This window comes from Orcinus orca, chromosome 12 (genome assembly GCF_937001465.1).
Source record: "Orcinus orca chromosome 12, mOrcOrc1.1, whole genome shotgun sequence".
Classification (NCBI taxonomy): domain Eukaryota; kingdom Metazoa; phylum Chordata; class Mammalia; order Artiodactyla; family Delphinidae; genus Orcinus; species Orcinus orca.
The window spans coordinates 82,480,934-83,634,366 of record NC_064570.1 but is presented as its reverse complement, the minus strand read 5'-3'; the positions used below and the strand labels follow the sequence as shown (position 1 = coordinate 83,634,366).

At 37.8% G+C, this 1,153,433-nt stretch overlaps 2 protein-coding genes and 2 non-coding genes across 6 annotated transcripts; 1 reads left to right on the top strand and 3 right to left on the bottom strand.

Annotated features, from left to right (window-relative positions):
- Positions 1–22,577: 22,577 nt before the first annotated feature.
- On the bottom strand, positions 22,578–22,713 carry LOC117201461 (small nucleolar RNA SNORA36 family). The gene has a single exon (XR_004483479.1). It is a non-coding gene; the product is annotated as a small nucleolar RNA SNORA36 family (small nucleolar RNA).
- Positions 22,714–231,148: 208,435 nt separating this feature from the next.
- LOC125960637 (uncharacterized) lies at positions 231,149–233,257 on the bottom strand. Its single transcript, XM_049695273.1, has 2 exons — positions 232,868–233,257; positions 231,149–232,707 (listed from the first exon to the last, which is right to left on the bottom strand). The coding sequence occupies exons 1-2, from the start codon at positions 233,255–233,257 to the stop codon at positions 232,474–232,476; spliced, it is 624 nt and encodes a 207-aa protein (XP_049551230.1). The 3' UTR covers positions 231,149–232,473.
- Positions 233,165–1,026,741, top strand: ADGRB3 (adhesion G protein-coupled receptor B3). Of its 3 annotated transcripts, XM_004270131.3 has the most exons (32): positions 233,165–233,890; positions 235,319–235,495; positions 236,562–237,333; positions 539,194–539,304; positions 545,252–545,413; positions 551,535–551,699; positions 573,188–573,352; positions 573,830–573,994; positions 591,432–591,533; positions 591,887–591,993; positions 618,649–618,843; positions 635,917–635,985; positions 640,372–640,480; positions 667,321–667,470; positions 668,304–668,379; positions 686,985–687,087; positions 699,641–699,681; positions 875,690–875,816; positions 877,416–877,519; positions 881,982–882,084; positions 969,870–970,020; positions 972,671–972,740; positions 975,069–975,135; positions 978,032–978,117; positions 982,367–982,465; positions 982,792–982,963; positions 993,823–993,918; positions 995,586–995,625; positions 999,359–1,000,002; positions 1,009,988–1,010,023; positions 1,019,538–1,019,642; positions 1,025,940–1,026,741. In XM_004270131.3, exons 3-32 carry the CDS (start codon positions 236,577–236,579, stop codon positions 1,026,126–1,026,128), a joined length of 4,566 nt encoding a protein of 1,521 aa, XP_004270179.1. In that variant the 5' UTR covers positions 233,165–233,890; positions 235,319–235,495; positions 236,562–236,576; the 3' UTR covers positions 1,026,129–1,026,741. The 3 variants fall into 3 exon arrangements, with proteins under 3 accessions (XP_004270179.1, XP_049551194.1, XP_004270180.1); XM_004270132.3 differs by lacking the exon at positions 235,319–235,495 and having other exon boundaries at positions 233,277–233,890; XM_049695237.1 differs by lacking the exons at positions 235,319–235,495; positions 982,367–982,465 and having other exon boundaries at positions 233,274–233,890.
- On the bottom strand, positions 768,205–768,311 carry LOC117201455 (U6 spliceosomal RNA). The gene has a single exon (XR_004483473.1). It is a non-coding gene; the product is annotated as a U6 spliceosomal RNA (small nuclear RNA).
- Positions 1,026,742–1,153,433: the final 126,692 nt, after the last annotated feature.

Sequence of the window (1,153,433 nt, the reverse complement as noted above, 5' to 3'; positions counted from 1 at the left end):
TCCTAGTTCATTTAGTGTAAGGTTAATTGCTTATTTTAGATTTTTCTAGTTTCCTGATTAGGCTCGTATCACTATGAACTTCCCTCTTAGAACTGCATTTGGTGCATCTCATAGATTTTGGATTGCTGTTTTTCTATTTTCATTTGTCTCAAAGTATTTTTTTACTTCCTCTTTGATTTTTTTTGTTGACACATTGGTTGTTTAGTAGCATATTGTTCAGACTCTGCCTGTTTGTGGGTTTTGCTTTTTTTTTTTTCTTGTAGTTGATTTCTAATCTCATACCATTGTGGTCGGAAAAGATGCTTGGTATTTCAATATTCTTAAATTTACTGAGATTTGTTTTGTGGCCTAGCATGTGACCAATCCTGGAGAATGTTTCATATGCACTTGAAAGGAATGTGTATTCTGCTGTTTTTGGATGAAAAGTTCTGTATATATCTATTAATTTCATGTGATCTAATGTGTCATTTAAGGTCAGTGTTTTCTTATGGATTTTCTGTCTGAATATGTCCATTGATGTAAGCAGGGAATTAAATTTCATTACCATTGCTGTGTTACTGTCAATGTCTCCCTTTATGTTTGTTAATATTTTCTTTGTGTATTTAGATGCTCCTATGTTGGGTGCATATATTTACAGTTATTATCTCTTCTTGTTTGACTGATCCCTTTATCAGTATGTAAAGTTCTTTTTTATCTCTTGTTATGGTCTTTGTTTTACTTTGTTTTAATGTCTATTATTTTGTCTATTATAAGTATTGCTATCTCACTTTTTTTTTTATTTGCGTGAATAACTTTTTCCATCCCCTCACTTTCAGTATTTGTGTGTCTTTAGGTATGAAGTGAGTCTCTTTTAGGCAGCATATATATGGGATTTAAAAAAATCCATTCAGCCACACATTGTCTTTTGATCAGAGTATTTAGTCCATGTACATTTAAAGTAATTATTGCCATTTTGTTAATGGTATTCTTTGGCTTTTGTAGTTCATTTTTCTTTTTCTTTTGCTCTCTTCCTTTAAGATTTGATGACTATCTTTAGTGTTAGGTTTGGGTTCCTTTCCATTTTTTGTTTGTATATTATAGGTTTTTGGTTTGTGATTACCATGAGATTCATACATAACAACATATATGTATAATGATCCCTTAATTTTGAACACATTCTAACAACACTAAAATCCCCCATATTATCTTCCTCCTCTTTGTTTAATGTTTTTGACATTTTAGTTCTTGTGTTCTTCAGTTCTATTTGGTTCTTCTTTATATTCTTTGTTGAAATTCTCTGTGTGCTCATCCATTATTCTCTGAGTTAAGTAAGCAACTTTATGATCACTATATTGAACTCTTTATTGGGTAGATTGCTTATCTCCACTTAATTAGTTATCTTTTGTCTTCATTCTTCATTTGGAACACACTCATTTGTCTTCTAATTTTGCCTAATTCTGTACTTCTGTGTATTAGGTAGGTTGTTTATGTTTCCCAAACTTGGTGAAGTGGTCTTATGTAGTAGATGTTCTATGGGACCCAGCAGCACACTCCCTCTGGTCACCAGATCTACACACTCTGGAAGTGTGCCCTTTGTGGACTGTGTGACCCCTTCTGTTGTGGTGGTATTGACTACTGTTGGTGTGCTAGCATGCAGGGCTGACCCCTAGCCCAATTGGCTTTGAGGCCCTGCTTTGTACAGTCACTTTAGGACTGCTAACATGGTAGTAGTTTTCCTTCATTGTTGGCTGTATGTCTTGGGGGCACAGAGATGCTGCTGACCTACAAGTATGTGGGATCAAGTCCCTGCACATTTGACTGTGTGACTCTGGGGATGAGGGCCTGGTGCTGGCCTGTTGGTGGACAGTTATGTTCCCAGTTCTATTAGGCTAGAAGGTGGATTCCAAAATGGCACTTGCCAGCACCAGTATCATTGTGGTAGAATGAGCTCTAAAAAATTACTGCTGCCAGTGTCTCTATCGCCAAGGGAAATCCCAGTTACCTGCTGCCTCTCTGGGAGGCTCTTCAAGATCAGCAAGGGGTATGATCAAGGCTCCTTTCAAACTACTGCCTATACACTGGGACTCAGAGTGTGTATCATTTTGCATGTGCCCTTAAGAGTGGAGTCCTTGTTTCCTATATCTCTCCAACTTTCCCAAATGTAAGCTCCACTGGTTTTCCAAGTCAGACATTCTGGGGCTTATCTTCATGTTGCAATACCTCTGGGCTGGAAAGGCCAATGTGGGACTTGGACCCCTTGTTTCTTGGGGAGGACTTCTCATTTTGTGGTCACCAACCTGGGGGTGTGGGTCCTAACTGTATCATGTTTCTGTCCCTCCTACCAATCCCATTGTCATTCCTTCTTTATATCTTTAGTTGTGGAAAATCTTTTCTGCTGGTCTTCAGGTCATTCTCATAGACAGTTTGCTCTGGAAGTAGTTATAATTTTTTTTTTTAACATCTTTATTGGGGTATAATTACTTTACAATGGTGTGTTAGTTTCTGCTTTATAACAAAGTGAATCAGTTATACATATACATATGTTCCCATATCTCCTCCCTCTTGCGTCTCCCTCCCTCCCACCCTCCCTAGCCCACCCCTCCAGGCTGTCACAAAGCACCGAGCCAATATCCCTGTGCCATGCGGCTGCTTCCCTCTCCAAAATTTACAAGCAGCTCATGCAGCTCAACAACAAAAAAGCAAACAACCCAATCCAAAAATGGGCAGAAGACCTAAATAGACATTTCTCCAAGGAAGATATACAGACTGCCAACAAACACATGAAAGAATGCTCAACATCATTAATCATTAGAGAAATGCAAATCAAAACTACAATGAGATATCATCTCACTCCAGTCAGAATGGCCATCATCAAAAAATCTAGAAACAATAAATGCTGGAGAGGGTGTGGAGAAAAGGGAACCCTCTTGCACTGCTGGTGGGAATGTGAATTGGTTCAGCCACTATGGAGAACAGTATGGAGGTTCCTTAAAAAACTACAAATAGAACTACCATATGACCCAGCAATCCCACTACTGGGCATATACCCTGAGAAAACCGAAATTCAAAAAGTAGTTATAATTTTGATGTGCCCATGGGAGCATGTGAGTTCAGGGTCTTCCTACTCTTGGCCACATCCCCTAACTACACAAATTTTTACAAAGTGAACACATTCATGTAACCATTCCCAAGAGCAAGAAATAGAATATCCCCCAGCATCACAGAGGACTCCTTGGGTCCCCATAATGAAACTACCACCACGGGTAAAGAATATCTTAGCTTCTAACACCAGAGATTGATTTTAATCTTTTAGAATTTATATAAAAAGCATCATGCCATATGTATTCCTTTGTATCTGGCTTCTTGCACCCAATCTTCATTCCCCTCTCCTCATCCTATTTCATTGTCTTCTTCCCCTTGTAAAAAGAAAACACATCATTAAAAATCTAGAATTTTTAAATAAATTCTCTCTCTCCTGGGCAGTCACAAGCCTGGAATACTCTTGCTTCTTAGATTTTTGTTAAAGACTTTTCCAAAACTTTTAGCCAGTCACTTGCAGACACAGATGCCCATTCTTCTTTCACTCTAAATACTACCTCAAGGCAGCTCCCCCTAAGCTGTGAATTGTATATGAGCCATTTCATTATTATGGCATTTCCAGTGTGTGTTCAATGCAGAGTTAAAAATTTTCCTCCTTGGCACAAATTTTGTACTTCTCCTCCTCACTCAACTCCACTCAAAAATGCAATGTTTTTATATATTTTGGCATCAGCACAAGTTAAAGTTTCCTCTCTATTAGTTGCCATGACCTTTCAATCCAGAGTCACAAGGTGGTGCTCTTTCTGGGTCCTCCTACCATCTCTTCCATACTGAACATATTTACTCACATTTCAGAAACAATACAACTTTCTATAAAAATCTGTTGTTTGCAGTATGTGAATCACTCTCCATCAGTCCCTTCCTGGATAACTATTGTAAAACATTTGTTGCAATGATGAGTATAAAAAACTAACATTAGAGTATAGCTCTGGCTTTCTTGTTGAACTATCTACTTTTGGACTTTACACTACCCAGAGGTGGTGCTGTTACAGTGCTAGTCATCACCTCATCACTCTCCACTCTTATTGCTCATGTGAGGTTCAGGCCCATTTCTCATACCACAGTGGTGCTTTCCTAGTCAAGGTGTGATTCATATTGATATTGGCAGACATAGGACTGCAGTTAAAATTTCTCACACTAAAGTCTCCACTCCTTATGCAATCCTTTAGGGAAACACAAGGATATAGTTCCCTATAAGAGAATGAGATTTGCCATTAGGATACAGAGTATTATGTTGATACAAAATATTACTCATAAAGTCAATTATGAGGCCATTTGAAGTCCACCTCAAACCAGTATTTAGATTTTCCCTATTTTTCCAATATCCCCTCCTCTTTTCTCTTATCCTCATATAACCCCTGTATCTGTTTTTACCCTCCGTGTTCCTCACATAGTCCTAGATATAGCTTGGTATTTTAATCAGCTCCTCCAGATTCCATTTACTTTCCAAGTCCATCCATAAAAAGGACCATCAAGTTCTTAATTTGAATACTGAATAAGACCCTTTATAATCTTCAGAAAGAATGATTATAACAAAAAATATGTACTTTGCTAATTTAAGCTGCCTATCATGTCCTAACACTGTAGATTTATTATGCTAACAAAGTTTATTTTTCTTTACTTAGTTTAGCCAAGAATAAGGAGAACTGAAGGAGACAAAGTACGATCCTGCCATATCTATAAGCATGGAGTCAAAGGAAATGCTTTCAAAAATGATACTTATCGCAATTATACTCCAATAAAGATGTTTTAAAAATGACATTTAGGGCTTCCCTGGTGGCGCAGTGGTTGAGAGTCCGCCTGCCGATGCAGGGGACACGGGTTCGTGCCCCGGTCCGGGAAGATCCCACATGCCATGGAGTGGCTGGGCCCGTGAGCCATGGCCGCTGGGCCTGCGCGTCCGGAGCCTGTGCTCTGCAACGGGAGAGGCCACACAGTGAGAGGCCCGCATACCACAAAAAAAAAAAAAAAAAAAAGACATTTAGTAATTCCAATGCCTTTCAAACCAAATTTTCAGAATAGAAATGTTAAGATTATTTTTCTCTAATGTTTTCCATGTGCCAGTTTAGAGGGCTAGTTATGAGATCAAAGATGGTAAAACTAGATGAATCACTTAAGAGTTGATAAGAGGAGGGTAAGTATGCTTGGGTGAGCTATTAAAAGTTATAAATAATCACAAGTCGTTACAAACAATGCACACTTATTTAATAGTATTGTCAATCATATATTTGCTCTGCCTTCAGACAAAGTAGCAACAGAATAAAGAAAAACACTATTCTGTATAAATAAAAATATTATAAATAAGGTTATGTAATCTGTATATTATGTAATTCAAGAAGGAATTGTGGTCAAATTATGAAGAGTCATGAAGAGCAGTTTATAGTCAAGTGGTGGGAGGAATAAGAAGGACCAGCACACAGAGTGAATGCAAAGAAGGTATAGTGAAAGTAGCAATAAAATAACAGTCAAGTGCATGGTTGTATTTGAAAAGTTGTTTGTCTTTATTTCAATGCTTCCTTTCTAAACATATGTAAAAATATGTGAACAATAATTTCCTAAAAGCAACATGAAAAAATATATATTTATATAGAGAGAGGACCTCTGCTTAAAACAGACACATTAATTATGCAATTTTTTTAAAGATAAAATAACCCTGTGTATCATGAAGACACTACTATTTGATTTGAAAATCCGCCTAACAAATACATGAAAATTCCTGGATATATTACATTCTCTCTCAAGTAACAGTTATTTATTATTTTAAAATTTATACAGCAGTAGGAGGAAAACTTCCATGTTTCGTCAGCCCAGTGAAAAATCCACACTGAACTCAGTGGTATTACAATCAGAAGTTCAATGTATGCATATATATTTTGTGGCCATGTAATGCTTCCAACTGCTACACTCTGTGTACCCACTTTTCAACCACTACCAAAGTAAATGTTATTTTAAAACTCTATTAAGGAAACATCACTATCAATCTTACAAAAATAAAAAGGTTTATAAAGGAGTACCATAAACAAATGTATGGCAACAAATTAGGTAACTTAGAAGAAATGGGAAAATTCCTGGCAAGACTAAAGCTATACCAAAACTAACACAAGTAGAAATAGAAAATCTGACTAGACGTATAACGAGTAAGGAAATTTGTGGAAGTAATTTTTAAAACTTCAAATGAAGAAAAAAGCTCAGGGTCAGATAGCTTCACTGGCAAATTATATGAAAAATTTAAAGAATATTTGATGTTAATTTTTCATAAAGTCTCCAAAAAATAGAAGGGGAAGGAATACTTTTCTACTCATTCTATGAGGGAAGTGTTATGATAATACTGAAACCAGATAAAGCACCACAAGAAAACTGCAGGTTGATATCTCTTCTGAATACAGATACAAAACTCCTCAACAAAACACTGGCAAACTGAATCCAGCAATATATTAAAAGGATCACACACCATAACCAAGTGGGATTTATCCCAGAAATGTAAGGTTGGTCTAACATCCAAAAATCAATTAATGTAATAAGCCATGTTAATAGAAAAAAGGCCAAAAATCACAAGATCATCTGGATATCTACATAAAAAGAAGTTGACAGAATCTAACACCCTTTCATGATAAAAACACTCAACAAACTAGAAATGGAAAGGAAATTCTTCAACCTGAAAAAGGGCATCTATAAAAAAGCCACAGCTAATATTATACTTATTGTGTATAAGATTAGTAACTTTCCTCTAAGATCAGGAAAAAAAGATATGCATTCTTATTTCTATTCCACATTGTACTGGAGGTTCTAACCATAGTAGTTACAGATCAGTCATCATACAAATGTCTCTTAAAAAGATGGAGTCGTACTAGAATAAACATGATTAGAATGGAGGGGGGCATTTCCCAGAAGACAGAGAAGGGAGAGAAAAAGTAGTAAGAAGTAACTCAGAAACATCCACTACGATGGATGGTTCCCATTTAAAAAGGTCTTGTGTTATGTACAGGGAAGCAAGGCAGTAACATATCTGAGATATGACTTTGTAAGGAGAGGAGAAACGTTAAATAATGTTAACACAAACTTATGTACTCCACACAATGTTTGGGAATACCATAGGAGTACAGAATATCAATAAATGATAGAAAAAGAGAGACTGAAGAAAGAATATTAGGAAAAAATATATTTTGATCGTTTATCTGTGAGGGCCTCACCTCAGGTGAAGTCAATAAGAATATAAAGAAAGGGCTAAATTAAAGACTTATTTTGAAAGAAGAATCAATAAAAGTTGATGGATGATTGATTCAAGTTTGTGAAAATGATTTCAAAGCTGACATCAAATAGATTTGTATTACTGACCAAAAACTGCTAATAGAAATAGGGAATTTATTTGTGTGTATGTATGTTTGGGAGGTCCATCTGGTGGGAGTGAGGGAAGCAAATGAAAAATATGTTTAATGAATTTCTCAAAAATTTATACTATATTAATACAAAGATTTTCCTTCATTTACTTTTGTATTCATTTATATTTCTCCAAAAATAAGTAAATGGAAATATCAATAGATGAATGAATATATAAATATATGGCAACATTTCAATTTTACTGACTTTTCTATGATACAGCAAGTGAATGTAACCCATAATTTAGAGAATGCTGCCCTAATGCAACAAAATATATTTGAAATAGAACACATTAATTCTTCCACTGAGCAAGCTGCTACCTGCAAGCAAATAGGCACTTTTCAATATTGCATCAAACAATAATTTAAGGCCATGAGAGTAACGTAATGCTTCTGATACTAAATGTATTCTTATATTCTGTAAGAATTGATTTGACTTTCAAAAGCAGCTGACACCTTAGAAATGGCTTACTTCCTGTAAAAGTCAGGTTCTGGGTGTATCTCCATCCTTTCTACCTTCTATTCAAGACCACTAACTTCTTTGATATTCTTATTAGCACTGTTTAGAAATCAGAAATATGCAGAGAAATTTTATCTTTTTCTACTGAAACACATAGATATAGAAACTACTTCATGTGTTTGTTCCCTTTAAGGAAAACTTAACTAAAATGACCACACATGGTAGCTCAAATAGATTTTGGCTTAATACCTAATGTCTTTGCAGTTATCTGGTTTTAAAATGATTTAACAGAAATAAATTTGTCATATTAGTTGGTGGTGTCTCCAGTGAGCCAGACTCAGTGACTTGTTTCCAAGGAATAGAACATAGAAAAGGAGAAGTAGTAACTACACAGTGAAGACACCTGACAAATATTACCTTATTCAAGTACCTGAAACAATTACCTTAATACTACCAGTAATAAATTTTGTCAGTATTTTGCATACCCTAATATAATTTCATGAAAGGCACTTCACCCCAAAGGAATTAATCAAAATCCATAATCCCAGTCTAATCATGAGAAAACATCAAACCCAAATTGAGATACATTCTACAAAATACCTGATCAGTTCCCTTCAAAAGTGCAAAGGTCTTGAGAAACAAGGAAAAACCGAAAAAAAAAAATCACAGACTAGAAAAATTAAGGAGAATGATAACTAAATGCAACATGCCATTCTGGATGGGATCCTGGAACATAAAAACAAATATTAGTGGAAAAATTGTAAATCTGAGGAACTATAGATTAGTTAATAGCACTGTGCCAATTTTAATTTCTTAGTTTTGAAAAATATAAACTGGTTATATAAGATGATAGCTTTGGGAGAAAGCTTTCCTCTTTCTACTTGTTTCTGGCAAGTGGCATGTGTAGATGACCTGCTTGGAAATGTTGCAATCATCTTGCCATCTGTTTGAGGTAGAAGAATGAGAAAGTAACACCACCTTTTGGATTAAAAGCCAACTTTCAATCATCATTCACTGTTGCTTGCAGCCAAAGGCTTCTAATCTGAAGTACTTAACTCATTCAGGCAAAAATCAACAGTCAGTATCGTTTGTCTCGTGCTGCTTACTTGTAGTAAAGTGGACAGACTTTTTATATTGCATATAAACTACAACTAAATAAAAAATCAGGGCACTATTTAGCCTGGTATGCTTAACAAACTAAACTGAGAACAAACAATAAACAAGATGCATTTTTATGAAATTATCTAAATAAGTGCCTCAAAGAATGACTGATCTAAAGTATGTGCCTTCCAAAGACTTTCTGCCTTTGCTTAGGATTGCTCTGAGGATTAAATAATGGGCAAAATACCCAGCACACAGCTTAGCATATGTTATTTGTGCAATACCTTTCATTCAGCTGATTCCTACCCATCCTTTGAATACTAATGCTATATTCAATCTCATTCATTTTACTTTCTTTAAAAGGAATATTCAAGAAATATATATTTTAAACTATTAATGGAAAATATTTAATTACATGGTTTTTGATGATGCTGCTCATCAATGAAATGAAATACACTATAGCAATAATTCAAGGGTACAAATATTAATGAAATTTACAAATAAATATTCCTGTACACCATAAGGAATGTTTTAAAATGGTAAAATTTCCTTTGCTGAGAAAAAGGAATTATTTGCATAACAATTGTTATTCTTCACAAAAGTTGTCTAGTGAAATCTTTGTTCAAAGATCTGAAAATAAGTTCTACACTCTCAATCTGATAAATTGATAGTAGCAATTATAGTCTATCTTGAAAAGTATCTCTTTGGATGGTAAGAAGATGTACATTGAGTGAAGAACACAAGAAAAAACAAGTATTTTTCTAACTTTATCAATATGTACCTCCACCTGTGCAGACTCCACTACATAAGCATAAACCATTAGTGTCCTAAACTTCACTTTATTTTTTAAAATTGCATATGTTGAGTGTTTTTCTATTAGAAAACATTACAGAGATGATAAATCTAGTTCTTCAGGAAAGAACCCATAGATAACAAAATTTCTCATTTAAACATATTGAGAAATTTTATTGAGCCACATTTTTTAATATGAAGAAACTGTCACTAACTTAGAATAGAAATTTATTACAAAGCCTCTGATGCATTCTTAGAATCAATGAGAAAGTTAGAGAAAAGGCTTAGATATTGGTAGGAGCAAAAACTTATAAAATAGAAACTACAGAATTGGCGTATATGCAAGAACAGTTTTGCCAGGGGACTATTACCCAGACAAACTCCAGTCTTCTTCCTTTCATACTCTCTTCTGAGAATGTCAAAAATCCAGCACCAACTCTTTACAGTTTGCTCTGATAAGTTCTCTGGACAGAGCACTTACAGAGAACAATTATAAGACAGTCCTTACTCTCAAAACACAATCTAACAAAGACCATTTCTTGCAGGGGAAATAGCTAGTGAATAATTAACATCAGCCAAATTTACTAAACCCATAGTCTATCATTAACTTGTCTTTTTATTTATTGATATTTTAATCCACCACCTAGATCTTACCATTAGCGTTTTATTATACACATGTATCCATCTGTTAACATTTTGTTACTGCATGTCCATCTATCTATTGACATACCTCTAATCTATTAATCCATCTTATTTCTGATTCATTTTAAAGTAAATTAATTGCCAGGGCTTATGGAGAATAAGTAATGAAGAGTTATTGCTTAATGGCTACAGAGCTTCTGTTTAGGATGAAGAAAACGTTTTGGAAATAGATAGTGGTGATGGTTACATAACATTGTGAATGTGATTAATGCCCTTGAATTGTACACTTAAAAATGGTTATAGGGCTTCCCTGGTGGTGTAGTGGTTGAGAGTCCACCTGCCGCTGCAGGGGACATGGGTTCATGCCCCGGTCCGGGAAGATCCCACATGCCGTGGAGCAGCTAGGCCCGTGAGCCATGGCCTCTGAACCTGCGCGCCCGGAGACTGTGCTCCGCAACGGGAGAGGCCACAACAGTGAGAGGCCGGCGTACCGCAAAAAAAAAAAAGGTTATAATGGTAAATTTTATTACACACACACACACACACATATATGTATGCATAGATATTTTTAAACCATAAAACATTTAAAAAATAAGTTGCCGATAATGATGTATTACTCCCTGAGCCTGAATAGCGTGTATGTATTTCTTTTTTATTGTTCTTTATACTCTACACATGTTGTAGATATTGCTGAGTAGAAAGACTTTTTAAAATAATGAGCAGTATTCTTTACCTGCAGGAGAGTACTTAAGTGGTTCCTTATGTCAGGAGCACCCACACTCTTTACTTTCAGAAATTCTACTTCTCTTTATGAATCATCATAACTTCAATTTTCTGAGGAGCCTCTCCCTTGATGCTGCAGCCACCATTAACCTCCCTTTCTTTGAACTTGTTTAATAGTTTTGCCCTTCTTTGTAGCTCCCATATTAACACTATTTCATTTCATAGTGCTTTTCATTTCAGGTAGAGAGAGAGAGTGCTTGCACCAGCCTCAGACCCATCCCCACTGTTCCCATGCCTTGCTCCCCCAGGCTCTCTTGGTTGTTGATAGGTTAAAACAATGGGAAGCAGTATGCAAAGTTTGGAAGCAGAGGAAGGGAGAAGCTTTCCCAGCTCGCTGTGCAATCTGACAGGGTCCCATCCCTTCCTGGCTGCAACTTTCCCTTGGGCAGCTCCTCCAGTGGTAGAGCTTCCTCCGCCTGGCAGCCTGGGCTTCTGGGCTCTGGTAACACCATCTTATCCCAGTGTCAACCAGTCTACAAGGGTGGCAACCTCCAAAATTTTGCTAAATCTCCGGGTTACTTCACTATTCCTTTATTGGCCTCTTCACTCTTCCATTCACCTGTGTAACCAGTCCTCTGTAAAAAATGTTACTTCTGAAAGACCTATTCATTTTCACATCTAGATCCCAATTGGTATAATGTGTAGTAAAAAGAGTACAGGCTTGGAAATTGGAGAAACATAAGCTTGTTTATTTGTTTTGTTTTGTTTTTAAGTGTAATTGAAATACAATATTATATTAGTTTCAGGTATTCCACCTAGTGATTCCATATTTTTATACATTATGAAGTCATCACCACCATAAGTATAGTTACTATCTGTCACCAAAGTAATTACAATATTATTGACTATATTTGCTACACTGTCCATTACATTCTTGTGACTTATTTACTTAAAAACTGGAAATCTGTACCACTTAATCCCCTTCACCTATTTCCCCCACCCAGATACCAACCCCCCTCTGGCAGCCACATATTTTTCTCTGCATCTATGAGTCTGTTTCTGTTTGTCATGTTTGTTCACTTGCTTTGTTTTTTAGTTTCCACATATAAGTGATATTATATAGTGTTTGTCTTTCTCTGTCTGACTTATTTTACTTTGCATAATACCCTATAGATCCATCCATGTTGTCTCAAATGGCAACATTTCATTCATTTCTACAGCTGAGAAATACTCCATTGTATACATAAATCACATCTTCTTTGTTTAATCATCTGTTGATGGACACTTAGGTTGTTTCCATATCTTGGTTATTGTAAATAATGCTGCAACGAACATGGGGCTGTATATATCTTTTTGAATTAGTGTTTTTGTTTTCTTTGAATAAACACCGAGAAGTGGACTTGCTGAATTATATGGTAGTTCTCATTTTAGTTTTTTAAGGAAAGTCCAAACTGTTTGCCATAGTGGCTGCACCAATTTATACTCCCACCAACAGTGCATGAGAATTCCCTTTTCTTCACATCCTCATCACACTTGTTATTTCTTGTCTGTTTGATAATAGACATTTTAACAGGTGTGAGATGATATGTCATTGTGGTTTTGATTTGCTTTTCCCTGATGATTAGTGATGTGAGGCATCTTTTCATGTGCCTGTTGGCCATCTGTACGTCTCATTTGGAAAAATGTCTTTTCAGGTCCTCTGCCCACTTTTTAATCAGGTTGTTTTTTTGATGTTGAGTTGTATGATTTATTTGTGTATTTTGGATATTAATCCCTTGCTGAACATATAATATGCAAATATATATCTCCTAGTCAGTAGGATGCATTTTATTTTGTTCATGGCTTCCTTTTCTACAGAAAAGGTTTTTAGTTTGATGTAATCCATTTATTTATTTTTACTTTTGTTGTCCTTGCCTGAGGAGAAAGATCCAAAAAAATATATTACTAAGACAGATGACAAAGTGCATACTGCCTATGCTTTCTTCTTGGAGTTTATGGTTTCAGGTTTTACATTTATGTCTTTAATCTATTTTGAGAGGGTTTTTTGTTTGTTTGTTATTTTGTTTTTTATGGGTTTTTTTTTTTTGGTGGATGGTGCAAGAAAGTGGTCTAGTTTCATTCTTTTTTACATATAGCCATCCAGTTTTCCCAACATCGTTTATTAAAATGTCTGTCTTTTTCCCATTGTATATTCTTGGCTCCTTTGTCATAGGTTAATTGACCATACATGTTTGGGTTTATTTCTGGGCTCTATATTCTGTTCTATCGATCTATGTCTCTATTTTTGTGCCAGGGCTATACTATTTTGATTACTGTAGCTTTGAAGGAAAGTTTATAAGAAACATGATACCTCCAACTTTGATCATTTTTTTATCAAAATTTCTTTGGTTCTTCTGGATCTTTTCTGCATCCATATGAATTTTCAGATTATTCGTTCTATTTCTGTGAAAAATGCCATTAGAATTTTGATAGGGATTAGATTGAATCTGTATATTGCTTTGGACAGTATAGATATTTTGATAATATTCTTAATATCTTACAAACACAGTATATCTTTTCATTTATTTGTGTTGTCTTTGACTGTTTACATCAATGTCTTATATTTTTCAGAGTAAAAATATTTCACCTAATTGGATATATTTATTCCTAGGTATTTATTTGATGCAATTGTAAAAGAAAAACTTTCCTTAATTTCTCTTTCTGATGATAGAGTATTATTAGCATATAGAAATGCAAGTGATATGTATGTTAATTTTGTATCCTGGAACATTACTGACTTTATTAGCTCTAACAGTTTTTGGGTGGAGTCTTTAGGGTTTTCTATATATGGTATCATGTCATCTGCAAATAGTGACAGTTTCACTTCTTCCTTTCCAGCTTAGGTGCATTTTATATCTTTTTCTTATCTGATTGCTGTGGCTAGGAGTTGCAATACCAATTTGAATAAAAGTAGCCAGAGTGAGTATCCTTGTCTTTTCCCTGATCTTAGAGAAAAAGATGTTAGGTTTTCACAACTGGACATTATGTTAGCTGTGGGCTTGTCATATATGCCTTTATTATGTTGAGACATGTTCCCTCTATACTCACTTCATTGAGAGTTTTTATCATAAATATGTTGAATTTTGTCAAATGATTTTTCTGCATCTATTGAGATGATTATATAATTTTTCTTTCATTTTATTAATATGTTGTATCACATTGTTTGATTAGCATATATTAAACCATCCCTGGAATAAATCCCACTTGGTAATTGTGTATGATCCTTTTAATGTATTGTTGAATTTAGTTTGTAAGTATTTCATTGAGGATTTTTGCATCTATGTTAATCAGAGATGTTGGCCTGTAATTTTTTGTATTATTTTTGTCTGATTTTGGTATCAGGGTAATACTGGCCTAGTAGAATAAGTTTGGAAGCATTTTGCTCTCTTCAGTTTTTTGAATAGCTTGAGAAAGATAGGTATTAACTCTTCTTTAAATGTTTGGTAGAATTAACCTGTGAAGCTGACTGCTCCAGGACTTTTATTTGTTGAGAGATTTTTGATCACTGATCAAATTTCATTACTAGTAATTGATCTGTTTAATTCTGATTCAGTCTTAGAAGATTGTATGTTTCTAGGAATTTATCCATTTCTTCCTGGTTGTGCCATTTGTTGGCATATAATTTTTAGGAGTAGTCCCTTATGATTGTTTGTATTTCTGTGCTATCAGTTGTAGCTATTTATTTATTTCTGATTTTATTTATTTGAGTCATCTCTCTTTTTTTTCTTGATGAGTACAGCCAAAGCTTTGTCAATCTTGTTTATTTTGTCATAAAACAGCTCTTGATTTCATTGATATTGTCTATTATTCTTGTAGTCCCTATTTTATTTATTTCCACTGTGATATTTATCATTACCTTCCTTCTACTAACTTTGGACATTGTTTGTTCTTATCTAGTTACTTAAAGGTAAAGTTACATTATTTATTTGAGAATTTTCTAGTATATGCAGTAGGTCTGTATTGCTATGAACTTCCCTCATAGGACTGCTTTTGCTATATCCTGTAGATTTTGGAAGGTTATGTGTCCTTTTTCATTCATCTCAAGGTAGTTTTTAAAATTTCATCTTTGAGTGCTTTGTTAACTCACTGGTTGTTTAGTTGCATATTGTTTAGACTCCAGGTGTTTGTGTTTTTTGCAGTTTACTTCCTGTAATTGATTTCATAACTTTGGGGGTAATATGATTTCAATATTCTTAAATGTATTGAAACTTGTTTTCTGGCCTAATATGTGATCTAGCCTGGAGAATATTCCATATACATTTGAAAAAAAAGGTGTATTCTGCAGTTTGGGGCTGGAATATTCTGTATGTATCTACTAATACAGTCTGGTATAATATGTCATTTAAGGCCAGTTTCCATTATTGATTTACTGTCTAGATGATATATCCATTGATAAGTGGGATATTAAAATCCCCTACTATTTTTGTACTACTGGCAATTTCTTCCTGTATGTCTGTTAATATTTGCTTTATGCATTTAGGTGCTTCTCTGTTGAGTGCAAAAATATTTATCAGTGTGATATCCTCTTAATAGATTGACTCCTTTAGCATTACGTAATGTCCTTCTTTGTCTTTTGTTTCAGTCTTTGTTTTAAAGTCTGTTTTTTTCTTATATGAGTATTGCTACCCCAGATTTCTTTTCATTTCCATTTGCATGAAATATCTTTTTCAGTCCTTTCACTCTCAGTCTATGTGTGTCTTTAGATATAAAATAAGTATCTTGTAGGCAGCATATAAGTGGGTCTTGTTTTTAATCCATTCAGCTATCGTATGTCTTTTTAATTGGAGCATTTAGTCTATTTACACTTAAAGTGATTCTTGATAGATATCTACTTATTGCCATTTTTTAAATTGCTTTCTGGTTGTGTCTGTAGTTCTTCTCTATTCCTTTTTTCCTTTAGTCTCTTGTTTGTTAAATTTATTTTTTGTTATGTTTGGGTTTCTTTTTGTGTATGTATTAAAGCTTTTGGTTTGTGGTTACCATAAGTTTAATATCTATATACCTACATATATTAGCAATTTATTTTAACCTTATAATCCCTAAATTCAAACATGTTCTAAAAGCACATTGAACTCCTCCTGCCCATGTTTTATGTTTTAGATATTATATTTTACATCTTTTTATTTTGTGTATCCTTTAACTACTCATTGTAGTTATACTTGATTGTATTACTTTTGTCTTTCAAGTTTCATACTAGCTTTTTGAGTGGCTGATTCACTGCCTTTACTATACTTACCTTTACCAGTTTGATAATGATACTTACCTTTACCAGCTATGACCTTTTCTTTTCCAGTTAAAGAAGACTCTTTAATATTTCTTATACGGCAGGCTTAGTGGTGGAGAAATATTTTAATATTTGCTTGTCTGGGGAAAATTTTATCTCTTCTTCCATTCTGAATGAATACCATGTCAGGTAGTGTATTCTTCGTTGTAAGATTTTTCCTTTGAGCAGTTTAAATATATCATGCCATTACCTTTTGGCCTGCAAAGTTTCTGTTGAAAGATCAACTGATAGTCTAATAGTAGTTTCCTAGTATGTGACTAGTTGTATTCTCTTGCTCCCTTTAATATTCTCTCTCTATCTTTAGCCTTTGCCATTTTAATTGTGTCTGGCTGTAGATTTTTTTGGGTTCATCTTATTTGGGAATCTGTGCTTCCTGGAACTGGGTGTGTTCCTTCTCCAGACTAGAAAAGTTTTCAGCTTTTTCCTCAATAAGTTTTTTGACCTTTCCTCTCTCTCTTCCCATCTGGGTTTGCTATAGTAAGAATGTTAATATGTTTGAAGTTTTGCCATAGGTCCCTGAAACAGCCTCATTTAAAAAATTTTTTTTTTCATTGTTCTGATTGAGTAGTTTCCACTATTGTATCTTCCAGATTGCTGATCTGTTCTTCTGTGTCATCTAATCTGCTATTGACTCCTTCTAGTTTATTTTTCATTCCAGTTATTGTATTGTACAGCTCTGATTGTTTCTTTCTTATATTTTGTAACTGTTGAAGTTCTCCCTGTGCTCCTCCATTATTCCCCAGTGTTAGGTGGGCATTTTTATGACCATTACTTAGAACTGTTTATCACTGAAACTACTTATATCTGTTTCATTAGAGGTTTTCATTCTCCCCTAGGATTTTATTGTGTTCTTTTATTTTGTACATGTTCATCTGTCTCCACATATTTTTGGCTTTCTGTGTCTATGTCTATAAATCAGGTGAAACAGCTACCTCACACAGTCTTGATGTTGTGACCTTATGTAAGAGTGAACCCTGTGTAGATTGCTTGTTTCAGGCAGTTTTGGCAGCCCAGCTGGTATTGGAGTATGCATGGTCTGTGGGTATCTGAGGTGTAGCATGCTGTTGTTTCCTTGGTGGGACATCTGGTGCAGGCCAGGGGATTCCTGGGGTTCATTGTGCCAAGGCCACCTTGACAAGACAGCTGGAGCTATGGCCAGTGTCTAGGGAGGCTGGGGAACATCATTCTGGGGTGGGCTTGGGAAGATAACTATAGATGGTGCTGGCCAAAGACCTGGAATATGCTAGGATGGCCTTGGCAGGCTAGCTTGAGTGCCTGGACCATACTCCTTTCTGTGCTAAGTGGAAGCAGAAGGCAAAAAATGATGCCCTCAATTGATTCCAAACCCAGAGAGAGTTCCAGCTTTTTCCTGCCCATTTGGTAGACACTCTAGAGATAGCAAAGGCATCCCCTTACACCTATAGTCTAGGTGCCCTTTAAACCACTGTTTTTTCACTCTTCTCCATGGCAGGCAAGTCTGTGTATGGGCCCATCAGTGATAGCTCTCCTATTCAGTTTATCACATCTGGGCAGGGTTCCCATCAATACTGTGGTTCCTCTATCATTTGTTGTGCAGCAGCTAGTGTTCAATCATCCCTCAGTTCTTCTTCAGTAAGAACTGCTCTATATGCAGGTGTTGATTTGATATTGCATGGGAGGAGTTGAGTTCTGGGACTTTCTAGGCCACAATCTTGGTCTCTATCTCATTAACTTTTCAATTTACCCTTTTTCATTACTCACTCCCCAAAGTAAATCTACTTAACTCCACTCCTCTCTCAACACACCTTTTCCTTTCTTACCTTATTTTTTATTTCCTTTCTTACCTTATTTTTATTGAGGTATAATTGGTTTAAAATATTATTAGTTTCAGATGTACGACATGGAGAGTCAATTGTTTTATATATTATACTCCATTTAAAATTATTACAAAATAATGGCTATATTCCCTGTGCTATACAATATATCTTTGTTGATTTTTTATTTTATACATGGTAGTTTGTAACTCTTAGTCTCATACTCCTATCTTGTCCATCCCACCTTTCCCCTCCCCACTGGTAACCAGTAGTTTCTTCTCTATATCCATGAGTTTCTTTCTGTTTTGTTATATACATTAGTCTGTTTTAGTTTTTAGATTCTACATACAAGTAATAACAGAGAATATTTGTCTATCTCTGTCTGGCTTATTTCACTGAACATAATACTCTCTAGGTCCATTCACATTGTTGAAAATGGCAGAATTTCATTTTTTTTTATGGCTGAGTAACATTCCATTATATATAATGGAATATTACACACACACACACACACACACACACACACACACACACCCCACATCTTCCTTATCCATTTTTTTTTGATGTTACCTTTCTTTCACATCTTGGCTATTGTACATAGTGCTGCTGTGAATATTGGAGTGCATGTATCTTTTCAAATTAGTGCTTTTTTTTTTTCAGATGTATACCCAGTAGTGGAATTGCTGGATCATATAATAGTTCTATTTTTAGCTTTTTGTGGCACCTCCATACTGTTTTCCATAGTGGCTGCACCAATTTGCATTGCCACTAACAGTGTAGTAGGATTCCAGTTTTTCAACACCCTCACCAATATTTGTAGACATTTTGTAGACATTTATTATTTGTAGACATTTTGATGATAGCCATTCTGGCAGTTGTGAAGTGATATCTCAATGTGGTTTGGATATGCACTTCTCTAGAGATTACCAAGGTTGAGCATTTTTCTTTTGGCCATCTGTATATCTTCTTTAAAAAATATCCATTCAGGTATTCTGCCCATGTTTTGTTCAGGTTGTTTTTTTTATACTGAGTTGTATGTGCTGTTTATATATTTTGAATACTAATACGTTATTGGTCATATAATTTGCAAATTTTTCTCTCATTTCTTTTCATTTTGTTAGTGGTTTACTTTTATGTGCCAAAGATTTTAAGTTTAATTAGATTCCATTTATTTATTTTTGACTTTACTTATTTTGCCTTAGGAGACTGATCCAAAAAAGATTGCTATGATTTATGTCAAAGAGTGTTCTACAGATGTTCTCTTCTAGAAGTTTTATGTTTTCAGGTCTTATATTTAGGTCTTAAATCCATTTTGAGTTTGTTTTTGTATATGGTGTGAGAAAGTGTTCTGATCTCATTTTTACATGTAACTGTCTACTTTCCAGCACCACCTATTGAAAGGATTTTCTTTTATTCATTGTATATTCTTGTCTCCTTTGTCATAGATTAACTGACCATAGATGCATTGTTTTATTTCTGGTTGCTCTATTTTGTTCCATTGATTTATGTGTCTGCTTTTTTTTTTTTTTTTTTTTTGCCAGTACCATGCTGTTTTAGCTACTATAGCTTTGTAATACAGTCTGAAGTCTGGAAGGGTGATACTACCTTCTTTGTTCTTTTTTCTCAAGATTGTTTTGGCAATTTGGGGTCTTTTATGGTTTCATATATACTTTAGGGTTATTTGTTCTAGTTCTGTGAAAAATATCATGGGCATTTTGATAGAGATTGCATTAAACATGTAGATTGCTTTTTGTAGTATGACCATTTTAAAAATATTAATTCTTCCAATCCAAGAGCACTGGATATTTTCCTATTTCCTTGTATCATTTTCAAATTCATTCATAACTGTTTTATAGGTTTAAGAGTATAAGTTTTTCACCTCTTTGGTTAAATTTATTCATAAGTATTATTTTTTGATGCAATTTAAATGAGATTGTTTTTTGCTTCTATTTCTGATAGTTCATTATTAGTGGATAGAAAAGCAATGAATTTCTGTATATTAATCATGTATCCTGCAACTTTACTGAGTTCATTTATTAATTCTAATAGTTTTTTGGTGGAGACGTTTTGGTTTTCTGTATAGAGTATTATGTTACCTGCAAATAGTGAATTTTATTTTTTCCTTTCCAGTTGGGATGAATTTTATCTCTTTTTCTTGTCTGATTGTTGTGGCTAGGACTTCCAATACTTTGTTAAATAGAAGTGGCAAGAGTGGGCATCCTTGTCTTCTTCCTGACTTCAGAGGAAAGCTTTCAGGTTTTCATCACTGTGTATAATGTTACTCTGTGTTTGTCATAAGTGGCCTTTATTATGATGAGATATATTCCCTCTATATCAACTTTGAAGAGAGTTTTTGTGATGGATGGAGGTTGCATTTTCTTAAATGCTTTTTCTGTGTCTATTGAGATGATCATTTCATTTTTATCCTTCCTTTGTTTAATGTGGTGTATCACATTGCTTGAATTTTGAATATTGCAACATCCTTGCATCCCTGTAATAAATTCCACTTGATAATGTTGTGTGATCCTTTTTATATATTGCTGGATTCAGTTTCTAATATTTTCCTTAGCATTGTTTCATCTGTATTCATCAGAGGTACTGTCCTATGGTGTCTGTCTGGTTTTGGTATCAGGGTAATGGTAGCTCCATAGAATGAATTTGAAAGTGTTTCCATTTGCTTCATTTTTTTAAAATAGTTTGAGAATGAGAGGTATTAACTCTTCTTTCTTTGTTTGGTAGAATTCCTCTGTGAAGCTGTCCTGTCCTGGGCACTTTTGCTGGAAGTTTTTTTTTTTTTAATTACAAGTTCAATTTCACTATTATTGATTGGTCTATTTAGATTATCTATTTCTTCCAGATTCAGTCTTGGAAGGTTGTATGTTTCTACAAATTTGTCCATTTCTTCTAGGGTCCAATTTGTTGACATATAACTGTTCTAGTATTCTCTTGTGATTTTTTTGTATCTCTGTCATATTGCTGTTTCCATTTCATTTCTTATTTTGTTTATTTGAGTCCTTTCTCTTATTTTTTAATAAGCCTGGATAAAGGTTTGTCAATTTTGTTTATTTTTTCCAAAATCATTCTTCATTTCATTGATCTTTTTTTATTGTTCTTTTTCAGTCTTAATTTTATTTATTTCCTTTATGATCTCTATTGTTTCCATGCTTCTGCTGAATTTGGGCTTTGTTTTCCGTTTCTTTTCTAATTCCGTTAGCTTAGGTTGTTTATTTGAGATTTTTCTCATTTCTTGAAGTAGGCCTCTATTGCTATAAGCTGTCCTCTTTCAATAGCTTTTTTGTACCCCATAAGTTTTAGAAAGTTTTGTTTCCATTTTCATGTGACTTAAGATATTTTCTGATTTTCTCTTTGATTTCTTCATTGACCCATTGTTTTTTTTAGTACCCTGTCATTTAGCCTCTAAGTGTTGTGCTTTTCTTTCTTTAATTGGTTTCTTGTTTCATACTGTTATGTTTGGAAATAATGGCTTGATATAATTTCTATACACTTAAATTTGTTGAGACTTATTTGTGGCCTAGCACATGATCTATCCTGGAGAATATTCCATGTGCACTTGAAAAGAATGTGTATTATGCTGTTTTTGGATGGAATGTCCTGTAAATATCTATGAAGTCCAACTGATCTAATGTATTATTGAAAAACACTGTTTCCTTACTGATTTTTTTTTTGGTCTGGTTAATCTGTCCATTGATGTAAGTGGGGTGTTAAAGTCTCCTACTATTATTGTATTTTACTGTCAATTTCTTCCTTTATGTCTGTTAGTACTTGCTTTATATATTTAGGTGCCCCCTTAGTATGTGCATATTTGTTAAGAAGTGTTAAATCATCCTCTTTTATGGATCCCTTTATCAATATATATTGCCCTTTCTTATTTTTTGTTATAGAATTTCTTTTAAAATCTATATTGTCTGATATGACTACTGCTAGCCCCATTTCTTTTTGTTCTATTTGAGTGAAATTTCTTCTTTCATTCCCATGCTTTCAGTCTGTGTGAGTCCTTAGCTCAGAAATGTGTTTCTTGTAAGCAGTGTATAGATTGGTCTTGATTTTTTATTCAATCAACCACCCTATGTCTTTTTTTTTTCTTTTTTTTTTCTTTTTTTTCTTTTTTTTCTTTTTTTTCTTTTTTTTTCTTTTTTTCTTTTTTTTCTTTCTTTTTTTTCCTTTTTTCTTTTTTTTCCTTTTTTTCTCTTTTTTTTCTTTTTTCCTTTCTTTTTTCTTTCTTTTTATTTTTTCTTTTTTTTTTTCTTTTTCTTTTTTTTTTCTTTCATATCTGTAGTCTAGGAGGTAAATGAATAGAGTAATGCTATCCATCCAGTCACCCCCCCACCAGCCTGTGTTTCAATGTCCCAAAGTTTAATTAACAGAACAGGGAAGCTGCCCTGAACTGAACTCAACACTTTGGAACACCCTATGTCTTTGATTGAAGCATTTTGTCCATTGACATTTAAAGTGATTATTGATAGTTATATACTTATTGCCAAGTTTTTACTTGTTTTCTAATTGCTTTGTAGTTCTTCTATGTTCTTTTCATCTTCTTTCATTTCTTCCCTGTAATTTGATGATTTTATTAAGTGGTATGCTTGCATTCATTTCTCTCAAATTTTTGTATATCCACTGAGGCTTTTGATTTGTGGTTTTTATGGAGTTCATATATGTTGTCTTATAACTCTATATATTTGTTTTAAACAGGTAGTCATTTAAGTTCAGTCTCATTCTAAGAGATCAACATTTTAAAATTTCTTTCCCCATAGATCGTGTTTTTGATGTCATATTTTAAATCTTCATTCATTTTCTGATTATTGTATTTATAATTGATTTTATAATATTTTGTCTTTTACTCTTTGTACAAGCTTATGTAAGAGGTTTATTATTTGTGGTTTTCATGTGATTCTGGGTCTGAGCCACCTTTGTTCCTCACAGCTGAGCTCTCCCTTCAGCCATGGCAGCCTTTGTCTCTCTGTAGAGCTGTATCCTAAAGCACACAGGGCCAAAGTGTTTGCTCATCTCAGCCTGGGGCTTGCCAGGTTGGTTGTGGGGAAATAGGCCAGCCTCCCATGCAGTTTCAATCCATCCTCTCTTCCCTGTTTCAGGAGTGAGCAAGCATGTGCACCCTCCTCACAAGCAGAGTCCAGGCTTCCCACAGCCCTCCTATTAGTCCCACCAGGACCTCCAACCAGCCAAGTGGATTCATCCTAGGACTAGGGCACCCAATATGGAGCTTGAATCACTCACTCCGCAGGGAGATCTCTGCCCATGTAATCCCCTTCCTCTTCTGAGTCTCCCCCTCCCAGGGACACAGGTCCCAACCTGATCAGTTCTCTTTTCTTCCTACTTGATTCCATGTGGATCTTTCTTACAGCCTTCATTGTACAGGAGTCTTTCTGCCAGTCTCTTTATCTAAAGATAAAGTTTTCAGTGAGAATTGTTCCACATATAAATCTATTTTTGATGTGTTCATGGGGAAAAGTGAATTCCACATCCTCCTACTCTGTTATTTTGATCTCCTCCTCTCTTTTTTACTCTTTTCTTTTACTTTTCCAGCTGAATATTCTCCCTACTTTCTTTATATATTAAAGCTCTAAGTAACCATTTACACCAAGCTCAAATCTAACCACTTCCATTAAGGAATCTGGGCCATACAGCCATAAGTAACTTCTTCTTTTCATGAATAGGTCTAACTCATTTGAATATACCGTGCTCTTGGCACTGATGTTATGCTGAACTGCACTGTTATTATTCATTCTTTTTTGTCTTCATATGCATTTTTCCTCAATCAAATTGCATTCTTTAGGAGAGCCAATTCATTCTCAATTCTTTTTTTACTCCTCTTCTTTCTACTCCATACCCCAACTCTTATCATCATGCCACATACACCCCCAGTCACATCTATCTATTATACAGTACCAGAGTGCTTTGTAATAAACTTAGTAAATTTTATGAAAACATATAATTTTATGCATAGTCCTTAGTATTGACAAGAATGGGAATCATTCAGCCAGCACCCTTCACTGCCATAAAATATAACTGTTAAATTTTTATTTTTCTTGACATTTTTTATTCCTCCTCTTGGGAAGGACATCAAAATGGATTAATGCATTAAAACTAATTTCTCCTTCCTTTCCTACCTGATTCAAAGCTCTAGAAATCTAAATACCCTTAGACAGTCCTTAAATATCTTATAACATTCCATTAAATGCCATGTTCTCTACCCCATAAAAGCCCAATAAACTTTCTGCTTTGCAACTCCCAACACACTATTGTTCTATGAACAGTATTTTGTACATTAAATGAACAATATGCCAATGTGAGTAAGGCAATTATTCCTTATTTTACTGGTGTAATATTTAGTTTGCCTCATGGAAATAGGCATAAGAAGTCTGAGTATTTCAGCCTAGTCAATTGGTATGTTAAGACAATTGCCTTGGGTGTATAAAATTTATTTCTTTGGGTGACATTTAATTGCTGGGAAACTACAGTATTCATTTATATCTAGTGGCTTGAGTATCCATAAGAGATTGTTTTCACTGCTGAAAATTCCTTTAATTTATTATTATTTTCATTTGCAGTATTTTATTAAAATAATCATTTTTTTCATAATATAATATAATTATCCATTCTTCTGTGGATTTTAGATGCACTTTATTTCTCAGAAGTTTGTGTTTTAGACATTTCTTATAGAAATTACAGATAATTATTAAACTATTAAGCTGTTGAGGATGTCTAAATCTTCTTTGTAAGTAGTTTCTCTTTTAACATCTCAAATACACTACAAAATAAACATAGTTTTCCCTGACTTCACTGATTATTTTCTTAATGGGTTAAAAACAATTTACATGTCTGTGTTCTTACACTTAACCTATTAATTCCATTTATTGACTGTATATTTTCTAGAAGAGCATTTATTTTTATGCTTTAGCTTTCTCTTTGCAATATTCCTTTGGCTTCATTGTTCATGTGTATGTGCAGAGAAAATGCATACATACAAATTGGAATACATTCAACAAGTTTCTATGTAAATATTTCTTTCCAAATTAAAACTCAAAGTGGAAATCTAAGGAGAATATTAACATATTTGTGTAAAATATAGGACAGTCTTATCTTTTTCATTTTTTTATCTTTAGATAATCTTTTCATATACAAATCATATAATGATTGGAAAGGAATCTTCATTCTACATATATGTATATATATATATATATATTTTTTTTTTTTTGGTAAGTAGATGCTGACTGTCTCATTATGCTTTTTCAGTGGAAAAATATTAGTATGTTTAGAATTTACTTCCATTTTTTTCTCTAGGAAAGAAAATTTACATACACAAGGTTAACCAGTAGTTGAATTATTTTTTTTGAAAAATCTCTTACTGAGATAATATATAACTCTTCCAAAATAGCAGTATTAAAATATTTGAATCTTTGAAATAGAGTGAAAATATCTCCTGAGGTTATTTAGTTTCTCTGACACTAAAACTTCAGTTTCTTTTCATAGCATTTATTTTATATTGCTTTCATAGATACCATTGTAACCTGATGAACTGTAATTATTAAAGCTGTCCTATTTTTAATATCACAGTATCGGAATTCAGTCAAGAAATAAGTTATAAAAGAAAAAAAGTTATGTAATAGAAATGTCTCTCTATTCAAGATCAGAAAAAAAGGAAAAATAACAATAACAAAAAAAATACATACTACAGACATCCAGACAATAAGATCCTAAATTCTAATGGAATATGTTTCTGTATCTTGCAGATTATTGCAGAAAGATTGCCTTTAAAAATACACAATTCCAAAGGGTAAAATCATATTATAGAAGGGTTAAAGAGGTTCATTTCAAAATCTTCCCCATGGAATTCTAGTTTAACGAGGGTGACCTACACTGGAAAACAATCTGTCAACATACATAATAAACATGACATTTCTGATAGAAACAAGGTTACACTATCCTGACTTTGAAAAGAATTTTTTAATGAACTTACTCAACAAATTAAAGATTCTTTATTATATTTGTATAAATTACCATTATCAATATATTGTATTATGTAAATATAATTATGAATATGCTTTAGCTGTATATTTTCACTAAGCATAGGAAATATTTATTTCCAAGAAATAATCAGGCATAAAATGATACAGAACTTTTGGGAAAAATGGATAAGCAAGCATTTGCATTTACTAGTTCTTCTTCCCATAATCTCATTAAAATTAAAAATATTCTAGAAAAATAAGAATAATTTCACAGCCATTTTAGAAAGCTCCAGCTAAGCACCCCCCCCAAAAAAATCCATTATCAGACTTAAAATTGTGAAGAATTTTAGAAGATATAAATTATATGGGACCAGAGGGAGTATGAAATGAAATAGAAATAAGGATTCACAACCTCATTTATCAAAGAAGAGAAGTTTTAAAATATGAGTATTACTTGAAAAACTATTTTAAAAGTCTAAGTTCATAAGTGTTAGTTGATGGTAGGAGAAAGTCTAAGGCAGGTGGAAACATAATTAGATTTTATTTAAAGAGTTGCAGAAACTGGTACTTTCTTGTGGGATAAAACAACAGATAAAATTTTTAAGCCACTGTTGCATGAAATTTACCACTATATAGAGCTGAACTCAATGTGAACTGATAAACCTAGGCATTTACACACTTACCTCTCCTTTTCTCTTTCCATCAAATTACTTGATCCAGGGTGCTTGAAATTAGAAATGTCACCAACTGAAGACACTTCAACAGTAGTTGCAGAGAGGTAAAATCACCCTCCACAAGCCAGGCAAACTGAAGAACAAATCAGCATCCACTATCAACATATAGATAAATTATACTGTGGGGGAGACACCCTGAAATATAAAATATGAATTCAAAGAAAATAAACTTACATTGGGATTTAAAAACAGAACAACAACAACAAATTATTAGAAACCAGAAAGACTGAGTTACATTCCTCTCCATACTCTCCTTAGGAGAAAATGGAGAGGTGTTCTGTAAGGGTATATTGTCTGCTATTGAAAATAAAGACTTTCTTTTTTAATATTTTGCACATTTGTAGTGGACATTGCTGGAACCCCACCCAAATCTCTTTACCTGACTACTACACAGATCTCCCAGTTTCTCTGTCTGTGTTAGTTTCTGGTGTACAGCAAAATGATTCATATACATATGAATATATATATATATACTTTTTCATATTGTATCCCATTATGGTTTATTACAGGATATTGAATATAGTTCCATGTGCTATACAATAGAACCTTGTTGTTTATCTATTCTATATATAATAGCTTGTATCTGCTAGTCCCAAACTCCCAATACAACTCTCCCCCCACCTTCCCCCTTGGCAATCACTGGTCTGTTCTCTGTGTCTGTGAGTCTGTTTCTGTTTTATAGATAAGTTCATTTGTTTTATATTTTAGATTCCACATATAAGTGATATCACATGGAATTTTTCTTTCTCTTTCTGACTTCATTTAATATGATAATCTCTAGGTACATCCATGTTGCTGCAAATGGCATTATTAATTGTTTTTTATGGCTGAATATTATTTTATATATATATATATATATATATATATATATACACATACACACACACTACATCTTTTTTATCCATTCATCTGTTGATGGACATTTAGGTTGTTTCCATGGCTTGGCTATTGTAAATAGTGCTGCTCTGAACATAGGGGTTCATGTATCTTTTGAATTATAGTTTTGTCCAGATATATATCCAGGAGTGGGATTGCTGGATCATATGGCAACTCTATTTTTAGTTTCCTGAGGAAGCTCTATACTATTTTCCATAGTTACTGCACCAATTTACATTCTCACCAACAATGTAGCAGGGTTCCCTTTTCTCCATATCCTCTCTAGCATTTTAAACAATATTATTTTTCCTCACACCCCCCATAAACCACCATTTTACACTCTTTTTTACAGGCTTAACTGTTTAAATATTCTACCTATAAGTTATATCACAAAGTATTTGTCTTTCTCTGTCTGACTTATCTTACATAGCATACTGTTTTCAAGGTCGGTCCATGACACTGCAAATCAAAGGATATCTTCCTTTCTCATGGCTGAATAATATTTCCTCATGTACATATACCACATCTTTTTTATCCATTCATTCATTGATGGGCATCTGGGTTGTTTCCATATCTTGGCTATTGTAAATAATGCTGCAGTAAACATGCAAGTGCATGTATCTCTTAGAAATCCTGTTTTTATTTTCTTTTGGGTATATACACAGCAGTGGAATTGCTGGATAAAAGTGTAGTCATATTTATACTTTTTTGAGGAAACTCCATACTGTTTTCCATAACAGTTGGACCAATTTGCCTTGCCACTGTAAATGTATGAGGGTTCATTTTTCACCACATCCTCACCAGCACCGTTTGTCTCTTGTCTTCTTGGTAACAGCCATTCTAACAGGCATAATGTGATGTCTCATTGTGGCTTTGATTTTCATTTCCCTGATTATTAGTGATGTTGAAAATCTTTTCATGTGTCTGTTGGCCATTTTGATGTCCTCTTTGAGAAATGATTTTTTAGTTATTCTGCCCATTTTTAAATTAGATTAATTGGCTTTTTATATTTTTTGGATATTAACCACTTATCCAACATATGGTTTGCAAAGGGTTTGTCACTTTCTTTAGGTTGTGTTTTCATTTTGTTAATGTTTCTTTTGCTTTGCAGAAACTTTTGGGTTTAACGTAGTCCTATTTTTTGATTGTTTTATTTTGTTGTGTATGCTTTGGGCTTCATGCTCCCCACATTTTTTCCAAGACAAGTATTGATAAGATTCTTACCTATGTTTTCTTCTAGGAGTTTTATGGTATATGGTTTTATGTTTAAGTAAAACATAAATCAATTTCACTTTAATTTTTGTGAATAGTGTGAAATACGTTTTTGATTTCATGGTTCTGCATGTGTTTCTTCAGTTTTCCCAGAACAATTTGTTGAAGAGAATATTCTTTTCCAATTGGGTATTCTTGGATCCTTTGTCAAATATTAGGGTTTAATTCTGGGCTCTCTATTCTGTTCCATTAGTTGATGTCTCTATTTTTGTGCCAGTACCGTACTGTTTTTATTACTATGGATTTGTAGTATGTTTTGAAATCTGGTCGTGGGGATTGCATTAACTCTATAAATGACTTTGAGTAGTATGGCCATTTTACAATATTAATTCTTCCAATTTATGAACACAGTATGCCTTTTCATTTGTGTCTTCTTTGATTTCTTTCATCAAAGTTTTGTACTTTTCATTGTATAGATATTTCACTTCCTTGGTTAATATTATTCCTAAATATTTTATGTTTTATGCTATTGTGAATGAGATGGTTTATTTCTTTTTCAGATGCTTCATCATAAAGGAATGCAGCTTATTTCTGAATGTTGATTTTGTATTTTGCCACTTCACTGAAGTCACTGAGTAATTCCAACAGTTTTTTGACTGATTCTTTAGTATATTCTATACATAGGATTATATTATCAGCAAATACTGACAGTTTTGCTCTTCTTTTCTAATCTGGATTCCTTTTATTTCTTTGTCTTGCCTAAATGCTCTAGTATTCATCCCAGTATTGAATAGAAGTGGTGGGCATCCTTGCCTTATTCCTGATCATAGGGAAAATGCTTTCAATTTCTCTCCATTGCATATAATGTTAGCTGTGAGTTTGTCATATATGAACTTTATTATTTTGAATTATGTTTCTTCTATACCCAGTCTATCACAAAAGCTATATGTATTCTGTCAAATGCTTTTTCTACATCTATTATATGATCATGTGATTTTTATATTTCATTACATTGATGTGATTTTATTGATTTACGTATGTTGAACCATCCTTGAATCCCAGGAATAAATCTCTCTTGGTTGTGATGTATAATCTTTTTAACGTGTTCTTGAATTCAGTTTGCTAATACTTTGCTGGGAATTTTTGCATGTATATTCATGAGGGATGTTGGTCTATATATATATGTTTTTCTTGTGGTAACCATATCTAGTGTTGGTATCAAAGTAATGCTGGCCTCACAAAATGAGTTTGGGCATGTTCCCTCTTCCTCCTCAATATTTTGGAAGAGTTTGAAAGGAATTGGTATTAATTCTTTAAATATTTGGTAGAATTCTCCAGTGAAGTCATCTGGTCCTGGTGCTTCTATGTTGGGTTTTTTTCTTTGTTTGGCGGGGGTGGGGGGGGTTGTTTGTTTTATTACTGTTTCTGTCTCTATCCATTATTGGTCTGTTTGGATTTTCTATTTATTCCTGATTTAGTCTTAGTATGTTGTGTGTTTCTAGAAATGCACCCATTTCTTCTAGGTTATATAATTTGTTATCATATATTTGTTCATATAGTCTCTTATCATTCTATATATTTCTGTAGTAGTATCAGTTGTAATGTCTTCTTTTTCATTTCTGGCTTTTTTCATTTGAATGCTTTCTCTTTTTTTCTCTTTTAGTCTAGCTAAAGGCTTGTCAATTTGTTTATCTTTTTGAAGAACTGGCTCTTTGTTTCATTGATTATTCCTGTTCCTTTTCTGGTTTCTATTTCATTTATTTGTGCTCTGATCCTTATTATTTTCTTCTTTCTGCTAACTTTGGGCTTAATATGTTTTTCTTTTTCTAGTTCCTTGAGGTTTAAAATTAGGTTGTTTATTTAAGATCTTACTAATTTAATAATATATGTGTTTATTGCTATAAAGTTTCTTCTCAGAACTGTTTTTTGCTACATCCCACAATATTTGATATGTTGTGTTTTCATTTTCATTTTGGGGGGATAATATATTTCCTTTTTGAATTCTTCTCTGACTCAGTGGTTGTTTAGAAGTTTGTTGTTTACCTTCCAAATATTTCTAGATCTTTTCACTTTCCTCTTGTTTTGATTTCCAGTTTCATATCCTTGTGGTCAAGAGAAGATAGTTGGTATGATTTCAATCTTCTTATATTTGCTAAGTTATGTTTTGTGACCAATATGATCAGTCCTGGAGAATGTTCCATGTTTGCTTGAGAAGATTATACATTCTGCTGCTGTTGGATAGAATGTTCTGTATATGTCAATTAATTCCAATTGTTTTTAATTGTGGTTCAATTCCAAAACTTCTTACTGATTTTCTGTCTAGACAATCTACCCATTGCTGATAGTGGAGTATTCATGCCTCCTACAATTGTTGTATTGTTGTCTATTACTTCCTTAACATCTGTTATTAATTGTTTAATATATTTCAGTTCTCAAGTGTTGGGAGTATGTATATTTATGATTGTTATATCTTCTTGATGTATTGATCCTTTTATCATTATATAATGACTTTTTTGTCTCTTGTTATCTTTAGGCTTGAAGTCTATTTTGTCTAAGTGTGGCTACACCTGCCTTCTTTTTGTTTTCATGTGTTGAATATAATCTTCCAACCTTTCACTTTGAGGCTATGTGTGTTTTTAGAGCTGAAAAAGTTATCCTATAGGTAGCACATAGTTGTATCTTGTTTCTTGATCCATCCAGCCAATATGTGTCTTTTGATTGATGAGTACAATTCATTTATATTTAGGGTAATTATTGATATGTAAGGATTTACTACTACCATTTTATATTTTCTCTTTCCTCTTCTTTTGTCTTCTGGTTATTCTGACTCTCCACTTTATCCCTCTCCTCTCTTTCTGTCTACCTTTGTAATTTGATGATTTGTGCATTCTCCTACCCTCTGTGTGTGTGTTTGTGTGTGCACATGCATGTGTCTTTATGCTTTAAATTTTTGCCTTGTGGCTACTGTGAGGTTTACAAAAAAACCTTATAAATAAAATAGTCATTTTTCTTCTGTTAGAAATTTATCTTCATTTGTCTATTAAAGATACCATCATTTTACTCTTCCCCTTTTATAATTTTTGTGTCACAAAGTATCTCTCTTTATGCTGTAATTTTGTTATCAAGTTGTGGTAGCTATGGTTATGTTTCATGCTCTTTTCACTTAAACTTTATGCTAAGAGTTTAACATATTATTTTAAACATTAGTTACAGTATTCTGAGTACACATTAACTTAATCAGAGGTTTGTGTACTTTTTTCTTTCCATTTTAGGTAGAAGATATTCTTTTAAATATTTCTTGTTTAAAGGGGCAGGTTTAGTGGTGGTGAACGCCCTCAGTTTTTGTTTGTCTGGGAAAGCCTTTATTTCTCCCTAATATCTGAGGGAAGGTTTGGCAGCAGAGGAAGGCAGGTGTGTACTTAACACTTGGAGCTTTGTGTATTCCCATGGCTCAGTAGAGGAATCCACAGTGGGTACATCCCAGAGGTCTTTGAGTGGTCTTCATGCCTCATGGGGCAGAGAGCAGGAGAGGCTTTCCTTCAGTTCTCTTTGTCTGTCTACTTCCCTTTTCTTTCACTCCTCCAGTTATTGCAGTCTCTCTTCAAAGTACACAGCTTATCTTTCCAGCTGCAGTGTGAGCAGCTGGGCAGATCCCCATCCACCACCTTCACACTTCACCTCTTCTACCAGAAATGTCTTGCTGGCTTGTTCTCGGAACAGCTGTCACCTTCTCTGCTGCTGTTGACTCTGCCACCACTTCCCTTGCTCTGCTGCCTCCTCATTTCCTCTGTGGTTCAATCTACCCCCTTTCTGGTCCATGGATGGATGGACTCATGGGTATCCTGGTATGCTGTGCAGAGCCACTTTTTTTCAGTTATGGATGTCCAAGAGTTGTAAATCAAAGAGGAGAGAAAAGAGAAAAGACTCACACCTCCATCATGCTGACATCACTCCTCTTTGGCTATTTTCTTTTTAATTAAATCTTACAATGGGTGTGCAGAGGTGAATATCCATAAGCATTTTTAAATATGGAAACTGTTTAGTAAAAACAAGAGGAAAAATATACTTGCTTGTACAAAGGGGCTTTTGGGGAAAAGCATAAGCCTGAGCAAAGGAAACTGACACAACACATAACAATGTATTGAAGATAATAAAAGGCAAAGAGATACCTAAGTATCCAGAAGTAGACAATAATCAGATATAGAATACTAGCAAGAGCCAATGGGGAAAAGGGAATGTTTTTGGAAGATCAATGTAACCGTATTTTAAGTGGTATTAGTAATTTTAGACTGAGGAGAGAGCTAAAGTTCCTATTTTTAATTATTTTATGCTTTGTTTTCATTTCCTACTTTAAAATATAATTTGTAGTATTCTAATATACATTTTTCCTAAAACAAGAATCGGTTGGAGGGGACCTTCAAGATGACAGAGGAGTAAGATGTGGAGATCACCTTCCTCCCCACAAATACATCAAAAAAAAATCTACATGTGGAACAACTCCTACAGAACACCTACTGAACGCTGGCAGAAGACCTCAGACTTCCCAAAAGGCAAGAAACTCCCCACACACCTGGGTAGGGCAAAAGAAAAAAGAATAAACAGAGACAAAAGAATAGGGATGGAACCTGCACCAGTGGGAGGGAGCTGTGAAGGAGGAAAAGTTTCCACACATTGGGAGGCCCATCACTGGTGGAGACGGGGGGTGGGGGTCAGGGGGAAGCTTCGGAGCCATGGAGGAGAGCACAGTAACAGGGGTGCAGATGGCAAAGTGGAGAGATACCTGCACAGAGGATCAGTGCCAACAAGCACTCACCAGCCTGAGAGGCTTGTCTGCTCACCCACAAGGGCAGGTGGGGGCTGGGAGCTGAGGCTCAGGCTTCAGAGTTCAGAACCAGGGAGAGGACTGGGGTTGGCTGCATGAACACAGCCTGAAGGGGGCTAGTGCACAACAGTTAGCCGGGAAGGAGTAAGGGAAGAAGTCTGGACCTGCCTAAGAGGCAAGATACCATTGTATCAGGGTACACGAGGAAAGGGAATTCAGAGCACCACCTAAACAAGCTCCAGAGATGGGTGCGTGCCACAGCTGTCAGAGTGGACCACAGAGATGGGCATGAGATGCTAAGCTGCTGCTGCAGCCACCAAGAAGCCTGTGTGCAAGCACAGGTCACTATCCACACCTCCGCTCCCGGGAACCTGTGCAGTCCGCCATTGCCAGGGTTCCGTGATCCAGGGATAGCTTCTCCAGGAGAAAACACAGCATTCTCAGGCTGGTGCAATGTCACACCAGCCTCTGTCGTTGCAGGCGTGCCCCGCATTCTATACCCATCTCACTCTCCAGCCTGAGTGAGCCACAGCTCCCTATTCAGTCTCTCCTTTAACCCCCACCTGTCTGGGCAAAGAACATATGCCACAAGGCGACTTACATGCAGAGGCAGGGGCAAATCCAAAGCTGAACCCCAGGAGCTGTGCGACCAAAGAAGTGAAAGGGAAATTTCTCTGGTCAGCCACAGGAGCAGCAGATTAAATCTGCACTGTCAACTTGATATACCCTGCATCTGTGGAATACCTGAATAGACAACGAATCATCCCAAAATTTAGGCAGTGGACTTTGGGAGCAACTGTAGGCTTGGGGTTTGCTTTCTGCCTCTAATTTTTTTTCTGGTGTTATGTTTATCTTAGTTCAGTATTTAGAGCTTATTATCATTGGTAGCTTGGTTTATTGATTTGGTTGTTCTCTTCATTTATATATATATATTTTTTTCTTTCCTTTTTCTCTTTTTGTGAGTGTGTATGTGTATGCTTCTTTGTGTGATTTTGTATCTATCGGTTTGCTTTTACCATTTGTCCTAGGATTCTGTCAGTCCATTTTAGTTTTTTTTTTTTTTTAGTATAGTTTTTAGCACTTGTTATCATTGGTGGATTTGTATATTGGTTTGGTTGCTCTCTCTTTTTTTGTATTACTTTTTTATTTCTTTATTTTAATACGTTTTTAATTTTTATTTTCATAACGTTATTTATTTTTCTTTCTTTTTTTATCACTTTCCTTCTGAGTTGTGTGGCAGAAACACAGGGTCTTGGTGCTCCAGCCAGGTGTCAGGCCTGAGCCTCTGAGGTGGGAGAGCTGAGTTCAAGACATTTTCCCACCAGAGACCTCCCAGCCTCATGTAATATCAATTTGTGAGAGCTCCCCCAGAGATCTCTGTCTCAATGCAAAGACCTAGCTCCACTCAACGACCAGCAAGCTCCATTGCTGGACACCCCATGCCAAACAACTAGCAAGACAGGAACACAACCCTACCCATTAGCTGAGAGGCTGCCTAAAATCATAATAAGTCCACCAATAACCCAAAACAGACCACTGGAAATGACCGACACCATCAGAAAGACAAGATACAGCCTAATCCACCAGAACACAGGCACTAGTCACCTCCAGAAGGAAATATACACAACCCACTGAACAAACCTTACCCTCTGGGGCAGACACCAAAAACAATGGGAACTAGGAACATGCAGCCTGTGAAAAGGAGACCCAAAACATAGTAAGGTAAGCAAAATGAGAAGACAGAGAAACACACAGCAGATCAAGGAGCAAGGTAAAAACCCACCAGACCAAAAAAGGGAGAGGAAATAGGCAGCCTACCTGAAAAGGAATTCAGAGTAATGGTAGTACAGATGATCCAAATTCTTGGAAATATAATGGAGAAAATACAAGAAATGTTTAACAAGGACCTAGAAGAACTAAAGAGCAAACAAACAATGATGAACAACAAAATGAATGAAATTTAAAATTCTCTAGAAGGAATCAATAGCAGAATAACTGAAGCAGAAGAATAGAGAAGTAACCTGGAAGATAAAATAGTGGAAATAACTACTGCAGAGCAGAATAAATAAAAAGAATGAAAAGAATTGAGGACAGTCTCAGAGAACACTGGGACAACATTAAAAGCATGAATATTCGAATTATAGGGGTCCCAGAAGAAGAAGAGAAAAAGAAAGGGACTGAGGAAATATTTGAAGAGATTATAGTTGAAAACTTCCCTAATATGGGAAAGGAAAAACTCAAGTCCAGGAAGCACAGAGAGTTCCATATAGGATAAATCCAAGGAGAAACAAATGAAGACACATAGTAATCAAACTCTCAAAAATTAAATACAAAGAAAAAATAATAAAAGCAGCAAGGGCAAAGCAATAAATAACATACAAGGGAATCCCCATAAGGTTAACAGCTGATCTTTCAGCAGAAACTCTACAAGCCAGAAAGGGAGTGGCAGGACATATTTAAAGTGATGATAGGGAAAAACCTGCAACCAAGATTACTCTATCCAGCAAGGATCTTATTCAGATTTGACAGAGAAATTAAAAACTTTACAGAAAATAAAAGCTAAGAGAACTCAGCACCACCAAACCAGCTTTACCGTAAATGCTAAAGGAACTTCTCTAGGCAGGAAACACAAGAAAGGGAAAAGACCTACAATAAAAACCCCAAAACAATTAAGAAACTGGTAATAGGAACATATAGATTGTTAATTACCTTAAATGTAAATGCTCCAACCAAAAACCATAGACTGGCTGAATGGCAAAAGAAACAAAAACAAGACCCATATATATGCTGTCTACAAGAGACCCACTTCAGACCTAGGGACACATACAGACTGAAAGTGAGGATATGCAAAAAGATATTCCATGCAAATGGAAATCAAAAGAAAGCTGGAGTACCAATTCTCATATCAGACAAAATAAACTTTAAAATAAAGATTATTATAAGAGACAAGGAAGGACTACATAATTATCAAGGGATCAATCCAAGAAGAAGATAAAACAATTGGAAATATTTATGCACCCAGCATAGGAGAACTTCAGTACATAATGCAAATGCTAACAGCCATAAAAGGGGAAATCGACAGTGAAAAAATAACAGTAGGGGATTCTAAATCCCACTTTCAACAATGGACAGATCATCCAAAATGAAAATAGAAAAGGAAACACAAGCTTTAAATGATACATTAAACAAGATGGACTTAATTGATATTTATAGGGCATTCCATCCAAAAACAACAGAATACACTTTCTTCTCAAGTGCCATGGAACATTCTTCAGGATAGATCATATCTTGGGTCACAAATCAAGCCTTGGTAATTTAAGAAAATTGAAATCATATCAATATTTTTCCTGACCACAATGCTATGAGAATAGATATCAATTACAGGAAAAAATCTGTAAAAAATACAAACACGTGGAGGCTAAACAATTACTAAATAAGCAAGAGATCACTGAAGAAATCAAAGAGGAAATTTAAAAATACCTAGAAACAAATGACAATGAAAACACAATGACCCAAAACCTATGGGAGGCAACAAAAGCAGTTTTAAGAGGGAAGTTTATAGCAACAAAATCCTACCTCAAGAAATAAGAAACATCTCAAATAAACAACCTAAACTTACATCTAAAGCAGTTAGGGAAAGAAGAACAAAATAATCCCAAAGTTGGCAGAAGGAAAGAAATCATAAAGATCAGAATAGAAATAAGTGAAAAAGAAATGAAGGAAACAATAGCAAAGATCAATAAAACTAAAAGCTGGTTCTTTGAGAAGATAACGAAAATTGACACACCATTAGCCAGATTCATCAAGAAAAAAGAGAGAAGACTCAAATCAACAAAATTAGAAATGAAAAAGGAGAAGTAATAACTGACCCTGCAGAAATACAAAGGATAATGAGAGATTACTACAAGTAACTATATGCCAATAAAATGGACAAACTGGAAGAAATGGACAAATTCTTAGAAAAGCACAATTTTCCTAGACTGAACCAGGAAGAAATAGAAAATATAAACAGACCAATCACAAGCACTGAAATTGAGTCTGTGATTAAAAATCTTCCAACAAACAAAAGACCAGGACCAGATGGCTTTAAAGGCGAATTCTTTCAAACATTTAGAGAAGAGCTAATGCCTATTCTTCTTAAACTCTTCCAAAATATAGCAGAGGGAGGAAAACACCCAAACTCATTCTACGAGGCAGCCATCACGCTGATACCAAAACCAGAAAAAGATGTCCCAAAGAAAGAAAACTACAGGCCAATATCACTGATGAACATAGATGTAAAATTCCTCACCAAAATACTAGCAAACAGACTCCAACAACACATGAAAAGTGTCATACACCATGATCAAGTGCTGTTTATCCTGGGAATGCAAGGATTCTTCAATATATGCAAATCAATCAATGCAATATGCCATATTAACAAACTGAAGGATAAAAACCATGTGATGATCCCAATAGATGCAGAGAAAGCTTCTGACAAAATTCAACACCCATTGATGATAAAAACCCTACAGAAAGTAGGCATAGAGGGAACTTACCTCAACATAATAAAGGCCATATATGAGAAACCCACAGCCAACATCGTTCTCAACGGTGAAAAACTGAAAACTTTTCCAATAAGATCAAGAACAAGACAAGGTTGCCCACTCTCACCACCAGTATTCAACATAGTTTTGAAAGTTTTATCCACAGTAATCAGAGAAGAAAAAGAAATAAAATGAATCCAAATCAGAAAAGAAGAAGTAAAATTGTCATTGTTTGCAGATGACATGATACCATACATAGAGAATCCTAAAGATGATACCAGAAAGCAACTAGAACTAATCAATAAATTTGGTAAAGTAGCAGGATACAAAATTAATGCATGAAATCCCTAGCAAGCCTCCACACTAATGATGAAAAATCTGAAAGAAAAATTAAGGAAACACTCCCATTTATCATTGAAACAAAAAGAATAAAATACCTAGGAATAAACCAACTTGAGGAGAAAGGGAGACCTGTATGCAGAAAACTATAAGACACTGATGAAAGAAATTAAAGATGATACAAACAGATGGAGAAATATACCATGTTCTTGGATTGGAAGATTCAATATTGTGAAAATGACTATACTACCCAAAGCAATCTACATATTCAGTGCAATTCTTATCAAACTACCAATGGCATTTTTCACAGAACTTGGACAAAAATTTTCACAGTTTGTATGGAAACACAAAAGACCTCGAATAGCCAAAGCAACCTTGAGAAAGAAAAATGGAGCTGGACGAATCAGGCTCCTTGAATTCAGACTATACTATAAAGCTACAGTAATCAAGACAGTACAGTACTGACACAAAACCAGAAATACAGATTAATGGAACAGAATAGAAAGCCCAGAGATAAACCCATACACATATGGTCACCTTATCTTTGATAAAGGAGGCAAGAATATACAATGGAGAAAAGACAGCCTCTTCAATAAGTGGTGCTGGGAAAACTAGACAGCTACATGTAAAAAAATGAAATTAGAACACTTCCTAACACCATACACAAAAATAAACTAAAAATGGATAAAAGACTTAAATGTAAGGGCAGACACTATCAAACTCTTAGAGGAAGACATAGGCAGAGCACTCTATGACAAAAATCACAGCAAGATCCTTTTTGACCCATTTCCTAGAGAAATGGAAATGAAAACAAAATAAATAAATGGGATCTAATGAAACTTTAAAGCTTTTGCACAGCAAAGGAAACCACAAACAATAGGAAAAGACAGCCCTCAGAAGGGGAGACGATATTTGCAGACGAAGCAACAGACAGCGGATTAATCTCCAAAATATACAAGCAGCTCATGCAGCTCAATATCAAAAAAACAAACAAACTAATCCAAAAATGGGCAGAAGACCTAAACACACATTTCTCCAAAGAAGATATACAGATTGCCAACAAACACATGAAAGGATGCTCAACATCACTAATCATTAGAGAATTGCAAATCAAAATTAAATGTGGTATCATCCCACACTGGTCAGAATGGCCATCATCAAAAATTCTAAAAACAATAAATGCTGGAGAGGGTGTGGAGAAAAGGGAACCCTCTTGCACTGTTGGTGGGAATGTAAATTAATACAGCCACTATGGAGAACAGTATGGACATTCCTTAAAAAATTATAAATAAAACTACCATATAACCCAGCAATTCCACTACTGGGCATATACCCTGAGAAAACCATAATTCAAAAAGAGTCATGTACCACAATATTCATTGCAGCTCTATCTACAATAGCCAGGACATGGAAACAACCTAAGTGTCCATCATCATATGAATGGATAAAGATGTGGCACATATATACAATGGAATATTATTCAGCCATAAAAAGAAAGGAAAATGAGTTATTTGTAGTGAGGTGAATGCACCTATAGTGTGTCATACAGAGTGAAGTCAGAAAGAGAAAAACAAATACCGTATGCTAACACATATATATGGAATCTAAAATTTTAAAAAAATGCTTATTAAGAACCTAGGGACAGGACAGGAATAAAGATGTAGAAAATGGACTTGAGGACACGGAGAGTGGTAAGGGGAAGCTGGAACGAAGTGAGAGAGTGGCATGGACATATATACACTACCAAATGTAAAACACATAGCTAGTGGGAAGTAGCCGCATAGCACAGGGAGATCAGCTTGGTGCTATGTGACCATCTAGAGAAGTGGAATACGGAGGGTGGGATGGAGGCACAAGAGGGAGGGGATATATGTATATGTATAGCTGATTCATTTTGTTATAAAGCAGAAACTAACACATCATTATAAAGCAATTATATTCCAATAAAGATGTTAGAAACAAAAAAAGAATTAGTTCTGCCTTCTGAAACACTGATTTGGTGATAGATCATCTGAATTATTATTTAAAATCAAGAATTTTTAAACAGAAATAATAGCATTAACCCTGGTATTCTAATTCTATATGATCTCAAAATTATATATTTATTTAAATAATATTAAACCTTATTAATGACGTTAATAGTACTTGATAATCTTCTTCCTCTCCTGAGCAGGAACACGAATTTTGTTAAAGAATAGTAATGCTGTGTGTGCACTCTTTAGTTTGATAATCTTAGTCAATAGGTTAGTGGAGTTAGTATTCGTTATGCTCTTTAATCAATGGTTATTTTTGTAAGAGGTAGTATTTTGTTAGAGAAATTATTGAAGATTTTTAAAGTTAAAGAAATAAACAACCATGAAATAAAGGGAGAAATTATGACTGGGTAGGACATTTGAAATGAGAATTGAAATAAATCAGATTGGACCTATAAGTTATTTGTTATCGATACTAGTCAATGGAAAGATTTCTGAACTAGAAAGGTAGGAGGAACAACATTGAATTGAAGAACAAAATCCAATGCCCTTCCAACTGAAAAAAAAAAAAATCTGACTCAATTGCTTGTAGTATCTAATCAAAGAAGGATGGAGTAAGTGCAAATACAAACAGACATTGCACCATATCTTTTCAATGACGGGTTCTGTAAAAAGTAAAAAGCCATTGTACTATGTGGCTTAAATAAACAAAAAGATCTTTAAGACCATCATTCTAAGAGAAAATCAATGAACGAAATCATTGTGGTTTAGCGTGGTAAATAAGATGTTAGTGAATATAAGTGCGGTCACAAAATTAGAGTGCTTTTTAAGAACAGTACAGGATAAAAATGATGGCAAGTATCTATATGTTCTCCTTACAGTTAAGGTCATCTAGAGTATTTTGGCTAATACTTTTCCTTGATTGGAGCATTGGGAAGAAGAAAGTGTACTTTTTCAGTTAAAATTTTCATCAAGAAACGTTTTCTGGGCCAAGCCTCAACGCTGCGTATATAGCATAAGAAGAATATCATTTGCTATGACTTTTCTAAAGCTCCACATTTAGATTATTATGATGGATTTGATATATGTTTTGTCTTCTAGGATTATTTTAATCTAATGTCTTCAGTAAAAGAATTTAACAATTCTAATACATAATGAAATTAAGTGTCAGAAATGTGTATTTCTCATAACTTTTCTCAAAGCATAGTACTTTTAAGTGAACACAAGTATTCATATGATTACCCACTTCCATCACATTATTAGTTAAATACTGAGTCTTTCATTTGAAAAGCATATGCATATGAATAAGAGAGTAAATATGCAGGCATGTGTATGTGTTAATTCAAAGCAGAAGATTTCTTTTAGCATAAGAAGATCTATATATAACTTACAGGTCTCAAAGCAAATCTATCACAAAATTATATTTTGCATAAACTTCATATTTATTGTTTAAATTTTGTTAACATTTTGGAATGGTTCAGGAACATGACTCACAAGGGAACTTCATTAAGAATTAAAAACCTATTGCTGTGCATAAAATACCATATACATGTGAATAACACTGTGCAGTCTGCATGTCTCTGAGGAAAAGTATCACTGAAACATCCTGTGCCACCTGCAAGATTTAGCAGTTACTCTTTTTCTAATTTGAAGGTCCAAAAATATAAAAATGGGCAGTCACTGCACAGATTGTACATATGGAACTGTAGCCATAGCAATCATATATGGCTTATAAATAATTGATCATTAAAACTTGGATAACAGAGTCTAACTAGAGGGGACAAGGTGAGATAATTATGTGGCTGATATTTAGGCACTTCTGTCCCCACCATAATGGTTTCCCCACTGCATGCTTCTCTCCACATTCTCTTGAGTCTCCTGAGGAAGATGGAAAAGTAGTAGCTAGAGAGGGACAGTGACTCTTTAGGAGAATTTGGAAATTGACTCAGAGTTTGAAATTTGGCAGCCTGCAAATTCCAAGAGAGTCAGGTTGTTCATTACATAGTTTGCATAGTATATTGGTTTTACATAACGACTTTAGTAATTCATTCATTTAACAAGACACTGTTGACTGTTTACTTGCTTCAGGCTTTCTTGTCGACGCTTAGGCACCATGGGGACAAAGACAAGATACCTATTGTTACAGAGCTTAACCGTCTAGCAGGAACCGGTATATTTTTAAGAAATGATTCACCATGTAATTTCAGACAGTGATGAGTAATGAAGAAAATTAAACAAGATAGGTTAAATGGAGAGAAGGATATTAGAAGCTAATTTCAACTGGTTGGTGGGTAGTCCTTTTTGAAGAGGTGACCTCTAAGATGAGACCTGGAGAAATGAGCCATATGAGGGAGAGTCAAGGGCAAGGCCCAAAGGCATGAACAAAGTCAGTGTGCTCTTGTGACAGAAAGGTCATTGTGCTTGCAGTGTGGTGAGATCATGGCACAGTGCTACCAAACAGAGAAAAGCCAACACTGAAACATTTTTTTCTGCCTCAAAATCACCTTCAAATGCTTCACTGGTGCACTTGTGGGTCCTGTGTAAGCACTGTTTCATCAGCATATGCTTTATAATCCATATCCCTGTGACTGTCAGAGCAGCTTAAATCTTGGGGCCACTAACTCATTTTCTTTTAATTTTTATTGGAGTAGAGTTGCTTTACAATGTTGTGTTAGTTTCTGAGGTACAGCAAAGAGAATCAGTCATACGTATACATATATCTACTATTTTTTAGATTTCCTTCCCATTTAGGTCACCACAGAGCACTGAGCAGAGTTCCTGTGCTACACAGTAGGTTCTCATTAGTTATTTTATACATAGTAGTGTATATATGTCAGTCCCAATCTCCCCATTCACCCCACCCCCCTTCCTCCCTCCAGCCGCTGTAATCATCAGTTTGTTCTCTACATTTGTGACTCTATTTGTGCTTTGCATATAAGTTCAACTCTACCATATATTTAAATTCCAAATATAAGCATATACAATATTTGTTTTTCCCTTTGTGACTCACTTCACTCTGTATGACAATCTCTAGGTCCATCCACATCTCTGGAAATGGCACTATTTCATGTGGCTGAGCAATATTCCATTGTATATATATATATACTGTATCTTCTTTATCCACTCCTCTGTTGATGGACATTTAGGTTGCTGCTGTGTCCTGGCTATTGTAAATAGTGCTGCAATGAACATCGGGGTGCATGCATCCTTTCGAATTATATTTTTTACGGATATACACCTAGGAGTGGGATTCCTAGGTCATATGATAGATCTATTTTCAGTTTTTTGAAGGCACCTCCATACTGTTCTCCATAGTGGCTGCACCAATTTACACTCCCACAACAGTGTAGGAGGGTTCCCTTTTCTCCACACCCTCTCCAGCATTTATTGTTTGTAGATTTTTTTGATGATTTGGGGCCACTCTACCTCATTTTTAAAGAGTCTTTCCTTCCATTCTCCTTTCCAAAAAACAAGAATGTCATGTTCTGTTTAAGGGACTTTCAACAATCTGGAAGCTGCATGTCAGCTAAAGACCTGATAGCACAATGATAAGGCAGGATGAAGAGGAAGCAGCACTGCTGAAAGAACACAGCACATGGATGTAGAAATTATTAAGGTAAATAATATTTACAATCCCTGTCATTTTTTAAAACTGTTTTCAAGATTGTGTGAGTCTGTCTCATTTAGAATATGTAGAATATTCATTTTTCAAAGTAAAGATAGTTTATATAGACAATAGATAAATGTAGCCACAAAAAAATCACAGTAAGTCCCCTACATACAAAAGAGTTCCATTCAGAGAGTGCATTTGTTAAGTCCAATTTGTTCTTAAGTCCAACAAAGTTAGCCTAGGTACCCAAATAACACAGTCAGCTATATAGTACTGCACTGTAATAGGTTCATAATACTTTTCACACAAATAATACATAAAAAACAAACAAAAAAAATAAAGAAAACATTTTTAATCTTACAGTACAGTGCCTTGAAAGGTACAGTTGTGCAGTACACAGCTGGCACACAAGGGCTGGCATCGAGTGAACAGGCAAGAAGAGCTACTGACGAGGATGGAGAGGAGGTGGGAGATGGTAGAGCTGAAGGATCGTCAGCAACAGGAGACAGAGGGCAAGCTGCAATGTCACTCACGCCTGACGTTGGTGGCACAGGTTCTGGTTCCTTGCTGGATTCAATTCTACCTACCCTCTCAAAACAATGATCCAGTGATATCTGGGTAGCAGCTCTTTTTTCTCATCGTAGACGACATGGTAGCACTGGATTGCATTCTGAACGGCTGCTGCAACCTTCGTGTACCATTCTATGTTCGGGTCCTGTGCCTCAAAAACTAACAGTGCCTCCTCAAATAAAGAAAATACCCTGCCATTTCCTGCGTTGTGAATCTCTTCAGTTTTTCAGTTACTTATTCTTCCTCTTGTCTCTTCATCCTTTCTCTGGGACTCCAATTCCTGGTGCTTCTTAGCAGTACCAGCTACATCACCACTGCTTTTACACTTGCTTCCAGACATCCTGGGCTTGAAATAAAGATACTGTACTACAGTACTCTATACAGTACAGTGCAGTAAAGTGCACAAAAGCACAACCACTTGTAGAGGATGCAGGCACGTGAAAATGTACACCAGACACATGAACTAACTTACATGATTGGACATGGGAATGCACGTTCGCATCTTTGAAAGTTTGCAACTTGAAAGTTCGTATGTAGGGGACTTACTGTATAGTGAATATGCACATATATTTTCCACTTGTGTCATAACATGGGTAACATAATCTATCCACTGAGGAGATATATTAAAATCCTTAAACTTAAGCCCAAATTTATGGATCAGTCTATAAATTATGTATGTTTATATGTGCCTTTAATTTTTAAAAATATTTTAAGGTAGTTTAAATTATTGTAAATCCCATGTTTAATGTTTTTAATTTAATTTTTGTTAGTGCAAATAAAATACTTTAACAAATAACATAAAGAGTGAATCAATATACACTAAGTGCTATGTTTTTAAACATATGTGCAGTCCTTGATATTATGGAATTGCTAATAGATTCTTATTAAACCGTTCAGCTGAGAAAAAAAATTTAAGAAAAAGAGCAAGTGAAGCTGCCACGTCCGTATGATAGGGAAATCTCTGGTGGCTCGTAGGGGAAATCTTAGTGTTTTATAATTTTCTAAGAGAGAAGAAGGAGAAGTAGTTTAAAATCATTGGAAATCCTGCAAAGGGGATTCACTGGAATATATTATTGAGCTAGATAAACCCTGAAAAGGAATTCAAAATGGCAGGTCCATGTCCAAGAGTTCACCACAAAGCAACAAAATATGTCCTATTCGAACACAGCCTGTAGAACCAAATGTGCTTAGAAAGGCTACTGTCACAAGAGAGCATTTGTAGATATATGGACATCTTTCATTTTGAGATGACTTTTTTTTTTACTTTTTAAATGGATAATTGATATAATTTACAAACTTATATATTTAATATGAATAGGCCTATCAATCAGGAACAGGAAGAATCATTAGGAAACAGCAGTATATAAGCAGATTAGAGTAGATACTGGTCATTACTTCCAGTTTGTAATACACAGACTTCTTTGTTCTATTTCGGAGGGACCATTAAAATGCCAATTGGGGAGCATTAGTGTGAGATGCAAAAATGGAGCTGGAAAACAAAATATTCCAGAAATATATTTTAGAAAATACATTAATGTTGTGCCTATTTAATTTAGAACAAAATCTAGTGGGAACTTGTGCATGTAGGAAAGTCAGTGATTTGTTGCACAAAAATGTTAGGGCAAAGGCTATGTATGTGAGTATAGATGAGGATTCTTCTATGAGGTGCCATATTTCCATAAAATGTCTAAATTTTCATTAATAACTTCCACAGCAATCGTGTCTTGTTTACATTAAGAAATTTTAAAAAATAGTACATACTACCATTCTTTCAAAATGAACAGAAAAGCAAATACTATTTTCTTTTACTATATGTAAGTGGATTGATATTGAGCTCAACTTTAGAAAAATTTGCTTGCTTGCATTTTTCTTTATAGATATATATTTTCATAAAGTCATTCCACCTTTGACTCTAACTTATAAGCTGACCTAGCATGCATATCAAATTGCCAAGGCTATTTTGATCCCAGGATCTTAAATCTATGAAAACTGGATGTTATAATAGAAAAACCAATCTAATTTTTTATTATAGTTCTGGTGGTATAATACTATTATGTTAAGATGAAAATTCTGTGGATCTTAAGCCTTTATGCATAAGGTCCAAGAAGAAGGTAATATAATAAAACATAGTCTTTCAGCAATCTTTTTGCCATTAAGTTCAAAGTCCCAGGTGCTAAAGGCTTTAAAGTTATGTTAAAGTCATTATAATAGAAGCCCTCCCATAGGTAGCATTCTCACACACCTTAGATAAGAATTAGGAAAATGGGAAGCTCTATTCAGACTTGAAAATAATTTTTTTAATTTAATTAATTAATTTCTTTATTTATGGCTGTGATGGGTCTTCTCTCTCTTTTTTTTTTTTTTAACATCTTTATTGGAGTGTAATTGCTTTACAATGGTGTGTTAGTTTCTGCTTTGTGACAAAGTGAATCCGATATGGGGATATATGTGCTGGGTCTTCATTGCTGTGCACAGGCTTTCTGTAGTTGCAGCGAGCAGAGGATACTCTTTGGTGAGGTGTGCGGGCTTCTCCTTGTGGTGGCTTCTTTTGTTGAGGAGCACAGGCTCTAGAGCACAGGCTCTATAGTTGTGGCTCGTGGGCTCTAGAGCACAGGCTCAGTAGTTGTGGCTCGCGGGCTCTGGAGCGCAAGCTCAGTAGTTGTGGCTCGCGGGCTTAGTTGCTCCATGGCATGTGAGATCTTCCTGCACCAGAGCTCAAACCCGTGTCCCCTGCATTGGCAGATGGATTCTTAATTACTGGACCACCAGGGAAGTGCAAATAATTCTTTTTGAATAAAAATAAATAGTAATTAGTGCTTAACATCTGCACATATAATTTATTTCCCAACAAACATTGTTTTGTGGGTAACCAGTATAAAAAAGGCAAGTTCTTTTACCTTTAAAAAAAATCAGGAGAAGGGCAGGGCATGGCTTTATGTGACATTTTTTATTTCTGGAAGCCCCAGTGGAATATTTTTCCTTCCCATTTATTACTATAATTAATAATACTTGAAGTATTTCTTCAGGGGAATTCAAAACATGTTACTATTTTTCATATCTACTCCTTGAAGCAAGAATATTTTCTTAATAACTTAAAAAATTAATCTTATACAACTCCTCCTTTATTCAAGGTCACTAGGATGAATCAGGGTTAAAAACCAGGAGTATAGCTAAGATTTACCATGAAGTGTCTATTCATAATGCATACAACTGCACCACATTTTCCTCTCATTGATCACTGTAAAGGCATGTAGAGAATCCCTGGAGTGGAAGAACTGGCATTTTAATTTTGTGACCATGAAATTACTATTTTTATCCTATTGGAAAAGGAAAGTAAAATTGAAATCTTGTTACATATAATAGGGTCATTATGAAATACAAAACGTATAATGAATTGAAAGCCCTAAATATATTTATTGAAAGCATTTTAACCCAGTTCATCTATATCTATTCCCATTGACCGGTCAGGCTTTGAATTGGAATCAGAGTCCAGCAGGGGTACTGGAAGCCACACACAGCATCACTTCGCCTCCATGTGCTCTAGTTCCAGTTAAATCTGGCAGTTCTGTAATACCAAAGGGACAAATACAGCTCACTCAGGGACTGTTCTCTGTCACCCTGTTACCTTTATTATTGGAATGAGTGCTGCAACTGAATTCGTGGGAAGGCAAAGGAAATGTTGGTTCTCAAACTTAATCACCCCCAGACAGAAACCAGCTAGAGGCCAGATCCCAGGCTGAGAAGCACAAACAATTGTTCATGGATTACCAGTCATGATCATCAACATAATTCACAAATGATACGTTCAAATAATTTTATGTCCGTTTTTGTCTTTAAAAATTTGTTAATGGCACCGTGTAAAATTTTTTACTGAAATTTATCAAGTTACTGGATTACACAACCTGTAATGTAAAAGAAAAAAAAAGTTTCCTTCAGACAAGTATGGTTAATTTATTAGAGTGGTAACAGCATTAAAGAATTTAAAGCACTAAAGCAAGAAAGTTGAAATGGTTTTATTAGGATGACTTTATATCAACTTACATGGAAACAATATATAAGTAATATAATTAAATAAGTTAAAAATACAGAGTTCTATTGAATCAAAGGAGCTATTCCTATCACAAGTGCTGGTGAAGGTATAGTTCTCAGAAGTAACTTTACAATTAAAATTCAAGGGGAAAATTATATTTTTATATTCACCCTAATCTGCAGGAGTTTAGACAAATAAGTGTGTTAAGAAAATGGCTTGTGAAAAATTAAGCACAGTGGAACAGTTAAATACATCACCCAAAACAATTTAGATAATAAGGAAAACAAAAAAGACATTTGACAGCTCCTCTGTTGATCACAAAGATTTCATAGCACCATATTTTTACAGTGCTTTTGTCAGCTGAATAATGTGCTTGCTTTTTCATTGTAGATTGAAAAATCCATGCTTCTCCTTTCTCTCCAATCTTATCGTTATATTTTCAGAGATCAGATTCATGTGGATTTCAAACTGTAACATCAGAACGGAATAGGCTTTGCATTTCTAAACTTGTATTCCCAGAATTCAAGCAGCAGTTCACCATTTAATACAGCATTCAGCATTTCTAATTATTTCACCATACATTTAATGCCAGGCAAACAGATACATAGGCTGCCTTATCACCTAACCAAACATCCTTTTTTAATGACAAAGGTTTGAATACATTGCTATAGCAAATGTTCCAAGTACACAATTTGGCTTCTATATAGGACTTGCCCTAACAGTGGCATTTACAATTTTTTCTATGTACTTAAATCAACAAAAGAGGTAATATTTTAAAAAGCAAGTCCTACTCATGGCATAGAGCTAGGGAAAGAAGAATTGACTTAACAAAATTGAGGTTTCAAGACAATGTCATTATATTTTTGAGACTAAATTATGAATCTTACCTAATATTTAAAGAATACTACCTAATATTATATTTTGAAACAAAAAGCAAAAATATGCTGTATGTGAACTTTTCTTATAGACTGCAAAATAATTAATTGCTGACACAATAATAAATAGAATAAATATATACATAGAAAACAACAGCATTACTGAAATTCTTATGATACTTCAAAGCTCTTTTCAAATTAGATCACCTGTAAATAACACTTTCAGTGCAGTTTTAAAGGGAAAGCACAGGGGCTTCCCTGGTGGCACAGTGGTTAAGAATCTGCCTGCCAATGCAGGAGACAAGGGTTCGAGCCCCGGTCCGGACAGATCCCACATGCCACGGAGCAACTAAGCCCTTGTGCCACAACTAATGAGCCCATGTGTCACAACTACTGAAGCCCGTGCACCTAGAGCTCATGCTCTGCAACAAGAGAAGCCACTGCAGTGAGAAGCCCATGCACTGCAACAAAGAGTAGCCCCTGCTCACCACAGCTAGAGAAAGCCCGCACGGAGCAAAAAGACCTAAAGCAGCCCAAAATAAATAAATAAGTAAAATTTTTAAAATAAATAAATAAGAAGCCCTTATTAGTTATAGATGCATGATTGATGTCTGGAGTGTGCTTTAAAACACTCTGGGAAAAAGCTGGGGGTATGTGATATTGTGATAGAAGAAATATATATTTAAAAAAATAAAAAGGGAAGGCACATATGCTACCTTCAGTATATACATATCAAAAAGTGATAAAATTATACTTATTTCTATCTTTTTTGTGTTTTAGTCTCTGTTTTCAACCTCCATCTCTATTTTCCAGTACAACTCCTCAGGTTGATCATTTACTTACTTCTATTTAATGTAGGTAGCTAACATTTATAAATTAAAACATATTCATATACTCATGGTTATAAAAAAGATGATTAAAGTACATGCTTAAAAGAAAGAAGCAAACATATATATGGAAAAAATTACCAACTTATTTTCTAATATTAATAATAATTTACATACTGAAATATTCAATAATATTAAATCTCTATATCTCAGAAGATTAAAGGAAATTAGATTGCATTATGGCACATGATATTATAGGAAAATTAGGCAGTCTTGTCACTGTAATGAGGTTAGACACAAATATCACTTAGCTTTTGTGAATCCCTAATGAAATTTAGAATGACATTTTTTCCAAAATGTTAATCCCACTGTTTTATTATAATGATATAAAAACTAAGTATAATACATAGTTTAAGTTTAATAATAAAAATTGCAATAAACCAAAGATTAACAGGCTTGTAGAAGTACAGTTGGCACATAAAATAAATAACTCCATGTTAAACCCTTCTCATCATTTTATGATGCTGTGAGAAAGATTGGTTGATACAAAAATCATTTGTATGTCCATTGCAAATTAAATTTTATATATACATATGTGGATTATTGAATATACCTCATAATTCCAACAAAGCAGGATAACTGTGTATTATTTGCTCATGATTTATTACTTTCTGTATTTTTTACTTTGTTCATTTATGGCTGAAAAACTTGGGTGACTGACTTTCAAGCATCTTGTATAACAAGCCAAATTGAGGAGTCATAATAGCTTTCAGCAAATGGTTCTGTATAACATACTTATGAAGTTTCACAGTTTCACAGCTTCACAGTTTCACATCAGGAAAAATTCTGTAGTCTATGTCCTCTAAGAAATGCAACATTAATTAGTTAGGATTTTCCATTGTGCAGGATGATTATTTACATCTCTCAAATTTTTAATACTTTAATTTAGAGGTTCAGCCTTTTGTAAAGTCTTTATTCTTGTATAGAGAATATACATATATATATATATTCTGCTTCTTTATTTCATTTTTATTTTACCTGATTTCTTTTTTATTTGTCTTTGCTTCGCTTAGTTTATTTTTAATAATTTCAAACAAGAATGGAGGAAGAACACAGTGTACTAATACTCTGATTGTACATGTGGGGCAATTCTCCTCATGACCTCTCCAAACAGGGCTGAAAGCCCTGCACCTAAATGCTTTCTCAGCTTTCTACATAATTTCAATTAAAAATATGTTCTATAAATACAATACCCCTACCTCTAAAGATAACTCAGAAGTGCTAAGGGAAAATAACTATTTTCTCATATTCAGAACTACCATTTTAATGTTGAAAAATAAGGAGTTATAGTTTCAGTGTACACAATTATTTTATGTCACTTAACCTAACCATTCTGTCACTTACAGTCCTAGGACTTGAGTGGACAATCATATCTAAAGAAATGGAGGTAAAGGCACACATTCCCTATAACTTAAAAGTGTTCTTAAACATGCTTTCTTTTGACTAAACAACTTAATGGGAATGTGGGAGGATGCAAAAGTAAATTCAAACCTATAAATCTTACAAACTCTTTACATGGACTATTTACTATACAAAAGAGACAAATTGCTGTCTTCATTCTTGTGAAACTATAAGTTTTCAATCTTTTAAGTAGGAAAATTTCTATAAAGTGAAATTTTCTCTTATCTATTGAGAATCTTAATGCATGTGACAAATTGCAAAATAAAAGGTGAGATGATGAAATGCCCTGCGTACTTTAATGTGGGAAACATTTTATTTTTAGGAGAGAAGAGTAGGGTGTATTTTATTGTTCACTTTGTTTTGTTTGTGGAGGGTCAAGTCATGGATCTCTGCAACACATGTTTTAATTTCCACATGATGAATTCTCTATGTCATCTAAAAAATCCAACTTTTCTTTTTTTTTTTTTTTTTTTTGCGGTACACGGGCCTCTCACTGCTGTGGCCTCTCCCGTTGCGGAGCACAGGCTCCGAACGCGCAGGCTCAGCGGCCATGGCTCACGGGCCCAGCCACTCCGCGGCATGTGGGATCTTCCCGGACCGGGGCACGAACCCATGTCCCCTGCATCGGCAGGCGGACTCTCAACCACTGCGCCACCAGGGAAGCCCTAAGCTCTTTTTAATAGTAAATTAATAGTAAATATTTTCATAGCTCCTCACAAAGTGCATCTTTGCTGAGGAAAAGAAGGGTTCATACATTATTCTTTGAGTCAATATTTGTTGATTGCCAACTCTTAAGACAATGAACAAAACAGACCCCAAATATCTACCTCATGGAGTTTATATTCTAATAGGAATTCAGAAAATAAATAAGTTATACAATAATGTATGCTAAGAAGAAAAAAGGATAGAAAGAATATAAGAAGTGTTAGAATTGAGAATAATTGCAATTATAAACAGCCATGTTGATGAAGCAATGTCCAATTACTAGTGATTTTATGTCATTTGCCATTCATCCTAAGTTGTTATACACGATTCATAAAGTAAGTCATTTTGAGGGTAACAGCACAATCCTTAAATCAAATCTGGGTGGTAATAGTTGCCAGGTCTGCAAATTATTAAGCATATGATTTGTATGATTACTTAATTTCTCTAGGTTCAGTTTCTCCATCTTCCAAAGTAGGAAAAAACTACCATATACAGTTTTTGTTACAGTCAAATCAAATAGAAATGGAAAAATTGTTTGTAGACCTCTAAGGGCACATATAACATTCCTTTTTTTTTTTTTTTTTTTTTTTTTTTTTGCGGTATGCAGGCCTCTCACTGCTGTGGCCTCTCCCGCTGCAGAGCACAGGCTCGGAACGCGCAGGCTCAGCGGCCGTGGCTCACGGGCCCAGCCGCTCCACAGCATGCGGGATTCTCTCGGACCAGGATACGAACCCATGGCCCCTGCATCGGCAGGTAGACTCTCAACCTCTGCGCCACCAAGGAAGCCCAACACTCCCTTTTGAAGAACTCCAACAGTTTCCTCTTGAGAAAGCCCACTTGTACCTTGTATTTCATTCACTATATTTAAATAAATTGTTTCCAGCTGCTGTCTGCAGCAACCTCAAAAGTAGAGGTCTACAAAGTGTGTTTTAATTATTCAAATAACAATGGGAAAATTACTATTTTGGTAGTCATAAACCAGGTGTTAGCCTAAGGATTGCTCTAATTCACAGAGGCCTTGAGAAATTTTCTTAGCATTTGTAGACCTCATATTTTCTCATTTATAAAAAGCACAAGTTGAAAATTTCCACCTTCAAGCTAGCTTAAAAATGTTCAATAAAATTATATGTATTTTCATAAAATTTTTTTCATTTAACAAGCCCTTATATTTTAATAACTGTTCGATGGGGACTATTCTAAGCACTTTAAAAATAATGACTCATTCAATCCTCATAACCATCCAATTAGTATTTATTATTCTTCCCATTTTAGAGATGAGAAACTGAGACAGAAAGGTTAACTATTTTGTCCAAGGTGACAAGTAAGTGGTAGGGAAACTATTCCATAGTAAGTTTTCTTAAACTTTACATTATTCTGCATAGTTAGGAAAGAGAGACACCTCCCTCTGGTCATGGCAGACCAATTAGGAAAAGCACCATATCTTTCCTGCTGATGTAGTCCTGCACCAGCACAGGATCTGCTGAAAGGAGCTTCAGTGGGATTTCACTGCCCTGTCAAATGACTCCTGCTTTATGTATTCTTTTGATTCTTAGTAAGAGTTTACACAGTTCTAAGCCACCCTCCCTCATCACCTGCCATGTAATGATCTTTTCTTCTTGTGAGGGACATGAAGAGTATTACATTTGATCCTAAACAAAATAGGCCAAATGTTAGTGCATCCCATAATTTTTGTCATTCCTTATTTGGATCAAGAACTGCATATATACTTGAGGGAGAATGAATAACAGATGCAAATTCTATGCTTAAAATTCCTAATGTTTAAGCATTTTGCTGGTTTATTCTTGTGAATCTGTGTCCCCTAATTAGGAAGAGGCTTGCTCTTGCATTGAACGTTAATTATCATCAACAGGATGAGAAATAATATGGCTTTGCTTAAACAATATCTACTAGAAATAAGCCCTGGGGAGCCTGAGGTGAGAGTTGAACACCAGCTACTATCTCTGCCTTTTCTGCTGAAGAGAAAGTTATAAAAAAAAAAGTAAAAGAAGAGGTCACATTGCCCTTCCTTCTAAGCCAGTAGCTCTGAACTCTGCCTGCACATTATAGTAGCATGGGATACTTCTTTTACCATGGCAAACACCAGACTAATTAAATAGAAATTCCAGAAATAGGGCCTGAGCATAAGTGTCTTTAAAAAGTTATCCAGGGCTTCCCTGGTGGCGCAGTGGTTGAGAGTCTGCCTGCCAATGCAGGGGACACGGGTTCGTGCCTCAGTCTGGGAAGATCCCACATGCTGCGGAGTGGCTGGGCCCGTGAGCCACAGCCGCTGAGCCTGCGCGTCCGGAGCCTGTGCTCTGCAACGGGAGAGGCCACAACAGTGAGAGGCCCGCGTACCACAAAAACAAAACAAAAAAACAAAACAAAACAAAAAGTTATCCAGGTGATTCTATAGTTCACTCAGAGCTCAGAACCACAGATAATCCAGAATGTAAGGGCTGGAAATTTTGTCACCAGTCTTGAACTGGGACCTCTTAAATTGAAGCCTGTCACCTTCAACCATAGGACCATAATAAGTCCAGAGAAGGATTTCCCTGGTGGTCCAGTAGCTAAGACTCCATGCTCCCCATGCAGGGGGCCCGGGTTCAATCCCTGGTCAAGGAACTAGATCCCACATGCTGAAACTAAGGGTTCGCAGGCCACAACTAAAAGATTCCGCAAGCCACAACTAAAAGATCCCGCATGCCGCAATTAAAAAACGATCCTGCATGCTGCAGCTAAAAAGATTCTGCATGCCGCAACTAAGACCTGGCACAGCCAAATAAATAAATAAATAAATATAGTCCGGGGAACATCACCATATTATTTAAGAATTGATTATTAGGGTTTAAAATATTTGCTGAAACCCTTTGAGCAGTCTCTCCCCTGGTGTCCTGAAATTCCTTTTAATAGTCATTAAAAGGATCAATGTGCCATTAAGTCCAGGTAGGGGTGTCAGCTCTAATTTCTTATAACAAAGTTCTTAGTGAAATGCTTGGTGCATAATATGCCTATAATTGACAGTAGTAGTTATGGGCAATTCTACAGAAAATCTCTCTCAAATGTGTATACTTTCTATTATTAAATAATAATGTCTATGTAAAGCATTTATAATTCCTTTATGTTTAATGTGCCAACTAAGTCAAAGGGAAATTTCAGGGAGCCAGTTACATTTATGCTCTTTCACTGTAGGATGTTCTGGTTTTGTATATGTACATATACATATTTGTTTGCTTATTTATAACGTGGTTGATTTTGAGATCAGATTATATAGCCTGAAATATAGATACATAAATAACACATTAAGGTCATGCTATCAGATATTTATTGAAGTTAAAATCATGTAAGGCCAATGGTTAGATAAGGATGAAATTTACAAAGTAGCTTCCTATTGGTATATTTTTTTGGATGGGGGGTTCATTGCTATAGGGAGAGTTTTGGTATTTTCTACTTTTTATAAACAAAGCATTTATTAATAGGGTTTATTAAGAGGGCTAATTTATAAAGTGATAATAGTTAATGATCTTACCTGGTAGCTTGGAAGATAGCATTAATATAGTTTACAAAAGCCAAAAAAAATCAAAGCATATCACACTTGACTTCACATTTCATAATATAGCCTAACATAGAAAAATATAAGTTTTATGAATGTTGCTCTTATCATAACATTTTCTTACTGGAATTAAATTTTAAAATATAGAACATTCTCCCAAATCAGAGTGATAACAAAAATAAAACTCTGCATACTAAAAATAGGAAAAAGTAAACAATCATATGTGTATGAGGGTTCTCCAGAGAAACAGAGCCAAGAGGTTCTGTGTACACACACACACACACACACACACACATACACTCACACACACATGTCCCAAGACCTACAGGGTGAGGTATCAAACTGGAAACTCAGGAGAACCAATGGTACAGTTCTGGTCTGAGTCTGAAGGCCTGGGAACCAGAAGAGCCAGTGGTGTAGTTCTAGTGCAAAAGCTTTCAGGATGGAGAGCCTGGAGGAGCCAATGCTCTAGTTCAAAGGCAGGAAAAAACAGTTTCAGATCAAAGGCAGTCAAGTAGAAGGAATCCCCCGTCACTCAGGAGATGATCAGCCGTTTTTTTCCATTTAATCTTTTTGCTGATTGATTGGGGCCTGCACACATTAGTCAGAGCAAACTCAGTCTACCAGTTTAAATGTTCATCTCATCCAGAAACATCCAGAATAAGATATGACCAAATATCTGGATACCTCATGGCCCAGTCAAGTTCATACATAAAATTAACCATCACAAATATGCTTATATAATAGGCAACTGACGAGAACCTACTGTATAGCACAAGGAACTCTACTCAGTTCTCTGTGGTGATCTAAATGGGAAGGAAATCCAAACAAGAGGGGATATATGTATACATATAGCTAATTCATTTTCCTGTACATTAGAAACTAACACAACATTGCAAAACAACTATACTCCAATAAAAATTAATTTTAAAAATAAGCTTATATAATATGCTATAAAATATTGAAAATATGAGACTGCGGTTTATATTTGTAGAGAAGAGCATATGGCAGACTGTGGATGTCATTGCTGAACCGGACTGACTTTCTAACCCTGGGCCTCCTCCTGTCCCATTGGTGTCTTCTCTGTATTGATGACACAACTACCTCCAATTTTCCAGGGCTTTTGTTTGGTCAGTATCCAAACCATACACTAATCCATATGTTCTGGCCTGAATAGCTTCATTTGTAGGGAGATAACTGAATGCCATGAACTCTGATATCCTTTGCTCCATAATCTCTAAAAGAAGATGCAGATCTCACCTTTTATTACTATAAGAGATACTATGATATAGAAAACTCACACCAAAAAGATAATGAATTTCTACACTACCCTTATTAACATTTGTTCATGAGAATGTTGTTTGGCCAGTTCCTTAATATCTATAATCTTCAACTTTCCCCTGTGTAAAATGTGGAATAAAATAACCTACTTTATAAAGTTAGCGTATAGATTAATTAATGTATATAATTTTCCTAGCACAGTGTCTAGTACATAGTAAAGATATTAATTGTGTAAATATATTTTGAATAGGAAACTCTAGGAGGGCTGTCTCTTTAACTCTGGGTTCCTATCTACATAATTTTCCCATTTTAATACAGATCTGAAAATACTAATAGTGACCTCACAGTAACATTTATAATTTCTGCAACTCCTCTCCTTGGGGTTAAGGACTTTTGTTTTAATGAACCAAACAAGGAAAAAAGAATCTTTTTTGTTTTCCCTCTTTTTTAGGTGCAATGGGAACTCTCACATAATCTTCTCATTCACTACCACCAATTATTGTCAAACTCAGAAGATAATGGGTGAAATTTCAAGTTATAATAATATCTCAGATCTTAGGGAATAAGGACAGGCTTTGGACATATTTCAAATCTCTTGGCTTCTTGAGAAGACAGATACTAAATCTGTCACTAGACTAAAAATCAAGTAGTCATCCTTTGGCCCCATTCCAGTATATAATGGAACAAATTCCAGACCTCTCCCTGAGTAATTCTTATTTGTAGTCCAGAGACATAAGGCTGCTGTAGTCAGATGTTAATAAAAGATCTTGGTGCAGCGGAGTAAAGGACAGGAGCAAGTCTTGGGGTGGAAGCCAAATGGGCCAGCTATCTGTCGTCTGGCAGCTGTCAGGAAGAAACAGCAGAGGATAGAAGTATAAAGCATGGCTACTTTTACAGATTAAAAAATTTTTTCATATTTTCAGATAATTTTAAGAAAACCACAGAGTTAGATGCAGTTAAAAAGTATAAATTACATAGAAATGAAAAGAAAAAATAGAATTCAAGAATTTAGTGAAAACTCTGTTATCTCAATCCAACTAATCCAAAAATGTTCTTCTGTAATGAAATTATAACACCCATCATTTATTATTTCCATTAAAAGGGGAGTCTGGTCTGATTAGCTCAACATATAATTTAGAATCTAAGTCTCTAAATTGAATCCTTATATTATATGGTTACTTGGGCCAGGTGTATGTTAAAGTGAGCAATAACATGTAGATGATAATAAGCATCATTGCTTGAACTAATTCCTCCAGGGTAATTTTATTGGTGACCACATGGTTGAGGTAATGGTTGGTTGTAGTCAATTAAATTAACTAAACGCATTTCTTTTCTAATTTGAACAGTTTCATTCAGAATTAAAGTTAAAAAACATTTTTTCTATATTAAGCTCCTGTATCAGGAAATTATGGAAAAATATCAACTTTCATTAAGGTAAAAAATAAATGTTAATGAGAAATCTCCAATTCTATGCACAGTAATTTAGGGGATGTTTATTCATCCTATTCTCATAATCAGTTATATAGAAAGGCATAGTCCAATTTTTATATCTACCAAAGAAGATTTTGTTAAAATTGTAAAAGTAAATATTATATGAGTATCTTCTTGGAGTTGTGCTAATGTTCACAAGATTGTATCAATGCCACTTCCACAATGCTTGAATATTTGTAAGTAATTTAAATTGGTGCTTACCGATTCCAACACTGTAGATCATTGTGGAAGCGACTCATACCTTGGACTCTACACCAAGATATTAAACCTAAATATCAATGAAGAGGAATAAAACAAGCAATCAATTATGCAAAGCATGAAGAGTATGAAGAGATTTAATGTCAAAAAGGCAAATGATACTTCATAAATGAAAATATAAAAATGTATGTAAAAAAGAAATAGAATCATAATTCAATTTCTATTAAAGTCGAGTTTCATGTATGTTGAGAAACATTAAACATAACATATAAACAATAAAAACATGTATAGACAAGAATATTTTCTATAAGAGTGACGTCATGGAGAATGAAAGAATAGGGCATTCAAAGGACCAGCCCTTCCACTAAAACATTTATAAACTCACAAAGACTGAAAGAATCATTTTTTTTTTTTAATCTGGAAACAAATCCAAAACTTTCATCAACCAGAGGGCTGCTTACTGAAGAAAAGGGCAGCTGACTTTTAGTAAGAGATTGCTGTGGTATTTTCACTCACCTCCCATCTTCCATTCCCCATCATGCTCATGGTAAACATGGGATACTAGCCAGCTTTCCTGGGGCAGGTTGCTGGTTCCAGAGGGGTAACCTTGACCATGTGCATTTTTATATGTTTGTAATTCCCTCAGGAATCAGCACAGAGGCTAGCCTTTGGGTTTTTTGGTTTGTTTGTTTTATTTTGTTTTAATTTTTATTGGAGTATAGTTGATTTACAATGTTGTCTTAGTTTCTGCCGTACAGCAAGGTGAATCAGTTAAAAATATACATATAAACACTCTTTTTTAGATTCTTTGCCCATATAGGTCATTACAGAGTATTGAGTAGAGTTCCATGTGCTATACAGTAGGTTCTGATTAGTCATCTATTTTATATATAGTAGTGTGAATATGTCAATCCCAATCTCCCAATTTATCCCTCTGCCCCTTTCTCCCCGGTAACCATAAGATTGTTTTCTATGTCTGTGACTCTATTCCTGTTTTGTAAATAAGTTCATTTGTTCCATTTTTTTAGATTCCACATACAAAGTGAAATCATATGATATTTGTCTTTCTCTGTCTGACTTGCCTCATTCAGTATGACAATCTCTAGGTCCATCCATGTTGCTGCAAATGGCATTATTTCATTCTTTTTTAAGGCCAAGTAAAATTCCATTGAGGCTGGCCTTTTCTTTGTCCCCTCCTCTCCAGACTTCTCAGGCAGGCTTTCCAGGCAGCCACAGCTGTTGAAATATTTAAATATATATACTGTCTGTGTCCACCTAAATAGTGAGAGCAAGCAGGGAAAGTGGCACAGTGAATTAAAAGTCCAAGAAGGACAAGGTAGATTGGGAAGTCCCTTGAGGGAATAAGAGCTCACAGGGCCTCCACATACACTGGGGTAAGAGGAAACACAATGCACATGCCCAGGTCCAGATATGCTCAGAAAAGACCTGAGAGGACCCACAGCTTTTGCCTTCGGTGGGTCTGTAGTCTCCATGCAAGTGGGAGGTAAAGACAAAACTGAAAAGTCTCACAAAGAGAAAAAGAGTGTAGGTGGACTGGCTTAGCATTGAATGAATGCCCAGCTCATGACCAAACGGCCGAGGCCAAGTAAAGTAGCACTTTTCTCTCTCTCTCTCTTTTAGCTCAAGACATTTAAGTGAATCCCTGTCAGGTCACTGGCTGATCCCCGAGATAACTGAGAATTCTGTGACCACACATAACAGGGAATGCAAGCTTTGCAAAAAGCTTAAGAAAACCATGGACAAAGAACGAAAGGAAATTAGGAAAAGAATATATGAAGAAAATGAATGTCAATAAAAATATCAATAAAATGAGAGCAATTATAAAAAGGAAGAACATAGAAATCCTGGGGCTGAGAAGTACAATAACTGAAGTAAAAATTCACCAGAAAACTTCAACAGCAGATATAAGGAGGCAGAAAAGATAAATCAGTGAACTTGAAGTTCAGACCATTGAGCAGAAAGAAGAAAAAAACACAGGATCAATGTCCTGTGGGAAACCATTAAATGCACCAACATATGTATTATGGGACTCTGAGAAGGAACAAATGGCAGACAGACATTGCTCCCTTTAAAATGTATAATTTTATGCTATAAATTTATGACTTCACCTATTTTTTAAAAAAGAATATTTTCCACAGCTGCTATTTTTCAGGATACCTGGCCAATGGAATCTAATTCTGAGAAAAATACATACAAACCTAAATAATTGAGGACATCTCTATAAAATAATCGGCATGTATTTATTTTAAAGTTTTCTTACAGAGACATTTCCAAACTAAAGTGGTAAGAACACTGAAGGGCCACCTGCAGCTCAGATAGCCCCACCAAACACCCTATTTCTCCTGGAAATATTTTAGGTTGTTTCTCTAAAACAACCTTTTTTTAGGTGGGAGGGAAATCTTGTTTATTAACAACTAATTGGTCTACTTGTTAGATTGCATGATTTTTTAATAAACATTTTATTTTAGAATAAAAAAATGCCAAGATCATGCAAGTCAAGGGAAAATGGAGGAATTCTTTCAAATTGAAGGACACTAAAGAGACATGACAAATAAGCATATTGTATCATCCTGGACTGGAATCTTTGTTATAAAAGACATTATTGGGGTCTTCCCTGGTGGCACAGTGGTTGAGAGTCCGCCTCTCGATGCAGGGGACACGGGTTCGTGCCCCGGTCCAGGAAGATCCCACATGCCGCGGAGCGGCTGGGCCTGTGAGCCATGGCCGCTGAGCCTGCGTGCCCGGAGCCTGTGCTCTGCAATGGGAGAGGCCACAACAGTGAGAGGCCTGCGTACCGCAAAAAAATAAAATAAAATAAAATAAAAGGAAAAGACATTATTGGAACAATTGGTTATTTCTAAATGGAATCTGCGGACTAGATGATTTTAGTGTATTGATATTAATATATTGACTTTGATTGTGGTTATGTGTCTGTGTTCTTTTAAACGCATGCCAGTTTCCAAGGATGATGGGACGTAATGTCAGCAGTTGAGTGAATGAGAGAGAAAGGGGTGGAAGGTGTCACAAACTGCTAACAACAGTGAAGTTTAAACTAAGGGAATGAAGGGTATTATATGTGCTATTCTTTCCCCACCCTGTTAGTGCATGTATTCCTGTGTTTCTCCTGTGTTCCATCAATCTAAATCTGCTGATCTTTGTAAACACATTTGCCTTTGCGATTCTGTTCACTTTCTCGGCTTTAACTACCACTCTGAGTTTACCACTGCCACTTCCAAATCGATACATTCACTCCAGGATTCATCCCTAGCACCCAACTTATCTAATTCCTTGGAGTCACAATTACTTTAAATTTAACACAATATATTCATTCAATGATTGAACAAATATTAACTGAATTCCTATACGGCAGGTGTAATGCCAGGCACTAGGGAATATATTACAGAACCAGATACTAAAGAGCTGGTGAGCTGAACTTTCACGAAGCTAACAGTTTTGTTATATTACTTTCAAGGCTTCCTTTGCTAAAATCTGTACCCTATAATGTCACCCAGGAATCTGTGAGTTATCCTAGCTTTCATGCTTTATCAACCATCTACATGCATTTTATTACAAAGTTGTGCCAATTTTATTTTTTAAAGATTTCTTTATCTGACTTGCCTTCCTTGCCACTGCTCTTTTCCCTATGACTTCTGCTATAACTTACCACTAACTCTCCAGGTGAACTTATTTATTACTTAGCAACCTATGAATGAATTTTGTTACTTAGAATCTTGCCTAACTTAAATCTGTTTTACATGCTTCAGCCAGGCTGATCCATTTTAGCTAAAATTTTATTCATATTCATCTGCTAAAATGACACATTAAGCTCAGGTTATATAAAATAAGGTTTATAATATTAGTTCAAAGAATTCTTTATGCTAACCTCTTTCATAGCCTTCCTTAAATATCACTTTTTCACTTTTTAAAACTAAGCCTTTCCTGGTAACCCTTTCTAAATTTCCAAAACTCACACACATTCACTCTCTCCTCTCCATTTTTTAAAATTTATTATTATTATTATTTTTTGCAGTACGCAGGCCTCTCACTGCTGTGGCCTCTCCCTTTGCAGAGCACAGGCTACGGACGTGCAGGCTCAGCAGCCATGGCTCACGGGCCCAGCCGCTCTGCAGCATGTGGGATCTTCCCAGACCGGGGCACGAACCCATGTCCCCTGCATCGGCAGGCGGACTCTCCACCACTGTGCCACCAGGGAAGCCCTCTCCTCTCCATTTTATTGCCCATCTTAGTTCCAATTATCTTATTAAATATTTTCTATGTTACTTATTTATCTTGATTAGTGATAGTCTTCCTCTCCCTAAAGTATAAGCTCCATGAAGACAGATATTTTTGTCTGTTTTGGTCATTGTTTAATCCCCCGTGCTTAGAACAGTGCCAGTTATATGACAGCTACTTAATAAATATTTGTTAATTAAATGAATGAATGCATTTCAAGAGAACTTTGAAGTGTAAAGCATCTAAAAGAGGATTGTTTTGAACAAAGAGTCGGGGAGAAACAGGGCTGTGACTATTCTCTCCCCAACCACTAAATCCTTAATGACTCTGTTTCTGCTAAGGAACTTTAAAGCCATTGTCAGAGCTTGTTAGTATAAGACCCAAATCCCTAGTCTGCATCCCCAAAGTCCTCTTTTTAACTCATAGCTCATACTTCAATGTCTAGGAATATAGGGCTTCTTATAGTTCCCTGAACTTGCCAGGATGCTTCCTGTTCCATGCGTTAGCCCATTCTCAGCCTGTACCCCCTTTCCAAATACAGAATTCTTATTCTTTCATATTTCTGAGTTTCAACCCTGGCATCGTCCCAAACTTCTCTGTGCTCCATACTATACTATACTATACAATCTGCTGCTGCTATGATAATGCCACTCATATCTCTATCTTGATATCATAGCACTTAAAATATATTGAAATATTGTCTTTGTTTTAATTACATATATATTATATTCAAAATGAAGACCTAATTCTTTACTTGACATCTGATAAGTGTTAAACATTTTTTTAACAGATCTGTCTGAAACAATTGGTTTTTACAATACACAAAGTACTACATTGATTAGAAGTGAAGTATCATATTAGGTTGTAGTTTCTCAAAAGCTCAAAGGTTTGGACTAGAAAAATTATTATTATTTTCAATAATTTTATTTTATTTATTATTTTTGACTGCGTTGGGTCTTTGTTGCTGTGCGCAGGCTTTCTCTAGTTGCAGTGAGTGGGGGCTACTCTTCATTGAGGTGTGTAGGCTTCTCATTGAGGTGGCTTGTCTTGGTGTGGAGCATGGGCTCTAGGTGCAGGGGCTTCAGTAGTTGTGGCTCGCGGGCTCTAGAGTGCAGACTCAATAGTTGTGGCACACAGGCTTAGTTGGTCCGTGGCATGTGGGATCTTCCTGGACCAGGGCTTGAACCTGTGTTCCTTGCATTGGCAGGTGGATTCTTAACCGCTGCACCACCAGGGAAGACCCAAGGACTAGAATAATTATTAACCATATTTTGATAGAAGCATATATAGTTTTATTTGTTTCTCATTTGAAATCACAGATATTCACTCTGAACCTCAGAAAGATTAACTTAAATTATTGAGAGTGTACTATATGGCAAGCACTGCTAGGCATTTTACATATGTTATTTTAGTCAGTACTTTTAAAAAGCCAATATTTTTACATATTTCTTAAATACAGATAAAGAAAGTGAAATTCTAAGAGATTAAATATTTTGCCCAAGGTCATGCAACTAGGAAAGATAAGAGCAAGATTCTGATTCCAGATTTATCACATTTCAAAGAAAAATAATGAGTGATAGCTTAAGATAACTAAATATCCACTTAATATGCACTATTTCTTTTGCTCCTCATAAAATCTATGATGTGGTGACTAGTCTTGTAACAATGTCATCTCCATTTTAAGGATGAGAAAATTGAAGTAAAGATATTAAATAATTTGCCCTAGAGAACTGGAATTTGACCTGATTTGCTTTGACCCCCATCATGTATTTTTATAAATATAAACATAAACAATGAACTTCAGTCTTTTTGAGAAAACAATTTGTAGGCCCAGAAATAAATGTCAAATATTTGTTTCAGATAATGACTAAAACCAAATTTCAATAAAGGGGAGATCAAGGCATTTTAATATTACCAATAAAAAATGCTCACAAAAGAAGTAAATTTGCAACATTAGAATAAGAAATTAAAAGGAAATATATTAATAATAATTATTTTCTAACATAATTTATAGTTATATAATTTATAAATGTACTATTTTTATTGAAGAGAGACACCAGGAGGGCAGGGGCTGTTGTCTGTTTTATTCACTGATATTTCTAATTGTAGAGAGTGCTAATGCCTGGCACATAGTAGACACTCAATAAATATTTCCTGATTGTATAATAGTGGGAGTAGTTATTACAGTGTAGCTGGAATTGAGTTAAGATGCTACCTGCAAAAGAGCTAGCTTGGAAGGTAAAATTATAACCAGGAAAGGAGTGTTTCATTGAACAAAAGTTAGCACAAGTAAGGAATTTCAAGAAAGGTAAGAGGTGATCTAATAATCAGAAAAGCAAGGGCACTCTTAGTTTTTACCTGATACTCTAAGCTTGAGAAATTGTGAAAATTATTTTGAGTAAAATAAAAAGTTTAAAGACTGCACTTGCCCTGGAATATTATGTATTTTATATGCATTTGAACATCAAGTATTATATGCATATAAAAATCATATCAAATATTATTTACCAGATAATACTCTGTTTATTAATATTAATAAAAATAAAGATATGTCAACCTAGAAAAATTCATGAAATAAATATTTAGTGAATTTCTTTTTTTCTTAATTTATTTAATTTATTTATTTTTGGCTGTGTTGGGTCTTTGTTGTGGTGCGGGGGCTTCTCATTGCAGTGACTTCTCTTGTTGTGGAGCATGGGCTCTAGGCGCACAGGCTTCAGTAGTTGTGGCTCGCAGGCCATAGAGCACAGGCTCAGTAGGTGTGGCACATGGGCTTAGTTGATCCGCAGCATGTGGGATCTTCCTGGACCAGGGCTCAAACCCATGTCCCCTGCATTGGCAGGCGGATCTTTAACCATTGCGCCACCAGGGGAGCCGTCACTGAATTTCTTAATAAACATCTACAAATATATTTGGTAAAAGAGTAACTATTATAAACAATTATGGGCCAATGAATAGGCAACTTAGAAGAAATGGTAAATTCCTAGAAACATACAAGCCACAAAGTCTGAATCATGAAGAAATAGAACATCTGAACAGACTGATTAGTAGAAAAGAGATTGAATCATTAAGCAAAAACCTCCCAACAAACAAAAGTCCAGGACCACGGACATACACCCAGAGAAAACCATAATTCAAAAAGACAGATGCACCCCAATGTTCATTGCAGCACTATTTACAATAGCCAGGTCATGGAAGCAACCTAAATGTCCATTGACAGATGAATGGATAAGAAGATGTGTTACATATATACAATGGAATATTACTCAGCAATAAAAAGGAATGAAATTTGGTCATTTGTAGAAACATGGATGGACCTAGAGACTGTCATACAGAGTGAAGTAAGTCAGAAAGAGAAAAACAAATATCGTGTATTAACACATATATGTGGAATCTAGAAAAATGGTACAGATGAACCAGTTTGCAAGGCAGAAATGGAGACACAGATGTAGAGAACAAATGTATGGACACACAGGGGGAAAAGCGGGAGGTTGGGGGTGGTGGTGGTGGTATGAATTGGGAGATTGGGATTGACATATATACACTAATATGTAGAAAATAGATAACTAATAAGAACCTGCTGTATTAAAAATAAAAATTCAAAAAAAAAAAAAAAAAGTCCAGGACCAGATGGCTGCAATGGTGAATTCTATGAAATGTTCACAGAATACCAATCCTTCTCAAATGCTTCCAAAAATAAGAAATAGAAGAGAAGGAAACACTTCCAAACTAATTTTTGGAAGCCAGTATTACCCTGATACCAAAATAAGGCAAGGACACTACTAGAAAAGAAAATTACAGGCCAGCATCCCTGAAGAACATAGGTGCAAAAATCCTCAACAAGATATTAGCAAATTGAGTTCAGCAATACATTAAAAGGGTCACACACCATGGTCATGTGGAATTTATTTCAGAGTTTCAAGGATGTAAAAATATCTGCAAATCAATCAGTGTGATACACCACATTAACAAAATGAAAGATAAAAATCATATTGTCTCAATAGATGCAGAAAAAGCATTTGACAAAATTCAACATCCATTTGTAATAAAATCTCTCAACAAAGTGGGTATAGAGTGAACATACCTTAACATATAAATGCCATATATAACAAGCCCACAGCTAACATCATACTCAGTAGTGAAAAGCTAGAAGCTTTTCCTCTAAGAACAGAAAGAAGACAAGGGTGTCCACTCTGGCCACTTTATTCAACATAGTGTTGGAAGTTCTAGCCAGAGCAACTAGGCAAGAAAAAGAAAGAAGGCATCCGAATTTGAAAGGAAGAAGTAAAACTGTCGCTGTTTGAGGATGATATAATATTATATATTTAAAATATCCTAAAAGCTGTTAGGACTAAATTCAGTAAAGCTGCAGGATACAAAATCAACACGCAAAAATTTGTTGCATTTCTATACTCTACAACAAAGTATTAGAAAGAGAAATTAATATAAAACTCCCATTTACAATTGCAGTATAAAGAATAAAATATCTTGAAATAATTTAACCATGGAGGTTAAAGACCTACATACTAAAAATTATAATGACGAAATAAATTAAAGAAGACTCAAATAGATGGAAAGATAATCCACACTCATGAATTAGAAGAATTAATATTGTTGAACTGTCCATACTATGCAATTTACAGATTCAATGAAATCCCTATCAAAATTCCAATGTCATTTTCACAGAAATAGAAAAGGCAATTCTAAAATTTGTATGGAACTCCAAAACACCCAAATAGTCAAAGCAATCTTTAGAAAGAACAAAACTGGAAGCATCACACACCCTAAGTTTAAACTATAGTACAAAACTATAGTTATCAAAACAGTATGGTATTGTCATAAAAGAAAACATAGATTGGTGAAACAGAATAGAGAGCCCAAAAGAAACTCATGCATATATGGTCAATTAACAACAAAGGAGCCAAGAATATGTAATGGGGAAAAGACAGTCTCTTCAATAAATGGCATTCAAAAACTGGACAGCCACATGTAAAAGAATAAAACTGGACTCTTACATAATATATAAGAATTAACTTAAAATGTATTAAAGACTTGAACATAAGACCTGAAACCATAAAATTCCTAGAAGAAAACATACACAGTAACCCCGATGTTGGTCTTAGTGATGAATTTTTGGATTTGATATCAAAAGCAAGGATAAAAGTGGCAAAAATAAACAAGGGGGATTATATCAAACTAAAAAGCTTCTGCACATCAAAGGAAACCATCAACAAAATGAAAAGGCAACTTACTGAATGGGAGATAATATTTGCAAATCATACATCTAATAAGGGGTTAATATCCAAAATAAACAGAGAGCTCATAGAAGCCAACACCAAAAAACCCCAAATAACCTTATTTAAAAATGAGCAGTTGACTGGAGTAAAAGTTTTTCCAAAGAAGACATACAGATGGCTAACAGCTATATGAAAAGATATTCAACTTCACTAGCCATCAGGGACATACAAATCAAAGCCCAATGAAATATCACCTCACACCTTTCAGGTGTCTATCATTAAAAAGACAACGAATAACAAGTGATGACAAGGATGTGGAATAAACCTCAAAGGACTGAAAATAGAGCTACCATATAATCCAGCAATTCCACTTCTGTGTGTTTATCCAAAGAAAATGAAAACACTGACTCGAAAAGATATATGCACTCCATGTTCATCGTGCCATTGTTTACAGTAACCAAGATATGGAAACAGTCTTAGTGTCTATTGATGGTTGAATGGTTAAAGAATGAATACTGTTCAGCCATGAAAAAATGTAATCCTGCCATTTGTGACAACATAGACAGAACTTGAAGGCATTATGCTAAATGAAATATCAGAGAAATACAAATAACATAGATTCTCACTTTTATATGGAAGAGTAAAAAAAAGAAATACTAAGCTCATAGATACAGAGAACAGATCAGTGGTTTCCAAAGCTGTGGGGAGGGGGACAAAATATATGAAGGATGTTAAAAGGTACACACTTTCAGTTATAAAATAAGTCATGGGGATGTAATATACAGCATAGTGACTATAATTAATAACACTATATTATATATTTGAAAGTTGTAAAAGTTGCTAGGAGAATAAATCCTAAAATTCTCATCACAAGATAAAACAAATTTTGTATCTATGTATGGCATTGAATGTTAACTAGACTTACTGAGGTGATCATTTCACAATGTATACAAATATTGAATCACTACACTGTGTACCTGAAAAAATATTTTATATATGAATTATACATCAATTTTTACAAAGCCCCATAACCCAAGGCCAGTTATTTAAAAAACTGTATTTGTTTCTGGGTAAATTATTAGGAAAGATGTCTAATGCATTGTCAATAAAGAGCTAAAATTGGAAAAAAATAATTTAGTAAGGGCAGATAAGAATTATTGAGAAGTCTACTAAGGGATGTAAATTTTTCTTGATGGAGAAATAAAAATAGAATTTCAAGCAGAGAACAGTGGAATTGATGCCAACCAAATGTGACAATGCATAGTAAATTCAAGGAAGAAAAATGTTTTATTACCTATCCAAATTAGCAATATTTAACTCATCCATTCACAGAACATTTGTAGAACATCAACTACGTGTGACATACCAGACTGTAGTGACACAACAATTAAGTAAGACAGGGCTTCCCCACTGATATCTACTGATGATTGCTGTATATTATTAATACAACTAAAACTCAGGTTGATAATCTTCTTCTATTGTATAAGAAAGTAAAACCAGTAGTTAAATATATTCATACATTCCACTCAGGAAAAACAACAGTCTGCATAGACATTCACTCAACTATTCCATTACACTAAAAACATTAAGCATTTAGATACATAGTATATTATAGATACAATGAGTCTAATTAAAGAAAAGGCAGGGCTCTTGCTGTCATAATAAATTGTTATTTTCCATGTTGATGTGAACTATTTTTCCACCTGTAGAAGGTAAGGGCCATTCATGTTCTACTCCATGTTCTTTCTAGTTCATCAGGAACAAAATGGTGGCATTATATAATGTTTTTATTTTTGTCTGTACTCTTGAAAGTATCTGTCAAAAATAATTGAAAATGTACTCAAAATCCCAAAGGCTGAATTTTTGTGAAAATTTGGATACAGTTAGAGATTATAACTGAATTATTTTGATAACAGGACTGAGGTTCATTGCTCCATTATTAGTTGTGTGAATTTAGGCAAGTTAGTTAGCCTCTCTAAGCTCAATTTACTCATTTTAAACAAGGGAAATTATATCCCCTAACTCACAGGACTGTGGTAAGATTCAGTCTGATGATCTGTGTACAGTCTTTAGATTGAAACATAATAACTAGCACTCAACAAATGTTAAATGTTATTAGTAGTAGCTTATTGGTCAATTTTTAACAGAATATATCTTTCCAATAGTAGAGGTGAGACCTCAATAATTGAGATGGTGACTATATGTCATAATTGCAAAACACACTAGCTTTCAAAAAAACTGGCTTTCCAAAACATTATAGAAGGCAAAACAAATCATACATGTACCCCCAACCAAGGAAACATAGAGGTTGAAGGAAAGTAAGAAAATTAATTTAGGGGACAGATGTCATTAAGATAGTGAAGTAGGAGCTCCCAACCTTCAACCCCTCAAAAGATCAACTATGAACAAAAACAGCTCTAGGAGACATCAGGAGTCTACTCAAGAAACTTTAACAATGCAGTGGAACAAAAATTCTGGGAGGAACTGCACAAAAAAGGAAGAAAGAACAGCTTAATTTTGCCTGCATCGTCCCACCCCCAGGCCAGTACAGCTTAATGCCAATAGGAAATTCTCCAGATAGAAAGGGTTCCTCTTGCAAAGAAAGGGAAAGTGGGGTGAGTGGCCAGCCTCCCTAGCCTTTTGAGGCAATACCAAAGGAGCCACTTTTGTTTGACCCCACCCAGAGACCAGCAAAGCTAAGATGTAGAGAAACACTAAGGAAAAAGGAAGAACAGAGGCTACCAGTATCAGACACATGGGGGGAGCCACTCTAATTCCAATGACCTGTTGTGCAGAGAACCCCAACTGCTTTCACGATGAAGCAGCCAGTGGGCAGCATAGTTGCTGTGCATCCCACACAAGTTTCACTCCCCCACCCCCAGATATCCACGTTCCAGACATCAGCCACCTGAGTCCCTCCCCACTCTCTCCCCTACCTGGGATCCACACAGGTAGCTAGCCCGAGTCTCTGCACTGTGCGAGTGCAAGACACCAGCCTATGCCTCCACAGCTAGCACCCAGCACTGGGAGTGTGCACTTGGGACCAGCCCCCCCCTCCAGCTGGTCACTTGAATGCCACCAGCTTGATTTTCATCACCAGCCTCTACTGCTATGCATGCCTATGCTATCTCAAGCCATGGATGTGTACACTGACAGCCAAGGCCACCACAGCTGCATGTGGGTCTGGATTCAGCCCTGTCTCCAGCCACTGGCCTGCACCACTGGGCTCATCTACAACTAGCCCCTTCCCCTATGCACCTGCCCAACTGATGCGCAAACCCCAGCACATGACCTCCATTTCTCTGTGCCCAAGCCAAGAGATGCAGCCATGGTAGTAGATGCCAACAGCCAGAGCCCCCAGAGCTACTTGTGGACCAGGACCCACTCCTGTCTCCTGTCACTGGCCTGACTTACCTGCAGCCAGCCCCTCCAGCAGTGCAGTTGAACATTCCTGGCCTGACTCCCTTTTCTCCTCCACTGTTGTTCATGCACTCATGTGGAGAACTTACAACCACAGGAGAACATGCCAACAGCCAGGGCCTCTGCATCTGCTTATGGGTCTGGCTCTGACCCTGTCACCTGTCATTGTGAATGTAATGGCAAAGTAAATGATAAATTTACTTTTAAAAAGTAAATTTAAAAAGTAAATTTTTAGCAGTGAAGTAATTTTTAATTAAGGTGTGTGCATTGTCTTTTTTAGACATAATGCTATTGCACACTTAATAGACTATACTGTAGAGTAAACATAAATTTTATATGTGCTGGGAAATGTAAAAATTTGTGTGACTCACTTTGCAATATTCATTTTGTTGCAATGATCTGGAACCAAACCCACAGTATCTCCAAGGTGTGCCTGTATTCAAAGTGTTGAAAGAAAAATACTACCAACAAAAAAAATACTTTACCAGCAAAGTTTTCCTTCAGATGAAGCCAAAATAAAGACTTTTGAAAGAAACAAAAGTTGAGGGAGTTAAGTGCCACTAGATCTGCCTTACAAGAAATGCTGAGAGGAGTTCTTTAAGCTGAAAAAATATGCTAATTAGTAACATGAAAACATATGAAAATATATAACAAACTGGTAAATCTCAGTATGTAGGCAGATTTAGAATACTCTAATACTGTAATATGGTGTTATGTTAACAACAGGAATCTAGTATAAAGCTTAAAGGACAAAAATATTAAACATAGCTCTAGCTATAATAATTAGTTAATGAATACACAATATAAAAATGTAATTTGTGGTATAAAAACTTAATTTGCATGCATAGTAAAAGGGTAGAGTTTTTGTATGCAACCAAAGACATGAGCTTAATACAGACTTATATCACAAAGATGTTTCAAGGAAGCTTCAGGTTAACCACAAATCAAAAACCTATAGTAGATACAAACATGATAAAAAGATGGAAATACAACCACAGAAAATCATCAATTCACAAAGGAAAACAGCAAGTGAGGAAGAAAGGAACAAAGGAACTATAAAATATCCAGAAAATAATTAATAAGATGATATTAGTAAGTCTTACTATCAATAATTACTTTAATGTAAATGAATTAAATTCTCCAATCAAAAGACATAAAGTGGCAAATAAAAAAAACAAGAACCACTATATACTGCCTAAATGAGATGCACTTCGCCCTTAAGAACACATAGGCTGAAAATGAGGAGATGGAAAAAGTCTATGCAAATTGTTAACAAAAGAGAGAAGGGATAACTATACTTATATCAGAAAAAAAAAAAGACTTGAAGTTAAAATTGGTAAAAAGAGACAAACAAAGTCGTTATATAATGTTAAAGGGTCAATTTATCAAAAGGATATAACAATTGTAAATATATATGCACCCAACATCAAAGCACCTAAATATATTATGCAAATACTAACAGATCTGAAGGGAGTAGTAGACAACAAAATGTAATAGTAGGGGACTTCAATATGCTGCTTTCAAGAATGGATAGATTGTCCAGAGAGAAAATCAATAAGGAAATATTGCACTTGAACTACATTTTGGACCATATGGACCTAACAGACATATACAGCACATGCCATCCAATAGCAGTAGAATACACATTCTTCTCATGTGCACAAAGAACATTCTTCAGGATAGATCATATGTTAAGTCACAAAACAAGTTTTAGAACATTTTAAAAGGTTGAAATCTTATCAGTTATCTTTTCTGACCACAATGATATAAAAGTAATTATCAGTAACAGGGGAAAGCTGGAAAATTTACAAATATGTGCAAATTAAACACACTCCTGAACAACCAATGGTTCAAAGATGATATCCAAAGAGAAATCAAAAATTATCTTGAAAGAAACAAAAATAGAAAGACAACATACCAAAAGACATGGAATTCAGCAAAAGCAGTGCTAATAGGGAAATTTACAGAGATAAATGCCTCTATTAAGGAAAAAGAAAATAACTAACACGTACACATTAAGGAAATAGGAAGATAAAGCCCAAAGTTAGCAGAAGGAAGGAAATAATAAAGATCAGAGCAGAAATATATGAAGGAGAGAATAGAAAAACATTATACAAGATCAACAAAACTAAGAGCTGGGTTTTTTAAAAGATAAACAAAAGTGACAATTTTTAACTAGACCCACCAAGGAAAAGAGAGGACTTGGATAAACAAAATTGTAAATGAAAGAGAACACATTATATATGATTCTACATGAACGCATGGTAAGAGATTACTGTGTAAAATTATACTACCTAGAAACATTATACACTTTTAGATTATTGGATAACCTAGAAGAAATGGATAAATTCCTAGAAATATACAAACTACCAAGACTAAATCATGAAGAAATAGGAAACCTGAGTAGACCAATAACAAGGATATTGAATCAGTAATCAGAAACTTCCCACAATGAAAATCCCAGGACCAGATGGCTTCACTGGTGAATTCTACCAAATATTTAAAGAATAATTAACACAAATCCCTCTAACATTCTTCGCAGAAGTTGAAGAGGAGGGAACACTCCCAAACACATTTTACAAGACTATCATTACCCTGTTACCAAAGCTAAATAAGGATACTACAATAAAAGGAAATACAGGTCAATATCCCTGTTGAATGTAAATGAAAAAGTTCTCAACAAAACATTAGTAAAACAAATTAAACAGCACATTAAAAGGATCATACACCATGATCAACTGGACTTTATCCCTGGAATGAAAAGTTGGTTCGACATAAAGAAATCAATAAATGTAATACACTATTTTAATAGATTGAAAGTTTAAAATCATATGATCATCTCAACAGATGCAGGAAAGCATTTTACAAACTTTACCATCCTGTCATGATAAAAACTCACAAATTGGATATAGAAGGAACATATCTCAACCTAATACAGTCACATGTTACAAACCCAGAGGTAACATCATACTCATCAGTGAAAGGTTGAAAGCTTTCCCTTTAAGATCAGGATGAACACAATGATGACAATTCTCACCACTTGTATTAAAACATAGTACTGGCAGACCTAGCCAGAAGAAGTAGGCAAGAAAAACATATAAAATGCATCAAATCAGAAAGGAAGAAGTAAAATTGTCTGTTTGCTAATGATATGATCTTGTATGTAGAACATCATAAAGACAACAAGAAAAAACTGCTAGAACAAATAAACAAATTCAGTAAAGATTCAGAATACAAAATCAATATACAAAAATCAGTTGTATTTCTATACACCAACAATGAACTATCTGAAAAAAATTAAAACAATCTCATTTACAATAACATCAAAACCAATAAAATATTTAGGAATAAATTTAACCAAGGAAGGTGAAACATCCATACACTGAGAAGGATAAGACATTGATGAGGGAAATTGAAGACATGAGTAAATGAAAAGATATCCCATATTCATGAACTGGAAGTGTTAATATTGTTAAAATGTCTATATTGCAATGCCATTTATAGAACTAATGCAATCCCTATCAAAATTTTGGTGGCATTTTTCACTGAAAAATAATCCTAAATTACATAAAGAACCATAAGGATCCTGAGTAGCCAAAGCAATCTCGAGAAACAACAAAGCACATCACAAAGACATCACAGTTTCTGATTTCCAACTATATTACAAAGCTATCTTAATCATGTTACTGGCATAAATACAGACAAATAGATGAAAGGAACATTACTGAGAGCCCAGAAATAAACCCACGTACATATGGTCAACTAATATTTGACAAGGAGCCAAGAATACTCAGTGGAGAAAGGATAGGCTCTTCCATAAATGGTGTTGGTAAAAAATTCATATGCAAAAAAGAGAAAATAAAAGAAACTGGACCCCATCTTTTATCACTCACAAAAGTTAACTCAAAATGAATTAAGGACATAAATTGAAGACCTGAAACTGTAAACCTCCCAGATGAAAACAGACATTGGGAAAAAGATCTTTGACATCAGTCTTGACAAGGATTTTTTGGATATTACACCAAAAGCACAAGCAACAAAAGCAAAAATCAACAGTTGGGACTACATCGAACTAAATTACTCTGCACTGCAAAAAATAAAACAATCAGCAATATAAAGAGGCAACCAATGGAATACAAGAAAATATTTGTGAATCTATATCTGGATAAGGGATTGATATCCAAAATACGTTAGGAACACAAGCAAAAAAAAAATCTATCTTATTAAAAAGATGGGCAGAGGACCTGAATTTCTCTAGAGAAGACATACAAATGGCAAACAAGTACACAACAAAGTGTTCATCATCACTAATTTCCAGGAAAATGCAAATCAAAACTGCAATGAGCTATCACCTCACACTTGTTAGAGTGGCCATTATCAAAATGACAAAAACTAACAAATTCTAGTGAGAAATATTCATCAATGGATGCATGGATAAAGAATAAGTAAGATATATGTAGATGTATATACACATACACACACACATACAATGGGATATTTTTCAGTGATACAAAAGAAGGAAACACTGCAATTTATGACAATGTAAATGGACCTTGAGGGCATCATTATGCTAAGTGGAATAAGTCAGATGGAGAAAGACAAATACAGGCATATTTGGGAAATACTGTGGGTTTGGTTCCAAACCACCACAACAAAGCAAATATCACAATAAAATGAGTCACATGAAATTTTTGGTTTCCAGTGCATGCAAAAGTTATGTTTACACTATACTATTGTCTATTAAGTGTGCAATAGCATTATGCCTAAAAAGACAATGTGAATACCTTCATTTCAAATATTTTATTAGTAAAAAATGATTACCATCATCTAGGCCTTCAGCAAGTCATATTGTTTTTGCAATAGTAACATCACAGATCATCATCACAAATATAATAACAATAAAAATGTTTTAAATATTGTGAGAATTACCAAAATGTGACACATAGACACAAAGTGAGCAAATGCTGTTGGAAAAAGACTGCCAATAAACTTGTTTGACATAGGGTTGCCACCAGCCTTCAACTTTTAAAAAATGCAATATCTGTGAAGTGCAATAAAGCAAAGCACGGTAAAATGAGGTATGCCTGTATTTCATGATCTCATTTATATGTGGAATCTAAATCACTGAACTCATAGAAACAGAGAATAGAATGGTGGTTGCCAGGGATTAGCAGTGGGGAAGATATGGAATGTTGGTCAAAGGGTAGAAACTTTCAGTTATAAAATTCTGGAGATCTAAGGTACAACATAATGACTATAGTTAACAAGACTGTATTGTATACTTCAAAGTTGCTACAAGAGCAGAGCTTTAATATTCTCACCATAACAAACAACTTACGTGAGGTAAAGGATATTTTAACTAACCTTATTTTGGTAAACATTTCACAATATGTATGTGTAGTAAATCATCACATTGCACATGTTAAGCTTATACAATGTTGTATGTCAATTATATATCAATTTAAAAATTAATTTAATTAAGATAACTGGATATTTGTATTATTTTATGTTTCTTTTTCTTCAGAAATCTGTTAATCCAACAATCTTATATTGTTTATTTAATCTGTTTGCTTACTTTTTTCTTCTGAAAAAAAAAGTGTTTTAGGCTAAATGTGGGAGTGTCATCATTCTCTTCTTCATGCATACTCTTCGACAATCCAAGTTTAGAAGGTAGGATCACATGCCCCATGAATAGTTGGAAAAATGTAACTTCCAATAATTCACATATGGCTTAGTCAGTGAAAGATGAAAATGCATGAGCAGTAAAATGGAAATTTTTACTTTTTCTTCTTTAAAAATATGGCAACAATGCTGTTTACTTGCACATTTATGCCCTGTAATCTTATGGGTGTTACATGATGTAATGTTAATGCAGAATGCCTCTAATATGTTAACAAGGGCAGAGTGATCAAATGAACTTGGAGAGCTTTTTAATAAAGGATGGAGACTTTACAGTCCACTGTTGACATGAATCATCCTTTATTTCCAACAGAAAATATCACCATAAGAGAGAGGAGCAATAACTCCTTATTTGAAAAATTCTGAATTTTGAATTACACATGGCAAGAATAAATTAAAATATTTAATTTTTATAATTCCTAATCACTTAGCACTCAGAAATACATTATGATTTCAGTAGGTGTCATATACTTATAAATTGCTTTTCATTCAGTCATCCTATACAAATATCTCTAATTTGAATTTAAATAATTCTACAAGATAGTTTCTGATGAAAATTAAAATAAACTTAGCCACACTAAAAGTAAAAATCAAGAACATTCAGCTTAGTTGACCCAGTTCAAAACACCTTTAAAGACTTTTTTAATAATTTAAGCTTGATTCCCCCACCAAAACATATCATGTAATTTTAGAATAAGATATGCAAGATCTGTCAGCACTATTATTTAAAATGTCACTTATAAATCTCATAATATTCTTTCTCTAATATTATGCATGCCTTTATTTTAGGAGATATACTGAAATCTACATTGATGGTGCTCATCTACTCCAAACTATTCCTTTTACAATCCTTGCAATGGAGGGTACAAAATCAATGTGACATGAAAACCTAAGCAGTTGTCTCCTTTTGGGAAGTGGAAGAAAAACCTTTGCCATCTATTTGTATTTATTTTCCTCTCATCCTTTTTTAAGTTCTGTTTTTGTTTTATATAATGAAACTTTTCGTAATATAGTACATTGAAATAATGCATAAATATGCATATTTTTAGAGAGTGTACACTGAAAAAAGTTAACTGATAGGAATGCATGACATAAAAATGTAGGAGACCCCCAGACTAGATAGTTATACACTCATTTCTAGAAGTTTCATTTCATGAAGGGGAGGGAGTTTATGTTTTGTTCCCTCTTCATCTCAGTTGTATTGCCACTCTTCTCTAGCTCCCAGCTAATGTTAATACTCGAAACCACAGAGGGCTGAGCAGTCTCTTTAGTAGAGAAACAGAGCATTACTTTATTGAGCTGTGATCTACACTCCAAACTGACTCATCAAACTTTAAACATCCCAACCTATATTTTTAGTGCATTTTTTGTTTAGAGACTTTGTCCATCCTAGGTTAGTAACTCACCTGCTGAGCTGTGCTTTGGCTCAATGACTGACTCTTTACAGGAGGCAAAGATATCAATATTTTGAGCAAGAGGAAATTCTGGAGAATCTATGCCTTTATCTTACTTTTTCCAAATTTATGAGGAGATATTCAGCAGGTATGGTTGGAGGATGGGAAGGGCATGGCAAGGAAACACCCCTGCTTCCTACTAACATCTTCAACCAAAGCTGATCCATTTTTATCGGTTTCATTTTGGGAACTTCAAGTAAGATTTTGCTTTGAGAAATGATTCCATAGTTACAAGATTTTTATAAAACAGAACTTTACCCAAGTAAGCAGCTCTAATTTGGCTCTCTATTCATTTTTTCTTTCTTTCTATTTCATCTAAGTAAAATATTTTCTAAATTTATATCAAATACCATTTTTTCACTTTAACATTAAAAGTATTGTCTTTATTATATATTCTAAAACATATATTTCCTGACTTCAAAAATGTTACCAATATGTGGAAATCTAGCCTACATTTAGTATGGTTTCTATGGATTAAATATAGGCAAACATTTTATTTGTCTCCATTAAACCTAAACTACTTTCTCATATCTCTGGCTGATAAACTTGTAAATAGAATAATGTATATGATCCATTTCTTCATGCCAAAAGGATTTTAGTATATAATGCTAAATGTTTTTTGAGTGGCATAAATTAGCTATTTTCAAAGTTCTCTAGAAAATGTTAGTTCTCCTTTTTTTCTTGTAAGCATGATGTACTTTAAGATTCAAGGCCAAAAATATATAGTGTAAATTCTCAAAACAAAAACGTCTTTTTCAGTTTTTTATTTTATCATGAGAATATTACAATAGAGCTAATTATTCTAATTATCTCAGAAGTTACCCATCCTCAGAACCCATGTTTTCAATATTTACATGTATTTTCTCTGCCCCTTCTTGATGATGCTGAACCGTGACCATCCCTTCCAAAAGGGAAAACTACACAGCCTTATGGGATTGGTCTTGTTATCCCCATTTTATAGATTAGCAAAATGAGAAAACAAGAAAGAGGAGTTTGCTAAGAATATAACTACCAGAAACTGTAAAAACTTATATTCAAACCTAGATTGTCCAGTTCAATATTAAATATAATTTTCTATTATAACAAGTGCCTCATAAACATATTACTAGTTTCAATAAAATTTTTGTACTCCTAAATATTTTGTGGGTAGTTTCCTACATAATACCTACAACTAAATGGTGTTTTCAGACAAGAAAAAAATTATTCAATAGAAATACCATCTCTGAATTTCAAAATATTAGTGACAGAAATACACAGCTCTGAAGTCTGAGTCACTAGAAAAGTTAACAGTATTTTACACAGTGAAGGTGTCAGCTTTCTGAAAAACTACATTGGCTATTATTGAGGCTTATAGGTATATTCTTCATTGCTCTATTCATTGTCCTCTAAAACTTAATTCTATGAAGTATATCATAACTGCAAAGAGTATATACAAAATAAATGTATAATTAAAAGAATATCAAGTAAGGAACACCCCAGTGTCCTCCGTGGAGATTAAGAAATAGAACACTGTCAATACCTTTGAGAAGCTTATGCTTCTTCCTATGAATCACCATTTCTATCTGCACAGAGTTGACAGTTATTCTAAAGTTTATTGCTCCTTTGCATTTCTTTGTAGATTTACCAACTTATATGAATGCCTAAATAATATTTTGTTTACTTATATATAACTTGGCACTCACAGAACTGGAATAATTCTGTATACTTTCTTTTCGTATTTGTTTTGTTCATTCAACATTACTAAGATTAAGACCTATTACTGTGTATTGTTTTACTTCATATCATATTCTGTTATAACCAATTTATTTAATAATTCTCCTAATATATACTCACATTTTTTTCATTATTTTTGTAATTCAAAAAATACATTACGAATGCTTTTTAATATCTCCTGAGTACATTTGGATAGGGTTCCCAATTATATACCTTGTAACCTAGGCTGTAGGTATGCACATCTCCAACTTTGTTAGGTGATGTCAAATTGTTTCCAAAGTACTTGTGGCAATTTATCCTCCCATTAGTAGTAATTAAGCATTCCTATTGCTCTAATATTCAATTAAAATTGGTGTTATCAGACTTTTAAATTTTTGCTATGTTGTGGTTTTACATTTTATCTTATTGTAAATTTAATTTGCATTTTCCTGACTATTAAAGATGCTTAACAGATTGTCATGTATTCACTGACCATTACTATTTCATCTACTGTGAAATGTCTACTTATGCCTCAGCATTTTCTGCTAGTTTCCTTATCTAATTCTTAATAACTTTTAGGAAATCTTTTAATTTTTTGGATAATAAACTCATCATATATGTGATTTGAGAATATCTTTTCACAATTTTCCTATGGTATCCTTTGATGACAGAAATTCTTATTTTCTATGATCATTTTGTTTTTCTATATTTTTCCTGAACTGAAGACTGTCCAGCTTACATGTTGGACATAGTTGGGGTGATATATACCCTCATATTCCTCCCAGTGCTCCAGCTTGCTCTAAAGTTCATTTCATTTCCTTCTGAAGTTAGGAGTCAATAAATATATAAAGAAGATGCTATAGTAATATATTCCTCATGAGCCATTCCTAATAAATATATTCCCTATCCTCTCTCCACTAACCCCTTCCTCCTAAACTACTGAAACCTTTACTCTTTTCCTTCCTTGCTAAGTATCTTTAAAGAATAATTTATTCTCGGTTCTCTAGCCATCAACTTGTTTTTCTTCCTTAAGTCTCTGAAACTTGCTTCAGCTCCCAGACTCTACCAGGCTTGTAAGTCACTAATTTACTACTGCTTGGTAAATGTAGTAGCTTTTTCTTAGAACCCCAGCTTTTCAGGCACTCTTACAACTCTGTATAGCTCCTGATGCTGTGGACAAATCACAGCTTATGGTCTCTGTGGTAGGGAGTCTTTCTTCTTTGTTCCTTCCTGATCTCCCTCTATTTCTCTGGAAATGCCCTGTACCCTTCTATGTCCCTGCTTCCTCTATTCAAATCTGAGATGTAGATATTTTGCAGAGATTAGTTTTTGGTCCTTCTTTCTTCTAATTCAAAATTGCAATCTGGGGGGAAATTTTTCTATACTTATTTGGCTTCATGTGTCAACCTTTATAATTAGAGCATGTAGGGAATTTCTTGGCACATACTAAGTAATGATATTAGTTTAATAAATCAGTGAATAGATGGATGTTGGATGTCTCTACCTCCGGGCCTGAATACCCTCTTTCATTGTAAAAAACACTTCTATCTTCCTATTTGAAATTCCAGAGATATACTACACAGAAATAGTAAACTAATTGATCAACACAACTCAATATCGTCCCCATCTTCTTCTTCTCATATCTTAGCTGTTAAACTGATAAACTGACACTCAGGAGAACTGTATAATAGCTTTCTAATTTGAACCAAAATCAACTCATTTAATTCCCCAAAAGCCTACCTCTTAATTTTCTTAACTTCAAGAAAGAAAAAAGAAAAAACAAGGTAGACAGCTTAAACAGTTCTTATCATTCTTTATCAAGAAATAAATAAAACTGGCTTATATAAATCTGGCATATAAATCATTCCCACAAAATATTTACATGAATTTACAATTTAACCATTACAATATGTTAAAGTTATACACTGTATTGAACAACTTTTCTAGTAAAAGATCAAAACAAGATATAATTGTTTTCAAACTAGAGAGGTTATAATTCTTAATTTGCTATATGTTTTAATAAAATAACAAAGATAAAACATTTTCAAGATAACTATCTTAAAGGTTTTTTTATGAATTCTCAATTATTGTAGATGTAGTTTTTAATAGTTCAGAATTTAGAAGCGTCTACTACAAAATAAGCACAAAAAGAGCACTTAATAAATATGAAGAATTAGTAAATATAAATGAATATTTATTGAATTAATTGTTTCCCACAAGAAAACATTCACATTTCCTTTTTTTTTTTTTTTTTGGTACGCGGGCCTCTCACTGTTGTGGCCTCTCCCATCGCGGAGCACAGGCTCCAGACGCGCAGGCTCAGCGGCCATGGTTCACGGGCCCCGCCGCTCAGCGGCATGTGGGATCTTCCCGGACCGGGGCACGAACCCACGTCCCCTGCATCGGCAGGCGGACTCTCAACCACTGCGCCACCAGGGAAGCCCCACATTTCCTTTTTACTCAATCATTTACCTACTATCTAAGAGAAAATATATACAAACTATTTTCTTAAAAATATAAAATAACCCTACACATTCAATTAAGGTAACATTTCTCAGGAAAAATATATTCACAGAAATGAATTTTCCAATAAGAGTGTTTTTTGCAGAAGCTGTTATTCATTGGCAACCTCAACAATTTATTTTAGAAGCACACTAATAAGATTTTTTTTTATTTGGCATTGACACCTTCTCATTTTCCTTGTGATTAATTCTTATGTATCAATTCCACAGATTATTTACATATCTCTCACACCAAACATGATTCTAAATGGAAAGGAAATGGTTATAGGTACTTCATACACCATTTCCACATCATATGATAGCATACTAAATTTGTACCTATCTCTAGTCTTATCCTTCTTTGATTTCCCAACTTTGAGCATACTGCATAGCACATAGTATATACTCAATAAAATTGCAATAACCTGAATTGAATTCACTAAAGCTGGCTTCATTTTTTCCTATATGTCTATTAAATAAATCTTCTCCTTTAAATTTTATAGGACACCTCTCTCCTGCAATGTCAGATGTGCTTGGTAAATTCAAAGCATGTACTGCTTTTTTTTTTTTTTTTACTTCTTAAACGTGTTTGTATATTGGCTTAATTTCAGAGGTAGAGTACAACCAAAAATAGCACAAGAAATTGTACACTCAGAATCCTCCACTGTTAACACTTTATCACATATACTTTACTATTCTCTCTCTCACTCTCTGTTTTATTTTCTGAATCATTGGAGATTAAGTTGTAAATATGAAGTCCCACTACCCCTAAATATATCATGTTTTTGCTAAAACAGAAATATTCATCCATGACACCAGAGTACAGTGATGAATATCAGAAAATTTAAATTGACACAATAATAATATCTAAACTATAAACATCATTCATTTTCTGCAAGTGTGCAAACAATGTACTTTACAGTAAAATGAAATCCTGAATTATATTTTGCACTCAAATTTCATGTTGCTTTATTTTATTTTGTCTTTCATAACTTCTCTATTTTTGAATGGTATAGCTAAGTTATTTTTACTATGTCCTTTAATTTGCATTTGTCCAATGTTCCTCATGAATAGGTATAGATCATCTCTGGCAGGATATCACAGAAGTTATGTTTTTTCCTTGCATTCTATCAGGGAACACATGGTTACAATTTCTCCCACTGCTGGTGAGGTTAATTTTGATAATTTTATTAATGATCAATTAAATATGTGGCTATGTTTGTTTTTTTAAGGAACCTCCATACTGTTCTCCATAGTGGCTGTATCAATTTACATTCACACCAACAGTGTAGGAGGGTTCCCTTTTCTCCACACCCTCTCCAGTATTTATTGTTTGTGGATTTTTTGATGATGGCCATTCTGATTGCTGTGAAGTGATACCTCACTGTAGTTATGATTCACATTTCTCTAATAATTAGTGATGTTGAGCATTTTTCATGTACCTCTAGGCCATCTGTTTGTCTTCTTTGGAGAATGTTTATTTAGAACTTCCACCCATATTTTGATAAGGTTATTTGGGTTTTTTTTAGTTTTTGTTTTAGTTTATTTTATTTTTTGATATTGAGCTGCATGAGCTGTTTGTATAGTTTGGAGATGAATCCCCTGTTTGTTGTTTCATTGGCAATTATTTTCTCCCAATCTATGGGTGTATTTTCATTTTGATTATGATTTCCTTTGCTGTGCAAAAACTTTTAATTAGGTTCCATTGTTTATTTTTATTTTTTTATTTCCATTTCTCTAAGAGGTGGATCCAAAAAGATCTTGCTGCAATTTATGTCAAAGAGTATTCTGCCTATGTTTTCCTCTAAGAGTTTTACAGTATGTGGTCTTACATTTAGGACTTTAGTCCATTTTGAGTTTATTTTTATGTATGGTGTTGGGGAGTGTTCTAATTTCATTCTTTTACATGTAGCCCTCCAGCTTTCCCAGCACCACTTACTGAAGACACTGTCTTTTCTCTACTGTATATTCTTACCTCCTTTGTCATAGATTAGGTGACCATAGGTGCATGGGTTTATCTCAGGATGCTCTATCCTGTTCCATTGATCTATATTTCTGTTTTTGTGCCAGTACCATATTGTCTTGATTACTGTAACTTTGTAGTATAGTCTGAAATCAGGGAGCCTGATTCTTCCAGCTCCATTTTTCTTTCTCAAGATTGCTTTGGCTATTTGGGGTCTTTTGTGTTTCCATAAAAACACTAATTTTTTTTTGTTCTAATTCTGTGAAAAGTGCTATTGGTAATTTGATAGGGATTTCCTTGAATCTGTAGATTACTTTGGGTAATATAGTCATTTTGACAATATTGATTCTCATAATCCAAGAACATGGTATATCTCTCCATCTCTTTATGTCACCTTTGATTTCTTTCATCAGTATCTTATAGTTTTCTGAGTACCGGTCTTTTGCCCCCTTAGGTAGGTTTATTCCTAGGTATTTTATTCTTTTTGCTGTAATGGTAAATGGGAGTGTTTCCTTAACTTCTCTTTCTGATCTTTTGTTGTTAGTGTATAGAAATGCAAGAGATTTCTGTGTATTATTTTTGTATCCTGCAACTTTACCAAATTCATTGGAGAGTTCTAGTAGTTTTCTGGTGGCATCTTCAGGATTTTCTATGTATAGTGTCATGTCATCTGCAAACAGTGACAGTTCTACTTCTGCTTTTCCAATTTGGATTCCTTTTATTACTTTTTGTTCTCTGATTGCCATGGCTAGGACTTCCAAAACTATGTTGAATAAAAGTGGTGAGAGTGGACATCCTTGTCTTGTTCCTGATTTTAGAGGAAATGCTTTCAGTTTTTTAACATTGAGAATAATGTTTGCCGTGGGTTTGTCATATATGGCCTTTATTATATTGAGGTATGTTCCCCTTATACCAACTTCTGTAGAGTTTTTATCATGAATGTGTGTTGAATTTTGTTGAAAGCTTTTTCTGCATCTACTGAGATGATCGTATAGATTTTATTCTTCAGTTTGTTAATGTGGTGTATCATATTGATCAATTTATATATGATGAAGAATCCTTACATCTCACTTGATCATGGTGTATGATCTTTTAAATGTGTTGTTGGATTCAGTTTGCTAGTATTTTCTTGAGGATTTTTGTGTCAATATTCATCAGTGATATTGGCCTATAATTTACTTCTTTTGTGATATCTTTGCCTGGTTTTGGTATCAGCGTGTTGGTGACCTTGTAGAATGAGCTTGGGAGTGTTCCTTCCTCTGCAAGTTTTTGGAACAGCTTGAGAAGTATAAGTGTTAATGCTTCTCTAAAAATAGAGCTACCTTATGATCCAGCAATACCACTCCAGGGCATATATCTGGATAAAACCATAATTCAAAAAGATACATGCATCCCAATGTTCATATATGAAGAGGTAATAAGGCTTCAAAACTAAACCTACGAGGCCAGCATCACTCTAATACAAAATTCAGACAAAACACACTGAAAAAAAAAAAATGACAGGGCTTCCCTGGTGGCGCAGTGGTTGAGAATCCGCCTGCCGATGCAGGAACATGGGTTCGTGCCCCAGTCCAGGAGGATCCCACGTGCCACGGAGCGGCTGGGCCCATGGGCCATGGCCACTGAGCCTGCATGTCTGGAGCCTGTGCTCCGCAACAGGAGAGGCCACAACAGTGAGAGGCCCGCATATCACAAAAAAAAAAAAAAAAAAAAAAAATGACAGGCCAATGTCCTTGATGAACATGGATGCAAAAATCCTCAACAGAATGTAGGGAACCAAATTTAACAATGCATTAAAAGGATCGTACATGTGATCAAGTGGGATTTTTCCCAAGGATGCAAGGATTGTTCAATATCCACAAATAATTTAATGTGATACACCACATTAACAAACTGAAGAATAAAAACCATATAATCATCTCAATAGATGCAGAAAAAGCTTTTGATAAAATCAACATCTATTTATGACTAAAAACTCTCCACAAAGTGGGTATAGAGGGAACATATCTCAACATAATAAAGGCCATATATTGCAAACCACAGCCAACATTATACTAAATGGTGAAAGGCTGAAAGCATTTCCTCTAAGATCAGGAAAAAGATGTTTATTCCCATTCCCATCACTTTTATTCAACAGAGTACTGAAAGTCTTAGCCACAGCAGTCAGACAAGAAAAAGCTATTTTAAAACATCCAAATTGGAAAGGAAAAGCTAACATCATCACTGTTTGTAGATGACACAATAGTATATACTGAAAATTCTACAGATACCACCAAAATCTATTAGAACTAATAGATGAAATCAGTATTGCAGAATACAAAACTAATATACAGAAATCTCTTGTGTTTCTATACACTAAAAACAAACTATCTAAAGAAAAATTAAGAAAACCATCTTATTTACAGTTGCACCAGAAAGAATAAAATACCTAGGAATAGGGCTTCCCTGGTGGCGCAGTTGTTGAGAGTCCGCCTGCCAATGCAGGGGACATGGGTTTGTGCCCCGGTCCGGGAAGATCCCACATGCTGTGTAGCGGCTAGGCCCGTGAGCCATGGCCGCTAAGCCTGTGCATCTGGAGCCTGTGCTCCGCAACGGGAGAGGCCACAGCAGTGAGAGGCCCACATACTGCAAAAACAAAAACAAACAAAAAAAAAACCTAGGAATAAATATAAGCAAAATGGCAAAATATATATGCTCTGAAAACTGTAGGACATTGATGGAAGAAACTGAAGACAACACAAAAAACTGTAAAGATATAGCATGCTCATGTAATGGAAGAATTAATATTGTTAAAGTGACCATACTAACCAAGGCAATCTACAGATTCAGTGCAATCCCTAACAAAATACCAAAGGCATTTTTCACATAATAAAACAAATATTTCTAAAATTTGTGTGGAAACACAAAAGACAGCCAGATAGCCAGAGTAAGTTTTAGAAAGAATAACAAAGCTGGAGGTATCACACTCCCTGATTTCAAACTATACTACAAAGCTACAATAATCAAATGGTAAGGTACTGGCACAAAACAGACACATACATCATTGGAACAAAGTAGAGAGCCTAGAATTAAGCCCATTCTTATATGGTCAACTATATTATGACAAATAAGACAAAAGTATACAATGAAAAAACCACCTTTTCACTAAATGGTGTTGGGAAAACTGGACAGCTGTATGCAAAATAATCAAACTGAACTACTTTTTCACACTATATACAAAAATAAACTCAAAAAGGACTAAAGAGCTGAATTCAAGACCTGAAACCACAAAAACCTTAGGAGTAAACATAGGCAATACACTCTTTTACTTTAGTTTTAGCAATACTTTTTTTGATTTTTGTCCTCAGACAAGGGAACCAAAAGCAAATTTAAAAAATGGGAGGTGTCCATCAAACTGAAAAGCTTTTTTACAATGAAGGAAATTATCAACAAAATGAAAAGTCAACCTAATAAATGGGAGAAGACATTTGCAAACATTATATCCAATAAGGAGTTAATATCAAAAATATACAAAGAACTAATACAACTCAACATCAAACAAACAAACAACACAATTTAAAAAATGAGCAGAGGACCTGTGACATACAGATAGCCAAGAGGCATATGAAAAGAGAGTCAACTTCACTAATCATCAGGGAAATGCAAATCAAAACCCGGTGAGATACCACCTCACACCTGTCAGAATGGCTACCATCAAAAAGACAACAGGGCTTCCCTGGTGGCGCAGTGGTTGAGAGTCCGCCTGCCAATGCAGGGGACGCGGGTTCGTGCCCCGGTCCGGGAAGATCCCACATGCCGCGGAGCGGCTGCGCCTGTGAGCCATGGCCGCTGAGCCTGCGCGTCCGGAGCCTGTGCTCCGCGACGGGAGAGGCCACAGCGGTGAGAGGCCCGCGTACCGCAAAAAAAAAAAAAAAAAAAAAGACAACAAATAACAAGTGATGGCAAGGATGTGGAGAAAACAGGACTCATGTACTGTTGGTGGGATTGCAAACTGGTACAGCCATTATGAAAAACTGTATGAAGTTTCCTCCAAGAATTAAAAATAAAGCTGCCATATGATCCAGCAATTTCACTTCTGGGTATTTACCCAAAGAAAACAAAAGTATCAATTCAAAAAGATATATGCACCCAAATATTTATTGCAGTGTTATTTACAATAGCCAATGTATGGCAGCAATCTGAGTGTCCATTGTTGGATAAATGGACAATGAAGATGTATATATATATATATATATATATATATATATATATATATATACACACACACACACATATATAGACAATGGGATTATTGGCTGTAGAAAATAAAACCTTGTCATTTTGCATCAGCATGGATGTACTTAAATTGTATTATGCTAAGAGAAATAAGTCAAACAGAGAAGACAAATACCTCATGATCTCACAAATAAGTAAATACAAAACAAAGAAAAAAACAAAATAAAACAGAGTCATAGATACAGAACAAAAATGAATGGTTACCAAAAAGGATGGGGTATAGGGGTGGATGGTTGGGAGAAATAGGTCTAAGGGATTAAGAGCTACAAACCTCCAGTTATATAATAAATCATAGGGATGTAATATATAGTATAGGAAATATGGTCAATAATATTGTAATAACTTTATACGGGGATAGGTGGTTACTCAATTTATTGTGGTGATCAGTTCATAATGTATGCACATGTCAAATCACTATGCAGTAAATTTTTAACATAATATTGTACATCAACTGTATTTCAAGTTAAATAAAAGTAAAGCATGTCAATCAAGAGGGTATAAAATTCTAAATAGGATACAGCTAATAAATAGCTTCAAAATATATGAAACAAAAGCTGGTAAAAGCACAGGGAGAAATAGAAAAATCCACAATTGTAGTTGGAAATTTCAAGATCCCTTTCTTAATAAATAATAGAAAAAGTGGACAGTAAATAAATAAATATGTAGAAGACATGAAAAACTATGAAACTGCTTAACCTAATTGACATTTATGGGACACTTCACCACCAACAACAAATTACTTATTATTGTAAAGTACATACAGAACACTTTACTAAGATAGTCCATATTTTGAACCAGAAAACAACTCTTCATATGGTCAAGAGAATTCAAGTAATAATAAATGGAGTTGAATTAGAACTCAATAACAGACATGTATCTGTAAAACCCACAAATATTTTTAATTAAATGATATTTTTATATAATCATGGGTCAAAAAACACCAAAAGATATTTATAGTTAACTTTAAACTTATGTAGAAACACAGCACATCGGATTTTGTAGGATGCTGAAAAACAGTTATTAGAGTGATATTTATCATTCTTTATAGTAAACATCAAATATTTTGTCAAAGATTCAGTTTCTATGTTAAGATGCTAGAAAAAGAGATAATTAAACTAAAATTAAGCAGAAGAAAGGAAATAATAGCAATCAAAGAGGAAAATAACTATAAAAAACATAAAAATAATAGAAAAAATTTATTGAATCCAAAATCTGGTTCTTTGATAAAGACAATAAAATTGATAAATTTCTGTCCATGTCAGAACAACAAAAAAAGGATAAAATACAAATTATCATTTCAGGAATAGGAGAAGTGACATTACTCTATTCTACATATGGTAAATGGATGGTAAGTAAAACTATGCCTATAAATTAAATCACATAGATGCAATGAATAAATTTCTAACAACACAAATGTTCAAAGCACATCTAGAAAGCCCATACAATGGAATTACAATATATTGCTGGAAAAAAATTAAAGATGATCTAAATAAATAGAGAAATATACCTGGGCTATGGATTAGAAGACTCAATATTGTAAAACTATCAATTGCCCCCTTACTGATCTGTTGATTCAATACATTCTCAGTCAAAATACTGGTCCACTTATTGGTAGGATGTAACAAGCTCATTCCAATGTCTATGTGAAAATTGAAAGGACCTAAGAGCTAAAACAACCTTGATAAAGAACAACAAAGAGTGCTGAGCGTTATCAAGACAATGTTGTATTTTCATGAAGGCTGACAAATAAAGCAATAGAATATAAAAGAGAGTTCAGAAAAAGACCCACATATTTATAGACAACTTATTTTTGGCAAAGATGCAGAGGCAATTCAGCAAAGGATCGTCTTTTCAACAAATTTTGCTGAACCATTCAGATATCCAAATCCAAAAATGAATAAATAAATCACCATATACCAAAATTAACTAAAATGGTTTATAGACCTAACAGTAAAATCTATAAAATTATAAAACTTTTAGAGGAAAACATAGAAGAAAATCTTTGTGAAGCTGAGTTAGCAAAAAATTTCTTAGATATTACATCAAAAACACATTCCACAAAGGAAAAAATTGATAAATTTGACTTCCTCAAAATTAAAACCTTCCATTCTTCAAAATGTACTATTAGGAGAATGAAATGACAAATCACAGACTGGGAAAAATATTTTAAAATTATATATCTAATAAAGGACTTCTGTCTAGAATATAAAAGAACTTTCAAAGTCAATAATAAGAAATCAAATGACCCAATTGTTTAAACGGACAAAATATCTGAACAGATGTTTCACCAAAGAAGATGTATAAATGGCAAATAACCAAACGAAACGAGGCCCAACATCATTAGTAACTGGAGAAATAAAAATTAAAACAACCATGAGATACCACTACACACTAACTAGAATGGCTACAATTTAAAAGACAGGCCATACCAGGTTTTTGCAAGATGGTAGAAGACTGGAACTCTCATACACTGTTGTGGGAATGTAAAATATGACAACCAGTTTGGAAACCAGTTTTTTAAAATGTTAAACATATACCTGTTACATAATCCAACCAGTCTACTCCTAGGTATTTACCTAAGAGAAATAAAAGTATAAGTCCATAGAAAGAACCAAGGACAAGTGTTCATAACAGCCTTATGTAATAGCCAAAGCCAAAATATATCTACAAAATAGGCAGATTCTTCTGCTACTCCCTGTCTTCCATGCACAAGTACTTTTTACTCTTGAAAGTAACTCTATATTCTAGAGAATTAAGGGTATGTCATTTTATCCTTTCCAATCAATGCTTTCAAATGTTCCCTACTCTACATTAATACAGGTTGAATTTTATGTTCTTTCTTTTAATTTTTATGGCTGGGAGAAATACACTATGTTAGTAAATTGCCTTTGTCTTTTCAAAATACAGTACAAATATACTTTTACATAACTTGTTTCCCATTTTGTCATTCTATTTATTGTTCTTTTCCCTCCTTCTTCCAGTTTTTTTCCCATATCCCCCCCAAAATATTCATTTTTGAAAAGTGAGTGGAGGAGTTATGTGGTGCTTTTAGGTATTTTTAACAAAAATTGCTTTTAAACTTTTTTTTATAGTTCTTACAAGTTGTTGAGTTTTCCCATTATTTTTAGTGTAGTATAATCACACATCATAATGTTAAAGGGCATCACTTATTTTAAGGGTAAATGGTAAAAGGTAATATGCCTGTGGCTGATAATGTAACTTTGAAATAACAGCATGACCGTTACCAAACATGCAAAGCCTGCACTCAACTTTCAAGTGAATTGAAAGAAAAGAGAAAGGGTAAAGATCTATTCTGAGAGCTGTGGCTTCTCCCAACAATTTTGCATTTTGTTTTACACAATATCCTATTTAGCAAGTAAGATGTTCACATTCATAGGTCCAGAGAATAATTTTAAGATTCCTAGGAGAGGAGGAGTCAAGATGGTTGAATAAGAGGACGCAGAATTCACCTCTCCTTACAGTACATCAAGAAGACATCTACAGATGGAATGATTCTCACAGAGCAGCTGCTGAACACTAGCAGAAGACCTTGGACACCTAAGAGCACAAGGAAAATCCCCATGCAACCAATAGAATGAAAGAAAAAGAAAAGAGGAAATGTGAAGGGACCAACACCCTTGGTGGGGAGATGAAGGTGAGGAGAGATTCCTGCACCCAGAGAAGCTCCCTCACAAAGGGGAAATCATCTGGGGCAGAGAGGGAGCTTCAGGGGATCAGAGGGGAATGCAGCATCCATTCTGGGAAAGGCAGAACAGAGTAAGATGTGTGTGCATGTTCTGTGCACAGCCCTGTGCACCCCAGCCTGAGTCGTGTGTCTCCTGTTGTGGAAGGAGTCTAGGTGCTGGAAAGTGGGGTTTGGATCACAGACTCAGGGAGGGGACAGCTGTTGGCTGTGAAGAGACAACCTGAAAGGATGGGAGCAACGAGCTCCACAACTGGAAAAGTTTGTGGAAGAAGCCTGGGTCACCATAGAAGCAAGACGCCATTGTTGAGTGGGGTGCAAGGGGTGGAACCACCATTGTAATCCCCTTTACCCACCCACCGGCTCCTACCATTGTGGGCACTGGGATGGGCACCCATCTGAGCAGGTTCACTTGCCTCTCAAGCCAAGGTATCCTCCACCTGCACAGGCTGCAGAGTCCCGAGTGCTGGCCCCACCAAAGCCTCCTCAGGAATCAGCCCTGGGCCCGCCAGCCTGAGACGAGAATCCACCAGCGCTGGCGGGGGCTGAGTGCTAAAGCCTGGGGTTAGGAGAGCAAACCCAGGGAGAGGGCCACTGTTGGCAGTGCCAACATGGCCTGAAGGGACAGGGAGCTGAGCAACATGGAGACAACCATAGGGGACGAGAGTGATGGGTTCCACTGCTGGGAATGCTCCTGGAGGGGGCATGGTCTGCCTTGGAAATGAGGCACTACTGTTGAGTGGCACATAAGTGGCAGCAGAGCTGATATCACAGGTTCTCCACCCACAGGCCAGCCCCTGCCTCCAAGGACACTGGGAGGGACTCCCACCAGAGCAAGCATGCCCCAGTCTGTTCCTACTTCTCACTGGTCTCTGCTACCGCAGGCACTACAGGGGGATCCCATCGGAGCAAGCGCACGCACACCAGTTGTGGCCACCTTATTCCTCACCAGCCTGAGCAAGCAAGTGTGCCCCAGTAAGCTGCTGTTTCTTCCCCCTCTTGCCTGGGTTGGGAACAGACACCTGAGGGTGGCCCACATGCAGAGGCAGGGCCAAAACCAAAGCTGAGCCCCAGGGGCGGTGCAATTAAGGAAGAGGGGCACAAATCTCTCTGTGCAGCTGCACAAGCCATGGATTAAATCCCCACAGTCAACCTGGTATATCCAACGCCTGAAGAACATCTGAACTGACAATGAGGGTTCCCACAACTGAGACCAGTCTAGCTTTAGCAGCTATGGACTTTGGAGGCAAGTACATGAGGGAGTTGGGTCCGAGACTGAGCTGCCCCCACAACGCCCACAGTGGGTCCAGATACCTACCTAGAAGTACTGGAGGGCTTCCTGGGGAGGTGGAGGTTGGTTGTGGCTCATTGTGGGAGGACACTGACAAAGCAGAAACCAGGAAAATATTTTTGTTTGTTTGCTTTTTGTTTCATTTTGTACTGTTGTTGTTGTTTATTTTTTTATCACTTTTTATTTTTTGTTTATTTTTTTAATTTTTAATATATCTTTTATTTTTCTATTTTTAATTTCTTGTTCTGTGTTTTTTGGTCTTTGTTTTATGTGTTGTATTATTTGTTTTTATCTTTTTTGTGTGTTTGTTTTATGTTTTCTTTGCTTTCTGTTTGCTTTGTTTTTATTGTTTGTTTTTGTTTTGGGGTTCTTCTGTTTGTTTGGCTGTTTTTATTTGTTTTCCTTGGTTTTTTTTTTTGTCTGTTTTCTTTGTTGTTGTTTTTGTTTGGTTGGTTTTGTTTTTATCATTTATCTTGGGTTTTGTCTGTTTGTTTTCTTTTTTTGGTGTTGTTTTTTTTTCCTATTTTTTTTTTTGGCCATGCATCTTGGCTCACAGAGTCTTGGTTCCCAGCCAGGGGTCAGGCCTAAGCCACCCGGGGTGGGAGTGCTGAATCCAGGATGCTGGACTTCGAGAGAATTCCTGGTTCCAGAGAATATTAATCTGTGTGAGCTCTCCTGGAGGTCTCCATCTCAACTCCAAGACACAGCTCCACCCAATAAACAGACAAACTAACAAAAATAAAATACAAAACAAAAATATTAAATGCAGCAAGGAAAAAGCAACAAATAGTATACAAGGGAATCCCCATAAGGTTATCAGCTGATTTTTCAGCAGAAACTCTGCAGGCCAGAAGCGAATGGCAGGATATATTTAAAGTGATGAAGGGAAAAAACATACAACCAAGATTACTCTAGCCAGCAAGTCTCTTATTCAGAGTCGACCAGGAAATCAAAAGCTTTACAGACAAGCAAAAGCCAAGAGAATTCAGCACCAACAAACCAGCTTTACAACAAATGCTAAAGGAACTTCTCTAGGCAGGAAACACAAGAGAAGAAAATGACCTACACAAACAAACCCAAAACAATTAAGAAAATAGCAATAGGAACATACATATCAATAATTACCTTAAATGTAAATAGATTAAATGCTCCAATTAAAAGACACAGACTGGCTGAACGGATACAAAAACAAGACCCATATATATGCTATCTATAAGAGACCCACTTCAGACCTAGGGACACATACAGACTGAAAGTGAGGGATGGAAAATGATATTCCATGCAAATGGAAGTCAAAAGAAAGCTGGAGTAGCAATACTCATCAGACAAAATGGACTTTAAAATAAAGACTATTACAAGAGACAAGATATGACACTACATAATGATCAAGGGATCAATCCAAGCAGAAGATATAACAATTGTAAGTATTTATGCACCCAAATTAGGTGCATCTCAATACATAAGGCAAATGCTAGCAGCCATAGAAGGGAAAATCAACAGTAACACCATAATAGTGGGGGACTTAAACACCTCACTTACACCAATGCACAGATAATCCAGACAGAAAATAAATAAGGAAACACAGCCTTAAATGACACATTAGACCAGATAGACTTAATTGATATTTATAGGACATTCCATCTGAAAGCAGCAGAATACACTTTCTTCTCAAGTGCACATGGAACATTCTCCAGGATAGATCACATCTTGAGTCACAAATCAAGCCTCAGTAAATTTAAGAAAATGGAAATCATATCAAACATCTTTTCTGACCACATGCTATGAGATTAGAAATCAATTACAGGAAAAAAATGTAAAGAACACAAACACATGGAGGGTAAAGAGTATCCTACTAAATAACAAATGGATCACTGAAGAAATCAAAGAGGAAATAAAAAAATACCTAGAAACAAATGACAAAAACACTATGACCCAAAACCTACGGGATGAATCAAAAGCAGTTCTAAGAGAGAAGTTTATAGCAAAACAATCCTACCTCAAGAAAGAAGAAAAGTTTCAAATAAACAATCTAACCTTACACCTAAAGAAACTAGAGAAAGAGGAACAAACAAAACCCAAAGTTAGTAAAAGGAAAGAAATCATAAATATCAGAACAGAAATAAATGAAATAGAAATGAATAACACAATAGCAAAGATCAATGAAACTAAAAGCTGCTTTTCTGAGAAGATAAACAAAATTGATAAACCTTTAGCCAGATTCATCAAGAAAAAGAGGGAGAGGACTCATATCAATAACATTAGAAATGAAAAAGGAGACATTATAACTGACACCACAGAAATACAAAGGATGATGAGAGATTACTACAAGCAACTATATGCCAGTAAAGTGGACAACCTGGAAGAAATGGACAAATTCTTAGAAAGGTACAACCTTCCAAGACTGAACGAGGAAGAAATAGAAAATATGGACAGACAAATCACAAGTAATGAAATTGAAACTGTGATTAAAACTTCCAACAGACAAAAATCCAGGACCAGATGACTTCACAGGCGAATTCTATCAAACATTTAGAGTTAACATCCATCCTTCTCAAATTCTTCCCAAAAAAAATTGCAGAAGGCGGAACACTCCCAGGCTCATTCTACAAGGCCACCATCACCCTGATACCAAAACCAGACAAAGATATCACAAAAAAAGTAAATTACTGGCCAGTATCACTGATGACCATAGATGCAAAAATCCTCAACAAAATACTAGCAAACAGAATCCAACAACACTTTAAAGGTTCATACACCATGATCAAGTGGGGTTTATCCTTGGGATGCAAGGATTCTTCAATATACACAAATCAATCAATGCAATACACAATATTAACAAATTGAAGAATAAAAACCATATGATCATCTCAGTAGATGTGGAAAAAGCTTTTGACAAAATTCTACACCCATTTATGATAAAAACTCTTCAGAAAGTGGGCATAGAGGGAACTACCATATGACCCAGCAATCCCACTACTGGGCATATACCCAGAGAAAACCATAATTCAAAAAGATACATGCACCCCAATGTTCATTGCCACACTATTTACAATAGAAAGGACATGGAAGCAACCTAAATGTCCATCAGCAGAGGAATGGATAAAGAAGATGTGGTACATATACACAATGGAATATTACTCAGCCATAAAAAGGAATGAAATTGTGCCATTTGCAGAGATATGGATGGGCTTAGAGACTGTGATACAGAATGAAATAAGTTAGAAAGAGAAAAACAAATATTGTATAATATCGCTTACATGTGGAATCTGGAAAAAAGGTACAAATGAACTTATTTGCAAAGCAGAGATAGAGACACAGATATAGAGAACACACGTATAGATACCAAAGGAGGAAAGGAGGAGTGGGATTGATATATACACACTATTACGTATAAAGTAGATAACTAATGAGAACCTACTGTATAGCACAGGGAACTCTACTCAGTGCTCTGTGGTGACCTAAATGGGAAGGAAATCCATAAAAGAGGGAATATATGTATAGAGAGAGCTGATTCACTTTGCTGTACAGCAGAAACTAACACAACATTGTAAAGCAATTAAGTTCCAATAAAAATTAATTTTTAAAAAGTACAATTGGAAAACTACAGAAAACATGAAATATATAATGACCAAAATTATATTTCTACAATAAACATTTTTCTTCTTGAAAAAAAAAAAGATTTCTAGCAAGCCTTATTCTGATTTCTAATATGAGCCTCTGAAGTGTTATTATGAAAAAGGTAAAGGAAGCTGAGAAATAAGGATTGGGTAAAGAACTAGGTGTAATATTGTATACCTCTATACTGACGTGTGTGTGTGTGTGTGTGTGTGTGTGTGTGTGTGTGTATTTTTAAATTATATGAATGTATGCATTTATTTTAAGTCAAAAATAAAACACAAATTAAAGCTAGTATAAAATTATTTAAATGAATTTACAGTTCTTAGACACTGTTGATAAATTCAGAAAAATAATTTTCTTATTTTCCCTTTCTCTTTATTCTCTTTATTTCTGTCACACACGAGAAAAATAAAATTTCTAAACATATGTATTAGACTTGTCTCTAATAACAAACTCTGATTACAAAACTAAAAATCTATATCTATTTTCTCCCTGAATTAAAATTAAAACTAAATTTTGCGGCTTCCCTGGTGGCGCAGTGGTTGAGAGTCCGCCTGCCGATGCAGGGGACACGGGTTTGTGCTCTGGTCTGGGAAGATACCACATGCCACAGAGCAGGTGGGCCCGTGAGCCATGGCCACTGAGCCTGCGTGTCCGGAGCCTGTGCTCCACAGCAGGAGAGACCACAACAGTGAGAGGCCGGCCTACCGCAAAAGAAAAAAAAAAAAAAACCTAAATTTCGATTGATCCAAACCAGCTGACTAGGTTCATTAGAATTTCAGATAAAGGAGTTTAAATGTCACCAAAGTATTCTTTGTTATTCTGAATAATACCCCTGAATGTTGCAAAATCACAACTCAGGTATAATCCCAGAGTAATGGAACTGTTATAGAGTGCTTATATAATGTGAATTTCAAACCAAACTGTCAAAGGCTCTTCCCATTCCCAAGTTTAATATATTTAGGGACGCTATCAAACAGAAAACATAAACTATTAGTCACCATATTTATATAGCTTTTTTTTGTGTTCTATACACCATAAGAAATGAGATCCATTATCATAAAAATGCACTGATTTAACTTACATATTTTCTTCCAAAATTGTATTGCATGAAGTAGCCACATTTTTTTCATTTTGACATTTCTCTCAGGACATGGAAAAGACAAAACAAATATAGATAATTTTAAATTTCTCCTTAATTCATTGATAATGCAATATTGTCAGTGCAATATTGTAGATTGTCACTTATTGGTTGTTGGCTACAGCAAGCGTGCACTGAAAATTATTTTTCAGCTAAGTTAAACAAAAATAAAAATTTAAAGATAAAGCAACTATTTCATACATGTCATATTATTTTAAATGATTTGAAAAATGTTAGCTAAAGTAATCTAATCTGTTTCTCTCCAGTATGGAATTTTTTTTTTTTTCCGAAATGTCTTCCTCTGGTGTTTAACAGACATATCCTGACCTCTTACTATTTGCAAAATGCCATACTACATATCTGGGAAAACTTCAATATGTATTTCCCAAAATTCTTCTTTCAGTCATACCTTCACTTCAGGAAGCTTCACTTTGCACATGAGTCAAAATTGGTGCAGATGAATCATCACAGACAGATTGCTAAAGATTTTGATATTGCCTAAAGTTTACTGGTATATTAGTTAGGAGTCTGGTGGCTAGTATCAGAAATAAAAGAAGAATAATGTAAACACTAAAGGGGAGGAGTTGTATAACTCATTCAATTTAAAAAAATTGTCAGGTAGTCACAACTGAGGCCAAAGAAAGCTCAGACACAATATATAAATGCTCCTAAGACTATCGTTTTTCTTCTCTGTATTAATCATTTCCCAAGCTTTATACTCTCTAAAAGCAGAGAAGCTTTATTCCTCTAATAGGCAACAGACCTGCCAATAATTGCTTTCTAACATTAGACCTTCATCTATCATAAAAAGATTGAAATAATTTTACTCAAGATGATTCCTACAGAATAATACGTCTCCCCAATCTTTCACTTGGAAGTTGTTTTTGTAGGTAAGCATTTCCAGAATTAGTTAATATGATGCCTGAATCAAAGTGATAGATTTTTTTCCCGTCTTTCTCTTTTCCACATTTACCCTGCTGGCTTGTCTGCAGTTTGACATGGGCTCTTTTCAGAAGATGTCTCATACAGCCCTGGGCATCCTTTCTCAGTCAGCACGATCTAAGGGAAAGGTCATTTCTCCCCATGCATCTCCTTCAGTTAGGGAGACAATCATTTCCAGAAATTCCCAGGGTCTAATTGGACAGAATTGTGTTGCATCCCCATATCCCACCTACAAAAGTGAGAAACTGAGGAGTTGTACTAAGATCCTGAGCTCACCTCCTCCTATGGACACACCAAAACTACAAATACATATAAAACAACTACTCTGATAAGAACCTGAAGATGAAAAGAACAGATTTTCCCACAACTAAGAATATAAAGGAAAGGCCACATCAAGATGGGTAGGAGGGGCAGAGAAGTGGTCTAGTCAGAGCCCACATTCCCCAGTGTGGCAACCTACAAGCGGGAGGGATATCACAACCATAGGGGTCCCCCATGAGGAGTGAGGGGTCCAAGCCCCACATTGAGCTCCCCAGGCAGGGCCTGCATTGGGAAGACAGTCCCCGTAGTATCTGAAATATTTGAAAACCAGCATGGATTATGTCTGGAAGAGCCCGAGGGCTGTGGGAAACTGAGACTCTGCTCTGGAAGGGCTCATGCACAAACTCACTCACTCTGAGTCCCAGCACAGAGGCAGCAGCTTGAAAAGAACCTGGGTCACATGAAGAGATGCGCTGACCAATTTTAGGGCAAGTGCTGGAAGGGCAGGGATCTGGTGAAAGTTTCTTTATGGATGGAAGCACTTGCAGGTGCCTTTTTTTCACTCTCCTTTCACCCAGTTGGCCCAGTGCTGGTGGGCATTAGTCTATTATTCTCCATCAACCTAACTAACACTGTGTACTCTGTCTTGGCATTCCCCTAAGGACCTGCCCTGCCCAACCCGCCTGCCAGGCTAGATCCTCCAAAGTGGTTCCCACACTGCCACACCTAGCAATAACCCTGATTAGGCACTATACCCCTCCAAAACAGCTCCCATCCCTCCCTACCTGGTAGGTGACCTGGAGTGGCACTGGCACCCCTCCAAAACTAATTCTGCTCCTGGAGCCCAGGCCCACACACCAGCATGCCTGCAATAGTCATATCTGGACCTCACAGCCATCTGAGCCAGGGACCAGCCCTTCACATCACTGTGCCCACAAGAGTCATGGCTGGACCTCTGCCAGTCAGGCTGGGGGCTGACCACCAACATATCCACAGCAGTCACAACCAAGACTTATAGACAACCAGGCTATGGGTCAGTCTCTCACACCAATGTCCCCCCAGGAATCACAGCCCAACCACAACAGGAGGTTGCACACAGCCTATACAGGGATTGCACACAGAACACCTAGCTCCAATGACCAGAGAGATTGTGTCCCTGGGCCCCACAGAACACTTTCTACATAAGACCACTCTTTCAAGACCAGGAGATATAGATCATATATTCAATACAAGGAAGCAAACACAGAGAGTTAGCCCAAAGGAGGACACAAAGGAATACCTTCCAAACAAACAAACTAAAAAAGAAAGACAAAACCACAGAGAAAAATCTAAGTGAAATGGAGATAAGCAATTCAGATAAAGGGTTTAAACATGGTAATCATAAACACGATTACCAAACTTGGAAGAATACTTGAAGTCAGTGAGAACCTCAACAAATAGATAGAAAATATAAAATGAATCAGAACTGAAGAATACAAAAATTGAAATAAAAAAATACACTAGAGGGAATAAACAGTAGAATACAGGATGCAGAAGAACAGATCAGCAATCTGGAAGACAAGGTAGTGAAAATCACCCAGTTGGAACAGGAAAAAAAAGAATAGTTTAAGGACCTCTAGGACAAAAGCAAGCATACTAATATTTGCATTAAAAGGGTCCCAGAAGAAGGCACAGAGAGAGAAAAGGATATAAAATCTATTTGAAGATATAATGGCTGGAACTTTCTTAACCTGGCAAAGGAAATAGATATCCAAGTCCAGGAAGAACAGACAGTCCCAAACAAGATGAACCCAAAGAGATCCACACCAAGATAATTTACAATTAAAATGTCAAAGCTAAAGATAGAGATTCTTAAAAGCAGCAAGAGAAAAACAACTAGTTATGTACAAGGAAACTCTCATAAGACTATAAGCTGATTTTTCAAGAACTTTATAGGCAAGAAAGGAATGAAACGATATAGTCAAAGTGCTGACAGGAAAAACTTCCAACCAAAAATACTCTACCTGGAAAGATATTCATTGGTATGGAAGGGGAGCTGAAGAATTTCCCACCACTAAATCAACCCTGTTTAAATGGAAAAGAAATGGACAAAACTAGGAAAAAGAATATTATGAAAGAAAAAATCTCACTGATAAAGGCAAACATATAGTAAAAATTGTGGGTCAATCATCTATAAAGGTAGGAGGAAGTTTAAAGACAAAGGTAGTAAAATCATCTCTACCTAAAATAATAACTTAAGACAAATACACAATTGTAATTGTTGTTGGAATATTTAACACTCTTCTCAGCAATTTGTAGAATAAGTAGAAAATCAGTAAGAATGTAGAATATTTGAGCAGCACTATCAACCAACTTGACCAAACAAACAGTAGAATGTACATGTTTTTCAAGGGCACATGGTACATTTATCAAGAAAAATAATAGGCTGGGCCATAAAAGAAGTCTCCATGAATTTAAAATGAATGAAATCAGCATTAAATAAAAATCTTTAAATATTTAGAAACTAATACCCATGGATTAAAGAATAAATCACAAGAGAAATTATAAAATATTTTATATGAAGGGTAAGAAACATAAACCAAATCAAATTCTGTGTAGTAAATCCTAAGCAAGTTTTCAAAGCAAATGGAAGCTTCAAATATTTATATTTGAAAATCATAAAGGTCTAAAATCAACTATCTAAGATACCATTTTATGATTCTAGATGAAGAATAGTAAAACGAATCCAAAATAAGTAGAAGGTGGGAAATAATAAAAATAAAGAGCAGAAATCAATGGAGTAGAAAACACAAACAATTCAAAAAGTCAATGAAACCAAAACGGTTTTTCTAAAAAGATTGATAAAACTTATAAATCTCTAGCTAGACTAACCCAGATAACAAGAGAGAAGAAACAAATTGGCAACATCATAAGTGAAAAATGATATATCCACAGATAATACAGACAATAAAAACATAATAAATATATTTTAAAACCATTTAAGCCAATATATTTAATTACTAGGATGAAATGGACAATTTTTTGAATCTCAAACATTACCAAAGCCAAATGAAGGAAGAATATCAATATGAATAGCCCTATATCTGTAAAAGTAATTAAATTCTTTGTTAGGAACCTTCCCATGAAGAAAACTACAGACCAAGAAGTCTTCACTGGTGAATTCTATCACACAATTAAGAAAGCAATCAATCTAAATTAGCAAAAACCCTCTCAGAATAAAAGAGGATCAAATTCCAATTAATTTTGAAAGCCCCCTCCTCAGCAAGACCCCTAATAAGCAAAACCTTACAAAAACATTACAAAAATAAAATGAAATTCCAGAATCCCAACAAAGATTCTGATCACAAAAAGACAAAAATGCAGGGCTTCCCCGGTGGCGCAGTGGTTGAGAGTCCGCCTGCCGATGCAGGGGACGCGGGTTCGTGCCCCGGTCCAGGAGGATCCCACGTGCCGCAGAGCGGCTGGGCGCGTGAGCCATGGCCACTGAGCCTGCGCGTCCGGAGCCTGTCTGCAGCGGGAGAGGCCACAGCAGTGAGAGGCCCACGTACCGCAAAAAAAAAAAAAAAAAAAAAAGACAAAACTGCAGAGTAATATGCCTTATGAATGTAGATACAAAAATCCCTAATGGAATACTGACAAAGCAAACCCTGCAATTTATAAAAAGAATAATCCAGCATGACCAGGTATGCTATATCCTGGCAATTCAAGTTGGGTTAATATTTGACAATCAATATAATCCAACATATTCACAGAATAAGAGATAAAAGCCATTTTCAATTTGTGTTAGAAAAAAATGACAAGATGTACTATTCAATATGGATTTAAAAAAAAACTCTCAGCAAACTAGTAATAGAAGAAAACTTTCCCAATGTGATAAAGGGAATCTATGGAAAATGTATAACTAATATTATCCTTGAGTAAAATATTGAATTCTTTTCTACTAAGGCAAAAATCAAGGCTAGGACAACCACTACCATTACTTGTAATTAATTTAGTACTGAGGGTTCTAGCCAGTGCAATAATGTAGGTAAATGAATGCAAATTATAGAGGGCTAAAAGGAAGAAAACACATGTGACATGTATAAGACAGGCACACAGAAAACTACAACACGATGAAAAAGTCTAAAGAAGATCTCAGTAAATGGAGAGGTGTATCATGTTTGTGTATTGACAGGTTCAATATTCTTAAAATATTAATTGTTCTAAATAGTTCTATCCAAAACAACGAGAATTTAAATCTCTGAGGGCTTTTTATTAGAAATGGACAAAAATGATACGGAAATTCAAAGAGCCCAGAAGAGTTAACCCAAATTTGTAAAAGAAGAGCAAGAATTACTGTAAAGATAGAGTTATCAAGACAGCATGATACTTGCATTAGTATAGTGTACCTATATGTTCAAATAAACTGCAACAAAAGTAACCAAGAAATTCCATGGAAAAAGATAGTCTTATCAACAAATGATTGAACATAATTGTCTATCCATGGAGGGGGGGGAAGGAACACAGCCCTTATCTTATAATATGCATAAATATTAATTCCAAATATATCACAAGCCTAAAAAAGAAAAATAAGACAGTAAACATTTTGAAGAAAATATCTTTGTGACCTTCAGTGAAGCAAAATTTCTTGGACATGAAACCAAAATCATAACCCATTAAAGAACATATTGATAAACTTGACTGTACCAGCATAAAGAACTTTGCTTCTTGAATAACACACTGTTGAGAGAATGAAAAAATAAGTCAAACACGGAGAGAATTTATTTGTAAACTCATAATTTATTAAAGGATTATATCCAGAATACACAAAGAATTCCCAGAACTCAACAAGGAAAACATTCAATAAGAATGATTAATTATGTGAACAATCTGAAAATAAAACTTTCAAACTACATTTTCAATAGTCATCATAAAGAGTAATATAATTACACAAAATTTTAGCAAAAAAAGTACAATATTAGCACACTGAAAACCTCAAATTATTGATAAGAGACTATAAGAAGACCTAATTGAGAGATACACTATGCTTATGAATTGGAAGTCAATAATTTGAGGAATTCAATTCTTCCCAAATTAAGCTGTAGGTTCAAAGCAATCTCAGCTATAATTCCAGGATGAATCTCAAACACATTAGTCTGTGCAAAAGAAGCTGGACTCAAAAGGTACCACATGATTCTATTTATGGAAAATTCTAGGACAGGCAAAAACTAATTAATAGTGATAAAACAGGTCAGTTTTTCCCTGGGGCTAGGGCTAGTGGAATTTAATTACAAAGGACTGCAGGAAACTTTGGGGAATAATGGAAATATTCTGTTATCTTGATTGTTGTAGTGATATATATATCTGTCAAAATTCATCGAACTAACTATACACTTAAATGGGCAAATTTGTAATATGTAAGTTATACCTCATAAAGTTGATATGAGAGAACTCTAGATATTTGTGCTGATGTTCTACATAACTTTTCAGATGGTATTGTAAGTGGTTTCAATCTTTTAACCCTTTATTAAAGGCTACAACAACTCCCCATTTGTTGATATTTTCTCAGGTCTCCTGAAGCCAACGATTTCTTGAAGCTCAAGCCACATGCTCAGTATCTGATTTAACCCAGTACTTTGCTCCTTTATAACAAGGACTGCTGACTTTCCAGTCCAGCTCATGGGGTACTCACTGCCCCTCCCAAACCCTGCCTCACTCAGATACTTCTTCTCAGATGCAAGTGACATAGACTTAAACAAAAGAGGAAATGTTTTGACTTATGAGACTAAGAAGTTTAAGTAATGAAGCTCTGTGAAGGACAGGGATGCACCCTGCACTCAGGAATGCATAGAACTAAGTTATATTTCTAGAACACTTTTCCCATCTCCTTTTCTTTTTGGCAGCGGGTGATTGATCTGTTGGTTAATTTTTTTCTTTCTGAATTTGGAGTACATCCTCACACTTCAGACTGACTATTTCACTTTTTAAGACACATGGCTACTAAATTTGCCAAATTCTAAATCCCATGGCTTCTCTAACTGGTGAGAGTTAGTATTGATGCTCTCTTTAGTCCTAATTGCAAAAGCCCTAGGGACCTCTTCAACCTAGCTTAGTTCACATAACCACCCATTGACCAAGGCCAGGGAACCAGTGGATATGGGGTCATGACATATATGGCATCTCCAGTGACAGCTTTGAGGATGTCAATGTTGAAAAATCAAGAAGGACATGTTACAAAAGAAGTGTAAAATACTGGGAAAATAATTTCATATAGACTCATGGTAATAGGCACATTACCATGTATTAAACATTACTCCATTTATTTGTCCAAGACACAAAGACGGGCCCTTTATTCTTTTATTTTTTTGCCAAAATAATATGTAAAATATTTCTAAATCAATTCTGAGAAACTTATAGGCCTAATAATGAAACAATATTTAAATATATTTTACGTGTTTTATAAAAAATAAATATTTCTAAATAAAATTTTAAAATAAAAATGCATATTTTAGTAATATTAGCAATGAACGAATGAACACTTTACAATAATATAAAACTATTAATCTGGGGAAGGAAAAAATTTATATAGGTAGAAGTAATTAAAGGAAATGTTCCAGTATGAACATTGGACTGTGAATAATTAAGAGAATCAGGATTTAGTTTTAGTTCAACAATTGATTACTGGTTCTTCCATGCTATTAACCTCTGGCAATCAGCTTCATATCCCACAAAATAAAGAATCTGGAATGGATGACTTCCAGCATCTGTATCATTGAGATGCTATGGGTTGTCCACCTGCCCCATCATCCTTTCCTCACATAATTAATGTTAGAAGGTAGAATGCACTCAGGGTCATTTCTAATGGCTCCTTCTAATGTGCTAAAAAAGGATGAAAACTTAGAATATAAAAGGATTAGATATTCTCTGATAAACAGAAAGATGCTGGAGATCACATTTCCATTCTAAAATACTGCTATTATTTTAAACATTGTCCCTGTCTTCAAAAAAGGGAAATATTAACAAAAGGGATTAGACAGATATATTCTTGTCAGTTTTGATTTTTATTTAACTCCTTGAGGCATCTCTATAAAACGTAAATAATCCAAAGAAATTTAAAATGAGTGTATATTTTAGCAGCCACATGCTTTTTTGAGGTATATTACATATTCATATTATTTTTGGAATGTAAGATGATATAGTAAATATATGTTAACTATATAAAAATCATATATTTTGGCATTTATGGAGAAGTTACTTCTTTTCTAAATATATAATATACAAAATATTTTCTGATTCTAATGTAAAGAATAGAATTCCCATAGTTTTAAATAACTGCAGTGGGCTTCCCTGGTGGCACAGTGGTTAAGGATCTGCCTGCCAATGCAGGGGAGATGGGTTAGAGCCCTGGTCCGGGAAGATCCCACGTGCCGCAGAGCAACTAAGCCCGTGTGCCACAACTACTGAGCCTGCACTCTAGAGCCCGCAAGCCACACTCCTGAAGCCCGGCAGCCTAGAGCCCATGCTCTGCAACAAGAGAAGACACTGCAATGAGAAACCCATGCACTGCAACGAAGAGTAGCCCCCGCTCACCACAACTAGAGAAAGCTCACACGCAGCAATGAAGGAACCAATGCAGCCAAAAATAAATTAATTAAATAAATATTTTTTAAGTACCTTTAAATAACTGTTGTGTGAGTCATTATTTCCATCATTATTTCCAGTCTTGACCTTAAACCCACTAAAATAAAGTTTCAATTGTACTTTTAAAACATATTAAAGTATAATGTTCTAGGATTTTAAAATCTTGCATCAACTGCATGAATGAAAGTCCAATTTTATATATCTAATTCTACATTAAATTCAGGTCAAGCAGAGAGCAAATTATTAACTTTAATATTCATTAATTTATTCTCCTTCACTCCGAATTGGTTTTTATCCTTCATATATCTTTACCCAATCATTTCAAACAGAATTCTCCCAAGTTAAGCATTTTTACAAAGTAATAACAATTTTAAAAATAATTAATGTTGAAAATACTAGTAGTTCACACTTAACAGATCACTGTAGTAGATATCAATTTTTTAATATGCTTCCCCCAAATTTCCCCAGCATGACACAGTATTTTGAAAAATATTTCAGTGAAAAATGAATAGGTCAGCAACTTTTATCCATGAACAACTCCCCAGTAAGAAATTCATAAACAGGAAACACAATACCCTTTAAATGAATGACTGAAGGCAGTGTTTCTAACCTGTTTCAGTGCTACTTTGGGGCCAGACTCTTCCTAGTGCTGTAAGTCAGCTAACATGAATCATTCCCTCACAGTTGTAAGGAAAACACTTGAATTGCACAGCAAATTTCCTTGGCAACATTTTACAGTGTTTATGGATGGTACTTTTAACATTTAATTTTAAATGTTCTGATTACCCAGAAATTACTACGACCTAGAAAAGACAAAGTACATAAAAATTCATGTAAAGAGTTAGACGCTTGGATCAGTGTTCTACAAGGCAGGGGTTTAGTGCACAGCTCCCTAGTGACAAGCGTTAGTGTTGTAATCAATGAAAATCCAGGACGCTTTGATCTTCCAATAAGCAATAATTTGCATAGAAATTTACATAGCTACATTGTGAAAATCTTCTTTGAGGTTGGTAACTATATATCTGGGCAAAATTGTGTTTCCTTATTTATTATACCCAATTTTACCAGTTAGAAGTGACTGCATATAGTTAAAAAAAAAAGTACAGTAGTGAATTAAGGATAGTTTACCTCTCTCTTGTATATAAAGTAAACCTAGAAGGAGGAAGTCCAAGGAAGGTTCTATGGGGCTATCAGTGACTAAGGTAATTATCTTTCTACTCCATTGCCAAGGGCATGTTTCATTCTAAAAATCACCACATAATCCAAGATGGATACTGAGGCTCCAGCCATCACATGAAAAGTCTGCAGGCCAGATAAAACGAGCGAAGATGCAAATGGCAATCTTCTCAGTTGAGTTGGCTCCCTTAAGCAACTTTCCTGGAAATTTCCCATAACACTCCTTTAATCTCTGCTTTAAAATTGGCTGCTCTAGACTAAATTCTTCTCTTGTAGAACTTGGTTGAAGCCAGCAAAACATTGCCCATATGTGATTAAATGATGACCTACAATATCCCCTAGTACCACAGAATTGATTCTCATATGTCTGGGGATTGTCTTCTTTGCAGTGATATAAAAAGACAACTTTTTAAGGTATCAAACACAACTTGACTCATTACCTTCTAATGTTTATATTACAGAATAAAATCTAAAGTCATTCCTTCCTTCATTGGTAAACTGTATTACTTTTCTGCCTGGTGATTTACCATTATAAAACAAATGTCCACAATATGACTAATTCTTAGCTGGTGTGTCATGAGTCATTTTGAGCTGTAATTTCAAGACTTCTTACAGTTCTCATATTTTGTTGTCTTTTGTAAATTATAATATATAGCTTATGTTGTGTTTGTGTGTCTTACTTGGTCTTGATAAACAAAGATCGTTGATTTTGAACTTTCTTGAATCAGTGAAATTCAGTTCAATTTCTGTAGCATTGAATTCAGCTCAAGTGCAGAGCTTTCCGTTTACCATAATCATTTCTGTCATCTATAATTTCCATCTATTTCTGCCATCTACAGTACATTTATTGCTCCTCATAAGATCCATGATGCAATTCGGACAGAACTGTTTCTATTTACCTAACATGACACCATACTTCTCTTGTAAGAAAGAGAATTTCTAAAATTTCCCTCTTTACTGTGCTTAAATTTTGTTCTATGTACCCTCAATTTGTCAGAAATCTGGAAAATTGAGCATTTAGATTGGGTTCTTTCTTTGTTTATGAGGATATTACAGGGATTCTATTTTTATGTTTTAAAAATCTTTTCAGATAGGATATCAAAGGGAGAAATTTAAACACTTGTGCTTAAGTTCTTATCATGTTGGAAAGGGTAAACCTGCATTTAGTACACATTTCATATAAAACAGGAGTGGATTTCCCTGAAGTTTTTTTGTTTTGTTTTGTTTCGTTTTGTTTTGTTTTTTTGCGGTACGTGGGCCTCTCACTGTTGTGGCCTCTCCCGTTACGGAGCACAGGCTCCGGACGCGCAGGCTCAGCGGCCATGGCTCACGGGCCCAGCCTCTCTGCGGCATGTGGGATCTTCCCAGACCGGGGCACAAACACGTGTTCCCTGCATCGGCAGGCGGACTCTCAACCACTGAGCCACCAGGGAAGCCCCTTCCTTAAGTTTTATTACACTGATATACTTACTAACATAACCTCAAAATATGCAAAAACCTACACTACCTTGTTTTTAATTATTTTATTATGATATATGTGGGTCTATGTCTGGACTCTAATTACTGTTCAATTGATCTATTTTTCTATCCTTGTACAAAAAACCATACTTAAATTGACTACAATAGCTTTTAGTAAATCTCGACAAGTAATATAAATAATTCAAATTTATTTTTATGTTTTTAAAAGTGTTTTGGCTATTCTAGATATTTTGCATTCTTATATAAATTTTAAAATTCTCTTGTCAATTGCTATCAAAAAATCTTGCTAGGATTTTGATTATGATTATTTTATTAAATCTATAGATCCTTTTAGAGATAATTAACAATGCAAAATATTAAACATCCCAATCTATGAACATGGTGTTTCTCTCCACTTAAGTGGGTTTTAAATTTTTCTTTGTGATATTTTGTATATTTCAACATAGTCTCTTGCCTATATTGATTAAATTTTTCCTTATGTATTATAGTTTGTATGCTTTTGTAAAGGTATTGTAATTTTATTTTTCAATTTGTTAAATTGCTAACATAAGAATAAAAAGTTGACATTTATATTAAATATGTATTTTTCAAAGGTGTTAAATTCATTTATTAATCATATTATTTAAAAATTCTTTATATACATATACTATGTTTTGTGTGAATAAAAAACAGTTTTAAGGTTTTCTTTTCAAATGTTATTCATTCTATTTGATTGTATTTCTTTCTCTTGCCCATTGCACCGGCTAGGATCTGTAGTACAATGTCGAATAGAAAACATGAAAGCAGGCATTTTTGCTTTAGTCCTGATCTTGTGGGAAAGCTACCAATATATCAGCTTTAAGTACATGGTTAGAGGTGGGATTTTAGTACCCTTTATCAGATTGCAAAAATTCTCTTTTATATATATTTTTGAGAATATATTTTTTCAATAATGGGTGTTAAGTTTTGTAAAATGTTTACTTCTATGTCTATTAAGGTGGCTATGTGGTTTTCCTCTTCATTATTTTAATGTGGTGAATTATATTGTTTGAGCAGCCTTTCATACATAGGATAAACCACACTTGGTTATGGTGCTTTATTTTTTATGTATATTTCTGGAATCAATTTGTTTATTTTATTAAGATGTTTATGCATATACTCATGAGAAATATTTGCCACTTCATTTTTTTGTAATCTCCTTGTTAGTTCTGAGGAGCAAAATTATACAGGCATCATAAAATACTCAGAAAGTGTTCTCTCTTCCTCTATTTTTCAAAGTAAGATTGTTATTATATTGTTATTTTTCTTCTTTAAATGTAAGAAGAGGTGCTGGAGCTTTCTCTGTGGATGGAGATATGGTATTAAAATTTTGAAATAATTATAAATTCACAAAAAGTAACAAAAATAATAGAGAGGTCCCATGTACCCTTTACCCAATTTCCCCAATAAATAAATAACTTACAAAGCTATAGTACAATATAAAAACCAGGAAAATGACACTGGCACAATGTGGGTGTTAAGTTCTGTGCCATTTTATCACATCTGTGTATTTATATAATGCCTACCACAATCCAGATACAAACCTATTTCATTACCACAAAAATCTTCCTCATGCTAATCCTTTGTTATTACACCCATTCAATTGCCCCCATACTATTCCTAACCCGAGAAGCCACTGATCTTTCTTCCATCTCTACAATTTTGTTATTTCAAGAGAGTTATATAAAGAGAATCATATAGCATGTGACCTTTTGAGATTGACTTTCTTTTTGATTCAGCATCATGCCCTTGAGATTCATCCAAATTATTGCATGTATCAATAGTTTGTTCTGTATGTTTTTGAGCAGTATTCCATTGAAAAGAATAAAACAAGGTGAGCCTTTGATTTCCCCAGATACTTCCCAGAGTCAAATTTCAAGCTGCAGTGTAGAGAGTAGAAACCCAAACAGAGCCTGGAGTCTAAGTAGAGAATACAAAAATTGGATTTCAGAGAGTCTGAGGTGGCTAGAATTTTCAGAGAGTGCAAAATCAGCAGGGTCATGTCTACTCTTTGGATGAATGATGTCTACTCTAAATCTGCATGCCTAGCTTAACACTCCCTGTGTTTGATGAAGTAAACAGGCTAAAAAGTTCCAAGTGCTCACATATCTTTAAGAGTACTTTGTCCCTTTAGATGGAATGGAGAGATCTCATGATAGAGGATATTACATTAAGTTCTAAAGGGCCACACCTTAGTAATGAGGCTAAATTAGAGCCTGACCAATAGTTAATCTGGACTCAGAATAACAAGCAAACAAAGCTTAAAATCAAGCTTTAAAAAGAAAAAAACAAAACAAAACAATGATTCCCAAATAACTTAAGTGCCTACCAGAATAAAATCCAAACATCTTTAAGGGATACCAAAAAAAAAAAAAATCCAGTTTTAAGCCATAAAAAATTAACAAAGTTAGAGGACTCAAATAAATAAAGTTAGAAATGAAAGAGAAGACATTACAACTGATACCAGAGAAATATAAAGAAACATGAGACTACTATGAACAAATATATGCCAATAAATTTGAAAACCTAAAAGAAATAGATAAAGTTTTAGAAACATAGAATCTACCAACACTGTATCATGAGAAAATAAAAAAATCTGAAAAGACTGAATTCTAGTAAGGATATTGAATCAGTAATCAAAAACTTCCCAACAACCAAAACACCAGGGCCAAAGAGCTTCACTGGTGAAGTCTACCAAACATTCAAAGAAGAATTAATACCAATCCTTCTCAAACTCTTCCAAAATATAGAAAAGGAGGGAACACTTCTAAACTCATTTTTTAATTTTAACATTATTCTGACCAAAACCTGACCAGAACACTACAAGAAAAGAAAAGCACAAACCAATATCCCTGATGAGCATAGATACAAAATTCCTCAACAAAATATAAGCAATACATTTAAAGTATCATTCACCATGATCAAGTGGGATTTAATTTATTCCAGGGGTGGGAAGATTGTTCAATATCAGCAAACTAATCAATGTGATACACCATATTAACACAATGAAGAAAACAAATGATATGGTCATCTCAATAGATACAGAAAAAGATTTTGACATAATTCAACATTCATTTATTATTAAAAAAAAACCTCTCAACAAAGTGGGTATAGAGGGTACTTACCTCAACTTAAAAAAGGATATATATGACAAACCCATAGCCAACATCATACTCACTGGTGAAAAGCTGAAAACATTCCTGAAATCAGGAACAAGACAAAGATAACTACTCTTGCTACTTTTATTTGACATAGTACTGAAAGTCTTAGCCATGGCAATCTAACCAGAAAAGGAAATATAAGGAATCCAAATTGGAAAGGAAGGAGTAAAATTGTCATTGTTTGCAGATGACATGATATTATATATAGAGAGAGATAGAAAATCTTAAAGACACTACCAAAAAACTACTACCAATAATAAATAAATTCAGTGACATTGCAGGATGCAAAATTAACATACAGAAATCTGTTGCATTTCTACACACTAATAATGAACTATCAGAAAGAGAAATTAAGAAAACAATCCCATTTACAATTGTATCAAAAGAATAAAATACTTGTGAATAAATCTAACCAAAGAGGCAAAATACTTGTACTCTAAGACATTGATGAAAGAAATTGAAGATGACAAAAATAAATATGAAGACATACCATGTTTATGGATTGGGAGAATTAATTTTGTTAAAGTGACCATATTCCTCAAGGCAATCTACAGCAATCCCTATCAAAATAACAAAGGCATTTTGCACAGAACTGGAAAAATTACTAAAATTTGTATGGAAACACAAAAGACCCCTAATAGCTCAAGCAATATTGAGATAGAACAAAGCTGGAGGTATCATGCTTCCAGATTTCAAACTATATTACAAAACACTATGGGGGACTTCCCTGATGGTCCAGTGGTTAAGATTCTGAGCTTCCACTGCAGGGGGCATGGGTTTGATCCCTGGTCAGGGAACTAAGATCCTGCCTGCTGTGCAGCATGACCAAAAATTTTTTAAATAACAAACAAAAAAAAGAAAACAAAACAGAACAAAAAACACTATGGTACTGGCACAAAAACAGGTACATATATCAATGATAATGCATAGATATAAGCCCACACTTATACGGTCAGGTAATCTTTGACAAAGGAGGCTAAAATATACAATAGAGAAAAAGACAGCCTCCTTAATAAATGATGTTGGGAAAACTAGACAGCTACATACAAAAGAATCAAACTGGACTATTGTCTTACACCATATTAAAAAATAAACACAAAATGGATTCAAGACTTGAATGTAAGACCTGAAACCATAAAACTCCTAGAAGAAAACAGACAGTACGCAATTTGACACTGGTCTTAGCAATACTTTTTTTGGATCTGTCTCAGGTGAGAGGAACAAAAGCAAAAAACAACAAGTGGGACTATATCAAGCTAAAATGTTTTTGCATGGTAAAGGTAACAAAATGAAAAATCAGCCTACCAAATGGGATAAGATGTTTACAAATGATATAGAAGGGTTAATATCCAAAATATACAAAAACTTATACGACTCAACATCAAAAAATACAACCTAATCAGAAAATAGGCAGAGGACCTGAATAGACATTTTTCCAAAGAAGACATACAAACGGCCAACAGACACATTAAAAAGATGCTCAACATCACTAATGAGGAGGGAAGTGCAAATCAAAATCCAATGAGATACCACCTCAGAATGGCTATTATCAAAAAAAAAAAAAAAAAAAAAAACCAGTGTTGGTGAAGACGTAGAGAAAGGGAAACACTTGTACACTGTTGGTGGGAATATAAATTGATATAACAACTATGGAAAACAGTATGGAGATTCCTCAAACAATTAAAAATAGAGCTACCATATGATCCAGCATATCCACTTCTGGGTATTTACCCAAAGAAAACAAAACAGTAGCTCCACTGACAGATGAATGGATAAAAAATTGTGGTATATACATACAATGGAATATTACTCATCCATAAAAAATGACATTTGCAACAATGGTTGGATCTAGAGGGTATTATGATAAGTGAAACAAGTCAGGCATCAAAAGATGCTGTATGATCTCACTTGTGGATGCTGTATGATCCACAAGTGCTGTATGATCTCACTTGTGGATGCTGTATGATCCACAAGTGCTGTATGATCTCACTTGTGGATGCTGTATGATCCACAAGTGCTGTATGATCTTACTTGTGGATGGATTCTAAAAAATACAAAACCAAATGAAAACAGACTAATAGGTAATGAGAACAAATGGAAGGATGCCTGAAGGTGGGGTGGGGAGGGGGAAAATAGGTGAAGTGGATTAAGAGCTACAAACCTCCAGTTATAAAATAAATAAGCCAAGTGTATGTCACATACAGTATAAAGAATATGGTCAATAATATTGTAATAATTTTGTATGTGGACAGACTGTGGTCATCATTTCATAATATATGCAAATATGTAGTACACCTGAAACTAACATAATATTGTAAGTCAACTGTATTTCAATTAAAAAAAGATTTTTTGCAAAAAAAGGAAAGTAGAAATTTTAATTTTGTGGCTCTAGCAGCCACATGTGTCATCAAGAAATCCATGTTCCCTGTATGTGAACTGATTCAAGTAAGCATATGCTTCCCTGAATAGCCCTGCCAGGGAAATCTGGGTCTGCTACTAAAATAGGATTGCCATTTAGAGCAGGTGGATTCTGCTATTGTTTTAGCCTCCTTCTTTCCTTCCCCAACACCTTTCAGGAATAAAAATTTAGGTGAGACCAATATACCTTCCTTATTCAGATGTCTCAATTCTTCCTTGATGGCCTTTGACCATGTAAGACAAAGCATCTTGATATGTGGTCATTTCCTCAACATAAGTTTCCTTAATCTGTGCATTCTTAAGGAACTGAAAACATCTGTTAAAATAACTAGCCACAGCTGAGCTAGAAACTGAAATAGAACCTTCACAGACAGAACACATCTTTAAACTCTATTTTTACTTTTAGAACAAACTTCCTCATTCTTTCTCAAGAAGATGTAGTAATGTAGATAACTAAGTAGAAAAGCTTTGGCTTTTTGTATAGTATTTGTCAGTGGCCCCTTTTTTGATCACTGTGGATTCATTCAGCCACATGGCTCCAGACAAACCCATTGATTTCAGGTGTTTTTGTTATCTTGAGGACCAACTTCAGACAAAATTGTAAAGTGGGCCATTTATTTTTAGCCCACATGCACATCAGGGCTTCCCTCTTCACTTCAGTCATTCCTGAAGATTTCTCTATTCCTTTACTAGATAAGGCTTATGTTCTTATCCCTTTCAGAGTGCATTTGTTACTTTGTAACATGTAAGTAAAATACTTTTTAAGACTAAAGCATATTTCTTTCGAATGTCTAAAAGCAACATTTTCCATATAAAATTCTGAGGTTTGAGGAAACAATTTTGGCACAAGAACATTCTCAGTGTGCAGAAAACCAAGCGCCATATTTCATCTATTCAGAAATCAATTCCTAAATATAGACTTCTCTCTAGATCTCCAAACAGGATTTATACAGCTAAAGAACAAAAAACCCCAAATTCAGATGATATGATATCTCCTAAATGATAAGCGTCTTAGGAAATAGATATCTTTGTGGACAAATTATTTCCGTGGCAAGGACCAGGGATTTATATTCAGGAAGATAGATCTCACATAACTTGGGCTAGAGGAGGAGATTAGGGAAACTCAGAGACTGAGATAAGTAGGTTCATGAGTTAATGCAAGAAGAATTGTTACCAGGAAGATGGCATACGTCAGGAACGTTTAAGAAGGCATATTGTTTTCAGAGCATTCCGGAAGGGATTAGCAAGACTTACTGAGAGAAATGAAAAAAAACATAGTCTAGCATCATGAGTAAGATCAAAAGCAGTACTCTTAACTCTGAAATATCTGGAATACCAATTAGGAACTCTGGCTTGAGGGAATATAAGTAAAAACTAGTTGAAGGACGAGGCAGGGGCTTGATCAAAGGAAATAAAGAAAAAGCCAAATAGTAAGAACTTTGGTCAGAATCAATATGTTCTGAATTTCCACTCCTAGTCATGATATAGTAAGCAATCAGATTTACATTTCAGGCTTAAGCAATAATAAACTGGCCAAAATATATGAAGCAACAGCTTTCAGATGTTGGACAAGTAGCACAGGAAAATGATCCTTGAGAGAAGGGAAACAAACAAGATGAGACTTATGGTTGCCCTAGCCTACCACTACCTGGAAAGAGTATGTCTTGCTGTCTCAGGATTCACTCATCTCTCTTTCTTTCTGTCTGTCTTTTTTATATTTGTGCTTTATTTTTAATAGTTTCTTGGTATGTTTCCAAACATAATTCTATTTATTTAAAATTCTAGAAAATTCAAAGTAATATATAATGACATAACGCAAATCATTGTTTAGTTTGAGCATTGTTTAGATGAGAGACAGATTACACAAGGGTACAACAAGCTTTTCTAGGTGGTGCAAATATTTATTACCTTGATGGTGGTAATGTTTTCATTAATGTCAAAACTCATCAAACAGTACACAATATATAAACCATTTGTTATCTATCAGTTATACCTCCATAAAGATACAAACAATAAAAGAGGCTAAGAATGGTCATTATTTTGCTCATGTCTATCTACATTCCTTCCCTTGGTGATTGCAGTAAACTGAATAACACCCACAAGATACAAGGTCCTGACCCTGGGAACCTGAGAACATTACCTTATTTGGAAAAAAAGGTCTCTGCAGATATGATTAAGTACCTTGACATGGGAAGTTTAGCCTGAATTACCCTTGTGGGTCCTAAATGCAATCAGGTACACGCACAAATGAGGGAGACAAAGGGAGATTTGATAGAGAGAGAAGTGGATGAGGCAGTGTGGCCGTGGAGGTAGAGATTAGAGAGACGGAGCTCAAGTCAAGAAATGAGAAGCTGAAGGAAGCAAGGAGTAACACACTACTATATCTAAGATAGATAGATAGATAGTAACACACTACTATATCTAAGATAGATAACCAACAAGGACCTGCTGTAGAGCACAGGGAACTCTACTCAATACTCTGATGGCCTCAATTGATGACCTCAATACTCTGTGATGGGAAAAAATCTAAAAAAGAATGAATATACGTATATGTATAACTGAATCACTGTGCTATACACCTGAAACTAACACCACGTTGTAAATCAACTCTACTCCAATAAAGTTAAAATATTAAAAAAAAAAAAAAAAGAAGCAGCAAGGAGCAGAACATCCAGTAGCCTCCAAAGGGAGAGCAGCCTGACAACACCCTGGCATCGTCTCAGAGAAACTGATTTTGGACTTCTGCTCTACAGAACAGTGAGAACGGTTTTCTGTAATTTTAAGCCATCAAGGCTGTGACCATTTGTTACAGCAGCCACAGGAAACGCATATAATTATCTTGTCCGTTCCCAAGGATTTAAATATACTTTATATTCAGAAATGATTTATCTGTTTCTGGTATTGTTATGTCAGTGCTGTTTTTAAATCTCCTTTCTAGTCCCCTCTTCTGAATTTAAATAATGAAGTTCAGTTTTCAACTTGATATCGTCCCTTGGAAAATTTCAATATTTCCAAAGTTGAACATCTTTTCCCCAAAACCTGCTCTCTGTCCAGCTTTTCCATCTCAGTTGATACCAAATCTGTTCCTTCCAATTGCCAAGTCTTATCGGCATCATAAACTCTTCTCACCGCAACACCCACTGTGTAGGAGAATCACGTGAGCTCTACCTTCAGAATATCCAGAATCTGACCACTTATTATCGCATCTACCATGACTATTAATTTGGTTCAAGTCACCACTATCTCTCACTAGGAACTATGCCGCAGCTTTCCTCTTCTACCCTTGCTCTTCCCTAGTCACTGGTTAACACCTGAATAAGATCAAGTCACTCATCTGCTTAGAATGACTCTCCATTGAACTCAGCGTAAATATAATGTCTCTCGATGGCTTACCTAGCAGGCCCTACTCCATGTGGCTCTCCCATCACTTTTTTTTTTTTTTTTTTTTTTGCGGTACGCGGGCCTCTCGCTGCGGCCTCTCCCGTTGCAGAGCACAGGCTCCGGACACGCAGGCTCAGTGGCCATGGCTCACGGGCCCAGCCGCTCCGTGGCATGTGGGATCTTCCCGGACCGGGGCACGAACCCGTGTCCCCTGCATCGGCAGACGGACTCCCAACCACTGCGCCACCAGGGAAGCACTCCCATCACTTTTCTAATATCCTCTCCACCCTTCTATCCCTCACCCACTACATCCCAGTCACACTGGGATGACCTCAGATACCCCGCCTTGGAGTCTTTGCTCTAACTCTTCCTTTCACCTGGATGCTCTTCTCCTAGATGGAGTTCCAAGTCTGTGCTCAGAGTTCAAGCTCAATGCAGTCCGTCCACGTGATTCTATTTAATAAAATAAAGCAAACACCTCCACAGCTGTCATGCTCAGTTCCTTTTACCCTACTCTATTTTTTTCTCTTTCCAAAACACTTATAACCTTTTAAAAAACTATATAATTTTACTTATTTATTATATTTATTTGTTATTGTCTCACTGATACCGGAAGATAAGCTCCTTGAATATAAAAATGTTTTTCTCTTTTTTCACTGATGTGTCCCAAGTGTACAGAACAATGCCTGCCCTTAACAAACACTTACTGAATGACTAACAATAAATAAATGAATTAACATTAAAGTTAATCCCTGTTCTCTCTAATTTATTCTCACTTGAATTAAGTAATATGACAAATGTAGCATCTGGCAATGTTTTCTTGACTATGAACTTGTAAGAAATTTATTTTGCTATTGTTCCGGTTAGTTTACATACAAAATACACTGCTCAACACAATGTCATTCACATGGATGCCACCTCACATTGTGTAGGTTGAGGAAAATAAATTCACCTCTATGTTGTCCAATCATTTGGAGCCCAATTCTCTTTAAACTTTTCTAAAAAATTGCCACATTTTCAAAACAGTTAATTCTTTCAAGTTAAAGGAAGCAAGAACTTGCTAAACAGCAGTCTGAACATATGGAAAACCAATAAACTTCCAAAATAGTTTTCATTAAGTGGAAGAAGGAGCCTAAAATATAAGAAAATTTGCTGACCTCTTAAACAATTGTATGAGCACTTAGTCCATACAAATACTCTGCTGAAGTCTATATTCCCTTAGCAAGAACTATTGGAATATAAGTGTGTTTTCATGACAGTGAGAAATTGTTCTGTGTTCTGACAAGTGCATTAAGAACCAAGAAAGACAGCAGAACACAGTACAATTCACTTTAAAATTCTCTACTAGTTCAATATGAAATTATTAGACATCTATAAATATTGTTCTGCTTTTGAACACCAGACATAATTAAAAGTTGTAAGATTGAATGACATTCTGTTTTCCACTGCCTTTTCTTAATTTAGGTTTTTACATGCAACTATTAAAGTTGTTTTGTAAGTCACAGGACTATGAAGGTATTATTCCTTCATAATTTAGGTTGGTATCACTGCAGATCTAGGATACAAAAGTTTCCTCAAGGTTTTGGACTAGAAATGAATACCATATTTGTACTTCTCTCTGTACTGCATGGTACCTACATGGAGCTATATACATAACTGATATTTAATAAATATTTATTAAACAGTGATAGTGTAATGATAGTTACATTGAGATACACCTGAATTTCTTAATAATACCTCACATAAATACTTGAAAAATGAGATTTTTTTTTCAAATATCTGCTTGTAAGTACCTATTGCTTCAGTTTCTATTCCCATCAGTGTACTGATTAATCCCATCAACACTTCTTCCATTTTTCTGCCCAAATTTTATTTCTGTTTTATCAGATATATAAAGGAAATTTCAGTAAATGGCTCCATTCATTTATATCAGTAATTTTATATGCTGTTCAGCCCATATTGAATAAGGTACCACCTTAATATTACTTCAGTAAATTTTAGGACACATAGACTTACTGTAACTTAAAACTTGAAGTGAAATTTCTTGACATTTAATCACATGGTCTTCGATTCAAGGTCTTTTTTCCAGTGATGAAAGTTACAAAAAGATGATAAACATTCTTAGTGTACTGGGTTGAATAGTATCCGCACAAAAAATGTTATGTCTTTCCTAGAACCTCAGGATTAGACTTTATTTGAAAATAAAGTCATGGCAGCTGTAATTAATTCAGTTAATACAAGTTTATACTGGAGTAGGGTAGTTACCTAATACATTCTATAAGAAGAGAAGAAGAGAGAGACAGAGAGATACACAGGGAAGACAGGCCCGTGAATTGGAGACAAGAGTTTGGAGTGATGCAGCTACAAGCCAAGAGAAGAGCTAGAATTGTCTGCAACCACCAGAAGCTAGGACAAGGCAAAGCTCTGCCCCTTAAAGCCTCAGTGCAAGCATGGCCCTGCCGACACCGTCATTTCAGGCTTCCAGCCTTCAGCACCAAGAGAGAATAAACGTCGTCTATAATTTTAAGCTACCCAATTTGTGGTACTTTGTTATGGCAGCCACAGGGAACTAATACACTTAGTTTTTGCTTAATCAATGCATGTGCAATATGAAAATCTGTAATTGACACTGTCACCTCACCACCTTTCCCAACTCCCCTGAGTGACAACCTGGGTGTGTTAATAGCCTTCTGTTACGAGAAATATAACAAAAATTTTGGATATGACTATGGCTACATTTCAGTGATTGTGTCTAGTCACTTCAAATCTGAGACATCGAGGACATTTATTTTATTTAAAAAACATGCTTACATATAAATGATTGCATATACACATATTCATATGAAAATAGTTCTAATTCAAATTGAAAAACAGAAATACTTGAAAATTAAACCCTTCCTTTTGAGGATTTGTTACTCACAGAGATTGAGACTCTCTGAAGGTGATCCATTAACAATAAAACAGCTTACAAATGGGAAACTCCAATTTTGGATCTAGGGTTTTAATGCAGTGTTTTGCACAACAAACTGGTTTTCACATTAAGAAATTAACTTACTGTACACTATTTTCATATTTTTCAATGGTAATTTATTTCACCTTCCCAAACAATGCAGTCTCCCCACATCTGAGTCTCCTCCCCCACACATACCCAAAGCTGTATTTTCAACCTAGAAAACTCGCTTTAAAAAGATGAGCAAAATATGTTGTAGACATATCTTGGCCATGCAAATGTCTTCTCTATACAATCACTCCACGAGAAATAATACAAGGGAAAGGAATTCTACTCTAATAAGATAAATGGGATATATGTTTTGTTGTTTTTAAGAAACATTGAACAAAAGCATTTGTTCTCTGCTCTAAGAAGACCATAAACATTGATTTTTCCATCACTCCATCCACAAAAGCACCCTGCTGGAGAATTTACAGGCCATGGAGAAGTTGGATGATTACATTTATGGTTACTATTTGCATCATTTTATTAGCTGGTAATTACTAATTTCTTTCAAAGTTACCTCTAGTTATGCAGAGCATAGTGTTTGGCTGTCCTTCCTTGTCCAATAACTAGATATTTTGAATTGCTCTGTGATTTATACACTAAACAGCATTTGTGTGTGTGTGTGTGTCTGTGTGTATTTTCACCTTAGCAGATTGCACATCTCTACGGCTTCTCTGAAGTCTGGAAAAAAAGTGTTGGGATGGGATGTCCTAAAAAGTGTGATGAGAGAGTGAATTGGCTGGGACCTACTGGACTAAAGCACATGGTAGGCTTAAAAAGGAAATATATTAAGCCTGTAATTCTATATCAAGATCATTTTTCTTTGTTATTTTCACCCATGGAGAGCATTCACTGAATATTCCAAAATGATTTTTTAACATGTCAAACCTATGATCCATTAATTATATGAGCATTTTTTGTCCTTACCCTCATCATTTCTTAAGTGATTTTAAGATAAGTTGAATATCAAGGTGTATTTGGCCATGTCTTTTGTTGCCCATATTTGACAGAATGACATGTAATGACATGTAATGAAGAACTCACAGTCACATAATTCATGCTTTTCTGGTTTCTCTCTGATTAGTTATAACTTTCTCTTTTCTTATATTTCCTTAAAAATAATCCTCAAATGAAACTAACACTGTGTACAATTCCTTCCCTTAGGATGTCTTCTAACGCCAGAACAAAAAAAGGATCACACTGAATTAAGCTTTTATTTCAGTTACAAGTTTGAATATAGATATAAGTTAAATGAAGGAATATATGTGAAAGTGCATTGTGTACTCTAAGGTACTATTGAAAAAGAGCTGGTTGTAATCACTACAAATAGTTATAAAGCATATTAAAACTGGGCTTTAAGAAGAATAGTCTTTGTGGCATTACTTTATTATCAGTAATTTTCAGTATTTTGATGTTCATAACCATTAATTAATGAGTGAATTGACATACACTATGATTGTCAAATTAATTTAAAAAACTGGTCTATTAAAATATGTGTGGGCTTTATTTTAGTTGATGCAAAGCATTTGATACTACCTTTGTAAAGCCTGCTAAAGCTCTGAAGCAATTCTTTCTATGGAAATGTTTTTGTTTTAAATCTTGAACCACTTTCTCTCTTATGCAATAGAATTTTAAGTCTTTAGGTAGTAGACAGGAAATTTGGAAAATTTTGGATATAGCATTCTGTATTTTCAAACTCTTTTGCTATATGTAACTTACATTTGCCTTAAGTATGCTTTTCTTTTATGCTGGAAGTATAGAATAAGTATCATAGGTTAAAGTTTTTATCTAGAGAGAATTATGTTTATCACAATACAATTGTCTCGCTATATATGTATATTGTGTATGTGTTCATCAGTCTAGGAGTTTTAAAAATCTGTGACTTAGTGGCAATAAATATATGTACGGCAAATATTTATGTAACTATTTCCAGCTGCCCATAACTTCAAAACACAAAAGGATGTTTTTGAAGAAACATTCAACTATGTTGTATTTGGAGGCCCTAACCACATTATTTACTTACCCATGTGATGTTATTTTAAATGTAGTAAATATGCTTTAACCTGCTGTGTTCAGCACTTGAGTATCCTTGAGAAGTTTGAATATACCATTGTAAGTAAGGAACCACTAGTGGGTGTTTAAGGAGATAAAGTCTCTGTTTAGCCACTGAAGGAGATTTGACCCCTGTTGGAAAGGAAAACACATATAGTGCTTTGTAAGATGTGCAATAAAAGTTCTCTCAATTAAATAGCTCCCTTTTTGCCCCAAGCAGCCCCTGGGTTAACTCTTCTAGAATATTCACCATGTTTATTTGTGTACGATCACAATTGATAGTTTATTCTTTGGCAATGATAAACATATAGCAAGCAATTATTATAAAGGGAAAAATTCCAGGACATAGTTTTACAATTTTGAGAGAAATATACTCATATAAATTTGACTTCTAAAGAACATGCTTTAAATACATATAAATGTTTACATCGATACCATAGTGTTTAGGACTTCATTAGTACATGATTGGATTTACCTTGAATTGCAGGCTTACTTGATGGAAACCATAGTGTTTTTAACTTTTTATATTTCACAAACTAGGAGAGATTTGGCTATTTTTTAAGAAGTTGGGATTCCTCCAAGGGAAAAGTAGAGTCTAGAACAAGCCCATTTTTATACATTAGGCTCTAGCCATTAATCTCCTACAAAGCTGACTTTAGCAGTTCTTGTTAGATTTCTTCCCTATTCAATGGATATGATGATTTGCAAAGGTTAAGTTAAATCAAAGGCCCTAGCTGACAGAGTCTCATCAGATTCTGCTCCTTTACTGTCATAACAGTGCCTTCCCCAACTAATTAGGTCTCTACTGTGCTTCCTATTTTTAAAGTGTGGATAACATCCAGCCTTGCCTTGGTGAGTTATACCTCTTTCCCTTGATCCATGTCTTCCCTTCTCCTTCTAGCTAGAGTTATATTACCTCCACTGGCTGACCCAGATTTGTCCCTGCTTCTCTGACCTCCTGGTGTCAACCCTGTTTAGACATGGAGATACTATACACTATAGTATACAGGCTCTTACTCTATATTTTAAATGGCAGTACTTACACATCAATCTGAACTTGCATACCATTGAGCTAATTACATCCCCACCTAATGACTATTTACCAGGGTATGTCCAATATAGTTCCATCATATGACCTGCAAAATCCTAAATCAGAGGCTATACCTAGGACTGACTATAAGTTGCTATAACTTTAAATTTAACTGCCATTGGGCTTCCCTGGTGGTGCAGTGGTTGAGAGTCCACCTGCCGATGCAGGGGACATGGGCTCATGCCCCAGTCCGGGAAGATCCCACATGCCACGGAGCGGTTGGGTCCGTGAGCCATGGCTGCTGAGCCTGCGTGTCCGGAGCCTGTGCTCCGCAACGGGAGAGACCACAACAGTGAGAGGCCCGCGTACCGCAAAAAAAAAAAAAAAAAAAAATTAAAATGTGGGCCATACACCAACTCTACCTACTATATCAGAAACTTTGACTGGGAAACAACAGCTTTTTAATAATATTGTGTTCCCAGAAATGCCAACTACATGGATTATAAACACCCACAGCAACAAAATATACAAAGTGACTACTGTGTATTAGGTGTCTGGAGAATTGTTCTATGGAGTGAGACTACTGGGTAAACAAGTGACTATTAAATTGTGAAGCTTCTTAATCACATATTGACAAGAAGCTATAGGGAATTATATAAGGTTTTTAAACAGATGAATAATGTGGCAGAATTTAGGATTTAGAAAGTTTCCATAGAGAATGGAATGAGAACAGAAGAATGGAGTGGGAGAAGCTCTTGGAAAAGAGCCTGGAAAAATCTAGGAAGATGGACAAAAATAGATACCCACTTCTGTGGGTGAGATAACACAGAGGGTTTAGTAGAAAATCTTAGGTAAAGGGATGATATGCCACCAGATCCCAGATTTGAGAGAGTAACTTACTTTGAACTTCCCAAATAGGTTTCTGAGGCAATTGACAGTTTCCTTGCCTTAATCAGAACTAGTTTACAAAGAGGCATGTGGCAAAATCCACATCTGGAAGAAGCAGACAATAGACCCAGGTCTAACAAGAGAGAGAGGCCTGGTTAGGGCAAAGGAACCAGGCAGAGGCTGCCAAATTTCATCATTAAATGCAGGAGGAATTAACGGAGGAGCAGGTGTAAAGTGAGGAGTAAGGATGGGAGCAGGTCATCACACAGTCATTTGAGGATTACGGTGAGTTTTAAGTATTGTGTGACTTTCAGGTAAAGACCTGGTGGAAAATTGATAACTAATATGCAAACCTGGAAAAAAGTGTGGATTAGAAGCAATGTGTCACTAAATGTAAGAGAGTAGAATATCAAGAAGTGAGAGGCAGCATTATCTCATGATTTGGAAAGGTTAAATAAGATGAATGCTGAAAATACACCACTGATTTAGCAATAAACGTTTTGATAATGTGATGGGGTAGTAGATTGAATTGAGTGTTGAGAAGTGAATGTAGTTGACTCATTCAAGTATTCTGGCAATGAATACAAAGAAAATAGTTTTCTAACTGGTTGCCCAAGAAGGAGAATTTACAGATTTTTCTAAAACTTTCTTTTAGACTTGGGAAACTCAAGAAAGACGTCAATTAAAACAATAAGTGGGGCTTCCCTGGTGGCACAGTGTTTGAGAGTCCGCCTGCCGATGCAGGGCACATGGGTTCGTGCCCCGGTCCGGGAAGATCCCACATGCCGTGGAGCAGCTGGGCCCATGAGCCATGGCCGCTGAACCTGCGTGTCCGGAGCCTGTGCTCCACAACGGGAGAGGCCACAACAGTGAGAGGCCCGCATACCAAAAAAAAAAAAAAGTGAAAAGGCTGTCTGGTTTCACATGAAAAGAGCTCAGAAGTTGCCACTTCATCCTAACAAGTCAAAAGCCAAACAGACTGAAAAAACCACAGCTCCTCGTGCATCCATAAGACGGGGGGTGGGGGTAGGGACACCAGGCAAACCATCACCCCCAAGATTGGAGAGACAGACAGACAAATACAGAAAGTCATAGCGTACCAAGGCAGAGACCCACGAGCAGAAACTGCTGTGGAAACCAGTGCTGGGGCAGGAAAATCAGAACTGTAATGGATAAATCCCAGTCATGGTGCGGGGGTGGGGCGGTTTGGCCACAAACTCGTGAGATTTACCTCCAGGAGCTCGGCCAGGTTTCCACAGTAAATATCAGAGAAATATCCCCCTCCTACTTCCAGCAGGAGGAAGGAAAAAGAAACCATTTTGAAATACCCAGAGCACTGTATTCTTCTTAACAAGGCCACTATCAGGGGAAACTAACCAGAGACTAGCCTGCTGGGGTACTATTGGAGCTTAACTAGGGCTGGGAAATACAAAACTTTAGCCAGCTCTAGCCTTCTTGTCCCACCTAAGAGGGGAGAAAAAAAACTGAGAAACACTTGTGAAGTATACAGACTATTGATAAAAGGCTGATGCTGTAACACAGGACTAAAGAACACTTTACCTCCCCTCATATCTCACCACCACCTCACTAAAGGCCTATTTACAGCAGATCCTTTCACTTAGCATATTGTGTCTGGCCATCAAGGAAAAAACCACAAGGCAAACCAAAAAAAAATTAAGAAGACAGTGCAAGCATTAGAACCAGACATGGCAGGGATTTTGGAATTATCAGCCCAGGAATGTAAAACAGCTATGACTTACGGATAAGGTAGACAGCATGAGAGAACAGATGGTCAATGTAAGCAGAGAGGTGAGAATCCTAGGAAAGAACCAAAAAAAAAAAATGCTAGAGATAATAAAACACTGTAACAGAAATGAAAATGCCTTTGATGGACTCATTAGACTGGACACAAATGAGGAAAGCACCTCTGAGCTAGAGCATATATCAATAGAATCCTTGAAAACCATAAAGCAAAGAGAACAAAGATTAAGAAAAAATAAATACCAGAACAGAAGATCTATGGGCTGTGGGATAACAAAAGTTGTAACATGCATGTAATGGAAATACCAGAGGAAAAGATAGAGAGAAAGGAACAGAAGAAATATTTGAAGCAATGATAACTGAGACTATCCCTCAAATTAATGTCAGACAGCAAGCCCCAGACTCAGGAAGAAAACCCTGGAGCACCAAGCAGGAAAAATACAAAAACACTACACTTAGGCACCTCATCTTCAAGCTACAGAAACTCAAAAATAAAGAAAAAATCCTGAAAGAAGCCAGAGGTTGGGGAAATACCTTAACTATAAAGGAACAAAGATAAGAATTACAGCTAACAGATCATTTTTTCAAAATGATAAGAATATAATAAAAATGAAAAAAAATAAATCCTTCAAAATAATAACAACTTTTTAATTATGTATGCTTATGTGTGTATATTACATATAATTGAAATGAATGACAATGACCCAAGAGATAAAAGGAAGAAATTAGGATTATTTTGTAACTATAAGGTATTCACACTACCATGAAGTTATTTTAAAAATGGACTTAGATCAGTTGTAAATGAATATTGCAAATTCTAGGGCAAACACTTTAAAAAGTTAAAAAAAAAAAGTAAAATGGATATGCTAACAATGCTAAGAAAGGAGAGAAGATGGAATTATAAAAAATGCTCAAAAGGCAGAAAAATAGTGGAAGACAAAAATAGTAACAAAAAACAAAGGCAACAAATAAAAAAGAGTAACAAATATGGTTTATATTAACCCAACTATATAAATAATCATTTTGAATGTCAATGGTCTGAATGCACGAATTAAAAGAGATTATAAGAATGTATCAAAAATACCAAACCATATGTTGCTTACAAGAAACCCACTGTAAATATAAAAACACATATAAATTAAAAGTAAATGGAGGCTTCCCTCATGGCGCAGTGGTTGAGAGTCTGCCTGCCGATGCAGGGGACACGGGTTCGTGCCCTGGTCCAGGAAGATCCCACATGCCATGGAGCGGCTGGGCCCGTGAGCCATGGCTGCTGAGCCTGCACGTCCGGAGCCTGTGCTCTGCAACGGGAGAGGCCACAGCAGTGAGAGGCCCATGTACCGCAAAAAAACAAAAACAAATTAAAAGTAAATGGGTGGGGACTTCCCTGGTGACGCAGTGGTTAAGAATCTGCCTGCCAATGCAGGGGACATGGGTTCGAGCCCTGGTCCAGGAAGATCCCACATGCCACAGAGCAACTAAGCCCGTGTGCCACAACTACTGAGCCTGTGTTCTAGAGCCTGCGAGCCACAACTACTAAAGCCCATCTGCCACAACTACTGAAGCTCAGGTGCCTAGACACCGTGCTCTGCAACAAGAGAAGCCACAGCAATGAGAAGCTCACACACCACAATGAAGAGTAGCCCCTGCTCACCACAGCTAGAGAAAGCCTGTGCCCAGCAACAAAAACCCAATGCAGCCAATTAATTAATTAATTAATTATTTTTTTTAACAAAGTAAACAGATGGAGAAAAATATATTATGCTACCACTAATCAAAGGGAAACAGGGAGTAGCTATATTAATTCCAGATAAAACAAGCTTCAGAGTAAGAAAAGATGTCAGGGATAAAGCAGGGCATTACAAAATGATAAAGGAGTGAATTCTCCAAGAAGATATAACAATTCTTAACATGTATATGCCTAACATCAGAGTGTCAAATTATGTGAAGCAAAAACTGATATAACTACAAAGAAAAATAGATGAATACACTATCATAGTTGGAGACTTCAGCACACCTCTGTCAGAACTGGACAGACTCAGCAGGCAAAAAATCAGTAAGGACATAACTGAACTCAACATCATCATCAATTAAATCAATATAATTGATATTTTTATAGACTACTTTATCAAACAACAGCAGAATACACATTCTTCTCAAGTTTACATGAAATATTCACCAAAATAGCCCAAACTCTTGGCTATAAAACACTCCTTACCAAATTTAAAATAATAGAAATTATACAATGTCTGACCTCAGACCACAGTAGAATTAAACTAGGAATTGCTAACAGAAAGATAAATGAAAAATTCCTAATGATTTAAAGTGAACATTAAACAACATACTTCTAAATAACACATGGGTCAAAGAAGAAAACTCAAGAGAAATAAAATATTTCGAAAAAAATGAAAATGAAATCACAACATACTAAAATGTGTGGGAGGTACTAAATGCAGTGATTAGAGGTATATTTATACCATTGAATGCATATATTAGGAAAGAAGATCTAAAATCAATCATGTGGATTGGTTCAAGATGGCGGAATAGAAGGACATGCGCTCACTCCTTCTTGCAAGAACACCGGAATCACAACTAACTGCTGAACAATCATCAATAGGAAGACACTGAAACTCACTAAAAAAGATACATCCAAAGACAAAGGAGAAGCTGCAATTAGATGGTAAGAGGGGCACAATCACAATAAAATTAAATCCCAGAACCATGGGTGGGCAACTCACAAACTGGAGAACAATTATACCACAGAAGTTCACCCACTGGGGTGAAGGTTCTGAGCCCCATGTCAGGCTTCCCAACCTGGGGGTCTGGCAACAGGAGGAGGAATCCCCAGAGAATCAGGCTTTGAAGGCCAGTGGGATTTGATTGCAGGACTTCGGCAGGACTGGGGGAAGCAGAGATTCCACTCTTGGAGGGCACACACAAAGTCTTGTGTACACCAGGATGCAGGGGGAAGGAGAAGTGACCCCATAGGAGACTGACCAGACCTACCTACTAGTGTTGGAGGGTGTCATGCAGAGGTGGGGGGCAGGTATGGCTCACCACGGTGACAAGGACACTGGCAGCAGAAGTTCTGGGAAGTACTCAAAGGTGTGAGCCCTCCTGGAGTCCACCATTAGCCCCACCAAAGAGACTGTAGGCTCCAATGCTGGGTCATCTCAAACCAAACAAGCAACAGGGAAGGAACACAGCCCCACCCATCAGCAGACAAGTGGCTTAAAGTTTTACTGAGCTCTGCCCACCAGAGCAACAGCCAGGTCCCCCCACCACCAGTCCCTCCCACCAGGAAGCTTGCACAGGCCTCTTAGGTAGCCTCATCCACCAGAGGGCAGAGAGTAGAGCAAGAAGAACTACATTCCTGCAGCCTGCAGAATGAAAATGACAATCACAGAAAGATAGACAAAATGAAAAGGCAAAGGATTATGTCTCAGATGAAGGAACTAGATAAAACCCCAGAAAAACAACTAAATGAAGTGGAGATAGGAAAACTTCCACAAAAAGAATTCAGAATAATGATAGTGAAGATGATCCAGGACCTCAGAAAAAGAATGGAGGTGAGGGTCGAGAGATACAAGAAATGTTTAACAAAGACCTAGAAGAAGTAAAGAACAAACAGAGATGAACAATACAATAACTGAAATGAAAAATACACTAGAAGGAATCAATAGAATAACTGAGGCAGAAGAACAAAGAAGGGACCTAGAAGACAGAATGGTGGAAATCACTGCCATGGAACAGAATAAAGAAAAAAGAATGAAAAGAAATGAAGACAAAAAGAAAAAAAAAAGAAGACAGCCTAAGAGACTTCTGGGACAACATAAAACGCATGAACATTTGCATTATAGGGTCCCAGAAGGAGAAGAGAGAGAGAAAGACCTGAGAAAATATTTGAAGAGATTATAGTCGAAAACTTCCCTAATATGGGAAAGGTAATAGCCACCCAAGTCCAGGAAATGCAGAGAGTCCCGGGCAGGATAACTCCAAGGAGAATCACACCAGGACACATAGTAATCAAACTGGCAAAAATTAAAGGCAAAGAAAAATTATTAAAAGCAACAAGGGAAAAATGACAAATAACATAAAAGGGAACTCCCATAAAGTTAAAAGCTGATTTCTCAGCAGAAACTCTGCAAGCCAGAAGGGAGTGACATGATATATTTAAAGTGATGAAAGGGAAGAATCTACAACCAAGAATACTCTACCCAGAAAGGCTCTCATTCAGATCTGATGGAAAAATCAAAAGCTTTACAGACAAGTGAAAGCTAAGCAACTTCAGCACCACTAGACCAGCTTTGCAACAAATGCTAAAGGAACTCCTCTAGGTGGGAAAGAGACTAGCAACTTAAAACAACCTGTACATATATAGACTGCTATATTGAAACCTCATGGGAACAGCAAACCAAAAAACTACAATAGATACACACACAAAAAAGAAAAACCAACCCAAACACAACACTAAAGATGGTCATCAAACCACAAGAGAAGAGAAGAAAAGAGAAAAGAAAGAAAAAAGACCTACAAAAACAAACCCAAAACAATTAAGAAAATGGCAATAGGAACACACATATCGATAATTACCTTAAATGTAAATGGATTAAATGCTCAAACCAAAAGACATAGACGGGCTGAATGGATATGAAAACAAGACCCATATATATGCTATCTACAAAAGACCCCCCTCAGACCTAGGGACACATACAAACTGAAAGTGATGGGATGGAAGAAGATATTCCATGCAAATGAAAATCAAAAGAAAGCTCAAGTAACAATACTCTTATCAGACAAAATAGACTTAAAAATACTGTTGTAAGAGACAGAGAAGGACACTACATAACAATCAAGGGAGCAATCCAAGAAGAAGATATAACAATTGCAAACATATATGCACTCATCATAGGAGCACCTCACTGTATAAGGCAAATACTAACAGTCATAAAGGGAGAAATTGACAGTAAAACAATAATAGTGTGGGACTTTAACACCCCACTTTCATAAATGGAAATATCATCCAGACAGAAAATCAATAAGGAAACACAGCCCTTAAATGACACATTAGACTAGATGGACTTAATTGATTTTTATACAGCACTTCATCCAAAAGCAGAAGAATACACATTCTTCTCAAGTGCACACAGAATATTCTCCAAGATTGACTACATCTTGGGCCACGAAGTGAGCCTCGGTAAATTTAAGGAAATGGAAATCATACCAACCATCTTTTTCAACCACAACGCTATGAGATTAGAAATAAACTACAAGAAAAAAAACTACAAAAACACAAACATGAGGAGGCTAAACAATATGCTACTAAACAACCAATGGATCACTGAAGAAATCAAAGAGGAAATCAAAAAATACCTAGAGACAAATGAAAATGAAAGCACAATGATCCAAAGCCTATGGGATGCAGCAAAAGCAATTCTAACAGGAAAGTTTATAGCAATACAATCTTACCTCACGAAACATGAAAAATCTCAAATAAGCTATGTAAAGCCACACCTAAAGCCACTAGAGAAAGAAGAACAAACAAAACTGAAAGTGAGTAGAAGGAAAGAAATCATAAACATCAGAGCAGAAATAAATGAAACAGAGACAAATAAAACAATAGCAAAGATCAACAAAACTAAAACCTTGTTCTTTGAAAAGATAAACAAAATTGATAACGTTTAGCCAGACTCATTAAAAAAAAAGGAAGAGGACTCAAATCAATAAAATTAGAAATGAAACAGGAGAAGTTACAAATGACACCACAGAAATACAAAGGATCATAAGAGACTACTATATGCAACTGTAGGCCAATAAAATGGACAACCTGGAAGAAATGGACAAATTCATAGAAAGGTATAGTCTCCTAAGACTAAACTAGGAAGAATTAGAAAATATGAACAGACCAATTACAGGCACTGAAATTGAAACTGTAATTTAAAAACTCCCAACAAACAAAAGTCCAGGACCTGATGGCTTCATAGGCGAATTCTATCAAACATTTAGAGAAGAGCTAACACCTACCTTTCTGAAACTGTTCCAAAAAATTGCAGAGGAAGGAAAGCTTCCAAACTCATTCTATGAAGTCAATATAACTCTGATACAAAACCAGACAAAGATACCACTAAAAAAGAAAATTACAGGCCAATATCACTGATTATCATAGATGCAAAAATCCTCAACAAAATATTAGCAATTCGAATCCAGCAATACATTAAAAAGATCATACACCATGCTTAAGTGGGATTTATCCCAGGGATGCAAGGAATTTTCAATATCCACAAATTAATCAGTGTGATACACCACATTGACAAATTGAAGAATAAAAACCATGTGATCATCTGAATAGACGCAGAAAAAGCTTTTGACAAAATTCAGCAAATATTTATGATAAAAACTCTCCAGAAAGTGGGCATAGAGGGAACCTACCTCAACATAACAAAGGCCATATACGACAAACCTAGAGCTAGCATCATACTCAATGGTGAAAAGCTGAAAGCATTTCCTCTAAGATCAGGAACAAGACAAGGATGCCTACTCTCACCACTTTTATTCAACATAGTTTTGGAAGTCCTAACCACGGCCATCAGAGAAGAAAAAGAAATAAAAGGAATCCAAACTGGAAAAGAAGTTAAACTGTCACTGTTTGCAGATGACATGATACTATACATAGAAAACCCTAAAGACACTACCAAAAAATTACTATAGCTCATCAGTGAAGTTGCAGGCGACAAAACTAATACACAGAAATCTGTTGCATTTTACACTAACAATGTAAGATCAGAAAGAGAAATTCAAGAAACAATCCATTTACCATTGCATTAAAAAGACTAACACAACTAGGAATACACCTACCTAAGGAGACGAAAGACCTATACTCCAGAAACTATAAGATGCTGATGAAAGAAATCAGACACCAACAGGAAAGATATACCATGTTCTTGGATTGGAAGAATAAATATTGTCAAAATGACTATACTACCTAAGGCAATCTACAGATTCAGTGCAATTCCTATCAAACAACCAATGGCATTTTTCACAGAACCAGAGAAAAAAATCTTAAAATTTGTATGGAGACACAAAAGACACTGAATAGCCAAAGCAGTCTTGAGAAAGAAAAATTGAGCTTGAGGAATCAGGCTCCCTGACATCAGACTACACTACAAAGCTATATTCATCAAAGATTATGGTACTGACATAAAAATAGAACTATAGATCAATGGAACAGAATAGAAAGCCTAGAAATAAACCCACACACCTATGGTCAATTAATCTATGACAGAGGAGGCAAGACTATACAATGGTGGAAAGACAGTCTCTTCAACAAATGATGCTGGGAAAACTGGACAGCTACATGTAAAAAAATGATATTAGATCATTCTTTAACACCATACACAAAAATAAGCTCAAAATGGATTAAAGACCTAAGTGTGAGACCAGACACTGCAAAAGCTCTTAGAGGAAAGCATAGGCAGAACACTCTCTGACATAAATTACAGCAATATCTTTTCTGATCTGTCTCCCAGAGTAATGGAAATAAAAACAAAAATAAACAAATGAGGCCTAATTAAACTCAAAAGCTTTTGCACAGCAAAGGAAACCATAAACAAAACAAAAAGACAACCCACAGATAGGGAGAAAATATTTGAAAAATATGCAACTGACAAGGGATGAGTCTCCAAAATTTACACACAGCTTAATATCATCAAAACAAACTACCTGATCATAAAATGGGCATAAGACCTAAATAGACATTTTTTCCAAGGAAGACATATGAATGGCCAAGAAGCACATGAAAAGATGTTCAGCATCGCTAATGATTATATAAATGCAAATCAAAACTACAATGAGATATCACCTCACACCAGTCAAAACGGCTATCATCAAAAAATCCACAAACAATAAATACTGGAGAGGGTGTGGAGAGAAAGGAACCCTCCTACACTGTTGGTGGGAATGTAATTGGTACAGCCACCATGGAGAACAGCATGGAGATTCCTTAAAAAACTAAGAATAGAGCTACCGTATGACCCTACAATCCCACTCCTGGGCATATATCTGGAGAAAAACATGGTCAGAAAGGATACATGCACTCCAATGTTCATTGCAGCACTGTTTACAATAGCCAAGACATGGAATGTCCATCTACAGAGGAATGGATTAAGAAGATGTGGCACATATATACAGTGCACTATACTCAGCTGTAAAAAAGAATGAGATTATGCCACTTACAGCAACATGGATGGATCTAGATATTGTCATACTGAGTGAAGTAAGTCAGACAGAGAAAGAGAAATATTGTATGATATCACTTATATGCTGAATCTAAAAATAAATGATACAAATTAATGTATTTACAAAACAGAAACAGACTCACAGACTTAGAGAATGAGCTTATGGTTACTGGGAGGGAAGGGTGGAGAGAAGGAATAGTTATGGATTTGGGGATTGACATGTACACGCTGTTACGTTTAAAAAGGATAACCAACAAGGACCTACTGTATAGCACAAGGAACTCTGCTCAATGTTATATGGCAGCCTGGATGGGAGGTGAGTCTGGGGGAGAATGTATACAAGTATATGTATGACTGAGTCACTTTGCTGTGCAGCTGAAACTATCACAACATTGTTAATCAGCTATACTCCAATATAAAATTAAAAAGTTAAAAAAATAAAATAAAATCAATCATGTAAGTTACCACATTAGGAAACTAGATAAAAGGGGCAAATTAGATTCAAAATGAGGGGAAAAACATCATAAGAAATAGGACAGAAATCAATGAAACTGAAAATAAGAAATCAATTGAGAAAAATCAACAGAACCAAAAATATTAATAAAATCAGTAAGACTTTAGCCAGGCTAAATAAAAGGAGAGAGAGAGAGAGAGAGCAATGGCATAAATTAGTAATATCAGAAATGAAAGAGAAGACAAGTACAGATTCCATGGAAATTAGGAGAATAATAAAGTAATACTATAAACAACTTTATGCCCACAAATTTGATAACCTAGATTAAATGGACCAATTTCTTGAAAGACAACCCTGTCATTTCACAGAAGAAGAAATAGATGATCTGAATAGGCCTATATCTACTAAACAAATTGAATCAATAGTTAAGGACCTTCCAAAACAGAAAGTACCATGCCCAGATGGATTCATTGGAGAACTCTACCAAACATTAAAGGAAGAAATTATACCAATTCTTTATAATCTCTATTGGAGGGTGGAAGCTGAGGGGATGCTTCTTAACTCATTCTATGAGGCCAGCATTATACTACTATCAAAACCAGAAAAAGACATTACAAGATTAAAAAAAGAAAAGTATCTCTCAGGATCATAGGTGCAAAAATTTCAACAAAACATTAGCATATCAAACCCAAAAATGTATTAAAACAATTATACACCACAACTAGGTGAGATTTACTGCAAGTATGTAAGACTAGTTTAATACTAAAAATAAATTAATGTAACTCATCAACAGACTAAAAAAGATAAATCACATGATCATATTAATAAATGCAGGAAAGGAATTGACAAAATCCAGTGCCCATTCATGATATATATATAAAAAAAAAACCTCTCAGGAAATAGGAATTGAAAGGAACTCTTCTCAATTTGGAAAGAATAGCTACAGAAGAAAAACAAAAACAAAAAACCTACACCTAACATCACACTTAATGGTGAGAAACTTGAAGCTTTTGCAGTAAGATCAGGAAGAAGGCAAAAATGTCCCCTCTCACCATTCCTTTCCAACATCATACTGGAAGTCTTTGATCATGCAAGGAAGCAAGAAACATAAAGTATAAAATTGGGAAGAATGACATAAAACTGATTTGTTCACAGATAACATGATTATCTATATAGAAATCTGAAAGAATAAGAAAAAAATCCTCCTGGAACTAATAAGCAATTATAGCAAGATTTTAGGAAACAATGTTAATATACAAAAGTCAGTTGCAAAGGGAGGTGGTTCAAGATGACAGTGTAGGAAGAGCCTAAGCTTACCTCTTTCCATGGACACAACAAGTATGCAGCTGCATATGGATTAATTCCCTCTGAAAAGAACCTGAGAACTAGCTGAACATCTATTTCACAACAAAGAATAAAAAGGACCACATTGAGATGAGTAAGAGATTCAGTGAGAGAGTCTGGCCAAAAAAGCCCTGGTGGGGTAAAACACAATAGGGAGGGATCTCACGTCATAGGTGCTTCTCCAAGAGAGCACCCACATCAGGCACCCTGTTCCTGGAACCTACACCAGAGAGGTGAGGTCCTAAAATGTCTGGCTTAGAAAACCAATGAGGCTGATATCCAAGGGTCCCAAAATGCTATAGGAAGCAGAGACTGTCCTCTTAAAAGGTCCATGTGGGGTTTCCCTCACCACAAGACCTAGCAAAGTAACAGCAGTTTGAAAAGTGCCAAGACTATACGTGAAGGAGAGTCATTTACAAATCTAAAATCATAGCTGGAGGAACAGGGGAGGGTTCAAATGTTCCCTGGAGATGAAGGCACTGGTGGATGCCATTGTTCTAATCCCCACCTAACCTACTAGCATAAGTGGGCAAGCTTAGATGAGGGAGCAAGCAATCATGACACTATCCCACTACCTGCTGAAGCTGGAGAAGTCCAGTGACTGCAGCACTCTCCTGTTGTGGCAGGAGAGCATGAAACTCTGCATCATTCTGCACTCTAGCTAAAGTCTGCAAGTGCAGGTAGCTGTGACACTCCCCTGCCCCCTGGCTGGGGCTGGTGGGTGACAGTCACAGTATTTGCCCACTCTTGGCCTATAGTTGATGCATGCACACAGAAAAGGCACTCCATGTTGCACTGCTGAAACCCACAGGTGCATGTGTCATGTCATTTTGCCTTTTTCCAGTTGTTTTTCTTTTGTTGTTGTTGTTGCAGTACATGGGCCTCTCACTGCTGTGGCCTCTCCCGTTGCGGAGCACAGACTCCAGACGTGCAGGCCCAGCCGCTCTGAGGCATGTGGGATCCTCCCGGACCAGGGCATGAACCCGTGTCCCCTGCATCGGCAGGTGGACTCTCAACCACTGCACCACCAGGGAAGCCCCATTTTGCCTTTTTGAAGCAAGAGAGCAAGCCCTCTCCAGTTGCCTATCTAAAGCCAGTAGGTATGCACAATCCACACTGGAGATACCCCTTCATCACCAAGAGAGCTGGAGTTTCTGAACGTCATAGGACTCTAACAATCAGAAAAAACATTCTTATCACTGCACAGATGCCAACTGAACCACAGCCTTAGTCTTCCTGTGAAAGAAGCCTCTTTACTTAACTTGGAGCTTTACCCTGAGGGACAGGCTTCAGGCATAACACATCTCTAGAGGCTTAGGAGGAGCTCCCAGGGAACATAAGCAGGGAGATACCATTCCTGCATACCTCTTTGGCTCATTACAGCTTGATGAGGCCTCTAAGAAAGGAGACTTTACACTCATCTGAAGGCGTGAACTCTACAGCTGTGCTCTCCAGATCTTCTAGACTGACAGTAGCTAGGTATTATAATTGTTGCCCTATGAGACTGTACATATTTGCATACTTTAGCTGCAGCCTGAGAGTCTGGCTTCAATCAGGCTGAAACTAGGTGCTAAATTAGATTCCTCCACTTGGAACAGATCTTGACACACAGATCTTGACACACTCGCAACAGCAGGGGCATATTAAGAATAAACCAGAGGTATAGACAACCACAAAAATTCGAGACAACAAAGAGATAGGGCAGGGTTAAATGGGAAGGATCATCACCTACACAAGGCTACTCCTTCAAGACTGAGAGAGGCACTAGTTTTGCCTAATATGTAGAAGCAAAAAAATAAATAAATATAATAAAAAACAACAACAACAGAGAGCCAAGAAAATGAGTAAACAGAGAAATATGTTCCAAACAAAAGAACAAGGGAAAACCTCAGAAAAAGACCCTAGTGACATGGAGATAAGTAATCACCTGATAAAAAATTCAAAGGAATAGTAATAAAGTTGCTCAAGTAACATGAGAGAAGAAAGAATGAACACAGTGAGAACTTCCACAATGAGTTACAAAATGTAATAAAGAACACAATCAGGGCTGACAAACACAATAACAAAGAAAAATACAATAGAGGGAACCAACACCAGATTGGATGATATAGGAGAATGGATTGGTGATCTGGAAGACAGAGTACTGGAAATCATCCTATCAGAACAGCAAAAAGAAAAAAGAATCTTTAAAAATGAGACTAGTTTGGGCTTCCCTGGTGGCGCAGTGGTTGAGAGTCCACCTGCCGATGCAGGGGACACGGGTTCATGCCCCGGTCCGGGAAGATCCCACATGCCGCAGAGTGGCTGGGCCCGTGAACCATGGCTGCTGAGCCTGCGCATCTGGAGCCTGTGCTCCACAATGGGAGAGGCCACAACAGTGAGAGGCCTGCGTACCACAAAAAAAAAGAAAAAAAAAATGAGACTAGTTTAAGGAACCTCTGAGACAACATCAAGCATACTAACATTTGCATTCTTAGGGCCCCATAAGGAGAAGAAAGAGAGAAAGGGGCAGAAAATCTATTTGAAGAAATAATAGGCGAAAACTTCCCTAACCTAGGGAAGGAAACAGATTTCCACGTGGAGGAAACACAGAGAATCCTAAACAAGATGAACCCAAAGAGATCCACACCAAGACACATTATAATTGAAAAGTCAAAGATAAAGAGATAATTTTTAAGGCAGAAAGAGGAAAAAAAATTAGTTATATATAAAGAAACCTCCTTAAGACTATAAATGGATTTTTTTGGCAGAAAATTCACAGGCCAAAAGGAAGTGTCATGATATATTCAAAGTTCTGAAAAGAAAAATGTACAACCAAGAATATTCTACCCAGCAAGGTTATCATTCAGATATGAAGGAGAGATAAAGAATTTCCCAGACAAGAAAAAACTAAAGGAGTTCATAACCACTAAACTGGCCTTACAGGAAACGTTTACATGGAAAAGAAAAAGGTTTTACTAGAAATAAGAAATAATATGAAAGAAAAGACTCATTGGTAAGAGCAAATATATAGGAAAGGTAGTGGATCAACCACTTATAAAGCAACATGAAGATTAAAAGACAAAAGTACAAACAGCTAGCACTACAATAAGTAGTTAAGGGATTCACAAAATAAAAGATGTAAAATATGATGTAAAAATAAAATGTGGGGGAAGTAGTAAAAATGTAGTGTTTTTACAGTGTGTTCACACTTATGTGACTATCAACTTAAAATAGGCTGCTTTATATATCGATTGTTATATATAAACCTCATGGTAACCACAAACCAAAAACCTATTATAGATACACAAAAAATTAGAGAAACATATCCAAATATAACACTAAAGAAAATCATCAGACCAGAAGAAAAAAGAACAAGAGAAGAAGGGAACAGAGAAGAATTACAAAAATAACCAGAAAACAATGAACAAAATGAAATAAGTATGAACCTATCAGTAATTGCTTTAAATGTAAATGGACTAATTGCCCCAATCAAAAGGCATAGGGTATTCTGAATGAATTAAAAAACCAAGGGACATATATATGCTGCTTACAAGAATTTGCTTCAGATTGAAGACACACTTAGACTGAAAAGGAAGAGATGGAAAAAGATATTCCATAAAAATGAAAATGACAAGAAAACTGAGGTGGTAATACTTATATCAGATAAAATATAGTTTAAAACAAATATTGTAATAAAAGATAAAGAAGAATATTACTTAATATTAAAGGGGACAGTCCAATAATAGGATATAACATTTGTAAATATTTATGCACCCAATATAGGAGCATAAATATTTGAAGTAAATATTAACAGACATAAAAGGAGAAATTGACAGTAATCCAATAAGAGTCTAAGGTCTCACTTTACATCAATGGACACATCATCCAGAGAAAATCAATAAGGAAACACTGGCCTTACACAACACATTAGACTAGATAGACTTAAGAGACATATATATAGAACATTCCATCCAAAAGCAGCAGAACACACATTATTTTCCAGTGCACATGGAATGTACTCCAGGAAATCACATATGAAGCAAAAATACAAGTATCAAATGTAAGAAGATTGAAATCATACCAAGAATCTTTTCCTCAAAAAACTAAAAATAGAGTTGCCATATGATCCAGCAATCCCACTCCTGGGCATATATCCGGAGAAAACTAGAATTGGAACATATATGTGCACCCCAATGTTAATAGCAGCACTATTTACAATACCCAAGACATGGAAACAACCTAAATGTCCATGGATAGAAGAACATTTCATGTGGTATATATATACACACACACAATGGAATATTACTCACCCATTAAAAAATAAATAATGCAGTTTGCAGCAACATGGATGGATGTAGAGATTATCATACTAAGTGAAGTAAGTCAGGAAGAGAAAGCCAAATACCATATGATATTGCTGACATGTGGAATCTAAAATATGACACAAAAAGAACTTATTTAAGAAACAGGAACAGATTCACAGACATAGAAAACGAACTCATGGTTACCAAAAAGGAAAGAGGGTGGGGGAGGGATAATTTAGGAGTTTGGGATTAGCAGATACACACTACTACGTATAAAATAGATTTAAAAAGTTCTGCTGTATAGCATAGGGAGCTATATTTAATATCCTATAATAAGCCATAATGGAAAAACATATAATATATATATAGTTATATATATAATATATTATAATGTATATAATATATATATATCACATAATATATACAATATAATATATAATTATAATATATATTAAATATATTATAATATAATATGTTATAAGATATAATATATATTATAACAATAATATTATATATTATTATAACAAATGACTATAATAATATATACGAACATGTAATAATATATAACAATATATATCCTATAGCATATTATTATATAATAATTATTATATTATTATAATAATATTATATAACTATTATTACATAATATGTTGTAAAAATAATATAATATATTATAATAAAAAATATAAAATATATTTTACATAATATATTATATAATATATAATATATAATCTACAATAATATATAATTATATGTAATATATAATAATATATAATATATACTATAATATAATAAAACAAAACATAATAATATAATACAATATGAAATATATATAATTATATAATATATATTATTATATAATGTATAACATGTATGTTACATGAATATATCATATATAATACATAAAATATATATAATTATATTTTATATTTATATATGATATATAATATATAACGCATATAAAATACATAGTATATGAATATATACATATATTATATAATAATAAAATAAAATAAAATAATATATAAATATATTGTACATTATGTATTCATATATATATGATATATACATATATTAGTATGTTTATACCATACATAATATATATAATATATAATTCAAAATATTTATATTTTAATATAATATACTTATATTTATACTGTTTATATTTATATATTATATACTTATATATTCATATTTATATATTTTTATATATTTACATATTTTTATATAGTTATAATGTATAATAATATATGATTTTCTTATATTATATATAATATAGATATATAACATTGCATATAATATATATAATAAAATATATTCATATATGTATATATTTCAATTATATGCTATATCATATAGTAATATATAATACATATATTATAATATATTATCATACATAATATATGTATTAGATATTATATATAATGTATAATATACATATTATTATAATATATGTATTATATATTATCTATATTATATTATATATAATATATGTGTTATATATTCATAAAATAATATATATTACATATAATATATATAATATATATGTAATATATAATATATATAATAATACATATATATCTATATATATTATATATTATCATAATATATAATATAATATATTATTTATATATGGTATGAATATAATATATATATATCACTTTGCCTTACACCAGAAACTAACACAACATTGTAAATCAACTATACATCAATTTAAAAAATTAAAATAATTCTCAGTTACATTAGAAAAATATAATACTTAGGACTAAATTTCATTATGTAGGTGAAAGACCTATACTGTGAAAGCTATAAGACACTGATGAAAGAAACTGAAGAAGTCACAAATAAATGGAAAGATAAACCATGCTCATGGATTAGAAGCATTAAAATTGTTAAAATGTCTATACAACCCAAAGCAACCTACAGATTCAATACAATCCCTATCAAAATATCAACGGAAGTTTTCACAGAAGTAGAACAAAAATCCTAAAATGTGTTGGGCTTCCCTGGTGGCGCAGTGGTTGAGAGTCTGCCTGCCAATGCAGGGGACACGGGTTCATGCCCCAGCCCGCAAGGATCCCACATGCCGTGGAGCGGCTGGGCCCATGAGCCATGGCCGCTGAGCCTGTGCGTCCAGAGCCTGTGCTCTGCAATGGGAGAGGCCACAGCAGTGAGAGGCACGCATACCACAAAAGAAAAAAAAAATCCTAAATTGTGTATAGGACCATAAAAACCCCAAATAGCCAAAACAGTCTTCAGAAAGAAGAAAAAATATGGACATTTATGACTCCTGATTTTACTACAAGCTATATTAATCAAAACAGTGTGATACTGGCATGAAAAGAGATGCATACATTAATGGAGCATAGTAGAGGGTCCAGAAATAAACACACACACTTAAAGTCAATTAATATATGACAAAGGAGGCAAGAATACACAATGGAGAAAAGACTTTCTTCAATAAATGGTATTGGGCAACCTGGAGAAATACTTGCAAATGAATGAAACTGAATCACTATTTTACACCATTTACAAAGATAAATTCAAAAGGGATTAAAGACTTGAATGTAAGACCGAAACCATAAAATTCATAGAAAAAAACAAATGCAATATCCTCTTTGACATTTTTTTTTGGCCTTGCCTTCTCAGGAAAGGGCAAATAAAAGCACATGGTCAACAAATGGTACTACATCAAAATAAAAAGTTTTTGCACAGCAAAGGAAACGACTAACAAAACAAGAAGGCAACCTACTTAATGTGAGAAGGTGTTTGCAAATCATATTTTCAATAAGAGGTTAATATCCAAAATATACAAAGAACACCTACAACTTAATATCAAAAAATGAATAAACAACCTGATTTTAAAAAATGGGCAGAGAACATGAATAGATATTTTTCCAAAAATGGAGACAGCTGGCCAACAGGCACACGAAAATGTGCTCAACATCACTAATCATCAGGGAAATGCAAATCAAAACCACAATGAGATATCACCTCACACCTGTCAGAATGGCTGTTATCAAAAAGACAGGAAATATCAAGTGCTGGCAAGAATGTGGAGATAAGGGAAGAGTTGTGTACTGTTGGTGGGATCATTAATTTCATAAATTGGTGCAGGCACTACGGAAAACTTTATGAAGTTTCCTCAAAAAGTAAAAGTAGAAGTACCATATGACTCAGCATTTCCAGATATGGGTATTTATCTGAAGAAAATAGAAACACTAAGGTAAAAAAATATATGCACTCCAATGGTCATTGTAGCTTTATTCACAATAGCTAAGGTACAGAAGCAACCTACAAGGAAGGATATTAATAGATGAATGCATAAAGAACATATGGGGTGTGTGTGTGTGTGTGTGTGTGTGTGTGTGTGTGTGTGTGTGTGTATGTATATATGTATTTATACATATATACATATATATATGAAATGGAATATTATTCAGCCATAAAAAAGAATGAAATCCTGCCATTTGCAACAACATGGATGGACCTAGATTATATTATGATAAGTGAAATAAGTCAGACAGAGAAAGACAATTACAGTAGAATTTCACTTATATGTGGAATCTATAAAACAAAACAAACGAATAAAAGAAAAACAGACTCATAGATATAGAAAACAAACTGGTGGTTGCCAGAGGGAAGGGGTATTGGGGAGGCAGGTGAAATATGTGAAGGGGTTAAAGAGGTACAGACTTCCAGTTATAAAAATAAATGTCATGGGGAGGTAATATAGAGTCCATAGGGAAAATAGTCAATAATATTGTACTAACTTTGTATGGTAACTGATAGTAACTAGACTTATTATGAAGATCATTTTAATTTTATATAAATATTGAATCACTGTGATGTACACCTGAAACAAATATGATATTGTATGTCAATTACATGTGAATAGAAAGAAAGAAGGAAGGAAGGAAAGAAGGAAATGTAAGAATAGGAAAGAAAAGAAACATTTATTCAGAGAAAAGAAAATCTGTGGTCCTTTGAGACTATAATTTCTGAAGAACTGTCTGTACTTTCACTCTGAGAGGGTTATGCTATAGAAGTGCTTTCTGTTTAAATCAGGAAAAGGGACTATGAGAGAGAATTTTTGCATATCCTTAGATATTTGACAGCTTTATGGATGCCCTCTTAAACTTGTGTGTTTTCTCCTCTTTTTGCCTCTTGTAATAGTTCCCCACACTTGACAGGTTATGAGAGGTGACTCTTTTAAGTCAGGTGAAAGGAGATTCAAAGTTTATCAATACAGATTTAGCTGGCTTTAGGGGAAACCATGAATAACAACATTTCTTACCACTAAATCGCTGTGATGACTTCTCTGGGCAGAATTGCAAACATCACCATCTTTCATAAATTATTAAAACATAATCTTAGAAATATTCCCTTTTGTATAATCACTTTTACAGACTTTGAGTATATATCAGGCAAAATATTTAAAAAACATGTGTGAGTGACATTTGAAATAGTGGCAAGTAAACAAATGTACAATTATTTTTTATACTATGTCAAAAGAAAAACGTGACATTTAGAACTATTTTACCTGAATGCTTTTCCATTCTCTCTAAACAGAATTTGATGTTTTCAACTTACTGTACCTGAATTCTGTCTAAAGAAAAATAATTCATTTTGCATCCAAGGAAATAAATATTTTCAAATACCACATAATGAACCTCTATAAAGTAAGTAGATATGAGATTATATTTATTTTATTTTTTGTCTTTTCCCACATTTTCCAAAATTTTTACAATAAATATGTGCAGCTTTTATATGAGAAAAATAATTTAATGGGATAACAGATAAAATTATACTAAGGCCAGGTCTCCTCCAGGACAAGATGAGGGTTGATGTACACCAAGGGAGTCTGGTGTGTATAGAAGTGGGGATGGGAGGAACTACAGAATTTTTCCCCATTCTCTTGCAACCCCTTAACCTGAATTAAATTGCTAGTTGCATTTGTGTAAATCTCACTTAAGTATTAAAACATGTAATAAGACCTGAAAGACAGAATAATCATTCTTTCTGTGCTCTGACACCACTACAGTAAACTAAAAAGAAGAGTAACTCAGCATCCAGAAAATAATTTAAGGAACTGATGTTGCTATCATCTTCTTAGGTGGGCAAGAAGTGACAGGAATCTGTGGAGAAAGACTCTGACCGAGTTCCCCAGAAGTACAAAATCTACTTTTGCCCCAAGTGTAATAGACAGAGTGATCCAAAATACACAAGAAGAGAAGACCTTCGAGACAGTGGAGGAGTAAGACGTGGAGATCACCTTCCTCCCCACAAATACATCAGAAATACATCTACACGTGGAACAACTCCCACAGAACACCTACTGAATGCTGGCAGAAGACCTCAGACCTTCCAAAAGGCAAGAAACTCCCCACGTACCTGGGTAGGGCAAAAGAAAAAAGAATAAACAGAGACAAAAGAATAGGGATGGGACCTGCACCAGTGGGAGGGAGCCATGAAGGAGGAAAGGTTTCCACACACTAGGAAGCCTCTTCGTGGGCGGAGACTGTGGGTGGTGGAGGGGAGAAGCTTTGGAGCCGCAGAGGAGAGCACAGCAATAGGGCTGCTGAGGGCAAAGTGGGGAGATTCCCGCACAGAGGATCTGAGCCGACCGGCACTCACCAGCATGAGAGGCTTGTCTGCTCACCTGCCAGGGCGGGCGGGGCTGGGGTCTGGGAGCTGAGGCTCGGGCTTCAGCCGGAGCGCAGGGAGAGGACTAGGGTTGGTAGCATGAACACAACCTGCAGGGGGTTGGTGCACCACGGCTAGCCGGGAGGGAGTCCGGGGAAAAGTCTGGACCTGCCGAAGAGGCAAGAGACTTTTTCTTACCTCTTTGTTTCCTGGTGCGCGAGGAGAGGGGATTCAGAGTGACGCTTAAAGGAGCTCCAGAGAAAGGCGCGAGCCATGGCCATAAGCGCAGACCCCAGAGACGGGCATGAGACGCTAAGGCTGTCGCTGCTGCCACCAAGAAGCCTGTGTGTGAGCACAGGTCACTATCCACACCTCCCCTCCTGGGAGCCTGTGGAGCCCGCCACTACCAGGGTCCCGGGATCCAGGGACAACTTCCCCAGGAGAATGCAAGGCACACCTCAGGCTGGTGCAACGTCACAAAGGCCTCTGCCACTGCAGGCTTGCCCCGCCTCCGTGCCCCTCCCTCCCCCCCACCCCCGGCCTCAGTGAGCCAGAGTCCCCGAAGCAGCGGCTCCTTTAACCCCGTCCTGTCTGAGTGAAGAACAGATGCCCTCCGGCGACCTACACGCAGAGGCGGGGCCAAATCCAAAGCTGAGCCCCGGGAGCTGTGCGAACAAAGAAGAGAAAGGGAAATCTCTCCCAGCAGCCTCAGGAGCAGCAGATTAAATCTCCACAATCAACTTGATGTACCTGCATCTGTGGAATACCTCAATAGGCAACGAATCACCCCAAATTGAGGAGGTGCACTTTGGGAGCAACAATATATATATATATATATTTTTTCCCTTTTTCTCTTTTTGTGAGTGTGTATGTGTATGCTTCTGTGTGTCATTTTGTCTGTATAGCTTTGCTTTCGCCATTTGTCCTAGGGTTCTGTCTGTCCTTCTTTCTTTTTTTTATTACCTAAATTTTTTTTTTCAAAATGATTATTTTTTAATAACTTTATTTTATCTCTTTCTTTCTTTCTTCTTTTTCTCCCTTTTATTCTGAGCTGTGTGGAGGACAGGCTCTTGGTGCTCCAGCCAGGAGTCAGTGCTGTGTCACTGAGGTGGGAGAGCAATGTTCAGGACACTGGTCCACCAGAGACCTCCCAGCTCCACGTAATATCAAACGGTGAAAATTTCCCAGAGATCTCCATCTCAATGCCAATACCCAGCTCCACTCAATGACCAGCAAGGTACAGTGCTGGACACCCTATGCCAAACAACTAGCAAGACAGGAACACAACCCCATCCATTAGCACAAAGGCTGCTAAAAATCATAATAAGGTCACAGACACCTCAAAACACACCACCAGATGTGGACCTGCCCACCAGAAGGACAAGACCGAGCCTCATCCACCAGAACACAGGCATTAGTCCCCTCCACCAGGAAGCCTACACAACCCACTGAACCAACCTTAGCCACTGGGGACAGACACCAAAAACAATGGAAACTACGAACCTGCAGCCTGTGAAAAGGAGACCCCAAACACAGTAAGATAAGCAAAATGAGAAGACAGAGAAATACACAGCAGATGAAGGAGCAAGGTAAAACCCCACCAGACCTAACAAATGAAGAGGAAATAGGCAGTCTACCTGAAAAAGAATTCAGAATAATGAAGTAAAGATGATCAAAATCATGGAAACAAAATGGAGAAAATACAAGAAACGTTTAACAAGGACCTAGAAGAACTAAAGAGCAAACAAACAGTGATGAACAACAAAATAAATGAAATTAAAAATTCTCTAGATGGGATCAATAGCAGAATAACTGAGGCAGAAGAACGGATCAGTGACCTGGAAGATAAAATTGTGGAAATAACTACTGCAGAGCAGAATAAACAAAAAAGAATGAAAAGAACTGAGGACAGACTCAGAGACTTCTGGCACAACATTAAACGCATAAACATTCAAATAATAGGTGTCCCAGAAGAAGTAGAGAAAGGGACTGAGAAAATATTTGAAGAGGTTATAGTTGAAAAATTCCCTAATATGGGAAAGGAAATAGTTAATCAAGTCCCTGAAGCACAGATGGTCCCATACAAGATAAATCCGAGGAGAAACACACCAATACACATATTAATCAAAGTAACAAAAATTAAATACAAAGAAAAATATTAAAAACAGCAAGGGAAAAACAGCAAATAACACATAAGGGAATCCCCATAAGTTTAACAGCTGATCTTTCATTAGAAACTCTGTAAGCCAGAAGGGAGTGGCAGGACATATTTAAAGTGATGAAGGAGAAAAACCTACAACCAAGATCACTCTACCCAGCAATAATCTAATTCAGCTTTGATGGAGAAATTAAAACCTTTACAGACAAGCAAAAGCTAAGAGAATTCAGCACCACAAAACCAGCTTTACAACAAATGGTACAGGGATTTCTCTAGGCAAGAAACACAAGAGAACAAAAAGACCTACAATAATAAACCCAAAACAATTTAGAAAATGGTAATAGGAACATACATATCGATAATTACCTTAAATGTAAATGGATTACATGCTCCAACCAAAAGACATAGATTGGATGAATGGATACAAAAACAAGACCTATATATATGCTGTCTACAAGAGACCCACTTCAGACCTAGAGACACATATAGACTGAAACTGAGGGGATGGAAAAAGATATTCCATGCAAATGGAAATCAAAAGAGAGCTGGAATAGCAATTCTCATATCAGACAAAATAGACTTTAAAACAAAGACTATTACAAGAGATAAAGGAGTACACTATATAATGATCAAGGGATCAATCCAAGAAGAAGATATAACAATTGTAAATATTTATGCACCCAACATAAGAGCACCTCAATACATAAGGCAAATACTAACAGCCATAAAAGGGGAAATCGACAGTAACACAATCATAGTAGGGGAATTTAACACCCCACTTTCAACAATGGACAGATCATCCAAATGAAAATAAGCAAGGAAACACAAGCTTTAATGATACATTAAACAATAAGGACTTAATTGATATTCATAGGACATTCCATCCCAAAACAACAGAATACACATTCTTCTCAAGTGCTCATGGAACATTCTCCAGGATAGATCATATCCTGGGTCACAAATCAACCCTCAGTAAATTTAAGAAAATTGAAATCGTATCAAGTATCTTTTCTGACCACAGCACTATGAGACTAGATATCAATTAGAGGACAAAGTCTGTAAGAAATACAAACACATGGAGGCTAAACCACACATTACTTAATAACCAAGAGATCACGGAAGAAATCAAAGAGGAAATCAAAAAATACCTAGAAACAAATGACAATGAAAACACGACGACCAAAAACCTATCAGATGCAGAAAAAGCAGTTCTAAGAGGGAAGTTTTTAGCAATACATTCCTACCTTAAAAACAAGAAACATCTCAAATAAACAACCTAACCTTACACCTAAAGAAATTTGAGAAAGAAGAACAAAATAAACCCAAAGTTAGCAGAAAGAAAGAAGATCAGATCAGAAATAAATTAAAAAGAAATGAAGGAAACTATAGCAAAGATCAATAAAACTGAAAGCTGGTTCTTTGAGAATATAAATAAAATTGATAAACCATTAGCCAGACTTATCAAGAAAATAAGGGAGAAGACAAATCAATAGAATTAGAAATGAAAAAGGAGAAGTAACAACTGACACTGTAGAAACACAAAGGATCATGAGAGATTATTACAAGCACCTCTGTGCTAATAAAATGGACAACCTGGAAGAAATGGACAAATTCTTAGAAATGCACAACCTTCCGAGACTGAACCAGGAAGAAATAGAAAATATGAACAGACAAATCACAAGCACTGAAATTGAAACTGTGATTAAAAATCTTCCAACAAACAAAAGCTCAGGACCAGATGGCTTCACAGGCGAATTCTATAAAACATGTAGAGAAGAGCTAACACCTACCCTTCTCAAACTCTTCCAAAATATAGGAGAGGGAGGAACACACCCAAACTCATTCTACAAGGCCACCATCACTCTGATACCAAAACCAGACATAGGTGTCACAAAGAAAGAAATCTATGGGCCAATATCACTGATGAACATAGATGCAAAAATCCTCAACAAAATACTAGCAAAGAGAATCCAACAGCACATTAAAAGGATCATACACTATGATCAAGTGGGGTTTATCCCAAAAATGCAAGAATTCTTCAATATATGGAAATCAATCAACGTGATACATCATATTAACAAATTGAAGGAGAAAAACCATATGGTCATCTCAATAGATTCAGAGAAAGCTTTTGACAATATTCAACACCCATTTATGATAAAAACCCTCCAGAAAGTAGGCATAGAGGGAACTTTCTTCAACAAAATAAAGGCCATATATGACAAACCCACAGCCAACATCACCCTCACTGGTGAAAAACTGAACCCATTTTCATTAAGATCAGGAAGACGACAAGGTTGCCCACTCTCACCACTATTATTCAACATATTTTGGAAATTTTATCCATAGGAATCAGAGAAGAAAAAGAAATAAAAGAAATCCAAATTGGAAAAGAAGTAAAGCTGTCACTGTTTGCAGATGACATGATACTATACGTAGAGAATCCTAAAGATGCTACCAGAAAACTACTAGAGCTAATCAATAAATTTGGTAGAGTAGCAGGATACAAAATTAATGCACAGAAATCTCTGGCATTCCTATACACTAATGATGAAAAATCTTAAAGTGAAATTAAGTAAACACTCCCATTTTCCATTGCAATGAAAAGAATAAAATATCTAGGAATAAACCTACCTACGGAGACAAACGACCTGTATGCAGAAAATTATGACACTGATGAAAGAAATTAAATATGATATAAATAAATGGAGGGATATACCATGTTCTTGGATTGGAAGAATCAACATTGTGAAAATGACTCTACTACCCAAAGCAATCTACAGATTCAGTGCAATCCCAATCAAACTACCGCTGGCATTTTTCACAGAACTAGGACAAAAAATTTCACAATTTTATGGAAACATAAAAGACCCCAAATAGCCAAAGCAATCTTGAGAAAGAAAAACGGAGCTGGAGGAATCAGGCTCCCTGACTTCAGACTATACTACAAAGCTACAGTAATCAAGACAGTATGGTACTGAAACAGAAACAGAAATATAGATCAATGGAACAGGATAGAAAGCCCAGAGATAAACCCACGCACATATGGTCAACTAATATGACAAAGGAGGCAAGGATATACAATGGAGAAAAGACAGCCTCTTCAATAAGTGGTGCTGGGAAAACTGGAGAGCTACATGTAAAGAGTGAAATTAGAACACTCCCTAACACCATACACAAAAATAAACTCAAAATGGATTAAAGACCTAAATGTAAGGCCAGACACCTTCAAACTCTTAGAGGAAAACATAGGCAGAACACTCTATGACATAAATCACAGCAAGATCCTTTTTGATCGACCTCCAAGAGAAATGGAAATAGAAACAAAAATAAACAAATGGGACCTAATGAAACCTAAAAGCTTTTGCACAGCAAAGGAAGCCATAAACAAGATGAAAAGAGAACCCTCAGAATGGGAGAAAATATTTGCAAATGAAGCAACTGACAATGATTAATCTCCAAAATTTAAATGCAGCTCAATATAAAAAAAACAAACAACCCAGTCCAAAAATAGAAGAGCTAAATAGACATTTCTCCAAAGAAGATATACAGATTGCCATCAAACACATGAAAGAATGCTCAACATCATTAATCATTAGAGAAATGCAAATCAAAACTACAATGAGATATCATCTCACACTGGTCAGAATGGCCATCATCAAAAAATCTACAAACAATAAATGCTGGAGAGGGTGTGGAGAAAAGGGAACCCTCACACACTGTTGGTGGGAATGTAAATTGATACAGCCACTATAGAGAACAGTATGGGGGTTCCCTAAAAAACTAAAAATAGAACTACCATACAACCCAGGACTCCAACTACTGGGCATATACCCTGAGAAAACCGTAATTCAAAAAGAGTCATGTACCAAAATGTTAATTGCAGCTCTATTTACAATAGCCAGGGCATGGAAGCAATCTAAGTGTCCATCAACAGATGAATGGATAAAGATGATATGGCACATATATACAATGGAATATTACTCAACCATAAAAAGGAATGAAACTGAGTTATTTGTAGTGAGGTGGATGGACCTAGAGACTGTCATTCAGAGTGAAGTTAAGTCAGAAAGAGAAAAACAAATACCATATGCTAACACATATATATGGAATACAAAAAAAAAGAAAAGAATAAAGAAAATGGTCAGAAGAACCTAGGGGCAAGACTTGAATAAAGAAGCAGACCTACTAGAGAATGGACTTGAGGATACTGGGTGGGGGAAGGGTAAGCTGGGACAAAGTGAGAGAGTGGCATGGACATATATACACTACCAAACGTAAAATAGATAGCTAGTTGGAAGCAGCCGCATAACACAGGGAGATGAGCTCAGTGCTTTGTCACCACCTAGAGGGGTGGGATAGGGAGGGTGGGAGGGAGGGAGATGCAAGAGGGAAGAGATATGGGGACATATGTATATGTATAACTGATTCACTTTGTTATAAAGCAGAAACTGACACACAATTGTAAAGCAATTATACTCTAATGAAGATATTTCAAAAAAATTAAAAAAGAAAAGAAAATACTTATTCCTGTGCCCCATCAAAATAAAGAAAGAAAGAAAGAATTAAACTAAAAGAAAATGTGGCCTTAATTATACATCTTGAAAATGGGAAATGTATAGTTTGGGAGAAACTGCCAAAAGATTAGAATTTAATAATTAGAGAATACTACTTTCAATTTCTGACATTTGACACCTATTTTGATAATATTAGTGATTTGGGGTTCATTAAAACTATGGAGAAAATCTGAAGTCTCTAAAATAGCATAGATAATTCAATACTTCATCACATACCAGTACCCTGTATAATCTAATTTTATAGACAAATAAAATTAATTTTAAAAACAAAAGAACAACAAAAAACAAAATGCATAAGAGGGTGTAGCAACTGAATAAAAAATTAAAATGTCCTATCATTAATGTATAAGTTTTATAAAAATAAATAATATTGCTTGAGTGGAGATGATGTCCAGAAAAAAAAAAATTCACTGATTAAAAAAAAATAATATATCCTCCAATGTTATTTGCTAAAAAAATAGAAGTCAATTGCTTTCCTATATACCAATAATTAAGAAGTGGAATCTGAAATTAAAAACACAATACGACATACATTATCACCCAAAAAACTGAAGTACTTCGGTATGAATTTACCAAAATATGTAAAAGATTTATATGAAGAAAACTACAAAACTTTGATGAATTAAATTAAAGAAGAACTGAATAAATGAAGAGAGATTCCACATTCAAGGATAAGAACATGTCCTTGGGCTTCCCTGGTGGTGCAGTGGTTGAGAATCTGCCTGCCAATGCGGGGGACGCTGGTTTGAGCCCTGGTCTGTGAAGATCCCACATGCCACGGAGCAACTGGGCTCATGAGCCACAACTACTGAGCCTGTGCGTCTGCAGCCTGTGCTCTGCAACAAGAGAGGCTGCGATAGTGAGAGGCCCATGCACCGCGATGAAGAGTGGCTACCGCTTGCCGCAACTAGAGAAAGTCCTCGCACAGAAATGAAGACCCAACACAGCCAAAATAAATAATAAATAAATTAATTATTTTTTTAAAAAAAAGGATAAGAACATGTCTTTCAACATTGTTTAGATGTCAGTTCTTCTCAACTTATTCTATAGATTCAATACAATCCCAATCAAAATCCCAGCAAATTATCTTATGGATACAGACAAGCATATCCCTAAAGTTTATATGGAATAGCAAAAGATCCAGAATAGCCAACATAATACTGAAGAAGTACCAAGTTGGGGAACTGAAACTACCTGACCTCAAGGCTTACTATAAGGCTATAATAATCAAGATAGTGTGGCACTGTTGGAAAAAACAGACAACTAGATCAATGGAACAGAAGTGAGAGCCCAGAAATAGACTCCCTATAGGTAGAGTCAACTGATCTTTGACAAGGAGCAAAGGCAATACAATGAAGCATCTTCAACAAATGGCACTTGAACAACAAAACACCCACATGCAAAGAAATGAACCTAGACACGCACATTACATACTTCACAAAAGTTAGCACAAAGTGGACCATAGACCTATACATAAGAGGCAAAACTATCAAACTCCTAGAAGATAGCAGAGGAGAAATTCTAGATTAGCCTGAACATGGTGATTCTTTTTAGATACAACACCAAAGACACTATCCATGGAAGAAAAACTAAGCCAGACTTCATTAAAATTAAAATATTCTTCTCTGTGAAATACAGTATCAAGAGAATTAAGAAGACAAACCCCATGCTCCAAGAAAATATTTACAAAAAACATATCTAATAAAGGACTATTATTCAAAATATTAAAAGAACACTTCAAACTCAACAATGAGAAGACAAATGACCCAATTAAAAAATGACCCCCAAACCTTAACAGGCACTTTACCAAAGACGACAAATAGATGGCAAATAAGTACATGAAAGATGTTCTGCATCATTTGCATTGAGGAAAACACAAATTTAAACAATGCAATACCACTACATACTTAGTAGAACAGGCAAAATCCAGAACGGTGCCAACATCAAATACTGGTGAGGATGTGCGGCAACAGGAACTCTCCTACATTGCTGGCGGAGATGCAAAATGGTGCACCCACTTTGGAAGGCATTTTGGCTGTTTCTTACAAAATTAAACATACTCTTACCATATAATCCAGGTCATGTTCCTTGGTATGTACCCAAAGGAGCTGAAAAATTATGTCCACACAGAAACCTGCATGAGGATGTTTATAGCAGCTCTGTTCATAATTGCCAAAACTTGAAAGTAAACAAAATGTCCTTCAGTAGCTGAATGGATAAGTAGCACATCCAGACAATGGAATATTATTCAGAGCTAAAGCGAAATGAGCTATCAAGCCATAAAAATACAGGTGGAAGCTTCGATTCATATTCTCAAGTGAAAGAAGCCAATCTGACAAGGTTACATACTGTATGATTCCAACTATATGACATTCTGGAAAAGGTAAGCCATAGAGACAGTAAGAAAATCAGTGGTTGCCCCATTTTTAGGGCAGAGAAAATACTCTTTATGATAATATAACTATGGCTATATATCATTATACATTTGTACAAACACATAGAATACGCAATACTAAGAGTGAACCCTAAGGAAAACTATGAACTTTGGGTGATTATGATGTGCAAAGGTAAGTTCATGTTTTAAAAAACGTACCATTGTGGTGAGTGTTGCTGATAAAGCAGGGAGACTGCATGTGTGGTTGTAGATGGTGTAGGGGAAATCCTTGGACCTCCCTTAGAATTTTCTTGGAAGCCTAAAATCACTCTTAAAAATAAAGTCTTAAAATTAAAAAAAAAATAATAAGTGAAAAAGTAAGACTAAAGAAAAGAGAACTATGATGGGCAAGGTTTTAAAATGTACACAGAGAGAAAATCAATAGTTCAGAGGTACCTACACACCATTGGTGGGAGTATAAATATGTGTAATTTTTCAAGGAAGAACTTGTCAATATTTTTAAGAAATAGAAATATGTTCTTCTCCTATGTAGAAACAATTTAATTGATGTGGTTCTATACTAAATAATCTTCACATTATATAACTTCTGTGTTTCTCTCCTAAATATATAATCAAATATGGTAAAAGAAAGATATACAAGCATGTATCTATAATTAGTTTGTAAAGTTTAATAGATTGGAAACAACTTAAGGGTGTTGTAGTGTAATACCTAAATAAGTATATATGAAGATTCTGCAATGTTATGGGACCATTAAACCTCTGCTTTGGGAAAATATGTACTAACATGGAAAAAATTATCAGTACATAGTGGTATGTTTAAAAGTAGGATATGAATTTCTTTAGAGGGTTAGTTCTACAATTTTTTAAAATTGAAATACTTAGAATAATCATAATCATGCACATAACTTACAAATACAAAAATGAATGAAAAGCAGTGTATCAGAATTATTACACTGGATCAGTCTGGGTGTGGTGAGTAAATAAAATGTGCTTTTTGATTTGAAAGGATTATTTTGGGTGCAGCCTGGATAGAGCTTAAGGAGTATAAAATTGTACACATAGAGAACAGTGAAGAGGCTATTACACAAATATTGGAGGCTGCTGGGACTAGCATGCTGGTCATGACAATGGGGAAGAATGGAAAGATCTTCAAAATATTTGGAAGTTAAATCAGCAGGATTTGATGAAGTGGGGGTTGAGTGAGACAGGGCTGTCAATTATGACTCATAAGTTTCTTTCTCCCTTGAATAAAAAGAAAGACATTGGAGCCAGTAGTGATTGCTTATTTCTATACCCAACAATTTTTTTTCATGCTTCTTATACCTGAATTGTGTGCAATGCTGTCTACTATTCTGTATTCTGTGCTATTTTATTTCATTTTTTAAAAATGAAGTTTTGGTCCTTCTAAATTTATTCATGACCCACAAAGAGATCTTTGCCCATAATTTGAAATCACCATTTGAGTTGTTCTTATATACTACAATGACTTCAGTATTATCTCTAAGGTAATAAAACACAAATTTTAAATCTTTGTAAAAATACATTTTCAAAATTCAAAACCATAAATTCTTCTATTTTAAACTTCCTTAGAACAAATTACAAACATTTCAAATTCAAAGTGACTGAACTTGGGCCTATGGTATTTCCCTCCAAAACTGCTTCCACCTCCAGAAATCCACATCTCTGCAAACACAGTGGCATCTACACATTTCACAGGCCAGGAATTGATGTTCATTTTTGAAGCATCTTTCTCATTCTTCTCTAGCTCCAACCAATATCCAGGTCCTGTCTCTTCTATTTTTTTTTTTTTTTTTTTTTTTTTGCGGTATGCAGGCCTCTCACTCTTGTGGCCTCTCCCGTTGCAGAGCACAGGCTCCGGACGCGCAGGCTCAGCAGCCATGGCTCACGGGCCCAGCCACTCCACTGCATGTGGGATCTTCCCGGACCGGGGCACGAACCCGTGTCCCCTGCAACGGCAGGCGGACTCTCAACCACTGCACCACCAGGGAAGCCCTATTTAATATTTCTTGATGGCATGCTCTTCTCTTGATCCCATTAATAACATATTTGAGCCTGTAAATTTTCTCTGGGTTACTGCTAAAAATGGTATCTCGGCTTCTGGATAAGATCAGAGCAATTTTTTTTACCATACTGCATCCAGATGGATTTTAAAAAAACAGAATATTTATAGTATTTTCCATCTTTAAAAGTCTTGAATAGTTCCATGTTGCTAGTAGTAGAAGTTCATTAATAGGACAATACTCTTCATGATCATATGGAGATTTGTTTCTCTTTCCAAAAATATTGGCACCTAAGTTTTTTGCCCTTAGATTCTTCCTCCATCCATACAGAATTTTACAGATTTCAGTAACTCTCACTTGAGATGCTATTCCTTTCCAATCCTCAAATACTGATTCTTCAGGTTTAGGGTAAAGGCATCTCCTACAAGAATACTTTCCCATTCCCTGTAGACAGGGTGAAATATCATTCCATAAGGCCTCATTTTGGGGGTTTCCCTGGTGGCACAGTGATTAAAAATCCACCTGCCAATGCAGGGGACACGGGTTTGAGCCCTGGTCCAGGAAGATCCCACATGCCACAGAGCAACTAAGCCCGTGCACCACAACTACTGAGCCTGCGCTCTAGAGCCTGTGAGCCACAACTACTGAGCCCTCATGCCACAACTACTGAAGCCCACCCGTCTAGAGCCCATGCTCTGCAACGAGAAGCCACCACAACTAGAGAAAGCCCACGTGCAGCAACAAAGACCCAATGCAACCAAAAATAATAAATAAAAATAAATTTATTTTTAAAAAGGCCCCATTTTGCATTAATTTCTAACATAAAACTACACTGAGTTTTAATTGCCTGTTTACTTAACCATCTCCCCTTCAGTACATATGCTCCTTGAGGGAAGGGATATTTTCTTGTTTATCACTGAAACTTCAGTATGTGACAATGAATTACTGGCACACAGAGAGGGAAACAATCTTTAAGAGTTAGATGATAGGATGAGTTATTAAAAAGTATCTCAAGTGATGTCACTCAAATTTAAGATGTAGATTCAATCAGTGCCCACTTTTCCTTCAAATTTTTCATTAAAATACTCATGAAGGATCTATTCATTATAAGGCCTAGCTGAAATCTTATTTACATGCCCACTGACACAATTCAAAGATGAGAGAAACAGGGATATATCTACACATTACGTATGGGATGGATAGATAGGTAGATAGAAACATAGATATAGACACATACATAATAAAATCGATCAATTAATGTAAAATATAATGTGATGGTCTCAATTGAAATGTATTTTTAAAAATAATAATAAACCACCTGGGGTCAACTCACAAAACACTGCGTGTACAAGAATAAACCAGAATTTACCATAAGCCCAGAACATTTACCAAACTGAAAGGGCACGTGTTGGAGAAAAGATCAAGGGTCCACATTAAAGATACCATGTTCTCTCTTTTCTTAAGTTTGGTTATTGTATTTCTTGGTTATAGAATTTCTATTCGGTTTTTATTATACTTTCAAGTATCTGCTGAAAATCTCGATGTTGCTTCTATTTTATTGTGCCTATTAAGCATGATTATTTTAATGTCATTTTCTGGCAACTCCATTTTCTGAATCCCCTGTGATTTGTTTCAGCTATCTATTGTTTGTCATGGTTTAGAATCACACTGTTTTATCTCCTGATGCGTCTGGTTAGTTTTGATTGAGTGGTGGATATTGTATATAAAAATCATAGAAATAATTTCAGGCCCAGGATAATGTTATTTTCCTCCACAGAGAATTTGCTTTGCATTTGCCAGGTGCCTGGGGAGAATCATTCTGAGAGAACTACAATCCGATTCAGGCATTGAGATCATCTGAAGCTAGCTACAGTCTCTGTTAGTTTATTTGTATCAATATTTCTGGCTCATTCTTATCCTAGGGTGCAGCCCCTCCATCTCAATTCATGCTCAGAAAGCATGGTCATTAGCATATACCACTTGGCCAGTCCTTGATGTCACACGTCCTTGATGATCTTTAGCCCCATGGGGTTGTCAAAACTGCTCCCCAACTTCTCAGATCATCAATCCCCTTCAAGATAGACCAGTGTCTCCAGAGTAAAAAGAGACCCAAAGGCTGACCTCTTGTCTCTGGAGCTCTAGCCTCTCCTAGATCTCGCTCCACCTTTCTTCGCAATCTTGGTAACTTCCCACACCTTGGTGCAGATTTATCTACAGCATTATCCACCTAGGGCTAGGTCTAGATCTATATTTATCCCACTTTCCCATTTGTTCTGGGCCAGAGGATTAATCTGGTTAGCACAATTCACCAACACTGGAGGAAGAAATCCCTGAGCTAATCTTAAACAAAAATTCCTCTGTGGAAATCCTCCAAGAATGGAGTAGACTCTGCTTTCCTTTAGAGCATCTTCACATTTGCTTTTATCAGGTGCTTCTCAGATTGGGGTGTAGTCTCACCTTAACTTCTCAACTTGTTGCTTTCTGGTCCACACAGAGAGCATACATTTGAAATCCAAACATATTGGGGGTTTAGGCTCTTGGTTACAAATTCACAGTTAAGATATTTTTTCTGACCTAGAGTCTAAATAGAAATATAGAAAAGTCTTGCTCTGTTGGCAGTGGTGGATTGAATCCTAGCGTTTCAGGGGTTTGGTTCCCTCCCATTACCTTTTGTAAATACATCCAAGCAAGGTCTTGTCTTGTCTCCCTAGGAAGTTGTTAATAACCAAGCCTCTAAGCTATCAACTGGAATCCCTCCAGGACGGCCTTAGAGTCAGTGCAGGCAGTTAGGTTTTGGTTTCACCTTTTATTTTAGATTCTTAGCTTTTTCCTTAGTTTCTTGGATGCTCAAGTGGTCATTTAAAAATATATTTGATAAAACTTTATCCAGAATTTATCCATATTTTATAACAGCAGCTTTTTCAGATGAATTTGTCTAATACATTGCTAGAACTAGAAGTCTATTAAAAATGTTTATGTATATTATTACTTTCAGAATAAAATAGCAGTTAATAGGAATAGCCATGAAAACTCACAAAAAGTCACAAAAATTATAACAGCAGTGAAATACAACAGTATGAGTTAAAGTTTCAAAGAGAAATCCTATTGAGAAATTATCAGTGATCAATGAATGCTTTGACTGATATACTCAATTAACAGGTTCAAACATGAAGCCTGTTAGATTTAGATTAAACCCAGCTCTCTAAAGACTTGGTACTACAGAATCTCAGAGTTTATCAATTCAGAAACTGAATATTCATGCCTTACTCTGTGGGAATCTATCTCTGAAAGCAGTCTACCCTGCAACCCCTTCATCACACGCTGATTCCACCACTTCTCACAACCACCCGATCATCATAGATACCTTTCTCCCTCCATCCATTTAGAGGCCAATGTTGTACTAAATCATCAGCTAAGCCCAGGAGACCAGGGAGGTGTTCTTTTTCTTCTGTTTCTCAGAATCAAAATCGGGTATTAGAAGTGAAATCTGAGAGGGTCTTGGGTACAGTTTACTTTAATTGTGTTTTTACATATTCCTTCCTGTCAAAAAAGTACAAATTGCCTTTTATTATACAGGAATACATTCTTCTCCACAGAGATAACTAGTCAATAGGATCAAGAAACATTCCTTATTTAGGCATTAAAGCCATTTTAGGCAAATGCTACAAGGTCATGGGAATTTGTTGAGGGTATGTATACCTCTAGACTATATACTTTGAAACCAAGAAGGACTCTGTCCATACCCAGTGAATACTAATGTGTATGAAAAAGAATTCATGTCTTCTCTGTTGGCAAACTTCAGCCCAAACACAGGACTATCCTACTTTCACATGAGTAAATCATTAGCAACAACAGAGAAAAGGAGAGAAAATTCTGCAATTAAGACAAAGGGAGAGTTTCCCTAAGCTTGACAAATAGTACATTTAAAAATTTTTTTTTCTAGCAGACAAAATAAATATTTGGAAAGCACCTACTTTGCACAGCTGTAAAACCAATACAAGATGTGGCTACTGTGAAAGATGAGATTAAATATTAGATTAAAAGACAATGGACTGAGTGGCTCAGGGTATCAAAATAAAAAGGGATTCAAAAAAGGATAGAACAAGAATGAAAAGTACCTAAAATGAAATATCGGAATTAAGCTCCCCAGGAAGAGTCCATTAAAAGGAGAATCAACACTGCAGAGAAATGACTGAGTGACAAAATGAAAAAGCTTCCTATGAATTCAGGGAAAATGAAATACAGATGAAAGTAAAATAGATGATAAATAAGGAGGGCAGAGAATGGGGACCCAACCCATGAATTATAGGTGCTGCTGAAGAAGAAATGAGAACAAACGAAGTAGAAGGAATGATAAAATTATAATCATTGTCATAAAAACTGTCCATGTGGAAGAAACTCTGTCTGTAGATCTTTCTGCTCATAATGCTATGTGAGAAGAAACAGAATTAACCCATGCCTACGTTTATATAGAAGTAGATGTGCTTTCTTTTTAACTTAACATAAACCACGAGTACATTTTTAATACATAGATAGATAGATAGATAGATAGATAGATAGATAGACAGATAGGTAGATAGGTAGATAGAAGAATTCTCCCTCACAGAAAATATAAAGAAATCCTAGTTCATTAAAAAGGAAAATTAAAAGAAAACAAAAACATTGGTTAAGGTGTATAGTCACTGAGGTGGCTCACCATTTTCTTTTTTTTTTTTTTTTAAAATCTTTATTGGAGTATAATTGCTTTACAATGGTATGTTAGTTTCAGCTTCACAACAAAATGAATCAGTTATATACACACATATATTCCCATATCTCTTCCCGCTTGCGTCTCCCTCCCTCCCACCCTCCCTATCCCACCCCTCCAGGCGGTCACAAAGCACCGAGCTGATCTCCCTGTGCTATGCGGCTGCTTCCCACTAGCTAACTGCCCTACGTTTGGTAGTGTATATATGTCCATGCCTCTTTATCGCTTTGTCACAGTTTACCCTTCCCCCTCCCCACAGCCTCAAGTCCATTCTCTAGTAAGTCTGTGTCTTTATTCCTGTTTCACCCCTAGGTTTTTCATGACACTTTTTTTTTAAATTCCATATATATGTGTTAGCATACGGTATTTGTCTCTCTCTTTCTGACTTACTTCACTCTGTATGACAGACTCTAGGTCCATCCACCTCATTACAAATAGCTCAATTTCGTCTCTTTTTATGGCTGAGTAATATTCCATTGTATATATGTGCCACATCTTCTTTATCCATTCATCCGATGATGGACACTTAGGTTGTTTCCATCTCTGGGCTATTGTAAAAAGAGCTGCAATGAACATTTTGGTACATGACTCTTTTTGAATTATGGTTTTCTCAGGGTATATGCCCAGTAGTGGGATTGCTGGGTCATATGGTAGTTCTATTTGTAGCTTTTTAAGGAACCTCCATACTGTTCTCCACAGTGGCTGTATCAATTTACATTCCCACCAACAGTGTAAGAGGGTTCCCTTTTCTCCACACCCTCTCCAGCATTTATTGTTTCTAGATTTTTTGATGATGGCCATTCTGACTGGTGTGAGATGATATCTCATTGTAGTTTTGATTTGCATTTCTCTAATGATTAGTGATGTTGAGCATTCTTTCATGTGTTTGTTGGCACTCTGTATATCTTCTTTGGAGAAATGTCTATTTAGGTCTTCTGCCCATTTTTGGATTGGGTTGTTTGTTCTTTTGTTATTAAGCTGCATGAGCTGCTTATAAATTTTGGAGATTAATCCTTTGTCAGTTGCTTCATTTGCAAATATTTTCTCCCATTCTGAGGGTTGTCTTTTGGTCTTCTTTATGGTTTCCTTTGCTGCGCAAAAGCTTTTAAGTTTCATTAGGTCCCATTTGTTTACTTTTGTTTTTATTTCCATTTCTCTAGGAGGTGGGTCAAAAAGGACCTTGCTGTGATTTATGTCATAGAGTGTTCTGCCTATGTTTTCCTCTAAGAGTTTGATAGTTTCTGGCCTTACATTTAGGTCTTTAATCCATTTTGAGCTTATTTTTGTGTATGGTGTTAGGGAGTGATCTAATCTCATACTTTTACATGTAGCTGTCCAGTTTTCCCAGCACCACTTATTGAATAGGCTGTCCTTTCTCCACTGTACATTTCTGCCTCCTTTGTCAAAGATAAGGTGACCATATGTGCATGGGTTTATCTCTGGGCTTTCTATCCTGTTTCATTGATCTATCTTTCTGTTTTTGTGCCAGTACCATACCGTCTTGATAACTGTAGCTTTGTAGTATAGTCTGAAGTCTGGGAGCCTGATTCCTCCAGTTCCTTCTTTCGTTCTCAAGATTGCTTTGGCTATTCGGGGTCTTTTGTGTTTCCATACAAATTGCAAAATTTTTTGTTCTAGTTCTGTGAAAAATGCCAGTGGTAGTTTGATAGGGATTGCATTGAATCTATAGATTGCTTTGGGTAGTAGAGTCATTTTCACAATGTTGATTCTTCCAATCCAAGAACATGGTATATCTCTCCATCTATTTGTATCATCTTTAATTTCTTTCATCAGTGTCTTATAATTTTCTGCATACAGATCTTTTGTCTCCTTAGGTAGGTTTATTCCTAGATATTTGATTCTTTTTGTTGCAATGGTAAATGGGAGTGTTTTCTTGATTTCACTTTCAGATTTTTCATCATTAGTATATAGGAATGCCAGAGATTTCTGTGCATTAATTTTGTATCCTGCCACTTTACCAAATTCATTGATTAGCTCTAGTAGTTTTCTGGTAGCATCTTTAGGGTTCTCTATGTATAGGATCATGTCATCTGCAAACAGTGACAGCTTTACTTCTTCTTTTCCGATTTGGATTCCTTTTATTTCCTTTTCTTCTCTGATTGCTGTGGCTAAAACTTCCAAAACTATGTTGAATAAGAATGGTGAGAGTGGGCAACCTTGTCTTGTTCCTGATCTTAGTGGAAATGCTTTCAGTTTTTCACCATTGAGGATGATGTTTGCTGTGGGCTTGTCATATATGGCCTTTATTATGTTGAGGAAAGTTCCCTCTATGCCTACTTTCTGCAGGGTTTTTATCATAAATGGGTGTTGAATTTTGTCAAAAGCTTTCTCTGCATCTATTGAGATGATCATATGGTTTTTCTCCTTCAGTTTGTTAATATGGTTTATTACATTGATAGATTTGCGTATATTGAAGAATCCTTGCATTCCTGGAATAAACCCCACTTGATCATGGTGTATGATCCTTTTAATGTGCTGTTGGATTCTGTTTGCTAGTATTTTGTTGAGGATTTTTGCATCTATGTTCATCAGTGATATTGGCCTGTAGTTTTCTTTCTTTGTGACATCCTTGTCTGGTTTTGGTATCAAGGTGATGGTGGCCTCATAGAAGGAGTTTGGGAGTGTTCCTCCCTCTGCTATATTTTGGAAGAGTTTGAGAAGGATAGGTGTTAGCTCTTCTCTAAATGTTTGATAGAATTCACCTGTGAAGCCATCTGGTCCTGGGCTTTTCTTTGTTGGAAGATTTTTAATCACAGTTTCAATTTCAGTGCTTGTGATTGGTCTGTTCATATTTTCTATTTCTTCCTGATTCAGTCTTGGCAGGTTGTGCATTTCTAAGAATTTGTCCATTTCTTCCAGATTGTCCATTTTATTGGCATAGAGTTGCTTGTAGTAATCTCTCATGATCTCTTTTATTTCTGCAGTGTCAGTTGTTACCTCTCCTTTTTCATTTCTAATTCTATTGATTTGAGTCTTCTCCCTTTTTTTCTTGATGAGTCTGGCTAGTGGTTTATCTATTTTGTTTATCTTCTCAAAGAACCAGCTTTTAGTTTTATTGATCTTTGCTATTGTTTCCTTCATTTCTTTTTCATTTATTTCTGATCTGATTTTTATGATTTCTTTCCTTCTGCTAGCTTTGGGGTTTTTTTGTTCTTCTTTCTCTAATTGCTTGAGGTGCAAGGTTAGGTTGTTTATTTGAGATGTTTCCTGCTTCTTAAGGTGGGCTTGTATTGCTATAAACTTCCCCCTTAGAACTGCTTTTGCTGCATCCCACAGGTTTTGGGTCGTTGTGTCTCCATTGTCATTTGTTTCTAGCTATTTTTTGATTTCCTCTTTGATTTCTTCAGTGATCACTTCATTATTAAGTAGTGTATTGTTTAGCCTCCATGTGTTTGCATTTTTTACAGGTCTTTTCCTGTAATTGATATCTAGTCTCATGGCGTTGTGGTCAGAAAAGATACTTGATACAATTTCAATTTTCTTAAATTTACCAAGGCTTGATTTGTGACCCAAGATATGATCTATCCTGGAGAATGTTCCATGAGCACTTGAGAAAAATGTGTATTCTGTTGTTTTTGGATAGAATGTCCTATAAATATCAATTAACTCCATCTCGTTTAATGTATCATTTAAAGCTTGTGTTTCCTTATTTATTTTCATTTTGGATGATCTGTCCATTGGTGAAAGTGGGGTGTTAAAGTCCCCTACTATGAATGTGTTACTGTCGATTTCCCCTTTTATGGTTGTCAGTATTTGCCTTATGTATTGAGGTGCACCTATGTTGGGTGCATAAATATTTACAATTGTTATATCTTCCTCTTGGATCGATCCCTTGATCATTATGTAGTGTCCTTCTTTGTCTCTTCTAATAGTCTTTGTTTTAAAGTCTATTTTGTCTGATATGAGAATTGCTACTCCAGCTTTCTTTTGGTTTCCATTTGCATGAAATACCTTTTTCCATCCCCTTACTTTCAGTCTGTATGTGTCTCTAGGTCTGAAGTGGGTCTCTTGTAGACAGCAAATATATGGGTCTTGTTTTTGTATCCATTCAGCCAATCTGTGTCTTTTGGTGGGAGCATTTAGTCCATTTACGTTTAAGGTAATTATCGATATGTGTGTTCCTATTCCCATTTTCTTAATTGTTTTGGGTTCGTTATTGTAGGTCCTTTCCTTCTTTTGTGTTTCTTGCCTAGAGAAGTTCCTTTAGCAGTTGTTGTAGAGCTGGTTTGGTGGTGCTGAACTCTCTCAGCTTTTGCTTGTCTGTAAAGGTTTTAATTTCTCCATCAAATCTGAATGAGATCCTTGCTGGGTAGAGTAATCTTGGTTGCAGGTTTTTCTCCTTCAACACTTTCAATATGTCCTGCCACTCCCTTCTGGCTTGCAGAGTTTCTGCTGAAAGATCAGCTGTTAACCTTATGGGGATTCCCTTGTGTGTTATTTGTTGTTTTTCCCTTGCTGCTTTTAATATGTTTTCTTTGTATTTAATTTTTGACAGTTTGATTAATATGTGTCTTGGCGTATTTCTCCTTGGATTTATCCTGTATGGGACTCTCTGTGCTTCCTGGACTTGATTAACTATTTCCTTTCCCATATTAGGGAAGTTTTCAACTATAATCTCTTCAAATATTTTCTCAGTCCCTTTCTTTTTCTCTTCTTCTTCTGGAACCCCTATAATTCGAATGTTGGTGCGTTTAATGTTGTCCCAGAGGTCTCTGAGACTGTCCTCAGTTCTTTTCATTCTTTTTTCTTTATTCTGCTCTGCAGTAGTTATTTCCACTATTTTATCTTCCAGGTCACTTATCCGTTCTTCTGCCTCAGTTATTCTGCTATTGATCCCATCTAGAGTACTTTTAATTTCATTTATTGTGTTGTTCATCGTTGCTTGTTTCATCTTTAGTTCTTCTAGGTCCTTGTTAACTGATTCTTGCAATTTGTCCATTCTATTGTCCATTCTATCTCCAAGATTTCGGATCAACCTTACTATCATTATTCTGAATTCTTTTTCAGGTAGACTGCCTATTTCCTCTTCATTTGTTAGGTCTGGTGGGTTTTTATCTTGCTCCTTCATCTGCTGTGTGTTTTTCTGTCTTTTCATTTTGCTTATCTTACTGTGTTTGGGGTCTCCTTTTTTGCATCTGAAGGTTCGTAGTTCCTGTTGTTTTTTGTGTCTGTCCCCAGTCGCTAAGGTTGGTTCGGTGGGTTGTGTAGGCTTCCTGGTGGAGGGTACTAGTGCCTGTGTTCTGGTGGATGAGGCTGGATCTTGTCTTTCTGGTGGGCAGGTCCACGTCTGGTGGTGTGTTTTGGGGTGTCTGTAGACTTATTATGATTTTGGGCAGCCTCTCTGCTAATGGGTGGGGTTGTGTTCCTGTCTTGCTAGTTGTTTGGCATAGGCTGTCCAGCACTGTAGCTTGCTGGTCGTTGAGTGAAGCTGGGTGCTGGCGTTGAGATGGAGATCTCTCGGAGATTTTTGCTGTTTGATATTATGTGCAGCTGGGAGGCCTCTTGTGGACCAGTGTCCTGAAGTTGGCTCTCCCACCTCAGAGGCACAGCACTGACTCCTGGCTGCAGCACCAAGAGCCTTTCATCCACAGGGCTCCTTAATTTGGGATGATTCGTTGTCTATTCAGGTATTCCACAGATGCAGGGTATATCATGTTGATTGTGGAGCTTTAATCCGCTGCTTCTGAGGCTGCTGGGAGAGATTTCCCTTTCTCTTCTTTGTTCTCACAGTTCCCAGGGGCTCAGCTTTGGATTTGGCCCCGCCTGTGCGTGTAGGTTGCCAGAGGGCGTCTGTTCTTTGCTCAGATAGGACGGGGTTAAAGGAGCCGCTGATTCGGAGGCTCTGGCTCACCCAGGCCGGGGGGTAGGGAGGGGCACGGAGTGCGGGGCGGGCCTGCAGTGGCAGAGGGCGGCGTGACGCTGCAGCCTGAGGCGCGCCGTGCACTCTCCCGGGGGAGCCGTCCCTGGATCCCGGGACCCTGGCAGTGGCGGGCTGCACAGGCTCCCCGGAAGGGCGTGTGGCTAGTGACCTGCGTTCGCACACAGGCCTCCTGGCGGCGGCAGCAGCGGCCTTAGCGTCTCATGTCCGTCTCTGGGCTCCGCACTCTTAGCCGCGGCTCGCGCCCGTCCCTGGAGCTCTCTCAAGCAGCGTTCTTAATCCCCTCTCCTCGTGCACCAGGAAACAAAGAGGGACGTAAAAGTCTCTTGCCTCTTCGGCAGGTCCAGACCCCTCCCCGGACTCTCTCCCGGCCGGCCGCGGCGCACCAACGCCCTGCAGGCTGTGTTCACGCCGCCAACCTCAGTCCTCTCCCGGCGCTCCGACAAAAGCCGGAGCCTCAGCTCCCAGCCCCGCCCGCCCCGGCGGGCGAGCAGACAAGCCTCTCGGCTGGTGAGTGCCGGTCGGCCCGATCCTCTGCGCTGGAATCTGTCCGCTTTGCCCTCCGCACCCCTGTTGCTGTGCTCTCCTCCGCGGCTCCCAAGCTCCCCCACTCTGCCTCCCGAAGTCTCCACCCGCGAAGGGGCTTCCTAGTGTGTGGACACTTTTCCTCCTTCACGGCTCTCTCCCGCTGGTGTAGGACCCGTCCCTATCCTTTTGTCTCTGTTTAGTTTTTTCTTTTGCCCTAACCAGGTACGTGGGGGGTTCCTTGCCTTTTGGGAGGTCTGAGGTCTTCTGCCAGCGTTCAGTAGGTGCTCCGTAGGAGTTGTTCCACGCGTAGATGTATTTCTGGTGTATCTGTGGAGAGGAAGGTGATCTCCGCGTCTTACTCTTCCGCCATCTTCCCGGAAGTCCTCGCTCACCATTTTCTAAGCACTTAACATATTCTCTCAATCCTTATTAAAATTACATATAATCTGCATTCTCACAGGAACCCTAGGGTGTAGGTAGCACCATTCCCCTTACTGTGCAGAAGTGGATTAGCTGATTGTCCATCTTCACACAGCCAGGAAGTGGCAAAGACAGAATTTGACACTGGTCAAGATGTTTGCAGAAACTGTGCACTTAACCACTGTGGCATGTCATCTAAAATCATTGTAAATACACTGAGAGATAGTTAAAACAAATAAACTATGATAAGATATCAAAATATATTTGATTAAAAAGTAAATATAAAATGATTTTAATTTCCCAATAATAAGCAGACACTCAGATTGAGATAAAAAGTATACAATTGTGTATTTCCATTGTAGTCAGGACTCTTTTGGCTTACAGTCACAGAACTCTAACTGGACGTATGCAATTTCTTGGCATATGTAATTGCAAAGCACAAGCGGCATGACTGGTTTCTGATTTGAGAGGATGCAGTGGTTCAAAAGCAGCTGCGACTCCATGGGTTTCCATCTTTCACCTTCATTTCCTTCATGGGAAAACTCTCTCCATCTGGTGACCACGATGTAAACAAACCACAGCTATGGATTTAAACGTTCCAAATCATGAGTGATTCACAGAGTAAGAAAAGCTTCTGGTCAGCTCAACCAGGGCTACAAATCCTTTTCTGAACCGACCACCATGGCCAGGTGTGTGAGACTCACAGAGCAAAGGTGGAGTACGTCATATCCCACAAGCAGAGGAGGAAGAAGGTTCACAGAGGGAGAGATGAAGAGCAAACAGTGACAGACGGTCACTACCACCGCTCACAAGAGGACCAACACGATACAAAAATGTTTAAACAAAAATGATGCACAGGGGGACTCCCCTGATGGCGCAGTGGTTAAGAACCCACCTGCCAGTGCAGGGGACACAGCTTCCTGCCCTAGTCTGGGAAGATCCCACATGCAGTGGAGCAACTAAGCCCATGAGCCACAACTACTGAGCTCACACGCCACAACTACTGAAGCCCGAGTGCCTAGAGCCCGTGCTCCACAACAAGAGAAGCCACCACAACGAGAAGCCCACACACCACAATGAAGAGTAACCCCCGCTCGCCGCAACTAGAGAAAGCCCGCGTGCAGCAATGAAGACCCAACACAGCCAAAAATAAATAATAAATAAATAAATTTAGTAAAGAAAACATGATGCACAAAGTTTACAAAGAATAAGAAGTAAAATTGGATTATTCCATCAAGAAAAGAATTCAAATAAAAAGCAGGTATGTAACAAATATTTATACTGATGAGAGCTCAATGAATAATGAACACATAACATGGACTGACCTCTATTAATTGAATAATATAGCAAGAAAATATATTAGGAAACAGAAAAAATAATAAATTAAAACTTAGAAAAAATAATATAATTAGTGTATGGAAACTAAAAGCACAGTAATCATTCCATGATAGATCTAGTAGAAATATGAAGACAAGGAGGACTGTACAACATAACAAATAAGGAAAAATGTTGATATGTATATTTTGAACATTTCAAATAGAAAATGTCTTTAATTTTCCCACAAAACTTTTTCAGAAATTGGTTATAAACTGGAACACAAATAAAAAGTCTCAAATTTCCAAAACTTAAATTATACTTTGTAGAATTAGACACTAAAAACAAATCTTTACAGTTTAAAAATTCAAACACTTTAAATTTTTAAAATCCTCCTGAATTATAGGGCTAAATAAGAAGATTCTTTCTAATTCCAAGTTTCTAGGGTTTGATGAGTTGAAAAATACTCACATGAGTATATTAAGTTAATGAGCCCCATTTTTAAAATAAATTTATTTATTTTTTATCTTATTTATTTTTGGCTGTGTTGGGTCTTCATTGCTGCATGCAGGCTTTCTCTAGTTGCGGCAAGCGGGGGCTTCTCTTCGTTGCAGTGCCCAGGCTTCTCATTGAGGTGGCTTCTCCTGTTGCGGAGCGCGGGCTCTGGGCGCGCAGGCTTCAGTAGTTGTGGCGCACGGGCTTAGCTGTTCCGCAGCATGTGGGGTGTTCACAGACCAGGGCTCTAACTCATGTCCCCTGCATTGGCAGGTGGATTCTTAACCACTGCGCCACCAGGGAAGCCTGTCATTATTTTTAAATTAAATGAAAGCATTGTTTATTCATGTTTAAAATTAATGACCAATTCAATAAAGATGTTAAATACATATTCTGAACTTAATAAAATCTACTTTAATCAGCTTAACTGTGTATTTTTAAGCCCCAACTCGTTTTATTCTATACCATATTTTCCAATACATGAAATAACCTATTTCTTCATATTTAACTCTTTTCAAAAAAGTGATATTGATTAGAGGGTATCACACGTGGTGAAAAGGTGAATAAATCTTGATGAAAAGGATGAAGCCAATACGACTATATTCTAATTGAATTTTATATTAATGCTTACCTGACATGAAGACATTAGAAAAAAAATTATCTAGAGTTATCTCCAACTCTAACACATTTAATCTTTACTCAGATACCGATGCTATTTTTCTCTCAGATAGTTCTAAATTCCTAAATACAATCAATTTCTTAAATGAACTTGGCAAACCCTCTAACTACTAGAGGGCAGTAAAGTCTTGTTATGTGCCCAGGAGTATCGCCAGTACAATCAGTCCCTTGCAAAACCCACATAGGGTGACTGTATGATGCAACTTTCAGCTTTATTTCCTGCCAAGTAGTAAAGTGTGAGAGATCGGTGTGGTTCTAATATTAGCACCTTAAACAAACCCAATCAGGTGATCCATCTCAATCAATAAACCCTAGTTAGCAAGCCAACCTTTGTAATTAGGTTAGAAATCGGTTAAAGTGGTCTGTTCCTTTTAAGCATCAGATATTAACACTCTTCCTATAAGGCTCTCTACTCAAATTGTTGTAGGACTTTCTTTTTAAATGATCATTCTAAACTTAAACAATTGCCTCATTTAAGATATCATGACAAATATTTACTATAAAATCATGTATCGAGCCAACTTTTCAACATTTAATTATTCATTGGAAAGAAATAGCCAAAATAGAATTTTGGTGCTCTGAGGAATGTATGTAAAAATGATACAGTTGCCTAGCAACACCCCCCAAAAAAGATGAGAAGCATTGTATACTGTTTAGCCATTTTTTAAAAATGCTATTCCTGTCGTGCAGCGTATTAGATCAGCCTGCCTTGTGAACAGGATTTTAACAGTCTAGAGATGTGACTGTATTTAAGATTCCTTTCTCCAGTCACTAGTTCATTGTCAGCGGCAGCTACAGAGCAGCTTTATGTGCATTCAGAGACCGCCAGGAAATTAGTTCTGCATGACTGAGTCAGCACTGTAGCTCAGAAAACCAGGAGCACCCATTTCCTTACGCAATTGTTTATTCCTTGTTGCGATAACAATATGAAATATTTTCATTCTGGTGTACAAAATAGTCACGCCGTTCTATTTCATGTAAAAATGTAGCCACCACTAAAAGGGTGAGCCACACTCTAGACTTCACTCACGTTTAAATGTAACGTGCTGAGCTTTTCTTTGCTTTCTGTTGCATTCCAAAGTACTGGACGGCTGTTGATCGCTGATTTAGTGTCTTCAAACCTTCTCCTAAACTCTATGAGGCCGTGAAGTAAAATCTCAGTGAAATGAATTCAGGGAAAATGAACATGTAAAACTAGCGTCGGCTAAAATTAAACTGATCTTTATAATTAAGGCAAATGTTTTTGTTTCTATGGTTTTCAAGGAAAAAAAATATCATGGCATTAAGATTTTCCTATCTGGACTAATTAGTCAGTAGGCTGCATCCCAAAGTAAATGTACACTGTTCCAATGTGCTACACTGCTGCCCATTCCTGTCTCTGTGATCCCTCGCAAGCCTATCATACAAATTACTCTTCATCTCTGTTCTTTCTGTAACAAAGCAATATAAAATATTCCTAGACCCAGTCCTATAGATCTGACACTATTTCCTAATTAACTTCTAAGTTGTTTCTCTAAATAAGGCTTTTGCATATTCTTTAAGATTGAGAAGGATTTTTTTCACGATTGCTATACACTATACATGCATATGCCGGCCTGCAAGTAGTCTCTGTTTCTTTGGTACATTTCCTAATCATATATCAAAATATGGTATATAGTCTCAAAATATTATACACACCGACAGGCACACACACATTCACACAAAACTTTGAGTTTGAGCAAATTATCCTTGCCTGAAGGCACAGTATAACCCATTCAGAATCTTCTAGGCATTTTAAGGAAGGATTCCTATTTTATATTCCTCAGTGTTCACTATATATATATATATATATATATATATATATATATATATATATATATACACCTCTTTTTAGGATTTCAACAAAATTACTAGCAGTCACTTTTTAGACCTGGGAAACTGATATGAAACTATCATCTAGAACATGGAAAAGAAATTCAATTCAACAGAAACTTACTAGGCACTACTCTATAGCTTGAACTTTGCAATGGTGAATACAGAAGTACACAACACAGTTCTTACCCTGATCTTCGTTCCTTTAACAACATGAAAGATACCAATTTACCCATCTGTCATAATTTTTTTGTTGAAAATATAAGAACATGTTGAGTAAATTCAGTTTGTAGAATTTTGTAATAGTAAGAAGAGAACTTTTGCATAATATTTATGCAAAATATGATATTTATTTATCAATCTTTCAAATTGATCAAATTCCATTTTATGGTGGAATGACATGCTTCCTAACTCAGGAGAATCAAGAGATGTCATATGTTGATTCTACCTGGTCACAAACACTAGCAAAATATGGGGAATCTGGTTTACTTGAAAATGTTTTCTCTGCTGTTAGAAATGGGGTAGTCTCAGGAATAAATGTTAACACATTATCCCAAGGAGGACAGAAAAGTATTTCATTAAAATCAGTTGTTTAATCTGAGCTTGATAAATTGCAAAGTAGCATGGAGCTATTCTGTAGCAATCATGAGACAAGTTGCAGCAAATACCAAACTAAGAACCTGAGACAGATTAGTATGCAACAATCAAAATCAGACAAGGAGACCAGGGTGCAAGAAAAGAGTAAAATCAAAGCCAATAAGTTTTAGCAATTTGTGCTACTTTCTAAAGAGCTGATTCCTAATTTTTGGTTCTTTCTGAGAGTATCTTAAAGCCTCTCCCCCAAACCTCCAAGTGAAGTTAAATTTTGAAGAACTAAATGGCATCACAATTCATTTAGGAAAAATATGAAATTTGTTCAAAAATATTAGGGCTACCAGTCCACAAAAGAAAACAATTTAGAAGAATACCTGACAGGTTGAATTACTCAAGCTTGTGAGGATAGTGTTAGGCTGTGTAAAAAAGAAATGATTACCATCGATATCATTCCACATGTTACCTAGAATATCTGCATGTGAATATAAAGCTGGAAAACGCAGGTAGAAGGGGACTAATTCTGATGTTCCTTAACTCCTAAGACATTCATAGGTGATCGACAAATATCATCAGGGAGGCCTTCGACTGGAAAGCACTAGCGTCCTGCTACAAGGACTAGTCTGAGAAAATGACTGTGGACTGAAGTCCACCCCCACTCTGCTCTTGAAGGCGTGGGTCCTGGCCTGGGGCTGCGTTTGCCTGGAAGGGAAGGGCACCTTTTTTTTTTTTTTTTTTTTTTTTTTTTTTTTTGCGGTACACGGCCTCTCACTGTTGTGGCCTCTCCCGTTGCGGAGCACAGGCTCCAGATGCGCAGGCTCCGGATGCGCAGGCTCAGCGGCCATGGCTCACGGGCCCAGCAGCCGCTCCGCGGCATGTGGGATCTTCCCGGACCGGGGCACGAACCCATGTCCCCTGCATCGGCAGGCGGACTCTCAACCACTGCGCCACCAGGGTAGCCCATAGGGCACCTTTTTATACATATTTTGTTCAACTCTCTGATGAGTCAGTGGAGGCACAAAGCTTTGTTCACACATGGAAAACATTCTCTGTTCATTTGTGTTTTCTTGACCCTTCCTGCCATTATGTAATAAAAAGATATCAGGACTTTGTCCTAAGAAATATTTTTACATGTGTTGCTGGCATCTATTATAAGAGGAGGAGGCATTGGTAGTTCATGGCAATCATAAGTTTTTGCTTTTTTATAATTTGTTTAGTTATTGTATTCTTTTCACACTGAATTTATTTTTAAAATTGTAAAGCAAAATCTTTAGTTATTTCAGCTCTAACACAAATTTAAAAAAAAAGAATTGTATCTTCCTAACAATAAAGAGTTGGTTCTATTTCATATCCTTCAATAGATATGAAAATATTTTACTTTGATCTTTGCCTCTTTTAAGATAATATTTTTACTTTGAAAAAAAAATAAAGCTGGTCAAGTTGTATGAATGAAGATATTCATATTAGCTACAAGGTTTTATTTTCTGGGTGAGAGTTACATAATTCTTGGAAAAAGGAAAGAAAAATATCAATTAATGCATGCAGTTAACATATCACCAGCCAGCTGAAACACTGAACACAAGACATTATGCTAAGAACTGTTCAAAATTTAAACCTTAAAGTAGCTCTAAGCCCATTAGACGCTGACAATCTGTCATCACAAGTAATCTCTATGAGGCAAATGTGTGACAAGACTTGCAAACATATATTGACTTTCTAAAAACATAATCCCAATTATAAGATTTTAGAGCTCTGCAGAGGATGTAAAGTTTCTAGGGGTAAGAAGATGGGTATTTTATTGAGAGAAAGGAAAAATAAATGGTACAGATAGTCTGCACAGCTGGGGGTAAATGATTAAGCATTGGGATTCCTAAAGAGAGAAGAGAAAATAAAAGATGAAAAAATAAAGAAAAGAAAAATAATCTTCACCTACACAAGTAGACCAAAAAGAACTGTCCTCTTTCTCACTTGATTGTCATTCTAACTTAATTGTGTGTCGTCTCTCATCATTCCTCTCCACCAACATCTGTTACAGGAAGGATCAGCAGGTAGGGCTGATTGCCAGTTGCCCTGACCCTTTACTGTGCTTTGATTGAGGCTTGCACACAAACAGGACCAGAGCTCAGGGACTCGTTCCTGTAACTCTTGTTTCTCTAGAAGCGAGAACAATCTCTTGCTCGGTGTTATTTCCTGATTCCTACCACAGTCATGCCAGCCTTCAGATGACTTTCTTCAGAGAGTAGGATCAGAAAGTCCACAAAAAGTTGTTCATGAAAACTCACAGTGACCAAACTCACATGGGCTGAGATCTCTAGGAAATTTACTATTTGTCAGAGCCTTGTCTCTTGGCTCGGAACCATTCCTCTGGACATTTGGGCCTGTTACAATATCGCACAATGCAGGATCCGCTATGTAGTAACATGATGTATATTTTACAGCTTCCTTTACAACAAGGAAAACATACACAAAACACAAGTAGAAAATGAACACAACACCGAAGCACTATGAAAAGAAAGAGATGCCTCGATCACTGCTAACTCAAAAAAAAAAAATGTAGAGAGTATATCAATGTCACATGCTTATTCATAAAAGGAGTAATTAACTAAATGGACAACAGTCATTTGAGGTATGTTGAAAGTGTATGCAAGTGTCATTTGAATTTGGTCAAACAGAAATTAGTGGATTCAATTATAGAATTTACATGTCTATAAATTATGCTTTTGATAGATAAATTATATCTCTGTGCTTCATGGACAGATATTTACTTTCTTGATATAAATTTGTAAACATCTACTATTACTACAAATTGGAATTTTGGTTTTATAGATCTATAACAGTAGAGGACAATAAAATAATATTACAGTATAAAGTGAGACTTGTAACAGATCTTCACGTGTATAAGATTCTTAAATGTTTTAGTAACATCTCCATCTTGACAGATCATAAATCATATAGTTTATTCATATTTTCTAGAACTAGAGACCCTAACAGTATCGTAAGTTACCCAGTTATTTTTTTCCCTCCTTTAGGTTTTCTAAATACCCAAAACTAAAACTTTTTTCTTTCCCCAGAAGAGTCTTGATATTCAATCTGGAAATTCCTGTGAGTTTTCATCCATTGTCTGAATGAACTGTGGAAATAATTCCTTGTTTTGTCTTTGGTAAGTGCACTAATGGCCATGTGATAGACTCACAGCCCTTCAAGGTAATGGTGTGAAACTGCTCCAAACGGGCTAGAGAAATAGAGATCCCATTTCAGCCCTAATATCTTGATGGTGGCAAATGATATACTTTTTCTATTAGAGAGTAAAACAGTCCCTCAAAGAATATTCCTTAGTTTTCACACAAAAGAAACTAAGAATCTTGAAATTTTATATTAAAAAACTTTTCAACCAAATAAATAAATACTTTATATGCAGAACTATTCAAATCTAAATGTCAGGTGATCATAAATAAACCAGTGTTTACTCCAGTCATAAAACTTTCAGATAATGATTATAATTGCACTAGTTTATCTAATACATAAAAAAGTCTCGCTAGCACTATGCAATATGTTTTATATATATATTTCAGTGTCCCCCAAACAAGCCAGCAAGGTTGGAGTCTCTATTGCATCTCTATTTTAGATACTGTATAAAATTAGGATGCTTAAGCATCTTGCTCCAGACTGAGTCAGAGTATGTGCCTCATCTTGATGAAATCTTATTTTGAATTGCATAATGACTTTATTTTTTGCCTTCATTGTGATTTTATTCTACTTGAAGCAAGTCTGATCATTAGAATGGACTGATTCCTTATAGAACAATAAATTGCCACTTTTTAAGATTACAAAATTCTTTGACTTATGAGTGTTGAATCATTTCTCCTGTATGAGAGGTTAGCTGAAGAGAACTTATATGACAAACTCCACAGTGGATGTTTTCCATGTATCCAGGGAATATCTGATTTCTTTCTCACCTTAGCAATTATAATTTAATTCTTTATTCTCAAATTACTGTATCCAATAACTTCTATATTTCTGCTTGTTTTCAAACAGCCACATTTTGTTTTTAATCATTTGTTATCTAAGGGCTATGCAGGGAGTTATAATATCTGTGATCAAACTACTCTTTCACTCACCTATGAGGTGGATTGAGGGAACATGTTGCATCTATCAAAAAACTGCAGACTGGTAGAAGAACACAACAGATAGTATTTCTTTATGAGCCAGAACGATTCCAAGTGAGTGGGGATATTATAGTACAACTCTGTTTTCATAGAGCCCCTATCACTTACCCTCATAACACTAACTTTTTCAGAGATAAAAGAATAGAAAGGTATTGAAAAGGCTCGGAATAAATGATAAATTACTGGATGAAAAATGAAAGCCTTTGGATGAAACAAAACCTTGTACTGTGACTTAGAAGAAAAAGAAAGAAGAAAGAATGAATTAAAACTGGGAGGAGAGGGAGTGAATAGGTCTACAGAAGAATAGGTGAGAGAAAAATGATAAAGACTTCGGAAAATGGATAAATTATTAGCAGGAGCATTCATACTATATTCCCAACCCTACATCAAGATCCCCTCCCAAAAAAAGAAGTGTAGAAAAAAAGAAAAGAAGTCATGAGAGGTTGTTGGAGTGTCTAAGGAGTCTTTGTATGAAGCCTGTATTTTTCAGCTATTAATTCTTGCTATGTCAAGAGAATAAGCAACTCAAATATTTGGATCAGAAATATTTGGAAAGTCAGTTATATAATAATGATAATCATGTTTTTGAGTGGGACAAATCTGGGTTTGAAATGTTGACTACACTATCTCTTAAATTACGGAACCTTTCTGAACCCAGTTTTCTTATCTTAAAATGGAGACGATAATATTTACCTCCAGAATGATGTTGCAGATTGAATAATTATGTAGAAAATGCCAAGGAAAGTATAGAACAAGGGAATAATGAAGCCAACCTAGGCTCCCTCACCATCTTGTTCACTGTGACACAGCCAATCCATCCTCTGTTGAAGATTTTTCACCCTTGCTTATATCCCCTATAATAAGACATCAACTTTGATTCACTCTGCCCTCTCATGGGAGTTTAGCCACTATCCACTCACCTGCACTAAATAAATAAGAGGAAGGAGTGGAGAGGTGTCAAGAGTAAGTCTACCTGATACACTTGAGTCATTGGTAGCTATTAGGGAGCCAGGGAGACCTCCGAACGTGACTAAGTAACACATGAGGATTATGCAACAGGTGACCAGGTGCAGTGCAGACGGTGATGCCAAGCAGGAGGTTTGAGATGCTGCTCAGTGGACAACTTGGAGAAAAGTTGAAGATTAGGAGTAAAGGCAGAACAAGAAGGATGGCCACAGGTAGCCTGGGGTCTTGGAAACAAAGTGAGGAATGAGAGTTTTATTGTTATTCTTAAATATGTAGCAACACTACAATTATAAAATCATATGTAACACTACTCCCTCCAAAAATGCATATTGTTTCCTGTGGTGGACAAACATCCATCATTGCTCCCAGGCCAAAAGCCGAAACGTGTGCAGGAATGAACTATTTCTACGCCGAACACAAGGTCATCCATATCTATAGTTACCAGACACTAGAGCACAAAAAAGAAAAAGACAAGAAAAGGCAGAAATGAAAAATGGATACAGGAGAATGCATTTTAAATGATCACTTTAAAGGGGAAAGCGAAAGTCAAAACATAGAAATTCTGCTTTAAAACTAAAGTGATTATTTGCGAAGCTGAGTGACCCATTGTTTCTATAATATTTGAATAAAGATTACGTTTTATCTCAGCAACACAGCCTAGGAACTCTTTATCCTGCTTTAGCCTATGCAGAATTTTGAAGTAGCCAAAGAGACTTTCCTCTCAAATTTTTACTCTTAACCTTCATCTGAGCAGTCGGTTCTCCTTTTTACTTCCTACTAAAGTTAGGTTTTATGATCAATAATAATAAGTTACTGAAAAACACCAAAAATGTCACTCCTTAAGTGGCTTTGAGTTAAATAACAGGGCTCAGGGTCTGTCTTAGGTCGAGTCCCTAGAAGGAGAGCCTGAGATTGAGATTCTTATGGCTACAATGGATGTATCAAGGGCGTGACCTCAGGAGAGGCCTATGAGAGCTGGAATGAGGCTGCCTCAGGACAGGGGGGAAGGGAAGTGAGGGTGTGGCTTCAGGGACCCTGCTCAGCCCGATCCCCCCGTCGAGCTCTGGAGTATGCATTTCACTACAGAGTCCATCTCCCTGAAGGAAGTGCCTTTGCAACACAGCACAGTCAGGTATTGTCTGGCCTCCTAGTGAGTGAGGCAGCTCCAAAAGCCAAAGGGAGAGGTCCAGGGAAGTTTTCAGAAAGTTGAGCCCTTAGCAGCCCCTGAAGCTGCAGTTAAAGGGGACCCTAGAGAATCTGGGTGAGGCACCAACCGTGTCAGCGAGACCGATTATCAAAATCATCTAAAAATTACCAAAAGAGATTCTTATATAAATCTCTAAAAACTTAAAGTGAAATACGTTTTGAGTGACTTGGAAAGTGGGGGAGGGCATGGGAGAGGGAGAAGAAGCATTTTTCCTGTATCCCTGTAGGCATTTTTTCCAGGTTTTAAACCTGATTCCTCAGTAATATGACTTAACAGTGTTTGCTGAACACTTAGTGATCCACACAAAAGGTGAGTCAACAGATGCATCTGCGTGGAGTACTTTTCAGTACATATCTGCATGCAGGCACAGATAGTATATCTTATAAAAATGCGGGTATTATTCTTGAATCTTCTAATGACCCTGCGAAGTAAGTGGAGCAAGTATTTATTATCGCTTCATAAACAGGCAAACCAAGATCTAGAAAAGACACAGACTAATGCTGCTCACTCAACTCTTAAGTGTTGTTTTCAAAACCTGACCCCACAATGCTGCAACTTCCATTTCAAAGCATGTTTCAACTTCCCAACTCATTTTTTAAAAAAACGTCCTGTTCTCTAAACATGTCAAAGTTCATCCTTCCAGATAACACTTTGCAATAACTCTAGTGAAATAAAGAGGCAAAGCACTTAGAATCAAAGGAACAACATTCAAGATCTATATCTGACACTTATTATCTATATGACCATAGACAATTCATGCTGAACTTTAGTTTTCTCCACTGAGAAATTACAGGTAGAAATAATACCTTTTCCCCAAGTTTGGTTGGGCTATATCTCCAAGAGATACAATGTTTGAATATTGTAAAATACTGTAAGGTGTTATTATTATCACCAACATCATATGGAAAAGACCAGATAATCTCTTGTCAAGGACAGTTATTTGCAGGTGACCATTACACCAAGCCTTTACAGCTTCTATCATTCAGAAGGTTTTAAGATTCAAAAATAATAGGACTCCAGACCTAGGTTTATATCAGACAATATCTTGCCCAACCTTATGACAGCAAAACTCTATTCTTCTTTATCTGCTGGGGCTTAATTTCACTTTAATGCCAGATACCCACTGAGGCCCAAAGCTCGTGCTGAACTTTCTTGATGATTTTTCCTCCCTCTTTTTGAGGTAAGTACATCATTTCCTGCCTAAGTAGCACCGTTTGGTGGTGCCATTTAACTCTATTTTTCTGAAGAAAATCTTCACATTCTACTGTTTCAATTTCCTGTGACCTCAATTAAAATTGCAAATGGAATTCATAGTCACAGTTTTTGTTCATAAAGTATGGATACAGATAAGAGTTTTTCTTCAAAGGTAAAAGAATACAGTCTGAGGTTTCAGCATGAATAAAACTAGCATCTTTACAATGCATGCCTAGTATAAATTCCCTCATGACAATGAATTACAGATTTCAAAAACCAGATTAGATAGTGCAACAGTGCCCTGATTAATCTCTCCATCAGAAGATTAAATTCTAGCTATCTTGTAACTGAAAGTTTGTATCTTTTGACTATCTACATCCAATTCCCCATCCTCCCTACCCTGACCTCTGGTAACCACAGATCTGATCTCTTTTTCTAGGAGTTTGTTTCTTGAAGTATAATTGACCTATAACATTGTGTTAGTCCCTGGTGCATGACATAGTGATTCTATATTTCTATACATTACAAAATGGTCACCACAATAAGTCTAGTTACTATCCATCAACACAGAAAGATATTACATTATTATTGACTATATTCCCCATGATGTTGAAAGTGTCACATTCATAAGATATTTGAATTCAAACACAGGGTTCTATTAAAAAGCAATCTAGAGCAATGTATCTCAAATATTTGTCAAAGTAAAGTGTATGTTTTGGCTTAAAGAAGTAACAAAAGTAGTCAAATATCTGAATATAATACAGCTGGTAGTAGAAGAAAATATTTTTCCCACACATGCATAGCAACTGGCACTTGAAAAACACATACTTTCCCTATTGTTTCCCTGTTTGTCTGAATTGGACGCAGCAGTGGGTGGCTGTGTGATAATGCAAATGATGAAATATATCCTAAGTGCCTGCCATCTTAAATTTTATGGTTATGAGTCAAATTGCAGTACAACACGTAACTCAGCTTTAATGAGAGAAAGAAAGAAAGAAAGAAAGAAAGAAAGAAAGAAAGAAAGAAAGAAAGAAAGGAAGGAAGGAAGGAAGGAAGGAAGGAAGGAAGGAAGGAAGGAAAATCGATCGAAAGACAGAGAAAGAAAGAAAGAGGGAGGGAAGGAGGGAGGGAGGAAGTGAGGAAGGAAAACAGAGAGAAAGGGAGGAAGGGTTGGAGATTTTCAATAAGATCAAATAATCATTTTGTCACAACATTTTAATTGGTTGATTTCCCACTGGAGAAATGCCAAATATTGCAACAAAGGGACTAATTCTGTGGAAAATAATAATTCTACAAAGACTTTAAAATATTTAAAGGCTGATACTACATTTTCAAAGAAAAGACTCTTCTAAATCAAGCATTTCTTAAAAATAAACAAACATGTATCTCTGACGGGAAGTACTTGTTTTACTAACTCTCAGAATTTAGCCTTTTTCTGCTCTCCTCATCCATACTTGAAAGGGAAGATTTAAGAGTGCAGTTACATTCGTTTGTTAAATCCTAAGGACAGCACAAAGATACTCTGGTGATCTTAAAATCTCTTTTTCTGCTACTAGCTTTCCAGACCTCCATGTTAACCCTAGCTTGAGGGGAGAATAGCACTGCCCATCAGCCTAAACTCAGTCCTTTGGTTTAGTTTGAAATCAGCAAGCACAAAACAACAGGAATTCTATATGCAATTGGGCTTATACTGGTGTAGTAGTATTTTTTAAAGTATCATGTCCAACTATGAGATAGAAAAATAGTACATTAGGTCAAACAGAGAATATTCATCTCTGTCCAATTAGTTTCAGCACAGGTTCTTATCTACCTATAGACACAGACTGGGGTAATTACTCTTTTTGTTTTTCTAACATGCTATGGTCACATTATTGAGTGTATTTTGGCCTTGCTAAAGTCCAAACTGACTCTTAATAAGGACAGTGTACTGGAACAACTGTTTAATGATGTAGTTTTTTGCATCATCAGGAGACATTTTAAACCTACGAAATGTCTAATGGGTGTTGCTGATTGGTTGGCAGTCCTGAAATAAATATCATTATATATCTGGATTATTTCCATAAATCAGTAGGAAAAAAGTTTCAAATGAGGTAAAAACTATTAACTCCTTCAGTTGCCTGGATAAAAGGACAAAAGTATCAATTGTTCTAAACTGAGTATAACAGCAACTATGGTGGAGTACCTAGACAAAAAGACACAAGATGCTTGGTACTCTGTGGTGAAAGCTCGATGATTTTTTCTGTATCCAAGAAATTATTAATGACATCCGCCCATGACGTTCTCTTTTAAGCAGTATTCATTGCCGAAGAAAGGCAAATTCGCATATCTATTAGCGGATATTGCCTACCCGTGGAGGTCGTTCCCCCTTTATTTAAGTAATAATACTATCATTCATTCAAGTGGCACATGAAAATTTTTTAAGTATTTTACCTACAGAATGCTCAACATAGAGGTACCAGTCCACTTTGGTTAGACTTCTTTTGGGGGAAATATACTTTAATACTAATCACAAATGTGTGCTCTAACTTCCTATTAGAGACCAATTTAAAACCTACACTCAGTAACTATCTCTCAATTGGCTTCTGTGTAGTACATTCTCCAGCATATAAAGTTGAGAAATGTGTGCTCCATATATGGGATTTTTAGTGATCTTAGAGCACAAAAACAGATTACATGGAAATGTGTTTGACAGATTCTGGCTTGTTTAACAATTCTACCAAGCAGAATCATTCTTAATTCCCCATATTTTTAAACGTCCTCATATTTAAAGACCCATTCTATTTTATAAAAGCTCACACAGTCACCTATTCACAGACATTTAATTTAGGGATTGTATTCATGCTACATTTTGTTACTGTACAACAAAGGAGCTATTTCTTATTTGGCGGTTGTGGATAAATCATTAAGGTTCAGTGTAGAGTACACAGTTTGCATGTAGGGAGGGGGTGTGATTTTACCATCTTTCTTATTTGATTTGCTGATTCCCTTCTATCCCTTCTTCTCCCTCAACCTCTCTGCCTGGGCAACCATTTAATCTTATGTCTGCCAGTAATTTTTCAAAATGCATATTATCGTTCTGTATGCCAGTATTTTTAACTTTCATAAAGGCTTGTATTGTATAGCTAAATCACTCTCTCAGCTTTTTCACTAAGCATTGTCACTTAAGATCTGCCCTTATTGTCGTGTGGACTTCAAATCATTTGCATCTAACGGCAGTACAACATGGCATGCATCAAGCACATTTTACTTATTTACTCCCTTGAAATGGAGATGCAAAATGCTTCCAACTACTCAGTTCCACAACCAACACCCTGCAAGGGATGTAGACATACACAATCCCCTAAGGACTGTATAAAAATTATACACTCTGGGGTGGGGTTGAGGAAGATGGTGGAAGAGGAAGACGCGGAGATCACCTTCCTCCCCACAAATACATCAGAAATACATCTACACGTGGAACAACTCCTACAGAACACCTACTGAACGCTGGCAGAAGACCTCAGAAATCCCAAAAGGCAAGAAACTCCCCACGTACCTGGGTAGGGCAAAAGAAGAAAAAAAAGAGAAAAAAGAATAGGGACGGGACCCACACCAGTGGGAGGGAGCTGTGAAGGAGGAAAGGTTTCCAGACACTAGAAGCCCCTTCGCGGGCAGAGACTGCGGGTGGCGGAGGGGAGAAGCTTCGGAGCCGCGGAGGAGAGCACAGCAACAGGGCTGCTGAGGGCAAAGCAGAGAGATTCCCGCACAGAGGATCGGTGCCAACTGGCACTCACCAGCCCGAGAGGCTTGTCTGCTCACCTGCCGGGGCGGGCGGGGGCTGGGAGCTGAGGCTCGGGCTTCGGTAGGAGCGCAGGGAGAGGACTGGGGTTGGCGGCCTGAACACAGCCTGCACGGGGTTAGTGCACCACGGCTGGCCGGAAAGGAGTCCGGAGAAAAGTCTGGACCTGCCGAAGAGGCAAGAGACTTTTTCTTACCTCTTTGTTTTCTGGTGCGCGAGGAGAGGGGATTCATAGCACTGCTTAAAGGAGCTCCAGAGATAGGCGCGAGCCGCGGCCATCAGTGCAGATCCCAGACACAGGCATGAGACGCTAAGGCTGCTGCTGCCGCCACCAAGAAGCCTGTGTGTGAGCACAGGTCACTATCAACACCTCCCCTCCCGGGAGCCTGTGGAGCCCACCACCGCCAGGGTCCCGGGATCCAGGGACAACTTACCCGGGAGAACGCACGAGGCGCCTCAGGCTGGTGCAACTTCCCGCCGGCCTCTGCCGCCGCAGGCTCGCCCCACATCCGCACCACACCCTCCCCCCAGCCTGAGTGAGCCAGAGTCCACGAGTCAGCTGCTCCTTTAACCCTATCCTGTCTGAGTGAAGAACAGACACCCTCAGACGACCTACACGCACAGGTGGGGACAAATCCAAAGCTGAGCCCCAGGAGCTGTACGAACAAAAAAGAGAAAGGGAAATCTCTCCCAGCAGCCTCAGAGGCAGCGGATTAAAACTCCACAATCAGAGATTTTGTGTTTATAACTTTGCTTTCACCATTTGCCCTATGGTTCTGTCCATCCGTTTTTGTGGTTATTTAGTTTTTGTTTTTTTAAACGTTTTCTTAATGATTATTTTTCATTTTAATAACTTTATTTTATATTATCTTACTTTTTTTTTTTTTTGCAGTACGTGGGCCTCTCACTGCTGTGGCCTCTCCCATTGTGGAGCACAGGCTCCGGATATCTTACTTTATTTTATTTTATCTTCTTTCTTTCTTTCTTTTTTCTTTCTTTCTTTCTTTCTTTCTTTCTTTCTTTCTTTCTTTCTTTCTTCTTTTTCTCCCTTTTATTCTGAGCCATGTGGATGAAAGGCTCTTGGTGCTGCAGCCAGGAGTCAGTGCTGTGCCTCTGAGGTGGGAGAGCCAACTTCAGGACACTGGTCCACAGGAGACCTCCCAGCTCCACATAATATCAAACGGTGAAAATCTCCCAGAGATCTCCATCTCAACACCAATACCCAGCTTCACTCAATGACCAGCAAGCTACAGTGCTGGACACACTAAGCCAAACAACTAGCAAGACAGGAACACAATCCCATCCATTAGCACAGAGGCTGCTAAAAAGCATAATAAGTCCACAGACACCCCAAATCACACCACCAGATGTGGACCTGCCCACCAGAAAGATAAGATCCAGCCTCATCCACCAGAACATAGGCACTAGTCCCCTCCACCAGGAAGCCTACACAACCCACTGAACCAACCTTAGCCACTGGGGACAGACACTGAAAACAATGAGAACTATGAACCTGCAGCCTGCAAAAAGGAGACCCCCAAACACAGTAACATAAGAAAAATGAGAAGACAGAATAAAACACAGCAGATGAAGGAGCAAGGTAAAAACCCACCAGACCTAACAAATGAGGAGGAAATAGGCAGCCTACCTGAAAAAGAATTCAGAACAATGATAGTAAAGATGAGCCAAAATCTTGGAAATAGAATAGAGAAAATGCAAGAAACATTTAACAAGGATCTAGGAAAACTAAAGAGGAAACAAGCAATGATGAACAACACAATAAATGAAATTAAAAATTCTCTAGAAAGGATCAGTAGTGGATAACTGAGGCAGAAGAATGGATAAGTGACATGGAAGATAAAATAGTGGAAATAACTACTGCAGAGCAGAATAAATAAAAAAGAATGAAAAGAACTGAGGACAGACTCAGAGACCTCTGGGACAACATTAAACGCACCAACATTCGAACTATAGGGGTCCCAGAAGAAGAAGAGAAAAAGAAAGGGACTGAAAAAATATTTGAAGAGATTATAGTTGAAAACTTCCCTAATATGGGAAAGGAAACAGTTAATCAATTCCAGGAAGCACAGAGAGTCCCATACAGGATAAATCCAAGGAGAAACACGCCAAGACATATATTAATAAAACTATCAAGAATTAAATTCAAAGAAAACATATTAACAGCAGCAAGGGAAAAACAACAAATAACACATAAGGGAATCTCCATAAGGTTAACAGCTGATCTTTCAGCAGAAACTCTGCAAGCCAGAAGGGAGTGGCAGGACATATTTAAAGTGATGAAGGAGAAAAACCTACAACCAAGAGTACTCTACCCAGCAAGGATCTCATTCAGATTTGATGAAGAAATTAAAACCTTTACAGACAAGCAAAGGCTGAGAGAGTTCAGCACCACCAAACCAGCTTTACAACAAATACTAAAGGACCTTCTCTAGGCAAGAAACACAAGAGAAGGAAAAGACTTACAATAACAAACCCAAAACAATTAAGAAAATGGGAATAGGAACATACATATCGATAATTACCTTAAATATAAATGGATTAAATGCTCCCACCAAAAGACACAGACTGACTGAATAGATAGAAAAACAAGACCCATATATATGCTGTCTACAACAGACCCACTTCAGACTTAGGGACACAAACAGAATGATAGTGAGGGGATGGAAAAGATAACATGCAAATGGAAATTGAAACAAAGCTGGAGTAGCAATTCTCATATGAGACAAAATAGACTGTAAAATAAAGACTATTAGAAGAGACAAAGAAGGACACTACATAATGATCAAGGGATCGATCCAAGAAGAAGATATAACAATTGTAAATATTTATGCACCCAACATAGGAGAACCTAAATACATAAGGCAAATACTAACAGCCATAAAAGGGGAAATCTACAGTAACACAATCATAGTACGGGACTTTAACACCTCACTTTCACCAATGGACAGATCATCCAAAATGAAAATATATAAGGAAACACAAGCTTTAAATGATACATTAAACAAGATGGACATAATTGATATTTATAAGACATGCCATCCAAAAACAACAGAATACACATTTTTCTCAAGTGCTCATGGAACATTCTCCAGGATAGATCATATCGTGGGTCACAAATCAAGCCTTGTTAAATTTAAGAAAATTGAAATCGTACCAGGTATCTTTTCTGACCACAACGCTATCAGACTAGATATCAATTACAGGAAAAGATCTATAAAAATACAAACACATGGAGGCTAAACAATACACTACTTAATAACCAAGTGATCACCTAAGAAATCAAAGAGGAAATCAAAATATACCTAGAAACAAATGACAATGGAGACATGACGACCCAAAACCTATGGGATGCAGTAAAAGCAGTTTTAAGAGGGAAGATTATAGCAATACAATCCTACCTTAAAAAACAGGAAGCATCTCAAATAAACAACCTAAACTTGCACCTAAATCTATTAGAGAAAGAATAACAAAATAAACCCAAAGTTAGCAGAAGGAAAGAAGATCAGATCAGAAATAAATGATAAAGAAATGAAGGAAACGATAGCAAAGAACAATAAAACTAAAAGGTGGTTCTTTGAGAACATAAGCAAAATTGATAAACCATTAGGCAAACTCATCAAGAAAAAAAGGGAGAAGACTCAAATCAATAGAATTAGAAATGAAAAAGGAGAAGTAACAACTGACACTGTGGAAGTACAAAGGAGGATGAGAGGTTACTACAAGCAACTCTATGCCAATAAAATGGACAACCTGGAAGAAATGGACAAATTCTTAGTAATGCACAACCTGCTAAGACTGAACCAGGAAGAAATAGAAAATATGAACAGACCAATCACAAGTAATGAAATTGAAACTGTGATTAAAAATCTTCCAACAAAGAAAAGCCCAGGACCAGATGGCTTCACAGGCGAATTCTATCAAACATTTAGAGAAGAGCTAACACCTATCCTTCTCAAACTCTTCCAAAATACAGCAGAGGGAGGAACACTCCCAAACTCATTCTACAAGGCCACCATGACCTTGGTGCCAAAACCAGACAAAGATGTCACAAAGAGAGAAAACTGCAGACCAATGTCACTGATGAACATAGATGCAAAAATCCTCAACAAAATACTAGCAAACAGAATCCAACAGCACATTAAAAGGATCATACACCATGATCAAGTGGGGTTTATTCCAGGAATGCAAGGATTCTTCAATATACAGAAATCAGTCACCGTGATACACCATATTAACAAATTGAATGAGAAAAACCATATGATCATCTCAATAGATGCAGAAAAAGCTTTTGCCAAAATTCAACACGCCTTTATGATAAAGACCCTCCAGAAAGTAGGCATAGAGAGAACTTTCCTCAACATAATAAAGGCCACATATGACAAACCCACAGCCAACATCTTCCTCAATGGTGAAAAACTGAAACCATTTCCGCTAAGATCAGGAACAAGAAAAGGTTGCCCACTCTCACCACTATTATTCAACATGGTTTTGGAAGTTTTAGCCACAGCAATCAGAGAAGAAATATAAATAAAAGGAATCCAAATCGGAAAAGAAGAAGTAAAGCTGTCACTGTTTGCAGATGACATGATACTATACATAGAGTATCCTAAAGATGCCACCAGAAAACTACTAGAGCTAATCAATGAATCTGGTAAAATAGCAGGATACAAAATTAATGCACAGAAATCTCTGGCATTCCTATACACTAATGATGAAAAATCTGAAAGTGGAATTAAGAAAACACTCCCATTTACCATTGCAACAAAAAGAATATAATATCTAGGAATAAACCCACCTAAGGAGACAAAAGACCAGTATGCAGAAAATTATAAGACACTGATGAAAGAAATTAAAGATGATACAAATAGATGGAGAGATATACCATGTTCTTGGATTGGAAGAATCAACATTGTGAAAATGACTATACTACCCAAAGCAATCTACAGATTCAATGCAATCCCTATCAAACTACCACTGGCATTTTTCACAGAACTAGAACAAAAAATTTCACAATTTGTATGGAAACACAAAAGACCCCGAATAGCAAAAGCAATCTTGAGAACGAAAAACGGAGCTGGAGGAATCAGACTCCCTGACTTCAGACTATACTACAAAGCTACAGTAATCAAGACAGTATGGTACTGGCACAAAAACAGATATATAGATCAATGGAACAGGATAGAAAGCCCAGAGATAAACCCACTTCTCTATGGTCACCTTATATTTGATAAAGGAGGCAGAATATATAGTGGAGAAAAGACAGCCTCTTCAATAAGTGGTGCTGGGAAAACCTGACAGCTACATGTAAAAGAATGAAATTAGAACAATCCCTAACACCATACACAAAAATAAACTCAAAATGGATTAAAGACCTAAATGTAAGGCCAGACACTATCAAACTCTTAGAGGAAAACATAGGCAGAACACTCTATGACAAAAATCACAGCAAGATCCTTTTTGACTAACCTCCGAGAGAAATGGAAATAAAAACAAAAATAAACAAATGTGACCTAATGAAACTTAACAGCTTTTGCACAGTAAAGGAAACCATAAGCAAGACCAAAAGACAACCCTCAGAATGGGAGAAAATATTTGCAAATGAAGCAACTGACAAAGGATTAATCTCCAAAATTTACAAGCAGCTCATGCAGCTCAATAACAGAAAAAGAATCAACACCATCCAAAAATGGGCAGAAGGCCTAAATAGAGATTTCTCCAAAGAAGATATACAGATTGTCAACAGACACATGAAAGAATGCTAAACATCATTAATCATTAGAGAAATGCAAATCAAAACTACAATGAGATATCATCTCACACCCGTAAGGATGGCCATCATCAAAAAATGTAGAAACAATAAATGCTGGAGAGGGTGTGGAGAAAAGGGAACACTCTTGCACTGTTGGTGGGAATGTAAATTGTTACAGCCACTATGGAGAACAGTATGGAGGTTCGTTAAAAAACTAAAAATAGAACTACCATATGACCCAGCAATCCCATTACTGGGCATATACCCTGAGAAAAACATAATTCAGAAAGAGTCACGTACCACAATGTTCATTGCAGCCTTATTTACAATAGCCAGGACATGGAAGCAACCTAAGGGTGCATCGACAGATGAATGGATGAAGAAGATGTGTCACATATATACAGTTAAATATTACTCAGCCATAAAAAGAAACAAAATTGAGATATTTGTAGTGAGGTGGATGGACCTACAGTCTGTCAGACAGAGTGAAGTAAGTCAGAAAGAGAAAAAAAATACCATACACTAACACATATATATGAATTCTAAGAAAAAAGAAAAGGTCATGAAGAACCTAGGGGTAAGACGGGAATAAAGACACAGACCTGCTAGAGAATGGACTTGAGGATATGGAGAGGGGGAAGGGTAAGTTGGGACAAAGCGAGAGAGAGGCATGGACATATATACACTACCAAACATAAGGTAGATAGCTAGTGGGAAGCAGCCGCATAGCACAGGGAGATCAGCTCACTGCTTGTGACCAGCTGGAGGGGTGGGATTGGGAGGATGGGAGGGAGGGAGATGAAGAGGGAAGAGATACGGGAACGTATGTATATGTATAACTGATTCACTTTGTTATAAAGTAGAAACTAACACACCATTGTAGAGCAATTATACTCCAATAAAGATGTAAAAAAAAAAAATCTTTCAACAAACAGAAGTCCAGGACGAGGTGGCTTCAGAGGTGAATCCTGTAAAACATTAGAGAAGAGCTAACAGCCATCCTTCTCAAACTCTTCCAAAAAATTGCAGAGGAAGGAGCATTCCCAAACTCATTCTATGAGGCCACCATCACCCTGATACCAAAACCAGACAAAGATACTACAAAAAAAGAAAATGACAGGCCAATATCACTCATGAATATAGATGCAAAAATCCTCAACAAAATACTAGTAAACAGAATTCAACAACACATTAAAAGGATCATACACCATGATCAAGGGGGATTTATCTCCGGGATGCAAGGATTCTCCAATAATGCAAATCAATCAATGTGATATACCATATTAACAAATTGAAGAATAAAAACCATATGATCATCTCAGTAGATGCAGAAAAAGCTTTTGACAAAATTCAACACCATATTATGACAAAAACTCTCCAGAATGTGGGCATAGAGGGAACCTACCTCAACATAATAAAAGCCATATACAAGAAACCCACAGCAAACATCATTCTCAATGGTGAAAAACTGAAACAATTTCCTCTAACATCAGGAATAAGAAAAGGAGGTCCACTCTCACCACTATTATTCAACAAAGTTTTAGAAGTCCTAGCCACTGCAATCAGAGAAGAAAAAGAAATAAAAGAAACACAAATTGGAAAAGAAGAAATAATAATGTGTCTGTTTGCAGATGACATGATACTATACATAGAGTATCCTAAAGATGCCACCAGAAAACTACTAGAGCTATTCAATGAATTTGGTAAAGTTGCAGGATACAAAATTAATGCACAGAAATCTTTTGCATTCCTATACACTAATAATGAAAAATCTGCAAGTTAAATTAAGGAAACACTCCCATTTAGCACTGCAACAAAAAGAATAAAATACCTAGGAATAAGCCTACCTAGGGAGACAAAAGACCTGTATGCAGAAAACTATAAGACACTGATGAAAGAAATTAAAGATGATACAAATAGATGGAGAGATATACCATGTTCTTGGATTGGAAGAATCAATATTGTGAAAATGACTGTACTACCCAAAGCAATCTACAGATTCAATGCAATCCCTATCAAATTACCAATGGCATTTTTCACAGAACTAGAGCAATAAATCTTAAAATTTGTATGGAAACACAAAAGACCCCGAATAGCCAAAGGAGTCTTGAGGGAAAAAAACGGAGCTGGAGGAATCAGACTCCCTGACTTCAGACTATACTACAAAGCTACAGTAATCAAGACAGTATTGTAGTGGCACAAAAACAAAAATATAAATCAATGGAAGAGGATAGAAAGCCCAGAGATACACCCACACACCTATGGTCAACTAATCTATGACAAAGCAGGCAAGGATATACAATGGAGAAAAGACAGTGTCTTCAATAAGTGGTGCTGGGAAAACTGGACAGCTACATGTAAAAGAATGATATTAGAATACTCCCCAACACCATACACAAAAATAAACTCAAAATGGATTAGAGACCTAAATGTAAGACCAGACACTATAAAACTCTTAGAGGAAAACATAGGAAGAAAACTGTTTGACATAAATCACAGAAAGATCTTTTTTGATCCACTTCCTAGAGTAATGGAAATAAAAACAAAAATAAACAAATGGGACCTAATGAAACTTAAAAGCTTTTGCACAGCAAAGGAAACCATAAACAAGACAAAAATACAACCCTCAGAAAGTGAGAAAATATTTGCAACCAAATCAACGGACAAAGGATTAATCTCCAAAATATATAAACAACTCATGCAGCTCAATATTAAAAAAAAAAAAAAATCCAAAATTGGCAGAAGACCTAAATAGGCATTTCTCCAAAGAAGACACACAGATGGCCAAGAAGCACATGAAAAGCTGCTCAACATCATTAATTATTAGAGAAATGCAAATCAAAATTACAATGAGGTGTCACATCACACCAGTTAGAATGGGCATCATCAGAAAATCTACAAACTACAAATACTGGAGAGGGTGTGGAGAAAAGGGACCCCTCTTGCACTGTTGGTGGGAATGGAAATTGATACAGCCACTATGGAGAACAGTACGGAAGTTCCTTAAAAAACTAAAAATAGAACTACCATATGATCCAGCAATCCCACTACTGGGCATATACCCAGAGAAAACCCAATTCAAAAAGACATATGCACCCCAATGTTCATTGCAGCACTATTTGCAATAGCCAGCTCATGGAAGCAACTTAACTGCCCATCAACAGACAAATGGATAAAGAAGTTGTGGTACATATATACAATGGAATTTTACTCAGCCATGAAAAGAAATGAAATTGGGTCATTTGTTGAGATGTGGATGGACCTAGAGGCTGTCATACAGAGTGAAGTAAGTCAGAAAAAGAAAAACAAATATCGTATATTAATGCATATATGTGGAACCTAGAAAAATGGTACAGGTGCACGTGTTGCATGGCAGAAATTGAGACACATGTGTAGAGAACAAACGTATGGACACCAAGGGGGGAAAGAAGTGGGGTGGTGGTTGTGGTGGTGTGATGAATTGGGCGATTGGGATTGACATGTATACACTGATGTGTATAAAATTGATGACTAATAAGAACCTGCTGTATAAAAAAATAAAATTAAATTTAAAAATTAAAAAAAGATATACAACACAATGTTATGTTGTTTATAACAATAACGTTATGTTTTGTTATAACAATGTCTTCTCCCCATTCTGTGATCTGTGTTCTCTTTCAAGTCACAGAAATCCTCAATTTTTACATAATTCCAATGGTCTAAAATTTTCCCTTATAATGTGTGCTTCTGAAGATTGTTTAATATTTCCCCATACATTGGTCACAAAGATATTTCAAATATAGATCTTTAAACTATCTAGTCTTCCTTTCTATGAATAGTTTTGCCTATAACGTACAGTTATAGTTTTGCCTATAACGTACAGACAACACATACAATTGTCTCAAAAGAGTGGACAGGTATAAAAGTGGGAATGCAACATTAAGAAAGTGACTGACAAGAAAATATATTCATGATGGGAAAAACAAGTTGGTGAGAGAATTATTTTTAACAAATTCACCTTCTAAAGTAAGTTTATTTTTCAGATTTTTGCAGATGTATTCTAAAACAAACACAAAGATAAAGACACTTTGCAAAGAACTATATATGAATTCAAACAGATTTCAACCAGTATCATGGTTACAATACTCCATAGAAAGCTGACTCTTCATTAAAGTGACATGTATATTTCTTGGTATGAATAAGGAACTCAAACTCTATGCTTTCCCCCTCCAGTAGGCTTTCCTACCTCACTGACATGCACACTTAGTATGAATGAGAAATTAATAGTACTATATATAATTCTCCTATGGCAATTTGCTTTTTAAGCATCCCTCCTAATAGTGAAATAAAATAGATTTTAAAGAAATGTTAAGTATGTTGACCTGAAACAAAGAGACTGCCAGATATTTCTCCAGCAGAGATGGGTTTATTCAGGATCCACAGAGAATTACAATTCGGGGCCTGTAACGATGGTGAGCCACATGCGAGCCCCAGCAAGAATAGAGAAGAGAAGGCTTTTATAGAGGGGAAAGGAAGGGGGGAGGGCTGGAGTAAACAAAGAGTCTGTGGCTTTTCATTGGCTGAGTCCTTGCCAGGAAAGAAGAGAAGTCTTTTTCCTTCCTGCTGGGCTCTGATATCATCACAGGGTGTGAGAGAGCCCCCTGCTGGTCTACCCACTCTAATTTAGGTTTCTGTTTATTACTTTTTATAAGTACCATATCTAAGTCATTATTTAAAGCTTGAAATAATAGGTGAATATCAGTTTATCTTGAAAGGTAATAGATTACGTATTTCATCATATCAAGCTTTCAACACTGATACCTATAAACAAGTTAAATTGCTTCAAAATAAAAGGATAGGGACTTCCCTGGTGGTGCGGTGGTTAAGAATCCGCCTGCCAATGCTAGGGACATAGGTTCAATCCCTGGTCCAGGAAGATCCCACATGCCGCGAAGTAACTGAGCCTGTGCACCACAACGACTGAGCCGGCACTCTAGAGCCCGTGAGCCACAGCTGCTGAGCCTGTGTGCCACAACTACTGAAGCCCGTGTGCCTGGAGCCTGTGCTCTGCAACAAGAGAAACCACAGCAATGAGAAGCCCCTGCACCACAACGAAGAGTAGACCCCTCTCGCTGCATAGAGAAAGCCCGCATGAAGCAACAAAGACACAACACTGCAGAAAATAAATAAATAAATTAATTAATTAATTAAAATAAAAGGATATATTATCAGGGAGTATTGCTACGTATACAAACACAAAATCTTGATGGCATATGAAAGCAGGCATTTATTTCTCATACACTTGAGGATTTATTTTAAGCTGTGATTCCAAATAGGTTGGTTCCTCACGGCTTATTGTTGTCTCTTCCACTTAATATGTTTTCATTCAGAGGCCTGGGATGAAGGGGGAGCAACTAGCCAAGGGTGCTCTTCTCATAGCAGTGGTGGAAAAACAAGATGAAGCCCCACTGTGAAACCACATTCCAAATTTTGCTTGCATCATGACTGTTATAATCCATTGGTCATAGCAAGTCACAAGGCCATACCCAGAGTCAAGGGATACATTCAGCCCACCATGAGGCCAAAAAAGCTCACGGCCAAATCCAATACATACTGAGACAGGAAGTACATTCCACCCAAAGGAAGAGCAGAAGAGAGTCAATATCTTCTGAACAATAATCCAAACCATTACAGATATCTTTAAGTTAAAGTATAGTTGATGTACTTTATGAGTAAACTTCATGAGTTTCACGTGTACAGCATAGTGATTCACGATTTTTAAAGGTTATATTCCATTTATAGTTACAACAAAATACTGGCTATATTCCCTGTGTTGTACAATACACACTTGTAGCTTATTTATTTTATAACTATTACAGATATTTTTGAAACAAGTACTCAGAGACATGATTCTTATGTACATTATTAGGGACAGGAAAAAGGAAGCACATATTTATTACTGGGAATATATAACATACAACATGATTCTTTAACATAAGATAAGGAGCCTGGTAATTATGCAGAAGGTGCTTGTTTTAATTTGCTCAGGCTGCCATGGAAAAATATCATGAACTGGGTGGCTTAAACAACAGAAATTCATTTTCTTGAAGTTCTCAAGGATGGAAGTCTGAGATTATAACCCAGCAGAGTCGGGTTCTGGTGAGAGCCCTCACCCTGGCTTGGGGATGGCTGCTTTCTCACTCTGTCCTCACATGAATGGGAGGAAGCAAGCTCTGGTCTCTTTCTCTTCTTGTAAGGACACTAATCCCATCATGACTTCGAGATCCCCAAGATCATGATCCCCAAGATCATGACTTCATGTAAACCTAATTAACTCCTAAAGGCCCCATCTCCAAATGCTATCACTTTGGTTTTGGACTCAAAAATATCAACATGAACACATGACTTTCCCAGCTCTGATCCCTGAAAGGGCCTCGAAGCAGTGATATCTCCATAGCAATGCACATATCCAGTGCTCATATTTGCTTACTAAATGCCTTTCAGCAGAAAAGGGGTTGGGGAAGGATTACAGGAGAAATGGCAGATTCCAGGACTGAAGTGTAAACAGTGCAAGGTAAAATAATCCCAGAATATCTTGTTGCTATGCTGAGAGTAAGAGGATATATCATAAGACAAAAGCCAGCTTGAAAGAGTTTCTATTGGGAATACTCTGAGAATGACAAATTATAATGATGGTAACGTAGTATCACACATTGAATGTGTGTGTATGTCAACTGAGTCATTAGTGGTACTCAAAAATACAATGGAGAGAGCAAGGGAAGCTGTTTTTTGTTTTGTTTTGGTTTGGTTTTTTAACAGAAGAATGAAAAATTATAATTGTAGAAGGGAAGACAGATTGAAAATTACCTTTAGAAACCACTAAAATAATAAATGATATAGAAACGAATCATCAGTTGATACTAAAATCATTAGGTGAATGACTGGGAATAGGATATTCACATACTCTCAAAGATTTCATATTAATACATTACTTATTAATTAGAAAGAGAAAAGGTCACCTTAGTAATGGAAAAACCTGTCAGACACATCAATCGAGACTTCAAAATTAAATACTTCCAATATGAAACACCCAGACCTTGTGTTCCTCTTGCTGTGATACACTGAGAAGGACACATTACCAGTTTAATGTTATTTCCAAAACAATATTTAATCCAAATGTCATCATAAGGTACTAATCAGACAAATTCGAGTCAAGGGACATTCTATAAAACCACAAGCCTGAAATGTTTTTTTATTTTTTAAATGCCAACATCATGAAAGGCACAAAAAGAAGGGAATAGCTCTTCTAGATAAAAGGAGATTTTACAACTAAAGGCAATGCTTTCAATTTCATTGGATTCTGGGTATTTTTGGGGGGAGAGGGGGTTATATTTGTTTACTATGTAGTGTTAGTTTCTCCTGTACCACGAAGTGGAGTTCCCTGTGCTATACCACAGGTTCTCATTAGTTATCTACTTTATACACATTAGTGTATGTATGTCACTCTAAATATCCCAATTCATCTCAAATACCTCTTTCCCCCTTTGGTGTTCATGCATTTGTTCTCTACATCTGTATCTCTATTTCTGCCTTGCAAACTGGTCCATCTGTACCCATTTTTTAGATTCCACATATATGCATTAATATAAAATATTTGTTTTGCTCTTTCTGACTTACTCCACTCTGTATGACAGTCTCTACGTCCATCCATGTCTCTACGAATGACCCAATTTCATTCGATTTTATGGCTAAGTAATACTCCATTGTATATACGTACCACATCTTCTTTATCCATTCATCTGTTGATGCGCATTTAGGTTGTTTCCATGACCTGGCTATTGTAAATAGTGCTGCAATGAATATTGGGGTGCATGTGTGTCTTTAAATTATGGTTTCCTCTGGATATATGCCAAGAGTGGGATTGCTGGGTCATATGTTAATTCTATTTTTAGATTTTTGAGGACCCTCCATACAGTTCTCCATAGTGGCTGTATCAATTTACACCCCTACCAACAGTGAAAGAGGGTTCCCTTTTCTCCACACCCTCTGCAGCATTAATTGTGTGTAGATTTTCTGATGATAACCACTCTAATGGGTGTGAGGTAATACCTCATTGTAGATATGATTTGCATTTCCCTAGTAATTAGTGATGTTGAGCAGATTATTATGGGCCTCTTGGCCATCTGTATGTCTTCTTTGGAGAAATGTCTATTTAGGTCTTCCACCCATTTTTTGATTGCGTCGTTTATTTTTTTCTATTGAGCTGCAGGAGCTGTTTGAGTATTTTGGAGATTAATCCTTCGTCCATCAATTACTTTGCAAATATTTTCTCTCATTCTGAGGGTTGCCTTTTCGTATTGTTTATGGTTTCCTTTGCTTTGCTAAAGCTTTTAAGTTTCATTAGGTCCCATTTGTTTATTTTTGTTTTTATTTCCATTACTCTAGGGGTGGGTCAGTAAATATCTTGCTGTGATTTATGTCAAACAGTGTTCTTCCTATGTTTTCCTCTAAGAGTTTTATAGTGTCGGGACTTACATTTAGGTCTTTAATCCATTTTGAGTTTATTTTTGTGTATGGTGTTAGGGAGTGTTCTAATTTCATTCTTTTATCTGTAGCTATCCAGTATTCCCAGTGCCACTTGTTGAAGAGACTGCCTTTTCTCCATTGTATATCCTTGCAACCTTGTCACAGATTAGTTGACCATAGGTGCATGGGTTTACCTCTGGGCTTTCTATCCTGTTCCTTTGATCTATATTTCTGTTTTTGTGCCATTACCATATTGTCTTGTTTACTGTAGCTTTGTAGTATAGTCTGAAGTCAGGAAGTCTGATTCCTCCAGCTCTCTTTTTTGTTTGATTGTTTGTCTTTTTCTCAAGATTGCTCTGGCTATTCGGGGTCATTTGTGTCTCCATACAAATTTCAAGATTTTTTGTTCTAGTTCTGTGAAAAATGCCATTGGTTATTTGATAGGGATTGCACTGTATCTGTGTATTGCTCTGGGTAGGATAGGCATTTCCACAATATTGATTCTTCCAATCCAAGAACATGGTATATCTCTCCATCTGTTTGTGTCATCTTTGATTTCTTTCAACAATGTCTTATAATTCTCTGAGTACAGTTCTTTTACCTCCTTAGGTAGGCATATTCCTAGGTATTTTATTATTTTTGTTGCAATGGTGAATGGGATAGTTTCCTTAATTTCTCTATCTGATCTTTCATTGTTAGTGTATAGGAATGCAGGAGATTTCTGTGCATTAATTTTGTATCCTGCAACTTTACCAAATTCTTTGATTAGCTCTGGTAGTTTTCTGGTGGCATCTTTAGGATTTCCTATGTATAGTACCATGTCATCTGCAAACAGTGAGAGTTTTACTTCTTCTTTTCCAATTTGTATTCCTCTTCTTTGTTTTTCTTCTCTGATTGCCATGGTACGGACTTCCAAAACTATGTTGAATACTAGTGGAAACAGTGGACATCCTTGTCTTCTTACTGATCTTAGAGGAAATGCTTCCAGGTTTTCCACCTCTGACATTGATGTTTGCTGTGGGTTTGTCATATATAGCCGAAATTAGGTTGATGTAAGTCCCCACTATGCACACATTCTAGAGAGTTTTTATAATAAATGTGTATTGAATTTTGTCAAAAGCTTTTTCTGCATCCATTGAGATGATCATATGGTTTTTATTCTTCAGTTTGTTAATATGGTGTATCACATTGATTGATTTGCATATACTGAAGAATCCTTGCAACCCTGGGATAAATCCCACTTGATCATGGTGTATGATGACTTTTAACGTGTTGTTGGATTCTGTTTGCTAGTATCTTGTTGAGGATTTTTGCAACTCTATCCATCAGTGATATTGGTCTGTAATTTTCTTTTTTTTTTTTGGTAATATCTTTGTCTGGTCTTGGTATCAGGGTGAAGGTGGCCTCTTAGAATGAATTTGGAGTGTTCCTTCCTCTGCAATTTTTTGGAAGAATTTGAGAATGAGGGGTGTTAGCTCTTCTCTAAATGTTTGGTAGAATTCACCTGTGAAGCTCTCCGGTCCTGGACTTCTGTTTGTTGGAATATTTTTTTTAACATCTTTACTGGAGTATAATTGCTTTACAATGGTGTATTATTTCTGCTGTATAACAAAGTGAATCAGCTATACATATACATATATCCCCATATCTCCTCCCTCTTGCTTCTCCCTCCCACCCTCCTTATCTCACCCTTCTAGGTGGACACAAAGCACTGAGCTGATCTCCCTGTGCTAGGTGACTGCTTCCCACGAGCTATCTATTTTACATTTGGTAGTGTATATGTGTCCATGCCACTCTCTCACTTCGTACCAGCTTACCCTTCCCCCTCCCCATGTCCTCAAGTCCATTCTCTATGCCTGCATCTTTATGCCTCTCCTGCCCCTAGGTTCTTCAGAACCATTTTTTTTTCTTTTTAGATTCCATATATATGTGTTAGTATATGGTATTTGCTTTTCTCTTTCTGACTTACTTCACTCTGTATGACAGTCTCTAGGTCCATCCACCTCACTACAAATAACTCACTTTTGTTTCTTTTTATGGCTGAGTAATATTCCATTGTATATATGTGCCACATCTTCTTTATAGTTTCAATTTCAGTACTTTTGATTGGTCTGTTCATATTTTCTATTTCTTCATGGTTCAGTCTTGGAAGCTTATACCTTTCTAAGAATTTGTCCATTTCTTCCAGGTTGTCCATTTTATTGGCATAGAGTTGCTTGTAGTTGTCTCCTAGGATGCTTTGTATTTCTATGGTGTCTGTTGTAATTTCTCCTTTTTCATTTCTAATTTTATTGATTTGAGTCCTCTCCCTCTTTTTCTTGATGAGTCTGGCCAATGGTTTATCAATTTTGTTTATCTTCTCAAAGAACCAGCTTTTAGTTTTATTTATCTTTGCTATTGTTTTCTGGATATTTTTTGAAGCTAAAAGAATACTGTTAGAAAAATAAAAGATTTTCAAAATTAATTGTATATTAGATTACTGTGTCAATATTAAATATTTCTTTTGGTTATTGTGGTGGTTATATGACTACAATTCCCATCTTTACCAAGTATTGCATATTAAACATAATAAAAGGTTTATGAATTATAAACATCTTGGTAATTTCTGAATGTCATCAGTAAGAAGAATTTATTATAGACTATTATATATGAAGTCAACAATTGTCACAAGGGGATTCAAATACATGTGATAATCTCTGTGCTTGACAGTTAAGAGATTAACTAGTTAAGGAACAATAAACAATAATATAGATGATATAACCCCCAAATATCAAATTTCATGATATAATCCAGTGCTTCTTAAATTTTTTATGTACCTATGAATTACCAAGGATTTTCTATTAGGCAGGCTTTGATTTGGTAAATCTGTTGTAGGGCCTGAGATTCTGCATTTCTAGTAAACTCTGGCCCTTGGATCACGATTTAAATAGTGGGTATAGACTGTAAGAGCTATAGGAGGAAGAAATTATTAAGAATTAGGGTAAGTAAAGAAGGCTTTGGGGGAAAATTGAATCTTGAAACCTTAACCCTTTTTCAAAAATGAAGGGACAAAGGGAAAGGTAGAAAGATGTTTATAATAGCTCTATTCATTTATTCATTCCTCATCTTGTACATATTCTCAATTTCCAGCATGTAAAAGACTCTGTGTGCAGCAGTGAAGGCAGTGTTTGAATTCATTTTAGCTTCTCTCACAGTGTCTTATATAGAGGAGGAGCTCAGTGAATATATTTATTAAACTCAATTTAATTTATGGCTAGGAAATAACCAGAAAAAAGAATTAGAGAGAGAAATTATCATAATGCCATTATGGGCTGGTAAAATAAATAGTCTGACTCAAGAGAAATACAATTGTGCCTGTGAGGATAGGATGAAGAAGGATTATGAACAACTTAAAGGGGTAGCAGAGAAGTGTACATTTGATAGAGTTAAAAATTTTAAAATTGGGAAATAACATTCTAAAAATAATGCTTGAGAACAGTTTGTCAAGCAATGATTTTGATTGGAGGAGGATAAGATGGAGGTCAGTTGGAAGGTATTGCATAATCCAGAAAACCATCTCTCCTAATTTATCAATCTTCTCCTGGCATCAAGCATTTCCTTTGCCATCTTCTCTTTTCTCTGTATCAGAGGTTGGGTGACTGAGTGACTGAGTTATTCGAATTCCAGGACACTAGGTCGCTGGTAAAGGTGAAACCCTGGTCAGCTTTTCCTTTACCCATTTCAAAGTTCTTATATTCACAACTGATTTTTTCTTAACTTTTTACAAAAGTTTTTAAAGTTGCTTTTAAAGGAACTTGATATCAAAGATAATGCACCATGCTAATCATTTTAATCAGGTTCTTTCTTGAATCATTGATAAAGTTCAATTAGCTAGGCAATTATTGGTGTTAGCTTGTTAGTGCAAATATTTAAAAACCTCTCTATTTTACACTTACTTCTGTTAGTAAATACTATTCACATGTATATTGTGAATAATTTTTCCCTGTCCATGGCTTGCATTTTCATTTTCTTAATGCTATCATTTGATAAACAAAATGTATTAATTATTAATAATAATTACCAAGTGAGAAAGATGGCAAGGAGTAAGAGGTGGAGCTCACCTTGCTCCCCACAAATACATCAAAAATACATCTACATGTGGAACAACTCCTACAGAACACCTACTGAAAGCTGGCAGAAGACCTCAACCTTCCAAAAATGCAAGAAAAGCTCCACATAACTGGGGTCCTGTTGCTTTGGTCAGGGCTCAGGCCTAAGCCTCTGAGGTGGGAGAGCTGAGTCCAGGAGGTTGGAACACCAGAGAATTCCTAGCCCCATAGGATATTAATGAGTGAGAGCTCTCCCAGAGATCTCCATCTCAACACTACACCTAGCTCCACCCAACTGCCAGAAAACTCCACTGCTGGACGCCTCATGCCAAACAAATAGCAAGACAGGAACAACACCCCACCCATTAGCAAACAGGTTGCCTAAAGTCATACTAAGCTCACAGATAACCCAAAACACAGCACTGGAAGCGGCCTTGCCCAACAGAGGGACAAGATACAGCTCCACCCACCAGAACACAGGCAACAGTCTCCCCCACCAGGAATCCTACACAAGCCACTGGGCCAACCTCACCCACTGGGGGAAGACACCAGAAGTAAGAGGAACTATGACCGTGCAGCATACAAATAGGAGACTCCAAACACAGTGAGTTAAACAAAATGAGAAGACAAAGAAATATGCAGCAGATAAAGGAGCAAGGTAAAAACCCAAAAGACCAAACAAATGAAGAGGAAATAGGCAGTCTACCTGAAAAAGTATTCAGAGTAATGATACTAAAGATAACCCAAAATCTCAGAAATAGAATGGAGAAAATACAAGAAATGTTTAAAAAGAACTTAGAAGAACTAAAGAGCAAACAAACAGTGATGAACAACACAATTACTGAAATTAAAAATACTTTAGAAGGAATCAATAGCAGAATAAATGAGGCAGAAGAACAGATAAGTGAGCAGGAAAATAGAATGGTGGAAATAACTGTCACAGAGCAGAATAAAGAGAAAAGAATGAAAAGAATTAAGGACAGTCTCAGAGACCTCTGGACAACATTAAATGTACCAACATTCAAATTATGAGGTCCCAGAAGAAGAAGAGAAAAAGAAAGGGTCTGAGAAAATATTTGAAGAGATTATAGTAGAAAATTTCCCTAACATGGGAAAGGAAATGCTCAATCAAGCACCGGAAGTGCAGAGAGTCCCATACAGGGTAAACCCAAGGAGAAACACGCCAAGACACATGTTATTCAAACTATCAAAACTTAAATACAAAGAAAAAATATTAAAAGCAGCAAGGGAAAAGCAACAAATAACATATAAGGGAATCCCCATAAGGTTACCAGCTGATTTTTCAGCAGAAACTCTGCAGGCCAGAAGGAAGTGGCAGGGTATATTTACAATGATGAAAGGGAAAAACCTCTACCCAAGATTACTCTACCCAGCAAGGAACTCATCCAGATTTGATGGAGAAATCAAAAGGTTTACAGACAAGCAAAAGTGAAGAGATTCAGCACCACCAAACCAGTTCAACAAATGCTAAAGGAACTTCTCTAAGTGGGAAACACAAGAGAAGAAAGGGACCTACAAAAACAAGCCCAAAACAATGAAGAAAATGGTAATAGGAACATACATATTGATAACTACCTTAAATGTGAATGGACTAAATCCTCCAACCAAAAGACACAGACTGGCTGAATGGATACAAAAACAAGACCCATATATATGCTGTCTACAAGAGACCCACTTCAGACCTAGGGACACACACAGACTGAAAGTGAGGGGATGGAAAAAGATATTCCATGCAAATGGAAATCAAAAGAAAGCTGCAATAGCGATACTCATATCAGATAAAATAGATTTTAAAATAAAGAATGTTATAAGAGACAAAGAAAGTACATAATGATCAAGGGATGAATCCAAGAGAAGATGTAACAATTATAAATATATATGCACCCAACATAGGAGCACCTCAATACATAAGGCAAATGCTACAGCTATAAAAGGGGAAATCAACAGTAACACAATAATAGTAGGGAAATTTAAAACCTCACTTACACCAGATCATCCAGACAGAAAATTAATAAGGAAACACAAGCTTTAAATGACATGATAGACCAGATAGATGTAAGTAATATTTATAGGACATTCCATCCAAAAACAGCAGATTACACTTTCTTCTCAAATGCACATGGAACATTCTCCAGGATAGATCACGTCTTAGGTCACAAATCAAGCCTCAGTAAATTTAAGAAAGCTGAACTCATATCAAGCATCATTTCCAACCCCAACGCTATGAGATTAGAAATCAATTATAGGGAAAAAAAAACTGTAAAAAATACAAACACATGGAGGCTAAACAATATGCTACTAAATAACTAAGAGATCACTGAATAAGTCAAAGAGAAAATAAAAAAAAAACCTAGAGACATGGGACTACCCTTGTGGTGCAGTGGTTAAGAATCTACCCATCAATGTAGGGGACACATGTTCGAGCCCTGGTCCAGGAAGATCCCACATGCCACAGAACAACTAAGCCCATCTGCCACAACTGTTGAGTCTGCACTATAGAGCCACAACTACTGAGCCCACGTGCCACTACTACTGAAGCCCACATACTTAAGGCTTGTGCTCCACAACAAGAGAAGCCATTGCAATAAGAAGGCTGCACACCACAATGAAGAGTAACCCCCAATCACCACAACTAGAGAAAGCCTGTGCACAGCAATGAAGACCCAACGTAGCCAAAAATAAATAAAGTTATTTAAAAAAAATAACTAGAGACAAATGACAATGCAAACACAATGACCCAAAACCTATTGGATGCAGCAAAAGCAATTCTAAGAAAGAAGTTTATAGCAATAAAATTGTACCTCAAGAAACAAGAAAAATCTGAAATACAATCTAACTTTACACCTAAAGGAACTAGAGAAAGAAGAGGAAAAAAGACCCCAAAGTTAGTAGAAGGAAAGAAATCGTAAAGAACGAGAAGAAATAAATGAAACGGAAACAAAGAATACAATAGCAAAGATAAATAAAACTAAAAGCTGGTTCTTTGAGAAGATAAACAAAATTGATAAACCATTGGCCAGACTCATCAAGAAAAAGAGGGAGAGGACTCAAATCAATAAAATTAGAAATGAAAAAGGAGAAATTACAACAGACACCAGAGAAATGCAAAGCATCCTAGGAGACAACTACAAGCAACTCTATGCCAATAAAATGGACAACCTGGAAGAAATGGGCAAATTCTTAGAAAGGTATAAGCTTCCAAGGCTGAACCATGAAGAAATAGAAAATATGAGCAGGCCAATCCTGAAATTGAAACTATAAAGAAGATGTGGCACATATATACAATGGAATATTACTCAGCCATAAAAAGAAACAAAAGTGAGTTATTTGTAGTGAGGTGGATGGACCTAGAGACTGTCATACAGAGTGAAGTAAGTCAGAAAGAGAAAAGCAAATACCATATACTAACACATATATATGGAATCTAAAAAGAAAAAAAAATGGTTCTGAAGAACCTAGGGGCAGGAGAGGCATAAAGATGCAGGCATAGAGAATGGACTTGAGGACATGGGGAGGGGGAAGGGTAAGCTGGTACGAAGTGAGAGAGTGGCATGGACACATATACACTACCAAATGTAAAATAGATAGCTCGTGGGAAGCAGTCACCTAGCACAGGGAGATCAGCTCAGTGCTTTGTGTCCACCTAGAAGGGTGAGATAAGGAGGGTGGGAGGGAGAAGCAAGAGGGAGGAGATATGGGGATATATGTATATGTATAGCTGATTCACTTTGTTATACAGCAGAAATAATACACCATTGTAAAGCAATTATACTCCAGTAAAGATGTTAAAAAAAATATTCCAACAAACAGAAGTCCAGGACCGGAGAGCTTCACAGGTGAATTCTACCAAACATTTAGAGAAGAGCTAACACCCCTCATTCTCAAATTCTTCCAAAAAATTGCAGAGGAAGGAACACTCCAAATTCATCCTAAGAGTCCACCTTCACCCTGATACCAAGACCAGACAAAGATATTACAAAAAAAAAAGAAAATTACAGACCAATATCACTGATGGATAGAGTTGCAAAAATCCTCAACAAGATACTAGCAAACAGAATCCAACAACACGTTAAAAGTCATCATACACCATGATCAAGTGGGATTTATCCCAGGGTTGCAAGGATTCTTCAGTATATGCAAATCAATCAATGTGATACACCATATTAACAAACTGAAGAATAAAAACCATATGATCATCTCAATGGATGCAGAAAAAGCTTTTGACAAAATTCAATACACATTTATTATAAAAACTCTCTAGAATGTGGGCCTAGTGGGAACCTACATCAACCTAATTAAGGCCATATATTACAAACCCACAGCAAACATCATTGTCAATGGTGGAAAACCTGAAAGCATTTCCTCTAAGATCAGGAAGAAGACAAGGATATCCACTGTTGCCACTAGTATTCAACATAGTTTTGGAAGTCCGTACCATGGCAATCAGAGAAGAAAAACAAAGAAGAGGAATACAAATTGGAAAAGAAGTAAAACTGTCACTGTTTGCAGATGACATGGTACTATACATAGGAAATCCTAAAGATGCCACCAGAAAACTACCAGAGCTAATCAAAGAATTTGGTAAAGTTGCAGGATACAGAATTAATACACAGAAATCTCCTGCATTCCTATACACTAACAACGAAAGATCAGATAGAGAAATTAAGGAAACTATCCCATTCACCATTGCAACAAAAATAATAAAATACTTAGGAATAAACCTACCTCAGGAGGTAAAAGACCTGTACTCAGAAAATTATAAGACACTGATGCAAGAAATCAAAGGTGACACAAACAGATGGAGAGATATACCATGTTCTTGGATTGGAAGAATCAATATTGTGGAAATGCCTATCCTACCCAAAGCAATCTACAGATACAGTGCAATCCCTATCAAATAACCAATGGCATTTTTCACAGAACTAGAACAAAAAATCTTGAAATTTGTATGGAGACACAAATGACCCCGAATAGCCAGAGCAATCTTGAGAAAAAGACAAACAATCAAACAAAAAAGAGAGCTGGAGGAATCAGACTTCCTGACTTCAGACTATACTACAAAGCTACAGTAAACAAGACAATATGGTAATGGCACAAAAACAGAAATATAAATCAAAGGAACAGGATAGAAAGCCCAGAGGTAAACCCATGCACCTATGGTCAACTAATCTGTGACAAGGTTGCAAGGATATACAATGGAGAAAAGGCAGTCTCTTCAACAAGTGGCACTGGGAAAACTGGACAGCTACAGGTAAAAGAATGAAATTAGAACACTCCCTAACACCATACACAAAAATAAACTCAAAATGGAGTAAAGACCTAAATATAAGGCCCAATACTATAAAACTCTTAGAGGAAAACATAGGAAGAACACTGTTTGACATAAATCACAGCAAGATTTTTACTGACCCACCCCCTAGAGTAATGGAAATAAAAACAAAAATAAACAAATGACACCTAATGAAACTTAAAAGCTTTTGCACAGCAAAGGAAACAATAAACAATACGAAAAGGCAACCCTCAGAATGAGAGAAAATATTTGCAAAGGAATCGATGGACAAAGGATTAATCTCTAAAATATTCACACACCTCCTGCAGCTCAATAGCAAAAAAATAAACAACCCAATCAAAAAATGGGTGAAAGATCTAAATAGATATTTCTCCAGAGAAGATGTACAGATGCCCAAGAGGCACCTGAAAAGCTGTTCAACATCACTAATTACTAGAGAAATGCAAATCAAACTATAATGAGGTATCACCTCACACCCGTTAGAGTGGGTATCATCAGAAAATCTACACACAATTAATGCTGCAGAGGGTATGGAGAAAAGGGAACCCTCTTTCACTGTTGGTAGGGATGTAAATTGATACAGTCACTATGGAGAACTGTATGGATGGTCCTCAAAAAACTAAAAATATTGTTACCATATGACCCAGCAATCCCACTACTGGGCATATACCCAGAGAAAACCATATGGCACTTACAGAGACCCTAAATACACAAAACAATCTTGAGAAAAAAGGACAAAGCTGGAGGCATCACATGTACTGATTTCAAACTTTACTGCAAGGCTATAGTAATCAAAACAGTAAGGTACTAGGATAAAAACAGAATGATATACAGTTGACCCTTGAACAATGTGGGCATCAAATGTTATGGCCCTCTGTGTAGTTAAGAATCCAAGTATAATTTTTTGTCAGCACTCCAAATACATAGTTTCTTCATATCCACAGATTCAACCAACTGTGGATCGCGTAGTATAGTATTTACTATTGAAAAAAAATCCCTGTATAAGTAAACTTACACAGTTCAAATCCTTGTTCAAGGGCCAACTATAGTCAGACTTAACAAATGTTAAATCTTTGCAATATTTCCCACTGATTATTTTATAAAGAAATAAAACTTTGATACAGTTTTAAAACCCTCTTATCACTATCCTATTATTTCCCTCTTATCCAGAGTCAACCCTTATCTGGAAACTGTTATGTTTGTTTCCTGACTGTGTTGTTACCCTTAGTATTCTGTGTGCCATATAATAGATGATTTTGAAATTTTACACAAATTGCTTTATATTGTAGTACTAGTTTTTCCACTTTACTTCTTTGAAATTTGAAAAGTATAATATATGCCTTTACATCATTCACTTTATTAAGGTATTTCAAAATTATTCTTAATTAAAAATATGTTACAAAATATTATACACAGGATGACACAATTGTGCATATGTACTTAAATGTACTTATGCATAGGCAACAATGTGGATGATTATAAATAGAAATCTTACCATGTTCAGTTCTGAGTATTTTCTTCCTCCAACTGGTCACATTCTTAATGAACATATGTTCCTTTTTAAATTATATATATTATTTGTATATGCAACTTTTAAGAATCACTTCCATAACTCAGTTAACATATGCAAAATGAGGGCTTCCCTGGTGGCGCAGTGGTTGAGAGTCCGCCTGCCGATGCAGGGGACACGGGTTCTTGCCCCGGTCCAGGAAGATCCCACATGCCGCTGGAGCAGCTGGGCCCATGAGCCATGGCCGCTGACCCTGCGCGTCTGGAGCCTGTGCTCTGCAACGGGAGAGGCCATAGCAGTGAGAGGCCCGCGTACCGCAAAAAAAAATAAAAAAATAAAAAAATGCAAATTGAGGGACTTATTCATCTGTTAGTATTATGTGGGTGGGAGTGGGGCCCAAAACTTGTAGTTTTTGCAAAGGGTTTAATTTACAAGCCAAAATGATTTAAATGAAATCTGTATTGACATATAATAAATCCTAATTACTTGGAGCAAAAACTTAAAAATACAGCATATTATTCCACTAGAGAAATAGAGTTATAAAGAAAAAGAAAATATTTGAATAAATATAAGAAAGCAATGGGCTAACATAAAATGTAACCTATATTCAAGAAAAATGACTTAAAAAAAACCTAAGCTTTATTAATGTTACTAAAATTGTTTGAAATTGTCAAGCCATGCACAGCGATTGGAATAAGAAAGTAAATGTGTTTAATCATCATGATATTTGTTGAGATGAGAGTGAGTTCTATGATAAAAACCCAGATAGCTATTATTAGTACAGTAAAATCTATCACAATAACCAGAAGAGAGCCTCCAGGAGCTCAAGGAGTCTAAAAAGCCGCTGTTAGAGCAGATGGCACAGCAGTGCTCTGGAATCCAGGATATTTTTGTTTGTTTGTTTGGAACTTTAGCGTTGGTCCTCAGAGTTCCCTCTGACTTCAGCTTCCATCAATAAGCCCTTTCACTCAAGCTTCCTTCTGGTTGGGTACCACGTTCCTGAGTTAGGGCTTCTGCAAAGTTGCATCCCTCTATGGCAAAGATTGCATAGCCTCGTACTTGCTGGCTCCTATGCACTGATACACCAGCTACGGAATGTGATTTCTGGTGCCTCAGATTTCCCCCTCTCATCGTTTTTATATCTTGTAGAGTCCAAATAATTAAGTAGTTGTACACTGAAATGACACCTATGCAATCATATCAAATAAAAATGGATCGTTAGGCTTTTCATTGTTGAGACAGGAGTTTTTGGCTAATATTCATACTATGTTAAGGAGAAAATAAACCTGGACTTGGATTCAGAAGAGTTGGATTTGCATTTGAGTGATTGCACATGTGCATTAGATTAGATATATAAATATGTAACATTAATCAAACTTTGAATTTCATTTTAGTCATTTATAACAAAGTTGGACAAACTTTTTCTGTGATGGATCAGATAGTAAATATTTTAGGTTTTGTGGGTTATACTCCTCTGTCATGACTATTTAATTCCGCCTCTGTAGCTCCAAAGCAGCCATAAAAAATAGGTAAATGATTGAACACGGCTGTGATCGGATAAAACCTTTTTACACAAACAAGTGGCTGGCCAGATTTAGCCCACAGACCACAGTATGCCAACTCCTGATGTACGAAATGGGAATAATAATGCCAGTCCCAGCTCTTTGACAGGGTTGACGTAAATGATGAAATACATAGGAATGGACTCCCACATAAAATGTAAGTTTCTATACCCTTGCATGATGTTATCATTAATGATTTCATAAGCTTAGAATTCATTCTATGAGATACTTTTATGTTGAAACACCATAATATGATTCTTCAGTCTATAGCAATTAACTTTAGTCACTTCCACAAAAAACTTGATTCTAAAATCTGCACTACAATATCGAAACAAAAAAACCCTAGAATTTTAAATATATCTTTAAGTGTAAAATTTTGATGTTTCACCTATGAAGAGTATATGGCATAAACACATGACTGTATATTATTTGGTTGATGAACATCGACACAAATGGAGGATTAAGTTATAAAGGGGAATCAAATTGATGGCATAAAATTAAGGATCTATAATATAACCCACACTTTTACTGAGCTACCTTAAAGAGAATGTTCTGAAGTGGATCTTGATCAGAGTAGTAAGAGGTAATGTTATCCATTTAAATGGATTTTAATTCATTCTAAATTATAATTGAAATACAAAGCACATGAGATGACCACATTAAAGAGTCATTGTTGAGCGAGACGGAACTCGATGGTAGTTTTGCTGTCTGCTTGAGAATGAATGCTGAACAGAGACAATGGTACTTCTGCTAGGAAATCTGGGAGAGCACATTTTATGGACATCTCTGAGGAGCAATTAAACCAACCGAATTCAATTAAAAATTGGCTGGAAACCAGGAGGATATGAACTTAGCCAGGAGAATAGAGCTATGTGTTAAAAATTTTTTTTTTAAACCCTGGACTTGGAGGAAAGAGGTGGAGCATTGTACTGATTCTTTCGGATGTTATCTAGAATGAGATTGTGTTATTGCTATAATAGCAAATCATTTTAATAAGCAAGGACCTTTATGAATTATTTCTAGGTCACTACTTCAAAAGCTAAATTAAGCAACTGAGTATGAACCTAGCCAAAGGATTTAGTTAGAAATCTCTTTTATATCACTTGAGTTATTCTCCTTTCTGATGACAATTTGTTTAACAGATGTTAGATGTGCCTGAATCTTCCTACGTGCTACATTTAAAACCGCCTATACTTTCCTAAATTAATCATTTTGATCTAGTTTATTATCATGATTTATGTATTTTTTCTATTTTACTTCTCCCCTTATTACCCTCAACACATACATATACGTACACACATAAGAAATAGTAACCTATGAAGACTATACCCAGAATATTGTCATTCTATTATAAATATTTAAATGAGTAGATAATGAGGATCACAGATTATCTTTTATCTTAATGTGAAATTTACTACTAAATAATGGCTAGGACACTAAGGACTGTAAAATGGAGAGTCTGTATTTCTTCCTAGGTATTTTACATTGTCTATTAAATGCATGCTAATGTTTGAGTTTGAATTTGTGGATCCAGTAGAAAGACTTGCTTATATGGTGGACAGTAATAAACTATCTAATTTAATATTATGTATAAAAGTATTACTAAAATAAGATAAATAATGAACAGTTATTGTTATTAATTTCTGGGTATATGAAATTTATAGTGTGAATAGAAAAGCGACATTGAGTTATCACTAATAGCAATAACAGTAAAGTATATTGCTCACTACTGTGCCCTGTGCTACTTAATGTGCTGTGTTTTAGTTGAAATTTTTTCATTCATACCTCACAATAACTTTATGAAGCAGGTACTAGTATTATCTCCATTTTAGATTTGAGGAAACTGAGTACCTTTGATACACTGAGAATAGTAGTCAGGGTTAATACTCCTTACCATTAAGCCTACAACAACTCTATAAGATGAGCATTAGTCTCCCCATTTTACTGATGAAGAAGTTGGGATCCAGGAGATGTTAAGAAACTCGAATAAGTGATAGAACTACAAATTAAACCCAGTGTTCTCTTTTTCAGAATTCACCCTCTTAGCCAGTACAATATGCAAAATATAATTAGCAATATCAATACCAATGTTCATATTGACTTAACTATATAGTATAAGATTGAAACTATCTTTATAGCTGGTACCAGAACTTTACTCAGGGAGGAAATATATCTTTATTTGGAAAATTACATTGGTGAGCTGCTTGGAGGTAAGACTTGAATACAGGGGTACAGAGACATGATTGAAAATAAGAATTTTTCTGGTCATTGTTTCTGAAGGGGAAGAAAAGAAAGCTGGAAGAGGAGAGAAAAATGGCTATATAATTAAAGAGAATTTTAGGAGTATGAATGTGTAATGTCACATTGTGTGTTGGGTGGTTTGTGATATAATCACTCCACAGATGTGAATTGGGATTGGGTTTTTGAAGCATTCTTTTAAGATCTCAGGAGACATAGAAGACTCCTAATGACATCTGATTAATCTATCTAGCATCTGTCTATTTATCCATCCATCTGTCTATCATCTATCCATGTATCTATGTATAATCTACCTATCACCTATCTCTCATCTATCTATCAGTTTATGTATCCATCTATCTGGTAGAGGCTATGGTAACAAAACTCCAGCTAACTTACTTACCAGATTACCTAAGCTGACTTGCTCATTCTCATTACTAGGGGATTTATTCAAATATTTCCTTCTCATACATAGGTTTCAAATGCTCTTTTAACCTTATCTGGTAACGATATCTCTTATATAAATTTATAACTAAAACAAGTTGAGAAAAGGTGGAAATGAAATACCTGTGTTAAAAAGAAAGAATAAATTAGGGGCTTCCCTGGTGGCACAGTGGTTAAGAATCCGCCTGCCAATGCAGGGGACATGGGTTTGAGCCCTAGTCCAGGGAGATACCACATGCCGCAGAGCAACTAAGTCCATGCACCACTACTACTGAGCCGGCGCTCTAGAGCCCATGAGCCACAGCTGCTGAGCCTGTGTGCCACAACTACTGAAGCCCGTGTGCCTAGAGCCCGTGCTCTGCAACAAGAGAAGCCACTGCAATGAGAAGCTCTCACACTGCAAGGAAGAGTAGCCTCCGCCCACAAAGACCCAACACAGTAAAAAAAAAAAAAAAAAAAAAAACCAAAACAAATCTTTAAAGAAAATAAAAGAAAGAATAAATTAAAATATTGAAATTATCAGACAGATGCTACAGGAATTTGATCAAAATTGAGGTTTGTTCATCCTGAAATCTGGCTCCATTCCACATTCCTACCAGACATGAGGAGACTATACAAAGAGGAATGAAATGTCTTCTTGTATAGTATACTAGATCCGAAATGCTGTTCAGATCTCAACATTCATTTTCTTTATGTAACAAGGGAGATAATTTGATTCTAAAATTCCTATTGAATTTCAATGGAATTCTGAAGTTTTATGAACTCCATGGGCAATGATGTACAAATCTGGTGTCTTGGTTACTTAGTGATTATTTACGGAGATTTTAAAGAGAGTAAGAAGAATTTGTCTGACAATTGGTAAAAATTCTTTTCAAAAGTTTCCATGAGTCCTTTTCTCTTTTTGTATTAAAATAATTGATACATTTAGCAATTTTTATAAAATGAAAATATTGGTGGTTGTATCAAATTGACTCTTATACCTAGCAATTGCTTGAAAAGAGTGTCACTATTTAGTAACACATAAAATGATCCCAGAACATTTAACACCATTTAACATCTTCTAAAAGTCATACCTAAAAACAGCTAGAGTTTAATCTGAAATTCTAATTCATATGAACTAAATTTGCAACGATTATTAGAACCTACTTTTTATTGTAAGCACACTACAGAAAATTAATTTTCCAATTACATGGGTTTTATTATGGAAGCACTCAATTATACTGCCAAAGTCATATTCTCTGAGTGTTTTCCAGGAGGTTATGAATAGTTTGACATTAGCTGGCAATGTTCATCTCAGAATAAAATTTCACATTCAAAGCCTCTTTCGGCAAACTTTTTAATAACATGGATTGAAAAAAAACATGAAAATTGTTAGTTAGCATATGTCTTGAATTTATTCTTCTACAATCCTTGAAAATTAAGATTATTACTATTAAATAATCAGAAATGAAAAGTAGGTTTAAAGATCCCAGTATCACTTTCTTACATGTAGAAGAATTTTAATAGATATTTTGATATTTTATTTCTCTTATTTTCACAGAAATAAAACTAAATTTAAGTTTAAAACACTAATATTGTTTCTGAATCATAGACTCATTATTCATTACCCATCTGATTATATAAAATTATTCAATATAATTAGGAATGTATCTGAATGCTGGTTTTATATACCACTAATAACAAATGCTGGGACTTCCCTGGTGGTGCAGTGGTTAAGAATCCACCTGCTAATGCAGGGGCAAAGGTTCAAGCCCTAGTCCAGGAAGATCCCACATGCCGTGAAGCAACTAAGCCCGTGCGTCACAACTACTGAGCCTGCGCTCTAGAGCCTGCGAGCCACAACTACTGAAGCCCACATGCCACAACTATTGAAGCCCGTAGGCCTAGAGCCCGTGCTCCGCAACAAGAGAAGCTACTGCAAGGAGAAGCCCATGCACTGCAACGAAGAGTAGCTCCCACCCGCCGCAACTAGAGAAAGCCCGAGCACAACAACGAAGACCCAATGCAGCCAAAATAAATAAATAAATTTATAAAAATAAATAAATAAAATAACAAATGCTATATCCACATATGAAGACAGATTTATATTTTAGTATGTAAAACTATGAATACATAATTCATATCCTATCATACAAGTAACATGTTTTTGAAAAGAAATTAAACATGTTTAGGATTTACTGATAATCATTCAGACGCCAAAGTTTATGACCTGAATGTTACCATCTCTAGAAAACTAATTCAAATATTTTTTCTATATCTGGATTTTATTTTGCTTTCCAAGGAAAAAAATATATATAGCCAAATAAGCTTAAACAATTATATTTTAACAGTTAAACCATAACACAAAATGTGTATTATGTTAGCTCATTTTAACCTTTCTCTGTCAAGTGCTTGGAATGTTTGATACAACAAACAGTCTCTAGTCTAAACTATATATGTAAAATAAGTGGGCAATGTTCCAGGTCTAACCTCTCCTTGACCTTGAGAACAGGAAACTCTTGTTCTCATCCTCATATCACCACTGTTTGACTCAGCATATGTGAGTCAGTATACATGACTCAGAGTCAAACAATATGTTTGTAAATAGTGCTAACAGTTACCATTTATTATAATGGTAATTTATTATAATTATATGTTATAATTATAACAGTTATATATTTTTATAAATGAGGTCCTTCTCATTTCTTCCACCATATTTAGCACTTCCCATGTCATCCCTAATCCTCATGACAATGATGTGAAATAAGTTGTATTGCCTTAATAACTGATTTTTTAAAATACTGAGGCTCAGATATAAAGTGACTTGCCTGTGTCTACACAGTCACTAGGAAGCCAAGTCAGAATTCAAGCTTTAGTCTGTCTCAAAACCTATACTACATCACTAACACATTTTGGTTATCTTTGCATTGTAGGCCATGATGATCTTTTTGAATTTTTTCAAATATAGTATGTGTATTGCAGAAACAAAGGCACAACAAACATTCTTCTTAAATGGATGCATTAATAAAAGTTTATTAGTTTTAAGAATAGCCCTCTTTTACTTCCATGAATTTCATCCACAGTTTTAATTAATTAATTTCAAAGTGCACCCATCAAAGCTCTTAGTGGTTACAAGATATATAAGCAGCTCTCTCTCCAGGCCCGGTTAAGAGGGGTCACCAGATGGCTTCCCATCATGTGAAGGTTGAGCAGCTATAATGCAGGTATAATGCAGGTATATTGCAGGTCCCAGTGCAGAAAGAAAAGCAATGCCTATGTCTTACCATCAAGTAAGAGAAAATAGTTCAGTATATTTTTTGTTCAAATAAGCTCATATAATGATAAAAACATCTACTCAGGAGAACTGGATGAATAATCGTCTTTCAGGAATCAAGATAAAAACATCAAAATAGAAATGATTTTGGAAATGCGAAAGAGCAACAGGCCATGAAAACATAGCTTCCCATCTCAGCTCTGTCATCACCCAGCTAGGCAATATTGGATAGTTCACTGTTGAAGCCTACGTCTCCTTTTCCTTATCTGTAGATGAGGACCTTGAGCTACACCGTTATTTCCCAAACTCATCTGATCATAAGAATCACTTAGGGTCAAGGTTAAAAATATAACTATGGAAAGCCTAGAGAATCAGAATCCTTGAAGAAGGGTCTTGGGAATGCGTATTTTAATAAAGATCCTTGTTGACACTGATGATGGGGCAAGTTTCAGAAACACAGGAGTAAACTGCCTCTAGTATTGTTTATGGTTATGAAAATCCATAATCTATCTTACAACTCTGCAAACATTTCTGTAGAAAAATGGAGAGTGGATAAACCGAATGATTTATCATTGGCAATACTTGCGCTTAATCTAGGTTTTTCTTTCCAGTTTGTAAGTTACTTTCTTGAAGAAAATAAAATTTAGCCTCAGTATATATCCTGCTGTTACTGGTGGTCCTGACACGAGGACAGCATGAAGAATGAAATTTTGAGTAAAACAAAATAGAGTTGCATGTGTGAAGCATGAAATTCTTTCTGTGTTTAACGTGTTCAGTAATTCAGAAGGTAACATTTATTCAATGAGGAGACTTCCTTTTTAGCCTATGGGGAAACTGAATACGTTGATATGAATCTGCATTTTTATATGGCAGATTAATTTGAAGTTTTTACTAGTTCTAATTCTGTGTGATTCAAGAGAGGCACAGAAGGAAAAGATTAATAAAATCCATATTGAATCCCCTCCTCTTTCCTGAAAAGAAAATATGAGGATGCATCTTGATGAGTGGCATCACATCAGCAGTTTGCCCTTCTTTTTTAAGTCACTGAATAATTCCTTTATGGCTAGCGATCTATGGATTAGCATGTCTCCCGGGTGTTCTGCCTGCAATCTGGGCAGCAAACTCCGCAGCAGCCCTGAGCAGGCTCTGGGAGATACAGACATTCTTCCAGATGGTGACACTGAAAGCATCAGTTAGGGAGGTCAGGTGCCCTTTAAAAAGGGAACTTTGTAAGGAGTTGTTTACCAATGTTTCCCTTAGCAGAGCAGCTAAGACCATAGAGAGATGGTGTTGACACAGAAATGGCAGGTTTGCCTGAGATTTCATCTCCAAAAGCAAAATCAAAACTAACCTATTTATAGGTTATGCAACTTAGAGAGAAATGCCTTCTCTACAAGTTGGAACTGTCAAATTCTCCATAGTATTAAAATTCAGGATATTTACAAGAGGTTTCATTAAACAAATTTCCCTCCAAAAGACTCTGAAATTTTTGAGAGATCACTTTATCTTCAAGGAAAAATATTTTAAAAGTATTAAGAAAGTTCCAACAAGGACTTACCGTGTAGCACAGGGAACTCTACTCAATATTTTATAGTAACCTATAAGGGAAAAGAATCTGAAAAGGACTCTATGTATAACTGAACCACTGTGCTGTACACCTGAAACTAACTTGATATTGTAAATCAACTATACTTCAATATAAAAAAGTATTAAGAAAATAAATCGTCTCAAATGGATAATCTACATAATGCCTGTTCAGTAAGGCCAAAATTACATGAGCGAGTCAGTTGCATCACTAGGATAAAATAACTTAGAAAAAATTTTGTAAGAATATTAAAAAGAAAGATGACCACATAAAGATAAAAGAAACAAAAATGTTCAAATGTGTAATAATAACAGAAAGTCTGAAGAAGATCCTGCCTTCACGGCCCAGAATGTTTAATTACAATAGAAGACAGGAAAAGCAGCATTATTCAACTCCTACTTTGATTTTATCTTCCACTAAAAAGAGAATGACCTTTCACCTTGAAAGTATGGTCCAACAATGTCTGAGTGAAATGATACTCAAGAAGTCAAGAAAATATTAAATGAACCCTTGAATCCTTTATATTGATTCAAATGCCCTAGTCTAGCAAAATTGCATCACAGTATAAAGAAAGTATAAATGATCTTAGGAAGGCGTTTTCAATGATGTTTGAAAAATCCTGGAATGTAAGTAGGCACAGGAAAAACATATTATTAAATGGTAGATATTGACTCTGTTTCAAAAGGGAGAGAGAACTAATTTCTAGCAATCACAGTTTAACAAATTCAATATTGATCCCTGGAAAAACTTACAGAATAAATTATTGAATAGGTAGTTTGTGAATATATAGAAAGCAAAATGGTGACAAAGAGGAACCACCCTGGACATACTAAGAAACAATATTGTTGATCTAATGGTTATTTCTAGGGATGTTACAAGAGAGGAATGTTATAAGGATAATGCCTGTGCTTCTGATTACAAGGTATTTAACATAATCTGGCATATTCCTGGAGAAAGGAAAGATAAGCATGTGCTGTTTGATTAAAATGCATTCTCTAACAACTAAAAGAATGTCAGTTAGTGGGCTAGCCAACAAATATTCATCTGGTGAGTGCCATGGCATAAGACAATATCCCTGCTTTCCAGAAGTTTATATTCTAATGGAGAGAAGGTCCTAGTGGCATCTTATTGGACACTCTCTTTGAACCTGATTTATTTAACATGGTCCATTGACTTGGATAAGAACATCAGATGTACAGATGCCATTGACTAAGGAATGTTTTGAATAATATTATCCACCAATAAGATGTCAATAAACAGAGTGGGCACCATGTATCACACTTTCATTAACACTCCTTCCATGGAGAGGTGATTACATCAAGATGTCCCCCCCCCCCCACTTCCACAGGTACCTTGAGTCTGGGCAGGCTTAGCGACTGCTCTGACTGGTAGAATAATGCTGGATGTGATGCTGTACCGACTTCCAGACATAGGCCTTCAGATACTGGCAGCCTTCTTTTCCTGACCCATGGGAGACAGCTGCAGTGCTGCATGGAAAGTAGAGCAGCCCTGGGGAGGCCAATGGGAAGGGGCACCGACAAATTCTGCCAACAGCCAACACCAAATGCCAGTCATTGAGTGTGCCATCTTGGAAGCCGATTCTTGGATGCAGTCGAACAATCTATCCCAGCTGACATTGCAGGGCACAGAGGCAAACCTTTCTGCCAGCAGAGCATTCCTCAGACTGCATATTTATGAGAAAAATAGATGATTGTTAGTAAGCCACCATGTTCTTGGGATGTGGTTTCCCTCTCTCTCCCTCTCTCTCTCTCTCTCTCATACACACACACACAGGATAAAATACTCAATTGTATAAATAAATAAGTACATAAATACATTAATCAAAGTATTAAAACTGACTGTTACTTCAATATGAACCAGCAGAATGCAAATTCACTAACAGATGCCCTTATCTAAATCCAGTCATTCTTGCTATATGTAAACATTGACAAATTCTATTGATTTTACCTCCAAATGTCTCTTGAATACTCCTTCTTCTCTCCATCTCCACTGACACCAGTGTGGTCATTTACACAGTAGCCTCCTAAGTTGTTTCTTCACGTCCATTCTTACCTCCCTCAAATCACTCCTCACACTGAAGTGAGAATGGACTGTTAAAAACATAAATCTCAATGAGTTATTTTTCTGTTTATAATCCTTCAATCAATATTGCTATTAGGATAAAGACCTACTGATTTTTATCCTTATCTTTATCAACAACATCAATTGCCATGACCCCTTCGTTGTGTTTTTTTTTTTTCATTCCCCTCACCTTTATTTTCTTTTTCTAGAATGTGTTCTGCTCCCAGCTGCCTCAATATCCTTGTGCTCTCTGTTCCCCTTGCCTGGGATGATTAGGAATCTCTCACTGTCCTTCAGATCTCTGATCAAGTACCACTGCTTCAGGAAAATGTTCCTTGTCCTCCCATACCTGGTCATACACACTCCTTCCCCCACCACTTACACTCCTCACCTTTCAGAATGCCATAGCTTTGTCCTCTGAGACATTTGACACATTTGTGATTTATAACTAAGAAGTGGCTAGTTGTTCATTAGTTACCTCTGCCAACAGAGACAGTCTTCACGATGGCAAGGACTATTCGCGTACCACCTCCGTTTCCCAAACATCGTACAACATGCCTTCTATGGAGTATGTGCTTAGTAATTATGTGTTAAATACATCAATGACTCGTTTATTTCAGGGGTGTTAAAGCCTTCTTCTCTTCAAATAGAAGACCATGAGATTTTCATCCTTGTTAACTACAGAGTTTGGCTAAGTAGATGCTCAGTAAATCTTTATTTATTTAAACTGAATACACTAAATAGGATTATTTTACATACATGGGAAAGTTAAAAGAAGGAGTCATTTTTAAAATTAGGGCATCCAGGGCTTCCCTGGTGGCGCAGTGGTTGAGAGTCCGCCTGCCGATGCAGGGGACACGGGTTCGTACCCCGGTCCGGGAGGATCCCACATGCCGCGGAGCGGCTGGGCCCGTGAGCCATGGCCACTGAGCCTGCGCGTCCGGAGCCTGTGCTCTGCAACGGGAGAGGCCACAACAGTGAGAGGCCCGCGTACCAACAACAACAACAACAACAAAATTAGGGCATCCAAGAACTGTGACAAACTGAAATAAATTCAATTGAAAGCAGCCATAAAGGTGAAAAGTTTGGAGACAAGGCACATGAGAAATGACTGAAGGAAATAAAGTCCAGGGAAGAGAGAACTCTAGCTGAGCTGTGATACACGTATATGTTATACAGCTATTAAAACAGAAAATACCCCAGTGGGCCCAACTAATGCCAATGTATGGAATTTATCATGTTGCAAATTCCAACCAACTCATTCACTGAATACCTAATAATCCCTTACTGTGTGCCTTGCACAGTGTTAGGGACGAGGATATAATCATGGAGCTTGTAGGCTAAGGAGGAAAAGAAATAAAGAACAATTAAATAATTAAAAATTAGCAAATACTAAAAAACAGACACATAAGTATCTTGAAAAGAATATAAGGAGAGAGACCATAGATTGGGTGGTTTAAAAAAGCCTCTCTGAAGAGAGGATTTTCAAGATGAAACCTGAGGAATGAGAAAAAGACAGGCCAATGAAATTTATCCCAACAGCAAGAGGAGGGAAGTCCATTCCTTCTACAGGAAGGCTGTAAGGAAAGGAAACATTTTGGTGTCTTTAAGGCACAGGAAGTTTAAGTAGCGTGGGCATCGTAAGTAAGCAGAAAAGCAGTGCAGGATGAAAGGGAAACAGGAGTCACATGATGTGAGGCCCTGTTGTCTGCAGTTAAGGGTTTGGATTTATCATATGTGCCATGAGAAGTAACTTGGGTTAAAAAAAGAAAAAGGATTCTCAATCCTTTTTAAAAGAGCACATTTTTGCCTTGAGCATAATTGATTGAAGGTAGATTAATGAAGAATATTGGACACCAGGTAGAAGTTTACTACAGTCAACTCGGCACAAACTACATGCTTTGGAAAATAAAGATGTAAGCGAAAAGGGAAAGAATTAGTTAGATTTGAGATATATGTGTTTGAGATGTGTTATGGGTTGACTAGTGTCCCCTCAAAATTCATATGTTGAATCTCTAACCCTCGGTACCCCAGAATGTGACTGTATTTGGGGACAGGGTCTTTAAAGAGGTGATTAATTTAAGATGAGGTCACTAAGGTGGGCCCTCATCTAATCTACCTGATGGCCTTATAAAAAAAGGATATTAGGACTTACAGTCACCAGAGGAACCAGGCATAGAGGGACCATCCCGTGAAGAAGCAACAAGAGGGTGTCCATCTGCAAGCAAAGGAGAGAGACCTCAGAGGAAATCAACCCTGTCAGCACCTTGATCTTGGACTCATAGCCTCCAGAGCCATGAGAAAATATATTTCTATTGTTCAAGCCACCCAGTCTGTGATATTTTGTTTTGTAGCCCCAGCAAATGGATACGAAGTGGAACAGACAAGCACTTATCAAGAGACTGGATTTGAGAGTGATAGAAAGTGAGGCCACAAGCACAATTCTGATGTTTGCAGGTTGAATCACTGGGTGCATCATGGTGCCATTTCCTGAGATGGAAAGACTGAGGGAGAATACATTTCTTTGGGGAAACCAGGAGTTTTGTTGGGTTACTTAAGTCTGAGATGACGGTGAGGCGTCTTTAGTAGAGGTATCAATTAGACAATTGACTATATAAAAATCTAGCGCTCAGAAGAGAGTTCCTGGCTAAAGAAATATATATGTGTGTGCCTGTGCATTTGTATGTAAGTATGTGTGTATATATGTTTGTATGTACGTGTGCATACATTCTTACAGTGATATTTGATATCAGGGAATGTATTAGATCACCAAGGAAGACAAGGTAGAGAAATGGAGGGAAGTAGACCCAAGATTTACCTCTAAGGAAGTGGCATTTCAAGGTCATGGAGAAGAAGAACCAGCAAAAGAGACACAATGCATTAGTTATCTATTGTTACATAGCAAGTTATCCCCAAACTTAGCAATCAGAAACAGCAGACACTTGGTATCTTGTAGTTTCTGCAGGTCAGGAAACTGGGAACAACTTAGCTGAGTAGTTCTGATTCAAGGTCTCTCACAAGGCTCCTACTGAGATGTTGGTATGGCTAGACTTGACTGGGGAAACTTCCCCTTCTGACTCACTCACGTGGCTGAGGACAGGTCTCAGAAGATCTGCTCCTAGGTCAAACTCACACGAGCCTCCCGAGAGGGCTGTCTCTCACCTTGGCGACTGTCTGACCTCAGAGCCAGTAAAAAGAGAAAGAGCTCCTAAGATGGAAGACACAGTCATTCTATACCCCAACCCAGGAAGTGACATCCTATTACTACTGCCATATTCTATTAATCAGAAGCAAATTTCTAAATCTAGCTCACAGTGCAGGGGGATGATTACACAAGAGCATGAATGAGAGGAAGTAGAGATGATTGGGGGCCAGGTTAGGGGCTGCCTACAACAGGGTATAAAGAGGGGGAAGAAATTGGCAGGGTCAATGGATTAAAGATCTAAATTTTATGGAAGACTTGGTTCTATGTGGTTATTGAGCAGGTGAGTATACACGTGTAGAAGGTTGTACTTAGAGACTGAAACATTAAATTTGAAATACTGAAGATGGTGTGGTCATTGGTTTATGACCCCTTTAGCTGAAGACCAGAGAAACATGTTGCTGAGTGGGTAGGAAGGAAAATACAGAAATGGAACCGAGAAGCTGTTGTGCCATACAAGCCATCGACACGGATGTTGGAAGCATGAGAAAGAAGACTGGAACTTGGATGGAGAAGCTGTGAGCCAGCAGCCAAAGGATTGCATGAACAAAAAGCAAAACATTGCAAGTCAGGAAATGCTATAGCAAGGAGGAAGAGGCGAAGCTGTTGAAGGGGAAAGAGGTGTAAAAGGCAGATGAGGAGTGAAGATCTGAAACCAGCAATGGACAGCAAGGAAAATGACCCCGTCTCGCCACAGACCCTAGTTAATCAGGGTGTAGAAGAGGCACGCAAATAGGAGATGTCATTTTGTCATGAAAGAGCAGTTTTCAGTCAATAGAGGGTACAGAGGTTACTGTCCTGCAAAAGATGTGTTGGCATCAAACAGCAAGGAGTTCTTAGAAGACAACGAGGGAGAATTTGGCAGAAGCAGGAATAGGTGGTTCAGGATTGGTAAGGAACTGGGCTGGAAAGGTACAAGAGCTCAGAAATAATGGGTGATTAATAGACCTCAATCTCTGGTGCTGATGAAAGTCAACAGACATGCTGGTCCTCACAGCTTTGGTTCTTGTCGTCATTACTGGTAGTGTGGGAACTCAATCTTAGGAAAGAAATGATCACAGTGAGGGAAGAATAAGAAGGTAAAGGGCTGTCTTTACATTAGCAGGTGACTAATTAGCAAGGAAGAAAGGCCAAAGCTGATAAAACTATGGAGGTTTAAAAAATTATGATAGAGGAGTTTCCAGTACTTGAATGGAACAACTGTGATTCTTCCTAGTCTATAACTTGGTTGCATTTTTCTCTCATTGCTGCCACTTCTTGTGAGATACCTTCTTTTAGTTAGAAGATATCAGGAAAAACCTTAGAAATTATTTCCTCAAATTCTTTCCTGGGAAGAAGCTGAAGCCCAGAGAGTCCACAGCATCTCATCCATGACCAGGTGTAAAAACAGTGTCAGGTTCAGGGATAAAAATGAAGAATCTTGATTTTTAGTTCATTTGAAATTCTGGGGATAAAATATAGTGGCATAATAACTTTATACAAAAAAAAAGTAGACAAACAAAGTAGCTGACAAGGGAAGGATTTGGGGATGAATTCACATTTAACTGAAAACATATATTTTGAGCTTTTAAAGTCATTTCCCAAGATGCTTTGACAACACACAAATGTGACATTATGTGTTACCTACCCATGGCATTTCCTGAGATTCAGATGAATTCTTGGGAATTGATGGCTAAAACTTTTTACCAGTTTAAATTCCATACATGTGTCACTGTAGAGGGACACAAAGACAAAAATAGAAACATGATGTAGTTGGGCTCTTCCAACTAGAAGTAACTCTGGCTGTGTCTGGCATGGGGCAAGTTGGACTAACCAACCAGGATAATGACCATGTCACATAGTCCTTTACGCTATCCTTCTACTTTTTAGTACTTTTGTCATGTACTTTCTATTCTGAGATGTCTAAGTGAAAACAGCCAACTTGTTTTTAGAGACAGAAGGGGAGAAGAAGAAAGAGGAGGAAAAACAGAAGTTGTTTAGGTTCATAGTAAATATGCTTATCTTAAGTATAAGGGAAGTACTCATAACAATTTAATCATGTAATATTTTGATCATCCTATTAACAGAACATATATAAGCATTAGTTGATTATAGTAAATAATAAGGTAGTTAAGGTTCATATCTCTGAAGTTATTACATTAATTCTTTTTTCAATTTATTTTTTATTGAAGTAGAGTTGTTTTACAATGTTGTGCTAGTTTCTGCTGTACAGCAAACTTCAGTTACACGTATACATATATCCCCTTTTTTTTTTTTTTTTTTTTTTTTGTAGTACGTGGGCCTCTCACTGCCGTGGCCTCTCCCGTTGCGGAGCACAGGCTCCAGACGCGCAGGCTCAGCGGCCATGGCTCACGGGCCCAGCCGCTCCGCGGCACGTGGGATCTTCCCGGACAGGGGCACGAACCCGTGTTTCCTGCATCGGCAGGCGGACTCCCAACCACTGCGCCACCAGGGAAGCCCTATCCCCTTTTTTTTTTATATTTCCTTCCCATTTAGTTCACCACAGAGCACTGAGTAGAGTTCCCTGTGCTATAAAGTAGGTTCTCGTTAGTTATCTACTTTATACCAAAAAAGGCTTTTGGAAACTACTATAACTTCATTATATTAATTGTTTAAAAGGAATTAGTAGTTTCCAAAAGTCCTTTTTGGTGTATACTGGAGACATTAAGTATTGAAAAATTAGAGCATATTGAACAAGGAATACTCTACAAACTTATTTGTCCCTCTTAAAGCCTTACTGAAGAAAAGTTATAAAATTTAGAACGTGGTAATATAGTAATACCAGAAAGACTAGGAGAGAAAGGGGTGAGGAGAGAGAAAACACTTTCTAAAATTGAGTAAACATATTCAAAACACATTTTTTGAGCCTGAAAATTGTGCAGGTTATACTGAATTTTAAGCAATGATTATAGAAGATGGGGTGATTTTCAAATGCAGAAGGATCAGCCTTAGCAAGAAAAAAAAGGCAATAGAAGAAAAGGCAAGCGATAAATTACACAGAAATCTCATTTTTTCTGTAGTAATCTTAGTAAAACCATCAATAATAGGAGAAAGAAATTTGAAAGATTTTAACTTTACAAACCTGGGCCAATTTAAAATACAATACTATATTTTGCTGTGAACACTGGTTTCCCAGTAGTCCTTTTGAAAGTCGGGAAAGGACACTTAAATGAAAATTAGTTTATACAATTAATCTGGCAGTGTAGGGGTTAGAGTAAATTACCAAAGAGAAATATACAGCAATGCAGGGAAACCATCCTCCCAAATACATGTGTAACAACTGAAACACATATGTGCGTATTATATATTTATGTGTGTATGTACACTTACGTTATGTGTGCATATGTGCACACGTGTATGTATCACGTGTATATGTAAAATATGTGTGTGCACATGTTTATGTACAGACACATACATGGACTTGTGAAAGAGGCCAAGGAAAGCTGATGATAATAATTTGAAATGGTGAATTTAAGATGCATAAAAGCATGAAATAGACCAATCTCAAAAGGGAGGAAAGGACACAGAGAGCCTACAGCATGTCAACTGTTGTGTTCCTTTTGGGGAGGAGGGTAAATGTGCCAGCAGTGCTTTCACGTGGAACACTGTGCAGACACGGAGCAGGGTGGTTCTCCGTCGTTGTGCCTCAGGAGCATGCTGTCGCCAGGGGCCCGAGACCGGATTCTCCATGTAAGGGTCTTTTTGTGATTCTCGATTCTGACTCCCTGAGCAAGACAGACCAGCCTGGGGGTACTGGAGCCCGTGTCTTGCCCTGCATATTTATCACCCACAAATCATCTGTTATAAATATACCTCAGCCAGATCATCATCAGGCCGGCTCCGTAGCCCACAATTTATGAAGGTTATAGGAAACTGTGAAGGGTGAAGTGCTTTATTAAGGGTGGCTTTCTCCCTAACCCAATCCTGCATTCCTCTTGAATATAAATGACTCTGAGAGTGTGTGCTCCTTTCCCTGCAGGATTAAGGCTTTTTAAATTGTCCCTTTTGGCTGTTATTCTTATGTCACTGTCATGAGACACACAAGATTTTTAAAGAAACATCTAAATCAGTGTTCAAAGATAATGTGAGAAATCCCTAGATGCAAAGTAGAAGTATTTCTAAACCTCACACTGGTTCTTTCTTATGTACAAAGCATGCAAACCATTCTCCTTTTCTCCATTTTTTTTGCATGTCATTAGTCTCTTTATTTTTGCTTCTGGCAAAAATAACAGAATTGACCAAAATGTCTTGCAAATATCATAATCACAATCTCTGTGGAAGTTGAAATGAAATGTATTTCTTCTTTCTGTCGCTGAATGTTGTGTTTTTTTTTTTTTTTAAGTGTTTGCTGAAGACACAATGTTTTGGATTACGCCCTGGACATAAAGCTTATTTTCCTTTCGCATTCTCTTAAATGAATAAAAAATACTGTAATGAACCAAAAACGACACAAAACCAAAACGCCACCCAGGCGGCTCTCTCAGCAGTGAATTCTCCTGGAACATGGTTAAAGCCTGCTGGATGGGGAATGCTTAACTGTTTCCCTTACAGAGTGTTATTCTGAACACCTGTCCCAGAAGAAAAAGACTTAAAGAGGGTCACCCTATTAATATGTATTGAGCAGTAAAGGGCCAATTTTAATATTTCAAACAACTCCTGTGAATAGAAGATCACTGTAGCGCACCTCCCTGTTTGCACTACAATCCTCTTTTAAAATGATGTTCTTGGCTATCCAATCGCCCCAGGCGTGAGGAACAACAAGAGGAAGAAAAAATGCAGAAAAAGTACGGAGAGAAAATGGTGGGAATTTGTTTTATTCAACTTCACCTGTCGCTCAAGCAACTCGCCCATAGGAAGACTCCACACTTTATATGAATTACCTAGTGTGGTCTCTTCCCACCACTTCAACGCACTATTTTAGCACCTGTTTTGCAAACCACCAACTGCGTTTACAAGTAGAGGCATAATCGGTAGGAGAATGACCTTTTGCAGCACGTACTGTAATCTAATTCATCAAATACCTGTCAGCCAACTGTCCAGAAAGCAAGAAAATCGAGGTGGGGAGTGGTGGAAATTTATCCCCCTTTCCCTGATAAATCGAGAATCTGGTCATTTCTCCTCCTCCTTTCCCTCCTTCCTTCCCATCTGCGTCCCCAAACTGTTACTAGGGAAACTCGAAAAAAGAATCGGAAACATTAGGAAAACAAAAGTTTAGACCCCATAACCACGATCCCATTGCCATGCAGAAAGCAACGCACACGCCCAACCTCGGTCGCCGCTATCAGCCAGAGCAAGTAAGATGTTAATTGCAGCCTCGCTGAGAAAAACTAGGATTGTTCCACCCGGGAACGCAAGTAGTTCGAAGGCCGAGACCTGCCCCCTCCGCGGCGGGCAATCCATCCCTCCGAATCCCGGTGCGGAAATGAGAGCTGCGACAGGTCGGCGCTGAAAGAAAGAAAGAAAGACGATCAAGTGCGGCATTTACTCCCCAGCCCCGGGAGTCGCCTTCCCGTCCTCCGCAACCCCCCTGGCCTCGCCTCCCCGGGAGTTTCTCTGACGGCCGGTCGCCGTCGGCAGCGGCGCTGGGAACTGAGGAGGCACAGACCTCCCAGGCGCAGAAAGCACCGCTCCCGGGACGTGCTGGGCTCGGAGCAGCCGTGACGTGCAGGCGCACCGCGGCCCGGACTGGAGCTCCTCCCGCCGCCCTCCCGCGCCGCTCCCTCCGCGCCCCGCCAGGGCCCAGGCGGAGCTCAGCGAGGCGCCGCGGCCGCGCTGCGCTCGCGGACCCCAGGCGGCCGCCGGGCTCACCGCGCTGCATGCGCGCGCCCACGAGCACGCGGGGCCCGGCGCGCGCCTCAGGGCCGCGCGCCCCCTCCCTCGCGCGCCCGAGTAGAGCGAGCGCCGCGCGCCGCGCGCACACCCGAGACAGAGCTTTACTATCTCGCTCCCTCCCGCGCCTCCCTCCTCGCCCGGCGTTCAAACAGCTTTCCGACATCACCAGTCGCGGATTTTTTTCCCCTCTCCTTAGTCGCCGTCAGTCCATCAGTACCTGCGGTGGGGGGGAGGGGGGAGGAGGAGGCGGGAGGAGAGCGGAAAGAGGAGAAAGCATGAGCTCCAGCCTTCCGAGGCGACCACGAACACTCCCGTAATAAACCCACCGCCCCCAACAAATCTGCCTTAGCAGCCGCCGCCGCTTCTCGTCTCAGCGCTTTCTCGGCTTCTTGGCTGACCGGTTTACTGGGGGGTAGATTTGGAAAAGCAAATCCTCGCTCTTAAGCCACTTGCATTTTTTTTTTTTTTTTGATTCCTTAGTGTCTGTCTTCGGGGGGCTCCCCCCGCCCCCGCCTGGGTTGGAGGTTGGATTCACTTGGCTACGGCTTAGGCTCCGGGGTCCTGGGGGCTTTTTTCTCCCACCCTTCCACTCTTTGATTCTTTCCCCCCGCCCCACATCTTTTGCTTCTCTTATGAGTGCGTTAGAAAAAAATCAATCCTGATTTTTGAAGCTCAGCCGGGGAAAATGGGCAACGGTGCTTGGGACCGAAGGGGAGTCTCTCCGTCACTGTTGCTGGGACGCGTGCCTGTGCTGGTGTCTTAGAGCAAGAGCCTCCCTGAGCTTTCGGAGTGGAAGGTAAGGACGGGGGTCCGGGGGTCACCTTCCCTCTGCCGGGGGCGCCACCGAGGAGCTTTCCGCCGGGTGTTTGCGGAGGGAAGACCTGCAAAGGCCAGGCTGTTGCTGGCGGATGGAGAGGCTGCGAGCAAACCCGACTGCCTGCATTTACTTAAACGCCGCAGTTGAAAAGTTGGGGAAGTCTGGTTTTCCAGAGATGTGCTGGGTTGGAAGGAATCGGCAGGGAGACCTACAAAACCTGACAGTTGTGTGTGATTGGGGTAATTTGATGGGGAGAAATTTCAGGTTAAAAGGAAGTTAAGATAAGGGGAGGCCGTGGGTCTTTCATTGGGGAAAAAAAAATTCAGTGGAGTGATGGCGCCGTCTACGTTCGACTGAAAAGTGTCATCCAGAGAATCAGTTTTGAGGAGAGCTAAACTAAACGCCGCTTTGCCTCTCAGCAGGAAACAAGCAAATAAATAAATAAATGCCACATCCTTAAAACCTCGGGGGCCGGGCCCTTCGACACCCGCACCCTCGTCTTTCTTTCTTAAAGGGAGAAATACAGTTGTTTGAAGTGGCCCTGCAGGCGGGGGCTGGCGAGGGCTGGGGGTGGTGGCAGCGACAGTTCAGTGATTCATCTGTGATTAGTTAGAATTAAAGGAGACTCCGTACACCAAGGCTGAATGATTAAAATAAAGAGCATTACGTTGAGGGGGCTTTCTTGAGCCGGCTTGAAAGCGAAATCAGAGCCATTTCCTCACTCTTTCTAATCCTTGATGAGCACAGAAATGCAGACTTGCACCGTCAAATAGATGGAAGAAAAAGTACCGGATTTCATTAGGAAAAGAAATAGACCCCTTTTTGAGTTGGCGATTATAAAATGAAGCCCCCTTTCATGGATGGAATTCCTAATTTAGACACTTATTGTCACATTGGCTCTCAACGCCTACACTCTATCCTGAAGAACACTGCGCAGACCTGCATTGCCTGCAAAGTGCTACAGCAAAAAAAAAAAAAAAGAGAAAAAAAAAAGGAAAATTCCTTCCAGAATTTCCTATAACTTTCCCTATTTTTTAACCTTTACATGCTCATTGGCTTCATTTTCTCAAGAAGAAAATACATTATTCATTGAACTGTATGTTTGAATTAGGAAAACACTGTTTTGATAGTCCCCGCAATTCTGATGTTATTTTAAACTGCTGCTATATGGAGATTTTAGAGTTGGGGTTGTTTTTGCTTATATCAAAACTTAGAATTTGTATTATGAACTGGGGAATGCAGATCTGTCTTCAGGGACTTAAGTCACTGGATTTTGTGTGCATGCGTTGGTGTATGTTATGCAACGGGAAGGAAGAGGGTTTCTATCCTTTGGTTCAGAGAGGACCCAGGCAAAGACATGAAAACTCTTAATTATCTATATGTCTGTGTGTCTGTCTCTGTTTACAGAACAGTGGAAGAGACTGCAGCCTAAAGACTTTTAAAATTAACTTGGCATCACTTAGCTCAAAAGCTAAGCAAAAAAAAAAAAAAAAAAAAAAGCAGTGTCATTTATTCTAAGAAATAACTTCTTAAAGGTTACAGCTGAAAAATATTCAAGTTACTTTTGGATGACAACTTACAGAGGTAAATATAACCAAGGATTACTGTATTATGCAAGGCCAGGTTAAAAAAATAGAGAAAAAAAGGAGCTTTGAAGCTGTTATTGGAGAGGGAACAATTCAATAGTTGAAATCGGCTAGGAAAGACAAAGCTAATATCTTTTATGTACCATGTGTAAATCTTAAATACCAGTAGATAACTCTAGATAAAATAGCCCTATTAAAAAAAAAATAAAGCTGAAACCAACTCAGTTACTGTGGTTCTGGGATTTTTCACGGACATCGCCTTTGGATACAGATATTAATATAGTGGTCTACTTTATATATCCCAAGAGGGCATGTCACATTGAAATGACTGCCTTCTCAATGATAATGTCCAAAAGCAGGTCTTCCCTATGTATCTGCCCTTTCTTGGATGATGGTTTACAAATTCTGTTAATCCACACGAACACCTGTATTTTTGCACAGGAATTTCCCACCAGTTCACCCAGTGGCCCCTGCGAAGACGAGTTGGGTGATGATGTTTCAGCTGCAACAAATTATCATTTGTGCTTTTAAAATTGAGGCTATCATGGATCATAATTGCTTTTCACATTTAAAAGAAAAAAAATAATATGCCGATAGCTGTTCTCCGATTATCAGATTAGATTTTGTGTGGTGTTGTTTACTGCAGGCAGAGGGCTAAGGGGGGAGAAAAGGTTTGTATAGGCTGCTTAAAAATATCTCAAAAATTAACATTTAGGCTGTTACATTAAAAAAACAAAAATTTCCTCTTCTTTCAGTAGAATCACCACGCACTTGAAGGAAATCTTGGTAGATAAATTAAGAGCATTCCTATTAATAATCTATTGAATATTATTCTTATATTGAATGTAGGGAATTTGGCCACTGTGAATGACCACGTGAGGGCGCTGTTCACACAGCAACAGATAATTTTCGTGCGTTATAAAATAAAAATTACCTGCCCTTCTTTTAAAAAGGGTTTTTTACTGAAATCTTGAAAACAGCTGGCTGTGATATTGAAAGGAGTTTCTTTTTTTCGATGCGCGTAGACTCCTACTTGCATTTTTCTTTCATTGCCATCTTTACAGGCCAAATGACATAGGATGAAGGCTGTTCGTAACCTGCTGATTTATATATTTTCCACCTATCTCCTGGTTATGTTTGGATTTAATGCTGCCCAAGACTTCTGGTGTTCAACTTTGGTGAAAGGAGTCATTTATGGATCGTATTCTGTAAGTGAAATGTTTCCCAAAAACTTTACAAACTGCACTTGGACGCTGGAAAATCCAGATCCAACCAAATATAGCATTTACCTGAAATTTTCCAAAAAGGACCTTAGCTGCTCTAACTTTTCCCTCTTGGCTTATCAGTTTGATCATTTTTCCCATGAAAAAATCAAGGATCTTTTAAAAAAGAATCATTCTATAATGCAACTCTGCGAATCCAAGAATGCTTTCGTTTTTCTACAGTATGATAAAAATTTTATTCAAATACGTCGGGTCTTTCCAACCGATTTCCCAGGATTACAGAAAAAAGGGGAAGAAGATCAGAAATCTTTTTTTGAGTTTTTGGTATTGAACAAGGTGAGCCCAAGCCAGTTTGGTTGCCACGTATTATGCACTTGGTTGGAGAGCTGCTTGAAATCAGAAAATGGGAGAACAGAGACCTGCGGGATCATGTATACAAAATGCACCTGCCCTCAGCACTTGGGAGAGTGGGGAATCGACGACCAGTCGCTGGTTTTGTTAAATAACGTGGTGTTACCCCTGAATGAGCAGACCGAGGGCTGCCTGACCCAAGAGCTGCAGACCACCCAGGTCTGCAATCTTACCAGGGAGGCCAAGCGACCGCCCAAAGAAGGTAAGCGCCGGCCGAGAGGGGGAGCTGGGCGGGGAGTGGTGCCGGGGGATGGAGTTAAAACGTGCTGTGTCACACACCGGCCCAACCCTTGCCCCTTTCCTCTGTCACCCTTGGATTGATTTGACTTGTGATCTTCCTAAAGCTAGTTTTACGTTTCAAGATTTGAGAGATGGGGCGGGGAGGATGGGATAGCGCTCAGCAACCTGACGCCCGGTGCGAGTGGCATGTTCAGGGGAAATGAGATGCTAAAACGTGGAGCCAGTTTGCGCTGGAGGTCGGTGAGGAGGGATGGGTGGGGGGCGCTTTATTAGGCTGCAGCCCCTCTGGGAGACGGACACACACACACACACACACACACACACACACACACACACACACACACACACACACACACACACACACACACACACACACACCCCTGTGAATGGATCTGTAGACTTCTCCCTTCACCTCCGGCCCACCCTCCCTTCCGTGACCCCTTTCCAGGTTGGAACTTGGGGCTTCGTGACCGAAAGGTGACACAAACTCAGTGGCAAGTCTGTGTGGACCAAATGACTTGGCGACACAGGAGGGCGAGGGTGCCCCTCCTCCCCAGGCCTGGGAAGGAGCCCACGTGCCGGGTTTTTCGTCCAGGGAAGCTCACTGGGGGTGCAGACTCGGGTCTCCGGGCAGTGAAGTCACGTGGCAGGGGGAGGGGGCGGAATTAACACAGGCGGGTCCTGCAAGACCTGGTATCGCGTTCGCGGGTACCCACGAGGAACGGGAGCTCCTCAGAGCCGAGCTAGATGCAAAAACAGTGCAACAGGAAGGAGAGATGCAGAGGAAGGAGAGAAAGTACAGGAGTGATTTACAGCTTTCACCCAGACGCTGGAGGGGGAGCTGCCCCGGGATCTGAGACAGTGGATTATGTTTAATAAGGCAAAAAAGCTGACACATTTTGAGAGAAAATGACTTTCCGGTTTGGAAGGTTAGGGCATGCGTTCCATTCGTTTGAGGGCACTGCTGGTACATAGTCGCTTCTGCTCCCCAGCCCTGCACCCAGAGAGTGTGTTGAATTTTTATGCAGGAAGTGTTTTCCGATCGCCACAAAGATCCCTGTCTGTGGAAAGGCACAGCCAAGCTCCAGTCCCTCTTTCCTCCCCTCTCCCAACAGAAGTTGTCTTTGTGGCCAATATAAAATTGACACGTTGTTGGAGAATTTTCTTTAAGGGTAGCCAAGGTTTTGTAAGGGGCAGGGGGTGGGGAAAGAGAGAGAAAAGGGCTTAACCAGCGAAAAGCGGTGATTTTTCTTCTGAAAGCATTTTGGGGGATGGGAGTTACGGAAGAGCCATGGCACAAGGGGCAAAGAAGCCTTAGAAAATAAATGCAGACTAATGGCACTGGGAAAGGGGTGAAAAACCTTTAAGATTTCTACAGGTCAGTGTCTCACTAACAGCTGTGACTGAAGAAAGCAAAGTGGTTTTAAATTACAGGAGTTCTTTTCTCCAGTATAAATCCCAAAGAAGCACTTGCAACTGCAGGGATGGTATTTAACACCATTTAAAACCTATTAATGTCCCCTAGAATGAGAAGCTACAGTACGCCAGGAAAGCGTGATGTTACAAGCTGGCTAATAAGACAATTAACACCAGAAACTAGTTTTTGCTCGTTTGTTTTATTGCTGTTCCAATAAAATTGAGAAAATCTGTATCTTCAGTAGTTAAAATTTTATCATCAAATTGACTGCAGATGACAGTGGAAAGAGAATCCAGGTGTACAACCCTTTTTTGTGAATGGTGACAAGTGACAAAAAACAAAGTCGTGTGCACACTAAGCATGATTTTCAGAGATTTTGCTGGTCATGATCATGAGATGTGGGTTAGGACAATGCTGGAATTTATAGAATTTGGACTAGATGGCCATTCGTTTTAGTATACGACGAAGAATAAGAGTGATTTTAGATTAGATGTTTAAATCATGGGGGAGAACGTACATTTCTTTTGGCTAATTAGCTGGCGAAATGAGAACGAAATACCTCCACAGACCATTCAAAGATTGTATTAAAATTGTTAGCACGTTAATAGAACTGACAAGGAAAAGTTTATGTAATGGGGAAGAATATATGCTGTATCAGTAAAATTGCACAGCCTATAGTCTGTGTATTCTAAATTTGTGCTCTTGAATTGTTTAGGTGTTCTGAGTCAGAAAGGTAACGATAAGTAATTCCTGATGACATAATTGTAGCTGATGCATTTATAAGTAAGTCTTATAAAATATGTGTATAGCACTCTTTACCTCATTCAAAGAAGACCTTTTAGGCTAAGCTGCATTGTAGGAAAGGACTGTGAAAATCTGCAGATGCGTAACTTAGTCAAATTTATGCAAAGTACATTACATCTTAAATAGTTGATATAAATGATATGTAAAATCTTATGAAAGAACTATTTAATACTATTTCAAGTACACTACCACGTAATGATATTCACAGGGCTTGAGGGCTATATGTAATAATTACATATAGTTGTGCTACTCATATCTAATTTTATTACAAAATGTCTTTACTTTATTTGGTTAACATGTAATCCCAACTTCTAAAATGGGGTTTTAAAAATTCCACTTATATTTTATAGTACTTTATGATTTCTATTTTCTATGAAGAATAAACTATCCTGTAAATCATCAGGGGAATATATACAAAATTATTCTCCATGGTTTTTGACTCCCATTTTATTCACTGTAATAAGTACTGACTCAGAAGCTTAGAGTAGAAATATTTTGATGCTTATTATATCATAGAGGTGGCACAAATTTGACAGAAGGGTCTTTACACTCAGTAAATGCAGCTTCAGAATTTTTTTATGTGATGCTGTTAGTGATGGCAAAGGTATACTAAATACTGAATATTTTGGAATATGTGTCCACTGGAATTATCATATTTAGTTAGTATTTGAGGAAACTACGGGCTCCCAGCAATGGGATATTGATAGGATTTCTACTAAGATATTTGTTAATAATACATTCATGTACTTAAGAATTTCATAGCCAGAAAATAATAAGATGACTGTCACTGTTTGAAGTGACAACACCAACAATGACAAATTTTATCTTGAATACATTATAAAAGTAAATTACTGAATGATGCTTCATTAAAGTGTGAGATTTTAGTGTATTTCAGTATCTTCCTATTTAAGATTGTATTTGACATATTTGAGGGTGCCATGTGATTATAGAAACTTTGTTGTCATTTCCCAATTTTTACGTGAAGTTTTGAAAACCAAGTAAATCAACAAAGTGAAGCCTTTTAAAAATAATGTTGTCTTATTTCAGGCAGTTGTTTTAAAAAAGCTGTCTACATACAGTGTATATAACCATTTTTAAAAGAAAACTCCAATAACGTTGCTATTTACCTGGTTTTCAGATATGAGTATGGGGCAAGACTGACATTGATTCATGAGGTCTTTAATATGTTTCGTAGGACTCTTACCAAAGATGATTCTGGACTATATAGCTAAAATATAAAAGGTGATGTATGATCTTATTTCTTAGTACTTCACTTGAAATAAGTAATTTAAACAGTTTGGAGAGAAAAATTCCACACCAGCATATCTAAATCACATAATAAGCCTTAATGGAACCTTTGTTTCCTGCTTACATCAATGGAGCTACTTATGTGAAGGGAGATTGGGATCCCTGTATAGATTCCAGGAAATCTGAACACACACACTTATTTGTCTTTTCATTCTGCCTCTGCTAATCCTTGATAATCAGCCGCCCAAGGGAAGTCTCATCATGTGCCTGTGTGAAATCTAGCCTGTGTTTGTGTGTGCATTTGCATGTCTAGAGCAATTTGTGTGTTTCATTTGAAGTGTTTTCATTTCTTTCTACCTTTGCTGTTTTTGTCCTCAGTACTGCTTCAGCCACCTTTCCCCTTCCTCTTTACCCTCCTTTGATCTTACTTCCTTTGTAAGTGCGGTGATCCCACACTCTTTATCAGAATGTAGAAAGATCTACTGAGTATGTTGTATGTGACAGTTTGCCCTGCCCCTTGCCTGGACCCACAGCCCTTTGAACATACTGTGCTTCTGTTCTAGCGCATATTTCCATTTCTTTTTCCATCTTCCTCTACTAGTCTTGCGAGTTCTTCAAGTGTACAGACTTGGTCTTCCAGTAGTCTAGCACAGTCTAAACAGACCTTCAATAAATATTGGTTGAAACGAATGTTAAATGAACAAAACAAAACAACTCAATAGGAAACATAGCAATAAATTGAGACGGCTACCATTTATAGCATTTCCAGTTCCATTAATGTATGATTTATATAACAATACCTTATCTCAAGGTATTGTTTAATAACATTTTTAAAAGAACAAGAAGAATGGAGTCATTGAGAAATAGTCTTAATTACCTATGTGTTTAATAGATTAGATTAATGATAAATAAAACTTTCTATACACAGCTGTCTGCAAAAACAGGGGTAAGAAAATTTGCCAAATTTCTATCTGTTTAATTGCCTTCATTTCCATCGACACTTCTTTCTTCTGGTTCTAGCATTACTTCTCCAGAAATGACATTTCCCAAATCTTTTCTTCCACAGTTTGAAGAGAAACGTATGCAAACTCTTTCCGAGAAAGAGGAAGAATACTTGCAGGTCAAGCTCAGTGCTTCTGTTACCTACTCCTTTTACTTATGTTGTAATCTATACATATAGTAATAGTATAATATTACTAAAATTGTAGGCCTGGCCAAGTAAGATGCCCTAATTTTTACTTTTGCCATTGTAGAATTTTGTCAAACAGTTTAGGAAGTGACTCAGATATATAGTATTAATAAAAATTCCATCATGTGGCAACATTCTTTTCATAGACAGTAAATTAAAATAGTAACAAGAAAATGTTTGTGTATGCATGTGTGTCAGGCAGGTTTTGTTACTGAGTCCAGACTCGCTCTGCTTGCTGCATGACGGCAATAAATCGGAGACGAGGTGTTGAGACAAGGAATATGACTTTATTCGGAAAGCCGACAGACCAAGAAGATGGCAGACTAAAGTCTCAAAATAACCACCTTATTGGGGTTTGGATGCCAGTTTCTTTTATAGCACAGAGAGGGGGAGGAGATGAGGAAGTAAAGTAAAAAGGCCATAAGTCTTGCAAATATCCCCTGGAATGGCCAGCCTCGAGGAGGGGATGTGTTAATTTCTTCTTGGGGGATGTGTTAATTTCTTCTTTCTTGCAGCCATCCACAGGTGGACAGGGTCAGGATGCTTCCCTGAACAAAGGCACTTTGGTTTAACATTCAGGCAGAGGGGCAGGGTTCCCTGAGGCAGGCCATTATGTATAGACGGTGTCCTTTTAGAGAACAAAAGCAGCAAAGGAAAGCAAAGGTTAAAGTAAAAGAAACAGATCCAACATGGAGTCAGATTTGGTTCTTCCCTGTTACAGTTTTAGTGGTGGCTGTAGATAAATGTGCCGTAGATTGGTTTTCTTCAAAATTGAGATGGGAATTTTACTTTACTCAGAATCTAGCTTCATGCATTCCTATACTTCATTTCCTAATAGAAGTGATTTTATTGTTAAATGGAATACTTTTATAGAATATAGGTTTCTTTAGAGTCACTTTGATATGTATTTCCTGTAAAAGTCATCTGGCCCTTGGATCGAAAATCAATGTTTGTTCAAAAATCAGCCTTTCTTACTTTTTCAAAATACCACGAGCTGGGTTTAAAGATTCTGAACAGAGAGAGCCAGTTTTAAACCTGTATGTCCACCTCAGAACTGTGTTCTGCTGTGTCAACTACTTCCCTTCTTGGGTTGCTAGTAATGCTTATTCCTCAGGGTACAGAAGAACAGGATATGACATTATGTAGTAATAAAAACAAAATGAATAAAATTAATGGCTTGGAATATTTTAGTTCCTGTCAGCCCTGTGGAAATGTCTTACTAATTCAATTAACTAATACAAATCAGAGAGGTGTGTTCAGTTTTTCTAACTGTGGTCACTTCATTGAAATGAAAGGTGTATTTTGGTGTAAGATGCACTTGGGCCCTGAGAGTGACTCAGCCACCTCGTAGCATCTTTGACAAGAGACTGTGCTTACTGAGCTTGACTCAGCAATCTATACTGTAGTGGCGTGTTGTAGTAAATGAGATTGCACATGAAAGACACTTAGTCAAATGCTCAAGTTATATTAGGCCCTCAATTCAGTTTTTGAAACCTCTTTTTTATTATCTTTTAGCTACAAATGATGGAGGATTGATAATATAATGAAGTAGGTTGCCATTTAATTATTTGAACTTTTTTGGGAATTTAGGGCATTAAACAAAGGGTCATTAAACATCTTGAAGTTATGTCTGTTTTGTATTATATAAAGAAAAGGTCCCGGGCTTCCCTGGTGGCGCAGTGGTTGAGAGTCCGCCTGCCGATGTGGGGGATACGGGTTTGTGCCCTGGTCCGGGAAGATACCACATGCTGCAGAGCGGTTGGGCCTGTGAGCCATGGCCACTGAGCCTGCGCGTCTGGAGCCTGTGCTCCACAACAGGAGAGGCCGGCGTACCACAAAAAAAAAAAAAAAGAAAGAAAAAGAAAAGAAAAGGTCCCATTTCAATACCTTTGTGCTGATGGTGGCATGACTAATACATCAAATAGACCAAGCTAGTGCTGCGAGACATCCCAGGGCTAGGAAGCTGTCCTTTGGATATCATTGCTGATCCTTTGTAAAGTCTGTAAAATTTAAATGTAAATTAAACAGTTTCCAAGTATTTTACTCTGCTGCATTATGCAAAGTTAAGTTCATGTTTTGAGATCTGTTTTGTAAAGGAATTATCTTGAAACATTAAGTCTATATTAAATCATTTGGAAAAAAGTAGAACTTTTTTTGGCATTTTTTTTTTCACTGAATTTTGATCAGTTGTTATAGGCCAATGAGCCCTAAGAGTCCCCCAAAGGCTTGCATATTCAGGTATTGAAAAGAAGACTTAAAAATTTTGTTACTACTCATTTGCAGCTTCTGATATTTTCTTAAAGCAGAATTACAGAATGCCATCTATAAGACTCCATAAAATGCTAACTGTTCTATGTTCAATTAAATGCTAAATGCTGTATGTTCAATTATCTTTCAACTGTCATTCAGGAATTTTGCTCACATGCAGAGAATGACCAGCTACATATCTGATAAAGGTTAATAATAATTAACCTTTATAATAATAAAGTAATATATTATATTATTTATTATTATAAATATATTTATAATATATTATAAATAGAAAAGTAATATATTTATTATATAATTATTTTTATTATAGATATAATATATTTATATTTAATAAATAATAATAAGTAATATATTTCTAATTTGCAAAGAAAGTGCAATTAAGTAACAAATGCATAGTAAATACATTAGTATTTACTAATGTATTTGAGAGCTATTTCTCTCAAAACTAATTCCCTGAATAGGTGTCTTTTCTGAAATCCGACATGTTTGCTGATGTGCATTTTCGCATTTTCCTCATAACCAACCCCTTACGACAGCGGTCCCCAACCTTGTTGGCACCAGGGACAGGTTTCGTGGCAGACAGTCTTTCCACGGTTGGGGCTGGGGGAAGGTATGGTTCAGGCAGTAATGCAAGCGATGGGGTTCGCTCGCTGGCCGGCCACTCACCTCCTGCTGTGCGGCCCACTAACTAACAGGCCTCTGACCGGCACCTGTCCTCGGCCCGGGCGTTGGGGACCCCTGCCTTAGGACACATTCCTTATGATTGGAACATGTTGTAAAATACGAAGGCCAAATGGTTACTCTTTGGTTTCTGCCATGTTAAGTGAACTAATTTAGCTGCTAACCTAATCTTGGCTATTATAGTCTCAAATTATTTGTTCTAGATAACAAGTTTCTTTGGAGACAGAGTTGTTTGGGAAAACTGAGCAAATGGGTGCATGGATAAGACATTGGAACACTGATGGAACCAGATTACAATGTTGAGAATGCAATTTACACGCACTTAGACATAATCCAAAGCATTAAAACAGTTGTGGAATCAACCAGAGAAAGTTACCTTGGTGAATTACTTTTTAGCAATAAATATGTTAAGGTGATCGAAATGTCACAGAAATATTTGCTCTCCTGGGTAGTTCATCTTGGGTGAATGGTTTAGAGTATTTGTTTCATGACATTTCTACTGGTGTTCCTCCATTTTAATATAATGTTTAAACATTTGATAAAATTTAAAAATTTATTTAAAAATTAAGTTCTATGCTTGCATATATAAATAAGGATAATTTGTTCTCTAATAAACTATTTTTAAAGAGAAGCTTCATCTACATATCGCTCTTAAGAAAATAAAGACGTAAAGTGGTTTAGTAAACGTTTTATAAATTAAAAGAGTATAATGAAACCTGCCGTTGAGAAAGTGCTTTCCAGTTTACAAAGTCTGTGGCACAAATTGTTTTACTTAGGCAGTAACTGTGTGAGACACCTGTTATCAACATGGGCTGCTTATACCCTGAAGACCGACCATGGCTTTCCTTTCTTTAAAAATTTTAATACAAATTGGTTCAAATGAAAAACTACAGAATTTCAAAGCTGTGAGTTTTCTCACTCTTTCTGGAACACTTGAATCTGAATCACAAATTCTCAGATTCATAAGGGGCTTTAGGCATTAGCTTAGTCCAAATCTTACCTAATTAAAGGAATCCCAATCTGCAGATGTATCATGGGAACATTATTTCAGCTGAACATAAGTGTTCTTGGAGTTTATATTTAATGCCATTTCTATAATGTAAAAGAGACACAGTCATTTAGGATGGTGGGATAGTTCTAATTATTTTTAAAAAATTACCTGGTATCCAGCCAAGACAATAATCAGAGTATACTTTGCTAGACTACTGAATACAGACTAGTCTGTACAAATCAGAGCTTTCATTCATTAGATTTTTTTTTTGTCCTATATTATTTAAACAAATGTGATGCAGGTCTCAAAAACCGATTGATTTTCAGTCTAAGCTCATTAAATTTAAAGAGAAATGTGTTTCAAGTGCAGAGTCTGTCCAGATTTAGGAAAATGATTTATCAAGGTCTGTCTTGGATTTTCATTTCATTATTTCTCTAGGGCAATCTGTGTTTTAAAGAAATAACAGGTCACATTTTTTAGTTATCCCATGGTGCACTGAGAAATACTGCTGTAGGTTGGGGCAGTGAGGTCCGGGTCCCCTCCCTGTACTGAAGGTCATGGCTCCTGTGGGGTGTCCTTCCCCTGGGCTCTCTGGACACCCCTCTCTCCTCTCACTCCTGAGGCCTGCCTGCCCCCTGATTCTCACCCCAGGACTGTACTCTTGTCTCCTTGGTTTCTCCAGCCTCTATCCATGCCTTGTGCTGTTTTCAAATTACTGAACTTGAGGACACTGTCTGTTTCTTACTAGGATCCTGACTGTTACAGGGGTGTATGATTTTGGTGGTGAGGTGATTTCTAATTACTTTGGGATTGGTCTGAAATCAGCATTTTAAGTTTTGATCTTTTGATCCTTCCTTTTAATGTGCTAAAGGTCTTATGTAATGATTAGCCCTTTTGGAGATTGGCATATGGGCCAGCCCTATTAAATAAATAAATACATAATCATAATTTAAAGAATTGAGTTAATAAAAGTGAAAACCAGTCAGTCATTTTTTAAAGCTCAGTTGATGTGGTATTTTTTATACTTGGTCCTAACTCAGGATCAATATGTGTTCATCTTCGTAACTCCATTGAGTTTAGGCCCTCCTCCAAGAGTTCTTCTATATTTACCTGTTGGTTCGTTGATTACTTAGCTTGTTTTAAAATCACATAACATGTATACATTCATATACATCTTCCATACAATTTTTCAGTGTTGATGTGACTGCAGAACGTTTAAACTGGCCTGGGTATTCAAAGAAAGTTTTGTAAGTTGGTAGTTTCAAGGCTCACATATAAAACGTAAAAAAATTCTGACAGATTACTATTTAGTTCTAATTTTACATGATTATAATAATGGAAATATAAAATGAAAACAGAATTTCAGTTGCTAATATAAGTATCATTTTGCCTGTTGATTTCACTATACCCTGAAAGCAAAGACAAAAACAATGAAAAACCCAACAAGACTCACACAAGGCATTTTTTCTTTCGTTTCATTGCAAAAAAAAGAAATCAAGGCAGTTAAGTTTGCCCTTATAATTTCATTAAGAAAATTGCAATTTTTAACTCTTAACTGTGTTGGTCTTGAGGTGGCCCTTCACATCAAGGAGGTGTCCTGAGAGGCAAAAAGAAAAGTAACTTCAAAAAACCAAAGGGGCTAACCCTTTTTTTTTTTTTCTGACCTTCTGTTTTCTGAATAGGTGGTACATAACAAATATTTATTATACAGTGGATGCTTTTGGAAATATTTCTTCTAATGTTGGCTCATAATAATTGTAATGTGGAAAAGAGGGCACCTTGGGAAGACAGAAATCTGTTTATATAATCTTTCCACATAAATCTGGAAAATTTTCAAAGATCTATTTCTGCACTGTAGGCTGAGAAATTCCAGTTTATTTTGGATTCCCAGAGAGGTCAGCTTCCTTTACAGAAATGTCAGCCTGTGGTCAGCTCTCTGGCTGGCCTTGGTTTTTGTAACTTAAGAGGGCAAACACTGTATATTTTTTAAGTGGTGCCTGAGAAATTAACCAAGTGCAGCTCTTCCATCTGAAGTAAATGCCAGGAAGAACTATTGTTCCATTTGTACAGCATAGAACTTTAATGCCTTCCTTAGCTTGTAATATATTAACAATCCATTTTCTTAAAAATGTATGGCTTCTTTCTGTTTAGTGGTTTTCCTGGAGTTTTCTGATGACTATATTTTGGTGTTCGGTTGGTGATGAAGGGCATAAATGAGTTCTAGGCAATAATGAATATTACATGTCCTTGCCACTGGTCTCTGCATCCTTAGGCCAGAGAAACCACAGAGGTGGAGCTGACTAGAAGTTAATCCACTAAGTAGCAAGAACTGATTAATGCAAAAGAAATAAGTACGTGTAGGATGTGAATTAATACAGCTTTTTTTTTCCCCTTAGCAGTGGAAACTCTTTTTCTAAATAAACGACAGTATATAAAAAAAAAAAAAGATTTTTAAAAATAGAGCTGCGGGCTTCCCTGGTGGCGCAGTGGTTGGGAGTCTGCCTGCCGATGCAGGAGCCGCGGGTTCGTGTCCCGGTCCGGGAGGATCCCACATGCCGCGGAGCAGCTGCGCCCGTGAGCCATGGCCGCTGAGCCTGCCAGTCCAGAGCCTGTGCTCCGCAACGGGAGAGGCCACAACAGTGAGAGGCCTGCGTACCGCAAAAACAAAAAACAAAACAAAACAAAAAAATAGAGCTGCTTTCGTTGAGGAGGCTCAGAGCCTAGCTTAAAGGGTCTCCAGAGGTGAGACTGCCCCCCTTCTCCTGTCTGTCAAACTTGTGGAATGAGAGACCTGTTCATGACCCATCCCTAGTGCCAGTCCTGTGAACACTTCCCTCATGGTCCCTCTGGAGTCAGTTCGTCCTGGGGCTGCATGTAGGATTTCAGGATGAACACCCCAATTCTCCATCGTTCTGTCTCGTCATCTGTATTCCAAACTTCTTCCACCCGGAGTTCCCAAACCTGCAAATACGCTTATTCCGATCATACCTCTTGCTCACAGACTAGAGTTTACCTAGATAAAAATGAATATTGGTTTAGAATCCCTTTGTATCTTAAACTTTAATTGATAAACAGTTAGAAGCCCTAACGTTAAATCTTTATAAATGTACTATATTTTGGTGGTGTTCATTCTGACTCTCTTCCTCAATGTTTTGTTAATCCCCAAACAGTTCAGTTGCAAAAGGTCAAACTTCTTGGAATAAACTAAAGTTATTAGGGCATGAGATTTATTTTGAGTTCCTTTGGTTGTTCACACGTAATGGATATGCACAACTGAAGCAGGTTATTAAAACAACAACCGAAAGCATGTTAGCGTTGCCATTCCATAGACATGAGTGGATAGTTGAGGTGTTGTTAATGCTCTTCCAATAGTCCCAGCCTTCCACCATTCTGGGCACAGGTAGGGATTGTTTTCTGGACCAGTTGTGGTTGGATGGGGTCATGTGACCCGCTCTGGCCAATGAGTTGTGAACAGCAGTGGCACTCCTTACCTCTGAGCTGGGTCATTTCATTGCTGGAGTCAGACCACCAAGGTCACTTGACCTCTGGCAGGGAGACCTGTGCCAGAGAGAAGGGTCTCCTGTGTCAGCCTGCATCCTTGAATGTGTGAAAGGAGAGGAGCCCCCTCCCCATGCCCTTGCTGATCTGTGATGGTCCTGAAGACTGAGCCAGGAAGGACCTTTTCTGTTTTGAGACACTGGGGATTTGGAGTTTGTCTTTGTTCCTGCAGCCTGACCTAGCATATTCTAGCTGATACAGTGTCCAGTTAGGGAGGATTGGGGCACAGTGGTGCTAATGAGGGCGCTAAAAGGTGAAGAGTTACATTGGTGGTGTGTTCTGTAATTGAGCTGTGATGATGTGATGACCAGACAGGTCTGTGATGTTTTCGGAGAGGAACTCACCTACCTGCATTTTCTGCAATGTACTCTGGGGTAGCTGAATTTGTACTTATTGTTAGCAACACTCTGGACCTCATTTTAGGTAGTATTTATCAGTATTTACTTGTTTTAGCCTAATTAAAATTAATACTAAATTAACTACAATCAGTGTATGTTTAGATTACAAGAGACCGTTCTTCTGACATATTTTTAAAGTTATTGGGTTTTTCTATATTTTCAACTCACCCAGATTAGAGAGGGTATCATGGTCTCTTGCCGAGTCATGATTGCCAAAGAACTAAGGTGGAAGGGTTCATTTTGTCATGGCAGTTCTTGCTGAAAGGTAGAAACTTGTTCTGATCCCTGTCCTTGATCTTTCCTTCTTTTCTTTATCTTAATTCTTCCTTCCCTCCGTCCCCCTCCTTCCCCCTCCTTCCCCTCTTCCTCTTTCTCCTTTCTTACTTGTTTTTTTTTCAGATACATAGGCTATGATTTATATGTGTTTACCTAGATCTCATATTGCAATAATTTGTAGAGAATCTGTTATCAGTATACATGTAGGTGTTTGTGGTAAACAAATATTTCTAGGGTAGTTCAAGGGGAGCTTATAATCACTGCTTCATTAATCTTAACAGTTTTCTATAGCGAGGTTAATTATGTAGTAATAATTAACCTCCCGTTTGAGTAGGTAGGCTTTTGCCACATTGAGAAGCCTTGTTCCTTTCCAGGAGAGGTGGGAGGGAACAGTGAGCTGATGTGAACTTTGAACACACCTCTGAGCGTTCCTTAGCAGGAGTGAATGTTGATGGTACATGGGCAAGTTTTGTTACACTGGGCTGAGCCTTGCATTATTTCCCTGCCTCTCCTGTTCTCAAGTTTGGATTATAATATGCTCATTAATTATAAGAGACACACTTCAGGATTCCAACAGGGCTATACAGAACATTGAGCAACTGAGAAATTAAAACAAAAATGAACACAAACACTTTCTCTTTTTTTTTTCATTTTATATCATGTTCTGAAGAAAATCCAGGTATGCATTGAATTGTGTTTCCTTCCCACGTGTTTTATATCTGATCTGTGGGACACACACATACCCAGTCACTTATGCATGAATCTGTGACATTAAATGCTCACAGGTATTACATGCAATATGATTTGAAAAGATGAACGTTTTTCAATAGTTTGAGAATATATTCGCTGCTAAACTGCATTAATTAACTAAATATTTAATAAATATAAATCTACCTAGAGTGACTTATGAGAAGATCACAGGAATGATGAAGAATAAAGATACCGTTTGCAAGGGAAGCTTTAACATTTATATTGATATGTTTGAAAATGCTCTTGGAGTCCTTTTAACAGATACATTCAGAACAGTATTCTGTGGATCTTCTTGGATATCAGAAATTAAAGTTTTACTTAGGATATAAGAGTAAATCATTTGCCAAGCAAGTTTCTAAAAGTTGAAAATAAATGTCAGTTCAAAAAAGTGAATAATTTAACTTTTCCGTTTCTGAAAAATTCATATATATTATGTCATAACAAATTAACACTCTTTTAAATTCTTTTTTTTTTTTTTTTGCGGTACGTGGGCCTCTCACCATTGTGGCCTCTCCCGCTGCGGAGCACAGGCTCCGGACGCGCAGGCTCAGCGGCCACGGCTCACGGGCCCAACCGCTACGCGGCACGTGGAATCTTCCTGGACCGGGGCACGAACCCGTGTCCCCTGCAGTGGCAGGCAGACTCTCAACCACTGCGCCACTGGGGAAACCGTCACTTTCTCCATTTCTAGCAGAGAACATTATGCATCTCTCTAAACCTCGGTTTCTTGTCAGTGAAGAGGTGATTATTGTAGTGAGGTAATTGAGAGATTGAATGAGGTCATTAGTGTAAAAAGTTAACATGATTCTTGGACTGTGTAGTACAGGCTCAGTAAATGTCACCTTTCAGTAATTGGATGATTCTGGAACCCTTTACTGCATGAGATTTCTTTAGGCAACAAATAAAATTTTGATTTGTAATAAAAAAGTAATCAATTTATTTAAATGACCTCAAAGAAAGTAAACTGCCTCCTGGGTCATGTAGTCTGGAGAAATGCACTGTATCTTTCATCCTTTCTTCCCTCTGAAGCCTCACATTCCTGAGAAAAACAGTCTGAGTTAAGGTGCCGTATCTGTTCTCCTTTCCTCCTCATTTCAGAAGTGAATCACTCTGTTCCCAACATCATCGTTTTTCTCTTAAAACAGACTAGCCAGTGATATTCACAGATTGTTTGGCAAAGGGTGATTGCCCCAAATGATGTTCTCCGGAAGACCTGGGGCCACTCTAATCAGAAAGCTGTGCTGATTGTATTTTGTCCACCTAAGCAACTTCATCTTCTGTGTATTTTCCTGAAAATATTTATGTCCCTTTGGGCTAGTCGTTTCTCCATAACATTATGGTTTAAATGGAGTCACATTTTATTGGTTAAGACAAGTTAAAATCTATATCCTGATTTCTTAGGGTTGGTATACATGTTAAAATGAAGCAAACTGTTAACCTACATCTTGGCCTGCAACAAATTCCTTTTTCCTTCTGAGCAGAGTCAGATCTCCTGGAAAAATAACTTGCTTGCTGCCTGCTTGGTAACATTTATTCTAAGGCTTACTGTAAGAAAATATCAATCAAATATAAATCCATATAATATTTTTCAAAAGATCATCCTTTTTTACTTTGGCTTTTCTGAAACTTTTACTTTTGCCATTATAAACAAGAGAATTGGCAACATGGCTTTAGATTTTCTTTAATTCTCTAGAGTCCTTTGTATTTGGAAGAGCACTGAGAAGACTGAATAGCTGCCTTCTGGATGAGATGTGCCATGACTTCAGGCAGGTCACATCATCCCTCAGAAAGAGTTTCAGTTAGCTCAGTTACAAAAATAAAATTGGACATCTGAAGCTCATAGGATTGTATGGCAAGTAAAGCTGTACTATATATGAGAGCCATTAAGAAAATGAAGAGGGGCATCCAGAAATATTGTTATTATTGCCATTGACAATATTAACTTGTAAATTTGATTAAGTCTTTTAGTTTAGTTCATTGGCAAGTGTGCATGTGAAATAATGGTCCTGTCCTGTGTTAATAAATATCACAGATTGTTGGTTGGATTGTTGGACTTGGCGTTTTTAGGTAAGACTGATCTGTCCCTAGGAAAACACTGTTCCTTTGTTGTTTTCTTTTTGCTTTTTCCTACGTCAGCAGAAGCTGTGACAGTTTGAGCTGCACATTCAAACCTTTTAGTCTGATTCCCAGCCCTGCCTTCTGCCAACTTTGTGACCTTAGGCAATTTGCTTCGTATCTGTGAATCACATTTTCTTTGTCTGTGAAAGGGAGATCACCTCTATGCCGTTGCTTTTTTTTTTTTTAATGTAGTCTGTACAAAAACAATATTAAGATTAATGCATGAGAAATGCAGAAGTGGTCGGTTCTCTTAATGCAGTTTTTAAGTAATGGAACACTAAGTTTTTGGCTGCCCATAGTGAATTAAAGTATGACTTCAATTGTGTTCAGCTCTAGCTTTCCTCATCTGTAGATGAAGACCAGAAGTACAATGAATCACTGCATAACAAGCTTCCACTCCATGTCGGTCAGAGAAGCAGTTTGAAAATAAACACATCCTTTCTTCCCTTTTGTGTCTTGGGAAAGTCAAGACTTGGCATTGGAGGAGAATGAGTAGATGAACTCTTGCCCGAAACCTTACCCCACGTGCCAAAAAACTGTGTGGGAGAAATTGTAATTTTACAGAACTACTTGTTTTCTCTAGGGGACAAAAGCTACATGTAAATAAGCACGGGTTTCTCTACCCCGTATCAAGTAATTAAAAATTAAACATATTAATGTTTAAGGAATACAAATTAGGTAAATTTTGCATCAGGGTAAATTTTGAAACAGACTAAAATATGGATACATGTGGATAGAGCTTCATAATTTCATGGAGTGTTGTTGTATCAGTCCTGAAAAGACTACAGTTTGGAATCTGTTCTTCTCTATAGGTCATAGGTGGGAATACTTCCGAGGTCAAATGTGATGTAGTAGCCAGACATGTAGTCGTTCTGATGGGATTATCCATCAAATTTAGTAGATAAAATGCATACCCGTTACTTTCTACTTAAAATAATTAAGGAGTTTTGGCAAACCTAATACTTGGTAAACAGTTTTTAAAAACAGTTGTGTGCTTTTGAACAAGTGTAGCAAACTTAATCGGTGAAACTATATTCAGATTTTTAAAATAAACCTTCCATAATTCAGGTTTAAGCCTAAGTATTTTGACTTCCAGCTTCCTACACCTTGGCATTGTACAACTTAACCGCCTAATGTCATAAACTTTTCTGTTAACCTGACAGTGAGGACCGGATACTTTCGAGATCCATTTAATAGCAATTGACCATGCATAATGGATATTTTGAAGAGAATCCAAATGGAACAAAACAGACTACCCAGCTTATACTTTTTAAATGTATTTTTTGTAAATGTGTTTATTTGTGTTTACTTTCTAATCACAGTACTAATGAATATCTATCTGTGTGTCAGGTACAATTTTATATATCAACTCTTTTAATGTTGTAAGACTCCACTGAGATGTTATTGTTATTATTTCCAGATGAGGTGTCTCAGACACAGCAGGGCTGAGTGACCTGCCAGAATGACACTGAGGAGGGACAGAACTGAAATTGAATTCTTCTCTTAATCTGTACAGTATACCTCTACTCTGTACACATGAATCCAGTCTAATATTTTGAATAATTGCAAAGGTGCTTAACTCTTGCTATCCTGTGGAACTATAAGATGTATTAAAAGAGTATCGTGTTTTATTTTAATCCCTCCAAAGTCCATTTCCTCCTGTGTTTGTTGTAGCCTCTAATCTGTTAATGCTCCTTCAGCCTTAAGACTTCCCCAAGCTGTAGCCTGTGTTAGAGCCTCACTAATAAAGGAGCTTTCTTCTTTAACCAAGTCCATTATTCACAGAACTCTTCAATCTCATTTCTCCCAGGAAACCTCAACTGATGAAAATAAGAGTATTGATTTTGACCTGCTCTGAGACATGCAATGCTTATGAAGTCCTTTCTACTCTTACACATACATTTTTGAGTTTTTATATTTGCAATTAATGTAAATGTTCATTGAGATATAAGTACAGTCTGTTTTAATAGTTTTCTATAAAATATGAATTTCTTAGGTTTCAAGAGTAAGGTTGGTAAAGGGTATGGTTTAATTGCTTGAACTTTACTTAGTACCATATTAACACAATGAGGTGCTTAATCTTTTCTGTAATTGTGATGGTAGAAGATCAAAATAAAATTAGAATGACAATTATCTTTTCTTGTATAAGTTAATGATTTTAAGTTGGGAAGATGCCATTTATATTAGACAAAAATAGGTTACAGTTAGATTAAGCGTCTTGAATACTAGAAAATACAGGATACTTATAAAAAGAAACAAAGTTGAAAAGTTCATTCCCTAGCTCAGAGAATATGTTATTTAATCTTTGTCTTTAAATTAATTTTGATATGTTCTTTTTAAATTCTCAACTTTTATATGCTTGGGCATTGAAAATGAATACTGTCTTACTGGGAAAAAGAATAAATTATGATCCATTCCGACTAAAATCATTCTTTGTGGAATTTTCTTAACTGTGATAACATTCAAATACTGAAAATCAAGCTGATGCCAACTTTTACTTCCGAATGATAGTGATTAAGTGTTTTGGGGTTGTAGGAGTTTCTTGAGAGGGAGTAATCAAAATAAAATTATTTTTCTTCATAAAAAGAACAGCTATTCCATTTATTCTAAGAAAGGGAATTCAGAGACTTTATGTAGGTAAATGTCATAAAGCAAAAAGAGGAAAAGAAAACTGAAAAATAATTTTCTGAAAAGTTCAGTTACCACAGAAGATTTAAGGTTTATTTCCATTTTCTCTTCATTTATTTTATGTTTTCTTGAGTTTCTTTCACATTTATATGAGCTAGGAAGACATATTCCCCAATAACTTTTTATTCCGTGTTTCTTATTGAATTTTATAGATCTTACATTTTAATCAACATAAATATATCTTATATCCTGTCAGACCCAATACTAATTACTTTTATACTTCATTATTTCAAAAGGTATTGTATTTGAATTACTCCCAAATTCTTATATCATGCTAATTTTGTAGCAGGACTTTAGGTACATGATTAAAAATATTCTAGCATTTGCATAATTTAGCAGGTTAAGAAAAATAATTTAGAAAAACATTTCGGTAATTTACTTGTTTTGAACATCTGGTTAACAGCTGGAGTAATGAGAGTTAAGGCAGCAGTAACCATCTTTTACACTGATCCCTGATGCACTCCCTAACACTAGGAAGGATTAACTACTATTAATTCTTGCTTTCTTTTGCTATAGGGATTTACTTAAAAAGGGAAAAGAAGATTTGAGAATTCCAAACTGTAGAATGTCAGCTGAAATTTATATGAAAAATGGGAATAACACTGATTAAAATCAGATTCCAAATTCATTATCATAAACTGTAAAAAGAAAGCTAACTCTTGAGAGTCGATACAGATAGTTAAGATAGTTAGAATTTCCTTGCAATGCAAATCAGCATACTTTAGGCAATAAACCACATTGCAGTAACAGCCCTATCATATTCAGCAGAACCTTAATGTTGAATTGGTTCGTAGATAAGGATTGAGCACACACCTTTGAAGATGTTTAATATATTTGTTAGGTTATAAATGTATGTACAATATGTGTAATATATAATAAGTACAGTATGTTTTAATACTGTAAGTTTTTACCTTTTCAAATAAATCTACTTTTGCATTAATCTATTTTCATTTAGTATGGTGATAACTTTGGGATGCTTTCAGTTAGAAATGTTAAATGATCTTGATCGCATGCTCAGATCCCAGTGAAAAATGGTTAATTTTCTGATTCAATTAAAAAAAATGATCATTATACTCTTAGTTATTAGAAAACACCAGAAGTTGGTAGAATAAATTGTCCTTTCAATTTACTCAAAATCCCACAAACTGATACCCCTCCCTTTAAAAATTTTAATCCTGTATATCTAAATTTCTAGGCATAGTTAATAGAGTGAAAACAATTAGAGATAAAGTTGAAATTCTTATAAAGTAAACCATAATGGATTTCTTTTAAAATGTCTCATCTCTAGCTAAATGCTTCAGTAGCACAGCAATTCCAGTTTTTAAGCTCTTGTCAAGGAATAGGATTTAGTTTTGCCAAGTGCTTCCTCTCTTTAGCAAAAGGTTTATTATTTAGTTCATGCCATGTTACAATGGTTGTAAATGGCGTATATATATTTCATATGAGGTAAGCTGAATAATTGAAGAAAATCATGATTCTTGGTGTTTTCCTTCCCTGAGACCATTTTTGAAAAATAAAATTATATGAAGTTTATATATATCATAGTTCAAAATATGTAATTACTGGCATATACATAGTATCTCAGGGTGATGTAGTCAGCTTAATTGAATTATATACAAAATATTTGTTTTGGAACTTTTCTTTCTAAGAAGTGTCTCTAGGTATGGTATCACCAGTGATGAGCCAGTAATGGCAAACAGATATTAATTGCATATATTATGTTCTTGGCCTTGAAATCAGAGCCATGTGATAGAAATAGGGAATGCATTTAATACATATCCCAAATGAGAAGAGTATTTGAGATTTTTGCCATTATTGAAAAGAAGCAAACACTATAGAAGGTCAAAAAGAAAAGATCAATATGGCTCATGGCCATTGAGAATTAGATTGGATGTTCAAAGATTGGCAAGAATGTAATTGAGATGAAGGAAACAGCTTTAACAGAGATGGATACCAGGAGATGTTTATGCACTACTCTTCAGTGATGTGGTTATTGGATTATAAGAGGTATGGGCGGGCTTCCCTGATGGCACAGTGGTTGAGAGTCCGCCTGCCGATGCAGTGGACACGGGTTCGTGCCCCCGTCCGGGAAGATCCCACATGCCGCAGAGCGGCTGGGCCCGTGAACCATGGCTGCTGAGCCTGCGCGTCCGGAGCCTGTGCTCCGCAACAGGAGAGGCCACAGCAGTGAGAGACCTGCGTACAGCAAAAAAAAAAAAAAAAAAAAAAAAAAAAAGAGGTATGGGCACAAATAGCCTTAGGTGGGGCAGGTCAGAGGGTTCTTTATTTAGGCTAGGCACCTAATCTGAAGGGATTTCATGTTGAGTGTGTGGGAGGCTGACAAGAAGGTAGAGATTGAATGCAGTCTAAACTAGCAGAATTAGACTATCTGGGAAGGGATGTAGGGCATCAGACGCCTTGCGGGGACTAGTGATGGGGCTTCCGCAATAATCCAGACAAAGCGTGACTGAACAGTAATAATTGAAAAGCTATGGTGAAGAGCTATGTGATCCATTTGAGATGTTTAAAATGGCATGAGGTGACACATTTTTCGAATGAAGTACCGGAGGGAAAGAAAAGGTCTGAGTTTTGATGAGTGTGGCATTGGGACAGGTTAGCAACTTGCAAAGGGGAGCTGGTTCAAGTTCAGTCAAGTATGGTTCATAAATGATGAGTCTGAGGTTTTGGCAGATAATTAAATTGGCCGTGTCCTGTGAAAAAGCAAACGGTCTTTCATATTATAGCTCTGTCACTTAATAGCTATGGGACTCACCACAGAAATCAATTATCTAAGGAGCTTAGAGTAGTTATTTGCATGTAATTGGTGCTTAATAATTTTGGTGAAAATAGTAAATAATTGGAGAAAGTACTCTAAGTTAATTTTCAGAGGAATAATTTATTTCATATGATCAAAATTGACAATAACGTAAGGTAGAGAATTGGGGTCAAATCTGGAGTCTAGGGCGAGATCATTGGGAGTCCTCAAGAGTAGCCAAGTGGTGAGAGGTAAAAACAGGATCTGAAGGCTTAAGTAAAGTATTTTTGGTGAGGATTTTAAAGCTCTTGTCATAGGACATGTATTTCAGGAGTTGTATTTTTTCCCAAAGCATTGTAAAGTCTAATGTTTAAAATCAAAATGGTGCTAGGCAAGGCAAAAAGAGAGCCGAGATTAGTCAAAATATAAAACTATTTCTTCTTTCAGTATTTCTTAAACATTGTCTTTTAGGGGTCATTGAGTTAAGTTAAAGGTTTTATTCTTGCGACTCTGTAGATAGAAATGGCAAAAGTACTTTTAAAATAATGTTAGAGTATAAAATCCACTCATTATAGAAAGTTTATACCATAATGTGTCATATATAAAAATATCATTTTTAGTCTTGTTAAAAATCTCTTATGAATATACATTAATTTTATTACAAGGGAATCATGAAAATAGTGCTTGTTGCCTTTCTTCATCGGCACTATTTCACAAAATATAAAAATCACTAATCTAGAATTACTAGTCCCTTAAAGGGGAAAAATGAAAAGAGAAAATAACACCTGAGATTTTAAGAATTGATGTTATTTATCTCATGAAAAAAATGTTGCTATAAGTTTCTTCCCAGATATTATATAATCTTGCTTGTCAAATAAACAATAAATGTTTATTATATTCATTTTATCAGCTTTCAACAAGTTATTCAAAATAATGAGAACTAAAATAGATAAGAAAAACATTTAAATAACTTATATTTTCTTTTCTCTGTTATTCAAATTCAGTTTTCTGAAGGTTCATAAATAAATATGAAGCAGACTATCTAGATTCTAAGAAAGAATTTTAATGGTATTTTGTATACAATAAATTATAGTTTGTGTTCACTATATAATTTCTACATAGAACTGTACCATTTCCCCATCAGTTCTATTTTGAAAGCTGTTGAAAGTAGTTCTTGATTTTGGAATAACATTTTTTGTCTTCTTAGAATTTAAAAAAATGTATGATTACCAAAAATTTGCACAATAAATTATGCATAAACATGTCACATTTTAGTATTTGAAAAAATCTTTATATAATATTTTAGGGATTTTCAATTTGAGATTAATAGGATTAAATTATTCATCCAAACCCATGCAGCCAATTTTATGCTTATTAAATTGCCTGTATTTGCTGAAATCTGCCATTAATATCTGTATGTGTTCTGCCTACAGTGCACTGTAGGAATTCAGAGTTACTTTGAAAGACACATTTTGCCTTTAAAGAAGATGGGATTCAGAGTTGCCCGCTTGAAATGTTTCCTGTCTTTCTTTGGAAGTTGTTAATAGCTTTGAATAAAAATAATTTTAAAATAGAAATTCCCAGCTATCAATGAGCACATTGCCTTGATTTCAACAGGAATTAAATACAAAGAGCTTAGCAGAGTACTTGGCCTTCCACTGTCTTCTTCATCTAGAAGCTTCAGTATTAAATAAGGGAAAGCCAAATGATTCAAGTATTTTCGTATACCACAGATTGCGATCTTTAGAGTTACATTATCTATAAATTACCAGTAGCCCAACTGAAACATCTGCAGTGTGGCACTTTCTGTGCAATTTAATTTTCACTAAAAGCATGAGAGTCAATAGGAAAATCACCCTGTCAGCAAAATTTGAATATAGAAGTTCCATTCATGGGATAAAAGGATTATTTGTAAATGGAGCAAAATATGCTGAGTGATATTTGTCATTTTGTTAATGATCAATGTTCTCATTCGTCCTAATTTATTTTATCTCCCCTAGTGTGTTCTACATTTATAAAATAGAATAAATAATCTTAATCACATTTTTTTCTATTTTACAATACTATCACTCCATAAACCTGCTGGGCCATCATCCTCAAAACTGTATTTTTTTTGAGCAGTGTGAAAATGTTCGAGACGTGTTTGATGTTTAGCATAAAATATCTTGTCATCCTAGTGTGTTCATGTGCTCTGGCCCAAATGAGGAAGTTGAGGACCGGCGGTTACGTGTAATTATTGCTGGAGGACTCACAGGGCAGGACGCTGGTCTGCACCGAGGCAGTCAGTCCCTAGAGCCCATGCCCTTCACCACCGCTCCGCGCTTCACTGCGCCCACATATTTGCTGAAAAATTACATAGGAGTGGGACAAGTGAGCGAGTTTGGGGGAGCGGAGAGAGTGTGGTTGCAAGTGAGTATGTTGGAGCGACTTCCGTTAGAGTTTATAGTCTTAAACATTCTTAGTACATCTTTTTTTTTTTAATTCCTTTTTGGTGGTTGGTTGAGAGCCTGTCTCTCAGTTTTCTGTGTTCAGACGCCTAGTGTGTGGATCAGATTAGGTCATTTAAGTCACAGGATCTCACCCCCTCCACTTTCACCAGGCATCAGCTTCAGCCCTCTGTACCTGGCAGGATGCTCTAGGGAACTCGGTATCGTGCTGGAGGGGTGAGGAGGGAGGTACCACTCTTCATCAACACTCCCCACTTCCTGATATTTGTAGGTTCTCTGTGGCTGGTGTTTGAGAGGTTAGGGTGGTTTCATTTCTTTGATGAAAATGAAGTCAGTCTTGCCCTCTATATATGTTTCATTGGACCCACTGGGTTGGAGAGTTCGTCTTTCTCTTTATGTTTGTTTTATTGTGCCTGCTGGGTTTCAGGGATTGAGACAAGGTTTAGCAAGATACAGATCCTTTGCAGGCTTTAACTGTAGACCAAAATATTTTTCTCAGAAGAATTTTATCTAAATTAAAATTATAATAGTACAACATGTATGCCTCTGGACGAAAAATACTACAATGGTAGCTCTTGCCCAGAAGTCTGATGAGGTTTAATGAAGCTGGCAAATGTGCAAAGTGTCTAGCCAAGTACCATATACTGTAATAATTACACAGTAATGTTTAGCTGTCATCAACATCATCATCATCATCATCATCATGGCTGGGGCTTTTGGGGGCTAATATTATATGTCTGTTTTGTTTGGATTTCACTTTAAATTCTGAATTAATTCAAATCAGTGACTTTACAAATACTTTATTTTGAATGTAATAATTGATGAAATAAAATAATTTTGATAATTCTTTATTGAAGTGGAATTTAATGTCAGTAGATACATGAAATGAGCTTTGACATTATTATAAGCTGCAGCCACACTTTTGTAAATCTATATCACATAAGCATGAATATATTAGTGTCTAATTTCTGTATTCCCAAGTTCAGTGATTCAGTATGATCTCTTCAGATTTGTTTATCTGACATCAACTGATACATAGATGTATTCTGAGGTTTAATATAGTATCTTTTAATTATTTATATATGTATCCCAGTTAGAATATATTCCTAGGCTTTATTTACCCTGACCTTAGATGAGACACTTTTGTGAGTCTCATGGTCTTCATTATTGAAATATCTCATACATGAGTTCTAGAATCATAGACTAGCAGACCTGAATCTGCCTGGAGAAATATTTTGATGTATCAGCACAGAGTTCAAAGCATTTTTTAATTTAAATGCCTCAGTCAGGGTCACCAGTTCTTTTCATACTCTACAGCTTATGTACCACTGCTTTATACTCTCAGGTTAGGTGTGTGATCACGGACGGAATTGAGGTTTTGACTCCTGGACCTGTATCTAGGAGGTTGCTTCCCACTTTAAAGGCTTTGCATAGCCATATGACTGTTCCTCTCTGCTAGAGAGGTGAACAAATTGGTCTTTATTTGCACCCACCTGCCCCATCCATTATGCTCTTTGGTGAATACGTGTAACTGTCATATTCCACTTGGGAAGAATGGCTGTTTCTGTTTTAGTCGTGGGTCCCAGAAAATAATATATTACTATTTTTGTAAGTGCTCATTATTTTGCAGTCTATAAAGGTATTTCAAGGAAAAAATATATTATTAATTCACTATAAAAATAGCAAATTTAGATTCTGTCTTAACATTAATCAGTTTTGTCATTGGCTATTTTCATTTTTCTCTTAAAATAATGTTTGAAGACTTGTGAATGTCAAAACTGTAACTTATTTCGAATTCCATAAGCATAATTAGATGACTACCCCAAAAAGAGTAATGGCAAATGACCTTGATGTAATAGTCATGGGATTTCAGTAGGCTAAAGGTCAAGATAATGAGGTAATTTAAAGGGAAGTGGTTTGTACCCTTTGAAAAAAAAGCTATCATATCCAAATTAATGATTATTTCTAGTATTTTATAAATATGAAGTTGACCCACTGCTGTCAGGAGTACTACCTGGAAAATTAAGAGTTTTCGTTCAGTGGTTCTAGCAGATTATTTTTATAGGCAAACTGCCTTATAACCAATGATGGTCTTCCATATAGAACTGATGTATTTTGTGTGCTTTTTTTTTTTTTTTTTTTTTTACTTTGGGGGAAATATAACTAAAATATGAATATCAAACTTGGTTTCGTTAGCTGAGATCAAGTTATAATTTGAGTTATAATTCTAAAGTGACTAAGAAGACATTACTTAAACGGAGGCTTTGATAAGGTTTTAAAATGATTATTTACTCGTAGTATGATGAAAGTAAACATTTAATATTACAAATTTAAGCAGAACACATCAAACTGCTTGGTGGTTTCACACTTCTACTGAAACTGGATTTGAATGTAAAAATGCTAATTCATAGGTCTTTCTCTGCTCAAAGTCAGCAGTGGTACTCCTCTGTTTAACTTAAGGCAATAGACTCATAAAATAAACTTTAGGAACTCTGACAGTATGAATTTTGTATCTACAGAACCTTAGAGAGCCAAACAATTCTTAGAATTAATATGTATTCCAAATAAATTTTTAAAAGAAATCAATATGATAAAGAGTCCATTCACAATAGCAGCAATAGCAAAATTTCATAACTGTAACTACAGACAACCTTAATAAAAGTTTATTGGGAATATTTGAAGAAAACGTACAATGCTTTGGTAAAGAACATAATTTTAAAATGGAGAAATAGGGTATTTTCTTAGAAGATAAATCTAAGAATTATGAAAATGTTAATTTTTCCAAAGTCAGATCATCACTCGAGTGGATTTTTCAAATGGAAAGTTTTGCAAACGTTATTCGAATAACATGTTTTTTTTTGATTGAAAGAGATCTGAGGGGAACTCAATTATCAAGTAATTATAAAGTTGTAAGTAAAGAGTGTCAGTATTTAGCCAACATTAACATATATCAGTGAGGTTATATAAAGCCTTAACAACCCTACTATAAATGGGAACTTAATATTCAGTAAGAGAAGCATCAGTAACAAATACAAGTGGAATCAAGGATTCAACCCATAGCATTGGAGGGCTACTTGGAAAACTACAATTCAAGTTTAAAATCTCCCCTCAAATCTTATGCTGAAAGGTTAAAAATCTGTATGGGTTAAAAATCTTCACATCTGTGTTAAATGTAAGAATGTAGTTTCAAAATTCGAAAGAAAATATTGATACTTAACTAATCTCAGGGTATTTAACAGAAAAAAATACAAAAGAAAATTTTTATTAAATTGACTATCAAAAAGTAAAAAAGGGCTTCCCTGGTGGCGCAGTGGTTGAGAGTCCGCCGGCCGATGCAGGGGACACGGGTTCGTGCCCCGGTCCGGGAGGATCCCACATGCCGCGGAGCGGCTGGACCCATGAGCCATGGCCGCTGAGCCTGCGTGTCCGGAGCCTGTGCTCCACAACGGCAGAGGCCACAACAGTGAGAGGCCCGCATACCACAAAAAAAAAGAAAAAGAAGAAAAAGAAAGGAAAAGAAAACTAATACATAGCAGAAAATGTTATATAATCAAACTTAAAAGCCAAATTTCCAAATAGGCAAGATATTTAAAAAAATATTTCATTTAATAGGTTGATGTCCTTACTGCATAAATAGCTCTTATAAATCCAATTTCTGCTTTCCACTGGGCTTGGAAAGCATCATTATTTTAAATTAATAAAGAAGCAGAAAATACTGTAATGAAAGAATAGAGGATTGAATAGAATAGACAAAAAAGTAAATCCAAATGTACAGTAAATATATTAGGATACCAAACATCACTAGTAATGAAACATGACTGAAACAGCAATTAGGATGCCATTTGGGATATCAATTTTTTAATCTATCAAATCAGAAAATGTTAAAGAAGATAATAGTGATAATAAGAGTGAAATCATAGGTGCCTTTTCTTAGACTACTATTGATAAATACTATATAAAAAGAAATTGGCAATATATACTAAGAGCTTTAAACCAGTAATTCTTCATTCTAAGACTATAACTGAATTTTCAGAGAAATCTTTATGTAATGTTCTTGTGTAATTTTTATATTTGTCAGTAACTGGAAAACTTCTTGTGCCCAATAATAAGTAAGTGATTAATTCAGTTATGATATATTTTTTATGATGAAATAATATGAGTATTCAAATTCATGGTTTTGAAAATTTAATGACATAGAAAAATGACCATGATATAATGTTAAGTGAAAAAACAGAAAAATTGTGATTATGAAGCCAAAGTTTGGTTTTAGATTACATCTATATGTATAGACTATATAGAAACACACCTAAATGTTAGTTGTCTTACGTCTAGTAGGATTATGGGTTGGTTTCATTTGCTTCTTCATGTTTCTAATTTCTTTTTGTCCAGTGAGTACAAAGAGCATAGAAGGAAGTACTGTATAGTAAGGTTAAAACTTGCCAATCCCAGAAGATATACTTTATTGCTTCAATACATATATATTATGATAAAAATTGCAGTAAGTTCAGTTAAATAACTAGCTATTTAAGCACAAAGGGCTTGAGAAGGTTAGATGTTTACACAGATAAAGGGCACAACAGCTCTCCTCTGATGTCCTGAGGGGGCCGGAGTAGGTAAGGTGGCTTTATGCACATCAGCTGGTATCTTGGCTCTCCCCCATGTCCTCAGTCTCTAGTAGATTAGATTGCGTTTCTTCACAGCATGCTTCTCAGAGTCCCAAAAGAGCAACAGCAGAAACTGAAGCCAAGTCCAGCCTCTACCTGGATACCAAATTAAATCTCGGAGACAGAGTTTTGGGTGAAGGATTAGAAAGAAATAGTTTCATTGCTTTGCCAGCCAAAGGGAGCCACAGCGGGCTAATGTCCTCAAAACTGTCCCAACCTGGAGGGGGTAGTGAGGAGTGTTATAGTAAAGGTCCAAAGAGGGCGTGGTCAGCTCGTGGATGTTCTTCTGATTGGTTGGTGAGGAGGTAAGTGGGAGTCAACACTGTCAACCTGATTCCAACCCGTCTGGTCTACCTGTGCTTGTGGGCAGCATACAATTAACTTCTCCCACCTGAGGGGGGTTTCGGAATAGCAGAAGAGCTCAAAGTCATTGTTATGTGTATCCCTTAAGGGGGCACCAGGACCCTGCCCCAAGGCTGCACTATTGTTTCCTGACTGCTCCTCCCTTGTCTCTGCATCCCCTCCCTTCCCTGATTAGCATCTGTTTGAACCTGATTGTTGGAACTCAGGGAACCTCCAGGAAGGCAAATGAAGCCTATTTCCTGTAATCGAGAAATGGGGGACACAGAAAGGCTTGTGTGCCCAGGGCATCTTTGTGCCCAGGATTCCAAGCAGCACATTGTTATTTCTACCATATTTTATTTGTCAAAGTAAGTATCAGGGGCAGCCCAGATTCATGAGGTGAGGAAATAGATGCTGGATGGGAGAAGCTGCAAAATATGGTTGCCATTTTCAATCACCTGTACTGTGTGATTTGCTTTGGCCAATGGGACACTGAAAAATGCTTGCAATGAGAGCTAGCCTTCTGGAAAGTGATAGACCACAGGAGAGAGGATCCAGCCTTGCTAGGGATCCCAGGTGTACCCAGCCGTCCCCGCCAGCCCCACCATGGGCACAGGTGTGTGACCGTCCAGCTGGAGCTGGGACTGCCTGAAGCTCAGAAGAACCACACATATGATCCGAATAATCTTGAGAAATTATAAATGTTTGTGGTTTTAAGCTGCTAAATACTGTGCAGCATAAGCTAACTCGTGATAATCCCCTTTGGTACGAGTCAGCGAACAGGAAGTTACCAGGTCAGATATTGGCTCAAAACTGTGCAGCCATTGCCAGATAGACTAAAGCCCAGGGTTGTCTTTCAGCAGCGGTCACTAAGGGACCACTGCCCTGAAGACAGATGCTTTCATGGGCAACCTTACAGCAGAGAGCACCTCTCTTTCAAATATTGTACAGTGCTGTCTAATAAGCTGTAGCTAAATTAGGTCAAAAACCCTGCCTACAGGAAAGTCTGAGAAATGTAGATTCTAGTACTCCAAAATCTATAGTGCAGGAAGTCATATCAGGAAGGTGTGATATTGTGATTTATAATAAGAAATATTTATTTGTTCTTAGACTCAGTTCCTGGCACAGAGCTCCTAAAACCCTTAGAATTTCCTGTGATTAGAGCGATCAAGGTGTCTTTTGTTATGTTAATGAGGCGACTCTGAAGTAACCTAAGGCCCAGGAAGCTGGTTGGCAGGAGAAGGTGTGACTACAGGATTGGAGGTTTCAGTAGCCAGCCTCCCCCAACTCCCAGCCTCCTCCAGCAGGGGAGATGAATCTATTGCCAACGGCAAGCGATTAATTAATCATGACTCTGAAGCCTCCATAAAAGCCGAAGAGGATCAGGGGTTTGGAGAAAATCTGGTTTGGTGAACATGTGGAAGTGCTGGGAGAGTGGGGCTCCTAGAGAGCCTGGAAGCCTGGAGCCCTTCCCCATACCTTGCCCTACACATCTCTTCATCTGGCTGTTCCCGAGTTACATTTATTTTTTTAATTAATTTTTTAAAAATTTATTTTGGTGCATAGTTGATTAACAATGTTGTGTTAGTTTCAGGTGTACAGCAGAGTGATTCAGTTATACCAGTTATACATATACATGTAGCTATTCTTTTTCAAATTCTTTTCCCATTTAGGTTGTTACATTTTTTTGAGCAGAGTTCCCTGTGCTATACAGTAGGTCCTTGTTATATCTTTTTTTTTTTTTTTCTTTGCGGTATGCAGGCCTCTCACTACCGTGGCCTCTCCCGCCGCAGAGCACAGGCTCTGGACGCGCAGGCCCAGCAGCCACGGCTCACGGGCCCAGCTGCTCCACGGCACGTGGGATCCTCCCAGACCGGGGCACGAACCCGCGCCCCCTGCATCGGCAGGCGGACTCCCAACCACTGTGCCACCAGGGAAGCCCAGTCTTTTTTATACTAAATCGATAACCCAGTTAGTAAAATGTTTCTCTGAGTTCTGTGAGCCACTCTAGCAAATCAATGGGATGCATGAAGGGGGGTGTTAGGAACCCTGATGTGTACCCTGTGCAAGGGGACAGAGATCAAATAACAGGAGGGGGAAGGGAACCACTTTCACTGGAGCCCAAGTGGAAGGATTGGCTCAGGTGAGTCATTTCCCAGAGCGCCGGACCAGTTGAGAAAAGAAGCAACATTAAAAGTCAAGTGTTTCTAGGTCCAAATCTCCTATTTATCTAAAACTGTCCTGGGAGAGCAGAGGAGCATTCTCGGGGTTCATAGATTAGTTAGGTTTTGCCTGGACAGAGGTTGTGGACTAAAGTAAGAGATATGATAGGAAAGTTAGTTTTAAGTTAAGATTTTGGACTCTGTTTCAGAGAATGCCCTCATTCTGGCTAATTTTGCAAATATTGGAATTTATTATATACCAGTCCTAACTTTAATGCAGTTTAGTTGTGTCGACTGGAAAAAAAAAATGCACGTGAGAGTTGTGAGTTAAGTTTTATTGGGGTCAAGACGAGGTCTATAGCCTGGGAGACAGCCTGTCAGGTAGCTCTGAGGAACTGCTCCAGAGAGGTAGGGAAGGTCGGTGTATATGTGATTTGAGTGCAGTCAACACACATTTTGGTAGAAGCTGGCTTCTAGTCACGAGGAGCAGATGCCACTGTTAATGATTTTAGCGATATTCTTGATGTGAGACGATGCAAGAAGTTGGGCTCATAATATCTTCTCCGGAAGAAGATACCTAACTATCTGAAGGCCTGTTCTGCCAGCTTTTCCCAGAGCACAGAGGGCCTCACTCCTGATCTCCACCCTGAACTCCTTTCAGGGGGTGTTGAAGGTCAGTGGCTGCAGTGGCCAGTGACTTTATTCCTCTAGAACCAGATGGGAAGCAACAATTTTTAGTTGGCAGTCGTAAACAGTTGGTATTGTCAGGGAAAATTTAACATCTTCTTCTGAACCCGTGGTTAAAAGTGCAGGGTAGTTGGGAGTTAGATAACCTCCATTCTCCTTAGTCTGATATGTTGACATTCTTCTAAGCTTGGCATCTTGCTGGTCGTCAGTTCAAAGAAGAGAAAACGAAGGAGGTAAATAATAAGTTATTGCTGTGACATTTAAATTCAGGCTGAAAACTAGTAACCAGAATAAAATGTAGTGAAAGAAACAGGTACACAGAAGATTTACGATAGGAGATATAAAGGATCAAAAGCAAGGAGAAAAAGAAAAATGATTACAACTGGGCTTAAAATCTAAAAATAGTATTTAGACTGAGAAATAAAGTTGAGTGAAAAAAATGTTAGAATAGAAAGAAAAATTGAAACCAAAGTGAAGTAAGAGGATAAAACCTGCATATAAGGTGGAGGGAGTAAAAGCCCTGGGTGAGGGAGCCCCTCATCACCCAGGTGGGTTTCCCCATGTCTCCCTCGAAGGGGAGCTTTAGGTAAGGTCCTCAATCACTTTTTTATTTGGGATCTTCTCTAATCACCCAAAACCCCCATAAGTAGTCATTGACAAACCCGTTGTTTATAAATGTCAATTCTGCTCTTTGATGTTTTTCTTTTTTCTCTGATTAGATTTATCATAATTAAAAATTTTTATACAATTATAGAAATGTCTGTTCTCTTTGCCAGCTCACCATTTCGTTTTCCACTCACCCCCAAAATGCTTTATTTTCTTTGTCCCATTTTATCATTCATATAAAAAAAATAGCTTGTACATATTTATTCAAAATGTTTTGACCTACATAGTAGTCTCCTTTAAAATCGTCTGCCAACATTTTGCTGTTTGTTTCCTAAATGAAATTGTGCCATTTTTATGGATGGTGTTTTCTCTCTAGAATGCTAATGTAATAATGGAACTGTAATAAAGCTAACTCACGGCCACAGAACGGCTGTTTAAGCACCTACCTATGATGTGAATCTTCTTCCAGCTGCATTATTAGGCGCTTGCTTTTGTTTTCTAATATTTCTGTGGTCTTCTGTTTCCAGCCAGACTGTAAAATCCCCCAGGACAAAGACAGCATCTTATTGCTTTTATGTTCTCCTTAGCTCTTGGTATCGTGCTGAGTACAATGTGCTTTTTAATGTATGTTAGTTGAATTAATGATACAGTTCTTCTGTGCATATAAGGAGTCAGGTAACGTATCTATGTAACCAAGGATTTCCAGTCTAATAAACCTACATTTAAATGGAAATAGCTTCCTTAAAAGGACATGTTTTAAAGAATTCTGAGACTCCCTAATTCAATTTGCAAAAAATTATGATGCAGTTACTCAGGACCCAGCCATTGCAGAATATTGTTTGTTCTAATTACATTTTGCTGTTTGATTCTAGAACTCTTAAATCCTATGTAGTGCTCATCTTGTCTTTTTGGCAAAGAGTATACATAAAGAGTAAGTACTCCATATGTTAATTTTTGGCAAGAATATTTGCTTTCTATGGCAAGTTTCTGTCCTTTCTTTTATTCAGACATTTGTGTTTTTTAAAAGGCTCACAACAGAACAAAACAATATGTACATTGTGTAAAACTGAAAGTCTGTTTTTTTGTGCTACCTATAGATTTCTTAAATAGTAAAAGATTTGCTGCCCTCCGTGCATTTCTACTGGCTTTGGTTCAATACAAATATTTGATAACTCTCGGTTTTCTGAAGAATTATTTTCTTAAGTTATTTTCTTCTTGTCACTACAGATGCTATCTCAGAATTTTTTATGGGATGTCACTACTTTTCCCTTTTGTGTTTTTTTTTTTTTCCCCACCTGAATGTTTCAAGGGAACACTCAGAATTTATTGATATAAATGGAATCGTAGGAACTTAAAATGTAATTTCAAGTAATAATAGAGGGGGCTACGCAAAAAGAAGCATCCAAATTTCTTTTTCTTTATTCACTTAGATGAAAAAAATGTGATGGCATCAGGTATAATCCTGAAAAAAATAACAGTATTGATAATCTATCATTAATAAAAGCGTCATAGAAAACGCCATCTTGTCTCTTCAGGTCATGCTAAATCAAAAGAGAGGCCAGAGTGTCATTGCTCCTGAATGCTCGTTGCTTTTCATTTTCTTCATCAATTTAAAATACACCCTCAGTTGTTCACAGACAGGTAGAATCTTTAGAATACAGGTCAGAGCTGTGTCCATCATGTATTGTGGTTGCTTCCCAGTGTCTCAGAAGTTAAGTTAATTTCACATGCAGTTCTGGATTGTTAATTTTTCTGAAAAAAATCAGAGGATCAGAATCACTAGACTGACATGTCCACAAGGCATTGTTTGGAGCCTGGCATCTGCTCCCTGTAGAGGGGGCATTGCCTCCCCCATTTCCTCACAAGCTCACCACTGCTGAGGAAGTATAACCTGCAGGCCTGGGCCACGGCCCCATCCCCTTTAAGCTTTTGGATTTGTGATCTCTGCTGTAGAACAGATAATAAGTGACAGGTATATAGAATGAAAAACAGTGGTTTCAAAAAAAAAAGGTTGAATTCTTTTGGAGTTGGAATGCTGGTGAGATCAGAGGAAAATTAAGTGGACTGAAAGATAAAATTGGAGAGTACATCCCGGTTCGGACCTTTATTTTCAGGATTCCTCCCTGTTGGGTCTAATAGCCAGTTTTGCATGTGTCACTTTTAGAATTTCTCATACTCATTAACTTTATTATAATTTTTAATATTCAAGGTTGTCAGTAGTATAAAAATCTTAACACTCCATTAATTCCAGGATTCATAAAGTCTAGGATATGTAAATTAAAATCTAATAACAAAATCAAAGGAACATTATAATAATTTTAAAAATTCAAAAGAATATTATTTCAAGCTCTCCAGTGACTTACCTGACAGATATTTTGGTGTTATGCACACAAATACAAGTGAATGGCTTTTCTTAACTCCTTTTCTTTTAAATTTTATCCCAGTTTATTCATTGTTTAGGTTTTTACAGTTTTTCTATGAATCCTCTTTTGAATATTTATGATGGGACTTCAACATTCAAATTGTATAGGAGACACTTGCATAAAATTAAATAGTTGTTGATTACTATGAAAATATTCAAGACCAGACCAAAAAAAAAAAATCACTCTAATTTATAGTGTGATAGTGTGTTAATTTGTAACAAACTCCAAAGTTTTAGTGGCTGAGTACTGTAGAATTTTATTTCTTGCTCATGTAACAGTTCAATGAAGGTGTTCCTGGTTTGTGGGCGGATTTCCTTTATGGGGTGATAGTAGGACTCAGATTCTTTTTTTTTTATATTTGGTTGCATTGAGTCTTAGTTGTAGCAGGTGAGCTCCTTAGTTGCAGCTCTCAGGCCCCTTAGTTGCAGCTTGCTGGCTCCTTAGTTGTAGCATGCTAACTCTTAGTTGCAGCATGCATGTGGGATCTAGTTCCTGGATCAGGGATCAAACCAGGGTCTTCTGGATTGGGAGTGCAGTGTCTTAACCACTGCACCACCAGGAACGTCCCAGGATTCAGATTCTTTGCTTGTGGCTCTTCACCCCTTAGGGACATGGAGATTCTTGTACCCAAGTAGAGAAAAGGGAAAGCTTGTAAAGAAGACACCCCTGCTTCTTATGGACTAGAAGAGCCATTTCTGCTCACATTTTTATTGGCAAAAATTAGTCAATCCTACGTTCTACCATTAATGAATCCTTCCATTTGAAACCTCATTCTATACTGATCACAGTGGCTTTGATGAGTAAAGAAGTCAACATCATTTTCCAAGGAGAAACAAGTAAACAAAAAACAACTTGAGAACACATTCAAAAGAAAGATATCATCGAAAGAAAAAAAAGCTGAGTTCAGTTATTTTTTCCTATAGAGAAAAAATTGAGAACAGTAAATGTAAATTTTTATTTTTCATAGTATACTGCTGTCAGATGAGTATAGGAGGAGGAAAAAAGGATGCAACAAAAGGAAAAATCTTTTCATATACTGATAGGCATTTGTCTGTTTTCTTTTTAGAAAAGTCTATTCTGGTCCTAAGCCCATTTTTTAATCAGATTATTATTATTATTTTTTTTGCTATTGAGTTATTTGAGTTATGTATTTTGCTTATTGACTCCTTATCAGGTGTATAGTTTGCAACTATTCTCTCCCATTCCATAGGTTGCTTTCTCATTCTGTTGGTTGTTTCCTTTGCTGTGCAGAAGATTTTTAGTCTGATGCAATCCCACTTGTCTATTTTTGCTTTTGCTGCCTGTGCTTTTGCTGCCTGTCATAACTTAAAATATCATTGCCCGCTCCAGTGTCAAGAAGCATTTTCCCTATATTTTTTCTATTCGTTTTACAGTTACAGGTCTTATATATGTCTTATTCCATTATGAGTCGATTTTTTAATTTTGTATATGGTGTGAGATAAGGGTACAGTTTCACTCTTTTGCAGGTGGCTATGTAGTTTTCCTGACACTAGTTATTGAAGAGACTGTTCTTTCCCCATTGTTTATTCTTGGCACCTAAGAACAGTTGACTGTAGATGTGCGTTATTATTTCTGGGCTCTGTATTCTGTTCCCTTTGTCTCTGGGTCTGTCTTTATGCCAGTACCATGTTGGTTTGATTACTGTAGCTTTGTAATATATTTTGTATCATGCCTCCAGCTCTGTTGTTCCTCAAGGTTGCTTTGGCTATCCTGGGTTTTTTGTGGTTCCATATGAATTTGAAGACCGTTTTTTCTGTTTCTGTAAAGATTGTCATTGGGATTTTGATAAGGGTTGCATTGAATCTTTAGACCACTATATATAGTATGGACATTTTAACAGTATTAATTTTTCAATCCATGAACATGAAATGTCTTTACATTTATCTGTGTCTCCTTTAATTCTTTCATCCATGTTTTATAATTTTCAGTGTACTAGTCTTTCAACTCTTTGGCTAAGTTTATTCCTAAGTACTTTATACATTTTGTTTGCTACTATCGGGACTGTTTTTTAATCTCCTTTTTAGATAGTTTGTTGGCAAGGGTGCAGAGAAAAGGGAACCCTTTTACACTGTTGGCGGGAGTGTACATTGGTATAACCATTATGGAAAACAGTATGGAGGTTCCTCAAAAAATTAAAAATGGAACTACCATATAACCCAGCAATCCCAATTCTGGGTATCTATCCAAAAGAAATGAAATTAGTATCTTGAAGAGATATCTGTACCGTCATGTTAATTGCAGCAATATTCACAATATCCAAGATATGGAAACCACCTAAATGTTTGTTGACAGATGAATAGATAAGAAACTGTGAGAGATATATATGTATATATTCAGCCTTAAAAAAGAAGGAAATCTGTAACAACATGGATGAACCTGGAGGACATTATGCTAAATGAAATAAGCTAGATAGAGAGAAGCAGATATTATACTTCATGATCTCATGTGTGAAATCCAAAAACATGGAACTTCTAAAAGCAGAGAGTAGAACGATGGTTGCCAGGTTCTGACAGGTGGGGGAGATGGGGAGTGTTGGGCAGGGGGTACAATGTTTTAGTTATGTAGTATGAATAAGTTCTGAAGCTCTAGTGTACAGCATTGTAACTGCAGTTAATAATACTGTGTTATATACTTGAAATTTTCTAAGAGACTTGTGTTCTCTTGTGTGTGTTCTCACCACGCACAAAGAAACTGTAACTACGAGAGGTGAAGCATATGTTAGTTATCGTGACTGTGGCAATCATTTTGCAACCTATACATATATGAAACATGATATTTCCCTTAAATATATACAATTTTTATTTATCAATTGTACCACAATAAAGCTGGAAAAAAAGCAAGAAACAATAAGCTAGGAAAAAGAAAAAATAAAAGAACAAAAGGGGAAAGGTAGAGGCAGTAAAAATTGACATACAAGCAGAGAGGGAGACTGCCAGTGGACAGGGACTAAGAAGGGAAGTTTTGAAGTGTGTGCCTGAGGACAGGCTCAGCTGTGCACTTTAGTAACAGGCTGTGGAGCATTCTGGACTCTTAGTGTGTCTGAAATGTGGCAGAGTGCTTCATCTTCTTTAATCCTGAAGTCTTTAGGCTACTCTGAATGGAATAACTGGAGCAACCCAACAGCATAGAAATTAATTTCTAAGCTTAGAGATCAGGAACAAGAAGAACTAAATGGAATCAGTTGAAAGTGGTCTCATAGTTAGTTTACCCTTCCTTTGAGGTGTACATTCAGATACCTATTAACAGGTTACTAACAACAATAAAATACGAGTATTTTTATATACATATAAAATTATATATATTTTGTGTGAATTTATAAAATTCATATTTATAAAAATACAAATACATATAAATAAATAAAACTTGGAGGGACTTCCCTGGTGTTCCAGTGGTAAAGAATCCGCCTTCCTGGGCTTCCCTGGTGGCGCAGTGGTTGGGAGTCCGCCTGCCAATGCAGGGGACACGGGTTCGTGCCCTGGTCCGGGAAGATCCCACATGCCGCAGAGTAGCTGGGCCCGTGAGCCATGGCCGCTGAGCCTGCGTGTCTGGAGCCTGTGCTCCGCAACGGGAGAGGCCACAACAGTGAAAGGCCCACGTACTGCAAAAAAAAAAAAAAAAAAAAAAAATCCGCCTTCCAATGCAGGGGATGCAGGTTCCATCCCTGGTCAGTGAACTAATTAATATCCCACATGCCGTGGGGCAACTAAGCCCGCGTGCCATAACTGGAGAGAAGCCCGCGCGCCACAATGAAGAGCCGGCATGCCTCAAGGAAGACCCTGCATGCTGCAACTAAGACCCGATTCAGCCAAAAAAAAAAAGAAAAAAATAACTTGGAAATTAAACTATGTATTGCCAAATTTATTTTCTATTTCAGAATTGTGGGATTGTAGGGTTACTATCAGAAGACTCAGAGCTCTTATCCCATAAATTACATAGTATATAGGAGATCAGTTTGTCAGTAATATGGGGGCATAGCATAGAGGGTAAGGATGATTTCAACAGGATGCTTTAAAATCATCCAAAAAGGAAAGAGATTCTAGTTATAAGGGGATAAATGCACCTGTCTTCTTATTCATTACCTTTGCATCTTTTCTCGCTTACTTGTAATAGTTAAAATGAGTTACATAGCCTTTGAAATCTCTAAACTATCCCATGGAATAATGCTCTTTCAATCTCTACTGCTTTCTTACTCTATTACCTGGACCGTCATGTTAATTGCAGCAATATTCACAATATCCAAGATATGGAAACCACCTAAATGTTTGTTGACAGATGAATAGATAAGAAACTGTGATTAAATTAAAGTTAACTTCTGCTCAAATTCTGTGACATTATTATTTTATCAGAAATTAAATGTACGTTACCAGGGTCATGAAGTTGGAAACATATTAGGACATTTTTAAAGCTACACTTTTTTGTTTTGTTTTGTTCCTCTAAAATGAAATCTCTTTAGTGAATTGTGTCATTATTCTAAAACATCAAACTTTTCCAAAATCTGTTGAGATACAATAGAGTTAATATCTTTAATAAATTAGTTAAAATGAAATTAGTTAATATTTTTAATGAGGTTGAATTTATAGCCATTCAGCCCTTTTAATACCTGGATATTTAGATGAAGGAAACAAAGTTTCTGATCAGGCTGATATGACAGTCATATGATTGCTACTAAAGATTCCTCAGTTTATCAGAGGATATTTTCAAGCTGTTTTTGAGGATTGATTAACTTAATTTATAAAAATTCTAGTAATATTGGTGATCTGATTTTTCAGATTAGAGATAATAAAAAACCATGAGGATAATAACGCCATGTAATGTGGCAGACATTGTCTATATAGTATCTAAAATGTTCTAATCACCCTACAGTTTAGGGCTAATTCTATTTTCATAATTCTGAAGGGAAAGTGAGCCATTCCTGAAGTGAGTGACTTCCTAAATCCCACAGGTGGATCTGGACTTGGAACCAAGAATTGTCTATACCCAGAACCTAAACTCTTCTGATGACACCTTTCTATTCCCTAGTCTGAGAACAATGCTCACATTACAATGCAGTTCTTTACTAGGTGGGCAAAATGCTGACATGAAGTAAGTTAGAGATATCTATGATATACTTGGTATGCACAGTTTTAAAAATGAAGAAATGTATCTCCAAAGGACTTTTTGGAGAAAATATTTCAAGTTAAATGCAATCTGTTGGCACTTAAATGAGAAAATTCCAATTTATTGGTACATTTATATCGATGACAAAGCACATTTCATGACTGCTACATTTACATCAGCACAATCAAGGACTCTTTCAGAAAAACAATTACACATTTTCTTTCAGTATTTTTTTTTAATTTTCATGTTGAGTTATTTTTTACTCTGTATTAGCGTGGGTTCTCCAGAGAAACAGAACCATTAGTGTTTGTTTGTTCATTCATTCTATTATATCAGTGTATATTCATATATTCATTCATTCTAGTATATATATATATATATATATATATATATATATATATACTAGAATGAATGAATATATGGTTATGTCCATATAACCTGAGGTTATGTCCCAGGACGAGCGGTCCACCAGCAGGATCAGCTGATGGTCTAAGTTCCGGTACCAGTCTGAGTCCTAGGGCAGGAGAAGACTGTTCCAGTTTGGAGACAGGCAGAGAGAGAAAATTTTCTCTTACTCTGCCTTTTTTTTCTATTCAGGCTTTCAATGGATTGGGTGCAGCCCACCAACACTGGGCAGGGCCTTGGCTTCACTGGGTCTGTCCATTCAGATGTTACTCTCATCCAGAAACACCCTCACAGACACACCCAGAACGATGTTTAGCCAAATATCTGGGCACCCTGTGGCCTAGTCTAGGTGACACATAAAATTAACCATCCGAAACTTCTAGGAAAATTTGCATCAGTTTTTGAGTCCTTATTAATCTAACTATAGGACAGTATGAAGCACTCAATGTATAAATATACTTAACTACCTAAATTTCAAAGAAAAGATGGATTAATGTGTATCTGTCATGGCTTTTAATTACAAATGACTTTCTCAAGATGCATTGTTTCTCTTTCTTTTTTACTTTTTAAATCTGAGATCAGAATATTCACTATAGAACTATGCTAGGTACAGACTGGCCTCTAGGCAAGTAAATTATAATCATTATAACAAGAGCAAACAGGCTGTGGTCCTCGAACTAGGCACTAGGTTAGAGCGCTTAGAACTTATTTCCATTTAATCCAGGAGAGATTCTATAGCTATCTAGGTCAACTTTCGATATTGGCAGGGACCATATTCTTGAACTTGTCCTAGGAACCTCTGCATTTACTCTAGTGTGACGTTGGATTGAAGTGCTGGCTCAAGGTGAGGAGTAGACAAGGTCCAACAGTGTGAAGAAGGGGTGTTGGAGACAAGCAGGTCACGTGCAAGCAGGCACCTGGAAGATTCTGACAGTCCAGCAAGGGCAGTTCCCTGGTCAAGGCCGACCATGAAACCAAGGGTCCAAGGAAGAAACCACTGGGCACTGTGCTTGGGGAACCAGTGCAGATGGGTGTCCTTCTACTCAGCCCTTAGCAGCTGAAGCTCTCCTTCCTGAACCCAATTGTGGCACAAATATACCCTACTGGCTTTTGACCATCTTTTACAAGAATCTCTTAAGAGTGGTATTTTAGGGGCTTCCCTGGTGGCTCAGTGGTTAAGAATCCACCTGCCAATGCAGGGGACACGGGTTCGAGCTCTGGTCCAGGAAGATCCCACATGCCGTGGAGCAACTAAGCTCATGTGCCACAACTGCTGAGCCTGTGCTCGAGAACCCGTGAGCCACAACTATTTTGCCCGCGTGCCACAACTATTGAAGCCCACGTGCGTAGAGCCTGTGCTCCGCAGCAAGAGAAGCCACCACAAGAAGTCTGCGCACCACAACGAAGAGTAGCCCCCGCTCGCCGCAACGAAAGAAAGCCCACCCGCGTGCAGCAACAAAGACCCAACGCAGCCAAAAAAAAAATTAATGCTGTTTCACTCATAGTCATCTTATTTTGTTTTACCCCAAAATCGGGAATACCCTTGAAGACAAAACCTATTACGTAAGTGAAGATAACAATCAGGGTAGCCTGAAGCTGGAAATTAAACCTAAGAAAATAAATTCAGAACAATAAATTACTTTAATATTTTTATTTACATTGATAACTTTCAATTGTGCGATGCACTCTAAATTTAATTGGCAGAAAAAAATGTTAGTTTAGCAACTCCCCATCATATGGCCAACAGGCACATGAAAAGCTGCTCAACATCACTAATTATTAGAGAAATGCAAATCAAATCTGCAAACAACAAATGCTGGAGAGGGTGTGGAGAAAAGGGAACCCTCTTGCACTGTTGCTGGGAATGTAAATTGATACAGCCACTATGGAGAACAGTGTGGAGGGTCCTCAAAAAACTAAAAATAGAACTACCATATGACCCAGCAATCCTACTACTGGGCATATACCCAGAAAAAAACCATGATTCAGAAAGACACATGCACCCCAATGTTCACTGCAGCACTATTTACAATACCCAGGTCATGGAAGCAACCTGAATACCCATCAACAGACGAATGGATAAAGAAGATGTGGTACATATATACAATGGAGTATTACTCAGCCATAAAAAGGAATGAAATTGGGTCATTTGTCAAGACGTGGCTGGATCTAGAGACTGTCATACAGAGTGAAGTAAGTCAGAAAGAGAAAAACAAATATCCTTTATTAATGCATACATGTGGAAACTAGAAAAGTGGTACAGATGAACTGGTTTGCAAGGCAGAAACAGAGAAACAGATGTAGAGAACAAATGTATGGACACCAAAGGGGGAAAGCGGGGGGCAGGTGGTGGGGGTGTGATGAATTTGGCGACTGGGATTGACATGTATACACTAATATATATAGAATAGATAACTAATAAGAACCTGCTGTATAAAAAAATAAATAAAACTTTAAAAAAATTAAAAAAAAACTTCCCATCATACACCAAGTAAAGTTTCAGAAGTATTAATAATTTTTTTCAAAAAGACCAAATAAACAGTTGTAATTCTTAAAGAAATTTATTGACTATCTGATCTTTGCGGCAGTGGGACATTTTACCTTAAGAAGGAAAGGAAGAAACCATTAACAAAACAGTTAAGTATATTTGACTCCTCAAGATAAAAAAATTTTGGCATATACCAAGCACCATAAACAAAGTAAATGACAAATGACACATGAGTAGTTTATTCAATGATTTCTAAAAACCAAATAACTAAATATTTTAAAATAAAAATAACCAACACTGGTTAGATTAAGGCTTAAGATACACACTGCTAGAATCATGTAAGTTGGTTTACCTGTAGAGTTGTAAATAAATTGGTTCATAACTCTTCTTCCCATTATTTATCTGCAAAAATAATCTGAGGTGTTAATAAATATTTTTATGATGGTAGTATTTATAGTACACTGTATTAGAAACAAGGTACCCAAACATAACATGAGGTAATATGACACAGTCATAAAACAAAGATTATTTCAAAAATTTTTATTGACATGGTAAATTTGTTTGCACAACTACTATTATTAAATTTTAACAAGCAAGTTAACAAAAAGATATGTGTATTAAAAACAAACATTGAAGTGACCTAAAAGTCTATCAACAGAGGAATGCATAAGAAGATGTGGTATATATATGCAAAGGAATATTACTCAGCCATAAAAAGGAACAAAACAGTGCCATTTGCAGAGATGTGGGTGGACCTAGAGATTGTCATACAGAGTGAAGTAAGTCAGAAAGAGAAAAACAAATATTGGATAATATCCCTTATATGTGGAATCTAGAAAAACGGTACAGATGAACTTACTTGCAAAGCAGAAATAGAGTCACACATGTAGAGAACAAACTTATGGTTACCAAGGGGGGACGTTGTGGGGGGGTGGGATGAATTGGGAGATTGGGACTGACATATACACACTATTGTTCATAAAATAGATAACTAATGAGAACCTACTGTGTAGCACAGGGAACTCTACTCAGTGCTCTGTCATGACCTAAATGGAAAGGAAATCTAAAAAAGAGTGAATAAATGTATACGTATAACTGATCCACTTTGCTGCACAGCAGAAACTAACACAACATTGTAAAGCAACTATACTCCAATAAAAATTAAAACCCAGTAACATGATTTGTATATAGCAGCTGGAAAAAAACCCCAAACAAACAGTATAGTGATTATTTTAGACTATGGGATTATGAGTATTTTTTTCTTTACATATTTCATATTTTTAAAGTTTTCTATAGTGAGTATGCATTTCTTTATATTAGGTAAATATTCACATTAAAAATAATGAGTTGATCACTGGAATCATGATTAATTTTGTGGCCTGGCAGCTGGGGGTTGTGTTGATATTATAGGGCCTTTGGCTTCCATTTGGAGTGAGACATGGGACCCGTGGAGGGCTGTGAGCAGAGGAGTGATGTTAGCTGACTTAGGTTTATAAATACCTGCTAACACTTTCCTGCACTTAACCTTTAGGGTGATGTTCTTCTGTCTGTACTAGTGCCTCATACAAGGCACAGCAAATGCAAGGGCATTTTTGTGCCAGGCAGGTACAGAACTGGTTGAAGCATGTCAGGGGTAAGTACATGGGCATGCCTGAACTGTGTGAGTGGTGAGGACACCAGTAAACAGTCTGGAGGGGAACCTGCTTCCTAGCACCAAGTGACGGCCCTCACTGGAAATGGGGGCAAGTGTAACTTGATCTAATATTATCAAGAAGAATTGAAACTGTAGATTTTCATATGAATTTAAACTTTTACAATGTGAGGCAACACAGATGTGGGATAAATCTAGCTCTGGAATGTTCGCTCACAGCCTTTGTCTTGTTCTCATTCCTAGTGTCTTAGGATAATTTGTACTGTTCCAGTAGTTTCTTGAGAGCTCTCATGACTGCCCTCCAGTTTTCTCGGTCACTCTGGATTTAATGTAGTTGGTTTATCTACCCATCTGGCTTATTGATCTGGTTTGTTCTTGAGCCTATGCAATGCCTTTCCTGGCCATTTTATTCTTTGTATTAATTCCACTGCATTGTACAGTTCATACTAAGTCAGTTAGGGAAAAAAAAAAGCTCAGTCTGCTCTTTTTATAACAATCTTTTTAGCTCAGGGACAAAAAAGGTACAAAAGATGTATTTTTTAAACCCTCAACACTTAAGAAATGCAGAATGTGGCCATTTCTTAAGATTTAATCCTACATTTTATAATGGGGTCATTGAAATCTGAATTGAGATGTCTGACCTACTTTTAATGAGGCCTCGCTCTTTTAATATAGCCTTTATTAAGAGGGATTTCCATTGGGAGGAGGAAAATGAGAGCAATATGATATAAATTGCAATTATGAAAGATTCTAATATGAATATAGGGACAATTTTCCAGAAAAAAATTGAGGATGTGTTTATAAGAGACAGTAGACTAGCTACACATAAATAGATTATCTTTTGGAGTGGAACTAATGCCATATACCATAGCCACATATGGCTATAATTTAATTTTACGTTAATTCTTGTCATTAAAATCATCATAAAATGCTCTTTTTGAAAATAATCACTCTTAAAATAGGAGCCTATACTTTTGTATATGTTAAAAATACACAAATATGGAACCAGAGAGTGTTTGGACTTGGTTCTCACAGTCATAGGGGGTTGGGGTGATGTGCTGGACAAAACGGGGGTGAAAATATGTCAAGGAAGAGACCGTGCTTTACTCCTGTACTCCATGAGAGCCCAGATACTCAAACCCTTACACCCTCCAGGGAAAGAGTCAACAGAAACTGAACCAACTCAGACAAAAGACCTTCACACACTTGAACATTGACCCTCATCTCTGGTGAAAGCTCTGTTTGCATCTGTGAACCCCATTGATTGGACACAAGCTGCAGTGACAGGCCACTTATTCAGTGCTTTACTCATAAGTAAATTAAAGAAAACCTCTAATACTACGAATCCAAATAAAACGGGTGAACAAGGAACACAGGAAATGAAGACTTTCAGAGAGCAAAATAAAACTTCAAAAAAGCTATAAATTATTATCTTGAGAGAAATAGAATATATTGTATCTCTAAAACAAAATAAAAAAGAAATCAACAAAGAATCTCAGAAATTAAAAATATGAGAAGCAAAATAAAAGTTTAATATATGAGGTTGAAATATAAAATTAAAGATAATAGAAAGTAAAAGTACAAAGATGGATAGTGAGAACTGAAAGAATTAAAAAGATATAGAATCAGTCTATAAGACACAATGGCTGATAGGAATTCCAAAAATAGAAAAATATCATGGGCAGAAATTAAATAAGAATATGTAATTGATTATTAAGTTTTTCAGAAATAAAGAATAAAGGACATGGTATCCAGATTTGGGCCCAATTTCCCAGGACAGTGATTTGGAGGTTATAGGTGCAGGCATAGCATTCGTTATTAATTCTCAACATTGGGAATAAAGGCAAGATCTTTAAAGTTTCCAGAAAAGCAAAACAACAAAAACAAAACAGAGAAACAGGTGGCACATAAACAGTAGAGATAATATAGGGAGTTAAAATGTCATTTCATTTTTAGTTTTTTAAGATATGATCCAGCAATCCCACTCCTGGGCATATATCCAGAGAAAACCATAATTTGAAAAGATACATGCACCCCAGCGTACATAGTAGCACTATGTACAATAGCCAAGACATGGGAGCAACCTAAATGTCCATCAACAGATGAATGGATAAAGATGTGGTATTTATATACAATGGGATATTGTTTAGCCATAAAAAAAAAAGAATGAAATAATGCCTTTTACAGCAACGTGGATGGACCTAGAGATTATCATACTAAGCGAAGGAAGTCAGAGAAAGACAAATATCATATGAGATCACTTTATATGTGGAATCTAAAAAAAAAAAAAAAATGATACAAATGAACTTAACAGAAACAGATCCACAGACATAGAAAACAAACTTATGGTTACCAAAGGGGATGGGGCAGGGAGAGATAAATCAAAAATTTGGGATTAACATATACACACTACTATATATAAAGCAGAAAACCAACAAGGACTTACTAAATAACACAGGGAACTATACTCAATATTTTGTAATAACCTATAAGGCAAAATAATCTGAAAAAAATAGATATATATGTATGTATAACCAAATCACTTTGCTGTACACCTGAAACTAACAAAACATTGTAAATCAACTATACTTCAATTAAAAAAAAGTAAATTTTGGGCTTCCCTGGTGGCGCAGTGGTTGAGAGTCCGCCTGCCGATGCAGGGGACGCGGGTTCGTGCCCCGGTTCTGGAGGATCCCACACGCCGTGGAGCGCCTGGGCCCGTGAGCCATGGCCACTGAGCCTGCGCGTCCGGAGCCTGTGCTCTGCAACGGGAGAAGCCACAGCAGTGAGAGGCCCGCGTACCGCAAAAAAAAAAAAATTAATTTTTAAAAAGATTTAAAGAAAAAATAAATTCAAACAAACAAAAGGTCTATGTTATCCAGTGAATAAAAAAAAGAATGTCATTTCATGGAGACATTCTAAGCTAGATAATAAGATAAATTCCTTCAAATTTTTCAAGTAAAATGATTTTCCACCAAGAATTCTATACCTAACTAAATAATCAATCCAGCATAAAGGTTGACTATAGACCCTCCAAGACCAAAAAATTGCAAAAATTTGCTTCCCAGTATTCTCTCTCAGGAAGCTTCTAGGTGGTATACAGCAAAATGATATGTAAACCAAGAAAGAGGAAGGTATGGGATCCGTAAAACAGGAAATTCAGGGAGGGGTGAAGGGATTTTGCAGAGTAATGACAGAGGGTAATCTGTACACAAGCCCAGCAAGCAGCCAGTACAGAAGGCGGCTCACAGAGAAGAGGATATCCTCAGATATGTGGACATACCTAAAACTGTGCAGAATTCCAACTTAAAATTTTAAGATGCGGCTCTGATTTCTCAGAAATCAGAGAGAAATCTGTGACGGAAGTCATCATGTAGGGCTGTGCCTACAGCACTGTTGGGCCACACCCAGCACAAACGCCCTGCTCCAGCCCCAGGGGCGCATGCTGGTAAACGGATGCCCTAAACTGGAGACAACTATCAGACCCAACTGGTCCCTGTCCAGGAAGCCTTGGACCTGCCGTTTCCTTCTCACTACAAGCGCTTCAGCATTTCCACCTGCAGTCTCGTGGACTCAGTGGCAAAGCAGGCACTCAAGGGACCGGTGTATCTGCACTGCAGTGCATCGGTCTGCCAGCCTGCTGGGGCACCATCCTGTACGACAGCCTGTCCTGCCAGACGAGAAGAAGCTCTGACATCCATTTTCAGAACAGCACTGCTAGAATTTCTAGCCAGTGTCCCGTGATTCTACTCCAAGCCACTCAGGACTCTTCAGAAAAGCTCCGTTAAGTGCTCAAGGTCTCCTGTAGACTCCCAGGCTCTATGGGTGGCTGGCCTTTCTGGAACCTTAATCATCGGAGCCTTGTTAGTGTCCTATCTGTCCATCAGGAAACAGAGATGAGTTCCTCAGACCAAATGTGTTAATAAAACCAGATTGCACTCCAAAAAAAAAAAAATTTTTTTTCTCTCTGATTTCTCTCTGATTTTCTCCAATCCAGAAGCAGATTAATGATCCCTCATCATTTCCAAGTATTTACCAATTCATTCTGGTTGCCCTTAGGACGCTCAGTGGCTTTAATGTGCTTCTTGGCAGTGTATATCTAACCTACTAGCTTGCGAGTCTCTAGAGGCTTTATCTTATTGACGCACACACCTGCAGTGCCTCTTGGAGAGATCATGGCATGGTAGGGCTTTAAAATATGGCTACATGTGTTTGGAAAGTCTTTGGCTGTTACTTCAACTTCAGAAAATACTTTGCTCTGGAACATTATTTTATGTTCATGAAACAAATTAGAATAGCAGACTCTATGTAATTATGGTATTGACTCAAAATTGAGAATGTTAATAGTTTTCATGTACCAATATAATATGTTCATTATATAGGGATGTGTAAAAGTTTCAAAAGAAAAATCATATGTAATGTGAAATTTAAATGTCTTTCTCCATATAACACTAATAAGGGAATCTTGTTTTTCCCTGACTCAAAGCTGTTATTTAGGAATTTTTTTCCATATATTTAGACCATTAGAAATTTTGCCACACAAAAAATGGATATTTTCCTGATAGAATGCAACTGTTACCATGTATAAATATATAAAACCCCAAACTACTAAAAATCACTAAATGCACCTAATGTTTCAGAAAGCATATGTTTTTTAAAAATCACTTATTAATTTATAGAGATCACTTTTTAGATGATCAAGTTATATCTTCCTGAGAATTAGACTTTTTTAAATGAGAGAATATAGTACCTGTAGTTCTTCTGCAAGCTACAACAAATTCATGAAAATTGGGATGGAATAAAGCAACTTAGAGTGTGCTAAGTGCAAGTTTATGGGCCACTTAGAGAGTAGAAGAATCCAGATGTAATTAAAGATAACAGTAGGGATAGAGGAGGATAAGAGTAAAGCGGTTATTCGGATAGGTGAGAATCCTTGTGTACAAGGTGGAAATCTAACATTTCTGTGTCCAAAATCACAAAGATAAAGAATTTTTAAAAAATATTTTTGATGGAAAGTATTACTGTGGAAGATTGCACAATTGCTGTTTTTGCAGGTCTTTGAATATAACATACATTTTCTACCATGTATGTCTGTAAAAACACATATTGTATATTTCTTATATACCACTGACCATGAATCTTACCTTTCAGAGATGTTGAATATGTAACTTACACGAATAGTATACAACTAGCAATTTTTATAGGTTCTGTGAGAGAGTGCTATGAGAACGCAAATGTTCTTTAATATGCTTAGTTTTCATATGTAAAATACCTGAAAGTCTCCATGCATATTTTCCCCTAAAAACTAGCATTTATAAAGTGAACTTTCTGAGGTGCATTATTCACTAAGGCACACTAAGTTTTAGTGTAAGAACAATGTACTTTTTCACCATTCCTATCAAATACATTTAGAAAGAGAGAATGATACTGTTATCTGTATTTGGCCCTTGGGGAAGTTGATTCACAGGGAGATTGAGTAACTTGTCAAAGAAATTTAAGTCAGGAAAGCTGGGGCTCTTTAGATCCAGGCACCAGTCATAGGACCGAGTTGTCAGGCTTGGCTTGTTGATAGAGAAAGGACCTAAGAAATTCAACTCCAGCCCCATCATTTTACACATGATAAAATTTAGGTCAAGGAACTTTCCCAGTGTCAGAAAAGTGTGGGAGCTGAATAGATATGCAGGTGACTTGATCGTAAGGCTTCTGTTCTCTTTCCTCCCTGACCTTATGCCATGATCAATGAGGTTAATTTTAGATTCCATTTAACTTTTAAAGATTCTAATTTCTCTTTAAATATTCCATTCTGTAAGAGATTATAATTTTCCCTTCACCTACTTATACTTAATTGGGTATGATACTTGGTATTCACCCGAGCCTGAAAGATTCAGTAAAGGTGCAATCCCTGAGATACCTAGTCTGAGTCATGATTTTATCTTTTTCCTCCTGCTGGAATTTCTGTTAGAAGGAGGGCACCAACCTCACCTATTCCGGTTTGTTCTTTCCCAAATCCCAGACTATTTCATACTCACTTAGGTTCACAGCTTATATCGTCCTTTCCACTGATTTTTGTGCAATCACAGGCTTCACTGTAAGATTATAGAAATACGTCTTGTGCTTCTGTCTTGGTTTTCTATGAAAGGCCTGCCCTAAATTTATGTCCTTAATAACTCCCAACAAACATAAACTATATGGTGAGTGTTAAAGAGAAGGGGTACACCGAATATAAGCAATCCATGTTTAATTCTGTGGAATTTTTTAACTTCATTTTTCTCTCCTGGGTATTATATATTCATTCTTAAAATTTTTAAAACATAAACATTACTACTGATCTGAATTCTGCATTCCTTTATTAACAGACACTAGTGCAAGGAAATATGTACTTCCTCTTAATAAAAGTACATATAGTTTTTAATATTAGGGATAATGTTTATCTAGTTGGTGATCTTTGCTTGACCATGTAAAGGAAAAACAAGAAACAAAGCAAAAGAGCTTTTGTGGTCTCTGCATCCTTAATCAATTTTGAAGTCTCTTTAAAGAAAGAATACAAAACTATAAGACAAGGAAACAAATTCATAAGAAAATGCAAATTTAAAAAACTGATAAATGCCACAAATGTCATGAAATTCAGAACAATACCTTAATAATTTCAGTAGTTAAGTGACTGAGATACCTTTTTAAAACATTTTTCCTAAATTTTTGACTGCCTTTTTTTAATCTCCTCTTCATAAGACATTGATTTTATATTTTTCCCCCTGAGAAAAATAGGAAGCTAATTCAGTCTTCCCCTAGCATGTATTTTATTATTGATAGCTGAAATGAATAATACATGCAACTTTGCACAACGGCCGATGTGCTATTTGTAGTACTGCTCCAGGTTTGTGTTCTGAAAACCCAGGGGTCATGATAAATTCTATTTCATACGATTCCCATCCATAGGAGAGAAAGTATGGCTGTTTATCAAGTGTGTTGCTGATAGCAGAGAACTTCTGTTTTGACTAGGCATTGATGAGAACCAAATTCTCCACTTAGAGTTTTATAGGCCTGATGATTGGAATAATTTTCTACAGAACTCACATCATGTTCTGTATATTTGCAAATCTTTTTTTCTCCTCCACCACCCACATACTACCACTACTGGGCACAGTAGGAGATGCTTTTATTGTGATAAAACCTTCATGTCACAATGCCTGGAAAGTAACCAGCCGGGAGGATTCTAGGAATCCATTCCTCCCTTGGGAAGGACAGCAATGATACATTGATTACTCTGACTACATACCTGGATCTCACAAGACCCAAACTAAATGGATCCTTTAGTTACCTTTACCCGTAGCTGGGTCTCAGATTGCCCGTGGCCATTGTATTGTCACCCCGTCTGATAGAGGCAAAACTGTCTTAGAAAGAGACAATGGACTTCACTGATTGCAACTGAAATATCTTATTTATGCAAATTTGACAAAATAAATTACCACATAAGCATATTGCTAGGTTCCCTCCCAGGATCTTAAGAAGATCCCTGCAGGTCCCCATTGTTAACCCATTCTATATATAGTAGTGTGTACATGTTAATCCTGAACTCCTAATTTACAATGGGGACCTGCTGTATAGCACAGGGAACTATACTCAACATCTTGTAATAACCTATAATGGAAAAGAATTTGAAAAATAATAGATGTATCTCTCTCCTGTGTGTGTGTGTGTATATATATATATATATGTAACTGAACCACTTCACTGTACCCTTGAAACTAACACAGCATTGTAGATTAACTAGACTTCAATTGAAAACTAATGAAAAAAAAGAAAAAGGATCCCTGCAAGCAAGGGGCCCTGAAGCTGAAGCTTCATTGAGTTCACAGGACATGAGCCTCTGGTCTCTGAAAGCTTGGAATCAGATTTGCAACCTACCTTGATCAATGGACTGTAGAACCTGATTGGAATACATTTCTGAAGCCTAGGCTTTTCTCTGGGATTCTTTAATCCTTCCATGGACGATTTCCCATTGTTTTCATTGTTGCTATGTCATTGTCATATTGTGCACAGACACAAAACACACCCTCAGAGTTTTTCCCTGATGCAGTTTAAGGAAGGCCTGTTTACAGAGGTGTGGCTAGGGTTCCGGTGAAGTGCCCAGAGACTGGCTCAGTGGGAAGTTGTCAGCAGCTACCCCAGGCCTGGCAGGGCCAATGGCGGAAGCGCTAGCACTGGAGCCTGGGAGGCCTGAGGCCCCTAGGGGGAGGGATGGAGGATTCAGCTGGAATTAGAACCGGGGTTTTAGGCAGAGCACTCAGCAGCGGCCCCAGCCCGACCTCCTCAGGTCTCCTGTTGGTGCCTCCCAACTGGCTGCTGCCAGGGGTCCGCCAGAGGCTCAGGGACCCTGGGTGCTGCAGTTCAAAACAATTCAAAAAAGTCCATAAGGGGTTGTTGTTACCCAACCAAAACTGGGTCCACTTGCCCACGTGCGCAGTAAAGCTAATCTACTGACACCGGGTTGTGGTGAAGGGAAGTGCAGCATTTATTGTATTTCTGGTACCAGACAAGGAGAGTGGGGCAGCTAATGCTCAAAAGACTCCAAACTCCTGGATGGATTTCAGGGAAGCATTTTTAAAGCCCAGGTGAGGGAGGGTGGTTGCAGGTTATATGATCAGCTCATGCACAGTTCTCTGATTGGTTGATGGTGAGGTAACAGGGTGGTGTCACAGGGGTTAACGTTATCAATCCTTAGGCTCCAGTAGGTCTGGGGGCTACACGCTCAAGGTCATCAAGTAGTTAACTTCTTCCATTGGGTGAGGGTCTTAGCATCTGTAAAACAACCCAGGAAATGTGCATCACATACTGTTATCTAGGGACTTCAAGGAGGAACTAAAGATTCTGTGACTGCCACATGGCTGATTTCCTGTTTAAGTTGTTACCGGTTCTCCTGGTCCAGCTGCTACTTTTGTCACTACGTGTTCACATCCTTTCAATCATTAATTCTTGAGTCAGGCCTTTGTGACTCAGGGGAGGCGTGGGAGACTTCAGCTTTTCCACAAACAAGAGGCAGGCAGAGGAAAAGGGGGGAGGGTTCTGTCCCGGGAAAGCCCCATAGCATCCTTCTCGGTTACAGGGTGAAATAATAAAATCATGTAATACTGAGGGATTTATTGCTAAATATGTTTGTGAAGAGTACATACTATCAAAGGAGGGTGAATTGTAGTTTAAGCACACAATAAATTCCCCTGTGAACACAGAACAGCTTCCTGGCCCGGAGCATCCACCAGCCTGCAGACAGCATTTTGACTGTCTCATCTCCTGTCTTTTGCCCTTCCTGATGCTTATACTTACAGCTCCTGCACCAGCAACTTCCTAGAAAGCACTCTGTCCTGAGCCTTCTGGGCACAGTCTTTGTTCAGTGTGTTGGTGGTGACAGGCTTACGTGGGTGTGATAGTAAAGCCCTTCTCAGCCAGGGAGAGGCGGCCTTGCCTTTCCTCCCTGCCTGAGTTCCTGGATCCTGCAATCCGAGAAGAAGTGAATAATTGATGTGGGTGCAAATCTTAGCCTTTATGTGCTACTGAGCTGCCAGGAACAACGTGTGGGGTTAACTGCAACTCTGGTGTGTGTGGGAGGTTTGTCCCCAAAAGATTTGGAAATATTATAATGCCCCTTTGTTTCTTTGTGTGTTCTGAGGCATGGAAACACAGCTTAACATATATTTAGGGGCTACAAGTTTCCTCCTCTCAGAATTTAGGAATAACTCCTTTTTGGGCGATATAATAATAGGTTTGCTGCCATCAGAATGAATGTTTCTGCCCACTGGTATGTTCTCCATAAACAGGATCAAATTCCTTTATATTTTAAATACACAGAAAAACTAAGAAGAAAAGTTTGCATTTCTAACCCCTGAATAATGTTAAATCATCACTTCTCTTGGGGTAATGGATGAATGTAGATTTTTGATTTAGAAAAGCTTCAGTTTGATTCACTTTACTTGTTTTCTGAGATTGAGCTTGACTTCCAAGCCTAACTTTCATAATATGAGCTTGGATAACAGCTACCTTGTGTAAGGACTAAATACATTTAAACAGGTAAAACTAATTCTATTTGGTATCTAGCATATGGTCGGCACCCCGAATATAACAGTTCCCTTTTTTTCATCTTTTCTCCATGCTTTGTTATTTTATGTCTGTTTTCCTATTCATTTCATAGAGAAGCCACTCTGGGTTATCCTTCCCTTCCCTTCCCTCCCCTCCCCTCCCCTCGCATCCCCTCCCCTCCCCTCCCCCCTCCCCTCTCCTCTCCTCTCCTCTCCTTTCCTCTCCTTTCCTTTCCTTTCTTCCTTCCTCCCCTCCCCTCCCCTCCCTTCCCCTCTCCTTTCCTTTCCTTTCCTTTCTTCCTTCCTCCCCCTCCCCTCCCCTCCCCTCCCCTCGCATCCCCTCCCCTCCCCCCTCCCCTTTCCTCTCCTCTCCTTTCCTCTCCTTTCCTTTCCTTTCCTTTCCTTTCCCTTCCTTTCCTTTCTTCCTTCCTCCCCCTCCCCTCCCCTCCCCTCCCCTCCCTTCCCCTCTCCTTTCCTTTCCTTTCTTCCTTCCTCCCCCTCCCCCTCCCTCCCTTCCCCCTCCCCCCTCCCCTCCCCTCCCCCTTCCCTCTCCTCCTCTCCTTGGTTATGTGGTGATCTTTCTTGCAGCTTTGGTTGTATGAGATCCCCTGCCAGCATTCAGTGGGTATTCTGTGAGAATTGTCCACATGTATGGATATTTTTGATGTATTTGTGGGAGGAGGTGAGCTGCATGTCCTTCTGTTCTGCCGTCTTGCTCTCTGCCTCTGGGTTATACTTTTCTCAAGGAAAGGAATAAATTATTCAAAGAATTAAAAAAGAATACCAGTAATCATTTTATAAAATGACTATAATATTTTTCTCTAGACAACTGGGTGCTTTATCCAACAATGCCACCTTATTCTACATATTTTAAGGACCTGATAAATATTTGTCCAAAATTCTTTTCACTGATTTTAATTCACTTGTTATTGCTGTAGACTTTAGGATGAAGTAGATTAAAATACCCATAGGTTTAGATGTAACATGTGCCCATTTTAGTTGTAGGGGCACCAGTTGAGCTTTTGAATGGATCTTAAACAAAATGGAATGTGTTGTATAGAGGACATGACTTTTTTTCTTAATTAAATACCAGAATTGTAGTAGGCATTGGGATGGGTTTCTAATCATGTTTGTTCTCTTCTCTCTGAAAGTAGCTGCTGACTTTGTAAGAGTCTAAGGTTCAGCTGCAGGAAACTTCCAGAACCTTGGAACAAGGAACTTGCATTTGGTCAATTGATAGATGAATGTGCACTGACTGAGTTTTATCCCTCTTGGGGAAATTTTAAAATTTATGTGTCTGTGACTTGCAGCAGCTTATATACACTGGTGGAAATTTCTTTATTACCCAGTATCTCAGTTAGTGAACTCCCCAGACTGAAGGCCATGTATTTAAGTTTAATATATTTTATATATACACCCACCCAAGTGTAATGGATTTTAAATGCATTGGTTCTTTAATTGCCACTTTTTTTTTTTCTTTTTGGCTGTATCACACGGCATTTGGGACCTTAGTTCCCTGACCAGGGATCAAACCTGTGCCCCCTGCAGTGCAAGCACAGGGTCTTAACCACTGGACTGCCAGGGAGTTCCCCAATTGCCACTTTCTTATCCAACAGTCTTAGGTATGATGGCAGTCATTGGAAAGACATTAATATAGTCGTCTTAAATTCATATTTCATGTCATTAAAATAAATTCATAACTATCAATTTCAGATCACAGATTATTTCAGTACATAGATAGCTACAATAGGGGCTAATGTTGACCATGAAATAATAATAGTAAGCACTTATTAAAGTGCCAATTTCTATTTATACTCTGCCTGAGACTGAGTACTATTCTGAGCCTTAATTAAAAGGACCACAATTTATAAATATCTAAGTAAATTTAGCCCCCATGTAAATATGTATATACCTGGATTGCTTATAAATTTCAAATGCATTATATTTTCCTAACAGATACTAATGAATTCAACGGAAGAAGCTAGATCTTAATTCACAAATAAATGCTAGCATATAGAGGACTGACAAAAGAATTGCCATATGTACACAATTACACAGCTGTGTACATACACATTCATATATACAAAATCTATGATGGATTAACTCCAATATTTAGACTACTGTATAATTATAAAAGGAGGATTTTAATATTTATTCCTAAGATAATTTTAAATGTATTCCCTAGGAAACTTGAAATAGGGTAAACATTTTCTAATGTTTGAAGTAACGATGCAAAATCTCTTGAAATCAGTTTTTAGAGTCCATTAACTTTGATGTCATTTAAAATGCTGTTTACATATGGAATAACTACTTTGATTATTACCTAGGAAGTTAATTTGGTGTTTAAAGTAATGAAATCTGCTTTCTTCCACATTTAAAATTACAGAGAAAAAAAAAAACGTAAAGAATAGCAGGACTGTAAGCTAGGATACTGAAAAAAATGTAATTCGTGATGCTCAAATTTTGTTTATGCTTCTAAGCTCCAAGGATTTTTTTTCTTTCTAATTTTAAGAAGTGAGGCATTACATTGAAATATTCCATATGTTACACCATTTCTGCACCTTGGTTAGAAAAAACCTGAAGTATACTAGAGGTTACTTAAACCTATACTGTAGCTACCCAAAAGCCCATGAAATACACATTCACCATCAATGGTCCTTAACTAATGCTGAAATCAAACCAGCAAGGGAAGCCTTAGGGATATTCTGAAGTGGTTGTTTGAGACGAGTATTGTCTGTTGGAGGTTATCATACATTTCATGGCTGTGTGTGTCACTAGAAGTTTGAAGCGGATAGAATTTCGAAACTCAATATTGTTTTAAAGAGTTTGCCTTTTGACTCTCACTTCTATTTTGAGATGTTGGAAAATGATTTTTCCTACTGCAAAGGGGGCTGTAAAGAGAAATGAGAGTGGTAGCTACTCGTGCAGACAGAGTTGCCTCCTTAAAAATGTCAACAATGAAATAATGTTTTCAAAAGGGCTCTTAAGATCACACACTTAAAACCACACACTGAAAAAAAAAAGAAACAAGTTGTTGCTTGGTGCTTATATGACTACTCAGCTCCATGTAATCAATTTAAGGAAATTTAGAAGCTTCAAACAGGCAGCATGTTCAATTTTAAAGGTAACTGAATTTGAGGAAGGAAATAATAGTGGGAAATTGCTTGAGGTCAGATTTTTCTTGATAAAAATCTCCACTCTTCTGTGAGTTCAATGGGTGATATAGTTCATTGACCACATTTTTCCTCATATGTCCCTATAATTCCAACTCTGGGATTTAGGCTTATGAAAATGAATTGCACAACAAAGAGAGCAAATGAAATGAATTGCTAGTCTTGGGGTTTGGCCATCTATTGAAACATACCCAGTGTGAGAAGAACATTGCAATATTTTAAAGATGGTCTTCAACATTTAAGAAATTTAAAATTATTAAAAAGATATTGCTAGAACATTCCATATTTTATAATATAAATCAGTTAACTAGAATATAGCATATCATTTTCCCCTGATTCCTTAGGAATGGTTTTGGATTTGCTTAAAATTAAGTACTGCATGATACCGTATACTCTTGTGGTTTTTTTCCTATGATGTATATTGGTCTTTGATTTTCATGTATGTTTATGCCTATGAGTTAGCAAAATAATTTTTTTCAGCCTGAACTTACGACATCAGCAGGAGTGGGTGTTCTATACTAATCGACAAATTAGGTGCACATTAATCACCAGGAACACATAGCATCTACCTTCAAATTTGGAAAGCACTCAAAAGTATTGTTTGTGAATTTGGCACTGTTGACAAAATGGGCATTTTTTTTTTTTTTTTGCACAAGGCATGATGCCGGGGCCTGGTGAATTGACATAGTGAACCCTATTTGTAAGAAAGCATGAAGAATATGAATATCCTTTCTCAACTTGGGTGGTAAGGCATATAGACCCATTTGGAATCACCATCCATTAAGATGGCAGAAAGTCAATTTCAGTGAGTTTCTGAGCCGACCCTTCCCCCTCAGTTCCCTGAGATTTATCCAAGTTTGGGGTAACTGGTATCAAGATACTGTCATGGAAGTGGGGTGGAGGGAAGACGTGGCGGTGGCTAATCCATCTGGTTTCCAGGTCCTCTGCCTACACACACAGAGGTCTGCTGAGATGGCTGTCATCCCATATGGCCCTCAATTATTGTTCCCACAGGTTACCTCAGAGACATGCTGTGTTCCTGTCAGATCAACCTTTTAAGGTCTGGTGCCCTCTCACTTTCCAAAGTTGGCAACATTTGATTGTTTCCAGGCTACATTAGGGAAAGGAAGTACGTACTCTGTGCTTTTCAAAATCCCAGCAACTGCCTACTTCCGCTGCATCTCTGGATTCTATCCCATAATCACCAATTCCTTGCCCCCAGACCAGGGTTCCCATCTTCAGAGAAAGCTTCAGTCTCCTTAAACCCCTTTCTCCTAAACATTGTGGGTACGCCTTGGACTTCTCTGTGTGTCCCTATGGGTTTAGGCTTTCAGAAATTAAAGTCAGGAGTACTCCTTTCTTCTCTGTGTTGGGCTATTTTATATCTCCTGTTAGAAGGAAGCAGGCACAGTAAAGTCTGCTGTCAGTGCTGTCCATAAAACTTGTGGTGCTGATGGAAATATTCTTTATCAGAGCCGTCCAGTGTGGTAGCCAGTAGCTACATGTGGCTCTGAAACACTTGAAATGCGGCCAGTGTGACTGAGAAACTGAAGTTTTAATTTAATTCAGTTTTATTTGATTTACATTTTAATTGCCACATGTGGCTAGTGGCTGCTATGTTGGCTAGCACAGGTAACTGCTTGAATGTGGGGAAAGGACAAAGGGGAGACTTATGAGGCTTTTAGAGAAATGGCTATAATGACTAAATATCTGGCAGTCCTAAAATCACATCTGGGGAGTGCTATATAGCATGTTAAATATGAATTTTACTCATTGCAACTCAGGCTGCCTGCAAGAAAATCTTGTCCCTCTTTCTGAATAGATTCTACTTGTGCTCCTCTGTCACCAGTGGGTGCAGGTGAGTAGCAGGGAGAGCAGACGGGAAATCTAAACTTTCAGTGAAAGATCTCTTCTGACTAAATCCTCCATCTTTCATGAGAATTCTTTCCTTCACTTTCCAAGATGGCATCAGGATGTGAAAGAAAGCCTACGGCTATGTCTTCTGGGGATGGGAAGGGGCCCCCTGGATTGCATGCCATTGTCTAGATCTCTTTCGGTCTCCTGAAGACTGGGGCTGGAGAGGTCTGGTGTCTGGGCATGGCTCACCCCCTGCTGCCAAAGTCCACAGCAGCCAGGACTCCTGGTCTGTTCTTGGTGACTCTTGCTCTTGGTCACCTCCCCTAGTCTGACCAGCATTGATGGGATCAGACTGCTGGCTCTCTAGGACAGCATAGATGAAGGTCTCTGAGAGCCCAGATAGTTTCTGCATCATTTCCCAGTGTTTTGGATCCTACAGAGGCAAAAGAACAGCCTGTGTGACATTAAATGTGGTGGGGAAGGAGCCACACGCTCAGATGTTCTTCATCTCAACCACAAGCTCAGGTCTTCATCTGCACCTCTGGAACTTCTGTTGTGCATTCTCTCAGCCCCTACCCATATCTGGCTGAGGCCAAAGTGGTAGTTGATTTACAGAGTCTGTTAACTGACTCGCCCCCCGCTCTCCTCTGAAGGCTTTCCCTTCCTCTTCCTGCTTGGGCAGAACTTGTCTTACATCCTGTTATCAATGGTTAATAGTAAATTTTCACAATCTGAATTAGCCAAGCTTGAGTCTTAATATTTAAAGGGAACTTTGAGAATTTCTCATTGTCTCTTTAGGCAAAGCCTGGCTTTTTCATAACTGTTGTGTCACTGTGGAAGCAATTGCCTATTTTTGAAATTTAAAGTGAATATTGTTTTTTTTCCTGCATTAAAAATACAAAGGACCTATACAATGATATTAATAATGCAGCCTATGAATTGGGGGTTTTAAATTTTTTATACTTTGCTGTGTTTTTGAAAATTGACATTTGTCACTTTTGTATCCTAAAAAATAAAGAGAAAATCTAAAAGGGAAAATTATGAAATTTTGCACAGCCTCATTTAAAAGTAAAATACAAACTACAACTGAATTAATGAGACTGTTTCGATAAAGAAAGCCCCGGAATTTCATCTTATTGTCTGGATGAAAAGCAAATCTCCTCCTGAGCTTCATTTTAAAATGTTTAACGAGAATCAGATGTTTCACATTGTATGAAAAATTCTGAATCCTAAACACTTATGTAATTTTTGTCCTAATGATTATAAGTAATTAAGGGGCAGTTTCCAATCTGGCTCCAAAGAGTTGAACATTAAACGGTTTTAGAGATCATAAAGTATATACATCCCTTAGTCAAGAAAATTAGCCATTTATTTGTATATTATAGAAGATCAATGTGAAGCAGATTTAGCAAAGTTGTAGTTAACTTTGCTTGAGCATTTGCTTTAAAGAACGTCCAGAAAGCCCCAGATTGTTTTGATTAATTAAAGGACGGTTCATTCTCCTGTAAATTGATGCCATCATAGTGTGGTGCTTCTTATTCTTGGAGAATTATCACCTGTCAGCTCAGTCAGTGGGAAAATAATAAAAAGACCTCAGGTGATGTAAAGGATCCTATGAAGGTATTCTCTGAGGGACTGATTGTGGGATGGATCAAACCTGAGATCAAAATGTTCAGCTGTGATTTTATGTTAAATACAGCTTTTAATACTTCTGCCTAAAAATTAACACCATCCTTTTGGTGGAACATCATTTTTACATTTATATTGACACAGGTAAATTTCATAAAATTGCTGTTTCATTTTAATTAACCAGTTGTTTCATGGTTCATTTCAGAATGAACCTCTGAAAATAAGGATTCTGTTATATTTAAAGTTAGAAAATTTTTTATACAGTCTGCTTTTGGTCATCTTTATTGATATCCTTGCTTATATTAGTCCAAGTGGCAAATGACTGACTTTTCCTCTCTGAGCTTGTAAACTAATGTTTATTTACATTGTTTACTCTTATAAAAACACATGAAATACTTTTCTGTGCGTGTATTCTTTTTTCACTCATTTATCTTTATTTTAGGAGGCTAAGTCCCTCATAATAACCTTCTTTGTTACTGACCCATCTGTTGTTTTTTTTTATTTTTTAAGACTTTTATTTTTAGAGCAGTTTTATGTTTACAACAAAATAGAGAGAGAGGTATGGAAATTTCCTATATCCCCACTGCCCTAACATACACATAACCCCTTATCAGCGTCCCACACCAGAGGGGCATATTGGTTAAAATTGATGAGCCCTACTTTGACGCATCACATTCGCCTCAAGTCCGTAGTTTACATTACAGTTCACTCATGGTGGTGTGCATTTTTTTGGTTTAAACAAATGTGTAATGACATGTATCTCTCATTACGGTATCATAGAAATTATTTTTACTGCCCTAAAAATCCTCTGTGCTCTGCCTATTCAAGCCTGCCCTGGCCAACCCTGGAAATTGCTTTCTTTTTTTCGCGATTTTTTTTTTTACCGTCTCTGTAGATTTTCCTTTTCCAGAGTGTCATATAGTTGGAATTATATAGTCTGTTGCCTTTTCTGATTGGCTTCCTTCACTTAGTGTGTATTTACGTTTCCTCCATGTCTTTTTCATGACTTGGTAGCTCATTTCTTTTTAGCACTGAATAATATTCCAGTGTCTGATGCACCACACTTTGTTTATCTGTTCATCTGCTGGAGGACATCTTGGGTGCTTCCAGGTTTTGGCAATTAAGAATAAAGCTCGGGCTTCCCTGGTGGCGCAGTGGTTGAGAGTCCGCCTGCCGGGCTTCCCTGGTGGCGCAGTGGTTGAGAGTCCGCCTGCCGATGCAGGGGACACGGGTTCGTGCCCCGGTCCGGGAAGATCCCACATGCCGCGGAGCGGCTGGGCCCGTGAGCCATGGCCGCTGAGCCTGCGCGTCCGGAGCCTGTGCTCCGCAACAGGAGAGGCCACAGCAGTGAGAGGCCCGCGTACCGCAAAAAGAAAAAAAAGAATAAAGCTGCCATAAACATCTGTGTGCAAGTCTTTGCATGGACGTATGTTTTTAGCTCCTTTGGGTAAATACCAAGAATCATGCTTGTTGGATAGCATGGTAAGGGTATATTTAGTTTTGTAGGAACTGCACCCTTCTGCATCACCACCAGCAGTGAATGAGCGTTCCTGTTGTTCCACATCCTTGCCAGCATTTGGTTGTGTCAGTGCTCTGGATTTTGGCCATTCTAATAGGTGATGCTGATTATTTTATTAATAATTTCAATCATCCTAGTGGAATGACATAGCTGTTTCAGAATAATGGTGATCACTGTTTAGAAAGCAAGGATTCAGCCATCCTCTGCCTTCCTTGTCTTCTGTTCAGTGCAAAATACTGGACAAGCACTGATACAGCTGAATTCTGGCTCCACCAATTAATATTCAAATAATCTTGTGCATGTTATTTGTAAGGTAAAGGAGTTTCTTCATCTGTAAAATTGGAATAATACCTACTGTTTAGGGTTACTGTAAGCATCAAATGGATGTATAGATTTACAGATGTATATAGAAATTGATGTAGATTACTAAGCACAAAATATTATAACTATTACAGTTAAGTTATAGTATAATATAATGATTACATGATTATCATTTGTGTTGGATTTGTAACTAACCAATGGAATACTAATTATATTTTAATTTTCCCGAATTGCCTTCCGATTTAGAACAGTTTTGAATTGAACGCTCTTTATCTGGTTGGTGGTGAGCACACCTAGGAAAGGTCATCAAAACAGAAAAAAGCAAGTCTTATACAAAGTATAAATGAGACAGTAATCATTTAAGAATGTGAATGATTATAACATAAAGGATAGGTATTAATGAGGAAAGGCTAAATTGTAAAGAACTTAAATTATACCATGGTGAATTGAAATGAATTTTCCACGATAAATAGAAAACTTATTTATTCATAGATAATATTACCTACTAATTGCTCTATTTTGTTGGTTTATCTAATAATCTTAGATCATTTGTTTTGTTTATTTTATTCATTCTTGTCAGTCTTCGTTTATTTTAACTGATATCATTGAATATCTTACCATGTGATAGACAAAAAGCATCATTGTACCTTTCTGAGTGTTAGTGATGGGCATAGGGGCACTAAAACTGGTAATATAGAGATAATATGGTTATTAATGGTGGCATAAAATATGCTGGAGAGAGAGGGTGGTAGGAAAGCTAATAGCAGTGGTATTTATTCCAGTCTGTGGGTTTGGGGAAGGTTCATGGAGGAGATGGTTATGTGATCAGCCTTGTGACTTACAGGTAAAACAAAGCAAGAAGGACACAGATAACTGGCACAGGATAATAGCAGGACCTGTTGAGTCAGAATCTAGCATAGGTATATCTGGGCACATGTATTATTAGTGCAAAGCTTCCCAGGTGATTCCCAGGTGATTCTGGTGCCTATCCACTTCTCTTTTTATTTCAACATAGAAGTCTCTAACTTTTCTGTAGTTTTTTCTCCAGAAAAACTAATTAACAAAATGCATATTAAAAATACCAGTTTAAAAGGAAGGATTTATTTATGATGAAATCATTTCCTTGCACACTACATATTTTGGACCACAAATCCTGAAAAGTCGAGTTCCGTAATATGAATGGACATAAATTCTTCCCCATTTAACAGCAGCTGGGGAAACTTGTTCTTTGAATAAACACTGTACAATTTGCAGATACTTCAGGCTAATCTTAGATTGGTGTATCTATTTGTGTAAATTACTGCTATTGAGAAAAAAACAGCCACATAAATGAGGTAATTCTAAAGAGTAAATCCAACTAACATCCCTAGAAATGTTCAGAGTTCAATATTTCAAAAACTTTTTTAAAACCAAAGAGATATTCTTGGGATGTAGTGATTTATTTTGAATCCTGGCAAAAGGGGATGAATCTTCATAGTTTGACAGATAAACATTTTAATATTTTAGGTTAAATTTGGGTGAAATTGAAAATGTATCATGTGCAGCAGCTGGTGGTGTTAGATCGATCACATTTTCTTCTGTTCATACAGGCTCTTCCTTTAACGTTCCATAGTTTCCTTTGATTTAAGTGAGCATCTCTCATTTGGAGAACCAAATCAGACCTGCTGTCCTGGGCACACAGTCACACACAAAATACAGACCCCCAGAACTGTGTATTAGCTTGAAAAACCAGAGGCAGAAGGTGACTGTATCACCACCCAGAGCAGGTGAGCATATGTGAGATGTGCTCCTGGGACCCCCTGCCCCGTGCCCAGCTCTAAGTGGTCATCCCAGGGCTGGCAGACAAACGAGACACCTGAGTCCCAGGGGCAGTTAGTGATTCCAGCAGAGGACAGTCTTCAACACTTAACACTTGCCTAGGGGTGGTCCCTCCTGTTCTCAAAGGCATCTCCACCCTTACCCCTGTGACTCAGATCCTTCTTTCACCACTTAATGGTGAAGATGTCCACTAGCCATCATTAGGAAGTCCGTACAACACACAAATGCACACATACACTAAGAAACCAGAGACTAGAGGAGACAAAGCCATCAAAGAAGAAGTAAATGGACGAGGTTTGATCTTTAATGCACAGTCAGATATTTATATAAATAATGCAGAAGCACATACAGGTGTGTGGATCAGGGAGCAGGGAGAAAGCCTGGTCTTGGGACTGTAATGTGGAGACAGGGCAAAAGGTCCAAATTCAGAAAGGTTGTACCCACAGCAGATTTTCGAGTAGGCATCTCATAAACACACCACCAAATATTTACACTCTTCAAAGTCATATAAAACACATTTGTGTTCAAAATAGATCTATTTTATTTTCAAAACATTTTTTTCACTTACTGCATTCAATACAAGAAGAGATCAAAAAGAAAATCTATGCTGAGTGAGTTGGATTCAATTTAGTATTTCCCAGTCATAGGAGAGTATAAAAGGGATCTGGTGTTATTATTCTCCTCTAACTCCTGCGATTAAAACAAATACAAACTATATGCAGTGTTACTTTATTTTTTTTAATGTGTGTGTTGTTTTGTTTTTACCCATCCACCAACATCTAAACAGTTTTGAGTGTAAGAAAAACAAATAGAAAACCCTTTGATATATCAGTTGTTCGTTATCATGGGATTAAGGAACATTTGGGCCTTTTCCTTATTTGTAACTAAGATGAATAATTTATAACTTTTTTAGATTTAGTCCAGGAATTCTATAGAACACATGAAAGCCTTAAGATATCCTAACTGGTATCTTTGAAACTATACTGAAGCACCATGAAAAGCATTCTGAAATGATCTGAATAATCCATGAAACTTGACATTATGAGGCTGTCATTTATTTTTGTCAGCAAGCAAATGGCCTCTGAAAAAAAATCATATAGTGTTGAAAAGGGTACAGTATTAAAACCAAGAAATCAATTATATTACCTGGATATTTCATAGCCAACGACTATACAGTAATTTCAAATTAATGCTTGGGCCAAGGTTGACAAATAAACGTGAATCTCCGCTAGCTCCCTTTGTCCTTTCCAGCAGTAGCCATCAACCACCACTCAGGCATCCTTCCCACCTGGCGCAAATGAGGACGCACAGTCATACCGGAGAGAGGGGAGAGGGCCCCAGGCTGTCACTACCGGTTGATCAGAACTGGCACAAAAGATAAACCCTATTCACCCTCCCCCTATTAGTGTGAATGTTTATTATATATGTGTGTGTATATATATATATATATATATATTTATATTTATATTTTTAGACTGGGATAATGTTTTCATTAATGATAACATTCATACCGCGTTTCTAAGATTTACATCCAAAAGAGCATATTGTATGTACATGCAATGGCCAGTCCAGGATAACAAGTTCAGACCACAGCTCCATTAAGACTATGGCTTGTCCCAATTAAATACATAATACTCATACCTCCTCCTTTCAACATGTACAATAAAAGTCCACTCTTCCTCCTTTTAAGGGATATAAAATTGCATTGGTAACTGCACGGATTAGAGGGGGAAAAATTCCCTCCTGGTGGTCCAGTGGTTAGGACTCCACGCGGGGACACAGGTTTGATCCCTGCTCAGAGAACTAAGATCCTGTCAGCTGTGCTGTGCAGCCAAAAAAAAAAAAAAAAAACACAACATTCAAAGCTTGTTTTGCAAGGTGTTTGTGGCTATGATTATAGCTCTGCCTCATCTCAGATTAACAGAACGTCTTCTTGAAAACTTGCTTCTTTTATTTAATGATCTCTCTTTCTCTCTTTTTTTAACCACCTCTTGGTTCAGGGTTCTTGATTGGCAGCTTGCAAAACAAAAAAGTCATTCTTCTCCTGTGCTTTGAAAGCCATTTAAATTGGCTGTTCATTATTTTTCTGCCTCACAAAAGGAAATCAGAAGTTTCCCAGATCAAACGCCACAGACACATGAGGCCAGGAAAATCCTCCTTTTCCACATTCACCCGTTGTCCTAATCACTTTTTAAAGATGGAAATGGTGTTCATAAACACCTGAGGTTTTCAGTTTGTGTTAGTTTTTTCCCCAGGCTGGGGGAAGCAAAAGATTCTGGGGATGGTTGATTCTGGTTTCGAAGGATTGGTAAATTGTCTTAGAATCTGCAAAATTTACTTTATATATAAATCTTTGAGTGCATTTACACAATTCATCAAATTATTTTTTAACTCCTTAATGACTTGAGTGTCAGTGTACAGAGGCAGCTTGTTGGTGGGAGGGTCAATCCTTCCTGCCCCCCAGAGTAGAGCAGGAGTGGGCTAGGGAAGAATCTGAGGCCAAAAGGGCACAACAGTCAACTCCTTTAGGGTTCAATATTAGAGCCTCTTAATATTTCAGGCCCATTAATAAGAATGTGTATGAATCTGAGAGACTCTATAATCAGCCAAGATAAAAGTATTGTAAATTTCTCATGGTAATATTTTGGTCTTTTGGAACTACTCAGAGTGGTTTCTGTTTTCCTAATTGGAAACTGGCTGATGCACTTGGATGAAATATAAAATATGTAGGATTTACTCTTATTTTCTGGATACATTTATGTGTGGTTAGAAGTGGCATACCTTTTGTGTCCTTTGTGACGATTATTTCACAGAGTATTTAAGATAGATCTATGATTTTTAAAAATATTTATTTTAAAGTACATCAAAATGATATGGTTTGATGGTTGTCGGGAAAGATTAATAGTGGCTTGATATTAATAAAATAAGTATAGTAATAGTAGAGTCAAGGTAGTGGGTCCACAGCTGTTTATTGTAAAAATCTTTCAAATTTGCTGTATGTTTGAAAATGTTCATAATAGAATTTTGGAAAAAAAATCAAATTTTGTAGATTCCAAAACGATTTCTTTTTTTTGACACTCAGAATCAATGATTTACAGGAAATCCAAAAAAGAGGGGATATATGTACACTTACAGCTGATTCACTTTGCTGTACAGCAGAAACTAACACAACATTGTAAAACAACAATACTCCAATAAAAAATTATTTAAAAATTAAAAAAAGAATCAGTGATTTACTTCACAATCAATATTTTTTGTTCTCCTAATTAGCTAAAAATTAATAAGAAAAGCATGCTTAAATACAATTTAAACAGTCTTTTTTATTATATACTACCACTATTTTGTAGATCACCAAAGGACTTTGAAATTTTGGGAGCATTGTCCTATGCTCATAAAGGCCAGATTCATAATTGAAATGTAAGAAATTAACATTGTTATTCATTTCACATAACTTCTAAGAGAAATTATGGCTAAAACTGAGGACATTTCCTGTTTCAAGGATTTACTTGACACTTTTGCATAATGCCTAAAAAAACACAAGAAGCCTCAGTGAAATTAGTATGTCACCCTATTGCATTTAAAAGAGGCCTTTGCATGAAGCTTATAAGAACAGTGTTGTTGATATGTAAGTCCCTAATACATGTTGATAACCTATTTGGTTATCTATATTTTACCATGAAGCACTGTCTGCATTTAATTTTTTAACGGAGATAATTCACATATAATATTGTATAAATCTAAGGTGTACAACATATTGATTTGATACATTGTAGCATTAGCTAACACCTCTATTGGGTCACATAATTATCATTTTTTCTAGTGATGGGAAAGGTCTAGTCACTTAGCAAGTGTAATGTTTAAAATACAGTTTTGTTGTCTATAATCACTGTATTGTATATTAGATCTCCAGGACTTATTTATCTACTGCTTGCACGTTTTGTACCCTTAAACCACATCTCTACCATTCCCCTACCCCCGAGACAGTGGTGCCCACTACTCCGTTTTCTATTTTTTTGAGTTCTTTTTTTTTCATTCACATATAAGGGATATCCTACAGAATTTCTCTCTCTCTGTCTGACTTATTTCACTTAGCATAATGTCCTCAAGGCCCATCATAAATGACAGGATTTCCCTTTTTCTCATGGCTGAATAGGATTCCACCATATATATATATATATATATATACACACACACACTATTAATCATATATAATATATATGATGTATAATCATATATAATATATAATCATATGTTATATATGATATATATATCATATAGAATATGTATATATATATACACACACACCTTATATTTTTATCCATTCATCTGTTGGTGGACACTTGGGTTGTTTCCATATCTTGGCTATTGTGAATGATGCTGTAATTAACATGGGGGTGCAGATATCTCTTCAATACCCTGTTTCCATTTCCTTTGAATATACCCAGAAGTGGGATTGCTGGATGATATGGTAGTTCTATTTTTTGTGTGTGTGGATTTTGAAGTTATTAAAAAAAAATCAATCTTCCTTGTTCTACATGGAATGTTTTAAAATTGCTTGAGTTCTTGAAATATTTTACAACATGCATGTGATACATTTTACAATATATTAGTTTTGTAATCAGAAAAAATTAAGATAGTAAAAGTAAAAGTGATAAGCACATACTAGAGACAATTTAAAAATTAGAGGGGAAAAATGGTAGTTCTATTTTTAATATTTTGAGGAATCACCATACTGTTTTCCACATGTCTGCATTTAATTTACAGGTAGTAAGTTAAAGTTTTTTTGTTTTTTTTTTAATAAAGTATAAGAAAGAGAGCCTCTGGGATATTGAGGTAAGCGTGGTATTATTGAAGCATCAAGGCGTATTAACCTCATGTACTATACGTCTTTGTTGTTGTAAAAGTTTTGCTCTGTTTTTAGATTTGGGGCATTTAGGGAATAATGCCAACCTGATTATCATTCTCAAGTGAGCTTTCAAGAGTTCATTAAAAGTTAAGGAGAGAACAGCATGCTCTAGGAAGCAGCTATTTTTAACAGAACCAAATTTGAATTCACCTACTTTAAAGCTTTTCACTCTTTTTAGAAAATATTTCCGTCAATAAATTTTAGATTATAAGTCTATTGAGGTTGCAGTTTATGGATCCATCTTGCAATGATCTGACATTTTTGCATCTGAGAATGAAATTCTTTCACTTCAAGAGCAGTCCAAATAAAGAAGCAGAGTATACAGGTTTGCTTTAAAAAACAAAGAAGCAAACAACCAAAGTCTCAAAATGTTCAGTTTAGTTGGGAGTCCTCAAATATATATACTTGTGCTTTGATTTGATAAATGGCTGCAAAATATTTTGCCATATGGAAACCTCACTTTATGGCAAAGGGCTCCTTTTAAAAGTGAAAATTTAAAATTCCATTAAAAATAAAATCCTATAATGTGAAGTATACTTTTGTCTTGGATTTAAATGAAAAAATAAAAACCAGTCCTTGAAAGCTGTAACATCTTCTTAGTAATTTAGCTACATCATAAACAATATATTTCAAATGTACTTACAAGTATGTTAGTATAGATTTATTTGAAGAAATACTAGAAAAATAGTTTTGAGTTTACAAATGCATTTAAGAATAGTTACTGGACAAAGGAATGCTATATTTTTGAAATATCATGCCTGGAACAGGTCACAGATCTCTAGGCTATGGTTCCCTTTATCTGGAATGTGCGTGCTTCTCTTTCACTTGTTCAGCTACCCTTTGCTCTTTGGTACCAGCTTAGAGTTACTTTCTCTTGGTCTGTTTCCCTGTACCTGAAAATGGGCTCATCTATGTAATTCTCTTCTCCCAAATATAGCACTCTGTAGTGCTTACTACTGTGTTGACTTGTATATTTCCTCCCCTCGGATCTAAGCCCAGATTGGGCAGGGATTGTTTTCTCCAGTGCCCATTCGTTGATGCTTGTAGCCCCTCTGGAACAAAGTAAGTGCTCAGTGAATTGGAACAGTTGACTTATCCTCTGAAGCCTGCCTTCTCTCAGGGCTATTCTAATGCCAATCAGCATTTCAGCGGTCTTGAAAGAGAGCAAACTAATTTCAGGGTCCTCCCTTTTCTTTTCCATAGTATGTGTGTTTCTTTGAAGAGTCCTGGTAGAGTCAGTCTAGGTTGACGATTCTAGGTCTCTCTGGGTCAGTCAGTGGCCTCTAGGAAGCAGATGCATGGTTTCATTGAAGAAAGTTTAATGAAGGGCCGTTTAGAGGTGTGGGCAGGCTTAAGTTGACCAACCCGAGATAGGAAGTGCTCAAGGACTTGTGTTAAAGAAAAATAATTGGACAGGACTTAAAGCAGCAAAACCAGATTTTATTCAGGAACTGCTGAAATAGAGGAAGAGAGTCCTCGGTACAAAACTGGACTTGATTCTGAATACAGCATGGACAGTGGGGACTTATAGCCCAGGAGCAGGGTTGGGTCAGTGGATGGAACACTACTAAGTGGCAGAAGGGGAGTGTTTGGCTAAACCGATGCAACAAGATTCTTAAGAAGGTAGGCTAGTGTGATCAGGTGTCACCTGGGGGATCCAAAGGATCATCACCTTGGTCAGATATCAATGTGATCAGATATTGAGGGTGCGGGATTCTCTGTAAACTGACTTAGCAGAATTTTTGCTAAAATTGGGCAATGCCAAGATGGACACAGAAGTTCAAAAGTCGAGGCATGGTTGACAAGAGGGTTCAAAGGAGCCTGGCTAGAGGGAAGCTGTTAGCACCTCTAGCCCTGAGGGGCAGAGGGAAGGACACTGCAGGAGCTGGGGCTTGCAGGAGGCCGCTGCTAAAATTCTGACCCCATTAAAAATGGAGCTGGGCGTGGGGAGGATTGGGGAGTGAAGAATAAATACCCCAGTTGGCCAACCCAACAGGAGGCCAGGCAGCAAGGGAGCTCATGTGTAGAGGTCGTTCTCCTGAGCAAAGAGCCAGGCAGAAGAGAGCACAAGAGACAGGACGGGTCACTGGAGACTAATCACGCATATACTCACTGGCTGGTGCCTTTAGACAAATTGTTCATTTTCTTGAAAGCTATTTTCTCATCAATAAAATGTGAACAGTAAGACCTAATTTGTAGTCATAAGATTGAAAGAAAGAAAAATATGTAAGTCACAGCATACATCAGTCCCTATAATTTCCTTGTTCTTGGTGTTCTGAGCATAGACACAATTTAAATCTCTCAGGTTCCTAGCCTTTGAACTTTCTTCTGATTTGAGAGTTACCTTCTAAGTCGAATATATCAAGAATGGGCTGAAGAAATTAAAGATACGGCAACATAATTAAAGCAGAAAAACAATTTAATTTGGTGAACGTTAACTTTTGCTTTACCTAGCCTGTGAGAAAGTGAAGCTGGTTGTGAATAAGGAGGGAACCGTGTGTGTACAGCACGGATGTACATCTGTGTGTTTGTGTGGCCGCAGTGTTTGAGCACACGCTGGTGGTGTGTTTGAGCCAAGCTGGCGGTGTTCATATCCTGGCTCTGCCACTTACTACCTCTGTGACCTTCAGCAAGTTACTGAATATCTCTGTGTGTTCATTTCCACATCTGTGTAAATGGGGATAACAGTATTTTTTGCTGTGGAATAAGATGAGATATACAAGTTGTGAGAACAAGTCCTGGGATGTAATGAAGATTTATTCGATATTAGTATTACTCCTTGGATATGTAATAATTTTTAATGCATATATATCATTATATATCCACCTATAAGTAATTCAATTATAATTGTTTGTTTTGACTAAAGGATTTTGCTGACAATGACTCTACCAGTGACAAAAAGGTCTTCTTTTTGTTTTTGTATAGCCTATTTGAACTGATCATCTGATGGATTGTATTGACATTGGCCTTGAAACAAAGCTGAAATAGAGTTTAAATCACATCTTCTTGGATTAATTGTGCTCTGTAGATATTTTCCTTCCTAACACCACATCTGCATTGTGTATCCAAATACCTTAAGAAACTCGTTTGGTTAAATATTTTCTGTTAAAAGTGAGGTAAGATCATTTGTGTATTTATGCATGTGTGTGTATGTGTGTGTGTGTGTGTGTGTGTGTGTGTGTATGTGTGTGTGAAGAGACAGTTTTCAAGTATAAACAATTTATTATTATAAACAATCATACTCTGAAAAAAGACAAAATGGGTTTATTTTTACCATGTGTCAGTTGCTATAATTAGTTATATTGCTATATACTATATACTATAACTATACTATATATATATTGCTATATATAGTTACATGTTCAATTACTATAATCCAATCAGATAGGCTAAAGATTAAAATATAATTTCATGTAAGTATGAGATGAAGTAATTATACTTATAAATTATTGAGAAATAATCTTTGTTCTTATTCAAAATAAATTCATCAAATCATTATAATCGCATTAACTGGTAAATGGAAGAATGAAGTTGGGCGAGTTATTTTTAGGAGGAAGTCTAGCAATGTAGGGGCAGTAAGAGATTAATTATTCTGACCTGCACCCCTCCCCCACCATCAGAGTGATACCAGCTAGGATTCTCAACCTTCCCCAATCAAGAGAAATTGATCAGAGGCCAGACAAGAAATTCAGGCAAGGTTTTACTGGGACCCCTGCTGCAGCAGGGAGGAGCGAAAACAAGTAACAGGTTCCCTTGCTGGCTTGCCAAGGTGGGGCGAGCTGGTTCCATTATATGGCGTGAGGTAGGGGTGTGTCCAGGGGTCAGGCCAAGGCGTGGCTTAGGTGGTGTGCCCACCCCTTTGGTGGTGATGAGTGCAGGGGGCATGCGCAGGACCCTTCTTTTGCTCCCGACACTCTGTTTTTGTCCCTGCTCTTCATAAGTGATGGTTGGGGTTTTTTTTTGTACTTTCTGTATCTTCTTGTCCATAATTTGCTCCAACTGCGCATGTGCACAGTTATTTTTAGTCCCTTGTGGTTTCTTTGTATCTGTGCCTTGAGGGCAGGTTTGTCCAGGTGCAGCAAAGGGTCCCAGGTCCCAGGTCCCAGCCTGTCTCAAGAGCACTGGCCTGCTGCCCTACCTAAGAAAAGGGCATTTCTCCACCAAGATTTCTGGAGGGCTCAGTTCACAGACACATACATTCCATAAAAATAGCAGAAGTTTGGATCATCACACATTGTTAGATTTTTAAGACACAAAAACTAAAGATACTTCTAATGAAAGAGGTCTACCTTTAAAAAGATCTTAACCACTGACATCTATCCTGAATATTTAAACAAATATTTTGAATTATTTCAGGAATACCTAATTAAGAACAAGATAATGGCTGACTCTTGATACATATCAGGTTTGAAGCTTCACTTGATTTCATTTTTAAAATAGTTTTATCTGACCAAAAAATTAAGCAAATGTTTCATACTTGCAAATGGTGTCTTATGAACTTCTAAAAGTGAGCTTCTTTTTTTATTGTTTTTGTTTTTTATTTTGCGGTCTCACTGTTGTGGCCTCTCCCGTTGCGGAGTACAAGCTCCGGACATGCAGGCTCAGCGGCCATGGCTCACGGGCCCAGCCGCTCCGCGGCATGTGGGATCCTCCCGGACCGGGGCACGAACCCATGTCCCCTGCATCGGCAGGCGGACTCTCAACCACTGCGCCACCAGGGAAGCCCAGTGAGCTTCTTTTTAAAGAGCTTGATTCACATCAATGCCTATTATCAACCTGTACCTAATATGATTTTCTTATTTAATAGCATTGAAATCAGAAAAAAAAACTTTCTGCCTCACTCAGGGCCACAGACACTGGGGCTAGGATGGGAGGAAATGCATTTCCCAGGCACTCCTTCAGTGAGGATTCTTTTAAAATGTAGGTGGTTCTTCTTTAAAACTCAATGCTCTGGACACTTTGAACCTTTGCTTCATTGACTACATTCTTTCTAAAATACCTTTCAATTTAAAACAGGAGATAATTGTAATACCTTAAAGCAAATGAGATGTTATTGCAATAATTAAATCCAAAATGAGAGGCAGATACATTAGCCTCACTGCTGTGTCCGCCTGTTAATAGTGACTCACGTTCCCATTGGTCACATTGATTTCTTTCTTTTCCAGTGGAGGTGAAGTACTGCATAGTAATTGTATTCTAATGCCTTTTACAAGAGGTAAAATGTGCATTAAGCTCTATCACACTCTTTTAAATTAATCTAACTTTGCAAAAATTATAATAATTATATGACGTTGCTTTCCTCCCATGCAAATCTGTATCAGATTTAAGAAAATAATTTTACATAAGAATAACATTACTTGAATACTAAGTGCATGCTTTTCCACTAATGAATCTGTTAGTAGAATCAGGGGGCTTTTTCTCAGCTCTCTCAAGCTTCAGAAACTTTTCAGTGTTTAAAATGTGCCTCAGCGTTATAGCTGGGGGAGCAGAGCCTGTGGACTGGGAGGCTACGCCAAGAGGAGAAAGCATCTATTTTCTCCAAATAGTGTGATTTTTTTTAGAGGGTAGGGAATATCATTTTCATCAAGGACACAGCTCCTATATTAAAATGTTAAACTGGGATACGTTATTTGTGTCACAGTACATAGGCAAAAGGAAGTTTCTGTTTATAGACTTGACCTAAATGTACGAATTCTCTTGAAGGACTACTTCAGGTCGGTGGGTTTTTCTTTTGGTGTAGATTATTATGCTCTCTGGTTCCTAAGAAGCTGAAACACACTATGTTTTTCCTACTCCTCATTTTAATCCTTGCTTACGTCTTCCTTTTATCTTAAGTCTTATTGCTGTTTTCTTCTTTTTATCTTAATCTTACATTAATAAAAATACAAATAATAATAAAAAAAGAATAACTGACACATTAACACTTATTGTACACTTACTGGGTGATGGACTGTGGTTACTGCTTTGAAAGATTATCACCCTTAATCCTCACAATAAACGTATAAAATGGAGGTTCTTATTATCTATATTTTATAAGCAAAAACTCCACTGGTGGTGGAGTCATTTACCTGATGTCCTACAGAAGATGTCCCCATAGGTGGTCTGGCTCCAGGTTTCATCCTGTCAACTTCTCCATCATCCTGAGGTTACAGGGGCTGGTGGGTGGATGCCGGGAGGAGAGTAAAATCAAAGATGTAGGCTGTGTTTTTTTTTCAAAAGTGTTTCAGATACAACCTTGAACCTGTGCTCGTCTCAGCAGAATCAGTGAAACCTCATTCCCTGAAATCCCCTTTCGTCCCCTGATTCTTTCTGTATGTTATTAAGTCCACTTCAGAGCTGGTGCTATGAGTTTCTGTTTTCTTGCCCCCTGGCTCACCGTGTCCAGCCTGTTCTGCAGCAACTTTTACTCTGGGTGGTTCTCAGTCTTCTGCTCCTGTTCTTGTTTTGTATTGAGTGTGGCATTTCTAGCGATTAGTGCCATCTGTTATTTGGGTTTATCTGACTTCCGGTGACAGAGGCACTTTTGCTTTTGTTTAAAGAAGAACCAGCTTCCACTTCCTACATGTACGTCATTGTTAGGATGTTTCTAGTTTAAGGCAGAACCTTCTCTCCTGCTGCTGCAAGGAAGTTGAGGGGATGGTCCGGGAACGGTGCTGGTGTACCACCCCAGCCCCTGAGGGTGCATCTCTACTGAGCTTGCTGTGGGCCATTCCTTTTGCAGAAGCCACTAATGATCAGAGGGCAGCCGCGACTTCTACCCTAGTTTCAGAGCCTTAAACTAGGGGATGGCTTTGCCCAGGGTTCCCATCATTCCCTTACTGTAGGTTCAGCTGGTTGGTCTTCATGGAAATTGGACTCCCAGATGTGTGCATTGATAGTTTTAAATCTCCCTGAGGGCTTCCCCCCACCCCCAACCCCCACCCCCACCCCCGCACAGTAGTTTTCTTTCTGGGACCCCTTGTCTTTTCTCCTTCCCTTACATTTCTTGAAATAAATGAAAGACTTTGGTGGGAAAGTTAACTACCCTAATTACCACTCTCCCTTCTCACCCCTCAGACTGCTGTGAATTTAACCCCAGTGAGTCTCCATCTGTGTCTATATATCCTTTGTTTTCCACCCAGGCCAGGTCTCTTCATCCTTATGGAATGAGGACAACTGATGCTATCTTTATCTTTCTAGATCCCAGAGCCATAACTTAAGACCTTATTTCTTTCTTCCTGCCAAGGCTGTGAACTGCTTGCATTTCTCTCTCTCTCACTTTTACAACTCTTCTAACATTTTCTTTGTCTTGGACTCCTTTCCCCTCCAGAAGACTGGTGAACTGTTTATAATTTCGCATCCCTCTTTCACCATACAGTTTTTATAAACAGCACATAAAATGATTTCTATTTTGTATGAGTTCTTATGGTTAGTTCATAGGAAAGCAAACAGAATTTACAAAATAAGCAAATAATGACAATCATGGAAATGCAAACCCTCTGAAGGCTTAATTCAAATTGAAATAGGAACTAAATGTGCTTTCTAATATTCCCCACAGCTGCCCCTTGACTTTCTGCACGGATGCCCCCTGCCAGCCTCTGGTTTTTATTTGGGGCTCAGCCTGCTCAGCAAAGACAATGAGATTTTAGCTCCAGGAGAATGAGGGTGACCTGGCTGCTGGGTCAGCTGTTAGCCTGTCCTGTCCAGACGGCTTGCTGGCCCACTGCTGCTTTCATTCTCTGCAGCCACTCTGATTAATTCACACTCATGACCACTGATCAACTTATGTCTGCACAGGGACTCATCACATCACCCAGAGAAACATGGTTCTTGCCCCTTAGTACATTAAACCTAATTAGCATGAAAATTTTTTGTAAACTAAACACTGTGGAAATACCTTACTTAATGAGATAGGTTTGGAAGGAGTGGCTTTTAGGGGAACATGGTTTGTTGGGAAGGCATGTTTTGTTTGTTTTGGTTTTATTTTATTTTTTTTAAGGAAGTAGAGTTGACTTACAATGTTATATTAGTTTGGAAAGGCATAGTTTTTTATTTATTGGAGTATAGTTGATTTACAATGTGGTATTAGTTTCTGCTGTACAGCAAAGTGAATCAGTCATACATATACATATATCCACTCTTTTTAAAATTCTTTTCCCATATAGGCCATTACAGAGTATTGAGTAGAGTTCCCTACTCTACTCAAGGCAAGTGCTACTCTAGGCAAGTGCTATACAGTAGGTCCTTATTAGTTATCTGTTTTATATATGGTAGTGTGTGTATGTCAATCCTAATCTTCCAATTTATCCATACTTTTAATGTGACTGTATCTTAAAGATTCTGTCTTTTCTTGTCTTGAAATATTATGCTGTGGAAACAAAAGATAACTCTGGGTTGAATGTCTTTGAAAAGTATGAATTAAAGTTCCAAAAATAATGACTGAGGCCAAAATATTATTAATACATTTATTGACTTCCAAAGTGCACTAAAATTTTTTATGGAATGGAAGTCGAGCAGAGGCTTAATTTATGTGTGTAACATCATTATTTTGCAACTTGTCTGAGTTCAGCAGAAATAAAAGACCTTTTATAAATAAAGAGACAGGGCTTCCCTGGTGGCACAGTGGTTGGGAATCCACCTGCCAATGCAGGGGACACGGGTACGAGCCCTGGTCCAGGAAGACCCCACATGCCACGGAGCAACTAAGCCCATGTGCCACAACTACTGAGCCTGTGCTCTAGAGCCTGCGAACCACAACTACTGAGCCCACATGCCACAACTACTGAAGCCTGCATGCCTGGAGCCTGTGCTCAGCAACAAGAGAAGCCACTGCAATAAGAAGCCTGTGTACTGCAATGAAGAGCAGCCCCCGCTAGCCTCAACTAGAGAAAGCCCACACGCAGCAACAAAGACCTAATGCAGCCAAAAATAAATAAATTAAATAAATAAAGAGGCAGCAACTTCTGGTGACTATAACCGAGAGGGCAAAGAGTATTACTGAACTGGACTTGGGTATGCTCGCCTGCAGTGCAGTAAAGCCCATCTACTGGCACTGCATTGTGGTGAAGGAAAGTCCAGCATTTATTGCAGGTGCCAAGCAAGGAGAAGGGGCAGCCAGTGCTCAAAAGACCTGAACTCTCCAATGGCTTTCAGGGAAGGGTTTTTAAAGGCAAGATTTGGGATGAGAGTTGCAGCTCATGGACTTTATTTAAAAAAAATTTTTTTAACTAAATTATAGTTAACTTACAATGTGTTAGTTTTAAGTGTACAAGTGATTCAGTTATGTATACATATATATAAAATATATATTCTTTTCTAGATTCTTTTTCATTATAGGTTATTACAAGATATTGAGTATAGTTTCCTGTGCTATACAGTAGGTCCTTGTTGTTTACCTATTTTATATATAGTAGTGTGTATCTGCTAATTTATCCCAGACTCTTAATTTATCCCCCTCACTCCTGGCCACTATCCCTATCCCCTTTGGTAACAATAAGTTGGTTGGTTGGTGGTGAGGTAACAGGGTGATGTTGTTTCTGGAATCTTAGTCGTCAACATTCTGGTTTCAGTCAGTCTGGGGTCTATGTGCCTGTGGTCAGCATGTAGTCACCGTCCTCCACCTGGGCGAGGGTCTTGGTTTCTGCATAGCGGTGACTCAAAGATTTGTCACTGTCAAGGCCTCCCAGGGTCCTGCTGGGTCTCCAGGGCACAGCTATGTTAATGATTTTGCTCTTGACCTTCACCACAGGTATTTCAATAGCTACTATTTAAAATTCATTTTAAACTCTTATTTTTTGCATTTTAATAGCTTTGCTTCTAACACTAGAATGCCAAATGTGAATTTTTGCCTCTAGCATATTTTATTCTTTACCTGGTCAAAATCACTAGGAATCTATATTCTTATACTAGTACCCTGCGTGTCTCAGAAATCAGGAGGAGAAAGAATGTAGGGGTAAAAATGAGAGGGTATGGAAAGGAATGTTGTGAAAAGGAGGATGGATGGAGACAAAGAGGTAGAAATATAGGAGGAAGTATTAGGGGAAAAGGACACCCTGGACAGACAAGGAAAAACAAAGAAAAACATGAAAGAGAAGTTTGGTAAATTATGACTTTGGATGTTTAGACCAGTTGAATGGATTTTGCTCTTTCCTATCTACTTGGATAATAGCCATTCTCAACTTTTATCACTGTTATTTTGAATCCCTCTATAATAGTTAAGAGCACCCCTTTCTTCCTTGGAAGCAGCTTGCCAGCTTTAATTTTCAGGGTTCAAAGTTTTGATGTTTTTAAAATAAATCTTATTGAATACTGATGGTTTTGCTGAAGGATGAAAGAATTCTTTTATAAATTTGTTTTGGGACTTACAGATTTTGGTTAGTTTATTATATGGGCGTAAACACCTCAAACACTGGCAGAAAATCTTTTTTGTTTGTTTGTTTTTGTTTTTGGATTATTAAGCCTACCTTGTACCCCAAATAGCTGAAGGTTATATTTTGACTCAGCAGATATTTTGTACTTCTCAGCCCTTTCTTTCAAATCAAATTCAGCTTTATGGTCTAATTAGGGAAAACATATGGTGTGAACAACAATAACAAAATGACACCTTGATGGAAACGAAAAGGCTCAGAGGTAAATGGATTAGGCACTTTAACACAATTTTCAATTTTTGTGAGCACTCATTCAGAGAATGTTGTTCTGAGTCATAAAACCAGAGCCCCCGCCATTTGACTACCTGCTCCCACTGCAAACACTCCGTGCACTCATACCTGGAAGATTCCAGTTCCCTTTCCACTGTACCCTGGAGTTATGTTTTAACTCTGAGACGTAATTTGTATGATAACAAAATCATTCCCAGATTGACTACTGGAGGCATTTCACCCAGTGTCACTGCTCTGTCTCTGCATCTCTGTGTGTGCTGGGTCTCTGTCTCTGACCATCCATTGTTTTCTGAATTGAATGGAAATTTCTTAATTCTACCCTAACATCTGCTTTGCCAACTTAACTTCTACTTTTTTTTTAATCAATAAATTTATTTATTTTTGGCTGGTTTGGGTATTAATTGCTGCACACGGGCTTTCTCTAGTTGTGGCGAGCGGGGGCTACTCTTTGTTGCGGTGCGCGGGCTTCTCATTGTTGTGGAGCACGGGCCCTAGAGCACGTGGGCTTCAGTAGTTGTGGCTCGCGGGCTCAGTAGTTGTGGTGCACAGACTTAGTGACTCCACAGCATGTGGGATCTTCCCAGACCAGGGCTTGAACCTGTGTCCCCTGCATTGGCAGGCAGATTCTTAACCACTGCACCACCAGGGAAGTCCCCTAACTTCTACTTTCGTGAACGTTGTGGGTCTTCCATTGCCCCCCTTCTTGTTAACAGATTGTCTTCTTTTGACCCCTGTGCTATAACCTCCCATCAGGTATCGTCTCTTTAGTTGGAACACTCCAAAGCTAACAAAGGGCAACTGCTTTCCTTTCAGGTATTCACATGTGTATCTTAAATCCAAGTGAAAATTTTACTTTTACACCTAGAAAGTTGAATTTAATATCTCTTATCCCAAGATAATTCATCTATATCTATTTAATAAGTTAAAACACTTATATTATGTTTTATATATGCATTTAAAATATAAATAACATTTTACATGGAAGGAACATTATGGAGTAATTTCTGTTCATTAGAAGGGCAGTAAATACTTGCTAACAGATGTTTTAAAAAAGTATTCTTTGGTTACATACAGTCTAAACACTTTGTACCTATGTTCTTACCTATATACTGTAGACAGTTGTTTGGCAACTTCTTTAAAATATTTGGTGCCTTGGTGGTTTTAACCTGGACTTAAGGCTCTGATTTCTGAAATAGTCTTTTGAATTTGAAAAAATATCGTTAATCGTACATTATTTTCAAAACATTTTGAGCATTCATCAGTGTAGTCTAGGCAACTCTTTTTTTAATTTCCAAAGATAAGAAGATGTGAGAGGACATATCCAAAACAATAAGTCGATTTTCAGTTATGGAAAGAGCTTTTCGTCTGAAGGTTATTGCACACATGGTAGTTTTCATTCTGTTCAAGTCATGTGACACTATTGTCAGTGTTTACACAAGTTTTATCACCATATGGTGGTAGTGGGATGGCGATGCACAGGTGTGCACAAACCACACTTAGGTTCATGGATTTATTTTACCTGGTAGGCAGTCTGGAAAATAATGGTGAAAAACGCTGATCAGGTAGAAAACACAGCAGGATGGAATGTTCTGTGTCCCACAATATAATTGGCATGTTGAAAAATTGTTTTGAGGGTGTTTCAATTTAAAATGTACATGCAGTCAGGGTAAAGGTGAAAATACTGTGTTTTTTCCAGTGACCGCACAACCATTCTTCCATAAAAATGCCTTGGGAACACCTGGAGTTGATGTATTCATCTGCCTCCATTAAACTGCAGGGTAAATTTCATTGCTCGTTTTGTATGAATATATTTATGTATACTCATGTACATGAATAGATTCATATGGACTATATGTGTAAGTACAATGCAGTTTAGTTGATTTGAAATATTATTATCCTACTTGATCAACTGCTTGAGCAGCTTAGTATGTCCATACTCATGAAAGAACCCTGGAGATATTAAACACCTCCTAAAGTTGTGGACCCACGTTTTACTGGTCTTGTAATATAGACTCTGTTTTCTATATTTATTTGGACATGCTAAAATTTGTATCACAGCTTCATTTTGGTTTCTTTTCTAGAGGTGTCGTAGAGACAACTCAGGCTCACAGAGCTGGCATTCCTTCCTCACTCCACATTCAGTGACCTCACATTGGCGGCTTGAAATTGCCCACTAGGAGTACTTCTACCACAGAAATTGGCAGACACTGCAACTCAGAGCTTCCTCCTTCCTCACATCCCAGGAGAACCAGTTGTTAAACGTTTTCAAGCTCATTACTGCTTTTAACTCTTCTGCTGGGAAGTCTGCTGAAGTATTTGGGAGGTTTGTGAAGAGTCTGCATCTAAGCAAAATAATTTACCCTCCTGTTCCCTAGAGATAAGCTCTGACTTTTGGAAGTGATTTACTTTCTCTGAGCCTGTAAACTTAAGATTCAAAGATTTTTCTTTATTGTAGGATTAATTTTCTCATGTTCTTTATTTCCATGAAAAGACCTGGTGATAGGTTTTCTTCACTTCTCACTTAGGTGCTTATCTCTCTACGTGGGATATTCAGCAGTTTTCAAGTTCTACTCAAGAATGTTTTGTTTGAAAAAGGACCTTCTTTTTCAAAAAGTGCCACTATATTTTATAACATATTTGTCAGTAAATTGCTTCAATTTGCCTGAACCACATTTCAATAAAGGGCCATCATTAAGGGAAATTTTTATTTCTGCTATATCAACAGTTTTAAATGTTACGTATGCATAGCTCTTAAGAAGGTCCATATAACAATAGATCTAAACATAATTCTCTGTATTTTATAATAATTCCAAATTTAGAGCTCCAGTTACAGATGTTAATTTCTCCAATTTAAATGAAAGCCTGGGCATTAAAAATGATAGATTTTAGAATGTCAAATCGTAACAAATGCTGGTCTACAAATGTCTTAGGTGTTCAAAATGATGAAAATAAAAAGTATTCTATAGAAAGTCTTCCTGAATGGGTAAGATAAAAATGAGTTTTAGTGTAGACGAGTTCAAGGTAATCCTTCTAGGGAAACGTGATTCTGCTTGGAAGTCACTCGGGTCCAAGACAGCTCTTGTACCAAGAAACGGCTGGAAGCAGCCTTTCTTTTTATAAGAATTTGATGGACTTTTATTGATTAGAGAGGTCTTCACATCACTAGCCATAGTTAATGAGGATATAAAATTTACTTATATTTTTCTTATGATTTTGTGAATTAATAAAACATAGTGTGTTTCTGCCATGTTACATAAACTTCATTAGTATGTCTCAAGAACGTGTTATGGGGCTTCCCTGGTGGCGCAGTGGTTGGGAGTGCACCTGCCAATGCAGGGGACATGGGTTCGTGCCCCGGTCCGGGAAGATCCCACATGCCGCGGAGCGGCTGGGCCCGTGAGCCATGGCCGCTGAGCCAGCGCGTCTGGAGCCTGTGCTCCACAACGGGAGAGGCCACAGCAGTGAGAGGCCCGCGTACTGCAAAAAAAAAAAAAAAAAAAAGAATGTGTTATGGAGAAATTCCATTGGACAAATGATTTGATCAGGAAAATGTGAGGCAAGGGGTGTGAGTGAGAATCATTTTAAGGAGTCATATACTTCAGTCCAGAATACAGGCCTGGAAAAGGGAATAACTAGAGTATAAAAATTCATCAGTGGAATGATATGGTGAACACAGTCTCGTGCAGTGAATTGAAATGAGTTAGAATGAGGAGGAACTTCTTGAAACCACTTAAACAGTGAGGAGTAAATTAACTTTTACTTAGAGGGAGGATGAAGGATGGAAACGGGCTCAATAATAATTCTAAGACTGTTCAACCTTTATTCAATGTTTAGCTCGTTTTACATGTTCAAACTATTCCGTCTGTGTTAAATGATTAAGGAATTGTATTTAGAGATGTTTTAACTAACCATGTATGTCAGTGGTTCTCACATGTTAAAAATGTGCCTCAGAATCACAGCAATGTTTGCTCAGAATGGACGTTTCTAAGCAGTACCACAAATCCACTGAATTGGAATTTCTGGGGGCTGGGGCCCATGACTCTAAACTTTAACAAACACCAGAGATGATGCAGCTGAGCCATGGACCGCTTAGAGAGATCCTGCTTCCTGTTGATGTTAGGAAAGAACATCCTGGCGTATTCTTAGAAAGCATGGTGGCCTCCTACTAATATATGTCCAGGTGCCTCTGTCAGCTCCAGTTACAGGGATCTGCCCCCAACTCACTGAGCAGGTCCTATGCTGTTAAGCCTTTTGTCTTTCTTCAGGTTGTTTCCTGTCACTGAAATTCCCTTCTTTTCATATTTACTCACTGAGGTCACGTTTATCTTTCAAGACCCATTTCGTATCTCCCCTCCCGTGGGAAATCTCCAGTTCACTCAGTCAAAACCTATCTCTCAACTCTGTGTTTCCTTAAGACATTGAACATGAGATAGCATTTATCACAGTGTATCTTGCATATATATACAATTCTTTACCTGTTAGGTAAGTGCTTACCCATCAACTAGAGAAGGGGTTGGCAAATTGTGGTCTGTGGGCAATCTAGCCCATGCCTGTTTCATAAATAATGTCTTACGGCAACACAGCCATGCCCATTTGACGGCACATCATTTAAGACAGCAGAGTTGAGTAGTGTCAACAGGGACCAATGGTCCTCAAAGTCAGATACTTACCACCTGGGTCCTTAGAGTTTGCCAACCCAGAACTAGAATATGTGCTGTATTATATACTAATTATGTATCAGTGTTTAATAGAATGTGTTGTAGAGTTTTGGTACCCTGTAAGTTATATAAAATAATTGGTGACAAAATGAAGAAATAGTTGGGAAATATGTTTATTATGTCAAAAAGGGAAATATAAACTTAAACTCTTTTCCCATTCCTGCCTCAGTTTTTTTTTTTTTTTTTTTTTTTTTTTTTTTTGCGGTAGGCGGGCCTCTCACTGTTGTGGCCTCTCCCGTTGCGGAGCACAGGCTCCGGACGTGCAGGCTCAGTGGCCATGGCACACGGGCCCAGCCGCTCTGCAGCATGTGGGATCTTCCCGGACAGGGGCACGAACCCATGTCCCCTGCATCGGCAGGCGGACTCTCAACCACTGCGCCACCAGGGAAGCCCCTCAGTTTGTTTCTGAGCCCTTGTCCTTGGTGTCATTCAGTGCTGCCGTAAAACTTTCTGTGATGATGGATAGTGTTCTGTATCTGTGCTTCAAATTCACAGGCTCATGTGGTTATTGAGTACTTGATATGTGATTAGTATAACCGAATAACTGAATGTTAATTTAAATTAATATAAAATTAATATATGGTAGCTAGTCGAACCATATTGGACCATGCAGATAGAAGAAAAAACAGACGGGTTTATAAATAGTTCTACCTAAAGATGAACCGCATGCAGTGAGAGGGAGAGAGAGAGAAGAATTAAGTCTACAAGAGAGCTCTGATCCCTCTGTTGTGATCCCTAGTTGTATTTTGGCTAGTACTCTAAGGTTTGGATGTAAAACAAGAAACGGATTTCAAAAGTTAGGCCAAAACTCTTAGAGATATAAAGTCTTATTCCTAAGTTTCCATTTTTTTCTAGGGTCCTTCAGCATTTGCACTGATGAACTGGCATCTTTTCAAAGATGAAATATGCCAAGGTAAACATGAAAGAAGGAAATTAGAAACACTTAAAGATTCCCACATAGATTCTATGTGTGAGTGTGTGTGCTTGTGCTGAGGTTGGATGCCAAGTAACCATAGGGAAAGAGAAAAGCAGGGAGGGTGAGGCTGGCACAGGGCTTGGATGCATTGTCATTGGTGGTAGAGAAAGGGGGCTCTTACGTTTCCCCAGCTTACTTGTGTACTTATCATCTCTGCACTTGTGTTTACTGAAATTGAGTTAAACTTCAGTGTGCATGAACATAGTTGATGAGAATCCTATGGGTGTGGAAAAGTGCAAAATCAAGGAGTTGATTTTTTATGCACATACAACTCTTTAGGGACAGAGGCTAGAGCCCTATCTAGCACGTGATGAAAAGGAGCAGGGTGGAAGGGAGGCCGTTTCTGATGTCACCTTGCAGAGTAAGGAGAGCAGTCAAACATCCTTTGGATATTTTGTTTCACAGAATGTTTTGTTTCTTTGAATTGTCCTGTCAATCAGTGTAGACAGAGCTCAGATTAGCAAGATAATAATGCTGTTTTCCTTTGTAGCAGTCATTTTCATGTCTTTAAATAGTCATTATATTGATGCTACGGTGTTCAAGCTTTCTGAGAATTTTCCATTCTTCAGAAAAGTGAGGCATCCACCTAAATTATCACCTCAGTCTCAGTAGGTATCTATAGATACATCCATATATAGATATTTTATTTATGTATATATATTTATCTGTAGGTATCTATCACGATCATTTGATATGTATATTTAAATATATTTATGTATATATGTAAAATAAATTGCTCTGGTCTCCTCTAAATCATCCAAGCAAAGCAGAAGAAGAGAAGGCCATACTTTAAATTGATCTATGAGCCCAAAGAGGTGGCAACCCGTAATATTAGGTAAATTCTCCTTTTCCATTGTGAGGATCTTTCAGAGAGGAGGACAAACTTAAATGAACTTTTACATGTAGATTAAGCATCTCTTTAGCTGATTATATTTAATTTACTAATGTAACTATGCAATAAAATTTATTAAACATTTTTCACTCACATTTTATGAAATAATTTTCTTCCTTCTTTTCATATGCATTTTGTACAGAGCTGTGTCTACATCATCACCAGGATTATTTTTTGAGTTATGTAGTGCAGATTGACAATATCATTGCTTCCTACCAAATTATTTGAAATGCAGCACTTTTTAAATCTGTGTATAATTTTATTGCAAGCCATACATAGTTATTTGCATAATGTGAGGATTTAAAAAAATTGATCCTGAGGTGTATGTTCATAGGTGCCACAGAATGTTTTTGCTATTAAAAGATGATGTTATACTGCCTTGAATAATGACTTGCGTTAAATTTTTTCCCCTCTTGTTTTAGTTGCTTTCATCAGGTTCCTTCGGTATCTCAAACCATCATTGCTTGAGGTCATTTCAGGCTGATGTGCATTCCCACCAAGAGCACTTTATTTTGAAAAACAAAGTGATTAGAAATTGTTCCATAATATGATACATGGTGTAAAGTCTCAAATATAAATCAACCCTTTCTTTCCTAAAAGATAACTTTAGGGAGTGACCCCATGTTATCTACATTTAATTACTGCATTTGGTGATGTTCATTTAGAAATGAGACCAAGAAAACAAGCAAACAAATGAAAAAGGCAAGGAAAAAATATCTTAGAAGTTCCGAGGAGGAAATTACAGGCCGTAAAAGGCCCCCGAGGGCACAGTGCTCTCAGAGGGCAACCCTGGGGTGTCCTGAGGGCTTTGTATGGTGACGTTCATTTGGTGAATTTTTGCTATGCAAATAACAGTGTTTGCAGATATTAAATGTTCTGTTATATAACCAACTTCTTTTGTTCTGATTTTATGCCCAACTAGCAAACTTCTGATGATTTGGCTTCCCGTGTAGTTTGCTTGTAAAAAGATGTGATTTGCAAAAGATAACACGCTACATGGCGTCAGTCCCTGGATTGCCCAGACCCCATGTTTGCCTTCATGACTTTTTTCCCAGCTTGAGCAGCTCTCTCTTAACTGGCATCTTCCATCTTCAGATGTTAATACATTCAGTGAAGTTATAGCCAAGGTCTGCCAATCTTGGAGACATTTGACCCCTTTAAGATGACTTTTTATGACTTCTGTCTTATCTGCTAAGTGATGGCTTGACAGTTTAACTCTCAGAAGGCAGTGTTATTTCCCACTTGCACTATGAGTCTGTAATCTCTGAAGAGGAATGATGGTCAATTGTGTTCACCCTCACATAGAATATTGTGCAACTTACTTACACATAAGGAAGTCACATGCTGTTGGTTTTGTACATTTTCCCAGGAGTGGTGGGAGTTGCTGATCTTTCATCAGTACTTATGGACTGGATATACCTTGGGGCTAATACATATGTAATTGTAGGATTGCTGAGTTACAGTATGGCATACAGTCTTAAATATAATTAGCACTTACTAATTTATTCCGGGAAATATTTATTGAATACCTATTATGTGCTGGATGAGGTGCTATGTGGTGACTATATAAAAAAGTATTAGCCATTTTGCTCGCCATCTAAAGCAATGATTCTCAACTGGAGAGTATTTTGCTGCCTAGGGGACATTTGGCAACATTTGGAGACATGTTTTGGCGTCACACCTGGGGGGCCGTACTGACATCTAGTGTCATCTAGTGCCACTGAGGGATATGCTAACTACTGTACAATGCACAGGACAGTCCTCCATATCAAAGACATATCCAGCCCAGCACTGCCAGGTTTGAGAAACTTTGACCTGATGTTAAAACAAATGGAGATAAATTTCTCCATGACCTGGTAGTATATGTAAAGTATTAAGGAAATAGCCTCCGTGGAAATGTTGTTTTTATCCGGCCGTTTATTTTATAATTTGCTATTATGTACTGGTCCAGGAAATGTTGAAGTCTTGACAGATAGTTTCAAGAATCATATAGATGTCATGGTATCACATTCAGAAGTTCAGATTTCAGACATTGATTCTCTTTAGCTTGTATTGCACAGATTCCAAATTCCTGACTAGAAACAGATTTTAACTGCAAAATGGGGAATATGATATTAAATTAGAGATTCAATGGACTTTTATTGACTTCTGGGCATGGCCAAAATATCGGTCAACTGTAGGTCAGGTCTCTAAATCTCAGTGGTTTATTGTCCTGGGAAGAAGTATTTAATTTAATAATTCTGGCTCGTGGTGAAAACAAGCTTTTCTACTTCCTGGATACCAACATCTTTAAACACACACACACACACACACACACACACACACACAAACTCTCACAAAATTTTGTATTAGAGGTAAGCAAACTAAATACATGAATAACCATAAAATTTTAATTTGAACTCTTAGATGCCAAAAGAAGAGAACTGGTTACTGACTTTGTGTGTCCCTTTGTTTTCTAGATTTATGATCCTGGCAGATCCAAGCTAGAGCATACAACAAACAAGCACAGATTTTAAAAAAGTGAATTGTCTGTAAAAACTCACATTTCTTTACGAGTTCTTACAAAGAGTCTTTCCCATTCATCTCTATTTTATTTTTTTAATAAATTTATTTATTTATTTATTTTTGGCTGCCTTGGGTCTTCGTTGCTGAGCACGGACTTTCATTTTGTTGTTGTTGTTGCAGTGAGCGGGGGCTACTCTTCGTTGTGGTGCGCAAGCCTCTCATTGTGGTGGCTTCTCTTGTTGCGGAGCAGGGCTCTAGGCGCACGGGCTTCAGCAGTTTTGGCACGCGGGCTCAGTAGTTGTGGAGCATGGGCTCTAGAGCGCAGGCTCAGTAGTTGTGGAGCACGGGCTCTAGAGCACAGGCTCAGTAGTTGTGGTGCACGGGCTTAGTTGCTCTGCGGCATGTGGGATCTTCCCATACCAGGGCTCGAACCTGTGTCCCCTGCATTGGCACGTGGATTCTTAACCACTGCGCCACCAAGGAAGCCCATCATCTCTACTTTTTAACTTTTGTCATTGGGAAAAACTATCCAAGAACCATTTACTTTAATTCATGGAGGAGATGCATAAGCAGTTTGTTAGTCACTAGGAATATAAACCAGAGCAAGACATGGTCTGTGCTCTTGATAGAAATATAGTCACAACTGCTGTAACAAAGGCATGCATACGGCCACCATACATCCCAGTATTTCTAATGCTGTCTTAATGTTTAGTAATCTAACCTATAGTTTCCATGAATATATTTGTATTTGTCAGATCTCCTGGCTATGCTACTGGTAGTCAGAGAATTGTGCTGTCAGTTGCCCTTGAGGAGCTTAAGAAAGCTTCCTAGATTAGGAAGGGGTTGGGATTTCTGGGCAGAAAGGATGTGACATTCAAGGGCACGGTAATAGAAGCATGCATCACAAATTTCAAAAAGAGGAAACCGATGCCCCTCCACCCATCGGGGTAGGAGGAGTAGGCAAAGCAGTGGCTCAGTCTAGAGTTTGAAGGATGATATAGGATGCACTGAGAATTTTAGGATTTATTTCATGGAATTTAGATTCCTAAATTTTTAAGGCAGTGGGAATGGCATGATTAGATTTTTGTTTTAGAAAGATAATTCAGGAGTTCCGCTGATAGATTAGACAGAAGGAAAACTAGAATGACAGAAGTTATTTAGGAGGTTGTGGTAGCCGTCCACATGCCAAAGATAGGAACGAAGCCAGAAGACAGTGCCCAGAATGGGGTGTTTTTCAACAACATTTTCATCACAAATTGAAAGGAACTGATGATCAATTAGATTCCAGAAGTAATAAAAAACAACTTAAGAATGATGAACTTGCCATAGTTTTAGCTTGGGTGACATGGAGGATGCGGACCAAAGACCTGTTTTGAGATGAAAGGTTTTTAGTTGTCTGTGCAACATTTAGGGAGCAGTTGGGAAGATCCCTTGGGAGAGAGGATGGAGTCAGAGATTTGGATTTGAGAATCATTAGTAACTACAGTTGGTAGTTCTGATGCCAAGGGGGGGGATGAGTCTGTAACCAGCACAGAGTGAGAATGGGCATAGTTGACAGAAGTTTGAGGAAAGGGTTGACGAAAAGAAGCCAAGACTATGAAAGTAGATTAAATTAAGGAAATACAGGTTCAAGGAGTGTTGTCACAGTAATCAAGACGGAAATAGAGGAAGGTTGGAGGATGAACAACAGTGTCAAATTTTGCAGAAAGTCTAAGAAAGGTAAAGGCTATGACACAGGCCTATGGATTTGGCAGCTAGGAAGCTATTACTATTATTGACTATAAACTTTTCCATCATTTTTGTGGGTAAAAGCAAGAACTGTTGGAGGGGTGCTATCTAGATTAGATTAGTTCTGGTGAGGATTATTTGTCAAACATTATTAGCTGGACATTTTTCTTCCATGAGTTTTTTTTGTTATCATCTGAGTGAATGTTTTTTACCCAAAGGTATGTACACCCATGCAAAAATAACAGAGGGATACAGAAAAGGGCTTTATAGATTACCTTTTCCACCTACTCAATTTAGAGAAAAGGAAATTAGAATCAAAAAGGTTAAGTGTTTTGCCCAGTATGTGCACACAGTCAGTTGTAAACCAAATCTGGGATTGCCCTCTTGATTCGTGGTCTGGTATATTATCCATTATTCCGTGAACAGAAAGATAGAGGTCATTTCTATGCAGAGAAAAACAAATGAGCTGTGTCATTGCAGAGATGTTCTGCATGGTTTGCTACCATCTGTCTTGAAGCTCAGTCTGGACTCCTAGGAATTGAGACTGCTGAGCTGCATTTAGATGGACCATGTGGGCAGGGCATGGAAAATCTTTTACTTGGGGGGTTTGGTTATTTCCAGATTTGGAATATGGAAGATGCAAAATATTTATGAGAAAATTCCTAGAGCTGTGGGGTTTTTGAGGACTGACTTTGATTTCCTGTTTTGTATGATTCCAGACCTCTGTGTCTTCTCATTAGACCTGCTGTATTTTGTACATGTTAAAATGTTAACATGGAGCAGAATACATTGCTTTTAGAGGGAGAAAAGGGTGAAGTAGACAGAGCATTGGGGTGGAAATCAGGGAAATTAGATTCTGACCCCAAGTGTGCTACTTTGTGCTTTGGACACTTCGCACTCTGTGGGCCTCAGTTTCCTTATTGGACTAGGTCAGGGTTTGAAACTGGAGGTCTTCTGAAGTCCATTGAAGGCTTGTTTGGTCGAGCTCACACAACTGTTGGAATTTTAATGTCTTCAACCGGAAATGCTTTCCCTAGGATACCTTAGGTCCTCTTGCCAGGTATTCAGGTCATGGCCTCTGAAGGCATTAGGCTTGTGAATCCTGATGTCCAGTTCCCTTTCAGCTTGGGTATTCCATGATTCTACAGTAGAAGGATTCAGAGTCAGTAGCTCCGTGTAGCCAAGTGTTCTAAGTATTAATTTACTATGTTGAAACTGTCAAAGCAAATGCACTTAAACTATATCTATACAACAGAAAAACAAATATAAACCCAGAACTATAAATAATAATTCCAGGCTTATTATTTGTTGCCCATAATGACATAGTTGCAAACTCCTGGAAAACTTATTTAAAACTAGAAATTAAAAATCCTGAAAAAGAATAGATACATGTATACATGTATAACTGAATCAATTTGCTGTACACCTGAAAGTAACACATTATAAATCAACTATACTCCAATATAAAATAAAAATTTTTTAAAATCCTTTAGGTTAAAAACTATATATATCATTTAATGTAATCATTAAATATTATCAGAACATTAAAGGTTATCAGAAAAATTACACCAAGACATAATTAGTAGGATGCTCTTTCTTGGTTGATTGTTTTTAAACAGCCTTTCCAGATTGCTTTCAGTACTATTCCATAAAATTTGAGAAAAAACAAAAGAAATCTGTGGTGGTACATTGTAATTTAACCCCCTTTTTTCCAGAAGTCACTTTTTAGACTAAGGCATGGTTGTCATTGTAAGGAGTCACTACAATTCTATATTTTCTTTCATTGGGACTTTTTCAGTTTACTTTTAAAGGTTCATGAGATTTGTCTTACATTGGGACTTTACGTTCTATAGCCATTGCTTGGAAATCCAAATGTCACGTGAAAAACTAGAAAATTGGTGCTAGGAATTGTTTGTGTGAATTCCCTTAAGCGTACTGCAACCAACTTGTTGACAGCACGTCCTTCTCGGTGATAAAATGGTTGTCATTTCAATCAGATGACAAAAAACAATTCTCAGAGGCCAGCTGAACTCCTTCACCAAGAGGACTGTTGAACTTTTAATAGTTTCTGAGAATGAAATAATCAGGCATTTATTTGTCAGAAGCTTAATATAAATCTCTTTTGTTTGATTTGATCTGGGCATTTTTATTGAATTTAACTTGATTTGATTTTTCCAACTCTTCTGTGAGAATGGCCTTTTGCTTGTAAGTTTCACTCAAATTGACATTTTGATGGTTTAACACATTAATGAAATTTCTAGGAGATAGGCTGTGTTCTTTGAAAAATAAAATATTGACAGAGCACACCCAAGGGACATTTTAAGGTACATTTTGATTTCCTTTGCAGCTTGATGACATATTTGCTGCTGCTGTTTGGTAGCTCCCCAAGCCATACTTTCCCCTCCAAATCCAGATGATATTTGACAATGTTGCAGTACAGCTTTCTGTATCTAGATTTATGTAAGCAAATTGAGTGCTTGGCAGTCTATGAATACCACAAAACCCTTATCTCCCAGTCTAGGAATATGGAACCAGAAAACAAACAAACAAAACAAAAAAACTTGCTGAAACCATGAAGAAATCTTTTTTTCCACAGTCACTGAATTTCCAGACCAGATAAAGAGTCTAATTTTCTTTACAAAATATTTTATTTTGCAAAAACACACAAAGGTATACATGTAAATGCTTTCATAGCAATGAGTGCCAGGCAGTCTTCTAAATTATATATGTAATTCATGTCATTTGTTCTCGAAAGCATCCCTATGATAGAAGAACTGTTGTTAGCCTGTTTCACAGGTGAGGTAACTGAGGCACAAGGTGAGCCAACCGGCAAGAGGCAGCAGAGCTGTGTTCACCAAGACAGCTTGATCCCTGGGTCCCTGAACCTACCCAATAAACAGTGCTGTGCAGCTCTGACTGAAAATGCGACATGGAGTGCAGCTCCCAGTGAGACGAAAGAACTATCAGAAGTTCTTCTTATGGCTGAGCAGTATTCCACTGTATATACATGCCACATCTTCTTTATCCATTCCTCTGTCGATGGACATTCAGGTTGCTTTCATGTCTTGGCTATTGTGAGTAGTGCCACTGTGAACATTGGGGTGCATGTATCTTTTCAAATTATGGTTTTCTCCGGATATATGCCCAGGAGTGGGATTGCAAGATCATATGGTAGCTCTATTTTTTTTTTTTTTTTTTTCGATACGCGGGCCTCTCACTACTGTGGCCTCTCCCGTTGTGGAGCACAGGCTCCGGACGCGCAGGCTCAGCGGCCATGGCTCACGGGTCCAGCCGCTCCGCGGCCTGTGGGACCTTCCTGGACCGGGGCACGAACCCGCGTCCCCTGCATCGGCAGGCAGACTCTCAACCACTGCGCCACCAGGGAAGCCCCTATTTTTAATTTTTTAACATGGATGGACCTAGAGATTATCATACTAAGTGAAAGACAAAGAAAGACAGAGAAAGACAAATATATGATCCCTCTTTTATGTGGAATCTAAGAAAATGATGCAAATGAACTTATTTACGAAACAGAAACAGACACATACTCACAGAGGTAGAAAACAAACTTACTGTTACCGAAGGGGAAAGGGGGGGTAGGGGAGAGAGGGGGTGGGAGAGTGATAGAGAAGGAGTATAGGATTAACATGTACATACTACTATATATAAAATAGATAACCAACAAGGACTTACTGTAGAGCACAGGGAGCTCTACTCAATATTCTGTAATAACCTACAAGGAAAAAGTATATGAAAAGGTATATATCTATATATTCATCTATCTATCTATCTATCTATCTATCTATCTATCTATCTATCTATCTATCTGAATTACTGTGCTGTATACCTGAAACTATACTACAGGACATTGTAAATCAACTATACTTCAAATAAAAGATTTAAAAAAAAAGAAGTTCTTACTCAAGCTAGAATTCTACACTGTACTATTTTTTTTTTTTCCATTAAGAGACATTCATGAACCTTTTCGCTTTCCTCTAGTGAGTAACAAACTCAGCTAAGCCACTCTGGCGTAGGCAAGAAGTTTTGAGGATGTAGGGGTAGAATAATCCAAACACTCAAAGAGTAAATTTAGAAGAGTTTTGCTTTGTAATCAAGTTTTTCCAAACAGCATTAACAGGCAGTGTTGGTCCACCCGCAGGAATTTTGTCCCTCTGCCCGGTTGCCCTGCTCTGGTCGCCCCCTTGGATGGCAGAGCTGTCCTGAAAGCTCCCCTTGTTAGCCTTGTGGGTGTTGTTGCTGCTTCATCTAGAGGTCAGTACCTGGGGCTTTCTCGGATAAGTCATCAGGAAAATATGAAGTCCCTTTGGAAGGTGTAATCCTGGGATTAAAATCCTTTCTAAATGCTCAGTTCGCCATAAAAATCAGTATCGAGGTATCAACAAGCTTCTCGCGTGTTTTGTTAAGTCTCTGTTTATCTTAGTAAGCTTGATTATTTTAAGGAAATGCATGCCATCTGATTACTCAACCAAGTAACCCCAAATTCAGAGTGCCCCATCTAGTGCTAGAGAGCGTGATGGACACTGCAGATCAAAGGCCGGAGCAGGAGAATCTGAATGACCGTCAGGGAGCAGAGCCCGGAGGGCTGTCTCTGGTTCCTGGAGATCCAGAGCCTGAAGTTTTGTGGGGCTCTTGTGCTCCAGGGCAGGCAGTGAAGGGCCCTGGGCCAGGTTGGATCATAGAAGAATACCTGAGAATCTCTTTCCCACACTAACTGCTATATTTACAGAATCAGGGCCAAAGTTTCAATTATTGCTCAATTGTAGTTCTTGCAACTAATGTTGCTGTTACAGTAGCACTTTTCAGAGCAGTTAATATCAGTGCTGTGCTGAGGGGAGCATAGTCAGATAATGGCTTTGCTCCTTGCTTTATTGATTCTCCATTTATAAATACACACTTTTTCCTCTGTATTCTTATAGTATGGCTCCCACTTCTAGAAGCCAAAAATCTACTGTGCCAAGCTATAAACTAGTAAAAGCAGTTTCCTCAGTCTTCCTCAGCTCTGGGAATACAAAGATGAATAAGAAACCGACTTTACCTTAGAGAAGTTTACTATCTAGTAACAAAAGGATGCTTGAAAAATAAGGCAGTTGGTGTTTGGAAATAAGACTATATCCTATTCCATTTGTTTACTTGTCTGTTTCTATGAGTAAACAGTGAAATTTTGGGAAAGAGGGTCAGTTTCTTATTTATCTTTATAAATGTCTGGCATTTAGAAATATTTTCGAAGCTGAATCAGGTAAATATCTAAATTCTTATATTCAATTAAATGTAAAGTTATACTTAAGCTTTTAGTAGCTTTTAGCCATAGAAAATGAATCATGTGATCTTGTACAAGTCATTCCTACTCTAAACTTCTAGAACGATCCATCATAAGAGTTTTTTGTTTGTTTGTTTTGGTTTTTTTTTTTTTTTTTTTTGCGGTACGCGGGCCTCTCACTGTTGTGGCCTCTCCCGTTGCGGAGCACAGGCTCCGGGCACGCAGGCTCAGCGGCCATGGCTCACGGGCCCAGCCGCTCCGCAGCATGTGGGATCTTCCCGGACCGGGACACGAACCCGTGTCCCCTGCATCGGCAGGCGGACTCTTAACCACTGTGCCACCAGGGAAGCCCATCATCATAAGAGTTTTGATGAAGCTTCGCAAGAGAAAATGAAATTAATCCCATAAGAGGAGTAATGTTTCATTTCTGTGTATACGTCTGCACTGCTGTGTAGAATGTAAACGCTATGACATCTCTTTCCTTTAGCAGTTTGCATTTTAAGGTGGAATTATGGCACACATCTAGCAAACGTCCAACACAGATGATGACTCAGACGCTGTGGAGCCAGAGGATGAATTAGAAACGTGGGCACGTCCGTGTTGAACCGGCCCCCATGGAGGAAAGCCGCACGCTGTTGCCTCTTGGCTACTGAAGGGCTGTGGCTGTAGAGTCCTCCCTCGTTCTCCCCAGTTTGCTCCCTGCTTTTGGTCATTATTGGGCTCTCACCCTTCTAGCAGGTGAGCTGGAAAGAAGGAGGTAACTCTCAAATGTAGATTCCATCATTTTCAACAACTCGGTTACAAAGGGAAGTAGTAGTGGAAGATGTGAAAACTAATAGTTTAAATGGGGCTTTTTATTTTTTTTTAAGTTTATTTATTTATTTTTGGCTGCGTTGAGTCTTTGTTGCTGCACGCAGGCTTTCTCTAGTTGCAGCGAGCGGGGGCTACTCTTCATTGCGGTGAGCGGGCTTCTTATTGCGGTGGCTTCTCTTGTTGCGGAGCATGGGCTCTAGGTGCATGGTCTTCAGTAGTTGTGGCACGCAGGCTCAGTAGTTGTGGCACGCAGGCTCAGTTACTCCGCGGCATGTGGGATCTTCCTGGACCAGGGATCTAACCTGCGTCCCCTGCATTGGCAGACGGATTCTTAACCACTGTGCCACCAGGGAAGTCCCGGGCTTTTTAATTATATGTAGCTTTCCTTGATGCATGAGTGGCCTTGTTTTCATTAGTCATGAGGCTGAGTTAGCTTTTGTTCCAGATGTTCATCTGCAGATTGAGACAGTGAACTGCTTTGATGTGAATCACAGACCTGCAGAGTAATGTTCAGAAAGGAAGAAGAAAAATCTTAAGTATTCACAGAGGCAGGGAAAAAAACAAAACAAAACAAAAGAAAACAACTTCTTTAGGGAGAAAACAAGAAGGAATTAATGAGATGTCTGGATTACAGCCAAGCAACGAGGAAATCAAATGTGTAGTTTGAGCGAGTTGAAGAAAGTATAAGAAAGAGTCACAAAAGATGTATAAGCCCTTCCTTCCAAGTCTGCTGAAGATGAAAGAGACTTGAAAATAAAAGTGACAATGAGACAAATATGTAAATGAATATTTGATCAATAATCTCATGGATAATCCTTTCCTCTCAGAAGAGTGTTTGCCCATAGATATCTTAATCCTTGTGATACTAATTTACTATAGGTCAATTATATATATATTTTTTTTCCTAAAAGAAACATAACTCCACTAGGGTTTGACTTAAGTTATTTCTGTTTGAGTCTTTTACAAGGAATATGCATATCTTTGATGCAATAACATAAACTATATTATACTTATACTTTAATGCATAGCTTAAGCTGCATTTCAAGATGTCAAGATGAGTACAAACCAGTCACACAAAAAGAGCTACTGAAAAAAACAAAAGCCTAAAATTTCAACTATGACATGAAAATATGATCTACAATGTTGATTCTTTTATTAAAAAGCTTCAAGTTCAGAACATAAATGTTTTTAAAAATATTCTGAGGGCTTCCCTGGTGGCGCAGTGATTGAGAGTATGCCTGCCGATGCAGGGGACACGGGTTCGTGCCCCGGTCCGGGAAGATCCCACATGCTGCGGAGCGGCTGAGCCCGGGAGCCATGGCCGCTGAGCCTGCACGTCCGGAGCCTGTGCTCCGCAACGGGAGAGGCCACAGCAGTGAGAGGCCCGTGTACTGCAAAAAAAAAAAAATGATATTCTTCAAAACTTTTGCACTTTCTAACAATATGATGTGTCACTGGTGATCAGACTCAGAATTTTTATACACTTTTTTGGATTACTCACGCTTTAGTCACAGGCATAGTTTATAGTATACACTGACGTATGCCTAAAGCACATTATTTTCATTTATAGCAAAACAATTAATAATATAAGTTTAGTCACTTTTACAATGTAAAATTATATTTAATTTCAAGGATGAAAAAGAAATGAGATATTTTTTAGATATTACTAATATATAGACTTGTGGATCACATTATCACTATATACAAAAATTGATCACAGTTTATAAAAGTAATAGACTTGAATAAATTATAGTTATTAACAAGTTAAATATATATATCTTCAGTTATGGGCATATATACAGATATATCTGTTCAGTGCTTTTGGGTTGTTTTCTAAGATTTTACTGTTCTTTAATAGAGTGAAAAAGCATGCAGTAATACCTTCGTGGGTATATTTAGCTTATCTACTCATAAATGTATTTTTATAAATCAATTAACTTTAGTATTACTCCTTATAATAGTGAAATAATTCTTTATTACATAATTAGTGATTTAAAAATGTAATTTACTAGTTTTAAAATTTCATTCAATTTAATTGTTTTAAACTATTTAAATATTGAACTGTTTTTAAAGGAGAGTTATTTCTAGTTATAAAAGCTATAACAATTTGAAATTCAGACCTGAATGAAGAAGATATGAGCCCATGCTGTCCTACCACAGGACCATTGCTCAGACTGTGGTGTGGAGCTGGAGAGATGGTGGGTGACAGGGAGACTGGGAAGAGGTCTGAGGAACTGGGGGACAGGAAGTCCAGGATGATTTGCAGAGTGTTCCTCTGAGGGTGGACAGGAGTCGGATTGAAGTGCAGAATATCTGTGTGGGGGGTGAAGGAAATGTAGACTCCACCCTCACTGTGTATGAGAGTCTTGGTAAAACCTGGGGCTGCTGCCATATTGGAATTTGCATGGTCTGTGGTGAGTCCTAGGCAAGGGTCTTATTTAAAAGATCCCACGTAGTTTTAAGGTGCTGTCATGGTTAAGGAAAATTATTCATGGTTTTCAAACTTTGGAGAGCATTAAAATCACCTGGAGGATTGTTAAAGCACAAGTTACTGGTCCCCACTCCAGTGTTTCTGATTCAGGTAGGCTGGGGCAGGACAGAATTTATATTTCTGATACCATCTCAGAAATACATGAATTGCTGTCGGCCTGGGAACATACTCTGAGAACCACTGCTTACCATCCTTATGAGAATTTTAGTTTGAAGATGCAAGAGTGCTAATCAATAATTAGAGAGGGGGCTTTCTCAAATTCTTCATGGAAGAAGTGATATCACAGATATATAAACAGAAACTTGAAAATAAAGTGAGGTTCATAGAAATATTTGGTACTAGAAAATAGTTAAGTAAAATTGTAAGGTGTGTGGAAGTTTCTCATATGACTTGAGAAGGAAAGAACTATTTTATTTATTTATTTATTTATTTATTTTTTGCGGTACGCGGGCCTCTCACTGTTGTGGCCTCTCCCGTTGCGGAGCACAGGCTCCGGACGCGCAGGCTCAGCGGCCATGGCTCACGGGTCCAGCCGCTCCGTGGCGTGTGGGATCCTCCCGGACCGGGGCACGAACCCGCGTCCCCTGCATCACGAACCCGCGTCCCCTGCATCGGCAGGCGGACGCCCAACCACTGCGCCACCAGGGAAGCCCGGAAAGAACTCTTAATGATGACATATATCAGAGGAATATAGAATACAGGTGGAAGGGAGTAGAGACATCTTCCCCTCTTCCCTCAGAGTGGCTTTGAATGTTTGATTTTTGAACACTTCTTTTCCATTTTTCCTTTCTGAGCTCTGTGAACCTACAGATTATCTTCTGTCAGGCTCTTACTACCTATTCATAGGTAGGCATTCTCATTGAAAAATTAGCATCTTTCCCCTTTATCTTGCCTGGAGATTATCCATGCTGGGGATACCTTTGGCAAAAGTAATACTTAGAGGTACTTTTATCAAGAAGTTTAAAGAAGCTAGTGATATGGAGCTCTGAGGTTTTTGAAAATTCAGAGGGTGAAAGATCAAAATGTTCTGGTGAGTGACATGAAGTTCTGCCTGTTATCCTGAGGATGTGGTTTAAGTGTTGGGCATGTGCAGAAGGAATAAATACAAGAAGACACTGAAGTTGACATCATGAAACTTTGAAAGAGCCATTCCATATGATTATTTAAAGGTATATCCAGGGTGATGGTAATGTAGAAGAAAAACATGGATTCTGTAAGAACATTCTGTAAGAAAGTTGAGAAGTATCCCAGATGCTGGAGGATGGTAATAAAAATGGGAACAGGTGGATATGAACAGGATATGGAGGACATTCAAGGGCAAGGAGGCTACCTGGCAGTCTAGCCAGGGAGCGTATTTGTCACCGACAAAAAACAAGGAGGAATGAGGAGGATGTTGGATTGGCTTTTAATGAAACATTTGGAAGAATAGTCAACTATTTTATAGGAACATGGTATGGGAGGAGGGAGAGTCCAGGTTTTGGTTCAGATTAGGTCTGTTGGTCAGGCCACCTGAAAGGCCTCCTACTTCTTACCCTTTTGATAGAGTCTAACCTGGGCTTCCAGGAAATCCAGTACGTGAATGAGTAAAATGAAGCAGAAAATAGAGATCACACAAGGTCAGCAGTACCATGAAAATGACTAATACTGATGCAAAGGTTCAAGAAAAACTTCAAACATTGTGATCATTTTATCACTGCCCATGTCACTCCTAATTTACTATTCTTAGTTTCCCATTGCGAGTAAAAACTAAAAATAAAAAAAAAATACTAAATCTGTACATCTCCACCCTCATCTTGTTCGGCTCTCTCCCCCATTCAGTGTAATGTCCTCAAGCCATCTGGGACTCAGTTCAGGTACTAAAAATTCACCTTGATCTTTTCTGCCTCATGGTCTTTGCTGTTCTCTCTGCTTTGAATACTGTTGTCTTCACCTCCTCCTGAACTTGGTGTATCTACTAGGGTCTCTGGTTATAAGCTGCATAACCATCTTTATAACGCTCACCATACCTGGGAATATTTCCTCCATTTTTTTCCCTTCTAGCCTGCCATCTCCTGGAAACAATCTATTCTATCTGATTCGCTGCTATTACGTGCCATGTTTAGTACATACATAGCATGTGATAAAAAATATTATTTGAAAGAATGAATAATCAAGTTCTAGAATCAAATTCTAGAATTAAGGTTATTAATTAAACTATAAAATATAGATAGCTGAATCTAAGACATGTCTGACATGAAAAAAAAAAAATAGGCTTATCCCAGTTTCTAAAAGCCTGTTTAGTGCTCAGAATATTTAACACATTTTTACTTTTCTATGATGGAGGACACAATGGTGACTTGTTAGCATCTAAGAATAATTAGACTGCATTACAACTGTAGGCTGTGTAAATGTATATGATAGAGAAGAAAACAGGTGAACATAGTGTTACAAACTAAAGATAGAAATACGTCTATTAATTTACTGGGCAGTTATTTGGAAAGTACTAAGGAGGTTATGATGATTGAACAATATGATTGTGCCCATATTAAAATACATTGGAAACTACAGTTTTGCCTAATTAAATTGATTACACATTTTGGAGCTTTTTAACATGCTTAGCTTTGGAATTATAACAAAATTAGGGGGGAAAAATTCCATCTTCAAACTTATTCTCTGGAAAGGCTTCTAACCTGGATACTACGGGTTATCCTATCACCATGCCTTGCTTGAAACAGTTATTCAGTGGAGGCTTAAGGTATTAGACTGGATTTAATTTATAGAGGAAAAAAACCTAGATATCGCATAATCCCATATTAGGGGCAAACTCTGGAAACCTATTTTTTCCCATCTGTCTTAAAATAGATGAATGCTTCAGTTTTGGTGAAAGGTTTTGAGTCAAAAGATTTTACAATTTTTATAACACAACAGCCACTGAATTCTCCTTTTCTCCTAAAAATATTTTATTATAATTATTGGCTTTGAATTTTGCATTATGGGTGGAGAACAGTATGGCTTTATCAATGTTTTATGACAAAATGGAACTAATTAAATTTGAAATAATAATAATGATTACAAGAGTGATTATTGTCCTTATCAGAGTAACAGGAAGTTGAAAAATAATTCTTAAAAAAATTTACAATATAAATAATAATAATATTCATGGAATATCTCCATGAAAATAAAAAATATATTAAACTGTATTCATTTGAACTCCACTTATCTGCAAACAAACAAGTTTTGTTTTCCCACAGTTTGAGTGTCTCTACCAATTGGTCTTAAATGAAGGTATATTGTTGTTCTGTGTAAATGCTGATAGGGTTTAATTGAAGGCTCTAGGATAAAGACCTCTGGATGGATAAGTAACAGAGAGGGGTGGAGGAGAAGACTTGACAAGTTCCCAAAACAAGACTGGGGACTTAGAGTCCTTTAGAGGACTCGTGAACTTTTGACTGAAGGAGAATGAAGATTTAGTTGTATGAAAATAAAAGGCTGGATATCAAATAATTTCTGTTGTTAAGTTAATTCAACATCTTTGAATTTATTCTACATTGTCCTACAGTCCTAAAGGAAGTAGGCAAACTTTTAAAAAAATATATTTACTTTTTTTTTTGAATTAAGAAAAGTAGTTCCAACACCCAAAGTCACTCACTGCTAATAGTTGCTATACTTTCTGTCATTCCATCTTTTTTTAACATACTTGATTGAGTCATGTTTAGCATTTTAATGTCCCATACCTTTCAATAAGAATATTTCCCTTAATAAGACATAATGAGCATTCTCCTGTGTAACAGGAAATACTGTATATGGTTATGATATACTCTAGTCTGTGAACACATCATAATTTTTTTAACTTATAAAAATTTGGTGATTTTTTCCAACATTTCTTTATAATGTGACAATGAGTATTTTTATGCTTAAATCTTTATGTGAGCCTCAGGTTATTAATGTTCATAACTGGAATTACTGTATTAGGAGTTATGAATGAAGTAGAAGGGTTGTATCAAATAATCTTCCTTCATCCAGGAGCCAGCTTCCCACGTTTCATAGCACTGAGTATTTTTTAACTTGTTATTTACTAGGAAAAATGATATCAATATTATTTTCATCTATTTCATTACTAGTGATGTTGCACATTTTCCCCATGTGTAAAAGTCACTTGTATATTTTTTCATCAGAAAGAGAAAGTAAAAAAAAAAAAAACCTATTTAAAATAGCATTAAAAAAATGCCTAGGAATAAACTTAACCAAGGAGGTGAAAGACGTATACACTGAAAACTATAAAATATTTACGAAGGAAATTGAAGATGATTCAAAGAAATGGAAAGATAACCCATACTCTTGTATTGGAAGAATTAATATTGTTAAAATGGCCATACTACCCAAAGCAATTTACAAATTTAATGTGATCTCTATCAAAATACCTATGACATTTTTCACAGATCTAGAACAAATAATACTAAAATTTGTAACCACAAAAGACCCAGAATTGCCAAAGCAATCCTGAAAAAACAACAAAGCTGGAGGCATAACCCTCCCAGACTTCAGACAATATTACAAAGCTACAGGAATCAAAACAGTGTGGCACAAAAACAGACATATGGAGCAATGGAACAGAATAGAGACCCCAGAAATAAACCCACACACCTATGGTCAATTAATCTTCGACAAAGGAGGCAAGAATATACAACAGAGAAAAGACAGTCTCTTCAGCAAGTGGTGCTGGGAAAGCTGGTCAGCTACTTGTAAATAAATGAAGTTAAAACACTCCCTCACACCATACACAGAAGCAAACTCGAAATGGCCTAGAGACCTAAATAGAAGACATGATACCATGAAACGTTTAGCAGAGAACATAGGCAAAACATTTTAAGACATACATTGTAGCAGTACTTTCTTAGCCCAGTCTCCCAAGGCAATAGAAATAAAACAAAAATAAACAAATGGGACCTAATCAAACTTAAAAGCTTTTGCACAGTAAACGAAATCATAAACAAAATGAAAAGACAACCTGTGGACTGGGAGAAAGTATTTTGCAAGTAATGGGATTCACAAGGGGTTCATATCCAAAATATGCAAACAGTTCATGCAACTCAATATCAAAAAACAAACAACCCATGACTTCCCTGGTGGCACAGTGGTTGAGAGTCCACCTGCCGATGCAGGGGACATGTGTCCGTGTCCCAGTCCGGGAAGATCACACGTGCCGTGGAGTGGCTGGGCCTGTGAGCCATGGCCGCTGAGCCTGCGTGTCCGGAGCCTGTGCTCTGCAACGGGAGAGGCCACAACAGTGAGAGGCCCGTGTACCGCAAAAAAAAAAAAAAAAAAAAAAAAGAAGACATACAGATGGCCAACAGGCAAGTGAAAAGATGCTCAACATCACTATTTGTTAGAGAAAAATCAAAACTATGAGATATCACCTCATACTTGTCAGAATGGCCATCATCAAAAAGTCTACAAATAATAAATGCTGGAGAGGGTGCAGAGAAAAGGGAACCCTTCTACACTTTCGGTGGGAATGTAAATTGGTGCAGCCACTATGGAAAGCAGTATGAAGGTTCCTTAGAAAACTAAAAACAGAGCTACCATATGATCCAGCAATTCCACTCCTGGGTATATATCTGGAAATAATGCAAACACTAATTCAAAGGGATACTTGTATCCCAATGTTCATAGCAGCACTATTTTATTTAGAATAGCCAAAACATGGAAACAACCTAGATGCCCATCAACAGATGATTGGTTCAAGAAGATGTGAGATATATATATATATATATATATATATATATATAGAGAGAGAGAGAGAGAGAGAGAGAGAGAGAGAGAGAAAGATAAATATTATATGACATCACTTATATGTGGAATCTAAAAAATAATACAAATGAATCTATATACAAAACAGAAACAGACTCACAGACATAGAAAACAAACTTATAGTTTCCGAAGGGGAAAGGAGAGAGGGAGGGTTAAATTAGGAGTATGGGATTAACAGATACACACCACTATATATAAAAAAGATAAGTAACAGGGATTTACTGTATAGTACAAGGGATTATATTTAATATCTTGTAATAACCTATAATTGAAAATAGTCTGAAAAAAATTTGTGTATAACTGAATCACTTTGCTGTTCAGCTGAAAATAACACAGTACTGTAAATCAACTATACCCCAATTATAAAAAAACATTTAAAGGAAAGGCACTTGTATATTTTTCAATTTTTTGTTATTATGCGTTATTACTTTACTACTCTATAAATATCTATTTAAAATATAAGGACATTGTTTTTAATAATAAGTCTTTTATCTCCTTAAGGCTGGCATCAGGATTTGAATTAGGGCATTCAGGCTCCAAAAATGCCAGTTTTGGCCACTTGCTCCATCTGGAATCAGGATGTTATTATCAGGCACTGAATGGAAGGCAGGAGGTGGCAGGACTGTATAGATATAAGCTAGGAAACTGAGGCCAGGGAACCTGAGGGCCCTGAAATAAAAGGGGGTTTTCCTGGGGGTTCCCTGGGGGTTCTAGCAATCACCTCATTCTCAGTGGCCAGCTTCCTATACAAGACTGATTCAAAGTAAAGCCAAAAAATGTGAAACTGCAAGTCGCCAACAATAAATATTTATTGAAAGCTACCTATGAGCTAGGGGGGACTTTAGGGGCCAAGGATAGAGTAGTACAAATGTAGACAAGGAATATCTGCCTATGGGAGTTCATATTTTAGTGGGGAGGGATTACAGTAAATACATTCAATTATAAATATATAATCTGCCAGGTGGTGATAGTGCTATGGAGAAAAATAAAAGAGAAAAGGAACAGCTTTGCTGGGGAGAGTGGAATACAAGTTTTAATAAGAAAATGATCTGTGAGCAAAGATCTGAAAGGAGGAAGGGGGTGAGCCATGCTGATATTTTGAGGTAAATGGTTATGAAATGGCAAATGCAGAGACATAAAACAAGAACATTGCTAGCGATTTGGAGGATAGTCTGGATGTCCCGTGTGGCTTGTATGACCAGAGTAGGGGAGGGAGTGGTCGCAGATGGAGTCTGAGTGATGGGGAGAGGCCAGGACTTGTATAATCTTGCAGGTCCTCACAACGGGCCGGCGGGATGGGGAATCCTCAGAGGATTTTGTGTAGAGGAGTGACGTGATCTGAGAAAAGTTTTAAATGCATCATGTTGGCCCCTGAGCTGAGAACAGTTGGAGGACCACAGTGGAAGCAGGGAGACCCATTAGAAGGCTATTCCCATGAGCCAGGACAGAACATGACGATGGACTGAATGAGGGCAATAACTGTGGTGGTAGCGAGAAGGTGGTGGAGATGGTGGGAAATTATTCAAGTCTGACTATACTTAGAGGGAAGAGCCACCAGGGTTTCCTGGATGATGAGTATAGAACATGAAGATAAGAGGGTCATCAGCTTAGCGAGGATGGCCCTGAGGATTTTGGTCTGAGCAGCTGTAAGAATAGAGCTGCTGTTTACTGAGATAAGGAAGTCCATGGAAGAAGCAAGTTTTGCAGGAAGATAACCAGTTTGGTTTAGGTCATGATAAATCTGAGAAACATTTCACATTCAGTAGAGATCATTATATATACTAACCTGGAGTTTCACAGAGGTCCAAGTAGAGATAAAAATATGGAAGTCGTCAGTGGATGTTAAAAAAATAAAATTTAAAATGAAATTTTATGATCTTAGCAAGAAAGTGACTCTAAATAGAGAAGACGTGTGAGAATTATGACCTGGCTCAATCCAACATTAATATTTGGAGACATGAAGAGGGTACAGCCAAGGAGACTGAGAGGTACCTGTCCTAAGATAGAAAACTAAGAGTGTAGTGTCCTGTACTCAAGTTGAGAAGGGGGAAGGGGTGTAATGTACATTGTGATTAATATCATTAACGCTGTTGTATGTTGTGTGTGAACATTTTTAAGAGAGTAAATCCTAAGAGATGTAATCGCAAGGAGAAATATTATTTTTCTTTTTCTTTAGTTTTGTATCTTTATGAGATGGTGGGTGTTCACTAAACTTATTGGGATAATCATTTCATGATATATTTAAGTCAAATCATTATGCACTATACCTTAAATTTATAGTGTTGCATTTCAATTATATCTCAATAAAACTAGAAGAAAAAAATACTAAAAAAATTACTTGAGCAGCATTAAACCCTCCATGGGTGCTATAGGTTCTGAGGAAATGGTGATGGACAAGACAGATAAATTATTGACAATAAACACACTATGTGCCTCTGAGTGGGTGGGGGGAAGAGAAGAAAGAAAGGGGAATGGGCGTGAGGTAACATTGCACCTTCTGCTGTTGGTCAGTAAACTGAGGACAGATCTCTAACTACTGACTTAGGAATATGGTGGTCAGTGATGACCACACTAAGAATTCTTCACTTCAGTGCAATTTTACCAGACAGAAATCTGCATAACCAAAGTGGATTAGGTTCAAGTGTGAATAGGAAGAGAGTGGTCGGAAGCAACAAATAAAGCAACTCCTTCTGGAAACTTTGGTGGGAAGGGCACAGAGCTGGATATTGGCAAGTTATGTGTAGTCAAGCAGGAGTTTTGTTGTGATTTGTTTTTTAAGGTGGGAAAATGTTCAGGATGCTTTAATATGCTGATGAGAATTATTCTGAGGAGAACAATTTGATGACATAAGGAACTGAGAGGATGAAAACTTGCCCTTAAATAGGTGAGAGGGGAATGGATCCTGGTGCACAATTCGGGGGCCTTTCTTCAGATGGGAGCCTGGAGGAGATGAAAGAACCAGAGTCTGTAGGTACAGATGCAGGTGGATGGTAGATACGCAGGTGAGAGTCCTTGGAAACTCTTTTCTGCTTGTTTATAATTTGTGATTATAAGCTCACCCGCAAGTGAGGATGGGAGGCGGTGAAGGTCTAGAAAGAAAAAATATGTGGAATAGTTGGCTGGGAAAGTGAATTGTCCTTTCTTAACTCCGACTTATTTTTCAAAAATCATAGTACTAAATACATTCCACGTGTTCACATATTCAAATTGTAGGTTAATTATTAATAGATCTCATGCCATCTCTTGTCATTTGTGGAGAGTTTAAACTATCAGTGGTCATTTTGTTTCATTATCTCATCTGCTTGGTTTTAAGTACAGTAAGTCCCCTACCTACGAACCTTCAAGTTGCGAACTTTCAAAGATGTGAATGTGCGTTCGCATGTTCAGTCACATAAGTTAGTTCACGTGTCTGGCGTACATTGTCTTGTGTGTGCATCCTCTACAAGTGGTTGTGCGTTTGTGTACTTAACTGTACAGTACTGTATAGAGTACAGTAGTACAGTATTTTTATTTCAAGCCCAGGATGTCTGGAAGGAAGCATAAAAGCACCAGTGATGGAGCTGGTACTGCTAAGAATTGCCAAGTGATAACGATGGAAGCAAAAGTGAAAACAATTAAGAGAGTGGAGCGAGGCAGAAAGATGGTTGACGTCTCTCATTCTTATAACATGAATCATTCAACCATTGGCATGATTCTAAAGAACAAGGACAAAATTATGGAACATGTGAAGTCTCCTGTGCCAACGATGTTGACAGAATATCGAAGAAGCATGGAAAAGTGATGGAGGAGATGGAGAAACTTCTCAGCGTGCGGATGCAGGATCAACATCAGCGCTGAGTCCTGCTCAGCTTAATGCTGATTCAAGAGAAAGCTAAGAGCCTTTATGAAGACTTGAAGAAGAAACACGGCGAAGAATCAGAGGGCACATCTTTTAATGCCAGCCATGGCTAGTTTTATCCGTTGAAGGCTAGAGCCAAACTTCACAACGTAAAAGTACGTGGTGAGGCAGCAACTGCAGATATGGTAGCTGCCTGGGAATTTCCTGAAACTCGTCGAGAAATTATTGATGAAGGCGTGTATTTACCTGAGCAGGTTTATTTGTTTTTGTTTTTGTTTTTTCTGAGCAGGTTTTTAATGTGGGTGAGGCAGGACTGTACTGGAAGAGGATGCCAGACCAAAGTTACATCAGCAAGGAGGAAAAGTTGATGCCAGGCTATAAAGCAGCAAAGAATAGGATAACTCTGTTGTTTGCTGGCAATGCTTTTGCAGAAACGAAGCTGAAACCTCTCTTAGTTTATCATTCAGAGAACCCAAGAGCCCTTAAAAACATAGACAAAGGCTCTCTTCCTGTTGTGTGGAGGAGTAACCCCAAAGCCTGGGTTACACAGGCCATTTTCCAGGACTGGTTTTTCCACCACTTTATCCTGGAGGTACGGAAATATTGCTTGGAGAAGGATGTCCCATTCAATATTCTTTTGCTGCTTGACAATGCTCTGGGCCACCCCCCATTCAAGGACATCTTTCATCCCAATGTCAAAGTAGTGCATCTGCCACCGAATACTACATCACACATCCAAGCTATGGACCAGGGAATTATAGCGACTTTTAAGACCTGTTATTTATGTCACACTTTTCATCAGACAGCAGAGGCGAGTGAGGAATCAGAAACAACCTTGCGACAATTTTGGAAGGACCGTACATCTACAATGCCGTAGAAAACATTGGCTTTGCTTGGCGTGAGGTTACAGCCATAACCATGAATGGGGGTTGGAAGAACCTTTGCCTACAGTTTGTTCATGATTTTCATGGATTTGAGAAGGTGGATGAGGAGTCCAAAGAGGTCTTCAGCAACGTAGTGACCCTCAGCAAGAAGCTGGAGCTAGATCTGCAAGAGGACAACTTCATGGAACTCCTTGCTGTGCAACACAAGGAGCTGACTAATGAAGACCTGATGGAATTGGAGGCCCAGAGAAAGGACAAAGAAAGAAAAGAGGAAGAAGAAGTAACTGCAGAACCGAAGAGATTCACACTGCAGGAAATGGCAAAGGGGTTTTCTTTATTTGAGGAGGCACTGTTAGTTTTTGAGGCAGAGAACCTGAATGTAGAACGGTACATGAAGGTTGCAGCAGCCGTTCAGAATGCAATCCAGTGCTACCATGTCATCTATGACGAGAAAACAATAGCTACTACCCAGATATCACTGGATCATTTTTCAAGAGGGTAGATAGAATTGAATCCAGCAAAGAACCAGAACCTGTGCCACCAACGTCAGGCATGAGTGAAATTGCAGCTTGCCCTCCATCTCCTGTTGCTGACAATCCTTCAGCTCTACCATCTCCCACCTCCTCTCCCTCCTCCAGTCAGCAACTCTTCTTGCCTGCTCACTCGATGCCAGCCCCTGTACGCCAGCTGGTGTACTGGACTACTGTACTTTTCAAGGGACTGTACTGTAAGATTAAAAATGTTTATTTTTTGTTTGTTTTTTATGTATTATTTGTGTGAAAAGTATTATGAACCTATTACAGTACAGTACTGTGTAGCCGATTGTGTTAGTTGGGTACCTAGGCTAACTTTGTTGGACTTACGAACAAACTGGACTTAGGAACACGCTCTCGAAATGGAACTCGTTTGTACGTAGGGGACTTACTGTAATTTTCTTTGCTTTTGTTCAACTTCCTGGACTACTGGTAGCAAAATTTTGTAGCTTGTTAAGGGAGAAGCTGATTTAGCATTTTCGAGTGAACAACAATATTCATCAACACAGGTACAACCACGGGAGACTAATTCCAATTATTCAGAAGTAGGAGATCCTCACAGAGCTTGCTGGCATCTCCATTTTATCAGATATTGTACACTTGATTGGGCACCTATAATGGTTTCTGCTTCTACTGCTTTCTGCTGATCAATAAAAAATTCCTTTCAAAACAAATCTCAGCGTATATTTTAGTGAGTGGGAGTCTGTACTACTTATAATCATTACAGTGTTGTATATTTGGCAAGCTTTTCAAAGAGTTCTTGTTACAAAAATCCATAAAGTGATAAGTGGAAAACAGATATCAACAACAAACAAAAAAACATTCTTGTGATAGTTAGATAATTAAAACACCTTAAAAAATCAACTTGTATATGTTAATCCCAAACTCCTAATATATACACACTACTATATATATAAACTAGGTAACCATAGAGGACCTACTGTAGAGCATAGGGAACTCTACTCAGTGTTTTGTACAATAATAACCTGTAAGGGAAATGAATCTGAAAAAAATTGATATATATGTATGTATAACTGAATCACTTTGCTGTACACCTGAAACTAATACATTATAAATCAAGTATACTTCAATAAAAAAAAATGAACAAAGACAAAAAGAAAATATCTTTTGAAGAAAGATGATCCAAGGTAAACTAAAGGTGGCCTAAAATATAATAATAAAATCTATAAAAAAATCAACGTATCATTAACCTCAGGTGGGAATATGGCAGAAGTGTAGGTTTAGAATTCGCTACACTGTTTCAGAAACATTAAAGTTGGCTAGTGAGAATGAACCATGGACTTTGTAGGAACCTTGGCCTTGTATGGACCACGATGTCAGTGTTCATTTTTACATGAGCTTTTGTTTTAAAAACATGTATGCAGTAGTTGCAGCATTATCCGTTCTTCCTGTGTCAGTAAGACATAATATTTACTTGTATCCATACATTTGGAAAACTAGCTTCAGTGTACTTGTAGAAGGACAGAAGTAATATTTTTTTAATAAAATTTAAATTGGGACACACCTTGTGTTCCATTTGTCTTACACTCTTAACAAAGATTAAGTGAGTTTGTAGAAACTGAAGCATAGTTAGGGGGATGGTGGTAGGCGTCCTTCGTATGACCCAGCCCTGCCCCTATACTCTGTCATACATACAGTGATCTGAAGGTTAGCTGAGGGAATTGGGGAGCTGAACTGAATTGTCACCAAAAATGAACTATTTTGGCTATTTTTATCTACGTGATGCAGATTATGAAGCCGAGGCAGAGGAGATAAAGGAACCTTCCCAAGGTCACACAGCTAGCACGGGGTGGTGCTGGCATTTGACCACAAGCAGCCTGGCCTTCTTACCCACCAGGTCATATCACCTTTTCCATCCTACACAGAGAAGGGTGATCACAGCAAACTGGCTTCTTGAGGGAGCATGGTGGATTCATGTTGTTAATTCCTTAGAGACTGAATATATTTGCTTCTGATGAAATTTTCTTTAAAATATCTTTCCCGTCTTTTTTACATTCTTTTTCTTACAGTATTTTAGCTAAGTGTGTAAATTCTCTCATCACCATTCACGAGTGACTATATTGCTTTGGAAAGAAGGGCAACCTGAAAAAGCTCAAAAAGATTTTGAACAAATTCCTTTGTTGAAAGTTCAGTGAAAGGGCTGAATATGCATGTATCTTGTATGAAGAATTTCACCTAAAAATGAAGAAAATAACACAGGAACACTTTCTCTGAAATAAGAGCTACGAGTCAGTGATGTCTTTCACTACTATTGCCTTGCAACTGACTTTTGGAGAAATCTTAGAAAATAAGTTGCTTCGTTTTTGTTTTTGTTTTTTTCCCCAGTCTTATCACAAATCATTGCTAATGAGTAGCTTCCTCATGATGTAGAACAGTTTCAAATTCAGTGTACATTGTGGATTCTCCAGTGCTAATTAAGCACACTGTTTATATAGTATATGTCAACATAAATGTCTGAATGAAGGTTCAAGCCTTTCCAGTGACAGGTAATGTACATTTAACAACGAATCTGACAGATTTCCTACTTCCTCTGGGACTTGACTCTGAGAGAGGGAGAAGAGAAAATAAAAACACTGTCTATAACCTTCATTCTCAGAAATAAGGTTCATTGTTTGAAAATTGAGTTGGTATAATTGAAAGAGGATGGGAAAAGGGGAGCTGTTGTTTAATGGGTATAGAATTTCAGATCTGCAAGATGAAAAAGTTCTAGAGATATTTCACAACAATGTGAATAAACTTAACACTACTGAACTGTACACTTAAAAACAGTTAAGATGGTAAATTTTGTGTTACGTGTTTCTTAACTACAATAAAGAAACTCTGCTCAATACTCTGTAATAACCTAAATGGGAAAAGAATTTGAGAAAGAATAGATACATGTATATGGATAACTGAATCACTTTGCTGTACACCTGAAACTAACACAATATTGTTAACCAACTCTACTCCAATATAAAATAAAATTTTTAAAAAAGACATCTTGGTTGCTTCCAACTTTTGGTGATTATGAATAAAGCTGTTATAAATATCAAAACATAAATAAATAAACTATTTTTATAAACTTGAAAAAAAAAGAATATTTAAAAATCATTATGTATCCTTCCATCCTTCCACAGGATTTTTGTGAATCACATACATATATGTCATTTATGTGTATGTGTATAAATGTATGTATACATTTATATATACACATACACACATATATATCTATATATACACCTATATATTATGTCTTATACCTATATCTATATATTTAGAAATTAATTTAGAACATACCTATAAATATAATATAAATGTATATACATATATAAAAAAATATATATACACACATACGTATAACTAGTTACTGTTTTCTCCCAAGCGAGTGCTTATTATTTCTTTCGTGCTGCAGCTGGCCTTTGGCACCTGTCAATATAACACAGCTCTCCTTCTGTGTCTGTTCAGTACAGTTTGTAAGGAAGATGATGTTGATTATAATGATGTCACAGTTTTTGACAGGATAACACTTGTCAGTCATTCTTCTATTGATGGGCATATTTATTGTAGAAAGTGCTGCAGTCACCAACTCTGTACAAATTTTCTTACAGATGCATTCCTATAAGGGGAATTCTCAATCACAGATATTTATATTTACGCTTTTGTTCTTTTTTAAATTGGTACTGCAAATTAACCTCCACAAACGTGAGAATGTCTGATATAACCTTGCCAATATTGGGTAATATCAATTTAAATAGTTTATCTAGAGACATAACAGTGTTTGCTAATGTAATTTTTAACGTACCATATGATTTGTATGTTTTCCGGATACCTCTTGTTCATATCCTTAGCCAGCTTCTGCCTTTTTATTATGATTGTTGCTGTCTCCTTATTAATTTACAGGAACCCATTCTGCAACTTTGTTTAGAAAGAATCTCACTATAGAAATGCTTATAGTCTTTATATAATCAACTAAATTGGAGTTTATTTAATGGGACGTGATACTAAACTGTGCTTAGAATCCTACTTCTTGTGTCTAAATAAAGCTCATCCCACAGGGCCTTGTGACATGGATGTTGTCTCAGTGGCCTTTTAGCCCTCTCTTTCTTTGGTTGTGAAAATGTTCTCCTTTTTCACTCTTTCTAGTAGAGCATTTTATTATTTATCCTTGGGCTTTCTTCTATTTTTTTCTTCTGTAGGTTTTTCCAGACTCTCCAAAAACATTCATTTGATTTCTTAAGTAATTTTTTGACTCTCTCTAATCCTTTTAAACTAACATTTTAATTTTATTTAATACTCTTTGAAGATAATTTGGTTTTCACATCCTCTAATATTTCACTCTATGCTGTTAGCCCCATAGTCCATTTGTTTTCCCCTGTGGATTGCTGAACTTGCTCTGTCATTGGGCTCTTGTGTCTTTTGGACAGAATCTATTGGTCATAAAAGCTTGCCTGGTGGGACTTGCCTGGTGGTGCAGTGGTTAAGAGTCCACCTGCCAATGCAGGGGAAACGGGTATGATCCCTGGTCCGGGAAGATCCCACATGGTGCAGAGCAAGTAAGCCTGTGCTCCACAACTACTGAGCCTGCGTGCCACAACTACTGAGCCTGCGTGCCACAACTACTGAAGCCTGCGTGCCTAGAGCCCGTGCTCCACAGCAAGAGGACCCACCGCATGAGAAGCCCTTGCACTGCAAAAAAGAGTAGCCCCTGCTTGCTGCAACTAGAGAAAGCCTGCGTGCAGCAACGAAGACCCAACGCAGCCCAAAATAAATAAATTAATTAAAAACAAAAACAAAACAAAACAGAAAAACGGGCTCAGAGTCAACTCATAGTTCCCATAAGTCACTACCTTGTTATGGCAGCGTGTACTAGGGTGGCTTACACAGGGCTCGGGTGGGCAGGCCAAGAGACAGGGAGGCCCACAGAAATAAGAACTTAAGTTATCCAATCACACGTAATGCATGAATTTATTTATGTATTAATATATATTTATATAACTGAAAAAATGCTTTTGGTGTAACATAGCCTATCTGAATGAAGAGTCTGGATATGTGGCCAGAAAAATAGGGTCCTGTGAGTGTGAGCCTGTGTCTCTTCTTCGGGGCAATGAATCAGCCACACATGTGTGGTGAGCAGCGAAAGTAGTGAAGTCACTCAAAGACAAGCATTTCTGTAACATTCGTATTCAGGGCAGAGTTTGCGGTAATGGAGCAATTGATTAAGAACACTGTTTTACAGTCTGATGACATGCTTTTTAATTAATTATACTTTTTATCCATTTGAACCTAAGCATTTTCAAGCAACAGAACGAATCTCCTAGCGACTCAGAAACTGATACACCATTTCCATACACTTTAGCATAATTCATCTAAGTACTGTACATGGAACCATTTCAGCCAATTGCATTTGTACATTTGGCAGTAGTCATAGAGTAGGGAAGAAGGTTGATAAAAAAGTGCGAAATGGAAGAATCTTTGAATAGTTCATGGGAGATTGTGAAACCTAGAAATCATCAGAATTATCTAGTTGAGAGTTTTTTTGGCAACAGAATGCCCACAGTATTCATACTGTCACTTGGTAAAAATTGTCGTTAGCAGTATTAGCATTTCACTGGCAATATTGCATGTAAATTAGTCTAGTATTGTAATGTTGAATGAAAGTGGTTTCAGATTAACTACATCATGATTAAGTTTCACGTCCCTGTGAATCTGTCCAGTAACACTGTCTGTCAGGAAACAAAAGTGTCACTAAATTTCATAAGTCACCATGGCTTAATCACAGAAATTACCTAGTCTAACATTTTGCAGCAGTAATTGCTGCATAGTTGCAGGATATGTAAAAAAGAATTCTGGCATTCTAAGTCAAGGATTGTGACCAAGGAAAAATGTCACAATAGTCAAACTTAGGGTAAAGCCTTCGGTACCTGGTGTGTAGCAGCATTTCTAAATATCTGTAAGGATATTGATAGACATATATGACTCTACAGTAATACAAGCCCCTGAAGCACAGTCATTCTTTATAAAAAATGAAACTTTATAAAAATTGAGGAATTGGCTCTTTTAGTGTGCTGTAATTCTTGGATAATTGGTAACCCACGTAAAGCATCTCTATGGTAACCAGAATATTTAACTGAGTTTCCATTTTATGCCATAGTGGATAATTGAAAAAAATTTACATTAAAATTTCAGCATCTGAATTGTGAAACTGGGTTTGTTGAAATTCACCAGTTAACATTGCTGGCATAAACATCAGTATCCACATACTTTGTGATAAGAATAAAAAGTATTGCTCTAAAAGGAAGTAGGGAGTTTTAGAATACTTTATATTTAAGCTAATATTAAATCAAGGGTCTTTCGTTAAGCACTGAGTCTTGTGATCACTGAATTGCTATAAAAGCTTTTATATGTTTCTGAACTATACAGTATTGAGTACACAGTTTCTGCCTATGCGACTGAGGGTAGGAGGAATGTGTGGAAGGGGGTCATTCAAAATAGGGCATATGTGTTATCTACTGCCACAAGAAGAGTGTTTTTGTATTTCCATTGTTTAGAGCCTATAAATAAATGAATGCATAGAGTATGTTAGCCTTTATTTTTCCATGTTATCAAATGTAGTTCCTCTGTGTATTTGCACTGAAGCAAATATGTATGAACAAATAACTTTTCAATTTTTTTTTTTTTTTGATGTGGACCAGTTTTTAAAGTCTTCATTGAATTTGTTACAACATTACTTCATTTTATGTTTTGGTTTTTTGGTCGCAAGGCATGTGGGATCTTAGCTCCCTGACCAGGGATTGAACCCACACCCCCTGCATTGGAAGGTGAAGTCTTAACTACTGGACTGCCAGGGAAGTCCCGTCAATTAATTAATCTTTAATTTTATCTTTGCTTAAACTTTGTCCGTGACATTTTTTTTCTTTCTGGCATTTAACAAGTTTCTTTATTCTGCGACCCTTCCATTCACCTCTGCCTTACTTTTAACAACCTGCTTTGCTGTTTTGTTTGGACCCATATTTAGAGAACTTTTGGAGTGTACTTGCCTTGAAATATTTATAATGGATAATATGCAGATCTTGCAATCAGAGCGCTGTATGATATCTGTAACTAAATGAAGATAACGGTTCATTCAATGTTTCTTTCAACATATTTTCTTACCTATCATTGACCAGGGGAGAGACTGGGGGTGTAGGAGCCGGCTGAGGGGAGGTACGGGTTGGTAGAAGATGTCTGTAATATAAGCCAGAAAAGTGTACAGTTTTAAAGCAATTAATTGCACGTTGCAGCCTTTAGCCTTTAACGCCCAAACTGCCATTGTCTAAACTGCAGCAGGCCTGGCTGCAGGAAGCCTGTCCTTTACCAGTCTCCTGTTCTCTTGTGTTTCTGAGAGTCAGAACTCTTCTCTTTCTCGCCCGTCTGCCCTGGGTTGACTGAGATCTTACCTACTCTCGCTGTCTTCCGCACCTCGTGTGCAGCATCCCTCTTCCAGGATGGCTGTTCCTCTCCTGGACAGCTGTTCCACCAAGCCTGTCACTCAGAGCATACCTGGGTCCACGCTCTGCTCACAGTATTTACAGAAAATTCCAGATGGCCAAGAATGACTCTGACTCCGTGCTAGATGTAACTGCTCTCAGGCTGCACAGGACAAGACTTGGTCTCTCGCTGGGCACTCACTGCTTTGTCTTCTTCTGTGTTTCGGAGGCCAGTTCACCCCCCCTCCTTTACCAGCTCACCCCCAAACAGTTTGTGCCCACCTACTCCCCTCCCCGCCGCGCTGCCCTTCATCTGCTAAGGCTCAGCAGGGTTTCGAAAACAAGTCTCCACCCCCCCTCCCTTTGCCCAGTCACAGCTCAGCCTTCAAGTTAAATAAAATAAAATGATAAAACGGCAGACATGTAAATTCATGGAGAAAGGAAGAAACCTGTTTAAAATATATTATTATGCAAAATGCTTGTCTCCTAGGTATTATAACACATTTACATAACCAAAAGGCTTATTAAAATTTCCCCCGTATCAAGGAAGCATTTTGCACTCAAATAATTTAAAATGCAACTTGCAGAGAACTAAGAAAAGCTGATGGTTTAAAAAGAAAAATACAGATATATCCTGTCCTCACTCCTCCATCTGTTTGTAGCCATTGTCAAAACTGGAGTCCATTCACTGCTAGAAAATTCTGTTTCATATGCAGAGAGAAGATAAATGGAAGAAGACATATTTCAATTATTTTACTATTAAGTATATATTTTATTATTAAGTATTATTATTAAATATATACTAAGTATATTAAGTATATATTATTAAGTATATATATAAGTATATATTTATTGAGTACAAACTTTGTGTGTGACACCACTGTAAATCCTCTGTCTATATAACATACAAGCCCTTAAGGATGTGATGCAGTGATACGAATAATTGGGTACTAATTATGTATTTCCTGTAATTCTGTGTTAATTCAATTACCATTAGCTAACTATTCATCTCACATCAACCCCTGCCAAATACTGTAGAAAATACAAGGACATTTACAACACAGGTTCTAGCTTTTAGGAACCTATGATGTAATTGGGTAAAAATGTGCGCGTGAAAAGTTGACGTGATTTGTAAGTAATATATAAGCAAATTGCAACATAACACAGTATAAATATTAAAAGAAATTAAAGTTGGGATAGGGGATTAGTTAGCTTACTAAAGAAGAATAAGAATTGGCTTAGCTCAAAAAAGGTAATGGCTTTTCAGTTATAGTAGAATATTCCTGAAATATGAAGGTACCTTTGAACAAGTCTCAGAATATAGAGATTAAATAAAGAGAAGTGGGCTTCCCTGGTGGCGCAGTGGTTGAGAGTCCGCCTGCCGATGCAGGGGACACGGGTTCGTGTCCCGGTCCGGGAAGATCCCACATGCCCCGGAGTGGCTGGGCCCGTGAGCCATGGCCGCTGAGCCTGCCCGTCAGGAGCCTGTGTTCCTCAACGGGAGAGGCCATAACAGTGAGAGGCCCACGTACCGCAAAAAATAAAAAATAAAAAAAAAAAGAGAAGTATGTGAAACGAGAAGATGGGTCCAGTTGATGGGCGCTCATGGGAGTCACACTGAGCTTCTGGGGTAACATTCAAGAGGCAACATTGACGTTCTTGCCCCAGAGAATCAGGCACATACAGTACGTGTGTGATTAATTGGTTTCGACTGATAAAGTCATATTTTAATGAGTAAATCTGATACAGACCTGCAAAATATTTTAGTGATGGGAGAAACAGGAAGTAAGTTAACATCAAAGATTCAAGCAGGCCTTGGGCCATAAGAAAATGCAGTTAACTTTGAAAATCATCGAGAAGCTGCTGATGAGAAGTGAAGGACTGTTGTTTTCACAGAGATGGTGTTGGAACAGGTACATGTGGAAGGTGTTAACGGCCTGAGACTGAAGAGATGACAACACATCGTCAGCATTTTCATCAAGAATAAGGAGAGGGCTTCCCTGGTGGCGCAGTGGTTGAGAGTCCGCCTGCCGATGCAGGGCACACGGGTTCGTGCCCCGGTCCGGGAAGATCCCACATGCCGCGGAGAGGCTGGGCCCGTGAGCCATGGCCGCTGAGCCTGCGCGTCCGGAGCCTGTGCTCTGCAGCAGGAGAGGCCATAGCAGTGAGAGGCCCGCGTACCGCAAAAAAAAAAAAAAAAAAAAAAGAATGAGGAGAGTTACTATGGAAAAGGCATCACCCTAGGAGATAAGGATAGAGTGTGGTATTAATACTCCATCCATGATTTACGAGAAGAACAGAATTCATACAAATAAAATATCAGTGACAACGTCACCAGCCAGGAAAATGTCAAAATTTGGCATGTGTTCAACAAAGGAGATTGGTTAGAAAGTTCGTTGGACAGAATGGGACTTGAGCTGAGCCTTTCAGGAAGAGTAGGAGAGAAAATGGACAAAAGGCATGAGAGGAAATCAGCTGAGTCTTCCCAGTGTCTGCAGGTTCAGTGATGGGCATCAGATTGGCAAGGTAGGCAAAGAGTAATTTGGAACTCATCTTTCCTTTCTGGCAAACGATGCCCATGGAAGATTTTTAAATATAAGGCTGCTGTGAAAACATTTGTTAAGTGGAGTTATGAATAAGGATGCATTATTTGATCTGAGGGTAGAAATGAAGGCTAGCAGAGCTGCTAAATTATAATAGTCCAGGTAAAGTCCTCCATAGTGAGGGGAGAATACAGTAGGGCCCTCTGTATGCCTGGGTTGTACATCCACAGATATGGAGGGCTCACTGTACTACTTCCTTCTGTATAAGGAACTTGAACATCCACGGATTTTGGTATCCGTGAAAGGTCTTGGAACCAATTCTTCAGAGATACTGAGGGCCAGCTGTAATGGAAAAACAAAGAACAGGACCGATTAAGAAACATTGTAAAAAATAATCTCAGTAACTGACTGAGAGTAGGAAAGTGAATGTAAAGGAAAGTTATTTTTCCTAACTTGGTGTGTTTTTAAGATGATATGTCATTTACAAAAGTAAAGCAGCCTGGCGCTGATTAGAGGGGCTGGTGTATCCCTAAGACAACGTGAAAAATTTGGTTTGAGATTTGAAAGAGTACCAAGTTGGAAGCTTTGGCTAGACTGTCAGAGATGTAATTTTTAAAAGCACAAGGTCATTTTAAAATGAGATTTAGAAATTAAATCACTTTAAATAGAAGGACTTTGGTATCCAGAGAAGGTATAGTATTTGAGGTAACAGCTGAAAATATAAAATGAATATAAATCCAGAGGAGGTGTGAGTTCTGTAAAAGAGCAGGTCCCTGGGGGGAAAGCTTAGTGTCACACTGTGGTTTGGGTGACTTAGGAAGCAAGCTTTACATTTCTCTGGAAGTCAGAGATTAAAACTAAGGATAAAACATTTACAAACTGCTTTCAAGTGCACTGCATATTTGATCTTCATGTCAATCATGAGTGAGGCAGAACAGACAGTGTTATCCCCATGTTGGATTAGGAAAGGCAGGCGTTTGTTCATCTTTCCTGCCAGCCCTCTGGTTAGAGGAAGAGAGTCTTAAAGACCAAGAAGTCGGGGTGGGGGCAGGGAGTCTGGATAAGAGTGATGATGGAGGGCAGCTCAGAACTGAGAAGGTAGGAGTGAGGGCCTCCCCTCTATGCACATGTCTGCTCTACCATCCCCGGTGCTGCCTCCGTCCTGGGAGACTCACCAAGCATGCACTGTGTTTCATTTGTCTTCTCCTCTTGGCACTTAACATAGTACCAGATAGGTGGCCCCCAAATTTTTATTGAATGCACACTATTGTTACTGAGCCCAAGCCTGTACTGCTCGCTGCACGACAGGCCAATAAATCGAGAGACTAGTTGTCGGGGCAAAGAAGAGCGACTTCATTTGGAAACCAGCAGACGGAGAAGACGGTGGACTAGTGTCGCAAAGAACATCTTGGGGTTTGGATGCTAGTTTCTTTTATAGAACAAAGAAGGGGGAAGTGAAGAGGCAAAGTAAAATAAGGCAACAAGTTGTTGCAAATATCTCCTGGTTTGCACCAGACTCTGGAGGGGATGTGTTAATTTCTTCTTTCCTGTAGCCATTCACAGGTGGGCCTGGTCAGGATGTTTCCTGTGAGCGAAACAAAGGTATTTTAGCTTAATACTCATTGCATGGGAGTCAGGGTTCCTAGAGATGGGCAATTATGTATACTTTGCACTATAGGCAGCCCCCCTCTAGTGATTAACTTGTAACAAAAGCAATAGAACACAAATGTTAAAATAAAAGGTATAGACCCAATATGGAGTCAGATTTGTTCTTCCCTGTTACAATTTCTGCAAAGGGAATCGAGGAATGAGAAGTGTATAGAATAGAAAATATGGGTTCTGAGCTCCAGTAACTCATAAAGAAATCTAGGTGAGACTCTCGTTTAAGAGAGAGCTTACCTGTGCAATGTTACGTGTTGTGTGTGCAGCATGAGGGGGGCAGTTTGACAAACCACCACTTGGGAAGTTGCAGATGTGATCACGGACACACTCACTGTGGGTGCAGAGGGCTGAGGGGCTGAGTAATGTTCCTGAGAGAAGGGCTGGGGGCAGGGGAGAGGGACGTGTGCTGACATCACAAACAAGGACCTCCAGTCAAAAAGATGAGGCACTGAAGGTGCCGGAGGACACAGGACAAGTTGATGTGACAGCGTCAAAGGGAGAGTCCCCAGAACAAGGGCTGTGCATGTCAGCAGGATGCTGTGTGTGGTGTGACTGCACGTGCCTGTGGTGGAACCAGCCCTGTGAGCTCCTCTGCATCTGGCACAAAGGAGTGGGTGCAGAGCCAGTTCGCAGGCACTAATGAGAGTGGAACTGAGTGTCCTGAAGTGGAAGTGGGGGTCCTGAGTGGAACTGAGGGCCATGTGAGTGAACAGCAGGGTCAAGCACATTGTGAGGGTGGAGGGTGAGCTTTCCTCAGGTTATTTGTTAATACAGTTATGTTTAAAGATGTACAAACAAACAAACAAAAAAAGATGTACAGACAAACATGGTTACCAAAGGGAAATAAGGGGGCCAGAAGGGATAAATTAGGAGTTTGGCATTAACATATACACACTGTTATATATAAAATAGATAACCAACAAGGACCAACTGTATAGCAGAGGTATAACTATATAACTATACTCAATGTTTTGTAATAACCCATAAGGGAAAAGAATCTGAAAAAGAATATATCTATGTATATATATGTATATACGTATACACACACACACTTGTGTGTATATATATATATATATATATATATATATGTATATATAACTGACTCACTTTGCTGTACACCTGAAACTAACACCAATTGTAAATCAACTATACTTCAATAAAATAAAATAAATTAAAAAGTAAATAGCTGCATATTATGAAAAAAAGATATAAAGGAAAGATAGCAAGACAATTAAGACAGCAAATATGCTGCCTTTGATGAGGTTGCCTGAAAAACCACCTGGGGAGGGAGAGGTGGGCAGCTTGGGCCCCACTAAGCAGGATGGGGTATCTTTAATTTTTGACCTTGGAGAGAAGGATGAGAGACATTAGTGTCACTGATTGAAGTGGCGGGAACTCTAGGCACGAGCTCATGATAGATGCAATGGTCTGTCTGGTCTTTTTTGGAGAATTAGATGGTAAGGTCACCTACCCACGATGGGGCTGACTTAGACCTGAAAGAGGAAAGAAAGGTCAGTAGAGACCCCTGTGGGAGGGGATCAGTGGAAGATGAATAAAGATGGCGGGAGTTTGAAGGGAACAGAGATCAGCCCAGGGAAAACTGAGCACTCCGGATTTGAAGGAAGGAGGAAAGAAACCACAAGGGGGGAGAAAGATTCAAAATATTAATGACAGAAGAGAGAACGGCAGGAGCTGAGTTCTTTGGTTCCAGAAGAGGGAAGGTCGCAGACCCAGAGGAAATAGTTTTCTGAAGAGTTAACTGAGGATATTTCCTTTGGAACATTGCACCTAAGACATCCTATTTTCTGATAAAGGGTGTTTTGTAGCTTTGTGTCAACCTTCTGCTGTAGACATGGTCCCTTTGTTTAAATTTCCACTAAAAGAAAACTCTTGTCAAACAGGAGCACATTAAAGGAGGGTAATTCTCAGGTACAGTAAAAACCCCTCTGCCTGTTTCCAGGCCCTGTTAGAAAGAACCTTTAGAAAACATTGATATATGTGTCCTCTGAGTCTAGAATTCTGGTTGATGGGCATGCTGGCTAACTTAGCTCCGGAAAATCTCTGCAGGTCAAATTAAGGGTAGAGGACAGAGTACTCCCGCCCCAGGAGACGGCTGTATATAACTTCCATTTAAATGCCACCAATAAAAAAAATTGCCCTGGTATAATTTAAAGCATTTGGTTAAGGAGAAAGTTACTTTATAATTAGATAATACTGCTTCCTTCCTATCTACCCCATGGCTTTGAGAGTTAAGAACTAAAACAATTTAATAAGATCATATTTCAAGAGCGTACAGAGCACCTTCAATCGGAGGGGAATAGTGGGCACAAAGACAGCAGAGAAAGCTGCGGAAGCAGGCGATCGCTCAGATACAAAGACGCGAATCAAAGCACAGGCTCCTTGTTTAGGAAATCCGTTTGCTAGGATGGCGGTGGGTCACATATTTACAAAACAGAAATAGACTCACAGACATAGAAAACTAACTTAGGGTTGCCAAAGGGGGAGGGGGGAGGGATAAATCAGGAGTTTGGGATTAACATATACACACTAGTATATATAAAATAGATAAACAACAAGGACCTACTGTAGAGCACAGGGAACTCTACTCAATATCTTGTAATATCTATCATGGAAAAGAATCTAAAAAAGAATATTATATATATTCATATATATATATAAAAAACTGAAGCACTTTGCTGTACACCTGAAACTAACACAACATTGTAAATCAACTATATTTCAATAAAAATTTTTAAAAACGCCTTAAAAAAAAAGGAAACCTGTTTGCTAGGATGGCGGTGGGCTGTTGTCCTGTCGTGCGCGTGTTTGCTTTCCTGCAGGCCATATTCAATACCAAAAAAATCTCTCCAGGTCCATGCAGGGGACCAGATGGGAGCTGAAGGCTGGTTTGTTTCTCACATGCTTGTTTTTAATGTTGGAAGAAGGTGCCTCAAGGATCAGAGACTGAAAATAAAATGCCTGTAGGCTCTAAATCCTTGGCTTTGGCCAACTTATCTACCAGTGCTTTTAATCACATGCAGTTTCATTTCTCCGGTGCTGTGCCCCTCCATTTCCCCATATGCTCCTGAAATTTCCTCCTTGCCTTTTACAGCTCTTTTTCTGCAAGCCCTAAAGATGCTTGAGAACTTCCTATTGCAATAAGCAAAACAACAACAACAAAATAAATAACCTTTTAGTCTCGCTTTCCTCCCTCAAAATAACAACCTATATCCTTATCTCCCTGAAAAACTACTGGAAGCTTACCACCATTTTAGTCACTTACAGTCGGTTTCCATGGTTACTACTTATGGAAATGTTCTCTAGCCTTACCATGGACCTCTAAAATGACTGATTTGGGTATTTGTTTGCTATATTTATGCTACTTGTTGCTTGATTCCACTTGCAGCTTTGATTAGAAACTCCTCATTCCATCTTCTTGGTTTTTAGAATGTGTGTCCTTTTCCTTTCACTGATGGGAAGCATCCTGGTGAAAGTCTACATATGTGTGCTGTGCAGCCTTACAGACCCATCTTTTGGTTCTGGTCTCTGATAATACATGTGTGACCCTAGGAGAGTTGTTTACTTCTTCTTAGGCTCATGTATTCATCTGTGGGAGATAAATTGACCTTGCAGAATTTCTATTAAGTTTAGAGGTAATAGATATTAACTTTTAGCAAGTTCTTGATACATATGAAGACCTCAGTAAATGGTCCCTGCTATGTGGATTCCTAACATCACTAATTACAACCATCACCATCACCAGCATCATCCCAGCATCCCTGCTATCACCATCACCATCACCATCATTATCCCAGTATCCCAGCATCACCATCACCACTATCATCACCATCAGCATTGTCATCACCTTAGTTATTGGAGCACCAGGTTTCTATCTCGTGATATTTTCACGCATTATCCCTTACTTGCTGATTTGCTTCCACTCACAGTAACACAACTGTAACACAGTATTGAAAAAAAGAGTTTCATTGTGTCACTTTTGTTGTAAAAAACTTCCAGTTGTAACCCATTTCCTCATAATATCATTTATTTCATCTATGACTTGGTCTTAGAACATGTTCTTCCATACATCTCGAGTTCGAACAACAGGGTTTCAAACACTTTCCCTTTCCTGTACCTTAGTGTTTGTTGTCTTATCAGCCAAAAATGTTATTTACTTGTGCCTTTTTACATATACAGTCCAGCTGAATTAGCATCTCTTTCTTAAAGCAAATTTTACAGCCCCTAGTTGGAAATGAATGATTAAATATTCCTCCCATTATGTGTGTTCAGAACTTTTTAGAGCTTTGTGCCATATATGTTATTTTGCTTGTAGTATCATGAGTTAGTTATTTGTCTATTTGACCACCCCTCTCCTAATCCTAAAAGCTGCCTAGGGTAACCACATGGATTCATCCCTTTTTGAATTACAACCAGCTTTGTACCTCAACTGGGTGATTTCTGAGACTGGCAGTTTTACATATATAGGCCTGCAAACACACATAATTTCAAAGGTATTTAAATAGAGTAGGTACCCAGAATATGAAATTCTAGGCCATGAACTCTTGTGGCTTGAAAACCCAGGAAGATCATTCCATTGGAAGAGGCTACTCTTGATAAAGTATAAAACAAGCAAACTACCTTGTTTGCTTGCTTACCTGCTGAGAAAAGAATAGATACCGAGTTACAGAAGATCTGGGTAATTAAATATGTGTTTTTTTGATGGCTTGTGGCCTGTTTATTATTATTTATTATTATATAGAGTACATAGCTATTCAATAAAAAGCGTTTATTTTTCCTTATATTGAGGCAAAATGAAAAGAAAATATAAATATATTCCAAAATATTTAAATGAATTTAGTATTCATTTATGAGTAAAAAATATTTATATAGTACTCTGAACTGCTTATAGTTCTTTTTTTTTTTTTTTTTTTTGTGGTACGCGGGCGTCTCACTGTTGTGGCCTCTCCTGTTGCGGAGCACAGGCTCCGGACGCGCAGGCTCAGCAGCCATGGCTCACAGGCCCAGGCGCTCCGCGGCATGTGGGACCTTCCCGCACCCCTGCATCGGCAGGTGGACTCTCAACCACTGCGCCACCAGGGAAGCCCCACTTAGAGTTCTTTTATTCAGTTCTTAAAAGATAATTCACCTATTCTCGCCTAACAAAATGTGTGCTCCTCATTAACTAACATTCTTGGCAAGTCCTTTTTTTCCATTGTCTGTATTAATTCCAATCCCAGCTTCTGTTTATTTTTAATATAGTTACTGTGTGTGTAATATTTGGCCACTGCTTTCCTTATTCCAGAACTACTTTTACATTTACATTCTGACATGGCCTAATTTTACATAAAATGGTGCTCATGAAGTCTTTAGATCAAATTGATTCTTTTGTATATGAGATATTCCCCAAATGTATATCCAATATGTCTTAAACTCAAATACAATTTAAACGTAGATTAGTTCTTGTGTTAATGAAAATTTTCTCAATATGTGAAAAGTAACTTTTCTTTCCAGAAAAGCCAAAGAAACTAGGTCAATTGAATGGTAAAAATTAAGGGCTATAGTTGAAGAAAATGGATGTTAATAGCACAAATCATTTCATTACATTATCATATATTACAAAATTTAACCCAAGAAAATCCCATGAATTTTTGCTTATTAACTAAAGTAATATCTTAATTGTTTGAGATTATTCCTTTTGCTGTACTATATATGCCATTGGTTTCCTTTTAGTCAGTGTGTTCTTAACTTGGAAAATTCTATTTAATTATGTAATCATTAGCTAGTTAGGTCCATTATTTTCTATTAAATCTTGATTAAAAGCATAAGATATAAACAGAAGCAAGCTATTCAGCTTATCTGAGCATCATGTAATTTATGTTATACTCAGTATTTCATAATAAAAGTCATTCATTAGTTGCAAATGATGCTGGCTCCATATGCCATCAAAGTTGAAGGGAAAAATTAGGTATTTTAGTTGTTTCTGAGAATGACTGTCTCTCTGTCTCTCTCACTCTGTCTCTCTCTCACACAACACTCTCTCTCTCTCTCTCACACACACACACACCCACACACACACACACACACACACACCTTCAAGGCCATTTCTCCCCTAGGGATGGTTGTCATATGCTTCAGTAATGGAGATTAAATTCCTAGTAGTTAGTTGGATAGATCTTTTCCTAACAGAGAAGCTAAAATTCATTAAAAACTAATTAGGAATGTATAGGAAGTTAATTTTCCATGTTAAGCCTTATTAAAATGAGATAAGTAATTAATAAAATATCAACGGATTGCTTTGGAGAGAACTAAATAAAATGACATTACCAAGTATTGTTTCCTAAAAAATAATAGAAACTATGAAAGCAAGTCAAGGCAAAAGTTCCAGTCCAGCTCATCTTGCTTTGTGTCAGAAGGAAAACCACAAACATGATATGACCACAACTCTATTAAATAGTGGCTGCTGGTGAAGCATCTGTGAAGTAGCAGCTGCCATGCAGGTGGGCAGTGACCCTTTTAGTGTTCCAGCTAGAGAAAGCCCTGTCATTTGCCAGGATAGATTTCCCCTCAGCAAAACATAACTGGGGATGAAATCTAGCTGGATTCGGTGTCCAATTGCTGAGCCTACCCTTGGACGCTATAAGTGCAGCACGTTCAGTTCTCTGAATAAATTTGCCAGCTGCAGTTTAGCTATATGACATAGAGCGGAAGCAAGGGAAAATATTCAAATCCTATCATTTTTCTTTTTGCCAAACTTATAATTTTTAAAATATATTAGCATCCTTTTGCACCTTGCCTTCTAGCTAAATAGCTTGGGTTGTTTCCAACAACCCAAGAAAAAAGTCGATTCCCTGGGTCTCCGTTCCAGCAACCTCCTCCAGTGGGCGTTCTGACTCTTCCTCAGTGGTCCTAAGGGACAGGCTGCTCAGAGCAGCAAATACTGGTTTGATTCCTGCAGCCCAGCTCAGCCCCATGCCCTGTCAGGGCAAGGAGTTCCCCACTTCCCAGTCCCCAGAGGCAGCAGGGAGACAAGTAGAAGGTAGGGAGTGCCCTAAATAGTCTCACACTAGAATGCTTGGATGTATGGCTTTATACAGACACCCTAAACCTCCTTATTTGGTTCCCTCTTTTGAATCAACCAGGTTTTAGTTGGTACCGGATGTGGTCAGGTTTGGTCTTGCCCTGTTAGTCTCTGGGGTGGGCTCCCTTGGTCCTGAATCAGGCTCTACCTCTACTGGTGTATCTTACTCTACACCCAGGGCAGCCTGGGCCGTCCTTCAGTATCCTTGGCAGCCTCTTGGAGTACCTGTGTGGGCCTTGCTTGGTTATCTTTTTTTGTTTCTTTTTCTAAATTTTTATTGGGGTATAGTTGATTTTCAATGTTGTGTTAGTTTCTGCTGTACAGCAAAGTGATTCAGTTATCCATATACACATATGCATTCTTTTTCGGATTCTTTTCCCATATAGGTTATTACAGAATGTTGGGTAGGTTTTCTTCAAGGAGTCCACAATGTTACTCTGCTCCTATGATCCACATTGTGTACGATCCCACCATGTATTTTCTATTTCCCGTTTTATCATATAGACTGTACTTGATGTTAAGTGGCCTGTTTATTTTTTTTCCTTATCTTTGTTTAGGTTCTGCTTTCTGGGGGGTGGTCCAACTTGTTTTTCCTCAGATTAAGTCTAAGTTTTTTTAACATGAAACTGCTAATCTATTTTATTGTCAGATTTCCTCATCATTATACTTGCGTGTCTTCCAAAATAGTAATTGAAAAATGGAAAATGTTCTTATGAGGTCAATTATATAATACGTAGGTCAAGTTTGGGGTTACCTGAGAGGTATTGTATATGAACGTTTTATTGCCTAATATTTTTGTATAAGAATGACAGATTTTATTTTTTTTAATTTATTTTATTGAGGCATAGTTGATTTGCAATATTGCATAATTTCTACTGTACAGCAAAGTGAGTCTTATACACATATATACATTCTTTTTCATATTCTTTTCCATTACGGTTTATCACAGGATACTGAATATAGTTCCCTGTGCTAATCTGTAGGACCTTGTTGTTTATCCATTCTACATATAACAGCTTGCATCTGCTAATCCCAAACTCCCAATCCATCCCTCCCCCTCCTCATTTTGGCAACCACAAGTCTGTTCTCTATGTCTCTGAGTCTGTTTCTTGTTTTTTTTGGCCACGCCATGCTGTTTGTGGGATCTTAGTTCCCTGACCAGGGGTTGAACCTGGGCTCCCAGCAGTGAAAGTCTGGAATCCTAACCACTGGACTGCCAGGGAATTCCCTGTGAGTCCGTTTCTGTTTCGTAGATAAGTTCGTGTCATATTTTAGATTCCACATATAAGTGATATCGTATGGTATTTGAAGAATGACAGATTTTCATTTTCATCATTCATATAATGATTTAAACTGTGACACCACATTTAAAGTCTACTTTGATCTAAAATGTCCACCTAGTAAGTATATAAATATATTTAAATATTGTAGAGAGATTTACCATGCCTCTTGCTGGTCAAACTGAGTAATGTGCAAATATCACTGTTTTCCAAACTACGCTACGTATTAACTGCAGCTTTTTTAGCCTTGCCCTCTTCCCCATTCTCCCCCTTCTTCTTCTGCTCAACCTTCTCTTTTCTTTTTCCTCCTTCTACTTTTCCTCTTTTTTTCTGATCCATTTTTTTAAGGAAAGTAATCCTGGAGTTTATATGGGAGAGAAAACAAGTGAGAAATATGTATATGTTTTGTTAAAAAAAATGAGTAATAAACAGCAGCTTGATTTCCGTGCTAAACCTTACTGTAAACTCACAATAATTAAATTACTATTGTATAGATAAAGCATAAGGTTCAGCCAAAATAAATCCACCCCCTCGTAAGTCCAAATATGGATAAATATACAATGAGTAATAGGTGTGACCCCCAAATTAATGAATCAAAGAATTGTTCAATAAGTAGGACTGGTAAATTAATTACCTGCAAAGTAAAAGAAAGTAAAAAAGGAAAGGTTGCATTCTAAACTTTCACCTAAACAAGAAAGCAGTGAAATAAATCATAAACATATTTGCATAAATTTTAAATGCTATATTGTAATTAAAGTTAAATAATATTATCATATGATCACTGATAATTGGAACCCAAATACAATGATCAAAGAATATGACTTACAGATATAAATAATAAAATAAGAATTATAGTAATAATGGTAATACCACCTATTCTTCTTTGAAACCTTACATAATGTCAGAAACTCTGATAAGTGGTTTACTTACAATACCATGTTTAATCCTCTGTGAATCTCACATTATAATCTCTGTGATCTTCTGGAGAGGAACACAGGTCTTAGATTTCAAGTAACTCACTAAACTCTGTCATAACTTAAACTTCAGTCTGACTTTTTATAATCACTTAAAACACTCCTGTGTGTAGTTATTTAGGTTGCTTTACTTTATTAATATTATAACACTCAGATGAACTTTTTGATATACACACACATGTTTAAGAGAGAAGTCTGCTTTTAAGTGTTAGGTTTTAATGATTCGAAAGAATGGACTACTCATTTTATTCTTTTATGTCATATTGGTGGATATTTATATTGCTTGTTGATGCTCCCTATTACAAATGAACATTTTCATGTACCCACCTTTTTGCACCTATTGAAAGATTTCTTCCTTCTACTAAAATGACCGGATGATGGGGAGGCACAGTTTAAATGTTAAGGAGAATTTGTTAGAAGTGTCAGCAGAGATTCATGTCTTGTTTCTGATTTTAATGGAAATGCATCTGAGGATTGATCATTAAGGATGATTTCATGTTATTTGCTTGTTTTTGAAAAAAAGTTATTTTTCCTTAATTGTTTCTATTCCTTTTTTTAAAAAATTTTGCGGTATGCAGGCCTCTCACTGTTGTGGCCTCTCCCGTCGCGGAGCACAGGCTCCGGACGCGCAGGCTCAGTAGTTGTGGCTCACGGGCGCAGCCGCTCCGCGGCATGTGGGATCCTCCCGGACCGGGGCACGAACCCGTGTCCCCTGCATCGGCAGGCAGAGTCCCAACCACTGCACCACCAGGGAAGCCCCTATTCCTTTTTTTTAAAACAATATTTTTAGACACAAACAGGCATTGGGCTTTATAAAATTTTTGTGTACAGTTGTTCTTTCAATAAGTAGTAATGTTCTTGCAAAAGTAGTTACAATCAGTAGTTAAAGTTCTTGCAAAAGTTTACTTGCAAAAAACCTTCTAGTTTTATTGAATAAAGTTCTAGAGCAAGTAAAATTTAGAACATGTCAGAGTTTTAGAGAAAATCACGATTCAGTTAGAAAAAAGAGGTAAAGAATATGGTGACTGAGCTGTAACATCATCGGATACCAAACAGATTATGACCATGATTCAAAAGGAGAATGAAAAGAATAAAGAAGTATATATGACTCCTGTCAGAACCAGAATCAGAAATGAAGGTGCGATTACCAAACCAAGGGGATCCAGAAGAGCAGCATTGGATAAGGTGAACGTAATCTTGCACACTTCCTCAAGGAAGATTTAAAAGGAAAGATGCTGGAGACAGAGTCCCTTTAAAAACGTCCTTTGAAATTATGTTCCATTCTTTGCTTTAATAACATTATCCTTGTAACAGAAAAAAATGTTCTCCAAATAATTCCTGGTGGGATTTTGATTAGAATTGAGTTCATTGATTAATTCATCTTTAAATATTTCAATATGTTACATTTATTTGTGTCTTCTTTTATGTTCTTCAATAATAATATATAATTTCATTTGCAAAATGTTTCACATTTTGGTAAACTTCATCCCATTGTATTTTAGAAAATTTTACTCCTCAACATTTTTCTACTAAAATTTCTGTTTGGTGACTGCTGGTTTAATGGAATGTTACTAAATTTAGCATGTTGACCTGATGATATCCAGCAATTTTTTGACCTTTCTTATTAATTCTAAGAGTTTGTAGATTCTCTGGGCTCATATGAAGATCATAAATGTCCATTTTCTGCAGAATGTGTCAGTTTTGACTCTTGCTTTATGATTCTCATACCTTTTCTTTACTTTCACTATCATTTTGTCCTGGGGGGGCCTCTAGGACAATGTTGAACAGCAGAAGTAATACCAGATACTCATGCATTGATTTTTATGGACTTCTTGTAAAGTTACACCAATCAGACATGATATTTAGTTTACATTTGTCTGAGGAAGAGGGATAACTATTTTTAATAGACTAAGGAAGTAACTTTCCCCGAGTTTTTCATGATGCTTTTAGTCATGAATAGACATTAAGGTTTATCAAATACATTTTCTGCATCTATTAAATTTGGTCATATCCTTTATGTGATGAAATAACATTGGTAGATTTTCTAAATGTGGAGCATCATTGAAAAAAACCTTTCTTGTCTATGATATATGAATATTTTAAATAGCCAACTGCAGCAGAAGGTTGGGTTATTTATACTGCATAGTTCACAGTGTGTTATTATCGATTCCTGCAAGGTTCTCATCTTTTTAAATTCATCTTTATTTATAAGTTCAACAAGTTTATAACTTTCTTTACATATGATGCCTTAAGATCAAGTTTATACTAGTTTCATAAAATTGGATGATTGTGGATTTTTTTCTGTACTGTGGAACAATGTGTATAAGGATTATCTATTAGTTGAAATTTTCAAAAACAATCTCTGCAAATACTCCTGGATGAGACACCTATTTTTATTCTTTGATCAATTTTGGTAACTTGTATATTTCTAAATCTTAACAAATTTCTAGGAACATATTGTTTCACTTATGTTTTCAAATTTAGTGACATATTTTAATGATAAATTATGTATTTTAAAGTCACAAATTTATGTGAAGATATATCTATTTTACATTTTTTATATTATGTGAGCTATTATTTTATTTTTGTTTAATCTTGTCAGATATTTTTTGGGTTCTTTTTCAAAACACAGGAAATTATTTTTACTGACCATATCAATTATGTTTTTTTGTTCTTAGTTTCTATTTTATTTAATTACTTTTTCCCTCAATTGTTTCTTTTCCTTACATTTCTTGTATTAATTCTGTCTTCCTTTTTAAACTTATTCCACTGAATGCTCAGAATATTTATTTTCAGTTTTTCATGTTTTCTATTAAATGAGTTTTTGGCTAAACATTTTCCTGGAGGTACTGTACTAGCTGCTTCCTATGTAGTAGGAACTTTTTAAAGGATTATACATGTATTGACTGTTGTTTTACAGAGTCTGTGCCAATTTATACACACAATAGCTCTATGTGTGAAAGTGCATTGTTTTTCAGGACCACGTTATTCCTAGATCAAGAATTATAGATCTTAAAGGCAATTTGCAATTTAATGAACAAAAATAACATATTATTTTTGCTTTAATGCAATTGCTGATGCTTCTTAGAAAAGGCTGTTTTGAACATAATTTTATATTTACTTGATTTATGTTTTCTTGATTGTTTTAATAAACCATTTACCTTACAGATTATTGTTAACAAGTCCATGAAAGGATCCCAGGAAGTAGTCATTTTAAAAATGTTTTTATTATTTCTTGTCCAACTCCTCTTTAGACACTTCACAACCACTACTCCCACTGGAACAATCTCCAAAAGAGATATATCCATAGAAGATTCTCTATAGAAAAAAGTTATAGTTTATCCATGATGCAAATATACAGTCTCTGTTAATGATAAATACATAAATCAACTCCTGATTCAGAGATCAACTTGGTGAAATCTGATTAAGGAACAATAGTTCATTTGTAATACACTGGTTTGTAATCCATGGTTCCCAAGATAAATTGTATCAGCACACCCTTCTTAGGGTTTCTCATATACATTCTGACCCTACATGGTCATATTTGCTAATGCCAGGTGAACTACATTCTCTCTATATTGTCTGTATTCTCTGTAACTCTAGACTTTCTTTAAAATAAAAGTGCTTTTTTAGCTCCTTAATTGTATGTTTCTAGAGGCATAAATTGTTTGTCTTAGCATCTCCACATCACTGATGTAGAAATGATCGGAGTATATTGGCCCATCTCTTAAGTTTTATGAATTAGAATAAATAACATTACAATACTGATTTAAGTACAATTTGGGAAGTTGTAGTTTAAAAGATTCCAGGGGCAAAGTTGTACATAATCTCTACCTTTAAAATCATAGTGTAATATAATTCTTGGCTGAAAAAATCTGCGGTTCTTTAAACTTAAAAAATTTAAAGTTAAAAATTGGTAGTAGGTGCATATATGATAAAAATCATGGCTGTTATATTTTATATGTCAAAATATTCTAGGTGTTGACAATAAAGAAAAGAAAATTGTAAAAGATTAGTAGATATAGCAGTACCACCATGAAGCTTGTGTGTGTGTGTGTGTGTGTGTGTGTGTAGCAGATTTCCTCTACACTTCTGAGGTCCTTTTGCTGGTATAATAATCAGATTGACATAAGATGGATTAACAGGAGAAAAACAAATTTAATTTTGTAAGTATGGAAGCCCTATAGGTAAGGGAACTAAGAAGTGACTGAAGCAGGTTGTTGATATACCTTTTTAGACAAAGAATCAAATATGTGTGAAGATTTGATGAAACAAAGGGGTTTTGCTTGGGGTAGCAGATTAATGAAGAAGTAACACGGTTTGTTTAGACAGCTTTCTTGGCCTCGAATTCCCTGTCTCTGGCAATAGGATGCCCTCCATCCCCCTGCCATATGGAGGATACCTCCCCATTGGAGCTTTGTTTCCTGCTTTCACAGGGACAGAGGAGGGCCAGAGTTTTCTTTTTGTTCCAGCTGTCTCTCCATTAACTTTATTTTTAAAATTTTTTTTTAATCTTTATTTTTTTGCGGTACGCGGGCCTCTCACTGTTGTGGCCTCTCCCGTTGCGGAGCACAGGCTCCAGATGCGCAGGCTCAGCGGCCATGGCTCACGGGCCCAGCCGCTCCGCGGCATGTGGAATCTTCCCAGACCGGGGCACAAACCCGTGTCTCCTGCATCGGCAGGCAGACTCTCAACCACTGTGCCACCAGGGAAGCCCCTCCATTAACTTTAATTTAAAATAATCAATATGCCACCTTGGCACATTTGGGGGCAGCCTGCCCTGAGCCACAGGACATGTAACATTGGACAGGAGAATCTGTATTAAAATATCATGCTTGTTATATTTTAGAATCTCTGCCTCACAGTAAAATTCCTTTTTCTAGAGATAAGACAATTTTCTTCTACAAGACAGGCAAACCCTGTTTTATTGCACTTTTCGGAGAATACTTTTTTACAAATTGAAGGTTTGTGGCAACCCCACTTGAAGCAAGTCTGTGGGTGCCATTTTTCCAATAGCATTAGCTGATTTTGCGTCTTGGTTACATACTGGTAATTCTCATAGTATTTCGAATGTTTTCATTATCATGTTTGTTACAGTGATCTGTGATCAGTGATCTTTGATGTTACTATGGTAATCGTTTGGGGGCACCACGAACCATGCCCATATAAGATGGCAAACTTAATTGATAAATGTGTGTGTTCTGACTGATCCACTGACTGGCTGTTCCCTGTCTCTCTCCCTCTGCTTGGGACATAGCAATATTTTATTAGGGCAAGTAATGACCCTACAAGGAGACACAGCAGTATTTGTATTAGGACAATTAATCACCCTACAAGTGTTCAGTTGAAACTAAGAGTCACATGTCTCTCATTTTAAATCAAAAGCTAGAGATGATTAAGCTTAATGAGGAAAGCATGTTGAAAGCCAAGACTGGGCGAAAAACTAGGCCTCTGTGCCAAACAGGTAGACAGGTTGTGAATCTTGAAGGAAATTAATAAAAGTGCTACCCTAGTGAACACATGAATGATAAGAAAGCAGAACAACCTTATTGCTGATATGGAGAAAGTCTTAGTGGTCTGAGTAGAATATCAAACCAACATACACTTAAGCCAAGGCCTAATCCAGAAGAAGGCCTCCACCCTCTTCAATTTTTTGAAGGCTGAGAGATGTGAAGAATCTGCAGAAGGAAAAGTTTGAAGTAGCAGAGGTTGGTTCATGAAGTTTAAGGAAAGAAGCCATCCGCATAACATAAAAGTGCAAGGTGAAGCAGCAAGTGCTGATGTAGAAGCTGCAGCAAGTTACCCAGAAGATCTGGCTAAGATAATGAAGGCAGCTATACTAAACAATAGACTTTCAGTGTAGTTGAAACAGCCTCAAATGGAAGAAGATCCGTCTAGGACTTTCATAGCTAAAGAGGAGAAGTCAATGCCTGGCTTCAAAGCTTCAAAGCTTCAAAGGACAGGCTGACTCTCTTGTTAGGAGCTAATGCAGCTGGTGACTTCAAGTTGAAGCCAATGCTCCTTTACCATCTGAAAATCCTAGGGCCTTTAAGAATTATGCTAAATCTACTCTGCCTGGCTCTATTAATGTAACAACAGAGCCTGCATGACAGCATGTCTGTTTACAACACTGTTTACTGAATATTTTAAGCTCATTGCTGAGACCAACTGCTCAGAAGAAAAGATTCCTTTCAAAATATGACTGCTCATTGACAACGCACCTGGTCACCCAAGAGCTCTGATGGAGTGGGATTCATGTCGTTTTCATGCCTGGTAACACAACATCCATTCTGCCGCTCATGGATCAAGGAGTCATTTTGACTTTCAAATTTCATTAAATAAGAAATACATTTTGTAAGGCTATAGCTGCCTCAGTTAGTGATTCCTCTGATGGATCTGGGCAAAGTCAACTGAAAACCTTCTGGAAAGGATTCATCAGTCTAGATGCCATTAAGAACATTTGTGATTCACAGGAAGAGGTCCAAACATCAACATTAACAGGGAATTTAGATCGATTTCAACCCTCCTGGATGACTTGGAGGGACTCACTCGTCAGTGGAGGAAGTCACTGCAGATGTGGTGGAAACAGCAGGAGAGCTAGAACTAGAAGTGGAGCCTGAGATGTGACTGGATTTCTGTAATCTCATGGTAAAACTTGAATGGATGAGGAGTTGCTTCTTATGGACAGCAGAGAATGTGGTCTCTTGACATGGAATCTACTGTTGGTGAAGATGCTGTGAAGACTGTTGAAATGACAACAAAAGTTTTAGAATATTGTCATCAATTTAGTTGGCAAAGCAGGGACAGGGTTTGAAAGGATTGACTTCGATGTTGAAAAGAAGTTCCACTGCGGTAAAATGCTGTCGAACAGCATTGCAGGCTACAGAGAAATCGCTCGTGACAGGAAGAGATGCAGCAAACGTCACTGCTGTTTCATTTCAAGAAACTGCCGCAGTCACCCCAGCCTCAGCAGCCAGCACCCTGATCAGTCAGCAGCCACCAGCATCAGGGCAGGACCCTCCACCAGTAAAACTATTGCAACTTGCTCAAGGCTCAGATGATGGTTAGCAGTTATTAGCAATAAAATATTTTAAAATTAAGGTATTAATACATTGTTTCTTAGGCATAATGCTATTGCACACTTAATAGACTACACAGTATAGTGTAAGCGTAACGTTTATATGTCCCGGGAAACCAAAAATTGTGTGTGACTTGCATTATTGCAAGATTCACTTTGTCGCAGTGGTCTAGAACCAAACTCACAATATCTCTGAGGTGTACCTGTATAGAAGAATGAGTAAAACTTTACCAGGTAGACAAGAAAAGACAGACGTTCCAAAATAACTTGCTTTATTTATTTATTTATTTATTTTTTATTTATTTATTTATTTATTTTTTGCGGTACGCGGGCCTCTCACTGTTGTGGCCTCTCCCGTTGCGGAGCACAGGCTCCGGATGCGCAGGCTTAGCGGCCATGGCTCACGGGCCCAGCCGCTCCATGGCATGTGGGGTCCTCCCGGACTGGGGCACGAACCCGTGTCCCCTGCATCGGCAGGGGACTCTCAACCACTGCGCCACCAGGGAAGCCCAGAACTTGCTTTATTTTGATATTCACTTCATTGTTGTCAGGAACTGAACCTGCAATCTCTCTGAGGTGTGCCTGTATTTCAGTTTCTTTCTTAGTGACAGTATGCAATCTCCTTTAGGTTAAAGAAGATGAAAAACAAATATGTGTATTCATTGTCAAAACTTAAAAAACATTTATCTAATTCAACTAAAAAAATACACAAAACACAAATGCCAATTTTTTTCCCCATTCTTATTGCAAACCTTTCTTTGTGAAACAAGTTCATTTGATATATGGCATAATTAAACTTATAGAAGACATTTCAATCCATATTAAGTACTCTAGCATAGTGGTTCATAATGCATTTGTAATATATTGATATGAATTTTGGATCTAGCATAATCTCAGGATTATTGTTCTTGAAAATATTCAATATTCAAAATGAAGTTCTAAATTGCATGAAAACAAATGGGACATGTAGCAGTATTTTCTCTTGTGTTTAGGAAATAAAGTTCTGATAAAAATGTTTGAAATCATTTTTATTAAAGAAGTTTAAAAGTATAGCTATCAATCAGGTAAGAACTAATTTCTAAACCCTTTGTCCTCTTAGTCTATACGGGGGAAACTGAGAATTGACCCCTGAGAGAATGCCTCAAATTTTTAATGACTTCCTATTGAAATTAACTGAAGCTCAATCATTAAAAACATGGCATGGCATATCTTTATTCATTCAGTATCTCAACTTACTCTGGCTGTCTTCATTTTGAACTGACAAACACTGTCTTTATCATCCTAATAGAATGAGAAAAAGAGATCTGCATACTTTGTTTTCTGCTGTTTTGTACACAAACCTCAGTAAATGGATTCTGAGACTTCATTCTCATTTTTATGCCAGGGCTCTTATTGATTCTTTAGCCAGTAAGACAGAAACTCTGGAAGGAATACATGAAGAGAACAGCAACACTGTCTGATAAGTGGTTGCCAGAATCACTGATGTTGTAATTTTGGTAACGCACGTCTCTGTCTCAAGTTATAAGGTCGGAGATACGTAGACCCTCTTTTCATCACTTTATGCCTTATCTGTGGCCTTTTTTGCCTCTCATTAGCATCTGCTTTGTTCATGAATGTTGAGTGAAAGTTCTGTTACACTGATTAAGTGAAGAGTGTGGCCATGAGTGGATCATAGTGAATTATCTTAATGTTTAATTTCTACTTTTACTATGTAAACTTTTATTATAATTATGGAAATGTTTCGATTTCCACATGTTAGTTTTTGGTGACTTTAAAAACAGAATAATTGGAACGTGTAAAATTTCTTTTCCTTAAGAGGTTGAAAAGTGAGCAGTAATAAAAATCAAATACCCAAGGTATGCATATGATACGATTTGATTCACCACTTACTGAACACCTATAATGTGTCAAGACCATGCTGGGTGCTGAAAGGGTTATAAACAAGAGCTGTGACCATGTTCATATGTAGATTACATTCTAATAGAAGAGGTTTAAATGTAGGCAGCTATTGTATTTTTAACGCCTAATGTGATAACAGCCATGTTCATCCACTCATCCAATAAGTTTTTTTTGTTTTGTTTTGTTTTGTTTGCGGTACGCGAGCCTCTCACTGTTGTGGCCTCTCCCGTTGCGGAGCACAGGCTCCGGACGCGCAGGCTCAGCGGCCATGGCTCACGCGCCCAGCTGCTCTGCGGCATGCGGTATCCTCCCAGACCGGGGCACGAACCCGTGTCCCTTGCATCGGCAGGCGGACTCTCAACCACTGCGCCACCAGGGAAGCCCAATAAGTATCGTTTGAGTGCTCATTCTTGAGTCCAGGTTCCGAGGATACAACAGTGAATGAAACAAAGTCCCCGTGCTCAGGGAACTTACATTCTCACAAGGAGAGACAGATAACGTACAAGCAAACAAGCAAGTTATTAATATCATGTGGTTTCAGGTACCACGAAGAAAAATACAGCAGCGTAAGGAGATGGACAGTGGTGTGCTCTTGATGTGCTTAGCTCAATAAGATGTATAGAGAAGAGTTCTCTGATCCCCTTGGCATCTGACTGGCAGGGGAGGGAGAGGTTGCAGCACAGAAAAGATAAGTTGAACTTGAGGGAGAAGAGGTTGTTTTCCAGGCACTGTGGATCAGACTGCATGGGGTCCTGCGTGAGTGCTTGGGGATGGAGTGTGGCCTCCTGAGGGCGTGGGAAACCTTTAACAGCTGTGCTTATGCTCGCTTCTATTTATAAGCAGAGGATGCCTGTGAGGAGAGCTGTACTTAGAAGTGGAGAAGTGTTCCACTTCAATTTGTGGGAGGAATTAGAGCAGGAAGATCCCACTGAGGTGGATCAGTTAGGAAGGCGTAGCAACTCCCCAGGCAAGCGAGTAGTGGATGGTCACAGAGCGGACTGGCCCGTAGTATTGCAGATGCAGAGCTGAAAAGGCTTGCAGCCGGGTGTGTGCATGGGGGAGGGAGGAAGGATCGGGGTATTGGGGGGGCTTCTGAAGGTTTCCTGAGCCTGAATCCAGGAAGGGATGGTGAAACCATGAAGAGAGTTATGGAAAATGGGTACGGGAGCAGGTTTCTGGAGCTGTGACAGGTAATTTCCGATGGGGACTTTTGAGGTAATGATAGGGCTCTTGATTTGAGGTATCCAGGAATCTCATGCAGCTATGGGCCAGATTTCGGAAGAAAGTGTGAAATTCAAGATGCATATTTGGAAGTAAAGATGTTCAGCATAAAAATGGAATAGCTGGGACATGTGATTTACAAAAAAGAACAAAAGTGTCAGTAATGAATTACCATACCGGTAACCAATTCTGAGAGAGGTTACTCTATCAGTTACTCTAATGTGAAAAGTCAAGACATTTGAAATGGAATAAAACTAAGGCAGCTCGGGCTAGTGTAGGCAAAGATAGCCCTATATTAGTTAGGAATAGTAATTACAGACATGACACAAGTAGCTATTTATAGCTTGTTAAAAAATTTGCATACATTGTCTCATTCTTTCCACGACAACAGCCTGTGGGTTCACTATGACATTCTCATTTAACAGAGAAGGAAGTTAAGGTTTAAAGAAACTGACCAATTTCCCAAAGTTGCCCAAGTCATATGTAGCAGAGTTAGGACTCAAGGCCAGCTCCTTATGCTACTGTTTAATGGAAAGAATACAGATTCCTTCTGTCTTGTGCTGTACTCACAGCACTGATGTCATGCTAAACACTGCCAACTCCCTAAATTAGGACACGTCAGTGAAACCAATACCAACCTGTTGTTTAGTTCACAAACCTTGATAGAACCCAATTAAGTTAGTTCATATTAGTGCATAGTGAGGTCGTTTGTGTTCATTAATGTGTTCATTCATTCAACACACATCTATTGATTTCTGTGTGTTGGGCAGTGTACTCACTTGAGAGGATCAAAAATTCATGAGGTAGAAATTAATCCAGAGGCACAGAGGAATAAACAGGCAGTTATAAGGACCATGTGGTTAGCTCTGTCCCGGGAAGTGTGTGATGCCGTGACAACCCAGGAGTAATGTGGAGCCCAGATTCAGAGGGTCAGGGAAGACTTCGCATGGGAGGTGACACTGTTACAGAACCAAACTTGGGTGCTCTCGCCCGAATGCTCAGTAAAGTCCGTCTGCTGACACCCGGTCGTGGTGAAGGAAAGTACAGCAGTTACTGCAGGTGCCAAGCAAGGAGAACAGGCAGCTAGTGCTCAAAACACCCAAACTCCCTGATGGGTTTCAGGGAAGCATTTTGACAAACCAGGTGAGGGAGGAGCATCCCAGGGTTGTGTGATCAGCTCGGTCACAGTTCTCTGGTTGGTTGATGGTGAGGTAACCAGGCGGTGTCACAGGGCTTAACATCATCAGTCCTCAGGCTCCAGTAGGTCTGGGGGCTACATGCTCATGGTCATCAGGTAGTTAACTTCTTCCATTGGTAGGGGTTGAGCGTGTGTAACGCAGCTCAGGAATGTGTACCAGACACCATCATCTGGGTGCTACAGGGAGGGGCTAAAGCCGAGGATATGGGAGAGGGGTCCATCCCGGGAAGGCCCCATAGGGTCCTGCTGGTTACGGTATCTAAGCTGAAATCAGAAGTGTGATGTGATGAGTTGGGTTTATTAAAGAGGCAGCAAGATCTGAAGATGGGAAGGCCTAAGAAGGAACAGTGTTGTTGGAGCATAAAGGGTCAGGTGGTGGGGTGTCCACATGTGAACTCGAAGAGGTAAGAGGCAGAAGGAAAAGTGGGGCCTTGACACCTAAATTACAAGTAAATTTGTAAAACTATATGTGATGGATTCTCTCTATAAAGAGGACAGAGTAATGTCTAACACATTTCAGGTTTCTATCAAGATTTTATTTTAAGTTTGTAATGCCTACTGTTAAATTTTAATTTTTCTGGAAAATGGTTTTGTGTGAACTAAGGTATTCCTGAATAAGTGAAGTATCCTTGTGATTCTTTATATTATTGTCTGTTAAGTCATTGGTCCTAAGAAAGCAGAGGGCGTGTAGGGAGCAGGACGGACTGGATTCAGAATTCTAATAATCTATTTTGTGCATTTTTTTTTTTCGGTACGCGGGCCTCTCACTGTTGTGGCCTCTCCCGTGGCGGAGCACAGGCTCCAGACGTGCAGGCTCAGCGGCCATGGCTCACGGGCCCAGCCACTCCGGGGCATGTGGGATCTTCCCGGACCGGGGCACGAACCCGTGTCCCCTGCATCGGCAGGTGGACTCTCAACCACTGCGCCACCAGGGAAGCCCCTATTTTGTGCATTTTAATGCCATTTTTAGACAGAATAATGCTGAATTTTCCACTTTGCCTCCTTTCCTTTTTTGGGGGTTATGGAATCACTGAAGTTTTGATTGAACTTTCTTAGTATTGGTATACTCAAGATCTCTTTCAGAAATATGTGAATTTAGCTCTAACAGCCTCAGAATGAAACTAGATTAATTTCCCCCAATTTTGCTTTTTTTGTTACACAGGCTTTTAAATACTTTTAATTACAGGAAAAGGATTATGGACACTGGGCATGCAGTGGCATGTGGCCTTCTTATGTTTATTGCTATTTTCTTTTCCAGTGATACTTCTGTTCAGGAAAAGATCATGCTTCACAGACACATTTGTTTCTCAGAAACATTTCTGAAGATGCGAAATACAATAGGAGGCCTGGGACTCTATCCCAGTTGGCTCCCCAAATAGGTTATTTTGAAACATTTTTCACCCACATGAATGTTACAACAGTAACATTTTATCAACAAGTGTATTTATCATAGCAGTAAACACACTTCCAGCAAAAAACCTGTTCAGGATTGAACAAATATATTCCAGCCCCTAAGCAAAATCCTGCTCTATAAATATGCCCTTATCTTGTAAGGTTTTGGGAAGAGTAGTTCTGGAAGAGAGCTTTTTTTTTTTTTTTTTTTTTGCATAGGCAAGAGACATATCAGTTTGTTAAGAGAGTAATTGGGCAGGAGACAGGGAGGTCTGGGGAATGGGGAGAGAAAGGCTCATGACTAATACAGCCTCACCTGTAAAGCAGGGATAAGAACCTTTCTCGTGAGGATTAAATGAGATAAGTTCCACAAACCCTTACTTCTGTGCCTCTCACAAGCTAATTGCTCAGGGAAAAAAAAAAAAAAAAGTGTTCATTTTCCTTCCTTCATCCATTTGAACTCCAGTCTGCATTTCGTTGTGGCTCCTGACATGGAGCAGGGGTGGGAATGGGGAGTTAGTGCCTTTTTGCCTTTCTTTGACCTGAGGGGACACTGCCACTGCTCCAGGGGCACAGAACATGGCTGCCTCTGTACATCATGTAACGTTTATGGGCCCTTGGCCGCTGCAGTTCCCTGGAGACGGCCATGGGGAGTGCAGGCCAGACAGTGCCTTCTTTAGGGAGAAGACAGTAGGATTAAGTCAGGAACTTCAATCCTCCGTGCAGACAGCAGCTGGAGGCCCCCAAGCCTCATTCTTAGCCTCGATGCCCAAGATTAAAATGAGTTCATGTTTCTAAAGCACTCAGAGCAGTGGCTGCCCAAGCATGTAACTCTTCCAGATAAAATAAAAGTCAGAAACCAAGACTTCTCCCAGATTTCACCCATGACAGATAAAGATAGCAAGATTGCTTTGGGGCCTCTCATCTCCTTTTATCCGCTCTGGTCCCAGGTTTCTCTACTTGAGTCACCGCTAATTATGACCTAACCTTGGGAAGCATCCTCTTCTAGAGTTCCTCAGTTCATTTTGAATCCAGCCAGCCTGGCTGCCCAAAGAATTTCTTTTTCTCTTTTTCTTTTCTTTCTTTCCCTTAAAATAAACACCTAGATGATTTATTATAAAAACATTTTATTCGTATAGCATTTATTCAGTCTTAGACTTTACTTTTGTTGTTTTCAGCGGTGTGATAGATAAGGATTTGGAGGTCAAGGTTCCCACCTTGTGCTGTGTCCCTCCAGCATAGGTTAACGTGGCTGAGTATTTTCCTTACACGCTGTAGTACATAGAGAGCACGTGTTCAGTTATGATCCAGAGGTTGGGACAAACACAGACTCCGTTACCTCGATAGCTTCTGCTTATCACACTGCCTCCCACTTAATGGCCATTTCACTGCTAATAGTACCTCAATTTTAATTGGACACAAAAAATAAGGAGGTAAGGGACTAGGAATTGACACTTTATTTCTGGTCAGAACATCTAATAAAAGCCTTAGTGCAAAGAGTTGTGATATTAAAAAAAAATTGCTTTGGAAAATTAAGTCAACGCTGCTCTTCTTAACCCTCTACCATAGATAACTGAAAAGGGGTTACATATAATGATCTTTAAAAGTAAGCTATAGTTTCACCTGCCCGGAGTGGCTGACAAATAGATGAAGGACTGGAAAGCGGGCAACGGATGGAGTGGTTGACCTCTCTGGCATCCTTCAAGTCCCCTGATTCCATGATTTGAATGCATAATTTCACATGCATTTATTCAGAGTTATGTGCGCCCAGACTGCTTTCTGCTAAATGCAGACTCCCACTCTTAAACATTGGAGACAGAAAGAAGCCTGTTAACTGACATTTGCAATTTCAGGATGGCACCGTGTAGGAGAGGGAACTGCCAATCATTTCTGCCAACATCACTCTCCAGGGGAGTCTGAAGGAAGCTGGCTTGGTCCAATTAAAAGAAGCAATTATGAGTAATGGAAAGTAAGCAAACCTAGGAAGAATGATACTGCCGATTATAGTGCGTGCTCACAGTGAAAGGCTGTAGTCTGATGAGTATTACCTTTGTTTCTAAAGCTATTAATCTACTTTAATTCTACTGCAGATTTTCATAGGAGGTAATCAAAAAGAAATCATTAACCTTCATTTCATAAGTAAATAAAATTCACAGTAGTGGAAAAATTAAAATCTCTCTTTCTTTTAACATCTTTATTGGAGTATAATCGCTCTACAATGGTGTGTTAGTTTCTGCTGTATCACAAAGTGAATCAACTATATGTATATACATATATCCCCATATCTCCTCTCTCTTGCGTCTCCCTCCCTCCCACCCTCCCTATTCCACCCCTCTAGGCGGTCACAAAGCACCAAGCTGATCTCCCTGGGCTGTGTGGCTGCTTCCCACTAGCTATCTATTTTACATTTGGTAGAGATTCACACAATTATTTTTCTAGACTTTTTATTAATAGTCTCCTGAATACCTTGAGAATCACCATTGATGAGATATTTTTTTTGTCTCATAATAGGTTTTAAAATGTTTAAAGCCATTTTTACAGCCATTCTAATGTGTGTGATATAATTTATATTTAAAGACTTACAGTTCATTCCTTTCTTTCATTGGCAAATATGATACTGGTGTTTCTTGTAATAATTATAAGAGCTATAATATAAAACATTTAAAAACAATGGTGAAACTCTTTTTCTTTTAACATCTTTATTGGAGTATAATTGCTTTACAATGGTGTGTTAATTTCTGCTGTGTAACAGAATGAATCAGCTATACGTATATCCCCATATATCCTCCCTCTTACGTCTCCCTCCCACCTTCCCTATCCCACCCCTCTATGTGGTCACAAAGCACCGAGCTGATCTCCCTGTGCTATGCAGCTGCTTCCCACTAGCTATCTATTTTACATTTGGTAGTGTATATAAGTCCATGCCACGCTCTCACTTCGTCCCAGCGTCCCCTTCCCCCTCCCCGTGTCCTCAAGTCCATTCTCTAGTTCTGCATGTTTATTCCTGTCCTGTGCCTAGGTTCTTCAGAACCATTTTTTTTTTTTAAGATTCCATATATATGTGTTAGCTATGGTATATGTTTTTCTCTTTCTGACTTACTTCACTCTGTATGACAGCCTCTATGTCCATCCACCTCACTAAAAATAACTCAATTTCATTTCTTTTTATGACTGAGTAATATTCCATTGTATATATGTGCCACATCTTCTTTATCCATTCATCTGTCGATGGACACTTAGGTTGCTTCCATGCCCTGGCTATTGTAAATAGAGCTGCAATGAACGTTGTGGTACGTGACTCTTTTTGAATTATGGTTTTCTCAGGGTATAGAAAAAACTACCTAGCAAGCACATTACTACCGGACACTCTTCTAGCCATGTAATTTTTCTTTGCAGGAAAATACCATTTGAACAGTGATGTCAGCTGAGAAGTACTTGAATTAGGTCGATTTTCTACAGGGCCTTTGGGTTAGGAAAAATATATAAAGTATTACATTGTGACCCATTTAGCTACTTGATTATAGAAAATATTACAAAACAGCCTAGCAGACCTACTTTTTTTTTCCTGTTGAATCTATAATATGTGATAATTACTTTTGTGATGTAATGCAATTCAATTGTCATAAAATGTAGACTTTGCCAAGCTCCATTTTTATGCCTTCCCTTATGTGCAGGGGAAATTGAACCATGCACTGTAATGGTGCATAAGTGTATGTTATCTCCAAAAGCATAGTGGTATTTTTACCACTGCTGACAAACTTTGTGGTAAATTAATTGGTTTTAGTTCACTTGCACAATGATGCAATTAACACATATCTGTAGACATCAACATTTTGGTTGTAATACCTGAACAAAAAAATATGCCTGACCCAAAATTCTGGAAGAAATGTAGAAATTTTTTTTCCAAATAATTTTTCTTCTCTAAATCTCTCTATACTTGGATCATACAAGATAAATATATATTAGGGAAGCAAAGTACAAACTCATATTACCTACCAGTGATAATCAGAATAAGTAAATAATCTGTGATAAAAGGCACAGTATCAAGGAGGAAAATGTCTTTGGACACATGAAAAAAGTGGCGGCAAATGGCTAAAAAAAGAAACACAAGCTTCTTTAATACTGGAAAGCTGCTAATGGGACCAAAGGGCATAGGGAACAATTAATCGATCTCTCCAGGAAGTAAGAAAACTACTAAAGATAAGCATGATATGCTAACATCTACCTACAGAAAAGATTTTGAACCATCCGTCAAAGGGGTTTACAGATGACTTCCAACTAAGAGGAGTTGACGGTCCAGAAGACTCATGCACAGAAATGTACAACAGTTTGTTTCAAAAATACAAAATTGAAAGCTGAAGCTAAAGGTTGATTTAGGTGATGTCCAGAGCATGCTGAAAAATGCTACCTTGACAAGCAAGGTAAAGCCAGATCATCCTGATCTAGTTAGTTTAGCACATCCTAAAAGCAACGCACCCACAAAGCGAAAGAGGCCAGCGCCCCATTCGGTTTCTGTAGGTGAAAGGCTACAAGCATGAGTCTGCCCATTCTTACCTATGGAGCTTGCCCTTTAGCCCTTCATGGACATCACATCAGGCATCCTGAAGTAGATGCTATTTCATTAGTATCACTTACTGCCAGAGAATGACAAGGTCTTGAAGTAGGGCCAAGCCACTGGCATGAGAGATGTGTTAGGTTCCGGACTGGATTTCCCAGGAATGGACGAGAGGTATCTAGCCTGGTCCTTGCTAAAGGCTGCTGTGAGAGCGAGACAGATGGAAAGGTTTCATACACCCCATGTTGCTGGGTAAAACTAGATTTTAAAAGAGCCCTTTATCACCACAGAAAGACAATTCCTTGAAGCTTGCTCACTACACGTGCCTGTGTTCTAACTTAGTTCTACGGCAGTACGTCGTCAGGACATATTAACTTTCCAAATGAAAAATTTGAGGCAATTTTTAGCTATGAAGCAGAGGTATATTTAGAATACTAACCAAATCCAGATAGTGACTGTAACCACATACTTGAACACATTCTATGTTCTGTAAGTTTGTTTTCAACTCTCAATGTCAGGTAGCAGAAGCTTAGGTCAGTATTCAAAATATTTTTAATTTGTGCAGTTCCAATTGTTTGCTTTTGTATTTTTGCAGAACACTTGTGATGAGTTTGTACAAAACACCTACACTTCGTTTCTTATGGAATCAGCCTGTATATTTGTCAGTATTCCCCATCACAGAAAATACCAGAATTACATACTTCTATATCCAAAATATTACCACCAACTCCCTCCCACGCCCCTTTATTTTTCTGGTCCTGATGCGGGACTGCCATCTGGTGGAACAGGGAAGGCACTTCTGGCTTGGACCTCATCAAAACCTGATCATGGTTTCTCAGGTTTCTGAAGGGTGAGTATAACAAATGGAGTTGAATCTACAGTGAAGAAACAAGACAATGATAAGGATCACCGCAGCTAAGACCATCACCGAGGGCTGCACTGGTTATGATGGGGGTGAACTGGTGAGAAGAGATCGCTCTCCCAACTTTATTGTCAAGATATTTTTTTAATTATATATATTTATTCACAAACAGCGCATGCACACACACATGTTATATGTACGTGTGTGTGTGTGTGTGTTTGTTAGACAAGGTAAAGAACATCTCAGTGGAAACGAAGTGCATTTAAAGCTAGAGCAGATACAGCAAAGTTACCTCCCCACAAACGTACACCCCCCCGCAAGGCCCCCTCCCTAGAGTCCTTAACAGGGCCCCACAGTGGCCATATGATGCTGCCGGAGCAACATGGGGTCTGTGAAGCCCTGGAGGCTTCAGTTCTTGCTGTGTATCCTTGTGACCCTCAGGGATAACATGGACATTGCAGAAGAATTGCACATCATGGAGGACTGGGGAGGGAATCTTCGTCAAGACTTGGCGCACCTGATCTTGAACTAAAATCAGTATCAGTCATCCATGGGAAGAGAGCAGAGTCAGTGCCCAGGTATTTCAGAATAATAGGTCTACCTCTGACTTTCTAGCTTTCAGGAAGCAAAGGGCTTCTTGTGAGCCAAGCACTGTGCCAAATTCATCCAAGCTAATCACAGACGTCAAACATGTGGTGGTACTTTATATGAGGCGCAGAAAGGCTAAGAACGTTCCCAGCCAGACAGTAGCATTGATGCTGTATGTGGTGCGCCCCCAGCAGCTCTTTACATCTGAGGGAGGGGTTGAGAGGGAGCCTGCTGACTTCTTACTTTCCCTGCTTCTCGCCCAAGCTGTGCCTGTGTGTCGCAGTAACATTTTGGAAGGAGATAAAGCCCCAGGACAGATACTTTCATATCCTATAGAGCAGTTTCCCTAAGAGTATGTTTGTTTCTTTGAAAGTGACGTCTTCGAGCTTGAAGAATTCCGTTGAGTCCAAGAAAAGGATGCCTGTATGTTTTTTCATCTGGAGGAAAGTCAGGATGGCTGTCAGAACTTACATAATCATGTTCCCTGTCAGTGCCGGGCTCGAGGCATCCTTCTGAGTAACTGCGGGCATCACCAGACTCTGGGAGGAACCCATCCCTAAGGGTCCATCCCCAAACATCTACATGGTTAAGAATGGAACTGTGCTATTTGTCCAGATGTTTTCCCAGTCCTCAAACAAGCCTTACATATCAACCAAGAGGTAAATATCAATGGAAAGCGGTCAGAGCCTCACGTTTGATAGGAATGTGGTCTGTTTGAAATTTTGAAAAGCGAGTTGTGGGTATTTGGTGACCAGTTGTCCTTGAATGTTCCTGAGGAGTGAGTAAACTTCAATCAGAGGAGTTTAAATTGCTTGAAACCCATGGCCAAGTGAAGGATGGTTCAGAAAAGACTGTAGAACATCTTCCAAATGGTAAAAGGCCTGAGGAGGAAAATGTGGTAATATATGAGAGCATAATGTCTTGATGGTGAATGTTTGTGGAGTGATACGAAAATGCATAAGTAGCTTGGTCACGTAGCAGAGCAAGAATTTTGTTTCTAATTTCATGGAGACCTTTTTTTTAAAAAAAGTATTTATTTTATTTTTGGCTGCGTTGGGTCTTCATTGCTGCGCGCGGGCTTTCTCTAGTTGGCGGCGAGCGGGGGCTACTCTTCATTGCGGTGCGAGGACTTCTCGTTGCGGTCGCTTCTCTTGTTGCGGAGCATGGGCTCTAGGTGCATGGGCTTCAGTAGTGGTGGCACACGGGTTCAATAGTTGTGGCGCACGGGCTTAGTTGTCCCGCAGCATGTGGGATCTTCCCAGACCAGGGATCAAACCCGTGTCCCCTGCATTGGTAGGCAGATTCTTAACCACTGTGCCACCAGGGAAGTCCCAGACAGTCCTTTTAAGAGTACAAAGTCTGCACTTCAAATTTTAATGGATTTTTTCCTGTATACATCCCCTTGGCATATGAAATACTGTCTTTTTTTCTTTAGCTTTTTATTTTGAATTAAATAGTTTTGGTTTTATAAGAAGATGCAAAATTAGTACAGAGTTCCTAGCTTCTCCAGTGATGACATCTTACATAACCAGAATATATTATCAAAACAAGGACATTGACATTGGTACACTACCATTAACTATAGACTTTATTTGAATTTCACAATTATGCAGTTTAAAAAAAACATTATTTATCATGTCTTAATGATTGTTTTTAAAATTATTGTGTTTCAGATAGCTGCTTTGTAATATGTCTTAATTCAGAACTCAAAAATTTACTTGAAAATTGGATTTCCTAAGCAAAGCTTTCCTATCTGCATATATGTTTTGCTTTTGCTTTTGCTTTTGCGTTGTTCTCAAATAGGCAGATACTATAACCTGCCGTTGCATGAATTCTTATGGAGTTTGATGTGATTGCTCTTCTTCAAAATTAAGACTTGGAGAACGTCTAAGGTGGCTGTCTTCCAAGTGGTTCCTCGTCTTCCGTAAAATCATAATTTTCACTGTTTCTATCTGTGTCTTCTGACTTACGAGCTCATAGGAGCTCTGCAATGCCAAGCTCAGTTATCTCTTGGACTTTGTCCTCCCCTTTATTCAACTGTGCAAATTACAGGCATGATGTCATTGGAAGACATCGGTATCGTTTGGAACATTGCTGCTATAGATCAGTGAAACTAAGCTGTTCCTTTGCAACTGAAAATGCTAAGAGAAAAATGTTACATTTGTGCAACCATTTATAGTTTCAGAATACTTTCATGAGCAGGATTTTCCTGGATCCCACACAACTACCCTGTGAAACAGGCAGAGCAAATGTTTTATTATCTCCACTTAAGCTTTGTGGGCCCCTGCGACTATAATCAGACCCATTCAGAAAAAAACTGGGTGCAGCCGGGAAGGCATATTTGTACCAGATAAATCAATAGAGGATATTTATTTATTTATAACATCTTTATTGGAGTATATTTGCTTTAAAATGGTGTGTTAGTGCTTTATAACAAAGTGTGTCACTGCTGTATAACAAAGTGAATCAGTTATACATATACATATATCCCCATATCTCCTCCCTCTTGCATCTCCCTGCCACCCTCCCTATCTCACCCCTCTAGGTGGTCACAAAGCACTGAGCTGATCTTCCTGTGCTATGAGGCTGCTTCCCGCTAGCTATCTATTTTACATTTGGTAGTGTGTATGTGTCCATGCCACTCTCTCACTTTAATATGGAGCATTTAAAATAGGTTGGTTAGAATTAGATGGAAGAGCTACAAGAATAACCATGGGAAAATGAAGCAAGCAGGTTGACAAGCACCAGAAGCTGTCTGCCTTCGCTGGAGAAGCAAAAAGCAGAGATGGGGTGACTGGGTCCCAGGAAGCAGAGGTACCAGGTTAAACCAGTGGGTGCACCAGCCAAACTTAGCCAAAGCCTACTGTCTGGGCAGGGGGAGAAACACAGTTTCACACCCACATGTATTCCAAGCAGAAGAAAGGAAGAGTGGAGAGCGAATCTGAGAGCAAAAGTGCCAAATAATGTTGGACCAGGTGTACTTCTCATTTTTAACAGAGATACCACCTGATGGCTTGTTGCTGAGCACAAAGGTCAGGGATGAAGTGCACATTATCTCTGCTGGGAAGAGATGATCAGTTTTGTAGGAAGTGGCCATCATATAAACAACAACGACTATCCTTATTGCTGCTGCCAACTCGTATTTACTACCCAATTACATTCATTGAGTACTACATAGGTGCCAGGAATGATAATAAATTATTTAAGTGTAGTTCCTCATTTAACCCTCTGAGTTGTGTTTATTATTCCCATTTTACAGATGATGAAATTGAGGCTTTCAGGGGTTAGGTGTATTGCCAAGGGTCACAAGGCTGCATAGCAAAGTTTCTGACCTAGACCATCTGAATCTAAAATCCTATATGGCCTCCCTACGTATGATAAAGTGTTCAAAGTTTTAGGATTTTTTCTGTGTCCAGGGTATAGGGTAGGTACAAAAGAATAAGTGACCAGTTTGTCCCGGGGGCAGGGGAGACTTCAGAGGAGACAGTACAGTCAAGTTGCACTTGGAATAGGAGTGAGGGTTTCTCCAGGGGAACCAAAAGGCAGGGGCGGTCAGAGCAGAGAACAGCGGTGACAGCCCTGAATAGCATTTCTGAGAGCCTGGAAAACTTGACTACTAGCAGGTAACACGGGGCTGTTGGAGCCCAGCGTGGGAAGAGGACTGTGGTAAGAGAAAAGGTGATGAAGCCAGGAGCCACGTGAGAACCGTGTCATATTCAAGAGACACTTCATCCAGGAGAAAGTGGGAAACTGTTGATGATTGTATGCTGTGGAGAGTCCTGGACAGTTTTGCTTTAGAAGATTTCCCCTGCTTGCAGTTAGGCAGCTATTACGACATGTTCATATCATACTTAATCATTGTTCTGGGACTGGGTAGATGTCAGAAGATGTCCTGAAAAAACAGACTGGAACTTCAGTGTTATGCTAGTCAAGTAGAAATGCCACCAGCTTCATCTGACCACTGACCGTTCTTTGTTAACTTCATCATTGTAAATCGATTTTACTGAAAAGAGGTTGGTGATATTTGAGTAGGCTTCTGCTATAAGTGTTTGATTGAGCTCTTTATTAACTTGGTTCAAAATTATCTCTCATTATTCTGTTATGATTATGTCATGTATTTATTTAAAGAAATCAAATTTCCATATAATTCTCCCAATTTTTCTGTGAATTGTGTTTTCCTTTTGTATCTGCATGCACATTTATAACTTCTCAGTAATGGACTTTGTGATGGATTTAATTTTTTTTTTCCTTTGGCAATTGTCTACATCTCAGAAATGTCACTTGTCAAGGATATCAATTTCTTCAGTAAATAGAAAGCTATTGAATGCTTTTATATGAGCTTTAAACTTAGCTTTACCTCGTTTCCATTATGTTGCAAGATGCTTTAGAGGTAGAAATGCATTTTTGGTCTTCTCGCTAGCAGGTGAGAAATGATTTTCCTGCCTTCTTTGATTTATTTACTTTCTTTTAGGAACTCATTTGAGTTATACATCATCTGTGTTAAAATGGAGGTAGCTTCGCATCAGCAAAGCAGATTCAATCAGCAAAGAATTCTTAATATTGAAAGAGTCCATGTTCTTTTCTTATTTTCTTTTTCATCACAGAGTTTAATAGTGTTCATTTTATTTATTTGAATGTCAGAATTCTCTAGGGAGCTGCCACATGTTGTGTTTAAAGCAATTTAAGTGAGTGGAGAAGAGAAGTGGCTGGATTTACTTATGGTCAATAACCAGAATAGGAAGGGATGCAAGACATTCTGATTCTCGCAGACCTTCATCACCGCTACTTATTTAGCAAAATAATTCAGTGTTAATGAGCCTATATTGGAATTGATTTATCTATACCTGATAAAAGAAAAAAATCTTAGATTTTTAAATGACAGCTTATACCTCTACTTTCTGAGTTTCCTTGGTAATATCTTCTTCTGACTTGTCAACAGGCAGTACTCAGAGGAAAGATTTAAAGTTGTCAGTGTCATGATTCTAAAATGAATATTCATTTATGTTTTTTCCACACTGTGCTCATGTGTACATATATTCACAGAGTGATTCATGACTGTGCAGGTGACAATTAGAAAGCATTGCTTTTAAAAACAAATTTGTGTGTATATAAATTATAAATATATGCAGTATAATGAATATATACAATATAAAATACGGAGAAAATTAGATTATGATTTTTATTCCTTTTTTAACTCCTTTGTTTGCTGTTGTTTCTATGGAAATTGACTATCTAGGGGAATTCAGCTTCCTACTGGGAAAAACCGAATGCTGTGTAGTGTGTAGACACTGCAGATTCTCTGAGTTAGAGAACGAGCTGGCTGACTCTGAATGAGGAAACTGTACCTCGTTTTCCACATAAGCAACCTGAAATGGTTTTTTTGAAAGTAAATATAGTTTTTTTTATATTTAAAAAATATGAGACTTTGATGAACAAAGTATTCAAATTACATTTTGGAAATGATTTTTAATGTTTCCGTCAGGTCAATTAGAAGTCAGTTAAATGTGACAATACAAGCCAAGGGTATTATCATAATGTTTGTGGGTAAATCCGAGTTATGGTTTGGAAGGCCCAGAAAGACAAGTTCTAGGAATGAAATCAGAGTCCAAAGTCTCTGGTCAATGCAGATGGACAGGTGTTGCACTAGAGCAGGGATCGCATAACCTGTAGCTCGGCCAGAGAAAGAATCTTTGTTAAGAAAGAAGTTGGTAGAAAGATGAGCATTGTTTTCCTCCTTTACCTCTTCTAGGCCCTAGAATCTTGATTAGAAGTGTTATAGGGGGTGTTCCGGAGTCAGGTATCCCTAAAGATTATTTTACTCAAAACTTTCTTTTGTGGTAAGCGTGTTTGTGAGAATGACGGACACCTGAGTGCAGGTGATTGGTTGTGAATCTGCCTTTCCTCCTCTCCTCCTTACGGGGGCGCCAGCATAGGTGCTACCTGAGAGCGGGGAGTGGAATTTGGCTTCCTTCATGGTCCTTACAGTGGCCGGTGTGGCTCCTGTGCTGGGAGCTACGCTGCCCAGTCTTGTTTCAGGGCCCTTGTTGCTTAGTTACGGTAGGTGCTTAGTCTCTTGTTTGGTGGTCTTTGAATTCTGAGTAACACCTTGCTTTTCCTCCTATCTAAACGACCAAGTGACGCTGTCCGTGGTGCTGAAGCCCTCCATCTCTCCAACCTGAATTCTTCCGTGTCTGTAACTGTGATGTCCTGGCAGCTTCATGTGTTCTGCACAAACAACCTTTGCACTCACTGTCAAGAGCCCTGGCATTTTAGCCCTCTTGGCAGAAACAGTTTGCTGTAGGTATGCCTCATGTTGAGCAGAAACAATGCTAATCTGATGACACTTAGGCTATATTCTGTCAACAATAAAGTACCCCTCCCCCAAGCTCCCGCCCTTCACCCTGGCATAGCTGAGCTGCATTACAGGTGAAGCGTCTTTGCTCCCTGCTCTGCTATATGCCTCTTGTCATTTGGGACGACAGGTCGGATGGCCAAATGGGCTACACAAAGCTACAAGACCGCTAGTGCCAGGAGGAGGGAAGCTGAGGGAAGAAATCTCACCATATAGTCCATTACGGCCCCCCACCCCCACCCCGTATGCTTGGGCGACGCCTACCGTCATGCTTCTGGTACAGTTTTCATTCATCGACCTTAATAGATAAGAGTACTTAGCACCCCGACCGATGTGACTGGATGAGTTCACTACCCACAAGCCAAGGAGACCCAGGAAAGGAGCCCTTGGCCAATGCAGCTGTTTATCTCCAGGGGACGCATTTCTGGTCATTTTAGATAGTGGCTGCTTTTCTTTTCTTTTTTCTTTAACATCTTTATTGGGGTATAATTGCTTTACAATGGTGTGTTAGTTTCTGCTGTATAACAAAGTGAATCAGCTATACGTATACATATATCCCCATATCTCCTCCCTCTTGCGTCTCCCTCCCACCCTCCCTATCCCATCCCTCTAGGTGGTCACAAAACACCGAGCTGATCTCCCTGTGCTATGCGGCTGCTTCCCACTAGCTATCTGTTTTACGTTTGGTAGTGTATATATGTCCATGCAACTCTCTCACTTTGTCACAGTTTACCCTTCCCCCTCCCCATATCCTCAAGTCCATTCTCTAGTAGGTCTGTGTCTTTATTCCTGTCTTACCCCAGGTTCTCCATGACATTTTTTGTCTTAAATTCCATATATATGTGTTAGCATACAGTATTTGGTTTTCTCTTTCTGACTTACTTCACTCTGTATGACAGTTTTTCCCCTCATTTCTCTTATCAAGCATTTGGAATTATTTGGAATTATTTCTGGTAACTTTTTCCATGAAAAGCATTTGGATTTATGATTCAGTTCAATTTAGGATCCTGGATAAACCTAAAAAAAGACTTCATGGGCACACAGTTCTGACAGAACAGAGGAAGGTGTCTGGGAGCCTGCCCAGTGGGTCTTCCAGGATCTTAACCCCCTGCTGGCCTCCTACCCCTGTGGGAAGATAGCTGGGTTTTGATCTTTAAAATTTGCTGCTTGTTATTATAATTCCAATAGCCCACAGTGTCTTACCAAGTGAAACTAGTCTTTTTGTATCTTTTGTATTCTTTGTGTGTGTGTATGGGTATTTATATATACTACAGGTGACCCCTGAACAGTGTGGGTTTGGACTACTTGGGTCCACTTATAAGTGGATTTGTTCAATAACAGATACTGCAGTGCTACATGGGATTGGTGGAGAGCGGGGGTGTGTAACTGGGGCTATGAAGGAGCCGTGTATATGGCGGGCTGACTATATTTATACTCAGATTCTCCACTTAATGGAGGATGGGCATCGCTAACCCCTGTGTTGCTCAAGGGTCAACAGTATTTACATCCAGAGGTTGTCCCTTTATCTACATAGTCCAGTGTGAATTGCTTTCCTAGCTCTATGCATGAATTTGTTCTTAAGGCAGTTGTAATTTTCTTCAAATTTATACTCTGTCCTTTAAAATTTTAACTGCCTACAATTATCACCCTTTTTACCGACTAGTTTATATTAGTTACAGTCTCACTCATCATTGAAAACAATCCTTCATATTTAAATCTGGAAACTATATGCAGTTAGTGTGTTATTTACTACCCTTGCATTCAGGACAGAGTGAATTCTTCCGCTGCTGCTTTCTCAAGATGCATGTAAACCTGTCTCATTAGAACTCTAAGTGTTAAAAATCGCCTGAGCAGTTTGGAAATTGTATGTGAGAAGCAGTATTTCAGCTCAAACATCCTGTTTCTTACTCTCTACAATGTAACCAAACCGAGGCTGGAGCTCCCAGATGGTAAAATTGTTTATGTATATTAGCAAATTTTATGTATCATTTAAATATGGAAACGATTCAAAGCTCTAGCCAGAGCAAATAGGTGAATCAAAATATAATCCCTTAAGGGAGAGCCATGTGATATTAACCCATCTTATGTTTTGATACTGTATGTGTGTATTTATACTGATATATAAACATAGATCAATGAAACATAAGAACTATTAAAGCTGTGCAATCAGTTTGAAGTGCAAGTATTTATGTTCTACTCTTCTGCAAAATGAGATACTACCTGGGGAAGAAATTGATGCTATGGTAATATCTCCAGCGTACTGAGCACAGACCATGCACCACTTTATATGCTCATCTATTTAATATTCACAACAACCCTATAAAGCAAGTACCATGATTATTCCCACTTTACATATAAGGTGAGCCCTAAAGAAATTAAGTAGTTTACCCAGAATGTGCCAGTTAGCATAGCTACAATCCGGTGGTCTATTTTAGTGGCTTTATTTACTTGGCAGTTTTGAAGGAAATGAGAGCTACAGTGATGAACCATATGCCTGTTAGGAATACAAGTCAGTATAAAGATGAGTCAGGGATTGGAAGTCCTTCCCCGGTAGATAATCCTTCCTGAGAGGTCTGTGTGTAGAAAGGATCACAGGGGTGTTGGGGTCTCATCACTTAAATCCAGCTTGATCTTGTCCTGTACTTGACTGTTAACTGTGCTCAGATAATTTAAAAGTTTAATACCAGGCACTGTTGGAGTCCTAAGACGGCAGAATGTTATATATCTTCCCTCAGTTCACATAAATCAACCAGAACGTTCTCAGTTGATTTCCTGGGGAAGGTCTATGAAAAATGTCATAAACTTTATTGTGCTTAACCATCATTATTTTTTGCCAATTTTGAGATTATGTAAAATATTGACTAAAGCCAGAAGTACCCAGGTGGAACCAAGTGATGGGACATTTTAGTAACATTTCCATGAAGGTGAAAGTGAACACGTGTGTAGCATTTAGATCTTCAGCCCCTGGACCATCAGATGAGTTCAGGGATGTTAGCTGTTACCTGGGCTTTCATGCATATGCCATTGGAAACTCATAATTTCAACAATCTTACATCTTAAGACTTGCAATCAGCCCGTGGAATTTTTGAAAGAAGGGAGATAAAAACAGGAAGTTATTAAAGTGATCTTTGATAAACTACAGGTAAATGAAATAATCCTGAAGGAAAAACATATATCTTGAAATAAAACAAAGTATATAGTATAGAAAGGCACAGAACTCTAAGACAAACGGGATATATTCTTTAAAAATAAAGATTCAAGAAGCTGGAGGCTGCTCTGATAATACAGGAGCAGTTTTATATTTCTTCTTAAAATAATCAGATGCAAGTATACAGTGATAGAAATGCAAATCTTAAGGTGTTCTTAGCTAGCTAGAGGTTAAATCAATGTTTTATTCTCAAATCAAAATGTCAGAATTTTTCCTCAGTCAAGTTTTAATTTTTAAAGGTTGAATATTTATGAGGAATCTAAAAGCTGAAATTGTTGGAAGTCCTTGGAAAAAGGTTAAGCTAAGTAATAAGTAAACATCAAATGATCATGAGTGAGCTTGAAGGTCTCCAAGAACACCTTGAATTAAAATGCAAAGCATCCGAGGAGAAAGTCTGTATCTTTCATCATATTTTCAAGAGTCCCAAAACTCTTAATATTTATTTCCTTATTATTTTATTATTATTTCCTTAGAACAGTATTTTTTTTTCTTTTTAACCTGTCCATGAACTGGACTGGCTTGGAGACTTCATACCTAATGTGTGTTAATGGCTTTGTATAATGTTGTAGAATCATAGGCTCCTAGAATTCCAGGTTCCATCTTTGTGAATCTCTTCTGTTTTTGCTGCCAAGTGAAGATAAGCCTGTGCTAAAGAATCACTCCTGTGAAAGGAGAAAAAAGAACCTTTTGAGGCAGGTAGAGTTTGTGTTCAGAGCTTTTCCTGATACTTGGTCACATTTCATAAGTTTTAGAATCTCATCGTTCCTTACTTGTAATAATGGTAATCATGTAGCATAAGGTTGTGACGGATTAAATGAAAAAAAAATATATATATATGCATACCAGATAGAACTCCATTTTAGTCCAAGATTCTCCATTCTGTGTTTCACCATTTTATTAGAATATTCTTTTATATACTCTACTGACTGTAATCTGCCAAGATGTAATTCTCCTCTAATTTTTTTTTTTTGAAGCATTGCACTCATACATTACAAGTCTAAACCCTCTTCTGCCTGACGACTCCTCCAGTCTTTCCTACTACTCTGGGGTTACAAGTGTTCCCATTATCTCTACCCTTCTTTTTAAGTGTCATATGTTTATGTCAGAGTATCTGTAGTCATTCTGCCAGTCTTTCCAAGTGATTTCTTAGAATTTCCTGTTTTCTCCAAAAGCCTCAGTTGAGCACTTTCTGACTGCGGATCTTTTGGGAATGTGCTTGGCCCGTCTTGGGGGTTCACTGCATCAGTCTCTGCTGTCTTGGTGACAGTCCTACTATTATTGACCCAAATTGAGAGAACTGTGAAATGAAATGTTTGCTTCTATAACTTCTGACACAATCAGTCCAGGGAAGACCTTTGTCCACTTATAACAACTTAGGCACAATTCTTTCTGGAAATGAAATAAGATAGAATGGTTTTGCCAGACCACTGGGTGCAGTTTCTTAGGTGCTTATGTAGAGGTAGCCTCTGTGGGGAAAAATCGTGTAGGAGAACAAAACATATATGTTTTATGTATACTTGTATCTGTGCTTTGCATCCTCCTTTGTAAAATGAGAGAAAAGACTCTCACGGGTGAGGATAAAAGATATTTGAATATATTTTCAGAGACATGAGGAGAATTTGTTTTCCTAATTTCTGAGGGAATTTAGGGAAAATATGTCCACTTGTCCTCATCTGAAGGCCTGTCTGTCAGCTGAAGGGAGCCACTCCCAGAAACGAATGAGCCATGATGATGGTCCCTTGTACCTGTCATTCCCGAATCCATTCATTCCACACACGTGGGTTGGGTGTCTAGCATCTTCGAACGCTGAGATAGAAGCTTCTGGTTACAGGGAAGAGGAGGATAGTAAGAGGAGACAAGCACATGGTGGAAAACAACGTAGGGAAACGTTCCATCCTTCCCAAAGCTGTAAGGGGAAGCTTTCTGAAGATATTTTCCATTTGAGTCTCAGTAGGTGGAGAGTGGGACCATTTTCAGCAGAAGGATGGAAGGGATACCTGCACCCCTTGAAACATGGAAGCCATCCACCCACTGGAGGGAGGGCTCTGGGTCCCCGTGCAGCACTCCTAGGAGTCAGTTTCCTATTTAACAGAAGTTCGGGTAGAGGTTCCGAGTGGTTAAGGGCTTGGCCTGGAGGCTTCTGTTTACTGAGTTAAGTTATTGACCTTGAGGTGAAGGCTTCCAGCTCCTGCCCTAGTGACATGGTCATCTCGCGGAGTGCTCCATGGCTGTGGCTTCTAGAGACAAAGAGCCTTCCTCTGGTCAAGGATGCTCCTCCCATTTGTATGTGGATTTCTCTTCAGTCATGTTATTTTCACCTCTGTTGGACTGTAGACCTCAAACGGAAAGCTGAAACCATGTAATAACATTTGCTTTATTAGTAAACCACTGAAAAGCATCGTGGTTGGATGGGTTGTAACCTGTCACCGATGGATGTACCTCTGTGCCTTTCTGCCCTCCTTCCACCCCTTTGTCCTTTCTCAGTGTGACATTTCCTTTATTCCCTTTCTAGTTGGAAGCGATTCTCTCTAAGATGCACTTTTAAAATTAAAGAACTTCTTCCTGCTACCCCTCCCTCAGCAACAGACTTATTTTGCAAGTCAAGGGCTGAAAGTTTTAAATGACATTGAAAATACACTCATTAACATGGATGGTTTATTGAAAAACTGAACCTATACATGACGTCAATTTATGGAAGCATATTTTCATTGAGTTTGGCAAATATGCATGCGTTCACAAGGCTTCTATTCTGGATTCCGTTCTCCATCTTCACGTGGAAGATTAGAAGATGAATAAAGCACTGGCCCCATCCTCAAAGGGTTCTAAGACTGGTAGGGAAGCCAAATATTTAAGCTAATGAATTGGAACACTGAATACAGAGTGCAGCAGTGGGAGCACTTTTAGAATACAGAGAGGTTGCTGATGAGAGGGTGACTCAGCCTGGAGAGGAAGGAGAAGCTTCCTGGAGAAAGGAACCTCAAATTGTGCTTTCCAAACAGCAAAGGAGTTTTCTAGGAGGAGCAAGTTATTGGCAGCAGAATCTTCCCAGTAGAAAGAATGTTCTGTGTAAAGATGTTGATGGGTGATGACAGAAGAATGGATAAAGAAGGTGTGGTACATATATACAGTGGAATACTACTCAGCCATAAAAAAGAATGAAATTTTGCTGTTTGCAGCAACATGGATGGACCTACAGAATATCATACTAAGTGAAGCAAGTCAGACAGAGAAAGACAAATATCGGTGATATCACTTATATGTAGAATCTTATATGTGGACCAATCAAAAATTAAAGTAAGAAATATATATTGGATATTTAAATTTTATAGACCATATTATTATGTATTGATCTGATACATAATGTAAGTTTTTTTAAAGGAGATAAATACAGTAGGACTAATTAAACAGGTATCACCATGGATGGATCTAGAAAATATCATACTGTGTCGGACAGAGAAAGACAAGTATTATATGATCTCACTTATAATATGTGGAATCTAAAAAATAATACAAATGAATCTATATACAAAACAGAAACAGACTCACAGACACAGAAACCAAACTTATAGTTACGAAAGGGGAAAGGGAGGGGGAAGGGATAGATTAGGATATCTTAGGGGGACATGGGATTAACAGATACAAATTACTATACATAAAATAGATAAGCAACAAGAATTCCCTGTGTACAACACAGGGAATAATATTTAGTATCTTGTAATAACCTATATTGGTAAATAATCTGAAATATATATATATATATATATATATATATATATATATATAACTGAATCACTTTGCCGTACACCTGAAACTAACAAAACATTGTAAATCAACTATACTTCAATTAAAAAAAAAAAAAAGATGTTGCTGGGTGAAATGCCATGAATTGCTCAGGAATGGTTATGCGCATCGGCCTTAAACTTCAAGTGTGGAAGGACAGCAGGAAGAGGTAGGGTCCCGGCAGGGCTGGGTGAAAGGTCTTATATACCCACCTGACTGATTCGACTTTACCCTCTGGGCTGTGGGAAGACAAGAGGGTTTAAGGCAAGAAAGATAATTGGACAGACTTACATAATAGAAAAAATAAATACTTTTTCAGTTTACAGAATATGTTGGTGGGTAAAAGAAGGTAAAAAGAGTGCAAGTTTAGATAAGGGAGACTAGTTAGGAAATGGTTACAAAATCCCAAAACAGATAATAAAATATTGAAACCCAAGTACACATAAAGTCACAGCATAGCCACCATTCCACTAAGGCAGTGCCCTGGAGAAGGGAGGAGAAAGGTATTTAGGAGGGAGAATCCCCAGAAACTAGTGGCTCATTGGATTTAAATAGTGAGGAAGACAGAGCCCAAGATTACTTCCAGGTTTCAGGCCTTGGAGGAAGAACAGGAAGTGGTACCACCTATCTAGACAGGGTATGGGAACGAAGATGTTTTGGAGGGAGCAGTCATCTATTAATTTAACAAATATCATCAAGTGTTTGCTAGATGCCAGCATTGCTCTAAGTGCTGTACATATAAAAAACAAACCAGACAAAGCTCCTGTTCTTAGTTCACAGTCTGTAGAGAGAACAGATAATGTGCAAAAAAGAGTATATAATAGAATTCCACGTGGTGGTTAGTGCTCTAGCGAAAACTAAAGCAGATAAGCCAGTAGGGGCTGTAGGCTGGGGAGCCTGCTGGAGGCAAGACGGTTAGAAATACCTAAATATCTTCTCTCTGAGAAGGTGACATTTAATTGGAGACATGAATGAGGCAGACAACCACGTGAAGATCTGGAAGAGAGAACAGGAAACAGGAGTAATTTTGGCATCGAGTGGGAGTGGAGACAGCCAAGCTGGGAAATGGGGTAGGAAGTGAGTTTCAGAGAGAGAGGAAGTGGCCTTTCCATAGAGGAGAGTTGGGATTTTATGGCAGGAGAGTTTGGCCATCAGAGTGGCAATATCCGATTTATGTCTTTAGAAGATTGTGATGGCTGTGGAGCATAGAAAATTGATTGTCGGAAGGTAGCATAGATGCAGAGCGACGAGTTAGAAAGCGGTTTCAGCAGTTCAGGAGGATATCACGGTGTCTTGGACTAGGGAGATGTTGAGCATTTGAGCAGTGTTTAGGATCAATATGTATTGCGATATATGGCTGTATGGATGGATGAGTCCCAAGGTGAGGAAAAGGAACAGTCAAGGAGGAATGCCAGGTGCTTGGCCTGAGCCATTACGGTGTGGGAAGAGCACAGTTTGGAGGGAATATGGAAGATGGGGAGATTAAGAGTGCAGTTTTGGACATATTAAGCTTGGGATGCCTTTGGACATTCACGAAGAGATGTCGGGTCCATGGTTGGACCGTGTTGTCAGGAGTTATGAGAGAGTTCCAGCTGGAGCGCTAAACTTGGGAGTCATCAGCGTGGATGTGAATGGGATCTTCTGGACTGGAGGACAGTGGATGAAAGAGGGCAGAGGGGCAGTGAGCCTGGAGGCATGCAGAAATCAGGCTGAGAAGGGCGCTGGCAAATAGGGTGAGAAGAAACACTGAGAGATTTGGGGCATCTTATCTATGAATTTTACTGATAAAAATATCACTAGAAGGAGGGTATAGATGAATTATGTCAATTGCTACTGACAGGTCAGATAATTAAACCTTGAGTTACTGCAGAGTTTTAAAAATTAACAGGATTCTGCCTTTGAATGATCTAGCTGAAAAATTAGGAATTAAGATAACATATACACATTACTATACATAAAATAGGTAAACAACAAGGACCTTCTATATAGCACAGGGAACCATACCCAATGTCTTGTAATAGCCTATAATGAAAAAGAATCTAAAACAGAATATATATATATATTAATATATTCTGACTGCTGTACACTCGAAACTAACACAACATTGTAAATTAATTATACTTGATAAGTTAATTAAAAAAAGAAGGAATTTGGCTCTTACCCAAGAATATTTGGGAGAGTTCCCTTGCTTCCTGTGTGCTTACTATAGCCATTTGGGTTTTTGTTTTCCTTTTTCAGTTTAGAAGTTCTCTTATAAAAAATTATTACAGAAAATGTTAAAAATGAAAAAAAATTGTAATTAAGACCAGTACATATAAACCTATTGTACAAAAAGGAGAGTATCATTGCTCAAGACAGGTACAAACCACTGTGGTGGGAGCAGGGAACAGGGAATAGTGTCTAAAAGGCAGACAGCGGATGAGACAGAGCAAGCAGCCGACTGCAGAGTCCAGAGCATCTGAGACCAAGGAGGCCTGCTTCCTCCTGACAAACTGTTTCGTGCAGAAACTTGATTCTGAGACAGAAGGGAAAGGGACTCAGTGCTGCTGCTGAGATAATAACGAAATTTCCTTTCGATATTCTCCAGCTCCATTGGCCTGTGTGTTTAGGCTTAATGAATACGTATTCATTTAATTATTTTACTTGCTTGTTGTCCATGTGCATGGTGGGAAATATCAGTCTCCTTTGCCCTGTGTTATTTCTAGGAGTTTGCAGAACGTGGGTACATCAGATGCTCTCTTCTTAACAGAAAGGTTTCTCTCCCCTGCGCAGCGTCATGATTTATTCCTCGAGGCTGTTAGCATCACTCTCCTCCAGTCTGGGGCTTCAGACAGGCTTCAAAATCAACAGAAAGAGTGTCTCTATCCTGTCCTTATCGTGTTTGATCTCCCCAATACCTCTCAACCAAGAGCACAAGGATTGCCCCTTCCTTCTTAAGCCAAAGAAAGATATTCACGAGGAGTGGATAAATGCACTCTTCTCCAGTCTGTCCCACTAGCCTGACAAATATGCCCAGATGTGTCTGAACTACAGCAGAGGACATAGCCTAAGATTAAGCTGAACTCGGCTACATAGATTCTAGGATTTATAAGAGATTGAAAGCACACAATAATGAAGCAGACATAAAAAATTAATCTTAGATCCTTAGGCAAGAAAAGGAAATAATCCAACTTTATTTTTCACTTGAAGAAACTGAAATCCAATAAATTTAATGGATGCATCTAAAGACACAAAACTGAATTTTGTAGAACTCAGACATGTACCCGAGTTTCCAAACCTTAGACTATTTCTTTTTCCAATAAAGTAAAAACGCACACATACACACAGAAATGCCACGGTAACTGAATTTTCAATACAGTCTAATTCTTTCCATTGAGTAGGTGGATTAATTTTACTGTACTCCCGGAAACAAGAGCACGGTTTGGGAAACAAACGTGGTAATATGTGGATGCATCATACTACAGATGCAGAAAGAGAAGTACAGTAATGCTTGGCTAATTTCTCTTTGTGTTTCAAGCTTCAAATTGTATTCACTTGTAATGGAGAAGCAATAGTTTTGACTAGATCTGCTTAGAGGATGGGGAACTTAATAAATATTGACAAAGAGTATAAAATCTTAATACTTAATTTCTGAAGTTCATGAATCTTGTGTAAAATAGCAGACTATAACAAAATAATCGTAGTGATGTGTGTTTCCAGAAACCACTGGTCAGTTGAAATACAAGTCTAACTGAACTAATACTTGATTAATGAATCAACGTAAGCAGTTAAACCAATGGCCTTGTGTAGATAATGTTAGAGTTTTAAAAATTTATTTGTGTAAATAGCTGGGGATTAGATTTTCCGGGTAGGTGGTTAGATAAATACAATCTCCAGCAATCCAATCCTGGTTCCACATTCCTACCAGTGTTACCTTTTTAAAACGCTCCGTTTAATTCAATCCCCTTATTTAAAATATTTTCCCCTGTTTCCAACAGAATGAATGTCAAACTCCTTTATATGGCAGTCAGGGTCCTCTCCATCTACCTTGACTTACCTTTCCAATAGTGTCACTGGTCCCTCTTCCTCAATCACTTTTCTAGCCAAACTCTTTTTTTTTTTTTTTTGCGGTACGCGGGCCTCTCACCGTTGTGGTCTCTCCCATTGCGTAGCACAGGCTCCGGACGCGCAGGCTCAGCGGCCATGGCTCACGGGCCCAGCCGCTCCGCGGCATGTGGGATCTCCCCGGACCGGGGCACAGAACCCGTGTCCCCTGCATCGGCAGGCGGACTCTCAACCACTGCGCCACCAGGGAAGCCCTGATCCTTCTTTACTGGTTGAAAGCCTATGACTTCTTCAAAGAGCCCCATCAAATATCAACTTATTTGAGACTCCAATAACTGCTTCTGGACTCTGTTATAATTCAGAATCTCATATTCACAGGACCCTCCAGGCTACTCAGCTGTCCCTTTCCCTACCGAGAGTTGCATTCTTTTTCCATTCTCCAGAGTGGCCAGTTCAAATCTACCACTCTTTTCAACTCTCCACTATTTTCAAGCTGCCCTTACTGCTCATTCAGCTGACTCACTGAGAAACCAGCTGGTCGGTGTGAACTCGACCAAACTGTACCCTCAGCTTCCAGTAGACCCATCCATGCCTTCACTCTGGCTTCCCTGCCCCACGTTGCAGCGTGTCCCCTTCCAGATCGCCCACCTGTGCTCTCCGTGGCATCTCTTCCCTTGTCTCGGATGATGACCTATTTCTCGTACCTTTGATATCTTCTTTTCCACTACCTCCTTTCTGTCAGCCTACACTCTACTTGTTTTTAATTTTGTTCATTTTGGTTCATTTTAAACAACAGTGTTTTCTAGTATCTCTGCTGCTTTCTCCAGCATCTGCCACGTTGCTCATTGCTTGCTTTTTATTTGATGAAAACTATGTGGAAACGCTAGTGGATACCTATGACTCCACTTCAATTCTATTTATTCCTCAATTCCGTGCTCCCAGGTGTTAAGTCTCCCTGCACTGCTGACGTGGTTCTGAAGTCCAAATCCATGCTCTTTCCATCTTTGTTCTCATTCTCTTCACTTTTCTCCAACATTCTTTCATGAAATACTGCCCACTTCTGGTTTGAAGAATATGGATTTTCCAGTATTTGCTCCTGCTTTTCTGACTCTTTTCATGTTTGTTAGGAGCTGAAAGCCTAGTTGGACATGCCTTTCCTCAACTATCATCAGTGGCTCCCCATTACCTACATAATAAACGTACTGGCCTGTCACATTTTAATACAATCTAACTTTTGCACAACCTTTTAGAGCCACACCAGAAGGCCTCCAAAATATCATGCACACTCATACCTCCAGGCCTTGGGTAACACTTGCTCTCTGTCTAGAATGCTGGTTCACACTTTCCAACTTGAGAAAGTCATGATAATCTTGCAAATTATCTTCCAAATGTCACTCCCACTGGACCACCTGCTTTCTCTAATTATTACACGGAGAATTAGCAACTGCCTCTGTTGCTTTCCCATGTTTTATGTGTATTACAAACTTTCAGTAATAGTTCATGTCATATATTGAAAGTATTTTTAAAACTTTCTCTTTCCCATTAGGCTATTTCCTCAGTTAGGTTAGGGTCTGTATTCATCTTTACATTCACAGTGCTTATCACAGTGTAAGTGGTCACTACGTATTGATTTATTTGATAATAGTTTGTCCTCAATCAGAGCTCTTTGGTGAGGGCAATTCTATAATATTCCTCCATATCATATATCTCTATAAAATCAGTTGCTGAAAGAGACTGAATAAAAAACAGCTTTTCTACAATTTAAATGGTGAATTTGCAGTCAGGGAGAAAGTGTTTGCTGTAATGACTACAACAGATTTCAATATTTTATTTTATTTTTTTATAAATTTATTTATTTATTTTTGTCTACGTTGGGTCTCCGTTGCTGTGCATGGGATTTCTCTAGTTGCGGTGAGCGGGGACTACTTCAGTGTGCGGGCTTCTCATTGCGGTGGCTTCTCTTGTTGCGGAGCACGCGCTCTAGGCGCGTGGACTTCACTAGTTGTGGCACGCAGGCTCAGTAGTTGTGGCTCATGGGCTTAGTTGCTCCACGGCATGTGGGATCTTCCCAGACCAGGGCTTGAACCCATGTCCCTTGCATTGGCAGGCGGATTCTTAACCACTGCACCACCAGGGAAGTCCCCAGAGTTCAATATTTTAAATTAATATTTTAAAATATAATTTCTCATTTTTTGTTTACATACCTGATCATTCAAATTCAATTAATACTAACTGTAGCTCTTATTTTTCATCTTTCATGATTTCTTATCTCTGACTTTTCTCTGATTTCTCACGTTCTATTAAAATGTGTAGACCGTGGTTCTGAAAAAATGCCGGCTTAAAATGAGTTTATACTCTGACTGTGTACACTCTACAGAACAGATGTGAACATTTTACAAACTCTTAATCTCCCCCCAATATTGATCACTCACTTGATAGCTGTTTCTTTTCTCAGTCTAATTTTATTGGATTTACTTAATTGAACTCCGTCTTGCTAATGAGTATAATTGAATGGTTAAGAAAGCCTGATATGGGGCAAGTTCTGTCTTATTAAACCCATGAAAGAAAGAAACTCCCATCCCGCAGGGGACATTCTGGAATTGTTTTCATTCTCTGAAGGCCTTGAGACCAGAAATAAAAGTTCAGAGTATCTATAGCTCTTGAACTGTGGGAGGAGGCGTTTGGCGCCTGCCTTCACCAACTGGTTCGCATCTCAATTGCAGGAGCCAAGTCTTAGGTGACTGCATAAGGCACTTATGTGCCAGAGCTCAGCGAGGGGCTGTGATTATAGATGTGCATGAATGAATGACCATGGTAATTATTTTACACACTTAAATTCATTACATTATCTTTCCTGTGTAGTTTTACGATTATAAGTGTTTGTAAGATCGATGTTCATGATTTGACGAAATGAAAGTACTAAAGTTAAGATGGATTATTTTTTAACTCCTGAGGATTGGCTTTTGTCCTTTAAAAAAAATATTCAGACATCATGGCATTGCCTGTAAGCATAATATAAATAAACTGTCCTTATGATTACACTTGTTAACTTTTAATATGAACACTTTGGTTTATATAATCACAGCCCACATTCTTCTTTTGTAGTCAGTAAGGACCTTACCCAGTTACCAGAGGTTCAGAAATAACTAGGTACTCAGAGTCTGAACTTCAGGATGGGTGCCTCATATTTGTAGATTACAACTTTGGCTCTAAGCACCTGAGTTCAGATTTTTTTAAAAAACTATAACACTATTAACATTTAAAATGTTAAAAAAAAGAAAAAGCCCTCATAATTTCAGAACCTAGCAAATCATTGGCATTACCTTTCTGTGTTCCATTCCAGATAACTTTTCTGACACTAAGTTGGAATCTTAGCATACATACAGTTTTGTGTTCTGTGTATTCACATATTGCCAAACAGAACTGTCTGTGTTGTTAAAATCTTTTATATTATTATTCTAATGGTTGCATAGTAGTCTAGAGATCTGATATTCTAAAATTTACATAACACTCTCATTACTATTTACTTACAAAATATTCAAGTTTATTGTATAGACTTATAAGCCAGCAAGCAGCCTGAATTAAAAAGAAAAAGTACTTATAATTTCACTTCCCAGAAACAATGGCAATTAATATATTAGAATATATCTTGAATCTTATAAATATCTAGCTATCTTCTTAAGTTTTTATACAAACATATAAATATATGTGTATATTTTAAAATGTGACCATATAATATATAATAAAAATATACAAATTATAATCAGAAATCTTATTAATATATATTATGACCAATATTTACATTTATAAATCAGAGTTATCTGCATAGTATTTCCTTTCTGAAATATAGCATAATTCTAAAGTGGTCCGTATTACTGCACATTTAGAATATACTTAATTTGTTGCAATGCTATGGAAAACATCCATATCATTATGCAGTTGTCTTATTAGTTACTTAAAATAAATTCCTAATGTAGTGTTAAAGGTATGCACATTTTTAAGGCTTTGATACCTGTGCACTAGACAGCATCAAGAAAATGTTATGTGAAGTTACATTCCTAACAGCAACGATGTAACACAACTTAGCCTTTTTGAACATTTAAAAAGAACTCTTTTAACATGAATTGCTGAAATTGCATGTTACAAAATATCTCAAATAAAACCCAATTTTATTATAGATAAGGTGAGATAATGGTGACATTGGACTTGTTCTTTTCTTATCCCATTGAAATAGCTATGAATTTCTTTTAACATGACAGTGATTAGTGATGTGTTCTCTGCTTGCCATTTGACCATAAATTCCAAAATAAAAATAGAGACAGTATGGTAATGATGCACAGGCAGTAGCATTTCAATTATCAGTAGACTGTAGACAGAGTTCTTTCAAATTAATTTTAAAAATGTTTATGTGTATTTCACTTAAGCGAGGGCTCAGAAATCTGTGAAACCTTAAAAAAAAAAAACTAGAGTTTTTTGTCTAGGATACTGTGTGGAACCACTTACAACAGCTCAGTTAGTTAAATGTATCATTAGTTAATAGTTGAAAGAATTTCAGGGACCGAGAGTGAGGAAAACATTTAAGTATGCAAATTTTTATTTGCATTTCCCTTTAATACCTAGTCACGATAACTTTGTTGTGCCTTAAGAAAGCTCTAAAATATTTCTAAAGTTAGTTCAATAAGCATATTTCAAGGTCAGATTGATCTTACTTCTTTTTTATCTCTGAAAAAATAAAGCCAAAATAAAATTAAATCAGACTTCCAGGGATTCCAGTGTGGTAGTTTCTGACGTGGCATTTAGGAGTGTCAAAAGTCCAGTCAAAGGGAGGGGTGCTTGTTTTGGTGACATCATCCGTCACCTTGTCAGCTGGACACCAAGTCCAGATTTGGCTTCTGTTTCAGATAATGTCTCTGGCTTGTTATCTATATAAGTCTGGCAAAAACACCTTACTTCTCAAAACCTTTCTTTTGCTATCCCTAAGTATGCATTTGCTACACTTAAGATTTTTTTTCAAATCTAATCCCTTTTCAATACTATGTAGATAGTATCTTTTTTTTTTTTCCCTCCTGAACAGTTCTTTTTGTCCCCAAAGTACTTTATGCTAGGAATGGGTAAAGTGAATGTATAACATTAGACTCCAGATATAATACTTGTATATTTCATAATACCCCTCAGAATGTACTAACATCCATGAGATACTATACAAGATAACTCACAAAAAGTACATTTTGTATCCATTCGAGGGTGGATATCCTCAGGAAGGAAGAGACAGGAAAGGATGAAAAGGATCAGAGGGAGAGGAGAGAAGGGGGAGAAAGGAATAAAATGAATGCCGAATGAATAAAAGAAGGTCCTTGCATAGGCAGCTGTCATCAGAGAATCAACTACAGCAGTATTTTTCCAAGTGTGGTCAGAGGACCACCTGTAAAAGCATTAACACTGGGCTTGTTAGAAGCAGAGCTTCCTGCATGCAGCTCCGTATCTGCTAAGTCAGTTTCTCTTGGGACAGGACTCAGGGATCTGTACTTTTCAGGAGCACCGAAGATGATCTTGTGCCCACTGAAGTCTGAAATCTACTGATTTCAAAGTGTAAAGTTAACTGAAAATTCTGACCCATAGCCTGATTTTAAAAGATTGTGTTGGCTTAGAAAATCTACTCATATGTTTTGACTTGTTCTCAAGCATTAAGAACAGTATAAATACACAGAACCCTCTAAGAAAATAGACTTTCCATGGAGAACGCATTGGAAAGCAGAAACTGTTGAGGACTTATTCACTTACTGTTCACTCCTGTTGGAAGGCTCATCCTTGAAATGCAAGCAGGGACATATTAGGATAGAATGACTATTTACCTACAGGGTGTTTTTCTTTCATGAGAACCTAAATGATGAGTGTAATTAATGTTTAAGTAACACAATAATTAAGCTGTGCAGGTATAGCCTCTCTCTGAATTGCTGAAGCATACAAATTATTTTAAGAATTTGAATACCAAATGCTGTTTGTATGCCAACATATTTACTCTAAATCTATTGATGTTGGAACATATTTTGCCCAGGCAAATAATATAAATACCACCTAAAGAGCAGATAATGGTAGTTGATCCTTGCTAATAAAAGGGGTTCATTTTAACCAAAAAAATACATTTGGGAGCATATTTATTATGACTTCTGAGAGTATAAGACTATTTCTCTATTTATATAATTTAAATAAATTTTCTCATCTGAGGAAAAAAATAGCATAAAAAACCAAGAAGTGAATTCACAGCCCCAAAGGTCAAATGCTAATTTTGGATTATTTGGAATATTACCAATATCAGTGTCAAAACTATTGATTATTAATGAAAAATACATTTCCTGTGGCGCTCTTTTTGACTTGTACATTTTAATCTCTGTTAAAAACATATTAATCTCTGCGTCTTTTCCCTCCAATGTTTGAAGTTGAATCACAACACGAGGATATGCAAATCAAGACAATTCTTTCCACAGCTCTGAAAATTTAATGTCAAAAAATACATATTTTAGCATACATTATTTAGTGAAAAGTTCATTTTTATTTTTTATGCAAAAATGCTCTGAGCTTTGTAGTAAGAGAATTTTGTGGGTTCCTGGTTTTACCAAATGATTTAGGAGTTTTAACTTCCTTGTGGGTGTCCAAAGATGTTAATATTTGACTTTTTTCTGGCATTGGACTAATTTCCTTTTCATTCTGTTGTTGTTGTTATTGTTATTATTACCTTATGTAGGAGCATAAATGGAAAATCACTCAAAGGATCAGTGACCGATGACAAGCACAAAACTCCTGGCCAATAACGTAGGCTGTGTTGGGCAGCTGTGATTCCGGGGAGGATTGAGGCATGTCATGTCCTTAGGATAGAATGGAGTAATGTTGTCTGTAACTCAAAATGTCCCATAAATGCTTCTGAAAACAGTCACACCGTCAAAAACACCAGCCCATTGAGAATCACTGCCCCGGACACGACCTGTAATGACAACTTTAGTTGTTTATTTATATAATAATAATTAAGGATAAGAACATTTTAATTCCTAGGCACTTGCATTTTCTGTGTATTGGAAACTTGCTGAGTTTTCTACATCTATATATAAACAAACCAGTGTACCGAAGTTTATATATGGCATAAACCATATGGATCTGACTAGGATTTGTATTTCATGAGTTTTCTTTTTCTTTTTCTTTTTTTTTTTTTTTTGATGACTCAGTGTTAGATTTCACCATCATGCCAAATCAATTAATTTTTTTTACCAGTTACTCATAGAACATCAGAATGGACCAGGCACTTTTCAAAATGCCATGGAAAAAATGTGATATGCTAGAGATATACAGACAGACAGATGATGATGGCAGATAGACAGACATACGCATACACAAAACTGATCTGCTATTAAACATATGAATAGTTTTGAGTGATTGAGTCAGTGAATACTCTAAGAATTGAGTGGGGAAGAATTCATTTTCAGTTGTAGTAAAGAAACGATTGTAACGATTGTAGAATTATTTGGCCACTGTCAAACCTGGGGTTTGAACAGGTGTCAAGAGGTGCAGAGGCAACGGCATGAATAAAAATATGAGTCTGCAACCGTAAAGTGGTTTTGGGAGACACAAATAGGTTAGTAGATGGACCCCTACTATTGCAGGGACCTCATGTGAGAACTGGTATATGTGTTTGGGACCCACTTGTAAAGAGTCTTAAATGCCAGGCTAGTAGACTTTGAAATTTATCCTGTGGGCAGCAGAAAGCTTAGGGATAATAGAAATCTTTACATGATTAAATATTCTAAGGGTAGATTAATCTACCTTAATTCTTATTTCTGAATGACTGTACCCGTTAGTGGCCTGTGTAGCACATTAAGGTTTATTCTCCTCACGAAGTGTCATTTATCAGATGCTTAACTGTGAATGTTGCTCCCACCGGGCCATGTACAAAGATCACTACTTAGAGGTTCTTCAAGAATTGAGTCCAGGGAACCTAAATGCTCTTAGCATCCTCAATACGGCACACTACTTTTGTACCCACTGGGCTAAATTGTGCTTGGTAGTGTCAGCTAAATATGTTAAATAGTGTCACTTACATAAGCTGGCTTCCAAAAATACCAGATAGTGGACCTAATATTACCTTGTAGCAGGTATGTAGGCCCACCTTAACTTAGCACATGCAGTAACCAGATGGTGAAAAGAATTTGACTTTGCATGAATAATGTAATGCTTTGTTTCACACCCATTAGCCAATCCTTCAGAGAGCCCTTGCTCAGACGCTTTAACTGTTCAATACGGAGTTTAAGTTAGAACTTACATTTCAGTTCTTACTCTCTTCCTTTACGGTCTTCACAAACTGAATACTGAATCTCAGAAGATGGGCCTTATGTAGTTTGAATCTTTGTATAAGTTAATTATAGCCTTGGCATTATTAGCCAACCGGCTAAATTTATCAGAGTCAACTGAAGTAGTCTAATTTTTATGAAAAAGTAAAACAACAGCATTCTGTCTAATGTTGTTGAGTTAGGAGACCCTTCTTATTAACTTCCCAAAGGAAATATTTATTTTCTTAGTGTACTTTTTCTTATTCCACAAATACTTTCAGTACTGAATATTCAACTTTCATGATACCCACATGACTGATTTGATTATCATGAACACTTATCTCCGTGTAAGAATATGTGTATGTGTCGTCCATGCCTGAGATAACAGTTCCCTGAAAACTCTTGGGAATTATGCTGAATTATGAAACTCAGCCAAAGAAAAAAAAATCACTGGCCTTAAGCATATTTTGCATATATAATTGCAAAAAATAGACATATGTTAAAGATACACAACCAAAAATCCTTCTTCCACAGAACTTTAATATTTGCATTGCTTTACATATTTCCAAAAAGAATGTAATAATTTGGTTGGTGTATGTTATGCTATATTTGATACTTTTTTAAAAAGTCATAATATTACACATATTTTTCATACTCACATTGATAGATTTATTTACCAGACTCATTTTATTTCGTCTCTTCTCACGCAATATTGAGCTTTCAGCTGCAAATTATTATCCTCCTCAGACTAAAGAACTTCTAAAATCTTTTGCAGTTTCTCTGAAATTTTAATGGCACAGTATGTCATAATTTTAGACTATAAAAATACTTTGGAACAAAAATATGTCAAAAAAGAATATGGTAACGGGAGGAAATTGCCTTTGGACATTACAATTTATCTAAAAACGTTAGAAAGCCTTTAAAATAGTATCTATTCATGGTGTTTCATCTTTCTTTCCTATTTGTTGGAGCGTATATGCTTTTGGTTTAAAACTGGTTGTGATAACGTAAAATAGATAGCTAATGGGAAGCAGCCGCATAGCACAGGGAGATCAGCTCGGTGCTTTGTGACCACCTAGAGGGGTGGGATAGGGAGGGTGGGAGGGAGGGAGATGCAAGAGGGAAGAGATATGGGGACATATGTATATGTATAACTGATTCACTTTGTTATAAAGCAGAAACTAACACACCATTGTAAAGCAATTATACTCCAATAAAGATGTTAAAAAACAACAACAACAAAAAAAAAACTGTATATCTTGAAAGAAAACCGTCAATCGTGTAGGCAGACAGGGGGAAGGTGTCTTTCTTCTTTCTTCTTGTCATCCTTTCTTCTATTTTTAGCTTTGAAAGTTCCTGAAGGACAAGGATCCGTCCCTGGAGGAAGAACAGAATAAATTCAAAGATTGAATAAAATTAAATGCAGTGGGCAAAAGCTTCTATATGAAAGTATAAAAATTAGTTGATATAGGAAAATAAATGCTATTTAATTGATTTTAAATTAGCAAACTAAGTTAAATTGACTTTGAATAAGTAATTTAGACACTCTTGAATATACCGAGATGTATTTAAATCTGAAATAAACCTAGAAGTATTTAGTTTGGAACAAGCAGCCAATGCTTATTGGAATAAAAGTTATGATTATTTATTACTGTGAAAATGATTAAGAATCTGTACTGAGTTATGAGACTGTTAAATGGAGAGTTATTAGAAAACATAACAGAGAGTATTAATATCTAATTATATAAAATTGATTTGTAATTAGCTCTACAGGAGTGCAAAAATAATTCCTGCAGTATTAATGACAACCAGATTAAAGAGGAAAGCTTTCTTCCCTCTTGTTGGTTTGCAAATTCTTATTGATGAAACAAATATATTATTTATTTTTCTCTAAATGCTTATGGCTCCCAACCTCCCTTTCCTACTGCATGAAAGTTTCAGTTGTTTCTCCCTACTTGGACTTAAAGTTATTCATGGAATCACACAAAGGCTACAACAAATGAGAAAAAGGAAAGAAAAAAAAAAAAAGACCCAATCCTAAACAAATTAATATTTGTAAATTATTTGTAGATGGTGATGGCGTGCCCTTTATTCCCTGCAACTATGTGTTTCAATCCCCTTCCATGTAAGCAGCCTTCAGGGGCTACATCAGCACCAGGTCCCCACACACGCAGCCAGCCCTCCTCAGCCCAGGCCTGCGCTTTGTTTTGTTTTTTTGAATGAATAAACAAATTATAGTTTATTTATACAATATAATACACCACACAACAAAGATAAATAATGAACTATTGCTACATACATGATGGATTCATATCAAAAACACAAGATTGATCAAAGAAGCCACCTACACAGGAAACATATACTGTGTGATTTCATTTAAATAGCATTTGAAAATAAGCAAGACTAATCTATGGTGACAGAAGTAAGGATAGAAGTTACATTTGGGGAGAAGGGAGGGATACAGATTGTCAGGCGACATGACGGGGCCTTTAGGTTAGGGTAATATTCTATTTCTGGACCTGTGTAGTGATTAACCGAGTGTGTACTTTGTGATATGATCTATTGAACTATACCCTGGAATCTGTGTGTTTTTTTGCATGTAAATTGGACTTTGATAAAAGATGTCTATTAAAACAAAAAGATGATTAGGCCCAGGAGAGGGAATCCTGATAAAAGAAAAAGTCATTTTAAGTGTAGTATAATTATGGATGAAGTTTTTTTTTTTTATTTTTATTGGAGTACAGTTGCTTTACAATGTTGTGTTAGTTTCTGCTGTACAGCAAAGTAAATCAGCTATATCTGTAAATATATCTCCTCTTTTTTGGATTTCCTTCCTGTTTAGGTCACCACAGAGCACTGAGTTCCCTGTGCTATACAGTAGGTTCTCATTAGTTATCTACTTTATACATAGTAGTGTATATATGTTAATCCCAATCTCCCAATTCATCCCACCGCCCCTTTTGCCCCACCCCCCCCAGTATCCATACAACCATTCTCTATGTCCGTGGCACTATTTCATTCCTTTTTATAGCTGAGTAATATTCCACTGTATATATGTACCACATCTTCTTTATCCATTCCTCTGTTTAGGGATATTTAGGTTGGTTTCTCATGACTCCCATTGCCCCGTCAAAACTCAAAACTCTCTTGAATACCATCCCATAGTGGCCTTCTAAATTTCTTGTTGGGGGCTCACTAGTCCAGTATGAATCCACCAATTGTTATTCTCTCAAATATTATTTGGGAAACACGTGGAGACTATCTCCTAACCCAAAGAGACTGGCTGAAATCTTCACAACGTATTTTTTATGATATCTTTTATAAAATATACTTGTCTTCCATACATTTCTCCCCTGCTAGACTAAAATTTCTGAACAGTAAACACCTGTTTTACTGACCTCCATTTCTCAGAGGCTAACACCACAGCAGCGCCAGGCACTTGGCCACTATGGGTATTTTGTAAATATTTGTTGAATAAATGAGTAGAAGAAAGACTCAGTACCAAGCTTGATATAAATGCCAAAGATCGAGGGTTTATTTAATCAGTTATGAGGTAATAAATGGTGAAAGTTTATTCTTTCTACTTGTCCTTATATGTATAAAATCTGTGACTCTGTATTTCACATTTGTTCCCTTTAAGGCATTAGCTTTGTTCTTCTAGCTAGTTTTTTCTCCCTATGTCTAAATACTCTTTTCCAGCTGGTATCACTGTATAGTATAAAAAGGCTGTTGAATGTGGTCTGCTGCTAGAATGCTAAGAGGATTGTTAAGTTAAAGCATACAAGTCCTGTATATAGAAAATAGTTAGCAAAACATTCAGCAACACACAAATGCCTCTGTAAAATGGGTCTTCTGGGGCTTCCCTGGTGGCACAGTGGTTGAGAGTCCGCCTGCCAATGCAGAGGACACGGGTTCGTGCCCCGGTCCGGGAAGATCCCACATGCCGCGGAGCGGCTGGGCCCGTGAGCCGTGGCCTCTGAGCCTGCGCGTCCGGAGCCTGTGCTTTGCAACAGTAGAGGCCACAACAGTGAGAGGCCCGTGTACCGCAAAAAACAAAAAAACAAAGGGTCTTCTAATAATCCTTAAGACGGTTGCAAGTTTTAGTAAAAATGTTTTTAAAAAGTATCTAGGATAGTGCCTGACATCTGTGGCAAGCCTTCAATAAATTGTCACTATGGTCGTATTTCATGCTGATTTTCAAGCCAAATGCACTTGTGAGTAGCAGAGAGACAATTAAAAAGAGCGGTTATGCTACTACACACGGGAAAGTTGTATGGTAGAACTTTGAGAAAAAAAGAATTAATGATCTAGTTTCACTATTTGCGTTGCCACCTACCTGCTCATTACTGTAAAATGACTGTTGTGCTTCAAGTGTTTAGTGTCATGTTTTGTATCTTTGGCTGGAGGTGAAAGGAGGAAAGTAGGAAAGAAAGTAACTGAGTTACTCTCTCTCTCTCTTTTTTTTTTAAAGGAGCCAAAGCTCAGGAAAGAGAGTAGCTTTTTGTTCTAGTAACTGGGACCCATTCCTTCTGCTTTGCTAAGTTAGGCGAGAAGCTCACAGACCAAAGGCTTCAGAGGAGGAAGAATGCAAATCACAGGCATGGTTCTCTGGCCCCTCAGCCTCTCCATCTGCACTGCCCTGCAGTGTGAGTGGAAATCAGCGCACACAGTTCACTGGCTTCACGCCATTTATTTATTTATTTATTTATTTATTTTGCGGTAGGCGGGCCTCTCACTGCTGTGGCCTCTCCCGTTGCGGAGCACAGGCTCCAGACGCACAGGCTTAGCGGCCATGGCTCATGGGCCCAGCCGCTCCGCGGCATGTGGGATCTTCCCAGACTGGGGCATGAACCCGTGTCCCCTGCATCGGCAGGCGGACTCCCAACCACTGCGCCACTAGGGAAGCCCGGCTTCACGCCTTTTATGTCACCACTCTGTCACGTATAATCGGAAGCCGGGTGCCCACCTCCACTGGTGAGGAGTGAAGGAGCATCCGGCACGGCACAGGGCAGGTCCTCAAGTTTTTCTCCCTCCTCTTTCCTCTTCTTGACCCTCCGCCCAAACAGTTGTGATGTGTGAAAACACTATTGGAGAAATGAAACAGCTTTGTTTGGTGGGGAAAACTAAGAGAAGGAAATTTTGATTTAGAGTCAGTTGTGTAACTAGCGTGAAACCTTTCTTGGAAAGGAGGAAAGGCTTTCTCCCACTAGCCATATAATCTTGGTCCCTGGGAACTTTTTGGACCTCATTTTTCTCCCATACAATGTAGGGTTAGTTATCTATTACTTGCAGCTCAAATTATCTACGGTTCCAGAAAGAACTAGCAAGTCTTCTTATCCACAGACAGATGGACCCGAAGAAATGGTATGATATTTTGCCAATACAAAAATTTGAAAGACGGAAAATTCAAGGATGAGAGAGCCTCTCCATTCTTTATTTAATCTTCCAGACTTTCTCTCTTTCAAATTCTTAAAGAAAACCAACTCTCTGAGGAAGATAAATTTCCAAGAAATCAACAGTTTCTATAAAAGATTGATAAGTACACGTTTCAGTGTATAAAACATTTGCCTTAAAAGGAACAAAGCACATGGCAGATGCTTCTTTATCCTGAACTTTCACAGCTGTCATCTGTTACAGCAGTGATGGTTGAATGAGTGGAGTATTGTTTATTCCACTAAAGAAATTATCCAGCTTTCAGTATATCCAGCCTTCTTTCATTTTTCTCACCTTTCTATCTGAAAGCAATGGCATACACCTATCTTCATCTGTAACTAGCTGCTTATTGCCAATTACATGTGCATGTCCGTAACACTCACCCCACCCCTTTAAAATCTGGCTTTCACCAGCTTCACTCCATTAAAACTTCTCATTCCCATTTCAACAGCCCTCTAGCTGCCTGGATGCTTTTACTCTCTCTCCTCCGCAGTGTCTCTGCACTGTGTGGCCCCTTCTACCATACACGCTTTCTCCTCTGCCCCACTGTGCATTTCCCCTCCATTCCTTGTCTCCTTTGTTAGCCTGCCTTTCTCCTGTCTGCAACCAGATTGCATCCTCAGGTGACTGCTCTCTGTATCACTCTCCTTGGTGTATTCGTTCATGACCACAAGTTGAGTTTAGTTAGTACCTCTAGCGCCGTGACTCCCAAATCTCTATATGTGGTCCTGACATATCGTGTATATATCCAGCTGGTCCTGGGTATCTCTGCCAACAAGATGCACCACTGAGCACCTCAACGTCCAAAGTCCCAAGGCAAAACTCGCTGCATCCGTCATGGGGATTTATTTCTCCTTCCTTTCTTACCCTGGTAGTACATATCGGCTTTGAAATTACAAAGGAAACTTCACTTTCTCATTCCTTTTCGCTTCTTGTTTGCTTTGCGCTATGGAATTTTCCTCCATAGTGGAAAGTGAGTAGCAACTTGGATTCAAAGTCACTACTTCTTTTTCCCCCCACTATCACCATACATCTTTTGTTACCTTCAGCCTGAGCTACTCTAATAAATACACTTATCATTGGTTCTGCATCATCTCTTTTCCTTTTCTGATCCATCCTACATCTCTGCTAGGCTAGACTTATTGATTGTACAAGTTTCCTTCAAAGTAGCTTCCATGGCCTTCTGCTTTGACTGGCATTCAAGGCCCTACACAGAAAGCTGATCTACCTTGTACCCAGTACTTGCCTTCATGTTAATTTAATTTAACCCAATTAGTTTTACTGTAGCTGTACATATCTCTCTACTTGGCTCATGGTTTCTCTTTTTAAAACGCTCCCTCCGAGCACCTTAAAAAGAGGTTATAGTGAATGCTCTATAAATACTAATCGAACAAATAAGTAATTGAAGCTCCTAATTATTTGTTTTTACCTTGTCTTATAGCATTTGTATTACAGTGCTTTATGCTATGCTGATTTGTATATGTATTTTATCCTCCCTTCAGTCTGTAAGCACCAAAAAGGCAGGGGCTTCATTTTACTTATATTTCTAACCCTGCAATGGTTAGCCCAGTGTACCATGCAGGTGTACTCTCAAATATTTATTAAACTGAATAAATGATATTCATTCAAATCTATGTTACTTAGATACTTAGTTACAAATATTACTACTCATTACTTAGATACAAATATTAGTCAATACTGTGGTATTGGGAGTGGTCTCATTTTGCTGGTTGATAATATATTTTCAATGGCATGACTTAATGACCTCATCTGTTTGTTTCTATAAAAATTTTAAGTGTTGATTGAAATGGACCATATATATAATCTGCCTCTTATTTTTAAAATCTTGACGGAATCTAGTATAGTGTTGTATAACCTGAGAAAGCTTAGGAAAAGACTGATAATTTTAGTAAACTCAATTGACAGCAAAGCTGCCTTGTTTTATTTAAACTTTTGTTGCATTAGAGACATTATTTATAACTTTCTGACATGTATCTTATTAAGAAACAAAGTAATTTAGTTCCATGGTTCAATTGGAGAATTGGAAAACTATCGATAATACTAGTTAAAATAAGGCTTGTACTTGGTGTGTCTCACACTCTTCCTAAGACAGATATTAACCCACTTAATATTTTACAACCACCACAGAAGTCCAGCACTGTTATTATTCAGGTTTACAGATGGAGAACATGAAGCACCCAGAGTTCATGTAAACTGTCCAACAGTAGAAGGCTCGGGGATCCACAAAGCCTGACTTCAGATTCTGTGCCCTGAGGAATGTTGCTTTCCTGGCTCTCCCTAGGGATGTATGTGCCTGTGAGATGAGAAAAAGGAACACTGATGCCATAAAGGAAATAAAGAGCTGAGAGGCTGATCTCAAGTGTGTTCCTAATATATCAGGCACAATTTAACAGACAGCTTTTTATGTAACCAATTCCATCATCTCCAAATTCATGAATAATAAATTTAAGGAGAAGGCACAAAAAGAGAAGTTAGGGGAAAAAGAAATAATTATTTGTAATTTGAGGCATACAATTCCAAAATTTATCAGAACACAGGGATCAGAAGCAGCCAGGTGAGATCTTTTTGATATTAGAGAATCTGGCTCCTTTTTGACTACTTCCTTTTTTCTCACATTTTGTTACGTTTGAAATACCTATTATTTGAGATGCATTGTCAAATAAGAATACTTTAAAAGCTTTCTTCAGATAGACTCATTGTGTCCTCTGAAAGCTAATGTTCCTATTGTTTAGCAGTTTTTCTCATTAAAATTCAAAAGCTGCTATTCAAGGTCCATCTGATCTTGATTTGAACTACCAGATCTCCAAAGGATGAACCAAAGGAATAGCTCATCATGAAGATTAAAAAAAAAAAAAAGTTTCTGTGTAAAGCTTCAGTTTTAGAGCCTTGGACTATGCCTTAAGAAATTCTATAAAAGATCTTGAGAAATAGAAATTGTCATCCAAGCATTTTACGAGGCATTTCATTTTAGACTCTGAATTAAATGGCTTTCTGGTCATTAGAGATAGTGACAATTTCTTAAAGAGGTTGTGTTGCCACTAAGTTAAGAATCTTTAGAAGCATCATTTCCTTTTACATCCGACAAGAAAGCTGTATTGGTTCCCGAGCTAAAGAATAAGTCATTCCACTTCTAGGAATCTAACTGGAAGAAAAACACATAAAGCACAAAATGTTTTAGGCGCCAAGATGATTGCTACTCTCAGATAATTCACAGCAGCTGAAGAGGCTCTCACAGGGCAGGGGCAGGCAGGTTTCAAACCTTCGTCTGTTTGGTGGAATAGTATGGAGACACTAAAAGGTGCTATTAATGTTCATTAAACTGCTTAGAGCACAAAATTCAATATGATAATGATTCTAAAAAATGGGGCATAGAGAAAAATGGAGGAAGTCAAGTATAGGTACTTTTCATACTTCAGGCATTTTTACACTTTGAATGAGAAATTATTACTTTTATGATGGAAAAAAATGAGTTTACCTCAAAAATGTTATAGCAAGTTCTCCTTATTCTTTATTCTATTATTTACTTAAACAGTGGGGATGCTCACTAAGGTAATGAAGAAGAAAATATGATTACCTTTCTATGTTCTTCTTCTTGGTTTTTTAAGATCTTCATGATAAATAATGAGGAACACTTTTTTTTCCAGTCATGGATATTATTTCTAGTTGTTTATGGTATGATTTTTATAAGAACTACTCATATTTTGGTTAATAATAATGTCAGTGACCAGCAGTCTTCATGAAAAACCATTCATGCTTGATGTGCCCTGTTAGATGATGTGAGAAGTTTGAAAAGATGTTTTGACTCTGAGGTCATGTCATAAAACAGGAAATGAAATTCAGTTGCTTTCCTACACTAAGTAATCACTGCTTTTCTCTATCATGTTAGAAGTTCCAAGTGAGTTTCTGTTACTGGTAAACTTTCTTGGGTTTTATATTTAAAAATTCATAATAATTCCCACATTCTTGTATGATAATTTAGTTGGCTATTTAATTTTGTTATTTTCTCTGAAAAATGAAGATTTTACTCCACTATCCTCTGATTTCTGTTGTTTCTTTCTTGTCTAATAGTTATTCATTCATAGAAGTTTTTCTTTGACAGCTTGTAGTATTTTTCTCATTGTCCTACAGTCCTGAAGTTTTAGAGCTGTGTGCCTACCTGTGGAATTCTTTATAATTGACTTGCTGTGGACTCTTCTTCCTACATTTGAGGTTTCATGTCTTTCATCATTTATGAGACTATTTTATCCATTTTCACTTTGAATATGTCCCATCTTTCACTGTACCAATTTTCTCATTGTGAAAGTCATATGAGAGCCAGGAGAGACTTACCCTGTGCTCCACGTCTCCTAACCTCTCTTTATATTTCCATTTCTTTAGATTTCTATGAAGAATTCTGAGTCACATCTTTACCTTCATCTTCTAAGTCACTACTTTTCATACCATGAGTAATCTACTGCTTACACCATTCTCTGCATCTTTATTTCAATGACTATTTTCTCTTTCTGTAACTTTCTTCAAAATTACCTTTACTGAGGTATAATTTACATAAAATAAACTTTACTGATTTCAAGTATATAACTGTATATTTATATGTGTGTGTACATAAATAGAATGATAGTGGAAAACATTTTTTTACATCTTTATTAGAGTATGATTGCATTACAATGGTGTGTTATTTTCTGCTTTATAACAAAGTGAATCAGCTATACATATATCCCCATATGTCCTCCCTCTTACATCTCGCTCCCACCCTCCCCTATCCCACCCCTCTAGGTGGTCACAAAGCACTGAACTGATCTCCCTGTGCTATGCGACTGCTTCCCACTAGGTATCTATTTTACATTTGGTAGTATATATGTCTATGCCACTCTCTCATGTCATGCCAGCTTACCCTTCCCCCTCCCGTGTCCTCAAGTCCATTCTCTATGTCTGCATCTTTATTCCTGTCCTCCCCCAGGTTCTTCATAACCATTTTTTTTTAAGATTCCATATGTATGTGTTAGCATACAGTATTTATTTTTCTCTTTCTAACTTACTTCACTCTGTATGACAGACTCTAGGACCATCCACCTCACTAAAAATAACTCAATTTCATTTCTTTTTATGGCTGAGTAATATTCCCTTGTATATATGTGCCACATCTTCTTTATCCATTCATCTGTCGATGGACACTTACGTTGCTTCCATGTCCTAGCTATTGTAAATAGAGCTGCAGTGAACATTGTGCTACATAACTCTTTTTGAATTATGGTTTTCTCAGGGTATATGCCCAGCAGTGGGATTGCTGAGTCGTATGGTAGTTCTGTTTTTAGTTTTTTAGGGAACCTCCATACTGTTCTCCATAGTGGCTGTATAAATTTACATTCCCACCAGCAGTGCAAGAGGGTTCCCTTTTCTCCACACCCTCTCCAGCATTTATTGTTTGTAGATTTTTTTGATGATGACCATTCTGACAGTTGTGAGGTGATACCTCACTGTAGTTTTTTTTTATTTTTATTTTTTTTTTACTTATTTATTTTTGGCTGTGTTGGGTCTTCGTTTCTGTGCGAGGGCTTTCTCTAGTTGCGGCAAGCAGGGGCAACTCTTCATCGTGGTGCACAGGCCTCTCACTATCGCGGCCTCTCTTGTTGTGGAGCACAGGCTCCAGACACGCAGGATCAGTAGTTGTGGATCATGGGCCTAGTTGCTCCATGGCATTTGGGATCTTCCCAGACCAGGGCTCGAACCCATGTCTCCTGCATTGGCAGGCAGATTCTCAACCACTGCGCCACCAGGGAAGCTCCTCACTGTAGTCTTGATTTGCATTTCTCTAATGATCAGTGATGTTGAGCATTCTTTCATGTGTTTGTTGGCAATCTGTTTATCTTCTTTGGAGAAATGTCTATTTAGGTCTTCTGCCCATTTTTGGATTGGGTTGTTTGCTTTTTTGATATTAAGCTGAATGAGCTGCTTGTAAATTTTGGAGATTAATCCTTTGTCAGTTGCTTCATTTGCAAATATTTTCTCCTATTCTGAGGGTTGTCTTTTGGTCTTATTTATGGCTTCCTTTAGTTGCAAAAGCTTTTAAGTTTCATTAGGTCCCATTTGTTCATTTTTGCTTTTATTTCCATTTCTCTAGGAGGTGGGTCAAAAAGGATCTTGCTGTGATGTATGTCATAGAGTGTTCTGCCAGTGTTTTCCTCTAAGTGTTTTATAGTGTCTGGCCTTACATTTAGGCCTTTAATCCATTTTGAGTTTATTTTTGTGTATGATGTTAGGGAGTGTTATAATTTCATTCTTTTACATGTAGCTGTCCAGTTTTCCCAGCACCACTTATTGAAGAGGCTGTGTTTTGTCCATTGTATATCCTTGCCTCCTTTATCAAAGATAAGGTGACCATATGTGCGTGGGTTTATCTCTGAGCTTTCTATACTGTTCCATTGATCTATATTTTTGTTTTTGTGCCAGTACCATACTGTCTTGATTACTGTAGCTTTGTAGTATAGTCTGAAGTCAGGGAGCCTGATTCCTCCAGCTCCATTTTTCTTTTTCACGATTGCTTTGGCTATTCGGGGTCTTTTGTGTTACCATACAAATTGTGAAATTTTTGTTCTAGTTCTGTAAAAACTGTCATTGGTAGTGTGATAGGGATTGCATTGAATCTGTAGATTGATTTTTGGTAGTATTGCCATTTTCACAGTGTTGATTTTTCCAATCCAAGAGCATGGTATACCTCTCCATCTGTTTGTATCATCTTTAATTTCTTTCATCAGTGTCTTATAGTTTTCTGCATACAGAAAACCTTTTGTCTCCTTAGGTAGGTTTATTCTTAGGTATTTTACTCTTTTTGTTACAATGGTAAATGGGAGTGTTTCCTTAATTTCTCTTTCAGTTTTTTCATCAGTAGTATATAAGAAGGCAAGAGATTTCTGTGCATAAATTTTGTATCCTGCTACTTCAACAAATTCATTGATTAGCTCTAGTAGTTTTCTGGTAGCATCTTTAGGATTCTCTATGTATAGTACCATGTCATCTGCAATCAGTGATAGCTTTACTTCTATTCTGATTTGGATTACTTTTATTTGTTTTCTTCTCTGATTGCTGTGGCTAAAACTTCCAAAACTAAGTTGAATAATAGTGGTGAGGGGGGCAACCTTGTCTTGTTCCTGTTCTTAGTGGAAATGGTTTCATTTTTTCACCATTGAGAATGAAGTTGCCTGTGGGTTTTTCATATATGACCTTTATGATGTTGAGTAAAGTTCCCTCTTATGCCTACTTTCTGGAGGGTTTTTATCATAAATGGGTGTTGAATTTTGTCTAAAGCTTTTTCTGCATCTATTGAGATGATCATATGGTTTTTAACCTTCAATTTGTTAATATGGTGTATCACATTGATTGATTTGTGTATATTGAACAATCCTTGCATTCCTGGGATAAACCCCACTTGACTGGGGTTGAGAATGAGTTTGGGAGTGTTCCTCCCTCTGCTATATTTGGAAGAGTTTGAGAAGGTTAGGTTTTAGCTGTTCTCTAAATATTTGATAGAATTCACCTGTGAAGCCATCTGGTCCTGGGCTTTTGTTTGTTGAAGAATTTTAATCACAGTTTCAATTTCAGTGCTTGTGATTGGTCTGTTTATATTTTCTATTTCTTCCTGGTTCAGGCCTGGAAGGTTGTGCTTTCCTAAGAATTTCTCCATTTCTTCCACGTTGTCCATTTTATTGGCATATAGTTGCTGGTAGTAATCTCTCATGATCCTTTGTATTTCTGCAGTGTCAGTTGTTACTTCTCCTTTTTCATTTCTATTTCTGTTGATTTGAGTCTTCTCCCTTTTTTCTTGATGAGTCTGGCTAATGGTTTATCAATTTTGTTTATCTTCTCAAAGAACCAGCTTTTAGTTTTATTGATCTTTGCTATCGTTTCCTTCATTTCTTTATCATTTATTTCTGATCTGATCTTTATGATTTCTTTCCTTCTACTAACTTTGGGGTTTTTTTGTTCTTCTTTCTCTAATTGCTTGAGGTGCAAGGTTAGGTTGTTTATTGGAGATGTTTCCTGTTTCTTAAGGTAGGATTGTATTGCTATAAACTTCCCTCTTATAACTGCTTTTGCTGCATCTCATAGGTTTTGGGTTAGCATGTTTTCATTGTCATTTGTTTCTAGGTATTTTTTGATTTCCTCTTTGATTTCTTCAGTGATCTCTTGCTTATTAAGTAGTGTATTGTTTAGCCTCTAACTGTATTTTTTCAGATATTTTCCTAATTGACATCTAGTCTCATAGCGTTGTGGTCGGAAAAGATACTTGATACAATTTCAATTTTCTTAAGTTTACCAAGGCTTGATTTCTGACCCAAGATATGATCTATCCTGGAGAATGTTCCATGAGCACTTGAGAAGAAAGTGTATTCTGTTGTTTTTGGATGGAATGTCCTATAAATATCAATTAAGTCCATCATGTTTAATGTATCATTTAAAGCTTGTGTTTCCTTGTTTATTTTCATTTTGGATGATCTGTCCATTGGTGAAAGTGGGGTGTTAAAATCCCCTACTATGAATGTGTCACTGTCAATTTCCCCTTTTATGGCTGTTAGCATTTGCCTTATGTATTGAGGTGCCCCTATGTTGGATGCATAGATATTTACAATTGTTATATCTTCTTCTTTGATTGATCTCTTGATCATTATGTAGTGTCTTTCTTTGTCTCTTGTAATAGTCTTTATTTTAAAGTCTATTTTGTCTGATATGAGAATTGCTACTCCAGCTGTCTTTTGATTTCCATTTGCATGGAATATCTTTTTCCATCCCCTCACTTTCAGTCTGTATGTGTTCTTAGGTCTCAAGTGGGTCTCTTGTAGGCAGCATATATACAGGTCTTGTGTTTGTATCCATTCAGCCAATCTGTGTCTTTCGGTTGGAGCATTTAATCCATTTACATTTAAGGTAATTCTTAATATGTATGTTCCTGTTAGCATTTTCTTGTTTTGGGTTTGTTATTGTAGGTCTTTTGCTTCACTTGTGTTTCCTGCCTAGAGAAGTTCTTTTAGCATTTGTTGTAAAGCTGGTTTGGTGGTGCTGAATTCTCTTAGCTTTTGCTTGTCTGTAAAGATTTGAATTTCTCGCCTGAGTCTGAATGAGATCCTTGCTGGGTAGAGTAATCTTGGTTGTAGGTTTTTCTCTTTCATCACTTTAAATGTGCCCTGCCACTCCCTTCTGGTGTGCAGAGTTTCTGCTGAAAGATCAGCTGTTAAACTTATGGGGATTCCCTTGTGGGTTATTTGTTGTTTTCCCTTACTGCTTTTAATATGTTTTCTTTGTATTTAATTTTTGATAGTTTGATTAATATGTGTCTGTGTGTTTCTCCTTGAATTATTCTGTATGGGACTCTCTGTGCTTCCTGGACTTGATTAACCATTTCCTTTCCCATATTAGGGAAGTTTTCAACTATAATCTCTTCAAATATTTTCTCAGTCCCTTTCTTTTTCTTTTCTTCTTCTGGGACTCATATAATTCGAATGTTGGTGCTTTTAATGTTGTCCCAGAGGTCTCTGAGACTGTCCTCAACTCTTTTCATTCATTTTTCTTTATTCTGCTCTGCAGTAGTTATTTCCACTATTTTATCTTCCAGGTCACTTTTCCGATCTTCTGCCTCAGTTATTCTGCTATTGATTCCTTCTAGAGAATTTTTAATTTCATTCATTTTGTTGTTCATCATTGTTTGTTTGCTCTTTAGGTCTTCTAGATCTTTGTTTAACATTTCTTTTCTTTTCTCCATTCCATTTCCAAGATTTTGGATCATCTTGACTATCATTACTCTGAATTCTTTTTCAGGTAGACTGCCTATTTCCTCTTCATTTATTAGGTCTGGTGGGTTTTTACCTTGCTCCTTCATCTGCTGTGTGTTTCTCTGTCTTCTCATTTTGCTTCACTTACTGTGTTTGGGGTCTCCTTTTCGCAGGCTGCAAGTTTGTAGTTCCTGTTGTGTTTGGTGTCTGTCCCCAGTGGCTAAGGTTGGTTCAGTGGGTTGTGTAGGCTTCCTGGTGGTGGGGACTAGTGCCTCTGTTCTGGTGGATGAGGCTGGTTCTTGTCTTTCTGGTGGGCAGGACCACGTCTGGTGGTGTGTTTTGGGGTGTCTGTGAACTTTGTATGATTTTAGGCGGCCTTTCTGCTAATGGGTTGTGTTGTGTTCATGTCTTGCTAGATTTTTGGCATTGGATCTCCAACACTGTAGCTTGCTGTTCTTTGAGTGAAGCTTGGTCTTAGCATTGAGATGGAGATCTCTGGGAGAGCTCTCGCCGATTCATATTACATGGGGCCGGGAGGTCTCTAGTGGTCCTATGTCCTGAACTCGGCTCTCCCACCTCCGAGGCTCAGGCCTGACTCCTGGCTGCTGCACCACGACCCTGTCAGCCACATGGCTCAGAAGAAAAAGGGAGAAAGAAAGAATCAAAGAAGGAAAGAAAGAAAGAGAGAGAGGAGGGAGGGAGGAAGGAAGAAAGAAAGAAAGAAGGAAAGAGAAAATAAAATAGTTATTAAAATAGAAAATAATTATTAAAAAAAATTAAAAAGTAATAGAAAAAGAAAGAAAGAAGACAACAGTGAAACCAAAAAACAAATCCACCAATAACAAGTGCTAAAAACTATACTAAAAAAAAAAAAAAAATGGATAGCCAGAACCCTAGGACATATGCAAAAGCAAAGCTATACAGACAAAATCACACAATGAAGCGTACACATACACACTCACAAAAAGAGAAAAAGGAAAAATATATGTATATCTTTTCTCCCAAAGTCCACTGCCTGAGTTTTGGGCTGATTCTTTGTCTATTTAGGTATTCCACAGATGCAGCGTACATTAAGTTGACTGTGGAGATTTAATCCACTGCTCCTGAGGCTGCTGGGAGGGACTTCCCTTTCTCTTCTTTGTTCACACAACTCCCGGGGTTCAGCTTTGCATCTGGCCCCGCCTCTGCGTGTAGGTCACCTGAGGGTGTCTGTTCTTCGCTCAGACAGGACGTGGTTAAAGGAGCAGCTGATTTGGGGGCTCTGGCTCACTCAGGCCAGGGGAGGGAGGGGCACAGAGTGTGGGGCGGGCCTGCGGCGGCAGAGGCCTGCATGACGTTGCACTAGCCTGAGGCGTGCCGTGTGTTCTCCCGGGGAAGCTGTCTCTGGATCCTGGGTCCCTGGCAGTGGCGGGCTGCACAGGCTCCCCAGAAGCGGGGTGTGGATAGTGACCTGTGCTCGCACACAGGCTTCTTGGTGGCGGCAGCAGCAGCCTTAGCATCTCATGCTCGTCTCTGGGGTCCGCGCTTTTAGCCGCGGCTCACGCCCGTCTCTGGAGCTCGTTTAGGCAGCGCTCTGAATCCCCTCTCCTCGCGCACCCGAAACAATGGTCTCTTGCCTCTTCGGCAGCTCCAGACTTTTCCTTGGACTCCCTCCCGGGTAGCCGTGTTGCACTAACCCCCTGCAGGCTGTGTTCACGCTGCCAACCCCAGTCCTCTCCCTGTGCTCCGACCGAAGCCTGAGCCTCAGCTCCCAGCCCCGCCCGCCCCGGCGGGTGAGCAGACAAGCCTCTCGGGCTGGTGAGTGCCGGTCGGCCCTGATCCTCTGTGCAGGAATCTCTCCGCTTTGCCCCCCACACCCCTGTTGCTGCACTCTCCTCCGCAGCTCCGAAGCTCCCCCACTCCACCACCCGCATTCTCCGCCCGCGAAGGGGCTTCTAGTGTGTGGAAACCTTTCCTCCTTCACGGCTCCCTCCCACTGGTGCAGGTCCCGTCCCTATTCTTTTGTCTCTGTTTATTCTTTTTTCTTTTGTCCTACCCAGGTACGTGGGGGGTTTCTTGCCTTTTGGGAGGTCTGAGGTCTTCTGCCAGCGTTCAGTAGGTGTTGTAGGAGTTGTTCCATGTGTAGGTGTATTTCTGATGTATCTGTGGGGAGGAAGGTGATCTCCACGTCTTACTCTCCTGACATCTTGAAGGTCTCCCCAGAAAGCATTTATATTAGTTATTTTTTTCCTAACATTTCTCATCTTTTTTGACAGTATCTTATTGCCTTCACATATTTTCACTCATTATTTGTGTCTTTAGCTTTTAAATGTGTTTGTTTTGTGATGGGCATCCAGTTAGTTCTCTAATTTGAACGTCTTGTGGTCTAATTATGGTTGGATTTCTGTTTCAGTTTGTTTTTGATGCATTATGCTCATGGTTGCTTTGCTCCTTGTGTGTTTTGTAAATGTGCACCGTGAGCACATATTTTTGCACATTTTCATCTGGAAGTTCTGCCTGACCTTTAATTTAGTGTGGAAATGCTCTTCAGGGGAGAATTTGCACTTGTTTCTTTCTAGGTGCTCCACAGGTATCCAAGATCACTTTATAGTTTTCATTGTGTAATACGTCACATATAAATAGGCTTTTCATATATATAAGGGAATACATACATAAGTAATATATATATATATATATATATCACATGTAAATAAAACAGAATAATGAAATTAATACATTTTTCACTACCCCTGGACTAAGAAACTGCACTCTAAATGATCACATTTACAGTGACTTTTCAGGACTAACCATCCACACTGGTGTTCAGCTTCCTCCCTATGTTTGTACCAGTTTTTCTCTTATATGGAATTCATTCACCTATTTATGTATTCAGCAGATAGTTACTGAATGCCCACTGTGTTTCAGATACGATTCTACTTGCTGCAGACACAGAAATGAGAAAAACAGACAAAATCCTCTGCCTTTAGAGAGTTTACATTGTAGTAGGGATGAGGCAATACTTCAAATGAGTAAGTAACATACGGAGTATGTCCAATGGGATAAATGCTACAGAGGAGAGTCCAGGAGAATAGTATAGAGAGAGTGTTCATGGGGGCAGAAATTAGACTTTGAAAGTTATACTCAAGGAGGGAGAGCCTCACTGAGAAGAGAGGTTTGAAGAGAGTGAGGGAGTGAGTAAGGAAGTTATGTGGGAGGATAGTTGAGGCAAAGGGAACAGTAAAAAATACACAACAGCCCAAAGGTGGTTTAGGAAAAGGAAGAACACGGGAGCTTGGCTGGAGCAGAGCGATTACAGAGAGGTCAGTAACTGATGAAGTTGGAGCCAGAACAGGGCCAGATTGTGCAGACATTGGAAAATGTTTGGCTTCAACTCCAGGTGGAGCTGGGAGCTTTTGGAGGGTTTTGAGGACAGAAATGGTGTCATCTGATTTTTTTAAAGGGATCTACTTGGTTGCTGTGTTGAGATACACTGGGATTGGTCAAAGATAAAGCAGGAAGATCTGCCAGGGGGCATCTTAGGGGCCCAGATGGCAGGTAGTGGTGGTTTTACCGGAGTGACGGCAGTGGAGGTGGTGAGAAGGGGTCAGATTCTGGAGGTATTTATAAGGCACAGACCTACAGGATTTGTCCATGGATTGGTTGTAGTGTGTGAAAGAGTAGAGTCCAGAGTGACCACATTGTTTTTGGTCTGAACAGCTATAAGGATGGTTTCCCCACTAGCAGAGATGGGAAAGGGAATAGGATACCTACCATCTGGAGGGGAAGGTCAGCTTGGGAGGCGTTAAGTTGGCGATGCCAACTAAGCATTCCAGTGGAGACTTCAAAGAGAACGGGAGTTCAGGGGACAGGGCAGGAGTGGAGTCATAAATTTGGAGTGCATCAATATAGAGATTTGAAGCCCTGACACTGGATGAGCTCCCCAAAGTAGTAAGGATAGAAAAGAGGTGAATTCTAGGGCCTTAATCTCGGGAGCTCTACATTGTGAGGTCTGGAGACGAAGAGAAACCAGAAAAGTGGATTGAAATTGAGCAGGCCCCATATTAGAAGGGAGACCAGGAGTGTGGCGTCCTGGAAGTGAGGTCAGCACTACAGTGACAAGTGGGCAAGCAACGCTGACAGCGTGGAGAGGAGGACTGTGATTGAACCTTAGCTTTGTAGTCTGGAGGGGCGTTTTCAGGCTGATTGCAGTGAGTTCAAGAGAGCATGAGAAGAAAGGAAATGATTCTTTCTTTTAACAAAGCAAGAAAATGGGGCCATAGCGGGAGAGGGAAGTGGGGCTGAAAGAGGGTATTATTCGGGTGGTGAAAAGAGCATGTTTGTAGAGGGAAAAAAATTGAAGAGAGAGAAAAATTGATGATGCAGGAGAGAGAAGGGAGACACCTGGAACTTCGCTCTGGAATAGATGGGAAGGCATTGATGCAACGCAGCATGAGTGGAGGCAAGGCCCGGGGTTTAAAAGGATGTCTGTTCTAAAGTGTTTCATGGATGGGTTTTTTGCTCATATAATCTACAAGATTGTCAGAAATGGCCAGATAGTTTGACAACCGTAATGCCTCCTCTTTGGTAGTGCAGCATGAAACACCCTGCGTACTCCAGTCTCTCTCTGTGGTCCAGCCACAATGACCTTCGGTCTCCAGAAGCTCCCTGCTCGCCACAGAACCTTTGCATAGCAGTTACATCTGCCTCCAAGGGTACCTACCCGTGGCTTCATTCAGACCTTTGTAACACTTTCCAAAGATGTAACTCCATTCAATCATGGGATCATCTGCTGAAAGCCAGTCTTTAACACTAGGCTTTAATCACATGAGGCTGGACCACATCTCTTAAAATGTATAAAAAGCACAGAGTATACTGAGTAAGCAAACAATGACATTCACTATTGACTGATTGGCAAGCATGGTATGAACGAGATACATTTTTGTTTTAAAAAATGTACTTAATTTATAGTTTATATTTTTAATTTATAGCATACAAAGTACATAAGGCAGGTGCTTCCTGCTATTCAGTTTGGCTGCCTAGGTGGTATACGGATTAAGTAGATTACATTCATAATTGTACTTAGTTCTCTGCTGCCTGGATAACATATTTTAACAAGTAAAATGTAATCTCAATAAGCCAGCAAGTCACTTTACATCGGAAGAAGTTGTTTTGCCACTTTGTTCAAAAGAAGAAAATACGTGTACACAGCAAATGTTACTTAGACATCCAAAATTAAGCTTCAATTTAAGAACCTTTAATTTTGCTTCTATAATTTAGAGATAGCACTACCTCAAATATGTATAATATTTTCCTACTGAAATAAAGCATTCAGTGGTCTGGGAAAAGCATGTCTTTAGTGGAGCATGTTGAGACTGAAGTGTGAGCAGGCCTATGGGAGCAGGGGGGTGGAAATCAAAATTTAAACAAAATAAAATTAAATCAGTGGCTCCATGTTGATTCAACTGATATACAAACAACAAAATGAGGAATAAAACAGTATGTCTAAAATATCTTGCTGATATCCAAAAATCAGGAGAATTTCAACAATAGCTAAAACGTAGCAGGAGTCAAATACAAGTAAGTCCCGTAAGTATGAACAAGGTCCATTGTGAGAGCACGTTCGTAAGTCCAACGAAGTTAGCCTAGGTACCCAACTAACACAATCGGCTATGGAGTACTGTACTGTAATAGGTTTATAATACTTTTAACGCAAATAATACATAAAAAACAAACATGAAAATAAAGAAAACATTTTTAATCTTACAGTACAGTGCCTGGAAAAGTACAGTAGTCCAGTACACCAGCTGGCACACAGGGGCTGGCATCCAGTGAGCAGGAAAGAAGAGTTACTGACTGGAGGAGGGAGAGGAGGTAGGAGATTGTAGAGCTGAAGGATCGCCAGCCATAGGAGATGGAGGGCAAGCTGCACTTTCACTCACGCCTGACATGGATGGAAGGCACGTGTGCATCTTTGAAAGTTCACAGCGTGAAGGTTCGTAGGTAGGGGACTTATTGTAAAAGAGTGCTTGGTCCTGATGCTTGCTGCTTGTGTGGTTATCAGAAGAGTGCTAGAGTGTACAGAGCTAATTCCACACCTGAGGGGCGGGGGCCGTGCTGTCCCTCTGCATGTGCCCACTGTGTGAACGGAGTCTACAAGGTAGAAATGGCAATTAACAGTATGTGTGACACAGAAAGAGACTGCTGCATAATTAAAAGAAAAATAAAGGAAACCGTGGACAAAATGAAAAGACAACCTACTGAATGGGGGAAGATATTTGCAAATGATATGACTGGTAAGGGATTAATATCCAACATATATAAACAGCTCAGACAACTCAATATCAAAAAAACCTCCATAAACCATCCAATTAAAAAATGGGCAGAAGAACTGAATAGATACTTTTCCAAAGAGGAAATGCAGATGGCCAGTGGGCACATGAAAAGATGCTCAACATGGCTAATCATCTGGGAAATGGAAATCTAAACCACAATGAGTCATTTCCTCACACCTTTCAGAATGACTATTATCAAAAAGAACACAAATAAAATGTTGGCTTGTGGATGTGGAGAAAAAGGGCCCCTATACACTGTTGGTGGGCATGTAAATTGGTGCAGGCACTGTGGAAGACAGTACATGGGTTTCTCAAAAAACTAAAAATAGAACTACCATATGACCTAGAAATCCCACTCCTGGGCATATATCTGAATAAAAGAAATACACTAAGTTGAAAGATACATGCACTCCAACGTTCATAGTAGCACTATTTACAATTGTCAAGGTATGGAAAGAGTCTAAGTTTCCATCAGCAGATGAATGCATAAAGAAGATGTGGTATATATAGAATGGTATGCTACTCAGCCATAAAAATGAATGGAACAACAACATTGATGGACTTGGAGGGTGTTATGCTTAGTGAAATAAGTCAGACAGTGAAAGACAAATACTGTGTGATATCATTTATATGTAGAATCTAAAAAATACAACAAACTAGGGAATAAAACAAAAAAAGAAGCAGACACAGATATAGAGAACAAACTAGTGGTTACCAGTGGGGAGAGGGAAGAGAAGAGGGGGAATAGAGAGGTAAGGAATAAAAAAAAAAAGAAAATGGTTATTATGGAATTATATGAAATAATGTGTGTGAAACTTTTGAAAATTGTAAAGCACTGCAGAATTTAAAGAATCTTTCATTCACTTTAAAAGAAGTTCCATCCCTAAAAGTGCAGCCTCAAGGTCCGTATTATCCCTTTAATTGATGTCTCATGGAGTCCATATCTCAGGTAGAACAGACAAGGTTTAATCCATGTACCTTTCAAATAACTGCTATAATATCATTGCTGCAGTGCCAAAGCAAAAGTCAGTCCTAACAGTTCATGGCATAAAAATGAGAAGAGAAATTTATGACACAAAGCCAAGGGAATGAAGGAATTATGGTGGGGTGAGGTGTTATATAAAATTACTTGGATCTTTAGTGCAATACTCTGTATTACTTTAGCATCAATAGAGGCAGGGGATGAAAAATTCATATTCTCCTTAATATAGAATTAATTTAATCTTTTAGAAAGAATTCATCTTTTTTCAAAGATGTATTAACTTCGGTAACTTGAGTGTTGTGGTGCGCATGCGCCGGTTTGATTCTTTGCCTTGTGTTGATTCAAAGTGAAATCACCATGCTCAGCAGTGCCTTCTTCTTAGAAGGAGTTAATAAGCTGTGATACAGAGAAAATATTAATTATTCAGCATGCTTTTAATAGAACTGTTTTAATACCTAATGTCCTGTTTTTGATGAATATAAAACAGGAAACATTTTTATTGACAAATACATTAGGTACCTTCAGGTACTTCTTTCTTGGGATCTGCTTTTGAATTGAAGTATAATCAAAAGAGCTCACTTAGAAGTCAGATTATTCAGGTTAATTGTTATTAATTTTCCCACATTCATATTTAAATGACTATCACAAAACAAGAGTATTGTTTTGCACATTGATTAAAATAGAATATGTTCTGAATGGAATTTACTATTATTAGAAGACAAAGTAAAATAATCTCGTATGAGATAGAACATAATGAAAAGAATGAGTATTTGAAATAGATAGCTACATCTGCTCTTCAGACATACTGAATTTACAAAATGATCATCAGTGAGTAGAATTGTACCTTGTTTAAGCAGAGCAGTAAGCAACTAAGATCTTACTGTCATAGCAGATATAGTCCGAGCGGTCTAAACTTTCACCTTAGAGCAGAATAGTGATAGATGAGGCTGGTTTTAAGAAATGTTTGGATTTCTTGTGAATCATAAGCAGAGCCAGTTAACAGTCTCCATTAGCAAGTGTTATTTTTGACATTTTAAGATCTATAATGGTATCAAAACTGGAAATACCTTTCCCTTTACTGTCATATGGACAATAAAATGCTAGATAAAGGAGGGAAGAGGAGAGAATTCAAAGGAAGCAAAGGTTCATATTCAGATTTAGAATTTATAATGTCAAGCAACTTTTTCTGTCACCTACATCTCTCAATTCCAACCACAGATGCAGTGCTTAAAAGCAATATATAGAACTTGGAATTTCTGTCCTAGTTCTCACGTCTACATGTTATTTGCTTTAAGAGACAATAATAATGTCTTTCAGTTTAAATTAAACCAACTGGTATATAAAAATTTAGAAAAGCAAAGTGAATTCCTTTCCTGAACTTAATTCACTGACATTTTTTGTGCCTAGGTGGCCAGAAATTATATGCTTAAAAATACCATAGACCTGAAAATGTCAGTAATTGACTGCCAAACAGAAAAGGAGTATAGAGAAGGGACACACTTGGAAAAGTTGTAGAGTCACAATAGGAACCATGGTGATGAACCAGCTGTGAGTGTAAAAGAACAAAGATGGCACAGTGTCCCCAAGGCTTCTTTCTCATTGAGGCAAATGATGAATGATAAAGTGGAGAAGACAGAAGGAAAGCCTCATTTTAACGATTTTGGACATGTGGATTTTTGTGGACTATTTAGGTGGAAGGTCATTCAGCAGTTGAGAAAATGAGGGTAGAACCCAAGAGAGAAGATTGAGTTGTATTTATCAGATTACTCAAAACTGATTTTCTGTCAATGAGACACACCGGTCTACCTTGTTAAGGTTTCAGAGTCATTGAATAGGGTAATGAATGAGACCTCCTGGAGAAAGCCTGTGGGCTGTGGGGAGAAGATGGTCAAGTGTGGATCTCTGGGAAAGCCATTAGCTGAGGAGGTCAACGGGAGGTGGGAACGGGACCAGGAGAGAAAAAGGACTGGGAAGTCAAGAGGGGATAGTGTTAAGAAGAGGGAGATGGTCAAAAGGATCAGATTCTGCAGAAAGTCAAATGAAATGACAAAATAAATTGTGCTTCAAAGATTGGGGAAAACAGTTATCCTAATTATATCGTAAATTATATCCCCTGCCCCAAAGGGTATTTCCAGCCATCCATCATTAGAATGCCAAACCCTCTTGCAGATCACTTTTGACTGTTCTTACCATAATCTGAGCCCAGATGGACTTACAGAGTCAATGATGACTTTGCTACCAGGATCATGGTCAGTGATTGAATTATGAACCTCATGGCTACCTTTTCTTGTTGGTGTCCCAATATTAAGGAGTTTAAATCACAGCCTTTCATTTTAATTACCTATGTGTATTTTAAAGCATATGTTCTAAATTGGACTTTGTATCCAAAGTATCCAGAACCTAGTAGGATTGAATAGAATTAACATTAATATCCTTAAGGTTATATGAAATAACCATATTTGTAAAAACAGACTGAAGACATTCAGAAAGTATTTAACTCAATCATTAAAATAACTATTTATGCTTCTATGAATAAAGTATAAATAAAGTATAATGCTGATTAAGTTACCATTTATTAAAACATCTATATCATTATAGTCTTAAAGATACATCATTTTTTAATCTTTGTTTTGTAATTATTTAGGTATTTCACGTCTTCAACTAAACTCTTAATTTCCCTGGTGAGAGGACTCTTCTGACTCATCTCTGAGTTTCCCACATTGCTTTGCCTCCAGACCCAAAGTCCAAAAGTAGAGATAAAGTAAAATGTTTCTCAATATATCATATCAACAAAATATCAACAAAAATCATTTATCCAGTTTGATGAGATTAAATTTTGCTCCTGCCTCAATGAAAACAAATCATATTGTGTGTTTCACAGTTTTTCAAATTAGCTTCTTTAATTTTCTTCTTACAGCTTTGACTAGTGATTAGATTGGTTACAGTGTGGTACTAATATGATCAACCTAGGATTTGAGTTCTGTGTGCAGCTTTTAGCTCTTTTTCTCAGAGTCACAGATTCAGTCTTAACCTTGGCCACATTTGCAGCTGTGGAATATTGGTTAAAAATAAAGGGGCAGTGGGTAGACAGAAGTGGAAAAACTATTTACAAATTCATTTACATACCTGGAAAATGAGCTCAAAGAACATATCTATTCAGTCTGGGTCAGTAGCATGTTTGCTCTTAAGGAGCAGCACATATTTTTTGTGCTGCCTGAGACCTGAATTCCCTGTATTCATGATCCTCCAATATTGACCTGTTAGCATCTGCTCACTGTGTACCTTCCTGCGTGCTGTCACCAGCAGTGTGCTCAGAAATACAGTCAGCCCACACTTAAGGAATATAAGGCTGTCTCATGTTTTAAAGCATGACTTTTAAAAAGACATGTTTATTTCAAAGGCCTATGATTTTAAACCAAAATAGCCATCTCCATTCTGTATGGGAAAGAGCATATATAGGCAATCTAAAAATCCAAGATACTGTAATATTTCTTGATTCGATTACAAATAACTTTTCATGCTCAATTATTTTAAGAAAATTATTTTATAAATGAAACAAATTAATAGGTAGAATGCAAAATTTTTTCGTTAAAAATAATGTTAAGGGCTTCCCTGGTGGCACAGTGGTTGAGAGTCCGCCTGCCGATGCAGGGAACACGAGTTCGTGACCCGGTCCGGGAAGATCCCACATGCCGCGGAGCGGCTGGGCCCGTGAGCCATGGCCACTGAGCCTGCACTTCCGGAGCCTGTGCTCTGCAACGGGAGAGGCCACAACAGTGAGAGGCCCGCATACCGCAAAAAAAAAAAAAAAAAAAAAATGTTAAGGTAGTGTATAAAAACTAAACTAACTAAAAAATTGAATAAGTATGGGAATACAAAGATTGAAAATATTATAGTTACTCAGTTTATTATATTATTGGTACTATGAAGGCCTTTTACTGTCAAGGGAACAATATATCAAGTCATTCAGGTTGTGGCTTTAGTCAAATCTAAAAGTTGAAATCTAATCATTGAACTAAAGTATTATTGTATTTATATTTGCAAGTAGTTAAAAGAAAAAAATCATTATTATTTTAACTAGTTAAGCATTCTTACTTTAAAGGATGAAAAATTATTTGAAGTCAGAATCTTTATTATCTTCCTATTTTCCTGAAATCAGTATATCAACTTGCTAAATATTATTAAACTTACTAAAACAATAGAAGTTCACTAATATTACTGCAAATTTATTTAAAATGGAAAAAAATAACTATTTTCTTGACAATTACTCTGCTAAAAAGGTTCATAACTTATACATGATTTACTTCTAGTATTGCTGGAAAAAAAATTTGTAGTTATTACCTCAAAAAAATTAAAGCAAACATATTTTCTGGAATTAGAAAAGATGAAAAAAAAAAAGGAAAGGAAAATGTTAATTTGTTTGATATTATAACCAGTCAAGAGGAAATCGTTTTCCTTTGCACTAGAGTGTAAGCTTCATGTCTGCTTTGATCTCTGCAGTACCGTCTGCACCAAGAACAGTGCTTATGCATAAGTAATTAATAAGGATTGGTAAATGAATGAAAATGAATCTGATAATCTGGGAACCATATCGTATTTATAAATCAACATAATTGTGCCACACAAAGAAAAGGAACATGTAAACCGAGACCAATAAACTCTTTGACATCGTTCTGATCAGCTCTGGTCCCTTTTCCAGTCTGTACAATACCCAAAGCCGCGTGCCCTCACAGCAGGGTCTTGAGGTCCCCATGCTCTTCTCCCTTTCATTGTTAATGTACAGGGGTCTAATTTCAACCAAGGGAAGGTGTGTGTAGATCAACACAAAGATAATAACCAACTGTGTATGAATAATTACTTGTAAGAATAATTACTTGAACTTCAAGTTCTCCTGAGTGTGGGCCAGTATTATTTTAATTCGGGAACAATAGGATATTGTTAAAATAATAATGGGACTGTGCCTAAGATTTTGTGTATATCTACGTGTAAAGTTTACTTTTAAAAATCAAAAATATAAAAGGTTTAAGGTAGCCTGATGGTTCCATTCTGTAACTAGTTGATCTGAATTCAAAAGTTATAAAACGAAGCAACTTAAAAAATAGCCACCTTGTGTGGAGGACCAGAAATCAGGAAGACTGCAGCCAAGATGAACTCCTTCAGGAGAATACTTCAGCTGATGTTTCCGCAGTTTTTTTTATATTCTGAGTTAGATTTGCTGCATTTATTCATGGATACTCCATCTGTTCAGTGTGGAGGGAGCCTGGAAGAATATATTTATGGGTGGCCTCTTGCTCTGATCTGATGAGTCACTGAAGCAGGAAAATACTAAGATCCTGCCCAAATTCAGAAGGGCTTGTGAAATACTGTTTACAAAATCAAGTTCAAGATTCTGTTTTCAAGAATCTGGGTCAAGCCTTTAAGTTTTGGACAAATCAGGCATAAATATTTTTTTTTCTCAAACTAAACATTATGACTTTGTTAGATAGAAAATATTTCAGTTGAGAAAACCAATATCTAGGCCATTTAAAAACTTTTTAAATGTATTTGTTTATGTCATGTCAACCCTTAAAATATTTTGCACACTGTATTAGGGGAAAATTTTAAAAGAAAGTTCAGGAGTTTTTGTCAACACTAGTTACAGAATGGAATCATCAGACCACCTTAATAAGTAGATATACATAAAATACTGTGCGCTTATACAGCGGGACTTCAAGATAAGATGCTTAGTATTAGGTCTGCTAAAGTAAGGAGACATATTCGATGCTTTCCATGTACTCACCTGCTGCTTTCTGGGGGCTGGAGGGGTCTTGACAGGCGGCACAGAGGAGTTAGGCGGTCTGACTTGCCATCATTGCCGACACTAATTTTCTGATTCAGCTTGAATTGATATCACTGCAATCAATTTAAGTAGTTGTTCAGTGATTTGAAGTGATTGATTTTCCCGTGGAGTTTATATTTAGACAAAATGTTTGCAAATGATGTGTGGTGCTTCCTTGTCCTCTTATTTTCATAAGAAAGAAGTGTGTGTTATGTTTCTTTTTCAATTATCTTAGGAAAAAATAACTATCCTAAATGTAAATGAAAATCGTCTAGATGAGTCATTAAGGAAACAAATTACATCCCACATAAACATGAGGCATAATCCTATTACCGTTGTTTTTCTTTTTCATTTTTATTCTGGCTCTTCCAGCTCAAATTTCATCTCCTGTTTTTGTTTTGTTTTTTACTTTTTGAGCCCTTACATTCATTTAGAGAGTTCATGTATTAGAGAGGTCATAACTTCTGCAATTTCTTGGGTTTCAGGGAGTCTTTTATAGTTTTTTTGTCTATTTTACAGCATAATTTTTCTGCTATAGATTCTTGATCTGCCTCTAGCTTTTCATGTCATTTTCTTTTCCTTGTGGCACTTTTTCGACTTGAGTTTGCTTAAAATCGGTTTTCTTCTGGAATCGTACTCACTGTTTAGTAGAGGTGATCTCTTTTCCCTGGACAAGCAGTTTTGTAGTTTTGGCGTGGGGAGGTGAGCTAGTGGGGTATTAGCTGGTTTATGCTGGGGCTGCGCCCCTCCAGCACCCCCCACTCCACATTGCAGGGAGATCGCTTCTGCTCTTGGCTAGCAGGGCTGCGGGTAGGCTCCCAGCGATTCATTACATGTCACCAGTCCTGGGCATCACACCTTGCTTTACTTTAATACACCAAAGCACAGGCACAGAGGTGATTTTTCTCCTCCATGGGACAAATCAAAAGCCTGCCTTGTGTTGGAGATGCCACAGACGTGTGTTTTCCCATCTGCTGCCCTGGAATGAGGAGCTCAGGGATTTCCTGCGTATCTGCCCTCACAGGTCCATCTTGTCTTTCTAGATGAGGGACACTGGCCTGGCACTGTGGGCCGTGTGCTGCCTGAGAGCTGCAGAGCAGGGAGGCCCTCTATACTTCTTCCCTGGACCAGGACCAGTTTTTACTGCTCTTCACTGCCCATCTTCCTAGATCCTTCATCAGGATTGTGGCCATTTTCTAGTTTCACCAAGACAAGTTCTTCTTTCCCATATTTGTATTCTTGTTGGTTAGTTTCAGAAAGAAGAACCAGGCAAGGCAACCTTATTTCCGGATCTTTAACTGTTATTTTAAAGAATAGCAATGCATAATTTCTTCTCTCATCTCCATGCACCTTATTTTAAGAGTAAACTCTGAAAGAGGATGTGTGGATGGAGGGTGAAAACAACATGAAGGTACGGTGCTTATGACTTCAACTTTCATTTGATTGGGAACTCAGGGTGTTAAAAGTCCATGTGCCTCAAAAAAAGGAATCTCCCTTGTGAGGATGCTAATTTCGAGAAATTGAGGGCTTCCCTGGTGGCACAGTGGTTAAGAATCCTCCTGCCAATACAGGGGACGCGGGTTTGATCCCTGGTCCGGGAAGATCCCACATGCCGCGGAGTAACTAGCCCGTGTTCCACAACTACCGAGCCTGTGCTGTAGAGCCCACAAGCCACAGCTACTGAGCCCACAGGCCTACAGCCCGTGCTCCACAACAAGAGAAGCCACCGCAATGAGAAGCCTCCGCAATGAGAAGCCCGCTCACCGCAACGAAGAGTAACCCCCGCTCGCTGCAACTAGAGAAAGCCCACGTGTAGCAACGAAGACGAAATGCAGCCAAAAAAAAAAAAAATTTAGAGAAATTGAAAAACTGTTTGGCTTTCCCCCCTGCAGCCCCACACTCACCAATCCAACCACTGACCCTGCTGCTCCACCATCTCTTTCCTACTCAAACACTTGGACAGGAAGAAATGCATTACTTCCTAGAATGATACACACCAGAAACCAGGAACTGGATGAAAACACAGCACAACTAATAAGCTTTGTTCTATAACTAACTTGCTGGCTATGAAGCTTTCCTGGGGTACAGGAATTAATTAACAATCTTGATTCATAAGGCCAGTCCTTTTGTTACTTGCTACACCATAAGATGCGTGAGAATATAAGAATGAATACAGATGCTAATAATTCAAACTAGAAAAATAAACACAAAACGTGTAAAAGTCTTATAGTTGATATATTTTTGCCTTAAATTAATTCTTATATAATATATTCACGTTATATAGAGAATAACTGTTATTTGTGCAACTATTCAAATATTTTTATAAATAATATAGTAAAATTAATCTGTAATTTGTATAGTGTAAGGTAGATAAATGCAAGAATTTCTTTTAAGTGCATGTCCATTAAAGAAAAAGGGGTATCAATAAAAAGTTTCATTTGCTCTTTCTGAAGACTTGAAATAGGCTAAAAACTGAGTTGTGTCATTCAAGGATAGTTTATGGTCCTAGCCCAAGAAATAGATATGGGCTTAAAGATAACCTTCCAAGATGGGAGTATAGTCTTTCTCATTTGAAAAATTGGTTTGTTGACCTGGGGTCTCTTGCATGGCTTCTGAAGGCCAAGCTTCATCTGAGTGAATTTATCATTTAGAGCCACCCTTGTACTTGGACTCCCACTCACACTCTTTAAGGAGGATGCTGCTGTCTAAGGGTTTAACCAGGTTCACAATCTATTTGTAGTAGCAACCACCAAACAGTATCTCAAGCTGAGCTCTAGTATCTCCCATCAAGGTTAACTTCCAAGCCTATTCTGATGGCCATTGCCTTCATTTTGGATCTTGAATTTTCAACTCCTACATTTTCACTTTCATGTGAAAAAAATAATCAGAGGGAAAAATCAGAATTCAGAAAAAGAAAAAAAAACTATATAGGGAAATACCAACCTGCAATATAATAGGTAAAGGTATGCCAGGAACTCTGCAGACTGTTACCAGGATGCTGGCTTCAGAAACCAGTCAGTAGATGTTGTGGTAAACATGGCTTTCCAGAAGCTTCATGTGTTACTAGGCCCATTTCCCAAAGTCTCTTCAAAACTGAGGAATTAACATTAGCTCTGTCATGATAATGTCTTGTCAGAACAATCAGCCTGCTCTAACACTGGTCCCCTTGCCCCCTGCAGCTCAGCTGTTTACTACAACACATGCAGAAATGTAGCTCCTGGAGCATAGGCAGCAATTTGCCTCACTTTGTTTTTTTGCTCTTATCAAAGTATTAATGGAAACAAATGATAACAACAACACACTTTTATTCCTGAACAGAACTGGGTTTACTTCGTTGTCCCCTTTTCTTATTCCACTGTTACCTTATTAGCAAATACTACCAATCCAGATTGGATATAACAGCAAGCAACTGTATATTCCTTTTATTTGGTAAACTCTTCTGTTAGTAAAATTAAAATTTGTAGCATAGCCAAATGAGATATTGAAAAGAACATTGGTTTAAGTAGGACTCGGATCCTAAGTTTAGAGTTCTAGATCTGTTACTTATATACTGACTTGGTTTATATAAATGGCTTCACCTCTCCATGCCTTATATGCTGATAAGCAAAGTGGACAAGATGCTTCAACTAATTTCAAGGGTTGTTTGGTGACTATTTCATGTGTCTGTGTGTGTTTGATTTTTTAACTCCTCTTTATTCCGAAATCTGTTTGAAGTGGCTTAGAGAGACATGTAGAATATGAGCAGATAATTGGAACAAAATTAATTCAAGGCAAAGACTAGACCAGAAGTGGGACTAAATCAGCTCTCAGTTCCTGGAAGTCAACACAAAAGGGAAGGCTAAATGGGCACATGATCTCAGAGTCACTCTCTCTCACTTCCTTGCTATGACTAGTTGTGAACACAGTGGTACAAATTAGAAATATGATCTTCATTTACGTCCTGTGATAGAAATACAAGAACCTCTTCGGTCATTTTCTCATAGGAGTTTGTCACCATCTAGCTTCTCAGGAAGGTCAGGTGAAGTTGTATATATTATTCTGCCATCATTCTACTCCAATGTTGTAGCACATTTAGTCAAAGTTTATCTGAAACCATGAACTTCAGAATGTAGAGCTTCCGTTTTTTAAAAATTGATTAAGTTATTTTTGGCCCTGGTGAGTGGGAGCTACTCTTTGTTGCAGTGCTCAGTCTTCTCATTGCGATGGCTTCACTTGTTGCAGAGCACAGACTGTAGGTGAATGGGCTTAAGTAGTTGTGGTACGTGAGCTCAGTAGTTATGGCTTGCAGGCTGTAGGGTGCAGGCTCAGTAGTTGTGGCTCATGGGCTTAGTTTCTCCGTGGCATGTGGGGTCTTCCCAGACTAGGGCTTAAACCCATGTCCCCTGCAATGGCAGGTGGATTCTTAACCACTGCACCACCAGGGAAGTCCCTGTACAGCTTCTTATATGATGACTTGATTATGTAGAATGTCAAAGACAGCATCATTCTAAAAGGTCAAGTTTACCATTTCTATGTGAACAGTACTTACTGTCCTGGGGATGTTTACTCTTCCATTCTTCCAAGTACCCAGGGATATGACTTTTTGATGAGCTAATTTTACACAGATGCTAACTGCTAGGAAGAAGTTCAAATCTCCTGTTGGTGGTGTAGACTTTGTCTAGTCATAGCCTTCCAATCCTGTTCCCCTTTGGCCACTGTTAAGCATATGAAATCAGAAGGTGTAACTAAAGTATAAAAGCCATGTTCAAAAGGAACCAGGAGAGGATGACATTTGCAAAAGAAAAGAATAATGAAAAAAAAAAAGGAAAAAGTTATTAGCAAAGTAAAAATTTAAGAACTTCTATCATACGACTGAGAAATTAAGTCCAAAAAAGGTATCAATGTAAAATACTTTTTAAAAACCTCAGAGACTTAAATATGAGGAAGCGCTAAAATTTATTAAGCACACTGTAAAATTAAATAACAAGTTGTTAAATAAAAATGAAAAAAGTTTATGAATTAAAAAGGACTTTTAAAACATTTAAAACAGAAAACTACACAGTGGTAAGTAATTTAAAAAAAAAAACATTTAAAAAAAGCAATTAAGAGCTCTACAACAAATGCTAAAGTAACTTCTCTTCTCAGGAGGAGAAAAGGACCTACAAAAACAAACCCAAACAAATAAGAAAATTGTAATAGGAACATACATATTGATAATTACCTTAAACGGGAATGGATTAAATGTTCCAACCAAAAGACACAGGCTCGCTGAATGGATACAAAAACAAGACCCATATATATGCTGTCTACAAGAGACCCACTTCAGACCTAGGGACACATACAGACTGAAAGTGAGGGGATGGAAAAAGATATTCCGTGCAAAAGGAAATCAAAAGAAAGCTGGAGTAGCAATACTCATATCAGATAAAACAGACTTTAAAATAAAGAATGTTATAAGAGACAAGGGAGGACACTACATAATGATCAAATGATCAATCCAAGAAGAAGATATAACAATTATAAATATATATGCTCCCAACATAGGAGCACCTCAACATATAAGGCAACTGCTAACAGCTATAAAAGAGGAAATCGACAGTAACACAATAATAGTGGGGTACTTTAACACGTCAGTTACACCAATGGACAGATCATCCAAACAGAAAATTACTAAGGAAACACAAGCTTTAAATGACACAATAGGCCAGTTAGATTTAATTGATATTTATAGGACATTCCATCCAAAAACAGCAGATTACACTTTCTTCTCAAGTGCGCATAGAACATTCTCCAGGATAGATCATATCTTGGGTCACAAATCAAACCTCAGTGAATTTAAGAAAATTGAAATAATATCAAGCATCTTTTCTGACCACAATGCTATGAGATTAGAAATCAATTACACAAACACATGGAGGCTACACAATACGTTACTAAATAACCAAGAGATCACTGAAAAATCAAAGAAGAAATCAAAAAATACCTAGAGACAAATGACAATGAAGACATGGCGATACAAAACTTATGGGATGCAGCAAAAGCAGTTCTAAGAGGGAAGTTTATAGCAATACATTCCTACCTCAAGAAACAACAAACATCTCGAATAAGCAACCTAACCTTACACCTAAAGGAACTAGAGAAAGAAGAACAAACAAAACCCAAAGTTAGTAGAAGGAAAGAAATCATAAAGATCAGAGCAGAAATAAATGAAATAGAAACAAAGAAGACAATAACAAAGATCAATAAAATTAAAAGCTGGTTGTTTGAGAAGCTAACCAAGATTGATGAACCGTTAGCCAGACTCATCAAGAAAAAGAGGGAGAGGACTCAAATCAATAAAATTAGAAATGAAAAAGGAGAAGTTACAACAGACACCACAGAAATACAAAGCATCCTAAGAGACTACTACAAGCAACTCTATGGCAATAAAATGGACAACCTGGAAGAAATGGACAAATTCTTAGAAAGGTATAACCTTCCAAGACTGAACCAGGAAGAGGTAGAAAATATGAACAGACCAATCAAGTAATGAAATTGAAACTGTAATTAAAAATCTTCCAACAAACAAAAGTCCAGGACCAGATGGCTTTACAGGTGAATTCTATCAAACATTTACAGAAGAGCTAACACCCATTCTTCTCAAACTTCCAAAAAATTGCAGAGGAAGGAACACTCCCAAACTCATTCTATGAGACCACCATCACCCTGATACCAAAACCAGACAAAGATACTACAAGAAAAGAAAATTACAGACCAATATCACTGATGAATATAGATGCAAATATCCTCAAAAAAGTACTAGCAAACAGAATCCAACAAAATATTAAAAGGATCATACACCATGATCAAGTGGGATTTATCCCAGGGATGCAAAGATTCTTCAATATATACAAATCAATCAATGTGATACACCATATTAACAAACTGAAGAAGAAAAGCCATATGATCATCTCAATAGATGCAGAAAAATCCTTGGCCAAAATTCAACACCCATTTATGATAAAAACTCTCCAGAAAGGGGGCACAGAGGGAACCTACCTCAATATAAAAAAGGCCATATATGACAAACACACAGCAAACATCATTCTCAATAGTGAAAAATTGAAACCATTTCCTCTAAGATCAGGAACAAGACAAGGATGTGCACTCTCACCACTATTATTGAACATAGTTTTGGAATACCTAGCCATGGCAATCAGAGAAGAAAAAGAAATAAAAGGAATCCAAATCGGAAAAGAAAAAGTAAAACTGTCACTGTTTGCAGATGACATGATACTATACACTGAGAATCCTAAAGATGCCACCAGAAAACTACCAGAGCTAATCAATGAATTTGGTATAGTTGCAGGATACAAAATTAATGCATAGAAATCTCTTGCATTCCTATGCACTATTGATGAAAATTCTGAAAAAGAAATTAAGGAAATAGTCCCATTTACCATTGCAATGAAAAGAATAAAGTACCTAGGGATAAACCTACCTAGGGAGATAAAAGACCTGTATGCCGAAAACTATAAGACACTGATGAAAGAAATTAAATATGATAGAAATAGATGGAGAGATATACCATGTTCTTGGATTGGAAGAATCAATATTGTGAAAATGACTATACTACCCAAAGGAATCTACAGTTTGAATGCAATCCCTATCAAATTACCAATGGCATTTTTTACAGAACTAGAACAAAAAAAATCTTAAAATTTGTATGGAGACACAAAAGACCCTGAATAGTCAAAGTGGTCTTGAGGGAAAATAAACAGAGCTGGAGGAATCATACTCTCTGACTTCAGACTATACTACAAAGCTACAGTAATCAAGGCAATATGGTACTGGCACAAAAACAGAAATATAGATCAATGGAACAGGATAGAAAGCCCAGAGGTAAACAAACACACCTATGGTCAACTAATGTATGACAAAGGAGGCAAGGATATATGATGGAGAAAACAGTCTCTTCAATAATTGGTGCTGGGAAAACTGGACAGCTTCATGTAAAAGAATGAAATTAGAACACTTCCTAACATCATACAGAAAAATAAACTCAAAATGGATTAGAGGGCTTCCCTGGTGGTGCAGTGGTTGAGAGTCCGCCTGCTGATGCATGGGACACGGGTTCGTGCCCCGGTCTGGGAAGTTCCCACATGCCATGGAGTGGCTAGGCCCGTGAGCCATGGACACTGAGCCTGCACATCCAGAACCTGTGCTCCACAACGGGAGAGGCCACAACAGTGAGAGGCCCGTGTACCACACACACAAAAAAATGGATTAGAGACTTAAATGTAAGACCAGACACTATAAAATTCTAAGAGGAAAACATAGGAAGAACACTCTTTGACTTAAATCACAGCAACATCTTTTTTGATCCACCTCGTAATGTAATGGAAATGAAAACAAAAATAAACAAACGGGACCTAATGAAACTTAAAAGCTTTTGCACAGCAAAGGAAACTGCAAAAAAGTCGTAAAGACAACCCTCAGAATGGGAGAAAATATTTGCAAATGAATCAACAGACAAAGGATTAATCTGCAAAATATATAAACAGATCATGCAGCTCAATATTAAAAACACAAATGACCCAATCCAAAAACAGGCAGAAGACCTAAATTGAGATTTCTTGAAAGAAGAGATACAGATGGCCAAGAGGCACATGAAAAGCTGCTCAAGATCACTAATTATTAGAGAAATGCAAATCTAAACTACAATGGAGTATCACCTCACACTAGTTAGAATGGGCATCATCAGAAAATCTACAAACAACAAATGCTGGAAAGGGTGTGGAGAAAAGGAAACCCTCTTGCACTCTTGGTGGGAATGTAAGTTGATACAGCCACTATGGAGAACAGTATGGAGGTTCCTTAAAAAACTAAAAGTAGAATTACCATATGACCCAGCAATGCCACTACTGGTCATATACCCAGAGAAAACCATAATTCAAAAAGACACATGCACCCATGTTCATTGCTGCACTATTTACCATAGCCAGGACGTGGAAGCAACCTAAATGCCCATCAGTAGACGAATGGATAAAGATGATGTGGTACATATATACAAAGGAATATTTCTCAGCCATAAAAAGGAATGAAATTGAGTCATTTGTGGAGACGTGGATGGATCTAGAGACTGTCATACAGAGTGAAGTAAGTCAGAAAGAGAAAAACCAATATCGTATATTAACGCATATATGTGGAACCCAGAAAAATGGAACAGATGAACCAGTTTGCAGGGCAGAAATTGAGGCACAGTGGTAGAGAACAAATGTATGGACACCAAGGGGGGAAGGTGGCAGTGGTGGTGGTGTGATGAATTGGGAGATTGGGATTAACATGTATACAGTAATATGTAAAAAATAGATAACTAATAAGAACCTGCTGTATAAAAAAATAAAATTTTTAAAAAAAGCAATTAAGAGAGGTAAAAGAAAAAGCATAAATCTTCTACATTGGATATTAAGCCCCAGGGTCTCTTTACTTCATCTTGCGCTTTGGTAAATACTGTATAAATAAATGACACTTTATTATTCCCATTGACAACAACAATAAAAACTTTCATCTAAAGAGCTGAAGGAAAAATGCTAATCTTCACTGTTAACAAATACTAACTAGGAAGACAGGTTAAAATTCAAGTTTTCAGTGTTTTCATTTAAAATTAGCTTTTCTGGGCTTCCCTGGTGGCACAGTGGTTGAGAATCTGCCTGCCAATGCAGGGGACACAGGTTCGAGCCCTGGTCTGGGAAGATCCCACATGCCGCAGAGCAACTAGGCCCGTGAGCCACAAGTACTGAGCCTGCGCGTCTGGAGCCTGTGCTCCGCAACAAGAGAGGCTGCAATAGTGAGAGGCCCGCGCACCGCGATGAAGAGTGGCCCCTGCTTGCCACAACTGGAGAAAGCCCTCACACAGAAACGAAGACCCAACACAGCTATAAATAAATAAATAATTTAAAAAATTAAAATAAAATCAGCTTTTCCTATAAATATATTGACTCTTAAGAGCATAGAAACAACATAATGGCTATTGTTTTGCATTGATCTAAGGAACTAACTGCCAAATATCCTAGAGATATATATATATATATATATTTTTTTTTTAATTGGGGTATAGTTGTTTTACAATGTTATGTTAGTTTCTACTGTACAGTAAAATGGAGTTCCCTGTGCTATACAGCGGGTTCTCATTAGTTATCTATTTTATACATATTAGTGTGTATATTTGTCAATCCCAATCACCCAGTTCATCCTACTCCCCTTTTCCCCCGCTGTTGTCCATGTGTTTGTTCTCTACATCTGTGTGTCTATTTCTGCCTTGCTAACCAGGTCATCTGTACCATTTTTCTAGATTCCATTTATATTTTTAAAGGGTCTTCTCTTTCTTAGACTCATAACATTTATTTCTACCATGTTTTACATAATTCTACTAAAATATGCTTATTGTATTTTTCTGTATGGTTTACAGACTCACAGTTTCAAGATCAACAGGGAAAAGGAAAATTCTAACTGAGGAACAAAATAATGTAAAAGTGCTTTTGTTCATTTGTTTTGCTGAAATTTATTTCACCCTAGAAGTTATTATTCTTTCCTTGATCAATGCTACCAAAATTTAATAAAACTTAATAATTATTATATATATATACTAACATTAAAAATCTTTTTCTGAGGTGACATTAGCATTATGTGAATTGTCTGTTGAATTTTGAACGTTGACAGTTCAAAGACTAATGCAACTTTTGATGTTTCTTCCCAGTAAATAAGAAGGCCATAACCTCACTTAAATTTTTTAGAGGAAAGACAGAAGCTTGCTCTCTAAGGCTGATTCATTTTTTTAAAAGTGTTAATGCTCACTCAGACTTGTGGTGAATTAAATGTTTGAGTTGTTTATCAGGAAGGCTTTGAAAAGGAATGATATTTGCTTTGATGTTTTTTAGGTGAAAAATGGTTCTTGAATCATGAAAAATGGCTTTTGGAAAACATGAATGTTCTTAAATTAAATCTTTCCCAGTGGAGGTACATTATGACATATTTTTACTAATATCATTTTAGAATCTGTGTCTGGAGATTTTGCAGGAAAGTCTAAGGAAAGACCAGAATGCAGGCACTCTCATCTAAATTGCGCAGTTAAGTTAAATTCAGATTTACAATTTTTAAAATGGTTTGATAAAATTTAAAATATCTTAAGAGAGGAAATATCAAGGGATGAGTAGCTAAATTGTATACACATTGTTAAATACCCAGAGTATCCAAATCAAACCTGTCATTAATCTTCCATTAGGAGTCAGCTACTGAAAATTTGAATAGTACACCATTTTTACACATTTTCTTCCAGTTTTTAAAGAAAAATGTATTTCATTTTGGGAGATATAATTATACATGCTTAAAGAATACAAGTAATACTGAAAATTAAAGATGAAAATTTAAATTCTACCACTCTAAAATAATAACTTTGAACATTAGCTGGACACCAGCCCATCTTTCAATGCACCGTTTCCTTCTCTCTTTGCAGAAATACAGCTAAATATCTGGGTGCATGGGTTGCTGGATGGATGAAAACACAGAAATAATTTATAATATGGGAACTGTAGTATAGATGTGTTTTTAAGTAAAAACCTTAACTTTAGTTTCATCTGAATTTCATAGAAGAAAAATAAACTGATACGAAAATGAAAAATTTTAGTGTCAAACAAATGATTCTTCACTACAACTTAGTACTTCTTAAAATATGCCTCTAAGGTTAAAGAGACTGGGATAGAGAGTGGAGAAGAGGTCAGGAAAGGAGGGAAAAGGCAAAGAAAGACAGAGAGAATGAAGAAGGAAGTATACATTTTTTAAAATTAGAGTCATTTTCCCCAAACTATCTACTTCAATTTTAACTCTATCAACTCTCTGTTTAAAAGATGAATATATTACAACTCATTTTAACAAGGCATATTATTGTTTTTACATTTCCCATGTCCAATATGACATTCATATTTTGTTCCATAACCTGAGATCCCGTGGGGTGTTATTAATATTTCTGTGTGTAAATGGATTCATGTGCCTCACCAGTACTTTTACCATAGCTTGTTAATTCCTCAGTGTTTATTTTCATTTATCTCTTAATTGGACATATTAACGCTCTACCTGTATTTGTTTGTTTCATTTTTGTTTTCTCAACAAGGGCTTCTGGGCATTGCATTATCTCAGGTTTTTCCTATTTAAGAATAGTATCTGCCTATTGCCTTTTCACATAAATAACATCTTGACTGGTTATAGAATTCTTGGGTTACACTTTTGTTACCCTAGAACGTTGTAGACATTGCTTTATTACCTCTTGCATTGAAAGTTGGAAATATCTGCTGCTAGCCTGATGTTTATTAAGGAATTTTTTAAGGGAGGCTAGGGGACTCTGTAGAGTCAGTAGGTTGACCAGGCCATGTCTTGGCATTGACTATTCTGTATTAAATTTGTTTGAAACACAGTGTATTCTTTTTTTTTTAATTTTTATTATTTATTTATTGGTTGAGTTGGGTCTCTGTTGCTGCGTGTGGGCTTTCTCTAGTTGTGGCAAGCGGAGGCTACTCTTCATTGTGGTGCACAGGCTTCTCATTGCAGTGGCTTCTCTTGCCATGGAGCACGGGCTCTAGGTGCACAGGCTTCAGTAGTTGTGGCATATGGGCTTCAGTAGTTGTGGCGCATGGGCTTAGTTGCTCCGCGGCATGTGGGATCTTCCTGGACCAGGGCTTGAACCCATGTTCTCTGCATTGGCAGGCGGATTCTTAACCACTGCGCCACCAGGGAAGCCCAACACAGTGTATTCTTTAATGTGTAGATTCAGTTCTTCATTGAGGGAGTTATATTAGAGATTTAATATGCATCTTCTTTTGCATTTGTGGGCATCTCTACTTCATGAACATAAATGATCTTTATGCTGGATTCCCTTTGTCTTGCTTCTATATTTGTTTTACTTTAATCATTTTAATCCCTTACATTAAAAAAATTAGCATTCACTATATAAACCTCAGTTGTTTCCTCAAATCACTTATTTGATCTTTTCTTAAAATTTTTTAAATTAGTTTTTATTGAAGTATTGTTGCTTTACACTCTTGTGTTAGCCTCCACTGCACAAAAAAAATGAATCAGCCATACACATACAGATATCCCCTCCTTTTTGGACTTCCCTCCCATTTAGGTTACCAAAGTGCATTAGGTAGAATTCTGTGCTATACAGTATGTTCCCATTAGTTGTCTATTTTATACATATTATCAATAATGTATGTGTGTCAATCCCAGTCTCCCAATTCCTCCCACCTGACCCCTTTCCCCCTTGATATCTATACATTTGTTCTCTATGTCTGTGTCTCTATTTCTGCTATGTAAATAAGATAACCTATACCATTTTTATAGATTCCACGTATATGCATTATTATATGATATTTGCTTTTCTTTCTCTGACTTACTTCTCTCTGTATGACACTGTCTAAGTCTATCCACATCTCTACAAATGACCCAATTTCATTCCTTTTTATGGCTGAGTAATATTCCATTGTATATATGTGCCACATCTTCTTTATCCATTTATCTGTTGATGGACACTTAGGTTGATTCCACATCCTGGCTATTGTAAATAGTGCTGCAATGAACATTGGGGTGCATGTGTCTTTTTGAATTATGTTTTTTTCTGGGTATATGCCCAGTAGTGGGATTGTTGGGTCATATGGTAGTTGTTTTTAGCTTTTTAAGGAACCTCCATACTATTTTCCATAGTGGCTGTATCAATCTACATTCCCACCACAGTGTATGAGGGTTCCCTTCTTTCCACACCCTCTTCAGCATTTATTGTTTGTAAATCTTTTGATGAAGGCCATTCTGACTCATGTGAGGTGATACCTCATTATAGTTTTGATTTGCATTTCTCTAATAATTAGTGATGTTGAGCATCTTTTCATGAGTTTGTTGACCATCTGTATGTCTGCTTTGGAGAAATGTACATTTAGGTCTTCCTCCCATTTTTTGTTTGGATTGTTTGTTTTTTGTGATACTGAGCAGTATGAGCTGCTTATATATATTTGAGATTAATCCTTTGTCAGTTGCTTCGTTTGCAAATATTTTCTCCCATTCTGAGGGTTGTCTTTTTGTCTTCTTTATGGTTTCCTTTGCTGTGCAAAAGGTTTTAAGTTTCATTAAGTCCCATTTGTTTATTTTTGTTTTAATTTTTCTTACTCCAGGAGGTGGGTCAAAAAAGATGTTGCTGTGATTTATGTCAAAGTGTGTTCTGCCTGTTTTCCTCTAAGAGTTATAGTGTCTGGCCTTACATTTAGGTCTTTAATCCATTTTGAGTTTATTTTTGTGTATGATGTTAGAGAGTGTTCTAGTTTCATTCTTTTACATGTAACTGTCCAATTTTCCCAGCACCACTTATTGTAGAGGCTGTCTTTTCTCCATTGTATATTTTTTCCTCCTTTGTCATAGACTAGGTGTGTGGGTTAATCTCTGGGCTTTCTATCCTGTTCCATTGATCTATATTTCTGTTTTTGTGCCAGTACCATACTGTCTTGATTACTGTAGCTTTGTAGTATAATCTGAAGTCAGGGAACCTGATTCTTCCAGCTCCGTTTTTCTTTCTCAAGATTGCTTTGGCTATTGGGGGTCTTTTGTGTTTCCATACAAGTTGTAAAATTTTTGTTGTAGTTCTGTGAAGAATGCCATTGGTAATTTGATAGGGATTGCATTGAATCTGTAGATTGTTTTAGGTGGCATAGTCAATTTCACAATATTGATTCTTCCAATCCAAGAACATGGTATACCTTGCCATCTGTTTGTGTCATTTTTGATTTCTTTCAAGAGCGTCTTATAGTTTTCTGCATACAGGTCTTTTGCCTCCTTAGGTAGGTTTATTCCTAGGTATTTTATTCTTTCTTTTGCAGTGGTGTATGGGATTGTTTCCTTAATTTCTCTTTCTGCCCTTTCATTGTTAGTGTATAGGAATACAAGAGATTTCTGTGTATTAATTTTGTATCCTGCAACTTTACCAAATTCATTGATTAGCTCTAAGAGTTTTCTGGTGGCATCTTTAGGATTTTCTATGTATAGTATCATGTCATCTGCAAACAGTGACAGCTTTACTTCTTCTTTTCCAATTTGTATTCCTTTTATTTCTTTTTCTTCTCTGATTCCCATGGCTAGGAATTCCAAAACTATGTTGAATGATAGTGGCGAGAGTGAACACCCTTGTCTTGTTCCTGATCTTAGAGGAAATGCTTTCAGTTTTTCACCACTGAGAATGATGTTTGCTGCGTGGTTGTCGTATGTGGCCTTTATTATGTTGAGGTAGTTCCCTTTATACTCACTTTCTGGAAAGTTTTTATCATAAATGTGTGTTGAACTTTGTCTAAAGCTTTTTCTTCATCTATTGAGATGATCATATTGTTTTTATTCTTTAATTTATTAATATTGTGTACATTGATTGATTTGCATATATTGAAGAATCCTTAAATCCCTGAAATAAATCCCATTTGATCACAGTGTATCATCCTTTTAATGTGCTGTTGGATTCTGTTTGCTAGTATTTTGTCAAGGATTTTTGCGTCTATGTTTATCAGTGATATTGGCCTGTAATTTTCTTTTTTTGTGATATCTTTGTCTGGGTTTGGTGTCAGGGTGATGGTAGCCTTGTATAATGAGTTTGGGAGTGTTCTACCCTGTGCAGTTTTTTGGAAGAGTTTGAGAAGTATGGGTGTTAGCTCTTCTCTAAACGTTTGATAGGATTAACCTGTGAAGTGATCTGGTCCTGGACTTTTGTTTGTTTGGAAGATTTTTAATCACAGTTTCAATTTCATTACTTGATTATCACTTATTTGATCTTTAATCAATTTTGTTTCTACTGTTTCTATATTATGTATTGTTATGTAATGTTGGAATTGTGATCCTTGATTTGTGTTCTCAATTTTCTGATAAGCATTTTAATCTCATGTAGTCATTTCATCTCATCTTTGAGCTCATTTTTGCAGAATTCACATTCTCAGTGTTATTTTATATCATGAAATAATTGTGAGGAATTCCATAAGTTATTTTTCTTCGATGTTAGAAACTTGGTCTTTCTTTCTTTAGTTGCTCATATTGGGAATTCTACAAAGGCCTTATCTGCTCTGATAAAATATGGTTGACATGTTTGCTCTCTTCCCACTATATCCGACACCAGTTAAGTATTCTTTTGGAGCTGCAGATTGAGGGCCGTACATTTGGTTTTCTTATCCTGTTGTTGTTGTTGTTGTTTTTTTTTTTGGTTGCATGTATATAAATTTATTTTAAAAATTTTATACAATTTTAAAGGTTACTTTCCATGTACAGTTATTACAAAATATTAGCTATATTCCCTGCATTGTACAATTCATCCTTGAGCTCACCTTACACACAATAGCTTGTGCTTCCCACTCCCCCACTACTATACTGTGGTAACCACTGGTAATCCATTGGTAACCACTACTAATTTGTTCTCTATATCTGTGAGTCTGCTTCTTTTTTATTTTATTTATTTGCTTGTTATATTTTTTAGATTCCACATGTAAGTGATATCATACAGTGTTTGTCTTTCTCTGTCTGACTTATTTCTATTAGCAAAATATCCTCCAAGTCCATCTATGTTGCTGCAAACGGCAATATTTCATTCTTTCTTATGGCTGAGTATTCCCTTGTATATATATATATATATCACTTCTTCATTATCCATTCATCTTTTGATGGACACTTAGGTTGTTTCCATACCTTCACAATTTTAAGTAATGCTGCTATGAACATTGGGGTGCATGTATTTTTTCAAATTAATGTTTTGGGGGTTTTGGGGGTTTTTTTTGGGGGGTGTATATATACCCAGGAATGGAATTGCTGGGTCATATTTTTATTTCCATTTTTAGCTTTTTGAGAAAACTCCATACTGTTTTCCACAGTGGCTGCACCAATTTACATTCCCACCAATAATGTAGGAAAGTTCCCTCTTCTCCTCATCCTTGCCAACATTTGTGATTTTTTTTATGATAGCCATTCTGACAGGTGTGAGGTGATATTTCATTTGGTTTTGATTTGCATTTCCCTGATGATTATCAATGTTGAGTATCTTTTCATGTGCCTGTTGTCCATCTTCACTTCCTCTTTGGAAAAATGTCTATTCACTTCTTCTGCCCATTTTCTATTGGATTGTTTGTTTTTTTTGATGTTGAGTTGTGTGAGCTGTTTACAAATTTTGGATATCAATCCCTTATCAACCATATCATTTGCAAATATTTTCTCCCATCCACTAGGTTGTCTTTTTGTTTCGTTAATGGTTTCCTTTGCTGTGCAAAAGCTTTTAAGTTTAATTAGGTTTTGTTTTTTTACTTTTGCTTTTATTTCCTTTACTGTAGGAGACAGATCCAAAAAATTTTTGCTGTGATTTATATCAAAGTGTGTTCTGCCTATGTTTTCCTTTAGGAATTTTATAGTGTCTGGTCTTACATTTAGGCCTTTAATTCATTTTGAGTTTATTGTTGTATACGGTGTTAGAGAATGTTCTCATTTCACTTTTACATGTAGCTGTCCAGTTTTCCCAGCATCACTTATTGAATCGACTGTCTTTTCTCCATTGTATATTTTTGCCTCCTTTGTCATAGGTTAATTTTTTTTAATTAAAAAAAACAATAATTGCAATATTCTTGCTTTACAATGTTGTGTTAGTTTCTGCTGTACAGTGAAGTGAATCAGCTATATGTGTACCTATATCCCCTCCCTCTTGGGCCTCGCTCCCACCCCACCATCCCACCCACCTAGGTTGTCACAGAGCACTGAGCTGAGCTTGCTGTGCTTTATAGCATGACAGAATGAGTGGAAGTAGGAGGTTGAGCTGAGATGGTGCACAGTGTTTGTTAGAGTTTTCTCTCCATCTGAAATTTTGTCAAATATTCAATTCTGGATTAACTTCATCTGACTTTAGGGGTGAAGGTATATATGATTTTCAAAGGGTTAACCCTTGGACTTTGGATCAGCCCTCCAATTTATTTCATATCTTCCAGACTCTTCACTTCTACTGCACTTTACTAATAAGGATGCCCATTCAGATTTACTTCCCTACAGGTTAAGCACCCTTACTGAGGGTTATCTAGTGTGTGACTCAGTAGTATAGAGGCAGAGAAAGGTGCCAGCAAGGGCTGACCTCAGCAACCCCACCCCAGAGAGCATGTCCCTGGCTTGTCTTACCCCTCTCCCTCTCTCTTCTCTCTTTTTCTCTCTTTCTTCCCTTTTTCTTCATCTAAGTCTTCTCTCTCTCCCTGTCTTTCTTGCTAGTTTTTTTTGTTTTTTTTTGGTTTTTTTTTGTGGTACATGGGCCTCTCACTGTTGTGGCCTCTCCCGCTGCGGAGCACAGGCTCCGGACGCGCAGGCTCAGCGGCCATGGCTCACGGGCCTAGCCGCTCCGCGGCATGTGGGATCTTCCTGGACCGGGGCACGAACCCGTGTCCCCTGCATCGGCAGGCGGACTCCCAACCACTGCGCCACCAGGGAAGCCCGCTTGCTAGTTTTCGAAGATCATTGAATTATGTTAGCCTAGTTTCTTGTCTGGATACTATTGGTTATTGTCTGTGTGTGTGTGACCCTTTTTTGTTCATGGTTAGGTATCGGTGGAGAAAATGCTAATACTCTGAAGATATTTTAGTCATCTTAACCCAGAAGTCCCTTTTTAATCTTAAAATTCTGCACATACATTGTCAAATTATTTTCCCAACACCACATATAATTTTTATGATCATTATATTTCTGAGACAATTATGCTACATGAACTGTGGCATTTAAAAATATCTTGCATTTGTAAAATAGCCCTTAGTTAACAACAGAAAGTTTATCATAATGTATGTGGATGGTCCTTAAATGTACCTCTGAATTTTTTTTCCTCTGATTGGTAGGTAAAATGACTTTGAAGAGCTTCAGCCTAGTAAATAGAAGTTGCATTAAACATATGATTTTCACAGAGCCAGTTTATCCTCTGATATTGTTGACTGATTTGTAAAAATGTAAGCTATTTATTTACATTATACAATGAGCACATTTTCTTTTCTTACATGTGCAAGGCACAAGCACATATTTAAAATCTCTATTGACTATTCATTTCAACATTGATTATTATAATCTATCATAGTAGATATTTAAGTCCTTATGCTTTAATCTACTTTTTTAAATAAACTGGTAATTTATATTTCTTCATTTTTTTAAAACATGATATTAAAAATCATATATCAAAGGCCAGGTACTTACAAATATGTTCTAATCATGAGTGTCTAGATTTATCAGCTATTTTGTAACAGCCTTGAATTTGAATTCAATTTGAATTACAGCCTCTGTATTTGAAAAATCATATTTGTACTTAATGTCTTTTATATTTAATTAGTAAGGTCTCCACAGATAAAAGCATTTTTGTAAAGGGTTTAGGAGTCTTTAAAGCTAAGTATATTTTGGGTACACTAAGTTAGCCTAATATAGCAAAATAAAAGAATTATGGTAATGAATCTCTGATTAAAATGCTCAAATTATTTTATACAGTTAGTAGAAAACTGTGTCAGTATATACCCAATAACGTGTATCTTTAAATACTGTGGGTAAACACTGGAGTTATTGATAACAAAACTCATAAAGGCCATCTGAAATTGTTTTGTTTCAGAGGTAAATAAATGTATTTTGGCATCATTAAACATTTTCACTTAAAACAAACAAAACATATACCTTTTAGGATTTATGTCAGCATCATTAGTGACATCTTTTCAATGGTGTCCCTCTGCAAAAAATGCTACGTGAGCATAATCTGTGTCTTTTAAGTTCTAAACCTATTTTTTTCTTTAAATAAAACCCTGTGGCTTTCAATCCTGCATATGGGGGCAACGCAGGCTGTCAAAGACGGGAGAACTAATTTAGCTGGAAATGAATTAATACTATCCTCCTCTCACATTAATTTTGTTAGAATTGTGTCTCAAGTAGAAAATGTTGGCTCTGAGTATGGAATAATGAGTTACTTCTTTAGGCTCAATTGAGCAAAATGCCACAAATGGAAACCATGTCACCTTTGTGACTGGAATATTAAATGATGAGCTGTGTGTATCGCTCAGCAACAGAAATGTCCTCAGTGCAGATGGGATCAATTTGACCAGGATCAGTGTTTAAATTCATCCCTGAAATTATGTATCGTTTGCTTTGTGTACATTCTAGAGACCAGACTTTTTTTTTCTCCTGCAACTCTTATTCATTAGTGTATATAATTTATTTTTACCCATGGGTAAACTTTTAATCTTTTCTGCAATCATGACAAGCCAGAACAGAACAACGTATGATATATCTTTGTACAATAATATCTGACAGAAATCACCCAGAGTAAGTAAAAAGGAAAATGCATTTGGGAAAAAAGCAATTAACTTACGTTATAATTGAGTGGAGATTTCATAACCTGTATTGTTTTCAAAAGATTTTGAAGCCCCATATTTAATAACCATATGTTTGAAAAAATGAGTGGTTTCATTCAACTGTTGGCAAAATATTTAATAATGTTTTTCATTCTATAGTGATTCTTATCTTTCTAAGTAAAAATACAACCCAGATTTTGTTATTGGAAGAAATATGAAATCAAAAATGTTATTACACAGAGAAACAACATGTGGGCAGTGGGGAAAACAACTAAAATCTGAAATATTTCTGTTAATATTTTGAGTAAAAAACATAATTAAACATAGCTCTGTGAGGGGTGTAGCACTGCTATCTGCTGCGTCTGGGAATATTCTCAGTATCTGTGAACTGGGATCTGTTTTATGTCTTCATTTAACACTAAGTGAAGAGGTTGTTCGAACTTGGACTTGCAAAATACAAGGTAAATGATGTGAGAATGACTGAGATCACACATGGAACATAATGTATACAGTTTATTAGAAAGTTCACTGAAACATGAATAAGAATAGCATAGATTACAAATACTGGAGCTGTGATGTTTACTTTCAGTCTTGCAGAACAGGGAAGTGCTGGAATCCTTAACCATGTGTGTGCAAAGGGAATTTTCTTCAACCCTGTCCTCTACAGACCTTTTATTATTCATCCTGATTCTTAATTCTGCACCATCTGCTTGTTTCTTGCTGTGTTTGTTTTGTAGTGATCTGTATAAGGACTGCTGCTTCTTCCTATCAAAACTCATTCTAAAGGTTTTCTGTCTTGGCTTGATCAAAGATTCTGTGGGCCCAGACTCTATCAACTGTCCTTCTATAGCACTTATTGTTTCCTTCTCTTGGGTAGTCTCTGCAGATCTCTGCCCATGGCTGCTAGTTTTCTGGAAATAGTTTTTCTCTATTTAGTTTGCATCTTTGCAAGTTCAAGAGCTCAGCTTTTAGAGCTGGGCTGGGTGGTGCAGAGAGGTGACCAGCCCATCAGGAATTTTCTCATCCTGGCAAAGGGTTTGGCTACGAAGAAAAGTAATGTCCTGTCTGTGCCAGGGTTTTGCAGGTTTAGAGTCTCAACTGCCAGATGTTATCCACTGCGTATTCAACTTCATTCTCTCCAACTCTGAAGCTAGGGCACATTTCTTTCTGATCTGAACTTGACCCAGTTTCTGCCCTCCACACTGTGTCCCCACGGCTGCAGACCCCAGGCTCTCCCCCATCTGTCTTCATTTCTCCTTCAGGGCAGGGTATCCATGGAGGGCATCCTGGCTCTTGCTGGACCTGCTCCGAGAACCCCTCCCTGTACCCTCCTCCTGCGTGTAGCTTCTCACCTCTCCTGTCTCTGCCTAAGGAGCTAGACCCAAGCAGGACAGCTTTGGTCAGGAAGGAACCTGTCTCCAAACTTATTTTGACATAAAAGAGCTCCCCTTGAGCCTCATGTCTTTTGCTGTGTGCTGCATTATTATTTCCTTTATGAAAGTTCAATTTTCTGTTTAACTCTTTGATGCCTGCCTCTTAGTAGATATAAACTCTAAACATCTTCAAATATCTACAACCAAGGTGCTTGTGGGATAGGCTCTTTAAAGACAACAAGAACTCTAATTTTAAATGTTTGTAAATAGCAGATATAGCTTTACTTTATAGTGTCTTCAAATAGTTTCATGTCTACTGTCTGAATGAGAGTGTACTGGAACATAAGCTTTGTGATTCATAAAATTAAAATTTCAATACTTAAGTAAAACAAAACAACAAAAACCCCTCAAAACTAAAAGCAACTGTAATTTCTAGTTCAAAACCTTTATGTTATTAGTGATTTCTTAAAATAAATATATTGTGCTAAAAGTGTATCCTTTTTTCCTCAGGTATTATAGATTGCTTTTCTATTTGAGATGATCAGTCATTTGTGTTCTCCAATATACACCATTATTAAACAAAATAATTTTGAAACAGGGTGTTAGATGACGATAAACTTTACTCTGCAAAGAGCAATGGAAAAATGATAACATTATAGGCTTCAATGTTTTGCTAAATATTAAGAATGTACTGGATTAGTAACAATTCCACAATGCTTATGCAACTGAATAACATAGGCATTCAGAACTAGTACATTATTACATAGTAGAATGACTTTTTTTTAAGTTGCAATGAGAAATAAAAATTTAAAAGATTTTTTTAAAAACTATACCTATTACTGACCAAATTAAGGGAGAATGTATTGGTATTTATTGGGCCAATTTTTCTCAAGCATTTTACACTCAGAACTAATTTACATGCTTAAAAATTATTGAGGAGCTCCCCAAATTTTTGTTTATATGGGTTATATCTATTAATTGAAATTAAACTGGGAAAAGTTTAAAGTATGTGTTAGTTCATTTAAAATAAAATAATAAATCTATGGCATATTAGTAGCAATATAATCTTTTATGAAAAATAACTGTATTTTTCAAAATAAAACAAAAAATAATGGGAAGAGTGGCATCGTTTTATGTTTCTGCAAATATCTTTAACGTCTGGGTATATGGAAGATAGTTGGATTTCGGTATCTGCTTCTGCATTGAGTGTGTATGTTTTGCTCTTAGACTATGTATATGCTGATATGCTATTTTGACTCTGTGTAAGAAGAAAATCAAGCCTCACACAGATAGGTGGTTCAAAAAGGGAGGATTCTTTAATATCCTTTTCAAATACCTATGGGTATTATTTGGCGCTACCCTAAAACTCAATAAGTGGTATTTTCTTTAAAGTTAGTTAAATGTAAACTTGGAAGCCATATCAATACACATTGCACACCCATTACATCAAAGTCTGTTGGTTTGTTTTGAACTTCAAGTGGATCTTTTACCTGTGCATGATTTTGACCTTGTGGACCCCAAAAGTGTCTTGGGTGCCCCAAGCAGTTCCTGGACCACATTTTGAGAACCACTGTGCTAGTCATTGCTTTTGAAAAACAAAAGACCATATGAAATATATCCTATTGCCCTCTGTTTGCAGGTTATGAATCTGACTCTAGTTGAGTGGACGATGCCTGGACTTTATATTCCAGCTCGACTAGTTTGCATTCCAGCTCTACCACTCACCAGCTGTCTAACTGGAACATTTTATGCACTCTTCAGTATACCACAGTTGCGCAAATGTGCAAATGTGGCATATTTCATTGTCGAAGAGACCATGTCAAAATTAAGTCCCCTCAGTTTCTTTTTGGCAAGGTACTCAATTGTAGTTGAATCTCATCTTAAGTGATAATTAGCCTAGCATAATTTTTAGACACAAGGATTCTAGGAGCCAGATTTTCTCCGTTCAAACCCAGATTCCACCATTTTCTATCTATGGCACCTTCAGAGTCCTCATGCCCTTTAGGAAGTTGTGAGAATTAAATAAGGTGAAACTGTACCTGTTAAGTGCTTAGTGTCTGGCATATTGTGAGGGCTAGATGAATGCATGCTGTTATTTACTACTACTACTGTTGTTATCTTATGCTGTTGCCCTTGGCCACTCTTGCTTTCCCAGAAGTGAGTCAGGCACTGTCCTGCCCTGGCTCCCAACCACAGGGAACTTATTTCCGGCTCTCCAACTTATCTTACGGAAATGCCCTCACTCTAGAGTTAAGAAGAAGAGCAGACCTTGACTCCAGCAACAATTTCTTATAGGGGGAGGGGATCTACTATGACTCTTTCCAAATAAATGTCTTCACAGACCCCTCGTCTTCACGTTCTGACCACCTTCGATATTCTTGATCCACATGGGAAAAAATAAACAACCCAATTGAAAAATGGGCAGAAGATCTAAATGGACATTTCTCTAAAGAAGACCTACAGATGGCCACCAGGCACATGAAAAGATGCTCCACATCACTAATTATTAGAGAAATGCAAATCAAACCTACCGTGAGGTATCACTTCACACCAGTCAGAATGGCCATCATCAAAAAAATCTACAAATAATAAATGCTGGAGAGGGTGTGGAGAAAAATAGAGTTACTGTATGATCCAGCAATCCCAGGCCTGGGCGTATATCCAGAGAAAACTAATTTGAAAAGACACATGCACCCCAATGTTCATTGCAGCACTGTTTACAATAGCCAAGACATGGAAGCAACCTAAATGCCCATCAAGAGATGAATGGATAAAGAAGATGTGGTATAATATACACAATGGAATATTACTCAACTATAAAAAAGAAGGAAATAATGCCATTTTCAGCAACATGGATGGACCTAGAGATTATCATACTAAGTGAAGTAAGTCAGACAAATATCATATGATATCACTTATATGTGGAATCTAAAAAAGGATGATACAAATGAACTTATTTACAAAACAGAAATAGACTCACAGACATAGAAAACAAACTTATGGTTACCAAAAGGGAAAAGTGGTGGGGGGAGATAAATTAGGGGTTTGGGATTAACCTATATACACTACTATATACAAAATAGATAACAAACAGGGACCTACTGTATAGTACAGGGAACTAATACTCATTATTATTAATGTCTTGTAGTAACCAATAATGGAAAAGAATGCCCACTACTGGGCATATATCCTGAGAAAAATCATAATTCAAAAAGACACATGCACCCCAATGTTCATTGCAGCACTATTTATAGTAGCCAGGACATGGAAGCAACCTAAATGTCCATCAACAGAGGAATGGATAAAAAAGATGTGGTACATATACACAATGGAATATTACTCAGCCATTTAAAGGAATGAAATGGGGTCATTTGTAGAGATGTGGATGGACCTAGAGACTGTCATACAGAGAGCAGTTAAGTCAGAAAGAGAAAAACAAATATCGTATATTAACGCATATATATGGAATCTAGAAAAATGGTACAGTTGAACCTATCTGCAAAGCAGAAATAGAGACACAGATGTAGAGAACAAATGTATGGACACCAAGTGGGGACATGGGATGAATTGGGAGATTGGGATTGACATGTATACATGGCTATGTATGGAATAGATAACTAGTGAGAACCTGTTGTATAGCACAGGGAAGTCTACTCAGTACTCTGTGGTGACATAAATGGGAAGGCAATCCAAAAAAGAGGGGATATATGTATACATATAGCTGATTCACTTTGCTGTACAACAGAAACTAGCACAACCTTGTGAAGCAACTATACCCCAATAAAAAAGAAAATAATATATAGGAATCACTTTGCCATACACATGAAATCAACTATATTTCAATAAAAATTAAATTGTAAATCAACTATATTTCAATAAAAATTTTAAAAACTACAAAAGTTATGACATTGGTTTTCAACTATTCCTTCATTTAATTCTGTCTATGGTGTGTGTCTCTCTCATTTTTGTGTCTGCTATTTAGCCTATAGACACCATGGATGAAATGGGAACAGTCAGTGTTCCATCCTGTTTTATTACACAATAATAACAACTCAGGAGAGAGCAGAAGGGGACTAAGCAGGACCCTGTGCACTTAACCATATGCTGTGTTAACTCTTTACCAACATAATCTTTCTTCTTTACGGTGATTCCGTGAAGAAGGTATTATCCTATTTTACAGCAATGGGGTTAGGAGCACCGATGCTTAGAGAGATCGAGTAACTTGCTGCAAATCACAGAAAGCATCAGTATGTGACAGTGTCTGCCTGAGCTGCCTTAGCCAAGCTTGCCTGGCTTCTGTGTGTTAAATTTCCCTCCCCCCACTTTGTCTACTTTTGTTCTTACTTTTAGTTTAAAAGATCAAAAATATAAATAAAAGATTGTTCATAAAATAAGAATCCTGTACTCTTCTTCTTACTGTTAAAGCCACCACTTCTTGGATGAAGAATTCAGTGTTCACCTTCAAGTCTCAGCAGGATATGTTTGTACTGCTTCCTCTTCACTTGCAGTTTTAGAAATGATTTCTTAACTTTTCACTACAGAAGATCAGAATTGGTGCCTCTCTTTCTTTCCCTGCTCTGTCACACATGTGCACCCTTGAAAAATTCTTCATAGGATTGGGTCATAATTTTGGTGTAGATCAGTGTCAAATATTTACATTATTATGATTATATAGATGATATTCACAGCTTATACACCAAGTGGGGACATGGGATGAATTGGGAGATTGGGATTGACGTGTATACATGGCTATGTATGGAATAGATAACTAGTGAGAACCTGTTGTATAGCACAGGGAAGTCTACTCAGTACTCTGTGGTGAGTAGATTACCACAGATTACTGATTACTTTTCCTTTTATTCACTACTTTTTGTCTTCCCCGAAGTTACTAATTATGTTTTATTTTCATTTTATTTCAATTTTCATATTGTAAGTTTTGTGCATACTTACCACCATTTTAATCCCCAAATGTTTGCCAGTTATCTGCATTTTCCCACAAGACATTCTATAAGGGACGTGCAAGTAAAAGAGTCATTTTCTTTTCATTAATTGACACATTCTATTTGCCACCTATTTGGATTTTCAGAGACATTTTAAATACTCATAAATCCAATTTTATCAGTACAGATGAGAAGAAATAGTCAGATGTATTCATCTAAGAGAAGTATATTAATAGAAATTCTCATTTAATTTAATATTAAAAGTTAGTTATTAAAATTACCTTATATTTATAAAACAAGACAGTCTATAGTGTTTCTCATTGCACATTGACTGGGACAAGTTTAAGGTAATTTGGAATACTTTAACAATTAGGACAAGTTATAATGTCGTTTCAGGGTAAAATGAATATATCTATTAGAATGATTATGAACCCTAGTTATTGATATTCAATAAAATGTATAATCCTCCTTATGTGTAATGCAATCAATTTATAATCTCACACATTTTAAAAATCTGTATGTCCAAAAACATAAAAGCTGTTTATTGAGGAACACACTTAAGAATGCACACAGGGACACATTAAAGTGAAACTCTCAGATATCTGGCTTACATGGAGAATGGATTTTTCTGAATAACTGAGTCTTTGAAATGCCTGGTGATTATTGTCTGTAAGCACAGAAAGCAGCTTAACTGAGCCACTCCAAAACTGCATTACATTCAACCCTGCCTTCCTTAAAAGAGCCCAGCCTTTTTTGAAGGCTCATAATGAGCCTCGGTCATTATTCCAGGGATACTTGTAGGGTAAAATATACTAAATGTTCTAGATCTCTGTGCTGTTTGAGTTGTGTCTTTTTCTTAGTTACATCTGCTTTTGGGCTACCAGAGCTCACTACAATCTGGTATGTCTTCCTTTTTCATCTCCTCTCCTTTCTTATAACTTGTTGCTTCTCTTGAACTGTGGGCTTTGTACCATATAATCAAAATTATTTGATCAGGGTAAAAACTAATAGTGTGGATATAAGGGCTCTTGTGTGAATAAAACTTAGTGCATGGGTTTGTAATACTTATTTGGACTGTCCAGAATATATGATTAGTTAATTCCTAGATATGGCTTTATCTATGTCTAGTTAAGCTTGTCGTAAAAGGGATGTATGTGTTAGTAACTGCTGGTTGCTAGTTGGCCCCTATACACTCCTTCTACTGTAGTAAAACTTTCACCTTTACTTGGGCCCCAGCAGCCAGGAAGGAGCAGCCTTGTGATTTAGTTCTGGACAAAGAGATGGAGGGAAAGTGTACCATTTTCAGGACACAGCCTTAAAGGAAGCGGTGTGCTTTTCTGCCTCTCTCTATCCAACTGCTTAGAACGCACAGCCCTCCCTTGGTGAGGAGAGGATGAGAGTCACACCGTAACGATGATGAAGTGGAAAGCTGACAAAGACACCCCCGAATTAAGGGCAAAGTAAATGACTTCTCTTTTGTTTGAGTCATCATCATTTGGAGTCTTTTTATGCTTCTGCTCGTTAATCCTAATTAGTATAAGTGAAGAGTTAAGTGTGTGAAGACAGCATCTTCTCTGCTCAAGATACTGGCTGGTTCATTTGCTCTTGGTTTCAGTTAAAAGCTCAGTAGATTTTATTTCAGTCTCGTCTACTCAGTCTTGTCTACTCAGGCCCTGAGGTTTGAAACACTAGATTTCTGAAGATAGTTGGCTGTTGTTAGGTTATTAGTTGGCTAGATGATAAATAGCACCAGTGCTGTATGAATGAGGTGTTGATTAGAGCGGGACTATGTTTCTTAGTCTTCTTAGGCTCTGACTCAAATTGAAACACTAAACAATATACCCTAAGTTTTTATTATCTTTGGCCTCTTGAAGGATTTGAAGGAATGATGAACTTGTCTGCCGCCTATAAATCTTGGTCTGCAGAGTTATTTGCACCTCTAGTTTCAGCTACCTCTTCTCCAAATATAGATTCAAAGAATAGAATAGAATAAAGACCAAAAGTAACCTGAGTCTTGCTGAAACCCCAGTTTATTGAGGCATTTAACTCAGGGGGAAGTTTAATCTAAAATAGGTGGGTTTTTTTCTTTTTTCTTTAATCTTACAATTGTCCTCAGACCCTTTCCTATCCCTTAACAACGCTTTGGATATTTTGCTAATTTTTCTTGGGAATGAATTTGGTTATTAAAAGCCCAATTCAGTTCTCAAACTTGCTTAATATTTCATTTTCTCTTCTTTTCCAAGCACAAACTTGGCCCTGGCTGAGGGGCCTGGAGTGGTAAGGGAGGAGAAGGATCTGCCTTTTCTCACCCTATCTCACTCTTAGGGTTCACCTTCTCTGTGATGATAGGACAAAATTCTGGTGTCTCGTGGCGGGGGGGGGGTTCCTGCAGGGCCCTTCCTGCGGCTCAGTTCCCTAGTGTGGGAGTGGGAGATCTTTCTGGAACTGACCCTGCAGCCCTCTTAGCCCTCACCCCTCGTGGAGTACGGACACCCTCCAGCCGCAGGGGTCCCTTCATCGAGGGGATGAAGGCTCATCCTGCGTGGGCTGCCAGCGGAAGGATTCAAGGCCTCGTCTGCCTTCCGTGTCCCTGTGGTCCATGGACACCTTCCTCTACCAAACGTGTATATGTGGCATGTAGGGGCCACTCCTACCCCTTCCATCCACCCTCCCTGCTGTCTCTCTCCAGTTCTCTTTTGACCAAAGGGCCTGAGTCACAGGAGTAAATCTATTACCCCAGCAGATGTCCGGCCATGCAACAGCATGGGAGTCCCCCTCCTTTTCACCATGGCCTCCAAGCGGTAGCATCAAATTTTCACAAGATGTAGCCACCTTCACTCCACCTGTGCTCTTCCCCCATCTATTTACTAGATAGAGATAAGGAGGGGTTCTGTAATTTCTTGATTCTTAGCGACCCACGGGGAAGAGATCTGGCTCCAATTTCCAGGCACCTCTCTTCAGAAAGAAGAGTTGCTTAAAAATTCTTTGTGTCCAATTTTGGCACTAGTCCCACTTTACATGCCGTTACGTCTAGGATGGTGTTCCTAGTGGGGACCACGTATCATTTTATACAGAATGATCTAATTTGTAAATGAAAGCCACAAAATTTGGCTTAAGCAATTATACAGTAGTTTCACAATGCACATTTAAAATAAACATTTATTTTCCCTTGCTCTCCAAATGCCTGTTTTTAAGTGAATATAAAATGCTGCTATTTTTAGGTTTATTTTGGAAAATCTAGTTAAGGAATTGTCATAACCTTGATAACTATTATTATCATTCTCTGAGATGTTTTGAATAAATATTATAATACACATTTGTGCAATATTTCTGTGTAGACATATGCCAAATGTGTGATGACATGCAGCTTTGCAATCCAATAATACAAACTCCTGGAAGGCTAGTAACAAGAAGTATTTTATACACTGAATATAACTCTGGAGACAAGACTGGCAGATAGTGGTGTGTGTGTGTGTGTGTGTGTGTGTGTGTGTGTGTGTGTGTGTGTGTGTGTGTGTGAATTTCATCTCAGCATCCCATCCAGCTCTAAAACTTTATGCTTTGGTTTTGCTGATGCCTCTCAAAGCAAAATGAATCCTTTGCAGAAGATACCAATGAAACTAATGTGTTTAACCTCAAAGATTTTATCCTTCTCAGCAGTCAACTGGAAGCTAAAGTTCATCAGAGAGAAACTAATTACAAGATGCTTGCATTTCAATTATTATGCATTTATCATTGCAATTACTAATTCCATCTATCGTTCACTTGCTAAATATAGGAATAGGAAAAACAACCCCAAATTCATAGTCCTTTCAGAAATGTGAATAGCTTATAGTTGACATACATAGTTCTTTATATATTTATAATTTTAACTATGACTGAAACCACAGAGAGATTTCAGAGAGATTTTTCTGCAACAGAAAATTTAAGGAATATCTTTAGTTTTTTGAGTATGCCATATGCATGCTTCAAATTTAGGTTGATAATTATATCTATAGAAGCTTAAATTTTCTAGACTGGAAACAAGGAGAGAAATCATGCAGGAAAATCAAAGATCAAATTGAGCGTTTATGTTGCAAAGAATAATAGCTGACAGTAAAACTTAGTAAGCAATATTTGTATAGTCAAGTCAGCTAGATCATTCCATTTATGAATACAATGTAAAAGTAATATTCCCAATATAAAGAAAATAAGAAAAAGTATCTAAGTTTTCAATTGATTTAGAGTTCTGAAATCACTCTCACATAAGGAAAATCATGAAGAGCTATTTTAAAATCCAACTTTATGTAAGAGACACACACACACACACAGACACACACACACACAGGGCTTTAAAAAGCAACAATATTCTTGTGCAGTGTAAGACAAACTCATCTTTCTTGATGTAGTAGCCACAGGATTTTCACAGCGTGTCCAAAACCAGTGACATCATTGCCTTGAGTTTCCCATGAGAAATGACCACTAAACACACTGCCATATGGGTATTGTAGGGGAGTTTTAGGGCACTGGCTCTGGAAAAAACCAACTGGTAACTCATAGACAGCTTTCAACCACAGTCGTGCTTGGCCTCCTTAATATTTTAAATATTTGGAAATTTCACATAGACATCTTGATTCTCAGCTTATTTTGAAAAATCAAAATCAGCTTGAAAATACACTGGGCTTGTCTGGCCATCAGGTGAAGCTGAGTCTACAACTGAGCCCTATAGAGGGGTGTGTCTCCTCCAGGTTTCCACAGACCCCCTCATCCCCATGGCCTTGCAAACAGTAAATTTCACAACTTAGTACCTGCATAACCTCCAAAGATGCTTGAGGTTTTGACCCCTGATCTAGCCCATCTTTCACAGGTGAAAACATTGAGGTGTCATCCATGAAGGAAAAATTTTGTCTTCAACAGATATCTATTAGACATATGTCATACTCATCAAAATGTGGGACCCCCATTACCCTCTTGTCAAATTAAATTTGTTTTTATCACCCTAAAATCTACCTAAAAAGCAAGAGAGAACATTTTTATGGAGTAAATAGTATTTCACTAGAGTTAATCTATTTCTTCTTTAGACAGGATCTGTGTCTTCCTAAGATCATCTCTGATGCTTAAACTTGCGCCAAGATTTTATATAACAAATTTAATTATTTTCAATGATTATAACTAATTTTATGATTTCAATTACATTTTATAAATTAACTTTCTCTTGCTGTACTTTTCATATAAATAAAAGGTGTATAAATAAAGGGAGATAAATTAGGAATTGGATATTAACATATACACACTACTATGTGTAAAATAGATTAACAATAAGGACCTACCATATAGTACAGGAAACTATATTCAATGTCTTGTAATAACCTATAATGGAAAAGAATCTGAAAAAGAATAGATATATATAGGTATATACATGTATATACATATACATATATAACTGAATCACTGTGCTGTACACCTGAAACTAACACAACGTTGTAAATTAACTAGACTTCAATAAAACAGTGGTTTAAAGAAAAGGTATAAATATCCATATGTGTGAGGCTCTGACACTTGGATAGCAGTTAGAAAGCTTACTATAATTCAGTTACGGCAATATTTACAGAATTTGTAGCAGCCAATGACTCCTGTCAGGTTGCAGGAAATGAGAGGCTTTTTGAAGATAAGTGTATACCAGCCTTAAATAGCATTTGTTTGCCTGTAGAGCTACTGTGTACTGACTTAGCAACCTGTTATTTATTTTAAATAATGCAATAGCTAAGTTGCTACCGATAGGAAAAAAGAAAGAAAGTATGGAGAAGGTGAAAAACAATTGTCGGGAAGGTATGATTTGAACAGAAGAAACAACTAGGAAAGGGATTTTTTAAAAAGAAATGTATGAGAAGAGAAAGCAAGAAATAGAAGAACAATCAGCTCGTTGGATTGAAAGTCTGTCATATTTTTTTAAGCGTCATTTTTCTTTAATTCTCCTATATAGAATTTTTAAAGTCTCTAGATTAGGCTTTGTCAGTGTTTACTGTTTGGTTTGTAATATACATCAAAAATATTGGTCAAATGCTTTTGAGAATGAGTTCTTTATTAATCCTGGGATTTATGTTACCTTATCATTGAATTAAGGATCTACTTCTTGCAATAACGAACCCATAAAAACTGTAATCAAGTTACGGTTTACGTGGCTATATTTGCTCTTAAGTGTAACCTGGAATATAAGTTCAAAAGGGCTTCCTCGTGCTTAGCTGCTCTGAACAGAAAAGACACAGTGGTTCTGTATTGGTGACCCATTTAGAGGTACTTTGACAAGTTCTAGGACCATAATTAGAATTTTAATGTATTTTATTGTTGGTTGAGGAAGTTCAAACATTCTAGGATCATTTCACACACACAAACACAAAATATATGTAAATATAAATAAATACTTATAAATAAATATTAACTATATATATATATATAGAGAGAGAGAGAGAGAGAGAGAGAGAAAGAACAGGAGTTAGGAGAGAAATGTATTGAATATTTGGTTGTTTGGACTCATAAACGCACTTACCTAATGGCTACAGACTGATCCTTCTCCAGTTTCCACAAACCCACAACTACATGTGTTTCTCTATGTCCTTAGCTCCTGGAAGACATGCTGATTTTTGGAAAACGGCATTGCTAGAAATCAAAAGAACTGAGCTAGCCACTTATAAATGAAGAGTTTGCAATGACTAAAATTGTGACAAATCCTTCAAGATGTGTTAAAATATGTAGCATAAATATATAGTATGATTGGGACCTCCCTGGCTGTCCAGTGGTTAAGACTTCACCTTCCAATGCACGGGGTGTGGGTTCGATCCCTGGTCGGGGAGCTAAGATCCCACATGCCTCGTGGCCAAAATACCAAAAAAACATAAAACAGAAGCAATATTGTAACAAATTCAATAAAGGCTTTAAAAATGGTCTGCATCAAAAAGTCTTTAAAAGAAAATGTAGTACGGCAAATGCATTAGCTTTGTGTAATTCTGAATCAGTCTCAGCAAAGAAAATGGATGAAAATCATTTCTAAACAGCAGGTGAATCATTTCTAATCATTTCTGGTTTTAGGTTTGGCTACTCTTTGTAAGATTGTAGTTTGGATTACAGCTATATTTCATGTATTTTTCTCTCTGAAGGCTAATGAAAATCCTCTGGATGTAATGCCATTAATCCCTGGAGAAGAAATAACTGGGGCAACGTTTAGGATAACAGATGTGGGTGCTGTAAGTGCCAGTGGTAAAACAGGAGTCATTGCATCAGCAGTAAGGATTAAATTAGGAAAGTTGAGAAAGGGGGGGCAGGGGGACAAGGTTCTGTGTGCCCTGAGGGAAGTGTCGTGATATACCAATGACTTCAGTTGCTGTTTTCAATAACATTGAAGTAATAATGTGTAAGATTCAACCTTAGATTATTGACTGGATTCCAACAGTGAAAAGTGCAAGATCTTACAAGATCCAAGTTTCTTCACCAAAGAAGCAACATTAATAAAGTACTCATTCTTAGTGAGGGGAGTATGAAGGAATGATAACTTCATTATACTTGGGAAGTGTATTAAATATTCAAAATGCTTACATTACATTTCTCTAAAGGTAATTCGGTATGTTTTGAAGGACCTTTTTATTTTATAAAAATTTAGCGTATATTCTCTCTTCATTCCAAATTAGTTAACATAACTCAGAAAATCCTAAATATTAAATGAAAGCTCTAGAATTATATTGGTTGTTAAACAGTATAAATCCAATGATTCCAGACTGAAGACCTCTAGATGCTAATATTCCACACATCACAGTAGGTACCGACTCTGAGATCTGACTTTCGGAAGTGCTGCCTGTGCATATGTTTTATGCCATGTGATATTGTTTATAATGTTGGGGTTTTCTGATAGATGGGATAATATTCCCGATAATAAGTGCTTCTGTTCTTAAAGGTGCTTCCGGCAAATATAAAAATGTATGAATTCACATAAATATTGCTACTGTAACTGTTTTCTTAAAACATGACCTTCTGGGAAATAACATGTTGTACCTTCATAATTTATTATTACACTTTCAGGTAACACTCAAGTTTCCAAGCTTGACTCTTATGACTATAAATTTTTCAAAACTATGAATTATGGATTATGAATTATTAACCGTAAACTCTTAAATATACCTTTTAAAATTCCTACCTCAAGGAGCATTTGGTCTGGATTACACCCCGGCCTCTTAGAAAGTTAATAATAAATAAAAATTTCCCTATGCCCTGAATTAGCTTTCTATGCATCAGTATGTTAAGCTTCATATTTAGGCAAACTTGAAAATGCTCTTTATGTACCTTAAACAAAAACCATATGATTTTAGGAAAACTGAGGAGGCCAGTATTAATATTTTAGTAACTCATATGTATAGAGCCAGATCCTAGTGGAATTCCATACTTGAAATTCAAATAAAGCCACTGTCCATTAATTATTAACATTGATGACCATGTATTAAATAACTATTAGTGACTTTCATGGAATTTGCAATGAAATTGTTCAGTTAATCTGTCCATCCATGAATGTGTCTCATGACTTTGTGATCATGATTCACATAGTACATTTGCTGTTCATAAATCTGAATTAAGGAGTCATGAGTAAAGTAGGTTGATGACTGAATATTATATTAAGTGGAGCAAAGGTATTTGCTGGGAGCAAGCTTGGTCCCATGATGCCTCATGTTGTGAGTGAAAGCCTGGGTGTTAACGATAACTGGTCCTGATGCAGACAGCAGTGCCCTGATGACAACCCACCGCAAGCATCAGTGTGGGTACAAATGTTTTCTTTCCTTCTTTTTTTTTTCTCCAAAGCAAAACTGTAAAACAAAACAAAACAAAACAAAAAAAACATTGGGTCTTAGATCTTTTTCTTATCCATACTTGCCTAAATCAGCTGACACTTTTGTTAGGGTTAAATGGGAAGCTTGAAAGCGAGCCATTGCACATAAAACAAATGGTTTCCCCCAGCTGATGACATGGTCCTAGGACCACATCTAGCAACAAGGGCACATGTCCACTTAGAACTAAGAGAAAGAGCTCAAGTCAATTACTAGATGTTCTTCCTCTTCCTGATGCATGCCTATCATTTATTCAGATTTTATTTTGTTTCATTATGCTGACACAACATTCCTATGTGTTTACAAGTATTATTATTGCCGTTTTAAGGGTTAAGGAAATTGAGTATTTTGTTGAAGTAGCAGAAAGGTGGTGGGATTTGAGTCTCTGCCTTCTGAGTTCCGAAGTGTCAACATATTTTAAGTATAACTCTGTTGATACTATTTTAATCACATTAAAAAATACAACCAAATTACCTTATTTCAAGTAAATGATTTTGGTGTTAATAAGTGAAAATTTTTCTGAGAATATTTTATTAGACAAGCAGTTTTAATTTTTTAAAAAAATTTCAAATGGGAAGCTTAGTAATGTGTACCACGTTTGCCCAAGAAAATTACAAGCACTGTTATTGTCCATACACTGTGCATTGAAATTAATTTATCAATGTTTTCTATTCAGTGCTAAAGCATAAGCTAGAATGAAGCTTCATGGAAGTTATTTTAGATATGAATTTGTAAAATTTTATATTTGAAACTTATTTCCATTCACGTCTGATTTAATAAACAACTGTATACATTTTAATTTTAAATATAAACAATGCATTTATTCATTCAATCAGTAAATATGTATTGACTATACCAGAGCTTAGAGGTCGAATGAACCAAATGGAGAGTCTCTGCCTTCAAGGACCTTCCTGTCTTGAGATGATTATACACAGACACAAGATGAATCACAGCTAAAAAGACATCCGACAGAAAGGTGACCTGCTGTTTGTGTAGGACTCCCTCCATGAACTGTGTCTTTCTTGGTGGAATCTGCAGAGCCTTCTTTGTGGCTTCTGAAGCCAAACTGTATCATTCTACCAGGAGATGATCAATCCTTGATAAACAGACCCGTCTTAACTAAATTCATAAGAGAGAGGTATAAAAGCCAAAGCAATATTTTATTGATTTCTAAAGGTGACACTATGTAATGCCTTCATAGCAAGTGCCTGGGACTTGAAAGTATTGAAGAAGATTTTGATAAATATATAATCATACCAAAGGGTTTTCGATGGTGTCAACAGGTGGTTGATTTATTTTTCCTCCAGGGAATTATCTCCCATCTATTCCTAGAATAACTTTTTGCTGGCCAGAATTTTCCAGATAATGTTAATCTTTATAGGAAGTAATGAATAAACACTGCAAAATGTTTATTTTGCTTTGTTCTTTATTTTCTTTTGTGTTTAATATAATTTAATTGTAAGTTTACATAATTTAATTTTTTCCAGCTTTTATCTAGATGTAATCGACATATAACATTGCATAAGTTTAAGAATACTGTGTTGTATTGTGTATTCTTCTTGTGGGTTACTAAAAGCACCATTATAAAATCATTAGGTAGGTTAACAGTTACATTTAAGTATTGTCTTTCCTGGATATACGGTAGTCATCTGGATTTGACCTGGACATTTGCCTTCTGCAAAATATTTTCAGACCAAGTGTGTTCAGTATTTTTACGTATGGCCAAGGTTGCTTTTTATTGGTGATTTTAACTAGGTTGCATGATGGATTTTACTGACCTTTCTCAAAATTAGAAATATCAATTTATAACCAGCCAATAATGCATTGACAAAAATGGGTCTCATTTAGCTATATCGTAATCTTAAATGTTTAATCAGAAAAAATACTTCAAACATTTTAATTTGTAAAATGACCCATAAAACATCTTTTTAATTTTCAGTAGTGGTAATAGTAGTAGTAGTAGTGTTTTGGTACATATTTAAGTCATTCTTGATTATTTTACCTTTTTTATTTGGTAAGGTCATTATAAAATATTCATTAAATATTTAATAGTTTACTTCTATATTTCTCTTCAAAACATTCAGGTAGATAAGTGTATATGTAAATTAACACGTGGATATAATGAGATGATTGGATTTCTGTGAATCTTCAGGTTCTGTACTTTTTTGGCTTCTAGACATTATTAGGCTGTGCCCAACTTTAACCTTTAGGTGGCAGCGTTTGAGAACAGTTATACATACACATAGAAAGTTGCCACCATTTAGAAAAATATGGTGAAGAATAACACATAAGTTTAAAAGAAAGGATTAGGGATTTATTATACTTTGTATTTAGATTCAAGACAATCTCTAAGCAAACCATAGAACATTCTCATAACTTGAAATGATAAAAAATATTTCCTGTCCACATAAGACTACTTCATCCCCATAAAAAGCCCATCATCTTTTTTACTGATATTTCTTCACTTATCATGCTTTCATTGAAGTGGGGGGGAAGTCTTCCAAATGGATATTCCTAAGGCGGCTTTGTTCCCAGCACATCCCCAATTTTAATGAGTCTTAGCTAATTAGACATATCCGAATATTCTTTCTGAAGTATTGAAGATAAGAAGATATTTCCTTCCTCGCAATTCATTTGTGAAAAAGTACTTTACATTGATGTATAGTAAGAGATGAAACAGGAAAATACAGTTTAAAAATAATGTATAGCAACACTTCTGGTTAGTAGACCATCTTAGTTGCTAACTAGAGTAATCATTATAAAAGGTAAATTTTGTTGCAAAGTTGACAGCTCAATCTTGTTCCCTTTTTTAAAACTTGAGGTCAAGTAATTTTATTTCACTATTCAAGTACCTAATCAAGATCAGGCCATATGTGACCAACTTCATTAGGAAATAAAGAAATGACTAGAATCTGTGATATTTAGTGGAATTTGAGTGTTTAATTTTCACATAGGATCATGTCAGCTTTTCCACAATGACTATAATTCTTGTTGCTGTAACTTTTCATTATATTAAAGCTCAAAATTTCTCTCTTTTATTTTACTCCATTTAGATTTTAATATATTCAAGAAAATCTTTTAGAGTAACTTTTAAAATAGTGGTTTATATTCTTTTATCCTTGTACTTATTGGAAAACATTTCATTATTTTTATCCTGATTTAAGTTCACAGGGTTTTAAGTGCTTATTCTGTTATTATTAGAGAGAGATAAAATTTCGAGGAACTTAATTAAAGTCATGTTTATATATAGCTACCTGGTCCAGAAGATTGGTTTATTTTGCCTGTTCAAAAAATTTAATCATCTTGCTGAGGGTGTAGCGTTTGCAATAACTTCGATGGATTGTTGGCAAAACTGTAAAAAATAATTCTCATTACCCAGTAATCATCTAAAAATTATAGACATAATCCAAACCATAGAAAACCCTTCACGATTTAGATGTTCATTGCTATGCTGTTTATATTAATGGAAGTTTGGAAAGTATCTAAAGATCCAAATATGGGATAATGGATAATCCTTTAATTTCTCCAGGATACGAAAGTATGTGTATTCTGTGACCACTTCAGTTTTTGTCAGGATTCTTTCATTTGCATGAGTTACTTAAAATAGCTTAAGGAAGAGAAAGGATTTGTTTATTTATTGACTGGACCCAGGTGCTCAGAAATCTGACTCTCCATCTTTCTTCTCTGCTTTCCTTTTGGTTGGCATCATTCTCAGTGACTCTCTTCCAGTTGGTGGCAAAACAGGTTTCCACCACTCCTGCCTGGCACCCCTGGCAGAAAAAGCCTAAGGGTGCATCTTTCCAGTGACGTCAGTGGAAGTTCCAGGGAGGGCTTTCATTGTCTCAGCCTGAGTTCCATCCCCGCCCCTGAGCTTGTCATCACTAGGAAGTAGGCTCTGACGGATGGGCCCTGGTCCCAGGCCTCCATCCTCCTCACCCCAGCACCTTCCGGGAGGACAGAGCTAGGATCAGCCTTGTCCAAACCACATGACGAAAGCAGAAGTAAATGTGGTTCCCCAGAGCAAATAGAATTTTCACTTGGAGAATAAGTATATAGGAGTAAAATATATGCCAGAGAACCAAAATTATAGATGTGTACCATCGTACCTGTAAAGTGAAATCATAGACTGTTTTATACTGAGAGAGAGAGAGAGAAAGATATGGGAAGAAAGAGAGCACCAGAGAGAATGACAGAAATAAAAATGAATGGATTAACTGTTCTAAAACTCATTATGATCACATAGCCAGTACATAAATCAAATATTGCTGACTAAAGCCAGTTGCAAAAGCAAGCCAATTAACTTAAATCAAGCATAATTAGACTACAATGCATATTTTTTGTATAAAATGCTATATTACTAAAAATTCTAAAGTTCTCCTATCCTTGTAGTAGTGTTATGATGAGACCTTTGTAACAATTTTTAACTCTATATATTGGCATAATAAAAGTTCAGATTATTATTTTAAAAGCTGTATCATCTAAGAATTCTACGCAAGTATGATCGTTGTAAAAGGGACATGATTGCAGAGGCAAATATCCTCTAAACTGGGGCGATTTAAGGTACAGTATTCAAATTTGCTCTCATCTACTTTAACTGTAATAGCTATAGAGCTACAACATTTGGCTTAAAACTCAGTTTCCTATTCAGCAAGATGGAATGCAATAATACAATAATACATTAATAAGGATTAAATGAGATATGAGTTCACAAAAACTTACACACTGAGCATTGTCCTTAATGGAAGTGACAGAGTTAACAGTTTTGTGATAAAGATTATTAAAAATTATTATTAAAGATTATTAAAATTATTAGCTTCACCTTCTAATAGCTTAAATCACTTAAAAAACTAGATTATATATATGTATACACATATACTTAAGAAAAGTAAAATTAAGATCCAGTATATTCTTTAAAAGTAAACATATCAGGACTTTTTTGGACTCATCTAAATTAAACCACTTAGTTTCCTTCTTGTAATTGACTTGTTTAAAGTCAAGATTAAAGGGCAGCAGGCAAGGTGGAGAAGAGGGGGGAGGGAGAGAACCCACAAGGGAACACCACTGGTGGGTGTTCCTCTTACTCAATGACCTCAGAATTCAGTTATTTGCTTCCTTGTGATCATAATATTTCTATCTCTCTGAATCTGCTATTTTCAAATTTTAAAAGAGTCTTGTGTCAAAGGCCTTTGGTTTTCTGAGGTACTTTATGTATTTAGGTACTGAGAAATATTAGCAGGCTAAATCAGAGAATCAATCTTTCAATGTGCATCTTTTCTGAGTTCAAACTGTGATCAGGCCTTGACAAATTTTAGCTCATGCACCATCCAAGTCATTTTGGGGTATTAGTTAATTCCTATATTCAATAAAATTTAGGCTAAATGAGCCAAAGCAGATATTGAGGCTTTTCACTCTTTACACTGGCACGTTGACCCAGGTCAATTGCGTTCAAAGCTTGTCTACATGACCGCATAACAAATTGTGAGATGCAAACCAATTTCTATAAAATGGCAATGTTCAAGTTGTAGCCCCTTTATAATAATAGTTAGGTATGATCAGACTGCTTGAAACTACATAAAGGGGAGAGATTTCTAAATCCGGGACATTGTTATATTATCAGAAGTTTGGTATGTCAGACATCCTGACTTTTGACCTCCAGATTTGCATAGCCATTGCCTGGGGTTAAGGGGAGGGTATTATTGTGTTCTGGCTGTGACATTGGCTCAGAAGGACAGGCTGCCCCCTCTGATCACAACTCCTGCAGCTAAAACGAGTCATGGCCATAAGTTGCAGGGTTAAAGATGGCCTGCGTCATGCCTTCCTGTTTCTTGTACAATTACATAATATTATTATCACTTTAAAAAAGGATATTTAAGTAAATTTTTTCTTTAAGTGTAAAAATGTTTATACAGTCAAAGCTTCTGTTACACTGAATTATCTTTTTTACTACCCCACCTTCCAAAGCACCTCTTCCCACTGCATCTAACAACACTCTCATTTCAAGCTGGCTAGATATCCTGTGTATCATAAGGGAACCACAAAACTCTCCTAATTCATACCACAGTGTAAATAACTACCAAACCAACGCTTTTTGAAGAGTTTGTACTATATAAAGAAGACAGTTAAAGAAGGCACCAGAGAAGACTTTACAATTCAAATCGAGGGTGGGGCATTTTTCACAGCACACAGGAAAAAGAAAATCAAAAGAGCCATCATCCTCAGAACAAATTAATATAGTGTATTCATATATTTATTCAACAGATATTGGCTGCCTATAATATTCTAGCCACTGTTGTCAAAGGTCTATTTTTAATCATAAAAGTATAGATCTTACCTTAAAAAAATAAAATGCCAGGGAATATAAAGCTAATCAAAAGTTTAACACTATCTGTATCAAGTTTGTGAGACATTAAAAAGGAAATGCATCAAAATACTAGTGGTGGTTATCTCTGGGAGGGGACCATGGGGAGATGAGTCGTCGGGGCAAGGAACAGCAACTTTATTTGGAAAGCCAGGAGACTAAGATGGCAGACTAATGTCCCAAAGAACCATCTTACCACAATCAGAATTCAGGCTTCTTTTATACTAAAACGGGCAGGGGTGGTGGTGGTGTGGTGGCTGGTAATTGCAAACTTCTTGGTGCTGGAATCCTTTGTTCTTGCAGCTGTCCACATAGGTCAGGTCACGATGTTCCTATAAACCACCACCAACACAAATGTTATTCTCTGTTCTGCAACTTTTTATCTCTATATGAATGGAAATGTATTATACCTTTAAAGGTCAGAGCCTTGAGAATGGGTTGTCATGTATATTTCAGGCTATAGGCAACATTCTTTTACAAAAGATGCAGAGCTAGCATGACTAAGCATAGGTAACAGAACACAAAGGTTAAAGTAAAAGAAACAGATCTAATATGGAGCCCTCCTTGAGGGCAAGGACGATGTTTGCTTTGTTCTGTGCTTAGCACAATTTTGGCACAGAGTAGGTGTGTGGCTAGTATATGTTGAATGGGTGAACTACATTCCCTTCAGGAAATATTTCCTAAGTGATTTTGAGTGCACAGGGCTCTATTCTCTGCAATCTAAAGTTGACTAAGACACATTTCTTCTCTTCATGTAGCTTTCCACTTAGTGTGCATAGGTGTTTGGGGATAAGTCATGACACAAATCCTATTATAAGGCAACATTACAGTCTGAACAAAGGGTTATGTGGTTTTAGTCTCAGAGATCAGAGATCATGGAATCTCTTGGAGATTAGAGTTCATTGTGGAACATTCTGATTCATGTTTTGGAAGGTAGCTCTCTCTTTTAATAGATAGTTTTTAATTAACTTATTTGATAAATGAATAAAACAAGGATTTGCTTCCTTTATGCTTGTGTTTCAGTTTAAAATAGTAAAAATGATTATCATATTCATCTGTTCCATACTGGAGTAAACAAAATATTTGATGTATATTTAAGTATTACTATAATTATGTTTTTTATTTTGCTAGGCAAGTTACATCCAGATTTTCCGTACGCAGGTCTGTGATTATGATAATCCATTCATAATTGCTTATGTGAAATCTATGAATCCTTTCTCGTATACTATTGTATCCTCCTAAGTGTTGATAAACTAGATCTATTAACAGTCTTTAATGTTCTCTTAAAGGTGATTTGACTTTGACTTAGAAATGTTGCATTCCCATTAATTTCATAAATATTCCTCTAATGCTGTTTCTAAACCTGAGACATAATATGGATCTTATTCTGCAGAAATTATGGATACTATCAGTAATTGCTGTATTATCACAAGGGAAAAATATATTTAGATTGTAGAGTCCTGAGGTATTTCAAAAGAATCTTTTGAAGTAGTGATTCAATATTGGTAATGTGTATAGTTTGCATGCAAATAATAGTTATTATTCTTTCACGTGTAACATTTAAGCCACAGGATATGAAGTTCTCATTTCCTGTTGGGAATTTTCCATGTAAATGTAGTACTGGTCTTCCATTTGAAGAGCTATAGATTTCCATTTTATTGTATTAAACGTACAATAAAATGATGATGCTTTGTTGTGATTTTTTTAAAATAGATTATAGTCTTAAAGAATGCTATGCTTCCTTCACGTTGTATCACCTTATTCTATTTTATGATAATATCCTTTATATTCTCTCTCTGAATTGAATTTACTCTGTGGATGGGATCACCCCCTTTCTTTTTAATGGTCTGTAGATGCCTCCCTTATCCTGTGACATAAGACACCTCAACTATGCTAGTTTACACAAATTATGTGAGGTGTTTTCTGTGGCAATATAGATTTCCTCCTCTTCCCTGCTTTTACTATAGGCACTTTTATACACCATCTAAAAAGACTTTTTGAGATAATGTAATATGAAAGAGGCCCCTAATGTTTATTGCCCTGGAAGATCCGTTCGGTAAGAATACAGTTCCATTGGCTGCCGCTTCCATTACTGGTTTTATAAGTCAGGTGTGAGGAACCAGCCTTCAGAGCAAGAAAATGTTCAGGATGGCAAAGTTGTCTTTCTGAGATGCACTGTGGAACTCTTCCTATAGAAAGGCATTTGAGAGTAATTAATTTTCTTAAGTATTCCATTACCCTTAATTCTTAACTGACCATGTTATAATGTTTATGTTTCTTTTAGGTAAATGATTAAAAGAAAGATCAAAGCTCTTCTTCTCCAAGTACCAAAGTGATAAAGAAATTAGATATTTTATAGTCTGTTCTTCTGATAGGGTCCCCAAGCTGCTTTTGTGAAGAATCACCATACTATACAGATGGGAGTACTGAAGCGAGATACCTTTAAAACTGTAGACATTTCATGTATTTGATTACAGTTAGAATTAATGAGGCTTGAAGTCAAACAAGAAGTTAAGCATACTGCTTAGATTGGTGTTCTGTCAATGGATATTTGTTCAGTGATATATGAATAAGAGTGGCAGAATTCAAAGAGAATTTGACTAGAAATCCATGTGCTGGGTTTGAATCCCTGCCTTTTCCCTCACTAAATGTGGTTTTCAAGATCTCCAAAGTTCATCTAAGTCTAAGATAGATTTAATTTTGAGAATCAAAATCGTCTTTGCTATACTCTGAGTACTTCCCTCATGTTGGGCACCTTGCTGGGCAGAGGCATGAAGCAGTGACAGGCACAGTTTCTGTGCTGTGGGACCTGGGTCCAGGAGGAGACACACAGCACATCATCACAGAAATCAGTAGCCACATAGAAATTGTGACCAGTGCAGCAAGTATGTCATGGAGACAATAGCGGGATGATCCTGACCTAGAGTGAGACTTGGGACTTTCTCTGACAGAGTGAGAGTGTTGAGCTGAAATCTGAGAAGTGAGACATAGCAGCAGGTGGGGTGAAGCAGAACTGGGCTCTGGGCAGAGGGATGAAATCACCCACAGGACAGGGTCTGTGTCTGAGATGAGGCTGCAGAGAGAGGACAGAAAGTACATCATGGGATGCCTGAGGCCAGCTTAGGGTTTTCATTAAATATGGGTACAATCTGAAAGAGACAGAGATGGAGAGAGAGGGGGTCCACGTTATGAAGATGTGCCTTTCTTTTTCCTTTTTTACATCTTTATTGGAGTATAATTGCTTGACAATGGTTAGTTTCTGCTTTATAACAAAGTGAATCAGCTACACATATACATATGTCCCCATATCTCTTCCCTCTTGTGTCTCCCTCCCTCCCATCCTCCCTATCCCACCCTTCTAGGTGGTCACAAAGCACCGAGCTGATCTCCCTGTGCTATGCGGCTGCTTCCCACTAGCTATCTATTTTACGTTTGGCAGTGTACATATGTCCATGCCACTCTCTCGCTTTGTCACAGCTTACCCTTCCCCCTCCCCATATTCTCAAGTCCATTCTCTAGTAGGTCTGTGTCTTTATTCCTGTCTTAACCTTAGGTTCTTCGTGACATTTTTTTTCTTAGATTCCATATATATATATGTGTTAGCATACGGTATTTGTCTTTTTCTTTCTGACTTACTTCACTCTGTATGACAGACTCTAGATCCATTCACCTCACTACAAATAATTCAGTTTCATTCCTTTTATGGCTGAGTAATATTCCATTGTATATATGTGCCACATCTTCTTTATCCATTCATCTGATGATGGACAGTTAGGTTGTTTCCATCTCTTACCTATTGTAAATAGAGCTGCAATGAACATTTTGGTGCATGACACTTTTTGAATTATGGTTTTATCAGGATATATGCCCAGTAGTGGGATTGCTGGGTCATATGGTAGTTCTATTTGTAGTTTTTTAAGGAACCTCCATACTGTTCTCCATAGTGGCTGTACCAATTCCCATTCCCACCAGCAGTGCAAGAGTGTTCCCTTTCCTCCACACGCTCTCCAGCATTTATTGTTTCTAGATATTTTGATGATGGCCATTCTGACCAGTGTGAGATGATATCTCATGGTAGTTTTGATTTGCATTTCTCTAATGATTAGTGATGTCGAGCATTCTTTCATGTGTTTGTTGGCACTCTGTATATCTTCTTTGGAGAAATGTCTATTTAGGTCTTCTGCCCATTTTTGGATTGGGTTGTTTGTTTTCTTGTTATTGAGATGCATGAGCTGCTTGTAAATTTTGGAGATTAATCCTTTGTCAGTTGTTTCATTTGCAAATATTTTCTCCCATTCTGAGGGTAGTCTTTTGGTCTTGTTTATGGTTTCCTTTGCTGTGCAAAAGCTTTGAAGTTTCATTAGGTCCCATTTGTTTATTTTTGTTTTTATTTCCATTTCTCTAGGAGGTGGGTAAAAAAGGATCTTGCTGTGATTTATGTCATAGAGTGTTCTGCCTATGTTTTCCTGTAAGAGTTTGATAGCTTCTGGCCTTACATTTAGGTCTTTAATCCATTTTGAGCTTATTTTTGTGTATGGTGTTAGGGAGTGTTCTAATCTCATACATTTACATGTACCTGTCCAGTTTTCCCAGCACCATTTATTGAAGAGGCTGTCCTTTCTCCACTGTACATCCCTGCCTACTTTATCAAAGATAAGGTGACCATATGTGCGTGGGTTTATCTCTGGGCTTTCTATCCTGTTCCATTGATCTATATTTCAGTTTTTGTGCCAGTACCATACTGTCTTGATTACTGTAGCTTTGTAGTATAGTATGAAGTCAGGGAACCTGATTTCTCCAGCTCCGTTTTTCGTTCTCAGGATTGCTTTGGCTATTCGAGGTCTTTTGTGTTTCCATACAAATTGTGATATTTTTTGTTCTAGCTCTGTGAAAAATGCCAGTGGTAGTTTCATAGGGATTGCATTGAATCTGTAGATTGCTTTGGGTAGTAGAGTCATTTTCACAATGTTGATTCTTCCAATCCAAGAGCATGGTATATCTCTCCGTCTATTTGTATCATCTTTAATTTCTTTCATCAGTGTCTTATAATTTTCTGCATACAGGTCTTTTGTCTCCTTAGGTAGGTTTATTCCTAGATATTTTATTCTTTTTGTTGCACTGGTAAATGGGAGTGTTTTCTTGATTTCACTTTCAGATATTTCATCATTAGTGTATAGGAATGCACGAGATTTCTGTGCATTAATTTTGTATCCTGCTACTTTAACAAATTCATTGATTACCTCTAGTAGTTTTCTGGTAGCATCTTTAGGATTCTCTATGTATAGTATCATGTCATCTGCAAACAATGAAAGCTTTATTTCTTTTCTAATTTTGATTACTTTTATTTGTTTTCTTCTCTGATTGCTGTGGCTAAAACTTCCAAAACTATGGTGAATAATAGTGGTGAGGGGGGCAACCTTGTCTTGTTCCTGATCTTAGTGGAAATGGTTTCATTTTTTCACCATTGAGAATTATGTTAGCTGTGGGTTTTTCATATATGACCTTTATGATGTTGAATAAAGTTCCCTCTTATGCCTACTTCTGGAGGGTTTTTATCATAAATGGGTGTTGAATTTTGTCTAAAGCTTTCTCTGCATCTATTGAGATGACCATATGGTTTTTCTCCTCAGTTTGTTAATATGGTGTATCACATTGATTGATTTGCGTATATTGAAGAATTCTTGCATTCCTGGAATAAACCTCGCTTGATCATGGTGTATGATCTTTTTAATGTGCGTTGGATTCTGTTTGCTAGTATTTTGTTGAGGATTTTTGCATCTATGCTCATCAGTGAGATTGGCCTGTAGTTTTCTTTCTTTGTAACATCTTTGTCTGGTTTTGGTATCAGGGTGATGGTGGCCTCGTAGAATGTGTTTGGAAGTGTTCCTCCCTTTGCTATATTTTGGAAGAGTTTGAGAAGGATAGGTGTTTGCTCTTCTCTAAATGTTTGATAGAATTCGCCTGTGAAGCCATCTGGCTTTTGTTTGTTGGAAGATTTTTTTTTTTTTTTTTTTTTTTTGCGTTATGTGGACCTCTCACCGCTGCTGACTCTCCCGCTGCAGAGCACAGGCTCTGGACGCGCAAGCCCAGCTACCATTGCCCACAGGCCCAGCCACTTCGCGGCACGTGGGATCCTCCTGGACCAGGGCATGAACACCCGTCCCCTGCACTGACAGGCAGACTCCTGACCACTGCGCCGCCAGGGAAGCCCTGTTGGAAGATTTTTAATCACAGTTTCAATTTCAGTGCTTGTGATTGGTCTGTTCATATTTCCTATTTCTTCCTGATTCAGTCTTGGCAGGTTGTGCGTTTCTAAGAATTTGTCCATATCTTCCAGGTTGTCCATTTTATTGGCATAGAGTTGCTTGTAGTAATCTCTCATGATCTTTTGTATTTCTGCAGTGTCAGTTGTTACTTCTCCTTTTTTCATTTCTAATTCTATTGAGTCTTCTCCCTTTTTTTCTTGATGAGTCTGGCTAACGGTTTATCAGTTTTGTTTATCTTCTCAAAGAACCAGCTTTTAGTTTTGATCTTTGCTATCGTTTCCTTCATTTCTTTTTCATTTATTTCTGATCTGATCATTATGATATCTTTCCTTCTGCTAACTTTGCGGGGTTTTTTTGTTCTTCTTTCTCTAATTGCTTTAGGTGCAAGGTTAGGTTATTTATTCGAGGTGTTTACTGTTTCTTAAGGTAGGATTGTATTGCCATAAACTTCCCTCTTAGAACTGCTTTTGCTGCATCCCATAGGTTTTGGGTCATCGTGTCTCCATTGTCATTTGTTTCTAGGTATTTTTTGATTTCCTCTTTGATTTCTTCAGTGATCACTTCGTTATTAAGTAGTGTATTCTTTAGCTTCCATGTGTTTGTATTTTTTACAGATCTTTTCCTGTAATTGATATCTAGTTTCATAGCATTGTAGTCAGAAAAGATACTTGATACAATTTCAATTTTCTTAAATTTACCAAGGCTTGATTTCTGACCCAAGATATGATCTATCCTGGAGAATATTCCATGAGCACTTGAGAAAAATGTGTATTCTTCTGTTTTTGGATGGAATGTCCTATAAATATCAATTGAGTCCATCTTGTTTAATGTATCATTTAAAGCTTGTGTTTCCTTATTTATTTTCATTTTTGTTGATCTGTCCATTGGTGAAAGTGGGGTGTTAAAATCTCCTACTATGAATGTGTTACTGTCAATTTCCCCTTTTATGGCTGTTAGTATTTGCCTTATATATTGAGGTGCTCCTATGTTGGGTGCATAAATATTTACAATTGTTATATCTCCTTCTTGGATCGATCCCTTGATCATTATGTAGTGTCCTTTTTGTCTCTTCTAATAGTCTTTATTTTAAAGTCTATTTTGTCTGATATGAGAATTGCTACTCCAGCTTTCCTTTGGTTTCCATTTGCATGAAGTATCTTTTTCCATCCCCTTACTTTCAGTCTGTATGTGTCTCTAGGTCTGAAGTGAGTCTCTTGTAGACAGCAAATATATGGGTCTTGTTTTTGTATCCATTCAGCCAATCTGTGTCTTTTGGTGGGAGCATTTAATCCATTTACATTTAAGGTAATTTTCGATATGTATGTTCCTATTCCCATTTTCTTAATTGTTTTGGGTTTGTTATTGTAGGTCTTTTCCTTCTCTTGTGCTTCTTGCCAAGAGAAGGTCCTTTAGCATTTGTTGTAAAGCTGGTTTGGTGGTGCTGAACTCTCTCAGCCTTTGCTTGTCTGTAAATGTTGTAATTTCTCCATCAAATCTGAATGATATCCTTGCTGGGTAGAGTACTCTTGGTTGCAGGTTTTTCTCCTTCATCACTTTAAATATGTCCTGCCAGTCTCTTCTGGCTTGCAGAGTTTCTCCTGAAAGATCAGGTGTTAACCTTATGGGGATTCCCTTGTGTGTTATTTGTTGTTTTTTCCTTACTGCTTTTAATATGTTTTCTTTGTATTTAATTTTTGACAGTTTGATTAATATGTGTCTTGGCGTATTTTTCCTTGGATTTACCCTTTATGGGACTCTCTGTGCTTCCTGAACTTGATTAACTATTTCCTTTCCCATATTAGGGAAGTTTTCAACTATAATCTCTTCAAATATTTTCTCAGTCCCTTTCTTTTTCTCTTCTTCTTCTGGAACCCCTATGATTCGAATGTTGGTGTGTTTAATGCTGTCCCAGAGGTCTCTGAGACTCTTCTCAGTTCTTTTCATTCTTTTTTCTTTATTCTGCTCTGCAGTAATTATTTCCACTATTTTATCTTCCAGGTCACTTATCCGTTCTTCTGCCTCAGTTATTCTGCTATTGATCCCATCTGGACTATTTTAAATTTCATTTATTGTGTTGTTCATCGTTGCTTGTTTCATCTTTAGTTCTTTTGGTCCTTGTTAAATGTTTCTTGCATTTTCTCTATTCTATTTCCAAGATTTTGGATCACGTTTACTATCATTAGTCTGAATTCTTTTTCAGGTAGACTGCCTATTTCCACTTCATTTGTTAGGTCTGGTGGGTTTTTATCTTGCTACTTCATCTGCTGTGTGTTTTTTTGTCTTCTCATTTTTCTTATCTTACTGTGTTTGGGGTCTCCTTTTTGCAGGCTGCAGGTTTGTAGTTCCCGTTGTTTTTCGTGTCGCTCCCTAGTGGCTAAAGTTGGTTCAGTGGGTTGTGTAGGCTTCCTTTTGTAGGGGACTAGTGCCTGTGTTCTAGTGGATGAGGCTGGATCTTGTCTTTCTGGTGGGCAGGTCAATGTCTGGTGGAGTGTTTTGGGGTGTTTGTGGACTTATTATGATTTCAGGCAAACTCTCTGCTAATGGGTGTGGTTGTGTTCCTGTTTTGCTAGGTGTTTGGCATAGCGTTTCCAGCAGTGTAGCTAGCTGGTCGTTGAGTGAAGCTGGGTGTTGGTGTTGAGATGGAGATCTCTGGGAGATTTTCGCTGTTTGATATTATGTGGAGCTGGGAGGTCTCTTGTGGCCCAGTGTCCTGAAGTTGGCTCTCCCACCTCAGAGGCACAGCACTGGCTCCTGGCTGCAGCACCAAGAGCCTTTCATCCACACGGCTGGCACAAGGTGGCCATCCCTGGTTTCACATCAACATGATCTCAGGCACAAACCTCCTTGTTTTTCCATTTTATCTTTAAGTTACTTGTTGAAACAACCGACCCGCCGTCCCCACGACTGTCGCGGCTTCAGCCAACTGGGGCTCCTCCAGAGCCAGCAGCCTCAGTGAGGCCAACCTCCCCTCGGGCTCCAGGGCAGTTCTGTGACGGTGGAGGGAAGAGACCCCAAGCCGGGAGTTCCAGCTCTGTGGAAATGCGGGCTCCATTCAGATATGCCTTTTTTGAAAAGTTTGGGTTCTCAAGGAAATCATTTCACGTCAGAGTCCATGTGGAATTTAAGCATCTGCAGATGTTCCTTCAAAGGCTTCATTTCCCACGTGGGAGTACTATTACCCAACTTGAGTACCTCTGTTCCTCATCTCAGAGAGTTTGTAATCTCGTTGGATAGAAAAGACGTGAACTTAGGAAATGATAAATAATCGTAACAAATTTATAGTTCAGGATGAAATCAAAAAACTATAATAAGCAAGCCATGTATAATAGCTTAATCAGTTGAGCAGACAATGACATCTCAGAGGTCCACAGTGGTCAGGGGCTTCGTTTGGGATCTTGAAAAACTGAGAGTATTTGAATGACCTGAAAGGAGGGTTTATGACATCTCAGGACCAATAGTATTGGAGATTATAGAAGGGGAAATCGGAAGATGTTTTGGGGTCACTATAATTTGGTGACATAATCAGAATTCAGGCAGTTTGATTGCAAATCATACCAAACGCCAGCCTTCAGAATGTGTATTTCATGATATGGGTCACAGGGACCCCCTGTAGGCTTTGGAGCAGGGAAATGCTGGAATTAAATAGGTCAAAAGTATCCAGTGAAAGCCTTAACAAAGGGATTAGAAAGAAGAAATGGTCGTCACATTTAGAAGTCTGGAGTCAGAATCCTGGCCTGAGTCAGTAAAGACTGGAGTGATGGATATGCAAATGGAAAGTAAGGAGTATTTTTGAGAGATCAAACAAAAGTAAGGAAACAAGATGAGACAGGACTGGGTAATTGTTTGGATATGGAACTCAAGGAAAAGTGAGGAGTCCTAGAAAGCAGAAATTTGTACCTCATACATTTGGGGAATAGTTTTTGTCACTATTTAATCAATTGGAATGTTGGATGCATTCTAATTCAGTAAATTAGTAACAGCAATATTTTCCAGTAAGATATACAGCTTACACATCAACTAGAAATGTTGTCTAGTCTCAGTCTACACTGTCACCTGCTTGTTAGGATAGTAGGTGAAAGCACTTATATTGCTACTGCTGTCAAATCCTGGTGTTTATACTTGCTAGTATTAGCGGGCTGGTGTTTACTTATTTGACATTATTTACTTACCTCTCTCTAACTAATATTTTTCATAAACCAAAAGGACAATACTCATTACTTAGTGGCTGTACTTTGTTTATATAAGCCTCCATGTGGCTTTCTTCTACCAGGTGTAGCTTGGGCAATGATGACCCTTAAGTGCTATAACTTGTCTCTTCCTGGAGAGTAAAAGTGGACCACTGGTCAGAAATATGGACTGTTTCACGTACACTCCCTTTTTCTCCTTCTTCAAGAATAGCTTTCCAAAATCATTCTTGGACCTATCCACAGTTCCTTTCCAGACAATGAGTCATAACTCATTGTTTAATAAACTTTCTCCAACCAAAATATCTTGTATATTTTTTAGGCAATTTTTCAAAATGCTTTCAAAGTTATTTTTTAAAATTCATCCAAATTAAGAAAACTGAAATAGAAAAAAGAAACAGAATTGAAATCAGCCATCATCATACCACCCAGAGATAACCACTGATTTATGTCAGCTTATTTCCTCTGCATATACATAAAATATCTTTTATTATAGAAATGTGATCATATTTTATGTACTGAAAATGTGAACATTCTGTACCTACTGTTATGTGACCTACTTTTCTCAAACCATAATTAGTTGGGAATGTCTTTTCAGTGAATAATTTTAAACAGCATCATCCCTATAACCTTTATTAAATTTTATTTCAGTAACTTTCTAGTATGTTTAGATGGTTCCTAATATATTCTACTATAAATACTGTTATCATAAAATATTTGCCTACTCACACATATAGAGATATACACATATATACATGCATGTATATGCATGTGTATGTGTATTCACACATTTGTCTCATTATTTCTTTGGAGTAAATTTCTAAACACGATGTTAGTTCAAAGTTGTACAATTTTATGTCTTATCGTACATATTTTCAAATTGTCATATAGAAGTGGATAACCCCTTAGGTAGAAAATGTAAATAGTCATTTCCTCACTCTTTCAACAATAAAACAATGAGCAGTCTACTACCTAGAAAATATATCTCAGGGTTTTAATTTGCGTTTGTGAGTTACTTGTAGGTGAACATTATATTGTTCCATTTATAGGTCATTTGTATTTTTCCTTTTTGAACTGTTCTTATTCTTTGCCCATTTCCCACAAGTGTTCAAACCAATTTCTTAAATATTTTTATGACCATCAACCAACACAACTAGCTTTTTTTTTTTTTTGCCGTACGTGGGCCTCTCACTGTTGTGGCCTCTCCCGTTGTGGAGCACAGGCTCCGGCCGTGGAGGCTCAGAGGCCATGGCTCACAGGCCCAGCTGCTCCGCGGCATGTGGGACCTTCCTGGACGGGGGCACGAACCCTTGTCCTCTGCATCAGCAGGAGGACTCTGAACCATTGCACCACCAGGGAAGCCCCACAACTAGCTTTAAAAGATTATTGAAATAATTAGATTTGTTATGTCTATTCTTTTATTGCAAAACAATTTTTTGTGCTGTGGCAAAAAATCCACATACTAAACACCTGGTATTCTTTAACACCAGCAGTGTTCATTTTACTAAACTCTTTATTCAATGTTTGTTTTAATGAAAATGAATAAAAGTGGTGACATTTACCAACATTATCTTATGTAATTTATTTGACCATTCTCTTATGGGGATTATCTTCATAAAAATACCTAAAATATGTCAAAAGAGATATTTCTTGTAAAAGTCAAAATTTAAGTGGTAGCCCTGTACTGCCACTGAAGGCAAAAATTTATATTCACCAGTATCTGAGCAGGCAGCATAACATGGAAGATTTCAAAGTTAGTTAGCATGAATTATCATAAAAATTGAAATCTCTGCTCGTATACCTGGTGGGTGACAGGAGCTGAGTTTTCACTCTTCTCACTGGCAGCCCTTTCCAAATGCTGTGCTTACTGCATGCCAAAACAATGCCTTTCAGTTTCTTACACAAAATCGTAGTTACTTAAAGAAAATATATCCTTATAAAAACTAGAAACGTAGGTGGAAATTTGGGGGTAGAGGAACAATTTGAGATTGACAGTGGGAAATCAGAGTTTGATGGGGTTCAGGGACCAATCTGGTGAGAACAGAGGAGAGGGTAAGAAGAAAATGCTTCTGCAGAGTATGTGTAACCACCCTTCTCAAGTATTTACAGGAGATAAATAGTGGGCTTATTAATGCAGTTTAATAATTATTTCCATGTATTAATAAGAGATACGGTAATAGTACAAAATGATTTACTCCCTGAGTAAATCAAGCCTGAGGGAACAGCACATGGGGAGGCCCCGAAACAGGAGTGTGCTTGATTCTTAGCACGTTCAGCAATTATTTTGGAAACTTTATACTACTTCCTCAATTTCTTATTGAATTACTGTTTCACATTTAACTTCTAATCTATTAATTGCCCCAAATGAATAGAAAGTAGGGCATATAAAGTTTATGTTCAGGGGCTTCCCTGGTGGCACAGGGAAGTTGAGAGTCCACCTGCCGATGCAGGAGACACAGGTTCGTGCCCCGGTCCGGGAAGATCCCACATGCCACGGAGCGGCTGGGCCCGTGAGCCATGGCCGCTGAGCCTGCGCGTCTGGAGCCTGTGCTCCGCAACGGGAGAGGCCACAACAGTGAGAGGTCCGCGTACCGCAAAATAAATAAATTAAAGTTTATGTTCATTAATGTATTTTCTTTTAGGCACACTTTTTTTTTAGTGTTAGAAATGTCTAAAGACAGAGGCTGATAGAGGTAGATGTCAGGGGAAAGATAAGCTGAATTAGGGTAGGTAGGATAGTGGGGAAAAAAGTAGAATTTGTTAGTGTATAAATTTTAAACAAAAATGTTTTAGTGGGGCTTCCCTGGTGGGGCAGTGGTTGAGAATCCACCTACCAATGCAGGGGACACGGGTTCGAGCCCTGGTCCAGGAAGATCCCACATACTGCGGAGAAACCAAGCCCGTGTGCCGCAACTACTGAGCCTGCGCTCTAGAGCCCGTGAGCCACAACTTCTGAAGCCGGCGTGCCTAGAGCCCGTGCTCTGCAACAAGAGAAGCCACTGCAATGAGAAGCCCGCGCACCACAGCAAAGAGTAGACCCCGCTCGCCGCAACTAGAGAAAAGCCTGTGCGCAGCAACGAAAATCCAATGCAGCCAAAAATAAATAAATAAATTTATTAAAAAAAAATGTTTTAGTGGTGTGACTAATGACCTCTAACGACTAAAGAATTCAACATTGTTCTTATCCAAATATTGAATTCGAGACTTCCTTTTAGTTCAGCATCTTGATTTCCATACATGATTTAAGTTATGATAACAACAACAAAAAAAGTAACATCTTAGGACAATGAGTCTTACAAAAGTTACATCATCATTTGGGTCCTGGATTTTGATTGATGGCTAATTGACCTGAGACAATGAGTTTATCCAGCTGCACTAATGGAACCAGGTATATGATATCTATCTTTTAGGCTATCCTGTTTGGTGCTCCAGCTGACATCCAGTAAATATCCCTGACATCTAAATGAGCAGCAGTTATGGCATTAATAGAGTTTGCAAGATTAATCCAACCTTATGGAGTAAAATTTCCATATTCTTTTGTATCTATCGATCTATCTATCTATACCATTATATATAGGGCTATATGTAGGTATAAATAATAAGTACTGTTGTAAAACTCTATACATGACCATCAAATAATTATGAATTTCAAAAAATTCCAAGTGATTTCTCCAAAAGAATATGCAAATAATAAAAATTCAATGATATTTTCTGTACATATTATGATTTTTAAAATGATAAAGGTATTTTTTCTTGAAATCTTTCTTTCAATAAAGTCCTAAGGGAACACTAAAGGACTTAGTTCATCAAGATGTCAGCATATCTGTCCTTCACAGTATGTGCCACCCATCGAGAAAACTGTGCTCAGTATCCAAGAGCAGATCATGACTTTTACATTCTCAGGAATTCAACTTGGTCTAAAGAATCTGAGAATTGAAGTCTTTGCAGAGGTTGACTTACAGGTAAGTACTATCACTTAAGAATTTCACATAGGATGTTCTGTTTATCCTTAGCAAATACTTTTGCCCTAACAAAACAGAATATTTTATGCTTCTTTTCACAGGTAAGAGCAGTCCACATAAAGTGATTCCAAAGTGATGGAAGACTTCAGTTCTCACTCCCAAACTTTTTAAAGGAACTCTGTTACACTATACTTGAGCGATCTTTACAAGGACATTAGACTTTTTTGATACCTAGATAAATCTAGGCAGGGTATTCCTTGAGAGCTACAATGAAATCTGTAATGAATGTGGAGATGTTTGTATATTCTACTTAATTCAATTAAATAAATGTGTTAGATGCTGCCTTGGATATAAGTACGTGCACACTATTTTTGATCTTAGAGATAATTAGGTATAAGAAATTAATAAACTCTGTAATGCAGGGTGAAAAATTTTAAACTCAAGAAAAAAAAGACATTAAAAACTTAAAAGTGGTCATGAAGAACCTAGGGACAAGATGGGAATAAAGACACAGACCTACTAGAGAATGGACTTGAGGATATGGGGAGGGGAAAGGGTAAGCTGGGACAAAGTGAAAGAGTGGCATGGACACATATACACTACCAAATGTAAAATAGATAGCTAGTGGGAAGCAGCCGCATAGCCCAGGGAGATCAGCGTGGTGCTTTGTGACCACCTAGAGGGGTGTGATAGGGAGGGTGGGAGAGAGGGAGACACAAGAGGGAAGGGATATGGGAACATATGTATATGTATAACTGATTCACTTTGTTATAAAGCAGAAACTAATACACCATTGTAAAGCAATTATATTCCAATAAAAATGTTAAAGAAAATAAACAACTTTTACTGGGAATTAACCAGAGAAAATAGCAAGTTTTGAATCTAAAGAACAAATTCAGAGAGCAAGTAGTATTTATGACGGATCGTAAAGGAGAGTTTGGATAGTCATAAGTGGATGCGAGATGTTTTGTGGATGGAAAGGGAATTGCATAAACAAAGTTTTAGGGTGAAATGCACAGGATAGGTTCCTGCAACAGCAAACAAGCTATGTAAAATCAGAAATCTAACATTATTTTCACAGCAGTACTGTACCGGGAAAAGAATATGTATCTTTGAGCAGCAGTATCTTTGGAGACATGGGTTTAAAGTTTAATTCAAGAAGATGTATCTACCAATGCTGATTTGGAATGAATTTTATTGGGGAAATTATAAAATTAGCCCAGGCAAGAATTAATTGGTAACATTGGAAATAAGAAGTATGTAATATATTAAGAAAGTAAGACATTAAGTATGTAAGACATTAAGAAAGTAGATTATGTATGATCGAATGGCTGCCTGAGAAAGGAGTGCAGGGCGCTTCCATCTGGTGACTAAGACATTGGTAGTGCCATTAATAAAAAATAGAGGGGTCAGCAGGAGTTCATGGTCACAGGGAAAAATAATACAGTTATGGGCATCTTGAATTTACACTGCCATCGTAGCTGTTCTAGGAAGATGTGCAACAGGCTGCTGGAAGGCTGTGTCTGGAACAGAGAAAGAGGAAAGAAAAGTTTTGATGGGGTAGGAGGCATAGAAATGGGCATAAAAGTGGAAGAGTCAGGAAAAATAAGGAGGGAGGATGAGGAAGCCGAGAGGGATCTTATAGCCGGCAGGTTCCATGGAAATGTGAGGAGGTAAGGATGGAGCCCAAGAAGATATGGATGGTGTCCCAGAGCATCACTGCCTGGAGAAGGTCCTGCACTGATGGGAATGTTCTCCATCTATGCAGTCCAGCTTGGTGGCCAGCAGCCGCATGGGAATAGTGAGGACCTGAGTTGTAAATATTGTTTAATTTTAACTAGTTTCAACTTTAAATAGCCACATAGCTACTTCATTGATAAGTGCGTTACAGAGAGGACCAACACACTCTGTCTCACCGCAATTGCGTTTCCACTCAGCCACCAAGTGACACCCCTACAATAGCAACTGGAACATGTCCTTTCCATGATTAAAATTCCCTAGTGACTCTTCAGTGTCTGCAGTAAGGTCCAAGCTACTGCATCACAGCTCTGAGGAGGCATCTCCAATCTCACCATTCCAGCCAAAGCCCCGGCCACATCAGCCTTCCCGAGCAGGTCGATCCTTTCCAGGCCAGGCCTTCATCCTCCTTTCTTTAATGCCCCTCCCTCATTTCCCCCTGCTCTTTCTAGTGTCCCTTCTTCTCAGTCTTTCAGGTATCCGTGTAAGTGTCCTTCCTCAGAGGGGTCTCCCTTGAGCCCTTTATCTAAAATAGCCAGATGGCCCCCGTATTCTCCAACTCAACAATTTATTTCTTTTATGCCATGGATCATAATTTGCACTCAATCATCTATATATTACCCTCAGCCTCCCTTACTGGACTATAAACTCCCTGAGGGCAGGAATCATGTGTGTCTTCTATTTCTCAAACCTCTCAGAGTGCCTGGTATATGGTGTGTGCACAATAAATATTGGCTGAGTGTTGATCAAGTACCAACAGAGACTGCCTGACAAAGACTATGTAACTACAAACAAGTTTCAATAAATAATCTCTTGTTGCTGTGAAATGAGTCTGTTTTCAGCAAATAAATGCTCAGAGGAACTTACACAAACAGATTGGTAAAATATATACCTGGAAAAGTCTTTTAAAACAGAAGAAACTAAAATAATATGTGTTGAAAGACACAATTTGGGTAGTACTTCATGTGGAATAAAGTTGTGTAACTTTTGTACTTTGTAGAGCCTCAAGCCTGGAATTCCCAGCCTCTCTAGCTCCACTCAGCTTCTTCCTGCACCAGAAGAAGATTTTATTTCTTAGCTACCCCTCCAGTGCCTACCTCTGATATATTCTTTAGGTTTCTACGACACTTGAAAGCACTGCAACACTTTTGCTCAGGGTATTTTCTGGAATTGTCAATAATAATGGAAGGTAGACACTACTATTATTACCATTCATTTTAATTTTTAAAAATTTATTTATTTATTTATGTATTTATTTATTTTTCACTGTGTTGGTCTTTGTTGCTGTGCGAGGGCTTTTTCTGGTTGCGGCGAGTGGGAGCTACTCTTTGTTGCGGTGCGCGGGCTTCTCGTTGGGATGGCCTCTCTTTGTTGCGGAGCATGGGCTCTAGGCATGTGGGCTTCAGTAGTTGTGGCATGTGGGCTCAGTAGTTGTGGCTTGCAGGCTCTAGAGCACAGGCTCAGTAGTTGTGGCATGGGCTTAGTTGCTTCGCGGTATGTGGGATCTTCCCAGATCAGGGCTCCAACCCGTGACCCCTGCACTGGCAGGTGGAGTCTTAACCACTGCACCACTAGGGAAGCCTCATTAGTACCATTTAGAAAACAAAATAAAATAAAACATTTGGTTCTCATATTGACAGCGTTTTAGAGAAAGTGAAAGGATCTGTTTTCGCTTGGAAATGCATGAGAAATTAGGACCAATTTATCACTCAGAAAAATAGTTGTTTACTTTCATTATATGAGTGAAATAAAGCAGCTGGCCTGTTGAACTGCTTCCATTACTTAAGTAACCAGAGAATGTTACTTTTAATAAAATTTTATTTCACTAGGAATGAAATTGATGGTGCATCATTTTTAAGTTTTTAAAAGACCTTTGTCTTTTAAAAGTTATGTATAAATAAATTACATATATGAAAGCCAGTATTTTTCCTTAGTATTTAAAATGAGGGTTCATATCTACTGATTAAAAAGCTATCTCCAGGACAAGCAGCTCTTCCCCCCTGCCCCCAGTGTTATGCTTCCTGTTCCACTACTATGAATGTTTTAAAAAATACAAAAGGAAAAGGACAGTGATGGAAGAAGGAAATAAAGGGACAAAAATGAATAAAGTATAACTGAATATGCTAGTATGAATCAGGCACATTTTACCTCAAAAATATGAGTTTACTAAATTCTAATTTTATTTCCATATCTAAATTAAAAATAAATTCCATGTATTTAATTTTTTATGCCAATGTATAGTTTTTGTAAATACCAAGGGTCTGGGAAATAAAGTTGGATTTAAAAAACAGCTTCAAATTCTAACTTTAACTCTATTCAAATACTTATATATCTTCCTTCATCTGAAATTTAGACCCATATCCAAATGGGTGACTCCAGAAAGCTGTTTGAAAAGCATGAACTTTCTTAGATGGGTATAGATTATATAAGTATAGATAACATATGTGGGGTTTTTTTTGGGGGGGGGCAATGAACATATATGATTTTTTAGAATTATTTTATTTTAAATAAGGGGTTACTGAGACGATAGATTTCACTACTTTTTTTTTTTCCCTGCATCTGACATTAATTAATTTATATATTTTTGCTGTGTTGGGTCTCGTTTCTGTGCGAGGGCTTTCTCTAGTTGTGGCAAGTGGGGGCCACTCTTCATCGTGGTGCACAGGCCTCTCACTATCGTGGCCTCTCTTGTTGCGGAGCACAGGCTCCAGACGCACAGGCTCAGTAGTTGTGGCTCATGGGCCTGGTTGCTCCGCGGCATGTGGGATCCTCCCAGACCATAGCTCGAACCCGTGTCCCCTGCATTAGCAGGCAGATTCTCAACCACTGTGCCACAAGGGAAGCCCGACATATGTGATTTTTAATGATATATTTTAGTAATATAAAATTAAGCCTTAAGTATAAAAAATAGTCCAATAAAGTTGTCCCCAAATTGAAGATAATCTTACGAATAATACTGTAAAATAACCTCTCTTTTGAACCCTTTTTCTAATTCCTTCATTTTCCTGTTGAATTTAATGTAGTTACTCCATGACCCATTACTTAGCACGTGGTGCCTGTTAATTAGATAATCATGAAACTTCCCTACATGGGAATACGGTACAGTTGGCTAATGTCCTACATTAAAGAATGAAAGCAAAATGGGTCTCTGTTTTAGTATTCTGAATGATAACTTGGGATGTAAAAATGAGACATATTTTATGAGCTCTGTAAGGTTCTTCTGATATAACTGTTGAACTTCTAGAATGTCTCTTCTGGAGAAGGAGTCTCTGTACTATGTGAATTACAAATTTTGTATCATTAATTTGTTGCTGGACTATGCCTCCTTAGGTAGAGAATTTGAGAAAATAAAAGGCAGATGAGTCTCAAGTGGTGAAAATTACAACATGAGTCCTTGAAAGACTATGTCTTTCCTTTATCTTCCTCCCTTGCCCAAAGGGGCATGTTAGAAAATAGATAATTACCTTGTGAGCTCATGTTGTATACACAGATGGATTGGTTAGTATGAAAAGAAAATTGCAGATGAGGTAATTATTTAGATAGCTCTGTCAAAACACTAACTCATTCTGATCTTAAAAATTTAAATGAGTCTGAGGAACATGTGGTGTGCCCCAGTCATTTTGGCATAAACATTTCAGTTCAAATCATAAGAGTTAAGATACAAGCTTAATTTGTTACTTTAAATAACTATTAATCCAATTGCTATGTGAATTAACATGTTGTTGTTGTTGTTGTTGTTGTTGTGGTACGCGGGCTTCTCACTGTTGTGGCCTCTCCCATTGCGGAGCACAGGCTCCGGACACGCAGGTTCAGAGGCCATGGCTCACGGGCCCAGGCGCTCCGCGGCATGTGGGATCTTCCCAGAATGGGGAACGAACCCGTGTCCCCTGCATCGGCAGGCAGACTCACAACCACTGTGCCACCAGAGAAGCCCTAACATATTTTTTTAATTTCAGTGTTCTAGTGTGTATATAATTAGGTGGGATTCCATTATCATTTGGTGATTCCTAATGGATTGCAGTTTTAGGTTATCAAAAAGCATATTTTGAAAAAAAAGAAAACACTGTTGTCAAAATCTAGATCTCATAGGTAAAGGGAGTGAGTGGGAAAAATAATTGAAGTGATATTAAGTGCATTTTTTAAACACAAGAAACAAAAAGTCTAGAAGGTATTCCCCTCTGAAACAGAGCATAATTATTAACATAATAATCCTTTCCCAGATGTAACTCTACTTTGGCATACCCTTTTTCCTTAATTCAGAAATATTCCATTGACTTCACAAGCTGATGATTCTGCTGAGACTGATTTTTTTTCCCCTAAGTTCAATGTGTGCAGACTATACTTCCTGACTAAATGTTTGAAATGAGTCACACTGACTTGAAATATAATGTCTTTTGCACTCTCATTTTTCTTTGTTTTATTTTTGCAAGTCTTGTGGAATGTGTATTTAGGGTCTAGGATTTGCAAATTTTTGTGATGGTTAAGAGGGCATCTTTCTGGGTCTGGGGTTCTAGAATGTACCAAGAGGGTGGAATTGAACAAATCTCTCTGTATTCTATGCCATAGATCTGCCATGTGTTCTATAGGAGGGAAGGAGTATTTGTTGTATGCAAGCATTTAAGAGGATTAAACTAAATTTCTCACACATGAAAATATTCCATGTCTCAAAACATTAGTGTATAAATGTTATGTCTTGCTGTCTCAAAATTTGACTTTGGTAGAGGATAAATGTATTACACAGTATGTCAGTTATTCATATCAGTGTTTCCTGATGAGTAAAGTCACCAAGAAACTTGTTACAAACACGGAATATCCAAGGCCCACAGCAGGTAAATGAAATGTGAACATGTAGGGGTGGGGAGGTGGCCAGGAATGTTAAGGGATGTCACTTCTTTGATGAATGGTCATCAGTGTATATATTCTTGAAGAAACAGTTTATAACAAAACTGAACTACACTAGCAGACAAAAAAAACGTTATAAAGAATCAAAGTAATAGTTTTTAAAAACAAAATATTTCATTTGTTATTAAAGGAAGTTATGGAATTGAGGGCAAAAGTGAATTGAAAACAGTGGTAAATCTTTGTGTGGGCAACAATTTCGTGTGGGGAACTTAAAGTTCTGGAAAAAGACAAGAGTCAGAAACAAGGTTAGCACAGCCTTTCTTTGAACTGAAAAGATTAATGGAACTGGAAGCTTCTTTTAAGGGGAACATAAACACTTAATGATGGATAAGAGAAGGAGAAGGATAGGGATTCAAGTACAAGTAATCCCTGAAAACTACAATTCCCTTGGAACTGGTTGACCTGGCAGATAATAATCACATAGGGTTTTGAAAAATATATAAAAGAACTGGAGAATTTATAATAGTTTCTTAAAGTACTTTATGTCCTGATACACACTTACATAGAGAGGAAACCAGATGAAAAATCCACATTAACTTGGAACCATGGTCAGAGATTGCCATGATACGATGCAGAAGATTCTCTGTTCAAAAGATAGTCCTGGGCACTGTGCCAGGTGATACATCTGAAGGGTCAGGTGAATGTGCTGCAAAGAACCTTGGAGGAGAGATTGGTTCAAGATGGCAGAGTAGGAGGACGTGCTCTCACTCCCTCTTGCAAGAGCACTGGAAGCACAACTAACTGCTGAACAATCATCAACAGGAAAACACTGGAACTCACCAAAAAATATACCCCACATCCAAAGACAAAGGAGAAGCCACAATGAGACAGTAGGAGGGGCGCAATCACAATAAAATCAAATCCCATAACTGCTGGGTTGGTGACTCACAAACTGGAGAACACTTATACCACAGAAGTCCACCCACTGTAGTGAAGGTTCTGAGCCCTATGTCAGGCTTCCCAACCTGGGGGTCTGGCAATGGGAGGAGGAATTCCTAGAGAATCAGACTTTGAAGCCTAGCAGGATTTGATTGCAGGACTTCAACAGGAATGGGGGAAACAGAGACTCCACTCCTGGAGGGAACACACAAAGTAGTGTGCACATTGGAACCCAGGGGAAGTAGCAGTGACCCCATAGAAGACTGAATCAGACCTACCTGCTAGTGTTGGAGGATCTCCTGCAGAGGCAGGGGGTGGCTGTGTCTCACCACGAGGACAAGGACACTGGCAGCAGAAATTCTGGGAAGTACTCCTTGGCGTGAGCCCTCCCAGAGTCTGCCATTAGCCCCACCAAAGAGCCCAGGTAGTTTCCAGTGTTGGGTCACCTCAGTCCAAACACCAACAGGGAGGGAACCCAGCCCCACCCATCAGCACACAAGCGGATTAAAGTTTTACTGAGCTCTGCCAACCAGAGCAACACCCAGCTCTACCCACCACCAGTCCCTCCCATCAGAAAATCTGCTCAAGCCTCTTAGATAGCCTCATCCACCAGAGGGCAGGCAACAGAAGCAAGAAGAACTATAATCCTGCAGCCTGTGGAAAAACAACCACATTCACGGAAAGAGAGACAAGATGAAAAGGCAGAGGGCTATGTACCAAATGAAAGAACAAGATAAACCCCCAGAAAAACAAGTAAACGAAGTGGAGCTAGGCAACCTTCCAGAAAAAGTATTCAGAATAATGATAGTGAAGATGATCCAGGACCTTGGAAAATAAATGAAGGCAAAAATTGAGAAGATGCAATAAATGTTTAACGAAGACCTAGAAGAATTAATGAACAAACAAACAGAGATGAACAATCCAATAACTGAAATGAAAACTACACTAGAAGGAATCAATAGCAGAATAACTGAGGCAGAAGAACGGATAAGTGACCTGGAAGACAGAATGGTGGAATTCACTGCTACAGAACAGAATAAAGAATGAAAAGAAATGAAGACAGCCTAAGAGACCTCTGGGAAAACATTAAACATAACAACATTCGCATTATAGGGCTCCCAGAAGGAGAAGAGAGACAGAAAGGACTTGAGAAAATATTTGAAGAGATTGTAGTTGAAAACCTTCCTAACATGGGAAAGGAAATAGCCACCCAAGTCCAGGAAGGACAGAGAGTCCCACACAGGTAAACCCAAGGAGAAACACACCGAGACACAGGGTAATCAAACTAGCAAAAATTAAAGACAGAAAAATTATTGAAAACAGCAAGGGAAAAATGACAAATAATATACAAGGGAACTCCCATAAGGGTAACAGCTGATTTCTCAGCAGAAACTCTACAAGCCAGAAGGGAGTGGCATGATATACTTAAAGTGATGAAAGGGAAGAACCTACAACAAAGATTACTCTACCTGGCAAGGATCTCATTCATATTCGATGGAGAAATCAAAAGCTTTACAGACAAGCAAGAGCCAACAGAATTCAGCACCAAAAAACCAGCTCTACAACAAATGCTAAAGGAACTTCTCTAAGTGGGAAACACAAGAGAAGAAAAGGACTGACAAAAACAAACCCAAAACAATTAAGAAAATGGTAATAGGAACATAAATATCAATAATTACCTTAAACGTGAATGGATTAAATGCTCCAACCAAAAGACACAGGCTCACTGAATGGATACAGAAACAAGACCCATATAAATATATATATGCTGTCTACAAGAGACCCACTTCAGACCTAGGGACACATGCAGACTGAAAGTAAGGGGATGGAAAAAGATATTCCATGCAAATGGAAATCAAAAGAAAGCTGGAGCAGCAATACTCATATCAGAAAAAATAGACTTTAAAATAAAGAATGTTACAAGAGACAAAGAAGGACACTACATAATGATCAAGGGATCAATCCAAGAAGAAGATATAACAATTATAAATATATATGCTCCCAACATAGGAGAACCTCAATACATAAGGCAACTGCTAGCAGCTATAAAAGAGGAAATTGACAGTAACCCAATAATATTGGGGGACTTTAACACCTCACCTACACCAATGGACAGATCATCCAAAATGAAAATTAATAAGGAAACACAAGCTTTAAATGATACATTAAACAAGATGGACTTAATTGATATTTATAGGACATTCCATCCCAAAACAGCAGGTTACACTTTCTTCTCAAGTGCACACAGAACATTCTCCAGGACAGATCACATCTTGGGTCACAAATCAAGCCTCAGTAAATTTAAGAAAATTGAAATCATATCAAGCATCTTTTCTGACCACAACGTTATGAGATTAGAAATCAGTTACAGGGAAAAAAAAAAACGTACACAACACAAACACATGGAGGCTAAACAATACGTTACTAAATAACCAAGAGATCACTGAAGAAATCAAAGAAGAAATCAAAAAATACCTAGAGACAAATAACAATGAAAACAGGACAATCCAAAACCTATGGGATGCAACAAAAGCAGTTTGAAGAGGGAATTTTATAACAATACAAGCCTACCTCAAGAAACAAGAAAAATCTCAAAAAACAATCTAACCTTACACCTAATGGAACTAGAGAAAGAAGAACAAACAAAACCGAAAGTTAGTAGAAGGAAAGAAATCATAAAGATCAGAGCAGAAATCAATGAAATAGAAACGAAGAAAACAATAGTAAAGATCAATAAAATTAAAAGCTGGTTCTTTGAGAAGATAAACAACATTGATAAATCATTAACCAGACTCATGAAGAAAAGAGGGAGGGGACTCAAATCGGTAAAATTAGAAATGAAAAAGGAGAAGTTACAACAGACACCGCAGAAATACAGAGCATCCTAATAGACTACTACAAGAAAATCTATGCCAATAAAATGGACAACCTGGAAGAAATGGACAAATTCTTAGAAAGGTATAACCTTCCAATACTGAACCAGGAAGAAGTAGAAAATATGAACAGACCAATCACAAGTAATGAAATTAAAAGTGTGATTAAAAATTTTCCAACAAACAAAAGTCCAGGACCAAATGGCTTTAGAGGTGAATTCTATCACACATTTAGAGAAGAGCTAACACCCATCCTTCTCAAACTCCTCCAAAAAATTGCAGATGACAGAACACTCCCAAACTCATTCTATGAGGCCACCATCACCCTGATACCAAAACCAGACAAAGATACTACAAAAAAAGAAAATTACAGATCAATATCACTGACGAATAGATGCAAAAATCCTCAACAAAATACTAGGAAACAGAATCCAATAACACATTAAAAGGATAATACACCATGATCAAGTGGGATTTACCCCAGGGATGGAAGGATTCTTCAGTATATGAAAATCAATCAATGTGATACACCATATTAAGAAACTGAAGAATAAAAACCATATGATCATCTCAATAGATGCAGAAAAAGCTTTTGACAAAATTCAACACCCATTTAGGATAAAAACTCTCTAGAAAGTAGGCATGGAGGGAACCTACCTCAACATAATAAAGGCCATATATGACAAACCCACAGCAAACATCATTCTCAATGGTGTAAAAATGAAACCATTTCCTCTAAGATCAGGAAAAAGACAAGGATGTCCACTCTCACCACTATTATTCAACATAGTTTTGGAAGTCCTAGCCATGGGAATCAGAGAAGAAAAAGAAATAAAAGAATACAAATTGGAAAAGAAGAAGTAAAACTGTCACTGTTTGCAGATGACATGCTACTATACACAGAGAATCCTAAAGATGCCAGCAGAAAACTCTTAGAGCTAATCAATGAATTTGGTAAAGTAGCAGGATAAAAAATTAATGCACAGAAATCTCTTGCATTCCTATATATTAATAATGAAAAATCTGAAAGAGAAATTAAGGAAACACTCCCATTTACCATTGCAACAAAAAGAATAAAATACCTAGGAATAAACCTACCTAGGGAGACAAAAGACCTGTATGCAGAAAACTATAAGACACTGCTGAAAGAAATTAAAGATGATACAAATAGATGGAGAGATATACCATGTTCTTGGATTGGAAGAATCAACATTGTGAAAATGACTGTACTACCCAAAGCAATCTACAGATTCAATTCAATCCATATCAAATTATCAGTGGCATTTTTTACAGAACTAGAACAAAAAAATCTTAAAATTTGTATGGAGACAAAAAAGACCCCAAATAGCCAAAGCAGTCTTGAGGGAAAAAAATGGAGCTGGAGGAATCAGACTCCCTGACTTCAGACTATACTACAAAGCTACAGTAATCAAGACAATATGGTACTGGCACAAAAACAGAGATATAGATCAATGGATCAGAATAGAAAGCCCAGAGATAAACCCACACACCTATGGGCAACTAATCTATGACAAAGGAAGCAAGGATATACAATGGAGATAAGATAGTCTCTTCAATAATTGGTGCTGGGAAAACTGGACAGCTTCATGTAAAAGAATGCATTTAGAACACTCCCTAACACCATACACAAAAATAAACTCAAAGTGGATTAAATACCTAAATGTAAGACTGGACACTATAAAACTCTTAGAGGAAACATAAGAAGAACCCTCTCTGACATAAATCACAGCAAGATCTTTTTTGATCCACCTCCTAGAGTAATGGAAATAAAAACAAAAATTAATGAATGGGACATAATGAAACTTAAAACCTTTTGCAAGGCAAAGGAAACTACAAACAAGATGAAAAGACAACCCTCAGAATGGGAGAAAATATTTGCAAACAAATCAATGGACAAAGGATTAATCTCTAAAATATATAAACAGCTCATCCAGCTCAATATTAAAAAAAAACAAACAACCCAATCCAATAATGGGCAGAAGACCTAAATAGAGATTTCTTGAAAGAAGACATACAGGTGGCCAAGAAGCACATGAAAAGCTGCTCAACATTACTAATTATTAGAGAAATGCAAATGAAAACTACAATGAGGTATCACCTCACACCAGTTAGAATGGGCATCATCAGAAAATCTACAAACAATGAATGCTGGAGAGGGTGTGTAGAAGAGTGAACCCTCTTGCAGAGTTGGTGGGAATGTAAATTGATATAGCCACTATAGAGAACAATATGGAGGTTCCTTAAAAAATAAAAATAAAATTACTGTATGACCCAGCAATGCCACTACTGGTCATATACCCAGAGAAAACCATAATTCAAAAAGACACGTGCACCCCAATGTTCATTGCAGAACTATTTACAATAGACACATCAGGGAAGCAACCTAAATGTCCATCGACAGACAAATGGATAAAGAATATTTGGTACGTATATACAATGGAATATTACTCAGCCATGAAAAGGAATGAAATTGGGTCATTTTTAGAGACGTGGATGAATCTAGAGACTCATACAGAGTGAAGTAAGTCAGAAAGAGAAAAACAAATATCGTATATTAAAGCATATATGTGGAACCTAGAAAAATGGTACAGATGAACCAGTTTGCAGGGCAGAAATTGAGACACAGATGTAGAGAACAAATGTATGGACACCAAAGGGGGAAAGAGGGCGGAGGGTTGGTGGTGGGATGAATTGGGAGATTGGGATTGACATATATACACTAATATGTATAAAATGGCTAACTAATAAGAACCTGCTGTATAAAACAATAAAATAAAATTCAAAAAAATTGATAGTCCTTAGCTGTTAGAGAACATTCTTAGAAATGGAATTACAGGATCAAAGGTAATAGTAATTTTAATGATTTTGAGTTATTATTTTCCCAGTACCATTATATTTTTTCACTGCCACCAAACAATATGAGAGTATGTTCATTTGACTGCTACCTTACTGTTAATTATTATATATATATTTTTAAATTGGTGATTTAACTACTGTGTGCCAGGCACTGTGTTTAATGTCTTATTTTATCACCTACAAGGAAAAATGTCAAGTTCCATATTTTGCGTTTACCCTCACCATAGTGTTCACGTTTTGTTCTTAGTCATCTGTTGAACACTTAATTTAAAAATATTGGTTTACTGGAGTCTTTAAATAGTATATTTTAAACTTTTAATAGTGTTATATATGCTTCACATTGTTTAGGCAGAGGTTTAAAAATATGTATATACTAATCTTTTCTAACTTTTTCTTTCTAACACATTAAATCTTAGAAAAATACTTTTCTGAGACATATGTGGTCCTATTATTGCTATATTTAGTTTTTTATATTTAACATTTTAGTCCATTTGGCTTACAGTTTGTTACATAGATATTATAATAATGATGTAAGAATGGCAAAAGCATTTATCTAAGGAATAGTTTTATCGCACACCTACCTACTGCTGCATAACCAGAAGTACAGGTCTACGGAGATTCACAGATTATGGCTAAATGCTTGGATAGATTGTCAGGGACTCGGGAGCAACGTGCTTGGAAAATTGGTCACAAGGAAGTCTGGGGAGGAGGTACATGGATAGACCTCTCCAAGTAGGCAAACTAATTTGAAGATATGTATATCTCATTCAACCAGTGGAACACTTCCATAATGGAAAGGGCAACATCTACTAAAACAGACACTCTTCTTTCCCCACACCGCTTCTGCCAACACTGTCATCTGTGGGTTTATAGAAGGTCTTATCCACTGTTGTGACATTCCAAAGAGCAGCTCTTCTAACATAGGAATTCATTTCCCAGTAAATGAAACATGATGGTTTTCCCATGCTGTGGCATTATTGTTCTTACAATGTCCCCTACATCTGTTCCCTAAGTCTGTATTAGTAATATATTTCTGGATAATGTACTGTCATAAAGTGGACATGACTAAGAGTAGGGGTGACTCCTTGCAAACCTTCTATTACTCATGGCATCAGGTTTTTAGTAACGTCATCCTGGTGTATAGAGAATCCACAATTTTGTACCACGTATTTTCTTATCTGTATTCTGAAACCAGGCTACAAGTAATTAGGATACTGTTAGTTGAGATTTCAACACCAAATTGTGATTAATATACTTGGTTGTATGTTATGTTATATATATCATATATATATATGGTATACATATATATGATAACCTTGAAAAAAAGCCATGAAAGAGTCTACAATCTTGTTTAGATAAGGTGTTGGAGGGACTAACTATATTCCTTGCTATAAATGTGAAAAAAAATTCATTTTCCAAATATAATCATATGCTCCTTTTCCCATTTGGCTGATAAACTGAAAAAAAAAGTCCTACCTAATGAACTTGGCACTAGAACTCTCAACTTAACCTCTGTGTGATGGAGTAGAATGAAGGGCTTAGACAATGTGATTTCAAAGTCTCTCTGACCTCATGTAATAAGATGCTTTCGATGTATTTTTAAATTGTTTTATACCAGGGAATACCCCTTTGCAAGGTCTCTGCTGCCTGTGAAGTCTCTCTGAGTATGAAATATAGAAACAAATATCAATCCACATGTTCTGGTATGTAAGAATGTATTTATGGGTATAGAATTGTTTAATTGGACTCCTCTAGAAATCTAGGACATATAATTTAATCCGGGACAAAGATTAAAAACCTAATTGGCCCATAATTTCCATTTCTGAATTGAACTCACTATCAATAGGCCCAGTGATCTAACCATGAAAGAAGTCTTTTGTGAAAAGGAGATAAATTGTCTGGGGGGACAAGAGCAACTTTTTAAGTAACAGTCAATGATAAATGATGACAGTATATAATGGATATGACAGTCTGAAGTTAAACAGCTTCAGGATAATAATAATGATGATGATGTTAAACAGTATTGTGTCTCTAAATCTCTTACTACTTAAAATCGAGAAGTAGCCAAAATGATCTATCCTGTAATGAAAAGCCACCATGAAAGTACGGAGTACCTATCTCTTAATGAATGGAACGAGATTACAAATTTGATGATGATATTTCAAAAACATTATAAGCTATCCAACACATATTTATTTGCTTCAGTATGTATTTATTATTCTAGGGATCAGACTTTTAATCATGAAAGAGCTAACCAGCCAATATCCTATTAGTATTCTTTAATAGAAAGTCCTACCTAATTAGGATGCCTACAATTGAATTACTGCTATTTGAAACCTGATAAAATGACAATACTGCCAGTAATACTGATAACACTTGTAATACCTATAACACCCTAAGAGCAATAACTAAATCTCACTCACTTACTCAGTCTGAAGAAATTCTAGCCATTTCTCAAGGCCCTTTTGAGGAATCAAACCAAATAATTTAGTTAGACCTTTCAGCACACAGTGGCATATATAAGGGGTCCTCTACCAAGTTGTCTGAAAGTCAGACATTAGGTTTGAGCTATGAGATGGGATAGCCAGATTCTATGTAGGTGTGAGAAATTCTGAAGTCTAGAGCTGCTAACAGGTAGAATTTTTAAAATTTATTTTATTGAAGTATAGTTGTTTTGCAATGTTGTGTTAATTTCTGCTTACAACAAAGTGATATATATATATATATATATTCTTTTTTATATTCTTTTCCATTATGGTTTATCACAGGGTATTGAATATAGTTTCCTGTGCTAAACAGTAGGGCTTCATTTTTTATCCATCTTATATATAATAGTTTGCATCTGCTAATCCCCAATTCCCAATCCATCCCTCCCCCACTCCCTCCCCCTTGGCAACCACAAGTCCTAACAGGTAAAATCAATTACTGAAACAGGTAAGAAAGGTATTTAGGAACTCGTGGAGCTACTAAGGACTGGAGAGGGCCTATCTAGTCCAAAGAATTTTTTTCCATAGAAGAAGACTGGCCTTAATTGCTAGATCTTCAGACATTTAAATAGAAGTCAGAAATATAGATCTCCTGTGAAATTCTTAAGGCATGTTTTAGGCACTGATATGTATTTAAAAAGCTATAACAGGTATTTCCTAGGCAATCTAAACTTTTTTAAACATGGTCTAAGTTTATTTCTTCTAAAAGTTTGAAAATGAAAGGAGATAGAGCAAAATTTAAGTGGCAGGACATTTTAGGCAGGCTTGATGGGAGTATAACATTCTTCTGGGTGACCTCAGGTTTCTAGTTTAGTAATTTCAGCATCACATGATCTCTGAGAAAGCACGCCCCAGCCTCGTCTAATGGTTAACATTAGGAAAAGTGCCAACAGGGAACTCTACCCAATACTCTGTAATGGCCTATATGGGAAAGAATCTAAAAAAGAGTGGCTATATGTGTATGTATAACTGATTCACTTTGCTGTACACCTGAAACTAACACAATATTGCAAATCAACTATACTTCAATAAAATTTTTTAATAAAGAGAAAAGTGCCTAAATAGGCATGAAGATATTCATTTTGAGAATCATATTTCGAAAAGACTTGTGTGAGAATGTCCCTGCAAGTACAACTATGTTAGAAACAAAATAATGCAAACGACCGTGCCTGTGGAAGTGACCCAGGGCTCAGTGGGATCAGTATTTCATTGCATTTTGACTGCAGAACTGAGTTAGTTGTGACTTGAAAGAGATACCCACATCATTGCCCAAACCAGGGCGTTGCCATAGTGATGAAGAGTGAATTTGCACTGTGGTCTCCTACTGTGAGAACCTCTCTCTTCAGTTACATTCCCTAAAGCTCAGCTTTTAGAAAATGTTTCCTATATGTGCCTGAAGTCCAGAGCCACCTCCAGCTTACAATTGCCTGTGAGGTGTACAATCTCCTATTCATTTATGTAGATTTACAAGGATTAGGACCTTTCTGAGTTTTCGTGTACTTTACTTACTTGACTTTTTTTTTTTGTAATCTGTAGACTTTAAAAAAAACTGTTCAGTGCCAATTTTAAAATTATTATCCTAGTTAACATGAATGTTAATATTTATTATAAAATTTGTATTGTAATATTTATTGTAAAAACCCCAAACAGTACAAGAGTATACGGATCACATACTTTCATACTTCCCCATCTGACCTTGATACAAAGAGGTCACCAATGTCGGTGTGATCCTTCGGAGACATTTGTACGTGCATGCCAGCACACACAGGAGCACACTCGTGTTTTAGTGAAGGTCTGAATAAATGGAATCAGGTGCAAGTTATGTGACACTTTATTCACTTCACAATGTGCCTTTGGAGGTTCTTCCAAGTCTATACACACGCATCTGCTTCATCTTTCATTGCTTGCAAAATAGTCTGTATTTTTGGCTGTATCCTAATTTCATTCTTGCTTATTGATAGATATTTAGGTTGTTTCCATGGACATACTTCCAACCATGGGCATCCAAGAACCCTCTGTTGTGACTTTCTGTTTTGCATGTTTCTGTCATGATCCTGTTTCAAATACTGAAACTAATCCCCAGAGCCATTTCTTCCCCAAACACCCAATCTAATGAAGCTCTATTGTGATGTCAGTGATGTTAGGACCATTAAGAATGTAAGTCTTCCTTTTCTTGTAATTTAAAGGAAGGCATGTTCATACAATTGATGCTGTTACCTGAGAATTGAATTTTACTCCGCTTATAAAGATGGACATGACCACCGTGTGTAGCTGCCAACTTTGGCTCATACTGGATGACATCATAATGAAGAAAATGTATGTTTAGGTTGATGGAGCTGTCTCCTTTGTATTACATTATCTGACCAGTGTATAGCATCATTATACTTTATAATCATATCTTTAGTAATAGTCCCAGATAACAGGTCCAAAACCATGTCGAGCTTTTAGAGCTCTATTCCTAAAGATGAACAACATATGATTTATATACATATATAAGAGCCCTCTAATTCATCCTCAGGTTTATGCTGTCAGTGCTACTTTTATCCTTTCTGCAGCCGACATAAACTCCACAAAGCCTCTTCCCGAGCCTCTGACATTAAGAATAACGAATAATAAGTTCATCCTGTTTTGTACTCTGTGAGATCTCATAATTTACTGTCCACAAGGATTGAGGAAAAACACTTCCTTTATTATGGACTAAAGCTGTAGGGCTACTTGTGAATAGATATATTTTGTAGCAAAATATGCGGTGATCTCTTTTAATCACTAAGCAATGAGGCCTCTAGCAGGCTTCCCTTTCTGCTTGTTGGCCAAGCAGATAATTACAGGTGTCCCACTTCAGAGACACCTGCTGCAGGCTGGTCCATGACCTCCATCCTCCACTTCATCTCTGCCCAGCATGGAGCACGGCGCCTCGCTTCACAGCAGTTTATTTTTTTCTTTTTTTTCTTTTTTTTTTTTTTTTGCGGTACGCGGGCTTCTCACTGCTGTGGCCTCTCCCGTTGCGGAGCACAGGCTCCGGACGCGCAGGCTCAGCAGCCATGGCTCATGGGCCCAGCTGCTCCGTGGCATGTGGGATCTTCCCGGACCAGGGCACGAACCCGTGTCCCCTGCATCGGCAGGCGGACTCTCAACCACTGCACCACCAGGGAAGCCCTCACAGCAGTTCTTTGATTGTCTCCAAACTGTAAATGAGTTTTACAAATTAGATTAAAAAGTTTCCCAAGTTTTCAAACTTTATTCTTCCCTCTAGCTGTTGTCCCAGTTTCCTCCTCTCTCTTCACAGTTACAGAACGGACGAACTTGATCACGGTCTCCATTTTCTCACCACCTACTCTCCTTAAATACATGAATTTAGTTTCCCTCCCTGTATTCTAGAGGAATTGTGCTGAAAACAAATTTTTTCAAATGCTCCCTTCCTGACTTTTAGAAATAACATATAATCATTGTGGATAACTTGGAAAAGACAACGAATTATAAAGACACACAAAAATTGTTTATTTCACACAGAGGTAAATACTGTGGGCCTATTTTTGTCTTTTGGGTTTCTTTTTGAGTTGTTTGCTTGTTTGGTTGGTTGGTTTTTTACTGTGCTTATAAATATAGCAAGAACATTTTCCTTTGCCATTAAAATTTCTTGTTAATGGTTTTTAAGTGCTGCATTCATTTCATTAATTCCTAGTTGCTTAGTTTCTGATTGTTTGCTATTAGAAACTAACAAACATTTGATCGTACATGTTTGACCACATCTCCAGTATTTTGAATCAGATATTACTATATTCAGGAAAGTAGAGTTGCCCAGTCAATACACAATATTGACAGTTTTAAAGTTCCTGGTAAAAATCGCCTTGTTGCTAAAGACAAAGGTTGAGATAGTTCGGATTCCAGGAGCATTCTCTGAGCGTTCACTTCGTGAAATGAGCTCTTAAAAGGATTGTCTCACTTTGAACTTTTGCTAATCTATTAAAATAATTTTTTGTTCTTGCAATTCATCTTATCTGCTTTGCTAGTGGAGTTAGCGTGTGTATTAGTTATTATCATTTTTGTCTGTTTTTTTTTTTTTTTTTTTTTTGCGGTACACGGGCCTCTCACTGTTGTGGCCTCTCCCGTTGCGGAGCACAGGCTCCGGATGTGCGGGCTCAGCGGCCGTGGCTCACCGGCCCAGCCGCTCAGCGGCATGTGGGATCGTCCCGGACTGGGGCACGAACCCGCGTCCCCTGCACCAGCAGGCGGACTCTCAACCACTGCACCACCAGGGAAGCCCTGTCTGTTAATTGTGTATTCATGTAACAGTACCACAGATATCTTTGCCGATTTGCTGTTAAACCTTAGCTTATGTTTATGATGTTTCTGATAAACCAAATCTTTGCTGTGTACAGAAAGCCTTCGACAGTAAAATCTCTTATGTCTGTGACTATTAGCCTGTGTAACCACCACTTTCTCTTTTTCCTCCCTTTTTCTTGCCCTCCTGTTCTCTTCCTCCTGCCACTTATCTGTGAGACATTAGGCAAGGCTATTCATCTTCATAAACCTCAAAACAACGTTATACATACATGAAGGGTAATTGTACATCGTACTGTGAAGCACAGTGTCTGGCACTCTGTAATTCTGACTGAGGTTTGTAGTTTTGCTTCAGAAAGCTTTTGCGTATTTATTGCTAAATTAATTGCTTGTGTTATAATTTTAGTATACTTTAAGAAAATATTTATACTTTATTATTTTTGATTATAGTCAGGCTATTAATTTGGGTATTTTATCACATATGCAGACATAATGACATCTTATTAATTCTACCAGTTTTTCAGTTGGTCTGTCTAGGTAAATAATTTTGTCTGCAAATAAAGACAATTGGTTTCTTTTCCCACTATGTGTGTTGTATAAATGCTTTGAGTCTAATCGTGTTGGTTCTACTTCCAAACTAATGCGAAGCAATCATTGTTATTATGAGCATCCTTTTTGTGCTTTTTACTTATGAGCATGTCTCTAGAGTTTTGTTTCTAAGTATGATAAGGCTGTTGATTTGATACTTCTGTGGTTGTTTTCCCTAATCAGATTGAGGATTCTGAGTGTTGGCTGAAATAGCAAAACAAAACAAAACCGCACAGTGTGAGAGCTGTGAGTTTTCATTCTATTCAGGGACGTTACTGAGGACTCTAGCCCAGGAGACAGCCTGTCAGTAATTCTGAGGAACTACTCCTCTGAAGAGGTAAAGGGAGAGGCCGGTGTGTCTATGATTTTGGCGAAGAGGGTGCATGCAGCCAAGCATACTTCTGGGTGAAAGATTACTGCTAGTCCTGAGGAGTGGGCAACTCAGTTAATGGTTTCAGTGCTTTTCTGTGTATGGGAAGATGCGAGAATCTGGGCTCACTAACGTTTTTTCCTGAGACATGCATCCTAACTATCTAAGGGGCCTGTTTTTCCAAAGCACAGAGCACTTTATCCTGTTTTTCATCCTGAACTCCTTTCAGGTGCACTGTGTCAGTGACTGCAGTGGCTAATGACTTGCCCCTTGTAGAACTGGAGGGTGGGCAACAGTCTTTGTTTTACACTAGTTTTAAAAGAATTTTAATTAAGAAAAGTTGATGAATTTCAGGCTTTTCCAGATCTCTCTAAAGGTATACATTTTATCAAAGATTTTCTAATATTGATACATAATTCCATGAACAGACCTTACCCAGTTGTGAGAGACCTTTTCCTCTCATGCACTATTAATTTCATCCTAGCATTTTATTTAGGACTTTCACATAAATTATTTTGCTTTATGCTTTTTATTTTTAACCATTTTGTTTGTTATATTTTGTTATCTTTGATATCCTAATTTTATAAAACAAATTAGGTAGTTTTTCATCTTTTGCAAGTTCTATAACATTTTGTATATATCAGGAAATAGCTTTGTTATAAAAGTTTAAAAGTCTGCCTCTCCCAAGGTATATGAAACTGATCCTTATTTGCATATAGTTCTTTAACAACATTTTCTGTCCTCTTTGTTTATTGGACAATTAAGTATCTTTCCTGCTTCTTGAATTACTATTGTTAATTTTTTTCTGAAAATTATTAATTTCAATAAAATCTAATATTTACAAATATAATATTCTCCTTAATATTAAAATCAATAAGTTATATGGTTATCTCTTCCCCTTTTAATTTTATACATATTTTATTTCTTCATTGCATTTGTTAGAATCTCAAAAAGACACATCTGTTGGCTTTATCAATGTTCAATTCTAATTTTTCTGTTTCTAATCAAGTTATTTCTCTTTCATCTTTTTGAAAATTATTTGATTCTTGAGGGTCACCATTGATTACCTAATCTCCAAATCCAGTAACCTTCTAAACTCCCTTTTATTCATTGAATGCTGGGCTTCCCTGGTGAAATACTCTCCTAGGTTTTCTGTCTGCTTTCACTATTTCTCTCAATCTCACTTCAAAGTTCCACTTTCCTCTTCCAATCCCAAATGTGGGCCTTCTCCCAAAGCAGTTTCTGATCCTTCTTTGTTTTGTAGACCTCACCCAACCTTTATCACAGGAAAAAGTCAATAAGCTTTAAAATGAGGAAGCTTTAGAAACCAAGATTACTATTTTATTTTCTGTTTTTAAAGAATGAAATTAATAATAGTTTGCTCTTGGAGAGAGATCTTTTGGAAATTTTCAAATGCACTTTCTCGCCTGGGCAAGCTATTAACCAGAGAGGAAAGTCTTTTTTCATGCACATTCACCAATCTCTAATTTCTTTCCTCCTATTTCACCCTGTACTTTCCATGCCTCAGGCAAGTCTGGGTTATCTTCAACCAACTGATCAAGCCATAAGTATTTGTTAAAAACTTAGTCTGTACCTAGCACTGTAAATAGAAAAAGAGTAACATCTCTATGTGAAAATATGTAGGGGTGAAAATTACTTCCTGGAAATATATTGATCTGACTTTTTACAAAAACAAAACCCTTTTCCTTGGCCAGTTAAAAGTGCTTCTTGCAAAAAAAAAAAAAATATATATATATATATATATATGTGTGTGTGTGTGTGTATATATATATCTCCTCATATTGACTTTCTTAGTTCATCTGCCTACATTTTCACGAAGAAGTTTCATTCTCATCTTAAACTGAAAGTGAAGTCATAAAATTCTCAAAAGTGATTCCATGTTGTGACTTTCTGATTGCCCATAGAAGGTATCACTTCCATTCCTTCTAAATCTTGTTATCTTTAAACCCTGAAGATATCCATATCCTCATCCCCCTCCCTCAGCTGCAAAAACTAACCCACTCTTGTATTTTTAGTTGACGTGGTCTCATGGAAGCATCTCCCACTGGTGCTTTCTCCTCTTTATGTGACAACACATGGCTGACAAGCAAGTCTGATGATTTCAGTGAATCCAACCAGGAAATGTTTTAGTCTCCCCTAAATATATCAGTGATTCTCCAGAGACCTCTTTTTCTTCTTTTGGGAAAAACACCATCAATACCCTTACCTTGGGATGACTTTCAGTGGTAAAAGCTGTTCTTGTGTCCATGGCAGATGCTGGAGATTTAATTCAGTAAATTTGTTCTCAACAGTGAAATCTTTGCACTATAACGTCGCCCCTGTACAAGTTCTAAAGGAAACCTCATAACATCTTATGACATATGCCTCCCCACAAAAGAAAGTTTAAAACTTGGAAGATAATGGTAGTAAGAAATTTTTGGCAGTACTAAGAAATTTTTGGAATAGGGATAAACATAATTTTTTTTTCTGGCATCTTTATTTTCCATAATGAACTTGAATTACTTTTACTCAGGGGATGGATGCTGTCCCTTTGTGTATTTACTTTAATATTGTAAAGCAATGAACATAGGCCTTGAAAACAGACATACCTAATTTTGAATGTCTGCGCTTTAATGTATAGTGTAAGTGACACTATTATTAGTAGCTTCTCATCAATTATCTATTTTATACATAGTAGTGTATATATGTCAATCCCAATCTCCCAGTTCATCCCACCGCCCTTACCCCCTTGGTATCCATAAGTTTGTTCTCTACATCTGTGTCTCTATTTCTCTTTGCAAATAAGTTCATCTTACCATTTTTCTAGATTCCAAATATAAGCAATATTATACAATATTTGTTTTTCTCTTTCCGACTTACTTCACTCTGTATGATAGTCTCTAGGTCCATCCACGGCTCTGCAAATGGCACTATTTCATTCCCTTTTATGGCTGAGTAATATTTCATTGTATATATGTACCACATCTTCTTTATCCATTCCTCTGCTGATGGACATTTAGGTTGTTTCCATGTCTTGGCTATTGTAAATAGTGCTGCAGTGAACACTGGGGTGCATGTAATTTTTGAATTATTGTTTTCTCCAGGTATGTGCATATAAGAATTTTATGGTAACTTTGTTAATGTATTTGCTGATATCACTTACTGGCTGGTCTCAGGGTAGAACCAAAATGCTTCTAACCACTGTTTTCCAGACAACCTGCTCCAGGAAGCCTGGAGATTGCTTTTTATAGAATCAGTGTGAGATTTCAAGGGCAAAACCTGAGGTCAAGACAGCAAACCATGAACCTCCTTTAAATTTGTAAGTCACTAAATTCAGTGAGACTGTCTGGATACCGGCATAAGATGCTCTCCATCTTTAGAGGAGGCTGCAAGAGAAGGCAGTTTAGCAAAAAGAAAATGTTCATTCAGTAAAGTTACCAAAACCGATTCAGCAGTGCTACAAAAGTGACATGAGAATCGATGGAGCAGTTCTTCTTAATCTGGGCATTTACCTTCACTAATTTTAGTGGTGTTTGCAAAAAAAAAAAAAAAAAAAAAGGTTTATGGCTAGCAATTACTGTTTTAGCTGGTGATGTCTTTTCATTTGCAAATGTGTTTCTGGGAAAGTTTGAATGTTGGCTTTTTGGAAAATGACTTTATTTGCTGCACAAAGGTCATTCTTAGATGTCAAACATCATTTGGTATTTGTTCATGTTGCATTTTTTTAATGTCTGGAAGAATATTTTTTCCAGACTTGTTTTTGAGGTCAAGCTAGTGTTTTGAGGTAGTGGGAAATTCTGATCCTCTAAAACCATAGGGTATGAGAAAAACAGAGCATAGTCACGCAGAAAAATTAAGTTCCTGTGTGGCTCAGTCGTGACCTTTATGAATGATTAACGGATTGCTTGTTTGGTAAAGGAGTTCAGTTCTTTTTCGGCCATTCACTAAGAAGAATTGAGTACTGTTGTAAAGTTGTATTCTTTTATTAAAATTGGAGTCAGAAAACCTTTAAGTCTGTAGAGGACACCAAAATGAATGCCTTTTCAATCTCAGTAACTGAAAGATTGAATATATAAATTTCTCTGATTTTTTATGTGCCTCTTCCCGAATGAATGTAATGTGGCCTAGTACTCACACTTTTAAATTCTTTATTGAAAATATAAATGCATCTTCTTATTTACGCTCAGTAAAGGAAATTTTGGTAAAGGCAAGTTAAAATGGCATCTATTGCCAATGGTGAAAACATTAGGGAAGGAGCAGTAGGATACATTACTCACCATTAAAATATTTCCATTATATTCAACCTCATGTTAATGACACTATAAGATTATACTTTTTTAGGGCATCTTAATATTAATTCACTTTGTGAAACTCTTAATTTAGCATATTTTCCTTCCCATGGAGTATCATGGAAAACCTACAAAGCAATTGGAAGTGAACTGCAGCTGAGATTATTAAAATCTCTGAGCAAACACTAGCCTGATTATATATTCCATCATTATTAACACCATGAAACCACATATTCCAATGTAGGGAAATAAACCATGCAAAGTGCAAGGATATAAAATTAATTTTAAAGTTGAAAGGGATTCTATTAATTATATAGCCTTATACTTGAAAGCCTGGCTTGGGCATCAATTATATGTGACCTTTTTGAATCCCAAGCCCAAAACATCCTCACTGTATAATGATGGACAAGTAATGTAACCTCTTGAAACGTCATCATCTCCATGTCTAAAATGGGAATAATAATAGAACCTAACTCATGATGAAGATAGTACTTAAACACAATACCTAACTTTTGGAAAGGATTCGAACAATATGGCAGAATGAGTGATGTGGGTGGACCCCAGCCCTGATAAAAACTCATAGAAATGCTGGATAAAATGTTAGGACAACAAAAATGAGGCACACTGAAAATAAAAGGAGATTTATAGGTGTCCATAAAATACAACAACAATAAAAAGACAAAAGACAAAGTATTAGGGGTAAGCTGGGGGCTTTTAAATGTTTTGAATAGTTATAAGCTCTAAATGGTTAAGAATTAGGATTTCATTATTGCTATGTGGAGAGAAGAATGTCCTCAACCTGTGTAGGTTTGGAGAACTAAAATCAATTCAACTACATAAAGCCTGGGGCCTCACAGAATTACCCTTTCTGTCAAAGGATGTTTAGAGAAATTTTATTTGATGGCCCCAGGAAACAGTGAGAAAGAAGTTCACCTTCTTTTAAGAGCCTTGGTGGGGAGAAAAAAGGCACACCCCCCAACAAAAGAAACAAATAGTAGCACATGCCATGCAGGTATATGATAGAAATTAATGCTTTTGTGATATAGCAACCTAGAACCAAGAAATTTACTGCTGTGAAAGGATGTTTTTACAGTGAGGATTATAGGAGTTTCATAGGGGAGAAAATGTTGTGCAAGATGAACACTCAATAAAATAATACAAAATAAAATAAAATATAGGAGAAAACAAAAGCCATGCAGGGGAATCAGCAGATGTAATGCAAGGAGCACACTCTGAAATAGAAAACAAACAAGCAAAATCCTTAAATAAACCATAAAAGAGATATGTTTAAAGTGTTTTTTAAAAAGTATAGAAATAATAAAGAAATAATAAATACAGAACAACATAACAGAAAATAGATTTGGAAAAAATAGAACTACCAAAAATAAAACATATAGTCACTGAAGTTAAAAATTCAGTAGATGGGTTAAATACTAATTTGACACTGTCAAGGGGAATGTTTGTGAATTGGAAGGTAGATCTGAGGAAGTCACCCAGAGTACAGTGAGTAAGATTAAGATCATGATATTATTCAATAATAATAAAGTACTTCCCCTTTTTCCTCTGTTTTTCCTCTCTCTCTCCATTCCAAAGTACTTTTTAGTCACTTACAAGGCACAAGATATGGTGATGGACAAGATAGACAAGACTCCTAGTCTTATGAAGCTCATATTTTAGTGTGTTGATGGATACAGTTATTAAACAAATACATAAAAACAAAAACAACACAGATATTGATAAGTTCTGTAGAGAATTAAATTCAGGTCTTAGAGAATGACTGTATTTGTATTTGGTGGTCAGGGACTACCTCTGGAAGGAGGTGAGATTTTAGCTTTGATAAAAATGACAAGAATGAATCAACCACGCAAAGATCAGAAGAGATTTCCAGTGAAAGAAATCAATGTATGTTTAAGGAGCTAAAAGAAGGCCAGTGCGGCTGGAGCACGGTTAGTCATGGGGAGAAGGATGTGAGATGGTTTTTGAAATGTAGGCTGGGCAGATTACACAGGGCTCTTAATAAGACCCAGAGTAAGGAGTTTAGATTTTATTCTAAGAGTTGGGAAGACATGAAAGGAATTTAAGAAGAGGATTTACAGTATCTGTTTTATCTTTTAAAAGGTCTGCCTTTCTGCTCTGTGGAGACTGGATTGTAAGCAGAAGTGGTGACAGGGGTGGGGGCCAGTTAGGAGGTCATTGCAATGATCCCAGTGCTGGAGGCTAGTGGGGTGTGGACCTGAGTGGTGGTGGTGGAGCTGAAGAGACCTTGACAGATTTGGAACATGCTTTGGATGGAGACACATGACAGTGGAAAATTGATAGACTATGGGGTTGGGGGAACAGGAAGAATCACAGATTCTAGGAATCCGAGATACGTCCATGTAGGAATTATTGCTACAATACTCATTAGTCGCACAGCCACTGCTTAAGTACTTCCACTGATTAACAGCTTGTTTTTTTTTTTTTTTTTTTTTTTTTGCGGTACACGTGCCTCTCATTGTTGTGGCCTCTCCCGTTGCGGAGCACAGGCTCCAGACGCACAGGCTCAGCGGCCATGGCTCACGGGCCCAGCCACTCCTCGGCATGTGGGATCCTCCTGGACTGGGGCACAAACCCACATCCCCTGCATCAGCAGGCGGACTCTCAACCACTGCGCCACCAGGGAAGCCCAACAGCTTGGTATTTCATATGGCCACCCACTCTGTTTTATGGACCCCAATTTGTTAGAAATTTCTTCCTATGGATTTGACCCTTCCCCTTAATTCTTTCTTAATAAACAACATAGTTAATTTATTTGTAATCCTTCTGCTACTTGAGGTTTCCAGATATCCAAAGAAAATTATCATTTCTTCCTGAGTTTTTTTCCAAGCTAAACATACCCAGTGTTTGATTCTAATAAGAATCTATTTTTGTGGTACTTATAGAGATTATAATTCTAAAATGAGGTTTGATTCTTTAAGTTTTCCCTAGCTTTTCTACTAGGTTCTTTTCCCTGAAGCGCTTATCCATTGGGCACTCAAAATTTACTTCCAAAATAAGCCTGACACTAAACTATAATTTTTGAGACAGTCTTCACTCCATTTCTCACTCTTTTACCATTCTGAGCACTATTCTTTCTACATATTTATCAATATTCCTCTGTAAAACACTAATGACCACAACTAAATGCTAAGTAGACCAAAAGTCCTGAATTCCACACTTTAGAAAATGCAACAAAGTTTTTCTTAATGATCTTTTTTTTTAAAAAAATTATTTTATATTGGAGTAGAGTTGATTAACAATGTTGTGTTATTTTCAGCAAAGTGATTCAGTTCTACATATACATGCACCTATTCTTTTTCAAATTATTTTCTCATTTAAGTTGTTACATAATATTAAGCAGAGTTCCCTGTGCTATACAGTAGGTCCTTGTTGGTTATCTGTTTTAAATATAGCAGTGAGTACATGTCAATCCCAAACTCAAAAGTTTCTATTGAGTTTTGGTACAGCTATTTTACAGTGTTGACTCATCAAACTTTAGTCATCAAAAATCCAATATATTCACTTTAAAATAACTTGTTATGCCAGGTAGATCCCAGCCTAGAAGACATACCCTGACATATACTTCTGGCAAAGAGATAATAATATACAGAATACATCAATTTGAAGAGATATTATAATTAAGGAAAACATTAAAAAATTAAAACTACAACACAAAGAAGACATTGTTTTTCCTTCAGAAAAGCAAAACTTCAATTACGTCTCCCACTTAAATCTTGGTGAAACTGTTCACAATAGTCAAAGCTAGTGTCTCCTGTGAAGGTTGGGGTGAGGGAAGAAAAAGCCCTAAACCGAAATAGAGAAGGATTTAGCATATAAGAGATGCCGTCTTTAACCCTCTCTGCCAATCCTTGGCCACTTGGCCACCAGTCCTGTAGAACCCAGTTAGGTGATGACTAGTAAACAACTTAGGACTCCTTGCTAGATTAGGTTAGAGTTTGCATATGGTTCAGAAAGTACAAAATCAGCTGAGGGACAATGTTTAATATATATTACAGTATGAGCTACCCAGAGCCCAGTATAAGAATGTCAAGTTGTAACCCTACAGTTATCATTGATGTGCTCCCAAATTCTCCAGCCTTTGGAAGACTATCTTTACCTTAGTATAATTTTTAAACAAACACTTGGCTTGATCTGCCACATAATTTAGAACTATAAATTCAATATACTCCCAATATCTCTAAGGATTTTTTGAGGGAGGACTTGTGTGTTCCTGCCCATCCACTCTTACATGTATTTTAGCTATATCATCAATCGTTGCTTTGTATTTTGTATCTGGGCTATTCTCTTTATTCTGTCCCTTGGCAACCTCAATGTGAAATCAATCTTTCTTTTCTTTAATCACCTCTTTGTAAATATTTCTAATACAGGGTATAGGCTTTTAATAAAAGTTGGTTGTAGTGTAGAGGGATTTTATTTCAACCCAGCACAGTATATACATTTATACTGAAGTATCAGTGTTCTTAAAATTGATCCTGATGTTCCTTCCACATGGAATCCAACAGTTTTCTCCTCTGGTCTCAACTTTCCACCATTTTTCTGGACGGTTCTCTCCTTACTCCTGAAGCCTCTCCTTTTAACCTCACGTCCTTCCTCTATTTTCCCTAGGAAGCCTCACCTTGTCTCCCTGGCAACCTCAGTAAATTTCAAATTACTACTCTGTTATTATGCAAAATAATATCTCTCTATCACCTTCAGTTTTCCAGATTTAGTGCCAAGGCCCATCTTTACATAAGAAAACTGGTCCATCAGGATGTTTTTGATAAATCTAAGAAAATTTTCTGCATTATTTCTGGTCAACTTTTATTTTGCTCTTTATTCACAAACGATTTATCTTGAGCAGCATATGTTTATTAAAACTAAATTTGAAATGCACATCTAGGACCGGCTCTCGTAATGGCGGGGATTAGCTTGTTTTCGTAGATACTAAGTTTGTGTCACAGTATCTAGGGGCCACTGTAGTGTAGGTGGTCTGGAGATAGTTCAGCCTAGAGGAGTGGAAGACTGATGGTTGCTTGCCCAAGAGCGGTACCTGAGTCTGTAGGAATGGGTGGAATTTCTCAGGGAGAGAGTATTGAGATGAATCCCGAGGGGAAAACTTAGCTTTTAGAGGATGAAGAGCCACTAAAGCAATGGAATGAATGGAAGGCAGTCAGGAAGAGGAAGAAAATCAAATCGTCAGCTTTGAAAACCAAGGGAGGTGAACGTTTTAGGAAAAGTTGTGGGACGGGGGAGCGTGGGAGAGTGTCAAATGCTGAAGGAATCAGGATGAACGTGACAGTTTCTAAGAGGCAGCTGACTTCCCAGAGAGCAGTTTCATTCCAGGAAGGAGGCTTGAAGTCAGATAGCCTGACATTATTGGGCGAGGGGAAAGTGAGCAATTAGAGGATATGCTTTTGAAAGACTTATGTAAGTAGGAAAGAGAACTGTTCAGAGAACGACATGGAAAGTAATATGGTTTGCACTTATCCTTTAATAGTCAGAAATCAGGGGTTGACTTTTCTCAGAGGAAGTTCTTAGTGGATACAGAGGGGCTGGGATGGAAGCAGAGAGCAGCTTGCAGTAACTCCGAACCTCCACATCCCGTTATGGAAGGAAACCAAGAAAAGAGGAAGTTGGAGAAAAGCCCTCAGTGTGCTCAGCTAAAGGGTTGGTCCTTGTATGGAAAGGGAACAGAGTACCAAGTAAGCTGAGTGAGAAAGACTGATGTCTAGACATACATTGGTAAAATTTCCAAGGATAAAAGGAAAAATCCCAAAAAAGCCTTCCAGAAAGAAAAGCAGATTCTCTTACCAGAAGACATCTCACAGACAACACTGGATACTGGCATTCAGGGTCCAAGTTATCATCAAAGTTCAGTATGAAAAACAAACTTCTCGACCTTGGGAGTTCCCTGGTGGTCCAGCAGTTAGGACTCACTGCTTTCACTGCTGGGAGCCCAGGTTCAATCCCTGGTCCAGGAACTAAGATAAAACTTCTTGACCTTAAATTTCTAGGTCTAGCCAAACTAGCATTCAAGTGTAAAGGCAAGATGAGTCAATTTTAGACTCTTCTCTGTTAAAGGATGTACTTGATCAAAATTAAACAAATCTAAGAAAGATCAACAAAGAAATTAATACTGATAGTTAGACTAATAGCTGATACTAATAGTTAAGTCTAATTACTGCAGCACAATATACAATCATTTGGAAATAAATGATATGTGAGTATCAAGACAGTGAGACATGGATAGCACACTCAAATTCTTGTCTTGGTTTGGGAAAGAGTACAGCTACTGATTCACTATAGATAGTGATAGATTTAAAAATTTACTTAAGTGTATGTGATAAAATTAGTGTACAGCACTTGGAATAATTGAAGAAGGATAACTAGAGGAAAAAATGTAACTGAAAATTCCTACTGATCCAAAAAAATTTAAATAGGGGAAAAATGAAGAAACAGCAAGAAAATATGCTAAAGAGAAATCCTAATATAAGATGGAAGAAATAAGTCCAACCTTATAATAAATATAGTGAATGTCAATGGATTTAATTTCCTACTAAAAGGAAGAGGATCAGATGGGATTTTTAAAATACAACTATACATGTTTTATATAAGATATATGCTTAAAGCAAAATGACACTGAAGAGTAGAAGGCATATGGAAAAAAATGTAGCAAAGGCGTTAACAAAGCAGCAATAATAGTATTAATATCAAGCAAAATTGGACAAGAAAAAGCACTAATTAGGATGAAGAGGGGTGTTGTATTTTGACAGAAAATAGATCCAAAAAATCTAACATTTTCCCTACCTTCACTATTTGTTGTGAAGTATATTTGGGATGGGAGATGACATCACACTGCAAAACCACTTCTAGGAGTCTTTCCTCTGGAGGCAAACCTCTGAAGGCAACATAGATGTAAATATCTGGCCACAGGAAAGTAGAGAGGCATGGTATAATGAAAGCATATTTATGTCTTCTTGGGTAGTTTACAAAAATAAAAAGATATAAAGGATATAATATGACAATAGTGAATGGAATGAGAAAGAACAAACATTTTCTTAAGGGGTATAAAGAGACTAGATCAGTGTATAGCAAAATCAATTAAAATTGAAAGGAAAGAAAACTCTGAAGATAATAGAAGAGAAACCAATGAGACCACAGCATTGTTTTGGATGTGGTGACCTGGCTTTTGAGTCAACCATTTTCATCTAAGTGGTCCTCTTAACCGATTTCTGTTGAATGATATGAATGAGACATGCAGTTAAATCAGTTTTATCTGAAGCAGTTTGTGAATGAAAGAGTGAAATTAAAAGTTATTAATCTGACACATATATATTTGACTGCTTATAATGAAACTTTCCAACGGCTGGCTAGTAAATTTAATATTTGTGAAAGATTTTGTAAGCCTTGCCTATCAGACTAGGAATAACTATAAAATTTTCTCTCACAAAAACAAATTTTTGTCTACTCTGTTCATGGCTATATCACCAGTGCCTAGAATCCTGTCTGGAATATAGTAATTGCTCATTTAATGTTTGTTGAACGAATGGACTCTATTCATGCTCAATGCCTTTGAAAGCATATTGTCTTCTAAAAAATTCCCTCTCCAGCGTGGATGCTGGCTAAGGTGTTTAAATAAGTACTGTGCAATCTTGAGACCTCCCATGCAAAGTAAACCTTGCTTTGGTGCTTAGACATGCATCCAGGGAACTGTTCCACACTGAGTGACTTAAGAAAAGCTTTAGAAGCAACTACAACTCTGTGTTTTACTTAGACTCGGGTGCCTGTGTGTCTCTGCACACCCCAGTCAACCTTGGTCAGAGCCTCTAGGCCTCCAGGTCTGCTGAGAGACGGCCTGTATGTTATGTTCATGTGCCAACTTCTGACCTGAGAAAGTAATGCAATTTTAGAGCTTCAGAAGACCTCAGAGACCCTGTTCCCAGAATCCCCTTTTGCAACAGGAGGAAAAAGGTTTGGAGAACTTCAGGTGTGACGCTCAAAACAGGAGCTGCATCTGCTGGTCTTCACTTTATTTGTCCACCCTGACAATTCAGCTGCACCTCACATCTTAGTTTAATGGTCTTCCTTGTCTCTAGGTATTTGAAACACTGCTTTGAAATGGCTAATCATTTTTAGTTCTCTCTATAGAATGCCCCTTGGGCTTCAATACGGATAATGATAAATGATGGAAACAAGTTTGAATATATGTTAATTGATTATAAGGATAATTTATAGACTAGAAAAATACTGAAACTATTATCTACATGTATTCATGTGTCCCTGAAAAATAAGCTAGAGTATTGAGAGGATAGTTAAGATAGTATTATAGTTATTTTTAGAAATTGCTGTAAGCACTATATGTATGTCTTAGTGGAATCATTTTCATTAAAAACTCAGTTTTGATATTTCTTTCAGTAAACATGTATACAATGATACTGCTGTAAACTAAAACATTATGTGATAAGACACAAAAACATAGCAATAAATGGTAAAACATGAGTAGAACTATTTATTTTGATATTTATAGATTCTCTAAAAAAGAAATTCTGTGGGAACAAAATGGATGAGTTAAAAAGCATAAATGACAAAGGAACTTCTTTCTTACCTCCAGGTACAAGCTTGAGATCATGTGAGTCACATGAAGGTGGTTTAGGTGCAGTAAATATGTTTCAGAACTATCCAGATACCAGTGCCTTATGAAAAAGCATGAAAAATCCATTCATGGTTTACCCACTGTGTATTTATGTTGAGATGTTTGGGTGAAGCAACAATTTACCTAATCTTTTAACTTTCAGTTGGAGTGTAGAATGTACTAATTATTCTCATGGGGTATCTTGTTAAATTATTTCTTTCAGTAAATATGCGTTCAGTGATATTGCTTTAAGTTAAATTATTCTGTGCTGTACTGTTATAGGAAATGAGATTGAACTTCAGCAAGTGGAAAAGTCCCATATGGCTATAAGCCTTAATTAAAAAATCATAGAGGAATCATTTTTCTTAAACATTCTAAATGAATGCATAATATAATACATATAATACAATATGCATAATGTAATATATATACAAAGGTAACATCTCTCAAAAATACCATACTAAAAGTGTCACATTTTTCAAGTGTAAACTTTCTTATAAAACACTTCCCTGTAAACTTTTGGGGCACTGACAATTGCTCTAGTTGCCAACAATTTGGACCCAATTGTCCAAAGATGTACTCAACCTGCAGTAAGCTGGGACTTCTGATTCTTATCTAATGGGGGTACCCCATCCATTTGCTCCCCCAGGCTTAGGAGCTGCTGGTGACCCATCGATCAAACCCGACCCCCTACCCAATCACAAATAGTTGTATATGGACAATTGCAGTAGCTCTTCATAGTTTATGTTGCCTCTAACTTTGTTCCCCTAGACTCTGCTATCCATTCTTCAATTACAGTAATCTATCTAAAATTCAAATCAAACCATGATTTCTCACTCATTGCCTCTTAAACCCCTACAAAAGTTTCACATTTAATCGGGTAGAGATACTTTCCAGGGTTCTTAATAAGGCCTCAAAGAAGCTTTCTGTGGGCCTGATTCCCTCTGCATGTCAGAGAGTTGGCAGGAAAGCAAGCCAGCCCTGTTCTTGTTAGGAAAATGCAGAAATGCTTCATCCGGGGACAACCCAGTTTACTTTCTTGTTATTCACATTCCCTAAGATCTTATTGGGCCACTTTAGCAAGAAGATTATTCACGTCTTATAGTGTGAGGGTTTTAGTCCCCTACAAAAGGTGCTGGAACTCGCAACACAGCATCTTATTTTGCCACTGATGTACTAAAATGATAAATTAAATTCTGATACAGGTCAACAAGAAAAGATGAATCCTACTAGTTTACTATTGGAAGTAGAATTGCTTTATTATTTATGTGCTTCTACATTTATTTTACTCATCACCAACAAATAAAGTATCTTTCAAGCAAACCATTACTGATAGTTTATAAAAATCCAAAAGTTATCTCAAAAAGAGATGAGATCATAAAATGCAATTGGATAATATATAAGAAATATTAACAAATAATTCCTACATGATTTCACACATCGATGATTTCTTACATGGAACGGTGCATCCAGTTTACTAACATTTCCCAGAAGTAAGACTGAGTAAGTGTAAAAATGATGATTTAAGGGTTTACACCCCAAATGTCCTGGAATCATTCTAGATAAGATGTTTTATAATATAATTTTTGAATACATGTTTGAAAAGTTCTAAAAGGAATCTATCATTATATGTAATTATTTCAAAGCTTCTATTTGGAAATAAAATGAATTAGAATATATCATCATTGACTAAGAGTATATACACTAAATATATTTGACAATCTCTTCTATAAAATAGTTTGGGTTTCATAATTTAACAACTTAATTGAAAACATCTGATCATTTAAACTTTTTCTATAAACATGCTATCAGTATATCGTTTCATTACACTATGTTTTGTCCATTTTAGAAGTGCCATAAAATCACCCATTTACTTAACAGAGTCATGGCCGACTACTTAATAAAATCATTTCTGTGGGAGTATTTTGAAAAGCAAGATTCTGTTTTATTATTGTAATAAATAGCATCTTCATGCCTATAACCACGTATCTAATTATGGCAATAGAACCAAGAAATAATTTGAAGGAAAGAATATCAGTTAACCTTTCAACTTTTAATGATGGGTTTCTCAGATTTCTAATATTTCTTAACATGTATTAATTTATTTTAAATATTTCTTAATATTAATTTTTGATTTTCTCAAAATTTATTTAAATATTTCCTGATATTTATTATATAATTGTCATTAATTTGAATTAATTCTTTGGAAATTGTCTTTCATCCACTTATTCTATTCCTGTTTGGTTCTTTGGGAAAATGAAATTAATGTATAATTAACAGTAAAATGTATTTCTTAAACAGCATTCTTCAGAATTCCAGCTAATGATGTCTAATTTTAAAATTCCTTGTTTCCAATAGTTCATGCCAGTTCTAGAAATATCTTTGATGATGTAGATAATAGTCTTTTTCCCAATCAGCTCTATGTTTTCATAAAATACCTGATTATATAGGCACTCAACAAAGAGTTGTTGAGGGAGAGAAAACAATTTTTACGTCTAATCATATTGCAAAAAATTTTTTTTAAATAATCTCAGAAAACAGAAGACTATCAAAATGACTGATGATCTGGTCTCTTCTTCACTACCTAAATATCTCCAGGCCATCTTATGCACACAAAAAATCTGCATGCAACATAATTGTGCCAACTCTGTTTCCAATAAGTGTAAAAATAAATGAATGAATTTAATAACATACAAGTGCAGCTTAATGTTTTGATTAAGGTAAATAATTTTATGTATTTGAAAGGAACAGGCCATGTTTAGTGGGTTTTCTTGGGTGTGAGAATATCAGAGACCATTTTTTACTTATGTTTGTAATTTTAATACCTAAAACAGTAAGTAATTGATAAATGTTTATTGACAAAAATTAAGCATTGTTTTAGGGCATTAAGCTTTGTTTTGGGACAGTGAGATTTAAGTTCTAAATAAAGTAATATTTCAATTATTTAAATAATAATCTGAATATATTTATCGACACAATAGCAACAATAGTTAACTCTGTTGACAAAAGAAATGTTGACCATCATAATCATACATAATTAACTTTTAAGTACTTCTCTAAGAATTTTATCTTTTCCCCATTGAACTGTTCACCAAACAAGTTACAAGAAATGGTTCTAGGCTTCTAGAAATTTGCCTTTTGGAGAAGCAATTCTTAGCATGAAAGTTATTTATAGAATAAATATTAAGCCCCAGTTATATGCAAAGCAGGAGGTGCTTTTAAAACTTGTAAGACATACTTCCTTTCCATATAAGTTCATAATCCAGTTCGGGGAATAAGACACAGTCTAATAAGTAAAAGTCCATTATTGATACAAAGCAGAACAGAAGTTAGGGCAGACAGAGGCTGATTCTGATTGGTTGGTTAGTTCATGGAGGTGGTGCCATTTGAGGAGATTTGGAGAGGTCTTTATTGCAGGAATGGCTGGAGGAGCAGATGTTTCAGGTGGGGGAAAATAACAGAAAGGCTGTGTTGGCTTGACCATTTCCATGACAAAAAGTAGTGCAATTTGGCTGTAGATTAAAAGTAGGGCATATCTCTGGGAGTTTCTTGAGAAGCAACAGTGGGCTAGAATAGTTTCTGTAGAAATGCGAAGGAAAGCTAGCTAACAATGTGAAGTTAATATTTATATTGCAAGATAGTTTGCAGTAATAACTGTTATCGACTAATTTGCTGCTCTACTTGTCCATACGTTGAAGAATAAACATGGTAAAATAACAAGTGGATATGTGTGTGTTTTAAATTTTTGATGACTTCACATTATTATAACTCTTGATTTCCAGACAAAAACTTCATGACTGACAATTGACTACCAAGAGTCAGTTTTCAAGTGTATTTGTTTCTTAACGATCTACTTATAATATTCCTGGATGGGAGAAGAAAAGACATAAAACTATACCTAAAGCAACAGATTTTCAAACCCTTTTTTTCATGTGACTTTGATTGTATCGTACTTCCAGAGACTACTGCTTTTTATCAAGAAGCACAGTGAAAGAGTGTGTATGAGAAAATGTGCCTAAACGTGGAAAGCCATATGACTTTTATATATGAACGCAGTTATTTATCCACCACTTCATCGATACCATCAACATAAAGATATAGGAAATAACCCTGTATTTTCATAAGCCATGTACCATATGTACATATACAATATTATGCTGTACATGACTTCATTTGATTTCATAACTTGCTTTTCATTGCTTTTACCAAAGCAGATCATCTTTTTATTTGGCTATGCTGTTTTTCTCGTGTAACTAATGTAGTATATGATCTTTGCCACCTCAGAATCATTTGAATATAAATCAACAACCATGAAGAACTGATATTATTCAGAAAGCATAACACACTAAAGGTTTACCTCAACCCATATTCACTAAATAAGAGAATAATAGCAAAAATGATAGCTTTTTCTCCCTAAGTTTAGATGATCCAATTGGCCTTTATATTCATGAGAAATGAAGAAAATTGAATATGATATCATCTTGAAAGAGAGCACGAATATTTTGAAAGTATTCCATTGTGAGAAATGGATGGAGCCATAGCATTTGTCGTTAAATTTTACCATTGATAACAACCCTTAAACAAAGAAGATTTTTTTCAAACACTTGGCACATAAACATTGGCAGAAGAAACTCACTTAATTAGATAAGAGTTTACGTGTTTCACTTACAAATTAGGATTGTTTAAGGTCTGAAACAATCCGTCTAGCACATTAAAAAAATACCACCATAGTGTTGCTTTTCCATCTGAGAAAAAGAAGTAAATTGTTAACATGTCTTCTATCTTATAGGGAATTTAGTTATATCAAGACCTCATATTATTGAATAGTTTTAATTTTTAAGTAATTTTTAATATAAATTATATTGGTAACAATAATCAGAAAATTTATTTTAAACTTTCGATTATGTAAAACTTATGTAATCAAGTCCACATATGATTGAAGAATTTCTTAAATGCTGTGACCCATGATAAGGCATTAACACTAATGCTCATATAACATTGATTATTAATAAGTAGAAGTGACTAGAGTGAAGAATATGGAAATTTAATTTGTAACATAAAATTTGTAATTTGTATTTGAGAAGCTTCAATTACATTCCAGCTAATAATGTGAAATAGTTCACTGAAATACTAATGCCTATTTTTAAAAAAATAGTACTTTACTCGTGTTTAAATTTCAGAAATCATTAAAAATTGAATATGACACTTTTAAAATGATCTCAGAGCCAACCTATATCCTCAGACCCTTAATTTCAGGATCATAATCCCTGTAAACAATTTTCCCTTAGAAAACAAATTGCAGGCTATTATCATGCTGCCACCGAGTTGAAGAATTGCCTTCTACTAGAACAGGTAATAAAGTTACCTTGTAGTTAGGAAGTTGTAAGCATGGGATACTTTCTTTGGTGTCCTTTGCCCTCCGGGTGCCCAAACTACCTTAGTGTAAGCATCAGAGCCCCCAGATTACTTATGTGAACATGTGCTCTGACTCAGATGCCCTAAATGATAGACACACACGTACACAATTTAAATGATAAATTCAAGAGGACAGAAGGTAAAGCATACTGTTAATAAAAATTACTATTATATTTCTTTTGCTATTTTCAGATCCAGAGAAATTTCAATTATATATAATATTTCAAAATATTGGATAGTGCAGGAGTCTAGATATAAATTTTCTACGTGGTCACTTTCCAAAATCATTAAATGATAGGTGATTAGATACTTCTCATTAGCAGAATGAAGCATGGTTTAGGCAGCACATAACGTACACATAAATGAATGGAATGAAAGGATGTTGGCAGTAATGGAAAACAGTGATGGATTTTATGAGATTAAAGCAACTGACATTTTATGAAAATTTCCATTTCCTGCCTTGGATTTTATCTAAACTGATAAAAACAAACACACATTTAGATTTCTCAGATTTCTCATGAGATGTTCTCTTGAGTAGAATATCTTGAAAGAATTTCTGACAAATCAATCTGTCAGGAGCCATACTTTAATATTTATGAGGAAATCTGCCAGGCTGGACAAAAACATGTGCTAGTCTTCTCTCCTTGCATAAAAGATCAGAGTTGTGTATAAAAAATGCGCTGCTTAATCGTACAAGGTACATTGTAATCTTTTAGCAGAAGATGATTTAAAGATGGATGGGAAAAGCCAAAACAATAAGCTGGTGAAATTATCCATTCCCAAATGTTGACATTATTAGTTCTAGCAATCTATTTGCACTAACATTAGAACATATTTTACCCAGTCATGTGTGTCATGTATGAAAGACCTGGTGTTAAAGACCCAAAACTTTTCTTGGAACATTGAGCACCGCTGACCCCTGCCCCTCAGCAATGCTCTTCCCCCACCTACAGTCCTGTGAGCCAGAACTAACCACTCCATTCATCAGGCTTTGGTTTTATTCGAATTATTTTACAGTAACAGTGAAATAAGCATGGAATGCTTACAGATTTCTAAGCATATAGATTAAATAAATGTATGCTATGTGGAATCTATTCTTTTGTTCAGCTTATTTTTTCTCTCCCCCATCTGTCTCTGAGTTAGGCCCAGATTATTTTCCTTTCCTAGGAGGTATATGTTGAAAGGATTAAATAACAGAAACCTGGAGTCATTCTCTCTCTTAAACATAACTTTTAAAGGAGAAAACACTCTCTTCCAAGTGGTTAGAAAAGGGATGAAGAATTATGTGGGCACAAGGCAGGAGAGAATGAGAGTTATCTAAGCCACCATTTTCTATAAGCTTTGGAGGACACTAAGGGCAACCTCGTCTTTGGGAAAATAGTCCATCAAGTGAATGTTTGCCTTAGGTAAGCTAGGTTACAGGGTCACTCACTCCTCAAGGATGTGCTGAAAAAACTTGGGGGTGATGATTCTTCAGCAAAGCAACAGCTGGTTTGCATCAGGATTCTATCTCTGAAAAACAAAAGTTAGCCCTGTGGTTGTATTTTTTCTCATGTATTGCTGCAAAACACGATCAGAAAAGAGTACACTATTTCTGTTACTTCAGCTGACTTAAAACCTGATGTGTCATTTCTCTGACTGTTAGCATTGTTTCTTGAAACCTTGTTCTTGTTTATAGATTTTTTTGATTTGAGTTTAGAAATGTTCCAAGCAGATCAGCCTAAAAATTTTAGAATCGTGGATTTAATCAGTAACTTCTAGGTCTGTGTAGGAACATATTGCATGAGACAGTGATGTAATTTGTGAGAAATGTCTACACACAAGCTTTCATATACCTTTATTCTGTCTTTAGAATTTGGAATGATGGGAGATCATACAATTAAAAGTCAGCGACCTCGATCTGTTCATGAAAAAATGGTCCCTCAGGAACAAGCTGATGCTGCTAAATTTATGGCACAAACTGGTAATACGTTAGTTACATTTTTCTATTTATTGTTGTTAATTTAATGAAACCACTGCATGTTTTCATAATCTTTTGCTGCACATTTGTCAGTTTTTGGAGCTAATATTTTTTGAACCATTTTTTTTTGTCACCAGTTAAAGTCCATAAATGAAGTAGCTGTGAACTGAAAAGTGCACAAAAAATGTGTAAGATTTATTTTGATTTCATTGTGGGACATTTAGGATTTACATATTATTATTTACTTATGTTAATTAACTACTTAAAATGTATCATTAAACTTTTAAAGAAACTCAGCAAAGTTATTTCATCAATAATTGATTATTTTAGGACTTTTTTAGAATTAATATATTAAGCAGGACTTTAGATGATGAAATTTAATATTTAATATGTTGAATATTTTTTCAGTTGTCATGTATCATATAAATATTAATTGATTGTTAAAGTGTATAGCAATTAGTCAGGAACTTTTTTTAGAATTTAATATCTTTAATTTGAAAAGAGTTTTGTTATATAAGCTAAATAATAAACAGTTGACAGTCTTTATTAGTAAGGTATAATACACTCCAAATAATTAGCTATCAACAAAAATGATTTTTTGGTTTATAGTATTTTTAATCCTAAATAAGTTAGATTACTTTAAAATACATCCCTCCAAATATATATATATATATATAAACAAATAAATGCATTCCTCTTTTGTCTCATCATAATATATGGGCTATAATTCCCCCTCTTTGAATGTAGAACATTCTTAAATGAAAACATGATTAATCTGTGTTATAAACATTTTCATCTGTCAGTTTTATTGCAGGAAATTGCAAACTAAGAGTTTCATCTATGTCTTCATAAAGTCTTATACATTCCAATCTAGATGATGTGTTTTACTATTAATACAGAAGTTTCAAGCACATAACCAGCTTTTTGACATGACATTCAGACTGATTTTGATGAAATTCCCTTGAAGAATGAATATTTCCTTTAGTTCATGTGATCTTAGGATAATACTTATTCAGAACACTAGATTTGAATCTATAACTCAAAAATGCAAATATTCTTAATGAATTGTGCTCTTGGTAATGGGTGAATAGTAGACTTGAATACATTAGTGGCAAGTAGGTCAAAGAACTCTCAGAAAAGGAAGAACATTTAGAATAACTTCTACATTAAGGACAATTTTTTATCTTTTTAAAAATATATGTTGCAGCCAAATCCAGAAATGAAGAAAACTTGCTTATCTGGATTGCTTTTCATGCACCTTCTTATTTAAGAAAAGGTGATTTATATTTTTACTATTTGATTGAACAAGTCCAAAAGCGCATGACCAGGTTCAGGCAAATTTTCAAATTTCTAAATGTATTTTTCTCCCTTACAAGGATCAAAAATTCTCAACTACTGACCAGAAATTAGGGGGTGACTGACTCTAAGTAAAGACACAGGGCATGGGCTGACTACTCAGACTCCTTCTTGTGCTGTTTCATGGGGCATTTCTGTAAGATTAGAGGTGTCCTGACATTTTGCAAAAGAAGTGGCAGACATTGGTTTACTGAAATTCCTTAAAATTGGGGTCACTTAATAATGAAATGGTGAACCATAGTTTAAATTTCCAATAATGTAGCAAAATTAGTTTATGCATGAATATTATGCAATTTGGCTAGGAGTTTTTATATAAGTTTAGTTTTTGGATTTGCCTGTGACACATACCAAGAAAATTCAGAGTTTTCAGCCAGAAACCTTTTTGCAAATTCAAATCACAAGGAACATTATATTTTCTTAGTGAGGAATTACTAGTTTCCATTTTAATTTACTCACTATTTTCCAGGCATTGTTTTGTATCTAATATATAGGGACAAATGATTTGGTAAAATAAATGAAATGCTTATTAGACAGATCCATGAGGAGCTTTAAAACTATTTCCCCATGTTGTTAACAATAAGTCAGAAAAGTCAATGAACTTCAGAATTAAAGTTCTGAAAATATTGATTGGATGCTTTAACTAATGAATAACATATAGTTATTATTTCATTTTAAACCAAATATAGTATGGGTAAATATAAATACGGGTATAAGACATTTTAAATTTACATTTCTATGATACTGATTAAAGACTGGAAAACTGCATTATTTAACATAGTTTTTAAAATACATAATTTGACACGAGGCAATTATAAAGCTAAAAAGAGTAGGTTTTTTTATTTTTTGCCCTTAAATATTTTCTGAGATTATACTTTCTTCAAATGTTAAGGTAGTCTGAATAAATACAGCTCAGTATAACACAATAAAATTCTACAAAAGTTGTTTTATTTATCTATTTGTCTTTCAAACCAAGAAATTGGTGTTGCATGTAAATAATGATGAGTAATTGCTAGCATTAATTTGAGAACAAAGAATAATGCAATAGGGGTAAAACTGAATAATAAGACACAATATATTTTTATGTTAGTCATGAGGAAAAACAAAGCAAAAGCTATCAAACCGTATAACTTAAGAATTACTTCTCAAAATGAGTAACCTGGCCTCTTCAATCATTATGATCAGTCAATCCAGTATTTAAAAACAAACTTTCTATAAAGTAATAATGTGACTGGCAATGTTTTTAGAAGAGTAATATTTAGTAAAGTCACATTACTTTATCAAAATAACTTGACCATTTTGGTCAGTTTAGTAACTGAGATAGGCTAGTTTGGACATAATTGTACAATGCTCAAATAGTCTAGGTCACAGCTCTATTTATAGTCGATGGAAGTGAAATGCCATGATAAGATATAGATATTTAATATAGACATCTAAATTAAATACCAACAAGATGGCTTAAGACATCTTAATTATACATACTGATGATTTTTAACATCATAGTTATCAAATGATCCTATAAACATGTTTAGGAAAGTAGTCTTTTATTCCAGTGGGGAAAATAATATGTCACATGTTATCAAAAACAGAAAAATAAAATTGTGTGTTTCTAATTTCATGATTTTAACATACTAGCAACATTTTTTATTAGTATTTTGTTTATAGTTTAAAATGCACTCCCATACCTTACCTCATTTAATCCTCACAAATAGGTTTTGAGGTATATGTATTACTCATTTTATTGAGAGGTTCAGAGAAATAAAGTGACTTTCTCAAGGTCACAGAGCTAATATGCAGTAGCTTTCCATCAACGACAGATCTTCTGACTTTAATAGCAATGCTTTTTCAGTTCCCTTTCATGTTTCGCGTCAGAATAAAGAGCCTTAATAGTACCTTAGATACTGAATCCTTCTACATAATGTAGAATACATAATGTGTAATATGCCTTAAGTTACAAGTTAAGGAACCAAATTAGTTTGTGCTATCTCCAAAGACATATATATTAAAAATAGTATACTTTGTCTTAATGTCAGTGAATTTTTTACAGAATATCTTTGCTATAAAGTATTTCTCACAAAGGCCCAATGTGCTTGACTAGAACAGCCTTCATGCCTTTTGGGATGATGCTGTGGCAGCATGGAAATCATAACTATTTCATGGAAATGTCACTTGAAATTATAGATTGAGATATAACGGGGTCATTTTGGTAGGTGGGCCAGTATTTCAATGGCAAGATTTGATTCAGAATTTGAAAGCCCATATATATCTTATTCATTTATTTGTTTTGGTTTTGATCAACAGAATGAACCACCAGTTGGAAGGGGAGTGAATAATGCCAATTCTGAGCACTAATTATCAATCTCTCATGACCCAGTCATCATTATCTAGCTTGTTCAACATCATTGTAGCTTCATACATTCAGAAGTAACCCAAAATTTTAAAAATTTTACAGAAATGCACATAAAAATAGTTCTTGATCTTGATTCATTGCTCAGTTTAGTTAAACCTTCTTTTCCTGCCATCATAACAATGCAATGCTCTTGTGGAAAAATAGAACTAATTGTATTCATAACCTTTATCATTTTACTTATTATAGAATTCACAATGTTCAAGGTTTTCTGGCTTTTAATTAATCACATTCAACCATAATATTTCTACTTCACTTAATCTCATCATAAAGACACATTGAAATATCACAAGAAAAAAATTTGCATTAGATTTTCCCCAACTTTAAGTTTTTTTCACTGCTAAATATATATGTGCACGTATACATATATGGGTAGATATTTTTTAACCATTGTCATATTATAGGGTTTCTAAAATAATTATTTTTAACCTTGATAGAGTATTCTTTCATGTAAAAGAACAAACTATGAGGCATAGCTTTAAATATTATTCAAATGGTCATTGAATAACATTTTTATAGATTAGTTATATATAAATTGGTAAAGGCAAAAAATACTGAAATAATCAAGGGTGACGTATAGAGCATGACCAGGACAAACACTGATCACAACACTGAAAAGATGTCCTATTTAATAGAATATGTCATCCCAGTTACCACTGTGCCCTTATGATATATATCCAGTTATAAATGCATTATATTATTTACACCTCTGGGTGCATATTTTAGACCAGTATAAGAGCAAATGCTTCCAAACAGTGCTACTCAAAGTGTGCTTGTCTGTGACCTAGTTGTCATGGGCCCTCGAGGAGATAAGAAGCTTACACCAGAATGTAACTTGAACTACTTTATCAAACACATGTTTTATTTCATCTGACTCTGTTTTTTGGAAAAAGAACTTCTCAGTGATCAGCAAGTTGAGTTACACTCTGGTCCAAACTTCATCTGTCCTAGAGTCCCAGCCCGTGGACCAGATGCCTTGAGTTGCACTGCAAGTCATTTCTAAGTCATGTATTAACCTTTCCAAAAAAGGTGGAAAATGGATCATCATACTCTATCAGTTGAATTCTCTGCTAAAGGCAAATCAAATTCTAAGCAGAATCTGTAAAATATAAATTGATTTATATAATTGATTTATATAATCAGTGATGCAGAGTTTTCAGAAACACTTCACCAAGTGAAGAAAAAGTGTCTTTTTCAACAAAGTCTAAATTTAATTTAACTAGTTCCTGCCAGCAGGTAAATGGCCCAATTTTGTATTTGTAGGAAAGCAACTGCAAGTTTTCAAATTAGAGTTAAAAATCTATCCTGGACACCATTCCATAATAGAATTAGAAGCCTGTTGAGATGGTCTTAGAAATTCTTGACTTTAAGTCTCCTTGGGACATGACTTTGGATCATAATAGAACTTAGACGTAGTCTCAGGGTGATGCCTACTCCAAGAAAATTAATGAATTCAGACATTCAGTGACTTTTAAAGCCCTATTTTTTTTAGTAAATTTTAGTTCCAGATTAAATTAAGAGAAATCATAGAGGAATTTTCCTTCATTTCAAGTAAAACTTACTTCTCTACTGTAGATCATCATGGGGAAAATTGTGAGTAGAATGTTTTTGAACAAATTATCACAAAATAAATAACTGTCATAGGATGAAAAAGTAGGAATTGCACAAGGAATAAATTATAAACAAGTGTGAGTATTCAACACAATAAAATTTAGATATGCCCAAACTCCCAGAGCCCTACCTCATCCAGCATTAGAAAGGAGATTATGGAACAAACGACTGGGGAAGGATACATCAATATATTCCTACTCAACAAAGCCAGAGTAAGTTTAGCAATACATTTTGTTTCCTCTTCCACCAAAGGACAAAGCTTTAGATTGGCTTGAAGAGAATTGCTCCAACAATCATTCTTGAAAAATGCTGACTTGTCCCTTCATAGCATCCATGGCCCGGTGGATTTGTGAAGTGGAGTCTTGCTAACAAGGTTATAGCTAACTTGGATCTTGCATCAGCGTAATAGTATCTCTCTTTAAGTTTCTTTTTCTCTGAAATGTTTTTGTGTATCTTTGATGTACTGTCATGTTTTTACATTGAAATTATTCTTGTATGTCATAATGTCAGTTTGGTATAATGCTTACTAGATGAATATTCAATACAGTATTTCATGTTTATTTGTTGTCTTGCACACAGGTGAATCTGGCGTGGAAGAGTGGTCCCAGTGGAGCACATGCTCAGTTACTTGTGGTCAGGGGTCGCAGGTGCGAACCAGAACTTGTGTATCACCTTACGGGACACACTGCAGCGGCCCATTAAGAGAATCAAGGGTTTGCAATAACACTGCCCTCTGTCCAGGTAGTGTTAGCAGCAACTACAACTGTGGATGTTATTGAATTGTGTCATGCTACGCATTTGGAACGATGTGTTATTTTCATATGAACCTGGTATAGGCATTTTAATTAGAGTGGATAAGTGTAATTTGTATTCAACTGTGAAATTTTATCATGTATATGATTCTTTCCGCTTTCAGAGCAGCCAAGAAATTACAAAAGTGTCTCCCTACCCACTGCAGCTATAAGCTTGAAATTATGTATCTGTTTCTAATGGTATTTAAGGTTCCAAATCTTTCCTTATTTTAGATGGTGAAAATGTCCAGCTAAATATTGTAGGAATAGTGAAATTTGCCAGCATCCTGGAAATGTGATCAGTACCCAGTGTTTAAGGCAGTGGTTGATACAGCCTTTAAGGCAGTCAGCTATTTTCCTACCACTTATTTGACCCCATCCGGGAAAATAGTGCCCCGGGCCAAAGGACTTTCTGTTAGTTTATTTCATTCAAGTGCCTACCCTCATCAGAGTCATCCTCTGCTCTGTAAACTTAAAGTCACTAATGGAAAAAAAAAAAAAAAGATCTTTCATGCTAAATGGAGCATAAGGTAATAGCTTACCCACTTAGGATCAGATTTTTCCATGTTACATCAACATTTTTTTTGTCCGTCGGTGCATACATGCATATTATAAGCATTTCTTCTTCTCAGACCACTGACTTTCATGTAAAAATAAGTACTAAAAGGATTCTGGGCTTTCTTTCAAGAAGTCCGAAGCACGTAATCCTGTGAATCTCCAGGTCTGTGTTTCTGCTCAGCCATTTGGTGGATGGGTGATGCCGACTCAGACCACTGCAGTTGACAATGGACTTGCATTCACAGCCCTTCCAGAGGCCTCTGGAGTGAGGTGGGCACAGGGAAAGGGCCTGGCACTACAGCCGCCTTTCATCTGGTGAAATGTGCTTAAGTCTTCTGCAAGTTCCATTTCCAGAGAAGCCTAATTCCGCAGTTGCTAAAAGCAAGAGTACAGAGTGGGTGGCATCGGGCAGGGGCAGGGACAATCCCAATTCCCCAGAAGAAGGGGCGAGAGCAACCCACTCCAAAACAATTTGGAGGAGGAGCTGTTTAATAGGTACAGAGTTTGGATTTGCAGAATGAAAAATTTCTGGAGACCTGTTTCCCAACACTATGAATATACTTAACACTGCTGAATTGTACACTTAAAAAGGATTAGATGATAAATTTTCCGATAAAAGAAAAGGCAAGCTGGAAAAAATAAAAGGGAAAGGAAGTGGTGGGCAGTTGTGGAGGAAGAATGCTGCAGTGAGGTGGGAGATCCCTTTGCTACGGGCTTGGGAGGCACAAAGGTAGACAAAGGTAGAATTAAAAGATAAAATGGGCAGAATAATATATATATATATACACATAACTGAATCACTTTGACATATACCTGAAACATTGTAAATCAACTATTCTTCAATTAAAAAAAAAATAAACAGGGCAGAAAGATATGAGGGAGGGAAGACAGAATTAGTAGGAAAAGAGCAATGGTTCCACTGAAAATAAGAAAAGTCAGTGAGAATCAGAGGGAATCAGACTAGATGAGAAAGAACATCAAATGAAACATAAAAAGATAACAGAGGGGGGAAGATGCTTAAGGAGATCATGGGTGGGGAAGACAACAAAAAAAGATGACAATAACAGGGGTCACAGAGCAAACATACGTACATTAGGCAAGAGAAGGGAAACGAGCAGTAAGGAGATGGGCATTTTAGAAATTGTAATGTGTCTAAATTTTATAGGTAAAAGGACCTCATGAGGAAATGCTAGTGGATTTTCAGGTGGGTGTGGGTTAAGTGCATTGCCTGGACTAGAACTTAAAGCTGGGCCCTATTTACAGTATTTATGTTAAGGGTTCCACGATCAAGTGCCCTGTACTTGGCAACAAGAAAAGTGTCAACAGAGAGTTAAGCTATACTTGACATATACGTTTATGTTATCAGCATCCTTTTGAAGAATCACGATCCTTTCAACATACAGGGATAGACTCTAATGGCAAACAGATCCCCAAATGGAAGTCTGAGTGGGTGCTAAAGTGTTCTCCACAGTTCTCTATTCAGAGCTTACTTTCCAAACACTAGTTATGAACACTCACCTGGCTGACATATGGGAATCTCCAACCTTCTGCCCGAGGCTGCTGATTCATCCCCTCCCTGGGCGTGGAGACCATGTACGGTGGGACCAGTGTGTACTCCCTTTCACTCTGCATCTCATGTCCAGAAAACTAAATAATATTCTATGATTATAAAGCTTTTCCTCAGTTTCTTAAACCTTCTACTATTATGCCTACTGAAGAAGTACATGCTAATTACTGGTTTCTCTTCACCTTCGTATACGTGTAGGTTTATCTTTTAAATTTGCTTAAATAGTATTGATGATAAGAAATACGTATCTTAATCATTGTTATAGTTCAGATGTTGAATTAAAGACAATAAAAAGCATTTTGTTGATTTTTTAATTTTCCAAACATGAAGAATAATTTGGCAACTTTATTATTTGAAAAATGTAGAATAAGTATCCCACTACAGGATATTGTGATACCTTTCAGATGGTGATTGTTATGAAATATTTTGTGTTCGATATTTTGTTCAATTATTTGTCATGCTGGTAAATATGTATGTTTTTACACAATATATAATGAAAACAGTGACAAAAAGTGAATTTAAAACCTAACATAGCACGCTGAACAGTGTAAATATCTTTCTGAAATACTTTATTCCCAAGAAGAAAATTATCTCAGAAATAACCTACTTGTCACACTGTGAATAAGCAAGGGTATTTTCTATTTAATTAATGAAAATGACACAAGGACAAACTGAATATTAATGCCACTTTTCACAGAATATGTGGGATGATAGAACTAGAACTTATATTTATTTGTACTCTTAAAGGCTAATCAATAGTAGTATAAATTAGTAAACTTTCACCCACATTATTCACATTTAAAGAGTTTTTAAATTGCATAATAATGTGTTATTTCTAATACGAATCCTAAGACATCCAGCCTTTTACAAAAGTGTTGCTCTGACATCATAGTGTCTTCAGAAACTCTTATTGCTCAGGGCAGAAAATGATCCGGATAAACAGAAGTAAATTGAGAAAAATAGAGAGGTACATGAAATTATGTATTTACTGCCCTGGTTTCTGACTTACAGTTTTATGACCTCTTCCAGGATATCTCAACCTTGGCACCACTGACATTTCGATATGGATAAATCTTTGTTGTGGGGCTGGCCTGAGGATTTGGGGATGTCTGGCAGCATCCCTGGCCTCTTCTCATTAGATACCAGTAGCCCCCTTTCTTCCCCTGAGCCATGACAACCAAAAATGTCTCCGATGTTGCCAAATGTCTCCTGGGAGGGGGAGGTCATTATTGCCCCTGGTTGAGAACCACTAGTCTACTCTATATTCCAGTCTTTTAGAAAAAAGCTGATTTAGGCTAAGGAATGGTTTTTATTTATTTTTTTTTAATGTCACAGTTTTCACATCCATTTATTTCCCTAAGAAAAAAAGCTTTCACTTAAAGGAGTTATTTTATACATCCCAATCTGAATCACAAGATACTTTGTATACTTATTTCAGAAACCTGGTAGTAATATAATTTGGGTATTGTGTATTCCTCATTTCGTCGCTAGATCAGTCAGAGACATGATATTATAGCTAGGGTCTAAAGAAGAAAACTATAAAAATGGATCAATTTGATTTTAGTTTCTAGGTACATTTTTCAAATGGACTAGATCATTTACAGATTTTCATACTTTACTGAAAATAAAGTAGCTCATTCAATGCATTTCCATTAAAATAAAAATATTTAATATTTATCATAAATCTTTATGAAAAGGATTCATAAAATTACAAGATTTGTGCTACAATTTCCTACTAATTCAATAGTATCAAGTATCAAAAATAAATTATTAATAATTGTATGTCTTTTTCAAATGAAAAAACATATTTTTGCTTTTTAAAATTGATGTGGAGAAGCCATGAAATTTCACCATGGAGCAATAAAGGCTGTTAAAAGGTAGTGAGTAAGAACCTGCTGTATAAAAAAAAAGTAAATAAAATTAAAAAAAAAAAATTCAAAAAACAAGATTAGTTTTCAGAGGATTCCAGCTCCATAATTTAACTAAATAATCAAGATTAATGAACATTTCTTTGAGACTTTAGAGAAAAATCTGCCAATTTAGCAGCTTTTTCTTCTGAGATTGTTCACTGCATGTGCAACAATGTGATTTGATAGAAGACAACAGAACCAGAACAGAACAGAACCAGAAATAAAAATTCTATATAGTCTATTAGCATCTTATATAGAAAATCGGGGAGAAAAGGTGGTTTTTAAGTGGAGAACATTTGGTAACTAGAAATAAATGCGAAAATTGCTTACAGGTGTACAGTTTACATAACAGTATATTCATATATGTTACTTTTAAATTATTTTGCTGTAATTGATCATATATACCTATATGTAAATATAGGTATATGTGTATTTTTTTTCCTTAGACTTAAATACAGACTTACTATTTATTCTTATACCAATGGATACAAATTGTCTTTGGTGTTCCCAGACTTAAATGGGAATAATGCAAACATCTTAATTTCTCTCACTTTTTCTGTATAATATTTTTGAAATATACTTTCCAGCAAGTTTCACAGAATCTTAAAGAATTTTTCATTGGATATTACCTAAATTTGTCTAATTTTTCCAATATTTGAACATATTTTCACAAGTTGGGCAACTAAATAGTATAAATAGAAGAGAACGGGCTGCCTCATAATTAAGGATGTCATATCTTTGTTTTTAAAGTAACAACTTGGTCAGCAGATAATGTACAAAATATTCTAGATGTACTATATTTATTGGCATGTGTCCTCTGACACTTCTGCTTACCCCGACCAATGTTGAGGAGAAAATGAACATGTTTGTCATGTTTTGTGATAAATTTCTACTCCCCCTACTCATGTCAGTGGGTGTTATATCAAACATCTGCTGAGGAACTTTTAAGAGTAAGGCAGAGGTTCAGCATCAAGACAGGAATTTTGAATTGAAAAGGACATTTTGCCTGGCTTCTTTTGATTTGTACTGTCCATGGAGTGCTACTGCTTACCGTCCCAAATGTTAAGAATTGGGATGGGATTGGTGATTTGACAGTGCAAGAAAGTGACCTAAACTTTGAACCCTAATGGACTTTCTGCAAAAGATGTCAACATTTATTTGCAGCAGTTATTATGGAGGAACACAAATTATGTTAGTATTTCCGATCAAGGGTGAATTCATCGTAATGGTGTATTTGAAGTACTGGTGTACTGATAGTTATATGAGACATAAATTAATTAGATCATATGTTTTTTTCTAGAATTTTTATTAATTAGGAGGATTTCCAGCGTTATCCAGTTACTGGAAGAGGACAGATATCTTCTGTTTTTCTGGCTATTAGAAAGAGGTCTTCATATTTGCCCCTCGTTTTTAAACTGGGGAGAGAGGAGGCTCTTATGCAAGTAGATAGAGTTCTTGAAATTTCCCTCTTATTCAAAAGACAGTGACTTTAAACACCCACATTTTTTAAATGGCAAAAATACGTTTTCTAAAATGTGAGGTCAAAAAGCTGTTTAAAATATGTACCATCAATTTTCAGATTTTTTTCATTCTCTGACACCATAAAATTTATTAATCCTGAAACTTTGTAAATGTTGGAAGAATTAAATTGACACTTATCTATTTAAATGCAATTTTAACTTCAGAAGATCACTCTAAGAAATTTAGTTGATGTTACTTTTACATAGAAGTAACTCATGACTATTTTACTATGAGGGAGAGAGGTGCACTTCCATTAAAAAAAAAATAATAAAAACATTTAAAGTTTATAACATAAATAATTGTTCAAATACAAAAAGAGGTACATGCAATTTTCCATTAGTTAAATGATTGCTGACTTAACTTACATTTTGTGACAAATAAGAGTAATTTAATTGAATTTTTAAAATATCTTCATATTTGTCTATTTGATGAGTTTTTTTCTTAATTATAAAGAAAAATAATCTTTGACTTCGCCTCTCTCCTTCTGTTGTTGAAGCTTCTTTGCTTTATTACAGTCCATGGAGTCTGGGAGGAGTGGTCTCCGTGGAGTTTGTGTTCATTCACGTGTGGTCGAGGCCAAAGAACAAGAACACGGTCGTGCACTCCGCCCCAGTATGGGGGAAGGCCGTGTGAAGGACCCGAGACTCATCATAAGCCTTGTAATATCGCTCTCTGCCCAGGTGAGCCTATTCTGGATTTGGGGAACTTGGCATTTATGTCCCGGTGTATGGTCCCTAGGATACCTAGGAGATATTAAGAGTACAACCTTCATTCAGTCACACTGGAAAATGTGTCCTTTGCTTATTGATTCTTGCTTAAATAAAATTGGGTACCTTCCTTGATTCTATCATATGTAATTGTGTATAATATTTCCTTGACTAAGTACCAATGAATGCTCACCTTTATTGGACTTCTATAAATAGGTATATTAATGATTCCCACTAAGATTTTATCTCTACTTGGATTTCCCTCCTGGAAAAATTATAAGCCATCCCAAAGACCTGAATTGACTGTTGCATCCACATTGTAACTAGAGAGACCGGTGTGGAGGCAATCCTTCTGATGTTATTCTCTCACACTCACTCAGCTAAGGAGTGGGATGCACCCTTGACCACGTGTGAGCATGATAGACATTTGCTAGGAAATCAGACTTTCTAGATTCACTGCTAGATGCATAAAATGGTTAGATCATAAATGACATACAGTCTTTATGTGATTATGAAGACTGTATAGTCTGTTCTTAGAGTGTATTTATGTTATTTAAAATTTTTTTCCTTCAAAATATTTCAATTCTGTTTTACCCGACTTTGCTAATTCCACCCATTACTCCAGAGAGAAGTCTTCGTAATGCTATTATTTAGGTTGCTGAAACATTCACACATAAAACAGATACCTACAAAATGAAAAAGACTGATCTCCACCTTGAAGGGGCTTGCAATTTATGAGAGAAAATAAAAACAAACAAATGATAGAATCTCCCCAGGAAAAGCAAAGGCACTTCTAGAGGAAGACACAGACAGGAGTGGCAAGTGGCAGAGGCTAACAAAAATGACAATGGGACCATTATAAATAAGCATCATCTTCTCTTTGGGAGAGTTTCTCACCTGTCCATGCAGTCACGTGTTCTACATGCAAGCAACAGAGCTGGGATGCCAGTAGTGAGCTCCAGACACATTATTCAACTCACACTGAGTCCCATTTGCCCTCTAAATTCCCCAAGTTAATATCCTATATTATAAGGCAGTAATTCAAAGTTCTTCTGGAAATTTTAAGAATCTAAAACATCTGAAGACTGAAAAACATCCAAAAATGTAGAGAAGCAACAGTCATCTAACAAGCTTAATTGTTCTCTTTTACTGGCTTGCTACACTTAGGAATATACATGTAAATATGTAGTAGTTGTATTGAGTAATATCATCACTTTTAGAATGTTATGAATTCTACAAATAATGAATAAACTCATATGATTCAGTATTCAGGTATTATGAATATTGGGGAGTCAATAATCATGATTCCTTATTTGCAAATCACTCCCAGAAAATCTATTTATGATCTGTCTTATTTCTATCTCTCTGTAAACATACAGATAGGCACACAGACACACACATATATATTTATGCTCTGCCTTTTTTCCAAAGATTTGAGTAAATTTATACAAATTTTAGAATTTTTTTTAACTGCTGAGCTGTGATATTTATGGGGAGTCAGAGGTCACTCTTATTTTTCTGTGGAGTGTGAAAAAAATAGATAACACTGGGAAATAAAAAATTATAGCTAACTATAGACTCTCTTTTAATATATTAGTTTCTAATTAATTCTTTTACCTCAGTTGATCCCCATAAGTACAAAGATAAAATGGCACTGATCAGTAAAATGTTATCAACCAGGTTTTTCATAGTCCACTTTCCAGGAATTTTCTCTAGCAGGAAGAAGCTTGGATGAGTACACAGAGATGCTGAGTTGTTACAATTTAGATAAGAAAACTCAGTTTTCTAAGTTGATGTAGTTTTTGCTTTATCACTCAAGTAGTAACCATGTGTGTTTTACCTGTATTATACCATCACTGGAGCCACTCTAAGACCCTTAAATTTGGTTGGCTTTCTTTTGTTAGGTCTTTAATTTTGGGGAGTTATGATTATACTAATTGTAAATCTGGCCTAGCTCATATTTTCTCATAAAGTGAGCATTATGGATCTATCTTGAATACTTAATAAATGTGTTGTTTCTGACTTCTGTTATTTCCATTCTTGGATTTAGTTACATCATAAAGGATAAAATTCTTACCATATTTTATCCCAATTTCCTTACTACCTGAAAGGGAATTCTTATAGCTATGATTTAAAAAATATATATTTTTATACTCTGCTCAACATTTTGGCATTATGTTTTTAAATTATATAAGATATGTTTGGTACAAATATTTCAAATTCTTCCTAGATATTAGAAGAATTAGAACTAATTTCTTACAGCTAATCTCAGGCACCTTCACTGAATATAAAGCATTATTAAGTATCAACTAGATGTAAGACACACTGAGAAGAATATATAGTCCTTGATCTCAAGAAATTTGTAATATCTTCTGAGGATTTAGAAATAAGCATGTGAAAAATTGAATGCAATTCTGAAAAACACATACAAACACTCTAGTCTCAATGAGCATGGTAATTTGAATATTAAGTGGTTTCAACCTCCTTTTCTTGTAGCTATCCTACCTGAGATCCCTAAGACAACCTCTTAAGGGAAAACCTTTAATGGGAAAAGTGTCAGTGATGATGAAGTGGGCCAAGACCCACACTTGGTTTTCTTTGGTTAGGCTGATTGAGAAGTGAAGAACAGAAGAGAGCAGAGGAAACATTCAAAACAACAAACTGGGTCTCTGCTCACCACCTTTGCAAGATTTGACCATGCAGGTTGTGGTCATGGGCAGTGACGTTTTAATGTGGGATCATGTTAGAGCAGCGTCCCAGCTTCCTGCTTTTAGGAAGTATATCACCCCCATAATGAAGTGGATACTGTGTAGGGATGATGGATATTTCTCACATCAAATAATGTAATGGTTCTATTTATGCAAATTTTGATGTCTACTGCTAAGTAGATGGCATCCAATTTTTTTTTCTTACATCTTTATTGGAGTATAATTGCTTTACAATGGTGTGTTAGTTTCTGCTTTATAACAAAGTGAATCAGTTATACATATACATATGTTCCCATATCTCTTCCCTCTTGCATCTCCCTCCCTCCCACCCTCCCTATCCCACCCCTCCAGGCGGTCACAAAGCACTGAGCTGATCTCCCTGTGCTATGCGGCTGCTTCCCACTAGCTATCTACCTTACGTTTGGTAGTGTATATATGTCCATGCCTCTCTCTCGCTTTGTCACAGCTTACCCTTCCCCCTCTCCATATCCTCAAGTCCATTCTCTAGTAGGTCTGTGTCTTTATTCCTGTCTTACCCCCAGGTTGTTCATGACATTTTAGTTTTCTTAAATTCCATATATATGTGTTAGCATATGGTATTTGTCTTTCTCTTTCTGACTTACTTCACTCTGTATGACAGACTCTAGGTCTATCCACCTCATTACAAATAGCTCAATTTCGTTTCTTTTTATGGCTGAGTAATATTCCATTGTATATATGTGCCACATCTTCTTTATCCATTCATCCGATGATGGACACTTAGGTTGTTTCCATCTCTGGGCTATTGTAAATAGAGCTGCAATGAACATTTTGGTACATGACTCTTTTTGAATTATGGTTTTCTCAGGATATATGCCCAGTAGTGGGATTGCTGGGTCATATGGTAGTTCTATTTGTACTTTTTAAAGGAACCTCCATACTGTTCTCCACAGTGGATGTATCAATTTACATTCCCACCAGCAGTGCAAGAGGGTTCCTTTTTCTCCACACCCTCTCCAGCATTTATTGTTTCTAGATTTTTTGATGATGGTCATTCTGACTGGTGTGAGATGATATCTCCTGGTAGTTTTGATTTTCATTTCTCTAATGATTAATGATGTTGAGCATTCTTTCATGTGTTTGTTGGCAATCTGTATATTTTCTTTGGAGAAATGTCTATTTAGGTCTTCTGCCCATTTTTGGATTGGGTTGTGTTTTTTCTTGTTATTGAGATGCATGAGCTGCTTGTAAATTTTGGAGATTAATCCTTTGTCAGTTGCTTCATTTGCAAATATTTTTTTTTCCATCCTGAGGGTTGTCTTTTGGCCTTGTTTATGGTTTCCTTTGCTGTGCAAAAGTTTTGAAGTTTCACTAGATCCTATTTGTGTATTTTTGTTTTTATTTCCATTTCTCTAGGAGGTGTGTCAAAAAGGATCTTGGTGTGATTCATTTCATAGAGTGTTCTGCCTATGTTTTCCTCTAAGAGTTTTATACTTTCTGGCCTTACATTTAGGTCTTTAATCCATTTTGAGCTTATTTTTCTGTATGGTGTTAGGGAGTGTTCTAATCTCATACTTTTACATGTACCTGTCCAGTTTTCCCAGCACCATTTATTGAAGAGGCTGTCCTTTCTCCACTGTACATTCCTGCCTCCTTTATCAAAGATAAGGTGACCATATGTGCATGGGTTTATCTCTGAGCTTTCTATCCTGTTCCATTGATCTATCTTTCTGTTTTTGTGCCAGTACCATACTGTCTTGATTACTGTAGCTTTGTAGTATAGTCTGAAGTCAGGGAGCCTGATTCCTCCAGCTCCGTTTTTCAGTCTCAAGATTGCTTTGGCTATTAGGGTTCTTTTGTGTTTCCATACAAATTCTGAAATTTTTTGTTCTAGTTCTGTGAAAAATGCCAGTGGTAGTTTGATAGGGATTGCATTGAATCTGTAGATTGCTTTGGGTAGTAGACACATTTTCACAATGTTGATTCTTCCAATCCAAGAACATGGTATATCTCTCCATCTATTTGTATCATCTTTAATTTCTTTCATCAGTGTCTTATAATTTTCTGCATACAGGTCTTTTGTCTCCTTAGGTAGGTTTATTCCTAGATATTTTATTCTTTTTGTAGCACTGGTAAATGGGAGTGTTTTCTTGATTTCACTTCCAGGTTTTTCATTATTAGTGTACAGGAATGCAAGAGATTTCTTTGTGTTAATTTTGTATCCTGATACTTTACAAAATTCATTGATTATCTATAGTAGTTTTCTGGTAGCATCTTTAGGATTCTCTATGTATAGTATCATGTCATCTGCAAACAGTGAGAGTTTTACTTTCTTTTCTGATTTGGATTCCTTTTGTTTCTTTTTCTTCTTTGATTGCTGTGGCTAAAACTTTGAAAACTATGTTGAATACTAGTGGTGAGAGTGGGCAACCTTATCTTGTTCCTGATCTTAGTGGAAATGGTTTCAGTTTTTCACCATTGAGAGTGATGTTTTCTGTGGGTTTGTCATATATGGCCTTTATTATGTTGAGGTAGCTTCCTTCTATGCCTACATTCTGGGCAGTTTTTAACACAAATGGGTGTTGAATTTTGTTGAAAGCTCTTTCTGCATCTATTGAGATTATCATATGGTTTTTATCCTTCAGTTTGTTAATATGGTGTATGACATTGATTGAATTGTGTATATTGAAGAATCCTTACATTCCTGGGATAAACCCCACTTGATCATGTTGTATGATCCTTTTAATGTGCTGTTGGATTCTGTGTGCTAGTATTTTGTTGAGGATTTTTGCATCTATGTTCATCAGTGATATTGGCCTGTAGTTTTCTTTTTCTGTGACATCTTTGTCTGGTTTTGGTATCAGGGTGATGGTGGCCTCATAGAATGAGTTTGGGAGTGTTCCTCCCTCTGCTATATTTTGGAAGAGTTTGAGAAGGATAAGTGTTAGCTCTTCTCTAAATGTTTGATAGAATTCACCTGTGAAGCCATCTGGTCCTGGACTTTTGTTTGTTGGAAGATTTTTAATCACAGTTTCAATTTCAGTGCTTGTGATTGGTCTGTTCATATTTTCTATTTCTTCCTGATTCAGTCTTGGCAGGTTGTGCATTTCTAAGAATTTGTCCATTTCTTCCAGATTGTCCATTTCATTGGCCTAGAATTGCTTGTAGTAATCTCTCATGATCTTTTGTATTTCTGCAGTGTCAGTTGTTGTTCTTTTTCAATTCTAATTCTATTGATTTGAGTCTTCTTCCTTTTTTTCTTGATGAGTCTGGCTAATGGTTTATCAATTTTTTTTCATCTTCTCAAAGAACCAGCCTTTAGTTTTATTGATCTTTGCTATCATTTCCTTCATTTCTTTTTCATTTATTTCTGATCTGATTATTATGATTCCTTTACTTCTGCTATCTTTGGGGTTTTTTTTTGTTCTTCTTTCTCTAATTGCTTGAGGTGCAAGGTTAGGTTGTTTATTCGAGATGTTTTCTGTTTCCTAAAGTAGGATTGTATTGCTATAAACTTCCCTCTTAGAACTTCTTTTGCTGCATCCCATAGATTTTGGGTTGTCCTGTCTCCATTGCCATTTGTTTCCAGGTATTTTTTTTATTTCCTCTTTGATTTCTTCAGTGATCACTTCGTTATTACATAGTGTATTGTTTAGCCTCCATGTGTTTGTATTTTTTACAGATCTTTTCCTGTAATTGATATCTAGTCTCATAGCATAGTGTTCAGAAAAGATACTTGATACAATTTCAATTTTCTTAAATTTACCAAGGCTAGATTTGTGACCCAAGATATGATCTATCCTGGAGAATGCTCCATGAGCACTTGAGAAAAATGTGTGTTCTGTTGTTTTTGAATGGAATATCCTATAAATATCAATTAAGTCCATCTTGTTTAATGTATCATTTAAAACTTGTGTTTCCTTATTTATTTTCATTTTGGATGATCTGTCCATTGGTGAAAGTGTGTTGTTAAAGTCCCCTACTATGAATGTGTTACTGTCGATTTCCCCTTTTATGGCTGTTAATATTTGCCTTATGTATTGAGGTGCTCCTATGTTGGGTGCATAAATATTTACAATTGTTATATCTTCTTCTTGGATCGATTCCTTGATCATTATGTAGTGTCCTTCTTTGTCTCTTCTAATAGTCTTTATTTTAACGTCTATTTTGTCTGATATGAGAATTGCTACTCCAGCTTTCTTTTAGTTTCCATTTGCATGAAATATCTTTTTCCATCCCCTTACTTTCAGTCTGTATGTGTCTCTAAGTCTGAAATGGGTCTCTTGTAGACAGCAAATATATGGGTCTTGTTTTTGTATCCATTCAGCCAATCTGTGTTTTTTGGTGGCAACATTTAGTCCATTTACATTTAAGGTAATTATCGATATGTATGTTCCTATTCCCATTTTCTTAATTGTTTTGGGTTCATTATTGTAGGTATTTTCCTTTTCTTGTGTTTCTTACCTAGAGAAGTTCCTTTAGCAGTTGTTGTAAAGCTGGTTTGATGGTGCTGAACTCTCTCAGCTTTTGTTTGTCTGTAAAGATTTTAATTTCTCCATCAAATCTGAATGATATCCTTGCTGGGTAGAGTACTCTTGGTTGCAGGTTTTTCTCCTTCATCACATTAAATATGTCCTGCCAGTCCCCTCTGGGTTGCAGAGTTTCTGCTGAAAGATCAGCTGTTAACCTTATGGGGATTCCCTTGTGTGTTATTTGTTGTTTTTCCCTTGCTGCTTTTAATATGTTTTCTTTGTATTTAATTTTTGACAGTTTGATTAATATGTGTCTTTGTGTATTTTTCCTTGGATTTATCCTGTATGGGACTCTCTGTGCTTCCTGGACTTGATTAACTATTTCCTTTCCCATATTAGGGAAGTTTTGAACTATAATCTCTTCAAATATTTTCTCAGTCCCTTTCTTCTTCTCTTCTTCTTCTGGAACCCCTATAATTCGAATGTTGGTGTGTTTAATGTTGTCCCAGAGGTCTCTGAGACTGTCCTCAGTTCTTTTCATTTTTTTTCTTTATACTGCTCTGCAGTTGTTATTTCCACTATTTTATCTTCCAGGTCACTTATCCGTTCTTCTGCCTCAGTTATTCTGCTATTGATCCCATCTAGAGTATTTTTAATTTTATTTATTGTTTTGTTCTATTGTTGTTTGTTTCTTCTTTAGTTCTTCTAGGTCCTTGTTAACTGTTTCTTGCATTTTGTCTATTCTAATTCCAAGATTTTCGCTCATCTTTACTATCATTATTCTGAATTCTTTTTCAGGTAGACTGCCTATTTCCTCTTCATTTGTTAAGTCTGGTGGGTTTTTAATCTTGCTCCTTCATCTGCTGTGTGTTTTTCTGTCTTCTCATTTTGCTTATCTTACTGTGTTTGGGGTCTCGTTTTTGCAGGCTGCAGGTTCGTAGTTCCCATTGTTTTTGGTGTCTGTCCCCAATGACTAAGGTTGGTTCAGTGGGTTTTGTAGGCTTCTTGGTGCAGGGGACTAGTGCCTGTGTTCTGGTGGATGAGGCTGGATCTTATCTTTCTGGTGGGCAGGTCAACGTCTGGTGTTGTGTTTTGGGTGTCTGTGGACTTATTATTTTAGGCAGCCTCTCTGCTAATGGGTGGGGTTGTGTTCCTGTCTTGCTAGTTTCTTGGCGTAGGATGTTCAGTACTGTAGCTTGCTGGTCTTTGAGTGAATCTGGGTGCTGGTGTTGAGATGGAGATCTCTGGGAGATTTTCACCATTTGATATTATGTGGAGCTGGGAGGTCTCTTGTGGACCAGTGTCCTGAAGTTGGCTCTCCCACCTCAGAGGCACAGCACTGACTCCTGGCTGCAGCACCAATAGCCTTTCATCCACAGGGCTCAGAATAAAAGGGAGAAAAAGTAGAAAGAAAGAATTAGTAGAAGTAGAAAGGAAGAAGGAAAGAAAGAAAGGAGGGAGAGAGGGAGGGAGGAAGGAAGGAAGGAGGGAAGGAAAGAAAAAAAGAAAGAAAGAAGATAAAGTAAAATAAAATAAAGATAAAATATAATAAAATTATTAAAATACAAATAATTATTAAGAAAAAAAAATTTTTTTAAAAATTACGGACAGATAGAACCCTGGGACAAATGGTAGAAGCAAAGCTATACAGACAAAATCTCACACAGAAGCATACACATACACACTCACAAAGAGAGGGAAAGGGGAAAAACTCATAAATCTTGCTCTCAAAGTCCCCCTCCTTAATTTGGGATGATTTGTTGTCTATTCATGTATTCCACAGATGCAGGGTACATCAAGTTGATTGTGGAGCTTTAATCCACTGCTTCTGAGGCTGCTGGGAGAGATTTCCCTTTCTCTTCTTTGTTCGCACAGCTCCCGGGGTTCAGCTTTGGATTTGGCCCCGCCTCTGTGTGTAGGTCGCAGGAGGGCATCTGTTCTTCGCTCAGACAGGACGGGGTTAAAGGATCCGCTATCGTGGCTCCGGCTCACTCAGGCCAGGGGGAAGGGAGGGGCACGGAGTTCAGGGCGGGCCTGCGTTGGCAGAGGCCAGCGTGACGTTGCACCAGCCTGAGGCGCCCAGTGCGTTCTCCCGGGGAAGTTGTCCCTGGATCCCGGGACCCTGGCCGTGGCGGGCTGCACAGCCTCCCCAGAAGGGGGGTGTGGATAGTGACCTGTGCTCGCACACAGGCTTCTTGGTGGCAGCAGCAGCAGCCTTAGCATCTCATGCACGTCTCTGGGGTCCGCGCTTTTAGCCGCGGCTCGTGCCCATCTCTGGAGCTCCTTTAAGCAGCGCTCTTAATCCCTTCTCCTCGTGCACCAGGAAACAAAGAGGGAAGAAAAAGTCACTTGCCTCTTCGGCAGGTCCAGACATTTTCCCGGACTCCCTCCCGGCCAGCCGTGGTGCACTAACCCCCTGCAGGCTGTGTTCATGCTGCCAACCCCAGTCCTCTGCCTGTGCTCTGACCAAAGCCCGAGCCTCAGCTCCCAACCCCACTTGCCCCGGCAGGGGAGCAGACAAGCCTCTCGGGCTGGTGAGTGCCGGTAGGCACCGATCCTCTGTGCAGGAATCTCTCTGCTTTGCCCTCTGCACCCCTGTGGCTCCACTCTCCTCCGAAGCTCCCTCTCCACCTCCCGCAGTCTCCGCCCACGAAGGGGCTTCCTAGTGTGTGGAAACCTTTCCTCCTTCATGGCTCCCTCCCACTGGTGCAGGTTCCGTCCCTATTCTTTTGTCTCTGTTTTTTCTTTTTTCTTTTCCCTACCCAGGTACGTGGGGAGTTTCTTGCCTTTGGGGAGGTCTGAGGTCTTCTGCCAGCGTTCAGTAAGTTTTCTGCAGGAGTTGTTCCACGTGTAGATGTATTTCTGGTGTATCTGTGGGGAGGAAGGTGATCTGCGTGTCTTACTCTTCCACCATCTTCCCGCAAGCCTGCGATGGCATCCTATTTTTATCTGATACTTCCTTAGTCAATGTCCAACTTTCTCCCAACTTCTTTAGAGATGAAAGTAAACCACTTACCTGAGATCCATATAAGGAGAGAAGAAAGGAAGGAAAGGGTAGATCTGATCTGATATTTCCTAGTTTGGGTTACTAGTTACCGACTTGTGTACTGTGTCTGAGAACAGTGATTGGTGTTGGTTGGGGGGAGGTGGGCCAGAGGTATACAGAGCAACAAAAGGATTTCACTGCGATTCAGTCACTGGCTCATAAACATGATGTGACTTCGTTTTCCTCCTCTTCTCATCTGTAGTAATAATTACGTGTGGTACTATGGAAGGATGTGTGTATGTATGTGTGTGTTCAGGGGTCTTTGGGGTATGTTTCTCTTATCACCAAACTCAGAACTTCTGGCAGTCCAACCTATGTTTTCTGTTTTCTCTGAATTTTCATGGCAGTCACTAATTGAGCATCAAGTTCATAATTGATATATTTGAGGACAAGGAAATGCTCTTTTATTTCCTGTTTATCTCTCCATGCATCTTTGTACCTGGTGGTATGCAATAGATGACTATTGATTGGATTTTCTTGACATGTATGAATTTTTAATACTCATCCAAATTTTTCTAGGACATTTTCTGTGCCTACTTAATAATACATTAATATGTTATAGGGGAAAGATCTTGGACTTTTGCAAGAGAACACATATTTAAATTTAGATATCATCTTTTCATATCTATGTTGCCCCTCTGATCTTTAGTTTCTTCAGCTGTACAAAGAGGACAATATAGTAATACCCTCTTAATGAGAAGACCATGGAAGGTAGCAAACTAGGAAACACTCTCTAATACTAGTATTATTATCATGTCAGTGTCTCCAGTGAGAGTCCATCAGGATGATACTTGTAGTTGAACAAGTTGGGTTTGTTACTCTTGGCAGTGAGGGGAAATCAACATAGGGAATTGCAGGGCATCATAGTAAGGGGGTGTTAGGAAAGACTTATCAAGGGTTTGGGCTTGTGTTGGGTGATTTCACAGAAAGTTTAAAAAAGTGGGGCTTTGCTCCAGATTTGATGGTGTCAGGGAAGGGGGACAATGCTATGATTGGGTACCTTAGTAAATTATCTAGAACGAGGGAAGACCAGATGCAGTTGGTGAAGAAGTGAGTCCCTCATCTTAGCTGAGAGAGGAGAATGTTTGGAATATTGTGGGTTCCACGGGGACCTTGTCTTTGTCTATGAAGTGACCTTGTTTTACCTCATTTTTATCACAGTCTCAGAGTGATCTTTTCTGGTTATTAATGTGTTTTCTGATGATTTTAGGTCCAACAGGGGATAACACAGCCTCACTGTGACATCAAGGAAGCAGCCAACAGTACTGAGGTCTGGCTAAGTGTCAGACCTGAACCTGGGTGTCACCTTGGTGGTGATTCCTCCTCCAGGGTGATTTGATCACTTTAGATGCTTCTGTTTTAAATGATTTTGATTTTGATTAATATTCAGCTGGAGAAAACTCACAGACATATGGTATGTTTGCATTTTCTAGGTAGGCCCTCCATTAAAATTATATAATGTATATCTGCAAAATAAAATTGATATTGTCTTTTCCAAAATTAAATTATTTTGGGAAAATGAAAGCTTAAGTTTTTAGTTCAAAGCCTCAAGCTCTATGGTAATTTTCTTCATAGTATTTTACTTCATAGTAATAATTTTTTTTCCCTCTGTCAGTAGCTGAAGACTGGAAGAACCGATGAATTAAGTTTGGCCCACTTTGTTTCAGTTTTGACAATTCTCTTTCTGATATATATTTATGAAGTAGCGTACAAGTAATATAGAGGATAGGTAGGGATAAATAAGTGAGTGACAGATTGAAGACTGACATAAAGAACTATTGACAAGTTTTCATTTATATATGGGGCTATGTTTAAATGAATATAATTATATGATTCAGTGGTCTGGAGTTCACAAGACATGGATTAAGGTTTAGTCCCAATCCTTAATTTTATTTATTTACTTATTTACTTATGTATTTATGTATTTACTTTCCAATCCTTAATTTTAAATATTTACTTGGGCAACTTCTTCCTCTTTTCTATTCCTCACTTCTTTCATTTTTAAAATAGAGCTGGTATTCATTACCCTTCTATATCATAGGAATGTTATGTGATTAAAATTAGGTGGAAGAATCTTGAAAACTACAAAACAATATGAAGTCAAGGACCATGATTTATATGGGAATATTACTTTAAAAGCAAGGGATTTGGTGAAGTAAATTCAGGATATTATGGTAGTTTTTGAGCTTTATTTCTTATGGATAGCCTTCATAAGACACTCAAAGGGATTCTTTGGCTAGGATTGTTCTAGGGAGAAGTAGCTGCGTAAGGGCCCATTTCAGTCTGTGGGGCCGAGCAGTCCTGCATTTGAGAAATTCATTCCTGAGAATCCAGAACCATTCCAGACAGATCCCATTAGGTTGTAGTTTCCAGATATATTTTCAGACTCATAAACTCTAAGGAGAAGGAAAGAACCACCCAATGATAGGTCCTGAGGAACACAGCTGGAACCTAACATCTGTTACCTAGAGCAAGAGGCTTTGGTCTCCTGTGGTTCTAGTATTTTGATCCTTCAGCATTTGTGAGAGGGTGACCTCCCCACAGTCCCTCTGCAGGGAGCGTTCCTGTGAGGACAGAGAGGAAACATCCTGAGCCTTTGCCCTACCCTGGTTCAGAGGTCCCTGATTGTCTCAACATGAGGATGTTATAATTTAAAACACAAATGCTGGCTCGTTAACCTGGTCTTTAATTAAAATTTGCATTTCATCATCTTAACCTTCTAGTCTATTATGTGGCAATTGTATTCATTTTGTGTCGTTTCAGATTTTCAGCATTATTCTGGTGATCTTTCAGTGCTTAGCTTATGAGAGTTTTAAAAAATTGTGTCTTTCTTAATCCTGGCTTGCTCTCTTTTACTATGTAATATTTTTCTCATTTAAACTTTGTCTTAATTTACTTACCAACCTTTCTTTTTTTAATCCTTCTAAGCCCTTGCCACGATAAATTGCCTCTATTCTTAATTCTAATTTTTAAACATGATATTTCATTTTGATTTTCCTCTTTTGTCATTTATTTTAAAATGGCAAATAGGAAACATAGGTTTTTGCTCCTCAGCATATGGCTCTTCTGCATTTCAGTCTTGTATCCCAGAGGAGTCTTTCCCATCCCCTGGGTAACTCCCAATTCAGTAAAAACCAGAGCCAAATCAGATAGCCTAAATCAGATAGGCTCAAAGGGGCCAGAACTCTTCTCCCCCAATTCCTCCCTACAGGTAACTTCATCAGTCATCAGCAATCAACCCAGAACAGTTGTTGAAATGATGGTTTTAGTGTTCAAAATATTCATGACTTTACCTTGTGGTTATTGTTATCCAACCTATACTATAGTGTCACCAGTTATTGGTCAAGATGAGAAAATAGACTGAAACATAGTATTTTCATTAAAATGTATGAAAGTCACAGAGAACCATATTCAATATCCTTGGTTAAACAAGAATGGAAAAGAATATAGAAACAAATATATATATATATATATATATATGTGTGTGTGTGTGTGTGTGTGTGTGTGTGTGTGTGTGTGTATAACTGAATCACTTTGCTATACAGAAGAAATTAACACAACATTGTAAATCAACTATAAAATTTTTTAAAAAATAATAAAATACGATAAAATGTATCATAGGAATTGCTCCCTGCACATCGGAGATAGGATTTTCTTCCTGGTGAACACAATTGCAGAAGGAAGTTTCTTTAACACAGAAAACCCCAGGAATCTAATGTTTTAGCCATGGCAATTTTAATTCTTCTGGGTCCAGAAAGTCTGGTCATGTGTCACATTGCTGTAAAAAAACTTTGTGTCCCCAGAGTGACACTGTTGTATAAGGAAGCACGTTACGTGAAGGTAGGACTGGCTGATCTCAGCATCCTCCCAGCTTCAAAATACAGCCTCGCATTCTCTATTCTTAGTCACCTTTTGTGGGATGGTTCGTTAAGAAATAGGCATTTGGAGTTTTTAAACTGAAAAATAGCACTGGAAAAATCCAAATGCAAATGCTTATGATGGAAATGAAAAGAAAGTAAAAAGCCTAAGACAGTTCTGATTGTTAACCTGTCTGCCTATCATGGAAGAAATTATGTCCTCTAATGCAATGTTTACCAAATGGTGTCCCATGAAAAGGAAAAAAAGGGAAAGAGGGGAGGGAGGATTTATTTTTAAATAAATTTGGGAGATACAGCTTTAAACAAAGTCTATTCAGAGTAAGACTCCCTGCATTAGGTCTATAACGGCATCACAAATTCAACACGTTCCACCCGCGGACCTGTTTGAAACCTACTCTAACCCAGTTCAGTAAAAGGTTCTACCATTTACCCATGTCTGGCCTACACTCTAGTCCCCAACGTCTCCCATACCCATTCTTGTCTCTGTGCAATCCAATCTACACACAACCGCAAAATGAAGGGTTAAAATGTCACATCTCTTCCCTACTTTAAAGTCCTCTCGTGGTGCCTCACCTTGTTGGCCCCATGCCTGCCGGGCCCTCCAGGATCGGACTTCTGCTCACCCTCCAAACCCACCTCCTGCCGCGTCCACCTCTTCATGAGCCCCACGAGCCCCAGGCTTGTCTCTGTCCCTGAATACACAAAGCTTTCTAGACCTCAAGACCTCACTTGGGTAGAGCCTTCCACAGAGCCTTATGTTTCTGGCTTCTTCTAGTGTTGGGGACTAAGCTCTCCTGTGGTCACACTGCTTTCAGAACACTTCTAGCTGTGACTCTCTTGTTCACTCATTTGTTTACTTGTTTATCATCATCTGTCTCCACCACAGCCCCTCAGACTACACGTTCCGGGAGAGCAGAGCTTGGTGGGTCTTTATCAGCACAGTTTCCCCTGAGTCTAACAGAACAAGAGCGGTCACAGTGCGGATGCTCTGTGCATCTTTACTCAGGAGCACAGAGGAGCCAGTTTGGGAATGTTTACATTGCCCCAAATCATCGGGAACACTTTTCTGACAAGATGACAAGGTGCTAATTAGCCTTCAGTAGGAACACAGTTCTAGAAAGAAAGCTTTGAGGTGTTTTCAAGCTTGTGGTTTTGCAGTGAGTCTGGAAGGCAGTCGTATCTGGGTGGGTGGTAGGGTGGGGAGGGCCTTGGTGGTCTCTTGCCTCCATACTCACCCAGGTAGAGAGCAAACCTGAACGCAGCTGAAGGAGAAGCATCTTCGGCACCACTCTGGATCCCAGTTAAGCATCAGAGAAAAAGAAAAAAGTCTCTTCATGTCTTGTGTGGTACCTAGACAAGAGGTTATGAAATAGAAAACTTAGGTGTATCATATGATAATTGGTTTTTATTTTTAAATATCTCAACATTTAATCCCTGAACTAGAAAATGCTTAAATGCCCATAGCAGAACTCTTAATTTCCACCTCTCAAAAACCTCACTTTTTCCCATTCAGTAAAATGACACTACCATTTCCTGAAAGATCTTTTTTTATTTGTTTTGGTTTAGGTGATTTCAGCGATATTGTGATATTGTTTTCTATTTTATTTTTTTTATTGACATATAGCTGGTTTACAGTGTTGTGTTAGTTTCAGGTGTACAGCAAAGTGATTCAATTATATATGCATATATATCTTTTTTTTCCAGATTATTTTCCCTTGTAGGTTATTACAAGATATTGAGTATAGTTCCCGGTGCTATACAGTAGGTCCTTGTTGTTTACCTGTTTTATATATATTAGTGTATATATATTAATCTCAAACTCCTAATTTATCCCTCCCCGCCAGAACATAATTAATGAGTTTTTTTTTTTTTTTTAATTCTAGGATGAGAAACAAACAAAAATTCTAAAATAAAACAACGTTCCACGTTTGGCACTAAAGAAACTCTTTCATGTACATATAAGTCAGTTGTCTAATCTTTTAAATTAAATTCACATACTCCTCTCTTTCTAACCTCTCAATTTTCCATTTTCACAGTGAAAATGGAAGTTTGCCATACCACACTCTATAACACACTAAAGGAATATTGGGTTTTTGCTCTTTTTAAAAAATATCCAATCAGTTACTTTGTCAAGTCCATTCTTTCATACTGGTGCAGTGAATGTTCAGGAAAAGAAACTTCTAGTTCTCAGTGTAAAATAAAACGTCAAACACATCCACTTGATACATCTTCAATTTCATTGTTATTTATTTCTGTAACTGATTGATAAACAAAACTGTTCATATCTAAAATATATGTTTTGTTGATGTTTATGGTGGTGGTGAACCTCAAAAGTTCCCTCAAATGTCTAATTTAACTCATTCTTGAACTTTAGCCAAAACAGAAAATGTGTACTTTGGCAGAAAGGACTGAACTAAAGTTACAAATGTATGGATTTAAAATGTTAGAAAAATTTTAACAATGGTGATGCAAAGTCTTTCAAAGAAAGCCTTCTGAACAAAACACTTCACAAATATTTTTCCTAATCTCTCTTAGGCAAGGTCTTTCCTCATTCCTCGTCCATAATACAGCCCCCTGCCCAATTATCTTCTCTGATTCCACCTCTGACTCAGTCATTACCACGTGCACATCTTCCTAGCTAGAGACACTAATCCTCTGTTCTTTGCAGTGAGTTTGTAGCTATTACATTCATTAAAAAAAAAAAAAAAAAAAAAAAGCTAAAAATTTACCTCAAACCAGAATTCTTAAGGAAAAGAGATATTCTTTTATTCTGCTCACTGAGCACTAAACAGATTGGCATCCCTTAATTCATCTTTGTTTATGTGTTGCTTTCTGAATGTTCTCAAAAATTTGAATACCTGTATATTCTTTTGCCAAATAGATGGTACATATGCTGCAGGCATGAATGGTTTTTTTTTTTTAACCATTCTTCTCAAAAGCAAACTTAATAAATGTTATCTTTGAAAAGCAAAATTCTGAAATGAAAAACACATTCATCTTCAAGGCCAACATAGAGAGGAAATGGATAGTTTGTATCATCCTCTTCATTCACTAGACTTTTTAGTTTGGCAAATGGATTACATAGCCAATAAGATTGTGTCAGATACTTTTAATAAAGTGAGATGCTAAAATTACATGAATGGGCTGATTAAATTGGTATTTTGTGATTTTTCATCTCACAAAGTGTTTATTAAGTACCACTAGACACATATTAAACAGGCTTCTTTTTAACAGCTACCAGCAAGACCTGAAATTAGGTTGAAAGTACTCACTCCTATTCTGCCAGGCTTTCTCGTTTAGGTGGGTTTTCACAGCAGCATTAGTTTATGTTGGAACTTTGGATTTATGGTGAACTCTCTTTCGCTGTAATGAAACCGACCAAGAGCCATGGAATGATATTGGAAAAAGTAGAGCGTCATATCCTGGTGCATTTATAACACTTACATGCTAGTTTATGCCTTCTAAATTAGGTAAATATTTTTGCCTGATTCCTTTGTTCCCTTGTAGTTTGTGGCCTGTGGGATTATACCTTCATGAATGCTGTCTCCTTTGTCTAAATTATCCAAATCATAATTACCCCCCAAGTAGGTGTGATCTGTTCTCTGAAAGTCTTCACTGCTGTCTTAAGATGTATTGCTCTTAATTTTTCATTTACTTATTTGTATGTGTAGAGTACTTCTTTTACTGTTATCCTATTTTTGAGGTTGGAATTCAAATTCTTGTATTTCTTGTTAACACCTACCACAGAGTCTGATGACTAAGAGATTCTTAACAGTCATTCGAATGAGTGAATAAATAAATGCATCTCAATTTGAACTTCCAAAGACAAATTCAACCATCTATATTCCATTCTGGTCACCAGACACCTGGACCTCGTTTTGGTCCTCTCTCCACTCACGGTCCTTCCCATGTGGCCCTCAATGGCTTCTTTTTTTTTTTTTTTCTTCTTTTTCTTGGTTTTCTTCTTTTTTCCAATGGCTTCTTAATGATCTGTGAAAAATAGGCAAAATTCATAACACAGTTGACCAAAAGTTTGCAAAATCTGACCTCTATCTTCTTCCCAAACTCCTCTGTGTAGTTATTCACCTGGCCCTCTGGATGCTGTTCACAACGCCCTCCATTCAGTCCTGCCCAGGAGCTTTGTGTATCTTCAGGGAACATGCCCTTTCCCTAGGGATTTCCTATTATCGTTCAAGCATACTTGAAACCTCACTTTGTCCGGGAAGACTCCCCAGGCTCTGTAAACTCTTATCTCACAGTGTCTTGAAATCATCCTTTGCAGCAACGCTATAGAATTAATTTATTTAGCATGGAATTAATTAGTTAACTCATTCTAGGGGTTCCTTTTCTAAAATATGAGCTCTGTGAGTTACTGGTCATTATTTATTGTATTAATTGCTTGCTGTACCCATCTCCAAGATCAAGGTCTTGGCTTGTTGAGTGGTCAATAAAAAGAGATACCAGACACATAAAGTAAATAGAAGTGCAGAATCAGGTAATAGTTGTTTGGGGGTTAATAAAATCTAACTGCATTCATTTAGAGTCTCTTGGTCGGAACTCATCTTCAAGGTTAGTTTTACCTCGTACAGGCACCTCAGAGATACCGCAGGTTCAGTCCCAGATCACCTCAATAAAGTGAATATCACAGTAAAGTGAGTCACACCAATTTTCGGTTTCTCAGTACATAGAACAATTCTGTTTACATTAGACTGTAGTCTCTTAAGAGTGCAATAGCATTGTGTCTTTCATACAACGTACAAACCTTAACTTTAAAATATGTTATTGCTAAAGCATGCTAAACATCATCTGAGTCTTCAGCAAGTTGTAATCTTTTTGCTGGTGGAGCGTTTTCTTCCATGCTGGTGGCTGCTGACTGATCAGGGTGATGGCTGCTGAAGGTTGGGGCAGCTGGGGCAGTTTCTAAAATAAGACCACAGTGACGTTTCCCACATGGATTGATTCTTTCTTTCACGAACGATTTCTCTGTAGCATGCAGTGCCGTTTGATAGCATTTTACCCATAGCAGAACTACTTTCAAAATTGGAGTCAGTCCTCTCAAATGTGTGTGCTGCTTTATCAACTAAGTTTATGTCATATTCTAAATCTTTTGCTGTCATTTCAACAGTCTTCACAGCATCTTCACCAGGAGTGGATTCCATCTCAAGAATCCACTTTCTCTGCTCGTCCATAAGAAGCAACTCCTCATCCATTCAAGTTTTGTCATGAGACTGCAGCAATCCAGTCACATTTTCAGGCTCCGCTTTTTCTTTTTTTTTTTCATGTTCCTTTATTATTTCTTTAATGTTACTTTTTTTAAAAAATATTTATTTATTTAGGCTGTAACGGGTCTTAGTTTTGGCATGCGGGATCTTTAGTTGCAGCATGTGAACTCTTAGTTGTGGCATGCATGCAGGATCTAGTTCCCCAATCAGGGATCAAGCCCCGGCCTCCTGCATTGGGAGCATGGAGTCTTACCCACTGGACTGCCAGGGAAGTCCCGATGTTCCCTTACTTTTATTTTTACTTATTTTTTAACATTTTATTTTTATTGGAGTATAGTTGATTAACAATGTTGTGTTAGTTTCAGGTGTAGGTGTACAACAAAGTGATTCAGTTATGCATATATGTGTATCTATTCTTTTTCAAATTATTTTCCCATGTAGGTTGTTACATAATATTAAGAAGAGTTCCCCAAGCTTCACTTCTAATTCCAGTTTTCTTGCTATACCCACCACATCTGCAGTCAATTCCTTCACTGAAGTATTAATCCCAGCAAAGTCATCCCTGAGGGCTGGAATCAGTTTCTTCTAAATTTCTGTTAATGTTGCTATTTGGACCTCTTCCCACGAATCATGAATGTTCTTAATGACATCTAGAATGCTGAATCCTTTCCAGAAGGTTTACTATTGACTTTGTCCAGGTCCATCAGAGGAATCACTATCTATGGTGGCTGTAGCCTTACAAAATCTATTCGGTACGCGGGCCTCTCACTGTTGTGGCCTCTCCCGTTGCGGAGCACAGGCTCCGGACGCGCAGGCTCAGCGGCCATGGCTCACGGGCCCAGCCGCTCCGTGGCATGTGGGATCTTCCCGGACCGGAGCACGAACCCGCGTCCCCTGTATCAGCAGGCGGACTCTCAACCACTGTGCCACCAGGGAAGCCCCAAAATGTATTTCTTAATAAGACTTGAAAGTCAAAATGACTAGCAGGCATGAAAAACAACATTAATCTCATTGCCCATCTCCATCAGCGCTCTTGGGGGACCAGGTACATTGTTGATGAACAGTTATATTTTGAAAGGAATCTTTTTTTTCTGAGCAGTAGGTCTCAGCAGAGGGCTTAAAATATTGAGTAAACCATGTTGTACACAGATGTGCGTCATGCCTGCTTCTTTGTTTTTCCATTTATAAAGCAGAGACAAAGGAGATTCAGCATAATTTTAAAGGCCCTTGGATTTTCAGATGATAAATGAGCATTGGCTTCAACTTAAAGTCACCAGTTGCATTAACCCCTAAAAGGAGAGTCAGCCTGTCCTTTGAAGCTTTGAAGCCAGGCATTGACTTCTCTCTAGCTATGAAAGTCCTATAGGTGGCGTCCTTTTCCAATAGAAGGCTGTTTTGTCTGCACTGAAAATCTGTTGTTTAGAGTAGCCACCTTCATGAATTATCACTACATTTTCTTCATATTAGCAATAACGGTGTTTCACTTTCTTCATTCGTGTGTTCATTGGAGCAGCGCTTTTAATTTCCTTCAGGAACTTGTCCTTTGCTTTCACAACTTGGCTACCTGTTTGGCACAAGAAACCCAGCTTTTGGGCTATCTCAGCTTTCAACATGCCTTCCTCACTAAAGCTTAACCATTTCTGGTTTTTGATTTAAAGTGAGAGACGCGTGACCCTTCATTTCCCATGAACGCTTAGAAGCCATTGTACGGTTATTAATTGGCCTCATTTCGTTATTGTTGTGTCAGGGAGGCCTGAGGAGAGGGAAAGAGATGGGAGAACAGCCAATGGGTGGGGCAGTCAGAACACACACAGCATTTCTCTCTTAAGTTCCCTGTCTTGTACGTGTCTGGTTCCCCAAGGCAATGACAATATTAACATCAAAGGTCACTGATCACAGATCACCGTAACAAATATAATAAGCAAGAAAAAGTTCGAGTTATTGCCAGAGTTACCAAAATGTGACGCAAAAACTCAAAGTGAACAAATGCTGTTGGAAAAGGACACCTGTAGGCTTGCTCCAGGCAGGCCACCACAGAACTTCAATTTGTAAAAAATGCATTATCTCTACAGTGCAGTAAAGGCATGAGTGTACTCCGTGTACAGCCTTCTCTCCTAGAAGACCTCCTCACACTGTCTCTGCTTCTGCTTTGGCAGTTGATGGACAGTGGCAGGAGTGGAGCTTCTGGAGCCGATGCTCCGTGACCTGCTCGAATGGGACCCAGCAGAGGAGCCGGCAGTGTACTGCAGCCGCCCACGGGGGCTCCGAATGCAGAGGGCCCTGGGCGGAAAGCAGAGAGTGCTACAACCCCGAGTGCACAGGTGAGGCCTGATGCCTGCTTTCGAAGGATGCCTGCCCTTTAGATAATGTGACAGAATCGTGCCAGACGGTCGTGGCATCGTCAGGTAATTATACATTTCTAGTCAATGAAGCCAGTTGTACCAGAGCTCATCCTACTGTATGTTGCATGAATAAAGCAACAAAATTCAACAGATTCTTAAATTAGATGCAATTAATGAGATTAGATGAAATTTTGATTAAATTGATGAAGTCTAGCACGGAGCTCGTGTTCTTTACAAGTAAAGGTCAATGTCCATTTGCAGCTTCTGACAAACTTACAGAAACTTCTGTTCATCACAATGCCCTAAATTTGACCAGCAAGTTAAATATTTGTGTCCATTTTATTCATGGTGGTAGATTAATAAAAATTGAACAGACAGCCATGGGCCTCAGATTTTCAAATCCCTAAAGCAGTGTGCACTGGATGACTGCCACTGACCTTGACGTATTTCTTTCAGCCAATGGTCAGTGGAATCAGTGGGGTCATTGGAGCGGATGCTCCAAGTCCTGTGATGGCGGCTGGGAGAGGCGAATGAGGACCTGCCAGGGTGTGGCGGTGACCGGGCAGCCGTGTGAAGGGACAGGCGAGGAAGTGAGAAGGTGCAGCGAGCAGCGATGTCCTGGTGAGTGACCTCAGATCGTCCCCAGGGAAACACTTTGGTACCTGGGGAAAAAAAAGGATTGAAAACATTGTCATTGGTTAAAGCCCACATTTCCTCAATGGAAGTATTGCTAATAATAAGTGGCAATTTACTCCTTTCCATAATGTATGACGTTTTGTCTGTTTACGTGTCATAGACTGTGTCTTCTATACATTTTTAAATTATTTGCTGAAAAATGACATTGAAAAGTGTAATAACACCAAAGTAGGCATACTGAACAATAACAAGTCTAGAAATTTTTGAAATTAGGTTCGGGTACTGTTTTTTTTCATTCTCTTTATGAAATATTTGTTTACTGAGAACACAAAACAAGTTGCCTTAGATTATTTTTTTTTTTATTTATTTTTATTTTTTTTTTTTGCGGTACGCGGGCCTCTCACTGTTGTGACCTCTCCCGTTGTGGAGCACAGGCTCCGGACCCGCAGGCTCAGCGGCCATGGCTCACGGGCCCAGCCGCTCCGCGGCATGTGGGATCTTCCCGGACCAGGGCACGAACCCGTGTCCCCTGCATTGGCAGGCGGGCTCTCAACCACTGCGCCACCAGGGAAGCCCCTGCCTTAGATTATTTTACTAGAAATATAGAGACATCAGTGTGAGGTAGATTGGTCAGGAAGTAAAGATACGAGGTTGAAACTCAGAAACTTGTAAATTCTGCTGTTAATCCATCCTGATGTGTGACCTTGGACACCCCAGTTACTAGCCCTTGCCCCATTCCCACTGTAAAAGGAAATTCCTGTGAGGAGCTCACTTTAAAATAACAGCATCACGCCTTAATTCATAGTGAAAAAATGGAAGTATTGCAACATTGGAGGATTTTACATATGAGCATAGAAAAAAGAGAAGGTCAGAAATTGCCCAGAGTATAAATCATATTATATTATAGGTCATATATTTTAAAAGCTCATTTAGAACAAAGACTCCTTCCTAAGTGTGTGTACATTTCATAAAATACTATTGACACACTCAAGACTCAATAAATAAGTGAAAATTCGGATTTTAGAATGATACCATTGGCAAAATTTTATAAACATGCTGGAAAAGCTAATAGCATGGAATTTAAAAACTTCATAGCTGGGTATAAAGTTCTGAACTTAGAGAATTTGAAGACCCAGTTAGAGCCTTTGTTGCCACTGGTAACTCTTGTGGGCAAGCTCACAGATCCTTGGGCTATCTGGTCCTAGTGGGTGTGGTGACTTCAGCTGTTTGAGATTCCTTTTCAGTTCAGGAAACTATGGATTTCTGTTTCTATGTAACATGACGGCTGGGATTTAGAAAAACCAAGGAATTCTAAGAGCTATCCAGGGATCAAAACTTTTTATTTCTCCATATTTAGAATTCTAAAGACTTTTCATGGTTCAACACTAATAGCAACAGAAACTGGACTCTAAGGGTAACAGTATATCAGTAGTATTTTCTTAGTTCTTAAAAAAGATCTAAAATAAGTTTTGTTAATTCTTAAGGCCATATGAATCCAGAATGATAAGAAGTAACCAGCATGCAGGACTCTGTTTAGAAGGATACCTATACAGATTAGCATCATGAAATTTCTGCTGTGCTGCATAAGAATTAAGAAGCATTAAAAAAAAAACATTTCTTTTGCCCAGGGAGAAATTTCACTGGAACAGTAGGCATGACTAAATAAGACCCTTTTAATATCTGAAGTTATCTGAACTAGTCTGAGCGTGCCAAGGTTCTTAACTGGTCCTTTAAAACTGACTTTTATCTGCATATATAGAGGTAAGATGGTGGCGCTTGCAATCAGCTTTATAAAGATTGCCACCTGCTGTTTGGAAAACATTTTACATATCTATTTACAAAAAAGATATTATACCTTATTTGCTAGGTTTATTCGCTGGCTTTCGTGCTTTCAGGGAGATTGAAAAATTATCATATAAAGCTGTAAACACTTTTTAGATTATATAATATATATATATAATTTTGATATTAACCATAACATTTTCATTTTTCTCTTTTCAAAAATATGATTTGAAATCCCCTCAAGTATGTAAATAACATTTTTGAATTAAAATGAATTATTGAATCAGCTAAACAATTCACAAATTAGGGCTTATACAGGGGTAAAAAAACAAATATATGTACGAAGCTTTTGAAAATATATCCTAATCTTGCACCTTCATACAAATCACATTATCCATTAAAAATTATATGTGACTATTAATTTCAACAATGCTTTCTGCCTCTGTAGAGTATAGAAATTTTATCAAATAAGGGAGGTTTTTTACTTTTAATATTTATCCTTTAACTTTTCAATGCACAGCCATGTCATCCCCAGATTATTTTATCAAGAAAGTGGGATTTATAAATAACTCAGTTTTCCACCGTGGACTTGATTTATATATTGGCTTTTCAACTCCGCACAGTTGTTTCTCTGTAGTTAATATACATTCCTTTATGATTAGAGCATAGGTTTCCTAATTTCTGCCATTAGATTGCTCCAAATTTACACATTGACAATATAAATTGAGAAAACTTTCAAATTATCTTAACAGTTGCTAAGGCATTTTTTCTCGTTTTGTCAGTGATAAAGCCTGAACAAATGTCTCTTTGGAAACAATGTTTTTTTCTAGTATTATTTTTAGTACTGTTCTCTCTTAATTTTTCTTCCTCTTGCTGGAAGCAAACAAACTATTATTTATTTGTATGCTTCACTTAATTTGAATACAAAACAAATTAATCAGGTTTTCCAAGAGACCCTCAGTTGTCAGGAAGAAGAAATGTAATATATGCACATCTTTGTCTGGATAATTAATAAAAATAATGATTAGTCATCTGGGTTTAATCAAAAGCTGTTATGGCATCTACTAACAATGGAAAATAAAAAATGTTTTCCCATCAAGATTAGGATATTTCTTTCCTGGTAAATAGATAAAATGAAAGTATTAAAAAGGACATCAATGATGCCCTTATCTTCATAAGAAAAGATAATTAGAGAGATTAAAAAATTATATTATTACTTTTTAAAAATGCTGCTAGTTAAAGAATAAAGTAGCTACAAGGGAGATAATTAAGTTGCCCAATTTTTAAATTGGTCAACCTCACCAAATAATGATTTCATTGATCTCAATCTTATTGTACACCAAGGCTTTGAGGGTTAAAATAGTAGAAAGTTAATAGCCCCCCTCATTATGTTATGTTGCTACAATGTGAAAAAATACTATTTTTAATCTTTCGTTTGGTTGGTTTTTTCCCCCAGTATTCCCCTGGTTAATATCATTCAGAAAGCAGAGTTACTGGTGATTGGCCTACATTAGCCCAGGCTTCCCAGGGCCTCCCTGCTCTGCTCCCAGGGAAGGGCTTGCTCTTTCCAGAGCCCAATTATAGTATGTATGACTTTAGTCATTAGTTGCTAAATTGGAACCTTCCATTCACAGGGAGACATTACACTTAATTTATACATAAAATGTCCTTTCTGGAGTCACCATTGCTTTGTCTGCAAGTGGCAAGTGAAGCCTGCAGGTTAAATGTTCTGAGAAAAACTTTGAAGTAAGGGTGCCATACCATAAATGTGCATGGTGACAGCAACTTAGACCAGAGATGGAGCAATTACTGGGATACTGAACTCTAGATATTCATCCCAAGGGAAGTCAGCAGTGATGCTGTGGGCTCAGACTTGTCTTGCACGTTGCGATGCATTTGTGTTGGAATTTGGCCCCCTGTAATGTGCCCGACTATAAGCTCTCAACAGCCCCCCACCCCTCTGGAGTGACTGTCTCTGCAAGATTGCTCCCCAACAGAATTATGTCTTCTTTGAAGATCAAGAGAGCTGTTCATTTCGTTTCTGAGTAATTTTCCTTCAGTAGGAAGAAAGCGTCACCATGCTTGCTTCCTTTGGGCTCCTACCTTCTCTGAGTGCCTCTTGACATCGCCCAAGCTGTGCTTCTCAAACTTTAGTGGACGAATCCCTTTTAAAATTCCATCAAAAAAAAAAATACTTAGGAATAAAACTGACCAAGGAGGTGACTTATATGCTGAAAACCATAAAACATTAATAAAGGAAATTGAAGATGATTCAAAGAAATGGAAAGATATCCCATGCTCTTGGATTGGAAGAATTAATATTGGTAAAATGGCCATACTACCCAAAGCAATCTACAGATTTAATGCAATCCCTATCAAATTACTCATGACATTTTTCACAGAACTAGAACAAATAATCCTAAAATTCATATGGGACCATAAAAGACCCACACTTGCCAAAGCAATCCTGAGGAAAAAGAACAAAGCAGGAGGCATAACCCTCCCAGATGTCAGACAATACTACAAAGCTACTATAATCAAAATAGTATGGTATTGGCACAAAAACAGACATATGGATCAATGGAACAGAATAGAGAGTCCAGAAATAAACCTGCACACCTACAGTCAATTAATCTACAATGAAGGAGGCAAGAATACACAATGGAGAAAAGACAATCTCTTCAGCAAGTGGTCTTAGGAAAGCTGGACAGCTGAATGTAAATCAGTGAAGTTAGAACACACTCTCACACCATACACAAAAATAAATGCAAAATGGCTTAAAGACTTAAATATAAGACGTGACACCATAAAACTCCTAGAAGACAACATAGGCAAAACATTCTCTGATATAAGTCATACCAGTGTATTCTTAGGTCTGTCTTCCAAGGCAATAGAAATAAAAGCAAAAATAAACAAATGGGACCTAATCAAACTTACAAGCTTTTTCATAGCAAACCATAAACAAAACAAAAAGACACCCTGCAGACTGGGAGAAAATATTTGTAAATTATGAGACCAACAAGGGCTTAATTTCCAAAATATTCAAACAGCTCATACAACTCAACAACAACAACAAAAAAATACAACCCAATTGAAAAATGGGCAGAAGACCTAAATAAACATTTCTCCAAAGAAGACATACAGATGGCCAATAGGCACATGAAAATATGCTCAACATCGCTAATTATTAGAGAAATGCAAACCAAAACTACCATGAGGTATCACCTCACACAGGTCAGAATGGCCATCATTAAAAAGTCTACAAACAACAAATGCTGGAGAGGGTGTAGAGAAAAGGGAACCCTCTTACACTGTTGGTGGGAATGTAAGTTGATGCAGCCACTATGGAGAACAGTATGGAGGTTCCTCAAAAAACTAAAAATAGAATTACCATATGATTCAGCAACCCCACTCCTGGTCATATTTCCAGACAAATCTATAATTAAAAAAGATACATGCACCTCAAACTTTAGAGTACAAAAGAATTACCCAGAGTGCTTGTTTCATTTTTTATTATTTTTTAATATTTATTTTATTTATTTATTTGGCCGCACCGGCTCTTAGTTGCGGCATGCGGGATCTAGTTCCCCGACTAGGGATCAAACCCTGGACCCCTGCATTGGGAGCATGGAGCCTTAACCACTGAGCCACCAGGGATGCCCCCAGAGGGCTTGTTAAGACAGAGATCCAGGACCCAATGTCCTCTGCCGCAAGGTTCTGATTCAGTAGGTCTGGTCCAGGCCTGGGGATCTGCATTTCTAACAAGCTCCCAGATGATGGTGATGATGCTGCAGATTACCTCCTGGGTTGCACCAGCCTCGAGTATAAGTAAGTAAGTAACTAACTAAATAAATAAATATTAGTGATAAAACTCACAAAGAGTGGAAAACAGTTCTCCACCTCAGCTCCACTGTTGAAAGTTGAGGTATCATCTGAATAAGGCTGCAGAATTTTGTCTTATTCACACTTCTTCACATATAAATAAGGAGGGATTGTTTCTGGAATCAGTTCATAATGAAAATACAGACCATGCATTTCAAGTCTCCCTACCCAACTCTTGTTTCAACCAAAATAAAACAGAAAAATAGGGCAATTAACTAGCCGCTGTAGACAAAGTAGGGTGGTTTAGGCAGAGCTGCTCAGTTGTACAGCACTAGTACTCCTGTTTTGTGGGGAGCTGGAGGGGTGTCACTGGGACCTGTCTGATGTGAGGCTCTGCCCCACCAGGACACAGATCTGTAGCAGGAGTGTGCTTTCACTGCTCCGTCCCCCAAGGCTCTGAGCTACTGTACACACACACAGGTGGATAATATCCGGGCTGGGTGTCAGGGTGGAGGATGGGGTCTGAGCTCACATCGACTTAAAGTTCTCAGCTCCCAGTTGGAGGAGTGGGGAATTAATTAATCACTATCAATATAAATATTTTGTCTCTGTTAGAGACAAGTTAAAAAGTTAGACTTCTGGCTTCCCTGGTGGCACAATGGTTGAGAGTCCGCCTGCCGATGCAGGGGATACGGGTTCGTGCCCCGGTCCGGGAGGATCCCACATGCCGCGGAGAGGCTGGGCCCGTGAGCCATGGCCTCTGAGCCTGCGCGTCCGGAGCCTGTGCTCCGCAATGGGAGAGGCCACAACAGTGAGAGGCTCGCATACCACAAAAAAAAAAAAAAAAAAAAGTTAGACTTCTAAATTGTGTGGACCACCGTATTTTAGGGTTAAATGTAATCATTCTTGGAAACCCAAATATGTAAGTGTAAAATTTACATACTTTAAAGAGAAAAAAAAGCATACTGGGCATCCCTGGTGGCGCAGTGGTTAAGAATCCGCCTGCCAATTCAGGGGACACGGGTTCGAGCCCTGGTCCGGGAAGATCCCACATGCCGTGGAGCAACTAAGCCCGTGAGCCATGGCTGCTGAGCCTGCGCTGTAGAGTCCGCGAGCCACAACTGCTGAGCCCGCATGCCACAACTACTGAAGCCCGAGCTCCTAGAGCCCGTGGTCTGCAACGAAGAGAAGCCACTGCAATGAGATGCCCGTGTACCACCACAAAGAGTAGCCCCCGCTCAGCACAACTAGAGAAAGCCTGCGCGCAGCAACAAAGATGCAGCACAGCCATAAATAAATTAAAAAAAAAAAAAAACCCAGCATACTAGTCTCTATTGAAATATTCACATACAAGTTGGCACCTGCTTTACCTCTTTGATTCCAGACCACAAGACTAATCACTACTAGTACTTTAAAAAAGCTCCTATTTCATTAGAATTGCTATTATTTTTGCTGTCGGATGTTATGTGTATACCCCGTAAGGAGCTATATTATTACCTGTTCAGTTTCAAAAGGTTAAGGCAAGTGTTTCACTGCACATTTCTGGACATGGCAAGTAATGTCACACCCACACGGTTCATACCAGCCGTTCACCTGAAACCAACCGCTGAGTCCAGTGGTGGCAATACTGGACTGGCACTAGGGACTGACTGTTCTCCTCTGCAATGGCCTATTTTTTTCTTGCTAAGTCACCTCAGATACATTCTAAAAAGTAGGGAAATAAAGTAGAACTTGAAGGTACCCCATAGGGAGAGAGGCCACCTGGTGTTTAAGCAATCTCCAGGGAAGCTTCCCATCCTCCCGAAAAGTTGGGGTTTCCTGACCTGCGCCTGTCCGAGATTCTACAGCAAATCGATTCAGTGTTAGAGGCAGAATTAAGGGAGAACCTCTGGGCTCTGACATAATCAGTATATATGCCAGAGAGTACTCTAGGCCTGCTATTCAAACCTGTTGCTATGGAAATAATTATTAGCATAATTTGCCTTATCAGATTGCTCATCAGATGAAGCTGGGAGAAAACTGTCACAGCTTCTGCACAGCAAAAACTTAGCAAGCAGTTTGTTGTAATCCTATATTACTCTACCTTGACCCGTTTAGAAATATTTGGCAACACGCCGATCATTCGCAAATGGAAACAGAAAATTTAATCAGCACGTTTTACCTTTTTTATTTCTTCCTTTCAGTCCACATTGTTTTGACAGTAAAAATAAGCATATTTTAAGAACCACTTAATGATTTTTAATGAATAAAATGAACATTAATGCAATTAGTAAACTCCTTTTTGGGTTGAAGGTCTCCCAAGACACTAAACCTGAACGTTAGCCCTTGACATTTCTCATTCCCACTTAGTTTCCTCCCCTCACACATCCTGACACGTGAATGGCCCTGAGATCCTGCCCCTGGCGCTTTGGTTGCTTTCTCTCTCTCTCCAGCTGTCACCTGTGTGAGAACTGCCACCTAACAGACCTTTCCAACTGGGGTATCAAATGAGACCCATATGCCCCCAGGGGAGCTTTTCTGTCTGAAGTTCTCCCTCCTTCTTTCCAACCTCTTTCCTAGTGGGGGAGTCCACCTGGGTCAAGTCTTTCCTCCTGGGGCCCTGCTTTCTCCTCCCCCGGACACTGCCTTCCAGCGGAAAGAGTCTGGGGAGTGTGGTCAAACCAAGGTTGGCTTGGGCCTCTGTCCTCATATGTTAAATGGGATAATGATACATGCCCGGGGGATTGTTTCAAGGATGCGGTGATAGAATACTTTAGATTAGAGTGATTAAAGGGCAGTGCAGGTCTCCTATGTCCATTACCCATATTATGACATCAACCCCATTATCTAACCTCTTCCACATAGGTTCTTATCTGATGATTCTCCCCTATCCATGGCCTTAGTCATGTGACTCGCTCATTAAAAAACTTCCGTGGCTTCTGGTTCCCTGCCCGATTCCGTGCATACTGAGATCCTGGGTACAGGAGTGTCCTCATCAGTGGCTCATTTGTACATACGGCAAATCTTTGTATGTAAAGCAACCAAGCAGACGCAGTCTCTGGTTCCTGGCTCGAGAGGCACGTAGTCTGTCCTTTCTCTGTTGCTTGCCCTCCTATTCACCTGGACTCCCCTAGTGTCCTGGGCCCTCATCTTCACCTACTGAAATAGGAGCATCTTGGGAGCCCAAGCCATTAGAAGTTGTCTTCTCACTTAAGCATTCTTTCTTCCACAATTGCATGGGTGCTCTTTCTTTTTTGAACCCTTATAAACTTGCTTTGTGCTTCCCTTATTATATATTGCTATTATATTTTATTTTATATATATATATATATATACCTCTTAGCTAGAATTCCAGCTTATTGCAAATGAGCTATATATTTTCACCTTCCAAATCCCCTACTCTGCATTGACTGTAGCAGGTCCTTAGATATATGCTCTTTTGAATGTATTTATTCCATATCATAAAATCTATAACTGGACTAATGAAATCATCTGTGTAAAAGCATGTGAATACACTTCAAAATGACGATGATAGTAACACATTTTATAATCTTACTTTACTCTTTCAAAATGCTGTTAGATTACTTACTTAGAATTTGAATAGACATTTTTAGCACATCTACTATTCTTATTTTGTAGTTAGAATTTGTGGCAGGATCCTTCCTTCTTTAGAAATAAATCATCGAGATGTTGGGGGTAAAAAAATATGTAAGTTTCTGTATAGCAAGTTACTCAGTTTCCCCAAATCTCAGCCCAGCTTATTCTTTTAGGCCAGAGTTCCTCAAGGTGGCCTCGGAGCCATTTTGTCGGCCTAGCATGGGTCCCAGGTTTGCCCAAATAGGGATTCTTTTTTTTTTTTTTTTTTTTTTTGCGGTACTCAGGCCTCTCACTGTTGTGGCCCCTCCTGCTGCGGAGCACAGGCTCCAGACGCACAAGCTCAGCGGTCATGGCTCACGGGCCCAGCCGCTCCACGGCATGTGGGATCTTCCTGGACCGGGGCACGAACCCGTGTCCCCTGCCTCAGCAGGCGGACTCTCAACCACTGCGCCACCAGGGAAGCCCCCAAAGAGGGATTCTTAAGGCCTTAAGGCAGCTCATAAGACAGGAGGCCGTGGCTCATGGCCTTGAGCCTGAAGTAGCCTTGCCCATCACCCTAATGTGCCTCCACATGTTATTATCTGTTCCATCGGCCGTGACCTGGGGAAGGCTGTGGAGCGCTGTTTTCCTCAGCAGTTCCTAAAATGATGTAAAAAGGCAAGTAAGCACAGCACAAACCTCACGGGTGCTCCAGTGTAAAACTTTGTCTCATGCAAGGATAGTTACTTAAGAGTTATTCCCCACAGTTAAAGTTAGCTATCTTTTAAATTATTATTTAACTTTGCTAACAAGTTGGAAGTAGGGCGACATTGTCTAAGTTGAAATATAGAATTTAAAAAATGCTAATTCAGAATTTAGGGGTGTGTGTTATGTATAACACATTGTCAGACCAAGTGCTCAAACAGGCAACCTGAAATGCCCACTGTTCGCTAGGGAATTCAAAGTTCGTGGTTTGCTGACTTCCAGATTTAGAAACAAATTTTTGCAAAATACTTATGTACTTATTTTAGTGCAACAAATGCTTAGAGATGGTGTAACATTCTCTGAAAATGGGCTGAGAGAGCTGTCTGATGGACTGAGGTCCACCACCTCCTCACTGAGGGATCTCTCTCTGCCTTGTTTTGCCCATGTTTACAGGGATGACAATAACTGCATCCACTTTAAAGGTTATGACAATTATTTGAATGAAAATATTTAATGCGCTTAGAAGATCGCCTAATTCATAGTATGTGTAAACATTGCTGTTGTAACGGTGTAGCGACTTGATACTGATAACGATCCTTCTCTATAGAAGGAAGGCTATTAGGAAACACATCTGATGAACACCCCTCTTTTTCCCTTCAGCCTTATTAGTAGCTGCATGAAGTCTTCACATGTGTAAGCTCCACTGCTGAATTAGAGCTGTACACTGTGTGAGCACAGAGGCTGAATCTGTCTTATTTACCTCTGTCCCCCCCAGCACAGGAGGTTCCCAAAACATAAGAATTAATGAATTGGCAGCAAGTGAAATTTGAAATACGGGGTCATGCATCGTGCATAGTTTTTTCTTTTCTTTTTCTGCCTGCACCTCTACAGTTTGGAATCAATTTCTCTTTAATGCTGAAATTCTAGCATAAGTGGTGAAAACTAATTTTCCACATCAAATTAATTTAAGCCCTGTATAATTTTTGCTATTTTTAAGAGACAGAAAATCAGTTTGAATAGACAGATTAACAGCTAATCACTAGGTAATTGCCACCTTGTTTTAAGGGTGCACGCTAACTGCATACTTGTGCCTTCAACTACAGTTGTATCTTACAGATGGGTTTTTATATCTTTGCACTAGTGAGAGCAAACAGTGGGATCTTTCAGCTGATGAACAGAGTCGTGGTTCCATTTTGCTGAGGCATAAAAAAACAAGTGCTTCATATTGCTACACAATAATACGTTTTTATTTTGAGCACAGCAGCATGGCCTGAGCTAATTATACATTTTCTAATTTACAAAGTGCACGCAGGTAGCATTAAACAGAAAAAAAACCAAAAACAACATTAACACAAATCTCTATCTCTAGCTTTTGCTTCTCTCCTGCACTTTCGTGCCATACACCAGCCAGCGTTTTGATACCAGGATGCGCTCAGATAGCTCACGCTCAGAACTGTTTTCAGCATCTTCTCTCCCAAGCCATATGCTCCCCGTGTGCTGTCACTCAGGGTAGAGCACACCAGACTCTCTCCCTGGATACCTGAGTTTCATCTTTACTCCCTCTCTTGTCCTCACCTCCTACACCTGCCCTGGAGCTAAGCCCATCCCTCCTCCTAAACACATTTGGAATCCACCCACTTCCTGCAGCCACTTCCTGTGACTCCACAGCCCTTCTTCCCCAGTTACACCCTTTCGATTGTCACAGGCCTCCTTGACGTCCATCTCACTCGCCTGCAACCCACTCTCCAAACTGCCGGGACAGCATTCAAAACATGGCATCTATTTCCCTCGCCCTTAAGTTCACACCCCTAGTTTACATCGTCACCCTCACCCCCTCCTCCTCCTGCAGTGACCCACCTCTGTCCAGCCTCAGCTCTCCCAGGGAAGATGTTCCCATTGCCTTGGATGGACCAGGCTCTCCTTGTCCCGGGTCTTGCCACGTGTGGCACAGTTGCCCATCCTTGTTGGTTGACTCCCCCCTTGTCCTTCATATCTCAACTTGGACATCCTTCTGGAAATCCTCTGCTGGCCTGCTCGCCCCTAAAGTACCCCTAGAGCAACTGGGACTCCTCTGATCATAGTGGAAGGCTGACAGCACTGTAATGTCTCTACTTCTGTGGCCCTCGACATCTTGGAGTTGAGAGGCTCTGTCTAGTCCTTTTTTGCGCACTACTTCCCAAGGAGACTGGCACATGATAGGAGCCCAAGTATTTGTAGAATGAATGAGTTCCATTCCTGCCACTGAGAAGACCCCAGGAAGTCTCTCACCCCTGGGGACTTCATAAACCTGAGATGGAAGAAAATAAATTGTCATTTTAATATCTAGACTCTTTTGCTTTGGATATGAGCAGAAATAGACCTATTTTCTGAACTAATTTTTTTTTAAGATTTAATCTTCAAAGATGCCAAATCACCTTTGATGAAATATTTAAAGCAGCTGCAGGATTTGACATTCCTTCTAAAAAGCTGAAAATCCTGAACCGATTTGCAACTTTGAACCTCTGATTCCTCTGTCATCTTCCCTTCTTATCATTTGTGTACTGAGTTTCTATCTACAAGAAGCATGACGAATCCAAAGTTTCATGCATTTAGAGGAGAAAACAAAGTCTGCTGACTTCTCTAGGTTTAAAACAATTACTGTGATTTTTTTTTTTTTTTTTTGGTCTGGTTAAAGTACCTCACATTGATTGTCACCAGGTAAATGGGAACTAATAACTTACTTGAGTGGTGTGGTTGGAAAAATAACTGTTGAATCGGCGTCTTCCTTGACCAGTTAGGATGTATGCAGTTCGTATCAGGGGCTTCTGAACAGGGTCTCCTGGACCCTTACCAAGTCAGGCACAGCCCTACAAGGTCAACTTTTGTAAATATCCAGTACCATGGAAACCCATTTTGGCTAATTTTTAGGAAACCTATCGTAGCTAACTTCTCTGTCTTACTGCTCTTAAATGAAAATGACTACCTACTGCTGGCCTATTTCACACACACACACACACACACACACACAGAGTCCTCAGTACTTTGCAAAATCATCCTCATTCTCTGTCATCTTAAGCACTGGCGTACTGGAAAAATAGATCTTCTGAACGTATTTGGTAGTTTTTGGTTAAAAGTACATGTGTGTCTATAGTTCCCACTATCATTTACCAGGACCTATAAGTGCTATGTGCCGTTAAGAACGAAACAAAACAGAAAAAGCCCCGTCTTCATGGCGCTCACATTCTAGCAGGAGGCTAATAATACTACTACTAATAAATAAGGGAGGACACCGTGTAGCAGTGGACGGTGAGGGGTGTCTTGGAGAACAGCCGGGCAGAGGAAGGGATGGGGTGAGAAGGCGGGATTCCAGAAGAGCTTGAGGGCAGCAGACAGGAGCCACGAGGAGGTTTAGGGAGGGAAGGGGGAGGCGTGTCCTGGGCAGAAAGAACAGGTGCACAGGCTGTGGGGTGAGGGTCCTCCTGGAGTTGGAGAAGCCCCCGGGAGGCAGTGAGAGTGGACGGGGGGAGCTGAGGAAGGGGCCAGACTGAGGCGCCTTGTAGCTGACGCTCCTTTCATGGCTCAGCGTTGTACTTACATGGAAAGAAGAACCCTCCCCCACGTGGTATACCTTTAAATAACAGTGGAGCGATCACCCGTATCCTGCCGTGATTTTGAACCTCATCAGTTCCAGGTGTGGGCCCGGTAAACAGCTCACCCTGTTGGCTCACCCGTGCCATCTAGTGGTGAACGGTTGCAATTACCAGGTTTTCTGACCCTAAGGTCGGCGGGGGCAGGGTGCTCTTGTGGGAATAACAATACGTGTCCAAGGTGGGGGGGGGTGATGAATTTGGAGACTGGGATCGCCATGTATACACTAATATGTATAAAATGGATAACTAATAAGAACCTGCTGTATAAAAAAATAAATAAAATAAAATTCAAAACAAAAGAAAAGAATTCCAAAAACCCCCACAAAAACAGATGAATGGATAACGAAAAAAACCCAGAACAATACGTGTAGAAAGCTTTCTGAAAACATACATGGAAATGAAGACCTCCGGGTGCAAATTTCTCCTTCATTGGCTTATGTCAAGCCTGAATCAGAAAAAAAAAAAAAAACCCCGATAGCTATAGCAACAAGTTTTACAAAATGTACTTCAACATCAATGGAACTGAAGAAATTGTTTGAAAACAGAAAAAAAGTACAAGTGAAGTGAAAGATTACAAAGGAAAAGTTAATGAGGGAAACCATGAGCAGAAGTTGGATATAGATAAACAAAAAGAATACTCAAGTGTCATAGTAACATCAGGTTAATTAATTAATTAATTCTATAGAATTATATTAATTAATTTTATAGAATTCAACTATGGAATAAACTATGCATGATGCATTTTGTGAGTTTTAACATGTATTATAAGTTTCCTTTTCATATTCTGTGATAGTTTTGGTTGACATTTACAGAAACACAATTATCATCTGTTCTATTGTTGTCCAGTGGGGTAGCTTTTAAAATTTCAACTTACATTAATTCAAATAGATATCTTTAAAACTCAGTTCTCAGTCTTGCTTGCCACATTTCAAGTGCTCGATTGCCACATTGACTAGACGCCACCGTATTGGACAGTGAAATTCCCACTTCCGTCACGGCAGAAAGTTCTACTGGATGGGCTAGTCTATTATATTGTTTCCTCAGTAGAACTGATGTACTCCACAAGCATGTTCTGAACACCTACTATGTGCTAGACAGCTTAGCAGTTCCTTACAGCAGATTAAAGAGAAATAAAGTAAAACATAATTGGTCTCCTAAAGGGCAAAATTTAGGAATTGAGGAGGTTCACACTGTAACCAGATGTTTTCCATCCATTGTGAGAAGAGATATAATACTTGTATATTCAATGACTGAGGTACCGAGGGAGGTCCCCCAGAGAATACACCAGTTAAGATGTGTTTTAATGATATACAGGAATATTACTAACAACAAGCAAACAAACAGAAAAACAAGGAGGGGAGAGAGTATTTTAAGTAGAGGATATAGCTTTTGCAAAGTTAGGGAAGTGTAAATTGGTATGGGGTATCTGGAGGATGACAGTTAGTTTTGTGTGGCTGGTCCATGGGACAATAAATGTGAATCATAATTGGAGAGAGAGGTTAAGGCTTGCTGGAAGGACCATTTCATCACAGCGAGCACAGGCCTCTTTATCCTGTCAGATAACTGGAGAACCATGGAAAATTTTATGCAGCAAGTTATGGGATTACTCTTCATTTTGGAGATTACTTTTTTGATGTGGCATAAAAGAAGGAAGTTGCTGGAGAATTGTAGCACTTTACACCCTGCCTTTTAATATAAATTAAAATTTTATATATTTGGAATCCGAAAAAATATATCAATTCACCACTCTGTGCCTGCCTGTTTTCCCTTTTGATAAATGGGGCTAATAGTGTCTGACTTATAAAGTTGTTGGGGAAAATTAAATGAGCCCATTCATGTAAGACTGCTAATAAGGGCTCAATGCTATTACTGTTATTAAAGGTTTGAAATTATCTAAGGAAAGCATTTAACAAGGAAAATGTAAGGGGTGGATGATTCTGCAAAGGATGCAGGGAATGAGATAGGGAGAAAGAATGGTCCAAGTGCTTGGTGGAGGCCTGAGAGAGAAGAGATTTCTAAGACCCTAAAGAAAGGATTTCCAAGGAGGAGGGGGAAGTCAATATAAAAAGTACTGCAGGGGGCTTCCCTGGTGGCGCAGTGGTTGGGAGTCCGCCTGCTGATGCAGGGGACATGGGTTCGTGCCCCGGTCCGGGAGGATCCCACATGCCGCGGAGCAGCTGGGCCCGTGAGCCATGGTCACTGAGCCTGCGTGTCCAGAGTCTGTGCTCCACAACGGGGGAGGCCACAACAGTGAGAGGCCGGTGCACCGCAAAAAAAAAAAAAAAAAGTACTGCAGGGAAGGTTTAGTGAGTGATGACCGAGGTGAGCGTGTTGGGTTTGGCCAGTAGGAGATCACTGGTGGGTGAGGAGGGGATATTTATGAAGACGGGCCTGGTGAACGTAGCGAAGAGAGTGTGCAGGAGTCAGGGTTCTAGAATCCAGTTCTGCTGATACCTCCACCAGCTCCATTGCCTTAGACAAGCCTCTTCTTTGGGGGCCCTGGTGCCCCCATTGGTAAAGAAGAAGGAAGTGGATTAGGTGATCTTCAGTGCCACTCTCAGTTCTGAATGCCCACGAGTTTCAACCACTCATCTTATTTCAGGTAATCATAAAGTGAATATTATTTCAAGATGGCAATGTCTCAAGCTGCATTCTTCACCTGCTAACAACTGTAATGGGTCCTAATGAGGTCATACATTCTGAAGTAGAATTAGTTTCAGTAGAATTAGACTAGCATGGGTTAAATAGTATGTTGTCCCCAAAGGAAGAAATTGCTCCCTGGACATCACACTCCTGTATATATTAGATACTTGTTATTTTGTAGGTCCTTGTTTACTTACTAAAGGTATTTCTATAGCCATATAGTCATTCATGTATTCACTCAACTTTGAACAACTTCTGTGTGCCAGACACACCTTTAAGTGCAAGATACAGAGATGAGAGGACCCAACTTATCCCGGGCAAGTTGTGAGGACAAATATCAGAACATATAAATGGCAGTTCTGTGTGAAAGCACAACAGAAGTTCTGTCTGGAGAAAGGACTAATGTGTTCCTTCAGGTTTGATGCAACATAGACAGACTTTTTTTTTTTTTTTTTTTTTTTTTGCGGTACACGGGCCTCTCACTGCTGTGGCCTCTCCCGTTGTGGAGCACAGGCTCCGGACGCGCAGGCTCAGCGACCATGGCTCACGGGCCCAGCTGCTCCGCGGCACGTGGGATCTTCCCAGACCGGGGCATGAACCCGTGTCCCCTGCATCGGCAGGCGGACTCTCCACCACTGCACCACCAGGGAAGCCCAGACAGACCTTCTTCTTTCATGAATTCTTTGGCTTTCCATGAACATATTTCTGGTGTGCATCTATTATTCTTGCAATTCCCTTTAACTTTCTCACCTCAGTAATCAAATGGAGCTTTTGAAAAGCATAAGGCTAAAAGGTAAAATCTGTTAATTTTTATATAATGTAGTGTGATTGGCATCATACTTATATGAAGAAATGAAAAGTTACGTATTTTTGCCCTTTATTTACTCGTATCACCTACAGTTAATAATTCTGATATGGCTTTCAGTTTATTAGAAATCACTTTATTGTATGACATCCCCAAACTTTATGAATATAGGTGAATACTGGAAAGATTTTTATGTATATGCTTGAATATAATGTTCAATTTATAGGAAAATCCAAATGACCTTTTTAAAAAGCCTGTATGGTAAGCACTTTCCAAAGAAAGTACATTTCTGTGAGGATTTTGTAGATAATGAAATGAAAGCTAGTGGTGTTTTGTTTCTGAAGACATCTCTGACATTTCAGTAAACTTTTAAGAAGTGAAAACTCTCTGCAGTCACAGAGGTGTGTTTCAGGATTGCTTATTGACAACATTTAAAAAATAATCACCACCGGCATTCAAGTCCCTCTGTTCTGAATTGCAGCACCTTATGAAATATGCCCAGAGGATTACCTGATGTCGACGGTGTGGAAAAGGACTCCAGCAGGAGACTTGGCCTTCAATCAGTGCCCACTGAATGCCACAGGTAATGTCGGATGACCCTCCAAAGTTGACCACCCACCAAGAGCAGCATGCTGTGTTCCTCACCATGCTTTGTCCTATATCCAAAAATCAATCTGTCCAATAAGCAGCTAATGAAACAATTTTAGTAAAGGGCTTCCTAAGTGGAGACAACGAAGAGACCTGGAAAATCTTGATGATGCAGTGGTTTCTCCGTGTGACTAATATGCATTGTAAAAAATGATCAAAGTAACCATGTCACATGCATGTTTGTTAAAAGCGAGAAAATGTACAAACCCAGGTTTTCAGCCCGCCTTCCAGTTCTGTGTCTCCTCGCAGCCTCCCTGTCGTAAAGCTCTCTGTTTTTGTGACTTGCAGGCACCGCTAGCAGACGCTGCTCGCTCAGTCTTCACGGAGTGGCCTTCTGGGAACAGCCGAGCTTTGCAAGATGCATATCAAATGAGTACAGACACTTGCAGCATTCAGTAGGTGCAAAAGCCAGCTTTAGTACTTGCTCTGTTTATTTTTTGCTAATGATCACTGTGTGAGAATTTAATCTTCTGCCATACAATCAAATCAGTAAAATCTCTGAAAAAAAAAATGCCTGAAGGAAAACAGACTTTGCTAGAAAGCTAATTTTTATAAGTCGGTGCTAAAGAGTTTTGTTCCTAGGGGTTGGGGTTTATGGATCCTGTTTGGATCCTGCTATTTAAATGAATGGATTCCTTGTCCAATGAGGGAAAGGCGTGAAGAAAATCTGCTACGCAGGCTTATCTATAAGAGTTAAACTATGTATTATGATTGGCACAAATCTGTGTTACATAGCACATAAGACATTTCAAAATACCGTACATTTTAAAATTAAATTCTTTAGAACTTTAGTAGGTGGGAAATGATAAAGCTGTGTCATGTAGGTATCAAATTTCTCACTGCATTTTGACATTAAGACACCAAAAAAAAAAAAAAAAAAAGACAGGGGTTATCGTATCAGAGAAAATTAGCTGCTTGCAAAACATTATATGGGACACATTTCCCCAAATAGCCCCTCTTCTCCCACATATCATTGAATTATTCACAGAGTATGCTGTATGAATATTTCGAGCACAGTTAAGTGTCACTTGGTGTTTTACGAGTGCAAGTCATTGTCATTTTCGGAGACTGTTGTCATTCATCCTGGCAGTCGAGAGAGCTTCCAGCGTGAACAAACATCGTGGGGTTCAGAACAAAATATAAGCCGGAGCCGCTGGAGAGCCCAACGTTGGCAGGGATGCTGTTCAGTTAAGAGCCTTGAAGTTTTGTTGTGCTTATGTTTTTTTTCCATCTTCTTACAGTTGCTCACAAATAAGCCTGATTCTTAAAAAAAAATCCTAAAGAACATTTTTGCTTGTGGATGGAGAAATAGCTTGTACAATAAGAACGCTTCTTAGTGAAGTAAACGTATTTGATTATCAGAAAAACAAAAAGCACGTTTTAGAAACATCTGAAAACCAAATGCTGTCTAATATGCTTACTTACCAAATCCGTAATTAAACTGATGATTATTTGGCTACACAGACCCTTATTTCTATTATTGTGTGTATGTACATTCATATATATACATACATGTTATTCTATATATATACATAAATACTGATTACACACAAATACATATGTTTCGTAATATATATTTATGTGCATATCAGTATTTGGTGATATTTGGCTTCATTGAGCCTTATTTCTTTCAAAATTGAAATATTTCAGAATTAAGTAAATATATATATATATATATATATATAAAACCAAGACTTTCTTATGAATTTAATTTTTAATGAATTTTATTTTCCCCTAATTTTAGACATTCGACTCTGTTTACTTAATCTTAATAATATCTATATTTAGTTCTTGTTTATTCATGGTAATTTATATGAGAATAATTGCATGGATTAAGTAAACCATAGGTCAATTTTTACAAATTTGTTAAGAATGAATAATATCAGCTGTTGGCAGAAAATGTTTCCTTCCTAAATTCAGTGTTTTGCACAGTAGTATTTAAATGAGTCTGCATTCTGTGAATGCAGGTCATCTGATAATGGCGAGAAACAGAAACACTCAGTGAAACAGGAGAGATGGTCTCGGACTGTGAGTCGCATAGAAATCACGCAGTCAGTGATTGGACAGCCGATGTGTCCGTGCCCGTGCTGACTTGCAGACAGAAATCAAGTGCGTGATTTTGTAGAATAAGGAGCAGCCTCAGGGCATTCAGCTTCCACAGAGGACCAAGCACTCAGCTGGGCACTGTCACAAATTAACTTCAGTCCCCACCACAACCTGCAAGTGGGCATCCTTGCCCCAGGTTGAAGCTCTGCTGGGGAGCAGTCCAGTTACCTGAGGCAAGGGTGAAATTTGCATCCCAGGTACAACTGTTCAAAAACTTAACCTCCTTTCTGGAGGCCTTACTCCCTGCTGAGCCTTTGATTTGAAATCCTCTGCCCTAGATTCTGGCGCCGGGGGCACCTTCTTCTGGTTGTGTGTCCTTCGGAAAAGTCATGTGATCTCACTCAAGTCTTGGCTTGCTATTTGCAACTGAAATCGGTAGCCTCATCTTAGCACCTCTGGAGGTTTGGAGAAAAAGTAGATGAGATACTGTATGTGAGATGTTTGCAAAGCAAAGGGCTTTGTAACTCTGAGGTATTAATATCTACAGGTAAAGAAAATGGATTGTGTTAAAAATTATCTCCATAAGAGTAAAATTTTAGAACTCAACAAGTTATTAACTTGAACGCTTCATGTGGAAAAATACAGATAGATATAGATGAATGGATAGATAGGTAGGTAGGCAGGTGGATATTTGAGTGGATGGATGGATGGATGGATGGATAGGATTGATGTCACATGTATTATTTTTTTAATCACGTGAGGTTTTTTAAAATAAATTTGTTTATTTATTTATTTATTTTGGCTGTGTTGGGTCTTCGTTGTTGGGTCTTCATTGCTGCACGCGGGCTTTTCTCTAGTGGCGGTGAGTGGCGGCTACTCTTCATTGAGGTGTGTGGGCTTCTCCTTGCGGTGGCTTCTCTTGTTGTGGAGCACAGGCTTTAGGGCCTGCGGGCTTCATTAGTTGTGGCACGTGGGCTCAGCAGTTGTGGCTCATGGGCTCTAGAGCACAGGCGCAGTAGTTGTGGAGCACGGGCTTAGTTGCTCCGCGGCATGTGGGATCTTCCCGACCAGGGATCGAACCCATGTTCCCTGCATTGGCAGGCGATTCTTAACCACTGTGCCACCAGGGAAGTCCCAGATGTCACATGTATTTTTGCTGATGAATTCTGTTTATATACACATATAGAAATATATACATACTTATACATCCACACATACATGTCTCTAGTACTTGCCTAGGGACCATGATCTTCTCTTTTACAAGTTCAGGGAAGTATAGGACAAATGTATGCCTTAAAGAATGGTCACCTAGTATATTGAGCTCATCATGTGTACTCTGAAAAGTCACTTGGAAGTGGAAATAAAATCCCCTTCCTTGCATGCTTGTACTCTTGTGGCTTCACATACTTTGCCTGAGTAGCAAAACTAGGTAGTGCTTACGATGTAGAATAGTCCTGTCTCCCACAAATTCTTAAATTACCTTGGAGACTCTGCCTCTTCTCTAGTAGAGTTTGTCATTTCACAATTTAATATTTATTTTCCTTGGGGGATTCCATTTCTTGCCACTCTATATTCATAAAACTCATTAAATGTTAATTGTCACCTACTGCAGATAATTATTTAAAATAAGTAGATCTGTGTTTTCCACATAGATTACAATATATGTACATACCCACATAGATTACAATATTTTATATGCCCATTTTATAAAATATATGAAGACTAAGTTTGAAATGACATTTTATCATCAACAAACATTAGTTGAGTGTGTCCTATGAACTCTCATAAACCAATTGAGATAGACAGAAAGATGTCATTAATGAGTTTACTATATAAAATCACTAATCTGTCATATTGAACACTTATTGAATTCCTTGAGGACAGAAACCATTTCTTTTAATCTTCATTTCTCTAGTGCCCAACACAATGCTAAGCATATTCTAGATATTCCATAGATGCTTGTGTAAAGAATGACTCTGCCACTTTTCTTATCAGGAGGGGGATGCTGGCTGGTGGAGAGTTCTAAGAAGGTGATGTACCAGATTTAATGTTCGTGAATTTTAACCACATGAAATTAATAAGTATTATCCCTCATGTGCAATTTTCCTAACCCAAAAATATCTAGAAATGTGGAGTGATTTATGACATTACTTCATGAACTTACTTGGCCACTGCAGAAGAATTTCAGTAAGCTAAAATTCATGAAGTCTCTCGGAAACTTTGTAAGATACAAAATTAAACACTATGATCCAACTGCTGTTTATTAAAAAAAAAAGTCACAAACAAATGCACACAGTTTAAAAAAAATGAGGCTAGAGGAATAAAGTGCTTAATTCCTCTGGGATTCTTGGAGATTTCATGTGTTTTTTCCATATGTTAATATTTCATTTCATATTCTGGGATATTTTTTGAATTTTGTACCAAGCAAGGTAGAAATAATTTCGGAACCTATTGAGAAATAGGCACAGAGTTCAGGCACATTAAGAATAGTGTCTCTTTTACTTATAAAAATATTTGGAGAAAATGGGTGAATATTGTGGACCAAGGGGGCCAGTCCCACCCCTCCCCAAATTAAACAGACAGCCTTGTCTCTGGTACACCTGGAAAATCATGGTACCTCTCTCTCTCTCTCTTCCCCCCAACCCTGTCCTCTCTCTCACTCATTCTCTCCCTCTCTCTCTCTCTCTCTCTCTTTTTTATTCACATACAAATACATGCCTACACACACACACCCGAAGTGACAGATGACATAGAACTAGAAGAATGGTTGCCCTCTGCAGGTAGACAGTTCTAGAGCAAGGTCACAGATATTCCCCTAGCAGAAGTCCCTCCACATGGAAATGTGAAGAATTGGTATAAATGTGTCCTTTGAGGTCACTGTCCTTTATAACCTCTGTTTCTATTTTTCAAGACGTCATTTAGCAGATGAATAGATACAGAAGTTGGAGCAATGATCTGTCTAGTCATGGAAGGGTTGATTTTGTGGGATGGGATGTCAAGGAGCTTGAATTGTGGTTTAAGAACTTGTTTCTCCAGTTTTCCTCTACTTTTATGAGGGTTAATTAGAGAGAGAGAGAGAACGATAGAGAGAGTTAAGGTGGAAGGTTAGGGTGAGTGAGACGGAGACAGAGACAGAGACAGAGAGAGGCTGGGGTGGAGAATGTACTTGCTGCTTCTTGCAGGGCCCAGCAGGAGGGCAGGTGACACAGGATTGGAGGTACACCAAAGAGTGAGTGAATCACTCAGTTTAGTACACACAATAAGCACTCAACACAGAGTTGTGAAAATAGAAGAGGGAGTAACAAAGGCAGTGATCTCTGGTCTGGCAACAGGTCTTTGGACAAGCGTGAGTGGGGAGTTGCCGTGCCCCGCAATGGGAAAGGCTCTCAGCTGCATGGCGTTGGGTTCTCCAGGCAAGAGTCTTCACGTCGCTCAGCTTAGTGGTCTCTTTTTAAGTCGTAACAGTTACCCCAGGAAAAGGGGTCTTGACTTTATTCATTCTCCCTCTGTTCCAGTGAAGTACATTGCCCGTCAACATTCTTGTCTAAAGTAACACTCTTAGTTTATCACTCCAAAACACTCATAGTCCTACAGGGGATGTTTCAAAACAACTAGCATGGAAGTTCATACTGGCCGCTGTGACTCATTTTGAGCTATTCATCATGTCTTACGGTAGCTTGAATCCTGTAAGTTTCACACTAGTTGAGTAGGAATCATAATACCAAAGAAATCACATCATAGCACATGCTTTATATTAACCCATATTCCCTACCTTCCAGGCGAATTTTGCTGCATTGCAACAAAACTTCTCACACATCACACTTTGTTGGCCACCACCTAGTTGCACAAATGCCAAACACATTGCCTAAAAGAGGCTAATACATTTGATGACTGCAGCTTATTTAGAGGAAAGGAAGAAAGCAATGGCCACCATAGTTTTGTTTACACCAAATATATTTTGAGCCAGAAAAGTGGACAAGTCTTACTGTGTTTTTAATGAGCAGTTGCAACACAAAGAACGGAGTGCTATGGTCCAGCCAACCAGTGGAACTAGCAGATGATTTTAATTTTTGAATATTCATCACTTAAGTAAAGGTAAGTGAGCCTGAGAGAACAAGAGTTATTTGTTCTGCCAGTTTTTTGCAGTATGATGTCAGTGTTTATTAGGAGAGAGAGAGAACAGTAGAACGTTAGAACACAGCAAGTGACAGGGAAATCAGGAAGAAGAAGCTAGATCAGTAGATTTTTAATCCTCGCTGAATATAATAACCATGTGGGAGTTCTTTAAAAAATACCAATTTGGGAAGTTCAACCAAGGCCAGTTAAGTGGAGTTGTTACTAGCCTATAGTGCACATTCAATAAATGTGAACTATTATTGTTATTAATTACAACATTAATTTGGCATTCATATACATGTATTTCTACTTACTTGGCTCTCTCATGAAAGAATGTGGACATCCTCCTTTTAAGTACTCAAGGCACAGCGCATGGCTGCCTTCTTATTTCTGTTGCCAAGTTTCAGGTTTGTCAGAGTCCTCACTCCCAGAGCTCAAATAATTATTGCAGAATCCAACAATGCCAAGGAAACGTTGAAAAACATTATTTCCTTTAAAATGGACAGAAGGCGCTTAATTTATTCAAGGCCACATGTTAAGGTTTTGGCGTCTGAGTTCAACTTCACAATCCCAAAGTTTTCAACGTGAGGTCCTAAATAAAATGATGAGCTTACTGAGTGTTCGTATAGCTCACATTTATTGAATGCTATCTACCCTGAAGGAGCTGATTGAAAAAAAATTTGGAAGGAAGATGTTAATTAAATCTTGGTATTTTAAGCAATTCATATGTCAAAGTTTACAATGTATTTCAAGGACAAGATAGAGAATATTTTAGACTTTATATTCCATATGGTGTCTGTTCTAAATACTCAACTCTGGTGTTGTAACACAAGAGGAACTATAGACAATTAGCGAACATGGCTGGGTTCCCATAAAACTTTTACAAAAACAGGCAATGGGCTGAATTTGGCCCACGGGCTGTAGTTCACTAACTCCTGGTCTATAATATACATTTTATTTTAAGTTGGTTTCTTTTTTTTAACATTTCAACTCTATTAGAATTCTCCATCAGAGAATGGACAAATTTTATTTTGTTCTTCTCTTCTCTGTTTTCTTTAACATTTTAACCAGTCATTTAAAATTTCTTTTCAGCAAAATCTAAGATGGATAATCTGTGAAGGGCTTGTTTTGTTTTCTTTCATCAGTCACATCATCTGACATATGTAGTAAATTTTTAAAAATAAATGTATTTATTTATTTTTGGCTGCGTTGGGTCTTTGTTGCTGCATGCGGGCTTTCTCTAGTTGCAGTGAGCAGAGGCTACTCTTCGTTGTGCTGCGCAGGCTTCTCATTGAAGTGACTTCTCTTGTTGTGGAGCACAGGCTCTAGACGTGTGGGCTGCAGTAGTGGTGGCTTGTGGGCTCAGTAGTTGTGGCTCACAGGCTCAGTAGTTGTGGCTCACAGGCTCAGTAGTTGTGGCTTGCAGGCTCAGTAGTTGTGGCTCGCGGGCTCTAGAGCACAGTCTCATTAGTTGTGGTGCATGGGCTTAGCTGCTCCGCGGCATGTGGGATTTTCCAGGACCAGGGCTTGAACCCATGACTGCTGCATTGGCAGGCGTATTCTTAACCACTGTGCCACCAGGGAAGCCCTAGTAATTTTTAATTAAATCTCAGTCATTGTGTAAAACAAATGTAGGATTTTGGGACAGTGTTGATGCCCACCAAAAAGCATTCCCACTTTTTCAGACATAATGAGGAGCAGGAACTTTAAAGCAGCCAAGGATTCATCTGGGTCAAGATGTTTTGCAGTTTTCATCAGACTACCACATCCCCTTAGTCTCCCTTTTTCCACTGTGTCTTATACGCTTTGGATAGAGAGCTCATGTGTGCCCATCCTATCAGCCCTGAGAAACTGTAGAAGATTCAGCTCTGCCCTTTAGAGTGTCCAGGATTTCTGCCCAGGCAACTTCAAATACATCAAATGTCTTGAGTGGGAGACATCTGTTTACTTAAAGCTGGACTCCTCCCTCACTAAGCATTTGTTTCTAAATGCCTACTTACAAGGATGGAGAAAACTGCACTCTGCTTTTTACAAGTGTTTATCCTAACTCTTCAGCTTCCTACACATTCCAAAAATCCAGCCAATGTCTCATGGAGAAAAATCCCAGTAAGATATTTAGGGACTCTACAATTTCCATTATAGTTCTTCAGCCCTGAGCAACCAAAGAACGTTAGTTTCTCTTTCTACCCTAGAAGTCTTCTGCCTTGGCCACACCTTCCCCTCACTTTTTGCCAAAATTTAGCAAACATTCCTAAGGGGAAAAATAACAGCTGGCTGAAATTGTTTGCCTACCTCAGAAAGGATCGCTTCTTTCTGGAAACTTAGTTCATCTCATCCATAGCTTGCTGAAGCTCTGCGAGCTTGAAGGATATGATTTTCGTAATTTATGTTTTTTTCTAGTTGTAGTGGCAAACACATTGGCCTTACAGGAATTACTACACTTTACTAAACTGATAAATTTTCACTGTATTATAAAATATAAAAAAAAATCTTTAGGCACATATGATAGTGTTTCCCAGGGAATTTTAAGGGAGTCTATTACAAAGCTGTATAATGAAATACTTCTAAAATTATACTTTATTTCCTCTTTTTTAAAAATGCACAACATATTACTGATTATATCTATAAATCCCAGAAGATTTGTAAGCTTCTACCTTATTATGGATTATTGTGACTTGGTGAAGAAATGTTAGAATTAGTTTCAGGCATTGAAATCCACTGACTTGAAACTTATTCATGGGATGATTTAACAGAATATACTTGTACAGATAATTATGTTTAGGCTAATGCCGAAGGAAAATATTATAAGGCAAAGTGTACTCTATTATTTAATCATTCATCCATCCATTCAGCTACTCATTAGTTATTCTACAAATATCTGCTGGGCTTTAACTAGGTGCAACACAGTGTAAGGACCCAAGGATGCAACTTGAATATGACACACACAACAAATACAAAATAAAGTAGGCAGGAAAAGAGACAAAATAATTCCAAACTGTGATATGTTGGAGGAGCTTAACAAAGTGCCAACATAGGGAATAAAGTTTGGGGACTATTTTACATAAGAAAGTCAGTGAGATATCGAAGAGGAAATGACATTATAAGAGTCACCTGAAAGATGAGATAGATGTAGACATGCAAAGATTGGAGAGAATGAGTTTTTCAGGGCATGAGTGTGCATTCTACTGGGGAGAATAGTATGTGGGAAAACCATGAGGTGTTTAAGGAAGTGAAACTCGATCCAGTGGTCAGAGGTTTTGAGCAAGAAGAGAGTGTCATGAGATGAAGTTGGAGAACTAGGTAGGGAAAAAATTATTCTGTGCCTTAAAGACTTTGCTAAGAGTTTGGATTTTATTCTAAGGGGAATGGCAAGCCATTGACAGTAAGGAGTGATATGATTCAGTATAATGAAAGAGGGTCAGAGAGCCTTTCTATAGGGAATAGGCTGTAGAGGGCAGGATGGGAAGCTGTGGAGCTCACTGCAGAATCCAGAGGAGAGATGATGGAACCCTTTATTAAGGTTGAGCGAGAACATGCAGCTGATGTGATATCATTTTCTGAAATGAGAAGGCAAGACGATGAAGATTAACTTGAGGCAGGTGGCTTACGGGTTGCCAAAGGTTGCATGGTATAAAAGTGTGACATAAAGAACTTAGAGTAGAACTAGCCAGTGTAGATGTGACTTGTCTCCAGGAAAGTTGAGCTACTTGGATGCAGGTGTAGAGAATGCATTTGGTAGAGCCAAGATATTTTCTGAAGACCAAAAGTAGAAGCAACACCTGGGAGCTTGTTAGAAATATAGAACCTATCCCAGACCTGCACTTTGAAAAGTTACATTTGTGATTCATATACACATTACAATTTAAGAAGTACTGTGGTAGAGTTTATCTAGGGTTGAAGTTTTGTTGAATGGATGCAAAGAATTTAAATTAGTGCTGGCCAGCTCCGTACCATTGAAAGGCATAGTATGTTAAATGATACCTAGTTTCTCTCTCCTAGCAAATGGGAGGATCGTGCTTCTTCACCCCTTGAAGTTCCAGCCAATTGGTTGTGTATGGAAGTGACCTTTCTTATTTCAGGCTTGGAAATGTCCTTGCCAGTGCAAAATCCTTCATCCTCTGTCATCCCAAGCCCCTGAGTGACTAGCATGAACAGAGCTTCCCTGATGACCTGGGTTGCATACGTAAAGTGAGTGGGAAATACATCTTTTGTTTTTAGGTACTGAGATTTGGGAGTTGTTTGTTATCACAGCATAATCTATCCCATTCTGACTGATGCAGTATCTCTAGAACTAGGAAACCAAGTAACAGAAACAGAATTGAAAAAGCCTCAGAGAAGGAGGGTTACTTACTGCTCTGCCTCCCATTGGGCAGGTGCCTGAAAGTTTGGGTCCCGATCTGGAACCACCATACTACTTTGAGCTCATGCATACGCTCTAGTGCTGTCCCCTGGGCCAGAATATTAATAATCATTCTAGATTTTTTTGGTGTTAAGAAATTCCACCTACCTATGGCCTATGCTCGGGAATTGTACTTTTAAATTTTGACTAGAAATTAAAGCTATTCCTAGGTTTTTTGTGTAGAGGTACGTTTACTGTGCTCTCATTCTTACTTTGGAAATTTCCAGGTTTTACAAGGAAATATGCACAGTGTATACCTGGCTCAGTTTTCTTCATGACTCAGTTTATTCTCATAACAATACCTTGCAATCCTCAAATTCATGGCATCCTCTCTCTCACTTCAGGAATTCCTGGGGCAAGAAATTATGATACTCAATGCACCTATGGCCAAATGCTTTTCATCCTGGGTACTGGGCAATAATATATAATTTATGCAGCGGAATATTTAACTAAATCTCCCTGTCACATTGTCTCTAGAGAAGAATTGTCTTTTCATATTTGAAGTCCTAGTCCTAAGATGAATGTATGTTTTTTTAAATATCAAATATAGGGAAAATTGAGAAGTATTCATGTACTAGAACAAAAGATATACTTTCTTTTTCATACAGAATGATCTCTGTCTTTCCTGGAGACACCAGATAAACCTGTAAATAATTTAAAACCATCATTTAGTGAGTGACTTTTGCCTTAGAAAATGATAGTTATTAACTGAAGCAAAAGATGTATATTTAGATCATTGCTTTATGAAAAGAAGTTTCTTGTATAATTATCTTTTAATTGAAGCCACTTAGAGCTGTGGGAGCCTTTAATATACCTTACAGATGGATTGTAGGAGTTGAAGCTGAAAATAATATATGAATATATGATGTTTAAAGTGTGTCATTTGTACAGAGTGACTACAATGAACCATTTTTTAGGATTCACAATAGAGACAACTATGGCTGGCAGTGGGAGGCATAAAGTGAAAAAAATAAGGTTATTTCAGAAACACACCTACTCTTTAAACAATGACCCTAACCACATCTCTCTATATAAAGAGCAAGGAGGCTTAATCCAGAAGTATAAAAAGCAACTATTTTTAGACTTTTTTTTTTTTTTGCCTTTCACTGTTGATCTTGTCAACAGTATTAAATGTGAATGACACAGAAACTATTAAAGCTTGTCCTTTGGAGAAAAAATGCTCACAGAGTACAGCAATGTGAGCAGGTATAATCACTGACAATTATAATTTTATAGGAAATATTAAAATTATAAATCTTTCTGAACTACTTCAGTAACTAAAATAAGAGAATTAAAAAAATAAAGCCCAAGGGAAACAGAAACCTTCATGTATCCATGGGGGCATTTCTCTCCACTTGAGTAAAACTACCTACACAATCTTTTATTGGTAAATGGCTTTAGGAACATTTCTGCATTGCATTCAAAAATACTGACCACTACTCAAATAATTGACAGCATCTCAACAGCCTGGAAAGTTGCTCTTCAAGTCTCTTGATTTTTCTATTCTTTCTACATATGAAAAAGATTCAGTGTCTCTTTAAAACAAACATGATTGAGGATGACTTCTAAAGATTGAAACATTTTGATAGTTTCTAACAACAGTGCTGTATAAAACCTAGTTAAGTGTGTGGTGTTAAGAGCATGGACCCTGGAATCCAACTGCCTGAGCTCAAATCTTGGTACAATTTAGGAGCTAGGCAATCCTGGGGAACTCATGTCACCACACTGTGTCTCTACATCTTCATCTGTTAAATGTGGATAATTACGGCGCCTCCAATGGTCGTTTTAAAATCAGATGAGATAATTCAGGTAAAACATAGTCCCATGCTTGCCATAAAATAGGCATTTAATAAATGCTATATTTTGTTGTAATTGTCATTATTTTTTAAAAGGTAGAAATTCTGTAACTATAACTGTAGAAGTTTAAAATTTTTGAAATAATTTACCGATGTATATTAATTGGATATCATTTAAAAGGCAGTTCTGTCAGAAAATGTAAATGTTCTCTAATTATTACATACTTCTTTGTTTTGCATAATTGTGGACAGCTATGTTTTTACCTTGTTGACTTTTGAGGATTATAGTTACAGAAGGAAAAAGAAAATTCTTCTGTGGTTTCAGTTTAATTTAACAAGCATTTGAGAAGATACCTCTGTGTGTCAGACAATGTGCTGGAAATTACAGGGTAAACAAATTGAAAAAAGAAACTACAGGCCCTTTAGGAGTTTATGGTCTAATAGAATGGATAAGATAAGAACACAAACACTATAATAATATAAGATAGAGCAAGATTTCTTATATGAGGTTTGAAAGTAGAGATCGTATAATGATTGCAGTTATCTGAAAAGAATTCAGGAAGGAGAAAAGAAAACAATTTAACAAAGTGTTCTGGGGCAAGCATTTAAAGTTATAGAAGTGCATAAGTCAGGGAGTAAGAGCAGCATCCATGGGCTTTCTTTGGGAAATGGTGAGTAGTTCATTCTGGTTGGTATTAGGGAACTGCAGCAGGAGAGGAACAGTGGGATGGACCAAGCTAGTACTTCACAGATCATACTGAGGTTCTGCATAAACTACAGCAAGAATATATTTTCAAATAGCATGTTATAGCTGAGCTCAAAAGAAAGACAGAGAAATACTTACATACCAGAAATGAGGGGGAAAAAGTGAAAGCCTGAGTGATAGGGGAAAGCTGATGCTTCAGCAGCCTGGGAGAGTTTCAGATTATATGTGAGTCCTAGGTACTGGAGGCTGAGATTCTAAAGCTGTCTTGGGTTTACTGACAAGAGCCCTTTTCCACACAAGTCATGATACTATACCTAGCTCCCTGCAACAAGCTGGCACTATCTTGATTGCTCTGGTTTCATGGGCAAGGAAAACTCTGTAGGTCTAGGATATGTCTAAGAAATTTAAATGTATACAAGGTTTTGGGAAGAAGAGGAAAGAAATGACCTTTCAGAAACCAAAACTCTTAGCTGAACCATAAACAGAAGGAATTAACATGGAAATTAATGTAAAATTATCCAGTATTATTGAACTGCCTGTGGCCCTCACCCTCAGAGAAGCACACTCAAAGCTAGTCTTTAAGAACTCTTTCACAAAACAACAACATGCGGGTCCCAAATGATAAAAACACCTTAATGAATATGAGTTGGCAATAATAACAAATATCATGAGGGAGAATTATCAAATGCAAGAATCAAGAAATTAGCAATGCAAGCAGTAGAGATATTAGAACATATGAAAGAAATTATAACATATTTGTTTAAAATAATTTGAGCAATAAAAGAAAGAACAGAAAGCACAGTTCAGAAATGAAAGACTGTGAAAAAGATGAACTAGAACTTCTATAAGTGGAAAATATTGTCATTGAAATTAATGAACAGAATAAAGAGACAATTAGGCACAATTGAAGAAAGAATTAGTGATCAGAAGTTAGGTTTGGAAAAAGATCACTCAGAAGCCAGAATAGATAAAGAAATGAAAATCATAAAGGAGAACTTAGAAAATGAAGAGTAAAAAGAGAAAATTTAGTATACAGTTTATAGAAATGTATATAATATAATGGAAATGTATTCCAGAAAGAGACTACATAGAGACTGCAGGAGAAGCAACATTCTATGAGTTAATGCTTAAGAATTTTCCACAGTGAAGACAGGTAATATATTCAGATTAAAAAGAATCATGAATAAATACATGAAAATCCACATAAACGTAATCCTCATTGTACTAAAAACACAAAGAAAAACACTAAAGCTACCACAAAGAAAAGACTGGTAATTTACAGAATATCAGCTGTCTACTTTGCAACAATAGAGGCACTAAGTCATATTATGAAAATGCAAAGGGAAAAATAAACATTCCCATGAAAAAGATCAACTGAAAGTGAGCATAACTTTAAAAAAATTAAGTCAAAGATTGAAGGAGTTACCATTCACAGAACCTTACTAAAACAACTCCTAAAAGGTTAGAAGAAAGGAAACTATGCTCAGAAAAAAGAAGAGAATGTAAGAAGCAATGGTTGAAAAGCAAAAGTGAATAAATATTTTGGATTAAAATTATTACCACTGGCTGCGCTGAGGTGTTGGCACAGCCATTTCTCACTAGGCACTCTGATCTGAAGTGCAGGGTGCGAGGCCTCTGCATGAAGCACCCTGTGAAGAAGTGAAACTAAATGAAGCACAAAGGAAAAGAAAAAAAAAAAAAGCTGAAAACCCTTTGAAAAAAATGTCTCTGCACCTCTAGCTCTTGCAGAGGTTGGCATCATCAGTGGAGTCTACTATTGCAGGGGGACCTTCAAGACGGAAGAGGAGTAAGATGTGGAGATCACCTTCCTCCCCATAAATACATCAAAAATACATCTACATGTGGAACAACTCCTACAGAACACATACTGAAGGCTGGCAGAAGACCTCAGACTTCTCAAAAGGTGAGAAAATCCCCACGTACCTGGCCATGTCACTGACAGGGTCTTGTTGCTCTGGCCTGGTGTCAGGCCTGAGCTTCTGAGGTGGGAGAGCTGAGTTCAGGACATTGGATCATGAGAGACCTCCCAGCCTCTCATAATATCAATCGGTGAAAGCTCTTCCAGAGATCTCTGTCTCAACGCTAAGATCCAGCTCCACCCAATGGCTAGCAAGCTACAGTGCTGGACACCCTATGCTGAACAACTAGAAAGACAGGAACACAAACCCACCCATTAGCAGAGAGGCTGCCTAAAATCATACTAAGTTCACAGACACCACAAAACACACCGCCAGACACGACACTGCCCACAATAAAGACAAGATCCAGCCTCATCCACCAAAACACAGGCATGAGTCCCGTCCACCAGGAAGCCTACACAAGCCACTGAACCAACCTTACCCACTGGGGGCAGACAACAAAAACAATGGAAACTACGAACCAGCAGCCTGCAAAAACGAGACCCCAATCACAGTAAGTTAAACAAAATGAGAAGACAGAAAAATATACAGCAGATGAAGGAGCAAGGTAAAAACCCACTAGACCAAACAAATGAAGAGGAAATAGGCAGTCTACCTGAAAAACAATTCACAGTAATGATTGTAAACATGATCCAAAATCTTGGAAATAGAATGGAGAAAATACAAGAAACATTTAACAAGGACCTAGAAGAACTAAAGGGCAGTAACACAATAATAGTAGGGGACTTTAACAGCCCAATTACACCAAAGGACAGATCATCAAAACAGAAAATAAATAAGGAAACACAAGCTTTAAATGACACAATAGACCAGATACATTTAACTGATATTTATAGAACATTCGACCCGAAAGTGGGAGAATACACTTTCTTCTCAAGTGCTCATGGAACATTCTCCAGTAGAGATCATATCTTGGGTCACAAATCAAGCCTTGGTAAGTTTAAAAAAAATGAAATTCTATCAAGTATCTTTTCCAACCACAACGTTATGAGACTAGATATCAATTACAGTAAAAATACTGTAAAAAGTACAAAGACATGGAGGCTAAACAATACACTACTAAATAACCAAGAGTTCACTGAAGAAATCAAAGAGGAAATTTAAAAAAATACCAAGAAATAAATGAAAACACGATGACCCAAAACCTATGAGATGCAGCAAAAACAGTTTTAAGAGGGAAGTTTATAGCCATATAATCCTATCTCAAGAAACAAGAAAAATCTCAAATGAACAACCTAACCTTACACCTAAAGCAATTAGAGAAAGAAGAACAAAAAAACGCCACGTTAGCAGCAGGAAACAAATCATAAAGATCAGATCAGAAGTAAATGAAAAAGAAATGAAGGAAATGATTGCAAAGATCAATGCAACTAAAAGCTGGTTCTTTGAGAAGATAAACAAAGCTGATAAGCCATTAGCCAGACTCATCAAGAAAAAAAGGGAGAAGACTCAAATCAATAGAATTAGAAATGAAAAAGGTAACAACTGACACTGCAGATATACAAAGGATCATGAGAGATTACTACAAGCAACTATATACCAATAAAATAGACACCTGGGAAGAAATGGACAAATTCTTAGAAAAGCACAACCTTCCAAGACTGAACCAGGAAGAAATAGAAAATATAAACAGACCAATCACAAGCACTGAAATTGAAACTGTGATTAAAAATCTTCCAACAAACAGAAGCCCAGGACCAGATGGCTTCACAGGTGAATTCTATCAAACATTTAGAGAAGAGCTAACACCTATCCTTCTCAAACTCTTCCAAAATATAGCAGAGGGAGGAACACTCCCAAACTCATTCTACGAGTCCACCATCACCCTGATACCAAAACCTGACAAAGATGTCACAAAAAAAGAAAACTACAGGCCAATATCACTGACAAACACAGATGCAAAAATCCTCAACAAAATACTGCCAAACAGAATCCAACAGCACATGAAAAGGATCATACACCATGATCAGTGGGGTTTATCCCAGGAATGCAAGGATTCTTCAATTTACCCAAATCAACCAATGTGTTAAACCATATTAACAAATTGAAGGATAAAAACCATATGATCGGCTTCCCTGGTGGCGCAGTGATTGAGAGTCCACCTGCCAATACAGAGGACATGGGTTTGTGCCCTGGTCTGGGAAGATCCCACATGCCATGGAGCGGCTGGGTCCATGAGCCATGGCCACTGAGCCTGCACATCTGGAGCCTGTGCTCCGCAATGGGAGAGGCCACAACAGTGAGAGGCCCGTGTACCGCAAACAAAACAAAACAAAACAAAACAAAAAAACACATGATCATCTCAATAGATGCAGAAAAAGCTTTTGACAGAATTCAGCACCCAATTATGATAAAAACTCTCCAGAAAGTGAACGTAGAGAGAACCTACCTCAACATAATAAAGGCCATATCTAACAACCCCACAGCCAACGTCATTCTCAATGGTGAAAAACTGAAACAATTTCCTCTAACATCAGGAACAAGAAAAGGTTGCCCACTCTCTTCAATATTATTCAACATAGTTTTGGAAGTTTTAGCCAAAGCAATCAGAGAAGGAAAAGAAATAACAGGAAGCCAAATCAGAAAAGAAGAAGTAAAGTTGTCACTGTTTGCAGATGACACGATACTATACATACAGAATCCTAAAGATGCTACCAGAAAACTACTATAGATAATCAATGAATTTTGTAAAGTAGCAGGATACAAAATTAACGCACTGAAATCTCTTGCATTCCTGTACACTAAAGATGAAAAATCTGAAAGAGAAATTAAGGAAACACTCCCATTTACCACTGCACAAAAAATGTAAAATACCTAGGAATAAACCTACGTAAGGAGACAAAAGACCTGTATGCAGAAAACTATCAGACACTGATGAAAGAAATTTAAAATGGTACAAACAGATGGAGAGATATACCATGTTCTTGGCTACAGATTCAATGCAATCCCTTTCAAACTACCAATGGCATTTTTCATGGAAGCAGAACAAAAAATTTCACAATTTGTATGGAAACACAAAAGATCCCGAATACCCAAAGCAATCTTGAGAAAGAAAAATGGAGCTGGAGGAATCAGGCTCCCTGACTTCAGACTATATTAAAAAGCTACAGTAATCAAGACAGTATGGTACTGGCACAGAAACAGAAATATAGATAAATGGAACAGGTTAGAAAGCCCAGAGATAAACCCACATACATATGGTCACCTTATCTTTGATAAAGGAGGCAAGAATATACATTAGAGAAAAGACAGCCTCTTCAATAAGTGGTGCTGGGAAAACTGGACAGCTACATGTAAAAGAATGAAATTAGAACACTTCCTAACACCATACACAAAAATAAACACAAAATGGATTGAAGACCTAAATGTAAGCCTAGACACTATAAAACTCTTAGAGGAAAACATAGGCAGAACACTCTATGACATAAATCACAAGGTCCTTTTTGACCCACCTCATAGAGAAATGTAAATAAAAACGAACAAATGAGACCTAATGAAACTTAAAAGCTTTTGCACAGCAGAGGAAACCATAAACAGAACGAAAAGACAACCCTCAGAATGGGAGAAAATATTTGCAAGAGAAGCAATTGACAAAGGCTTAATCTCCCAAATACACAAGCAGCTCATGCAGCTCAATATCAACAAAAAAGCAATAACCCAATCTAAAAATGGGCAGAAGACTTAAACAGACATTTTTCCAAAGAAGATATGCAGATTTCCAACAGACACATGAAAGGGTGCTCAGCATCAATAATCATTAGAGAAATGCAAACCAAAACTACAATGAGGTATCACCTCACACCTGTCAGAATGGCCATCATCAAAAAATCTACAAACAATAAATGCTGGAGAGGGAGTGGCGAAAAGGGAACCCTCTTGCACTGTTGGTGGGAATGTAAATTGATACAGCCACTGTGGAGAACAGTATGGAGGTTTCTTAAAAAACTAAAACTAGACCTACGATATGACCCAGCAATCCCACTACTGGGCATAGACCCTGAGAAAACCATAATTCAAATAGAGACATATACTACAATATTCATTACAGCAATATTTACAATAGCCAGGACAAGACATGGAAGCAACCTAAGTGTCCATCGACAGATGAATGGATAAAGAAGATGTAGCACATATATACAATGGACTATTACTCAACCATGAAAAGAAATGAAATTGAACTATTTGTAGTGAGGTGGATGGACCTAGAATCTGTCATATAGAGTGAAGTAAGTCAGAAAGAGAAAAACAAATACCATATGCTAACACATATATATGGAATTTAAAAAAAGAAAGTTCTGATGAACCTAAAGGCAGGAGAGGAATAAAGACACAGACATAGAGAATGGACTTGAGGACAACGGTAAGGGGAAGGGTAAGCTGGGATAAAGAGGGAAAGTAGCTTTGACATATATACACTACCACATATAAAATAGAAAGCTAGTGGGAAGTAGCTGCATAGCACAGGGAGATCAGCTTGGTGCTTTATGACCACATAGAGGGGCTGGATAAGGAGGGTGGGAGGGAGCCACAAGAGGGAGGAGATATGGAGATATATGTATACGTATAGCTGATTCACTTTGTTATACAGCAGAAACTAACACAATTGTAAAGCAATTATACTCCAAAAAAGATGTTAAAAAATTATTACCATTTATTGTAGTTTATTTCTAATCTCATAGTGCTGTGGTCAGAAAAGATGGTTGATATGATTTCAATTTTCTTAAATTTACCAAGGCTAGCTTTGTGGCACAGGATGTGGTCAATCCTGGAGAATGTTCCATGTGCACTTGAGAAGAATGTGTATTCTTCTGCTTTTGGATTGAGTGCTCTATAAATTTCAGTTAAGTCCATCTGGTCTAATGTGTCATTTGAAGCTTGCATTTCCTTACTGATTTTCTGTCTGGATGGTCTGTCCATTCATGAAAGTGGGGTGTTAAAGTTCCCCACTCCTATTGTGTTACTTTCGGTTTCTCCCCTTATGGCTCTTAGTATTTGCCTTATATATTGTGATCCTCCTATGTTGGGTGCATATATGTTTACAATGGTTATATCTTCTTTTTGATTTGATCCCTTGGTTGTTATGTATTGTCCTTCTTTGACTCTTATAGCAGTCTTTATTTTTAAGTCCATTTTGCCTGATATGAGTATTGCTACTCCAGTTTCTTTTGATTTCCATTTGCATGGAATACCTTCTTCCATCCAATCACTTTCAGTCTGTATGTATTCCTAGGTCTGAGGTGAGTCTCTTGTAGACAGCATATATACAGGTATTGTTTTAATATCCATTCAGCCAGTCTTTGTCTTTTCGTTAGCACATTTAATCCATTTACATTTAAGGTAATTATTGATATGTGTGTTCCTATTGCCATTTTCTTAATTGTTTTGGGTTTGTTTTTGTAGGTCTTTTTTCTTTCCTTCCTCTCTTTTGTTCTCTCCTCTTGTGGTTTGATGACCATCTTTAGTGTTGTCTTTGGGTTGCTTTTTCTTTTTTGTGTGTGTATCTACTGTAGTTTTGGGGTTTGCTGTTACCTTGAGGTTTTGATATAGCAGTCTATATATGTACAGGGCTGTTTTAGGTTGCTAGTCTCTTTCCCATCTAGAGGAGTTCCTTTAGCATTTGTTGCAAAGCTGTTCTAGTGGTGCTGAATTCTCTTAGCTTTTGCTTGTCCGTAATGCTTTTGATTTCTCTGTCAAACCTGAATGAGAGCCTGCTGGGTAGAGTGTTCTTGGTTGTAGGTTATTCCCTTTCATCACTTTAAATATATCATGCCACTCCCTTATGGCTTGCAGAGTTTCTGCTGAGAAATCAGCTGTTAACCTTTTGGGATTTCCGTTGTATGTTATTTGTCATTTTTCCCTTGTTGATTTTAATAATTTTTTTCTTTGTCTTTAATTTTTGTCAGTTTGATTACAATGTGTCTCAGCATGTTTCTCCTTGGGTTTATCCTAACTGGGACTCTCTGTGCTTCCTGGACTTGGGTGGCTATTTCCTTTCCCATGTTAGGGAAGTTTTGGACTATAATCTCTTGAAATATTTTCTTGGGTCCTTTCTCTCTCTCTTCTCCTTCTGGGACCCCTATAATGTGATTGTTGGTGCATTTAATGTTGTCCCAAAGGTCTCTTAGGTTGTCTTCATTTATTTTCATTCTTTTTTCATTATTCTGTTTTGTGGCAGTGTTTTCAACCATTCTGTCTTCCAGGGACTTATCCATTCTTCTGCCTCAGTTATTCTGCTATTGACTCCTTCTAGTGTATTTTTCATTTCAGTTATTGTATTTTTCATCTATGTTTGTTCTTTAATTCTTCTAGGTCTTTGTTAAACATTTCTTGCATCTTCTCGATCTTTGCCTCCATTCTTTTTCCAAAATCCTTGATAATCTTCACTATCATTATTCTGAATTCTTTTTCTGGAAGATTGCCTATCTCCACTTCATTTAGTTGTTTTTCTGTGGTTTTACCTGATTCCTTCATCTGGGACATAATCCTCTGCCTTTTCATTTTTTCTCTCTTTCTGTGACTGTGGTTCTCATTCCACAGGCTGCAGGATTGTAGTTCTTCTTGCTTCTGCTCTCTTCCCTCTGGTGGATGAGGCTATCTAAGAGGCTTGTGCAAGCTTCCTGGTGGGAGGGACTGCTGGTGGGTAGAGATGGGTATTGCTCTGGTGGGCAGAGCTCAGTAAAACTTTAATCTACTTGTCTGTTGAAAGGTGGGGCTGTGTTCCCTCCGTGTTTGTTGTTTGGCCTGAGGTGACCAAGCACTGGAAACTATAGGCTCTTTGGTGGGGCTCAGGGCTCACGCCATTGAGTCCTCCCCAGAACTTTTGCTGCCAGTGTCCTTATCCCAGTGGCCAGTGAGCCACAGCCAGTGGCTGCCTCTGCAAGAGACCCCCCAACAGTAGCAGGTAGGTCTGGTTCAGTCTCCTGTGGGGTCCCTACTCCCTCCCCTGGGTCCTGGTACACACAAGACTTTGTGTGTGCTCTCCAAAGAGGAGTCTCTGTTTCCCCAGTCCTTTCGAAGTCCTGCAATCAAGTCCCACTGGCCTTCAAAGTCCAATTCTCTGGGGATTCCTCCTTCCATTGCTAGACCCACAGGTTAGGAAGCCTGACATGGGGCTCAGAACCTTCACTCCACTGGGTGGACTTCTGTAGTATAATTGTTCTCCAGTTTGTGAGTTGCCCAACCAGTGGTTATAGGGTTTGATTTTATTGTGATTGTGCCCCTGCTACTGTCTTATTGCAGCTTCTCCTTTGTCTTTGGATGTGGGGTATCTTTTTTTTAGATTTCCAGTGTCTTCCTGTCGATGATGGTTCAGCAGTTAGTTGTGATTCTGGTGCTCTTGTAAGAAGGAGTGAGCGCACATCCTTCTACTCTGCCATCTTGAACCAATCTCCTATTACCAGTTTGAAAAATCAAAAATAATAATAGTAAAGACTACTGTGAGGAATTCAGAAGCAAAGTGATTGAATTATTAAGTAGCCATAAAGATGGAAATGTAGGACTGAAATAATCACTAACAGAATAGAAATAATGGGAGAATAGGGTTGGGTGGATAAAATGAAATAGAGAAAAGATTGGAATTGTTGGTTAAGATTATATTTGTTTGGCCTCATAAGTCAAACAATGGAGGGTATATTTGATTTAATATGAAAAAGGATGGATTTTGTGATGGACTTTTTTTTTTTTTTAGCAGAGAAGTGATATGTCCAGACATGTGAAAGGTAGGATAGTTTAGCTTGGGGAAAGACTCAGTAAAACCAGTTAGGAGACTATGTAAAAGAGTGTGATGATAGTTATTGAAGACCTGTTCCAGGCTCCATATTGCCCAGAGGTAAAAAGGATAGATATGAGAAACATTACATAGCTAGTATTTAGAAGAACTAGAAATTGAAGATGAAAAATAAGGAGGGGAAACAATCACTGTGTCTACTTTTAATCTCTATCTTTGCAGTAACCCATCATAGCAACATTCTAATGATATTTGCTGTTTTTTACAGACAAATCAAATGATTCTAGGAAAGATCTGTCCAGTGTTCCTAAGTAGTAAATATTAGAACTACATTTAAATCCAGGTTTTATGGCTCCAACAGTTCTTTAAACATAATATACTAGTAAGATTTCCAGAGAGAATGCTTAGTAGGTAATTATTGAGTTTAATTTGCAACATAAAGAGTTGTGGGTTTCAAATCAGATTTCATACCTCTGATTTTGATTTTGAAGAGAAACAATGAAGGCTAGTTGAAAGGAAATAGCAACATGAGGTGTTGTTATTTAAATAGGATACCCAACTTCAGGCCATATTTTTGAGAGAGGGAAAGATTGAAGAAGAATGAAGATTGAAGAACAGGTGGGATTCAAAATCATAGAGGTTAATCATAGGGTTAAGTCATGGAGATGAAAATTAAGGATGCAAATAAAGGAACAGTGTGAAAATAGAGAAAGGTGAGGTGAGCAAACCCAATCTGAACTCTATTTCTTCATGATCCAGAACAGTCCAGCAGATAAACATGGATTTGTTATTCTAGAAAAGCGTAACGAAAGGGTAGGCGCAAGGTAAGGACTCTTCTGATATGGAAGGAAGACCAAGAGACTGGAATTGTTTTCCACCTAAATATGTTCTGGGTCTGCCTTATCTGAACACCCTTTATATCCTTCATAAATGCTACCAGTAGCCTATGCTAGTGTGTACAAACATTACAAGGTATTGTTATGCCTTGGCTGGGTGCCTTCCACTGACAATGCCAGGAAGGATGCTAATTAGTGCCAATTGTGAGAGCTGGTGTTGTGGTCTGGGCACATCTGTCTCCAAAGATCAGGACTAAGAACAGTTCATTCCAGCTGTCAGATGGCAGTGATGTTATTAATTTACTACTAACTGGGCCACATTTGGTGCTGACCCAGACGTGAAAGACTGCCTTTCCTAGCTCTGATTAGCTGAGCCATCCAAAGCCTTCTGTGTTATTTTTACTGCAAACAGAAAACATGTCTGACTGTTGTATTCCTCAAGGTTCAAGTCAATGCTGTGATGCTTTTGTTTGTGGGGAAGGATGAATTTTGTCTACCTGAGTTAGACCCTCACAGACATAGGTAGGTGTTGCCAAAATAACAGATAGGGAGCTGAGTTGAGTAGTCAGATGAAGTTTACCTTGGCGACCGTTGCTGCACCACATCCCTAGTGGAGAACCGTCTCAGTGCTCCTTGGTTTTGAGCATCTCAGCTGTGGTTTGCATTGCCAGCACCAAACTGAACACCGAATTCTATGACATTTTTTAATGTAGACCTTATTAATTTCATTTCTCTTCAACATTTCAAACTCCACCTGCTGAAGCAGACACTTTTGAGCCCAGGAGCTGCACTGTCTCTGTAGGTCAGGTAGTTGATTTATCTCATGCTGTTTGATACCAGTGTTTTCTATGGACTATGTTGATGAACAGTTTAGGACGACTTCCAAATGTGCCTAACTTGATCCCATGACCTCACATGAGCTTAGAAGGACTCATTCAGTCATTTGTTCATTAATTCTTTTGTCCAAAATATTGAGTAAGTCTTCTAGGTACTGGAATGTAACAGTAAATAAAATACACAAAATCTCTTCTTTCACAAGGTCTAATGGGGGAGCAGAAAAACGAATAAGCCAAAAGATAGATGCACAGTGGTAGGTAAGGTTGAGCACTAAGAAGAAAGGTGAGATATTTTTTAAAAAGGTGAGATACATAAATTAATAACTAAATAAATAGAAGGGTAAGATCATTGAGAATGACAAAGATACCATTTTAGATAGGAAGTAAGATAAGACCTCTCTGAGGAAATAACAAAAAGCATGTGGGTCTCTGTGGGAAGACTGTTCCAGGCAAAAGGAAAAGCACATGCAAAGGCCCTGAGACAGGCCTGTACGAAATGTTGTTGAGGAAGATCAAAGAGACCAGAGTGACCAGAGCACAGTGAATTGAGGGAAAGTGTTAGCAGTCTCCAGGGACCAGATCACGTAGGACACACAGACCATGATGAAGCAGGGAGCTTTCCCGTGCACAGTAGCTGTGCTGACTATGGTAGGCTTGTGTGAGTTCATTTGAATTTTTTTAAATGATTTTTAAAACTTTTAACCATATAGGCATATTTTTCAAGGCTTAGAAGATACATGAAAAACTGAGTCTCTGATGGCTTCAATTACACAAATAATAAGTTGGATAGTTTAAATAAAAACCTAGGCAGCTCTGGCTCCAAAGCCCATTCCATCGTATTTTGTCATAAAGCTCTAGTTAGAATATCATAACTGAATTCACTCTACCAAACTTTTACAGTGCTGTGTTCTAAGGTTGTGAAGAAGGCAGGGAACCTACCCTCAAGGTTCAGAAAGCCCACCCCCAGAAGACATATAAGCAAATGATTATATTTAATTCAGTGTGATAGAGTGGTTGATGTATACAAGAATTAAGAGACAGCACAGACAAGGAGTTGATTGACTCTGTTTAGATATTTAGAAAAAGCAGAACTATTTGAGTGGTGTATAAACATGAGACAGTATAAGGGAGGAGGTTAGCATATCCAGTGCAAAAATAGGATGTGATGGCACACATGACCTGAACAGGAAATTGCAAAGAGTTATCACTAATTTAAAGGCAGGACTGAAGGTCAACCTGGTAGCACACATCATCGTGGTGCACTAGCTGGCTTCTACTGGAGGTCAGCATCCTTTCTGATTGGCCAACACAGTGTCTGCATCTTGATTAAGATGGGCATTGAGACCACAGAGATAAGCAAGGACTAGATCACTGATGTCTCACCCATCCTCTGGCTTTAGTCAGGGGGTGATGGCTGCCACTGAGGGGAGACAGGAGAGAAATGAAATAAGAAAATGGCAAGAAACAAACTCCCTATATATGTTATGTTCTTTTAACATAACACGATGGGAACAGAGAATGTCTCTGAAGATTTTTATTTTCCCAAAATATTTTTAGACAGAGCTTTAGAGACTAGAGAAAAGTTAAATATCTGAAGTGTCAAGATAGCACTTTTTAAAATCCATTTTAAAGAAAATTCCTAACTTTAGGATTCGCTCAGATTGATTGCCGTACTTCAAAGGATTAGGTGGCACTTTCCTTAATGGGAAATTGATGATTATAGTTATTACACTGGAACCTTTCTAGTCCAGTCTTTCTCTGGTGTGTTAGTTCTTAGTTATTTCATGATCCTTTGATAAGTCGTCGTTATCATAAATTTAACAATGCGATGACAAAGACTAACCTTCTAGTAAACAAGTAAACGTATAACAGATCTCTGCTGTCACTTTACCATCTCTTTCCTTAACATTCTTCCACATGACAAGTTGCTTTTCTTCCCTTGGGCTGGAGGATAAGCAAATATGAAAACTGACAGCATGTTTCCCTGACCATCAAACTAATTTAAGCTTGCATCTCAATAGTTCATTCTGCTGCTGAAGACCTAGCTGAGAGGTTTTTGTTGTTGTTTATTTTTTTTTTAAATAAAGCCAAAATAATCTAGCTTTCAGTCATTTCTGTCATAGTAGTCCTTTAAAGTTTAACTAAATGTCTTTCTTAAGCTAACTGTCCTCGTGAAAACTCTTTTTTATTTTTGCTGCTGTATAAAGGTGTCTTTATTTTAAGAGGTAATGCAAAAATTATTAACCTCAGCTTGTTAATATAAAAGGATATTTTGAAGTGTTGATAATCTCCCATCTCTGCTCACACCTCACTGAACAATCTCCCCTGTTTACCATGTGCAAAATTATTTTTTAATTTTTATTTCAATTAAAAACGTAAATTAACACATGCTTTCTGCGAAGTATTAAATTATGTTTTCTGAAAACTAGAAAAGGCAAGTCCGTCAAGTCAGCCAAAGTGCGGACAGTGATGCGGAGGTCTATCCATGTGAGTTTGGGGTACACACAGCTTAGTTTTGAAATCCTCCCAGGTCTTTCAGTGCTATTGGAACATTGTCCCTGCAGTTTTAAATACATTCGTTTGATGAAGATATGTGAAGAAACAGTAATGAAGATTCTGATGTTTTTTCCACTCTTTTGACCATCACAGATCAAAGAACACCTTGCGAAAGGGCAGAGAATGCTGGCAGGTGATGGGATGTCCGAGGTCACCAAGACACTGCTGGATTTAACTCAGAGGAAAAACTTCTATGCAGGTGATCTTCTGATGTCCGTGGAAATCCTCAGGAATGTGACAGACACGTTTAAAAGGGCAAGTTACATCCCTGCATCTGATGGCGTCCAGGTAAGGGAGGTGATTCCATGAAGGAAAAGCAAGTGAGCTTGGGATCACTTGTGGTCCTGGGAAGCCAGTGCAGCCACCATGGGGGCTTCCTGGCCTGGAGGGGAGGGTGCTCACTCCTGCTGGGGAAGGCATCCAGGCCGTGTTCAGCTGAGCTCTGGAAATGACCTCAGATCCTTAGTCATTCTATATACCTCGGTGTCCTCAACCGTAAAACGCATGTAATGCACCTCCAGGAGATAGTGAGTGAGAATGTGTGTGAAGTGATTTGAGTCCTCAGCAGAAAGGCACTATAGCAAATTCCAGGTTGTAGCGTGGGTATTTTATTCCCACATTTAATATCAGCATCTTGCCACAGGAAACTATTAAAAGTACATTAAGCATAATGAAGGCACATTAACTATAGCATGCAGAGAAGACAGTTTAAGTTTTGTTTGGGGTTTTGCTATTAGAAGGGGGAAGGCCATGTTTAATTCTGTGGAACCATTGTCTGAAAATATCAGGCGAGTAGAGAATTGTTCTGGGTAGGAAAATAAGGAATTCAGGAACTCCTCACAGCATATTTTTCTTGTCATGGAAGACTTCTAGAACAGCATCATTTATTTCCATAGTAAAGTTTAAGTACTCATCCAGTTTTCGAATTGCCTTTGCCATTAAGACAAAGCTTGTTGAATGGCAAAAAAAGCATATTTAATGCAACTCAGATTAACTCTTCTTGTGCCTAGGCTAAAATGTACGCCTGCCAAGAGTGTTGACTTGTTTTTTTGCGTTTCTAGCATAATGTTCTTCCTGTATCTTGGCATGAAGTTCATTAAATAACGGTTTGGCAAAATTCCCACATCAGGTAGTTTTCTTTCAGCCCACTCTTCCTTTGGAGTTTTATTTGCATTTCACTTGGAGAATTCAGAGGGTGGGTTTTTTGTTTTGTTCTTTGTTTTGCTTTATTTTGATCAGCTATTGAGGGAAAGAGGAATAGAAGGCTTTTTGGAACCATGGAATTATTCATAAATAATATTAAATGCCCTAATTTGTATAGAGGTACATATAGTATTTAAATTATATGCATATACTGCTGAAAGTAGCTGCAATGAGAGTTAGTGGGACTGCATTCTATATTATATCACTAATGTCCAGGAATACTTTTTTTTTTTTTTTTTCTGCGGTACGCGGGCCTCTCACTGCTGTGGCCCCTCCCACCGCGGAGCACAGGCTCCGGACGCGCAGGCTCAGCGGCCATGGCTCACGGGCCCAGCCGCTCCGCGGCATGTGGATCCTCCCGGACCGGGGCACGAACCCGCGTCCCCTGCATCGGCAGGTGGACTCCCAACCTCCGCGCCACCAGGGAAGCCCCAGGAATACATTTTTAATTGTAAAAATACATAGTAGGGAGGGGAGGTGGAAGATTACTGTCATTTGAGCATTTCAGAGGTGCATTTGTGAGGTTTTTTTGTTTTTTTGTTTTTTATTTTTTGGCCATACTGCATGGCTTGCCGGATCTTAGTTCCCCGACCAGGGATGGAACCGGGCCTCTGACAGTGAAAGTGCCGAGTCTTAACCACTGGACCACCAGGGACTCCCCAAGATGCTTTTGTTTCTTTACAAAGAATGAGAGAGTTTTCCAGTTTTAAAAATGTACTAAGTAAGCCAAGTATAACCTTTCCCTGTAGTTCTGAGATACTTCTATCCATTGGCATTTACATTGAAAAATAACATCTGAAACCCTTGACATAAAATACAAGCTGTAATTTTGAAAAACCTCAGATCCTTGTGTTCACGTTGAAACATCAGGCAGAAGGCTGCACACAGTGAGCTCTCAGGCCTCTTTGAACCCTCGTGAGTGTAGGGCTTTAAGATTTTTAGGTGCTGAAATTCAGGAAACTAAGAATGCCAGGTTGTATTGGGGACATATTATGATTGAGCTTCTCATTGGAGTGCGCAGACTCCATGAACAATTAGTGTAACCACAGGCTTCGGCATGGACATCAGCTGGCTTGACTTAAATAGAGCAATGTGGCTGATGGTGGTGGTGTCCTTGTGGCATGGTCAGAAATACCTTCCTCCGTTTCTGTCCTACTCTCTCCTTAGTCCTCCACATGCGCACAGAATTCTCAGCAGGCTGGTGTCCTAGTCATTCACAAACGGGAGCTGTGTTTTTCTCTTTCACTGTCTTTATTAGTGTCTTTTCGGGCACCTGGAAACCTTCCTCTTCTGGGAGTCCTTCTTCTTCCGTCTCTGCCCGTCAAACTCCTGGCACAGCTCCAGCAAGTCTTTCTGACTGCCAGACCTGCAAGCCCCAAACTCCATCTGAAAATGACCTGTCTCGTCTCTGAAATTCTAGAGAACTTTGTACCACTTTTATTCTACTTTCCACAAGCAATTTTATACAAATCTTTTGGACATATTTGTCGTCTTTGCTTGATTACAGTCTTACTGCGACTTCAGTCCTCCACTTTCAAGGGCTCTGGGCCCTTGTGATTGGCTGGCACCTCAGGCTTCATATGGAGTAAGCTAAACTCATCTTGAGTGCCACGTTTTCTTGTATTTTCTACTTTGCCTTGTAGGATTAGTGGTCCGTAGGCTGGAACTGTAATGTCATCTTGACTTTTCCCTTCTCTTCCTTTCCTGTTGGGTCAGCCTACACGGCGCCTCTTCCATCCGTCTTTCCTCTCCCCACTGCTGTTTCCCTGTCTTGGCCTCCAGTTACCCCAGCCTCCATTATTTCCATGGCCTCTTTCCTTTCATCCTCCCTCAGACCCTTACCAACATCCCTCCTCATCTTGTGCACCATGGTCCCATTGGCTGTCCTAGCACAGCCCTGATTCTGTCACTCCTCAGTCAGAAATCTCCAGCGGGGCACCAAGGCCTCCTCAAAGACAACCCGAAGCCTGTGTCTTGGTTTCTAGTACGCCCGCCGTACGTAGGTCACCTGCCTTTCCGGCCATGCACATGGACTCCTCTTTCCCTTCACAGACTTGGAGCCAAGTGAACTACTTCCTGCTTCCTGGATGCACTGTGCGTTCTTGGCTCTGGGCCTTCGCTTCCTCTATGCCTTCAGACTGGCTTGTCTGTCTCCGTCTCCTAAATCAGTCTCTTGGTACAGACTCTGGGACTCTGAGTTCCAGCAGCACTTCTCCTGCGTCTCTTTATGTCTTGAGTTATTAGTACTCATCTGCAAATCTTTGAAAAAGAAGAAATATCCCTGATCCATCTTTGGATACTAGCCGAGCTCCAAGTCATCCTCTCCCCAAAGAGGAGTCTTGACTATAGAAGCTGCTCAACAAATGTTTGTTGAGTTAATTAACAACAAAATTAATAACTACATAGATACCACTGACCTTTTTTTTATCCTTTTTTTTTTAAACTGGGAAAAGAGCAAAGACCAAAGAGAGATTAAGGAAAACTATTTAAAGAGAATACATTCTTTTAAATGTAGTTATGTGCAAGACATTTTATGTAAAATGCCTGGTGATGCTGGATTCAGTAAACAATTGACTTGATACATTGATGAAAGTGAGATAGTATAGCTACAACCTGTTAAAATTTGGGGAAAAAATAAAGTGTACTTTTATGTCTTGGAAGGATAAAACATAGTAATAGTTTTATTTTGGGAAACTGGTAGAAAATTACTCCAAAAGTCCCTTCCCTTCAGGCATATTCTTTCCAAACCTTGGGGCTTGGTCATATGTCCAAACCTCTGCCCATATTGGTCCTCTATGTAATTTATTCTTCCCATTTCCAATCTGATGCCAAAGTTCTTCAGGATCCAGCTCAAAAATCATTCCTACTCAAAAGTCTTCTCTTCATATCTCAGGCAGAATTCAGTGTTTTCCTAATTGTCTGGTCTTTTTGAAACCTTGCAAATATCCCTACTAGAACAGGTCTCTCACATGACATTGTAGTTATTTGTTTTCAGGCCTCCCTTCAGCAGCAAATGTTAAGCTTGTGGAGAGACAATTAGGTCCCTGGGGCTTAGCTTGGCACTTGGAGCATAGTAGACATGCAAATATTTGTTCAAGTAATTAGTGACTATGAGTAATGTAGTAATATTTGAGGAATTTACTTCACAAAAAACTAAGAAAAGTACTCTGAACATCCAATTAAGAGAAAGGAAGAAAAGGAGAGGAAAGCTTCTCTTTTTTTCCACCCCTGGGAAAATTCATACTGAGTCTCATTCTATCAGCGGAGGATGAACTCACAACACCCACACCAGGAACTTGACAAAGTTGAATCAGACATACAAATTGAAATTCCAGTTTGTCCAATAAATATCTTGATGTCTTCAGACACATTACTTAATCTTTCTCTACCTTATTTCTTCATATCTAAAGAAGAAATAGTAGTACAGTCTATTCTCTTTAGTCATGGTAGTTATATTTTATAAAATGAAAGAATACTGAATCATTTACTAATAGGGAAACTACAGGATGGGTTCCTTCAAGAATCTGTCATATAATTTTCATCGACCAATTAATACATGACCTGTTTTATGTGTGTTTCTGTTATTGTTATACATATAACAATATATATGTTATTATTATATATACATTGTGTGTGTATATATATATATATATATATATAAAAATATATAAAACTCATGCCTGAACAAACCTTATCTAACACACATATTTTCTCTATAAGGCATAACACAACCTTCTTGGGTTTAGGAATACTAGATGGACCTCCACACTATGCTGATGGCCATTCTCAACAGTGAAATTACCAATAAAAAATATGGAAAGAAACCTGGGCATTAAATAGGCCATGAAAAGGGCATATTTACAGGATATGAGCTGAAACCAAAACTCAGAGCATGGCCATGTGACATGAGCTGGGCACTTGTGCATGGGTGACTCAAATTCACCACCGTGTGTGCCCTTGAAGCTATGAGCTTTGATTTGGGGGTTACAAATAAATTTTAGCAAAGAGTTGAATTTGCAGATACGGAATTCATGAGTAATGAAGTTCGATGGTAACTATTTTCCAGTCTTGTTGCGAGGCTTAGAAGTAATTCAGGTTAAATACGTAACAACCCATACATGATGGTATTTGTGAGTCGTCCAGCAGAGAGTAGGTGCTCTGTAATGCCCTTAGCTCTGGCGTTGTAACTCTTAACATAAAAGGAAAAGATGGGCCTTGCTCTCAAGCTGCTTACAACGTCATTGAAGGAAAAGCTAACTCATGAATGAGGCTAGACCAGTAATGAGGAAGAGAGATATGAGTACAGTGTCTCACTTCCAGGAGCTCTCAAAACATAGAATCTGAACTGCAGCAACAAGAAAAGAATTCATGGGAGCCTTAAGGCCTTGAGATAGAATTTGGAGAAACAAGCTGGGTGCGGAAACAATAATCAAACTCCAGTCAAAGTCACAGAAATGGTATGAGTGTGGCACATTCAAAAGACCAAGGTTGGTAAAAAAAAATGGGATTCACATTGGAAAATGTCGATCGTGAAGGCACGGGAATCAAGGCTAGAGGAGAGTTTGAATGTTATTCTCTATGAGCAAAGTTACTAAATGTGAGTGCTGTTTTTGGAAAGATGGTCTGGCCAAGGTGGATAAGGGCGATTAGTGAGTAAAGGAAGACTGGGGTAAAGAAACTGGTGAAAAGGCTACAGCAATGACCTAGAGGTTGGCAAAAAGAAAGCATGTTTCAGTGACAGTGGATCAGAAAAGGAGGCATGATCCACTTAATGGAAGGAAAGGCAGGCCCCTGAGACAACTTATATTTGGGGGTAAAGAAAGAAGAATTGGAAAGAATACATACATGGAGTATCCACAGAGGCTCCTCGTTTAAAGTTGCCCTCAAACTTCCTGGGTGCAAGGATTTGTCTCTTCTCAGGCATGCTTTTGTTCCCTGACAAAACTTTTGTTGGTCTAACTCAGTGTTTTCCTAATGTTTTTGACTATGACCCACAGTAAGGCACACAGTTTACCTCAATATATAATTGAAAACTAGACTTTTACAAAATAATATTTCCCTTTTCTGTGGGTAAAGCACTCTTGTATTTTCAACGCATTCCTATCTGGTTATAAAAAGTCAATCATGGCGCTCAAACAGGTCGCCAATGTTTGAAAATCACTTGTTTGTTTAACATGTTCTCTAGGCTTGAAAATTCATTTCCCAATGATTAGGATTAAATAGGAAGCTCAAAACTCAGCTTCCAATTTCTTTCTTAAAGGCAAACTACATTCTAAATAAAATTCTCAGAGTTAGGTGATCAAGAAATTAAACTGAAAGCAGAGTTAGTGATTTCGGATAAGCCAAGCATCTTCTTTCCTAAAACACTTGACAGGCAAGCATGTATGTTGGATCTTTCTCATGCTACCCATCCAGCACTAGATGAGGATTCTTGAGTATTATTTCTCTGATGCTTTCAGTGAGAGATGCTTTTACTTTTTGTGTACAAAAGAGTGGTCTGATAAATGGGGAAGCAATTATGGCTAACAATCCAAAGCCATTATGTAATGCTGAAACTAATTCTCTTGACTAAATAAGATCTAGTACGGGCCCTTTAGGTTTGGAATTGTAGTATAACTCTAGCCTACAAGACAGTACCTTATGACTTGAGATCCTCTGCTTAAAGAACATTGTGCAGCAGAAGATTAATAATTTCCTGGAACGTAAGTCGGAGAGGTAAGGAAGGCAATAGAGCGTGATGACTCAGAGTGCCTGTTCGTGGTCAGAATCCCGAGCTTCTGGTCAGGGCTCTGCTACTTGTTAACTATCTGATGCTGGGCAGGTGACTGGACCTCCCTGAGCTGCCATTTCTCTTCCACTGTATTGGATGATGGTACCCATGCACAGTGCTGATGTGAGGGTTGAGTTACCGTGTAAAACTTACACAGCACGTGGCACACAGTAAAAGCTCAAGGAACATGGCGACGACCCTTATGATCCGGGAAGGTGAGATTCTGATGGAGCAAACACCTGAAGCATCTCTGGACCACAGGTGTCTGCTGCCAGTGCAGATGTGTATTTTGCTATCACTCCTGGGAACAAAGGAAGGTCAAATATTCTCCATGGCACTACCTATGCAAGAATGGGTCACTGCTTTTTTCCCCACTCTTTTTTTCCCCCCACTCTTAGTAGAGGAGAAGGGCAGGGAATGTATCAAGGAGAATGGAAGTCAGAAAAGAAGTGTTAGTCCTTAAGGCCTTTATCACAAAGCCATTTCAATGTTAGCCGGCAAGTGGATGAGAGGATGGCTTGAATCAATAGCCAGGATGCCTGGATCTGTGGGAACCAAGAGGAGCCCAGGATGGCAACTCCCAGCTGATAATCACTCCAAGTCACAAACGCAGCCATTTCAATGCTTCCAGCCTGAGACGGTTCCCTATTCTTTCTCTGTGGTAGAGAGAATGTGTACAGCTAAAAGCTCTTTCTAGATAGTGTGGAGAATGTGCCCTTATTATATAAGATGGAAAGAAGGAATTCAATGCCAAATACCTGCCTTAAATGGGTGAGATATTAATAAACACATCTTGCTTCACCCACCAACGTGAATAAATCCTACCATGAACAAAATTTGGAAGATGGCTGCAGGCTGAGAGGAACTGAGGACCTCCATAGGTGAATAGAGTATTCACAAAGATGGGGGAAAAAAGAAGGGCGACTAAGAAGGTTAGGTATTTGTGGAATGGAGCCTATCACCTGGTACATGCCATGTGATATACATGAATGACTTTGCTGGAACTTAAGAAAAATATGATAAGACATCTGATAGGTAGTTTTGTCATTTCAGAATCCCTCATTATTTCCATCAGAGTCAAGAAAATGTTGAGATTTGCATGTGCATGGTGTACAGGTAGTCTTCTATTGTTATTCCATTTATTATTAAATTTTTCTTTTAAAAAATTATGGGGAATGTATCAGTTTGCAGGGCTGCCATAATAAATACCACAGACTGGGTGGTTTAAACAACAGAAGTGTATTGTCTCCCAGTTCTGGAGGCTGGAGGTCCAAGATCAAGGCGTGGGCAGGTTTGCAGGCAGCTGCCTTCTCCCTGTGGCCTCACATGGCCCTTTTCTCTGTGTGTGTCACCCCTGATGATTTTGTGTGTCCTAAATGCCTCTTCTTACAGGAACACCTGTCAAATTGGATTAGGACCCAGCCTCATTTTAACTTAATTACCTCTTCAAAGGCCCTGTCTTCAAATACAATCACATTCTGAGGTACTGAGGGCTAAGGGCTTCAACATATGGATCAGGGCCAGACACAATTCAGTGCACAACAGGGGATCTTGAAGGAACTGTGAGAATTTCCCTTTAGCCAAGAAAAGTATGTGCCAGGCATCTTCCCAGGGACAGGACCTCTATGGCTCTGCTCGCAGCATCCCAGGGGTGAACTTGTGATGTGTGTGTGTTTCCTGCCCAGGTGGCCCTTCGGTATATCCGCCAGGCCTGCCCAAATGCGGTGATCACTTCTCACCTTGTGCCTTGTCTGGATTTGAGGAAGATTTTGTCCCACTTGTTATGATGTTTTTTATGACTGACTGCTCGGCAGGGCTCCCTCTTGGGAATAATTGATGAACATACCTAATCATATTAGCATCTCTAACGTTTTTACCCTTCATTTGTAAAGCAGCACCACGCTTGGCCCCCCTAAGCACTGACAATAGATGCTGCTTCTCTCCACTCCCCCATTCTGGTTGTCACTTGCACCTCAAAGCAGACCCACTCTCTGCTCTCTCTCTGGAGCCCTCCATCCTACACTTGCCCTGGAAAGACTCGTAGCATCGTGTAGGAAGTTGCCCATCCAAGCAGCTCCAAAACTCCACAGGTGGTACCATCTTCCATCTCAGCAGAGCAGTGAGATTAGTGGGAAAGGCAGCCTGAGATTCCTGGACCCCTGTTCCATGTTGTTTCCAAAATGAGTCAGAGCTTCAGTGATATCTGGGACTAAAACGAGAAGAAAAAACAAAGGTGTCCTTAAGGGCTCTGGATTTTTTTCTCCTAAACTAGTGCACGTTAGGGAATATTTGCTTCAATAATCTGCTCTCACACCCTCTGGAGCTGGCATGTGACACTGGGCTGTCTGGGACAGCCCGGCCCTGTTGGCAGGAGTCCTCTGACCACAGCCTTCCAGGCTGGTGACCCCACGGCTGACCTTCTGACCTTGATACCCCAATCCCTTTGTCCCCCCCATTGATCCTCTGGTTTTCCAGTGCTTCAGTTTCTTGTCTCTGAATCATGTTCTCTGTATATCTTGGTCCCTGATGCCTTCCAGGGGGCATCCTTAATTATCATCTGCTGCTTCCTGAATCCTTGAGGGTTTCTCATTGCCAACGGCCAGTTGATGTGCTTCTAGGATAGGTATTCTAGATAAAAGATTAAACCAGAGTGATGTGACTTTTTGTCCTGATCCGTTGAGAGACCACCTATTAAAAAAAATAGGCAAAGCACTCTTTAGGGATTACTTAGCTTTAAAAAATACAGTAGAACAAGCCTAAGATTATTTGTGTAATAATATTCCTCTTACTCAATTTTATTTCTCTACACTTTCTTGACTGGGAGGCTAAGAAGTAGAGTCATAGCCCAATCACAGGGATTGGACATCAGTTATCCAGGCCCTAATCTGTAACCTGGGTGTGTTCCTGGTTTTGCACATCTCACGTGCAGGTGTCATCATCCAAGTGCATGGAGGCTAAAAAAAAATACAGGAGACCAAGGCATTGTATCTTGAACTCTTTGGGTTTTTACCTTGCTGCAGACTTGGTCCATCTCATCTGACTTAACCTCCCCACTGCAGAGTCCTTCTGCCCCACTTCCTGCTTCCTTATCCCTAAGCCCTCATCTAACCTCACGTGGTCCTTTTCCTGTCTATTTTATCACCACTGTTTTAACTTCGAGTTCATCCCATTCAGCTTTATTCCTGGTCATTTTAGTTTTTCCCCTAAAGGCTCCAGGTTTCAACTAGGATTAAGGATTCACAAGTTTTGACCTTTTGAGCTTCAGGCTTGTAGGGACAGCGGCAGCTGGGCATCTGCTCTCAGCTCTATCCCAGGCGCCTCACACTCGGCCAGAACAGAGCTGAGCCCACAGTCCCCGGGCACACGCAGCTCTGCTGTGTCTTCTGCGTGTTCAGCGGAGCTGTGTGTCCTCTAGGAACCAGGGCCTGGTCCCGGTTCTGCCCTCTCCCTCCGTCACCATGACACTTTGTTCCCTAATCAAGCCAGCAGACAACACGGCCTCCTTTCTGACCTCCCCATTTCCACTCTCACTCTCCTGTACGCTGTTTTCCACTCAGCAGCCGTTAGATTTTTATTTTTCCTGAAACTCGTGTCACATAACTATGGTGGGATCCAGGCCCCTCTCTGTCTGAGCCCCTGACTCTCTTTTTCATCCTGTATTAATATTCTCCCCCTCCCCTCCTCTAGTTCCCTGCTCAAGGCCATGCCAGCTACATTACTTCCTCTCTGTTTGTGTTCCTTCGTCCCACTGTTGTTCTGGGGCTCTCTTCCTCAGGCCTGCCCATGACTGCCACCTTCATCACTCTGTCCTCAGCTTAGATGTCACCTCCTCAGAAAAGTCTTTCCTGCAGACTCTTCCACCTGAAGCAGCCTTGTGCGCGCACACACACACACACACACACACACACGTGTGCACACATACAAACACACACACACATATATACACATAAACTCATACACACAAACACATCCACATGTCCACACAGATACACACACACACATACACACACATACACATATACGTATACACACGTGCACAATCACACATACAAACACACATACACGTATATACACATAAGCACATAGACATGCAAACACACAGATACCCACATACCCACGCACATACACGCATACACACACCCACATACACATGTCCACACAGGCACACACGCACACACAGCCCTCCCCTGCCCAGTCCCTCCTGGCCCCGTACACTATTTTATTTTTGATTCATCACCTTAAGTCCTGTTTTAAATGATTACTTATTACTAAATGTCCTTTCTTTACACAGCACAGTGCAAGCTCCGTGAGGGCAGGAACCCTCGTGTGTCTCGCTCACTGTTGCGTTCACTGAACTCAGAAAAGGGCCAAGTACACAGCAGGTGTTCAGGCAATATTCCTGAAGGAGTGAGTGCCTTTCTGCCTCTCAAGCATCCCCTGGGTCTTTCCTCACCTCCACCCTCACGCCCACTTCTGTCCTCGCTGTGTCTCACTCGGGCTCTTGGTAAAGTCTCCCTGGGATGTTCCCTTCCCCAGGCTTCTTCCTCCCCAAGCCCCCAGCTTTGCTGCCTGGAGTGTAATTTTCTCTCTCTCCCCATGCCCTCTGCTGCTGAACAAGGTAGCCCTCGCTCCATCAGGGATGGGGCAGCAGTGGTGGTGCATAGGGGGCTCCACTGTGTTTGGCAAAGAACCAGCTGTGTGTGGAAGAGGAGACCCCTTCCTTGGGAGGGGACCAGGGCCGAACATCCTCCACTGTGTCCTCTACTTGCGAGGCCCTGCAGTTTCTCAAGAGTGGGTGTCTGTGACCAGGACGGCCTTGAGACTTCAAAATGCCACTCAGATAGGAAGAGTTCGATCCCGTATTTAATCAGGAGAACCAGCTTTCTGATCTGTAAAAATAAGCACCCCATCTCCTGCCCTGGACCTATAAGAACCCTGGGTATAGAGCAGAGGAGGGTGTTGAAAGGAGGCCACACGTTAGGTGGGGACCGTGTATCCGTGATTTTTAATTCCCCCAGTGTTTATCCCATGGTCTTCCACACAGTAGGCATGCAGTCAGCCAACATGAAATATTTGAGTATTTACATTTTCCTATGCCTCGTGCTGTACCCTGGGGGCATGGGAGTGAACAAAATGGAAACAGTCCCAACTAAATTATAAGCTGGTAGAGAAGAAGAAGCCCTAAACTGATCATCATACAAATACATTGTAATTACGAAGTGTGATACACTTCAAAAGAAATCTACACAGTGCAACTGCAACTCCGCATGTTTGCTGCCCTGTGAGTGGCTCCCTTACAGCTGGCTGCTGCCTGCATTACATTAGGGTGAAGGTGCACTTATTCATCCTTTTGGGTGAGTGCACAGTAGTTTTGCTGGGTTGGTCATGCATGGACGTAGAGGCCGGGAGAGTCAGAGACCATCGTACTAGTAATTCCCCAGGTACTGGGGAAAGCTGACTCTCAGAACAGAGAACAAGGGTCTCTTCTGGTCAATAGAACCTCTTCCTTCATGTCTTATTCTTTTAGGTGATTACTTCCAGGAATGGGCTGTTTCTTTTTTCCATGGATTTTTGGCAAAGCATGAATGATGAGAGTATTGGTAAATGAAAAATAAAAATTTTCACTACTCAAAATCAGAAACATAAAGAGACTGTGCAGACTTTGTATACTTACAGTGTGGTGATGGGAGAAAGCCTTTCTGGGGAAATGGCATGTAAATCTAGACGTGGAGGACAAGAAAAGGGTTATTCAAGTAAAGAACAGGAAGTAAAGTGGTTGAAGAAAGGGAGCAGCATTATATAGGTCTGGAGACTGGGCAGAAACAGGTTTGGGATGCATGGAGAAGTCTGCTGAGCCTGGAGTAGAGAGAGTGGGGGACAGGATCGCTCAAGACAGAGTGGAGAGACAGGAAGGGGCCGGATCACGCTTGACCTGCAGCCGTTGACTGCTCTCTGGATTGGGGATGCATGACTGTCCTGGGCTGTGCCATTTTAATCCTAATGGTGTGTCCCTGCTTCCTTGCTTAGCCTTTAAGCCTCTCTTATGATCCCTCTATATTTCATGTCGAGACCACCACCATTCCTGAAAGCTTTCAGTTCTCCTTCTTAACTCAGTTCCTTGGGGCCTGTCTCTGCCTCTCGGTGCCCAGGCATTTGCTGCTGGGTTAGGAGGAGGAGAACACGTTTCTTGTGGCTTAGATATCTCCGATCATGAGCCTAATCTACAACTCTCTTTCAATAAGGAATTCAGCAAAAGTGCATGCTAAGATGTGCTTCAATATACTTATAGAAAATTGTATATAGTCCTTGAGAAATTTGTCAAGTGGAAGCCAACCAGATATAGAACAAAGAATTACGTACTTACTGCTTTGCATAAAATTGAATGTCCTGACCAGTGTGAGGTGATACGTCATTGTAGTTTTGATTTGCATTTCTCTAATAATTAGTGATGTTGAGCATTTTTTCATATGCCTCTTGGCCATCTGTATGTCTTCTTTGGAGAAATGTCTATTTTGATCTTCTGCCCATTTTTTGGTTGGGTTGTTTGTTTGTTTTGTTTTTTTTTTTTTTGATATTGAGCTCCATGAGCTGTTTGTATATTTTGGAGATTAATACTTTGTCCATTGCTTCATTTGCAAATATTTTCTCCCATTCTGAGTGTTGTCTTTTATCATTTTTGGTTTCCTTTGCTGTGCAAAAACTTTTAAGTTTAATTAGGTCCCATTTGTTTATTTTTGTTTTATTTTCATTACTCTAGAAGATCTGTCATACAGAGTGAAGTAAGTCAGAAAGAGAAAAACAAATATCGTATATTAACACATGTATGTGGAATCTAGAAAAATGATACAGATGAACCTATTTCCAGGGCAGGAATAGAGACGCAGGCGTAGAGAACGGACTTGTATAGACATATATACACTACCAGGTGTAAAATACCTAGCTAGTGGGAACCTGCTGTATAGCACAGGGAGCTCATCTCGGTGCTGTGTGATAACCTAGAGGGGTGGGAGGGTGTGACGGGGGTCCAAGAGGAAGAGGATATATGTATACACATAGCTGATTCACTCCATTGTACAGCAGAAACTAACACGACATCGTAAAGCAATTATACTCCAATAAGAAAGAAAATCGAGTGTCCTTTTAGTCTCACATGGCCAAATCTAGGACTTGCACTTTGAATGGGGCAGAGACATCAATGCTTCTCTTTACGACATGCGTTCGCTGTGCTGATTTTAATAATACTTCCTGCCGAGGAAAACCAGAGTCCTGCTTCCTGCTCATGGTGTCCCACAGCCGTTTGCTCAGGGTCTCCCACGTGCTGCGTGTCTCATCATCACAACACTGAAACCCCTCCCAGCAGAGGACATTCTTAGGAAGGAGAGCTTTCTGCTGAACAAATCATGGGCCATAATGTGGCTATAAATACAAATCATGCAGCCAGTCGTAAAAAGATAACACAAAGGGAATAAAATCATAAAGCTGCCATATATTGAGCACTTAGCGTGTGTCGGATACTGTGCTGAGAATTAGCTCTGAGCTTCACAGCTGCTCTGCCCTGCAGGTGTTAACATCTCTGCCTTACAGGCTAGAGAACGTAGGCGGAGGTGGGCAACGTTACCCCAGTACCACACAGGTAATAAAATGTTGGGAGAATTTTTAAAGCAGGTCTGCTTAGTTCAAGCTCCAAACTCAGACTCTGCTAAGGACGCTGAATTTTTCAAATCAGTCTAGGTCGTAGAGATCGGGATGTGATCAAAACAAAACAGAAACCTGTCAGATGCAATTCAGGGGCTAAGGGACTTGATCCACATATCATCAAAGGAGAGGTCTGACCATAGGTAGCCGAGCTCTTGAAAAACTCTAGAAGTTGTGCATCTGCTGCCGTGGAAGTTGCTTTATACTTTTCTCAAAAATTCAGTCAAGTGGTCTGAAAGGTTATGAGTCCCCTCTTCAAAATGCTGTTCTGTTTGGTTCTGCTTTGTTCCATCTGTCAGTATGATATTTGAGCAAATGTAGAAGTGAATTGATGTATCGAAGTACATTTTTTTCAACGTGTGTGAGACAGATTAGAGCAGGGTCAACTCAGAGGAATGATGCTTGAGTCTTGTTGGAGAAACCGAGGTGTACTGACTTTGTGATTTCATTGTTTCCTTTAAGTTAGGACTTTATTAACCACCTGCTGGGGGCAAGGCATTGCATGCGACGAGGATACACTGAGGAACAAGCAAAGCTCAGTATCCCCGGAAATTCCCCTCCCCCTCCGCCATCTGGGATATTGAGGCTTAGCCCCTGTCCCCCTACACGAACCCACAACTGACCATTTTCAGATTCAATCCACTGGGAGATAGAAGGAGAGCTTTACTCTGTGCGGCATTCCCATGTTCATTTAGTCAAGTATGATTTATTGGCCTTGGAAGATAGTACAACCGCCTTTCTTAGACTCTCTGCTTACTAGAATGTATATTTTAATAATCTGTGGTTTTTTATGTATGCCCTCTGGTGATTTTGAAACACCGAACTCTGAATTTATCGTTTTGATCAAGGAATCGCGTGTGCTCACTGGCCTTGACTTACGGCGCAGAGCTGCTGACTCCCTGTCACTAAAACACACTTTGTGCAATGTTTTCCCAGAAACGGGAGAACGGAGATGCGTTGGCACAAATTGCTTCCCATTCTTGCGGTACCCTTGTTAGGAGCAGCATGCATTTTGTATGAGAGCAGGCAGGGGCTAGGACGTAGGCGCGGTCATGGACCTCAGCAAGGCTGACGGCGTGAAAGGGAATGAAATCTGCAACTTTCGTCTCACTAGCACCACGTCCCCTACTGAGTTCACTAGCCACAGGTGATCGGAGAACTCTGAAGGTTAATTCTTTCTGCCCATACATAGAATTACAGCTCAGTGGACAAAGCCCCTGAAATGTTATCACCCCAGCCAGGACATTTTCAGTGGAAGAAATGGCTGGTAGTACAAAAAGGTTAAACGAATTAGAAAACGGGTCTCAGACAGACTTGCCGGGTTTTTTTTCCAAGAGCTGCCTAAAATATTCTGTAAGTTTTATAGAGGTTGTGACTGGAAACATGTTTCAGCCATCTGATTGCCGGGACCTATTAAAATGAATAGCACAAATAGGGCAATTAAATATAGAAGCTAACAGATTCAAACCCCAAGAGGAAATGAAGCTGCTTGGTTTTTCTTCTAAAAACACGCAGGTGAATTTCTTTGGAATTAGAGTAACGGCCTATCTTTAAAAGCTGGCTGGATAGGGAAGAAGGCTGAAGAGACTAAAAACTTGTGACTACCTGGCCCCCAACTCCTGAAGGGAGACCTGTCCTAAGTGAAGGTATCAACGTAAGGCCGTGCTCCTGTTCATAACATACGGAGCAGCCAGAAGAGATGGGCTCTGAGGATAAAAGCAAGGGACCACCATCCGTGTAGCTTCAGACAGATGCCAAGGCTTCACTTTACACTTCTTAGGTCTCCTGTGACCCCATGTCCCTGGCACCCTGGTTTTCCTCTCCTGGCTCACAGCGAGTGTGAGAGGATAGGAAGGTCTCTCTTTAGTAAAGATACCTCATGTGTGAAGTGAGTACTAACACAGACGATGCGATGTGTGGGAAACAAAAACCGAACACTGAGAGGTGCCTGTCTGCCTGGAAAGGGAAAACCAAAACTCATTGCAGGCACTGCTGGAACACGTTAAAGCCAATGTGTTTCCAACAGTTAGTTAGGGACCAGGGGGATGACAAGGGTTTGGACATCCCTCCATTTTGGCTTGCTGCAAAAGGCAGGGGAATTAAGAATGGGAATTTGAAAACAGCCAAGACTTCTTGAGCACTTACCATGCAGGAACTTGAAAAATTTCATGTCGTCGTTACAATAAGTAGTTGTAAATGTTAAAGTAAAATAGCCAGGAAGGGCAGAGCCAGGACCCAATAGGAGGAAGGCTTCACTGGCCTCAGCTTTGCCCGTGGCCTGTGGCTTCACTGTGATGCCCTTCGACCCAGCAGTGTGAGTAGCAATCATTCCTCACAGGGAACTGGACGACTTTAATAAGACAAACACAGGGGACTTTCTTACAGGAGCTTACAAAGAGAGCTTCTTTGTAAGGAATAATTATACGGTGGCCTGACAGAGTAGAATGCAGAGCATATAACTGTGATAGAAAGTAAGTGTTGTGCCTATTGTGATGTCTTCTGAATTTGTGACGTTCTCTAGAAATCCCAGAATCATGTTGCTGAGAGAGGGTCCTCAGAGATCTTCTAGAATAGCATGTTAGGGTCATCAAGCAGTATTGCAAAGTGTTTATACCCTCAGCGTTCAAACAGATGTTGCTGGAAAAGATATTCCCTCGTGTAACATTAAACCTTTTATCTAATTTAATTTACAGAACTTCTTTCAAATAGTTAGCAACCTTCTAGATGAAGACAACAAGGAAAAATGGGAAGATGCACAACAGGTAAAGCTGAAGTTATTTCAGAACTTAAAATGAAGTTGGTTAAATAAGGCTTCGTAATATGTGAAAAAAGTAATGGCTCGCTATTCCAAGAACATAATAGGAAAAATTTTAAAGTCATTCTAGATTATCTTGTTCTAATTTTAGAGAAAACAAGTGACCTCCTTTATCATAACAATCTATGGAATCAATGATATTTAAAATGTGAAAAAACAGAGCAGGTTTAAGTAATGTTTAACTTTAAGGTATTAATACATAATGACTCTATGCCTTACCCATCATTTTCTTTCCTGTCTACAGACTATAGGAAAAACAGGTAATCTAAAAGGACACATTGCCATATCAATATTGATATGGTAAGATGCTTATAATGGAATGTTAAATGAAAAAGAATTACCAAGCAGCACGTAAACCTGATTGCATATTTGTGAAAACAGAAATGTAAAAATGTTCAGTTATAATACAAAGATAACTTATGGATGGAATAAACAACAAAATAATAAACTAGCACTTTAATATTGCTTAAAAAATAAAACAAAATAAAAGGACACATTGCAAACTAAACTGTGGGAGTACTAACTAGTAAAATCATTTGTATTTACTCTGTTATGTGTTATCTGAATTATGCATACAGATGTGCATTTTGACTCAAAGCCAAGAATTGTAAAAATGAGTTCTCATTACAAGAAATGTACTCTGCTTTTTTTTCTCTTTCTGCTAAGCATGGTAACTGTAGCAAGGAGCCTTACTGGTTTAGTTATTGTTTTAAAAATGCCTGGTCCTGCCATTTGTGCTATACTCACTGACACATGGTTAATACTATTTTTTCTAAATCACAGAAAAAGTGAGTTAGAAGTTAAGAAAGGGAGAATAAGCATGTTTTTAAAAATCCTGTAGAAATTTAATGTAAACGTTTTCTACTTGACCCTTGTTAAAAATTCCACGAGAACAATGCAATATTGAAAATGAATACTTCCTGAGTTTCAAGTGGACCCTCTCTCTCCCTTTCCCTTTATAATCATATTCTGGGCCTTCAGGAGTAAAGCATGCCCTTTATTTCTATTATCATAGGAACTCTATGGATAGACTCTAAAAATAGTCCAGTGTGGGTCCACCTCATTATCAGGTACAAGTGCTGTGCTTCTGGCCATAGCAAGAAAAAAAAATCACTCCTTAGTTTAAGACACGGAATCTATCTTTTCCTACTAGTTTGAGTTATGTATTTGTCCTTGGCTTCATTCTAGAGGAGAACCTCCTTCACTCACTGTGAGAAAATGGTGTCTTTCCTTAGAATACACTGCTAAGTGTATTCTAAAGTGGCTAAGCACATCTTTGTAGAGTGCTGGAGACTATTAATTATGGATATATTTAGGACAAATGTATAATACCCTATTTAAAACAAGACTGCAATCCATCAGACGGTGTTATTTACTGCAAGGTCCCAACTTGAGCAAATAATGAAGAGTGGCAGAACTTTTTGTCAATGGAAAATCCTGAATCCATAATCCACCTATTTACTTGTGATTTTGAGTTAAGTATATTCTTATCTTTTAAATATTTTTTTCAGTAGTGATGATCCTTAATGCTTCTTTGAAGTAACTATTAGAAATAAAAGCAACTATTCTGTAGCGATGTTTTCATAAATGCAGCCAAGTGGTAAATGAGTCTCCAAGTTTTGGGCACAAAGGGTGAACTCTTCAGAAATAAGAGCTGTTTAAAATCTACCAAAGAGAATCCTTTGTCTATTTTAGAGGAATAGTCTCAACAAAATATAACATAAAGCATAGCTCTGTGTGCATTTGGAAGACTAGCTGAGTAAAATGGTGAATATTGAAGTCAGAAGCGTTTTGCCATTAGAACTCACACTTTTGGACAATAAACAGTGTCATTTCATAGTTTGTTCACTACACATAAACCCCAGTTATGAAGGATGAAACTATGTTTAGTTAAAGCATCCTACTAAAACACAGTATACTAAAGTGAAAAAAAAAAGGCTGCATTCTCTATAGCACTGTTTTATACACCATCATTGTAGTTGGAATGGACGGTCCATTTCATTCATGATAATTGTGATGATCAGTATTTCCTTTTTATACTGAACGCTCCTGTGTCTCTCCAGGAGTGCGTAAATTGTGGCCGCTGAGCCAGATCCAGGCTGGCACCTGTTTTGTAAATAAAGTTTGGCATCATAGCCACAGTACCTATGGCTGCTATGGTACAGCAAGGACAGAGCTGAGTTGTTCCAACAGAGACCCCGTGATCCACAAAGCCACTCTCTGACCCTTTACAGAAAAAAAAAAAAAAAAATCAGCCCCGGCTCTATGACATTTGAAAACTGTTGGGAACATATAACTACAAACAAAATCTGCTGCCACCCTAGAAAACCTCTCCCCAAAGTAGACAGGAAAGAAAACAGTTTTATTATTGAATAGGCATTAAGCCAGAATGTGATGTGCATCACAGGCAGTTCACTAAGAGTTGCAAAGACAGAGAAACTTCATCCTTTAATACAGACGAGCGGATGTTCAACTCATTACACACGTGTTCTCGAGGTAAACAGTAGCTAGTTCTCAAGTAAGAGGACTTTAGGTAGTTCATCCTAAATGCACTGGGTAATTGGGATGACCATCTTGTTAGTTAATTGGCTTTATCCAAAGGAAAAATGAGCTCTGATATCTTAATGACTGCGGGCAGTTTTGCAACTCAGAGTGAGGCACCAGCTTAAGTCAGGGTCTAACCCTCCCACCGCCCCTCCCACCGCACAGCAATCTAGATGATGACTTTCCACTGAGAGACATCCCTGGGTCTTTAAGCTGGGAAGAGGCTATTTAACTTTCAAAAAGGTTTACACACATTTCAAAGAGACAGAGAAAGAATTTAACCATTACAAGTTTTCTAAAGTAAATGCTCTTAAGGGAGGGGGGCAAGGGGTTAGGGAGGGAGTCTCTTCTCTATTTTCAACTGGGAGGATTAAGCCTCTTCTTTTTAATTTGTATTTATCCACACACTACACATACACATAGACACACACACCTACGCAAAAATAGAAGAAAAAATACAGTAGCAGCAGGAAGTTTGGAGCTGATGGAAATTTCACACACATTTTTGGAATGGGGAGGAAATTTCACACACATTTCGGGAATGGAATAGGTAAGCAATAGCATTTGTCCCCAAATCTTCCTGAAATTAAAAAAAAAATTACAACTATCTATGCCATACGTTTCTAACTGTAATAACCATTGTTCATGTCTTCAACCATATGTGAGGAAGTATACGATGCATTCGAGGTGTCTGATTTTTGGGTGGGTGCGGCTGCAAGCTCCTGTAAAATATACGTACGCACTGTGCCTGCTGGCCACCCTGCCCGACATGACTTTCTGCTAATCAGAGTCTCTCTCCCCCTTCTGCACAAACCTTTGCAAATACAAAGCCATTTAAAATTCTCTAATCCACTTACATTTTTCATGGCTTGAAGCTGCAGTGGTGCTGAATGGCTAAAAGCAATGAACGTAACTTCAAAAGACTTTCTGCTTTAATCTGGTTATATAATGCAGGCTGACTTTGTCAGCATGATGGGTTACCCATGCTAAAATTCATTTGTCTTTTCAAATGGACCTCACATTCCACTCACTGTGAGCTATTGCCAGAATCAGGTCATCTTTAAGCAAACACTCATCTGTTTGCAGTGTATGAGGCGGATGATGTTGGGTGTGTCTTACATATGTACATGTGAAACACCTATACTAGAGCTGTTTTATGATCCTGCAAGTATTGCCAACACTATTATTCATACAGCAGCTATTACAATGATTAGAAATAAATGTCTCTCCCAAGATAGTTATTTTACAGTGAACTTAATAGTCTGTAAATATTCATGATGGCAATAATAATTATTTTTCCCCAGTGTTCATTGTACAGATGCTAAGTAAAAAAAAATGTAAAAAGCCCCCAAATTTCAGTGTTTGTTCTATGTTATATTTAAGTGAGGAAAGGAACCCATCAAAAGTAAAGACATGCTGCTTCTAAGTGTACAATCTGTTAGATATTTTGAGTTTTCTTGGATTTATGAAGGATTAATCACGGCATCATATCACCTCCAGAGTTCTTGCTGGCTGACATTTGATGTCATTCTCAACTGTTAGTTCAAAAAATATACAACTGTTAGATGGGTTAAAAAATAAATTAATAAATAAAAATTTAAAAATAAAATAAAATGATTAAAAATAATTTTAAAAAGTAAAAAAAAAATACAGCTGCTGCTAGTTGGAGAAATGTCTTCAAATAAATCAGAGCTCATTTATGATCTCATTGTGTCTTTTTAAAATTCCAGTTATATATTCTATTATATAGATTTTTTAAATTCCATCTAACCTTTGCTTATTTTTGTAGATTTATCCGGGCTCAATAGAGTTAATGCAGGTGATTGAAGATTTTATACACATTGTTGGAATGGGGATGATGGACTTTCAGAATTCATACTTAATGACTGGAAATGTAGGTAAGAAATAGGATGTTTTCCCAAAATCTGACTGAATTTTTAAAAAACTTTGCAAGTATCTGAGTCATACATTTCTAAGTGTGGTACCCATTGTTCATATCTTTGAGTCTACATGAGTAATGTATTGTGGGTATTTGGTGTCTGATTTTTCAATGGGCCAACCACATATGCACTATAGACACATACCTACACACACACATTCGCATGCATCTGAGTGTATTTGTATACATTTATTTAAGCCTACTTGTATTTATCTGTACACGTATATAGCAAATGTTTATTGCTATCCAATCTCATGTTGAAAATATATAGTATATACTATGTGATTATATAAAAAATAAGCCTTCGTGGTCTCGCAAACACTGTTCATGAAGATGCCAAGTCACTTTCTTGTTAGGGGTCCCAAAGAAGTGCTGAATCTCCATAAGGGTGGGACACTTCAGAGCCCTTTAGGGGTTATTGTCACAATGCTGTTGCTGCCGAAGTTTTCATGAGTAACTTCCAGGACACAGTGCGTCTCTCGGGTCTCTGTAGTGGATTCTGTAATGGTAGCACACGTAAAGTGAAAACATCTTTCTTCCTTTAGCTGTCTATAACATTGTCTCTTATAGGGAGGAATTACACACGGCCTCTTACAGTGCTACAATTATTGTGCATTCAGCCAACAGCAATTATGTTAACCAAACGGCACATTTCTTTTTGTAGTTAAAAATACTGCAAGAACAAAGAACTATTCTTCCTAAATAGTATATGCATTGAGTTGATACAGGTTTACAGTTTTATTTCTTTACAGCTTCCTCTTGTGATGTTACTATGACTCAGATTTTCTTTCATTGTCATGTTTTAGCAATCTTCACATAAAGACTACTAACTGTAGATAAAGATGTGTTTAAATCAATATCTTACCTCACATTCTTATTCAAAGGATGTTTAAGTTTTAGTTTCTAGATCAGGAAGAGACCTAACTTTGAGGAGGGATTAACTAGGGGAGTTCACACGGTATAGAACATAACATTTTTATGATTACAGCTTTGGTGGTTCATCTTATACTTGATTTCTTCGGAAGGTCCTTTACTCCTATAGTGACTCATTTGACTCTGAGATATATTCTGCCAGGGTGACCTCAACTTGTAACTGGTAATAGCTAACTACTGGTAATATTCTTCAGTTGAAGAGAACCTGTGTAATGGAGACCTCAAAGGTCTGCAGACGGTTCCATGCCCACATGCCATCTTCATGCAGCTTGAGGCCTTACGAGTTAGAGTTATGCCTTAATCCACTTTCCAGAGGTGGTGGAGGGCCCAGACTTTTGCCGAGAGTAGATGTCCAGCAGCTTGTGCTGGTTCACGAATGAAGGGAGCTGTCCTTGCTATGGGCAAGGAGAAGAAAAAGTGACTGAAAATAGTATATTTATTGAAGGATGAATTCAGAAATCAGAGAAAATCCAAATTAAATGTCCATTCCAAAAGTGTCTGGGCAAAGAGAGGAAAGGTAAAATCCGTGGAAAAAGGGGGTAGCATGTTGGGTTATGAGTTTGGGGAACATGGAAGGAAAACCCTAGAGAGATTCTGGGGACGCTGGTCATTCAAGATGGAACCACTCTTCTAAGGGCCTATGATTTTTTGGGGGGAGGAAGGAACCAGGAAGGCTGCTATGCCAGTTTGGACAATAGTAATTTACAAGAAAAACAGAGGGGGAAAAAGCAAAGAGCTATTGTTTTCTTGATTTTTGTTAACCTTAGCACCTAATTCTAAAACGCATGGCTAATTAAAAGTATTATCAGATCGAAACATGGCACGTCTTCAGAATGTGTTCGGAAAAAACTTTAAAAACCAAAACCAATCTTAGAGTCTAGTAACTTAAATGTGAACTTAAAGTAGGCTGTTTGAATAACAGCATACCAAATGCCCTATAGTACTAGTATTACTTACGACAAAAATTCCATAAATATCAATAAATTGCAAATCTTTATTCCTCTTTACCTTTCTTTTGACTTACCAAACTTGTATTTTTGAAAAATTTGTATTAAAATTATGCTTCGCCTAGGTTTGCCTACTTCCTTCATCATCACTAAACTTTAAGAAGTATATTAAGCAGAGTGACAAAGCAATTTAATGCTGCAAATAAAACCAATATTGTCCTATATTGTCTTCAGTCTTGTGTAAGGACAGTGTGATTGTTTGGCCTGCTGATCGCTTCACTGATTATCCATATAAGAAAAGGTTATATTCTGTGAATAAGTATCCCAAACATTATTACACCACCCAAAAGAGATTTTATTTATTTTGGTTTCTCCAAATACTGGTCCAGGGACTGACTTACTATTGTTTGATGACCAGAAGAAGGTTATTCTCAATAATATTTAAGAATTTTCCAAAGTATATCCATATATTAGAGTTCTCCAGAGAAGTGGGACCAATAGGATATCTGTAGGTACATAGAAATAGGTTTATTTTGGGAGTTTGGTTCATGCAATTTCAGCAGCTGAGAAATTCCAAGATCCGTTCTGTGCAAGCTGGAGGCCCAGAAAGCTGATGGTGTCATTCTAGTCCAAACCCAAAGGCTTGAGAACCAGGAAAGCCAATGGTGTTAAGCCTCACTTTGAATTCAAAGACCTAAGAATCAGGAGCGCTGATGTCCAGGGGCAGGAGAAGATGGATGTCCAGGATAAGCAGAGGGCATATTCACCCTTCCTCTGACATCTTGTTCTATTCAGGCCCTCAATGGATGGGACAGTGCCCATCTGCATTGGTGAGGGAGAGCTTTACTCAGTCTACTGATTCAAATGCTAGTCTCTTCCAGAAATACCTCCACAGACACACCCAGAAATGTGGTTTAACCAGCCATCTGGGCATCCCCCTCCCAGTCAAGTTGACGCATAAAATTAACCATCACAATCCACTCATATCAAATTGGGTAATATAAATAATAATCACTTACTATTCACATTCTTCATGGTATCCAATTTGATACTAGTATATGTAAAGCATGACTATAGTGTTGTGTCAGATATGTCCAATGTTTTTGGACAAGGACACACAGACAGAATAATTTGCGGTGACAACTTGTAAACTGTGTGAGTTGGCATTTGTTTTATGTCCTAAGTCCAAATGTTAATTATCCAACATCAAGCTTACACACACACACACACACACACACACATGCTTGCAGGCTCACAGACACACAGACACACAGCATGTTAGTGATAAATAGAGACTAGGTAACTAAGAAAGTTTGTTTATTGCTTATGCCCATTTTTTTTCAGTGGGTTGGAATAAGACTCCTTAACGAAGGGGGTGGGTGGTGATGTGATGAATTGGGAGATTGGGATTGACATGTATACACTAATATGTATAAAATAGATAACTAATAAGAACCTGCTGTATAAAAAAATAAATAAAATTAAATTTAAAAAGACTCCTTAAAGAACTTCAAAAGATCATCATGTCTTATAGAGACTACAAATTTTTTTTTATAAAGCCTGTATGCACAGCACCTCACTTTTCTGAAATATAGATAAGCTGTTGAAGAAAGAGACAGAGTTGAATAACCACAAATAAAAGAAAGACCATACAATTTAATAAGAGAGTCTCAGAACCTTGCAGATAGCTTATTTTATTTCAACTTTAAATAGTTTTGGGCTTTCTGTTTTCTGGTTCCTGGTTTTGACAGAAAGGGTTGGGAGCAGAGATGGTGCTGTTAGAATCATATACATAGCAGATAGAATACCTGAAACAATAAAGAAAAAGAAGTTCTGAAAGAATCTGGCAGAGTGGAGCCCATATGGTGGGAACAGCACTCTTCATCAAGATAAAAGTTTCTATAATCTGATTAAGATGGAAAATGAGTGACATGTCTTGGAAAGATTTTCTTCCAAAATAATTCAAATGAAAAGTTTTGAAGCTTCTTTTATCTGAAAAGTGTCCCTACCTGTATCAGCTTTTGATAACTGAAATGCTCTTATATGCTAACTATGAGCATGTTGGTATAAAGGTGAGCATATTCATTGTGGGAGGGAACAGGTCCATAGCTTTGATCAATTTCTCAAATGACTTATGACCTCAGAAATTTATTAACACAAGCCTTGGAAAAAAGTATTCTATGAACAAAGATGTTAAACAAGCCAATGCATTTATAAAGTAATTGAATATTTTTCATATCACATATGAATATGACATTCAAAATAGACACATGATAAATTATAATGAATAAAATTTAGTGAGCACTTAGTAAACACTACTAGCTTATATAATGACTCAGTAAATGAATGAATATGAAAAATTGATGTGCTACAGAGAGATTTAAATTTTCAATATGCCTCAGTTTATCCTAGAGTTGTATTCTACATGTTCTAAATATGCTGTACAGGCAAGTGATCTTCTTCAGTGAAATATGTGAATTTTTCAATATATTTTTAAAATATTTATTATCGATTAGGTCGGGGGATTATCTCTTAATATTATTTAATGTGCATTCAAGTTATTTTTCTTCAACAAGAATATTTCTTGAAGAGTGTTTAAACTGACTTTCTACGCTTTCTCTCCAAACATTTCCTCTTCGGTTCTTTTCAGCCCCATTCTTCTCTCATCACTTTCCTGAAATTCCCCTCAGAAAAGCCTTCTGGAAACTCCCAATTGCCAAATTAAACCCCCACTGTCTCTTGAAACTGTCCATTCTCTTAACATTTGTGTATGTATTATATTATAAAATAGAATTAAGGGGTAAAAATTACTCATGACTCAGAGATATTTAGAATTTTTGGAGGCAGTAACGTAAAACAAAGCAGAGTATGCACTGAGGGGGAGACAAGCACATTGTTTGAGGCCCAGCTGTTTGCAGTTCCCAAGACAGAACAGGATGTATGCGACGTCACCTGATCAGAGTTACAGGACAAGTGCATGGATGACAGCTGCTCTAGAGCGTTTGTCTAAAGTTGTGGCAGCGTGTTTTATAGTTTTTTATTATGATTTTAGTCATCTATTTTCCATAATCACTTCAAGTAGCGTATTGTGTTTGCCTTATTTGTTGGTAAGAATAGCCTATTCTTTAGAAATTAAGTGTTTTAGTTTTGGACTTAAAACCTGAATTGTGTTCACCAAACTGAATTCAAGGAGGATCTGTCATGTGATGTATGTTGCAGCCCACTGACTGTGTTCAATTAAAAACAAAAAGAATTTGTCTCTTACTATAAGCAAAGCCTTTCCTTAGTGATTCAGGTCATTAAATGAATAAGCTTCTCATCTACAAAGAGTTTGCAGTCCAGTTGTGGGCATAAAAGAATTACATAGATGAATAACATACCAAGTGCAGTCTGGTGTGTGTCATGGAAAACAAATGTTACAGAGATTCATTCCGAGAGATGTTGTTCCATGTAAGGAACTAGAAAATGTTCTTCAAGAAGGAATCATTTAGTGTAGATGTTGAAGGATGGCTGGATTGTTGACAGTCCAACCTGAGGCACAGTGAGTGACAAGGAGATGGTGACATTCCAGAACATTCTTTTAGCAAAAACAGTATAGAGTTGTCCAAGCTGAGATAGTGCTTAGGGGATACGTGGTCTATTTTGATAAAGACACCTATGTATGGAGGTAAAGGAAATGAAATAAACTTGGAGAGACATGCTGAGACATGGTGTCACATGCTTCCCAATTCCGAAGACAGTAGGGAACTCCTGAGGCTTCATCGATGGGTGAGAGCTGTGCCTTGGAAAGACACAGGTCACAGCAGAAATAAAATTTGTTGAGATTGAAACATATTTTAAACACAGAGACCAGAAGGCTTTTTATAATAATCTTTGCAGGAGATAATGAAGACTTGAGTTAGCGGTAGTAAGAATAGAAACCAAAATGTACTTATATCAGTTTGATACTCTGAGGGTCGAAATGATGGCATTCCGTAACTGAATGCGGTGTCAGAGAGAAGGGAGGAATTGGGATTATATTGATTCAATGAACATTTGAGAGTGTCTTTCACATATTAATGTTTAAATGCAAACGTACCCCTCAAGTGGAAAAATAAAATGTGGTCTTGGGTTTTGGTAGAGAAGTCAAATTTATGATATACCCTTGGTAGTCAACTGCATAAAAGTGATGGTTGAAGCCAGAAAAGCATTTTCAATGATCAGGACAGTAATAAGAGGGGTAAGATAGAAGATGATGCCTATATTTAAAAAGAAAATAATCCTGACTATGTGTGGTGATGGATGTTAACTAGACTTCTTGTAGTCATCGTTTCACTATATATAAAAATATTGAATCATTATGTTGTGCACCTGAAACTAATGTTATATGTCAATTATATCTCAATAAAAATATCTCTGTATATGACTATGGAGAGATCTCTAGGATATATTATTACCTGAAAAAGTATGTATAGTCATAAACCAAGTTAAGAAATATATTTTGTTTTCAAATAAAATTTACACATTATACTAGGAAGCAGTCATGTAAGTTATAGAATAGAAATCAATGTTGAGGGGAAAAAACAACAACAACAACAAAGAATCGTTACAGATATCAGAATAAGAATAGTCAGAGGTAGTAGGTATAAGGGGTTCCGGAACAGGGCAGTAGGAAATCAGTGGCATGTAATTAATAGGAGAGAGAGAACATATCAGAACAATACTGTAGTTAATATCAATTGCTAATAAAGTTCAGAGTAGTGGAGTTAAGAAAAATCTTATGTGATTGCTGGTGGTAAAACATAAGAGTTCTCCAGGAAAAGCACAGACACAATGAACAAGATCTAAATTTCCAAGCTCTTTAGGTGGTTTCAATGGATTTACCCATAACATTTTAACACAATTATCTCTAAGGATTAGTTTGCACAGATCAATGTTGCTACATCCACTTAACTATCTCACAACAGTTCCTTAGGAACTCTTCAAAGTTGACAGTATCAGATAAAAAAGGAATATTGTTAGGCTAAGAAAGTCTCAAGATACAGAATATTAAAGTTACTGGCTGTAAGGAATTTCAGAAGTCACCCCTATGTACACCCTTAGAGATAGAATATTCTGGAAAGTATAGTTCCAGTTTTTCTCTAGTAATCCAATAAGGCCAGTGCCTTGAAAACATTAATGTTAAGACATTTTTCTCTTCCAAGCTAAATATCACTGTCTCTTCTTGGTTTAGAAATATGAAATGCTGGGCTTTTCAGAATGAACATTCATACTTGGTGTTTTCTGAAATCGAGTCCAAATTCAATCTTAAGAATGACATGATGCAATTTTGACATCTTTCTCTCCCCAATGCTGGCTCATCAACATCAAACCTGTGTTATTTCTTACACTCACTGGTAAATTTAATCATTCCTTTAGAGAATATCTTGTTCTTCAATTGAGAAACCCGTCTTCAATCTGATGATGTAATTACAAAAATAAAGTGGCTTCTCTTTCTAGGCCTATTTTCCTTTCCGTCACTGCTTCATTTTGTGGGTCATACACCTCCATCACTTGTTTAACTTCCTTGCTTTGGAAAAAAGATGGCTATAGTGAGTTGACACCGAGCCTGAAAAATACACAATTTAACATCTTTTTGCTGTTGTTGTTTATCTGCAGCACCTGATGTTGGTTCAGTCAGCTAGACTTGAGTCTGGAAGTGTCAGATTCTACCTCCTCTGCCTGGCTCACTACACTTTTTCTTGCTAGACTTGTGAAGCAAATGGTGTGTATTTCTGTAGGTCAGAAAGAACAAACTAAAATTACCTGTTTGTTTTTTTTTAAATGATACTAACATACTGGTTCCATTGAGAAAATAAATAGTTCAAGCAGCATTTTAAAACTATGGCTTGGAATAATATGCAGCATTGAGTTCTTTGATGATTTCTCATTTAATAGGAATTATCTCATTGCATTTTCTATGATACAGTTATTCCAAATGGTTGGGGTGAAGCGCTCTGAGGAGGCTGTTGAGAAAGGGCCATACCAGACTCTTTTAGTGGTAGGAAAGACATACTCCTGATGGGGATATGATGAGAACCCCATTTAGATGCTCCCTAATGCCGGCGTAACAGTTTGGGAATAGCGCATGGATTTAACTGGCTTTAAGAGGGTGCCGGGTTCTGTTTTAGGTTCTGGGCATTTCTCAGTGAACAAATCGAATGAAGCTCTTGCTCTCATGGAACTTGTGTTTTGCGGCAGGGACAGAGGTCAGTCAAGCACCCTCTGATATGCCCAATGGTTCTAAGTGATGCGAAGACAAGTCATCAGGAAGGGTGACACAGAGGGGAGAGAGGAAGCGGGGGATGGTCGGGAATAAGTGCTAGTTGAGTATATACCTGGGTGCCTTGAGAGCATGGGGCACGGTGACATGTGGGGACAGACCATCTCCAGCAGAAGGAACCAGCACAAAGTCCAGGATGTGTCCACGTGCTTGGCATTGTAGAGGCCTGGAGGAGGCCGCTGATGGTGGAGTGGCTGACAGAGGGGCTGTGAGAGGTGGAAGGGGAGTGAGGACCAGACTTTGGAGGGCGTTTGACTGTAGGTCTCTGAACGAGATGCAAAACCACTCAAGGATTTGAGCGGAAAAGCAACCAGATCTGGTATATGTCCTGAAAGGACCATTCTGACTACGGACTGTCGGGGGTATGAGTGCATACAGGGTGACCGGAGGGAAATTATGGCAATAGGCCAGGCGAGAGAGCTCTGTGGTTTGGACCAGATGCCAGGGGAACTAGTGGGAAGAGGCCAGATGCTGGAGGTAATTTAATGGTACGTCTGACCGAGTTTACTGATGGCTAGAAATAGGGTGTGCAAGAAAGAGATTGACAAGGAAATGTTTCCACTACATCTCCAAGAACCCAACTACAAAAACAAGACAGGTTAATTTCTAAACCTCTATACTATAAGCAAATGTCATAAACCTCCTTTGGTGGCCATTTAAATGTCTCTAAAATTTAGGATCCTAAGCAATCTCTTTGGTTCATTTTTTCCTTAAAGTATTTTCATCGAGATATAATTGACATATAACATTGTATCCGTTTTAGGTATACAACATACTGATTCGATATATGTATATATTGTGAAGTGACTAACATAATCACTTTAGTTAACATTCATCACCACACATAGGTACAATTTTTTTTCTTGGGAGAGAATTTTTAAGATCTTCTCTCTTAGCAACTTTCAGATGTATAATAGACGATTGTTGATTATAGTCACCATGCTGTTTCTTTTTTATGTAGTCTTGCTCCTGAGTCCAACACAAATACTTGCTCTTGCAGTTTAAGCAATTCTATCCTCTGAAGGCATGAGCATTCTGTCATCATTACACCCTCTGAATCCTTGGTCAAAAGCTAGAATGAAATTGTTCATTAAAATGACTTTTTTAGGGCTTCCTTGGTGGCGCAGTGGTTGAGAATCTGCCTGCTAATGCAGGGGACATGGGTTCGAGCCCTGGTCTGTGAGGTTCCCACATGCCACGGAGCAACAAGGACCGTGAGCCACAACTACTGAGCCTGCGCGTCTGGAGCCTGTGCTCCGCAACGAGAGAGGCCGCGATAGTGAGAGGCCCACGCATCACAATGAAGAGTGGCCCCCGCTTGTCACACCTAGAGAGAAAGCCCTTGCACAGAAATGAAAAAAAACCCAACACAGCAAAAATAAATAAATTAATTAATAAACTCCTACCCCCAACATCTTCTTTAAAAAAACAAAAACAAAAACACACAAAAAAAACAAAAAACAAATGACTTTTTTAAAGCTGACAGATTGAGCTGCCAGTTAACACATGAAATAAATTCTACCTTTCCTACCATTTTTGTATTTTTTCTTCTATTTATAAAGTCCTGGGACCTCAAGAATGGAAGAACACTTATGGATCAACTAAGTCCAGCCATAAACTTGTCAGCTTCATCTTACTTAAACTATATTGTATTTTTTTAAGTTTTTTTGGAAAATAAATAACAAATAAAAGTTTATTATCCGAGTTGCAAAGATCTTTGCAAAGGTCTTTGCAAACCTTTATCTCTCCAATTTAAAAAATGTTATTTCTACTAGTAATAATTACATAATTACAGCCCTGGACCTCAACATAGAAAACTCTCATCATGGGATAGCGCTTCAAATTAACAGTAGGTCTGTGTTCTTTTAGAAGGTAACTGGGGTGAAAATAGTTACATAATAGTTACATATAATAATGGTTACATAGTTACATAATTATTACATAGTTACATAGTTCCAGGTTTATCTATCTAATCTGCTTTATACAGCCATGCTCAAGGATACAATTATTCATGGAGTCATTATTAAATAGTACTTCTTGTCCCTGAAAAAAATTGAACTAGAAAACATTGTTAATAGCTGTTCATTCTCATTTGAGTAACTTAGATGCCCTAAACTTTCCCTCTAGTGTCCCTGTACTCTGCCAACGGCTAGCTCTAATCCTACCTACTGCTCTGCTGTGAATCTCTCGCATGGTCTCTGGATCTTGAATAGTTTTTACTTCTTTACCCTGGTTTAATTTACTGTTAAGAAAGAATAGAGTCTTTTCCATTATGGGTTATTACAGGATGTTGAATATAGTTCTCTGTGCTGTACAGTAGGACCTTGTTATTTATCCATTCTCTATATACTAGTTTACATCTGCTAATCCCAAACTCCCAATCCATCCCTCCCCTGCTCAAAAAGAATATGAAAAGGAATATATATTAAAAAAGAAAGAATAGAGAGCCTACATGTTGCTACTTTGGCATGCCTCCTTTCTTATAGTACCTTATGTGTGCATCATCTGAGTATCCATTTAATGAAAATTCCTTAGTATCAGACAGTGACTGTTATTCTAAGAAACCCTTTTCAGAAGTGCCATTTGAGTACAATGCATAGGAAAATGTTTTTATTTGTTTGTTTCTACTTTTATTCCTCAGGCTTTCCAAGAAAAGCTTTGGTAAAGCATCCCTTGTATTATGCAGTGTTTCCCAAATTAATGCTTTCACAAATACTCATGATACAACCTTGCTGCCAGAGCGTTAAGGGCACCCACGCGATGTGTTCTCATCAGTGCTTTCCATTCAGAGTGGATGCTTTTTTTTTTTTTTTTTTTTTTTTTGTGGTACGCGGGCCTCTTGCTGTTGTGGCCTCTCCCATCCCGGAGCACAGGCCCCGGATGCGCAGGCTCAGCGGCCATGGCTCACGGGCCCAGCCACTCTGCAGCATGTGGGATCTTCCCGGACCGGGGCACGAACCCGTGTCCCCTGCATCCGCAGGCGGACTCTCAACCACTGTGCCACCAGGGAAGCCCCAGAGTGGATGCATTTTTATCCCTTTGCATCTTAGTAATTGAAAGTTAAAGATTTGTTTCATTATCTTGCTCAGCCAACCACACGCTAACCTACTTCTGTCACATAAAGAACTTCACTGTAGCTTTTGATATGACTCTAGGGAAATCTTACTCATGTATTCTGTATTTCTACATCAAAGTAAAATGAGGCTTAACCTTTCGATGTTTGAATGATGCTTTTTTCTGAATCTTTTATAACATATCTTGGCCAGTGAGAATTTTGTGAACATATTTGTCATTCATTCGTTCTCCATCCCTTCAGTAACTATCTGGGGGAGAATGCCTAGGTAAAGACCAAATCTTTGGCCTAGGCCCATCATTTCTGTTGGATTTTATATTTACAGGGAAAATGCTCATGGTCTGAAGAAACCTAATGAGGTCACACAAACCTCAGTAGGAAATGTACAACATACACTGTCACAGTGGTGCTCAGCAGTGTAGAAGCAGGAACAGGAAAAGCAGAGGACAAGCTGGCTTCTAGCATAGCTGTGCGTATCTAAGGAAGAAGAGTTTAAAGCCTAAAGGATGAAATGTGTGTTACAGAGACGGTGAAGAGGTATGTCTTAGGGCTACATCTTGGTGTATGGGACAAGAATTGTGGAAGCTGTCCTGAGATAGAAAACCACGATTTCAAAAATTAAGATTTCTGGTGAGAATGCAGACAGAATTCTTGGGTTTCACATGCGTTGACACCTAGACCTAACCACAAAGGTTTTGGATTTGAGTTTTAACTATTCTCTGTAGAGAACATGAGTTTCTGCAGAGAAGTTACTGTGACTTGTGCCCTCAGGAAGCTGTGAAGAGCTTTGCCTAAAGGAATCCATGCTTTGCCTCCGTCCATCAGCTGGGTATCAGGAGGAGGGTTCCAATCAGGGAAAGGCTTTCAGGGGTGGGATTAGCACAGGGCCATGTTGGAAAGTGGATGGCTTCCTAGTTCGCTGCAGATGCTGCCTCTAAAAGATGCTGGAAGGATAGGTCTTCCCAGTCTGACTTCATTCTTCTCTTTGAATCAGTTCCTTCGGAATCTAATAGACTCACACTTATAGGCTAGAATAGAAACATAAAACCTAAAGCCAACTAAACACAACATTTGAATGTTATAAAATAACATGTCTGGTCTCTATTGGTTTATGTCATAAGGATTTGGAATCACTAAAATTGTCACACAGGAGGCCATCTTTCTGATTTTGCTGTTCGACTGTATTAGAAGGATGTTGCCATTAAGTTTGTGTGAATATGAAATATGGTCCCATTTTAACTGTCTCTATGACAATAATTGTTTATCTCTATGGCAATAGCAGTTTGCTTCTACAACAATAACCAGTGAAGAGAAAAGAAGTACTAATTCCCTTTTAACATTTTTTTCATTTTTTTCTTTTTATGGTTTCACCTTTTCAAATGTCTTATTTTATTTAGTTAGATCAAGAATTCTGTGCTAAATTGTTCTTCTTCTCCATTGTTTCCTTCACTGAATTCCAAAAAAAAAAAAGAGGTTCTCATCTGAATTGGACAGAAAACTCTGACCCCCAGATTAAAGTTAAAGACTGATGCTTTTTAACACAGTGGAAGCAGGGATGCTGTTCTGTATCCAAGAAAGCACACTGGCTTTCGAGCCCGACTGGCTGCAAACCTTGGCTATATCACAACTAACTGGCCTTCTGCACGTTATTTCGTCTCTAAATCCCTCAGTGTGCTCCTTTCTAAAGTAGAGGTAGTGATATCTTTCCTGAAGAGTTATTATAAAGATTAAAGATATACACATCATCTGGCATGTAATAGGCCCTCAGTAATTGGTAGTGGACAAATGTAGGGCCAGATATGGGCTCTGCTACTGATAGGGTATGTGACTTTGGTCAGGTCATTCCATCCCCATATGTACAGTCTGCTCCTCCAGAGAGCTTGCAAAGTTGCTACCTAAACTTAAGACCATAAGTGTTTGGTTGTTGTTGTTATTTTTAATCTCAATAGTACATTTATTGTTTATTTAACAAAGCAGCCAGGATCCCAGACTTGTAGGTAGTTACTGTAACTAAATGGGAAACCACTGGTGCCATGCCTGTCTGTTTGGAAATAGTTTGTTATGCAGTTGTCTTCTGTAGTGTAATGACACAAATGGCCCAAAAACATTTCTTTGGTACTTGCACTTTGCTATCTTAAGAAGCTCCTCTCTTCCATGTATTTATTTGTCATTAGTCAAATCCTAGCTCTCCTGAATGATTTATACAGAAGAATTTTTTTGGCTTTAATTTTATAATTTCTGCCCCTTAACACGTAATCCATCACCTGCAAAATTGTATCAACTGTCTCTATAGGTGCATTAAATAATTCTCTAGTGCTAAATCTTCCTGAATTCATAAATGAATTAGTTCTCTTTTGTCCTTAAATAATGTCTTTTGCACAGTCCAGAATATTTTTCTATTGCTCATGGTCTGAAGAAACCTAATGAGGTCTGTCTGTTGCCCACATAAATTTTTCATGTGAAGAACTTTAACTTTAGAAATGTAACTAATGACTTATGTGGTTAGTTTAATGTGTTTTCTTTAATTTTATCTTCTGTTTTGGTTGGTGGCATATGAATATGAGAAAGCAGGTGTGAATGAGTGTGCCCTTGTGTATACGTCCTAAAATATTTATCAACCGAAATGCAGTTCTTTTAGATACCATTAAAATTCATACTATGGGCTTAGGAGACATCAAAGAATGAAGATACTTTTCATAAAAGTTAAACTGAATTGAAACCCCAATAATAACAGGCTGTAAAGGTCACATAACCTTATATACTGGACAGTAATTTTATTCAAGTTGCAGCTGATAACTACAAAATAAGATGTTATAGTCGTAGGGAATGAACGATTCATACAGGAATGATTTACATTGGATAAAAGTTCATATATCCAAATATATATTCTGATATCAAATAAAGCTTGATACACTGAAATTATTAAAAGGATCTAAAGTGCAATAGGAATACAGGGGGATATAGTTGGGACGAAGATACTGAAACTTTTCCTTTGCCACTACAGAACGTTTTAATGGTCAACTTCAATATCCATTTGGGCTACTTTATTACTTTTTGAAGTATGAACCTTCCTCCTTTTAAAGAATCTTGTCTTCATTATTTGAGAGCCTTGATTGCCCTCTTCTTTTTTCTAGGCAGTCTCCTTTTGCTTTCCCCAAACTCACTGCCTGATTAATTCTCTTTTAACTTTCCCTAACTCCTTCAATTTTTTCTTTGCCTTCTCTAGAATGTAATAATGTTTTTACTAAAGAGGATAACCTCTATCATCTTTAAAATGTATTCCAAGAATCCATAATATTTCAAAAAGTATCCTAGTAGATTAGAAATATGTAATGTTTACTTCTAAAATATCAATTTCTTAACAGCAAAGTAAGTATATTATTGAGCAGTACAATTTAGACTACATAGGCAAAGCAAAATTGTAATTGGTTTGTGTGCCCTTTTTAATGACATATAACTTATTGTAGTGAAATAGAGCACTCAGTCTTAGAGTATGTGCTTTTATGTGTTTGTGCATGCATGTGTGTAGTGAGGAAGAGTAATTGTTATTTGGGGATTATTTTGGGTTGTTTGGTTTTATGATCCAAAGACCAAAACTGTTTTCTGAGCTTGAGGGGAAAGAAACGATGTTCACAAATATAGAGCTCCTGTATTCATTTTCCTCCCAACAGTCATTCTTTTTGTTGTTGTTGGTTAGCTATCTTATATAGAGTAGTGTGTGTGTGTTCATCCCAAGCTCATGATTTATCCCTCCCCCCCTCCATGTTTCCACTTTGGTAACCATAAGTTTCTGTTTTGTTAATAAGTTCATTTGTATCATTGTTTAGGTTCCATGTATGAGTGACATCCTATGATATTTGTCTGTCCGACTTACTTCACCTAGTATGAGCATCTCTAGGTCCATCCATGTTGCTGCAAATGGCACTGTTTCATTCCTTTTTATGGCTGAGTAGTATTCCATTGTATATATGTACCACATCTTCTTTATCCATTCCTCTGTCGATGGATATTTAGATTGCTTCCATGTCTTGGTGGACTCTTGGGGGGCCATCAAGGAGGAGATAAGGAGCCAAGTTTGAGTTATGTTTTGGAAGAGAAACAGTGACCACAGTGATGAATGAGCTTCTGGCAGGTGAATGTGGAGGATAACTTACTGTTTAGTGTCCTGAGAAAAGGGTAGGTGGAGGCACCCTGTTAGAGATGGGAAAGGCTGCTAAGGGAAAGAATATTTTGATGAAGAGTGGGTGGAAATCAAGAGTTAAGCTCCAGAGAGGCTACACTGGAGATGCCTGGAGACATACCATTGAAGAGTTGAAGTAGGCAGGTTTGGAGTTCAGAAGAAGAGTTCTTATACTCATTCAGCCCATACTGAAGATATTTGTGTGAAACAGGTGTCTCACCAGGTTGTAATTTCTTTCTATGTAAGGAATTTTTTCTTTTTAAATTTTGGATCTTCCACAGTGTTTTATACAAGGCAGAGAATGGTTGAGGGGAAGGATAAAAGGAAATTGGCATATATCATGTCCTACTGTGTATAAGAAATGAGCTGTCTTTGGCTTAATCCTCATGAAAGGCTATTGACTTTTTACAGATGGTCAAATAAAACACAAATAAATGACTTGCCAAAGATCACAAAGTAATTGGAAAACCAAGTGTCTTTGTCTTCAGGGCCCAAAGATATCACATTAAACCCCAGTGCTTGCTAGTGAGCCTTTAGAAAACCTCATTCATTACAAAAAGTTACAAGGAGCTGTGTCAAACCTACTAGATGTTAGGACCCTAGTACATATCAGTAAATAGGTAAAATTCCTTTCCTTTTGGAGCTTATAGTCCAGTGTGTGAGGCTGATAATAACTCAACATAAAGCTGGATAATATTTACCTATGAATATAGAGCCATAAAGAAAACAAACAGGTGATATAATAGAGAGGAATGAGGGAGCTGAACTTCTTTAGATTGGGTGGTTCAGACAGACCAAGCTAAGGAAAACACAGTTTAGCAGACACTTGAGGATAAGAGTAGAAAAGAATATTCTAGTTGGAGAGGAAGAGCCCTGTGGTGAGTAGAAAAGAATATTCTAGTTGGAGAGGAAGAGCCCTGTGGTGGAGAGGAAAGACCAGGGGCAGCGAGCAGGACAGCGGTTTGGCCATGATCCACAGACAGGCAGGTGCCAGCCATGCGGAGCCTGGGAGGCCCTCGTGTGGATCTGGATTTTACTCTAAAAGCACTGATGGGCCACTGAATTCTTTCAAGTGAGAGAACAACATGGTGTGATTTACATTTTTAAAAGTTAACTCTGGTTTCTGAGAGGAGGACTTGAAGGAACAAGGGTGGACTCAAGGAAGCCAGTCAGGCGGCCCTCGAATTAGCTCAGGTGAGAGATACTGGAGGCTTCCAGAGGGATCTGGAAAGGAGACAGAGGGAAGAAGCATGGTGTTGATAGATGGTTGTAGGAGATGCAGGAAAACCAGGGCAACCCTTGCGTTTTTGGTTCAAACATCTTGAGTACCTGGTGATACCTTCCAGGAAGATGGAGGAGAAGTGCTTTGGTGGCGGGAAATCAAGAGTTTTGCCCCCAAAAACGTTTGTTGAACTAGAGAACCACAATACTGGTCACATCAGATAATTGTTCTTCTATGATTAAATACACGTGTTCTTGCATGACCATTCAGTTATGAATTGTCTGGGGCGGCTTCCAGGTCCTCCTAGCAGACTCGGTGGTCCTTGAAGCTGAAAATATTTATTTTTTGGCCCTTTATAGGAAGTTTACCAACTCTGCCGTAGAGCATGGCCAGAACCTAAGTTTAGAGTATGGTTTTCCTTTTTCTAAACCAGTGGCCCTTTTCCATAATCTTTATAAAGACTTTGACTTCTTGTAAAGCCACGTTGGCATTATTAAGATACATCTTTCTGTTTCACAGTTAGTTTACTTTTGTGGTTTATCTTTTTCTCTCTCCATTTATTTTTGGTGTCTTTCCCTGATTATTTCTCTTTACCCTCTAAAAGTGAATCTCTCCTAAACTACACTTCTCAGCCTCTTTTCTTTCATCTTCTTGATGTCGGCACAGCTCACCATGTCTTTTCTGCAGGTGTCTGCACGGAGGCCAGCCGACCAAAGAAGCTTCCACTATTTAGTAAAGGTCCCCGACCCAACTCATCATTCTCTAGCAGATCATTTACTATTACTGACATTAGATCTAGTTCTGTTTGTTCGTCCCCTGTCTCTCCCCAGGTACCATGCTGGTCCCACGAGGGCAGGGACTTTAACTGTTTTGTTCACTGGTGTATTCCAGTGCCCAGAACTGCACTTGGCATGTGATAGGTACTCAGCTGATATTCGTTGAATAAATGAATCTGTCCATTGTATTCTCTCTTTGGGGGGGAACTTATCATGTCCACATTATGAACTATTACTTCTTTTTTTAAAAATTTATTTTATTCACATATAATTGATTTACAATGTTGTGTTAATTTCTGCTGTACCAACACGTGACTCAGTATATGTATACAAGTTTTTCCATATTCTTTTCCATTGTGGTTTATCCCAGGATACTGAATATAGTTCTCTGTGCTCTACAGTAGGACCTCATTGTTTACATTACTTCTAATTAGAAGACAACCAGTTTACATCTCTAAGTTCTAAATTTGATCATGCTCCAGATCTCAGATCACTTAGCCTAAAGTGTCATTTCCAGCCCTTTGTTTGACTGCTTCTCTACCTAAACCTTCATGCTCTATTAAAAACGTTACTCTTTTTCTAGGGCACAGTAAGTTCCCTCACCTCATACCCCAGACACTGCTATTCTGATACTTCTGGAACATCACAGCCCTTTTCCAGGCTCTGGGTCTGCACAGGCTCTTTCTTCTTCCCCTAACTTATACTCAGCTGTCAAACCACAGCCCACATTCTCCCTCTTCAGAAAGGCCTTTCTTGGCCGACTGACCACGCGCCATCTCATCAGTTATTTCTTTCATGCCACCTGTCACAACCTTGAATCATCTGAATTGTTTCTTCAGTAACGTACTGTGTGCATTCCCCCACTAGACTGCGAGCTTGTTCAGGGCAAAGACTTTGTGTCTCTTGCTCACTTGCTAGGTCCTCAGTGGTAAGACCCTGCTTGCAACACTCTCAGGGCTCGCTCAATAGAAGTTTGCTAGATGAATGAATTTCCAGACAGAACTCTTGAGTCTACAATGATCGTTCTCCTGTCAAGTCGTAGCACTTGGCATTGCTAGTACTCTTCTGGGGATGGATGATTACTGTCTCGGGAAGCCCTGGGATTGTTGACCTTGGTTGTCGTTTCCTGACTGTATGGGTGCTTGTCTTCTCGCAGGTTCCTGCCTCACTCCCCTGGTAAGGTTTGAATACCCATAGATATCAAAACAATACATCACACACACACACACGATGCTGCATACACAAACTCTCTCATTTGTTTTTACTTGGTTTATTATCATCTAAAGGTCCTTCCTCTAGGAAGGAAGGACAGGAATACTGTTCTTCATTTCACTGGTTGGGAGAAGAGGGAGAATTTACTTCCTAAAGCATTTTCTTTATTGATTTGGTTTTACCATTCAGGTATACATGCAAAATTGATTTGCATATCACATTTTGTTTTGTATTTATGTGAGGAATGAAATCATGAACTACTTGTGTAGAGAAGATGAAAATTTATAAGTGACATACCCTTTTTAAAACCTGAAAGAAAATTGGTATAATCAGGTTAAATTTCCCTCATTAAATTTTACATAGCCTAGAAAGAAAAAGGCCTTCAGAAAGAACATGCAATAGTTAACAGAAAAAGTGCAGAAAATAAGATATTTTAGAAAATATTTCTCTTTAAAGAAAGATTGTATTATTTAAAAATAGCTTCTCCGATATATGTCTGCAACAGGGGTAGGCAAACCTTTTCTGTAAAGGGCCAGATAGTAAACATTTCAGGCTTTGTAGACTGTACAGTCTCTGCTGTAACTGTTAAACTCTGCTCTTGTTGCCTAAAAGCAGCCCTAGGCTTCATGTGAATGAATTGTGTGTCTGTGTTTCAATAAAGCTTTATTTGTAGACACTGAGATTTGAATTTTATTTAATTTTCACATGCCAAGAAATACAATTCTTCTTTTGATGTTTTCAACCACTTAAAAATGTGAAAACCACTTTTAGCTTGCAGACCATCCACAAACAGCTGGTAGGACAGATTTGGACCGTAGGTTGTAGCTTGCCAGTCCCTGGTTGAGAGAGTTCAGCTTGAACAAGGGTGGTGTGTCTGCCTGGGGATGTACCATGTAATCATGTAAACATGTGTGTCAGCAGGATTACATGTTGGAGAATAGGAGTGACCTGAGAAGAAGCTGAGGAAATCCTCCATAGAGAGCACTGAAGTCTGGCAAAAAGGCCAGGAGCAGAAATAAGAAACAGGCCTTGTGCTGCAGAGGCTCCCAGGCTTTGAAACCGGCTAATGGATAATAAACAGAATCTGAAGCTGATAATTCACAAATAATTCACAGGTTTTTCTATTTTGATGCCAGAAAGGAACACACAAAATGATTAATTATTTAAAGTTTCACTATGTATAATATGTCATTGGAAACTAGCAAGTTGAAAAAAATCTTTGACTTGCCACATGGGTACTTTCTTGACCGTCCATCAAGTTTGTCTATTTTAAATATCAGGGGAGCCTGCTTTTCCTCTTAAAACAAATCTGTGAACTCCTAATGGGAAGAACGTTTCTCAACTAAATCTCTGTGTGCTGCTCTGGGTTGTGGGGATGCTACACCCTGTAGGTGGGATGGTGGCGGCTGAACTGATGGATGCTCTCAGCTCTCAGCACCCTGGTCCTTGCAGACGCACTTCCCACCTCCTCTGTTTCCTGGGAAATGGTGGCTAGAGGCTGCTCTCAGGGAGCCTGTTCTTTCCCCACAACCCTCAACACTCCAATCCCAGCCTTTGGGAAGGAGACAGAGTAAATGGGGGAAATAGAGCGGGGAGGAGAGAAACTAAAAATCTCTCTGAATGTCTGAGTGTTTCCTGGAAACGATGTTGGAGATCATGATGGACCAATTAACGTGTGTGTATATATAATATCTGCATTCCCTTTTGATAACCATTGTTCTTCAGGGGTGCCTAGTTTTGATTTTCTGTTGGGCAAGTAAGATAGTTTTATTTCCTCTAACTGAGTCACTATGTCGGTCTTTTATATTTAGTGCAAAAATATTACAGTAAGGCAAAGTAAATTTGCTGTTTATGTGTTAGGTATAATCAAACTGCATCACACAGTACAAAATCCAGTACTTCTGAGTAGGCAACTGAGATTTGAATCACAATGCCACCACTTAAGTGTCCTCTTCCTCATTTAAGAAAGGAAGGATACTGACAACACCAATACCCCCTGGGCTTGTTTTAAATATTAAATAAGGTATCATGTTTAAGGCATCTGGCCAAGTGCTGTGCTAGAAACAGGGCCTGGCTCAGAGGAACCACATGATAAATATGTGCTGAATCAGTTAAGGAATCCGGTAATGACAGTGCCAAGGCCATGGCAAGTGTGCAATAAAATCAGCTGTGCTTCCCTTCCCTCCCAAACGCCCTCAGGAGTTTACAAGCCACTCAGCATTGCCATAGGAAAATAATGGCTTCTTAAGCTGCTAAGTGCCAGGGGGGTCACACTACATAGAGGCTCTGCTCAGCCCCCATGGCTTGATAGGGGTTCAAGAGCAGGACTGAGTTTCTTATTATTTTTTTCTTAATTATTTTATTGAGGTAGAGTTGATTTACAATGTTGTGTTAATTTCTGCTGTACAGCAAGGTGTTTCCGTTATACACAGACATACATTCTTTCATATTCTTTTCTAGTATGGTTGAGTCGCTTTCTAACACACTGATGCAATGCATCATTTCCTCCCTCCCAAGTTTTACTTACAGGATTTTGAAACTGTGCAGGTGACCATCTAGTAATATCGAGTGATGTTTTCCATAAGCAATTCCATTTTGATAACTGGCCAATTTTCTAATATTGGTGAGTCAGGACCCCGTTTGTAAGTTGTGCCCTCTGAATCGACGTGAAAAATGATGCAAACCTTAAATATATGGGAAACATCAGTAGAAGGGAGCAATGAGAAGGACTGCTTTTAGGGCATCCCGTAAACAGCTTCTTCTTTATCCGCCCCCGACAATGAAGGGTCTATGATTGTTAGGTGTCCTCCCTTGGGAGTTCCCTCCACTCATTATAGAATGTGAGTCACTGCATTAAGCACTTAGGTCAGTGCTTAAAAGTAGTGCTTTTGAAGTTCACTGTGCAGTCTGTGGCCATGGCTGCAGCGGAAGTATTGAATTTGTCATTCACGATGCAGCCAATAGATTTTTAACCTGACTGACCTTGTGTAGCCAAATAACCAGAGAAGGCCCCCCTTGCCTCTGGCAGAAGCTATCAGAAAAAAAGGAAGGAAGGGAGGGAGGGGGGAGAGAGGGAGGGAAGGGATAAGTAAAAAGGAAGGCTTATTCACTCCCTAGTGGTGCATTAAAGTACTAAAGGATGATCTCTATTTATTTTTAAGTGCAATTCCTGCCTTTGATCATCTGAATATAGTCAACATTAAGTTTTGACTATGTAATCCCATGCCTAAGGTCACTGAAGGACAAACAAAACAGAATGTTTGTTGTAAAAGTCAAATACTTTATCATACTATGGACATACAATGAGGTAGTTCCCAAGTTCCCTTGGAAGTGATTATGAGAAAACCTACTGGAATAGCCAACACTTCCATAGGACCACCCATGCTCCAGGTCCTTGTTAGGCACCCAACTCCCAAATCTTGACATATAGTTACTTATTTCATCCTCCAGCATCCTAGTGAGGTAGATAATATTATTATTCCCATGGTACAGAAGAGGAAATTGAGGCACAGAGAGGTTAGGCAATTTGCCCAGTGTCACACAACGTATAAAATGAACTTGGAATTTATCTTCTAAAATGAGACTTTTGAGAGTGATAGGGGATGTTAATCATAATTGTACAAAATATCAGAGGTGAACTGGCACCGGTCCTAAAAAACTAGGACATCATAGTTAGCCTAAACTACCAAGGATTTGAATCCAGGGCCCAGATCCAGAGTCCACACTTATCCCACTCTTGTAAACTGCCACCTACCTCTGCTGGCACTCATTTGCCCATTCTGCTGTTTCCTACACCATTTACCATACACTTTCACTCTCTAGCATTTTCCTTCCAGATGCCTTATTTTTTCTCATTATGTCTTTTTTTTTTTTTTTTTTGCGGTATGCGGGCCTCTCACTGCTGTGGCCTCTCCCGCTGCGGAGCACAGGCTCCAGACGCACAGGCTCAGCGGCCATGGCCCACGGGCCCAGCCATTCTGCGGCATGTGGGATCTTCCCGGACCGGGGCACGAACCCGTGTCCCCTGCATCAGCAGGCAGACTCCCAACCACTGCACCACCAGGGAAGCCCATCATTATGTCCTTCTTTAATTGAAGTATTGTTCATTTCAATGTTGTGTTAGTTTCAGGTGCACAGCAAAGTGATTCAGTGATATATATACTTATATATTCTTTTTCAGATTCTTTTCCCTTATGGGTTATTACACAATATTGAGTAGAGTTCCCTGTCGTCCTTGTTGATTATCTATTTTTTTTATATATAGCAGTGTGTATATGTTAATCCCAAAGTCTTAATTTATCCCTTATTTTCTTGTTCATGATGCAACTGATTCAACTGTAGTGGGCCATTCATATTACAAGGATGAAAAGGACAAGAGTCCCCATCGTCCAGGACCTCAATTAATAGGGACAAAGGGCTAAAACCTCATGATTTTCCTCAGGCACAGGTTAGAAGCACCACCTGCTTTGATGAACCAAAGGAGAGCTCAGTGGTTACAAAAAACAAAAACAAAAGAATAGCTCATGTGCTTTTAGACCCATTTGCAAAAATTTGCTTATGCTTTCTGATGAGCAAAAATCTATACCGAACCTCAATCCTTTGAGAGCTTGGCCAATAACAAATATGATGCTGTCAGAGGATTTTATGCTGCATATCCAAATGCAAAATGACAGCATTAAAAATGCAAACTGAAAGTCAGCTGGGTTTGTTCCAAGGTTTATCCATGATGAGTCACCTATTTTATTGCATAAGAAATCAAATCTAGAGTTGTAATTAAAACACGATGCAGTGAATTTCGGGTAGTTCTTGAAGCATTCAAGATGTGCCTATTTGTTCAGGGACATTGTGTCCTTTGAGATTTTTTTTAACTACTTTAATCTTCTGTAAGAAAGACATTTTCTCAATTTTTGAGGAAAGACGCTCTATCATCTAAATACCCACGATTGGTTTTAATGCAGCAATTGTTACAGAAGCAAAGTATGTACATTGTGCCCTCATGCTTTGCATTGATATCCTTTTGCAGCACTAGACACATATGTACTCTAGACATACTTTAAGGCATTCTTTTTTTTTTATTGAAGTATAGTTGATTTATAATGTTGTATCTTTTTCAGATTCTTTTCCTTATAGGTTATTACAATATATTGAGTTTAGTTCCCTGTGCTATATAGTAGGTCCTTGTTAGTTACTATTTTATATGTAGTATTGTGTATATGTTAATCCCAACTTCCTAGTTTATCCCTCCCCCACCCCTTCCTCTATGGTAACCATCAGTTTGTTTTCTATGTCTGTGAATCTATTTCTGTCTTGTAAATAAGTTCATTTGTATCACTTTTTAGATTCTGCATATAAAATGATATCATAAGCTATTTTTCTTTCTCTGTCTGACTTACTTCACTTAGTATGATAATCTCTAGATCCATCCATGTTGCTGCAAATGACATTATTTCATTCCTTTTTATGGCTGAGTAATATTCCATTGTATATATGTACCACATCTTCTTTATCCATTCATATGTTGATGGACATTTAGGTTGCTTCCATGTCTTGGCTATTGTGAATAGTGCTGCTATGAGCATTGGGGTGCATGTATATCTTTTTGAATTATGGTTTTCTCTGGATATATGTAAGGTATTCATTTTTAATCATACCTCTTTTGAGCTCCCTAGTTCCCTAAAGACTAACTGCAACTAAATTTTTACCTGAGGGTTTTGGAGAACTTCAGTGAAGAAGGGAAGGAATTGAGGATTGGATTGGTCCAAGTGTTTGGTACAGGGACTGAAAGAAGGAGAAAATGAAAGTCATCTTTAAATCATTTTTTCTGTGTGGAAATAGTTTTTCATGTTAATTAATCACTGCAGGGTCATGAAGAACCACAGTGTCACCTTAGGCATCTTCCTAAGTAGGTTTAAGGTAAAGATGTACAATTTTAAATACTAAATATTTTAAAGAGCATGTATATTGATAATTTGAAGGCTAGATTTGAAGCTTATCAGTCTGTGAAGTCATATCCCTTTTCATAATGTATTTATTGAAAATACCATCTTACTTTATGGACTACATATCTACTAAAATTAATGAATACATGTTTGTTTTTATATCCTTCTGATGCTCAATACTATGCAACTTAAAGGACTTCTTGCAGAAGTTAGTGATCCTAATTGATTTTTATATTCTTTTAGTCTAGACTCAAAAGTCGATCTAATCTATATAGTCATCATTTAATACCCAATGTACCTCCAACTGAAGAATGAATGCATTTCATAATGTGAGATACATGCATGTATAATTATCTCATTTTTATATTTTTAAGAATAAGGTATTAGACCAGCGTTTATTCAGGATAAAGTGATATATAATTGGTACAGAATAAGCTTCCTCCGTATGTTATTTATTTCTTTTGTTTGTTTATTTATTTTTGTTTTCTATCCAATGTATACGGAAACAGCGGAATTATTAGACCTCAAGATCCAACAGTTTATCTCTTGTTTGTTTTCCTTTATAGTAGAAACCAGAAATCAGAAAAACCTTCATTTCTTTTCATCAGTTTTTAGAGCAGAGAGGTGAAATAAATTTCCTCTAAACACCAAGACAACCAAAGTTAGAGTCAAGGAATTTGGAAGTAGATGAACTTAGTTTTGCATATTGGATAAAGCTTGTAGGGCCCTTAAGAAAAAGCATGCTACTAATGTGCTGATCTGTCCATCTGTACACACTGAAGGCTTTGGACCCTTTTGGACACATGAACTGGGTTATTTCTGGACAACCAAGACTACATTGTTCGAATTATTAAAGAAACTAAAATAATTAGAGATGTTGTCCAAAAACAGCCTTTCACATCCATAATAATTTATGAGTTACCCAGCACACTCTTTCCTTCAACATTTAATTACAAAATCCTTTTTTAAGCTTATTATGTCAAATCACAGGCCAAATGAAATTCTATCCTATGCTGAAAATGGATGGGTATAATTGCCTGAAAGAGCTTTAATAAAGTATAGTAATACATAACCAGTTTAATTTGCAACTGAGTCAGTGGTACAGTAATAGATTTATACAACTAATATTATTAAATTCTTAATTTTCATTCTCTCTTGTTTTAATTACAAGTTTCTTTTGAATGAAATCCACTTATGAGGAGTCTAATGGTTTCTTACTTCACCTTTCTTATTGGGATAGCTTTTAGAGTTTCCTCATCATATTTCCATTTAAATCTTCCAGGGAACACCTGAAACTTTAATGTGGAACAAGTATGGACCTATGTAAAAGCTCTACAGATTACATTCCTTAATTGAAACTGTGTGCACTCAATAAGTGCTTGAGTGTTTACTATCATAGTTTTGTTATATGTAGTTATATATAGATGTATATGTGTGTGTATATATATAATATATATATAATAAAAATATATTCAGGCATTACCAAACATATTATTCATTAATTTTCTCAATATATGTTAAAATACTTACTGTGAGTAAAGACAGAATTCTCCATTCACATATATACATTTATTATTTTCAATTGTGGGTGTGCATTTTAAGAATCGTTTGTTATTACTGTCCTATTCGTTAAATGCTCCTGCATATTATATTGGCTCTGTGGTTATGGTGTTTTTAGTGCTTCATTATTTGAATCCTGACAGTTCTGTCTCCCAGAGCAATGTGTTTGTTTTTCATGTCTTCACGGTACCCCATCTCATCCAGGAAATATTTGTTCCAAAGACAGTGTTCAGAGGTAGGTGCAGAAAACTTGCTCTGAGGACAAAGTTCAGATTTAAATGAAAATGTCAGTCTGTGAATCAGGTGTGTTAATCAAAATATTTAACAAAAATACAGTAGGGGATTCTAACAATGGGAATGGAGGCCAACCATGAACAACCAGGATGGCCGCAGCTGTCAGTGCTCATGAGATTGTCCACCCAGCCACTGACCGTCACTGTATGATCCCTGCTGAAAGCAACAGAAACCAAATTAATAAGGAAAAGTCAGCAGCCCTAATGAATATCCTCTAATTTTAAGGAATCAGCATGTTTTATAGCTCTGATAAATATAATTAGGACTAGAAATTTTATTTTTAATATACTGCAAGGTTTAATTTGATCAATTTTGATAACACTGAAAGATTTTAGTTGACATCATTACTTCTTTTTTCACAGTGGCTAGCATTCAGAAGCTTCCTGCGGCCTCTGTTCTAACAGACATCAACTTCCCAATGAAAGGACGGAAGGGCATGGTTGACTGGGCAAGAAACTCAGAAGACAGGGTGGTCATTCCAAAGAGCATCTTTACCCCCGTATCATCAAAAGGTAAATATGTGAAATAGTTTAAGCCTCGAACAAAAAATTTATAAGTTCAATTTAATAATACACTTGGCATAAATTTCCATATATTAAGCAATATAGGAAACAGTCTGCAATCACGACTCTAAACTTATTTTGTAACTATAGAAAACCTAATTTGGGCTTTAAATCTGAATTTACTTGAGGAAAGGCTCTATTAAAATGAAAAAAAAAATACAAGTGCAAATTATAGACCTGAGCTTGTCAGGGTCAAATTTCAGTGTTGACAGTCTCATCCCAGTGTAAAGCACTTGGCCTAAGATTTTAAGTTTAGGTATTGAAATGTGTTGTATTTTCCATTCCATGCAAAATAATTGCTTCTGCCTCACTTTTGAAAAAAAACGGTTGGTATCTAAAAACAAATCTAACAAAAAATTAAGTTTTAAGAACATCTTCAGTAGCCTCTAAAATTTAATGGCCCTTTTCAAGAGTGACATTGTGGTCTTAATTCTTACGTTGGAAATTTTGACATTTTAACTGAGAGCTCCAAAAGAGAATTGGCTCTCCCCCATATCATTGGGAATTTTAACTCCTTAGCTGTAACTACAGCCGCTTCTTGTCTCAGCCTGCAGGAAAGTTACTTCATGACACAAAACCACTGAAAATACATCTTCTGGAGCTACAATTAATGCATGCAGTGTGTGGGCTCACTTGCCCAGCACAGTTAAGAAGGCATTTCTTATACCTGGCTTTGCATTGGCAGATACTGGAATCCCCTTGTAATTAGGAGATTAAAGTTTTATAAGACACAATATTTTTCTTGCTGTTTTGCTAATATTTTAAAATTTTATTCTTTCTAGAATTAGATGAGTCATCGGTCTTTGTTCTTGGAGCAGTCCTGTACAAAAACTTAGATCTAATTTTGCCCACTCTGAGGTAAGCTACAAATTAATAAGCTGTTGTAATCTCTGTAAATTATTCCAAATATGTGATTATAGCTCATTCTATGAAAATAGTCAAACAAAGTTTGGTAATACAAAGGGCTTTTTTCTTAAATGAAATAGAAAATACCAATTTAATGAGCAGCTTATTAGCATATTGTGCATTGAAAAACAACTAGGAAAGACAATTTTGGTTCCTGATTATAGCCGTGTAATTCTTTTGTAACTAATCATGACTTGCTTTAAGACCAAGGGAAAAAAAAAGTAAGAGAAAGAAAACCTCAAGGCTCTATAATAGAACGGATCATTTTAAAATGAATCTGTCTTCTCCCTTTATTTGTACTTACTTGTACTGTTCATCAGCATTACATGAAATTAAAGGAGTGTCATGATGGCTGGGAATACTTGGTTTTGTTCATCTGCGCAAGATCTCAATTTGCCTCTAGATAAATATTCAATTACAGTTACATTAAGAAAAATGTTCAATTAGAGGACTAATTTTGGAAGAAATCCATTGATTTCTTTCCTCCCAGACATTAAAAAGAAACAATTACAGATAGTAATTCTACCAACATTAATTTATTTCCTCTGCCGTCTTGACTATTTTACCAGATTGTACAGAAAACATGATACGCATCTCTCTGCATGGTGCTGTTCTCACTCTTGGTGACCTGTTTCCTCCACCCCACCTCACGGTGGAGAACTGAGACAAAGTTGTATTTTAGTTAAATACAGCCACACGGCCGTGAGCACGTACCCACAGCCTCGTGAATAAAGCTTTAAGTTTTTCAAGAGGAGAGACTGCGAATGATGTATACAGTTATACCAGGGGCCTAACAAATGGTCTAATAAATAAAAACAATTAGAGTTCAGTCCATCAGGAAAAGGTCTCCCAAGGAAGCAATAACAGCTGCAGTTAGTCACGATTATTTGGAGAAAATCTATGTGCAGTGAATTATTATTATAGTCTGTGGATCATCCAGTGGGATGTTTTGACCACAGAAACAACTCTGGGAAATCTAGCTTTCTTTAACGCCCTTCCTCTCTGGATGGAATTTGGGTTTCCTGAATTTGAATAGGTTTGTGTTTGGTTTTGTTCTACTAACAGATTTTCAAAGCTAATATATTTACTCTCAACTTTGCCATGGGTTTTATTAAAACACATTGGTCTGTACGATTACTCACAGCTAAAATTAATTTATAGTTACACCACCTCTATTGCTGTGTATGATGTTTATTTGAGGAGAAATGTGGTAAAGTTAAAAGTACCCAGATAGGGACTTCCCTGGTGGTGCAGTGGGTAAGAATCCGCCTACCAATGCAGGGGACACGGGTTCTTCCATCCCTGGTCCGGGAAGATCCCACATGCCACAGGGCAACTAAGCCTGTGTGCCACAACTACTGAGCCTGCGCTCTACAGCCCGTGAACCACAACTACTGAGCCCGTGAGCCACAGCTACTGAAGCCGGCGTGCCTAGAGCCCATGCTCCGCAACAAGAGAAGCCACCGCGATGAGAAGCCCCCGCACCGCAATGAAGAGTAGCCCCCGCTCGCCACAACTAGAGAAAGCCTGCACGCAGCAACAAAGACCCAATGCAGCCGACAATAAATAAATAAATAAATAAATAAAGTATTAAAAAAAGAAAATAAGTACCCAGATACTCAGAGTCAGGCCCTTATTTCCACTGGGAGTTCGTTTGCGTAAAGCTAATCTTGCAGGAATTCTAGACTAGGCACTAACTCACAATCAGATGACTTGGGTTTTAATTTCAATTTATCATAACAAGAAATTTATAAACTTGTTCAGTCACTCAGTCATCATCTGCCTTCAGTTCAGCTTCAAAATAGAAGCACCTTTATATGCAACATTCATTCTGTTCGCTGCAGAGGGACATAGTGAATGCAAATAAAATATTCAACATGAAATGTTGTAGATTGTGAATTAGTTTCCCTGCTACATGTTTAACAGAGTTTCATTATGACTAATCTTATTTTGAATAACACCGTAGAACTCGCTCACCTACACAAAGTCAGATTATTCCAAGTTTCATAAAGCTATACAGTCAAGGGAATTGGAAGTGTATCTAGGGATATCAGCCTTTTTGTAAAAACACGTGTTTCAACATTTTTGAAATTATTGCAGAGGTAGTGGTCACTTGTGGGTGGACTAATGACAACATTGTGGGCGGTTGAATGGGTAAAACTGGGAAAAGTCCAGAACTGCACCCCCTAGTACTACCTGGGACACAAACAGATGCAGATTAGCCTTTGGACAAGTCACTGACTTTATAAATCATGGGGTTGGACTCAAAGGTTCTTTTTAACTTCAAAAATTCCCTGTCTTTATTTCAGTAAAATTGTAGGGTTGTGGCGTTCTGACATATTTTTTAGCTTGAAGTTCTTAATAACCTTTTATAAGAATTATGAATATGTATACCCACTCACACTTTCTAAGTATAATTAGGTAAATGAATATAGAAAAACAATATTCACCTTTGGATTCATTAGAAATAATGACAATAGAATGCTCAGGATGAAAAGTTTGTTTAAGCACTATTTGAAAAGTGAAATATTAGCATTTACTTCTCATTTTCTTTTACTTCATACTGTAAAATAAGGTAACCACTAAGCAATCTCGGCTTGTTTTTTTTTTTTTTTCCTTTTCAAAACGTTGTTCCAGAAGGTTTAGTGAGTAGAATAAGCCTTTCAAAGGACAAGGGTGATGTCTTTGTTTTATAGTCACTTAACATTTACTAAGCAACAACCCTCTTCACCGAACTGTCTTAATGATTTTAAATCTCCTCTACTGTCAAAACTCCCAGAACAGTGCTTAATAAATAATACAGGTCCAAGAAATGTTTACTGGAATAACTGTCTTATCTGATAAAATATTCTATATAAGCCATTTTTTAAAAATGAGGTACATAGAAGTTTAGTGTTTACACTATTCAAATATTTTAGGAACAAAGGAATAAAATACATATATTCTGTTGTTTTACTGTAAAATTCGACTGTGTGAATTGAACCCAACGGAAAAGGAAATATCTTCTTATTCAACATGAAAAAATACACAAATTTGCTCTATATGTTTACTTATTATCTACTAAATTTTCGTGACACATTTTCTTCTGTGATCATTTTACTAATAATTATCTGTTGAATATTTTGGAGCCAAGTTTCCCAGACACAGAATAATGTTAGGCTTGCTGTTAAGTCTCCAGAAATTTTATATTTTGATACAATATTTTAAAACAATACTTTGCATAATTCCCCTCGTGGGGACCCAGAAGGAGAACTTGACATAATGTTTTGAATAGATATAATTTAGAAATGTTCCTTCCTACAAAGACAGAAGTAACTTTTCATGTTGACTCTTTCATTTTGATATTTCCTTTTCTTCTCTTGCCCTAATATGCATTCAACTATTCTTCAAGCTGCAATTTTTATTTTACTGCTGGATTGTCTTTCCTTTTACAATTAAGTAGATTCAATTTATGCCTTCGTCTGAAGGAAATGTGCTCTACTCAAGTCCAAACTAAATAAGGGCTATTCTCAGCCTCCCAACTGTATTCTTTGGAATAATGTCTTACAGTAAAAAGCATAGAGCCAGTGGACATTAGTGCTGCAAGCCCTTTAAAGGTTATGCCATCCAGAACTCTCATTCTACAGACAAGAGAACCTTATTGCCTCACTGACTGGCCAAAGCTGATATGTCCAGTAGGTGGGTGGGTTCTAGTCCATCTCAAGCCTTTGGTCCTCCAAAACCAGGACACTTCCACTGTCCTGCTTCCTCTGTGATACTCATATCTACTCCTTTAAGCAGTACAAATTTCTACATTCCTTTGAATACACATATACCTTCCACAGAAAATCTTGAAAGGCCCAGGAGGAGGTAGCTGTGCATGGGCAGCTAAAGGTGCTTGGCATCAACTTGGTGGCCCCAACACAGGCTATGGGCAACAAGGCCTGGACTCTTCCCACCCTTCATGATCACTTTTGAGGTTGATAGCTGAAAGCTGGCCAGCCAAGGGCAAGGAGTCCTTTGGGGGGAGCTGAGACCACCCACACAGGCCCCATTCACATTAGGGAACTAATGGCTACCCACAGCATGGTGAGTTCTCACACTGCTGGTGAGGATTTTAACTGTAGTACCTTTTAGTAGGACAATTTGGTAACTCCAGGAGGCTTTAAAAATACATTTTCATTGATCCAGCAATGCCACTTGTAAGAATGTATCTGACAGAAATTAACTCTAAGGAAAAAAAAGTATATTCAAGCCAAGGACTTCAAGAAACAGTTGTAATCAACCCATTTTCTGATTCATTTAATAAAGCCAAGTTCCAGTTCTATAGGAAGATCACAATACTTTTGAGTATGGGATCGATGTGTAGTTTTCCTGGTAGGACGTATGGAAAATATAGTCCTGTTTAAGAAAAAAAAAAATAGAAATAAAGAAAAAGAAACGTAAAAAAGGCACATTAATGTAGCTATTAACACTAAAGGATCTAATTAAAATTATATGCAAATGACAGTATAGTATTATAGTGCCAGGAAAAATACAGATGAACCCCCCAAAAAAAGAAACCAAAAAATAAACAACAAAAAACCCCCCAACGTTCTCATAAGCCACTAACATGAAAACTATCTTTTAAAAAGGAAATGTCAATAATGCAAAATCACATAAATTTGCTGTCAAGTGCACCAACCTAATAAAAGATAAATGATGCTAATTTTTTTCACATTTAGGAAATGGAACCCATTTGAGTTCCTAATATTATAGGAATTAAAGGCAAACAGGAAAAACAGTTGAACTAGATAATATTGGAAATAATACAAAAACGAAAACATAATCACTTTTTAAAGAAATTTTTACTGGAGTATAGTTGCTGTACAATGTTGTGTTAAGTTTCTGCTGTACGGCAAAGTGAATCAGCTATATGTATACACATATCCCCTCTTTTTTGGATTTCCTTCCTGTTTAGGTTACCACAGAGCACTGAGTAGAGTTCCCTGTGGTGTACAGTAGGTTCTCAGTAGTTATCTGTTTTATACACAGTAGTGTATATATGTCAATTCCAATCTCCCAATTGATCCCACCCCACCCTTTCCCGGCTTGGTGTCCATACGTTTGTTCTCTAAGTCTATGTTTCTAGTTCTTCTTTGCAAATAGGTTAATCTGTATCATTTTTCTACAGTTTACATATATGTGATATAATTAATATAAGATTAATTAACTAATATGATTAATTAATGTGATTAAGTAATAAAATTATTAATATACGATATTTGTTTTTCTCTTTCTGACTTACTTCACTCTGTATGACAGTCTCTAGTTCAATCATTTTTATACCAATACATCCTGAAGGCACTGGACCTGAAGTACTGATTTCCCTCAAGAGCACCTTTTCTTCAGTTTGAGGACCAGACGCTAAACCTTCCCACTTCATTCTGAATTTACAATGAAATACTGTAGTTTTGTGATACTCTGTATCTTTTTATAATGCCCTACATTGAGAACATTAGAAATTAAAATTATCCATTGGGATGACAAATTGGCATGACTAATATTATAAAATATTGTAATATTGCCTAGTCAGTACATTCTTTACAAAAATCTGAGTTTAATTGGGCCATACTGTTTGAAAGTGAATTTAAATCCCTGATCACTTGGCTTCATTGTGGGTCTAGGTGTTGCCTCCCTCAGCAAACTTAACTAGAAATTCTTGTTAGTTTTTTTTTTATCTTTTTTTTCAACATCTTTATTGGAGTATAATTGCTTTACAATGGTGTGTTAGTTTCTGATGTATAACAAAGTGAATCAGCTATACATATACATATATCCCCATATCCCCTCCCTCTTGCGTCTCCCTCTCACCCTGCCATCGCACCCCTCTAGGTAGAGAGAAAGCCCAGAGCTGATCTCCCTGTGCTATGAGGCTGCATCCCACTAGGTATCTATTTTACATTTGGTAGTATATACATGGCCATGCCACTCTCTCACTTTGTCACAGCTTACCCTTCCCCCTCCCCATGTCCTCAAGTGCATTCTCTACATCTGTGTCTTTATTCCTGTCCTGCCCCTAGGTTCTTCAGAAACTTTTTTTTTTTTTAGATTCCATATATATGTGTTAGCATACTGTATTTTGTTTTCTCTTTCTGACTTACTTCACTCTGTATGACAGATTCTAGGTCCATCCGCCTCACTACAAATAACTCAATTTTGTTTCTTTTTTATGGCCAAGTAATATTTCATTGTATACATGTGCCACATCTTCTTTATCCATTCTTCTGTTGATGGACACTTAGGTTGTTTCCATGTCCTGGCTACTGTAAATAGTGCTGCAATGAACATTGTGGTACATGACTCTTTTTTTGAATTATGGTTTTCTCTGCGTATACGCCCAGTAGTGGGATTGCTGGGTCATATGATAGTTCTATCTTTAGTTTTTTAAGGAACCTCCATACTCTTATCTGTAGTGGCTCTATCAATTTACATTCCCACCAACAGTGCGAGAGGGTTCCCTCTTCTTCCCACCCCCTCCGGCATTTCTTGTTTGTAGATTTTTTTATGATGGCCATTCTGACCTGTGTGAGGTGATACCTCATCGAAGTTTTGATTTGTATTTCTCTAATGATTAGTGATGTTGAGCATCCTTTCATGTGTATATCTTCTTTGGGGAAATGTCTGTTTAGGTCTTTTGCCCATTTTTGGATTCGGTTGTTTGTTTTTTTGATATTGAGCTGCATGGGCTGCTTGTATATTTTGGAGATTAATCCTTTGTCAGTTGCTTCATTTGAAAATGTTTTCTCCCATTCTGAGGGTTGTCTTTTCATCTTGTTAATGGTTTCCTTTACTGTGCAAAAGCTTTTAAGTTTCATTAGGTCCCATTTGTTTATTTTTGCTTCTTTTTCCATTATTCTAGGAGGTGGGTCAAAAAGGATCTTGCGGTGATTTATGTCATAGAGTGTTCTGCCTTTGTTTTCCTCTAAGAGTTTTATAGTGTCTGACCTTATATTTAAGTCATTTTGAATTTATTTTTATGTATGGTGTTAGGAAGTTTTCTAATTTCATTCTTTTACACACAGCTGTCCAGTTATCCCAGCACAAATAATTGAAGAGGCTGTCTTTTCTCCATTGTATATTCTTGCCTCCTTTGTCAAAGATGAGGTGACCATATATGCATGGGTTTATCTGTGGGCTTTCTATCCTGTTCCATTGATCTATATTTCTGTTTTTATGCCAGTAACATACTGTCTTGATTACTATAGCTTTGTAATGTAGTCTGAAGTCTGGGAACCTGATTCCTCCAGCTCAGTCTTTCTTTCTGTAGATTAATTTGGCTATTCAAGATCTTTTCTGTTTCCATACAAATTGTGAAATATTTTGTTCTAGTTCTGTGAAAAATGCCATTGGTAGTTTGTTAGGGATTGCATTGAAACTGTAGATTGCTTTGGGTAGTATAGTCATTTTCACAATGTTTATTTTTCCAATCCAAGAACATAGTATATCTCTCCATCTGTTTGTATCATTTTTAATTTCTTTCATCAGTGTCTTATAGTTTTCTGCATACAGGTCTTTTTTCTCCTTAGGTAGGTTTATTCCTAGGTATTGTATTCTTTTTGTTGCAATGGTAAATGGGAGTGTTTCCTTAATTTCTTTTACAGATTTTTTATCATTAGTGTATACGAGTGCAAGAGATTTCTGTGCATTAATTTTGTATCCTGCTACTTTACCAAATTCATTGATTAGTTCTAGCAGTTTTCTGGCAGCATCTTTAGGATTCTCTATGTATAGAATCATGTCATCTGCAAACAGTGACAGTTTTACTTCTTCTTTTCCAATTTGGATTCTTTTCTTTCTTTTTTCTTCTCTGATTGCCGTGGCTAAAACTTTCAAAACTATGTTGAATACTAGTGGTGAGAGTGGGCAAACTTGTCTTCCTCCTGATCTCAGTAGAAATGGTTTCAGTTTTTCACCACTGAGAATGATGTGGCTGTGGATTTGTCATGTATGGCCTTTGTTATGTTGAGGTAAATTCCCTCTATGCCTACTTTCTGGAGGGTGTTTTTTTTTTTTTTTAATCATAAATCGGTGTTGAATTTTGTTGAAAGATTTTCCTGCATCTGTTGAGATTATCATATGGTTTTTATCCTTCAGTTTGTTATTATGGGGTATCACATTGATTGATTTGAGTATATTGAAGAATCCTTTCATTCCTGGGATAAACCCCACTTGATCATAGTGTATGATCCTTTTAATGTGCTGTTGAATTCTCTTTGCTAGTATTTTGTTGAGGATTTTTGCATCTATGTTCATCAGTGATATTGGGCCGTAGTTTTCTTTTTTTGTGACATCTTTGTCTGGTTTTGGTATCACGGTGATAGGGGCCTCGTAGAATGAGTTTGGGAGTGTTCCTCCCTCTGCTATATTTTGGAAGAGTTTGAGAAGGGTAGGTGTTAGCTCTTCTCTAAATGTTTGATAGAATTCACCTATGAAACCATCTGGTCTTGGGCTTTTGTTTGTTGGAAGATTTTTAATCACAGTTTCAATTTCAGTGTTTGTGATTGATCTGTTTATATTTCTATTTCTTCCTGGTGCGGTATCGGAAGGTTGTGCTTTTCTAACAATTTGTCCATTTCTTCCAGGTTGCCAATTTTTTTGGCATATAGTTATCTGTAGTAATCTTTCATGATCCTTTGTATATCGGCAGTGTCAGTTGTTACTTCTCCTTTTTCATTTCTAATTCTGTTGATTTGAGTTTTTTCCCTTTTTTTCTTGATGAGTCTGGCTAATGGTTTAAATTTTGTGTATCTTCTCAAAGAACCAGGGTTTAGTTTTACTGACCTTTACTATTGTTTCCTTCATTTCTTTTTCATTTATTTCTGACCTGATCTTTATGCTTTCTATCCTTCTGCTAACTTTGGGGTTTTTTGGTTCTTCTTTCTCTAATTGCTTTAGGTGTAAGGTTAGGTTGTTTATTTGAGATGTTTCTTGTTTCTTGAGGTAGGATTGTATTGCTATAAACTTTCCTCTTACAACTGCTTTTGCTGCATCCCATAGGTTTTGGGTTGTTGTGTTTTCATTGTCATTTGTTTGTAGGTATTTTTTGATTTCCTCTTTGATTTCTTCTGTGATCTCTTGGTGATTTAGTAGTGTATTGTTTAGCCTCCATGTTTTTTTTATTTTTTACAGATTTTTTCCTGTAATCAATATCTAGTCTCTTAGCATTGTGGTCAGAAAAGATACTTGATATGATTTCAATTTTCTTAAATTTACCAAGACTTGATTTATGACCCAAGATATGATCTGTCCTGGAGAATATTTCATGATCACTTGTGAAGAAAGTGTATTCTGTTGTTTTTTGATGGAATGTCCTATAAATATCAATTAAGTCCATTTGTTTAATTTAAAGCTTGTGTTTCCTTCTTTATTTTCATTTTGGATGTTCTGTCCAATAATGAAAGTGGGGTGTTAAAGTCCCCTACTATGATTGTGTTCCTGTCAATTTCCCATTTTATGGCTATTAACATTTGCCTTATATATTGAAGTGCTCCTATGTTTTGTGCATAAATATTTACAATTGTTAGATCTTCTTGGTTTGATCCCTTCAGCCTTATGTAGTGTTCTTCTTTGTCTCTTTAGTAGTCTTTATTTTAAACCTATTTTGTCTGATATGAGAATTTCTACAACAGCTCTCTTTTGATTTCCGTTTGCATGGAATATTTTTTTCCATTCCCTTTCTTTCCGTCTGTATGTGTCCCTAGGTCTGAAGTGGGTCTCTTGTAGACAGTGTATATATGGGTCTTATTTTTGTATCCATTCAACCAGTCTATGTCTTTTGGTTGGAGCATTTAATCCATTTACATTTAAGGTAGTTATCAATATGTATGTTCCTATTACCATTTTCTTAATTGTTGGGGTTTTTTTATTGTAGATCTTTTCCTTCTCTTGTCTTTCCTGCCTAGAGAAGTTCCTTGAGCATTTGTTGTAAAACTGGTTTGGTGGGGCTGAATTCTCTTAACCTTTGCTTTTCTGTAAAGGTTTAAACTTCTCCATTGAATCTGATTGAGATCCTTGCTGGGTAGAGTATTCTTGGTTGTAGGTTTTTCCTTTTCATCACTTTAAATATGTCCTGCCACTCCCTTTTGGGAGTTCTCTGGGAGAACTCTCTCTGAATGATGTTATGTGGGGTTGGGAGGTCTCTGGTTGTTCAGTGTCCTGAACTCAGGTCTCCCACCTCAGAGACTCAGACCTGACACCCAGCCAGAGCACCAAGTCCCTGTCAGCCACATGGCTGTATTAGCCCAGGCATAAGCTTTCTTATAGGTAATTCCATTTTGCTGGCCATTGGAAAAAAAGAGGGCAAGGACTTTGATGATTTTGGGCCGTATCTGGGGAGCACCTCTGCTCCATGTCTTTGTCACTGAAGGTCTGTGTTTTCAGCTGTGCTGTTGTCACTGAGTTGTTCTGCAGTCAAATCTTCCTCGCCATCTGCCGCCAGGCCACTCTCACGCAGGTGCTCAAGGCCCCCTCCTCCAAGCTCCCTGCAGTTGTCCTGTCCATGCAGGGGGGACTACAGCACTCTGGGCTGCAGTAGTTGAAAATCTTGTTAGTTTTCAAAGTTCTAAGTTAGCCCAACCTTAGTTGTAGCAGCCATAGGGTGATTTTAGTTTTAAAAGTAAATGTATTTAGCTCAGTGACATTGATGAAGTCCTCAGTTCAGTTTTTTTTAAAATAAATAAATAAATTTATTTATTTATTTAATTATTTATTGGCTGCATTGGGTCTTCGTTGCTGTGTGTAGGCTTTCTCTAGTTGTAGTGAACAGGGGCTGCTCTTAGTTGCGGTGTGCAGGCTTCTCATTTCAGTGGCTTCTCTTTGTTGTGAAGCATGGGTTCTAGGCACGTAGGCTTCAGTACTTTGGGCACATGGGCTCAGTAGTTGTGGCACATGGGCTCCAGAGCACAGGCTCAGTAGTTGTGGAGCTCGGGTTTAGTTGTTCCACGGCATGTGGCATCTTCCTGGACCAGGGCCGAACCCGGGTCCCCTGGATTAGGCAGGCAGATTCTTAACCACTGTGCCACCAGGGAAGTCCCCTGAGTTCAATTTTTTAGCATATATACCTAGGAGTGGGATTTCTAGATCATATGGTAACTATATTTTTGATTTTTTGAAGACTCTGCCTACTGCTTTCCATAGCAGCTTCACCGTTTTATATTCCCACCACAGTGCAGAAGCCTTCTGGTTTCTCCACAACGTTGTCAACATGTTATTTTCCAGTTTTTTTGATCCTGGCCATCCTAAGGAATGTGAAGGAATATTTCCTTGTGATTTTCACCTGCATTTCCATGATGATTAGTGATGTCGGGTGTTTTCTCATATATTATTGGCCTTTTGTATATAATCTTCAGAGAGATATCTAAGTCTCTTGTCTCTTTTTTAATCTTTTAAAAATTTATCTTTAATCTTTTTAATTTGTTTGGTTTTATTGTGGAATTTTAGTATTTCTTTATATATTCCCAATATTAACCCTTTATTCTATATATGGCTTATAAATATTCTGTCTTATTACATAGATTGCCTTTTCACTCTGTCAGTTGTTTTCTTTACTGTTTTTAAGTTTGATGTTGTACCATATGTCTATTTTACCTTTTGTTGCCTGTACTTTTGGTGTCATATCAAAGAAATCATTGCTAAATTCAATGTCATGAAGCTCTTCTCTTATGTTTGATTCTAGGAGTTTTATTGTTTCAAATCTTATGTTTAGATCTTTAACCCACGTTAAGTTAATTTTGGTGTATGGTGCAATGTAAATGTCCAACTCCATTCTTTTGCATGTGGATACTGAAAACATGGGATGTTTTACCAGCAGCATTTTTTCAAGAGATTATCCTTTCCTCACTGGGTAGCCTTGGCAACCCTGTTAAAGATAATTTGACCATATATGTGAGGGTTTATTTCTGGGCTCTCTATTCTATTCAATCAGTCTCTGTCTTTATGCCAGTACCATACGGTTTTGACCTACTGTAGTTTTGTAACATGTTTTGAAATCAGGAAGTATGAGACCTCCAGCTTTCGTATTCTTTTTAAAGATCATTTTGACTCTTCAGGGTCCTTTCAGATTCTGTATGAATTTTAGGATTTTTTTTGTCTATTCCTGCAAAAAAGTCATTAGTATTTTGATATGGATTGCATTGATCTGTAGATTGCTTTGGGTATTATGGAAATTTGAAAATATTAAGTCTTCCAGCTCGTGAAGATAGGATGTCTTTCCATTTGTTTGTGTCTTCTTTTATTTATTTCAACAATATTTTCAGGTTTTCAGTGTGAAGTTCTTTACTTTCTTAGTTAAGTTTATTCCTAAGTATTTTATTCTCTTTAATGCTGTTGTAAATAGGATTGTTTTCTTAATTTCCTTTTTGGATTATTCATTGTTAGTATATAGAAATGCAACTGATTTTTGTGTGTCAATGTTATATCTTGTAACTTTTCCACATTGTTTATTAGTTCTAAAAGGGTTTTTGTGGAATCTTTAGGGTTTTCTACATGTAAGATCATTCCATCTACTAAAAGAGATGATTTTGGTTTTTGCTTTCCAATTTGGTTGCCTTTTATTTCTCTTTCTTGCCTGATTGTTAGGCTACTAGGCATCCCCTAATTGTTAAGAATTCCAGGTTTATGTTGAATAGAAGTGGAAATAGATGACATCCTTTCTTTGTTCCTCATCTTACAGTAAACATTTTCAGTTTTTCACCATGGAGTATGATGTTAGCTGTGGGTTTTTCATAGCCTTTATTACGTTGAGATACATTCCTTCTATACCTAACTGGTTGAAAATTTTTATCATGAGAGAATGTTGAAAATTTTCAGATGCTTTTTCTGCATCAATTGAGAGGATCATGTGGTTTTTGTTCTTCATTCTGTTAATAATGGTGTTAAACAATGACTGATTTTCTTATGTTGCACCAACCATGCATCCCAGAGATAAATTCTTCTTGATCATGTATATGATCTTTTTAATGTGTTGTTGAATTTGGTTTTGTATTTTGTTTAGAATTTTTGCATCAATATTCAATATCAATATTACCCTGTGTTTTCATTTCTTGAGGCATCTTTGTCTGATCTTGGTATCAGGGTAATGCTGGCCTTATAAAATACGTTTGAAAATATACTCTCCTCTTTAATGTTTTGGAAGAGTTTGAGAAGAATTGGTGTTAATTCTTCTTTAAATGTTCAGTGGAATTATTCAGTGAAACCATCTGGTCCTGGGCTTTTTTTTTTTTTTTTGTCAAGAGGCTTTTGATTACTGATTTAATGTCTTTCTTAGTTATAGGTCTGCTTAGATTTTTAAACTTCTTCATGAATCCATCTTGGTAGGTTGTATGTTTATAGGAATTTATCTGCTTCTTCTAAGTTATTCAGTTTGTTGTCATATAATTGTTCATAGTAGTCTCTAATGATCCTTTTATTTCTGTGGCATCAGTTGCAATGTCCCACCTTGAATTCTGATTTTTGTTGAGTTTTCCTGCTTATTTTAGTAGTTACTCTAGCTAAGAGTTTGTCATCTTTTTTTTTCTCTCAAACAACTCTTAGTTGGATGATGTTTTCTATGTTTTCCTGTTCTCTATGTCACTTATCTCTGCTCTAATCTTTATTATTTTCTTCCTTCAGCTAACTTTGGGTTCAGTTTGCTTTTATTCTAGTTCTGTGAGGTGTAAAGTTAAGTCATTGATTTGAGATCTTTCTTCTCTTTAAAAGGAGGCATTTACCCCTATATATATTTTTGTTTCAGTACTGCTTTTGCTGCATCCCATAAGTTTTGGTATGTTGTGTTTTCATTTGTCTCAAGATATTTTCTAATTTCCCTTGTGATCTATTTTTTAACCCACTAATTGTTCAAGAGTGTGTTGTTTAATTTTCACATATTTGTGAGTTTTCCAGTTTTCCTTTTGCCTTTGATTTCTAGTTTTATTCCACTGTGTTCAGAAAAGTTACTTGGTATGATTCCAGTTGTCTTAAATTTGTTAAGACTTTTTTTGTGCCTCACCTGTGATCTATTCTGGAAAATTCTCTGTATCCATTTGAGAAGAATGTATATTCAGCTACTGTTGGATGGAGTGTTCTGTATATATCTGTTAGGTACAATTGATCTATAGTGTTGTTCAAGTCCTCTGTTTCCTTATGGATCTACTATCTGATAGATCTATCCATTATTAAAGCAGGGTATTGTATTGAAATAGTTTAATATTATTGTGTTACTGTCTATTTCTCCCTTCAGTTCTGCCAATGTTTGCTTCATATTTTTGAGTGCTCTGCTGTTAGCTACATATATTTATAATTGTTATATCTTCCTGGTGAATTGACCCTTTTATCATTATATAATGTTCTTCTTTGTCTTTTATTACAGTTTTTGCTTAAAGTCTATTCTGTCTGATACAAATATGTCCATCCCTGCTCTCTTTTGGTTACCATTTGTATGGAGTATCATTTTAGATCTTTCACTTTCAGCCTATGTATGGCCTATACCTAAAGTGAGTCTCTTCAAACAGTTGCATTGCATTTTATAGTCACTTTTTTACTCTCTTTAAGATATGATTCATGTACCTTAAGCACCTTAAGCCTTTGTATAAATTGTGAAGAATAACTTGAGCCTTCTTTGATTAAAGAACTCTACACATTTTAAAATGTTTTAGATACTGACTACTGCTAATCTCAAGGACAAGAAAGATCTTTATTAGTTTAGTCATGAAATCCATTTGGCTGTAAAATCTGCTTTTCTAGCAGTGAATACAAATGTGAACCCAGCCAGGAAGCATTAGTAGATCACAAAGCCTGACATGGCACATGAGGAGCCAGGTATTCACTTATGCAAATTAGAATAAATTGATGGAATAAATTAAGGAAATTTTGTACACTGTACACTTTTTTAAAAGGGAGCTATTGCATAATGTAAATTTGCTTATTTTTCCTTCATTAAATATTTGGATACTGTGATATTGACATATTTTAAATCACATTGGCCAAAAGCTTAATATTTTTGTTTATTATGTGGTATTTAATAAGTCATTCAAATATGTGTTAGCCCTAAAATGTGCCATGCATAATGTAAATGAGGATACATAAATGCTAGATAAAAATCTTGCCCTCCTTGAACTATAATCTTGTGGAAGGAGACATATATAGCATTAATGGGCGTGGGGTAGATCTAGTACATGGTAGTAACTCAAGGTGGGAGGGGACTCACATAATGTTATAAGCACATCCATATGCATAAATATATTGACACACATCCCTTCTCAGATGTTGTCTAAATGAGTTAACATATGTATACACACATGCCCTCTCCCTCCACTCCCCACACGCATATTTAGCAAAAGCCATAAGGCAGATTTCATCTTCTAGGAACCTTCTCCATCAGGCTGATTAGGTAGCTGGTGAACCTACCACAGAGTAAATACTCTACAGAAGGCTGCTTATCTAAGCCGCTTGGATCTCCACCATCCAGTTTCCTAGGGCTAAAATACCCACAAGTCCAAACACACAAGAAGAACTTCATAAATATCTTGACACGTTATAAATTCCTGTTTGGAATACCCACATCTGTATTTTCCAGTAAATCAGTATACAGCTTCTAAAATAATATAAAATACCTGTATACAATCAAATTTAACTAAAATTTGTTAAAATTAGCAGTTTATAAATTAGCATTTGGTTTTATTTATTGCAGGGAAATGGGATTATAAACAGGACCAGAATAAGGGGGCAGATTGGGTTTGTGTGACATGTAAATATTTTTGTTTCAGATAACCAAACTTGAACTCAAATGTATTCATTTCTGAAAAAGGAACTTGCATCTGTGTCCTAGGACTCTTCTTTTTTTTTTTTTTTTTTTTTTTTTTGCGGTATGCGGGCCTCTCACTGTTGTGGCCTCTCCCGTTACGGAGCACAGGCTCCGGATGCACAGGCTCATTGGCCATGGCTCACGGGCCTAGCCGCTCCGCGGCATGTGGGGTCTTCCCGTACCGGGGCACGAACCCGTGTCCCCTGCATCGGCAGGCAGACGCTCAACCACTGCGCCACCAGGGAAGCCCCCTAGGACTCTTCTTTGGGAGAAATAGCCATAAATTTTTTTGGTGGTGACAGATTAATTTTGTCCCCAACTCCAAGTTTTATATATATATATATATATATATATATATATATATATATATCGTCATGTTCTGGGAATCCTGTCAGATCTGTTAACATAATTAATCAACTGATATCACCTCACAGTTAATCCCATCTATTCTCACGTGATCCCGATTACTTTTGTTCACAGAGAAACAGGGAAGAGTGAGTTTGCAGAGGAAGCTTGGCATTTAGAGCTTACTTCCATATCCTTCTCAATGCCCCTTACCTTCAGTTGACTCATTTAGTATTTTTCTTTAATAAATTTATTTATTTTATTTATTTATTTTGGCTGCATTGGGTCTTCATTGTTGGGCGTAGGCTTTCTCTAGTTGCAATGAGCAGGGGCTACTCTTTGTTATGGTGCACATGCTTCTCACTGTGGTGTCTTCTCTTGTTGCGGAGCATGGGCTCTAGGCGCACGGGATCTGGTAGTTGTGGCCTGCGGGATCTAGAGAGCAGGCTCAGTAGTTGTGGCACATGGGTTTGTTGCTCTGCAGCAATGTGGAATCTTCCCTGACCAGGGCTCAAACCTGTGTCCCTTGCACTGGCAGGGAGATTCGTAACCACTGCGCCACCAGGGAAGCCCAACTCATTTAGTATTAAATGAAATAAATAACAGTCAACCACCTTTCTCTGTTTACAACCACCTTCCTCCTAAAGAATACTGAAAACAAATTTATACTTTGTTGTTTTTTACTATCTTTCTGTTAGGCTGGGTATCATGAAACTTCCTGAGTGTTCTAGAATTTTTTATTTGACATTACTAAATATATGGGTTAAAAAATGTTATCCCACTCAGAATATGTTTATAGTTCCTCTGCTACTAAATATTCCTCCAAGTGTGGCATAGTTGGCATGTTTTTCTGGTGAAATTTTGTGGCAAATATCAGCCCATTAGAGAAAATATTTTCACAAAGAATGTGAGGTTCTATGATATTAGAATTATATGACTTTGATGATACAGCCATTTTAGAAAACTGTATGGCAGTAACTTATAAAATTAAACATGCTTTTACCACATGAGCAAGCAATTCCACTCATAGTTATTTACTCAAGACATGAAAATATATGTCCATCCAGAATGTATGTATACCAATTATTCATGATAGGCAAATATGAATAGCTGCTAAAAATCATAAAAGCTAAAACTCAGAAGCAACCTAAACGTTGCTTACTTAACTGATGAATAGATCACAAATTCAATGTCATGAAATACTACTCAGCTATAAAGAGAAACAGGACTGATAAATCTCAAAAACATTATGCTGAGTGAATTAAGTCAAACACAAAAGTCTATGTAGTGTGTGATTCTATATAATGAATCATATAATTATAGTGACATAATTATAGTGACAACATGCCCATGGTTTCCTGGAATCATGGGGAGAGATGTGGGGATCAAGTGCAAAGGGGCTCAAGGAAACTGTGGAGGGTTGTCTGTCTGGATTTGGTGGTGCTTGCTTTGTAGCATACAGTTACCAAAAGCTTTAAACTGTCCACTTAAAGGTGATGAATTTTATTACCTATAATTAATACCTTAAACAACAAAAAAGAGGAAAAAAATTAAGTTACTTTGTCTTGTTACCTGTTATAAATTCCCCAGAATAGTAAAAAGGAAGGATGAATATATATATATATATATATACATATATATATATATTTCTTCAAATAACTAAAATACAATAAAATCTTTAAATCTCTATATTACAGGAGGTGTATAGCATTTTATATATGTTGGATGAAAACCTGTATAAGCAAGAAAGAGCTGGTTCCACTTTACATGTTTATATTTAGGGATAATTTTTTTTGTAGCTTGTAAATATGATTATATTTAAAACTTCTTTGTGAATGAACTGTACTGGTGAGATATTTCCAAATGCAAATGTGTTCTTTACATCTAGCATGTTGAGATAAAGAAGTGGCCTGTATATCTCTATTGTTGAAATGAATGATGGTCAGTAATTAGCAACAAAGTTTATTGATATTTAAATTCTACTTGTTTTCATTCTACACCACTTTCTAATCATTCATCTTAACGAATTTTGAGATAGTCTAAAAACAAACACCAAGACAGCACTTTGCAAGAAGAATATTTGGTCTCTTGGAAAACCGAACTGTTAGGTCCACCTTGAGATGAATGGATTATATTCATTTAAAGATTGCCTGAAGGTTTGAATTCATGATCCACCTGTCTCGCAGGTGAATCAGATTTAAGTAAGTTCCAGATCGGGTATATTTATAACAAAAAATCAACTGTATCTTTCCATGAATAGTAGTTCTGTATCATGTTTTAAATCTATTTGAGCGATGTTTCTATGTCTTTGCTTAGGATACATTTATTAAAAATGTCATCACAACATGTATTGAACAGTAGGAATTAATATTCATCATCAATCCTGTCTCATTTTAATCATATTCTGTTTCAGAAATTATACTGTCGTTAATTCCAAAATCATCGTGGTCACCATAAGGCCTGAACCCAAGACAACTGATTCATTCCTGGAGATAGAACTAGCTCATTTGGCTAATGTAAGTATCACCCACTTGGCATTGAGTTGCTTGTAGAATTTACCTTTTAAAGAAGGTTAACAGTCCTTCTTTTGACTTATAAGACCAGAACACATTTTCTAAACTCTTTAGAGTTGCAAACAAATTAATTTGTTATGAAGATATGTATGATATAAAAACAAAATGACACATTATCCTATGCTTTCGTTCATGATAAAACTCTCTTCAATTTCTCCAGGATAATAGTTAATAGTTTGTCAGTGTCCACATCTTTATTGGGCTCTAAGCTAAGAAGTGGGGGAGATCAAGATGAAAGAACCAGTCTTGCCACATGGTGAGGAAGACTGCCATGTAAACACACAGATTTAAGATGCAGGCAGCAACAGAAGCTACAGGCATAAAACAAAGGGCAGTGATGTCCTTCAGGGTACCCCAGGGTAGGAGAGTCAGTGAAGCAGCTTTTTTTTTTTCTTTTTTTTTTTTTTGCGGTATGCGGGCCTCTCACTGCCGTGGCCTCTCACGTTGCGGAGCACAGGCTCCGGACGCGCAGGCCTAGCCGCTCCGCGGCATGTGGGATTTTCCCGGACCGGGGCACAGAACCCGTGTCCCCTGCATCGGCAGGCGGGCTTTCAACCACTGCGCCACCAGGGAAGCCCTCTAGTGAAGCAGCTTTTTAAAGTGCTACACCCTGGTGCTACACCCAGGATCAGAGGAGCCTCCTTGTAACTGTTTGGGTGCTCCAGTGATTCAAATCCAGCTCTTCCATCCAGAATGACAAGAACCCTCTGTTAAATCCATCCACCTGCAACTGAAACTCTAGACCTTGTTCAGGCCTTATGTAGAAATTTAAAATATCTACTTATCCTTTATGCATCCACCTTAAATACCTAAATCATTGATTTAAGGGGCAAGGAAAGTGATTCCTATTAAGACTTTCTTAATTATGCTTTTACAATTCCTGTGTTAAACTGTCTCATATGTTGCATATACATAGCTTTGTTTTTAATCCCCTGCAAAGTTTCTATGAACTTGACCTTTGCATACAATTATGGAAAGCACAAAATGATTGTGATTTTCCCAAGTTCATATAGTTAGTGAACGACATGATGAAATTGATTCTCACATCCTTTAGTTTACAAAACCTGTACATCTCCAGTATTTTATAATTGCTGATTTTAAAGAACTCCGCTTCATTTTATTAAAAAATGACAATTATCTTCCATATAAACCACTTTTTACAAAGGTGTTCCAGCTTCCTAGATTGTTTAATGAAAATCTCAAATCTCTCAGCAGTAACTTTTAAACATCATGATTGATACTTAAACTATTTGGCCTTTTCCCAGTTTTGCCAAAATATGACCATACGGGCTCTATCTAACTTTGACAATGTATTTTATTTCTGTTATATGTACCTCCTCATACCTTTAATGACCCTAATCTCATCACTGCACTGAAAGCTAGGAGATACTTTTAACATAATTTTTGAATAAGGAACTGTGTACCTTCAACATGTATTATAAAATATTTATTTACATATTTGTTTGTATATATTGTTTATCATGGTAACGTCTATCCAGTTATAAGCATTGGTGAAACACAGTAAGAGATAATAATTCCCTGAATTGCTTACTGGAAAAGCAATGCAATGTCAGAATGTCACAATTCTGTAAATGAACATTCATAAAACTTTCCTAAATAAAGATAAAATCACTATTGAGAATTTAAAGAACATGTTAATTAAATGGCATTTTTTTTCATAAGCTGAAGAAAGAGTAACCTTAAAAATAGTGTTGATAAAACAATCTCATTATTTCAATTCAAGAGAACTATTTGAAATGAACAGATTTAAGCTTTGAGTCAAGCTTTTCTGGGGGCATATGTTGTCAGCCCAATTTCAAAAGAGATAAATCATGTACAAAAAATTTATTTTCTACATATGGAAACCAGAGTGTATGGTCAATACATTTTATGAAGCACCAGCTACACTCTGTAGTGGCAATGAAAGTCAGAATATAAGAATGGTGAGATGATTATCGCAAGTCACTTAGAATTAATTCTTTCAGTACTTTGAGTGAGTGTGTTGACCAGATTCCTAAAATAACACTCTACTCTGGAAGGCCTAGATTTAAGAGAATATAGACAAATCCGTTACACAAAGGGTCTGAGGGAGAAGAAGAAAAGTTTAGTCTGGAGAAGAAAATGCCTCGAGGTGCTCCCACCCGCGTCCGTCCTGTGTCAGGAACAGCGCCCACCTGTGCCTGTCCTCAGAGGCCGCCCTGATTCCCAGGCACATGGTGGAGATTCTCTGGGCTCCTCCATCCCTCATTTCTTTCCTCCACTTTGCTTTTTAAAGTTTTTATTGGATTTGTTACAATATTGCTTCTGTTTTATGTTTTGGTGTTTTGGCTGCGAGGCATGTAGAATCTTAGCTCCCCGACTAGGGATAGAACCCGCAGCCCCTGCATTGGAAGGCAGAGTCTTAACCACTGGACAGCCAGGGAAGTCCCTTCCCTCCACTTTATAGATACCTCCCACACCATTGTCTTACCACACCTACAGTCCTTCACGTTCTACTGTTTAAAATTTCCAGTGCTTGTTGTATTGATATTTATACTTACCATGCAGATTAGATTTTGTTAAGGACTTTAATGTACACTGAGAGAAGGAATATATGACTGGTTTATTGAGTGTCTTGTAAAGTATGCTCTGATTTTAGTTTATTTTCATTGAAGAGATAGTCAAAAGGGCCTATGCTGACATATAATAGTCTTCACTAAAATGTGAAGAAAAGATGTATCTTAAACATGAAAATTAAAATTGATTAGAACAAGCTGAAATGTCACTATAACTGTGTAGATACAGATGTATTATCATTGGTATTGCCTTCAAAGTTGAGCTATTTTAGATATGACATCTTGCTTATATCAAGACTGTCTACTTTCACCTATTTTCTTATAGCAAATGTATCTGCTGCACTTTTCTAAGCTCAGCAGAGAATAATGACTTGCAAATTGTATCTGTTGTATACACCATGTGCAAAAAAAATGAAGAAAGGAAATTAATAGTTATAATGAGTCTAGGGAAAAGCCTGTTAACATTATTTAAACAAAACATGTTCTTTTTAAAAAAGCTTTTAAATAAATAACATTTAAAGTATGTTAAGTGTAATAAGGCCCTTGGGAACTGGTAGGAATAGGTAATGGAACATGAAAACTTGAAATTTCAAATTGTATTCAGCAAAGCCATTTGCAGTTTTAACCAGTTCCTAAGTCATTAAAGAGTATGATAGTATTCTTAGTTCAGTTTTCTAGGCTCATGGCTTCATTGTTATAATCTGTAGAGTCTGAGTTTGTGGTCCTTAGTGCTTGGGCATAGCAATTGCTTGATTATAGGAAATACCAAATTTGCTTTTCTGAGAAAAAGAATTTTGTTTTTCATATTACTTAAGGTTTCTTCGGTGTGACATTTATACTTATCAATATTAGGTTCCATAATGTTCAAGAAAAGTTAATACATTTATTGAAAGTCGTTATTGGGACCTAAATAAGTTCAGCATAAGCACCTATATGTGCACACATAAGCAAACACGCATGCACACACGCTCACACCCACCATTAGGATGCCTTGGTCCTGACAGATCTGAGCCTGCTGTGAATTTCCAAGATATATAACATCCTTATCGTTAAAAGATGAGTTAGAAGAGTAAGAAAATAAATGCATTTTAGTTATGTCATGCTCTATCAACTTTGCAAGCCTGAAAGTTCACTTTTTTCAAATAAAAAGTCTTAAACGTAGTTCCATTTCTGGTGGAAGGACACATTGGACTACCCTGGCCTGCAGCCTCTGCAGTCTATTTTCGCCTTTCTTTTTATTTCTTCCTCTAAGCAACAACTCTCATGGTCTAGGTAGGACCAACCTGCTATCTTTCAGGATTGAGGAAAATCCACTGGGTTTTTTTGTAGTTCTCAAGTTGGTCATATTCACAAAAGATCTCATGGGAATTGGGGCTTGCGGTTTTATTTGCTGTATTTGCTGGCATACTAACAGGATCTATCTAACAAATTAAGGAGTTTGTTTTATGTGTATAAACTAAAATTAATCATGAGCCATGGCCTTTGTAAATCATAGTGGAAAACACAATGGAAAACTGTGATGAATATGCTTTTTACCATTAACATGAAAAACAATGAAAAGAAATTCCAACATTCATCAGTGATTTTCATGAATAGCAAAGGCTGATAACAACCCAGCAAATTAAAACTCACTTGGCAAAGCTTAAAGAAGTTCATTCTATACATCTATGATTTCTACAAAGCGGCGTTTTTATCCCTTTGCTTTTTTTTTTTTTTGCGGTACGCGGGGCTCTCACTATTGTGGCCTCTCCCGTTGCGGAGCACAGGCTCCGGACGCGCAGGCTCAGCGGCCATGGCTCACATGTGGGACCCTCCCGGACCGGTGCACGAACCCGCGTCCCTGCATCGGCAGGCAGACTCTCAACCACTGCGCCACCAGGGAAGCCCATATCCCTTTGCTTTTAAAATTACTTTTCTACCCTAGCTTGCGTCCATTTGGAAAAGATTTCTGATGTTTTGCCTGCTTAAAACCCCCTTGGTAGTTTTTATGGGAGAGTCTTGAAATGCTAAGTAGACAGGTAGATTGATGGTGCTGCCAACGGCTGCAATTGAGATAGAAATTATTCTCTAGCTACAGTTTTGTTTTTTTTTTTTTTTGGTTTTATCCTAAATTCCTAAACTTGAGTAAGCATTCTTCCCACTTACATTTCACATTCAGTTTATTCTTATTCATAATACAACATTGATATTCTTCAAAAATATTTTAGACTAATTATGCTATTGTTGGAGCAGGGGTCAGCAAACATTTTCAGTTGAGTCAGGTTAGACATATGAGCTATAATGGTCTTTGTCTCATCTACTCAGCTATGCTATTGTAGTGTGACAGCAACCAGAGACAATGTATGAAAATGTATGTGGCTCTGTTACAACAAAATATCATTTACAAAGTAGGTAGCAAGCCAGATTTGGCCCCTGGACTGCATGAGTTGTCACCCCCTGTATGGTAAAGAGAATGTGGCCCCCCAAAGATGCCCATATCCTAACCCCCATAACTTGTGAATATATTATATTACATGTCAGAAGGGACTTTGCAGATGGGATTAAGGGTAAGAACCTTGAGATGGGGCATTTATCCTGGATTATGTGAGTAGATCCAGTTTAATCACATGATCCATTAAAATTGGAAAGCCTTTCCCGGCTATGGTCAGAGAGATGCAAGGTAAGAAGGACTCACCCTGCCATTGCTGACTTTGAGGATGAAGGATGAGGGCCACAAGCCAAGGAATATGGGCAGCCTCTAAAAGCTGAAAATAACCCCTGGTTATCAACCAGGAAGGAAATGTGGACCTCAGTCCTACAACTACAAGGAACTGAATCCTCCTGAGACCCGAACGAGCCTAGATGTGGATTCATCCCCATATCCAGAAAGGACTGCATTCCTGCTAACATTCTGATACCAGCCTTGTGAATTTCTTGAGCAGAAACCCAGCTAAGCTCACCAGACTCATGACACACAGAAACCGTGATATAATAAATCTGTGTTGTTCTATGCTGCTAAGTATGTGGTAATTTGTTACAGCAGCAATAGAAAACTAATAACCCTGCATCGGAGCATTGCAAAATTATTTTTTTGATTATGAAAATAATATATATGCATACAGTAACAGTGACATTTTGAATCAGATAAACTACAATAATGATAATATATTACTCAATGAAAGTCAGTTAGCAACTAGAGATTACATTTTTCCATGCTGATTATCATGCTAACATTTTAGGAATTTGATTAAAGGAATCACCAGACAATGAGAATGGCCATTGTAAAGTGGTGGTGGGATATTAGGGAAAACTGGAGGATGCCAGGAGCAACTCTGATATTTGTAGATGTGTTGTGCTCTTGAAGCAATTTAGCAAAACTTCTCTGCTGGCAGCCGATAGATTGGAACTGTGCAAAACAGCCTGGCCAGCCCTTGTCTCTGCTACAACCCCATAAAAGCACTACTAGGACACATTGTTACAACCTCTTGGATATAAAAGGAAAAGACAAGCTGTATGCTATATCTATATGGAATCTAGTTATTTGAGTGTTTATTTATTAAAGTTATTTGCCACTTCAACCTTGGAGAGTTTTACCCACAGATAAACCATTTGTTTTTTGAGAGGTGCACCCAGACTTGTATAGCCATTGTTGGAAATGATGCAGTCACATATGGGGAAGACACTCTAAGACATATATGTGGAGGCAATGATTTTCTTTGAAGGATGCACATATAAATAATTTCTGATAGTGGTTCTACTTTTACTACTTCCCACATGTCAAATAGAAAGTATTTGTCAGGAAATAATGTACATTCAGTGACTAGTGATATATCTAAGAAATTAGAGACACAAAAATAGTGTCATCTGGTTAAGTTGGGGTCCTGAGTAACCAGATAGCAGAGGCTGGATTACACACGTGCCCTCCCCTTGTGTTCTAACTGAATGGCTGCCAGGTCCTGGAAGACGTGACTTGTCTTGATAGAACCATACTCTGCCTTCCTCACTTCAGTGGCCTCTATGCTCTTCTGCTTTAGCTAAAGACAGCTATTCCTTTTCCATCTTCTTGATTTAACTGGTTCTCAATGAGGTGCTTTCTGTAGAACTCATGTAAATAAATTGAAAAATTCCATATCTCCATTTCCTTTTAAGTAAGAAAAGTATTGCATTCTCAATGAGGCTCTTTGGACTTCAGGTATATGTCAGCTACCCATCAAAAAATGAGAGTTAGACCCAGATTTAACTCTTTTTAAGTATCACTTAGAAATACTAAAATACTCTCAAAACCTTGAGAAGAGGTATGGAGAACATTCAGCAGACTGTCTTCCTGTTGTAGAGTTGCATGTGATATGATACCTTTTCAACTGCATCATCCCCTTGGATGGTGTATTACGTTTTCAGGGATTGTGAAGATGTTTATATGTTAGAAGGCATAATCCAGAAAGGGCTCCCTTTCACGCTGATCAGCTTTCGTGACCTGTCAGAGATTTGACTGTGGAAAAATTTACATCTACGAGAATCTTACTTCCCTTAGAATGCATTCCTGAGCGTTTTAAAACGTGACTTTTCTCAAGTAGTAGAATTATAGGCAGGATATAAATTAGTCTTTTGTGGGTCAGGTCAGGTATTTTGGAAATGTTCTTAGGAATTCCCAAAATCTGTTTGTGCAGTTATATAAGAAATACAATTAACAGTGGGGATAGAAAAAGGGTAAGCTTAGCAAAATCCAGATAGTATTAATGTAATGTCTTTATATCTAAAGTTTTGGAAATGAAGAGAGGCTTTGGAGTCTCAGTTGAACAGTCTTTCTCCTGTCCACGTACAAGAACTCAATGTGCAATTCACTGGAAGATGTGACACAAGGACTCGCCCTGGAACATCTTGCTCAGAGCACTGGAAATGTTGAAAGAGTGACAAGGAGGTCACTGGCCTTCTCCAAGTCCTTAGAAGCTTTGTCTATGAGCTTGCTTTACCTCTACAGACAAGAGGATATTTTTTGTTTCAAGAGGACTATGAAAGGTACAAGAAAGTTAAGAGGTTTCCAGATTAGGAATTTACTGTGGCATATGAGGACTAAGCATTCGAAAATGTAAAGAAAAGCAGCGTGAAGTAACCATGTTATTTCTGTTGTGTGTCCATGCTTCTACAAATGTGATATAGATTAAAAATTATAAGGGGTGGAGGGAGTCATTAGAATGTATCTTCCTAAGTTAAGCCCCAATCTCAAAATTCCTGGAGCCAAGGAACCTACATTTTTCATCAGCATCCCAGGTGATTCAAGAGTAGGTCCAGAGAAAGCGCCTTGAAAATAATGAAGATAGCAAGAGTGTAATTAAGATAGCATGTGAATTGAATTTATTCAGAACTTAAAAGCACCAAGGAAAAATTAAAGTAACTTGGTTCAGCATTCATGTTTATTGTGACTTTTATCTTTTCTGTAAATGACTTCCTTCAGGCATTTGTTCAGGTATCATCTTACTGGTGAAGTCTTTTCAATATACAAAATTGCAATCCATTCAACTTCCCAGTCTTTCCTACTCATGTATTTTACTTTTCATCATAACACATATTACGACCTAGCATATTATATATTTACTTCTTTATATTTTTTGTCTCTCTCCCTGCCCCCTTCATTATAACTATGTGTATGAGGCAAGGATTTTGTTTTGTTAAATGCTGTAGCCCCAGTGCCTCCAAGGTGTCTGGAATGTTACAGGTGTTTGCTAAGTGACTTTTGCATGAGTGGATGAGCTTGTTTTGATCATCTTCCTGGCTCACTCTTCTGACTTCTTCTCTCTATACCATAGTGAGATGTTTTGAAAATATTCCATAGGGGAAAAAAAAGACTTGGAAGAGAGTTTTGTAAAAGAAAAGGAATTCATTTATAAATGTCATTCTAGAATCATTAAGGGCTAGGGCTAGAAAAGATGTCTAAATTCCCTATTCTGCAAACAAGAAAATAGAAAAGTTATGAAGATCAGAGGAAAAGAGAGAACCACCTATAAAAATACATGGACAAAGCCAGTGATGTATTGTATTGTTAAATAGATACACAGACAGTCACCAACTTACGATTTTTTGACTTTATGATGGCGGGAATGTGATACGCATTCAGTGGAAACCATACTTAGAATTTTGAATTTTGATCTTTTTCTGGGCTAGAGATATGCAGTAGGGTACTCTCATATGATGCTGGGCAGTGGTCCACAGCTCCAAGTCAGCCACACAACCACAAGGGTGCACAACTGATATACTTATGACCATTCTGTAACCATACAACCTTTACTGCATTTCACTTCCAGTACAGTATTCAATAAATTACATGATATATTCAACGCTTTTTATTAAAAAAGGCCTTGTGTTCGATGACTTTGCCCAGATGTAGGCTGATGTAAGTGTTCCGAGCACATTTAAGGTAGGATAGGCTAAGCGATTATGTTCTGTAGGTTAGGTGTATGAAGTGCGTTGTCAACGTATGATATTTTCAACTTGCAATGGGTTTATCAGAATGTAACCCCATCACCAGTCAAGGATGATCAGTAATGGTTTGCTTGATGAGACAGAGAAGAGAAGTAAAAGAAAATATCAAAGACTGTTAAAGCACTAAAAGTGCTGTGTAGAACATCTATGGTAATTAGAAAACTTGGGTCACGGTACATTTTTAAACGCTTAAAAGTGGGTGAGTACAAATGTTTAACTCAAGTTCAACTATACTGTTTTCAGTGGAGTCAAGAGACAGTTCTTTGACCAAAAATATGTTTTTCAAGAACAACGTATTCTTTCCAAAAGTTTTCAAATACATTCAGTTTTAATATTTTAAGTGTCAATTATATTGACAGCTCTATAAATTAATCTTCTCTAGCCGGTTTGACTCATTTACCTGACAGCTTTTGCTTTCTTAGTTTCATGCTTTTCTTAAATCCACTTTTGTGAGTTGGTTCACAGCCTACCTATTTGCCTCTTGCTTCTGTCATTGCGTTTTGTTCCCGCTCTCTGTCGGGCTTGCCATTTCCTGTTATTGATTTTCTGTAAATTCCTCATGACAGATCTTGCAGCAGAGTACCTTTGAGGAAAGTATCTGAAAATTATAACAAATATTTTACAAGTGGTTTCCTTTAGCCAGGTTTTCTGGGTTTTTTTTTTCATGTATAGAATTCATTCATCATTGGGTTTTGCTTTCTTTACCATCTCGCATTCTTATTCTCTAAGTGACTGGTCTATCCAGGTACTAAGATTCCTCTAGTTTGTTTGTTCTGCTTATTTTTGTAAATTTCAGATGTTTCCATAACTGACCTCAGCTCATTGGCCCACGTATGGGTGACTGTTCTGGAATGAATGTTCACAGAGGGGTGCCTGTCTTTTGTGTAGGTCCGGAATGTACAGTGAAATGCAAAATTGCGTGGTGTGTTTTGGAACCTATAATTCTCATGTGGATTGTTTCTAAATTTTCACAAGGACAGAAAGAGAGAGAATCATGAGATCTAAGGGGTGAGTGGTGAGGAAGTTAGTGGGTGAAACTGAGGGTTGACAGAGGCATGGATAAGAGTAGAAGAGGCATTTCTCACCTTTATACTTTCGTTTTAAGGTGGAAATTAGTGTCTTTCAAGGGGTAAAATGGAAGGTGATATCTAAACAATTAAGTTCATATTCTATTTCTTTTCTAATATTATTATCTTTTGTCGCAACCTGTTATGAGCTTTAATTATGAAACAGTAATCCTATAATCAGTATCCTGCTTTGGTTTATATAGAGATTGAACTTAATCTCACTCGTACATTACTGAAGAAGTGAACTCGGTGTAGAGGACCTGTAATCTCAAGGTCCTCACCTACGCATACAGTCTATATCCATGACACGTATACTCCCATGACCTTCATTGTCATACTCCAGGGATAATTTTCTTTCTAGAAAGTGCTCTGAGCTCTTTTGAACAGAACCCTAGATAAATATAACATAACTTTATTATACGACATTGTAGCTCTGCTGAGGATTTCTTAGAAAGTCACAAGCTGTATAAGGATTTCAGGTAAAACCAGACCGGGTCTCATAGGACAGAGAAAGAAACCAATTTGAAACACTATCGCCCTCCCCATGTCTTGAACATCCATATCTATGGCTCCTGTGAGAACTAGAAAAGGGCCCATTTATTCCATGGAACTCTCTCTGACGCAGGCCATGATGCTCTGTCCATAATTTGTCCTTTAAAAAGTAAATTATCAACTAGTGACATTTATATGAGCATGTCTCTTTTTTTGTTATTCCATGAACATTCTATGTGTGTTCCTCTTCAATCTCTGTAAGGCTATAACCCATTTCAGGGAAGGGAATATTTTTTTATGTTCTAAGAGCATAGTTTATAGGTATGAGCATCTGATAAGAAGGATGCATTAGAGATGTGGTCTTTGAGGGATTTTGGAGAATGGTAATGGTGCTAAAATATGGGGGTTAGTCAATGTCCCAATTAAAATGAATAATGAGAGTTGGGGTAAATTTCACCAGTTTTAGAATAATGAGCTAAGTTTCTTTTTCCTAGTGGAATTCTAGAATGGACTCAGCGAGCAGCACTTAGAAAGGCAGTGTTTCACAAAGAACTTGCCTAGACTTTTAAAGGTGTTGTTTTGCCAGATACACGCCAGTGATTATCTACTTGGAAACAAGACCGAGGGCAGGTTCTCTGAGGGAGCATGACCCGCTGCGGGAAGCAGCCAGTAGGCTGTTTCAGGACTATAAATTTCACCTGCCTTGGCCTATTCATCACTTTTATCACTGACTTGTTGGATGAGCCCATAGATACCATGTTTGTTTCTTAATCATGCAGTGACACAAAGTTAAAGAGTGAATATGTGTGATGTCAAAATCAGAATTCAAAAAGCTCCTGAGAGACTTCAGTGGGTAATAATACCTGTCAAGCTCAGGGGAAGATTACCAAAATATCCCATACACCGTTGGAATGCATTATTAGGCATATGGCACCTACATTTCAGAGGCAATAGTACCGCTTTGTCCTGTGCAGGTAGGATACAGGTGGATGGGTTCCCTAGACACACTTTAAAGTGTGTGCTCCAGGAGATGAATGTCGTGGAGGATGAGAGAACTTGAAAGCTACAGAGTGTGTTTAATAGAAAAGAGAAGAGGATCTGTGGATAGCTCACAACATCAGAGAAGAAGAATTACTAGGTTAGTTTCAACGGGAAAAATAGGGCCCAATAAATGTGACAGAAAGACAGAAAGAAAAACATTCCAACAATTAGTCTCTTCAAAACAGAAGGTACTTGGTGGATAGTCCAATGTGGAAAACTCATTGTGTCGTGCTGAAGATCATTGTGGTTACTCATTACATAATGATTACACTGAATAAACATTTAGCATGTTTTTCCCATAGTTTTATTAGATGTGATTTTATAGGAATATGATCTGTTGATTAAGAAAATATTGCAAGTCTACAGACTCTCTGGAAATGGACAATTAATGCAGCCATGTCTTGCCTTTTGGAAGCTGCACCACTGGAGGCTGAAGAGGAAGTGGCAGGTGTGCCTAATGCGGAAAGTTTCACTGTGATTGAATTATTATAAATATTGTAAATATTAGATATTGAAAATACTTTGGCTTCTTAAAAGAAATAATCCAGCAATTACTATTTTAGGGGAAAAAAATGAAATAGAAATCATCAAAGTATGTACCTTGTCATTTATGAGGCCTTCACTTATGATTTAGAAAAAAAACAACTATGGGTTATGATGTTTGGAATAAACGTAAAGTTTTCATGAATAAAATTTCATAAAATGGGCCATTAAACCTATGAGAAAGGACATGCAAATTTTTAAAGCAAAAAAAATAGAGGTGGAATCCTTAAAGAATCTTACTGCAGGATAAGAGATGTGCCATTCTTTCTGCATTTCACATAATCCTTCAGTTTTTTATGTATGTACTCAAGATACATTTATTCTTTCTCTGCTTATTTTTAGGGTACTTTGAATCCTTATTGTGTGTTATGGGACTCAAAAACGTAAGTGACAGATGTTTTCTTACATGACTTTGGACTAAACATTCAAAGCACATTAAGTTATTTCAGCTGCTTTCTAGTCAACAGGAATATGATAAGTCAGTGGGATGTGAGTTACACTAGGAGAGAAAGCAGTCTTCTTTTTGAACCTGTAGGACAGCATGATGAATGTGTTTGTGTGTGATGATGCCATCAGGTTACATCCCAAGGTAGGATTGCATTACCTGATGTGTAAGTCACATTGTGATGTGAATTCCATGAGGATTTTTAAAAGCTCTAATATTTTAAAATTATAGGAGCTCAGATGCTATTTCAACATTTTGCCCTAGTAATTCAGCTAAGAATCGCAGAATAAAATAGCAATCTATATGGTCATTTAGCCAATACATTACCTTGAATCTATTCAAGGTATGACCTTGAATCTATTATCAGAGTAATGCGATATTTATATGGTCCTTCCAAATTGTTTTGTTATAAAAACATTGAGTGACATTTAATTTTCTTATTCATATAGTAAGGATGAATAATTCTTCCATGTATTACTTCGTTTGTAACAAGTAATTGCAATATATCTGGTCAAAATCATCTTAATCTCATTGGTAATGCTATGAGATTCTAAGGTCTCAAAGAGCAGAAAAATCCATGATTAAGGATTAATTAGACTCCCATACTTTAAGTACTTCTGTGGGTTTATTTCAGTGGAGTAGCCAGGTTATACAATCTTGGCTTGTTTTGTTTTGCATGGAGGGGGATAAATGTCAATCAATCTCAAAAGCTAATACCACCATGTATACGCTGTCAGTTAACACACCACATTGTTGGGTTCTATGTATTCTATGATTTCCCCGCATGTTCTTCACCCTAAATTGGATCTACATCTAAGGTTTTATGATGTTACTTGTTTCTCATCAGTAGTTATGGAGAGTCTAGAAGAGGGACATTCTTAGACTTTCTAAGTAAAGAGCAAACCTACTGGAAATGTGCTAATTCTTAAGGATACTGATGTAATTTAAACTAGTATTTATGTGGGTGAAAAATCAATGATATTAAGCATGATTTTTTGCTATAGATTCTGATATTCTAGGGATCCTCTTCTCCTAGGAACCGTAGTGCATATGGAGAATCCCAACTTGTCCTGGTGATAACATGAGCTGGATGTTTCTCACTGATGTTATTTTTTTTTTTCTTTTTAAAACCACATAGAGAAATCCATGGTCATAGAATTTTTGCAAGATTTCCTCTTTACCAATAGCCAGAGAAGATGCTGGTAGTATATTCTAAGGCACTGTTTAGTATGTTGTACAGACAAGGGAAAAATAAAAGGCTACAAAAATCTAATTGAACGTTTTCTACTCAAGAAAATCATGCCATCTTAAGCACCTGACTACAGATACTTGCATATCTCCATGAATAATAACCAACTTTTATTTAGTTTTATTACCTTTTTGGTGGGTAGAATGTATTTCTATGTGATCCAAAAAGGGGAACGTGCTGGTTATTCCAAAAGACCTTTGGGACTTACAGGGATATTACAGAAGAAACAATATTCCCTTATTCTGTGCCTCTCTGGGTTTGCTTTCAGTTTTTCTAAGGTTTTAAGTTTAATTTATAAAACTGTTGGGTCTTGAGGTCAGTGTTAAGTTTAGGAATCAATCATGCTCTGTTTTCTCTAACATCTGCTGACTCTTATCCATCACAAAGAACATGTCCTAGCTTTACAAACTTCAGCTTTTTAGTTGTCCTTGAAGAAAACAATTCAGCAATTGGAGGTGTGCTTAGCTGCCTTTCAGATCAGATTATCTCCAGAGATCAGTGCAGTTCATGTTTCCTTGATGTATCTGAAAAGTGATCAAAAAGCTTTCCACTATGACAGAACTTCCATCCCATCACACGTTTTACCAGACTCTTTCATCATTAAATTCCTTTTCTGGGTGAGTTTTAAACAATGAAGTTTAAGACAACTTTATTTTCTTTCTTCACATCTGTTCTGTTTTTGTTTTTTTTTTTAACATCTTTATTGGAGTATAATTGCATTACAATGGTGTGTTAGTTTCTGCTTTATAACAAAGTGATTCAGTTATACATATACATATGTTCCCATATCTCTTTCCTCTTGCGTCTCCCTCCCTCCCACCCTCCCTATCCCACCCCTCTAGATGGTCACAAAGCACCGAGCTGATCTCCTTGTGCTATGCAGCTGCTTCCCACTAGCTATCTATTTTACATTTGGTAGTGTATATATGTCCATGCCACTCTCTCATGTTCACATACACAATAGTTTTATCGATGCAATGATGTTAACTTTGAGTATAAGACCTCTAAAAATAGTTAATGAAGAGATACGGCTATTCCTTTTTACACAGAAAAGCGTTGATCTAAATGGTGTTTTCAAGATTGCAGTAACAAAATTGGAATTAGAAGTTGTCTTTTAATTTTGGTTTACATAATCAAATTGCCTTAATTTTTTATTGAGGTATATTTGACATATGATATTATATTAGTTTCAGGTGTGAAATATGGTTCACTATTTGTATACACTGCTAAATGATCACCACAGTAAGTCTAGTTACCATCTGTCACCATACATAGTTACAAATTCTTTTTCTTTAAGAACTTTTAAGATTTACTCACAGCAATTTTCAACTTTGCAATCTGATATTATTAACTATAGTCATCCCCTGTGTACTGTACATTACATTACCAGGTTCGATTCATTTTGTAACTGGAGGGTTTGACCCTCCCCCTTTACCCATTTCACCCACACCCATCTCCCCTCCCCTCTGGCAATATCAAGTTGCCTTACTTTTAAATATTTAAAGTTAAATTTTAATTACAAAAATAATGCATGAGTATCTTTTACTTGTAAAACTATAAAACATAACAGCTAAGGCACAAGACCCCATTAATCATTAATAACTTGGGTCTCCACATCCACCACCTCTCCAAGGTCACTCCTACTTATATTTTTTTATGTATAATTTCAGGCATCTACTTATGCATTGACACACATGTGTAGCCATAGAAATTAACACTATTTTAACATAAATATTGTCATACTGTATATAACACTTGTTATCTTAAATTTTTAATTCAACGATTATTGTGGAAGTTTTAAAATTTCACTACATATGTTTTATCCCTTGTACCTGCTGCATTGTATAGATATATCATAATTTATCTAGTATTCCCAATATTGGTGGCATTGAAGTGGTTTTCAATTTACTTTATTGTACAAACTGTTCTTCTGCGTACCTCCTTGTACATCCCTCCTTGAGGTGGTCTTTCACAATCCAACTTGTTACCCTGTTGTTCTCTTTATATAACATTATTTTACATTCTTCACAGCATGCATTGTTACTTTTTATTTATTTTTCTTGCTTACTCTCTGTCATCCCCACTAGAGAGTAAATACCACAAGAGAGAGACTTTACCTTTCTTATTCACTAACTGCACTAATGCCTGATACACCTGCACATAGTATGCATTCAACAAATACTTATTGGTTAGTTTTGTATAAGAATAAATGTTTGAATATTTCTCAGGTATCTTTTTTACTTAAGAATTATTTTCACTTCTGTTTCATTTTATTAGTGACATATACTTCTAGCAATCATTAGATTGGAAGACTGAAGGGAGAATGCTTTGGCGTGTTACAGTACTAAGGTCCATCATAAACAATTAACTTTAACTCTAGTGATAATCTACTACCTTGATAATCCCAAACAAAGCCTTTTTATTTTACTCTGCTTAGGCTCAAGAGTTTTAGACAATTATAAAAGACATTTTTATTCTGCTTTGAGTAACTGATTAACAGGATGTAGAAAATGCTTCATCATGGGTGACCCATGAAGTAAACTGAAAGTACTTTCGTCACTTCAGAAAAAGGCTTATTTTAGTTACAAAAAGTGGGTTTTTTCATTGTTTTTTTATTACACTTGTGTGATTGATAATTTGCACATTCTTTGGGCTACTCCAAATTTGGATTTTGGTTATTGGATCATGTGTGTTGACTACACACATGGGTTTTCACTGGAAAACCCATAATCCTTCCTTTATGTGAACCTGCAGTGTTTCTCCATGGGTTTCAGTAGCACCATCTGATTCTAACAGGTCTGTGAAATATCATGTTTATTCTCAGAAAATGTTTCGGAGGTTTTTTTTTTCCTTTTTTTAATGCAGTATAGTTGATTACAATATTATATTAGTTTCCAGAGTACAACATAGTGATTCAACATTTTAATAGATTGTGCTCCATTAAAAGTTATTACAAAATAATGGCTATATTCCTATGTGCTGTACAATATATCCTTGTTGCTTATTCATTTTATACACAATAGTTTGTATCTCTTAATCCCATACCCCAAAATTGTGATCCATCCCCATCCCTCTCCTCACTGGTAACCACTAGTTTGTTCTCTATATCCGTGAATCTGTTTCTGTTTTGTTATATGTATTCATTTTATTTATTTTTTATATTCCACATATAAAAGAAAACACAGAGATTTTGTCTTTCTCTAATTTCACTAAGCATAATATCTTCTGGGTCCATCCACATTTTTGCAAATGGCAGAATTTCATTCTTTTTTATGGCTGAGTAGTATATATATTATATATATATCACTGAGTAGTATATATAAATATATATATATATCACTTCTTCTTTATCCATTCATCTGTTAATGGACACTTAGGTTGCTTCCATATCTTGGCTATTATAAATAGGGCTGCTATGAACATTGGAGTGCATATATCTTTTCAAATTAGTGTTTTTGGTTTTCTTCAGATATATACCCAGGCGTGGAATTGTTGGATCATGTGGTAGTTCTATTTTTAGATTTTGGAGGAACTTCCATATTATTTTTCATAGTGTCTGCACCAACTTACATTCTGAGCAACAGTGTACTAGGGTTCCATTTTCTCTACGTCCTCACCAATATTTGATATTTGTAGACTTTTTGATGATAGCCATTTTGAGAGGTGTGAGGTGATACCTTATTGTGGTTTTGATTTTTATTTCACTGATGATAACCGATGCTGAGCATTTTTTCATATGCCAGTTGGCCATCTGTATGTCTTCTTTGGAAAACTGTCTCTTCAGGTCTTCTGCCCATTTTTTAATTGCGTTGTTTGGATTTTTAATATAGAGTTGTATGAGCTATTTATATATTTTAGAAAGTAACACCTTCTCAGTCATATTATTAGCAAATATTTTCTCCCATTCCATAGGTTGTCTTTTTGTTTTGTTAGTGGTTTCCATTGATGTGTAAAAACATTTACATTTAAGTAGATCACATTTATTTATATTTTATTTTGTTTCTTTTGCCTTAAAAGACAGATCCAAAAACATATTGCTACAATTTATCTCAGAGTGTTATGCCTGTGTTCTTTTCTAGGAGTTCTATTGCTTCAGGCCTTACATTTAGATCCTTAACCCATTTTGAGTTTATTTTTGTATGTGGTGTGATAAAGTGTTCTGGTTTCATATTTTTACACTCAGCTGTCCAATTTTCAAAGCAGCACTTATTAAAGAGACTGTCTTTTCTCCCAGAGGTTCATGGGTTTATTTCTGGGCTCTCTATTCTGTTCCATTGATCTATGTGTCTGTTTTTGTATCAGTATCATGCTGTTTTGAATACTGTAGCTTTGTAGTATAGTCTGAAGTCAGGGACCAAGACACCTCCAGCTTGGTTCTTTTTTCTCCAGATTGCTTTGTCAATTCAGGGTCTTTTGTGGTTCAATATGACTTTTAGGATTACTTGTTCTAGTTCTGTGAAAAATGTCATTTTCATAGGGATTGCATTAGATCTGTAGATTTCTTTGGGTAGTATGACCATTTTAACAATATTAATACTTCCAATCCAAGAGCATGAGGTATATTTCCATTTCTTTGTATCATCTTCAGTTTCCTTTTTCAATGTATTATAGTTTTCAGAGTATAGGTGTTTCACCTCCTTGGTTAAGTTATTTCTAGGTATTTTATTCTTTTTGATGCAAATTTAAGTAGGATTGTTTTATTGCTTTCTCTTTTTAATAGTTCACTATTAGTGTATAGAAAAGCAACAGATTTCTGTATATTAATCTTGTATGCTGCAACTTTACTGAATTCATTTATTAGTTCTAATTGATTTTTGGTGGAGACTTTAGGGTTTTCTATGTATATTACCATATCTTCAGCAAACAGTGAGAGTTGTACTTCTTCTCTTACAATTTAGATGTCTTTATTTCTTTTTCTTGTCTCATACTGTGATCAGGACTTCCAGTACTATGTTAAATAGAAGTGGTGAAAGTAGACATCCTTGTCTTTTTCCTAATTTTAGGGGAAAGGCTTTCAGTTTTTCACCAGTGAACATGATGTTAGCTGTGGGTTTGCCATAAATTGCCTTTATTATATTGAGATATGTTCCCTCTATATCCCCTTTGGTGAGTTTTTATCATGAATGGATGTTGAATTTTGTCAAATGCTTTTTCTGCATCTATTGAGATGATCATGTGATTTTTATCCTTCCTTTTGTTGTTTTGGTGAATCACACTGATTGATTTGTGAATGCTGAAGCAGCCTTGTATCCCTGGAATAAATCCAACTTGATCATGGTGTATGATCCTTTTTATATATTGTTGAATTTTGTTTACTAATATTTTGTTGAGAATTTTTGCATCTATATTCATCAAATATATTGGCCTGTAAATGTCTGTTTTTGTAGTATCTTAGTCTGGTTTTGGTATCAGGGTAATCGTGGCCTCATAGAAAGAATTTGAGAGTGTTGTGTTCTCTAATTTTTGGAATAGTATGAGAAGGATAGTTATTAGTTCTTCTTTATATGTTTAGTAGAATTCACCTATGAAGCTGTCCACTTCTGGACTTGTGTTTGCTTGAAGTTTTTAATTGCAAATTCAATTTCACTACTGGTAATTGTTCTGTTCAAATTGTCTGTTTATCCTTGTTTCATTCTTGGCAGGTGTTGGTCACCAGAAATTTGCCCATTTTTTCTATGTTTTCCAATTTGTTGGCATATAACTGTTCATACTGTTCTCATGATTTTTTGAATCTCTCTGGTGTTAGTTGTTATTTCTCCTCTTTCACTTCATATTTTGTCTATTTGAGTCCTCATTATTTCATGGTGAGACAGCTAAAGGTTTATCATTTTTTTTGTCCTTTCAAAACACCAGCTGTTGGTTTCATTGAGTTTATATTTTTCTTTTTGTGGTCTGTGTTTTATTTATTTCCTCTGTGATCTTTATTATTTTCTTCCTTCTGCTGACTTTGGGCTTTGTTTATTCTTCTTTCTCTAATTCGTTTAGGTAGCAGGTTAGGTTGTTTATTTGAGGATTTTTTATATCTTTAGGAAGACCTGTATCACTGTAAACTTCCCTCTTAGTACTGCTTTTGATACATGCCATAAATTTTGAAAAGTTGTGTTTCCATTTTCATTTGTCTTGGCATATTTTCTGATTTCCCCTTTGATTTCTTCATCAAACCATTGTTTTTTTTAGTACCATGTTGTTTGGTCTCCATGTGTTATTTTCCGATTCTTCTTTCTGTAGTTGATTTCTAGTTTCATACCATTTTGTTTGGGAAAAAAAAAAACACTTTATATATCATAATTTTTATCCACTCAAGTTTGTTGAGACTTGTTTTGTGGCCTAGCATGTGATCTATCCTGGAGAATGTTCCATATGCACTTGAGAAGAATATGTATTCTGCTGGTTTTGGATGTAAAGTCCTGTACATATGTATTAAGTCCGACTGGTCTATTGTGTCATTTAAGACCACTGTTGCCTTCTTGATTTTCTGTTTGGATGACCATCCAGTGATGTCAGTGGGGTGTTAAAGTCCCCAACTGTAATTGTACTATTATAAATTTCTCCCTGTATGTCTGTTAACATTTGCTTTTTATATTTAGGTGTTCCTATATTGCATACATATATGGTAATGAATGTAATATCCTCTTCTTTTGTTGATCCCTTTATCCTCATATAATGTCTTTCTTCGTCGGTTGTGAAAGTTTCTTATAAAGTCTATTTTGCCTGATATGAGTACTGCTACCCTTCTTTCGACATTTCTGTTTGCATCTTCTCTCTTTCATTTTGTATATTTCTTGACCTCTGATGTGAGTCTCTTGTAAGCAACATATAGATGGTCTTTTTTTTTTCTCAAATCAGCCACCCAATGCCTTTTGATTAGAGCAATTAGTCTGTTGAAATTTAAATAATTATTGATAAATATGTACTTATTACAATTTTACAACTTGTTTTCTGGTTGCTTTTGTAGGTCTTCTCTTCTTTTTAGATTCCTCCTTTGTGGGTTAATGATTTTCTTTAATGGTATGCTTGTGTTCTTTCCTCTATGGTTTTTGTGTATCTATTGTAGGTTTTTGATTTGTGGTTACCATGAGGTTCATATATAATGTCTTATGACTGTATTTACTTGTTTCAAACAGGAAGTTTCTTTTTCTAGAATTTTTTAACCTCTTTTTTGCAGTATAATTGCTTTACAATGTTGTGTTAGTTTCTGCTTTATAACAAAGTGAATCAGCTATATGTATACATATATCCCCACATCTCCTCCCTCTTGCATCTCCCTCCTGATCTCCCTATCTCACCCCACTAGGTGGTCACAAAGCACTGAACTGATCTCCCTGTACTATGAAGCTTCTTCCCACTAGCTATCTATTTTACATTTCGTAGTGTATATATGTCAATGCTACTCTCTCACTTCATCCCAGCTTGTGCTTCCCACTCTCCATGTATCAAGCCCATTCTCTACATATGTGTCTTTATTCCTGTCCTGGCCCTAGGTTCTACAGAACCTTTTTTTTTTTTCTTTTAGATTCCATATATATGTGTGAGCGTATGGTATTTGTTTTTCTCTTTCTGACTTACTTCACTCTGTGTAACAGACTCTAGGGCCATCCACCTCACTACAACTAGTTCAATTTCATTTCTTTTTTGAAATGGCTGAGTAATAGTCCATTATATATATGTGCCACATCTTCTTTATCCATTTATCTGTTGATGGACACTTAGGCTGCTTCCATGTCATGTCCTGGCTATTGAAAATACTGCTGCAATGAGCATTGTGGTACATGTCTTTTTTGAATTATGGTTTTCTCATGGTATATACCCAGTAGTGGGATTGCTGGGTCATATGGTAGTTCTATTTTTAGTTTTTTAAGGAACCTCCATACTGTTCTCCATAGTGGCTGTATCAATATGCATTCCCACCAACAGTGCAAGAAGGTTCCATTTTCTCCACACCATCTCTAGCATTTATGGTTTGTAGATGTTTTTTTGATGGCCATTCTGACTGGTGTGAAGTGATACCTCATTGTAGTTTTGATTTGCATTTCTCTAATGATTAGTGATGTTGAGCATCCTTTCACACGTTTGTTGGCAATCTGTATATCTTCTTTGCAGAAAGTCTGTTTAGGTCTTCTGCCCATTTTTGGATTGGGTTCTTTGGGTTTTTTTGATATTGAGCTGCATGTGTTGCTTGTATATTTGGGAGATTAATCCTTTGTCAGTTGCTTAATTTACAAATATTTTCTCCCATTTTGAGGGTTGTCTTTTCTTCTTGTTTATGGTTTCCTGTGTGGTGCAAAAGCTTTTAAGTTTCATTAGGTCCCATTTGTTTATTTTTCTTTTTATTTCCTGTTCTCTAGGAGATGGGTCAAAAAGGATCTTGCTGCAATTTATGTCATAGTGTGTTCTGCCTATGTTTTCCTCTGAGAGTTTTACAGTGTCTGGCCTTACATTTAGGTCTTTAATCCATTTTGAGTATATTTTTGTGTATGGTGGTAGAAAGTGTTCTAATTTCATTCTTTTACATGCAGCTGTCCAGTTTGCCCAGCACCACTTATTGAAGAGTCTGTCTTTTCTCCATTATATGTTCTTGCCTGCTTTGTTGTAAATTATGTGCCCATATGTGCATGGGTATATCTCTGGGCATTCTATCCTGTACTATTGATCTATATTTCTGTTTTTGTGCCAGTACCATACTGTCTTGATTACTGTAGTTTTGTAGTATAGTCTGAAGTCAGGGAGCCTGATTCCTCCAGCTCAGTTTTTCTTTCTCAAGATTACATTGGCTATTCAGAGTCCTTTGTGTTTCCATACAAATTGTGAAATATTTTGTTCTAGTTCTGTGAAAAATGCCATTGGTAGTTTGATAGGGATTGCATTGAATCTGTAGATTGCTTTGGGTAGTGTAGTCATTTTCACAATGTTGATTTTTCCAATCCAAGGACATGGTATATCTCTCCATCTGTTTGTATCATCTTTAATTTCTTTCATCAGTGTCTTATAGTTTTCTGCATACAGATCTTTTGTCTCCTTTGGTAGGTTTATTCCTAGGTATTTTATTCTTTTTGTTGCAACAGTAAATGGGAGTGTTTCCTTAATTTCTTTTACAGATTTTTCATCATTAGTGTATAGGTGTGCAAGAGATTTCTGTGCATTAATTTTGTATCCTACTGCCTTTCCAAATTCATTGATTAGCTCTAGTTGTTTTCTGGTAGTGTCTTTAGGATTCTCTATGTATAGGATCATGTCATCTGCAAACAGTGACAGTTTTACTTCTTTTCTGATTTGGATTCCTTTTGTTTCTTTTTCTTCTTTGATTGCTGTGGCTAAAACTTTGAAAACTATGCTGAATACTAGTGGTGAGAGTGGGCAACCTTATCTTGTTCCTGATCTTAGTGGAAATGGTTTCAGTTTTTCACCATTGAGAGTGATGTTTTCTGTGGGTTTGTCATATATGGCCTTTATGTTGAGGTAGCTTCCTTCTGTGCCTACATTCTGGGCAGTTTTTAACATAAATGGGTGTTGAATTTTGTTGAAAGCTCTTTCTGCATCTATTGGGATTATCATATGGTTTTTATCCTTCAGTTTGTTAATATGGTGTATCACATTGATTGAATTGTGTATATTGAAGAATCCTTACATTCCTGGGATAAACCCCACTTGATCATGGTGTATGATCCTTTTAATGTGCTGTTGGATTCTGTGTGGTAGTATTTTGTTGAGGATTTTTGCATCTATATTTATCAGTGATAATGGCCTGTAGTTTTCTTTTTCTGTGACATCTTTGTCTGGTTTTGGTATCAGGGTGATGGTGGCCTCATACAATGAGTTTGGGAATGTTCCTCCCTCTGCTATATTTTGGAAGAGTTTGAGAAGGATAGGTGTTAGGTCTTCTCTAAATGTTTGATAGAATTCACCTGTGAAGCCATCTGGTCCTGGGCTTTTGTTTTTTGGAAGATTTTTAATCACAGTTTCAATTTCAGTGCTTGTGCTTGGTCACTTTATATTTTCCATTTCTTCATGGTTTAGTCTTGGAAGGTTGGGCTTTACGTAGAATTTGTCCATTTCTTTGTTGTTGTCCATTTTATTGGCATAGAGTTGCTTATAGTAATCTCTCATGATTCTTTGTATTTCAGCAGTGTCAGTTCTTACTTCTCTTTTTTCATTTCTAATTCTGTTGATTTGAGTCTTTTCCCATTTTTTCTTGATGAGTCTGGCTAATGGCTTATGAATTTTGTTTATCTTCTCAAAGAACCAGCTTTCAGTTTTATTGATCTTTGCTATTGTTTCCTTCATTTCTTTTTCATTTATTTCTGATCTTATCTTTATGATTTCTTTCCTCCTGCTAACTTTGGGATTTTTTGTTCTTCTTTCTCTGATTGCTTTAGGTGTAAGTTTAGGTTGTTTATTTCAGATTTTTCTTCTTTCTTGAGAGAGGATTGTACTGCTATAAACTTCCCTCTAAGAACTGAGTTTGCTGCATCTGATAGCTTTTGGATCATCATGTTTTCATTGTCATTTGCCTCTAGGTATTTTTTGATTTCCTTTTTTATTTCAACAGTGATCTCTTTGTTATTTAGTAACATAATATTTAGCCTCCATGTGTTTGTATTTTTTACAGTTTTTTTTTCCTGTAATTGATATATAGTCCCATAGTGTTGTGGTTTAAAAAGATACTTGATACAATTTCAATTTTCTTAAATTTACCAAGTCTTGATTTGTGACCCAAGATATGATCTATCCTGGAGACTGTTCCATGGGCACTGGAGAAGAAAATGTGTTCTATTGATTTTGGATAGAATGTCCTATAAATATCAATTAAGTCCATCTTGTCTAATGTGTCATTTAAAGCTTGTGTTTTCTTTATTTTTATTTTGGATGATTTGTCCATTGGTGAAAATGGGGTGTTAAAGTCCCCTACTATTATTGTGTTACTGTCGATTTCCCATTTTATGGTTGTTAGAATTTGCCTTATCTATTGAGTTGCTCCTACGTTGGGTCCATAAGTATTTACAATTTTTGTATCTTCTTGGTTTGAGCCCTTGATCATTATGCAGTGCCTTTCTTTGTCTCTTATAACAGTCTTTATTTTAAAGTCTATTTTGTCTCATATGAAAATTGCTACTCCAGCTTTCTTTTGATTTCCATTTGCATGGAATATCTTTTTTCATCCCCTCACTTTCAGTCTGTATGTGTCCCCAGGTCTGAAGTGGGTCTCTTGTAGACAGCGTATATATGGGTCTTGTTTTTGTATCTATTCAGCCAGTCTGTGTCTTTTGGTTGGAGCATTTAGTCCATTTACATTTAAGGTAATTATTGATATGTATGTTTCTATTACCATTTTCTTAATTGTTTTGTGTTTGTTTTTGTAGGTCTTCTCCTTCTCTTGTGTTCCCTGCCTAGAGAAGTTCCTTGAGCATTTGTTGTAAAGCTGGTTTGGTGGTGCTGAATTTCTTAACTTTTGCTTGTCTGTAAAGTTTTAAATTTCTCCATCAAATCTGAATGAGATCCTTGCTGGGTAGATTAATCTTGGTCGTAGTTTTCTCCCTTTCATCAGTTTAAATGTGTCCTGCCACTCCCTTCTGGCCTGCAGAGTTTCTGCTGAAAGTTCAGCTGTTAACCTTATGGGGCTTCCCTTGTATCTTATTTGTTGCTTTTCCCTTGTTGCTTTTAATATTTTTTCTTTGTATTTAATTTTTGATAGTTTGATTAATATGTGTCTTGGTGTGTTTCTCCTTGGATTTATCCTATATGGGACTCTCTGTGCTTCTTGAACTTGATTGACTATTTCTTTTTCCATGTTAGGGAAGTTTTTAACTATAATCTCTTCAAATATTTTCTCAGACCCTTTCTTTTTCTCTTCTTCTTCTGACACCCCTATAATTTGAATGTTGGTGTGTTTAATGTTGTCCCAAAGGTCTCTAAGACTGTCCTCAATTTTCATTCCTTTTTCTTTATTCTGCTCTGCAGTTGTTCTTTCCACTATTTTATCTTCCAGGTCACTTACCTGTTCTTCTGCCCCAGTTATTCTGCTATTGATTCCTTCTAGAGAATTTTAAATTTCATTTGTTTTGTTTCTCATCATTGTTTGTTTGCTCTTTATTTCTTGTAGCTCCTTGTAAAACATTTCTTATATTTTCTCCATTCTATTTCCAAGATTTTGGATCATCATTACTCTAATTTCTCTGAATTCTTTTTCAGGTAGACTGCCTATTTCCTCTTCATTTCTTTGGTCTGGTGAGTTTTTACCTTGCTCCTTCCTCTCCTGCATATTTCTCTGTCTTCTCATTTTGTTTAACTTACTGTATTTTGGGTCTTCTTTGCACAGGCTGTAGGTTCATAGTTCCCGTTGTTTTCGGTGTCTGTCCCCAGTGGATGACATTGGTTCAGTGGCTTGTGTAGGCTTCCCGGTGGAGGGGACTGGTGCCTGTGTTCTGGTCAGTGGGACTGAATCTTGTCTTTCTGGTTGGCAAGACTGTGTCTTGTGGTGTGTTTTGGGGTGTCTGTGAACTTATCACTTTAGGCAGGCTCTCTGCTAATGGGTGGGGTTGTGTCTTGCTAGCTGTTTGGCATGGGACATCCAGCATTGTAGCTTGCTGGCCATTAGGTGGGGCTGGGCCTTAGCATTGAGATGGAGGCCTCTGGGAGAGCTCTTGATGATTGGTATTACATGGGGCCAGTAGATCTCTGATGGTCTAATATCCTGAACTTAGCTCTCCCACCTCAGAGGCTCAGACCAGACACCAGGCTGGAGCACAAAGACCCTGTCAGCCACATGTCTCAGAAGAAAAGGGAGGGAAAAAAAGGAAGAAAAAAATAATAATAAATAATAAAATATTAAAAATTATTAAAATAAATTATTAAAATTAAATAAATAAATAATAATTTAAAGAGAGCAAACATACCAATAAACACATCCACCAATGATAACAAGTGCTAAAAACTATACTAATATAAACAGAAAAATCAGAAACAATTCAGTCGCACACAGCAAACCCCACAACTACAGTTGCTCCCAAAGTCTACCGCCTCAATTTTGGGATGATTTGTTGTCTATTCAGGTATTCCACAGATGCAGCGTACATCAAGTTGTTTGTGGGGAATTAATCTGCTGCTCCTGAGTCTGTACGGAGAAATTTCCCTTTCTCTTCTTTGCTTGCACAGCTCCTGGGGTTCAGCTTTGATTTTGGCCCAGCCTCTGCATGTAGGTCACCCTCTAGCATCTGTTCTTTGCCCCAACAGGAGGGGGTTAAAGGAGCAGCTGATTAGCAGGCTCTGGCTCACTCTGGCTGGCAAGAGGAAGGGGTATGGTAATCAAATTGGAAAGGGGGGCAAGCCTGAGGCAGCAGAGGCCGGCATGACATTACAACAACCTGAGGTGTGCCGTGTGTTCTCCCGGAGAAGTTGTCCCTGGATCACAGGACCCTGACAGTTGTGGGCTGCACAGGCTCCCGGGAGGGGAGGTGTGGATAGTGACCTGTGCTTGCACACAGGCTTCTTGGTGGCTGTAGCATTAGCATTTCATTCCTGTCTCTGGGGTCCGTGCTGATAGCCGTGGCTTGTGCCCATCTGTGAAGCTTATTTAGGCAGTGTTCTGAATCTCCTATCCTCGCGCACCCCAGAACAATGGTCTCTTGCCTCTTAGGCATGTCCAGACATTTTCCTGGACTCCCTCCCGGCTGGCTGTGTTGCACTAGCCCCCTTCAGGCTCTGTTCACGCTGCCAGCCCCAGTCCTCTCCCTGGGATCCGACCTCCGAGGCCCGAGCCTCAGCTTCCAGCCCCGCCCGCCCCGGCGGGTGAGCAGACAAGCCTCTCAGGCTGGTGAGTGCTGGTCAGCACCCATCCTCTGTGCAGGAATCTCTCTACTTTGCCCTCCTCACCCCTGTTGCTGCGCTTTCCTCTGTGGCTCCAAAGCTTTCCCCCCACCCCCCTCCAGCCCCATCTCTGCCAGTGAAGGGGCTTCCTAGTGTGTGGAAACTTTTCCTCCTTCATAGCTCCCTCCCAGACGTGCAAGTCCCATCCCTATTCTTTTGTCTCTGTTTTTTTCTTTTTTCTTTTGCTCTACCCAGGTACGTGGGGAGTTTCTTGCCTTTTGGGAAGTCTGAGGTCTTCTGCCAGCATTCAGTAGGTGTTCTGTAGGAGTTGTTCCACATGTGGTTGTATTTTGGATGTATTTGTAGGGAGGAAGGTGATCTCCAGGTCTTACTCCTTGCCATCTTGAAGGTCCCCGTGATCCCCTTCTCTTTCTTCTCCTTCTGGGACCCCTGTAATGTAAATGTTGGTATGCTTAACGTTGTCTCAGAGGTCCCTTAAACTGTTCTCATTTAAAAATATTTTTCTTTTTGCTGTTCTGTTTGGGTGATTTCCATTATTCTATCTTCCAGTTCACTGAAGTGTGCTTCTATATAACTTAGTTTGGTAAGTCCTTCTAGTGTGTTTTTAATTTTAGTTATTGTATTCTTCAGTTCTGATAAGTTATTTTTCATATTTTCTAGTTCCTTGTTAAAATTCTCACTGTGTTTATCTATTATTTTCCCTAATTCAGTTAGCATTCCTAATGATTTGTACTCTTTATCTGGTCAATTTTAAATTTCTGTTTTATTATTTTTTCAGAGGTTTTCTCCTTATCTTCCAGTTGAAAGTAGTTCCTCTGCCTTTTCATTTTGCTTAACTTTCTCTGTCCCTATGAATTTAGGTGAAAGTGTTAGCTAATGCAGTGGTAAATTGGTGTTCTTATATAGGAGCTTTCCTATATAGTCTGCACGTGCCCAGTGGTTTTGGTGGGGGAGTTGAATTTGATGTGAACAAAAGTCACATTTTTCCTTGGTGTGTGCTGGCAGCTATTACCTTGGTAGGAGATGGGCCTGGATATGGAGGGAAGAGAGCCAGAGCAAAGTGTGAAGCAGGGCTTCTCCTGTGCTCAGTGACAATCACCAACCTATCAGGGGCAGGGTTGAGCCCCAAGTTACTGGAGCAAAAGCCTGGAGGGTCAGGTCTGAGCTGGCTTTGTTCCCTCTAGATGTATCCTCTCCCCTCTCCCAGCACTGGAACTCTCACCCCAGAGGTCCAGCAGCAAGAGGGGCTGGTGTGGTTGCTTGGTGTGGATCTGGACATAGGCTGTGGTGGCCCTGGCCATAGTCAGTGCCCCAGACTGCTTCTGATATGTGGCCTGTGTGAGCACCAGTAATGGCTACCCCCACCCTGCTGAGATGCTTCTTCAGGTCTCAGTCAACTCTGTGACTTTTGCTGAGTTATTTCCTTAGCCAGAGTAGTCCTTCCCCACTGTGGAGCTGCATCAGGAAGCAACGGGGTCCAGAGTGGTTGCTCAGCTCCGTCTGTGTCACATGTCAGGGTGGTCATGGGAAACCAGCCAGATATCCACACCATTTCAATCCACCCTCTCTTCCCTGTTTTGGGAGTAAGCAAACATTTCCACATCCCTCACGTGCAGAGTCCAGGCTCCCCACAGACCTCCTGTTAGTCCCACCTGCCCTCCAACCTGCCAACCTCTAGGGGACTCATCTTTTCAGAGTTGGACCCCATGCCTGGGGCACTCAATATGTGGCTCAAATTGCTCACTCCCAAGGGAGGATCTCCATCTGTGTAACCTCCATTTTCCTCTGATTTCCCTCCCAGGAACACAGGTCCCCAACTGATCTATTCGCTTCCCATCCTACCTGACTACATGGGAATATTTCTTGCAGCCTTGGTTATGCAGGAGCCTTTCTGCTAGATTCAGTGAGAATTGTTCCATATGTAGATGTATTTTTGATGTGTTTGTGGAGGGAGGTGGGTTCCAAGTTTTCCTACTCTGCCATCTCAGTCACTCTGTTGAGAGATTTTTCTTTTTAATAGATCTTTATTGGAGTATAATTGCTTCACAGTACCGTGTTAATTTCTCTTGCACAACAAAGCAAATCAGCCATATGCATACACATGTCCCCATATCCTCTCCCTCTTGAGCCTCCCTCCCATCCTCCCTATCCCACCCCTCTTGGTCATCGCAAGGCACGAGCCAATCTCCCTATGCTATGCTGCTCCTTCCTGCCAGTCAACTATTTTGCATTCAGTAGTGTATGTATGTTGATGCTACTCTCACTTCTCCCCAGCTTTGCCCTCCCACCCCATGTCATCAAGTCCATTCTCTATGTCTACCTCTTTATTCCTGCCCTGCAACTAGGTTCATCAGTACCCTTTTTTTCTTTTTCAGATTCCATATATATGCGTTAGCATGCGGTATTTGTTTTTCTCTTTCTGACTTACTTCACTCTGTATGACAGACTCTAAATCCATCCACCTCACTACAAATAACTCAATTTCGTTTCTTTTTATGGCTGAGTAATATTCCATTGTATATATATGCCACATCTTCTTTATCCATTCATCTGTCGATGGACATTTAGATTGGTTCCACGTCCTGGCTATTGTAAATAGTGTTGCAATGAACATTGTGGTGCATGTCTCTCTCTTTTTTTTTTTTTTTTTTGTGGTACGCAGGCCTCTCACTGCTGTGGCCTCTCCTGTTGTGGAGCACAGGCTGCCAAACGTGCAGGCTCAGTGGCCATGGTTCACAGACCCAGACGCTCTGTGGCATATGAGATCTTCCCGGACCGGGGCACGAACCTGTGTCCCCTGCATCGGCAGGCGGACTCTCAACCACTGTGCCACCAGGGAAGTCCTTCATGTCTCTTTTTGAATTATGGTTTTCTCAGGGTATAGGCCCAGTAGTGGGATTGCTGGGTCATATGGTAGTTCTATTTTTAGTTTTTTAAGGAACCTCCATGCTGTTTTCCATAGTGGTTGTATCAATTTACATTCCCACGAACAGTGTAGGAGGGTTTCCTTTTCACCACACCCTTTCCAGCATTGATTGTTTCTAGCTTTTTTGATAATGGCCATTCTGACCAGTGTGAGGTGATAACTCATTGTAGTTTTGATTTGCATTTCTCTAATAATTAGTGATGTTGAGCATCTTTTCATGTACCTCTTGGCCATCTGTATGTCTTCATTGGTGAAATGTTTATTTAGGTCTTCTCCATTTTTTAATTGGATTGTTTTGATTTTGAGCTCCGTGAGCTGTTTGTATATTTTGGAGATTAATCCTTTGTCTGCTGTTTCTTTTGCAAATATTTTCTCCCATTCTGAGGGTTGTCTTCTTGTCTTGTTTTTGGTTTCCTTTGCTGTGCGAAAGCTTTTAAGTTTAATTAAGTCCCATTTGTTTATTTCATTTTCATTTCTGTTACTCTAGGATGTGGGTCAAAAAAGATCTTGCTGTGGTTATGTCAAAGAGTGTTTCTCCTGTTTTCCTCTAAAAGTTTTATAATGTCTGGTCTTATATTTAAGTCTCCAATCCATTTGGAGTTTACTTTGTGTTTTGTGTTAGGTAGTGTTCTAATTTCATTCTTTTACATGTAGCTGTCCAGTTTTCCCAGCACCACTGATTGAAGAGGCTGGCTTTTCTCCATTGTATGTTCTTGACTCCTTTGTTGTAAATTAGGTGCCCATATGTGCATGGGTTTATCTCTGGGCATTCTATCCTGTACTATTGATGTATATTTCGGTTTTTGTGCCAGTACCATACTGTCTTGATTACTGTAGCTTTGTGGCATAGTTTGAAATCAGGGAGCCTTATTTCTCCAACTCTGTTTTTCTTTCTGAAGATTGTTTTGCCTATTCAGGGTCTTTTGTATTTCCATACGAATTGTAAGATTTTTTCTTCTAATTCTGTGAAGAATGCCATTGGTAGTTTGATAGGGATTGCATTGAATCTGTAGATTGCTTTGGGTAGTATAGGCATTTCCACAACATTGATTCTTTCAATCCAAGAATGTGGTATATTTCTCCACCTGTTTATGTGATCTTTGATGTCTTTCATCAGTGTTTTATAGTTTGCTGAGTACAAGTCTTTTGCCTCCTTAGACAGGTTTATTCCTACATATTTTATTCTTTTCATTGCAATGGTAAATGGGAGGGTTGCCTTAATTTCTCTTTCTGATTTTTCATTGTTGATGTATAGGAATGCCACACATTTCTGTCCATTAATTTTGTATCCTGCAACATTACCAAATTCATTGATTAGTTCTAGTAGTTATCTGGTGGCATCTTTAGGATTTTCTATGTATAATATCATGTCATTGGCAAACAGTGACAGTTTTAATTCTTCTTTTCCAATTTGTATTCCTTTTATTCTTTTTCTTCTCTGATTGCCGTGGCTAGGGCTTCCAAAACTATGTTGAATAATAGTGGTGAGAGTGGACATCCTTGTCTTGTTCCTGATTGTAGTGAATGCTTTCAGTTTTTCACCATTGAGTATGATGCTTGCTGTGGGTTTGTTATATATGGCCTTTATTATGTTGAGGTAAGTTCCCTCTATGCCCATTTTCTGGAGAGTTTTTATCATAAATCAATGTGGAATTTTGTCAAAAGCTTTTTCTGCATCTATTGAGATTATCATCTGGTTTTTATTCTTTAATTTCTTAATGTGGCTTATCACATTGATTGATTTGTGTATATTGAAGAATCCTTGCATCCCTGGGATAAATTCCACTTGATCATGGTGTATGATCTTTTTAATGTGCTGTTAGATTCTGTCTGCTAGTATTTTGTTCAGGATTTTTGCATCTATGTTCACCAGTGATTATGATCTAAAATTTTATTTTTTGTGTGATATCTTTTTCTAGTTTTGGTATCAGGGTGAGTGTGGCTTCATAGAAAGAATTTCGGAGTGTTTCTACCTCTGCAATTTTTTGGAAGAGTTTGATACGGATTAGTTAGCTCTTCTCTAAATGTTTGATAGAATTCACCTGTGAAGTCATCTGGTCCTCTATTTTGTTTGCTGGAAGATTTTTAATTATGGTTTCAATTTCATTACTTGTGATAGGTCTGTTTATATTTCCTAATTCTTCCTGGTTCAGTCTTGGAAAATTGTACTTTTCTAAGAATTTGTCCATTTCTTTGTGGTTGTCCATTTTATTGGCATATAGTTGTTTGTAGTAGTCTCATATAATCCTTTGTATTTCTGCAGTGTCAGTTGTGATTTCTCCTTTTTCATTTCTAATTTTATTGATTTGCGTCCTTTCCCTTTTTTTTCTTGTTGAGTCTGGCTAAGGGTTTATCAAATTTTTTTTATCTTCTCAAAGAATCAGCTTTTAATTTTATTGAACTTTTCTATTGTTTTCTTCATTTCTATTTCACTTATTTCTGCTCTGATCTTTATGATTTCTTTCATGCTACTGACTTTGGGTTTTCTTTGTTCTTCTTTCTCTAGTTGTTTTAAGTGTAGGGTTAGATTGTTTGTTTGAGATCTTTCTTGTTTCCTGAGGTGAGATTTAATTGCTATAAACTTCCCTCTTAGAACTGTTTTGGCTGTGTCCCATAGGTTTTGGGTCATCGTGTTTCTCTTGTCATTTTTTTCTACATATTTTTAAATTTCTTCTTTGATTTCTTCAGTGATCTCTTGGTTATTTAGTAGCACATTGTTTAGCCTCCATATATTTGTGTTTTTTACAGTTTCTTTCCTGTAATTGATATCCAGTCTCATAGCATTGTGGTCAGAAAAGAGGCTTGGTACGATTTCAATTTTCTTAAATTTTCCATGGCTTGATTTGTGACCCAAGATGTGATCTACCCTGGAGAATGTTCCATGTACACTTGAGAAGAAAGTGTATTCTGCCACTTTTGGGTAGAATGTTCTGTAAATATCAATTAGATCTGTCTGGTCTATTGTGTCATTTAAAGCTTGTGTTTCCTTATTTATTTTCTGTTTAGATGAACTGTCCATTGCTGTAGGTGGGGTGTTAAAGTCCCCTACTATTATTGTGTTACTGTCAATTTCTCCTTTCACGGTTGTTAGCATTTGCCTTATGTATTGAGGTGTTCCTATGTTGGGTGCATAAACATTTATAATTGTTATATCTTCTTCTTGGATTGATACTTTGATCGTTATGTAATGTTCCTCCTTATCTCTTGTAACAGTTTATTTTAAAGTCTATTTTATCTGATACTCCAGATTTCTTTTGATTTCCATTTCCATGGAATATCCTTTTACATCCCTTCACTTTCAGTCTGTATGTGTCCCTAGGTCTGAAATGGGTCTCTCTAAGACAGCATATATATGGGCCTTGTTTTTGTATCCATTCAGCCAGTCTGTGTCTTTTGGTTGGGGCAAATCTATTTACATTCAAGGTTATTCTCAATATGTATGTTCACATTACCATTTTCTTAATTGTTTGGGGTTTGTTTTTGTGGGTCTTTTTCTTTTCTTGTGTTTCCCACTTAGAGAAATTTCTTTAGTATTTATTGTAAAGCTGGTTTGGTGGTGCTGAATTCTCTTAGCTTTTGTTTGTCCGAAAAGCTTTTGACTTCTCCATTGAATCTGAATGAGATCCTTGCTAGATAGAGTAATCTTGATTGTAGGTTTTTCTCTTTCATCACTTTAAGTATATCCTGCCACTCCCTTCTGGCCTGCAGAGTTTCCACTGAAAAATCAGCTGATAACCTTATGGGGATTCCTTTGTATGTTATTTTTTGTTTTTCCCTTGCTAGTTTTAATATTTTTTCTTTGATTTTAATTTTTATTAGTTTGATTAATATGTGTCTTTGTGTGTTTTTCCTAGGGTTTATCCTGTATGGGACTCTCTGTGCGTCCTGGACTTGGGTGACTATTTCCTTTCCCATGTTAGGGAAGTTTTCCACTATAATCTCTTCAAATATTTTCTCAGACCCTTTCTTTTTCTCTTCTTCTTCTGGGACCCCTATAATTCAAATGTTGTTGCATTTAGTGTTGTCCCAGATGTCTCTGAGTTTGTCTTCAATTCTTTTCATTGTTTATCCTTTATTCTGCTCCTCGGCAGTTATTTCCATCATTTTGTCTTCCACCTCACTTATTCATTCTTCTGCCTCTGTTATTCTGTTATTGATTCCTTCTAGTGTATTTTTGCATTTCAGTTATTATGTTGTTCATCTCTGTTTGTTTGTTCTTTAGTTCTTCTAGATCTTTGTTAAACAATTCTTGTATTTTCCCAATCTGTGCTTCCATTCTATTTCCGAGATTCTGGATCATCTTTACTATCATTACTCTGAATTCTTTTTCAGATAGATTGCCTATTTCCTCTTAATTTATTTGGTCTTAGAGGTGTTACCTTGCTCCTTCATCTGTGACATATTTTTTTGCTGTCTATTTTTTTTCCTTATGCGTGGAATTGTGTTTCTGTTTTACTGGTTGTTTGGCCTGAGGCTTCCAACACTGGAGTTTGTAAGCTATTGGGTAGAGCTGGGTCTTGGGATGCGGACCTCTGTGAGATCTCGCTCCAATGAATATTTCCTGGGGTCTGAGGTTCTCTGTTAGTCCAGTGGTTTGGACTTGGAGCTCCCACTGCAGGAGCTTTTGTCCAATCCTGTGCTTGCAATTCGAGATCCCACAAGCCACGTGGGGTGGCAAAAAAAAAAGAGAACAATAACAAAGTAAAAAATAAAATTTAACTAACAGTTTTGTTAGAAAGAATGTAAAAATAAAAATATAGATGAATCAACAACCATAAGGTATGTCAGTACAACAGCAGTAAAAAAGTGGAAGAAGACAAAAAAAAAAAAAAAACGAGGTGGGGAAAAGCCTTGGCTGTGAGAGTGGGGCCTAAGCAAGGGCAAGGTTTGGGTGGTGAGTGGGTCCAATGCTCAGGACCCACAGGGCTGGAAAAGGCCCTGGGGACTGTGGGGGCTGGGGCTTAGGCTCAAGGAGCAGAAGGGGCCCAGGAGTGGCCCCCACCCCTCGTCTCAGAGGGCAGGGACCTCACCTGGGAGCCCAGCAGGCTTCCTGGGCTCAAGTGGGTGGGGCAAACGCCCTCCTCTCCTCTCCTGCTCCTCCAGTCTGGAGTCTGGGAGGGTCCCTCCCACCTGCCTCGAGAGTTTTAATTGCAAGAATTTTCATTGTAACTTCTTAACTATTGATAAACAGTTTTATCAATCCACTTATAACTTATTTGCCTACCTTATAGTTGAAACCAAAAACTTTTTCAGACTAGACTTTCCATTTCTCTACATTTCAGATTGATTTATTGGAGTTGGAAGTAGGAATAATCACATCTTGACTGAGACTGACACTGGCTTGTTTTATCTCAAAGTTATGTAATTGAATTTAAGTGATTCATCTTCTTTGCTTTTGCTATCTTTATTCCTTCACACCCAGAACATCATCCTCTTTTTATTACTTATATTGGAAGTCATCATTTCATTGACCTCATGGTATGATTCCTAGAAAATATAAAACGAACTCTCTAGCCTCATCCCGTCACTCCAGAGAGCTTGTCACCATCCTTGCTCTTTAGATGAGCAACATACCTGTGTCATTAGGGAAAAGTATGTTATACTGTTAGGAACATACACTTTAAGAAAGACCTGTTAGCTCTTAGAAGTTCAGAGCAATTAAACAAAACATTGCTACTATTGGATAACCAAACTTTACCCTCCAAATAATAACCAAATAATAAAGCTCCTTTATAGACTCTATTCAAACTGCTCTCCTTAAACTGCTAGACTTGGGGCAAACTGATAAGAACAGAAGTTAATAATCTCAGTAACTTACAGTTATTATAAGAGAACAAAAACAACAAGGCAGAGCTCTTGTTGGAGACAATTTATAAAATAGTTAAGGAAGAAAAGAGACCAATTATGCTTCAAAACCCAACCAATAGACAAACAAATTATAGAAAAAGGCATAAGATTTGTGGTTACCAGAGGTAGAAGTGAGGAGAAGGTGAATTGAATGAAGGTGGTCAAAAGGTACACACTTCCAGTTTATAAGATAAATGAGTTCTAGGGATGTAAAGTACAATGGGACAAATATAATTAACACAGTTGGATGTTATATGTGAAAGTTGTTAAGAGTGCAAATCTCATCACAAGGGAAAACTTTTTTCTATTTATTTAATTTTGTGTCTATATGAGATGGTGGATGTTCACTAAACTTATTGTGGTAATCATTTCATGATGTATGAAAGCAGCATCATTATGCTGTACACCTTAAACTTATACAGTGCCATATGTCAATTATATCTCAAGAAAACTGGAAGAAAAAGAAAAGAAAATAGACTAAGAACAGCTATGTAAAACAGTAACACGTTGGTCACATTGTTATGGGGGGAAAATGCAAACATCCTTTACAGACCTGAAGTTACCTGACTGAAAACTTTTCTTGAGAAGCAATGAAAAAAGAAAGTCTATATTCAAAATATTCAGCATACTTACAGTCATGATTCCAGTAGAGCCCTGGAATTTTTGTTGGTACAATGAACCAGAGACATGATTTTAAAACTATTTAGCTTCAAGAAGCGTTATTATTCTTATTGCATAGAATTGTCTTTTAAAATATTAAAATTTAACTGAGTGTCTCATAGAAGTCAATACTTTGGAAAGAAATTACACAACTATATGACAATCTTACGTCATTCAAGCTTCCAAATTGACATTGTTATGTGCATTTTCTAGTATGTTCAATATATGTCCTAGGGGTCAGTATGTTAAATTTTACTGGATAGTCTCTGAGGTCATGCCTGCTTTTCTGTAGTTAGAGTGGTAAGAAATAACTAGTTCTGAATGGCACTTGATGTAATTCTGCCTCAGTGGGTACATTCAGAGCCCATATGGATCCAACTGCAGAAGCAATTAAGTTAAATTTATGGTGTTTGTGTCTAAGGTGTCAGGATTCCTTGGAATTTGCCGTTATCCATTCAGGCTCAATGATCAGTTCTCTAATAATATAAAAGTGTTGTACTTTTTGTCCCTTTGATTATACACATGTTAACAGAAGTAAGAATATTAGATGCTTGCATTATCAAAACATGAGTCCTCGTAAATTAAAATTTACCCAGTTTCCAACAAATTAATTTTTTTTTTTTTTTCTGTATGCGGGCCTCTCACTGTTGCAGCCTCTCCTGTTGCGGAGCACAGGCTCCGGATGCGTAGGCTCAGTGGCCATGGCTCACTGGCCCAGCCGCTCCACGGCATGTGGGATCCTCCCAGACCGGAGCACGAACCCGTGTCCCCTGCATCGGCAGGCAGACTCTCAACCACTGTGCCACCAGGGAAGCCCAAATTAAATATTTTATCATGGTCAAAATTAATCATGCCCAAATTCATAATAGTTACTGGTGTTCAGATTTGTAATTGATAAAATTTTTGCTTCTGTTCATAAAACAACTGTAGTCTTCTAAAAGTACTGCAAAAAGCATTAGAAAAACCTTAATTTTCTGAGAAACTACCAATATAATTAAAGATTCATTGGTAAGAAACTAAATGAAGCTTTATTTTTTGCTTTTCTGTTTTAGACTGTACATTACTTTTTAAAGTTTTCATATATCCACAATTGTGTGTTTTCTCATAAATCCATTATAATTTAAAATGACCTTGTTTCAGCTTTCTTCAGGAGTCTTTTTTTTCATCCTTTAAAATGTTTGAAAAATTTTTAGAATGTTTTAAATTACATCATAGATTCTATGCAATTTAATCTAGTTCCTAAAGGATAGTTTTGGATTTGTTAATGTATAAACTATCTCTTTTAACTGATAAAGTTTATACAAGTGCCTCTAATATTATTAACAACCCATTATGTCCATTATTGTGAGCTATAAAGTTCAAGAAATATTGCATTATGCCTTTAACGTGCATTCTGAGGACTAATATTCGGAGTAAAATGGCACCACATGTTTTTTATTGTACCCCTTCATCCTCTAAAATGGGAGTTGGAAAAGTCTAGCCTAGAGCCTGTAGGACAAATCCAGACTGATACCTGTTTCAGTAAATAAAGTTTTATTGGAACACAGCCATGCCTATTTGTTTACATATTGTTTATGGCTGCTTTTGTCCTGCAACTGTTGCATTGAGTCATTTTAATGGAAACCATATGGCCCACAAGTCTTAAAATATTTACTATCTGGTCCTTTACAGAAACGAATTGGCAACTCCTGCCCCAAAAAATTGTTTTCCAGCCTTTTTCATGTCTTGGCACACATAGAAAATAATTATACAGCACATTGGGATAAATGAATGAAATGTTTGCAAGCTGAGTCAGGTTAGGGTGCCCAAGGGTGGAGAGAACTGTTAACCTATTAGTTACGGAGAATTTGCAATCATTATTTTTTTCAAATACATATTCACCTATAGTGTTTCATCATTCTCTAGAACTCTAAAGAATATTGTTTTCCTATTTTCCTTGTATCATAACCTCTCTTCCTGATTTTCTGCTCTGTTTTTCTTTTTTTTATCTTAGTAATATATTTTGGAAAAAATTTAACCTAACAATTCAGTTCACTATTTTTCTCTTCACTTCTGTCTAATCTGTTGTTTAATTATCCATAGAGTTTTGATTTTAAGTTATTATCATTTTTTCACTCCTAGAGTTTCCATTTGGTAGTTTTTTAATCCATTAGATTACTTTTTAGACTTTCCTAGTTTATGCAGGTATTCTTTAATTTTTTTGCGGTACGCGGGCCTCTCACTGCTGTGGCCTCTCCCGTTGCGGAGCACAGGCTCCGGACGCACAGGTTCAGCAGCCATGACTCACGGGCCTAGCCGCTCCGTGGCATGTGGGATCTTTCCGGACCGGGGCACGAACCCGTGTCCCCTGCATCAGCAGACAGACTCTCAACCACTGCGCCACCAGGGAAGCCCTATGCAGGTATTTTTAAACATGTTTTATTTATTTTACCTTAGTAAGTGAAGTTTTATAATCAATGGATAATAATTTCTGTATTTGAATTTTTGTGGGTCTGTTCTGCTGTCTTTTGTTTCTCTTAATTCTCACTCATAGGACCTTATTTCCAAGTGTGCCAGATTATGTCATCCTAACTGTCCTTAAAATATTATTTGTGAGGATTCTTTGAGACCTATTATTAAGGTATAATCTTCCAAAGATGATTACTTTTGTCTCTTCTGAGCACTTGGTGATACTACTACCCAGGATTCCAATTCAGTCTTGAGGTTACCTGGGCCATCCAGGTGATGTCAACCCAAGCTGCAAATCTACAGGAGGACTGCATCATTGTCCCAATTTTTCCTCATGTATTCCAGCATTTCTATCAGTATTCACATAGGAGGACTGATCTGAAAAATAACTTATTGCTGGAAATCGGAAATCTAAATCAATATCTTATCACACCTCTAATTCTTGAACTGCTCACCTTATTTGTTGGAAGCACTGTCCTAAAGTACATTCACCTTTGTAAATTCTATGCTTAGCAAAGAGATTTGCAAATAGTTAGTGTGTTGAGTAAATTCATTAATTCATATGACAAATATCTCTTGAGAAACTATTATTTGTTCTGATATTCAAGGTGCCTGACACATATATTAGTGAACAGACAAAAATACCTGACTTATGGAGCTTATATGGGAGGATGGGGGAAGTAAGAGTGATAAGAACATAAATATAATAGATAAATAAATTATATAGTGTGTTAAAAGGTAAAAAATGTCATGGTGGGTTTGATCAAGATAGGAGAGTAGAGAGTGCTATTTAAGTCAGTTGATTTATTTTTATTCATTTGATTGACTTATTCTAAGATTTTTTTATACAATATTTATTTAACAATAAATATTCCCAATGGGCAAGGTATCACTTCAGGATCCATCTCTGGTTCCTCAGGTTTGACCAGGAGCTTTCCTAGGCTACCTAACTAGCTGTTACATTTGGTGGTGAAGTTCCTGATCCTTTCCAGTTACCTTTCATTAAATGTCTGGCTTTCCATCTTCATGTATCCTCTAAAGTCTAAGTGTCTGTCCCTCTGGTCCCACAGTTATCCCAACTATGAAACTAAATTGTGTAATGCCTGAGAAGTGGTAGACATAAACTATGAAAGTTAAATATTTTCTGAAATTGAAACAGCTGAAAATTAATAAAAAGAAAACACTAGATAGGCAGAGTCGATTCATTTTCTACTTGCCATTAAAATTCAGAAAGGAAAACTCTCTGACCTTATCCATAGGCATTTCTAAAACCAAAATATTACAAATGATATCTAGATGTATAGTTTTCTACAGTCAATTATTTACTATACGAATAATGATCTGGAAAGTGCAATTTTTTTTTATTATTATTTTTATTTTTATTTTTTTTGCGGTATGTGGGCCTCTCACGGTTGTGGCCTCTCCCGTTGCGGAGCACAGGCTCCGGACGCGCAGGCTCAACGGCCATGGCTCACCGGCCCAGCCGCTCAGCGGCATGTGGGATCTTCCTGGACCGGGGCACGAACCCGTGTCCCCTGCGTTGGCAGGCGGACTCTCAACCACTGCACCACCAGGGAAGCCCTGGAAAGTACAATTTTTGAAGGCATAATATTGCACAGTATTCCTCTTCAAAGTTCAGTGAAAATACTATAGGAAGTAGGGGCTCTCAATTTGTCAGTAAGGCTGCCTACGTGTTTGAGGATATGAAACTGAAAATTAGCTTCAACTTTTTAATCAGTAATATAGAAAAATATGATAATGAAAATAACCCTAACATATTTAAATACTCTAAAATTCAGATTCCTAAAAAGTAAAAATGGGCATAGTATTGCCTATTGCATAGGGAGGTCTTGAAGATCAGCAAGGAATCTGCTCTGACATCCTTGGTCCAGTGACTTTAACATGGCAGAAGTTCAATAAAGTCTGGGCTGTTGGTTACTTGCTGGGATATTCTAACAGGGAAGGATAGATACCCATATTCCCTTGTCTGAACAATGAGCCTAATATGCCTGGAAAAGTAATTTTTTTAAGATGTCAGATACCATGAGTAGTATTATAGCATGCAAAGGGAAAAAATAAGCTGGACAAAGTAAAGCCAAGCAAGCTGCCAAAGAGACGCGCCCATGCCGTGGAAACTGTCATCAGTGTTTGCACCTGCTCTGCCCCTCACCCACGGGCCTTCCTTCTCCCAGTCATCTTCAAGGTGACTGAAGTCAAAGTATTTACTTAAACTGAATGTTTTAAAAAAATTGGGAATTCATCCAACATTTCTCTCCAGTTTATACTGTTCTCAGGAGCCCTGGGCTGATTCCAGGAAACACTTTTGACAGGATTTTTAAAATTAGGTTGTTAAAATATTACTGGATATGGTATTAATGGGAAGAAACAGGAACTGGCTGGTAAGGAAAGGTCCCTGGTGAACCTCTCTAAATTTGCCAGTGTCTGTTGTTCTGTTTCTGAAAAGATCCAGGTTTAAATTGCAGAGAATTTATATTAGATAATTTTAGAGCTCCATTATTTCAGCTGTTTGAATGACTTAGGCTAAAAATGTCCCCTACTTATATAGCCTATAAACAACAGACTGGACATTTTTCTTAATATTTAATTTGCTATTGACTTTTTTTTAATTTTAAGCTTCAGAACTGTTCATTTGTACCATGGTTAATAATCATTTGACAGCTTCTGTGTTAAATACATTCAATAATTAAAGATAGGTAATGTCATCTCTCCTTAGACCCCATTAACCAAGAAATTCACTATATATTTGTAAATATCTCTTAAAATTTTAATAATATTCTCTTCCAAATTATCTAAAATGTGAATGAACATTAGGAAATGTGAGACCAATGTTTTTTAAAGTTTGGTAATAAATCCACAGGTTATAGATTTAACTTTGGGGACCATTGAAGAAAAGCAATAGGATAAGAAGGTATGTAGTAGTCATGATTTTCATTAAAAAAGTTAAACTTACTATTTAATCATTTTCATTTGTACTTGAGAGCTATGAATCAAGTAACAACTATAATCACAATATCTTAAAAATGTTATTTGGAGTCAAATTGAGTTCCTATTGCAGATGCAATATTATGAAAAGACTGAGAACAAAAGAAGTCATTTAGGGCTCCCCTGGTGACTCAGTGGTTGAGAGTCTGCCTGTCGATGCAGGGGACACGGGTTCGTGCCCTGGTCCAGGAAAATACCACATGCCACGGGGCGGCTAGGCCCGTGAGCCATGGCTGCTGAGCCTACGCGTCAGAAGCCTGTGCTCTGCAACGGGAGAGGCCACAGCAGTGAGAGGCCCGCGTACCGCAAAAAAAAAAAGTCATTTAAAATATGTATAAATATGGTCTAGGGACTTCCCTGTGGTGCAATGGTTAAGAATCAGCCTGCCAATGCAGAGGACACGGGTTCAAGCCCTGGTCCAGGAAGATCCCACATGCCGCGGAGCAACTAAGCCTGTGCGCCACAAATACTGAGCCTGCACTCTAGAGCCCATGAGCCACAACTACTGAGCCCATGCACTGCAACTACTGAAGCCCGGGTGCTCTAGGGCCTGGGCTCTGCAACAAGAGAAGCCACTGCAGTAAGACGCCCGCACACCGCAAGGAAGTGTAGCCCCCGCTCACCACAGCTAGGGAAAGCCCACATGCAGCGACAAAGACCAATGCAGCCAAAAAATAAATTAATTAATTGAAAAAAAAGCAATTTTTTTTTTAAAATTTGCTTTAAAAAAATATGGTCTATAAAAAGGAAAGTAATTTGGAAATCTATATTGAAATATCAGACTAAAACACTATGTTGTCAATACATAATACACAAAAGATTGTCTAGCCACTCTCTGTGCTTTCTATAAGCAGCTCTTTTCATATGTCCTGTTGTTATGTGACTACTTTTTAATGCTATTTGTAGAACTGAGCTTTAGCAAGAACTAGGTAAGTTTCATTGCCCTGAATTTTCACCAGCTTCATAAGCCAGCGCTGTTCTAAGGTGGGTTGCTCAGTAGGCTAACTCAGAGTGGGTGGCATTGTTCCCTCTCACTAGTTGATGTAGTTGTGATCTTTAAAAGTGTGGTTCAGGCTTCCCTGGTGGTGCAGTGGTTGAGAGTCCGCCTGCCGATGCAGGGGACACGGGTTCGTGCCCCGGTCCGGGAGGATCTCACATGCCGCGGAGCGGCTGGGCCCGTGAGCCATGGCCGCTGAGCCTGCGCGTCTGGAGCCTGTGCTCCGCAACGGGAGAGGCCACAACAGTAAGAGGCCCGCGTACCGCCAAAAAAAAAAAAAAAAAAAAAAGTGGTTCAGTTTACTAGGTTTTATGAAACTGTATTTGAAAATATGGTTAAATACCTGAAACCTGGTACCAGGTTTTTGTTTGTTTTTTATGGAGAAGGGGAAGAGGGGAAATAGGAGTAGCATTGAAAGAAGTCTTCCAATAGAGTATTTTAAACCATTTCCAGCATCACAGTGGCAGCCACCTGGGAATTGCTATGTGTGGATGCCTGTGTGTTTGAAATATACATGTAACTAAGCAGATTCTGAAGTTATTAACTCAGCAAGTTAAGGGAACGCTTCCCTCCCCCCGCCACACACCCAAAAGTGTTCTAGTAACAAGAAAAACTTTGCACACTGCCTAAGCTCTTTTATTAGAAACATAATTGTAATAATGTACCATGAAGTCTCAATAAAGTACTACTTACCAAAGTCCACAACAAGTCAGCTCCTTTTTTGGGAATCATACACATATATGGATGCTTTAAAGTTTGAAACTTGAACCTACACTGAAACTGAAGTCAGAGAAGAGGCCTAGTCTGCCTCTATATCTGCTGCCTACAGAGGGAATCTCGTTTATTTTCTTTAATCTTTGTCAACTTCAAGTCTCAGGACAAGAGAGCTGAGACTTATAAGGTAGAATTTAACATCACTGTCCTAACTAAATCCATTACCATCCACCTTCTTAAGTTAGAAATGTGGAAAGTAGAATATCTGGTTTCCATACAGCTGTTACATACTGAACTGAGGCTGGGAACATAAAAGAAACTATGTAAAAGGTATAGGTAGGGAGAATTAGAAAACAGCTTATAGACAACTAGCTTGTGTTTCAGCTAAAAGAAATATAACACCTTTGGAATGGCCTCAGACCGTCCATGAGTCTAGGTCACAAGTGAGCAGCTGTCCTTTGAATAATCACTGTAATTAAAAGGCATTTATGCCTCAGCTCAACGTAGGTCCTATGCTGACAGATCTTTTCGGCTGGCTCTGTGTACAGATCACACGTTGCTGAAGTGTAAGATACCTTTCAAAACTAATGACACGGAAGTACATTTTCTACAGTTTCAGGCACTCAAAACTTATTAGATGGTGTTGCATGCCACTGGCTTTCTTAAGAGGCCTCCCCTCATCCCCAGGTTTCTGTGAATCCCCTCGCTGTATCACTCCATTTCTGCTTTTTCAGCACCTAGAACAGTTCCTAGGCAGAGTAGGCATTGAATAAATATTTACCAAGTTGAACCTGAAGTATTCAATTTTATAGTAAATTTGTGTAGGTTATTGCCTTGTCCATATAGATATGTTACACAAAAATGGTGAGTTTTATGACATATATAAAGAATAAAATACTTTTTCGGAGTTGATAGGTCATCTAGCTCAATATAGCAATCTATGTGTTTCTGAAAGTTAAAATGTTCTTGTTCTTCTTTTCCCTTCAAGAGAAAAATAAGTTTTTGCCACAGAAAACACAAAGTGATTCAGTGTTCATGGGAGGAATTCATAATTCAGCCTCTTATTTTCACACTGCCTTTCAACAACACCTACGCCACCCAGAATAATAATGCGCTAAGCTGCCGTGGCTGCAAAGTATTTCAATAAAAGAAGGAAATTATTTTCATAATTACTGATAAGTTCTTAATTTGTTCTGCTAAATGGTAAATCAACCACAGCTGGTGAAAGTAACGATTCTTATGTTTTGATATTGCAGGTTTAGAAAAGGAGGCTTACAGTTGTCTTGAAATGCCCGGGAGTGATACTTTCATTTTAAGGAGATAAAGGGTTAATTAGTGGAAATTCTTTGAAGCCCTAAAGGTCAAGCGTTGTATTGCTCTCTGATATTTAAAATGCTCAGTAAAGTCATTTGCAGATTTCTACTATTATTGAAAGTACAGAAGAGTATTTCTTTTCATGAATAGTATTATGTCAGCAGGGTAGAAATCAGTTCAAACTGTCATTAAACGTGTCAAAAAATATTAACACAGAATATTTATTGAGATGTACCTTGAACTTAGGCATAATCATTAACTTTATAAAGAAAGTAGACTATTTCAATTCTGTCAGATATATGTCAATTAGGTACTCACTAATTGTACATCAAAAGGAATTTTTGTTGAATGAATCAATGAATGAACAGTTACATCATTTTTTTTTTCTGAACTAGTATCTCCCTTGCAGTATACCTGGGAATATCAGGAACTTTTCCAAGCCTCTATTGTGCGTGTTACGTAAATTAGTGATTTACTGACACCCTCCGTCTCCACCAACCAGCAGCTTCTCTCCAGCTTGGACTGTGGGATGTTTAGCAGCATCCCGGCCTCTACCCACTAGAGATTGGTAGCACTCCACTCCCCGTTACTTGTGACAAACAAAAATATCTCCAGATGTTGCCAAGTGTCTCCGACGACGATGGGGAGGGGCAGAATCATTTCCGGTTGAGAACCACTGATATCGGAGAACTTTGTTAGAACACAGATTTTGCCCCAGCTCAGATCTACTGAATCATGAAGCCTTCCCTCAAGAAGCTACAATTAGTGTAGTGGTAAAAACAGAAAAGTAAACATATGGAGACGGTTGACAAACAAAAGACTGCATATAGAACCCATCAGATTAGGAGACCCAGGGGCAGTCTCTCAGCGGGAGTGATGCCTGAATTATTAAATAGTCAGAGGAGTGCTGGATGGGTGGGTTGGGAGCAGAGGAAGGAAGTTTTCTAAACAGAGTCAGCAGCATGTGTAAGGGTGTGGAGGGTAGTGTTGGAGCTCCTAGCTTGCTGGCGATGCTTGGAGGCTAAGTACAGGGGGTGGGCGGCCCCAAGAACTACGGATAGTCAGAGCCAGAGAGGCGAGAGCTGTTTTTGCCTTGCTAGAGAGTTCGGACTTTTTCTTCAAAGTTACGGAGAGCCACAAAAATTATTGAAACCAGAGAAATTTGCAAGGAAACATATATTTATTTAAATTTAGATAGTGATGGAGAAAGAAACTGAACCAGAGGGATCAAGGCAACAGGAAGGAAACTTCTTCAGAGGCCCCATAGGAATCCAGGCCAGACAGAAAGGAGTTTGGACAGTGGAAGGGAATGAAGAGGTGTGGACATGTCAGAGGAGTGTCTGTGACTGAAAACCAGTGGAACTTGGTGACCAGCCAGACCCAGGGCAGAGGGAGGGAGAGCAGTGGAAGACGACTCTAAGGGCCGAAGCAGAGGGTCTATGCCTCACCTTCTCTCTGTGGACACTTATTCTATTGCAGAGGGAAACATAATTGATATATTTCCCTAGACATCAAGATTGATGATTCCCTCATGCTCTGACCTAAAAATTATTGAAATGATTAAAGATGAAAATTCTTCTTTTTAAAACGATTCCCTTATTAGTTGCCACTGTGTTTACTAACAGACATGCTGGTACTGATGTTTATTAGTTCAGACTACTTTCTGATTGAGCACAAACGGTAGACTAACCCACAAACGCTAATTAATGTTGGCTGTTTGGATGCATACATCCAAGTTCAACTGGCACCCAGAACAGGAGAGATTGAATTATTCAGCAGATGTTGAAAGCCATGTGGCATTCTGTGTTTATAATGTGGTCGCCAGATGTTGGCTTTCATTATTCCATCAAATATACTTTTTTTCTGATATATCATTCACATATTCATGGTTGACTATCTGTATAGAACATAAGATTAAAGTTTCTTTTTAATTGAATGGCTTATGTACATTGAAAAAAATCTAAATTTCTAGTCAGATAATGTGGCTTGGATACCCACCCACTTGTAGAGAGACCACCAATGCCTAGATCACTCCTATGTGAGGCAGAAAACTTATTTAGAGAACTTCAAGATGTATACATCAGCATACTTTTAGGAGTGCTTACGATAATGCAGATCACAAGCTACCTCTGACTTGAGCTACACGAAGCTAACCAAAGATACAGGTCTCTTAGAAGGCATCAGCGCAGCCTTTATGCTTCAGGCCTTTGTCAAGCATGGGGATGTTTCATAACTCACTCCCTCTTGTATGCCTTTGTTCTAATTAGCCCAAGTCAGAATAAATAAACCCCGTGTTTTTGAATGGTCTGTGATTTTCTGCAGGCTACTTTTCACATATGGCACTCGCCGTGTTCTAGCAGTCAAGAAAATCTGGATTAAATGCCAAGAACAAGCAGAAGAAGAGTAGATTTACTGAATTGGTTTTGCAATTTCTAATTTGAAAAAATAGCCATAAGAATGGGAAATTTTGATCATAGAAGGCTTTCAGCAAAGAGTTCTGAAGTGGATTTTGTGAAGGTTGAGTGCAGCCTTGCAGAAGCACAGGGGACAGGTCCTTGGGAGGCATGGCTGACAGCAGCTTAGACATAGAGGGGGTGGTTAGTAAGTGTGTTCAAAGGCACAACCAACATATTTAGTTAGTGAAAATAATGGTAATTAGGATGATAAGGTAGGGGAGACTGGTGAGTAAATTTAAAGTCCAAGCTAAGAAAGTTGAGTTTAGCAGTAAGATTTTTATTTTACCTAAATGTTTTAATAGCTTTGACTGGCAGAAAGTGTCATGCTGTAGTATTGTTTTTACTTTTTAGTTCATGTATTCTGGCCATATGAAAGACATTTATTTACCTTGCAAAGTAATCACAAAGTGATTCCTAGAACCTGGCAAACAGAGATGCCTATTGCAATTTATTACTTCAGTATTTCAAAAACCTGGGATGGTACACACACACACACACACACACACACACACACACACACACACATACACACACACACTTGTTTGTACTGTTACATTACATATTGTTTTTTTTTTCTTTTCTATATGTCCCATATGACCCTAGTTCAGATGATTTCTTTTTTAATATTGAGTAGACATAGAGCAGATATAAATAATGAACAATAATCCAAAATAAAGATCGCGGCACCTAGAACACCTCTAATGACAATTAAAAATCAACACTTGTATTCATTGTTTTGTCTCAGATTTTTCTGTGATTGACTTTGCACTTTTTAGTGGAGTTTTCCTTTTCTTTCTGGAATTTTAAAGACTCCATTTGAAATGTTTCTAATATGACAAAGTCTGGAAAGTCCCATTAGGTCATAAATGAATATTTTAGCCTTCCTAATATTTCACTGCAGACTGCTATCATCAGAAGTTTAAAATTTAAGTAATCATTTTTATGTGCTGATGCCTTGCATCAGGATGTAAAACCAAGTCAAGTTCCAAAGCTCAGTGAGCTTGCTTTGATTGACGATGATTGTCTCCTGCTCAAGAAAGAGGAGGATCTCTTCTTTTCCTTGGTCATCACCCATTAAATCATCATCTATTCTGTGCATCTATACGCACATGCGGATTTCCCCCGAGCGTAAGAGGAGCATTCACAATTATGTCAACTATTTGATGCCGCTAAAATATTTATAAGTTTTTATTAAAAAAACTCTGAATGTTAGCTCTCCCACTGCCTTAAGTACTTAAACTCTCAGCTTTTTAACTTAAAATCTGATATTTTCCTAAGCCCAAGCCATGTAATTTTGCTTATTGTTTGTGCTTTTTTCTTTGTAAGAACCTTGCTCTGGTCATTTCTACGCATATGACTGTGCTCTGATAGCTGCTACCCAGTTTTAAAAGTCACTGGTACACTCTGTTCAAACACGTTAAGTCTCATCTTTGCCACAGAAAAGAACAATACCTTTCTGATCTCCGTAAGAGCCTCATTTCATCTTAGGGAGCTGGTCAGGGACCCAGAGGTTCTGTTCTGTGTTTTAACCACACTACACACTGCATTTCAAGTGACATGTTTAGTGAAATGCAAGGTCTCTCAGGAGTCCAAATGGAATTTGCGTTGCGTCTGAAAGAAAGAGAAATCTCATTCTCTCTGTGAGTTAGCCGTTTGAATTTTTGCCGTATATAAATACTAGAAGGGGACCCTGATGTCCTCTTATATTAGACTAAAAGAGGACACTAAGAAAGCGATTTCACTTTAAAAGCTATAGCTAGTAAAGAGAGGTAAATATTACATTCTGTTTCCTTTTATCTTTGAGAATGTTCAATAATTTTTAAAGGTAGGTCATGTGGATGCCACTTACCACATCATGAGATTAGAATATCTATGATTCAGATTAAGTTCTGCAGGGTGGCCAGATTAGTAAGAATAATACAGATGATTCTATGAATTTAAACATTTCAAATGAATGACAATATTACTCAATGAACAGCTTTAGATTAAATGATTTTACTTAAAGAATGTATTATTTTAATAACTGCTAGATCACGGATGAAATAACTAATCTTTTGCTGAAAACACATTGACTTTTTTGTAATCCCTGGAATTGTTCAATGAGAAGCATTTCCTGCAGAGCCCAATGTAATATTCCTAACTGGTCATGTCTATGTGCTTGAAACAGTTTGTCTCTGAGGTATAAGTATATATCTTATGGGCTGCTGCAGATACTGGAAAAATCTAGATATACCAAGCACTTTGGAAGTGTTTCCCAGAATAATACACAAATATATTCACCATAGCTAAAAATTATAGTCTTCCCTCCAAAGATCCTAGGAAACAGATAAAAACCTTTAAACATTAATGAGTTATTTCATTCAATAAATGAAATAGTTGTAGTAATCAATATGAAAAGAAAAAGGAAAAGTATAATTATGTTAGCATTAAAACCAGATATTCTGTGGCCTCATTTACACAGTTGGATTTAGATCATTTAGGTAAAATAGGTTATTTTCTTGAATTAGCCATTGAATGATTTCTGACTTGGATAAACTGCCTCCACTTTATCAGTTCTTTCCCCCCACTCCTTTATTGTATTCTCTGTTCTTCACACACATGCACACACAAGTATAACTTTAATTGAAGAAGGAGGGCATCTTATCTGAGTTTTACTACTTTGAGTACTGGAATCATGACTAAAATGCACTACCAAGTTCAAGTGTTACTAATTTGGGACTCTAGGAAAACACAAGACTTTTTTGAGAATGAGTGAAGCACACCATGAGATACATACTCATACTTACAAGGTATTAACTTGGGATGTTATTGGTTCCCAAGAAATGACTGTTAACTTATTTTACTAGAATAACCCAAATAAAACTGACGTTATTATGAATATTAAGAAAGGACATTTTTTCACATAAAACAATAACTTTAAAATGTTAATGGAAAAAAAGAAGTACATTTACTTAGGACAAAAAGTCACTATGTTGTCCTATATTTTTCTCATTTTATCTCATTTCAATTAAAACTTTATTAGTACCAGTGCACTCTCCGAGCACCAATTTTGGGGGAATCTTTAATTAACTTAATTTTAAATTCCTACATCTATAAACATATGGTGTGCAGTTTTGATATCAGCATCATGTTCCTTCCGGGGGTTCACAGCTGAGGGTGACCATCCCCAGCAGACATCCAGTGATGTCACACAGGGATGGGGGGGTCCACTGGCATCTAGTAGGTAGAGAACAGGAATGCTGTTAAACACCCTGCAATTCACAGGACAGTCCCCTGCAATGAAGGATTATCTAGTCCATAATGCAATAATGATGGGGCTCCAAACCCTTGTGTTTCAGGAACGCCTGCCATATTACTGTTAGCAGAAAGTCTCTCTTTTTTGCTTATGCATTAGCGCAAAGTTTGTAAGTAAAACTTTCATCCTTAGTATCCAAGGGAAGGCCCTGCTTCCAATCTGTTTCCCAAAAGGGTGGCCTTCCTCACTTTTCACTTTGCTATACTTTCTACCACCTAGGTGCCCATTCATTAATTCTCCCCCAAATATATACACTCTGAACATGTTTGTGTTTACCAGATGGGGATCTGAGATGAAAATAGATTTCCTTCATTCCCACAAGGCAGAAACGTGGTCTTCGGCACCATTCAATGCAAGGTCGTACATTGGGTGAGACCGTCCAAGGGCCAATTCTGCTTAAGCATTCCTCGCCCAGTATCATGCAAGCTGAACTAAGTAAATCACCACCCACAGAGCTCTATCTACACATGGAATATGGAATAGTTTTCAGTCCTTTGTTTCTTTGTGTGAATATTTGTGGCTCTTGCATTAATATACATAAAGAACAAGATAGGAAAATGTGGAGTCATTCCAAATGTAGAAAATACTTTTAAAGTCAATTTTATAAACCTTATTATTAGATTTAGACACACAAGTCATGTATACATGAACAAATTAAGGAGTATTTCCTATAAAAAAATAAACAACTACTGGCCTCCCTCTAGATAGTATTTTAACTTTTATTAGAAATACCCATTTGCAGAGGAATATGTGTGAAAGAATTTCCCTCCACTGTGATGCAGAATTCTCTGTAAATCATTCTGTTTACATCTATAATTCTTAAATGTATCTCATATGTTAACGTTTTCCTTCAATCTTCCTTACTGTTTGGTTTTTATTGCTCTTGTCCTTTGTATTCTGTGAAAAACACATACTATTCATTATTCACCTGGAAGGCTGTAACTAGATGTAGAGTAACTGAAATATAAAAACCAAAAAATAAATTTGTTCCAATCCATAAAATGTTCATTGGGAAAATAGTGTCTTCAGAATCAATCCTAAAAAGTTATTTTTATACTGAGGCACGGATAACCTCCAACAAATACCGTGTATTTTATGCTTCTGCTTATTCTGTTGTACAATTGAGAGGTATATCCAATTTACTGCAGTGTATATCATGTTCTTTATACTCAGAGTGATAACCAGAGAAACAATGTTATTCACAGCTACGAATTTCAGCATCTAGCATAACAGATGAAAAATGCCTGCTTCTCTAAACTAATATTTTTTGTGTGTGACTTAGATCCCTAAGAAAAGTTGCTTTGGTTTTAAGAAAGAGAAAAGGAAAGCAAAAACTAAATTCTCCCATTTTTTAATAACTGGGGAGCTTTTACTCAAGTAAAACAGTTGCCTTTCCCCTAAAGTAAATGTGTTGGGGCGTATGGGCCAGTGGGAACATAAAGAGACCTCTCCTTGATCACACATTGGCTTCTAGTTTCAAATAAGATAAGACCCTTATACTGTTCCAGCTGCTAGAACTTTTTCAAAAGATAACTTAAAAAATGGGTATCATAATTTCAGAAAGACAATTACTGTTAAATTTTGTCCTTTTAAAACAAGACTTTAAGGTCAATTTCCTTATCAGAAAAAGTGTAGATTTAATGAAAGAAAAGAAAAAAAAGAAGGGAGGGAGAGAGGGAAGGAGAAGGAGGCTGGTGAAGTCCCAGCTGCAGATCTGGACAAGCATCCCCAGACACATGGCAAGACCCGGACAGGAGACAGAGCATTTTCTAACTTTAAAAATGAGATTTCATGCTCTACGGTGTTCCCCAGATTAAGGGCAACTTGGATCTGATCACTATTAACAACTCCCCTCAAGGGATCTAAAATGCTTACACGGTGAAGAATAGTTTAAATGAATAGTTTGGTTCCCTGTGGGTTAATACCAGGAGTATAGATTGTTGTTCTTTAAAGCTCTACAATACAGCAAAATTAAATTTTGTGTAGAATATTTCTTAAAACGATTTTATTTCCTTGTTTTGACTTAGAAGTTTTGAGAGAGCTGAAGATCATTAGGGCTATAAGTGCAAATATCAGATAGTATCATGTATGTGTGCTACACAGCAAAGGGCTGAAGAGTAAAATACAGGAATCAGAGGTGAATTGGCACTGAACTGTTGGGGTTTTCACACTGTTTATATCTTTCTTACACAAGTAGACTATGAAAGAATAGACTTGAACTTCCATTTACCATTCTTATGAGAAACATTTATATGGTACTTCCTAGGTGCAGGGTACTGTTCCAAATTTTTTTAAGATACAAATATGTTTAATCTCATGAAGCCATATAAGATAGTATCATCCCCATTTATACAAGAGAAAATGAAGCACAGAGAATTTAAAAATGTGTCCAATATCACCAAGCTAGTGAGGGTAGAATTGGATTCGAACCTAGACAGTCTACTCCGGTGTGAATACTATATTTTCTCCTGATATAATATGTTAAGACTCTCCATCTTAAAAACACTTAAGTACAAAATTTGTATAGTCAGTCAGCTTGAAGCCTTCACATTAGAATCATTTAATATGCTGTAGTGAACTATATAAAGTGATCTCAAACAGCAGAGATGCATCTGTCCTGAAATTCTTAAAAATAGGGTTAAGTCAGTATGGTGAGTAACTTAGAATAAGCCTGCAAAGATATTTCAAATATGTGTGTTTTTGTACATGTAATGTTTTTCACGTACATCTGAAATTCCTTGCAAGAAACACAAAGTTGTGTCTATAATGTGTTTTAGCCTTTATTTTTCTTAAATTAATTAATTTATTTATTTTTGGCTGCATTGGGTCTACGTTACTGCGTGCAGACTTTCTCTGGTTGCGGCGAGCGTTGTGGTGCGCAGGCCTCTCACTGCAGTGGCTTCTCTTGTTGTGGAGCACGGGCGCTAGGCACGCGGGCTCAGTAGTTGCGGCACACAGGCTTAGTTGTTCCGCGGCATGTGGGATCTTCCCGGACCAGGGATCTAACCTGTGTCCCCTGCATTGGCAGGCAGATTCTTAACCACTGCACCACCTGGGGAGTCCCTGTTTTAGCCTTTAAGAAGCAGCTGTCTAAATACATGGCATTAGGAATCAGAGGTCTCTGCCTCTGTGATTGAGGCCGCGTTCCCTGGGCTAACAGGAGCAGAGGTGCTTATGTCATCATGAGTATAAGGTGATGTTAAGGTACGGATCAGTGAACAGTGGGCCAACAAAGGTCTCCGGTGGAGCCCAAATGGAAAAGAGAGCTTCAGTAATTTTGCGCTGATTATTTGGTAGAAAAGAGGCTACCTGGTGCCACGTCTGATTTATGGAATAGATTGGACTTGTAATGAGAGTCCAGATACAGCTGACCTCTTTCAAAGAAACTTGTAACCTTTTTTTGATATACTTCATGTGAGGGCTCTTGAATAAATTATCACTCTGCAGTTTTTTTATGCTGTAGCTCACTCTTATGTTTAGATTTATTCAGATTTCTCCATAAGAATAGACAACCATAGAATCCAAAGTGTATTCATTTCATTCTTTTATTGTTCTTTACCTCTGGTATTTTTTTATTTTTTAAAAAAAAGACATTGTGTTATATTGTGTATTCGTTCTCATGACAACAATTCCAACAAGAAAAATATGCTTGGAATGAATTCATTTCCATGGTATTCTCAAAATGAACATTATAAAGTGCTCAGATGTTGTCCTCAAAACAACTAACAAATAAGAAAAGCTGCTGACCTCTGTAAGGAAGGTGGCATAATCCATATTTGGGCACGTACAGATGAAATTCAGCTATATTGATCTTTACAAGAGTCCAGATGTTTCTGGTATACTGAAATTATGTTTCATTCAGTTGAAAGAAATAAGTCATAACTATGAAATCGTTACATTATTTACTGGAATGAAATTTACACCATGCCGATGTTTCAAGAGAAGCTAATTTTCGTTAAGCAAAGTAGGCATCAAAAAAACTATTTTCTATAGCTCTGCTTAGATGGCTACATTAAGCAGGTTATGTTTATAGATTTAATTATACATGTCATATCTAGAGTGTGCCAGCTGTCAATCAAGTAAAATGTCCTTACCTTCTGTCTCCATAATCATTTTTTCTTAATACATTGGTTAAGGAAAAAAAAGGTCTCATTTAGCAATGAACCTTTAGATATTTATTAATTATGACACATCTATGACATTTATCCAACTTTTAAAAATCTTTTATGAGCTCCTAAACTTGATTAAAGATGTTTAATTCTTTCCTATAGCTGCCATCCATAGTTCTGTCCTGTAATGAATTGTGAAAATAATGAAGAAGGGTAATTGCATGGATTCTCTTACACTTGCACTCAGAAAAGTTCTCTTTGTCATCTATAGATCCAAGAGAACTTCTGCAAAATACATTTATAATTATAAAGCCGTATCTATTAAGGCAGAAGCATTTGTGTTTAACAATTACCAGGTGGTAACAGTGGGAGAACTTGTATGCAAACTAAATAACAATTGGAACCTATCTCAAGGCTTTCCTGGGTCCTGTCATTAATATTTAAATTACACGTGAATATGCCGGGCTCTGGATAATAATATGTTATGAGGTTGAAATTTTTGTTTGTATTCTAGATTCCCTGAAATTTTATATTTTAATTTGTTAAAGGTCTAGGACAGAACACAAATTTCTCTTGTTGTTAATCTTTAGTTTGTGATTTTTTGTTTTTATAAGATTTCTTGCAACCTTTGATATAATTGTCTATAAACATAATAAAATTATTGTGCAAAGAATATTCTGCCCTTTTCTATAATATCATAAAGAAAACATGTGGAAACTCCTAACCAACTACATTTGTGGTAAGGAACCAAGGGATAATATTTAAAACGTATTTGTTTCAATAAAAACTTCCCCAGTAGCTCAATAATTCAATATATTGTTTGTTTTAATCCACATGTTTTCTGGTAATTTACTTTTCTGGAAATTTCTAGGAAAAATTCATAATTAAGTTATTTGTTGCCTGCCTTAAAGAAGTTTAAGCAAATATGTATATTGTTTCATTATTCTTCCATTTTTATCTAAAAGATATCTTTCTTTTAAAATACCTTCTTATCGGGAGAAGCCAAATATCACAACATATGAATTTGCTATGGTTCTGATAACATTTGGAAAATGAACTTGCTTTAGTGCTGTGGTTTATATCAAATGACTTAAGAATTGATCCTTAAGTAAGTGAAGTAGGAAGCTAGTCAATACTAGTAGTAGTGGTAAATGGAATGGATGTATAGTGGGTATAACTTGTACACCACCAACTCTAGACTGCAAGAAATGTCTCATCTAAAGCTCGGATCTATGTGTATGTTCCACACCACAGCTGCTAAAATAATCTGAGGTTGACTTTACCAGCCTCTTGCCATGAACTAGTTCGCTTGCCATGAACTAGTTGCCATGAACTAGTTCTCTTGCCATGAACTAGTTCTCCTTGCCACATGGCAGATTGGTTTGCAGAAAACCACGTACTTTATATACATTTCTCCTTGACTAAAAAGTTGATTTTTTTCCCTAGTTGCTAAAAATACTATGAAATCAATTAATAAATACAGAATGAAGTAAACTTCAGCTAGAGAACCTGGAAATAGTCATATTTAAAAAAAAAAGATCACTGTGATCCCATTAAGACATAGACTTCCAAGAAGGCTTCTTATTAACCAGACTATCTGAACCAAACACAGCTGTAAAAGTTAAATTTTGTGTCAAAAATAGTAATAACCTAAGGACATTATTTTATAACAATGATCAAACCTCATAATAATTTTGTTACTTTTTTTATGTTCGCTAACATCGTTTATGTTTTACGTTTTGACATTTTTGACATTATTTTGCCAATGTCACCATCATCACCTAGCTGAGGTGCGCCTGCCTCTCCACGCACTTACAGGCATATGGTAGTAAAGAGGTTTAAATTGCATTTAACTGGATGGTGGTGTGCAGAGCCCCACAGGCCAAGGTTGAAGCCGTACTTCTGCCACCTATTACTTTTATCAGGCCTTATTTTACCTGTCCCAACAGCACTAAAAATGTGAGAAAATACATTTGTGTTCCCCCGTCCCTCCCAAGAGAAAGTAAATCACATTTTGAAGAGCATCTAAGTCAGTAAAAGCTTTTGTTCTTCAGTCAACTTATTTCAGTTATATCTTCACGGTCAGATCCCCTTGTTCACCTGGAGAATTCAATGGATTCAGCAGTTTTCCAGAGGCTTTAATAGTCTTCTATATTGTAAAGCCAGAAAAGGCACATTGCTCAAGGGACTTCTGTTGTAAAGGGTAGTGCTTCTGGGAAAGCACTCATTGTAAATTATCCATTCATACCTGCAGTACGTGGGAGTGTAAACATGACCGGTGTGCTGGTGGCTGTGGAAGAGAGGAACAGGGTATCTACACAGCTGAAGGAAGTCACGTCGGGATTTAAATGTGCTTAGAGTCCCCCACTAGGGGAGCCGTACGGTGTAGCTGTGGACCCTGCACATGGCCGGGATAAAAATCTTCCTATCAGAAAAAAACAAAATGGAAGCAGTTTTGATCCAAGCACACTAACTCATGCAAACATACATCTGGCCCAACCCTCCAGTCTCTCAAAACTCGTATTACTTCATCCAGGATCTTCGTGCTACTATTATACTTAAATCTGTTCAATAACTATCTTCATCAGAGGATGTCTAAATAAATCCTTGTTGTTCTTCGTAAATAGCAAAACAATAGACTATGACCAATCTTTGTTAACCTTCTACAAGAAAATTACACAGTGTGTTTGTGTGCTCTTTTAAGTAGCAAGAACCTTAGATACATTTCTGCTTAGGTCGATGAGCAAAAGAGTTTTAAAAATCCAGCTTTCCTAAAACTGATGTTTCTTTTTTTAAGTACACTGAATGTATATAAAAAGATCACTTTCAAACCTGTATTATTTTAATCTACGGCATTAAATATGCATTAGAACCCTTGAAAATTATTCATTTAACAAATATGTATTGTGTCTAATAAGTGTCAAGCATTATTCAGGGTTCTAGGAATAAAAGAGTTTTGCTTCTTATTTAAAACCCTTCTTTGACTGTAGCTTTCTCATTGTGAGAAGTGAACTAAGAGTGTGTGGGTTACCAGCAGTCACAAAATACACTATTTAAAAAAATATATGTATATATCACAGAGCAAAAAAGCGGGAGCCAAAGAAGAAGGCACCGTCTCGATTGTGTAGACCAAGAAGTAAGTCAGTGGAAAGGACTAAGAATCTTAGCTCCAGGTCACAGAGGCTGTTGGGCCTCCTCCTTTGAGGAGGGACTGTCACTGCCAAACTTGGCCAAGAGATTCCCTGCATTGCCATTCCGATGCCCTGGAGATTGAGAATAGCGTGTGTTGGAAAACTGAGTGTGTACCTAGGCTGTGAGACCAGCCTGGTAATGTATGTGTGGGAAATGAAGTCAAATGGACTGGAGTTCTAAGGTCAGCTCCATCTGTAACTGGCGAGAGAGATGGGAGATTGGGATAAGGGCAGGGATAGCAAAGACAAGATCCTAGGAAAGAGGAGAATGGAGTGGAGATCAGAATTCAGTTTAGGCAAATCCAAGGCCTTTTTGAGGACAGAAAATCAAACTGAGGTCTGATGACAGATAAGAGTCAACTGGGGGAGATATCTGGAGGAGTGCTGAGAGGACTTCAGGCGGGGAAAGGGTTTGGTGCCCTCGGGGATCTGAAATGCGAGTGATCTTGTGGGGCAGGTGGGCGGGGAAGAAACTGGGCCTCATTTGTAGGTAATCACTTAACTTACATATTCTGAGCTGGGAAGCTCAGTAAAGGGCAAATGTGATGGGAGGGGGCAGTGTTGGTCATTACGAAGCAACAGAGAGTGTCTCAGGCGTCTCCTGTTTGGCCATGTTCAAGGGCAATAGAAAGCCACTGGAGGGCATTCAATTAGAGGGTGACCTTATCCCATCTATGCTTTCGTAAAAACTACCCACCACAGTGGCCTGTAAGATTCTGGGATTCCGTTTCTCTTAGCATACACAAAGTGAGAGCCAGTTGGATGACATATTTTAGCCAACGTTGTATTTCTTCTGAAACTGTATCTCATTAGTGAAATAAATGGGGAAGAAGTGTCGTTTTGTACTTTAAAGAGGGATGTAGAAGTTCTTTTACTGCTGCCTACTGTTTGGATATGCTTCCAAGATCAGTGACCAAGGGCCAGTGAGAGGTTCAGAATCGATATGGTCTCCCAGCCCCACCCACCCCAGACCCTCGCATTCTTTTGTGCTTCATTATCTGGTTCTGCTAGACATCATGTAACTCAATAAAAGTGATGAATAAAAATAGTAATAATAGGGCTTCCCTGGTGGCGCAGTGGTGGAGAGTCCGCCTGCCGATGCAGGGGACACGGGTTCGTGCCCGGGTCCGAGAGGATCCCACATGCCGCGGAGCGGCTGGGCCCGTGAGCCGTGGCCGCTGAGCCTGCACGTCCGGAGCCTGTGCTCTGCAACGGGAGAGGCCACAACAGTGAGAGGCCCGCGTACCGCAAAAAAAAAAAAAAAAGAATAGTAATAATAGTAATAGGTAATGTTGATTACCAGAAAGCATGCTACGGGGCTTCACATTCATTATCTAACTCAAATTGTGAGGTAGGTGTTATTAGCCTTAACAGAAGAGAAAATGGAGCTTTCCAGGGGTTCAGTGACTTGTCCAACTAGCAAGGGAAGAGTTGGGCTCCATTGCAGATTGTCTGACGGCAGGGCCCCTGCCCCAACTCCCTGTATTGGAGGTGGTGGTCAGTAGCTTGTCAGAGCTCTGTTTTGGTGACTCAGTGGGGTGAGATTAACTACTGTTTGCTGGCTTTAGTGTAGCAAGTCTAGTTTCTAAGGCCAATTCCCTGCCTGTGCAAACGGTATTGAGTGATTTCTGCTGTTTTAAGGTGTCATTGTCACTGTTGTTTATAACTAATAGCCATGATGCTTTCAAAATGGAAATGGCACAGTGATACTATGATTGCCTTCTTTTTTTTTTAAATTATATGAACTGTTGCTCCTGTTTTTAGGCTGTGGTATTAACTCTGGAATAACTCCCATGTTTAACAATGAGATTAAAATATTCCATGTATTGAGTTAAAAATGGAATAAGACCATATTTGGGACAAAATATCCCTAACAGTAGTGAACGATTTATGATTGCCAAGTCACTCTGTGTTGAAAATGGGAAAAAAATTTCATCATAATTTTCTTTAATTTTATTGACATATAGCTGATTTACAATGTTGTGTTAACTTCTGCTGTACTGCAAAGTGACTCAGTTATATATATATATATATGTATGTATACACACACACACACACACACATTTTCCTCTTCTATATTCTTTTCTATTATGGTTTGTTACAGAATATTGAATATAGTTCCCTGTGCTAAGTAGGACCTTGTTGTTAAGTCATCATACTTTAGAGAGGAAATTGCTATAGAAAGACAGAACTTACTATAAAGAAGTTTAAAAGCATCTTGTCTTGATGAAATCTCATTGATTGTTGTAGAATTTATTTTAATACTGCGTATGTAATCAAGTCCCAAACTTTTCTCTTGGAACAAGTTTCATCCTTATCTTTTTTTCCTTTTTCTTATTAAAGTGGTAGAAGATAAGTTGCTTTAAAATTAACAATAAGTTTTAAATCCCATTTATTTTGTAGAATGATACAAACCTTATCTAAAGTGGTAAACGATAAACATTTAGTACCTAACTTTCAGGCTGTTGATAGTACCAGGGGTGTAGAGAGAAAGCAGGAAAATTAACAACCTTCCTCATGTGGATATTTGTTATCATCAGTTTACATACAAGTGAACATTTTGAAATCTTGCTCTTCAGCTTCTCAGTGGAACATGCATGATTAAACTTTGCATTTGTGGGAACATTCAACCTCACAAAAATAAGATACATCTAGGAAATTTTTCTTGAAAATGTGTTATGTTTTTTATCATTATTCAAAATATCAAATGGATTTGGTTCCTTCTTGTTGCTTTAGTTTTTCATGAAATAATATTATAGTGTAAAGAGACTTTTATCGACAAATAGGATGCTCCCCACACAAACATTATTAGAATCGTATCTCACTTAAGCACATTACAGTCACTTTGGGACCTGCCAGATACACCGGGGTTGAAATATATTAAGTGCTGTTTTGCTGCCCAGCAGGTAATCCCATTCCTTCTGGGAAGAATATCACAGTTGTCCTTAGGAGGACCACTCATTTCTCCATATAAAACCATAGGTTTTTGTGTAAGTTTGACCTTATTCCTATCCAAAGCAATGGCATCTAACCTAAATCAAGGTCACCTGATGGATGTGGGGTGGGCACCTGACCTAGGGCCATCCATAAAAACCACAGCTCATGGCTTCTTCTGCAACAACTGTCTCCCTTTTCTGTGGCCTGAATGAGACAGTATGAAGCCCTGGTTGCTGCCTACAACCATCTTGTGACCTTGGGGAATCAGCATTAGGATAAAACTATGGGGAAACAGCATGGAAAAAAGGAAGGAATATGAGTATATCCTTGGTGACATCGTGGAGTCCTTCTGACTCAAGCCATACCTGAACTTCACACTAACACTGGATTCTTCAGCTAAACAACTCAACATGTTTGTCTAATTGTTTACTCAGTTTGGGTTGGGTTTTCTATGACATGAACCAAGATAATTGTGACTGCCGCAATAAAATATTTTTAGTGAAAATGTCATTTCACTTCAGACTTGTGAAAAGCAGAAGAAACAGAACCATTGAGCACATATGAGCCATCAGGTTCAAAGACCTGTCTGTGATACCATTGATAGAAAGAATGAAAGAGTTCTTTTCCAGCTGGGTAGTCTATTGGGTATGTGTTGGCATCTGGGTCACTTTCAGGGGCCATGAAGTAATCCGTTATAGATCCCAGTGGTTTGAGGTCCTCTCACAGGCAGAAGTGATCTCATCATTTGGGCACTGTCATCACCTGATTACAAATGGGCCCTGTGATATTTAAGACATAGAGTAACTTACTATAACAAACAGACCTAAAAATGCAGGGGTTCAAACAAGGAAGAAGTTACCCTGTCTGTTCATAAGAGTCCATAGGTGGGCAGGCAGGCCAGCCAGAGAAGGGAAGTGCCTCAGTCCACAAGTTCACCTGAGGACCACCCCCTTCCCAGATGGTACTACTTTATCGACTTCTGCTTGGCTTCTATCTCTGGATCAAAGGCAGAGGCTCCATTGAACCCAGCAGAATAGCAGAAAGGGAAAAGAAAAGGGGTAAAGGGTGATCACTTTCCTTTATAGAATGTGATGTGGTAGCTGGTCACATTGCTTCCACTCACGTCCCATTGACCAACACTTACTCAAAACCATGTGTCCCACCAGGTAGCAATAAAGGCTGAGAAGTGTAGCCTCTGGCTAAAACTTTCTAGGACTCTAATACTATAGAGATGAGAGTACTAGAAACAATTTAAGTATGCACCTCATGCACAATTTTCCACGTATCTAAAACATTAATACCATCAAATATTCATCTTATACATATCTATGTGTGTTTTATGTGTATTATGCACATAAATTTCACACACACACACACACACACACACACACCCCTCCAGTTACTCCCCAGAGAAATACTTTTTCTAATTCTTACGTGATTTTACAAATTAACAGAAATTCAAGTTCTAAAAAAACTAAAATAAAAGAAAGTTATAACTAGTAACCACAATAGAATGCGTAATTCCAGTTTCTTTTAAATTCTTGGTAAATTAAATGAGAAAGCAAATTTTTACTTCAATAGATTGTAAATATTTATACAAAATGACTAAATATGTTTACATATTACCTTGTTCTGAAGTTTATATTATTTGTTGGAACGTTTCCTGGCATGAAAATGAGAGGATAAACTTACATGATTGAGGCCATCAGTCAATTATTTTGCTTCAGCTAAGTGATTTATTCAAAGACTTCTTGTGAGGTGCAGTGGGTATAATTTTTATCTTTATGACTTTTCCTAATAATGCTTTGCAGTACCAAATAATTGAATGACTATTACTTTAGGTCTGATTTAGACAGACATTAATCATGTCCCCTGAGTCAGCCTGGGTATTAGAATTTACAGAGCAAGGAAGCTCTCTTTCAAGTGCATCTTAAAACAGAGATTTGCATTACTTGCTCTCTTATGTCCCCAGTGTAATACTAGCATTTCTGCAGAACTTCTGGTGCCTAGGACAATGAAGGACCCAAACAATGACATTTTGGGAGAAAAAAAATGGACCATACCCATAGCATCTCAACATGGCTTTCATCTTTTCTTTTTCCTTTAAGCCACTAACCCTGAGTACTCACCCTGTCCCAGGCACTGTCCTAAGTGCTTCACTTTTCATTCTTACAAGAACCCTTAGGTGAGTACTATTATCATCATTTTACTGATAAAGAATCCAAGGCCTGGAAAAGTGATGGACTCGTGCAAGACAAGACCAAGCTTTCCCCCTTCTTTCTCTTGCTCCAAAATCCTTGAATATTACCCAACTCTTATTACATCGAAGTCAAAGTGGGTGTGGGCGTGTCAGTCAGGATTCTCCAGAAAAACAGAATATATATATATATATATCCTACTGAGAGAGAGAGAGAGACTTCAGGTGTTGGGGGGAATAAGGGCAGGCCCTGATGGAGGGGCAGGCAGAGGACTGACTGGCCAGGGCTGTGTTTTCTTTGATGAGACCCATGTAAGCTGTAGGAGGGAACAGGAAAAATCGGGGATTGTGGATGCTTATTTTCACTGATTACAATGAAAACTGAAGGCAATTTTTTGTCCCAGGTGGTATGAAGAAGGTGGAGATCCTGAAAGCTATAGTATCCAACAACAGCTGTGTCTTCTTTAAGGGTAACACAGCTAGAGTGAGATAAAGGTATAATGCCATTTGCAGCGACACGGGTGGACCTAGAGATTGTCACACTGAGTGAAGTAAGTCAGACAGGGACAGACAAATACCATATGATATCACTTATATGTGGAATCTAAAAAAATGATATAAATGAATTATTTACAAAACAGAAATAGAGTCACAGATGTAGAAAAGAAACTTCTGGTTACCAAGGGTTAACAGGGTGGGGAGGGATAAATTGGGAGACTGGGATTGACGGATACACACTACTATATATAAAATAGATAACTAATAAGGACCTACTGTATAGCACAGGGAACCCCACTCAGTACTCTGTAATGACCTATATGGAAAATAATCTAAGAAAACAGGGGATATATGTATATGCATAACTGATTCACTTTGCTAAACAGCAGAAACTAACAAAACATTGTAAATCAACTATAGTCCAATAAAATAAACAAACAAACTTCATTGCCAGAGCAAAAAGTATACATATATATGGTTTTCAGAAGACAACTTTCAATAACAAATGGACCATCCTCAGGCAGGTGGCTCATGGCCTGGGACCGAGCTCTGAGAGCACATTGCGACAGCAGGCATGCCAGGAGTGCTAATGTGCCTGGCTGGTGTGCGGGCTTCATTAGTGCTTCAAGGGGCACAGAACTGCAGTCCTGGACCTTGGCCAGTGGTCTGCTTGCTGGATGCCCCTTCCCTCCAGTTGGGCTGTGCTGACTTCATAAATCAAAGCCTTCGGGATACATCGTCTACCATGATTTTATTACAAAAGCCAATATATAGTGTCTGAAAGAAACTGGAAAAAAGTATAGACAAAAAAAGTACCTGTAATCCCATCATCTCTGTTGGTAAACATTCTTAAACCTTTTTTAATTTAGCCAGGATGTTAATATATATCTGGCTCTGGATATAACGAGAATATAGTTGCAAAAATGGGTTTATGCTTTATATACAGTTTTATGCCCGCTTTTTCATTTATTGTATCATTAATATAATTCCATGTCAATAAGTATATTTCTACAGCTGTTGGTAGGGCTGCATAGAACTCCATTATATTTATATTCTCTACTACTGTTGAAATGTATAATCCCCGGATAAAGTACAAAGTATGTTATTCCAACAGAATACACATTCCTGAGGTTTTGGTGATTCTCAAGCCACCAGGCATAAATTAATTTTTTTTCTGTCTTTAAAAGGCAGGAAGAGAAAAAGATATACTTGTGTCATCTAAATCATCACCCCTTAATAAGTAATATCACAGCCATATTACAGTAAGCCAAACTCTCACAGGCAATAGGTAATATTTCAGGAGTAAACATTAAAATGTAATTATCTCAAGTTCAGAAATAAGGGTGATGAATCAAGGACAGTTTGTTTTTAAATTTTATATTATCTTGAGCCTTAAGGCAGAAGGTTTTAAACCCAAGACAAATTTTCAATGCCCTGTAACTATCGTCTTGTCTTCTTGTGTCTGAGTATGATGTGTTTTATTGAATTAGGTTTAAATTAAGTTCGGGAGCTTATTATGCAATGGCCTCCAAAGAGCATCCTTTCCCTTCACTGCTGCCTGTTTTAGGAATTGCTGATGTCCTCAGTTCAAAGCTGTATCATCCATTTCTAGAATGACTTTCTTGAAACGTGAAGATAACAGCATTGTCTGATTGCAGCATCCAGATTTCCCTTTCCTGTTTTCTGACTCTTTTACCAATACATGTGTTTTACAAAGTCACAGAAGTAACAGTGTAATGACCACTTAGGCCCAAGTCTACGGGATTATAGCAAGAATTACTTTGAACAGGTAGTCAGGGGCACCTGACGTCTAGCTGTGGCTCTATCATCAATCAAACTGAGAAAGCAGTTGGCTCCCAGTTTCATTACCTGTAAAATGAAACGGCTAAACTACATGAGCATTGAGATGCCTCCAGATATGGTGTAATTCTGGTATCGTTCACCCTTTTGGAGACCAGAAGCTTGTTCGAACTCATGCATTGATGACTAGGTACCAGACCTGGGATTCTGTTCTGGTCGAACTACCAGGAAACAATTTGCTTTTCCAAGGTTAGCATGTGGTATTAAATGGCTTACTGAATCCCCTGGGCTCAGTTTCTAGAAGAGACCCTGAAAGCCTCAACACAGAACTTAGCCAGCCACCTGGATAAGTGACACTCCTACTATCATCAAGAAGCTGCCTACAGGAAAGAAAGTCAGACACCAATCTGCACCGTGGGATGCATGCCTGGCACCCGCTGCTCTTCTTGTTCAGCTCAGTTCTAACTTCAGCCCTCATGTGAGTGCATGTGGTTGATGAAAACTAAGTGACATTCAGCCCTGGCTGCAGGGCCTCTAGGACATGTTCCATTTCAGATTCCCAGCCTCTGCAGCAGAAGGTGTCACACCAGACTGGAGGTTGGAATAGTTTTTTAGGGAGTCAAACCACAGTCCCAGATGTTCTCAATATCTGATTGGTACCAGAAACCCATGAATAGGCCACTGTTTTATCAAAAAAAATATGCCTTAGTATATACATATACTTATTTTAAATGGGAATATATTACCATATAAAGTTTTGAAAGTGATTAATTAGTACTTAATAACCAAATTTATATTTGGTCTATCTATAAGAATACTGTATTTTTGGTGACAATATTCTAAATATTGTTTTTCCCTTGAAATGAAGAGTATATGTTAAATATGCGCTAAAAGAATATAATATGAATTAAGCTCTAATTTGTCCATATTTTTTTTTTTTTTTTCGGTATGCGGGCCTCTCACTGTTGTGGCCTCTCCCGTTGCGGAGCACAGGCTCCAGACGGGCAGGTTCAGCGGCCACGGCTCACGGGCCTAGCCGCTCCACGGCATATGGGATCTTTCCAGACCGGGGCACGAACCCATGTCCCCTGCATCAGCAGGCGGACTCTCAACCACTGCGCCACCAGGGAAGCCCCCCTAATTTGTCCATATTTTATTCTACTCAAAAAGAATTAGAGCTGCCGTTGTAATGGACATATCCTGATACTCTAGATTACAGATTTCTCAAAGCTGACATTTGTTATTAACAGTATTTTGAGTTCACATGCCACCATATAAATGGCTTTTTGCCAGTTAATCACTGTCATAGAAAACTACTGACTTACACAGAAGTCAGAAATTATTGATAATTTTAATTTCTTTGTCTCACTGAGCTAAAAAGTTATTTCAGAGAGAATTATTGATGAGTGGCTGATTCTAGAGCATATTGTTAGCATGGAACTTATCAGTCTGATGAAATGTTAAGTGAATAGGAATAATTACTCACTCATTCATTCAACAGTATTTATTTGTCCCTGCTGTGTGTGAGACCGTAGTAGGGATTTGGAACACAGAAGTGAGCAAAACACAAGAAGATTTCTGTCCTCTCAGAGCAACTATTCTAACATGGGTAGACAGGCTATAAACAAGAAACATAATACATAAGCAAATCATGTTATAGAAGGTAATATGTGCTATGGGAAAAATAAAATGTAGAGCAAAAGGATGTGGGTGGGGATTGGGGGAGGGGTGTGGCCAGCATATCCCTCATTGGAGATGGGAGATTGGAGCAAAGACAAAGGAAGTGAGAAAATGTATTCCCGTGACCCTCTGGAGACAGAGCCTGCCAACCAGAGGGGTCAGCTGGGGTAGGTAAAAGGCATAAAATAGAAGAGTGCCAGGCTTGCCCAAGGAACAGAAAGGAGTCTGGAGCGGTTGGAGTGCTGTGAGGGGGGAGACTAACAAGAGGTTACTTTGGAGAGCTCTGAAGGCCACATGGTGCAGGGCCTTCCAGGCCATTACAAGGACTTGGGATTTGGCTCTGAGGACACGAGTCATGTCAGGGTTTGAGCAGAAGAATGACATAAAGTTACATTTTAAATGTACCTTTCTGTAGCTACTGTGTTTACCACAAGCTGTAGGTGAGGGAGCATATTAGCAGAAAGGTCAAATGTGAGTCTGTTTCAGTGATCTGGGTGAGAGATGCTGGTGTCTCTATCAGGATGGTCACAGTAGAGGCCGTAAGATGTTTGCAAGATTGGATTCACAGTATGAAAGCTGTAGGGGATTCAAGAAAGACTTCAGAGACATTGGTCTGAGCTGTGGAGGAATGGAGTTGCCATTAAGTGAGATGGAGGAAACGACTCATGGACGAGGTTTGTGGGAAGGGAACAGGAGTTCTGAACCCAAAAGGTTGGAGGGTATGTATTTGTTTACTGCAGTGCTTCTCAAAGTGTGGTCCCTGGACCAGCAGGATCACCATCACCTGGGAACATGTTAGAGATGTATACCCTTGGACCCCATGCTAGACCTTCTCCATAAGAAACTCTAACCATGGGGCCCAGCAGTCTGTGCTTTGGCCAGACCTCCAGGTGGTTCTAATGCTCACTCAAGTTTGAGAAACGTTGTGTGTCATCGACAGGGACCATGGGAACACTATGGGTTCTGAAGTTAGAAGACCTGGATTCAAATCCTGCCTGACTGGGGCAAGATGATCCCTCCACCTGAGACTTAATTTCTATACCTTTAAAGGGTAGACAGTAATACCTGTGCCGCCAGATTGATGTGAGGAACCAGATAAAACAGATAAAACCTGTTCACTTTGTAAGAATTAGGAAGAGGAGACAGGAGGCTGGGGGTGGGGAGGATAACACTTTTTTCTAATATCCTTTTGCTTTCAAGAAGAAGTAATAAACGTTACATGGAAGATCAGAGTTTTTCTTGAACTTTCGCTAGACCTTCAACATGCAGGTAAAGATGACTGCTAAGCAAATGTGAGATTGATGATGCTACTTTTGTGACTTGGTAGAAGGAATAATTGTTTGAATTAAATAATTTCTTTACCTCCCTTGGATATAGAAAGAAAAGAGAAGTCTGTATTTTTACTACAAAATAGAAAAACCTGTTTCAATATGAATTTGCTTCTCTACGTGTATGCAGTTATCTTTTAGCATCTGTTTAAATTTGGTTTGCAATCTTTAGGTTCATTTTTCCACTTTTCTAGAAAATGTAGAGTATGATGTGTCTGGGTTTACAGAATTCTGCAAGTAAGCTAAAAATAAGGGGAGATGTAGTCTTGGAACCATGTTTCCAGGAAAACTCAATTATTCTTTCATTTTGTTATAAGAAAAAAAACTCAAGCTATTCGTTAAAACCAAGTCTATGTGGTGGCAAAGAATGTTTTAAGTTTTAAAGAACTTGTTACACAGCATGAGTTTTTATATTCGAAGTCACTAACATATTTTTGCCATGGCAGCGGTTTAGCAAAACTATATACGTATGTTTGAAACCAGCTTGGTTCTGCCATTTTGATTTCCAAGTGTCACCTAATAGTTAGTCATGGTAGTCTTCCTTATTCTAGGTTTCTGATTGAGGAGCTATTATGGTCTACATAGAAATGAATACATTTTCAGAGCATAGATGAACATCACTAGGCTGGGAAATTAAAAATTAACTACCATTTTGTATTTTTTTACATTCAGTAGAGAGTGAAGGTAATATAACAGGATTAAATAATAAGGTAGATTTTAAAAGTCTTGTCTCACATAAGTACAATTTAAGTCAATACTCATCTGCCTGTTTTGGAAACTTTTATTTCCTACCTCTGAAATTCTCTAATCATATTCTTGCAGAGTGTTCAACATTCATTCACCAAAAGTATGTTGAAGATCTTCTGTGTGTCTGGTACTGTTCTGGATGCCTGAGATACAACGGTGCACTAAATAGACACACATCTGGAAGTTATATTCCAGTGGAAGGAGGCAAACAATAAATACGATCAGCAAATTACAGAATATGCTACACAGGCTATGTCATAAACACTATGAAGAAAGATAAAACAGGGAGAAGGCTATAGATAATGGGGAGCTGAGAGGAAGGGAATTCTACATAGAGTTCCTAAGGAAGGAGTCCCTCAGGTGACAACTGAGTCTAAACCTCATGGGTGTGAAGGAGTGAGCTGGGTGGATATTTGGGGAAGAGATTCGTCAGAAGAGGGGCTGCAAAGGCCTGGAGTTGGAGCACATCTAGGATCAGCAAGGTGGCCAGTATGACCAGAGAGGAGTGACAGCAATTTCAGAGATGGAGACAACAAGATGCAAAATATAGAAAGCCTTGTGGGCCTTTGTCAGGACTGAATTACTTGGCATGAAATAGAAACTGGAGAGTTGGGGCAGAGGACTTACGTGATCTGGCTTCCATCCAAAGATCTCTTCCTTTTGCATTTTCATTTGATTGAGAGCTTGCCTAGAAATAAGCTTCTGGGATTAAGTCATCCTCCCTACAAACTTTGGAGTCACCACTGACCCCCACCACGTAGCATTGCATGGGACTCTGGTTTGTGTTTTTTCATAGATGATAGTTTAAACTCTCCATAATGTTTAGTATTTCTAATCATCTTTGTATTTTACATAGCATTTGTGTCCAAGTGGGTTTTTTTTTCTTTTTTTCCAAAAGTTGTTTTCATGTAGCTCTAGATTCTAATCTTTCTTCAACACCATGAAAATTTCTTCTATTATTTCTTAGATTATTTCCTCATCCTTTCTAACATTCCTATAAGAAGGATGATGGATTTTCTAGATCTTCCCACATCTCTTAATTTTTCTCCCTTTAATTTCCATATATTTATCTTTTTCTACACTACAGACTGCCACAGTTAGAATTTTGTCCTTGCCACTTACTTGCTGTATGACCTTTGGCTAATTACTGAATCTCTGTGTTGTCTGTGAGTCTCCATCCATAAAATGAGGGTAATAACAATGGTACCTACCTTGTAGGAATGTTATGTGGGGTAAATGAGTTCATAGCAAATGAAAAACTAATGTTAGCTCTTTATCTTCCAGGTCACTAATTCAGCATTCAGTATCTTCACTCTATCATTGAGTAGTTCTTTTGATTTTTTTTTTTTAATTTAAGGCAATTATAATTTCAATTTCCAAGGATGTTTTCTCACTTTTTGACTCATTCTTTCTACAGAACAGCCTATTCTTTGTCCATGTATGCAATATGCTATCAAATCTCCCTGAGGATAACAATTAGAAAAATGTGAAATTATTTTCTTCCCCTAATTGTTTCTATTTCCTCTAGAGTCTGCCATTCTCTATCTACTTCCTGGTATTTTTCTTTTTGCCATTGGTTTTCTTCAGAAGCCTTGAGATGTTCAGTTGTCAGTCCATATTAGTGGACGAAATACATAGTTTGTTTGTGTTTTGTTTGTATCTGTACATCTGACATGGGAGAATCCCATGGGTAGTCTCCCTTTGGCTGCAAGGGCTCCTTGCAAGGTCTGCATTACCAGGCAGAGGTCTGTAGAAGGCAGGCTTCCTCTGAGGGCACATGGGCAGGGAACAAGCAGGCAGACCAAGCAATTCCCAGTTTAACTTCCCTCTTGGACAGCGCTGCCTTCCCTTGTGTGAGCCCTTCTTCCGTATTGTTTGTGGGAGTCTAGATTCCCCCTATCCTCCACTCTGATTCTTTCTTCAGCTCCCAAATCGATATTTGGAGCCCTCCCCAGACAGATCAAGCACTTTCTTTGGAGACTTCTCAAGCTTTAACTCAATTAGTCTATGTGCATCTAAACAGAAGGAGGGCACCTGACTAACTCTTCTTCATTTAATTCCTTTAGTGACTCTGAAAGTTCTCCAGCGCTTCTTTGAAAACAACAATGCTCACCTCTCACCTTGAAGGAAGTTGGCTCTACTCTGGTTTCTCTTCCAGTCTCATTCCATCTGCATCCAGGGTCTCAAAATTTCTACTTGGACCTTGGGACTTATCTTAAAAATATATTTGATGTCATTTCAGTGAATTGGGGAAGCAGCAAAGCGATGAAAAGCTTGTGCTCTGTCCCACATTTGGGAACACAAGTCAAGTCCACATCTTTTAGTTTGCACTCCCCAGCTCATATTTCTGACTATGGATTTTGAGTGGCTTAGGTCTAAGGGCTAACATAGTAGTTTTTAACACAGGGAGGCCATATCATCAAGAACTTCCCTTCCTTCTCTTCCTTTAGAGATTGACCCTTTCAACCCTAAGATGAGCTTGCCGGATTACGTAGTGGGATCTCCAAGCTGACAACCATAGTGGTTAACTCTTCAGCTCCTAAATTAAAGAACCTTAATACCCTCGGACCAGACTCTCTTCTTCCCCAGGTGAACATGAGGCCAAGTGGATTCACTGGAGTTTGCCTTCAGGAAGATACTAGGGATGAGTGTAGCGAGGTGAGATTGGGTCAGAGGCTGGAGGGAGGAGAGGAACTTTTGAGGACAGTGTGTGGGGAGAAGAAGCGAGGTCATTAGTCTTCCCCGTTCCCACCTGTGGATGTGTCTCCCTCCCACATTTCAGGATTTCAACTCACAAGGGGGATTAGCACCCAGTTCCCTGGCTAGGATGTACCTTGTTTCTTATTACTCCACTCTTCAACACCATCAAAGGGCTGTAGAGAGATTAGAGAGTTGTAAAATAAATTAGGTGATACAACCACTATGGAGAACAGTATGGAGATTCCTTAAAAAACTAAAAATAGAATTACCATATGACCCAGAAATCCCACTACTGGGCATATACCCTGAGGAAACCATAATTCAAAAAGACACATGCACCCCAGTGTTCATTGCAGCACTATTTAGAATAGCCAGGACATGGAAGCAACCTAAATGTCCATCGATAGATGAATGGATAAAGAAAATGTGGCACATATATACAATGGAATATTAGCCATAAAAAGAAACGAAATTGAGTTTTTTGTAGTGAGGTGGATGGACCTAGAGTCTGTCATACAGAGTAAAGTAAGTCAGAAAGAGAAAACAAATATCATATGCTAACGCATATATATGGTATCTAAAAAAAAAAAAATGGTACTGATAAACCTAGTTGCAGGGCAGGAATAAAGAGGTAGACATAGAGAATGGACTTGAGGACATGGGCTGGGAGGGTGAAGCTGGGGTGAAGTGAGAGTAGCATCGACATACATACACTACCGATTGTAAAATAGTTGGCTGGTGGGAAGCAGCTGCATAGCACAGGGAGATCTGCTCTGTGTTTTGCGATGACCTAGAGGGGTGGGATAGGGAGGATGGGAGGGAGACACAAGAGGGAGGGGATATGGGGACATGTGTATGTATATGGCTGATTGGATTTGTTGTGCAACAGAAACTAACATGGTACTGTGAAGCAATTATACTCCAATAAATATCTATTAAAAAAATAATTAATTAATTAAAGGAAAGGTCAAAAATCACTCTTCCCTCAGGTTCCTGCAAAGTCAAAATGAACAGGATGGGAATTCTGTAATTTTTAATGGGCCTGAAGATGACCAAGGAAGGGACTCCCACGTCCCACCCAGTGAGGCAGAAGACCCTGTGAAGGCAGGGGGATAGACTGTGCATTAGAGGTGACTGTTTTTCAGGAAGATGCATGAGATCAGGAGACCGTAGATGGTCACTTAGCTGGATTCCCCCAAACCATCAAACAGGCCACCCATGGAGTCTGAAGCTGGATGTATTCATTGGACAGACAAGGTGAGGACTGACCAACAGAGAAGTGACCCAAACCGGAGTCATAGCCTGTCACGAATTTGTTCACAGGCTCCTTCTGTGCAAATATTCTTTGGTCTTTTCTGACACAGATTTAAGTCAGGTTTGAGAGTAGGAGGAAAGGGAGTTTGGGAAGAGTGTTGAAAGGGAAAAGAGGTCATGGAAATGTTTGAATATGACTGTATTTACCCAAAGGACACTAAGTTCTAATCTGGAAGTTACTGAGAAAACTGTAGGGCTGGAGAACATTTATCAAATCAGTACTGACTGAGACTGGGACCATGTTGAAGAAAACCAAGAACAATTCTAAAATAAATACAGAAAGGAGTTTCATGTCCACCCATAGCTGAATGTTGACTGTATAATTTTGAGCTCTTCATACCCAGTAATGTACATTATAGTAAGGTGCTTTACAAACACTGTCTAATAAAAATACCTAATTTATCACTAATTAGATAGTAATTATGTTTCGTGCTAAGAGATAAAATATCCAAATGTGTCTCCCTCTGAAATTGGGTTTAGGCACCATAATGGCCGTTCATTAATGTTCCAGCAATCTCTGAGGTCCAAATGTAGTTATCACACGGAATCATCCCAAGTCACTCATGGTATGCCCCAAACCATCTGCCTCATACCTTTACAAACTGGAAAGGAGGTTAGAAACTGAGATGCCTCTTCCCAATCTCAATCCTGAAGACTGAAGCTTAGAAATGGCATTAAAACATTTACTACAAGCCCACTAAGACACATTTTGTTTATTATTATTTCTACTTAGACTTTGCACCAGGTTCTGCCTTAACATATTTTACAGGCAGTAAATATGACTTGATTCAGCACTGAAGGGAAAAGGCTAACACAATGTTTCTGGGATCATTTCCTTCTTGACATCCTCATATTAATGACTGTTTGCTTATGTCTTGACTGACGTGAATTTGAAACAAACCAAACTTTATAATTCTTGCCTTCAAATTTGAGTTATTTGTCAGTGAAGATGGTATTCCTAAATTGCAATTTTCAAACTGGATTTTTCGCCATGTTTTATGAAAAGTGCATAGCAGTCTGCAAATCTCCGGTTCAAAATTACATGTTTCTCTCTATCATGACAGTGCCTAAGCTATGTTCTGTCCCTTTATAAGTCTATTTCTGATTTCTGACTCCTGTCAAAATTGATCCTCTACAGGTCAATCTGACCCATAAACTACACGAAATTGTTTTTGAGGTTTGAGGCCTTAATATCAGTTAACGTCTAAATCTGCCATTAAATTTTGCTATGTGCTTTTTGTTCCATGGTAATTACCACCTTCGTCATCATATTCAAGTCTTGATAGGCAATGTTGCTTTGAGAATACTAAGAGAAAGCATATTTTTTAAACCACATAGTGTATTTCTTTTGGAAATTAAGTACTGATACTTACACCTAACTGGAGACTTCCATAATTTTTGTTTTCTTCTTTATCCTAAAAGAAATGACTGCTGTTGTAATTCATGTTGCTTACGTGTGGTTTCCTGCCTTCTCATTCTTGAACATGAGTAGACTCTGCCGTGTTAGAAAATTTTCCTGATATCTTCAGATACACGAAGTCAGTCATTGCAATTCTTTCTGTAACCATCAAGTGAGTGTGGGATTGTCTGGTTCTTTCTAGGTTTGAAACTACAAATGTAGCTTCTAATCCAGTTTCTACTTAATCACAGGGTGACTTGACCCATATCACTTAGCCCTGTGCGTCTTACTTTCCCTCTGTTATAAAAATGAGGATATAATAAAAACTACTCAAAGAGTATTAAATTCAATGTGTAAAAAACAGCTGAATCATGGTTAGTATTCAAAAAACTTAACCTTTCTTCCTTTCTTTGCTCGCACTACAGAACATATTTTATTCCAGAATATATCAACCTCATATATTAGGTGTGATTTCTTTTTCCAAAAATTCTTGATACTGTATCAGCTTCTACCAAATTCCAAATGTTAAAATTTTGCTCCAGGAGTGCTCCAGTGCCCAGGAATTTGTGTGAGGCAAGGGCCCACACAGCAAGATTACAACCAAGGTAACAGTGTTTCTTCTGGCATGGCATTTGGACACAAGTGCCTTTGAAAGTCTCCTTCATACCCGCCCCCTAAAGAGATACTAGAGCTGTCTCCCTACAGAGAAAGGAAATCACACGTTAAGAGTCAGCACAATGTGTTCACATATGGACACATTCTCCATTAAAAAAAATCCAGTTACTCTATTTCCAGTGAGACATTGTAGCAGGGCTGCCCCCAATCTATGAAAAGTGCCAGCCCCTGGGAACACTGTGTGTGCTTATCATCAGTATTTAAGACACGTCTGCTTATCCTCACTGTCACCTGTCTGTTCACAAGTAAAAGTATCTAAGAGCTCTCCCTTTATTTGAAAGTCAAACGTATTTCGGTATCTTTGCCACATCGCAGTTTTACTTAAAGACTTCATTCCCCAAAGCCAAAATGACAAAATCCACAGCTTAGAGTAATTTATTAAAATGTAAAGCCTCCGTTTAAATGAAGCAAGCTGTTAGGGGATCCTGTAGTCCATGAGTTGAAGACAATGATTTATTCTACAGGGATAATACTGATCATTTAAAATGTTCCTTCTTTGCCTTTAATGGATAGTAACTGGAATTACTATTTGGAATTTCTTCCAAAGTCTATTTCTGCTCTTTGGTGAATCACATAGCAGATATAAACCCCTCTTCCCCAAAGGAAAAAAGAAAAAAAAAAGCTCCAAGAATCATTGATCCAGGCTTGAAGCCAAGCAATCTATATTTAGTGCTTTCTCAACAAGCCACACAATAAAAATGTAAATGGAATGGTGCTACTTTCTCCTTTCACCTTTTTTCAGTGTGTAAATTTGATGCTGTTTAAATTATTTATTTTCAGACTATCTTCAAAGAACTTAGTTAATCCTGTGTAGGGGCCTTACTATCCCAATTTCACATTAATCATAATTCCATGATTCTTATTGCTTTACAATACTTGACTTTCATAAAAATGTAAGGATAAACCTGAGGTACCCTCCTACTCTGAGTGGCTGAATTTGCACAGAGTCAATGGGTCTCATCTAAGTCCTTTCCCCCCCAATTTATTGGGATATACCTGATATATAAGGTCATGTAAGTTGAAGGTGTACAGTGTGTTGATTTGATACACATACATTGCAATATGATTACCACTGTAGTGTTAGCTAACAACTCCGTCACATCATATAATTCCCTTTTTGTTGTTGTAAGAACATTTCAGATCTAACCTCTCAGAGACTTTCAAGTATGTAGTACAGTATTGTTATCTTTAATCATAATGCTATCCATAGATCCCCGGAAGGAATTCATCTTCTAGTTGGAAGTTTGTACCCTTTGACCATCATCTCTTCATTTCTCCTGCCTCCCACCCTTAGTAACCACCACTGTACTCTCTGTTTCCATGAGCTCGGCTTTTCTAGATTCCATATGTAAGTCATACCATATAGTATTTGTCCTTCTCTGCCTGACTTATTTCACTTAGTATTGTGCACTCAAGAGCCATTCACGTTGTCATAAATGACAGGATTTTGTTATTTCTCGTGATTAATACTAGATATCTTCTTTTTTAAATTTATTTTTTATTTTAACATCTTTATTGGAGTATAATTGCTTTACAATGCTGTGTTAGTTTCTGCTTTATAACAAAGTGAATCAGTTATACATATACATATATCCCCATATGTCTCCCCTCTTGCATCTCCCTCCCACCCTCCCTATCCCACCCCTCTAGGTGGTCACAAAGCACTGAGCTGATTGCCCTGTGCTATGTGGCTGCTTCCCACTAGCTATCTATTCTACATTTGGTAGTGTATATATGTCCATGCCACTCTCTCACTTTGTCCAAACTTCCCCTTCCCCCTCCCTGTGTCCTCAAGTCTATTCTCTGCATCTGCATCTTTATTCCTGCCCTGCCCCTAGGTTCTTCAGAACCCTTCTTTTTAGATTCCATATATATGTGTTAGCATATGGTATTTGTTTTTCTCTTTCTGACTTAATTCACTCTGTATGACAGTCTCTAGGTCCATCCACCTCACTACAAATAACTCAGCTTTGTTTCTTTCTATGACTAAGTAATATTCCATTGTATGTATGTGCCACATCTTCTTTGTCCATTCATCTGTCGATGGACACTTAGGTTGCTTCCATTACCTGGATATTGTAAATAGTGCTGCAGTGAACATTGTGGTATATGTCTCTTTTTGAATTATGGTTTTTTCAGGGTATCTGCCCAGTAGTGGGATTTCTGGGTCATATGGTAGTTCTATTTTTAGTTTTTTAAGAAACCTCCATACTGTTCTCCATAGTGGCTGTATCAATTTACATTCCCACTAACAGTGCAAGAGGGTTCCCTTTTCCCCACACCCTTTCCAGGATTTACTGTTTGTAGATTTTTTGATGATGCCCATTCTGACTAGTGGTACCTCACTGTAGTTTTGATTTTCATTTCTCTAATGAATAGTGATGTTGAGCATCCTTTCATGTGTTTGTTGGCAATCTGTATATCTTCTTTGGAGAAAGTCGATTTAGGTCTTCTGCCCATTTTTGGATTGGATTGTTTGTTTTTTTCATATTGAACTGCATGAGCTTCTTGTAAATTTTGGAGATTAATCCTCTGTCAGTTGCTTCATTTGCAAATACGTTCTCCCATTTTGAGTGTTGTCTTTTCATCTTGTTTATATTTTCCTTTGCTGTGCAAAAGCTTTGAAGTTTCATTAGATCCCATTTGTTTGTTTTTGTTTTTATTTCCATTTCTCTAGGAAGTGGGTCAAAAAGGATCTTGCTGTGATTTATGTCAGAGAGTGTTCTTCCTATGTTTTCCTCTAAGAGTTTCATAGTGTCCAGTCTTACCTTTAGGTCTTTAATCCATCTTGAGTTTATTTTTGTGTATGGTGTTAGAGAATGTTCTAATTTCATTCTTTTACATGTAGCTGTCCAGTTTTCCCAGCACCATTTATTGAAGAGGCTGTCTTTTCTCCATTGTATATTCTTGCCTCCTTTATCAAAAATAAGGTGACCATGTGTGTATGGGTTTATCTCTGGGCTTTCTATCCTGTTCCATTGATCTATTTTTCTGTTTTTGTGCCAGTACCGTACTGTCTTGATTACTGTAGCTTTGTAGTATAGTCTGAAGTCAGGGAGCCTGATTCCTCCAGCTCCGTTTTCTTTCTCAAGATTGCTTTGGCTATTGGGGGTCTTTTGTGTTTCCATACAAGTTGTGAGTTTTTTTGTTCTAGTTCTGTGAAAAATGTCATTGGCAGTTAGATAGGGATTACATTGAACCTGTAGATTGCTTTGGGTAATATAGTCATTTTCACAATGTTGATTCTTGCAACCCAAGAACATGATATATCTCTCCATCTGTTTGTATCGTCTTTAATTTCTTTCATCAGTGTCTTATAGTTTTCTGCATACAGGTCTTTTGTCTCCTTAGGTAGGTTTATTCCTAGGTATTTTATTCTTTTTGTTGCAACAGTAAATGGGAGTGTTTCCTTAATTTCTCTTTCAGATTTTGCATCATTAGTGTATAGGAATGCAAGAGATTTCTGTGTATTAATTTTGTATCCTGCTACTTTACCAAATTCATTGATTAGCTCTAATAGTTTTCTGCTAGCATCTTTAGATTCTCTATGTATAGTATCATGTCACCTGCAAACAGTGACAGTTTTACTTCTTTTCTGATTTGGATTCCTTTTATTTATTTTTCTCCTCTGATTGCTGTAACTAAAATTTCCAAAACTGTGTTAAATAAAAGTGGTGAGAGTGAGCATCCTTGTTTGTTCCTGATTTTAGAGGAAATGGTTTTAGTTTTTCACCATTGAGAACGATGTTGGCTGTGGGTTTGTCATATATGGCCTTTATTATGTTGAGGTAAGTTCCTCTATGCCTACTTTCTGGAACGTTTTTATCATAAATGGGTGTTGAATTTTGTCGAAAACTTTTCCTGCATGTATTGAGATTACCATATGGTTTTTATCCTTCAGTTTGTTAATATGGTGTATCACATAGATTGATTTGCATATATTGAAGAATCCTTACATTCCTGCAATAAACCTCACTTGATCATGTGGTATGATCCTTTTAATGTGCTGTTGGATTCTGTTTGCTTGTATTTTATTGAGGATTTTTGCAGCTATGTTCATCAGTGAAAATGGCCTGTATTTTTCTTTTTTTGTGACGTCTTTGTCTGGTTTTGGTATCAGGGTGATGGTGGACTCATAGAATGAGTTTGGGAGTGTTCCTCCCTCTGCTATATTTTGGAAGAATTTGAGAAGGATAGGTGTTAGCTCTTCTCTAAATGTTTGATAGAATTCACCTGTGAAGCCATCTGGTCCTGGGCTTTTGTTTGTTGGAAGATTTTTAATCACAGTTTCAATTTCAGTGCTTGTCATCGGTCTCTTTATATTTTCTATTTCTTCCTGGTTCAGTCTGGGAAGGTTGTGCTTTTCTAAGAATTTCTCGATTTCTTTCATATTGTCCATTTTATTGGCATAGAGTTGCTTGTAGTAATCTCTCATGATTCTTTGTATTTCTGCAGTGTTGGTTGTTACTTCTCTTTTTTCATTTCCAATTCTGTTGATTTGAGTCTTCTCCCTTTTTTTCTTGATGAGTCTGACTTGTGGTTTATCAATTTTTTTATCTTCTCAAAGAAACAGCCTTTAGTTTTATTGATCTTTGCTATCATTTCCTGCATTTCTTTTTCATTTATTTCTGATCTGATCTTTATGATTTCTTTCCTTCTGCTAACTTTGGGGGATTTTTGTTCTTCTTTCTCTGATTGCTTTAGGTGTAAGGTTAGGTTGTTTATTTGAGATGTTTCTTGTTTCTTGAGGTAGGATTGTATTGCTGTAAACTTCCCTCTTAGAACTGCTTTTGCTGCTCCCATAGGTTTTGGGTCGTCGTGTTTTCATTGTCATTTGTTTCTAGGTTTGTTTTGATTTCCTCTTTGATTTCTTCAGTGATCTCTTGGTTATTTAGTAGTGTATTGTTTAGCCTCCATGTATTTGTATTTTACAGATTTTTTCCTGTAATTGATATCTAGTCTTATAGCATTGTGGTTGGCAAAGATACTTGATACAATTTCAATTTTCTTAAATTTACCAAGGGTTGATTTGTGACCCAAGATATGATCTATTATTGAGAATGTTCCAGGAGCACTTGAGAAGAAAGTGTATTCTGTTGTTTTTGGATGGAATGTCCTATAAATATCAATTAAGTCCATTTTGTTTAATGTGTCATAAAAGTATGGAACGCTTCACAAGTTTGTGTGTCATCCTCACATAGGGGCCATGCTAATCTCTTCTGTATCAGTCCAGTTTTTGTACATGTGCTGCCAAAGCAAGCACTCCATATCTTCTTTATCCATTCTTCCACTGGTGGACACTTAGGCTGCTTCCCTATGTTGGCTGTTGTGAATAATGATGCAGTGAACATGCAAGACCAGTTCTTTATAGTTTATGAATTCTTTTGCCATGTAGAGCTTGTTTCTGCCAGTCTCCTCCTAGGGTAGATAATTTAACTTGCTGGAACACCACTAGACCATAAATTCCTTATGAACACGGATCTATGAACCGTCCATCTGCCTAGAGACTAACACAGTGCATAAAGCATAATGATAGATAGCATTTATAAAATGCTGACTGTATGTCAGGCACTCATTTACACTCTTTACATGCATTAATTTATTTAATCTTCAGAACTTAATGAAATAAGTATTACTATTATCTTTACTTTACAGTTGAGTTAACCTGAAGTTAATCTGAAATACAAATGTGATTTGGCCAAACCCATACAACAAGTATGTAAGGTAACAAAAATCTGAACCTAGGCAGCTCTTGAGTTCTACCTTATAGTATCAACTAGTGGAGTTAAGAATTCAGTGCATGTGTGTAGAATTAAATAAACTCCTCTGGAACCTAACAGAATTTCTTTAAAAAATGTAGATAATGCAGATGGGATGAAAACAAAAGTGAAAGAGAAAAGTGTAGAATAAGGAAGTTGGAGAGTAACATCAAAGAAAGAATAGGGGATAAAAAACAGTGAAGAAGGAAATTAGCCCAAGTGCAGGATTTCATGGTGCAAATAGGAGAAAATAATTAAAAGAGCCTGCTTGAGGTGAGGGGGGAAGGAATATTGGAAGAAGAGAATATTGAACAGAAAAAGCCTGTGAAAACATTATTGGTGGGCTGGGAAAAGTATCACACATTGAAAATTTTAAATAAAAAAGCTTTATTTTTAAATAGATATGCACTTGTGGTTAGATTATTTCTTCCTGTGTTACATTCACCCTAATCTCTCAGCCTCCCAATCGTGGTCCCATGTGAATCAAACCAGACATGTGTTCAGGTGAGATGCTAGGAGAATTATTTCACTGGACTACAGCTGTTGATGCTTTTTACTATCCACTGAGTCTTTATATTGTACAAAATCAGAAAAGGAAATGTCCGCTAAGGATCCTTTTTGGTGCAGAAATACACTGTCAATCCTCTCCTTGAATACCTTTCCCAGACTCTGTCTCATTACCAGTTTTCCCTTCCCAGTAAATAATCTACCCTAATTATTTCTAACCAGTTTTTGTAGAGATTAGTTGACCTGACAGATGGTGGGAAAGCCCTGGTTATCATTCTTGTTGTGTGTTGTCTTAGCTTCCTGAACATACCCAGTTCACAACTCATATTCATTCAACACATTTTTGCCCTGTTACATGCTCGTATCACCCACTGACATTAACACCCTTCCAAGGGAGGGGAGAGTGCTATTCTAAATTGACTAAAGTAGATTTGGAAGTGTCCCACCCCACCCCCAACTTCTTTTTCTCCTCTGTTTCTTTCTTTTAGATAATTTGAGACTTTGTGATGCCTTTTTCCCCTTCTCTGGTTTTAGAAGTTATATATTCTGTTTCATTTCACCTAATGGTTGTCCATTATTTTTAACTTATAAACTTGATTTAACAGAGTTCAGTGTGGATCAGTATCTCAGCCCTTTTCCAGAACAGTACAAAGATTTGGAACTCTTTAACTCCTGTCGTGCCCTCCTGACATTCATTATTTTTTTCCAGGCTTTGATATCCACCTTATGTTTATACTTTCCAAATTTATGCATTGTTATTTTTGTTCTAAAAGTCATACCTGTTAAGTTTTACTTGCATATGATTAGCAAATGCTTTTCCCATTATTTCCTTCTAAATTCAGTCCTTCCTATTGTATCAATTTTCATCTGCTTGAGATACATCCTTTAGTAGTTCTTCCACCAAGCAAATCCCATTAGAGACCTCTCTCAGTCTGTTTCTGAACATGTTTTTAATCTTTGTTTAATTCCAAATGATATAAGACATAGTTATTTGTTAGTTTTCCCCCAATTTATAATTATATTTTTTGTGAAAATCTCCAGATGAGAATTAAGAACCATTAAAACAGAGTGATATTCTGAAAAGAAGCCCTGAATTTCAAATGTTGGAAGAAAGCCATTATTTCAAGGTTAAAACCTAATATAAATTATCTTAAAATTAGAAAAAAGAATAGTGTTTAACTCAATAGCCTTTCAGAATAAGGCATTTAATTAGAAATCGTGGCATTATCATGGAGGTCAAACAGTAGAGTACTGAAAGTTAATATTGAAAATTATATTTAAAGCAGAGTAGAGAGATGACACTGAACATTCTCATTACGTCTAGTACCAAATGGTGTTGAAAAAAGTAGATTGAAGTTTGAATACAGTCCATAGTTTGTAATAGCAACAAGTACAGTGTCCATGTGGTGGTTTGCAGCTGAAGCACACAAATTTAAATGGGACTATTTGAAAAATCATTCACACATATGCTTTACTTTTTAAATTTTTATTTTATGTTGGGATAGAGTTGATTTACAATGTTGTGGTAGTTTCAGCTGTACAGCAAAATGATTCAGTTTTACATATACATATATATGTTCTTACATATAGATACATTTATCTATTCTTTTTCATATTCTTTTCCCAGCTAGCTTATTACAGAATATTGAGTAGAATTCCCTGCACTATACAGTCGGTCCTTGTTGTTTACCTATTTTATTTTGAGTGACATGTGGACGTTAATCCCAAATTCCTAATTTAGCCCTCTCCCCACACCTTTCCCCTTTGGTAACCATAAGTTTGTTTTCTGTATCTGTGAGTCTGTTTCTGTTTTGTAAATATGTTCATTTGTATCTTTTTAAGATTTCACATATAAATGATATCATATAATATTTGTCTTTCTCTGTTTGACTTCACTTAGTATGATAATCTCTAGGTCCATCCATGTTGCTGCAAATAGCATGATTTCATTATTTTTTATGGTTAATATTCCATTGCATATAAACACCACATCTTCTCTATGCATTCATCTCTCAATGGACATTGAGGTTGTTTCAATGTCTTCACTATTGTAATTAGTGCTGCAATGAACATTGGGGTACATGTATCTTTTTGAATTATGGTTTTCTCTAGATATGTGCCTAGGAGTGGAATTGCTGTGTCATATGGTAGTTCTATTATTAGTTTTTTAAGCAACTTCCATACTGTTCTCCATAGTGGTTGCACCAATTTACATTCCCACCAACAGTGCAGGAGGGTTCCCTTTTCTCCACACTCTCTCCAGCATTTACTGTTTGTAGACATTTTGATGATGGCCGTTCTGACAAGTGTGAGGTGATACTTCATTGTAATTTTGATTTGCATTTTTCTAGTAATTAGTGATGTTGAGCATATTTTTATGTGCCTTTTGGCCATCTGTATATCTTCTTTGGAAAAGTGTCTACTTATATCTTCTGCCCATTTTTGATTGGGTTGTTTGTTTTTGTGATATTGAGTTGCATGACTTGCTTGTGTATTTTGGAGATTAATCCCTTGTCAATCACATCATTTGCAAATACTTTCTCCCATCCTGTAGGTTGTCTTTTTGTTTTGTTTATGGTTTCCTTTGCTATGCAAAAGCTTTTAAGTTTAATTAGGTCCCATTTGTTTATTTTTGTTTTTATTTTCATTACTCCAGGAGGTGGATCCAAAAAGATGTTGCTATGATTTATGTCAAACAGTGTTCTCCCTATGTTTTCCTCTAAGAGTTTTATAGTATCTGGTCTTAACATTTAGGACTTTAATCCATTTTGAGTTTATTTCTGAGTATGGTGTTAGAGAATGTTCTATGTCATTCTTTTACATGTAGCTGTCCAGTTTTCCCAGCACCATTATTGAAGTGACTGTCTTTTCTCCATTGTATATTCTTGCCCCCATTGTCATAGATGAATTGACCATAGGTGTGTGGGTTTATTTCTGGGCTCTCCTGTTCCATTGGTCTATAAGTCTGTCTTTGTGCCAGTACCATACTCTTGTGATTACTGTAGCTTTATAGTGTAGTCTGAAGTCAGGGGCTTGATTCCTCCAGCTCCGTTTTGCATACAAATTCTCCGTTTTCCATACAAATCCTGATTTTTGTTCTAGATCTGCAAAAAGTACCATTGGTAATTTGATAGGATTTGCATTGAATCTGTAGATTGCTTCACGTAGTATAGCAATCTACAGATTGCTTCAGGTAGTATAGTCATATTGACAATATTGATTCTTCCAATCCAAGAACATAGTATATTTTTCCACCTCTTTGTGTAATCTGATTTTTTTCATCAGCGTCTTACAGTTTTTGGACTACAGGTCTTTTGCTTCCTTAGGTATGTTTATTCCTAGGTATTTAATGCTTTTTGATATGATGGTAAATCAGATTGTTTCCTTAATTTCTCCTTATGATCTTTTGTTGATAGTGTATAGAAATGCAACAGATTACTGTGTATAAATTTTGTATCCTGCAACTTTACAAATTCATTGATGTTCCAACATCAATTCATTCATAGTAGTTTTCTGGTAGCATCTTTAGAATTTTCTAGAGTTTTATGTATAGTATCATGTCATCTGCAAACAGTGAAATTTTACTTGCACTTTTCCAATTGGATTCCTTTTATTTCTTTTACTTCTCTGATTGCCATCTCTAGAAATTTCAAAACTATGTTGAAAAAAAGTGGTGAGAGTGGACATCCTTGACTTTTTCCTGATCTTAGAGGAAATGCTTTCAGCTTTTCACTGTACAGTATGATGTTGGGTGTGGGTTTGTCATATATGGCCTTTATTATGTTGAGGTAGGTTCCCTCTGTGCCCACTTTCTGAAGATTTTTTATCATAAATTGGTGTTGACTTTTGTCAAAAGTTTTTCCGCATCTACTGAGATGATCATATAGTTTTTATTCTTCAATTTGTTAATGTGTTGTATCACACTGATTGATTTGCAGTTATTGGAAAGTCCTTGCATCCATGGGATAAATCCCTCTTGATCATGGTGTATGATCCTTTTAATGTATTGTTAGATTTGGTTTGCTAGTATTTTGTTGAGAATTTTTGTGTCTATGTTCATCAGTGATACTGACCTGTAATTTTCTTTTTTTGTGGTATCTTTGTGTGGTTTTGGTATCAGGGTGATGGTGGCCTCATGAAATGAGTATGAGAGTGTTCCTTCCTCTGCAGTTTTCTGGAATAGCTTCAGAAGGATATATGTTAACTCTTCTCTAAATCTTTGAATGAATTCACCTGTGAAGCCAACTGCTCCTGGCCTTTTGTTTCTTGGAAGTTTTAAATCACAGTTTCAATTTAAGTATTTGTCATTGGTCTGTTTATATTTTCTATTTCTTTCTGGTTCAGTCTTGGGACATTGTACTTTTCTAAGAATTTGTCCACTTCTTCCAGGTTGTCCATTTTATTGGCATATAGTTCCTTGTAGTAGTCTCTTATGATCCTTTGTATTTCTGTGGTGTCAATTGTAACTTCTTTTTCATTTCCTATTTTATTGATTTGAGCCCACTCCCTTTCTTTCTTGATGAGTCTGGCTAAAGTTTTATCAATTTTGTTTATCTTCTCAAAGAACCAGCTTTTAGTTTCATTGATCTTTTCTATTGTTTTCTTTGTTTGTTTCTCTTTCATTTATTTCTGCTCTGATCTTTATGATTTCTTTCCTTCTGCTAACTTTGTGTTTTGTTAGTTCTTCTTTCTCTAATTGCTTTAGGTGTAAGTTTAGGTTGTTTATTTGAGATTTTTCTTGTTTCCTGAGGTAAGATAGTATTGCTATAAACTTCCCTCTTAGAACTGCTTTTGCTGCATCCCATAGGTTTTGGATTGTCATGCTTTTGTTTTCATTTGTCTCTAGATATTTTTTTATTTCACCTTTGATTTCTTCAGTGATCCATTGGTTGTTTAGTAGCATATTGTTTAGCCTCCACGTGTTTGTGTGTTTTACAGTTTTTTTCTTGTAGTTGACTTCTAATACCATAGTGTTGTGGTCGGAAAAGATGGTTGATATGATTTCAATTTTCTTAATTTTCTGAGGCTTGCTTTGTGTCCCAGCATGTGATCCCCCCTGGAGAATTTTCCATGTGCACTTGAAAAGTATGTGTATTCTGCTGCTTTTGGATGGAATGCTCTATAAATATCAATTAAGTCTATTTGGTCTCATGTGTCATTTAAGACCTGTGTTTCCTTATTAATTTTCTGTCTGGATGACCTGTCCATGGATTACAGGGGTATTACAGGGACATTACCGTCCCCCACTATAATGTGTTACTGTTGTTTTTCCTTTTATGGCTGTTAGCATTTTTCTTACATATTGAGGTACTCCTATATTGGGTAATATATATTTATAATTTTTGTATCTTCTTTTTTGGACTGATCACTTGATCATTATGTCGTGTCCTTCTTTGTCTCTTGTAACAGTCTTTATTTTAGAGTCTCTTTTTTCTGATATGAGTACTGCTACTTCAGATTTCTTTTGATTTCCATTTGCATGGAATACCTTTTTCCATCCCCTCACTTTCAGTCTGTATTTGTCTCTAAATATGAAGTGGATCTCTTGTAGACAACATATATATGGGTCTTGTTTTTGTATCCATTCAGCCAGTCTGTGTCTTTTGGATGGAGCATTTAATCCATTTACATTTAAGGTAATTATCAGTATGTATGTTCTTATTGCCATTTTGTTAATTGTTTTGAATTTGTGTTTATAGGTATTTTTTCTCCCCTTCCTTTGTTGTTCTTTTGTCTTGCAATTTGACGAATATCTTTAGTGTTGTGTTTGGATTCTTTTGTGTGTGTGTGTGTGTGTGTGTGTGTATCAATTGTAGATTTTTGGTTTGCTGTTACTATGAGGTTTTGATATAGCAGTCTATATATATATATATATATATATATATATATATATATACGATTGTTTTAAGTCGCTGGTCTCTTAATTTCAAGTGCCTTTCCAATATCCTGCATTTGTACACTCCTCTTCTCACAATTTCTGGTTTTGATATCATATTTGTGTGTGGATGATTTGCTACCTTTACTGTATGTTTGCCTTTACTGGTGAGCTTTCCCATTTGTAACTTTCTTGTTTCTATTCATGGGCTTTTCTTTTCCACCTAGAGACATTCCTTTAGCATTTGTTGTAAAGCTAGTTTGGTGGTGCTGAATTCTCTTAGCATATTCTCCATCGAATCTGAATGAGAGCCTTTCTGGGTAGAGTATTCTTGGTTGTAGGTATTTCCCTTTCATCACATTAAAAATACTGTGCCACTCCCTTCTGGCCTACAGAGTTTCTGCTGAAAAATCAGCTGATAACCTTATGGGGATTCCCTTGTATGTTATTTGTTGCTTTTCCTTTGTTGCTTTTAATAATTTTTCTTTGTCCTTAATTTTTCTCAATTTGATTACTATGTGTCTCCATGTGTTCCTCTTTGTGTTTATCCTGCCTGGGACTCTCTACACTTTCTGGACTTGGGTGACTGTTTCCTTTCCCATGTTAGGGAAGTTTTCAACTATTATCTCTTCAAATATTTTCTCAGAAGATTTCTCTCTCTCTTCTCCTTCTGGGACTCCTATAATGTGACTGTGGGTGCATTTAATGTTGTTTCAGAGGTCTTTTAAAATGTCTTCATTTCTTTTCATTCTTTTTTTTATTCTCTTCTAGAGCAGTGATTTCCACCCTTCTTTCTTCTGTCTCATTTATTCTGTTATTCCTTCTAGTGTATTTTTCATTTCACTTATGGTATTGTTCAATTCTGTTTGTTCTTTACAGCTTCTGTTTGTTAAACATTTTTTGTATCTTCTCAGTCTGTGCCTCCATTCTTTTTCTGAGATCTTGGATCATCTTTACTATCATTACTCTGAACTATTTTTCAAGTAGATTGCCTCTCTCCACTTCACTTAGTTGTTCTTCTGGGATTTTATCTTGTTCCTTTGTTGGGAACATATTCCTCTGCCATCTCATTTTGTCTAACTTTCTGTTTGTGGTCTGTGTTCTGCAGGCTGCAAGATTGTAGTTTCTCTTGCTTCTGGTGTCTGACGTCCCCCCCACCTCCAGTTGGTGAGGCTCATCTAGAGGCTTGTGCAGGCTTCCTGGTGGGAGGGACTGGTGCCTGCCCACTTGTGGGTGGAGCTGGGTCTTGTCCTTCTGGTGGGCATGGCCATGTTAAGGAGTATGTTTAGAGGCAGCTGTGGACTCAGGAAGACTTTAGGCAGCCTGTCCACTGATAGGAGGGGATGTTCCCATTCTGTTGGTTATTTGGCCTGAGGCATCCCAGCACTGGAGCTTATAAGCTGTTGGGTGGGGCCAGGTCTTGGGGTCAAAATGGCAGCCTCCAGGAGGGCTCATACCAACGAGTGCTCCCCAGTACATCCACCACCAGTGTCCTTGTCCCCACAGTGAGCCACAGCCGCCCCACTGCACCTCCCCAGGAGACCCTCCAAGACCAGCAGGTAGGTCTGGCCCAGGTTCCTATGAAGTCACTGCTTTTTCCCTGGGTCTTGATGTTCACAAGACGTTTTGTCCTCCCTCCAAGAGTGGAGTTTCTGTTTCCCCCAGTCCTGTGGAATTCCTATAATCAAGTCCTGCTGGCCTTCTAAGCCAAATGCTCTGGGGCTCCTTCTGATGCCAGCCCCCAAGGCTGGGATGCCTGATGTGGGACTTAGAACTCTCACTCCTGTTGGAGATCCTCATAATTATTTTCCAGTTTGTGGGTCGCCCACCTAGTGGGTATGGGATTTGATTATATCACATATGCACTCCTCCTACCATCTCGTATGGCTTCTTCTTTGTCTTTGGCTGTAGGGTATCTTTTTATGGTAGGTTCCAGTCTTTTTTGTCAATAGTTCTTCAGCAGTTAGTTATGATTTTTGTGTTTTCATGAGAGGAGGTGAGCTCAAGTCCTTCTACTCTGTAATCTTGTCTTCAACCCACACATCTGCTTTAAATAAACATTCAACCTACAGAACATTCACTCCCTTCTCCCTTTGTTGTCACCATTTATGTTCTTTACTCTTTTCTACATATTCAACTCCTACTTTCCATTGAGGGTTCAAGTCCCACTTTCTCTTGAAAGCTTTTCCTCATCAACATAAAGTTCTGTATCTTTTAGAGCACTGATTATTTATTCTGGTCACCAAACACTACATTGTTGACAGATAGCTTTCTGAGTCTTACTTTGCCAATTGAATTTTGAGAACACACTTGAGATTAGAGGCCATGCCCTTTGCTTCTCTGTAACTATTATGGGTCTTCCTGTGTCACGTCACACATGTGATTCTTATTGCATTTTTTAAAGTACAGTAGTAAACACTAGCCACTTTGGAAAAAGGACAGAAGGATACAAGTTGATCAGAAGGACATTTTCTGCCCTCATGAACCTAGCAAAGTGGGTTCTCCACTTGAGGGGGCATATATACATACATACCTAATATAAGTGGAGAATTAATTTTAAGACCATACATGAGCAATTGGACAGTAAGGAAATACAAGCTACTTATAAGAAGAATTTGAAGAGTAACATTCCCATAGAATACATTCAGTCAGAGGTTGATCACATAGGTTGTTTTTTTTTAAAGATTTTTTAAAATTAATTTATTTTATTTATTTATTTTTGGCTGTATTGGGTCTTCATTGTTGCATGCGGGCTTTCTCTAGTTGTGGTGAGCAGGGGCTACTCTTTGTTGAGATGCACAAGCTTCTTATTGTGGTGGCTTCTCTCATTGCAGAATATGGGCTCCTAGCGTGCGGGCTTCAGTAGTTGCAGCATGCAGGCTCGGTAGTTGTGGCACACAGCCTTAGTTGCTCCGTGGTATGTGGGACCTTCCAGGACCAGGCCTTGAACCCATGACCCCTGCATTGGCAGGCAGATTCTTAGCCACTGCACCACCAGGGAAGCTCGATTACATAGGTTTTAGCATGTATGTTTTCTAAAGGTAAACTGGACCTTTCGCATACAAGCAATCCCTGTTGATAGTGTTATTTTTGGTTTTCTGGAAAGATCATCTTTTTCCACAGTGTATTCTGAGGGGTATAAATTTAAATACATTGAGAATTTTATTTAAAATGAGCCTCAATGTACTCCCTTGAGAAAGGAAGGACCATCAAACAAATGTTAAAATAGGAAGGAGCTTTGTAAATTCCAAATAAGTAGCAGAACTGTTTATGCTAAGTAAGTGACCTTTTTTGTCCATTATAGACTTATCTTCTGGTTTCTTCCAGAAGTAGCCTAACAGATATAAGTACTATTCAGCAAAAATAACAACTACATTTTATGTGGAAAGGATTTGATGCATTACATCAGGCCTCTTTAAGTAAAGTATTTTCAGATTTTTACCTGGTGCCATTGATTTCAATAAGGTCCATAAAAAAGTCCTCTATAGGCTAGTTTAATGCCAACAAAAGTGTATTTATCTTTTTAAAAAAATGTTCTCTTCACTCAACAGAATAAATGTTCTGTCATAGCAAGGAGAAAGGCTATACATGAGTTAATTTCTACATATAAATTTTGTAAGTACAGATAACATAGCATTTACACTTTCTATGTCATTATTTAAAAAAATTCTTGTCCTGGCACAAAAAATTCCAGGAAATTAAAGCATGTTTATTACTAGGAATTTGCAATGTCTTGTGTCTAAACAATACCAAAGGACCCATTTCAAATCTGACTTGGAAAATTCAGCAACTCCTGATTTTTGACTTAAGATTTTCAAAAATCTGCCTGGGGATAAAAAAGGTCCATAATAACCAGGAAAAGAGACTACAGGGACAATTAAGAGAAGAAGAAAAAGTGCCAAGTGTTGAATTTTGTAAAGTCATAACAGGTTAGTCTGTGGCAATAAACAATGTAAAACAGAAATTGTTCCCTCTCCAAGAGATTCCCTGTGTAATTGAAATGAAATACAAGGAAATGTACCAAGCATAACTTTGATTTAGTCTTCACTGAAGAAGGAAGAAAATTGCAGGGACCAAAATTAAATAATAACTGTGATATCTCTTTCCTAGCATATTCTCTAATGAAAAGAAATAATTTCAGAAATATGCCCTTAGTTAGCATGACTATACGTATGTGTGTATATATACAGATTTAAATGTTTATGTATGTATCCGTGTATGTGCATGTGTGTCTGTGTACAAGTGTGTATGTGTGCATATACAAATATATGAATATAGTTGTAAATAAGATGCAAACTACTGTGGCTATAAAAAAATTAAACATAAGAAATGTCATCATGAGTAAAAAATTGTATTTTTCCCCTTCCCATATTCTATAAGTACCACTAGTATCATAAAATAATTTCTGGGGAAAAACAATTATAATTCATGATTAGGTTTATATACCTAAAATCCCACCCCCCCAATTAGGAATATATATCTGACATCTATTTTTCTCTATGAATGTATCAATTACAAATGTGAATATGTAGTGGCCTGCCCACACAAAATACTACCAATGCTTTTTGCTACAGAATATACATCCTACTATATTGAAAAGTAATTGCCTATTTTATTTAATATTAAATTTTCTGTCTACTTCTCTAGGTCAATAAATTTAGAATTCCACAAACAAATCTATTTTCTTTCAAAAATTCCCTTCATGATTGTATTCCTTTTGGTTATTCTCTACCTACTACCATTTTCCATCTGCAAAATGAAGAATTTTTCAGTCTTTGATTATTTTTGATTACTTGGTTCCTCTTTGAAGTGTCTTTACTTCCTTTAATAGCCAGACTATATTTAGAACCCAGAACTTCAGGTAACAGCCTATTTTATTTATATGTACACCTAAAGGAGAATATTTATCTTTCTACTTTGAATAATGCCCAGCTCTTTGTGGCATTTTATGGTTGTATATTAAACATATTACCTACTATGAATAGATAATATCTTCTATAGGGCCAGTGATTTTATTGAGTAAAGAACAGATTTCAATTCCTCACTGTTAATTTCCTTCTTTAAAAAAATATTTTTTCTAGTAAAAACTATTTTTTTTCTCTTTACCCCACAAATGCAGTAGTGTTTCTTTTTTGTAAGGTCTTTTTGGGGCCTGAAATGTGAACTTAAAATAGATGACCAATGTTGTCCCTCATAACTCCTGCATTCTGTATGTGTCATGTGTGGACTCATGTAAAAGTTCATAAATGTCTAAAGTCCTTTCCCCTTGTCTCTATACAGACTTGTTTTTCGGTCAACTATGTTACTCTTTGCCCAATAGGTTATATTCAGTAGTTTTATCCTTTGCTACAGACCTTACCAATTCGTAAAATGATAAAGTGAACCTATATTTCCTGTGCTTACTTGGCTAGTTTAGATGAAATAGTTTATACTATGGTAAATTAAAACAAACAAGCAAATAAATAAATATCAGTGGCTTGAAACATCAGCTTCTCAAATTGTAGTATTCTCCATATTAGGTACAGTATGCTAGCTGCTGTAGGAAAGGGCTCCTTAATTTACTGTGGCTCAAACACAATAGATACCTTCCTCTTCCTGTTGAGAGGTCATGAGGTGAGGGAGATAAAGAGGTTGGCAGGGTGACCTTCTTCCAACCTGTCATGCAGGAACCCAGTGGGAGGATATGTTTCCATTGGCAACATATCTGCAGAGGCCGCTTTGGAATCAGGTCCACTCCATACAAGAGAAAGTAGAAAATAACAGGGAAGAACAAGGATGGGAGGTTTTAATGATCCAGTCCTAGAAATGGTGCCTACCACTTCTAGGTACATTTTATTGGTGAAAACTGTATCATACCTAAATAAAAACAAACACACAGATACAATCATAAATATAACAACATAACATAAAATATAATGTAATATAATACAATACAGTACAATATAATACAATACAGTACAATATAATACAATGTAATATATAATAACAACATAATGACCATACCTAATGACAGGGAAGAAGCCAGGAATGTATGGTGTAATGTGTTTCTGTTACTGAACCAAACTCGGGTCCACTTGTCCGAGTGCATTAAAGCCAATCTGCTGACACTGGGTCGTGGTGAAGGAAAGTGCAGTGTTTATTACAGGTGCCAAGCAAGGAGTCTAGGCATCTAGTGCTCAAAAAGGCCTGAACTCCCTGATGGCTTTCAGGAAGGGGTTTGAAAGCCCCCAGTGGCTTTCAGGAAGTGGGGTTGTGGGATGTGTGATCAGCTTGTGGACATTCTTCTGATTGGCTGGTGGGGAGGTAATTGGGAGTCAACATCATCAATCTTCTGGTTCCAACCTGTCTGGGGTCTACGTGTTTGTGGGCAGCATGCAGTTAACTTCTCCCACCTGGTGGGGTTTCAGCATCCACAAAACAGCTCAAGGACATGGCTCAGAATATTATCTATAGCCCTTGAGTAGAAACTAAAGGCCCTTGACATTGTTTAATGGCTAAACAATTATTATTTTGTCTTGCTTGACTGTTTTCCTTTCTTAATCTTCTCACTTCTCTGGTTAAACTTATTCTTTGACTAAAGTTTTTCTATACACTGAAGGCTGGCAGAGGACATGGTGGGGGGGGGTGGGTCTGTCCTGGGGTGGCCCCATAGGGTCCAGCTCAGTTACATTCCCAGGAAGGTGAAAAAAAAAAAAGCTTTTTGTAGAATAGCTGGCAGTCTCTGTACCATCTATTTTACTCAGCAACATTGTCCCAGCATCAGGAAAGGTGTAGTTGGAAGACACTAGCTACAGGCAGTTTATGGGTAACTATTTCAGGGTCCTCCATGTGCCTGAATATATTCAGCGGCTAACTTCCAGAGCTGTTTGGGGCTCAGGCATAGCTGTGAAATGGTCCTGACCTGGTGTCATCATGGTGTCATCACAGTTTACTGATAAACTTATTCGATGGTAGTCAAGTGTTCACAGCATAAATGTGCCAAAGTGAGAGTGAGAGTTAACACTATCCCTAAAGACCCCCGACCTCCACGTTCCCATCAACAACTTACTTGATTTTTCCATAAGTTCTTTTCTTGGAGAAAGGAGGCTGGCCCAGTGTCAGGCTCTTTGGTGGTTAAAGTGAATTATCAGATATGATGAATCCTGTATTTACTGGGAGTTGCTATTTTTTTTCTTCCTTGAACTCCAAATTAATGAGATTTATAACATTAAGTTTATAAAATGCTAAGTTGATGAATTATAATGAGGAATAAGAATATTCCATTGTAAAGCTGCCATTAAGACTGAAAGGGAGAACCCTATGATGAAATTCATGTCATAATTCAAGTGACTAAGGAAAGCAGAGGTTAGAAGAGGAAAAATGTTCATGGGAGAAAACTTGCTTTATGCCCATCAGAAGACTCTAGAGGAAAATATTATTTTACTTTGAAATTAGCTCATGGCTCTATTCATAACAAGCAGATCTTGATTTGTGAGTTTACTCTAAGCCCAAGAATTTCTATTTGAAAACTGATCAGTACTGAAAAATTGGCTCGACATGAGATGACTGCCACTCGTGTCTATGTGTGGTTATGAAAGCAGGTACCTTACCAAGTTCTGCCTCTCAGAACATGGTGACCCTCCTATTTTTGGAGCTTTTCAACCCTATTTTCATGTTTCTTCACCTCAGCCTGTCCCAACACCAGATACCTGGTTTCACGGGGCAGCCGGGCTTCCTCAAGGGAGTGTTTTACCAGCCCCCTCTACTCACCCACGCACCTCCTGCTGTCACCACTTCTCTGCCTGGTAGCAGTGCGCCCCCTGCTGTCACCACTTCTCTGCCTGGTAGCAGTGCCACAATGACTTGTTCCTGCAGGCAGTCAAACGCCAAAAATGGCGGAGTGATCTACTGATATTAGGACTGCTTCTTCTGTGCCCTGTTAGTGTGAAAAGTAACTGCTGACACAGGAATTTCTGGCATTCTGCTTTCAGTGAGAGATTTTATTGTGGGTGTATCTTCCCTGTCCCTTGATTATGACATATATCTGTTGGATAAGGTTGCCTTTATGTGAAGAATTGTGTTGATTTGTACATTACTAATATAATGAAATGACTTATATCTGTGAACTGTATGTAGAAATGTGTGGGAAAAAGAGTTAATAGCTACCATTGTTTACTTTTACGTGCCATTCAATTATTGAGGTATGTTACCTAAGTTAATCCTCCCAAAAATGATTTCTGGATTTTTATACTTGTTTTACAAATGAGAAGATAATTTTTCAAATTTGTGCAAGTTGCACAAGCTCACCCGGTAACTCCTAAGTAGGAGACAAGCTTAGATCACAGGTCTGTCCAGGGCCAACGCCCATTGTGTTAATAACAACTAGTCTATCTTTTTTATTTTATTGAAGTACATTTGATTTATAATGTTTTAATTTCTGCTGTACAGCAAAGTGATTCATATATATATATGTATATATGTGTATATATATATATATATATTTCCCTTTTCATATTCTCTTCCATTATGGTTTATCACAGGGTATTGAAAATAGTTCCCTGTGCTATACAATAGGACCTTGTTGTTTATCCATTCTATATATACTAGTTTGCATCTGCGAATCCTAAACTTTCAACCCTTCCCTCCCCTTCCACCTCCCCCTTGGCAACCACAGTCTGTTCTCTAGTCTGTGAGTCTGTTTTTGTTTTGTAGTTATGTTCATTTATGTAGTATTTTAGATTCCACATATAAGCGATGTCATTTGATACTTGCCTTTCTCTGTCTGACTTACTTAGTTTGATAATCTCTAGGTCCATCCACGTTGCTGCAAATGACATTATTTCATTCTTTTTTATGGCTGAGTAATATTCCATTGTATATATGTACCACATCTTCTTTATCCATTCATCTGTTGATGGACATTTAGGTTGCTTCCATGTCTTGGCTATTGTAAATAGTGCTGCAATGAACACTGGGGTACATGTATTTTTTGAATTAGAGTTTTCTCCAGATACATGCCCAGGAGTGGGATTGCTGGGTCATATGGTAGTTCTATTTTTAGTTTTCTAAGGATCCTCTGTACTGTTCTCCATAGTGGCTGCACCAATTTACAGTCCCACCAACAGTGCAAGAGGGTTCCCTTTTCTCCACACCCTCTCCAGCATTTATTGTTTGTAGACTTTTTAATGTTGGCTATTCTGACTTGTGTGAGGTGGTACCTCCTTGTAGTTTTGATTTGCATTTCTCTAATAATTAGCGAAGTTGAGCATATTTTCATGTGCCTCTCGACCACCTGTATGTCTTCTTTGGAGAAATGTCTCTTTAGGTCTTTGCCCATGTTTTGATTGGGTTGTTTGTTTGTTATTGAGTTGTATGAGCTGTTTCTATATTTTGGAAAGTAAACCCTTGTTGGTCTCATAATTTGCAAATATTTTCTCTCAGTCAGTAGGTTGTCTTTTTGTGTCATTTTCAACTAGTCTATCTTGACTTCAAATACATATTTTCACGTTGACTCTCAATATGAAGTGAGCAAACTAGAAACATTTTATATTTTGAAGGAAATTTAGAGATCCCTTTATCTAAAGCAGTTATTTTATGGAGACCCAGAGAAATGAAATGTCCCTATTTCAGGGTAAGTTAATTGGTCAGCAGCACAGCACAGACAAGAACTAGAGTGAATATTCTTGCCACTATGACATGTAGCCTCGATGACTCACTGAACTCTTTCAAACCTGGTCCTTTCAGCATCTTAGTGGAAAGACTCTAAGCTTAATAGCAACATACTAATTGGTAATATTATGTCATTAAGTTTACGCTCTGAATGCAAGAGCCTCATAAATAAGGTTAAATAAGACAATTCATGAAAATAGTAACCAAACTCAGACTTTCAAGAACAGCATAGAGGAAAAACAAGAGGAAAAACAAACAAATATGCACTCTTCCTTGATCACATCCCAGATTAGAGCATGTTTATACCCCCACACAGAGAGACCCACTGAGAAAGAAACTCTCAACAGAGGCCCCTGCACTCGAGAAGAGACATCCACACTGAGAAACAGCATTGCTGCTCATCTAGTCTTTGTTGTCATGAGCTGGGGAACTAACCACCTTATTCCAACTGAAGAGTGATCACCGTGGGCTTTAAGAGGTTGCTGCATGCCACCATTAGCATGGCACGTGTTCTGAGCATTTTTTTTTCCATCCACAGTGATTGACTTGTGTGGTTCTGTCCTTCTGACCAAGGGCATGCATTTTCAAGACAGCTGGCCAGGGTTTGGGATGCATTCTGCAGCTGTGACAGGGCCAAGGTACATGCCCACATGGGGAAGACCTCATGCTCTCAACTTAATTAGCTTCAAGCCTCACACACTAAGCCAAATGGACGTAGAGCACTCCCAGGAAGCCCTGCGCATCTATGCACGTCACTCATACTCAGCTATAGACAAGACAGATGCCCTTTGCATAAGCAAACCACCGTTATATGTCCTATAAAGAGTTTTTGAGACCACTCCGAGTTAACGCCTGAAGAGAAGATGTAGGGACAGATCAATCCAACCAAATCTTCTTCATGGAACATGATCAGATTAAAAACATTCAATAAATGAAAGACTTGCTAAAAGAAAGATCAAAGCATAATGTTAGAGAATTCCTTTTCCCACCAATATTTTGTTAATGTGATTGTTCAGCTTAGGGTCACTGATTCTAAACTTGTCGATACTAATCTCCGAGTCTCCAGCCTCCTTGAAGCTAAGACACATTCCTTCCTGAACCTGTCTGTGAGACTTTGAGACAGCATATGTGATTGAGTTAGAATTCAGCCTTTGACTAGCTACATGTAGGCAAATCCCAACTGCTCTGTGCTTTGATTTCACCAGCTTAAAATGGAAGACTCAGGCTTGCTCATAATTCAGATACCCCAATTTCTCAATGTCTCAAACTTTACAACCTACGTTCTCCTTTACTGTGTTGTCAGTAGACAAAGCTCCTCCCAGACTATTCAGCCAAAGAATATACCTGTGTCTGTACTACAACCTTCAAGGCTCTGCATGAACTACCCGCTCCCTGATTACCTCTCTGTCTTGGTTTCCTACTTCTCTCCTTGTTCTCTGCATCTCTATGGCCTCCTTGCTTTCCCTCCCGCATACCAGGCACCCTCCAGAACCGCCTTCGCACTGATTGGAACGTTCTCCCTCTAGATGCCTGTGGGACTTGCCCTCTCATTTCTGTTAGAAGTTTCTCCTTCATCACCTTCTCGGGGGGCATTCTCTGCCACCCTTTGGAGGAAATATTAATCCTTTCCCCCACACTGACCCCCCATCTCCCTTCTCCCACTTTCTTTATTCTCCTTAACATTTACTGCCCAAACACTGTATTCTTTTTCCTAACTATCATGATTATTACATGTTCCTGCCCCCCATGCAAGCTCTGTTGGGGAGGGATTTGTGTCTGTTTCATTTACTGCTACATCTAATCCAATGCCTGGCATAGAGCAAGTAGTCATTAAATGTTTGTTGAATGAATGAATGAAGCTAATGTCTTGTTAACAATCCTGTCTAGGGGCACTTGTCCATATATTTCTGTTACCTTAAGTGGTTTGGCTAGTTGGTTATATTTCATATTTGAAAGGGCTCAACCAAAGCAAACGCATTTTATTTTTGTTTTTTAAAGCTGGTCTTTGGGAGTGAGGAAAGAGTAACTGTATTTCTTTTCAAGCTCATCTTATTCTTATTTGTCAAAAAGACATGCATTATTCCACACTTGATACTCCAAAATGGATTTATCTGGTGGAGGCATTGCTTCTTGTAGCTTCCACAGCTACCACCAGAGAGAAACCTTGGAAAGATAGTGTTTAAATTCAGGTCCCAATTGTGACTCTCCTGAATGCAAATTGAGTGTGAATTTATAAACCATCGGTGGGATAAATGTTCTCTTATTATGTAAATCTGTATCTTTAATCTGAAGTGTGGAAAGTGAATCGCTTTCCAGAATACCTAGTCTGTGATTCTGTAATTAGGTGAGCAGGTGATTAATTACAGGTGCAGTTAGTGACTTACCCCTCATCACAAACAGCTAATTCCATGTATCCCAAGTCACTCAGAGGGGCAGTTGTGTTGGCTACACAGTTTTTAAACCTACAAGTGTGTTAAGTGCCTGAATTCATAAGCAGAACTGGGTATGTGTTTTTGTCTTACAAATATCGAAGTTGACCCTTCACAACTGAGACACGTTTAAGGTATTTTCAGTGACACATTTATATTGATTTTGTATAGTATTCTCTACAATAGTATCTGCTTGAATATCTAGACAGCTGGTGGAGCAGGTAGATAAATTGGGTTTATATCTATATTTTAATACTATACTGTGATACTATATGAAAATTCTAAGTAGATTATAAAGGGGGTCATTTATATCTCTGGCTAAACTGAGGGTCCTGGAGCTGCACTGAGTCACTTAATTTATGATCTCACTTATTTTCTAATATATTTTTAAGCCATAGTTTTAAGGAAAAGATGATAAAACAAATTCAGGTGCTGAGCTTGGCGTCATAACCAACAATATATAGCCCTAGAAGTGAATTCTGGGTGAAGTATACTCCCAGATATTGAAAAAACCATCACTAAAATGTAGGAAAAACCCAAGAAAACAGCACAAAGTTGGATTTTCAATTATAAACTCTGTGAAAAAGTAGAAGATGTTTACAGAAGCCAGAAAGTGTAGCATGGAGACAGAGAGAAGAACATTCTAAAGTTGTCCTTCAAGACTCACCCTTCTCCCTGCTTCTAAACATATAGCCTTGTGGTCCAGGGAATTGTACGGGGTATTTTGTCAAGGTTGATAACCCTAAAGACTTAAAGACACACAAACAGATGGAGTAATATGGGGAAAGGGAGGTTGGGAGAATTTTTTTAAAAGGCCAAGAAGGATTATAGAAAAATAGGACGAAAAGTAAATGGAGGGAACAATGAAAGAGAGAGAAGTTTGCACTTTGCATCCAAATGTGACTGTGTTTCACAGAAAGGGAAAGCTCTTTTCAGTGATGTAGAACACCATAGCCTTATCCTAAAGAAGAATTAGTAAAGTTTAAGAAAATAGGGACATTTCAAGTGGAAACCATCAGACAAAGTTCATTTGACTTATCTCGGACTGCCACCCCCAGAAAAGTACAACCTTAGAATTCAGTAGGAATAACTTAAACCACCTTAGAGACGTCGAGAAAGCCAACCTATTTGTGTATTCATTGTCTCCCTAAGAGGTCAATGCTGGGGTTTAACGGCAGCTCCTACTTTTCATGTGATGGTGAGAGACCTGCACTTATAATCAACAGTTGCAGTAGGAGATGTGATTCGACCCCTGGTCTTTAGTTTTTGGATCTATCTTCCATTTTTCTACCAGAATATTTTCTCTTTCTTTCGGTTCCCCACTTGCTCCTTAGATAAAGTGCAGGTTCCTCAGTGTGGTTTAGGAGGCTCCAGGGTCCAGCCTGTCTCCATCACGCTCTGTCCTCGTCCTGCACCTGCCCTATTATCCCAGCAGTCAGCCGGCTATTGTTTCCCAACACACCACACAGACACACCTTGCTTCCTGCTACTCCGTTTGCCAAGTCTCTCCGTGTGTTTCGTCTGGGCCTGGCAAATTCAGGTCACAACTTCAGCCCCTCCCTCTGTTTGCTCAGAGCACCTCGTAGGGACCACTGATTTAGCACACAGCGCGTGATAACGAGCTTCTGTGTTATGGGCAGTCTCCGCCCTAGAGGGCAGAGCTAAAGGTCAAAGACCTGAGCTTCAAGTCGATTTCCCCAGTGGCCAGCACAGCGCCTGGCTCACATTAGATGCCCACTGTCTGTTGAGCTGGACTGAACAGTGTATGTGAGTCGGCCACAGTCTTCATCCGTCCATCCATCCACTCCTTCAGACAACAGGTATTGGATTTCATCGCACTTATAAGGCCCTTGCTCCTTGCTGAGATAGCGTATTCTCATAAGTAAAGAATGACCAGCTTAAAGGTTTGAAAATTGTAGTAGCTTTGACAGTTTCAAAGTGATCAACTGAACAGAGAACACTGAAAATGTATTTTGCCTGCATCTGGTTGTTTAAGTAGCACTGAAACTCTTGATAGTCTTCACAAGTGTTCTGAAATCTAAGAGCTGATTTTTTTAGTTACACTTGAGAGCTAATTCTCATGTAACTAATAACCTAATGTGACAAATTGCCCTCCTGTGGAAGGATGTGTCCAGTATATATAAGAAGGGAAAAGGGAATCAACTGAACATTTCACACCTTGGCTATGTTGCCCTTCTAGACACATCTCCCCAAATCCTGCCTCTATTAACTTTCGGACAAGATAAACATCTGCATTTCGGTGTCGGCCACCAAGCAGGTGGTGTGGGCTCTTCCCATCTGCCAAAATAGAAATAACAGTTCACTATGTTTTGTTTGACTACAAGAAATCAAGTCTTCAACTTCCAAGAAAATATGAAATTTGACATTAGGCCATCATGTATCTCAATGTATAATACCTTTTGCCCTTTGTCAAGGTACATTATGAATTCTCTATTATTACAAAATGTAAGCTGATAGTATTTTTAAAGGATTATTAGATGCAGGAATTAATTGAATCATCACAACATAGGGAGTTAAGAGCAGCCAGCTCCCACCATCCATCCCGATCAGTCTACTGCTGTCACCTCACATGGGAGCTGTTTCTAAAGCAGAGGCTAAGTACGAATAATCTCTATCAGTTAAAAAATTTTTCATAGGACCATCTGTTTCTAAAAACTGCAACAATTTCAACTGCTTCTGAGAGGAGGAAGACATAGTGAAGTAAAATGGAGAAAGCTTTGTTTCTGCATTTGGAAGCTGCAAATGAGAGAAATCACATGACAGTAATTATTTGAATGCTGATATTTGGCCAAAACCTGAAAGAAAATTAATCCTTTTCACTGATTTGGCAATATGACACTGTCTATATAGGTCCTCATGTTTCTTATATATATATTTAATGAAAGTCAAAAAATATAACTGTAATTGGGAGACATTAGTATTGTTTTATATATGCTGATTGATTTAATTTCAAAATATTTATTGAGACTTACTGTCAATTAAACCCCAAAGTATTGTACTTGTCTTTCACAGAAATGGTAAGCTCCTTTTCAACAAGTTATTATTATTCGAGGTGTTGGTTAAAAAAATGGGCATTGTCTGTACCCTCAAATTAATGAACAAGACGATTTCAGAAAATGGAAAGCTTCTGTGAAGGAAAGAAAGCAGGATCGTGTGATAAAGAACAGTTGGGTTAGCAGAGAGGCTGGGGGAAGGGCGCGGGGTGTGAGACAGAAGCTCAGGACAAGCCACTGTGAGGAAGGATGTATTAGGTGAGAAAACAGTTTTCTCTGGCATCAGATCATGCAGAGTCTTTAGGACATTGTAAGGAGTTTGATTATTTTCTAAAAGCGATGAGGGGCTTCCCTGGTGGCGCAGTGGTTAAGAATCCTCCTGCCATTGCAAAGGACATGGGTTCGAGCCCTGGTCCCGGAAGATCCCACATGCGGCGGAGCAACTAAGCCCGTGCGCCACAACTACGGAGCCTGCGCTCTAGAGCCTGCGAGCCACAACTGCTGAGGCCCTCGTGCCTGGACCCCGTGTTCTGCAATGAGAGAAGCCACCAGAATGAGAAACCCATGCACCGCAACAAAGAGTGGCCCCCGCTCGCCACAACTAGAGAAAGCCTGTGCGCAGCAACAAAGACCCAACGCAGCCAAAAATAAATATATAAAATAAATAAATAAATTTATATTAAGAAAAAATAAAAACAATGAGAAGTCATACAGGGCCCTTTAGCTAAAGGAACAACATGATTGGTTTAAATTTTTTTTCTGTTAAGGTTCTTTGTGTGTGTGTGTGTGTGTGTGTGCATTCTTTTTATTATTATTGAGGTATAGTTGATTTACAAGTTTCAGGTGTACAACATAGTGATTCACAATTTTTAAAGGTTATACTCCAGTTATAGTTATTATAAAATATTGGCTATATATCCCTGTGCTGTACAATATATAATTGTAGCTTATTTATATTAGACATAATAGTTTGTATCTCTTAATCCCATGCCCCTATCTTGCCCCTCCTCCTTTCCCTCTCCCCACTAGTAACCACTAGTTTTTTCTCCATATCTATGACTCTATTGTTTTTTGTTATATTCATTAGTTTGTTTTATTTTTTAGTTTCTCTATATAAGTGACATCACACAGTATTTGTCTTCCTCTGTCTGACTTATTTCACTAAGCATAACACCCTCCAAGTCCATCCATGTTGCAAATGGCAACATTTCATTCTTTTTATGGCTGAGTAATATTCCATTTTATATATATATATATATATCTCACATCTTCTTTGCCCATTCATCTGTTGATGGACACTTAGGTTGCTTCCATATCTTGAATTACAAATAGTGCTGCTATGAATACTGGGGTGCATGTATTTTTTCAAATTAATGTTTTCATTTTCTTCAGATACATACACAGGGGTGGGATTGCTTAGTTTTCTGAGCAACCTCCATACTGTTCTCCATAGTGGCTGCACCAATTTACATTCCCACCAAGAGTGCACAGGGGTTCCCTTTTCTCCACATCCTTTCCAACAGTGGTTCTTTAGCTAAAGAAACAACATGATTGGTTTACTTTTTGAAAGATCCTTCAGGTTGCTGTGTGGACAATGGATTATAAAGAGACAAAAGTGGAAATAGGAAGACCAGTGTTGCTAAGAAAATATGAGGCTAATTTTCAACTTTTGTCAAAGCTACTCCAGAGAGAAATCCTCCCAAGAAGTTCCCCTTTTCCCATCCATGATTTTGGATATTTCTATGTGAGGAATTGATGGTTGGAGTGGTGACAGCCACCCTGTGACCGTGAGGAAACCCCAATTGTATCACAGAATAACTGGATTCCGGCAGTCATTGAGATGCTGAATTCTCCAATCAGAGAACTACCTATATCTGGAGTTCTTTTTAAGTATACTTTATTAACAAATTTCTCTGGTCTGGGCCTCTTTGGCCTGGTGCTTTGTTAATTGGAGTAGAATCATCCTGTCTGAAATACTCTCCCAGATCATTCAATATTTTCAACAAATAGTAATTGGATCTCTTTAATGCCATCTTCTGCTTAATCTTATCATACAAGTAAAATAGGTATGAACCCTAATAGCATTTATGATGCTTTTCTTATTCACTATTTATTTCTATGATTCCTCCTTACTATTAGGTTGGCAAAAAAAGTTTGTCCAGGTTTTTCCATAAGATAACAGAAAAAACCTGAACAAACTTTTTGGCCAACCCAATATATTGTAAATAATTTGAAGACAGGGATTGGTTTTTCTTTCTTTCTCCCTTACCCCTCCATAAAACCTAATAAAGTTCCTTGGGTACCAAATGAAATTGATGAACGTTTATTGAATTGTTAAAATAGCTTTGGATAATTAAATCTTCCTTCTCCCATCTCTCATATCTCTAATTCCATGTAACCTAAGATAATTAAACATAGACTGAAAAACACACATTACATTAAGTATTCATTTTCTCACCCTCAGCTAAAGTTCAGTCAAAGAAAGCAATACAAACAAGGCTTGAGCAGTTGCAGGGTAAATGTAATAGATGGGTGTTGCTCTAATTCAAAGACATTCCAGCTAAGAATTATACTTCACTTGAATTAAATACAGCTTCATAAAAATAGGAAAAGAAAAATAAAATTTATTTTGAATTTATATTGCTAATAAACTTCTCTTATTGATACTACTCATTGGAGGATCTTATGGGGGAAGAAGTATCCCTGTCTATAAGTCTTCTAGCATTGCTAAAGTATTGTGACAGCTTTCTCTGAAAACTGCTTGAAGACATCATTTTTTTTTTCATTTGCTTCCACTCAGCTTTTTCTCATCTGCTTCAAAGTGAACATAAGAGCACTTTCCAGAGTGAGCTGCTTTTCTCGCAACTCCAAAGTAAAGAATACCATAATGCAGACTATAATATCATTTGATTATCACAATTTTTCAATCTTTTTGAAGATTCAAATAAGGCAGAACTGAACTCCTAACTCCAGTTTTCTTGCAGCATTTTTCATCTTCTCTCATTTCTCTCGGGTTCCAAGCCCCTTCCTCTCTGATATGTCTTGTGAAATTATTCTCTGGTTTCAAGTGAGGGAAACTGAGAAAGTATGGCTTTAGTCTAATGTCTGAAGTTCCAAAATGTCCTTTGGATTTCTATAGCACATCTGAAAGTAGACACTCATAAGTGACTAGACCTCAGCTCCCCTAATGCATCTCCTTTCATTGTTTCTGAAATTTTTTCCATAAGTTTCTAACCCACTTTTAAGTTTCATGTCCTAATAAAAGTCTCTCATCATTTAGTAGAATGTAGAGGTTCTAAAGTAAAATGAACAGCCTTCCCTTACATGCCACCAGCATTTTAACCATGGTCATAATTATTATGGACAGATTATAATTGTTTTCTTAAAAATTTTTGTGTTTTATTTTCTTATCTCAAGTCCTAGTAGAGTTGATTTTAGTTAACAACTTGTTCAAAAAACATGGATTAAAAACTTGTTATATGCCAGGTACCTGGAATGGAAAGGTAAATATAAATGAGTCCTGGCTCAATGGGTTCTTGCTGTAGTTGGGGAGAGAAATGAACAAGCAGGCCAACCAGGTCCAGCTGGTTGCCAAGCAGATAGTAGATATTTATTATGTAAATATTTAGGAAGGCCAGGAAGGAGTGAGAAAGGGCTATGTTTGAGTAGACAGATTTGTTCAAAGAGTCCCAGGGATTCTATCTCTATTCATTCTCTTAATAATTCAGCCAGTCTTGTGGTTTTAAATATTGTGTATTAACTGATGACTTCCAGATTTGTACCTCCAGCATCAAGTCTCCTCTGAATGTCTCTGTATATCTGATTTCCACTTGGACATCTCCACTTTGATAGCTTTTCTGCTTTGCAGACTTAACAATACAAACCCACAATTTTGAACTTTTCCCTCAAACCTACAATTTACACATTCTCCTCATCTCAGTAAAAGACAACTCTATCGTTCAGGATGCTCAGGCCAGAAAAGCTGACTCCTTTTCTTTCCCACTCTATATCAAATCCTTTAGAAATACTGTCAGCCCTGTCTTTAAACAGAGACTTATGAATCCCACTGCTGTCATCATGGCCCAAGCTTCCATGATCAGTGGTCTAGACCCCAGATTATTGAGATGGGTTTCTAACTACTCCGAATGGGCTTCTTGCTTCCACCCTGGCCTGTGTAGTCTATTCTCAACACATCAGCCTAAGTGATCTACTGAAATGTAAGTTAAACCATGCCGTTCCCTCTGCTCAACACCCTTCCACTGCCCCCCATCCCAAGCAGAGAAAACCCCAAATTCCTTGCAATATGTTACATGGCCCTTCTTGATATTTGCCCTCCATTCTCTCTCTGGCCTCCTCTCCTGCTACCTGTTCCTTAAGTCAGCCTACTCCAGCTGTTCAGGTCTCCTTAACATTGCACCAACATGGCAGACATCTCCTACCTCAGGACCTTTGCACTTGACTTGCTTATTTCCAATCATGGCATTCTCCTACCCAAACCAGAAACCACCTCCCTTTCCTGCATCAGGAATCTGCTCCAATGTTATCTTTCAGTTCCAGCCTCCCTAATTATTGTATTTAATATCATAACACCCTCCCTCTACCACCACCAGGTTCTTTATACATTTCCTGATTTATTATATGCTATTTTGAATAATCATCTAGAATAACTCTTTGTTTTCAAGTATTTCCTTTTAGGCTGTCTCCTCCAATCCCCGACTAGAATGTAAGCTCCAAAGCAGTACTTTTTGTCTGTTGGTTTGTTTGCTTTTTCTTCCACTGCTATATTTGTAATGCCTGGAATATTTCCAGGCATATAATAAGCTTTCAGTAAACATGAATGAGTGAGCAAGTAACTATGCCAGAGAGAGGGACGTGGCCTCGGGACTTGAGAGAACATAGGAACTGCTCAAGGAAATGTAAATGCATGTTCCGGCTGTGTGACCGCTGGCTCCATGTGCAAAGGCTATAGTCAGACTCATGCCAAATCATGACTCTAAAAGTTATCCATGTGATTTTAGGCAACTTACTTTACGTCTATGAAACTTACTTTCCTCAGTTTTAAAATAGGGATAATAACACTATAGATTTCACAGGGTTTGGTTAGGAGATTCTCACGTGATATGACCTAGAGAGCGGCCAGATATGTAGTCTGCATTCAAGTATCTATCATGACTCTAATAATTATTAATTAATGACATAATGTATACAATTTACGTAGCATAGTTTGCATCAGCTAAGAAGACAGTCAGTGGCTTGTAAAACTTCGGCTGCAGGTGCTACTGCTGAAATTCAATGGGGAGGAGAATTCTTAGGGATGAATGACATAGGATGAGAGAACAAAGGTTAAAAAAGAAAAAAAGCCATAGAAAGGGTTTTGTGGGCTTAGCTAAGGATTTTAGACTTTCTCCTATAAAGCAGTGGTTCTAAATTTGAAAGTGCATCAGGGGACTTCCCTGGAGGTCCAGTGGTTAAGACTTCGCCTTCCAATGCAGGGGTTGTGGGTTCAATTCCTGGTCGGGGAGCTAAGATCCCACATGCCTCTGGGCCAAAAAAACAAAACATAAAACAGAAACAATATGGTAACAAATTCAATAAAGACTTTTCAAATGGTTCACATCAAAAAAAAAAATCTTAAAAAAAAAAAAAAGAAAGTGCATCAGGATCACTTGGAGGACTTGTTATAAACACTGATTGCTGGCCTCCACCCCCAAAGTTTCTGCTTCAATAGGTCTGGAAGAGATCCTCGAATTTGCTAAGCAACAAACATTTATTCAGTTTTTGTAGCTCAAGAATCCAGGTGAGGATTGCACTCAAGTGTCAGCTAGGGCTGTGGTCTTATTGGAAAGCTTGACTGAAGGAGAAACTGCTTCTTTTTTTCCAAGGCTTCCTTCCCATTTTTCTCAGTTGAAGTATAGTTGATTTACAGTGTTATATTAGCTTCAGGTGTACAATGTAGTGATGCAGTATTTTTGCACATTATACTCCATTATAGGTTATTACAAGGTAATGGGTATAATTCCCTGTGTTATACAATATATCCTTGTTGCTTGTATCTGTTAATCCCATACCCCTAATTTGCCCCTCCTTCTCTCACTCTCCCCTTTGGTAACCACAAGTTTGTTTTCTCTATCTGTGAATCTCTTTCTGTTTTGCGTATATATACATTCATTTGTATTATCTTTATGTTCCACATATAAGTGATATCATACAATATTTGTCTTTCTCTGTCTGGCTTATTTCACTAAGAATAAGACACTGTAGGTCTATCTGCATTGTAACAGATGGAAGAATTTCATACTTTTTATGGCTGAGTAGTATTCCATTGTTCATTTCTTAATCCAATCGGGCTTCCCTGGTGGTGCAGTGGTTGAGAATCTGCCTGCTAATGCAGGGGACACGGGTTCAAGCCCTGGTCTGGAAGGATCCCACATGCCGCGGAGCAACTAAGCCTGTGAGCCACAACTACTGAGCCTGTGCATCTGGAGCCTGTGCTCTGCAACAAGAGAGGCCGCGATAGTGAGAGGGCTGCGCACCGCGATGAAGAGTGGCCCCTGCTTACCACAACTAGAGAAAGCCCTCGCACAGAAACAAAGATGCAACACAGCAAAAATTAATTAATTAATTAATAAACGCCTACCCCCAACATTTAAAAAAAAAAAATCCATTCATCTGTTGGTGGGCAATTAGGTAGCTTCCATGTCTTGACTGTTGTAAATAATGCTGCTATGAACATTGGGGTGCATGTATCTTTTCAAATTAGTGTTTTCATTTTGGGGAGGATATATATACTCAGGAGTGGGATTGCTGGATCATATGGTAGTTCTGTTTTTGTTTTCTTTTTTTGCGGTACGCAGGCCTCTCACTGTTGTGGCCTCTCCCATTGTGGAGCACAGGCTCCGGACGTGCAGGCTCAGCGGCCATGGCTCACGGGCCCAGCCACTCCGCGGCATGTGAGATCTTCCCGGACCGGGGCACAAACCCATGTCCCCTGCATCGGCAGGCGGACTCTCAACCACTGCGCCACCAAGGAAGCCCTGTTTTTTTTTTTTTGAGGAAGCTTAATAATGTTTTCCATAGTGGCTGCACCAATTTACATTCTCACCAAGAGTATACAAGTGTTCCCTTTTCTCCACATCTTCTGCAACATTTGTTATTTGTAGATTCTTTGATGATGGTCATTTCAACATGTGTGAGGTGATATCTCATTGTTCTGATTTGCATTTCTTTAATAATTAGCAATGCTGAGAGTCTTTTAATGTGCCTGTTAGCCATCTGTATATCTTCTTTGGAAAAATATCTGTTCAGGTCTTCAGCCCATTGTTTGATTGGGTTATTTTTTAGCTGACGACCTTCCTCCATTCTTTGCCATGTAGACTCTTCACAGGGCAACTCACAACATGGCAACTGGGTTTCCTCAGAGACAGCAAGCAGAAGAGCAAGAGAGAAGCCCCAAGATAAAAGCCACAATCTTTCTGTAACCTAATCTTGGAGGTGGCATCCCATCATATCTGCCATATTCTGTTTGGTAGAAATAAGTCACTAAATCCAGCCGTACTCAATGGAAGGGTGTGAATACCAGGGGGTTGGAGTCTTTGGTGGCCAAGGTGATTACAATGGCGATGGCCTGGAGACCATAGTCTGAGAACCATTGCTGTAGATAATTTTAAGCAAGTGAGTGACAGGGAGGGATGCAGCATGGAAAGGAGGTGAAAATGGAGGTGAGACTTTTGAAAGCTATTGCAGTAATCTACATGGTAAGTTTTATGTTTATATAATTAATATTCTTTTATGTTTTGAAAATTAACTCTTTTTTAATCAACATATTTAACAATTATGCCTCCAATTTTTGGTCTAAACTTCCTCTATAAATGAGATATTTGAAAATAACTTTCAAGGTTGTATAAAAAGATCTCTGTGGAGTTAAATTTCATTAAGGGTTTCAGTACAATTTTATCCCCTTATTTACCACTAAACATGTATTTAAATTGAGAGAGGGTTCAGGCTGGACTATTGGAAAAGGTACTTTAGGCTTGGCCACTAAGAACATTCTAAGATAAAGGCAATTGACAGTTCTAATTACATAAGTACAGACATTCAACATACCTTTCTCTCTCTGAAAACTTAGACTAGGCTGCAAATTAATAATATATTCAAGGACACAATAGCTGTTAAAGTTGCTAAGAAAATGAACATGAAAAATAGAGCAACATTTCATAAAATGAAAGGAAAATGATTTTAATTTGAAGGTAGAAACAAATGGCTTTAAAAGTGTGGGAGATTCATAAGTAGACAGTCTGCCTCACCCCATCAGCTGTTCCCATCCCATCTCCCGGAGTCATGGACATCCAGTCTCAACAGCAGTTTCCATATTCTTTTGCTGCGGCAGCAGGGGGCAGCTTAGCCCCTCTGGCTGAGAGTTCTGTTTCCTTGGCTCGCTTATTGTAAGTCAATTCACTTGCCTCAGTCTGCTCTCACTTCCTGGTCACTGATTTTGGCTGCCATTTAGTTCAACATGTTATCCATTTTCTTAATCATCTCCAAAAGAGAGAAGGGGACAGAGATGCTCTAACCATTACCCATCACGTCAGCCCACGACAGCTTAAAGTCACGGGTTCCACGGACAGCGGCCCAAGTGTAGGTGTTTTCCTTAGCACTACTTCAGCCATAGTGACAATAATGGAAAAGTTAGCATGTGCATCGAGAAGTATATCAAAGCCCTGATTCTTTATCTTAATCAAGCAATGGCTTTCTGCCTGCACTGCAACCAGCTGCCCCCCATATTGCCACTAGATAAATAAATAATGCTCAACAAAGTACAAATGTACGCAATTTTGAAAAGGTTCCCTATGACCCAGAAAATCAGCAAGTGAAACCATGCAAATCATTTGAAAAGAAATTAAAAGAGGCAGAGACAAGATGCATTTTTAGTATGGCCGTACAAATGCTGAACAATTCACTTCAGGAATGGTAGGTGGAACCACTGCTTTGAAGCGACCCAGAGACCAGGTGAAATAGATGTCCATCACCTAGATTGCCTGAGGATAGATTAAGGGGCTGGTTGAATGGGTAAATATTGCATAACACTTTCAGTAAGAGTGAGAAAGTATGGCATTATTTGAGTAAGTAAGTTTAAGAGCAAATATTGCATTATGTGAACTGTTTCTAGTTTCAACCCTGACTTCTTCTAATTCCTCCTAAATTCTAGAGCAGTTTTCCTAATTGCCTAAGGAGACAACTTACAGGTATGACTCTGTTCCTCCTTCAGTATTACCTGCCTCTCTTAAAGGCAGAATCATCCATATGGTTGTGAGATCTTTGAAGGTGCAAGTTATGTCTGATTTAGCTCTGTATCTCTAGTACTTTTTCCCAGAGTAGAAAGGAGGCAATCAGATGTAATCACATATCCAGACATTGAAATGAGCTCATGAACTACCTGAAGAAATGAATTCATTATTTTGTAACTTGCAAACTTTAGGTTAGGGTAAGATTCGTCTCTCAAAGCAAAACCTTGTCATTAAATGATGAGAAAGCACCAGCTCGGAAGCCTGTATAGATGTGTTTATTGTCAGGTCAGGTAACCACTCAGAACAGGTCACCACATGACAGGTCACCACTCAAGGGATAAATCAAGATATTTATTCCATGAAACAGGCATTAATCAAGAACTTCTTGTGGGCAAGTCACTGTTAGAAGATAGACAAATAAGGCACAGTCCCTGAACTCTGGAAATATCTATTTAACGGGGAGGCATAGCACCTATCACAATTATAATTAGATAATTTTCCATTTTCTGTTTCTTCTTTTAGTTTCAAAGCTCTGTAAGCACTAGGACTTTCTATCGATATTACCTAGCAGTTAGCACAGTGCCTGGAATATATAAGGCATCCACAGGTCCTTGTAGAATGAATGAGTGATTCTAATACCAAGTGGAGAGTGGCCATCCTCTCCAGTCCATGTCCATCGTCCTCCTTCCTCGGGCCCTTATCTCTGCCTGGACCCTTGAGAGTCTCCTCACTCATCCCTCAAATCTCCTGCAAGCCTTCTTTCTCACTACCACTAGAGGGACCTTTCTAACACCGCACCTGATCCTGCTTAAAATCCTGAATGTCACCTCCAGCAGATAACAGTTGTCCTTCATTTTGGTCCTGGAGATCCTTTTGAGACTCTGATGAAAGCCATGGGTCATTTTCCCACTTAAAATGCACCTACAGCACAAGATTCTGTACCCAGTTTCTAGGTGTCTGTGATCAACCTGAAGCCCATTTCTTAAGCCTGATAGAGGTCTAGGAACTCTACCTTAAGAATCCCAAGATAAAATGCAAACTGCTTAGTAGGACACAAGCTATCTATCACTTCTGTGTCATCTTCTGGCACTACCCTCTCCCCCAGCAGTCATACCCCTAACCTCACTTTGCGCACCAACCATACCATGCTCTCCTGGACTCCATGTATCTTCCTGGAGTTGGTGCTGTCATCTCATAACCCTGTCCCTTGTCTGCTTGGTAAACTTTAATCACCCTGCAAAAACAAGCTCACCTTTCACCTGTTCTGGGGAGTCTCCTTCAATAGGCCCTAATAAAAATCATCCCTTATTTCCTTTGGTTACCTGTGGTTCTTTCACATACCTCTGAGGTTGTTTGTCCTACTATATTATAATCATCATTACTTACATGTCACTCCTCTAAACTCTAGAAGTATTACTAATACTACTACTAATAATGGCTAGTATTTAATCCAAGCTTATAATTGCATAAGGCCCTGTTCTAACCATTTTATATATATAATTTTTTTAATTTATTAAAAAAACATTTTTAACAACTTGAGGCTTTATTTTAAAGAGTTGAAATTAAATATATATTACATCCCATACTTCCTTAAGGAGCAGCCATTAGGTTTTTTATTTTAATTAGTTTTTTTATTGGCGTATAATTGATTTACAATGTTGTGTTATTTTCTGCTCTATGGCAAAGTGAATCAGCCATACATATACATATATCCACCTCTTCTAGACTCCATTTCCATATAAGTCATTATAGAACTCTGAATAGAGTTCCCTGTGCTATACAGCAGGTTCTTATTAGTTATCTTTTATATATAGTAGTACATTATATAACATAATTTAAATCTCACAAAAGTCTATGAAGTAGGTATTATTTTTATCTATATTTTATAGTTGAAAAAGCCAAGTCATAGAGAAGTTAACTTTTAATTCCTTGAGTCAAGAAGTTCATCTGAAAACATGCTTATTAAAATGAACTGATTCAAAACACAGTATTAGAAACATCAGCAAATTGCTGGAACGATACTTATAATAGCTGCCATTTGCTGAACACTGACTACTCTCACTGCACTTGGAAATTTACATTATCAGTAATAGTAATCATCCTTCAGCAAGGCACATTTTAGTTTCCCCCTTTAAAAGTGGGGGGAGAGTTAACCCCTTGATAGAGTGTTTCCTATGAAATCTGAATACAGAATACAGAACAGGTGAGCCTTGGGAAGACTTCTAGGAGGGCTGGTCTGTGGGTGAAGATGATGAAAACAGGTTCTGGAGCTTGGAGAAAGGACGTTAAATAGAGACGATCTCTTGGCCTCTCAGATGCTCACAGTGAGGAGGACCCTGGTGCGGTCACATAGTCTCACCCTCTAAGATCACATAGTCTCACTCTGAGCTTTGTAGATTCACAGCCTTGAGTATTAGTGCTTCTAAGGATCATCAGTTTTTAGATTTATTTGACTTAAAATCGTCAGAAACCAATATATAAAAATTAAAGTGATACTTTATTAATTCAGCATCCATTCCCTGATAAGTACGTTCATGCCTTGTTGTCATATCTGCATGAGAAGTTACATCATAACTAAAAGATTGCCAGGAGCACAGAGATCAGAGCTCCGGCAGTTGGTGAGACAATTTTCCAACAAGTACTGGGCATCTCTATATGCCACTCACTGCACTGAGGAATACAACAGTGATCAAAAAGGGACAAAGATCCTATGCTCACAGATATTAAATACCAGGGTTGCATCATTAGGTCCTATATACCTATTGTTCTATCTGTGCTATAGAGACAACCCCATCATGTGCTGATAGTGATGGCAAGGAACCCTCTTCTGAGCAGTACAGTCAGCTCTCGGTCAGTGTTTGCTCCCTGACTCCCTTCTCTACCAAGGCTCTATCACTGACAACAAGTTCACTTTATATTTAAGAAATTCTTTCTTGTCAGTTAACCTATGACAAAGGAGGCAAGAATACACAATGGAGAAAAAGACAGTCTCTTCAATAAGTGGTGCTGGGAAAACTGGACAGCTACATGTAGAAGAGCGAAATTAGAACACTCCCTAACACCATACACAAAAATAAACTCAAAATGGATTAAAGCCCTAAATGTAAGACTGGATATCATAAAACTCCTAGAAGAAAACCTAGGCAGAACACTCTTTGACATAAATTGTGGCAATAAATTTTTTTGGATCTTTCTCCTAAAGCAAAGGAAATAAAAGGAAGAATAAACAAATGGGACCTAATTAAACTTAAAAGCTTTTGCACAGCAAAGGAAACCATCTATAAAACGAAAAGATAACCTACTGAATGGGAGAAAATATTTGCAAATGATATGACCGATAAGGGATTAATATCCAAAATATATGAACAGCTCATACAACTCAACATCAAAAAAACAACCTGATTAGAAAATGGGCAGAAGACCTGAATAGACATTTTTCCAAAGAGGACATGCAGATGGCCAATAGGCACATGAAAAGATGATCAACATCACTAATCATCAGGGAAATTCAAATCAAAACCACAGTGAGATATCCCCTCACACCTGTCAGAATAGCTGTCATCAAAAAGAAGACAAATAACAAATGCTGGAGAGGATGTGGAGAAAAGGGAACCTCGTGCACTGTTGGTGGGAATGTAAATTGATGCAGCCACAGTAGAAAACAGTATGGAGGTTCCTCAAAAAACAAAAAATTGGACTACCATAGGATCCAGCAGTCCTACTCCAGTGTATGTATCCAAAAAAACCCCAAAACACTAATTCGAAAAGATACATGCACCCCAATGTTCATACCAGTATTATTTACAATAGACAAGATATGGAAGCAACCTACGTGTCCATCAACAGATGAATGGATAAAGAGGATGTGGTTTATATATGCAATGGAAAACTACTCAGCTGTAAAAAGAATGAAAATTTTGCCATTTGCAGCAACATGGATGGACTTGGAGGGTGTTATGCTAAGTGAAGTTAGTCAGACAGAGAAAGACAAATACTGCATGACATCACTTATATGTGGAATCTAAAAATTACAACAAACTAGTGAATAAAACAAAAAAGAAACAGGCTCACATATTTAGAGAACAAACTAGTGGTTACCCGTGGGGAGAGGGAAGGAGGGAGGGGCAACATAGGAGCAGGGGATTACGCGTTACAAACAATTATGTATAAAATAAGCTACAATGGGGCTTCCCTGATGGCGCAGTGGTTGAGAGTCCGCCTGCTGATGCAGGGGACACGGGTTCATGCCCCGGTCCAGGAAGATCCCACATGCCGCAGAGCAGCTGGGCCCGTGTGCCATGGCCGCTGAGCCTGCGCGTCCGGAGCCCGTGCTCCGCAATGGGAGAGGCCACAACAGTGAGAGGCCCACGTACCAAAAAAGGGGGAAAAAAAAAAAAGCTACAAGGATATATTGTACAACATGGGAAATATAGCTAATATTTTTAATAACTATAAAAGGAGTATAACCTTTAAAAATTGTACATCACTATATTGTATACCTGTAAGTTATGTAATATTGTATATCAGCTATACTTCAATAAAAATATATATGTTAAAAAAAGAAATTCTTGAGTGTTGTTTATTCTAACAATTGAGTATACTGAAGTCTTAGTCCATTGACATTCTGGGTTTTTGTTTGTTTGTTTGTTTGTTTTTTGGCATATCTTCTCTGTTCTGTTGCATGTTTACTTAGAGTTTCACTCTCAGAGAGGAGGATTCTGGACCTGTGCATCACTTACAGAGAGCAGCTTGAGCAAAACTATGCTTCTGTACATGTCTGCACGTTGGCAAATAGATAATTGTGTCTATAGCTTATAATACAAAGAGGATGGGTTGAAAATGTAGCTTGGGGCCAAATCAGGAGGATTTGAAGGGCCAGTGTGTGGAGTAGGAACTTTATTCTGTATTTGGTAGAAAGTCATTGCAGGTTTTAGAACAAGAAGTGACATACTCAGTTACGAATTTTTAGAACGTACATTTTTTTAACATCTTTATTGGGGTATAATTACTTTACAATGTTGTCTTAGTTTCTGCTTTATAACAAAGTGAATCAGTTATACATATACATATGTTCCCATATCTCTTCCCTCTTGCATCTCCCTCCCTCCCACCCCTCCAGGCAGTCACAAAGCACCGAGTGGATCTCCCTGTGCTATGAGGCTGCTTCCAACTAGCTATCTACCTTACGTTTGGTAGTGTATATATGTCCATGCCTCTCTCTCATTTTGTCACAGCTCACCCTTCCCCCTCCCCATATCCACAAGTCTGTTCTCTAGGAGGTCTGTGTCTTTATTCCTGTCTTACCCCTATGTTCTTCATGACATTTTTTTCCCTTAACTTCCATATATATGTGTTAGCATACGGTATTTGTCTTTCTCTTTCTGACTTACTTGACTCTGTATGACAGACTCTAGGTCTATCCACCTCATTACAAATAGCTCAATTTCGTTTCTTTTTATGGCTGAGTAATATTCCATTGTATATATGTGCCACATCTTCTTTATCCATTCATCCGATGATGGGCACTTAGGTTGTTTCCATCTCCAGGCTATTGTAAATAGAGCTGCAATGAACATTTTGGTACATGACTCTTTGAATTATGGCTTTCTCAGGGTATATGCCCAGTAGTGGGATTGCTGGGTCATCTGGTTGTTCTATTTGTAGTTTTTTTAAGGAACCACCATACTGTTCTCTATAGTGGCTGTACCAATTCACATTCCCACCAGCAGTGCAAGAGTGCTCGCTTTTCTCCACACCCTCTCCAGCATTTATTGTTTCTAGATTTTTTGATGATGGCCATTCTGACTGGTGTGAGATGATACCTCATTGTAGTTTTGATTTGCATTTCTCTAATGATTAATGATGTTGAGCATTCTTTCATGTGTTTGCTGGCAGTCTGTATATCTTCTTTGGAGAAATGTCTATTTAGGTCTTCTGCCCGTTTTTGGATTGGGTTGTTTGTTTTTTTGTTATTGAGCTGCATGAGCTGCTTGTAAATTTTGGAGATTAATCCTTTGTCAGTTGCTTCATTTGCAAATATTTTCTCCCATTCTGAGGGTTGTCTTTTGGTCTTGTTTATGGTTTCCTTTGCTGTGCAAAAGCTTTGAAGTTTCATTAGGTCCCATTTGTTTATTTTTGTTTTTATTTCCATTTCTCTAGGAGGTGGGTCAAAAAGGATCTTGCTGTGATTTATGTCATAGAGTGTCCTGCCTATGTTTTCCTCTAAGAGTTTGATGGTTTCTGGCCTTACATTTAGGTCTTTAATCCATTTTGAGCTTATTTTTGTGTATGGTGTTAGGGAGTGATCTAATCTCATACTTTTACATGTACCTGTCCAGTTTTCCCAGCACCACTTATTGAAAAGGCTATCCTTTCTCCACTGTACATTCCTTCCTCCTTTATCAAAGATAAGCTGACCATATGTGTGTGGGTTTATCTCTGGGCTTTCTATTCTGTTCCATTGATCTATCTTTCTGTTTTTGTGTCAGTACCATAATGTCTTGATTACTGTAGATTTGTAGTATAGTCTGAAGTCAGGGAGCCTGATTCTTCCAGCTCCATTTTTCGTTCCCAAGATTACTTTGGCTATTCGGGGTCTTTTGTGTTTCCATACAAATTGTGAAATTTTTTGTTCTAGTTCTGTGAAAAATGCCAGTGGTAGTTTGATAGGGATTGCATTGAATCTGTAGATTCCTTTGGGTAGTAGAGTCATTTTCACAATGTTGATTCTTCCAATCCAAGAACATGGTATATCTCTCCATCTATTTGTATCATCTTTAATTTCTTTCATCAGTGTCTTATAATTTTCTGCATACAGGTCTTTTGTCTCCTTAGGTAGGTTTATTCGTAGATATTTTATTCTTTTTGTTGCAGTGGTTAATGGGAGTATTTTCTTGATTTCACTTTCAGATTTTTCCTCATTAGTGTATAGGAATGCCAGAGATTTCTGTGGATTGATTTTGTGTCCTGCTACTTTACCAAATTCATTGATTAGCTCTAGTAGTGTTCTGATAGCATCTTTAGGTTTCTCTATGTATAGTATTATGTCATCTGCAAACAGTGACAGATTTACTTCTCATTTTCCAATTTGGATTCCTTTTATTTCCTTTTCTTCTCTGATTGCTGTGGCTATGACTTCCAAAACTATGTTGAATAAGAGTGATGAGAGTGGGCAACCTTGTCTTGTTCCTGATCTTAGTGGAAATGCTTTCAGTTTTTCACCATTGAGGATGATGTTGGTTGTGGGTTTCTCATATATGGCCTTTATTATGTTGAGGAAAGTTCCCTCTATGCCTACTTTCTCCAGGGTTTTTATCATAAATGAGTGTTGAATTTTGTCAAAAGCTTTCTCTGCATCTATTGAGATGATCATATGTTTTTTCTCCTTCAATTTGTTAATATGGTTTATCACATTGATTGATTTGCGTATATTGAAGAATCCTTGCATTTCTGGAATAAACCCTACTTGATCATGGTATATGATCCTTTTAATGTGCTGTTGGATTCTGTTTGTTAGTATTTTGTTGAGGATTTTTGCATCTGTGTTCCTTAGTGATATTGACCTGTAGTTTTCTTTCTTTGTGACATCCTTGTCTGGTTTTGGTATCAAGTTGATGGTGGCCTCATAGAATGAGTTTGGGAGTGTTCCTCCCTCTGCCATATTTTGGAAGAGTTTGAGAAGGATAGGTGTTAGCTCTTCTCTAAATGTTTGATGGAATTCGCCTGTGAAGCCATCTGGTCCTGGGCTTTTGTTTGTTGGAAGATTTTTAATAACAGCTTCAATTTCAGTGCTTGTGATTGGTATGTTCATATTTTCTGTTTCTTCCTGATTCAGTCTTGGAAGCTTGTGCATTTCTAAGAATTTGTCCATTTCTTCCAGGTTGTCCATTTTATTGGCATAGAGTTGCTTGTAGTAATATCTCATGATCTTTTATATTTCTGCAGTGTCAGTTGTTACTTCTCCTTTTTCATTTCTAATTCTATTGATTTGTGTTTTCTCCCTTTTTTTCTTGATGAGTCTGGCTAATGGTTTATCAATTTTGTTTATCTTCTCAAAGAACCAGCTTTTAGTTTTATTGATCTTTGTTATCATTTCCTTCATTTCTTTTTCATTTATTTCTGATCTGATTTTTATGATTTCTTTCCTTCTGATAACTTTGGGGGTTTTTTGTTCTTCTTTCTCTAATTGCTTTAGGTGCAAGGTTAGGTTGTTTATTTGAGATGTTTCCTGTTTCTTAAGGTGGGCTTGTATTGCTATAAACTTCCCTCTTAGAACTGCTTTTGCTGCATCCCAAAGGTTTTGGGTCGTCATGTCTCCATTGTCATTTTTTTCTAGGTATTTTTTTATTTCCTATTTGATTTCTTCAATGATCACTTCGTTATTAAGTAGTGTATTGTTTAGCCTCCATGTGTTTGTATTTTTTACAGATCTGTTCCTCTAGTTGATATCTAGTCTCATAGCGTTGTGGTCGGAAAAGATACTTGATACAATTTCCATTTTCTTAAATTTACCAAGGCTTGATTTGTGACCCAAGATATGATCTATCCTGGAGAATGTTCCATGAGCACTTGAGAAAAGTGTATATTCTGTTGTTTTTGGATGGAATGTCCTATAAATATCAATTAAGTCCATCTTGTTTAATGTATCATTTAAAGCTTGTGTTTCCTTATTTATTTTCATTTTGGATGATCTGTCCACTGGTGAAAGTGGGGTGTTAAAGTCCCCTACTATGAATGTGTTACTGTCAATTTCCCCTTTTATGGCTGTTAGTATTTGCCTTATGTATTGAAGTGCTCCTATGTTGGGTGCATAAATATTTACAATTGTTATATCTTCTTCTTGGATCGATCCCTTGATTATGTAGTGTCCTTATTTGTCTCTTCTAATAGTCTTTATTTTAAAGTCTATTTTGTCTGATATGAGAATTGCTACTCCAGCTTTCTTTTGGTTTCCATTTGCATGGAATATCTTTTTCCATCCCCTTACTTTCAGTCTGTATGTGTCTCTAGGTCTGAAGTGGGTCTCTTGTAGACAGCATATATATGGGTCTTGTTTTTGTATCCATTCAGCCAATCTGTGTCTTTTGTTGGGAGCATTTAGTGCATTTACATTTAAGGTAATTATCTATATGTATTTTCCTATTCCCATTTTCTAGAAGGTACAACTTTTAAGGGCAAAAGTTCAGAAAAAGAAATAAACTTTCCTTTTCTAAAGCTGATCCTCATTTTCATTCCATGCCTCTATCCTTTCAGTGCATACAAGTTAATCCCAATTTGTTTAGGATCGTCCACTGTTTCTTCCTGGATTTCCTTGCCAAACAGGTAAATTTAGTAATTTGGGTTTTTCTGGTTGTTTTCTCCAATTTTAAGTAATGTCTTCCCTGGCTAGGAGGATAACACATTTCCCAGATATGTTTGTGAATATTAGAACAGAAGGGACATGTGTGCATTCCTGAAGAGAGCCCAATATGATAACCAGATCCCAGAGTTTTTTTGTTCCCCAGCAAGTGCAGAAGCTGCACCATGGAAATGGCTGGGCAGCCTGTACTGGAGCCGGGCAGAGGGTCTGAGTCAATCTCCAGACTTCTTAGTTGCCAGTGCAAGAGGCAGGGGAGCCTAGCTCTGAGATGGGTAAAGTTCTTAGGCAACCTCAATGAGGTTCCCACAGTAATGGAACTTTTTCTTTGTGTTCAAGAAGGGCTCTGAGAAATAACTGGGTTGGAGTTGGATTTAGAGTGACCTTGCAGTCCAGAGTGAGGGACGATGCATGATCTGCTCGTAGTAAAGATTATTTACATCCCTGGAGCATGGATGCAGAATCAAGGCTCATATTACAAATTAATTTTTAGAAAATTAAAGAAGTTTGACATCCTCTATACCAATGTGGCCTGAAATTCTGACTTGCTGCATAGTTTAGAATCGAATAAACTACAACCCAGTGGCTATGAAGGAAAATTGTTTAATCAATGGAAAGTTAAGAGTATGCCACCAAGTAGATGAGAACAGGGCAATGGCCAAGTTCGTTTTCACCAGTGAAAAAGCAGTTTCAGGAAATATGGCTGTAGTTATCTGAATTATTAAATGTGGAACTAAAAGCAGAATTCTAGCACGGGTGAACAAAATCTATGGAGAAGTAACAAAGAAACTTAAATGACTAGTTAATGTTGGGGTATACAAATTACCCAAATATTCACTATCTGAGTACCCAAGTTTTGATGATGATGATGGAGAACCAAAGGTCACTCAAAGGAAAACACTCTCCAATGAAGTAATATTCTATAAAACTAGTCCCCATTGAAACAACCTACCCAATTCACAGTAACATTTATGCATGCCAGTTCAATCAAAGCCTTTTATTAGTCAGTCTCTCACTGACTATGACTCACATTAAATGTCCAACTTAAAATTTCATTTTGATGCAAATCAATTGCAGACTGAAATTCCAAATTTTGCAAGATCTGATTTCATGAAGTTTCTGTAAGTAAATTTGTAGAATTACTCATATCATAGCAGAATTATTGGCAGAATGCCACTTTGCTCTATCTTAGTTTTCTGTTGGAAAAAATCAGCATTTGATTCAGTCTACAGTGGTTATAAGAACTGATGCCTAGTTGAATTATAAACTAAATTTATTAAAATAAGCATATCATAAATTAATTTTTTACTCTAAGATAACATCTCAATTTAACTTGTTGCTACTGTTTCTATTTTGTAATATTTACCATAAAAATTTGATATGTTTCAAAGAGATTCACTTTCAGTGGCTTTTTGTAATAATGTAATTTGTACCTGCTATACTAAATAAAGCAGATGGAAATTTATGCAGGCAAAAAGACAGTTCCTCTGTAGCCATTCTGTGTAGGGGACTAATATACATTAAAAGGAAGCAAATGGTGTTGGGGCGAAACGAGATCAGTTGGGTAGATTGGGAAAAAAGTACCCACTTACCATAAATCCTCATTATACAGTTTTACAACTGACTACTAGAAATGCAGCTTATTTTCAGATACGTCAACCACATTTAGCAAGTATCTAGGTTTTCTTAGCATGTACAATGTGCTCAATGTAACGTCTACTAGAGTTTACTAAGCCTTATTTTCTTTGCCTATTTCTCTTATTTCTTTAAAATTTATGTTGTACAATGCTGTAACCTATCGCAAAACACAAGTGTGCTATAAATAAAATAAATCAAATACAATAGGTATTAAGGACCTTGCAAGTTGAATCTGCTGCCGATGATTGTTTTGACCTTAAATATAAAGATTCGGGGGAATATATAAAGAAGGATAATATTCTATAACTACTGGTTTCCAGTTTAAAGCTCTGGAAGATTTAACCTTGTCTAATGCAGTGGCTCATGAACTCTTTCCTGGCAGCTATGGCCTGGTTAGATGATAGTTTACAGGCTGACCTTGGGCTAGATTATCCTGCACAGCCTCTGTTCTGTCTTAGCAGCCCTGGGGTCCTCAGCTGGCTAAGTGCAGAAAAACTTAGAATTGACTAGAAGGCTCTCTGGTGCGCTCCTGAAACCTAATAATTCCACCAAGATGTCAGCTCAAGGAGACCATACAGGCTTCAGGGAGTGCGGCAATTTCTAAGTGCCAATGATGAGGGGAAGCTGACCCAAAGGAGAAGCTTTGGATGGATTTTCCTTACGCTGCTCTTAAGGGACCCCAGAACATTTTACTAAGATTTTAGACTGAATTGCTTTGAGACACTCAAAAGTCATTTTCCAAATTTTTATAATAAGGCCAAGTCTATAACTTTTTCCCTCAAACCATTTTCAGTTCAAGTGTATGTAGAAAATGCAGCATTTTGCTGAAAAGCCCCTAGATCTAAATTCTTTGAATGATGTGCATTCTTATCTGCATACTTTTAGATTTCATAGGAAGTGTTTTTTTCTTTATGACTCCTAACTGGTATTTCATCACTTTCAAAGTCCCTTGGAGCCCTTGCTTCTCCTTTAGCACCCACTCTTGAACTTCTCAGCCTTTCTTCAAGAGTAGGCCTATCAGTCCCCCCCCCCTTTTTTCCCCCCTACAGCAGCATTTATTTATTCTCTCATCCTCAGATATTTTGTTAAAGTCCTACAGCAGCCAAGGAATTAAGGGGAGATAGAAAGATTTAGAAGCAAAACTTCTGCCCAGAAAAGAAAGCATGAAGTCTGTAAAGGGGCTAAACCGTGTAAACAATCCATTGTAATACATAGCAAATGGTGTTTCCTGCCATAAACCTGCACAGGTAAAGTCGTATTTAGAGAAGGGGGAAGAAAGTTGGAAAGGTATCATGGTACCACCGCTTTACAGAAGACATGGCCTTTTGGCACAAGAGCTTGAAAAGTGAGTAGGGAGTGGGATTTGTGTACGGACTTAGAGCATGTCAGCTGCAAGTCGTTCAGGTTTGCTTGAAGGTAGAGGAAGTCCAGGTGGAGAGCTTGAGTAAGGCGGTGTCTTAGAAGACAATCTAAAACCTTTTTGATGAGTGTTGTCTAACTGAAATATAATATGAGCCTCCTATGTAATTTGTAATTTTCTAGTAGCCACATTCAAAAGTAAAAAAAAAAAAAAAAGTAAAATTAATTTTAATCATATCTTTCATTTAACGCAATAGATCTAAAATATTAACATTTAATATGCAATCAATATAAAATTTATTGAGGAGAGATTTACATTCTCTTTTACATACTAAGTCTTTGAAATCCAGTGTGTTTTATACTCACAGCCCATGTCAATCCCTACGAGCTAACTCTCAAAAGCTGCATAATCCCATGTAGTTGGTGTCTCCCTTATTGGACAGTGCAGTTCTTAACTTGAGCTGATTTTAGTTAATGAGGACAAGAACTAAAGAAAAAAGAAACTGAAGAAAACAAAGAGATACCATGCATTTTGCTCAACATGTATTTGTATGATTTGGGCTGAGAAACACATGCAGCCCCCAAAATGAGCTGCCCACCTTCTCCTTCTCCTGCTCTGGGTAGCTATTCTCCTTGTTCATCCGGGATCCATAGCTCCTAGCCACAGTCCCTTTGCTTAGGGCCACAGCAGCTCAACTTCTGGTCTAGAAAGGTGCATATGACTTAGCCCCAGGCTAACACGTTCAATTCCTTCCCCTGGACGTAGTTGTTGGTTGTGACCAATGAAGTTGGAGGAGACACTTTCTGGGCTGTATAGGAAAGGTGCTTCCTCTATTGAGAAAGCAGCCTGAGGTGCGTCTCCCTCTCTCTCTGTCTCTCTCTCTGGATGTGAACAAAAGAATGCTAAGCAGTATCTTGTAACTACTTGGGAGCAATGCTGAAGAAAAAGTAGAGAGAACCCTACGTTACATCAAGAAGCCTGTTCTAACCCTGTATCCCACGGGAGAGATTGCTACCCTGTATCCATTTTCTTCTTTTTCCTCTGTAATGGACCTCGAGTTTTGATTCTGGCACATTGCCATGCAGAATTAACACTCCATTTCCTGGCCCCTTTCGAAGAGAGCTGTGGCCATGTGACGCAATCTGGCCAGTGAGATGCAAGCAGAGGTGTTCTATATGACTTGCTGGAGGTCTCATACTTCATGGCTTGAGTTATTAGCTGCATTCTCGACCATGCTGTGACCTTGAGGTTGGAGATTGTGTGCTGAGGATTAGCAGGGGACAGATTGGAGCTTGAGTTCCTAGTAAGATCATGGGGCCTCCATATCATTTTTAACCACATTCCTTTTACATGAGAGAGGCGTAAATGTCTCTTTTCCTTCAACCACTGGTATTTTGAGTCATTTATATTATAGAACAGCTACATCTCAATTTAATCATGCTCTTCCCCTGGTGAGCAGCAGTGACCTACACAGACAAGATCCACTAAAGGGGGAAGGAAAGGTAATAAACAAGTAAACAAGCAGAAGAGAGACTTTCCATGAGAGAAGGGCTGCTCTGTGCAGTCAGGTAGGTCTCCTTGGGGAGCTGTGGCCTGCAGGACAGCACAAGAGGCCCGAGATGGAAACAGGAAGAATGGCAGTGCACCTGGAGTGCACAGAGGACATACAGAAACAGGAGTTCACAGGCAGGGCCAGGCCAGATCGGGCCCCCTAGGCCAGGAGAGCAATTCACATTCTTTCCTAAGGGAACTGGGAAGCCCCTGAGTAAGTTTTTAAACAGGAGACTAAATGGCCTAGTTTTGTAATTAGCTGTTTGTTTATTTATAATTTACATTTTGATGGATAACTCAGTATATAAGACAAGAGTAAGAAAACTATTTGCCGTTGAAAGTGAAGACTGGTGATGGCTTAGACTAAGATGGAGATGAAGATGGACACGTGTATTTTCTTTTTTTAGGGAGGCATATTTATTTATATATATATATAGTTTTATTTTTTATTGAAGTATAGTTGATTTACAATGTTGTGTTAGTTTCAGATGTACAGCAAAATGATTCAGTTATACATATATATGTATATATATATATATATATTCTTTCTCACATTCTTTTCTTTATAGATTATTACAAAATATTGAGTAGAGTTCTCTGTGCTATACAGTAGGTCCTTGTTGTTTATCTATTTTATACATAGTAGTGTGTATATGTTAATCCCAAACTCCTAATTTATCCCTCCCCTGCCCACCTTTCCCCTTTGGTAACCGTAAGTTTGTGGACACGTGTATTTTCAGACAATGAAAGCATTAGGTAAACAGAAGAGATATTCCAATAGTTCATTAATCTTGTAGCATTGATTTTTTTTTCTATGTGATTTAAGTCATTACTACTCTTTGTTGTTACCCAGCAGAGAGTAGGACCTGGAAGAAGTGGAAGAAATACTGAATAGATAATGGCCAGTGGATAAAGAAGGTCAGGGAATGGATCAGTGTGTGAATCCACACTGCTAGGAGAAAGCCTGAGAATACAGGGAAAATGAAACCATGCTGGGAGTACCCAAAGTGTTTTGTGACCAGGAGGGAAAAAGAGGATAATGCAGAAGGTAAGGGTGGACATGGGAAAATGGGAATCTGTTCACTTCCAAGTTTTATCTAAGCCCTTCTTGCAGAAGATACTTTAGCTGATAGGCTGAAGATTCCAGAGAACTGGAGAAAGGGATTTTCTGTCACTTACTGATAAATATTAAAACTCTCATTATTTTAAATGAAATGATGTTTTATTTATGATATATGTCCTTCATGTTTACTCTTCCTTTATAATATACCTCTTTTTAAAAGATAAGACTACATTTTGACAGTCACATAGGTTGAGTTCATAAACCCAATTTTTAGTTCAAATAAATTTTATTTTTTAAAATTTATAAAGGTACTAGGTGTGCATTATAAAACTATCTAAGAGGTAAAGATGTGTAGAGTTGAAAATACTCGTAATTTCATTACCTAGTGGCTAAATTCCTTTTGAATTTTTTTGAAGAGTTTTATACAATGGAGATCATACCATGTTTTCTTTTATTTCATATATATTGTCAAATAAATATAGCCCTGTGTTTTAAAAATATTTCCTTAAGGTATTTTTAAGGAAATATATTTTACTAAATACTTTTAGTTTGAATATTTAATAAATATTTTAGTTGTATGGCTATGGCATAGTTTTCTTATCACTTCCTAAAACTTGAATATTTAAATTATTTTCAATCTTTCACCGTAATAAATGATATTGAGATACTATCTTTCTGCATAAACCTCTATCTTCAAGCTTATTTCCTTAGGTTTGATTCCCAAGAGAATTACTGTGTCAAACATGGCGGCTCTATTAAGCTGCTTTTGGGATTATCCGTCACTCTGTGTTCTCCTCCCTTTTGATGTTTGGCTAATAGTGGATTCTTTTTAATGCTGTTTCTGCCCTGGGCCTCAAGTCAAGCCCACCTCTTTGTTGATTGGCACTACCACTAGTCCAGTCCAGACCTGAATGACAAGTGTGTCGTCATTCCTCAGCAGTTTCCTCTCTGGCCTTTTCCTCTTCTCGCTCAAATCAGAACTATATATACGCTGCTGTCAGACTAACCTTTCTCAGATATGTCTCTGAAACAATTTCTCTGCTCGAAAACCTCTCAGTGGCTCAGCACCAACTACCTGACTGAATACAAACACCTCATCCTGACAGTCAAAGACAGAGATTCCAGTATTTCTTTCCAGTCTCCTATAAACATATGCAGGTTCCAGCCTGTATGTGGAATGTGGCCTATTCATCGTGCTTCTGTCAAGAACTCTGATGAATCCAAGATGTCCTCCTACTTGCAGTCAATTAAGTTGGCTGGTTGCAGCTTCATAGATGCTGGTAGACTCCATGAGACTCTGGAACAGAGACAAAGGAAAGCTGATTGTTCAATGCAAAACTATGAGCAGAGTATCGTCATTTTGGGGTCCAGCTCCTCAGGCCCCACTTCACGTAGGTTGACACAGAGAGCGAGACAATACTCGTGCTAACAATGGGTTGTGTTATAAGAGAGGCATCAACCCCGAGCTTAGGAAGCTTCAATATTTTGTGATGAAGAGGGAGAATTCCCATCCCTTGCTCCAAAGAGAGATACTATCTCTATCTTGGAACAGATTCCTGGAAAAATGTCCATCAGTGATATGCTCTCAAGGTGTGCAGAAATGTGACCAACCTGTGGAGAATCACACGGCCCCAAATTTCCAGATTCTTTCTTCTGCCTAGAATGGCATCTTCTAAAGCTTTGTTTTACTAATAATTATCCATCTACAAAGGCCATTTAAACGATTTCCCTTAAAAATGCCCTCATGTAGCCAGAAGTATATTCTCTTTTTTTTTGAATGTCCATAGCACTATCTTTGTACTTCTTCTATTTTGTTACATTTTACTATAGTCCTTTAGACAACTAGATTTTTTATAGTCAAAAAGATTGATAATTTCTTGTATTTAGGGGTAATCTTACTTAGCATTGTGTTTCCATTAATACCTAGAGAAGACATACAATACACAATTCAATTCTATAAAATTCCATGATTCCAATAAGAGGACTTCCATGGCAGAAATTGGCTCACCAGATTTCCCAACCTCAGTAATTTTGACATGGAAATATAGAAATAATCAGTGTTTAGCAGGAAGCAAGGACTTAAAATTAAAACATGCACACACACAGATGCACACATAAGGCAGGAGGGATCTTAAAGAGACGTGCAAAACAGAGATGTGAGTGATTCAAAATCATGAGTAAGCATAAACTATGACGTAGAGAGAAGTTGCAAAGTAGCGTATGAAGAAACCAGCTAGTAGAGGGGAAATGAGTGTGGAGTTGCACACTGAAGCAGAAATCTAGCCGAGGAATCCTAAGCTAAGATCCTACTGCTGAGGAACCTAGGCTGCCTTGGATTCTGTTTTAAAAATTTTTATTGGCATATCGTTGCTTTGCAATGTTGTGTTAGCTTCTTTTTTTTTTTTGATTTTTTTAAATTTTTATTTATTTTTATTTTTGGCTGTGTTGGGTCTTCATTGCTATGTGCGGGCTTTCTCTAGTTGTGGCTAGCAGGGGCTATTTTTGGTTGCAGTGCTCAGGCTTCTCATTGCAGTGGCTTTTCTTGTTGCAGAGCACAGGCCCTAGGCACATGGGCTTCAGTGGTTGCAGCACGCAGGCTCAGTAGTTGTGGCTCGCGGGCTCTAGAGTGCAGGCTCAGTAGTTGTGGCGCACAGGCTTAGTTGCTCCGCAGCATGTGAGATCTTCCCAGACCAGGGCTCAAACCTGTGTCCCCTGCATTGGCAGGCAGGTTCTTAACCACTGCACCACCAGGGAAGCCCCTACAATGTTGTGTTAGTTTCTGCTCTGCAGCAAAGTGAATCAGTTATATGTATACATATATCCACTCTTTTTTAGATTTCCTTCCCATTTAGGTCACCATAGAGCCCTGAGTAGAGTTCCCTGTGCTATACAGTAGGTTCTCATTAGCTATCTATTTTATACATAGTAGTGTATATATGTTAATCCCTATCTCCCAGTTCATCCCACGCCTCCTTTCCCCCTTGGTAACCATAAGTTTGTTTTCTACATCTGTGACCCTATTTGTGCTTTGTAAACAAGTTCATCTTTACCATTTTTCTAGATTCTGCACATAAGCGATATTATATGGTATTTGTTTTTCTCTTTATGACATACTTCACCCTGTATGACAATCTCTAGGTCCATCCATGTTGCTGCAAATGGCATTATTCATTTTTTATGGCTGAGTAATATTCCATTGCATATATGTACCACATCTTCTTTATCCATTCCTCTGTCGATGGACATTTAGGTTGCTTCCATGTCCTGGCTATTGGAAACAGTGCTACAATGAACATCAGGGTGCATGCATACTTTCGAATTCTGGTTTTCTCTGGATGTATGCCTAAGAGTGGGATTGCTGGGTCATATGGTAGCTCTATTTTTAGTGTTTTAAGGAACCTCCATACTGTTCTCCATAGTGGCTGTACCAATTTACATTCCCACCAGCAGTGTAGGAGGGTTCCCTTTTCTCCCCACCCTCTCCAGCATTTATTGTTTGTAGATTTTCTGATGATGCCCATTCTAACTGGTGTGAGGTGATACCTCATTGTAGTTTTGATTTGCATTCCTCTAATAATTAGTGATGTTAAGCACCTTTTCATGTGCCTCTTGGCCACCTGTATGTCTTCTTTGGAGAAATGTCTATTTAGGTCTTCCACCCATTTTTGATTGGGTTGTTTGTTTTTTGATATTGAGCTGAATGAGCTGCCTTGGAGTCTGAACCACAGACCTTTGAGTTATTTCCACGATGCTCTTGATTCTTCACTATTTGGTTCTGTTTGTGCCAGTTGGCCTGGGACTCTTCTCTTGGGTAAGATTCGTTTTCCCCTTATTCTTCCCATAACCACCATTATCCTTTCCATTATTTGAGGCAATCTGAGTGATCACTGCCCCTTTCAATTGAAAGAGCCTAGCATAGAAATGAATTAGATGTAATGCACCAATGGTATGTCGGTAAATGTCTAACAACTAACTCTCCAGAGGAAAAAAGAACTAATTTGTAGCCTTTGTCAGTTTCCATGATGTAAATACTGCTACCATGACTTATTTCAAGCTACCAACATAATGTTACATAACAGTAGAGAATGAGGACGAGGTGTGCGATCAACTCTCGTGAGCCTGGAGGAACTGACCCCAGCATAGCACTGGATCAAACATTCAACAATATAGCTCTAGTTCTTTTTCTAATCCTTCCTTATAAAATTCAGTAACTACTTTCTCTGTTATCCCTTTAAAGATCTGATATTACTGTTATATGGATGTTACCCCCCCATTCCCACTATTTTATGCCAATTAATTTATAGGGCAATTTAACTTCCTTTTGTATTTCAGAGGATACACTTTATGTTTATATTTTTCTATAACCACGTGCACTCTACTTTTGTCATAGTTTTGGTTCCATTTGAAACCACTTAGTGCATTTTGAATTGTTCCATTGTAAAAGCTGCTTGACTTACTTTCAAATTGAAAGTCTTCAAATGAAATGGGAAAACCTACAAGTACTTCAGTCTTAAAATTGTCCTACACTATACATGGTGATTTGAAATGATTGTGGTACTTTGTTTTAAGTGTCTCTTTATAAGCAGTAGGGACTCTGAACTTACGAAGCGGAAAATAATTTAAAATTATTGGAATGCTGTGGGTCTTTAGGGGACCTTCATTCTTTCAAATTGGAATTGTAATTTGTGAAGTGCTCCAGCAAGTTTAAATTGCTGAATGCGCTAGACTCAAGATTCTGGTACAGAGCTCCTTACCAAAGTATGTATTATACATTAAAACTCCTTGAGCTACTTCTAAGATGACATGGCCAGATTATTAGGTTCTTTTTTTCCTCAACCTGCAATTAAGAACTTACATGATATGTGTGAAGAATGAAGGCAGTTCCATATTTTAATCTCAAATGTTAACTCACACCCTTAAATTCTGATCCTCTGAGATATAGAGGTTTATATTAGACAATCTGAAATACTATAGATTTGAAGAGATATGAATGAAAATAAAAATTTCATAGGTCTGAAAAAACTCATTTTTATGGGAAAAAAACACCCTAATATAATTTCTTGTGCCCTGTGAATATGGACAATGTAAAAAACAAATTATATGCCCTTAATCTTCCATGTCACTATGGTAACAGTTATTATTAAGAAAAATTAATTAATGCAGTCATTTGGTTCCAATTGGAATAAAAATAAATTCACAAAAGCTAGTGTAGTAACTCTAGAAAATGTAAGGGTGTGTAGGCAAAAGAGAGTAATGCTGTTTTAATCTTCATAAATCAAATAACAGCTGAGGCTGGTGGCCATGACAGTTTATGTTTGTCCATAAAGAAATGGATTCAACAGTTTCAAAGCACTTCTGTGTCCTGATAAACTTAACAAATCATATTTGAAACCAGTGACTCTGTGTGGGTCCATCCATTATAAAGAAATGGGTTCCCATCCATCGGCTTCCAGTGCCATGTCCATCGCTTGGTACATATATGTCCTAAGTGCTATAAGAAACAGAAAATGAATGTGACAGTTTGACTTTTCTCATGTGACTTGGGGAAAAATGCAAACGTAATCTTTCTTTCCTCCAACCGAAATAAAAGTGACTGTTGCCATCATAGCTTCCACCACCATCAACAAAAAAAGTAACAAATTAAAAATGATGTAAAAGAAAAAAAACCTATACAGAATACATCATTAATCTGTGGGTGTACGTTAGTTGTCTGTGGAGTTTTGTAATTTTTCTGTCACGTATAGAATTTACCATCCTAAAACATCTGTAAGGTCTAAAATCAGCATTATTTTTATTTTAAAATTATAAACTGGCCTGACATTATTGCCTTACTGGAAGAATTTGACCTTTCAAAATATATTTCTATCTTATTGGTTTCTTTTTTAAAAAAGCGCACATGGATCTGTGGAAAGGACCAAAGATACTTTCATATGAACCTAGAAGAACAACTGCTAAGGGAAGAGAAAACAATGTGAATGAAAATGTTTTGAAAAATATTCTTGTTATTCTAAATTCATAATTTGCATGGGACATACTTGTTGAGGCAGAAGATAATGTGCCCTAAACCTTACTTGAAGATTACTTGCTTTAAATTATTTTCTTCATATGCAGTGGAGAGAGAAGGTTGTTCTCTGAATGACAGTGATTCTTTTAAATTAAGCACAGAGAGCCATCCATGCATTACACACACGTAGACTTGTCAAACATCCTCAATTCATTTTTTTAATTTTTTAATATAAATTCTTTTATTATTTTCTAAACTGGGATTAGCCTTCCAATGCTACTTTGAGGAAAATAACATATATGGAAAAACAGGGCAGTAAATATACCTTCTTTTGTATAGCCATTTTGGATGTTGGGTTTAATGAAAATTCAAGAACCTATCATTGTACTGTACACATAACCTGCTTCATCCAACTCTAATATTGACAAAATGCAGAACAGAGAATAATATAGCATGAAACCTCTTCTTATAGTTTTACAGACTTTTATTCACTGATGTATTGTTTAAAAGTTTTGACTGTAACTCTTCTTGGCCATAGGAATGGTAAGAGAGTGTATAAACCCTCACACATCATTCATGAAAGAAAAACTACCATGTAACTGAGGCACCAGATTAGACCAGATCCAGGAACATTTTCAGCGCAGCACAGAACAGAACACGGCGTAATGGTACAAGGACCAGAGTCGTCTTTCTTGGAATTTCTCCTTTCGTTTTCTCTCTCACTATTCACACTATATGCCCTCTGAATAGTGAAGTGCTTTCTAAACTCTTAAAGGACCTCACTCATTCTTATCACTTCTTTTACAAGAAGCATATGTTGATCTTATGTCATGAGGTTCTATTTAGGTCTCTATTCATGTAACTGAAAGAAATAAATTATGTGTACGTGCCTTATCTTTCAAAGGCAGAATCTACTTATCATTGACTTTTAGGATGCAAAGAATGCAGATGACTTCTGTATGCTCTGAGAAGCAGTTAGCATATTGTGAACTCCCAAATGATAAATGACAGCCTTATACAAGAATCTGGCACCTGATACATTTATATTTCCAATAAAATACCTTTGCGTAAGAAGTCTCTTTTTTAGTAGCAAACACATCAAGACAGAATAGGCCAAAAGGACCAAAGTGATCAAGCAGAGTAAAAGAAGGGAAATCAGAATTCTAGATTTTGAAATACACATGGTGTACGTGTACACACACACACACACACACACACACACACACACACACACACGTGTCGGTAGGGGGAGGGTAATCACTTAGCCTTGTTGGAGATTTCTTCTACAGAGGGAGTTGGGTAAAGCCTGCTCAGAGGGGTAAAAGAGGCCGGGCATGATGCTCTGTTGGGCATTCAAGTCATTCTTCAAATGAGCCACCGAATAAAACAGCAACAAAACAATTGTCGACCGGCCCTCAACCCTCTACTGAGCAAATGAAACTCTGTAGGTTCTCTTTGTCCTTGGCTACAGCTGGACAAATAGGCCCCATGCTTCTTATGTTAAGAGTAATAGATCTAAACACATTTTATTCATCTTTTTCATAGAAGCAAAGGGCAGCATTGATTTACTTGCACTTAGAAATTTAGAATCAGTGGCGAAGATGGACAAAAACTTACTTGAATAGAAGCTCTGTTGCTCCCATCATCACCAATTCCATTTATTTTATACCCAGTGTAGAATGAGAATACAAGAAAAAATAGCCTGGCATGTAGTAAAAGCTCAGTCACTATTTTTAATACAGATTTTAATAAGTAAATGGTTAAGCAGAATAAACTAAAATCTCCAACTTATTGTATTAATCTTGAACTAAAACTCTTATTTCCTCAAATCTGCCGTTTGGGCCAATACCAGAACCAAACTGAATTTCAGTCTGTAAGAGTAGGAAAAGCCAGAGCCGGTGCTCATATATGTCTGAGTTTGTGTGTGTGTACACACATTTTTTTAAAAACAAACTTGTGCTATTACCAGTTGCTTGGGTCTCTAATCCCATGTACACTCACAGCAAGGTTATTTTTAAGTAGGTAGACAGCTGAATTGAGTTTTCAATGTGCAGATTCAACTATGAGAGAACAATAATTAGAATGGTAACTAGGATGGTAAAGGTAACATTTGAAATGTGATTTTTTTTCTTTCTGATTTTCCCTCATTCCTTCCTGAAATTATAAAGGTGGAATCAAAAGCAATGTGTACTTCTTCGCGGTTTTTATATTGCTTTGTGTTTGTATATATGAGGACTGCGGTAGGGGTTAGGGAGTAAGACTGAGAGAGAACGATATCATTTTTGCTTTAAAAATTTTTCTAGGTAATTCATTTAAGTAACAACTTTAAAACTAAAAAAAGTTAAGATATTTACCTATAATGTTAAATCTGAAACCTTAAGGGCCAGAGATAAGAGTTTTACCTGATATAAGGCTTAGAGCAATGACAGCTGCTAGCACTTATTATGAGGCTACCTGGTGATGTAGTAAAATTACAGGGGAGCATCTGTATAATGACGTTTTCTGACAGGACTAGTAGACAATAGCCTGTATTAGATCAGGTCTTTACTGAATGATATTTTTATCTTGAAAGTGAAATTATATGACTTGTGTAATATTGAAATTTAGGCAGTACTGTACCAGCAGTATTAGTTTCACGTTAGATTATTCATACTGTGGCTTCACATCCCCTTTGAAGTTGTTACCTGGTGAGTTTTGTTTCCTGGAGCTTAGCCAATTTAAAAGCAGAATGCAAATCAGTTTTAACACAAATCAAAGAAGGACGTTGTCTAGGCAGATGTTCTACGTATAGGAACTTTCAAAAGCCCACTTTTCTATGAAGCTTCCACAGTTTTGACAGAGCAGACTCTTGAGAGGAGAGCACAGAGGATGTGAAAGGGAAAAGCTGCTTGAGATACAGAACGAGCCAGCATTGGCTGGCCACCAAGCTCTGCATGCCCAGAGAGTCCTGACATCAGCAAAAAGCAAGGAGGACCTGAAGGTTGTCAAGTCTCTTTAATTTGGGGTCATTCAGAAAATGAATTATTCTAGAGCTTGTCCAAGTGATAACTAAAGTGCTGGTGAACCAAAAGAACTCAAACTGGTTCCTTTCAGCAATCACACTGAGGTGTGATTTCTTTTGTAAGAGTCCTCTTTCTCAAGCTTCTGTTCTCAGGAAGGTATTATGTGATCAGTATTCCCTTGCTCTGGTTGTGGTCGGAGAAGGGAGTGAGGTCCAGAGTCAGCGAACTAACATTTTAATAAAGCTGTAAGGTCGTTTTCTTGTTTTTTGCTTCTTACGCTGATAGAAAACAGAATATTCTCCATGAAATGCCTTCTGTTCTGTGAATTACTACCCAAGAAATATTTTAAGGCCATTTTCACTTATGTCTCCCTCCTGGAGTCTCTTTTTACTAGGTTTATGATTCATGACTTTTCACAACAGACACATTTTTGGGGTGACATTGTGTGTTCAAGTCATAATATTGAAAACAAAAAATATAAAGCTCATTTAAAAATACCTGTGCGTCTGGGATTAAACTTTTTTAAATTTGTAAAAATTATAACAGGGCTTCCCTGGTGACGCAGTGGTTGAGAGTCCGCCTGCCAGTGCAGGGGACGCGGGTTGGTGCCCCAGGCCGGGAAGATCCCACATGCCGCGGAGCAGCTGGGCCCGTGAGCCATGGCCGCTGAGCCTGCGCGTCCGGAGCCTGTGCTCCGCAACGGGAGAGGCCACAACAGTGAGAGGCCCGCGTACCGCAAAAAAAATAAAATAAATAAATAAATAAATAAAAATTATAACAGACAAATTTGCTTGGATGTGCATATCTGGATAAACCATTTGCCTCCATTTAGTGTTATTGGACTGCACAAATAACTGAAATTTAATTATAAATGCTCTTCATATGTAATAAAATTAGGTATATACAGTAAGATAAAATAAATAAAATATCACAAATGCTGTCTGGCATTTTATGGTAAAAGGTAAATTTTTGAATTTAATGGAACAGGAAGTAGTTCTGTGTTCCTCTTCCACAGTCACTTGTGAAATGATGCCCATTGACATTAACATCATTTCTTCTGGAGCACTGTGGGTACTTTAGGAACACTTAGAAATGGAAGAAAAACTACAGTCCCACAACTGGAGATAATGCATGGATGTCAGAATTTATTATAACATCTTTTCTCTCATGGAGTCAGAAATGAGACTTGAATGGTTCATTATTGACCCCCAAAGAGTCAGTTTCTTTGGGAAATATTCACCTAAAAATTATTATTGGTTAAACTATGTTTTGATATTTGCATTTACACCAGCACTTTTCATGCTTAGAATTCTTTCTACTATTTGTCCACAGTGGTGCTCTTTCATATTAAAGATTTTACATCAGCAATGAAAGATTTCAGGATTTACTATTGACTCAGCACAAAAAAAGGCATAAACATCTTTTATTATTGCTTTGTTAGGAATGTTATGAAATTATTAATGTGACTGTAACCAGAGTAGCACATATTAATATTCACATTCATTTCTGTGGAAAAGAAGTCTGTCTGGTAAAAATACCATTTAGCTCAATATGATTCTCCTTAGGGAATCTCTCAGAATTATAAATAGGCACCTCTATTATAATTTAAGCCAATTTCTGCTAAAATGAGTCAGCAGTTGACCTTAGACTGCTCACCAATAAAATTCTATTCTCTTTACTTTGTAAGATACATACAGCATATTGAATCTTATTTACTAATGGCATCTAATCTTGTTTTAAGATAGAGAGGTGCTTTTCAGAATATAACCATAATAATGTTTTATATTTGTATGGGGCTTTTGAGTTTACAGAATGCTTTCATATACTTGACTGCATGTGATTCTCTCGGCAAGTATTGCTACCCCCTTGAAGTGAAATACCATTAGCCTCCAAATATTAAGAATCTTACTTGAGATTACACAGTCAGTAGTGGTGAAACTAAGACTGGAACCCATGTCTTCCTACTCTTAGCTAAATGTTTTCTCCACTGCGGCTTGCTGCCTGGAAAGTAAGCTACATGCGCTTCTGGGACCACTGTGAGTGAATGTTTCCTGATCTAAGTCTAGAGCAGGGAATTTAAAACTAGGTTACAGGGAGCAAGGGAAGGGCAACTTGGCAAACAAGGTTCTAGCGATCTAATAACACTTAGCTTTAATCTTAGCCTCAGGAAGTCCGGCCCATAAGTTCTCTCTCCTCGAGAGTACAAAATGGTAAAATGGTTCTAAAACTTGGAGTCTTTCAATGATTTGTTTTTCTTATTTCAAAGAAGACCAAGCTGTGTTATCCATTTCTTTGTGTGTAGACAATGCTGATCCCTTCTTATGAGATCTTGCTTATATTTTGAAAAATGTATCTGTTGGCTTCCCTGGCAGCGCAGTGGTTGAGAGTCCGCCTGCCAGTGCAGGGGACGCGGGTTCGTGCCCCAGGCCGGGAAGATCCCACATGCCGTGGAGTGGCTGGGCCCGTGAGCCATGGCCGCTGAGCCTGTGCATCCGGAGCCTGTGCTCCACAACGGGAGAGGCCACAGCAGTGAGAGGCCTGTGTACCGCAAAAAAAAAAAAAAAAAAAAAAAGTATCTGTTTCATTCATGGGTGTTTATTCATTTTTATTCATGAAAGAGACATTTTCCAGGACCCATTATATTCTACAGTAAAGTCGCTGGGAGTGAAACAACGATGAACAAGGCAGACACATCCCCAACTTAGAGCTTTTACCTACAGATATTTCTCATAGTTTTTCACTGCTGACTGCAACATTTTGCTGCAAATTCAGTTAGTTTGGGGAGGAAACATATACTTGGCTAAGCACTTATTTCCTGAGAACTTATATAGGGGAATTGATGTTCTTTTTGTTATGTTTCAATATCATGAGTCCAAACAAACCATCAAGTTAAGTTACCTTAAACTAGATTTCTTTTTGCTCTTAAATGAAGACTTGAATGGACTCTTCAAGATTCTTTTTCTTTCAATTAATTTTTATTGGAGTATAGTCGCTTTACAATGTTGTGTTAGTTTCTACCGTACAGCAAAATGAATCAGCTATACGTACACATATATCCCCTCTTTTTTTTTTTTTAATTTCCTTCCCATTTAGGTCACCACAGAGCATTGAGTGGAATTCCCTGTGCTAGACACCAGGTTCTCCTTAGTTATCTATTTTATACATAGTATCAGCTGTGTATATATATGTCAATCCCAATCTTCCTATTCTTGTGTGAATTACTCTCTGCTAGTTTTCCCGGACTGCCTGCCCCTACCAGCCACGTTCATCCCACCTCCCATTTCACTCTGCACACCTGTCCCGTCTCGCCCTGACTCAGCAGCCCCACTTCTGCGGCTCCCTCTTCTCCCAGAGGAGGCCGGAGCAGTGTGAGGTGGCCTGATGGTGAGATGGTAGGTACTTGCCAGTAAGAAAACATACCTAAAACACAGTGTTCTGTGACTTTATGAGCCTTTGCATTCATTGTCTTGATGAGGAGAATTGTATGAAGGAAATAGCCTCTGTTGGTGGACGCAGGTGTGCTTCAGTGTGTGTACTTTTTCTCAGTCTTCTCTTCTTAGCTGAATCTCATACAAAATCAGGAGAGGGAGGGAGACAAAGAGAGACAGAGGCAGTTGGAGACATCGAGATGCTACTTCCCCTTTCCTGACACTGTGACACCACATTGAAGAGCACCCTGCAGAGGGAGCATCCTGCAAGAGAAAAAACACTGAGCTTGTAGGTGGGATACCTGGGCTCTGCCACAGACCAGCTGTGTGACCTTTGCAGAACTACTTAACCCTTCAGATCTTAGCTTTCTCACCTAGAAAGTAAGATAATAACCTGCTTTGAGTATGTCATCGGATTGTTCTGTGAATTAAGGGACAAGAAAGGCTATGTGAACTATCAAATAGAGCATAAATTAAGATGACATTATTTTAGAACTTGACCCATGGGAAACTTGTGTCAGGTCTGGTAGAGCCAGGAAAAGAGATAAGGCTTTGTCTGTTCTGTTCCTTGACCTGTGGTGCTCATTTTCCTTCCTCCAGCTAATGGTCTATCCCTTACCTGTCTTCTCCATCCACTGTGTTCATTTCATTCTCATGATGGGTTCTTCCTCCCATCCTTCTCATCCCTCTCTCTTCTCTCTATAAATCTCCAAATCAATGAGTTCCTTTTGGAATTTCTCTCCTTCTTATTTCTCCATTTACCTCTGGATCTTCTATAAAGATCTACAGCAAAAGAAATGTGTATTCATTTTTAATTCTTTTGAAATATAAGTCATATGACAGATGGTGAAGGAAATAGGAAGGAAGCTTCCTCAAAATCAAAGAACAGTGGGAAAGAGTATCACCACACAGACCTGCACTGAGAGCGTGTGTGGGGTTGCATGCAACTGGACTTACACAGCACTTGGTGCCGTGTTCTGTCCCCCAGAGGGAGGCATACACAGTGGGTGATGGTGACACTGCCTGGGCTGTACCATTGCTGGGGAGGCCTTTATCTTTGGGCCTGGATGCTATAACTACATCCTCTCCAGGTTTTCCAGAGAGAAGATGGGGAGAATTTCTTAATACCTCTCTGGTTCCTTCTTGATAAGGGCATGGTTAGGCAGCTTAAGACAAAGAGGTGGATTAGCATTGAGTTCCATTCTCTGCTGCCCAAAACAGCTTTTGATTGTATGAGAAGGAGCCTGGATGTGAGACGGATTGGCTTCCAGATCTGGTTCCACTACTGATGAGTCACGTGATGGTGATCAACTCTCTTAACCCCTAGTTAGGGTAACCTCTTAACCATACTAGAGGGACCTTGGTGCCCAAGATCCCATAGGATCTTGTTAGTCTTTGAGCCCACAGGGCTCGCTATTTAAGAGTGGAGCCTCTGGGGCTACACTACCTGAGTTTGAGACCAACTCTGTGCTGATTGGCTGTATGGCCTTGGGCACTTAGTTTCTCTCACCTCAGTATAGTGACTTGTAATAATTGTACATAATCATAATGTAATAATGATTGTAATAATGCCCTAAAGGATTATGAGACTTCAGTATGCTGCTACATGTAAAGTGCTGAGAGCACTGCCTGGCACATAGCTTTTAATGTTAAATGTTAGCTGTTAGTGTTTTTCGCTTACCAAGTGGACAAATGCCTGAATTCTATTGCCGGAGGTGGGTGTTTGCTTATAGAGGAGAAGTCCGAGCTGGCAGGCACGTTAGCACCGCTATGCTTGAGCAGTAGTGGAACTGAAGAGAGACACCCAGATGCCCTAGGAATTGAGGGACAGGCCTCCCCACTTATACCTACTTTTCACTGGGTCCTTGGAAACATCGGACTTGAACTTTTTCAGTTTTCAGAGTTTCGTTAATGGAACTGTTTCAAAGCTATACAAATGGCAGACACTAGTTCCAAGGTTTAAAAGACTGGCTGATCTTTGTAGAGCAAGAAGCAGTTCAAAAGCCCAGATTTCATCCATTATTCTCCCATTCTTCTTCCCACACCTTCTCCTTGCTTCCTGTCAGAGAGGTCATGTTCTCATCGATTGGTTCTACATTTGGAGAAACCAATACACAAAGAGGTTTTCTGTATACAAGGCCAGACAAGGCCACACTGTACCAGTTTTCTATATACAAGGCCAGACAAGCCCACACCGTACCAGGATTGTGTAATCACAATCCCTGTCTCTCTCCCTGGCCTCTACTGTCTTTCTAAACACCATTTGAAGCAAACTCCCTTTTCTATGCTTCACCAAAGTATAAATATGTCACAAAGCCTTATTTATCTTTAGAAATTTGGAGTTTAAGAAACAACTGTTGATTTCAAAGGAGAAATGAACATTCTTCTGATAAAAGTTGTATACCACTCAGAGAACCTCAAATCACTTCTAAACGGAAGTTTCCCTTCCTCTTACGATGTGTATAATTGTAATGCACCAGAGCATAAACTCATAAACTTCTGCAGAGCAAAGATCTTCTCCCTCGCTAATGTCATGGGAATTAAAGCCCTACCTCAAGTACCAGGCAATAATAGATCTGTCATGTCAGCCTTCATAAAATGTCAAACAGGTCAACTTTATTGCATGTGTTTGTTAGGGCTGCCGTAACGACATACCACAGGGTGGGTGGCTCAAGCAGAAGACATTTGTTTTCTCAAACTTCTGGAGGCTAGAAACCCAAGATCAAAGTGTAAGCAGATCTGGTTTCTCCTGAGGCTCTCTCCTTGGCTAGTAAACATCCCGCTCTCACAGTGTCTTCACGTGGCCTTTTCTTTTTGCATGTCCCATCACCCCTGCCCTGTGTCCGTTTCTCCTCCTATAAGGGCGCCGGTCCTATTGTCCTCATGTTAACTTAGTCACCTCTTTGAAGGCTTTGTCTCCAAATAGGGTTACACTCTGAGGTACTGGGCTTTGGGACTTCAACATATGAATTTGGGGAGGGCAATCCTCAGTCCATAACATTTACATAATGAAAGAGCAGAGCAAATAAGTTCCCTGTGGTATACTTGTTTTTGTTTAAAAAGAGACTTCGGATTTATTGTGGTGACCGTTTTGCAATATATACAAATATCGAGTCATTATGTTGTATCTCTGAAACCAGTATAAATGTCATACGTCAATAATACATCAATGAAAACAAATTAATACATAGTTAAATTAATTAGTTAAAATGAGAGTGTTTACAGAAGGTAGGCATACTACTTTATGTTTAGATGGATAGATTCCCTAGAGGGAAAAAAAGTAACATGCATAAGAGGAAGAGAGTTCTTCTAGTGAATAGTTAAAGTACAATATGAAAGATTTGTTTATTTATTTGTTTAATTCTTACACAGCTTTATGTGCCGAGTTCTGTTCTAAGTACCTCACAAACACTAACCCCTGCAATCCTTCCCTGATACAGATGTACAAGGTGATGGTACTGATCAATAACAGCTCTCTAGATACGATAAAATCCAAACTTTTTATTTTGGCATGTAAGAAAGATTCTTCACTGTCTGCACACCAGTCATGGGGAATTCTTCGCCACAAGCGAAATTCTTCATACGTATTTGCCTTTACGCAAGCTATCCCTTCTGCCCTTTACTCTTAAAAAAAAAAAAAAAGGGAAATCCTTGGTTTTTCATGAAGGATTATTTTTCATCTAATGAAAGGCAATGAGGCAGAGTAGAAGAGGCACAGAGTCTAGGTTCTCATAGACCTGGATTTGAATGCATTATTTCAGGCAAGTAATTTACCTTTCAGAACTTCAATATTACAGCTGCAACAAAGATACTACTATTACTGCCCTGCCAGATTGTGAGAATTAGAAATAATAGCACTGGGAGATACCTGGCAGTCCAGTGGTTAGGACTCCAAGCTTTCACTGCCGAAGGCACGGGTTCCATCCCTGGTTGGGAAACTAAGATCCCGCAAGCTGCCCAGCGTGGCCAAAAATAAATAAATAAGTAAACAGAGTGTAAAGAAAAAAAGAAATAATAGCACTTTGTACTCTGCCAACCATACCTGTACATGTTTATGTGCGTGTCTAATAGCTCTTATTGTTATATTGTTAATATTAATACTGTGTACACTGGGATCCCTTGAATGCAAGACAGAAGGTGAGATAAAAATTCTGCTAGTAGCTTTTGGTCTAAATTGAACGTTTACTGATCAACTTAATATTCTCTGTTTTCATATTCAGTAGTGCTAATATTCAACCAGTATATTTGCCATTTTCTCAAATCAAAAATATTTTAGCATTTTTATTTTTTAAATATATGTATGTAATTACATATGGTAATTGTTTTTAATGTTGTATATATATATATATATTATATTGAGTAACTAGATTTAGCTTCTGCCTAAATTTCGAAAGCAATGTGCTTTATTTTTTTAAACCACTTTATTGAGGTACGATTGACATACAAAAAAACTGCACATATTTAATGTAGACAACTTGATGATTTTGGAGATATGTGTAAACCTATAAAACCATCACCATAATTCATGCCATAAAAATATCCATCACCTCCAAAAGTTCCTACCAACATCTTATTTTTGTGTGTATGCTAAGAGCATTTAACAGAAGGTCTTCCTTCTTATCATTATTCTAAGGATTTTTTTTTACACTCGTGGATTTTTCAGTTACCCACTTACACACTTAAATGAAAACCTCGAATTCGGGACTTCAAAATAAGAAAATGTGCAGAAACACATGTATCCTTGAACATGCTATTTCATGGAAAAGGAATAACTATGGTATATCAGATGTTCAGCTTAAATCTCCACTGATTTTTACAAATTTACTTTTCCACTCACCTGTTCTAAGTGTAGGATTCCTGATCCCCTTCTCTCATCTAATTCAGGCAGGTGAGGCACAGAAAAAGTTTGGAGTCGGGTGTAAATTAAACCTTCATATTACAATGATATCAAGTGTAGGTGTTCTATCGATGTGGGTATAATGTCAACCAAAGGTGAGAGGCTAGACAATTGAAAGGCTGGGAGGAAATCGGAGAACCTGAAATAAAGAAGGATTCAGAAAGCACTTTGGAAAAAATTAATCTCATGTGCACGGAGCCTTTCCTCCCTTTGTTCACATCTACCCACACCATCTTCTGTTACCTAATTCTAAACTTACCTCCTCTGATTCCCTAACATCTTTACTCTTCCCTAATCATTGATTTGTCTTTTCATTCTCTTTTATTCTTTTATATTTATATGAATAATTGTAAATTTGTCAGATAGGATGATGTTTTCTAGTTCTGTGTTTCTGAACCTCTTAACAACGGTATGTACTGTAGGTATACAAGTTATTAATTCATTACCATCTAACATGATACATCATTATTTTTAAATCAGTCTTCCCCATCAGAGTATAAGCTCTGTGAGAACAGGACTTTGTCAGTCTTGTTCATTGCTGTATCCAGAATCTAGAAGTGCCTGGAAAAAAACTAGGCACTCAAGTACCTTCAGGGAACCAAGTACTGTCCAGGGTTCTGGTAACATAGATGGATGACAAAGCCCTTACTCCCCTGAGTTTATATTCTAGTGTAGAAAAATGGGAATGAACACACACACACACACACACACACACACACACACACACACACATGCTATCATTGCTTAGGATAAGTGGTAGAAAGGAAAGGCACTGTGAAGGGATAGGACTGGGAGGGTGGGTGGTGTTTAGATAAGGTGATTGAGGGAGAACTCTGGACTCTGGGAAAAAGTGACTTTTGTACAGATTCCCGAATCAAGTGAGAATCTGAGGATTGGGGGGTGCAAGTCATTCTGACAAAGGCAGCAGCAGCTACAAAGGCTCTGGAACAGGAATAAGTTTGGCTTATTTAAGAGAAAAAAATGCAAATAAGGGAGCACCAGGGAAAGTTGTAAGAGACAAGTCTGGCGTGATTAACAGGGTCAGATCACATAGTACCGCAGAGTCAACCAGGAGTTTAGATTCTATTTCGCAAGTACTGTTAATCCACTGAATGAATGAATAAATGAAAAAGTGGGTCAGTGGTGCCTAAATACAGTGTGGTCCAGGTACATTTGCTTTGGAGCAATTAATGGATTAATTGCCAAAATATCATTTTATGCCTGCTAATCACACCCTCCATTAAAATACAAAAGAAGTCCGATCATTTTATGTGAATCTAGCTCAAGGGCTGGGCTCATTGGAGCAAATAATGAGAACCCTAGAGCAACTGGGTATATAACTAAATGCAGATCCATTATTGGTGCTGCCAGAGCTGCAAGGGTACCCGTGGAGATGAAGCAGAAATGCTCCAACAGCAAAGGTATGCCAGTAAATATCTGCAGTGGAGAGACTTACACCAAAAACTTTATTCCTCTCACTTTTCTTTTCCATTGCTGAGCACATCTCTGCCAACGCGTCCTTGGGTGTTACATTACTATTCTGGAGAACAAGCTTTCTTGGTAAACCAACTGCATTCGAAGTATTCTAGCTGAAAGGGAATATAAACAGACGTTAACCACACAGGTTCAGGAATCAGAGTGTTTATTAAGCCAGCTGGGTGCTCCTGGGTAAGTTAAATTGTCAGTGCCACAGTTTCTGCATCAGTAGATGAGGATAATAATAATCCCCATCTTGGTGTGTGATCATTTAGTGTATTGTTGAATTCAGTTTGCTAATATATTGTTGAGGATTTTTGCATCCATGTTCATCAGTGATATTGGCCTGTAATTTTCCTTTTTTGTAGTGTCTTTGGTTTTGGTATCAGGGTGATACTGGCCTCATATAATGTGTTTGGAAGCATTCCTTCCTCTGTAAGGTTTTGGAATATTTTGAGAAGGATAGGTGTTCACTCTTCTATAAATGTTTGGTAGAATTCACATGTCAGGCTGTCTGGTCCTGGACTTTTGTTTGTTGAGAGTTTTTAAATTACTGATTCAAGTTTATTACTGGTAATTGGTTTGCTCATGTTTCTTAATTTTTCCTGATTCAGTCTTGGGAGATTGTAAATTTCTAGGATTTATTTATTTGTTCTGGGCTGTTCATTTTATTGGTATATAATTGTTCATAGTAATCTCTTAAGATCCTTTGTATTTCTGTGATGTCAGTTGTAACTTCTCCTCTTTCATTTCTGATTTTGTTTATTTGGGTCCTCTTTTTTTCTTGATGAATCTGGCTAAAGGCTTATCAATTTTGTTTATTTTTTCAAAGAATCAGCTCTTGGTTTTATTGATTTTTTTCTATTGTTATTTTATCTTTATTTCCACTCTGATCTTTATTATTTCTTTCCTTCTGCTAACATTGGGTTTTGTTTGTTCTTCTTTCTCTGGTTCCATTAGGTGTAAGGTTAGATTATTTTTTTTGGAGGTTTTTCTTGTTTCCTGAGGTAAACTTGTATCACTATAAACTTCCCTCTTAACAACTGCTTTGGCTGTGTCCTATAGTTTTTTGATCATTGTGTTTTCATTTTCATTTGTCTCCAGTTATTTTTTGATTTCCACTTTGATTTCTTCAATGACCCCTTAGTTGTTCAGCAGCATATGTTTTTAGATGATTTCTAGTCTCATGACATTGTGGTTGGAAAAGATACTTGATATGATTTCAATCTTCTTAAATGTACTGAGCCTTGTTCTGTGGTCTAGGATGTGATCTGTTCTGGACAATGTTCTGTGTGCACTTAAAAAGAATATGTGTTCTGCTGCTTTTAGATTAAGTGTTCTGTATATATAACCACTAAGTTCATCTAGTCTAATGTACCCTTTAAGACCAGGGTTTTCTTATTGATATTCTGTCTGGATTATCTGTTTATGAATATCAGTGGTGTGTTAAAATCCCCTGCTATTATTGTGTTACTATAAATTTCTCCCTTTATGTCTGTTAATATTTGCTTTATGCATTTAGGTATTCCTATGTTGGGTGCATATATACTTATAATTGTTATATCTTCTTGTTTGATTGAACCCTTTGTCATAATGCAATGTTCTTCTTTGTTTTTGTTACAGTCTTTGTTTTAAAGTCTATTTTGTCTGATATAAATATTGCTACCCCACCTTTCTTTTTGTTTCCACTTGCATGGAATAAATTTTTTCATCCCCTCACGTTCAAGTCTGTGTGTGTCTTTAGATCTAAAGTGAGTGACTTGTAAGCAACATATAGATGAGTCTTGTTTCTTTATTCATTCATCCACTCTATGTCTTTTCACTGAAGCATTTAGTCCAGTTACATTTAAAGTAATTATTGGTAGGTATGTATTTATTGCCCTTTTGTCCATTTTTTCTGGTTGTTATTACAATTTTCTTTATTGTTGTTGTTCCTTTCTTCTTCTTTTGCTCTTCTTGTGATTTGATGACTTTCTTTAGTGTTTTATATCTTTTTGTTTTGTGAATCCCTTTACTACCTATTGTAGGTACAGATGATTTTACTAGTTTTGTCTTTTTACCTTCCTACTAGCTTTATAATTGATCTAGTACCTTTACTGTACATTTGCCTTTAGCAATGAGAGTTTTCTATTTATAATTTTTATATTTCTAGTTGTTATTTTTTTTTCTGCTTAGAGAAATCCCTTTAACATTTTTGGTAATGATGGTTTAGTGATGTTGAATTCTTTTAGCTTCCACTTGTCTGTACAACTCTTTATGTCTCCTTCAAATCTGACTGATAGCCTCGCCAGGTAGAGTAATCTTGATTGTAGCTTTTTCCCTTTCATCACTTTAAATATATCCTGTCACTCCCTTCTGTCCTGCAAAGTTTCTGCTGAAAAGTCAGCTGATAGCTTTATGGGAGTCCCCTCGTATGTAACTAGTCCCTTTTCTCCTGTTACTCTTAAGATTCTCTTTTTATCTTTAATATTTTTCATTTTTAATTGACTATAATTTTAAATTCATAATTAATTATAATGTTTCTTGATGTGGACCTGTTTGGATTTATCTTGTTTGGAACTTTCTGTACTTCATGTACCTGGTGTGTTTCTTTTCCAGGTTAGGAAATTTTTCAGCGATTATTTTATTAAATAAATTACCTGCCCCTTTCTCTCTCTCATCTCCTTCTGGGACCCCTATAATGCAAATGTTAGTGTGCTTAATATTGTCCCAGTGGTCTCTTAAACTGTCTTCAATTTTTCATTCTTTTTTCTTTTCTCAATTTGTCTTGGGTGATTTCCATTACTCTGTCTTCCAGTTAACTCATCCATTCCTCTGTATCATCTAATTTACTGTTGATTCCTTCTAGTGTATTTTTTTATTTCAGTTGTTGTATTCTTCAGTCTCTGTTTGGTTCTTCTTTATATTTTCTAACTCTTTGTTAAAAATTCTCACTGTAGTTTTCATTTGCATTTCTCTAATGATTAGTGATGTTGAACATCCTTTCACATGTTTGTTGGCAATCTGTATATCTTCTTTGGAGAAATGTCTATTTAGGTCTTTTGCCCATTTTTGGATTGGGTTGAATGAGGAATCACCTCACACACTGGTCAGAATGGCCATCATCAAAAAATCTACAAACAATAAATGCTGGAGAGGGTGTGGAGAAAGGGAACCTTCTTGTGCTGTTGGTGGGAATGTAAATTGAGGCAGCCACCATGGAGAACAGTAGGGAGGTTCGTTAAAAAACTAAAACTAGAACTACCATATGACCCAGCAATCCTACTACTGGGCATACACCCTGAGAAAACCATAATTCTAAAACAGTCAGGTACCACAATGTTCATTGCAGCACTATTTACAATAGCCAGGACATGGAAGCAACCTAAGTGTCCATCAACAGAGGAATGGATAAAGAAGATGGGGCGCATGTTTACAATGCAATATTACTCAGCCATAAAAAGAAACAAAATTGAGTTATTTGTAGTGAGGTGGATGGACCTAGAATCTGTCATACAGAGTGAAGTAAGTCAGAAAGAGAAAAACAAATACCGTATGCTAACACATATATATGGAATCTTAAAAAAAAAAGATTCTGAAGACCCTAGGGGCAGGACAGGAATAAAGACACAGATGTAGAGAATGGACTTGAGGACACGGGGAGGGAGAAGGGTAAGCTGGGAAGAAGTGAGAGAGTGACATTGACATATATACACTACCAAATGTAAAAGATAGCTAGTGGGAAGCAGCCGCATAGCACAGGGAGATCAGCTCAGTGCTTTGTGACCACCTAGAGGGGTGAGATACGAGGATGGGAGGGAGACGCAAGAGGGAGGAGATATGGGGATATATGTTTATGTATAGCTGATTCACTTTGTTATACAGCAGCAACTAACACAACAATGTAAAGCAATTATACTCCAATAAAGATGTTAAAAAAGAAAATTCTCACTCCATTCATTCTTCTCCTGAGTTTGTTGAGCATCTTTATGATCATTACCTGAATCTTTATCATGTAGATTGCTTATCTCCACTTCACTTAGGTCTTCTTCTGGAGTTTTGTCTTGTTCTTTCCTTCAGAACATATTCCCCTTTCTCCTCATTTTGCCTAATTTTCTGTGCTTATTTCTATGTATTAGGTAGGTCAGGTACATTTCTCAATCTAAGAGAAGTGGCTTTATGTAGGAGACATCTTATCGGGCCTGGTAACACCCTCCCCTCTGGTTACTAGATCTACATGCTCTAAGGATGTCCCTTATGTGGGCTGCCGGGACCCTTCTGTTGTTGTGCTGACTACTGTGGGTATGCTGGTTGCCTGAATTGACCCCTGGCCCAGTTGGTGGCCCGGCCATCTTGTGCAGTAGCTGCCAGCCCACTGGTAGATGGGGGTGGTTCCCAGGGAAGTGGACTACAGAGCCAGGGATCCTGGAGCTGGAGCTGGCCTGCTGGTGGGAGATCTAATAGGTTAGTGGGAGGACTGCAAAATGGCACTTTCCAGCATCAGTGTCTTCATAGTGAATGAGCTCCCAGAAATGACTCTCACCAGCATCTTTGTTCTGAAGAGGAGTTCCAGTTGCCTCCTGCCTCTCCAGAAGGCTCTCCAGGATCAGCAAATGGGTCTGACCCAGGTGGCTTTCAAATTACTGCCTCTGCACTGGGACTTGGAGTGTGTGAGATTTTGCATGTGCCCTTCAAGAGTAGCATCTCTGTTTCCTACAACTCTCTGGCTCTGCCATACACAAACCCCACTGGCCTTCAAAGCCTGCCTGACATTCTGGGGGCTTATCTTCCTGGTGTAAGACCTCTGGGCTGGAGAGCCCAGTGTAAGCCTTGGGTCCCCTCACTCCTTGGGGTTCTGCATTGTGATTATCTTCCCATTTGTGGGTTACCAACCAGGGGCATGAGTCTTGCCAACACTGTGTCTCTGCCCCTTATACCAGTCTTGTGTTGTTTGCGCTTATATCTTTAGTTATGAAGAATCTTTTCTCCTAGTCTTCAGGTCCTTCTCATAGGTAGTTGCCCTTTCAATAGTTGGGTATTTTGGTGTGCCCATGGGAGGAGGTGAGCTCAGGGTCTTTCTACTCTACCATCTTGGCTTCACCCCCTGGCATTTGCTTTCTGAAATAGAAGTAAAGTGTTGTTTTTAATACTTAAATTGCTAGAACTTTATGTTAACAGTTTTCTGCTCTATGTATCCCTTTTTTTTCTTTTTTAAACCAGAAATAAAATTTTAATCAGAAAAATTAAAAGAGAATACTCTATTGGGTCTGATATTCTCATGTTCAAGGTGTTGATTTCCAATATGAAGTTTAAAGAAACTGGGAAGGAGAAACCAAGGAGTAAGAGTGTGCCTGCATTTCATGAAAACAACTATTTTGGTAGTGATAAGTTGAAGGCAATTTCTAGATACCCTATCCTTGACATTAGTTTGGCAAGCATATAGCACAGATGTGGCAGAGAGAACATTATGGCTAATTTTATAGCATCAATCTGTTGTCATCAGTAAACAAATGAAATCAAACCCGTGTTGACTGATCAAATTACTAAAGAGAGACGTGTGGATTAGAAAGGAGCAGAGGCCTGAGAACAGAAACCCTGATGACACCTGAAAAAAAAATGCTGAGTGTCAGAGTCCAAGCCCCCAACAAGGTGTTGTCTACATGCAATTTTTATTCAACCGAGGACTCTAACCAAAGATAGAATGTTTCTGTTCAAAATGGAAATCTAAGCAGCTGTAGAAAAGCTAGTGGCCATTATGATCTGAGAAAAGCAGCTGGGAGATCAGTGGTTGCCTCTGCAAGGCTCCTTTGCTACATCTCCTTGGAGACCCACAGGCTTTCCTATAGACTAAAACAGAAATCTGCAAGCAGGTGGCTTTGGAGAAACTAGAAGAAGCCAATTCCTAGATCCCCAAGGTGGAATTTTAAAAGTAGTCGGAAATAGAAATGGAAAAGAAGTTTTTCTAAGCCAAAGCTAGAACCCATTCCCTATGCGGTTCCCAAAGGACTGAGAGCATGCTTTCCTATGGCTATTGATTTGTTAAAGAAATGCAAAAAATACACTCATTTAAGTAACATAAGATGAAAAAATGCTTCACAGAGCATATGATTTTGTAGTTTTAACACAGAAATCACTGCTGTTGTTCCATTGTCACAAGACCTTGCCCCATAAATCATTCTGTTTCTTCACACAGTTCCATCCACATTCTTTCCCAATGAAGAAATAAACTAACAAAAACAAATAACACGCTTATTATTTCTCCCTTATCTTAAAATATTTCCCTGGTTCCTCTTGAACTAACACCCATTTCTTAAAGTGCTTTACTGAACAATCTTCATGAGAGGGTCTACACCTGCTGCCTCTGCACTCTCCCCACATTGGCTAGATCTCACGTCCTCCTCTGACTCCTTAGTATTTCCAGCTCCCAGGGCCTTGTCTCAGCTGTTTCTTTCTGAACGTGTCTCTGGGACACTTAGCACTATTGACTACCTACTTGATTTTGAAATTCTCTGCTGTTTTTTCCCAACCTCCTTTGTGTCTGTATCTGTGTGTGTGTATCTTGCCTTATTCGTAGTATTTTCTCTCTGACCCCCTCCATCCTTCTCATTTTCTCTGATTCCTCCAACTTTTTGTTTCCTAACTCCTAAAAGAGACCATTTCCTAGAGTTCTGATTTTGGCTCCATTCTCTTCTATACATCTATACTTTATTGAGTTAAAATAGCATAAGTAGACCATTTTGCCTTCTTTATATGCCTGTGTTCTTAACTTCATCATTATCAGCACTACCACTCTCTTGCCCATTCTAGAATTATAACTACACAGATTTTATCATCAGGTCCATCCTACACTGTATCTCTCTTTCCATGAGACTTCTTGTTTACAGAGTTCTCACTTGGACCCTACTCTTTCTCTGAACAGACTGCTTCAACCACCTTCAGAATATTCCCACCACACTCCAATTCAGCCTGTCATTTCACCAAATACCAATATATCTTCTGTTGTCTCCTTGTGATTTAAAATTACACAAATAAAGTGTCCAAAAATATGGCATCACCATCACGATTAAAATATCTTAGCCAGGTAAAAAGCTGAGTTCTACTATATGGCTCTCAGTATTTTGAACTCTGTTTAAAGTGTGCCAGCAGGACATGGTGACATTCCTACATGTCAGCTTGGTCCACCAGGGAGATTTGCAATCCTTCATGTGGGTTCTACATTCAGAAGTTGAACTTGGGCTTGTCTTGAGGATATATTGATTCTGTTAACTCACAGATGTTAATCTACTGAGGCCATGTTTTAGTTATAAATATTCTAATGTTGATAGGCGAGTTGTCTCATGAAATTGATGTTTTAGGTTCCCCTTCTGTTTTTCAATATTAAGAATTCTGAGATTGAACTAATGTCTAATTGCAAAGTTTTCTATGGTACCTATGACAGATCCCAAGAACCTCTCTACTTTTTCTATATCCTGAAGTGGATTCTGACTCTATTTTTCTTTGCACCTAGGACATGGACACTTAACCAGTTGCATTATTCCACTTATACTAAATTCTAAAACATTCCAATCCATACTTTCCATTACATTTATTTACATAGATAGATAGATAGATAAATTCTTTCTCTGCTTGTCTCAAAATCCTATAAGCCAAAACTTACACTTGCAATATCAATAGACCTTTTATTACCTAGAGTGGAAAGTATTCTTCTACATACTGAAATAATCCAGTGAAGATTATTCCTAGTTGAGATTTCAAATAACATTTAGAACCAAGCTAGTCTCCAACCGATAGTTAAAGGTTGAGGGCACAGATAGTTGAATTTTTATAAACACCATTTCTTACAACTAACTGAATCAAGAAAAAGCTGCATTATGAGAACAGAGGCATTTGAGAAATCAAATACTTTATTGGCAGCCACCAGAAATAAGTACCTACTTGCTTCAGTTTTGCTGGTTGAAGAAATGATAAATTCCACAGAAACCTGAGGAGTTCCAGAAGAAAACCTTTCTCTGGCAGAGGCTGCAGAATGTGATAAAATGCTTTAACAGAACGTTGGAGTTACATGACCTTCAATGATAATAGCCAAGTAATAAATTAGTCTTCCCAGCTGCTAATGCCTAATCATAACAGCAAACAGTACGTGAAAACTAACACCATGACAGATAGTAATCATGTAACGTAACATGTTTATCCCAAGCACTGAAGGATAAGAGTGCAGAGGCCCGAGAGGAGCTCAGTTAAGAATACATGTATTTCATCAAAAACTCCATGTGAAATTAACACTGCATTATGCAAAGACATTGTGAAAACAGTTTTAAATCACACTCTAATCTGGGAAAGTACAAGGGCATTGTCTTATATGCAGATCATCATTGCCATAGTTTTACTGTTATTATCACTGAGTAGGTTTTGAACAACTATACTTTGTGAAACATCATTCATCAGCAAAAAGAGGCATTGTCAGGATTGAGTGGAGACCTTGGCTTTAGGGTCAAAAAATTGCAGAGCCCTTTCTCTTGTCCTTACTTCTTTTACTTCTTCTAATTTTCTTTTTTCATCCTTCCCTTTATTTCACCCATGATTAACTATACTAGGATTGCACACACGCTGGGAATTATAGGAGAAATTGGAGCTGGTGGAAGACGTGTCCTTCTCCTTTGAAATCTCAGTGTTGACCTATCATCTACAAGGTGAAGGCCAGACTTGGAAATGTGGCCCTTAAGTTCCTTCAGTCACTAGCCCCTGGTCACTCCTCCAGCCACAGTGCTTTCTACTTCCTGCTCTTGCATTGTTCTCTGCAACCCCTACCTACCCTTATCTCTCATACATCTTTCTTCTAACCTGCAATCATATCAGTATCGTCACACATAACTCCACACAACTGAACATCATACGTCATTCCAAAGAACTGGAAATCTCTTTTGATGGGATGCGTCATTTGCAATCTCATGGTTTAATTTTCTTCAGTTCACTACCAAAATTTGTCTATGAGTAATTCCAGTGATCCCTCTGGTCTTATGTACAAAGGCCAAGTGGGTTGCCACTAGCTTTGTATATATGTCACCGCCAGTTTTTCATCTGAGAAGTTTCTCAGTTATCTTTATGGTAATTAACTGTTTTGATATGAGAAACAGAACTACCACATATATTTTAATGTTCCCAAAGCTTGTGCCCTGAACACATTCAGTTTTTAGTAAATGGTGTTGACTGACTGGCTGGCTGACCAGTGGTGCACTGAGAATAAGCTTAACATTTTTCCTGGGCGCATTAACTTGAACTTTCAGAGCCTCTCTGCAAATTAGCTTGGCTCTCAAGCTGTTACTTCACACATATTCTGTGTGAAATATAAAAGCCCAGAGTCCTCAAAATAGTTTTCCCTTTTCCATGAGGCAAAAGTGTTTTCATTGAACATTATATATTTTAGTTGACACAAATCATATTTCTTTTTTCTGTAATACTAATGAAAATGGTTAACTTCTTACTTATGAAAAGTCCAAAGTATTAAAGATCTGAACAAACTATTCATACAAAATTGAGGTGTATATATATATATATATATATATATATATGATAACTGGATGTCTTGTGTGCTCTCTGCTCTTGAATTAAGTTGTCTAAAGATGGTAATAAGATAAGACCTGGGTGCATAAAATTCATCTGCTTGGCTGCTTTTATTCTCTAGTTTATATTTTTTTTACAAAACAACTCATCTAATAATTAGAAGACTCACCTTCCAGTTGCCATCATTAGTTGTTTTTCCTTGAGCAAGTCCCTTAACCTCCCTGACCTAGTTTCCAAGACTGTAAAATTATGGAATTGTTGTAAATTATCACCAATTTCTTTTATAGCTCCAGTACTAATGGACTAAGTTAAGGACACCTAAAAGTAGAAAGTAGGTTTTGTATACTTTATAGAATTTTCAATTTCTAAATATTATGGTGTGCTTATTAACATGTTCCTAATGTAATATTTAGCAAAATCTAGTATAATAAAGCTGGATTTATTTTATATTATGTTAGAAATATCTTTTTATATTATATGCTCACATATTTCCTTCATTTAAAACATCACCTAAGTTAACACTAAATAATTTGTATAATTTTTAACATAAAGCAAACCCAGCTAGAAATAAGCCTTATTAAAACAGTATTGTGTAATGGATTATTGCTTAGTGCTCTTATTATCAAAATATTGACTTAAATAGTTAGCTAAAGTCCACTCCATACAAGAAAGCTTTATTTAAGCCACACCATCTGGGGTCCTCATTATTATAGCATTTCTCTACCCTCGAAGATGTTAGGTTTTCAAAGCTGGCCCAGAGGAAGAGGTTCTTCATGCCTGGGTTCTTAGTAAAGAAATATTTTCAATAATACTGTCCCCATGTGTCTGAGATTGTGACTGTCACCATTGTTCTCCCCTTTTTCTACAATAAAAACTCCTTTCCTTTTGAGCTGGAACATAGGGGCTTCCCTGGTGGTGCAGTGGTTAAGAATCCACCTGCCAGTGCAGGGGACATGGGTTTGAGCCCTGGTCCCGAAGATCCCACACGCCACAGAGCAACTAAGCCTGTGTGCCACAGCTACTGAGCCCACGAGCCACAATCACTGAAGCCCGTGTGCCACAACTACTGAACCCTGAGCGCCTAGAGCCCATGCTCCACAACAAAGAGAAGCCACGGCAATGAGAAGCCTGTGCACTGCAGCAAAGAGTAGCCCCCGCTCACTGCAACTAGAGAAAGCCCGCATGCAGCAATGAAGACCCAATGCAGCAAAAATAAATAAATTAATTAAAAAACCAAAACAAACAACAATTCCACATGTCCCAGCCTCCCTTTCACCTAAATCTGGCCAAGTTCTGGTCAATGAGACACAAGCAGAAGTGGTATATGTGACTCTAAGGAAGTATCCTTAGGGAAAGGGAGAAAGTTCTCTTTCCATTTATTTTTTCATGCTGGCTGCAATGGAGATGGTCCTCATGGAGCGTGATCAGTCATCTTTGTGCTTGAACTGGAGGTCACGCATAATGAAGTAATAAAAGAGATGGAATTGGGGTCCCTGACACAGCCCGGGGCGACCTTCCTTCAGTTTTTATGTGTAAGAGAATATCATCTGGGGTTTTCTGGCAAACCTAATCCTGTGAGTCTACAATATACGTATATATATTTTAGTGCATCTAAGTGCCAGGTACTGCCGAAGCATTTTCCCTGCATTATATTATTTAAGGTGTTACAACAACTCTGTGAGGTAAGCATTATCATAAAAGATGTAAGAACTGAGCTTAAAGAGGGCAACTTGCCCACGTAGAAGCCCTGGGCTCTCTCTGTCATCGACTATGCCCCTACCGTGCTCTGGTTTACATTCTATTAAATATTTATTGGTTTATATTATCATCTTCTTCCCACTCAAATGTATGGGCAGGAATGTTGCTTTGCTTGTTGCCATATCCCCAGAAGCTACAGCTGAGCCTGGAACAAGATTAGTTGAATATATATGAGTAGATGACTCAAAATCCCATTCACTTAGCCACCAAATTATATTGCTCTCCCTCGTGTAATCTTGTAAGGCCAATTCTGTGTGAGTTACAACTAGGCTACATGTGTTTTACATACCTCAGCATTTTTTGAATTTGGGCTACATGCTCAGAAATTACATAATCTGGAGAAATGTATCAAGAGAAGAAGAGAGAAACCCAAGACTACACTTTTTAATTCTATTTAGTGGAATTATTTTTATTCTTAAATATAAAAGAAGTTTAATATTTTCTGGCCTCTATAAATTCTGATGTAGCAGTACAATTAAGTTCCAATATTGACATAGTAAATTTGCAGAAAATCAAATAAGGTTGCAGTAACACATATTGCAACAACCTATTGCAACAAATAAGGTTGCAATAAAACATCAGAAAAAAAATCAAAACTCATTCTACTTGTCGCTTATTTGCTGTGAAATGTGTTTGATGATGGCCTTTTCCAATATTGCCCTCCAATTATTTTGCTGAATTGCTGAAAATGTAAATCATATGCAGCTACATTTAAAAAACTAAAGTGTGTGCATGAGTTCCTTCAGCCTGAAATGGAAGAAATGCAAGACTTTGTATTTAAGAGTAATTCAGACCACACTATTTTGAGTTCCCACTTTATGTGGGGCATTGAATTTTTCAAAAGATGACCTAACAAGAGACAGCTAATATACAGCTCTTTCCAAATGAATTTAAAGTTAAAGGTGATTAGCTGTTTTATTTTTTCCATAAAAATTTTATTTGAAAAGGGGGAAAAAAGAAGACTCCCCAGTAGATACTGAAATAAACCCTTTTCTTTTATTCCTCCAGATTAATGGACATTTGTAAAATTGCACTCCTTGACTGCACTTCTCTTTTCTTGATTTGGTAGGCGGAATATTTGAAATATTTAATTGGCTAGTTATCCATATTTCAAATCCCATTACAGACCATGAAAGCACTGGTTTGATAAGAAAACTTAATGTATTAGAAAAGAAGAATGGGTAGTGTTTGATTGAGGGTCTTTGCAAGTAACCTTTATTAGCAAGTCTGAACCAGTTTTTCAACTTGCTGATTTTAGAAATTTCTCATTGATCTGTGGGCCTGAGATGCCTCTTTGCAGCAGTAGATAGCTAATGGGAGGTAGCAGACATTATTTTAGCTTTAAATTTATAAAGCAGAGGAAAAAATGATATTATCTTGTGTAACAAAGTTGATGCATAGCTTGACCAAAGTGTTCCAGTAGTGTGATCAAATAATGTTCCACTTTAACCCACTGATCTAATGAGATACCTGAGTAAGTACAAGTTATAGATACAGCATTCATTTCACAGAGAAGTCGCTTTATGTTGTGATGAATGTGAACAGTTAGCACAAGATTAAAGTGAACACACATAAACGAATTCAGCTATTTGTTCATATCTCACTCCCCCATTTCCCCTTTAGAAAGCTTTCAAATGCACACAGTTTTCTTCCCTATATACTAATTCTAGGAATGAGATAAGTCCAACAAACAGGAGAGTCACTTTGCCCTTAACCCTCATATTGAATTTACTTATGGGTAGCGTAGCTATGCCTGTTTCTAAGGAAGCTTTGTTCAGATTCATCAACGCGAATGGGAAGCAGGTGTGTGGATTGTTTCAACAAACCTTGACTGGCGATCACTAAAGACTTTTGCATGAATTAAGGATTATTTTTGTGTTTTGCTTTTAGAAGTTAATACTTACTGTATATTGGCTTTAGGATAAAGAAATTGTTTACCTAAAATAAATAGACTGCCAGATACTTCTCCAGAAAAGATGAGTTTATTTGGAATCAGCAGAGAATTGCATTTCAGGGTCTTCAACCATGGTGAGCCACTTGCAAGTTCTCTCATGGCAAAAGAAGGAGAACCTTTTTACAGAGGGGAAAAGAAGGTGGGAGGGCTGCAAACAAAGAGTCCATGGCTTTTCATTGACTGAGTCCTTCCAGGAAAGTAGAGGAGTCTTTATTCTTCCTGCTGGGCTCTGCCATCATCACAGGAAGTGAGAGGTCCCCTTCTGGTTCCCCCCGCCCCCCGTTTAAGTGAGGTTTCAGTTTATTAATTTTTTATAGAATCATCAAACAGAACATTCTGTGGCTACACAGCATGGTTCCTTAGGCTTCATGACATTTTTGGAACTATTTTTTTCATGTTTATCATAAGACTTAGTTTTAAACAGACCCCATTCCTAGCAACAGTATAGGATATTATAAAATATATTTCACTGGATACACTCCTGGCCCCTTCTTCTCACCCCTACTTTTTCATATCTATTTTTGCTTAGTATTATTATATTTATCTTTCATTGTATATATTTACATGTCACCTTAAATCTTTCTGTAACCAGAAGGGTAAAGCTAGAGGAGATAGATGGGTCGATAAGTAGATACTTAGAAAGACAATGATAGAGCATTTACTGTTTCAATGTTTTTGAAGTTTGTAGTTAATTTCTCAGTATTTACCACCTGATATATTCAAAGCTATATATTGTGGTTCCAAGTAGAATGATGTAGTCTCTGATACTGAGGACCTGAAAACTGAGTATGGGTGAAAGAGACCAAGGTAAACAACCAGTGTACAATATTGGATTTGCTACAAATGTTATCTGGACATGGAGAATCCTGGCAGCCCTGAGGAGGAGGTCAAGGATGCTTTCATAGAGGATATGGCTTTTGACCTGGACAAAGGAAGGAAGGGCGTCGATACAAACGGGAGAAGAGGGAAGAACAGTCTTAGCAAAGGCACAGAGACGTGGATGTGCACGATGGATTTGAAAATCTTTCATTCCCTTTTTGTTCCAGTTGTCAGTTGTGGCTAGTATTGCATTGGAGTGTCAGCTTGATAATAAATGACCACGTTTGGTACCTGATCTGGGTTCTCAGCAGCCCTTGAATACCGCTGTCAGTCTGCTTGAGTAGGTACTGAGTTAAAGCATCCTCCATTCCTGCTGATTCAGATCCATTTTATTTTTCTGCCAGGCCAAAGAGACTGCCTTTATATTGTTGGGCCATGCATTCTATTCAGGAACTACACTGTATTTGTGGAAGGAAATTCTGGCAAGTTCAACCTAAAAAGTGACTAACACCACAGCCAAGCTGGTGACATTGGCTGTACAGACTTGACTCCCCAGTTCTGCTGAGGTTTAAAATTAAGAGGAGCACTGCCCAGTGAGCCATGGGGATGATTGTAGAGCGTGTTAGGTGTTAAGAAGGAAATAAGCTTCCTGTCCCTATAAAAGGTGCCCCAGAATCACCCCTGTAATAATTTCAAAAAGAGGGCGTAGATAGGGCTTCCCTGGCGGCGCAGTGATTGGGAGTCCGCCTGCCGATGCGGGGGACACGGGTTCGTGCCCCGGTCCGGGAAAATGCTGCGGAGCGGCTGGGCCCGTGAGCCATGGCCGCTGAGCCTGCGCGTCCGGAGCCTGTGCTCCGCAACGGGAGAGGCCACAACAGTGAGAGGCCCGCGTACCGCAAAAAAAAAAAAAAAAAAAAAAGGGCATAGATATTTCCCCCAAAGATATTTCTTAATTACAAATGGAAAAGGTGGGGAAATCTGGTAGATGCAGCCAAAATCAAGTGATTGCAGTTAACTTCACCAGGAATAAGACCTATGTGTGTCATGTGCTTTCTGATATGATGTACCAAGTAAGACAAAAACATCACTTCTGTGATATTCCTGCCAAAAATTCACAACCTCAATCTACTTTTAAGAAAGGGCACACACATCTAAATTGAGGGAGGTTCTACAAAATAAGTGGTCAGTAGCCTTCACAGTGGTCAAGATCATGAAAGACAAAGAATGAGAACTACCCCAGATTAGAGATTAGGGAGACAGGATAACTAAATGCAGTGCAGGATCCTGGATGGGATGGTCTACCACAGAAGGGACAGTAGAGGTACAAGGGCTGAATTTTGAGTAAGGTTTGCAGACCAGTTAAGAGCATGTTCTTTTTTTTTTTTTTTTTACTTTTTTTACTTTTTGGCCGCACCATGCGGCATGTGGGATCTTAGTTCCCTGACCAGGGATCGAACCCAAGCCCCCAGCAGTGGAAACTCGGAGTCCTAAACACTGGACTGCCAGGGAAGTCCTAATAGTATGTTCTAAGGTTAATATCGTGACTTAGATTAATTGCACTGCTGTTGTGTCAGATTAATACATTAGGGAAAGCTGGGTGAAGGATATACAGGAATTCTATGTACTATTTTGCAACATTTTTATGTCTAAAACTATTTCAAAGTAAAATTTTAAAAGAGAACCTATAAATTATGATTCTTCCCATTTCCTTTTGTTCTTAGTCCTAGCTTCAAAAACAGGGTGACAGAATAAACATAAACATAATTATATATGTGTGTGTGTGTGTGCACGTGTGTGTATATATATGTGTATATGTATAAATGCTGGAGAGGGTGTGTGGAGAAAAGGTAACCCTCTTGCACTGTTGGTGGGAATGTAAATGAATACAGCCACTATGGAGAACAGTATGGAGGTTCCTTTAAAAACTAAAAATAGAACTACCATATGACCCAGCAATCCCACTACTGGGCATATACCCTGAGAAAACCATAATTCAAAAAGAGTCGTGTACCACAATGTTCACTGCAGCACTATTTACAATAGCCAGGACATGGAAGCAACCTAAGTGTCCATTGACAGATGAATGGATAAAGAAGATGTAGCACATATATACAATGGAATATTACTCAGCCATAAAAGGAAACGAAACTGAGTTATTTGCAGTGAGGTAGATGGACCTAGAGTCTGTCATACAGAGTGAAGTAAGTCAGAAAGAGAAAAACAAATACTGTATTCAAACACATATATATGGAATCTAAAAAAAAAAAAACATTGTGGTTCTGAAGGACCTGGGGCAGGACAGAAATAAAGATGCAGACGTAGAGAACAGACTTGACACAGAGAGGGGGAAGGGTAAGCTGTGACAAAGTGAGAGAGGCATGGACATATATACACTACCAAATGTAACATAGATAGCTAGTGGGAAGCAGCCACATAGCACAGGGAGATCAGCTCGATGCTTTGTGACCACCTAGAGGGGTGGGATAGGGAGGGTGGGAGGGAGACGCAAGAGGGAGATATGGGGTTATATGTATATGTATAGCTGATTTACTTTGTTATACAGCAGAAACGAACACACCATTGTAAAGCAATTATACTCCAATAAAGATGTTAAAAAAAAATCTTTGAACAAAATTCACCAATTACAACAACAACAAAAAAATGTCTATTGCTTTCAAAAGTTAGGGCATTTTCTTTTCAGGAAAATATTGACTAAACTCAAGCTTTTTTGCTGTAACATAGAATTGTAAGACCTACAAGAGACCTAATGTAACCTCTCCCCACAATTCTTATTAGAGACATTTTAAAGACTTAGGGAGAAAAACAAAAAATAAAAAACAAACAAACTAATAATCGTAACGAGTTTATTAGTGGTGGTCTTGTCCATTCTCTCATAATAATATTCTTGATGATTTAAAGACCTCCTCCCACAGTTCGAACAAAATTCCTGTCATTTCTTGTTAGAGGGGGAGAAGTGTGGTGGCTGTCTTTTACACAATGAAATACATTTCTTAGGCCCTGATAAACCTCAAGCCGAATGTCGCTAACCCATTCATTCTTCTTCACAGTTGACCTAGATTGTTAAAATAAGTTTAAATCTCCTGAACCGATTTATCTATCTTGACTTTCTAGAATGCAAGATTATTTTCAAAATATTCTACAGGCAAAGGAGATTACAATAGAAATACATGTGTATTCTGCCCATCATGTTTTTAAGTTGCTACTAAATATTGACCTTATTTTAAGGATGATAATGGTTTTGGTGACAGAGTATCTTTTTCATCTTCCCCAAAGTCTAGTAAATGCCTGACAATAGTAGACACTTTGTGTAAGTGGATGGATGAATGGGAGGCCTTGGGCCAAAGAATTTGCTTGATTGAGAGGCGCTAATGGGTCTAAACAGAACTGTTTTACATCCCCACAGACTGCTGCCTGGGAGCATTTGCATTTGAATAACCAGAATTAGTGAGAAAATTTGCTTAAGTCTATTTCAAGATCAAGGTTCCTATCAAGAAGCTTGGTGATTTGAAGGGCTTTTAACACTTTGTGAGGGGAAGTGTCACTGCAGGGCTCTGTTGGGGTCACGGTGGGCACTGATGCCCCCGCCCAGACAAAGGAGAGCTCCGAGGTAAGTGAGACTGTTGTCAACAGTCTGTGCAATGCCTGTGGGTAAGACCAGGGCTGCGTAAATGTCCTCACCACAGGCCCCACTGTGAGAGACCAGAGGAGAAAGAAAACCCTGGGATATAGAGTCCTCTGAGCAGAGCAATTCCAAGAACATGTAAAAGGAAGCCCCATGTGTGTCCGTTCTGCAGAAACAGAAAAACAGCCTAGAAAGCCCTAAAAGTCCATGGAGTCCCAAAGTATACAAAATCTATTTGGCCAGAATAACTGGAAAGAGCCCGTCCACTGGTCCTGAAAGCGACTGTGTTTAGATTTCAGGGGCAGGGAATCCCGGCGGCTTTGAATTTAATGGTCTTCAGGGAGATGATGAAATCAGCCGTCAATCAACAGAGGGACTGCAGGCCTTCAGGTTTAGCATTGGGACAGCACAGTACGACCAGCCTCACGTGCACCTGCAGCCTATCTTGTCCTGAAGCCAGGCAGGGGCTTACTGAGGAAAAGGAAAAAGACACTCAAGGGCATGATCCTTCTTCCTGGAACAAAAGGGGTGTATAAATCATCACACCTCCTTTCAGCCACTCTGGATCCAGTCCAGCCAATGACTGACAAGAGGGAACCCTCAGCTTCTCTGAGTCCTGAGTGGGTGGTGCAGATGCCTGGTCCAGAAGGGGTCTCACCAGAGACGTAGTCCTCATAAGCACAGACAGACCCTCTGAGGCTCTGCCTGAGTCCTGGCAGCAGTCACTGAGAAGGGAGGGGACTTATCAGTACCGCACTGAAGGCGTGTCTGAGGCAATGGCTGGCCTCCTTACCTCAAGTCTCTAAGAGCCATCTGCACAGTGATTGCAATTAAAACTTATGGGGAAAAAGTTTTTATGAAGCGATAGGAAGCACACAGAATAAAACTGGTAAAACCCAGCCTTGAGCATCTGTTTTTCCTGTCCCTTATTCCTGAGTGTAGCAGTCCTAAATTATCTACAGTTGGTAACGTGGCTGGTAAGGAGGGCTGTGTGACACAGCAGGAATGCAGTGGTTTGTTCAAGGTGGCTTAGCCGCAAGGCAAAGGAAGCAGTGTGTCAGCCAACATCCCATCTGAGCTGCAGCAGATCTCAACGCTGGTCCCGCATGGCCTTCGATTTGGCTGAAAGAGACCGCGGGAGATGGATGATTTGGTGTTAGCGTGTTTTCTCCTTTGTACTGCTAGGATGATTCAAAACCCTGATTCGCTTCTCTTTGTGGACCCCTTCGCTGTCAGGTGGGAGAGTTCTCTGTCCTTGAGTCCTTCCTGAGGTCTATCTGAAAGTAAGATTTGAACCTAGCCGAATTAAGAGTAATGTAACTATATCCCTTTCCCCTGCCACCCCACCCCTTTGGAGCTAGATAGCTATTTAGTTTTAAAAATGCAAAGGTATGAAAGAGGTGATGGAGAATATTGGGCTCAGAGTATCTGACTCTTGCATAGGGATTCAAGGCCTCTGATATCTAGGAGATTGTCTTGAGACACTTCTTTTCGCACTTAACGTTAATACCTTTGGGTGTGCCCATAAAAACCTTATCTCCAGTCTGAAAAAAAGATCAAGGTCTTTCAAGCATTATACTGCAAATGAAGCAGCCATTGTTATATCAGTATAAACACTTCTGTCCAGAGTGGTCCGTAAGTCCTTGTTGTTGAATATTTGAACCCATTAATGTCAAGACTGAGTCTTATACAAATGGGATCTACTCGTATTTTAAATAACAGTCCAATCTTAGAATCCGTTAGTAATATTCTTCCACCTATAAAGCTCTACTTGTGTCAGCTTCCTGTATAAGCTGCAGCCCTGGGTCGTTGGTGTCCTGGTGTAGATATACAAGTCAAGGATCTCTTTGGTTCTGGGAAGAGAAGCTGCGTAACAGTGAACAGTTCACGTAAGATATAAAAGATAACAAACTCACAAGGATATGAATAAATGTTACCATAAGGACGTCTGTACTCAGAACCTAAAAGAAATCCTACTGAACTCCGGGGCTAGAGACAGGGGACTCCAGAAGCAAGTTCTCCCCCTTCTTCCTCTTCTTTGGTGCTTGACTTTCCGTAGAGAATCTGTCGCCTTTAGAGGAGGCTTTGTTTGGCAAGCCTGGTAGCAAAAGAAGCCTAATTAGGTGAACACAGTTCCGGAAGGGGGGAGAGTAGCACTCATTGGACAAAGGTGGAGCCAGTGGAAATTTACGGTGCCGCCCACAGCAGATTTTCTGTACATCTACAGGGTTCTTAAATGTCTTCCCAAACCAGTTCATGAGGTACCATCACTCTTACTTGGAGGTGAAGTGGATTTCTATCCACATTTGTCTCATGTGTTAAAAGTCCAGGAGCCACCTTAGTAATATAAAACCACTGCTCCAGAACTCATTATTACACTTCCTAGGGCTATGTTTGATTCTGTGTCTGTCGCTCCAAATGGCTACAGTTAAACTCTAGGACATTGAAGATACATCTAATGGCCTGAGTTAGAGAAGTTTTAACATAGGTAATTTGTTTCTTTGTCTTAAAATTGCAATGTTGGAAATTGTGCAAAGTGAATTCTCTGTGCCATCCTGAGGATAAACAGTCTTCATACCAGCCTTCCCAAATGCATCCTCAATAGGAATCTTTCTGATTTCCTGGGATCTTCTATGTATCCTAGATGGTTGGCTACAAAGATAGGTAGTTTATATTGTGGGGCATTATGTTGATGTCTGATTCTCTTTGGAGAACTTGGAGTCTTCTTCTCCAGATGACATTCACTTCAGTGGCAGACACCGTGTGACAACTGTTCTTCATAAAATCAATCAACTAAATATGGCAGACATTTCTATACTTTAAGTTTCTTTTTAAATATCCTTGATTATGGTTAAGAGGAAAACAGGAATGCTGAAGGACACAACGAACACCACTGGAGTCTTCAACTTTGCTAAAAGATTACATAACTCATAGGTAAATGTGCATGCTGTCCTTGACTGAATCAGTAAGCAAAATTTAAAGTAGTGGTTGAACTACTTCAATATCTATGTGTATTATTAATGTTCACTTCTTTAGAGATAACTAGAGCTATGCTTTCTTGTCACTAAGAAAAATCAAAATTCCCTGGGATTCTGCAGTCTTTACCTTATAAGAATAATAATATAACAAATATTGTGCTATATGTGTAACATACATTATAGTAATGGGTCTGCAGTAGTCAGAAATGAGATATGAAGAAGGGAGAAGCAACTCGAATTTTATATTAGTGATGCTGTATTACGACGGAGAAGGCTTTCCTATTATAAGCCTCGTTTTTAAGATGCTTGAAACTTTCCCGTAGGAATTTTTCTCATGACAGTTTTTAATTTTGCCTCGTAATGAAAATAGGATATTGGTTTTTAGTGTTTGTTTGTATTTTTTTTTGCGGTGCGCGGGCCCCTGACTGTTGTGGCCCCTCCCGTTGCGGAGCACAGGCTCTGGACACGCAGGCTCAGCGGCCATGGCTCACGGGCCCAACCGCTCCGCGGCATGTGGGATCTTCGCAGACCGGGGCACGAACCCGTCTCCCCTGCATCGGCAGGCAGACTCTCAACCACTGCGCCACCAGGGAAGCCCGATTTTTAGTGTTTTTTGAAAGATGTTATCTAGGAGTAAAAGTGTTTTTCTAAACGTTAGAACATTTTTAAGGTAGTTTTTGTTTTGAAACCTCAAAACAAATAGCTTTTTAATGACCTTCAAACTTGTCTCCAATTAGGAAGTTTAGTGCCTCTGGTGTATGAGGCAAAGTTTGATTTGTAAATAATTAAATAACAAGCATTACCCAATGCTTCCTTTTCAAGTTATCGTGTCCCCAAATAGCAGTTAGCCCGCTGCACATTGCAAATGAGGGGGACCTGCAATTAACCACTCCCGGAATGTGAGTGCTGTGGGTACAGTTTTTGTACCTGTTAAAAAAGAAGCCAGAGCTGAAAACTAGTTGTTGGACTCTGACATGGCACCTTCGAATATAAGGGAGCTCTGCTAACGAAGGAGAGAGCAGTATCAAGCTGAAACAGTGGCCTGTGTGATCTACTTTTGTTTAAAATCTCACTAAGACAGAATCACCCCATTCTCTGAGCTCAACAGCTTGAGGTCCACTCAGACGACAAACAGTTTAGATCCAAAACATGAAAGGTCCTGACTTTTTATTAAAATGTTAATTGTGCCATGGAGGGTTCAGGGCTCTCCTTCAACCATGAATTTTCACAGCTCACCTTTTTAATGTACAGAGAAGCCATAGTACCAGTGGAACCACAGCATGATAGGAAGATAGAACACAACACATCATAATTATAATCTCGAATGGAATAGGGGAAAAAAACGTTCTATAATACAAATAGCTGCCTTAGATGCTTACTCAGTGATTCTGTGTTGAAATTTTTTGTGCCAGGATTTCTTCCTATAGAAGATAGAACACATTTATTTAAGTACATGCAACACATATTTCTTTAAATGCCAAACTTTTGAGAAATGGATTCACACACTTCTTTCCCTTTGTCACCAGATCACTAGCCACACTCTTACAGTCTCTAATTGGGTTATAGGGTTTGAAATTTTAATTGGGAGTGGAGATGGACAAGCTGCGTATGTCTTCACGTTATACTGTGTATCTTTCAGTCTTTGAAATCTCTATAACCTATACTGTGCAGAGCATAAAAAAGGCATTAAAATATTTTATATAAATTTACAAATAAATGAGGTTAAAGCAAAATTTCATGTTCTCTAAATGATGAAAGTCAGTATTTTATGGTGTCTAAATCAGTACCTAAAAAGCCTTAATTTCACCTACCCAAGAATACAGAGAATACCATTCTTTCAACTTTTATGTCAGAATTTAAAAATCAACTTAAACATTAAGCACTGTTAAGCACTGAACTTAAAAAAAACACATTACATAATTCACATAAAGTCACTCCTGCTTCTTTATCATCCTTTCTGCTTCTGCTGTCATTGAGGAATTAAGCACAGGCTTCCATTGCTTCTCTCTTGTCAAGTTGACATGTAGTCAAGAGTGGTTAGCTTAGCAAATGCCTGGCCAGGTGGGTGATCCAGGATGTTCTAGAGTCTGGGAACAATGCTTTCTCTGTGAACTCTCATCAGCAGTAGAGGTCCTCTATCCTCACTTACCTAACATCTTTTTGATCTATCTTCAAGTTTCCTCAAAGCCAGAATTTTGTAGAAATTACTACATTTTTATAATTTCACACATTGTTCTTCTTGACCATACTTCTAAGGGCATTTGTTTTAAATATTCATAATTTCCAGAGAGAGTACTTTGAATGGGAGGTTTCCACTGATAATTTCTTGGCAGTGTTTAGGAGATAGAAAGATCACATCCTTTGTATTTCATTTCAGGATATGACATGGATCCCTCCTCTGGTAGTGTATACATTTTCTCTTGATAGTTTGCTAGCCACCCATGACTTAAAAACAATATGTGATGTAGCTGTTGGCTGTGTGATTCTGTGATCACAAGGAGATTTGCTAATTCAGGGTTCTGTTTTCAATTCTTTAGGTCTTTATAGTAATAAAAAAAATTCATGGTGAAAAATCAATTCATACCTTCTCTTTTCTTCTCCATGGAGGATATTAATTACTTTATTTCTTTTAATTTTGGGTCTTCCAAACCCGGACTCTTAAACCTGGAAATGTTATGATGCAATGGTAAAAGAGAGTATCTTTGATGGTTAATCTTGATCATGTCACTTGACTCCTCTGACATGGTTTTCTTGTCGATAATATGGTAGATGTGATCATCGTGATAATATATTTCATTTATATAGAACTTTTAACTTTCTTTAGAGAAAGTATTTTCATTCCCATTAATAATGCCTGGGCCATATAGCAACTAAATAAATAATTGGTAAGGATGTCTATTATCTTGAGTTTTTTCAACACAAATCCCAAAAAGGTAGATAGAACATGCAATTGTCGAATGTTATCGATGAGTATACTGAGTCCCAGGTTAGGCTAAGGATTTCCTCCAGATAAAAGTACTGTGGTGGTGCTGAAACCAGAAACTGTGTTTCCTGTTGCCACATCTGTGACTTTAAAGAACAAAGATGACACAACTATGCAGGACAAGGATATTTGTTTTCTCATAAATTCTATAGATGATATAAAAGAGAGGAAACTTGGCAAGGTCTTTTGAAACTAGTTTCAAGTAAATTCAAAGCGTAATTTTAATTAGAAGGCAGAAAAACAGATGAAAAGAATATTTACTGATGCCATTAGTACAAAGTTTGATTTGGTGTAAGAACTTACCTCTGTCATCAAGTAGGTACAAAACGTTTGTAGCGTGGCTTTTATTGAATGAGATTTTTCACTTTCAACACTGCAATGCTGGGATATTGATTCGTTTATAAAGAATTCAGTAGTTGCAAATGAGTGATATTGGGGGCTGGTACAAAATTAGTGTGTTAGTTGAGTAAGTATATGACCAGGAACCACTTGGTTGAGGTGAACAGATTATTTTCTTAGCTTATATTTTAATTGAATTCAGTTTTTCATAGACTATCTTATTTCATGTCAATGTGCTTGCATGCAGTAATACTTTGTTCTGCCACTACAATCATTTCCATTTCCTCTCTGTGAATATCCATGTTCCCAAATTTGCACATAATACACTGAGGAAATGAACAGAGAAACAGTCCCCTAATTCTCAGGGCTCCCTTTTTCAGAGTTCTAAGAATATCGTGCCACCCAGATAGTCATTTAGACTATATGAATCCTCGTTTTTTTCAGTTTCTGTGTAGGCAATGATGAATCATAATTTTTGAAGTATGATTAACCCAAGATTTAAAATTTCTGTTTCTTGAAAATAATAACTCTGATATTAAAAAACAGACTTTTAGCTTTATCCCAGAAATAATGCATCAGAATTTTGAGTGAATTAAGCTTCTACCCCTAAGTGATACCTCAGTTTCATGTCTCAACAGTAAATTGTTGAGAACTATTCTTCCAGTTTAGGTTAACATTGCAGGCATGTGCTCCAGTTTTTAACTTGGAAAACAACTGGCCCGTGACCCAGTGCCAAAAGTATGACTAGACCAGTTTACAGCCAAACCACATCATAATTATAATCTCAAATGGAATAGGGGAAAAAAAGGTTCTATAATACAAATAGCTGCCTTAGACACTTACTCAGTGATTCTGTGTTGAAATTTTTTGTGCCAGGATTTCTGCCTATAGAAAACTGGTGTGAATCATAGTTGTACCTTTTACAATGGTTTATGAAGTATTTTTGGTTGATAATTTTCAACAGTTTGGTGATTTGACTTCAAGGTACTAGGAACCCTGTAAGAATTCACAACATTTATCATCTTGTCCCAAAATATGTAGCATAAATTTCCAGGATAAACAGCTGACCTTCCCTTGTGGGTCCAGGACTATATATTCTCTTATAAGTTGTCTTTTTTACTGGGTCTTCGGCAAAATAGTGCCTAAAGCTTAAAGATGACCATTGTAAGTCAGTGGTTAAATGTCAGTTTGCAAAGTCTGCTTTATCACTATAAGTCTGGGTAGATTATTTATATAACTTTAGCAAAAGATTATATAAGATTATACCTCCCTTGGTAAATAGTGGAAAGTAATAAAATTAAACATCAGTGTATGACCCCAACCATTATTAATTCAATTCAGTGTGCCATAATGCTACTGTAGTTTAAGAGAAAATATTTATATGCTACAAAATGACTTTTGATATCCAATAATAAAAGACTTGGAGGATCCATTTAAAATTGGATTCCTGAATCACATATAATTATATGTACAGTTTTAAAGCTATATATAGATTTTCCTTAAGTTTATCCCTTTAGTTTTCTGGTAAGGGGACTATTGTGGTGCAAATTATAAAAGTACTTTTGAAGAAATATTCATTTTTTACAAATAAAGACTATGAAATAATCTTCTGATAATGATATATTAGCTTGATATTTCATATAATTTTATTTTTGAATCACAAAACAATTTTTTTATTATAGAGGTAATATAGTCATATGGGAAAAATATAAAGAAGCAAAAAATACTTATAATTCAATACCCTGAAGCAACTACTGTAATTAATTCGTCAAATATATTTTCAATCTCTTTTATATGTGTATTTTACACATTCGGAATTAACCCTGTACAAAAAGAAACAGAAGTCATTAGAATCAGGAAATGAGCAAGTTAATTTTTAATTGGGCAGAGCTTGGATACACATTGTTGTTTTATAAATTGACAATGGTCTAGCCATATCCCAGGACTGCTTTGTGTCCATATTATCTGAGAACTAGTGTGGAAAGTAACATATGTTTACATGTGCTCTATTTTATTTCAATAATCCTGCTTTTCTAGGGCTGTACATCTCAGCTGTTGCAGATTATATCAGACTAGAAACTGGGTACTAGCCCAGATAAACAGTTTTTTTGGAGAGAGGAAAATATCCAAATAGAATGAATTATCTTGTGATTTTGAGATTAACTAACACTCAGTGTTCAAGAAATTTGAAAGTGTTTTAAAAAGAAATGAGAGGAAAAATAATTTTTTGGAGCTTCCCTTACCTACACCCAAGAATGACTTTGGAAATCTTTCTTAATCCAGTTATAGATAGAACTAAAGTGTATTTTTGCTACTTTAGTAGACATACCATACATAATTCATCAATAAATTAAAATGTATTATAGCAGTCCCCTCCAGTTCCATTCAAAATTTTATCTCTGTATCCTGCAAACCATCTCTTTTTTTTTTTCTGCCCATTGATTCTGCTCTTTTTTTCTTTTAAATTTGTCTAAACAAATTTGGGGGACATTTCTGAGGACAAAAAAGGCTTAAAATGATATAAATGAATTTTTTTTAAAAATTTTTATTGGAGTATGGTTGCTTTCCAATGTTGTGTTAGCCTCCACTGCACAACAAAATGAATCAGCCATACACAGAGTGAAACTTTATTCTTGAATTTTCTTTCATTTTATTGACACGAATAACACTTTCTCATACCAACACTGAATCAAACTGTGGGACTTCTGTCTCACCATTGCTACATCCTATCAGAATCTCTTCTCAGTGGACAGTTAAGGTCTGCATGGGAAGGCATTAGGAGATTTATTCTTACTTCAAAGTAAAAACATAATTGATAAAATGTTATGTTTCTGTGTTGACTTGCATGTAGTCTTTTTTCTTCTATTGCTAACCTCTTCGATATCACAGGGTTCCTTTTTTTATCTCCCAGAAGTCTAGTCTCCATCTGAGACCTCTACGAAAATCATTCTCTCAAATGTTCTTAATGTCCTCTGTGCCCACAGTGACAATTCTCAAGCCACATCTTTTTATTCTCTTAAGTGTTTGCCCTTTCCAATCACCTTTTTATGAGCTCCACCCCACTTATTTTCTGTGAGATATTTTTAAATTAAATTTTATTGGAATATAGTTGATTTGCACTGTTGTGTTAGTTTCAGGTGTACAGCAGAGTGAATCAGTTACACATATACATATATCCACTCTTTTTGAGATTCTTTTCCCATATAGGTTATTACAGAATATTGAGTAGAGTTCCCTGTGCCATTGAGCAGGTTCTTATTAGTTATCTATTTTGTATGTAGTAGTGTGTATATGTCAATCCCAATCTCCCAATCTATCCCTCCCCCACTTATCCCCTTGGTAACCTTAAGTTTGTTCTCTACTTCTGTGACTCTATTTCCGTTTTGCAGATAAGTTCATCTGAACCATTCTTATAGATTCCACATATAAGTGATATTATATGATATTTGTCTTTCTCTTTCTAACTCACTTCACTCTGTATGACAATCTGTCAGGTTTTAATTCCCAAAACCGTGACCTTTCTGGGTGCTCTCCCTGTGCATTCCTAGCTCAGACCGTGCCGTCTCCTATCTCCTCATCGCTGAGAGAGCAGAGGGACGGGAATCTGCTCTGAAGTCACATAGACTCGGGCTCAGTTCCTGGCATAGCCCTGTACCAGTTGAATGGCCTTAGGAAAGTCACCATTTCCGTATTTTAAACATATAATAATAAAGCCAAAGATAGGTGTCCAGGGGTTACATGGATCTTATACAGATGGAGATATCTAGGTACCTTCCAACTCCAGGCTCTTTTGTCTCCAGGGTCCTCACGATCCCAGATGGAGGCATTAGGTCTATTTGTCAGTACTATCCAACCTTGATATTTCATTTCAGGATTTTTTCATAAATGTATTTAAAGTATCTACCACAGCACCTAACTTTGAGTAGACACTCAGTAAATGTTAGCTGTTATTTTCATTAGCATGATTATTTTTATTTGCCTATTGACTAATTAATGATGGCAGCTAACATATTTTAACCTTTAATTATTAATAACTCATGGTGAAGATATTTATACATATTTATAAGCCAGTAGATTGGTTCCCTTAATGTTATTACTTCCCATACTCCTTTCTACTCTCACATTTCTAGTTTAAAAAACAACAAAAAAGATAATACTTTGCCCATTTAAAAATTTTTTTTTTCATGATTGAGTTGTAAGAGTTCCTTATATATTTTAGAGTAACCCCTTATCATTTATATGGTTTGAGGGAATTTCCTCCCATTCTGTGGGTTGCCATTTCACTCACGTTTGCTTCCTTCGCTGTGCAGAAGCTTTTTAGCTTATAGAGGCCACTTATCTTTTTTTGCTTTTGTTGCCTATACTTCTGAAACCATGGTTGCCAGGGGCTGGGGGAGGATGAAATGGAGAGTCTCTGTTCTATAGGGGCAAAGTTTCAATTATCCAAGATGAATAATTTCCAGAGATCTGCTGTACAACACTGTGCCTGCAGTCAACTGTATATACTGTAGATCTCATGTTAAGTGTTCTTACCACAGTTTTAAATGTAAGTAAGTAAGTAAATAAATAATATTACTGAAAATAAAACTGGTGCTACCATTCTTGTAAATATTATTCAGTGACCCTCAAGAGTAACATATTCTTGGTTTTAATGTGTATTTTATGACAAAGTGGCAATAACACTACACCTGCAAGATAATTTCCACTGAAGCTCTCAAGCTCCAAAAGGCAAAGTGGAAATTTATATGTCCACAAAATAACCTAGCGCAGTGTCTGAATCTATTTGATGATGAATAAATATTTGTTACAAAAAAATAAACAAATGAAGTAATGTGGTCAGAAAGTCCAACTACACTAGGACAAAATCTGTACCAGGTAGTCATTCAACAAATATTTATTGAGCACCTACTAAGTGTCCAGCACTGTTTTAGGATCTGGGAAGACTGAAATGAACGTAACAATATCACTGTTCTCAGGAAGTTTACGTTCTAGTAAGCAAAGACAGGCAAAAAGTGAATTTAAAAATACATACATAAATAGATGTAATAAGTGCTGTGGGCAACAATAGATCAGAGTAAGGTCAAGGGCATGTGGGAAAGTCTTGGATAGTGTATTGCTTCCTATGTAACAAATCACCTCAGATCTTAGTGGCTTAGAGAAAGAATCATGTTAATGCTCATGATTCCATGATTCAAAGCTCTTTGACTGAGTTCAGCTGGTTGGTTCTTCTGCTGGTCTCCTCTGGTGTCATTCACGAGGCTACAGTCACCTGACTGCTCAGCCTAGGGATGGATGATCTAATACTGCCTCACTCACATGGCTGGTAGTTGGTGCTGGTTTCTTGTCCTCACATGAAAGCAGAATTTCAGGATGATGAGAGTAGAAACTGTAAGACATTTTGAGGCCTCCAGGAAAAGTCACACATCCCTTTTACTGCATTTTTCTGACCAGATCAAGCCACAGGCTTATCAAGATTCAAAGGAAGAGGAAGGAAACTCCACCTCTTGATGAGAAGAATTATATAGAATTTGAGCCCATTTTTACCTACTACAGATGCAGAGTTACTACTTTAAGTTGGATAGTCAGTGACATCTCTGGGAGAATGACATAAGGGCAGAGACATACGTGATATGAGGGAATAGCAACATTATTATCTTTGAGGAATACATTCTTGGCCATGAGATTTGCCAGCGCAAAATGCCAAGGTGAGAAATCGAAGAGCTCAGTGTGGTTGGAAATGATGAGCAAAGGTATTGTGTTAGGAGAGGAAGGTAAAGAGGTGATAACAGGAGCTTTCCTTGTGGTGCAGTGGTTAGGAATCTGCCTGCCAATGCAGGGGACATGGGTTCGAGCCTTGGGCTGGGAAGTTCCCACATGCCATGGAGCAAGTAAGCCCATGCACCACAACTACTGAGCCTGCGCTCTTGAGCCTGCAAGGCACAACTACTGAAGCCTTCATGCCTAGAGCCCATGCTCTGCAGCAAGAGAAGCCATTGCAATGAGAAGCCTGCTCACCATAACAAAGAGTAGTCCCCACTAACTGCAACTAGAGAAAGCCCGTGCACAGCAGTGAAGACCCAATATAGCCAAAAATAAATAAATAAATTAATTAATTAATTTTTAAAGAAAGAGATAATGACAGACCAGCTGGTAGAGGTCCTTGTAGGTTATTTTAACTGCTTTGTCATTTACTCCAAGTGAGATGGGAAGAACCATTGATAGAGTTTTGAAAAGAGTGATGTGAGTTCACATATGTGTCAACAGGATCTCTGGCTGCTGTGTTGAAATTGAACTTGAGGATAGATAGCAGGGAAGGAACAAGGAGCCCAGTGATGATATTTATCTAGAGGGGAGATGATAGTGGCTTAAAATAGAATGGCCATATCAACAGCATTTTCGGGAATAATTTGTAAAACAAATAAGATAGAAAACATTCTTGGATTATATAGTCTTCCAACCAGATTGCCAACTTTTCTAGGAAAGAAACTGTTAGTTTTCTTTTTGTATGTGTCTTCTACTTTGGCATTTGAAAAGCACTCACTAAATACTTATTGACTGCTTAGTGAAGACTCAGGCCTCACTGCTGGAGTGAACATAATCACTGCAGGATGCTGAGTCTTTCAGAGTTCATCATCAAATGATGTTTGAAGACCAAAAGCAAATAGATAAGCCTATTAAGATCCATTGATACTCTTCAGACTGCATTTCTGCTATATGCTGAAGGATAGCAAATGAATTGGAGCTAAGACAATCTGTCTGGGTCCAACAGCATTAGAAGCCATCCCTTGAAGTGTAAATAATTATTAAATTAACTGAACAAACATTTAAGTCCCTACTAAGTGAAAAGCGGTATGTCAGAGATTCAAATCTGAACAAGATACAATTGTCAAAAGCACTAATATTCTAGTGTGGCATGGAGAGTGTTAATTTTATAAATAAAGAAAGTGAGGTGAATTTATCAACTAATATTCTAGTGTTGGACAGAAAACATGAATATGCACAGAGGAGTGCTGGAAAGATCTAAGTGTAGCATGTTCCTAGAACTAGTTCATTTCTAGGCAAAGAATTGGAAATCTGGTGTTAATTATGGTCTGGAGGGGTCACTATTAATTCCAGGTTCAGCCTAGTGGATGATAAGTTCTCTTCCTGCTGGTAGCAAAGTACTCACTCCTAAATTTCACTACAGTGAATGAACTATAAATGCTTTATGTTGGTATTATTCTTTTTAAATTAAAAATATTTATATATGTGTCTGTGTATACTAGTGTATATTACTATATGCAGACATTATGATAATTGATATGAAAATCCTCTATTGTATCTAAATAGAGGATATTTTTAGAAGGAAAAAAGAGCTTATAACTTTTACTCAATATCATGTTTTCAGAATTTGTAATTTCAACTTTTATATCACCTCAAACTATAAATGATCTCACTAGAGATGAGAGATGCTTTATGTCATGAAAACAAACTCAATGTTTGTTTTTTTACATGTCATACGATATATCACTTAAAAAACAGGATGAACACCAAAGCATGACAATCTGTCCTTAGCTAACTTCATCCACTGATAAATCGTACTTTGCTAAAACCATTATACGAGGGCCACATTGTTTGCAAGTGTAAATAGGCATGCTATTCAGATCTTTTTATAGGACTGTTCATTACATTCTGCTTTAAAACGGACTACAACTAAAAGTTAGTATTAAAAAAAATCTCTAATCTGGAAATGAGAAGCCCAACTTTGTGTCTCACTCTGTGCCTTAAAATAAGCTTCCTGAATTTCCTGCACTTCACTTTCCTCCTCTGTAAAACTAGATGGTTGGGATAGATCAGTGGTTCTCAGCCTTGGCTGCACACTAGAATCATCTGGGGAGCATTAGAAAAGTAATAATGCCCAGACTCCACATCAGGATTTAAGTTTTAAAGGTCTCCAGGTGACGTTAATATACAGCAAGTGTTGAAAACCAACGGGCTAGGTGATCACTAAGGTTACTTCTAGCAAAACTTCCTGATTTCATGTTTCACTGTGTTTTAACATACTAATGGTTGCTAGAGATAACAAAGTTCTCAGTATTTCCAATGTCCTGAAAAGTAGAAATTACCCTTAAAGACTGTTTTTTTACTCAAAATTGGGAACATTTTTTATCTGCACTCCAAAATTTTCTGTATTATGAGAATAACTTATACAAGGAAACTATATGCATTATTCATTTTGGTATGACATATACATTAAAAGTGATATAGATTCACCTAATTCTTAGAAGTTAATGACTGTTATGATTGGAAAATAATTACTTTCTTTCAGTGCACATACATTGCAAGGACAGTGTACTCAGAAGCTGTGTGTAATTTTTTAAAGAATTGCTGCTGTAGCTATTTTGGTTTTGAATAAATTGACCATTAAAGCCCTGAGATAGGAGAGACCTTCAAGATGGTGGAGGAGTAAGACATGAAGATCACCTTCTTCCCCACAAATACATAAGAAATACAACTACATCTGGAACAACTCCTACAGAACACCTACTGAATGCTGGCAGAAGGGCTCATACTTCTCAAAAGGCAAGAAACACCCCACGTACTTGGCCGTGTGGCTGACAGGGTCCACATGCTCTGGCCAGGTGTCAGGCCTGTGCCTCTGAGGTGGGAGAGCCAAGTCCAGGACACTGGTCCACAAGAGACCTCCCGGCTACACATAATATCAAAGGGCAAAAGCTTTCTCAGAGATCTCCATCTCAAACTAAGTCCCAGCTCCACTCAACGACCAGCAAGCTACAGTGCTGGACACCCTATGCCAAACAACTAGCAAGACAGGAACACAACCCCACCCATTAGCAGAGAGGCTGCCTAAAGTCATAAAAAGTTCACAGACACCCCAAAACACACCACTGGATGCAGTCCTGCCCACCAGAAACACAAGATCCAGCCTCATCCACCAGAACACAGGCACAAGTCTCATCCACCAGGAATCCTAAACAACCCACTGAACCAACTTTAGCCACTGGGGGCAGACACCAAAAACAATGGGAACTACAAACCTGCAGCCTGTGAAAAGGAGACCCCAAACACAGTAAGTTAAGCAAAATGAGAAGACAGAGAAACACAGCAGATGAAGGAACAAGGTAAAAACCCACCAGACCTAAAAGATGAAGAGAAAATAGGCAGTCTACATGAAAAAAATTCAGGGTAATGATAGTAAACATGATCCAAAATCTTGGAAATAGAATGGAGAAAATACAAGAAACGTTTAACAAGGACCTAGAAAAACTAAAGAGAAAACAAACAATAATGAACAACAAAATAAATGAAATTAAAAATTCTCTAGAAGGAATCAATAGCAGAATGACTGAGACAGAAGAACAGATGAGTGACCTGGAAGATAAAAAAGTGGAAATAACTGCCAGAGGGCAGAATAAAGAAAAAAAGAATGAAAAGAATTGAACACAGTCTCAGAGGTCTCTGGAACAACATTAAACACACCAACATTTGAATTATAGGGGTCCAGAAGAAGAAGAGAAAAAGAAAGGGACTGAGAAAATATTTGAAGAATTATAGTTGAAAACTTCCCTAATATGGGAAAGGAAATAGTCAATCAAGTCCAGGAAGCACAGAGAGTCCCATACAGGATAAATCCAAGGAGAAACATGCCAAGAGAACTATTAATCAAACTATAAAAAATTAAATACAAAGAAAATATTAAAAGCAGCAAGGGAAAAGCAACAAATAACATACAAGGGAACCCCCATAAGGTTAACTGTTGATCTTTCAGCAGAAACTCTGTAAGCCAGAGGGGGAGTGGCAGGACATATTTAAACTGATGAAAGGGAAGAACCTACAACCAAGATTACTCTACCTAGCAAGGATCTCATTCAGATTCAATGGAGAAATTAAAATCTTTACAGACAAGCAAAAGCTAAGAGAATTCAGCACCACCAGACCAGCTTTACAACAAATGCTAAAGGAAGTTCTCTAGGCAGGAAACACAAAAGAAGGAAAAGATCTACAATAACAAGCCAAAACAATTAAGAAAATGGTAATAGGACAAAAATATCGATAACTACCCTAAATGTAAATGGATTAAAAGCTCCAACCAAAAGACAAAGACTGGCTGAATGGATACAAAAACAAGACCCATATATATGCTGTCTAAAAGAGACCCACTTCAGACCTAGAGACACATACAGACTGAAAGTAAGGGGATGGGAAAAGATATTCCATGCAAATGGAAATCAAAAGAAAGCTGGAGTAGCCATTCTCATATCAGACAAAACATACTTTACAATAAAGACTATTACAAGAGACAAAGAAGGACACTACATAATGATCAAGGGATCAATCCAAGAAGAAGATATAACAATTGTAAGTATTTATGCACTCAACATAGGACAACCTCAATACATAAGGCAAATGCTAACAGCCATAAAAGGGGAAATCGACAGTAACAAAATCATAGTAGGGGACTTTAACCCCACTTTCACCAATGGACAGATCATCCAAAATGAAAATAAATATGGAAACACAAGCTTTAAATGATACATTAAACAAAATGGACTTAATTGATATTTATAGAACATTCCATCCAAAAACAACAGAGTACACTTTCTTCTCAAGTGCTCTTGGAACATTCTCCAGGATAGATTATATCTTGGGTCACAAATCAAGCCTTCATAAGTTTAAGAAAATTTAAATCATATCAAGTATCATTTCCGACAACAATGCTATGAGACTAGATATCAATTACAGGGAAAAATGTGTAAAAAATATGAACACATGGAGGCTAAACAATACACTACTAAATAAGCAAGATATCACTGAAGGAATCAAAGAGGAAATCAAAAAATACCTAAAAACAAATGACAATGAAAACACGATGACCCAAAACCTATTGGATGCAGCAAAAGCAGTTCTAAGAGGAAGTTTATAGCAATACATTCCGACCTCAAGAAACAAGAAACATCTCAAATAAACAACCTAACCTTACACATAAAGCAATTAGAGAAAGAAGAACAAAAAAACTCCCAAAGTTAGCAGAAGGAAAGAAATCATAAAGATCAGATCAGAAATAAATGAAAAAGAAATGAAGGAAACAATAGCAAAGATCAATACAACTAAAAGCTGGTTCTTTGAGAAGATAAACAAAATTGATAAACCATTAGCCAGACTCATGAAGAAAAAAAAGGGAGAAAACTCAAATCAATAGAATTAGAAATGAAAAAGGTGAAGTAACAATTGACACTGCAGAAATACAAAGGATCATGAGAGATGACTAGAAGCAATGATATGCCAATAAAATGGACAACCTGGAAAAATGGACAAATTCTTAGAAAAGCACAACCTTCTGTGACTGAACCAGGAAAAAATGGAAAATATAAACAGACCAGTCACAAGCACTGAAATTGGGACTGTCATTAAAAATCTTCCAACAGGGCTTCCCTGGTGGCGCAGTGGTTGAGAGTCCGCCTGCTGATGCAGGGGACACAGGTTCGTGCCCTGGTCCTGGAAGATCCCACAGACACGAAGCAGCTGGGCCTGTGAGCCATGGCCGCTGAGCCTGCGTGTCCAGAGCCTGTGCTCCACAACGGGAGAGGCCACAGCAGTGAGGGACCCGCGTACCACAAAAAAAAAAAAAAAATCTTCGAACAAACAGAAACCCAGGACCAGATGGCTTCACAGGCGAATTCTATCAAACCTTTAGAAAAGAGCTAACTGCTATCCTTCTCAAACTCTTCCAAAATATAACAGAGGGAAGAACACTCCCAAACTCATTCTACAAGACCACCATCACCCTGATACCAAAACCATACAAAGGTGTCACAAAGAATGAAAACTACAGGCCAATATCACTGATGAACATAGATACAAAAATCCTCAACAAAATACTGCCAAACAGAATCCAACAGCACATTAAAAGGATCATACACCATGATCAAGTGGGGTTTATCCCAGAAATGCAAGGATTCTTCAATATATGCAAATCAGTCAGTGTGATAATCCATATTAACAAATCGAAGGAGAAAAACTATATGATCATCTCAATACATGCAGAAAAAGATTTTGACAAAATTCAACACCCATTTATGATAAAAGCCCTCCAGAAAGTAGGCATAGATGGAACCTACCTCAACATAATAAACTCCATATATGCAAACCCACAGCCAACATTGTCCTCAATGTTGCAAAACTGAAACCATTTCCTCTAATATCAGGAAGAAGAAAAGGTTTTCCACTATTACCACTATTTTTCAACATAGTTTTGTAAGTTTTAGCCACAGCAATCAGAGAAGAAAAAGGAATAAAAGGAATCCAAGTCAGAAAAGAAGTAAAGCTATCGCTGTTTGCAGATGACATGATACTATACACAGAGAATCCTAAAGATGCTACCAGAAAACAACTAGAGCTAATCAATGAATTTGATGAAATAGCAGGATACAAAATTAATGCACAGAACTCTCTTGCATTCCTCTACACTAATGATGAAAAATCTGAAAGAGAAATTAAGGAAACACTCTCATTTACCATTACAACAAAAAGAGTACAATACCTAGGAATAACCTACCTAAGGAGACAAAAGACCTGTATGCAGAAAACTATAAGACATGGATGAAAGAAACCAAAGATGATACAAACAGATGGAAAGATATACCATGTTCTTGGATTGGAAGAATCAACATTGTGAAAATTACTACCCAAAGCAATCTACAGATTCAGTGCAATCCCTATCAAACTACCGGTGGCATTTTTCACAGAACTTGAACAAAAATTTCACAATTTGTATTTGACCACAAAAAAACCCAAATAGTGAAAGCAATCTTGAGAAAGAAAAACAGAGCTGGAGGAATCAGTCTCCCAGACATCAGACTATACTACAAAGGTACAGTAATAAAGACAGTATGGTACTGGCACAAAATCAGAAATATAGATCAATGGAACAGGATAGACAGCCCAGAAATAAAGTCACACACATATGGTTACCTTATTTTTGATAAAGGAGGCAAGAGTATACAATGGAGAAAAGACAGCTTCTTCAATAAGTGGTGCTGGGAAAACTGGACAGCTGTATGTAAAGGAATGAAATTAAAACACTCCCTAACACCATACACAAAAATAAACTCAAATGGATTAAGACCTAAATGTAAGGCCAGACACTATAAAATTCTTAGAGAGAAACGTAGGCAGAACATTCTATGACATAAATCACAGTAAGATCCTTTCTGACCCACCTCCTAGAGCAATGGAAATAACAAGAAAAATAAACAAATGGGACCTAATGAAACTTAAAAGCTTTACACAGCAAAGGAAACCATAAACAAGATGAAAAGACAACCCTCAGAATGGGAGAAAATATTTGCAAATGAAGCAACTGTCAAGGGATTAATCTCCAAAATATAGAAGCAGCTCAATATCAAAAAAACAAACAACCCAATCCAAAAATGTGCAGAAGATCTAAATAGACATTTCTCCAAAGAATACATACAGATTGCCAACAAACACATTAAAGAATGCTCAACATCACTAATCATTAGAGAAATGCAAATCAAAACTACAATGAGGTATCACCTCACACCAGTCAGAATGGCCATCATCAAAAAATCTGCAAACAATAAATGCTGGAGAGGGTGTGGAGAAAAGGGAACCCTCTTGCACTGTTAGTGGGAATGTAAATTGATACAGCCACGATGGAGAACAGTATGGAGGTTCCTTAAAAAACTAAAAATAGAGCTATCGTATGACCCAGTAATTCCACTGCCTGGCATATACCCTGAGAAAACCATAATTCAGAAAGAATCATGTTCACTGCAGCTGTATTTACAATCGCCAGTATATAGAAGCAACCTAAGTGTCCATTGACAGACGAATGGATAAAGAAAATCTGGCACATATATATAATGGAAAATTACTCAGCCATAAAAAGAAACGAAATTTAGTTATTTGTAGTGAGGTGGATGGACCTAGAGTCTGCCGTATAGAGTGTAGTAAGTCAGAAAGAGAAAAACAAATACCGTATGCTAACACATATATATGGAATCTAAAAAAAATGATTCTGAAGTACCTAGGGACAGGACAAGAATAAAGAGGCAGACATAGCGAATGGACTTGAGGACACGGGAAGGGGGAAGCGTAAGCTGGGATGAAGTGAGAGAGTGGCACAGACATATATACACTACCAAATGTAAATAGATAGCTAGTGGGAAGCAGCAGCATAGCGCAGGGAGATCAGCTCAGTGCTTTGTGAACACCTAGAGGGGTGGGATAGGGAGGGTGGGAGGGAGACACAAGAGGGAGGACATAAGGGGATATATGTATATGTATAGCTGGTTCACTTTGTTATACAGCAGAAACTAACACACCATTGTAAAGCAAGTATACTCCAATAAAGATGTTAAAAAATTTTTTTAAGTTAAAAAAAGTTTGTTAAATAAAAAGAAAATCAACTATACTTTAAAATGAAATAAAAATTAAATAAAAAATCGACCCTGAGATATAAACCTGCTAAAGTTTATAACTTATTCATGATAAATACTTTACACACTGATGTATTATGAAGTAGAATAGATGGTTTTATAAAAGAGTGATTTAAGTGGAATATTTAGTTGTATGGGTATTTCAAAAGGTAAAAGTTTGATTTCTTGAAACAGTTTTGAAATGTGTCACTATAAGTTTTTGCTATCAGTTTTTTCCTAAACAACTTTTCATTGGAGTGAATGGATAATCTTTTTCTTTAATCTTAAATGCTAGAGTATATAGTCACATGCTATATTATTTAACTCTCCCATGAGATCCAGACCCCAACAATGAACTCCGATCCAAAGAGGAATCATGTAGAGTCTTAGGAAATTGGGGAAAGGCCTCAAATAAATATTAAGGTGGGAAATAATAGATTTTGTGTCATATATTTTCACAGCATTCTGTCCTTGTGGGTATGTACTTTCAAATACTTGGGACAGGCAGACTCTTTTCTTCTTTTAGCCAGCCTAATAATAGGAAGAAGGAGAAGAGGTACAGATGACAGCTAAGAGCTAACATGGGTGAATGTAGGTGTAGCCAACGAAGAATGTGCTGCTTATATGAAATTTCTGCAGGCCTAGTTATTTTGAAAACTATTTGAAAAAAAAAATTAATGCCCAGAAAAGACACTATGAAAAAGAAATATGTGATTTTTCAGTAAAACGTGTGTATCATCATTTTGTGTTTGCTTCTGACATCCTCAGTCTGTTATTCTTATTATATCTTTAATGTTCATACATATTTCATTGTATTTGCTTTCCCCATTGATGACAAGCTAGACTTAATAACTAAGAATAATTCACAGATATACCATTAATCATGGCATGCAAATCTATGACATTAGAAGAATAATGTGACTGCTGGAATAGTCCACGTGCTTTAAAACCTTGTTCTGTGCAGACTGGGGAAGCTATTTTGCTTCACATTAGCTCTACCACACATCAGTTTGCTTTACAAGGTCTCCCTGAAATCAGTCAGACACATGTACCGTGCTTTCGAAGAATTTTGTACAATAAGAATAGCTATGAAATGTGTGAAAATACAGGTGACATATACTATAGTTTTTGTAATAGTAGTGACATGTATGCTAGTGATTTTAAAAACTAATTTATAAGAGTTTTATCTGGTTTTAAAATATCAAGAGGTTTTATGAAACAATTTAAAATTTGGCATCAGATGGCATCACACTTATTACTCAGCTCTTGCAAGCAACCAAATATAGAAGTTGGAAGTTACCTCCTCACCTTTCAAAATGTTCACTCCTACTCATCTGATCATATTCTGGTGTTCTGCTATCAGATGCATTATTTTGTGTTTTATAACTTGCATTAAACTGGGGAGAGCACATCAAGCTGTACTCAGTCACTCATAATATTTTCCATTAGTTTCATCAGGTAAAGTCAACAAAGGGATAATAATTCCTAAGAAAGGTAAGGAGAAAAGTTATGTAAGCCTCAGGAAGGTACCCATCAAAAGGGGCCCAGTGAGATTAGAAACATTTCATGCTTGGGGGGGAAATGAAAGATTGAAACATGAAGACCAGTGTCACTTACTTCCCAGTTTTGCCTGGGGCTAGGCCAGGTCAGCACTGCAATCATTGTACAGAGCAGAGTAAATTGACCTACTTTTCTGAAGATGTCATATAAAATTTACATGATCTTCAGAGTCTAGCAACATTATATTGAACATAGACTTTACATCTGACAACCAAAGGTTAGTAATACTAACATTTTCTTGAGTAAACAAACTTTCATTACCTAGATATAAATATATCACTTTGTCTCATGAGGTCTTATTTGCAGTAAACTTTTTTCCTGGTAAGACTTTGAATTGGTTTATTGGTCATAGCCACATAATATGAAAAGTGTAGGTACTGGACTCCATCTTGAAAGCACAAATAGTGCATTAAAGTAAAGCTGTCATACAGGATTAATAATGCAAAGTTGTGTTTTAAAACATGTCAGATTTTCTTAAATGTATCTTTCTTCTTTAAACTTTAATCAGCTGAGATAAATGTTTTTTATTTGGCCTTAACTCTTTGTCACAAGACGATAAGAGACAGGCAGCCAATGAAATAAATTGAAGTGCTGCTCTGGTTAGGTAGAATTGGAATTTAATACTGTTGCAGTTGGTTGAGATATAACTGAAATATATATATATATATATATATATATATATATATATAATTTTGCATGGTTGTATGACATCATGAGAAAGAAAAGAGACCTACCAAATTTTTAATTGGCTAATACTTAAAAGTATTTGGGTGAACTTAGGTATAACGTTTTTGTACCTCTCCCCAAATATGCTCTATTCCTTTTTAAAAGAAGTTGTAATTAAGAGTATTTTGAGTCGTGCATATTAGTGATATCAAATCAATATTTAAATCAAATTAATGAATATTAAAAAGATATTGCATCTAAATCCCAAAAAGGGATAGTGTAAATTATACTCTACAGCTCAACTTGGAAGTCCAGCTGTCACAGTGAAACCTCTGTCATTGAAATAGCTCAGAAATAGACTGCATTCATATTTAACCCAATAGCTTTAGGCATTCAGAGATATGGAGTAGATGAAATAAAAAGTACTATATCAAAATTAACACCAAGCCATGTGTTATCCTTCTGGAGTTTTAGAGTGATTTTTAACACAGATAGTAATTGGGTTTGAAATTTAAGCACACACATACACACAGGTTTGCTACTTGGAGAGTTCCGTGCCTGGGGGAGGGGAGGTGACAATTGGTGCATTCAGTATATAACACGTGTAATGATAATCAAGTTGATTGGTTGAACTCTATAGCTTTTTTTTTTTTTCTTTTCTTCCTCTTCCTGTAGAGTAGTTCAGCCGGGGGGTGGAAGGATTCTCCCCCATCTTCACCCCCCACTAAGAAGGCGTAGGTTGATACCATTTTTATTGTTCTGCTGGGGTGGGAAAGAAACCATATGCTTTAGAATTTTGAATGGCTACACCAAAGGGAAGATTGAAGCAGGCCCTCTTTCCCCATTCCTACCGGACTTTGAGGTGGGGTTATTCTTCTAAATGTTCTGGCAGTCTTGGGGTTAGCTTAATGTTTCCACCCCGGGGCAGAGAGGTGGGTGAGGGGAAGAAATGTCAAGGGCTTCAGAGGAGCTTGGGCTGAGTGAAGTGTGGAGTGGGAAGCTGATGTCTGAAACCCACCACTCCCCTGGATATCAGGCAAAGGCAATGAGAGTCGGAACCAGCTGATGCCGCTGCTGCTGCTTCCGATTTCCAGGGTGAAATTTTCACAGCAGCTAATTCTAAAGGGAGGAAAAATCCCTAACCAACAGAGAAGATTCTATATCACCCAACACAAGCTATCTAACCTTTTAGGCAGGCTTTTCAGAGAAATCCTCGGTTTAAAAGTCAGCGTTCACGATCCAAAAATACGGGACGGGAATCAGAGCTGGTATGCAATGTGAAAAGCCTCTTTACACTCTATGAGTGTTTGAAACGATCCGATGAGCATAGGAAGTGGCTGCCAACGCTCTGGCGGCTGCTCGTGCCGCCGCCGCCGCCGTTCCTCGCAGAGGGCTGGACAGAGCCAGTCCCGGTTTCAGCACCTCCGGCGCTGGACAGCTCTCTGCACGCCGTACCGCCGCCCGCCTGCTTTCTCCAAACACTCTCGCTTTGCATTACTGGAGATGCATCTAAATTACGTCCTGTTCAACAACAAGTAGATTTTTTTTTTTTTCCCCTGTACGGGAATTACAGTAGACGATTCTCTCAATTAAATTGCATTTTCTTCATTACGGATTTGGCAGTCAGGCGTATTTATCCCGATCTCCCCCCCACCCCCCACCCTCTACAGGAACGAGTCTTTGGGAACCTGGTCCACCCAGGGATGTAAAACTGTGCTTACCGATGCATCCCATACGAAATGCTTATGTGATCGTCTCTCTACCTTCGCCATTTTGGCTCAGCAACCTAGAGAAATAGTAAGTAACAAAGGGAAAACACGGCTTTAATGCAAAGGCAGGGACATTGTGGAGAGTGTTTCTCCAGGGAACTGCATTTTAAATGGGGAAATGGAAAATGTTGCAGGGTGGCAAAATTGGGTTCGTCTCCTCCTTAGCTACAGTAGCTTGGTGAAATGAATTCTAGTTGGTGTGCTATAACTAAATTCTACTCAATTTTATGTCTTCTAACTTGAAATTTCTGCAGTATAGTTTTGAGGATGTACTCCAATCATATTGCTAATATGCTGCAAACTTTCAAATAAAAATACTTGTCAGCTTAACCTTTATTTTAGAACTCTAAAGCTGTTCTGGGGAATTTGTGAGGTTACTGTTAGTAGTAGAATGAAGACCCCAGACACTATAGCCAAACACATTGCATATCTGCATTGGATATTTTCAGTACAGGTTTTCTGGGGTGTCCTTGGATATTTATTTTTTTTAATTAAATGAAATTTTTATGAAAGCAGAGACTGTCAGAAACTGTAAAATCATTCCTTAGAAGTATATAGGTTTGTAAAACTAGTTTCTGAAACAGACAGTTGTATAAACTGTCTGAAAGAAAAAATAACATCCTCATCAAATGTACTTTGAAAAATTATTTCAGAAATTGAAGGGGTGAAAAATAATTATTAAGAAAAATGTGACTTTCTGTCTAAATCTGGCCTAAATATGCATCACTCTTTTTCCTTATTTTGATAGCCAAAAATGCCTATAAAATTGATTGTGCATATCTAAGATTTGGAACACACTTGATCTTAAAGTGTATTTCTTTAAACTTCCAATACTAAAAATATGAAAAACAGCAGATTTTATTAGTTAGTACCATGTTAGTGTCTAAAGAAAGAAATCTCTTTGATCTTTATATATGTTTTAAAAGATATAAGACTTATTTTTCAAGGTCAAGTATTTAGAGACTAATATTGACATTGTGAAGATTATCTCTATATATTTTGTTCACAGAAAAAATATCACAAATATATTCTAAGGTCTTACACTTGAAATTTGATTTTCTTCTATATTCTTAGAGGCCAAGCTAGTGAAATTAAATGAGAGAATACTTGACTTAGAACAAAGTTGTCAAAAGTCAGAAAGTTTGAAAAATTTTCAATATCTAGGTACCAGATTTGGAGAACATAATGGGAGGATCAAAGTAAATTTCAACAAAATACATTTTGTGAAATAACTGAACTGTAGTTAGTTGAAGAAAAATAAATACTGCTTCAAATTTCAACTAGATGAAATTTAACATGTTAATGTTGACCAAGTTGTAGCTTCAGTTATTTATTTTAGAAAGCTGTAAGTGGGTATATGCCACAGTCAAGCATTGAAAACTCTTACGGCCTTCATTACTTCACAGTGGGAGAGAGGGAGTAGCTAGAATTAGTCATTTTAGAGGTTGAGAATATGTGAACAGAGTGGTTACTGGGTAATTATCTGGTTACTATAACAACTATATTGGCTATTTTTGAGTGTTAGGATAGTTTTGTTGAGTTTAGAAGTTATTTTAATTTATTTTAAAAATTCTCTCTCTCTCTTTTTTTTTTTTTTTTTTTTTTGCTTCTTTTGTTTAATTTACAGATCATGGAATCCTCTAGTACACCTTCAGTTACCCTAATTGTAGGCAGTGGCCTTTCTTGCTTGGCCTTGATCACCCTAGCCGTTGTCTATGCAGCATTATGGAGGTATGTAGTCAATTAATACACTAGAAATGGAATGTTCTGTTATTCAGAGTTAAATCAAGGAATATAATAACTATTATATGTCTCATGTTTTCTTAATTTACTGAAAGAAGTACTTTGAAAACAGGATTATAATTGCCGTGATTGAGCTATAATAAATGAGCTCAATAACACTAAATAAGTGTTTACTTAATTTTCTTGTCTGTATTTTCCTACAATGGGAAAGTAAACAAAACACACACACACACACACACACACACACACACTTTTCTTCCCAATTCAAATGATGGTAGCCTTCAACAAGTTGCTTACCCCAAGCATGGTACTCTTAATACCCCAAGTTCAGTCTATGTGTTGTTTATATTTATCCCAACTGCTATGGAGCTTGAGAATTTAATGATACAGTCAAATTAATTTCTCTGTTATAGAAATATGGTCTCCAAATGCTTAAGTTTTAAACATATGCTTTCAGTGTGTCTCAATGTGTAAAGTCTTCTATAATATTAATGCATTAATATAATACCATAAAGCTTTAGAAAAGACTTCTCAGCTGAATGTTTCCACTAAGTCAGATTTTGACAAACTGATTTTAAAAAGTCATAAAAATACATAAACAAGGGGAAGTGATTGAAAAATACTGTTCTATAATATGTGAAATTATATCTGTTTGACACTGTATGAAAATGTAGTAGTTCTCTAAGATTTGTTCTTGTTCTGTTAATGAGAATTAGACCTGTGAAGTTTATTATGTCTACCGACATATTGATAACTAGTATATAACTAAACTTCCCAATAAATTTTCAAATGTTAAACATTTTTATATCCATTCTGATTACTTTAAAATGTTCTAAAAACAGTTACCATATTAGCAAATAAATAATTATGTATTATTTCCTGAATATTTGAAATATTAAAATTGCAAAGGTAGCCAGGCCTAGTATTTTACTTATCTTTTACTGAGGATAGAAAACAATTTCGTTGAGGGCTTCCCTGGTGGCGCACTGGTTGAGAGTCCGCCTGCCAATACAGGGGATACGGGTTCGTGCCCCGGTCCGGGAAGATCCCACATGCCGCGGAGCGGCTAGGCCCGTGAGCCATGGCCGCTGAGCCTGCGCGTCCGGAGCCTGTGCTCCACAACGGGAGAGGCCACAACAGTGAGAGGCCCGCGTACCATAAAAAAAAAAAAAATTTCATTGAAAAATTAATTACAATTTAATAAGGAAAGATCATTTGATTTAACATCCTTTTTTTTAAAAAAAAATCATTGTTCTCTATTATATTTTTTACTCTTTTGAGGACAAAAATTAATTGTCCAGAATATTATATTGTCAAAGATATTAAGATTTTCATGCTTCATACAAAAACAAAATATGTACACATTCTTGATCCATTGATACAGATACGTAATAGAGGTCCTGCCTTCCCATGCAGGGTAGTGAAATACCAAATGAGGGAATCTGATAATATATGGCCAGTCTCATGAAATGAAAGAAATGTTTGTTCTAGGCATGGCATTGTAGACAGTAGAATCCAGGGTTCAGGGCTCAGTCAAGCAGGCATTGTCCTGGTAATACAAGAGCAAGACAGACAAAGGCTGGGAAGAAGACTTTCTCTCCCACAATTGCCTGAATGGTATTTCTTAGGAAATGAGGCAGTGTTTATGGGCCAGGATACTAAGTAATAGTATCACAATTCATCAATGGCATCATAAGTCATACTCACTGAAGTGTTCAGAACCAAGTTCCATTTCTCAGTACTTAGGGTTCAGCCACCAATTACACCTCTTCACGCCTCAATACATATGGCTAACGCTAGCACAAACACTGCTAGTATAAATGATATATAAAAGTTATCAAAGAAGTACAGGATTATTTAGTCTGTAGGGAAGTTTGCTGTAATACAGAAAATCCAGGAAAATCACCTATTGCCATAGCTTTCTAGGAATTACCACCTGAAAGTATCTATCCAAACTTGACATGAAACTGAGAAGTTTAGAAGACAGTACTAAGAAACAATATAAATTTGAATTCCTAACCGTTAGTGGTCATCAACTCATTGTCTACAGGTAGAAGAATTGAAGTAATATTAATAATTTGATAGAAGTTTCAAGATTCATAAACTATTAAGTGAATCTTGTAGCATGATGAATTCAATGCATTTTGTAAACATGAAATTTACCTAGTAACATTCCTGTATGATAATACTCATGTCAGGATCTTACTGCTTTTTTTTTTCTAATTAAAAGGTTTAGTGTTTTTTTTTTTTTTTTTTTGCTCTTCTAATGATGTGTAAAATGTGTGAACATCAGAATTACTTTATATATAATATACCACTTTGAAATTTGCTGATGTCTCATGTAGCTCATTAGAAATATTCATCAAAAAATGAATCCATTGTTACGTTCTCTCCATCTACAGATATGTTCTGTAGAATTACGTTATTACATCACAGAGCAGCTGAGCATGTCCTTTTAATCCATGTATTGAAATGATGCATTCACAAATTTTGTTTAAAACATAAAGCATATTTATGAAATGTTTTGAAAGTTGAGACATTTTATAGCAATTTTTAAGGCAATAATGTCACAATGTTAATGAAAATGAAAACATCTAAAGACTCTTCAGGGTGGTCAGTCTAGGTCTTCATTACCATGATTTTTCTATTTACTGAGCAAATGATATCAATGAAAGCCTTTCAGTAATGTCATCTGTGGACTTGTGCTGTCATGGAAGCCTTTAATATCACATAAAGGGTCAACTGTGTGCAGCCCTTAAACGTTTTAATGATACATCCCCAACCAAAAAAAAAGAAACAACTTAATATTTGATGTTTTCAGCATCCCAGTGTGTGGTTTATTATATTTTTAGATACTGATGATGCAGTGACAAGATTAAGCTACTCTTGAGGCCATTTTTTATTGAGGGTCCACCTAGGTTCATTCTATGTTTGTTCTGTGAAGAAAGGAAGATTCTTTTATATTAAAATTTTTCTTTGTATATTTTATTATTACTCTTGTTTTTGTTTTGCTTTCTTTTCTGAAACATGTGATGGAATGTAGGACCTCTGCCTAAATATTCCTCACAAACAGAGAGTAAGAACTTTGATAGATTTTTACCTTCCAAAGAATGCCTCCAGATCTCTGGCACCCCCATGGAACACTGCACAGGGAAGCCCACACTGTGGGCTGTGGACAGTGAGTTCATGTTCTAACACAAATTGAACAGTCTCAAATACACAGCACGAACAAATATGTCTTTTTGTTACTGTCACTCAGTGATTTACCACAGGGTACAGTAAAGCAAGATAGCTGCTACCCTTTTAGGGTAAACACCTGGTAGAACATTTGATTCTGAGTAGTTTTCTCCATGGCTTACATTCTTTTTTTTTTTTTAATTGCTTTACAATGGTGTGTCAGTTTCTGCTTTATAACAAAGAGAATCAGTTATACATATACATATGTTCCCATATCTCTTCCCTCTTGCTTCTCTCTCCCTCCCATCCTCCCTATCCCCCCCCCACCCGAGGTGGTCACAAACCACCGAGCTGACCTCCCTGTGCTATGCAGCTGCTTCCCACTAGCTATCTATTTTACATTTGGTAGTGTATATATGTCCATGCCACTCTCTCACTTCGTCCCAGCTCACCCTTCCCCCTCCCCACATCCTCAAATCCATTCTCTAGTAGGTCTGTGTTTTTATTCCCATCTTACCCCTAGGCTTACATTCTTGATGTGCTTAAAAATTATATGACAGACTGTATATAAATACTTCTTCATACGGGTAAAATATGGCAGGCTCCAACTAATTTTCCAGCCTAATGATGAATTATCATTTGTGGATTGGATTAGATTTCAGCAGTAAAGATTCATTTTCTTTTTTCTTGTTTTGGAACAATTATTCAGGAAAAGAAAAACCTAAAGAGTAACAGCCTAACTATATAAAAATACTTGAGCGAGTGAAGTGGTGGGTGAAAATTGTTCATGGCTTCATGAGAGTAAAGGCATCTTCCTCGTAAATAAGGGGGATATTTCAGAATCTGTGTGGGGTTTTTCTTTTTGGTTTTCAGTTTCTACTGGTTGATGTAAATGATAATAATTAGCATATTACAGATACACAAATAGGAAGGTAATGATACTAACTGATACCATCCTAAGAAATTTTATACTTCTAGTAAAAAACGTTATGGTGATAACAGATGTGCAATTTAGCTTCTGTCAGAAGTGCCATATTGTCCACACTAATGTCTAAAGAAAAATAAATTTAAGGTCTCTTGGATATTATATGTCACTATAAAATTGGGTCTCTAAGAATAATCTTCCTTAGAAACAACTTTTTAAATATTTTTTTCTCATGTAAAGGCTTCATGTTAGTGTCTTTTTCTGGATGAATTCCACCAATTTGCATAATAGAGAATTTCTCATCTTTCCGCTGAATTTTAAAGTTGGACACTTTCTCTCTCTGGCTAGGTACATACGCTCTGAGAGGTCCATAATTCTGATTAACTTCTGCCTGTCTATCATCTCATCCAACATCCTCATCCTGGTTGGACAGACTCAGACACATAATAAGGTATGACTGGTGATTATTCTGCTTCTCTTTCTGCGTTTATGTTGTGACATAAAGTTGGCTATTGATAATCTATATGTTTATTCTTGATAAAATAGGGAACTTCTGATGAAATTATTTGTAAAAATAAAAATATTTCATTTGTTTCTGAATAAAAGTATTGGTGATTCCAGTCGGGAAATACATTCCCTTGGCTTAATTTCTTGGGGATTGAGAGGCTGTTTATAATAGTAAACATATGTGTTTATTAAACATTATGTCAAAGCTCTATGAGTTCAAAGCCTTGGAACATCAAAAGCACAAATTTTAATTCATTATCCTAATTGTAATAGAATTTCCTGTGTTTTGATCTAATTTATTAACATACTGATTCCTAAAATTCAACTATAAATTGCTAACTAGTGTAACATAGCTGTTGAAAAATCCTCTAAAAAACTTATTTTAGACAATAACCAAAGACAGTATTAGGAGAAAGTGACTCTAGATTTTATGCCTTTCAAAAAGTTTTATTAGGCAAAAAGTATTTTGATACTTAAACAGTTTTGTAGTTCTTTAACTGTGTAATCACTTTCAGCAAATGTAAAATATATGACTTGAGTTGAATGACCATGTTTTTTGAGAAATGACTGTCAGTCTTTTTGCTAAATGACTCTGAAATACATACCAAGAAACCCATAATAGAAATCTTAAATTAACTTACCCCATCCTCAAAGGAATTCTGTTAAAAAATGCTTTGATAATATTTGCTGGTCAGTTTGGGCCTGTTCTTTTCTTATTTTTTTTCCAAATACTAAAGTCAATAATTGAACTTCTTCCCTATAAGCCATCATTTTTAGAACATCCAATGCACTTTTCAGTAGGTACTTTCGATATATTAGATATTTGTAAGACATGCATCAACATCAAAGATTATGGATAGTTTGTTTATTTTGCTAACTTACACTCCTAAGAATCTGATTCCTACCCAAAGAATACAATTTGGGGTCTAGAGAGGTCTGGGAAACTGCTTAGGTGATTCTGATGAAGATTTTATCTTGACCCATATTACCCAGGACTGTGGGGAGGGGGTGGAGGGGGGATAAGCGGAAGGTCACTAACCATGAAGGACAAAAGCAAAAAAGGGAACACCAATAAGAGCCCAATAAGGAGCCTTGTGGAAGTAAAAAGCACTTTCACCTTTCAAGTATCTGAATGTTTAGTTCTTTTCCCATTTCTTTCCTGTGTCTTCTTTAAAAAAGGTGAGACAAAGTAAAGTATATTAAAATATATTTCAGGGCCACCTTCTGACTATTTAACCTAAATTTAACAAGAAATTCATGGGAAAAAGAAAGTCAGAGGAAGAAAGTAGAAAGACCACAGTGAGGGAGATGCAGTTGGAATTGGGAGGGGAAAAAGAAGTGTGCAGAGTAACCAGCAGAGAGGAAATAGATGGGGGTAGGTGCAAGCAAGCTGGGAAGGGAAGGAAAGGGCTGGGGATGAAGGAGGGGAGACACCCCGTGAGCCCTGAGCAGTGAAGAATCCTTCATCTCACCCCTGTTCACCAGGCAGGACCTCAGATCCCTTAGGAATGCTCCTTCCCTTGTTCATACCTGGTCACAATTCTTTAACTGTTTGTCCTTGAACCTCCGTGCAAAGAAAAAGAGCTTTCCTCTGAAGTAGAAATCACTTACTGGGTCTGGGAACCAGAAAAATTCAAGCTAGAGTTAGCTTGAGCTGGTAGCTTGTTTTGTTTTGTTTTTTTCCACCAAAGTCTCCGTGTCATTTTTTACCCTCCAAACACTCTTGAGTTATGTCCCTCATTAGAATATGGAAAACATCATAGTCTTCAGTAGGAAATATGCTTTTAAAACTGCTTTATGCTGTCTGGCAAAGTTTTTACAAGTTCTGAGCCAAATGGTCAAATAGTAGAATTTTCCACAAGGTTTACCACATATTTTAGTGGTTGTTGTGTATTTCTGTTGGATCATTGCTGTTCAATAGAAATACACTGTAGGCCACAAATGCAAGCTATGTATGTAATAGTGACAGTTTGGTAGCCACATTAAAATAAGTAAAAATAAACAAGCAAAATCAATTTTAATAATATATTTAACTCAGTATATCCAAAAGATGACCATTTTAACATATAAGTAATATTTTTAAATGTTAATACAATGTTTTAAAGTTTTTTAAAATAAAGTCTTCAGAATCTGGTGTGTGTTTTATACTTATAATACATCACAGTTTGGGCCAAGCGCATTTCAAGTGCTCAGTGACTACATGTACCAAGTGACTACCATGTTGTGTAGGTCTAAATGGTAATGATACTTAGAGACTAAAGAAGTTTTGAGAAATTACATTCTGCTTGCCCATTTTTGCTTTTCCAGGTTCTCAATATCCTGTTGTTGTTTTTTTTTAATTAAAATGTCTGCTAGATATCTATGAATATTATGAAAATCAAAGGCAAGATAAGACAAGTCTAGTTTTACATTTCATTTCTGATTATGAAGCATGGCCGGCATGGGCTTGGTTTAAAAAAATAAAAGGTCAGTTTAGTTCTGTTTCTGCAGAATAGATTCTATATGGTTTTGGGATCCTGGTGGTTCTGTTCCAGGTAGACTGTGCTGATTTCTGCTGCTACACTGTTGATGCTTGTGGGGAGGAGTGGGGGATAGGTGGTAGTGATGATAAAGAAAATGAAAAATTATTGTTTTTCTCTCATGCTACGTTAATTTTGCTTTACTAGCTCTGAGTAGATGATCTTGCAAGCATAGGACAATCCACTATGGAGTGACTAGGAGAGAAAAATACAACACAGTAGGATTTTATTCTTAGTCTCTCTCAACAATATCAGGTTTCCAGAGGAAATAATCGTATATTTTATTACGATACATGTGCTGAATTCAATTAAATTGACCTCACTTCATTTTAAATATATGTGAAATAGCAGTAGGTGAAAAGCCATACCTGCTTCATGTTTGGAGGATTAATGATGTCTCAAAAAAAAAAAAAAAGAGAGAAAAAAATACGAAAATGTATTATCCGTATAAACCCATGATCTGTATAAACTCCAGGACAGTATTTTAAAAAGGTAAAATATTATCAGTGGGTACAGTATATTTTTTAGGGTGTGTGTAGGATCCCTTCGCTGCTGTGGGCATTTTGTAATTGATCAAATTCCTATCTTTGATTTCCCTGGTAAATTTTGATTGATGCTTTACCATTCCCCACTTGGAAAAATGGAAACATCTGAGAGGGCTTCTTTTTTATATATATATAAATTTATTTATTTATTTTTGGCTGTGTTGGGACTTCGTTTCTGTGTGAGGGCTTTCTCTAGTTGCGGCGAGCAGGGGCCACTCTTCACGGCGGTGCGCGGGCCTCTCACTGTCGCAGCCTTCTCTTGTTGCGGAGAACAGGCTCCAGACGCGCAGGCTCAGTAGCTGTGGCGCACGGGCTTAGTTGCTCCGCTGCATGTGGGATCTTCCCAGACCAGGGCTCGAACCCGTGTCCCCTCCATTGGCAGGCAGATTGAGAGGGCTCCTTGAGGAATAGGTTCTTTGGTACTGCCTCTGAGAGTTGTCATGGCTAGTTTGTGTGAAAACTGGTATTTGATACTGAAGTCCAGAATGGTTTTGAAGTGTCAGACTGGGATCTTTCTCCAAATTGCTTGTTGAAATATAATTGATTCAATTATCTCACTACTGAGTATCTCTGCTTTCTTTTGAGTTGGGATAGAAACAAGCTGAAATGACCCATTGTTTAAAATATGATGTATTCAAATCTTTGAACTATAGATTCAATTGCTGGTAGCAGAGAGAGGAATCAAATGCATTTCTTCTATCTCTTCTTAAAATGCAGTTATAAAATGTAATTATAACTGACTTCATTATATTTCAAGCTATCTTATAAAATTTCATTGCCCTTTGATTTCTCTGTGTATTTTAAATTTCAACCACGATGTTCCTTTATCACTTGAATGTTGTTTATTTTTAGAATTTCCTTTGTACCTTAAAGTATGCAAATGGTTTTTGTTGAGCCATATATTCAGAGAATAGTTTTCTTAATCACAAAAATATATATTTACCTTCTTCTAAAACACTTTGAGATGATTTATCATATTAACCATTTTATAACACTCTTTTTAACTGATGGAAGTCAAATTTGGTAAAACAGTTGGATATATATATATTTTTTGGGTTAGATAATGGTGGACACCCAAGAAGATTCTGAGAGAGAACTTCTCCCTATAACCTTACTACCAGGTTATAATGAAAGGAAGCCAAGTCTAGATTCAATCAGACAGTGTGATATTTATTAGATAAACATTTATTAGCAAATCAAGAGCAAAACCTGTTCTGTAAACTCTATGAAACTATAGGTCTCTGTCACTTTAGATATTTTGACCATGACCACACCTTGTATGCAACATTCTCTTCAGGTGAACATAGCAATACTCTAGAGACAGACTTCTGTGCCTTCAATCAGCATCTTTCAATCAGAAATCCTCCTAATCGAGTGTCTGAGTACAGAATGATTGGGGGTAAAACTATGGACCTCATTTCTATGAAGTACAGGATATAAGCTTCAATGGAATCATCCATGCAGTCTATTTAGACTAAGAAGTGTTTAACTATATTAGCTCATCTACATATCTTTCAACGCCTGTGTTTTCACCAAGGGAACCCATAATAATTGACTAGGCACTAGTTCATCAATAAAGATCAATCTCCTCTAGTCAGTTTGATAATAATTGAAGTGTTGATTGTGGATACATCTACCTAAACCCAAAGACTTTCAGTTGACCCTGCAAGACTCTGGGGTATGACCCTTTCAAATACAATGCCAGCTGACTGCCTTGTTCTGTGCATTCCTGGACAGCTCCTAGGATTAAAGGTTAAACTAACTGGCACATATATATCAATAGTATCATACTGAGAATACCAAAGTGTTATAAAATAAATTATAGACATCCTGAATAGACATCCTTATTTTGAAAAAGAATAACTAAATGTGAGAGGGCAGAGTTAGACCCTAACTTTAGTTCCAGGAGACCTACAGGACCTAGCAAAAGTCCTCATTGACAGATCAAGGAAGCTTCCCAAATTATTTCAGATGTGCAGACATTTCCTTATCACTCTTCAGAAAGAATTTCTCTCATAATTCTTTATGTATGGACCACTGAATTACATAATAGGCCTGTGTCTTTTCATTCAGTCTTGCAAAAAATATAAAAACTCTGTGTTGGAGCACTTTTTAAAAGTCACATAATCTACAAAGTTTGCTTACTACATCCGGCGCTTATTTATCCTTTATCAAGTGTTGTTATGTTTTTTGTTTTTCTTCTTCTTATTATTTATTTATTTATTTTTGGCTGTGTTCAGTCTTCATTTCTGTGCGAGGGCTTTCTCTAGTTGCGGCAAGTGGGGGCCACTCTTCATCGCGGTGCGCGGGCCTCTCACTATCGCGGCCTCTCTTGTTGCGGGCACAGGCTCCAGATGCGCAGGCTCAGTAGCTGTGGCTCACGGGCCTAGTTGCTCCACGGCATGTGGGATCCTCCCAGACCAGGGCTCGAACCCGTGTCCCCTGCATTGGCAGGCAGATTCTCAACCGCTGCGCCACCAGGGAAGCCCCATGTTGTTATGTTTTTGTTATGTAGTTTGCCTAGAGATAATCAGTAAAGATAGGCCAAACTAGAAGGCTGTGGTTATTCTAATGGAAGATGTTTTTGTGTTGTCAGAATTGTGGGTTTTTCTTAAGAAAAAATCTTGAATTTTAATACTTTAGTTAGGTGAAGAACTCTCTAATTCACTTATTTCTCCCATGACTTTCTTTTGCGAGAGACTGAGATTCTCCACACATTTATCAATACTTCCATGCCTGGCCTCTGAGTCTATACGTGTTCAGTTTCTGAGGAGGAATACTGAGTATGTGCTTTCAACCACCCAGTCTGTCCATTCTGATACCACATGAAACCGTCTGCTCTTCTCTTGAGGGTCAGGCTCTCCAGGCTTCCCTGGAGACATCCATCTCTCGGTGGTGAAGGTGAAGAGCAGGCATTTTAAGCCAGAGGGACCCAAGCATCCTACATCTCCTGCTTCCTAGCTGTGTGATCCCGAGCGTGATACTCAGCCTCCCTGGACCTCAGCTTCCTCTCAGTATCTCCCTTACAGTGTTGCTGTCAAGGTTACATGAGAGTACATATGAAGCACCTTGTAAGCACTCCTTAAACAGTTCTTGTGATCATGGTGATAGTGATGATGGTGATGACTCACGGACATACATCTGATTCTGAATTTCTCTTCTGAGCTTCAGATTTCCTCGTGTCCAATTTGCTGCTCACCACTAAATTTCCCATTTATGTCCCTGCCCCACACTCAAACACATTATATATAAATTGCATGTACTTTCTGTAGTCTCCAACCCAGTTACATAAGCTGGAACTCTGAGCATTATCCTTGATACCTCCTTCTTCCTCATGTAGTAAATCTAATAAATCAGCCCCCTGTGCCATGTGTACCCTCACATATTTCTCACCTCCAGCTTTTTGCCTCAATCAGGTATGAATTACCTTCACTAATCTTCCAGCATCATTAACCCCACTCTCTACCTTGTAGCTCAAGTGATGGAGCTAAAATTCAAATCTAACCACTCCACTCCCCTTAGCAAACATGTATTGTTGCCTGACCTCCTACAGAAGTGATTTTCAAACTGTGCTCAGACACAAGAGGTGAGAATGTTTTATTTATCTGTGAAGGTTCCTATTCTCTGATTTTCTTGCATTAATATATTGGGGCTCAGGAATAAATTGTATTCAGAAAGAGTTCTATAGCTTATCAAACTTGAGAAACTTTAAACATGACCTGCACTGACCTCTTCATTTTCGGTCTATTTTACTGACTTTTTTTTTTTAGTCACACCAGCAATACCAAACTGCTTACAGTTCATCAAAATCATGGTGATTGCTTATTCCTCACTCCCCTCCAGCCTGGAGCGCTGTTACTCTCCTGCACCCCACCTGATTTCCCAAACATCTTCATCTGGCTTGTGTTCATCCTTGACACTCTTCCTCATTTGTGAGGCCCTCTCCCATCCTCAACATTTAGGTACCCCAGCTCTGAGGCTCCATGATTCCTAGTGCAAAACTACTGTCTTGTATTTTGTTACCTGTTTCCAACAAGGCTATACACTTCTTAGGGCAGGGCTAGGTTACATTCATTCTTAAATTCATTGGCAACAGAGAATCTGAGTACGGTAAATATATAATAAATCTTTATTGAATTAATAAGTAAATACATTTATTTGAATTCATCATTTAGGCTTATACCTGTGGAGCTAACAGCTGTGGTTAGTTTTACAAGGATTAGGGTCTCCCATTCTAGACAGAATTTAAGCCAACGTAGTGATAAAGACTATTTTCCTGGGGCCTGGTTTAACCTCTAAGTGATCGATGGCACGCTTTAAAGGAAATCTGGTTCCTGGGTTTTAGTTAGAGACTCTGAAATCCAACAAATATGAATATTCCCACTTGATAAGTCATGTAAAATAATGTTCTTAACCTTCAAAAGGAATGTGTTTATTCATAACTTCTCTCGTAGAAGTCACTTCCTGCCAATAATGTCCCAAATCCATGTCTATTTTGTCTCAAATGCATTTGTGATTCCAATGGCGGAAGCTAAAGCTTCCTATTTAGATTTATTAAAATCTCATTCATTGACTTGCTGTGATGTTTGTAAAAGGATTTGGATATAATAAGCTTAGGTGTGATTCATTTGAGTCCATTTTGAGGCATCTTACTAATTCTCCCAGGGTTCTTCTAGGTTCCTGAAAACCTTCATCAAACCATGGAACAGAACGGTATGTTAGTTTCCTGATTTCCCCAGGCTCCTGGCAGCGAGGATTATTGTGCCTTGTTGGTATGGGGCTCACGGACTGAGAGGTATGGGATTGGAGGGACTCTCTTGGCCCACTTTAGCCTTCTTGTCCCCTGACCATACGTTTCCAGTTATGTGTGGTAGGAGCCAAGGATCACGTTATTGAAGTCAACTTCAAATTAGGGCAAAAGATCAATATGAAGAATGGGTTTGAAACAAGCAAAGGAGATGGAAGGGGCATTAACTTGACAACAAAGAGTGACTGGAATGGTTATAGTAACAGGAGGCAAATAAGCTTGAGGGACAAGGAAGCCCGTTTGGACATTCACGGTGTGTTCTTAGGTCAGTCTCCAGAGCTGGACAAAACTCCTGGAGAGAGAGCATTCCTTCAGCAGGGGAGACTTGTGTACTGGTAGTTGCTTTGGAGGGTGTCAGACCTACCCTGACTACCTCTGTTCATTTATCCTCAAGCAATCGTGCAGAAACGTTCTACAGGCAACATAGAGACTCCTCCATTTGGCCAAGCCCTAGTGTCTATCCCAGCCACCCCACTTTAGACCTGGCCTTCATGATTTCTCACTGGAGGAGCATAACATTCTTCCAAGTTTTGTCTTGCTCCCTTAGCCTTTGTTTACCTTAGCATATTACTGTGCAAAAGATCCTAAATTTAAAGGAAAACAAGCACCCACCTGATTAAGTCATTCTCCTGCTTCCAGCTCTACAGTGCGTCTGTAGGGCTCATGAGATTAACCTCACGTTCTGAACTGCCTCTAGTACATTCAGGGCTGCCTCTAGTACATAAACTGACTTTGTGGGACACAGAAAGGGCGCTCTTTCTGGACAGATGAGTTATAAAAATACTCCTGTCTCTCCAGGCTGAGGTGGCCTCCAGCAGAGCTTCTGGTCTCCCACCATTGCTCCCTGCCGGGGGGCCCGTCTCTGTGCTTCCCAGTGCATTCTAGCCCGTGTGTGCTTGGCCCACCCTTGCCTCTGTCCCTCTGTACTTCGCCTGATAAACACCTACCACCCTTTGGAAGTTGGCTTATGTAAATCATCCTCATGAAGCCCTTCAACACCTCCATAGCATGTGGTATATACCTCTAATTTTAGCACCAACATTACCCAACAACTTTCATTCACTGATCAACCTTGCCCACTTACTGTGATTCTCAAAGGTGTTTTTTTTCTGCTTTTAGGTTTTAAAACCACTACTGTTAATACTTGTTTAAACATGGTATGAAATCAATAAATACTGAATGAATGAAGCTGTGGCTCTATCAATTAAATGAGGGATAATGTAACAGCAGTAAAGGCAATTGTACATTGGGGGCCTTATTTGGGATAATTGTAACCAAGGTCAATTATTGTTGTTGTTTTGTGATGAGAAAAAGTAGTTGAGAGAAACACCTAAGACTTGTTCTGAGATCTTTCTTTGATGAGAGATGATAAGTTAAAACAGATTTTATCTTTTTTTTCAATTTTGAATTTGTTTTTAATGAGTTTGGGGGGTTTGGGGATAGGGGAGGTATATCATGGCTGGTAGTACTGGGTTGTATATTTTTTTGGTATACCAGCCTTGCATAGATGAAAATTCTTCCTATTGGTCATAAATAATTTGGGGGCTCCCTGACATTCTGAGTCTAGTCTGGTTTTTTTGGTTTAAACACCATATGATTTACAATAAGCAGTGACAAATTTTCCAGTGATTAGAGCATGGCAGGACAGTAGGAAGAGATTGTGATTAGGTCTCAGTAAATCTTAGAAATGACTTGGTTTCACATTCTTACAGTGTCCTCTCTTCAAAGAGAGCTAAAATATTTTGCAAAATATTGGGGCAGCTTAGAGTGCTGTGCCTAATGGTGTCACTCTTTTTTTTTTTTTTTTTTTGCTGTTTACTTGGAAATTTTTTTAATTTTTTAAATTAAGGTATAGTTGATATAGAATATTATAAAAGTCTCAGGTGTACAACACAGTGATTCACAATTTTTGAAGATTATACTCCATTTATAGTTATTATAAAATATTGGCTATATTCCCTGTGTTGTATAATATATCCTTGTAGCTTATTTTATACATTGTGTAAATCCCCAACCTCTATTCTTCCCCTCCCCCCTTCCCTCTCTCCATGGTAACCCCTAGTTTGTTTTCTACATCTGTGACTCTGTTTCTATTTTGTTATAGTCATTTGTTTGTTTTATATTTTAGATTCCACATATAAGTGATATCACATAGTATTTGTGTTTCTCTGTCTGACATTTCACTAAGTATAATGTCCTCCAAGTCCATCCATGTTGCTGCAAATGACATTTTTTCATTCTTTTTTATGGCTGGGTAGTATTCCATTCCGTGTGTATTTATGTGTGTGTGTGTTCGCGTGTGCGTGCATGCACGCACACCTGTGAGTGTGTATTTGTGTGTGTGTGTGTATTTATATATACACATACCACCTCTTCTTAAGCCAGTCATCTGCTGATGAGCACTTGGGTTGCTTCCATTTTCTTGGCTATTGTAAATAGTGCTACTATGAACATTGGGGTGCATGTATCTTTTCAAATTAGCGTTTTTGTTTTCTTTGGATATATGCCCATAAGTGAGATTGCTGGATCATGTGGTAACTCTATTTTTAGTTTTCTGAGGAACCTCCATGGGGTTTTGCATAGTGGCTGCACCAATTTACATTCCCACCAACTGTGTACAAGGGTTCCCTTTTCTCCCATCCTTACCAACATTTGTTATTTGTGGTCTTTTTGAAGGTCACCATAAGTCAGATTTTATTTTGATGCAGGGATATCTGAGAGAGAATTTGAGAAGTCGAATGATTCTCCAGGAGTATGACAGAAAGGTTGAAGATTATTTTTCTCTCCTAGAATCAAACCAGTAGAGAAATTACAAATTTCTCCCTATGTATGATTTTTTAACTTCCTCTATTCTCAGTACCTAATATGAAATGGTCAGAAATTTGTCTAATGTCAACAAGGGAACCATGTCGTATAATTATAACTTATAATGTTTATGAGAATTCTGAATACACTCTAAAGTACTGAAGTGCTAAAAAAAAACACCACATAAAGTGAACTGTTTTAAATCATATTCTCACAAAAGTGAAAGTCCCTTGAGATAAGATGATAATAGTTTTCAGTAGTCCATTATGTTAATTTTGTGGCCAAAGAGAACTCTTTTTTTTTTTTTTTACATCTTTATTGGAGTATAATTGCTTTACAATGGTGTGTTAGTTTCCGCTTTATAACAAAGTGAATCAGTTATACATATACATATGTTCCCATATCTCTTCCCTCTTGCATCTCCCTCCCTCCCACCCTCCCTATCCCACCCCTCTATGTGGTCACAAAGCACTGAGCTGATCTCCTGTGCTATGCGGCTGCTTCCCACTAGCTATCTATTTTATGTTTGGTAGTGTATATATGTCCATGCCACTCTCTCACTTCATCCCAGCTTACCCTTCCCCTTCCCCATATCCTCAAGTCCATTCTCTAGTAGGTCTGTGTCTTTATTCCCGTCTTACTCCTAGGTTCTTCATGACTTTTTTTTTTTTTCTTAGATTCCATATATATGTGTTAGCATACGGTATTTGTCTTTCTCTTTCTGACTTACTTCACTCTGTATGACAGACTCTAGGTCCATCCACCTCATTACAAATAGCTCAATTTTGTTTCTTTTTATGGCTGAGTAATATTCCATTGTATATATGTGCCACACCTTCTTTATCCATTCTTCCGATGATGGACACTTAGGTTGTTTCCATCTCCTGGCTATTGTAAATAGAGCTGCAGTGAACATTTTGGTACGTGACTCTTTTTGAATTATGGTTTTCTCAGGGTATATGCCCAGTAGTGGGATTGCTGGGTCATATGGTAGTTCTATTTGTAGTTTTTAAGGAACCTCCATACTGTTCTCCATAGTGGCTGTACCAATTCACATTCCCACCAGCAGTGCAAGAGTGTTCCCTTTTCTCCACACCCTCCCCAGCATTTATTGTTTCTAGATTTTTTGATGATGGCCATTCTGACTGGTGTGAGATGATATCTCATTGTAGTTTTGATTTGCATTTCTCTAATGATTAATGATTTGAGCATTCTTTCATGTGTTTGCTGGCAGTCTGTATATCTTGTTTGATGAAATGTCTATTTAGTTCTTCTGCCCATTTTTGGATTGGGTTGTTTTTTTTTTGTTATTAAGCTGCATGAGCTGCTTTTAAATTTTGGAGATTAATCCTTTGTCAGTTGCTTCATTTGCAAATATTTTCTCCCATTCTGAGGGTTGTCTTTTGGTCTTGTTTATGGTTTCCTTTGCTGTGCAAAAGTTTTGAAGTTTCATTAGGTCCCATTTGTTTATTTTTGTTTTTATTTCCATTTCTCTAGGGGGTGGGTCAAAAAGGATCTTACTGTGATTTATGTCATAGAGTGTTCTGCCTATGTTTTCCTCTAAGAGTTTGATAGTTTCTGGCCTTACATTTACATCTTTAATCCATTTTGAGCTTATTTTTGTGTATGGTGTTAGGGAGTGATCTAATATTTTCATAAGTACTTCAGAATCTAATTCAAGTGTTGGTAAGGTTGGAGGGTAAAGGGCCATATAATAAATATTTGGGACTTTGTGGGCTATAGCATAGCTGTTGTAGCTCAAAAGCTGCATCAGCATGGATATTAAGACATGGATGTGGTTGAATTTGACATGAAGTCACTGTTTGCCAACTGTGAACAATTTTGAGTTTTCTAGAAACATCTACTGTACATGTAAATGGAAGAACTACAATGTCAGCTGAGGCCAGCCCATTTTTAGGCTGATGTTTTTATGTAAAAATAACCTTCAGTTCTGAAATCTCCACCCAAGGTTTTGTCTGTATAGCCTGCAGAACTAGAACAGGAGACCTGTGGCAGTTTCTGAAAAGGCCTCTGCAGAGATAAGAAGGAGGGAAATGCACTTTGAATTCCTTCTTTGGAGAAAGAACTAAACACAGAGTTTCTTCATATGGTGACTATTGGTTACCAGTTTATACAAAATGAGAATAAAACATGAATCCAATAACTCTCGACCAAGTAAAACCTTTTATGAATTGAAGAAGCTAAAAGCAGCTAACAAATGCCCAGTGCATGAGACAACAAAGCTGGCTGTTTGTAGAAGAGAACTTCTTAAAGTACAGCAATAAATGGTGAAGCCCCTATTAGAGGAAGTCTCTCTCACCTGACAGTCTTGGGCAGAAAAGTAACATCTGACACAGAAAAGAGGGATGGCAGAGTCCAGCTAATTCCCCACTGAATTCAACGATAGACAGAGTCTTTTTTTCATGTCTCAGCCTCCGGTACTCACTGTCGCCTAAAAACTGTATAATTATTATGTATCTTAGATCATAAGCATTGCTACAGCAAGCCTCAGAACTAAAGCACAAACACTAATGCCTATTACCAGAAAAAATGAGTGTGTTTGAAGATTAAACTTCACTCTTTAGTTCTTTTGTGATGCTAGTCAGTTCATTTTAAATCTTAAGCCTCATATAAATGAAGTAGGCATATGATTGAGTTTAAGTCTTAGCTATGAAATTTAAGATTTATGAAATTCAGAGTGTGTAAATTAAAATATTTATAGTTATCTAGGCTGCTAGAGAACTGAATCAAAGATTAAAGTTTCAATTGTAAAGAAGAAATCATTAGCTTAAACAGTAGAAATGTATGATAGGATGATCATTTTTAATTATATATAATTTTTTTTTTTTTTTTTTTTTTTGCGGTACGGTGGCCTCTCACTGCTGTGGCCTCTCCCGTTCCGGAGCACAGGCTCCGGACGCGCAGGCTCAGCGGCCGTGGCTCACGGGCCCAGCCGCTCCGCGGCATGTGGGGTCTTCCCGGACCGGGGCACGAACCCACGTCCCCTGCATCGGCAGGCGGACTCTCAACCACTGCGCCACCAGGGAAGCCCAATTATATATAATTTAAATTATATATTAAATTAAATTTTAATTCACAAATATTCATGATGAGGACCTGGATACATGTTCTATGTCAAACTACAATACACATAGTTTTTACGTATCTCTATAGATGTGTCTGTGGTAGATGATACATCAGTATATACACACACCTAGGACTACAAAGGATTTTGAATGAATCTTATCTGTGTCTATTTTACATTCTTATTGTTAATTAAATTCTATTTGTATTTTAAAGTGATTTCTCCTAATGGACAAGAATAGTGTATATTACTTTTAATATAAATTATTATATTTATATATAAATATATATTATATTTATATTAACTAATATAAATTAGTTCTGGTTTTCTGGGTTTTTGTTCTCATACAGATAACTTACTTTTGTTTCTTTTTGTTAAAAATAAGAGAATCTGTTTCTCTGTTTAGAAACTTTTGTTATATATTTTCCTAATTTCCAAAAGAAAGTTACAAAGTGAATCCTGTATACCTAAGGAAGAGCACCTTTTATAGAAACGAAACAGGTAATCATTTGCTGCGAAAAAAATTCCCTCCAATTTAATGGCCCTAAACATAAATAAATATTTGCAGTCCTCCCAGTTCTGAGTCAGGAATGTGGGTGTGATCTAGGTGGGTAGCTCTGCTCAGCATCTCCCCTGGGGCTGCTATTAGATGTGGGAGAGCCACGGTCCTGTGGAGGCTGGTGGGGGTGGAGGATGTGCTGTTAGGTGTCTCATCACTCAGGTGGAGTGGAGGCTTCCCTTACCCTCACCTGAAGGCTCTTTAAGCTCTACCACCCACTGGCTATGTGCCATTTGTCAAAAGTTACTTTTCCATTCTCCACACGCCAGCCTAGTGATCTTTTTTTTTTTTTTTTTACATCTTTATTGGAGTATAATTGCTTTACAATGGTGTGTTAGTTTCCGCTTTATAACAAAGTGAACCAGTTATACATATGTTCCCATATCTCTTCCCTCTTGCATCTCCCTCCCTCCCACCCTCCCTATCCCACCCCTCCAGGCGGTCACAAAGCACTGAGCTGATCTCCCTGTGCTATGCGGCTGCTTCCCACTAGCTATCTATTTTACATTTGGTAGTGTATATATGTCCAGGCCACTCTCTCACTTTGTCCCAGCTTACCCTTCCCCCTCCCTATATCCTCAAGTCCATTCTCTAGTAGGTCTGTGTCTTTATTCCTGTCTTATCCCTAGGTTCTTGATGACATTATTTTTTCTTAAATTCCATATATATGTGTTAGCATACGGTATTTGTCTTTCTCTTTCTGACTTACTTCACTCTGTATGACAGACTCTAGGTCTATCCACCTCATTACAAATAGCTCAATTTCATTTCTTTTTATGGCTGAGTAATATTCCATTGTATATATGTGCCACACCTTCTTTATCCATTCATCTGATGATGGACACTTAGGTTGTTTCCATCTCTGGGCTATTGTAAATACAGCTGCAATTAACATTTTGGTACATGACTCTTTTTGAATTATGGTTTTCTCAGGGTATATGCCCAGTAGTGGGATTGCTGGGTCATATGGTAGTTCTATTTGTAGTTTTTTAAGAAACCTCCATACTGTTCTCCATAGTGGCTGTATCCATTTACATTCCCACCAACAGTGCAAGAGGGTTCCCTTTTCTCCACACCCTTTCCAGCATTTATTGTTTGTAGATTTTTAGATCATGGCCATTCTGACTTGTGTGAGGTGGTACCTCCTTGTAGTTTTGATTTGCATTTCTCTAATGATTAACCTAGTGATCTTTTTATATTGTAAATCAGATTGTCTGCTTTAAACCCTTCAGTCAGAAGAAGTGAAGCTTCTGTTACAGCTGGAATGAAATCCAAACCCCATAACACAGCCCACAAACTCCTACATGACCTGACCCTGAGTCCTTCTCTCCCTCACCACTCATATTCATTCCATCCCCTCCTTCCCTGCGTTTCTGTCTCACTGGCCTTCCTTCCAAAACACCATGGAGGGTACCCAGCAAGCCAGCGGCCAGATGACCTCACACCTGGTCTGTGCCCGTCGTCCTGGTCCAAAGACCAGCAGGCCACTCACGCATGTCCACCTTTGTATGCTGGGCCTGGCCACGTTCTGTCCCCACCTCAGGACTTTGTCCCCCATCCCCTCTCTCTGCCTTCATTCTGAGACTAGCCTCTTCACTGACACGTGGCTGCAGCTGAAGTCTAATCTACTCAGAGAGTCCTTCCCTAAAACGCCACTCCTCCAAACCAAAACACTCATAGTTTTCTCATTGCTCTTTTCAAAGAACCCATTCTTTTTCTTCATAACCATCACTGTAACTCGTCATCTTGTTTTTAGATAAGGGTGGAAGGGACCTTGTCTGCTTTATTCACACTGTGTACCCCCAGCCCAGCACAGCACCTGGCACATAACAGCAGGCAATCCTCAAATATCCCTATACAGATGCAGGGGATGTCTAACTCTCAGTTGTTGAAGTTGCCATTGTTTTCAAATCTAGAAGTGGGGAAGGGATGTTATGGGGATCAAACAAAATGATGCCTAAGAGAGTGTCCAGCACACGATAAGTTTTTAACAGAGATAAAATGTACACACAGGGAGATGTACAGTGAATAATGCAATGAGTGTTGGCCAACCTGCACCAGGTAACCAACACCACAATCTGGACAGGGAACATTCCCACCACATAAAAAGTTCTCTGTCCTCTTCCAGCCACCCCTCCCTAGAGACTGCCATCCTTCCGATTTCTGTCATCATACCTTAGCTCTGTCTGTTTTGGAATTTCATACAAGTGGAATCTAATAATGAGTACTTTTCGTTCAGGGCTTTTTTCCTCATCATAGTGTCTCTGAGCTGCATGTTGTATGTATTAGTAGTTAGTTCTTTTATGTTGCTGAGTGTTATTCCATTGTGTGAATACACCACAATTTTTTAATCCATTCTCCAACTGAGAGACTGTTGGATTATTTACAGGGTTTTTTGTTATTATGAATAAAGCTGCTTTAAATTTCCTATAAAAGTTTTGGGACAGACATGTATTTTCATTTCTCTAGGTTAAATACCCAGGAGTAGAATTGCTGGGTTAAAAAGAAGTTAGAGTATTTTTTAAATTTTATTGGAGTACAGTTGATTTACAATGCTGTGTTAGTTTCAGGTGTACAGCAAAGTGATTCAGTTATGCATATGCATATATTCATTCTTTTTCAGATTCTTTTCTCATGTAGGTTATCACAGAATATTGAGAGGTTAGAGTATTTCTAACAGAACAAAACTGCTGAGCACTTTTCCAAAATTGTTGTACCATTTCATATTTGTACCAGCAATCTATGATAGTTCCAGTGCTCTACACCCTCGCGAACATTTAAATTTACATTTTCCTAATAAGTAATAGGGTTTAGCTCTTTTTCCCGCGCTTATAGGCCATTTTATAGCCACTTCTGTGAAGTCTCTGTTTAAGTCCTTTCCTCCCTTTATAAATTGGATTGTTTCTCTTTTTATTATTGCTTTGTAAGAGGTTTTTAAACTAATGTATTCTAAATGCAACTCTTTTGTTTTATATATATAATGTTTATATACCTTTCATATATATGATACATATACGTACATATTATTTTCTCCCAGTCTGTGGCTTACCTTTGTATTTTATTAATGGCATTGTTTGCTAAGTAGAAGTTTTTTTTATTTTTTTAAAATCTAGCTTATCATATTTTTCTTTCATAGTTTGTATTTTGTGAGTATTCTATAAGAGATCTTTGCTCACTCCTCCAGGTCATGAAGATATTCTTCTAAATTATCTTCCAGGAGTCTTATAGTCTTAGCTTTTATGTAGATCTATGGTACATCAAAATAATTTTTATATATGATCTGATGTAGGGATTGGAGTTCAGTTTTATTCTGTATGGATACCCTATTGTCCAGCACTGTCTGTTGAAAGGACTTTCCTTTCCCCTGTGAATTACTTTGGTAACTTCGTAAACAATTAAATTATAGTAAGTCTGGAAATCAGAGTTTGAGTTCTCTAATTTCATTCTTCTTTTTCAAGATGATTTTATCTAATCTAGATCCTTTGTCTAGATTTGCCTGATCTAGATTCTTTGGGTATCCAAATGAATTTTAGAATCAACCTGTCAATTTCTGCAAAAAAATCTGTTGTGATTTTGTTGGCATTGTGCTTCTGGTTAATGTGGGGAAGAACTGATATCTACTTTCAATAACTATTATTATTAAATTAGTAGCAGTGGGTGTGGATTGGCTTCATGAAGTAGAATCGTGACCAATTGGATAAGGATACTGAGAAAGAAAGGAGTGTCATAAACTGCAATGTTGTTTTGGCTCTGGTATAATGTTCATGTTTAAACTCAAGAAATAGTTGAGGGGAATCAGTGTCCAGTGTCACTGATGGGGGGAATCTGTGTCCTGCTCTAGGGAAAGTATTCTGCTCCAAGCAATTTTTCCCTCGTTCTTTAATCCTTCGCCCTTTTGGGACTTTTCACTTGATTACTTCCTACATACGTTTTCTCTAAAATGTGGAGCGCTTTCCTTCCAAAATGGTGTCTATTTTCATCAAAACATATGCAATTACGGACTGAATTCGTCTCTTTAAATTTCTTGAGCTTGTTAATTACCAGCTGAGGCAAAATTGTGTCTAAGATCAAAAGTTCACGGACCACTTTCTCTTTAGGCACGTAGGCCTGTCTCTTGATGTCTCTTACGACTAGGCACAAAAAAAGTGTTTTTAGAGTGAGCAGTTATGCTCCCCTCCAGCAGGTCAGAGGCACACTTTTTACATGGGAGCAAAGCAGTTCTCAAATTAAGGCAGAGAAAGGAGCATAAGGGATAGAATCTATGCCAAGCAGACCACTTCTGACTTCATCTCCAATGAGTGAGAACAAATTTAAAAACCCATTAGTGAATATTCGGTCTGGAAACCATTTATGTTTTAAATTTCACTGACTAGGTTTTTCTTTTTTTAAAGTATAGGTAGTATTCTGTTATCTGGCTTCCTTTAAATTGCTCAGCATCCAAATATCTGAAAATAGCCACTTTTTTGCCTATTAATGCAAACGAATAAACGTTGTTATTCAAAAGGTAAAATAAGCCAAATACTGGAAAGGATGTTGTTGAGTATAAACTGTGTTTTACTATTAGAAAGCCTTTTCTATTTGTCCCTGTGAGGCTGTTTCAGGAATATGGAAACAGGAGTGTATAACATGATAATTTCTATATTTTTTTCCTTTTCTTTTCTATACTGTCAAGAAAAAATGACGCATTTTCTTTGATTATTAAACCCTAAAGCTATATATCTTATAGTTATTTCCCAGATTTACCTTGTTGATGTTTTTCATATTCAATAAGGACCGATTATTTTTTTCCCTGAAATGTGTTTATATTCCATCCTGCACCCATTTGCATCCCTGGCAACCTTGCATCCAGCAGTCCTCTCATTTGGGTTTATTAACTGTGGGTTGTAAATAAAAAAAGAAATGCCATCTGAAGTAAACAAAATACTGTTTACCTAGTTCCATGGCTCACAAGCAGTGATAATCTCAGTTGAAAACAACAAAAATGCATTCCACAGATGGGGGAAAAGTTAATTATTTTCCATTTTGTCTGCTGATCAGGTTCAAGATTGAGTTGACTGGTCTGCGTTAGTGTCTCCAAGGGGGATAGTGTGAGTTTTATGAGCAAAGTACATTTTCAGCGTACATTCTCCACTGGATGCCCACTTGTAATTTCTTTTGGTGATAACAGAGCTCAGCTATGCACATCAAGGGGAAACACAGTTCTTCGGGGAATCACGCAGGGTGGCTCACACAGTGTCCTTAACGCTTGTTGGCAGATCTATCTATTTGTAGAGATGGGGTTGTTAGTCTACGGTGGAGATGGCTGGAGTGTGTTTATGCATCTTCCCCAGCCTCATGTCCAGGCATGAAGAGGATCCTTGTTAAGCCTCCAGAGCCCATTTGTTGGAAAAGGGGAATTTGAATGAAATTGCCACAGCTAGCAACATAAAGAAAATGCTTAAGCTCCAGTTTCAGAAATGGAATTGTATTCACAGAGAAGGATAAAAAAAGAGACAACTATTTCTGCTGGGAGAATTCTAAGATCAATAAAGGAATTCTTGAGGATTAGAGAAAAACTACCAAGTTTCAGAATTGGAAATATTGTTGATGGAGAAGAGCTGCTTTTTTATATTTTTAAATATAAAAAATAATCCCACGCAGCCATGATTATTTCTTTTTTTATTATTTTGTATTGGGGTATAGTTGCTTTACAATGTTTGTGTTTGTAGTTTCTGCTGTACAGCAAAGTGAATCAGCTATACGTATATATATATTCCCTCCTTTTTGGATTTCCTTCCCATTTATGTCACCACAGAGCACTGAGTAGAGTTCTCTGTGCTATACAGTAGGTTCTCATTAGTTATCTATTTTATACATAGTAGTGTATGTATGTCAATCCCAATCTCCCAGTTCGTCCCACCTGATTATTTCTTATTCTTGTAACTTTACGGGAATGTGAGTAAGGTATAATATTGGGGTCCTTTTCATAGAATACTGGTAAAAGGGACAACTTGTTGACATAAGAAATGTCTGCATATTGAATCCATGTGTATATGGGAGTGAAGAAAGTTGGGAATTGTGCTGAGTATGAAAATAATAAATACTAAAGTTAATGCATTCAATAAAGTGAATATTACAAAGTCAATAAAGAAATAAATTACCTTTATGTGTCAAAAATGTTAGATCTCACAACCATTTTTCTAAAGACTAAGCAGTGTATAGTCCAGGGTCCCAAAGTAGGCATTGTTAAATTATTATTATTTAAAAGATGATTTATAAAGGGAAATACATTTAAGAACCAAAGTGCTCATATTGGGAAACTACTGAGACAATAGTGTTCATCAATTAGGGTAAAGGAGCCAGGACATTTAGAACCACATGGAGAGTTTTCAACCCTCCTTCCCCACGCCCTCCCCAAACTTTGTCCTCAGGAATGGTGGGAACAGATTGAAAATACCCTGCAGGTCGTTATGATCGGCATTCTAGTTCAGAATCACTGGTCTCAGAGCTAGTGCCAGAACATGAAAAAGTGGGTAAGGAATACAAGGCTCAAGTTTGCCCATCAATACTTCTCCTGTTTTGGTCTATTCCGTGTAATCCTCTACTTACCTCAGCTTTACTGTGTGTCAAATAAGGATAAGAATATGCCACAGCAATGTTATGAAGATTAACATTAACTCTTTGACCTTCTTGGAGAAAAGCACAAGATATTAAGAGAAAGGAATCCGGCAAAGCCAAAAATATCATACCATTTCAAATTTGCTTAATAAGAAAGTGAGTCAGTACCTTTGCAGAAAATTAATACAAGCCCTCAGCTCCAAGCAGATGAGACTCAACAATAGCTGGGCCTACACGGGGAATAATTTTAAGTCTTTTTAAAGTCTTCAATGACTAACCTTGTTGCAGCCAACTTTGTCAGCCCTCTGACTGCATTTATTTAATGTAGCCCCTGTGCCTGTGTTCAGGAACATATGTTTAGTTTCACCTTGAAAAGTTTAACAAGAATATGTTTATAGATTTTCTCCCTACTTATCTATTTTCAATAATGTCCTAGAGTATAATCCAGCAAATATTATATATACGTATAAATATTATATATACTAATGGAATCAGATATAAGAAGGCATTGAATACATCAGAGAATAAAAATAAGTACTGGAGTTCTTTAAGCTGGGTAAGTTTTCCCTTTTTGGTTATAGCAATCCATATTTTCCTGGCTATAAAATTGCAGTTGGCAACTGGAGAAAGGTAACTAGAAGTTTAAAAAAGTTAATCTTACTTAACTCAAATTCTCAAGATCAGAAACCATCTCTTCCATAGGGATGCCTTGTATAAAATCTATTTTTTTAATAAACAAAATCATATTCATGTATGTATGTATGTATGTGTGTGTGATGTGCTTTGTGCTGAGTTCAGGGGTTTTTTGGCACTTCTCTATGTTATGGAGGGAGAGAGGATGTATGGGAGGGGAGTATTGAAAGTCAAACTTAAAATACATCTTAAATTATCTTGTCCTTTTAATACATAGTAGACCAGACTGGATGAGTACAGATTTGGGGGGAAATGGTTTGTGTCTATGTTTTTATATAGTGAGGCTATAGACTTCCGTACGTCTCACCAGGCTTTAGCGTTCTTCCTTACAGAAGTCTCTAATTTAGGCACACATAAATAATAGGCCCTCTGCTACAGTGTATTTACCTTTCTTTAAGGAGTGACATTCCTCACTGGGAGCAGAAATAAGTCTATTTGCTTTGTCTTAGTCTTAGGACCTCCTTCTAGACACCATTTCAGAGTCAACTTGGTATTAGTACAAAGGGGTCCTTGTCTCAGACCCTAACTCTGTCACTTATCCAGAGGTGATCTTAGGCAAGTCTAGCCTGTCTCAATGGCAGTTTTCTTAACAGCAGAATGGAAATATGTGTGTATATGTTTGGTGGAGTTTGGATGGCCAGGGTGGAGTAAGGGCAGCGTTGGACTCTGCTTGGAGGGGTTCAATGGAAACTGCCTTTAAATTCCTTACACCTCTAAGAGTCTAGGGTTCTTACCTGGAAGAAAAAGGATTTTTTGTCCAGTATTTCTGTCCAGTTGTGATTTCCATAAACTCCTTCTTAGACCAGCATGTTCCATTCATATATTCTCATTTCCCTGTGTCCTGGTATCAAAATGTGGACATTAACAGTTGCTATTGTAGTTTTTTCCCAACAATTTAGTGATGATGCATCAGTATACCAAAGATGCAAATTATTTTGTTTATTATACATCTGAACCAGTCTAAATTTTATTTAGGAACATTATCTACCTGCAAATGGATGAAATCTGCCCTCAGTCTCTTAAAAATCTTTCCTAATGGTAATTGTTGGTAAATACAGTGAAGGACAAAGTTGTGTCTAAAGTCACACCAGTTCACTAGCTTTTGGTGCTTTTGAATCACCCCCACATTCTTTTACAGCAGGCTTTTGTATTTGAATAATTATATGCAGATGCACTACTGAATAGGAAACTGTCTCCAAAAAAATACTTTAAAAGGAAAATGGTAGCAGCAAAGCTAATCTATAGCTGTGGCCTTTCTTAATGAGTGCTGCTGGGAAGCTTTTCAGAAACCTGCAGGGAATTGCATGTTTTTGTAAGAGAAAGGTCTCAAGCTGTTAGAACTGATAGAATTTCAGAAATGCCATAAGTTCAGCTTGCAATATTTTTAAGTTTTATTAGGAGACTGAAAAAACTAAGATATTCCTTTTTTTTTTTTTTACATCTTTATTGGAGTATAATTGCTTTACAATGGTGTGTTAGTTTCTCCTGTATAACAAAGTGAATCAGCTATACATAAACATATATCCCCATATCTCCTCCCTCTTGCGTCTCTCTCCCACCCTCCCTATCCCACCCCTCTAGTTACAAAGCACCAAGCTGATTTCCCTGTGCTATATGGCTGCGTCCCACTAGCTATCGGTTTTACATTTGGTAGTGTATATATGTCCATGCCACTCTCTCACTTCGTTCAAGCTTACCCTTCCCCCTCCCCATGTCCTCAAGTCCATTCTCTATGTCTGCATCTTTATTACTGTCCTGCCCCTAGGTTCTTCAGAACCTTTTTTTTTTAGATTCCATATATATGTGTTAGCATACGGTATTTGTTTTTCTCTTTCTGACTTACTTCACTCTGTATGACAGTCTCTAGGTCCATCCATCTCACTACAAATAACTCAGTTTCGTTTCTTTTTATGGCTAATATTCCATTGTATATACATGCCACATCTTCTTTATCCATTCATTTTCGATGGACACTTAGGTTGCTTCCATGTCCTGGCTATTGTAAACAGAGCTGCAATGAACATTGTGGTACATGACTAAGATATTCCTTTGAAATCAAAGTTCATCTAGACTGAAGAACTGCCAGTTGTATAGAGCTGAAAATAAGTTTGACCTCAAAATACAGATTCAGTGACTGCTGAATATTGTAGAATTGTTATATAAATAGGCCAGATTCTATATGTTTATTTCATCTATCAGAAAATTGTAGAGTCTCAGTAAAATCATTCAAGTGTTTTATTCAAGAACCTTTTTATACTTTTATTCAGGTACCATGTAAAATGACAAAGCCCTAAAAGAATAAACCCATGAGTATATATGAATCCATGTTTCATGTGATGGAATGATTTTCCAAGTCATTATATATAATAATGTCTAATATTTGGTCATTAGTGGTAAGTCTTTGGTTTAGGTTATGTAGCATTTATTTGAACCAATTAAGTTGAAAATTACCAGTGAAGGCCAAAGCATTTTTCACACTTTTGAATAAAGGAAAATTTTATAGTATATAGTCAAGTATGACCAGAATTGCAAGAACCTAAGATTAGTTGAGAATTCCGTATTCACATTGGTATTTCTTTCTTAGTGCTGGAAAAAATATAGCATTATTGAATGCTTATGAAACAACTGAGATTAAATTAGAGGGTCAATATTAACCGATTATAAACATTTATAGTCAATGTTAGCATGCCTTGCCTTCGAAGACATTCTGTATCTCCTATGAATACATAGGGAGAAAAGTAACTTTTTTAGGGGAAAAGATAACATAACGTGCCACAAAGAGCCAGGAATAGCCAACCCTTTCTTGTTTTTAAGTCAGCACACTTTGAATGGGGTCCAAGATACACTGGTCTTGTATCAAATTATGGTGTGTGCTATAGAAAACAGTGCTGTTGTTTAGAGTTTCACTGTGGGTCATACAGATCCTACCTTGAAGAAAAAAGGATAATTTTATTTGCCTGCTAATTCTTGACTATTTTATTTCATTTTTTTCCTAGACATATATAAATTTTTGGTACCTTAGAAACTAGAAATCTTCAGTAGAAAAGATAAGCAGACTTGAAAGCATGTGAAAGATGAGTATTTTTGAGGAGGAGTTTTATTTCTTTTTCCATCCTCATCCTCCTTGGTCTTATTAATAGCAGTTCTTTACTTACACAAATGATTTTCTCTGTGTGTGGTTAGGACCTTAGTGTGACATGTTATTTTTAATTGCTTCCACCTGTCTTTCCAGAAAAATCCATCATTTATTGGCAGGTCCTCAATTTTTCTCATCAATCTCACATGAAAATTCCAACAAATGTTTTAAATATACTAGTGCATCTGAGACTTTACACAAAACATTTTCTAAATACAGATGTCAAATTTCCCCCAAAGGGAGCCATTTTGGATTTGGTTGACTGAAAAGTTTTCAGGAATCTATTTATTAAAAAGTAAGGGCTAAAGTTAGAGTTAATTGTAAGTATCATTTATCTTCAGTAAAAAAAAAATAGCTCTCAGGAGGTGTTAAAGGAAACGACAAACATCACTTTGCTATGGCTTTCTTCAGTTAGCTGTTTGTAAGGCAACGGAGGGAAACAGCTCTGCCTTTATACACTAACGGGAGAAGAACTGTCACTAATTCAGTGAATGTTCTTCATCTGTTATATTTAACATAGGTAATTGATTATGCTTCAGAAAAATTTCATTTTTCTTTCAAGGATCATGATGATGAGAAGGGAGATTTTTGCATGGTGGCCCCTAAAGGACCTCTGCATTTTGACACAAGGAATTTGGATGACCCATGAGTAGAACCACGGTTTCTCCTAAGCAGCATTCATAGGTCCTCACAACTTGGAGGCCACAACAATGTAGCAGAGACACGTGTGTTCTATTCGCCTTATGTGTCAGTCTTGTGTATGTTACATTTATGTTTAGCAATCGAGTCTAAATTCAAGAACTGCGGCCCTCAAAGTTCCAAACTCATGTTAAAATATGGGGAGTTCACTTGTCTGCTTTTTGATTAATTTGAGGAGGCTTCATGGGCAAGTGAGTTTTCAGGCAGATTGAATGGTAAGGGAGGTAGATGTGATGTCTCATAGGAATTTGTATCCAGTTGATCCTGCATGACACGGCTTTGAACTGCACCAGTCCACTTGTGCACCTATTTTTTTCAGTAGTAAATTCTGTAGTACTACTCCATCCACAGTCGGATGAACCTATGGACGAACAACACTGATATGGAGGGACCGTGCTTTCGGAGGGCTGACTGGAAGTTATACGCAGGTTTTGGACAGTAAGGAAGGTTAGTACCCCTCATCCCACGTTGTCAAGGGTCAACTGTAATGTCTTAATGATTAGCTTCATTCAAAACCTCTCACTTTACAAATGAGGAAAGAGCAAAGTAGATTGTTGATCAAAGCAAATAATCAGCAACAGAATCAGATTCCTCCATGTATATGCTGCCCAGGTGAACCTCACTTAGATATCCTTTGTGTAAATAAAACGTTCCCCCCACTCCGTTTATTTCCTTATGTTTTATAGCAGCCAGTTTAACTCTGGAGTCAAAACTGTAGAGGCTACAAGGACAATGTCCTTGGACACAGAAATGCATTCATCCAGAGATGACATAAATTGCTATCTTTATTCACTGCTTCTCCCCATTTTTCAAATAAAATCTAAGGCAAACATTATGCAAAAACTATATCCAATTAAAATTTCTTGGAAAAGCCAACTTACAAAGTGAGGAGGAATCTCTCTAGGGAAATTTATTTTACTTGCAGTACAGAAGTTAAATACAAGTAGGATATCTGTGATCTATAGATTGAGATTTATACCTAGAAACCACCATGGCTATTTCAAGCCCAGCAGGGCTTTGCTTTCGTGTGCTAAAAACTCCAGTGTGAGATGATCTCATTGTAGTTTTGATTTGCATTTCTCTAATAATTAGTGATGTTGAGTATTCTTTCATGTCTTTGTTGGCAATCTGTATATCTTCTTTGGAGAAGTGTCTATTTAGGTCTTCTGCCCATTTTTGGATTGGATTGTTTGTTTTTTTGATATTGAGCTGCATAAGCTGCTTGTAAATTTTGGAGATTAATCCTTTGCCAGTTGCTTCATTTGCAAATATTTTCTCCCATTCTGAAGGTTGTCCTTTCATCTTGTTTATGGTTTCCTTTGCTGTGCAAAAGCTTTTAAGTTTCATTAGGTCCCATTTGTTTATATGGCCATCATCAAAAATCTACAAACAATAAATTCTGGAGAGGGTGTGGAGAAAAGGGAACCCTCTTGCACTGTTAGTGGGAATGTAAATTGATACAGCCACTATGGAGAACAGTATGGAGGTTCCTTAAAAAACTAAAAATAAAACTACCATATGACCCAGCAATCCCACTACCGGGTATATACCCTGAGAAAACCATAATTCAAAAAGAGTCATGTACCACAATGTTCATTGCAGCTCTATTTACAATAGCCAAGACATGGAAGCAACCTAAGAGTCCATCAACAGATGAATGGATAAAGAAGATGTGGCACACATATACAATGGAATATTACTCAGCCATAAAAAGAAACGAAATTGAGTTATTTGTAGTGAGGTGGATTGACATAGAGTCTGTCATACAGAGTGAAGTAAGTCAGAAAGACAAATACCGTATGGTAACACATATATATGGAATCTAAAAAACAACAAAAAAAGTGGTCATGAAGAACCTAGGGGCAAGACGGGATTAAAGACACAAACCTACTAGAGAATGGACTTGAGGGCATGGGGAGGGGGAAGGGTAAGCTGGGACAAAGTGAGAGAGTGGCATGGACATATATACACTACCAAATGTAAAATAGATAGCTAGTGGGAAGCAGCTGCACAGCACAGGGAGATCAGCTCGCTGCTTTGTGACCACCTAGAGGAGTGGGATAGGGAGAGTGGGAGGGAGGGAAATGCAAGAGGGAAGAGATATAGGGTTGTATGTATATATATAACTGATTCACTTTGTTATAAAGCAGATACTAACACACCACTGTAAAGCAATTATACTCCAATAAAGATAAGTATACTCATCTTTATACTCAAGTATAATGAGTATTTTACTGCAAAAACCCATGTATTGCTACATCTGCTGTCTCAGATTCCTGCCTGAACTCTTACTTGCGTTCTTTCCATAAGTCTTGTCTCAGATATGCCTGTTAACGGTATGCATCCCAGCTCGCTTCAAACACTCACCAAGCTATCCCATAGGATACAAAATAACAGCAATGGATTGTGCTGAGAGTTCTTTTCAACATTAAAAAGAAACATCTTTTCATAGTTGCCAGAAAAATATCTACTTGTTTTTATATTAGAGGTCGAAAGTTATTCTCAACTGTCTTGTTCATTGTATTCTACTGATGAATTAAATTTCTGGAAAGTCAATTGTGAATTCCAAGAAATATGGTTCCTTTCGTTTCTCTCTTAGTAAGATCACTATCCAAAATATAATTAGCCTCCTTACTCTCTCTCCCTGTTTCTGTCTCTTGCTGAAGTCCAAATAATAGCCTTTCAGCAGAAACAAATAAATTGGAACATTGCCTTAAACAGTGGTTCTCAACCCTCGTTCCTCATCAGAGTTACCCAGTGAGCTTTCCAAAGCTGCGAGTCCTGAGACTGGACCATGAAATTGAATTCGAACCTCTGAGGGCTGAGGTCAGGGAACAAGGGTCATACAGAGCATCACAAGTGATGCTGTTCTGCAGGCAGGGCACACAGTTTATAATAGACCCTGTAAGGTGACAAGCATGGTTGACACGGTGGGATAGTCCGTTATCCATAGAGCAGAAGGTAAACATCCGTACACTTCATCCCTCACCACCTACCCTCACCTCCGTAAGGACATTCTTCATGAGCATGACTGAAGTTTCTCTCCATGTGATTCTTCCAACAGCACCCATCTTCCAGGTGGAGAAACTGCCTAGCGTTATGTATTTCTTAAAAAGAAAATCTGTAAATTTGATTAAAATTTAACTTCATTATGAAAGCGTCTCTAAATTTAACCTGATTTAGATGAATGTTACCAAATTACATGTTCCAAAAATAAGAAATAATTTTAACCCAACATTTTAAAAAATCCAAAATATGACCTTCTGTATTCCAAGATTTCAAAAACCGGAGCTTATTGGCTAATTTTAAAAATAGAAAGTTCTCCTGGTCACTTCCTTTCTGTCTATTTTCCCTGAACGCTGTCTCCACATGTGTCCTGAAGGACATTTTCAATTAGCTTAACCCAAATCTATGATGGACTGAGGTAAGAGAATCACCTTCCCTTGTGGAAATAACCTGCTCCTATACAGAAGACAAATGACTCCTTCAGGCAAATGCAGTTTGTTCAGCTCAGTCCCTGCTTCATTCCATGACCCATTATTTACATGCTTAATAAGTGAAAAAAATTACAGAAATACTTCAAGTTACTTGAGTCCTTTCAGAAAATACATGAATATAAAGGAGAGTTTGTAGAAGCTTTCTTAGTTTTTTGAAAGAGCAGGGCTTTTATGTCAGTAAGTTTTCTGCTTATATTTTTCTGCCTGATAATTTCAAAAAGAGAGGAAATTGAAAAGGAAAATATGGTTCAGAGCTACTGACTGACATGAAATATTTACTGGATAGATAAAGGTAATAATTAGATATTTGTATGTGTTATCAAAGGATGGTGCAGGGTGTTCATGGTTTCTTGTTGACAGTAATGGATAAAAAAGCAAAATCTGAATGTGTTTGTATGTTTCTTTGTTTTTAATTCAGGGGTATTTATTTTAGTTTTTCAGTGCTTATGTGTACTTTGCAACAGTGGGGGACTTTGCAAAGTCTCTGGAAGCATTACTTAAATATAGATAGACATTCCTCCTTGAGGGCCAATGCACATTTCTTTCTGTGGAGATCTTGGCACAAAAGGCTAATCTCAGTCTACAAAAGATGTAGTATGACAGAAAGAACATAAAAGTCATTTGTACATGTCCAGGTATAAATCTGTTCACCAGTTTCAGTGTTACATTTTAGTAAAATACCCAATAATATTTTATATTAAATTATTTTTAAAAGCCACATTTATTTATTTATATAAATTATATATAAATATAATTAATATAATTTGAAATATCAAATAAAATGCTTCTTTTATGTAGAAGCCACTGGAGACTTAAAAACTATTGCTGTAATAAAGTAAATGTTATTTAAAACAATTGAAAAATTGATTTTAGTTCCATTTAATTTTCATGAGATTTAAATTAAGCAATTTTAACTAAATTTGGGACTCATGTCATCCTGCAATAAACATCTGATATTCACTGGCCACTGGGCAGCAAATCCCTTGTCAGGGTTGCCATCACTCTGACAACGGTAAAATCCTGAGTGCAGCCCTGAAAATCATGGCATGAAGGTAATGATATTACTTTTGTATAATGGTTGTTTCATCAGTAAATAATTTCTGATTGAATATAGTTTTCAGTTTCTGATTTACATTAAACTACTCAAGAAGGTATAATATTTATTTACAAACAAGGAAGCATACTCAACTCAAAAATATTTCTATTCACAATTTGTAAAATATGAAGATTCCTTTTTTTTTGACTAACCGACCTTGGAAAATATTTAGAATGATTTTTTAGATTTATGTATCATTGTATTATTTTTCAACTTTTTGAATCTTATTAAAAATCAGACAATAAGGATTTTAACAGTACAGTGACAGTATTTGGATAAGTAACTATGAAGACTTATTATATAGTTTTTACAGTATGTTCTTATAATGTGAAATTCTATTTTATGTGTTTATAATATCCAATTATAATTTTTAAATCCAAGTTCATAACAGAATTATTTGAAAGCAAATGTAATGACTATATCTTATTTTCTTGAGCATTGAACTGAGCACTGACAGTCCCTGACTTAGAATGTTTCAAATTTCAATTTTTCCATTTTAAGATGGTGTGAAAGCCATATGCATTCAGTAGGAACCATACTTTCATTTTTGAATTTTGATCTTTTTCTGGGCTCGTGTTATGCAGTCCGATCTTCTCCTGTGATGCTGGGCAGAGATCCACAGATCCCAGTCAGCCCCGCAATCACGAGGGCAAACCACCAATACACTGACAACCATTCTGTACCCAAACAGCCATTCTATTTTTCACTTTCAGCACAGTATTCCATAAATTACCTGAGATATTCCAACACTTTACTATAAAGTAGGCTTCGTGTTAGACGATTTTGCCCAACTGTAGGCTGATGTAAGTATCTGAGCACCTTTAAGTTAGGCTGGGCTAAGCTATGATGGTCAGTAGGTTAGGTGTATTAAATGCATTTCCACTTACAATATTTTCAGATTATGATGAGTTTATCAGGAGGTAACCCCATCGTAAATCAAGGAAGATCTGTACACTCAAAGAGCCTGTTTCTTTTTGGTTAGGTAGGAAGTCAACGTCAGACCCAGTATTACATTAAATGGTTATGACATTATATCCAGTTGAATTTATTGCTGTTCCTGTTAGACTTTTCTCTAAGCCATCACCATTTTGACAAGATGACCCCGCTAACATTTTAAGGTGGCCCGGAGGGCTGGTTTGCTCTCAGACTCCCAGGGCATTGTGGGCGTCCACAGCAACTATTGACACATCCTGTCCTGGGGGGGAGACGTGTCCTTTATTTCTCAGGCTTTGTGACCCCTTATTCTCAGCTCAGAAGCAGCTCTTTAGATAGAAACTTCCTATTGATTTTTCTGAGCAATCGATACAGTGATTTAACTTTGCTCTTCTGTCATGCATGATTTCTCTCTGTTCATTAGAGGACCATCTCTAGTCACCTTAACTTTAGGCTACTTTCCTTGCGTTACCCGCTCCTAAAATGGGCTGGCAGGGAGTCGGGCTGGTTAGTTAGCAGAGTGCTTTACAGAGCACGAGAGGGCTGACACAGAGGGGATGTCACTGAAGTTGTCTGGGCCTTGACGTTTTCTTTTCTAAAATGAGATGAACAGATGGTCATGAGGTTCTCTTGGTTCACATATTTCGCATGTGCCGTTGGTCTACTATACCTGCTACCTATAATCATCATCACCATAAGTATTGTTATTACACCCAACATGTATTCAGTATTTACCTTCTGTGACATATTATGCTAAGCATTTTATATAAATCATCACATTTTCTCCTCCAACAATCCATTCAAATAGGTTCTTTTATCAACCCCCTTTAAAATGAGTATGCTCAAACCTACAAATGTTAACTATCTTTCCCAAGGTCACACAGCTGTTCAGACAGAACCAAGTGTTGAACTTAGGCTTGTCTAACTCCAGAAAGTGTTCTAAGCTACAACAGAATACAGAGGTGTTTATTAGAATATAAAGAAAAATGAAGTATTAAAAATTGTCTTCATTGACTACAGGTGTTCCTTGAGATTTCCTTTGAAGAGAATAAAAAATATTAAAAGGAACCATCATGTAAAAATATTTTAAATGTAAAGAATTCATCTTAAAGAGATAGTTGTTCCTGTAATTTGAGATAAAAACTGATGTGTGCATTTTGACAAAGGAGTTTATGCTTACAATTGTTCATTCAAAATGTTATATTTCAAGTGGTTCTCCTTTATTAGAATTTGAACTGCATAAATGCATAGCTATCAAATAATTTTTATATTTCATTAGCATTAGCTTTGAGATTTCTAAAATAGTCAATACAAGCATTAAATCATTTATACCTCCAATCAAATCAAGAAATATCATGATTGCTGTGCCTACAGGAATAATCATTTTGTAGTATCATATGATTTTACAGGAAAGAACTAAGAAATGGTCCGAGAAGTAAAATTTATATCACTACAACGTTTCATTTAGTTAGTATATCATATCCTTAGTGCTTTAGGCTTATTACATAGGATTGCATATATACTAACTTCTTTTCAAAATTTAAAAACAACTGAAGTGTTTTAGAAACTACATTATATTTCACTGTCTTATAGAATCCTTCTTTCACTAAATATGAGCAAAAGCATGTGCAGTATTAACACACTGATAAAGACTCTAAAATTAAAGTTTGAGAGCAATCTTCTTAATTAAGGGACAGTACTCTAGAACACAAAGGTATAAAGTGCAATGTTTCTCATTTGTACACCTTGGCTCGCCAGAGTTCTATGTGTGATTATGGCAGTTTGGGAAGTTTGCAATGGGTCTTTTGCTCTTAATGAGCATGGTTCCTCCACTGTGGCTGACATTTTGATGTTAGACTTCCAGCAGTGAATTCTTGTCAAAGTCGAGTTTTAGATCACTAGGCTTTTCATGATTAGAGCTTTGGGTACATAATGTCAAGTACATTCATCAGTTAAATGAGTTAATTATAAACGAGCATACTGTTGGTCACACAGCAACAAGAAGGAAGGCTGTCACAGAGATAAGTCTTGGGATGTGGAATATGCCCTTTCCTCTTTGTAAACATCAGCCTGACCTGGCCAGTGTCTCTCACGTGAACTCCAGACACTTAGTGTCAAGAGTAGGCTTATGGGCATGATTAAAATGAAATATATTTTTAACAATAAGATATACCAGTCTACAAGACTTCAATATCGAGAAGAAAAACAAGGTGTCTACTATTTTGAAAGAAACTTTAAGAGTAATGAAATTGTCCTTTTAAGGGAAGTAGAGCTGATTATGTACATTTTACTGAGGAGGAACTTAAAGCATGAAGACACTGAGGAAAACTCCAAATCTGTTTGTCGATTTAACTGACAGTCAAATTTTAATAACAGTTTGAACTGTAAGCCTTAATCATATTGCAAATCATTGGGATCTCAAATTCGACTATCTGCCCCACTGTTTGGTTAAAAATAGCACTTTCCCACATTCATTCAATACAGCACATAGATTATTGCAGTGATGTCTACAAATGTAAGTTGATTTTCTAAATATTTCCATTTTTGTTTCATACTGTTTTATTACAGTAGATGAGACTAATAATATTTTAAATGGAAAAATTTACATGAGGTAGGTATTTTTCAGGCAATCCAGTAAATTGGTAGTATGACAGTGTTCTCTCCATTGGCTTTGGATCAGTTGACAACATTTGCCTTCAAATGATCAGTTACCATAAAGACATGCATAATTTGCATTGAATCGGGAAAGCTAAAAATTGTGTCATTAATGGAAGAATTCTCCAGTATTGTTGTAGTAAACACTAGTAAGAACTAGACTAAAGACTTCCTTTCCCCAGAGGAAGGATTCAATGTGAGAATGTGTAAATATGAAATAAAACCGAATAATAAGGAAAGGGCAATCTCAGTTAACAGGTGTTTAGAGTTGGTCACCATAGGTTAAGAATCGAGGGGGTCACTTGGCAAAGGACCAGATGGCTGTATAAAAGCTATTTTCAAGGGTCTATCTTTTGTGTTGTGTGGCTGGGCCATGAGTACATGTTACATTATTAATACATCCACGAATGAATGGATCAGTGAATGAAAAAAGAGAGCCATGCAGAGAACAGTGATGAGACTGTTTCGTAGACCAGAGATTAAGGTTAATCCGATATTACACACCCAAAGTCCAAAAAGTTAAATAAAATTTTTTAAAACGCATTCATCCACATTCCTTTTCTGTTCATCAATACTATTTTGGGTAATATGTAAATCAACAAGACAGCATCAAACTTCCCTTAATTATGTAGCATTATGACATTTTATTCTGAATTTTAGTTTCCTATTCAAAGCCAAAACATCATGGGAAACATATTATTGAATTCATTTCAGGTCAGAAATGATGTAAGTCAATTTCTCCCTCCCTCCATCTCTCTCTCTTTCTCCCTCTGTCTCCCCACCCCCACCCCCCGCCCCACCGCCACCCCTGCTCTTTACTATGGCTCTGTATCTCACTTGCATTTTCTTGACTTAGCAGAGCCTATTAAGAAGATCTGAATCTTTCCTTGCTTATTAGCAAAATTGCAGTGCACAAAGGCACCATTTCTTATTGTTGCAGATACCACACATCTCTTCTTATCTGAAAGGTGAAAAGTGACTCATAAAAAATATTTCCAAACAAATTAAGAAAAATAATTAAGAACAAAAAAGTAAAGAAAAAATGATATGAACGAAAAGCAAATGCGTGCGCCCACATACATACACACACCCACTCACACACACACACACACACATCTCACACACACACACACACAAAGTCCTGCCCAATAGATAGGTGTAGGAAAATTTGGTCCCAATAGTTGTAGAAATTCCCATCTGAACTTGGAATACGTGCTGAGATTTATTGTTTTAGCTCTCCGTTCTCTCAGGTGCTAGGGGTCCAGAGACAAATGGTTTTCATTCCTGCCCTGGAGGAGATGGGCAGGTCAGCAGATAATTAATTAGGACACAGTGTGGCTGTTCTCTAGCTCAGAAGAGAAGACAGGAAATCAATCCCCACATCACAAGTGGGAGTGGGGAGGAGATGTTAGGGAAAGCTCCACGGGGGACGTGGAACTGGCAAAGCAGTTGATGTATAAATGGGAATTTGCCCAACAAGAAAGACAGACAGAGTGGGGTAAGCAGTACCCAGCATCACAGCGCAGTCAGGGCCTGGAGTGTGTACTGAACAGAAGTGGGGAAGCTGGGTTGGGATGGGCCCCGAGTGCCATGGTACAGATGTGGGGAGAGAAGTGAACTTGAGAGAAACGAAGCCGGCCGCGGTGTACGGGAGGGGCTGGAGTCAGGAGAGACCAGAGATGGGGAAGCAAAGGGTAGCCGATTCCACAGACAGGTGAGAGCTGAGCCCCAGGCAGAGCAGCCACAGAGGGTGCGGGACTTGGGGGCAGAGGAGGGGATGGGAAGGATTTGCCATCAACCCAGGACTCACACCCGTTCCCCGATCTGGTATCATCTGGGCACACGATAAATACTTTTCAGTCATTCCATGAGTCTGAGGTTTCCCCTCTATGTTATATCCCTGGTAACCCTTTGCTTTATTACCATTTTAAAAATAATTATTTTCCATCTAAATCCACTTCTGTGCCTCTGAGGTCTGGTCAGGTTCCGCTAATCCAAGTTCAGATTTGCCTGTGGGAACGTGTGTAAATCACGTTCACCACGTTCCATTTTCTCAAAAAGAAAAGGAGGCCGCTTAGAATCGCAATTTGATTGATTACATCTAGCATGGTAAAAAAAAAAAAAGGGTAAATGCATGCAGTCTAGAAAAACAGAAAATTTAGTTTTATGTGGGTTGTATGATGCACCCAGAAATCCTTAGTGTTGGCTGTTTGTGTTACCCAAGATTTTGAAGACTCAGGCCAGCAGCTGGGGTCGGTGTGTTGAAAACGGAATCGGGCAGGGCGTCAGGAGCGGTCAGCATCAGAAGCGCTTTCTTCCCTTGGTTTTGGTCATTTTCTTTGGAGGCCTATTATGGGAATGTTTGCATGTTAACACAGAACAATGCGACGGCTTTCAAGTTTTTTGTGTGTGATTCTAAGAGACCACTAGTGCTGAGGAAAAGCAAGAAGTCAGCCTTGGGTAGCCGTGGAAGGGTTACAGAGACTTCAGGTGTGACGCGGCTCTGCTTCCGCTGCAGAAGGCTGTGCTCCAGGGGCCTTTATGTCCTTACGGGCTGAGTGTTCCTGGGGCAAACTTGCATCGCTCAGCAGCTACCCGGCGAAACAGATGATGCATTGAATTAGGATACAAAGGGTGTTCTTTACGTCTGTGTCTTTATTCCTGCCCTGCCCCTAGGTTCTTCAGAGCCATTTGTTTGTTTGTTTTTTTCAGATTCCATATATATATGTTAGCCTACGGTATTTGTTTTTCTCTTTCTGACTTACTTCACTCTGTATGATAGACTCTAGATCCATCCACCTCACTACAAATAACTGTTTCATTTCTTTGTATGGCTGAGTAATATTCCATTGCACATATGTGCCACATCTTCATCCATTCATCTGTCGATGGACACGTAGGTTGGTTCCATGTCCTGGCTATTGTAAATAGAGCTGCTATGAACATTGTGGTACATGACTCTGTTTGAATTATGGTTTTCTCAGGCACGGGGAGGGGGAAGGGGAAGCTGGGACGAAGTGAGAGAGTGACATGGACATATATACAGTACCAAATGTAAAATAGATAGCTAGTGGGAAACAACCACATAGCACAGGGAGATCAGCTCAGTGCTTTGTGACCACCTAGAGGGGTGGGATAGGGAGGGTGGGAGGGAGACGCAAGAGGGAGGAGATATGGAGATATATGTATACGTATAGCTGATTCACTTTGTTATACAGCAGAAACTAGCATACCATTGTAAAGCAATTATACTCCAATAAAGATGTTAAAAAAAAAAAAAAAGGAAAGAAGCTGGGACCCAGTGGTCATGGAAATGTCTCGTCCACCTTGGATTATCTGTATTTACGTACATTTACATGGGGGAGAAGTAATTTCTACCCATTTCTTAAAATTTATTACTACCTTGATGTTTCTGCCATTTTCTGTGAAACCTAATTTTAACTGATAGGGTTTCTAAACTTACAGGGAGACCAACTGGTTCAAAATCTCTTGGTTTTAAGGCTCAGGCAGCTTGCCAGTCTATTAAACTTCCTAAAATGCTTTCTTTGCCTGAAAACTGTGAAAATAGAGGGACATTAAAAAATTAGAATTGCAATAAATAAATTAATTAATTAATTTAAAAAAGAATAGAAAGGGCAGCTCTGGATGGTAGCTGTGTGGGAGTCCTGTGGAGGTGGGCTGCTGGTGGATCTCTTCAGAAGTTGGGGTAAATATGTGAATAGAGACATCCCAAGTCAACAAATCTCTACTGAAACCTACAAGGAGCTGAAATGGGCATATTTTGCAAAACAAGGTCCGGGAGATGAAAAGAATATCCATACATTGTGAAGTGTTCACAATGCCAAGTTGCACTTCAAAATGTCTGAGAAGAAAGAAACAAAAACATCCATGTTTGCGATGCTGGTACACAAACCTTTCGCCTCTGGGAAAACTCTTTGGGTTCTAAGCCAAACCAATTTTGTGAGTTTTACCCTTCCATCCCCAGGTCACACACAGCTAAACATTTTTACCTGACTTGCAGTGTTCATGCCAAGAAGCAAAGAACCGTGGAGTTCATTACAGAGCAGCGTGTGCAGTGTGGGAAACGTGTGCTGAGGAGGAAGTTGTCTTTCATGATGGTAGTTGCATTTCCTTTTTTTATTCTAGCCAAATAGAAAGTTAAATCCAACTGGACAGATGAGGCTGTGCTCTGAAAGAAGTCAATCAGGCAACAGAAAGGGCTTAAAATCCTTCGTACATCCCCTTACCGAGGAGGGTCTGGACCGAGCAGCAATAAAACACCAATGGGACCCTTGGCCGAGGAGTGAAACCAAGTCTTAGAAATGTACCAATGCACTGCTTCTCTCCCCATCCCATTCCCTCCCCACTTAGATTCTGCATTCGGTGAGCTGCATAAGTAGCTCCTACCCAGTCAGTCCTTGTAGGTTTGGAGGAGAATTGTTCTTGACAAGAGAAAGCGAATGCTTTGGGGGTTGTCGTGGATTTACAGAGACTGACCATTCTATGCTTGTAGTAGGCACCCCAGTGCTGTCATGTAGGCCTGGGATGCCAAGAACATTGAGATCTCACCGTTACTGCCTCTTTCCAGAACCCCACTGACCATGACATGGAGTAGATTGAATTCCTTGTGCAAAAGCTCAGAAGTGCTCCAGAGCTTGAGTTGTCATTAACTCTATAGTTTCCTCATTCATCTTTACTTCAACTGCAATTCTGTAGGAAAAAATGCTCACGAGACTAAAACTTGAGTGAAAAATAGAAAGGGAGGGAGGGAGGGAGGAAGACATATTACTGTATGAGTAATTATAATTCCGCATTGGACTAGAAAGCCCAACAGTAGCCTCTATGTAAGGCATTTTTTAAACTTCACTTTCTTGGGGGAAGGGGGAATGGGAGGGCAGGACCTGAGATTATGTTCTGTATGATCCAGATACCACTGAGAAACACAGTCAGGAAAGCTTTCCCTGTAAAATTCATGAAATGGCCCGCCCCTGCATTAATTGTTGATATATTTTGAATAAAGAAGACCCTTAAGATCAAAAATGATAATTGTAAGTCAAATAGTGCCCAGGGCTAGGTGTAAGTGCAAAATTCAGCAGACATTTTCTCAGCACATGCGATTGTATGAAAATAATTATTTATAGTGACCTCTGAGTATTTTGAGGTTAATGGAATGATTTCTCCTGAGTTTCAATGGTCAATACTTTCTGGAGGAAAGAAGAATACAAAAAAATAAGAAAAACGCTGTATTCAAATATATATGCTATAAGGTTTCTCTCAATATCATTCCACCAAATGCAAGTTAAGTCCCAGCCATTCTTCCTTTTTACTTGCATTGCAACATTTCCATGGTAACCAAGCATTAATTGTGGTTCTTTGCATGGTGTTAAATTGTATTAAATAAGAAAATATCCCTTCATTCAAATTTGGCATTAACACTGGTTGTTCCCATAAGGTAGAAAATGCAGACAGAACTGTGGAAAAAACTAATGAGGAATTAAAAGAGGATTCTCCTAGATTTCTAGAGCATCTGGTATTTACCAGATTTCTGTAAAATATCTTCATTTATACTTAGGAAGAGGGAGGGGACACCATAAGGAAGAGAAAAATTGCAACCATTTTAATTACATTCACAAATGACACTAAATATCTAGATATTAGCAAAGGACCAAATGGAGGAGAAGAAATTGAAATAAGCAATCTTAGGAAATCAGAGCTGTGGTCAGGTGGCATTCAAATGAGTTTTTAAAAAGAAGCAAATAACCTATCAAGCATAAGTCAGTCCACATCTGAATTAATCTAAAATAAAAATACCCCAGGGCAGGTGGGGAGGAAAGGAGTCCCTGTAAAAGAGGAAGATGGATGAATTCCTGTCAAAGTTTTTGGTTATTTGTTCTTGTTTTTTGTTGTTGTTGTTGTTTTGTTTTGTTTTTTGCGGTTCGCGGGCCTCTCACTGTTGTGGCTTCTTCCGTTGGGGAGCACAGGCTCCGGACACGCAGCCTTAGCTGCCATGGCTCACGGGCCCAGCCGCTCTGCGGCATGTGGGATCCTCCTGGACCGGGGCACGAACCCGTGTCCCCTGCATCGGCAGGCGGACTCCCAACCACTGCGCCACCAGGAAAGCCTGTTTTGGGTTATTTTTTTCAATTTTATTGAAGTATAGTTGATTTCCAATGTTGTGTTAATTTCTTCTGTACAGCAAAGTGACTCAGTTATATATACACATTCTTTTTCATATTTTTTCCATTATGGTTTATCACAGGATATTGAATATAGTTCCCTGTGCTGTACAGTAGGACCTTGTTGTTTATCCATCCCATATATACTGGTTTGCATCTGCTAATCCCAAACTCTCAGTCCTTCCCTCCCTGAGCCCCTCCCCCTTGGCAACCACAAGTCTGTTCTCTATGTCTGTGAGTCTGTTTCTGTTTTGTAAATAAGTTCATCTGTATCATTTCTTTTTAGATTCCACATATAAGTGATATCACATGACATTTCTCTGTCTCACTTCGTTTAGTATGATAAACTCTAGGTCCAACCATATTGCTGCAAATGGCATTATTTCTTTCATTTTGATGGCTGAGTAAACTTCCATATATATATATTTAGAATGGAAGTCTTCTTTATCCATTCCTCTGTCAATGGACATTTAGGTTGCTTCCACGTCTTGGCTATGGTAAATAGTGCTGCAGTGAACACTGGGGTGCATGTACCTTTTCGAATTATGGTTTTGTCTGGGTATATGCCCAGTAGTGGGATTTCTGGGTCATATGGTAGTTCTACTTTTAGGTTTCTAAGGAACCTCCATACTGTTCTCCATAGTGACTGCACCAATTTACACTCCCACCAGCAGTGTAGGAGGGTTCCCTTTTCTCCACACCCTCTCCAGCATTTGTTTTTTGTAGACTTTTTAATGATGGCCAAGGTTTTGGTTTTTTAACGTACATGATATTATGAGAAGGGTTTAACCCTTCCAGGGCCCAGAGAAGACTTTCCAAGGTCTTCTCATCAGCCACTAGTGGGGAACAAGCAGGTCTTCTGGGGGTGGATTCATTGACAAGATGTAGATGGTATGAATTAGCTCACCTCGCTGCTTTCGCCTCACAGCCTGTCAGCCTAAGGACCTTCCAACCTTGTGGCCCCTTCTCATTTATAGGGTGCTTTAAGAACAGAAAATCATCACTACAGTCTTAAACCCCTTCTCCATCCATTCACCCCAAACTGGATTTTGGAACACTGTTCTCTACCGGTCCCCACTGTTCCTCTTGTGAGCAGAGTGGCCCATTGTCCTGCGTGTCAAGTATCAACATAAGCACATTGGATGCACTGGTGGAGACAGGATACCAGATCTCGTGGAGTGACCATGGAGCTAGCACAGTTCAAGGGGGAACTGTGGATTTGTAGAATAAGCATTTCCAAGGGAATTCAAAGGGGTTTGCAGCTGTCATCTCAGAAACTGCCACAATGTGAGCTTTCAGTGAGGACAGTAGCCACATTTTAGACTTATGGTCTGCTACTGATGACTTCTAGAGGGCTGTGTTCCCCTCACCTCCAATCACCACCATCATCGCCCCATTGTTGTCATTAGCAAACAGAAGAAATGACGGTTGAGAACACAAGCCAGGGGTCTGGTTCCCTGGATGCACCTCCAACTCTGAGACCTTGGGAAAGTTATTTAGTCACTCTTGCTTTAGTTTCAGAATCTGTAAAAGGGAAATGGTCTTAGCACACACCTCATAGTATTGTTGTAAGTATTAAATGAGATAATACAAGCGAAGTGCTTAGAACAGTATCTGGCATATAACAGGAGTTTGATGGATGGTGACTATTGGGCTGGCCAAAAAGTTCGTTCGGGTTTTTCCATTAAGATGTTATAGAAAAAGCTGAACGAACTTTTTGACCAACCCAGTGTTACTGTTACTGCTGTTTAATTATTGTATCATGTACCAAGAATAAAGTTCTATCCTTGGAGACATTTGTGCTACTTTTTACTCATATCCTCCTCTGCACACACCATGTCTTTTTTCTTATTGATGCTTGATAAACCTGTTTTTGACAGAAAACAAGATGCTCCTTAAAGGAATAGGGTTTTGAGGACTTCCCTGGTGGCGCAGTGGTTAAGAATCTGCCCGCCAAGGCAGGGGACCACAGGTTCAATCTCTGGTCCGGGAAGATCCCACATGCCACGGAGCAACTAAGCCAGTGTGCCACAAATACTGAGCCTGCGCTCTAGAGCCTGTGAGCCACAACTACCGAGACCAGGCACCACAACTACTGAAGCCTGCACACCTAGAGCCCGTGCTCCGCAACAAGAGAAGCTACCGCAATGAGAAGCCCTTGCACCGCAACGAAGGGTAGCCCCTGCTCGCCACAACTAGAGAAAGCCCGCGCACAGTAACGAAGACCCAACGCAGCCAAAAATAAATAAAATTAAAAAACGAAAACAACGACAACAAAAAAGAATAGGGTTTTGAGACTTATAACCACTTTCACAGAATTCCAATGTCAATGTACCATACACACACTGTGAAAAAAAATGGTTGGTGTTTAGCATTTTCCTATCATGTGGCATCCTGGAAAGACAATTTTTATATATTCATACATGAAAATTATTCAGACATTGTGATCAGTTGCCTTTATGAGAAAGCAAGAAACCCTTTGCTATAACTTCTTCCTCATTTCAAGGCGTTAGGAAAGGGTTAATCATCATAGATTTGAATTTAGTGAACTTTGATAAAAACTTCATGGTGCATAGTGGTAGTATATTAGTGATGAATTAATTTGGTATAACAGTTGGTGTATTAGAATTCCCCTATTATCTCATGAATTATTTTCTACCTATTGTTTGATGCCTTGTACTGCTCTTCACTTCACCCAATCTGTTTTTTTGCAGAATAACATTGACAGCTAATCAAAAGCATAAATTGAACACATTCTGTATTAACCCTCCTGCATCTATAACTCTTTTGGACTACAGACATGACAACTGGGTTTTCAAAAAATTAGTAAACATTTGTTCATAGTCAACTACAAGAAGTAAATCAACATCCTGGTAAACAGTGTGAGTTCCTGGTTCAAATTCCTATGTCTTTGCTTTCCTGCTCTGATTTGGCCTCGATTTCCTCACCTGTAAAATGGGAGTAATAATACTGTCTGTCTTAGACAGTTATTTGATGATTAAAGATAGTAAAGAGATATCTAAAATACTTAGCAGTCCCTGGCATAGAGAAAAGTACTCACTATACTTAAACTGTAATTAATAGCACATTTAGATATGATCCAGAAATAAGGAACTTCATGGAATTCTTGGAAAAGAAAATGAAAGCTTTTTTTTTTCCAATGTCCTGATTTTCACAGTCCTATAACAAGAATTCTCTTCCAAGAATTCACCTCTCACTTCCCTTCCTTGATTCCTCGATACCTCAGATAGCACTTTAAATATATGTGTATATTTATCTAGCTGTTTCTTAAATGATGCCTCCTTTCCTACATTTAAAATGTGACTCTGATTCTGATCTATTGGATATCAGTTATATATTTTTGTATATCCCAGAGGAACTGATTTGGAAATTTTTGATAAATAGGCTTCATCCTGACATGACCAATGTCAAGGTTAATACTTGCTAGCTTAACCAATTCAGTGAAAATGTGGACCGCTTTTGGCCACATAGTAAAATTGCGATGTCTAGAGAATCCAGCCCTCTTAAGGAAAGATGCTAAGTTTTTCTTTTGCCTAGAAATTAAAGGGCAACATGGGAGCTTGGGAAGGATCTGTTCACTTGCATTAAACTGAAACTATCTTTGAGTTTCATCTTCTTACACTTGGCAGCTGGTACCCCTTCTTTGTATCTTGCCTCTCCAACAAAACCTCCAAGAAGGCAAAAAATACATTAGAGAAAAGCCTCTTGCTGCTTTAGTCAGCAGCCTCCCACAGTTGTGGGGTGTCTGTGTCCCTGGTTCCTGGCCAGGCTCCCCAGTGACGGGCAGGAGATGCTTTCCTCAGAGGAGATCTGACAGCCAGAGAAGGAGGGATGGCAAGACATGGGACTTTTAAAAATAAACGTTCCTGGTTTTCACTTTGGCTCTCTATTCTGCTGTATGCAGAACAATATTCTTCCTTATAACAGAAGGCTGAGGCCAGATCGCCTGTATATCTCAATGGGCAAAGCTACAAAACACTTCACATTTATGGCTCACAAATCTTAAAGCTTTTCCAGACCTCACCAGGTAGAACCGACCTGTCAGCTCCTGTTTGGGGCACCACCCCACGTGGAACCAATGCCAGCATCGTACAGATATTTGTTTCTCTATGTCTTCCTGAGAAGCAGTACTGCATTATGATTAAAATCGAGGACTCTGGCCCCCGACTACCTGGTTTTGGATCCTGGCTCCGTCACCTCTGGCTCTGTGACCTTGGGCATGTGTTTTCACCTCTTTGTGTCCAATTACCTTATCTATCTATCTACCTATCTATGTCTAATGGGAATAATATCTACCTCACGCTAATACTGTGAAGGTTAAATGAGTTAATATGTGAAAAGCACTTAGCAGAGTGCCTGGCACACAGTAAGTGCCAGCCAAGTGTCTGTGTTACTTTCTTGGAAAGTAACAGATTTTAATCAACCTCTCTCATCCCCAGAACCTAGCATGATGACCAGCACACAATGCGTATCTAACGTGATTCTCAAAGACAAAGCTATCTATGGGCTCCAAAGGGCAAATGCCCCAGCAGGCTTTAATGGCAAAAGAAAATTGTATGTTTCTGTGACTACCAAAAAAGAAAAGAAAAAAAAAAGAAAGAAAAGAAAAGAAAAAACCAAAATGTATAAGAAACATATTGGAAAAGAGACAGAAAAAAACCCCAACAAGTTCTTTGTAAAGAGAAACAGAATCTCAGTGGGATCTCCTTTCTTTCAAACTAAAATGTCCTAGTAACCAGCCTTTCCGAATCCCCTCCTGAAATACAGAAGCAGGCCAATTAATTAATATGAAGCTCAGTGGAAAGGACAATGCTACCTGGAGAACTAAGCAGTTCAGTCAGCCTGGCAGCATTTAATTGAGCCACAGACCAAGGAACAGCCTTGTTGGCAATTTAGAGCATCCCTGGCCACCGGAGCCTGTGTGCCCAGGCAGGTCTCCTTCAGCTGCTTTTCCGCTCGCTGGTCCAGCACTCTCCGAGGTAGACAGGAACCAGGGAGCTCCGCCCATAGGGCGGGCCCAACAGCATGTAGCCCCAGGCTCTGGCACATATGTATTAGGGGATGTGAACCCATTTTCAGACACATATACAGATTCCCAGAAATGAGCGCTTTGACTCACTTTCCAGGAAACATGTAATAGAACAAGGCGGGGACTGGAGGAGGAAGCTGTGGTGCGAGAGCGCCGTCGACAGTGTGGTATCCACAGCTAGTGTGTTGCTCCCGTGGGCGCCTCATGCAGAAGAGCTGCACCCAGTGTGGAGCTGTCACCCCTCTACAGACCCCGGAGGCGCGGCTCAGGTGAGGGAGGGATGGTTCAAGCCCCTGTAGAGCATTCCCAACGCACCTGTGCCGCCCAGCTCTAGGCTCCCCAGCATGTGAACACCCCCAGGGAAGGCAGAATGCTCTGAAAGAGAGACCAGGATCCAGCTGAGCCAGATGAGGGAGGCCATTGAGAAGGGCTCATTTTGGGAGAATCAACTCTTTTTTTATTGAAGTATAAATAATTTACAATGTTCTGTTCATTTCAAGTGTACAGCAAAGTAATTAAGTTATATATATATATATATATATATATATATATCCTTTTTCAGATTATTTTCTGTTGTAGGTTATTACAAGATACTCAGTATTGTTCCCTGTGCTTTACAGTAGGTCCTTGTTGGTTATCTATTTTATATACAGTAGTGTGTATCTGTTAATCCCAAATGCCTAATTTATCCTGCCCCCCCTTCCCTCTTGTAACCACAAGTTTGTTTTCTATGTCTATGAGTCTATTTCTGTTTCACAAATAAGTTCATTTGTATCATTTTTTTTAGATTCCACATATAAGTGATATCATATGGTATTTGTCTTTATCTGACTTACTTCACTTAGTGTGATAATCTCTAGGTCCACCAATGTTGCTGCAAATGGCATTATTTCATTTTTTATGGCTGAGTAGTATTCCACCATGTATATGTACCACATCTTCTTTTCCATTCACCTGTCAGTGAACATGCAGGTTATTTCCATGTCTTGGCTACTGTAAGTAGTGCTGCACTGAACATTGGGGTGCATGTGTCTTTTCAAATTAGAGTTTCCTCCAGATATATGCCCAGGATTGGGATTGCTGGGTCATATGGTAGCTCTATTTTTAGTTTTTTAAGGAACCTCCATACTGTTTCCACAGTGGCTGCACCAATTTACAGTCTCACCAACAGTGTACTAGGGTTCCCTTCTGGGGGAATCCACCCTTTTAGGCAAATTCAAAAGCCTTGCCCTGTGTTGGGTGCCAAATGAAGCTACACAATGGAGAGCTATGACAGTGAATGAAATCTATTACATTCTGCACGACAAATCATGTTCCTGGAGCAAAAAGTAAATTCCCCGGTGGCGAGGCTAAGCTAGCTTCCTTAAGAATTTATTGGTGTCCTGATCCAGGCATGTTCTTGGGAAAGGGGCTGAGCAAAGCTCAGTAGGGGGGATCCCTCCAGCTTACGAGGCTCACAAGGAGTAAGGGGTGGTTCACAGTGAGCATCCGTCAAGGCCCTCCGTGGGTACCCAGAGCTTAGAGGCTTAAGATGACAGTCTGTCTCTCCCAATCCTCCAAGGGGTCTTGCTTCCACTTCCCATCGAGTTTTCTCAAGAAAAAGGGCACTAAATGAGAATCTAAAAGAGCAGTTAAAAATTCCCAACAAACATATAGTCACACATTCACAAAACTAAATTTTAAAAAACCATAAATTTAAAGAAGGCAGTGAAGAGTCTGAATTACTTTCATAAAAAGTGAATTGAAGGGCTTCCCTGGTGGCGCAGTGGTTGAGAGTCCGCCTGCCGATGCAGCGGACACGGGTTCGTGCCCTGGTCCAAGACCACATGCCACAGAGCGGCTGGGCCCGTGAGCCGTGGCCGCTGAGCCTGCGCGTCCGGAGCCTGTTGCTCCGCAACGGGAGAGGCCACAACAGTGAGAGGCCCGCGTACCGCAAAAAAAAAAAAAAAAAAAAGTTAATTGAAATGCACTTAGGTCACTCCATATAAGTAATATGACTCTTAAGAATTTATTTTTTTTAAATCTCAATTTCATAAAGTACTTAAAGGGCTTAAGTCAGAGTTATGATAAAGAGTTTGCATTTGGGTTTTTCTCATAAAGGACAGGTGAGAGGGTGGAAAATATGTAAAAGGATTAATAATGGGATTATTAGGGTTTAAACTGCCCAATATTTATCAGGTGACCATAAACTGAATAAACTAAATCTGAATTTATGGGGTGGGAGCTTAGCAAGTAATTATATTAATACTTCTTGATCACTAGGTTAGGATCATGTAAGAGGAATAGAAATGAACATAGCACAATTCCTGTCTTTAAGTAGCTTAAAATATAGAAGCAAAGTCATCTTACCATTCAAAGCATTTTAAGATACATGGAAGCTGGGAGGTTCAGGTAAAATTCTATGGGCCAGCAAAGAAAGGATGGACAGAAAATAAATAGCTAGAGGTGGACTAATGAGGAAAATGTGCAAAGGAGAAAATCAAGACAAGAATAGAACAATGGTTCGCAGTCCAGGGGCTGCTGCAAACACAGGGTGTTGGAAGTGGGATAAAGGGGGATGCACCTGGGAAAATGACTGAAACTTTATTCTCTTGGAGATTGCCAGGGGGACTGGGAGATATATTAAAAGATATATCTTTTTGCTTTTGTTTGGTAACAAGGTAATGACACAATTAGAAAGTGCTTTGAGCAAGAGATTAGATTTTAATGAAAATCAAGTAAGACTGATCTACCAATGACACTGCACAGAGCTGGCAAGCCCAGGGGCTGCAGACAATGCATGCTTCACCCTTCTCTTCAGGGTTTGGAGAATGAGCATCCTGCCACCCAGCTGATTGTGTAACAGCCACCATGTTTGTGCAGGGTCCTCCCATTCAGTGCAGTGGGAAGCTGGGCTTCTCCATCCCACGAGGGAAGACCTGCCAAAGAAGCTGAACATTGTTTTGATTTCTTGTAGTGGAACCTATATTCAGACTGTGGCTGTGTGAACTTGAGCTCTTCACCCATCAGTTTTCTTCTCCTGTGAAGAAAGTTTAGCACATTGGTCGGGATATGGGAAAAAGGCAGTAGCTAGCAGCTATGACTACAAATAGGAACTATAGACCATATATTTACTTTGAGTCCATGAATACTCTTTTCAGTAAACTGATGTGTACTCTCCTTCGTTAACTATACATTCAAAGAGATTCACAGATATCCCAAAGAAGTCTCAGCACAAGTGGGTAAGGCATTCACATTTTCAACTGTGACATTACTAGACCAAGCAAGTGTGTTCAGACAGGGTGGTGTCAACTGACAGCTGAGCTTCACACATATTCCCCTACTGAAATCCAGAGCATGAGACACTTTCTAGAGTCTGTAAACCCTTCCCTGAAAAGAAAAATAATGACAGTGACTCATGGGCTACTGGCTTTTTCCACAAAAGAGGCTCTGGAATGATGATGCTTCTCTTGCCCCAAACTACTTTTACTACTGTTATTTGTAGATGACAAAGAAGCTCTAAGTCCTGTTGTTCTTAAGATTTCTATTTGGAGGCTTGTCCAGCAGAGTAGAACTGAAGGTCTATCACCCCTCACCTTGCCTGGCAGTGCTGGCCTGACGAGGGTCCTGAGATTTCCTCGGCTACCCGCCATCTTCCTCCCACTTTCCATCTCTTCTCTCCGGCTGCAGCCTTTATGCATTTACTTTGTGCAGAGTCATCATATTTTTCCACTACATGTGTAGTCCAGATTTCCTCTGGACGTTATTGGGCAATGAAAATAATTGATCCCTGCTGTGTTCTTGGTAAAGGTCAGAGAATAGAATCATATCAGCTGACTTGATCTGCTTGACTAGCAGTGTCGTGGGTCCTACACTGGCAACTGGAGAGGGCTGCAAACTGTCAGAATGAAGACTAAGCCTGGCCAGGCATCACATGAAATTGGGCCAGGAACCCTGGTTATTGCTTTTCAACAACTGGCCCTTTCTCTGAATCTTTCTACAAGGAACAGAAATGCAAATTGGAGTGGGACTTCTTTCTCTTGGCATTGTGTATCTTGCTTTCAAAAATAACTTGGGTTTACTTAGATTTACTCGAACATTACCACTTAACCTGACAATTGACTAAAGCGGCTTCCTGAAATGTCTAGTCATGGGTATGTACCAATTTTTTGTGTGCATTGATATACCTTTCTTCATTAAAAATATTGAGAGAAGAAAAAAATGATTGCTATCAGCTATCATGGCTTTGTTGGTGCAGAAAACAATCAAGGAGAATTGAGAATTGTAAGAAAAACACTAAGGAAATAAAAAGTTAGATTTACCAAATGAAATTGTCAAGAAATTGCAGAGAAAAAGCATTAAGAATACAGTTGCTCATTGAAAATAAAGAAATGATTAAAGTTGACAATAAAAAATGTAACACCTTTGGGTAGTAATAAGGTACTCACAGAAAGCTATAGAATTTATGGGTTCTTCCTTTAGAAGAATTTATGGGTTTGCCCAAGAGGCGTAAATGTTTCAATAATCTATGGGGATTGAGATAGTGGTAACTTTTCCCAATATTAAGAAGTCTAAATACTTCTGTTTCCTGCCAGAGGAAATAGAAATGACTTTGCTTCTAGAGAGTGAATGGTTAGGGAAGAGATCATGAACTTCCTCTGATAAATTTATTAGTAGTCTGGCTTCTTTACCTCTGTCTCCACAAACCCACCTTCCTCCAGTAGCCTCGCAGTAACCCCTGCTTCCAAACCATCCTCCACCCCATTCACATCCTAATCTCTTTTTAATTGAAGGAGAGTTGATTTACAGTGTTGTGTTAGTTTCAGGTGTATAGAAAAGTGATTCAGTTATACATATACATATTTATAAAAGTTTTATACATAATATATATATTGAGTTTTTATATTTAATATATTTTATATATATTATATATAATATACTATATATAATATATATATTCTTTTTCATATTCTTTTCCCTTATAGATTATTAAAAAATATTGACTATAGTTCTCTGTGCTATACAGTAGGTCCTTGTTGGTTATCTATTAATATTTTATATATAGTAGTGTGTATATGCTAATCCAAAACTCCTAATTTATCCCTCCCCCTGCTTTCCCCTTTGGTAACAATAAGTTTGTTTTTTATGTCTATGAGTCTATTTCTGTTTTGTGAATAAGTTCATTTGTATCATTTTTTTAGATTTCACATATAAGTGATATCAAAAGGTATTTATCTTTCTCTTTCTGACTTACTTCACTTAGTATGATCATCTTTAGGTCCATCCATGTTGCTGTAAATGGCATTATTTCATTCTTTTTTATGGCTGAGTAATATTCCATTGTGTATAAGTACCACATCTTCTTTATCCATTCCTGTGTCGATGGACACTTAGGTTGTTAAAGTGGTGCTTTCATGTGACAGTCTCCTACCCCAGAACTACTTGCAGCAGCATATTCAAGCCTCTCTCTGTACTTTGAGGTTCTGCATCACCTGTCCACACCCTCCCCATCCAGCCTCTTCCCTACATGGACCCCCTGGAGTCTTACCTCTTCTCTCTAGGCAGATGCCAGACTAGTTCTACCACCAGCAGACAAATCAAGAGCTTTCCTTTAGTTAAATACCTCCCTAATGAAAGAAGGCAAAGGAATCATGGACTGCTTCCCTGCTTGGCTTCTCCCCAGACTTGGTTTCTCGCTTCTGAAATGTGGGCCTTCCTGTTACCCTGGCCCACTCTTGTCCCACTTGTGCATCTACAAAGCAGGTTTCTGGGGAAAAAAAAAAAAAGATGAACAAAAAAATGACTTCCTAGGGAAAGGCTGGCATCGGCTAAATTTTCCTGACAATCTTCATTCCTAATCATGCCATTTTTTCCTTCTGGTTCAAGACACCTTTGAGAAATATATCCTTCATTTCTAAACCGTATATTTTCCCATCTCTCTTTAACATTTGCTTGATCTCACTGTCCCTTATCTGATTTGCCCCTATCTTCCTTTCTCGTAATCCTTTGCTTTCATAGTCTCCTCACCTAATTATCCGTCCTGATTCCTCCCCCATTAATGCTGGGCCTCTTCCGTCCTCCTTTCAAGGGCTCATTTCTGACAGCAGTGTGGGAGCCCCAAGTTGCAAAGGAGATGCTGTTGACTTTCCCTTTTTACCTGTTGTCACCGAGGCTGTGTGTACCAGAAACCCCAGGTGCAGGGGGCTGGGCTGTCAGGTAGGTAGAGCGATCCAGAGAAGGGCCTGCCAGAAAGTGCCCCTTGATCCAAGTGGGGAAGGCCATTGCCAACACCAATATTAAACCAGGAGAAATAGTGTTGGAGTCTTTTCAAAACTGAAATGTGCATAAATGCTGTGTTTAAAAAGCCCCCATCTTTAAATCCACCATGGAATCCATCTAACTCTTAGTTTGGGAGCAACTCATTATAAGGAAAGGGAATTTGAGTTAGAATTCTAACTCAAAATAAAAGGAGGTAGAATCAGATTCCGTAAAGTCTTCACAATCTTCTCAGGTATTAAATTACTATGTAATACCTGTGCTGTGAAATACATAGTGTGCTGGTGACCAGCTACGTCAGCCTCTCTGATAAGAGTAAAGTTAGCGTGACTAACATGCTGCTGATTTTCTTCAACCTAACGTTGATCAAGCCCACATAATGCAGAAGTTCTATGGAGTCTATTCAGCCATCGCATGTGAGCAGCCATTTCAAAGTTTGTGGCTCTGGATCCCATACTCACGTCATATAATGTTTTGTTCATAATATATGAACATAAGGTGCTCTCAAAGGAAACTGAAAACAGTTTGAAGGCTGTAGTTTTTGAGCATGTGTGTGTGTAGGGTGTGTATGTTGTGTGTGTGTGTTGAGCATGTGTGTGTGTAGGGTGTGTATGTTGTGTGTGTGTGCATGCTTCACCTCTTCCTTCAAGGTCGTGCTGCGTCCGTCACTGAGGACACTGTGTCTGCTCTTTGACACTCTCTGCAGGGTGGACAGGATGCTAAGTGAGAAGGGACCTCAAGCGCCTCTACTCCCGAATGGATTAAGCTTTCCTCGGGGAGGAGGGGATGATGGGAAAACTTTTAACATGTGGATTCTGTTTAAAAGATGAAATAACTTGCGTCAGTGTTCACCACTATTTCTCATGGAAGAAACTATTGCAGTAGGAAAGAAAAACGAGCCGATTATGTGGCGGGCATCAAGCCAGGTACCTTCACAAATGTTGATTTATAGAAACTTCACAACAACCCAGTGGCCATGTAATTGTCCCCATTTTTTCACTGTGGAGGAGACTGGGGCTCATGAAGGCCAAGGTCACACAGATAAGATATGACAGAGTCCAAGCTGCCCTGGACTGCAATCCCACCCTCTCTTCCATTGTACACTCCTCTCTGAATATGAACTTGCCTCAGTTTCTCCTCTAATAGACCACATTGGTCTTGTGGATGAAAGTGATTCGTGTGATTGCCTGAATTTCTATTTGAATCTTTTCTGTAATTGAGAAACCCCAGAGTATTGATATAACTCCAGAAGTCTCAGTGCAATCATTTTGTTTTCTAAGGTCCAGGGAAAGTTACTTTAAAACACGTGGCAACTTTCAAGAAACCTTTAAAAAAAAAAAAAAAAAAGGTGGAGATTTGAATTCTCAGTGTGTTCTGTTATTGGGGCAGCTGAAACTTGCAGTAGCAACAAAACGTGGTTCCTGACAGTACCTTTTACATTGTGATTGAAACCATTTGCTTTCCTTCAAGTTCATCACTTACCATTCTCTAGCAACTGAAATGAAGTTTCACTCCGAACTTCTTCCATTTTTACATCTTGATGGACTGGCTTAAGGTTCAACAGTCTAATGGCAATTCTTGCAGATCTCTACTCCTCGAGGGAGTCGTTGGCTTAAACGCTGGTATACTTTCTGAGCAAGTTTGTGGTTTCACTTTCCATACACACCCCACCCCGCTGTGGTTGTTTATTTATTTGTGTTTTTTTTTTAACATCTTTATTGGAGTATAATTGCTTTACAATGGTGTGCTAGTTTCTGCTTTATAACAAAGTGAATCAGCTATACGTATACATATATCCCCATATCTCTTCTCTCTTGCATCTCCCTGCCACCCTCCCTATCCCACCCCTCTAGGTGGTCACAAAGCACCGAGCTGATCTCCCTGTGCTATGTGGCTGCTTCCCACCAGCTATCTAGTCTACATTTGGTAGTGTGTATATGTCCATGCCACTCTCTCACTTTGTCCCAGCTTACCCTTCCCCCTCCCCGTGTCCCCAAGTCTATTCTCTACGCCTGCGTCTTTATTCCTGTCCTGCCCCTAGGTTCTTCATAACCATTTTTAAAATTTATTTGTTTTAAATTAAAGACCTGCTGCACAATTTCTGTTGACAATGATGACACCTCTATACATGGGATGATAGAAAAAACTGTTTTCCATCAAGTTAGATTTCTTAGCATGTCAAGGCGCCATGATTTGTGCGAGCAGAGCCATCTCTCCTTCAAAGGAGCCCAGTTCCTGTTTGTCCTCCTCTACCTCTATGGCCTTCCACCCCTACTTGCACCCCTACCCCCAAAGCAAACCGTCTCTATCATGCGTTCATTTCTTTTTGGCCTATTTGCACCTCCCTCCCAAACAACAACCACCAAAGAAAAAGGCAGGTAGCTGATGAAATACTAAAATAAATGTTGAGAAGGGTGTCTGTCCCATGGCTCCCTGAGTAACACAAGGACATCTCAGAGGGGACCTCCTGAGACAGAGCCTGGTTTTCTGCCCAAGAGTGCAGCACGAATTGTGTGAATTTTAAACCAATCGCCAAGGAGGTAGGCGGCCTCACAGGGAATAAAGAGATGATGCTGAGTGGAAGAGCCTCAGCTCCCTCACCCATCACAGCCTGAGAAAATCACCTGAATGTACCTCCACACACCAGAGGTCCCAACCCAGCTGCCATGCCTGGGACACGTGTGGACCTCAGTCAAGGCCCAAGTTGTCACAACCACCCGAATCCCTTCTTAGCACTTTTATAGATCTCTGACCAAAAGAAAACAAAACAAAACAAAAAAAGAGGGGGAGTTATTTTTCACTGCCGGTCCCCCTTCCTAATTCAGTAAGAACGGATTTATTTCAGGCTTTGTAGCTCTACCTCAGCCTTTTCTTTGCAGTTGCATCCCCCAACCACCCAGTTATACGGCCCTTTGTGACTCACAGACACTTGCGTGCACGTGGCACCAAAAAGAGCTTCCGCCAGGTGTGCATGGACTTGACGCCCCAGGCCCAGGCACCATGATCTGCGGTACATGCACGTGTGCCTTTCCGTCCCATAACCCCCGCCCTGGCCGTGCAGGTTTGGCTCCGCTGCAAATAGGGCCAGGCAGCCCGAGCCGGGAGCAGTGTCTGGCCTTCAGGTGTGCTTCCGTCTGTAACTAATTGCCCTGCATCCTGTGCACCCCGTTTACAGACAGTCAGCGGCTGAGTGATCCATGACTGTATGAGGTACAGCCATTGGAGAATCACCTAATCTTCTTGGTTAACAGGAAGGAAGCCTGTTAAAACCCCACGTAAACACTGAATTTTATTAGTGGGAGCTTTAATTGTCACCGATTCCTGATGCTCACACACCTCAGGACCAGAATTGTGGCGGATCCGGCGGCAAGTAAATGATTCGGTTTCAGTTGCTAAACTCCCAGGATGAATTGTGCAGAAGATTATCAGAGTGAAAAGGGTGTGATGGGGCCAGATCATTAATATAACTGAGTGATTACAGACCCTTTCGCAGGAGAAAATCAGACAGGAACCGGCCATTGAAATAGAAAATAGAATCGTGGAGGAGACTGGCATGAGATCTGTGCTTTGTAGCTAAGAATAGCAAGGTTAATTACAGAAGGGAGGGACAGAAATGGGAAAGTAGCAATCGTACCCAGCAGAAGTTGCTGCAGCGTTAGTTCTAAAATAATTAGTGACAAGGTTGATGGTGGAGTTGTCAAAACATTAACCCTTGAGGGCGGGAGGTGGCAGAGGAAAAAGGAGAGATGAGAGACACAGGTAGGTCACTGGTGGCTTCAATTCACGTTTTCCTTGTCTGCCATGACGGACAATAACTACTTAATGACCTGAGCCACGTTCTAAGTCTTTAATTCTATTTGTCAGTATACGACTAACGCCCCTTAAATTCAAAATGTGTGATGTTCAAACTCACTCATGCAACTCTATCTCCTTTTTACTCTTGACAAGCATTAAATGCTATAATAAAAAGCAGAGTCTTTATTTCAAACAAATAAGTAAATACATCTCATAGCAAAAGTCTGAACAAACTCTAGTTAAGGAATTTTCTAGCCTTTATGAGTTTACCATATATAATAGTGCCCCAGGAAAAATTCTGTGAAACTCCTTAAGGAAATAATATAATAATTTTTTTAAAGATACGTTAAAGTTAACATGAGACTATCTAAAACAAGCTCATAACAAGGCTGACCTTTACTCAAAATACATTTTCTAAACAGCTAGTATTTCTTCCCTTAGGATAATTCTAAGCCAAAGTTTATCATCTTTACCAGAATGATACCCTTTCTGTTCCGCTTTCGCGTTAGTGGTAGCTGATTGCATAGACAGAAAAAGTTTAGCTCAAGCATTAAGATTAGCAATGAGGAATAAAATATTAAACTGGAAATGAATTTCTAAAGGAAGCTTTGTCATCCTCTTCTTAATGTTTCTCACATCAATTTTTGTGAGAATGTCTTCATTTGCTTTTCTGGAAAATAGAAATGAGGGCTATTTTAGCCTGTGGGCATGTGTCTTCCTTGTGATAAGCCTCAGAATTCCATCAACACTCTCTTTATTGTTACTGTGATTAGTGTCATCAGAGCTATTAATAAGCATCACTTGAGTCTCTGCTACATAACAGACATGTGCTGGAGTATTTACACGCTTGGATTATAACTTGTCACTAAATAGGTGGATATTATCCCTGTTTGAAGGAGGAGAGACCAATGGCTCAAGGAGCATCAGTATTTCACTGAAAGGTATACAATATCCATTGATAAGCAGCAAAACTAGGATTCAAATGTAGAAATCCATAGTTTTTCCAAAATACCTTGTTACTTCTTATTTAAAATTTTCTTAATTATTATTATGAATTCCAACTTCCTTACTACCATTAACATTAAATAACTGCATTTATTTTTAGTATTCACAATGGAGTTACTCATCACAATATTTTCCATATTTTTTACCCTGAAGCCCAGTTTACAGAAGCTGCCCAATTTATATGCATTCTTCAGTGAGGTAAGCCTGTAGCAACCCCTAACCTCAGGGCAAACATTTTCTAGAGACAGTGGGAGTGGAATGGAAAATTCTTATTAAGAAATACAGTGAGGGTTTGCAAATTGTCCCCCAGGTCACCCCAATTCTCCTTCCCTTATTTAGAAAGTAATTGATATATAAAACCAAGAAAGGCATAGTATGTATATATATATTATTTTTTGGATGCACAGTTCTTTTTGGTTGTTGAAGCATAGTTGATTTACAATATTAAATTAGTTTCAGGTCTACAGTATAGTGGTTCAGTATTTTTACAGGGTATACTCCATTAACTTATTACAAGATAATGGCTATAATTTCCTGTGCTATACAATATATCCTTCTTGCTTATCTACTTTATGCATAGTACTTGCTAGTTTGTATCTCCTAATCCATACCCCTATCTTGCCCCTCCTCACTCTCTCCCCCACTGGTAACCACTAGTTTGTTTTCTATTTCTATGAGTCTGTTTCTGTTTTGCTCTATACATTTGTTTTATTTTTTAGATACCACATATAAGTGATTTCCTCTTTGATTTCTTCATTAATCCATTGTCTTTTAGTAGCATGTTTAGTCTGCAAATGTTTGTTCTTTCCCCCTTTTTTTCTGTAATTGATTTCAGGTTTCATACCATTGTGGTAAAAAAAAAATGGTTGATATAATTTCCATCCTCTCAAATTTATTGAGGCTTGTTTCGTGGCCTAGCATATGATTTATCCTGGAGAATGTTCCATGTGCACTTGAAAAGAGTGTGTACATAGTTTACATTTTTGCTCTCGGAGAGTATCTAGACCAGGTCAAGGAGTCTACAACAGACTGCATTAGTTTACTTGTTTTGTGGGATATCTTTTGTCTCTCTGCTGTCACTTCCATTCCCTGCCCTTTGCACTGCTCTGCTCTGTTCCAGATCCTAGGGAACCAAACTTGTCACACTCCATTGCCTCCTGGCTCCTGGGCAGGATGACCCATGGGAAGCTCTGGAGGATGACTAGAGAGAGGAGGTGGTGAGAAGACAGGGTCTTTCTCTACTTATAGTGGCTGCTCCTCCTCTGTGATTCTGGTTCCCGTTGGGCTGTCCCATTTCCCACCCATCAGTTCCCCACATGAGTCCAGCCCCCACTGAAAGGCTCCAGCAGGGGGCTTTGGCCAGCCTTGTCTCAGCATGTGCAGAACCTGGGGTGAGGATACAAAAGGAGGCCCACAAATATGTCCAATATTTAAAAGTTACAAATCAAATACGACTCAAAGTATTTTCCTATTTTTTTTTGTGGCAAATACAACTTCATAATGAAAAATTTAAAAATAAAGTCATTTGCTTGGGAATCCACAAGATAAACATCCCTTTTATCTTACTCATTAGGGCGGGGGCTTTACTTCCCACACAGAAAGCTTGACTATGTGTCCTTCCTCTTCCCCACGTCTAGTAACCATGAGAATCCTGTGAGTGGGGATGCCAGGCATTTTGCTTTACTCCAGCCAGTCCAAGCCAAGAATTCTCTGCCCGCAGGTGTCCCCTAATGCCCTAGTCTAGTTGGTGTTGAGCCTTTAAGTTCCTCAGAGGAACCTGGAGCTGGAAGGCCAGGTTCAAGTTCAGAACTCTCAGGCCTCGGGTTTGCTGCCTACCCACTTCCCTTCATCTCTTGGCTTCTGTCTACACTGTAAGGAGCTTTAAGTGCACCTACATGGACACTGCAGACCCCAGACAAACTCTGTCCACCACTACCACCCACTCCTCTCTTGATATTAACTGCCTCCTCTTGGCCACCTCTTGGCTCCAGGGATCTGTGCTGTCCGAGAGAGAACAGACCCAGGTAAAAGACTTCTTCAGGCCCTGGAGACAAGCTTTGTCCTTTTGGGTGGGAAGACCAAGACTTGTTTACCTGGAACATGGTCTAGAAGGGGGCAGGGCATGAGATCTAGGAATGTATGTCCTCCTGACTCAGAAGTTTTTTTCTCTCTGGAAGGAAAGTTATTCCCAGCCAGGAAGGAACATGGCTGGGGAGGAACAGAGAGAGGCCTTCCAAAGTGAAGAGCCCAGAGCAGCTTCCATCTTGCCCAGTTCTAAGACTTTGAGGAATCCCCCGAGGATGGTGGTGATGGCATCTTTCCACTAATGTCACATCTGGGTTACATCACTGTCCTCTGTTTTTCTCTCCCCTGTTTAACCAATCTCCTGCACTAAATTCCCTCTACTTGAAACACCTAGAAAGTTTTCTGTTTTCCTGACTGCGCTCTGATTGATATAGTTCACTGAAAACCTTTCTAAAAAGCATTAGATTGCAGTGATCTTTTCTGTGTACAGTTGGTCATTCTGTGCATTTATCAGAACTAAAGAAAACAGGTCCCATTACAGAGATAGATTCAGATGTATAAAATGTTTTCTGAAAATTGAAACATTTTCCTAACATATGCACATTTCATAAGTCGTATTTCAAAAGGCTTTATATATTTAGCTGTACCTAAATTTGCATGTGGAGTTACAAGGTAAATAGGACAGATGGAGAAAAATAGAAGGGGAATATTTCAACATGCCAGGCAGAGGGGCAGGAAAGTGATAGTGATTCAACTAAATGCTGCCTCTTACCTAATATAGAGTCTTTGTTGGTGAGCTGCAGCCTTTGGGTTCTCTGCAATCCGCTCTGACACTTCCCACGTTGGATCTCTTTCACGTGTCATTCTACTAGGGCAGTGCACACTGCTAGCTCTTAAAATAAGAGTTACACATATGGTACTTATATAATGGAGAGAAAACCTGTGCAGTGGGCCTGGATATGTTCACATTTGTTCTCTTGATAACGCTTCAGGAGAGATGCTGCCTGGGTTATATAATGATTCAGTTCCTAGGTTTGTGGTTCTTTGTTTTTTCCTGGAAGGCACAAGAATTTGACATATATCTGACTTCTGAACTTTGCTCCTTTTTAGTAAAGCATAAGATTTTTTATTTTTAAAAATCCTAATTTGGGTGCTAGAACTTCTATTCTGTATTCTATATCACCTCGTCCAAATCATCACTGGAAACATAATTACTGAGAAAAATCAAGGATCTGTTTGTCATGTTCTGTTGCTCCTGCTTCTGTGCCTTTGCTTGTAAACCTCTCTCACTGCAGCAAGCCTGCTCTGTCTGACCTGGCAGACACTGCCAAGCTTTTACAATAGAAGGAAAATCAAAGAAATCAACTTGACTGCTTGATGTTACTAAAATTTACAGCCAATTTTCAATTATCCATGTCAGAAGATGCAAGGACCTTTGGAATCAAGATCTAATCTATAAATAGCAAACAACAGAAACAAAACAACAGAGCTGCGTGTGATCAAGAGTTGCAGATCTTTCCCATATTTTTTAGTCAGGATTTCTGAAGTAGTCATCAAAGCCTCACGGTTGAGAAACAGATCAAGACTTGGGTCAGGATTGTGGCGGGTAGAGCTGGATTGAGGAACTTGGCCTTCGTTTTTTGGTAACTGGTCATCCTGTTCCTCCACCATCTCCAAACTGACCTTCCTCTCCTGGACACACAGGAAGATCAGAGGGAGAGCCTGAGGCTTCTCACCAGAGGGCTGGGTGATTTAGAATATGGAGGGGAGATTGGAGAGGCTGCACCCAAGGCTGAGAGAGGCCGTACTACCTGGGAAGAATAATGTTCAACCCCTTAAACCACCCAACAAAGAGAGGAGAGAGAGGTGACTGCAGGCATCACTGGTTACTCTCCCATCCTGGGAGAAAGATGCTCCCTCATGCAAATGCCAGGGCAGGGAACAGAGTTCTCTAACACTTGCACCTGAACTATTAATAACGTGCAATATTCTACCTTCACAGTTGACAGTACTAGACCATTCTTAATGGAGTCAAAGAATGAAAGTCAATAACCTGTAAACCATATAATCGACTGCCAAGCCATGAAGCACTGATTGTTCATATGTATTGCCTCCGGTTGTCTGTTCTGTTCCAAACGTTAGCACAGCCCTCACTCACATGGGAAGGCTAGACTAGGATGTGTCTGTGAATCAGGAGACCACGTGGCCATCTTGGAGGAAATCTGAGAAGGTGTTTCCCATTTGTTGGACTAGTAGCATCATGTTTGCATATGTAGAGTGTTAGTGATGTCTTCCAGCTAGTCTGAGTAGTTGTGTTACCCTCATCGCTTCTGTTGGCATTTAAGCTAAACAGTAAATTGTGATTTGTTGGTGACTCCCACCAAACGGGGAACTTTCTGTCAAAATATTCATGTTACCTAAGTTGATGAATGTCCAAAGTGAGATGGATTTATTGTTGTTAATAGCTGTAATGAGTACAATCGACAGAATTGCACTACAAATTTCAAGGAATTAAATGGACTCATGAAAATTAATCAAGTTAAATAACCAACATAGATGGTTATTTCTTATAATAATAAGTTACAAACAAGAGACTCAGCAGTGTTTCCAATCTCATCATTATTTACTTACTTTATATTTGCGTGCTTACCCCACTTCTCCCATCTCCCAAATGCAAGTTTTGGAACATGGCAATATTTTTCAAGCATTAATAGGACTTGATGCCTTCCTTAAAAATAATCCAAACCCTCAACGTGTCAGAGAATTATGAGACAGAGAATCTTTCAGCTCAAGTAACATTCCAGCACAGGAGGTGATGAAAATGTTGTTATCTGAAAATTACGCCCTATGAAGTGAATGGTCATGTTCTCACTTGAATTCCTCAGAAACAGATGGCCACTCTTGTAGTAATAAAAATAATTCTCCTTACTTACCAGGCTTTAATTTCAAAATGTATCCACTGGCATCACATGGTGTTATCCTCGCACCCATCTTATGAGGGAGATGAGACCAAGACATGATACTTGATGGCACACTCAGCAGAAAAGTCTGAACCCACCTTGGGACTTGACATCACTTTCAGGGGACCTCAGGGCTCATTAGACTCTATGCTAGGATTATGATTGACTCATTCATAGACATTCTCTGTGAAAATTTGCAGCTGCCTTTTAAAAAGATGTTCAGAGGATATCAAGTGCATGTCCACAGGGTAAAATCAGGAGTTTGTTATATCATAGGCTTAGATTATGGTCTTGCCACGTTGAAACAGCATTTGTCCCAACTCCCATCTTTCTTAGACCTTCACTCAGGGGTAAACGCAGCCTGACTGATGCACAGCCAAACCAAACCATGATTGGCAACGCTTGGTACTTTGAGTTTTGTGGTGATGACAGTGGAGGTCATGGTGGTTTCCAGTGGAGGTTGTTCATCAACATATGAACTTGACAGAACCGATATATTGCAGCCCAATAAATACGAAGGAAGTTTTACTCTGTAAATTCCTTTCTGCTTTTTATTAGTAAAATACTATAGACCATGTAGGAAAGCTTAAGGAAACCACTACATCAAGAAAACCTGGCTTGAGGATGCTTTTTGAGGTTAAGCTACTTAGAGTACTTTCATTTCCTATCACTAGGGCGTGAGGAAGGCAAAGGAGAAGCTCTGAAGTTTTCCCCCTCAGCAGTCAGGTGGTTAAAGCTGGTGTGGAGTAGGGGAGGATGTTGGTTTGGGCCTTAAATGAGAGGAGAACAAAACAGTTCCAAAAGATGGTTCATGAAGTGTTCAAGGTGAACTCAGAAAGAAAGGCACCAGCTGGTCCTTAGGAGAAGGAGCCGAGCGAACGAACATGAAAGGTACTTTCTGAGTTGTCTTGAAATAGGTAATTTAGTTCTGTTTGTTTATGATGCTGTTTTTATTTTTTATAAATTTATTTATTTTTGGCTGCATTGGGTCTTCGTTGTTGCACGTAGGCTTTCTCTGGTTGCGGCGAGTGGGGGCTACTCTTTGTTGTGGTGCGCAGGCTTCTCATCGCGGTAGCTTCTCTTGTTGCGGAGCACGGGCTCTAGGCGCGCCGGCTTCAGTAGTTGCGGTGCGCGGGCTCAGTAGTTGTGGAGCACGGGCTTAGCTGCTCCACGGCATGTGGGATCTTCACAGACCAGGGATCGAACCCATGTCCCCTGCATTGGCAGGCGGATTCCTAACCACTGCGCCACCAGGGAAGTCCCTATGATGCTGTTTCTAATAAGAAAGATACATTCAATAAATTTCTGTCAAATTACTCTTTTAACATCTATCCTTTCTGCCGTTAGTTTTGGCCTTCCACAGAGAGAGCTCATGGTTTGAATCCCTGTTCTTCCACTTACTAAGTATGTTCACTTTTGTTACTTGGCCTCTGGGGGTTTATGTGAGTCCAGGTCACTCGGGAGTTACTGTGAGTCACATGAAACCATGCACTAGGCAATCCATGGCACTGAGTCTCTTCCCCTTGTAAAAGAAAAAAATAATGCACTGGACACTCGTTAAAAATGGCAGGGAAGACTTTTTATTGAAATAAAGGAGAAAGACAGTTGCAACAGGGCAACGAGATTGATTCAACTCTGCTGAAACAAAAGAGGATTATTAAACACTGGAATCAGCAACTGGAAAAGCACTGGGGGTTGATGGGGAAGGTTAGTGACCCTTCCCGAAGAGATTGGGAGAGGCACCACCTTCTAGACAGTTCCATTTCAAAGAGGTGGCTCCCAGGTCCTTGAGAAACACATTCCTGGGTGGCAGAAGATTTGCATCTCCAAGGGGCAGAGAAAGAGTTACAATTCCAAGTTTCCTAAAGTGAATGCTCTAAGAAAAGGGAGATGGGGTCTGCAGTCAGAGGAAGGCTGTCTGACATTTAGTCCAGGAGGGGATGGGAAGGCCCTTGGTCACCCTTCTCACCAGGTGTGTCCTCACACTCAGCATTTTTCCATCTCACAAAGTTTTGGCCTTTATTCACTTCCTCTCACATCATCTGATATCTGATCCTTCTGGAGTCCGTTTCTTCTTAAGCTTTTCTTGTTTTTTTCTTGTTGTTTATGTTTTGTTTTGTTTTGCTCATATTCATTCTAGGTCTTCTCTCCTACACAATAAAAGACATTATTTTAAAAATGACCCATAAAACTGACCTATCTCTAGAGGACCTTTTGTTTCATGGGAGGCCTGGGAAAAGCAGCTTTTAGTTTTTGAGTTTGGGGTTTGGTTAAGTTGTATACTAGGACCCCATCATTAGCTTGATTATAATCTCCTATGAATCCTGATTCTTCTTTGAAGGACATTTTCCTTGAATTCAGCATGCTTTCCTCAGTCTGTAATTGCTCTCAAGGCTCAGGCTCTGTTATTGTTGTTAACAATAGACTTTTATCTTTTATCTGCTTTGACATTCATTTCTGTTTTGTTTTCTTCTTTCGATAATATTCTTCTAAGCAAAAATTTTAAACAAATCATAAGTTTAAAGAAAAGGAGTTCATACGCTTATTTTCTAATTTCCAAGTTGAACTGCATTTTTACCACTCTTTATAACTGAATGGCAAAGCAAGTCGAACTTTTTAATCCTTGAGTTATTAATGTTATAGATTTTCTCCTCAAAATTGTATTGAGTGCATAATTAGATCATGATGGAAAACCCCGTTTGTTTACTCCAGGCTTTGAATCAAAACAAAAACATAACATCCACATGGCTTGAACATATTCTATAAGTTCAATCCCCTGATTTTAGGATTTCAAAGACTTGTTTAAAGAAAATTTAAATGTTCTCTCTTCTCTCTGGGACAATGTGTTTCTTAGACTCTTTTCCTACCAGCAGTGGGAGTATAGTGAAAATACAGCTGCTGGATCTTTAAATGAAATTAGATATCTTAGATGCTGCAACTGTCTTCCTTATGTTTTAACTACAGATCTTCCTTGACTTACAGTGGGGTTATGTCCTGATAAACCCATCATACTTTGAAAATATAGTAAGTTGAAAATGCACTTAATACACCTAACCTACTGACCATTATAGCTTAGCCTAGCCTACCTTAAAGATGCTCAGACACTTACATCAGCCTACGGTTGGGCAAAATCATCTAACACAAAGCCTGTTTTATAATAAGCTGTTGAATATCTCATGTAGTTTATGGAATACTGCACTGAAAGTGAAAAACAGAATGGCTGTCTGGGTACAGAATCGTTGTCAGTCTATCGGTTGTTCACGATCGTGATCTTGGGGCTGACTGGGAGCTGTGGATCACTGCCCCTGCCCAGCATCATGAGAGACCATGTATCACTAGCCTGGGAAAAGATGAAAATTCAAAATTTCAAGTAGGGTTTCTACTGACCGCTGTCACTTTCACACCATCATAAAGTTTAAAAATTGTAAATTGAACCATCGTAAGTCAGGGACCAGCTGTCTATTGATTTGAACTCATTAAACTCAAGTGAATGTTATCTTTTGCTTCTTGGGTAATTATATTTTGTCAGTCTTTGTATGTCAAAGCTTTGGAGGTGTAATATTTCTTTATTTTTCTCAGTTTATCTGCCTCTAGAATAAGTGTAGCACTTTCTATCAGCATTGTTAGCTTTGAAGGCATGTACTAGTCTATTCTCTAAAATGGTGTAGTTAATAGAATATTTTGGTGTCCAAATCTGTTGTGTACTATACATGAATCTGTAATTTTCCAATATTTAAGAGGAAGTACAGAGTCATATAAGCACAGGCTGAGGAGTTCTGTGAGTCTGGATCTGAATCTTAACATGACTCATTACATTTTATTGGACTTTGAGTATGTTGCTTAATCTGTCTGATCCTCACTTTCCTCATCTGTATATGGTAATAATAATAAGTGATAATATTTCCTGGAAGGACTATGGTAAAGTCTAGAAATAATGCAGCTAAAACACTTAGCACAGTGCCTAGCACATAGCATCCACTCAAAACAAAGCAAAATCAAACAAAAACAACAACAACCAAAAAAAAAACCAGGACCTTTAATGGCCATCGAATATACAATTTTCCTAAATTATTCTTATCCTAAATATATTTGCTCCTAAGACAAAGGGAACATCTTTCAATCTTTCTCTGATTATTAATTTCAAGATATTCACATTGTGACAGCTGTGCAATCTAATTTTCTGGTTAATAGAGATGGCTGATTGATAGAGGATGAATTACTTCTCTGAATTATCAGGTCATCTTTTGCTTTTCTTAAGTTGTTGCCCTTATGCTATAAAGGAGAGGCTCCTGGGTCACGTTAATCCTCTTTCTAGAACTAAGGTTAGATTTATACTTTTCTACACATAAGTTCCTTCACAGTTCCTTTGGGGTTCCTTAAGGTTAGTGTGTCAGGGTGTGGGAGAAAGAATAGGGTGAAACGAACCAGCCCACAGAGGAACCAGACCTAGGGCCATGGTCACTTTGTGCAGCTGCAGGTAAACACTCCACCTGACCGCAGGCTCACGTAAGTAATCTATACCGGCTGTTTCCTTGACCACAGAGCTTTCTCGACTTTTCAAGCCCTCATATGGTCTGTTATCATTGATTCTAAATACATGTTGGTTTTGGACTGGGGATTAGTAAATCACTGTGAATTTTCTTTGATGCCGTAGAAATCAGGAGTGTGTCATTGAGTCATCCAGCACCATCATGATATTATCTATATAAGTTCAATGACATCTTGATGTATGGTCATCCGACATATAGTTTCTTTGTAAAAGCAAGACCAGTAACACTTATCTTTTATTTTGCTTTTATCCAAAGTCTGCAGTCTTTGTCATACATAGAATATAAGATGCTACCTCTTCTCATTTATGGGAAAAATAAGAACAGCTTCTCATTCGTGACTCAGTAACAAATAGAGGAGTGGACTGGAGATAGAGCTGCTTCTGGAGGCTTGCATTCAGGGAGATAAGCCAGACAAATAAGTAACTAGAAACAGAGCAATGCAAAGACAAGAAAGTGTTCATTCATCCAATGACTCACTCAGTCAATCACTCATTTATTCAGCAACTGAGAGTTTTTATTTCTTAACACAGGTCAGGCTTGATTCTACATTTATAATGATGAACAGCAGCAAAGTTATAGCAAACCGAAGCTTCCTCTTTGGTCCTTTCATCTGAACGTGTGCGTGGCAGTGTGGAGTGGGAGTAGATAGACAATTAAACGAGCGTGATAATACAGTGGTGCTTATCAAAGAGGATGGGGCCCAAGAATATAGGAAGGCACATGGCAGACTTTGGAGATCCAGCAAGATTTCCCAGAGTGTTCCACCTTATTCATTCCTACTCACCACAAGATCATAGCTTCTTATTGTAGCCTCTGTTGCATTGCAGGGCAATGCTACCCCCTCATTCTCCTTACTCTGTGCTTTGTTCTTAAGATATTGTATCGGTTATACTTGTAAAAATAACTCTTTTTTTTTTTTTGCCACCACGAACTTTCTTGCTTTCCCAACTGTGCTCATACTCTAGTTTAAAACTACAGTTCTAGGTCCAGCTGCATTGCATTCTCAGTAATTACTCCTTTTCATTGGTGTGGATTTGATTCTAAAAATCTCTTAATGTCATTATCTTCTATAAAGTTATGATATTAAAGAGCCAATTGTATTGCAACTGATTAAAAATATAGTTTTTTTTTTATGGATTTCAGAGTCACACTTGTGTTAACTGCTGCATTTTAAGCAAATCTAAAACATATCGCCATGCTTGAGTAATCCACATTAAAAATAAGTCAGGTTAACAATGTTCACTGCAGCACTATTTACAATGGCCAGGACATGGAAGCAAGCTAAGTGTCCATCAATAGATGAATGGATAAAGATGATATGGAACATATATACAATGGAATATTACTCAGCCATAAAAGGAAATGAAATTGAGTTATTTGTAGTGAGGTGACGAACCTAGAGTCTGTCATACAGAGTGAAGTAAGTCAGAAAGAGAAGAACAAATACCGTATGCTAACACATATATATGGAATCTAAAAAAAAAAAAAAGAAAAAGGAAAAACAGGTTCTGAAGAACCTAGGGACAGGAAAGGAATAAAGACGCAACGTAGAGAATGGACTTGAGGACATGGGGAGGGGGAAGGGTAAGCTGGGATGAAGTGAGAGAGTGGCATGGACATATATACACTACCAAATGTAAAATAGATAGCTAGTGGGAAGCAGCCGCATAGCACAGGGAGATCAGCTTGGTGCTTTGTGACCACCTAGAGGGGTGGGATAGGGAGGGTGGGAGGGAGATGCTAGATGGAGGAGATACAGGGATATATGTATATGTATAGCTGATTCACTTTGTTATAAAGCAGAAACTAACACACCATTGTAAAGCAATTATACTCCAATAAAGATGTTAAAAAATAAATAAAAATAAAATGGATTGTCAAAAAAAAATAAGTCAGATTACAAAAAGTGAAGTATCATAATCTCTGGTTTTTGAATAATTTGAACACTGATACATTTTGAGTTCCTACAACATCCTACTTAAACTAATAGTCAAAGGGAGCTTACATTGTAACCACATCTCCTGGATGGCTCTTGTTCACCTTTCCCTGACACTTTTGGAAATTCTCTGCTTGACCTGGTTCTGCCTTTATTTGCTGAAGCAAGTAGGAACTTTTTTCCTCAAAAGAAAGAACACTCCCAAGTTCTAGGTTCAATATCTGTACTTAAAGATCCCAGAAGGATCGCATTCCTAGCTGTTCTAATTCACTACAATAGCCCAAGCCAACTGGTCATCCTCATGGAAGAAGTTGGGGAACTGGTCCTGCTGATGAGGGAATGGTCAGGGGATGTGGCTGGCACAAATGTTACTCTCTCTTTGCTACAGAGCCCCCAGCCTCAAATACATTGGTGAGGTGTTCATCCCAACTTATGAATTAAATTTGAAACTGAAGTGTATATTCTGGTGTCAGTATCACACTAGGAAAAATATGAAGCCACGAATCTTGACTTCCATCTGCTAGAAAGGCAGGGAGGAACAAGGTGAGAATTTTGTTTAGTGAGAAGTTTTAGATGTCTAGGATCTGCTCCAGTTTAATAATTTTAGATGATATTGGTCATTTCCAAGTCAAACACATCTACTAATAGCATTCAGTGTGAAGGAAAGCAAATGAGACCTGGAATAAATCAAAAGCCATGACTTGGGGTCCTTGCTCTGCCCCTACTGTGTGACTTTGGGAAAGCCACCTACCTCACTTCACAAATATTGTTTATTGCTAAGTGAGGGGGCATTTAGTGGAGACGAGGAAGATATGGTTCAGAGTATATTAGAGTGTAAATATTTGGATTTACTTCAGAGCTTGGCAGAGTAGTAAAATTTATTCCAATTGGTTCACAGACTGCATTTACTCTAGCACAATATATAATATTTTATCAATTAAGAGCATGATAATACATGTCTGTCTTTTATACATTGATACCAAATATAATATTTAGGTTTAACTTTGGCTCTGAGTTATGGGAAAATCCAAAACAAGAGTGATGTAAAAGATATAAAAGTTTATTCCATACTTAATATAAATATAGGCAGCTCCCTGTCATTAGGGACTCAGTTCCTTTGGACTTTTTTCTGCCATACTAAATTTGCAACTTCCACTCAGTGTCCAAGATGGCTGCTCAAGCTCCAGGCATCATGTAAACCTTCCATCTTACAACAAAAAGGAAAAGGGAAAGAAAAGGATACTTTCCAAAGTTCCCATACTATTTTTGTTTATCTTGCATTGGGAAGAATCTAATCATATGACCTTAAAAGAAAGGATGGAGGGCTTCCCTGGTGGCGCAGTGGTTGAGAGTCCGCCTGCCGATGCAGGCAATACGGGTTCGTGTCCCGGTCCAGGAAGATCCCACATGTCACGGAGCGGCTAGGCGTGTGAGCCATGGCCGCTGAGCCTGCGCATCCAGAGCCTGTGCTCCACAACAAGAGAGGCTACAACAGTGAGAGGCCCATGTACCGTAAAAAAAAAAAAGAAAGGATGGAAAAATTCAGTTTTTATCCTGGAGACTTATGTGCCCAGGTATTATCTTTTAACATTCTGTTACGAGGTCAAGGAGTGAACAAATATTGAAGGAAGTTAGTCATCTCTACAACAATAATAATGGATAACTCCTCACACTTAATCACCACCAAGGAACAGCATGTTTATTCAGGCCAAAATCGCCTTTGAATTTATTAATAACAGAGCTACTTTCTTAATTTTTTCATAGGACAACTATTTACGGGATAAAATCTATGGGCCAGGTATTCCACTGAACAGAAAAAAAGAAAACAAATTCCTGATCCTTAAAAGCTATAATCTTTGAAATAAGCATAAAAATAGGAGTTTCCAACAGATACTGTGATAATATAAGAGAAAATGATTTTGAATTCATGGAAGAAAAAAGAAGATGTTGTGTTATTCTGAGGTACAATCATTGTTTGCTATAGTCATGCATTAAATGGGATCCTAGAAACCTGAAAGGATGTGTATTCCTCTCAAAGTGCTTCAAGTACTACAAGAGAGTGTCTCATGCATTGAGAGCCTGTAATTGAGAACTGAATAAGATAAATAAGTAGATAGAAAAAGATAGATATGATTTATATAATATTAGCTTGATCTGAACTGATTCAGTGATTTGTGTAGCATTTGGTTCATTGGAATCGAGTTGATTCTGCAGCAAAGCTCTCTTCCTTGTGGAATCCTGGCATTAGGACATTGTGGTCAAAGTAGGAGGACAGGTGGCTGGATGTAACTGAATTCTCTTTCTTCTCTCTGTTCTGTTCCAACACTAACTTTGACTATGCCACACCTCTCCTCAGACGGCAAAAATGTATGGAGAAGAATAGAAGGAGGGAAGGCTGGAGGTGGGGCGAGAGGAGCGGGTTTCACCCTCCTAAAATGAGGGGAATGAAATGATAGCTCTCTAGAGATGACCGGGGACACCTTTCCACTCTTCCTGCACTCCCCACCCTTTCCCCCTCAACCTTGAGCCCAGATCTCTCTCGCTTGTACTCTTGCTTGTGAGTAAAAAAGGAGGGAGTTTCTCAGCTCATCCACATTACTTTAAATTGTATAATTAAATGTCATGGGCTTCCCTGGTGGCGTAGTGGTTGTGAGTCCGCCTGCCAATGCAGGGGACATGGGTTCGTGCCCCGGTCCGGGAAGATCCCACATGCCGCAGAGCGGCTGGGCCCGTGAGCCATGGCCGCTGAGCCTGTGCGTCCGGAGCCTGTGCTCTGCAACGGGGGAGGCCACAGCGGTGAGAGGCCCGCGTACCGCAAAAAGTCATGATATAAGAATAAAAGACTACACTTAAAATATTTAGTGAGATCTATTTTTGACCTAATGGCTTTTCGGATTTCGCCTCTCTTTTCCTGTTGACACATTTTTGCTGTTTTGGTTTTAAATAAAAATTTAAAATATGATAAAAGGAAACGGTATAAGGCATGACATGTCACGTTGAAACCAAAGAAGCTTAATAATAAAGTTTTGGCCAACCCAGAAACATTGTGATCCAGCCGTCACCATTTCTAAACAAAGTATGCAGTTATTATGTAGTATACTGCTAATGTTTTAATGTTCTGAAAATAACGTAAAATAATGTTTTTACTTCCTTCCTCTTTTCAATCAATTTTTTGCTAGTGTCATTTAAGCTCCAGATTTAAAAGTGAATTGTCCTCATAAAATTTAGCTAATATTCTGTACTGATAAAAGAAATTAAGTAATGTTAAGAATGTGTTTTTGTTTTGTTTTGTTTTTTTAAAGAAGATGTTGGGGGTAGGAGTTTATTAATTAATTAATTAATTTTTGCTGTGTTGGGTCTTCATTTCTGTGCGAGGGCTTTCTCTAGTTGTGGCAAGCGGGAGTCACTCTTCAACGCGTTGCACGGGCCTCTCACTATCGCGGCCTCTCTTGTTGCAGAGCACAGGGTCCAGACGCGCAGGCTCAGTAGTTGTGGCTCACGGGCGTAGTTGCTCTGCGGCATGTGGGATCCTACCAGACCAGGGCTCGAACCCGTGTCCCCATTGACAGGCAGATTCTCAACCACTGAGCCACCAGGGAAGCCCAAGAATGTGTTTTATACACACACCAAAAGTCCAGCAACTTAAATTCAGAATTTGAAGTGTCCTTATCCTCTTGACCTTATTCCTTTCAGTAATCTGTACTAAACACATGCATATGTCATAACTGCTTGCAGATGTTTTTTGTTTTTGTTTTTGTTTTTTGCGGTATACGGGCCTCTCATTGCTGTGGCCTCTCCCGTTGCGGAGCACAGGCTCCGGACGCACAGGCTCAGCGGCCATGGCTCACGGGCCCAGCCGCTCCGCGGCATGTGGGATCTTCCCGGACCGGGGAATGAACCCGTGTCCCCTGCATCGGCAGACGGACCCTCAACCACTGCGCCACCAGGGAAGCCCGCTGCAGATGTGTTTTATACTTAAGTAATTTATAGTTTTATGTTCTTGTGTAAAATGTTTATATTGTAACTTGCCTAATACAGGATTTTCCATACACTGGATACTCAAGAAATATTTTGACCCTGAATTCCTTGATGGCAAAACCTATTAAGACATGATAAAGAAAAAGATTATCTAGGGTTTCTCTGGGCTGAACTATTCTTTCCCAATAAATGAATGTCTTCCAAAAAGGTATTTATAGTCATTACTTATAAAAGTAATGGTACTGGAAATAGTTTGTTTTGCGATCTATTATTTTTGTCCAATCTGGACCATGGCACTGTGACCATAGTTGTCTGTCCCACATGCTGAGAAACTGAGAACCTAGCCCGGCAGGGTTCCAGACTTTCAAAAGTCATTGTTTATTAAAAGATAAGAAGCAGCTTGAGACGCATCTTCAATCTTGCTTCAGAATAAGGGGTTTGAGACAATGTGATTTCAGTATATCCCAACCAATGTGCTGAAATTTTGATTTGTTCCTGGCAATAGTTTGAATTGTTTCCAGGGAGCTGGTTTCTGCCTTCTGAGAGCACAACGGCAAGGGGAGTGTAATAAGAAGTCAAAGCGGGGAGAAATGGAATTATGTGTGTACTGGATGGTCCATTGCAAATGGAACCCAGGAAAACACCCAAACAGAAAAACAGCAGAACCAGTATTTCTCGATTTTTGCAGGGGACTGGAATCCTTGGCTTCAGAGTTGGATGGGGGCCTATGCTCTAGGTCTTTGGTTTTCCAGTGGTGATGAGCTGATACATGCATAGTCACTCGCTGGATAGAGGCTTCAAAGCTGCCTAGCAATTCCCTGTCATCTGGCCCTCCAATTCTCAGCAAAGAGAATTCCCAGTCCCTCCGTATGTACTCGAACCTCTGATCTGCCTCCTACTTCTGTAACTTTAGCAACTGTCTCGATCCTACTCCAGAAAGAATCTGCCAGCCATCACAGAGAAGGACCTTACTTTCCCACCACAAATATGCCACGTCATCTACATTTCACCCCCTCATTCTTCTTCTCTACCTGTTTTAAATTAGGACCTTCTCAAAAGTTCGTTCTTCTCACGTGCTTTAGATTTCATTTCTGTCAGAATTTTCCTGAACTTGATGCAGTCAGTTTTTTCTCATTCCTGATTCACAGTTTCTCTCTCTATTTGATTCTTCACTTAACATTTAAACATACTTTAGTATTTCTCATTGTGAAAATAAATCTCGTACCCATATCCCCTTCTAATAATTATAAAAATACTGATAATAATACCACATATTTATTTAGCACTTAGTATATACCAGGCATATTCAAAGACCTTTCCTTTTTTTTTTTAACATCTTTGTTAGAATATAATTGCTTTACAATGGTTTGTTAGTTTCTGCTTTATAACAAAGTGAATCAGTTATACATATACATATGTCCCCATATCTCTTCCCTCTTGCATCTCCCTCCCTCCCACCCGCCCTATCCCACCCCTCTCGGTGGTTACAAATCACCAAGCTGATCTCCCTGTGCTATGCGGCTGCTTCCCACTAGCTATCTATTTTATGTTTGGTAGTGTATATATGTCCATGCCCCCTCTCACTTTGTCCCAGCTTACCTTCCCCCTCCCCGTGTCCTCAAGTGCATTCTCTAGTAGGTCTGCATCTTTATTCCCGTCTTGCCCCTAGGTTCTTCTGACCTTTTTTTTTTTTTTTTAGATTCCATATATATGTGTTAGCATACGGTATTTGTTTTTCTCTTTCTGACTTACTTCACTCTGTATGACAGTCTCTAGTTTCATCCACCTCACTACAAATAACTCAGTTTCATTCCTTTTTATGGCTGACTAATATTCCATTGCATATATGTGCCACATCTTCTTTATCCATTCATCTGTTGGTGGACGCTTAGGTTGCTTCCATGTCCTGGCTATTGTAAATAGAGCTGCAATGAACATTTTTGTACATGACTCTTTTTGAATTATCAAAGACCTTTCCTTGATTAACTTGTTGATGGGAGGGGCACGGACATCTTGCTGTGCTTACTCTGGAGTCTGCTAAAGGAGCTGGAGATGGGGCCGGCAGAAGGGAGGTCTGCACCGAAATCTCACTCTGTCACTAAGAGTTCAGGAGAGAGCACGGGACAGCCCCATCTAAGGTTGTGGAAATGGAAAGGTCAGTGGAGTCAATATATCGTTATTAAATATACTCGAATAGGAATGGGTAATTGATTGGTTGTGGGGGAATTACAAGGCTGACATCTAGATTTCATTCATTCATGAGAATGAGGGTGTTCTTTCAATAATAGCAAACAGAAAAAGAAGAGCTAGCTAAAGAGCAAGGGTGAAGAGTTTATTTTTAGACATATTGGACTGGAAATATCTGGGGTTGGATGGCTCAGAGATAAGGAAATAGAGATTTGAAAGGTGAGCACAAATGGAACCACGCAATCTCAGGTTTGAAAGTGGTTCTTTGGAGAAGTTCTTTGAGATTTCTACAAGTTGTCATGCCCAGAGTCCCATAACTGGCCGAGTGAATTGCATAATTTAACTGAAGGAGTCTTTCAGCGTCAGGCATTTTCCCTCAAGTATCTGGAGGAGTCTGCCTTCCTCCTTGCACCACCAAGGACAGCATTACTCTGTTTTGTTTTTTTTTGGGGGGGAGGGGTTGTGTTTTTTGTGTTTTTTTTTTTTTTTTTTTTTTTTTTGTGGTACGTGGGCCTCTCACTGTTGTGGCCTCTCCCGTTGCGGAGCACAGGCTCCGGACGCACTGGCTCAGCGGCCATGGCTCACGGGCCCAGCCGCTCCGTGGCATGTGGGATCCTCCTGGACCAGGGCACGAACCCGCGTCCCCTGCATCAGCAGGCGGACTCTCAACCACTGAGCCACCAGGGAAGCCCCATTACTCTGTTTTGGCTTGTTTTTTTCCACACCTTTCATTGTCAGCTACTTGATTCTCTTTTCATAGTGGGTTCTATAAAGAAGTATATCAGTTCTATAGGCATTATAAATTAAAATATGAATGCATAGCAGAGGAGCCCATTTTTGTTATTCTTTCTAGGAACTGACTACGACTAGATAAGTTACTATAATAGGTTGAGAATTTGCGTGGATAGTCATTATTGCTAATCCTTTTTAGAACCCACCAAGAGTTAAGCACTTTACATCAATTATATGTAATTTTAAGGTGACCCTATGGAGTGGGTATTTTCACTTCCAACTGACAAATGAAAGATTGACGCTGTGAGAAATTGAATAATGTATGCAAGGTCACACATCTGGAGTTATTGACTGTCTATGTTGGATGCACATTGGGATCATAAGTGGAGCCTTGACAATTCTAAAATGGCCAGGCTACACCCCAGACTGATTGCACCAAAGTCTTAGGGGATTGCACTAATTGGTGCGTATTTTTTAGAGCTCCCTAGGTGATAATCCTGTCCAGCCGACGTTGAGAATTACTAGCCTGCCTCTAAAACCTGGGACGCGTTCACACCATGTGGTCTCTAAATCAAAAGCTGTTTTCACTCCACCTTTAAACAGTCTTGTGACACCAAGTGGACAGTTGATTAAACTTGATAAACAGTGAATAAATAAATGTCTTCTGGATATAAAAATGTCTTCTTCTTGTCATCTTCCTCTGCCTTCCAAGTCATCAGAAAAATATTTTCAAGGCCTAGAAACTCCAGCAAAAAGGCTTCAGAGTTTTATTTTATTTGCTCTGCTGTTACAAGTTGAAGGCAACTTTATACACAAGTTACTATTATCCCTTTTGAGTGACTGTATATGGTGCTTACTTAAACCAGGGGATATACACTCACTGATGAATGATTTCCTCTACAAATACAGATCACAATGTAAGTCAGTTTTTAGAAGTATCTTAGAGCTTATAACACATTTCGAAGATTCCAAGTTATTAGTGAAGCTTTAGATGAACTCTTGGCCTTATTTAGCAAGTGGCTTAATTTCATTTCATTTTGAATAAAATTGTTATTTCCTAAGTCTGGAGATAACAGTATATAATGAAGCATCTGCTGTGTGTGATGTACAAGTGTTTGGATTCCCAAAGGACATATTTCAAAGAACCAGATTTCCCCATTATATGTGACAAACTTTCCAAAGTCTGCAAATTAGGAACATGTTTTTGCAAGATACATATTTTTAACATCTGTGGAACAGATTTTTATCTCTATTGACATCTATCTAGCATTTATTTTCTTTTTAATAGTGCTGCTTTATTTTAATATGAAATTATAAAAATCTAGCAAATAAGAGTTATTATTGTTTGAGGTATTCATATTTACCAACCATTGATATTGTCCCTTTACTCATTAACTATTTCATATCATACATGACTATTTAGCAATGTCTTCTATTGTTCAATTTTTTTTCAAAAAAGATGAATCAGAGAGATAATAATATAATAACATTTCCTCATCATAGTTTTGTGCCACTACTTTTAAGCGAGTATTAGAACTTTTAATGGTGAGCCAAGAGTTTTCAAGAGAGAACTAAAGTCCATTATATCTCTTCTCTTGATATTTTCCTTTACATCCAAGGGGACCAATGCACAGGCTAAGTATCTGGGTCTATGAGAGATGTTTGTCAGTTTTCTGCAAATGACATGGCTGTTGATGTAGCATGTCACAGCAGCTATGGAATGAGGGAGCCTGAAGAAGTGACATTAACAGAAAGATTCTGACTGAATCCTTAATACCATAAAGTTTTCATTTAACTTTGTGAAATGTTGATGCTTAAAGCCACAACACTTACTGGTTTTAATGATTCATTCCATTTGGCATTTGCATATGTGTTGGTGGAATCTATATAACCAGAACTGTACTTTTTTAAAAACAGCTTTATTAAAGTATAATTGATATACAAAGAACTGCACATACTTAATGTGCGCAATTTGTACCATCACCACAATCAAGGTAGTAGATACATCCAACACTTTCCAAAGTTGCCTTGTGTGCCTTTCTTGTTGCTATTGTCTTTAATAGAACAATTAACATGAAACCTACTGTCTCAACAATATTTTTTCTTTTTTTAATTAAAGATAGTTGATTTACAATATTATATTAGTTTCATGTATACAACATAGTGATTCAATATTTTTGTAGATTATACTCCATTTTAAAAAATATTGACTATATTCCCAGTGCTGTATAAATATATCCTTGTAGCCTACCTATTTTATGCATAATAATTTGTACCTCTTAACCTCCTACCCCTATCTTGCCCCTCCCCCATCTCTCTCCCCAATGGCAATCACTAGATGGTTCTCTATATCTGTGAGTCTGTTTCTGTTTTGTTTTATTCATTCATTTATTTTATTTTTTAGATTCCACACATAAGTGAAAACATACAGCATTTGTCTTTGTCTGATTTATTTCACTAAGCATAATACCCTTCAGGTTCATCCGTGTTGTAGCAAATGGCAAGTTTCATTCTTTTTTTGGCTGAGTAGATTTATCTGTTCATCTGCTGATTGGCACTTAGGTTGCTTCCATATCTTGGCTATTGTAGATGATGCTGCTATGAACATTGGGGTGCATGTATCTTTTAGAACTAGTGTTTTCATTTTCTTTGGATATATACCCAGGAGTGGAATTGCTGGATCATATGGCAACTCTATTTTTAGGTTTTTTGGGGGGGTTTTTTGTTTGTTTTCTGTTTTTTGGGTTTTTTTTTGTTTTTTGTGGTACGCGGGCCTCTCACTGTTGTGGCCTCTCCCGTTGTGGAGCACAGGCTCCGGATGCACAGGCTCAGCGGCCACGGCTCACAGGCCCAGCCACTCCGTGGCATGTGGGATCTTCCCAGACCGGAGCATGAACCCGTGTCCCCTGCATCGGCAGGCGGACTCTCAACCACTGCGCCACCAGGGAAGTGCTATTTTTAGTTTTTTAAGAAAACTTCATACTGTTTTCCATAGTGGCTGCACCAATTTACATTCCCAACAACAATGCACAGGGGTTCCCTTTTCTCCACACCCTCACCAACATTTGTTATTTGTTGTAAAGCTATACTTTTACATGGTGCATTTTTCTGTTTTATTTGGTGATGATTTGGACAATAAGGACAAATCACTTAATATCCTTTTTGTTTGTTTATAATAATATCTATTTATTTAAAAGCTATACACTTTTATTTCAAAAAGAATTTTTGGTGGCTTGAAAAGATATAGCATAACCACATAAATATGAGTATTAGCAAAATCAGGTCCCTCATGGCACAGGCAGCATATTGTAGTGAAAGGAGCACATGCTTCTTCATTTGCTACCTGTGCAACTTCAGACATGACTTCACTGAGTTTCATTTCCTCAGTTATAAATATTGACCTCGTAACATTGCTGTGAAATTAACGTTTAAGACAGAGGATGTGCTTAACAACTTAGTTTTCTCATCATCTTTTAAAATGTAGTAAAACATCTTTAAATAAGTTTGTTTTGCCAAATGAAAATATTTCATGTATTTGATTAAGGTTTTAATTATGATCCTATTATTAACATCTATCATTTATTGTGCACTTACTGTATGTGAAGTTATGTACTACCTTTGTGTAAAGCCCTTTTTATCCATTATCTTATTTCACTCTCACAACAATTCATTTTTAGTCTGTAAGAACTACCATTTTCTGAATATTACAAATAGGAAATTATTAGTGTAGCCTTTAAAGGACTGTCTTTGAAAATCACAACGGTGGTGAGTCATAATTTCTTCCCATAGCAACATTCATATGTAAAGAGTTATGGATGCATCCCAAAATTATGCTGTGTGTGTCTTGTATTGAATACATGTTTTATTCCATGAGAATAGCAAGGTATACACATTTATAATTTATTTATTATGGACAAATCAGTATGTGAATACAGGAAAGTATTAAAATAATTCAAATACGAATTCGTTCATATTAAGGAATTATTTCAGTTTGTCTAAGATTGTTAAATTGTTGTGACAACTGCAATAATTCTTGATTTCTCCATAAATGCTGAAATTAAAGTATATAGATATTGATACTGTTTGATAGTTTATAAATATTTCCCTGGAGTGCTTCATCTCAATATGCTGTTTTTCATATTTTTAACAAAATCAGGTTTCTCTACATTCTATATGTTCCATGGAGGTTTTATTATATCATGTATCTCTCATCAAAAGCATTTTCTCTTTTGCTTTTTTGAAATATTTACAAAATAGTTATCTAAGATTGCTTATTTTTAAATGTTAACACCCTTCTCTCTGACTTATTTGAATGTTGGAAATAAGGTAAACACTGTGTTTTGTTCTTAGAATTCTTGAAAATCTGCCAAATGAAAAGAGGAAATAATTATATTTCACACTTTGAAAAATTCTTCACTGTAATAATGTAAAATAGTTTTCAAGTTGGAATTAAAGAATCATTAAGATTTGAAATAAACTAGTAAAATAGACATCTTTGATAAACCTAATAAGACGTAAGAAATATAGATAATCAAACAGAAATTAACAAATGGTATTTCTTAAAACTTATGAGAGGGCTTCCCTGGTGGTGCAGTGGTTGAGAGTCCGCCTGCCAATGCAGGGGACACGGGTTCGTGCCCCGGTCGGGGAAAATCCCACATGCCGCGGAGCGGCTGGGCCCGTGAGCCATGGCCGCTGAGCCTGCGCATCCAGAGCCTGTGCTCCGCAACGGGAGAGGCCATAACAGTGAGAGACCCACGTACTGGAAAAAAAAAAAAAAACTTATGAGAATATTAATATAACCAGATACTAAGACATTGGAAAATGTAAATGAAAAGGATAATTTCCTGAGAAAACATAAATTTCCAAAACTAATTAATTAAAAATTAAATTAATTCAAGAAGAAGTGAATATCCTGATGAGGTCTTTAATTAGAGAGTATTCATGGTATTGTAGAATTTTAGAGCTAGGGAAGCCTTTAAAGATCATATAGTAAAGATCTCATTATGCATGAGAATGTTGAGGTTCAAAGTTTGTGTGGCAAACTAAAAGAATTCCATTCATGAGCTCTGGAAATTAGGAAGTCAGGGGTTATTCGTGTGGGAGGGCAATTCAGGGGAGATGCTGTATGGCAAGAAGAGAATATGTGAGCTGGTAGTAAAGAAGTTGATGAACAGCTTAACCTTTCAAGAATTTTGACAACTGGAAAGAGAGAAAGCAACCCGATGAGAACCAGTCCAAAAAAAGGCAATAAAAAGGCGGTTGATTGGCTGGTTTGTTGGTTGAAGATAGATATTTTAACAGACTTGTAGGCTAGGAGATTATGTATATAAGCATATAGAAGCTAACTAAATGGGGAGAGTATAGAGCTGACGAAATGTAGGGTCGAGAGTAGTTACTATGTATCAAGCTCTTTACATAGATCATGCCATTTAACCTTTACAACAGTCCTACAGCATAGGTGCTGTCAGCATCCTCATTTTTACAGCAGATGAAGCAGTGTGTGAACCTGCCTCTTAGCTCTATTACACCAGCTCCTGGAAGGGTGAGGGTCTGCTCTGGAAAGGAGGCAGAGGTAGATGAAGCTAAGGGTCCCAGGGAATATGAGATTAACAATACTATTGATGGTCTGTACCTCATCAGTAATGTTGAAGGCAAGCCCATCTGATATAAGAGTAAGGGGGAAAGTTGGGACCTGAAAAAGATGAAAAAGATTGTGAGGCTTAGGCTATTAATGAGCAAAATAACATTGTCAAAATGCAGTGTAGTTAGGTAGTTAAGGAAGTGCACAAGCTCTGGGGTCAGAGACAATGTCTTAACTGCTCCTCCCCATTCAGTAACCATGAAACATGGGCCAAGTTACTTAGTGTCTCCAAACCCTCATGTGCCAAATGGGGATGGTGATCATCTGACTACACGTTATTCTCTTTTATGCCATTAGGAAAACCTCTATCCTGCTTTATTCTTCTTTTGAGACTTCCTGGAGGATTCTTTGTATTGGGTTTGCTCCATGACTTAGAATTGGCCTGTCAAGCTTAAAAAAAACAAAAATTGATGGGAATTGCATTGAATATATTTATCAGTTTGGAGAAGATTGACATTTACATGACACCGAGCCTCCCAATTCATGTACATAATATATTTCCCATCTATTCATGTCTTGTTTTGTGTACTTTAATTAAATGTTAGCATTTTCTACATGAAGCTCCTGCACATTTTTGTTAAATGTATTTGAGGTGTTTTATTATTTTGGTTGTTATTTTGAATAGGACCTTTTCCTTCATCTGATAATCTTTCCCTAGTGATTTTGTTTTATAGGTGCAATGTCTTTTCTCAGTTTCTGAAGGACTTAATCTGTTTTAGAAATTTTAATTTTTCTGTTACCTCTATTATCTCTCCTCCTGCCTCACTTTTTTTTTTCTTCGCTTGGCTTTTTTTCATTCTTCCACGTTGGAAGATTTTTTCAATTATCTAATTATCTTTTGCTGTGTAATCATATATAAAAGCAAGGCCCTAAAAAGTGACTTGAAGTTCTCTACTAGGATAGATGGACTTATTGAAAGGTAATCTACAGGTTAATCAAGGATGAGCCAGGGTATGAAGATTTTTCCCCTTTGGGGGAGAATTTTAACCTCTGACCTGCTGGCATTTGGGGAGTAGAAGTGAGGGCGACAGAGAGGGAGGGCCCTATGGTTTAATACATACATTTGTATCTGCCTTGTACACTTACCCACTGAGACTGGTGTCTGAGTTCAGAACCCAACCCACTGAATTTTTCAGAGACTAAGCCTCCCTGTGACAGTGCTAGGCTGCATTGAGCTGGGAAGAAATAGTTTCAGCTGCTCTGTATGTAGAGTTTTCAACCAACCTGGCTCTTTTTCAGTCCCATGCAAACTTGGGTCTTCCTTCCATTTCTGGCCCCTACTGTTTCCACGTGTTAAACCCTCTGAAGGTCTGCAGAGTGACTTGGCTCCATTACAGTCAGTATTTCCTCCACCACTCCCTCACCCTACAAGAGCTTAGGCTGTAACTTTCTCTGCCACTCTAAGTCAGTTACACCTCCTTCCCTCAGCATCTTCTGAATTTGTCAATGCCTTGAGTTCATTCACTCTTGTCTACTGCCTATTCTCTTTTTTTCCTGTTGCTTAAAAATTTGGCCATTTTAACATGGTTTGGGAGGGAGAAGAAAGACAAATCAGTCATGAGTAGTTAGAAATTTTGTACTACATCTTCCAATGGATATTGTTGGTATATAAGGAAGTCAGTTTTGTATATTGATATCAGTGTACAGGAAATATAATATTTGTATGTTGATCTTATTTGCAGCCACCTTGTTGATTCTTCTTAATATTTCCAATTTTTAAAAAATTGATCCTTTTGGGTTTTCTAGTAAGGAGATATATTTCTGCAATGATGAAAATATTGTCTCTTCCTTTCCTATTACTTTTTCTTATATTGTTTTGGTGAGGACCTCCTATACAATTTAGAATAGTAGAAGTGATGGTGGGCCTGCTTTAATTCATGATGGGAATGCTTCTAATATTTCACTATTAGATATGATTTTCAATCATAAGTTTTGGAGAGATAACCTTTATTAAGTAAGAATGTTCTCCTCTATTTGTAATATGTAATGAAGATATCTTAAATAATCATTGGATTTTGAATTTTATCAAATTCTTTCACATTTATTGATATGATCACATGGTTTCTTTAATCTGTTAATATAATAAATTATATTGAGGGTCACTTTAAATGTTGAAATCATCCTGCATTAGTGGGCACACTTATTTGACAGTGATTTATTATCTTTTTTTCTGTATTTCTGGATTTGATCTTTAATTTAATACTTTCACATTTATGTAGATAAGTGAAAGTGGCTCATAGTTTTCTTGTTCATTTTGATGTCAATGTTATTCTAGCCTTGTAAAATGAATCAGATACTTCTCATCTTTTTCTTTGGTCTGAAAATATTTTATAAAATGGGACTTATAATACATTGTTTGTTAGAATTTGCCAGTAAATTTTTCTGAACCTTCTGTCATTTTTGAAGATTTCTTTTATTACCTTTTACTACCTTTCCATTTTAGCTAAGATTAAATTTTATCTCTCAGGCCAATTTTGATCATTTATGTTTTTCTTAAAGAATGTCCATCTTATGTAGATTTTCAATTATATATATATATATTACCTGCTATTCTTTTATGATACTTTTAATAACATTTTTTATTCCTAATGTTATTTATTTTTCTTTCTCCTCCACCCTTTAAAAAACCACAATAGCCAAAGGTGTAGCTGCTTTATTAGCCTCTTGAATCAGCTTGGGTTTTGTAGATCAATTTGACTCTTTTTAAATTTTTTCATTTGTAATTTCTGCTTTTGTCTTTATAAAACTCCCTCTGATTTCTTTAAGTGGCCCATTTATTTTCATTTTCTCTTGTTTTCTGTCTGTGGCTTTAACTCTCCTGAGTACTGTCATAGTAAAATTGCACAAGTTTTGATACTGATTTTCAGTTCTAAATAGTTTATAATTTGGATTTTAATTTCTCTTTAATTTATTAATTATTTAAAAGTTTTCCCCCCAAGAGGTACAGAATTTTAATTTTGATTTCTAAACTCATTACATTGTAGTTTGTGAAAATGTCCTGTATGTTATCAAACTTCTTAAGTTTATTTTATTCTACTTTCTGTCCTAGCACTAGTTAACTGCTATAAATATTCTATTTGTATTTTAAAGAACTGCACATGTTGTTTCTGATGTATAATATTGCAAAGGAAGAAGATTAATCACTTTTATTGATTGTTATAGTATTCCATATTACTATTTTTCTCCACTTTTCTGTGACTTTCTGAGAGCTATAGGTTTTCTTTCATTGTAAACTTAGTTTGACAGTTTGTCCTTGTAGTTTTCTCAGGTTTTGTTTCATATACTTTGGAAACTTGTGATGAGTTTCATAGAAATGTGTTACTTTGGAAACTTCTTTATGGCCTGCTCCTTTTATCAGTATGAAAAGTCCTTCATCTCTTTTAATGCTCTTTTCAATATTAACATTGTGACATCTGATTTTTTTCTTATTAGCATTTGCTTAATATAGCTCTTTCATCTCTTTATTCTCAGTCTTCCTATGTCATTGTGTTTGAGGTCTCTTATAAACTCATTACTGGATTTATTATTTCTTATGCAGGATAAAAGTTCTTAACGTTTAACTAGTGAATCTAAAGCATTCCCATTTATTGTGATTCCTGTAGTTTGGAATTATTCTTATCCTCATTTAATTTTTCTGTGTATTATATTTTCTAGTTGCCCTTTTGCCTACTTAATTGGACTGATAGATTTTTCTTAGTTCAATTTTTCTACTATTTTACAAATATATTGTTTCCACCATTTTTGGTTACCTTAACATTGTTAACATAAATGTTCAAACATGTCTTTCTAACATCTAGAGTTACTCAGTATCTGAAATATTCCTGCAGACAAAAAAAGAGGCTTCAACATACTTTTAAATTACCCTGCTCCTTTGCAACTTTTATGTCTCACCTTTTAGCCCTCATTGATAGTATTTTGAATTATATATCCAAGTGGCTATATAATAAATATATATTTTTAATTTTTAATAAGCATTTATTAAGACTTAACATATTTTAATATTGATATTCATGAGACTTCTTTTGTCTCATTCCTTTCTTCTGGATTTTTTATTATTATTGGTTTTTATTGTCTAGCAGTTCTTTCAGAGAGAATCTTAAGGTAATAAACTTCAAAGTTCCTTTCCATTCTAAAAAATGTCTTTATTTCTGCCTCTACCTGAATAATAGTTTTGCTGTGTGTAGAATTCTGCAAAGTTATTTTCCCTTAGAATATTGAAGATAGCCTATTGTCTTCTTATATCCTGGGTTGCTCACAAGGAATCTGACGTCAATGTGATTCTTATTCCTTTGGAAGTAATCTTTCTTTTGACTCTGACAGCTTCTAGGATTTTGTCTTTATTCTTGATGTTCACAGATTTCATCACAATAGATCTTGGGGTGTGTGTGTGTGTGTGTGTGTGTGTGTGTGTGTGTGTGTGTGTATCTGTCTTCCAGCTAGAGGATCTTTAATGTTCTGAGAAATTTCCCCATAATATTTCTTTAAAGGCTTCCTCCTCCCTAAATTTTCTCTTTTTTTCTTCCAAAAATACTTTTAAACAGATGTAGGAGCCTCTGTATCATCCATATATCGTACATCTCCTACTTTCCATGTCTTAATCTCTGCTCCTAATGGGTAGCTTTGGGCTTGGTATTCTTCATTCCTCCCTCGTCAGCTCTCTGTTTATCAGGCATTTCTCACAGTACCTAGTCTACCATAGTTTACATATCTTTTCTTTCCAGTTATTTTATGCAACCTTTTCTGTTGTCCCTATGGATTGGCAATGAAAAGTGTACGTGAAGGTTATAGGTATAAACTGTCCTCAGTTTGCCAAGTTAAATACCTTTCCAAGTTTTGTAATATTTATCAACAACAGGGAAGGAGGAGCCGAAGAAGTGGATGATGAGCTTGAAGAGCTAGTGAGTGGCAAGCTGTGAAGACCCAGCTCTGATGGAGTTGAGAGCAGACACACATGGGCTGAGTAAAGACAGGGTGTGAGAGGGTGGAGATCACCACAGAGGGTCCGGTGGCAGGAAGAATTGACCAAGAGACAAGACATGAACGTTGACAGAAAAGGAAAATCAGAGTTTGAGGTTATAAGTGGAAAAGTCCCCAGTACTGTGGGGATCCAAGGATGGGTGATCTCTGTGGGTTCCTGATGTGGGATTTAGGTTCTGTGGAAGAAGAAATCAGAGAATCCTGAGCCCCAGACTTTCCAGAAGAGTGGCCACCTTCTGGAAACTGATGGGACAAATGTGAAAATAACAGACTTTATTTGAAAATCGCTATTTATAAAAGTTGTACTTTAAAAGACAGCTTAGCAAATATAAGACATCTGTAGAAAAATCAGTGTGTGTTTCATGAAGTGCATATCTGAGTATACTGATCCTTCACGTGATAATGAAGCAAAATGTAGCTCCCTCTCTCTCAGCATCATAGGGTTTTGCTGTACCCTTTGTACAAGATTAGTTTTGTAACTTTAGACCTCTTTAGTCCACAGATACACCTTTATTACATTGAGACAGCTTAATTCCATACTTGGAGCACTGTCTAGATGTATATGAATTTCATCTGATCATAGTAGGATGCCACCACCCATAGAAATGGGTCTTACTTCTCTCGTTACTGTATATTTCCCCACACACGTTGTGACCATATTATTGTCCCGAGAGACATGAATTCTCGAAATATAAATGTCAGTAACCCCAAATTATTTGTATTATGTGTATTTCAATTTACATTAGAATTAAAGGGAGTCTCATAAATCCCAAAGTAACAAGCATAATATAGCGAGAGCAAATTAAGTCACTGTAGTGAGACCTTGAGCATTTTACTACTTCTTACAAAATGTCAGTGCCTCTAGCACTTATCATTTAAACATTTCAACATTTTGCATTGTTTCATATAAGCCTGTACTGATAGTTTATAAATCAATAAACACATACAACTGAGAGGAGACGACCAGTTGGAAGGAAATGACAGGTGAATTAGAAAGTGTAACTAGTCCAGGAATTGAATGGAAGGGTTATCTTTGAAATTCAAATCGGGATCAGGGACCACAGATCAAGAAGGAGCAAAGTAATCAGCCTGCAGATGTTTAAACTTCAATGTGGAAAAAAGTCTGTGTCTCAAGTACAGGAGGAATCACAGTTGGTTAAAGCTCCTGCATTATGGCTGAAACAGGAGTAAAGGGATGAGGAAGAAGGTGCTGGAAATCCATGACTTTCTCAGACTGAAAGTTATCAATTTCTTTATGGATTGCTTTTTTTTTTTACTTTTTATTTTATATTAGAGTTGATTAACAATGTTGTGATTATTTCAGGTGTACAGCAAAGTGATTCAGTTATACATATACATGTATCTATTCTTTTTAAAATTATTTTCCCATTTGGGTTGTTACATAATATTGACCAGAGTTCCCTGTGCTCTACAGTAGGTCCTTGTTGGTTATCCATTTTTAATACAGCAGTGTGTACATGTCAGTCCCAAACTCCCATCAGTTTTGTAAGAATAAACTTAAGTACCAAGTAGATTTAAGTACCACATGAAATAAGGAATCCCATGCTGAAAAATGGTAACAGCATTTTTAGTACTACTTAAAAAATGATGATTATACTCATAATCGATTAAGCAGTTGCCATCTGCCTAGCACAGTCCTACTCAGCATCTGTACATTATCCCTCCTCATTAAATCAACCTGGTGAGATAAACATGGTAAAGTTTTTTTATATATGATTAAAAGAACTGAAAAGCGAAATTAACATCTGGTGAATTTCCAAAGAATAAACAAATAATTTGAATAATTTGGGTTAAATTTTTTTAAAGATATTCTGCTATAGTGGATCAGAATGGAGATGGGAGGATGGGGATTGTATTTTTATTTCTTTGTTATGAGTTTTTAGTGATTTTTTTTGTAGCTCTCTCTGTTTTGCTTTTTTTCAATTTTTGGAAACAGCAAGACTGAAACTGACAAAGGAAGAAATTAGTTTGCTTAGTGGGACTGGTTTATAAAGACTGGCATTTTAACAAGATTTACACAAAGAAATTATACCAGTAGTGAAGTAAGTAGCAGCCTTTACCAAAATGAAGCTGCTCATCTTTGCAGATGAGTCACAAGTAACTAATGGTGGCACATTTAAGTGATTAAGTCGCACAAAGAAAAAGATCTCTGAAATCATGGCTGTGTACTGCCAGTGACTTGGTTAGCTTTTCAAAATGATTTGATTAGGATACACATTATAGTGTAATAACACAGAGCAATGTATTAAGTGCTTTGAAATACGTATGCTATTTTTTTCTAGGCTATTAGCCAGACCTCATTTTGTACTTTGCCCTTACACCTTGAATATCACACTTGTATAAAAAAGCATAGTAATTTTTTTCTTTTGAAAGGCTGTGGCGATATAATTTTAACATCAACAGATAATACAACAAAGCATTATTGGTTAAAAAGGAAGGATAAAGAAAGTACCAAAAAGAATTATGCAACATGTCTGTAACTTAAATTAACCCAAAGAAAGGATCATTCCCATAATTATGTTTCAAGAAAAAAATTCAAGTAAAGTATTAATTTAAATCTCCCTAGAGTTTAAATTTACATTCAGGCTTCACCTCATAAAAAACTGAACACACAAGTGGAATTAGGACATTTTTTTCTATCATAGATAATGTACAGCATAAAGACTCCAGGGTCTCTAATTTCTGTAAATAATTACTCTGTCACAAAGCAGAGGTAGATATTTGAAGTAAAAGCAATGGGTTGGAGATTAACAACCTTCTGAAGGACATGTGATGCCCGCATATTAAGTGTGAGTCTTTTCTGTTTCCACAGAGCATCTGTACAACCACCACTGCATTTTTGCACTTTTTCTTCCTGGCTTCATTCTGTTGGGTTTTGACTGAGGCGTGGCAATCATATATGGCTGTAACTGGAAAAATTAGGACGCGGCTTATAAGGAAACGCTTTTTGTGCCTTGGATGGGGTAAGCATATTAATATTCCCTTTCGTGCTCTTGTTAAAATGACCTTGAACACTTCTGTAATGAATGAAGCTGGAGAGTGTGTTTATCCCCAGGCTACTTTGTCTAATTTGATATGAGGAAGTGGAAATATAGGAGGCTGGTCATATTTGAACATTCTTTGAGCGTTTGGAACTTTAAAAAGGAGTGAATATTAGATGACCACGTAGCTGGTCAGTTGATAATCAATAGTGCCCACGTGGTAGGAAATGAGACCTGAGGTATCTACAGACAAGGAATCAAAGTGTTCTCTACTAATAGGTTCTGGAAACACAAAATGTCTTAAGATGTTCAGGGCTCAAAGCATGATGTTCTAGTCATGTACACTAACCATGTACTGTACTCCCCACAAGAAAACTCTGAGGACTCCATTTCAATAGAACTATTCGCGTCACAGGAGAAAGCTGTTCAGACCGTGAGTGAAACCTCATGGCTAGTCTGTGGGGTCCTCAAAGGAAACACAGAATTGCTGATGGGCTGAGGATGAATTAATTCTTCATTAGGAAAAGTTTCTGTCACATTGACTTATGAAATGGACATCTGGAAGACCTATACATTTCAAAGGACCAATTCTAAAGTTTAATTGGAATTAATAAATTGGTTTAATTATAATTAATTAGTTTAATTCACTTAAGAAACTAGTTTTAGGGGAAAAAACAGGATTTTGTCTTATTTGCCTTTGAGTTTCAAAAGACCTGCACTAAAAAACTTGGAGAATTTTGGACCAAATATATAAGAAATGCCTAATGTACCAGAAGACTGGAGAATAGGATGCTAGAGGGACCCTGAAAAATTAGAAATAAGTGGACTTATTACCATACCAGAATAATTCATGCTGGAAAATATAGGACCAAGAACACGAGGATTATCCATCAGTTTTCAGCTAGGGGATGTCATGTCTGCACAGGGAAATGGGAAAACCATTAAGAAGAGATTGGAGAATGTAATGTACTTACAGTTTCTTAAAAGTTTTGTCTGGATTTCATGTTAAAGACCTTCTAAAGTTGAATCAGGAATTGATTAGGTCTAAGAACTACAGTATGCAGGGAAATGAAGACTTTCCTTGAAGCATAAAGAGTAGCAATTTTCAGGAACCTTAGCTACCTTATTTAACATCATTACCAAAGATGATATTGAGGAGAAGGGTGCACAGCTGGTCTCCAGGATGACAGCTAATATTAAACTCCTCTGGGTAGCAAAAAAGCTAAACCAATGGTTCTAGACTGTCAGGAGGTCTGGGAGTGGGCAGAATAGTAGCATATGAGTTTCATGATGGCAAAGGGCAACATAATAATTCAGAAAAATTTTAAATCTAAATTGTATGGAATGAAGATTATTAGCTCTTCAGCTAGCACCCAGAAGAGAATTTTTATCTAACAAACTCGGTCTGGTCAATCAAAAATTTCAACTATATGAAAAAGGAAGAGAAGATGGAGGACAAGAAAGGGGGAGGAAGAGACATTATACATATAATTATATACATACATATATTTACAAATATATGTGTGTACATATATATATGTGTGTATACACATATATATATATACAGAGAGATATATACATATACACATACATATAATATCATATATATGCAGAGAGAGGGAGAGACCAGCATTTGTTTAAAAGAACATGGTGTGTTCCTCAGAGGTGCTCTTTACAGTTCCCATCATTTAAACCTCGTGAAGGAATGTGATATCATTTGAAGATTCCCAGAAGAGAATAAGAAAAAATGATAGGAAGAAAGAAGATGGATGGAGGGGACACAGGAAGATGATGGATTTTTCAACCTGAAAACACAAACATGGTCTTCCTGATAAAAAGGCATGACCGGATAAACCATTAGGTTAGACTGAACTCCATTCGCCAAAAACAGGGAGTTTCCATTGAACTTGAGCAAGGTAAGCATGATTCATAGAAACATAAACCGAAAGATGTCAGGTCGGAATTGGTGCAGGAATGCAGGCACTTGAATGCCAAGAGGGACTAAGTATTGTCCGGAGTGATACCTACCTAGAGGTTCATGAAGAAAAACTGGCATAAATTCCCTGAACTTTGTTCAGGATTGTTAAAGGAGTATGGGCAGGAAGCCTAAAAATCAATTCCTCGAGCCCTTAACCCTGTTCCTACATTCTTGTTATAAGTAAATCATAAAGAAGTAAGTGATTTATTTTTTCTATCTTATTATAAGTACAACTTGATGTGGATCGATATGAGGCCAACTGAATGTTCCATTTCTGTGATACTCCATCACACCAGAACATCCTTTTTTTGCCTTTCTGATTTTATAAATATAAATTTCCTTTATAAGAGTGTAAACCCCTAGGGAAAAAAACAAAAGATATACTAAATCTCTGTTATGAGTTTCCTTTAAACCCATGTCAAATGCGGTGGTAACCTAGCAACATCAGAGAAATGCGCTGACTTAAAAACCCAGCTGGTGTACTCATGTTTTTGTACTTGGAAGAAATTTTGTAATGGAAACATACTTTATGAAGTGATTCATCTGAAGGTAGTTCCTCCGATTTCAGCACTCCAAGTTTGTTCTGGCTTTGCTTGAGCCAGTGTGCACAGTGGTTGTAGCTGAATGTGAAGTGTGACAATGCTTTTCTTGCAGGTTTACCAGCATTAGTGGTGGCCACATCAGTAGGCTTCACCAGGACAAAAGGATATGGCACTGATCACTAGTAAGTCCGTCCACAGTGATAAATCTTGTTTATTATTAAGTAAATCATCAAATATGCTTCATTAGTCTTGGCTGGCACTGCTGATGGCTTGCACTTTATCACTGAGTCATTAACAATGGTATAAGTCATATTACTGAGGAATGATGGAAGTGGCTTAAATGCACAAAAGTTAAACACTAAATGCTGCAGGACTATTCAGAATTCTTGTTTCAGTCTCCCATGTCTTTGTAAGACCAGCGTCCTTAATTTCTAAAATATTTCAATATTTACTTTGCATGTTCAATCTCAGATACCTTTTTTAAAGAACTGGATAAACCTTGAAATGTTTACATTTTAGAATATGATTCCGATCTGAGCTTCTGATTTCACAGATGATAGTATATACTGGTAGCCACCAAATTATGTCACGTTAGTTCAAGTTTTGTTGCTATGTTAGGGTAATGCATATTGAAACCTGTAGGTCAGGAATCAATAGACTCCAAATCAGAAAATTCCTGGGCTGTGGAAGAAATTAGAAGGGAGAAAAAGGGATGTGGCATCAGCCCACCCTAATCAGAGCTGGAATACTTATAACATTCTATGAGAGAATTTATAAGTCAAGGCTAAATTTAATCTTTCAAATGTAAAGCAATGCACTTTCATATTTTACTTCATCTGCTCTTTCAAGTTGAGGAGACAGTAGAGAAATGAGGAAAGAGATGTGCATCTTATTAGAGGCATACGTCTTAAAGGGAGATGTCCTGTTTAACTGTGCTCAGGTTTGAGATAGGGATTGTTGCTAATGAGGCCCTCCGGTGGGTACATCCAACTGGAGAGCGTGCCAAAAGACACCACTTCACCTGCCATCTGAAAGAAACCTCCAAAGAATTGCAAGAACTCATGTCATCAGAGCACTTGCTTTTCTTATGCAATCTACAGTACAGAAAAACTCCCTGGTAGCATATGCTGTAGAGCAGTCCTAGTACAGCACCATTACCTTTAAGCTATTGCTTTTCACAGTAGCATGCCTCTTTTTGAAAGGCACCATGTTGGGGACATGGAAAGAAGTAGGATTACAGATGGCACAGTTCCAACTTTCAAGGAGTGTATGATTAACAATGAATGCAATACGATGAGGAATGTATCAGTTTGAAGGTGAATTTACACAAAAATGCAGTAGAAATTGAGTAACAGTCTCAGAGACACCAAACTGAAGCATTCTATCAGACTAAGGGCTTTTTCTCCAGGTATTTTATTTTTAAAATAGATATTAAATCGTCGACCTCAAAGTGGAAAAGTAGACTTTTATCTATGCACTGTTATGGCCAAGGAGCAATAACTAGATGCAGACTTTGAATCCACACACACACGCACACACGCACACACGCACGCATGCACACACGCATGCACTGATTTACATAGTAACATTCACCTTATTAAGTGTATATAATTCTGTGAGTTTTAACAAATGCGTAAGTCATGTAACCACCACCACAGCCAATATAGAAAAGTTCTTAGAAGAGAGAGAACAGTTATTGTTAATTGTTGATTGTTGGTCACTTTGGAGGCAGTCTGCTGATTCTGAGGACTGAGAAATAATACGGAAAGGGTCAGAGGTCAAAGACAAGTGCATGAAATGGTGGGCATGACTGCATCAAGGGGACCTCTTGACAGCCCTCTCTGCTATGAGAGAATGAGTGTTTTTACCTAAGTGGTTACCATGTCTCTATCAATGCAAACCTGCCTCTCTTGGTGAAGCTAGTAATTGAAACAAACACAGCTGTATTTATTTTTATTCAAAAGCTTATCTTCAGTGATTTTTTTAGTAGTCTAGGAAAAAGTAAAATTAGAAGAAAAAAAAAGCATGCAAAATGTAGATTATCCATTCTTTGCAATGATGGCTTTTAAACCAATGTCTCCCACTATCTCAATGGCCTCAAAGAAGAACAGGTAAATGGCACATATAAGACTCTAAAAACATGCTGTTCTTGCTTCAAAGTATATTTGAAAAATTCCATAATGGATGTAAAGCAGCATTTTACAAAACTTAATCATCACCTTTGTACTGAAAGTCAGTATAAAAACCTCACTGCAAGAGTAATTTGTCTAAAATGTTTTAACTGCCCAACAGTAAGACCTTATAATCAAAGCGTCTTTTCTGTGAGAGGTATATAGTATTTCTTACTCACTAAATGAGCTAATCTTAGCTTTTTTCCACATCTTCTGTGCTATTTTTTTTAAACTACAAACCTTTGAAATATGCCAAAATTCCAAGTTATTTGTATCACACTTTAGTGGTTTAACCCTTATCACTAATTTTTGTTAGTTTTTATCTGATGTTATTTTCAGCTGCTGGCTCTCCCTTGAAGGAGGACTGCTCTACGCTTTTGTGGGACCCGCAGCTGCTGTTGTCCTGGTAAACACCGAAATCAACTTAGTTTGTTTTCTTAGCAAAGGAAGGTTACCTCGTTTCCATTAGAGAGACACTTCCGTATTGTGTAGAAATGTTAAAGTTCAATGAATCTTTGCTTAAATTTGAATGTTAACTGCCATTCAGTCCTTTATTACGCTAAAATATTCTTATTTTGAAGGCTGAAGAATTAAACGTGGGAGTGTGGGATTTCTCTTACAGGAATTTCACATTTGTGACGAAGTTTAAGTTTTGGTAAATTCTTCCTCATTAATGTATAGAATTTCATCATTATTATTTCAACTTCACACTACTCTGTATGAGCTACATAGTTATTAAGATCTCTTAATAATAACTGTGGCTGATACCAAATAGCAACAAGAAAATATATGTTCGTGGGTCAAAGTTTCTTAGCCTCCGTGCTGCAGACATCTTGAGCTGGACATTTCTTTGTTGTGAGGCTGTCCTGTGTGTTTATCAGCACCCCTGACACCTACCTACTAAATACCAATAATACCCTTCAGTTGTTAACAATCAGAAAATGTCTCCAGACATTTCTCAATGTTCTCTGGGGGCAAAAATCTCCCCCCAACCCCGGCCCTGGCCTCAGTTGAGAACCCCTTCCATATGTTATGCATAAGTTTTACAAATTTTTCTTTTCTGAATTAGAAAAGAATTCCTTTACATGTTTGTTTATAGGAACATGAAAATTTCCCACTAATCTGCCTTTCTTTCTCTCTCTCTGAATTTATTGATTACAAATCTTTCTTGCCTAATAAATCTTTGAAAAATGTTAGAGAGTAAAGAAATGATCTGAATGAAATACAAAGATCCATTTCGCTGTACAATTAGATTTCTAATTGAAAAGTTACCCTTTGGTTTCTTGAACAATTCATTCAATAAATTGGAAGCTAGTGATATCTTTCTTAATAACTCTGCGTGACTTTTCTTCCTGTAAAGCCTGTCCTTCCGCCTCTAAATTAAAACAGAGAGCAGGAACTGTTTGTGATTCACAAGAAAAAGAAAATCTAGGCATGAGGGTTAGAAGAGCATAGGGCAAATGAAACTATTGCACACATTTTTGTCTGCTGCATTAAATTTTTATTTAATCAATTGAATTATTGCCCTAGGCTACTAGGTTCACATACCTATAACCCTAAAATGAAGAAACAAAAAGTATGTGTATAATTGAAAGATAAAAGGTCTTTGGAGTGGTGATGAATTCCCTCATGATTAAAGTGTAGAGAAATAGAATCCATGGAATACACTTTCTATTTTTTAGTTCAAATAATAGACGTACAAAGATGAGTAACTCTTTCTCTTGATCAAATGGTATCTTGTAAGGAAGCTATGAAGAGTGACACCTAAGTCCTTACCTCACGGGTGCTTTGGATCTTCCTTACACCAGTCATTCAGCAGATTTCAGCTTTATGTTCCGTCTGCCCAAAGCATGTTGGAGAAGTGGAAGTTTCTTTTTTTATTAACTGGTCGTCCTGCTTCATTTAAAACAGAAGTCTTGTGAACTGCTAGTTTCAGTGTAAAGGCTTCACCATTTGCATTGGGGGTCGCACCAAGATTCTTTTGACCATGGAGGGTGAGGGGCAGGAAGGCAAAAAGGAGAAAATATTTCTCCTTGATTATCTATCTTGGTTCCAGCATTGTACTGGATTCCTTTATCAGGAAGCTCTGGTAGGTTAGAGAACCGGGAGCTCTTAGACTAAAGCTGCTACATATAGACCACAGTGGGGCTTCCCTGTTGGTCCAGTGCTAAAGAATCCACCTTACAATGCAGGGGACGTGGGTTCGATCCCTGGTCAGGGAGCTAAGATTCTACATGCCGCGGGGCAACTAAGCCCGTGTGCCACAACTCCTGAGCTCTCGCACCTCAACAAGAGAGCCCGCGTGCCACAACTACAGAGCCCACGCAACCTGGAGCCTGCGTGCCACAACTAGAGAGAGAAAACCTGCACGCGGCAACGAAAGATTCTGCATGCCTCGTGGAAGATCCCGTAAGATCCTGCATGCCGCAACTAAGACCCGACGCAGCCAAAAATAAATTAAATAAATAAATAAATAATAAATAAATCTTTAAAGAAAAATAGACCACAGCAATCTCTACAGCTTTTTACAATTTGACTTGAGAAAGACAACTATGTGTGATTTCGTTTCAGCTGTATCATGCAAAAGACCTTTTGAGTGGGTGAGAGAGTCTTAGGAAAGGCTGAGAAGGGTTCAATAGAGCACATTGTAAAAATTAGTGTTAGTGTACATCTTAAAGGATGCTGCTGAGGTGAATAGGCTTTCTCCTTTGTCTAGAAAAGCATGGTGCATTAAAATGCTCCCTACCTCATGAGAGAAATAGCTGCACACTGTGCAGAATTGAGGCATTCTGTTCTCCCAGCTGGGAGCAACAACAAATCCTTAGCACCTTTGGATGCCAGGGCTCACCCTAGCCACACACTGCGAGACAAAGTCTTTTGATTCCCAGGCATAGGGTAAAACTCATTAACCAATTTATTTTATTCAAGGATGACTCAGAGAGAAGAATGCCAGCTTGGCATAGTATGGCAATTTAAAAGTTCGGCAGTTGAATGTTAATTTCCCCAGTGTAAGCTGCAAAGCATAGAAATTAAATGTGCTTAATGCACTTTAAAACATTAAGGTCACACACCTTTCCAACTCATGAGAATCCTTTAAGAGACAGACACTAACACCACTGTTAAAGTGTCCCATTTTCCTTTACACACTTGTAAAATATTTGAGAAGTGCTTCCTATCACTACCATTGTGAGTATATAATTCTGCCGAGGTTGTGAATGGATAAAAGTGGGTTTTCAGGAAAAATCAGGGACCCGATCCCCTTCAATATCATTGAAAGGCCAACCTTTGTTTCTATTTGACAGGTCAACATGGTGATTGGCATTTTGGTATTTAATAAACTTGTTTCAAGAGATGGGATCCTAGATAGAAAGCTGAAACACAGAGCCGGGTAAGCTGCAACTGGTGGATTTCGAAGGGTCTTTACCAGTGCGTCCCATACTCCAATCCCAGGTCACCGACTGCATTTGACCGTGCCTTGAATTTTGTTCTTGACAAACTGGTGTGTATGGTAGATTCTGTCATTCAAGTTTCCAATGGGCTATTCCTAAAGAGGTGGGACCAAAATCTGAAAATAATTAAAAAGACCATTAAGAAAATCTGGATTTGTTTGTGCATATTGCCTCTTTGTAAGATAAGATTAAATGTTAAGGCTAGCCTTGAAATTCTTGTCCTTGGGTGTGGGCTTCCAAAGACCTCCTAGTTTTAGTCACAAAGGACAGTAGGGTAGATTGAACATAATTTCAGTATGGGACACAAGAGAATCAGGACAAGCAAACCTTAGGAGGGCAAAATATTACATTTTCTTTGATTCATTGTATATATCAGAAAAAGTCTTCACTTGAAATAATCACTTCTGAAACACTATTCTTATCATATGTATTCATTTTTATGACATGTTCACTATAACTTGCTACAAAGAGTTACTCATAATTGTCACTTGCACATTTTAACCACTTATAAAATTTTGAAAAGCATGTCCTTTAATTTTACTGTCATTGTAATATCACCATATCTAATGACTTAATAACATTTCATAAGCAGGTTGATAGCAGCTTTTTAAGGTTATATTGTTAGCTCATATAAATTTGTAAAAACTTGAATGAAATATTAATGCCTTTGAGTTTCCCTTTGTATCATTTTTTATAAAAAGTTTATAGCTTTCTCCTTTCTGTTTGACTGTACTTTCATTCAAAACTTAACCCTTAATTGTTCTCATTTCTTTAATAATTTATGTATTCTTTAATAGGCATAGTATTTTATCACTGACTGGTGGGAATTTCAAGTCCTTTGTGTATTTATAATCTATGTAATTATTTATAAGACAAGATAGTCCAGGCAGTTTTTTTTCCTAGTAAAAGACTAGGTTTAATGGCTTTCAGTATAAAATTGGATATCATTCATATCAAGCATTAGAACTTGCAGTGATGAATAAAAACATCATTGGAGGTTCCTTTCTGAGGGGGAATCACTTCCTATCTAGAGACTGTCTTCACTTCAGATGAATCTCTAAAGCAACTTGAAATAGGCAGACTTGAACTTGTACAGACACTGAGCATTCTATACCATGTGAACTTGAAACTGTCACACTATTACTCATTAGTCTGACGTATGGTTAGAATTGGAGCAATAGCTACTTCCGTTATTTCTTGCCTAGATTAATCATGTTAGAATAAATTGTTCATATTGGGTACTGGATATAGAAACTCAGTTCTGCCACTAGAGGTGTAGACTTGTATAATTATTGTTTTTAATTGGGGGGTGGAGTGGGTTAGTGGTTAGGATAAAGCTTTAAAATAAAATAGAAATCCACGCTCAGTATTTAGCTCTGCAGTTTCCTAGCTGTGTGTGGGGATAATAACTCTCACCTCATAATAGAGTCTATGAAATACAATGTGTATAAAACTTTCATTAGAATTTCTAGCAAATAGCAAGCACTCACTCAGCAGGTGGTGGCTATTGTTATGATGGGTGAAATGAAGAAACCAAGCTGCACAGCTGGCTTGCAAAGGACCCTGAACTTCTGTCAATCAAGCATCCATCATTCCACCATTCCTGACACCGAAGTCAGAAAAAGAGACGAGATTATCAGAATGAGCTTAATGCTAAGGATTTATTAAACTCAGTCAGAATTTTTTTCTCATTTGATTATTTTATACGTAACATCCAGTTCGATTCACATAGCTCTTTGGAAGAGATAATATAGGTTTAGGAGAAATGACAACATTGTCATATTATGAATTTAGAAATTATCCATTTCAATCTACATAATAATTTTTAAACCTTTATTTCTAAAAATATCATTAGAAGTTACACCTGTTTTACTGGAAAAACTGAGTCAAACAGTTTTTTGTTTGTTTTTTTTTTTCTGGTACAAAGGCCACTGCTGGAGAAATAGGGATGATGTTAGTACAAGTTGTAGAAGCAGAATGCTGCTTACTGTCCAAAGCAGAAAAGGACTATTAACAAATTAATGACTCTAGGCTTAAATATTTTTTCTATAGTAGAAAATCTTATTTTAGCTTAAAGATTGAAATTTGCTCTCTATTCCAAAGTGTGATTGAATGTCTTTTTTTAGAAGATATGAGTATTTGCAGCTAATTTTTAGTTCACAGAAAAGCAGTGGGACCAGTAATAAAGACTTCAGTGAAGAACAAATAATCAGAATTATCTAAAGAAACATTTGGCAGGAAGCTAATTGATTAACTTAACAATTGATCTCCCTAATTGTAAATATTGACCATTTCAGGTTGTTTGTGTGTGTGTGTGTGTGTATATATATAACAAGTGTTTCTTTTGAAACATTATTATTTATTTAGAATCAAATATGGTACCAAGATGTTCCTCCTCCCATTTTATCTACTTCTTCTATCTATTTCCTTTCTTCTTTTTATCATCAATTATTAGAACCTGCCAGGCATATAGTTTATGCTCAGTAAAGATTTATAAAGGAATGAGTGAATGAATATTTAAATAATAGTACAATAGTTTGACAAGTTTTGTAATACCCAAACTAGATTAACTTTTTCTGACACATAAGTGTATTTACCAAGGGGGAATTTATTGCAAATATCAACACATCTTACATAAAATGATAGTTGGAAAGAATGAAAACAAGATACAATGACATGTGTCTTTTTAGAACATCTCAAGTAAAATATTTTAGTTTCTCTTTTTTTTTCTGCAACAGAACTTTCTCATCTACTATTTTAAAGTATATATTGTGGAGACCACTTGTCTAGGCATTCTCCTGAGAGCAGTTTCACACACACACCGGCCATTGGGGCATTCATGAACCAAACTGGGTAGACTCTTATTACTTCTTATTTGGAAAAGTCTGGACACCTGTGTCTAGTACATATGCCCTGGGTTGAAACAGTAAAGTGAACGGTTTAGAATCATATTCTCCACCCCCATATCTAACTCTGAGAGCTTTGATTTTTCTCACGGGATCTACAGGTCAATTTACTTAATAGCTTTCAGATTTATCGTCTCATCCAAGTGCAATTCAACAGTGAAGGCACGTCTTTGAAAGAAACCAGACTTTCTGAATTAGGAGCCCCTTATGACTTTCTCTGTTCTGCCATTTTTATTTTACACATAGTAATACAGGCCCACCACAATATTATTTTTTTGAAAAACCTACTGGGCAAACCTATATTTTAGACATAAACATCACATGGGAATGGACAAGAGACCACAGAAAATTATTTTAAAGTGTTTTGAAATTTGATTCAAGTAATTCTTTTTGGTTTTTCCTAAAACTATAGGGTTCTAAAAACGAGTCATTTTCAAAGGACTTTTTTCTAAAGAAAAATGTGTCAAGTTTTTCTACGTAGTGTGACTTTGCTTCTATGAGATAATAGATTGAATCTGAATTTACCTGCAATATCCTCTAGACTTGAATAGACCATTTAAAAGCTATTGGAGTCTATGACAAAATGTGCAGAAAGAATATTTTGAACTTGGTGATTATGTTAAATGTGTTTTATTAAAGCAGAAAACTATCACTCTTTTTATTATCAACTAATATTTCATCAAATTTCATCAGCCCCTATATTCAGATCATCCTAAAATATAGACAGTACATTGATGCTATAAGAAATTTCCAAATATGAATATGTTGAGATAAAAGCTACATCTTCCACAAATGACTAAAAGCCTAAAATATATATCTCCCTATATTGGACTTCTGAGATACATGTGTACATTTCAGAAGGTTTTAATTGATATTATGTGTCTTCTGTAAGTGACATTGAAAATATTTGAAGCTAGGAATCCTTACCTATTTGATTATCGAGGGTCTGAATAAAGGGTTTTCACTGTATGTCTACACAAACACATGCTTTTGTTTAACTCAGTGTATTGGGCAACTTTGATCTGTAGACACAAGGGCCATTTATGGTGTAAATTATGGAAATATGCTTCTCATGTAACAAAGGCCCATATTATTAAGCGGTGAATGTTACAAAAATAATGTGTAGTGTAAATGCATCTTTAACACGACAGAGAGCATTCTTCTTTGATAAATATACTTTTCTGCATGAAATCGTATTTAAAAGCTAACTTGCAGTGGCAACTTTTTTTTTGGTGACAATTCAATATTTTGTTCTTTTTGTGGGTGTTCTGTTTGTTTGCAGTCAGATGAGTGAGCCTCATAGCGGTTTGACGCTCAAATGTGCCAAGTGTGGAGTAGTTTCAACAACAGCTTTGTCAGCCACCACCGCCAGTAACGCCATGTTAGTCCCAATCATTTACATCTTCTTGTGACAAATCTTTTACCGTGCATGTGAGAAAATGCTACGATGGAAAAAAAAAAATCATGTTTGCTAATATTAGAGCTAAGAGCATACTTAAATATTTATAGTTTGCAACGGCTTTTGTAACGATTGTGGGATTGTTTATCAAAAAATAAATAAAACTATCAAATGTTATCTGCTTTGTGGTTTCCAAGTTAATGTCTTGGTGCCACCTACAAGAATGCTTTGTTGAACTGGGGTTTGGTTATCGCCTGGGGCATACGTATGTGCAGCTACGTAATGTCGCTTCCTCTGTGTTCCAACAGGGCATCTCTTTGGAGCTCCTGTGTGGTGTTGCCCCTTCTGGCTCTGACGTGGATGTCTGCAGTTCTGGCCATGACAGACAAACGCTCCATCTTGTTTCAAATACTTTTTGCTGTGTTTGATTCATTGCAAGGCTTTGTGATTGTCATGGTCCACTGCATTCTCCGGAGAGAGGTGAGAAAGATCATTCTGCAAGAGAGAAGAATGACACCTAGAAGAGTATTTTCCATGTTAACAAATAGGATCTTTTCTTTTAATAACTTGATCTTCAGGTTAAAGCTGGTCTCCTCTAAAGACAATCGTTTGGGAGTCAACGCTAAAGAGAAATGAAAAGGCAAAGGCAAAGTTCAAGGGGGCTCCTTGGACTCTGAAAGTGACAGATTAAAACAGATGGGGTGATGCAAGGAAAAACGCAACCAGAGGTGCCAAGAGCCAGGGACAGTGGGTTCAAGAGAGGCTATGATGCAATCATAGGTGTAGATAAGAGCATGGGCGGCGTACCTAAAACGTAATTGCGATGGTATTTCTTAAACCTGTTCCTTAACTCATGCTTCTACACACAGCATAACCTCATTCCTCATACTTGACAGACTTTGTTTTAGAAAGAAAATGTTGAAGATGAACGAGGGGTTCTTTTGTCTCTGTACTAAGGTGCGGTTAAGATTACTCAAAGGGGATGATTTTGATATGGATGTCAATGCTCAGAAAATACAAAATATGGACACAGTGGAGCATGATTGGGCAGTAATTGTCCCCAAGGACTGTAGGTCTGTAATCACAGTGCTTCTCCAGGTCCTGGTGAGGTTTGTTGGCAGCAGTGAAGGAAAGAAGTCATCCTTCATGAGACACTAACCTGCACCAAATCCATCAAGATCAGTGATGGAGTTCAGACTTGAGTTGTTTAGGGATAAAATATTGTTTTCCAACTGGTGCAACAATTATTCCGAGTGCTTGCAAGCACCAATACGGTGTTTACAAGGTTTAGGAATCATTTGAGCATTTACTCTGGGGACGGTGGTGACTAAAACACAGAGTGACACAGTGCCATGCTAGTAATTTTGAGAAGATGGTCTCCACTGTCATTTCACATTATCTAGCTTGTTTGAGAACTTTATTGTGATGGGCACATTGCAAAAAGACACATGCGCATCTGAGTACACATTCTATAGCTTTCACATTGATGAGTGATGGTAAGCAAAGGTTTTTACCTCATTTACCAGATGAGGAGAACAGTATTTCTGAGCTACTTTAGTATAATACAGATGTCAGCAATAAACCCACACGTGTATTCCAAGAACATCGTATGATGAGAAACAATGAAAACAGAAGAATGATTTCACATTGCAAGGGGAAGGGGGGATTTCATCACTTAAAAAATCTGATCTAGGTCTTTGTTACCAAGACATCACAAATTTCTACCTAGAATATCAGCACTAAAAATCTTCCAAGTGTTGATTTTTTTATAGACCAAAGTTGCTTAAAAGTTAAAAAAGAAATTGAGCTATGTTCTTCTCTGACCGTAACTATCCCGAGAGTCTTCTGTGTTAATGTTATGTCTAATATGTTAATGTTATCTCTAATATGTTTATGTAACAAAATTGTTCAAAGTGTGTAGACACATGGTACATTTTTGATGGACGATTAAGGATGAATAGCGTGGGCTGTAAGCAAGATCCATGATTTATCTGCATGAGATTTTCAGAAGATATTAATACTTTAGGTGTTAAAGAGGAAAAAAATAGCCCAACTCTAAATAAGCCTCTCTTTTTCTTCAGAAATAAGCTCTCTAAAAAGCCTTGGGCTATGATCAAAATATTCAGGTTTTAAAGTGACAGATATTTTGTTGGCTGATTAGCAAAGTTGTGCTGCTTACATGAAGAAAAATATTTGGCACAAAATTTCAATTCCATCAGAACTTTCCCATACTTGCTAATTGGACCAATAATTATCAAAAACATGATTTAAGGGTAATTAAATCATATAGTAAGTGCTTCTGTTAAATAGGTGTCTGTAAATCTATATTTTCTGTATTTATTGGGAATAAGACTATGGATATTGGCCCTGTTATTATTGCATTTTCAATGATTAGTTCAAATTGAATAATTTTATAGTTGATAAATCAATAGCAGAGTGTCATGTCTCTCATTCCAACACTGAAATGGAAACTTGCATATCTAGTATTTTTTCATTGACCCTTAAAAATACCCTGTAACAGTGCTATAAATACACAGAGCAGATTTCAGTTATAGGCAAGTCTCTCAGAATTCCTCAGTGGCAATTGTTACCGAAAAACCAAAAGAACCCTGTTTAAATTTTGCAAATCCCAAAGACCACATCATAAGGATGTCTCACTGAATTCATAGAAATTCTTTCTGACCTTCTAAATGTGTGTTGCCCGACACTAGCAATGGGTCTATCTCATAGTACCTGTGATCACACTGCCCTAGCATTAACCACAGTCCAGGAGAATAAGGCATCTTTCCATGTCCTTGCTATATCCTGTGAACAAACATCTCATAAAAATAGACCAAAGCAAATAGTCTCAATAGCTACCTGTAACATATTGTATAATGACTCAAATCTAGTGATCTACTTGATAATCCCATAGGAGATGCTAGGAATACAGTTTTATCTCTACTGCTTTCTTCACTTTAAAATATTTTCGTCACAATAATTCAAGATAATTTGTATGGACTTTTTTTTTCTTTCTTTCTTTTTATTTGTTTAATATTTATGGTGTTCTTGCTGTATGCCAGCATCTAAGCTAAATGTTTATTTTTTAAATATTTATTTATTTATTTATTTGCCTGTGTCATGCAGCTTGTGGGATCTTATTTCCCCAACCAGGGATTGAACCCGGGCCCTCGGCAGTGAACGCGCAGAGTCCTAACCACTAGACTGCCAAGGAATTCCCTGGTCTTTTTCTTTCTTAAAAGTATATAAGCAATGTAAGGAATATTTCCTTCAATTTAGAAAGGGACTGGGTACAGATAAACATATTTCTGTTTCTGTGTATTTTTGATACATACTAACATAAAATGGTTGTTTGTAGTCTTTAATGATTCATCCAATATGAATTCAAAAGGCTTTGGAAACAACCTATGTGTCCATTGACAGAGAAATGGATAAAGAAGCTGCGGCACATATATGCAATGGAATATTAGCCACAAAAAGAAATGAAATTGAGTTATTTATAGTGAGGTGGATAGACTTAAGAGTCTATTGTACAGAGTGAAGGAAGTCAGAAAAAGAAAAACAAATACCATATGCTAACACATATACGTGGAATCTAATAAAAAAAAATGGTTCTGAGGAATCTAGGGACAGGACAGGACAGCAATAAAGATGCAGATGTAGAGAATGGACCTGAGGACACGGGGAGTGGGCAGGGTAAGCTGGGACGAAGTGAGAGAGTGGCATGGACATATATATACTACCCAATGTAAAATAGATACCTAGTGGGAAGCAGCCGCATATCACAGGGAGATCAGCTCGGTGCTTTGTGACCACCTAGAGGGGTGGGATAGGGAGAGTGGGAGGGAGATGCAAGAGGTTGGGGATATGGGGATATATGTATACATATAGCTGATTCACTTTGTTATACAGAAGAAACTAACACACCACTGTAAAGCAATTATATTCCAATAAAGATGTTAAAAAAAAAAGTCAAAGATAAAACAACAGAAAAAGGCTTTACCCATATTGACTTTTACAGTCTTCTATGAAGCAGGTGGGTCTGCACAGAGGGGAAGAGAGCCTTGCAGTTTAAGGAGAAAAGAAATGAAATACTGTAACTGTGGCATTTTGAATGTGATGTGTGTGGGGCTTCATCCATTTTAAAAGTGGCTTTGCTTTCAATGGGTTGAATTAGAAAACCTAAATTATTTCAAGTCAGGAGGGGAAGGAGAAAGGATCATCCTACTACCATCTCAACTCAATTATATTCCACTTTTCTAAAAAAGCAAATTGATTCTTTGACTAGCAGTTTGTTGTGACCTCCAGAGCTGATATCTTAATATTTCAGTTTCATAAAATGTTTATTCTTGAAGTACAGGGTCTTCTTCTGAAGTCCCTTTCTCTTAATTGAATTGCTTTAGCAGATGTCACTGACAGAAGTGCAAACACCAAGAGGGAATAAGAATATTTTTAAAAATTAAACCATCTGATTTATCACAACACATTACTTTCAGCAACAAACCTAGATCTTGGAAACTAATATGTGTCATATGTAATGAGACAGGATCCAACAGAACAAATATAGGTGCTTCCTTCATTTAGCCATCATTTCTTGAGAAGAATTCATTTGCAGCATGCACATAGCGACATAGCTACTATTTACTATTCTCCACATTGCTATGGAAATTCTAACTGCACAAGAGTTATGAAAGCTTTGAAATAGTTCCTGTTGCTAGGAAACCACTTTCCTGGTGCCTGTACATTCTTCTCATCTCTCCTGTCTCTGTGCCTGGCTCTAAGACAGTCGGGCAGCTTGATGTCAGAGGGGTAAAATAACAAGATTGTAGTACAAAATAAGCTACAATAAAACCCCTTCACTGGAAGGAAGGGAAAAAGGAAAGTACTTAAATGGATAATTTTGTTGTATCGGTATGTGAGGATCCTAGGGCTGCTCTGTACATCAGTAACAGGGCCAAGCTCATCTTTCTCTTTCCCCAGCGCTGGCAGGAGAGCCAAGCTCCGCCAGAGGAGGTCCCAGAAGTTTCATCCAAACCTGGGAAGTGATTTTGTAACAAATGCTTAAAATAAACATGAACAGTTCTTTTCTTTCTTTCTGTTTCTCCCACTCCCTTCCACCTTTTTTTTTCTGTCAATGTCCCATTTCATCTTATTGTTTTCATAAAAATACAGATAAACAAACTTATTTACAAACACATGACAGTGATCATATGAAGCAGACAACCTCCTTAGCTATCTCATGTAAAACCAATATTCTCCCCAAATCATTTTAAAACGTAAATGAGGCCAGTAGTGGTGAAATAACTAGAGAGCAATTTGAAAAGAGGTCGTATTGCATATAAAAAAGTTCAGATGGAGAGTTGCATGAATCTCCCAGCTTGATCTACAGGGAATTTAGGTAGGACTCATGACCACGGAAGAAGGTACATTGTACAGCCCCCTGAAGAGCAGGGGCTTCAGTGGGTTTTGAAGATGGGGGAGTGGGTGATAGGAGACTTCAGAACTTAACCGGGTCCTGATTAAGAAAGCGAAAGTTTCAAGTGGAGGAAAATGGAGAGAGGGTCCCGGGCATACGACTTGCAAGAAATGAAGCCTGTGGTGAGTGGTAGAGAGTTGACTCTCCTCTGAGACCACCTGGGGCACATGGGGGCATAAAACAAGTGGAGAGATTTTTTTTTAGTGGCTCTGACTGCAGCACCAAGAGAAAGACAGAACTGACGACATTTAAGGGCACAGCACTAAGTGATGTTTTAGAGCTTTCTCCTTGGGGTGAGCAGCGGCCTTGGTGAGAGGCCACAGTGTGTCATGAAGAATAGATTTTAGAAGGTGGGTGAGTTGCCCGGGGTGGGGAGCGTTAGGGTCCTCGTCCTTGCTCAGAGGGAAGTTGGGTTAAAGGGAGAGCGAGGTGGGTTGCTAAGAGCTTTATCTTGGTCGGGCTGAATTGAAGCTTTCAAAAGAAATACATTTAAAGATTTTGTTGTTTTGTTTTTAATAAGATAGAATGTGTGTCTGGAAGTGGGAGGATGGCTAAAGCTACCGCAATAAAGCTGGATTTTAATCGGAACAGAGGGTAGGAAGCACAGAGCGTACCTTTAAATAGGAGCGTAGACAGGACCCAAGGAAGGACCATATAAAACCCTCTATACTTTTCCCCAGAAATCACCAGCCTCCCTTCACTCAATAGTCATCTCACCTCGTAGGCAGGAAAATATAAGTCTTATATCTCACTCCAGATTAGGTTTTCCTGATTGGAGCATAGTTGCAATTATGTCATGGATATTTCTACCCATCTTAATCTGCATGCGTGGTTCTCCAACTCCATACAGGAGGTTAACAAAAGCATGAAGTCAGATTAGTACAATGGCATCAGTGAACAAATTAAGACACAGAGAGCTCATGGCAGAGATTGGCAAACTCTGGCATGTCCGCCAGGTAGCATCCAGCCGTGACTTACTGTTACCCAAAATTCTTCAAGTGCCTGCCTGCATGAAAGGGCAAATCTCACCTCTCTCTCTCTTCAGACCCCAGGGTCCCAGCTTGCAACAGTGTTAAGCTGGTGACAGGAAGTTGAGTATGTTTGGAGTAAAGTTTTAAAATTAATAAAAGAAATAAGAGGTCATGAGTTAGGTTTTTATTTTCTGCCTTGACGTGGATGACGCGAGGCTATGATGAAGTATCTTCGGTGAAGGCATGGGTGGAGGTGGCTGGTGTATGACTTCCCTTTCCTTCTTTTCTTTCCTGCGTGCTGAAGAAATACTGTTACATTTTTTCAGATCCTGTATGTGAAATGCTGTCTGGGGCAGCTTATGTGACCCCCAAATCTGATACAAAAAATAGTAAAAGCTGTGAGAATTTTGAGACTAAGTGAAAGATCCTTTAGGTGTTAGAGAATTCCGATAGAACATCATTAGGACTGAAAGTTGGGACCGAAGTCCATATTTTCCCTTCCACATATAGCAAATGACAAACCATTTTTGTTCATTTCCCTTGCTCTCAGAGAGGTCAAATAATATTTTAATAGTGTGTAGTCATTCATGGTGCTTCTGTGAATTGGTATTAGACCCATGAAATTGACAACACTCTTGTTCATTTAATGGTGAAATTATATGAAATTTCATGTAATTAAAAAGCCATTTGTACAGATGTGAATCAATAGAAACAATAGTCGATACTAGATTCAGAAAATAACGAGAACATTTAAGAAACTTCCCTCCTCCCAAGCTAACAATCAAAAAATCACAAGAATGTAACTTTATTTCTTTTCTTTGCTTAAAATGATCTTCTGGAATTGGGAAGTCAGGAAGAAAAACTGGAGGTAAAGCTGTCTTCTTAAAAGGTGAAGCTTTGGGGTCTGTAGCTAAATACAGAGCCTGTTTCAAACAGTGCAGCTCTCTCCTGAAGCTTCCTCTGAATTGCAGCACTGCCAAGCAATGCTCCCTGCTCTTCCCCAGCAATCTCTAAATCTGGCACCGACGTTCACAGTGACATTGCCAGCTGTCTTCGGAGCGGGGACCAGCAGAGAAGCTCTCGCTGGCGGCTGCTGAGATGAACCGAATCACTGTCCCTAGGGGAGGGACAGGAGAGAGACACGCCCTGTGGACCTCTTTGAACTCTGGTCTCATCCAGGAATCTGTCCACAGGAAAAGGGTTGATAGCTTTTTCAAGAGATTTTAGAGCAGCCCCAGCAGGATCTGGTCGGGATAACTTTGGTGGTGCCTGGCAGGATCCTTTCAGAAGACAACCTGTTAGCTTATTGTGTTCACCTCACCTTATTTTTGGAGATGTTTCTTGCCACTCTTTTTTATTTCACAACATGATACCAGGTTTCCTTAAAGTCTCCTAAATATTACAGGGCTATTCACATATCAATTCTTTGCTACACTCCCGATACTTTTTAACCCTCTGTCTGACGTCAAGGTGAAAGATCTATGGCAGAGTATTATAAAAAGAGGACATTTTGAAATCTAGATTTTAACTGTGCCAAAATTGGTATTAAATGTTTAATTATTCTAGACGGGTTTGTTTAAAAATTGTATTTACTGGTCCTACATAAGTTTAAAACATGATTGATATTGGAAGAATTCAGGTATCATGATTTTAATATCTAAAAAGAAATTTTAAATTAAATTGGAACCTCAAATAAGTGACTCGTTCTCCACAGTCAGTCAGCTTAAGGAGCTTAAATAGTAAATATCTGCATCTTCTAACAGTTTTTTTTCTTCAGTCTTAATCACAAGGCAAGAAAGACACCAAGACTATTATTGGCCAGTGTTGTAAATGCTCCTTTTGGCACAGAAAGTTTTAATTTCAGCATGCAATAGCCAGGTCGAGATTCTGTCTTTTGTTTGTTTTTATGCTTTCTCCTTGCTCGGAATTAAGGTCCTTGTAGACTTGCTTTTTTAAAACTTCTAGTTGTTCTCCATAAGTACAATACACATTAGTTCACCAAAGATAAAAGTCTCTTTGTTTACCTGATAGAACATTCATTTAGTTATCAAAATGTTTTCAAATAGCTGCAGATGCATTTTCCAGGTACTGTCCTGCTTGAAACACCCTTTTCTGTGATAATAGTACACAGTACAGAACCTAGTCTAATCATGCTTCCCTGTCAGTGCTGGATAAATATTTAAGGCTAGTTCAGCTAGATTGCCTGAATGTATTTTTAAGATTTTTTTTTAAATCAAACAGAAGAATTTCTCCTGCAAATCTTTCAGAATTAGAAGGAACAGAGGCACTAAAAGTGTCAGAGAATCCAATACTTAAATCATGGCATTTATATGACCAGTAAAATGACCTTGAATTTACTGTAGACTTTTTATGCTTCTCTGTTTTATATTTCTTGTGACTAGCATTGACTGATTCATGGAGCTGACATCATTCTCCAGTATAGAAATGCCCTTAATCCATTGTCATATTTGGGAGTTTTGTAGTTTAAGGTATCGATTTTGTATGTGTGTGTTATGAAAAAGAGATTTCTTTTATATATCCTTCAAGCAATCAGATAGTGGATTTTGAAGAGAAACTGACAGGAGCTGCTTTTCCGTATTTCATTGTCAGACAAAAATATCCTTGACAACTGCACTCTGAAGGCCTGAAAATAGAGTGGCTGGTGAACAAGAGTTAATGTTTCGTTTTACCAAGGACCACCTTTCATATTTTATGGGTGTTGGTGCTCAGAAGCAGATTTGAAACAAATTCATGTGACAAGCTCCTGGAAGGCAACATTTCTAACACATTATTTATCTTCTTTTGTAAAGTGTGTGCTTCTTTAACAGTTGCCTTGGGGCACAAACAGAAAATTGGCAAGTACCTATTTTTCTGACATTAGTTCTTAGAATTTTTCTTCTGAAACAGATATACTTTCTTAGAGTTTTCCCCCAAATGCAAATTTCTGTGTAACAGAAACAGAGATCATCTGGCAAACAGGAGATGCATTACCCTAGTGTATAACGATCTTCTGATTATTAATTGTATCGCTTTATGTCTCACAGCTATGACTTCTTAATCTAAGAAGCATTCGCTTCTAAAGAGTCTAGTTTGTCCATGCCATGTCTCCTCCAAGGGAGAAGCTGGATGTATTACTTCCAAATATGCATCCAGTTCTTCAGGAAAAGATGATCAGACTAAATATCACTGAGCCTGAACTTTTACTGATGTGTCTGAAAGAGGAAATAAGAAATTACCTCACCCAGTTGTATCAGACAACTCCTTGTTCTTTTTTTCCAGAAAGTTTCAGATTTAGAAATATTAGAATATACACACTACTATAGATAAAATAGATGAACAACAAGGACCTACTGTATAGCACAGGGAACTCAATATCTTGTAATAACCTATAAGAGAAAAGAATCTGAAAAAGGATATATATATATATATTATATGTATAACTGAATCACCCTGCTGTACACCTGAGACTAACACAGCATTGTAAGTTAACTATACTTCGATTAAAAAATGGTTAAAAAAAGAAATATTAGAATCAGAAAATGGAAGGGTCAGAGAATATGGAGCCCGCCCCCCGCTTAATTCACAGCCATAGTGGTTGCATCACCAGGATCAGAATCTGAGGGGAGAAATCCAGCACGTGGGCAGAGGTCTCATGATGGAACTGCAGCCAGGGCTCAGTGGTGGTAACTAAACTTCATGTCACTTTCCACATCTTGCGGTTTGGGAAACAGGCTGCTAATGAATTTTTGAAATGGGTGAGAGGAGCTGAAAACAGCTTAATAGGCTCAGGGTTTTTTATGGCCAATACATAAACTACGCACATCTCACAACAAGTGACAGGATAGTTTATATACATGCTTTGCAAAACTGGACATCATTATGTTTCCCTTGGTGGCCCCTACAATGGTGCTTCAGGAAAATAGAAGGAATGCCACATCATCTGTGCTTTGTTTGGTAACCCGATAAGACAGATTATAATAAACAAGGAGGGGAGTAACAATAATGTGAAGTCAGAAAAGCCAAATACTAGTAAAATGACGTTGCCATTGACTTGACTTATGGTGATGCCCACCGGCAAGCTCGTTAGGGGCCTAATGAGCTGCAGGAGGTGGACGGACTAGCAGACACAGAGGTACCACGACGTCAGAGTAGCTGTCGGCTGATTTGTGTGTTTGTTATTCATCTATTCAGGTTTATCCATGTGCTGTTTAACAAAAGATTTAACGTTCTTCGAATTTCCTTGTGATGTGCTTGTTCTTTGCTCAGAATCCAGTTGTGAATGTATATTAAGGAAGTTCGGCTTTGCTAAGTGGCCTTTTTTTTTCCCACGAGAATCAACCAGAAACAGAGTAGTTTTTTTTACCTTTTTGTTTCATTGTGTGTGGGGTTTTTTGTTTTGTTTTGTTTTGTTTGCACAAAAGGGCACATAGTACTTGAAGTAAGACAAGAAATGGTCTCCCCAATATGCATTACATAAGACATAAAAGGAAAATCCCAGATCAATTTTGGTCGACAGATCATTGAGTCATCTCATTTTTCCCAATGTTTAAAGCTGTTGTGAAGATTATGCCATACCGAATAGTAAATCCCCCTTGAAAGACAGGCATATTGTTTGTAGCAGTGGAAATAATCCTGCCGTCTGGCAAGAATGATTAGTATTGAGCCAGACACAGGCATCGGGACAGCTGAGGAGTTCCCAGCACCTCCCTCTACAGATGTTGGTAAATGATGAATTCCCTGGGCATGGACCAAAGTCCAGGTGCACCAAGTAAACAAAACGGGTATTGGATCATAAAAACAGTGATAATGGTTTTCTCAGTCAATTGCCAATATGGACAGTATCTGGTCATTACCAAGAGAGAAGAAAATGAATGTTTGTCCTTTTTTCACAGGTTCAAGATGCATTTAGATGCCGATTGAGAAACTGTCAGGACCCAATCAATGCTGATTCTTCCAGTTCTTTTCCTAACGGGCATGCTCAAATCATGGTGAGCTTTTAATTCCCCTCTGAGTCTTCATTCAGTCATGATTTCTCAAGGGAATAAGCAAATGTTCTTAGTCGTAAAATAGTATCAAAATTCCATTTTGAATGACTTTGACTGTAGTTCGGTCACAGGCTTGGAACTCTGATACCAGATGACGGTTCTGTCTGGACTGGTTAGGAGTCCTGGATCTGTTATTGGACCCTTGATGTGTTGAGTGTGGAGTTTCTGGGTGACACCAGTGGGTATGTTCATCCTCACACAGAGTTAGGGTTAACAGTGTGTCCATAGGATCATGTTTGTTTACAGATCAGAACAGGATGGTACCTGCACATCTGGTCTTAAAGCAAGACCTGAAGTGGTTCTCGCCTTGCTTCCCATTCAGATTCCTCAGAGGAGCCGCACTCCAGAGCAAGGAAACCAGCATCCTGGGATAGAACCCAGGCATTGGTGGCTCCAGGGGGCAGCCCAAGACGAGAGCCACTGCCCTAAAGTATGAGGGGCAGACACACTCCCAGAGGAAGGCCAACCATTGTACATGAGCTCTGACTGTTGTTGGGATAAGGGGTACTTTACACATAACCACTTCCGTATATTTTAGAAATGAAGTAAGGTTTAAACTGTGTCATTAACATCATGGCTTAAATAGAGTTTTCTTAGTAATATGCTTGATTTATTATCGATGTGTTTGGATTAGGCAACACAAAAACAGTCTAAACGATATACTAGTAACTAAGACAGGAGAAGGAATAATTAATTCCTTATTAAAAACAAAGAGATAAATACTGATATCTTGAATCTAAGAATTGATTAAGATGGGCTAATTTGGGCTTCCCTGCTGGCGCAGTGGTTGAGAGTCCGCCTGCCGATGCAGGGGACACCGGTTCGTGCCCCGGTCCGGGAAGATCCCACATGCCGCGGAGCAGCTGGGCCCGTGAGCCATGGCCACTGAGCCTGCGCGTCCGGAGCCTGTGCTCTGCAACGGGAGAGGCCACAACAGTGAGAGGCCCGCGTACCGCAAAAAAAAAAAAAAAAAAAGATGGGCTAATTTAATTTCACCATTAAAAATAAACTAATTTGTTTACAGTAAAAGTTTGGGGAAAATATGAGGATGGAACTAAACTCTAAGCAGGTTCTAGGCCAGATTAGTATTGTTTAATCTTCAATTTTAATTCCTAAGCCTGAAAGTCTTTTGTCACATTTGCATGAAAATGTATCATCAGAAGAGCCTAGTTTGACTATTAAGGATTTGACAAAGCTGTATTATAAGATATTGCATTACAAACAATATATTCAAAATGAATGCATAAAAATATAAATAACAAAGACATTTATTTAAGTATCTTCATAATATTTCACATTCCGATCTTTTTATTGTGGTTTAAGGAATTGCCTTGAAATTCTGTTTTTTTACATCTGGTGTTAGATGACCATGGGTATAGTTTTGCCTTATTAAAGTCATACACCATGTTCCCACTGATTTTATCCAACATGTGGTCTCTAGAAAATACTCTTGAAAACAATTTGATTATTCCTTGATCAACTTCCTTTGCACAAAACAATATCCTGGTATCTCATAGTCAGATATTTGTTAATTTCAGATAATTTGGTCAGTAAAAGTCACTTGAGGTCTTCATTAAATGATGATTCTATGTCATTATTTCTTGTTACAGACAGACTTTGAAAAGGATGTAGACATTGCTTGTAGATCAGGTAAGAATATTTGAATTTTGAAAATATAATCATTAGATGTTGAATCATTTTTATGATTTTGATTTTAAAGAAAATGCTGTGGTTTACCCATCACATATTCCTGTAAATGTGTAAATTGAGTCTTTCAACTGGAAACATTGTAATAGCAGATGTAGGAGAAGGGGGAGGGAATGAGAGAGAGGGAGAATATGAATGGGGAATGCGAGGAAGTGAAATGGTTGATTGGAAGTACTGTGACTGCAGGAAAGCAGAAAGCCTTCCATCCACCTATTACTGGTTGTCAGGTGTAAGGCCAGTCAAGTTGATGTCTCTCTGTGCCTCAATTTCATCATCCATGCTGGAAGGATGAAATACCATTGTGTGTGAGTGTGTTTGGGTGTGTGTGTGTGTATCACAGCTTTGTTGCTATATTTTCAGAGCATGCGCACACCGTCTTAGAGAGCTGGGTCCCAGGGACAGTGTTCCCAACGTCTGTTCTCCAGCCTGTGGACACCCACCAAGAGTAGATGAATAATGTTCCTTTATATTGGGACAAAATATACCTTATTTAACCTTTTATTCATTTGTTTTCGTGGTGCCTTTGAGAATAAGAGTGAATATCCACTTCACCTAACTATCCAAATATTTGAAAGCAAATACTACTTAGCCCAATCTAGGTTTTTTTTTTTTTTCCAGACTAAACAAACCATGTTTCTTCACTCATTCCTCAGAGCATCCTCCCAGGCAGACATGGTACCCCAGGTGTCAATCATTTGAAATTATGGTGCCCAAGTTTTAACTATGCTGCTCACACTTAGCCAGCATTTATCACAGTTGGCTCTTTCCTTGTATTAATGCTATCTACCTTTGCATCTGATTTCATAGCAGCTGGTACAGTACTAGTGTCAACTGATTATCATTTAAAATCCCCAAGACTTTTTGTAGTAACTGTCAGGGATTTCCCAGTCTATGATTTGTAAAAGTTCTGGGGATTTTTTGTTTGTTTGTTTTTTTAGTCCTTGATGAAAAATCTAGCCTTTGCATTTATCTCCATTTGCTACTATCTTACTGGTTTTAGGTTACCATTCTATCCATTTGAAATTGTTTGGCCTTTGAAATTTTGATAAGAATGCCTTCTAAATCTTCATCCAAACTTTACAAATAAAGGAGTTATATTCATCTTGTTCTCTTTTGTTAAAATACCCATTTTCCCCAGATTCATTGTATTCTGAGATTTAGTATTCTTAATATTAGGCCAGTATCATTATTTTATTAGAAAAAAATTCTTTTAATTTTTCATTTTCTGTCTGTGCCTTTTTTTAGCTGAGCTTATCAGGAACTTGCCCCTGTGTTTTTCTAAAGATTTCCTTCCATGTTGAGGTATATTCAGTGTTAAAGTCTCAATTCCTGGTCTCTGAATAATCTTTCCCTAAGTTTTGCTGAAATTCACTTTCCCAAAGGGTGGAGTGTATATCTGATTATGCTAAATATTCAGGTGCTTTTTGCTTTGTTTTGGTTTTATTTGCATTTTGCGCTTCACAGCTTGACTAATTTCTCTCAAAATTCCCATCACTTCAACATCACATTTGTATGTGTAGGTGGTGTCTATTTGTTTATGTTTTATATTCAAAATTTGGGTATCCATGTTAAGTAAGTCAAAGAAACAGTTAAATTTCTCATATAGAGTCGACACTACTTAATAAGAAGAATTATATTTCCCCAAATATTTAAGATATACAAATTTTCAGCAAAGACAGCTGTATCATTGATAAAAATGTGCTACTATAACTACAAATCATATTACATTAATACAAACTAAATGTATTTTATACAAATGCAGATTATGAAATCAATATTCAGTACCAAGGTTTACTTTACAGTTTACAAAATACTGATAAAAGTATAAAATTATATGTCCTTAATAAAATGTAATAGGTTCCCATAACTAGCCTTTATATTGTATTGCTATAAATTTTGGATTAATTTTTGCCTACAGTTAAGGATTAAAAATATTCTTCCCTGAATTTGGAGATATTTTAAGGTATTTTATTAGGAATATTACTAAATCTATTAATTTAACATACTTTATCTCTGAATATTTTCAAGTAAATTGTTCCTGGCAACCACAATTCATTACCTATCTATTAATTTAAGAGGTTTGGAAATAACTTTTTTAAACTGAATTATTCTACTTTTTAAACATTATAGTTAAATATAAAAAGTCACACCAAATTGTGGATTAATAAAAAATACGCAATGTAGATTTAACATCTTTTGTTTGTTTGTTTTGTTTTTTGGGGGGTTTTTTCTGCTCATTTTTAAAAATTTTGACTGGAGTATAGGTGAATCACATCTTGAATATCTAAGAAGAAAGAAACCTAATACAATGATTAAATACAGTATCTCTAAAGATAAAAGATATTACATGAATGATGCATGTCTTGAATTAATTTGAAAGCTTCTCTTCTTTGTAATAGGGAAAGACATTCAGAACCTTCTATTTTGCAAACTCTGCTTTAATGCATAATAATTAGGATGCTATTTGAAAACTGGATAATAATGGGTAAAATTGAATATGTCTGAGACTTTTCATGAGGAGATAATCAACCAAATAGTTATAGCTACCTATGCCTAACAAAACATTCAATGGCAATGGCTCTACTTGTTGATAGGGCAGTACTTGGAGGCCGTGTTGAACCACCTTGCACACAGTGCTGTTCTCTGTGCTTTCAGCACCACCATGACCAAGAAAACGTCTTCAGAATTTCATTCTCTCAGACCTCAAAACCAACAGCTGCCCGCAACTAAGCAGGCTTCAAGTCATTCTGCCTCCATTACACATAAAATATGATTTTCTTCCTTCTAGAGAGGCAAAAAAGAGAAAAAACTAAACTATATTTTCGTAAAGAATTCTGAACTCTTCTGTTGATTGGTTTTTCCTTGGTGTGGTTTATGTTTTCATTTTGTTCTCTTTCTTACTACAAGTTATCATGCATTTTTAAGTTTTCTAAGTCATTATTTTGCAGGCTTAAAATGGAATGGAGGTGTTAGAGGCTCATACAGCTTTTTTCTGCTTAAAGTCAGTTGGCACTTTTAATACCCCCTCAAGGGCATTGGAGCTTATGGATTGATCTTGTTTAAAAAATGCCTTACTTTTCCTGCATGGAGCTGAAGATGATAAATACTTTTGAACCCTGCATCTACTTGACCATATGGACTTCACAGATAAATGCTCATTAGTTTTCAATGGGCATAATTTTTGAAGGGATTTCTGATGTAGTAGGATGAAATTCTCATTGATTACCTCTCTCAAGAAGTATTTTAATGAGTAGAACTTGTAGAATACTTTAGGGGAAAACCCTTTAAGAAAAAGTCAAACTCTTGTTAATATATCCATAATTTTATAAAGCCCTTTTCAGTAGACAGATGGAGAAAATTTCTCTGGTAATCTACCTTTCCCCTGAAAAGTTAGGCTGAGTTATTTAGGGTTAAGGCACTGAGATTTTTGAAAGTCTGTTCATCAGTTTTCCCATATGTTTTATCTGTGGGCTGCCTGAGAACTATAAGAGCATGTCAGAATCAACACAGGGTGACTGAGTAATTTGGACCATGTGCAAAAAATAGATATGTAATTTTTAATAATTTTTATTTTACTAAGGAAAATGTTTAGTAAAATGAGGGACAACAGAATACAATAGTAGTCAATAAGTGTGCATTAACTTTCTTTTATTTACTTTTATGTTCTAATTCACAGTTCTTCACAAGGATATTGGTCCTTGCCGAGCAGCAACAATAACAGGCACCCTCTCCAGGATTTCTCTAAATGATGATGAAGAAGAAAAGGGAACAAACCCTGAAGGGCTAAGCTATTCAACATTGCCTGGAAACGTCATTTCCAAAGTCATTATTCAGCAACCCACAGGTCTGCACATGCCCATGAGTATGAATGAGCTGGGCAATCAATGTTTGAAAAAAGAGAACAGTGAGTTGCGGAGAACTGTGTACTTATGTACGGATGATAATTTGAGAGGGGCGGATATGGACATCGTTCATCCTCAAGAAAGAATGATGGAGAGTGACTATATTGTGATGCCCAGAAGTTCTGTTAATACCCAGCCATCAATGAAAGAAGAAAGCAAAATGAATATTGGCATGGAAACCCTGCCCCACGAAAGGCTATTGCACTACAAAGTGAATCCTGAATTCAACATGAATCCTCCTGTCATGGACCAGTTCAATATGAACTTAGAGCAACATCTCGCACCCCAGGAACATATGCAGAATTTGCCCTTTGAGCCTCGCACAGCTGTGAAGAACTTCATGGCCTCTGAGTTGGATGAAAATGCGGGATTATCGAGAAGTGAAACTGGATCCACGATATCAATGAGTTCTTTAGAAGTAAGCAATGGAACAAGCCTTCCCTTGATATTTTAAAGTTAGATAGATGATACACTGATAGATAGACTGATTGATTAATAGATAAGAGGTAGATAGATAGATAGATAGATAGATGGATAGACAGATTCATGGGGCACTGCACTGGGGGAGAAGGGTCACATTAGCTTTTGCAGTTATGTATTGTCTAAGAATTTGGGGTATGTTGTGTTTAAGATTCTGGACATATGTTTTTTCCAGTAGAGCATCAGAATCCCCTTTCTCGAGGTCATATTTTTAAAAATGAACCCTCTATAATTAAAGCGATACCTATCTGTCATAATGGGAACCAAGTAGAGCACTCCTAAACAAACAGAAGATCCTCCTGATGTTTCTTGGGTACCAGAAGTCTTTTGGTGGTTAAAGTAGTTTCTGGATGGCACTACAAACTTTAAGCAAGGTCTGGGTTTTCTGTGTGAGGGCAGCTGTTAAAATAACAAAATTGGAATGTTTCAATGAGATCTACCATTACACTGACTATAGACTTTATTATTACCTTAGACTGATATCTTTCAGAGGAAATGTTTTTTTCTTAGCTCTTACAGAATTATGACCACTAAATGTTTTGGTCTTAAATTGTGAACTCTTGGGAGGGATGTAAATCAAGCAGATCAAGAGTCAGGACTCTGAGGTCAAACCACATGGCTTTTGTGGAAAAGCAAGCTCCCCTCAGCTTCCTTTCTCCCCACAAAGTGATGTAAAGAGTAGTCAACAGGTATCAATATCACTCATATTGTATTACAATTAATCAAGTAAGATCTAAGTCAAGTAAGACAAGTAATGTCTAGTTTTCTTTTGACATACCTCCTGTAACTGTTTTGTATGTGACTTTCATATCCTCTGTCTTGAAGTTTTGCTGTAAACCCACTGCGGATATATTGCATATGTTCAATATACAATGCAATATATGCATTTTTTAATATGTATTGCCAATTGTCTTAATATAACAGATTATTTCATAAGACAATATAATCGGTTGCCTACTCTTTCCATCAGAAGTTTGTTGACAATATTCTAATGTTCAAAAGTGCCCAGAGGCAATTGCCCCTTCCTTCTTCCCACAAGACTGTGCCTTCTACGAGGCCAAGATGAAGAGACACCCTGAAAGGCTGGAGTGACTTGATGTGCGGTGTAATTTTGAGAGTTTTCCCAGCTGCATTGAGGAAATTCTACCGTAGATGGGAATCTAGGATAAATCCCTAAATTCTGTCGGTAGATCAGACCTAAACAGAATAGGGTTTCTGAGGAGAATCATTCTTTGGAACCAAAGGCATAGGGGCAGTGAGTCCAAGTTCACTCTTGAGTGGCTGGAGCTCCCTGTAGACAAGAGCATCCAATCATTCTAAATTAGCAGAGTAGCCACTGTTTCCATCTCTAACTTGCATATCCCAGAGACTAGCAGGTCTACTAAAATAATGACCACGTAAGCACAAACTACATAACATTTATGCAAAATCACAGAAGTTTTTACAAGAATTTTCAGTGAGTGTGCATATAATAACATAACACTGTAAATAATCTTAAAGACCATATGGAGTCTTCTACATAGAATGGCTCTTTAAAGTGTGCTAGAGGGGTTAGAATGGAATTGCATTAAAATATTTTGCTTGTTATAAAAATGCTTTATGTCTAAAAGGCTTAAAACCTTGCTGGATTTGATATTGTACAGGTTGTATGTGTTTGAACAATAGACTGAATTTCTGAGTGCTGCTTTGTTCAGTGGTAATTTTTCCAAATCTCCATATCCTTATTATTAAGAATAAGCATCATATATAAGTGTGATTCAGCCAAAAGATCTGCATTTAAATGACTTAGAAATCACAAGGCTTACATCTTGAAAAGGAAGAAAATTCAGGATTCAGAATGAAATTTCAGTTCCTCATTTTCATTCTTTCAAAGAGTTTAATAGTTAGTAATTGCTTAGGGTGACCATTTTAGGAGACAGCTGAATATATAGATGTGGGAATGAATAATAAAAATTAGCATTTATATAGCATCTTTCATTAGCAGATCCTCAAATCACCTTAAAAACGTGAATTAATTAATCTTCGCGACACCTCTGGACGATGGATAAGTTGTTCTAATCCTTGAAGTAAAGTCATTTGTCCAAGGTCACAGAGTAAGTGCACAGCAGATCTAGGACCGGAATCTTTCTGTCCTGATCAATTTTACGCTGTCTCAAAGAGACAGTCATGTGCCTGAACATTAGCATGAGAGTAACTTTATAAAGTTCATTTAACCCTGGACAGACACTTGGTCTTATGGAATAAAGACGTGAAATGGATGAAGTGTAGATGTATACAGCTAGCAGATTTTGGAGACAAGACTGTGGCCATGAAGTGTGGTGGCCAGATTTTGGAGATAAGACTGTGGCCAGATAAAGTCGGGTGTGGCTTCCTTTGTGGGCAGAGTGAGCCACACTCTGTCTGCAGTGAACCAGCAGGTAAGCTGATATTCTGACAATAGAGGAAAAGCAGAAAGATGACTAGAGTATCTACATGGATTGTGGTGTGCAACAGTAGCCAGGAGGTGTCTTGAGACCTAGAAGACAATACAGAGATGAAAGTGAGTGACTATGTGGCAGCCATGGGGCCATAGAACAATTTGAGTCTTCTCTGAGTGAGAAGGGAGGTTCCAGCCACAGGGGCATCCCTGCCTGGAAAACCGGGGCGGCAGAGGACGGCCAGATGCCTCAGGGACTTTTCAGGGATGGAATAAAAAGATGTTCCTAGTAATTCAGGAAGTTGCCTCCAGAGGAGTGGGTGTTCACAATTTGACAAAGTGGGAAGTGGTGGGAGAAGGAAAAGAAGAGGGTAAAACCTGGCAGTTGCAGCCCAGAAGTCAGTATTGTGAGGAAGAGTGCAGGCGAGGAAAAACAAGAGTCAAAGGAGAAAGAAACAATGCCAAAGAGTGGGTGGAAGTATTTATTCAAATAAGCAGGAGGCAACAAAGCAAGAGGGAGGCTCCCCAACCCTGAAGGCAGTGCCAGCAGAAAAGGCTCCAACCTCCAGGACAGCTTGTTCAGCTAACCCCCAATTATTCAGCGTAGAAAGTTTAATAAATGCATCAAGTTTTTTCGGCATAAAAGCATTTCCAGCTTCTCTCCCGTCTTAATATTATCTTGTGTCTTTCTTTCATGTAATATGTTATCTGCCAATTTCCGAACTGTATCCATTCCCAGAATGGACTTGTTAAGCGATTCTGAAAACTTTAGATTTCCACAATTAGGGATTCATTGCAATATGCACATGGTAGAATGTCTCACAATGGCTTCAGTCCTAGATGTCCTCTAATTGCTTAACATTGTCATCAGCATTTAAGTCATTCACCTTCAATTAATGAGCAAAATGTGTTGAGTGCATGGTATGTATATAAAGCAAAAAACTACGAGGTACTGTGAAGCAAGTGGGGAAAAAAGAAGTATCAGCATTCTCAAGCCATTGAGCACTATGAGATATATCAATAGTTTAAACCTTGGGCTGTGGTTCTATTTACTTTTTGAAAAATTATAGATATATCAGTGTAAGAAGATAGGTCAATATTTGTCTTGACTTATTGGAACATTCGATGGCTTGTAGCTGGTAGATCTAAACAGGACACATTTCCTTAGTCAAAGCCTTCCCACTTGTGTGCAGGTCCAGGGCCCACCTTCACCCTTTTTCCCTTGTGTCTCTCGGGGTTGATACAGGTTCCTAGCTGGGTGAGAAGACTGGCCACTAGGAAACACTGTGAGAGATTGGAGGCTGGGGAAAAGAAGGAATCCAGGGTGTTTTCCTCCCTCTTTCTGCTTTGGGCAGTACCTCATGTCTCCTTAGCTGTTCTGTAGGGCCTCCAGCTTCTGCCAGGTGCCTCAGCCCCCGGGCTTAGGTCGAAGTGTCATCTCCCCATGTCCGTCCAGCCTGGTGGGCGGGGGTGGGCAGTAGCCCCTTCTCCTGCAAATCTCTGGGTTCCCTCGTGGTCCCTTTTGTGGCTTCTCAGTTCCTCCATCACTGGGATTCCTGTGAAACACTTTTCTCCAATGTAAGCACATTAAGTGCTTAGCTTAGCTTTGCCTTAGCTTTTCTTATAACTAAACAGAGTTAGATAGTAAATTGCACAATTTCTTTTTTAAACAAAGTTCTGCTACTCCAGGTTTTCTGAACATTCAGATATAACTTAACAATGTATCTCAAAACATGCTCAGATAAATCTCTCTCAATGTATAAATGGGTAAATGGGTACCATTCTAGGGTAACTTTTTATACACCAGTTTTCCTCTGGACATGAATTATAGAGCTCTCAGCATAATGGTTTTGAAAGGTAAAACATTTTAGCTATAGTGGCACATCGCAGGTGCTTCCCTTATGGCTGTTGTGAACATCAAATTGGATAATGTATGTGAAAACCCCTTTGAACATTGTAAGGGGCACTTCAGATGTAAGGTCGTGTGATTATTATTTCATTACCATTGTATCTTGAATATCGGTAAAGAAACTTGTTTGCTGTACTAGGTCAGTATTCAGGAAATTAGACAAAATGTTATGGCCATACTTCTGTCACTAACAGAAACCACTGTAGGACTGACCATTGGGCAGAGTATCTTTTTCTTTTTTGAAAATTTTTTTCCTCATGTAGCTGTGGTGAAAGAAATGCTTGCCCTTCTTCAGTGTTTTGTTTTTGCTCCTGGATTAGGAAATTTTGTCTTTTATGCAGGCGTACAAGCAAAATTAGCTCAAATAACTCACTTTTCGAAATTAATGATTCTTGAGTCTCATTTACACAGATATTTTGAATGGATTTGACATCAAAGCTTTCTCCTTGAGTGGGTTCATTGCTCAGTCTGTAATGGAAAGTTTTAATGGCAGTCACATTGACATTTATTAGTCCATGGAATTTATTCCTCACTGTGAATCTTCTAGTATCTTGTCCAACTTAATTTGCAAAGGCACAAACAACGAAGTATTCCCTTTGAGAAATTATTCATCATTCTACAAGGCTTTGCTATGGACAGATGCCATTATACGCATCCTTGCTAAGTATTCCTCTGAGTAGCCTCATACTGGTGTGCATTTTCTTACTCTGACATCATCCTAAAGAATTTTCCCCTCTCTTAGTGGTAGGCCTGCATTCTTCTAAATGGTCTCAATCCTCTTGGCTGTTAATAGATCTATTCAAAATGGTTTTCTTTGTGTATATAGCCCACATGCTTATCCAAATTCTCCTGGAGTATTCCTGAGAAAAAGAACAAAACACAACCAAAATACAAGTCATTCTTTTGGATTTGTTTGGCTTTCATAGTGTAGCTCCTTCAGTCTTTCATCAATAATTTTGTGAATGTCTACTATTATGCCAGACCCTCTGATAGATGCCAGGGATATAAAAGTGGCCAAGACAGATGTGGATCCTGCCCCGGTGGTGAATAAACACTATGGAAGAGACAGATGGTGAACTGTTAACAAATGATTAATCTAAAAGAGTGTGCTGTGCTGGGAAATAACCATGGAGTGTGAGAGACAGGCTTCTTTAGATGAGGTGATCTGGGGGGCCTTCTGAAGCTCCACGGGATGAACAATGAAGTTAAGGAGGAACATGGCTTGTGAGATGCTGAAGGATCGGGGTGTTTCAGACAAAAAAAAATTGCAGGTGAAGAGGTCCTGGGGCAGAAAAGAGCTTGGAATATTCTCATAGGATTAGAAAACACATGTAGCACGGGGCAAGCTTCTTAAGTCCGAGTTGGAATAGGAAGAAGAGACCAGATTTTGCAGAACCTTGTAAAATGAAAGAAAAACTTGAGAACAGTTAAGCAACTGTCATGATCATTTCTCCATCCATCCATCCATCACTTTGATGGTTTGGAATGGAAAGGATTAGGATCCAGTGGTAGTGGGAGAGGTAGTAGAAGTGGAGCAGAAAGCTGGAGGACAGTTAGGAGACCACTGAGGTCAACCACACAAAAGACAAGAATGCCTTTGACTGTGGAGGGCAAATTAAGATGTGTTTTGGATATAGAACAGATGGCACTGCTGGTGGATTTGATGTGCAGGATGAGAGGCAGGGAGGGCTGAAGGGTGACTCCTAAATGCCTGGCTTCACCAACTAGATATGCAACATTTCCTGTGACAGGAAAGAAAAGGGTGTTTGCAAGTTAAAAGATGGCATTGAAAACCCTGGGAATGAATGATTTCATCCAAGAGAGAATATAAGAAAAAAGAAAACTATGGAACTCAACATTTAGAAGTCAGGGAGAAGAGAAAGAGCCAGCAAAGGAGACTTGGCAGACAGAACTAGAGCAAATAAGAAGGAGGAAAAGAAAACAAAAGGAAAAGCTGAGAGAGATTAGGAAGGGATTAACCTTCAAAAGCTTCTGAGAGTCCATTAAGATGAGGAGAGAAAATTGACCTTGGAAACCGTCCAGATGGAGCTCATCTGAGACCTTGACAACAAGAATTTTAATGGAATGTTGAGGACAGAACAGAAGTTGGGGTGAGTTCTAAGTGGGAAATTAAGAAAAGGAAAGAGCATAAAAGAAATGTCACCTACTGTGACAAAAAGGATGATTTGTATCAAGTTATTTGGGAACTAGGGGATGTACAGAGAAAGGGACTTATATCTTCCTAAAATATGTCAGCACCATCCTGGCTTATTTTAAATTTGTATGTAGCATTTCTTCAATTATCAACTTATCATAAAAGTTGTTATGACTTGATCACTTTTCTTCATTGATTCTCATCTTTTAAACATGTAACCATTCTTTCTAACCACTTTCCTACCTTACAATGACATTCCAGAGAGCTCAGAGGGACATTTGAATGAGCACGTAAGTCAGTCACAGTTTCCACAGACTTCAGTGCTTTGAGAGACTCTCCAGCACATTGCAAAACAGACTGAGAGATAATGAGTGTTATAATGAGGAACTGATAAACAGAAGTTAACATTCTGGTCCTTCCATTCCATCACACATTTCCCAATGCAGATACTTCTTTAAGGTAAAATAGATTTTGCGATGGGAGACCCATCATGAAAGTGAAGTCTGCCACTGTGTTGCATCATGGCTCATAAACTATCTCATGTTAGAATGATTTTAAGTTATTTTATTTGACACAAATTATTGTAAATTGCCATCAGATTTTTCTCTCAAATAAGTGCCATATCGATGCGTTTTTTCTCCTTTAAAATATAATTGACAAGTAAAAGTTCATCTGCCTGACGTTGCTTTATGCTTGCAGAGCATCTCGGTCCCACTGCTGTCAGCCTGGGATTGACTGTATCCCGTAATGTTATTCTTGCTGAGTTCTAGGGGCAATCAGCAAACTACCTTGGCTATGAAACATCACCCCTTACACCACTGAGCAGTTACTGAGCCACAGCGGAGAAAACACAGGGTTTGCAGGCAGAACACCTGAGTGGGAATCCCAGCCCATGTGATAACTACCCAGGTGAAGTAGGCAAGTTATTTGAACTCCTCTGGTCCTCAGTTTTCCTCATTCATAAACAGGGATAATGCATAGTACTTTCCTAACCATCCCACAGGGCAGTTAGCATGTTCAAACGTGAAAGCACTTTATAAAAGGTCTGAACACTTGGTCAGGATTGTGGGGATATGAATAATGTGCACATTTTATCTCCCTTGGACTCTCAAAGTCCGCCACATTTTTTTCCGCTCTCTAATTTTTAAGTCTTCACTGCTGTATTTTCCAGCCCACCTCTTCACCTTACCCCCAACTATCTTTCGGCTGTTTCAACTGAAATCTGCTTCACATGTTCATTTCCTAGTCTAATCCCTCAAGGTTGCTAGTTCCGCTATATACTCTTAGGTTAGAATGTGATTTTAATAAAGTGAATAGACGAGAGAGAAACTTATTTGTGGGGGTACATCTGTTTTCTTTTCTATGTTTCACATCTGCATAGGTGGCATCTGCTCGCATAGGGAGAATCTATCTCTGCCGTTCCTCTGGGTTCCTATCTTTTGTTCTTGTGCCTGAAATCGGGAGCCTTCAGCAATATGCATCCATCCACATTTCCAGTTCTTAGGCAACACAGCTTTGCATTCAACGAAGAAGGTAGCACATGGCTGTTAGGACCTTTGCAATGGAGAAGCCCTCAACACGTGCAGTGGACGGGCCTCTTTGCTGACTAACTGAACATTTTTCATCAGGTTTCACTATTTAATTTTCAAATGGAAAGCAAAGCATGAGACTCCTGTTCTGTTAATAATTGCTTAACACTGTTTCCATGCTTGAATGTTGCTGTATTAGGAAAGAATTTTGCTTAACGTATACTTACAGAAGTGTCCTGCTGAGTCACAGTGCCAAGAAGGCAAAGCATCCGAGAGCAGAAGGGAAACCCTGACATTTGGTCTAACATCTCACAACAAAGCGGGTTGCAGTGCGCTGGAGCCTGGCTGTTACACGGCACAGTCAGACAACAGCAGTGGCAGGGAGATCGCAAAGGGGGGCTGGGTTAAACAGCTTCCCATGCACGTCTCTTCCTGCAGGATGTCACCAGGGCTGGCCTAGAGTCTGCTGGCCACAGGGAGCAAAGTGAGCTCAGGCTGACTTTCCCTTGAATAAAGCAGCCCCCTTCTCAGCGCTCTCCACAACGGCATTGAAAGACGCGGTTCTCAGTCTTTAAGCAGCCCCACAAACATCAAATGATTTCAGAACTTCTAAACTTTTTATTAAACAAAATCTCTCTTTGGGTATGTTGCTTTCTGTTTACTGCAACATCCTTTGGGGGAGGTTGGTTACCTAGGAAGGTTCCAGGTCTATGGTGACGATTTTAACTCTCACTGGAGAAATTTAGTCATATTTTCCAGTAAACTGCATTAGTTCCTTTCTTTCTCTCCTGATACTCAACAGTTACAAGAATCTCTCACCTATCTTGGATATGATTCCCTCGTAGGTTATTGAAATGTATGCTATAGCTATTGGGATGGGAGAAGAGGAACAAATAAAACAGAAGAAGTTTGTCCAAAGGTTCATATATTTTCCCAACTTCCTGGATATTACATGTTGTTTAATATTTATTAATTCCCCCTGTATTTCATTCCCACTTCTTCAAAAAAGAAAAAAAAAAAAGAGAAAAAAAGCCTGTATGGAAACTTTTGATATCCAACAATTTGGTGAACTCTTTCTGTATTTATCAGCTATCTCCTTCTACAGCTAATCATTCTAAGAATCCAGTGACTGCTTAGAGCAGATGTTTAGAACACCTTCCCTGCACTAATATTATATAATCACATTAATTTCATTTTAATCATGTTTCCTGATTTTATCAAGGCATATTTACCTGCAACTAGATTCGGGAACTGTTTAACAGAGTCAGAGGCATAGTGAGGTATTTACATCAATATCCATGTCCTGCTGAGGTGTAGACTGTTTGTTATTCATTTTACTAAATTAGAACAAATACTTCAGCTCCTAATGCCTAGCACTGAGAGGGACTTTCCTGTCATGGAGGACTACCAAATACCAAGAAATTTATAGGTGAGACCTATATAGAACTTTGGAATATAGACAGAGGGTTGGATAGAATTTGGTAGAAATGAAGATTGCAGGGGGATGGTGCAAGGTCTTGAGACAGCTAGATGATTTTCCCACACAGCTTTGAACGCTTTGTGTCTATAAAGTAGTTTTGCTGTAGTAGACCGAAAGTCTCCTTCAAGATTGAATGTTTTGTGTGAATTTTCACTTAATTTTTTTTTCCTTATTGAAAAAATTAGAGTTAAGAGGCCAAGAGAAATATATTGTATATTTATATTCTTCAATTTTAAAAGAAGTCCAAAGTGAAAATGGAATAATGTGAGTGGAATAGTTTGAAATCATAAAAATGTTCACAGATTCTTATGTGCAGGAAATACTTATAACACAATGAAGCAGGATTATCTTATTGAAAGCAGTAAATTTTGTTTTATTTGAATGACTGAACATAACTTTATTGGTTTTTCTTCTTTTTAAAAAATATCTAACAGAGAAGAAAATCACGATATTCAGACCTTGACTTTGAGGTAAGTGTCTAAGGATTATTTTTTTAATTTTAATTACTTGAATTCAAAGTTGGTGTATAATTACTTAAACATATTACCCTGTGCATCTGTGTAGGGGTTCTACTTTTTTTTTAATTAAATGAGAAGTCAAACATTTTTAATTAAAATCCCTACTGTATAACTAGTTGTAGAAAATAAACTGCTTTAAATGTATGCTAAGACTGAGATTTTCCAGACAAGTAGAGAATCCATTTCATAAACACTAAGATAAGCAGACAATTTATGTTAAGAGTTGAACTTGGTCAATTTTTTTACCTCCCTCAGTTTGTTGGGAGGTAGGAATTTCGGTTTCTTGATTTTTCATATTTAAAACAATTGTGTTTGTTTTACTTCAGTGAGGACGTGAAGAGAGCCGTGTGAGGGGCTTTGGCTGGGTAGCTAGGCTTCCTCAGGACTGATTTGCCTTGAGTCAGTGGTACCATAGGCTCCCTGTGGTACCTTCCAGACTCTTTTTTCCAATAGCAAGTGTTGGTTCAATGTACTCCTGTGTTTGGTAAATGCTTTTTCACAGATATAAACAAGATGAAGATGTTCATTTTCCAATTTATATTGCTGCTGTAATACTGATGCTAGAAATTACTGAAATCATACCGTTTGAGCAGCTTGTGCTATGCACAAAATTAATGATGTTGGAGCATCACATAAAATGCACTTATGCATCTTGATAATTGGATATGATTCATAGCCTGCTGACATAATTGGATATAATACATTATCAATTTCTCCAGCATATTTGTACTGTTGTGATACTTACATAGAACTCAACACTCTTAGCTGATATTCCTAAAATTACAGAAGCCTCCCAGAACGTGGAAACTCGTAATTCCATCATTTCATTTATGTAGATGAGTGTTGTAGCTCAGCAATGCACATCAGGTATCAAAAGGGAGACAATTGTTTTTATTTACTGCAATGGTGAGCAAGTCCTGATTTTACCTTGAATAGAGTCTAAGGAAAATTGGTCTTTTTTAGGCATATTTCAGGAGTATTTGTACAAGATACAAAGTAATGATAATGAATCTGACCTCAGTGATTACGTGGCACATTTTAGTACTGATGTGGCTCAATTGTAGGAACCTGGCACAGAACCAATATTTCATTATATTCTAAATTGTTAAGGTAAAAGTATCAAGACTATAAATTCAAAGAGAAATAAGCAAAAGTCTTCACTTTTAGATTCTTTAGTGCCTTTCAAGGGACAGATATTTTAGGGTTTTTTCTATTAATTCTTCAGGTAGCCAAAAGAGAGGATTATAGTGTGTGTGTGTGTGTGTGTGTGTGGTGTGTGTGTGTGTGTGTATTCTTGAAAACAATCAGTTGTTGTGTTAGTACAAAGGGAAGGAGGTGGGAATTAACCCACTAGGCATCAGTGATAAAATATAGTAAAAATCTAGATCTAAAATTAAGCCTCAGTGCAACCAACTGAAGTTATGTACTTGCCAGCACTGAAAAGGGATCTAATCATACGGTGTCCTTTGGAGCATTAGAAAAATTGTTATTTTTCTTTTGTATTTGTATTTTTCTCTATGGCAACTGGTAGCAGACTCCCTAAGCGGATCCTTCTTCCTGTGCTTAGGATCCCAACATACAGCCAGGATATTATCGAAACATCTGCTGGTAAAGAAAGGAAGTGGCAACACTGCAACCCTGGATATTTTCTTGTGCTCTTTAATTGCTTTAGTTATTGCGTGATTTCTATAGGTGTCAAATCTTGCCAGAAAAAGTCTTTGAGGTATTACTTCTTTTTTAAGCAACCATTTAGTAGTGTTCCCCTTCGTCTACGTGCAACTACGCTTATGTAGCAGATGTCTCATAGATTGTGTTCAGAAAAGTTATGGCCGCATTGAGACGTTTAACACAATCTATCTGCTCTTTATGGATGGTCCTTGAAGAAGAGTTCAAGTTGTCCCCTCCCCACTTTAATTCAGACTGGATAAATTAAGTATGTTTATGTCAGTCTTTCTGCTAACCCTCACCCAACCCCAGGAAGATTTACCACACAACGGCCAACTCAGGCATTTTGTCAGTGACAGAGAAACTTTGCCTCCTGGACTCCTGAAAGCATCTTCCCTTCACACACTCCCCAGAAACTACACATGAAAACAATATTCTCTTAACTCACATATCCATAAAACCCTGTGGGTAAATGTCATACATGGGAAGAGCCCTTTCATGGAGCTGATCTCCAAGACAATATTGAGCAAAGAAAGCGAAAGGTTGACTGGTCATAAAATGGTGGAACATGGATTCTTACTTTCTGGAAAATACACAGACAATACTGTAGTGATGACCCTATGTTCTGTGACCAAACCTGTTACTGGATTTGTATTCCCAACTCCAAGCAGAGACTCGGTATATCGTAAGCATCCAATAAGGCTTTGTTGAGTGAGTGATGAAAAATTGAATTTTTAATCTGGCTTGCTTTAGTAAAAAATGATCAAGCACTGTATATGAGTTGGGGCAGAGAGCAGTGTAAAAAATGGACCACTGTGGAGGTAACACCTCAAAGATAGCTACATGGGACTTCAAAGCTACCCACATCAGATATAACTCAAGGAGCTAGAAATGGCAGGTAGAAATTCCCAGAGGAGGAAAAGGCATAGAGATTGGCTGAGTGTGGCATGTGCAAGCAACAAGAAGCAAGTCAAAATTCACCATAACCTGGGGTCTGTGGAAGAAAAGCACAGACGGGGGGGGTAATTTAGAAACCATATAGTGAAGGGTTTGCAACCATGGAAACAATTACCTGATTCGTTACTAAAAGCTGCTAAGTCTTTTCTGTTGTGTTTTGTTTTGTTTATTTTTAGTGAGGAATATTTTTAGGACTAATCTGGGCCACAGAAAGATAAATATGGCAGTAATAGGAAGGAGAGACTATAGTATGGTGAATGAGGAAGTTGAAATATAAATTAGGAAGTGACTGGTCGAAGAAAGAAGAAATGAAGGTCCACTTCCTAGAGGTGGTAGGAAAGGAAATGGATAAAGGGACACTGCAGAGTCAAGATCAGATCCTTAACTGAGCATAGGGTCAAAAGGCAGGGGAGCAGAAGAAAGATAGCTCTATGGGTCTGAGCCTGGGTTCCTACTAGTATGACAAACAGATCCAGGGAAGCCAAGGTGACATCTAGCTAGGATGAGTTGCATTTTAATACTTTAGGGCTTAAGGTGACTAATATGATGTTAAATCAAAAATATTTGGCGGGTGGTTTAAAGTGTCTGTCTTGGATTGAGGATGAAGCTCAAGGAATTCTTAGGAACACTATTACAAACCTCCATTCTGAAACCGTAATAGACATTGTTATTCTTTCCATGTTAAAAATACATGGAAAGAGGTATCTATTTTGTATCTTCTCTTGCAAAACCATAGGGGTTAACCTTGTCACATTCTTCCATGGGAACCATGCAGCCTTTTAAACATGCCTTAGAATGTTCCTTTGACGTTTCTAGTGAGTCCTCCGCTCCAAGTAAACCCATGCTTCTCGCTCTGGGCAATGGTGGTGGGCAGCAGGCACAAGACAGCACCGATCCAGGGTGATCACAAAGTATCTTTGTGGGGACTTAATTTTATTGGAAGATTTGGGAGAACATAGTTAAGTAAGATAAAATATTATTTTATACTGATTTTATATCACTGTGAACACAGCTAAGCTATGACATAGAAGATAAAATTTAAATTAATTTCTAAATATCAATAGAAAGCATACGATTTCTTAGAAATGTCCTTTTCATAAAAGCCCCCTTCCTGCTTTGTCCCCGACCCCCAGCAGTGGGTACATTTTGTTAGGCAATCTGCACATTTTGGGAGGAAAAATTTGAGCACTGCAAACTTGGCTATATCCATCTCTTGTAGCCTCCTAAATTTAAACTGTTGCAAAATTATTTATTTGTAGCCAAGTATACTCTTGAGTGACAGTGACTATATATATATATATATATATGCACACACACACCTTATTCGGTCTTTCCAGACCTTTTGTCTGGTTTCTTTTAAGCCCTGAGTACATATTTATTCAACTAGAAACATGTTTGAAACGTAAATAGACACTGTAATGTCAGACATTTCAAATGGCTACGGGTTCTGTCTTATGGATACATTGGGACTCTGGCCAAAGAAAAGTACATAAATCATCCCCTTCCCACAATGTGGCTTTGATTTGATAGTCAACCTTAATTCCTGCAGTGTCTCTTGCTTCCTTGACATGGGTTTTCCCATCACTGCAGACTAGTATTCAACAGCCCACTCTGGATTGAAGCCTGTAAAGCAGTGAGATGAGTAGAGATAAACCTAGTTTTATATGAGTAAATATAGACATTGGCAGTATAGCTGTATAAACGCCTAACACTGAAAAGGTAATTCGGGCCAAGTGGTTTCTAATTCCTAACAGCACATGATTTCCCAGCCCCATAATCTAAAGTTTATAGTCGGGAGATTCTCCAATTTTTTCTAGCAATTTCTTTCCATTTCTAAAAGTTTATATATAGTAAAGCCTATCTTATCTGTAATTCAGGCTTAAAGAGATTCCAACTCTATGATTCAAGACTCTGAATTTGGAAGAGAAAACCTTCAGTTTGTTTCAAACCACCTGCAGGCCCTTTATAAGACACTTGTACGGGAAATAAGGGAGCACAAGAGGACCAGAACAGAGAGGGAGGCTTTTTGTCTGGGGCCAATAAAATGAGTCTTCCCTCCAGTGGGGGGACCTCTTGAATAGAACGAGAGGGGGCAAGATTTATGATGGCCTTCCAAGGCCTATGTATCTATGACATCTCATTCATTTAATTTATTCCACACCCATCTGTCGAGCACCTTCAGAACGTCAAACACCGTGCTAGGTGTCAGGGATGCAAAGTCACGGCCCACGAGGTGTTCAGAGACAAAATAAGGAGACCAGCCTTCAAACCAGAATTGCAGTACTTTGGGACCATTGCAGGGTGATCAATAGCCACAGAGCTATTAAAGGATGCTCCCTGGACATGCGGGGTCCATCTGAGACAGCAAGCAGCATGCAGAGAGAATTCCCTTGGATTCAGAACAGATTCCAACCTCCCACCACCTGTGTGAGCTGGGAGCTTTGCCCGCCTCTCAAGCTAAGTCTCCTAAATCAGTCAAGTGAGATAAGGACCACCACCTCCCAGGGTTATTGTGAGGAGTGGGGAAGCTAATAATGGCTCCTCTGGCTCTTACCTGTGTACTCCAGTGATATGACTTATAGCCCTTTTTAAGTCTTCAGAACAATCTTCCAAGGTTATTCTGACTACTGAAACTGTAGCTAAAGGGAGGTTGGGTTTGGGGCCTCTTCCCACACAACTTGAAAGCCATGGAAGTAAGATCGTAATCCAAATTTGTCCAGACCTAGAGCTGTTAGATTTGATATGTCCCAAGTAGTTAATCAAGAAGATTGTCTGGGATGTAATAGGAGCTCAAGACATGAAGTTTATTCACATCCTAATTTTTCTCAAATATCTGAAATTTCATGAAAGTGTTTTACAGTGTATCACTTTTTCTCTAATTCCAACAATTAGGAGGCTGCCAAGACTGCCTCCCTTGAATTACAAAGATATAAAATAAAAGATAAGAGTCCTATGAAAAAAGCTATTTGGGAGACACTACTTTTGTGCAGTTAGGTGGCTGGTCTTCTTGAGATAGCGCTTCAATACAGCTTTGAAAAAGGCTGAACGATAATAATCTGAGTGCAGGGGAGCATTGCCAAGCATTTATCTTTACTGCAAAAGATGCCTGTAATATTTGAAAGGCGTTATAACTGAAGGAACCTGAATTTTATATGTATTGCCAATTAGAATATATTTGATTGCTTCAATAGAAAATCCACATGAGTTACAGTTTTGTCACAGAAGTCAATTTCTTTGAGACACAGGATGTTTAGGTCACAAAAGAAAGGAAAAGGTAAACAGATAAACACTAAGGTCTGTAAAAATCCTAAAAGAGCCATCAAAATGAACCAGTCAGATTTATAAGCATGAAAACTTCTAATTAGGTTAGCAAGATCATCAAAGGCATGACTGATTCAAATAAATAATGATTTAGGCAAGTAAGTAAAGCAAGGGAAACCCTTATTACTTGTGACAACTAAAACTGCAGCTTAAGTTTTTATCCCAGAACACTACTGGGATAGAAACCATCCAATATTCACTGTGATGCTGGCTTTCTTGTCAATGGAACCTTCCCCACTAAGAAAAGCAGAAAGATGGACTTGAGTTTATGAACAAGAAGGAATCATGCATGGAAGGTCAAACTGGGCCCATGACAGATACGTGAGCTGCCCCTTGGCAACCCTAATGTGACACTCCTCTCAGAAGCAGCAGGCCATCATTGCTATGGTGATTTCTGGCTGTGCTAAGATGGCAGTTTCAAATTAGAATGATTATTTGGCATGAGGATGTTTCTAGATAGGAAGGGCCCTGAATTTTAGCATCTAAATTTTTCATTTGTCTTTATATTCATTTCAGGGTCCTTGAGCTTTATGGTTCAGAGTAGCTTTCATGAACTTACGGAGAACATTGCAAACTGCTCTTTGGTTATATCATAGTGGTATCCACCATATATATTTCTGAGAATGTCTTAACAATCCATCTCCTCAAAATAAAATCCACTCGGTTCAGAATCAGGCACTGCCCATTCAATCAGGATATGATTTAAAAACTCCTATCAGTTAATGTATCCTCATTTCCATGGGATATATTTGACACTTTATTTGCTTCATTAAACATGCTTTTACCCATCAGAGATATTTGGTTACAAGAGAGAGAGTGTGACTTTGACTGACAGACAAAAGAGAACTTTGTTGGAAGGATATAGAAAAACTCACCTCTTGGCAGGGGACGGTAAAGACCTTGATGGACAGCTCCCCAGTGCAAAGTCGGGACCCTCTGATGAAATAAAAGATAAGTGGAAGATGACACAGCAAACCCACCACAGGGCCACATTAGAGCAGGCGTGCTGTGCCAGTACTATCAACCATCTTAGAAGAAAATAAGTCCATCTCTTTGGAAAGGAATGATCTCCTTGAGGAAACGGGATTTGGGCATAAGATTACAAGTTGTACTAGGAATTCTCTGCATTTTATAAAATGGAAGAAAGAGAACAAACACGATGCAGGAATAACTGATTTGAGAATTTGAAACTTAAAAATGAATATGTAAATATTGGGGAACTGACCTCACTTGGATTTCTCTTAGCAAATTTCCCTGTCACTTACTGCTATAACAGCACTGCTTGTTTTCCTTACCACAGTCTAATTTAACTTTCATTTGAGTTATTATGTGATTAACACCTAGGTCCTCCATTACACCTCAAACTATAAAAGGGCAGGGACTCTGCCAGATTTTGCACACCATTGTTACTCCCCCGTTTAGCTCAATATGAGATGTCATGAATATGTATTAACTGACAGAATGAAAAATCGTTAGAGAAATGTCAGTACTATGACATCACTCCGACTGCACCCTAGCACAAAGTAACTGTGTGGTTAGACTCGTTATCATGAGAATCACTATTTGTAAGTTAGAGCCAGAGTCAATATTCTGATGACTATAGTTTTGTTTTGGTTTTTTTTTAAAAGCATTCCTCCCCCCTTCCCCGCCCCAAGTTCCCTGAAAGTCATCAGACCCGCCCATCCCCACCCCACCGTCAGAGTCTGGCTCCTGCAAAAAAAAAAAAAAAAGCATTCCTTGTAACACAAATCCGTATTTTAGTCAGTGTCTTAGGACCTGGTGCTGCTGGAAATATTTGCCTCCCTAAGGATAGAATGTACTGCATTGTTTGCCAGCTACTTGGTCCTTAATATCCCTCCATCGCGTTGCTTATGCAAATCCCCCTCTCATCAGTCTTCATCAGCTATCACTAGTCAAGTTACGTTTGTCTGGTGTTTCTCTGTAAACCCTGCAAATCTGTTTCTTGTACTCTCCCGAAAATTGCAGGGAAGTTCATCACTCTGTAGCCGGGGGCTGTGTTTCATGCTCCTGTCACCAGTGATGGTGCCATGTTCCCATCTTCCCCACCTGATTCATCAACAGCGAACTCCTAGAGCTCAGAAGAGCCAAGGTGGAAATAATCCAGTAGAGCAAGACTTAAAATGGCAGAATTCTCTCTTATGAAAGTAGGCTAGTGAAAATGGAAGAATTAGCTAAACAAAGTATTGCCTAAACACAGATTCATTAAATATAGGAAATTAAAGTTGGCCTAAGAGAGAAGCAGCCTTTTTAAGATATGTTAAAAATGCCATTTGCATTTTTCTTTTGCCATTTTTGTTCTCAAGGAGATAAAGTGTTCTACGCAAATGTCTTTTGAGAAGAAAATTGGGCATTATAGATCTTCCTCCAAAGATATATTTCTTTTTTCAAAACAAATCCTTACTTTTGAAAATATTTAATAATTAAAACAATAGACCAAATGTTCAAATCCTAGCTTAGGCATGCATATAGTATACCCATGCAATCCACAAGAGCAAATGGTGAATTATGAATTGCATGCTTAAAAAAACTATAAAATCTTTCACAAACGTGAAGGCATAATCTTGGAGAACCACCAAAACTTTGAAATTTTTAACTTTTAAAAATCACAGTAGAGGAAGGTATTTTCTCCTTTACACTTGTAAATACAGGGTATTTATTATCTAACTCTTCTTTGTTAGCGCTCTTTTAAATGCTCTGTAACAGAAAAAGATTCAGCTCATGGTATTATACTTACCCCAGGTCATTTTTGATTTCTGACTCGATTTGTTGAGTTATGATGAAGTTGGAAGAAGTATATCACCAGGGATGAAGGATATCAATATATTTGTATCTGTGGTTGTAGAAGGTCATCAACCACAATTCATGCTCTGAATTCTAAGTGTTAAGATTATTTTGTAAACAAATATGTGAAACCTATGGGTCAGATTTTCCTTCTGCGAAGCTCAATCACTATTCACAGGGAAAGTGTAAGATTTCAGATCTCACATTATATTTCAGACACTTTAGTGCTTTGAGTCAGCCTTAAATGGCAGGGCCTGGGAGTTTGCTTCCCCTTTAGTACAGCCAGCTAAGATTTTAGTGTTTATAGAAATAAAACATAAAAATGTAATATCTCCCATGACAAACACTGAGAGACTGTGGTGCTTTATAAGTCAAAATGTTTAAACTTTTTTTTATATTGTAACAATTTTTGTAAAACAGCTTTAACTTTGAATGATGAAAACCTTACAGAGGAATGACTGCTGTATTTTTAATGCACCCACAGGAGAAAACTATTTTTTGGTAATCTTGTAAGTGGAAGAAATAGCCAATTCTTCATGTTCCAGAAGTGCGGACCATAAGACAAGGATTTGGTGCAAACCATTTGCATTTCTGGCATCTTCTGGGACCTTCTAGCTCCTGGAAAACTTGATTTCCCTTATTAGCATAGCAAAATACTAAATCTCTTCTTTTAACGCATAAATCAGATTAGAAACGAGAGCCATCTTACTCTCTTTTGCAGAAGGTCATGCATACAAGGAAGAGGCATATGGAACTGTTTCAGGAACTCAATCAGAAATTTCAAACTTTGGACAGATTTCGGGATATACCAAATACAAGCAGTCTGGTGAGTATGCTTTACTTCATCGGTGCCTGATGCCACGATAAAGATGCATTATGTCAGCTGTCCCCCCTGCCTTCGGGAAGCTCCCAGATGTCTTGGGAACACAAGAGTGGCAAACTGAAAAATAAGGAATAATCCCCCGAAGGTGCTTTGAAATGTACTAAGAAGCCAATTAGGAATGACAGAGTCTTTAAGTGTTTTATTCGTATTTCAAATGTCCTCAATTATAAGGTCTAATTGCAATTAGTTATATATCCAAAATGTGCTGGATTCACTTGGACCTTTTATCATCAGAGTTAAAAGTCAGCTAATTCAAATTTCCAAGTACTTGACTAAATATTTTCATTAGAATGCCTGGCATTTTAAGGTCATTAAATGTAATATATATAACCTATATAATATAGATAGATAATATATATTATAAATGTATAATATATAAATAACACATATATCTGTCTCTCTCTCTCTCTCTATATATATATATATATGGAGAGAGAGAGAGAGTTGCTACCTAAAACTAGAGTGGTGGGTTTTGTCTACCAGAGTAGGGAAAAGAGTTTCAGGATACACATCAGCGCTGGGGGCTTTGATTGTTGATTGCAGCGATTCTCTTCACTCATTCCCACTACTATAATGCTAGCATAGGATGTAATCAAATAAAATGATGTTTTGCAGCTACTATGTGCATGGCACAATCAAAGCTCCAGAGAAGGCTGTATCATTATTCGTGAGAGCACTGGAGCAGGCATCCAGAAATCAGTATGATGCTTCGACAAGATATTTCAGTTTTATGATGGTGTAAAAGCAATATGCATGCAGTAGAAGTCGTACTTTGAATTTTGATCTTTTCCCAGGCTAGTGAGATGTGGTCCAGTACTCTCTCGTGATGCTGGGCAGAGGCAGAGATCCACAACTCCCACTCAGCCCCGAGATCACGAGGGTGAACAACTGATACACTGACAACCGTTCTGTACCCAAACAACCATTCTGTTTTTCACTTTCAGTGCAGTATTCCATAAATTACGTGAGATATTCAACACTTTATTATAAAGCAGGCTTTGTGTTAGATGATTTTGTCCAACTATAGGCTGATGTAAGTGCCTGAGCACCTTTAAGTTCGGCTGGGCTAAGCTATGATGGTCAGTAGGTTAGGTGTATTGAATGCATTTCGACTTATGATATTTTCAACTTCTGATGGGTTTAGTGAGACATAACCCCATCGTAAGTTGAGGAAGATCTGTAGAAGAAAGCTCAAGCAAGAGCTATCTGCTTGAGTTTTCTAGCAGACAGTTAGCTTCTGCTAAGAACTCGAGAGCTCAAGAACGATCTTGAGCAAATTACAAAGCTCAATTTCTGAACCTCAATTTTCTCCTTCTAATTTGGGCATAGAAAAACAGTCATTAATAATACGCTTCCTTCGATCCTCACACTTTCCAAAGCGGGTGGGACCCTGAGATGCTACAAGCTGAGACTCAGCTCTGAAGGCTGGAGCTGGGACAGCCGTCTGACCCCACGCTTCTCCTCTCCAAGCGTGGCACTCCTTCTTTGCCTCACACTTTTGCAGGCCCTGGCTGGACCTACTCCTCCCAACCTCTGGCGTTCTGAAATACATGTCACTCTAAGGTATTTTGGGTCACTTTCTAACGCTAGTGATTCTTTCATATGTGTATGGGTCTTAATCCTGGCTTCCTGATTAGTATCATTAGCTTATCAACAGCAAGAATTTATGTGTCTTTGTGTTTTTCTTGTATTCTTCTCAGTACTGAGTATGATGCTGGTCACGCATGGTAAGTGACCAGTAAACGGCCGCTCTGGATTTCTTGCATGTCTAATAGTTTAATCTGCATTTATTAAATGAAGGTTATCAGAAGTATATACACTTTAACTCTTCATTGGTCTCTAAAGAGCTTGTGTATATCAGTCTATTTTCCTCCATACAGCAGGAATCATGTGTTATGTGGAATCATCAACACAGCACTAGGCGTAGAGAAAACACACGTAGTGAGTGGTTCTTTCTCTGTCTACCGCCCCTGCCCCAAATATTAACCTGTCAATTTTTAGTCAGCAGGAAAATGAAAATTGCATCATTGAGATTAGACCTAAACTTATTAGCTGCTCATTTTGAAATGTTGAAAGCTAACATTGAAATAAACTGAAGAAACTTCATTTTGTTTTTTTTTTAAGAGAAGGTTATGTTTACCAATCCAAAAGCCTTATGCAACAGATACAGCTGGCTGACTGCTATAATATGACTATAATTTCCCCTTGTATGGTCTGGGTATTAAATCATTAATGGCACAAATATCTGTATCTCAGTTTCCTGACAACCAAAATAGTCTACTAATTACAGCACAGCTCTGCAGCAGCCTGCCTTTTCTAGAAAGGATTTATAAATATTTATCATTTGGGAGGTTAGGAGTGGGGAGGATAGTTGTCATTGCTGCTTCACTATTGTCCTAAATACATGAGAACAGAGAAAAAAATCCTTATTCAGTTCTGATTAATAAGGGATGTGCGAGTGAGTTCACTATCCTTAATTCAGTCATATAATTCATAGTGGCACATTGCTAATGGAACAGTGCATAATTGGGTGGAGAAAGACATGTTCGAGACACAAACCTCAATAAAGTCTGTTTCATCTTTTTTTCCGGCTCCTAACTCACAGCACCTGCCTGGCACCTGCAAATGATGGTAATTATGTAGAATGTGGGGAATCAAAGGGAAACCAAAAGACCATTAAGTCTGTCTCCCTGCTCCAGCCCGGACAGCACCTGAATCCCTACAAGGGGTAGGCATTGTTAACAGCCTTTCCCTGTGAGTGTCTCCATCAGGATCCCACCCGCGCGAGCAGCAGCTCCAAATTCTCCCTCTTTTACAATGTAAAATATACACATTCTCTTTCCCTTTGTCCCCGCGATCCGTAGACTGGAGGGAAAGAAGGAAGAGAGGGAGGGAAGAAAAGGTGAAGGGAAGGAGGGAAAGAGGAAAGGATGGAGGCAGGAGGGACTTACAAGTCTGCCAGACACTCCACCCCGGCTGGGAACGGAGGGAAACACGCAGGCAGCCCAGGCCATGTTTCCGGTGGCTCTGAATTCTCATATTCCATTAATCTTCTCTATTTATACAGCCTAAGACCATTTCGCATTTTTGGAAGCCTGACGCATGTTGGCTTATACTGAGTTTATAATTTATTAGGCCTTTATCACACATGCTTCAGTTTACGCGCATCGCCTCTGCTCTATACTTGAGCTCAAAAAGCAAACCAACCAACGTAAAACAGTTACATCAAATCAGGAACTTGTACCAACTCTGATTGAATTTTATATCAGGATTTAGGTCTCCACGGAAAGCTTTCCTGGCCTGGGTGGCTCTCCCTGTGGAATTCAGTGATCCCCACGGGCTGTTCCAAGGTTGATCGTTCTTTGGACCGTTGAACAGTTTACACTTTCCACGCGAGAATCCATCCACCCCAAGCACAGAGGAAGATGGGTGGCCCCATGGGCACCAGCCCCTGACTTCCAGCCCCCTCACTCCCTGGGGGTCCTGTTCCCACCCTGATTGCTGGGGGTGGCGGTTCTTCTCCACTCAAGGGTGTCCACACACTTGGGAACAGTGGTGAGAACCACAGCTCAGCAGGGAGTACTACGGGATGCCAGAGGAGATGAACCACATTAACTAATTTATTACCCACTAATAGAAGTTCTCGGAAATTCGATCGGTCCCGTACTGGCAATAATACTCTTTGAAATTAGAATCTAGACATCCTGACAGTGTTTAAAATGGGCCTTTTTAGTTCCTGTATCCATGGTGCTTGATCTTTAAAATATAAAAGGAAAATCACACTTGTTCCAAACATAATGAAACCTTTATTTTTAAAGCCAGTGAACTAACACTTTACATATCTTGAATCCTTTTAGGATTGAACTAATTCAACTCTCTGTCAAACCTAGGATTCCCAGAAAGCTCCTTGAGACAGCCCTCCTCCAAGATGGATAAATCCACCCCATGGCTTTGCATTGATGACTGATGGCTCAGGTTCCTGTAGTGCCCTCTAAGGTCCAACCATTCTTCATTGCCTACAAAATAAATTCCAAATTGGGAAGTAGCCTGGCAGGCGAAGCCCCTTATGATCTGGCTTTCAGTTCACGTTTGCCTGTTTTTTTCTGATATTCTTTTTCACTACAGCTAAAATGAATTGGCACTGTTCTGAGATGTCCTATCTCCACGCTCTCTGGATTTGTACTTCTTGGTACACGTGCCTTTCCAGCCACCCGACCTCCAACCACACATATGCCTTCATGACAAAGCCCATTCTTCTATGCCAGCCTTAATGTCACTTTTCTCAGAAAGTTCTCTGTGCTCCACAAAGGGAAGCTGTATTTCCACCCTCTGAACTCCCTCAGCACTTTTTCCGGATCATAGATGTGGATATAACTGTATATTTTATACCTTCATTTAACTATAGACACCTTTATGATATGTATGATTACTATCTAGTGAGCATTTATTAAAATCAGGCATCATGCTAAGCTCCTCTGTGTTTTTTATCTTTGCAGCTCCACAAAGTAGGTAATGAGCTGCACCTTTGGCCAACTCCTTTGGCCCAAAAGACAAAGCATATCTCTCTTTTGCAAATAGTAAAGTTGAGATTCAGAGAAATTGTTCAAGGTCACATTCATATGGAATGGAGTAACTGGAATTTGGTACTGTGTGCATTGGGCTTTAAATCTATGCTCCCTGGTGGACCATGTGCTTTTCACCAAGTGATTTATCACCTGACTCTCCCTAGCATCTAATATGATGCCAGCACAGAGCAGCTGGTAAATAAACATGGGTTGAAGGGAAGCAAGGAAGGAGACAGGGAAAGAAAAAAGGGAGAGAGAGAGAAGGGGAGAGTTATAAGACTATATAGTTCATGAGACTTTAGGGTATCAGACTAAATCAGAATTAATCCACTGTACATATCTCCAAAGTTAACTTTTTATTAAATCTTTACCTATTAGCTATTTTTTCTTGTGTGTCCTCATGATTAAGGCTAATAAGTGCTAAAAATATCTAATGTATTGAGAATTTTAATAACGTAATTTCTAGTTATAAGTATTTCTGTAAGTCGCCTCTTTGGCCTATCCCAACCAGAGAATGATTTTTAATATACTGAATGGAATCCAAATAATTATTCAAGTACCTGTTTTATGTTCCCCCTGCTAATTGATTGTAGTCAGTTGAAGGCCAGAATTTGTGGGGGGATGAGTGGGGGGGAAGGGAGAGGGAGTAAAGGACGCATTTAACAACTATAGTTGTTTTAGCTTAAGTTTTGTCTAAGGAGATTTCAGTCATGATTTCCTTCTTGTTCTTTTATGTTATTCAGATTAGTGTATCCTATTCAAAGCCCTTCATTTTACAGAAATCTTTAAATCATACTTCTTTAAAATAGAGAAATTTTACTGCTAACTTTCAGCAAATACCAGACTATAAAAACCACAAATGATGTCTGCTCATGCAGTCATCGAGCACCTATAACATGGAAGGTCTCGGTGGTGTCATAATTAGGCAGATCTTAAATCTTATGTAATTAGAGGGTGTGGACTGTGAAACTTAAGAAGAAATGACTTGTAGACATTTTTTTTAAATGCTTATATTGCTGGATATGTTTCCCCAAAACGGTGTGCTCTTTGAAAGGGTTTGTGCTAGTGTGCTACCCAAGTATATAGAAAATTGTGGGGAATATACATCAGATAAAAAAATAGATTACACATAGCAGCATTTTCATATTCTAAAAAGGATAATTTCTTGCAGAGAAACTAAACAAAGACAGTGATCTAAAATTTTACTTTATGAAATATGGCTAGTTTGGGTTTACAGTTTTTAATGTTGCATAACATGCCCTATGACATATCCTCAATTTTTTTTATCCCTCCAAAGATTCTGACAAAATACTTAAATTTTCTACATTTAATCTTAGCAGGAACTTAACGCTCCTTCCTACCTGAACATATAGCCATCCTGGCACTTCACAAGATGCCCCAAAACAAAACATCATCTACCTTGCCTTCTATAATACTATTCACTTCCTTTGATTGCTGGAAAATTTTAGGGTAACTCAAAAAAGGTGTTCATCAATTTGTTCAATGAAAGAAAACTGAAATCAAAACCATTTCCTGCAGCTGGCCACAATTTCAAATCATCTCTGAATCACATAAACTGGATTAAGCTTAGGAACAGGCTCTCTTCCTGGAAATTTCAACAAGCAGCAATCCTAGCCATCAAATAAATGACTCTCTTCCCCTCTCTTCTCGACAGGAAAACCCAGCACCAAACAAGAATCCATGGGACACTTTCAAAAACCCCAGTGAATACCAACATTATACCACAATCAATGTCTTAGATACAGAGGCAAAGGACACCTTGGAACTGAGGCCAGCAGAGTGGGAGAAATGTCTGAATTTGCCTCTGGATGTGCAGGAGGGGGACTTTCAAACAGAAGTTTAACAAAATCAAAATGGACTGAGGTGGAGACAAAATGTATTGCACTGACACTTAAGACTTGGGAAGCCTGACATTTCTATCCGGACAGTGTGACTCTCTCATGTCAGCACCTCCACATGCCAAATGTCAGTGGTGTTTGCTTTGGTAACTTCTCCCTAGTCAGGCGAGTGGAGAGAAGCCCAGGTGTACAGTCCTGACCACCCTGTGTTGTAAGTACCCGTGGAATGGATTTGTAGGGTAAACTTTATAGATGAACCTCAAGCAACGATTCATGTTGTAACCGCTTCATATGGTTTAGTTTTCAAAAAACTTCACCATGAAGCACAATGTATATATTTATGCAGTTTTTAAAGTTTATAACAGTCTGTTTGGCCATTACTACACTTTTTACTTTATAATATAAAAGCAAAGTTTTTGTCATTAAATGAATGTTTGTTGAGCTACATTCTTCATTGCTTTAAATGCAATAAAGTAATAATCTCACTTTTATATGAATAATATATTTCACATCTTTATTATTGCAGTTTTCTCTAGAAAGCTCTGAGTAGCTTTCTCTGCTGCAGCTGTGTATAAAATATTTAAAATGTTGTATGGTGTAAATAAACTTTTGTCTACATATCAGTTTTTTAGTGTATTTTATTTTGGATTTGTTGAACGGAAATTTACATATTTATAAAGTCTTGTTTCACTACAGATACTGAAAATGTATTCATGGTTTTAATAGCGTACCGTTATTACTCCTTTGAGGCTCATGATTTCTCCAATGTAATAGTAGGTCTGTATAGTGCTTCTGTATTTTCTACTCACACACCCTTTGGAGCAATGTACCATGTAAATTGGGCTTGTCAGAAATCTGCTGCCATCATAGTCTTACATAAATATTACGTCTTTTCTCTCTCATGGCAAAAAAAGATAACTGCTAGTAGGAAACAGTAAGTTACCATACAAAAAATAATACAGGGACAATGTTTATTATAAGTAATGAAGTTCACTGCATGTTTCACAGAAGAAACTACTTGTACTACCGTTCTTCATGGCATATGGGGAAAATGAACTTATTTGGGATTTTTTAAAAAATTGTATCTGTACATTCTCTAGCAGAAGGAAAGGGGAGTGAATGTATTGGCAGATGATTTATCTGTGATTTGAAGAGTCTGACATGAGCCTACTGCAGAAGGCTCCCTGGTGTCCTGTCTGGTGTTAGAGCCACACAGTGATGTCCCCCCCACCTCAGGGTGGCACCAGAGGAACCCGGGGGCCAGGGGGGCAGGTTGGGGAGAGGATTTCGGCAATTTCCTCATCCTTTCGGGGATGATGAGATTGTGCTTTTCAGTCTGAGGGAAGTAAAGGGAGTGGGGAGGGGATTGGGGGCTTCGAAATTTCTAAGATGTTTATTTAGTTTGCTGGTTAAGCCTGGGCTGCACGGCCTCCTGTGGTCTGGCCAAGACTCAGATGGGCTCCTTCTGCCAGTGACCGAGGGGACCCCAGCCCACAGGCCACGAGGCAGACACCAAGGTGCTTCAACCTCAAGGGCGCCTTAAAACCCAACTCCTGTCAGATACCCTTCCTGTGCTCCATGTAAAGACGTGAGAAGTATATTTTTAATCAGATTTTAAAAATAAAAGTGACATCATTATGCAAAAAAAGAGTACAACATAATGAAGGACTGGTTTTTCAATAAAAATAAACTTGATGCTAATTATAATGTAATTGTAATATTTAATGGCTATTAAATTTATCAGATGACTTTCTGGTGGCAGGAATAATATTTAGTAGATTTCTCTCACTTTCTCTCTCTCTCTATTATATATAAACACACACATATATGAATGTGTGTATATGTATACATATACATATACACACATATACATATGCACATATATGTATATAAAATCCATAACGCTCAGCTCCATCTCAGTACCCTGTAGAGGGAATGAAAATCATATATACAGTTCCCCATTTCAAACTGTAAAATCTTGATGAAAAAGAAAATAAAAAAACACAACAGGGCTTCCCTGGTGGTGCAGTGGTTGAGAGTCCGCCTGCCGATGCAGGGGACGCGGGTTCGTGCCCCGATCCGCAAGGATCCCGCGTGCCGCGGAGCGGCTGGGCCCGTGGGCCATGGCCACTGAGCCTGCGTGTCCGGAGCCTGTGCTCCGCGGCGGGAGAGGCCACGGCAGTGAGAGGCCCGAGCAAAAAACAAAACAAAAACAAAACACAATAAGCATATGTTTGAAAACAAATTCTATATGTTTAAAGAGATAAATTCAATATATTATAGTAATATTTCTTCTAAAACCATAATATTCATGGCCATAAAACAAAAACTTATACTTTTGCCATTTTTCTCTAGTTCCAATAACTCTAAATATTAGATTAATATATGAAAGCTAACCAAAACTTGCATACTTAAAAATGTTAGCGTAAATTTACTCTAAGAAGGATGCCAAGTTGTAGTGGTGCTGTTTGTTTTTTAATCTGTAAGAAAAAAAATACAGGTCAGTAAGTACCAAGGAATCATCATTTTAAGGCAGCCCTCTTCTAGTACACGCCTTTGAAGTTTCCACTGCACTTACACACGTATTCTGCCAAAGTGGGTGCAGCTGTCACCCAGATAGTGCTGGGCACATCCCTCTGAGCCAACTCAGGACTTGCCAGGGTCCTTGTGCCCTTGGACTGGAAGGTCTCCCCTTCCGCATCACCGGATTTTCCTTATGCTTCAGAATAACGTCATATTTCTTCTTCACGAAGTTATCCATGATTTTCCAAGCTAGAAAATAATTTCTCCTGTGAACTCTTACAGCCCTGCTTCTGTACCTCTCCTAGGATTTTAAAAATCTTCTATCTTGTTACTTATACACATTTCTGATATCCTCTGATGGACTGTAAGTGCCTGGAGGGCAGGATTCACATCTGATCCATTTTTGGATCTGTAAGGGACCTACCACAATAATGTGCACACAATAAGTATTTGTTGAATTATTTGTGGAATTTATTTTAGAATTGCTTACAGTCATATACATCATCACACATCCAAAAGAGTTTACTGAACAATTACTATGTGTTTACTTCTATAAGTCCTCTGTTTTAGGTAGCTCACAATATACTGAAGATATGAGATACATATGTGAAACAAGTATTAATATTATTTAAATATTAAGAAGCTCTTATTACCCTATATTGTCTTTTTGTCCTTAAGATTACCACATGGGGCAGGAATTAATTACCCTAAAGATGGGGCTCAGAAGAGGCTGAGCTACCTAAGATCACCATAAGTAAATGACAGACCCTCTATTAGAGCCCAGGTCTTCTGACTTCTACTTTGGGGCCATTCTCCTGATGCCATGGTATTTCCACTTGTTCCTTCTACATTATTAAATCCCCAAATCAAACAACAACAAGTTCCATGGAAATGTTTTGCAGGTGAATCGTAGAGGCAGAAAAATGAAAACATGCATTAGCTGTCATGGGAGTGCTGGGGCTGGAGCTGATTGTAGCAGAAAAGCATGGCTTATCCAAAATAACAGGTGATTTTAAACAGATTTGGATCTAGAGTCCATTGTGTGGTTCTATTTGGACCTGCTTTACTTCTCAAACCCACTTGAAATGTACTTAATTTTTCCCCAGTTTTGTTATTACCTGCACACATGCAACAGGAGATGGAAGAGAGAAGCCAACCTGAATTTTCAGGTTGGATTCAGACACTTGGTAAAAATATATAGCCACAAGAACTTTTTTTTTAAAAAAAGCATAATCAAAATCCCACTGCTTCAAAAAATTCAACTTGTAAATTTTGAATCACTCTTAGCTTCTTAGGAAAACTTTATTAGTTTTCCAGAGTTATTGATGTAAAAATCAATTCAAGAAATTCTACAATGTTGTAGCACTTCATTGAAGAATATGAGACAAACATGTCTGCAGCATGTCAATCTACACAGAGTTTTACATGATGAAAAAATCATCTGCCCCTGAGATGTTTCTGTAGTTATCTGTAACTGGGATATTACAACAGAAAAGAGGTTTAATAAGAACAGAGAACCAGAAGAACATAGAGACAAGAAATTTTTGTGACCAATGAAAATGGCTATTGTCTTTTAGGTGTCAAAAAACAAATCCAGACTTAGGTAAGGAGAACCTTTATTTGAAAAGACTACTGCAGTAGGGCAGAGGGACTGTTGCAGTAGGGAGAACACTCCAACTGTGAGATCCAGAACATCCCAGATGGCAGGCAGGAAGGGGTGAGTCCGCAAGACAAGAAGGAACTGGGTGGGAGAGTAGGATGAGTGGACAGTGGGACCAAATAGCACTGGGAATGTCTTTCTCAGTGGCTAGACAATTCTGGGACAGATAGACAGGCAGGGGCGGTGGTTCCATTTTCCCTGCTTGGTTAATCTCCTGATTGTTGTTTAAACTCAAGGATGGTCCAAAGTTCAGGAGCCTGGGAAAAGGAAGACAACCAACTGAAGCTTGGTCAAGTTAGCGAGTATTTTGTTCAAATTGGTCCATGGGCACAAACAGTTCTGCTAGTAATCTCAAGACAAAGCATAGGAATTTGGATGGTCTGTGTCTGATTTTTGTCATAAGTAGACAAGAGTTTCATCTGAGAGTCTTGTCTAAGTAATATCAGCAGGGTGGTTCTTTGCATTTTGTAAGACTTTTTTTTTTTTTTGGAACACAAAAGAGTGGGGGATTTCTTAACCACTGCCATTTTCCAAAGTCATAGAGCTCAGGTAAAGTTCAACACTGTCACAGTGAAAGAAACTAAGCCCACTGGAATGAGAAGACTTATTCAAGAATAGTCCATGTGCAGCCAGCAGTGATTAAAGAAATGATTTTTCTCATGTTAGACAATAGTCATGGCTCTTTGTGTTTTGCAGATGACATGATACTATACATAGAAAATCCTAAAGATGTCACCAGAAAACTGCTAGAATTAATCAACGAATTTGGTAAGGTTGCAGGATACAAAATAAATGCACAGAAATCTCTGGCATTCCTATGCATTAACAACAAAAAAATCAGAAAGAGAAATCAAGGAAACAATCCCATTTACCATCACAACAAAAAGAATAAAATACCTAAGAATAAACCTACCTAAGCAGGCAAAAGATTTGTATTTAAAAAACTATAAAACACTGATGAAAGAAATCAAAGATGAATGACATAAACAGATGGAGAAATATACCATGTTCTTGGATTGGAAGACTCAATAGTGTGAGAATGACTATACTACACAAAACCATCTACAGTTTCAATGCAATCCCTATCAAATTACCAATGACATTCTTCACAGAATTAGAACAAAAAATTTTACAATTTGTATGGAAACACAAAAGACCCCGAATAGCAGAGCAATCTTGAGAAAGGAAACCGTAGCTGGAGGAATCAGGCTACCTGACTTCAAACTATACTACAAAGCTACAGTAATCAAGACAGTATGGTACTGGCAAAAAACAGAAATACAGGTCAATGGAATAGGATAGAAAGCCCAGAGATAAACCCATGCACATATGGTCACCTAATCTATGACAAAGGAGGCATAAAATGGAGAAAAGACAGCCTCTTCAATAAGTGGAAACCTGGACAGCTGCATGTAAAAGAATGAAATTTGAACACTACCTAACACCATACACAAAAAATAAACTCCAAATTGATTAAAGACCTAAATATAAGATAGGACACTATAAAACTTTTAGAGAAAAACATAGAAAAAACACTCTTTGACATAAACCAGAGCAAGATCTTTTTTGACCCATCTCCTAGAGAAATAGAAATAAAAATAAATAAATGGGACCTAATTAAACTTAAAAGCTTCTGCACAGCAAAGAAAACCATAAACAAGATGAAAAGACAACCCTCAGAATGGGAGAAAATATTTGCAAATGAAGCGACAGATAAAGGATTAATCTCTGAAATATACAAACAGCTCATGGAGCTCAATATCAAAAAAAACAAAAAACCCAATTGAAAAATGAGTGGAAGATCTAAAGAGACATTTCACCAAAGAAGACATACAGATGGCCAAGAGGCACATGAAAAGATGCTCAACATCACTAACTATTAGGGAAATGCAAATCAAAACTACAATGAGGTATCACTTCATACCAGTCAAAATGGCCATCATCAAAAGATCTACAAACAATAAAAGCTGGAAAGGGTGTGGAGAAAAGGGAACCCTCTTGCACTGTTGGTGGGAATGTAAATTGATACAGCCACTATGGAGAACAGTACGGAGGTTCCTTAAAAAACTAAAAATAGAACTACCATATGACCCAGCAATCCCACTACTGGGCATATACCCTGAGAAAACCATAACTCAAAAGGACACATATACCCCCATGTTCATAGCAGCACTATTTACAGTAGCCAGGACATGGAAACAACATAAACGTCCAATGACTAATGAATGGATGAAGAAGATGTTGTACATATATACAATGGAATATTACTCAGCCATAAAAAGTAACAAAATTGGGTCATTTGTAGAGATGTGGATGGACCTAGAGTCTGTCATAAAGAATGAAGTAAACCAGAAAGAGAAAAACAAATATTGTATATTAATGCATATATGTGGAATCTAGAAAAATGGTACAGATGAACCTATTTGTAGGGCAGGAATAGAGACGTAGATGTAGAGAATGGACATGTGGACACGACAGGGAAAGGGAGGGTGGGACGAATTGGGAGATTAGGCTTGACATAAATACACTACCATGTGTAAAATAGAGAGCTAGTGGGAACCTGCTGTATAGCACAGGGAGCTCAGCTCGGTGCTCTGTGATGACCTAGATGGATGGGGAGAGGAGGGAGGGAGGTCCAATAGGGAGGGGATATAGGTATACATGTAGGTGATTCACTTTATTGTATGGCAGAAACTAACAAAACATTGGAAAGCAATTTTCCTCCAATTAAAAAATAAATAAATAACTGTCCATGTTCAGCCAGCAGTGATTAAAGAAAAGATTTTTCTCATATTAGACAATAGTCATGACTCTTTAAACAAAAAATATTCCAAAGTGAAAGTGGTAAATATTCCAAGCTAGGTGAGAACAGCTAGTTTTCTTTAATTCTGAGCTCACCAATCATCTCTTCATTTGGACTCCTTGTATCTTTACACCACACCATGTGCTGGTTCGGAAATACTGATCTATCTGAAATGTAAAAAATGGCACTTTGGTTTGTAATTCAGATAGAGCTGGGATGTGGGCGCAGATTGCTGCTTTACCCAAAAGAAATGCAAACTTGCCCCTCTCTTCATGAGTAGGTAACTTTCCACTTGAAGCAAGGCTTCTGCTGAAGTTAGGCTCCTGCCCTTCCTTCTTTGAAGATCATATTTCAAAGACTTGGTCCAGGTGCTTGAGCAAGACATTCCTGTACTGTAAAACCTGCAAGAAGCTTTTAAAAAGACCTGCATCTCACAGAGGCAGATAGAGAACTTAACGATTCCAAGTTCTCTAAAGAAAAAGCTCCAAGAAGAGGCAGGTCAGGGGCCTAGAGTCGAGGAGAATCCTGTCTGAAGTTTGGTCAGGCGAGGGGGGTGCTAAGATCTTCCTGGTCACAGGTAAATTCATCCACTGACACCTAAAAACCAGCTAAACTGTTAAGACATCTGCGAGCTTAATCCACTAGAGTTCAGTCCCCTCAAAGCATCAACCACTTCTCACCCCTACAAAAGACAGCAATTCATCATGAAAACGATTCTTCTGGAAGCAACCACCGATGTCAGAGACCTCGGAGCCTCTTGACCTCGGAGCCTCTTGAGAAGTGTCCAATTACAGCTTCTTCCTCACCAAAACCACTAAATTCCAGGAAGAGGAGCCAGCTTGCTTTTAACAAGCAATTTTCAACTAAAGAGGAGAGTCAGAAAGATCAGAAGTGAAGGTCAGCATTTCAGTTCCTGTTCTTTTGTTTAATCAGCTCGGAGGTTGTATCAACTTTTCAGATGAATGCCTAGCATCATCTAGTATCTCTCTCTTTTTCTCTCTCTCAAATGTAGAATTGCATTTCTAAAATGCATGGAGAATTTTATATGTAGACTGGAAGATAATTTTATTTAGTAATTAAGTTGTGCTTTATTCTGAAGTGAACTTGAGGTGATTTATAAAAAATATATACATTAATATGTTTATTCAATAAATATTTAGATACTGTGGTAGGAGGTGGTGATTCAACAGTGAAGAAAGCATGGTCCTCGTTTTCAAGTGACTTAGTATCCTTGGGAACAGACAGACCAACAAAGAGAATTACAATAATTTAATGGATTTATGCTCTAGGAAAAGATGCTGATACATAGGTAAAAAACATGAGGAAGGACAATCAAGGTGACATAGAGGCTAACTTAACACCTAAAATGTATGCCTCAAGGTTCTAGACTCTTCTCTGGAGCTAAACCAAGTGATGGCTCTGAGCTTCCTAGCAACCAGTGCAAATATAGAACCTGCAGGAAATTCCCTGGTGGTCCAGTGGTTAGGACCCTGTGCTTTCACTGCTGAGGGTGTGGGTTCAGTCCCTGGTCGGGGAAATAAGATCCCACAAGCCAGCCGCACGGTGCAGCATGGAATCTTATATGTGTGTATATATATATATATATATATATATATATATGTATATGTATATATAAACTGCAATTAGTTATGTAGTTCACAGTGTCCCTAAGACCCTAAGATAAAGCCAACTTCTCCTGTGTAGACACAAAAGGCCAAGAGGCGCTTCTCATGAACCCTCATGCTGCATTACATGGTGAATTCCATACCCGTAGCCTCCTCAATTCCCTGAGCTTTACAGACATAATTCTCATGTCTCTCTCTCTCTTTTTACACAAAGCCTGTTCTACTTTTAATATACCACATATAGGAGATCATAAAAATATTTCTGATTATTTTTTGTACAATTTTTAAAGGATACACCTCATTTACGGTCATTAAAAAAATTGGCTATATTCCCCGTGTTGTATACAACACAACCTTGTAGCCTGTCTTACACCCAGTAGTTTGTACCTCCCACTTCCCCATCCCAATGTTGTCTCTCCCCTTCCCTCTCCCCACTGGTAACCACTAGCTTGTTCTCTATATCTGTGAGTCTGCTTCTTTTTTTGTTATACTTACTAGTTTGTTGTATTTTTTAGATTCCACATATAAGTGATATCATACAGTTTTTGTCTTTCTCTGTCTGACGTATGTCTCTCCTTGAAGGGTAATATGATGGTTAATTTATGTCTCAACTTGACTAGACTACAGTATTTGGTCAAACACCAGTCTATATATCATGGTGAATGTATTTTTTGGAAGAGATTAACGTTCAAATCAGTAAGACGTTGAGTAAAGTAGATTACCCTCCATAATATGGGTAGGCCTTATGAAATCAGTGGAAGGCCTTAAGAGACTCCCCAAGGGAGAGGAAGTTCTTTCCCCAGACGGCCGTAGGACTAGAGCTGTAGCATCAACTCTTCCACGGGTGTCCAGCTGCTGGTCTGCCCTGCAGATTCAGACTCACTAGCCCCCGTGATCACATGAATCAATTCCTTGAAATAAATCTCTCTCTGTAAAATATTTACACACACACACACACACACGCACACACACACACACACACACACACACACACACCCTATTGGTTCTCTTTCTTTAGAGAATCCTAATACAAATAAATACTTAACACCCAAGTACAATCACCAAAACCAGTTTTTCACAGTCAAAACATTGTGCTACAAATAGAAAGCTCCCCCAAGATCTGGCTGAATCCAAAAAGAGGAGAACATCATTCTACTTCAAGAAATCACCCATGAAGATGACCTTCCAAAACAGAGGTTTGGGTAATAATCTTAAGCTCTTTCTGCATGCTAGCGAATACTTTATGTATAAATATTAATTTAATCCACGAAATAAGCCTAGGAGGCAAGTTCTATCATTATTTCCATTTTACAAATAAAGACACTGGGATGCATAACTCTTCCAACATGACACAAGGCAGAGGCAGGACGCATCCTCACAGTTTGGCCCCAGAATCTAAGCTCCCAATTATTCTGCTGAAAACTGAATAGTGCTCAGGGGGTAGAAAGTTGAAGGGTAAACTCACTGGCATGTATTTGGGATGAATGAAGGACAGATCTGCAGAATCAAACAGAGAGACGTGGGTATCCAGAAGGGCACGCCCCTTCCATACAGAAGGATGCTGAGGGAGAACTGCCAACAGCTTCCCCGGAGCACAAGACTGGGTTTGGTTCAACACAAGGGCACGTGACAGAATGAGATCCCAGGGTTTACATCAAAGTACGTTTTTCTTAGAGAATATTATCAGGTTACTAAAGCATGCCATGTTCATATATATACAGAGAGAGAGAGAGAGAGAGAGAGAGAGCGCTGACCACCCAATGCCTTTAATGGGAACATGCCCAGGGATTCTCACGTCTGAGCCTGAGGAGATGGGAGATGGGGATGGTCCATGGATTCCACGTGGTTGCTCCCTGCTCACCCTCCCCTTCACAGGACGAGAGGGAGATTGGTTGGCCCTTCTTTTGCCACCTAACCTCCCCAGTGACCCAAGGATCAGGAAAGCAGAATAAAGAACCAAGTGAAATCCTGACAAGGCCTCTTCATCCTGGGGTCCAGCCATCTCATCACGTCAGCAGACAGACTTCCCTGAAAAAGAGAGATGTTCCCACAGATCACTCTGAGCAAATGGCCTCCACCATGTGGCCATTGTGAGGACTTTTCTTTATTCTGGTTTCAGGATCTTGGAGTACAGCCAGCTTTGGGGTACCTTTCCTTTTCCTTTTCCTTTCCAGAATTCCTTAGACCCAACTTGCAAACAGATGAGCCATATCCAACGGCCCAATCGGTGGGAGATCTTGGACAAAGCCCTTCCTTTGCACAATTTCATTCTCGGGCATCTATCCTAGAGGTGAGAACTGGACCTACTTTTCTTCGTGGAGCCTGGTGGAAATACAACGCACATACTTTTTGTGCTTTGAATTGAGGCTCTCCCATCCCTATCACGGTCCCCCAGTTCCACCAATCTGTGTCCTCATTTGCTGGGAAGCCCATCTGCTAGGTGCCTGTGAAACTGTCCGGGGCTGGCTGACATAGTCCGACCACGCCTGGGGTGAAGCAGCAGACTCAGTGAGGGCCAGGTTCTCTCTTCTTGCCATGGAAAGGCCTGGAGGAAGAGTCCACACACACCTCTGTCCCTGCCAAGTTTGGCATCAGATTACAGACAACTTCACAGAAATCTATCCTGTGACCTACTGAACAGGTCCCAGGCACCTGTCTTCAGCACAGCTCCTTTGACTGAGCAGATCACTTATCTGATGAAAAAATTGTATTCGAATCTTAAAAATACTTGAATTGTAAGCGGGGCTGTGGGTTTTTTAAAAATATTTTTTATGATGGTATCAAAAGACCAGCATATTCTAGAGATTGTTTGGTATATTTATTTATTTATTATTTTTATTTTATTTATTTATTTTTCTGCGATACGTTGGCCTCACTGTTGTGGCCTCTCCTGTTGAGGAGTACAGGCTCCGGACGCGCAGGCTCAGCGGCCATGGCTCGCGGGCCCAGCCGCTCCACGGCATGTGGGATCTTCCCGGACTGGGGCACGAACCCACGTCCCCTGCATCGGCAGGAGGACTCTCAACCACTGCGCCACCAGGGAAGCCCTGGTATATTTATTTTTAAAGGCAATTGTGTAAGCGCTATTTTGGAGCAGCCAAGAAAATGTTAGTAAGCACATGGTATCCAGGTTTCTCAGGAGCCCAAGCAGAGACCCTCTGCCCCAGTGTTTCCCCTACACGTTTTCTGGGATGTGGCAGAGCACATCTTCCTGTTGACAGCATCGTGACAACCATGTGTTTACATAGCAAGATGCTAGACCTTGTCCGTAATTTCTAATGCTTCACTTCACTGCAGCTGTGCAGAGACCTTCCTAACCCCATTTGAATTAGTGTAATTAACTTCCAATCTTATAATTCTAGCATGGTAGGTGTTTTTTCAGAAGTTATCATTTGACACTCAAAGAGAAAATTCTCTAAAAATTATTTCATCATTCAAAGAAATCATCTTGTTTCCTTTCACCATGCATCCAAGAAAAGCCTGTAGGCATTCACAGGCACCTGCCTAGTTGCACATCATCATCTTGCAAAACCATATAGTCAGATGAGGGCCACCCTGAAAATACTTGCTATGTTCAGGGTGAAAGAGGTTAAACAAACTATTCTACTTCCTGTACACAGCCACAAATGCAGGAATATAGGTCACTTAGAAATGAATCCTTTTCTCCTAAGTTGCAAGTTATACAAGCCCAGGTGTTTCAAATTTTTGTACATCAAAGTCTTTCTGTTCAAAAATTTATAAAAAGCCTCTTCCAGAAGGCTTCAAAAATGTAAATTAGAGAATGAATATCGATTGGCCACTTTGCATCGTGACCTGTGTTTTCCAGCAACACACGAGTAAAACTATGAGCATTATTTTTAGGGGCTGGTGGATGAGGAGAGGGGAAAAGAAAGAGAAGCAGAGGGAGGTAAGAAGACAAGGGAGAGAGAGGCCATCAGGATGAGAAATGAGAGCTAAGTTGAGAGAAAGAGAAAAGGCATATGTAGAAAGCACTTCGGGAAAAGAAAACAAACGTATGCTTCTCTGCCGGCCAAAAGCATGAAGACCTGTGGCGATCACAGAGCATCTAGTCCTTGGCAAAATCACTGCGCAAAAAAAAAAGGCCAAGAAGCACGTGAGTGTCGTAAATGAGAAGACCGGGCAGAGGGCGGGAGGGGAGGAAGGTAGGCAGGTGAAAAGGATGCACAGGACACGCCGAGATACTGACCGGGATTTTAAGCTGCGGGGTCCTTCGTCAAGACTGGTGTCCAGGGAACTTCCAGCTGTTGCTATGAACAAGGAATAAAGCTTCCTAAGTGCTTTTCCAATACAGATATTCTACCTATGTATCTAGAGAAAGTAGGTTCTCTAGTAAATGGAATAAACTCACTGGGGAAACATATTTATGGCACCACCGAAATACTGTATCTAGAGAAACTAATGCTGTTTTTCATCTGCTTGAAGTCCATTCTTATATCTTCCTAAAGTACTGATCAAGATCAAGACTAAGATTTTTTACCTTCAAGAGTTCATTCAGCCTCAACTATTGACTGGTTACAAAAGCAAACACTACTTACTATTGCCTGTGGCCCAAAGGAACAAATGTTCTGGTTACTTATGTGTAGGAGATGAAAAGAATCTGCTGGACAGGAAAAAATGTGGCAGAGGAGAAAAAGAAGAATAGGAAAACAGGAGGGGTCACGGGTACATGGACATAATTGCTTTCTAGTTATGTAGAAAGTGGGACAGCAAAGTACATCTAATAATAGCTTTACTACCTGAGGCAGGTATGTTGAATCTGCTCTCTCTTGAAGAGTCTGTAATTCCAATGAAGGATTTTGACCCATAAAATTCATATATCAAAATACATAAAGATCATATTGAGGAAATGAATGTCATTAAAGAGGCCATGTGATTTTTGATTCCATGGCAGAAGTTTCTGAAATATAAATCTTCTCCATGGAATGCCATCTCATTACCAACCCATGGTTTATAAGTAATATAAAAGTGTCCCTTGCTTCTGTCTCAGGGGAAAAGTTCATAGTACATGCCTCATTTACAATTTGACAAAGCCCTTGAAAATTTATAGCTTTTTTTCTTTTACTAAATTTTTGTTTTTAATGAAAGTGAAACTATGAATGCTCCTAAACTCTAATGAAAGAAAAGAGAAGAAAGTTAGCACTTCATGATCATCATCACACACTATCACATTACAGGAGACAACACTGAGTCCATTGCTGTTTTTGTAACATAATCTGGTTACATAATCTTACAGGAGATGTGATATGAAAATGCCTTCTTTCTTTGAAGAGAGTCAGAGGCTATTGAAATATATGATAAGACTGACCTGGCCCAATGTAAATACCCAGTAGCAGCAAGGATTTACTCCTTTTTCTGAGAATAAAGAAACCTTTTTCTTTTCTGATTAGGAGAACAAATGCAGTTAAGAACTAAGTTATTAAAAAGTAGATTATCAGGTAGCCAGCTCATTTCCTGAAGTGATCAGCAAAGCTGAAAATGTACTTGGGGACATTGGTGAGGAGGGATTGGAAGTGACAGAAAGCCACAACTCACCAATACTGCTTGGTGACAGGGAGCACAGACCCTTGTGAGGTGTGCTCATTTATTTCCTCTGCCTTATCTCCAAAAGGTCTGTTCTCCACTTGATTACAAGCTGAATCTGGCTTCTCAAATCAATTCTTCTAACGTAAAGTGATGGTGTTCAGTTAAGTGACTGTTTTTACCTAGTCGGTTCCTGGTGAGCTGAGCCCCACGTGACTGCTTCTCCTCTAGAGAGCTCTAAGGCTTAAAGGGTCACAGCAGCCATCGTCAAATCTTCCCTGACCCCGAATCTCACCTTGTCCACCATACCAAGTCTGGGAACATTCTAGAAAAGCTTCTCCAGTGCAGTGACTGACCCCAGTTTCCCCACACACAATGGAACATTTGCAAACGATGCAGCAATCATCCCTGTTTTGTTGACCTCAGAGTTTGATTTATTATTTCCAAAAGCAACACAAGGATCTCTTATTTTTTAGAAAAAGAGCATTGTACAAAAAGAAAAAATCTGCCGATGTTTATTTGAAATTACATCCATAGGTAGACTTATTGGACCTTGAACTGCTCAAGTAATGCAGAGAATTCCCTTCAGCTACTTACTGTCCCACAATGAGAGCTAGTGATGACCTTTAAAAATGTTATCTAACCACATAATAATAAAAGTTATTGAAATAACATCAATATTTCTCCTACCTCTGGAACACTTCCAAAGATTTTCAGAGAATATAATTTATTTACCAAAAACTATGTTCTAAGTTTTTCTTTTATGTAAAGACAGGTATTTGAATTATTTAAATTGTTAAGATTACTTAGAGCAGACTTGTGTTCAGATATAACGTCAGCCTATAACGTCTCTGCCGACAGCACTAAGTACATAAGTAGATAATCACTGTCACAAAGCAATTTAGGTCTCCAGCAAAACACTGAGGAAGATGTGCCCATCACAGACTTGTCTTCTTTTAGCAAATTGCTTCCAATCAAATGGTTGAAGTTTGAGTTTCTTTTTTGTGTGTGTGGTTTCTATGTTTTTTAATTTTTATTGGAATATAGTTGCTTTACAATGTTGTGTTAGTTTCTACTGTACAGCAAAGTGAATCAGCTCTATGTATACATATATCCCCTGCTCCTTGGATTTCCTTCCCATTTAGGTCACCACAGAGCACTGAGTAGAGTCCCCTGTGCTGTACAGTAGGTTCTCATTAGTTATCCATTTATACATAGTATCAATAGTATCATAATAGTATATGTCAGTCCCCATCTCCCAATTCATCCCACACACCCCTTTCCCCCTTGGTGTCCATACATTTTTTCTCTATGTCTGTGTCTCTATGTCTGCTTTGTAAATAAGATCATCTATACCAATTTTTTTCAGATTCTACATATATGCGTTAATATACAACACTTGTTTTTCTCTTTCTGACTTACTTCACTCTGTATGACAGTCTCTGGTTCCATCCGCATCATAGAGATGGTTTCACCACCATTTTAGGATCAGTGTAGCCCCCAACTGAATTCTCCAGTTTCCAAAAGAGAATAAAATATGTTCATTAAAAACTCAAAATACTGGCTGCACAACGAAAACTTCCCATAGCAGCACACCCCACTCCCCCCTCATCATCACCCAAGTATTGCAAAGCGTAAAACAAGAAGGAAACATGCTGACAAGATAACTGCCTCTCAAGTATCACCTACTACAGAGGGAAAGGTATTTAAGAAAACAATTAAGGTTACAAAACGTTTCTGACACACTGGTTCCAATTCCTGCTTTTCTTTAGCTGTGGAATTGATGCTCGCCTGTCCTCTGGGAGTTTGACCCACCTGCAGCCATACAGACCCCGGAGCTGTGGCTTCCAGAGCGATGGGGCTTGTGTCATGATTCTGCCATGTACAGAAATCATTTTCAGGTGTTTTTTTTTTTTTAAATCACAAAGTTCCTCTTATGCTTAAAAGACCTCAAAGTACCCGTTTCTTTGTGCACCGTCAGAGGATAGCTGGCATGCCTTGCAGAGTTATCGGGGGCAGGAGGACAAGACTGCAGGGCTGTGAAGAGTGAACAGCCAGCCCCAGGGGTCCTGCACACACGCTGGCTCCCCAGTTCTTCTTGTGCTCAAAACCTCTTAAAAATTCTTGACTATCTCCCAAATAGTTTCTTTATTAAAATATCTGAAATATACATATTAGAAATCTAAATTGCTTATTTTAAGTTTTATTTATTTAAAAATAACAATAATAAATCCATAACCTGTTAGCATAAATCACGTATTTTAGGAATAATTTATTTTCCAAAACCGAAAAAAATTTAATAAGAAGAATAGCAGTATTTTACACTTTTTGCAGCTCTTTTGTATGCCTGGCTGAATAGAAGAGAGCTGGATTCTCAGATCCATTCTGCATTCCTTCAACGCACCCATTCAGTGTGTTCTGACATGTTGTTTTTATTGAAGTAGATGGAGAAAATCAGGTTCCCCACAGATGTGTGATGGGAAAGGGAAGAAGTCATTAAATAATCTTTTTAGATACTTCTGGATAGTCTTCTTTGACACTATACCAAAACTCAGCAGCAAGAGTATCTTAAAAATTAGTTGCAAGACTATATTACAAAGCTACAGTAATCAAGAGAATATGGTACTGGCACAAAAACAGAAATATAGATCAATGGAACAGGATAGAAAGCCCAGAGATAAACCCACACACCTATGGTCAACTAATCTATGACAAAGGAGGCAAGAATATACAATGCAGAAAAGATAGTCTCTTCAACAAGTTGTGTTGAGAAAGCTGGACAGCTACATGTAAAAGAATGAAATAAGAACACTCCCTAACACCATACACAAAAGTAAACTCAAAATGGATTAAAGAACTAAATGTAAGGCCAGACATTATAAAACTCTTAGAGGAAAACATAGGCAGAACACTCTATGACATAAATCACAGCAAGATCCTTTTTGACCCACTTCCCAGAAAAATGGAAATAAAAACAAAAATAAACAAATGGGACCTAACGAAACTACAAAGCTTTTGCACAGCAAAGGAAACCATAAACAAGACGAAAAGACAACCCTCAGAATGGGAGAAATATTTGCAAATGAAGCAACTGACAAAGGATTAGTCTCCAAAATTTACAAGCAGCTCATGCAGCTCAATATCAAAAAAACAAACAACCCAATCCAAAAATGGGCAGAAGATCTAAATAGACATTTCTCCAAAGAAGATATACAGATTGCCAACAAACACATGTAAGAATGCTCAACATCACTAATCATTTGATTTGCAAATCAAAACTACAATGAGGTATCAGCTCACATCAGTTAGAATGGGCATCATCAGAAAATCTACAAACAACAAATGCTGGAGAGGATGTGGAGAAACAGGTACCCTCTTGCACTGTTAGTGGGAATGTAAATTGATACAGCCACTATAGTGAACAGTATGGAGGTTCCTTAAAAAACTAAAAATAGAATTACCATATGACCCAGCAATCCCACTACTGGGCATATACCCAGAGAAAACCATAATTTGAAAAGACACATGCACCCCAATGTTCATTGCAGCACTATTTAAAACAGCCAGGTCATGGAAGCAACCTAAATGCCCATCGACAGACGAATGGATAAAGAAGATGTGGTACATATATACAATGGAATATTACTCAGCCATAAAAAGGAACGAAATCAGGTCATTTGTAGAGATGTGGATGGATCTAGAGACTGCCATACAGAGTGAAGTAAGTCAGAAAGAGAAAAACAAATATCGTACATTAACGCATATATGTGGAATCTAGAACTGGTTTGCAGGGCAGAAATAGAGACACAGATGTAGAGAACAAACGTATGGACACCAAGGGGGGAAAGTGGCGTGGGAGGGGTGGTGTAATGAATTGGGAGATTGGGATTGGCATGTATACACTAATATGTATAAAATAGATAGGTAATAAGAACCTGCTGTGTAAAAAAATAAATAAAATAAAATTCAAAAAAAAAGTTGCAATGTCAAATCTGAAATCATTGTTGTAAAATTTTCATATTCTCTTATGTTAAAATGTATTGGTCTGTCTTGTACTTTGAATGTGTCCTGTACTCTGAACAATTTTGTAATATCATACATTGATCATTTAGAAAATATTGGACAAGTTATGCAGCTCTTCCTAGTGTTAAAAACACTTCATTTATGTACTATCAAAAGATCACATTTATTCATATCACCACCAGTCTCATCGGATAAGTCTCTAAGTGTAGGGAAGCTATAAAGTTTGCGGTGGCAGACCTGAGTTTTGCAAAATTCTAGTTTTCACTTGAACGCTAAAATTTTATCATTGGCAACAAATACTGTCAGTCAGCTTCCTTGAAGTGGCAGGTTCACTTTGTTCAGTTTCAAGAAAATGTCTCCCAAATACTTAAGGGGGTACTTTTTTATAATTCATTTTTTCAAGTAAACATGTCACTTCCTGAATCAAGTAGCTCATTCAGTTTGTAACTCACCTGCAAAGTGAGTTACAGGTTGGTAGTATTCTATCCTACACAATACTAAAAGGACACGTACTCAGGATCAAGAGGTAAAACAATTTTTACAGATTCATTAATGCCATTCTTATGTGAAATTGGCTTTGTGCTTTGTTTTGCTTTTAATCATTTTTGTTTTGTTTTTCTACTGAGAATGCCTTGCAGTGAAGAACAACAGAATGACTTTTAGTAACGTTTGGTGCCACTGATTTTATTTGCGTTAAAAATCACCAGAAGTTTTACCACTGTTGCGTTTACACCATTAATGTGCAAATATCACCACAGTGGGAAAGGCAACTAATGTCTTGGTGTCACTGTGAGAGCATCAGTCCTAAAAGATGTGTTCTTGTCATTATGAAGGATGTACTAGAGCCATCCATTCATTCAGCAAGTAGGTATTGAATGTCCCCTATGAGCTGGGAGCTCTTCTGAGAACTGAGAACCCAACAGCAAAAACAAATATGGTCCCAGACCTTGTGGAGCTTGTAGTCCTATGGTGGAGACTGCTGTTAATCAGGAATTCCTAAAACAAATAAATTTCATGAAGAAAAGAAGTGCTAGGACACAGTACCCTGAGAACACAGAAGAGGATTTGACCTGGTTGCAAACTTCGGGAGCATGTCCATAAATAGTGGTGATGGAGCAGCAATGTGATGATGAAGAGCTGTCCCATGTGACCTGAGTGGATGCAGGGGGTAGAGAGAATGGCATGTGCAAAGGCCCTGTGGTCGAGGGTAAGATGGAGAATGAGGTGTCCAAAGAAGGGCGTGTGCACATTTGAGGCTCCACCAAATGGAGCATGGTAGGTAATGGTATGCAACTCTTTTATCCCAAGAGAAAACGGGGGAAGCTTTGAAGGATTTTAAACATGAGAGTGATCGTGTTCTGATCTGTCTTTTGAAAACATTACTCTGGACATGACGTAGAGATGGGCTGGGTGGGGGTGGATGGGAAAGACACGTTAGGAGGTGGCAGAATAAGTGAAAGGTGAGAGTCACCTGGCTGAAAAGATGGAGAGAAGTGACTGGATTTAAGGGAGTAAAGTCGACAGAATTTAGGATGGGTGGGATTGTGTAGGGAGGAAGAGGAAGGTGCAAAGACGCCACCTGATGTCTAGATTCTGCAACAAGATGGATGGCAGTGGCAATCACTGAAGAGACGATACCGGAAGGAGGTCGTCAGGTAGAGGGGTAACTGAGGGGCTAGAGAGCATGAGTTTAATTGGGGGCTTAATTAATTTTAGATGTCTTTGGAGACCATCAACAGAAGAGGGGGACTCAGTCTGCAACCCAGAGGAAAGGCTTGCACTGGAGAAACACATGTGTGAACAGTCGGCCATGGAGGTCCTTGAACCTGTGGAGTAGATGTTGCCCCTAGAGAGGAATCAGGGGACATGAGAGCCCAGGAAACCGTGACCTCTAACACAACAGTCAGGAGGGAGAGGGAAGGGAGGCCTGAGAGGGTCACAGATGGAACAGCTGAAGGGCGGGGAGGAAACAGTCAGATGCCGGGCAGTGCATTCCACAAAGCAACTTTATGTCAAGGGGAGAAACGCCCAGCATACGTTTCCACGTTTCCACGTAGGGATGCTCTAGAGTTCCCGGGAGACACAGGTGTACCTATAAGTGAGATTGAAAGTTGCTCTTCTCTAATGGCTTGTTCTCCAGTGTTTATCAAATCCAAGCAGGAGCTTACGCATCGCAGATAGCCCATCATGAAATCCTTAACATAAAGATCAAGTGATTCTCACTCACCCCCAATGTCCCTAACTCCTGTGAGGAACTGTGAGAAGAGTTGAGAGTGACACATCCAAAGACATTCTATGATGTGCTAAGATGCAATCGTAAAGCTGGGTGTCTTATGGAAAGAAGAATAAGAGTGTAAAAAAAAGAAAATTACACTCAAGTTCAAGAGGGCAAGGATGTTTAAAGTTAATCCTCTGTAAATGATATTTTTGGTAAGTATAATGCGAATTCAGGAGTAACAATATGGCAAAGATAGCTGCTTGCCTGACAGAAATTCCTTTTCCTTTTCTTTCTCTAACAAAGCCTAGATTTTTAATTGGTCACAGTGTTACCCCAGCCTCTTTGCAGATGTGTGTGGCCATGGGATGTGAGAAGATACTGTATTACATGGGGCTTCTAGAAAGTCTCATTGAAAGGAAAGGTTGCCCTTCCTGGCTCCTTCCGGCTGGCTGAAATGCAAATGTGAAGGCTGTCACTAGCCGGTGACACATCATGGGCTGTGAAAACAAATACTAAGCATAGGGCTTCCCTGGTGGCGCAGTGGTTGAGAGTCCGCCTGCCAATGCAGGGGACACGCGTTTGTGTCCCGGTCCGGGAAGATCCCACATGCCGCGGAGTGGCTGGGCCCGTGAGCCATGGCCGCTGAGCCTGCGCGACCGGAGCCTGTGCTCCGCAACGGGAGAGGCCACAACAGCGAGAGCCCCGCGTACCGCAAAAAAAAAAAAAAAAAAAGGAAAGGAAAGAAAAACTAAGCATAAAGGAGAAGCAAGAGAGGAGGCACCTGGGTCCCTGACAACCTGAGCCCCCATAAGAGCTCTTGCTGCCACTGGACTTCTGGAAGAGAGATGTGCAGACAGTTTAAGCATTGTTTTGATGGGCTTCGAGTATATGCATTTAGACCTGGTCCTAAGGAGCTTAAGGTTGTGACCTGAGAAGACATTATAGCAGATGTAAAATTCAGGTGAGACTCTAAGGGTGAGGAGGGGTGATCGGAAACTGATAGTTTAACCAAATAATGTTCCAAAAGAACATTAAGTACAATAGATGCAAAGAAGGACTCCATTCTCTAAAATTAATCAACTCCGGAGTATTAAGTTTAATATAGGTAAATCGAATAACTTTTGCATTCCATGTTTTTTATTTGTTTTCCATAAGATTTAAGATCTTCTCATTCTCCCCCAACATCTTCTGTTTCATAGCATAGAGTTAAAAGATAGCTTCTAAGATTAATAGGAAAATTCAGAATTTAGATTTTGTAAGAGAGGCAAGATGGTGATAGAGCACCAAGCCCTCTACAGGGACACAAGTCTCAGGGAACAGTGAATGGTGCAGAGAAACGCTGAACTCGGAGCCTCTGAACGTGCTCACTGCGGGATAACAGAGCCTGGGAGATGTGCCCGGCGAGATGGGCAAGCGTCCCAGGAATTCCAGAAACTATACATCCGTGAGCTTAGCATCGGTCTCCAGCGGAATTCTGGAATGGTGATTAAATGAATGGCTTATGAGCATGTTAGAGAAAAAGAAGGAGTGGAACTGATGATCCCTATGTACCAGGGTAGAACGCCGCGCACTCCTTCTTCGGTGTGTGTTCTTGTTTACCAGGACCCCCTCACGCTTCCCTCTGCCGCCTATACAGTCTCCTCACCAGGAGATCTCACGTGCATTCTTGCCTTTAACTACAACAGTTCAAGGGTAGCCAAAAAGATAGTGAAACCCCACACGTACAAGAGACAGTAAAACGTTTTAATACAATCACGCAGGCAGCATCACAATGTGTAAATGTCAGGCCAGTTCTGTCCGTGGAAAAAGGGAGGAATACTTTCTTGATTCTCTATTCAGTATTCGTTAGCTCTTTCTTCCTCCCCTTGGAAATGAATAGCAAGCTCACAAGGGCAAAATAAAGAGCAAATAGTCAAGATGGAAGGGTGGGGAGAGCAGACCAGTCGTGTGGGAAAGGAAGCAGTACCAGGAATAACAACTCAAAGCATATATTTAGTGTAAGGCACTTGACATAAAGAACCTCTGAATGCAATTATGGCTTTGTTCTGATGAAAATCTGAGCAATTACTGATGAATTCATGGTGGCGAACACTTTCTGGTGTGGCACAAAAGCAGCACGGAATAAAGAACAGGACCAGTAGCACTGGAGGAAGAGAAGGAATTATCTGCGCCCCATCTGACTGAAGACTTTCACCAGTTCCATAATGGAAAACGTCTAGACTTGGATGTGGTTATTTAGAGATTCCCCATCATTGGGTTGAACTTAAGCGTATTTAGTTCTAATTTCCTAGTGTGAGGTCTGCTATTTTCAACTCCTTCTTCTATTCTCTTCTTAAAATCCTGAAGAAAGACGCCACCCCCTCCCCAAAGGCGTTGTTACAGGTGAAGACATCTGGATAAGTAAAGACTTTGCTGCCAAGAGTTAGCAAGGCAGGGAAGCTGTACTGCTTCCAGACGCTGCCCTCAAGGCTCGTGAGGCCCGTGCTGGTCACTAGGAATCCATGGATAGATGACACGACGGATATATAAAAATCTCCTGTCTGCCTTTGCTGACGCAGACTCACAAGGCAATGGGATTGCACACCTTGTCTTTCCCAGCACCGTCCGCTGCCTCAGTGGTCTCTTCGTCTATCCCGTGTAATCAAGCTGGATGCCCTGGAGCGAGCCAGCATCCCTTTCTGCCCACGCCTCTCCCCCATCCCATTTCCATCAGCCACCACATGCTATCGATACCACCTTTAAAACTCTTATCAGTCAATTCCATTATCTCCTCTCCCTCTGCTGCCACCCTGGTTCAGTCTTCTATCCATTTCTGTCTGCAGTTATCTTTCTAAAACAAAAATCTAATTATTTCGTAGCCTTACTTTAGCAAACCTTCCGCTGTGCCATTCTGCCCACAGGACGAAGGCCAGCTCTTTAACAAGGCTCTTAAAGCTACGAGGAATTGAGTTCTGCTTTTCCAGCCTCATCTCCCACCCGCTCTCTCCCTCCCTCTTTTCACACACACGCACACACACACACGCACGCACACACACACACACACACACACACATACACACATGCACGCACTCCCTTCTTATCTGCTAATGACCTAAGCCTAAATTTTCTGAATATAAGGAACAAACGTTTACCCTCAGAGCCCCAGCACAAGGCTTTCCCTGTGGGTCTGAAGTTACTGTGCTGTTCTCTATATAAACACCACCAACACAGGAATAACACTCCTGATTCCCAGGCCCAGCTCGAACATCACCACCACCAAGAAGTCCTCCCTGATTGCTGAAGGTCATATCAATAGATGCCTCCTTTGTCTTCCCATAGCACTTTGCAATGCTGGCTTGGTTGTTTTCTGAGTGCCTGCAATGGACAAGGACCGTTCAGAGCCTCAGGGATTCCGAAATGGAAGGAATAATGCAGGTCTGAGGCCAGGCCATGGGGTGAGAGTATTAGTAGTTGTACAGGACACTCTAGGAGGGTCACTCAGAGGATGAGGAGAAGCGTGAGGCTGACGGGGAGGGAGAAAGGAAGAAAGGGTTTCCAGCGGCTTGGTTCTTTGGCCTGTGTTCCATTATCAGTGGCTTTGACAAAGACAGAGAAAGCACAGCAAAGAGCTCAGCAGATGATACAAAACAGGGGAAATGCCTAAGACAGCAAAACACAGAATAAGAATAAAACACATACCAGTAGGTTTGATCTCCAAGCTAACACAATGGAATATGCATGGGTAATTTGAAGGTATGCACTTTATATTCAAAACATTGCACAAGGACAGGTGTTCTGGGAGGAGTGAGGGCTGATTTAAGAGTAATTTACATAAATTGGATTTAGTTGACTAGCTGATATCTACTGACTATAGATTGTGTTCCAAGTGCAGCACTAAGTACTTTATATGCAGTGTCACAGCCATGCTATCACCATCCTCATTTTACAGCTGAGGAAACTGAGGGGCAGACTGTTTAGTCTAAGGTCATATAAGTAGAAACGATGGCTCTAAGATGTGAAACCAAGCCTCTGACTCTGGGTCCTCACAAGCAATCACTAGGCAAGGCTCTCTGGCATGAGTAGTGCTAAGCCAGTTGTAGGATGTGCTTAAATTAAATAGCAAATGCAATATTGGGTTGTATTAATAGAAATATATTGTCCAGATCAAAGGAGGTAATTTTCAGCTGTAGCTGATTTCCTCCTAATCAACTCAAGTGTGGATGTTGAGCTTAGTTTTGGAGCTGCATTTTTTTATTTAAATTTATTTATTTTAATTTATTTTTGGCTGCGTTGGGTCTTCGTTGATGCAAGCGGGCTTTCTCTAGTTGCGGCGAGCGGTGGCCTCTCTTGTTGCGGAGCACGGGCTCTAGGCAGGGGTGCTTCAGCAGTTGTGGCATGCAGGCTCAGTAGTTGTGGCTTGCAGGCTCTAGAGTGCAGGCTCGATAGTTGCTGCGTGCAGGCTTAGTTGCTCCGCGGCATGTGGGATCTTCCCGGACCAGGGCTCAAACCAGTGTCCCCTGCAATGGCAGGTGGATTCTTAACCACTGCACCACCAGGGAAGCCCCTGGAACTGCATTTTAAAAAGAACATGGACAAAGCAGAAAGCACTCAGTGGAAGACGATTAGGAACATATATGTCCTGAAAGTCAGATATTTAACTGAAAGTTTGAAGCTCTGAAGATAGTTATCCTGGAGAAAAGAAAACTCACAGGAAATATATTAGCTTTCTCCAGCTATTTAAAAAGAACCAGTCACATAGGCTAGGACTATATTTGCATTGCTATTATAGGCAAAATTAGGACCAAAGATTAAAATGAAAACACATCTTTTTACTCATTGTAGTGAAAACAATTATAGTACTTACAGTTGTGTAGACCAGTTCTCCTCATAAACGAGTAAGCTTCCTGTGACAGAAGGATTCAATGGAAATCTAGTTGAGAACAGGGAGGGTGGTGTAGACAGGGTTTCTGTATTACATGGAAGGCTAAACCAAATGGCCCCTAAATTCCAATCTCCTCTACCTACTCTAAGGTTTGTTTTTCATAGTCTAGTTTGAAAATACTACAGTTAAGTAGAGTTGCTGCATAGGAGGTTTTTATACAGGGCTGGCAAAGAGCAGAGGCTCCATAATTATGCCTTCAGTGATCTGGTTATGGATGATACTGGTTTATGTTAAGAGACTTTCCATGGCCAACAAAATGTGCTGATGTGTTTCTGTAAATGAGAATATGGCAATTTTAAAAATGTCCATCGACAGAAGAATGGATAAAGAAGATGTGGTATATATATATATATATATATATATATATATATATATATATATATATATATATATATAAAACGGAATATTACTCAGCCATGAAAAGAAATGAAACTGAGTCATTTGTAGAAAGGTGGATGGACCTAGAGTCTATCATACAGAGTGAAGTAAGTCAGAAAGAGAAAAACATATATCATATATTAACGCATACATGTAGAATCTGAAAAGATGGTACAGATGAACCAATGTGCAGGGCAGGAATAGAAACGCAGACACAGAGAACAGGCATGTGGACACGGGAGGGGAAGGAGAGGGTGGGATGAACTGGAAGATTAGGTTTGACATAAAAACACTACCAAGCGTAAAATAGCTAGCTAGTGGGAACCTGTGGTATAGCATAGAGAGCTCAGCTCAGTGCTCTGTGATGACCTAGAGGGGTGGGATGGGCTGGGGGGAGGGAGGTCCAAGAGGGAGGGGATATTTGTACACATATAGCTGATTCACTTCATTGCACAGCAGAACCTAACACAACATTGTAAAGCAACTATACTCCAAAAAAACAAAACAAAACATTGTCTCCCAAAATCCTGTACTATTCCTCTGACCCAGAGGTGGGGTCTGCATCCCTAGCCCCAGAATCTGTGCAGGCTAGTGGCTGCCTCAACCAATAGTGTTCAGTAGAGGTGACACCGTGTGACATCTGAGGCAGGGCTGTAAAGGGGCTGTGAGTGTCCGCCTGTTTGCTTGTATGCTTGTGCCAAGAGCCCACATGAGATGGACTGCCCTGTGGCCGCCATGCTGTGAGGAAGCCATGCCACGTGGAGAGGCTGTATGGCCAACACACTGTGGCTGGTGTGGGTCTTTGTCCCCCAGCCCAGAAGTGTGAGTGAAAGAGCCTCCAGGCAAGTCAATGCATAGCCCCCAACCCTTGAGTCCCCCCAGCTGAAGTTCCAGGCCGGAAGCAGAGATAAGCCATCCCTGCTGTGCCCTGTCCAAGTTCCTGACCCCCAGACTCTCTGATCATCATCAAATGTGGATGGTTTCAGACCACTAAGTTTTGAGTTGTTTGTTACACAGCAATAATGACTGAGACAGAATAACCTTTCACATTTATAAGCAACATTTCTGGATCTATGTGGAGGGAAAATCAATTACTACAGTAAACATGCCACGAATAAAGGTAGTCAGGAGGTGCTGATGGTGTATGGGAGGGGGCATTCTACAGTGGCCTTTGGCTTAATACAGACCTTTTTATGCTCAAGAAAACCCACTTTGAAGTAATCCTCAGTTGGAGGATAGTAAGGGATATTTAAACTCTATTACTCATTCATTCATTCATTTTACACTGATTGACAGTGTGATTTTACACGGGGTAACCTGGATATTACAAAGGAATGCGAGTTAGTTTGTGCCAATTCTTAACTAGCTCAGGCTTCTCTGCTAGAGCCCTTCCACGGATTGGCTACGACATCCACTTCAGGGGGCTCTGTATTTTAACTTTCCTTTCAGAAAACCTTTGGTAACCAGAAGTCAGATGCTCTTGCTGTAATAAAAAACTTAAACTGATTGTATTTGAACCATCTCATCTTAGACCAGAGTTAGGAAACCATCAAAACATCAGACCATTCTCATAAACTGTCAAATTCCCAGCACCTAAGTCATTCATGGCTTTTCTCTAATAAACACATGAGCTGTGTTTCTGGAGGAGTGTTCAGAAGGGTGACGCCATCCGAGGTGGACACACGGTTTCCTCCCAGTTAGAATATTGACTCTACAGATCCTTGAATAATCGCTCTTTGCTTAAGAGATGGTCAAGGCTCCAGAGCCACTTCACTGCTACTTGTTTCATTATTTTACCAGGGGATGAAATAGACTTAATAGAAGATAATTATATTTGGCTTTGGGGCTCCAAAGAAAGAAAGAGATCAGTATTACATTTGTTCCTTCCTAATCCCCTAACTCTTCTCAAGACTTCAAAAGATAATTGCCTGTAATTCAGAAAGTTCAAGAGTTAATTTACTTAAGAACCTAGAAACACACATCAGACCCAAGGAAGACCTCGAGACACCCTCTATGATCTTTTCCCTAACAGGATTATTGAAGACAAGATGATTTTAAAGATGCTGTGCTAAAATGATATGAAAAAAAGTTTTTTTCGGTTTGCATATGTCTGCACAAAGCAGAAACGAAACAATGTATTTTATAATGTCGGTACTAAGTAATATGTGTTTTAGCATTTTTTATTATAAAAGTAATACATGTGTGTGATTCTTTTTTAAAAGGCAAAAGTGTTTATGGTAAACAGCAAAAACCCCTCCTTACTCACCGGCCAGTGTACCCTAAACATTTCTCCAGAAACAACTGCTCTAAGGCTTGTATCACATATAAACATTTATGTATTCTGTGGTTTTCTTTATATTGTCTTCTTCAAATTGTGTCTGAACAATGTATTTTAAATATATTTCCTGCAAAAAATGTACATCCCTAGTATGTATGTCTGTGTATATGTATACACATACATATATATATACACACATATATAATATATACATATAATACACATACATATACATATATATAATAGATTCTTAGGACTCCATTTTATGGCTATACAACAATAATTTATGTCACTAGTGCCCTATTAATGGACAATTAAGTTATCAGATTTTTGCTCTTGTTATCAATACTTTATTGAGGGTCCTTTAACCTATATGTTTTCATACATCAGGAGCACATTCTAAGATAAATTCCGGCTAGGTCAGAAGGTATATGTATTTTTAAAATATTCTAGCTGGGCCATGTCCTTTATATCCATGAGGTTAAAAATATTAATTCCTAGATGAAATTTACAGCAAAACATGAATTTAATTTTATTTGAAAAGGGACAGAACTTATAATCAATGATCTACCTCCAAAATATGGAGGATCTTAAAATGAATTCTTTCTTTTCCCTTAAAACAAAAGAGGTTTCAATCCCTTGCTTGAACATTTTACAAAAGGATTGTCATGCACAATAAATAGACCCTGAATCTATTTCAAAAAGATACATTTTGAATGGTGCTTCCTGTTTACATATTTCACAAACTGCAGGAAATAAATGCTGTCTGTGAAACAGTGTAAAGAGGAATCCTTCATAGGAGTTAATTATCTGGACCACAACAAAAAATAAAATCTCATTCCCAGTGGATGAAATTGTGCACTGCTAAGTCAGACCGCTGGTACAGCTGGACAATTGGAGCAGACACATCGTAAGTATGATTGCATATAAAACAGTGCCGTGAACATGGAGCTACCCCTGCTCAGATATTCAAAAGCCATTTCATGGTTGCTATAGTCTAAGATAAATTTTCTTGGGCGTGCCCAGTCATGCATGCATCAGGTAAGGCTCTCAGCCAAAATAAACTGCACTTCAATAGAAGATGGAAAACCAAAGCCCGCAGCAGGTCCCTTTTCCAACTTGCTCTTTTTCAAATCTTAATTTTCCTACTTCCTCCATTCTCTTGATTTCCTCTCTCACTCTCTCTCTCTCTCTCAATCAATATAGGACTTTCTCTAAGAAAAGTTTCTAACTATATTATAGCCAGTATATTTTGTATATACAAGATATATCTTTATTTCCCTCTTTAAATGTGAATATTTAATCACCTCCTTTCCTCCTTTGGGAGCTTTGGTCTCACTGTCAGAATTGCTAAGTAGGAAGGTACAGGCAGCCTGTGATGGCTCCCTTGTCAATCTCAGTGGGCACCAGCAGTCACTGGAGCTTGCAGAACCAGTTGCTAGGCAACCTGTTCATCTTCTGAACCTGATATTTCAATTCGGCAGCAGTAAACGTCTGTTATGTTACGGCCTTTCAGAACTACCTTCATTACATAATATCTACCATTCTAATAAAGGAGTTCCAAGTGTTGAGGGGTGTGAAGGGAGCAAGGAAATTCAGTGCAGCTATGGCACTGAGATAATGTCAAATGAGACTTTCTGCACATAAAAAGTATAAAATGATGACATATTTAACACTCAGTCCTTCCTGGCAGAGGATTAAGGAAGCATCATGCAAGAGTCATTTCCTTGATGATATCAAATCAACTCTTGTTATCAATCTAGAAAGGTTTCTAACTGCCCCTCTAATGAAGGTGCAACAGCAATGGCCTAGAGAAATAGGAAGAATGTTAACGCTCGTATATACTAAATGATGCTAGTGTGTCTAGCCAAGTATTTGTCCAGAGGACAATTCTTGGGAACAGACTTTATGGAACTACATTGAAGTCTGCCCAGCAACAGCTATGCAAGCATTTCAAGTTGCCAATCTTGCTGGAACATTTTCCTAAATAAATATCTGATATTTTATGCCCCTCACTGGAAATGATTTCGAATAGTACACTTTATCCTTGAGTCTATTTTAGAAGAAACAAATAATTATTTTAATAAGATGGCTCAAAGCAGATTTGTTTACTTAGCTACTCTGTGTCCAAGTTTTCCTTATTTATAAAATAGAAGGGTACTAATTAGAATATAGGTTTGGATACAGTAACAACAATAAAATCCCCAAGTAACAGTATCTTAAATGAGACAGAAAGTTATTTTTCTCCCACATAACAGTTTGCTAGGAAAGTCTCAGGCTGAAATAGTGTCTTCTGTTTTTTGTCTTCCCATCTCCAACTTGCAGCTTCTGTCTCCTGGTCTAAGATGCTAAAGGAGAGTGCCTTACATGTCTTCCCTCAAGGCACTCCTAGGAGCTACTTCTGTCTACACTCCATTGGACAGAACCTGCTCACACCCAACCACAAGGGAAACTGGGAAACCTGGCTGTCAATTAAGAGGACGTGTGTCTGTCCAGCTACAATGCAGGGTGGCTCTTGTTAAGGAAAAGGGGAAGTGTGGAGAGTGGGGGACAACCAACTCTTCTCTGCCGTATGAAGAAACAAAAGCAATCCTCAGCAGTGTCACAGAGAAGAAGTAATAAAGTTATCTTAAATTGTAAAAATAACGTTTCTCTTACAAGTTTTAATTATACGCCAGGAATGGAATAGGCAGAGAGAATAACTAAAACAAAATGAATTCACCCCTTTACCTCACTTCTTTCAGAAAGGGTCCAGTACACTGAAGAAAATGGGCCAAAAGCAATTTGGGATGACAGGTGTGTTAATTCCCTTGAGTATGCTGACGGTCTCACCTGTGAATACAGATATCGAAACTTAACCAATTGTACACCTGAAATATGTGCAGTTTGTTGTATGCCAATTATCCCACAATAAAGTGTTTTTTTTAAATCATAAAATATGAACAAAAATGCATTTAAATAAATGCCATGGCTTTTCTTAGGGAAATAACTGCAAAGAGGGTTAAACTCGACGTGCTGCTCTCATCAATTAAGTTCTCCAGTGATGCAGAGAAACCAAAACTGTGACCTATTGCTAACACAACAGTACAAAGTATGTGGAAAAAACCGGGAAGAAATGGATCACTGAGAACCCTTGAGCAAAACTACATTTATTCAGTAATTCAATGTGTGTGTGTGTGTGTGTTCATGATCTCTCCTGAGTCACCAACGTGAGAATCAACTGCATTTAGATCATGGTCAAGGTAATCATGATGAAGTGTAGGAAAAACACTCCTTATAGGGAAAAAACAAAAACAGGAGAATGTGCTTTCTTTTGGAACTGGAGTCAGAAACTTCAGGCGGCAGACAATTGGCAATTTTTTTTTTTTTTTTTTTTTGTGGTACGCGGGCCTCTCACTGTTGTGGCCTCTCCCTTTGCAGAGCACAGGCTCCAGACACGCAGGCTCAGCGGCCATGGCTCACGGGCCCAGCTGCTCTGCAGCATGTGGGATCTTCCCGGACCGGGACATGAACCCGTGTCCCCTGCATTGGTAGGCAGACTCTCAACCACTGCGCCACCAGAGAAGCCCGTTTTATTTTTCTATAAAGATAAATAGTAGAAGAAGGAAGATCAGGGGACCAAAACCTTCCTGTTTACAGTGAAAAGCATGGTGAACTGACTGGTCCCTTTGCCTGTCACTTTGCCTAGTCTCAATTTTTCTTATTAATTCTCATCTTTATGTATTTTGTATTCACTCGTTCATTCAAACATTTTTGAGCACCAACTTTTCATGTGCTAAACACTTTGCTAAGTGCTGGGGATAAAATTAAATAAATAAATGCAACCCTAAGGAAAAGCTCACAATGTGGAAAAAGAGAGAGGTAAGCATAAAATCTCTCCAGCTCAGCTTATCCATTTTTTTCCGAATCTTTGTGATGCCATTGTAAAATATATATATTTACTATATATTTTAAGCAAACCCAGAGAAATAAGCGGTAGGAAAGTAGGAGAAGACTGTTTTCTGCCCCAGAACCAAAATTCCTCTTGTCTGCATATCATCGGAAGTTATTTTTTCTCTGTATTTTAGAATATCAGATTGGGTGGACTTGGCCTCTGCATATCTTTGGCATCTTTTCATTCCATGATATGGTAATATAAATAGAAGAAGACAGATTGAAGAGCAGTGAGGCATGCATACATTTCAAAAGTAAAATAAAATAAAAGCTAAAACCTTTATATTACAGCCAGGAGAATAGTGAGGTTTTATGTTAAGGGATGATCCTCAGCAAAACAAGTGTTTTATTTTACACCTCACATTATTGTTTTCTGTGTTGCTTTATCCTTCATCTTATATTAATAAACAGATCTGAAATAGGATTTACTATATTAGATGACCTGCCCATAATGGTACCACATCATTTCAAATATAAACCTATCTTTTTTGCAGAGGGGCTAAGAAATATGTCCTCAGAGGGGATGAGCTCAGGGTTGACATTCTTTGCTTCTTAGTTGGGCGGCACGTTTTGGATCCATTACATTTGGATGAGACATGAACATGTGGGCTTGTGAAGTGTGGTAGAGACAAGCTGATCACAGGCAGGATGTCTAAATGGCAATGGTGACAACAGCTTAGGTGAAAATAGTCTTGCATCAGTGCAGCAAATCTACAACAAGCCCAAGATTTCATAATGTTAATTAGCTAAAGTAATTTATGTAGAAAGGGTGATTCATTATTCATTTATTTATTTATTTAATTTTTGGCTGCGTTGGGTCTTTGTTGCTGCGCACAGGCTTTCTCTAGTTGCGGCGAGCGGGGGCTACTCTTCATTGCGGTGCACGGGCTTCTCATTGTGGTGGCTTCTCTTGTTGTGGAGCACGGGCTCTGGGCACGCAGGCTCAGTAGTTGTGGCTCACAGGCTCTAGCGTGCAGGCTCAGTAGTTGTGACGCACAGGCTTAGTTGCTCCGTGGCATGTGGGATCTTCCCAGACCAGAGCTCAAACCTGTGTCCCCTGCATTGGCAAGTGGATTCTTAACCACTGCACCACCAGGGAAGTCAGTGATTCATAATTTTAATTTTGAATAATTAAAGGTAATTTTGAATAATTAAAGGTAAGGTAATTTTAATACCTCCTTACCTTTTCTTTTCCATGTCATCAAATTTTCCATGTAATTAACATTTTTCTAAACTCTTTTAAGCCATCATCCACTTGGTGCTCTGCAACCCCTTTATAACTATGTTGGTTATAACATTTTCATTTTAAAGCTTCCATTGACTCATCAGTACGTATTTAAAATAGTTTGACCTTGCAAAGCATTCACTGTAGGCTGGAGGAGATTCTTCCACCCACTGCACTTTTCTGATTAAGGAAGACAATTGATTATAGATTAAAGTAGCGACTGTGCTTCCACAAGCAGATGGGAAGATCTGATGTTCACAGGTGCTGCCTTCTGTCCTCTGAAACCCAAAACATAACTTGCATGCTCCCAACTTTCTCCAAATTATCAACACTGCCATGAGAAATTTGCGTGCCCAAGGAGTAAACACATTTTTCAAAGGCAAAAACAAGTTTTCACCCCATCCATCAAAACCTATCTTCACTACTGAAATAAAGTTTTCAAGGAAGTTAAACAGAGAGAAAAGCTAATAACACTGGCACTGCTGCTCTTAAGTTTTCGAAAAACTGATGATTATCTTAATTTGAAATAAGAGCTAAACCCTCCTCCCCTTGATCCAGGGTTGTTATCCCCCAAAACAGCTGTGGATTCATAAAAGAGAAAATAATGCCTACGGTTGCTATTTTGCAAGTTGTGTAATCTTAAGTTACATATTGATTAATGTGGAGTCTTTCCCCACAAAGCTGCAGGTTTTCAGGTATTTTGGAACCTATGTGGAAATGCTACCATGGACCTTTGTGGGGCAAACTGGAGGCAGACAGTGCAGGGAACACGGCTGCAGCCCTCTCTCAGGTTCCCTGGGGAGCTCATCTCAGCCATGGGGCTTATTAACAGTCCAGAGTTTATTTGCATTTTAATAGGGGACCCTTGAAGAAAGTCCTTCAGTTCAGAAGAAATAAACTAAAATGATAGATGAGGGTTTATGTTTCAGGAATGTTTGCTAGATATACAACAATTAAATCACAGAGATGCTTGCTTCATCTCTAAAATACAGCAGAAACTATGTTAACTGAAATTATATATGCCGACAGTGTGGTCAAATAACTCCCCAGAGTATAGGTTATATTTTGGCAGCTTCTATGTTTCAATGTTGCTGACATCCTGCACGTTACCAAACCACATAAATTTCTAAAAATGTTACTTGCTGTATTCAACAAATAACCACTGTGTCATAAGCAGGGCAAGGTGTCGGGACTTCAACAGGGAACAAGGCAGGTACGGTCTTCCAGCAATCCTAACAATGATCTGAAGGCTAGTGGGAAGGGACATAGATGTCTTGGGGGAAAGTGGTCCAAAAGAGGCCTGAACAAGTGGGGCCGGAAGGAAATGTGGGTTAATTCATCAAATAAAACTAAGTTGGTAATTACTGGTTACCCCAAGATAAGGCAAGCTTCTCCCTAAATCTCTCCCACCCTGTCCCTGCCCCCAAACTTTCACATACGTGTGTATGAGTTTTAAATAACATAATAGACCTTTCTTAAAGCTCAAAGACTGTGTCTTATGAAATAGCAATACTACTGGAGTTCAATCAAGGTTAAATAATAATAAATAGTAACAACAAATCCAGAGCTGTTAATCTCCGGCACCAACATTTGTCAAGCAAAACGATTACATGTTTTATGACCTGGACTAGTAAAAGTGTCACTTTTATGAAGCATTACAAATTATATCATAAAAATTAGAAACTGAATGGCCTTTATAAGTCACATCGTCTTGCCCCTCTCCTCTGTGGTGGCAGCCTAGAGAATCGTGCAATGGGCCCAATTACCCAGTAGGGGCGTGTAGGGAGCTCTTACACAGTTCACTCTTAACTTACAGGCCCCCAAGGTCTCAAAATTCAAACCTGTACTTTAGCCTTTTTTGAAGCTGATAAAGCAAAAAAGATTGGTCTTTTTTTGGAGAGAACATCTCCTTCCTTGTAGAACTGGGGATGAGGCTGTCAAAATATCAAGGATTCCCTGCTGACAGTTTTGTCTAGCTCTACAAACTACGGAAGTCAAAACTGGAGTCTCATATGTATCCCCGGAGTCAACCAGCTTTTTCTGAAGCTCGAGGGTCTTGCTAGGTGGCACCGGATGGCTGTTTAAAGCCTCAGACCTCCCCAGCAGGAATAAGGGATTTGGAGAATGCTGCTCTGATGGGCACAGGGCTTAACTTGATGCCTGTTGTCCTGGCATAATTATTATTAGTGCCTCCTTTTACTTTCCAAGGTCTCCTAGTTTGGAAAATGAATTATATATAGTTCCCATATAAATAGAAGGAAGAAGGCTGTTGACCTCACCCCCTGTGACCAGGCCTCAGTATGTTGGCAAAACAGGTATTCAGGGGCAAATGCATACCCAAAGGGTCTTGCTTCTGCTGTAAAATTTGCTGAGTGACGCCTGCTTTTGCAATTCCATTTGGACGATGCAACTTTCTCATGCATGTAAAAAGATGGTCGTCGTCTTCACAAGCACCGTCTACAAAGATGAAGACCAGCCATACCGTAGATTCTCAGTATATTGCTGTCCACTAGAGAATGTAAGCTCCTTGAGGGCAGGGACTTTGTTTTGCTTAGCACTGTATCACTAGTACCTAGAATAGCCCGTGGCGTAGGGCAGGTGCTCAACAAAATCTTCTGGAATAGATGATTCAAGAAATCAATGCTGTCCTTCACGACTTTCCAGTGGACCATGTTACATGTGAATATAATATGAAAAGAAACCACGTTTCTTTTGCATAGTTATTACTCTTTCATTGTAACACTCCACTGGCCACATTAAACATCCATTGCCATTTTAACGTCAAGAAATCAAGCATCTTTTCTTCTGGTCCCCTTTTCCGTTCTCTCTGGTAAGTCTTTGTCTAGAAACCCTGAGACTTCGCAAATAGAGGTTGCCTAGAACTAAATATGAAGACCGTGGCTTGTCCCTTCCCCTTCGTTGAGTCACTTGTTAGAGCTAACACCAAGGATCTTTTTCCAGATGGGGGAGAAATCTGGTCATAAAATAAGACCTGTTAGTGATGTTCATTCATTTTTATTTACTAAGACTAGAGTTTATTACCTCTGCAAATTGCAAAGCTATTCAGGTATTATTACCTAAATGTATGTGTGTTTCTTTAGAAAAAAATTGGAAATTCCAATCAGAACATAAATTATTTAGCTAGGTGCTGGTGTCTTCTTCTTCTTTTCAAAAGTTTATATACCATTTACTTTCCCACCATGTTCATCCCATGCAAATCCTCTAAGGGTGGTGCATATCAACAAAAGTCATTTTTCATTTAGAATATTTTTCCAGAATTAAAAAATGTCTGGAGGATCACAGAAAGATCTAGTATAGGTCTTATCTATGCATAGCAAACCCAAACTACACATCTTGGTCGAAGTCAGAGGGGTCTGTCTTTGAAGTACATCCTCCTCTACAGTTCTCCAGCCAGAAACATGGGTCATCTTCTTTCTAAAGGTCTGGTCCCAAAGACTGAGGTGCAGATCAGCAGAAGAAAGTTAAGTATATTAGTTTGGAATATTTCATTTCCATGTGACAGAAACTCAGTTGGAGCTTAGCAAATAAGATAAACTAATGAATTCTCAGAATCTAAGGAACAGCTGAACAAACTCCTGCACCGGCAGAGAGACCTCAGGACACCAACTCCTTTTCTAACCCCAATTTTCTGCTTATTGGCTTCATGCTTCTTTCTCACTATCGGGCTTTCTCATTGTGGAGAGGAAACATGACATCTTTTTCAGGGAAATGGGTCACTGTGACTGGATCCAGGTAATTCACACACACACATACACACTGTGATTATCTCAATAAATCTTATATACAAGGCTGGCAAACGAGAATAAAATTCTATACATAGATAACTTTATATAGATAAACTAAAGCTGTATTTGGTAAAGGAAGTCGCGGTCACAGGATGTTTGTTATTTTGTATGTTGCATGGTGGACTTGTTTCTGTCCCACTTATGATGGTCTTAGAGTGACTTTTTCTGATGTTGATATTCTCTGACATTGTTTATGTCCAACAAGAGAGCAATATGGCCTTGCTGTGAGACTCAGACCAGCTTATAAGAAAGGCCCCGCCGTGAGTGTTTTTGGATCTCAGGGGCTACCCTTTCTTTTCTTTCTCAAAGCTTTGATAACTAGGCAATCAATAGCGATGTCACTAATGGTTGGGAAATAGCCAGACTGCCGAGGACAGAGTTTTGCATAACCAGTGAGGAAATGGACATATACAAACTTAGAGGAAAAGGGCCTTGAGGGCTTCCCTGGTGGCTCAGTGGTTGAGAGTCCGCCTGCCGATGCAGGGGACACGGGTTCGTGCCCCAGTCCGGGAAGATCCCACATGCCGCAGAGCGGCTGGGCCCGTGAGCCATGGCCGCTGAGCCTGCGCGTCCAGAGCCTGTGCTCCGCAACAGGAGAGGCCACAGCCGTGAAAGGCCTGCGTACTGCAAAATCAAAACAAAACAAAACAAAAACAAAAACAAAAGGGCCTTGAAGGAAAAAATTGACCTTGAAGGAAAAAGTGGGAAAACTAATGGCTTGAAAATATCCATAGGCAGATGGATAGGAGCCAATGAAATAGGATTTAATAAATGCACAAGGTGCCTGAGGGAGTGAGAGGGAATGGAATAAAGAATTCACTTCTTGTTCTGGGGTGGAAGCGAAGAATATGATGAATAAAAGCAGAAAGTTTGATATGGAAAAGAAAATTTGTAAATAACTTATGTAGTGGACCTGTCTTGATATGCAATCATCTACAAAGAGTAAAGAGGCTAAGAATGGAATTGGAATTGGAGGACAATAGAAATGCACCATGCTCACGGTACCACGAGCAGTGCATCCAGTGATCATTTAAAGGTGAAGAAAGGGTTACGGAACGCAGGTGTGGGTCTCGCTAAAATCAAGTCATATGAATTGGTGGTGGGACTGGCTGTGTCCTGACTCTAATTGGTGATGATGTTGACATTATCATAGCACCGTGCTGGGTAACGGTAATTTATCCGTAGGCTTAAGACTAAGAGATAGTATTAGTATTCAAATATTTGAAATATCTAGACAAGGTTGATTCCTTTTATTGTTTCTTCTGAAATTGTACCTGAACTAATTACATTTGAAGAGCAAATTCTATCCCTTTTTTGTCCTAGTGTGCCAAATATCCTACTATGCTACTATTTCCATGTTTTAATCTATACGGTGTTCATGGGATATTACAAAGTTAATGAGATCCAGAGAATTGTGGAAATGTTCAAATATATAAGTACCCCAATTCCAAAGAACTTCATATTAATCCATCATATCAGCTTATATGATTGTTATTCAGTGTTCTCAAACATAGGCTAGGAAAGAAGAAATAGATGAAGATTATAATAACAGGACTTGACATGGACCCACTTAATTGCCATCAAGTCAGGCTTTTTATATCCTTTATCAAATTACCACTATGCTTACGCTAACATGCAAAAGGAGACGTTAAATAAAGCAGATTTTCTGTTTTGCTAGTGGCTAGAGAAATATATCAGGTCTTAAATCACACATACATTAAGTTGATTTGTTTTTCTTTCTTTTCCACCTCTAAACTATGTGGTATGGTAGATGTTGTATGATAAATGACATTATTCAAATATAAAAGTCTAGTGTTTATTACTGAGAATTCAGCCCAGTAGATATTTTAAAACTTGCTTGACTCCATAAATTCTAAGCTCTTAGTCCTGTTTTGCTTTTTAAATCTCTACATCTGGTAAGGGGACTGTCCTCAGTAGAAATGGAGCTTTTAAAATTTGAACCAAATGTTTAGACTTTGAAAGATAAGGTCTAAATTTCCTCAGTAATCCAAAGAGTTTTCTTAATTCAAGTTTTGAGAACCTGGACCTACCTAACATCAAAGAATAAGTTGGTTCTTGTAGTTTTAACTGTGGCATCTTCTATTTGTATCTCATAGTAAAGTTGATCATTAAGTAAAGTAATAATGGCCAATTACTATGGTTTATGAAAAAACATTAAAAATCAGTTATAACTTCAACTTGTCCTCATCAGAACTCTAAAACTTCCAAATGAAGATGTAGTGTGACTAATAGTTTCTAGACTGGACTATAAGGCCTTATTTGAAGATCACGGGCTGGGTGAGGTATACTTTATTCCATATGGATCCCAGAACACAACCAAGTCAAGGGATTAAGATTACTTTTATCCTGATTTAGCCTCTAAATAAAAATAGTTTTCCCACACTGCCAAAATCTATGGCAATCTCATGCATTTAAAACTGTTGTGACCTTTCCTTGAAGTTTTCTTCCTTGAAATTCTTACTTACTTTAATGTTAGTTGTGTTAATTTCAGCTAGCCAGATTAAACTGGAGTCTGAGAGGGGTGATTTTTAATTAACTGCTCCAAGGAAAGGAACTATGACTCCGTGGAGATTTCTGCAGGACTCACTTGGGCCATTGTCTCAGCACACAGCAGCTAAGATGGAGGATTAATTGCCCTGCTTTCAGAGCAATGGTTTAAAAAATTACATTAGTTGAATAGAATATTGCTTTGAAAGGCACAGCTGTATGTTTAAAAAAACCACAAACGGGGACTGAGGTTAAGGAGAGACTTTATTCGGAAGGATTATTGCAAGAGGGGGGACTAAGAATTACTGCCACGGGAAGGATGCTCTGACTGTCAGATCTGGAAACCAGAGGGCGCCTGCTGTAGGGCAGTGGACGGATGTGAATGTGGGGTGGACATGGCAGTGACAAGACAGTAGGTCAGAGAATGCACTACTCAGGGTCAGCCTACTCTTAGGAGGGGTTGACTCAGGCTGAGGGTGGACCAAAGTTCAGGGGTCCGGGGGAAGGAGAGAAGCTTAACTAAAGTACAATCATAACAGATTCATGCGTATTTTGCTGCAATTGATTAGTAGAGACAAAGCAGTTTCGCTAATCATTTACGAGGCAGAGTGGGAATTTGGAGGGTCCCTGTCTGGCCTCATCAGAGGTAAACAAGGGGGGTAGCCCTGACCTATAGCTCAGTCATACAGGGAAGAGTCGTTCTTAGCATTTAGCAGCTTTTCCAAACACAAAAGGGTGGGTGGACTTCTTAACCATAGCTGTTTTCCAGGGTCCCAGGGTTTGGGGAAAGTTCGACTTTATCAGTGCACAGATGTAATACTCAGGGTTTTTTTCCCTCTATTGTATGTGAGGCAACACAAATTTCACAGAAGCTTCTCTTACTCTGTGGTAGGCAGAATTCTAAGCTGGTCCCCAAGATCCCTGCCTCTCTGTGCAAACACTCTGTATCATCCCCTCCCCTTGAGAATGGGCAGGACCGTTAATGTAGCAGAATCTCATTCCCAGGACTATGTTACTTTATTTGGTAAAAGAGACTTTACAGATGTCATTAATGTCCATAATCAGCTTGCCTCTTCCCTCCATCAGAAAGAATGCAGGAAACCTTCCCGTCAATCATATTTTAGCATAAATATCTCCACTAAGCTTCCCTATCATTTGCCTGCTCTGCAGGGGCTGGGCAGCTCAGTATAAACACTCATCTGGTACTGTAGGAGGTTAAATTGGAACTAGAAGGTTGAAAACAAAATGAACACTTTGCTTCACCCAGCAGTGAAGAGTCCCACTCTGAATTGCCACTGGGCCTTTTGCATCACTGAACTTCTTTCTTAATATGAATGAGATATGTTTCTTTTTTAGGTTTTTAAACATGGAGTTACCAAAAATGAGAAATAAATGGAGCTAGCTGACTGGGAACAGCTGATTGAGTGTGGGTCCTTCAACACCTTTTTTTCAGACTGTGTGTCTCTGGGCAAGTTCTGAACTTCTCTGTGCCTCCCGTCCCTTGTCTGCAAAGTAGGAAAAATGATACTGTATTCTCATGAGGTTATAAGAATAAATAAGATAATCTGTTTCTTTGCATAATGTCTATATGGCTTAACTAGGAGAATAACTGCTAGTTGAAATTATATAAAAAGGCATTCATAATAAATAAGCAATAAAGGATTTTAGTTTTGTTTCTGTGGTTTGTGTTAAATTTTCTCCCTTGATTTGAAAGTGCCCTTAGTTTAAAATTCCTGATGTTTTGTCATTGTTTTTGCTGTTGTTGTTGTTGATTATTGGTACTGGTTACCTTGGGATTTAGTTTTGTTTTACTTTTTTGCTTTCATTTTTGTTTTTTAACTCCAATAGAGGTGTAAAGGTAAAGATTTGAGAGAGAGCTTTCATATGATTTTGCTCATAAAATGCTAAGTTTATTCAAGAAAAAAGCAGGGCACGGTGTGTTTAGAGGCAACAATGAGACAACAAAAGAATCTGTCAGGCTGCCAAGGGGACTTACAGTCTGAGGTTAAAAGATAGAACAAGTCTTACATTAGAACAGAATGGATTTGAGTGGATTTGAAGGCCTTGGCTGTTAGGGCAAAGTTGATGGAATTGCTCTTATAACTGTGATTTTAATTGACTTAAGAGCAGAAAGGTAAAAAAATAAAAGTTGAAGAAAATTTTTTCCATAGAGACCAGAAAAATATTCAGCCTGAATTCAGTTTGCTGCTCTTTTCTCCTCGGAGGGCAGTAACCTAGGAAGCCTTCACAAGTGAATTTATGGGTTCCAGTTTGGTTTTCATGGGCTACATTAGATTTGCTGCTTAATTAAGAATGTTATCCACCCATTCAACTTTCCAAATGAACACAGGAGCAACTGTATAAATGTTAAATGCTAGAAAAATTTTTGGAATTTGTATATGATATTAAATAACAACTCCTACCAGCTGGCTCTTGCTTGGCCAACCAAAAGCTTCAGAAAAACGCTCTTTTTGAAAGATAGATCTATAGTCTTAAAGTAGACACTGAAATCTATTTATCACTGAAGGCTCTCCCTTACTCAATCAGAGAATTGAAAAATGTAATGAAAAGGAATTTAGAGATTAAAAACGGCCAGCATCATATGTATTCTTTGGATATTCAGATGTATGAAGGGGGAAAAAAAGGCAGAGGGACACAGAAGGAAGAAGCAAGACTCAAGGAGCAATTCCTCGGGAGCTTGCCAGCTGTAGCTCCTCCTGTAAAGGACACGCCCTTCAGGGTTCAGCCTGACGGGGTGCTCATTGCCTCAGACCCGCCATTTGCCTTAGGATGAAGCTACGGTTCTGTCCTACACTGTGATTATAAAAGACAGTCCAGGGTTATTTCATAACCAATGGAAATATTTATGGGCTTTGTTGCCAAAGACAGTTTATATGTGTGTGTGACAGTATGTTTGATGTTCTGGCGACAGAAACTCCAATCGAGGCATTTCATCCTGGCCTTTTCTTGCTACAGATGAGATACGGGTGTAGGCGGGCAGAATAATTCATTGCAGATGACAAAACCCTGATCACAACGTATAATGCCCAAGTCTATTGTCTATGCAGGCAACTTTAGTTATTATTATGTCATTTCAGAGCACTTTATAATTAAGTTTCAGATGAAAATCGTTGTGGAAATGATTCACTAGCTTTCGATTTTGTTTTTCTTTTCTTTCCTTTTTCTCACTGCAGTTCTTCAGTTTCCCCTACCTGTATTTTATGACATTCCCCACTGCTATAAACTAAGGCTCCTAGTTCATTTTTCAGCCGTTCCATTAATTTGGTATTTACTCCTTATTCAGATTCCCTCATAAAAGTGCTAATTATGATCATATCTAATAGTGACTAGGGAGGCACCCCACCAGTTCCTTCCTACCTCCAGCTGGACCCACTCACATCCATTATCAGGGTTTGGTTTGTCAGCCAGATTGCAATATTCCCAGCTGCCCTTCTCCAAGCCTGCTAAACCCAGTTTGGGAAATAAATCCAATTCACAAGACACTCTATCAATTATTCCAGCAAACCTCAGACGCAGAGCCACATTCTGTGTATTTACTAACGTAATACCGTCGGGAAAGAATCAAAGCTGAAGACGAAATCGAATTTATTCTTACCTCTTCTCATAATTATTGCTCCTACATGTACAGATTTTTCTACAATCATCTGGCCTAATGTTAAATTTACGTGTTTACCTATCTTTCAGGAAGCTGCAAATAACAGTTCTAGGCTGCATGGGATTCTTGCCTTTTACGAGCTCCAAAATTGATTCACAAAATGCGTCAAAACAAAGATTGATCTCTGGACCCTATTTTAATGTTCTTGAGCATTCTGATTATTTTCCTGACCGCTATTTTGACAAATTCTTTCCTACTGTAAAATAATTTTAAATATTTTTGCTAATTGATTTAATCAGCACATCCCACATACTTTTAAAAAAATCTTCTTGTTGGGCTTCCCTGGTGGCGCAGTGGTTGAGAGTCCGCCTGTCAATGCAGGGGACACGGGTTCGTGCCCCGGTCCGGGAAAATCCCATATGCCGCGGAGCGGCTGGGCCTGTGAGCCATGGCCGCTGAGCCTGCGCGTCCGGATCCTGTGCTCCGCAGCGGGAGAGGCCACAACAGTGAGAGGCCCGCGTACCGCAAAAAAAAAAAAAATCTTCTTGTTCACTGCACAATGTTTGCCTTATTTATTAGAAACTTTTCTTCTTTCAAATTTTACTTTAGTTATCCAGACACTATTTTAGCCATTTAATTTTTAAAAAATATGTTCTGTTTTGGTGTGATATTAAGACCCTGGAAAAACAATTCACTGTACCACAGAGGAAAGACAAGGAGAAAATATTAATGTAATTAGCTTCCTTCAATAACCAGGGGGGCCCCTGTGGGAAATTCTTGCCTTGTTGAAATCAGAGTATCTCGACTTTACTTATGATGTTTAGAACCACTCCACATTTTTTCCAACTTTCCTCATTTCCTTTTGATTACACCGAGATGAACAGCTCTTTTCTATCCCTACATTTCTGCCAACAGGCTCACTCTGAATGTCAGTTTTGGTTCACATAAGCTGTACTCCACGTATGTGTCCGCTCTATTCACGCAACTGAGTCTTTCGGGTTGTGCTGCCATCAAAGTGATTTGTTGTTCAATCCACAGCTTCAAATACAACAGCTCGGAAGAGTTGTGCCCCTGGAAGTTCAGAAGTGCCTCCAGTTTTCCCCACAGAACTGTGTCTCCTCTCAACTAAGTTTTGAGGATGTAATTCTGATCCAGTACCGGCTGTCCTCACTTTTCAAGAACTCTAGTCACCAGAGCTTAGTTTAAAAAGCAGCAGACCCCAACCACACAGTTCAAATTTCAGGTCCCATGTTCTCATCACTGTGAACAGTTGCATAAAGTACACACTTCGCTGCGAGCCGCTGTCCACAAATCACCAGGTAAATAAGAGACGCGCTTCAGGATCATGACCAAACACCTGGCTTCTTTCAAAGTCTGTCACTGCAGATCGCGTTTGGTTCACAGGTAGGAAAGCACGTGCTTGTGTTGCCTCCTTGTCTCTCATTCTAGGTTATTAGTAGCAGGTTCCACTACTGAGACTTCTCTTTTGGATATAAATGGTTCTCAAATTATGAAGATTATTAGCGTTACTGCTGTTAAGGAGATTACTGAGCCTATAGATGAAATGATATTTCATGCTGTTTATGCGTCAGGGTAGAAACATCATGGCGCCCCTTTTATTCTCCCGGCGGTGCCTCCAGGTGGTTCCTGAAGACATCTGGTTCCTTCCAGGTGACTCGTTCCAAAAATGGATAATCAAAGAGGGAAGTGGCCAACAAAGATGAAAGTGCTGGCTTGAGGACACAGGGGAGAAGGGGAAGCTGGGATGAAGTAAGAGAGTAGAACTGACATGTATACAGTGCCAAATGTAAAATGGATGGCTAGTGGGAAGCAGCTGCATAGCACAGGGAGATCAACTCGATGCTTTGTGACCCCCTAGAGGGGTGGGATAGGGAGGGCGGGAGGGAGATGCAAGAGGGAGGCGGTATAGGGATATATGTATACCTACAGCTGATTCACTTTGTTATACAGCAGAAACTAACACACCACTGTAAAGCAATTATACTCCAATAAAGAAGTGAAGGAAAAAAATGCAAGTGCAGCAAAGAAATGAGGGGTGATTACACTGGGAGAGATATTTCACTGGAACTTGCACGGAGTCCCAGCTGACTGTGGGGACACTGGCACAGCCACCATTGGGGAGGCTCTAGACCTACAGCCGGAGAGCCTAGTGGAGGTGAGGCTGTGGCCGGACAGGTGTGGACAGACAGGAAGCAGACGGTGGTGAGGAAAAGGAGGACGATGTCTTAGAGGAAGTGATGCTGGCAAAAATGTCTCATTAAAGAAATTCTTGGAGATATTTCACAACATTGAAAGGGAAAAGGATACAACATGGGAAGCTGATCCAGATTTACAAAGGAATGTGATAATTGGCCAAGGCGGTTAGTTATATGATAACAATAAGGGCATCACTGTTCAAGCTACCCTTGGTACGTTTTTTACAAATAAATGAAACTTTCATTATTAATGTTTCTAATTTTCTTTTGATGTGGACAATTTTTAAACTCTTTATTGAATGTGTTACAATATTGCTTCTGTTTTATGTTTTTGTTTTTTTGGCCGCGAGGCATGTGGGATCTTAACTCCCCAACCAGGGATCAAACCCGTACCCCCTGCATTGGAAGGCAGGGTCTTAACCACTGGACCACCAGGGAAGTTCCCTCTGATATTTTAAATAGCAGTATGTTAAATAAATATTAGTTTTAGTATTTAAAAACATCTCCCTATACACTTAAAACCAATGGTAAGAGAGTTTTAAGTGTTTTGATGACAGTTTCTAATAGCACAGAACAATCATAAATTTTCCCAATTATGATTAAGATCTCCATGCTTGGTGTCAGCTGGCACAGCCATTTACTGTTCCTTCACAGCTGTGCAAAGTAAGGACAACCTGTAATAATTTTTAAAAATTTCAACACCAATAGCTAAAAGGGACCTATGGTTTTCCAAACTAGGGAGACAGGAAACATGTTTAGTTATTCATTGGGCTTTGACTACACTGTCCTTATGGACATTCAGTTTTACTCTTTCCATGTGAAATAGCATACTGTCAATGTAATTCCCCACATTTTTTCCCCAATGCTTAATCTAAATGTGGCACAGGTTCTGATTCTCTTCCTTCCTGTTACAGAACTCAAGCAGTTTACACTCCTGGTAACAAATTTGTGTATTGCTCTCACATGAGTGCAGTTGTCTACATAACCCAAGAAACAGAAGATGAGATTCTAAAAGGAGCTCTCATGGCTTACAATGGACTGAGCTCCACAGGATGCTGGTACTGAACCGCACCAAGAGAGCTCCATGTACACAAGTCTGAGCCCAACCACAGTGGGAAGAGCTTTAGCCAACTTGAGGGGAAAAAAAGCTCAGAGAGAGTGGATGAAATCTTTTCTCAAATTTTTGGATTGTCTATATTAAACTGGCCACTCAAAGTATGAACACAGATTGTCTCTTGTTTATTCAGAGACTCACAATGGCCCAAAGAGCAAGTGGTTGCCAAAGGGACAGAGTGACTAGAAAAGAATGAGAAGTTCTTATCCTGCACTATTTTTTATTCCTAAGAATGTTATTTGGAACCCCAGATTCATTTTCTCCTACTCTCAGCATTATACACAGTGAACATGCCAGCCCATGTTCACTGTTACGTGTTCATTGTTACACGGCAGTAACCCTTCATTTTTCTAAAGATTATTTTACTCAATAAGCTGATGACAAGGAATATAGCCAGAACACAGGAGGGGTATAAAAAGTCTATAGAAACTGTATTTATTTATTTATTTTTAATTAATTAATTTTTGGCTGCACTGGGTCTTCATTGCTGTGTGTGGGCTTTCTCTAGTTGCGGTGAGCTGGGGCTACTCTTTGTTGCAGTGTGTGGGATTCTCATTGAGGTGGCTTGTCTTGTTGCAGACCATGGGCTCTAGGTACGCGGGCTTCAGTAGTTGTGACACATGGGCTCAGTAGTTGTGGCTCATGGGCTCTAGAGCGCAGGCTCAGTAGTTGTGGCGCACAGGCTTAGTTGCTCCGTGGCATGTGGGATACTCCCAGACCAGGGCTTGAACCCATGTCCCCTGCATCAGCAGGTGGATTCTTAACCACTGCACCACCAGGGAAGTCCCCAGAAACTGTCTTTAACTTGTATTATTTTGCTTAGGAAACCCAGATGAACAATAAAAATATCACTTGTAATTTGAGCACCCACAGATAACCATGCTTAATATTTTGATGCTTATTATCTGAGACTTATTTCTATACACATGTGTATGAATGTGTGTAATGTTAAATTCTAACAAAGGTATGATCATACTATGAATTTTACTTTGAAACCTGCTTTTCCTCACTTAACATATTACAGATATCATAGTGAGAAACATGTATCTACATGATAATTATTAAAGGCTTTACATATTCTATCAGTGAAGCACAACTTGGCAAAGGACCTTCTCATTAACAGCAGACTAGGTGATACAGAAGAACGCATACATGATCTGAAAGATAAAATAATGGAAATCACCCAATCGGAACAGCAAAATGAAAAACAAATTTTTAAAAATGAGAACAGTTTAAAGCACCTCCGAGACAACAACAAGCATACCAACATTTGCATTATAGGGGTCCCAGAAGGAGAAGACAGGAAGGGATCAAAAATGCATTTGAGGAAATTATGGCTGAAATGCTCCGAACCTGAAGAAGGAAACATATATCCAGGTACAGGGAGCACAAAGTGTCCCAAACAAGATAAGCCTAAACAGACACACACCAAGACATATCATAGTTAAAATGGCAAAACTTAAAGATAAAGAGAGAATTCTAAAAGCAGCAAGAGAAAAACAAAGAGAACAAGGGAACCCTCATAAGGCTATTAGCTGATTTTTCTACAGAAATGTTGCAGGACTGAAGGGAGTGGTAGAGTCAAAGTGCTGAAAGGGAAACACCTGCAACCTAGGACACTCTATCCAGCAAGATTATCATTCAGAATTGAAGGAGAGATGAAGAACTTCTCAGACAAGCAAAATCTAATAATGTTCAACTCTACCAAACCTACCTTAAAAGAAATGTTAAAGGGTCTTCTCTACGTGGAAAAGAAAATGTTACAACAAGAAGTAAGAAGTTATAGGAAAGGGAAAATCCCCTACTAAAGGAAAATATATAGTGAAGGCTATGGATAAACCACTTAAATAAGATAGTACAGAGATTAAAAAACAAAAATTGTAAAATCAAGTACAGTTGTATAACTACAATAAACAGATAAGGGATAAACATGACAGTATAAAACATAAAATAAAAAACACAAAAATTGAGGGAAATTGGTTCAAGATAGCAGAGTAGAAGGATGTAGCTCACTCCCTCTTGCGAGAGCACCAGAATCACAACTAACTGCTGAACAATCATTGACAGAAAGACACTGGAACTAACCAAAAAAGACACCCCACATCCAAAGACAAAGGAGAAACTGCAATGAGATGGTAAGAGGGGCATAATCACAATAAAATCAAATCCCATAACCACTGGGTGGGTGACTCACAAACTGGAGAACAATTATACCACAGAAGTCCACCCACTGAAGTGAAGGTTCTGAGCCCCATGTCATTCTTCCCAACCCGGGGGTCCAACAGTGGGAGGAGGAATTCCAAGAGAATCAGACTTTGAAGGCTAGCAGACTTGACTACAGGACTTTGACAGGACTAGGGGAAACAGAGACTCCACTCATGGAGGGCACACACAAAGTAGTGTGCACAACAGGACCCAGGGGAAGGAGCAGTGACCACAGGGGAGACTGAACCAGACCTACCTGCTGGTGTTGGAGGGTCTACTGCAGAGGCAGGGGGTGGCTGTGGCTCACCGTGAGGACAAGGACACTGGCAGCAGAAGCTCTAGGAACTACTCCTGGGCATGAGCCCTCCTGGAGTCCACCATTAACCCCACCAAAGAGCCTGTAGCCTCCAGGGCTGAGTCACCTCAGGCCAAACAACCAACATGGAGAGAACTCAGCCACCCCCATCAGCAGACAAGTGGATTAAAGTTTTTCTGAGCTTTGCCCACCAGAGTAACACCAAGCTCTACCCACCACTAGTCCCTCCCATCAGGAAACTTGCACAAGCCTCTTAGATAACCTCACCCACCAGAGGGCAGAGAGCAGAAGCAAGAACCACAATCCTGCAGCCTGTGGAACAAAAACCACATTCACAGAAAGACAGACAAAATGAAAAGGTAGAGGACTTTGTACCAGATGAAGGAACAAGGTAAAATCCCAGAAAAATAACTAAATGAAGTGGAGATAGGCAACCTTCCAGAAAAAGAAACCAGAATAATGATAGTGAAGATGATCCAGGACCTTGGAAAAAGAATGGAGGCAAAGATCAAGAAGATGCAGGAAATGTTTAACAAAGACCTAGAAGAATTAAAGAACAAACAGAGATGAACAATACAATAACTGAAATGAAAAGTACTCCAGAAGGAAGCAGTAGCAGAATAACTGAGGCAAAAGAACAGATAAGTGACCTGGAAGACAAAATGGTGGAATTCACTGTCATGGAACAGAATAAAGAAAAAGAATGAAAAGAAATGAAGACAGCCTAAGAGACCTCTGGGACAACATTAAATGCACCAACACTCGCATTATAGGGGTCCCAGGAGGAGGAGAGAGAGAGAAAGGACCCGAGAAAATATTTGAAGAGATTATAGTTAAAAACAAGAAACATCTCAAATAAGCAAGCTAACCTTACACCTAAAGCAATTAGAGAAAGAAGAACAAAAAAAAACACCAAAGTTAGCAGAAGGAAAGAAATCGTAAAGATAAGATCAGAAATTAAATGAAAAAGAAATGAAGGAAACAACAGCAAAGATCAATAAAACTAAAAGCTGGTTCTTTGAGAAGATAAACAAAATTGATAAACCATTAGCCAGACTCATCAAGAAAAAATGGGAAAAGACTCAAATCAATAGAATTAGAAATGAAAATGGAGAAGTAACAATTGACACTGCAGAAATACAAAGGATCATGAGAGATGACTAGAAGCAATGATATGCCAATAAAATGAACAACCTGGAAGAAATGGACAAATTCTTAGAAAAGCACAATCTTCCATGACTGAACCAGGAAGAAATGGAAAATATAAACAGACCAGTCACAAGCACTGAAATTGAGACTGTCATTAAAAATCTTCCAACAAACAGAAACCCAGGACCAGATGGCTTCACAGGCAAATTCTATCAAACATTTAGAGAAGAGCTAAGACCCATCCTTCTCAAACTCTTCCAAAATATAGCAGAGGGAGGAGCACTCCCAAACTCATTCTACTAGGCAACCATCGCCCTGATACCAAAACAAGACACTACAGAAAAAGAATATTACAGACCAATATCACTTATGAATATAAATGCAAAAAACCTCAACAAAATACTAGCAAACAGAATCCAACAACACATTAAAAGGATCATACACCATGATCAAGTGGGATTTATCCCAGGGATGCAAGGATTCTTCAATATACAAAAATCAATCAATGTGATACACCATATTAACAAATTGAAGATTAAAAACCACATGATCATCTCAATAGATGCAGAAAAAGCTTTTGACAAAATTCAACACCAATTTATGATAAAAACTCTCCAGAAAGTGGGCATAGAGGGAACCTACCTCAACATAATAAAGGCCATATACGACAAACCCACAGCAAACATCATTCTCAATGGTGAAAAACCGAAAGCATCTGGAAGTCCTAGCCATGGCAGTCAGAGAAGGAAAAGAAATAAAAGGAATCCAAATTGGAAAAGAAGAAGTAAAACTGTCACTGTTTGCAGATGACATGATACTATACATAGATAATCCTAAAGATGTCACCTAAAACTACTAGAGCTAATCAGTGAATTTGGTAAAGTTGCAGGATACAAAATTAATGCACAGAAATTTCTTGCATTCCTATACACTAACAACAAAATATCAGAAAGAGAATTAAGGAAACAATCCCATTCACCATTGCAACGAAAAGAATAAATACCTAGTAATAAACCTAACTAAGGAGGTAAAAGACCTATACTCAGAAAACTATAAGACACTGATGAAAGAAATCAAAGATGACACAAACAGATGGAGAGATATAACATGTTCTTGGATTGGAAGAATCAATATTGTGAAAATGACTATACTACCCAAAGCAATCTATAGATTCAGTGCAATCCCTATCAAATTACCAATGGCATTTTTTACAGAACTAGAAGAAAAAGATTCTTAAAATTTATATAGAGACACAAAAGATCCCAAATAGCCAAAGCAATCTTGAGGGAAGTAAATGGATCTGGAGGAATCAGACTCCCTGACTTCAGACTATACTACAAAGCTACAATAATGAAGACAATATGGTACTGGCACAAAAACAGAAATGTAGATCAATGGAAAAGGACAGAAAGCCCAGAGGTAAACCCACACACCTATGGTCAACTAATCTATGACAAAGGAGGCAAGAATATACAATGGAGAAAAGACAGCCTCTTCTGTAAGTGGTGCTGGGAAAACTGGACAGCTACACGTAAAAGAATGAACTTAGATCACTCTGTAACACCATACACAAAAATAAACTTAAAATGAGTTAAAGACCTAAATGTAAGACTGGACACTATAAAATTCTTAGAGGAAAACATAGGAAGAACACTCTTTGACATGAATCACAGCAAGACCATTTTTGACCCACCTCCTAGAGTAATGGAAATAAAAGTAAAAATAAACAAATGGGACTTAATGAAACTTAAAAGCTTTTGCACAGCAAAGGAAACTATAAACAATACAAAAAGACAACCCCCAGAATGGGAGAAAATATTTGCAAGTGAATCAAGAGACAAAGGATTAATCTCCAAAATATATAAACAGCTCATGCAGCTCATCATTAAAAAAACAAATAACCCAATCCAAAAATGGGCAGAAGACCTAAATAGACATTTCTCCAAAGAAGACATACAGATGGCCAAGAGGCACATGAAAACATGCTCAACATCACTAACTATTAGGGAAATGCAAATCAAAACTACAATGAGATATCACCTCATACTGGTTAGAATGGGCATCATCAGAAAATCTACAAACAACAACTGCTGGAGGGGGTGTGGAGAAAAGGCAACCCTCTTGCACAGCTGGTGGGAATGTAAATTGATACAGCCACTATGGTGAACAGTATGGAGGTTCCTTAAAAAACTAAAAATAGAATTACCATATGACCCAGCAATCCCACTACTGGACATATACCCAGAGAAAACCATACTTCAAAAAGACACATGCACCCCAATGTTCATTGTAGCACTATTTACAATAGCCAGGTCATGGAAGCAAACTAGATGCCCATCAACAGATGAATGGATAAAGAAGACATGGTACATATATACAATGGAATATTACTCAGCCATAAAAAGAAACGAAATCAGATCATTTGTAGAGATGTGGATGGACCTAGAGACTGTCATACAGAGCGAAGTAAGTCAGAAGGAGAAAAATAAATATTGTACATTAACGCATATATGTGGAACCTAGAAAAATGGTACAGATGAACTGGTTTGCAGGGCAGAAGTAGAGACACAGATGTAGAGAACAAATGTATGGACACCCAGAAGGGAAAATGGGGGGGGGGGTTGGTAGTGGTTTGAATTGGGAGATTGGGATTGACATATATACACTAATATGTATAAAATAGATAACTAATAAGAACCTGCTGTATTAAGAAAATAATAAAATTAAATTTAAAAAAAGAAAAAGTAAAACACAAAACGTGGGAAATGAGAATAAAAAACGTAGATCTGCAGAATGTGTTTGCACTTAAATGACTATTAGTTTAAAACAAGTTGATGTAGTTATAAGATAACATGTAGGCACCCAATGGTAACCACAAATCAAAAACCTACAAATAGACACACAAAAACTAGAGAGAAAGGAACACAAACATATCACTAAAGAAAATCATCAAACCACAAAGAATGAAACAAAAAGAAGAAAAGAACAGAAAATAACTAGAAAAACAAGTAACAAAATGGCAATAAGTATACACCTGTCAATAACCACTTTAAATGTCGACAGACCAGAATGTTTATTTTTTATTATAAACATACATATATGTATATCATTGAATATCTATCTTCACATATTTCTTTCCTCTGGATAGATTTTTTAGAATTAAAATGTTAAGTCCAAGTATGCTGTAGTTATACAATCTATTAATATCATACAATTAAGTTTTTATTTCAGATATTGTAATTTTTTAGTTCTAGAATTTCCATTTGATTCTTTTTACCAAAATTTCTTAATTTCTTCCCACTGCTTCCATATTTTTCTGTAGATTTGTTAACATATTAAACATGCTGATTTTATTATCTGGGTGATCTGCTATTCTGTTTCTGTTAACCATATTTTCCTCTTGACTATGAATTACATTTTCTGTTTTATCATATACCTAGAAATTTTTTAAATTGTATACTAAGCCTTGTAGATGGTACATTGTGGAGGGTTTTTTTTTTTTAATTTTAATTTTTTTTTGTGGTACGCAGGCCTGTCACTGCTGTGGTCTCTCCCGTCGTGGAGCACAGGTCCGGACGCGCAGGCTCAGCGACCATGGCTCACGGGCACAGCCACTCCGCAGCATGTGGGATCTTCCTGGACCGGGGCACGAATCCCTGTCCCCTGCATTGGCAGGCGGACTCTCAACCACTGCGCCACCAGGGAAGCCCCATTGTGGAGGTTTTTAAGCAAGAGTTATCTGAGGGTTCCATTTTTTGTTTTTTTCTCAATTAAATGCAATTGAACCTAGTACTACCTGATACATTATGTTTATCTGGGTTTGTTTCTGAGCTATTCCATCCTACTGATCTATTTGTGCACTTGGCTTCCAGTAAAAAACTGTGTTAACTTCCTCCGAAAAGTATTGAGTTTTGTTCCTGCAAATAATTAAATTGTTGGCAGATCACGTTGAGAGTGTGGAGGTGTGGTTTCAGGCTTTGTTAAATAAAGCTGGTGCATTTCAGTTCTGCCCTTTCTCCTGAGACATGGGTCTCATTCCTAAACCATGGCCTTCTGGATTCCATGGAAAGCTTGGGGTGTTTCCCAAACATTGGTGGGGATCAAACTCCAAACTCTATCTCTCCAGCATCAGGGTAGCTGCTAAAATCTATGTACCGCTTCTTTTTTTCAGCCTTCCAGCTGTTGTTTTCCCCTGGGGCATCCTGGCATCTTCCACACATGTGGAAGGATTTGAGAAGTTAGTACACAGTTTTGGGGGCTCCCCCTCATGTCTCTTTCTTTTCTGGTATTTCTTCCCCTCACTTCCTGGCGCCATGGCCACACCTACTTGCCAGGAAGCATGGGAAATGTAGTCTCTGTTTCAGGTGCCATGCATTCACATTTTAATTACATTTTAACATATATTAGTCTACCAAGGTAAAAAATAAACTACGTTTATTGATAGCCACACATAAGGTGAAAGGTTAGTATATTTCTACCTCCTCTTCTTCCCATCCCCAAGTTTTTGTTGAAATAATGTCTCTAAAAAAAGAAAAATCCAACAATGAGAAGAATACAGCATCACTTCTCTATTATTTCAGCAAATAAAATCATAACCTGGTTATACACAAGAGGAAATATCAAACAGAAATTTAGAAAGTTTCTACAGAATAATTGACCTTCAAAAATGTCAAGGTCGGGCTTCCTTGGTGGCGCAGTGGTTGAGAGTCCGCCTGCCGATGCAGGGGACGTGGGTTCGTGCCCTGGTCCAGGAAGATCCCACATGCCGCAGAGCGGCTGGGCCCGTGAGCCATGGCCGCTGAGCCTGTGCGTCCAGAGCCTGTGCTCTGCAACGGGAGAGGCCACAACAGTGAGAGGCCCGCGTACCACAAAAAAAAAAAAAAAAAAAAAAAAAAAAAAAAAAAATCAAGGTCATTAAAGTCTGAGGAATTAGACTGAGGAATCAGACTGAGGAATTCTTCTAGACTGAAGGAAGCCAGGGAGATATGACAATTGGGTACAATGTGTGGTCCTGAATTAGACCTTTTGTTATGAGGACGTTGACAATGGGCAAAACTTGAATTTGGGACAAGGATATTCAGGAATTTGTCATGCTATTCATGCAACACGGGAGTTGGAAATTATTTGAAAATAAAATGTTTTTTAAAAAATAAATAAAACAAAACATCCAGATTATCATGATTATTAATTTTCTTTTCAGATAGTACATATATTCTAATTCAATACATTATGTTTTTGGCATTTTAAGCTATGTTAACAATTTTAGACTTACACTTTTTCCATTTCTAATTTATGATTAACATTCCTCTATGTGCAATAACTTCAGGAGAGGTAAGCAAATAAAGCACTTTTTGAACTGTTGTTTATCTGCAAATGTCTTTCCTGCTACTGCAGTGAACAATGGCTTTTCAGGCAGTATAGCTTTTATGCCACAACTGCTGACATTTCTTCCTCCTCTTTTGGTGTTTAGTCTCATAGAAGTATAACAAAAAGGATTTTTTGCCTTCTATAAGATTTTCTGACTAGATATTTGAACGATTTCCCCTTTGTTTCTGAAATTCAGTTTAGTAGACTATGTCTCATCATTAATTTTATTTGGATTTGATGACCCCTTTATTATGAAGACCAAGTCTTTTAAAAATTCCTGGAAATAATATTATATCTATGAATATTTTAATTTTTTTGGCTTGTTTGTTTGTTTAGGTACTTTTTCTTCATCTGAGGCAGTATTTTCCCAAATTTTCATATCATTAAAATCACTCCATGTTCATATTTTGAAAAACAGGTAAACCTCAGTCGAGTCCCCAACATACTCAACTAGCATCTCTGAAGATGGGGCTTAGGACACAGCATTTTAAATGTGTCCAGGTGGCTGTCACACTCATAAACATTAGGGAAACCTTTCTGTATTTTTCTTTATGCCTATATTTGACTTTTCTGCATCTATCCTCTGTGTCCTTTGTACCCTAGTCCTTTATTTTTTTCCTTTATCTTCTCTGAGACTTTCTTGAGCTGCTTTGCTAGTTCACTGATCCAGTTTTCTGTGGTATCTACTCTGCTGTTCAATGACTGATTTTTCAAATTCAGTACTCACAAGTCACCTGAAATAAAACTGTCCCAGTTTCTGATTCTTCTGTTTATATAAATGCAAGAGCACTTGAGTCCTGACGAGTAGTCACATTAGATTTTTTTTAAACTTGGTCCTTTTTCTTGAAGATGTCAGTTCCTCAGGGGCCATTTTGTCTGCTTTGACTTCTTTTGAACTAGTGAATCATTTCCTATGTACCATGTATATATTATGATTTTGTTGTACTTACAACCCATGGAGGGATGGACTTATCCACTTTTAGAGATGATGTGCCCATGTGTTTATGCAGACAAAAAGGGGAAAGAGAAACTGCTATTTCTATAGTTTTTTTGTCTGCATAGTATTTATTCAGTGAAACAGTGATCAAGAGTACACTTCACTTGGCTTCGCTTGGAATGGATCTTGCTTTGAGAAGGATGGCTGCATCCCCAGAGAGCTTAGAGATTCTCAACAAATGGTATCAAGAAAATAAATAAATATTTCTTCACAACTATTCCTTATTGGAGATGGAGGAAAACGGGTGGTAGCAAAACTTCTCTGTGTATATATCTTTATATTATTTTTTATTTTTGAAACATATGAAAGTATTATTCATTCAAAACCTAAATAAGTGGTGCTGGGAAAAGTGGACAGTACATGTAAAAGTATGAGATTAGATCACTCCCTAACACCATACACAAAAATAAGCTCAAAATGGATTAAAGACCTAAATGTAAGGCCAGAAACTGTCAAACTCTTAGAGGAAAACATAGGCAGAACACTCTATGACATAAGTCACAGCAAGATCCTTTTTGACCCACCTCCTAGAGAAATGGAAATAAAAACTAAAATAAACAAATGGGACCTAATGAAACTTCAAAGCTTTTGCACAGCAAAGGAAACCATAAACAAGACCAAAGGACAACCCTCAGAATGGGAGAAAATATTTGCAAATGAAGCAACCGACAAAGGATTAATCTCCAAAATTTACAAGCAGCTCATGCAGCTCAATAACCAAAAAACACATAACCCAATCCAAAAATGGGCAGAAGACCTAAATAGACATTTCTCCAAAGAAGATATACAGATTGCCAACAAACACATGAAAGAATGCTCAACATCATAATCATTAGAGAAATGCAAATCAAAACTACAATGAGATATCATCTCACACCAGTCAGAATGGCCATCATCAAAAAATCTAGAAACAATAAATGCTGGAGAGGGTGTGGAGAAAAGGGAGCACTCTTGCACTGCTGGTGGGAATGTGAATTGGTACAGCCACTATGGAGAACAGTATGGAGGTTCCTTAAAACACTACAAATAGAACTACCATATGACCCAGCAATCCCACTACTGGGCATATACCCTGAGAAAACCACAATTCAAAAAGAGTCATGTACCAAAATGTTCATTGCAGCTCTATTTACAATAGCCAGAGATGGAAACAACCTAAGTGTCCATGATCGGATGAATGGATAAAGAAGATGTGGCACATATATGCAATAGAATATTACTCAGGCATAAAAAGAAACGAAATTGAGCTATTTGTAATGAGGTGGATAGACCTAGAGTCTGTCATACAGAGTGAAGTAAGTCAAAAAGAGAAAGACAAATACCGTATGCTAACACATATATATGGAATTTAAGTAAAAAAAAAAAAGTCATGAAGAACCTAGGGGTAAGACAGGAATAAAGATACAGACCTACTAGAGAATGGACTTGAGGATATGGGGAGGGGAAAGGGTAAGCTGTGACAAAGCGAGAGAGAGGCATGGACATATATACACTACCAGATGTAAGGTAGATAGCTAGTGGGAAGCAGCCGCATAGCACAGGGAGATCAGCTCGGTGCTTTGTGACCGCCTGGAGGGGTGGGATAGAGAGGGTGGGAGGGAGGGAGACGCAAGAGGGAAGAGATATGGGAACATATGTATATGTATAAGTGATTCACTTTGTTATAAAGCAGAAACTAACACACCGTTGTGAAGCAATTATAATCCAATAAAGATGTAAAAAAAAGAAAAAACCTAAATAAAGTTAAGGTAAAAAATAGTATAAAAAATTTAAAGGAAGGTGGTAGAAATGGTGTGAACAGCCCTAGGGAAAGTACTAGATTTTTTTAAACAATAAAAATTATTTTCTTTAACAAGAGAACCAAGTGGTCACCCAATTCTAATTTGTTTAGATTTTTGAAAGATCAGCTTTTAAATACAGGTTTCTGAAAATTCCTTTGGGATTTTCTCTAATGTGCTAGCTCTTTATTAAAGTACTATGCCCCATTTCTATTTGCACTGCTCTATTAAGAAGCCCATTCCTGTTTCAGATAAGCAGCAAGGTTAGGCAGAGGAAAGTCAGAGAACTTAATCAATACACTTAGAACATAACAAGTGTACCAATTTCTGGCCCCGTGTTTCCTAAAGAAAGACCTTTAAAATATATATATTTTATTATCGGGAGTGCCAAGTCTCACACATCATGTTGGAATTTTCAAATAGTTGCGTACGTTCTTAAAAAACAACCTCCCCTGGATGGTAGAGTGAAATTCTGAGACATAAAGTACCTATCCTGGCTCCAAACTGTATAAATTAAAGGAATATTGATCTTAAAATACCAGTACTGTAAACAATTGAAGCGTTAGCCTGAACTGCCACTGGCATTGTTAGTTTTGTCTACATAATGCTCTCCCAAGCAACCACTTAAACAGTCAAGCCCATTAGCTCTTCATAGAGATCAACTTTGTCAGCCTAGACAGATTTCTTTAAGCATATAGATCTCTTTCTTGAGTCTGATTACTTGCTCTGGCATAGTGATGACAAAATTCACCGTATTATCTGAACACCCGTTTAAAGTAGCTATAAACACCAGCCTCTAAGATGAATACAGGTGCAAGAGAGGCAGTTTTCTTACTGCCTCTTATTTTTCTGTTATGCACACTAGTCTGAAGTCAAAAACAGAGTATTCGTTGGAGAAATGGCAGGACATGAATTCAGTACCATTAATTGCCTTACCACCAAAAACACCAACACTTTTCTCCTTTGACTAACAAAAATAGTCTTCATTTTATAAGATTCTTTCAGAAGATGATATTTTAAACAACAACAACAAAAAATTGGAACATGGGCCGTTACAATTCTGCAGGAGAAATGGCTATAGCTCCTCCTTGTGAAAATAATTGCAGATTTAAGTTGAAATCACTTATTAGTGAAAATAATGGGAGGATATTGATCAATACAAGATGTGACCATTATTTCACATTATTTAGTCTAAAAAAATAGTCCTTTTGGTGATGCAGCTTCCTTGAGATGATGTTATTTGTGGGGGGCGGGGAGCAAAGAGCAGAGGGCTGGAAATAAAGAGGCTGAAACAAAACACCCAGCAGGGTGTCTGGCACATAGCAACTTAGTGAGTGTTCATTGAATCAAAATCAGAATTGGGGGTCCCGACCTGTCAATCACCACTTGTGATCTTGGATGTTTTGATCTCTAACACACAGCTTTCTCATTCACAGTGGTGTATGCCTCTCAGAATAACATATTACAGTGTATACGAACATTTGAATCGTTTAAAGGGAACATACATTTTACAATCTGCTTCACTTAGAAATTACTCTTATTCTGAGATATCAGAGACGGTGTTGGAACAAGCCCAGTGATCAGCTATTTGCTTAAATTTACGTGCTTGTGTGGACAAAACATTAATGTAATGCATAGGATTCCACCATTACGTAGATAGACCAAAAATAAACTGAATTCTGCCATTTTCTGTTTGTTTCAACAGGATTCTCAAGCTTCAGGCAACAAAGGGCTTCCATGTGTCAGTTCAGCCCTCCTAGCACCTGAACAGACTGTTAGAAGTAGGATAGGAGCCAGGGTTTCTGCTAGGATCTAGCTGTCCCTGGGATGGGGTCTGTGCATCCCCTCACACAAGGGGTTCTCCCCATTCCGTGTGCATCCTCACCATTTGCCTTGATTTTCAGAGTGTTTCCCAGATCCTACCCCCTGCTGCAATCAGTACCTCTTCTGAGCCCCAAGTTTTCTTGAATTGGGCCCAGATGCCCTGCCCCACTTCCTGCCTAGTTTCCTCCTAACAAAGTTCAGACTCCATTCTCTCACTCACCTCCCCCTACTCTCCATCCAGCCATGCCAAGGCACTGGACAAAGATGTGATTAACCCTGAATTAACCTGAGAGTGATACATCACCACTCACCTGACTACTCATTAATTGACCCAATAATCATCTCGAACTCACGGGCAGCTCTTACCCTTGAGTCCTCTTTCACTGATAAAATCGAAGCAACTAGAAGAAAACTTCCAGACCCCTACCTGCATCTCCACCTACATGCTCTGCCTTCCTATCTGTAACTAAGAGTGAACTACCCCTGCATCTATCTGAAACCAGGCCATCCACATAAACATAGGACCTCATCTCTTCTTTCCTCCGTAAAGGCATCGTTCTAGTAATTCTCTTCTATCTCTCCCACATCAACACATTTATTTTCTCTGCTAGTCTTTTACCACGAAAATGCACTGTTATTTCTCCGGTACTATAAAAAAACAAACAAACAAACAAAAAACCAAACAAACTTTCTTTTGTCTCTCTGCTGCCAGAGTAGCACTATATTGCTTTGCTTTCCTAGAGCAAAATTCCTCGAAAGCACTATCTACACTGTCTCCAACTGCCCTCCTATTCTCTCTTAACACATTCCAATGTGTCTTTTATGCCCAGCTCCACCAAAACCACTCTTGTCTCGGTCACCTATAACAACCACATTACCAGTTTTCACTTCTCAATCCTCTCTCTCCTCAGTCTATGGGCAGCATTTGACGTGGGTGAGTGCGCCCCCTCCTGGATACACTTGGCAACTCCACTCTCCATTGGAAGAGTCATCTGTCATCTGGGATGAGAAAACCCAGGAAACCCCTAGGCATTCTTTCAGAATACACCCAGGATCTGACTGTTCTTCCCACCTCCACTGCCGACACCCAACTGGAGCCACCATCACCTCCCTGTTGGTTGTTTGTGATGACCGCCTAACTGGTCGTTCTGTTTCCACCCCTGCAGCGTTACAATCTCTATTCAACATCAGCCAGAGCACTCCCTTTAAACCGAAGTCAGACGATGTCTCTCTGTTCAAACTCTACCAGTTGTTTCCAATCTCGCTCAGTGTAAAACCAAAGGCTTTAAAATCTCTTACAAGGACTTGCAGGATGTGATCACCAATTCGGTTCCCTGAGACACTCCCCTCAGCTGTTCTGTTCCAGCATATGAGCCTTACAGTTTTTCTCAAACGTATTCCCGGAAGAACCCCTCTCTCTTTGCGGTGCCACCCCTTTCTGATCGCTCATTTCTGCCTCCAGTTTTCTGTGGATGTATCTGCTTGGAGGAACCCAAAGACGTGCAGAACCCCAGCTGCAAGGGAGTCCCCAGGTGTGATTTGTAGCCAGCTAGTTTCTGTAGTATAGCAGGGGATGGAATGGTACTGAGTGTGCCAATCTGGTTACTATGCCACAGAAACGGAATAATAACTAGGGGTTAGTGGAGAGAAAAGGTAGTGGAAATTAGTCATAATTTAGGCTACATCAGTGCAAGAAAATAGAGAGGTTGCCTTTGGGCACAAAATCAATAAAGTAGCATACTTACATTAAAAACAATAACATTAATTACACATGATAATTTGAATAATATCATAGATAAATCTTACATGAACTATGCAAACAGAACGCTAGACTTAACAGGTCCTTTATAAAATATATGTGCTGTCTCACCATTTACAGAAGTGATATATAAAATTTCCATTTCAAAGTCTCACAGAATTTTAAGAACCTTCGCTGGTGAGATTTTTTAATGGGCTTACTTCCAGGTGTGAAACAAAGATTCATAATGACTGGCTCAATGTCACATGCCCAGCCAGAGATAAATTCCAAGAACTTGGTGTCTCTATTCATAAGACTATATTTGATCATGCTTTAAGTGAAGAGATTGTGACTGTTCAAAATAAAGCACAAGGAGAGCTTATTAAATGAAAGTGGGCAATATATATTAGTCATTTCTTCATGGCAAGCTTAATAGTTCAGTAATTCTAGGATCTAACAGTAACATCAAAGTACTGAGTTGCTAATACTTTCTGCTATGGCTGCATTTCTTCCACACCACCACACAGGTCCTTTCAGATTCCACTCAGTCACTGATGGAACTGCCAACCCAGCTCAAAAATGTCTTACTACTGGATTATTTCCAGGATTCTCGTGGCACTTTCCTTGGAAGTAGGTTTGTGGCTCTGTTCAATATTTTCTACACATTCCAAACCACCATCAATCACAATGCTCTATCTCACATTTATTTCATACATTCTATTTCCTGGGACCAGCAAAAATAATTTAACTAAAATTTCTCCATTGATTTCTATGGGATAGGATGGCAGCCACTTCTGCCGTACTTTCTTCCTAAAAAGCTATTTTATTTTTATAACACTTAAAATTTCTTCTGCATAGTTGAATGAATACATATTGGTGTTAATAATGGGGAAATTGAAGAAATTTGCTTTGATGGCTTCATTGAAGAAGATAGATGAAAGTGATAAGTTCTCAGCCTAACAAGTAATGCTTCAAGGAGCTTTTGCTACATTTTCACCTGTTGACAACAGCTGCTGCTGATTGTTTTAAAAAAGCAATTGATAAACATTTATTATGAATTTACTAAATAAGAAGAACATTTTGGATAAGGAAATGCAAATAACAGTAATATTTTAAATTTTAAATATAAAGAAGATAACATTGTACCTTAATATCCTAGTGCTACCTAACCACTAGGGGATAGGAATCAATCCTGGCTGGGGCAGTGATTTGGGATATAGGAAGCATTCCTGCCTTTGGAAGATCTGAAAAGTATAGATCTGGAAGAAGAGGATTCTAAGTCAGTGGAATGTGGTGACCAGAGACTTGTCTGGAAGTTAGGGTAAAAGTTGTTCGGGAGTTAATAAGCAGAGAGGCCATTTTTTTAATATAAATTTATTTAATTATTTATTTTACTTATTTATTTGGTTGTGTTGGGTCTTCGTTGCTGTGTGTGGGTTTTCTCTAGTTGCGGAGAGCAAGGACTTCTCTTCCTGGAAAACACAGGCTCTAGGCGCACGGGCTTCAGTAGTTGTGGCACAAGGGCTCAGTAGTTGTGGCTCGTGGGCTCTAGAGTGCAGGCTCAGTAGTTGTGGCGCATGGGCTTAGGTGCTCCGCGGCATGTGGGATCTTCACAGACCAGGGCTCGAACATGTGTCCCATGCATTGGCAGGTGGATTCTTTTTTTTTTTTTTTAACATCTTTATTGGAGTATAATTGCTTTACAATGGTGTGTTAGTTTCTGCTTTAAAACAAAGTGAATCAGTTATACATATACATATGTCCCCATATCTCTTCCTTCTTGCATCTCTGTCCCTCCCGCCCTCCCTATCCAACCCCTCTAGGTGGTCACAAAGCACCGAGCTGATCTTCCTGTGCTATGCGGCTGCTTCACACTAGTTATCTATTTTACATTTGGTAGTGTATATATGTCTATGCCACTCTCTCACTTTGTCCCAGCTTACCCTTCCCCATCCCTGTGTCCTCAAGTCCATTCTCTACGTCTGCGTCTTTATTCCTATCTTGCCACTAGGTTCTTCATGACATTTTTTTTTTCTGGATTACATATATATGTGTTAGCATACGGTATTTGTTTTTCTCTTTCTGACTTCCTTCACTCTGTATGACAGACTCTACGTCCATCCACCTCATTACAAATAACTCAATTTCGTTTCTCTATATGGCTGAGTAATATTCCATTGTATATATGTGCCACATCTCCTTTATCCATTCATCTGTTGATGGACACTTAGGTTGCTTCCATGTCCTGCCTATTGTAAATAGAGCTGCAATGAACATTTTGGTACATGACTCTTTTTGAATTATGGTTTTCTCAGGGTATATGCCCAGCAGTGAGATTGCTGGGTCATATGGTAGTTCTATTTTTAGTTTTTTAAGGAACCTCCATACTGTTCTCCATAGTGGCTGTATCAATTTACATTCCCACCAACAATGCAAGAGGTTTCCCTTTTCTCCAAACCCTCTCCAGCATTTATGTCTGTAGATTTTTTGATGATGAACATTCTGACCAGTGTGAGATGATATCTCATTGTAGTTTTTTTGTTTGTTTGTTTTGTTTTTTTTGCGGTATGTGGGCCTCTCACTGCTGTGGCCTCTCCCATTGAGGAGCACAGGCTCGGAATACACAGGCTCAGCGGCCCCGGCTTACGGGCCCAGCCGCTCTGCGGCATGTGAGATCTTCCCGGACCAGGGCACGAACCCATGTCCCCTGCATTGGCAGGCAGACTCTCAACCACAGCGCCACCAGGGAAGCCCTCATTGTAGTTTTGATTTGCTTTTCTCTAATGATTAGTGATGTTGAGCATTCTTTCATGTGTTTGTTGGCAATCTATATACCTTCTTTGGTGAAATGTCTTTAGGTCTTCCACCCATTTTTTAATTCGGTTGTTTGTTGTTTTGATATTGAGTTGCATGAGCTGCTTGTAAATTTTAGAGATTAATCCTTTGTCAGTTGCTTCATTTGCAAATATTTTCTCCCATTCTAAGGTTGTCTTTTCATCTTGTTCATGGTTTCCTTTGCTGTGCAAAAGCTTTGAAGTTTCATTAGGTCCCATTTGTTTATTTTTGTTTTTGTTTCCATTTCTCTAGGAGGTGGGTCAAAAAGGATCTTGCTGTGATTTATGTCATACAGTGTTCTGCCTATGTTTTCCTCTAAGAGTTTGATAGTTTCTGGCCTTACATTTCGGTCTTTAATCCATTTTGAGCTTATTTTTGTGTATGTTGTTAGGGAGTGTTCTAATGTCATTCTTTTGCATGTAGCTGTCCAGTTTTCCCAGCACCACTATTGAAGAGGCTGTCTTTTCTCCACTGTATATTCATACCTCCTTTATCAAAGATAAGGTGACCATATGTGTGTGGGTTTATCTCTGGGCTTTCTATCCTGTTCCATTTATCTATATTTCTGTTTTTGTGCCAGTACCATACTGTCCTGCTTACTGGAGCTTTGTAGTATAGTCTGAGGTCAGGGAGCCTGATTCCTCCAGCTCCTTTTTTCGTTCTCAAGATTGCTTTGACTATTCAGGGTCTTTTGTGTTTCCGTACAAATTGTGAAATTCCTTATTTTAGTTCTGTGAAAAATGCCAGTGATAGTTTGTTATGGATTGCATTGAAACTGTAGATTGCTTTGGGTACTGTAGTCATTTTCACAATGTTGATTCTTCCAATCCAAGAACATGGTATATCTCTCCATCTATTTGTATAATCTTTCATTTCTTTCATCAGTGTCTTATAATTTTGTGTATACAGGCTTTTGTCTCCTTAGGTAGGTTTATTCCTAGGTATTTTATTCTTTTTGTTCCAGTGGTAAGTGGGAGTGTTTTCTTGATTTCACTTTCATATTTTTCATCATTAGTGTATAAAAATGCAAGAGATTTCAGTGCATTAATTTTGTATCCTGCTACTTTACCAAATTCATTGATTACCTCTAGTAGTTTTCTGGTAGCATCTTTAGGATGCTCTATGTATACTATCATGTCATCTGCAAACAGTGACAGCTTTACTTCTTCTTTTCCAATTTGGATTCCTTTTATTTCTTTTTCTTTTCTGATTGCAGTCGCTAAAACTTCCAAAACTATGTTGAATAATAGTGGTGAGAGTGGGCCACCTTGTCTTGTTCCTTATCTTAGTGGAAATGGTTTCAGTTTTTCACCATTGAGAACAATGTTTGCTGTGGGCTTGTCATATATGGCCTTTATTACGTTGATTAAAGTTCCCTCTATGCCTACTTTCTGGAGAGTTTTTATCATAAATGAGTGTTGAATTTTGTCAAAAGCTTTCTCTGCATCTATTGAGATGATCATATGGTTTTTCTCCTTCAATTTGTTAATATGGTTTATCACGTTGATTGATTTGCATATATTGAAGAATCCTTGCATTCCTGGAATAAACCCCACTTGATCATGGTGTATGATCCTTTTAATGTGCTGTTGGATTCTGTTTGCTAGTATTTTGTTGAGGATTTTTGCATCTATGTTCATCAGTGATATTGGCCTGTAGTTTTCTTTCTTTGTGACATCTTTTTCTGGTTTTGGAATCAGGGTTATCATGGCCTCATAGAATGAGTTTGGGAGTCTTCCTCCCTCTGCTATATTTTGGAAGAGTTTGAGAAGGATAGGTGTTAGCTCTTCTCTAAATGTTTGATATAATTTGCCTGTGAAACCATCTGGTCCTGGGCTTTTGTTTTTTGGAAGATTTTTAATCACAATTTCAATTTCAGTGCTTGTGATTGTTCTGTTCAAATTTTCTATTTCTGCCTGATTCAGTCTCGGAAGGTTGTGCATGTCTACGAATTTGTGCATTTCTTTCAGATTGTCCATTTTATTGGCATATAGTTGCTTGTAGTAGTCTCTCATGATTCTTTTATTTCTGCAATGTCTGTTGTTACTTCTTTTTCATTTCTAATTCTATTGATTTGAGTCTTCTCCCTTTTTTTCTTGATGAGTCTGACTAGTGGTTTATCAATTTTGTTTATCTTCTCAAAGAACCAGCTTTTAGTTTTATTGATATTTGCTATTGTTTCCTTCATTTCTTTTTCATTGAATTTCTGGTCTTATCTTTATGATTTCTTTCCTTCTGCTAACTTTGGTGGGGGTTTTTGTTCTTCTTTCTCTAATTGCTTTAGGTGTAAGGTTAGCTTGTTTATTTGAGATGTTTCTTTTTTCCTTAGGTGGGATTGTATTGCTATAAACTTCCCTCTTAGAACTGCTTTTGCTGCATCCCATAGGTTTTGGGTCATCGTGTTTTCATTGCCATTTGTTTCTAGGTATTTTTTGATTTCCTCTTTGATTTCTTCAGTGATCTCTTGGTTATTAAGTACCATATTGTTTAGTCTCCATGTGTTTGTGTTTTTTACATTTCTTTCCCTGTAATTTATTTCTAATCTATAGCACTGTGGTTGGAAAAGATGCTTGATATGATTTCATTTTCCTTAAATTTACCAAGGCTTGATTTGTGACCCAAGATGTGACCTATCCTGGAGAATGTTCCATGTGCATGGGAGAAGAAAGTGTAATCTGCTGTTTTCGGATGGAATGTCCTATAAATATCAATTAAATCTATATGGTCTATTGTGTCATTTAAAGCTTGTGTTTCCTTATTAATTTTCTCTCTGGATATCTGTCCATTGGTGTAAGTGTGGTGTTAAAATCCCCCACTATTTTGGTGTTACTGTCGATTTCCTCTTTTATAGCTGTTAGCATTTGTTTTATGTATTGTGGTACTCCGATGTTGGGTGCATATACATTTATAATGTTACATATTCTTCTGGATTGATTCCTTGATCATTATGTAGTGTCCTTCCTTGTCTCTTCTAACATTCTTTATTTTAATGTCTATTTTATCTGATATGAGTATTGCTACTCCAGTGTTCTTTTGGTTTCCATTTGCATGGAATATCTTTGTCCATCCCCTCACTTTCAGTCTGTATGTGTCCCTAGGTCTGAAGTGGGTCTCTTGTAGACAGCATATATACGGGTCTTGGTTTTGTTTCCATTCAGCCAGTCTATGTCTTTTGGTTGGAGCATTTAATCTATTTACATTTAAGGTAGTTATCGATATGTATGTTCCTATTACCATTTTCTTAATTCTTTTTGGGTTGTTATTGTAGGTCTTCTCCTTTTCTTGTGTATCCTGCCTACAGAAGTTCCTTTAGCATTTGTTGTAAAGCTGATTTGGTGGTGCTGAATTCTCTTAGCTTTTGCTTGTCTGTAAAGGTTTTAATTTCTCCATCAAATCTGAATGAGATCCTTGCTGGGTAGAGTCATCTTTGTTGTAGGTTTTTCTCCTTCATCACTTTAAATATGTCCTGCCACTCCCTTCTGGCTTACAGAGTTTCTGCTGAAAGATTAGCTGTTAACCTTATGGGGCTTCCCTTTTGTGTTATTTGTTGCTTTTCCCTTGCTGATTTTAATATTTGTTCTTTGTATTTAATTTTTGATAGTTTGATTAATATGTGTCTTGGTGTGTTTCTCCTTGGATTTATCCTGTATGGGACTCTCTGTGCTTCCCGGATTTGATTAACTATTTCCTTTCCCATATTAGGAAAGTTTTCAACTATAATCTCTTCAAATATTTTCTCAGTCCTTTTCTTTTTCTCTTCTTCTTCTGGGACCCCTATAATTTGAATCTTGTGGGTTTAATGTTGTCCCAGAGGTCTCTGAGACTGTGCTCAATTCTTTTCATTCTTTTTTCTTTATTCTTCTCTGCAGTAGTTATTTCCACTATTTTATCTTCCAGGTCACTTATCCGTTCTTCTGCCTCAGTTATTCTGCTATTGATCGCTTCTAGAGAATTTTTAATTTCATTTATTGTGTTGTTCATCTCTGTTTGTTTGTTCTTTAGTTCTCCTAGGACCTTGTTAAACATTTCTTGTATTTTCTCCACTCTATTTCCAAGATTTTCGGCCATGTTTACTATCATTATTCTGAATTCTTTTTCAGGTAGACTGACTATTTCCTCTTCATTTGTTAGGTCTGGTGGGTTTTTGCCTTGCTCCTTCATCTGCTGTGTGTTTCTCTGTCTTCTCATTTTGCCTAACTTACTGTGTTTGAGGTCTCCTTTTTGGAGGCTGCAGGTTCGTAGTTCCCATTGTCTGTCCCCAGTGGCTAAGGTTGGTTCAGTGGGTTGTGTAGGCTTCCTCGTGGAGGGGACGAGTTCCTGTGTTCTGGTGAATGAGGCTGGATCTTGTCTTTCTGGTGGGCAGGTCCATGTCTGGTGATGTGTTTTGGGGTGTCTGTGGCCTTATTATGATTTTGGGCAGCCTCTCTGCTGATGGATAGGGCTGTGTTCCTGTCTTGCTAGTTGTTTGGCATAGGGTATCTAGCACTGTAGCTTGCTGCTCATTGAGTGAAGCTGGGACTTGGCTTCGAGCTGGAGATCTCTGGGAGATTTTCACCATTTGTTATTACATGGATCTGGGAGGTCTCTTGTGGACCAGTGTCCTGAACTTGGCTCACCCACCTCAGAGGCACAGCCCTGATGCCTGCCTGGAGCACCAAGAGCCTGTCATCCACACGGCTGGCACAAGGTGGCAATCCCTGGTTTCATATCAACATGATCTCAGGCACAAACCTCCTTGTTTTTCCATTTTGTCTTTAAGTTACTTGTTGAAACAACTGGCCCGCGGTCCCCAGGACTGTCGCATCTTCAGCTGCTGGGGCCCCTCCAGAGCCAGCAGCCTCAGTGTGGCCACCCTCCCCTCGGGCTCCGGGGCAGTTCAGTGACGGTGGAGGGAAGAAACCGGAAGGTGGATTTTTAACCACTGCGCTACCAGAGAAGCCCAGAGAGGCCATTTTTGACTGAAACTGTGATTGATGTAATAGTAGAACAGATTAGAACTGGAAACTCAGGTTAAATCCAAATCTGAGTCCTGAGTACAAAGCTAAGGAATTTAGGCATCATATTTAGATACTTATAAATCAGGGTCATATACTGGTGGTCCATGGGCTTTAACAGCAGCACATGTTTTCCACTTGACCTCACCTGATGGCTTTTGGGTTTGACAATCCTGCTCTGAAGAGCGGAGTGTCATTTAAAGCATTTTCATAAAAGAGCAACATATGGGAATTAGTAGTTTCAAAAGAGGAGTCTGGCTGCAGTGTTCAATAAGAACCAGAACATAGATAAACTGGAATGAAGGAAATCTACTAGCAGGTGACAGTAGCAATTTAAAGATGGAATTATAAAGGCCTGAACCAGCATGGTAATGGTGATAAAGGACAGGGGAATTCCTGAGGGCAGTCAATTTAGTTACTTACAAATATTTTTGGAATATCTAATATGGTGGTCAAAAGTCTTTGCCCTAAGAGAGCTTATAATTTATTGTGGGAGACAGACTGTAATCAAATAATAACACAAATGATTACAAAATTGTAAATACTATAAGTACTTCAAAGGGTAGAACATGCTGGGAGCCTTGACAGAGTAAGACTAGTGAGAGAAATTTCAGTTAAACCTTGAGCGTAGATCTGGAGGATCAGCTGGAATTAATCAGATACACAGGGTTGGTAAGAGGGTTCTAGGTAGAAGATACAGGCAATGAAAAGTCCTGTGATGGGAAAAGCATAGCAAGCAGTAAACACTGAGGTGATGTCAGTGTGACTCAGTGCAGAGAGGGGGTGTGCACTTGGAGGAGCCAGACCATGCAAGCTCTTGTGAAGGAGATTGGGCTTAATCGTAAGAAAAACTGGAATATTATTTGACTTTTTGGATGCAGCTGGGTGATAGTTGCATTTTAAAAGAACATACTGGCTGTAGCAAGGGGAAATGAATTGCAGGAAGGCATGGGGAAGGGTTTAAACCCAAATGCTGCTGGCAATGCTAAGCTTCAAACAGAAGGAACACGTGGGTGAAATAAGATATTTAAGCACTTCCGAAAATATATTTCATAAAACACCAATGCAAAATGTCCTAAGGGGAAACTGTTCCATGATCCAGGAACTTTGGGAAGTGTTGCGTATTATATCCCCCCTTAGAAATCTGCAGTGAATGTAGCATATTAAAGACTAGTGCTGTGAAAGAATCCAGCTAGAAATAAAAACAAGGCACGTTTAACTTTGCAAACCCCAGAATACCACAATTGTATCTAACCTTGAAACTTATTGTACACAGAATACATCTTGGGAAATAAAGATATGGGCTGATTTCTTGTAGACACAGAACTGGATTTTAGTTGATGGCTCTGACTAGTAGTTTAGTTGATGGCTCTGACATATTGCTATTATAGAGAAATATTTTTCTACTTCAGTTTTTAAGCATAATATTGAAGAGAGAAAAAGAAGAAGAATATTTAGTCCATTAGGCTATTGCAATGACATAAAAATGAAATAATTGCAGAAGTATAAGAAAATTGAATAATAATGATGGGTTTGCTTCTAAGGAACAGTTGTTGGGTGGAAATAATAAAATCAATTATTACATATTTCTAAAAATAAGAAATGTAAGTTTGAGCAGCAGCAAGCCTCCAAGACCTCCTAAGGAGCCATACCTTTTGCTATTTATGCTCCACTCAGCACCCTCCCATGATGAATCACACTACTGGTGACCAATAACACACAGTGGGAGTGGCTGTAAATTTCAAAGTGAGGTTATAACAAACACTGCAACTTCCACCTTGGGCATTTGGGTTCTCAGATGGTTGCTTACTCTGGGGGAAGCCAGTGGCTGTGCGGTGAGGACACTCAAGCTACCCACTGGAGAGACCCGGGTGCCAGGAGCCAGCATTCAACTGCCAGCTAAGTGAGCCACCTTACAGCAGGGACCCCAGCCCCAGGCATACTTTGATGATACTGCAGCTTCTGCTGACATCTGACTGCAACTGCTTGAGACCCTCAAGAGAGGACCTGCCCCAGCAAGCCCTTCCCAAACCGCTGACCTACAAAAACAATGAAAGATAAACAATTACATAATAGGGAAGAATCTTTGTGTTCTATCACAAGTTAATCACTGAAGGAAAGTTGCCTATAACCTTAAAGTGTACACAACGGCCCAACGCTGAGAACCCTGCCTCACAGGTGATGAGCATTCAGCTAAAATACCTTTGTTTAGCCCACAGGAAACATCCTGACCAGGCCCACCTGTGAATGGCTGCAGGAAGGAAGATATTAACACGTCCCTTCTGGAGTATGATGGGAACCAAGAAATGTTTGACTTTACTCCCTCCCCTTTCAGTATAAAAGAAACCCGAATTCTAACTCAGGCAAGATGTTTCTTTGGGGCACGGGTCCACCATCTTCTCCGTTTGCTGGCTTTCTGAATAAAGTCTCTATTCCTTGTCCCAACAACTCGGCTCTTGATTTATTTGCCTGTCGTGAGACGAGCAGTGTGAACTTGGGCTCGGTAACAATTATCGTCATTTTATGTCACTACATTTTGGGGTGTTTTTGAAAGCAGCAATAAGAAACTAACATCTAAATACAAGTCATAGGGCTATACTTTGCCAATGAAGCGTTAATGCTTGTAGAAGCATTTTATTTGCCTTCCAACATAGTTTATACTATGCTCTTCAGAAATAAAGCTCCAAGGATGTCACCTGATCATCTGCAGGAAAAAATTTAAAGACCTCATGATATAACTCATAGGAACTGACAGATCACATTGCAAATGCTAATGTATAACCCTTCTTCTTTGGTGGAGGCATATTGTCACAGAAGTGGGTCTTTAGAATACTGTCAAATCTTGAATAAGATAACCTTCTCTGATGATGAAAATGATTTAAAGGCTTTGAAAACTCTGCTAGCCACCGTGAACGGAGTGAAAAATTTTACAAGGTGAAGAGGATGAATCTCATACTTTGCAAGGTCGTCCCTTAATAACATTCACCAAACTCTTTCCAATCCTATATTCTATATTATCTACTCAATTAGGTATAATAATGCAGGCCTGGGGTAGAGTCTAACTCATTTCCACGATCCTGACACTTCACTTTATCTATTAGTCTCAACCTCGTCCCTCACTTCTTACCCTGATGTTTCTAACAGAGAAAAAATGGTCTTGGATTTTGTCCTTCCTCTTTTTTCCCCACTCCCAACCACTTTAGGAAGTCTTATTTGAGTAAGAACATTGCTCCAAATCAGAGACGCTTGGGTGAAATGTGAGAAGGCATAGCTACCGACAATCTATAAGTACAACCAGCCTTTGGATAACTGAGATTTGACTACTTTAATTTTAAGTATATTCAATTTTATTTATTTTAAAATTATCTTAACTGAGCTTCCCTGGTGGCGCAGTGGTTGAGAGTCTGCCTGACGATGCAGGGGACACGGGTTCGTGCCCCGGTCCGGGAAGATCCCACATGCCGCGGAGTGGCTGGACCCGTGAGCCATGGCTGCTGAGCCTGCACGTCTGGAGCCTGTGCTCCGCAACGGGAGAGGCCACAACAGTGAGAGGCCTGCATACCACAAAAAAAAAAAAAAAAAAAAAAACTTAAAATTATCTTAACTAAGAAACTGTGAAAATTTTATATTGGTCCTAAGGTTGAAAAAAATACAAAGTTTCATATATTTTTATTTATAAAAAAGATATTCAATTTCCAGTTTCAGCTCTGAAGAGCTTGGAAGTTGTTGCTCTGATTCTTACAAGAAAAAAGTCAAACAAACTGAAAATCTGACTTTTCTTGGACCCATTAGAGACTTGAGGTCACAGGGCAAACCACCACCTCAAGATCTGGAGAGATAAGGTGAATCCAGAGAATCACAGATGAGACCAGTTTACTTGGAGCAGAAGCAGCTGGAGCCATAAACTGGTAGAAGCAGTTAAATGGTAATTTTGATGAATTGCTGGAGGCTGAGTGTGGACTAACTTGAGAAGGAGAATACCTGACACATTTTCATGAATTTACTTCCAGGGACCCCACCAGGTTCTCACAGGGAAGATTCAAGGAAAAACCCCTTACATTTCTGGAAGGGGGAGGAGGGAAGTAACCATTCTGAAATACATTCTGAGTTTTTCCTTATAATGAAGGGCTACTCTCCAAGAAAAAGACTTTATAAGCTCCTTATCCTACTTGGGAGAAGGGCAACTACCCAATTCCAGCCTCCTCTACCCTTTGTCTAACTTAAGGGGAGAAAAAAAAGGCTTAAGAACACTTGTGAAAGTCACAGTTCAGGGACACGAGCCCAGTGAGAGACTGAGGTTTAATCACATTATAGATGCTCTCCCCTTCCCCACACCTACCACCACTGCAGAGCTCCAGCAAACAGTGGACCACAGCTGAAGGAGCTGCTAGCAACAGACTCTATTTAAGAGAATTTCTTAGGGAAACAGACAAAAGAGGGAGGGGGAGGGGCAAAACCAAGGACACTAGAGGAAACCGAATAATATTAAACAAAGCCCCAGGTAACATAAAACCTCATAGTAAATTACCTGATATATCATGTTTGACTGTCAGCAAAAAATTACAAGGCATGCTAAAAGGAAAAAAAAAAATCCACAGTCTGAAGAGACAAAATCAGGACCAAACTCAAACATGACAGATTTTGGGATATCAGATAAAGTATTTAAAGTCAGGATAATTACTATGTTAAGGGCTCTACTAGAAAAAAATAGAAAATATGCAAGAACACATAGGCAATATAAGCAGAGAGATGGAAACTCTAAGAATTTATCAAAAGGAAATACCAAAAATCAGAAGCTCTCTAATAGAAATGAAGAATGCTTTTGATGGACTCATCAGTAGATTGAATACGGCAGAGGAAAGAATCTGTGAGCTTGAAAGTATGTCAATAGAAACTTCCAAAACTGAAATGCAGAGATAAAAGAGAATGAAAAAAACAGAACAGAATATTCAAGAACTGTGGGACAATTTCAAAAGGTGTAACATACACTAACTTGGGATACCAGAAGGAAAAGAAAGAAGCCGAGGAAATATTTAAGGTACTAATAGCTGAGAATTTTCCAAAATTAATAACAAACACCAAAGCACACATCCAGGAAGCTCAGAGAACATGAAACAAAGTAAAATAAACAAACGTAGATTTACCATATTCAAACTGCCCGAAACCAAAGACAAAGAGAAAATCTTGAAACAAGTCAAAAGTTAGGATGTTGGGTGAAATACTTAAACATAGTGAAGCAAGGATATGAATTATATTGAACTTCTTATCAGAAATTATGCAAACAAGAGGAAAGTAGAATGAAATATTTACAGGGTTGAAGGAAAAAACCACTAACCTAGAATTGTGTACCAGTGAATTTATCCATAAAAAGTGAGAGAGAAATAAAGCCTTTCTGAAACAATTAAAAACCGCCTGTGAGAAATGTTAAAAGAAATTCTTCCTGGATGAAGAAAATGATATAGGTCAGAAATAGAGATCTACATAAAGAAAGGAAGAGCATCAAAGATGGTAAGAATCTTTTAGATTTTTTATTTTTCTTATTCTTAATTGATCTAATAGGTAACTGTTCAAAATAATAGTATTGGGTGATGATAGCATATAGGTAAGTAAAATGGACAACAATGCAATATGGGGTGGGAGGGAGAAGTTGGGAATATTCTGTTATAAGGTAACTGTGCTAATTGAGATGATACAGTTTTATTTGAGAGTTGACTTAGATTAGTTGTATATGTATATTGCAAACTGTAAGGCAACCAATAATTTTTTAAAAAAAAGAAATGTAATTGATGTGGTGAGAGAGGAGAAAAATGGAATCATATAAAATGCTCAATCCAAACCAGATAAGGCAGAAAAGAAGGAAAGAAAGAAAGAAAGAAAGCTAGTATAACAAATAGAAAACAGTTACAAATATGGTAAATATTGATTTAATTATACCAATAATCAAATTGTGATCTGTCTAAATATAAAATGTGAATAGTCTAAATATACCAATTAAAAGACAGAGACTGGCAGAGCAGACTTTTTAAAAATGACCCAACTATATGTTGCCTACAAGAAACCCACTTATATAAAGTAATAGGTTGAAAGTAAAGTAATAAAGATAAACCATGCTAACACTAGTCAAAAGAAAGCTTGAGTAGCTATATTAATTTCAGACTAAGCAAACCTCAGACAAGGAAAATTATCAGGAATATAGAGGGACATAACATAATAATAAGGGGGTTAAGTTTTAAGAAGACCTAATGATCCTAAATGTGGATGAACTGAACAACAGAGCATCAAATACATGAGAAAATACCTAATAGAATTTCAAGGTAAAATAGACAAATCAACTATTACAATTGGAGATTTTGACATCCTTCTTTCAGTAATCAATAGATCAAGCAGGCAAAAGATCAGTAAGGATATAGTTGAACTGAATAGCACTTTCTAGCTATAGATGTAATTGACATTTATAGAATACTCCATCCAACAAGAGAAGAATATACATTCTTCTCAAGCTGACATGAAATATGGCCCAAGACAGACAATGTTCTGGGCCATAAAAACACCTTAAGAAATTTAAAAGAATAGAAATCATACAGATATGGTCTCAGACCTCAAAGTAATTAAATTAGAAATCAATAATAGAAAGGCAGCTTAAAAATCCAAAAATATTTGTAGATTAAATAATACACTTATAAATAACATATAGGTCAAAAAAAGTCTCAAAAGAAATTTTAAAATATTTTGAAATTAAATGATAAAATACAACCTCAAAATTTGTGAAATGCAGCAAAAACAGTGTTTAGAGGAAAATTTATTGTATTAAATGTAAATATCAGAAAAGAAGAATGATCTAAAAATTTATAATCTTAGGAAACTTGGGTGAGAGAGAGAGAGAAGAAGAAGAAGAATTTAAACAAAAAACATGCAGAAGAAAAGAAATAATTAGAGTAGAAATTGGTAAAACTGAAAGCAGAAAAATTAGTTTTAAAAATCAAAATCAAAATCTGGTTCTTTGGAAAGCTCAATAAAATTAATAAACCTCTAGCCAGGGTAGCCAAGAAGAGAAAGAGAAAAGACATAAATTACTAATAATATAAATAAAAAAGGCTCATCACTACTGATCTCATGGACATTAAAGTGATAATAAAATATTATGAACAACATCATGCCCCTAAATTTGATAATTCAGATGAAATAGACCAATTCCTTGAAAGATACAAATTAGCAGAACACATAAGGAGAAAGAGAAAAACCTCAATAGTTCCATATCTATTAAAGAAGTTGAATCAAATACCAGGCCCAGATGGTTTCACCGATAAATTTTATAAACATTTAAGGAAGAAGTAATTCTAATTCACCATAGTCTCTTCCAGAAAATAGAAGCAGAAGAAATGCTTCCTAACTCATTCTATAAGGCCAGCATTACTCTAAAACCAAAACCAGATAGTCATTAAAAGAAAGGAAAACTGCAAACCAGTATCTTGCATGAACATAGATGCAAAAATCCTCAACAAAACGTTAGAAAATAACATCCAACAATGTATAAAAAGAATTATACACTGTGGACCAAGTGAGATTTATTCCAGGCAGGTATGACTGGTTCAACATTCAAACATCAATCGATGTAATCTACCACATGAACAGGTTAAAGAAGAAAAAGCATAAGATCATATCAACTGGAGCAAAAACGCATATGACAAAATCCAACCCTCAGTCACAATAAAAACTCTCAGCAAACTAAGAATGGAGGGGAATTTCTTCAACTCAAATTACCCTCAAATTACCAAAAAACCCTACAGGTAACATCATTACTTACAGTGAGAAACTGGATGCCGTCTCCCTAAACTGGGGAGAAGGAAAGGATGTCCTCTCTCACCATTCCTATTCAACACTGTGCTGAAAGTCCTAGCCAATGCAATAAGACAAGACAGGAAATACAATGTATACAGACCAGGAAGGGGGAAAAACGCTGCCTTTTTTTCAAATGACATGATTGTCTATGTAGAAAATACCAAAGAATTGAAAACAGAACCCTTGGAACTAATATATGTAATTATAGAAAGGTTGCTAGATACAAGGTTTATCAATGAAAGTCGATTGCTTTCCTATATATCAGAAATGAACAATTGTAATTTGAAATTAAAAATATAATACTAGGGCTAAGTATTGATTAAGATGGGCTAATCTGGGCTTCCCTGCTGGCGCAGTGGTTGAGAGTCCACCTGCTGGTGCAGGGGACACGGGTTCATGCCCCAGTCCGGGTAGATCCCACATGCCGCAGAGCAGCTGGGCCTGTGAGCCATGGCCTCTGAGCCTGCACATCCGGAGCCTGTGCTTCACAATGGGAGGGGCCACAGTGGTGACAGGACCGCGTACCACAAAAAACAGAAAAATACAATACTACCCTTTACAATAGCACCAAAAAAATGAAGTATATAAGACTAAATCTAACAAAGCATCCAGAATTTGTATATTGTCATAGAAATGCAAATCAAAACTACAATGAGGTATCACCTCACACTGATCAGAATGGTCAGCATTAAAAACTCTACAAATAATTATTGCTGGAAGGGGTGTGGAGAAAAGAAAACCTTCCTATACTGTTGGTGGGAATGTAAACTGGTGTAGCCACTATGGAGAACAGTATGGAGTTTCCTTAAAAAACTAAAAATAGAGTTGTCATATGATCCAGCAACCCCACTCCTGGACATATATCCAGAAAAGAGGAAAACTCTAATTCGAAAAGATACATGCACCCCAATGTTCATAGCAGTACAATTTACAATAGTTAAGACATGGAAGCAACCTAAGTGTCCTTCAACAGATGAATGGATGAAGAAGATGTGGTCTATATATACAGTGGAATATTATTCAGCCATAAAAAAACAATGAAATTGGGCTTCCCTGGTGGCACAGTGGTTGAGAGTCTGCCTGCCGATGCAGGGGACGTGGGTTCGTGCCCCAGTCTGGGAAGATCCCACATGCTGTGGAGCGGCTAGGCCCGTGAGCCATGGCCGCTGAGCCTGCGCATCTGGAGCCTGTGCTCTGCAAAGGGAGAGGCCACAACAGTGAGAGGCCCGTGTACCGCAAAAAAAAAAAAAAAAAAAAAAAAATGAAATAATGCCATTTGCAGCAGTATGGTTGGACTCAGAGGTTATCATACTAAGTGAAGTACATCAAAGACAAATATCATATGATATCACTTATATTTGAAATCTAAAAAATGATACAAATAAACTTATGTACAAAACAGAAACAGACTCACAGACATAGAAAACTTATGATTACCAAAAAGGAAGGGGACAGGGGATAAATTTGGAATTTCAGATTAACAGATACATACTACTACATACAAAATAGATAGGGACTTCCCTGGTGGTCCAGTGGGTAAGGTTCCATGCTCCCAATGCAGGGGGCCAGGGTTTGATCCCTGGTTGGGGAACTTGATCCCACATGCATACCACAACTAAGAGTCCACATGCCACAGCTAAGAAGTCCGCATGCTGCAGCTAAAAATATCCCGCATGCAGCAACGAAGATATTGTGTGCTGCCACTAAGACCCAGCAAAACCAAAATAAATTTTAAAATTTAAAATAAAATAGACAAACCTACTGTACAGCAGAGGGAACTATATTCAATATCTTGTAATAACCTATAATGGAAAAGAATCTGAAAAAGAATATATATAACTTTTATATATAGATAGATATAGATATATAACTAAATTACTTTGCTATACACCTGAAACTAACACAACATTGTAAACCAACTATACTTCAAAAAAAAATAAATAAATAAGAAAAATAAAAGGAATATCTAAATAAATGAAGAAGTATTTCATAGTCATTGATTGGACAACTCAATATTGTTAAGTTGTTAGTTCTTCCCAACTTGACCTATAGATTCAAAGTAATCCTCATCAATATCCCAGCTACCTATTTTATGTATAACTGATTTGATTCTAATGTTTATATGGAAATGCAAAAGACCTGGAGTAACCAATGCAGGGGACACGGGTTCATGCCCTGGTCCGGGAAGATCCCACATGCCGCGGAGCGGCTGGGCCTGTGAGCCATGGCCACTGAGCCTGTGCATCCGGAGCCTGTGCTCCGCAACAGGAGAGGCCACAACAGTGAGAGGCCCACATACCGCAAAAAAAAAAAAAAAAAAAAAACAGTGCTATATCACTACTATTAGAATGGATAAAATCCAAAAACCTGACAATAGCAAATGCACAAAGTTACATATTTAGATTTAAGAAACTATAGACAAATTTCTTACAATTGCCCTGTTCAAACGAGTGAATCATTAAGAAGGGGCTGAAGAAAGTGCTTGGTGATAAAGTCCATTTTCCTCTGAAGGCTTTTGAAAATCCTTTGTATCTCGGGAACAAGAGCAGATATGGAATGTGTTTAGTTATAGTGTTGGGTAGAGAACACACATACACAGAGCTTCTGCATGTCTGAATGTCTGATGTGGAAAGTAGGGATTAGGTGATAATTTTTTGAGCCAAAAGTAGCAAATAGATACTGCTGAGCCACAAAAAAAGTCAAAATTCTCAGGCTTGCTAACACCAAAACTGTCAGACAGCAAGAGCGCCAGCCATTCAGAGCATAAGATGTGACAACATGAATTACATGGTTGTGTGAAATGTACAAAATAGCAAAAATCATCTTCCCTGTTCCCTTCCCTCCTAAGGCATCATCTTTGTTCAGAATTCCCTGGTTCCTTTATTTCCCAAATTAGTACTAATAGGCAGAGAAAATGGGAAGGTCATTAGCAGGTGGCTTTACATTTTAAAAAGACATGGAAAACTGGATAATAAAATTAAGACTTTCCGTTCATCAAAAAACACTAATAAGAGAGTATAAAGGCAGCACATGGAGTGGAAAAAGATATTCATAACACGTATATCTGGATAAATCTATCCTGAATATACAAAGAACTCCTACAGGTCAATAGGGAAAGAACACAAAAACCCAGTCAAAAAAGGACAAAAATTCCCAAACAAATATTTTACAAAAGGGGATATCCAAAAAGCCAACGAGTGTATGAAAAGGTGTTCAACTTCTTCAGTCATCACAGAAACGCAAGTTAAAACCACAAATAGATTTCACCACACACCTACAATGATGGTGAAAAGGAAAATAAACAAACAAATGATAATGGAAAATAAGCGTTGGTGGGGAAGTAGAGAAACCGGAATGTTCAGACAATACTGTTGGGAGTGTAAATTTATATAACCACTTTGTCAATCTCATTGGCATTCTCTATTAAAACTGCCCATGCTGAGAGGAGGGTGTTAAAGCAACTGGGTTTTGATCCATTCACTGCCCTTACCAAGGGGAGCTCTTGGGAGAAAGGATCTTGGGGTCATCCAGTGTAATCTGCTCTATAACTAGACCTCCAGATAAATAGACTAATGATATTTGGGAGAAGTGACCTTCAATCTGAAATGCCCTTGGCAGGATGTCCTAGTTAAGGATTACCCATAGAAAAAGAACGCAGGATACATGAGAAATGGCCCTCTGGAGAACCTCACCTAAACTACACAGCTCCATGGCTTCACAATTTAAATGCTCCTGACTTGTGAGGTGACCCCGCAAATGTAGTATCTATTATTCTGGGCCAGCAGGACATGTTGGGCAAGGAAAGACAAGACTGGGGAAGCCACCCTTGATGCCCTGAACTCTCTCTTCTCTTTCTGAAATTGTCAATCGCCTTCAAATTGAAATTATTTAGTAAAGTTTGCTGAGGGATAAGATCTCTGTGGTTCACGTGAGTCTGATTTGATAATTCCTTCCTGTGTGTTAATTTATACAATCAGACACGATAATTGCACTCATAGATGAATGGCAAACAGAAGTCATTCAGATGTTCAGCTAAGGCCCAGGAGTGTTATATTCATATTAGGACTGTTCTTAATCCAAAATGCCTATAAAATATCCAAATGAGGGCTTCCCTGGTGACGCAGTGGTTGACGGTCCGCCTGCCGATGCAGGGGACGCGGGTTCGTGCCCCGGTCCGGGAAGATCCCACATGCCGCGGAGCGGCTGGGCCTGTGGGCCATGGCCGCTGAGCCTGCGCGTCCGAAGCCTGTGCTCCGCAACGGGAGAGGCCACAGCAGTGAGAGGTCCGCGTACCGCAAAAAATAAAAAATAAAGTATCCAAATGCCTATACAGAAAAACTGACAAACTGTGGTATGTTCACACAATGAAATGCTATTCAGCAACTAATAAATTCAACTACATGAGTTAGTATGGATGGATCTCAGAAAAGTGATGTTGACTGAATTAAACCAGACCCAAAGAATTCTGTGTGTTTCTAAAAGCACAACAGGCAAAATTAACCTAAGATGTTAAGGGTCAGGTCATGCTACCCTGTTGGAGGCTTGTAGTACCTAAGCAGAGCATGAGGGGATTTCCTGGTAAGGTTTTATGTCTTGATCCAGGTGCTGGTTAGTTCAGCTTGTAAGAATTTACTGAGCTGTATGCTTATGACATGTGAACCACAGGAAGAAAGGATCGCTGGTAGGGAGCAACACCCGTAAATGGGTCTTGGAGGGTTAAGATGGTTAAGAAAAAATTTTGGGAAGTTTTACTGGATATCGGTCATAGAATTCTCCCACTGCTGCCCCTTCGAGAAGCTTCTGTCCTCTTGGGACCAGTGAGCGAGTCCTGGTCTCAGGGCAGCTTTGGTTTTCCTAGATGGATTACTGTGTCTCAAAGGAACATGGAGCATCTAGTCTCCTCTTAGAAATACACAGTGCGAATTTCTAAGATAAATACACACTGTGCATTTATCTTAGACATAAGTAATGGCTCATGGTATTCAGATTAACTACTTTATCTGTAGCTATCTTATAAAAGAAGGTGGCAAAGAATGTATTGTGGAGTTTGAGTGATGAATTATATACTCGAAGTTTAGTGAACAAAGAGAAGACTTCCTGTGGAGTAAAAATGGTTCTGGGAAAACAGTACATTCTCAGGCTGTGAGCTTTCAAAATAGGGATAAGCGCCTACAGGAGTATGGCAAACTGTAAACCTCAGAGTGGAGAGTGCACCTACTGATGAGGTGAGGTAGGAGTCTGTACCTCAGTGTTCTGATGATTTAATGCACATAAACCACGAAAAAATTGTAGTGTTGAATAAATATATGCTTCAAATACATCCCCCCCCAAAAAAGAAACTTCTGAAGAGATTTATATGAATTTCAATGGTTTCTAAAGCCAAATTATTTATCTATTCAACGTGACAACATGTGGAAATGAGTGATGAGATGGGAAAAACATAGCATTATAATGGAAAAGAAAGAAAACTTTTCCAACAGATATAAATGAAAAAAACTTTAGAGATAGCAAGGCACCTAATTATTGACATTTCTAAGCCTCTGCGTTTTGGTTTTAAGAAAATATCCAAATTGATGCTGTCATATTTCATTCCATATTGTTAGTGAATATTCAACTTTTAGTCTATTTTTAGTAACTCCTAAGAAGTTTCAAACATTATTGCTAAATTAATAATTCCAAATACATATTCCTGCCTTCTGAAATGATGACAATGGTGACAGTGATGATGGTGGTACTAACTGTAAGAACAACAAATATACCTTAAACCCCTAATCTATAAGATACTGTGCGAAAACCTTCTAATACAAGGGTTCTTGAGTAAAAATCCAATAAAATCCAGGGATCTATAAATTTGAATGCGAAAAAATACATCTTAATTTTCCCTAGCTTTTAACATAAATTAGCACTTCTTTCAACTGAAATTTAACATTTCTTTCAATAGAAATCACAAATATTTTCATCACACATTACACTTACGAGAGATACCTTGAAATACTTGTTTATGCTTATTACTACATTGAAATTATGAGTTATTTGACTTGTCCTCAGATCTTATTATTTCATGTGTAAAGAACCATGTATACTAGTGTGGCACACAATTTTTAATATTTTAATAACTGTATTTCAAAATGATTTGTTTTCTTTTAATTCTATGTATTTTATTTTATGAATTGAAAAATGTTATCTTCAATTACACCAAAGGGTTCCATGGCACCTAAAGGGTTAAGAACCCCTAAAATGTCTCATTTAATTCTTATAACCTTATGACATTGATAATATTATCATCTTCATTTTAGAACTAAGGAAAATGAAGCATGGAAAGTCAAATGACTTTCCCAAGTTCACAAGACTAATAAATCTCAGGGCTAAAATTAGAGCCTAAATTTGTCTGTCTTCAGAACCTGTCCTCTTGACCACTGGTCTACGTAGGCTGTTAGAAATTTAAATCCTAGTACAGTGGCTTTCAAACCATGTCTACAGATCCCTAGGGTGAAGCGGTAGAGATCAAACTTCAAGCAGAACAGTGCTTTGCTGATAGCTTGAAGTTCCATTTAAATTTTTGCTTTTAAAACTTATGTCCTCTAATATTAAAAAAAAAGTTCTCAACCATGGCCCTAAAAGTAACATAAAAATATACAAATATTAGTCACAAGTGAAGGTTTTAAAAAAATCAGTTTTTAGACAGATATTTTTATTATCAACCAATTCGCTCTGCCAAGGCCCCAATTAAATCATTTTGCTGAATAATTTTATCCCTCAAAATCTTAATCGGAGAACCAACTGTGTTTTTACAGTTCTGACGGTACATCTCCAGCCTTGACCCCTCAAAGCCAATGATAGGACAAGGGAAGAATCCTGTACTTCCCAGGATTGCACCCACTCCATCCAACCCCAAGCTCAAGACCCTAAGTTTATTGCATTTGTTTTGTTTTACAAAACTTTCAGAGCTGGTAGACTTGGCCATGCTGAAAATATCTGATAATTGACAGCAGGCTAGACTTGGCTGTAGTATATGTTTAATATACAGTCACTCAACTGCATTTTTATTTTATTTTTGTTGTTAAATTAAGCTGTTTGGCTTGATTACTTCCTGTGAGATTTCTGAGAGTTCCATGGAACAATTTCAAGATTATAGATAAGGCAGAGTTAACTTTATGAAGACGTTGTATATTTGGAAATGGTACCATGTTCAATTAGGAGGGCTTACATTGAGGCAAGAAAGATACACATACATAAAAACATTGGATTTTTCCTTTTAGGGTATTATTCAGGTTCAGAAGGAGTGGAGATTGATTAGGAAAAAAAAGAGAACCTTTTTGAGATTTATCCTTTTTGTGATGGGTCAGAAGGAAGTACAGGGGCTGACTAGGTCAGAATTGAGAAAAAATACTGACCTAGTATTATTGTCTCTGCCATTAAACATATCTGAGTGACCAACAGAGATGTCATTCAGCACTATTAACTATCCCATTAAGTATTAAGTGTATCTTTCAACATTGTATCCCAGTGCTCTAGGGTATAAAGAAATGAATGAAAAATAATTTGGGAAACAGACGCTGCTGGATGAGGCAACGAATACGATGAGATCGGAGGATGATAGACCGTAGTTTACCCAAAAATCTTGTGAGTAAAACAGAACATCTCTGCACAGGCTTTTCGCTGATCCTGGGTTTCTTATAACTGCAACAAGAAGAAAAGTCCTCTTTAATCCTTGACTTGCCAGAAGCTTAAGTACATATCTGCTCTCAGATGAAGCTCTCATTACCTTGTAGTTTCTCCTCTCCACCCCCATTCCCTACAAAACAAGAGAATACAAATGATCTACATGTAGTCCTGGGCGCTTTACTGGGCACTTTATGCACAGATTAATCCTTATAAACTAGTCAGATGACTATTATATAAACAAAAACAGCATAGAAAGTGGATTTGATTATCTTAGCCTCTCCTTTCTTTTATAGATTAATCAGTAATTACCAGCCTTAAGAATGGTGTCCTCTCTCTCTGTCCCACATGAAAATATCAGACAAATATCAGAGGAGAGACACAATTTAGCAAACATCTGAGTCAGTGAGAAGTCCAGCAAGTGCCATGTCATGAGAGATGGACAGGGACCCAGGCAGGGGCTGGGGCGGAACTGTAGCAACAAGACAGGGAAGCAGAAACTGCGCTGCAAAGGGAGCCCGGGGAGCAGTTATGACTCAGCAGGACGACCCTCAGGCATCCCTGCAACATCATCAACATCTCCACTTCCCATACGATCCGTCTCAGCATCTTGTCACCAAACATTTGCCAGCCGCCTCTTTCCATGTTCATATTTCACCAGCATGCTCTCAACCCCAAACTGCCACAGAGTGAGATACACAAAACCCCCTTCTTTGGAAGGGATCCCCTTTACGTGCTGTGGTAGCCCCAGAACCTGCAACAGTGCTATCGCTCAGTGGATTCTCAATATGTGTGCTAAAATAATGAATGATTTGCAAATCACTCAAAATAACTTGTTCTCCCTGAGCATTCATAGGGTATATGCACCCTGCAGTCAATCAGATGAAAATATGGATTCAAAGGAGGTATATGTGGGTCAGTTTGTGTGCATGGCAATGTTAACATGAACCTTTTGGGTAGGGACTTACATCCTTGATGGGGGAAGGATAATCCAAAAGAAGATAAGCCATGCAACTCAGCATGTGCTATTTGATGAAATGAATGAGATATATATTTATGTATGTGTGTGTGTGTATATGTGTATATATATGTATATATATATTTAATATATTTTCTATATATTTTTTAAAGATATTTTTGATGTGGACCATTTTTAAAGTCTTTATTGAATTTGTTACAATATTGCTTCTGTTTTATGTTTTGGTTTTGTGGCCGCGAGGCATGTGGGATCTTAGCTCCCCGACCAGGGATCGAAGCCACACCCCCTGCATTGAAAGGCAAAGTCCTAACCACTGGACTGCCAGGGAAGTCCCTATTTTCTATATTTACCTGAGGAAACCATCACAGGTAGGTAAATCCAAGAAGGAAAGCTTCATGAAAAGAATGACAATAGCAATTCAGTTTTTAAGCAAGTGCTTTATGTATATTATTGATTCAAATAATTTCTCACTCCCTTATCAAGTATGTGCTCTTATTATCTCCATTATACAGGTGAGGAAGCTGAGGGTCAGGTGGTGGAGGAGCTTTCCTCTGAATACACAGCTAGCAAATGTGGACCCAGCTCTAGAGCCCAGACTCCTAACTACTGGGTTGCATATAAAGGAGTGTAGACATAGATTTATTATTATTAATACTATTGTTGCTCACTAATGTAATAATTATTAATAATACTGTTGATGATAGATTCTAATATAGACTGTTTCCTGTGTGCCAGGTACTGCACTAAATACTTTACATATTTTATTTAGTCCATACGACAATTTTACTAGGTCGGTCAGTCATGAATCCCACTTGACAGAGGACGACACTAAGACCCAGCTTCAGCAATCTGCTCATGTTTCATGGGTAGTGATGATGTACAGGGTGAGCCTGGACTAACTCAAGAGCCTACCCACCTAAGCACTACGACAGAGACCAGTCCTTCCCAGCAGGCAGCTTCAGAGACTAAATCAAGCAGTGACAGAGAGAAGGGCACCATGTGAGCATTTCCATCCAACTGTATTTTTCACCCCTTCTAAAGCAATGTGAACTCTCTGAAGCTTCTATTTGAATGGAGAGTGTCCCCTGCATTTGAAAGAAAGTGATTTGGGGCTGTTAAACAGAGCAGCTCTCTTCGATATGTAATTCATTGTTGTACAGAAATTTTCACCGTCAAGGTCTGAAATCCGGGCCAGGGCAGTAACCAGAAATCCCTTCACAGAGCAGTATGGGTGGCCTTGAAGCAGGTACATGTCAGCTGAAGACACGGGTGTTCCTCTCATGACATGTACCTGTGCAGTCATGTCAAAAATAAGCTATTACAGTGAGGAGACTAAATGATGCTGTCCAGTCATCATGAAAAGATTTCTTTTCTTATGTTGTGTGTTGTGTCTTTTATTGTTGTTAAAATCACTAAATTTTTACAAAGCTTCTGTGTGCCTTGGTTGCTTCATCTGTCAAGGGAGATAATAGTACCCACTCCTCAGGGCTGATGTAAGGATTTAAATGAGATAATGAGATAACATTTCATAGGTGATTTGTACAGTGCCTCGCACAGAGTAAACACTTAGTAAATTGTATGTACATCTATGTACACTTACTATAATCCAGCCCAATAATTAGTAATAATAATTACATCATCGATTATCATGTGCACCACAGAACCATGAGGACCTGCCAGTTGAGAGAAGGAAACCAGGAAGAAAATGATTTTGTGGGAGTGGAGGGAATCACAGGCAGTGTAAAGAAGTTAGAGAGTAAAAAGAATGGGATTCTGAAGAAAAACAATCACAACTTAAAAACAAGTATGAATTTTGACCCATGGAGGGTAAATATCCCCCTTCTGAAAAATTATTAGCAAACAATGTTTAATGAAACACCTAGACACTAGCTGAAGTGTCTCATTGCCACTCCTGGAAGGAAGAGCAAAATCAAGGTAGTTAGAAGCTCTCTTGAGGGGTAACTATGAAGTGTGCCATCTTCCTGGGATATCATCTTGGAGGAAGCAAAGTGATTCCTGTTTACCTCAAATGGCTGTGTATGGACCAATGTCTTGACACCTCCTAGACTGTTATGGATGTGAATACTGGCAATATAAGAGGCTACTTGCAGTGAAAACTGTCCCCCTGATGCTCAACAATGCCCATGGATGACAGTCTCCTTCACAGAATTGGGAAGATTCATTGGCTAATTGTAGACTCAAAGTTCAGTGGAAAACTTACCTGGCAGCGAGGGAGCATCCAGGGACCATCCATGAGGAACCTCGCTGCTTAAGAGGATGGCTGTCTTACTGTCCTTGGAGAGTGGCACATTTTTATATTTAAAAAAATATGAAATCAGGGAACTTCTGATGGGGGAGGCTGTGCATGTGTGGGGACAGGGGGCAAAGGTACTTTATGCTCAATTTTGCTGTGAACTGAAAACTACTCAAAAAATAAATCTATTTTTTTTAAAAAAGGGCATGTGGAAATTATAATGAAGGCATTCAGATGTTATGCAAACTTTATTGGAGGATACACATAGATTTTTAAAAATCAAATGGTCAGGAGTTTCCATAAAATTCAAGGTGGAGAATAAAACATGAGTTAAAATCTTTCTATTGTTCCTTTTCCTACCCACTATGTAGTCTAAAAATAATTTGTGTCTTATTCTCTGTATTTTATGGAATTTTATGCCTTTCAGACTTTGCAAGTGTTCTTTTGAAGTCTATTCTTGTAGGTCTTCCCACCCACCTTGGTAACCTCACACACTGATGCTTCAACCTCTCAAAACAATAGGGACAAAGGATTGGTATGTTATACCACAGTAGTCTCAGCTCTCAGGGTCTCTCTCATTCCTTACATGGTTTTCTATGTAGGGTGGTCTGAGGTCCTAGAAAAGATTCTCCCAGATGCCTCTTCCCCCTATTAAAAGAATGAACTCAAACTGTCCTGGAGTTTGACAAAACTCATAAAGCTCATCTCTTGATTCATCAGCCTCATCTCTTTTCAGATTTCTGTATCAGCAAAGAATTTTTGGTTCCTTCAGGCAATAAAATTGTACCTTCATGAATCAATAGAAATAGTTCATGATATGGGCTTCATGAGCCTTGTCAAACTCTCTGGGACAGCTTGGGTTCATTTCCATAATGAGGAAATGGGAAAATCTTGGAAGGGACATGGAACATAGTTCTCAAGACTTCAAAGACATGAGTGGCAAACAACAATTGGGGGTACAAATAAGATTTTTCAAGTCTTCTTCCAGTTGATGGTGATGATAGTAAATGAGATGGTTAATTTTATGTGTCAACTTGTCTGGGCCATTGTGCCCAAATATTTGGCCAAATATTATACTGGATATTTCTGTGAGGATGTATTTTAGGTAAGATTAACATTTAAATTGGTGGATGGACTTTGACTAAAAGAGATTGCCCTCCATAATGTAGGTGGAGTTTATCCAATCAGTTGAAGGCCTGAATACAACAAAAACTGACCTCCCCTGAGCAAAGAATTCTGCAAGCGTACAGCCTTTGGACTTGGACTGCAGCAATGGCTCTTCCTTGGGTCTCTAACCTGCCAGACTACTTTGCAGATTTTGGACTTGCCAGGCTCCATAATCCTGTGAGTCAATTCCTTTAAAAAAAAAAAAAAAACCTCTATATATTCAAATCCTATTCAATCTATTCCTCTGGGGAGACCCCTAACTAATACAGTAAAAAAATATATATATATTATAATGAAGTAAAAATAGAATACAGTTGACCCTCAAACAATGCAGGGGTTAGGGGTGCCAACCCTTCGCATAAAACTTTAGAGTCAGCTCTCTGTTTCCGTGGTTCCACATCCTTGGATTCAACCAACTGCAGATTATGTAGTACTGTGGCATGTAATTATTGAAAAAAATTCCATGGTTATGTGGACCTTGCACATTTCAAACTCCTGTTGTTCAAGGGTCAACTGTATGTGTGTCTTTGATAAAAATATGTGACATCAGAATGATGGACTTTTGTCAGGGGATGTATTGTATCACATAAAGTACAGTTAATAAATGATCCACAGGAAATTTATTGGCCTCAATTAGAGAACTCTAAATGGATAAAGTAGAAGAGGGAATATATATATATTTTATATACACACACACATATATATATATATATACACACACACATGTATATATATATACACACACACACATTCACACAAATACATTTTTGTTGGTTTTCTTAATTAGCACTTTATTGAATTTTCTAATGGCCCTGTCTGGTTTATGATTTTTATTAATAATCTGTAAGATACAGAAGGAAGGAAAGACAGGGTATTAATCCAGCTTTAACTGCTCATTTCATTCAAGCTCCTGATTTCAGCTTATAGATAGCTATTTTTCAATCCTCTCTACCCATATTCTTTTTCTTCTTTCTGTATTACCATTCTAGAGCTATCAATACCTGTTTTAATAAGCATATTGACACTGTGTGACACTTCAACTGTTCAATTTTTCATACATCGTATCCCAAGTTCAGTGGCAGAATTACTGTGAAATTAATGATGCTTAATTTTCAGAGGCACTCACTCCCATAGGTCACTTTCAAAGCCTTTGGAGGAGCCCTAGCACTGATTTTGTGAAATTTGGGAAACTAATGTATTTTAGCATTCTTTTTCTTTAAAAAGAACTCCTAGAATTATATTAAGGTTCAGGATCCCCAAACCAAGATGTGCTTCAGCCCCACATGCATGCTAGCTTAATAAATCCATAGATAAATTGAAACTGGGTAGGCTATTTAATTTACAGTATGATGGAATCAGGAATTTTTAAATCTTCAGTTTCTAAAAGAATGAGTCAACATCCCAAGATTAATTTATCAGAATTAAGGTAATGTCCTGATATTAACTACAAATAATCAATTGCTTGGATGCAGAATGGAAAAGGAAAGAGATATGAAAACCTCTAAGATGGTGGCATAAACACAGTAGGAGTCCACAAGAATGACACAACCACTATAAACCTAATGCAAACTCATATTATAGAAATACTATGTCCTGATAAAAAAGGATTAAATAGCCTCACTCTTCTATGTGTTGGGCAGATACTAAAGGATCAGATTCAATTCTAGTTTCCTGACCTGAATAGCTTGGCTACCAAACAGGGATCCCAGGGTAGTGGGCTGGACAACCCAAGTAAAATGCTGAGGAGAGGAGGTCTGTTTCTACTGGATGATACTCAGGAGAGGGAAAGACACAGACAGTGCATTTAACTCATTGAATTAAAGTTATACAGAATAGGGAGTAGGTGCATTCTTCATTGCAGAGGACAAGAGTAGAATCAACGGATGAAAACCAGATGAGTAGACACATTCAGCTGTTGAAATGGGCTGCCTCAAGAAATAGTAAGTCTCACTGGTTTTACATGGCTGCTTTAAGGACTGTAGACTGTCTTATTTTTTCAAGTTTTTGCTTCCTGAAAGATTATTTATCCCTGTCCACTGCCATGTGACCTGCAGTATCTTCCTGTGGGTGTGCACTTCCCTGATCCACGTTGAGGTTTTGTCAATGACTGTGAGGGGGTGTGATGTACCCTAGTATTTCTCACACTTTAATGTGTCTAAAAATAGGTGAAGATCCTGTCAAAATGAAGGTTCATATTCAGTAAGTCTAGAGGGGTTCCGAGATACTGTATTTCTAACAAAATTCCCAAGTGATGTCACAGCTGCTGGTTGTCAGACCAAACTTTGAGTAGCAAGGCTTTATGCAGCACCTAAGCTTGAAGAGGCATTATGAGTTTCTTGTGTCTCTCTTGCTTTTTCCCCTTGGCCACAAAGCCAGCATGTCCTGAATTTGGGAACTTTTTCAGCCTCAGTCCTACAATGACAAGACATGTGCAGAGCCAGAGCCACCAGCATCAAAATGAATATGAAACAAATGTTTTGGGATGATCACTACAGAAACACTGACTAATGCAAGATTCCTCTATGAAAGATCACACAGAGGGCATTCCTGAAAAGAGAGTGAGTCTGGACTTAATTGCAAGTGTCTTTACAATCTGTATTCTAATCATCCATAGACTACAGTTTGAACATGTTCATGTGCACCAGTAATCAGCAAATTAGTAAAATGCTAGGATTGATTGACACTTCTTCTTCTCTCCTTGCTCCCATATCCAGGTGATGAATCTGACATTTGAAGGCCTCTAGGCCTTCAGGTCATAAAAGAGAAGTTCCTCTCCTGCACTGTTGGTGGAAATGTAAATTTGTGCAGCTACTATGGAGAACAGTATGAAGGTTCCTTAAAAAACTAAAAATAGAGCTACCATATGATCCAGCAATCCCACTCCTGGGCATATATCCAGAAAAGATGAAAACTCTAATTCAAAAAGATATATGTACCCCAATGTTCATAGCAGCACTATTTAAAATAGCCAAGACATGGAAGCAACCTAGATGTCTATCAATGGATAAATGGATAAAGAAGATGTGGTACATATATATATATATACATATATATGTAGTATATCTACATTATTTGTTTTTATATATTTATATATATATATATATATATATATACACACACACACAACACACAATGGAATACTAGTCAGCCACAAAAAAGAATGAAGTGATGTCATTTGCAGCAACATGAATGGACTTAGAGATTATCATACTAAGTGAAGTAAGTCAGACAGAGAATGACAAATATTATATGATATCACTTATATGAGGAATCTAAAAAATAATACAAATGAATCTATTTATAAAACAGAAACAGACTCACAGTTATAGAAAACAAACATGGTTATCAAGGAGAAAGGGAAAGGAGGGGATAAATTAGGAGTTTGGGACTAACATATACACATTACTATATATAAAATAGATAAACAACCAGGACCTGCTGTATATCACAGGGAACTATATTCAATACCCTGTAATAACCTATAATGGAAAAGAATCTGAAAAAAATTATATATATATACATATATATATAACTGAATCACAATTCTGTATACCTGAAACTAACACAATATTATAAATCAACTATATTTCCATTGTAAAAAATGAGAAGTTTCCCAACCTGTGGCAAAATCATGAAACGTTCATTGTCACATTGTCACGAGTCTAGATTTTAGATAAGCTTCGTAGGTATGAGGTTGAGAGAGTGACTATGGGATTTTACTGGTCCCAAGAAGTTTAGAATTGCCTTGAGTAACCATGAAAATGTCCTGAACAAGAGGAAAGTGCACTTTCCTCAAGAAGGTCTGAAAGGAAAACTCCCCACATTCAGCTCTTCTAAACAAGCAGGCACACTCATGAGATTACGACATTGGCAGTACAGAGGAAAAGGTGTTGCTAACCTCAGAGTCAAACCATTGAATTAATGTTGGTTTATCTTAATTAAACTTATTATTATAACCCTGCACTAAGTGTTGCTGTCCTGTCTTTCCAGTATTCCCAGGAGTGCTGGGGGAACATGCCAGCCCAGCAATATTCCATGAAATCAATTACATAGGGAAATTTGCTAAAGTATGCTCTAATGTGAATGCTTTTCCTATACTTACTCTTTGGATTTTATGGTTAGTTTTTAAATTGGTTAGAGCAATAGTAATACCTTTTTAAGAAAGCAAATTCCCGAATGAAGCCTCTAAATATAATCTACTGATTTAATATTTAATACATTAATAAACAATTCATCTGGTTCATGACCATTAATGCGAGATCACCATTTGTCAGAGCCTTGTGGAATATCCCATCACCAACCAAAAATGTGTTGTTAATATTTCCCTTGTTCTGTATTACCAACTCTGGAATTTTGCAATGTATCAATTACATATCTGGCTAAGTAGCAACACTGCTGAGTGATTATTAACCATATATCATAGAACGTGAAAACAATTATCCTTTCATCCTGAAATATAATGAGATGAATTTTTAAATGCTCTAGAAGATCATATCTTTCAAGTGTTTATGTAAATTGTTAAATTCCCTCATGAAGAATGGTTTTCATTTTACTGTGAACATAACTGTACACGTGCTCTTAATGAGCAATTTATTTATATTGGTAGACGTAATTACCTGTTTCATCACCTAAAATGAATGTCAAATTTCTAGAGCAAGTTTCCCCCACAAAGCTAAAGATGTTTCTCATGTATCATGTCATAAACTGAGAATGCCTGTGAGGTACTTCACAGTAACCATCAACATCAAACTACACTCAGGGAAGTCAAAGCTAGAGGGATAGGACAATGATGGTTAAACTACATCCTGGGTAATGACTCACCATTTGACTTTGAACTAAGGTTCATGCTAAGCAATCTTCTACTCTGTCAAGATTACTGCTCCATAGGAAAAATTATATTTATTTACTTCTCTAGAGAGCTACAAATTTTAATTAATTCTTCTAAAGAGCATTTGACCTCCTTGAACATGTGCTAGCATTTGTATAATGATCTCTATTTTTGGTTTGGTCATATTTTTTAAATTACTTTTAAAATTACTTCCCTGGCAGATAATACAATAAGATGTTAGGTAAGTTAAAATTAAAACAAGACTACTCATTTCTAATGTTAGACTACATTACACTGCACATAAGTTAAGGGTGCTCCATGACCTTCAACAAAGATGTAATAGGAACCTAAAAGCTCCAGCCACTTGAAAAGGGGCTATGACTGTCTCCTTGGCATTTCTGTAAAACACTGCTCTCTATGACATGAATTTTATCATTACCAAACCAATAGCAGAAACAACTGCATTCCAAAATATTTTTAAATGCAAACAGCTACCACTGTTAAATAAAGTCTGTCATGATTTTTACTCTGTAATTCAAATATTACTGATTCCCCATAAGGATTTAAGAACAGGAACAAATTTCTTATCCCCCGATGCATGATATGGGTATTGTTTATGAAGATAATGCCTCAAATTTAAACCCATAATTTTAAAAGGTTGGTTTCTCTGATATTATGCCTTATTCATCTTTTTTCATCACAAGGGCAATATCTGCCTCAAATAATTTTCTCTTTTATCTCTAGACCTCATTTTATCTTCTTCCTGTTTGTTTTTAACAAGACTACTTAAGTAGTTTTTTCCTTATCTCTTCCTAAATATTATAGAAAACAACTACAAACTGGTATTAACAATGAGACATACTTTCAGCTTTAATTCTGAATATTTATATAAATAATACAAAAATTACTAGAAAAATAATTCTCAGTTGCCTATTTCAACTAGATTGTACCTGCAATATACCAGTCCCAATCTGCTGGTTATGTATGCCAATGGTTTTCATTATACTTTCTACAAGTTATGTTTAATTATAAAATATATATTAAATATGCAGAAAATACAGGGTACAGTAAGGGAGCTATATCATGTACTCATTTCCCAAGGCTAGAAAATATTAACATTCTACCATAATCTACAAATCTGATTTTATTACTCCCTTCTGAGAAGTAGCCACCATTGTGAAGTTGTTATGTAGCCTTCCTATCCATGCTTTCACATGCATACATTTCTGTAGACAATATAGAGCAGAGGTACGCAAACTATAGTCTGTGTATCAAATCCAGTCATGGCCTGTTCTGTATAGCCATGAGTTAGAATAGTTTTTATATCTTTAAAATGTTGAAAAGAAAATATGTGTATATGCAGCAGAGACTATATGTGGCTCACGAAGCCTAAAATATTTACTATTTGGCCCTTTACAGAAAATTTTACTAGTCCCTGATATCAAGTATTAATTTGCATTTTTAAAATGGATATACATGATGTCATGTTAAAGAGGTCTTCTGAAACTTCCTTTTTTAAACTCACATTGTTTTTGAAAATTATCAATGTGGATATCTATAGATATATTTCATATTTTCAAATTGTTGCAGAGTTAAAATACCACTGAAAATGCCACAATTTATTGTGTAATACTCCTATGGACAGACATTTGTGTTCTGCTCAATTTTTGGTCATTAAACATATATCTGAAATATATACTGTCATACACATCTCCTTGTACACATATGGGAGGTCTCCTGTGTTGTGTGTTCCTGGAAGTAGCATTGCAGGTGATGAGGTCTGTACATCTTCAACTTTGCTCAAGATTGACAATTACTATTTAAACTGGCTTCATTGAAGGAAACAATCCCATTTACCATCACATCAAAGAGAATAAAATACTTAGCAATAAACCTACCTAAGGAGGTAAAAGACCTATACTCAGAAACCTATGAGATGCTGATGAAAGAAATTGAAGAGAATTCCCTGGTGATCCAGTGGTTAGGACTCCGTGTTTCCACTGCCAGGGGCCCGGGTTTGATCCCAGGTTGGGGAACTAAGATCCTGCAAGCCTCATGGTACAGCCAAAAAAAAAAAAAGGAAATTGAAAATGACACAAATAGATGGAAAGATACTGTGGTTTGGGATTGGAAGAACCAATATTGTTAAAATGACCATACTACAAGGCAATCTACAGTTTCAATGAAATCCCTATCAAATTACCAATGGCATTTTTCATAGAACTAGAACAAAAAATTTTTAAATGTGTATGGAAACACACAAGACCTTGAATTACCGAAACAATCTTGAGAAAGAAGAACAGAGCTGGAGGAATCATGCTTTCTGACTTCAGACTATATGACAAGTCTACAGTAATCAAAACAGTATGTACTGGCACAAAAACAGACACATAGATCAATAGAACAGGATAGAAAACCCAGAGATAAACCCAGACACTTATGGTCAATTAATCTATGACAAAGGAGGCAAGAATATACAATGGAGAAAAGATAATCTTTTTAATAAGTGCTGCTGGGAAAACTGGACAGTTGTATATAAAAGAATGAAATTAGAGCATTCTCTAACACCATATATAAAGATAAACTCAAAATGGTTTAAAGACCTAAATATAAGACCAGAAATCATAAAACTCCTAGAGGAAAACATAAGCAGAACACTCTTTGACATAAACTGCAGCAATATATTTTTTTGCAGCCATCTTCTAAAACAAAGGAAACAGGGCTTCCCTGGTGGCAGTGGTTGAGAGTCCACCTGCCGATGCAGGGGACACGGGTTTGTGCCCCAGTCTGGGAAGATCCCACATGCCGCAGAGTGGCTAGGCCCGTGAGCCATGGCCGCTGAGCCTGCGCATCCAGAGCCTGTGCTCCACAACAGGGGAGGCCCGCATACTGCAAAAATAAATAAATAAATAAAGCAAAGGAAACAAAAGCAAAAATAAACAAATGAGACTTAATGAAACCTAAAAGCTTTTGCACAACAAAGGAAACCATTGACAAAATGAAAAGACAACCTACTGAATGGGAGAACATATTTGCAAATGATATGACTGATAAGGGGCTAAGATCCAACATATATAAACAGTTCATACAACTCAACAACAAAAAATCAAACAAACAACCTGATTTAAAATTAGGCAGAAGAACTGAGTAGACATTTTTCCAAAGAGGAAATGCAGACGGCCAACAGGCACATCAAAAAATGCTCAACAGGGCTTCCCTGGTGGTGCAGTGGTTGAGAGTCTGCCTGCCGATGCAGGGGACACGGGTTCATGCCCCGGTTTGGGAAGATCCCACATGCCATGGAGTGGCTAGGCCCATGAGCCATGGCTGCTGAGCCTGCGTGTCCGGAGTCTGTGCTCCACAAAGGGAGAGGCCACAACAGTGAGAGGCCCGTGTACCACAAAAAAAAAAAAAAACTCAACATCACTAATCATCAGGGGAATGCATATCAAAACCATAATGAGATAGCATCTCATCTCTGTCAGAATGGTTATCATCAAAAAGAACACAAATAAAAAATATTGATGAGAATGTGGAGAAAAGGGAACCCTCCTACACTGTTGGTGGGAAGTAAATTGGTTCAGCCACTGTAGAAAACAATATGGAGGTTTCTCAAAAAACTAAAAGTAGAACTGCCATATGACCCAGCAATCCCACTCCTGGATATTTACCTGAAAAAGAACAAGAACACTAATTCAAAAAGCTACATGCACCCCAGTGGTTGTAGCAGCATTATTTACAATTGACAAGGTATGGAAGCAACCTAGGTGTTCATCAACAGTTGAATGGATAAAGAAGATATGGTATAGTATATACACACACACACACACACACACACACACACACACACACAATGTAATATTACTCAGCCATAAAAAAGAATATTTTGCCATTTGCAGCAACATGGATGGACTCTTGTCTATTATGCAGACAGAGAAAGACAAATACTATATAATATTTATATGTGGAATCTAAAAAATACAACAAACTAGTGAAAAAAACAAAAAAGAAGCAGGCTCACAGATATAAAGAACAAACTAGTGGTTACCAGTGGAGAGAGGAAAGAGGGGAGGGGCAATATAAGGGTATGAGATTATTTTTAAAGGGTTACTATGCGATTATATGAAATCATCTGTGAAACTTGAAAATTGTAAAGTACTACAGAATTTAAGGAATCTTTCCTTCAATAAAAAGTAAATTTAAAACATCTTTGTTGATTATATTCTCAGCAGCAAGGTATGATTGCTGTCATTTCGATACTTGGTATTATCACACCTGTTTAAGTTTTGTCAGTGGTAACCCCTTGTTTTACATGAACTTTATTCATTACCAGTGCACTAGTTTTCAACTTACTGACTCTCAGCTTTAAACCCATCCTTTTTGTCCTGCTCTGTGATACTGGAGCTGTACCCTCTAAACTTTCATCCTTTTATTGCTCCATCAGTAGAGGTCACTGAAGGGAGTTTAAAGTCACAGCAAGAGGAAGGGGTGTCCCTCCCTCAATCCAGTGTGCTTTTCTAGTCTAGCACAGCAGCCAGCAAATTGGTACACAAGAGGTCTGGTGGTGTGTACCCACTTCAGTGGCCTGCATGGTCTGACTCCAGCCTACCCATGCCCTTAGGCAAGCTTCTCAGCCACCTGGCTAGCCCATGTCCTCCAGCAAGTTTCTTCCCATTGGCAGCTTTAGAGAGAAGAGAGACAGAGTCATCTAAGCTCGTAATTCCTTTCTTGTTCATTCTCCCTCAGCTTAGAGGTGGTAGCTCCTTTCCTCATTTGTAACTTCTGTACCCTTAGAGTCATTTTTAGCTTCTATTATCAGTTAACCACTTTTTGAGAGCTAGTTGTTTGTATTAAAATCTCCCTGTTCAAATGATTGGTATGATTAATGTCTCCTGAGTGGATCCTGACTGTACAATGAGTGAGGATGAACATATTTTCAACCCTCAGTTATTGGCCCTTCAATTTTCTTCCCTGGATCATGGGTATGTAGGTAGACAGACGGATAAATAGGTAGGAAGAAAGAAAGAAAGAATGAAAGAAAGGAAAGAAAGAAAGAAAGAAAGAAAGAAAGAAAGAAAGAAAGAAAGAAAGAAAGAAAGAAAGAAAGAAAGAAAGAAAAAGAAAGGAAGGAAGGAAGAGAGAGAGGGAAGGAGAGAGGAAGGAAGGAAGGAAGGAGAGAGATGTGCTTCTTTTCTTGCGGGAAGGTAGATGTCCTTTATGTATTTGGGTACTAATCTTTTATCAGATCTATGGTTTACAAATATTTTCACCAAAGCTGTAACTTATCTTCACATTCAGTGATGTCTTTTGACATAGAGAAATTGATCAATATTTTCATTTATGATTTGTGCATATTGTGTTTTATTTAAAAAACTTCATTATCCTTATGTCATAAAGATTGTCTCTTATTTTTCTCATGGAAGTTTTAGAATTTACTTTTTTTATATTTAAGTCTTTAATATACCTGCAGTTTGGGGGTAAGCAAAGTATAAGTTGAGAGTAGTATTTTACCTTTTTTCATAGAAATAGTGATTTTTGTCTCAGCTCCATATGGAGAAAGAACATATTGAATAGTTATTCTTTCTCTACTAATGTATAGTGCAACCTCAGCATTTAACAAGTTATTATAAACATGAGCTTCTTCCTAAATTTCAAAATTCTGTTCATTTTGACCTATTTATCTAATCTAGTATCAATATCCACAGTTTTAATTATGATGACTTTATAAGTTTTTTAATCTGATAGAATAAATAAGCACTCCTCCATTTCCTCTTCTTTCCTCTCCTTTAAAATTGTCTTGGCTAAAGATATGGAAGCAACCTAAATGTATATTGATAGATGAATATATAAAGAAGATGTGGTATGTATACAATGGACTATTACTCAGCCACAAAGAGAATAAAAGCTTGCCATTTGCTACAACATGGATGGACCTAGAGGTATTACACTAAGTGAAATAAGTCAGATAGATAAAGAATTACCGTAGGACTTCACCTATATGTGGAACCTAAAAAACAAAACAAACAAACAGAACAGAACAGAAACAGATTCATAGATACGGAGGACACTCTGATGGTCGCCAGAGGGGAAAGCAATGTGAGGAATGAGTGAAATAGGTCAGGGAGATTCAGAGGTACAAACTTCCAGTTATACAAGAAATAAGTCACAGGGATGTCATGTATAGCATAAGGAATACAGTTATTATTATAATTACTTTATGGTGACAGATGGTAACTAGACTTATCACGATGATCACTTTGTATTGTACAAAAATATTGAATCACTTTGTTGTACACCTGAAACTAATATGATATTGTAAGTCAATTGTATTTCAATTTAAAAACACATTAATTAATCAGTTAAATTATCTTGGCTATTCTTTGCCCTTCAGTCTTCCATCCAAATTTAGGATAATCTTATCAAGTTCCAAGAAAAGAATTTTGGGGATTTATATGAATAGTACTGAATTTATTAATTAATTCAGGCAAAATAGAAACAGTTACAATGTTGAGTCTTTCCACACACAACATGGTATTTCTCTCCACTTATTAAGGTCTACCTTCAGTAAAGGTTTAAGATTTTTTCCCATAATAAACCTGAATGATTTGTGTTATATTTATTCCTAGATACAGTGAAAGTAATTAAACAAGGAGGCTGTTAGAATGCGGTAGCCCCAATGCCTTGGGAGTTACATAAGCAATCAAAACCTAAGAGTCAACACATTGGAATTTGAGAAAATGAAACTTAAGAACAATCAGTCACAAACAGCCAACCAGCCTTTTCCAAATAAGGTAACTGCTTATGCTATAGCCAATCAAACAATTTGCTGGCTTGTCTTCCATATCTTCTCTATAAAAATCTCTCCCCTAGTTCCTGGTGGTGGAACACTCCTAACCACTTCTGGTTTGGTGCCGCCTGGTTCAAATTGACGTATGCTCAAATAAACTCTTGAAAATTTTAATGTGTTTCATTCAGTTCATCTTTCAATGATACCATACAGAGTTTGGGGTTTTTTTGTTTTTTTGTTTTTTATGCTATATCAAAATAGTTTTTAAAATCACACATTCTAATTAGTTTTGATGGTATATAGAAATAAGATTATTTTTTGGTGGTGATTTCTGTATTCAGCAAACTTGTTGGTCTCATTTCTCGGTTGTAATAGTGTGTCTGTAGATTCTCTTGGATTTTCAAGGCAGTTAATCACACCATCTGTAACATTTTGCTTTACATTTTATTTCACATGAAATAGTGGAACATTCCTAAAGACCAAAGTATTTAATCATCAAATGGGATTCACTAACTATTAAGCATCTTCTCTAAAAAGAAAAGTTTCCTCCAGAAATGAAGTTTAGCAGCATTGAGAGCCCTCGTGTGGACACAAGTCAAGTAAATCTCACTTATATTTTGTTTTTTAAACCAGATCAGTTCAGGTGTTAACTGATTTAATCACCCTTGTCAGTTGTAAGTTAAGCTGAAAACTTTTGAAACTTAATTTACCTGTGCTTTAACAGAGTAGCAGGTTGCTGTGGTCCTCTCTGTCTGCCCTTAATCAAAGATATAGAAGAATTACTTCCTTTGTCTTTTCTTAGTTATCAGTCTCTTTAAATTTATGTCTAAAGGAAACTAAATAAAGCTTTCAAAGGTGACCATCCAGACCAAAATAATAATAACTAGAAATAATCAATAAACATAAAAATCAGCTTTGCTAGTAATAAAAATGGAAATTAAAATACTGCTTTTACCCATATAAAATTGTTACAATTTTGGTTTTGGTTTTGGTGTTGGTTTGGATTTTTAAGGAGTAAGAAGGGTAAGAGGGTTTTTTCATACTGTTTGGTTTCAGGGAAAAGGAAGTCTCATGGATTTCCCATGGGGGTATATGCTGGTGAGCAACTGGGCAGAATTTAGAAAAAGAGTTTAAAATCGTAAATGCCATTGGATTCAAGAATTTCCCCTCTTTATCTTTATTTTAAAGAAAGAGTCAGATCTGTGGTAAAGATGGAGATAAAAGGAGGCGGATTGTGGTGTTATTTATAACGACAAAAATGACATATCTAACAAGAAAGAATTTGTTAAATTGTGGTACATTCGTATGACAAAATACTATCTAGCCATTTTAAATCTTATCAGAAAAGACTATTTCATGAACTAGAGGTAATTTTCCTAATATACTGCTAATGTTTTAAAAATCATATGTGTAATATAATATCAGTTTGAATCAAATTCTGTGTATGTAGGAATAATAGCTTTTACTTATAATGGGCCAGGCATATGTGTGTATAAATCTATTTAATCATCACATCAGTCTTATGAAAATGCTATTATTATCATCATTTTACAGATGCAGAAGCCAAAATACAGGGAGATTCAGTTATTTGCTTAAGATTAGACAGTAAGAGGCAAAGCTGGACACACACACGTGCGCACACACATGCACACACACGCCAGAACATAACACACAGTTCTCTCTAAGCAGTGGGAGTGTGCATCTTTTTTGTTTTCATATTTGTGCATGTTTTATATACTCCAAATTTCCCCAAATGAGCAGTTATTAATAAATCCCATAAATTATATAACTATAAAGATGAATATTAATGTTTCTTGTGAGAGTTGAAAGAAAAAAAGCCTCCTTAGTCGTAGGTAATGCTAAAGCATATCCCTCTTCACATATATTTTTGGTACCAAATTCTGGAAACTTAGTGCAGCCTCTGTATTGATTTATATTTTCCTGTGCATATTGTTTCTATGAAAACAAAAACAAAAAATTGTAAGCCATTCCCATGCAGCAGCTTTATGCCCCTGTCAGTTACAGTTGATGTTGGGAGGGAATTTCCCACCCCTCACACCCGGAAAATAACTGAAATCAGGCTACAGCTCTACCTGTGTTCACTCATTACCCTTAGCCAGAAAGCAATAAGTTCTGTAAGGAAAAATATTGCCCCATTAAACAAAGTGTCACCATTGAAGAGCAATCATTGTTTTTTATTTTTCCCATGAGGTTATCTTAATAACTCACTCATAACAGTTATCTCCCAGGAAACATCTAGTTCATAGAGTAGTACTGTTAAACAATATGAATCTGGTACAAATAGCACAGGATGAATGTTTCCAACCGTAAAGGCTCCAAACTTATTAAAAATATACACAAGGCAAAGACCACTGCAAGCTACCGCCAACTGTTGGTGGAAAACTAATTTATTCTTGCCTTTTCAGGGCTTTTCACTCCTCCATATGTAACTTGTTATGTTACAAGCTCTCTTTCATCACACCAAAGGAAACAAAGTAAACCTAATTGACAAATCCACATTTGATTTGTGAGACCAAAGATTTGTGAGAAATAATGACTAATTGGCATTTTATTCAATCATCATTTTAATATCACTGGACCATTATTCCCGAATGAAGGGAGTGAATTCATTTGACTGCTTTTCCTCCAACATGGGGTTGGCGGGAAAATTTCCAAAGAAAGTTACAATGAAATCTTTGCAAAATATAAATTCTTGTTGCTATGGGGACTCTACACTCATATACATGCATTGGTGTCCACAGGATGTATCATTTGCTCAAATGACCTAAGCCCCATACCACCTACATTCTTGTTCTTACATTTATTGCTTTCCCCTCAACTGGCAATTGTTTATGATACAGACTTACTGACAGAATTATCATTGAGGTCAAAATAAATTTGTATCATTCATTGTAAAGCAAAAGGAAAAGAAAGTGCTACTGAAAACTTCTACCAAAACTTGGCACCTGACAAAGTTTGAAATAACTCACACTGAAAACCAGTGCTTTTAAACTCAGTATATTTTGTTTCTTCAATCCATTACTAGTTTGTCACTGATGAACTGTCCTTTTTTTAAGAAAGGAACGAAGGTCATGAAAAGGAAAATAAATATCTAGTTGCATACCACTCACCTGATTTGGGGTGATTATTACATTTTCCAAAGCAGGGTTGTATTTCATTTTCTTGTAGATGTTAGAATTAAGATTTGCTGTAGTCATCACAGTGTATTAATTATCTATTGTGGTGTAACTACCTACTCCAACATTTTGTGGCTTCGAACAACAAAATGTATTACCTCAGTTTCTGTAGATCAGGGAACTAGATGAACCTTAGCTACATCTCCTGCTTCAGGGTCTCTCACAGGCTGTAATAAAGCTGGTGGCCAGGCTGCCCAACTAGGGAAGAATCCACCTGCGAGCTCATTCGTGTGGTTGATGGCAGGAATTAATTCCTTGTGGGTTTTGGACTGAGGGCACTTCCGATAGCCAGAGGCCACCCTTGGCTTCTTGCCACATGAGTCTCCTCAACACAGTAGCTTGTTTCCTCAAAGCAAGAAACCTGAGAATGCAACAGAGAACCTTCTAGCAGGAAAGAGCATCTCACCAACATGGAAGGCAGAGTCTTTGGTCTCATAATCATGGAAGTGACATCCTATCACTTTAATGTGCTCTGCTTTTTAGAAACAAGTTACTAGGTCCAGTCCATACTCAAAAGAGGGAATTACACAAAGGCATGAGCACTATCTTGGAAGTCTGCTCACCAGACACAATGATAAGTTGTGAATTAAATCATGCTCAGATTGAGAAGTATTACAAACAGGAGTGGAATATATGAGCCCAAAATATGCCACGTTGGCACGTGGGTTATTTTAAGCTGATGGCAATCAAGGCCTAACAAACTCATGAAGAGTTGGGTTTTTTGTTTTTAACCTCTTCCTTAACTGCCTAGAAGAGTTTATACAGGGGGCCTGGACCAGGAAAAGAGCTATGACCAGAGATAACTTTTTACATGAGAAAGACATCTGAGGGCAAACATTTGTTTAGTTGTTGTTTGCTCTTCCCCTTCCTGTGAGTTCTCTTCCTCCTTTTTGAAGCCGCAGACCCCTATCCCCTTCTCCTTAGCTCAGGATGTTGTATAAACCTCAATTAACTGTCTGAGCACCTCATATCCTTGGAGCTCCCATATTTACAAAATTAAATTTGCTTTCTTCTCCCATTAATTTGTCTTATGTCAATTTAATTTTTAGACCAACCAAAGAACCTAGAAGAGTAGAAGGGAAAAGTTTTCCTCACCTACAATTACAGACACATCTCATTTTACTGCATCTCACTTTATGGTGCTTTACAGATATTGCATTTTTCACAAGTTGAAGGTTTGTGGCAACTCCGCATGGAGCAAGTCTATTGGCACCATTCTTCCAACAGCATTTGCTCACTAGTGTCTCTGTCATATTTTTGCAATTTTGGAATATTTCAAACGTTTTCATTATTATTATATTTGCTGTGGTGATGTGTGATCAGTGATCTTTGATGTTACTACTATAATTGTTTTGGGACACCATGAACCGTGCCCATATGAGATGGCAAATGTAATCAATAAATGTTTTTTGTGTTCTGACTGCTCTACCCACCAGCCATTCTCCTATCTCTTTCCTCCTTGGGCCTCTCTATTCCCTGAGACACAACAATATTGAAATGAGGCCAATTTAAAAAACCCACAATGGCCTCCAAGTGTTCAAGTGAAAAGAAGAGTCACACATCTCTCACTTTAAGTCAAAAGCTAGAAATGATGAAGCTTAGTGAGGAAAGCACGTCCAAAGCCAAGACAGACTGAAAGCTCGGCCTCTTGTGCCAAACAGGCAGCTGAGTTGTGGATGCAAATGAAAAGTTCTTGAAGGAAATTAAAAATGCTACCCCAGTGAACACACAAATGATAAGAAAGTGAAACAGCCTTATTGCTGATATGGAGATAGCAAACTCCTAGTGTCTGGATAGAAGATCAAACAAGCCACAACATTTCCTTAAGCCAAAGCCTGATCCAGAGCCAGATCCTAACTCCCTTCAATTCTCTGAAGGCTGAGAGAGGTTAGGAAACTATAGAAGAAAACTTTGAAGTTGCAGAGGTTGGTTAATGAGGTTTAAAGAAAGTACAAGGTGAAGCAGCAAGTGCTGATATAGAAGCTTCAGCAAGTTACCCAAAAGATCTAGCTAAGATAATTAATAAAGGTGGCTACACAAACAACAGATTTTCAATGTAGATGAAACAATCTTCTATTGGAAGAAGATGCCATCTAGGACTTTCATAGCTAGAGAGGAGACGTCAATGCTTGGCTTCAAAGCCTCAAAGGACAGGCTGACTCTCTTGTTAGACGTTATTGCAGCTGGTGACTTAACTTGAGGCCGGTGCTCATTCACCATTCTGAAAATCCCAGGGCCCTTAAGAATTATTCTAATTCTACTCTGCCTGTGCTCTATAAACGGAACAACAAAGCCTGGATGACAGCACATCTGTTTACAACATGGTTTACTGAATGTTTTAAGCCCACTGTATTGCTCAGACAAGAAGATTTCTTTCAAAATATTACTGTTCATTAATAATGCACCTGGTCACCCAAGAGCTCTGGTGGAAATGTACAATGAGATTCATGTTGTTTTTATGCCTGGTAATATAACATCCATTTGTCAGCCCATGGATCAAGGAGCGATTTTGACTTTCAAGTCTCATGATTTAAGAAATGTATTTTGTAAGGCTATAACTGCCACAGAGAGTGATTCCTCTGATGGATGTGGGAAAAGTAAATTGAAAACCTTCTGGAAAGGATTCACCATTCTAGATGACATTAAGAACACTCATGATTAATGGGAAGAGGTCAAAATATCAACATTAACAGGAGTTTGGAAGAAGTTGATTCCAACCCTCAGGGATGACTTGAAGGGGTTCAGACTTCAGTTGGGGAAGTAACTGCAGATGTGGTGGAAACAGCAAGAGAACTAGAATTAGAAGTGGAGCCTGAAGGTGTGACTGAATTGCTGCAATCTCACGATAAAACTTGAATGGATGAGGCGTTACTTTCTATGGATGAGCACAGAAAACATTTTCTGAGCACAGAAAACGTTTTCTTGAGATGCAATCTACTCCTGGTGAAGATGCTGTGAAGATTGTTGAAATTACAACACAGGATTTAGAATATGACATAAACTTATTTGATAAAGCAGTGGCAGGGTTTGAAAGGATTGACTCCAATTTTGAAAGAAGTTCTCCTGTGGGTAAAATATTATCAAACAGCATTGCGTGCTAGAGAAATCATTAATGAAAGAAAGAGTCAATCCGTGTGTCAAACATCACTGTTGTCCTGTTTTAAGAAATTGCCCCGGCTGCCCCAACCTTCAGAAGTGGCCACCCTGATGAGTCAGCAGCCATCAACATCGGGGTAAGTCCCTCCACCAGCAAAAAGATTCAGACTCTCTGAAGACTCAGATGATGGTTAGAGTTTTTTTGCAATAAAGTATTTTTTAATTAAGGTGTGTTCATTGTTTTCTTAGACATAATGCTATTGCACACTTAATAGACTATAGTATAGTGTAAACATAACTTTTATATGCCCTGGGAAACCAAAAAATGTGTGTGAGTAACTTTATTGCAATATTCACTGTATTGTGGTGGTCTGGAAATGAACCTGCAATATCTCAGAGATATGTTTGTACAAACCAAATCCTTATTTCTTTTTATTTCCATTTTAAAGGTAAGTTTCATCAAAACTTACCAATCATTTATACAATACAATCATTCCAATGTATACAATCATTCCAAGGTATTAAACACACACATGCTCATGCACACACACACACAGAAGACAGAGAAAGATCAACATGGAATTTAGAGTTCCAAGATAGGAGCAAATAAAGCATGGCGTTTCTTAAAAATATTTTTTAGGTGACGCTTAGGACAGAGACAGAAGCCACCTGAATTTCATAACTGCTTCCCTCTGCCCAGCTATGTGGATTTATCACCAGGTTCAGGGAGTGTAATCACACTGGGCTTGATCCCCACCATTCCTCCATCATAATTGTTCCCGAATTCTGCAACACTTTACACCCCCGAGTACAGGAGACAACTGCATGATGAGGCTGAGGTGAGAGAGAGTTTGTGGGCCAGTCTCTTTACCACTTCTTTAGGTTTTGCTTAAAGTATAAGCCTCATTTCTTTATTTAGACAGACTTTATGGCACAAATCCTTCTCTACTCACCTTCCAATGTGTACGTCCTGAATCACCTAGATGTCCAGCATTCCACCAAGCCTTGTGAGTGGTTAGAAACCATAGATATGGCCCTTGCCCTTTAAACTAGTTTGGGGACTAAGCCATGTACACCTGCAACCAGGGGAAAATAATTTAAGGCCAATTTAAAATTAAATCCAGAACACTGGATTATAAACCAGCGGATCCTCTACAAAAATGTGGTTAAAATACTAGAGCATTGCAGTCCATTCATTCACAGTAAACGCCATTGTGATGGGTCGTATATTCCAAAGAAGACTGCAACAATACCTCCTACACCACATCCTCTTCTAGACCCTTTCTACTCTCTGTCAAGAGGCTGCATTTATGCTCCCTTCCTTTGGACCTAAGTAGGCTTCTGAGACTGCCTCAACCAACAGAGAAGGGAAGATAGACATCAGTGACTTCTGAGGCAAGGTCATAGCAGTGCCCTATGCTCTCCCCTTGTTTCCTTGGGATGTTTGCTCTTGGAAATCAGTTATCGCTTGTGAGAAAGCCCAAGCAGCCCACGGGGAGGCCTACGTGGAAAGGAAGCCGGGCCTTGGTCTCCCTGCTCTGGCTGAGCTTCCCGCCAGCTGCCAGCACCAATTTCACATCCATGTTCCACCCATGAGGCATCTTGGACGTGACCCTCTGGCCCCTCATGGAGTCACCCCTAGTGACACAAAGTGGACCCATCCCACCATCCATGCCCAATTGTAGATTTGTGAGCAAAATTAATATTGTTGTTTTAAGCCACTAAATGTTGGCTGTTTTTTTTTTTCTCAGCCGTAGGCTCATGGGATACCACATAGTACCAAACTTCACTTTCACTTGTATTCAGCTAGGCTTCCTTCAATAGAAAAAGGGATGGAGTTACTTTAAAGCCCTGGAGAGTGAACCTAAGTCACAACCTGTCTTGATTAGGCCCAATCACACAAATAGCAACTGTTACCAGTGTGCCATTTATAGTTAGTCAATATATATTAAACCACTTTATAAATACTATGCGACAAAATTCATGTGCAGAGCTAGGAAATACTCTTCTATAGTTTTGTCAAGACCAGTGTATGCCCAACATGGGTAGGTCTTGAATGTTAACAACATCCATCTTCCTGAAAAAAGGGAATACATTTTTTGAGCTGTAAGAATTTAGAGAAGGGGAAAATGAATCAGGGTTGGAATAGTCAGGGAATATATCCTAAAGGAAGTGGAACTTGGGCTTTGTGTTGAAGAGTGGGTTGCATTTGGACAGGCCACATGGAATGTGTACTGAGTAAGGGAGATACCATGCACAGATGCCACAGAATGGGATACAGGCCCAGGGTCTTTTCTAGACCAACTTGTCTAGAAGAGCAGAAAAACCTTAAGAAGGGGTGAATGAAAAAAAAGGAGAGACCAGATTGCTTACAAAGCTGAAATGTAAACTCCTTTAGCACTGGTTTTAAATCTGGGTAACAGTTCCAGTAATTGCTGTCAATTTGCCTGTTGTATTTAGATGCATTAATTAGGAGTCCAAATAAATCTCTTTTTAATGGATTTTCTCCCTCTCTGCTTCTGAGACGTGCAACAGCATGCTTTTTACCAAAAGGGAGTTAACTCTTTTTTTTCTCAAGCAGCTCCTTAAAATTTAAAAAACGTATATTGGTTATGTTTCTGTCTCTAAAGTCAAGCCCATGTTTCGGTAACAGGAAGGGCTTAATGGTTTAAATGAAATTCTCTGTTGTCCCAGGCTTTCTTATCAGTCCTAAGAGCTTGAGTCAAAACCATTGACAACTGCGTGTATGAGCTGATGGGCAGTTTCAGAGCTGAAGGAAGATAACCCCAGTTTTGTTACAGTCAACTTACCTCTGGCCTCTACCTCCACTTCAGAATCCTATTCCTAGGATCAAGGTGGACCTTCCCACGCTTTCGTGTTTACACATCCAGTCACTTACCCATTAACTCCCATGTCCTAGGCACTAGCCCAGTCACCACTGACTGTGGCCAAATCTCTGAAGCAATGGTTTTTTTGGCCTCTGGGAATGCATGCCAACTTCCAAGGTCTTTGAGGTCGTCTGATAAATAGCTCTCTCTTACTGTTCAAATTCTGAACCCAATGAGAGCAATTCGTGGCAGGTCAGAATGTCACTCAGGTAAACGTGGATGGGAGGATGCAGTTTATATCTGAGGACGAAAGAATTTCTCGGAAATAAACAGAGGTACCTTGCCTTGACCAGAGAAGTTTCGCTCATTATGTCTTGTATTACATCCCCAACTGACGGGAGCAGAATGGAGGGTAGCTCTAGCTTCCAAGACCAAAGGGAACAGAAGGGCTAGAGCTACACATGCCCAGTTTCTCTCCACAGACTTCCAAAAAGAGATGGTTGGGAAAGATGAGAAATCTAGAGAATTGCTTGCACACAGGCTAGGAGTCAGCAAACTATGGCCCATGGGCCCATCACATGTTTTTATACAGCCTGCAAGCTGAAAATAGGTTGTACATTTTTTTAATGATTGAAGAAAATCAAAAGAAGGATAATATTTTCTGACCCATGAACACTACAGGAAGCTTACATTTCAGTGTCCATAAATAAAATTTTATCGGAACACAACCATGCCCCTTTGCTTACATGTTGTCTGTGGCTGCTGTCACCATACAGTGGCAAAGTTGAGTGTTTGTGACAGACTGTATGGCACATAAAGCCTAAGGTATTTGCTCTTTGTCCCTTCACAGAAAAAGTTTGCTGACCCTTGACAAAGAAGGAAAAATCTGAGTGGAGAAGAATCATTCTCCCTGGAATTTTTACTGAAGTTGTATCCCCTTCTATGTTTCTGTCTGTGATGTGGGATCAACATTCTCTAAGCCCCACTGCTCAAAACCTTCCAGGCATTTTACGACTTTCCTTAACTACCTTATCTATCTAATCACCACTTGTTTTCTGTTTGTTTTCCTTTTAAATTGTCTTTGAAATTTTCTTTCCATTTTTCCTGCTAGTTCCCTAGCGTCACCATTTCACACCAGGATCCCTGCAACAGTTTTCCAATTAGACATCTTAAGTCCACCATCTCCACAGTCTTTTTGAATTGAAAATAACATTAGAGACTTTCTATTCAATCCCCTCATTAGGAAAATGAGGACACTGTTACTCTGTGAGGCAAAATGACTTCCTCAAATTTGCAAATCTAACTTGTGATAGACCAGGACAGGGCCTCAGGTCTCCAAACAACAGTTCAGTGCTCCTTCTCCCACGGCATGCTCAGTCCTCACGTTGCCCTGCACACGAAATTTCCAAGTCAAGTTTATAATCTAGACCAGGAATCAAAAATTATTGTCTGTGGGCCAAATTGTGCTCTCCACCTGCTTTTTGGAAATTAGGTTTTATTGGAGCACAGCCATGATCATTTGTTTGCTTATTGTCTGTGGCCGCTTTTTCACTGCTGTCTGTGGTGGAGTTGAGTAAGTTATACCAACGACTGTAGAGCTCACAAAGCCTAAAATATTTACTATCTAGTCCTTCAGAGAAAACATTTGCAGAGTCCTGATCTAGACTCTCTAAGTGTTCCACCTTATTTCTCATCACTCTCTGTGGCATTGATGTCTTTCTGTTCCCTATATTTATTCTTACTTTCTCTAATTTTGTTAAGCTAAGCACATGACAGCCTGAAATGAAGACTACACTTCTCAGCTTCCCTTGTGTCTTGTGGCCAATGAAATTCGTGAGAATTCAGTGGACTTGTGCATGCCATTTCCAGGAATTGTCCTCCAAGGAAGGAAGTGACTTTAAAGGATGAAAGTGTGCCCTTTTCTTCCAGCTGGAATGATGCCCAGATGACTGGAAAAGCCAGCATGCACAATCAAATGATTTTGACGGGGAGCTAATATATGGCAGAGCCACACAATGGAAAGATCCTGGGTTCTTGACATCAGAGTCCTCAGATCACATAGCTCTGGGGTGTTTTGTTTTGTTTTGTTTTGTTTTTGCGGTATGCGGACCTCTCACTGTTGTGGCCTCTCCCGTTGCGGAGCACAGGCTCCAGACGCGCAGGCTCAGCGGCCATGGCTCACGGGCCCAGCCGCTCTGCGGCATGTGGAATCTTCCCAGACCGGGAAACGAACCCGTGTCCCCTGCATCGGCAGGTGGACTCTCAACCACTGCGCCACCAGGGAAGCCCAGCTCTGAGTTTTTACATGAGTGGGAAATGCAATTCTATGTTAAACAATATCCTGCACTAATTAAGATTTCTCTGCACTTGTAACTCATCCCAAGTGACACATTTTCCTATAGGAAATTTCTCTTGCAGACAAGCTGATATTTTTAGAACTTGTTGAATCAGTTATGCTTATTCCCACACCTCCATGCTTTTGCTCATGCTGGACTGGCCCCTTGTCCTCTCCATTTGACCACATTTTATGAACTAGTCAAAGCAGTTGATGCTGTATCTACATCCTGAAGTATTTTTCTTCTCTTTTCCTATTTAAAAGTAAGTGCAATGGATTTGGACAACTGAGATTACACACTGCATTACATTCTTTGAGTCATGTGTTTGATCTTTTATGCTCAGTGAGAATGTAGACTTTTAAAGGACTGGGATATTATTTCTTTTGTTTTATCTTTATTTCCAGGGTCTCCATACTATAGGTAACCTCAAATATTTGATGGATTTATTCGAATAAATTTTGGCAAAAGTGAGCCATACGTACTCATGAGCTCACAAGCTCATTCTTTAAACACAGAATGTCTTCCAACACCTGAGTCATAATGTACAAACCAGCCAAAGGAAGATCTGTCCCATCATAGGTAATTCAAAAATGCATATGATGGACATTTAGGCAAAGAGTTACATGCTGCCTAGTAAAGGCATCTTAAGATAATGCACATCATCTTTAGGTATGATAGATTGGACAGATGTGCCATGCGCTCACAGAAGTGAGCGGGTCAGTTCTTTGTTCAAATCCTTTATGATTTATGAGATGCTCTGAGGCCCTGGAAGCTACACAGCCATACCTTCTGCCTAAGTGACAGCACGTTAGACAAATACATTTAAACACTGGAACAAAAAGCTACTCAGATACTGTTTATACTTGTCCCAGTTCAGGAAGCAAACAGAAATGCACTGGCTTGTCAAGGACTCAAACGTCAGAGCTCAAACATTTCCTGAGCCAACATGCAGGCAGTTTTCCCCCTGTGGAGCTGAAGAAGGTAGATTAACCCTTGTTTATCTACAAGGTATAGGGCCATTTATGCAAACCCAGCCTGCAGTTCATACATGGTGATGTACAGTCTGTATCTGCACTCTAGTTGGCAGCAGAGCTCCTAGAACATTCTTACAAATGAATCGATTCCAGTACCCGTCAAAAGCCTATCTACAGGGCTTCCCTGGTGGCTCAGTGGTTGAGAGTCCGCCTGCCGTTGCAGGGGACACAGGTTCGTGCCCCGGTCCGGGAGGATCCCACGTGCCGCGGAGCGGCTGGGCCCGTGAACCATGGCCGCTGAGCCTGCGCGTCCGGAGCCTGTGCTCCGCAACGGGAGAGGCCACAACAGTGAGAGGCCTGCGTACCGCAAAAAAAAAAAAAAAAAAAAAAAAAAAATTCTATCTACAGATAAGTGCCAAGAGCCGCTGAAGGGAGAAGTGAGTGAAAACCATCTCTGCACTCACCATTTATGGCCAGGCTCCCCTGGAGAGGCAGACAGTTGCCTATCTGCAGAGGGAGTTAGACTATGGAAGAAGCAAAAGCTTGTCAGGAGGCATGGCAACAGAGGGGCTCGCAAGTCTTTTGTTAGTTGTAGTAAATTTGTTCCTGTCCAGATCCCCGAAGGCTTATTCCCCCAGCTTCATGGAACATTTTGTTCAAATCTTCTTGATTTCTTCATTAGTCATTGTTACTTATTTGAAGTTCTTATCAGAAAATTTCTTTTTCTTAACGAGAAGATGTCATTAAGTTATGACCGTTTGTATCATTTCCACCAACCTTGGTTTGAGAAAGAAGCCTTATTCCTTCACCTGGCTTCTCACCTTCAGCCCAGACCTGCCTGCCTTAGAAAATTAGAAAATCCAAAGCCCACAGATCATTCTGAGACCTCAGCCCCAATGGTAAGAGGAACAAAAGGGACCCATTGCCTTTTATGTTAAGGTAGCAGTTCTTCTTAGATGTCTTAGGTCACCTGTACATTTCTGCCCCATCTACTCCTAGATACCGTATTACAGTCCAGTCCGCATATTTATCCTCATCTTCATCAGGGACTTCTCCAGCAGTTAAATTTATCTTATTCACTGTAAGCACTCTTCCTTCCTTCATAAGCCTTCCCTTCACTGATTATGTTAGAAAAATATAATTAAAAACAAAATATTCCCTGGTGGCGCAGTGGTTAAGAATCCGCCTGCCAATATGGGGGACACGGGTCTGATCCCTGGTCTGGGAAGATCCCATGTGCCGTGGAACAACTAAGCCCGTGCACCATAGCTACTGAGTCTGTGCTCTAGAGCCCACATGCCATAACTACTGAAGCCTGCGTGCTCTAGAGTCCACGTACCACAATTACTGAGTCCATGTGCTGCAACTACTGAAGCCAATGCACCTAGAACCCGTACTCTGTAACGAGAGAAGCCACTGCAATAAGAAGCCCATGCATTGCAATGAAGAGTAGCCCCCGCTTGCCTCAACTAGAGAAAGCCCACACACAACAACGAAGACCCAACACAGCAAAAAAAAAAAAAAAAAAAATCTTCTCCCAACCCAGAAAACCTTCCCACAAAGGGAGAGGAGAAAGAAAACAGTTTCATTATGGAATAAGCATTAAACCAGAATGTGATGTGCATCACAGGCAGTCCACTAGTAGATACAAAGACAGAGAAATCTCACCCTTTATACAGCCGAGCAGATACAGCCCATTCCATATGTTTGCAAGATAATAACTAGTGCTTACATAAGAGGACTCGACAGCACCATTTGTTACACAGAGTTCATCCTGACTGTACCTGGTTATTGGGGTGACCGTCTGTGTTAGATAATTGGCTTTTTCCAGGGGAAAACAATCTCATCTTCTTGTGACAGGAGGCTGTTTTGCAACTTGTAGCCAGGCACCCCCAAAGTTAGGCTCTAGCCCTCCCACAGAGATGGAGAGACTGGGCAGTATTGCTCTTGATATTTACATTCCAAAGGATGGTTCCCAGGTCCTTGAGAAAGTCATTCCTGGGTCATAAAGATAACAAAAGGCCTATCTAGTACTCAAACGTATTTATAAAATTTTAAAGAAAGAAGAAAAAGCTCACTAAAGTAAATGCTCTAAAAACTAGAAGGGGGAAAGTTTCTTCCCTTATTTTCTACAGAGGGAACTGGGTCTCTTATTTTAAATTTGTATTTGTCCTCACAATTATACCTTAACTTTAATCTCCTTGTTCTAACTAATGCAATCATGTGTGATGAGGGGGAGAGATTTGAAGGCCAGTGATGGAAAAGCTCCAAAAAGGAGATTGTAGAGAGAACCAGGGAGAAAACAGGCATAGACCTTACTCTGAGGCAGGAAGAAAATATGGTACTTGAACGCGGTTCAGAAACACTCACTGGCTGTCCCTCATAGGTGAAGTGTTAGGTGGGATTCTTGGGTCCTACCCTAGACATTTGCATTCAGCAAGTTTTGGGAACTTAAGTTTAGGCTCCAAAACATAGAATTAAAGAAAGAAAAAACTTTCCCAGAGAGATCACAATGGCAGAGTAGGAGGACATGGAACTCACCTCCCTCCACAAACACATCAAAAATACATCTACATCTACATTTCTCACTGAAAATAATCTGGGGACTGGCAGAAAGAGTCCTGTACCACGAAGGCTGTAAGAAAGATTCACACAGAATCAGGTAGGAAGGGAGAAGAAGCCATCAGGTCAGGACCTGGGCCCCTGGGAGGGGACTCAGAGGAAAAGGGAGATTCACAGCTGGAGAACCACCCTGGGGTGTGAGTGGCTTGAGCCACATATTGGGCACCGAGCCCTGGGGTCCATCACCAGAAAAGAGGAATCCACATAGCTGGCTAGAAAACCAGTGGGGCTGACATGGGGCTGTAAGAAACCCACATTCCTCCCATGAAGAAAACACTCAAGTAGCAAAATGGCAAGAAGTACATACCTATCAATATCATTTTAAATGTCCATGGAGTAAATGCTCCAAACAAAGGACATAGGGTGGATGATTAGTTTTAAAAAGAGAAAGCTATATGCTGCTTACAAGAGACTCACCTCAGAGCTAAAGACACACACAGACTGAATTTGAGGGGAAGGAAAAAGATATTTCATGCAAATGGAAATGACAATAAAGCAGGGATAGCAATACTCATATCTGACCAAGTAGACTTTAAAAGAAAGTCTATAACAAAAGACAAAGAAGGGTATTCTACAATGATAAAGGGATCAATACAAGAAGAGGCCATTACACTCAACATATATGCACCCAATACTGGAGCACCTAAATATATAAAGCAAATAGTAACAGACACAAAGAGAAAAACGTACTATAATATACACCATAATAGTCTGGGACTTTAACACCCACTGACATCAATGGACAGATCATCCAGACAGAAAATCACAGAAAAGAACATAGGCAGATGCTCTTTGATATAAATCACAGCAATATTTTTTTCGATCTCCTAAGGCAGATGAAACAAAAGCAAAAATAAATAAATGGGACCTAATTAAACTTAAAAGCTTTTGCACGGCAAAGGAAAGCTTTGAAGAAACAAAAAGACAACCTCTGAATGGGAGAAAACACTTACAAATAATAAGGGGTTAATATCCAAAATATTAAAAACAGCTCATATAACTCAACATCAAAAATATAAACAACCTGATTAAAAAATGGGCAGAAGATCTTTAATAGACATTTTTCCAAAGAAGATATACAGATGGCCAACAGGCATATGAAAAGATGCTCAACATCACTAATCATAAGGGAAATACAAATCAAAACCACAATGAAATATCACCTCACACTTGTCAGAATGGCCATAATCAAAAAGAACACAAATAACCAATGTTGGTGAGGGTGTGGAGAAAGGGAACCCTCCTACACTCTTGGTGGGAATGTAAATTGCTGCAGCCACTGTAGAAAACAGTATGGAGGTTTCTCAAAAAATTAAAAATAGAAGTACCGTATAACCCAGCAAGCTCCTGCTGGGTATTTATCTGAAAAAAAAAAAAAAAAACACTAATTTGAAAAGATACATGCACCCCAACATTCATAGCAGCATAATTTACAATAGCCAAGATACAGAAGCAACCTAAGCGTCCATCAACAGAGGAATGAATAAAAAAGGTGTGTTACATATTTGCACAATGTAATATTACTCAGGATAAAAAGAAATAAAATTTTGCCATTTGCAACAGCATGTATGGACCTAGAGGGTATCATGCTTAGTGAAATAAGTCAGACAGAGAAAAAAAACAATCATGTTATCACTTATATGTAGAAGCTGAGAACTAAAATAAATGAATGAATATAATAAAAGAGGAACAGACTCAGATATAGAGAACAAACTAGTGGTTACCAGTTGGGAGAGGGAAAGGGACTGGGGCAAGACAGGTGTAGGAGATTAAGAGATACTAACTACTATGGACAAAGTAAATAAGTAAAAATTATATATTGTACAGCACAGGGAAATATAGCCATTAATTTGTAATAACTTTTTTTTTGCGGTACGCAGGCCTCTCACTGCTGTGGCCGCTCCCATCGTGGAGCACAGGCTCCGGATGCACAGGCCCAGCGGCCATGGCTCACGGGCCCAGCCGCTCTGCGGCATGTGGGACCCTCCCGGACCGGGGCACGAACCCGTGTCCCCTGCATCGGCAGGCAGACTCTCAACCACTGCTCCACCAGGGAAGCCCTGTAATAACTTTATATGGAGTGTAATCATTAAAATATTGAATCATTATGTCTCACACCTGAAACTAATATTATAAATCAACTATACGTCTATAAAAAATAATTAATTAAAGAGAAAAAGGTTTTCCAAATGATTTTGATGTACAGCCAGATATAAAAACAACTGACTAGGGGTATAATAACGTGAGCATTGCTCTCATTTTTCCCTTGGGTCAGTCCTACAGAGTTTACCCTAAGATCTTGGAGAAATGGAGATAGAAATAAATAAAATACGTAATACTAGTAGTGTGTTAAAAAATAAATAAATAAGCAAAGGCCATTCTATTTGAAAATTTTGAAAATGGAATTAAAAAAATCATTTTTCCCACCACAGAAAATACAGCCTTATTTTTAGATTCCACATACAAGTGACATCATATTGTATTTGTAGAAACAGAGAGCAGAATGGTGGTTACCAGGGACTGGGGATGGAGGAATTGGGGAAATATTGGTCAAAGGGCATAAATTTGAGGTTAGAAGATGAATACGTTCTGGAGACCTAGTGCCCAGCACTGTGATTGTAGCTAACAATACTGTATTATATACTTCAAAGTTGCTAAGAAACTAAATCTTAAGTGTTCTTATCACAAAAAAGAAATGACAATGGTGGGACATGTTGGAGGTGTTAGCTAATGCTACAGTGGTAATTATATTGTGATAAACAAATGTATCAGTTCCACACATTGTACACCATAAACTTATACAATGTTATATATCAATTATATCTCAATAAAAAATTATAAAAAGAGAGCTGCTCTTGCAGATGGTTTCTACTTCCCTCCCATCTATGTCACGGGGTTTGAGGGTGGACATCTGCAAGGCCCCAGGGCTTCAGAGGAGGCTGGCAGAGATAACAACCACAGAGGTCTGTAAGAGTCACATGGAAAGGACACTTCCAGGAGACGGGAAAGACTTGAGTGGGAAGGGGACGTCCAGGGATCTCTAGGTGGAGGCTCAGATCAGCTACCATTAACTTTACCCTCATCCTCTTGATTATTTTCATCCAGACTTTTTTTTTTTAAGTAGATCTTTTTTAAATTTTATTTTTATTTATTTTTAATTATTTTTTGGCCTCGCAGCATGCGGTATCTTAGTTCTCCAACCAGGGATTGAACCCACACCCCCTGCTGTGGAAGCCCACAGTCCCAACCACTGGACCACCAGGGCAGTCTCCAGACTTTTGATTTATGGTGAAAAGCTAAAGGTGAAGGCACCATTTCTGCTAACAAATGACTGACAGCAACAATTAATCACAAAGCTCAGTTGAAGGCTGCACTTTGCGAGTACCATTTGGACCCTAGGAGGTTGATAAAATATGAATTTCCTAGCGTCTGTAGATAGACTATAAAGGCTACAAAAGATGTTTGCAAGATTTCCTGGTAGGGCAGCCAGCAGCACTGTTCATTACTATGTTCTGTCTAAAAAATAGATGGTCTAAAAGTAGTGTCTTGATCACAGTGGGATGGGTGGAGAGGTGCAAGGGCAAGACAAGAGTGCACGGGGATACTATCATAAAGCAATATGATTTATCAGACATAAAACACAAATGGTTTTCGGAGCCTACTATAGGTAATATGAATCTTTTATAACCCTATCCACCAACCAGAAATATATCCATCCAAAATCACAAAATTGCAGTAAATACTAGTTCACATCAGTGTAGTAATGAAAATAAAACAAAAGAAATGGTAGTGACTCCTATTCTCAAATGAAATTCAGCCTCTTCTGGTAATTAGTAGGATATCCAGTTTCTCCAGCAATAACATCACACTGAGCAAACGGGCTACTGAACATGTACCTGTAAAGATGCTGTGAGAAAAACTGCCGTAGGTTGAGCACCTGTAGTGTGCCAGGCGGGAGGCTAAGTATCCTACACAGGTTATCTCAGAAACGCTCAGAGTAATTGTAAGAATTAGGTGTTATTTACAGTTTACACATAGCGAGTCTAAATTTCTGAGAAATAAATTGCCCAGAATTGTACAACTAGGGATAGTGGAAGCGGAATTGAAGGTGAGGGCTTCTGGACACAAAGCCCTTTGCATTTTCACCCTGCTTTCTAGTATCGATTCTGTGGATTAGGCATCCTCTAGGCTTCTACTCTATTATTTGATTCTAAATGGTCATGAGATAGAGGAACTGTCTGATTAGTCCTTTTCTCGTTGGACATGCAATCCCTATGACTTCAATTACCCAATATCTTAAAAAGGGCAAATCTTACATTTTTATTTCCAGTGGTCTCTGACTTAATGTTCCCCTATCTGTATAAGTTTTTGAAGGGCTAATATATTAATATATTGCATATATTATAACACTTGTGCAAAGATAAAATCATTTTACAATGAGATTAAATATTTTCAATATAACACTTTCAGTATTTTTAAGTTTTATTTATACACTCTGCCCAAATATATTGAGTACAATGAGATGAAAGATGTTGCCTTATTTTTGAAAACCTTGGTTTAGTATTTTGTTATACATTAATTAGATTCCAGGTCAGTTTTGAAATTCAGTTTATTTTGATATTTACGTGAGACATTTTTTATTTGGCCATGGCAGTCATTAAAAGCAAATATTGAACTGGTAAATATGCTTTTTCTCTGATTTCATCCTACTGTCCTTGAAAACTCATTAGACAGTGTTACTTTATATTTTTCACAAGTGGTTTCAAATACCCAATAACATGAAATATTTTTAAACTATCTAGAAAATTCTGTTTCCAATTTTCTTAAATGTGTGTAGAGGGGGTGTGTGTGTGTATAAGTATGTATATATATTTATATCAATGGCATGTATTGCTAAATGGTGAAAAGATATCCAGATGTTTATTTTCAATATATTTTCTCTATAGTACAAAAGGCAGTTATTTTCTCACTTACTGTTATTATAAAACTTACATGTGGATAATGCGAAAGTATCTGGTGGATCCTGTTAGATCGAAGCAGATGGTCGCTGTTTCTAACCATGGAGTGAGGCTGACAAAGAGCTCCTACCGCGAGTGTCACTCTGAGAGTTTCTTGTGTGCACAGGTGCTTATATTATTGATATCATTTTCAAGTTTAATATCCATATTAATATTTAAACCTCTTTTCCATTTTTGAGGTATATTTATTAAAACTCAATAATAAGCTCTGTAAATCCATTTATCCAGTAATGTTACTGTGTGGCAGGGCCCTGATTAGACATGTGAGGGACCTCTGTCAGCCCAATTCTCAGTGCAAAACTAAACTCTCTGTGCAGGAAATCTTACTTACTGTGTATAACACATCCTGGTGAAAAATGTAGGGACCAGTCAGGGCAGCCAGTGCCCATCCATAGGTGACACTTCGTAAAGCTCAATTCCTTATAAAAAATTAAAAATAAACACAAGTAAATGTTCCAATATTTTCTCCATACAGCATAAGTGGTGCCCATACACCTTCCCAGAGACTGCTGTGTGGTCAACTCCCACTTAGATGCCCAATCAACACCCCAAAACAACTTATCCAAAACAGAATGTCTCCTTTTTATATTCTACCACAAACCAAAATGTACCACTTTCCTGTGTTCCTACCTTTAAATATTAAAGGAAAAATGCCCCAAATCAAGAAACATTGGTCAGCACTTACTAGGTGCCAGCATTGCGCCAGACAACACAATGCAAATTCAACCCAAATTGTCAATATCCTTAATCTGCAATGTACTTTTATAAACTGATAAGGAAAACTGATAATTTCCAAGGGATGTATGAAAAAGATTTGATTTCATTAGTAATCATATAAGCACATCTTCTTAAAAAAGAGAGGCCACTTTTATCAATCAAGTTACACAAGATATTTTAAATGGCAGTACTCTATATTAGTGATGAAGAGAATGTTCTTTGTATAATACCATTTGACAAAATTTGTCAAGGATTTAAGAAATGTTTGTGCCATTTTAAACTATGATTAACAATGTCATTTTCATAAATTTATTCTAAAGACATACTCATAAAAGTATGGAAAGATTGATTTAAAAATTAGTCTAGCAAAACATTGGAGACAATTTAAATATCCAACAATTGGAGATTAGGTAAATCAACTGCAGTGGATCCAAAAGATGGACAAGTATGTGATTATTAAAATCAGATTCTGAAAGAATATTTAATGATATGATATAATTGTAAGTGAAAAAAGGCAGGATATAAAAGGATATAAAGTAAATAAAGGAAGATCTCAATTTTGTAAAAAAAAGAAAGTCTCAAAAAATAAGAATAGAAGGAAACACTTTGGTTTTTTTTGTTTTTTGCCGGTACACGGGCCTCTCACTGTTGTGGCCTCTCCCACCGCGGAGCACAGGCTCCAGATGCGCAGGCTCAGCTGCCATGGCTCACGGGCCCAGCCGCTCTGCGGCACATGGGATCCTCCCAGACCGGGGCACAAACCCGTGTCCCCTGCATCGGCAGGCAGACTCCCAACCACTGCGCTACCAGGGAAGCCCAGGAAACACATTTTTAGCAATGTATGTCTCTGTGTAATAGAGTTACAAGTGGTTTCTACTTAAATTTTTTATGCTCTTTCATATTCTAACAAATTTCTACATTGAATATATATGTATGTACACATATGTATATATACACACATATATGTATATATATTATATAATATTATATATATATATATATACGTGCACACATTCTATTCACTATAGACATTTACAATTTTTGAAATACTTTTGGATATTCTCTGATATGCACCCAAATCAAATCCTGTATTATGTGTACATGTGCATATACAGGATTTAATTTTGCAGCATACCATAGAAAATCCCAGTACATGGCCTAAGCAAGACAAAGATTTATTTCTCTCACTTGACTGAGGTCTGGAGGAAGGGAATCTGGAGGCTGGCAGGTCCAGGGTTACCAGTGGCTGAGGCTTCTCATACCTTTTGGTTCCACCAGTAGAACATGGCTTCCTTGCTCAGGGTCACCTTACCATCCATTCCATCTGCATTCCTGGAAGGAAGAGGGATGAAAGGGGGTGGCAAAGGTCACACCTCGTACCAAGTCAGGACCTGTGAGGAGCCTTTTGGGAATCCCTACCCAGTAACATCTCATGGCCACCATATCTGCAAACTGTGACCTGGAGACTTTACGTAGACATACATCACTGCTTGGAGTAAATTCTGGGCTGTCTTCTAAGGAAGTAGGAAAGAATGGCATTTGCATAGGCAATCTGTGGGCTGTACTACACTGATGATAATAAAACTGCCTTTTAAATTTTTCTGTAAAGCGTGATGGTGGCAGAACAACAAAAAGAATCTATGTGAGGAAAAAAAGAATGGAGGAGAAAAGAGGAGATGCAGATAAAAATAAAGAGTCGCAGAAATGAAGGATTATTCTGATGCTCATTAGTGGGGAAAGAGAGGGCTCAACAATGGCTTAACTCCCAACTATGCTAAATTTCTAATACACCCTATACCACTTTCCAAAAATAAATTCAAAGGAAATGAATTGAAAAGGAGAGAAAAGTCTGAAAGGCAATGGCATTCAGTCTTCCTTGTCTCTTTCCAGGATTCCCAGGAATTAAAGTAAATCTTGGGAACACAGTACATATGGCTAAATTAGAGTCTGATTCTTCTGTTTCTCCCTGTGTAAAATAGAGAAGGCTAGAATTCCTGTAACGTGTAATTTGTATCTTAAAAAATATCAGTGCAATCCAGTCTCCTACTCCATGGGATTAATATCTCTATACAGTACTTGCTATTAAACATATTTCTTGCTTTTCATATGAGTTTGTTATATAAATATGAATAATATTTAAATGTATATGCAATTTTAGATGGATATATATTTATATAGAAATATATAGAAAATTACATATAAAGATATATATTATAAATATATATATATGTATTTTTCTAGCCATTTTTAAAAATAATCTCAAGCGCATATTATGAGTTATCAAAGAAAAGTATTTTGAATTCATTTTGAAGTTAAAAGTTAAACTTTAAATCAGGCACATGATTCTAGAAAAGTTGAAGCACAGAGAGGAACAGAAAGCCTTAAAACTAAAAAAAACAAAGGATTACCCCAGTTTATCCAGTTATATAGCTGAAGAAGTGACAAGAAAATTAAAGAACTTCCTATATAAATTTTAGATTAGCTAATTGAAAGACATTAGCATTTCTGAGTAAACAAGATGGTCAAAATATCCAAAGAGAATTTGATGCCTGGGTCTAAAATGGAACCACAATGATTATTCTAGAGAGAACAATTAGAAGATGCTCAAAATTAAAACACGGAGGTCTTCTATTTCTTCAGAAATGAAGTTGAGTATATGATGGTGACATCCCCTTCCATGCCATCCCACTATTCTGTGTTGTTATTTTCCTTTTTTTTTTAATTTGATAAGTGTGAGATTGTGTATATATTGGCAGAGAGCCTAGTTTGCAGAGGAAACATAGGAATAAAAATATCTATGAACACCTGCTAACATTTCCACGATCAACAGAACATTTCCATGATGCTCCCCTAAAAGTGACAGTCCTCCCTGTTCTAAGGTTTAAGGTCTATGATCAGAAACCCACTCCTACCAAACAGAGAGCTCTCCTTTTGATGCTAAGCAATAGGATGTTGATAATCACAGGAATTTAATTTCCCCACTTAATGTCAGTAGTAAATTTGGTTAAGGCAGGACAACACCATTATCAAAGAACAGCTAGCAGATCATTGAAAAGCTACTAAATTATGCCATGGAATCTTTGAATTTATTATCACTTTACATTCTACTGACTCATTTATCTAAAGCACCAGAAAGCTCCTAAATTCTGAATCCTTCTTACCTGATCATTCAGAATCAAGCAATCAAACAGCATTTATTAGAAGCCTTCTGGCACGTTGTGCAATATTGGGAATTTTACCAAGAGACTTCTCTAGAAATACGATCCCTGATCTCTGAAAACTTGCCTCGTGAAAATGTTAAAAAGAATTTTAACAGCTGTCTGTTGTTGTATATCGTTCCTTGTCACACATTGTCATAAATGTGTCACAATAATCGAACAAAGTCGGCACAATTATCATCTTCATTAGGTAAAGTGACGGGCCCAAGATTACAAAACTGATAATAAGTGATACCAGTTTCAAATACAACTCAAATAACAACACTGCCCTGGACCTACATAGAGCATAAAGGACCAAAGTATCTAAATTGTGTATCAATGTAGCACAACTGCTGTACATTTGTTCTAAAACATGATGTTTATGTGTATTTGCAACATAAATATGAATATATATTTTATAAATACAATATATGCAAAAACCAAACAAAAGCACAAAAAACCTTAAACTGAAACAAGAAGTCCACATTGATTAACTTCATTTAATCAACTAGGTTAAGGCAAAATTTTCCTAGTCAGTGCTCAATAAATAGCTTCCATTAATAATAATAATAATAATAATAATATTATTATTAAAGTAGTGTGCTTTCAGGGGTTGAATAATATGGGGAGTGGGGGGTTTCCTGATTGGATATCACCCAAGTCTCAGATCCAAAAGAAATGCCCTTTCCTTCCCAGCAGATAGAACTAGACATCTAGAAGTAATCCAACTCAGAATACCACCCCCAAATGTGTAAAACTTAAAATTAATTTTCTTTCTTTACTGTGAGACAGACAGATACTACAATGCCAGCTGATAATGCAAGAGGCCTTTGCTTCCTTCAGTCTATCTAATAATGGACTAATTTTCTCAAACCTAGGAATATGTCCCCAGCCCAGCTAACTCTGGACCCCTGGGTCTCCCGGGCTGTCTCATCTGTAATGTACCAAGTCTGCATGGCTGAGGACTTAAAAGTAATCATAGATGAAGTGTCAAGGAGGAAACACAAGAGCATAGATGTCAGGTCACATGAGATTAATTCTATTCTTCTGGATCTGAGAGCAGCTTTATCTAACATAACAATCTTCAGGATACAAAATAAAGCCACTAAACTATACTCTGTATTTTCAAGTCATAAAATTCATCATTAATGTAAAAAGATTACTTTAAATATTGTCCATAAATCACCCTCAGTAACAATTTCCAAAACAGAAACAAAAGGTAAAATATACTCTCTAGTCTGAATTTATGGTTTGTCTGCGTCATAAGACAAAAATGTATCCTGACTAGTTCTCTGAATTGTCAGTTTGTTGTACTACTGAGTTTTCAAGTGATTTATCTTCTGGGTATAAGGCCAATATTTGCATCTCGACTCATTTTTATAGCTACGTTACACGATTGTTATGACCAAGAATTTAGCATTCTGGTATACGAACAATAAACTCCTGGAATCTTGTAAACATTTTATTTCTGTTCCTTCACAACAACTAAAAGGTGCTAATTCTACAACCTTTCTTTGTAAAGTTGGGGTCACACATACGGAATTAGAAGTCAAAGTAGATGAAACATTTTGGAGTATAGGTAACAGAAATGGTAAAATACTATATTGAACATGTTTACATAATTTGTTCATTATATTATTAGTTTTTAATGGGAAAAAATATTTATGTTTAGACAAACACAAAAAGTCAACTTGCAGTTGTCAGCCTGCACCAAAAGATGATGATTTAAGCTAAAGAAAAAAAGTTAATTTTATAATTTTTGGATTCAACAATTACTATTTTAAAATATTTAATGGGGGGGACGAGGGGAAGATGGCGGAAGAGTAAGACGCGGAGATTACCTTCCTCCCCACAGATACACCAGAAATACATCTACACATGGAACAACTCCAACAGAACACCTACTGAACGCTGGCTGAAGACCTCAGGCCTCCCAAAAGGCAAGAAACTCCCCATGTACCTGGGTAGGGTAAAAGAAAAAAGAATAAACAGAGACAAAAGGATAGGGCTGGGACCTGCACCAGTGGGAGGGAGCTGTGAAGGGCGAAAGGTTTCCACACACTAGGAGCCCCTTCGCGGGTGGAGACTGCAGGTGGCGGAGGGGGGAGCTTCGGAGAAGCGGAGGAGAGTGCAGCAACAGCCGTGCGGGGGGCAAAGCAGAGAGATTCCCGCACAGAGGATTGGTGCCGACCGGCACTCACCAGCCCGAGAGGCTTGT

Excerpts from the sequence above, each read along its gene's own strand:
- LOC125960637 (XM_049695273.1), bottom strand. The coding sequence starts at position 233,257 with ATGTCGGAAAGCTGTTTGAACGCCGGGCGAGGAGGGAGGCGCGGGAGG. Across the intron at positions 232,708-232,867 it reads GTGCTTTCTGCGCCTGGGAG|CGCCGACCTGTCGCAGCTCT; the intron begins GTCTGTGCCTCC and ends TCTTTCTTTCAG.
- ADGRB3 (XM_004270131.3), top strand. The coding sequence starts at position 236,577 with ATGAAGGCTGTTCGTAACCTGCTGATTTATATATTTTCCACCTATCTC. Across the intron at positions 551,700-573,187 it reads TAATATCGCTCTCTGCCCAG|TTGATGGACAGTGGCAGGAG; the intron begins GTGAGCCTATTC and ends CTGCTTTGGCAG. Across the intron at positions 993,919-995,585 it reads ACGGGCATGCTCAAATCATG|ACAGACTTTGAAAAGGATGT; the intron begins GTGAGCTTTTAA and ends TTCTTGTTACAG.